The sequence below is a fragment of the Sus scrofa genome, chromosome 2, assembly GCF_054392235.1.
Source record: "Sus scrofa isolate SSC_HxYL_T2T_F1_AM1 chromosome 2, Sscrofa_HxYL_maternal_Yorkshire_Landrace_v2.0, whole genome shotgun sequence".
Classification (NCBI taxonomy): Eukaryota; Metazoa; Chordata; class Mammalia; order Artiodactyla; family Suidae; genus Sus; species Sus scrofa.
The window spans coordinates 22,472,763-23,545,320 of NC_139384.1; the positions used below are offsets into that span (position 1 = coordinate 22,472,763).

Here is a 1,072,558-nt window from a genome sequence, read left to right on the forward strand (position 1 = left end):
GTATTGGCCCTTGAAAGATGGTTAGGATGTGGGTGTACAGAGAATGGGCTGGAGGTAGGAATTCCACTGCATCTCACAGTTGGTACAACATTCAGTAACCATTTGTCTGGGGCTAGTGTTGACAAATTTTTTCTGCAAAGGTCTAGATAGTTAATATTTTACGTTTCCTAAAGCATATGGTCTGGGTGTCGGCTACTCAGCTCTGCCACTGCAGGGTGGAAACAACCATAGACAATATGCAAATGAATAGTCATAGCTGTGTCACAATAAAATTTTCATTATAAGAACAAGCAGTGGGACAGAGCATTCAGTGCATGTTGTAGTTTGCCAACCCCTTGTTGAGGGTGTTACATGATTGAAAATGTAATGAAAAGTATAGTACAGCCTCATCAATGTTCAAAATTAATGAAAAGTAGAAATAATTTACTGAAATGCTGACAATAGTTGTCTTTGATTATTGAGACTACAAATAATATGTTGCTCTTCTGTCCACATTTTGACTTTTTCAGGTATTTTGTGAGGATGATGAATTAATTTATAGTGAGGACAAACAAACAAACTTTATTTACAGAATTAAAGTATAGATATTAGGCAATACATAACTTAGACCTTGGCATGTGGATGTTCAGGGCATACTTGAGCTTGGCTGATCAGTACCATTTCTGCAAGTGTTACCCCTAGCGCAAAGGAAACTATTGTCCTTGGAATGCCAGTTTAGATACCACAGACAAGCTTGCATCAAAACCAGGCTGTTTCTTCTGTTGCCCCCTGTCATCAGCTCCACAGAGCCATTATGTTGTTCAAGAAACATTATAGCAAAAGGCTGCCTAGGCAGAAACTAAATTGATTTTCTGATTCCACCCTTAACCCTCTTTTTTTGTGGTCTCTAAAGGGAGCCCAGGGTTTTTAAAGCACTCTATGTGACATGCTGCCAAGTCAGATAGGAGATGGAATAATTGTGGACTTAGCCTTCACCTCAGATCACAGCAATGTCAATGAAATATGGTCAAGTGACAACAGTTGTCTGATTATAAGTGAGTTTAGGAGGCAGACATTAGGCTTTAAATTCTAAGGTGGGAGTGCTATAGTGATAAGAGCTGTAACTTCTTAAATACCTTCACTGTGCTTCGATTTGCATATTCCCTTGACTTTCAAAACCATGCTTCAAAATAGGCATGGCTAGTCTCATTTTATAGGTAGGGACATTGAAGTTCAGAGACTTACAGTGGTTTTCTAAGGTTAAAACTTCACATGGTAAAGTCAAGATTTGAACCCAGATCTGCCTGATTTCAAAGGCTGCTCTTTCCACTGTGCTGCTCTATTTCCTATTAGTCCTACTTCTCCCGTTGCAAGACATTGTGTGCTCACCAATGAATCTCAAAGTGGTCTTGACATGCTAGAGCAGTCTTCCCTATAGTCTCCCTGAATAGGAAAGAGGGAATATGACAAGCTAAATGACTATAGATAGCACATGACAAATCACATAGGTTTGAGGGGTTAAGATCCAAAGACATTTGATTGAGCTGAATTAAATTTAGGCTCTGGGCAAGAGAAACAAATTCTTAAGGAGAAAATGATAGGATACCTCTCATTTTTTTTCGACCAATAGTACTGCCAGTTTTCAGAGACACTAGTGTTGCGGCCCCATAAAGAATGAGAATGACTAATGAAAATTTTATGAGTTGAAAAAACCTTGGGGTGGGCTTTGTAATAGGACTGTCTTAGTTTAAGTTCAAGTTTTCCAGTTACTATGTGTATGAGTACATCAGGATTCTCCAGAGAAACAATACATACATTTGAGCAATAAGGAGAGAAAGATTTGAAGGAATTATGGGGCCTGGCAAGTCTGAATTCTGTAGGGCAGCCTAGCACGCTGGAGACCCAGGGAAGAGCTGACATTGCAGCTCAAGTCTGAAGGCAATGTGCAGGCAGAATTCCTTCTTCCTTCGAGGATCTCATTCTATTTTCTCTTAAGATCTTCAACTGATTTGATGGGCCCTCCCTCTATTATGATGAATAATCTGCTTTAGTCAAAATCGTTTAATTTAAATGTTAATTTCATCTAAAAAATTACCTTCACAGCAACATCTAGACTGATGTTTGAACAAACATCTGGGCACCATAGCCTAGCCAAATTGACACATAAAACCAATAATTGGGAGTTCCCTTCGTGGTGCAGTGGTTAACGAGTCCGACTAGGAACCATGAGGTTGTGGGTTTGGTCCCTGGCCTTGCTCAGTGGGTTAAGGATCCAGCATTGCCGTGAACTGTGGTGTAGGTCACAGACGCGGCTCGAATCCCACGTTGCTGTGGCTCTGGCATAGGCCAGAGGCTCTAGCTCCAATTGGACCCCTAGCCTGGGAACCTCCATATGCCACTAGAAAAGGCAAAAAGACAGAAGAAAAAACCCCACAGAAAAGCCAAAAACTAATGATCACACTATGTAAATGTCCACAAGAATTTAAGCATTCAAATCTTCTTTCCTCACTTGTTGAATGGGAATAGTAGTATCTTCAATATAAGGATTGCTGTGAGGCTTGAATGAGCTAATACATGCCCATTTCAGAGTGCTGGCATCTTGTAAGTGCTCAGTAGATTTTAGCTAATGCTATTATTATTGTTGTTATATAATTATTTTATTTTTTCTCTCCCTTTTAAAAAATTTGAAAGCAACAAAGTTTTTCACTAACATCACAGTGAATTAAATTTCAGTTTCTTTTTTACTTTTTTTTAAATTAAAGTGTAGTTGATTTACAGTGTTGTGTCAATTTCTGCTATACATCAAAATGACCTAGTCATACATGTATATACATTCCCTTTCTTATATTATCCTCCATCATGGTCTATCCCAAGAGACTGGATGTAGTTCCCTCTGCTGTATAGCAAGACCTCATTGCTTATCCATTCTAAATATAATAGTTTACATCTAGAAAAGTCATAAGAATTTTTGCTTGATCTATAAGTACTCTGCTCCTATAGTGTCTTCACAACTCTGGGTTCTCTTTCTACCTGAAGCCTTCTATTTCAATTTCTGAGATGGCCATAATTTATTCTATTACCTATTAATGTGTACCCAGGATCTCCTGCTCTGAGCAAAGATTTCTTTTCTTTTTTTATTGACGTATACTTGACTTACAATATTATATTAGTTTCAGGTGTACAGTGTATCGACTTGTTATTTTTATACATTATGAAATGATTACCACAATGTCTAGTTATCATCTGTCACCCTACAATGGTTTTACAAAAAAAAAAAAAAAAAACCATTGAGTGTATTCCTTATCTCATACATTACACTCCCATGGTGATTTTTTAATTTTATTTTATTTTTGTCGTTTTAGGGCCACATCCATGGCATGTGGAGGTTCAGGCTAGGGGTCAAATTGGAGCTGTAGCTACTGGCCTACACCACAGCCACAGCAACTCGGGATCTGAGCCAGGTCAGCAGCCTACACCACAGCTCATGGGCAACACTGGATCCTTAACCTCCTGAGTAAGGCCAGGGATTGAACCTGTATTCTCGTGGATGCTAGTCAGATTCCTTTCTGCTGAGCCACTCTGAGGAACTCTGATTTATTTATTTATTTTATAACTGAGCTTTGTACCTCTTAATCCCCTTTCCCTATTTCTCGAATTACCCCTCCCCTTGCCCTCTGGCAACCACCAGTTCTCTGTATCTGTGAATGTGTTTCTGTTTTCTGTTTGTTCATTTGTTTTGTTTTTCAAATTCCTCATATAAGTGCAATACAGTATTTGCTTTTCTCTGTCAACTTATTTCACTTATAATAATACTCTCTAGGTCAATCCATGTCGTTGGAAATGGCAAGATATGATTCTTTTTATGGCCTAAGTAATATTCTATTTTATCTATAAATATAACACATCTTCTTTATCCATTCATTTATTGGTGGACACTTAGGTTGCTTCCATATCTTGGTTATTGTAGATAATGCTACAGTGAAAATAGGGGTGCATATATCTTTTCAAATTAGTACATTTTTTTTTCTTTAGATAAATACCCCGAAGTGGAATTGCTAGATCGTATGATAGTTCTATTCTTAATTTTTTGAGGAACTTCATGCTGTTTTCCATAGTGGCTGCACCAATTTACATTCTCACCAACAATGCACTTTTCTCCACATGCTTGCCAGTACTTGCTATTTCTTATTTTTTGATTATAGCCATTATGACTGGTGTAAGGTGATACCTCATTGTGATTTTAATTTGCATTTCCCTGATGATTAGTGCTGTTGAGCATCTTTTCATGTGCCCATTAACCATCTGTTTGTTTTCTTCTGAAAAATGTCTATTCAGGTCTTCTGCCCATTTTTTACAGGATTATTTTTCTGCTATTGAATCCTATGTGTTCTTTAGATTTTAACTAATACTTTTGCAGTGATATTACAAACTTCTCTTAAATTTCTCTAGCTAATATCTGAAGAAACATGGTGAATTTTATGCATTGCTCATTTGCCTTAAAAATGTCCTCTTCCTGTTGTGAGGGGATATTGAAAATTACTATTTATTAAATCTGAAATAAACAGAGCCCAGAGAGGTCAAGGGTGGAGTGGCTGGCTCTAGGTCAAACCACAAGTCAAACAGAAATAGTTCAGTTTTCAGCCTTCACAGGGCTTCCCATTAGACTGTCATCATTTATCATGTTTCATTTTCTTACAGATGGAGCTGTTTCCTCAGGGTATTTTCCAAGAAATTCACACCTAAATCCTGGTAGTGGAATGAGGCTCCTTTCGCTGTGTTCTGAAATGTCAAATCAGTTGAAATGTTCAGAGGTCAAACATTCTCAAAAAGTCGATAGTTACTTTGGTCTCCGATGCTTTAATTAAGAGGGTATGTTGGGGAATTCCCTTCGTGGCTCAGCGGTTAATGAACCCGACTAGGATCCATGAGGATGTGGGTTCAGTCCCTGGCCTTGCTCAGTGGGTTAAGGATCCAGCATTGCCGTGAGCTGTGGTGTAGGTCACAGACGCAGATCAGATCCCCTGTTGCTATGGCTGTGGTGCAGGCTGGCAGCTGTGGCTCTGATTCGACCTCCACCTTGGGAATTTCCATATGCCTCGGGTAGGGCCCTAAAAAGGCAAAAAAAAAAAAAAAAAAAATGTATGTTGTTAACGTGACCCGCCCTCTCCCTCCTGGAGTTGGTCCCCCACAAGGATCCTCCTGCCTGCTGCCATTTGAACCAATCGAATGAGACCAAATTTGGTTTAGAAGCAAGGGAAAGTTTTAGTCTTGATCGAAGAATGGGGAAGATGCGAGCGCAAGCTCTGGAGCATATGCTTTCCCGGGAACTGTGGGCAGGGCTGTTTTATCGTGCTCGCGTCAGCGGGGAGGGGGTGGAGTTCTCGCGGGGCTGCGGGAGCAGCGTCTCTGCGCGCAGCCCGCTGCCGCCATCTTGAACTGCGGTGTAGTGCGCAGCGCTCTTCTACACACAGTCCTGGAGCAGAGCAGAGGTGTTGGAAACTGTTTCCAACGAGAAACTCTGGTATGAAGTGCCTGGGGCACATCTTCTGCAAGCGGCACCCTGTGAACAAGTGAAACTAGACTAAACACCAAGGGGAAAAAAGAGGTTAGACTTTATTTTATTACCCAGATTCTGTTTTTATTTCCTAGGAATTGTTAATGGGCTTTGTCAGTGACATTAACTGGCTGGTTGTGATGAGGAAGGATATTATGGTGGTTTAAAGTGTTGGCTCTGAGCCAGGGTGCTTAGGTTCAAATCCTGGCCGTGTGACTTTTCAGTTGTGGCATCTTGGGCAAATTACCTCACATCTCTGTGCCTTAGTGTCCTGAACTCTAACGGTGGAGGGAACATTATAGTACCTCTACCACAGGCTGTGGTGGTGCCAAAGCAGTGGGTGAGATGTCAGCTTTCATTAGTTTGCTTATTGTCATCATCGTTGCCGTTACAAGCACGACTATTCAAGTAGTAATTTCCATATATAATGTCTATCAAGCCGGTTTTTTACCCTCCAGGGTTTATAATTTAAAACAGAATACAAATTAGCAAGACCCTCTTGTTTGGAAGTAGCAAAATTCCAACTCAGTCCAATTCAAAACGAATTTAAGGCAAAAGGGGAATTTATAGGCTTGCTTGTATGAAGACCAAATCCCTTCAGGATTCTCTCTTTTCCTCCGTAGTCTTCATTTTTTTCCCTCTGTACATTAGCTTTATTTTCTTAGCCTGCTTACCCTCAGAGTGGAGGACATGCTCTCCAGAAGCTTTGCTCTTATGTACTTACAGTTTCATGACCAGAGAGGAAAAGGCACTTTCTTACTAGCTTCACCTTGAAAAATTGTAGGGAAGCACTGTGATTGGCCAGGTCCCATGCCTGCCCATTGGACCAGAGGAGTGACTGCCCCAATCCAGGTCATGTGCCATCTTGCAGAAGGTGACACAGACTCTTATTTCCACTAAAGAATTATAGAAGTTATCAAATGAAAAGGGGTCTTAGAAGTCATGTTCCCCAGTGTTGTCTTAAAGTCAAATTGAATTTTCCAGTCTGGCCTGATGTCAACATTATGTAGAGATGTAGTTCTTACCCTATTTTCTGCTCCTCTGCACTTGCATTTTCATGACATTTTTGAAGAATATGATGATTTTCTACTAGGAGATAGTTGAAAGGTCTGAAAGTTTTTGGAGGCAGTGCTGTATATGTAGAATTTCAAATGACCCCTTTGGACTTGTGGTTGCCAAGCGGGAGAGAGAGGGAGTGGGATGGACTGGGAGTTTGGAGTTAGTAGATGCAAACTATTGCATTTGGAATGGATAAGCAATGAGATCCTGCTGTATAGCACAGGAAACTATATCTAATCACTTATGATGGAACATGGTGGAGGATAATGTGAGAAAAAAGAATGTATATAAATATGTAACTGGCTCACTTTGCTGTATAGCAGAAATTGACAAAACATTGTAAATCAACTATAAAAATTAATAAAATAATAAATAAAAAAATAATAAATTATAAAAAATTAAAAATAATAAAACAAGCTCTTTGGTTCTTGATTTACACTTTGGATGGGAGTTGAGTGGACAGCTGAGGTGGAGTTAAGGTGTCTCCTTCCCCACCATTTCCAGATTGAGAACCACTAAGGTAGACCTAATATATGTCTTCAATGCAAACCAACTGAGAAAGGAGAAATGAGGTTCAGTGGAAAGTGTAAGCTATGGACTGGATTCTAAGAAATGCCATTTTACAACTTAAGCATGTAATAAAAAGAAATTAATACCAAGTATATATAGTTTTTCCAGGTAGACCTCCTGAAGAATCAGCACTAACAAAGCTATAAACATTTACAAAGATTATGAAAGTTGCTTGTAAAGAGGGCTATTATATAATTGAAACATATTCTTTAGCAGGTTAAACATTTTCTCTTGAGATATGGTTTAAACTTGAAATTTGCTGAGCAAAAGAATTTTGAAGGAACTAATGCTGAGTAAAGCTTTAAGACCCAGCTGGAAAGAACTTGAGACTTTAGCATTTTTGTAGGTGAGCAGAAGAAGCGGGCCAGGGACTTCGTGATTCAATATTTAAAATTTCACTTAATACTCATATTTTTAGTATGGTGCTTTAACTCACTTGTGCCAAGTGACCCCAAGTTCAGAGTGTTTTTGAATTAACTTTTTCAGAGAGTAAATTCCTAGTTTTCTACAGTAATGGTACTGGGGTTTGAGAGTGATCCTGGATTCAAATACTTTGCTGTAAGGATATTCAAACAATTTTGTTTCTGAAGTACATGTACATCCTCCTTCAGAGTTAAGTGCCTCTGGGGTGGGGGGGGAAGAAGTTCTCATTGTGGCTCAGTGGTAACGAACCTGACTAGTATCCCTGAGGATTCAGGTTTGATCCCTGGCCTTCATCATTGGGTTAAGGATCTGGCATTGCTGTGAGCTGTGCTGTAGGTCACAGATGCAACTCGGATCCTGAGTTGCTGTGGTTATGGTGTAGGCTGGTGGCTGCAGCTCTGATTCGATCCCTAGCCTGGGAACTTCCATATGCTGCAGATGTGGCACTGAAAAAGAAAAAAAAAATGCTCTTATTCTTAAGCATTTCTGGGCTTTTGTAGCAAGGACCATCTACTTCTAGGGCTTCCCAGAGCCAGGTTAAATTTTAGATTTATTTTGGTTACAAGAAACTACTACACATCCATTTATTTTCCGTGTTCCACAATTCTGTATCTTCTCCTATAACCTTTGCCTCTGTGGTTATTTAATTTAAAAATAATTTTATTGTCAATTTAGTGATGATGACTAGAAGTTGTAACCAGCTTCTTTCATTTAACAATACATATTGAAAATCTTTTCATATTATTAGATAATATAGTTTTTAATAATTACATGGAATTTCTAACTAGGATAAACTATAGTTCATTTAGTTACTATATTTTTATGTACATTTAGATTGTTCTAATTTTTCATAATTATGAAAATTATGTCATGAAAATCTTTGTGACTACATCTTTGTACACCTGATTATGTCCTTGGGATAAAATATGACACTTAAAAACATTTGGCATATGTGTGGGAGTGTATTTATCCATGTTCTTGAATCCCCCAGAGATACTCAGTCATTCTCTTCTGCCATTTGAAGAATTTGGATGAGAGTTTGAGAACCATGGCTCTGTCAGACAATCATGAAGTCATTTTAGTTTTGTTTGGACTTATATTTTAATAATAAATCCTTTTTATGGGTGAGCGAATTCATAAGTTTTCAGAAAATAAACTATGCTGTTGAAGCTTAGAGATGTAGTCCCAAAGTCTTTTTTTTTAAATTAGTCTTAACTGAGGTAAAATTGATATACCAAAAACTACACATGTTTAATGTATATAATTTGATGTGTTTGGACATGTGCATTCACTTATGAGTCTATCACCACAATAAAGTAATAAAATATCTATCATCTCTAAAAGTTTTCTTGTGCTCCTCCTTTTATAAGATAAGAGAGCCTTACATGAGATGCACCCTCTTTCTTTTTTTTTTTTTTGTCTTTTTTGCCTTTTCTAGGGTGGCTCCTGTGGCATATGGAGGTTCCCAGGCTAAGAGTCTAATTGGAGCTGTAGCCACCGGCCTACACCACAGCCACAGCAACGCGGGATCTGAGCCGCGTCTGCGACCTACACCACAGCTCATGGCAATGCCATATCCTTAACCCACTGAGCAAGGCCAGGGATCGAACCCTGCAACCTCATGGTTCCTAGTTGGAGTCATCAACCACTGAGCCACGAAGGGAACTCCGAGATGCACCCTCTTAATAAAAGGTTTTTTTTTTTTTTTTTTTTTTGTCTTTTTGCCTTTTCTAGGGCTGCTCCCACAGCATATGGAAGTTCCCAGGCTAGGGGTCGAATCAGAGCTGGAGCCACCGGCCTACACCAGAGCCACAGCAACGCGGGATTCAAGCCGCATCTGCGACCTGCACCACAGCTCACGGCAACACGGGATCCTTAACCCACTGAGCAAGGCCAGGGATCGAACCCGCAACCTCATGGTTCCTAGTCAGATTCGTTAACCACTGTGCCATGATGGGAACTCCTTAATAAAAGTTTTAAGTCTACAATACCATGTTGTTAAGTATAGGCTCTATGTTGTCCCAAATCTTTTGATACTGAACTCTGATGTACTTCAGAAAATTGGAAAGTCTTAACTTCACTGGCACAAGCTCAAAGATGCATGCATTCATTCATTTATCTGTCTTTTAATCAACAGTTTCTTGCTGAGCATTTGCCGTGTGACAGGCACTGTTGTAGGAGCAAGATCTATGAAATTGAACAAAACAGGCCTGATCCTTATGTGCAAAGAGTGTATTATTTAATCGGAGGAAACTTAGTAAGTGGAAGGAATTCTAGCAGACACAGAATTTGTAGCATATTGGTAAGATTCCTGTAATAACTATGTTACTGTGTTACAGCATTCATTTGTTGAATGCTACTCTCAACTGAAGACTGTGCTAAGAGGTCTAGAATCTAGGAAAGAAGGCTGTGAATCATACCCTATTATCATATGCTTTTTTCAAAGGAAAACAGACATTGAGAGTTGAAAAATTATCGAGCCACCTAATTAACAAGTGGCACAGTCAGCTCCTTACAAACCTCAGGGTGTAAGAAATTAGAAAGGGTATAAGTGCGTGAAATTCACTGGAATATTCATGCCTCATACAAACTTATGCAGATGCCTGAAGTTACCTCTTGACCATAGTGGGATTTTGTAATGTAGATATAACCTTCCAAATGAACCAACAACAACAACAGCAAAATAGAGCTTTTTATTGAACTTACACTGGCAAAGGCACATTGCTAGTCCTTGAAACAACATTAAAATCTAAGAATTATGCTCCTTTTACAGATGAGAAACAGGCTTGCAGAAAAAAAGTAAAACTTTTCCCTTTTTTTCTTTTATTTTTCTCTGAAAAACAAAGAAGAGTGGCAGAGGCAAGATTTAGCCCCAGGTGTATTTGGCTTCAAATTTATGCCGCTCTCAAGAAATTAGGATTAGTGACTCAGAAAACACTGAAAGATTCAAGTACCTTAGAAATAATAGAAAAAAAAATCTGAACGATTAGGTTCATTACATGATAGAGTTGCTATGCTTTATTTTGTCAGGTAAGGGCAAATGGACATGTTTCAACCCTTCATTATGCCTCCTAAAGCTTTTAAAACCCAATTCCAGATGTCATATTCATCAAGAAGCTGAGAAAATAGAGTTTAGCTCATTTTAGTATTAAGTACACAGTTGGCTCAAATTGAAAGTATTTGTCAACGGGTCATTGTGACTTCAGAGTAGGGAGAGAAGACACTTCGAGAGAAGTACTATTGTGGTACTTAGAAATTTCATTAATGTCTTGGATAGTAGAATGAGTGTGCTTATTAAATATCCCATTGACAGAAAGTTGGATGTGTTGGCTAACGCCTTGGAAACAAGATTGAAATTGAAAACGACCTTAACAGTTGGGAGAAGTAGAAAGATAGAAAAAAAGGTGAAATTCAACAGCTTGAAAAATTGATGGTGGAAAGAAACTTCAATATGCTCCACCGTTTCATTAAATTTATCAAATGGAAGGATATCAGGGCTGTTGGCCCATGGTGGTATTGCTGCTGCTGCTGCTGATTAAAAGTAACATCCCGAGTTTTCTAGGAGATAACAGTAGAAATCAGTAGAGGAATAATTGATTTTCATGCCTTTGTGAAAGACTAGGTGATTTAAACGTTGCTACAGATTTGTCTTGAAATGACAGCATGTGACTAAGTCATGTTTAGCCAGGTCCTTCTAGCTATGATACCGAAGTTGAATTCTCTATTTTTTTCTTCCTCCAAAGAAAGCCATGTCTCTAAAAACCAAGTAGTGGGAGAATTCGTTTTAAGATTGGACTTTAGGGAGTTTCCATCATGATCAGCAGAAACAAATCTGACTAGCATCCATAAGGTGAAGGTTTGATCCCTGGCCTTGCTCAGTTGGTTAAGGATCTGGCGTTGCCATGAGCTGTGGTGTAGGTCAGAGATGCGGTTCAGATCTGGTGTTACTGTGGCTATGGTGTAGGCCAGTGGCTACAGCTCTGATTCAGCCCCTAGCCTGGGAACCTCCATATACCACAGGTGCTGCCCTAAAAATAAATAAATACATAAACAAATCAATAAAAAGACAAAAATAAAAAAGATTGGAAAAAGTTAGGAAACATGAGGTTGGGTGTCCAGCATTATGAGCAAGCCTCTTTTAAAATGTAAGGTGGCATATAATCTTGCTGTGTGATAAACAAGCAAAAATGGCAGTTCATGTAGCACAAAGATAAGTAATGATGTATATCAGGGCATTTCTGACAAGCTAAGTAATAATCTTCATTGATGATTCTCTTTCCTCTGTATCCATTTCTGTCTATTGAGATGCAGAGCAGGTTCTGTTTTGTAACTTGTTAAGAAGGAAGAATTTCTGCTTTGGGAGGGGGTCAGATTGGTAACAAAAGAGGACAGAATGATGTTTCTGTCTGTTTTGGGTTAGGACAACTGGGTTGGCTTTGAAATTCTATGATTAGGAAAATTAAGACCAGAATGTGCAGATTTTTCTAAGCACAGGCAGAGCTATTGACTAAGTTAGGCATAGAATTGAGAAGGAAGCCCCATTTCTTCCATTCCACAAGATGCCCAGAAAGACTGGCACTCCAAAGATTGGAAGAATTATCGTTTGGATTTCCAGCTGTGGCTCAAAGAGATTGGCAGTGTCTCTGCAGTGCTGGCACAGTGGGTAAAAGAACTGGCATTGATGCAGCTGTGGCTTAGGTTTTGACTGCAGCTTAGATCTGATCCCTGGACTAGGAACTCCATATGCTGCGGGGTGGCCAAAAAAGAAAAAAAGAAAAAAAAAGCATAGGAGAATTATCATTCAGGATGCTATGCCAACCTAAACTGATCCTATTAGCTCTAGTAATAGGAATATTCTGGGATGGATCTTCTCGCTTGAAGATCAAAAGAGGTTCAAATGAAGTCATTACCATTTGGTATTTCTCTATCCTGCCAACCTGGCTCTTCTCTCTATTGGCTTCTGCTCCCTATTCAGATGTCTTAGTTTGACTCCTTTGTGATGACAAGGTAGTTGCTAGCAATTCTGGCTTTTCATTTTAATTCCTTAGTTTCATCTACAATTTTTATAGAAGTCTTGGATCTGACTCTTACTAGTCTGAAAGGAGTCACATGCTGGTACTGAATTCAGGCCACTCAAACTACCCAGATGGACAATGACAGAGGCATGGTTCACCAAGAGAAACATGAGGTACTATTACCAGGGGTAGAAAATGACAACATCCACAAACAAATGTCCACCAAAGAAGCAAGTTTTGGAGGCATATGGGGATACCATCCTTTGTATATTTATGAGACTTTACATGATGGGTATGGGCTCCAGGGAACTAGGCTAATGGCTCCTTAGGCAGGAACATGGACTAAAGGGGAGCAGAATAGGAAGGTGTGCTGTGGTGGGTGTGCCTCACAAACTAGGGTGTTGTCATATGTCTCTTTAAGGTCTCCAAAAGAGAAGGGGGCTCTTGGAGAGGAAATTAATTTTTGGCAGTTAGGCTAAAGGGGACTGACACTGCAAAAATTGATCATTGAAAGAAAATGTGGCTCCAGTTTGCCATTACAGACAGATTTGCTATATGGAATTTGGATTAAAACCTAGTTCTTTTTGTGAGATTTAGTGTGAGATAAATTGATCATATATGGATTAACTACTTGAAGGGGGAACTGTTGGTGTGACAATTTGATGACTGTGTGAAATGATACTAATTTTGACACTAGGACCTGGGATGGTTTGCAATTTCCTTATACTTGATCTGAAATTATTACAATAATAATAGTTAAAAGTTTATTGTTATGTATTGGGAACTATTCTAAGCACTTTCTATGAATTATACCAATCAGATTCTTATGGTAATTCTAGGAGTAGGTAATATCGTTATTACCATTTTGTGATGGGGACATTTGTGTAAAGATAGTTAAATTCAGTCTAGGAACAGGACCCCCATGGCTGGCAAGTAGCAGAGCCAAGATATAAACTCCAGGCTGTCTAATCCTAGCACCTAGGCTCTTAACCAAGCTATGTGTTCTCTCCAAAGAACAAAGGCAGGATTGCTGCTTTTGGACATAAATCTGCTTAGGCTAGATGGGGTGGTAGGAACTCCTTCCTTCCTCCTTCCCCCTTTCCTTCCCTCCCTCCTTCCCACTGTCCCTTCCTCCTTCCTTTCTTTGTTTTTTTTTTTTTTCTCCTACTATTTATTAGCCTAAAAACTCTGGAGAGTGTCCTACATTGGAGGTACAACTCCCACTCAATTATGAAATAGATTTACCTGCTTGGATACATACATATTTTCAGAATTCTGGATGAGAAGTATGAAGGCTTATTCCTATATAAAATTAGAGTGACATATTAATGTAGCATGAAATGGGATCATCTGTTCAACTCCCGCCTTTTGAACTCTTAATGTATTTTGCTATTTTTCATTTATGGTCATATGTGTTTTTCACTGTAACTCATTTTGGGGGGCATTTCACTTTTGAAGACTAATGCGCACTTATAGTAACCTGCCTGTGTGTGCTCCAGACACAGATGCCTTTGGGCAATTGCTTGTGGAAAGAGGGGTCGGTGTGCTTAAAGTCTTTAAACTAGCTCAGTATGACAAGTTTAATGGAAACTTTGACCTCTTCAAAGTGTCAAAGTTTTTTGTAAGGTATGAACAGAAGTCCCTTTACAACTGCTTGGTTGCCTGATGTCCAGAGATACATTTCCTTCAGTTTCAGAAGCACACAGAACCTGTGTTTAGGAGCAGAAGAGGCTCTACCTGAAGAGTGAGGCAAATAGACAGGGTTTTCTGTTATTAAAAAAAAAATGTATGTGATATAGTGAAGAGAGCAAAGCTGTGGGCACAGAAAATCTGTAAGAATAGTACATCCACATGCCCTTAACTTATGGTCACCAGTTGTTACCACTGTCCATTTACCTTTCCTTCCCTCTCTACTGCTTTCTGTCTGTTTCTGTCCACACACAACACACATGTACACCATACACAGTTATTTATGTGTGTGTATGCTGTACCTCTGAGAGTAAGTTATAGCTATCATTACACTGCCTATATACGCTTTTAGCAGCTATATCCTAAGGACAAATATGTTCTCCTACATAATCACAATGCAACTGTCGGAAGTTCGACAGTGATATAGTACTATTTCCAATACACAATTTATATTCAAACTTTTCCAGTGGTATCAATACTCTCTTTTCTATTATTCCTCTGATCCAGGATCCGATCAGGGGTCACACACAGCATTTACTCATCATGCTTCTTTAATTTCCTTCAACTGAGAACAGTTCCCTAGTTTTTTATTATCTTTCATGATTATGACCTTTTGAAGAGCCAAGGCTGGTTGTTGGCAGAGTGTCTTTTGATTTAAATGTGTCTGATTTTGTTTACTTAGAAGTTAATTGTGGTTAAGTAGTTTTGACTGGAGTATTCCATGGGTGACATTATCTTCTCCATGTCTAACATCTGAAGATTTATAAGGTTTATTTGCCTTGTTGTTGGTGATATTAAGTTTGACAACTTGGTTAAGATGGTGTCTGTTAGATATTTCCATTGTAAATGTATCTTTTCCGAGTAGCTCAAGCTTTGAAGTCTGAAATACCTGATATTTCATGTTGGCTCTGCCACTCACTAGCATATAGAATTTGTCAAATTAGGCCATTTCAGCTTTTTGATGGCTAAAGTGGGCATAATCATACCTTGTTATATGGCTATCATGAAGATTAGGCATTATGATGAGGATATATACCCAACAAATGGCAGTTAGTGTCATTTTGCTAAGTGTACAGTGTGAGTTTTGGAGGCATGCAGATCTGAGTTCAAATTCTGTCTCTAAGTTACTTAGGTTTTTAAAGCTTTGGTTTCCTAATTAATGTTAGGGAGATAAAAATAGTATATATTTCAGAGGTCAGCAGACTTTCTGTAAAGGGCTAGGTAGTAAATATTTTAGGTTTGTAGGTCGTGTGGTCCATATTATCACTCGTTAATTCTGCTACAGTGGTATGAAAGTAGAGATTGATAATATTTACTCAGATGGGTACACTGTGTTCCAAATAAACCTTATTTATAGACACTTACATTTGAATTTCATATAATATTCATGTGTCATAAAATGTTATTTTTCTTTTGAATTTTTCTCCTCAGCTATTTAAAAATGTAGAACATATTCTTAGCTTATAGGCTGTACAAAAACAGGTGCAGGCAGCAGGCTGGCTTTGGTCCATAGGCCATAATTTGCCAAGCCTTTATTTATTAATTGAGTAAGAATTAAATACTATGTAGTATGTAAAGTATTTAATGACTGACACATGAAAAAATTGTAACAATTATTTGGTGAAATTTTTACTATTTTCACTTGTGCTTAAGCTTGTGAAATTTTAAAAAATTAAAATGCATAACAAATAAAAAATGGAATCTAAAATATGACACAAATGAACCTATCTACAGAACAGAAACCAACTTACAGACATAGAGAACAGACTTGTGGTTGCCAAGGGAGAAGAGGGAGGGAATGGGATGGCCCAGGAGTTTGGGGTTAAGAGATGCAAACTATTGCATTTAGAATGGATAAGCAATCAGATTTTACTGTATAGCTCAGAGAACTATATCCCATATCTCGGGATATAACATGATGGAATATGAGAAAAACAATGTGTGTATACATATATGACTGGGTCACTCTGCTATACAGCAGAAATTGGCACAACATTATAAATCAACTATAATTTTTTAAAAAAGAGGGAGTTCCCTTCATGGCTCAGTGGTTAACCATCCTGACTAGGATCCATGAAGGTGTGGGTTCAATCCCTGGCCTCACTCAATGGGTTAAGGATCCAAAGTTGCTGTGAGCTGTGGTGTAGGCTGCAAACATGGCCGGGATCCCCCGTTGCTGTGGCTGTGGAGTAGGCTGGCAGCTGCAGCTCTGATTCGACCCCAGCCTGGGAACTTCCATATGCCATGGGTGCACCCCCAACCCCCCAAAAAAAGGCAAAACATTTTTTTTTTAAAGAAGAAAGGTCATTGGTTATTTGCATTTCCTCCCATCAAGAGATCAAGTCTGTTTTTTTTCTATCCTTGAATCTGGGCTGTCTGGTGGCTTCTTTTAAAAACCAGTAGAATGTGGCAGAAGAGGTGTTGGGCAGTTTCTAAGCCTAGGCTATGGAGGTTTTGTAGTACTCATCTCTGGTAGAGAATTTTACAGTCCTATGCAGAAGCCTGGGCTACCCTGGTGGATTAATAAACTATGTGGAGAGAGGTCCCAGATGCCCCAGCCATCTCAGCTTTACCTCCTGAGGTTCTTAGGTATCTGAGTGATGCCAGCTGACATTATGTGAGCAGAGATGAGTTATCCCAGGTGAACCTTACTCATGTTGCCAACCCCCCTAATCAGAAGCAATGAAATAGTTATTATTTTAAACTACTAGGTTTTAGAGTGGTTTGTTATGTAGCAAAAGCTAACTGATGTAAGATGCTACTTGCATCACAAAAGAAGGTATTGAAGCTTGCAATAAAGTTAGACTTGAGTCTTTTCCTACTTAGCCTAGTTTGTACAAAGTATCCTGAAAAGCAGAAAAGGAACAAGAGGAAGATATGCAGTAGGAGAAAAAGATATTCCAGGGCGTGAGAGGTGGGCAGAGGTACGTGGTGGCTGAAGTGAGCATCACTTTGTCACAAGTGTTTGCAACTATAGGACTAATTGTGTATGCAACTGGTAAGAAAAACATGGGTAAGATGAATTAGCATTGTTAATATATTTATCTAACAAAAGTTTTTCAACAACTTAGTACTAGGTTTTACTTCTCAGACTTAGAGTTTCAAAATAAGTTAGAGGCTTGTATTAAGGGCATAACATGTAAAGTTTCACCAGGGGTTTTTCTTTATTCATCAAGACAAGAAGGGATTTTTACAACCAAAGCCTAATCTACAATCAACCATATTGACAAAACTGCATAGATTTTCCTTAAAAATCTTTCCTTTTTATTATTTTTGGCCTCTCATCCTTTCCAAGTGCCTCTGAACAGTTCTCCTCCTGCCGTGTCTGAAATGTAAGAGAGATAGCCAGTCTAATTCTATCTAAGAACCCATTTCACTGCATTCCTCTCAGACTTTATGTAATAATATAAATCCCAGATAATGTGTCCAGGTTAGCAGAATTACTTAAGAGCAGACAGTCAGTGTGGCACATTTATTAACATCATATATAACAGGCCTGTAACTGTACAGTAACTTCTGTTTAGTCAAAAAGGTGGGGAAAAAGTGCTGCTGAGGTTTATGGGGCTGACTGTGGACCAGCGAGGTGACTTATGTACCCAAATAGCTCTTGTGTATCATAAGCTAGAAGCTAATAAACCGTCTTTAAACTATACACTGTCTCTCCATTAGAAGAAATGGATCTATTATTTCCTGCCTTTGGAATGGCATAATAATGACTACAGTGAAACACACACACACACACACACACACGCACGCACGCACGCACGCGCGCGCGCATTACTGAGCAGCTTCCTGGCTGCTCTCAACAGAAGCTTTTCTGCCCACACATGACATGAAGCTGGTCATTTGGGGAAGAGATAAGTCTTTTTAGGTTGGGCAGGAGCTGGTGGAATGTCAGCACCAAGGAAGTTGTAGATCATAAATTGCCATTTCCATTCTACAACAGTAAGCATCCTTGGCTGGGTAACCTAGTTAATTGAAGCTGTGGGCATCACTGAGGCAGTTAAGTGCTTATTACAATACAGTGCTGTACTGACCTGACCTGATGGCCTATCTGCTTCCCTCCCTGGACTATGAACCTTTTGGGGACATGCATTGTTTCTTATACATCTTTGTGTTTCCAATGACTCAAGACATTTATGTACTTAAAAAAAATTGTAACATATCCTAAGTCTACTTTTTGTTTTCTTTCTCTGTCCCAACCCTCCCATCCCCCACCCCAATGGTGACAGCTACTATGTCTAATGCACTGCAGACTCATAATTCCAGTATGGAATATTTTTCCTGTAAGAGGGGAAATATAAGTATGTATTAATTCAAATGAAATGTGTATTTATCAGTAAAACCTTTACAAAAAGAAGGGTCTCCTTTCAGGGTATCAGGAAAGAGGGAAGCTGACTTTTCTCTCTGTAACAAGTACTACTAGTAACAAAAGCATCTCTAACAAAGTGACTTTTAAATGCCCTTGATAGATGACATTAGTAGAGGAAACTCTTGGACCCTCCTAGTTCCAGGCTCTCAGATACCCAGACTTGTTCCCCAAGCCTTCTCTTTTCTCTCCCTGATTACAGGTTTCAGGCAACATTTTTTCCTTCATTGCACTCAGTTGTACCAATGAGCATCATGTCAGGAAATCTGGATATATGAAACAGCAAACATGCAATATGATAAAGTAGGGAGGATTATTCATATCAAAGAGGGATACTTTGTACTGTTAAAAGATTTTTCCAAAAAAGTCCTATAAATAATCCCCATAGCATGTTTATAATATTGCTTAACAGATTGACATGTAATCATCCCCAATTTATCAAATAACTTCTATTATTTTTGATAGTACAATCCTAAAATAACTTATGACCCTTTTCTCAAATGATGAAAAAGTAAAACCGTACTCAGAATCTGCTCTTCCAAGCCCATTGATCTAGGTATGGTGGCCTGTGGCCTTTAGCTGAAGAATCCATATCATGTTGGGGCTCAGTACCACTCAGCGAATGCTTCCTTCTTCACTTGGCTTGTGCTTATACATACTTGCAAGTTAACCTATATGTGTGATGTTCTATGTTCTCTAATGTGCTCCAAAAGTGATAAAAAATGCAACTGATGCTTCTGTTAAAATACACTAAAGCAAAGAGACATTTTTGGAAGTTATTCCTAAAGTACTAGAAGAAAGATAGAGAGCCAGCCAGTGTAAGAGAGGGCACCAGCCAGGGAGAGCATCTATTTTCATTGTCATCTTATGGAATTACTGAAAATGCACTTTAAGGTGAGGCTTTGCTAAGAAAAAAAAATGATCTAGTAGTTTTATTCAGAATGTTTTTGTGCTGAAATTGTCTTTCCGCTTGGTACTTCCTTGCCTTATGCCTTGTTTTTCTCCTTTTCCTTTTTTTAGATTGGTTAACAAGTACTAAGCAGCTGATAGGTAGGCGTGTTACTTTCTAGGAACATGGCAAAGACACACAGTGAGGTTCTCATGTTCAGGAATTTTAGCATAGTTTTCTATATTCCAAGTGTAGAAAGGAGACGCTTAGAAAACTGATTCATTAAGCTTTCTTTAAAAAGCTCCTTATAGGAGAGGCTGAGGATTTTTTTGGTTGGGCATGTTTTGGTATGCTGAAGTCTCACATCCTTTCAATCTTGAACCTAAGGCTTTACTCGGATATAGATGCTAGAGGACAGTTCAGTGCCCAAACATATATGCGGGTGGTTCCCCCTTATTATGTGGGCTGAATGCTGACTCTGTAGTGGCTTATGAGAACCTCTGTTTTCTCTAATCAGAGAAGTCAAGTTTCAGTAGTAACACCAGACATGAAAGGGAGGTACACAGACCAGAGTTGGTTTGGGGAGCTTCTTCTGAGACCAGGGAAAGGACACACAGCGGCTGGCTCTGTGAGAGGTGCAGTTGTGGGAAATGACAGCCTGCATTCTTGCTGAACCTCAGGGTGCTCCTGTGTGTACCTAAGGAGCTTCCTAGTGCTTAGGGAGGATGACATCATGGCTCTCAGCTTCCTTACTTTGATGACGACTTCTGTGTTGGAAATAAGAGCACAGGCATTATCCACTTTCAAGAAACTATGCAGGCACAAGCAGATAGGCAGCTCGAAGTGGCCACTGTGAGTTAAAGAACACAGGGTCTTTGCATAGAATCTGTGTAGTAAAGAACCTCAGATTCTTATATGGCTTTAGGGAGGTAAAGGGTTTTTCTGGCCCTCCTTTCCCCCACCCCAGGCAGAAATTGAATTTTCCTCCAGTGAAGCATATTTAATTATTTTAAGAGAAAACGATGGGCCATTTCTCACCCTAGTATTACAGAGTAAAATTCATGCACAGTACAAATACATTTGTAAAGTGTTCAACATAAGGCCTAAAAGATGAGTAATCAGTCAGTTATTTCTGTGATTCTTAATAAATCAGCTGCAGTGAGCTCAATCCTTTGTGAAGTTAAGATAAAAATACTACTTTATAAACTTATTCTAAGAACTCAGAGAAGATTAGGAATGCCTATAAAGGTGACCACTATAATGCTGACATAATTAAGATACTCAATAAGGGAGTTCTCACTGTAGGGCAGTGGTTAAGAATCCTACTGCAGAGGCTGCTCAGGTCACAGCTGAGGTGCAGCTTTGATCCCAGGCTGGGCACAGTGGGTTAAAGGATCTAGCGTTGCCTTAGCTCTGCATAGATCACAGCTACTGCTGGTTTGGATTCACTCCCTGGCCTGGGAACTTTCCTATGCCATGTGTGCAGCCATTTTAAAAAAAAAAAAAAAAGAGGTACTCAGCTAACTGGAGCTACTCTTAACATTTATGTATATTTCTTGTATTATATTTTAAATTTAGGAGCTGGCATATAAAGTTCTGGGAGAAAATCCCACAACGAACCGTCCTGTAGCTTAGTTTGCTTACTAAATTATCAGTATGAAATCCAGTGAACAAGGTGATATGAGTTTTCTTTTTTGGCTGGAAGGTTCAGATGTATTCTTTTCACAAACTCTCTTCACTTTCTTCTAGTTAATGTTTTTTGTTTCATTTGTGGAGAGAGAGGATCTTGGCTCTTTGCTTTTTCTTAATGTCCCTCGTGGATATGTCATGAATATTGTAATAGTGCCTCACAAAAAACTAAGTCCCTTTTCTTAGTCTGAAGCTGTGGGCTTCTGTAATGTAGGCTGAGTTGATCAAACTAAGATTTAGGTTGTGTGAAGATGAGAGGTTGGCCCTGAACCACCTGAAGATGATTGGATGTAGTATCAACTCCTTCCAGAAAGCATCCAAAGTCTGGGATGCCATACTCCTGGACTGTTGATGCTACTGATTCCTTACTCCTGTAATGAGGCCGTGTATGTTGGAGGCTGGAACTGTTGGGAGTGTAGGGGAGAAACTGTATAATCACATAGTAACTGTGCAGCAAAGCACTTTTATAGTATAAATTTGAGTCAAGAAATATATTGAGTGAGTAGAGGGAATCCTGCAGCCTGCTCAAGTAAGTCATCCAACTTGACAATAATCTTTAAACATTTTAAAGTAAACTGGTAATTTAAGAACACCTTCTGGTAAAGAGATTCAAATAATATAGATAAAATGCAAATTATTTTTGAACATCATTAGAAATTCAGTCTCCTCCCCTAACGCAACTACTATTTTGTTAAATACCTTTGGGATAGTCATGTGTGTTTGTGTGTGTGTGTATGGAATTTATGATTTTATTTTGTGAAATTTCTCCCTCCAAATATGTCATACTTCGTTACTTTATTTTATACATGTAAGTTCATCAAACATATTTAAAATTTGTGTACTCCACAGTATACATTCCATTGTTTAATTATACCTCTATTGCTATTATGGACATCAAGAGGCAGCTCTGTGTAGCTGTTAGGAGCAGAGACTATGCTCCCAGCTCCACCACTTACTGAGTTAAGTTTGGGTAAGTTACTTAGCACCATGCCTCAGTTTCTTGATATGAAAACAAGCCATTGTTTTATGTTAAATAAGGTAATATATGTTAAGGGGCTTGGAATCATACTAGCCACACAAGTTTTAGAATAGTGATTGCTACTTATAATAATGTTATAATAACTGTCCTAGTATGTGCTTCCTTTCTTTTTTTTTCTTTGCTAATTTTGGATGATTTTTATTTTTCCATTATAGTTGGTGTATAGTGTTCTGTAATTTCTGTACTGTACAACAAAGTGACCCAGTCACACATACATATATACATTCTTTTTCTCACATTATTTTCCATCATGCTTTATCACAAGTGACTAGATATAGTTACCAGTGCTATACAGCAGGATCTCATTGCTTATCCATTCCAAAGGCAATAGTTTGCATCTATTAACCCCAGATTCCCAGTCCATTCTACTCCTTCCCCTTCCCCCTTAGCAACCACAAGTCTGTTCTCCAAGTCTATGAGTTTCTTTTCTGTGGAAAGGTTCATTTGTGTCATATATTAGATTCCAGACATAAGTAATATCATATGGTATTTGTCTTTCTCATTCTGACTTACTTTACTTAGTATGAGAGTCTCTAGATCCATTCATGTGGCTGCAAATGGCATTATTTTGTTCTTTTTTATGGCTGAGTAGTATTCCATTGTGTATATATACCAATTCTTTCTTTTTTGTCTTTTTTTGGGCTGCATAAGCAGCATATGGAGGTCCCAGGCTAGGGGTCTAATCAGAGCTGTAGCTGCTGGCCTACATCACAGCCACAGCAATGTGAGATCTGAGCTATGTCTGCTATCTACACCATAGTTCTGAGAAACACCAGATCTTTGACCCACTGAGTGAGACCAGGGGTCAAACCACGTCCTCATGGACACTAGTCAGGTTTGTTAACTGCTGAGCCATGGCAGGAACTCCTATACCACATCTTCTTAATCCATTCATATATCAGTAGACATTTAGGTTGTTTCCATGTCTTGGATATTGTGAATAGTGCTGCAGTGAACATACGGGTGGTGGGATTGCTGGGTCATATGGTAGTTCTATATATAGTTTTCTAAGGTAAATCCATACTGTTTTCCATTGTAGTTGTATCAATTTGAATTCCCACCAACAGTGCAGGAGGGTTCCCTTTTTTCCACACCCCCTCCAACATTTGTTATTTGTGGACTTGATGTTATTTGTGGATTTGATGGCCATTCTGACCCATGTGAGGTGGTACCTTATAGTAGTTTTGATTTACATTTCTCTAATCAGTGATGTTGAATATTTTTTCATGTGCTTATTGGCCATCTGTATATCTTATTTGGAGAAATATCTATCAGGTCTTTTGCCCATTTTTCAATTGGGTTGTTGTTTTTTTGTTGTTGAGTTGTATACATTGTTTGTGTATTTTAGAGATTAAGCCCTTGTCAGTTGCATTGTTTCAAAGTATCTTCTCCCATTCCATAGGTTGTCTTTTTTTTTTTTTTTTCAGTGCAAAGCCCTGTCCGTTTGATTAGGTCCGGTTGGTTTATTTTGGCTTTTATTTCTGTTGCCTTGGGAGACTGACCTGAGAAAACATTTGTAAGGTTGATGTCAGAGAATGTTTTGCCTATGTTCTCTTCTAGGAGTTTGATGGTGTCTTGTCTTATAAGTTTAAGTCTTTAAGCCATTTTGTTTATTTTTTGTGTATGGTGTGAGAGTGTGTTCCAGTTTCATTGATTTACATGTGGCTGTCCAGTTTGACCAGGACCAATTTCTGAAGAGACTGTCTTTTTCCCATTTTATATTCTTGCCTCCTTTGTCAAAGATTAATTGACTGTAGATGTCTCGGTTTATTTCTGGATTCTCTGTTCCGTTCCATTGGTCTGTATGTCTGTTTTGGTACCAGTACCACACTGTCTTGATGACTGTGGCTTTGTAATATTGCCTGAAGTCTGGGAGAGTTATGCTTCCTGCTTGGTTTTTGTTCCTCAGGATGGTTTTGGCAATTCTGGGTCTTTTGTGGGTCCATATAAATTTTTGGATTATTTGTTCTAGTTCTGTGAAAAATGTCGTGGGTAATTTGATTGGGATTGCATTGAATCTGTAGATGGCTTTGTGTAGTATGGCCATTTTTACAGTATGAATTTTTCCCACCCAGGAGCATGGAATGTCTTTCCATTTCTTTGAATCCTCTTTAATTTCCTTGATGAATGTTCTCAGCATATAAGTCTTTCATATCCTTGGTCAGGTTTATTCCAGGTGTTTGATTTTTTTGGGTGCAATTTTAAAAGGCATTGTATTTTTGTATTTCTTTCCTAATATTTCATTGTTACTATACAGAAATGCAACTGATTTCTGAATTTTAATCCTATGTCCTGCTACTTTGCTGAATTTGTTGGTTAGTTCGAGTAGTTTTTGGGTTAAGTCCTTAGGGTTTTCTTAGATAGTATCATGTCATCTGCATACAGTGACAGTTTTACCTCTTCTCTTCCAATTTGGATACCATTTATTTCTTTTGTTTGTCTGATTGCTGTGGCTTGGGCTCCCAATACTATGTTGAATAACAGTGGTGAGAGTGGGCATCCTTGTCTTGTTCCAGATTTTAGTGGGAAGGCTTTCAGCTTTTCTCCATTGAGAATTATATTTTCTGTGAGTTTGTCGTAAATGGCTTTGATTATGTTAAGGTATGTTCCCTCTATACCCACTTTAGTAAGATTTTTTATTATGAATGGATGTTGGTCATTGTCAAATGCTTTTTCTGCATCTATTGAGATGATCATGTGGTTTTTGACTCATTCCTTCTCCAGCACTTGTTATTACTAACCTTTATAGTTTTTGCCAATTTGTTTTGGCTAAAAATGCTCTCTCACTATACATTTGACTCTTGAACAGCATGAGGGTAAGAGAACTGGCCATCTGCCCAGTGGAAAATCCGTAAAACTTAGAGTTGGCCTTCCTCCCTATCCGTGGTTCCTTCATATCCACAATTCCACGTCTGCACACTAAAAAAAAAAAAAAAAAAAATCCAGGTGTAAGTGGACTTGCTTAGTTCAAACCTCTGTCTTTCAAGGATCAGTTGTTGTTTTAATTTATATATCCCTAAGTATTGTGGAATTGTGTCTGTGTTTTCAATTAAATTTTAATTTTGAGGTTTATTGTGGATTCCTATGCATTTGTATGAAATAATAGAGATCCATGTATCCTTTATCCATTTTCCCCCAGTGGTCACATCTTATAAAATTACAGTATCATTTCACAATCAGGATACTGACATCAATTCAGTCAAGGTACAGAATGTTCTATCAAGTTAAGTTTTCTTCATGTTACATTTTTATAGCCACTCTCAATTCTATCCCACCAGCTTAAGCCTTGGTAACCACAAATCTGTTCTCCATTTCTATAATTTTTTCATTTTTAAGAATGGTATAAATGGAGTCATACAGTATGTTACTTTTCAGAATTGGTGTTTCTCATGGCCTAATTCTCTGGAGAATTGTACTATTCTCTAAGTACTATTTTCATTTCTTTTTACAAATTACTTGTTTATAACATTTGTATATTTGTTTCCTCCTGACGTGTTTGTATTTTACTTACTGATTTTTGAAGTTATTATATATTTTGCATGTTAATCCTTGGTACATACTATAAATTTTTCCTCATTTGTCACTTGTTATTTAGTTCTATTTATAGCCTTTTTTTATTAAAGTATCATTGATTTACAGCATTGTGTATTGACATATGAATGGTTTATGTAGTACATGTTTATAGTCTTTGTGTTTAAAAATTTTACATGTTGAGCAAGTCAAGTTTGTTAATGCAGCCTTTTTTGAAATTTCTATTTTTATCTCTTAAAACAAATCTCTACCCCAAGGTTTTGTGTGTGTGTGTGTGTGTGTGTGTGTGTGTGTGTGTACATGTATATAAATATACCTAAATAAACAAATACATAAATTGGTAACTTCTGTATTTTATTATGCTTTTATATTTCATTTCATGGATCACTAAACAGATTATCATGTGTTTGTTATGACCACAAAATAGTTTAAAAGGCAGTAGGTAACAAAGGATCTGGGCAATTATTATGCTCAAATGTTATATAAGCATTTTAGCACCTATTTTTTTATACCAAGCTAATATCACAGGTCTGTATTAAAGGCATATTCCTTGTAAGTATTTGAGTTTGAACCTCTGTGGTTTTCTTTTTTTTTTTTTAATGGTTAGTTTTTAAAGTATGTCTATTCTATTTGTGTTACAAAAAGATAACCCATTTTCCCAACACAATTTATACTATTTAATATACTTTTAAGAAATTGAAACTCAGGTATATCTCACTGTATTTGAACTGTTTCCTTCTGCCTTGATGTCCGTACATACTGAAATATTTGAGATAGTTTACATTTGTTCTTAAAACCCTTTCATAGTTATAGGAATATTGAGAGATAGCAGTTAGTCATAGTGTTAATATGTAGAGCAGAATACAATACAGATTTGGAAGTCAGGTTTTTCTATCTGATGGTAACGACTGTTCGATTATAAATACATTTTAGGCTTGTGGGGTAAGTTTGGGCTCAGTGGAATAGTGTGCTATACTTGGGTTTTGATGGCTGCCATGGTTATGGGAGGGAAATATCAGGGGCAACATGATTTTATTCTCCAAATCCTATCTTACATAATACAGTATACTGGTTATTAAAGTAACCACTAGAGTAGTGATAAAACTGAAAAGTCCTGACTTTCAGCAAGCGATTTGAGATTCCTCCTGTAGGTTTTACCTTCTGTTTTTACAATTTTGAAGAAACACATGAATTTCTCTTGGATGGAGGTGGTTTGAATTGAGTAGGCATGGGTGGGTGTGGGTCCATTTACCATCCTGGTAGATTTTTGGTTTATCCTTTGGTATACCACACTCTCCAGTTCTCATTCTTGGCATTTAATAATGATTCTGAAGTGAGACAGTCTGGGAGTTCTTATGTTAGAGTCTATAGATGACAAATGTCTGCAGTTACCTGTGGATCTGTTTTACTAAGGACTCTCTTCCTGAAAAGGGGGAACTGAAGATCCAGACAGCTCAATTAGCAATTGTTTTAAGCAAACATTTTTGGACTCAAAGATATTTGGCTATAGTTGGCTTTAGCTGGAGTTATTGTTGAATGTCTCCTGCATAAATTATGCTATATTCAAAATGTGAAAATTCTCATTTCGGCAGCAGCAACTCAAGCGGAAAACTGAAAATCCCCAAACAGAAAATTAGCAAACATTTATTCTGCCACAGCTCAAATATGTGGTATTCTTTTCTTCCCCTAAACAAAATTATCCTGACCTCCTAGCCAATGCACATAGCTATTTGACAATATCCCAGGGGAAAGGCACCTCATGGCAACCAGTGAGCTGATTATTTAATCATAAAAGACAGGAGTTTAAATAAGAGAGATAAAAATGTCTTCAGGAGAGTCACTGGGGACATCAGAACTTAGAGAGCTCTGCGCAAAACTCAGCCCCACTCACTCTTCTGGTCATCTTTGACTCTGGGATACTGGGAATGGAAAGACCCAGCATTAAATGCAGCTTGATGGAGAATCCTGTACTCAGTGTTCTGTAATAACCTATCTGGGAAAAAAAATCTGAAAAAGAATGGGTATATATATTATATATGGATTTCTAATGTATATGCACACATATATGTGTGTGTGGGTATATATACATATACACACGTGTGTGTGTGTGTATAATCACTTTGCTGTGCACCTAAAATGAACACAGGATTGTAAATCAAACATGCACCAATATAAAATAAAAATTAAATTAAAAAGAAAGAATCCCCATAGGAGATCTGCCTTCCCATCTGAGGATCACATTCTGCTCAGTGAGTTGATATTATGCAAGTTGAACCAAGTGTATGGACCAGAGGAAACCATCCATATCAGACTATTTCCCCACCTTTTTCCCCCCTGTTTGATTTTCATTGCATAATTGATAATATCTTGCTATAACAAACTCCCTCAACTTCCTTTTTTTAAACAAGAAAGTACCTTGTAACACTTTTTTCCTTCTCTTGCCATTTGGGTAAAGTTAATACTTAATGTAGAGAGAAAGAAATGAGCTAATACTTGGTTTGGATTTGAAAATTGACCTTTGGAGATATAGGACAGAGATAATATATTTAAGAGTAAAGTATGTGGGAGTTTCCATGTGGGTCAGTGGGTTAAGGATCCAGCATTGTCACTGCAGTGGCTCAGGTCACTCTTGTGGTACGGGTTTAATCACTGGTCCAGGAACTTCTGCATGCCATGGGTGTGGCAAAAAAAAAAAAAAAAAAAAGAATAAAGTTGTGTGTGTGTGTGTGAGCGTGTGCGCGGGCCCCTGTGTGCATGCATTGCCAGAATGTACCTTTCATTCTTATTGTTTGTTTTATTTTGTTTTTGTTTTTTTGAGCACCGAACACTTATGCCCTAAATAATAGATTTAGGAAACAAGCAAAAATAAGACCCATCAGCCCCGTGACCTTCATCCCTGGAAAGTTGCCAAGGGTTGGGGCTGGTGGGAGACTATGTGAAGGAATATGTTAGGCTCCAGGGAGTCCCTGTTCCCTTCCAGCTGTCAGAGTCTCCAACTATGGGGCAGGGATTGATGGGAACCCTACCAGGTTTGGGGAGGGAATTTGTGGGCAGAAAGGATGGGTACTCAGTCGCTGAGTGAGGCCCAGGAGGGTGAATGAAGTCCCCTGAGAGAGCAGTCATTTATGGAAATGACAGGGTGCGGTGTGTAGGAATAGGAAGGACAGTGGCAGCCCCCTGAGCCTTTCACATGCTCACACATTCTCATGGGGCAGGGGCAAGAAGATACCCCAGAGAGTGCTGGCAGCTCTGGAGAGTAAATATGGATGAGGCACCTGGCCTTTAGCAGGGACCTGATGATTGGAGGGTATGATGGGACTGTGGACATTAGCACCAGATGTGGCAGGAACTGCAGATTATGGGGATGAGGTACCTGTTAGTGGAAGGCTGCAAATGTCCTGGGATGGCTGTGTGACTGCTATCTCACCCTGTCACTGCCTGATGTTAATGAGCTCCTCCCCCTGCCCACACCTTTACAGGGCTGACAAATTTTTTTTCTTTTTTTTGTCCTTTTTTGTCTTTTTAGGGCTGCATCCACAGCATGTGGAGGTTCCCAGGCTAGGGGTCAAATCAGAGCTACAGCTGCCAGCCTACACCACAGCTCTCGGCAATGCTGGATCCTTAACCCACTGAGCGAGGCCAGGGATCGAACCTTCATCCTCACGGATACTAGTCGGGCTTGTTAATCACTGAGCCATGATGGGAACTCCTTTTTTTTTTTTTGTCAGGGCTGACAGTCTTGAACTGCCCCATCTTTACCCATGTTGACTGAATTCACCCAACATAGACTGAGTACACCTGGGAATACTAGATAAAATTTCTAGTACTAGGTGGAGAAGTAGATATTTCAGATAGAAACAAAGTTCAGTGGTAAGAAAAATATAAGGAAATTGAATGTTTTTATATTTGTATATGTGGCTTTTGAAACTCATAATCATTTTCACTGGGCTTAATGTCCAGACTGTGTTCTTTCCATGGAAAACTTCAGCCTTATTCAAATAGCTAAAATGGCTGTATTCTTCTAAAACCTTCCCTCGGGTTTTTGCCCCAAGGTGGCAATATAATTTCTTTTTCCTACTGAGGTCCTCTCAGATCCTGTTTATTCTTTTTATGATACTTGTCACTTCTCATCTTTTATTGTGGTTATTTATATATGCTGTAAATACGTCATTTATATATTATACGGCAGGATATTTATTCAGAGAGGTCAGGTTACTGATAAATAGTGGACTCCAATTTACATCTTCAAGATTTCTTGGTTTCTAATACTCTATTTTGTGGTTTCCTTTCAGTAGTTCTCAATCCACGGAACCACTGGTTTATTATAACCACTCTGGATTATTCGCCAAAATGCCGAATGTACTGGCCCCATCTGGAACCAAGTTAGTCGGTATCTCAGGATGTTTATTCTTCCCTCCTTCCCTTTCTCTCCTTTCCTTTGTTTCTTCCTCCTCCTCTGTTTCTTCTTTAATTCTCATGCCTCCCTCCCTATTTCTCTCTCTCCTGAACATTCAGGAGATAACACCAGACTACCTCCTTCGTCAGCTCCTTCCTATGTTCCTGTGACAGACATGCAGCCTGAAGCCCTCTCCGTCAGCTTTTTAGCTGAACCAAGGAAAAGGTAGCCAGCAAATAATCTAGTTGAAGGCCCTGGCAATACTGGGGTCCATTTGATAGAGGAACTTCTGGGTAATTGATTTTTGACACTTATTATGTTCCCTTATTATGTGAGGAAACCAAAGGCAGAGTAAGAACAATGTTTCTGCCTAATGAACAAAAATATTGGATGAGGGAGTAATCAAGCTGCAAACTTATAATGATGGTCAACCCTGGAGACCTCAGGGAAGGAGGCTACTGTTTGTAGTAGATGAACCAGAGGACTCTGCTCCTCCAACATCCTGTCCAGCAGTTGATAATTAACAAAAGTATCATAACAGCCATTATCATTCAGGGATTGTTTTATCTGCTAACTATATTTCTAATGAAAGGGTATAGAACTATATCACTGGGAAGGAACATCAACAAGGCCTACTGTTCATCTCTGAGTAGGCAGAAAATGGTGTTGGACTAGCTGGATCACTCTGCACATGGAGCATTTGTGTCTTTAGTATGTCTTGTTTTGAGCTTCCAGAGATGATATACAAGTTTGTGTGGGGGTGGGGAGCAGTGCCTGTGGGTTGATGTGGAGGGAGCTGCTGGGCAGCAAAGGGAAGAGGGAATTATAGCAGACCCATGGTCATCATCTGACAATGAAGGACAATATCCCTCTTGTCCTTTGAACTCCACGTCTTGGGAATATAGAGCTCATTTGTTAGCACTTTGATAACAGTCTCTCTCCTGCACGCTGGAGCCTGAGTTTGCTTTTCTAGGAGGTGTGGGTCAAGGTGTCTTTGCTGAAATCAGATCCAATCTTGTCTGCCTTACATATTAGCCAGGCACATTTGAGCAAATAATTTCCCACATGTAAATTTTGGTTTCCTCAGTTATCCAGTTGGGATGTTAATAATGGGTCTCTGCCTTTGTGATCTGGGAACTCTGTCTTCACCTTTGCATTGGAGCAAAGCCTCATTTTCCTGGTCTGAGTGAGAATCTGATTTGCAGACTGCGCTGAAGTACATGGTGTCAAAATCTTCCATGAACTTTTTTCTTAGGATGATTTTGATATAGATCAAAAATGCTTGCTGTGGGGTTCTCTGGTGGCCTAGCAGTAGGGATTCAGCATTGTCACCGTTGTGACTTGGGTTCAGTACCTGGCCTCGGAACTTCTAAATGCTGTGGTCTCATGTTTCCACATAAAGTTTTTATGTTAAAAAAATTCATATTTTGTGAAAGAAAAAAGGATTTCATCTCCACTGGTTTGTTATTACCCTTTGTACCAACTTGTTCAACTTCTAAATAATTGGCAAAATGGTGGCCGCTGATGCTGCTATATTGTACTATGGTAAAATTAGAGTTTTCAGGGCTTATAGAATATAATTATGATTATATATATATGTATGTATGTGTGTGTATATATATATATATATATATATATATATACACATATATATATGTATATATATACATGTTACCAGACTGATGCTGGATGTTATTTTTCAAACTGTGGATACACTACAGATATACCTTATTTTAATGAAACTAAATGGTCACATTCTATTCTTTTCTGCCTTCAAGAAAACTTATTGTAGTCAATTATATGGATGAATAGCGTGGCTTAAAAATTTGTGGAGTGGGATACAATGCATTGAAATCATCCAGTGCAGAATGAGATGCTCAATACATAGTAAGTAGGATAATGGTTATTAAGCACAAGCGTTTGCTCAGTGCCAGCTTTGTGTCTAGGACTCGTTAGTTACTGGGAATATGCCAGTGGATATCTTCCCTACCCTCACAGAGTTTAAAGCCTACTTTATTTATTAAATGGCCTTAGGCCTCCTTTTGTGGAGACAACCCTTTATTGCTTAGTGGGTGCCTAGCCTGAAGTTGAGTTAGGCCCTATCTTTTCTTATCCTCCAGACCATCTCCCTCCTGTCCCAGGGTACCCATGCCCCAAACAGTTTACTGGGCTTCTCAGGCACAGTGAAGCAACTTGTCTCTTAAAAACTAGGTTTAAAACCTGCCTCTTTTACTATACTATTTCCCAATTAAAATTCATATACTGAAATCAGTAGCTTTATCCAAGTAGTGGGAAAATAATCTTATTGAACAAATTCATCTTAAAAATTTACTAAAGGGGCAGGAAGAGGAGATTGTCTAGTTTTTTAATTCACTCTTTTCTTAGGTTATTCAACACTTGTTTACTGATGCTCACAGATAGTAGAAATATAAAATAAAGAAGACAGAGTAGTTTTTGGTTTCAAGAAATTTGCATTTGAAAACTTTGAAGACCTTTTTGGGCTGAGTCAGAGAACCATAAATTTATTACTTTCTCCCTGCTCGAGCCACTTCATCTCTGGATATTTCAAACGTGGTCATTTAATAAGCAAAATTATATATAATTTAATTATAATTATAATTATAATTAAATTAAATTTATAATATATAATTTATATTGTAGTTTTATGAAAAAGTTATATTTTTTGTCTTTTTTTTTTTTTTTAGGGCTGTACCTGTGGCATATGTAGGTTCCCAGGCTAGGGGTCGAATTGGAGCTGACCGTAGTTCCTGGCCTATGTCAAAGCCACAGCAAAGCCAGATCCGAGCCACAGGTGTGATCTACACTACAGCTCACAGCAATGCCGGATTCCCTTACCCACTGAGCAAGGCCAGGGATTGAACCTGCGTCATCATGGATACTAGTCAGGTTCATTTCCCCTGAGCCATGACGGGAACTCCAAAACAAGTTATATTTTCTGTCTCTCTCCTTAAATCCATCCATAAAGGATATAAAAATAAATACTACATACATTTAAATTTATCCCAAATATCTATATAAAAGACTTTCTTCTTTTTTACACCCTCAAAATGTTTGGAAATTCTTTATTTTAAAGCATAGTCTTTTCATCTATATAAGCAATTCAAAATTGTCCATGTTAATTAAAAAAACCCACAAAATTTCAGGTAAAATGAGGAGGATGTATTTGAGTCCTGAAATGGGAAAATGATTGAACCTGAATAAATTTTCAAGGAAGATTGTGGTTAATCCATCAAGCTTTGTAGTCACAGGCCAGGATTGTTATCACACATCATCACTAAGTCATTGTGATTTCTGACAATTGGCTTGACCTCTTTGAACTTAGAACTTGTTAAATAGGGGTTATAATACCTCAAAGGGTTGTTATAGTATTAAGGGTGAAGTGCTTGCAAAACATTTGGTACAATGTTGGCAGTGTGGAAAGGGCCCCAAAAATGTTTACTTTCCCATTTTATGGATGAGAATACTGAGACTAAGAAAGGCTGCTGACCTGCCTGAGATCACATAACAAGCCAGTGGCATAAAGTCCAAAGTCCTTCTATTCTATACTGATACATACAAAGGCAGTTTTATTCTATTTCTTAAGTCAAGTACTGTCCCTGGGCTCTTAAGCCTACACAAAGATCCCTAGGACTTTTGAGCCCACCTTGAACTAAGATAGTATTCCCTTTGTGCCTATGTGTTTGGGTGTTTTTGTGTATGTATGAGTGTGTCTGTGTCTGTGTTCACTGAATACCCATGATTCTGGTTCCAACCCTTCTATCCCTCCTAGGGGAAGTCAGGGTCCCTTTGTCCTGTGTGGACCTTTTGCTGGAATTAAAGTCTTCCTGGTTAAGGCAAAGAGCAAACAGAAATTTAGACTTGGCACTTTCTTGATCATTTGGATTCAGAGGCTTGATTAATGCTTTCTGGGTGGATCTTTCAGAAGGATGTCTGGGGTTTGAGAGGCTTGTGGAAGACTTATGGGAGTTCTTCCTATAGATCAGTGATTCTCAAACTTGACCTTGGCATAGAATCATACAAAGGGCTTTTAAAATCACAGATCACTGAGCCCCACCCCCAAAGTTTCTGATACTGCCGCAGAACCCTAGAATTTGTATTTCTTTTTTTTTTTTTTAATTTTCCCACTGTACAGCAAGGGGGTCAGGTTATTCTTACATGTATACATTACAATTACATTTTCCCCCCACCCTTTCTTCTGTTGCAATATGAGTATCTAGACAAAGTTCTCAATGCTAGAATGTGTATTTCTAATAAGTTCCCAGGTGGTACAGATACCGCTTGGCTGGTAACCAGGCTTTTAGAACCATTGCCTAGATCTTTACCAAAGATTATTTCCCAGCCTGAAGAATGATGACACTGGGCAAGGAGAGCGCAGCAGATTTAGTGTTTTCAGAATGAGTTCAACTGTCCAGAAAGTGCCAGCAAAAAGGAGAAATACTTCTTTATAAATGGGTTCATGTACTAGGATAAATCATATGATGATTTACTTTATGTGACTAGTGACACCTTTGTTGAAAACAGGAGATTTATTTATCAGAGTAGGAAATTCAAATCCCATTTTCAAAGGATAGACTTTTTATAGATAGATGGGAAGAACATGAACTTTAGCCTTCTGGTTCAAATTGCTTTCTACAATTTATTTGCTTTAAAGCCTTGAACAAAATTAGTTAATTTTTCTAAGCTCAACTATAAAATGGAGATATTAAAACCTAATCTTGAAAGGCTGTTGTGAGGGCTTAACATAGTGTTTAGGTGACAGTGGGAACTGAAAGAAAGTAGATATTTATGTTATTATTCAAAAAAAGTGATAGTTTTCCTATTACTTGACTTTAGAGTGCTGAATCAGAGAATATGAACCCCAAAATGCCTCTAAACTAAACCACTAAACCCTTTTTCCCCTCAGGCTATCATTGCAACTAAAATTCATGATTCTATTTAAAAATCTTTATTGATTTAATGTCAAGTTAAATAGGATTAGTGGTTCTATACTTCATTCAATTCAGTGTGCACTTGTTGTAGGCAGATAGGTCCAAAAGAGTTAATTCTATGGAAAAGTGTTGTTTGATCATTCAAAGATAAGAAAACCACTTTTTGACCAATTGTTGACATTTTTGAGGACTATAAAAATAAAGCAAAACAAACAAAAAATATTGACTGAGAAAAATTTGATGGAAATTATATATAGGATTATATATAAAACATTGTCTATAATTTGTTGAAGATTTGTGAAATTTTCAAGAGCACTTCTGCCTACTTTTGTTTGTTGTCTAATATGGTAACTTTAGTACCTGATGTCTATGTAATTGGCAACTCTGTCCAATGTTACTCCATAGTTTGCTATTTAAAACTGGCTTTCATGAATTGATGGCTAACATGTACAGATAACTATCTTTCTTTCTTCCTTCCTTTCCTTCCTTCTTTGCTTCCTTCCTTCCTTCCTTTCTTCCTTGCTTGCTTGCTTGCTTGCTTTTTATAGCTGCACTTGTGGCATATGGAAATTCTCAGACTAGGGGTTGAATCGGAGCTACAGCTGCCAGCCACAGCCACAGCAATGACTGATCCAAGGAGCATTTGCTACCTACACCACAGCTCATGGCAATGCTGGATCCTTAACCCACTGAGCAAGGCCAAGGGTTGAACCCACATCCTCATAGACACTAGTCAGATTCTTAACCTGCTGAGCTGTAACAGGAACTCCCCAGATAACTTCCTTGATTGGGTAAATGGTCACATGACTTAAACGGTCAGTACTGTCTCTGATTTCTAAGACTTTTTTATTCTTGGAATCATGTCAGGGTCAGTGTAAAGGAATGACATTGAACTTAATTAGTTATTTAATCCTAACTAGGTAGCCCCTTGTGGATGATTGTAACTTCATTGGTTAATTGATTCTGTTTGACAGCCAGACAGTATGACTTTATTCTTATTCATCTGGGGACTGAATGGGTTGTAAAAAGAGCATCAGGATTGGAAAAGATAACAAAAGTAAGTTGTCACCCTGGTTAACATCTAGAGGGAGCTCAAGACATCACTCCCCCCCTCCATTCAAAGATATGCAAGTAAGGGAATAAAAAGGAGTTCTTAGGGACACATGATTGAACATGAAGTTCAGGATAAAAATCTTAAAGTGGAGAAACAAAAAGGTTTTATCCAAAACATGAATATGACTGTTTTTACTCTTTCATAACTTTCCTGTAGTTGGATAGTTTAGCATTTTCTCTTGTAGAACTGGAGAGGGAATGGTCCTCTTAGGCCCATCTGTTTCTTGACTTTCTTATTTAGATTCATTTTGTGTATACCTTTCAATACCTAAGTGCTGAGATCCAGGAAGGCCACACCAGTGTGTGATTCTGGAGAAGAGAAAGCAAGGAGAAGGCTGCTTTGGCTGCCCTAGAATATACAGCATGTGACACAATACACACTAAGCTAAATAAATAGAATACTAGCTAGTGATTTGGGGCCAAGGGTTATCTAATAATAATGAGCATCCATTTGGGCATATACCACTCGAGAACCCTCTGTAGTTGCTGGTAGCATAATAAGGATTCTGGAGGCAATAACGTCTTCCAGTCCCTATGTCTTGTTAGAAGTAGGGCTCATCAATAAAAATATTACCTCACTGTTACGTGGTACATTTGCAAATGTTAAAATGTGGTTGAAAATACATTTAAATCATGGATAAAATATGTAAGCTTATGTATAATGCTTATACTTGCCTGGTAAAATTTTGGAAGGCTAAATAAGAAACTGTTTACATTTGTTGCCATTTAGTAACTTTGAGGTCTGGCTAACCCTGGGCTCTGAGGTCAAAAGAAAGGCTTATTACTCTTTATTGTATATGTGTGTGTGTGTGTGTGTGTGTGTGTGTGTGTGTGTGTGTGTGTGTGTGTGTGTGTACTAAGTGCTTCTATTCTGAAAGGAATAAATAGTCATTGTAGTTATTTCTAAGTTGTAGAGTTAGAAGCAATTTATTTCTCTCTTTTTTATATCTTTCTGTTTTCTGATGATTTTTTTGCAATGATCATCTATTTTTTTTAAACCAAGCAGAAGTAATTGAAAGAGATTAATCATTTAATCCCTAAAACAACTTGGTAATATGAATGATATTAATCTCTCTGGGTTTCAGTTTCTAATAGGATTAAATAATTTGTCTAATATTTTATCTGGCAAAACTGGATTCAGATCTTATTTTCTGACTCATTCTACCATGCCAAACAGACCAAATTGTGATAAAGAGAGCAAGAGCTTAGGTTTTCCTAACATCAGCTCCCCTAAGAGACCCCACTAGTCACAGCACCATTTCGTGGTGATTCTTCCAGTGGATCATCTAGATGAGTCCATTTGGACTTTGTGGATGAATGTGAGTCAGAGCTTGGGGAGAAAGTGCCTTAAAGAAGGGGGGGGGGGTCATGCATTGTAGGGACTACCAAAGGACTGATCTTCTTTTACCTATCTTATTCAAGGGGTTACATTCTTTATCTTTTAAAACTATATTTCTCTGGGTGCATTTGCAGGTACCAGAAAGATTGTTAGAATTCAGTTCCTTTTGTCTGCAAAAAGGCAATTTACATGTGGCACCAGCTCAGACATGCTTCTTCTAATTCATTTGAAGTGTACTGGAGAAGAGCAGGAGAGTTTAATATTCGCCTGCATCTTCACTGATGCTCATTAGGGTCTCATTTTGGCCTGGATACTTTCCAGAAGGATTTACCAGAGTTCTTATGGAGAGGCCACTGTGTGGCTGAGGTGAAGATGAGCCCAAGACTCAGAACTGAATTTCTGCTAGTCAAGGGATGTTGCTTCTCAGTCAAGAAAGGCCAACTCCTAGATAAGTACTGCCACCCCTGCCCCTGTGGCTGCAGCAGTCACTGCTAATTGATTTCTTGGCTGAGTTTGCTTATAAGTCTCAGCACCCTCATCACATCACTCTGGGAAGTTACAACCAATTGACCATACTTGTCTTGCAACAAGGTGAAACCTGTTTGCCACACCTAAAATAAAATGCTTAGCTGAGATATTCTGTGTGTACATGCTTAGAGCAATACCACCAGCAGGTTTATTTTATTTCCTGCTTCAAATTTGCAACAGTCCCAGTCACTTTTTTCTGATTTGCTCCAGTTTCTCTTGATCTCTTCAGCTTGTCTCTTGAGAAACTGAACACAGCACATCATTCCAAGAAAGAGCTGATTAGGGCAAAGGAGAAAGAGTAAGATGCATATTTTCTTCAGCCTCAGAAGGTTCTCTACCTATTGATGCAGTAACGTTTATCACTTCCTAGAATGTGTTACAGTTGATCTATGTCTAACTCACCCTGTGTTTAAAATAAAAAAAAAAAGTCTTAAAAAAATTTTTTTAAAGTGTTTAAAATTAAAAAAAAATATATATCTTTTAGAACCCACTTGTAGGGCTATACTTTTATTCCTACTAAATTTTATGTTAAGATTTGATCCAACCTCTGGTAGTTGTTTGGTGGAGAATTCTGTTGTAAAACATACTTTCTCTTCCTAAAAGCTTTTCTTGCCCATGGGTTTGATGAGCAATGCCCTCTATCTTCATTGATGAGCAATCCATGGTATTTGCTATCTCTATATTTCTGCGCAAGAAGGGAGTAGAGTAGGCCTTTCTCCTCTGTTTTAAGTTCTATTCTTCATTTCTCAGCTTCTATCTTTTCCCTTGGAAAACTTTCTTGACCTTCAACTCTTGCTTTTCCCAGTCTTGTGACCTTGATTGGTCAGGTGACTCATCTGTGAATTGAAGGATTAAGCATTAGATTTCTATTTAAAGTCTCAGGATGCTACCCTGGGTTTAATTGGCAAACATTTTGGTTACATTTATTGCCTTCTCTAGTTTAAGGTGTCATGTTGTCTTATCAAAAACTTTTCCTTTTAAATTACTGCAAAAAAACATAGAACTGCTCTGATCTTAAAAAACAAAACAAAACCAAAAACCAAAAAATCCTGCCGTAAGTACTAGGATTCTTTATTAAGTCCAAAGCAGATTAAATAATAACTGAGATGAGAGAATTGTTTATATATGGAAATTATTTGCCACTTAAGGCACATCGAACCCCAATTATCCTTTTCCATCCTCTTTCCATCTTACCTTTATTGACTTTGGTGACTGCTACACACACACACACACACACACACAAATACACACATTCACACGCACAAACATATATAAAATCAGCCCATCCACTAAATCAAGATAGAGGAAATCAGTATTTTCTTCCCAGGGGATGTATCAACCATCATTAAAGATGCAGACAGCAAAACAGCAATTTGAGCCTCAGAGAGCAGGTTGGGAAAAAAATAATTTAGAGTTGTGTTTTTGCTGCTGGCATTACATTAAATCACACCCAGTCGCTTCATTTGTTAGGTATGCTTTCAGTCTGGGATCAGAACAACTCTATAATGATAGATTCTACTCCTCCCCCATTTTGCAAATAACATTTTATTTTTCAGAAACCTAAGGCCAAGCAAAAGAGAGCATTGCCTGCTCAGATACAGATGCCTTGTCTGCACTTGGACTGCAGTCAGAAGAATGCAGGCAAGGTGGGATGTGAAAGCATGACTTATGGTAGTTGAGGGAGAGAACAAAAGTCTTTTTTCCACTTTTCGTTTTCAGAAAGCCTCAATCAATACCCCACTTGTAACTGCACCAAGGGGCACAGGAGCAGAGAATTCAATACAAATGCATTAAAACCTTTTAGATTTGACACAGTACAAAGGCAGACGTATTCTTGACATTGAATTTCTTGCATCAGGACAATTATTTCAAATCACCTGGGCAGGAGGGCTTTTGGAATAGAAAGAGTTTATGTCAATTTAGTATTACTCTTTGTCTTCTCAGAATTCTAAGGTGATTTTTTTAAAAGAAATTAATATTGTATGATTTGGTTGAAATTCTCAACAATAGTGAAACCAAACCCTCCTAAAACTGAGTTCCTTTCCTGAGTTTATGATTAATCTTTCTCTCCAAAAGTTTTATTTCCTGTGCCCTCTGACCTCAGTCCTATGCTAGCCGAATACTAATCAACCAGATGATTAAGACTGCCATCGTTGATAAGCATCATTAATGTACTAAAATTGCTATTGTAGATATTGTTTTTCCAGGGCAAGGTGAGCTCACAGACCCTTGAGCCATGGACCACTTGGCCTGAGAATTGTAAACCAGAGACCCTGACTCCTGAGACTATGATTAAGAAATGTCACAGAAATTCACCATATGATGATTAATCCTAGCCTCTCTGTTCTTCCCCTTTAAAAAATCCCCTAACTTAAAGACCAGGTTGGAGTGGATCTGAGACTAGTCTCCCACTCCCTTGCTTGGTGCTCTGTTAATAAACCCTTTGCTACAAATACCTACTGTCAGAGTTTGGCTTTCATTGTCACAGGCACATGAGCCTTTGCTCAGTAACAATAGTAATGTTGCTTTGGAAGTTCTATGGGCCTTTCACATAGGACTTAGAAATCGACTAATAACCTATTTTAAAAGTGAAGATTGAGAGGTTTAGGCAAGAGACTGTCTTGCCAGTTAATGGCAGAGTGGGGACTAGCAAAGTTCTGCTGGGTCTCAGTTCAGACTGAGCCTTGGGATAAATCCTTTTCAATTTGGTCACATTTGCATAAGGTCCTCAGCTCTATGTCATAGCTGCCATTGATATTTCGCAATTAAAGGAGCAGGAACCCTGGAAGGCTGGGTATCCTGTCTTAAGCAGGAAATGTTAGCTCTCACAGGTTCAGACCTTCTTGATCAATGGGTCTATTCTGAACTGAGCATAATTTTAGACAAAAAGCCTCATGGTTTAAAGCTAAAAAAATGAATAAGAAAAACAAAATAAAATAGGCTTGGTGGGAATAACAACACGGAGTAACAAGGGATGAACATTTTGCTTTGATGATGTCAAGGTCCCTTAAGTGTTTAGATAAAGTGTATTTATTGTGAATAATCTGATCCTTTTTCTTTTGACGTTTATGCTAGTCCTTTTGGTAGTGTTGATTGATTATTGATATGTGATCCATTGCAAGTATGAGTAAATGAGATCACTTGATACCCATAAGGTTAACAGATGTCTATTTTCAATGGAAGAAAGTGAGTTTTTCAGTGACCAATTTTCTTTAGTTCATTTTGCTCTCTCCCTAATACTTTTTACTCTGTGCCGGATTCTGTGATATGCAATGCTGGTTTCTACATATATTAAGATAGTGTTTTTCTTTGCCATCGTTTGAGAATCAAGTTTGTAATTTTAGTGTCAGTGGCACTACCCAAAAATCAGCTAAGCCATCCTACTTGTCTTAGTTTTTCTATTTTCAGTTCTGAGTGACCATACTTGGTTCCTGATCAGGAAGAACAGCTGAAGTGTCAGGACCCACAGAACAAACCAAAAAGAGATTCACCTACTCTGCGTCTGGCTTCTGAGATGAAAGGAGGCTGCTAAGAGCCGACTCGCTGCTTTGCTGACTGCTCCCTTCATGGACAGAGAGCTTTGCAGATCAGTGAGCCTCTTCCTCTGTCACCTCAGTTTTCACATCCCCTACTTTGCTCCCTTGTAGATTTTAGAGCTGTGAAACGAAGTTTTCCTAACACCAGGCAACTGCCTTCCTCCCTCTGAAGCTAGAATCCAAAGGAAGGAAAGGCTCAAACTGAGCCCCACAGAACCCCTCACAGTGCCATCTGCACCTCTGTGCTGTTCTTTTTTTGTTATTCAAAGAGTGCCACTTTGTTGAAGTAAGTACTGGGAATTGCTGAGAAGTTAGTGTCTGTCCAACTCCCTTTTCAAGGTTCCATGGAGTCCAGGGCAGAGTCTCAGTAGGGCTTTCTAAAGACAGCAACAACCTCCCCCTGGGTTTCAAAATCATGCTGCATTTTTTCTAACTCTTCCATCAACCACCTACCCTTCTGTAACCCAAATAGCTAATGATTATCTTATCAATGTGAAAGGCAAAAGGGAGTTCATACCTTCTGGAGTTGTTTTGGGAGCTCTAGGACTGAAAAGACAGTAAAAAAAATGCAGTTTCTTTCATGAAAATCAGATTTTTTTTTTGGTATGTAAAATTGCTTTGTGAATTGTCTCCTGGCATTTGTCACAACAAGAGTCATTTGTAGTAAAATGAGCAAAGTTCTTGCGCAGAGTTATCTTCTAAGTGGCAGTTTTTTTTAAAGATACCAGAGATAAGTAAGTAGTTTGGGGGAAGGAGAAGCTTAGGAAGTTTATAAAACATGGAGAATGTTGAAATGGTTTTATTCCAAGTTAGACTTTTGTTTGCCTGAGTCTTGTGGTTGGGAGTTTAATGTAAAGACTACTGTCATGGACAAACAGATTGGGACATATGATGTTTGCTGAAATTCATTTTATGTATACCCTAAAGATTACAAACAGCTGTTCTTCTAGATTATATTTGGAAATATATCAACTATTTTATCCTCACTTATTTTCCATCTCTGCAAGGGGATGGACACACACACACACACACACACACACACACACACACACCTTGCCCATTCCAGGCAAGCTTTTGAAGGAAAAAATGACCTTGAAAGTGAATTTAAAAATATACAAGTTGCAAATGTGATGTTGAATATAGAAAAAAACAAGACTAGGCAATAGACAGTATTCGTTAGAATATGTTATTGTCAGTTAATTTTCTTCTGTGATTATTAATTTCACAACTGAAAAAAGACAAGTACAGAAACAAAAAACAGTGTCATCTCAGCATCAAACAAATCTAATAAAATCTTTTCATAGAAAAGATCTATAGTCCATATAGCAGCTCTTGCCCATATTTAACAATTATAAGCACATTATTTAGTATTAAGTACCATCATAGCAGAGTGCTATAAAATGAATCTTTTTATCTAGTTCTTCCTTTTAGGCAAAAGAAGGAAAGAGTAGGCAGGGAGAAAAAAAAGGCAATACCTTTGGGAGAATGCTAAAACAGTTTTTCAAGGTTCAATAATGCATGATGTGGTGCAGTTAATTCTGGCCATGTTGGAAGTATCTTGAGGAAAAAGTATCTTGATAGGAAGGATACATTTTTAGGAAATAATGAGTCTTAAGTCTATATGATGAAGTAAAGACAGGCCTCAACCTCACCAGAGGTTGATACACCAGAGGTTCGAATATATTGACTCATAACTTCTGGGGCTCCATTGGTGCAGAGGAACCAGAATTCTTGATATTTCAGAAGTTTTGAGCAACTTTTATTCACCACTTAGTTTGACATGGACATTCAGGGGTGTTTCTCAGCTCCTGCCTCAATGCACAGGGTGATACAACCTCAGCTCTACCCATGAATACTTCATTCGTAGACCCAGCACAGTATAATAAATTGAACTGATTTTGTACCATCAGAAGCCCCTAAACACATCCCAGATTCCTCTCTTGTTTCCAACATGGAATCACTTTTCTAGTCTCAATGAGGCTGACTTTTGTCTCTTTTAAGACTCTGTGGTAAAGATATCTAATCCTGACTTGCCATTTTCTCTACTTTCTGTTCTTTCCAACTCCCAGCTTTTCTTCTTGCCTAATTATTTTCCAATAGAATTCTGGCTTCTCTATCCCCGTAATGTATAATCTCAATTAACTTCCCTAAAACTCTGCCGTCTCATTGGGCAAATGGTGGGGCAATGTCTGCTTTCTCACAGTTGTGAATATGAAATGAGCATTATATTTGACAGGGAGTAGATGTTCAATAAATGTTAGTCTTCTCTTTTTTTCCTCCACATATTCTGACTCTCAAATATGTCTTAAGGAGCTGATAGATAGGATTTGTAAGAGAAAAGGACCTAAGACACCTCCTGTTGGTCAGTCTCAGGACTATCACTTCTCAGAATATTGCCACAATTCAAGACCATAGATATTGTTTTAAAATAGATACTGGTTTATTTGTTTAAATTATCTGTAGCAATGTATACACACAACAGTAGGTTAGGGGCTGTAAAGAGAAGTAGCTTGTGCTCTCAAATAACTTATAATCTGAAAGAGATAAGCAGACACATAAACAGAACTATATTACAAAAAGAATAAAGTGCATTACACCGAAGATTCCACAAAAATTGTTAGAACTAATAAATTATTTAGCAGTTGCAGGATACAAAATCAACACACAAAAATCAGTTACATTTCCTATACAACTAACAGTGAATAATCTCCAAAAGGAAATTAAGAAAACAGTATCATTTACAATGATAATAAAATATATTTATGAATAAACTTAACCGACAAGGCTTGTGCAGTGAAAACCACACAATGTTGCTGAAAGAAATAAAAGAAGACGCAAATAATTTGAAAGACATTTCATGTTCATAGTTTGGAAGACTTGATATTGTTAAGCTATCAAATGCACTCAAAGAACTCTACAAATTTCATGCAATCCCTATAAAAATCCTATCTACATATTTTTTGCAGAAATAAAAATCCATTCTAAAATTCCTATGGAATCTCAAGGAACCTCAGATTGCCAAAATAATCTTGAAAAAGAACAGAATTGGAGAATTCACAACTTTTGATTTAAAAACTTACTTTAAAACTATAGTATTCAAAACAATATGACACTGACACAAAAGCAGGCATATATCAGTGGAAAAAAAATAGAGATCCCAGAAATAAGCCCCCATGAATATGGTCAAATGATTTTAGACAGGGATTCCAAGTCTGTCCAGTGGATATGGAGTCTTTGCAACAAAAGGTGCTGGAACACTGTACAGCCATATGCAAAAGGATGAAGTTGAACTCTTGCTTTATAGTATATACAAAAATAAACTCAAAATTGATCAAAGATCTAAATGTAAGAGCTTGAACTAGAAAACTCAGAAAAAAGCATAGGGGAAAAGCTTTATGACATTGGATTTAGTAATAATTTCTTGGATATAACATCAGAAACAAATCTGACAAAAGAGAGATAAATTGAACCTCATCAAAATTAAAAATTTTGTGCATCAAAGGACACCAACAGAGTGAAAAGGAAAACCACAAAATGGTATAAGTACTTGCAAATAATAATTTGATAAGGGATTAATAGCCAAAATATAAAACAAACTCCTAAACTTGACAACGAGAAAACAGCCTAATTGAGAAATGGTCAATGGTTAATAAAACTGACTAGTATCCTTGAGGACGTGGGTTTGATCCCTGGCCCTGCTCAGTGGGTTAAGGATCTGGCATTGCTGTGAGGTGTGGTGTAGGTCACAGACATGCCTCAGATCTGGTGCTGCTGTGGCTGTGGCATAGGATGGCAGCTACAGCTTAAATTTGACCCCTAGCCTGGGAACCTCCATATACCATGGGTGCAGCCCTAAAAAAATACAAAAAGACAAAAGACAAAAAATGAAAAAAAAGAAAGTGTTGTCAAAGGACTTTGATAGACATTTCTCCAAAGAAGATATACAGATAGCCAATAAGCACATGAAAATATAGTCAGTATCATTAACCTTCAGAGAAATACAACTGAAAACCATATGGGATGCCTATTAGGATGGCTAGTATCAAATACAATCCAAACAGACCAAAACAAAATAACATGTGTTGGTGGGGAGGTGGAGAAAGTGGAACACTTAATGCATTGCTGGTGGGAGTAAAACATGGTACAGCCGCTGTGGAAAATGTCATAGTGGTTACTTAAAAAATTAAACATAGAATTACCATATAATCTGGCAGTTCTAATTCTGAGCATTTCAGTACCTAAAACCATCAAAAGCGGAGGTTTAAACAGGTATTTATACACCTATGTTCATGGCAGCAGTATTCACCATAACCAAAAGGTGGAAATAACCAAATGTCCATTGATGGATGAATGGATAAACAAAATGGATAAATAGAATTATTCAGCCTTAAAAATGAAATTCTGACATATGCTGTAACATGGATGACCCTTGAAGACATTATGCCAAGTGAAATAAGCCAGACACAAAGGACAACTATTACATGATTTCACTGATATAAGGTAGTCAAAATACACAGAGACAGTAGAATAGTAGCTTCCAGGGACTAGAGGTTGGGGGAATTAGCATTTACTGTTTAAGGGTACAGAATGTCAGTTTGGGATGATGAAAAAGTTCTGGCGATAATGTTTGTGATGGTTACACAACAATGTATACATACTTAATGCCAATGAAATGACTAAAATAGTTGAAATGGAAAATTTATGTTTTGTGTATTTAAATATTGATACAATGCACTATTAAAGAGATAAGTTACTATGGGAACAAATGAAATACTAAGAGTGTCAGTAATGCTTCTTAGAGAAGGCATTGTTTGAAGAGAAATTTGAAGGCTTGCTGGGAATTTTTTGATCAATATGATTGGAGCCCAGAACTTCAAAGCTGAGTGTAATTGTGCAATCCCCTGTTCATTGTAAGGTGAGTGTAGGCTACGTTCATTCCTGTGTTCAACAAATATTTACTGAGCATCTACAAAGTACCAGACATTGTGTTAGGCAGTAGAAATTTTGTAGAGCACAAAGCAGCCCTAAATCTCCATTATAAAGTTTGTATTCTAAGTGTGTGTATGTGGAGGAGTAGTTAATGGGAAATAAGTTTAGTAGGAGGAGGACAAATGGGAGATGGCTTTGAATACAAGCCTAAAGAATTTCAACTTTAGGGAAACACTAGTACCTTTTTTTATTTTTATTTTTTATTTTTTTTGCCTTTCTAGGGCTGCTCCTGAGGCATGTGGAGGTTCCCAGGCTAGGGGTCTAATTGGAGCTGTAGCTGCTGGCCTACGCCACAGCCACAGCAACTTGGGATCCGAGCCATGTCTGCGACCTACACCACAGCTCACAGCAATGCCGGATCCTTAACCCACTGAGCAAGGCCAGGGATCGGAGCTGCAACTTCATGGTTCCTAGTCGGATTCACTTCTGCTGCGCACGACGAGAACTCCACTAGGACCTTCTTTATGAATTAGCCAGTGTGAGACAAAATCAGAAGAATACCTGTTGAAATGAATGAGTTACATGAAGTTGGAAGGAATGAGGTCTTGGACTAAGGAAATGGCTGTGGAAAATGGAGAGGAAGGGATTTGAAAGGTGAAATCGACCAGGAATGTCAAGTGGATAGAGAGGATGGGTTAAAGATGAAAATGACTGCTATTTTTAGCTTGGATGCCTGGGAAGAATCAGGAATCTAACCCCTTAAATATAGTCTCCTCTTGGAAGGCCAACAAGATCCTAAAAGAAAGCTCAGCCTTTTATAAAAATTGACAAAGAGAAAGCAACATGAAATTCTTTCTGTAAATTTCAGCAAAGGATCAGTGAAGCTCTCTGTGGAATTTTGTTTATGAGGTTCTATCATTTAACTACCCTTTATTGTGGTAAAGGTTATCCCCACATATCTTGTTACTTCTCTTATTGTTGAAAATGTCTTGCAAGTAGACAACATTTAAGTAAAAACATATTTGATGAAGATAATTTTATTTGATTTGAGGTGTTTGATGACTGACTCAAGTGTAGTGAGATCATAAATTTCACCAAGATGACAGATCAGTCAGGGAATTGAGTCTGACTCTTGTATGATAAAGGTAATTTATTTAATCCAACTCTGGGAAAATGATTTAGATAAGAAAATAGTGAATTCAGATCAGTTCTGTGTATGATATCACACAATGTGCTTGCTTAATGATTTAATAGTCATGCTAAACCATTGAGACTCTTAAAGAAGCCATGTAAGATGAATGTTAATATAGCATTATAATTGCCTTTCAAATGTTAGGGAAAATGCTGATTAACATTTACATTATAGTTCCTCTTAGAGATCGGTGGAAATTAAATGTATATTTATAAATATTTTAATATAGTAAACCACATCCAAGCAATCAATTTGAGCAGCAGAATAAATATGGTCTCCATTACTTTAAAGGTTCATTGTTTATTTTAAAATGTCCTTGGAATTCCATTCAGTAATAATTTATTGAATATCTTCTTTGTGCTCAATAGCCAGTGGTTAAGAGCCCAGGCTCTGGAATAAACAGTGCGTTCTCCTAAGGGCAAATGCTGGCTTGTCATTTGCTAGATGTACAACACTGGGCAAGTTAACTTATCTGTGCCCCAGTTTTCTTGTCTGTGAAATGGAAATAATAAAATAATCTCCTATTATGCAGTTGTTGGTATTAACTGGCATTATTTGTGTAAAACTTCTGACAGAGTATATGGCACAGAGTAATGATTTTTTTATTGTGATTGTGATGATGAAGATGAGGAGGTGAGGAGGAGGAGTTGAAGGAGGCAGAGAAGACATCCTGTGAGTGCAGTAAATGTTTATTGAATAAATGCAAGTCTTTAATTATATGTCGCCATTTGTAACCCAGATTTGCCCTAGTGTTATCTTGATTTTGTCACTTGAACCAACAAGTGTCACTTGAACCTCTTCTAGGTTCATGCTTTCTTGGTTTGGGTATATGGGTAGGAAAGTGCCCTTCCTGGTCTATTTTGTCTCCTCTGTTTTTCATTTATTTCCTTAAAAAAACAATAGAATTATATTTGTGCATGGTTTAAAGAGGTAAATTTACAGTTCACCTTAAAATTTTTATTATGAAAACAACAATCCCCTAAACTTTTTTCAACTCTTGTTATGAAAACAACAATAGGATCTCCTATTCTGCAGAGGCAACCGATTCCAACCCTTTAAGCTGACTCATTGAATCATATATTTAAATAACAAGCTTATATTGCAGTTTCTGGATAGTCCACTTTTAGGCATAGTCTCTTGATTTCCCACAATGGAAGATGAAGGTGTAGCTATCTTTGACCACTGCCACCTCATATACATGTGTACATCTCCTCACCCTCCCCAGTAGCTACCCTTAGAATTGTCCTTGGGTCACTATTATGAACAGCAAACACTATAACTCAGCTATGGAGTACGCATGATTTCTTTTTCTTTTATACACATTTTTTTCTTAGGCTTAGTAATTATCATTTTTGGTTTATGTTTCATAGTCGGCTTATTTTTCTGTGACTCAGTAGTTAAATTATTCCTACATACTTCCCCCATTGAGTAAATTTCCTCTGAATATAGTCAAATACGTTAAGAAGTAGTTTTAGTCTTATTTCTTGAAATGATTTTCCTAAAACCTTTTGACCAGTCTGCTCCCCAGCTGTTGCATTAGATAGATCTATTTTCATCATTAGCCTGTTATTCCTCTGCCCTCTGTTTTGTTAATCCCATAATTTTCTTTACTTTCTAATTTTGGTGAAATGTGGCTTCTAGTACTTTTTTGAGGAAGGGAGACTTGGAAGCAATTTTCGAGATTTGCATATCTAGAAATACCTTCATAATATTCTCACACTTAATTGATAGTTTGGCAAGTTCTACAATTCTAGGCTGGAAATTAGTTTTTCCTCAGAATCTGAAGCATAACTCTCTTCTTTCTTTTGGCTTCCATTGTTGCCATTGAGAAGTCCAGAGCCATTCAAATTCTAAAATCTTTTGAGGGAAGTGTTCTTTTCCTTTCTGTAAGTTTTTAAGATACGGTCTTCATTTGCAGTGTTTTCAAACTTGATGATGTTGTGTCTTAGAATCGGTCTATTTTCATTTACACTGTTGGTCGTATGATGGCCCGTTTTTTTTTCTGTAAACTTACTTCTTTCAATTCTGGAAAATTTAATTTAGTAATTCTTTTAATCATTCCCCAGATTTTCCCCCCACTTCTTCCGGGCTCTTCTCTTTTCTTTCTTTCTGGACTCTGATGTTAAACCTACTGGATAGGTCCTTTATTTAATTTTTTTTCTCCTATATTCTATTTCCTTCTCTTCCTGTTGCCTAAAAAAAACTTTCATTATTTTATTGAATTGTTTTCATTTCTGCCACAGCATTTTTACTTCCAAAAATTATTTTTTCATTATTTAACTGTTTTGGTGTTTTATACCACTCTTTTCTTGATTCATTAATGCAATCCCTATAAATTTATTTAAGCACTAGATTTTTGTTTGGTAATTTGTTTAATGTTTTCCTCCATTGCTTATTCTTTCTCCAAGTGTTTTTTTTTCCCTTTTTCTTTCTTCATATCTGTTTGGTTTCTGTCAGTTATTTTAGAGGCATGCCATTGATAGCTTGTGATTCATTGGCTGTCTGCTCATATTGAAGAGTGGGACACTCAGAAGCTGATTGTAAACTCTATGCATAAATGAGTACTTTCAACTCTGGGTTTCAACAGAGGGCTATATGGCTGGAGTCTTTCTCTGAAGAATCTCCTATGTCCATATCTTTAGTTCTTTTCCTTTGGACTAGTCAGAGTCCTCAGAAAAAAGGTCTTCCAGGAGTTCCTGTCGTGGCACAGCAGAAACATATCCAACTAGGAACCATAAGGTTGCAGGTTTGATCCCTGGCCTCGCTCATTGAGTTAAGGATCCAGCGTTGCTGTGCACTGAGGTGTAAGTTGCAGACATGGCTCGGATCTGGCATGGCTATGGCTGTGGTGTAGGCCAGCGGCTACAGTTCCGATTCAACCCCTAACCTGGGAACCTCCATGTGCCGTGGGTGCGGTCCTAAAAAAGAAAAAGGTCTTCTGGTCTCTTGCTTATGGGGGATATGGTTGCCTTCCAGCATTACAGAAAAGTCAGATTCAGGACAAAACCTGGGGCCTCAATCTTCACCATGGATGCTTTTACTCCTCAGGACCCTGTTTCTACGTGATAGGCCTAACTTAACCATATCTGAGTGGTCTGAGTCCAGACACGCCATGTTTTGGTATTTTCAGAGAATAAACCTCACTTTTGTGTTGCATTAAGAGACAATCTTGAGACCTAACTATTGTTTAAATACTTTCTACCAAATTTGCTTTAGAAAAAGAAAATCCTACCCCCCCCCCTTATTTTCAAAGATACTCAGTGCTTATTAAGTGTTGAGCCTTTTGGAGGATCATGAGATATAAAATGATTTGCTTCTTGTCTTTTCTTGTCCTGTTAAATCAGTTATCTCATATATCCACTTTACAGCTTCTAAAATTATGAAAATTTGTTGCCATTGTCTCTTTTTCCACATTATCTGACCTTGTGGGCTGTGTCTTATAAATATCTCTATTGTTGTTTAATAGTGTTTTAGGAGTGAGGAGAGATTATTTTGAAGTTCAGTCTATTACTTAAATTGGAAGACCAAGTATATATTCTTTCCTTGGTGTTGGATTCAACTCATGAATCACTTCACTGCGACCTCTACTTGCATAGTTCTCTCCTAAGATGTCAGACCTTTTGAAATTACTCTTTACATGTTCCTCTCAGTTTTATACTCATAACGTTATAATTTTCTTAACATCTTATGTGGGCTTCAGAGCAGATGCTGACATGGAATCTGTCATCATTTAACACACTTATCTGTTCCAGACTTTTCTCCAGCTGGTGAATGTCAGTGACAGGGTCTGTATTTAAAAACTAGCTGAAAGAAATGCCATGGTTGGATTGTGTGTGTGTGTGTGTGTGTGTGTGTGTGTGTGTGTGTGTGTGTGTGTTTAATCATTTTTACACAACTGGAGAGTGTGCTTATTTGAATTCAACTCTATCAATTTGGACTCTTTCTGGGCTTAAGAGAGAAAAAAAATGCAATTTAAACTGTATGAAGTTTAGGATAGTTCTAGTGTTACTTTTGGTTTGGTTGAGGGACTCATATGGTATCAGAATGTTTTTCTCTTTAATTAAGCTTACCTGAGTTGTTTTGGAATGATTGGTTCCTAAGATAGAAATTCATGAAAATAAATAATGATAATGTTAAACAAATAATAAAAACATCTACTATATATTAATATTATATGTTTAAAAAGTAGGTATAATACCTAACCCATAGCATGAACTTAATAAATTATTATCATTATTATTATTAGTGCTAGTCATTCTATTACCACATTAATCTTTGCAACAACCCTACTTGGTATTGCTATTATACCCATTTTATCATTCAGGTACAAGATGGTTAGTAAATTTGTCCAAAGTCACAGAGCAATAAGTAACAAAGCTGAAGTTTGAACTAAGGCAAACTATTTTCAGAGTTAAATACTTAGTGTCAAGGCATCAGTGACTTTAAGAACAGTAGTCTTGTTCTTGACATTCACTACACCTTAGAAATAGGCTCATTTCATCTCATTTGATTGTCCTAATATGTGCAGGCTGGTAGTATTGTTCCTCTGTAGATATAGGAAGACTGTGTTTTAAAGCATTAAGGTGATTTTTCCAAGCTATGCACCTCTACATGGCAGAACTAGGAGATGGACTCAAGCTGCATTTTTTTCTGCCCTACAATGTGCTACTTTTATGCTGGGTTGATGTTTTTAAATTGCAGATGAATGTCTAATTGGCATAGCATTTGGAGCATTTTTAATCCTCACTAATAGATGAATTCTGAGTGGCTGTATGTTTTACTGTTATCTGCTTGACAAAACTAAGCAAGTTGGAAACTAATGAGAGATGGCAGAACATGAATTGGCTTTCCAGCCTTTGTGAGATGCTGTTGTACCTGGCTCTGGGAGAAGACCAGAGGCAGGAAAAGGCAGGGCTGTGGGATGGGGTCGTCAGTAAGAAAGTTTACCTGTTTTCAAGGGGTTTGGTGTCAGGGACAGAGACACTGGCATTCTGCAGGGCATCTTTGTTCCTAAATTAGATTCCAGAGAGGCCCAGCATGGAGAGATTATGTGAGTTAACCCTTTAGATAGGATTGGGTTTGAATTCTGGTTTTGCTATTTATTAGCTGTGTGACCTTGAGCTTGTTTCTTAATCAGTCTGAGCTTCATTTTTATCATCATACAATGGAAATAAAAGAGTGTGCTGAGCTCAGAGGGTTGTTGGGCAGATTTAAATGTGACAGTGGAGTCAGGTACTCAAGACTGTGCCTGGCACTAAAAAGGGATCAATAGTGCTAGCTATAATTAATAATAATATTCAGTACAAACAATATGGATATTATTGAGCTTCAGAGTCTTATGCCACTGATACTTCCTAGAAAACATCCCAGTCCACCCACTAAAGAAGGGCTTATACTTTTTCCCTACTATAAATTTCTTTCGTGTTTCGTTTCTCTCCCTACTTCACTCTCACCCTCAGCCATACTACATGCATATCTTAGCTCCAGGTTCTCTGCTCTGACCTTTTCTTAATAAGGCAGTTTTATTCTTTGACATTAGCCTTGAGTGTATTTTGAAGCTTTGTCTGAAATGAAGGTTTGATAGCAACTGTTATCAATATCTTGGGCCCCAACTCACCTTTAAGCAATTACACAGCCAGGAACCTGACTGATTACTTTTCAGATATGCTGAGGTTTATGAAAAGGTTAAGGCTGGGAAGAAACTGGTCTTATTTTTTAGGCACATGATGTCTAATGGGAGGAAATAAGTGGAATCCTAGGTTGAAGAATATCTTTTTATTCCCATGCTCCAGATCAAAGTCTGTTCTTCCTGCATAAAGCAAGGTTATATTTGTCCAAGACTTCAGAGGATAAAATTCTGTCTTGTGTTGGATGTATAGAACTTGGAAAGTGAGAACTGGGAAGAGAAACCTTTAGGATCATTATCACTGGAATCCTAGTGCCCTGTGGAAGGGCTATGAGGGCAAGGGGTGGATGAAAGGGTGGGCTCTCAGGCTTCTTGTTTCCACCTTCCCCTTTTTTCTATTTTATGAATTAGAATTCAGCATAGCATAAGGGTTTTTAAGAATCATAGTGAGGTTAACTGCTAAACAAAATGTTACAAAACCCTTAGCTACTTGGTATTTTCAGTTAAAAAAAATTAAGGCTAGAAATATAAATTTAACTGTTTTTTAATTTATGCAACAAATTTTAATTGAGCACCTCCAGAAGTCAGATGTTGGTCTAGCTCCTGGGAATACAATGATACACTCAAAGTGGAACAGATTTTTACTAAGGCATTGGCTTTTGGAGATACTGGTAACCTTCTCTATCCACTCTGGAAAGTGGAATTTTGTAAAATCATGCATATCTTGTAAAATGTAAATCAGATTTTTCTGACCACCCTTATTGTCATCACCTTCCTTAAGAATTTTGATGGAAACCTGATATGATCAGATTTTCAAACCAGATTTTCTTAATTTTGCTTGCTTTTTTCCTCTTTCTATGCTCAAATTTCCCAGGGAAGGGATTGGTGAGGAGAGATGGAACTAATAGTTGTGAGAGTTTTAGTGGATGTGGGAAAATTTGAATTTCAAATTTGGAAGGAGGAAGTGATTTAGTAGAACTGGAGGCAGGCTTGTGGGGAAAGGACTAAGGTTATGGTTGGTTAAGCCCTAGGGAGGATTCTTACACCTGCCAGGTATTTTTATTTAAAAAATTTTTAAATTATTTTGTAATTTTATTTTTTTTAGGGCCTCACCTGAGGCATATGGAAGTTCCCAGGCTAGGGGTCGAATCGGAGCTGTAGCTGCCAGCCTAGCCACAGCCACAGCGACGTGGGATCCAGTCTGCCCCCGTGACCTACACCACAGCTCGCGGCAATGCCGCATCCTTAACCCACAGAGTGAAGCAGGGGATCAAACCCTCATTCTCATGGATACTAATCAGGTTTGTTACCACTGAGCTGCAATGGGAACTACCCTGCCAAAATTCTTCTTTTTTTTTTCTCTTTATTATTATTATTATTATTACAGTATAGTTGATTTATAGTGTTTCATCAAGATCGGTTGTACAACCAAGTGACCCAATCACATTCATTTCTCTGTGTTGAACAGTAGGATCACACTGCCCATCCATTCCAAATATAACAGTTTGCATCCAAAAAAAATCCCCCAAATGCCCTCCCCTTTCCCCCTTGGAAACCCCAATTCTGCTCTTCTTGGCCATGATCCTTTTCTGTTTGTTTGTTATTTTTAGGTAGGATCATCTGTTCCATATTTTAGATTCCATAAATAAGTGATATCATATGGTATTTGTGTTTTCTTTCTGGCTTACTTCACTTAGTATGAGAGTCTCTAGATCCATTCACATTGCTGCAAATGGCATTAGTTTGTCTTTTTTATGGTTGAGTGATATTCCATTGTATATATGTACCACATTTTCTCAATATGTTCATCTATTGATGGACATTTAGGTTGTTTCCATGTTTTGGTTATTGTGAATAATGCTGCTATGAACATAGGGGTGCATGTATCTTTTTTCAAGGAACGTTTTGTCTGGATATATGCCCAAGAGTGGGACTGCTGGATCATATGGTAGCTCTATATGTAGTTTCCTGAGGTACCTCCATACTGTTTTCCATAGTGGTTGTACCAATTTATATTCCCACCAACAGTATAGGAGAGTTCCCTTTTCTCGACACCCTCTCCAGCATTTGTTATTTGTAGACTTACTAATGATGGCCATTTTGACTGGTATGAGATGGGGTACCTCACTGTAGTTTTGATATTAATTTCTCCAATAATTAGTGATATTGAACGTTTTTTTTCATATGCCTATTGGCCATCTGTATGTCTTCTTTGGAGAAATGTCTATTTAGGTCTTCTGCCCATTTTTCAATTGGGTCATTTGGTTTTTTTTGTTGTTGAGTTGCATGAGTTGTTTGTATATTTTGGAGATTAGGCCCTTATCTGTTGCATTGTTGGCAAAGATTTTCTCCCATTCTTTGGATTGTCTTTTCATTTTTTTAATGGTTTCCTTTGCTGTGCAAAAGTTTTTGAGTTTGATTAGGTCCCATTGCCTTATTTGTATCTTTATTGCCATTATTCTAGGAGGTGGATCAAACAAGATATTGCTATGATTTATGTGAAAGAGCATTCTGCCTATGTTTTCCTCTAGTATTTTAAAACTATTCTTAATGATACTATAGAATTAACTATTTAAAGTTAATTTAAGCACAAATAGGAACATATCTATAATTACTCCATAACCACAAATGTGATTTTATGCTGGGTTCTGGTGAAATCCTCAGGCAGGTATAGATAAGGAGAAATTCTTTGTCCTACTTCTAGCCTAAATGCTTTTCTTCCATAATCCTGATCTTAGGAATTGTCTTCTTTGTCCTTGTTTTGCATCTTACCCAGATTAGTGAATTCCTCATTGGGCCTGGTCATTTTATTTTTGATAATTAATTCAGTTGCAGAGGGTGGGTTCTCTGTCCCTCTTTGTAATTACTCAAAGTTTGGATTTTAAAAATATTACATCTTTGTTAATGGACTCTTTTTGCTTTTGGTTTCTATCTTATGTGATGTCAGACCTCTGAGGATGCAGCCTTCTTCCAGTTAAGTGAGCATTTTTGCTAAAGCTGCTTTGGAAGTTTTGGGACTGGAAGGGCAAGAAGTGAGTAGTGAGAGAATGTGAAGAGGGAAATAAACAATGATCATTAAAGACCATCTTGGCTTTTGGCCAGCAAAAAATACCCTGAGGGTTGAGGACAGTCACAAAGTTTTGTCTTAACTAAATACACATGACACTCTGATCACTTCTTGCATCCCACTCTAAGATGCCATCTCTGTGAGAACAGCCTGGGAATTTATAGTTTGACGGTTGCGCACACACAAGTCTGTGGACTGTGGAAAAAATACATATATTTTTAATAGAGCTGAAGGTCTGAATAGTTGTCACTTCATTCATAGTCTGAACACTCTCCATTCTCTGCTGTTAGATTCAATGCATCTGGAAGTCTCATAACATAATGTACAGTTTGAGACCACACACTATTATAATGTCGTCTGTTTCACATGTGTTTGACCTTCATTTATACAGAAGAAAAAGTAACAATGACAGCTGAACATTAAAACAATTTCAAGACATTGCGATATGGAGAGAGATTTTGGAGGCAGATTTTTTGGGTGACTGATAATAGCACTGAGGTCCCAGAGACTGACTTTGTAAAGTAATTCTACAGATAGATTCTTCTGTATGTACAGCAATTATATCTGTATTTATCTGTATAGCAGTCTTCTATCTGTTAACAGCTGTAACTGCTTTGCTTGGGATCAGACAGGCAAAAGTGCATAATACACTAATAACCCAGGTTCAGAGGGACAGGAGATTGGTGCTCACATTCTACTTTTTTGTAAACTTTTTTGAATAGTGTTTCCCCCAATTCCTCTTTTCCAAACTATTGATAAATAACATGTCATTTCCGCTTTTATCCATTATATCAAAGATGAATAATTAAATTCTCTTCAAATAGGAAGAGTGCAAAGAGAGTTGAAATTTGGTATCCTTTAATATGTTGGATGGTTCTATATATGTATCTATATCTATATGGCCTATATGTCAACTATAACTAATTGTATATCTATACCTATGCCTGTGTTTATATCTATTTAGGAAAAAATGAGATAATCCATATTGATCATTTCATTTGTGGCTTTCAGTCTTGCAAGTTTAGTAGTTGAACAGAAATGAAATTCCCTTTTGCCACAAAAAGTCTTGGTCATTGAGTTTAATGTCTTCCACTGCTTAAAAAATATTAGCCTTTTCATCTTAATATGAGAGGCAGTGAGGTAGGCTAAAATTGGACCACATCTTTAGGATCATCTATATGTGGGTTCAAACTCTACATTATTCTCTTCACTGGCCAACCTTAGGAAAGCTACTCTTTTGAGGCTTAGATTTCCCATGTGTAAAATGAAGATATTGCTGACATTGTAAGGTCTTGTAAGCTTTATAAGGAGGTCAGAGAATATTTCAGAAGGGAACAAGAAATCTGATAGAGCAGAGTTAAACAGTTTCTAGAATGCTGATGCCTTGAGCCTGGTGTTCAGGTAAAAGGCTCAGGTCTTGCTTTCTCTTATTTTATCCAGATTGGTTTTCCCATTCTTTGTTATTTTTGGCCTTCCCGTTCACCTGTCCAGCACCACCAATGCATTGCTCTTCATCATGGCTTTGCATTTTAGAACATGCTCTCTTTTCTCAGATGGTTGGAGTTAATTTAAGGCAAAATAGCTTCAACAGCTCAGCAAATAACGGGCCGCTGAAGAAAACAATGTAGTTGGAAAAGCAAACATTAAAAGACAAGAAAACAGACCACTACAAATCTTCAGTCTGAATTAAAGTTTAGGTAAGACAGGGCAACTGTGAAAATAAACCAGATGATAGCAAAATGCGGAGATGCTGTAGTTGCTGGTCAGAATATTTTAAGTATCTGTTTAGAAGTTTAATTAAATGGGAGGCAAGACAGTCCTTTGTGTCAACATTTGAAAACTTAAAATTTACTCCCCTCTTCCCTTTTGGAACAATGCCTGCCAATTCTGTATTCAGTTAATTCAATCATTATTAAAATATGATCCCATCTGGGACAAATTCATTGCTGTGATAGACCTAGAGTGAGAAAGTAACCAGAAATATTGTCTTCATTGGAAAGAAAGTAGAGCTCTGCTCTTATTCTTAGAGAGAGGAGACTCGGTGGCTGTTAACCTGTGAAAGCAAATTAACATTCAGAACAACCCTGTCAAGAACTCCTTTCATTCTCTCCAGTGCAAGCATAGCAAAACTTTGCTCTTAGACATACATCCTTCACATGGAACTCTGTTAGTGATTTTATCTATTTCCCCAATATTTACTGTGGGAGGAAATAGAATTGTGTATCTTTACCTGTAGACCCACTTGTATTCCTGTCTTTGTCACAAAAACATTAATTTGGTACCAGTGTCTATTTCCATTGTAATCCTTGTCCTGTGAACAGATTCAATATGGACATTGTCAGTTCCTTCTCACTGTGTTTGTCAAAGACTAGAGACTGTAAAATAAGAATAAGAATAAAGCGTTTATTAAGAATCAGTGAAAACTTAGCTTCCATGAAAATGGTGATGATATTGTAAAAGGGATCAGGACTCAGACCTGGCACACAAGTTTGTGTGAGTGGGCCTGTTGCCGAGTACCGGATTTGGGGGAGGCATTGTGGGGATAGAGATGTAGAATGCAGAAGTCACCAGCAAGATTTCTTATGGATGGAGCTTATCAATTATGTTCCATTTGTTAGAACTAGCACATGCTTCTGCTCATGAAAATTAACATTAATTGGTGTTCTTCCAGAGGTGGTATTATATCAGGAAAAGGGTGCAGGCTAACCTTGTTTGGAATGTGAACTCTGACTTAACCACTATGTGGCTCAGTTTCCTTATCCATAGAAGGAAGATAATACTAGAACCTCCTTCGTAGCCTTATTGTGAGGAGAAATGAGTTGTGAAGGTAAAGCATTTGGAAAAGTGCTGGGCAAACCATGTGCATTTATATTGTGCAAGTTGCTTTGAATCCTTGGTCCTCAATTTTGCCATGTGTAAAGCAGAGATAGTAACTGCTTTTCAGTGTTGTAGAGATTAGCAGTAATGAATGTAGAGGACTCCTGTCTTATAATGGATTAATAAGTGTAGGCATCAGCTTCTGTGCAGGTACAAACTAGGTATAGGGATCATTAAAAAAAGATGTTTGTACATAGCCTCCACCATTAGTTTGTTGACCATCTTCAACCTTCTAGCAATGGTAGAGATAACCAAGACCCTCCACTGTTAAGCTCCCATGGCCATTTCTCTGTTCTTAGCTGACTTCTCCACTTTTCTCTTTCTCACCTTTGCCAGTGGGCCCTAGAAAATCATTTTGACCCCCCTTCTATTTTCACCAGCTCATTTTGTCTTCTCTTCTGCAAGCCTGGCTGCAGATAGACTTATTCTCACAGGGACCCCCCGTATAATTACACAAGCCCTTCCTTTTGAATGCTTTACCTCTTATTCTTGGAAGGAGGCAAGAAGAACATACATGGGAAAGTAACATGGATTTGGGAATATTTTTAGTATGTAGAATCCTGACTTCTGCTTGGTAATCTTTAAATCATTTTATTGCCCAAAGACACTTCTGCTTTCTTTTATTTCTGCTTCTGAAATTTAGCCAACTAGATCTTTTGATAGTAAGACCTAGAGATGTAACCTAGGCAGGTGTATAAATGAATTCATGTCCTCTCAGCAACTACTTTTTCCTAGTAGTCCCTATGTATTATCTCTGTAGATATTCAGTGGTGGTTGATCTTCAAGTTATTCACCCTCCGGATCATGCAAGATGCTCCATTAGGTTTTTGCTGTTTTCCCCATTTGGGGAACTTTTTTTTTCCTGTTCCTTTCTATTTATTTAGAGGCAAAGCATTCTTCAAGGTTCAGCCTAACACACCTGTATCAAAACGCTGCTCCCGAGTATTTCAACCTGTCAATAAATTGGTATACCTCAGGCATTTTGCCTACCCTGATCACCCCCTTTACAAGTCTAGTCCAAATTCAGATCTTTTAGAGGACTTAGCATTTGTCCTTAATGGTCACTTTTTAAAATAGTGAATAATTACATTGTGTAGTACTTTTATTTTTCTCAAAACTCTTTCATATCTATGAATTTATTTTATCCTCTTAGTAACCTTAACAAACAGAGAATTCGTTCTAATGCTTCTGTGACATATAAAGAAACATGTGTATTGTGTTTATATTTATAGGGAGCTAGTAAATGACTTGGGTAAGATCCCATAGCTAGTTTATGGGCAAGCTGGGACTGAAATGCAAGGCTTCTTTTCTTCAAACCTTCACTTTACCCATGAACTCATCCTACCTTCTCATATTCTATTGTGCCCTTTATGTTTTAATCTATGAATATGATTAGTTCCAGATTCCACCTTGCTCACTCATACCTGCAGGTGAAAGCTCTTATTTGTGATCTTTTAATTCTCATTATAATAAATATAAAAACTATTGTGTTTAATTAATAAAAAGTACATTCAATATTAAACTGGTAATATCAGTAATATGCATGCATAGTTAATACACAGTAAATACTTACAAAATATCAACTTTTCTGAAGTAGACAGAGCTTGCAGCACTTGTTGTCTTGCCAGTTGATTAGAAACTGTAAATCAGGACAAGTCATTCTGAGGGTTTGGAGCTGCATCTGCACAAAATTTTTGAGTTAAAGCATTGAAATTTTTGCTGAAACATAACATTTCAATGTGAGAACATGAAGAATTAAGAGTACTAGAACCGCAGACTGAGATAAATTAAAAATTTGTCCCTGTTGATTGCGGTGAATATTTTGCAATCTATTCATATATCAAATTGTGAGGTTTTACATCTTAATATATACACATCTTTAATTGTCAATTATAACTCAGTAAGGTTTGGAAAAAAAAGGGATAAAATTCTCCTTGTTGAAAATAAGGAAGAGATTTATCCCCCATTTCTTCTCTTTTCTTTAGGAAATCTGTAATTGAAAATTCTTTCTCTGTTTCTTTGAAATGTATCTAAATCTTTTAAAAAGTTAAGTAAGCCTCTTGTCAGTTTCATAGCCAAGGAATGCCTTTCTCAAGGACCTGAGCTATATCTCTTTGAAATGTAAGCATCAAGGAAGATAATGCCCTTATCTCCCAGTTTCTGTGGGAAGGCAGAAGCTTGAGCAGGTGCCTTGAGCCAAGTTGCAAAACTATACTTGTCATGAACATAAATGGAAGTTTATATTTCCTTTGAATAAAGCCAATTAGCCAACACAGATGGTCAGCTCAATTACAAATTGAATTTATGATAAACTGTGTGTGACAAATGGCCCTGTCAATTTCTCTTATTTGAGGAATAGTTATTGTTTATCTTGAGAGCATGTACATAATGGGTTATATCTGCTTGGCTATTTAAAATGGTGAGATTTCCTGTTTTTCCAGTCTCTTCGTGGATTGCCTGTGATCACATTCTGGTTTAAGATTACTCAATAATAATGATGTTTTCTTCTTAGAAAGAGATTTTAAAAATACTTGCCAATAATACATCTTACATGAGCAAAAACTTGTGAGGAAATCATTTCCATTGCATGTCTCAAAAGTATTATTTCCTACGAATTGTTTCTTCTGTCCATATTTTTGTATACCATGATGCACTGAAAATATCACCATCTGAGACCCTAATTGAAATTGTGTGTGGTTACTTCTGTGGTATGACCAACAGAAGGACCTGGATAAATATTTCATTTAATTTGTTATATAGTCAACTTACTGTATAACAAAATTATGCTGTAAGAGTTTTGCTTAATGGTAAATAGTACATAGCAGTATTGAGCTAGTTGCTGACATTTAAGTATTGCTGGCAGGATCATGAGGGCTGGAAAATTGAGACATTATGTTCAAACCTCACCATTTCCATTTGTGTTGATACAATTGTTAGAAGACTATCTGGGTTCAATAATCCTCAATTTTTTGAGACTTGTACAGTCTCTGACATATCATCAGTTATACATTGATTTCTCCTAAAGGAAGTGGGTAAAACAGTCAACCAACCAATTCTAATTTTATTTTTCCTGGTATTGCCATGTTATCTTCTCCCATACACAAACATTATTGCTTCTTCTGTGGAGATATATATATATATATATTCAGAGAGGTACCTCTGGTCTTCCTTAAGGCTTTCACTCCTTAGTGGACCAGCTTATCCATCCTCTATCACTTAATACATAAAGAGGTGGCAGAGAAAGCTTAGGCTGTGCACTTTTTTGAATTGTTGGCCACTTGCGTCTAATGGATATAGAAAAACATATCCAGGCAAGGCTACAACCAAATCCAGACCTGAGAGTCAAGGCTAAATCCTCCAAACTTTGTTATTAAGAATATAGGTCTTGCATAGACTGAATTGGGGAAATGAGTCCTCTGTAGGATGGGAAGGAGTGAAAAAGATTGTCAATGGCAATTTCTCTAACTGACCTAGCAGAATAGTAAACGAGGGCCTTTGAAAATGCCTTATACATCTACTCTTCACTTTGTTCAGGTCATAAAATAGGGGTTTAACTGAATTTCACTGTCAAGGAAAGAAAGGAAATCAAACATAATAGAGCACATGCAGGTCAACACATTGCCTTCAGGACAACTAGGCTAATAGGGGATCAATCCCATGTGGAGAATTTACAAATGAGATGATAATGGTGAAATTTGGGCACAATAACACCCTGATTAGTGAACACAGCTGCAGAGTATCCAGAATTATTCTGTGTCAGTCTCCATTTCAAGCTTATTGTTGCCTTCCTAAAGTGTGATATATCACTGTGCTCCTTGGCCCTTTCCAAAAGCAGCAAAAGGGCAAATCTAACATCTATCCATTCTCAAATGATCAGCTCAAATTTGAGGGTCTTTTTTTTTGAAAGACTTAAACATCTCATCAGTTTTCTGATTATGCTGATTTGATTTCTCTTCTGTGCTTTGCCTCTGCTGCTTTCTTGATGATATTGTGAATACTGAAATGAGTTTGTAACAGGAGTAGTTCTACCTGTGTTTATTCCTCAGAAACACAGAAAGAGTTGGACTACCAGAGAGTCCACTGGGCTTAAAATTGGATGGATATGGCTCTAAATCCCAGGTCCAACCTTTAACAGCTGCTTGAACTCAGCAAATTACTGAAGATTTCTATGCCAGTTTCCTTACTAGTGATACAAGGTTAATGAGTATAATGTTCTGGCCAATAAGAGTCAATGCACAAGTGTTACGTGCATTTGATTCTGGAAAATGAAGTGTGGAGGAAAAGCAAAAAGTTTTGTAGATGAGTTAACATTTGTACATTTCAAAGCAATGATCCCCAAGGGCAGAAATGCTCCCTGGGGATATATGACATTATAGAGAGAAGAGGTATGTATATTTCTTTCTTCTATATAATGATTTTTTTCCATTATAGCTGGTTTACAGTGTTCTGTCAATTTTCTACTGTATAGCAAGGTGACCCAGTTACGCATACATGTATACATTCTTTTTTCTCATATTATCATGCTCCATCATAAGTGACTAGATATAATTTCCAGTGCTATACAGCAGGATCTCATTGCTTATCTATTCCATAAGGCAATAGTTTGCATCTATTAACCCCAAATTCTCAATCCATCCCACTCCCTCCCTCTCCCCCTTGGCAAACACAAGTCTCTTCTCCATGTCTATGATTTTATTCCTTGTCTGTGATTTTCTGACTTCTTTGAATATCTTTGAATTTTCTGCCATTAAAAAATCAAAACATCAGGGAAAAAAGTTCCACAGCAGCTTCTTAACTATTGGAGGATACTTAGAAGATAAATAAAAAAGGCAAAGTTGGAAAGAAGAGAAAAATACCTGTTGAAAAAGAAAATCAAATAGAAAGTACAAAATGAGATGACAGAGGGAAGTCAAAATATAAAGACAATATTTGCAAATTGTCTGGATTTGCCAGTTACAGTTTGTTGTACTGAAATGAAACAAAAATACAGCATCTGACTGCTTATAAAACAGAGACCTAAAATATTAGTTTTAAAATGGGAAAAATATGAAGGGATGGGAAAATATACACAAAGTATTAATATAAAGAAAAAATATTACAAACACAAATTTGAAAACTTATTTTGTAAACAATTCATGGATCAAAGAATAGAGCATAATGGGCATCATAAAAATATTTAAAATTGAACCATAAATAAAAGTCCTGAACATTAAACAACTAAATCAATATAGTAAACCCTCAGTGATTATATTGGAAAAGAAGAATGACTGGAAATTAATGAACTAAGTTTGCAACTCAATGTTAGAAAAAGAAAAACAGGGTAAGCTTAAGGAATATAAAAGGGTGTAATTAATATATGTATAAATGTAAATGAATAAGAAAAAGGTACAATAACTCAAGGTCAAAATCAGATTATTTGAGCAGTACAATTTTATTATAATTTTTAAAAGATATATTTTGGCAAGATTGATTAAGAATAAAAAGAAGAAGGCTCACAATAAACATTAGAAATTTAAATAATAGAACATACATATGTATAGCAGAAATTTAAAAAAAAGAAGTCTATAACTATAAGTTTGAATATAAGCAAATGGAAAATTTTCTAGAAACCTATGCTTTACTAATACCCAAAAGTAAATGGAAAACTTGAATATATATATATATAAAATCATTAAAGAAAATAAATGAGTGGTTAAAATAAATCTAAAAAAATGAAAAAGTCAAAATCATATTACTCAGAAGACATTTCATAGACAAGTTCTAGCAAACATTCAAAAACAACTAAATCCAAATTTATGTAAACTATGCTAGAGGACTGAAAAAGATAATGCTTTGCCACTCATTTTAAGAGTCAGTTATAATCTTGTTATTGAAAACAATTGTGAGAAAGAAAAATTAGAGACCAATCTCACTAATAAATTGAGATTCAATAGCTCTGAACTTAAAAAACGCAAACTCAATCTAGGTATGTTTAAGAAAATAATACAAGCCATTTGAGTGTATTTTACCACATTAACAGATGAAAGGAGACAAAACATATTAGATGTAGAAAAACAAATCAAGCAACAGCAATGACTCCAAATCTTAGAAAACTAGTAATAGTAATAGGAACTTCCTTAACCATGTGAAGATATAAAACAGAAAGAATAAGTATAATGTCTGATGGAAAATATCATATGTATTTCTTCTAAAGACTAGACAAATCAATGATGCTTTTACAACAGTTTCCATTTTATATTGTATGAGAGGCTCTAATCTATGTAATAACACAAAAATGAAGTAAAAGCTATAAAATTTCAAAAGAAAGAAATAAAACTATTACTTTCAGAGTCTATTATTTCCTATGTAGAAAATCTAAGAGAACCTGTGGATGAACTAATAGAATGAGTGAGTTCAAAATAATGACTAGACACAAGACCAACATATAAACATCTTTAATTTTTTTTACATCAGCCAAAACAGCAAATGTAATATAAAAGAGATAATATTTAAAACATAAAAATTAAAAATGTATTTTTCTGGAGAAAATTTTAAATCTTTGTTGAAACATGTTAATGGCCTAAAGAAGTAGAGAGATATGATATGATTGTGGATGGGAAGCCTCAAATCATAAGGCTCCTCATTCTCCAAAAATGAATTCATAGACTTATATCATTTGCATTTAAAGTCCCAATAGGATTTTCCATGGACCTGGGCAAACTCACTCTAAAGTTTATATGGAAAAACAGGTGATCAAGAATGGTCAGAGCAATTTTGAAGAAGAGCAAAACAAACTTACCAGATGTCAAGAATCCTTATAACATTTTATTAATTAAAACAATGTGTTATTGAGCACAATAGGAAGCCTGTACAGAATTTACACATAAAGAAAGTTGATGTATGATAGAAGTAATATTGGATATCAGGGAGAAAGAGACTATTTAAGAAATGATTCTGGGACAACTAGTTACCCTTATGAAAAAAAAGAAATTGGATTCATTCCTTGCAATATATTCGAAGGTAAATTCTATGTTGATTAAAAATCTGCATGAAAAACAAAATTCAACAGTTTTTAGAACACAGTATTAGAAAATTGCAGGACTATGGTATAGAGAAGGATTTCTTTAGAAAATGAAGAGCAAAACTATAAAGGCAAAGATTGATAAAATGAACTGTGTTAAATAGTTAATTTTCTGCATTTAAAAGATATGAAAGAAAAAATGAGAAGTTGTATATCACATAATGAGAGAAGATTTTTAAAACAAAAATAATGTACAGGATCACTGTGCAGCATACTTAGAGAATCCTAGAAGACAAGATAAAGACAATTCAGTTTAACAATAGACAAAGAATATGATCAGATAGATCACCCAAAAAACCCTCAAAAGGCCAACAAAGGTGAACAATGTATAGTGTCAATAGTATTCAACAAAATGCAAATTAGAACTATAGTGAAGTATCATTTAGTGTCAGTGAGACTAACAAAATAATTAACGATTTCAGCTGTTGCAAGGAAGTGGCGTGGTGGTGGTGGGGTGTGGGGAGGTGTTCTTATACACTGCTGGGAGAAGTATAAATTGATCCAGTGACTTGGGAAAGTGACTAACAAAAGTTGGTAAAGGAGAGCCTACACTATGAACTATGAGTTAGAATGTTCTCTGAAGCCTTGCTTGTAATGGCCGAAAAATTGGAGACAACATAAATGTCCATTAAAAGGAGAAAGGATAAATCAATTCTGCTGTACTTATACAACAGAATCCTTTACATTGGTTAAAATTAATGAGGTAGCGATAAATATATCCATATTAATACATTACAAAAATATAATGCTAAGTGAAGAAAGCAAATTGCAAAAGAATACTGTTAGCTCAAGTGCTTGAAAATGCAGGCACCAAGACAAAATTAGACATGCAGATTATATTGGGGAAACCCTCTGTGCAGGAGAAAGAGGGAGCTGGAGAAGGTGGGGAGAGTTTTCCGACCAAGATGTAGACCCTAGTGCTATGGAGGAGCTGTGCAAACTTGGGCAACTTTCTTAAACTCTTCATGTCTTCTTTTCACAAATGTAAAATCAGTATATTATTTAACTATGAAGGTAGTGAATTAGGAGATGTAAAGTGTTTACAACCGTCCTTGGCACATACTAAGAGCTCTAAAGCATTTGTGCTATTACTTTCGCTGCAATACAAAATACCCCACATCCTTTGTGGTATCATGGGCTGGAATTCAGGTGCCTAAACAATAGAATTTAAGAACCAAAATTGCCCATTAAAGTAGACCTGCATTTTGCAGGAATGGATCTTCATTAGCAACCCTCTTGTCCTTGGTTGATTATTGGCTAGGAGGAGCTCAGGGCAGGGGAGGACCCAGAGGGCAGCAGCTGTGGCCATCGGGCAGCTGCTTTCTCCAAGAGCAAGGTGATCTGAGTGGTACATTATTATGGCTGCCACAAAGACATACAGTATGATTCTGATTATGTAAAGTTAAAATCTGTGGTACAGTTCTACATATTGTTTGTGCATGCATAAACAGGAAACATTTGAGAACATACCTTGGAATAAGGGCTGAATTCAGTGTAATGGTTGCCTTCAGGGACAAGGGAAAGAGGAATATGGGAACAAGCACGGTACGCGGGGTGCTTCATTTTATAAAACTTTATTGTTAAAAATATAGATAGTAATTACATTTGTATTTATCATTAAGTCTCTATTGTTTTCATTATCCTAATGTATTTTTTAAAATAATAATACACTAAAGCTAATAATTTAAGAAACAGTGTAGTGGATGTGAGTTACAAAAAGTGGTTGGGAAATCTTTTTTTAATGGAAAAGCAGGTTGAGAAATCTTGTTTTAATGGAAAAGCAGAAGTCAGGGAGATATGCACAAAACACAGGTTTCCATTTAAGACCACTAATGTGAATCAAGTTACATGAAAAAAAGTAATCTCCAAATGAAGAACAATTCTACTACAGACCAGCTTCCTGTCCCATTTTGGGGCACTGCAGAGGAAAAGATTTTTTTTAACAGATGATAGAGTCAAAGATTAGTCTCTATAACAATTGCAAATGCCCTAAAGCACAGAAGAGGTTTATTTTCTTGTCTTGAGAGGAGGGAAAGTTGGAGTAATGCCACTGCTCTTATTTTTTCTGGCACTGTTTCATTATTCATATTTGGTCACTGATTTGAGCATTTTACAGAGATAGGTAAGAGTTTAAATAGGTCCTGCTGAGAAAGGAAAAATAATATCTAATTTTAAAATTCTATTGTTTATGCATCTAAATTATAGCCCATGATATCAAATGGATTTCGTGTATTATATGTTATAGTGGAAATAATAGAGCAATACTTTATAGCTCTTACTATGTGCTGGGGACTTTTGTAAACATTTTATATCTCCTAACTCACTACCTTATGAGTTAAATAATACACTTATTTTGCATTTTTGAAAATAAAGACACAAGAGTTTAAGAAAGCTGCCCAGGTTTGTTCAGCAGCAAATTCCATGTAATGGCTTCAGGGTCCTATATGATCCTGGCCCCTGCCTACCTCATGTGGTGCCACCTAATTCCCATATAATGCTCCAAGGACAATAAGTCTTTTTTTCAGTTTCATAAACACATCAAATCCTTTCTTGCTTCAGGGTGTTCACATATAGTGATTCCGACCTGGAATGTTATTTCTCCCATTATCCACTGGTGGATATTTGTTCAGAAGTATTTGTTTAAAACTTTGTCTCAGTTTTAATTTTTTGTTCTCTTATTGTTCAGTTGTAAGAATTTTTATATATTTTAGATACTAGTGCTTTTCATTTTTGAAACAGTGTCTTTTGAAGAACAAAGCTTTTAATATCTCTAAACATATGTCTGATGAAGGACTTGCATTTAGAATTCACCAAAAAAGATATACAGGGTAAATAAGTACTAAAAAGATGCTCCACATCATTAGTCATTAGGGAAATGCAAGCTAAAACCACATGTAGATACTACTGTGCTGCCACTAGAATGGAGAAAATACAAAGGGCTGACACGAAATGTTGGTGAGAATGTGAAACACCTGGAACTCTCATAACCTGCTGATAAGTATATAAAATATACTTTTTTGAAATATACTTTCTTCAGACGGCCATGGCTGAGTCCAAGCATCCCCCCAAAAAATAAAAATACCAAATGTATGAAACCTCAGTTAAGTGTGAGCATGGGCTGATTAGTCATTAGTCCATTGAGATGTCTTCTTTAAGAGGAAAGAATGCACGGTTTTAGGTGAGATGGTCCTGAAGTAAGAACCAGATGTCTGATAAAATTCATTGCTAGAAACCACCACATTCGGTGGGCCTGAAGCGAGAAGAGGGATCCCTGTCAAGCAGGTTGCTGATTTCACGCAGCATGGTAATTAAGCTCGTGATCTAGTGGTGGTGATACGCATGTTGTCTAAAACTGATTTGACTCAAATGTGGTATGTACGATCAATAATAATATGTACTATGTAATATAAATAATATTATGTACATGCTTATATGCATGGGGACTAGCAATTAATGCATGACATACATAGGGTTATAGTTACATGAAGTTTGGTTGAAGGCGGTTGTGTGACTGTATACCATGCAGGTTGTCTTAGTAGTTGTATTTTTGGCGGGTCCGATTTTTAGGGTTGTATGTCCGTATGTTTGCATGGAAAATTTTTTGTAATTTTGTTCTGGGAATAGTAAGAAGGTACTTGGTGTTTTGGCCCATATACGATATAGGACTATTGTAATTGTTGGGGTGTTGTTTGGCCAGGGAATAGTTTAATTAGAATTTCAGCTTTGGGTGCTGATGGTGGAGTTAGTCTCCTTCCTTGAGTCTTAGGGAGGTTGTGCCCTCCTTTTCTGGTTTACAAGACCAGGATATTTAATATACTACAAAGACTCTTCATTTTAGGAGGTTATTTTCGGTGATGCTGGTTACTGACATTAGTACTAGGATGATTAGGAAGTATAGGATGAATGCTAGTTGTCCGATAATAATGAATGGTTGTTCTACGGGCTGTCCTCTGATTCATGTCAGTGTAATGAGGTCTGCCACTAGTACTCAAAATAGACACTGGCTTAGTGGTCGAAATATTATGCTTCGTTGTTTGGATGCTTCGTCTTTGGAAAACAATTAGGTAGTTTCTTAAAATGTTAAACATACATCTACTGTATGATTCAGCATTCTACTTTTGGCATTTATCCAATTGAAAAAAAAATGAAAAAAATCCTGTACAAATGGTCTTAGCAACTTTATTTGCATTGGTCTCATACTGGAAACAACCAAAATGCTCATATACAGGTGAATGGATTAAAAAATTGGGGTATATTATAAAGTGGAATGTATGCAACAGCATAGATTGATCTCTAGCTTTTAAATTTTTACTTTTCCTTTGCCTTCTCCAACTTTTGTCTCATTTATTCTAGTAGCTTTGATATGCATGTCAAATAATTTTCTTCATAGGTGATTATATCATCTGCAAATAATGACATTTTACTTATTTTTCAGTCTGAATATTTTTAATTTCCTTGGCTTGATTTATTGCACTGGCCAGAATCTTCAATATAATATTGCATGGAAGTGGTAAGATTAACATTCTTGCTTTTTTCCTGATCTTATTGGAAAGCACAGGAAGTCCATTTATATTCCAGTTTTCTAAGAATTTTTATTAGGAATTAATGTTGAATTAAAAAATTTTTTTGCATTTATTGAGATTATAATTTTAATTTTTTTTTAATTTTTAGGGCCTACCTGTGGTGTATGGAGGTTCCCAGGCTAGGGGTCAAATTGGAGCTGTAGCTGCCAGCCTACACCACATCCACAGCAACACCAGATCCGAGCCATGTCTGTGACCTACACCACAGCTCTCGGCAACACTGGATCCTTAACCCACTGAGCGAGGCCAGGGATTGAACCCGCAACCGCATGGTTCCTAGTCAGATTTATTTCTGCTGCACCACGATGGGAATTCCGAGATTATAATTTTTTTCATTTTTTTATTCATAATGTGATGAATTACATTGATTGACTTTCATATGTGAAAATAAACTTTCAGTCCTACATGCGCTATCGTTTTTATACATTGCTGTATTTAGATTTTTTTTTTCATTTTGTAGTTTTAATAAAGTGTAGTTGATTTACAATCTTGTGATAGTTTCTGTTGTACAACAAAATGATTCAGTTATACCTACACATACCTGCTGTATTGTACAGAGAACTCTACCCAATATTCTGTGGTAATCTATATGGGAAAAGAATCTGAAAAAGGATGCATGTGTGTATGTGTATTTGGATTTGATCAGGTGAAATTTATTTAGGAAATTTTATATCTATGTTCCTGAGAGCTGTGGTATGTAGTTTTCTTTTTATACTTTTGGTATAAAAGCATGATAATAGCCTCATTAGTTAGGCTGGGAAGCATTCCTCCATCTTCTATTTTTTGGAAGAAATTGTGAGGAGTTGCATTTTTTTTTTTCCTTATGTGTTTGATCAAGATCCATAGTGAAGTCATCTGTATCTGGAGGTTTGTTTCATGGAGAAATTCTTTACTAAAAATTCAGTTTCTTTAAGCGCTAGATAGTTGTTCAGATTATGTCTGTCTTAGTCTGTTCAGGTTGCTGTATCATAGACTGGGTGCCTTACAAATAGCAGAAATATATTTCATCTAGTGCTGAAGATTGGAAGTCCAAGATTAGGGTATAAGCATAGTCAAGTTCTGGTGAGAGTCCTCTGCGTGGCAACTGCCACCTCAATGGAGCCTCACATGCTGGAGAGCAGGCAGGGGAAGATAGCTTTCTTGTGATTCTGATGATAGCACTGATCCCATTCATGAGGGCTCCACTTTCAAGACCTTATCTGGTCCCAGTTACCTCCCAACCCACTTCCTAATACCATCACACTTAGGGGTAGTGTTTCCTTTTCCTAAATTTTTTTTTTCGTCTTTTTAGGGCTGCATCAGCAGCATATGGAATTTCTCAGGCTAGGGATCAAAATGAAGCTGTAGCTGCGGGCCTACACCCCAGGCACAGCAGTGTGGTATCCACGCTGCATCTATGACCTATACCACAGCTTATGGCAATGATGGATCCTAACCCACTGAGCAAGGCCAGGAATGAGACCTGTGTCTTCATGGATACTAGTTGGATTTGTCAATGATGAGCCATGATGGGAACTTCCAGGGGTAGCATTTCAACGTATCATTTTTTTTATTGCTCAAATGAATTTATCACATCTGTAGTTGTACAATGATCATTACAATCTGATTTCACAGGATTTCCATCCCACAGCCCAAGCATATCCCCCCACCCCCCAGACTGTCTCCTCTGGAGACCGTAAGTTTTTCAATGTCTGTGAGTCAGCATCTGTTCTACAAAGAAGTTCATTCTGTCCTTTTTTCAGATTCCACATGTCAGTGAAAGCATTTGATGTTGGTGTCTCATTGTATGGCTGACTTCACTTAGCATGATAATTTCTAGGTCCATCCATGTTGCTAAAAATGCTGGTATTTCGTTCTTTTTAATGGCTGAGTAATATTCCGTTGTGTGTACGTACCACATCTTCTGGATCCACTCCTCTGTTGATGGACATTTAGGTTGTTTCCATGTTTTGGCTATTGCAAATAGTGCTGCAATGAACATTGGAGTACATGTGTCTTTGTGAGTCGTGGTTTTCTCTGGATAGATGCCCAGGAGTGGGATTGCTGGATCAAATGGTAGTTCTATGTTTAGTTTTCTGAGGCATCTCCATACTGCTTTCCCCAGTGGTTGCACCAATTTACAATTCCACCAACAGTGTGATAGGATTCCTTTTTCTCCACACTCTCTCTAGCACTTATTGTTTGTAGACTTTGATGCTGGCCATTCTGGCTGGTGTAAGGTGGTACCTCAGAGTGGTTTGGATTTGCATTTCTCTAATAATGAGTGATGTGGGACATCTTTTCATGTGTTTCTTGGCCATCTGTGTGTCTTCTTTGGAGAACTGTCTGTTTAGCTCTTCTGCCCATTTTTTGATGGGGTTGTTTGTTTTTTTGGTATGGAGCTGCAGAAGGTGTTTACAAATTTAGGAGATGAATCCCTTGTCAGCTGATTCACTTGCAAAGATTTTCTCCCATTCTGTGGGTTGGCGTTTCGTTTTGTTTAGGATTTCCTTTGCTGTGCAGAACCTTTTCAGTTTGATTAGGTCCCATTTGTTTATTTTTCTTTTTATTGTCAATACTCTAAGAGGTGAATCTGAGAAGATGTTGGTGTCGTTATGTCAGAGAGTGTTTGGCCTATGTTTTCCTCTAAGAGTTTGATAGTGTCTGGTCTTATATCTAGGTCTTTAATCCATTTGGAGTTTATTTTTGTGCATGGTGTTAGGGAGTGTTCTAATTTCTTTCGTTTCCATGTGGCTGTCCAGTTTTCCTAGCACCACTTATTGAACAAGCTGTCTTTTCTCCATCATATATTCTTGCCTCCTTTGTCATAGATGAGTTGGCTGTAGGTGCGTGGGTTTAATTCTGGGCTTTCTATCCTGTTCCACTGATCTATATTTCTGTCTTTGTGCCAGTACCATGCGGTTTTGATGATTGTTGTTTTGTGGTATAATCTGAAGTCCAGGAGCCTGATTCCTCCAGCTCCGTTTTTCTTTTTCAGGATGTCTTTGGCTATTCTGGGTCTTTTGTGCTTCCAAACAAACTTTAAAATATTTTGTTTGAATTCTGTGAAAAATGTCCTTGGTAATTTGATAGGGATTGCATTGAATCTGTAGATTGCCTTAGGTAGTATAGTCATTTTAATAATATTAACTCTTCCTATCCACGAGCATGATATATCTTTCCATCTATTTGTGTCCTCTTTGATTTCTTTCATCAGTGTCTTATAGTTTTCAGAGTACAGGTCTTTTGTCTCTTTGGTTAGGTTTACTCCTAAGTATTTTATTCTTTTGGATGTGATGGTAAACGGGATTGCTTCCCTAATTTCTCTTTCTGCTCTTTCATTGTTAGTGTGTGGAAATGCCGTCAATTTCTGTGTATTAATTTTGTATCCTGCAACTTTGCCAAATTCATGGATGAGCTCTATAACAGTTTTCTGGTAGAGTCTTCAGGATTCTCTAGGAATAGTATCATGTCATCTGCAAATAGGGATAGTTTTACTTCTTTCTTTCCAATTTGGATTCCTTTTATTTCTTTTACTTCTCTGGTTGCCGTGGCCAGGACTTCCAGAACTATGTTGAAGAGTGGTGGTTAGAGCGGACATCCTTGTCTTGTTCCTGATCTCAGTGGGAATTCTTTCAGCTTTTCACTATTAAGAATGATGTTTGCTGTGGGTTTGTCATATATGGACTTTATCATGTTGAGGTAGGTTCCCTCTATGCCCACTTTCTGAAGGGTTTTTATCAGAAATGGGTGTTGGATTTTGTCAAAGGCTTTTTCCGCGACTCTTGAGAGGATCATATGGTTTTTATTCTTCGGCTTGTTAATGTGGTGTTTTACACTGATTGATTTGCGGATAATGAAGAACCCTTGCATCCCTGGGATAAATCCCACTTGATCATGATGTACAATCCTTTTAATGTATTGTTGGATGCGGTTTGCTAGTATTTTGTTGAGGATTTTCGCATCAGTGTTCACCAGTGAAATTGGCCTGTAGTTTTCTTTTTTTGTAGTATCTTTGTCTGGTTTTGGTATCAGGGTGATGGTGGCCTCACAGAATGAGTTTGGGAGTATCCCTTCCTCTGCAATTTTTTGAAATAGTTTCAGAAGGAGAAGTGTTAGCTCTTCTCTAAATGTTTGATAGAATTCGCCTGTGAAGCCATCTGGTCCTGGACTTTTGTTTGCTGGAAGTTTTTTAGTCACAGTTTCAATTTCAGTTCTTGTGATGGGTCCATTCATCTTTTCTATTTCATCTTGGTTTAGTCTTGGAAGATTGTACTTTTCTAAGAATTTATCCATTTCTTCTACGTTTTCCATTTTATTGGCATATAGTAGCCTCTTATGATCCTTTGTATTTCTGTGGTGTCTGTTGTTACTTCTCCTTTTTCATTTCTAATTTTATCGATTTGAGTCCTCTCTCTTTTTTCTTGATAAGTCTGGCCAGCGGTTTACCAATTTTGTTGATCTTTTCAAAGAACCAGCTTTTCGTTTCATTGATATTTTTATGGTTTTCTTTGTTTCTATTTCATTGATTTCTGCTCTGATCTTTATGATTTCTTTCCTTCTACTAACTTTAGGTCTTGCCTGTTCTTCTCTCTCAAGCTGCTCTAGATGTAAAATTAGCTTGCTTATTTGAGCTTTTTCTTGTTTCCTGAGATGGGCTTGTATTGCTATAAACTTTCCTCTTAGAATGGCTTTTGCTCTATCCCGTAGGTTTTGGAGTGTCGTATCTTCGTTGTCATTTGCTTCTAGGTATTGTTTAATTCCCTCTTTGATTTCTTCAGTGATCCATTGGTTGTTTAGTAGTATGTTGTTTAGTTTCCACGTGTTTGTGTTTTTTGCCGTTTTTTTCTTGTTGTTAATTTCCAGTCATATAGCGTTGTGGTCGGAAAAGATGCTTGATATGATTTCAGTTTTCTTAAAGTTGCCGAGGTTGGACTTGTAGCCCAGGATGTGCTCAATCTTAGAGAATGTTCCATGTGCACTTGAGCAGAAAGAGTATTCCGTTGCTTTTGGATGGAATGTCCTCTAAATATCTATGAAGTCCATCTGGTTTACTGCATCATTCAGGGCCTGTGTTTCCTTCTTGATTTTCTGTCTGGTTGATGTGTCCATTGCTGTAAGTGGGATGTTAAAGTCCCCCACTATGATTGTGTTATTGTCAATTTCTCCTTTTAAGGTTGTTAGCAGTTGCTTTGTATATTGTGGCGAACCTGTGTTGGGTGTGTAGATATTTAAAATTGTTATATCATCTTACTGGATTGATTCTTTGATCATTATTTAATGTCCTTCTTTGTCCCTTAAAATATTCTTCATTTTAAAGTCTCTTTTGTCTGATATGAGTATTGCTACTCCAGCTTTCTTTTGATCCCCGTTTGCATGAAGTATTTTCTTCCATCCTCTCACTTTCAATTTGTATGGGTCCCTAGAAGTGAAGTGGGTCTCTTGAAGACAGCATATATATGGGTCTTGTTTTTGTATCCATTCAGCCAGTCTGTGTCTTTGGGTTGGGGTGTTTAGTCCATTAACATTTAAGGTAATTATTGATATGTATGTTTTTACTGCCATTTTCTTAATTGCTTTGGATTTGTTTTTTCTGCTCTTTTTTCTTTCCTTCTTCTCTTGTTCTTTTCTGCCTATAGAAGTTCCTTTAGTATTTGTTGTAAGGCTGGTTTAGTGTTGCTGAATTCTCTCAGCTTTTGCTTATCTGTGAAGGTTTTGATTTCTCTGTCAAATCTGAATGAGAGCCTTGCTGGGTACAGTAATCTTGGTTGGAGCTTTTTTCCTTTCATCATGTTAAGTATATCATGCCACTCCCTTCTGGGCTGCAGAGTTTCTGTTGAAAAATCTGCCTATAACCTTATTGGTGTTCCCTTGTATGTTATTTGTTTCTTTTCCCTGGCTGCTTTCAAGATTTTCTCTTTGTCTTTAATTTTGGTCAGTTTTATTAATATGTGTCTTGGGGTATTCCTCCTTGCATTTATTTTATACAGTATTCGTTGTGCTTCCTGGATTTGAGTGAATGATTCCTTCCCCATGTTAGGGAAGTTTTCGGCTATTATCTCTTAGAATATATTTTCTGTCTCCTTCTCTCTCTCTTCTCCTTCTGGCACCCCTATAATACGGATGGATGTTGGTGCGTTTAACGTTGTCCCAGAGTTCTCTGAGACTCTCTTCATTTGTTTGCAATGTTTTTTCTCTTTTCTGTTCCACATCTGTAATTTCGACTAATCTGTCCTCCACCTCGCTTATTCATTCTTCTGTGTCCTGTATTCTGCTGTTGGCTGCTTCTAGTGAATTTTTTATTTCAGTTATTGTATTTTTCATCTCTTCTTGTTTAAGTTTTATATCTTGTATCTCTTTGGTCAGTGTTTCCTGTAAGTTATCCATCTTTGCCTCCAGTTTATTTCCAGTGTCTTGCATCATCTTCAGCATCAACAGTCTAAAGTCTTTTTCTTGGAGGCTGAGAATCTCCTCTTTGCTTAGCTGTTTTTCTGGGATTTTTCCTTTCTCCCTCCTCTGAGTTATAGTTCTCTGTCTTTTCATTTTTATAGGTTTTTGGTGTGGTGACCTTTTTACAAATAATGGAGTTGTAGCCTGTCTTACTTCTGATGTCTGCCCCCCTTGTGGTTGAAATTGGTATGGGGGGCTTGCTGTAGGCTTCCTGATGGGAGGAACTGATGCCTGCCCACTGGTAGGTGGAGCTGATTCTAATCCCTCTGGTGGGTGGGGCTTAGTTTCTGGATGGGATTCAAGGCAGCTGTGTGCCTGAGGGGTCTTTAGGTAGCCTGTTTACTGAGGGATGAGTCTGTGTTTGCCCTGGGGCTTCTCAGCAGCTGGCTGACGGGTGGGGCCAGATTTTCCCAAAATGGCCACCTCCAGAGGAAGGCAGCTGCTGAATATTCCCGATCTTTGCTTTCAATGTCCTTCCCTCACAACAAACCACGTTCACCCCTGTTTTCCCAGGATGTCCTCCAAGAATTACCGTCAGGTTTGACCCAGATTCCCATGGAGACTTTGCTTTGCCCTGGGGCCCAGTGCGTGTGAAAGTCCATGTGCACCTTTTAAGAATGGGGTCTCCGTTTCCCCCAGTCCCGTGGTGCTTCTGTGCACAAACCCCACTGGTCTTCAGTGCCCGCTGCTCTGGGGCTCTTTCTCCCAGTGCCAGTTCCCTGCACGAGAGAGTTTGATGTGGGGCTCAGAACTCTCACTCCTGTAGGTGAGTCTCTGTGAACCAGTTAGTTTCCTCCAGTCTGTGGAGCTTCCCACCCAGGAGGTATGGGGTTGTTTATATCACGAAATCGCCCCTCCTACCTGTGGATGTGTCCTCCTCTTTTTCTTCTGGAGTAGGATATCTTTTTTAAGGTTTTCGGTCCATTTGGGTGAAGATTGCTCAGTCTTTAGTTGTGAATTTTGTTGTTTTTAGGGGAGAAGTTGTGTTCCAGTCCTTCTCTTCCTTAATCCCGTCTCCTTAATGTATCAGTTTTTAAGGGGAAAAAAACCTTTCAGTCCTAACAGTATTCTTTCCTGAAAGAATTTTGATAGTTTGCCTCTTTCAAATAATTTATTTCATTCTTCTTATTCAATTTATTGGCTTAAAATTGTTAAAAATATTCTCTTATTATTCTTTAAATATCTCTAGGAGTCTTCTCTATCATTTCATATTTTGATAACTGGTATCTTTACTCCTTTTTTTCCGCTATCATTTTGGCTAGAGATATGTCAGTTTTATTAGTCTTCTTAAATGACTGACTTTTGTTTTCATTTACTTTATTTTTCTGTTTTGTGTTTCATTGTGTTCTGTTCATCTTTGGATCACTTTCATTTTTATGCTTAAACTAGGTATAACTTGCTATTTTTCTAGTTTCTTAAGGTGGAAGCTGAGATGATTGTTTTGAAGTCTTATTTTTCTTTTTTGTGAACAAATGCATATGAATTTATTTTTTATATTCAGCATGCTTCCAGAAAAGGAAGTATACATATTTTTCTAATATATATATAATAGTGCTCTGTATATTTTACTTTACATAGTGGTTTAAGATACATCTCACAAATTTTGATATATTATTTTCATTTTAATTCAGTTCAGAGTATTTTCCCGTTTCCTTTTTGACTTCATCTTTGCTTCACGGGTTATTCAGAAATCTGCTCTTTTATTTATAAAAATTGAGGGTTTTCCAAAAGTATTTTTGTTTTTGACTTTTACTGTAATTGCATTGTATTTCAAGGACATACTTTGTATGATTTAAATCATTTCAAATTTACTTATTTTAGGATTCAGAATATGATCTATCATGAAAATGTTCTGTGTGTATTTGAAAATTATGTGTATTCAGTTGTTGGATGGAGTATTCCATTAATTTCAATTAAGTTGTTTGATAGTGTTATTTGCCTTTTATATCCTTACGGATTTACTGCCCAATTGTTCTATCAGTTACCAAGTTCAGAAGGGTGTTAAAATCTCCAAAATTACAGATTTGTTTATTTCTTATTATTGTCCTATCAGTTTTTGCTGAAACCCTATTATTAGGGGCATGAACATTTGAAATTTTTATGTCCTCTCACTGCACTGATCCCTTTAACATTATGAAATGACTCTCTTTGTACCTGAACATATTTTTTGCTCCAAAATATGTTTTGTCTAAAAGAAATGTAGCCCTTCCAGCTTTCTTTATATTAATGTTAGCATGGTATATTTGTTTCCATTCTTTTACTTATAGTATGTTTGATTCTAGTAGGAAGCATACAATTTTTTTTTTTTTTCTGCTTTTTAGCGCTGCACCCGTGGCATGTGGAGGTTCCCAGACTAGGGGTCTAATGGGAGCTACAGCTGCTTTCTGACACCATAGCCACAGCAATGCAGGATCTGAACCTCATCTGTGACGTATACCACAGCTCACAGCAATGACAGATCCTTAACCCACTGAGCAGAGCCAGGGATTGAACCCACAACCTCATAGTTCCTAGTCAGATTCGTTTCCACTGTGCCATGATGGGAACGCCACAGTTTGCTTTCATTTTTAAGAATACAATCTGACAACCTCTGTCTTTTAATTGGGATGTATAGATCATTTATTTTCATATGGTTATTGATATGGTTGAATTTAAGTCTGCATTTTACCATTTGCTTCTACTTTTCTTTTCCACCTGCTCTTTGTTCTTTTTCCTTTTTTCTGCCTTCCTTTGGATTAATTGAATTATTTTGTTTATCCCATTTTATCCTCTGTTTCTTTTTTTTGGGTGTTGTTTTAAGGTATATATCTGTAACTTATTATTCTGTACTTTTGAGTAATGAACCATGTATAAGAACTTTATAATGGTAGAATTCCATATTTTTCCTCTATTTGTGCCATTTGCGTCATATATTTTACTTCTACTTTTTTTGTTATTTTCAGTGCTCATCATGCTTTTGTGTTGACAGATTTCTATCTGGTATCATTTTCATTCTGTGTCAAGGATTTGTTTTTTTTTTTTTTTTCTTTTTTTTTTTTTTCACTTTTTAGGGCCACACCTGTGGCATTTGGAGCTACAGCTGCCAGCCTACACCACAGCCACAGCAACTCAGGATCCCAGCTATGTCTGCAATGTACACCACAGTTCACAGCAACACTGGATCCCCAACCCAGTGAGCAAGGCCAGGGATCAAATTCGCATCCTCATGGATATAACTTGGATTCTTTTTTGCTGTGCTAGAGCAGCAACTCCCAAGGATTTTTTAAAAAATATTTTTGTAGCAGGTCTGCTGTTGATGAATTCTTCTTGCCTTTGTATGTATGTCATGTCTTTATTTTTTATCACTTAGGAAAGATTTTTTGCTGGGAATAGAATTAACAATTGACAGTTTTCTCTTTTAATAATTTAAAGATGTTTTACTGTCTCATTATGAGTTTTATTTTTTCTGTTTCGTTGTATGCCTTCTAATTTTCAACTGGATGATAGGTATTTTTAATTTCACCTTGTTAAGTGCTGGATATTTTTGTATTCCTATAAATATTCTTGCATTTTGTTCTGAGGTATATTTAATTGGCCTTCAAATAGTTTGATCCTTTCAAAGCTTTGTGTTAAACTTTTTAGGCAGGAACAAAATAGCCTTTACTCCAGAAAGTAAAGTAATTTAGTTTCCTTTTGAGCCAATATCCTTTTGAGTCCCCTTCCCCATCCTGGTTAATTATAAAGTTTTTTCTTTCTGGCTTGTAGTAACAAATATTTCTGTCTCTGTGTTTTCTCTAGGGTTGGTCCCCTGCGTTTCTTTTAGGTGAATCTTTATCTGGCTTTGAAGACGTGAGGGAGACCTTTTGCATATCTCCAAGGTGTTTCTCCCTCTGCAACTTTCCCCTCTTTGGTGCTTCCTTGGCCTCTCCAAATCCAGGCTATCTTTCCTCAGTTCAGTAGGATCACTGCACTCCAACTAGTTTCCAGCTTGCTCTTCTGAGAAATGAAAACTGTTTCAGGACTGTAAGCTGGGACAATCATAGGACACACTTCATTTATTTCTGTCTCTCATGATCTCTTTCCCATGGTGCCATATGTTCAATGTTTGAAAATAATTGTCTGGTTTCTTAATTATTTTAGGCCAAAGGTCAAACTGGCCCCTATTACTCCATCTTTACCAGAATAAGTAGTGATTTGGCTAATTCTAAATCATAATTTTAGCCACTGGTTAAATCTCTCTCCTAGGTATTCCTTTCCTGACCACTCTATGTGATCAGGCTCCCTTTGTTCTCATAATGTTTGATTATTTGTCTTTAGAATCCCTGCACAATTTAAAAGTTTAGAGTCATTTATGGGTTGGTTAGTTCAGAGTCTACATCCAGTACTAAATATAATAATCCTTGAGTAAAGACTATGCTGTCAGGTTCACTTTTGTATCCTTGATGCCTAATAGTGCTTAGCCTATGGTATAATTCTAAATATTTGTTAAACAAATAAATGGTTATAGGACAGGGACAACACATTTCTTTGTGTCACATCTGTGCCAATGTATTCTTCTTGCATTTTCCTTGAAGTTAGTTTGTTGGAATGAGAGTAATATTGAAAATACATGTTGGTTATCTCAGAGTATTTTCAACTACTTAGCTAACAAAGACCTTTTACTTAAGTAGACATATGAGGCTATTAACATTTTGTTCTTTCAGTATATGAAATCCTAGTTTGTGTGTGTTCCTACCTGTTACAGCAGCTGTGTATTTGTGTTTTTGCATGTATGTGTCTTTGTGCTGGGGAGAGTCTCCTTGGGACTGATTTAGTATCATCCAACCTAGTCCTCTGATCACTGTCACAGATGTTGCCACTGTTGTGAGTGGAGTTTTTAAATTCCTAGGTTTTTTCTATGATTTTATGTATAAAATTTGTATGTATTTCAAAACTGTGTTGCTATAATACATATATATGCTTCTTATAACTTGTATAATTATTCTTCATCAATACAAACCATCAATTTTTGTCCCTTTTAATACTGTTTTTGCTGTAACTTTATTTTAACTTTTTGTTGATTCATATTAGTATTGCTGCAGATATTTTGAGGGGCTTTTTGGGGTATTTCTCTTTGTGATCCATTTATTTTCAATCTTCTGCTTCTTCTTCTTTTTTTTTTTTTTTCTTGGTGTTTCTAGGGCCACACCATGGCATACGAAGGATCTCAGGCTAGAGGTCCAATTGGAGCTAATGCTTCTGGCCACAGCCACAGCAATGCTGGATCCAAGCTACATCGTGACCTACAGCACAGCTCATGGCAACACTATTTCCTTAACCACTGAACAAGGCCAGGGTTTGAACCCACATCCTCATGGATACTAGTCAGGTTTGTTACTGCTGAGCCATGATAGGAACACCAATCTTCTGATGACTTTTTCTTACCCATTTAATGGATGAGTTTAATTCTTTTTTATATTCACTGTGTTTGTTAATATGTTTCTACTTGTTCTTGCTATCTAATTCTGTATTTTTATTTTCTCTGTTCTATGAGTTATCTATTGCCCTACATCCATATATCTAATAGCACTACAAACTCCATGGCTTCCAACAACAATATTTTTTTAAAAATTATCTTTCATAGTTTTTGTGGGTAAGAAATTCAGATAGGGCAGAGCAGAGATGGCTTTTCTCTATTCTATGATGTTTTGATTTTCAACTGGCTTCATTTGAAAGGTCACTCATTCATATGTCTGGTAGTTAATGCTTGTGTTGGCTAAAAGTCTTGCTGGGGCTTTTCACTGACCAATGTCATGTGGCTTCTGCATGTGGCTTGGGCTCCTTACAGTGTGGTGTCTGAGTTTGAAAGGCACGTATGCTGAGACAGCCAGGAAGAAGCCATTTTGTCTTTTATGACATAGCTTCTGAAGTCAGGAAACATCACATCCACTGAATTCTATTAGTTAAGGTATTTATAAAGTTCTAGGCAGGTTCAAAGGAGGGGAATATAGACTTCATTCCTCGATGGAGATGTGTCAGTAACACATTTTAAGAACATGTGGGATGGTGTATATAGTGGTGTGACCACCAGTAGAATATACAACCTGTCACATCTGGTTTATATTTTTATCTTTTTTTCCTATATTTTACTGAATTGATAAAGTTTCTTCGTTCTGTTTTTCCTCACTACTTGCTTCAAAGTTACACATTTTACTTTTCGCTTACCAGTGATTGCTTTTAAATTTTTAATATGCATATATGAGCTTACACTTTTTAAAATAATCTTTGGAATTAATTCATATATAGTTCTGTCAAAAAGGCAAAAAGTAGCACACTTCTACTTCCCTCTGCCTGCCTGTGCCCTGCCAAAAAACATTTTGCACTTGGAATTTTAATTTACGTTTTTTATTAAAATAAATTAAAAAAAATCAGCATTTACTTTATGTTCTATTTTCCTTTTGATTGCTGAGAAGTGATAGAGTGAAATGATTAATTTCGCCAAAGAGTGAGACAGTCTGGGCTTGATAGAATCTTATTAGAAGTGTGACTGGACAATTACTTAATCTGTCTGGGCATCAGGTATTTTGTCTTTAAAATGGGAGAAAGGTCTAAAATACTACCTACCTAATAGGTAGAAAAAAATGAATGAGATGATATACGTAAATCACTTCGCACTTATGCTTGGGACTTAGTAAACTTTCAATATTGTTTAAAATATTATCAATAGTTTCTAAATATTTAAATATAAAAACTTCTGAAGTTCACATTGTGGCTCAGCGTGTTAAAAACCTGACTAGTGTCCATGAGGATGTGTGTTTGATCGCTGGCCTTGCTCAGTGGGTTAAGGATTTGGCATTGACACAGATGTGGCTCAGATCCCTTGATGTCGTGGTTGTGGTATAGGCCAGCAACAGCAGCTCCGATTCGACCACTAGCCTGGGAACTTCCATATGCCACAGGAAGAAAAAAACTTCTTATATTTTCCTTATTATTAATATCTTTTACAGCTAAAAATATACCAATTATTTTCTTCATTGCTCTTGTCTTTCTCCCCAGGTATTACATGTTAAGTACATTGGGGACATGCCTTGGGTTTGCTGTGCAAGCATTGATATCCCTAAATGTCAGTTCATACTTTGATTACTGCTATGTCAGTTAAACAAGGCCATTCTCCATGAACATTGAAAGAAATTTAAAATAAAAATCATGATATTGATTCTGACATTGACAGTTTGAATCCATATCCATCATATTTCCTTCCTACAAGGTTAGAGTATCTTGAATGGCATTTAGGCATATATCATAAATAGAGCAATATATGCCTGGATGAAGGAATAGACTATAAATTGGTGATCTTTGTATTCTCCCTGGAAATTTTTTTTAATCATCATTTATTATCCAAGAATGTTATTCCTTTTATTTGTATTTTATTCTCTTACTCTTTCCTTTTTGTGCTATTTCTCATGACCTCTCAAGCCCTCACCTAGTTAAGAACACTTGGATAAATTTGGGTAGCAATAGTGGTTTGGGTTTAAAAGAATCAGATAGTTCTCTTGTGGCCCAGCAGATTCAGGATTCAGCAATTGTTACTACAGTGGCTTAGGTTGCTGCTGTGGTGTGGGTTTGAGCCCTGGCCCAGGAACTTCCACAATCCATGTGTGCAACACCCCCCCCCCCACCCCGCCGTGTCCCCCCCAAAAGAATCAGAAATCCTGTAAATTACAGAGATGATTCAGGGTCATAGATAACAGCACATATACCTGGAAGGGATGAAAATGTGATAAAAGGATTTGGTGGTATAGCAGTAGATGGGCTTGGTGATGGCAATTGTAGTGTAGCTATGCTAATACAGAGGGGTATCATCATGCACCATTATATCTCTGGAAATAAATCTGGAGGTTCCACAGTCTTTTGATATTTTCCCATTTTTCAGAATAACTTATAGGACGCGTCAAATTGTCCCCACTAAACAGTGACTCATGTCTGATTCGTTCAGTGGGGATAAAAGTTTGCAATCAGGGGGATAACTATTTGGAATTCTGCTTGCCTGTGGATATGAAGGGTTTGTAGGTATACTGAGAAGACTGCATGGGTCATTGGATCCTTTGAGGCATGTGGGAAGCGAGGAACATACACAAAACACGTGTAAGAGCAAAACTCTTTACTGGCACAAAATCTTTGTCTTATGACATGACCTGAAGAAATTTCTGGGCAAAGAACCAGAATAGTGTAGTGGTTAAACAAGTGAGTCTTTGATTAAGAATGCCTAGGTGTGAAATCTGACTTTAAAACCTACTAGTCATGTCTGTATGGGCAAGGACCTTTTCTCTGCCTCAATTTTCCTATCCGTAAAATGGAGTTAATATTATCTACTGTATAAGGAGTTCCGATCCATAAATGGAGTTAATATTACCTACTGTTGTGGGATTTAATGAGATAATACAGGTAAAATACTTGTAACAGTGCTATTCATGTCTTAGGCACTCAATAAATTTTAACAGTGATTCTTAACACTTGAGAGACTGAGAATGGGGACATGGAGAGTAAGTGCAGAACATTTGGAGTATGTCCTCATCTGTGATGATTTTTTAAAACTTTTTTTTTTCTTTCTTTTTTCTTTTTTTCCTTTTTAGGGCCGCACCCATGGCATATGGAGTTCCCAGGCTAGGGGTCTAATTGGAGCTATAGCTGCCAGCCTGCACCACAGCCACAACAATGCCAGATCTGAGCTGCGTCTGAGACCTATACCACAGCTCATGGCAACGCCGGATCCTTAACCCACTGAGCGAGGCCAGGGATCGAACCTGCAACCTCATGGTTCCTGGTTGGATTCATTTCTGCTGCGCCATGATGGGAATTCCATTTTTTTAAGATTCATTCATATCTCAGGATGTCTTCAAGGATTACTGTTGGGTACACAGCTTATTAGAGCAGATAGGTTAATGCAATTGAAAGAACTCAACTTTTTGAGTTCTGGATATGGCTTGGAGAAATCACCTTAGTTTTTTAAATCTTAAAAAACTTTTAAGCTTTCTTTTCTTCCTGACAAGAGTATTAATCTTTGTTCTTACTACCTCACAGGATTGTCAGAAGATGGAATGCTTTATAAATTATAAAGTGCTATAGCTGTCTCACATCCTTTTTGGGAGCAGCTGTGTATAAATTATAAATAAAAAGTACTATGCAAATATAAGAAATTATTACTGTTGTATATTATGGATGCGCCATTCTAAGATATGAATCCACTTAACATTAGCGTGTGTGTGTTTGCCTGTGTAGGAGGTACGTAGTTCTAAACAACCATGTGTGTGTGTTTGTGTGTGTGTGTGTGTGTGTGTGTGAATGAAATGCATATGTATTGAAAAATGTAATGGCCTATGACAAGTTGATTGTCCTAGAAGAAAAAGAAAACTCTTAAATTCTCCTGGAAATTAAATCATCTGACAGTCACATTCCAGAAAAATGCCCAAGCACAGCTGGTTGAAAACACTGGCCAGTTATCACCCAGTCCTGGGAGATAGTGACCAATGTGAATTGCAGATTGCTTGGAAGAGCAGTTCTTTGAACACAGAATGATCTTGGAAATATATTGTCAGGTTTACATGTAATTATCGTTTAAACTGCAATGCTTTTCTTAAGGAAACAGAGGGTAACCTTGTCATGGTGCACCAATTTTGCCTCTTTGGGGGCTATATTCAAGTCACCTTCTGTTTTGGTTTGGGTTGAAGAGGTAAAGAGGCATTGACATATCATATTTGATTTGATTTGTTGAGAGATGGTCTTATGAAGTCTCCATATTTTCTTAAGCCCACATTCTCAGACTTGAAGGAAAAAAGCCTGTAATATTGGTTCTTGCTTATTTCTCTAGGCTCATCTCTTCCTGTTCAGTGTTATCAATTTGCACTCCACCTTTTTGAATAATTTGTGGTTCCCTGAACAATCACATTTTCTCCTGCTTTGAACAGACTGTTCCTTCTGCCTGTGACATTCTAACCTTAAAACCCATCTCTTCACTCTCCTTCAGCAAGTCTTCTTTAACTCCCAGAGATCAGATCACAAGTCCCTACCATGTGATCTCTCAAGGGACCACTATGGTTTCTGTGATTTGGACCACAGTTTCTTGTTTACCTGTCTGTCTCTCCTGCCAGGCTGTAAGCCACTCGGAGGGCAGGCAATTGAATAAATTGAATTTCAATTTTAACTGTGCTGTGGTCTGTATGATCTTGATCATGACTGCTTCTCTAAAGCTTATTTTCTTCATCTATAAAATTATCAGACTAATATCTGCTCTTTTAACCTTCCAGAATATCATGAGGATCAAAAACAGATACAAATGTGAAATCAAATTGAAAGCAAAACCAATATAAATGTAAAAGTTTTTTTTTTTTTAAAGGTAAAAGTGTTATGGGAATAGAGCATTTAAATTTTTTGGTCTTTTTGATATGAAAGTTAAACATTGGTTTTCTACCTCAGAAGAAGGTCTAACAAAGAGGTTGGGAGACTGGATTACTATTAAAATAGCAAATATTATAGATTACTTAGACATTATGAATGAAATCAACTTTATGCTTCTGGATCTTGGGTTTAGTCAGCCAGAAATGAGTGCTGCTTTCATGGTAAATTGCCTAATAAAGGTGCAGATGCTAAGCTAGTCTGTTAAAAAGTTGTGAAGTCTGTTTTTGGGGAATCATTGTAATTAGGAACTTGGAAATGGTTTTGATGTGGTAAGTGGGTGTGGTGATGAAGTCTTATTGATGAAAACATATTGCTGTATCAGTTGAGTTAAGACAAAAGAGTAAAAAGATGAGAAAGAAAAATATGACCTTTATTATTCATAAAGCTGATAATGGAAGTAATAGTTTATAACTATAGGTGAGTGAGTTTATTAACACTTACCTAGAATTATATAGATGTTTTCATCCACTCACAGGTAATACTGGACCCATATGATGCTATCAAAAATAGAGAGAGGCAGCTATACACACATTCTTTTTTGGAGGGCTGGCACCTAGTGGGATGAGAAGAGGGTGGTCTCTATATATCCAGAGAGTTTTTCTCAGTTCACTAATCAGATTACACAGCTTTGCCTCTATTAGAGATGACTGAATCAGTTGTGGGATGAGGGCAGGAGTTTTATTCTGGTCAAGCTTTTGCCTTGTGTGAGCATAGCAAAAAACCAACAAACCATACAGGAGTGGGAGGAAGCATTACCTACTTGACATGAATCTGTCAATTTGTTCCTCCTGGGAAGTGCCATTTCCTTCTTTTTCTTCCTTTAAAATGTGTTCTTATTTTTATTTTTTAATACTGCATATTTTTATTGAAAATGATTTAATATCCAAATTAAAGAAAGACTTAATAGAGAAATAAAATCACTGATATATCTGTCATCTTAAGCAATGGATATTTTAACTGTTCCATGTTACATGCACTCTTATTTTCAGATAGATATAATCATGGGATGTTTTTCATTTTTCTTTTCTTTTTTTTTAAACCATTTAAAAAATTAAAGTATAGTTGATTTACAAGATTGTGCCAATTTCTGCTGTACGGCATAGTGACCCAAGGACACACACACACACACCCACACTCCTTCTTTTCCTCATATCATCCCTAATCATGCTCAATCCCAAGAGATTAGATATAGTGCCCTGTACCATACAAGTAAATGTAACAGTTTGCATCTACTAAACTCCCAGTCCATCCTACTCCCTCTTCTCTCCCCTTTTGGCCACCACAAGTCTGTTCTCTATGTCTGTGAGTCTGTTTCTGTTCTGTAGATAGGTTCATTTGTTAGGGAGTGATGTTTTAAAAGGGTTATTTATTCCTTTAAGCTCGTTTAAGCTGAGTGAATGATTTACCAGGGAGCTACACCGTGATAGCATCACCTATCTCTGACCTCAAGACTCTTCACAAAGGAAGGAACATCTGATATAATAGGAATGAAGAAACCTCCTGCAGCTACCTACCACTATGACAGAAAACTAAGCTCAGAGTTGTTAACGCCATCCAATGATTCACAATACTGAACACTGACTTTGTGCCATAAATTTTGCATACCTCATAACAACCCATAAATATTGGTGGTATTCCCATTTTTTGGATATGGGAACCAGGGCTAGAGAGGTGAAGTAACTTGCTCAGAATCATAGACAACAAACGGATTCAAAGTCAAGATTATCTAAAGTACCATATGATACCACTTATATGTGGAATCTAAAATCTGACACAAATGAATCTATCAACAAAACAGAAACAGACTTAGAGACATAGAGAACAAACTTGTGGTTGCCAACTGGGAGGGGTTTGGGAGAAGGATGGAGTGGGAGTTTGGGGTTAGCTAATGTAAGCTATAATACATGGAAGGGATAATCAACAAGATCCTACTGTATGTCAGAGGGAACCATATTCAATATCCTATGATCCAGCATAATTGAAAAGAAAAAAAATTTTTAAAAGTTTGTATATATGTATGTAACTGAATCACTTTGCTGTACAGCAGAAGTTAGCATAACATTAAAAATCAATAATACTTCATTTAAAAAAATTAAACAAAGTCAAGATTGTCTAAATCTAGAGCTCATTCTGTTTCCTCTTTGTTGTGAAAAATGAAACAAAATATAACCAGAAAATGGAGAACTCAGGTTCTTCTTACAGCTGTTCTCTGACCTGGATGGGCACAGATTTCATATTAAAGCTGGGTCCGTGTTAAAGCTTTCTTCCTGGGCCCTGTTCTGTTTCTCTGGAAGTATGTTGATTTCTCCATCCATCTATGTGAGATGAATAACAGACTGGGTATTTAGATGAAGATGATGATGAGTTAGCATGGAAAGATGTCAAAAGCCATGAGAATTATTTTATAGCTATAATTATGCCTCTCTTGGCTGCTCAGGTAATAATAATGAAATGCATCTTATAAGAAGACTGAAAGAACTCCAACTCAATCACAGAGATCACTTAGAAAATTTGTTTCTGTATTCTGAACTTTTATAATGACAAATTTGAGCAACTGTGAAGATGTAGCCCATGTTCATTTATGTGTTAAAGTATAAAGTGTTCCGTTTTAGTTCTCTCTGAGGTTTCAATATATCCTGACCTAGTGGTGTCTTCTCTCCCATGATGCTGGATATACCAAGCTGTAAATGAAAATCTCATGGGTCTCCTCTTGTGTGTTTCTCCTTTACTCTTACACTACCACCACTGCTCTCACCCTACTCCAGATGCCAATCTCAAGTAGTACAGGTTACCCACAACTTCTATCTGATTTGGCTGCAAACTGAAATTCCCATAGCCCCCTCCTCAGGTTTGATTAATTTGCTACAACAGCTCAAAGAACTTGGGGAAATACTTTCTTATATTTATCAGTTTATTAAAGGGTATGATAAAGGATACAGATAAACAGTCAGGTGAAAAGATACTTAGGGTGAGGCCTGAGAGGCTCCCAAGTGCAGGAGTTTCTGTTCCTGTGAAGCTGGTGTGTGTCACTCTCCAAGTGTGAATATGTTTGCCAACCTGGAAGCTCTGTGACCCTCACACTGTTGTGTATTTTCATGGGGGCTTAATCATGCAGGCATGGTTTGAGCATCATTTAACACTGTTTTCAGCCCTTCTCAAGTCTCAAGAAAATGGGGAATAGCGTTGAAATTGCCAAGCTTGTAATTGTGGCTTGTTTTTTTTGGTAACTAGCCTTGATCCAGGAGCCCACCTAAAGTTACCTCATTAGAACAAAATACACTCCTATCACCCAAGAAATTATAAGGGTTCCAGGAGCCCTCTGTCAAGAACCAGGAACAAAGACTGAATATTAGAAGAAAAGATGCTCCCAGTGCTCTTATCACCCAGGAAATTGTAAGATTTTCAGGAGCTCTGTGCTAGGAACTAGAGGCAGAGACCAATACATATTGTTTAATCATCTCAAATCAACTTAAAGGAAAACCCTCCTGTGTCATTACTTAAATATTTTATGCATCAAAATGACTTTTAGCAAAAAGATGGCACCCTGGTAAATAGAATAATTTGGGGACTTGGCATCAAATCTGGGTTTGAATCATGGCTTTCTTCTTACTGTCTGAGTACTTTTGTAAGGCTCATTTTCCTTATTTGTGAAGTGAGAATTCTAACATGTGTTGGCTATCTCTGGAGTATTAATAAGTCAGAGCAAGTACAGGATACTAATACGTATTGAGCTGCCATCTCTGTGAGTACTTTGAAGGATATCACTTAATATACACAAGGCAGCTATAGATTGGCTGCATACACTGAAATTGAAACTATAGTGCATATTTAGCATTTCTCTTCCACATCTCTTTCTACTCCCCCAGACTTGAGAAAGAGATCCAATACGGGTCAAAGGTGAAATGGATTTCAGGAAGAGCCAGAATTCATAATTACTTCACATCTATCATGATTGTGGCCATCTCCCAGTGCTGTTGTCACCTCCTTAAAAGAGATAAGTGGGGAAGAAATTCCAGGGAAATAAATAATAATAATTCTTAGCTAGAAATTCAACTCCAAATTACTCCATAATCTCCCATGCTGTTGAGTATGATATAGGACACCAAGGCTCCATTTGCCTTTGCAGTGCAAGGTCCAGAATCAGAGTAGCCTTAGGTACTTGAATTCCCCCATGGAAAGAGAGCTGACCAAAGAAGGAAACCAACAGAGGAAAGCATAGCCTGAGAAAGGAGATGACTCAGAGAGGAGAGAAAGAAAAGCTTAATTCCTAATGAAATGATCCAGCTCCTGAATCCAAGCAACTGAAGATATATTTCTCTGGAGTTTTCAGTTAATGAACTAATAAGTTCCTTTTATTGCTTGAGCCAGTTTGAGCTAGTCTTTGCTCCTTGTAACCAAAAGATTCCCACCTAACATAGAGCATGAACGAAGGTGGTGGACATGGATATCAGGAAGTCTATCTGACAGAAATAGCAGAGAGAAGGTTAATGTGATCTCATAACTGAGTTGAAATGGAGCTTTGGAGAAGAGAGGAAGAATATATAGTTTTGGAGTTGATATTTTGAGTGATAGAAGAATCATAACAAAATTGTTTCCTACTGTGCTGGATTTCTGCCTTTGTCCCTCCAGATACACTCTTCTTGCCTTTCCACTTTGCTCTTTGCCCTGGGATCCTAACCTGTGTGATTTACATAAACAGAAGCTTCTGTATCTCCTGGCTGCAGGTAGGGTATATCCAATGGGGAGAAATCAGAATATATCCCTCTAGTTTATTTACTGTGAGATCATGCAGGGTCAGTTGTGTCTCTGAAAGAAGGTAGTTGCTCTTCTTAATGTAGCCTGATCGTCATGATTCTGCCATGCTGGATTCTTGACATAATCCCTTCCACCTTACATCTTTTCAGGCTTAGAGTAATCACAGTCTTGATGCTGCTAGCCTCAGGTTCCTGCACTATCTCTTGTGGTTCCTCTCCTCCCACCCACACCTTGTAATTAGTCCCTTGGTAAATGAACACCCCTGGAATTATTTTAATTTGGAAGTTCCATCTGTTTCTGCTTGGAATACCAAACAGATACACCTGTGGTTGATAATTAATTCATACGAGGACATGTTTACATTGAAACAGTTTCCCCATCTATATAGAGCAATTTTAACATTTTCAAATTTTCATTATTCTTGTAATAACCTCATCAGATAGGGAGGTCAGGTGATGTTCTGATTTTGTAAAGGAAACCACGCCTTGTATAAGAAATAGATGCCTTGGGTCACACAACCAACATTCTACTCTTCAACCTATGACTTCTGACTCCAGTAGCTGTGTATTCTATCACACCTTGATTTATAAGAAGTAAATTAATTTGATTAAAGTGATTGCATTTTACTCTTTCATCTCTAAACCAGTAGCTAGGTTTTATAGGAGTAAGTATAAACAGATACATTTCTCCATTAGATAGATGCAACAGACATGTGGTAACATCCAAATAGAGAAAGAATTGTGTAAGTGGGCAAAAAATGAATCTACATTCTGCATATGAAGAGCCACCTTAGACAGATTGCAAAAAATGGGGCAGGGGGCAGAATGATTATAGATATGTTTGTACATCTTAGAACAACAGACAGTCCAATATGATTTATGCAGTTGAGATAGGCTAAAAACTCACTAGTATAATAGCTGAGTCATTTGTCTTAGCAAGTATCTTGTTATTGGCAATCAATAATGCAGCCAAGATGACTGATGGCTTTGTTTTCTTGCACTGCCTCAGCTGGTCTAAATTATTTATTTGACATATTGCCTCTTGGCAGATGTAAGGAAACCACTGATAATATGCTTGCATTGCTTGGATGTACATCTGAGACGGGAAAAAAATGGGTATTTTCTTCCTGTCCCTGGTCTTTGGGCATATTGTAGGTAGTGATGTGTTTTGCAGTGATATGTTTTGTAGAAACATCATGTCGTCTACTACATGTATGGGAAGAATGAGACCATGAGGCTTTAAAAGTGCTATTCCTGGTTGTCCTAAAATGGAATAAAACTTCATTACTGTCAAGAGCACAATTCATTGGCAGACATCTGACTTCTTTCCAGCCACAGTGAATATATATGGGCCCAGGGCCCAAGCTCTATATACCATACTCTATTGTGATTTATATGTTAAGATGTCTTTCTCTCCCAACAGGCAGTGAGGTCCTTGAAGAGAAGAGCTCTGTCTTATTTATCATTGTAATCCCAGTGCCTGGCACAGAGTCCGACATACAATAGTTACTTAATAAATGTTTGTTGAAGAATGAAAGACAGGAATGAATGAATCAGGCAAAGAATTTACAGTCTTTGTCTTAGGTTTAGAAATTATTAACCTTATTCAGTAAAGCATTACTTTGGAAAGAGGCCTAAATTAGAAGTCAGATTCTTTTTTTTTTTGGGTCTCAGTGGCAAGAGACAAGTTATTTAATTATTTTACTTAAAAATTTGTTTTAAATTGTTTTACTCTTAATTTTTATAGAATTGTAATGGTTATATTCCATTTATAGTTATTATAAAATATTGGCTATATTTCACATTATACACTATATCATTGTAGCCTATCTTACACCCAATAGTTTGCACCTCCCACTTCCCCATCCTACTTAACCACTTTAAGCTTCAGCCTTCTTTACACAAAATGGGGGAAAAATAACTTTCCTCATAGTGTTATTATAGGAATTCAAATGTAATTATGAACTTGAAAAACTTTGTAAACTCTGAATGACCTTATAAATAAGAAATTTATGTAATTTTTGTAATATTACAAAATTACAAATATTTCAAAATAGAGGGTAATATTTTGCTGTTAAACTGACTTTACCCTATTTGGTAACCCCAGCTCTGCTTTCATCAATGAATTTGGCAAAGTCGCAGGATACAAAATTAACACGCAGAAATCAGCTGCATTTCTATATATACTAACAATGAAAGATCAGAAAGAGAAATTAGGGAAACAATCCCATTTACCGTCACATCAAAAATAATGAAATACTTAGGAGTAAACCTACCTAAAGAGACCAAAGACCTGTACTCTGAAAACTGTAGCATTTGCCAATTTTTATGGTATAAATACTCCCAACATGGTTGATTTCAAAATTACAAAGATTTGAAAACCAGCTAACAAAATTTCTGAATATTTAACAACTTGCTCTTGTGAGCTGGCTTCTAGATACCACTGAGTGAGAGAAAGGGATTTGGCTTAGATGAGTGAGAAATGCAGTGCCCTTTGTATTTGTTGGCATATGGAGGAGAGGTCTGTATTTTGAGACAGGAAAAGGAAACTTCTGGCAAGGATAGATTGAGACTTCAAATCTGTGCGAGGTTGATCAATATGACACTGTTGCAGTAATTAATTATCTTAGTGACAGAGATGTACCCAGAAATTCCCTCACTCGTTAACAGAATTTTGGGGCACCAAAATTGAATGATTTATTTAACAATATTTATTTATCTTGGTCACTGCTAGAAAAGTATTAAAAATGGAGAATCATTAGGTGATTTGGGATTCAAAGAAAAGATTCATATTGGCCTTTTTTAGGGAAAGGGGTTGAAGGAAGGATGCTTTGGACATGACCAGGAGACACCAGCAACCAGAATGGCTCTAAAGATAACTTTTCTCTCTTTTTTTGTCTTTTTAGGGCTGCATCTGGAGATTCCCAGGCTAGGGGTTGAATCAGAGCTGCAGCTGCCAGCCTACACCACAGCCACAGCAATGCCAGATTAGAGCCATATCTGTGACCTACACCACAGCTCACGGCAATGCTGGATCTTTAACGCACTGAGTGGGGCCAGGGATTGAACCCACATCATCACGATACTAGTTGGGTTCATTACCACTGAGCCACAAGGGAACTCCCCAAGATATCTCTTGGTCTTCATGATCTCTCATAGTTTCTCTCTACTACTGGTTTCTCTCTACTAAGTCAGCTTCATCTTTACCACATTTTTAGTAATGCAGCAGACACACAATTATCGTATAGGCCTGATAGACTTGGCTTACCCTAATTTATATTCATAGGGACAAATCAAAACTTTAGTGTGACTAAGTTAATGTGCAAGTCAGGAACTGGCAACATTTTGGCGTGCATTAGAATCACCTGGAGTACTAGTGAAAATCAGATTCTGGGACTGCAGCTAGAGTCATTATAATTCAATTTCCTGAGGTGGAGCCCAGGAAAATAAGCAACACTGATGATACGATGCAGGTGGCTCAAAAAAGACATTTGGAAAAGTCCTCCCAATTTTTACAAACCTTACCCTTCATGGTTGGGCTTTATCTTCTAGGTCAGTGGTTTTCCACTTTGGCTACACGTTGAAATCACTTAGGAGCTTTATAAAAAAAGTACTGGTGCTTGACATTCAAAAAATTTGAATTTAATTGATCTGGGATGTGGTTTAGCATCAGGATTTTTAAAAAGCTCCTCAAGTGACTCTAATGTGCAGCCAAGTTTGAAAACTATTGTGCTATGGGGAGCCTCTGAAACGTTTTAAGCCGGTAAGCTGTGTAAGAGGGAGATAGGCAGTTTTGCATTTGAATTACTCTAACACCGAGTAGAGAAAGGAACTGAGAGCTATAACACTGGTAGACTTATAGTGGAATGAATGGGCAGGATATTGGGGCCAGAAAGTGGGATACTCAAATTTAAGATTTCAAAGGTAGAGAAGTTCCAGTGACTACAAGAACTAGAGTGTGGCCATGGGATTGAGTTGTTAAATTGGAGAATAAGGGAAGGTCATTGAAGTTAAGAAAGTCAAGGTACAGAAGCTGAGCTACATGGTAGCAATAAGGAGGGATTAAAAGGGATATAGTAGTGTTTGGGAATCCTCAAAGAAAGATGTTTTTTACACAAAGATATAGGAATAATGGCCTGGTGGTAGGATATCATGAAACAAGAAGTATTCTGACCCCACATGGTGACTCTAGGAGGAAAAGTAGGTGACTGTATATATGAGAAAGGAGAAATGAAGAGGAAACGTTTGGAAGGGAGTCTTGGGGATCTAAGAGGGAAAGAGGTAGTAAGTCAGAGTTGGAGAGAATATTCTGAGCTCAGATACACTTTTTAATGATAGAAAGAATTTTAGAGGGTGCGTTAGGAATATCAGAATGAAGACTGAGTTTGGGATTGGGGTAGAATAGAGTTGGTAGTCTTCAGGATTGCCCACAGAGTTCTCTCTTCTTCAGGGCACATGGAATAATGGCACTTTCCATCCTTTTGGAATTAAGGGTGTTCCTTTGGCTTGCTTGGACCAACATGACAAGTGAACAGAAGTGATATGTGTTACTTTTAGATGGAATCTTTAAGAGCTTATTTAGGATTTCCATATCCACTTCCCTCTGTCTTGCATCCACTGATATTTTAAATATTGAAGCCCCATCTGCCTAGGGTCCTAGACCAGGGCCCTCTTGCTGATCTATAAGGGATATAAAGCAGGAACAGAGACTGAACCTTTGTGTTCTAAAAACCACTGAAATTTTGAATTTATTGGTTACCTCAACATAACCTAGCTTGTTCTGACTGATATAGAAATTAGTGCCTCAAATTGGTGCTAGAACTAAATATATATGTGTGTGTGTGTGTGTGTGTGTGTGTGTGTGTGTGTATAGCATTTGCTAGGGACTTAATGGTTTAAAAACAAGGATCTGCTTTGAAGATTGGAAAAGTGACAATCTGTGCTATCCTGTGCTAAAGCATTTGGCAAAACTGACACTTGAGAGGTTTTGGGAGGCAGACCATGTTCCAGTGAATGCAGGTCCAGGGCAAAAGTTCAGAGAACAAAGCTTTAATCTTATGTGTTGGTATCACTATCTTTGGGGGGAAAAAGGGTAGATTTGCAAGCAAGAATGAAAGGAAATAAAATATATACACAAAAGTACTGAAGGATTAGATGAGTAAACTACTTCCCAATTCCAAACAGAAAAAGATAAAATTGATAAAACTTTGGAATGGAAAAGAACAGCTAAAATTTAGGATTAGAGCAGGCATCAAATTAAAAGTATGGCTACCATACCCGTTGTAGATTGGTTTACCCCAAAGGAAAGGTCCAACCAAGAATATGTTGCCCAAAGACATGGTGTAATACGGTACAGGGCTCACTAGCAACTGTTTTCTAGAACTTTTAGTGCAAAAACTGAAAGTCCAAGGTAAACCAGAAAGAATCTGTGATGGACATTTTACCTGAATGAGAAATAAACCTTTGTGGTTTTAAACTACTGAACATTTTAGCATGACTTGCCACTACAACATAAACTAGCCTATTTTGACTGCTGAAGAAAGAGAGGAATCACATTACTGGAATAGATGTGGGGAGCTGACCAAAGTACTTTAACTTTAATGTAGTGTGGGTAGTGAGGCCAATGGGATTAGCTAACCTCAGAGTTCTAAATGGTACTCTGGTCATAGTGCTCCCAATTGATGCTAGAGGCATATGAAAGCAAAAGGCATATTACTTTGACAATTTTTCATGTGTGTTTCAAATGAACTCCTTAGGAAGCCTTAAAATAATTTAATCCACCCCTTAAATGAGCACTCAAGCTTTTGGATGCACATCTATTTCATGGTATGTGGTATTCTTACTTGGTGAATTTTTTTGAGTCTCAGCACTCTTGGTCAGATAGAGGTTTCTGGAGGAGTTTTAACTGATTGGGGAAAACATTAGTTGCATTTCTGGTCTCCCTTTGGAGGATAACCTTAGGCTCAGAATTATAGTGATTGAATGAGAATGAGGGCTGGGACTTTATATTTTTATTTACTTTTCTTGTTCAAATGAAATGAATATGCATTGTACTGGGAAGTCAGACAGGGCTATTACCAGTGCAGCTGAGAACAATTAGTTCTTATTTGCTTAACACCATTTCTTAATGTGCAATTGTAAAACTTTTCACAGGATGTTTTAAATGTAATCAATTTTTCATTGCTGTTTCTAATAATTCAAAGAGCCTGACATTTGCAATCAAGCCAACTGTGGTCGATACCCATTTTCTCTTAGTTAAATAGGAATTTAACTCAGTGACACAAGTGGTGGCTTCTGGAATGAATTCTGTGTATTTATTTTTGTGAGGGCTACACCAGATGCCTGAGTCTGCAGGACAGACTATCAGTATCACAGGGCCAGTGAGGGTTATTGTAACCAGCCCCCTCAGAACTCACAACCCAGCACTACTACTTCCTAGAAGTGTGCTCTTGGGTAAGTTTCTGCTCTGCACTTTACTTTCCTCAATTATAAAATGAGAAAAAATTTCTTTCACAGAATTGTATTAGAATTAAATTAAATAATGCATTGTTAATCAGGATATATTACTCACTATTAGCTACAAGTGACAAAAAACCCAAACCAACAAAAACTTACAGGGAATTTGGGGGCTTGATAGGATTCAGGACATGTTACTGCCAATTTACACATTATAGGTTACCTTAGCATATTGAATATTTTAAATTGAAAGTATTTGAGAAACAGCAGGTGCAGGAAGGATTTTCTGAAATTCCCCTCAAGCAAGCCATAAGACCCTCAGGGGGAAGGTGCCCTCCCTGTACTTGGGGGAAAGGGGCATCCTTATATCCCAAGATGGAGGGACACCACGAAAAATTTGAACAAATAGGTTTTGCTAAGTTTCCCTCAGTTTACTGCTCTTGTATCATACTTCTTTGTTCTATCCCATTTTCTCGTGACTTTCTACTCTTCATCAAAACTAGTATCAAAACACTCAGGTTGAATTGTTCCTTTGGGTCTTCACTTCCTTATGAAGTCTCCCATGTCAGGTAAAACTTTGATTAAATAGATTTATGTGCTTTTCCCTTGTTAATCCGTCTTCTGTTACAGGGATCCAGCTATGATGGGTAAAGCACAGTGACTTTCCTTTCTTTCAGACTCACTTAGGGAGCATATCTATAGTTTTGCTGATTTCAGAGATAGCTGGATCCAGGTTCTCAAATGATGCCGGGATCCTCTTTCTGCTATGTGTATCAATATGTGTTGGTCTCATTCTCTCCTTTTCAGATCCAGGTTCTAAATCAGGGGCACCAAGCAGGTCTGGAACCATGAGGAAGAAAAGAGTTTGAGGGAGAATATACAGGGAAAATGGCAGATTAATAGCTTTTTCAATAGTTCTCATGAGTTTACCTTCACACTACGTCCTTAAACATCTCTTTATTGTATTCTAAGCTCGGGATCTGCAAGCTAAAGTCAGCCAGCAGGGTCATATCTGGCCTGCTGCCTGTTTGTTTAGTGGAGTATCATTTGTTATGGCTACTTTTATGCTATAGTGGCATTGTCGATTAGCTGTGATAGTGACCAAATGGCCTGCAAAAGCTAAAATATTTACTAACTAGCCAATTCCAGAAAAAAAGTTTAAACAGAAAAAGGTTTAAACTAATGATCTTCAAAGTGGCTTGTTTACCAGGTAGTATGCAAGACAACCCATTGAGAAAACAGAAAAATATATTTCAGCTGGTACCTTTTCTCATTTTCTTTTTTTTTTAAGTTCTACTTTATTAAGGAATAATTGACATATAAAATTAGAAGATATTTAAATTGTATGTTGTAGTTATTTGTTATAGGTATAAATTGTGCAAGGATCTAGTTAAAATTCATTACCTCACATATTTATCTTTCTTTTTTTTTTTGGTGAGAACATTTAAGTTCTACACTTAGAAAATTTCAGTTATACAGCACAGTGTTATCAACTATAGGTAACGTGTTACACATAAGATTCTCAGACTTTATTCATTTTATAGCTGAAAATGTTTACCTTTTACCAACCTCTCCTTATCTCCCCTTCTCCATTAGCCCCTGGAAACCACTTTTCTACTTGGTTTCTAGGAGTTTGATTTTTTTCTTTAGATTTTATATATAAATGTTACCATGCAGTATTTTTATTTGTCTGTCTGGCTTATTTCATTTAGCATAGTGCCCTCCAGGTCCATCCATGTTACTACAAAGTGCAGGATTTTTTTCTTTTCCATGGTTGGGTAATATTCCATTGTATATGTACAGCATACCTTCTTTATGTCATTTTCTTTCTGAAATACTTGAAGAGTCAACTTTTCTAATATATCTAATATATCTTGGCAGTATTTAGTGAATTTATGTAACTAAAATGTATTTTTAATATGATATATAATATGACATTAATGTATTATGTTAAATATATAGATATCTTATATTCTATATTTGTATTAAATATGTAAATGTATTTATAACATAATATATTATATATAAATTATATTTGTTATAAATATATTAATATATAAATGTATATGAACATATTAACAGTATATATTTATGTACTTAATCTAATATGTCAATATATAAGTATATATATATATATCATATTAGACGGAGAGTGAAAGAGAGAAAAGGACTTGAAATTCTATCTCACTGGTAGATCACTTTAGGACCATACCTCTATATTTAACTCTACTCTTCATTCCATCCCAGCTGGTTATATGTATTTGTTCCTAGCATAGTCCTGTGTTCCTCACCCCTGCATGATGGGGTGATATGCCAAATTCGTTCATTTAGAGATAGATGTAAAATAATAAAAACACACCAGAAGGAAGAATAAAGGAGGCAGGCTGTGTCTCTGATTTTTAAAGCCAGGCACAATGAAGAAGCATCAAAAGAATAAGCAGTCAGATCTATCTTATTTCTGAATTTTAAAAGAGAATGGTATTTCTGTTCATCATTTATCTTGCCTGGGATTTGAACAAATACAGGATTTCTGGCAGCAATTATTGATTTTTCAATATTTATAGAAAGTGACACATGTTCTGCCAAATGTGATATTTAGGAAGTGAAGTAAGTTCTATAAATCCAGAGGATTGTTGATCGTGCTACTAGGACAATTTGTAAAATATTTTAAAGCTGATTAATAAGAAATAGACGTGTCAATGAGTTTGTTAAAGTGAAAGATTAAAGGGGTGTTGAAACCCAGTGGGAATACCTCAGGCTTGATTCTGCAAGGATGGGCTGAGCTCAGAGCATGGAAGCCTGGATGAACCTTTCATCCTCCTGGGAAGATTTGGTTATGGGGCAAAGTTACCTTTATCCGGGAGCAGAAGGTGTGTTCCTGGAGGGGGAACATGCTTCCTAATGTTCTTTTGATCACACTAGACCTCTTTTTCTGCAGGATTTGCTGCCCGGATCTGTTGGATTTCTCCTTTATTTAAAACACGCATAGGTACATGAGAGAAAAGCTATTGCTATTTGGTGGAGGTTGCTTAAGAAATATGGATCCATTTGCATAAGCAGTTGGAAAAAAAGATGGAGATCCTAAATCTTCATTCTAAGATGAGAGGTTCCTGAAACCTCTTGAAGTGGGTGGACCAGGTTAACTTTAAGCAGTGCCAGGGCAGACATTGGCCCTAAGGCTTCTGCTATAAACTTTACTCTGGAGAGGAGATGGGGCCAGCAAACCGGCTCCTGCACTGAATTCATTAGACGGGAAGGGAGGAAAGAGTAAGTTTGTGTGTTTGACAAAACAGTGGTCCAAGTTCTTTCTTCTTCCTTCCCCCCCCCCCCCCCCCATGGCAAATTTGTGCCCTGGGGAAATGGAGAGAGAAACCTGTTTCAGAGTTGTGATACTGGAAACCTGGGTCAATTTTGGCATGACTCAGACTTGACTGAGTATTACAAGTGAGGAAACATTTTTCTTTCCTAATTTGAGAACATGTACATTCTTGGCAAGGAGCTGTATAAATATAAGGGATAAATATAAGCTGTATAAATATAAGGGATCAGGAGACGGGACCTCAACCTCATTGCTTCAGATGAGATATGCAGCTCAGAGCAACTAACCAATGGCTCTTTCTTTCCCAAGCAACCTATTTTTTTTTTTTTTTTTTTTTTGAGATGGGGGCTTCTAGGAGGGAGGGGAAAGAAATGCTGCCTAAGAAAAGATTAGATTTCTTTTTTATGTGGGTGAGTGGCAGGGCATGATTTTAAGCCATTGTTCCTGCCCTGTTTGTAAAGTGGGATACTAACTACTTGTAGTGTGCCATGCAGTGCTCTGATAGCTTTTGAGCTCACAGAGGTGAGTTAGACAGGTGATATCTGTGGTGATAGGCTTTCTCCAGTGTGTAGTGATAATCCTATGATCTTGGGGAGTAATCAAGAAAGGCTTATTGGAATAGAATGTAGGAACTGATTCTTAACAGGAGGTGATTGGACTGGGGTTTAAGCCCACTGTGAGAAAGAGAAGACACATCATAAAGCAGAGTGACCCAGTGAAAGCAACTTGGTATGACTGGGGAGAGGGCACTGTGGGAGAGCAGCACCCAACTGGAGTTCTTAAAGGTAGGAAATGTTCAGGTCATCAGAAGAAGGACCTTGAACACCAAGCTAATACGTTTGGGTGTTAGACAAAATTCAGTGAGGAACCATTAAAAGATTTGTAAAAGGGTAATATCATTGCATTTTCATTTCACTAGGTTCATTCTGTTATGAGTTAAGGTATATTGAAGATCTAGAGGTGAGATGATCCTGTGAGTGAGAATTGTAGTAATCAGCATTTGTTATCAAACTTTATTCATACCCTTTACAGCACTCATCATGTATGTGGAATTTGGGCAAATAATAGGCTTGCCTTTGCAGATAAAATCTCACACTAGATAATTGACATAATTTAGATGTGAAATCCAGTGTCTTTAACTTGACCAATTCAGCCCTAATAAGAGATCCTTTCTTCTCAGCTCCTCAGGTCTACTTTTGTCCCTTCATATTATTAACTTCAGCATTGATCACTCACTGTATGTGCATTGGGTTCAGGGTTCAGGATAAGCCACAAATTATGGATGTGCAGTAAACAATATTGTTTTCGATTCAATGGTATAATATAATTTCTTCTTTTATAGTACATGAGACTGTAATTACAAGTCTTATTTCTAACCCACTGTGCTCATTTCTTTCTGGTCAGTTTGTGAAAAGCTATTTTCCAAGGTCAGTCTGGGAGAATCACAGCACACATTAATGCATGGTAAAAGCTCTTAGAAGTCTTGTGGGAAAGACCCTGGCTTCACTTTTAAATCAGGATTTCTCAAACACTGGATCAAGGAATCTCATATGTAAGTAATCTATTGGATTCTGCAGAACCAGTATTTGAGATAATTCATTTAAGACAGAAAGTCTCAAACACTGAGAGTTACATGACTATATTTACACTTTACATAAATGTCAGATACCCAAACGTCAATCAGGCCTTTCTTGCATTGAACCTTTTGTTATTCAGTAATCCTTCCAGGCTCTTGGGTAGCATTGAACTCTCTGGCATCTAGAAAACAGGTAAATGATATTCTGGATAATTGAATCCAGCTCAACTCAACAGAAATGCAAGTGACAATGCTAAGCATTCATGACAAAAGCCCAAGAGTTGATAACAAAAAAAAACAAAAAAAAAAACCGAATGCTTATTTGTTGATGGGGATGGTGAAGAGGCACAGACTATGAGGTTTAGGTTTTGTTTTCTGGCTTGAACAGTTTGGACCCGGTGTATTCTTTGGCTGTATGTATGTGGGTATGTGGATAGGGTACCTGTTTTGTGGAAGCAGGGCTGTGGAAGGATGCTGAGCTGAAAGAGTTGAAAATGTAACCCATAGACATTATTAATTTCAAAGGCAGATTAGCACAGAATTTAAAATTCTGGACCCAGACCATTCCGAGCTCCCACTTATTAGCTGTGTGACTCTCGTCAAGCTGATTAACTTTTGTATTCTCAATTTACTTCTCCATAAATGTGGCAAATTATAGTGCCTGTTTCATAGAGTTGCTGAGAGGATTGAATGAGTTAATCCATGTGAAGTTCTAGAAATAGAGCCTGGTACATGGTAAGTGTTTTCTACATGTTTGCTGTCATTTTGTACTTGGTACTGTGTGAGATGGGAAAGATACAAAAACAAATAAGACATCACCCCTGCCCAGAAGCTCACAGATTAATATGAATAAATTATAACGATTTAGGGTAAAAAAATATATGTATAAAAACATCCAAGAGAGAGGTAGTTCTACGTTTGTTAAGAGAGTAATCTCCAGGGTCAAAGAGATGCAGGCTATAATTCTGACTCTGCTACCAGCAGAATCTTAGACAAGTGACAGAATTTCTGGGCCTTAGTTAATTATGTGGAAGACAGCCTAATGTTACCATTAAGGTTACTGATGCTAGTTATTATTATTATTATTAGTAGTAGTAGTAGTATCTAACTCAGAGGAAGGGAGAGAGAGATCTTTGTGGAGGTGACACCTTCTGATTTGGCCGACCTGCCCACTGTGCAAAATTTTTTCCACCAGGGTCTCTCTACCCGCCTCTCTCCTCATGTAGAAGAGGATGAGGTTGATGGTGTAATGTGTGTGCCAGAAAGGCCTCCTCAGGTTGGTTCTAACACTCTCCTCTGATGCAGATGAGCGCAAGGGCCTGTCCTTTCTCCAGGTCCTGCATCCTTCAGTCACTCAAGATTGAATTCAGTCCAAGAATCTACCTATGAGACCTAATAGCTTCTTCTCCATCTCTGAGCCCCCTCCCCTTGCTGCAAGTATACTAAGGCTATCTTTAGCACCGATGTAAGCTCATGTTCATAATTTTGCATGAGATGTTGGGGATCCATCACTTGGCCTTCTCAAGTCTCCTTATGGCAGATCCTCAACATCTGGACTCCCTGACGGAGACTCGAGATCCTTCCAGGTGGGTGCCATCTAATCCAGCTAATACAAGGGCACATCTGGAAGAACTTCCCCAGCCTGCAGATTAGAAGGGGGCCAGGACATGGTAAGCTGTTTTTTAGCCTTCCTGGTGTGGAGCCGGTGTAAGTAGATCTTCTATTGAGTGGCCCTGACTATTCCCAATTTTCCCTTTGTGAGGGGAAAACATAGGGAAGTGTGAGGGGAAGACACAACTTTGCTTTCAGTGCGAAGGATTGGGCTCTGCATTGGTGGAAGATGCTTTTGAAATGAAACACTCTCCCAGGCTGCTGACAGGAACAGAAGGGGTGACATGAGGGGAAGAGAAGACCAGTGGCTAGAGCTGTCTCCTGGAATTTCTCACTTCTCATTCCTCCCTCCCACCCTGCCCCTGGGAGCCCAGGAATCTTCTCATAGATGAAGGAGAAAGGCAGAAACCTTAAATGCCTGAATGAAGGCAGGAAGGAGAATGAAAGCATTGGTTTGTTTAATGACTTTTTTCATGTTCTCTTTGTGGGTTTGTTTTGCTTTTGTTTTTGTCACTTGCTCCCTGTGGAGGAATAAAGCCTTCATCTGTGTTCAAGAGAGGTATAAGCTATTAGGATGTGGCTGTGTGAAGAGAAGAGGTGGTGAGCACCAAGTGCAAAGACCTGGGGTGAGAGAATTAGCAAAGTCAAAGCTGACCTACTTCCTGCTCTCTCTATACATCCACTTTGTCCCACTTCACTGCCTCTGCTTATCTTCTTTCTTTTGTTTGTAATGCCTCTCTCACCTCTCTCCCTATCCTTTAATATTCCCTCAGAAATTGTACATTCATATTCCAAAGTAGCATGATCATGCCATTGAATTTCTGTAGCTTTTTTTCCCGTACCCTTCTTATGCTCATTTTTACTTTGGTGAATAGGTTATAGGCTCTAGAACACTTGTTAAAAGTGTTCTTGTATATCTTTTCCCTTCTGAACTTGAGTCTGGAATCAGTAAAAGACTGTAAACCCCCCTCCCCACACCACTTTCCCTTTCCCAGTTGTTGAGTACAGAATCAAGAATATTATAGACTATCAGCAAGTATTGAATGATTAAACAAATGACATACCTGAATTCAATCATGTGTCAGTTTCTCTGGCTCCAACCACACTGGGCATACCTGAGAAACACATGGTTCCTCAGATTGAGGAGGTTTTTAATTTGACATTTAAGGATAGAATGAAGACACATTGAGCCAAATTATCCATTTATTTATTTAAAGCAACCATTATAATAAGTACATAGGCATAGCCAAAAACAATACCCTTTTAATGATAATGATTAATTGTACTAAAAATTGTATCAGTATTAACATGAGGTAGTGGTTATGGTATGAGTATATTCAGTGATTTGGTGGAGAAGTGAAGGGGATAGATAGTGAAGAATCAGGTGTAGAAAAGAGGACAAATTTAGTCATTATTTCCCATCGTGTAGCTGTTATTCTAATGTGAAATTTAAATATCAAGTAAGTCTCATGGAAAAGACTTGTGTGAAAAGAACTCAGAATCTCAGTTACATACACTATTACATAATTCCTACTTATGTGAGATCATATTTTCATCCTCTAGAGAACACATGCATGTCTATTTCAGTCCTCCAAAAACATCTTTCTTGAGCAAAATATACCAGTGTGAATAAAATCAAACTCACATTCATCCAAAAATAAAGTAAATGTAGTATTTAGGGAAATGTTAAAATAATTTTTAATTGAAGTATAGTTGATTTGTAATATTGCATTAGTTTCAGGTATACAGAACAGTGATTCTGGTTTCTTTTTTGAGATTATATTTCATTTATATATACCATATTTTCTTAATCCATTCATCTGTCGATGGACATTTAGGTTGTTCTCATGTCTTGGCTATTGCTATGAGCATAGGGGTAAATGTATCTTTTTGAATTGCAGTTTTGTCCAGATATATGCCCATGGGTGGGATTGCTAGATCATATGGTAGTTTTATATTTAATTTTGTGAGGAATGTCCCTACTGTTTTTCATAGTGGCTGTACCAGTTTACATTCCTACCAACAGTGAAGGAGGGTTCCATTTTCTCCACATCCTCTCCAGTATTTGTTATTTGTAGACTTGTTAATGATGGCCATTCTAACCAGTGAGAGGTGGAACCTCACTGTTATTTTGATTTGCAATTCTCTATTAATTAGTGATGTTGAGCATCTTTTCATGTGCTTATTGGCTATCTGTATATCTTTTTTGGAGAAATGTCTACATATATGCAATGAAGTACTACTCAGCCATAAAAAAACCCAAAATAATGCCTTTTGCAGCAGCACGGGTGCAACTACAGATTCTCATACTGAAGTAAGTCAGAAAGAAAAAATACCATATGATAATACTTATATGTGGCATCTAAAATATGTCACAAATGAGCCTATCTACAAAACAGAAATAGATTTATGGACATAGAGAACAGACTTGTGGTTGCCAAGAGGGAGGGGGCAGTGAGTGGGGTGGATGGGGAGTTTGGGGTTGGCAGATACAAACTATTACATTTAGAATAGATAAGCAGTGAGGTCCTATTGTACAGCATAGGAAACTACATAAAATCTCTTGTGATGGAAGATAGTACGAGAAAAAGAATGTGTATCTATCTATATCTGTCTATCTATCTGGGTCACAATGCTGTATAGCAGAAATTGACACAAAGTGTAAATTAATTATACTTTAATAAAAAAAATAGCAGTTCCCCTTGTGGCTCAGCGAAAAGGAATCTGACTAGTATCCAAGTGGATGCGGGTTCAATCCCTGACCTTGCTCAGCGGGTTAGCGATCTGATGTTGTCATGAGCTGAAGTATAGATTGCATATGTAGCTCAGATCTGGCATTGCTGTGGCTGTGGTTTAGGCTGGCAGCTGTAGCTCTGATTCGACCCCTAGCCCTGGAAATTCCATGTGTTGCAGATGTATCCCTAAAAAGCAAAAAATAAAATAAAAGATATTAAAAAGATTATATTGCATTATAGATTATTACAAGATATTAGATATGCCCTTATATAGTAAATCCTTATTGCTTATTTATTTCATATATAATAGTTTTTATTTGAATCATTTTTGGAGATAACTTTTTACTACATTTTTTCCCCCAAGTTTTGCTTTGTTTGCAGTGGGTGTGATAAACATGTTCTCAGCAGTTTCTTGTGTGTCTGATTCTTATAGCCTTTGAGACTAGACTCTCCATTGGGACCTTTTTATTACCTGCATCTCCTTTGAGAGAGTCCTCAGCTTGTCCTACCTCCACATTTAGGAACTGACTCCAATTTTCATCATCTTCTCTTCATCTCATCTACTTCCACACTAGCTACCCATCATCTGTGAGGCTTTCTATTTGTGAAAGAAGTGGTTGCTTCCTTTTCCCCATCTACTGAAATGGTTCCCTGAAGTCTCATCCTTTATTCAGTCCTTTCTGTAATCCACTCATTGGTCTTTAGTTAGAATGGTCTTTAAAATATGTAAGTATCCCTTTAAAAAACGTTCTCTGACTTCCTGCTGCTTTTAGGATTAAAAAATGCTGACGTGGCTTACACTGACATTTACGGTTTGTTCACATCCTGCCTTACACCATCAGCATCTTTACTCTGCTCACCACCACCACTACCCTGCTCTAGTCACATACTTTTTATTCTTTCTCTATTTAACATTCTCTTCCTCCTAGCCCTACACTAAATTATATTTTCTATAATCTTTGCAAGAAATACCCTTTCATCCCCTCTTGACTAGTTTAAATCCTTTCATATTTATCACTCAGGGAAATTTCTGATATCTCTGTGGATCAAACCTTCCTATATGGACTGGCAAAGTACAGTGAATTTCTTTGTAGTCCTTGTCACAGTTGGAATTTTACATTTCTCTGCTTAAATATTTAATTCCTGTAAATTTTCCCTACTAATTTGTAAGTTTCATGAGGATAGAGCCATGTCTCATCATTGTACAGAGTTTGGTACAGAGTCAGAACTAATATTTGTTGAATGAATGAATGAAAGTCTTTTACATACACTCAACTCTGAATGACCACTGTATGAAATAAAATAGGATACTCCTGAGAGTGCAAAGAACATTCCTGCATATTTTGAAATGCAGAGTGACACAGAACTATAGAAATGGGGAGGAAAAGAGAAAATAAAGAGACTTATTTCAAAGTGCTTTTGAGAAGGGAGCCTGCAGCAATTTGGTTTGATTGGAAAGACAGAGCCATTATAAAACATAGATATAAAGGCTTTAAATCAAGAATTAGCACATATGGGGATGTGGGTAACCTTATTCTAGCCCTTAAATAATCCTTTGAGATAGGCTGGCCAATAATTACTATCTTCATTTTACAGGTGTGGAAACTAAAATTCTTGGCTGCTTCATAAAAAAAGAAGGAATTCTATATATTGGGTTCTTACAGTGTACAAGTACTCTTTAGTTTCTACTGTAGTCATGTGATAGAGACTAATAATTTAAGTAAGTAAATCAAGATCTGTAACTGCTGAAGACATTCCAGTCTGATAGTTCAGACCCAGGACTGTCTGGCTTCAAAGCTGTTAATCTTTCCATTACATTTGGGATTTGAACTCTTATAACCAGTCAGTGACATAGCCTAAACTAGGACCTTGAATCTTAGATACTTTTTCAACCTGGTAACCTAATCAATAAGGTATTGTTGTACCCAGACTCTACTTATAGCAAGTTTTGTGGAATTAACCATTAGAAAAAAGAGCTGGAACTGTACTTTACTGGTATTTTACTCAACACAGTGCTGTAGAAAAGATGCCATTCAAATGATTGGGCATATTCCTTTTTTTTTTTTTGCCTTTTATTTTTGTTATTTATTGTATAATATGTGAATATTTTCGTAAGGACTCCAGATATATACTAAAGATCTTTTTTTTTTTCTTTGACTTTTGTCTTTTTAGGGCCGCTCTTGCAGCATATGGAGGTTCCAGGTTAGGGGTCGAATTGGAGCTGCAGCTGCCAGTCACAGCAACTCGAGATCTGAGCCTCATCCATGACTTACACCACAGCGCATGGCAACAACGGATCCTTAACCCACTGAGTGAGGCCAGGGATTGAACCTGTGTCCTCATGGATCCTAGTTGGGTTCGTTAACTGCTGAGCCACGAAGGGAACTCCCCCTAAAGATCATCTCTGATAGTTGTGTTAGGACAGTTTTTTAAAAATCCTATTTCAGTCCTCCAGGTTTTTTCCCTTTAAACCATCAAATTAATTGTAATTTAAAAACTATCATGGATTTTTAAAATTTCTTTTTAAAAATGTGTTTTAGGTTATAAACGTTAATGTCTTTTATGAAAGGATGATCAAATCAGTACTATGCCACCATCACTCTAGCTCTACCCATCTGAGATGATTTCCCATTTCTCCCCATGTTCATTCAGATATATGTAAAGACAGGACGTCATTCTTCATTCACTCAATATATCATGCGCAGTTTCTAAACCCAAACATGTGTGTGTGTGTGTGTGTGTGTGTGTGTGTGTGTATATATGTTTCAGATATATATATCCTCATATTGACTTTCAAGAGATACTTAGTATTAAGTGACATATCTGAATAATTTATTCAGTTGATAGATATTCACATTACTACCAGTTTATGCTTTTACAAACATTTTTGCAATAAACCTTTGTACTTATATTAACATGTACTCTTGCTTTTATATCCAGGATGTGAAATTTGCTGAGTGGATGGAAACTCTTGTTTTAAAACTTAGAAGATATTGCCGTACTACTTTCCCAAAATGTCACAGCCATTCACCTACTGTGTAGCAGAAAGCCTGTTTCCCCACATACTTGCCAGCACTGGGTGTTACTATCTTTTTCCATTTCCATTAATCTGATGGATGAATAATGGTACCACCTTGTTTTGATTTGCATTTACACAGCTACCAGGGAGGCCATCTAGATCTTAGGACTCTGTTTAATTTAAGAGGCTTCTATCTTCTAAACACATTTGCTGTTTTCGGTTAACACTTTCTACTAATTGTTTACAACATATTGGTAGTCAGGGCATGTCTGAATTAGGCTAGAGGAGGTGACGATGTTGCCTAATGACCTTACAGTGGAAAAGGGCAGAATTGGAACTTAAAATTAGGCCATTAGGCATATTCCTTTGTTGTCACTGAAAATATTAGATAATATAATTTTAGCTATTTCATGTTTGCTTTTATTTTTTATGAGTTTCATTTCTTAACAGTGTTCTGTTGTCTATATGTTTGTGTATGTGCACAAGCAAATATGTATATCACACATATGCACATCTAACTGGCTATATCTAAACAGAAATTTCTATTTTGTATGCTACGAGTTCTTGCTACAGTAGATTATGAGGGATTAAGATTGTGATTACATCTGCCTTCCATCTGGGAAATGAGACTGTTTAAAACATTCCTCTGGGGTGGACTTTGCAATTTCTCCTTATCTGAAAGATTACTCATTCCCACCTTTAAACCTGCTGAGCAATTTACCTCAATAATACACCTTGATTGAGAGCCCCGTAGTAATTTTACATCATATGAGGATCACTTTCCTTTGGTCTAAACACTGTCATAATCTTGTATTATGGGACAAGGTTAATCAGATTACACCATTTGTTTTTTTTTTCATATCATTCTCATTATTTCGTATATCTTTATCTCATCTCTTATTACCTCCTTTTTTCAGAGTCTCTTAAATCACATGCCACATGCAGAATGTATTTTAAAAGTTATTTGAAAAGTTGGAGTTACTGTTGTGGCTCAGGAGGTTACAAACCTGACTGGTATCCATGAGGATTTGGGTCCAATCCCTGGCCTCACTTAGTGGGTTAAGGATCTGGCATTGCCGTGAGCTGTGGTGTAGGTCACAGACGTGACTTGGATCCACATGGCTGTGGCTGTGGCATAGGTTGGCAGCTGCAGCTCTGAGTTGACCCCTAATCTGGGAACTTCCATATGCTGCACATGTGGCCCTATGGGGGGAAAAAAGTTATTTGAAAATTTAAATTGCCCTGAGTTTAGAAATTGGTATAAAGGAGTTCCTATCATGGCTCAACAGAAATGAATCTGACTAGGATCCATGAGCTTTGCTCGGTGGATTAAGGATTCGGTGTTGCCGTGAGCTATGGTGTAGGTCATAGATGCAACTCAGATCTGGCATTGCTGTGGCTTGGGGCATAGGGCAGCAGCCACAGCTCCAACTTGACCCCTAGTCTGGAACCTCCCATATGCCATGGGTATGGCCCTAAAAAGACAAACGAAAGAGAGAAAGAGAGAAAAGAGACGGAAAGAAAGTGGTATAAACACATGTTAATAACAGCTTTTCCTTACTATAAAGAAGTCTACCGTAAACATGGGTGCACATACAATGAAAAGAGCTTCAAGTCACAGCATTATAGTTATAAATGATCTTAAAATAAGGCTGTTTTCTGTGGGAGTGTGTTTAAAAAATGCTTTTGCATTTGGAAACTAGAGTGTTATTGGTGTCCAGGAGAGAATTATTTTTGTGGAGTGGTGAAGCTGAAGGTAGCTCCCATATACTGAAAAGGACCAGTGGAAGAAAAAGTAGAGGTGGAGTTCTGATTGTGGCTCAGCAGTAACAAATCCCGCTAGTATGCATGAGAAGGCAGGTTTGATCCTTGGCCTTGCTCAGTGGGTTAAGGATCCAGCGTTGCCATGAGCTGTGGTGTACGTTGTAGATGCAGCTTCGGTCTGGTGTTGCTGTGGCGTTGGTGTAGACCTGCAGCTGCTGCTCCAGTTTTATCCCTAGCTTGGGAACTTCCATATGCAATGGGTACATTCCTAAAAAGCGAAAAAAAAAAAAAAAAAAAAAGGAGAGTAGAGGTGGATGGCAGACCATACTCCATACTTTCAAAGTATTTAATAGAGAAGACATGGAACCTTTCAGGAAAATTAGGGTTGACAGAGGATCTTGAAGGAATTAGAACATGCAAATGCTAACTGTTGAACAGATTGGCATTATTTCATGAATGAAATACTTTCAAAATCGTTATTTGGTCATTTATTAATTTTCCTAACTAAACTACTGGATGCTTTTTTATTCTCTTTTTTTATTATAGTTGATTTACAATGTTGTGCCAATTTCTGCTGTACAGCAAAGTGACCCAGTAACTTATATATACCTTCTTTTTCTCATTCTATTGTCCATCATGTTCTATCCCAAGAGGTTGGATATAGTTCCCTGTGCTGTACAGTAGGACCTCATTGTTTATCCATTCTAAATGTAATAGTTTGCATGTGCCAACCCCAGACTTTCCATCCACCCCACCATCTGCCCCCTCTTTCCCCCTTGGCAACCACAAGTCTGTTCTCTATGTCTGTGAGTCTGTTTCTGTTTCATAGATAGACTCATTTGTGCCATATTTTAGATTCCACAAGTAAGTGATATCATATAGTATTTGTCTTTCTCTTTCTGACTTCACTTAGTATAAGAATACTTAGTTGCACCCATGTTGTTGCAAATGGCATTTTTTCTTTTTTATGGCTAAATGGTATTTCATCATATATATCTACCACATCTTTTTTTTTTTTTTTTTTAACCCGTGGCATATGGAGGTTCCCAGGCTAGGGGTCATCTTGGAGCTGTAGCCACTGGCCTATGCCACAGCCACAGAAACACCAGATCTGAGCCATGTCTGTGATCTGCACCACAGCTCACGACAATGCTAGATCCTTAACCCACTGATCGAGGCCAGGGATTGAACCTGTACCCTTAGGGATACTAGTCAGATTTGTTTCTGCTGAACAAGAACAGGAACTCCTACCACATCTTCTTAATCCATTCATCTGTTGATGGACTTTTGGGTTGCCTCCATGTCTTGGCTATTGTGAATAGTGCTGCTGTGAACGTACAAGTGCATGTATCTTTTTTTTTTTTTTTTTTTCCCATTTTTGGCTGCTCCATACTATGTGAAGTTCCTAAGCCAGGTATTGAATCCAAGCTGCGGTTGCAACATATGCCACTGCAGTTGCAACCTATGTCACAGCTGTGGCAACACCAGATCCTTTAACCCACTATGCTGGGCTGAGGATCGAACATGTACCCTGGGTGCTGCAGAGACATTGCTGATCCCATCATGCCACAGTGGGAACTCCCATGTGTCTTTTTGAATGGTAGTTTTGTCCAGATATAAGCCCAAGAATGGGATTGCTGGATCATATGGTAGTTCTGTATTTAGTTTGCTGAAGAAACTCCATACTATTTTCCATAGTGTTTGTACCAATTTACATTCCCACCAACAGTGTAGAAGAGTTTCCTTTTCTTCACACCCTCTTCACCTTTTGTTATTTCTAGACTTGTTAATGCTGGCCATTCTGACCAGTGTGAGGTGGTACCTCATTGTAGTTTTAAATACTTTTAAAAATGTCATGCCTGGGAGTTCCCGTCGTGCCTCAGTGGTTAACGAATCCGACTAGGAACCATGAGGTTGCGGGTTCGATCCCTGCCCTTGCTCAGTGGGCTACGGATCTGGCGTTGCCGTGAACTGTGGTGTAGGTCACAGATGCAGCTCTGATCCTGTGTTGCTGTGGCTCTGTCGTAGGCCGGTGGCTACAGCTCCTATTCGACCTCTAGCTTGGGAACTTCCATATGCAGAAGTGGCCCAAGAAATGGCAAAAAGACAAAATAAAATAAAATAAAATAAAATAAAATAAAATGTCATGCCTGCATATATCCCTTTTCCCTCCTTTCTTATTCCCCTCCTCTTCTATCATTAACAATAGTTATTGAGCATCCACTATATCCCTGCAGAGTATTAGTCTCTGATGGTATATGATGAGGACATATTTCATATCTTCAATGAGCAGAAACGTTGCAACAATACATCATCTATCAACCTAAATCCACATGTCTAAAGAAGAGAAGTGGAAAAGGAACCATGACTTGTTTTTAGTTAGTTCATTTGGCTCTAAATGATTACTAGTCATTTCAAAAGGCTTCAAGTCACATCCTTAATAGCCTGTTCCAAAACGTTGCCTGGGATAAGTATCAGGCTTACAGGTTTGCAGTTTCCAAATCCACAATGGGATGGGGAGAGGTTTTCCCCCTCTATAACCAATATTTCATTAATTCCCTGTGAATTTCCAGAGCTTTCAGACCAGGACTCTGCAACTGTATCTGGATTTCAGCACTCTGTTGTATAATTCACTCTGTTCCAGAGACTTTTACTATCTTTTCATCTACCTTAGCTTCTACTTTTCAATTCAGTTTAAAGACCATTCTCCTTGCGCAGTTAAAAACAAAACATGAAAGGAAATAAAATTACAATAGTACAATAATTCAGCCACTTTTTCTATTTATTTTAAAATGCTTTTAAACTTTCAGAAATTTTCTCATGATGTTTCAACACCCTTGACTATTTCAGAGTATAAGGACATTCTCTTAAAACCTCAATGCAACTATCAAAACAAACTATAAAAACGAAGAAATTAACATGGATAATTACTACCACCTAATTCACAGACTCATTCAAGTTTTGCCATTTATCTCAATAATAGGTTCTGTAGAATCCAATCCAAAATTATGTGTCTTATTTATTTGTCATAGTTATTTGTTATAGTTCTTTTAATAGACTCTTTTAATTTGGAAAAATTTCTTCAGTTTTTCCTTGGCTTTTGTTATTTTGATATTTTTGATGATTACAAGCCAGTTATTTTGTATATTTCTTGATTTGAGGTTTTCCGATGATTCCACATGGTTAGATTGAGGTTATGAGTTATTTTGGGCATGGATATCAATGCGGTCTTTTCATTCATTGCCTCCTATCAGGTTTCATGCAATTTCCATTTTGTCTAGCAATTAGCCATGTCAATTTTGATCATGTCCACCAGTCTAAAGTGCTTCTCCTACCTTTATTTTTGGAAAGTACTGTGAGTCTGTGTAAATATCCATCTTTATCCAAATTTCACCCATAAGTCATAGCCTGTATTGGTGGCTTTTGGTTAAATTATTATTATGATTATTGTCAAGTGATGATTTTCTACTCTCATTCCTCCAACATTTACTAGGTAACAGTGCATGTTACATAAACAATTTCTCTCCTCATTGTTTAACTTGCTTATTTTAATAGTTTGATTCATGGATTTCCACTTTATTTAATTGGTTATCATCTGTTATTATCCCTAGCAAAAACTTCGGCATCATTCTTCAGTTTTTTTCTTTTCCTAACACCCCATAATCTCATGCATCATTAAGACCTGGTAGAAGTACCTTCAAATCAAACCTAATATCTATCTGTTGAAAACTTCATTTTTGCTGCTACAGAGATAGTTTAAGCTATCTTTATCTTTTAATTTATTTTAGTGACTTCTTGACTGGGATCCTTGCCCCACCCTCCTTGTCTGTCTCTGAAAAGCAATCAGTTTTTCACATGGCAGCTGAATGATATCCCCAAAGTGCAAATCGTATCATGTCACTCACTTCTTTATTTAAAGTCTCCCTGTGACTTCTTGCTGTCCTTAGAGTAAAATCCAGATTCTTTAGACAATTCTAAAGAAACTAGCCCTACCTCTCTGACTTTATTTCATTCATTTCTATGCTTTTACTTGTTATACTCCAGGTATTTATCATATTAAACTCTTTTGTATAAATGTCCAATTTACCACTTTCCTAGGCTTTGGACTTGCTGATCACATTTCTTCATTTGATTTGCTTCTCTTCCTTTTCAGGCAGCAGTTTAAACCTTACTCATCAGAAAGGTCTACCTTGGGAGAGTTCCTTTATGGCTCAGCAGATCAGGGATCCAGCATTGTCACTGTTGTGGCTCTGGTTGCAGCTGTGGCATAGGTTTGATCCCTGGCATGGGAACTTCTACATGCCATGGGCATGGCCAAAAAACCCCCCAAAACAGCAACAAAAACAAAAAGAAAGGTCTACCTTGACCACCTAAATTAAAATAGCTCCTCTTGATAGGTCGTGACACATTGAAAATGTTTCTGTATCTCTTATTGCTGAATCCCCAGGGCTGAGCAAAGTGCCTGGCACCAAGCAAGTGTACAATGAGCATTTGTTGGATTTTTTTCTTTTTTTTTTGATGTTGTCTGTTACCATTACACCACTTTTCTCAAGTAGATGAGAGAGTTCTTTCTTATTTTATTTTTCTAAATATAAATAAATATAGATGTAAAACAAGTAATAAATATAAATTAAAAGTTCTGTCTCTTGTCTTCAGCATTTTTAATAGGCTCAGATTTTTGAAGGCTGTGTACCAAGATGACAGGATGGTCCTGTTTTCAATGATATCAAAAACATTGAGATAAACCTATAAGAAAATGTAGAGGATTGAAGTATTCTTCATGCTGTAGTAAAGAAAATAAAAGATTCAAGGAGAATTCTTGCTTTTTGACTTGATCAAGTGACGCTTAGTTTGATCATCACCAGAATCTCTATCTAGCTGTGAGATGGTCAGAGTTCCCTGTATACCCATAACTACCACATAGCTGGATATTCATTTTAAACATTTCCTCATCTCTTATGAGTAATTCCTCTCTTGAGAATGTCTGACCCTAGCATCATATAATTTCCCTTTGAAATTTCAGATATATTCTAGGTAAAGTAGCTGATTATATCATCTCTTTTATTTGCTTGTTGTTTGGATAATTTTACTAACAAAATTCCATGGTGACCCCACTCATTCCTCTAACTCCTATGATTTGCATATCACCAATGGTTTCCCAACAGTTCAGTCCAGATAGTCTTATTGCCTCCTCCAATTTCCAAAAATAGAATGGGCAAAAAGGAAGGGAAACATTTACCAAGTCTCTCCTTCTAGGAGAATGAGACTTTCAGTTATCAGGAGAATTGATTTTTTTTATTATATTTAATACATTTGCAAACTATGCCCATTGTTAAAGCCTCTGTAATCAGAAATACACACAGATATTCTATAAAAATATTTTTATTTCTTTCTTACTAAACAAACTTCAAAAATTTGATGAGAACCCCAGATATGTGCTCTGTCTTCGTAGGTTTGAGTTTTCTCAGCGAGCAACACATTAGTGACTCTGCCCAATTAATATTAATTTGCACATTCATTTTATAAATTATAAAACATTTTATTTTTTTAATTTTATAAATTAAAAACATTTACAATGTTTTTTTAAAATTTTTATTGAGATATAATCGACATATAACATTGCATTAGTTTTAGGTGTACAACATCATGATTTGATACATGTGTATGTTGCAAAATGATTACCACATTAAGTTTAAGTTGACATCCACTACCACACATAGTTATACAATTTTTTCTTTGTAAAAGAAACCTTCAAATACATAATACAGTACTGTTAATTGTCATCACCATTATATTATATTGTACATTATATCCTTAGGACTAATTTATAACTGAGAAAGTAAATAAGGATGAGGGACATTTGAGATACAGCTGGAAAGTCAGGGGTGGTCAGGGAAGAACATGTATGAACATGCAGAAATGAAACACACACACAAGCGACAGCGAGATGACAATATTATTACCTTTCATTTGTATAATACATACAGTGTTTTTTTAAATACACACATGTATACAAGCAAATTTATAAACTATTTTGCGTACTATCCTGTAAGATTCTTTATTAACTGTGTTATTTATTTATCATGCTAGACACATGAATAAATAGATGGATAACCTATTTTGAAATCATTATGCCTCTTCCCATTGTACATGCTGGGCAGAATATAATTTCATTTCTTAACTGATTCTGTAAGTGATTCTTGGCATAAGTGTGTACTGCCCTTTGAATTAGACCAACAAATTATTGCCAAGGGAAGGTTTTGGAAATAACTTCAGCCGTTGGATGAAGAATGGATTGTAGACAAGCAAGAGAGGAGGCAAGGAAGCCAGTTATGAGACTGTTGCAATCATTCTGGTGAGAGGTGATGGTGACTTGAACTAGGATGGTGATAGTAAAGGTGAAGAATTGTGAACAGTCTCAAAATATGCTTTTGAGGTGCTACTGGTTGGATGTGCTCATGGGTTGAATGTAGGTGCTGAGGAAAAAAGGGGATATGTTAAAATAAATTGTTAAAAAATGATTGGGAAAGCAAAACAGATACATTTTTTTCTAAGTTGAAATGTCAGTTATTTTTGTTTCGACATATGATAAAGAACACATACTTAATAAACGCATGTACTTTGGCAATTTAGGAGGTCAGTGAATCGTCTGAAACTTCGTGCAAAATTTTAAATTTGTGCATATGCTTTTATTAGGAAGAAAGTCCACAGCTTTCATCATATTCTCAAAGAAGTCTTTGAACAACAACGAAAAATTAAAGCTTCTATTAGTCCATTATCCCATAAAATGCTTTATAACAAATCACTCCAAAGCTCAGTGTCTTAAATCACTATCATTTTTTCTTACTCACATGCTCGTGTGACATCCAGTATCATTCTACTGATCTTGTTTGGGCCAGGCTGGACCCTGCTCCAGGTCATAGATTTGTGTCATTCATCCTTCCGGGTCTAGTGAGAATATGCTGTTTTGGGGGTGGAAGAAGTACAAGAGCAAAAGCCTAGTCCCACAAACACATTTCAAGCCTTTTCCTGTAAAGTGTTTGTTGATATTCCATTGGTCAAAGTAAATCACATGACAATTTCCAGAGCTAAGAGATGGGAAAGTTGACAGTATCTCTAAGTGGGAGGGCCTATAAACTCACATGGTAAAGAGATGTCCAACAGTTACAGGGCTAGTTAATATCTTATTTGTTTATTTCTATTTTTTTGTTTCCCTTTCCAAACTTGTACTACCAAAAAAAGTAATGTTGGCATTTTATGGAGAATGAATATACCAGTTTCTCTCGCTCTTACAGTACTTTCTGCCTGGGCTTTGTGTCTGAGATCTTCCTTAACTAAAGTCCTACACCTTAAAAAAAAAGTTGATTTAATTGGAATGTAATTGCTTTACAATATTGTGTTTCAGGTGTACAGAAAAATGATTCAGTTATACATATACATAGATTCATTCTTTTTCATATTCTTTTTCCATATAGGTTATTATAGAATTTCAAATAGAATTCCCTGTGCTATGCAATAGGTCCTTGTTAATTATCTATTTTATACATAGTAGCTTGTATATATTAATCCCAGTTTGTCCTAATTTATCCCTCCCCCTTATCTTTCCCCTCTGGTAACCGTAAGTTTGTTTTTGAAATCTGTGAGTCTGTTTCTGTTTTATAAATAAGTTCTTTTGTATCATTTTAAAATTAGATTTCACTTATAAGTGATATCATATGATATTTGTGTTTCTGCATCTGACTTAAATTAGTATGGTAATCTCTAGGTCCATCCAAGTTGCTATAAATGGCATTATTTCATTCTTTTTTGGGGCTGAGTACTATTCTATTGTATACATGTACTACATTTTTATCCATTTCTCTGTATATGGACATTTAGGTTGCTTCCATGTCTTGGCTATTGTAAATAATGCTGCAATAAACACTGGGTGCATAAATCTTTTTAATTATGGTTTTCTCCAGATAGATGCCTAGTGAGATTGCTGGGTCATATAATAATTCTATTTTTAGTTTTTTGAGACACTTCTATATGGTTTTCCATAGTGATTGTACCAATATTCATTTCTACCAACAGTGTAGGAGAGTTCAGTTTCTTCACACCATCTTGAGCATTTGTTATTTGTAGACTTTTTAATGATGGCCATTCTGACTGGGGTGAGGTGATACCTCATTATAGTTTTGATTTGCGTTTCTCTAACCATTAGTAATATCGAGCATCTTTTCATGTGCTTTTTGGCCATCTGTACATCTTCTTTGGAGAAATGTCTGTTTAAGATCATCTGATGACTTTTTGATTGAGTTGTTTGTTTGTTTGATACTGAGTTGTATGAGTTGTTTATATTTTTGGAGATTAATCCCTTGTCAGTTACTTATTTGCAAATATTTTCTCCCATTCTGTGAATTGTCTTTTTTTATGGTTTCCTTTGAGGTGAAAAAATTTTTAAGTTTTTAAATTTTTGTTTTTATTTTCATTCCTCTAAGAGATGGATCCAAAAAAAAATGCTACAATTTATGTCAGAGGGTGTTCTGCCTATGTTTTCCTCTAAGGTCTTTATAGTGCCTGGCTTTACATTTAGGTCTTTAATCCATTTTGAGTTTATTTCTGTGTATAGTGTTAGAGAATGTTCTAATTTCATTCTTTTATATGTAGCTGTCCAGTTTTTCTAGTACAGTTTATTGAAGAAACTGTCTTTTTTTCATTGTATATTCTTGCTTCCTTTGTCATAGATTAATTGACCATAGGCACATGGGATTATTTCTATCCTGTTCCATTGATCTGTATTTCTGTTTTTTTGTGCCAATACTATACTGTTTTGATGGCTGACTTTGCAGTATAGTCTGAAGTCAGGGAACCTAATTCCTCCAGCTCTGTTCTTCCTCAAGATTACTTTGGATATTTGGGGTCTTTTGCATTTCCATATAAATTAAAAAAATTTTATTTTAGTTCTGTGAAAAATGCTATTGGTTATTTAATAGGGATTGCACTGAATCTGTAGATTGCCTTGGGTAGTATAAGTATTTTGATAATATTGATCCTTCCAATAATCTAAGAAGGTAGTATTACTTTCCATCTGTATGTGTCATCTTTTGATTCCTTTCATCTGCACTCTAATATTTTTCAGAGCAAAGATCTTTTGCCTCCTTAGGTAGGTTTATTCATAGGTATTTTATTCTTTTTGATGTGATGGTAAATGGGATTGTTTCCTTAATTTCTCTTTCTGATCCTTCATTGTTTGTGTATAGACTTGTATAAGAGATTTCTGTGTATTAATTTTGTATACTGCAACATTACCAAATTCACTGATGCACTCTAGTAGTTTTCTGAGAGCATCTTTAGGATTCTCTATGTACAGTATCATGTCATCTGCAAACAGTAATAGTTTGGCTTCTTCTTTTCTGATTTGGATTCCTTTTCTTTTTCTTCCTGATTGCCATGGTTAGCACTTCCAAAACTATGTTGAATAAAAGTCGTGATAGTGGACATCCTTGTCTTATTCCTAATCTTATCATTAGGAATGTCGTATTGGGGAAATAACTATTAAAAAATATACACACACACACACACACACACACATATATATATATATAAAGACAAAAAAAAAGAATGTTATCTCTGGGTTTGTCATATACGGCCTTTATTATGTTGAGGTAAGTGTATTATACTAAAGTCCTGATCTTTGCATATGGCTTGATGGGCACTATTGTGAATCCCTGAGGGTTTATCTTTTTAAATAAGCTTAACTCAATAGCCGTCTCTAGGATCTGCTAAGATGAAAGGTTTTTACCCTGCTTAATGTTAGGTTTTGTTCTGACAGTTTGTAGTCAGAACTCAAAGAAACAAAAATCCAATAAAACCAACATATAGATGCACAGATACAGTCACAGAGATGCACACACACTTCACTGTCTATCAAAAGATATTTCTACTCCTAGCAATGCCATTTCATTTTTCCACCAGTTAGGTATCCCTGGAGCATTTAATAAAATGTCTCAAAGCTCATAATATCTTCTCTTTCTCTCCAACTTCAACTCATTCCAAGAAGGAACTATCTTATTTTGCATCTTTTAAATAAAAATGCAAGTGAGACGATCTACTCACAAAATCAGCTAGCAAATGTTTCTTCCTGTCTACCTTAGCTGACAGGATTAAAATTCATCTGTGGAATCAGGGACTCCCTGCAATCACATCCAAACAGACTTCAATCAAAACTCAAGCATATGAAAACCTCTTGGTTTCAGATGTATTTAAAAAACTTTTTTTTCAGCCTCTAGATCTTTCAGCTGGAGAACAAATTTTGCATTTTCTTAAAAGCATCTCCTCTGATAGTCACATGAAGTTTTTAATCTTTTTCTCTTACCAGGGCAAAGATTGAAGCAATCTGTAATTAATGACTTGAAAAATATTTAGCTGGATTTAAAGAAAGAGATCCAAACAGTAAAAGGCTTCATAGAACCATGTCTCGTTTAATTGAAGGAATGCTAGATAATTCTGCACAAATTGCTAAGATACTGAGGCAGTTCCACATTGATCTGTACAAAGGATATGGAGTGCTCCCTATCACTATCTTAGTGGCTCTCCTAACACTGGTTTCAGAGTCAAAATGGTCTAAAGATGATCAGTAATTAATCCCCAATGTTTAGGATGTGTTTTTTTTTTTTTTTTTTTCTGCCTTTTCTAGGGCCACTCCTGCAGCATATGGAGGTTCCCAGGCTAGGGGTCGAATTGGAGCTGTAGCCACTGGCCTACTCCAGAGCCACAGCAACGCCAGATCCAGCCGCATCTGCAACCTACACCACAGCTCAAGGCAACACCGGATCCTTAGCCCATTGAGCAAGGCCAGGGGCCGAACTCACAACCTCATGGTTCCTAGTCGGATTCGTTAACCCCTGCACCACAACGGGAACTCCTAAGATGTGTTTTTATTTGGTGGCAGAAGACTTACCTAGATGACCTCTTTACATCTCTGCCAGTTTAGACTAAACCAAGTTGACTTTATTAAATAGGATTCTCTTTCTCCCTCAAAGCTGTATGTGTTTAGGGAGAAAACAATGTCTATCTCTGCCTATTGATTTTTCTCTTTGTAGGAGAAAAAACATCTTGCAAGATCTTTCTCTAGCATTGAAATAAGAAGACAATCTAATCTTAAAGGCCTCAAAATATACAGAAATATATATGTGGGGCTCTGGAGTCAGAATGGTTTACATTTGGACCCTAGCTCCCTGGCTTACTTACTCTGTGATCTTGGGTTAGTAGTTTCAGTTCTCTTCGAAGGCTTTTGGAGGAGTCATGGGAAATGGCGCATGTATAGTCGGTTCTCAGTCCAATTCCTGACAAAAGCAAGCATTTAAAAACATTGTTTAATAATAAATTGTTCTATCTATTATCTTTACTTAAATCTTCAGAAATAAGTGGTGGAATGGATATGAAAATGAATGAAATATTAGTTTAATTTGTTGAACAAAACTAACATTTGAATGTACTATGCACAAAGGCTTATTTTACTTTCTGTGTGATGTGGAACATTCTTCTTAGTTAAATTTCTAATTTAAAGATCCCCTCTCAAAGCAATTTGTCGATAACTAGTTGTCACCAAGTTGTAATCAAAGTATGAGAATGGGGGCCACAGAGCCAAAGGCTGATCTGTCAGGTAGATTGGTCTTAAAAGAGTTCTTGGTGGGGGATAATTTAGAACTAGATTTTAAATAGGTAGAAAGGAACAAGGAAATATTCCCCCTCTTGATCATTTATCTTTTATTTACTGTTTATGTACTAGGCCTTAGCCTTTGTGAAACGAAGGAATCAAAGGTGGAAAGAAAAATTTCCTGAACAGGCAGAGCGTCTAGCCTAATGTGTGCTTTTGAAGAGAATCCCTAAAAATCTACCCTTTGCTAGTAGCAGGAAGTTTGACCGGGGGAAAAAGAAATGATAATGGTGATCTGGATGGAAGCATTGAAGAAAGATTTCAGAGGCTATCCTGAGAAGTTTGAGAAAAATTTAGTAGGGCTGCTAGAAAGAATCCTAGTAAATTCTTCATATTTTTTTGGGAAGAAGTGGAACAATCTAAATAGTATTGCAGAATGCTAACTTTGGCAGCTGTAAGTGAAATTGATTAGATAAGGGAGAGAATATATATTTTACTGTGGGAGCAACTTCATAGTATGCTAGTATTCTCTAAGGAACAGAATTATCCTCTTCGTTTGCAGAGTGTGAGAGAGTAATTATAATAGTGAATGAGACCTAGAAGAACCACCAGGTCACCCAGGAGATCGCCATAGAAACTGGTTATGAGACTTTTGTTCACATTTTGCCAATATCTGAAATTATCACCAGCTATCTCTCTGTCCTTCAATTCTTAGTTTATTAAAAGTTCACAAAAGGAAACAAGTAGGATCCTACCTCCAGTGGGAGGATGTCTAGTCAACTTACATATTTCTAGGATGGCTCACAGTCAGAGCCAGAGAAACTGATATTCAGGTATCTTAGAAACTAAGAATTATGTTTATTTCACAGAAACAGATATAGGGTGGGGACAAAAATGCTTTACAGTTGTTCAGAGACAAACTAGGTTTGACATTTTATATTTTCTTGTGAATTTCTTGGAAAGGTAATTAAAGATTTTTTAATCTTAAAGTGGTATTTATATATCAGATGGTATTTATAATACCTCTCTTATGGTCTGAGTTAAGAGAGGCCTCAGGAGAAACCTATCTTGCCAGCACCTTGGTCTTTAACTTTAAGCCTTAAGAACTACGAGAAAACATGTTTCTGTTGTTTACGACATCCAGTGTGTGGTATCTTGTTATGAGAGCTGTAGAAGACTAATAAACCTCTATAAACAAAATATAAATATTATATTTAAGCAAAATATTACAATGTGTATTTCATACATATATTTTTTAAGCCAACAATCTCTATTGAGCAGGTACTGGGCAGTGTCTCTCTATCCATTATTTTATTTGTTACAATTGTAATATGTGATACTCATTCTTCATTCCTGAGGCCAAGTAGCTGGAAAGAAGCAAATCCCAATCCAATTCAATTCCAAGGCTCAGTTTACAAAATATTTTTCCATAATTCTATGCTAGTTCCACCGAATGGAATCTAAAACTCAACTGCATTTTAACTCATCACCATTATTTTATAGTCTCTGGAAATAGAATTATCACACTATCCCTTTAATTTTCTTTATTGAATTCAGACATGTACTTTTACCTCATAGAAATATTGATAAACTGAGAACAGAGAGCATCTGGTTTTGTAGCAAGCACATCACTTTCTGTGAACACACATATTATGGACTCATGGTTAGGAAAACCTTGCATCATGTTTCAATTTAATGGCTATTACTTCTTGTTCAAAGGTCTTGCTATATGTTCAATTTTCCCTCCAAATGTCAGAGGGGAATGGGAAACTGAAGTGCCATAAAGCAACTGAAGCCTTCATTTATTGCAGATTAATTAGAGAATCAAAGGAGAGGAAAGAGCAGGTCTTCTGTTTCCAAACCATGGGGAACCAATGTGTAGCAGAATGAAATGAATAGACACTAGCGATTGAGTCTTTTTTCTTTTTTTTTTCTCATGTGCAGAAGAATAAGTTTTTTTTAGGAGCAAGACTGATGTGAAACTTACCATGTCATGAATAATGTAGATTCAGATATTGTAAAAACATGGATTTGTTCACAAAATCATGAGCCTCTAAAGTGAGGACTTTTATGAAACTCTCTAGATGATGTGCTGCAATTTGGGAGTTTCATCTAAAAGACATCTCTCATTTCCAGATAATTAACATTCTAGTTGATGCAGTCATTGACTACAAGGTTGGGACCTTCTCCTTTACACTGTTCCAGTTCTTGCCACTCCCTCTCTCTCTTTCTCTCTCCCTCCACCCTCCCCAACACAACGACAGTGTGTGTACCTAACAAGAAGTATACACAGATAGTAGGAAGGAAGATTATTTCCTTTCTCAGCCACTGGATCCTAATTAAAACCCAGGGGGCTCATTTCTAAGGGAAGAGACTCCATGTGGTATGCATGGAATTGCATCTGAACCGCTGATTTTTTCATGCCATTATCAATGCACTGATGAACTAATGAACTAGGGACTTCATAACTTCTTGTTTATTTGGAAAGATTATCTTATGGTGCATGAGGAATTGGAATTAGAGGCTCCCAGCTATTCTTTCTTTGGTTCCATTAAGGAAATATTTGGAGAGATGGCAGGAGGGGTGTCTGTGATGTTGGAGAATGTACCAGAAAGGGTGAGTCACAAAATCCTCTATTTCTTTCATTTTTTCCTTTGGGTCATTTCTGCTGTGAGTTTAGGTAGACATCCTAGTGATTCGATTTCAGTACATACAGTGTCTTTTTGATGTTGTTTTTCCTCTCATGCTGTTTTCTCCATGGATGTGATAATCAAGAACCTTACATGTGGTTGCTTTTGGACTCATGAAAGAAAATTCTATCCAAAGAAAGGTGAAAAACAGTCTATAAAGGATTCCCAATTACCATTTTGGGATGATTTATTGGAAAGGTAAATAGCTTTTTTATTTCTGATGAGATGGATCTGTCTCAGCCCCAGGCAGTGTGTGTGTGTGTGTGTGTGTGTGTGTGTTCGTATGAGAGAGAGTGAGAGAATCCATACTTGTAAAAGGCTTCTGACCAATATGTTGTTTGTATGGCAATAGAAGCCTGTGGTTTATACAGTGTTTTCCATGTAGGTTGTCATTTCATTCTTGTAACATCTCTATGCTATAACTATTACTATAGGTTGACAAATAAGGAGACTGAGAGATTAAGTGCTTTTGCCCCACTGACAGGTGGCATAAATATATCTTGAACCTGTTTTCAGGCAAACATCACGCTCCAGCAGTGGTGCTATCCTGAACATTTATATAGGGTCTGACCTAAGCCATTAGAATGCAATATCTCCCACTTATAATAGAAATTTAGTATAAACAATAAAAAACAGTTAATTTTTCACCCCTAAGAATAGCCAATATTGGGCCTAATGGTTTGGTTAAAACAGCAGTTGCAGTAAAAGTTTTTTTTTTTTTTAATTTTTCAACATGTTTTTCTGATTACAAAAGCAATATACAGGGTTTTGGTTTCAGTTCTGACATGGAAAGAGCTTGGACATCAACACTCCTGTATTTTCAATGTGAAAAAAACTTAACAAACAGAAAATAAATGACACTTATTGGACTCATCACAGATTTGAGCTAGTAGGACAAAACATCACCCTGGAATCTGGGGAGCCATACCTGGTAGGAATACTTCAATGATGATTTTGATAAATTGCTGGAGGCTGAGTATACTCTAGTGTGATGTGAGAAACTCCTAGAAGACAAGTTTTGGTGGAGGTCCCACCTTTTTGTGGGTTTTACCTCCAGGAACTCCACCAGGCACTCATGGTAAGATCTGAGAAATATCCCCTTAAGGCTCTGATAGGAGTATGTTCAGGATAACAAAGGGATGCTCCCCAAAAGGAAAGACTTTACAAGAGCCACATCATAGCTGGGGGAAGGTCATTCCTCTTACTTTAGCACCCTTTAAACTTCTTGTCTCACCTGAGATGGTGGTGGGGAAAGGCAAGCTATACCATTGGATCAACACTTGTGAAAGTCATAACCCAGGAAGACAGACCCCCTAAATACTAAAACTTATTTATAAGAATATAGTACCCTTCTTTTCTCCAACACCTAAACTTACACCAACAGGGCTCTAGTGTAATAACAGTATATTCCAGCTGAAAGAACTGTAAGATGCAAACACACTCTGAGAAGGAGTTCTTAGGGTGGCCAAAATCAAGAAGAGTGGCAAAAACAAGGACATTTGAGGAATTTAAAGCCTCTGGCACATACAGTTTCTAAAAACACTAAATTTTAGCCAGATTTATGTAAATAATCACACTAAAGTTCTGCTTAACTAAATTTTTTATTACCTAATATAATGTGTTCAGATTTAACAAAATAAGTCAAGGAAAAATAATCTTAAGAAAACAAAACAAGCATCAGATCTAAACTCAAATATGGCAGAGATGTTGGATGTATTAAATAGGGAATTTATAGTAATTGTTATGAACATGTTAAGGACTCTAGTAGAAAGAGTAGATAGTATACAAGGATACATGGGGAATGTAAACAGAGATGTAAAAATACTTCAAAGGAAATGCTAGAAATGAAAAACCATAACAGAAAGGAGGGCCTTTGATGGGCTTATCAGTAGGGTAGACATAGATGAGTAAATAGTCAGTGAACCTGAAGATAAGTCAACAGAAAAGAATGAAAAAAAGAAAGAAGAGAATAGAAAAAGACTGGAACATTCAAGAACTGTAGGGTGACTTCAGCAGATGTTTATGCAAAGAGAGTGGAGTAGAAGGACTTGAGCTAACCTCCTCTCAGGAAAATACCAAAATCACAGCCAACTGCTGAATATCTCATCAACAGAAAAGACTGAACCCTACCAAAAAAGATATCCTACATCCAAAAACAAAGAAGTGACAACAAGATGGTGGGAGGGGGATTTTTGTGATGTAATGAAATCTCATACCCGCTGGGTGGGCAACCCACAAACTAGAAAATAATTATGTCATAGAGGATCTCCCACAGGAGTGAGAGTTCTGAGCCCTGTGTTAGGCTCCCTACCCCAGAGGTCTGGCATTGAGAGGAAGAACCCCCAGAGCATTTGGCTTTGAAGGCCAGCAGGGCCTGAGTACAGGAGCTCTACAGGAAAAGGAGAAACAGAGACTTCACTCTTGGAGGGTACACACAAGTTTTCATGTGCACTGGGACCCAGGGTAAAGTAGTGACTCCACAGGACCCTGGCCCAGATCTACCTCTGGGTCTTGGAGGGTCTCCTGGGAAGGAAGGGGTGAGTCACTGTGGAGACAAGGACACTTGTGGCAGAGGCCCCATAGAATATTCTCAGTGGTGAAAGGCTGAAAGCACTTCAGGAAACAAGACAAGTATATCCACTCTTGGCACTTTATTCAACATAGTTTTGGAAATCCTATCCATGGCAATCAGAGAAGAAAAAGAAATAAAAGGAATTCCAAACTGGAAAAGAAAAAGTCAAACTGTCACTGTTTTTCAGATGACATGATACTATAGAAAATCCTGGGAGTTTGCATTGTGGCTGCATTGTGACTCAGTTCTAACAAACCCAACTAGTATCCATGAAGCTGCATGTTTGATCCCCAGTCTTGCTTAGTGGGTTAATGATCTGGCAATGCTCTGAGCTGTGGTGTAAGTCGCAGACATGTCTCAGATCCTGCATTGCAGTGGCTATAGCACAGGCCAGCAGCTGCAGCTCTGATTTGACCCCAGCCTGGGAACTTCCATATGTGGTAGGTGTCCCCCCCCCCAAAAAAAAAAAAACCCTAAAGATGCTATCAGGTAAGTACTAGAGCTCATTAATGAATTTGGTAAAGTTGCAGGATATAAAGTTAATACAGAGGAACCTCTTGCATTTCTACACACAATGAAAGATCAGAAAGAGAAATTAAGGAAACATTCCCACTTACCATCATATCAAAAAGAATAAAATACCCAGGAATAAACCTACCTAAGGAGGCAAGAAACCTATACTCTGAAAATTATGGCACTGATGAGAGAAATCAAAGATTACACAATAGATGGAAATATATACCATGTTCTTGGACTGAAAGAATCAGTATCATCAAAATGACTATACTATCCAAGGCAATCTATAGATTGGGTGCAATCTCTTTTAAATTACAAACGGCACTTTTCACAGAACTAGAACAAAATATTTTACAATGTGTGTGGAATCACAAAAGAAGCCAAATAGCCAAAGCAATCTTGAGAAAGAAGAACAGAACTGGAGAAATCAGGATCCTTGACTTCAGACTGTAGTACAAAGCTACAGTCATCAAAACAGTATGCTACTGGCACAAAAACAGACCTAGGGATCAATGGTACAGGATAGAAAGCCCAGAAATAGATCCATGAACCCATGGTCAATTAATCTATGATAAAGAAGGCAAGAATATACAATAGAAAAAATTCAGTGTTTTCAATAAGTGGTGCTGGAAAAACTGGACAGCTACATGTAAGAAAATGAAATTAGAACATTATCTAATATTTTACACAAAAATAAACTCAGATTAAAAACCTAAATGTAAGACCATATACTGTAAAACTCCTGACAAAAACTTAGGACACTCTGACATAAATTGCAGCAATATTTTTTAGATTCATCTCCTATAATAACAGAAACAATAACAAAATAAACAGGACCCAATTAAATTTAAAAAGCTTGTGCCCAGCAAAGGAAACCATAAACAAAATGAAAAGATAACTTACAGAATGGGAGAAAACATTTGCAAACTAAGAGACTGACAAGAATTTACTAATCTTCCAAATATGCAAATAGCTCATGCAGCTCAATATCAAAAAAACAAACAGCCTAACCAAAAAATAGCCAGAAGACCTAAATAGACATTTCTCCAAAGAAGACACAAAGAGCCACCAGGCACATAAATAGATGCTTAACATCCCTAATTATTAGAGAAGTGCAAATCAAAACTACGATGAGGTATCACCTCACACCAGAATGACCATCATCAAAAAGTCTACAAAGAATACTGGAGAGGATGTGGGGAAAAGGGAACTCTCCTATACTGTCGGTGGAAATGAAAATTGGTACAACCACTATGGAGAACCGTATGGAGGCTCCTTAAAAAACTAAAAATAGAGTCATCATATATCCAGCAATCCCATTCCTTGGCATCTATCCAGACAAAACCATAATTCAAAAAGATTCATGCACCCCAATGCTAATTGCAGCACTATTTACAATAGCCAAGACATGGAAGCAACCTAAATGTCAGTCAACAGAGGACTGGATAAAAAAGATGTGGTACATGTATACACAATGGAATATTAACCCCCAAAAGAACAAAATAATGCTATTTGTAGCAACATGGATGAACATAGAGATTATCATACTAAGTGATTCAGAAAGACAAATACCATATATTACTTATATGTGGAATCTTAAAAAAATGATACAAATGAACTTATTTACAAAACAGAAACAGACACAGATTTCAAAAACAAGCTCATGGCTATCAATGGGGAAAGGTAGGAAGGAGAGAGGAATTGAGAGTTTAGGATTAACATACCTACACCACTATGTACAAAGTAGATAATCAACAAGGACCTACTGTACAGCACAGGGAACTCTATTCAATATTCTGTAATTACCTATATGGGAAAAGAATCTCAAACAGTGGATATATATGTGTATAATATTATTTTATATATAATGGCTGAAAAGATTTCGAAACCTCCAAAGCACAAAATCAAGAAGCTCACGCTGTGTAGAATAAATATCAAAATAAAATCTACACCGAACATAGCTATTTGAACTTCAGGAGACCAAAAGAGAATACCTGGAAATAAGCTGAAGAGGGAAAAAAACCTTATCTATAGAGAAAACAAGGAATAGAATTATATTGGACTTCTCACAAGAAAACATGCAAGCATAAAGAGAATGGAGTGAGCTATTTAAGTGTTGAAAACATGACCCACAAATTTACAGTTCTATACCCAACGAAATTATTCTTTGAAAACAAAGGAGAAACAAAGACTTTCACAGACAGATGAGAGAATTCAGCAGCAGCAATTCTGCTCTTCAAGAAATATTCATTAATGATCTTCTGGGGGAAGGAAAATTGTTCAGGTCAGGACATGGATCTACATAAAAAAAGAAAATATCAGAGGACTAATAGATGAAAGTAAAATAAAATTTTAACTTAGTCTTAATTGATCTGCAAATAACTTTTTAATAGTAACAAAGAAATAACTGTATAGATGAGTGAAGTAAGTGATAGCAATGTCATAAAGAATGAGTGGGAGGAAATAAGATATTCTGTTTTATGATACCTTAACTACACATGAAGTAGTTTAGTGTTATTGCAGAGTAGAATTAGATTAGTTAAAAGGGTATGTTGCAAACTCTGTAGCAATCACTCAAAATTTAAAGGGAGAAGTATATCTCTTGCTAAGACAAGAGATAAAAATGGAATCATATAAAATGTTTTATTAAGATCAGACAAGGTAAAAGAAGGCATGAGGGAAAAATCAGATAGAATAAATAGAAAATAGTTATGAACATGGTGGATATCAAACCAACTATATCAATAATCACTTTAATATAAATGCTCTAAATATTCCAATTAAAAGACGGAGACTGTCAGAATGTATAAAGTGGTTGATTTTAGAACAATGGCTGTGTATATACGAGATGAGTCTGTAGCATGGCTTAGTACCAGAATGTAAACAACTGCTCTAAAAAACAAAACAAAATACCCTTAATAATGTAACATGTCAAAGGGACCCAGGAGCCAACTGAAGAACTCCCCATGGCTACAGCTGGAAGAATTTCAGCACCAAAATAAAGTAGTGTTGAATTACATCTTGAAATAAAAATCCATGAGTGCATACTGATGTAACTAAGAGAGTAAATAATAAATAAATAAATGGTGGAAAACAGACAAATTTCTCATGTAAAATTCTGAATAGTTTATGTAGATACTCTGCTCTCAAGAAGGTCGAATATAACTCCCCACGTTCTAAATGCAGTGACTTCCTTCCAAAGAGCACAGTATGGAAAGGGAGGAAAACAAGTAATTTTATAGTGGAAAGATCTGACAAATGCAATCTCAGAATCAGCAGTGAAAAGTCATAATGATAGTTTATACCCTTGATATGATGTGATAGAAATGCCACTTTTCTTCAGTGATCTTTCTCTGTAAAACACAGAACCTTGATCTAATCATGAAAGAACATCAGACAATTTTCTGTTGTAGAACATTCTGCAGAATAGTTGGGCAATACTCAAAATCATTAACCTCACCAAATACAAGTAAAGTCCAGGAGATTGTCACAGACAAGAGGAGTCTAGGGACACATGGTCACTGAATAGAATGTAAGTCCTGGATGGAATCATAGATCAGGAAAAAAAAAAAGACATATATAAGTTAAAACTGAGGAAATCTGGGAGTTCCCATAGTGGCGCAGTGGCTAACGAATCCGACTAGGAACCATGAGGTTGCGGGTTCGATCCCTGCCCTTGCACAGTGGGTTAACGATCCGGCGTTGCTGTGAGCTGTGGTGTAGGTCGCAGATGCAGCTCAGATCCCGAGTTGCTGTGGCTGTGGCGTAGGCTGGCAGCTACAGCTCTGATTAGATCCCTAGCCTGGGAACATCCCATATGCACGGAAGCAGCCCAATAATTAGCAAAAAGACAACAACAACAACAACAACAACAACAACAAAAAAAAAAACTGAAGAAATCTGATTAATATATGAATTTCAGGGAATGGCAAAGATAATGTATAATTATTTTAAAATTATAGAAAACACTGAAAGTATGAAGAACAAAATTATCCTGCAAAATACACTTTTTCATGCATTTCTTTCTACTCATCTGTATGAATATATACATCTCTAAATGCATACCATGAAAAGTTACTTTTCCCTGAAATGTCAGATAAATATCAGACAAATGTAATGAATATACACACAGAACCATACTTTTTAAAAGTTTCATATGCTGCTTTTCACTTAGTCATTATAATACTTTCCCCATGCTATTAGACATTCCTAAATAGGTGGTTTTTTAAGTTCTCCAGGGTACTTGGCTGATCACGCTTTTTTTTTTTTTTTTCCCAGCCACACTTGTGGCATGATCTTGTTTTTTTTTTTTTTATCAGACCACTCTCTTCTGCTTGCTAGTCCTGTGTGTATAGCACTGTGCCAGGCTGCATGCCCTATGCACATAGGCTTACCTCCTAGGGGCCATGTGGATCATGCTAGATGATGACTCTGCAGTCTGTGAGATCTGGGTTCTCAACTCCACTGCTTAGATTATGTACATCCTTAGGCAAGCCCCTTAACTTCTATAAGTGGCAATAATCTCCTTCACAGAGTTGTAGTAAGAAGGGATATGTTAAGCCTAGGAGTTCTTATTGCAGTATGTAGTATGTAGAAAGTGCACAGTGAATGAGGATTCTTTCACACACTTCCTACTCTTGACCGAAAAGGCTTCTTCTATCTCCCAGGTGGTCCAGCTTCAGAAGATTCCTGGTCCTTGGGCTTATGCATCCTTAACATAATACTTACTTAAATGTCATTGGGAAGGTACTGAGAGATAATTGGCTATATACCAGTCACCATACTAAGCCCTCAATATTCAAGAAATATTAAATATTCCCCCCACAACTGTCCAAGTTATCATTATACTTTGCCTGAGCTAACATTGCTCCTGTATCAGTCTGCTCTAGCTGCCATGACAAGACACCATAGACTGGGTGTCTTAAATAGCAGACATTTATTTTCTACAGTTCTGAAAGCTGGAAGTCCATGATGAATGTGCCAGCAGGGAAGGCTGGAGATGCCTCTCTTCCTGGCTTGCAGATGGCCATCATCTCTCTGTGTCCTCACTTGGCCTTTCCTCTTTGTGCATGTGAAGAGAGAGACCTCCAGCACATCTTCCTTTTTTTATAAAGACACCTGTCCTGTCTGATTAGGCCCTACTCTTATGGTTTAATTTAAACTTAATTATCTTCTAAGTGGTTCTTTATCTAAATACAGTCACATTAAGGGTTAGGCCATAAACATATGAATTCTGGGGGAACACAGCTTAGTCCATAACAACTCCTAAATGGTAGAGTCAGGATCTAAACACGTTTTCATGTACAATAAAGCCACATCTGTCAAACGGCATTGCTTGAAATGGGAAGGAAAACATGACATTGGTCAGCATCTTGGGTTGTCATCATCATCTTCATCATCATTATTCAAAACTTATGAATTTCTCTGTATCTGTTGCCATCATTCTTTTCAAAGTCTTTTTTTCTGGGCTGTGATTAGATTTAGATCCCTTTCCTGAAACGATGTCAAATGAATGTCAGAAGGAACTAATGAATTGTGACAACAGACTGAAAGGGGCTGCCTGGTGGTGGGAAGGTTTTGTCAGCTCCAGCTGTGCACATCTCTCCTAATAATACCAGACCTTTGATCCTGGGAAGTTCCATGCAGTCTGTTAGGGTCTGTGAATAGTTGGGGTCATTTGGGGTCTGTTCTGAAGACTAAGGTTTATTTCTTCTTATCCTTGTATGGCCTTTGTTCAGTTTGTGCTTACCTTAGTTTTACATCATACCCCCCCCCCCCCGCCCCCATCTTTTTTGGTATCAGGTACAATTTGTAGTCTTGTCTAAGCCACCAGCTCACTTCACAGATGGTGAATTGCAGTTGAGAGTAATGGGCCTATTCGGTTCAGCCCAGAGAGTATATTAGTGTCTGATAGCCTATAACTGCTGAACATTAGACATCATTCACACTGCTCCAAGGTCATCTGTAGGGCTGCCTTTCCCTCCCCTTTCTTACTCTCCTCCATTCTGCTCTCTGCCTCCATCAGATGTGAATTACACAAAAGTCATGAGACCATTAGGAGTTAGTTCGGGACTGTGGAACAATGAGTCTTTGTTACTGATCTGGCTCAGTTTTGTTCCAGCTAACTGCTAAGACTGGCTGAGCACTTGAATGGGAACTCTCAATGAAACAGTAAAGCCAGATGTAACTGCTGAGAATTCATGGGTCACCTCTTAGAGGAAGTACCAGCCCCATGCTCTAGGAGGCATGCTTTTAAATAGCAAATCAGAAATTAAGTAGTGGGTGGAGTGTGTTCATGGACCATTTGAGATATTATTTACTATATGTACTGGCAATTTTGATGCTACACTAGGCTTAATCTTAATTAAATGAAGCAAAGTATATGAATATTCCTAGCTCAATAATTGTGAATATGATAATGTAAATGTTGCCTCCCTCCCTCCCTTCCTTCCTCCACCCCTCTTTTTTTCCTTTCCTTTTTCTCTTTCTCTCTCACTTTTCTTGCTTCCTGAACCATCATATTCACTAAAGAACACAGAGTAGCTGAAAAGAGACTTCATCATAGTCTCAGCTGTATTTGAGATGTGAATTGGGCATTTTCAAATGTTTTTTCCTTGGTTTTAGAGCTTTGACATACTTTTCACAGGAAACATTGAGAATCTTTTTGGAAATACTTCAAAATTTTGCTTATTAAGACTTCTACAACATGGTAACTTTTAAACTACAGGAGTGCCCAGGCCCACTTCCGTTATGAAAGGATACATTCACTTTCATGTCTCTGACCTAGAGGTTTTTTGTCAGCATTGAAGAGAACGTATGAAGATTGAATAAAGAAACTTACCAATCTAAAGCTAGAGGTCTTTCTCGCTTTGGTTGGCAAAGGGTCCCTGGGTGGGACACTTTTCTACCTAGATTTTGAGAACTGTTAGAAAAAGGAGGAAAGGAGAATCTAGTAATTATAAAAATTAATGAGCAGGTCAAATGGCAGCTAACCTTGGGACCATGAAATATTGGAGTGCAATAAGACATGGACATCATCTAGTTCAGAGATTGAAATAAATTTTACCTCGTTTGTTCTCATTTACTCCTGGTAGGGGCAAAATGGACAAAGGTGACACTGGGAGAAGATCTTCCAACACAAGCATTTTCAAATTAGGGTGGAGCTCAGAGGGGCAAGGTGGGAAGGAAGCTTTAATTTCTAAAAACAAGATTTGCCCAGAATGTCCATTTAAGAGGGGAGTAGAATAGTTAGTTACTATTAGTACCACCTCCTAAGGCTTTGTTAATCGCATTGATATTTGTACTTATTAACTTTTATATTACTTTGCTTTTTTTTTTAGGGCTACATCCATGGCATATGGAAGTTCCCAGGCTAGGGGTCAAATCAGAGCTATAGCTCCCAGCCTACATCACAGCCACAACAACACGGGATCCAAGAGCTGTGTCTGGGATCTACACCACAGCTCTTGGCAATGCTGGATCCCTGACCCACTGAGTCAGCCAAGGATTGAACCCACATCTTCATGGATACTGGTTGGATTCTTTTCCGCTGAGCCACAGTGGGAACTCTGAGTTTTATTAAGTTAATTAAGTATTAAGCATTTATTATGTTATGTTAGAAGAGCCATAGAAAAGGAGTTACAGAAAAAGACTTCACACCAGTAATGAAATCATGATAATTTTGGATCAGATCAAAGAACAGTGGAATGACAAGGCATTTGGTAAGATCTTTCTTGAGCAGAGGAGGGAGTGTATGCAGAGAGGAACCACCTAACTACATCTTAGGGACATGTTTCTTCACAAATGTCAAGTCCTTTTGGAGCTTAAAACCCAATTGCTGCCATAAACTACATCCTGTTTCATGAACTTGTTAGCCACTTGTTCTTAACTTCACAAGTCCCTGCTGTGGAACTCTCACTTGCAGGCTCTGTCTAAACTCAGTGGAAACCCCCTAGCAGGGTGGATGGTAAATCCAGAGCTCAGAGGCTCAGGTTCTTTAACCATTTTATTTATATAATTTTGCCTTGCTTTCCATTTTCCACAATCAGCTTCTTGCGTGAGGCAAGTTGCCTTGTGATGTAGCAGCTTGTTCAGTTTTTTTTTCTTTTTTTCCTGTTTTTTGTTTTGTTTTGTTATTTAGGACCATGCCCAGGGCACCTGGAAGTTCCCACGCTAGGGGTCAAATCGGAGCTACAGCTGTTGGCCTGCGCCACAGCCACAGCAATGCAGGATCTGGGCTGCGCCAGCAACCCACACCACAGCTCATGGCAATGCCATCTCTGGCCCACTGAGTGAGGCCAGGGATTGAGTTGCATTCTCCTGGATTCATCTCTGCTGCACTATGACAGGAACTCCTTGTTCTCTTTCTTGCTCTTGTTTTGTTACAGCTGAGTTGTCGAACTTGCCTAGGAATCCAGATCACTCATGCCTGACGCAATCATGTGCCCCCTTCATTTCTCTCAGGGACCGAGATCTTATTGTGGAAAGATAGTCTTTCCATCTAATCTTCTTATATTTATTGAAATTGAGGCTTCTCATGAACCTGCATTTACTTGCCGTTTCTCCTTGAAATTGAGGCTTCTCATGAACCTGCATTTACTTGCCGTTTCTCCTCATTGTGATTCTCCAGCCACTTTCTCAAGAATTCATCTGTTGGCCATTGACTCACACATCTTGGCTTTATTTGGCTCTGGAGGCAGTACAGTCACAGATCTGGTTTTCATAGCAAACTCTTAATTTGGAGACTTGAGTGCAGAAGTTTACTAGAGAAGCCCTTGTTGAGTTGTGAAGGAAGCAGGATTGGACAGAATTAAACTGTGGGTCCATTCTCAACAAAGACCTCGCCTCATTCCATGGAAGCTTTGATGCTAGGAGTGCATTTCAGAGTTTTGCTGAAAGGAGGCAGTGGGGCCAGGGTTTTGCGTGTTTGCATTTTCCAGTCATTGGACTGAGGCTGTCCCCAGGAAGGATGTATGATCCTGGGCGAGGAGGCTTTCTTCAGATGACAGACTCCCCTGATATTTGTCAGCTGCCAACACTGAGCAGCTGGAGAAGGAGTCCTGAAGGGAGGTCTAGCTGTGCTCAGTGCAGCCTGAGGCCCAAGATAAGATGAGGGAGGCCCATAGCATACATTTTAAGCACTTTTCTTAGTTATCTCATTCAGTACTCACAAGGATCCTGAAATGTAGGTATTGTTATTACTATTTTATTTTATTGTGGTAAGAACACTGAACATGATGTATTTCCTCTTAAAAATTATTTTTTCTTTTTATAGCCACACCTGCAGCATATGGACATTTCCAGGCTAGTGGTCAAATTGTAGCTGCAGCTGCCATCCTATGCACAGCCATGGCAACACCAGATCCGAGCCGCATCTGCAACCTATGCTGCAGCTTGCTGCAACTCTGGATCCTTAACCCGCTGAGTGAGGCCAGGGATGGAACCCACAACCTTGCAGAGACTATGTCAGGTCCTTAACCCTCTGAGTCACAATGGGAAGTCCAAATTTTAAGGGTACATTTTTGTTGACTATAAGTACAATGTTGTACAACAGATCTCTAGAGCTTATTCATCTTGCTTAACTGAAAGTTTATGCTCATTGATTAATAACTCCCCATTTCCTGCTCCCCCAAGCCCCTGACAACTATCATCCATCATTTCACTCTTTAATTCTATGCATTCGACTATTTTAGATACTATATAAATGGAATAACACAGTGTTTGTCTTCATGGGACTTGGCTTATTTCACATGGCATAACATTTTCAAGCATCAGCCGTATTTATACCATTATATTCTCTATTTTGTAATGAGAAAACATAGAGAGGTTATACTATATGAGGGAATACTGCGTCTGTGGCCCTTTTCCTGTGAGCATCTTAGGGGAATTAGGGGTTTCTATAGACCCCATAAAACTCTTAGGGACTCTGCAAAATAGTGGCCACCAAAAGATTAACCTCACATTGGAGGACCTCAAAGATCTCATCTAGCTTGGAAATACAAAATCTGGTGGCCTGTTTTTTTTTTTTTTTTTTCCTCTTGAAGGACTGCAGTCTGTAATATGTTTTAGACCACGCTTTTAATAAAACCTCTGAGATATAAGTACAATTTAAAAGCATAGGGTCTCAGTGTTTGCCACATGTTCTGGCCTTTATCCAGAGAGAACAAACTGTGAATCATCATTAATTGATGTCACATGATATATGGGCCTTGGCTAAACTGGAAAGATAGAAGAATCTTCTAATGCTTTGAAACCCAGCTGATGAAAGTGAGGGATTTCCTCTCTGAAGCTAAGATGTGAATCTTTTAGGGACCCCAGCTTCTATTTTCATGAAGTCTACAACTGTCTGTTTCCTCCTCCCTCTTCTTCTTCTTCTTGCTGTTTCTTTCTTCTTTCTTCCTTCTTTTCCCCTCCTTTCTTGCTTCCCTACTCCCTCTTTCTTCTTTCCTTCCTTCCTCTCTCCAGCCCCCTTCCTTTCTTTCTTTCACAACAGAGACCTCAAGTTGCTCTAGCTGGAAGTGATAGAGACATTTAAGCAGCAGCAAGGTCTGCAAAGAAAATTGCCTCCTGACACTGCCTGTCAACTGAATGTAAAACGCCCTCTGTTTGCAGTAGAGGGTAGGGGAGGGTCATTGTCTTGCTCATTAAGGTTTTGCCTGATCAGCTTTAATTAAGTTGAAGTTGGAACAAGTCTATTTCGTTTGTTTGTGTAAGTTTTTCTAGTATAGCAGAGAGGGGAAATAGGAGCCTAGAGTCCAATACAGAGTTTAGACCGCTATAAAAGGCTGGCTTTATAGGGCTTGGTACTAAGGGTCTGATGCTTGGTTTAATGCTCTTCTGTTAGACAACACAGACAAAAGATTCTCTGACATAAACCATACAAATGTTTCCTTAGGTCAGTCTCCCAAGGCAATAGAAATAAAAACAAAAATAAACAAATGGGGTATAATCAAACTTAAAACATTTTGCACAGCACAGAAACCATAAAAAAATGAAAAGACAACCCCCAGAATGGGGGAGAATAGTTGCAAACGATGGAACCAACTACGGCTTAATATCCAAAATATACAAACAATTCATGCAACTCAAAAACAAAAACAAACAAACAAAAAAAACACACAAATAACTCAATCAAAAAATGGGCAGAAGACCTAAATAGACGTTTTTCCAAATAAGACATATGGATGGCCAGTAGGCACAAGAAAAAATGCTCAACATCACTAATTATTAGAGAAATGTAAATCAAAACTGTAGTGAGGTACCACCTTACACTGGTCAGAATGGTTATCATTAGTAAGTCAACAAATATCAAATGCTGGAGAGGGTGTGGAGAAAAGGGAACCCTCCTAGAATGTTGGTGGGAATATAAATTATTACAATCGCTATGGAAAACAACAGTATGGAGGTTCCTCAAAAAACTAAATATAGAACTACCATATGATCCAGCAATCCCACTCCTGAGCATGTATCCAGACAAAACTACAATTCAAAAAGATATATGCACTTGTATGTTCATAGCAGCACTATTTTACAATATCTGAGACATGGAAACAAACTAAATGTCTGTTGATGGATGAATGGATTAAGAAGATGTGGTACATATGTACAATGGAATGCTACTAATCCATGAAAAAATGCTATTTGCAGCAACATGGATGGAACTAGAGATTCTCATATTAAGTGAAATAAGTCAGAAAGAGAAAGACAAATACCATATGATATCGCTTATATGTGGAATGAAACAACCTAAGTGTCGTCAGTGGATGAATGGATACTGCAGATGTCGGGTAGATACAGAGGAAGATTACTCAGCCACGAGAAAGTAGGAAATCCTGCCATTTAGCACAACATGGATGGACCTTGAGGGCATTACACTTAATGGAAAAATTCAGACAAAGACAAATACTGTATGGTCTCACTTGTGTAGAATCTTAAAAAGCCAAAATTATAGAAACAGTAAAATAGTGGTTGCCAGGGTCTGGGAAGTGGGGGAAATGAGGAGATGTTGATTAGAGGGTACAAACATCCAGGTATAAGTGGAATGAGTAAGAGCTGGGGATGTAATGTACACCATGATGACTATACTTAACAGTGCTATATTGTATACTATAAAGTTGCTATGAGAGTAAATATTAAAATGTTCCCACCCTAACAGCAACAACAAAGGTATTTATGTGAGAAGAAGGATGCACAAATAATCTTGCTGTTGTAAATATTCCACAGTACTTATGTGTATAAAATCATCGCATTCTATACCTTAATTTAAACTTACCAGTTATGTGTTAATTGCATCTCAATAAAGATGAAAGAAAAACATTTGTATTTTCATCCGTTGATGGACACTTAGATTGTTTCAGTTTTTTGGCTGTTGTGAATAATGCTGTGACGAACATGAGAGTGCATGAAATCATTAAAGTAATGATTTCATTTTCTTTGGACATATACCCAGAAGTGGGATTGCTGGATCATATGGTATTCTATTTTTAATTTTTTGAGAAATTTCCAAACTCTTTTCCATAATGGCTATGCCAGTTTACACTTCTCCTAATAGCACACAAAGATTACCTTTTCTCCAGAGCCTTTCCAGTATTTTTTGTCTCTTACCTTTTCAATAACAGCCATTCTTGTGGTTTTGATTTGTACTTCTGTGATGATTAGCGGTGTTGAACATATTTTTATGCATTTGTTAGTTATTTGTATGACTTCTTTGGACAAGCTCAATTCAGCTTGTTTGCTTATTATGCAAATTAGATTATTGTAATTTGCTACTGAGTTGTATGAGTTCCTTAAATATTTTGGATATGAACTTATTAGGTATGTGGTTTGCAAATATTTTCTCCCATTCCATATGTCACCTTTCCATTTTGTTGGCTTTTTTTTTTTTTTTTTGCAGTGAACAATTTTGTTAATTTGGTATATTTGTTCCACTTGTTTGTTTTTGCTTTTGTTACTTGTGCTTTTGGTTTCATATCTCCCCCCAAAAAATCACTGCTAAGACTAATGTCAAGAAGCTCTTCCCCTATGTTTTCTTCCAGAAGTTTTAAAGTTTCAGGTCTCAAATTTATGGTTTAATTCATTTCTATTGAATATTTGTGTGTAGATGTCAGATGAGGGTCCAGTTTTACTCTTTTCCATGTGAGTATTTAATTTTCCCAACATCATTTACTAAAGAATCAATTCTTTCCCCACTGAGTGTCCATATCTCCTTTGTCAATCATTAGTTGTCCATATATGTGTAGGTTTATTTCTGTGCTCCCAATTCTATCCATTGGTCTGTATGTATGGTTTTATCCCAGTATCATACTGTTTTTATTGTATAGCTTTGTAATGTAGTTCAAAATCAGAAAGGGTGGTGCTTATAGATTTCTCCTTTGAAAAGACTGCATTGGAAAATCTGATTTGATCATGGTAAATGATCCTTTGAATGTGCTGTTGAACTTAGTTTGCTAATGTTTTGTTGAGAATTTTTGCATTTATATTCATCAGGGATATTGACCTGTAGTTTTAGTTCTTGTAGTATCCTAATCTGGATTTGGTATCAGGGTAATGCTGGCTTCATATAATTTTGGGAGTATTTCCTCCTCTTTAATTTTTTGTGAAGAGTTAGAGAAGGACTGTCACTAATTCTTTTTAAAAGTTTGCCATAATTCACCAGTGAACCATATGGACCTGGGCTTTTCTTATTTGGGAAGCTTTTGATTACTGATTCAGTCTCCATACTTGTGATTGTCATCTTCATATTTTCTATTTCCTTATGATTCAGTCTTTTTTTAATGATTTTAATTGTTTCCATTATAGTTGGTTTACAGTGGTCTGTTAATTTTCTACTGTACAGCAAAGTGACCCAGTCACACATACATACATACATTCTTATGACTCAGTCTTGATAGGTTGTAGATTTCTAGGAATTTATCCATTTCTTCAAGGTTGTTGTATTTGTTTGGGGTATAATTGCTCATGGTAGTCTCTTATAAACCTTTATATTTCTTTGGTATCAGTTATAATAAATCCTCTTTAATTTCTAATTTTGCTTATTTGAGTTCTTTCTCTCCTTTTCTTGGTAAGTCACTGGGAACTGTGATTGCTCCCATTGCTCCCAAAGTTGCCATTGCCCTTTTTCCTTATTTCTAGACATCTCTATGCATCTCAGCTTTATTGGTCTCTGGGTGGGATGAAACTAAATTGACTTCTTGTGCAGTGCCCCCAAAGGCTAAGGAAGCTAGTCTCTTACCCTTTTCTCTCTTTCCCATGAGGAGAGCTCTTTCTAGCCGAGGAGTTTCCTCTTGGCACTGAGCCATGTTGACCTGGAGGATGAGATGATGCAGGCAAAATGAAGCTGTTCTTGCTTTGGTATTTGTGTGGTTATTTTAAGGTTTTCTATTCCACTGTGTTGTAGAAATTTCTTAAATGGGCTCCAATGCCTTCTAAGCTCTGGCTGTGTTTGTTAGCTTTCATATGGTTGATTTTTGTGTGGGTATGGAAGTCTCCTACTGGCCATCTTGGTGCCATCACTCCAAAAAATAAGGTATTGATTTCTAATTCCTGTGTGGGAGATGTCAAGAATAAGATGTTAGGGTTTGTCTGGATTCTACATGACAAAAGTCTGAATTAACAACCTGAAGGAAAATTGTGGGTAAAGGAACACAGACTCTAGTATTTGTTGAGCCTCTACCAGGTACCTGCATTTTGTTTTTTTATTTTTTATTTTTAATTAATTAATTTATTTTTTGTAATTATTATTATTTTTTAATAGTTATTTCCCCAGTACAATTTTTTTCTACTGTATAGCATGGTGACCCAGTTACACATACATGTACACATTCTATTTTCTCACATTATCATGCACCACCATAAGTGACTAGATGTAGTTCCCAGTGCTACACAGCAGGATCTCATTGGTAATCCATTCCAAAGGCAATAGTTTGTATCTATTAACCCCAAGCTCCCCAACCACCCCACTCCCCTCCCCCCCCCTTGGCAACCACAAGTCTATTCTCCAAGTCCATGAGTTTCTTTTCTGTGGAAAGGTTCATTTGTGCCGTATATTAGACTCCAGATATAAGTGATATCATGTGGTATTTGTCTTTCTCTTTCTGACTTACTTCACATAGTATGAGAGTCTCTAATTCCATCTATGTTGCTGCAAATGGCATTATCTCATTCTTTTTTATGGCTGCATAGTATTCCATTGTGTATATGTACCTCACCTTCCTAATCTACTCGTCTGTCGATGGACATTTGGGTTGTTTCCATGTCTTGGCTATTGTGAATAGTGCTGCAGTGAACATGTGGGTGCATGTATCTTTTTAAAGGAAAGTTTTGTCTGGATATATGCCCAAGAGTGGGATTGCTGGGTCATATGGTAGTTCTCTGTATAGATTTCTAAGGTATCGCCATACTGATCTCCATAGTGGTTGTACAAGTTTACATTCCCCCCACCAGCAGTGCAGGATGGTTCCCTTTTCTCCACACCCCCTCCAGCATTTGTTATTTGTGGTCTTATTAATGATGGCCATTCTGACTGGTATGAGGTGGTATCTTGTGGTAGTTTTGATTTGCGTTTCTCTAATAATCAGTGATGTTGAATATTTTCTCATGTGCTTTTCGGCCATCTGTATATATTCCTTGGAGAAATGTCTATTCAGGTCTTTTGCCCATTTTTCAATTGGGTTGTTGGCTTTTTTGCTATTGAGTTGTGTAAGTTGCTTATACATTCCAGAGATTAAGCCCTTGTCCATTGCATTGTTTGAAACTATTTTCTCCCATTCTGTAAGTTGTCTTTTTGTTTTCTTTTTGGTTTCCTTTGCTGTGCAAAAGCTTGTCAGTTTGATTAGGTCCCATTAGTTTCTTTTTGCTGTTATTTCTGTTGCTTTGGGAGACTGGCCTGAGAAAATATTCATGGGAGTTCCCGTCGTGGTGCAGTGGTTAACGAATCCAACTAGGAACCTTGAGGTTGCGGGTTCGGTCCCTGCCCTTGCTCAGTGAGTTAAGGATCTGGCGTTGCCGTGAGCTGTGGTGTAGGTTGCAGACGCGGCTCGGATCCTGCGTCGCTGTGGCTCTGGCGAAGGCTGGTGGCTACAGCTCCGATTCGACCCCTAGCCTGGGAACCTTCATATGCCGCGGGAGCGGCCCAAAGAAATAGCAAAAAAGACAAAAAAAAAAAAAAAGAATTGAGAACATCAAATGGGTCAAGAAGATTGCATTCTTTTCCTGCACCTTCTGCTCAATTCACACAGTATGAGAGTCTCTAATTCCATCCATGTTGCTGCAAATGGCATTATTTCTTTCTTTTTTATGGCTGCTTGAGAAATATAAAGGGCAAAAGCCTGATCAGCTGCCTGGTTTGGGGTGGAGCAAAGAAATGTTCTTGTAACATAGAGAATATCTTACATTCCCAGGTTGTGGGGGAAAGAACAAGGTAATGTTTTCCATGGGCTGGGGATGCAGGAGAGAGAGCTAGAATTTGGTTCAAATTACAGCTGCCTAGGGCTGAACACTGTTCAGGCAACATGAACTGACATCATCACCAGATTCCTAGAGACTGACAAAGGAGTGAATGACTAACTGAAACACGATTTGTCAAAATCATGAAAATTGCAGATAAGAGTATTTTATTGGCAAATGATATGTTTTTGAAAAACCTATGCAAGTACCTCCCAGAGAAGGGTCAGTCTGTCTGTACACTCAGTCCAGCAAGTGCGAAGAAACTTGTAAGAGTGCCAGTCAAGTAAGAATGCTCCTCTTGACCTTCCTCCCTCCTACATCTCCTCCTTCCTTAGCACCAACCTGAGAAGAGAAACCAACCACTTTCATTCCCCCAAATTTAGGGAACCGAGCCGAGGAAGGAGAGTCTTTAACCATATAGCAAGTTTGTAATTTTGACGGTTGGGTTAGATATTTTAATTTCTACTCTACCTAAGAAGAATGAGTAAAATTATAGGGTTCACCTGAGTTTGCACTTAGAAGCCATTGAAAAGGTCTCTCCACTGAGCACATTTAAAAGGAGAGTATTATAAAATCAACTTGCTTCTCTTATTTCCCTTGACTCACATTTGTGTACCATACTGGCTGATGAGACACATTCTTTGATTGCAGCAGGTGGTAAAGTTGGTTGACACCAGGCACTACCCAACAACACAGACAGGGGTTATGTTTGGGAAGTGTGGTAAAGGTCATATGTGGTAGTCTAGGCAGGTAGCCAGCAGCATGGTTGGTTACTTGATTCAGGGATAAAATACAATAATAGGTAGTATCTTGAAACTCATTTTCTACAATAAACTCTTTTAGTGGCCTATCCAGATATCCCTTGCCAAACTGGTGCAGCCATCCCACACCTACATCCATCTCCCAAGAATTTTCTTAGCTGATTTGAGGTCTTTACAGATAAATGTTTGGGAGATTGTGCCTACCCTCCTGGGGTGGTCCTTAGCCAATGCCTGACAAACATTGGGGCTCAAAAGTCTGACCACCTTGCATTACAATGGGACAACTTTGTAGGTCCATATATGTTCTAGAGTTCTTTAAGATATCAATCTAATGCTAGACTTCAGGAAATCACATCTTTGCTTAGTTTTTTCTCTGCTCCATCCTGCTTTCCTATTTTTTTTTTTTTTTTTTTTTGCTATTTCTTGGGCCGCTCCCGAGGCACATGGAGGTTCCCAGGCTAGGCGTCCAATCGGAGCTGTAGCCACCAGCCTACGCCAGAGCCACAGCAACACAGGATCCGAGCCGCGTCTGCAACCTACACCACAGCTCACGGCAACGCCGGATCGCCAACCCACTGAGCAAGGGCAGGGATCGAACCCGCAACCTCATGGTTCCTAGTCTGATTCGTTAACCACTGCGCCACGACGGGAACTCTCTGTTTTTTTTTTCAATTTATTTTTGAGAACATTCATGGCAATAGAACCCCATTACTGGTGGTAGATGAAGTGTTAATGATTCCTGGTGCTACAGTAGTGAAATTGCTTGGGTTTTCACCTGTGAGAACTTGGACAGGAAACCAGTGGAAGGGGACATATTAGCTTTTACAATCCCACTGGAATTTTATTGGAATAATAATTAAAGGGCTTGTGGAATAGGGTGCAGGTGCAAAGCATCATTTGATGCATTGGAGAGAGAAATTTACAAATTTTCATCATTTAGCCACCAATTTGAAGCAAAGTATGAAATTAAGAGAACCTCCTTGGCAACTTTTAAAGAGATATAATCTCCTGAAGTGTGGAGGGCAGTCTGAGTTGTTGATGAAGATTCTCAGGGTTTTAGAAGGAGCATGTTCTGCAAACATGAACAGTGTTTTGATCCATTTAATAGGTGATGTCAAAGCTGCTTATTTTGAGTGAGGCTCAAAGTAAGAGAATCCTTTGCAGCAGGACCAGGCTGTTACTTTGCCACTTGAGCCATATGGCTCAGCTAATCCCATGTTACTAGAGATATTTGTACTGAGCAAAGATGCCATGTGGTGTCTTTGCCAAGCCCCAGTAGGAGAGTACAGTACAGACCACTAAGATTCTGGAGAAAGGCCATACCATCTGCAAAAAAGAACTATGCATTATTCAAAAACTAGCTACAGGAATGATACTGGGCCCTGGTAGAAACTGGTTATGTAACCATGGAGCATCAAGTGAGTGTGCAGCCAGGAGTGTTCCTCATGAACTATATGCTTTTAGATGCACCACATCTGAGATTTAGCTGACTCAGCAGTAATACATTGCAATATGATACAGTAGTTCTGGAATTAGGTTCACAGGTCACAGATTAGCGGCATGAATAGGTAGCCCTGACTCCCATGTCACTCGTTATTTTAGCACTGATGACACACCCTCACACCACACTTGTGACCTAATGGAAAGGTCCTTATGATCAACTGATAGAGGAGAAAACAAACACAAAAACTGTGCTTTGTTTATTTGGAAATCAGTTTATTTACTTTTTCGAATAATTTTATTCAACTTTGGGGTATAGAATACCAGCTTTTTTATTGGTTAGTGCCGATTTGGAGAATGTAATGTGTGAATACACACGAACAGATGTGCATGCACACACACACACACATATATATATACACACACATACACAGTCAGGCCTTCTTTGACTTTTCTTTGATTTAAACATAACTACAGTTAATAGGCAATGTTGAGCAACCATAAGACTTTCTGAGAAGTAAAAATTATGCATATTGAGAAGACTTCTAAATTCTTGTATTATTTTCTCAGTCTCTCCAACTATGCCATAAAATGATATGATTTTCTGCTTCTTTCCTGTGGGCTAGTCACGTCTTCTCATTTGGATGCTTGAAATCTAGAGACATATCTCTTATATTGACTGTATGTTTAGCCTAGTGCCTGACACTGAACATATAGCCAATAAAGGCTTGGAAAAAAGTAATAAATGTAATAATATTAAATCAATTCTTGCTGCTACTCATCAGAGAGTAACTTAACATAAGATTGTCTGTGTGAGATGTAACTCAATCACAAACCACTCTCTACAATCTGGAGCACTTATCCTTAACTTTTGAGCCAATATTTAAAACCAACCCTTATTTTCTCTAACCCTGGTAATCTCTCCCCTTTTTTTCTCTCTTCTCCAATCTTTCTCTCTAACCTTTTTTTTCTTCCTCCAGGCTTCAGTCACAATTACATTTTTCTGTGCTTTTATGTCAGTGGCCATGAAAAATAAATGACTATCCCATTTGAACTATCCCTCTGTAATTTTATTTGAATTCATTATATATCAGACTATTCTAAACAGACTCTACATTTTGTAAAATCCATTGAGCTACTTTTGTAAGATGCTGTGGACAGTCTTTTTCAAGATCTCACAGCTAGTAATAGGAAGAGTAGAGTCTAGTTCTGGTTTGGATAGCTTCAAAGCTGGCAATACAGTATTAAGCAGTTGTACTCTATTATTATTATTCTAGTAGCCAAATACATGGTGTGCTTTGGTCATCAACTTTCTCATCTCATTCCTAGTTTCTTTCTTTCTTTCTTTTTTTTTTTAGATTTCTAATAGATATTTATTTTTTCATTATAGTTGGTTTACAGTGTTCTGTTACTTTCTACTGTACAGCAAGGTGACCCAGTCACACATACATATATACATTCTTTTTCTCACATTATCTTCCATCATGTTCCATTATAAATGTCTAAATATAGTTCCCTGTGCTATATAGTAGGATCTCATTGCTTATCCTCTCCGAATGCAATAGTTTGCATCTATCAATCTCAGACTCCCAGTCCATCCCACTCCCCCCCCTCCCCTTGGCATCCATAAATCTGTTCTTCAAGTCCATGAGTTCCTTTTCTGTGGAAAGGTCCATTTGTGCCATATATTAGATTCCAGGTATAAGTGATATCATATGGTATTTGTCTTTCTCTTTCTGGCTTACTTCACACAGTATGAGAGTCTCTAGTTCCATCCATGTTGCTGCAAATGGCATTATTTTGTTCTTTTTATGGCTGAGTAGTATTCCATTGTGTATATATACCACATCTTCTTAATCCATTCATTTGTCGATGGACATTTGGGTTGTTTCCAGGTCTTGGCTATTGTGAATAGTGCTGCAACAAACATAGGGGTGCATGTATCTTTTTAAAGGAAAGTTTTGTCTGGATATATGCCCAAGAGTGGGATTGCTAGGTCATATGTTAGTTTTATATTTAGTATTCTGAGGTACCTCCATACTGTTTTCCATAGTGGTTGTACCAGTCTATATTCCCACCAACAGTGTAGGAGGATACTCTTTTCTCCACACCCTCTCCAGCATTTGTTATTTGTAGGCTTATTAATGATAGCCTTTCTGACCGGTGTGATGTGGTACCTCATAGTAGTTTTGATTTTCATTTCTCTAATAATTAGTGACATTGAGCATTTTTTCATGTGCCTACTGGCCATCCATATGTCTTCTTTGGAGAAATGTCTATTTAGGTCTTCTGCCCATTTTTAAATTGGGTTTTTGTTTTCTTTTGTTTTTGTTGAGTTGTAAGAGTTGTTTGTATATTTTGGAGATTAAGCCCTTGTCAGTTGCATCATTTGTAACTATTTTCCCCCATTCCATAGGTGGTCTTTTTTTTTTTATCATTTCCTTTGCTATGCAAAATGTTTTAAGTTTTATTATGTCCCATTTGTTTATTTTTGCTTTTATTTCTATTGTCTTGGGAGACTGACCTAAGGAAACATTTATACAGTTGATGTCAAAGGACCTTTTGCTTATGTTCTCTTCTAGGAGTTTTATGATGTATTATCTTATGTTTAAGTATTTACTCCATTTTGAGTTTATTTTTTTGTGCATGGTATGAGGGTGTTCTAGTTTCACTGATTTACATGCAGCTCTCCATTTCTCCCAGCACCGTTTGCTGAAGAGACTGTCTTTTTCCCATTTTATATTCTTGCCTCATTTGTGCAAGATTAATTGTCAGCAGAAGGAAGGAAATCATAAAGGTCAGAGAGCAAATCAGTAAAATAGAAGTTAAAAAAAAATAGAAAAAAAAATCAGTAAAACTGAGAGTTGGTTCTTTGAAAGGGTAAACAAAATTGACAAACCTCTGACCAGACTCTTCATGAAGAAGAAAGAACTCAAATAAACAAAATAAGAAATGAAAAAGAAAAAAATCCCAACAGATACTATAGAAATACAAAAAACACAAGAGAATGCTATAAACAATTACATGTCAACAAATTTGACAACCTAGAAGAAATGGACAACTTTGTAGAGATATGCAGCCTACCAAAACTGAATCAAGAAGAAATAGATCAATTGAACATACTGAGCACTGAAAATGAAGTTGAATATGTAATAAAAACACTCCTTACAAATCAAAGTCCAGGACCAGATGGCTCCATAGGCAAATTCTACCAGACATACAAAGAGGAACTTATGCCCATACTTCTTAAACTTTTCTAAAAAGTTGAAGAAGAAGACATAATCCTGAAGACATTCTATAAAGCCACCGTCACCCTAATACCAAAACCAGACTAAGATACTACCAAGAAAGAAGCTTATGGGCTAATATCTTTGATGAATATGAATGGAAAAATTCTCAACAAAATTTTAGCCAACTGAACCCAACAAAATATAAAAAAGATCATATACCACGATCAAGTGGGATTCATCCCAAGTTCACAAGGGTGGTTCAACATACTCAAATCAATCAAAGTCATACACTATATTAACAAAAGAAAAGTTAAAAACCACATGATCATCTCAATAGATGCAGAAAAAGCATTTGACAAAATACAATATCCATTATTGATATACACCCTAAGTGTGTACAAAGGGAATATATTTAACATAGTGGAAGTCATTTATGACAAACCCACAGCAAATATATAGTACTCAATGGAGAAAAGTTGAAAGCCTTCCTGCTAAAATCTGGAACAAGACAAGAATGCCCACTCTCACCACCTTTATTCAACCTTATTGGAAGTCCTAGCTGCAGCAGTCCGACAAACAAAAGAAATAAGAGATATCCAAATTGGAAGAGAAGAGGTAAAATTGTCACTCTGTCTATAGATGACATGATACTATACACGAAAACCCTGAGGACGCCACACAAAAACTACTCAAACTAATCAATGAATTCAACAAAGTAGCAGGATACAAGATTAACATTCAGAAATCAGTTGCATTTCTTTACACTCACAATGAAATAATAGAAAAGTAATATAAAAATACAATACCTTTTAAAATCACACCCCCCAAAATTAAATACTCAGGAATAAATCTGACCAAGGAGGTGAAAGACTTATATGCTAAGAACTTTAAAACATTAATCAAGGAAATAAAAGAGGATTCAAAAAATGAAAAGATATTCCATGCTCCTGGATAGGAAGAATTAATATCATAAAAATGGCCATACTACCCAAAGCAATCTGCAGGTTAAATGCAATTCCTACCACATTAACCATGACATTTTTCATGGAACTAGAACAAACAATCCAAAAATTTATATGGAACCATAGAAACCCAGAATTGCCAAAGCAATCCTGAGGGAAAACAAAACAAAACAAAAACAAGCAGGAGACATAATTCTCCCAGAATTCAGTCAATATTACAAAGCTACAGTCATCCAGACATTATGGTACTTGTGCTCTTACCTTAGAAATATGTTTTCAGGAGTTCCCATCATGGCTCAGCAGAAACAAAACTGACTAGCATCTATAAGAACAGAGGTTAAATCCCTAGCCTCACTCAGTGGGTTAAGGATCCAGCGTTGCCATGATGTGTAGTGTAGCTTGCAGATGCAGCTCGGATCTGGCGTTGCTATGGCTGTGGCACAGGCCTGAAGCTACAGCTCCAATTTGACACCTAGGTTGGGGGTGGGGGTGGAGTGGGTAGGGGGGTGGCGGGGGAGAATGTGAGAAGGGAAAGCAAGAAAGAAAAGTCTGCAGAGAGAAAGAGGAAGGAAGGAAGGAAGTATGTTTTCAATAGATGTGGAATTCTAGATTGACACTTGCCTTCAGTGTTTTAAAATGTTGTTCCTTTGTCTTTCCCATTTATCATTTTGGTTTAGAAGTCACTTGTAGTTCTTACTGTTGCTCATTTAGATAGTCTTTTATGTCTAATATTCTCTTTCTCTTTTAATTTTTGAAAATTATGATATATATGGTGTGGTTTTATTTATATTTATCCTGCTGGGGTTTCATAGTGGTTCTTTAACCTGTGCGTTTATGTCTTTTATTGATTTGTATAAGATTCTTGGCCATCATCTCTCCAAAAAGATTTTCTTGACCCCTCATATAATCCACTCTTTATCAAATGCCAATTACGTGTATATTAAAATTTTTCACTATATCGCATATATTTCTTTTTCTCTCCTTTCTACATTTGTTTCCATGTTTTAACTTGAACACTGTCTATGGACTCTTTTAGAATTTAATTAAGCCACACTTCAGCTGTGACAAGCTATTCTGAACTCCTAATTTTAATTATGATATTTTTCAGTTCTGTGAACTCCATCTGATTTAAAATAATTCTTGATTTTATGGCAGAATTCTCTTCCTTTTCTTAAATATATTAATTAGAAATTTTAAAGTCAAGTTCTGATTAGCTCTAATATTGTATCATCTGAGAGTTTGTTTTCAATGTATGTTTTTATCTTGATCTTATTTCTTGGTACGCATGCATTGATGACAGAAAACTGCATGGAAAAAAATCTCAATATAATTATGCTGAGTTTGGAGTTCCCATCGTGGCGCAGTGGTTAATGAATCTGACTAGGAACCATGAAGTTGCGGGTTCGATCCCTGGCCTTGCTCAGTGGTTAAGGATACGGCGTTGCCGGGAGCTGTGGTGTGGCTTGGATCCCGTGTTGCTGTGGCTCTGGCGTAGGCTGTTGGCTGCAGCTTCGATTGGACCCCTAGCCTGGGAACCTTCATATGCCGCCAGAGTGGCTCAAGAAAGGCAAAAAGACCAAAAAAGAAAAAAAAAAAAAATAAATAAAATAATTATGCTGAATTAAAATGGCCAGGATAAAAGGGTACTTACTCTTTGATTTCATCTATATAAAATTCTAGAGAATGCAAACTAGCCTATATCAATTGAGAGCAAACCATTGGTGGCCTGGAAACGGGAAAGAAATCATTATGTAGATATTTAAAACTTCATAACACAAAAATATAATGAATAATATAATATAAAAAGGATTATTTTGGGAAGTGAATTTTAGTTTGATTTGACCACATATTGAATGCGAGAAGTGAAGGCAAGAAAGAAAAGTCTGCAGAGAAAGAAGAACAGAGGGCTGAGGACAGAGCCCTTGGGAACACCAGTAGTTAAGCAGAGAAAGGGGCATTAACAATGTACCATGGAAACCAAAAATAAGGAGGTTATAAATAAGCTAGTGTCTCATCAAAGGTTAAAAACTCTATGTAGCTTCTTAATTAGCTATTCCATTCGTGTGATATTCTGTCTGCCTCCTATGCTCTTTCCCATTTCATCCCTTGTAAACTGTTCCTCCTTCAAGGAGGCCACCTCTTTTGGAAAGTTCTCTCTGAGTCCTGCAGGCAGACTTTGGAACACACTTCCTATGATTCCATTTGTTTTGGTTCTGCTCATCACACTACATTTTAATTATCAGTCTACCAGCCTTTCTCCTTTCCAGACTGTGACTTTTGACTTTCTATTTCCAGCATCACTACATTTCAGCCTTGGCCGAATCCCTAGTGCCTGGAGTAGTAATTTTATGGAAGACACTTGAAAATTATTTGTTAAATGAATAAAAAGCTACTTCAGAAAATGAGGGCATCTAAATTGTTAATTATGGAAAAAAAAAGTAGACAATGCTTCATGGCATAGGGATTTTGCTGTAAACTAGCTTAAGCTAGTTGCTCCAATTTTCTAGGGAATTAGCTTCCTCATTGGTAAATCAGGATGTTGGTTAATGATGATATTCTATATTTTGTGACCATTTATATTTCAGCAATTATTTTATTTCTGGATTTAAGTAAATATTTTGACTGAAAGATAATCTTCCACTTTCTGCCTGTCTTAGTTCTTCCTCTGGTTTGTAAATGGGGGTGTCTGAGTCCAGGAAGTATTAAATTTCTATCTCCTCTGTGCCTTTGTAACTTTTATTTTTCATGAGAGTTTCTGAGGACAGTTTGGTTCAGACTTACAGGCACAGCAATGTCCTAAATACATGTCAGCATGTGTTGAAAGGCTGTGGATGAGAAAGTGCCATCACTTCCTGGGTAATTGGAACAAGGAAGAGGACCCTGTGCACAGAGATTTGACAAAGGATTAACCTGTCTCCTCTACTGTAAAGTTGTAATAGGCTCATTTGTTACTCATGGCACTGCTTGTCACCACATGATAGGGGTAACATAGTTTCTAGCACACTTTCCCAGGATCCCTGACCAAGTAGCTGAAAATGGAGATGTGAACACAGGACCTGGAAATTGGTCTATTCACAGTACACACTTCAAAGTTCCTGGTGGGTATTTTGCTAGCCATGGCTATGAGTACCAGTCTGTGTGCCCAGTGGCTCATTATACTCTAGGAAGATGAAAGAGATTAGATGGCAGGCCTGAGAGTCATGCTTCTCATTTCATATCCCCCTTTTCTATGACTTTCATGGCAATTCATGATTAGGGAAACCCTGAAAATAATTGCTTGTGGGGTATTGGTGAAATAGGGCTAATCACATAACCAAATGACATATATGCTCTACTTCCTGGCATAGTATCTGACACTATGAAAATAGAATCAGAACCCTGTGGTAGCAAGTATTAATACATAAATTCTGACTGATTAGGAAAATGTACTTTTATGTGTTGGTGAGAAAAGGAACATTTTGTGGACTATATATTCACTTTTGCTTCATCATGTGAAGTGGTTAACTAGCCAAGCATATAATTAAAAATGTATTTAGGAGTTCACCTCATGGCACAGCAGAAACAAATCCAACTAGGGTCCATGAGGGTGAGGGTTTGATCCCTGGCCTCATTCAGTGGGTTAATGATCCAGTGTTGCCGTGAGCTGTAGTGTAAGCCTGAGGCTCCAGCCCCGATTGGACCCTTAGCCTGGGAACTTCCATATGCCATGGGTGCAGCTCTAAAAAGTAAAAAAAGAAAAAAAAAAAAGAAAAAAAAAGAAAATGTATTTAATATATAGTCATAAGAAAATCTTCATTAGAAAATTATTTATGATGATAAACTGTGTGAAATAAACAAAATACCTTCCATCTTGGGATTGACTGTAAACTTCTGGCATGCCAATCAAAGCAATATTATGAAATCATTTTTTAAAAGTGTAATATGACTACTGAGCAAAGTTTTTGCATGTAGGTGATGATTATAACCATGTAACTATATACATATGAAGAAAAGCCCTTGATGAAAGTCACTGTGTGAGGGTAGTCTTTGAATAAATACTATTCTTATGTCTAATTTCCAAACTTTTAGGAATTAAATATCTCACATATTTAAAAGAAAATGACTTTTAAATAAAATTTTTATTGGAGTATAGTTTACTTACAAAGTTGTGTTAGTTTCAGGTATATAGCAAAGTAAGTTAAATATACATATACATATATATACGTCCATTCTTTTTCAGATTTCTTTCCCGTATGTATAGGTTATTACACTGTATTGAGTAGATTCCCCTGTGCGATGGAATAGGTTCTTGTTACCTATCTATTTTATGTATAGTAGTGTGTATACGTCCATCCCAACCTCCTAATTTATCCCTCCTCCCCACATTTCCCCTTCGGTAACCATAAGTTTGGTTTCGAAATCTTATAATTCCATTTGCATCAACATGGATGGACCTGGAAATTATCATACTAAGTGAAGTTAAGTCAGACAGAGAAAGAATGAAATATCATAAAAGATCATGAATATGTGGAATCTGATAATAAATGATACAGAAGAATTGACAAAATAAAATGATTTAAAGAAGATTTGCAGTTACCTCAGACATTGACCTTTCACAGTGAAATATATATGACTAGTCTGCTGTGTGGGATCTAGGAAAATCAGAGGATCCTGAACAAGGATAATGTTTTGATATTTGAAAGATAAAAAATATTAAAGATTGATTTATATGGTTTCCTTTGCCTGTGAGTTCCAGGTATTTAGGGATTTGGGTAATTGTCTTTGGATTCAGAGAGGAGTAGACTTAAATTCCAGCTCTGGTCTCTGGAGAAGTGACATAACCTCTCTGAGCTTTGGTTCTCTTCTCTGTGACCTGAAGATAATACTACTTTTTTTAAATAAGGATTTGTAAAGAATGAATAAAGTGGGATAGTATATTAATATTAAATACTTAATATAATATTTCCTAATAAGGGTTTAGAAAATTGTGCTTAATTTGTTTGATGTAGTACACTCCTTGGTTCTTCAGCATTCTTGGGAGATGGAAAGGGTACACATTCATTGTATTTCCTTTGCAAGTGAGGAACTAGAATCCCTCAGCTGGGATGCACTAGTTCAAAGTCATTACCAAGCAAGGTAAAAAATATTGAAAACGTGTTTTAAGAGTTGACCCTTGAACAACAGAGGTTTGAATTGTGTGGGTCCACTTATGTAGAGATTTTTTTTTTCACGAAATGTTTACTGTAATACTACAGGGTTCATGGTTGGTTGAACCCTCAGATGTGGCACTGCAGATATTAAGTGCTGATTGTAAAGTTGTATTTGGGTTTTCCTTGGCATTGAGCGTCACAACTTCTCTGTGTCGTCCAAGGGTCAACTGTATATACCTCGAGCTTGTCTACATATATTAAGTAGGGAAGGGACTAGAATTCATGTGAGAGCCAACTGATTTATTTTTCTCATATCAGGGATAAATATATGGAACAGGATGTTCCATCTTAGAGTTTGCAACAGGAATACTATCTCAGAGTAGTGTCTCAACCACAAAACTTGAACCTCACACACTCAGTTAAAATGAAGTTTAGTTTCTTTCCATGGATTCTGTCTTTCTACTACTAAAGCAATCTTTCAGACTCACTTATGTGCAAAAAACCATGATTGTTCCTCAATCCCTGATATAATCATGCTGACTAGAGAACTTTACAGCTACACTGTGAAACCGGTACCTGGAGAATAATGTGCCACATCCTTATTTCTGTTGCCAAACCCGATGCCCCAGTGCCTAGCAGAGGCCTGCCCAAAGCAATGGAGATCACAGAAGACATGGTCTGCTTTATCTTGTCATCTGTCATGTCTGAACCAAAGTAATGAGGCTCCTTCTCCTTTCCTTTTTAACTTTGTGCATTGGGAATTTAAGACATGAGAGAGAGTCCTTATCTTGTTTCACTTGGCCAAGATAATTCCAAAATTATCTTGGATTTTCAATGTTAAACCTGATATTACGAACTAGAGAGATGATGCCGATAACTAGGAGGGCTACTTCAGAACAGGTTCTGGTATCTGAGTCTTCATGAAGCCAGATCTACCATTATCTTCTGTGTTCTAGGATCGACCTGCCCATCTTCTTCCTTCACACTGATATTCTATTAGGAGACTGGTGGCCCTTCTCTGTCCTTGGGTCTACATCATGGCCAACCCAAGATACTTGGATAAGTTTTAATGACTTAGAATCTTGGGGACAATGACTTAGAATCTTAATCTTTTCCTCTAGAAAGATACTTAGGTTCACTGACAAAGTTTCCCATTTTCTTCCTAAGAAATAAAACTGTGTATTTGTAGTTTTTCTCATGTGAGAAATATATGTATATCCAAACTACAACCTCATATGAGACCCTGCCATACATAAACTTTGAAAAAAGGCTTTACTTTGTTAAAAGTCTTAAAATCCATCACATTTATTATTTTCAACTTTCTATTATTTTTTCAGAATAACTTGGTTACATAATTTAAAAAAAAACCAGAGTAATTATAAAGGTTAATGTTTATTGTTTATTATACACCAAATATTGTTCTGGGTATTTTACATACATTATCTCATTCAATCCTTATGATTACCTTCGTAAAACAAGAATTTTCATTATTCTCATTATAAAGAGGAAGAAACTGAGGATGAGAGTGGTTAAATAACTCACTTAGGTCACACAGCTACTAGGGTTTAGAGTGATAAATTAAATCCAAGCCGTCTGATGCCAGACCTCATGTTCTTAATCTAAGCAATACTCAGCCTACAAGGCTTCTGTAAAAGAAAAATAGCAATCTCTTGCTCTCTTGCCTCTTCTCTCCTGAGAGGCAATCTTCAGTTACTTCATTTGTTTCTTCTGGTATTTACCTTCTTATTCTAAATAGTAGTTTTTGTTTTACAGCTTTAGATATTATCTATTTTTTTTTTTGTCTTTTTTGTCTTTTTGCTATTTCTTTGGCCGCTCCTGCGGCATATGGAGGTTCCCAGGCTAGGGGTCGAATCAGAGCTGTAGCTGCCGGCCTACACCAGAGCTGCAGCAATGTGGGATCCGAGCCGCGTCTGCAACCTACACCACAGCTCGCGGCAACGCCGGATCGTTAACCCACTGAGCAAGGGCAGGGACCGAACCCACAACCTCATGGTTCCTAGTCGGATTCGTTAACCACTGCGCCACGATGGGAACTCCGATATTATCTATTGTATTTCAGCTATGGGGGGTGATCTCCACTGCCATCCTCCCCAGTATTTTCCTCCTAATACAGTTGTATCTGTCACACAGATGATACAATCATTTGAACAATCATTAACACCAGCTAACATGAATAACCATGCCCAAAAATGGAAATGGCTTATTTATTGTGAAATATACTTATTTAGTAATAATAAGGCTGTTGTTTACAAATTGTTGTTTACTAAATACTAAATAAGTACATTTCACAAACACCATTTCTGTTTTTGGGCATGGTTATTCATGTTAGCTGGTGTTAATAAGTCCTTCATTTATTCACTCTTATTATTTGTCTCTATCACTAGTTCTTTTTTCCTAAGCCCAGTTTTTCCTCAAGTTGTATAATTCCTACGAATCACATGAAGAATATGTTGATTCCTCTTCATTTTTTTTCTTCAAGCACTGCCTTCTGAGATCCCCCAACTTCCCACTGTATTCTGCACATGGTCTTTAGATCTGCTGCATGGCTCTTTTCCTGGGCTTCCCATCATTTCCAGCTAGGGTTAGGGACACTGTTTTCAGGATCCTCTTTCATGATTTGTTTCCTCATCTTGGCAAAGCAAATGGCTGAGGATATTCCTGAGGAAAAATGCATGAGCCATACACTGTGTGATCCATGGGTGATATTTAAGGATTGTATCATCTGTATTGACAGACTGTGTACATTTCTTCTTAGGACTGCATTCAGTGACATTACATTAGTACTTTGAAATTGACCGTAGTATATTTGCTTCATGGAAATCAGCAAACATTATAAAACAGTGCTTTTGTTTATTTGATTTTTCAGGAGAGCCAGTTGCTAAACATTTACCATTATGCCAGTGCTGCTACCTGTTACTCAGGAGCCTTTTGGGTGTGTGGTGGTTGGTGTAGGTTTACAGTGAAAATTGTCAAATCAGTTGGGTTCTGGTCAGCATATTTCTCTGCCAACACTGGATAACTGGCTTTCTCTGACCTGCTTACGTTTTCAGTGTCTGTCTTATGGGATTTTGTGATTTATTAGTCATGCATCTTTACCTTTCAACTCAGTAAAGATAGGTTTGAAGAGAGGGGAGTAACAAACATATTTTTATATATTTTATTTTATTTTATTTTATTTTTTGCTTTTTAGGGCCACACCTGTGGCATATGGAGGTTCTCAGGCTAGGGGTTGAATCAGAGCTACAGCTGCTGGCCTATACCACAGCTTCAGCAATGCCGCATCTGCAACCTACACCACAGCTCACAGCAGTGCTGGATCCCTAACCCACTGAGCGAGGCCAGGGATCCAACCCACAACCTCATGGTTCCTAGTTGGATTCATTTCCACTGCACCACAACAGGAACTCCAGAAATCCCGCTTTTAAACAGAAGAAAACTCCCTGTGTTCATTGCTGAGGACAGTAGACCAGGCAAGAGATGGTAATGACTTAGATCAGAGAGGTGGCAGTAGAGACAGAAGTAGATTCACTTGTGAGATTTATAAGAATAGGAATGGAGTTTCAAGAATATCTCCCAAGTGTCTGAATGGATGGGTTCATGAAGTGCCATTTGTCATTTAATGAGAAGATGAAATATGGAGGAAGAGCTGAGTAGGCGGGAAAGATGAAAAATTTGTATTTGAATATGTTAAGTTTGACATGCCTCTGGGACATTCAAGTAAAGATGTCAAGTTGGCAATTGGTTATATGAAAACAGAGCATTTTTTTCTTCTAGACAAGCTGCTGGCTTAATGTAGTTACATACATATGTATTCTTATGACCAAATGTGAGTAAAGCTCAGAAGATCCCTGTGTAATTTCTTTGCTGTCTTGGGGGCCCTTGGTAAATTCCACAGAGATGGAATTTTAATCCATCTGATCATTGGTCATCGTGATGGCAACTGGTGTTGAGGCATGCTGTTACTGAAGCAAAAATTCTTTTATTATGGAATTGGCAGGGCCCATACCTTTTCTCTTGCTTCCATTTCTGGCTGGCATAGCACATAATCTAAGCCTTGGCAATACCTTTCATCCCTTGCATGGATAGAGCAATCGCCCTCCACTTACCCTCTAAGATACTTCAAAAATTCCTAAGGTAGTCCTAGGACAGGCCCCTAGACTATTGACTCAGCTACCTTTAGCTTCCTCCGTTGAGTAGAGAGGAATTCTAGATGCCATCCATGTCCAGAGATGATGAAGGAGACTCTAGTGGCATTGTCTTTGATTCTTTCTCTTAGCTTTATCCCTCAGCTATTTGTTAGCCTATCACTTAGATGGCATCTTATTGAAATCGGTACTTCAAAGAAAACTGAAATTTTCCCAATCTTTGGCCAGAAAAGTAAGAAACAAGCTCTAACTTGCTCTTAGCCCAACTTTTATGGTTTTTTGAAACAGCTTTATCTATCCATGGTTGACTCAGAATGAAGAGCTAGGACATGAATCTTTCACTGCTTCACCTTCCCTCATTGCCGTCTCTTTCTTATTTAGAATCTGTTAGACTGGCTTTTGTCTTCTACTTCCTATCAGGTGGGGGGACATAAACATGATCACATAATATCCTCCATCTCCCTAACCATGATTCCTGGGAAGAGTCCACTTTCAGACCATGATAAGCTTTGTTTTCTGAAGAGCCAGTTTCTAGAATTCAAAAATTCAATTTCTTTCTCGACTAATTCTGCCCTTCAAAACTAATGTATGTGACTATACTTTTAAAATGTCAGCCTTGAAATTTGATACAAGCAGTGTTTTCTTTCTTTCTCTTTTTTTTTCTTTTTTCCTTCCCAAAGCAAAGTGTTACTTTAAAAAATGGAATAAATGCCATAATGTAAGAGAGAAAGAGATAAGTGCGTCTATCTTCTTTATTATCTATCTATCTACCTATCTATCCACCTATCTATCTGTCTACCTATCTACCCACCTATCTATCTATATGTATCTATCTATCTATCTATCTATCTATCTATCTATTTATATCTTATCAATCAATCTATCTATCTATCTATCTATCTATCATCTGTCTATATTATCTAATGTTATGTGAATGGTAGTTGAAGTAGTGGTGCTGCGTGTGTGTGTGTGTCTGTGTGTGTGTATGTGCACAAACTCTTCTAAGAAGCTTACTAGAAATAAATTAGTACCTAGTAGGCCAGGGGCAGTGTGGACTGGACAAATGGATAGTTTTTTTTAATATATAATGATTTTTTTTCCATTATAGCTGGTTTACAGTGTTCTCTCACTTTTCTACTGTATACCAAGTTGACCCAGTCAAACATACATGTATGCATTCTTTTCTCTCACATTATCGTGCACCATCATAAGTGACTAGATATAGTTCCCAGTGCTATGGATAGGTTTTGTAAAGAAACAGGAAATGATAGAGCATATTTGGTTGCTAATGGGAATGAAGGATTCAATAAACAAGAGATAAGAAAGGGAGAGAATAATTTAAGAATTGAGACTATTGAGAAGTCAAGGGAGAAGGGGTCCCAAGGCTTCTGACAGGAGGTTGGGAGATTTCCCATGTTAAAAGCAAGCGGAAAGGTAAAGGTGCTGACATGGTTATAGATTCAGTAGTGAGACCTGTGGGAGTTCATGCTTACTAGCTCTTACTTCTGCCTGAGTATGAGGTAAGGTCATTAATGTGAATGAGAAGATAGAAGGAGGTGGAAAATGTTAAAATTATGTAGAGGGCATGCAATCGTAAGAGCAAGAGAAACACCAAATTCAAGATCTGGATTGGGTGATCCTTAGGGTCTTGTTGAACTTTAGACCTTTGCCATTCTTTTACTGGTCCATTGGACATGTGAATGTTTTTCCTATCAGTAAAAGTTGAAGCAAGGATCCTCAAAATTTCTTCCACCCCGTAGTCTCATGTGCCTTTGCAAGTTCTGAAGTCTTGTCATTAGAAGCCACAAGACACAAGTCTCTGGTCTTCCTGACTTAATGAATAGAGGAAATTGATTGGTCTCTAAGGTTCTGTAAGTTCATGATTCACTATTCTGTTCTATTCTGATTCCTCTGTCCTCTTCAAATTTGCCTGTTCCCCTGAAATGTGTGAACAGAAACTCTGGAAAAACAAATCTAGTGATTTTAAAATTTATTATTGAATCTTTGCCTATTATAAAAAATGGATGTGGAACCCCAAACCTGAAACAGATTGGAGAAAATCTGCTATGGTTCAATGATGGTATGAGGTCTTGGAGCCATCACAAGAGGGTCTCCTACCTCGTTCCTCCAGTTATCCCCATGATGCTTGAAGTTCTGCAGCGTGTGCTCTGTGGATCACTGCATCAACTTTTTCTGGCTTTGACACAGACATCATTTTGGTTTGTTACTTATATAATTTCATAAACTTAAATCATAGCTCTTTAGAGCTTTAAGAGTGCCTATGAATGAACCTCCTATTACACACAAGAAAATAGAGGCCCAAAGAAGTGATGTGATTTGCCTTCAGTTGTTTAAATGGTGTTAGAGCCAAAACTGGAACGCTTGTCTCCTAATATCCAAACTGATGCATTTTCCACTACATTGACCTATTCTGAAGCCCAAAGGGTACTTGCAGAAGATCTTTTCTTTGCAGTGATGCAGAGGAAGCTATGTTTAGACTCTAGACAGGGCATATTTGCACCAGCTTGTCTGTTCGCCAGCACTGACACATTGTTCATTTAATTTAGTCAGACTACTACTCCATTAGCTTTATCCTATGGTGGGACTGGCCCATTTATCCCTGCTTAAAATTTAATCAGACATTTCACTGCTCATCAACATTTTAACGGAACCATTTAGAGCACTGAAATGCCACACATCTCTGCTAATTACTGCTAGCCAACAGATGTCACTTTCACTGTCCTCTCTTCCCTGTCTCCTCCAGTTGCACAGACCTGAAGGAGAAACTTATTCTTTAAATACACCTTAAAGCAGAAACACAATCAGAGATTAATGGAGAGACACCAAGCCACATTTCTGCCTGACTGGAATCTAGTCATTTAGGGAAGTTAAAGGCTGTATCTGATACCTCATCTGAAGACCACTCTCATTTTTTTTTTTCTCCTGTTGTAGAGAGTGAAAGGGTCATGGGAAGTAGAATGGATGTAGATTAAATGACTAGACTCCCTGATCTGCCATGCTTGTCATGCTTTTCTTAGGCTGCTCTCTGCCCATGCTTGTTCCTTATTCAACTGTGAAATTGGAATTGCAAGAGGAATGTTGCATTTTCATTGCCAAGACTCTTCTCATGATGGACACAAGGAAAGGGGGACTGCTTTTGGAGCTGGAGAAGAACATGGCAGGTGACAAGGACTCTTGGCATGTAACAGTAAGCCAAATTTATTTAATCTTAATGAATCCTGGTTCTCTCCAGCCACATACTCCCTTCCCCTACTGCACACATATAAATGCTGTTTTCAAGGACACTGTAAATATTATTGCAGGAAGCATCTGAATATGAAAAATTTATTTAAACTGAGTTGTTAATAGCTCCTGCCCTTTTCTTTGAAACAGCTGCGGGAAGAATAGGGCCATATTTGATGCTTTTGAAAGTATGGAAGAATTTCAGATGACTAATTGTTATTCTTGGATTGAATAAAATGGCAATTACGAAGGCTGATTCTAATCTACCACATCAGTTTTCTAGTGCCACCGCAATGCTGCATAACAAACAATGATAAAATTGTGGTGTAGAGCAATAAATGTATTTGCAAATTACAGCTGCTCTAACCAGACTCAGGTAATCTCAGATGGGCTTGTTCATGAAACTGCAGTCAGCTGCAGCTCAACTGGGTGGTTTTTCTGAGGCTGGGGTTGCTTGTGTGGCTGGAGGTCTCTAGATGATGGGGTTGATCTTCACTTGACTTGGCTAGGATGATTGTGTCAGTTTGGCTCTGTACTACATGGCTTTCGTTTCTAAAAGCCTAGCTCAGATACATTTTTATTGAAATAAGAGAGGGCGAGAGAGCAAGTAGGAATGTATAAACACTTTTGCCCACCTTTTCTTGAATCATATCTATTTAACCCCCCATTGCCTTAGGTAAGTTTCATAGTCAGGTGCAGAGTCAAGGTAGTAGGATACTGTAAGATAATGTCGAAAAGATTTTAGATGGAGGGAAGTATGAAGAATCAGGCAAAGAATACAATAAATCTACTATGCCTAAAGGTAAAATAGTGAACGATTTCTACCTAATATTAGGAACAGGACAAGGATATTCACTCTCACCACTTTTATGAAGTCATAATATTGGAGATGAAGAAGCAAATCTGTTTATTCAGGATGACAGGGTCAAATTTGTAGAAAACCCTAAGGAATTTGCTAAAAATATTATAATTAATAAGTGGATTTAGCAAGGTTACAGGGTATGAGATTAATATACAAAAATCTTTGTGGATTTTAGCAACTAAAAATTTGAAAATGAAATTAATCAAAAATTGGAGTTGCTGTCATGGCTCAGTGGTTAATAAGCCCTACTAGTACACATGAGGACATGGGTTAGATCCCTGGCCTCACTCAGTGGGTTAAGAATTTGGTGTTGCTGTGAGCTATGGTGTAGGTCGCAGGCATGGCTTGGATACTGCATTACTGTGGCTGTGGTGTAGGCCGGCAGCTATAGCTCTGATTGGACCCCTAGTCTGGGAACCTCCATATGCTGTGGGTGCGGCCCTCAAAAAAAAAAAAAAAGAGAAGAAAAAAGAAAAAAAAAAGAAATTAAACAAAAATTCCTTAGAAATGAATTTTGAAGTGTAACAAACTACAAGATACTACTAATATAAATTAAGATCTAAATAGATGGAGAATTACATGATGTTCTTAGATTGAAAAATATTATTCAATATTCAATTTATTTCAATATTATTAAGATAGTAATTTCCTCAAACTTTGTCTCTAGATTTAATACAATCCATATCAAAATCCCAGCATTTTTCAATAATTTGATAAATTGGATCGTAAAAGTTCATAGGGAATTGCAAAACATCTAGCATACCTAAAACAAGTTTGAAAAAGAGAAGAAAATTGGGGAACTAACACTATCTGATTTTAAAAGTAATAAAGTTATGGTAACTAGATCATATTGTTTTGACAGAAGAACATAGGTGTGTTAAACAGAATTAAGACTTCAAAAATAGACCCATACATATGTAGTCAGTTGATTTCTGACAAAGATTGTGTCTCTCTATTGGTTTTTTTGGGCACAAAATCTACTTGATAGTTAAGTCTCTTTATCTGGGGTTTGGAGGTTCAGGCCATATTAGAATTTGTACTTGGAAGTTCATAATAGTGACTGCATCTTAACACGTACACTGTGAATGGGAATAAAGGAGAAATTTGTTGATTTTTGCAAAAGGTCTGGGTATTTTACGCAGCAGTTGGAGAATAACTCATTACTAATTTCTCATTTAACTATTTTTGAATGTTTATTTGTAAAGATACATGTTTGCCACGGTTAAAACTTTTATGTTCCCAAGAAAGTGTTGCTTAATTGATATATTTCGCTTTAGAGAATGCTCATTAAAGTGCATGCGCAGGCAATACCTAAAATATGTAACTCCCTAGTGGATCTGGTGTTGAGAAGGCAGACTGGTACCGTGAAGTTTATATTGGTTGGTAAATACAGATTCAAATAATATAGAACCTAAATTAGAGAATCTTGGTGGTCATTTAATCTAAAATTTCATTTAATGCATTAGGAAAATGAGCCATTGGAGAAGTTAAATAATTTGTCCAAGGTTACCTTTTGTTACAAAATATGCTAGTGATAAACCTGCATATGTTTTCTGACTCTTATTCTGTATCTTTTTTATTTCTTCTTTTTAACGCTGCACTTGCAGCATATGGAAGTTCCCAGGCTAGGGGTCAAATTGGAGCTGCAGTTGCAGGCCTACACCACAGCCACAGCAATACTGGATCTGAGCCACATCTGTAACCTACAGCACAGCTTGTGGCAACTCCAGATCCTTATCTCACTGAGCAAGGCCAGGGTTCGAACCTGCATCCTCAGGGACACTATGTTGGGTTCTCAGCCCACTGAGCCACAACACGAACTCCTTTTCTATATCCTTACCACTATACCATGTTATATACTGCAAGCCTAATAAAAATTAAAATATCGCATTTAGTGGAGGACACATTTCTCTAAACAAGAGTGGTGCTAGGGCCATATATTCTAATGCTATGTGTTGATTTTAGCCAAAATCTGTGGTATTCAAAGGGACTCTTATTTGTAGGCTCGCAGCATTATCTGAGTTGGTAAGAGGCAGAAAATAACTGGGTGGGAATTTTAATAGCTCCTGGTAGTAAAGACAGTGACAGCTTCATAGAATTTGATTCTGTTTTCAGTATTTTATAATCAGTTCACTTAACTCCAAATGAATGGTGGTTCATGTGGTTCCAGGATGAATTTCTTTTATAAAGGTTCTTACTCTTTAAGAAATATAGACATGGCCTTAAAAACAATTCAGTCTTTTACCTCATTGCCTCCTTTTTCAACTGGTAATAAATTGTTGGCTGAGGTTAGATAGGCTTATAATGGGCAGTGGGAAAACCCTCTACCAATGAAGAGATTTATATCTGAACCATCTGAGAAACATTCCTTTATGCAATAAATACTAGAGGGAGGAGATATGGGCCAACAAAGAATGAACAGACTATAAAGAGGCATTTATCAGGATGATGGTAAATATCAACCTTTAAAAAAGGAGAACTCTATAATCCATAGTCAGTATCTAAGTTTTTTGTGTGTGCTACTTTATTTATTTATTTATTTTTTTTTGTCTTTTTTGCTATTTCTTGGGCCGCTCCCGCAGCATATGAAGGTTCCCAGGCTAGGGGTCGAATCAGAGCTGTAGCCACTGGCCTACACCAAAGCCACAGCAACGCGGGATCCAAGCCATGTCTGCAACCTGCACCACAGCTCACGGCAACGCCGGATCGTTAACCCACTGAGCAAGGGCAGGGACAAAACCCGCAACTTCATGGTTCCTAGTTGGATTCGTTAACCACTGCGCCACGACGGGAACTCCCTTGTGTGCTACTTTTGACAGGATCTGCCTTCAGCAGATCTCCTTAAACAAATTTATTCTAGACTTCCATAGATTTTGCCCACCACTCTTCTCTGTGTCTGATGTTGAGGCTTTATTGCTATGTAGCATTAACTACTTTTTTTATTTTGGTGATTTTATTGATTGTATTAGTTCAGCAGAGTTCAGTTTATTCCATTACTTATACTTGATACTTGTTCAGGTCATTATCCACAGGAACAGAGAATTTCCAAGTTTATTCTTAGATAATCTTTTGGAAAATGCTTAATGCGTAGAAGGCACTCAATAATTAGCTACTGATTGTTGGAACTTGATGTTATCCTCCCTCAATAATTCTTGACTTATTTATTCAAACAATAATTTTTAAAATGTTACTATTTTTCTATGAAGTCTTCATTGCAGATTTATATGATTCTCTCTTCTCCTGGAGTTGCAATTATTTTTATAATTCCTTATATCACGGAGAAGACCTCTGGTAGGCAAGTACCCTGTGTATTTCATATTATGTCTCTAAAGGTCTGTTCATTTTACTGTAAGTGCCAAAGCTGGGCCTAATTAATGGAAGATGCAATCTGATTACCAAGAACTGTATTCTGAATCATCATCTAAGTTGTATTTTCTTTAAGCAGAAATTGAAATTGTGGAACATCAGTGGGTTTGCAGACTAGTTGTTGATCATTATCTTAACTTTATATGAATAGAAATACAGTTGACCCTTGAACAACATGGGGAAAGTTAGGGGTGCTAACCATTAGAACAGCTGAACATATGCATATACTTTATAGTTAGTCCTCCACACCTGAGGTTCTACACCCATGGATTCAACCAGCCATGGGTGATGTCTTGCTGTAGTACATATTTATTGAAAATAAATCTTTATATAAGTGGATCTATGCAATTCAAATCCATGTTGTTCAAGAGTCAGCTGTACTTTGAGGTTGGTATTAATTAATGTGAGAATTTGAACATCAATACACAAAGTATGCACTCCACTTCCCTCCCCCAACTCCTCCCCAATACTTTCTTAACTTCCAAGCTTAACTTGAGAATCTTTAATTTAATGGCTCATCTTACATCAACTGATTGCATTTGCAGTGGGATATTTGGACTGGCTTTAGTCAACGAATGTTTATTGGGAGTCTTCTATGTTTTTAATCTGGTAGGTTAACATAAATGAGGCAAGATCAGTATATATCTAGAGCTAAATTTTATCAAGCACTTACAGTTTACCTGACAATATGATTAGCATGTTACCTGCAGTATTTCATTTAATAATTGCAAAAATTTTGAGGCAGTTATTTCTGCTGCTGCTATTTTGTAGATAGGAGAATTGAGACGCAAATGGGTCAGGTAATTTGCCTGAGGTCACTCACCTTATGGCAAAACAGGGACTTGAATTCAGTTGTCTGTTTCTAGAGCACCTGGTCTGAACCTAAATGCTGTGAAGGCTTTGATAAGCCTGATTCCCCTCTGCAGTTTCACCCAGCATTAGGATGCCTGGATTTTGGTCTCTCTTTATTCCCAGTAATTGACATCCTACTTGGCCTTTAGTGTTCAATAAATGTTTGCTGAATGAATGTGTGCATAGGAAGGGATGATCCTTCTCAGAGCGTTTGCACTGACCTTGGATGACTTCTCATTTCATTTATCAAAACACACATGGTAATGCAGAGGCACCAAGTAGGACAAAGAGGATCAAATAACCAAGTTAAAATGTTTTGTTCCAAACACTAATAACACAACATTGTAATGAGAATACTGGACAGATCCCCCCCCCCGCCCCCCCGCTTCTCCAGAGAGTCTAATTATTCGTGAAGGACAAAGATGGTTTGTAGTGTTTTTAAGAAAGAGAAACATATATCAGAAGGCATAATGAGATTTTTGGTAATAGAATTTTGTCTTCACCGAGCCTATTTTGCAACATACATTCTTAATGAAAGAAAAGATCAACAAGCCACAAACAGATCTTTTCTGTGAGAGATAAAGCAATTAGAAAATACAAAAGAAAGGAAATAAAAAAGCTCTAACACACTGGAACAATTACAAACGTTATAAGAAAATCAATAAAATCAAACCTACTCTTAAGGCAGCAAGTCTATTTAAACATTGTTTCAGACTATCAGATCATTACAAAGAAATCTCGGCTAGGAAGATTACAGTGTAATTAAATAAAACCAGAAACATTAGGACCAAGAAAACCATAGGGAGTGGCAGCTTTTATGCTCTACTAGGATGTCACCTCATGAAATATGTCCTTATGGTGAAGGAGATCTGCTGGGGTCCTTAAATTAACTGAATCAGAGTAGAATGGACAAGAGTTGGGTTCATTTCCTTTCGACTAAGTTAGCAGTTAGTCATTTTATAGTATTATTCATCTGTCAATAATAATAATAATAATACTAAGTTATAATTGAAAGCATAGGACTGTGCTAGATAATGTGGGAAAAAACTCATTTTCAGGTTCTCTGTCATCCACACTGGTTTCAGAAACTCTTACTCATCCCTTAAGAGTTGTATCAGTTGTTCCCTTATCCGTGACATTGTCCCGGATTGCTTTAGGCAGAGTGAATCACTTCATTTTCTGGGCTGGGCAGCAGTTTATTTAGTCCTGAGCTCTCCCCTGCATATCTCTCACAGCCCTTAGTTACTGAATTGTTATGCTTTGATTATAGCTGTCCCTCAGACTAAGAATCATCTTACTGAGAGGAAGTGGTCATAGAATGTTTTCTCTGGAATGAATAAAAGAACAAATCTAGAAAACGGAACAGTTGTCTTAGCCTAGTTCCTGTTTACCAACCTCCACCTGTGAAATGAGTTTTATATCACTTATTCTTAGACAAATATTTACTAAGAACAGATTATATCCCAGGGACCTTGTTTAGTATGAAGGGTACAGAAATAAGACATATCTCAAATCAGGGAGATTTAGGAATTGGTAAACTTATTAAAATACTTTCCCATGTGGTAAATTTAATGCTAAGTGTTCCCCTCCCCCAAAAAATCCTGGCTTATTATCTTTCAAACTATCAAAGATAAGGAAAGCCTGAGGAACTATTTCAGACTGAAGGAGATGAAAGAATGATGATAACAAAATGATTCTGCAAATGCATCTTTTTGCTATGAAGAAATTTACTGGGACTATTGGCTTGAATGGGGTCTGAAGATTAGATCGTAATAATATATGAGTAGTCATACCCTGATTTTGATTATTGTTATTATCTAAGAGAATGATCTTAGAAGTCCTTTGGATGGGAGGAAAGTATTACCAGATGGAAATCTGCATCTACATAAAGAATTATACAGCACTGGAAATAATTTGTATTAAAATACACCCCCACACCCCCACATGTGAGTGCACGCACGCGCGCACGCACACACACACACACACACACACACACACGCCTTGCGTATAGACTATCTCATGGAAACATTTCTAATTTCAGTAACTTCAGTGACTTGTTATTGCTGGTAGAGGGAAGAGTTTTTTTTTTTTTTTTTTTTTTTGCTTGAGGAACTTTGTTCTCTTTCATATCCAACATAATCATTAAATGTGTTTAACAGACCATTGGTGAGAGTTTTTTCAAAAATGAAAACTCTTTGAGAGCCAGAGTGTTTCTCTGAACTTGACAGCTTCTACAGTTTCTCGGGGGCCCAAATCAGGCACAAAGTTTGGCTTGCTCCAAAGAAGGGTGGGGCCCATTGCTTCCAGGAAGAATCATCGGATCATCATCTGCCTAGTCAAGGGTAGGAAGGTGGGTTTTATGTACTCAAATATTTAAATATGAGTTTAAAAACCACTTTAATGTGTCAGTGTAGTCCTGTTATCATACACATGTGGTATGTATGAGTTTTGCCCAAGAAGCATGACACATTTTTATTTCTCCAAATTGAATTAAATGTTTTTGCATCCTGTTGCTGTCATTCCTTCCTAGGGTTTCCGAAGAAATTTGGGGTCTTACATGGAATCCCCAAAGTGAAAAGCCACTAGTCTTTAATTCATCGTCTCCCTGGAGATGTGTGTTAATACACCTATTTCTTTCTGATTCTTCTGCATGAGGGAAAATGCATCATATATTACCTAAGTATCCTGCCACACATTTCATAATTTTCTATTTTATAGTATTTAGCTCTTTCAGCTCAGTTGAATAAATATTTGTTCAGCATCAACTATGTAAGCAGTGATGATGAAGATGTTTTCTATAGTTGAAAACTCATAGTTTGGTGAGGAGCATATGTCCTCAATTGGCTATTTATTCCATGACTGTAAGTGATGGTCTAAGTGACTGCCTCTGAGAATTTGTCTTGTTTTCTCCCTTCATGTTCCTGTTTCTTTTTCTCCCCACCTCCTTTTTCACATGTAAGCACAGGTGCAAGTTACTAGCATCTGTGCTGCTACATATGGAGGCGATTCAGCCATTATTTAGGCTTCAGTAATGCCAAGAACCATAGGTGTTTCTGATACCTTCCTTTTCAGTTGATTTCAACTCTTTACCTGATTCTCTATAGTAGAAATGGGAGTCATTGGTGTCCACAGACACCTGCTGGGTGCAGAGATTAGCACCAGATGTTGCTATAATGTGTAGTCACCCAGGCAGAAATACCCCTCATTAAGACAAAATTCTGCCAGCAGAGATGCTTACCTGGCTTTTCCTACTGTGTGGTACCTGAGTATTGACTGTGATTCTTCCATTGGGTCCACCCAGTCCTAACACTGTAACACCCCAGGAGCAACTGCTTAATTGGGCCTTTATGAAAACAACACAATTATTTATTTAAAGTGCTACCATTTGGAATGAAAATTGTATCAATATAGGAATGTAAATACATACAAATAAATGACATGTTTGAACTCATTATATGTGTTTTTTGTTGAACTAACCCATTTAATTTTCATCACTCCATAAAGCAAATATTATTGTCTTTTATTTAAAGCAACTTTGAGTGTGCCCAAGGTCAATAGAATGGACAACTAATAGAGCTAAATATTCTGATCTCAGCAGCCATGATTTTAACCATGAGACTCTAGTGCCTCAGAATATGTGCAAAATCTGTAAATCATATTCAATACATTTCTGATTTTAAACTACTAGTTGCTTTTCACTTCCAGAGAAAGTGCCCGTGTTCTTGTCTTTACCTGATCTGCATCAACATTACTGGTATATTTTTAGGGTACGTTTTATAGTTTATAGAAAAGCTTAGCTGTTCTACATTCATTTGCTCCAAGTTACCTATCAGTATAAGTCCTTATCAACTGATTTCTATGAAGATTTGTTCTTGCCTCTGCTTAATGCCTGCAAATTATTCACCATGAAGTGTATTGGTCTCCTATTGCTGCTATAACAAATGATCACAAACTTAGTGACTTAAAACAAGTTTATTGTCTTATAGTTCTGGATGTCAGAAGTCTGAAATAAGCCAAAATTAAGGTGTCAGTAGGGCTGGGCATGTTCTGGAGGTTTTAGAAAATAATCCACTTTCTTGCCTTTTTCAGGTTCTAGAAGCCCCCACATTCTTGGCTCATGGCCCCTTCTATCTAGAGTCTGCAATGCCTGGCCAAATCTTCCTCATGCTGCATCACTCTGCCACTGACTTCTGCTTCCTTCTTCCACTTTAAAGGACTCTAGTGATTATAGGGGGGCCACCTGGCTAATCCAGGGTAATCTCTTTATCTTAAAGTCAGCTGACTAGCAATCTTAATTCCATCTATATCCTTAATTCTCACCATGAAAGTAACATTTTAACAGGTTCTGGGGATTAGGACTCAGATATTTTGGGGGGGGCTTATTATTTTGTCCACCACATGGAGGGGTAGTTTTACTTCCCTTTGGAGCTTCTACAGACTTATCTCTGTGTTCGGATTCAAAGCTCTTTACCTCCCTTCATTCTCTGTTCTTCTCTGATAATCTGCGAGAGGTCATATACCATTTATTGGGGGGGAAGGGATCTTTTTTTTGATTGAGAGTAAGCTAAAATTAAAGTCTATGTTGGAGAGGATGAAGGGCATCTGTAACACTTCCTCTGTAACCATAATATATTCTCCCCTTTGCAGTAGCAACTAGAAATCATTCTCGTTTAACTGCTATCCATTCAGTTTGACATGGGCTAAGTTATCCAGGGTTCTGGGAGGGTTGAACTAGATAGAAGTTAGGGCCCAGGATAATAGGATCAGTTGGTAATTGGAAACTCCAACTTGCCATGGACACAAGTCCTTTCCTTCAAAGGCATTATTTGTAATCATTGATATTCTTAGTTTATGAAGCGTTACATAATCTGGCCTAATCCACTCCTTTTACAGATAAGGAAATCAAATTCCAGAAAGACGAAATGACTTTTCCAAGGTTCTACTTCTAATAAATTACAAGGTTTGCACTGGAGTTCAAATCACTGCTTTTCCACTTCACCACATTTCCTTCCACTAAATGTTAACCCACTTTACCTTGGCTCCAGTACATTTAGTGGGTTGCTAAGGCCACCTGGCTCTAAGGTATAGAAGACTATAGCCGATGATTCCTGTTTCCTCTCCTCTAGTTCAAAAAGATGAATCCTGGGCTATGATATTCTTGGAGATGCGTTCCAGCTCTGGGAGAGGTGTTTCTTGTGAGTTAGGGGAATAATGAGATCTGAGTAACTCTGAAGGCAAAGGAGCAAGGTTGCAGACAGGGGTCTTGAGAAATAACAGTTGCCTTTTTTTTTTTTTTTGTCTTTTTGCCTTTTCTAGGGCCACACCAACAGCATATGAAGGTTCCCAGGCTCTAGGGGTCTAGTCGGAGCTGTAGCTGATGGCCTATGCCAGAGCCACAGCAATGCCAGATCCGAGCCATGTCTGCGACTTACACCACAGCTTATGGCAACGCTGAATCCTTAACCCACTGAACAAAGCCAGGGATCGAACTCTCAACCTCATGGTTCCTAGTCAGATTCATTAACCACTGAGCCACGATGGGAACTCCAGTAGCTGTTTTTTGAATACTTTCACTATGCCAGGCCAGGCATTTCGATGACCATGTTATCAGCATGTTGTCACTTATTTCTCACAACAGCCCCCTGTCTCCCTGCTGCTGAGGTTTGTCAGTATCTCATTATCTATATATTTTTTTTCCAGGCACAGAGAGCACTGTATTTTTTAGTCCCACGATGGCAAGAGGTTACCAGCCAGTTCATAGTTATGACACCTGAGTAGAAGGGACACATTTCATTTCCAGGCTGAGACTCGGTGAAGCCCCGATTATTATTGAAGCCCTGAGCAACCCTTCAGGCTGGCTTCTTTCCTCCCCTGTAACAATGACAGAGGCCTTTGTCTTCCTGGCTGCACAAATGGGGAGGGATTGTGGGTGGTATACCCTTCCCCCCACCGCTGATTGATGTTGGACATGCAGCTTTAAGGGTGAATACACTTTTGGTGGGTGCAGCCCACCTGACCCTGTGGGATTGCTAGCTGAACATGCTAACATAAGCTAACATGCTAACATAATCCGGCATTATTGTCTCCAACTTAAGCTGATGAAATTTAGGGGTAGACAAGTTAAATGCATTGCTAGTAATTGACAGAACAGGGGTGCACGAGTCCCCACCTGAAGCCAGAGCCCATACTGCAGATCCACATCACCGTGTTTACTGTCTCCTGAAGTAGAAGGCAGGCAAAGGGGAGGGTGTCAGCTTGAAGGTTAAGCTGCTTTTGAGGAAGGGTCTTCACAGTTGTACAGCTAAGTCTGGTGACTTTAGGGTCTTTTTCACTTTGAATCTTCAGAACTTCCTGTTTTATTTTACTCCCTTGTTTCCTTCACTCCTTTGTTTCCTTCTTTGTTCTGAGCCTATGCCCTCAAATAACTTCAAACTTTTTAAAAAATTAAGCACAGCTCTAGTTTTCTCTCCATACTTCAGGGCATTTTGCACGTGGCCCTGAATGATTTTCAACGTTAAATAAGCCCTCCTCTCTGCCTCTCTGCAGTCCCTGAGAAGTGTGTCTGCTTCCATCCCTTTCATGGAAGAAACCACTTTGTTCTAAACAAACACACAGAGAGACAAGTGATTGAGTATTGGAAAGGCAGGGAACAAAGAGAGCTGCTTAGCTGAGACGGGGAGCAGGGTCTGTTAAGCTGGAGTGGAGAAAAGAGGCAAGAACAACACGTACCTGGTGACTTGATCATTTCAGATTTGCTTTCCCAGGGGTGCCCACTTGAGCTGTGTTTTCACCCTTTAGAGTAGGGCAGGTATGGGGAGGAAGGAAGCCACTCTGACTTTGATTTTGCCTCAGAGAATGGCTGTGGTTGAGAAAAGTTAATTGTTGGAAAACAGGCTTGGCTCTGTTCCTGTGCAGCCAGGCCCTTCTGGTTTCAGGACCAGACCCAGCTGCTTTGCATAAGGTTTATGACTGTGAGCCATGAGACAGCAAGAAGCTGCTTCAATGATTTAATTTTTTTTTTTTTTTCAAGTGAGAGAAGGGTTTTGGCCGTAAGTGAAAGGAGTCACAAAGTGAGAGAGGTGACATATGAGCTAGAGGCATTTTTAATCTTCATTCTCCCCTGGAAAGAGGAGTCTTCAAAGGGTTATGAATGCTCAAAAAGCTAATGTACATCATTGGGAACAAACCTTTTATACGGCCGAGAAAGACAGAATTAAAATTCTGTGGGATAGAGTTTCAGAGACAGGTTTCTTGGAAAAAATATAAAAAAGTGTTCGTAACAGACTTACAATAAAGGAAAGGCATTACAATGGTATGAAGCTTCCCATAACTGCAGTGAGTTTAGACAAAACAGAGGGGACATCATAAGAGGGACTTAACCTATAGGAAAAGTGTCCTTAATTGTGTGCCCTGTAGTAGTTGACCTCCTTCAGAATAGACTAAATGGTCTTTTAAAAATTGCCTATTTCTGGGCTTCACCTCAGACTTAGCATTTGAAAATGTTTTTAGGTGGGGGCTGGAATCTGAATTCCCTCAGAATATCTTTTAGAGTTTAAGGACCACTCCTAGAATTTATGCTAGGTTGATACTCAAAGACACTTTTCATTTCTGAGAATTCATGGCTTAGATTCTGAACTGCTTTTGCTGTTGACAAGATATGCATCTTTCAACAAATCATTTAATCCTCAATTCCTTTATTCAGATGATCTCAGATACATTTGGGGACTTAAAAATTAATATTGTGTTCCTGGCTCCTATCCCTAAAAAATTCAGATTCAGTAAGTCTAAGGTAATTTGTATGGTCAGCCAGATTTAGGAGCCAATGAATTAAATTACCTCTCAGGATTTTCTAGCATCAAAATTTCATGAGTCTGCATTATTTAAAGTTATCAAAAATGTGTTATGCCCCATCTTATCTACATCTTCTTCAGGTAGGATGTTTTAGGAACTGGCTCCCTTTTCTAAAGTTTTATTTATTTTTCAAAATCACAGTGAGGTTGACCTTATCTAGGAATATGCTTCCTCTTTCTGCCCCACTTTAGCAAATGTAGAATCAAACTACTGTAATACCAAAGGATGTTCAAGTGTTACCTCCATTGTGCTCACCTTCTTCCAGAGATGGTTTTATCTAATTGTATGAGGACTGGGTCCAGAACTTGCATGGCTCCCTGGTAACAGGGTTATGTTAGAGGGTCAGCTGCTCTTGGTACCATACTCTGTGGATTACACAGAGGGGTTGTTATGGAATCAAGACGTCTTCTGACTCCTTTTAATTTCCTCTCCCAGAGCAGAAACAATGGGTCAGACTGCCTTCTAATCACCATACACACTACCTTACTCACAACACCATGGGGCAGAAATTTCCCTAGTCTCTTATAGAAACACATCGGTCAGGCATACATGGCTTCTTAACACAAGGAAAGTGTAAAGGAGAAATTTTTGAGATCACACATGTTTTTCTAAGTATTACAGATGTGTAGCTTACAGTTCAGAAGGAATTCAGAGAATGTAGTATATGTTGTATAGAAAAAATAACTATAGTTATTCAACACATATGTTCTTGGCAAGAGGAAAAATCATTACCTTATAATTCCAGGAGTCTCTTAAAGGAAAATCTCCCAAGTTTCTATCCACACAGAGTTTAAGGTCTTATGTCAGGATAGTCTCAACAAAATTCAAGTGAGTTATTAAATATTAATCTATATGCTGATGGCCCTATCCTAAACAAAGAGGGAGCAGATGTCCAAAACAACTCCTGTGTCCAGAGCCTAATAAAGAACTTAGATCCCTTTATTATCCTGAAAATATTTTTGGAAGGGATTCCCAGGCCTGAGGTTGGGACATTATAAATGGCTTCCAATTTCACCAGCTCTAGTGTAAAATGTTTCTTTGTAGTGCCTTTGATTATCCAAAATAGTCTTTATTATTTAAGAACTTGCCTCTTCTAGGAGAAACAAATACTTGTTAATGGTTAACTGCATATTTGCTACTATAGTGACTTCTTTGAAATTAGAGTGATACTTTGCTTCCCTCTATTCTTCAAGTCAGAGAAATTCACAGCACCTTATTCTTAGTGAGCAAAAAATCCACCTGGGGAAATTGAAAAAATAAATAAATAAAAAGAGAGAAAGAATTTCTGACACTGCCAGAGATCTGTCTCTGTGGATGTAGGTCTGGGCTACAGCGAATGACTCAGTATTTTAACAGTGATCCTGTGCAGGCTTCACTTGGGGGATGTAGTCCTTATTCTCTTGGCAGTGAATATGGCTTGTAGATTTGAATGGGGCAGCTTTTTGCCCTCTGAATTACCTCTAGACAGTGTGACTACACACTGATTGCCTTGTTTTGAAAAGTCATGGACATATATCCTATAAATAAAAAAAAAACATTATTAGAGTAAGAGAAAATAATTTGACTCTTAAATGATAAAAATGGGATTCAAGACAAGGGGGTTGGAGAAGGTTGCTTGAGATTTGAACAGAGTCAGACAAAAAAATATACCTATATAGGTAATATATAAATAGATAGATAAGTAGATAGATAAACATAAATAGATATCACTTTGGAGACTTAAAAGTATTAGAGACTTGGGAGTTCCCATCGTGGCTCAGTGGTTAATGAATCCGACTAGGAACCATGAGGTTGCGGGTTCTATCCCTGGCCTTGCTCACTGGGTTAAGGAGCCAGCGTTGCTGTGAGCTGTGGTGTAGGTTGCAGATGTGGTTCGGATCCCACGTTGCTGTGGCTCTGGCATAGGCCGGCGGCTATAACTCCGATTCGACCCCTGGGCTGGGAACCTCCATATGCCACAGCAGCGGCCCAAAAAATGGCAAAAAAGACCAAAAAAAAAAAAAAAAGTATTAGAGAGTTATTTTAAATAAGGACAAGGAAAGGAAAAATAGAATCAAGCAAAAAGATGAGTAAGTGTTTATACAATGACCTTACTTAAAGAGTAATGAGATGGTATTTGTTCTTTCATGTGGTGTTCCACTCCTCCATTTATTTATTAAGAATTTCTTGACAGTCAACAACATATATAGTTCTATGTTCGGCATTGTTAGTAATTTTATTTTTTTATTTTTATTTTTATTTTTATTTTTTTTGTCTTTTTGCTATTTATTGGGCCGCTCCCGCGGCATATGGAGGTTCCCAGGCTAGGGGTCAAATCGGAGCTGTAGACACTAGCCTACGCCAGAGCCACAGCAATGCGGTATCCGAGCCGCGTCTGCAACCTACACCACAGCTCACAGCAACGCCGGATCCTCAACCCACTGAGCAAGGGCAGGGACCGGACCCGCAACCTCATGGTTCCTAGTCGGATTCATTAACCACTGCGCCATGACAGGAACTCCCTGTTAGTAATTTTAAAAGAGCATCATGCATCATCAGTACTTCTTTAGGAGTTGAGAAGGAAATAGGAGATTCAGGCCAAGTTCACATGAAAGGCTACATAACAACACAAGACATGATACAAACAATATCATCAGACATATATGATTACAGGCCAAGGAAGTGGGACAGATGTGTGTCAGGATGTACCTGGCTCTCTTCTACTTGATGCCTCCTACCAACCAGTTCTGTTCTATTCTGTTCTGTCTGCCCTTTGGAATTCGGTCCAACCCCAACAAGAACCATCTCTCTCTCTCTCTCTCTCTCTCTTTTTTTTTTTTTTTTTTGTCTTTTTGCCTTTTCTGGGGCTTCAGCCACAGCATATGGAGGTTCCCAGCCTAGGGGTCGAATTGGAGCTGTAGCCGCTGGCGGCCTATGCCAGAGCCGCAGCAGCTTGGGATCCAAGCCACATCTGCGACCTTCACCACAGCTCATGGCAATGCCAGCTCCTTAACCCAGTGAGCAAGGCCAGGGATCGAACCAGCAACCTCATGTTTCCTAGTCGGATTCGTTAACCACTGAGCCATGACGGGAACTCCCAACAAGACCATCTTTAGAAAACATCTTGTTAGTAGAAGCTGGCTTGAGAGTCAAGGTTCCTTTTTCTGGCTCTTAAAACCTGTTAACCCTCCCATGTTGCTTGAAATTTCTGATGCTTGTGCATTAGTCCATGTTAGCAATATACTTACTGTTTTGTCCCATGGACCTATCTTGAATATTTGTCAGGGATGGTTCTGTGTCTAGAAACCTAATCTAATTTAGATGTGGATGAATCCAAAATCCAAATTATATCAGCATTCATTCTCACTATTTCTCAGCTCTGTTTTTTCCTTCATTGGCTTGAAATATTGGTAAGTGCTTGTCTTACGGTAGCAAAGAAGGCTTAGGGCAGCCTTTTTTGCACTGCCATCATTTTAAAAGGAGAGTGCTTGTTTTACTCACATTTCTGGCAAATATCTTTAGGAGGAAGGTATAACTCAAGTTCTACTAACAACTGTGATCTAGGTGATTGGTTTTGTTTTCACTCCTGGAGCTGGTAGATAATAGAAACCCAAAGACCTGGTAGGCAGGTAAAAATTATTGTATAGTTCCTACACTTTGCCCTTCAGGTTATGGTAAAAGGTAAATAATTTTATAATACTAATACCTTTTAAATGCTGTGTGCTTTCAGTCTACTTGAAAACACAAATATATTTTAATAAATACACTCCTGGTTGCACACAACACTCCCCAAATAAAACTGAACAGTGCTCCAAAATGTAGCAAAGAAGTTATAGGAATAATAACTGATTTTGTCAAATTAACAGAATGGAACTTTACTTGAATACACCAAATTCCTATGATTGTTATGACAAGTGTCTGCCTTCCTTGTTTCTTTTACATTAGTACAAACCACCTTAACTCTATTACATAATAGAAAACTGGCAGTTGTTATATTTTATTATTATTTGCAGCTGACAATGGTTATTACTTCATGGAAAAGTAAAATGCTGTCAAGGGAATCCTGTAATAATTAGTTTCAGAAGTGTATGTGCACATGAATGAGAAAGGAAGTAATTATAAGTAAATTTGCAGGTTGTCATCTAGTAAATTTTCTTTAAGTTAAATATATTTCTTTAAAAAATTCCTTTGGAAATACATCAAAGCTGTATTTTTTCTTATAATTGCATTTACCAACACACATCCCTGAGACAATTCAAGGGATTTGCTCACAATATAGAGACTTTCAGGATATTCTATTATTTGAAATTTAGTTCGAGAGCCAACATCGAGATGGTCATTTTAGAGAAAAGAAAACTATAACATCTTAAGGAGATTGAGAGAGAAGCAATGATCTGGTAGGTCAAGAATAATTGAAAATACCCTTCATCTCTTTCCTTGATCTTAACGCGATGTCCTTTAGGTATCTTCCATAATATGGTCACATGAAATATGAGAAAGAACTGTGGTTTTGGATTTAGGCAGACATGAATTCAAATCCTGATTCTACCACCTACTGGCCAAGTGATTGTGGCAAAGTCTAAGTTTTCTTATCCAGGTAATGAAATTCAAATAGTTACTTCACGGTATCAATAAGAGCATCAATTGAGATAATGTTTGTAACATGCTTACTGAAGTACCTGGCAAAACATAAACATTCAGTAAAAGTCAGTTTCCTCTGTTTAACTTTTGAAAGCACCAAAGAGACTCTGAGGCATGGACAGAGATTAAGATTTCTGTAGTACTTCATCTACCTTCTTTGAGTGCTTCATTTCTTAGAGGAAGTGCTTAATGGTCATCAGGGGCCTCTTCATGTAAGAGGCAGAATATCAAAATGATTTAGGCACTACTTTTGTTTGTTCTTGCAGGTGATGGACATAGAAACTCTTAACCACCTGTGTTCTGGATGGAAGCTGTACCTGTAGGACCCTAGTAAAAAACAAATTTATTTTTTACAAAGCCTAAAGATAATTCAATGGAGAAAGTAAAATATTTTCAACAAACCTGCTGAAACCTTTGGATAGCCCTATAGAAAATCAAAACAAAACTATAAACTCAGTTCTTTTCTTATACCATACATAAAAAAATAACTTGAGATGAATAATATACCTAAAGGAAAACATAGTTTACAACACCGAGGCAGACAAAATTTTCTTAGAACTCGAAAAATACTAAATAAAAAAGAAAAATATAATGTGTTTGATCTCACCAAATTTAAATAAAAAGCCCCTGCTTATCACAAGACACCATTAAAAAAATAGCAAATTGTTGTCTGGAGAAAATACTTGCAATGGTTTGGATCTAGATTATAAACAAAACAAAACAAAAACCCAATTCCTCAATAAAGGGAAACAACCTGATAAAAGTAGAATGGACACTTCCCAGAAGAACACATACAAATGTCCAAGGAGCAAATATGTTCAATATCATAGCAATTTTTTCCTAGTATAATGGCTAAAATTAAGAAAACTGACAATATGAAAGGTTTGTAAAGATGTAGAACAAGTGGAATTTAAAACATTTTATTTATATATTTTAAATTTATTTTTTATTATGATAACATTGGTTTATAATGTTATATTTCATGTGCACAACATTATAATTTTACTTAGCACCAAAATGTAGTTTCCAGCTGTTACCATACCATTGAAAGGAACTCGTCTACCAGAAACACAAAGGCAAAAATACGCAAAATCCAGAGTAAGTGATAGACAGAATCAGAAAATTACAATTGGATTTTTTTTTTTTTACCTTTCTAGTAGGACTATTAAATAGTATACCCTCTTTGCAAAACAATTTGGCAATTTCTTAAAAAGTTCAACATCAACATCCACCTACCCAATTGCACAGCAGTTTCATTTCTAAATATTTACTGAAATGAAGACATGTGTCCACAAAAGGACATGTACAAACTTTTCATAGTAGCAGTTTTTTTTTTTAATAATAGATCAAACAGGAAAATATCGAAATAGCCACCAACAGACAGACAAATTGTGATACATTCCAGCAATGTAATACTAATCAACACTAAAAGGAAGAAAAAATATTAGTAATAAGGCAGCAAGACAGATAAATCTCAAAAATATTATGCTGAGCAAAAGAATCTGGTCAAGGAAGAATACATCTCGTGCATTATGTTTATACAAAGGTCTTTAACAGACAGAGGTCAACTATGATGATAAATGTTAACTGCAGTGGTATCCTAGGTGAGTGCTGGATTGCCAGGATGGAAAACAAAGGAATTTTTCTGGGTAATGGAAGTGCTCTCTGTCTTGATTGGGGTGATGTGCATTTGTTAAAACCTATCAAAGTGTTAACTCACATGGGTGCATTTTATTGTTTATAAAGTGTACTTCAAAGGTAGAAAATGGAGTGCAGACAAGTATATGTAATTATACAGTTATCAGGGCAATCCCTTAGTGAAAAGGATATTCACCTTCTTTAGAATGGTCTGAGTCTTTAGCTTCAAAGGCACAAAGTTCCTATCATCCAAACTTCTGTATACTTGACACGAAGGTACAGAAGGTGGGGTTCATGGCTAGGACCAGTCAGCCTCCTGCTCATGCTCGTGATGTCATGTTGATATTGGGGCTCAGGGTGGGCCACCCTTCAATATACCACAATGGCATATTAATTATTTTGAAATAAAGTTTATTTAAGAAGGAGCCAGTGCAAATGGGATACTGACCTTTTCTGTTTCCCTGAAAGCAGGAACTAAATCTCTTGTGTGGAAGGCGCACTCACTACATCTGAAGGACGCCCTTATTGACAGAGACAGGGGATCTGGGTGAGAGGCTTTATAAACAAACTTTCTTACTGTAATTTACTATGCTAAGCCCAAACTCTGTTTAGATTATTCACTAATTTAGCACCCAAAACCTAAGTTTCTTTGTCCTGTCAACTCCTTACAAATGTATTATTTCTTTGTCTGAAAAATAAAAGCTGCTTGCTTTGGCTGCTTCTTAGGTCCTATTTCTATGAGACATCTCTGTGCACAAATTTAAATGTGTTTCTCTTTCTTCTGTTGCTGTATCTTGGGTCAATTGTATTACTAGTTCAGACGCAGGAACTCAAGAGGGGTCCAGGGGGGATTTGCCACCCTCGCCCTCTAGTGATGGGACCTCCATTCCCTCCTCCTCTGTTCTCCCATTCCACTTCTGCCCTACTCCTCTTTCCTCTTTGTCTTTTGCCCCCTCTTGTTCCTCTAACTGCCCTCTCTTATAGTTATTTTAACAATTTTAGAAAACATGAATACACACATGAAAAGCAGCAGGGAAAAAAAATTCACTTATACTTCACCATTTATAATCCAGAAATTTCCATTATTCAGTTAATTTCTCTCCTACTTGAGTTAATTTTTCTCTTAATTTGAGATGATGCTGATTATACAGTTCAGAGCCCACTGCTCTCTATTAGCTTATAAGCATATATCTACTAAAACTTGCTCTAGAGATTATTTCATTAGTAGTACATTCCATTATATAGCAAACAGTAATTTAGCTATATGTGTTGTGAATATGGATATTAGATAATCGTAATTTTCTTATTTTTATAAACAACTCTGTGATCGGCATTTTAGTGCATAAATCCTTTGCATTTATTTTAAAATTTTCATCAAAAGTACACATAAATACATTTTGAAGATTCAAGTACTTGTATATAACTTATTAAAACAAAAACAAAAACAAAACACTTTTTCTATGCCCCTCTCCCTCATCTCCATAAGCTTTCTCTCCTAGAGGCAACCACTTTTTTATTATTATAGTTATTCCTTTTGATATTTACTTCTTTATTTCCAATTAAGTTGTCATGTTGGCCCATCTTAATTTTTCAATTTCAGCCTGGTCTGTTGAATTTAAAGACTGAATTATCTTTTACACCATTTCTCATAATGCACCACTCATATACTCATCTATACACCATCTCAATAGAGTTGTGAAGGTATGCAATCCATAAAATACTATTTTGTCTTTCTTTGTAAACAAGGTTGTGGCTAAGAGTAGGATTTGAACATCCTTTTTTCCTTCTTTGATGAAATACCATCATCATATAATCTGAATGACACCTCAGGCTCATTATGGCTTTTGATACAGATGGACGTGTTTAAATCTATTATGTACTGGCAGACAAATCAGCTTTTTATAATCTTGTATGGCCTCAGGTTTTTAGGAAAAAGACATAGTAGAAACTCTGGGGGTCTCTCATTGCCTGGGCTTCAGTATTGATAATAATATGTAACAGTCAGGTTTCAATCAGAAAAGCTCTCAGAACAGTTGATAACTATATATATAGTTCTCCTGGGTCTCTAGCTTTCTGACTGCAAATCTTGGGTCTTCTCAACCCCCATAATCATGTGAGCCTATTCTTTATAATACATATCCTTATTTATTATAAAAAATAATTTCACATTTTTTTGGTCTTTTTGTCTGTTTAGAGCCACACCCATGGCATATGGAGGTTCCCAGGCTTGGGGTTCAATCAGAGCTGTAGCCACTGGCTTGTGCCACACAGGCACAGCAATGCCAGATCCTTAACCCACTGAGTGAGACCAGGATCGAACCTGAGTCCTCATGGATGCTTGTCATATTTGTTTCCGCTGAGCCACAACAGGAACTCCATAATTACACATTTGTGATAAAGAATATAGTCAGGTGTTTCTCTCTGAGCACCTTGTTCTTGTTTATGAGACACCCTGACTCCATTATTTGCTCCAAGACCATGTGCTGGGTTGACGGCCACACACGTGCTCGGTGTCAATACATGGAGAATCATTTTCAGCTTCTCATAAAATGTGTGTAGGTGCTTCAGCTTCTCTGTCCAGCACTTCACTATTGTACTTCTAAGCTCTACATTTACCAAACACAAAAGTTCCACAAGGACCTGAAATAGTAAATTGTGCTGCCTCAGAAATGACAAGGTTAATAAAACACCTTGCAACTTCTTTAACAGTTGATAACATGCCATTACACTTTGCCAATTAAGACACATTTTTAGAGACCCCAATTTCAAGATAATCTTTGTTGAGAACTTATATGTCATCTACTGTGCAAGGCACTTGTATATATATTTTTCAGTCTTCAAAACACTTGAGAGATAGGTGGCATTAATCTCATTTAAAAATGAATAAATGGAGGCTTGCCAAGGCTAAAAGCCACTCCTAAAGCCTTTATCTAATAAGTGTTTATAACTAGGATTTAAACAAATTCTACCAGATTTTGCTTCATGAGATGTGAGTACACCTTTTGTTCATATGAATAAACTGATAAACCTTTTAATGATTTAATAAAAGAGAAATTAATTCATTATGTAATTTTTCAAAATTTCTATTTAAGATCATTAATTTAGCCATTTCCAGCTAGTAAGAACTTTTAGTCTTACATGTTGTTATTTTTGTTTATGAATCCGAAGAGACTATACACTTGCATCAAGAGTTTCAGTGAATCCAGGAGTTCCCTTGTGTTGCAGTGGGTTAGGATCCAGTATTGTCACTGCAGCAGCTCGGGTCACTGCTGTCACATGGATTTGATCCCAGGAACTTTCACGTGCCATGGGTGCAACAACAACAACAAAAAAATTTACAGTGAAGCCAAGTTTTCTTTCTAATGCCTTGCCTAGTATTGGGACTTGAAATAGAGGCTGCTCTTGAAAGTTTCATAAAATTTAATTTCTCTGTGTTTAGACCCAGATGCATGACTTTCAGTGAATAATTGCAGTCATTTTTGTTCTTGTCATTTAAAGAGAGGAGCCTTGCCCTTACAACCCAAAGGACTTCAAAACATTCATCATCTGGATGTTTCAATAATGTTTCTCCTTCATGGTGGCCATCATCAGGACCACCAAGGATTCCATCCTGGGACGGGGCCAGGTGAAATGAAGCATAGACCTTGAGGGAGGCAGTGTAGGCTAGAGGCCAAGATCTTGGGTTCTGGAATCAGGCAGATCTTAACTGCTAACACAGTTCTGCTACTAATTAGCTATATGAACTCTCATATTGCTTAATCCTGCTAAGGGTTGTATTCATCTATAAAAAGAGAGAGAGAGATTAATAATACTAGTTACCAAATAGATTTGTTGTGGGAATTAAATGTGACAATGCAATGAGAAATTCTTAGTATAATGGCTGGTGAATAGTGAACACTTAATAAATGTGAGCTAGTGCTATCCCATCATCATCATTGTTGTCATCATCATTATTGGCAAAAAATAGTAGGAAAACTCTTGAAGGAAATGGGAAGTCCCTGTAGCTCTGGTGCAGCTGCAGATTATGAAGCATCCCTGTGGAGGGTCAGTCCATGTAGCCCATTCACAGGAAGCACCCAGAGGTGTAGAGGGGGACACATTGAATAGGGTGATTTTTGAAGTTATGATGGACTATAGTAGTTTTATCTTCAGTTATTAAGTAAATATTTCATGCTACTAAGTATGAAGTGGGTAAGTGTGGAATGATGTCACTTATTCATTCAAAATCTATTTATTGGGTGCCTTTCTGGATTGTTTTAGGAACTGGGGCACAGCTTTGAATTAAAAAGATAAAACCTGACTTCAGAGAATTTGCCTACATGGGAGGAGACGGACAGTATATCAAAAAAAGATAAAATATATGGTATGCCAAAGAGCAGTAAGTGTTAGAAAGAAAAATGAAAAACAAAGCATAGAAGAATGATAGGTAATTCTGGGTGGGTGTTGCAATTAAAAAAAAAAATGGTCAGAGAAGGTCTCACAGAGAAGGTGACATTTTACTCAAAGGACTGAAGGAGGTGAGGGATGCAGGAAAGAGCATTCTGGGCAGAGGGAAAAGCAAGTGCAAAAATTTTAAACTGGGCCTGACTGTTGTGTTCAGTGAAGGGGACATTGAGCTAGAGTGGAGTAAGGTAGTGGGAGACTCATAGGGGAACAGATGTGAGAGGTAGGTTAGGAGGGGCCAAAATTATTTCAAAATTATTTCAAGCCTGCTAAGACGTTTAAGGACTTTTGAGTGAGAGAGAAGACCATTAGTAGTTTTTAATAGAAGAATAACATAATTTGATTTACTTTTAAAAGGTATCACTTTAGTTGTACTGAGGATAGAAGATAGGGAAAGAAAGCCAAAAAAAAAAAAAGGTGTTAGGCTAATGCAGGTAAGCAGGTTAGTAACTTGGATTAGAGAGGTAGTTGTGGATGTGGAAAAGGTGATAGGCTTCTGGGTATACTTTAAAGGGCCAACAATCAAGATTTGTTCCTGGGGTGAATTTGGAATGTGAAAGAAAGTGATGAAACTAGGATGACTCCAAGGTTTTTGCTGTCAGCTACTGAGGGTGGGTTGCCATTTGCTGTGATGGGGATATGAAGATAAATTAAGAGTGGAAGATCATATGTTTATAGATATAGATAGTAGATATAGAGAAATTCTACAGTTTTTTAAAAAACACACATTAAATTTCAGAAGCCATTCAAATGAAGATGTTGAGTATGGCGGAGGCTCACTGAGTCTGGAGTTCAGCAAATAAATCAATATTGGAGAAATACATTTGTGAATTATTTAATTGGCATTTAAAACCACGAGATTAGGTAAGATTACCAATGGAGTCAATGCAGATAGAAAAGCCAAAAAGCTCAATAAATGAGACCACTCCAAAATTGAGAGTGAAGATTTACGAGGAGGAATCAGTGAAGAATTCTGAGAGCCAGAGAGATAGGGGGAAAATTAAGGGAGTTTGGGATCCTGGATGTCAAGTATAAATTGTATTTTAAGGACCAGGAACTGCCCATTGGATTTTAAAATATGAAGGTCATTGGTGATCTTGACAGTAAATAAATAGAAATGATGTGATTGGAAATTAAGCCGAGCTTGCCCCCTTCCTTAATAGAACTCCAGGTGGACACATTGAAATAAAGGCTTGGACACAGACTATTAGAAATAGGACATGGCATCAGAAGAAGTACCAGCTATAGTGGGTGAAGTAATGAGAACTTTGCCCAGGGGAGCTCACTGGTGAACGGAGCTAAGAGAACCTGCAGAGCTCATATTGCATCCATATCACATCCTGGTGAGGCTGTGACAGCTAAAAATAAGCTCACTTCCCACTTGGCTGATAGGAATAAATTTTTTTTAAATTAACTCTTCATATTCTTTTATTTAAAGTTAAAGCCTATATGTGTAATTCTATATAGGATGCTTTTGAGTCTCATTTAAGGTCTTTAGATCTCCCTTACGCCTTCTCAAAGCAATTCCTTTTAGTACTGCTAGTATCAAACCACTATCCTGGTAATTATGTTTATTAAATGAATTAGTGAGTGGAGAAAACTGTAGTCATTTATTTTCCCTCTAGGGCAATCTTAAAACTTCAGTTTATTCTGCTTATTCAACTTTATTCAGCCATACTACCTGGGATTTTTTGACAAAGCTGATTTTATCTTACAATGTTTCCTGTGATACTTTCTCAATTGCTGGGAGATGCCTATAGAAAAGAGGGGTCAGCCCTCTTACTGTCTGGATGATACCTAAAATACAATGTCTCCCATTTCCTATTATGGCAAATGATCTGTGCTTAGTAATTACCTAAGGCCATTACAATATCCCTTCTTAGCGTACCCCAGGGTCCTTGGCAATTTGCAGCTATGATGTATGGCTTTCATTATTAGTGAAATTAGAGATAGAAGTTCACCTTGGGTGCTCTCTAGAATTGGGTTATCTGTGGGGGTGTTGCTGGGATCAGATGCCAAGGCAGAATAGTGTAATCATATTATTGCAAAGGGATGGGAAGTTCAAGGTATTAGTGGAGCTGCAAAAAGCTTCTGGTTATAACATTCAGGCTTATCAGAAATTTTCTAAACAGCACTGTATCTTTTTCTCTTCCTTCAGTCAATACAGTTATATCTCAATAAAAAAATAAAATAATTAAAATAGATATTTTGCACCTTGCTATGTGCAATATTACCTTGCTATACCTACAAAAGTATCACCATACACTTTTTCCTACTGGTGCCTCTATGTTTCATTCACTCTTCAGAAACAATATATCAACCAAGTAAGAATAGTTTCACAAAGTGTTTTGCAAGCCCAGTCTTTGAAGATGGAGGTATGAGGTTTTTCTTTACCATTTCTAGCAGTGTGACTCTGAGTTAGACACTTGCTCTTTCAGAGAGTCAACTTATAAAATGAAAGTAACATTTACCTCTTATGATGTAGACTAACAGAGGTTTGGATTCAAACATTTTAGTAAAAGGTATGATTTCCTCCATAAATCATTTTATTTATTCTTCATCCTACCTCAATTTAATCATAATATTTCAACCAAATAGAATCCTCTTTGAAAGGATATGTCTTACAAGCAAACATGCTGAAAAGTATGTACCATGAGCACCTGATGTGTATGACATTCTCTTTGTGTATAACAGAGAATACACTTAGCAGACAAGGTTGTTGACTTCATTCTTTTCAAGTATGGGTGTTGAAGCTTTCTCCTTAGGTCCCACCTTGTCCTGTAGCCCCACTTTTAGAATATTCTTTAGTCTTCAAATTGTCCTTGGAACACTGCAGGAAGGCATCTTCAAGGGGCAACCAGGTGGTGGCAGAGTTATCTCCTGCCTTGCCCTTGCTCACAGTGAGGGATTAGTGTGGACAGAGGGAAGTTCCTATCTGTGTGATAGGTGGACACAAGTCCAGTCCTATCAGGTTGACCATCAAGCACACTAAGTAGTGTTGAAGAATCTGGATTAAGCCCTCTCTTGGCCACCTACCAACATATGCAGATCAGATTTTCCCCTCTTGGATGATTTTTCTAGCTCCAATGCCCTAGAAATTTTTTCTACTGCCTGCTTCTTTAAAATTCTCTCAGCTTTCAATCTGTATTTCCTTTATCCCTCCACACCAAAACTCTCCCCTACCTTCTCTCAATCTGTTACATAAATACACTCTCTCTTTCCCTTTCACAGTAGTCCTTAAAGGCCAACCAAGAAGGGACTGAGCTTGAATCATTTCCAAACTCAAACTATGAACCACAGAATAAAAGTTTTCCCTTTACTCCAGGGTCAGTTTTGAAATAAATACAATGATTACCTGACTACCTTCCTATTTTCTGAGAGAAGGAAGTATTTTCATCCTTTCCTGGAGAAGGTGGCCTTCTTCAACAGAATGTATCTAATGACTTCCTGTATGTATCAGAGACAAGCATAACTTGGGAGTTTTCATGTCAGAAAATAGGTAGAAGTTTCATATCCTGATGTATTTACTGTGATATAGTAGCCACAACAGGGGGGAAAAACTGTAGAATAAAATAGCTCTGGAGTATTATTTCTCCCTCCTTCATTTTCTATAGCGAAGTGTTTGATTCAATTCTTTAACTTTAGTCTTACCAGAAGAATAAGATGGTTAAGGATATTGTTTCTATATTAGGTGGATAATTTCTGGAAGGAATACATTTCTCCACTGGGAAATATCACCATGTCTTCAGATTTCTGAAACAAATGTAAAATCATGTAAGAGAGAAAATGGTCCATTGTCTTGTCTTAGAGGTTCATAAGTAAAGACTCATGCCTGAAATATCTTTTCCCACTGTTTTATTCAGATATTCACATACCATACAGTTTAATGGCTTTTAGTATATTCACAGAATTAGGCAGCTACTACTACAGTCAATTGTAGAATATTTTCATCACCCTCCAAAAAAACCTCTTACCCATTAGTGTCACTTCTCTCTTCTTCCCTTTCCCCAAACCTAGGCAACTACTAATCTACTTTCTGTCTTTATATATTTACCTATTTGGGACATATCATATAAATGGAATCATGCAATATTTGATGACTACTTTCTTTAACCTTCAGTTTTGTTTTCAAGTTTTATTCTCATTGTGGCATGTACTAATGCTTCTTTTTTTTACTGCTAAATAATATATTATTATATGGATACACCATATTTTATTTATTCATTCATAAGTTTATGAACATTAGCTTGTTTCTAATGTTTGGCTCTGGTGAATAATGCTGCTATGAACATTTCTGTACAAGTTTTAGTGTGGATTTATGTTTTCACTTGTTAGATATATACTTAGAAATTGAATTGGTGCATCATGTGGTAACTCTTAGTTTAATCATTTGAGGAACTGCTAGACAGTTTTCCAAAGTGGCTGCACTATTTCATAGCACTGCTACCAGTGTATGAGCAGTCAAATTTGTCTCCATCCTCATCAACACTTTGTCTATTTGAGTATAGTCATCTTAGTGTGTGTGAATAGGTCAATAGCTAGTGATGCTGAGCATCTGTTCATGTGTTTATTGACAATTGATGTATCTTTGAAGACATGCCCATTTAAATACTTTGCTCATTTTAAAATTAGGTAAAATTAGTTGTCTTATTTTTGAGTTAAAAGAGTTCCTTATGTATTCTAGATACAAGTTCCTTAACAGATATGTGATTTGCAATTATTTTCTCCCATTCTATGGGTTATCTTTTCATTTATACTTTTACTTTTATGCATTTGTTGGAGGTATACTTTGAAACACAAAAATTCTTATTTTGTGGAGTTCAATATTCTTAGTTTTTTCCTTTTATACTCATATTTTTTAGTGTCATCTCTATGAAGGTGTTGACCCACCAAGGTCATGAAGATTTACTCCTATATTTCCTCCTGGGAGTTCAGTGGTTTTAGCTCTTCCTGATGGGTTTATCCTCTGCTTTGAGTTAATTTGCGTGAAAGTAGGGGTCTAGCTTTTTTCTTTTTCATATGGATATATAGTTGTCCTAGCACAATTTCTTAAAAAGACTCTTTCTTCACCAGGGAATTGTCTTGATAACTTTGTCAAAAGTCAACTGACAGTGATTGTAATAGTTTATTTCTAGACGCTAAGATCTATTCCATTGATCTAAATGTCTGCCTTTATGCCAGTACCTCATTGTCTTGATTACTTTAGACTTTCTAGTAAGTTTTGAAATTGGAATAGAGAGAACAAATCCTTGTTTTTTTTTTTTTTTTCAAAATTATTTTGAACACTCTTGAGTCTTTTGCATTTCTATAGAATTCAAGATCAGCTTGTCTATTTCTGAAAAAATGTGTGTGCTGAGATTTGGTAGATTGCATTGAATCTGCAGATCAGCATGAGAAGTAATGCCATCTTAACATTAAGTCTTCGGATTCAAGAATACAGGCATATTCCTACTAAGTCTTTAATTTCTGAGTTTTCATACTATAAATTTTGTACTTCTTTTAAGTTCATTCCTAAGCATTTTATTATTTTTAATGGTATTATAAATTGAATTGTTTCTTTAATTTTATTTTGAGATTGTTCATGTATAGATATAAAATTGATTTTTGTATATTGATCTTGTACCCTATCACCTTGCTGCATGTTTTTATTAGTCCTAATAGATTTTTAGTAGATTTCTTAGGATTCTTAATATGCAAAGTCATGTTGTTTGCAAATAGAGATAGTTTTACTTATTTCTTTCCGATCTACATGCCTTTTATTTTATTGTCTTTCCTGATTGTCCTAACTAGAACCTCCAGTACCATATTGAATAGAAGTGGTAAGAACAGACATGCTTGTTTTGGTCCTGATCTTAGGGGGAAATTCTTCATTATTTCACCATTAAATGTGATGCTAATTGTGGCTTTTCCATAGATGCCCTTGATTCAGTTGTAGAAGTGTTCTCTATGTTTTAATCATGAACAGGTGTAGAATTTTGCAAATGCCTTTTCTGCATTCATTGAGATAATTATATACGTCTTGTCCTATATTCTATTGATACAGCTTATTACATTAGTTTATTTTTCAGATATTAAAACAGCCCTACATTCTTGGTATAAATCCCGTTTGGTCACTGTGCAATCATTTTTATATGTTCTTGAACTTAGTTTGCTTATATTTTGTTGAAGCCTGCTTAAAGTTACGAAGAAAAATTAGGGAGGAAATAGTTCTCTTCTCAATATTTTTCTCATCTTTCCCCCAGAAAGAAAGATGCACACACATACACACACACATTCACATACACAAATACACACAGTGTACTAGTAAAACACATGCTTGGTGGTTTTTTTTTTTTTTTTTTTTTTTTTTGTCTTTTTGCTATTTCTTTGGGCCGCTCCCGCGGCATATGGAGGTTCCTAAGCTAGGGGTCGATCGGAGCTGTAGCCACCGGCCTATGTCAGAGCCACAGCAATGCAGGATCCGAGCCATGTCTGCAACCTACACCACAGCTCACGGTAACGCCGGATCGTCAACTCACTGAGCAAGGGCAGGGACCGAACCCGCAACCTCATAGTTCCTAGTCGGATTCGTTAACCACTGCGCCACGACGGGAACTCCATGCTTGGTGTTTTTATTCAACTTGATGAAAATAATACCTTCTTTTCTATTTGATGGTTTCCTGTTTATCCCCATTATCAATAGACTATCTTTATGATAGCATTACTTTCTTCTCTTAGGGCATAATGATGTAAAGTAAGTGGACAAAACTGGGTTCTAGGAGCCAGAAATTGACAGAGAATGAAATGCTCAATGTCCAAGTAACCTTTCAAAAGAAGGAATAAAATAAAAGTATATGGGTGAATATCTTAAATGATCCCTACTTCCATAGGGCCTTACATTTATAAATTTCAGTATTTTTTTGCTTCAATGACATGGGATCATGGGAAGGAATGGAAGAAGGTTTGGAGCTTCACAAACTGTGAATAGTGCTGAGAATTAGTTTTGTTTTGAGTCTCATTTTTTTCTATCATTATGTCTTAGGCTCCTTGGTGTTACAGGAGTGGGCTCAACAACTCCCAGCATGCTATGTTATAGAATCAAACATTAGCCACATTAAAAATTGTGGTAAAAACTTGGTATAATAAATCATTCCCGTCTTATGTTCAGGCTACTTCCTATCTGTAGAACAACTTTCTAAATCAAGCCTGAAGTCCCAAGTACTTGTGACTCTCTCCTCTTCAATAACTATAGGTAAAGGTCTTGTGGCTTATGATTTATCTTATTTAATCTTCCACAACATGATGAGGTATCTTACCAGAAGAGATATCGTTAGCCCCATTTTATAGATGGTGAAACAGAAGCGTAGTAAGCACTTTGTCTGGAATCATCCGGCTATTCAAGCAGAACCTGAACCTGTCTGACTCCAGAAGGAGTGTTCTTAACATTCTACTGTCAAAGATTTGATTCCTTTGTGCCTGGGAAACAGTACATGAAAAATAGCTGGTACCTGGGTCAGTCAAATAAGTTCATTGCATTGTGGAGAGCTGAGAAGATTGTGATGATTTGTCTTCTCAAACCAAGTCACATTTCATCTTGAAACCATGAATCAGAGAGGAGAATATGATACCACACTCTCTTCTGTGTAATATCCAACATGGAAATAAGTTTCATCTCTTGAGTGGTATATTTTCATTTCCCCATTGGAATTTATTTAGACTCCCCTTTTGGTCTTTCCTATGTCATGGTCAGAGGAGAAAAAAAAAATAATTCCTATCTCAGTTCTCACAAAATCCAGCGCTGATGACTTCAAGTTTATGTGTGAACATTGAAGAGGAAGGGAGAAGAGCAGAAAATACAACTCACAATCTTAACATGATTTATTCTGGGGTGGCCACAGCCTGATAACTTAGGTTCAGATGTCTACATATTCAAGTTTAATTTTTGTCATACCATCACACAGTTACTTCACTGGAAGAAACTGTTTATTCACTGTTTATTGCCACAGATTCTAAAACCATATCACACATTAATATCTTTCTGGCGCATATTCTGAGTCTGATGGTGGCTACTGTGTTTGTATTTGCAGTGACTTGTTTGCCCTCCCCCACCTCATCCAACATAAAAAGTGACCCAAAATTAAGCAGCAAAATATGCTTTTAATATCAGTTGGAAGTAGGTATTGAAAACTCTAACATGGCAAAGCTTTGCTATTTAAAAATTAAGTGAGGTTAGGAGTGGTTATAAAGAAGGTCACAGACTGTAGTGGAAGTAACTCTGGACCTGAAACCAGGGGCTGCAGGATCCCGAGTTTGTCACAGCCAGACTTCGTTTTGAGAAATGACAAAATGTGGTCGTGAATCGAGGAGCAGGGGGCATTATCTCTTGGAAGGGAAAACCTATGTTGATTGTATAACTTGCCCTTGAGAGGGGTACCCAAAGGTTCAAATAATACTTTAAAATGAAGCATGGAAAACTCACACTTATTAAAAATTAATAGTATTTAGGAGTTCCCGTCGTGGCGCAGTGGTTAACGAATCCGACTAGGAACCATGAGGTTGCGGGTTCGGTCCCTGCCCTTGCTCAGTGGGTTAACGATCTGGCGTTGCCGTGAGCTGTGGTGTAGGTTGCAGACACGGCTTGGATCCCACGTTGCTGTGGCTCTGGCGTAGGCCGGTGGCTACAGCTCCGATTCAACCCCTAGCCTGGGAACCTCCATATGCCGCGGGAGCGGCCCAAGAAATAGCAACAACAACAACAACAACAACAACAAAAAGACAAAAGACAAAAAAAAAAAAAAAAAAAAAAAATTAATAGTATTTAGTCCTAGTGAGTATTCATGGAAATGGACACTCATATATTGCTGACATGAGTAAGAAGTAATAGTTTTCTAGAGTGTATTTTCATAATCTTGTTCAAGAGTTGCTTATTTTTCACAGTATTTTCATTGGCATATTCACATATCAGTTTGTTTGCTAAAATATTATTTCTAATGGCTGCTTATATTCTATCACATGGATACACCATAATTTCTTAAAATCACGTCTCATTATTGTACTGTTTTGTTGTTTCCAATATTTTACTGAAATAAATATGTTAATAAGAGATGGTAAATGATATTTTATAATCTTTGTGAAATATATGCATACATGTGTAAAGAATAAAATGAAGATGACCTAAGGGCCATTTAACTTTTTTTGTCTTAAATTTTTTTTTTTTAGTTTTTCTATTTTCAAAAACTGAGCATATAGCATTTGCAAATAATTTAAAAAAATTTTAAAATGCATTTTGTCTCTTAGCAACTTTCAAGTATATAATGTAGTATTGTTAACTATACTATAATAATAATGCTATGGCTTAGATCCCCAGAACTTACTCATCCTTTAACTGTAAGTTTATAACCTTTAAGCAACTTCTACCTACTTTCCCCATCTCTTAGCCCTTGGCAGCCACTTTTCTACTCCCTGTTTCTATGAGGAATTTTTTGTTGTTGTTGTTGTTGTTGTTGTTGTTTTGCCACTTCTTGGGCCGCTCCCGCAGCATATGGAGGTTCCCAGGCTAGGGGTCGAATCGGAGCTGAAGCCTCCAGCCTACGCCAGAGCCACAGCAACGCGGGATCCGAGCCGCATCTGCAACCTACATCACAGCTCACAGCAACGCCGGATCCTTAACCCAGTGAGCAAGGGCAGGGACCGAACCCGCAACCTCATGGTTCCTAGTCGGATTCGTTAACCACTGCACCGCGACGGGAACTCCCTTTTTTTTTTTACTTTTTTACTTTTTGTTTGTTTATTCTATGAATTTTTAGCTTTTTTCTTATATTCCACATTTTAAGTGATACCATCTTGTATTTGTCTTTCTCTGTGTAGCTTATTTCATTTAGTATAATACTCTTAAGATCCATCCATGTTGTCACAAATGGCAGGATTTCCTTTCTCATGGCTAAATGATACTCCATTGTATATAACTAGTCCATCTTTTTAATCTGTTCATCCACTGACAGGCACTTAGGTATTTCCATATCTTTGTGATTATTAATAATGCTGCAATAAGTATGGGATTGCAGATATCTTTTAGATATCCTGTTTTCAATTCTTTTGAAATTGGATATATACTCAGAAATTACTGGATCATATGGTATTTCTATTTTTTAAAAATTTTTTGAGGAACCTCCATACTGTTTTCTATAGTGGCTTAAACAATTTACATTCTCACCAACAGTGCACAGGTGCTTCCTTTCCCTCATATCCTCACCACTTGTTATCTTTTGTCTCTTATTTAGATCTTACTCTCACCACACATATAAAATGGTAATTATAGGACATGATGGAGGTGATAGATAATGCTATGGAGATAATCATATTGAAGTATATAAGTGAATCAACTCATCATGTTGTACACCTTAAATTACACAATGCGGTATGCCAATTATATCTAAATAAAGCTGTAAATATTACAATATCAAAAATGTATCCTGTTATATGAAAAGCTATTGAAGACCTCTAGGCCTATATCAAAAGGATTCAAAAACTAAACTGAAGAGACTCCCATTTGCTAAATTTAACAAAACTTGAACATCACCGAATCACAGAAATAGACTGTACACATCACAGAATCACAGAAATAGACTATTCACAACAAATATATTTAAATCCATGAGTTCATAATGATATTATAAATTAAAATCTCATTGATCATCTTTGGATAATTCCAGAAACCAAATCGTTATTTTGAACACTGATAGGTTAGAGAAATAATTAAGCATTTATCCTCATTTTATTTAGGAACTATGTAAGAGAATAACCAAATAGTTCCTGAATAGATATTTTTCTTTTGAATTCTAGTTACTAAGTGAAGAGATGGTAGACTTAGAATACTTGCATTGTGCAACCTCAGATGAATTAACAGATGTAGGGAATTATCATCAATGGCTGCTACCATTACAAAAAGGAACATGTATGAGGAACCTCCATACTGTGTGTTCTGATGGAAGTACACTTGGCCTATGAAATATTCTTGACAAAATATTGACTCTGATTTTGGTTGAGTCTCTAGATCTAGTGATCAATTTGGAAAGAAAATAGAGGGGAAAGAGGAATATGTTAAAGACACCACCTTAACTTTTGTTACCAAAACCCAGCTTCTTCAAAAGGAAAAAGAAGAGCTAGAGGGAATCTATAGGTTAAAAGTGACTTAGAGCTATATCATTATTCAGAGTTTATGCAAATCCTGATTTGAACAAATAATTGTAGATTTACTCTCTGGAATGATCAGGTAACTTTGAACATAGACTGGATATTTGATGATATTGAGAAATGATTTTTAAATGGCATGACAATGATATTATAATTAATTTTTAAGGAAAATTCCTTATCATTTATATATACATCCTGAAATATTGCTTTATGAAATTATATGATGTCTGGGATTTGTTTCACTATAATCCATTGCAGGGGTGGGAGAAATGATGGGGAATATTGATAAGATTGATCAGAAGTTCATAACTGTTAAACCCAGAAGTTAGGTACATTGATATTTGTTACACATCTTCCACTTTTGTGTATGTTTGAAATTTTTTACAATAATTTAAAAATAATCAGACTTGATTAGTGGTTAGGTTAGATAAATCTGAGAGGGGAGGAATGAACTCTGGTTGTGGGGCTACACCAGACTAAGGAACTATTTGAAGTTAATGTTGGTGCCTTGTGATGGGAACAACTGCACTTTTTGATTTTAATTGAGAACTACACCCTTAGGATCCCAGAACTTAGAAGAAAATTGGTCTCAGATACATCCCTTGGAAAGACTGTTGATCCTGATATAAAATGTGTCCTAGCATAGAATGTTGTATTCTTGAATAGGTCAGCCTGAGTCTCAGTGCCTGTTTTTATTCCTAAAACTTCTGGTTTTAGGACTGAGATCTTAGGACTGAGCCACTTAATTTCCTGACTTCCAGTTCTCCCACCTTCTCCTCCTTGGAGAGGAGAAATTTCTGGAAACCCTTTCCAGAAAGTGCTATTAGTCCCCTCAGGGGCTGGGCTCACATCCAAGAAATCAAACCATATTAGGGATTAAACTAATTGAAGACAAGACTGAAGTCTTGGCGAATTAACAACAGCTCCTTGACTGGCATAGGTGGTCTCTCTTGTACAACAGGTGGTCCCTTTAAAACTGTGTGCTAATAGAGCTTACAGAAATCTAATGGTGTATTAATAATTCTTTGGAGGAAATTTAAAGTTAACCATCTTTTAACACAATGAATCACCTAATGTTCATTTCATTCCTCTGTAAATCCAGACAGGGACATGGCATATTGGGAGTATGTAGATAGAGTTGGCTTTTTGAGAACAATATCTCATCAGTGTCGAGTCACCTCCACCTTAACTTTTCCAGGTAGTATTAATAAGGAGTGAACTACAAGCATCATCCTAGCTTTCGAGGAAAATCTGGGGAGATAAATGACGTAGATTTTAAGCAAGAAAGACTTGAGTCATTCCTATCTCTTATCAGTTAAGTAAATTTAGGGTCTAACTCCCTTCTAATCTAAAAACAGCTGGATCTCACAGTTCCCATCGTCCTCAGTGGTTAATGAATCCGACTGGGAACAATGGGGTTGCCGGTTCGATCCCTGGCCTTGCTCAGTGGGTTAGGGATCCGTCGTTGCTGTGAGCTGTGGCTCGGATCCCGAGTTGCTGTGGCTCTGGTGTAGGCCGGCAGCTGCAGCTCTGATTGGACCCCTAGCCTGGGAAACCTCCATATGCCACGGGAGCAGCCCAAGAAATGGCAGGGTGAGCTTTTATTCAAGATCATGATGCATGAGGGCACCAAACCTGGGACTCTACCCTCTGAGCTCATGTTCCTTGGGGGTTACAGCTCCTCTTACATACCTCTAAACCTCTCTTCTGAAATACTCCTCAAATTTTCCACCTGTGCCGGAGCACTGAAAATATAGTATGCAGAGTGAAGTGAAAAGGCTTACAGGTGCTGGACTTATGCTACTTGATTCAAATATCATTCAGTTCATCCATTCAGTAGCTGTTTGGCTCTCACTAAGTTAACTAACCCCTCTGTGTATAGGTTTGAGAATAATCATAATACCTTCTAGTCTGAAAATTGAATAAGTTAACACACAGAAGGCATCTTAAAATAGTACCAGGTTGTGGGAGATGCTTTATAAATGGGCCAGAGCTGTAAATATTGACATGAGGAATCTGAAGTTCAGAGAGGTGGATGGCAGAGCTTGTGAACTCAGGTCATCCAATTCTAAATCTGGCTTTCTAGCTATTATAGCAAACTGCTCTTCTAACAGTGTACCACAACTTTAAATACAGATTTGGTTTTTAAAAAAATTATTGGAGTATAGTTGACTTAAAAGTTATATTAGTTTCAGGTGTATAGCAAAGCAAACTTTATTTATATATATACATATACATAATATGCATAAACAGTATGTATCTATTCCTTTTCAGATTCTTTTTGCATATAGGTCACTACAGAATATTGAGTAGATTTCCCTGTTCTATACATTAGGTCCTTGCTACTTATATATTTTATATATGGTAGTATGTATATGTTAATTTCAACCCCCTAATTTATCCCTCTCCCCAGTATTTCCTTTTAGGTAACCATAAGTTTGGTTTTGAAATCTTTGAGTCTGATTCTGTTTTGTAATTTCTTTTGTATCATTTTTTATTAGATCTGCATATTATTGCATATCTGCTGTCTTAATTATGAGAGAGTGTTAAGTCATTTTTGCCCAAGAATGTCCTATTCCAGTTTGAAAACTCTTCTGCTGTTTATGCTTTGAATATCCTTTCTAGATGATCAGAGCTCTGAAATGAGAGCCCCTTTCCTCACCTAGTCTTATTCAGCAGAGAATATGCCCTCTTCTACTTACCTTTCTCTAAAAACTGAATCTGTAAAGATTCTTATCAACTTTATTGAGATATAATTTCCATACCATAAAGTCCATGTTTAACCAGGTATAACTATATATATATATATATAATAAAGTTACTTAAGATACACTTAACTTTTCTCATTGGCTCCTTAGGTCAACGAACACACTAAAATTCTATCTACAGAAATGTCATAAGCCCACCAGACATTTATTAATTTTGTGAAATAAAAAAAGTGTATTCTTTTAGACATTGGTGATAACTAAATCATATATAGAACCTTAACCAAATTTGAAGATGAGAAAACTGAATCTTAGAGAGAAGTAAGTTCTTTCAAAATAATAGAGCTAATTAAAGACAGAGCCTAGATTCGAAATGAGACCTATCTGTTCCAAAGCATAATATTTTTGTCTCATTATAGCAACTAAAATATCTTCATAATCTAAAATTTGTGCTATACTCCTATATTTTAGCAGATAAGAAAAATATAAAATTAGCAATAATTTTATATTATATTATATTATATAATTATTATATTATATTATATAATTATAATATAATTATAATATATAATATTATATAATTATTATATTATATTATATATTAATATATATTATATTATATTATTATATTATCTTATAACAGTTTAGTTGCCTGTTATAAGATAATATATCACATATCTTTTCATAGCTCTGCCATTGGTGCTTGGCATAGAGTTGGTGCCCAGTGAACATATGTTGACAAATATGTTCTCTAAATATTATTTATAACATATTCTTATAGAAAGCCTGCCATTTGTAATTGATTTATACTTGTTTAGGTTTAGCTTTATCTAAATTGTTGTTCAAAATAAATCAAAGCAAGGAATTATATAAAAAATTAAAATTGGTTATTTATGGCCGATAGGGTTATGGGTTTTAAAAAAAATATATTTTTTTTTTTGTCTTTTGTCTTTTTAGGGCTGCACATGTGGCACATGGAGGTTCACAGGCTAGGGGTCGAATCTGAGCTACAGCTGCTGGCCACAGCCTCAGAAACGCCAGGTCCGAGCCTCGTATGCAACCTACACTGCAGCTCATGGCAATGCCGGATCCTTAACCCACTGAGCAAGGTCAGAGATCGAACCACAACCTCATGGTTCCTAGTCAGGTTTGTTTCTGCTCTGTCATGACAGGAACTCCTAAAAAAACTCTTTTTTACTACTTCCCAAATTTATGCATTTTTTAAAAAGTAACTGTTGGTAATTTAGTTGTCTGTTATAAGATAATATATCATATCTTTTCATAGCTCTGCCATTGGTGCTTGGCATAGAGTTGGTGCCCAGTGAACATATGTTGACAAAATGAATAGATGAAAACAGTGAATGAACTGTGCTAACTTATATAATTTTTTTCTTTGTTGAATCATCTTTTAACCTGAAGACACTTTATTATTATCATTTGTTAACATGAAGCAACTACATCTCAGAATGGTTAAGTCACCTGTCTGAAATCAAAGAGCTAACATGTAAAACCGTTCTGTCCCATTGTTTTGATGATGGGGAGTTACATTTTTACATTTGGAAACTCAATATTTCTGACAGTTTCACATGAACTCTAGGAATGTGGGTAATGCTGATTGGAACCAAATTGTGAGAGTTTAGATAAACTCTGATGAGTGGTTTGGCTTTCACTGTGGTGGAGCTCAGAGCCAGGCTTCTTTCTCTGATTCCCTATTAACACATCAGATGGAAAGAGGGAACTTCCTCTCCCATGAAATTGGGGAGTGTGTACCTGAATGCGTTTTAAATTCTCTGTTTACCTCCCTAACTACCAGAATGTATCCGGGTTTTTAAATTAAAAAAGGAAGAAGACAATAACTAAGTTTTCCCCTTTTCCAAACCAGCAGTTTTTTTCCTAGCAGTGAAAGGCCGACAGAACCAGCAGGCCTCCGAACTAATTGACTGTGCTGTGTTCTGGGCTCTCGCTGGCTTTTTCACTAAGGCGTAAGAACAAGCCCCAGATGGTTCCTCTAAAACTAACCTTTATGCTCCAGGCCTTGGCAGGTCCATCTGGCCTTTCATGCCTATTAATAGATTTTTCACCCTGTGCCCAAGAAGTCAGGAATGGAAACATACCTGTTTCATTGGTTACAGGGTTGTGAAGAGATAAATCATTGAAGACCATTGGGAAGATTTAAACCAAGCAGTGTCTTTCCCCAAAGGTAGCAGCAGTTTCTGGTTGCTTAGGCTTGTGCTGACTTTTCATCTTGCAGGACTAAGCAGAACTCTGAAAGAGATTCGTTAAGCCATATTTTAAGTTCCTTCATCCTCATTCTGCATCCAAGCGTCTCTTATTTTCCTCTACTACTTCCTGTTCCCAAACTCATTTTCACTGTGATAATGTTAAATCTTTTGAATTCTTTGCTCTTCAGTAGACAGATGTTACAGGAAATAAATATTATAATATTCATGCTAATAGTTCCATTTATCTAGTACCGCCAGTCCTCTAAAGATACGTATAAAGTATCTCTTGTATTATGGAAGATTATACTGTGTCTAAGAGAGAGTAATTAACTTGCCCACTTAATCTGTTATGTTAATGGCAGATCTAAAATATGAACCTACTTCCTTTATCAAACCATGTTTTTAAAAAAATACCAAATCAAAACTGTAACTGCAATGTATACATCTAAGGATGACCTGACCCCCTTGTTGTACAGTGGGAAAATAATTAAAAAAAAAAAAAAAAAGCAAAAAAAAAAAAAATACTAAATCAAAATATATCACATTTGGTAAATATACCAAATACACCAAAATTATTGAAATTGAAATTTATAGTCATGACTGTTACTCTAGCCATGGACATGATGCTTAGTATTTTGTTACTCTTTTGAAGCTGACTATGGTTTGCAGCAAGGAAAATCACATAGTGTCTTGGAAAGAGCAGGGTAAGGGAACAGTGGAGGGGCGGTGTATGCATTTCGAACCTTCTAAATCTCCATTAAAATGCCAGCAGAATAAAAACTATAAGAAAAAATATAGTATCAACATGGGGGTCACAGAGGATTACATTCAAAGCAAGAACAAACAAACAGAAGAAGTCAGCCAGCCTAACAAAGAACACATGTTCCAGCCAAATAAAATGATTTGAAAATTTGCCATATTTTTCATGCTTTCAAATATATGATACTGGAGAAGTATTATCTTTTTCTTGAAGACTTGGGCCTTTTCTCATAGTGTTAGGTAAAGTGTTTTGTAGTATTTTTATTCATTTCTTTTTTTTGGGGGGGGGCATGCCCAGAGCATGTGGAGGTTCTGAGGCCAGGATTGAAATTATGCTGCAGCAGTGACCTGAGCCACCGCAATGACAATTACAGATCTTTAGCCCACTGAGTCACCAGGGAACTCCAAGAGTTTTGTACTATTAAATCAGCAAACTCTAAACTTTTTTTTAACATTGTAAAGAATTTTGGAACATTTATCCCAATACATGAATATATAATATATGAAGTTTGGATTGAGTCCTCACTTATGTTGATCTGCTAGTGATAAGATCACTCCTGTTGAGTGTATTAGTTATTACTAAGCATACTTTTTTCTCTTATTTTACGTATGAATAAATATAATGATAGTCCTAATATTTTCTTCTCACATCTTATTGATTTGCCTTGTGCACCCTTTTATTCTTTGTATAGTAATACTAGGTGATCCGATTTTTTTCCTCTTTAACTATCATATCCCTGCCTGACCATCACTTAGTTGCCTGCCAGATCAAAGACATTGAATAGCCATCCTTTGAGAGTCACATATATGGTTTATGTGGAGTGGCATTGACTTCTTGCTAATACCCAGGGCTTCTTCACTGCCTTCCAAGGGCCAGTTATTAAAAGCCTTTTTTTCTGAGTTTCTTTTTTTATTTTACATTTTATTTTTTTATTACTCAGTTACATTTGTAGTTGTACGACCACATCACAACCAAATTTTATAGCATTTCCATCCCAAACCCCCAGCGCATTCTCCCACGCCCCAACCTGTCTCATTTGGAAGCCTTAAGTTTTTCAAAGTCTGTAAGTCAGTGTCTGTTTTGCAAAGAAATTTATTGTGTCCTTTTTTTAGTTTTCTGAGTTTCTTAAGACTAAATAGAAACCACTGATTTGAAAACTAGTCATCTGGTCTACTAGTTTATCTCAGGAATTTGTTGCAAATGTTGCAGTGAATAAACACATTAAAGAAAAGCATGATTTTTTTTGTAGTTTAATACAGCAGACTATAAAAAATATATATACTTGGCTGGCAGTAAAATCTATCAAAGTTTTTCAACAGCCCCATATTTTTTACATTCCTTCGCTGCCACCAGCAGCTGCCTCCACATATGTTCCTTGATTTTATGGGTGCGTTACAACAGCATCAAAGCTGTTGTAACATTGCAGGCACGTTTTTATGGGGAGTGATTTCAGCACCATGCCATCCGGCTGGCCCACCCCAGCCTTCTGTTGCTGGAATGGAATGGCAGAGGCATTTAGTGAAGGGGATGAGGTATAAGCAAGTGGGTGGCCCAAGATGAATATTGACTTTCCTCCGTGCTAAGGGAGAGGTTACCTCCTTTAGCAGCTCATCAGGACAACCAACTTCCCTAAAGACGGCCAGGATAATAAAGCGCTGGAGCATCCTCATTTCTGTGAGGAAATGAAGAAGCAATTTATGACCTCTGTAATGACAGTATGATATGTGTCTGTGTCTGAATGAGGATACATGTGTTCCAGTAGGGTAGTCAGAATGATTATATCATTATTATCATCACATGTAATAATTATGTAATTATGTCATTAATATTGAATAGTTAGACTGTATCCACTAGAGGGATGTAACTCTAAGGATATTGCATCTAGAGGTTCTATTTTTCTTTTTCCTAAGATGGAGATAGCAAATGAGCAGATGATGTGTGGGGAGCCTTATATTTATGTCCTTAAAGTCCCCAGATACCATTCCCTTCCCCTAGACTCAGCTCTGCTTTCAGCATGAGATGTAAACTTGAGCATGTCCAGTCTGTGCCTCATGATAAAGAGAAAGGAAGGGGGGGATGTGTATGGAAGAGGAGATGGAGACTGAATAAAGTTTCATTTAAAAGAAGTGAGGAGACTCACTCTTGTGTTCTTGGGAAAGTTACACTTTAATGCAAGAGTTTCTGAATCTGAGTTTCAGTCTGTACTGATTCTGATGTAGTAAAAGCCATGTCCTCAAAGTAATCTTAGGTTTCAATTAACTGGATGTTAACTAACCACTTTGAGCATTAACTAGATATTCATTGATTGAATTTAATTTTGAAGCAGTATGCATCCAAGCATGTTTTCTCATTCAACTTCTGCTATTCCAGCTTCTGTGCTGGGAGCTACCTGGCAACTTGCTGGCTTTCTGATGCTAATCAATGTTGAATACCTTAGACAGAAAAGAAACATCGCACATGTTGGTGTTAAAGGGGAATCCAGAAATTAGCCAGTGTACCCTCACTCCATCTTACATGTTACACTGAGAAAGAGGAGGCATGATTAGTTTAGGGCACAAACAAGACTGGAAAACAGGTCAGAAGTGAAATCTTCTGATATTGTTTCTACTGTATGTTTTCAGAGTTGCTTTTAAATTTATACTTGGAAGTCATAGTGCCCTTATCTTGTAGGTTGTTATTTCTTATTTTTCCTTTCATGCACTCAGATGGTCCTTCAAAGTATGTGGGTTTGAGGCATATTTTTCCACAGGCTGTGATGAATTGGTATCAAGCCCATTGTAATCATCTTTCCTTTCTTTCTTTCTTTCTTTCTTTCTTTCTTTCTTTCTTTCTTTCTTTCTTTCTTTCTTTCTTTTCTTTTTCTTTCTTCTTTTTTCTTAGGGCCACACCTGTGGCATATGGAAGTTCTCAGGCTAGGGGTTGAATCAGAGCTATAGCTGCCGGCCACAGCCATAGCCACAGCAGTGCCAGATCTGAGCTGAGTCTATGACCTACACCACAGCTTATGGCAACGCCGGATCCTTTAACCCACTGAGTGAGGCCAAGGATCGAACCTGCATCTTCATGGATAGTAGTCGGGTTTGTTAACCCCTGAGCCACGAAGGGAACTCCTGTGATCAATGTTCCCTTATATCTGTTGAGCATCACCACACCTCTTGAAAAGATACATATCCTGTATAGAAGCTCCATGTGCTCTTTCTGCTTTTTCTTCACACCATATAGAATATTTGACATTCTTCCCAATGGGCCAAAACTATCTGGCTTCATCCCTATGAATTCCTCTGCTGATATTTTAAAGTAAAAAAAAATCACAGAATCACTGATACCCTGTTTTATCACAGTCGTGACTCTTTTGATCTCTTTTTGAACATAAATATGTAAAGAAAATCAGAATGTATGTTATCTTGGCATTATTGTTTTAATTATTTTGTAAATTTTTTACTTCTGGATTGTTCTTTATGTTTTATAAATTTATTCTTGCCTTCTTTTTGTCACAACACCCATTCCTCTTACCACCAGCTCAGTAAAAACTGAAAATTAGCAGATTACACTGGTTTGCATTTTCTAAGGGGATTCCATAGAATTGAAAAGGGAAAAAACATTTATTTTTTTAAAATAGGGATAACTCAAGAAACAGACTCTGCTCTAGACACATTATAAGTAATAATATTTCTCTTTAAAATCAATTTTCTTTCTTTCGTTCTTTCGTTCTTTCTTTCTTTCGTTCTTTCGTTCGTTTTTTTAGGGCCATGCCCATGCAGCATATGGAAGTTCCCAGGCTAGGGACTGAGTTGGAGCTGCTACGCCACAGACACAGCAACACCAGATCTGCATCTGTGACCTACACCACAGCTCACAGCCAACACCGGATCCTTAACTCACTGAGCAAAGCCAGGGATTGAACCCATGTCTTTGTGGATACTAGTCAGGTTCATTACAGCTGAGCCATGATGGGAACTCCTAAAATAAATTTTCTAATTCAGTGTTGTTAGGCATTTGAAGAATCAGGAAAATAAGCCTCAGAATACCTTGGTTACTCACACAAATTTTCATAAGAAGCAGTAGCACAGCCAAGATTCCAACTCTTCCTTCCAGGTTTCTATTGCACCACACAGCCAGGTTGCACACTGAGTGCCTTCACATCATTTCCCTTATTTAATCACAATAGCCCATTGGGGCACATGTTTCATATCCATTTTACAGATAAGGAAAACGAGGCCAAATGTGATTATATAATCTGTCCGAGGTCACTCAGCAAGTAAGTAGCAGAGCTGAGGTTCAGATTCAACTCAGTCTAACTCTAGGCTAACTCCAGTCTTTTTAAAGAGTCTCTGCTTGTTAAATGACCTGTATTTATGGGGGTTGATCTATCTGAGCATACTGCCAGCTCTCAATTATTTATTTAGGAATACAACCATAATATTATTATTAATTTATTTTAAGGGCAGTTAGCAATTTAGATACATCCATGTTATTTCTCTGATCTCCCTGAGTAGTGGGAAATAAATGAAGAACTGAGGAAAGATATGGAGTTGTCTAGCTGGAAGAAGTGGCATCCAAGAGAAGATGTGACTGAGGTTCCCAATTTTGTTTCCAGGATTGCCATATGGAGAAAAGATTCACTATTGTAAATGACTTAATAGATTAGAATTGTAACAAAAGAAGAACATAAGCTGTAGGGAAACTATTTTGGATGAGTATAAAGAGAAGCTTTTTAGAAGTCAGAGCTGTCAAAATATGGAATAGGCTGTCTTGGAATGTGTCAGTGTTCAGGATAATCAGGGCAACCACTTGGCAAGGTTGCTGTAGTAGGGACCTGGTGACATTTAAGGTCCTTGAGATTGGATGATTTTCGGACACAGCTTTTCATTCCTATGTGCGCAGCCCTCGTTGCTTGCCTGCTACTTCTGCGGAATCTGGGATGTGTTTCCTAACAGTTGGCACAGGTGGCTTAGGAAAATGGAGAGCCAGAAAGGGTGGATCTCTGTCTCAGTCTTCATCAGTGCTGGGGTTATCAGTCTACAACCCAAGGGAATGAAGCGCCAGGTGTCATCACTGGGCCTTGTCAATGTCCTAAACAAAGAGAAAAAGGGAGCACTGTTGGCAATGCTCCTCTTCATTTGCATTTTCCTGTGTCTTAGTGTTATGATCACCAGAGAAGAAGAAAAATACATTCCCTGAAAGTTGTTTGGAAAGGGCACAGAATAGTTAAAACTCAAGTTTTGAGTGAGGTTGTCATTTGCAGCACGATAGTTTTCTTTTTTGCTTGAATGACAATCACAAAATTATTATATCTAACAATGATAATAGTGATAAGATTATAATGATAATTTATTGAGAGGTTACTGTATTTTAGGTATAATTATTCCTGATTTCTTATAGATGAGCAAAGTAAACTGTAAAAAGCTTATGCATCAAGCCTTTGAAAGAGCAGAACTAAGATTCAAATCCAGGTCCATTTGCTATCAGAGCTTGTGTTCTTATTTTATTTTAATATTTTCCATCACCTATGATATTTTTACCCTTTATATAATAGAATTTAGTAATATTTATCTAGTGCTGGATTATATCTTTTTGGATGAGATGTTAAGAAGGAATCACAATGGGAGTTCCTGTCGTGGCTCAGTGGTTAATGAATCTGACTAGGAACCATGAGGTTGTGGGTTCGATCCCTGGCCTTGCTCAGTGGGTTAAGGATCCGGCATTGCTGAGAGCTGTCGTGTAGGTTGCAGATGCGGCTCGGATCCTGCGTTGCTATGGCTCTGGCGTAGGCCAGCGGCTACAGCTCCGATTCGACCCCTAGCCTGGGAGCCTCCATATGCTGCGGGAGTGGCCCTAGAAAAGGCAGAAAAGACAAAAAAAAAAAAAAAAAAAAAAGAGAGAGAGAGAGAGAGAGAGAAGGAACCACAATTGGTCTCTTCTGGGTATGTTTTGCAACCATATGGACTGCACAGCTATATACTGGGCAATGGGAAGAGCATTGCCTTTGGTCTAGTTACACTGTTTTCTTCTCACATTAATTTCTTTGTTTTTAAATTAAAAGGGTGTCTTAATTTGTATTCCTTGAAAACAGGATCTGAGACACACACACATGGGTGGAAGGAGTTTTCTAGGAGATGAATTTAGGAAGCAGATGTGAAAGACTAAGGGAGGAAGAAAAGGCAAAATAAGGGAACATTATTGAGGTCACTGCTGTAGGAAGCAGGGTTCAATTCTTCTGGGACTCATGAGCAGCCTACCAGATGCAGCCCAGAATCGTCCACCTGCAATATGGGAGACCAGAGCAGTTATCCACACACTATTATCCCCTGTTTGTTGAGAACTACACCCAACAGCTGTACTTGCATGCATGATACTTAGTGAGCTGACCATGAGGAAGAATGTGGAAGGAAAGATACATGTGTGGGTGAGAATTGGCAGTGCAAAGGAAACATCGCTTTCACAGAACTGTCCATCATTGTTGTGGCTGAAATCGGAGGTGGGCTTAGGGGGTAGATGTGACACAATTAGAACAGATGCTCTTTAAAATGTCTTTCAACATAGAATTTATAAATCCATGCAGTTTTTAAAAAACCCATGCAACGTTTAGTCTTGAGTTATGTGGAATCACTTAATCTAACTCTGTTTTTTCACTGGTGGAAATTGAGGTCCAGAAGAGAAATCATTTATACAAGACCCTCAGTGAATTAGTGAATAAACTGAGCCTTAGGTTTGTGTCCCCTGATCTCTGGCCCCTCTACCTCTTGGGCCACCTCCTAGCTGATGCTAATTAATGCCTAATTAATGACTATTTCCTTTTTGCAGCCCAGAAGTTCTGAAGATGGTTATCTTCCCCACTGGTTAGTTGAGCCTTTTCTTTACTTTTTTGGCTACATATGTAGCATGCAGAAGTTCCCAGGTCAGGGAATGAACCTACACCACAGCAGTGACACACCAAGCCACAGCTATGACAGCACCCACTCTTTAACCTGTTGAGCCACAAGGGAACTCCAGAGCCTTTTCAGAAGCTACCCCAACAGGATTGCCTTATCTGTGTGGCTAATTCCTCCTGAGACTCCAGGATAAGAGGGATCAGGATGATTAGAGAGAGGCAGGCAAGTCCTTCTCCAGAACTGTGCATCTCTCATGTTGCTCATCTTTACCCTTGTAATCCTCTCACACTGCTATTGCCAGTTGCATTTGCATATATCTATTGTGCACAGCAAAAGCTCTGAGAGTGATGAGGAGGGATTGCCAGAACATGAAATCCAATAAGGATACTGAGTTCCGTCTTCTGAACTAAGGAACATGGTAATTAAAGCAGTATTTACAATGCAATAAAGGCAGAGCTAATTACTGGCAAATGAGATTGAGACAATGCTCTTTCCCAGTGAAACTAGACTGGGATCAGCCTTCACTATAAATCCTCCAACTGTCTCCTTTGTTAATTATGATCTTCATAATTCCCTTCTTGGCAATACTTGCCTAATTTATTGTTACCTAATAGAAAAGAATTAATGGAAACTGAGGTATGAGTAACAGAGGGAGCTCAGAATGACTTGAGCCTTTGAGTCACAACACATAGAGACAAGGAGCAGGGGCCTGTTGGTAATGACCTTAAGGCAAATGAGGTCATTATTCCAAAGCATCAAGATTGGATCCCCATGCTAAGCTGCATGGGGCTTTATATTTGATAACTGCTTCCTGTCCACATATGGCATGGCCTATTAGGACCTGTCTGTTCTTCATTTTCATTATGCAAAATATATCCTGGTACATTTTTTCTTCCTACTGTACAGCATGGTGACCCAGTTGGGGGAAGAAAAGGTTAAAAAAAAAGACAAAAAAAGAAAAATATATCCTGGGTTAGGGGGATTTTGCATGGTGCTGTGACTCATCAGTGCTATCTAAAGAGAATCATCATCATCATCCCTATTCTCAAAATGCTTGCAGTACAAATTATTAACACAGAAGTCAGCAAATTTTTTGTAAAAATACAGATAATAAATATTTTAGGCTTTGTGAAGCTGCATAAGACCTTTGTCATATATCCTCACTTTTATCCATTTTCTTCTCCTCCTCCTTTCTCTTCTTAACCCTTAAGTATGTACAATATATAGTTTCTGGGTCATAAAAAAAGAGGGTATGGCTGAATGTACTCTGCAGGCCATGGTGTGTTGACCACCACAATACAATATATACTCAAATACTCAGCCAAAAAAGTGCATCTATTGGTGCAAAACCAGACAGTCAAGCAGGATTCAGATACTCCAATCAAGGATTACATTTGAGATTAAAGTAAAATGTAGAATTAGGGGAGGGTCCTAGAAAGTTAACTCTAGGACAATGATGAACAGTATTATTTTTGGATTGTGATTTTTCTATGTTGACTACTATTTTTTAAAAGTTATATTTAAAATTAAGAAACATGACACCTGCAAATCTGATTAATAATTTTTATATTTTCCTCCATTTACCTTTTTGCCCTCAATGCTCACCATTTATGGCTAAAATTTTAGAATGTATCTAATATTAATATCCATATCTTAGGCAATGCTGATTTTAGTAACACGTTTTGTGTGAGAGAAGTGTGGTGGTTTGAGGAATTGAGGGGAAAGGAAATATTTTGGCATAAAAGTTCAGCCACGGACTTGGGACCAAACAGCAGTTCCATGGCAGTATTTCCCGACAAAGGAATTGATATCTTGATATTTTGCAGGACAGTCTCATGCATCACCTTTAGATTTCTCATCCCCCCCACCCACTAAAGGACAATAGTTCAGACTGACTCTCCAGTCCCAGTGACAACAGCAGCACTTACCCTGACACGACACACATATTGAAATCCCATCACCAACTCTGCTACTTAAGGGGTAGGGAGTTGGGCCATATCCTCCATGGTTGGGAAACCCTGCATTATCTAGATCATAGGTTCTGGGGATGCAATATGAAGGGGCATCTCATAGGTCACTGAGAATATAGCTTCAGGGAGGAGGCTTGGAAATGGAAGATGCAGAGCTCTGTGCTAACAATGTATTTCCCTTCTTCCACCCCACTTTATGTTATAGTCAGAAAAGAATATTCTTGGTGCAGTTCCTCCTCAGGAAAGGAGTAGAGCCAATTTTTCTTTATCTCTGTGCACTCTCATCCATGCTGTCAGATACTAGGTGAGTAAGGTTGAGAAGTCACATCACTGGTGGCCTCCGTAGCTCAGTCCAGTGTGGCTCCAGTGGTGTACATGTGGGAGAACTGCCAGAATCAGTGAATAGCTTTCTCAGTATTTATAAAGAGTGAGTGGGTTACAGTGTGTTGATTTATGTACTTTTGGTTTTGTATTTCTGAAAGGAGGTTGTATTCTCGGAGGCGAAGAGTCAGAGTCGGCTATTCTAGGGGATTCCAAATTCCTTATGTGCTTTTGTGGCTCTTGTTCATTGGGAGAGTTCAAATGTGGTGGTGCCCTGAGTCTTCTATTCCTCTTCGATAAAGGCTTGAGGGTAAGTTTTGTGAATAACAGATGGCTCTTATGATTCAGCACCCACAGTAGCTCTGTATTTGGTAGTGTTTCAGTATGGTGTATGGAAAGATATATGTGTTTTAGAGTTAGATAATTGTGTATTTAAATCCCTTCTCTACCACTTGCTAGTAGGAGAACCCTAGGAAATTGACTCAACATCTCTGAATCTTAGAGATTGCAATGCTTTCCTTGTAAGGGAAGACAGTTCACTGTAAGTAGTGTCCAGCACAAAGCCCAGGCTATAGTAGTTGCTCAGTATTCCATTGCTATTAGTAATGATAAAAATCAATCATATGATGCTATGCACAAAAGCATGGCCTACTGAATCTTCATTATTGACTGCTGCTGTTAGTGGTAGATAAAATGGCGTTCTGCACATACCTAGGCATGCAAGGTGAAGGCCACTCTTTTTTTTTTTTCAGACCACCATTCTCTTGCACATACAGGGATGTGTGAAACAGTGTGGCATAGTGTGTGGGAGAATCCTCTCTCTGTCCTACCTAATTAAAGATTTGCCTCTTCCCAGTTCTGTGCCTTCAGGGGAAGTTTTTCAATCCTAATATATCTTTCTTTCTTCTCTGTAAAATAAAGGTATCTAAATAGATCTCTCTGGGTAATTGTGAGGATTAAATGTGACAACAAATCATCAACTGCAGCACCTAATAAATAGTAGTTACTCAGTACAAGGAGATTTTCTTTATCTTCCTTCTTAGGGTTTGTCCTTGGCAAGATTTTCAATACACAATATTTGCCTTTGACTTGATTTCCTTGCTTCTCTGCACTTTTCTTTTTCCATGTATTGAGTGTTCTGGTCTCTGATGTACTCTACAATAGTCCATTCACATTAAGGTGATCTCTTACTTTGCTGTCTCTTACCATTTAGCACACAGAGGGTGACTCTACTTCCATTACTATTGAGGAGTTATTATTCAGTGTATGATTACCAAAACAGTGAAAGTGTATAAAGGTCAAGTATGAGAAATACCTTTGTTCATTTGGAGCCAATATTGGGCCCCTGGATTGCCCCAAGGGAGTGGACTGGGGCTAATCACAGCCATGGGGTGACAGTCATCCAGGATCACTATGGGGTGACAACAATCCAAGACAACACACCAATTTACACTGAGTTTGACATAAGATAAACCCTGAGCCATAAGCCAGAAGGGGATAAAGAAGCAAAAGTTGACAGGATCCATAAATTTCATCAGGTTTATTGTCATGTTTCACAGGTCTACAATTGTTTTTTAACCTAAAACTCCTGGGGGCACATGTGTTTTGGAATTCACAAGTTTTAAAGTTTAGAAAGTGGTACAGTCCATATAATGCATATCTCCACCCCCCCCCAAGATCTGGGGCAGCACCCCATTATCAAACACACTATTACTTTCTCAGCAGAGTGGATAAATAGTCACACTAATTAGAGTAAATAAGGATTAAAAATAGCCTTATGTCAGACCAGGTCAGTTTTTTCTACCAAAGGAGATCAAGTAAGTTTATATTTTGACACCAAATGAGTCAGAAAAATACTTCTGGCTTTTAGAAGTTTTTTGTACTTTGTCATTCCTAATAATGGACTGTGAACCTGAGTTAGAAAGCAGACAGAAAACTATGGCCAAATATGAGTCAGTATAACAAAACTCCTCACATCCTGTTATCACTGTATCAGAATTCATCTATCTAAGAATTATTTACTGAGTGACAACCACCTGCCAGGCAGTGGGGTGGGTATGACAGTGAACAAGACAGAATCAATGATTATATCTATCTTCTACCACAGGTCCATGTACTACTTCCTCTTTCTATTTCCTTTCTCTCTGAGGTTAAGGGACTGTTATCCTCCATCTCCATTCACTGTTTCTGTACAATTGTCTCTGAGATTTCACCTTTTCTGGCTTTATCCTGTAAGAAAAAGTAGTTTCTTCCTCACTGAGAGTAGGGTCCTTGGTACATAGCTCTGTTGCAGCATGTAACACAGTGTGATCTTTTCTTTTCCCATCTGACTCCCCAGACAAAATGTGAGCATTTGAGAAAAGGGAGTTTGAGAGTCAGATTCCTAATCTAGGCCTCTGCACATAGTAGGTTCTGAGCAAGTGTTTATTCTCCAGAATAAACATCTGATCCTCTGGATTATTGAAACACCTTTTATATCTAAATTTTATTGAATTATACAAGCCTTTTTTTGGCTCTCTGGTGGACTGGCTACTTTTTCTTCTGAATTTCTAAGTTAGAACCAAGTAAGAACCAAGTAAAAAAGCATATTTTTAGCATCACCCACCAACAGTGAATCACCAGTGGTGATGATAATTTTACCTTTTCCTCCTGTCTTTGCTCTACAACATTATTACCCTTTTGCCCTATCCGATATTAAAATCATATTAATAATCAGGAACTGAATTAAACTGTCTAAAAGTTAAATAATATAGAAACACACTTGAAGGTTAGTGGCACTCTTTGGGTGTAATTCACCAAGAACAAAGTTAGCCCCCTGCGTCTCTGGAGATACAACAGATCATATTGTTTTCTAAAAGGTTAATGATTATTGTGATATATTGGAATATTCAATAAAATCAGTGTCATTTGGCTGAGTAGGCTTTTTAAGTTATAAATTAGAAGTTAAAACGGTGGAATTCCTCAACGAAGGCAGTGTATGAGGGCTCCTTACTTAAAAAAATTTTTTTTATATATAGTGATTTTTATTTTTATTTTTTTTCATTATAGCTGGTGTACAGTGTTCTGTCAGTTTTCTACTGCACACCATGGTGACCCAGTTACACATATATGTATACATTTTTTTTCTCACATTATCATGCTCCATCATAAGTGACTAGACATAGTTCCCAGTGGTATACAGCAGCATTTCATTGCTAATCCATTCCAAAGGCAGTAGTCTACAATCCGTTTTCCCCTTTTCCTTTGGCAACCACAGGTCTGTTCTCCAAGTCCAGGAGTTTGTTTTCTGTGGAAAGGTTCATTTGTGCCACATATTAGATTCCAGATATAAGTGATATCATATGGTATTTGTCTTTCTCTTTCTGACTTACTTCACACAGTATGAGTCTCTAGTTCCATCTATGATGCTGCAAATGGCCTTCTTTTTTTCTTTTTTATGGCTGAGTAGCATTCCATTGTGTATATATACCACATCTTCCTAATTCAATCATCTGTTGATGGACATTTGGGTTGTTTCCATGTCTTGGGTATTGTGAATAGTGCTGCAGTGAACATGTGGGTGCATGCGTCTTTTTCAAGGAAAGTTTTGTCCAGATGTATGCCCAAGAGTGGGATTGCTGGGTCATATGGTAGTTCTATGTATAGTTTTCTGAGGTACCTCTATACTGTTTTTCATAGTGGTTGTACCAATTTACATTCTCACCAACAGTGCAGGAGGGTTCCCTTTTCTCCATACCCCCTCCAGCATTTGTTATTTGTGGACTTATTCATGATGGCCATTCTGACTGGTGTGAGGTGGTATTTCATGGTAGTTTTGATTTGCATTTCTCTAATTATCAGAGATGTTGAGCATTTTTTCATGTGCTTGTTGGCCATCTGTATATCTTCTTGGGAGAAATGTCTATTCAGGTCTTTTGCACATTTTTCAATTGGGTTGTTGGCTTTTTTGCTGTTGAGTTGTATAAATTGTTAATGTATTTTCGAGATTAAGCCCATGTCAGTTCCCTCATTTGAAACCATTTTCTCCCATTCTGTAAATTGTCTTTTTGCTTTTTTATGATTTCCTTTGCTGTGAAAAGCTTGTCCGTTTGATTAGGTCCCACTGGTTTATTTTTGCTTTTTTTTCTGTTGCCTTGGGAGACTGACCTGAGAAAACATTCGTAAGGTTGATGTCAGAGAATGTTTTGCCTAAGTTCTCTTCTAGGAGTTTGATGGTGCCTTGTTTTGTAGTTAAGTCTTTCAGCCATTTTGAGTTTATTTTTGTGCATAGAGTGAGGGAGTGTTCCAGTTTCATGGATTTACGTGAGGATGCCTGGTTTTCCCAGCACTACTTGCTGGAAAGACTGTCTTTTTCCCATTTTATATTCTTGCCTCCTTGGTCGAAGATGAATTGGCCATAGGTGTCTGGGTTTATTTCTGGGTTCTCTACTCTGTTCCATTGCTGTGATTATCTGTTTTGGTACCAGTACCATACTGTCTTGATGACTGTGGTTTTGTAATACCACCTGAAGTCTGGGAGAGTTCTGCTTCCCGCTTGGTTTTTGCTCCTCAGGATTGCTTTGGCAATTCTGGGTCTTTTGTGGCTCCATATAAACTTTAGGATTGTTTGTTGTAGTTCTGTGAGAAATGTCCTGGGTCATTTGGTAGGGATTGCATTGAATCTGTAGATTTCTTTGGGTAATATGGCCATTTTTACAACATTAACTTTTCAAATCCAGGAACATGGAATATCTTTCCATTTCTTTGAATCCTCTTTAATTTCCTTGATGAATGTTTTCTAGTTCTCAGCATATAAGTCTTTCACTTCCTTGGTCAGGTGTATTCCCAGGTATTTGATTTTTTGGGGGTGCAATTTTAAAAGGTGTTATTGTATTTTTATATTCCTTTTTAAATATTTCATTGTTAGTATACAGAAATGCAACCAATTTCTGAATGTTAATCTTGTGTCCTGCAACTTTGCTGAATTTGTTGATCAATTTGAGTAGTTTTTGTGTGGAGTCTGTAGGGTTTTCTAAATATAGTATAATGTCATTGCTATACAGTGACAGTTTTACCTCGTCTCTTCCATTTGGATGCCTTTTATTTCTTTTGTTTGTTGGATTGCTGTGGCTAGTACTTCTAGTACTATGTTGAATAACAGTGGTGAGAGTGGGCATCCTTGTCTTGTTCCAGGTTATATCAGGAAGGCTTTCGGATTTTCTCCATTGAGTATTATATTTGCTGTGGGTTTGTTGTAAATGACTTTGATTATGTTAAGGTATGTTCCCTCCGTAGCCACTTTGGTAAGAGTTTTGACCATGAATGGATGTTGGATTTTGTCAAATGCTTTTCCTGCATCTATTGAGATGATCATGTGGTTTTTGACTTTTCTTTTGTTAGCATTGTGTATGACGATTGATTTGCATATGTTGACCCTTCCTTGTGCACCTGGGATGTATCCTACCTGGTCGTGGTGTATGATGTTTTTGAAAAGTTGTTGGATTCATTTGGCTAAAATTCTGTTGAGAATTTTTGCGACTATATTCATCAAAGATATTGACCTATAGTTTTCTTTTTTGGTGGTATCTTTGTCTGGTTTTGGAATTAGGGTGATGATGGTGTCATAGAATGTCTTTTGGAGTGGTCCTTCTTCTTACACCTTTTGGAGCTAGAGTGGTCCATCTGGTAATGGATTAAAATTAGAGTCATCAAAAAAAAAAAAAAAAAAAAAACCTTTTGGAAAAGTTTAAGGAGAATGGGTATAAGTTCCTCTTTGTATGTTTGGTAGAATTCACCTGTTAGAGGGCTCCTTACTTGGAAGGGAACATCTTCTTGGTTTCTACACTTCCTTATTGTTTTCTTTGGTGTGGTTAGGGATAAAGGTCTGAGAAGGAGCTCAGATTCTAAGATTATGGGGTCCTACATATGTACATCTGACTGGCTTGGCATCTTTGGGGTCTTAACCTCTGGAATGGGGGTTTCTATTTGTAGTGAGAGAGAAGTATCTCTCCTTTCTTTTCCCTCCCAATAATACTGTGAAGTTAATGGTTATTTCCTGAGAATTTCTTTTCCACTCTTTAAATGAGAGGTGTATCCATTCAGGTATAGAGTAGAGAGAATTTGGAGTCTGCTCTAATGCTCATTGACTGTGTTATCTTAGGTAAGAATCTTGAATTCTCTTTCCCCAATTTACTTAACATTAATAAAGGAAGAACAATTTTTACCCTCTCTACCCTGAAGGAGTGTAAAAAGTACTAAATATATATATATATACACACATTTTGTAAAAATTAGTTACTAAGCTAATGGTATCTATATTTTTAATTATAATGCTGAGGTGGGTTGTTCACATCCCTACCATTCATGATTTCACATTCATGGAACCTAGACCAGAGTCTAGGTAGAAGTTGACTCACACATGAAGCAGTGCTCTGAGTGACCTTGAACCCTGAAAATCCCTTGGCCCCTAGGAGAATTTGGCTGGGCTTCAAGGGCTTAAGGTATGCAATATGTCTTCAAGAACACCAGTTGTGTGTACTCGAATAAGGACCTGTGGCACACTCTCTGGGACTGCTTCCTGCAATGAAATGTAAAGGAAGACACTAAGAGTTATAATCTGAATTTGTGAATTCAGAAGAGATTCTTCCCATTTTTAGGCAAGGAAAGGCTTGGCCATTGAGTCTCAAAAAGGAGTAAATCTAAAATTCTGAGTTTGAAGTCAGACTAACATATTGACTCAATGAAAAAATTAATAATCAAGCACTTTTGGTATCAAGTAAAGCCAAAAGAAATAAACAAACTAGAAAAAAAAAAAGATGATTTGGGAGAGGGTTGAGAAAAATGGTCTTTCTAGAGATTTGATATTGAGAATGCTTAGAATAATCTTGAATTTCTCTCTTAAAACCTTGACTTATGGAATTTGATAAATTAGCATGCAGTATGTCAGAGGGGAGCCTCTTTGTCTGGTGAGGTCAAGGTGAATTAGCTTATAACTCCCATGCTCTACAGAAGCCCAGCTCTCTTAGAAATGCTGATGAATCTGGGGGAGGGAATTCTGTTTTCTGGATTTTCTCTGCCTACTGCCTCTCCTATACATGCTATTCTGTGCTGTCTTATTTCGCTCAGAGGAACTGTTTGTGAACCTGGACCTTATTAAAGATTTGAAGTTCTTTTTGCATGTTGTACAGGCTCCACTAGAATGTGTTGTGTCATTTTGTCTCAGATTGGGAATTCTAGTTATGACTGGCTTATTATAAAAACAAAAAAAAACCCACAAAAAACACTTTTTTTTTGGTAATTTGGTAAAGCAAAAAAAAAAAAAAGTAATAAGAATTTGTCAAAGGAATAATTTATACATGATTTAGAAGGTAGAAGGGAAACCACTGCTCTCAGAAGGTTACTGGAGTCAGACAGGAACAGGTAGATGAAGAGATGCCTGAGAATCTCTGCTTATCTACCTGACTGCTGGCCCCACTTGAACCTTTGTCTCCAGATACACCACCAGGCTACTGCCTCTGGGCCCACTGAGGAGGCTGCCATACAGAGGCAAGGGCTTCCCCCAAAAGTGGCAGTATCCACAGACCTTTACAGGAGCTCAATCTTTGAGGTCACATGTGCTTGCCTACTCACTTGTCCATTCATGTTAGGATTTCATACAGACTGGCTGGTTAAAGTTTCCTTGATCTTTCCACTCATCCCTTCTAGATATTCACTTTCTCAGCTTCTGCCAAACCATCTAAAGTCTAATTCCAGTGTTAAATCTTTGTTAAATATTACTTACAGTATTTTAACTGATATACAGCCTTTACTGTAACTTTTGGGTCCCTCTTCTAACTCCATTCACCAATTACTTATGTCTCATCTTTTCCTCCTTGTCTGTAGAAACAAATAAAGTGCTTCCTTTTTTTTGTGTTTGAAGAGATTTTTCTTGCATCAGACATTTTGGGGCTCTAATTATACTCTTACATCAAAGTATTTCCAAAACACAATTTCCTACTTTAAGGAATATGAACACTAAGTATTTAGATTTCGGCATTTTATCTGTTGTTCCATGTATTTGGAGGCATGCCAGGCCTTATGATTTTTCTCCATTTGGTTGTCTATAGATTTTCCTGTTAGATTAGCATACAGGGCATTTTATGAAACTTATGTGGTAGGTTGAAAATGGCTCTACAAAGATATGGCTAGATTCTATTACCTGGATCCTACAAATGCTGCTGTATTTGTGGAAAAAAATGTATATAGTTTTTTGCAGATGCAATTAAGTGGAAGATCTTAAGAAAAGCAGATCATCCTGCATTATTCAGATGGGCCTTAGATATCATTGCATATATTCTTTTTATTTTATTTAATTTTATTTAAGATTTTAATTTTTTCTATTATAGTTGATTTACAATGTTCTGTCTATTTCTGCTATGCAGCAAAGAGACCCAGCCATTCACACACACACACACACACACACACACACACGCACGCATTCTTTTTCTCACGTTATCCTCCATCATGTTCCATCACAAGTGACTAGATATAGTTCTCTGTCATCACTTATATTATAAAGAGGGAAGTGGAGTGAGATGATAACCACCACACAGAAAAAATAGAGTCTATGTGATAACTGCAGCAGATAATGGAGTAATGCAGACACAAGTCAAAGAATGCCACCACATGGTAATCACAAAGCAAAACCTATAGGAAACACACAAAAGATAAAGAGAAAGGAATGTAAACATACCATTATATAAAGTCATCAAACCACAAAGGAAGAGAACCAAAGAAAAAGCAAGGAAGAGAGAAGAATTACAAAGCCAGCCAAAAAACAATCAACAAAGGGGCGATAAGCACATACCTATCAGTAATTACTTCAAGTGTAAGCACATTAAAATTTCCACTCAAAAGACACCTGATTTAAGTTCAGTGAAATTGGTTTTCAACATCTGGCTGCCAAAATTGTGAGGAAGAATTTTTTATTGTTTTCAAATACCATATTTGTGGTACTTTGTTATAACAGCTATAAGAAATTAACACACCACTCCTGCTGGTTTTTTGTGAGTCATTGGTGCTTGCAAATGTTTGGAAGCCATTCTGCTTGCCCTTGCCTTTGTGCCCTCACGTGTGCAGTTCCTCTTCCTGGAGGGGTACCTCCTAATGTGTTCATTTGTATAGCCTCTATTTTCCCTTAATATTATCAGCTGAGTTATTACTATCTCGGCAAAATCTTCACTGAATCTTGATGCTCCTCCTTTGCCCTCTGAGTCCATCTGTATTTCTGGTAGAATCCTTGTCTTACTTGACTGTGATTACATTAAAGTTGACCCCCTCCCCTCCTTTTTTTTTTAATCACTCCTAATAGAAAGCCCTTGAAGGCAGGAACTATGTTCTCCATAGTTCTAGCATCTATCACTGGTCCTGTAATGTATTGTATGTTGCAGTGTATTCAAAATGTTTGTCAAATGGAGGAATATAAGAATAAATGAGACTGAGTGAAGAGAGTGAAGGAGATAACTGATATTGAATTTTTTGCCATTTGTAAATTGCTTCAATAAAAATGATTTGCTAGAAAAGCACATGCTGCAAAATTGAGGGATTTTTCTTGAAATTGCAATTACTTCTGCTAATCAAATCTTTCTTTCACATGGATTAGGAGATATGACTGAGGAATGAGCTTTCTCCAAGGATTGATTCACTCTTCAGTATATTATTCTACCCACCAAATATATAGTGCACATCTTACAGTCTTAGTGCAAGTTAGTTTAGTGGTGAAAGACATTACTGGCAAAAGACATATGAGTGAAAAAAGGATTTGATTGTCAAGGAGCTCATATAGTAAGGAAAATAGTCTGTTCTTTGATAACTGTAATAAAATGCTATATGTTAACAAATGATGAAAAAGTTCATTGAACACAAGAAGAATCCCTTATAGGAAGAGGTCAGGGAAGATGTTTGTAAGGGAGGTAATTTTATAGCTAGGGTTTGAAGAATGGACTAACAAAGGGATAAAGCCAACTAGTAGGAAGAACATATGTGGAAGGGCTGGCAAATGAACATTGTAGGACGTTTTCTGGAAATGGCAAGTGGTACAACCTTCTGAATTGTAAAGTTCAGAGTAGAAGACTGGTGGGAACAATGCGAGAAAGATGGGACTGGTCTAGATTATAGAAAACACAGGATATTAAATTAAGGAATTTTGGTCTTACCCTATAAGATATGGAAATTACCAAAAACTTTTAATGAAAGGAGTAACATTACCAAAATCATATTTTAAGGGCTGTTGATTTATAAGAAGGGGGAAATTTATAACAGGATGGCAGACAAAGGAAGCAAAGAGGTCTCTAAAGAGATCTTTACAGAAGTCTAGGTAAAAGGATAAATGAACATTGAGCATGAGGGTGATGCTGAGTGAGACAAAGATCACTCTGGCATTTTGATTGTAGGAGATGGTGACTGTTCAAGTTGTGAGGAGAGATCAAGAAAGAAAAGATAAATATGAGGATAAAGGATATGATTTATATATGATTGATGAAAGATCAGTCAAACCTAATAAAAATTCAGTGTAATAGATTGGAGGTGTCAGTTAGAGTCACAGTTTTGGAATCATATGTTGATTAGTCTTCTTATTTTGCCTTCAAAAGATCCTGAGTGAAATCCATGATGGCAGCACGATAGCAAAATATCATAGAACCCACTCCCCATAACCAGGAAGCCTAAAAACCAGTCTCAGTATTTTTCCAGTCTATAAAAGACCAAAGTAACCAACATTTATGAAGCATTGATTATGGCCATTCTACTAACTACTGTAGTGGCTCCTCAACTAGGCAGCACACAATTTTAAAATCCAGGGTGGATCTTTAACATACTGAGAATGTCCTTTCCATCCAAACACTCACCTTGGGAAATCTTCTTTAACTTGGCCTTGTCTACTTTGGTCCATGAAATTTCAGCTATTTCCTCTTGTCAATGACTGGAGCGACTTCTTATCTCTTACAGTGGCTCACACTTATTTTAACAGCCCTATCTGTTGCTTGGTTTAAGATACATCATCATTTGTCCTCCAGTCTTTTTGTACCAGTGTTAGGTTTTTACAGTTCCATTGTTTCTCTTGCATTCATCTCTGACTACAGTTTCTTCTTGAATGATTCTTATGTATTCCATATCCAGCTCCCAGCTATATTGTGATAATCAGCATAGAAACAGAAGCTAAAAGCAGAAAGTGACTAAATTGCTCAGGACTGGAGAGTCAATACCTTTTATTTTGCATGCTAGCTTGAGTAAAATGGAAGTGGCATTTTGGAGCACTGGGTTGAGAAGTATTTCTGTACTCAGTGGAAAAGTGTATTATAATTGATTAATGTGTTCCTTGTACACATGAAGACAGAGAGATTACATTCAGGCAGAAACATCTCATTCTTATCCTAGAGAGCTAAGGGTAAAATAGCAATACAGAACCGTGGGGGGTTCTTTTGGTAATAGGTATGATGGTTAAATTTTATGTCCACTTCTCTAAGTTATGGTGTCCAGTTATTAGGTCAAAGCTTTTCTAAATATTGCTGTGAAGGTATTTTGTAGATGTCATTAACACCTACAATCAGTTGACTTTAAGTAAAGGATATTATTCTCAATAACGTGGATAGGTCTCATCTAATCGGTTGAAGGCCTTAAGTGCAAAAATGGGTTTCTTAGAGAAGTAGTTTTGTGTCAAAACTTAGCATAGAAATCCTTCCTGAATTTCCAGCCTGCCATCCTCCCTGACTGATACAACAGGGGTCTTTACTTAAAGAGGAAATCAGGCTAGAGTATGACAAATCTAATTCCAGTTATGCCTTCAGTAAAGAAATAGTTATACCTGCTACTAGATCGGACAACACAGGAAGATTAGCATTTACTATCCAAGAAGCAGCTACATTCAGGGACCAAAGTTCTCCTTTGTATACCTTGAAGTGACAGTGATGCTATATTAGGGGAAACAGGATTTATTGAGCCAGAGTAGGCCCCAGTTCTGCAAGTACTTCTTGCAATTACCAGTGCATCCTATACAGTAACATTAGTGATAAAGTTCAGAGGTATTGATTAGATGAAATATGACAGATGGCAGACTTCCTTTCCCTCCACATAATGCATTCCTAAAGACTTAAATGTCACTTGGAATTCTCAGCAAAATTTGGCAGTTTCTGTTACTCAATCATATTCTTTATATGTGACCTGCAACAGCTGTTCTTTCACCAATTACACCATTTCTTCCTGATAAATTAAAAACAGTTCTAATTAAATGGTATAATGAAATCATCAATCTGTGTTACTGAGGCAGAACTGTAATGTAATTAGTTATTGATACAACAAAGCAGGGCTTAGAATGAGAGTAGGGTGGGTAGGTGGCTCTAGAATTTTCACAAGGTACATGGTCATTGCTGGAGATAAATAAGTGATTCATCTGGTTGTTTTCCCAAAGGACAATTGTTATATTAATATAGTTCATGGGAGCAGTATAATAATTTTGATTTTAAATGTAACATAACAGTTCTCATTGCCACCATTGAGGTATAAAGGGAGAGGATAGGCCATTTTTCTTGGGTAGTCTTAGTAATAAATAATTTCCAAAGAAAGAATAATTGATTTAAGGAATGAATGGAAATTATGGAAGTATAATGAGAACTTTTCTAGTTTGGTTATCATTCTTCTTCCAAGGAAACTGTGATAGTTAGAACTCCTTGATAACTGGGATTCTTATTTCCAGTCATTAATTTTGTGCATTTCATTTTTGCTACCCACTGTATACAGAAAGTAGTCAGTAATTGCTCAAGACTGAATGCCTTGGTGTTGAGAGTAATTATATTAGGCGGCTCAGTTTCGTCTTCCATAGAACTGTATTAAAATGAATCACTATAATAAAAACTATACCTGTAAGCACTCCTTTCAACAACTCAAAAATGTATGCATCAAAAGTATAAACATGGAAGAAAAGAAGTGGAGTTCATTAGTATACTAAGGTTGTGTTAGCATGTCCTCTTGACTATACAACAAATGGCTAGTGTTGAAATAACTGGGTTTTTGCCCTTTAGAATCTCAGTAACAGTGTTAACATATCAGCATTAATGAAATTATTTTTTTTAAATGTATAAATGTAATCCTGTCTGATTATTTTTTCAGTAACAATACAAGTATTTTTCATTGTAAACAACAGCCAGTTTCATCAGAAAAGGAATTTATGAAAGGTTACTTGTGATTTACAACTCTCCAGGAGGGCACGAGAACTGTATTCTTGAGCTATGAGTGCAGGGACAGTTCCTATTCCCGTGAAAGGACCTTTTGCAGGGAAAATGCTGCTCCATCACTGCTTGGCCTATGATTCTCTATGATACGTAGATCTGTGTGACAGAAGCTCTACTGCTGCTACCCACAAGGAACCCTACCTCTCCAACCACAATTAACGGAATGTTAATTCTCATATGCTCAGGAGTCTGTGTCTGGCACTTTCATCAGAACCCAAGAGTGCTAAAGTACATGTGAATAGCAAAGCCATGTCACATATCTGCACCCTAGGAACAGGGATGTCTGGTTATGCAAATCCTCTGGCTCTGCCTTGGAATGGCAAGATCTGTAAAAGTAGAAAATGACCAGAATATAAGAAAGATGTTCAGGCATGTTATGGAGCCAGAAATAATGCATATTCACTACACAGAGGCAGTCTATGTGTATAATTTGTACCCAGTATTACAGTCTTAGGGGCTTTTGAAATGTCTGAACTATTTTCAAGTAGAAGAGAACATTATCTAATCTACAAATTACAGTGCTGTCAAGCTATTTACAGTCTTCCCAGACTACTGAAAGTTTGGATTGTTATTTTAATGAATGTGTGGCAGATGACCTAAGCAATAAGGAATTTCTGGTATTGCATGATGCAAGAGACACACAAGACATTGTCTGACTTAGTGACACTTTCTTTGTGAAGGAATTTATAGACTCTAAAGGAAAATAGCTGAATAGATTACATGGGTTTGGAAAGGATTAATTTATTAAGGAGTTCAAAAAGAACTTTATCTCCATGACTGAGAAAGACATCCAAGGGCAAAAGCCCAGGATGATCAGTTATTGGTATTAGATATATTTTAAAGAGGGAAAAATTTTTTCTAAAGAAAACAAAGCTTTATCCCTAGAGATGTTTTAGGATGTACCACCAAGTCTAGAGAAGAATATGTAATAGAAAAGAATGCCTTTGTCACAAGTTTCTCTATTTGAAAGATTCAAAGTTCATTTCTATAGGATTGCTTGGAGGCAAAGAGATCAGCAAAATAAGAATACTTTATGCTAATTTCTTTCACCTAACCTCAACTTTATGCTAATTTTCTTCCATATACCTCATAGGCGTTTTTCCTATTTCCTTGGGAAGTTTTGAAATATTAAACAGTGTTTTGGGTTTTTTTTTCACCCCTCCTGATAATTCCATTCCTCTGAACTTTCTTCTTATTCAAACAGCTAGGGCATCCTGGGTCATTGCCCCAGAAGAGGGATGTGGCAAGCCAGAAAGAAAAAAAAAGATAACCTGCCAATTTTTTCCTGACTTTGGTTTCCAATCTAAAGCACTTAATAGAGTGGAGAGAGCGCCAAGTCCAAACTAAATGTTTGGGGAAACTTAATGAGACAGAGGAAAAGTGTTCCACCACCCCTGATGACTTTGCACACTCACAGTCCCATCCCTTCTATCACAGTATCCATCTTTCCTAGAATAGATTCGCTTAAGCTGTGCTCAAGGAAGCAGTGATATCTCCAGAAATGACTCTTTTTGAATCCTACCCAAAAGGGTCTTTCCAAAACCTCAGAGAGTGCCCCGGAGTAATCTAGAAGCTGAACGGTGCCTCTAAAATCAAGCATTGCACAAAAGTAGCAAAAACTATACCAGTAGGGCTCACGTGAATGGGAATGAGGCATATTGCCACAGCTACCTGTGTGGACCTGTGACCAAAGACAGAACAGGAATGTGGATACCTACATGGAGAGATGACACTGAGCAACCGAATCTTCATCTTGCCTCATGTAGCCTGTACAAACTCTATCTGGAGCTTAGAAGCTTCCCCAGGGAGAAGAGAAAGGAAACATCAGATTGGCTGAGATTTCAAAGCATTATCCAGATCTGGAAAGATGAAGTCTGTTCCTGTGGGAAAAAAATATAGTTTCTTTTCTATGTCTAAACTATGGACTAGAATACCATTTACATAGAGAAATGGAAGAAAAACTTGGAAGAAAAAGGGTTTTTTTTGGGTTTGTTTGTTTTTATTAGAAGGAATTCAGATACAGTTATTTTGTTTAAAAAAATACTTGGAATTTATATAATTAAGGATTCTAGTTACAGAGTTAAGAATGCTAAGTTTTTTTTTTTTATTATTCTTAGTACTTTACGTGAGTGGGGGGATAGGTTTATATAAATGGGAGAAAACTCAAGAGAAAGTGTGCTTTTTAACAAGGTGGTTATATTAGAAAAACTCCTAAAAGTTTTAATACAATTTCTTTCAGTTTTATTAAGGTATAATTGACAGAAAATTCTCTTTATCACTAACTGCACAGTAACTAACATTTTAGGATCTATTCATCTATCACTATTCATCTATCACTATTACTATCCTCTTGTTTTGTATTTTAACAATTCCATTACATCTGGATCTAATAATTTATTTTTGAATGTGAACAAGGTAAAATAATAAATATTACAAATTTTCCAGTAGAAAAGTGTAGATTTTGAAGATATCAGTGTATTAAACTAATTATGTATTTTAGAGCTAGGTTTGAATTATACCAATGAATAAGGTTCAGTTTGCTACTCACATTACACTAATTTTTGACTGTTCTTGATTCAGGTTTTCATGTGTTTGAGAAAAAATACTAGGCTTGAAAGGAAGGCTTCTTTTGTAAAAATTGTGTCTTTCCATCTCAGCTCATAAGTCTTTCTAGGACTCACTCATAATTCCGTCTTTTGTTCTTTGGAAATTGAGAGACGTCTACATTTGTACTCTCTCTCTCTCTAGCTCAGGTTTTTTTCTCTTCTCGATTTCAGCTTCAGTTCCACCACAAAAACAAGCGAACAAGAAACTCTAATTTTCTTTATAAAACTCTCTAGGGGACAAGCCACTTTTCATTTGAAAATTCTCCGCTCTTATCATCCTACCTTCTTTTATGTCCTAGTTAAACAAACAGAGAGATAAAGTAAATTCCATGATGTCACTGCATAAAATACTGAGATCTGGAAAAATGGAGCAACTTTCCATCTCTCCATGGAACTAACTTGTTCTAATTTTTCTTTTATGCTTAAAAATAGCTTTTAACGGTATTCGTTCAGTTATGAATGAGTTCATATGTATGGATAAATGATTGAGTTCAATGAAGAACCAATTTCTTCACCAAAGTTTGAGCTGCAACTCTATCAACTTTACAGCTTTCGTCTAACTAATCTCCTCTAACAAGTGAAAGAAGCTTTCTGTTTCCATCCCAGTTTACCCTGCTTTTAAAAAACACACTTAAACACTTTTTCATTTTTCCAGTATTTATGGAGGACCCAGTATCTACAAACTACAGTGTTAGGTCATGTCTGATATACAAGGATAAACAAGCTCCCTCTCCTCAAAGAGTCAGAATTCTTGTAGAAAAGATAAGATTTATACTATACATATAATGATAATAAAAGTAACAAATGATAAATTTCACAAGAGAGATGCAGACAAATTGCTATGGGTATGAGAGGCTAGGGAGATTATAGATCATAACAACGTTTTAAAATAGATATCAAGTGTTCCCTTCAAAATGTCAATACTGTAAAACAGTGTGTATATTTGTTCAGTATGCCTCTTGAATATACCTGACTACATTATTATTCTCTTTGCTCTAGTTTTCACACATAGTCTTCTGATACCTTTCTCTGATACAATGTTTGTCTTTTCATTTGGGAAAAATTCTGTCATATGGCAAAGATGGCTGGAGATATTGTTGCACTTTGCCTGCAGGGGAGGAGCAGATACCATTTTGGTGTGCTGAGGGAGTCTGATCCTTAACAGGATAGAATTTAGTAATGAAAGGGGTTATTTTATGTGTTAGGTATTTGTTAAGCTTGATGAGGACAGGTAGGGAAATAACGTTGTTACTCTGAACCACAAAAATCGCTTTTCCAAGTGCAACCATAGCATGAGGGAATTTTTATAATCTGATTGTAAGATTTTCTTCCTGATTGATGTTCATCAAAATTTTATAGTTTTATTTGCTGTTGAGCTTGAGGAATTAGAACACCTTTTGGCTTTTAGAGATCCATGACACAGAGGGGTATTTGAAACGTACAGAAAGGAAGGCCTTTCCAGCAGGAGACAGATGGGACGATCTGTTCTAATGGGCCATGTGTTCTTGCCTGGCCTAAGTTGGAGTGTGCCGACTCCCTCTGCCCATTAGTTGATACTGAAAGGAGTTTCTTTTCAAGAAGAAGGGACATAGGGGAGACATTAGAACTAAAACTCAGGTTTGGCTTCTATGATTTATGCTTATAATGGTTTAGATTATTTCTACTGCACATAAGCAAAACTTTGCTCAGATCAGCTGTATTAAGAACAAGAAATTATTTGCTTATGTAATTGAGGAGGTCAGAGTGTAAACTTAGATATTGATCTATGGGCTCAAAAATTACCATAAATTCTTAGGATTTTCACCATCTCTCATCAAAACTGGCTCTTGTGTTAGTTTCGTTAGCAGGCTCACATGGTAGCTTCAGATCTAATAGAAGAAAAGGGATTCCTACACTAGTCTTGAGCTGCATTCTGATTAGACCAATGGGAGTCCACTGTTTCTGAATCAATCATGGTAGCAATCCTTTTGCTTAGTGACTGGAACTGGGTGATGTGCTTTCCATAGGAGTGATGCCCTGCCTGAAGTTGATGGAAGGGTTAGTGGGTAGTCAGAAGGGTTAGTGGGTAGTCAGAAAAATCAATGGCCTCTACCATGTTCTAGATGCCTGGCTACTTTTTAGTCTAGGTAAGATGCTTGCTAATAGCAAGGAGGTCTAAGGACCTATTTATGAAAACAGAATTATTAAGAATCACAAAAGCCTACCACCCTAAAAAGGAGAGTTTGTAGATATGTTTTTCTGTGTATTTATATGTGCATAAAAGTGGAAGAAAGAAATATATACATTTTACAGGAAAATTCTGGAATATGTGATTCAAGTAATAATTTTGTAATACCAAATAGTAACTAAATACCAAATAATTTATTAATACCAAATACAAAATAGTAACACTAAACTATATATATATATGTGCATTATTATTCATGTGCAATTCATAAAAGTATTTAATATTAAAATCATTTAATTTTGTCTTTCATTTTGTTTATCTGAATTTTCTAAAGTTTCTGAAATATATTGCAATTAAAATAATAACTAGGTATTTTAGAACTATGTATTTGAAATAAACCAGATGGTAGTGTAAGTAAGCTATTATCTTAAGTATATTTTTTTCTCAATTTATTTTTATGTATAAAGCCAATCTAAATCTGATAATTAATCTAGATCACACCAAGGAGATGCTGAATTGAAGATAAGCCATACTGAGTTGCAGTCATATCCTCTGAACTTTCTGCTGGCCATCCTATTAGGAGGGAGGAAATAATCTTCCTCTTTTTGCCTCTATGAATTCTTTCCAGGTTTATATTTTACACATTATTACATATCTATATTTCCTCAATAATAAATAGCCATAAGTAAAGTTAAAAGTTAAAATGATGACAATAGCAATAAAAATAATAACGCAGTAGGTCCCATTTATTGGGCAGAAACTGTGTAACCAGGTACAGAACTAAGTTCTTTATAAACATTATCTAATTTGACCCATTCAACAACTCTAGTATTCACATATTTATTGAAGAGGTATTTATTGAGCAAATATGACTCTATAAGAAATAATCTAAAAGGTGGATATTTTAATACGAAACTGAATTGTTTCAGTGTGGAGAAAAGAAAACCCTTGTACACTGTTTAGTGGCAATGCAAATTGGTACAGCCACGATGGAAAAAAGTATGGAGATTTAAAAACTAAAAAACTAAAAATAGAATGACAATATGATCCAGCAGTCCCACTCCTGGGTTAATATATGCAAAGAAAATGAAAACACTAATTAAAAAAGATACAATGCTTTAATGTCTAGTCACTTATGACAGAGCATGATAATGTGAGAGAAAAGAGTGTATACATGTATGTGTAACTGGGTCACCATGCTGCACAGTAGGAAAAAAAAATAATGTATTGGGGAAATAAAAAAAAATTAAAAATTAAAAAAAAGAAAAAGATACATGTATCCCAATATTTATAGCAGCACTATTTATATTAGCCAAGATATGGAAGCAACCTAAGTGTCCAGAAGATGTAGTATATATGAAATGGAATATTACTCAGCCATAAAAGAATGACATTTTGCCATTTGCACCAACACAGAAGGACCTGGAGGGTATCATGCTTACTTGAATAGGTCACTGTTATTATTTACATGTGAGATCTAACAAAAAAAATAAACGAATGAAAATAACAGAACAGAAACAGACTCATAGATATAGAGAACAACGTAGTGGTTATCAGTGGGGAGAGGGAAGGGGAGAAAGGTGCAATAGGCTAAGGGATTAAGAGGTACAAACTACTATATATAAAATAAATATGCTCAAGGACACAGCACAGGGAATATAGTCATTATTTTATAATAGCTTTAAGTGGAGTGTAGTGTATAAAATTTTTGAATCACTAAGTAGTACACCTGAAATGAATATAATAATATAAATCAACTATACCTCACTACAAATAAAATTATAAACACCTGAATTGTTGAAAAGGGAAACCACTAAGACATGGAGAGTGGTCCATTCTAAGAATGAAATTGTTCCTTGTAAGTCTAACAGGGTGTCAGGTGCTGAGAAAGGTGGAGACCTATACGCAACTCCACAAAGTTCACAGGAGAATAAAAAGCAATTGGCATTTGCTTAGCTAAAGACTTGACTGAATTCTGTTTCTTTTTTTGCCGTTAATTTAGAGAGGTGTGATCAGGAGATCATACTTTCCTTTTGTAATTTTGGTTTTCCTCCCTATACCTTGCTGATTACATTACTTGCTTAATTTTTAAAAAATGAGAACACTGGTTTTGAGAGACTTGAGTTCAAAACACAGATCTGTCACTCACTATCCAAGTGATCCTGGTGAAATAACCTAAACCTTTCAAGGCTCAGTTTCCTCATTTGTAAAATTAACTTAGTGCTATTGTTAATGACACTTGGGAAATGCCTATAAGCTATACAGAAGCAATGTAGTTCAGTGTTAATTTCACAGAATGGGGTTGGGTTGCTGGGTGCAAACCCTGGATCCACCTCTTAGTAACCGTGACCTTGGACAATCTGCTTAAAGTTCAATGCCTCAGTTTCTTCATCTGTAAGATAAGGATGATAATATTAACAGCTTCTGTCTTATGAGTTAATTTATGTAGAGTGCTTAAAGCATGGCTGGACTTACATAAGCACTATATCCATGTTTATTCTTCATACACTAGTATTTTCTTGTAGGCTTGTTGAGAGGACTGAAAGAGTGGCTGTTGATTAAAAAGCACTTAATGCTTTTATACACTAAGTGCTCTGATAACTTATATTAAGGTTAAGGAAACAAAATATTAACAGATTGACACAAACATTGCAGGCTAACAAGTACACTCCAGATTCACCCTCATTTATGCTCTCAAATAACGGTTCTGATAGCTCTCTTAAGGCGGAATTGTTTTAAGGATGAGATATTTGCATAAACACTTCCTTTTTTACCTTGCTTAAGTTTGGCAGTTTATTTCATGGTGTTCCTGATATCCTATAAAGTATTTGTTTCAGTCGTCTTGCCAGTATTCATGGCTGGTTCTTTCTTGCTGTATTTTCTCTAGCTTTTAGGCTCTAATGCTAAATCTTGGGATATCCTGCTAATTTTATCCTGTGTCCCTTTAATTTGTCTCTCAACTCAGTCTCCATAGATGGATTAATCCAGACCCATGACTTAAACACATTTAATAACTAAGCTAATATTCCTAAGCTCTAGCTCTAATTCTGACTTCTCCTGGAACTTCAAATGCATACATGCTGTCTTCACCCAAATGTCCAATAGGCATCTCATATTTAATATAGGCAAACCAAAGTTCTTAGATCTGAGTCTCTTCCTTCCACTCTGTTCTCAGTCTTTTCAACTAGCTGTCCATCCTCTTGTACCAAACAAACCAAAAAGTCGGAGAAGAAATGATCTTTGATATTTCTCTATCTTCCTTATCACATTAAATCATCAGCAAATTCTGCCAAACATATCATTCATTCATTCATTCATTCACTCAAACGATTCATTTTCTCCATCCCCACTTATGCCATCTTCATCCAAACCACCATTATTACTATTATTTTTTTGGCCAACCATAACATATAAAGTTCCTGGGCCAAGGAACATATCCAAGCTACAGTTGCGACCTATGATGCAACTGCAGCAATGTGGGATCCTTTAACCCTCTGTGGAGGGCCAGGGATCAAACCTGCATCCTTATTTTTCTTTTATTGCTATTTTTTTAATTGAGGTATAGTTGGTCTATAAACCACCATTATTTTTCATTGAAGTAACTGCAGCAGTGTTCCACCTCTCTAGTTGTCCTACTTTTCCTCTTAGGTCTCTACAGTCTATCATGCACATGGTAGTCTATTCCGCTTGAAGACCTCCAGTGGAAGCCCATTACATGGTTTTCCTGAACTGTCTTCTGTTTTCTTCCATAACTTCACCCTCAACTACTGTCTCTATTCTCATTCTGTCCAGTCCAGTTTGGCCTTCTTGACCCTGCAACAAGTTAAGCTTATAGCTTTCTCAGGGGCTTTGCCCTAGATTCACTTTGTATACAGAATGCTATTTTCCATAATATTTGTTCTTGACATTCAGATTTCTGTTTGGATGCTACCTCCTCAAAGAGGTCATCTTGACCACCCAACCTAAAATAGTCACACACTTTTCCACCACGTGATACTTTTTATAATCTACTGGTTTATTTATTCATTTATTTTCAATTTGATTTACACTAGAACAATGGTTCTGGGGGTGGTTTTGTCCCCCTAGGGAACATTTAGCAATATCTGGAGGCGTATTTGTTTGTCATAATTAAAGGCATGCTAAATGTCCTACAATGAATTATTCAGCTACCCACAAAAATAATTATCTGCTTCAAAACGTTCGTAGTGGCTGAGTCTGAAAAACTCTGCACCAGAAGAAAGCATTCAAAGAGCAGAGGCTTTTCTAGGACTATTCAGGTTCTATGCTCAGTGCCTATAATAAGACCAGACATATATTGAGCATTCAGTAAACATACTGAATAAGTAAATGTATGAAAAATAGAATTTGTTAACACTTTAATGGTATCAAGACTCCCTTCTGATACACAATATTTTGGCAATTTTTGAACTCAAAAGCTTGGTAAGTATCATGATCTTAAAAAAAGACAAATTGATGGTATTTGTCATTGATGGTATAAAAGTTACATGGCTTAGGACATGATGGTCATCAGAATCCCTGCCTCTACTGCACTTTGGCTGCAAGGGGTCTCTATGAGCGATATAAATCTGTCAAAATGTTCTTCTTTAAAAGAACCTTCCTCTCCTACGAAGGCATTCTGCATGACAGTTATTAGTAAGCACTTAAAAAATCAGACTGCCGTGGCTCAAGTTCCCCTCTGCCACTTCCTAGCTGTGTGGCCTCGTATAGCTTCCTGGACTTCTTCATGCCTCAGTTTCTCACTTGTAAAATGGAGGCTTTAACTAAAATACGTTCCCCATGGATTTGTTCTGAGAATTACATGAGTTAATATACATAAAGCACTTAGAGCCTGGTATTTAATAAACATATATATGTTAAATTTCTTCACATGTTACAAGATACTGTGTCTATATATTCTTGACATCTAAGGGACCCTCTGAAAACCTTAGCTATTTAGCGGAGAGCTCCCTGATGATGGAAATAAATATTAGCTATGATAATCATTCATCATAAAAAATTTGTATATTTGTATGTGTGTTGATATGTGTAATAATAATAGCAGGATGATGATTGATGATAGTGATGGAATTCTCAATCTAGTAATTTGTCTTCAAATTCTTTTGAACCTAGATCTCAAGTGAGCCAATAGAATTCCTGCTCTAAGAATAAGCTTGGAGTCAAGAATTGAATACACAGAAAAGTTCCCTATGGATTGAAAGCTTGCAAGTCTGTCTGCTGTCACATCCACAGAGCTGTGTAGTGTTCCCCACTCCTTTTGCCCTCTCTGGTCTCACCTTCTTTGGTTGTAACTTCTCTTCTTGCTATGCATCTTGGCAGATGGTGAAAATCAATAGGAAATTATAGATGGGAAGTGATTGTGTTCCTTGGAGAAATTTCTGAGATAAGCAAGAGGCCATGTAGTTATTATATGACTAATGAATACTGTTTTCCTTCACCGCACTCAAATGTGGGCAGCAGTATTGAACCTGGCCTTGGTCAACTGTGGTATTGATTTCCTTTTGTGATTTCAGATTCTCTTCTCAAGTAACCTTAACTAAAGACTCAAAACAGGAAAACCAATTCAAATTAGACAAAGCGTGCACTGAACTTCAGACCTAGATTTTAATTAACAATTTTTGATAAAAATCTTATGTTGATTTCTAGAATAGATTTACTTATTTTATTTTTAATACTTTTTGACTATTCTTTTTACTATGAAGTATAATTTTGATGTTTCATTAATATGTAGTGAATCATTATTTCTTTTAACAACCTTGTCTAGATATAACATATATACCATAAAAATTACCCATTCCAAATATACAATTTGATGTTTTTGGTATATTTAAAGAATTGTGCAGCCATCACTGCAATATACATTTAGAATATTTGACACCTTAAAACAAAACCTTGTGCTGATTAGTAGATGTTCCTTATCCCCTGACCAACCCTAGGCAATCACTAATCTATTTTCTGTCTCCATAGATTTATTTATTCAGGACTTTTCCTATAAATGGAATCATACAAAGTACAGTCTTTTGTATCTGGGTTCTTTCACATAGTGTGAGTCAGCTTTATTAAGATCTCAGCTTTCAGATGGATTGTGGAAAAACCCAGATCATAACCAATCTTCCATGCATTCTGGCTCACCACCTCCTTGAATTGCTGTTTGGAAGTCATCTTTTTGAGATCTCATCCTGGTGAATGTTGGAAAGGGGTGTGACATATAAATATTATTTTCCCTGGGTCTCTCCTCAGGTGCTAGTGGAGGTTTGTATGTATTTGGGGATCATTCTAAGAAGTTATAATTGGGTCCCAAGGACTCTAGTAACCCAGTGATAAGGTCAGTAGGTATTACAGACATTGCCTTGAACTTTCCCTCTCCCATCTCTCTCCTTTTACAAAACTTTCATGGGTGCTGGTGAGTCTCTCAGTGGCTCTGTGCAGTGAAGACCATCTTCCTCGAGAATTCTCACTTTGTCTAGAGACCCAGGGATCTGTGTTCCTGAAGGCTTCCAAGTCTACTTCAGTCTAGGGGAAGGGGTACTAATCATTAAAATCTGGTTTACTGCTGGAAGACAGGAGCCATCGGGCTCTGACATTAATCTGCCTATGTGGTAGTTAACGTTGACAGGATCTGATGACTTCTGTTGATTGTAGTAATGTATGGACATTCCCATGTGACTTCTCTGAACTCTGTTTCCCCAACAAGGGGTCAGACCATGAGGCAGAGTGAAAGAGATATAGGCTCCTGGAAGAGTCAGGCCCAGGACTGAATCCTGGCATGGCCACTTATCAGCCCATTGATTCTTGGCAGTTTTCTTAGCCTTATTTTCCATGTGGGAAAAGCTGGCAATAATAAATGTCATGGGATTGTTGTAAACATTGAGTTAGGTGATATATGGAAAGAAATTTGTAGGGGCTTGATTGCCAATTCCTATTTTTAAAGGCAGTGTGGTTTAGGAGAAAGGGCAAAGGCTTAGGAAGCCAGATGATCAGCATTTGAACCATAGTTTTCAGCTTACTAGCTATGTGACCATGAGCAGGATTTTTCCCTCTTTTTTTATCCTCTGTTTACTCATCTATAAAAGAGGATTAATATCTGCTTTGAAGAGTTGATAGAAGAATTAAAGACAATTATTTACCAGTTACCCATTCTAGTACCTGCCATTATAGAAAGTGGTCAATAATTGATAACTAGGACTATTTTTATTGTTACCAAGGTGGCCATGGCCATGAAGGGAGGATCTCTCCAAGTCAGTGGTGTAAAGCACTTACAGTTATATGCTGGCATAGGTTAGAGTGAGATTAGTAATGGTACCTAAACACTCATTCCCAAGGGGAGGAGTACCACTCCCCTTCCCTCTTCTCTGGCATTCTGACTGATGGAACATGCATAAAAGGATATCACAGAGTTAGTGGAGAAGCAAAAAATATTTATCTAATTCCAATGTAAGACTTTTTGGTAAAAGATGGCTGAAACAAGATGATAAACCTAATGCCAAAGTGGAACTACTTATCTTTCATTTTGAATTTGCCCTTAGGGATCTGCAAATTCAGGCATGGCCAGGAAAGAGTGAGAGGAAGAGCAAGAATAAGTCAGAGATGGAAATGAGACCGAGATAGAGAGGTGTGACTCAATGTGAGCACAAAGTAACACGGGTTCACTTACCCAGCCCATTGTATTAACTCATCTACTCAGTCAGAGCCAAAACGAGGGGGAAAAAATGACAGGACAGGCTCAGCTCTGTATGCTTACTGCACAGCAGGAAGATATAAAGCAGGCTTGGGTGTTCCCGTCCTGGCTCAGCGGGAACAAATCTGACTAGTATCCATGAGGATGGAGGTTCTATATCTGGCCTCACTCAGTGGGTTAAGGATCCGGCTTTGCCATGAGCTATGGTGTAGGTCGTAGATGTGGCTTGGATCTGGCATTGCTATGGCTGTGGCGTAGGCCAGCAGCTACAGCTCCAATTCAACCCCTAGACTGGGAACCTCCATATGCCACAGAGAAGGGGACCTAGAAAAACTCCTTCACAGAGCTCTCCCTCACCCATTCCCAGGGGACATGGGTCTTCCTTTCTATGCAATCATCCAGCCTTTTTAGATACCCCCTTACAGTATTGGTACATTTTTGCCTTGAAATTTCTATTCATGTTTTATCTCCCTCTACCAGCAGCTTTCCAAGGATGAGATCTATGTCCAGTCCATCCCTCTATATTCTCCAGGTTCCAGCCTTTTGCCTTGCATATAATATAACAAATATTTGAGGAAATAATAAAGACCAGGTTATAATAAGAAGCGCCATCCCAGAGTTATCTCAATAACTAAATTTTAAGGTGTGATTATGAAGCACCTGGAGGAAAGCGACCTATTTAAGGATGGTAGTATGTTTGCACAGATTAAAAACAGGGTTTCAAGCTTGATTACTTCTAAAGGTGAGCAGCTAATGTAAATAGGGTAAGCGTAGCAAATGTAGGAAAATGGATGGACTGTGTATTTTTGACCCAGTAAAGAAGAGAGAGCTGTTCTCAGATGTAGCCAATTACTGTCATGAAGGATGTGAGCTCAGCGTTGCCAAATGCCTCAATTTTTTCAAGAAAACCTGAAAACCCAGACATTATGTGAAATGTCTAATCTTTCAGCCACTTTCAGGGCAACCAAACAGTATCTATGAATTGAATATAGTCCTAGGGGGCGGGCAGGGGCTACAATCCTGAGATTCCTGGGAAGGACCTCTTAGGTTTTACACACCTTTGGTTTTCTGAATTGTGTGTATCTGTCCACAGTAGTTGTATTTCATGAGAAAATGGACTGTATTTACTTGGAGGGTCTTTTTTTTTTTTTTTTTTTTTTTTTGTCTTTTTGCCTTTTCTAGGGCCGCTCCATGGCATATGGCGTTCCCATGCTAGGGTTCGAATCAGAGCTGTAGCTACCGGCCTACACCAGAGCTACAGCCATGTGGGATCCCAGCTGCATCTGCGACCTACACCACAGGTCATGGCAATGCCAGATCCTTAACCCATTGAGCAAGGGCAGGGATCGAACCCGCAACCTCATGGTTCCTAGTCGGATTCGTTATCCACTGCGCCACGACAGGAACTCCTGGTGGGTCATTTTTATCCACTGTTACGTTCTTGTATTTCTCACTGAGAGGACCAGAGGAGGATGGTTACATGCTGGGCACAGTATTTGGATCATAATTTCCAGAATGTTTTAAGAATTTCATAGGAAAGGTTCAGTACAGCTCTAAGATAATTGTTGTATTTTTTCATGCCTCATTTTTCACCTTTAGAATAATCTTGTGAAATAGCCTGGCTAACGGTCTTGCTGCTTATTGAAAAATGCAGCCAGGTCAGTTTGTGACAGCATTTTTGCATTTGTATTTTATGGATGCATACATAGAGATTTCAGACCCAAATCCTTTCTTCTACAATACAGGAAAAAAAAAAATCTCCTTTTTCTTCCATCTGATCGTTCCTGACATCTGTGTAGTAACTATGGATTAGGTAAGGGCATAAACACTGAATGTCTTTTGTTGCTTCTCACTCATAAAATAAGGTTCTTAGTGTGGGTAAGGAAAGAGGCTCGTCTGTGAACACAGTTACTTAAGGGGGAAATTGAAAATGAAGAGTGAGTGAGTGAGTGTGTGTGTGTGTGTGTGTGTGTGTGTGTGTGAATTATCCAAGCTCAGAAACATGGAGGTGCAAATGATAGGAAATTCAACAGCCTATTGTGCAAAATGATAGGAAATTCTAGTAACTTGCTGGTAAGTAATTTAGCTCAAAGGGTTATACCTTATTTGCTAAAAAGAATTAAGTTAAAATCTGATTTACTTAACTTGGGTCATTAGAATGGAGCTAAGAAAATAAACCAAGAGACAAGTAAATATCAAGACTTGTGATTTACTGTGCTAAAGTTATCCATGGAAAATGCACAGAAAAGTCCCAATTTAAGGTGTGCTCTCATTTGTAAAAAGGGAGAGAAGTCACACATAGTATGAGCTTTTTCCATTTATATGGAGAGTCTGACTAGTGAACATTAGTCTTAGGTGGAGAATAGAGATCAGAGGTAAAGGACAATTATGTCTTTTTACTCAGTCATAATCACATGCCCATTTGCACTAAGATGTCTTACTTTCAATAGAGCAAAATTCCATAAACAAAGAAAATTTAATATATTATTATCCAAAGGTGTTCCTAAACTTTCCATTTTTCTTTGGATTTGGCCTCAGTTGGTATCCTTTAGATACCATTCTTTAAAAATTTTTTTTGCACCTGAGGCATATTGAAGTTCCCAGGCTAGGGGTCGAACTGGAGCTGTAGCTGCTGGCCTATGCCACAGCCACAGCAACACCAGATCTGAGCTGCATCTGCAGCCTACACCACAGCTCACAGCAACGTCAAATCCTTAACCCATTGAGCAAGGCCAGAGACCAATCTTGCGTCCTCAAGGATGCTAGTCAGATTTGTTTCTGCTGAGCCATGGCAGAAACACCCCCATTCTTTATAAATACTTTAAAGGCATTAATTCAGCTAACAGAATTGTAACTTGTATGATAAAGCTATTGATTTAACTCTAACTAGTGACCATGCTAAATGTCCTTACTTGTTTCATACACACTTTCATCGATTTTGAAGAAGAGATAGATACATGTGTATGAAATAAATCTATAAATGTTAGTTTTAAATTGTCTTTTAAAATCACCGAGTGTTTTATCTCAATGGGGTTTTGTTGATCCATGTTCTCCATTTTAGTAATTTGGGGAATAGGCAAAAAGAAAGAATGAAAGCAAGCATTTCAGGGCTGATGAGAAATAGAACCCTTCATATTTCAGTGGCCTTCTGTTTACACTAGTCAACATCCCTTTTTCCTATATGGTGTTTCTAAGCAGCATTGCTTACTCAGTGGTATTCTCATGGAAAGAAAAGCCTTCTTTCTCCCATGAATATTTTTCAGTGAATAGGAGGAAGAGTGGGATGGGACTACATCAGATTATCTCTGATCAGAGTTCTTGTCCAATCCTCAGAGTTGTATAGTGATTTGGTTTCAGTTCTGCATGTCTCTTGCGTTATTCCAAACTAGCCTGAAGGGCTTGCCCATTGCTGCTTAGGTTTTCTGTATAAGATGTCAACAGAAACACAGTGATAGCAATTGCTGCCTTGGATATCTGTTAGAGGTTCCTGAATTCAAGGATCTTTGAAGCATCACTACTTACTTAGTCCCATCCACATGGCTCCCTTAAACCACCAGAACATTTGTTGAGATCTTCCAAGAGGAGCTACAGCTCTTAGCTCTAACCTGCTAAGTACTTGTCTGACTCATACTAAGTAATCATGCTCTATCCTGATCATAATGCTGAAACATTTTTCCCCAAGATCAGCACCTCTAGCATATTTCTCCAATTGTCTCACCAAAGTATTCATAAACAGAGTGGGGGGAGAAATTGGGAAATCAACATAAAAGGTGATACTAATGAAATCTGAAGGAATATCCTTCAGATTGTCAATTGTTGCAATTTATCTTATAAATTCCCACCACAATTTAACATTATATTCTATGAAATACAATAGCAAACTTGATAAAATTGTATGTAATTTTAATATTGATACAATTTTAATAACATAGATGTGTTAGCATTTAAAAAATATGATTTTTATTGGTTTTAAATAAAACATTTCCCCTAAATATTTGAGGAGAAATGATTGCCCAGGATACTATGTTAACTTCATCAGTGGTTTCTCCTACTTTTATTGAAGATACCTCCCCAGCCTCATATCCAGTACTGTCCAGAGGTATACAGAGCACGTGAGAAACATTGTTTTATCAGGTATTCTAGCCAGTTGGCCCAATATTGCCTTAAATATTTACCCAGAGGCCAGAGATTTTACGTTTTTAATGCAGTTTTTAATTTTAACACAGCACATCCATTTCATCCCTTCCCTCTTTAAAAGTACCTATAAAGAGCAACAAAATCTAGTCACGTTTTGGAGTATTGTCAAATGTAGTTTCCCCAGAATTGGCAGCCAGGAAAAGAATATATATATGAAGGACCCCAGAAAGGGTTTTTGGAAGTGAGCTACGTTATCTTTTTATAAACTGTGTGGAGGTTAGAATTTCATGCAAAATAAGAAAATAAATCTAAAAAATAATAGGATATAGTTAAATCCATATTGATTATTTAGAGTGAAAATGCTTTATGGGAGGCAGTAAAATCTTTTAGGATCCTGAGGGAAAAATATGAGTGTAAAAGCAGAATAAATTACTACGGTTTAATCACTTGGTAAATAACTAAAATACTGTTGCTGGATTTATGGTGTCAGAGAGCAATCTCCTATTAAATATAGAACATATTGGTGATTCAGTTGTGATGGATTTTAGGGAAATTGTGCAAAAGCCATTACTGTCTTTATAGCTTACCTTTAGTATTTCTCTTCATTATTCTCCCCTGCATGTGAGTCCATTTTAAAATGCCCTGTGTTTGTAAAACCATAAATTCTCATTTAAAGAGAGTCTGTCCAATTCTGAAACATCCATTTAGGAGCCTTACCTGTGCTACTCACATTGCTGATGATTTTCACTGAAACTGTTTGTGACTGGAGTTTACTTTTCTCCATTACTGCCAGGATCGGCCTTTTGGCTTCAGCCTCATGGCTCTACCTGATTCCAAAGTGTTTTGAGATGGTAGCTGTAGTTGTAATTTTGTGGAAAGTGTTAAAAAGAATGGAGCATCAGATATTTAGTATTTTTTGGCTTCCACTAACTTTCTCATGGTAGAGCATTGATCTGAAGAAGTAGAGAAATGGGGTTAGTAAGACGGCCTATGTCAAAACTATGCAATTGGTAAGCAAGACATCACCTCCAACAGCAGAGGAAGCCACCACATTTCTGTTACCTTCTCACCGCAACACTGCCAAGGTCACTCTTTCCTGACCACTTCTGACATTTTGAAAACCTTTCCTTAACCTTCTTATCAAATACATGTCTCCTTTGTTCCATTTTTTAATTAAGTGGCTAGAAAATGATGACAGATTAAACATCACTAAATAATAAGTAATTAATAAAAATGATGTTTTAAGTATGTTTTATATTTATTACATGTATTCAGGTGTGTGTAATAAAGGTTATATTATAATCACAAGTATAAGGGAGTAGAAAGCATTAACATAATACATACAGAGAAGGTAATATTCAATTACAATGTAGCAGTTTCCTCATATTCATTTTAAAGTCACTTTCTCATTTTCAGTAAACTATGTGGTTGGTTTTTTTTTGTTTGTTTGTTTTTTTTTGTCTTTTTGTCCTTTTAGGGCCACACCGTGCCATATGGAGGTTCCCGGGCTAGGGATCTAATCAGAGCTATAGCTGCTGGCCTACGCCAGAGCCACAGCAACGCCAGATCTGAGCCAGGCCTGCGACCTATACCGCAGCTCATGGCAATGCTGGATCCTTAACCCACTGAGTGAGGCCAGGGATCAAACCTGCAAACTCATGGTTCCTAGTCAGATTTGTTTCTGTTGCTCCGCAACGGAAACTCCAAACTACGTGTTTTTAATATGTGAAATTTCCATTTCCAAATAACCTTATATCAGATTGAATTACATGAGACTGCTGATCTCTGAGTGTGCCAGTTACAGTTAGGGTTCAAGCCTGAGAAAGAGAACCTGTAGGAGACATAAATTAAGGGGTTAACTGCAGGAATTCACATTGTGGCTCAGCGGGTTAAGAACCTGACATAGTGTCCTTGAGGATGAGGGTTTGATCCCTGGCCCCTCTCAGTGGGTGAAGGATCTGGCATTGCTGGAAGCTGCAGCATAGATCACAGATGCCGCTCATATCTGGCATTGCTGAGGCTGTGGCGTAGGCCTGCAGCTATGGCCTAGGCCTGCAGCTGTAGCTCTGATTTGACTCCTAGCCCAGGAACTTCCATATGTCACACATGTGCACTTAAAAAGAAACAAAAAAAAAAAAATAAGAGGTTTATTGCCAAAAATTGGCTTATATCATTTTGGGGGCTGGCTAGGAAAGTTCAAAACCATAGGGCAGGCAACCAGAAAAGGCAGTCTGGAACTCTCAACACATACTAAAGCGGCTACCCATAAGTGGAATTTCTTCATCAGTAAAGCCTCAGCCCTCTGTAAGACCTTTCAGCTGATGGAATGAGGCTCACACTAAATATCTCAGATAATGTCCTGTACTTAAAGTCAACTTATTATGGACTTATTCATATATATAAAATATCTTCAAGGAACACTTAAATTAGTGTTTGGATTAGGGGATGGGGGGTTATGGTGACTACAGCCTAGCCAAGTTGAAACATCAAAGAATCATAATGTGGATCTTTTCTGACTATAATAAACGACAGTGGAATGTGGTGTGACCTAATAGTTAAATACAACTCCCAGATTCTTTGTATATCTAGATGACTTACCTATTTTAGGACCTCATAAAATTGTTCTGAAATTCCTTTAGACTCATCAATGAGAAGACATTCAGTACCTTCATAGAGTTTTCCAAGCTCCCTTGAATCATATTAGAATATTGTTATTATTATTTTTCCACATAGAAAACTTTCTATTATTTGAAGGTCTGCTTTAATTTATTCTTTTCTTCCAAAAATAGCAGGCCTCACTAACTGGGCTATCATTTTTCTATTTCATCTACAGAAAATAATAAAACAGTATCTGTTCAGTATCTTACAGAAAGTCCAGAGAATTATTTCTATAGGGTTTCTTTGCCCCTTAGTCTAGGAGCACAACAATAAATGAAGCAATGGTTTCAATTATTTCCTAATCTTTAACCAACCAGATTCCATTCCACATACACAGAAGAACCCAGGATTTTTTAAAAAATTTTAAATAAGCAGTATGCTGACTTGACAGCACCCACAAAAAGAAATTGCAAAGCAAATCCTTGCCCTAAGTTCCAAGAGTCAGTCTTCCCACAGCTGAGCTACATGCTGCTTCTTGAAGGAGAGTGGAAAGTAGAGTGGTACACATTGCTCTTTGCAGGGTCCTCAGAAACTATGAAGACCTATCTGTTCTTTTTGTATCAAACAAGCCAAGGTACTTAGCTTGTGAATGTGTCAGAGTAGTCAATGAAAAATAATAGTTTTAAACTTCAAAATATTAAAACAGATGTTAGAAAAGTGTCAGCCTGTAAACAATTGATTGCCAGGATAGAGTTTTTCCTTATACACTTAAGTCAGTATGTTTTAAGCATCATTGAAGTTAAGAAATTTGCAGAGAGTAAATCCATATTATTTATGGCAAAGGACACACCTGTATTATTTTTTTTTCTGCCAGGCTCTGTGATAAATCAAGTCCCCTTGTACTCTGACTCAGTAGGAGCTGTATTGGCTTTCAATCATCAATTCTCACTGCAGCAATTGGGGAAAAAGAGTAGTCTCTGTGGCTAAAAAGACAAAGAGGAGCCACTTTTTCTTGGCTTTCTTTCCTTTGGAGTTTGGGGCACTTAAAACCACCCTGTCATGATAGAACCAGGTGGATCACTGAAGGTTCTGAGCTGTGAGACTGAAGTGAACATTCCAGCAGTGGGGTGAAGGGATAAAGTTTATTGGACCCTCAGCATTTGCAGATCCCAATAGCTGCTTCAGAACAAGGAGTTACCCATGGGGTAATAGCCAAATATTTAGCTTGACCATCATGGGACTCAAGATGATGTGACACTATTTGCCATCCTGCTGTTTCTGTGACAGTCTGTAATGAGTTTTACCTTCCCTAAGATGTGGACAGTTTCTCTTCAAAAATGCATGGAGATAGTAGGCCAAAGGGAAACTATTTTGCTTTAAGAGTTAACCCAAGAACAGTGTATCAAAATGGGTTTCAATAATAGTAATAATATTTAATAATACTATAAAACTTTAGATTTTTTGAATCTACTATGTACCAACATCCTATAAGAAGACTGCTTTCATTATCTGCTTTCTCTGCATAAGGAAACTAAGGCTTAAAGAGGTTAATTAAGTTATGAAAAGTTATGAGCTGTGAGGTGACTAGGAATTAGGTATTATTAGCTATTAGGTATTGAGGATTTGGACTCAAGTCTAACTCTGCCTATGTTATCAATACTATGTTGCATGAAGCAAAGAGAAAGTGATTTCACCAAACCATACCGCCAACTCAGAATCTCTATTCCAGGTATAAGAATTATTTTAGTTCTCTTAATGTACCTCATCCTATCTTGTACCATCTGTCATCTCTGTTTGCCTGTGGCTTTGTTGATGTGGTGGACTTCCACAGGCTTTTAGCTTCCGAGAGGCTCAGGACTTCATTGTTTATGTTAAATCTCCAGGGCTAGGCAGAATTCCCAGCACCTAGTAGATAATAAGCAGTGTTGGTCAAATGACATATATTAGCAAAACCATGTATATGTATATAATATCTTTATATGTCTTGATTTTATTATGAACACATACATCTATCTTCTCAGTGTTTTTTTACTCTGTTTGTTTTGATCTTTCAGTGGCTTTTGCTTGCTGCATAAAAGAATTAGATGAACATATAAATTAGTTGTTTAATGATGCTGAACCACAGAGCAAAGGATTTACAGAGGAATTCCATTTCCTCTTTCATTTTAATTCTTAGGAAAGGCTTTTGTGCTCTTATCTTGGCTGTGTGTTTTCTTCTTACCCCTGACCTTTCTCATTTCTTGAGGCTGCCATCGCTAATGGAGCATGAAGATACAACCCTGATGAATTGGTGTGTCAAATCAGTCATCATCACATTATATAAATTTGGTTACCGTTTATTAATCAATTCCCTGCTCCAATCAAAGGTGCCAATGCTGCCACCTTTGCTGCCACTCCTGGTGAGCCAGTGAAATCCTGGCCAGGGCTGTGTGGAACTTTGGAATATTTATGTGGTTTTTTTTATATTTGTTTTATTTTAAAATAATTTTTGTTTTTTTAATTATACTTGATTTACAATGTTTTGTCAATTTTCTCCTGTACAGCAGAGTGACCCAGTCTCACACACACACACACACACACACACACACACACACACACACACACACACACATACACACACACACATATATATATACATTCTTTTTCTCACACTGTCCTCCTTCATGCTCCATCACAAGTGACTAGATAGAGTTCCCAGTGCTATACAGCAGGATCTCATTGCTTATCCTCTCCAAATGCAATAGTTGGCATCCATTAACCCCAGAAGCCCAGTCCATACCACACCTTCTCCCTCCCCCTTTGGCAACTATAAGTCTGTTCTCCAAGTCCATGAGTTTATTTTCTGAGAAAAGTTTCATGCACGGCATATGTTAGATTCCAGATATAAGTGATACCATATGGTATATGTCTTTCTCTTTCTGACTTAATTCACTTAGTATGAGAGTCTCTAATTCCATCCATATTGCTGCAAATGGCATTACTTCTTTTTTTAATGGCTGAGTAGTATTCCATTTGAATATATATATTCACATATATATATGTATACATATATTGTACACACATATATATATATATGTATGCATATATATATATATATGTATGTATCTTCTTAATACATTCATCTGTCGTTGGACATTTAGGTTGTTTCCATTTCTTGGTTACTGTGAATAGTGCTGCAGTGAACATATGGGTACATGTGTCTTTTTCAAGGAAAGTTTTGTCCAGATGTATGCCCAAGAGTGGGATTGCTGGGTCATATGGTAGTTCTATGTATAGTTTTCTGAGGTACCTCTATACTGTTTTTCATAGTGATTGTACCAATTTACATTCTCACCAACAGTGCAGGAGGGTTCCCTTTTCTCCATACCCCTCCAGCATTTGTTATTTGTGGACTTATTCATGATGGCCATTCTGACTGGTGTGAGGTGGTATTTCATGGTAGTTTTGATTTGCATTTCTCTAATTATCAGAGATGTTGAGCATTTTTTCATGTGCTTGTTGGCCATCTGTATATCTTCTTGGGAGAAATGTCTATTCAGGTCTTTTGCACATTTTTCAATTGGGTTGTTGGCTTTTTTGCTGTTGAGTTGTATAAATTGTTTATGTATTTTCGAGATTAAGCCCATGTCAGTTCCCTCATTTGAAACCATTTTCTCCCATTCTGTAAATTGTCTTTTTGCTTTTTTATGATTTCCTTTGCTGTGCAAAAGCTTGTCCATTTGATTAGGTCCCACTGGTTTATTTTTGCTTTTTTTTCTGTTGCCTTGGGAGACTAACCTGAGGAAACATTTGTATGGTTGATGTCAGAGAATGTTTTGCCTATGGTCTCTTCTAGGAGTTTGATGGTGTCTTGTTTTATAGTTAAGTCTTTCAGCCATTTTGAGTTTATTTTTGTGCATGGTGTGAGGGAGTGTTCCAGTTTCATGGATTTACGTGAGGATGCCTGGTTTTCCCAGCACTACTTGCTGGAAAGACTGTCTTTTTCCCATTTTATACTCTTGCCTCCTTGGTCGAAGATGAATTGGCCATAGGTGTCTGGGTTTATTTCTGGGTTCTCTACTCTGTTCCATTGCTGTGATTATCTGTTTTGGTACCAGTACCATACTGTCTTGATGACTGTGGTTTTGTAATACCACCTGAAGTCTGGGAGAGTTCTGCTTCCCGCTTGGTTTTTGCTCCTCAGGATTGCTTTGGCAATTCTGGGTCTTTTGTGGCTCCATATAAACTTTAGGATTGTTTGTTGTAGTTCTGTGAGAAATGTCCTGGGTCATTTGGTAGGGATTGCATTGAATCTGTAGATTTCTTTGGGTAATATGGCCATTTTTACAACATTAACTTTTCAAATCCAGGAATATGGAATATCTTTCCATTTCTTTGAATCCTCTTTAATTTCCTTGATGAATGTTTTCTAGTTCTCAGCATATAAGTCTTTCACTTCCTTGGTCAGGTGTATTCCCAGGTATTTGATTTTTTGGGGTGCAATTTTAAAAGGTGTTATTGTATTTTTATATTCCTTTTTAAATATTTCATTGTTAGTATACAGAAATGCAATCAATTTCTGAATGTTAATCTTGTGTCCTGCAACTTTGCTGAATTTGTTGATCAATTTGAGTAGTTTTTGTGTGGAGTCCGTAGGGTTTTCTAAATATAGTATAATGTCATTGCTATACAGTGACAGTTTTACCTCGTCTCTTCCATTTGGATGCCTTTTATTTCTTTTGTTTGTTGGATTGCTGTGGCTAGTACTTCTAGTACTATGTTGAATAACAGTGGTGAGAGTGGGCATCCTTGTCTTGTTCCAGGTTTTATCAGAAAGGCTTTCGGCTTTTCTCCATTGAGTATTATATTTGCTGTGGGTTTGTTGTAAATGACTTTGATTATGTTAAGGTATGTTCCCTCCGTAGCCACTTTGGTAAGAGTTTTGACCATGAATGGATGTTGGATTTTGTCAAATGCTTTTTCTGCATCTATTGAGATGATCATGTGGTTTTTGACTTTTCTTTTGTTAATGTGGTGTATGACATTGACTGATTTGCATATGCTGAACCATCCTTGTGAATCTGCTATGTATCCCACTTGGTCATGGTGTATGATCTTTTTTATATGTTGTTGGATTCATTTGGTTAAAATTCTGTTGAGAATTTTTGTGTCTGTATTCATCAAAGAATATTGGCCTATAGTTTTCTTTTTTTTTAGTATAATGATTTTAATTTTTCCATTATAACTGGTTGACAGTGTTCTGTCAATTTTCCACTGTACAGCATGGTCTTTTTGGTAGTATCTTAATCTGGTTTTGGTATTAGGGTTATGGTGGTTTCATAGAATGTCTTTGGGAGTGTTTCTTATTCTTCAACATTTTGGAAAAGTTTAAGAAGGATGGGTATAGTTCCTCTTTGTATGTTTGGTAGAATTCACCTATGAAGCCATCTGATCCTAGACTTTTGTTTGTAGGGAGTGTTTTTATTAATTACACATTCAGTTTCACTTCTAGTGATCAGTCTGGTTGATTTATTTCTTCTTGATTCAGTTTTGGCAGGCTGTAAGTCTCTATAAAGTTGTCCATTTCTTCTATGTTGTTAAATTGTTGGCATATAATTGTTCATAGTGTTCTCTTATGGGGTTTTTTTGTACTTCTGTAGTTGTGACTTTTCCTTTTTCATTTCTTATTTGGGTTTTTTTCTCTCCTCTTCTTGGTGAGTCTGGCCAGAAGCAGTGGGTAGGGATAGTAGTCTGTGCCTGGTTGCTGGGCTCTTGATAGTAGCAAGGATCTGTAGGAAGGTGGCACAGGCTACTCCTAGTTGCAGGGCCCTGGGAAGTGATAATGAGCCTCAGGCAGATTTTGGCAGGGCCTGGAGCATTTGGCAGTGGCAGTGGCAGCATGTTTGAGTTCCCAGGGGAGTGAGAGCAGCAACAGGTGGTCTTCGGTCACAATGCCCTCTTCTGCAGTGTCCTCTGAGGTGATTGGGGCCATAAGTAGTGCCTGTTCACAGACCCCTAGTGGTGGCAGGCTACACCCGCCTCTGGAGTAAGAGATAACTGTGGCAGTTTGCCTTTGCCAGCTGTAGACCACACAAGAAGCACCTTGTTCCACTTAGGCTACACAGAAGGTACTGCACAGGCCATGCAGTGCCCTAGTTGCAGGGTCCTGGCAAGTGAAAGTGATCAAGCATGAGTGGGCACTGCCTAGAGTGTTTGGCAGTGGCAGCAACAGGGTGGGTGTGTTCCCAGGGGAGTGGGAGCAACAACAGGTGGTGCTTGGTTACAGTGCCTTCTTTTTTGCCAACCTCTGAGGTGGTTGGGGCTGCAGGTGGAGTCTGTTCACAGCCCCCCAGTTTTTGTAGGCTACGCTTCCCTCTGGTTTCTGAAATGACTGCTGTGGTTTGTCCCTGATGCCTGTAGATCATGCAAGAGGCACCATGTTGTGTTTAGCCCCCTGCTGCCCTTAGCCCACACAAGAGGTGCCTGGCCACCTGTGGCCTGCACAAGAAGAGTCCTGGCTTCTGAGAACCTGAGCGGATGCGGTTAGATTCCTATGGTGGCCTGCCCCTCCTCCTCTTGCCCTCCCCAGCAATGGCACCTTGCTTTTCCTGCAGGCCCAGACTTCCTCCCAGGTTCCCTTGGCTGTGGTGTTCTGCTCCCCAGCTCATGGCACACAGCTCCTTAGCCTCTCAGGCTGTCTCCACACAGCCCAAACTAGTCCTCTCCCTGGAACTGATCTCTGGAGCCCAAATCTCAGCACCCCAGCTCCTTCCCAAGCATCTCAGGCTGTGGTGTCACGGTGTCTGGGGTGGTGGCGCCGATGCACTTTTATCTTATCCCTCCTCTTAACAGACAGCCTTCTTTTACATTTTTATTGTGCTTGACCTGATTGAGAATTATTCGTAGAGTAGAAGATACTGTCATAAAATTTCATGTTAAATATGAGAAGTCCATACGCAAATAAATGAATAAACAAATACATAACATAGATGAAACAAGTTAAAACCTTCATTTATGTAATGAATTTATGAATTCCATTAAGACTTATTTTTTCCTATTGATTAGCAAAACACTTTCATGCAATCTGGCTTTTTTTTTTTTTTTTTTTTTTTTTTTTTTTTTTTGAGCATTCAAGGAGTGTTCAGGTTTTAGATGTGCAATTACCATACTGAAAAGCAAGAAGCAACATCTGGAGTGAGGAAAGGGGCAATGGTGAACAGAAATAGAAGCTCATTTATTTCCAAGCTAGAAGGTGGTAAGAGGAAAAGTACAACATTCACACCTGGGTGTGCAAATCAATATCTATTACACTCCATTCAAAATGCTGGCAGCCCCTATTATAAGGCTGCTATGAATATGTAAGATAACAACTCTGCTGAAGGCTTTTGGTGACAGCTGTATGATGGAGCATCTACTATCTAGAGCAAGTAAAACTTGGGTACAGTGAGGTGCTTTCAATAGGATTTTACTCTATATGTTTTGAGTCACCTAATAAAATACAATTTCATATCATCTAATCATCATTTCTGCTGCTGACAGAATAACTTTTGCTCTGGGAAGCACATTGCTAGAATCCACTGCCACAGCCTTGTGTTTGGGGACCAATGATTGAATTGAGCTTGTAACAAAGGTAACTATAATTTACGGATAAATAGATAAATGTGTAAGTAATGATATTCATTTGGGACATGCATTGCTAAAGGTTGGGGGCCTCTGCCAGGAAAAAGAACTGCCAGGCGTCTTGTCTGGTTTTATTAAAAAGTAGTTGTCCAACCCTGAAGGACATCTTTCCTTCCTTTTGTCAAAATATATCTAAATTCTTTCATGTGTCTCCACATTTGGCTGTTGTTTAATTATGTATTGCCTAAATACTATCTTGACAGCATAAATTAATATAAAGGTAATTGGTCTGAGGTGTTTGTAAAGTCTGGAAAGGTAATATTGATCAGTGCTTCCTAGACATGAGTGAGTCCACATGGTCAGAATTGAGGAAACATAGCACCAGTTTTATTATTTGATGAATTTCAGAATAGAAATTGCCTTCCTTCTTCCCGCTTTCTTGCCAAACTCCAGTGTGTGTATCTATCTATCTATCTATCTATCTATCTATCTATCTATCTATCTATCTATCTATCTACCTATCTATCTATCTATCTACCTATCTGGCCTGGTTGTAAATGAATATGTTTATTGACAAAACCTGGAAAATATAGAGTCACATGAAGAAATTAAAATCACTCACTACCCAAATATGAATATTTAATATGTATCACTCAACATTCATTCATCCATCAGACATTTACTAAGCTATCTAATGGATACAGGCAGTCTTCTAGGTGCCACGAATACGTTAATGTCCAAAACAGACAAAAATCCTTACTCTCTTCGAAATTACAATTAGATGAGTAAATAAACAAATAAATAAGTAAACTGGGCAGCTGTTGGATATTTCCATGCTGCTGTGGGAGATTGAGTTTTTAAAGACCACATCAACCAGCTCCTTTGTCGTCTATGTTCTGGTTGGCTTCAGAAAGTGAGAGGCATTGGCAGGAGATGACGTAAAGGCAAGGGAGGAGGGTATCTATCTGTAGGGCCATGGGTGCACAGTGGATTTACTCCTTTGCTCAGGCCACAGCACTTGTCTGGCAGCCCTCTTCTGCAGTTACCACTTTGTTTCCAGATTCTGATAACTGCTCTCCCCTTTTGCTTCCTCATAACATTGCCTCTCCTCACATTATTGCTTATCCTAGGATGCTTTGCCCTGTTTTGCTGATTTTCCTTAACTCTGCCCACATCCTTGTAAATAGTCCCTGCGATAAATTCTTTTCAATGACTGTACTCTGTATGCCATCTGTTTCTTCCCAGGACCTTGACAGATACGTTTAGTATGCTACAGAGTGAAAAATGCTAAGGAGGAGAACTAAAGAAGGGTTTGGAGATTGAAATATTTGAGGAGTTCCCGTCACGGCTCAGTGGTTAACAAATACAGTGAGGAACCATGAGGTTGCGGGTTCGATCCCTGGCCTTGCTCAGTGGGTTAAGGATCCGGCGTTGCTATGAACTGTGGTGTAGGTCGCAGACACAGCTGGGATCTGGCATTGCTGTGGCTGTGATGTAGGCAGGCGGCTACATCTCTGATTAGACCCCTAGCCTGGGAACCTCCATATGCATGGGAGTAGCCCTAGGGAAAAAAAAAGCAGAAAAAAAAAAAAAAGCAAAATTTGAGAATAGCATGGGATTTTAGGTGGAGTGTCCAGGGCAGTCTTGAGAGAAAGTGTTCTGAGTGAGATTTGTGAGAATGAGGACATTCTACACACACACACACACACACACACACACACACACACACACACACACACACACACACACCCAGAGAGAGTTGGGAGGAGAGGGAGAGAGAACCTTCTAGACATATGCACATTAACATATTGCAACAACTAAATCACATTGTTATACATTGTGTTCCGTAACTGAACCTTGCAGGAGCGGTTTCCCAAACCATAAAAATATGCCTTTATTACTTTATTGTAATGGCTGTACGGAACTTTGTTTTAAGGTTATAACATATTTTACTTAATTGATCCCCTGCTTGTAGACAATTAGGTTGATTTTACAACTCCATTATTATAAATGAACCCTGTTGACAGTCCTTATTTTCTGAAAGCATTTTAACCAATTTCCAGGGCCTGCTGGGTCATCTTTCAGGAATCACTGTTTTGCTCTTTTGTAAAATGGCAGAATGGTCTTAGTTCTGGGGGCTGTTAGTGTCAGTCTTTGGGATAGATTCATCATTGCTGTGCAGCAGTGTAGTTTTGCAAATGTGTGTGGGATATATGCTTACCATATTGAATAACAAGAAGCACCATCTGGAATGAAGGGGAAAAATAACAAAGGGAGTTATATTTCTTTTTTCCCCTAAACTGAACACTTGTGTAGTGAAATGAAAACATAGTATTCCTAACTGCAGCCCTCTTTAACCTGAAGAGTCTTTTCCTTACCCACAAGGTTCCCCTTCCCCAAGCTGGAAGTGTGAAACAGGTTGTTTTGTTGGATAAGCTTCTTTCTTTGGATAATTTCAAGACTCATAAAGATTTGATTGAGTTTGAGGACTGAAGGGTTTCACTGCTTAGTATGCTTAGGGTCTTTGGTGAAAGATGAGAATGGTGCTTTAATTTGCTCCATTGTACTAGCCTTGATGTGTTATCCTCCTGTTCTCAGTCAATCTTAGAGGACATATATGATCCTAAGAATCAAGTTCTCATAGAAACATAGTTTTGTCAAGATCCTGAATCTCCTGCCTCTAGTCTTGTCCTTGGACAAACTTTATTCTGCATGGATCTATTTATGAAAAATAAGAAATTAAATAATATTTTAAGGAAGAAAGTCAGAAAGAGAAAGTCACCTATTATATGATATTACTAATATGTGGAATTGAAAATATGACACAAATGAACCAATCTGCAGAATAGGAAGAGACTCACAGACATGGAGAACATACTTGAGGGTGGCAAGGGGGAAGGGGAGGGAGTGGGATGGGCTGGGAGTTTGGGGTTAATAGGTGCAAACTATTGCATTTAGAATGGATAGACAATGAGTCCTGCTGCATGCACAGGGAACTATATCCAATCACTTGTAATGGTACATGATGGAAGATAATATGAGAAGAAGAATGTATATATTTGTTTGACTGGGTTACTTGCTGTACAGCAGAAATCAGCAGAACCTCTAAGTCAACTGTAATTTAACAAATTAAAAAAAGAAAGCCCCTACACAGAGATGTTCAGTAAATATTAGTTGAACTTGTATTTGAATATACTTTATTTTTTTTCCCTTCTCTCTTTCTCAGCTAGGATTCTGCTCCTTAGTGAAATTATGCAGAAAGCCACCTCCGAAAGTTATTTAGAAGTCAGTCCAAAGTGAAGAGGCAAACTCCAGCACCTGCTCTGGCTTTTGAAAAGTTCTGTTTTCTCTTGTCTTTTTTCATATCTCAGTCACGCCTCCTGAGACTCCTAATGCCAAAATAACTACAAACACAAGTCACTAAGTTTCTCAGGCAGCACTGACACAAAATGAATCAACAGTGTCAGCCCTACACCACTCAGACTGAAAGAGCCTTCATTGTTAAGCCAAGTTTGGATCAGAAGTTCTTCTCTCTGAGGAGCTTTGCTCTCTCTTTCCGACTTTGGAGTGGGTTATGATGACAGCTCTGGGATATGGAACACAAGAAGAGTACATGTAATCAAAGAAATCACATAATCTCATAAGTGATATCTTTGCAAAGATTATTATTGCCTACTCATAAATGAAGAAACTGGAGCTCAAAGAAACCCAAAACTACACAGCTCTGGAGCTAAATTATAAATATGAATATATAGAGCATTCACTGCAACCACAAGGCATTTAGGCATTCCATGTTACACCGTAACTGATTCCAGAGAAAATAGGAGAATTAAGCCCATCTTAAAAGTTATACAGGAGAGTCAACAGGCATGTGTTAGAACTCCAAATAACAGTGAAAAGTTTCCAGAAAGTTTCTAAATTCAGTATCTCTAAATCTTCCTTTTGTACATCAGAAAACTGGGGAGGGGAGAAGCACCTCTCTGAATATAAATTTTACAGACTTCTTATAACATTGGATGTTCTCTGCTTTCCATGTTATTTTAGAGCAACTCTTCAGAGACTAAAATAACAGACACATTCTATCATTACACTAAATTATTGAAATGCTTTTAGTTCCCTGAATATTCATTCCAATTCTTTCTTTGCTCTTGGACATTTTCACATGCTTTCTATCTTTGGGGACCATTTCCCATACCTCCAGTCAGTCTCCCATAACACTCTCTTATTTATGCTTTCACATTTTCCTTGACTAATTCCTACTCATCTTTTACTTTTTTTAAAAAAAAATAGTGGTAATTATTGCTATTTTAAACTGTAATTCTTCTCTAGAGCACTTAGAGGGAGGGAGGGTGTTTCAGGTGAGAGGGAGGGCCACTGAGCTGCAGTTGAGTGGGCAGGGTTGGGCCGGTCACTTAGCTGCAGGGGCTGGACTCTCCGAGCGTGCACAGGCGGTGTGCTTGAGTCCAGTTGCTGACTAGGCGCTGCGCCTGCTCTTAAACCCACATACGCGGGCCGCTGGCAGAGGCACAGGAGCACCATGTTGTAGTCCACGTCATGCCAGATTTTCTTGCAGTTGAGTCTCCAGGTAGGGTCCTTGCATGTGGCGAGCAGCTCCTTGAGGTTCTTTTTCACATGAGAGATGTGGTGCTGCGGCTTGTCAGTGCCCTGGGCAAGCAGCCTGGCCTCTGAGAGTTGGGTGCCTAGGTGTCTCCGGTACATGTGAATTAGAGATCTGTCCAGTTTCTCACTAGTCTCCAGGTGAGTTTTTGATAGAAGATCCTTGCTGCGGGTGAAGTACATCTACTGACCAAATTTTGTGCATGGGTGCATAGTTCCCCTCCTTGGTCCCAAGGTCATGTTCATTTTATCCTGGGTGGGCGGGAGTGCAGGGGGATCATACCTGTTTCCTATCCCCTCTCCTCCTGCATCTTCCTTTTCTCTCTCCTGGGTATTGTCTCATTCTAGACTCCAGTCACCAACGAGGAGCTGCACTGGTGAGGCCCATCTTCAGCTCTAAGATTCTGTGCATTTTCTGTCCTAGGGAGGTGTACACGTTGTCGCCTGTCTGCTGTTGCTGCTTCTGGATATCCTCTTCATTCTTTGCCATATAGAGCAAAGTGTTCTTGAGCTCCATCAACAGTCCCTTGGCTTCGAACAGCAATGTGATGCAGTCTGGGGTATAGGTGTCCACAGGGTCTGGAGGCAGAGTTTTCAGGCCCTGTCCTATTCATCTTTCAGCTCACTTCTGGTCACATGAAAGTGATCTCATTCTTTATTTACTTCTTTATAGTTCCCATTAATAGGAAATATATGAAAGTAGGGATATTGTAGATCATGTACTACTGTATCCTCAGCATCGGACACAGGGCTGGCACATAGCTCATGCTCAGTAAATCCTTTCAGAATGAATGAATGAGTGAAATCATGAATAAGTGAACAACATAAGTAGATTAATCCTTCCAGCAGTTAAAGAGTTCATTTTACAACTTTTGCACTTAAAAACTACTATGTGCTTTTAAAAAACCTACTATGTGCTTTAAATATTTGCTTGATACAGTTGAAGAATTGTAATTTAGAAATCTTCAGATCCCCATTCATATTACCAATAATCATGCTTTGGCATTCTGATGCTCCCTCTTAGACTACATATAACTATGCAGTTATATCCACCACACAGAATGGAAGAGACCTCCACCCAAAATTTGGTTCAGATGTCAAAACAGACACGACAAGAGAGTATGAAAATGTTTATTTCTCACATAATGAGGCTTTCCAGGGAGGCCAAGATGGCTCTCAATAAGGTCTGAAATGGCTTGAGATTTTTGTGGTGTGTAACGGATGGGGCTGGAGTGAGAGTTCCTGTGCATGGTCAGAGGCTTGTGTGATTTGACCTTCCTGCCAATATCGAATAAGAGAGTACCCAGGCTTTCTTAGTATCTTGCCCATTTATGGGGAAGAAAGGAAGGAGGTAGGGGTCTTAAAAGCTGTCAGACATCCAAAATGGAGTCAGGCTCATTACATAGACATATCTTTGTATAATTGCATCCTTTTCAGTGCAGGGGGATTTGTGACTTCTTTTTTTCTTTCTTTCTTTGTATTTTTAGGACCGCACCCTCGGCATATGTAAGTTCCCAGGCTAGGAGTCAAATTGGAGCTGTGGCCGCCAGCCTATGCCACAGCCACAGCAAAGTCAGATCCGAGCCGAGTCTGGAACCTACACTACAGCTCACAGCAATGCCGGATCCTTAACCCACTGAGCAAGGCCAGGAATTGAACCTGTGACCTCATGGATGCTAGTCAGATTTGTTTCCGCTGAGCCATGATGGGAACTCCTTGTGACTTATTTCTACCAATAGAATATAACAAAGCTAATAAATGGTCTTCTTTGAAATCACTCCAGTGATTGCATTACATTGAATAAGACTCCATCATAGTGCATTGCATAGAGACTTGAAGCAGGTGACCAGATTGGAGAAGCCCTTATGACAAAGAATTGTTGGTGGCCTCTAAGAATTGCAGGTGGCCTGTACAATCTGATGCTAGCCTCCACCCCACATCCAACAAGAGGAAGGTCCTGAATTGTGTGGCCACAAAGAAATAAATTCTGTCAGCAGCCTAAATGAATGTAGAGATGGATTCTTCCTCAGTCAAGCCTTCAGATGAGAACATAGCCCAAACCAACCTTGATTATAGTCTTGGGACACTGAGCAGAGGACTCAGCTAAACCATGCCTAGACTCATGACCCACAAAAACTGTGAGAGAATAGATGTATGTGTTGTTCTAATAAGCTACTATGTATATGGTAATTTGTCATGTAGCAAGAGGAAACTAATATGCATTCCAGCCAAATAATATGTCACACAGTTTCTCCACAACTACTTTTTCAACTGATTATCATATCAATATTTCTAGCTAGTTTACTTTTCTGAATCACTCAGTTATTCTATCACTGTGGTGGTCTGTATATCAGATGAGTTTTTAGACAGTTCCGGGTCTTCAGGGCTTACCCCAAATCATACAGGGTAAACGACACCTTAATAATACCTCATAATTATGGACAGTTTTTCATGGCCATTACATCCCAGAACATTTTTAGTGAATTATCCCATTTAATTTTCCCAGTAAAATTATGAAATGCATAATATTAATGTATAGATAGGAAAATTGAGATTACATAGATAGGGAAATATCTATATAATCTGTGAATGGAGATTCATAGATGTTGAAGTATGTATGAGAAATAACCCACCTAGTCAACCTCAGATCTGGAATTCAAGCCTGGAGTTGTGGTTAGAGCAAATACCATTCCTCTCCTGTAGAAAGGTTTTGGCAACATATCTCCGCTGGTGACATTGTAACTTTAAAATAGACCTTACATTTTTTTTCCAGAACCAGTTACAATTATAATAAATCTAGGCTTCCCACACTCAAAAGAATCCACAGCCATGAATAAAGCACCAAAAATCAAGAGCATTGAATTTTTATTTGCTTAAACCAGGATCAGGTTTGTTTTCATCACGGTGCACTAGGATTTCTGAGTCATTACTTTGGAAAAATCTGCATGTGTCCATCTTTTTACCCAATGACCTGTTGTCATGATTAGGAGATAGCATGCCCTCCTCAAAGAAAAGTGTAAAAAAACAAGCAGAGAAAATTTTTATAAGAATTATTAAAGGAAACCAGCTGGAACCAGAAAAATTGGGAGCAGATTAATTTCCTAAGGGTGTGCCTAATGCTAATTTATGCCTGGGATGGAGGTCTATTTGTTAGGTAGCATTATTGCAGAAAGGTAATCTAGAGCTTTTGGGTCTCTGGGAAGCAATATCTCTCTTTGTTTACCTATTGCATAATTAATTCAGGACTTAATTGTATTCAATAGAGGTGGAGAATTTAAAAATAAAAAGGTTTCACTGGTTCTGGGAACATGCATTTATTACTATGATAAAAGAGCCGTTTCTTGCAGTCTCCATTTGCTGCATTTTTTCATTGCTTCTCATCTCCAGTATATTACAAAGGCTGGGATCTGGTCCCTTTGCTGAGAACAGTGCTTGAAATGGGTGCCATAGTTTGCCTAATAATGCTTTCAAGTTAGGGTTTCCATTTTTGACCATCAGCTGGAATGTATATATATCTTCCTATGAACTGATATCCTTTTTATGCCCTTGGCCTATCTTCTACCTTGGACTCAAGGAGCATATTTTTTTCCCCAGTATTCCTGGAAACACATCACATAAAAGAAAGATGCCAGTTCCATCCTAATACAAGGTAGCCGTCGTCATCATCATCATCGTCATCTTCAGTGTGGCAGACATTGCTTCATCCATCCCAGGCCCTGGGATCTTCCCCTGTTTGTTCATTCACTCTTTCCTTTCAACTCTGCTTCTGCCCCCCATCTCACCCTGTTGCTTGCCCTTGGGGGTACTCCAGGTACTTTGCCTGCATGTGTATTGATCCAGAAAGTGCTATGATTTTGTATCCCGTCTTCCCTCACTACTCTAGTCATGACTTTTATTCAGTGACTGAGTGGCGCAGGAGTATGAAAAGTGGAGAGCATGGCAAATCTGAGAATGATTTTATTCACTGGTCTTTTCCTGCAGGGCTAGGCTGTCACTGGGATTTTTTTCCTAAAAGTGCACCTTTGTATGGCTCCTTCCCCTTCCCTGCCTTGCGTCTCCCACTCCCAATTTTCTCCTGGAAGAGCACATCCTCCATCCTTGGTCTGCTTCTGTTTTAATTAAACAGTTAATGCTGTCGTCACATTAAATTATTTAATTCTCACAAAACCCTTTGCAATAGATAGCGTTAGCCTTGCACTACAGAACACATTGAATATTTTCTCCAAATAGCTATTCAGTATTGCTGCCCAGATTTGAACACAGATTCCTGCAACTCTTAAGACCTGTTCTCTGAACCTTGACATATGCCCCTCAATAGAAACATTCTGCTATTAAGAGTGAGTAGTTTCACTGTAAAATAGTAGCTGAGGAACTGATTTACTAATCGGAACATTTGGATTCACCTCACTCTTTTACTTGGTGTGTGAATTTAGGCAAGTTGCTTTATTTTTCTAAGAATTAGTTTATTTTATAAAAATAGAAAAAAAACCCTAATATCTGTCCTTCTTATTCTCACCTTTGAAGATTAGGATAGGGTAATATGATGAAGGTGAGAATTGCTTTGAAGTTGTCAGGTAAGATTAGAGGAAACAACATACTCTTGGATTTGGATTTGATAGTTGATTTGACAACGAATGAGCAGTGTGGTCTTGGGCAAAATATTCACCCCTGTGAGCAGTGTCAGCTTTTGTAAAATGGGGATAATCATGCCTTCTTCTTTTCAGTTCTGAGATTAGTTGGCTAGCTGTTCTGTAAATGTGGCTACGAAAGTCAACCATGTCCAGGGTCTAGCCCAGGCCAGGTCCTCGGTAAATGTTAGCCAGGCCCATTGTCTTTTCTTCCTCAAGTTGGTGCCTGGACTCAGAAATAACCTAAAATTTTAACTTTTTTTTTTTTTTTTTTTGCTTGTGTAACATGTTTCTGTGTGTGTATATATATACAAAAGCACATATTTTGATTAAGCTTGTCTTTGCTTAATCAAAAAAAGCATATCCGTTAGTATGCTTTCTTTTTTTGGCTGTCTTTTCATGTATATTTTATTCCTAATCAGTGTCAGAAACCTTATGCAAGGGTTTGTTTGTTTCTATCTACTTTGTCTACCCAGAGTTGCGCTTTTATAGAGTTTATTTTTTTAATCTAACTTAATTTTTATGTATTTTAAATCAAGCTCTATGGAAAGAAACTCTGTGTTCATTGTATGTGTTCAGTGTGTGTGTGTGTGTGTGTGTGTGTGTGGTTCCCAGTGGCTGGGCTCTGAGACAGGCTTATGGCAGGATACTTCCGATTTGGGCATCAGTTCCCAGTGACTGAAACTTGCTCCCTGGAAAGTATCGTAAACACTCAGAGTGACCTGAAAGACAATTTGCTGTTCCCATTTATAAATAGAACAGTTGAGAGAAGGCAAATGATTCATTCAAGACTAGAGCCCAGAACTTATTGCTTCTGATCCAAAACTTTTTCTCCATGCTGTTCTTTGAAATGTGTAAGAGATAGAAAGTTCCTCTAGAAAGAATTTAAAATACACTAATGCTTGTTGCTCAGAATATATTTGTAGAAATTGTTTCTTCTGTCCTCTTGCCAGCTGTCCAGCCTTTCTGACCATATATATTGTTTTGGTTCAGTTAAAATCCATTCCTTGTCCTTATGCAGTTCCTGACATTGCCAACTTTGTTGAAGATTAGGCAGACTCAGAAGAGAGTCAGAGTGGCTTTGAATTGTAACTATGCTTGCTACTGGTTGCACAAACTTGGAAGGTTATTTAATCTCTCAGTTTCTTCACAGTAAACTTAGAAGGAAAATATATGTCTTGAAAAGTTATTGAGAGGATGAGATTTATAATATATGGCCTAATCTAGAGGCCAATGCATTAACTACTAATAAATGGGTCTTAGAACACTAAGAATACTAAACCTTCTTCAGAATTATGAGATATACTTCATTCTTTGTGAAAGTAAGGATGCATACAATAAATTTCAGAGTAAGATGGGTTGTTTGGGGGAAGTTTTAATGCAAAATGACTATTTGCTTCTTTCTTAGGTATATAAAGTAAAAGAACATCAGAATGGCGTGATTTGCCTAGTGACAGTGATAGTAAGATGATGGAAGGCCCACTTCTTGATCTCTCTGCCTTCTGCAAGAGCACAGCTGATATTAGAAAGTGCTTATGTTTTGTTTCCTTTGTTCTTTTAGTCCTGGAGCGGCATGTGGGCCAAGGTGGAGGAGAGGGGTGGCAGTGTTCCTTGAAGAGTGTTACTTGTGTATATGTCACATTGACTCTGTGTGTCTCCAAGCCTCTGCACTCAGCCACCCAAATGTACCCAGTACAGAATCACTGGAGAAATCCTCCTACTTAATAAGGATCTACTTTGTGTTTGGAATTGGCCTAGGTGCTTTTTACACACTGTTTTATTTAGTTCTCACCAGTTTTGTGTTAGACAGAATTACCTGTACTTAGCAGATGGAGAAACCGAGATCCATAATATTTTTTTGCAAGAGAACAAGTGATAACCATTTGTGGTTTTGCAGGCCATGTATGTCCAACCCAAGACTGCCATTATTTGTGTGCAAGGAGCCATAGATGGTGTGTAAACAAATGGGTGTGGCCATGTTCCAATACAACTTTATTTTCAAAAGAAGATGATGATATGGATTTGGTTCATAGGTTGACATGTACCAACCTCTGCTTTACAGTGATTATGAGGTAAAACCACTATTTAAAATGAGTTTTGTCTGCCTCCAGAGCATGTATACCCTGCACTGATATCTACTCTCTCCCTGGCAAGTTTTTAGATTAGGAAGAAACCCAAACATATCCTACCAGATGGTGGTTTTCAGTTTCCAGGCTTTAAAGAAAGTCTACAGCTTATCAACTGGCACAACAACCAACTCGGGGGAAAATTCCTTGAATTGGAGGCTTTGTGTCTGGAAAGAAATGGCTGTGTATCTCAGTCAGGCCTTGCATGTTTGGTCCTATTGAGTGAGGACAAGCATGACACCAGTGGGCCAGGTGCACTCTGATGGGGCCTTGGCACTCTCTAGCTTGGACTTTGAACCATATTGATGCTTTGGGTTTACACTGAGGATCACTGTAAATTCACCTTAAAGAAGGCAAAGAGACTGACATTATCTAAAAGGTGAAGAAAGAACCTAAAGAGGACCCAGAGCAAGTAAAGAGGGATCTAAATGTGGCAGTGCCTCTCAGTAAGGCCACACTCCACTGGCTTTGAAAAATAGCCCAATTATCTTCAATTTCAGTGTGCAGAAAAATGATGAAGCCATGTGACCTCATACCGTAAATCCCCACACACATAAACCCTCCCTGTGCAATTAGTTGTTCCTCTAAATTGTTCTTGTCTAAGGGAAATGAATAGTCAGTTCTATCTGTCACCCAGGGGAGACATGAAACAGTCACAGAGTAAGACCATTCTCGGCGACCTCAGCCATCAAAGAGAGAGGTTGGGTTTCTAGTTTTGTGAATGTGTTAGCTATCAGAGCACCTGTAATGAGACACAGCATAGTGATGGAGAGAACCTGGCCATTTATCATTCATCAACATATTTGGCCAGCCAGAAAGGGCAAGAGAAAAGATCCTAGAATTCCAAATCATGCCAGCATGCCTGGTTGCTGTTTTCATGTTGGACCTTGGGCAATTGTAGAGGGAAGAGCTCTGGACCTGAAGCCAGATGATGTGCTTTAAAGTTCCAGCTCTCACAGTTATCTGCTGGGTCGGCCTGGGCAAAGTCACTCCCTGTGACCCAGATGGCTCTCACGTGAAGCGATTCTCTGCTCTTCCTAAACACAATTAGGCTGCATTTCTTAGGGTTCTTGTAGTCAGTTTGGCTATGTGGCTGAGTTCTGGTTAATGGGATGTGGCTGGATGGGATGAAGCCAACTTCCAGGTCTAGGCTGTGAAAACTCCCTTCATTCTCTGTCCTTTTCCTCATGTAGGCAAAGTCCAGGGAGTCTTTCTAGGGACTCCGGGAGGCCGATAGAGGACCCTGGCTTCCTGAGTGGAGCAAAGACCTTTTCTGTCTTCCTACTCTGCCCACCCTCCTCAACCTGCCAACTAGACTTTATGTAAATGGGTAAAACCACTTATATTCCAGAATTCATCTGTTATAGTAAGTGTTAATTCCAATGGTGACAGGAACAGCTGATTTCTTTTTTTCTTTTTTTTTTCTTTTTTTTGCTTTTTAGGGCCCACCTGTAGCATATGGAAGCTCCCAGGCTAGGGGTCGAATCAGAGCTGCAGCTGCCAGCCTACACCACAGCCACAGCAATGTGGGATCCAAGCCTCATCTGCAACCTTCACCACAGCTCATGGCCGACGCTGGATCCTTAACCCACTGAGCAAGGCCAGGGATTGAACCTGCTTTCCTCATGGATACTAGTCAGGTTCATTACCATTGAGCCACAACAAAAACTCCCTAATATTAAAAAAAAATCTTATAATCTTATTTGTCAATTATACTTCAATAAAGTGGGAAAATTTTACATATATTTAGTATTCTGTCTCTACTTATTACTTATCTGATGTGATACTTACTTAATAAGCCCATGTACTTTTCTGTCGTACTGTTCTGTACCATTTCTTTGGCTTCCATGACCCTCACCAAGGCCACCTCCAAGCAGGGACACAGGACCACCTTTGTATACTACAATTCCACATTTTTTTTTTCATGCAGAAACAGGATAAGTAATTTAAAATTGAGAAAAATAAGTGAAAGAAGATTTTAAAAGCCTCAAAATGTAGCATAGAAGGAAATGAACAAGGGAAATCATGTGAATGCAACATGTTTTTAAGAAATTATTATGGGGTAAATTGACATATTTTGAATATTTGGTGTTCTGCTAAAATCAAGAAGGGAAAGCAGTGATAATACTTTGATAACAATTCCTATTTAAGTAAGGATTAAGTTGAACAGCTGATATTTTTGAGCCCTTCCATTAAGATAGGTGTTGGGCTCCCATGAACTATCTCTTATGGTCTTCAAAACAGTAACTGTGTAAGTTCTGTTAATGTTTCCCTTTCAGAGGTGAAGCCAAACCCAACAGAGGTAAGATACCTTGTCTGATCTCCCACAGTTAATGTGTGGAGGAGCAGTGACTTGCTTGAAACCTCAGGTTCTTCTCCGTAATCCAGATGGCGGTCTCCTCCCCATCTACCCAAAATGTTATCACACTTGTCACATGAGTTAATAGAAAGGCACTTTGGAGGACTAAAAGAATTACATAAGTGTCAGATGTCATCATTTGTTCTACTTAATCACTGTTTTCAGCATTGTAACATGAAACATGTATGGATTCCCTGGAGGCAGATGATGGTGGCAACCTAACATTCCTTGCCATGTGATTGGCACGTAGCGTAAAAAGTGCAGGATAGTGCAGGAAACATGAGAGGTGAGTATGAGCAGAAAGATGAAGCAGGAAGAAGTATTTATAAGAATTCTGCTCCTATCACATCCTCTATTCCCTCCAGCTGTTTTCTCTGGTCCATAATTAGGCATGCTATTACTAACTGATAACTGACATCCTAAATCACCCTGTTGTTTCTCAAGTAGCTGATATGATACTTAGGGAAGTCCAGGTCTTAGGACATAAGGAAATGGGAAATTTTGGCATTTATGGGTTTTCCTTGAAAGAAAATACAGAAAATTGTTATAGCATATACTAGTTGATGTTCAATTCTGATGTACTTCTTTGTCTAGGCCAGATCTTAGGACATGAAGAAATGGGAAAATAAGGTTTTATGGTTTTTCCTTTAGAAAAAAAAAGTAAATCATTATACCATACCAATGAATTCTGAAATTTAATTCAAACTTAGAAGGTAGAAATTCATGACAGATTATTGAAGTACATTTTTAGCATGTCTGTTGTCTAAGTTTTGACTCAAACATCACAAGCTATAGGGCTCTGCTATGTTTCTGACTTATTATCATTACTTTTTAATTAATTTTTTTTTAGGGCTGTACCTGTGGCACATGGAAGTTCCCAGGCAAAGGGTTCAGTTGGAACCATAGCTGCTGGCCTACACCACAGCCTTAGCAGTGCAGGATCCTTAACCCACTGAGTGGGATCAGGGATCAAGCCCGCATCCTTATAGATATTAGTCAGGTTTGTTACCACTGAACTACAGAGGGAATTTCTGTTTCTGTCTTTTAAAAATTTTCTTTTTTTTTTTAACTTAAAGTGACATTCATTGAATGTTAAATTGGTGTCAGGAAATTTCTTACAGTCTGTATCTGTTTGGCAGTAAGAAGGACCTAGAAATTTTGAGGCTATGTTCCTGCATGACAACGCTTGTTTGGGACTTAAGAGTGCTTTGCATCTAGATAGGCCCTGAACTGTCTGCTTGGCCACAGTCTTCACCACTCCCTATTGCTTTTCGACATAGTAGCCAAGTGTTAGTTCCCACTTAACCCTGTCCATCTTGATTGTTTGACTCAATTACACTGATGTAATGCTTCCTCTACTGAATCTGCTACCTGTGCTTTACAATGTATCTTCTCTGGGAAGGTAATATTTAATGCTAATAAAACTATACCCTCCTCTGTGTTGTTTCTGGAGCAGAGATGATGTGCTGTTCATTCTAATTATTGGGTAAGGCAGGCTTTCCAGGATTTGTTCAGGCACTGTGGATTTTGCATAAAAATCCTCTCTTACCATCCCTTCTCTACTTGAATATCCACTATTTATCATTCATTCACAGTGTCACCTCCTTGAGGAAATATTACGCAACTTCAACCACCTGAACACTCTGGATTGGTTTTCCTTTATTTATTTATTTATTTATTTATTTTTAAATGGAATATCTCTTTGTTTATTTATTTTTGTTTTTTGTTGTTATTATTTTTCTTCCTATGTGGCTCCTTTATGTTTTTATATAGAACTGTAGGTTCACTTCTGTCCAAAGACTTATTGCAATTGTGGATTCACTTGTTTACCTTTCACACAAACTCAGAAGACTCATCACCCCTCCTGAATAGGTCATATTCTATCCAGTCACCATGCCTTTGCATATGCCCTTTCCTCTTCCTAGAGTACCCTCTCCCATCTGCAGCACTCTCCTGGGCACAAGGAAATGCTACTCATCTTTTAGGGCTTCTTAGGAATTATGTTTTCAGTGAAACTTTCCATTGAATCTCTACACTGGCTTGATTTCCCTAAACAGTGCTCTCATAAAGCAATTCGAGACCATACTACCTATCACAGAGCACTCTGCTTCTCACACAAGACCCCTCCCATTGACATGAAAAAGATCCTTGAGGGAAAGGGCCTCTTTATTCGCCATAACTTTAACATTAAGTAGTATGAAAAGGAAGGAAGGAAGGGAGGAAGGAAGAAAGGAAGAATAAAGGAAGGGATTTCTTTGTGACTTGGTAGGTAGGCTCTTACCCAAGTTAATGTCACCCTCTGTCCTTGTCTCTTCTATTCCAAATCCAGTTGGTCTGCTTATCATCTCTTATTGAATACCACTGATATGTCCTAGCCTGTTTTCCTTTCTCTAATGTTAGTGATTTTTGAATGAAACTATCATGCAGTGTCTTATTTTGTCAGACAACTTCTCAGTGGCTTTCCTTATTGTTGGATTCTCCCTGTCTTGGAAAAGTCCTATGTAAATGCCTATAGTTCTGTAGTGTAGTTTAGTGTTATTTATCCTTGTTTTCCAGACTCTATCATCACCTGTGTCTTTTACCAGAATAGTCTCTGTAACCAGTAAGGCTCTTTTGGAAGTAAATGACACAAGCCATCTTGAACAGTTGGAGGCAAAAAAAAAGGATAATATACTTGTTTGCCCTAATATCATACAGCACAAATATGTCATAGGAAAAATTTGCAACTTAACCTAAGGGACATTCCGACTCAACTTGATTCACTGTGTCTTAAGTCCAAAAATCCTGGGAAAGAGCCAGAATTAGCAGTTTGATGATGGCTTCTCTTTCTCAGACCCACCAATTTAAGCTGGGAGAATGTCACACATTTTGTAAAGTGACTACTTCTGTGGTTACCATGTGAGGAGTAGAGAAGGGCCAGAAGAGGAGGGGCAGGTCAAGCAAAACAATATGTCCATTTCATTCCCTCTCTAGCTATTTGGGAATTAGTATCTCTTCAATGCCAGTCACTTATTGAATAGCTACCACGACCAGATTAAAAAAATGCAGTAATAAATAAACTAGATCAAATCACTCCTATCATAAGATGGACATATTTTCCATGAATCAGCAGATATTTACTGGGCACCTGCTGTATTCAAAGGGTGTCTTAGGTACTATGGTGAGGTGAAAGTGGAAGATGCAAAGATATATGCATAATCTCAGCTCCCACAAAGCTTCTAGACTGAGTAGGAAATAGTATGTTTGAACAAGTAAATGTTACACACGACTGGCCAGTCCATTCATTTTAGCAGACACTCACTGAGTAGGCAGTGCATGCCATTGTGTTAGACACTTAGGATATCAAGATGGATGAGAAACTGTTGTCCTTATTAACATGTTTATAGGCCAGAACAGATGAGATATAAACAGTTAATTCCAACCTAGGATAACTCAGTCTTTCTGACAAAGCTATATGAAAAAGGAGATATCTTTATGAAGCAAAATATTTTAGAGGAATCTAGGAGAGACTATATATGTGACAGAAAAGCCTAAATAGAATAAACCTAATCCCAGTGGAAGTAACTGGAGCAAAAACACAGAGGCGTGAAGGCACAGGATGATTTAAAAAAGGATGACAACCAGTTAGGAATTTTAAAAGTGATTCAGGGGATAAATGTAGGTGAGACCAGATTAGAGGATCTATATGAGTTCAGAGTTTTTTTGCTTAATAATAAGAAGTCACTGAATGTTTTTGAAAAATCTTAGGGCTTAGGGTGGACTACCCCCAAAATATGCCACAATGGCATATTGATTATTTTGAATTTAAGTTACTTAAGGAAAAGCCGATGCAAAAGGGACACTCTGGCCATCCTTTCTGTCTCTCTGGAAGCAGGAAATGAATCTGTCATGTGGCAGTTGCCTTCTCTACATCTGGAGGTAGAAGGATATTTATTGACAGAGACAGGGAATTTGGGCAAGAGGGCTTTATAAACAAACCTTATTACTTTAATTTATTACGCTAAGCCCAAACTCTGTTTAGATTCTTTGCTGACTGAGCATCCAAAACCTAAGTTTTTTTGTCCTGTTAATTCCTCATAAGTTTATTGTTGCTCTGTGTAAAAAGTATAAAATTTTTGCTTTGGTCACTTAAGTTCTATGTCCATGAGACTCCTATGCACACAAATTGAAATTCATTACTTTTTTTCTGTTAATCTGTCTTCTGTCGATTTTATTATTAGACCAAATGAATTTAAGAGGGTTAGAGGGAAAAACTTCCTCCTCCCTGACAACAGGCAGTAGTACCTTGATCAAAATACATTTTAAGTGATTAACTAAAAAGTATGCTACTTCCTGGATTCCAACTGGTGGAGCAGGTGAGGTACTATTTGAGGGATGGAGAGAGACAAAAGGGTCTGCTTAAAAACTACTGTAAAGGAGATTATTTTTTCCTTTAAACTCTACTATATTTCATAGCTTTGGAAGTATTTAACTTATATTACAGCTCTGTGTTATCATCTTTCCAACTAAACAATAAGATCTTTGAAAATAAGTGGTGTTACTCATTTTTGGATTCCCTGGAGCCTCACAGAACCCCACTTAAATTAAGTTCTAAATAAATACTTATTGATGAATGAATGAATGAATGAAAAATGAATAGCCTCAAGAGAGGAATTTATTTATTTATTCATTTATTTTAATTTTTTTATTTTTTGTCTTTTTAGGGCTCCACTTGTGGCATATGGCGGTTCCCAGGCTAGGGGTCTAATCAGAGCTACAGCTGCCAGTCTACACCACAGCCACAGCAACGTGGAATCTGAGCCACACCTGCCACCTATACCATAGCTAATGGCAATGCCGGATCCTTAACCCACTGAGCAAGGCCAGGGATTGAACCTGCAACCTCATAGTTCCTGGTCAGATTCGTTTCCACTGCACCATGTCGGGAACTCCAAGAGAGGAATTTAGATATTCTATACCCTGCATATCTATAGCATTTGTATATATCTTGAGTATCATAGGGAGACAACACATCGTGATGTAAGTCTTGACTGCTACTTTCTAAACGTGTGAAGTTGTGTTAAGTTTCTCTGTTTCCCGAGTCTCTAATTATTTTCTTTCCTGCTGAAATGAATCTAATAATTTTTACTATCTTACAGTGGTAGTGTGATGAAAGGAACAGTGTATATAAAGCACTTAGCTTGTTACTAGCACGAAGTGAGAACTCATTAAACGGTATGGCTTAAAATGTTTTCAAGAGCCTACTAGTGATAGGGCTGGAAATGGCATCTTGCCTTTTCTCCTCCTTTTATTTATTCATCCATGCATTTAGTATTCAGTCAAAAATATTAACAAATGCCTGTTATTAAGCACTGAAAGCCCAAGAATGAGAATGACCTAGCATGTCATGCTCAAAGAACCCTCCACATGCAAATACCAGTAAGAAAATAGACATGTATAATAGAGTGGAATAAGTACTACTAAAAGGGAATGTATTTGGAGGACACAATTTCTGAGCAAACCTTTAGTGTGAGAGCGGCATAGCTAGTTCAAGGAACTGAATAATTCAATTGGCTGGAGCTTTGGTAGCAGAGAAGTGCAGTCACGGGACTGGAGCAGTGAGTTAAGTCAAGGAACGGTAGACTTCTCAGGTTTTGACAGCTTTGAGAAAAGAGTTCTAAATTCCCCACTATTCATCCACTTCAACCCCAAATATGTTTTTACTAAGGTCTAACTCTAGTACCCTCACTCTGCAGAGTGGCACATGTCTTAGGAAGTACAGGGGATCCCCAGAAAGCTATGGCTGCACTGGATGGCAGATTGCTCTCTGCTGGAATCAAGCCGGCCTCCTTGGGCTTGCCTTTTCAGCAGGAGAAAAAGATTCAGCTGGGGCTGACTTGCATTAACTTGCAAAACTCATTCCACACATGTGTTCTCTGGAGCCAACTAAGAAGTCCTTCACTGGTGGTGTTAAAAATCAATATTTGTCAGTCTGTCTGAATATGGGAGGTCTGGTGCTGGCTGTGTAAAAGGAGAATCTGAATAGAGGAAAAAAGAAAAAAAAAAAAAGAATCAGAGACATCAGTTGGTTTCATTGAGCACTGGAAGTCTTTAAAAATTAAAGTTGTGTTTTCAACTCCCAGGGTTTTGTTTCAGTTCCCTAAACAAAACCATCATTTTCTGTTTTTAAAGGCAAGAAAGACAAATGTTGCATTGCTGTGTTTACCATCACCCTTTTACTTTCCAAGATGTCCCAGTGTATCCAGTTTGGCACCATAGGGCTCTTTCATTCATACTTTCTTCATTTAGAATGCTAGCTGGGAAAATTGATTTTTTTTTTTTTCAGACTGAGTGAGGTAATCAAAACATGATTGGGCTGAGGAACTGGGAAGAAATGACTTCATCAGATTCACCTTCCAACCCTGATGGTGTTGGCTGAAAAAAATGCACAACGTGGGCGTTGTGAGTTAAGTTTTATGTGGGGCACAATGAGAACTGTCGCCCTGGGAGGCAGCCTCTCAGGTAGCTCTGAGGAACTGCTCTGAAAAGGTGAGAGGGGAGGTCAGTATATATGTGATTTTAGTGAAGGGGGATACATGCAATCAAAGCACATATTTTGATAGAAGATTGCTGCTGGTCACGAGGGAGCAGATGTCTCTGTTAATGATTTTAGCACTTTTCTAGATAGGAGGAGATGTAAGAAATTAGGCTCAAAAATCTTTTCCAGAAAACATCTAACTCTCGGAAAGCCCCTGAATACAGAGTACCTCATGCCTGGTCTCAGCCCTGAACTGCTTTCAGGGTGTGTTGAAAGTCAGTGACTGGTGACTTCACTCTCGAAGGACCTGGTGACAAGCAACGCTATTTAGTTGGCAATAGGAAGAGATAAAAAATGAAGTCCAAGTCAGGATATACCTGGTCTGATACTTTACCTGAGCAATGGACATCATCCTCTGGTTGATCACACTGAATCTGCTCTGGCCACCTTAGTTAGTGGTTTGTGCCAAATGACATTTATCTTCAGAATGGATGCTGCCTTTAGGTTATGGCCATCCAGCTTCAGTATTTTGTAATATGTCTGAAATAAGGTTGAATAAATAAATGCTCAGGTTTTTCATTCTGGATTATCTCAAGCCAAGAGGGCAACTTCTGTTGGCAGTCCATGATCGGGTTGAGGCATGCCAAAACTGTATTGTGTCTTCTAATGTGGTAACTAGCTAATCAAACAAGGGTTACTGATATGTTTGTTTGGTTCTTGACCTGTGCCAGGGGCTTTACCGACACAAGGTTATTTAATCATCCTTATTACCATCCAGGGAAATACTTGGTATTATTTGTCTTTTATCAAAGGATAAAATGGCTCAGAGGGGCCAGTGATCTGTCAATGATCACAAGCCAGTACAGTAAATAGGAAGATGGATGTAAATCTGGATTTACTTGATTCCTAAACTTGTTTTCATTCTACTGTACCCATATAGGGTAAAAGGTAGAAAATTCAGAAGTTTCATTCTCACCAGTCCCCTTTTGAGACCGATGACCCTCTTTTTGTGTGTCTGTAAGAGTGGAAGTTTCAGAGTTTTTTAGAGAAATGGCAAAGCACTGATCTGCTACGGAGGGGAACGTTGCTGTGGGTGGAACTCAAGGCTGCTCTGTATTTACATTTCCTCTAAACTCACAGTTTTGGAAAGAGGCCAAGTTCAAATAAATAAATAAACCAGTAGCTTCTCCTCAGTGCTCAAATACACAGGAGGATGATCCTGAAATCTGATGGGAAGTTGAGAGAATTGAAACTGGGATTTTGATTAGAAGAATGGGCTTTGGGGCCCAGATTTAGACTCCATTTCTGGATAAACATTTTACGAGCTGTGTTTTCCTGGGCAAGTTACTGCATGTGTCTGAGGTCTAGAGTCCTTGCCTTAAAATGGTGATTTAAGATTACTTTTCTCTCAGTTATTTTGATGATTTAATGTGATAATTAATGTAGGTGCCTGGCACATAACAGGCTGTTTGTAAATAGTAACTATTAGTATTAAGTTCAAGTCTGAACATTTGGGATCTTATTCTGATTCTTCTATTTGCTTGCTCTTAAACCTTTGCTTAATTGCTTAATATTTATGGGTATAATGTAATGCAAAACCATTGCACAAAATCCCCAAAAGACAAAACAAAGCAACTAATACAAACAACTCTGTAAAATAAGGGATTTAAATTTGTTCCCAACATTTTCACTACCAAGTATTCCTTCTCTTAATCTCCATCTATTACTTGAACTGCATTTATTAATATTTAATTTGTTTTCCTAGTCTTAATTAATCAAGTATATATATGTGTGTGTGTGTGTGTCTGAGTATGCAGCACAGATAATAAGAATTAAGCCAACAATAGGGAGACAAAACAGAAACAAAGCAATGGTAAATTTTATTAACGCGTCCATGTTTTCATTAGGAAATAAGGCCTTATGTAAATATTCAATTTCCAATAGTTATTCTTTGAGCATCTAAAATAAAATAATCCGAAATTCTCCTTGATGCTTTCTTGGACCCCTAGAGAATTGAGAACTCCAGGCTTGGCACTACTGGCCTCATCTAAGTTCCCTTCAACTAATTTGCCTCAGAATCCTGGGCCTGTCCTTAAATTTTAAGGTTTTTTTTCTTCTAATTTCTATTAAATCAATTCATCATTGCTAATATTCATGTGTTCTGATTTTTCCCCTCTCCCCTTTTCATAGTAACACACATCTAGGGCAAGGACATTACTCTGGATCCTTGCCACTCTAAGTCAGTTCCATGGACCAACAGTTCCTATATCACCAGGCAGCTTTGTTAGAAATGCTGACTTTCAGACCCCCTCCAGACCTGCTAAATCTGGATCTATAATTGAGCATGATCCCCCAGTGCATTTTCTGTACATTTTTTGAAAAGCACTGGATTAGGTAGAATCCAGATTTGAGCTGAGTATCAAGCAATTCCCTAGTAAAATTGAATTCCTCACCTATTGCCTGGCACAAGCCATTCAGCCTCTGTGAACTTCCATAAAATAAGGATAAAAGTGCCTGCTTGTCTTACCTGGGTAATTTGTTGTTAGTTTCAAGAAAATAAGCTATAATAAAATATTTAATAAGCTTATTAACTAATTAAAAACTCAAAGTGCATATTGTTTCATAATTATAATATTCTTTCCTTAAGAATCAGAATGAAAAATATTACCATCCAGCAAATTCTTTAGAATCACATCACTACTTCCCCACATTTCCCTTGGGATTATGAATGCCCCCTCTCAGCTCTGTCCAGATCAAATTAGAGTTACCAGTTTACCCAACTGTATCCTTTTGGGATTTACTACCTCCTTGAAAACATTAATATGGAGGCTATATTTGACTCACCTCTGCCTTCTCCCCTTCCTTCTCTGTACTCCTCCATCTTCTCCCAGAGCCCAGAACAAAGCTGGCCATACATGCTCAGGGAATGAACAAATAGATACAGTACTACTTGACAGCATCTCTCTGAAAAACAAAATGCAGCCAGTGCTGTGAGTCCCTGTGCCACCTGTTTAATAGGGTCGTTAAGAGAATAAAATGAGACTGGGCATGCGGTGGCCCTATGTGAGCTGTAAAACACTGGTTAAAAATGAGAGAGTATTATTAGGCATATGTAGTCTGGCAGGGTCTTACAGATGGCAGTCACCTGTCGTTATGAAAACTGTCTTTAGCCAAAGCTGAAACGGTAGTGACTTCATAGGCTCTTGAGGCAGTGAATTATAAGCTGTTCCTTCTGCTTCATCCTTAGCTGTAATTTTCATTTGTGATGTCCATTTGCTCCTGGGCTGTGTATCCACTGTTGTGCTGGGTAGCACATCCACCTTGTTAAGCTGGTGTGTACACCTTGCTTTCAGCAGCTGTGGGTGGCCTTCTGGGGTGCTGCATTTGGTTGGCGAGGTTTCTCTTCTTGTGCTATGTGCTTGCTGTGTTACATGCTGTGTTGCTTCATTAGGGAGGCTGGCTCAGATTGTTTTGCTAAAAACAATAAAGCCCACAGTGGAATAGAACAGAGTTTAATAGACGTTTATTCTTTTACAGGGCAAATCAATGAGTAATTTTCTGGTTTGAATGCTATATTTAACATTCTGTCTGGGGAAATGCTGTCAACCATGTCCTACCCCAAAGTGGCTTCATTAGAGAAATTGTAAAAAAAAATAAATCTTTATTCCTAGAATATACTTTTTTTCCTTGGTTTAAATATTCCAGGGAGTAGTTGCTCCCCATGTCCTGATCCTGTTGTGCAGTCCTCTTAGAAGTGGGCCATGTGCTGCCAACTTGTGCAGGTAAGCTTGCTTTGAATTCTGTGAAGCAGGAAGACAGACAAGCTCTTTACTCTGTCAGATTCGAAGCTATCCTTGCCTTCTACTGCATGTCAAAGGCAAGGATAGATGCTTCCACTTGTCAATAATTGGCTTCCTGCCCACAGCAAAAGAGAGAAGAGGATGAGGGGGCCATGGATGGATCAGTACCTTGTGTTATCATAAATACTGGAACAGCCCTGTTATATTCAGATTCTTTCAATCACTCACTTCCAATTTACAGGCTAAGAGGACTCAAGCTTTAACATCTTTTAAAAGATGTTCAACTTCTGGCATCCCAAAGCTGATCCCTTCACCCAATTTTAACTGCATACAGACAAAAAAAAAAGAGGCTCAAAGATCAAGTGACTGATTCACAATCACACAGCTAATACTAGCAGGTCTGAGATGACATCCTCTGCTGGTGAGGTAGCCCCAATGTCCTCATAGAAGAACAGCAGGGTTCATGGAGCCTGGGAGGACACCACTATTTCATTGATCGAACCAAAGTTTGAAGGAAATTTGTAGCTGTGGGACCTTGGGGGAGCTACCTACATATTTTTGAAAATATTTCCTCTGAATCATTTTCATCTATAAAATGAGAATACCTATATTATCTCCTATGGGTTTTGTGTGTATTAAATGAGATCATGTTTTTAAACTCTTAGGATACTTTTGGAACATTGTTGAGGTATAGTGACTCTAAAAATACCCTTCCATTCTTGACATACTAAAATTTCAGGCTGTACAAATACTGAGTTGTTATTCATCATGTATTAGAGAGTATCCAGATGTTAAACATAATGCAACTTGGAGAATATGACTATATAACATTAAAAGCGAGATTGCCTTACGTTGACTATAGTAACATAAAGAGATTTTAATGTTGACCTTAGAAACTTCTAAAGCCTATTTCTTTAAAGAAAGGTCCAATGCAGTGCAGCAGCCCTCTCTAACTGGGTAAATTGTAAATATGGGGACAGGCCGTTGTTTCTTCTCTAGGGACAACAGAGGTCACTGAAATGATTTCTTGGGAATCCACTCTTTATGGCATATTCCCATTGACACTAGCTTAACTTTGTGCAGGACGACACGCCATAGGTCCAAGCACCAAGGAAGGTGGCCCTGTGTCATGGAAACCAGTGTTGTCCTACCTCCCTGGCCAGCTGACAATTTGCTGAAGCCACTGGATTTGCAAGTGATCTGACCTCTGGGCCATTTCTGGAGCATAAGGGTTCACTGAGATCAGTTCGCACATTCAGCTGTAGATGGCGATGTTGCACCAAGAACCTCCGCAGAGTCGGCGGCGGGCGGGGAGCATCCAGCCGTGGCCTGCTGAGGCTCAACTCTGCGAATCCTGTTTTAAGTTCCTCTGGTTGGTCATAACCCAGCAGTTCCCCTCCTGCCCCCCCTCCCCCCCCCCCCACCTATCATCCTCCACTAGTACAAGCCAGAAAGAGAGTCTTGTCTCCATTCCCTCCTCCCTCCTCTCCTTTTCTTTACGGTAGTCTGTGATTAATGGCAGCGCCAGAGAACAATTGAGAGGGAGAAGGTACTTGCGTAATGGAACAGCAGATAGATTAAATGCAACCGGGTGCCGAACCTCTTTAGCGAGAGCATCCTTGCAAATTTGTTTTCCCTTCCCTCCCACAGTGGCCCCCTCCTCAGAGCTGAGGCAGGCACAGCGGACTACATTAATCAAGGCACTTTGCAGGGGCCGATGAATTTTAACAGCAAATTGTCACTTACAATCCTTCGCTGTCTCATGTATCCCTGAGCACTGGTTATTTCATCGTCACCAATTAATCAAGGCAGCCACAAAAGCCACCCTAGAGTTTATTAGCAGAAAACAGGTTGTCTCTTCCCCAGTGACAAGCTTTTTCTGTTACTTCAAATGTGAAGAGTACCTTTGCTTTAGTTTTTTGTTGTTGATTATTTTCCTGTCTTTCTAAGATGATCATTTATCAGACTCCCCAAATCTTATTATATTCCTTGCTGTGAGGACTAGAACACCTTGAGTGGAAGATTGACAGAAACGAACCTGAGACAGAATACTGTTTTACCTACAATGGTTCTCAAATCCTGCTGCATATTAGAATTATCTAGAGAGTTTTTCAATACCACCCATGCTTTTGGGCCACATGAAAGGCAAATTATGACAGTTTCTGGAGCTGTGGTCTGGCAATGGATATTTTGAAATTTCTTCATGTAATTTGCAGTCTGGCAACTCTTGAAAAAGTTCCTTGCTCCCCTGGAGTTGGTATGTTCATTTATAAAATGATAGACTTAGATCAGTGATTTTCATAGTACAACCATAATCCTCTTTAATTTTCAACATAGATATTTTGAGAAGCTGCACTGGCTGAAGCAGTGATGTGTGTATGGAGTTTCAGAGCTGCTTTAGTGAGGTTGCTTGTCCTTTCCTCATCACTTGTCCCCCAAACAGAACAACTTTTGTGACCAGGTATTTGCATGATGCATTTATTCTATTCTTCTGTTCATTCATTCATTCATTTCAGCAAACATTTGTTGAACATTTGCCTCTGAACAAAATCAAATATCTGCCATAATGGGTCTTAAAATTCAACAAATACACATATTACAGTTTGTTATAGTTATGCTAAGTGCCATGCTGGTGCTGTGAGGGCTTTTGATGGACAGATTGAATCTAGCTTGTGAGTCAGAGAAGGCATCTCAAGGAGTGGAATTTGGAGTTGCTGTCATGGCACAGTGGTGACAAACCCAGCTAGTCTCCATGAGGACTTGGGTTTAATCCCTGGCCACATTCTGTGGATTAAGGATCCGTTGTTGCTGTGAGCTGTGTGTAGGTCGCAGAAATGGCTCTGATCCTGCCCTGCTGTGGCTGTGGCATAGGCCAGTAGCTACGGCTCTGATTCAACCTCTAGCCTGGGAACTTCCATATGCTGTGGATGTGCCTCCCCAAGAAAAAGACCAATAAATAAATAAATCAATAAAATTTAAAAAAATTAAAAGTAGCATTTGCATGGAGACCTGAGAGATAGGAATTAGTTGGAAGGAATAGGGGGTGGAATGGGAGAGGAAGAGAGAGAGAGCTCTAGGCAAAGGAATAATCTGTGCAGAAGGCCAGTGGGAAGAAGGTTTTTTTGTAGGTTATTGAAAGGAGGTCTAGGGGGCCAAGGCGAGGTTTGAGGCTAAAAGGGAAGGAGGGGCCAGATAACATGGGGCTTCGTAGGTCATTTGGGGGACTTTATTTGAAAATTAAAGAGAAGCTATTGCATAACTTTAAGAAGAGGAGTTAAGTACTTAGACTGTGCTTTTAAAGATATTACTTTAGGAGAAGAATTTCCAGAATGGCAAGGCAAGAACATAAAAAACCCACTCCTTTATAAAGTAGTAGTGGCAGAATTGTAAAATTAACTTTTTCAGAACTAAAAATTAACCAAAGGTTTGCAAAATTTTGAGGACTGTTTTCTTAAGAAAAATAGTTGAAGCTCAGTAAAATCAATGAGTTTGTGATGTCTTAAATTGCCTTATACCTATCTCCCACTCTCCAACTCTCCAGTAGTTTTATCCCCCACCCCCTTTTTTTTTTCCTTAGGGCTGCACCTTTGGCATATAGAACCTCCCAGGCTAGGGATCAAATCAGAGCTGTAGCTGCCAGCCTACACCACAGCCACAGCAACACCAGATTCCTGCCACATCTGTAACCTACACCACATCCGATAGCAGCACCGGATCCTTAACCCACTGAGAGGAGCTACGGATTGTTCCTCAATCCCAGGTCCTCGTGGATACTAGTTGGGTTTGTTTGAGTCACAGTGGGAACTCTTCCAGTAGTTTTAAAAAGTAGCAGCCTCGAAACCGTGATAGTTTTGAAATCCAGAAGATTAACAGTCACTGGAGGGGCTCAGAGGTTATGGAACTTCTCAAAAAACCTTGTCCTCAGAGAATTGTCACCATTCGACCTGCCTGGCAGCTCCCTGGAAAAACCCCTTCACAGGGCTCGTTTTATTTGATCTGACTCAGAGATCACTCAGTGGGAAAAGCCCCCCCTTTCAGAGCATCTGCTGACAGTCATTGGCATTTGTTTAACACCACAACTGCCTAAGGCAATTTTGCCTGCTGAGGCAAACAGGAGACTGACCAAAAAGCTTAAAGAAAAACCTGGAAATAAGTGTCCATGGGGTTTTTGACATATTCCTGGGGATTTAGAAAGCCAGGCACATGTACAGGGCTGTGCACAAACCCGAAAAACATCTAAACATCTCTGCTGATTGTGAGGGTCTGTGCAAGCAGGAAGTAAAGGCTAAGGCAGAATTGTAAACTTTTGAAGGGTTGAAGATGTGCCCTACCCTCCAACACAGCCCCATAGCAAAGGGTGAGAGACTTCCTGGTTCAAGGCATTTATAAAAATCTCTGTTAGCTGACACTGAGGTAATTAAGCAGAGATTCCAGTCAGTGGTCAGACATAACACAGAATATAGTTTGAAGAATTAGATCAAGAAGTTTACTAAACAAACAATAGCTAAAGTAGAAACAATACAAAGACCCTGCAAGGGGTAGGGATTCTGACTTAGAGAGTTGCCACAGTACAGTTATTTATATGCCAATTATTTATAATGTTCAGTTTTAAACAACAACAACAAATAGAAGACATGCAAAGAAACAGAGAAGTGTGACCTATATACAATGAAAAAAGGCCGTCAATAGAAACTGTTCCTGAGGAGGTCCAGATACTAGGCTTACTACAGACTTTAAACTGGCTATTATGAATATGTTCAAAGAACCAAAGGAAACCATTTTAATTAATTAAAGTATAAGAACAATCATATAAAAATTTTCTGTAAGAGACACATTTTAAATTCAAAGACACAAATAGGTTTGAATGCAACATAATGGAAAAAGATACGTCATCACAGTAACCAAAAGAGAGCTAAGTGGCAGCAATAATATTGAACAAAATAGACAAGATGACAGAAATGGTTACTAAAAACAAAGAAGGACATTTTATGATGTCAAAGGGTCAATTCATCAGACCGACAAATATTATAAATATATGAGTCCCTCACAACAGAGCCCCAAAATACATGAAGCAAAAATTGACAGAATTGAAAAGAAAAACAAAATTTGTTGTTGTTGTTTTTTTCCCAACAGAGTGAACAGAACTTTAGCTAAACTGATTTAAAAAAAATGGAGAAATAATAAATGGAATGTTAAACGCCACACTTTTAATAATGACATGACGTTTATAGAAGACTCCTAACACCTAACAAACAGCAGAATGCACATCCTTCTCAAGTGCATAAGATAAATTCTCCAGCAAAGACAGTGTGTTAGACCATAGTACAAATATCAATAAACTTAAAAGCCTTGAAATCATAAAAAAGTAAACTCACAAAGGAATGAAATTAAATACAGAAAGAAATTTGGAAAATTCACAAGTATGTGAATATGTCACACATTCTTCCAAAAATAGAAGAGGAGGGAACACTTTGTAACATTCTATGAGGTCAGTGTCACCCTGATCTTAAAACATGACAAAGACATCATAAGAGAAGAAAACTACAGATCAATAACTTTTAAATATACATGCAAAAATCCTTTGAAAAATGCTGGAAAACCAAATCAAGCAATGTGCACAAAGGGCTGTTTATACTACAACCAATTGGGATTTATCCTGGGTATAAAGGGTTAGTTTAACATGTGAAGACAATTAATGTAATACACTATATAAATATAATAAAAGACAGACCATATGATCATTTCAGTATATGCAGAAAAAGCATTTGAAAAAAACTCATTTAAAGAAGCTCGATTAACTAGGATAACAGAGAATTACTTCAATGTGATAAAGGCCAACTAAAAAATACCTACACCTAACATCATACTTAATAATAAAAGATTGAATATTTCCTCCCTAAGATCAAGTGCAACACAGTTATGTACACTCTCAACACATGTAATCATCATTGCATGAACAGTCTAGTTGGAGCAATTAACAAGAAAATTAAATAAAACAAATTCCAAAGGAAAATAAAGTAGAAGTATCCTTAGTCAGAGATGACATGAAGTTGTACATAGGGAACCTTAGAAATCCACTAAAAACTGCTAGAGCTAATAAGTGAGTCCAGTAAGATTGGAAAATACAGGATCAATATATAGAAATTAATTGCATTTTTTTTACCCTAGCTACAAAATTATTAATGTGAAATTAAGAAAGACATTCCCCTTTACACTTGCATCAAAAATAATAAAATACTTAGGAGTAAATTTCATACACGCTCAAAAATGCAGAATGTATACCCTGAAACTTATAAAAAGTTGAAAGAAATTAAAGGTGACCTAAATTAAAGACATCCTATGTTCATGTATCAGAAGAATTGATACTATTAAAATGGCAGTAGTCCCCAAATTAATCTACAAATTCAATGCAATCCCTATCAGAATCCCAGCTGGCTTTTATATAGAAATTAACAAGCTGATCCTAAAATTCACATGGAAATGTAATGGACCCAGACTAGCCAGTTTAAAAAAAAAAAAAATCTGAAAAAGAACATTTGAGGACTTATACTCCCCAGTTTGAAAACTTACTAAAAAAGCGATAGAAAACAAAACAGTGTGGTACTAGTATAAATGCAGTCATAATAGAGATCAATGGAGTTGGCTTGAGAGTCCAGAAATAAATCCTTATGTGTTTTAGCCAATTCATTTTTTGACAAGGGGTTCAAGACCATGTTAAGGAAAAAGAAGTGTCTTTTGAACAAATATGCAGAAACAACTGGATATCACATACAAAAGGCTGAAGTTGGATCTCGGTGTTATACTCTACTCAAAAATTAATTAAAAGTGGATTATAGACCCAAACGTAAGGGCTTAAAAATGTAAAAGTCTTAGAAGAAAACAGGAGTGGATCTTCATAACCTTTGGAAGGCACCCGGTTCTTAATTCTGGTGTCAAAAGCACAAATGACAAGAGAGCAAATAGACAAATTTGGATTTTATGCAAGTTTAAAAAACATCTATTTCAAAGGATATCATTGAAGAAGTGAAAAGACCACCCACTGATTGGTAGAAAATATTTGAAAATCATATATCTGATACTGGACACTGATACAGAATGCATAGAGATTATTTATAACTCAATAAGAAAGATAATTAACCCAACTATGAAATGGACAACAATTCAAATAGACATTTTTCTAAAGAATGTATATGCATGGTCAGTAAGCTCAGAAAGAGATAGTTGACATTATCCATCAATAGGAAAGTATAAATTAAATACATAATGAGAAATCACTCACACTCACTGAGATGGCTAAAACCAAAAAATCAGACAGTAAGAGCTGTTGACAAGACTATGAGAAAACTGGAATAAGCATACATTTTTTGATGGCATTGGAAAATTTTTCCACCACGTTGGAAAACAGCTTGATGGTTCCTCAGAATGGTAAGAAATTTCTATCACTTTTAGGTACATACCTAGGATAAATAAAAACTTAGGCCCACCCAAAAACTTGTAGACGAATGTCATAGCACCATTATATATGATAATAAAAAAGTGGAAACATCCTAAATATCTCTCACCTGATCGATGGGTAAACAAACCGTGGTTTATCCATACAAGAGAATATTATTTTCATAATAAAAAGGAATAAAGTACTAATATGCACTAAAATATGGATGATCCTTGAAAATAATGTTTTAAAAAGCCAGTCACAAAAGACTACATGTTGTATGATTCCATTTAGTGCAGAATAAGCAAACCTGTAGAGATTGTAAGTATGCTATTAGTTTCCAGGACTGTGCCAAGGGGCAATGGGGAATGACTGCTAATGGTTATGGGGTTTCCTTTGGAGATGACGAAAATGTCCTAAAATTATATGGTTGTGATAGTTGCACATCTCCGTGATGTACATTTTGTACAGTTTGAAACCATTGATTTTATGGTAGTAAGATTGTATATCAAAGATGTTATTGAAAATATTGCTTTATATACTTCTTTTGTTGTTGTTGTTGTTGTTTGGTTTGTTTGTTTTTTTGAGGGCCGCACCCACGACACATGAAGGTGCCCAGGCTAGGGGTCGAAATGGGCTGTTGCTGCCGGCCTACGCCAGAGCCATAGCAACGCCAGATCCGAGCCATGTCTGCGACCTACACCACAGATCGCGGCAATGCTGGATCCTTAACCCACTGAGCGAGGCCAGGGATCGAACCCACAACCTCATGGCTCCTGGTCAGATTCGTTTCTGCTGCACCATGAGAGGAATTCCTTACTTTATATACTTTTTGGATGTGTTTGGAGAGGCAAGAGTGTACATACTGAGGGCCAGTTTAGAGACAAATTTCAGCAATTCAGTAACGATGGTGACCAGGACTAGAATGGAAGCAGTAGAATTAGATAGAATTGGAAAAGTGCCAGATTTGAAAACTATTTTTGGTGGATATATAATATCAAGAATGATAACTTTTATATATCCTTTTAAATTTTCTGGCTTTGTACTAAATTTTTTGTGAATACCAATTTATAATCCTCCCAAAGACCTTTTTGGTTGATTCTATTTTGAACTACATTTTATTAATGGAGAAACTGATATACATATAGATGAAGTCAGTCTATGCTTAGTACCTCTGTGTAAAGAGCTTAATAAAATGTTGGTATTTTCTATTAATGCAGCATAGTTTTAGGAAATAGCAGATGACCCTGATTTCAGTTTGTAGGCTATTTAAGCTATTCAATCATTTTGTGTTGTTTCACCTTGGTATTTTAGTGCCTTATAAATATATACTCCTAGGTTATGTCTCTAAGATTTATGTCTCTCATGATAATAGATCAGTAGTAAGTCCATAGTCTGGGACTAAGCCCGCTTCCTCAGTGGAAAAGATCAAAAACAAAACTCCAGACACACACAGTTCTTGAAGGGGACAGTGCTCTCAACCTTAACACTGTCTGCTTTCAACTGACCAGCCCTGATTTCATCATGCACTTTATCCCTTATGGCCGTCACAATAAGAAGCCCTAAACAGCCTGGTTACTTTTCTGTTCTTTTCACTCAAAGGCTCAGCATACCCTCTTTTCTCCTCTAACTCTCCACGCTTTCTTCCTGCTGAATTTTTCCCACTCTGGCATCTCAAATTTGTGATTTATTATTAGCAAAACCCCTATTTCTAAAATCTCTTAGCATTTCCTTTATCTTCTTGCTTTGAATAAAACCTTATTTCTCATCTCTTCTTTCTCTCTACTCTCTTTTTAGTGATTCCCAATTTTTTATATTCATTCAACGTCTTTTTTCCAAAGGTAGATGTGTATATCTCTATGTTTCTGTCTTTGTGTTTCCCTTTTTCTGTTTTTCTGTCTCCTCTTTTTTCCAGCCATTATTATCTCTGTCTTCCAAAGTAGTCTTGCTTGGTTATTTCTCTCTCCCCTCAGTCTATTCACGTGACTGCTGAAGCGATCTTTTAATCACCCAAGTCAAACATTGTCACTCCCCTGCTCAGAGACCTGCACTCACTCTCCATTTTAACCAAAGTATAAGTCAGAGTGCTTGTAATAGCCTTCTGCCCATATATTACCTTTCTGATTTGATTACCTCCCACTCTTCCTCTTGGTCACTTCCCTCTCTGTGAAAACTCAGAAGTACAACCCTGATCCCCTGGAACTGTTTTGCCTTAAATAACTATACAGTGGGTGTTCCCACAGTGGCACAATGGAATCTGTGACAGCTCTGGAATGCTGGGATGCAGGATCAATTCCAGGCCAGGCACAGTGGTTTAAGTATCCAGTGTTGCCAAAGCTGCAGCATAGGTCGCAACTATGGCTTGGATATGATCATTGGCCAGGGAACTCCATATGCCGTGGGGCAGCCAAACAAACAAACAAAAACAAACCTCAAACCAAAACCAACTATGCTCACTAATTCAGTTTTCTTCAGCTATTTCCTCAAGTATCACCTTCTCAGTTAGGCCTAGTTTAGCAACCTTTCTTAAATTGGATTTTTCTTGGTTGGTCTCCATGCACTGGGATCTCTTGATTCTCCTTATTTATTGAACTTTTCCCTTTTTTCAAAAATGGTTATAATCATTGCACATGTTAGCCACTTCAGTCATATATTATGTTTATTGCTTGTTTTTTACCTCAATCTGCTGGAAGGTAAACTCCTGGAGGAAAGAAAGTTTTGTTTATTTTGGTGTGTCCTCCAGTATCTTGCAAGTAATATCTAGCATAGTATCTGGCACAGAGTAGGAGCTTAATCAATATTTTTTGAGTGGATATGTAAATAATTCTGTGTTCAAGTATTAATATTTATTGGAGAATGCAATGGAATGTTCTTGATCTCTTTGGAAACATACAACTAAACTTTGATCCTAACTCATTGCAGATTAAAAAAAGTAGGAACATGTTGGACTTTTTATTCTAACAGACCAGAAATAGCATCTATAAAACTTGTGAGGTATACCCCAGGAAAGACCAAATCAAACCAACTATGCAGGCATATCTCGTTTTATTGCACTTTGTTCTATTGTGCTTCACAGATTTTGTGGTTTTTACAGATTGAGGATTTGTGGCAACCTTGAATTAAGCAAGTCCACTGATACGTATTTCCAAGAGCATTTGCTCATTTCGTATCTCTGTCACATAGTGGTAATTCTAAAAACATTTCAAATTTTTCCCTTGTAATTATATTAATTGTGGTGCTCTGAGTTCAGTGATCTTTCCTGTGGCTACTGTCCTTGTTTTGCTGCACCAAGAACCATGCCCATATAAGACAGGGAATTTAATCAGTAAATGTTGTCTGTATTCTGACTGCTCCATCTTCCAGCAGGATTCCCCATATCCTTCTCCTTGAGCCTCCCTAATCCATGAGATACAAGAATATTGAACTTGGGCCACTTAATAACCATATATTGGCCTCTAAGTGTTCACTAAGAGGAAGAGTCCATCAATGGGACAAACTTTATTGTTGTCTTATGCCAAGAAATTGCTACAGCCATCCTAGCTGTAGTTGCCTTCAGCAACCTTGATCAGTCAGCAGCCATCAAACACTGAGGCAAGATCCTCCACCAATCATCAAAAAAGATTATGACTCACTGAAGGTTCAGATGATGTTTAGAATGTTTTATCAATAAAATTAAGGTTTTTACATTGTATTTTTAGAATATAATGCTATTGTGCACTTAATTGATTACAGTATAGTATAAATACATTTTTATATGCACTAACTGGGAAACCAAAAAACTCATGTGACTTGCTTTGTTGTGGTGGCCTGAAACTGAACTATAGTATCTTTGAGGCGTAACTAATTAACTCTGAAGCATCTTTGTCTTCTTTATGAATGTTTATGCCTCATTAAAGTAGGCCACTTTACTGAAAAGCTTAGTCTTACACAGTTACCTTTGTAATATTTTTCTTTTCGTTTTTGTATGGAATATCAGGTTTCCCTGCTATACTTTTCTTCTTTGCATTGTAGATTCTCTCATTTTATGACTCTTTAAAATTCTCTTGTTCTTTTAGATTTCATATTGAATTTTATCTGCCAACTGCCTGGGTTCCTTCCTCTGATGTTATTGGGTCTTCTGAACTCTGACTTTTTCCCTGCTCATCTCAGCTTAATCCATATTAATGGATTAGATACCTATGGTTTAGATATGTCCTATGTTTCCAACTCTGTCTTAGATTCTGGGGGACTTTCCAAAGGTAATAAAACATGTGGTTCATATTTGTTAATACTTTCTTAATTGCGAGGGACAGCAAACCCAAAGGAAAGTTGAACAGTCGGTTGATTGTAGAGGTCACTGTTGGGCCTCAGAAACAACCAGGAGTTCAATTACCATCAGTCCTCTCTTCACCTTTTACTTTTACCTTTCTTGAGAATTTTGCTTCACTTTCTTGCCCTGCAGTTTTGCTTTATTCACATGGTAGGAAACCTAGATTTTGACAACTCACCGATTTTATATTTTATGGTTTTATCACTGAAAGGAAGTGATTCTGCTATTCTCTGTGGCCCAAATACTGCATATACCTGGTGGAAGGGTCTCATCATCCTAGCCAGGGTCTGCTGTTTACCTCTGTGAAAAATGTGGTAGGATGATACTGTACAAAAATTACTACTTTGGTGGAAGCCAAGTAGATGGGAGCTTGCATTTCTCCTAAAAGCTGGTGCTGTTTAGGTGAATCAATATGTCCTCTACCTAAAACCTATAATCTCAGAGTTTGCGTTTGCGGAGAAAGACCAAATGATAATTGAGAGAAGTATACATTTAGAGGGAAGTTTATATCCAGTCAAACTGCCTGGAAGGGTTGCTTGAAAAATGAAGCAACTATGCACTGATGGCAATAATCTGAAGAGTTTGGGGAGGTTAATATTAAACCAGTATCATGTAAAGTTGAATTTTAGAAAGATAAAGGAACCCAAGCTTCCTTTCTCCACTTATTCCCATGACTATAGTATCTGGGCCCTTTAGAATTCTGGAAATGGAGAGAGAGTTTTCTGTGAACTGTTTTTCAAACATATTTTTCCTACTAAATTTCTTTCTCATGGTACAACATACTGGTGACAATATCAACCACAAAGGTTTATTTACAGAAGTTGCTGATAGAATACAAAGCAGTAAATAAAATCTTACCCTACCCCATTTTCATTGCCTCCCCCATTACAGAAAGATATGTAATTACAAAGAGATGCCTGGGGGTTATTTCTTTTGACAAAACAGTATCACATTTTACATATTACTTTGAAAAATTATTTTCTTTCTTAATAATGTGTTGGGGACATTCCTTAAGGTCAGTGTTTACAACTGTAAAGATTATATCTCAAGGAGGTGTGTAAGCTTTCATAGCAATAAAGTACCACACTTTATTTAACTATACACTTATTGGTGTTTTTCAGGTTTTTCAAATAATTTCTAGTTTTTCTCCTTTTCAAACAATGATCCAATAAAACTTCCCCTAAATACTTTGGCTTGACAATTTGTACTTGTATTTCAATATGACAGAGTCCTAAAACTGTAATTTCTCTATGAAAGGTTACATTTATTTTAAATTTTAATGGATATCACTAGATGATTTACAAAGAAGTTATAGGAATTCATTTTAAACCATACACACACACACACACACACATGAGAATAGTCATTTCTCCGTGTCTTCAAAGAGGTGATACTGTGTTCCATTTTAAGTGCGAAATATAAATTCTTTATTTACTTGCTTTGTTCTGATAACTATTGCAGTTGAATATATAATTGTACGTTTATTGCCGATTGAATTTTTTCCTATGCAAGTTGAAAATGTATGTTCTTTTATCAGCCTTTCATTGATTCGTCATTTTTCTAATCAGTTTGGACAAGTTATTTGTATATTATGGAGTGATAATTATTTCTCTGTTATATACGTTGCGTGTTTTCTCTAGCGTAATATATGTTGATATGAGTTTTTCTTATTTTTCTGTATACACAAGCACACATATTTTGCCATTATGCATACATATATACATATATAATTTTCTTTTATAACATTTGAGTTTTTTTGTTTTTGAAAATCTAGCAAGAAGACCCCACATAGCTTATTACAAGCTTTCATTTTGAGAGTACAAATACAATTTTGATGAACAAAAATTTTGAAGTGAGATAGTTGCTTAATAAATGGTGTTTTCTTAGTAGACTTCATCTTCCAAAGTATGGAGATTGTTTTATAGATAGGTTCATTTGTGCTATATTTTAAATTCCACATATAAGTGATATCATATAGTATTTGTCTTTCTCTTTCTGACTTACTTCACATAGTCTGAGAATCTCTAGTTGCATCCATGTTGCTGCAAAGGCATTATTTTGTTCTTTTTTATGGCTGAGTAGTATTCTATTGTATATATACACCACACCTTCTTAATTCTTTCATCTCTCACAGACGTAGAGAACAGATATGTGGTTGTCAAGAGAGAAAGGAGAGGGTGTCGGATGGACAAGGAGTTGGGGGTGATGGATGCAAACTACTACAGTTGAATGGATAAGCAAAGAGGTCCTACTATATAGCACAGAGAACTATATCCACTCTCTTGTGATAAAGCATGATTGAAGATAGTATGAGAGAAAGAATTTATATATGGTATGACTGGGTCACTATGCTGTACAGTAGAAATTGACACAGTGTAAATCAACTGTACTTTAATTTCAAAAAAAGGAAAAAAATATGGAAATTGGGGTGACTCCAACCAAAGCCGTCTTTGGCTGTAAAGTGTTTGGAAGTTTTCTGGTCTATTACAAGTGACTCATTTTAAAGCAAAGCAAAAGAGACAGTATAGTGAAATGGCTGGTATCTGTCCCTGTTGTTGAAGATGAGCGATGAGCAAGTTTAATGAGTCTGTGAAGTAAAATACCTAAAAATACATTTAATGAGGCAAAGATACAACTGGCTCTATATGCCTTCCCACTGACTTTTGCCTTGTTACATACTTCTTTCCACTGACTCCCACAATACCTTACAGAAGAGAGCTAGTTCAACAGAGTAGTAGTGGGAAGGGTTCATCTTTTACAGGTCTTTAAAGGCACTTGGGAGTAAAGTTACCCTAACCAGATGTAACCACCCTTAAAAACAGATACGATTTCTCTTAATCTACAGTAATTCTTTTACTATATCATGTAGTCCCCATGATAAAGCTGTGACATTATAATCAAGAGAAAGATTGCATAAAGAGAATCAATAAATTAGCTTGACAGCACCTGCCAGATTTCTGGCACTAGGGACATGAGTGTTATAGAGATGGTCCAGAAGAAGGGAAGACAGTTTATTTGAAAAGTAGAAGTAAACATCTGAGTCTGTATGAAATATGGTGCTTAGCTATGAAGTCATACATTAGCAAAACAGTACTAATTAACAGAATAGTTTTGAAACTTCAGTGCTCTTATTATCTTTAACAAGGCATATCGCTATGAGCAAGTCAACAGGGCCTGCTTCCCTTGCCAGCATCGTGAATGTCTGACTCAACCTTCTAAGAGTTCCTTATCTACCAATTCCAAGTGTTGGGACAGCTCCTCATGTCCCAGTGGATTAGTTTAAGATTTGAGTTTAATAGAAAGCAGAGTTTGAAGAAGGATCTAAGCATCTCACATATCAGTCCAACACTAATGATTGATAGATCTCAAAAGTATCTGGAGCCTACTCAGAATTTCATCTGAATTATGCGTTACTTCCCTATGACACATCTCATCCTCAGTTTGATCTACTTGAAGCATTCATGTAATTGTCAAGACTCCATTTTCAAAAGTGGTCCATGGGGTTCAGTGTTTTGCATGTTGAGGGGCCATTTTTATTTTGTGCTATGTATTCAACTTGCTGTGGTTGTTTTTTCAGAGTCCAAATCAGTTATGATGAATAAAAGTAATCTGGTAATATAGTTTTTCCCACTAAGGATTACATATGTCTCTCAAATTTGTCCCTAAGTCTTCACATTATTTCATCAGAGCCTTCAAGAATCTCTATTTTGGAGCTTCCTTACCTTGGTCTCTCAAGTCATTTTTGGACCAGCTGGGAAGTTTCTCTGTTTACCCTCAGAAGCCTCATTATATAATTAACAAACATTTTCACACCCACCTGGCGGTGTGTGTGTATGTGGCTTCATCCGTGTTAACATCTGAACCACATTTTGGTTGGGGGTCCATCCTGTTTATCAGTGTGACTACAACTACAGGCTTTTATATCTAGTGCTGGCCTACTTTTCTACATTCTCATTCAACAAATACTTATAGTGAAAACTTGTATACCATGTAATCAATCTCTAGGCATTTGGGAGGTGGTAGATAAATAAGATCATGTGTTCTAGTTCAGTGAAACAAACAATAGGCAAATAAATGAGTAAGTGAGTTTATATGGTGGCAATTGCTATTTAAAAAAAAGGAAAAGAGAGTGATATGACATAATGTGGGCAGATAGGATAAGATTGAATTGTTAGGGAAGGGTCCATTGAGAAGGTGTTGTGACTTGAATAGTACAAGCAAGAAACCTTCACCCATGCAAATATTTCCTGGGCAAGGAAAAAATAAGTATAAAGTCCATACGGTGTGAAAGAAAGGATTGAGTGTTTTAGAAATAGAATAAAGGCCCTTTATGCTGAGCATAGTAAACAAGGGAAAGAAAAACAAGAGGAAAGTGTCTGGTAGGTCATATCAAGGAATATGAATTTTATTCTGAGTTCAGTGGAAAACAGTGAAGGGTTTAACATGTTCTTATTTGCTTTGTAACTGATAATCCTGGCTGCTAAGATGAGAGTTAATTGCACTGAGCAAGAGTGGAAACAGAGAGCAATTAGTGTGCTAAGGAAGATGACTCAGGTAAGAGATGATGCAGTTTGGACAACAGTGGTAGTGTTAGGAAAGAGAGGTGGATAGATGGTGAATGTATTTACAAGTAGAATAAAGAAATTTTACTATTTTATTCACAGAGGGTGGCAAGCATCTTTTCTCTGGACATATGGAACATGATGCCACTCTGAGCACTCTTCTTCCTATGATTGATACTTGATGTGCCCTGCAGAGGGTACACAGCTTTGCTGAGAACCCTGTCTTGCCTGGCCCTGTCATGTTGGGCTCATACAGAATCCTGAGGATACTTTTATCACAGCACTTATCAGAACATATTGTGATTGTTGTTTCTCTCTCTCTAAAGTAGGAAGTTAACCCAGTAGTGAACACAGTGCTTGACAGTGTCAGCATTTAATAAATTTCTGTTGGAGTTCCCATTGTGGTGCAGTGGTTAACGAATCTGACTAGGAACCAAGAGGTTGCAGGTTCAATCCCTGGCCTTGCTCAGTGGGTTAAGAATCCGGCGTTGCCATGAGCTGTGGTGTAGGCTGCAGATGCGGCTTGGATCTAGCATTGCTGTGGCTGTGGTGTAGGCCATTGGCTATAGCTCCGATTAGACCCCTAGCCTGGGAACCTCCATATGCCTCGGGAAGCAGCCCTAGAAAAGGCAAAAAGACAAATAAATAAATAAATAAATAAGAGACACATGCACCCGCATGTTCATTGCAGCACTATTCACAATAGCCAGGACATGGAAACAGTCCAAATGTCCATCGACAGATGATTGGATTTGGAAGATGTGGTATATATACACAATGGAATACTACTCAGCCATAAAAAAGGATGACATAATGCCATTTGCAGCAACATGGATGGAACTAGAGACTCTCATCCTGAGTGAAATGAGCCAGAAAGACAAAGACAAATACCATATGATATCACTTACAACTGGAATCTAATATCCAGCACAAATGAACATCTCCTCAGAAAAGAAAATCATAGACTTGGTAAACAGACTTGTGGCTGCCTGATGGGAGAGGGAGGGAGTGGGAGGGATCAGGAGCTTGGGGTTATCAGACACAACTTGGAATAGATTTACAAGGAGATCCTGCTGAATAGCATTGAGAACTATGTCTAGATACTCATGTTGCAACAGAACAAAGGGTTGGGGAAAAAATGTATACATGTTAAGGATAACTTGATCCCCTTGCTGTACAGTGGGGAAAAAAATAAATTATAAAAATAAATAAATAAATAAATTTCTGTCAAGTAAATAAGTGAGAGCATGCCTTATGAGCCACTGCAATGGAGGAGTATAAATAAAGGCTCTGAGCCTTGTGCCAAAACTATAGCTTTTGATGAGTACTGCCAAAGGCCTGGGACCCATCCAGAGGATTTCTTGTAATTACCTTAGGAATTCTCAAGAAGAATGATCAGAACATCTAAAATGGTAATGATCTGGAAAACGGAAAGGGGCTTACACATTGGAAAATGAAAATAGTAACCCCAGATACTACAAAATTAGCTTAAAATGCAAGCCAACTGAAGGAAGGAAAGCAAGTCATCCCAAGAGAAAAGATTAAATTCACTTGAGTACAGGTCAAGTCCTATTATCTAGTACATTAATCTTGCTGAGGCTTTTTCATTTCCAAAAATTACTTTTTAAACCCTGACTGATGTCCTATTATTTCAAGGTGCATTTCATACTACAAGAAATCCATAGGAAAAAAACAGAATTTTGAATAGTATGGTGGTGGAAAGTTACTTAAAACTGTGATTTCTGATTCAGGTCTTGTCATTACTTTGTTCTGTTAAGTAAGTGGGTCTCTGGGACTCAGTCTCCTCATACATTAAAGAAAAATAACCGCATAGAAGTAGTATTGTACATTCCTTTTTTTTTTTTCTTTTTTTTTCTTTTTTTTTTTTTTTGCTTTTTAGGGCCACACCTATGGCCTATGGAGGTTCCCAGGCTGGGGGTCTAATCGGAGCTACAGCTGCCTGCCTATGCCACAGCCCCAGCAACACATGATCCGAGCCATATCTGCGACCTACAACCACACCTCACAGCAACGCAGGATCCTTAACTCGCTGAGTGAGGCCAGGGATCTAACCCACAACCTCGCTGTTTCTACTTAGATTAGTTTCTGCCTGCGCCACAACAGGAACTCCTTTTTTTTTCTTTGAACATTCTTTCCAACTCTAATATTCCATAAGTTTTAGACATTCATTGCTTTAGGATTTGTCATTGATTTGGTGACAATGTGATAAGGAGTAGAGAATTATAATTCCACTGTATACATACATATATACATAATAAGTATGTATATATATAAAATGTTGATGTAAGTACAGTAAGTGTAGAGATGTAATAATTGGAATTCTAGTGAGAACATAGACACTGTGATGTGTGTCAGCTGAATAGTCACTGCTCTTTGTGAGAATGTTATTTGAATATATGACTAACACTTTTATTGCAGTTTACAAAGTGCTTCTATATCCATCATTTAAGTATATTATCAAAACCACTGTCTACTATATAAAGTTGGTGCTCTCAGTTCCATTTTAGAGATGAGTACACTGAGGCTAACTAAAAAAGATCATATTATAAATCTAAATCACTTGCCTGAAGCATAACCAAGGTTTGAACTCAGATCTTCTGGCCTCTTGTCTGCAACTCCTTCTCTAAGTCTAGAAGATCTCTTTGGCTAAGATTTTACATGTAATACATTATGATGTAGGACCTATGAGCAGTCCTCTGATGTAGTAATTAGAATTCCAGTTGTCAAATGAGAAAACCTAAAAGCTGAGAAGTTACTTGCCCAACATCTCAGAGACATGAAGTAACTGAGTTGAGATTCCGCCCAAGATCCAATTCTAAAGACCACCAAAAATGACTGTCTTTTCAAGTGCTGTGGTAAAGAAATGCCAAACTCTTTTAAGGAATTAGAAAAAACAAACAAACAAACAAACAGTAAGTAGAGTTGGCAAGGTAGGGACAGCAAAGAAATGATGAGTTAAATTGTAAACTCAGAAATTTTTCTGGGCTGATGTAGATGATGCCATTTTGGGCATGCGTTGACATGAAATCCCATCTATTTATCTCTGCATGTCTATTGAGAAGAGAGAGCTAAGCCTAATTTAGTGACTCATAAAAGTAGTGGCCATGACATAAGGACTCATAGTATATTTAGAGAATGCATCATTCCTCCTAGGAAAAATCTGTAGGTATGTATGATTATGAAATATGATGTTCCCCAGCCTAATATTTTTTATATCCTACTGCTTCACTGATAATTGTCTATCATATTCTTATGAATAGTCCAGGAACTATATCCCTTAACTATCTAAGTGTTGTTGTTATATCCAATTTCCCCCTTTTGTTATCAAGGCAATGTTTAATATTAATTGCTGGCTATTTACTAAGTTCATTAATTAAGTTCGGAAAGAGTCAGGATCATCTCCTCTAGATTGATGACTTGCAAATTCTCTACGATTTAATCTTGATATATGCAATTCCTTCTTAAGCCTCCTAATGATAATTTCTAATTCCTTGCACTCCTACACCTTTTGTCTTCCTTTTAGTATCTAATAGACCTAAGTTATGGAGTCATTTTCCTTGTATACTTACTAATCTCTCTCATCATATCTCAGAATGTCCTAGGACAAAAATGCATTGCATAGAGGGAAAATAATTCTCTGCTTTTGCTTTTGAGTTAGACTTATACATTTATTTTATAACTGAAGGGGCCATTTAAAAAATAGATAACATTAATTAAGCAAATAGTATATGTCCTGAATATTAGATGATCGGGAAGATACTTGGAGTTTTTTTTTTCCCGCTTCCAAGAAATAAAAATTCTAAAGGGAAATATGAATCACATATATGGAACTTAAGACATATCTTTCTCACCTTGTGGAATTTTGGGAAAATTATAGGCTTTGGAGTCAAAATTGTCTGGATTCAAATCATGAATTGATCAAATGATATTTCTGTAACCTTGAACACATTCCTTCTTTGCAACTCAGTTTCCTCTTCCTCATTTGATCACAAAGAGTAGCAGTGAGAATAAAATGAAATATGTATGTGAAAATGTCAACTTGCATGGTCCTTTTGAAAGACTTTTGATGTTTTTCCTTTTGCCTGTTCAGCATCTAACCCTTGGCCTACTAGCTGCCTGATTTCACTTCTGGGGGACTTTCTCTTAATATGCTACCTAAGTGGGAAGGTGCATCCTGGCCGCCTGATGACTCACTCTAAGGAAATAGTGGGAAGCTTGACATTTCTTCTACATATTTTATCGAGGGAATGAACAAAGGATGTAAGCTTGGCCAAACAGATTATTTCACATAGGAGGTTATACATTGAGTTAGTGAACTCAGCCGAGAATGTGCTTGGAGTTTAGATTGACTACAGAGGTGGTAATGCTCTATCAGTCTCTTTCTGTGGCATGATGGCAGTAGATTCTTATTCTAAAAAAGATATCAATATTATGGGTATTTCCCAGTAGATGGGAGTTATGTTTTTTAATAGCTTGAATTCAAAATTCTGGTTTATAATTTACACAACGGACTTGTATAGCAAGCAGTGGTTCTGATACCTTGGCAAGTTACTCAACCTTTTTTTTTTTTTTTCTCTTTAAAAGGGGAAATAATAATCATGTTGATGTTAAATTCAAATAAGAAAACAATGAATGTGTTCTGTATAGGCCTAATGGAACTTGACCTAATGGTTATGTCGATGGTGTGGGAATGAGAATCTACAAATTGAAAGGAGTGATAATATTTCCCCTGTGCAGTTGTAGAAGGCTTGTTGAGCATGGTAAAGCTGAAAAATAAGGGTCTTACATGAAATAATGGAAGGAAGTAGTTGCTTTTTATCTTGGTATATGGAAAAATATGTTGAAAGAGTAAAAGAATACTGATGCATTTCCCAAGACAAGAATGAAAAACATATACAACTAAAAGAAAAAGTAGCTTTTGGATTTTGATGACAGGAATTAATCATAGGTTAGCATGATTAATTTTAATATTTCTCCTTTCCCCCAGATGAAGGAATCACATATCCTCTTTTCAATGCCTTGACGCCTTCCCCAAGCCCACCACAGTGCTTTGCTGATAGTGGCAATTCCTCACTAGACGTATATTTGCATACCGTGTACTGCCATGTTCTTTCTCATCAGTAAATCTGTTTATCAGCACATTCACACCAAATTAGAAAGAAATAATAACAAAAGGATTCTTACCTGGTTTTCTTTCCAGGAATAAGAAGTGACACTAATTAGATATTTTTCAAGGGTAACAATTAACTGACAAAAAAAATCTGCTGTGTGTCTCTAGCACAGTGTAGTTATTGCTCCTGAGAAGAATGACACTCAGTTTTGTGTAGATGGTGGAATCTGAAATCACAACTGTTGAAAAGTATGGGGAAATAAGAGTACGAGCAGATTTCACTTAGTAACCGGCATTGTAAGCTAGGTGGGAGATGGTAAATGAAATCTTTCAAGGTAGTAAAGTTGTGCCATAGACTGAGATTCAGTTTTATACCTGTTTGGAAAGAGTCATTTTCACCTCAACCTTAAGATACATGTGTAAAAAATAAATTTATATTCCAGTGGTAGTGATAGATGGCATTCACAAATACAACCCATTCCAAGTGGGTATTCCTGGGAGGTTAGCTAAGTTACACACACACACACACACACACACACACACGCACATGCGCACACACACACACATACGCGAATTATGTATTGGAATATGTGTGCTTTTTTAATGAGAAATTTTATAGCTTATTAGATTATCAAAGGACTGTCACCCATATAGAGTTGAGCCATTATTCTTCCATGTTTTTCTCCTACTTAATAAAATAACATGAAAATTCAAGTAAATGATAGTTGACATAATGAATGGGATAACCTTGAATAAATTTTAAATATTTAACTCATGTGAAGCTTTATCTCTTCCTAATAACATACCTCAAATATGATTATTAGCCACCAATGTATAGCTATCCAGGTTGAGAACTGCTGCTGTAGGAAGCTACACAGAATCAGAGAAGCACAGACTTTTATTTAGAGTTGGCTCTCAGAGTTCATTTATTACACATACTTTTCAGATTTATTTTCTGTAAAAAACACAAGGCAAAGTTCTTCTCAAATAAAATATGCAAAAATCCCACTATATAAAGCACACAGGAAAGAAACTGCTTTGATTGAACTCTGTGACCTTGGATTGTTCCTGTTCAGCCTTCCCCCACGCCTCACGGCATGGATACAGACCCATTCAAAGTTTTATTTCCTTTATAATGAGTTATTTTTTATTTTATTTGTTTTGATTATTTCAGTGGTTTGGTAATGCATGCTTCTTGAAGTATGAATTATGTCATGTAGCTTCTTATGAGAGAGTTAGAAACTAAAGAAAGGTCTTGGTTAACCCCCTGTTAAGTTTTGCTCACGTTGGTATGAACGATCTCAGTATTGATATTGGAGTCAGATGGATTGGAGATGGAGTCATCGCTCTGTCATTCATTAGCTGTGTGAACTTAGGCAAGTCCCAGAACTGCTTTATGCTTTAGTTTCCTTCTCTGGGATTTGTGATAAAAATCAAAGTAATTATGGTGATGATGATAATGCCAATGATGATAGTAACAGTAATGGTAACAATGGTAATACATACCCACAGGGTTGCTGCGAGGTTTAAATGAAAGCGTGCTCATGACAGGTCATGTTCTTAATAACTTAAATTCATTGCTGATAACCCTGCCTCTAGCTGAAAACTATTAAATATAAATATAGGTCTATTAATTTTAATGGGAAAGTTATGATCCTTTTGGTCCCAGTCTAAGGCAGACAGTTTTTTAAAAATAGAAGAATATATCAATTGCATAATGAAAAATGTAATAAATTATTTGAAAGTAAATTAGCATGCTTTGCATATATATAATTTAATGTAACAAAAGTTTACTTACTGGAGAAGTGAGGGAAAGGTGATTGGGTAATGTGTAGTTATAAAAGAAGGGGCAAAGAGTTGTTCTTTAGAAGTGCATTTTGTTTGTTTATATTTCAGTTTTATTGTGGTATAATTAACATACAATATAGTAAGACATTTGAACTGCAAATTGTGATGATACGACATACATACACACATTTTGAAAAGATTCACCCATCTAGCTAGTTAGCACATCCTTCATCTTACATATTTATGTCTTGTTTTTGAGACCATTTAACATACTTTCAGCAAATTTCAATTATACAATAGTGTTATCAACTGTAGTCACATGTTTTACATTAGGTCCTTAATCCTTATTCATCCTGTAGCTGAAAGCCTGTACAGATCTGTCACTAGTTCCTCCATCCTTCAGCCCCTGGCAACCACTACAATGTGTGTTTTTTTGAGTTTGAGTTTTTTTTTTTTTTTTTTAAGATTCCATGTATAAGTGATACAATGTGGTATTTTTCTTTGTCTAGCTTATTTCATGTAGCATGATGCCCTCAAATTCTATTTGTTGCTGCAAGTGACATGATTTCCTTCTTTCTTGTGGCTGAGTTATAATTACATATAAATATATGTAGAGAGATATTCAGATACATGCACACATACATATGTGTGTGTGTGTCTATATTTATATCTTACAGCTTATTTATCCATTCCTCCATTGATGCACATATAGGTTCTTCCCATTACTTGCCTGTTGTGAATAATGCTGCAGTGAACATGAGAGTACAGACATCTCTTCAGTATCCTGTTTTCATTTATTTTGGCTACATTTGTCTGTCTATCTGTCTATCTATCTATTGACATATATAATTTTATTTTAATTTAATTTTATTTTTTGTCTTTTGTCATTTTAGGGCCACACCCATGGCATATGGAGGTTCCCAGGCTAGGGGTCTAATCGGAGCTATTGCTGCCAGCCTAAGCCACAGCCAGCAACGCTAGATCCGAGCCGCATCTGCAGCCTACACCACAGCTCATGGCAACGCCAGATCCTTAACCCACTGAGCGAGGCCAGGGATCGAACCTGCAACCTCATGGTTCCTAGTTGGATTCATTTCCACTGCACCACGATGGGAATTCCAACATGCATTATTTAAAAATTATTTTTTTCAATAAATTTTTGGTCTTTTGGGGGTCTTGGTGATTTTGCCTTCAAATTGTACACAATAAATTTATAACGCAGAAAAACCTGTTTTATACCAAAATAGAGTCTACACCAGTGGTACTTTTAAACACATGGAAACAATACATGTGGAAAGAAAACTGAAGAGTCCCAGTGCTGCCTTGTTATCACACTTGCTGGACATCTATATGCAAAGCAAACCCATTTAAGTTTGTTCAAAATGTAACTCATCACATTTATTCTTTATGATATTCTCTAACTGGAAACTGGTGTCAAGTAAATTTGTAAGTGTATCTTTGCCTGAAGCCACAATATTGAAGTATTACCGTCTCCATTGTATTTATTTAATGTGTTTTGGAAAGGAAAAAAGTCATCCTGAAAATAATAGAGATTCGATGTCTAAATAGCAGTGTCACTTATCAGGGATGGTACTTATTCTTTAACAGTCATTATGTGCGGTTAAGTCTATACATCACACAGTTCCAGGCACCAGAGTAGGAAATTAACAAATCTAATGGCCTCCCTCTTTCAGCAGTCTTCCCCTCCTCTTTTTCTTCCTGTATTCCCTATATCTCTAGTTACTGCATTTAAAATTTCAACTTCACAGAATAACTCAAAAAGGACCTACACTTTCTAAGAACTGCAAAATGATGTCTCAAAACCTTGCAAAACTATGTCTCTCATCTTTGGAAAAACTCAAACTGACTTTAAATCTACCTCTAGGCTTTTTTCTAAGAATATTGACATATTTAATAGGCATGTTGTGTTGTTTTCCATCATCCCTGTGAGGTATAGTGATAAATATATACTAATTTTCAGATGAAGGATCCCAGCAAGGCAAAGTGAGCTGTCCAGTTGTACAAAAGCTAGATTCCAGAAGTGTCACTGCCCAATCTGTATTACCTTGTTTCTTCATTTAGGCTTTTCTCAAATTGAGGTCATTGACTAGAAACAGCAGAAGTTCAAACAAACATCTCTCCCCATAGTATTCTCAGCCTCGGAGGTTAAATTAAAATTACAAGAAGCATCTGTTTGTTATTCAGCCATTAGAAACTCACAATTTATTGCTCATCCTACCTTCTAGCCATTACATATTCACAGACTAACACAAGCAGTATTCACACCTATAGACCCTTTATTTTTTGCCAGTGTACACATTTGAGGCCACAGCTATCTCTAGTAATAGCTCACTGCTCCTACTGAATTGGATGAGGTAGATGGAAGAGTACTCAGGAATAATAGTTTGAAACACGTGGTAGCAGCTGTGAGCATGTGCTTTGAGACTTCAGTTTGCATCATTGACTACTAAGGGCTGCAGCCATGCACTCTGAAATCCATGCTTCCCATGGCTGCTCCCAGCTGTGATTGAGCACAGCATGGCTCCTAAAGCAGGCTTGTGACTGGGAGACATGGCCTGCTCTGATGGCAAATTTTCCTTACACTTTAGAGAACTCTAGGTTGCTTCTACCCACCCTTCCTTCCATCTCTGCTTCACTTTGGGGAAGACTTCCATCTTGATGTGTTAGCTCTCCCAGTCTTACTTGTGTCAGAGAAGAAATCAATCCAGACTTGGATAAGGAGAGACTTACTCAGTAGTCTTATTGCAAAAAAGGGAGGGAACTGTAGAAATAAGGAGAGTTAGCTAACTATTAGACTTGCAGGGTTGGAGTTGCTGTTGTGGTTCAATGGGTTAAGGATCCAACATCGTCTCCATGAGGATGCGAGTTTGATCCCTGGCCTCCCTCAGTGGGTTAAGGATCTAGCATTTCCACAAGCTGCAGCATTGATTGCAGATGCAACATGTATCCTGTGTTGCTGTGGCTGTGGTGTAGCCTTCAGCTGCAGCTCTGATTTGACCTCTACCCTGGAAACTTCCATATGCTTCAGATGTGAACAAAAAGGGGTGGTTAATACGGAGGAATAAATGAGGCTGGAAAGAACCATGTGAGAGCATGTGGAAGGAGTGAGCACTATGATCAGACAATTAATTAGACAATATTTCCCCCTGAAGTCAGCCAATTCCTAGGAGGACTGTTCTGAGAAGAGGTTGTTCTGCATTCCAGTTCTCAAAGGGATCCAAAGTTCAGGGATTGGGGGACATAGTGAGGCCTAACTCAAGTTTGGTTAAGTCTAGTCAATGGGCATTTTATCCAGTTGGTCAGTGGTGACAAACAGTTCAGCAGTAACTTAGTTGACAAAAAATGGGAGTTCTTAGTCTGTGTCTGGTTTTGTCATAAATAACAAACAGTTCCTCTACCAGTCTTGTCTAAGTCAAGGGTGTTTTTTTTGTTGTTTTTCTTTTTCTTTTTTTGTAGGAAGCCATTTCTTATAACCCAAAAGAGGGGTGTGTTTCTTAACCATCACTATTTTCTAGGAGCACGAGCTCAGGTAAAGTTCGACATTGTCATTTGGCTTCCTCCTCATTTTGCCTTACAGGCTTTTTGCCAAACAAAAATTCTTGCACATTTAATCCTATCTTGGGGTTTGTTTCTTGGAGAACATAGACTAACGTACATGTTTCTCATATGCTTTTCCTTACCTTTCCCGTTAGTGTAATGCTCTTTATACCAATGGTTCTCAAATTTTATTCTGTGTAGAAATGATGTGTAGAGTTTGCTGCAGTGCAGATTCCTAAGGATCAGTACAAAAATATTTCATGGGTCTGTGATGGAGCTAAGAATTAAACATTCAGGTTAGTTAATTGTGAGAGATCATCAAATCACATATTGAATAATATGCTGAAATCAGTCGGTACAGTGTAGGAAAGGTTCATATAATTTTATATATATTGAATTTACATGTTGATAAAATTTTACAGTAATTTTCATGTCTCATAGGAATGTCTGTTTGATTTCCTTGACTGTGGCTATTTTGGTCTCGCTGCTCATTCATGGAAATTCTTTTGGATGCAAATCTATTTAGTACTATGGAAATAATGTAACATTATGTAACTGGCTTTGAATTTGGTGTTATCTAATTCGGGGGAATAATTTGATCAGTGAAAATGTTCAAAATCTATTTTTTCTTGTTTATTTGTTTGTTTTTTAGGGCTGCACCTCTGGCATATGGAAGTTCCCAGGCTAGGGGTCAGATCCCACAGCTGCTGGCCTATACCACAGCCAGAGCAACTCAGGATCCGAGCCACATCTGCAACCTACGCCACAGCTCATGGCAATGCCAGATCCTTAACCCACTGAGCAAGGCCAGGGATCAAACCCAAGTCCTCATGCATCTTAGTCGGCTTTGGTAACCACTGAGTCACGAAGGGAACTCCAACTATGTTTTATCGTAATACGATTTGCAAAGATTATTCCTTACACTTCTGAGAATATTTCAGTACAGTAAATGAAGGGCCATCCATTCTATGCTCTAGAAATTCATGTTATTAGCTTAGCTATGATAGTGAAGTATTTTACAATTCTATGACAACTTTAATGAGTTTGTGGAGTAAAAATATGCTCTTTGTGGGTTAGGTAAATCTGTTAGATACTAATTCAAGAAATCCATGTATTCAGATGATATAAGTCTCAGCATCAGCATGAAATGGATTACACACTTGCGGAGTTGGGAAGGCATTAGACTAAGAGCCAAAGACATTAAATCTAGAAGAATCAGCTACTTTACAAAAAAATCAAATAAGGAAAACAAAGATCACAGTTTATGAGTAAACATAGTTATGCTGTTTAGCACTTAGTGTCAATTCTAGGATGACATAAATAGTGACTCTTTCAGGGTTCTCAAAACTTGCCCTTTTCATGATGGGACCTAGGAATAAATGCAGTGCTAAAGTCAAACAGAATCACATGTAAACGAACAAAAAATGTATACATGTATACATTTATATATATGTAATTATTATCCTAGATCCTCTTTAAAATGACAGATAAATTAATGAAGATTTGTTTCTCGTTGATCCTATCAAAATTACCTCTGATATAAATATCGCATAATACCCAGAATCATATTGACATGCTCAAACCCATCCACTTGAAACTTATAAATAATAAGGCAACTCCTCTGTCTTTTCTTGATTTCCTCTGACAACCTGGAGCTTCCCAGAAGTGCAGGTAGCGCTAGACATCAGTGAAGCTCATATTTAAAACTTGATTGAAGGAGTAGGTCTATTGTTTTAGATTGGTTACCTCTGAGGTTCTGTCCTTTTGTTAGGTTTCCATCTAAATAAAAAGACTTCCTGCCTTAGGTCATTACTTCTCTAGGAATGCCCACAAGCCCCCTTCATACTTTTGTATGTCTTAATATAAAACTAAAGAAAATAGAGTAGATGATAGCCATTCCTGGATGGGACTGGGGGAATTTCCCACCTGTCTTAGTTTCCTTTCATATTCTCTGCTCTCGTGAGAATACTAAGAAAACTATTATGAGTCTTCAGGCTGGAGGACACAGTGGGTGCTATCTTATTACCCCTGAGAAAATTGTCTTGTTTTTGAATAGTCTCTTCTGAAATTTGTGAACATCTTCAGTGTTCCAGTTTTACTCTTATTTTACTTATATCCTCAGTATCATCTTGCTTTTCATCTGTATTTAAACTGCAAAAACAAACAAACAAACCCAGAAAATTGATGATAGTTGTGTCCCAGGTGGGAATCTTGCCTTTTGAAATCCTTGTCATTGAAGGAGCCAGTGGCTCTTTACCTAACTTCAATTTTGAGTTGCATCCCACTGAGAGCCTTTCCTGATATGACTATCACCAGTACCCCAGCATCCTTTCTCCTTAAAACTACTGGGTAGGAATAGTACTTCAAGTTTTTCTCCTTTGAAATCTTGGTCTCTCAGAGGAATATATACATATATTTGGGCCTCCACACAATGTTAGGCAGTTGTCATCTGAAAATGTGATGTGTACTGCAGTTTTAATTTTGTAGTAAGGATAGTGGGTAATTTCTACTCCTAGAAACTATTCCTTTATTAGAATCATCTTCTTTGAAATATAAATTCATCTTGGGGAATACCATGCAACACAGACTATTATCTTGTTTTAGCTTTGTTTTTGCCAATATTCTTAACCATTGTGGGAGTGCCCCTGTGACTACTGCACATCATCCCATTTAAATTTCCTTCGAGCAGTGGGTAATATTTTCCTCTGAGGCTAACTTCCTGATTAAGTTGGTCTCCTGTGGGAGCCTCACTCATTATGGGAGTGACCATCAGCACCATAGCTCCTAAAGATCATTCTATTTCAATTTATTTGAAAGAGTTGTGAGAAAATATAACTTTTTTTTCCTACTTGATTTACTCGTTTGTAAAAGTATCAAAAGGAGTTTGTAAAACGGGATGATCCCAATACTGAATTAGCATTCCGAAGGGTAAAGGATGAAATATCTGAAAGTCAAACTGAAGGGGAGGAGTGAACATACACTCAATGAAAAACTAGCCCACCACTCTCCTCTCTTTTTAATTGACCATGTCCACCCCCACCCCCTATTCCCTCCTATAGAATTAAAGAATTTGAATTCCAAAGGAGGTATTCTGATATCTTTTTTCCTTCATTTCCGCACTCACCCTGGGCTCTATGCACTAATTTGACTATTACGGCCTCTGTGTACTTCTGGTACAGCATCTTCAACGTTTCTTCAATCACCTTTACCAAGACAAGATTGCTGTTTTGTAGGACACAAATCTTCTTTTGGATTTATAGCATTATCTTTTTCAGAAGAAAATTAAGACTCCATGGGTCAGTACAGCTATCTTCTCCATGGCACCAGGGGAGGAACCTGAAGACAAAACCGACTGTATTTAGGAGTTTTCAACTTTTCCACTTTTATCAGTTCATGTTATATAAAAGAGAATAAATGGCACTTTAATTATGCTCTCAAATGATACTAAATTGGGAATGTTGCAAACTGCAGGAAATAGAGAGGAGTGACACTACAGGGACTGAAGAGGTTTAGCTATGCGTGTGGGTAGAACCAAGAGTGCACATCACAGCAGGAAAAGTTGCAAGTAATTTAAAACTACCCTGTGCTCATGCACACATGTGTATATGTGAGTTTATGTGTGCACTCATAATGTTACACTGTTTAAATTTAAACACATACAATTTGATGGAGGAAAGGCAAGCCAAGACTGACAGTAATAATCTAGGGTACCTACTGCTTCCTCTGCAGCGGTTTGGCTTTGGTGTTAGCCTGGATCAAATAAGAAGTTCTGTTTACTTAGTTATAAAGTGAGGGGCTTACATAAAATTTATGAGCCCTCCAACCTTTAAAAGCATCCGAATAAATATTTGAATCATGGTTTTTATGGCTACTAGATTACAGGATCTAGAGCCTTTTGAAAATAAATAAAATATTAACTGAATTGTCTCCTGGTACTCTTATTCTTCAAGGGAGTGCCCCTTATGACTTCTCTACATCATCTCACTTTTCATCAAAAATTTGCTTTGTTCAGTCTCAAGCCGCACTGACGACTTCCCTTAGAAGGCTCCCATATATTTTGACCTCATGATACCTATCGAATGAAAGCATCCTTAGACATTATTTGGGAAAAATAAAGGGGCTCCAAAGCCAATATCCACAAGTTGACCTGAGGATGGTCTGCCTACTTGTAGAAAATGTAGCTGAACCCTGGGGAAATTTCGTCATTACAAATGTAGGAAGTAGGAAATGCCAAGAGGCTAATTACTTGAAACTGATGAGATCCAAATGGTAAGAAATAAGCAGAATTTCTAGGACAGAAAGTTCATTGGTAGACTGATTCACCTGCCCCAGGAGGGTGCCACCTACAATTCATTCAATATTTACATCTCTCTCTGAGTCACAATCTGATGAGGTTAGGACAGATTGGGCAAGGAATCAATAGATTAAAAGGGAATGTGCTGACTGGACTGTTGACTTCAAAAGCAAGGGAGTGAGAGGTTCTCATATACCAGAAAATGAAATCTTCGCAGCTGAGCTGTGTTTGCAGATGAGGCCTTATCTGCCAATAGGTACTTGGGTCTTATGGAAAGAAAAAGTTTGGGTTTTGGACTTTCTCTTTCTAAGTGGTGTATAGGAAAGACTACTCAGAAGGAGCTACCAATTTCCTCTAGTCCAGGCTATGACCAGTAATTTACGCTGTCTCCTAGGGGCTGAAGGAAAGTCGACATCTGTCATTTAGGGCTGGCAGGGATTTTTGGGACTGAGGATTTTGCAGATCTCTGTGCTAACTGCCCCCAGTAGTTGGAATTTCCTATCTTTCAAAGGGTGAGAGCATGAGGAAAGGGACCAATATAAGCATGCTTCTCCTTTGTGGTTTTTTTTTTTTTTTTGCTTTTCTCCCGAAGTAGTCTCTCATTTTTATCTAAACCACTGTAGGTTGAGTCCGTCATCTCAGGAATTATTGGTTCTTTCAATCTGTTTATATCCTATCAATGTGTAGCCCATCTTGAGGCTGCCCTAGCTCCCCAAAGGTTTTGCTACACGAAATCTGCTTCGGTTGTCTTACCATACCTTTGAATGCTGCTGTCTTTGACCAATGGAGAGAGGAGTGAATAAATGTGTCCTTATTGGCTTCTTAATCTGCAGCGTTTGTTTAAAACAGGCGTAAAATCAGAATATGTGATGAGGGTGATGGTAATGATGATGACCAGATGGTGGAAGATACTGCTTAATGGCTACTTATTGTGTGTGAGGCAGATCTTTATTGAGTACCCTCCCAGCAATGTACTTAAAATACTAGGAGGTAATACTATTCCTGCTTCCATTTTACAGATTAGGAAACTAATTTCATTCACAAAATTAGCCAAATTTTCCAAGATCACACTTTTTTTTTTTCATTTGCAAGTTATGATACCTACCTTCTTTACTTCATGTATCTATCCCTTATTTTTATTCCAATATCTGGACTTGAATTCAGGTGGACAGTTGAAAACATCATTGACTTTGAGCCATCTTCTACCAAAAAGTAAAGCTGATCACATAATTCTACTTCTAAAAAAATTCATATTTTTCAAAAATTTTATTTTAGGGAGTTCCCATCATAGCTCAGCGGTAACTAATGTGAGTAGGATCCATAAGGATGTGGGTTCAATCCTTGGCCTTGCTCAGTGGGTTAAGGATCTGGTGTTGCCATGAGCTGTGGTGTCAGTTGCAAATGCGGCTCAGATCTGGTGATGCTGTGGCCGCGGTAAAGGGCGGCAGCCACAGCTCCGATTAGACCCCTAGCCTAGGAACCTCCATATGCTACCAGTGAGGCCCTAAAAAGACAAAAAACAAAACAAAACAAGAAAACACTAAAAAGTTTTGTCTGGGCAGCTAACTGGTGAAAGAATTAAAATTGAACTTAAAAAACAACTTCTTCTTACTCTAAGGCAAAAGATCCATATGTTCTGATGTGCAATGCCACACAAAAATAAACATACGGAGGTATACACAAAGATTAAATATGTTTTCTAAATGGCAGAAGTAGATTATTGAGGAAGTTTGGTGGGAGTTCCTATTATGGCTCAGTGGGTTAAGAACCAGACACAGTGTCCACAAGAATGGGGGTTTGATTCCTTGCCTCACTCAGTGGGTGAAGGATGGGCAGGTTAAGAATCTAGAATTGCCACAAGCTGCACCTGGGGTCTGGTACTGCCCCGGCTGTGGCATAGCCTTGCAGCTATAGCTCTGATTTAACCTATAGCCCTAGAACTTCCATATGTCACATATGCAGCTGTAAAAGAATAATAATTATTATTATTTAAAAAAGAGAAAGTCTGGAAAACAATTAAGGAGAGTTTCTGATATTAGAGTGTAGGAAAAAGCTCTTCAAACTCCTTCATAGACACTTGTAATTCCTCTGACCTGAACATGAACTCAGATTTATACAGAAAGCAGATTTAGGAGCATGATGTAAGCAACATCTACAGCTAGAAGAATGACATTAATGACTTATTTTGAAATAACTTTTTCTGATTCATTATTCATTGTAAGGAAAACACATGGTGATCCTTTTTCCTGGCTGATTCATAGTGGTCAATATCGGCATCATTGTTAAGATTTCATTCTTAAATAGGAATTTGTTAATGAATATTTTAACATCTAAAATTTGTTAATCTCCTGCAGTGTTCTAGGCAGTGTATTAGGGTCTTTCTTTCTTTTATAGCGGTGGAGTAGGGGGGCGCACTCATGGTATGTGGAGGTTCCCAGGCTAGGGGTCGGGTTGGAGCTGAGCTCCACCACAGCTCACAGCAACACCATGTCCTTTAACCCACTGAGTGAGGTCAGGGATTGAACCCGTGTCCTCATGGATACTAGTCGGTTTTGTTACTGCTGAGCCACAACAGGAAGGAAATCCCTGAGCCACGACAGGAACACCCTTTATTTCTATTTATTATAAGCATATTTCCCCCCCCCCTTTTTTTTTGCCTTTTCTAGGGCCGCTCCCATGGCATATGGAGGTTCCCAGGCAAGGGGTCTAATTGGAACTAGAGCCACCGGCCTACACCACAGCCACAGAAACTCAGGATCCAAGCCGCGTCTGCGACCTACACCACAGCTCACAGCAATGCCGGATCCTTAACCCACTGAGCAAGGCCAGAGATTGAACCCAAAACCTCATTGTTCCTAGTCAGATTCATTAACCACTGCGCCACAACGGGAACTCCAATTATCAGCATATTCCCTAAGATAGGTGACATTGTCTAACAAGATAAATGAGTTAAAAAATAAATAACTGGTACAAGGTTGTACCTATTAAAAAATGTCAAAGCAAGATTTGAATTGAGTTCATTTGACTAGACAAGCTGTACTCTAACTTTCCATTCTTTGTTAAAGTTCTTGGGAATGCATTGGCCTCGAGTCAAATGCTTTAGTTCCATTTTGGTACTGAAAAACTATGTGAGTTCAGGCAAGTCACTTTTCTTCACTGAGCCTGTTTTCTCCTTTGTTAAGGGGAGTAGATGATGAAAACAATGATTTCTGATGTATCTTGCAAATGAAGAATTAAATGATTGAAATGCCAGAAATGGAAGCTCATTAACTCACAGCAGAATATAGTAATTTCCCAAGATCAGCCTGGCATAAGAATCAGTATTTGCTGTACCACAATACTTTTTAAATTAAACTTTATTTTTACTTAATACTTAGACTATCATCTTATTATCATTTCCTATAGAATTCCATCAGAGTGCTGATCATATTTTATTAATTCCAAATTAGGATACAAAACATGGAGTGCGGAACTATATTTATGGAAACCAGAGGATAGAATATTTAAAATGAAAACTGCCCTTCTGACGCAGGTATTCTATTCCATGTTTTGCCAATAAAGGCACTACATTTTCAAAACCACTAAGAATGACAAATAAAATCTACAGATGGGTAGTCTGACTACTTACAACATTGATTTCCCAGGTGTGAACTTGCCATGTTCTAAGGGTAAATGTGTTTATTGTCCCAAAACTTCAGATTTAGCAGTACCTTCCTCTGTGAATTAGGAGAAAGATGATTAGTATCTTGTGATATTTTATAAATCCAAGAAGATGAAGTTTGATAGTGACCATAATGTTTTGTAATGTGCTGACATAAGATGATTTTCTTTAAACATCAAAGTCTGTAGATATAGGTCCAGTTTCTTTATAATTTTTCCTCCATACCTCATGGATATGTTTGTAATGCACTGTATTTGTTGCCTCTGTAATTGTTCTATGCTTTCATCTTTGACCAAAATTAAAAAGAAAAAGAGTTTCTGAGTGTATGGGTACAGATAATAGTTTTAGTAACAAATAGTTCATCTGATTATGCTTTTAGATGAAGTGAAATTCCTCAGCATCTTCACCCTCCTCCTTTCTCCTTCCTCCTTCATATCTTAAAAACAATGGAAGAAGGATTGCTTGCATAATTCGTTGAGACCCTCTGTAGATGTTGTTTTACTAATTCTTCACCATAGTAGTGGTCTTAATCACTCTCAGGTAAATAAGATTTTCACCATTACAAGTGAGGAAACTGATTCTGAGAATGATTAAGAGAGTCACCTAATAACATATAGTCAGTAGGGTGCAGATGAGTTTCCATTTGACTTATAAACTTATGATCTTTTTATGATAGTACATTATGTGGGAGCTGAAACTCTTCACGTCAGCATAATTACTCTCTTAGGAACATCTGTCTTCATAGGCACCCCAAAATTGTATATCTATAACATGTTTAATACGTTTTATTAAGTAATCTATCCATCTATTGTAAAATATACAAATATATTACATCTATATCTCAGTAAAATGTCATAAAGTTAACACATAATGCAACTACCATTCATATAAATATATGGAAACTGTCCTCTGCTAGTGGAGTCATATGCACAATGCTTACTTCTCTCAGTAATGATGTGTGATGATGTCTGCAAAGTAATTGTCAACCAAGAGAGTGCCCCTGAGCCTTAGCAATCTAGGGTTTTTATTGGGGCTGAGTCACTAGGCATGGAACACCCATGTGACTGGCCTTGGTTACACCAGCCATACCAGAGGTCAAAGCCCCATCATAAATCACATCATTAGCATAAATATCTGGTATGGCCAAGACCCTGGGTTTACAAAGATGCTCTAACCAGGTAGAGTATGTCTAAGGACTTAGAGATTATCTCCCAGGAGCCAGGTCTTTCTTTGGAATATGCAGGATTTTGAACATCCAAGCCCACCTAAATAACTGTTTACTGTACATTGAGCACCCCAAGCCTGCTGATTTAATTATTTACTGCGTACCAGATCTAACAATGTATTTGCTTAGTTTTTGTTTATCTTAAAAAAAATCTATTTTTCCTTTGTTTTTGAAAGTTGTTTTCACTGGGTATAGAATTCTGGTCTGACAGTATTTTCCTCTCATACTATAAGCTTGTTATTCCTTTCTCTTGCATATTTTCTAATGAGAAATCTGTAATTTTTATCATTTTCTTTTTTTATTTTTAAAAAATTTCTTTTTTTTTCTATTATAGTTGATTTTCAGTGTTCTGTCAATTTCTGCTTTATAGCAAAGCAACGCAGGCATACATATATATATATACATATATATACATTCTTTTTCTCACATTATCTTCCAATATGTTCAATAGCAAGTGATTGGATATGGATATACTTCCCTGTTCTATACAGCAGGATCTCATTGCTTATCCACTCCAAATGAAATAATTTGTATATATTAACCCCAAATTCCAAGTCACTCTCCCTCCCCCTTGGCAAACACAAGTCTTTTCTCCAAATCCATGAGTTTGTTTCTTTTCTATGGAAAGGTTCATTTGTGCCATATATTAGATTCCAGATATAAGTGATATCATATGGTATTTGTCTTTCTCTTTCTGAGTTACTTCACTTAGTATGAGAGTCTCTAGTTCCATCCATGTTGTTGCAAATGACATTATTTTGTTCTTTTTTATGGCTTAGTAGTATTCCGTTGTATATATGTACCACATCTTCTGAATCCTTTCTTGTGTCTATGAACATTTACATTGTTTCCGTGTTGTGGATATTGTGAATAGTGCTGCAATGAACTTTGGGTGCAAGTATCTTTTCCAAGAAAAGTTTTGTCTGGATATGTGCACAAGAGTGGGATTGCTGGATCATGTGGTAGTCCTATACTTAGTTTTCTGAGGTGCCTCCGTACTGTTTTCTATAGTGGTTGTACCAGCTTACATTCTCACCAACAGTACAGGAGGGTCCCCTTTTCTCCACGCCCCCTCCAGCATTTGTTATTTGTGGACTTATTAATGATGGCCATTCTGACTGGTGAGAGCTGCTGTCTTATGGTAATTTTGATTTGCATTTCTCTACTAATCAGAGATGTTGAGCATTTTTTTCATGTGCCTGTTGGCCATCTGTATATCTTCCTTGGAGAAATGTCTATTCAGGTCTTTTGCCTGTTTTTCCATAGGGTTGTTGGCTTTTTTGCTGTTGAGTTGTATAAATTGTATATTTTCAAGATTAAGTCCTTACCAGTTGCATCATTTGCTAACTTTTTTTCCCCATTCCATAGGTAGTCTTGTTTTTTGTATGGTTTCCTTTGCTGTGCAAAAGCTTGTCAGTTTGATTAGGTTCCATTGGTTTATTTTTGCTTTTATTTCTGTTGCCTTGGGAGACTGACCTGAGAAAACATTTGTATGGTTGATGTCAGAGAATGTTTTGCCTATTTTCTCTTCTAGGAGTTTGATGGCGTCTTGTTTTATAGTTAAGTCTTTCAGCCATTTTGAGTTTATTTTTGTGCATGGTGTGAGGGAAGTGTTCCAGTTTCATGGAATTACATGAGGATGTCCAATTTTCCTAGCACCACTTGCTGAAGAAAATGTCTTTTTCCCATTTTATATTCTTGCCTCCTTGGTCGAAGATGAATTGACCATAGGTGTCTGGGTTTATTTCTGGGTTTTCTGCTCTGTTCCATTGCTATGATTATCTGTTTTGGTACCAGTACCATACTGTCTTGATGACTGTGGTTTTGTAATATCGCCTGAAGTTTGGGAGAGTTCTGCTTCCCGCTTGGTTTTTGCTCCTCAGGATTGCTTTGGCAATTCTGGGTCTTTTGTGGCTCCATATAAACTTTAGGATTGTTTGTTGTAGTTCTGTGAGAAATGTCCTGGGTCATTTGGTAGGGATTGCATTGAATCTGTAGATTTCTTTGGGTAATATGGCCATTTTTACAATATTAACTTTTCAAATCCAGGAATATGGAATATCTTTCCATTTCTTTGAATCCTCTTTAATTTCCTTGATGAATGTTTTATAGTTCTCAGCATATAAGTTTTTCACTTCCTTGGTCAGGTTTATTCCTAGGTATTCAGTTTTTGGGGACAGCATTTTTTATCTGTTGACTTGTTAATGATGGCCATTTGGACTGTTGTGGTACCTTATTGGAGTTTTGATTTGCATTTCTCTAATAACTAGTCTTATCATTGTTTTTCTATAGTTAATGTTTCTTTTTTCTTTGGGTGCCTTCAGGATTTAAAAAAAACTTGCAGTGTAATAATGGTATGTGTGTGCATGTGCTCACGTGCCTCCATATGCACTAGTTATTCTGTTTGGAATTTTCTAAAATCCTGAAGTTATATTTACATCCCTAACTTCTCCATATCCTTCTTTGCTCTTAAGATTTTCTCTTTTTGTTTTTCAGTAATTTTCCTATGATATATCTAGATGTCTTTTGTTATGCATTCATACTACTTCTGGTTCACAGTATATCTTGAGTCTGAGGTTATCTACTGTTTTGTAGCAATCTCATCATACTGTGCCTTGTTATCTTAGTGTTTATCCAGACGGGGGTTTTCTGAGCTTCCTGAAATAGTAGTTCTATAATTTTTATAAAAGTTTGAAAATTTTGATACATTAGTACAAATATTATTTAAACTTTCCTTGCTTTTCTCCTTTCTACTTTTTGCATTCTCATATTTCAGACCACTTAACATTGTCCCACAGGTCACTGATGCTCTGTGCATTTTTTTCAGCCTTTTATTGCTTGTCCTTTTTTCAAATACAATGTCTATTGTCTTGTTTTTGAGGTTACCAATCTTTTCTTCTATAGAACCTAATGTACCACTGAGCCCTTCTGATGAATTTTTAATTTTATGTATTGTAACTTTTGGTTTTGTATGTTCCTTTAGGTTCTTTTCTCAGAGATTGTATTTTCCTGTTAGGTTCATATTTTTACCTTACATCTTTGAACATACTTACAATAGCTATTTTAAAGTACCTATCTGCTACTTCCATCATTTCTGTTATCTTGGGGCCTGTTTCTACTGACTTCTTTGTTTTTTTATAAATAATATTTTTGTGAATAATTTTATATCTATAGTAACTTTTATCTGGTTCTTTACATACTTGATGTTGTGCATATAATGTTGAGGGTTTGGGTTATTTTTGGCTTCCCTTATAGATTATAGGAGTTCATTTTGACAAGTAGCTTAATTTAATTGCTGTTCAGCTTCATATTTTTGAATGCTCCCTTTAGAGCTCTCTGAATTTGTGTATAAAGTAGGTCTGCCATGTCTTATAAGAACTTTGATGATCTGGTTTATAACTATACCTTTTCCTTCATATCCTGTATTCATTTGCCTTTGTTCCATCTGTTTCAGGAACATTTGTCTTTTTGCTATTCATAAAACATGCCAAGTTTGCTTCAGACTTGGGTCTTTATTCTCCTATCTCCCATGCCTATAATACTCTTCTTCAGTTTGTTTGTAATACTTGTACCCCCAATTGTTTTATTGTTACTTCTTCAGAGACTATTTCTCTGTCTGCCATTTTAAAAACACATACTTTTCATTCCCTCGCCTAATCACACTTTCCTTAACCTACTTATGTTTTCTTCATAGCACATGTTACTCTCTGATAAAATAAATTCATTTACCTAAAGCACCCTGACTATGATATGAACTCCTGAATTTTGTCTTTTTCGTAAGCATCCCAAGGGATTAATAGAATGTCTCGTACACGCAAAACAATATTTGTTCAGTGAGTTAATAAATGATTCCTAATTTATTATGCATCAGTTATGATAATACCTGCCTTGGAAATCTCATGTTTATTTTTCCTGAGTGCTAAATAAAATATTGTCTGTCTTGTAGATGTTTGTTATTTTTAAAAATTCTCTCACTATATTTGGGAAAATCTTTGATTTACATATCTCAGGAGTATACAAGGACCTACTTACTGTTCTTGAAAGCAAAAAAATCAGATATTCATTTTCCCAGCTACCTTAGAAAGGTATCTGTTGCTCTGGTTTGATTGGGACTAAACAGTCCCCTGATTTGTGGGATTTTTAGTGCAAAGTTCCCATACTTGGCCCATCACATGCTCCTACCTCAGAGTTTGACTGTGCAGAGAGTGACATAAAGAGTTAGGTGGAGAATTTATCCTAGCCCCAGCAGAGATGTTCAGAGTCCATGTGCTGTGGTCATGGCAACAGTGGTGTCTAGCGTTCAGTGATGGTGGTGCTCTCACCAACTCCCCCCACATCACACTCTTTTCTATGATTTAATCCATCTTCCTCTCTAGTATTTCTCCCCAAACCTTCACTTTTGCTTAATTTAGAAAAGAGAAGTTTCTGTTGCTTGTAGGCAAGAACCCGGCTGATACACTTTTTGGATCAATTTAGAAGAGGGTAGCTTGTTAAAAAATATAAAAGCAGTCATTATTATTTTTATTAGTGCCAAATAGAGCTCAGTAGAACATCTTGCTAGCCAGTGGGAAATGTCTGCAAATACAAAAAGTTTTGCTGAAATGGATCTTCTATGTTTTTTAGGGAGTTTGGTTATAGAAAAATCTCAGACTGTGTAGGAAAATCACTTTATTTTCTAATTATTATACCTGTTGTGTTATAGTCAACATGTTTCCATGGTATTAGAGGTAGAGATGCATTTAGTTCCCTTAAAATATGAAGGCTTTTTAGTTCCCTTGAAACATATAGTTGTAGCTGATCATTCATAAGCCATTTGAGAAGAAAATCAAATATATTTTAAATGGCAAGGGAACCAGGAACATGACTTTTAGAGTTGACTAATAAGGCAGCTGTTTCTATAGGGTGGAAAAAATTCATCATAGCATTTCCTGTGAACTGGAAGGTCTTCCTGTTACACAATTTTATTTCTCTTTGTCATAAAGAGAAACTTGAAGAATATTTTATAGGTAATTTAAAAGGGTATGTTTATCAGTTAGCTTTCAATATTTAATGAACAACTGCATAAGCTCAGTGATATGTAATAGAAAGTGATTATTACTAATGGATGTGTGTTCAGTCTGAATTGAATGGGTAGCTCTGCTGATTTTTGCAGGTCTCTGTTGGAATGACTGGGGTGACTCAGTTCTGTTCCATGTGTCTTGAAACCCAAGTTTGGACCAGGCACATGGTCAGTCCCACACATTCTCTGGGCTTAGGCAAATCAGAGGCAAGTTCCAAATCCAGAAGCAATGCATGCCACCCTGTACACAGGGAGAAGACATTGAACAGTTTTGTGGCAAAGGGCATAGATCTAGATATGAGTAAGGAAATTGGTTCGTCAGTGTAATGTACCATAATGCATTTTATATCATCTCGAGTGTGTAAAACTGGCTTATGCTGAGCAGTCATTTAATTAGGTGAAGGTAGGGGCTATCACATTGCCTAACATTTCCTTGGCTGTCTCACTTTATGTATCCTTTGTCCTACAGTTCTCTTCATGGGAAACCTGGACAAGCCAAACTATCAGCCCTCAGCCACACTTTGTCATTTCTTATTTAATTCTCCTTCCTTGAGTCTGTTTGTCCATGAAATAAAACCTACGTCATTAGTGTAAATTTTGTGCAAACTATGTTGTTAGTCCCTGGGGATTAAGGAGTACAAAAAGAGTAGCATGGTCCCTGTTCTCATGGGCCTTTAATTCTAGTGATGAAGACAGGTACTAATGTATAATACACCTCTTGAAATCTTGATTAGAATTCTTTCCTCTTTTTTTCTTATTCCTCTCTACTATTGCTTTAATAGAATCAGAATACTTTCTCTGCAGGGCCTTTGTGCTGTTTGGAATGCTCATCCTACAGATTTCCACTTGAGTTACTCCTAAATGCTACAGGTCTCTGCCCAAAAGTGGGAGGGGCTTTCCCTGTCCACCTGTCTTAAATGACACACCTGCAACCACTTGCTTCCCCTCATCCCTGCTTTAGGAGTCTCATTACAGATACTGTGTATGTTGATCATCTCTGTCCACCATCCTGCCCAGGTGATAAACTCCATGAGAGCAGGGACTTAGGCTGTTTCATATTCTGATCTTTTGAGTACTTTCAACTGTAAGTAACATGTATTAGCTTTAAATATTTTTTACATGCATCATGCCCATATATTATCATTATTATATTATCATTATTAAACTTATGAAACAGTGATTTGTTATTCTTATCCTTACTCACTAATAATGGCTACTAAATTTGTGAAGTGACTACCATAATATTTCTTCTTTGCTAATGTTTTATGAGTCTACAAGAACCAGTCAAGAAGAGTTTCTCCAGCCTTTGTTGTAGAGTCCTTGGGCTGTCTGGTTCCCACATCCAACTTTAATAATTACATGTTAGAACATGCGGATATATCAATATTAAATCATTGACTAGGGCTATACTAGAAATTTACTCTTCTGTTGCATTTTGAACCAAATCTCCTAGCTAACACTGAGTAGAAAGAGTTTTATGCAGATTCTTCAGGCTCCTAAATACTTATGGTGTGACAGATACTCTGCTTAGTACTTCACTGAAATAATTTAATCTCTGTGAGAAATGCATAAGAGATGTGTAAATTAGGTACTATCATGATTCATCTTAGAGTTGATGAAATGGAAGTTCAGATGGTTAACAAGTTTACTCAAGGTTAGAATAGCCACTATTCTAACCATGATCTTAACTCCCCTCTTTATGTCCAGGGAAAGAAAACCAAGACTTTCACATGGTTAAAGATCATTGTGTAAGTGGATTAAAAACCATTTCCTTAAAATTAGAATTAATCAACCTCTCTGAGGAAAGAAAAGGTGATATATTCATTAATTGACGCTTCACATAAATATGGCACAATTTGACACCAAATGCACAGGCAACAGAAAAATTAGACTTTGGACTTCATGAAAACTAAAAACTTCTGTGCACCAAAAGATGAGCAGCAGAGTGAAAATCCAGCTCATGGAAGGGGACAAAATATTTGTAAATCATATATCTGAAAAGGGATTGATATTCAGAATACATAGAGAACTTATAAAGCTCAATAATAACAATTCTGATTTTAAAATGGGCAAGACTTGAAAAGACATTTTTCCAAAGGAGAAATACAAATGGCCAATAAGCACATGCCAAGATGCTAATTAATGATTAGAGAAATGCAAATCAAATATCCAATGAGGTATCACCTCACACCCATTAAGATAGCCACCATCAAAAAAAAAAAAAATGTGTTGGCAAGGATGTGGAGAAAATACAGGCATTCCTTGTGTTATTGCACTTCACCTTATTGCACTTTGAAGGTATTGAGATTTTTTATATTTGAACGTTTTATATAGAATGGTAAAATTTTACTTACCAAAGTAGTAGTGTCAAGAGTGGCTTGGATGGGGTTAGTCCACACGTAATCTCAATAGCTCTATCCTTTCAGTGAAAAATTAGTGTTTTATCCATTGTACAAGGCTATGCAAACATGAAAGTTTCCTTACCAATCATATTACCCCTCCTTCACCCCTCTGCTTATATATTATGTTCACGGTTTTCAGTAGTTAGCAAGAGAGGAGTAGGGAAAAGTATCTTACTGGATGTGGAAGCTCCAGAATTATATTTTAAATATTATTTTTTTAAAAATAGATTTTGATGGCAACCCAACATTCATTATACGATTTACCATAGTTAAATAAACCATTTTTTGTTTGCTTTATCATTTCGATGTTTCTAGTTCTCTCCTATTCATGATGACCTTCTTTTACAGATATTGATGGGTATCATGTGTCTCTGATGGTCATGCTTAGACCCTTTCTAATAAAAAAAACCAGGTGATTTTCCTTGGCTTAATTAAGCAACTCCTGGGATAGGTAGTGCTGTTTATATGATTCTATAAAGTTTATTAAATGTTTTACTCACATGCTGTGAGTAAAAATTTCACTGAACTTTGTGGCATTGGTGCCTATTAAAAAATACATTTTCTGGCAGAGTAAATATCAGAACTTTATTAGCATTTTCATTTTTATGAAAAGTGGTTTTGATATGTCTGGATCAGCTCCATCCAATAGAACTTTCTCTTATAATAGGGAATGTTCAATTATTCTTTCTCCAATATATTGGCCATTAGTGACATGTGGGTATCCATCACTTGAAATGTGGTTAGTGGGAACTGAGAAGATAAATTTTAAATTTTATTTATTTTTAAATTAATTTAAATTCAAATAGCCAATGACTATCAGGTTGGAGAGCAGAGCCATAAAGTATAAGGATATCAAATATCTGAGAAACAGGAAGATTGGGAAGAAGGGAAGCCTGCTGTTCGTTATTACAGCTTTAATGTTGGTTCATCTAGAAAACCTACTCTTCTTTCTGTATATGGCCCTGTCATTAAGGATTGTTCAAGACAATGGAGACACTGAGAACTTATTCTTTGAGCCAGTGTTTTAAAGGAAGTTTCCATTTCTTTTGCACAGCAAAGGAAACCATTAAAAAATGAAAAGACACCCTATGGAATGGGAGAAAATATTTGCAAACGATGCAATGGAAAAGGGCTTAATTTCCAAAATATACAAACAGTTTATACAACTCAACAACAACAACAAAAAACTCAGTCAAAAAATGAGCAGAAGATGTAAAGAGACATTCTTCCAAAGAAGACATGCTAATGGCAAATAGGCACATGAAAAGATGCCCAACATTCCTAATTATTAGAGAAACACAAATCAAAACTACAATGAGGTGCCACCTCACACCTGTTAGAATGCCATCATTAAAAAGTCTACAAATAACATCCTGGAGAAAGTGTGGAGAAAGGGAACCCTCCTACACTGTTTGTGGGAATGTAAGTTGGATTAACCACTGTGGAAAACATTATGGAGCTTCCTTAGAAAAATAAAAATAGAACTACCGTATGATCCAGCAGTCCCACTCCTGGACATATATCCAGACAAAACTATAATTCAAAAAGATAATATGCAGTCCTATATCCATTGCAGGACTATTCACAGTAAGCAAGACATGGCATTAGCCTAAATGTCCATTGACAGATGAATGGATTAAGATGATGTGGTACGTATATATAATGGAATACCTCTCAGCCATAAAAACAAAAACCCAACAAATAATGCCATTTGCAGCACCTTGGATGCAACTAGAGATTATCATACTAAGTGAAGTAAGTCAGAAAGAGAAACACAAATACTGTATAATATCACCTACATGTGGAATCTAAAGTGTGGCACAAATGAATGTATCTACAAAATAGAAACAGACTCACAGATATAGAGAACAGAATTGTGGTTGCTAAGGACGAGGGGTGAGGGAGTAGGATGGACTGGGAGTTTGGAGCTAGTAGATGCAAATTATTATATTTAGAAAAACAATGAGGTCCTGCTATATAGCATGGGGAACTATATCCACTCTTCTGGGATAAACTGTAATGGAAAAGGATGTAAAAAAAATGTAAAAATTATAATACATGTTTTATTACTAAAAATAAAAAAGAGTTTGAAAGAAAAAAAGGTTTCAGTTTAAATTCTGAAATTACTCGTACGTCTCAAAAACCACTCTTGCTCTGCCCTGGAGGCATTCTTCCTTCTCAGAGCCCAGGTCCTGCAGGATCTTGAAGGATTTTCTTCATCATCATCATCATCATCATCATCATCATCATCATATTAATAATAACAGCAATAATAGCATGAGCAATTATAGCAGAATTTATTTAATGAGAGCCATGTCCCATAATCTATATGCATTATTTTGTTTAATACAAAAATACTGTGAGATTGATGCAATTATTACTTAAGAGAATATAAAACAAAGGTTAAAAAAAAAAACTGCTTAACAAAATTCACATAGTCAGAAAAAGTGAGACGACTGGGATCCACACTCCTTGTCTTAGTCCTACACACTCCTGCTTCTGTGAGCCTGCCCATGATCATCATCATTCAGACTGTGTCAAAAGGGAGAAAATCAAAGCAGAAAGCCAGGAAATGCTCTAACAAGCATGCGCTTTAGTCAGACAGACCTCAGACTCCCACTGTGATTCTATTGCTATCTAATTTTGTTGCATTAACCATTTAATTTCTCTGGACCTCAACTTCATAATTTCTAAAGTGGGCATAATAGTCCCTACCTCACAGTATATTTGGAAGAGTTGAACAAGACATTGAACAGAGTCACATAAGTTAAAGTGGTTTGTGCAGTGTAAAGGAAAATGCATGTTTTGTTTCTTCTGGTACTACTATTGTTAGATTTAATACATAATTAGATGCACAGATTATGGAGGTATCTACACTGCCATTACCCAATATGACATGGTGGTTTTGCTGGTTTGTTTTTTATTTTAATCTGCCCAGGGTACACATGAAATATAGGACTGTTAATCTAGCTTGGTTTCTCTGGTGCCTCAGCCTCTAGGTTTTACACAATTCTTTGTGGAATTTCCACCTCCTGGTTCATGTTATGCTTCATCATATTATCACCTGGAGGCAAGAGGTGGGCACGCAGGGATGTCTAGAGATTAGAAAATTAAGAATATGTTTATTTGGGGCAATTAGAGTCAGTAACATGGTAAGAGGGCTTAAGTTGAGGTTAAGAGGTATCCTTGAAGATGTGCTAGGTAGAAAGTATGGAAGGCAGGGGGCATGGGAGTGAAGGAAGAGGAGGATCCACAGCGGGATAGAAGTTGGTCCTAACAAGGCATCCAGGTTCCAGACAGTGAGAAGTGAAGGCAACAGCAGTGGGACCACAGTCCTCTTTCTGGTGGGTGATATCTGGTGTAAGGTTGGAAGGATTGGGAGTTCCCGTCGTGGCTCAGTGGTTAACAAATCCGACTAGGAACCATGAGTTTGCGGGTTTGATCCCTGGCCTTGCTCATTGGGTTAGGGATCCGGCGTTGCTGTGAGCTGTGGTGTAGGTTGCAGATGCAGCTCGGATCCCGAGTTTCTGTGGCTGTGGTGTAGGCCGGCAGCTACAGCTCGGATTAGACCCCTACCTGGGAACCTCCACATGCTGCAGGTGTGGCCCTAGAAAAGACAAAAAAAAAAAAAAAAAGAAAGGATGGAAGGATTGTGTTTAATGTGGCTTTTAACTTTGCTGGGTCTGACTGGTTCTCAATAGCAGCTTAATAAGAGGCTATTTGGATTTTAAGAGAAAACAAGCCTCCAGGTTAAGTGACAAATTTGAGGATTTCAGTTCACCGACAAAAAGCATATATCCCATATCACTGTCTTCCCAACAGTCCTAAAATTCCACCCCTTGGGGAAGGAGTCTGCTCCTCTACCTGTGTGGCCATCAGCTCTTAGAATGCAGGGGCTCTACAGTTCTGAGTAAACACTGAGTGTACCTGGACACTCAAGCAGAAACTTGAAATACCTCTGCGTCCAGTTAGAACGCTTCTTGCTTTTCAGCTGCTTTACTTTTGCTGAAACAAATTCAGCATCTTAGAGTTTGCCCATCTGCTCAGCTATGTTCAGGCTAAAGACCTTTGAATCTGATTCCTCCCAAACTGAACTCATTCTCCCAAGTCAGCTAGAATGTGAGAACCCAGAGCATTCCAAAATGCAAATGGCTTCCTCACTTTTATTATGTTCAGTAGGAGATTCTATAAGTTACTGGGGCACCCAAATTAGCTTTTAAGGATGAACTCCAATAACAAAACCTAAAAGAGTGGGTGGAAGGGGAATGGAGTGGAACCACGGGATTCCTGCCTGACATCTCCACATAGTCAATCATTTACTGGTGCTTGAAGAAGGAAGAGATCTGTGTGGGAACAAAACGGAGAGTGGGTGGATACATATTGGAAGTACATAGACTGAAGTTAGAAAGATCTGGTTTGCACCCACGAGCACAATCTCTATGACCCTGGGCAAGTACTTAACTTTATTTCACTCCATTTCTTTAGGTGTAAAATGGAATTATAACATGAAGCATTTCTGAAACTCTAAATTGTGCTAATGTATATAAAGAATTTAGCACATTTTCTTGGCACTTAATATGTATGAATACATACTAAGGATTATTGTTATTGTTATTCTTGACTTCTGCTTTTTTTTTCTTTTGAGTTTATACTAATTCATCAACTCCAATACCTCTGCCTTCTCCCCTCCCACTCCCCTCCACAACCATATCATATCTAATCATATCAAATGCAGACTTGATCCTTATGTATCCTGAGAAACATCTCAGTACTGGTCAAATCAGTATATTATTAGGATATGATGGAAATCTTAGCTTATTCCTAAATCTGATTAAAATTCGTATTGGGGGTGAAAGCTTAGGACTCGAAGTCTGAACTACATCTGTTAACTGTGGATCATTGGCTCTTGGTGGTGGAAGTAATTTGTGTAAACCATGCCAAGTAGCAGACTCTTTATCCAAATTGTGTGATGATTCACCTCCTCTTTCTCTGTGGACAGGCTCCTCTCTGGGAAATTAGGGCCCACCAAATTTTATTTTAAGCATATATATTTTTTTCCTTCTCAATAACAACTCTATTTTCTGGTTCTCATTATTTTAGTCGCCCCTGTTGGTTAACACGAGACAAAACTGTCAAAAAGGTGAAGGTCATTTTAAATTTTCCGAGAGCCTCCATGAATGGCCTGGAAGATAGCAGCCATTCAGAACTATCTGTTCCTCCTTCCTTCTCTTTGGTGAGTCGCTGTGGGACTCATGAGGAGGAGAACTGGTCTTTAAAGTCAGAGGGAACTAGGCTCTTGTTGTACCACTTGGAAATCATGTGGCCTTGAGCCAGTTGTGTAATCTTTTATGTTTGGTTCCCTCATTTGTAAATGCAAAATGAGAAACTTAGATATAAGTGTTGAGGTAAGGGGAGCCTGTCACGGGATAATCCAGTGATCCTCCCTTCTCATGTGCTCAAGTATTTGTATTTTCTCAAAGCTCTGCAGGTGGTTCTGCTGTCTACCTAGGATTGAGAACCTGCAATTTAGATGGAAATTACATAAATTCTTTGCCCTTTATTTCTATTTAGACTGAAAAGGATCTAGTATTCTAATTCACACTTATCTATTTGAATAGAATCATATCACGTCAGAATTAGAATATGGCTTAAAGGTCACTGGTTCAAAATCCTCCTTGACTGATGGTTTGTTTTTGCAACTTTACTGAAGAGTGATCATTCATCTTTTCTTTAAATACCTTCAGTGGTTAAAAATGTACTGTTCTGTTAGGGGTATGAGGTTAACAGATATATAAAATAGACAAGCAATAAGAATATACTGTATAGCACAGGGAATTGTATCCATCATCTTGTAATGACCGATAATGAAGTATAATCTATAAAAATACTATACACATGAAACTAACCCAATATTGTAAACCAACCATACTTCAATTTAAAAAAATCTATTGTTAGAATTATTTTTATTTTGTTTTGTAATTTGGCCAGAGCTCCCTTCTTTTTACAACTATTCAGAAAAAGTTGAATCTCACTTCTTCAGGTAATTTTTTATATATTTGAAAATGGCTACAAGGTCCCTTGGAGTCGTTTCTTGTCTGTGGTTAGTAACCAAAAAGTGATTTCCAAACTGGCTGCTGCTCAGCAGACCTGTGAGGAACTTTTACACATACAGTTTCCTATTCCTGTTAGACCAGAATCACCACAGTGGATCTTTGGAGTCAATAATTTTAAACAAGTTCTTCAGCTAGTTCTGTGAGCACAGGAATCTTTACTTTCCAGTGGTTCTCGACCAGGGACAATTTTGTACTCTGGGGGACATTTGGGGAGGGGAATGCTACTAGCATTTAGAGAGGAGAGGCCAGGGATGCTGCTAAGCATTAAAAAAAATGTACAGAACAACTCCCACAGTAGTTATCCAGTCCAAAATGTCAACAGTGCTGAGGTTAAGAAACCCTTATTCCATTCTAATATGACACAGCTTTTAGTCCTGCCATCATGGCTGACCTCTTACCCTCTGTGTAAATGTCTCCTAAATGTAGTGCGTAGAAAGGACTAAACACAATAAAAACATGACATTTTTTTAAGAGGTTAAGAAGCACTGCATCCCTTTACAGGATGATTCATTAATAGTAGAATTTCAGGTGTTCTTGAAGAGGCAAAGAACTGAGAATCCTCTCGGTGCCAGTAAATATCATGCGATTTCAGTTCAACCAATATGTTCATGACCCTACGATGCCTGTGAAAACTGGAAGCACTCATTGAATCATCTAGGCACAAAGCTTTCTCTCTTCTTCTTTGTCTTTTTTATTACCTTATCCTGGAGAAAATTGCAAAAGGACCTTTCACATGAGGCATGAGGATTTTCTTGATCTAAGTAATTTCAGATCATACCTTGATGTGAAGTTGATGTGGAATTTAGGCATCACTTTCCTCTTTTTACAAAAGCTGATATTTAGAAACTAATGTCTCTAAAGTAATTTAATTTAAAATACACTTTAATTTAAAAATAAAAGTTGAGCCATAGCTTCTTTGTTCCAGCCTATCTCTACCCTTTCCCTGAAACATTGTAACAGATAGTGAGATTTGGTGGGAGAGGTCCAGGTAGTCATTTACTAAGGAGAAGTGAAAACTATAGGATATGCAAACAGACAATATGTAAAAATAGAACTCTTAACACAAGTAGCCCAGAAATTAACTCATTATCTACAGTAACCAACCCTGGAAGCCAGCCTGCTATAAGTCAATCTCGTAGGAGTCAGACCGCTATCTCTGGGAAGCTAAACAATTACCCTGTAACAATTGGCCTAAAATAGCTGGAATTTGATTAATAACAGCTTTTCTAACTTTTTTCCCTGATTCCAACTTGGGAACACTTAGAAATAGCTAAATATGCACCCTAACTGAAAAAATAAGTTGCTCTGCTTCTGGTTCGGTCACCTCCAGCTTCCTTGTGCCAACAGCCCCCAAAGTATACCTGAAGTCTTTTTTCCATTATAAAGCTCTTCCACTCTGGCTGCCCATGAATCTCCACCAAAGGGAAATGATGATGGCTGACTCCTTTATAGAGCAAGCTCAGATTAAATAGCTTGTGCTTATTCTCTTTTGATTGGTCTTCCTTTATTTCCATGGGAGTTTAATATTTTAAACAATGTTCATCCCAGAACCACCCATTATTTCATTTAGTCCTCATCTTGACATTAGAGCAGGATAACACTGAACCTAGTTAAATGGTTAAAAAAAAAAGTGGAGGCTTATAGCAGTTTAAGAAAATTGTCCAAAGCCTTATAGTCAGTCGGTAGCCGTGCTGGAATTTGAATCCAGAATGTGTGACCTCTTTCTTCCCCACAAATGCATGTCTCATATACTTGGTTCTCTGGCTTCTAACTTCTGGTTTTGCATCATGTTTGCAACTCTAGTCTTACACCTAGGATTTGAGGCTGGGCTTTATTTCCTTTCTAATAACCTTGGATTCTTTGCCCCAACTCATTTCCTACCATGCCAAAGTTATGCTTCAGGCCAAATTTGCTTCTTGTGACCCTGAATAACAACAACTTGTCCTCTAGGACAGGTGGGGATGATGTTCTTTACAGGTTTGCCTTCACTCTGGGGAGAGATGGAACGTGTGTATGTGTGTGTGTGTGTGTGTGTTTTCTCTTGAGTTAGCGAGGCCATCTGGGGAGACTCAGTAAACTATTACCCTGTTTTGATTTCTGGTAGGAGCTATGCCGAGTGTGCATTTCACAATTGTACTTCAATCATTCTCCTCCCACAACAGTTTTATTGAGCTCTTTTTCCTGCCACATTAAAACTCCCAAATGAAATGTGCAAGTGGGAAGCTTGATATGGGACAGAGAAGAAATGAACAGAACTGAGTTTCAGAAAGGAAGCGTGAGAGATCTTGGCAGCCAGCATGAGAGTGAATAGAAGTGGAAGTCAAAGCTGAGAGGTGTCCTGGAATGTCAAAGAAACAGGCAGTGGGGCCGGGAAGATGGGAAAGACTTTAACAGAATGACTCTGAGCTGGGGCTCTGGAGAGGGAATTTCCTTTTCATGCTCTATAATGATATGGAAATGGATCTGTTTAGTGAGGCTCATGCTGGGGAAGAGAAATGAAATGGGGAACTTTCTGAAAGATCACGAGTCCTTCAGCTTATAGTCAGCCTGAAAATGCTCCCCAAACTCGTTACAATGCAGCAGTCTTGCCCTTTAAGATCTTTTTCAGTGCTGATGGCTAAACTTGACCTTTTATGTAAGCATTTTGGAAACTGCTAGGACTCTGTCACTATTCACTAAAGGAATGACAGAGATGGGATTAAAAAAAATAGATGTACCTTTAATCATTTTGCATTTTATAAACTTATGCAATAAAAACTGCGATCAATCCTCAGAGAAAGCATACTCTAGAAAGAAGGACTGCATTAAGGAGTAAATATCACTGGTCTTATTAGACTCCGACTCATGTTACAATCTGGTTCTGGAATCTGTCTCAAAGACAGGGCTTTGCAAAGTACTGACTAGTTGTGTCTACAAAAGAAACTTAGCTATTCTGGTAGCATTCAGATGCCATGGTGCTGTCTGGGGTATTTTCTTTCATATCAGATTAGCAGAATTGAGAGGGAAAGGTAACCTTATGGTATTTAAAAGAGAAGTTCAGGAGTTCCCATCGCGGCTCAGTGGTTAATGAATTCAACTAGGAACCATGAGGTTGCAGGTTCGATCCCTGGCCTCACTCAGTGGGTTAGGATCTGGCATTGCCCTGAGCTGTGGTAGGTTGCAGATGCGGCTCGGATCCTGCATAGCTGTGGCTCTGGTGTAGGCCAGTGGCTACAGCTCTGATTTGACCCCTAGCCTGGGAACCTCCATATGCCGCGGGAGCAGCCCAAGAAATGGCAAAAAGACAAAATAAATAAATAAATAAATAAATACATGAGAAGTTCAAAACACAGTAATTGCCTTGCTGTTAAAGGTTTGACTTCTCTGATTTGACCTGGATCCATGTTTCTTACCATTTAATGAATGGTTTGTTGAGTCTTCCTGCCATAGAGAAAGATTGTAATGAAGTTGAGATCTCATCCAGAAGAGCATTTTGAGACCAATAGGTGCTTTCACCACTACAAATTACTCTGTTGTAACTCAGATAAAGGAAAAATCAACTTAGAAATAATAGACAGTTTCACATGGAATTCAGCCAGTAGTAGTAATAACTCCCATTTCTTGAACACTCACTATAGGCAGGGACTAGAACTAATGTCTTCTAGTCATTATTTAGATTGATGTCTTCTAGTCATTATTTAGTAAATTGTCATTTAGGAGCACATATCTACTGCTTTGATCTCAGGTCAGGAGCAGGAATTAGTGAACTGGCTGGTAGAGCCAAGAAAATAAGTTATATAACTAGAAGTACAGTGAAAAGAATACAGTGTGAAACCTGGAGATCTGAGTTTCAAACTCTTTCAATTCTTGCATAAATCGCATTTTTCCTTACTCACCTGGTTTATTTTAGAGAGGTAAGGGGAAGATCATGTGAATGACCACATGTAAAAATGTTTTGAAAGCTTTAAAGGCTAAGGAAATATAAGGATGATATTAAGTTTTGAGATATTAATTTAACTAACCTGAATGCTGACTTATTCTTTTCTCTTTGTACATTGATTATAGCTGTTATGTATCTCCAACTATGACTGTGGATTCACTATTTTATTCTTGAATTTCTATCAGTGTTTGCTTAATGTATTTTTAAATTATAGCATTAAATGCCTAATGATTCCTGATTGCTGTATCCTTGTACAAAGAGAACTTACAATTCTAATGTAATATTTATGAGTAACCCCACTCATTGTATTAATTTCTATATCTGTTAGGGTTTTTTGGTTTTGTTTTGAAGAAATAGAAAATGGTGCTATGTTAAGCAGTAACCACAACAACAAAAAATCAAGACGAAAAGATAGCTCACAGAATCAAAGGAAACACTCTGAAAGACCATGTTTGACATTAATAAAGGAAATTGAAGATAATTTAAAGGCGTGGAACGATATTGCAGGCTCTTGAATTGGAAGAATTAATATTGTTAAAATGTCCAGACTGCCCAAAGCAATCTACACATTTTTTTAGGTTTTAATTATTTTATTTTATTTTTATTTTACTTTATAAAGATTTTTATTTTTTCCATTATAGTTGGTTCAAAGTGTTCTGTGAAGCTATTGCTTTTGTAATGGATAAGCAATGAGATCCTACTGTATAGCACTGGGAATTATACCTAGGCAATCTGCAGATTTAATGCTATCCCTATCATATTACTCATGACATTTTTCACAGAACCAGAACAAATAATCCTAAAATTTATATGAACCACAAAAGACCCAGAATTGCCAAAGCAGTCCTGAGTAAAAAGAACAAATCAGGATGCATAACCCTCCCTGACTTCAGACAAGGCTACAAAGCTGTAGTAATCGAGAAAGCATGGTATTGGCGTAAAAAGATACTTATGGGTCAATGGAAGAGAATAAAGATCCCAGAAAAACCACACACCAATGGTCAATTAATCTTCAACAAAGGAGCAAGAATACACAATGGGTAAAAGACAGTCTCTTCAGACTTGAGAAACCTTGACAGCTGCATGTAAATCAGTGAATTTAGAACACCCCCTCACACCATACACAAAAATAAACTCAAAATCGCTTAAAGACTTGAATATAAGACAAGATCTTTAAAACTTCTAGAAGAGAACACAGGCAAAACATTCTCTGACATAAATCATAGCAATATTTTCTCAGATCAGTCTCTTAAGGCAAAAGAAATAGAAACAAAAATAAACAAATGAGACCTAATCAAACTTACAGGCTTTAGTACTATGAAGGAAACCATAAACAAAATGAAAAGACAACCTACAGACTAGGAGAAAATATTTACAAATGATGCAACTGACAAGGGTTTAATTTCCAAAATATACAGAGCGCTCATCATAAACTCAACAACAACAACAAAAAACCCAGTCAAAAAATGGGCAGAAGGAGTTCCTGTCGTGGCTCAGTGGTTAACGAATCCGACTAGGAACCAAGAGTTTGCAGGTTTGATCCCTGGACTTGCTCAGTGGGTTAAGGATCTGGCGTTGCTGTGAGCTGTGGTGTAGGTTGCAGACGTGGCTTGGATCCCACGTGGCTGTGGCTCTGGCATAGGCTGGCAGCAACAGCTCTGATTAGACCCCTAGCCTGGGAACCTCCATATGCTGTAGGATTGGCCCAAGAAGTGGCAAAAAGAAGAAAAAATTTAAAAAAATAAAAAATGGGCAGAAGACTTAGACATTCTCCAAAGAAGCCATACAGATGGCCAATAGGCACATGAGATGATGCTCAACATTGCTAATTATTAGAGATATCCAAATCAAAACAAATTGTCTCTTCCAGGAGGTTGATGGTGTCTTGTCTTATATTTAAGTCTTTAAGCCATTTTGAGTTTATTTTTGTGCATGGTGTGAAGGTGTGTTCTAGTTTCATTGAATTGCATGCAGCTGTCCCGGTTTCACAGTAATACTTGCTGAAAAGACTGTGTTTTTCCCATTTTATGTTCTTGCCTCCTTTGTCAAAGATTAATTGACTATAGGTGTTTGGGTTTATTTCTGGGTTCTCTATTCTGTTCTATTGGTATGTATGTCTGTTCTCTAAAATATGCAAACAGGAGTTCCCATCGTGGCTCAGTGGTTAATGAACACGACTAGTAACCATGAGGTTGTGGGTTTGATCCCTGACTTCGCTCAGTGGGTTAGGGATCTGGCATTGCTGTGAGCTGTGGTGTAGGTCACAGATGCGGCTCAGATCCTGTGTTTCTGTGGCTGTGGCATAGGCCGGCAGCTGTAGCTCTGATTCGACCCCTAACCTGGAAACCTCCATATGTCACAGGTGTAGCCCTATAAAGCAAAATAAATGAATAATAAATAAATATATAAATAAACACAAACAACTTATACAATTCAACAGTAAAAAAGCCAACAACCCAATTGAAAAATGGGCAAAAGTCCTGAATAGACATTTCTCTAAGGAAGATATACAGATGGCCAACAATAACATGAAAAAATCCTCACCATCACTGATTATTAGAGAAATGCAAGTCAAAACTACCACAAGATACCACCTCACACCAGTCAGAATAGCCATCATTAATAAGACCACAAATAGCAAATGCTGGAGGGGTATGGAGAAAAGGGAACCCTCCTCCACTGTTGTACAGCCACTATGGAGAACAGTATGGAGGTACCTTAGAAAACTATGCATAGAACTACCGTATGACCCAGCAACCCCACTCTTGGGCATATAGCCAGACAAAACTTTCCTTGAAAAAGACACATGTACCCACATGTTCACTGCAGCACTATTCACAATAGCCAAGATATGGAAACAACCCAAATTTCCATTGACAGATGATTGGATTAGGAAGATGAGGTACATATACACAATAGAATGCTACTCAGCCATAAAAAGAACAAAAGAATGTCATTTGCAGCAACATGGATGGAACTAGAGACTCTCATACTAAGTGAAGTAAGTCAGAAAGAGAAATACAAATACCATATGATATTATTTATATCTGGAATCTAATAGATGGCACAAATGAACCTTTCCACAGAATAGAAAATCATGGACTTGGAGAATAGACCTGTGGTTGCCAAGGGGGAGAGGGAGGGAGTGGGAAGGATGGGGTGCTTGTGGTTAATACATGCAGACTCTTGCCTTTGGAATGGATTAACAATGAGATCCTGCTGTGTAGCACTGGGATCTATGTCTAGTCACTTGTGATGGAGCATGATAATGTGAGAAAAAAGAATGTATACATGTATATGTAACTGGATCACCATGCTGTACAGTAGAAAACTTACAGGACACTCCAAACCAGCTATAATGGAAAAAAATTAAAATCATTATTTATTAAAAAAAATCAAGGAATAGATCAAAATAATAAAATAATTTTACTAAAAAAATAAAAAAAAACAGAAAAGAAAGGGAAAAGGTTGAATTCTTTTTAAAATTCAGTTTGCCATTAACAGAAGGAGAAATGGATACTGGAGGGATCAAAATCAACAGAACTCCTCAACTACTAAACACTATATGTCTGCCCAAAATTATAGTTTTATCATGTAAATCATAAAAGATTCCAAATATGATGTGTTAGTCATCTGGGCTGCTGTTCCAAAATACAGCAGCCTGGGTAGCTTAAACAATCAACATTTATTTTCTCACAGTTCTAGAGGTTGGGAAGTCCAAATCAAGGTGCCAGCTGATCAGGTTCCTGGTAAAGACTTTCTTCCTGGCTTAGAGAGGGTTGCCTTTGCCTTACCTCACATGGCTTTTCCTCTGAGTGTGCATGATAGGGGGGCGGGTGGCTGAGAGAGAAGGAAAGGTCTTCTTTTGGGATTTCCCATTGTGGTGCAGTGGAAACAAATCTGACTAGCATTCATGAGGATGTGGGATCCATCCCTGCCCTCACTCACTGGTTTGGGGATCCAGCGTTGCCATAACTTGTGGTGTGGGTCACAGACGTGGCTCAGATCCTGAGTTGCTGTGGCTGTGGTGTAGGCTGGCAGCTGCAGCTCCGATTCAGCCCCTAGCCTGGGAACTTCCCTTATGCCGTGTGTGTGGCCCTAAAAAAGAGCAAAAAAAAAAAAAAAAGTTTCCTTCTTATAAAGCCACTGGTCCTATTGGATAGGGCCATATCCTTACAACCTTACTGAAACTTAATTACTCCTAAAGACCCTATTTCCAAATATTTCACCCCGGGGTGGGGGTGGGGGTTGCTAGGGCTTCATCATATGAATTTGGGTAGAGAGGGACATGATTCAGCACATGAATTTTAGCTTTTGGAGGGAAAAAGAGTAGGACACTATATTAAGCAAAGATGTTATCAAGATTTTCCATGAATATCTCTTTGCATTTTAATGATATCATTGTGTTGCTAGCTTACATATAAACTGTAGGTACTATGGTAGATTAAGAGTGGATTCAAATTCTTAGCCACGAATCCTTTTGAGAGAACATCATTTCCCTCTCTTTCAATCTGGACTGGCCTCAATACCTTTCTTGAATAAAAGAATGTTGAGGGGAATTTCCCGTTGTGGCTCAGTGGGTTAATAACTCAACATAGTGTCCACGAGGATGCAGGTTCAAGCCTGGCCTCGCTCAGTGGGTTCAGGATCTGGCATTGCCAGAAGCTGTGGCATTTATTGCAGATGTGGTTCACATCTGTTGTTGCTGTGGCTTTGGTGTAGGCCTGCAGCTGAAGGTGTGATTGACCCATGGCCTGGGAACTTCCACATGCTGCAGGTGCAGCTGTTAAAAAAAAATGTGGAGGAAGGGACATCCTGGAACCCCTACAATGCAGCTTCTACCAGTCTTTTGGAAAACCTGCTTTGGGCCTTTCTATAGAAGAAATTAATATACACTGAGGCCATCCTGTCCTGAGAAGCCCAAACTACAGGAACAGATTCTGAGGGATGAGTCCTATATGGAGTAAGATAAACTGAGTGGCACTCAGTTGTGCATGAAGAGGCCTTCTTGGGAGTGGACCCTGCCCTTCTGGCTGCTTCCTACAGTGGCACATGGTGCACAGACAAGCCCATCCCCAAATTCTTGCCCACAAAATCATGAGTGAAAAAAAATGTTTTTTTTTTTTAAGATACTAAGTTTGGGGATAATTTTTACGTGACATTAAGTAAATAAAGCACCAAATGTTAGAAAAATAATCTGTGTGAGAAGAAAAAAATGTTAATATTTAATTCCTAAACTTTTTTTTCAAGAAAAAAATGGGGTTAGGTCTAGAAAAACTCTTAAAATAATAATGTAATGTTAAATCTCATTTGAAAATTATTGTGTCTTTGTAATTTTTAAGGTTTCCTAAGTTTATGACTGAGCAAAAAATGGGGAAAATTTCCCAAGGATATCCAATGACAGAGGAATGAAAAACCAATAGTCTGTGTAGTCTGTGGTTGATGATATAATTGCCTCAAGTGAGTTTTACTTCCACATGAGTAGAATAACGACTGAAAAAAGCTGGAGGGAAAAAAAAAAAAAGAACAATTTATATTCTCCAGGTTAAAAGCTGTTTCCTCCCTTCTCTAATGATGAATTTCTTCAGAGAGGTGAAACATAAATGATGCCTCTTACATCTCATTAATGAAAACTCTACCTGGCATGCAGATGGAAAAAGACTCTTCTAGGGAACTATAACTACCCATGAATTTACACTTGGCATGACAACAAAGTTAAAAGTTTCATTTTATTAAAAAGTAAATAGGAATTACTACTACCCACCAAATAGGGTAACAGAAACAAATGAATTTGCCTCAAACTGCAGAAAATACAGGGCTATACATGTTCTCTTTATTAGGCCTTTCAAATGGAATATTTTGAAGAAAACAAACAGCAATTGTAAGATTATAACGAGAAATTAGCATTTTGCTTGAAAGAAATGGCAATTAACGATGATGACAATGTGATTTATACTAATTGAGATTAAGTCAGACAAAATGGCAACATTAGTAATCATTTGAAGTGCTGTATTACTCATTATCCTGTGCTTTGTAAACATCTCTCTTGAAATTAAAAAGTAATTAGTAGCATTTTAGTCATTTAATTCAGTCTAATTAGGATTTTCGAAAATCTACAGACCTGCTGTTGAAAGCCTTCCCCATTTTGAATTGAGAAAACACTTCCCTTAAAAAAAATCAGTTTCTACTGCTAACACTTTCTTTCTTGATTTCTAGTTTCCATTAAAAAAAAAGAGGAAAATGGTGTAATTAGAGCAATAGGTAGGAATTTACTTGAATTGAGCTAAATTAAAAATTTTCAATCCAGTATAATTCATGGAAAATACATTTTAATCTAAATTCTTTTCTTTTTCATGTGAGTGGAAACCATGTTTGTTTTCTCAGTTGCTAAAAGGAAGGAAATACTTATTATTTTTTTTAACTAGTCTAGTCTAGCCACAATTTGAGAACATATGTCTAGAGAAAAAGGGTAAAAAGCTTTAGCCAAAGTTGTTATTTGGATTGCATTTGGAATATAGAAAATTAAGTTTATCACCAAGACTTGATGACTGGTGATAAGATGTGACTATGAACTTGATGAAACGAAGGGCTGACTCAAACCTCACCCTTTGGGGCATATGTAGGTTGAATGACAGGACCAGTAAAGATTGCCTTTCTTCCTCTTGCCTTTCTGCTATAGCAGAACTTTGCACTTTTCAGGGTGGATTTTCTTTTGTACTTTGATGGCATTGCTAATTATGAGGGTATTGGTTAGACATTATGGTAGAGATACTAGTTTCTTATTGCCCTTATAACAAATTACCACCAAATTGGTGGCCTCAAATAACACACTTCATTATTTTACATATCTTGAAGTCAGAAGTCTGAAATGTATCTCACTGGGCTAAAATAAAGGTAGAAGTAAAGCTGTGTTCCTTATTGAGATTTTAGGAGAGAATCTGTTTCTGTGTATTTTCTGTTTTGTAGAGGTCACGTGAATTCCTTGGCTCATGGACTCTTTCTTTAAAATCAGTGTTGCCAAAACTCGACCTCTGTACACCAGCACTGAGTTGAATCACAGAGACAGAGTTTTGAGTGAAGTCAGGATCATCAGCCTTCTGGTTTCAACTGGTTTAGGGTCTATTTTCTTGTGGACAGCATACAAATAACTTCTTCAACTTGGTGAGGGTTTCAGTATCTGCAAAACACCTCAAAGGATATGGCTCAGAATATTATCTATAGTCCTTGAGGAAGAACTAAAGAGCCTTGACTTTGTTGAATGGCTTAACTATTACTATTTTGTTTGTCTTGCTTGACTGTTTTCCTTTCTTTCTGCATTTTCTTCTCTGATTAAATTTATTCTTTGACTAAAGGTTTTCTACAGACAAAAGGCAGGCTGAGGATATGAGTGGGGGTCTGTTCTGAGAAGGCCTCCTCATAGGATCCTGCTCCATTACATACGTGGGCAACAGCATCACTCTGACCTCAGGTGCTTCCACTGTTTATATCTCTTCCTCTGACTCTGAGACTCCTTTCCTCTTCTACTTATATGGACTCTTGTGATAACATTGCGTCCACCTGGGTAATATGCTCTCTTATATCTTGAGTTAACTAAGAGTCTTAATTCCATCTGCAGCCCGAATTTCCTCTTGCCACGTGCCATGATGTATTCACAGAGATTAGGGTGTGGACATCTTTGAACTTCCGTTCTGTCTACCCTAGAAGGATATGAGAACTACCGGATAGCCCTGAGGCTAGGGAAAGCAGGAATTCCTAGATCCTGCTTGGATCAAATCTATGTCTGTCCATATCAGAATTTTCTAAGGGTGCTGTATACATCTTTTTTTTTAAAAAAAATGGCAAATGAGAAACAGAGAAAATTCTCATGTACATGGACCCCCGACAACCAGTGCTACAATAAAGTGGGCTGAGCAATATGGAAACATTTCTTTTCCTTGGCGAAATAGTCCAACATAGCTTTAGATCAAACCAGTCCTCTGTCTCTTCAGTTATCTATCACGGGACCTATGTCTAAATCTGCATCTGGTATTATCACATTCATGTATTCATTCATTCCCTCTCCAAATACTCTTTGAGCATCTGTTATATGTGTCAGGCACTACTCTAGATTCTGGGGATATAGCCATGAATAAAAAAGACCAAAAAAATCTTGTTCTCAAAAGCTCACATTCTAGTGGTATAAAGGATAGCAGAAGTTATACAATAAAAAAATAGAGAATGCAAATACAAAATTTGTAAGAAGATAGTAAAAGAAGGAGAGAATAGTAATATCAACTGTGGAGAGAGTATATTTATATTTTTTAATAATGTGTTCAGGAACGATCTGACTGAGTTGACTTATGAGCAGAGATCATAAGGAAGTACGAATTTGTCATGTGAATCTGTAGGGCAAGAGCAGTCTGGCAGAGAAGAGCAAATATCAAGGTTCTCATGATGGCTCTTGCATGGTATATTTAATAGGGAAGTCAGGACTGATAGAGTGAACGAGGGGAAGACTGAAAGAAGATGAGGGCAAAGAGTTGTCTAGATCACCTCAGACATTGTAAGGACTTTGCTATTGAAATGGGAATTAGAAGGTAGAGGAGTGAATGCCATCTGACCTAACTTTCAAAAAGATTGCCCTAGATGGTGCTTTGAAAAAAGGCTGTGGGATGTAAGAACAAAAGAAGGAGGTGAGTTAGAGGCTATTGTCTAATGCACGAGAGAGGATATTGGACAGTTTGAAGAAGAGGCAATAAGAAGTGATCCCTAGGGAGAATCAGGTGGAGTGAGGACTTGGCACATGGGCTGAAGAAAAAGCACCAAACTGGAGCTAGACGTAATTACTTGTGCACTTGTAAAAGGAGCCCAATCCATGCTCTGGAATCTGATCACTTTAGATTAATATCTTTCCTCCCTGAGTGTTGATTAAAAGAGGAGGTAGTATGGAAGGCGCATGGAAAAGGAAGAAGATTAACACACGATACTTCACATTCCACATTTGTAGAATTTATTTAGATACCTTCCTGGTGCAACCTGCTTGCCCTCAATTGCATCCTTTCAGCGCCAAGCCTTTCAGTGTACTTGCCAGTGAATGTGAAAAATGAATTGCCATTATTTACAAATGATAGAAAGATCTGGAAGGCCAGTGAAAGAATAGAACTTTACAAATTGAAAACTGTTCATTCTTATCCTAGAGTATTCAGTAATTTAAAAAGATATTTGGCAAATCCTATCTTCCTCTGTACAGTATCTTGTATTTCCTAAAAATGATTGCAACAGTATCTGCCATCCCTCATGCTTTTCCAAAACAAATGGTACTCCTCCTTCAACAGATGAAGTTTAATTTCCCTCTCCTTGGATCTGGACAGTCTTGTAGCTTGCTGCAGCCAGCAGAATGTGGCTGAAACTATGCTGTGTGACTTTCAAAAAAACTAGATCATAAAAGGTAATGCAGCTTCTACTTTGATCCTTGAACTCTGAAGCTTCCCTGCTGTGGAGGAAGCCCTCAGCAGAGAGGCCACAGAGAGGTCGCAGCCCATAGCCCAGCTTAGGTCCCAGCCAACAGTCAGCTTTAACCCCAGATATGTGAATGAAGGTGCCTCAAGATTCCATCCTCCAGCCTTTGAGTCACTCCTAGCCTTTGAATCTTCCCAGCTGAGGCTCTAGACTGTATGAAGCAGAGATAGACTTCTCTTCTGGGCCCTATCCAAAATCCTGTTTCAAAAACTCTGTGAGCATAGCAAAAAATGACTATTTTATGGCACTCCTTTTTAGGGTACTTAATGCAGAAATAGTAACAGGCATCTCACTTCTCTTAACAGTATATAAAATAAGGATAATTTTACTCAGTTCCTTGTAAGCATGAACACTTACATGAGTTTGTTAAATTAGTTTATACTAGAAAAGCTTGAAAAAAAATTAAGGCTTATTGAATGTTTGTAAGGAGCAATACTTTAAAAGTGTTTTGTGTATTGACTCTTAATCCTCACCACAACCCCATGAAGTAAGTCCTGTTATTTAACCTACTTTACAAATGAGCAGACTGAAGATAAGGAACTGGGTGAGGTCTGATATCTAATCTAGCAAATGGGTGTATTGGGATTTTGAACCCAGGTAATGTTAAGAGTCTGCACCTTTAACATATAGAGTATATAGTTTCTCAAGTAGACATAGAAGGAAGGGGATGATTTTTAAGAGCAGTAGATGAAGTTGTAGTCCTAACCATGCCCTTAGCATGTGAGTTGGAATCACTATACTCTGAATCTTAGTTTCTGTATTCTTTGAATTGGGAATGTGATTGCTTGAACCTCTGATCTGATGGATGTTGGTGAGGATCAAATGAGACAATGCATGTGATAGCTTTCTGAAGTTTGTGGTGGTGTGATCCTTATCACTTCTGTTAAAGAACCTGACATTTAATGTACCTGGACACATAACTTGAATCTTTGAAATACAGTGTTTAATTTGAAGCACAATTGTCCTTCCAGCTTTTCTGATGGATAAACCATGTCTTGTTGACAATCCAGGATTTCGCAATTTCTCTTAGTTTCTTCGCATCAGTGATGGCTTTAGTAACGTATCCACCAGGATGTAGAGAGAAGTGGTAGGTCTCTTCTGACTCTGTCCTGCACTCAAGAGTCTCAGTTTCTCATTTCTAACTGTGCTTTCAACACAAACCAAGGAGACATCTCTTCTCACTTAGACTATGAGAAAAAGGCCCAAACAACATAGACCTGCTCGCAGCAACAGCAGTTCTGATTCTTCTCACCAGCCCTTGAAGCTTGCCTCATACATTCTGCTTGGTTTTTGCATCTCTCTCCCTCTCCTTGTCCAATGTCATTGCCTTCACAAGGGTTCCTCCCTTGTTTTTTGGTACTAACAAAGCCCAACTTCTTTGGTTTAATCCTAAGTACTCTCCAATCAGCACATTTTAAGGTTGCCACTCAGTTTTAAACATTTGGTGAAGTTCCAGGTTTCCTTCCTGTCCCTTGGAGCCTACCCGTACTAGTCAGTGTTGCTGGCACTCCCATCAGTTCAGATCAGGATCCTCATATGAGGGCCTTGAACAATAGTCTTGGAAACTAGTATTTCCTATAGGAGAGTGCATCAAATGGGTAATGCAATCTTTGCTGCTTTTTTTATTGTTTTAGTTTTAATAAGACTATGCTTGTTAGTTGTAATTAGATGTCAATTTTATTAACTTCGCTGTTGTAATGGGATAGCAAATAAATGAATACATGCTATAAATGCTAACTTCTATGCTATCTTATTTAGATTCCCCAAATAAATTAAGACCAATATATTGACTTCAGTTAGTAAGTAGTAGAAATGAGAGAAGGGGTTGAAACAGAGAGAGAATTAAAGGGACTTGCTGTTACAGAGGTGAGGAGGGGAATAAAGACAATTCAGCCCAATTAAATTGGATTTTAAAGACCAGAAGGAGGTAGACTGGGGCCTTGGGGAGGGAAGGAATATAGTCATTGCAACAGTGAAGAACGTGAACCATCTAGATACAGAAGGAAAAGGGCTTGGGGTCACCCTGGCAAAGGGGTGATGTAATTTGAATGGTAAACGCAGGGCACACAAATAGAGTCTTGTAGTGCTTGAGGAAAAGATGGGAAGATTTCTGAGGAAATCTTCTTAGATTGTGTATGTATATCTATCTGTGCTGTCAGGATGTACTTTTTAAGTTCTTCTGACTGTCTTAGCCCCTGAGGTACTGGATTTCAGAGATTAGGGAATAAAGTAGGGTTTTTCAACCTTGGCACTATTGACATTTTGGGCCAGATAATTCTTTCTTTGGGACCATCCTCTACATTCTGGATGTTTAGTAGCATCCCTGGCCTCTATCCACTATATACCAGCATTAAGTACCCTCCCAACTGTGACAACCACAAATGTCTCCAGACATTGAGGAGTGTCCCTTGGGGTGGTGGTGGTGTTGGGGGGGTTGCAAAATTGTCTCTGGTTAAGAATCACTAGGATAAAGGAATAAATATTAACGTAATTAATATTTTGGGTGCCTACTTTGTGTCAGTCACTGCTCCAGGCACTTCTCTTACTTAAGTTATTTAATTCTTAAATAGGTATTATTGTCCTAGCGTTGGAAATAAGGAAATACAATTGGAGAAGTTAAGCAACTCACAGAATATATGCTATTTTAATTGACAACATTTATTTAAGTAACTGTAGAAGATGGTTTGGGTCCTAACTTTATCTTGCCAAACTCGATTATACTGTTGATATTCTATAACCAAGATATCTTCTTCCTACTGTTTCTCTTCTTCTTTCCCAACACTATCAACCTAGAATACAATGGCCACTGAAAATAAGCTTAATACCTAAATATCAATATGCAAATCAATATGAATATAAATTATTGATATAAATATCAATAATCAACATGAATAATGAAGAGTGGCTCAATTTGAAGTATCAGTGATCCTTACTCTAAATGAATCTCTAGGTTATATGGATGCAACACTGCTTACCTGTTGTTCAGCCATTTTTCAGATCATTGGGACAACCTGAAACATAAAGGGAACAAAATTCTGATCACTTTAATTCAGTTAAACAGATAAAAGCTGAGAGTTTACTGTGTATCAGGCATGGCACATAGCTATAAAACAAGACAAAAAAAGTGCTTCTGTCTTCTAGATGCTTGTAGATTGATGCAAGGGATATTTGCCGTATGATAAGGTAAGCTAGTTGTTTCCTTTCTTCTGCACTTTTGTTGCATTGTGCAGCTTTCCTTTGAAAAATTTATCAGTGTTTACAAGTGTATGTTTTCTTATTTGATTAATGCCGCCCCCCCCCCCCCACTGGGTTGCAAACTTCTAGAAGGCAAAAGCCTCTCACAGTACTTACTGCTATTTCTCAAGAGCCTATATAACAGTGCTCAGTGAAAGGGTGTGGAAGGAGTGAAAGTTTGCCTGATTATGTAAATAGGAAAGCTCTGCACAGAGTTGGGAAAGTGCATATGGGTAGATTGGAGGAAAATCAGAGAAGCCCCTGAGAAGTAGATGTAACCCATCTAAGTCTCTAAGTCTTGGTGGCTGAATAGAAGTTAATGATTTTTTAAAATATGTCACAATTGTTTATATTCATCAACATTCCATCCTAAAGAATTGAGAACATCAGGAGTTCCCGTCGTGGTGCAGTGATTAACGAATCCGACTAGGAACCATGAGGTTGCGGGTTCGGTCCCTGCCCTTGCTTAGTGGGTTAAGGATCCGGCGTTGCTGTGAGCTGTGGTGTAGGTTGCAGACATGGCTCGGATCCCACATTGCTGTGGCTCTGGCGTAGGCCTGTGGCTACAGTTCCCATTTGACCCCTAGCCTGGGAACCTCCATATGTCGAGGGAGCAGCCCAAGAAATAGCAAAAAAACCAAAAAAAAAAAAAGAAAGAAAGAAAAAGAAAATTGAGAACATCAAATGGGTCAAGAAGATTGCATTCTTTTCCTGCACCTTCTGCTCAGTTCCAAGTCAATTTAATATTTTTATAGCACTTGCTTTTGAAACAAGTCAAAGCACTGTTTGATTCACCCTTAAAATGCACAAATGTAGTGAGAGGCTGGCATTATCACTGTGATCTTGAAAAAGAGACCTGAGTCTACAGAGTTGAGATGTCCCTGGGTCAACACAAGCTCTTCAGTCATGGTGGCTAACAGGGTAGTGAGATTGACCTTCAGGACAGTATTCATAGTCACATTTTAATGTATTTTCTGATGTTGAGTTGTATATAAAGTAAAAATAAAATAATATAATGTAAAAAATTGGTGAATTCTCACCATAATCTCACTTAGAGAGTGAACTACTACTAATAGATTTCCATAGAGATGTTCAGAGTATTTATTTTTAATATTTATTATTTCAAATATTTTCGTGTTACAAATACTATTCTCTAACCCGCTCTCATTGCTCTTCTTTGATTTTATTTCTTTATAATGATTTTTATTTTTTTTCCATTATAGCTGGTTTATAGTGTTCTATCAATTCTCCACTGTACAGCAAGGTGACCCAGTCTCTCATACATGTATACATTCTTTTTTTCTCACATTATCATGCTCCATTATAAGTGACTAGATAAAAGAACAAAATAATGCCATTTGCAGCAACATGGATGAAACTAGAGACTCTCATACTAAGTGAAGTAAGTCAGAAAGAGAAAGACAAATACCATATGACATCAGTTATATCTGGAATCTAATATATGGCACAAATGAATCTTTCCACAGAAAAGAAAATTAAGGACATGGAGAACAGACTTGTGGTTGCCAAGGGGAAGGGGGAAAGAGTAGGATGGATTGGGAATTTGGGGTTAATAGATGCAAACTATTGCCTTTGGAATGGATAAGCAATGAGATCCTGCTGTATAGCACTGGGAACTGTATCTATTCACTTCTTTGATTTTATTTTGGATCTCACATGGCTGTGGCTGGCGTGTTGATATTGATTTTAGAAAACATGTTTCTAATGTAAAATTTGAACAGAAATAACTAAAAAGCAGAAAGAAAAAGAGTGCTGGTATCCTATGCCCCAATGGTAATCTCTGGTAACATTTTGGTTTATATCTTTTCAATGTTTTTATATTATGTGTACACACCCACCATCACACACTTATGTATGTGTGTGTATTTCTTTTTTTGAAAATGGGATTGTGCTTTCCTTCAGCGTGCTTATTTCATGTTTTCAAGTATTTTGTAGACATTTATTTCTAGATAGTTAACAGACAATGATGAACATGAAAGGGATTTCCAGTTTTTGCATACTATATTCATTGCTTCAATAAGTAATTTTTTCTTAGTTCACATATATTTGTGTAGATATATCTTCTTTTATTTATTGTTTTATTGTTATTTCCCCAATACAACAGTTTTTTTTTTTTCCTACTGTACAGCATAGTGACCCGGTTACACATACATGTGTACATTCTTTTTTCTCCCATTATCATGCTCTGTCATAAATGATTAGACATAGTTCTCAGTACTACGCAGTAGGATCTCATTGCTAATACACTGAGCGAGGCTAGGGGTCAAACCACTGTCCTCATGGATGCTAGTCAGGTTCGTTATCCACTGAGCCATGACGGGAACTCCCTAGTGATTGATTCTAAAGATACATCTAGAAGTTCCCATCGTGGTTCAGTGGATAACGAACCCAACTAGTATCCATGAGGACACTGGTTCGACCCCTGGCCTCGCTCAGTGGGTTAAACATCCCTGCGTTGCTATGAGCTGTGGTGTAGGTTGCAGATGTGACTTGGATCCCGTGTGGCTATGGCTGGGGTTTAGGCTGGTGGCTACAGCTCCAATTGGACCCTCAGCCTGGGAAACTCCATGTGCTGTAGCTGTGGATCTAAAGAGACAAAAAGACAACAACAACAACAAAAAGAATTGATTACTTGAATTGAAGGTGCTATGTGAAAAAACAGATGCATGTAAAGTTTGTAATTGGAAAGTTACCTTGAAAAATATTGTACTACTTTGTGTCCCCATCAACTATCAACTTTATATGAATTCCTCTTTCCCTATACTCTCATCGATGGTCTTCAGAAATGGCACCTGATTATTGTTTTAACTTACATGGAGTTTTTGAATTGTGTTAAAGATTTCATATTTATGTACTACTTCATCTTCTACAAATCTATTCTACCTCTCTTTTGTTCATTTTCTTCTTAGATTTTTATGATTTTTCTTTCTTTCTTTTCCTTTCTTTTTCTTTTTTCTTTTTCTTTTTTTTTTTTTTTGTCTTTTTAGGGCCACACCCATGGCATAGGGAAATTCCCAGGCTAGGGGGTCAAATATGAGCTGTTGCTGCTGGCCTGTACCACAACCATAGCAACTACAGATCCGAACCTACACTATAGCGCACAGCAACGCCCGATACTTAGCCCACTGAACAAGGCCAGGTATCAAAAACCACGTCCTCATGGATACTAGCTGGGTTCATAATCTGATGAGCCACAATGAGAACTCCAGGAGGCATTTGCTTTTAATTTAAATCCTTCCAGATCATTTGAATTTTTAAGGAACATGTAATCACCACTAACTCCTTTTGTTATTTTTTTCATTTCATGGTGTTTTATTTCCAAAATTTTTAAGTTGCTCTTCCTTAATAGTTTACTTTTGAAACTGGTAGAGATGGTACTAATTCATATGCTTCTTTTTCAGCATTGTTGGTGTGTTTCAAAAACATCTTAGTGGTTTAGGTATGAGAAAGTAGTTTTAATGAGGCAGATAGACCCAAGAGCCTAAAGTTAAAAGTTTACTGTGTTTCTTCAGATGACTCTTGATTGTACATATAGGGTATGTTTGGCTGGAAACATTTTACTTACTCCCACTTGATTTTTCTGGGATTATTTGAGTCATATGACTTGGGGACATTCCTGTAACATGTTTCATGGTAGAATCCTTAACAATAGGTCACAGAGCAAAGAGGCCAGTATAAACTAGCAATTCTGCCCCTGGTCTGAATGTCCATTGACAGTGTTTGAACGTCAAGGATTAGTCCCAAAAAGTTGTGTGATACAGGGTCAAATTCCAGAGTCAAGCCAACAGGCTGGGATGAAGATGAGAGGTGTAGCTCTCATTTGGCTACTAAGATAGCTTTTGTGGGATTATTTGCATTAGATAAAACAGAATTAGTGGATACAGTCAGGAGTTCAAGCCAGAGCCATGTCACCCATTCAGATGGGAAACAGTAGTAGATTCAATAGTAGTGTACTTCAGATTGATTATTAAAATAATGCTCTGCTGGGATAGGATTCATTTTAAAGGACTACGGTCATGTTTGTATATCTGAAGGATTTTTTTTTTTTAATTTGGATTGTCTTAAAGACACAGTTTTTCTTAAGGAGGGTAGAGTCTCCATATAAGACTGCAAGAATATGGACCAGGAAACCATAAGGGAATTTCATATTTAACTATGCTTTATCTTTGTTGGTCTAGAAATTGACCTGCTGGTTTTCCTTATTGACTTGTGATTTTCCACATATTTTTGAATGTCTGACCCAGTGTCTATCTCCTGTTCCGCTCAATGGACTAACCTCTAAGTACTTTATATCTCAAAGCGCCCTTTGAATCAATTTCAGTGCTTTTATGCCCCTGATGGAACCAGTGGGTTTAGATCGCTGGAGGCTCTGAAGAATCAATGACTGAATGTGCAGTGACTGCTTCATCTCAGCTTTTGCTGAATGATTCTTGCTTGTGCTTCAAGTTTTGCAAACCACTTCGGGATCCCTCTGGGCTGAAAAGGACGAGAGTAATATAAGATATCACTGTCAATGGTAATAACCTTTTATTTATCAAGCACCTTGCTTCCAAGGAGCTCAGAGTGCCTTATGGATGTTATCTCATGAATCCTCCTGACATCACTATGAGGCCGGGAACAAATATTCTGTTATCCTGAGAGGCAGGAGAGAAAGTGGTAAAGAGGGAAGGTAGAATACATAGATGTCTTCAAAGAAGAATGAAGCTAACTCCTAATGGAGCAGTGATATGGTATATTTTGATCAGCAATGTGAAGGCTCTCATCCCAGCAACAGAGTTCCTATCAGTACTGTTGATGATAGCTGTTATTGATAGAGTGCTTACCATATGCCATGTACGACTTTAAGCACATTGCTTATATTAACAAATTGAATCCACCCATCACTGAAGTGAGGTTATTATCATTATTATACCCATTTGTACAGATAAGGAAAAGGTGTAAAGATGAGTTAAGTGACTTTCTCAGAGCTAGGAAGTTTGGGTCAAACAAGACAGGTTGTTTAGCTCTAAATCTCAAACTTAACTGTACATTATACTGTGGAATCATGTTATGTTAAGATCTGAAGTAAATGCAATTAATGATACATTCCTTTGTCTCATGTGTGCCCTCAATTACAAGCCTTTCAAAATACAGGTGGTCAGAGACAGTGGGATTTTTAGTATACAGTAAAATTACTTATTCCTCCTGGAATATGCAAGTAGAAAAGGCAGTAGTTATAATTTCGTACAACTTCTACATGAAGTTATGGGAAGTGCAGAAGATTTTCCAGGCAGGCATGGACAGAAGAGGTAACTAAAATGGGTTTTATGCTTGATATATTCTACCCATGGTGCTAGGCACTGCATGTGGATTTTATCATTTAATATTTCCAACAAATGTTTTTGGTAAGTAGTAGTATCCTGACCTTGCTCATGATGAAATGTGAATTAGGCCATTCAGGAGTAAGTAACAGAGGTCAGATCAAGACCAGGACTCCTGTACTCCTGGCTCTGAAATTTCTGCTCTTACTAACTTTACCTATCTTACAAGGGAGGCCTACCGGCAGAAAAGAGCCGAAGTTGGGACGTTAGGCAAACGAGGCACTCTGTGCACGAGAAGGAAATAGATCAAGCAATTCAAGATAAAACCTAAAATGAATTCATCAGTTCTATGGATTAGATGCTTTGCTTTTATGTACATTATCTCTGATTTTTGCAGTGATCCTTTCGGACTCTATTATTATCTCTATATTTCTGATGAGGAAACAGAGAGCCAAAAATTTAGAAATAATTAGTCTGAGATAGCAAAACCAAGATCCACATACAGGTGTCACAGATTCCTAAGCCCTCGTCTTTTTCACCTTCTCCCTCCAGGGGGAATAGACTGCTCCTTGGGAAAACCTGCCCATACTAAACTCTTTTATTGATCACTGATATTTACTATCACTCCTTTTAAGAGGATTAAACTTCCCTGCACTATTGATGGCAGGCATGCCTGTGTAATTTGTTTTGGCCAGTTGATTTGAGTGAGAGTAACATGTGTGACTTCTGAGCAGCACCCTTTAGCAGCCAAGTCATAGATCACTGTGTTCTTTTTCCCCCTGACACAAGACCAGCACTATTCAAGATGAAGGCTACTTAGTCAGTTTGGATTCCAGGTTAAAGATAATGGGAAGCGGCATAGCCATCCTGTGGTAGAGTGAGAAATAAACTATTGGTATAAACTACTGATATTCTGGTGTTATTTTTTACTTCATCTATCCTAACTGATTTACTCTCTATAACTGGGAAGAGGGTAACTAATAAAAGCCAGAGGTGAAGGCAGTTATAATTCAAAGAGTGTATATCTCAGACCTAATCATTATCAAATCAACTCGACAATATCATGGGATCAAACTCAACATCTCATGAAAAAAAAATCACCAGCTTTATAAATACCCAACAAGAGAAGAATATAGCTGAGACTACCCCCAGGATAATTCTAGACTTAAGCAAATGTTACTCTGATCAGTACGACAGATATCCTCATCCCATGTTAAATATGCTGTGGAAAGTAATGTATTCTGAAAAGGCAAAGTTCCTAAGCAATCTGAGAAACTCAACAGCAAATTCATATTTAATGTGATCATTTTTAAAACAGTTCCCGTGGCAGAGAAGGCACCTCCCTCCCAGACCTTAGAGGCTGAGGTAGGGAGAAAGCATTTGCTTCTGATTATTTTTAAGAAATTTAAAAAAATGAAAAAATAAAATCATAACCTAAATACATATATTCATGTGTGTGTGTGTGGATGAGAGGGAGCAAGAGAGGCAGAAAATACGGTTCATCTGTTACATTTATAATGGATAGACAATGAGGTCCTGCTGTACAGCACAGGGAACTATGCCAAATCACTTGTGATGGAACATAGTGAAAGATAATATGAGAAAGAGAGTATGTATAGATGTATGACTGGGTCACTTTGCCGTACAACAGAAACTGACAGAACAATGTAAATCAACTATAATAAAAAAATTAAATGTAAATAAATAAATAGAAAAGAAAATGAGGTTTTTGAGATAACTTGAGCATTATATTCCTTCTCTCACGATTTTTTTTTTTCTGAAAGCAAATACCTTTAACTAGAAAAGTCACTAATTACTTTGGTGAAATTCAATTCTCTAGAGACCTCAAAAAGTCAAAATTTTCTTCAAATAGACACCAAGCCACCTCTTCAAAAGACTGTGCCAATTCTAATACCTTGCTATCTATTTGCTATCCTCTTGGGATTATTGAAAAGATCACTGTGACCCTAATAGCTTCTATGTATTGAGCACTTCTCATATGTCAATTCCCACCTTGAAATGCTTTTACATACATTTGTCAACTGACTCTCTTGAGCAGGCAGCCCACAAAGTTCTGCATAATTGTGCTCCTATCTGTAGTTTTCTGCCACAATCTCTCATTCTCACTATACTGTAATCTTCTTTCATCTCCTTTAGTTTTTTCCACACTCAAAGCATTTGCCCATATTGTTTCCTCCACTTAGAATTTTTTTCTCTCACCAGCTTTCTGAACTTATAGGACCCAGTTTCAATTATCACTTACTAGAGATGTCTTTCCTCACCATTCTATCTGATGTAAGTACCCCCTGGGTTAGGCTCTATCTCAGCTCCTTGTGTGGATATTTCATAGTACTTTCCACAATTGTATTCGTCTCTTGTATCTTGAATGTCTCCTCAGCGAGAAGTTCAATGAGTATATTAATGATTTCTAACTTTTAACTACTGAGTTGCCAGCTCTAAACATAGTACTAGGGATGTAGAGATAGTCAATTATTATTTGTTGTGTAAATTGATTAATTATTGTTATTTACTCTTTATGGATGAGGAAACTGAAGTGCAGAAGAGAAAAGCGAGTTGTTCAAGGAGACTTAGCCAATTAGTGACAAAGAAAGACCCAAACTCAGATCTCTTCAGTTCCAAATCATATGCCTTTGATGCTGCACCATGCATTCATTCATTCACTCGTTTACCATTTTACCAAATATGTGTCCATTGCCAGACATTGCTATTAGGTGTTAAGAATATAAAGGTCAACCAAAACAAATAAGCAAACAAACAGAAATTACAAAGTTTCTACCTTCAGGGGCATTATTTTCTATTGGTGCAGATAGACATTAATCAATGAATCAAGAAAATAAATGTAAAAAATACAAATGTATTTCATACTATGAAGGGGAAGAATATGTAGGGAAGTTAAGATATTTAACCTAGTTTGGGGAAAGGGTCAGAAAAATGACAACTAAGTAAAGATTTGAAGGGGAAGTAGGTATTTAAGCAACAAGAGGAAGGAAGAGCATTCGAGGTAGAAGATTAGCTAAAGCCCCATGATGAGAAGCAGCTACGGACAAAAAATTAAAGTAAGGCAATATTGTCGGAACGAAGAAAGCAAGGTAAAGCTAGAGAGGTAAGTAATGGCCAGTTATGTCCAACCTTGTATGCCTTATAAAGAATTAAGGTCATCTACTGAAGAGTTTTTAAAAGAGAGGGTATCATAATCAGATTTTCTGAAAGTAAAGAATGTTCTGTTAGTTATGTAGGACAATTAATTGAGTGAGGCAAGAGTGTATAGATGTAGAACAGCTGGTTGCCCAGGGTAACAGATGTTGGTACTTTGGACAAAGAATGGGTTTCCCTCTATTTTTTCATCAAAGCTGGAAAGCTGCTGCCTTCTGTACTATAGTTGTATAAATTGCTGTGCCATTCTGCCACCATTCTCATGACTCAGTAACAGAAACATTAAGTAGCAGGAACTTCATGTAGGATGTGACTCTTGCGGCAAATGAAAATAGCCCTAACCTTTCTAGGCATAGAGCCTAAAGTAGTGATTCTCAAAGTGTGGTAAAGGAATCCTTGAAGTCTCCATGTCTTTTTTGTGTGTGAAGGGGAACCACAAGATCAAGAGGATTTTCGTAATAACATTGAAACATTGTTTTTTATGTCATTATCTCAGAAGTATAAAAAAGGAGTTTTCCAGAGGCAGTATGTATTACTGCAACAGATTGAATGAAGCAGTAGATAAGAAAATTAAATTGGTTTCTATTAATCTAGACTATGAAGAGATAATACAAAACTAAAAAAATGCTACCTTTCTTACTAATTATAATTACTTTCTGTTTTGGAAAATGTATTTTTCACAAATATCATATTTATATTGACATATAATGTTTGTTTTTATTTTATGTGAACTTATAAATATTTAAAATTTTCCCAGCTTTAATTTTTAATGTTATATATATAGATAGAAGTCATAAAAATGAAGGCTTTTTGGAGGGGTCCTCAATAATTTTTAAGAATATAAAAGTGTCCTGAGGCCAGAAATTTGATAACTGTAGACATAAAATATTACAACATTGACACAAGAGAACATGTACAATATCTAACTTGATGGAGGAAATTTACTAACAACTAAAAGAATGGTTAATATTTAATCCAAGGCATGTCTCTAGCCAGAGTGGATTCTTGCAGAAGCACATATATATGGTAGTGAGTGAATGAATATATTTATTTTTGCCCTGTTTATCACCCCAAAGATGAACTAGAAATACTGAATGCATTCGTGGTGCATGAAATTGTACCATGGCAGTGCCTAAATTCATAACTTATACATAAGATATTCCCAAGACATATTTCTTGAATGAATAATGAAACCTCATGAATACTATGAAAGATATGGTTTAGAAAGCTGTGATATCGGGTTAGTCTGGGAATGTATATGAAGCATGATGATAGGTGGTTTTTTAAATTTACCAAAGTGGCATCAGATCCTCCTACATCTACGTAGTGTCAATAAGAGCTAATTCAGACAAACCTCTGTCTCCAAAAATAAAATGTGTATCATGTTCTTTCTAATATTTACAAGCAAAGGAAGGTTTGTCTTAACTTTAGTTCCTTGGCAGTGTCTTAGGGAAAAATTCATATTTATGCATATATATATATAAATATATATATATATGCATATATAAATTCATATTTATACATATATACAGATACACACACACACACACATGAACACACACAAACATACTCTCTTTTCCTTCTGCAAGCTTCTGTATTTACTGAGATACTGTGATATTCTGTTTTAACTAGGAGTTAAATACAGTTTCTTGGAGTTTCCATATTCTTTAAACCAGAGAGAAATAAAGAAAAGTGACAATTAATGAAATTAGTATGGGAGGAATTGATGTTTAAAGACCAAAATAACGTTCTCTGGAGTTCAAGGGTAGCTTCACAGTATTAAGGAAAAATGCTAACATTTCTTGCGTTTAATTCATCATGTGTCCTTGTAGATCATCCATGAATGTCTGATATTTCCATATATGATCTCCATACCTCTCCTCACATTCTTCGCTCTTGCCATTAAGGTTCATGATTCATTTGCATACCCCACTAGGCCTAGCTCCTTTATATCTTCTATGCTGGGGAAAGCATCTTTGTTTTTAATTCCCCAACTTCTACATGGTAGAATTGATCATACGTCTCTTAGGATTTCTTCTGTTGCTGGCAGGGTACTTGTTTATGGGTGTATTGCTTCCATTTTTCCTTTATTCTGTTATATATGTGATGTATTACAGCATACTGTCTTAAGCAATTCTCAACATCTTGGGAGTGCTACCCTTTCTTCTTCCACTAAAGAAATTACATCAGAATATAAATTGGTATAAGCAATGCAATTTTATACATAAACTTGCATTTCTAGTACCTAAATGCTAAAAAGAACTTAATAGGTGGTCAGTTGTGGTTTATTAATTAAATAATGCATGAGTGCCTTCTGGAGATGTTTTCTAGAATCCTGGTTCTGTTACTTAGTTGTTGTATAACTTGAGTAAGTAAAGTCCACCTCTCTGTATTTCAGTTTCTACACCATTACATGGATACAATATCTTTCTTACTATCTGCCTCTCAGGCCTGTTTTCAAGTTTGATATCCCTGAAGGTCCTTTTTAAATACTAACATACACTGTGATTGTAAGACTTTTTTCTAAGGCTTTCTTTCGCCTTATTTTCATATAAACAGTGAATAACCAGGTGCTTCTCTTGGAAGAACTGATTACTGCTTGAACACTTACTTACCCTAAGGACTGTTGAGAGAACTGATTCTTTGAGCCACCTGCAGGAATATGGAAATAGCTATGTTTTCTAGAAATTTTTATAATAAGAGGATTTGTCTGTAACTTGATATAGCTCTTCTTTCCATGAAGAAGTCAGTGCCTCAGATTAAATGTCTTCAGCTGCTGAGTCAGTAACCGAGAGACTTTATTGATTCTCCACTGGCCTTGTACTGAAGGACCAGGACATGACTGAAAGGAGATTATTTCCATAAATTGCCTTAAGGTAGGTTTTAAGACACAGTCTGTTTAGAGATGTGCTTGGATTCTTTATTCTACCCTTATGTAATAGTTATTAAAACAAGCAAGAACCCTAGCACAGCTCCTGCAAACAGTAAACACTCAAGCTGATAATAACTTGAAATGTACAGTGCTATCCAATAATAATAATAATAAAAAAACACTCAGGGCAAATGGGGAAAGTTGATCTAGGGCTGTTTTGTGGGAAGCAAGTTCCTCTCTCTTTCTTCCCTTTCCTCTCATTTCCTTGGAATTGTCAGGCTCTGTAAAATGCTAATTAAGTAGCTCTCCACTAACTTTCATTGTTACCCATGAAACATATCCATGACACACATTGAGCTCACTTGCCCCTTCTTGCTGGAATTAATCATTTCTTATTCTATGTGGCACATCATCAAATAGTTTTTTTTTCCTTGTGTATTTCCCATGCATTTTGCGTTTGGTTCTACTTTTTCTGAGACATTTCTTGCATAGATAGGCATACATACTTCCCTGTGTAATCATTTCAGAGGCTTGGCTGGGAGTGCTTTCCTTTGAGATGTATCTTGAGTTTGTAATTTTGGGGAATGATACAGTCAGTTCTTGATCAAGCAGGTTAATGCGTGCAGGATAGATGAGGTGGCTACCAATATCCTAAAGCCATGACACATTTGTTAGAAATCAAGCTGTAAAAGATGGAAACACAATTGAAGCTGCATTAGGCATTAAAGGGGATTTACTGGCTCACATATCTAGAAAGTCCACTGGCGTATAAGCTTCAGACATAACTGGATCCAGGGACTTAAATGATATTGTCAGGGTACTCTCTTTCCCTCCATCTCTATACACTCTCTCACAAATAATAGGTAAGATAGCTCCATATGCTTCATATACTTCAGACTCACATCTTACTAGGTTAGTGACTCGGTGGAAAAGGATAGTCTTTCTTAATAAACACTGCAGAAAACTCCTATAATGGACTTATATCGCATAGGTTGGAAACACATAATGTGTGTGTGTGTGTGTGTGTGTGTGTGTGTGTGTGTGTGTGTAGGCATTCCTGAACCGATTAGGGATATAGGATATTATGATTGGCCAAGCCTGGATTTTGTGCACCCTCCTATGGAGTTCATCGCTACTCAAATATTAGAGAATGAACCCCCCACTGGACATAGAGGGGAAAAAAAAACAGGATGTATGCAAAATCAGTAAAAATAACAGGTGTTCTTAACATATGGTCAAAGCAAAATATGGTGTAAACATATGTGGTAATTAGACCCAATATGTAAAAACACATTTACAGGTCTTTAGTCAGTCACAGTGCAAAAATGTCACAGTGTCTGAAAAAAATAATTTAGGAATACAAAACATCAAATAAATTTATTGCAAAAAGTATGGCAAAAGAGTTTATCATAAAATAGTCTTTTCCTGAGCTAGGTGAGGTTTCAGCTCTGTATTTTGGGATGGGACATGAGTACGGCAGAAATTCAGTCAGTGTTGCACTAGCACTCTCCCTCTCACTGCACTTTCCCTAATGCTCTCACCTTTGCAGCTTTACTGCCTAGTATTATTAACTGTAGCTACGTGGTTTCTTTCACTCTCATCTCTGGGGAAAAACCATTAGCAGAGGAAGGGACTGATCTAGGGTGGTTTGCTATGTTAACTTTCCTGTACTGTATGTGTTTGTCATCTTCCAACATCTTTCTTGGGCAGAGGTATAGAAGAGAAGGCGAAATCGTGCAATGCCCTTTGAAGACTTCTCAGAACAACCACATCTTCACTTTGTCATGTCTCATTGTTCAAAGCAAGCCACAAGCACAACCCAGATTTAAGAGGCAGAGAAAGACAATCAAATTTATTATGGGAGGGGCTTCAAGGTCTTAATGAAATGATGATGATACAAAGAAGGGTAAAGAATAACCGCGAGTCCTCCCAAATAGATGCCTCATTATGCAATTTCTTCTTGGTGAATTTTATTTTTTATTAAAAGTACTTTATTGGAAGGCCTTCTGGTTTCTGGTTCTGCATGTAAGTTGCCCCTGTGTCCTAAGAAGAAGTAATAAGATGAAAAGACTTAAAAATCAGTACCTCCTCTTGGATCCATAAGAGAGAGGAGGACACAGGCAGAGCTGGCTGCTTCTGAGATTAGACAGATTAACAAATACAGGGAGTCACAGATTAACAGAGCACAGATTTGAAAGTATAATTTGCCACAGAAGTCACTACAGGATCTAGTCCTGGAGTAGAAAATCCAGAACTATTATTGATAAATTGCTGGAAGCACAGTGTGGACAACTCTGAGAGTTAAATCTCTAGGGGGACACAGTAATAGGATGGCCCGCACAATATTTTGTGGTTTACCTCTAGGAGCTCAACCAGCATCCCACATCAAATATCTGATAAAAATCCCCTTTGCTTCCAGCAAGAGGAGGGGAAAGGAACCATTTGGTAATAAGCCAGAATACTCTGTTCTTCTTAATAACACCTGTCCTCAGGGAAACTGGTTAACCAGAGCCTACACTGATGGTTAAGAAATACCCAACTCCAACCCACTCTCACCAACTTGTCCCACTTAAAGGGAGAGGAAAAAAAATCTGAGAAATGCATGCAAAGTTCACAGTCCAGGGACACAGGCTCACTAAAAGACAGACATAATCATAGGACATAAAACATGTCCCCTTCTCCCCATATTTTACTATCACATTACTAAAGACATGTTTATAGGAGTTCCTTTAACTCAATACATCATGTCTGACTATCAAGAAAAAAAGTAAAAAACATAACTTGAAGAGGCAGAGCAAACATCAGAACCAGACATGGCATGGATGTTAGAGTTTTCAGACAGGGGATTTAAAACATATCTGATTAATATGGTTAAAGCTGTAATGGATAAAATAGATACCATGCAAAGGCACATGGGCAATGCATGCAGAGAGATGGAAATCCTTAGAACTGAAAAAAAAATGTAAGCGGTAAAAAACTTAATGTAACATAAATGTAGTATGTCTTTAATAGGATTATTTATAGACTTGACGTAACTGAGGAAGTAAGCTCTAATTTAGAGGACATACCAATAAACAGAAAAGCAAAGAGATAAAGACTGAAAATAAGATCAAAACTGAATATGCAATGACTGTGCTACAACTGCAATAGGCATAACGTACACGTAATGGAAATATCAGAAAAAAAAAGAGAAAATGAAACAGAAGAAATACTTGAAACAGTAATAACTGAGAATTTCCAAAAATAAATATCCACCCCAAATCACATATCTTAAAAGAATACTCTAAACATCTCTATGCCCACAGATGTGATAACCTAGGAAAATGAACCAATTTATTGAAAGACATAAGCCTGCAAAACTCACAGAAGAAGAAAGAGAATATGAATAGGCCTATATCTATTAAAGAAATTTAATTGATAATTACTAACCTAAAACAGAAAGCACCAGGCCTAGATAGGTTCACTGGTGAATTCTAACAAACATTTAAGAAAGAAATTATATCAATTCTCTACAATTTCTTTCAGAGGCTGGAAGCAGAAGGAATACTCCCTAACTCATTCTGTGAGGCCAGCATTACCCTAAAATCAAAACCAGAGCAAAACATTACAAAAAAAAAAAAAAAAAAAAAAAAAAAAAAAAAACAACAACAAAAAACTTAAACTGCATACCACTTTCTCTCATGAACATAGATATGAAAATCTTCAACAAAATATTAGTAAATTGAATTAAACAGAGTACAAGAAGAATTATACATGGCAACCTAGTGGGATTTATCCCAGGAATGTAAGGCTGGTTCAACATTTAAAAAGAAATTAATGTATTCCATCACATCAATAGGATAAAAAGAAAAAAAAAAAACCTCACGATTTTATCAAAAGATTTAGAAAAATTATTTCACAAAATCACCCATTCATGATAAAACTCTCAGCAAACTATTAACAGAGAACTTCCTTAACTTGATAACGAATATTTAAAAGGGAGTCCCTGTTGTGGCTCAGTGGATTACAAACCTGACTAGTATCTATGAGGATGCATGTTTGATCCCTGGCCTTGTTCATTGGGTTAAGGATCAGGTGTTGCCATGAGCTGTGGTGTAGATTGCAGATGCAACTCAGATCCCCCGTTGCTGTGGCTGTGGTACAGTCTGGCAGCTGCAGCTCTGATTCGACCCCTAACCTGGGAACTTACACATGCTACAGGTGCAGCTCTAAAAAACCAAAAAAAAAAAAAAAAAAAAAAAAATCTACAGCTATCTTCATGCTTCATACTTAATGGTGAAAAACTTAAAAGTATTCCTAGTAATATCAGGTTCAAGGCAAGGTGTCCACTCCTTTCTAATATATGTACCGGAGCTAACTTACACAATAAAGCAAGAAAAGGAAACAAAAGATACAGACTGAGAAGGAAGAAATAAAACTGTTTGTTCACCGATGACATGTTGTCTATGTAGAAAACCCAAAATAATTGATTAAAAAAAAATTCTGGAACTTGGAAGTGAATGTAGTGACTCTTCAGGATGCAAGGTTAATATACAAAAGTCAGTTACTTTCCTGTATAGCAGTAATGGATGAGTTGAATTTGAATTAAATTGTCATTTACACTAGCACTCTAAATAAGGAAATACTTGATGTATAAATCTAACAAACTATATACAAGATCCATATGAAGAAAACTAAAAATTCTCACGAATGAAATTAAACAAAAAGTAAATAAATGGAGAGATAATCCATGTTTGTGAATAGGAAGACTCAATGTTGTAAAGATATTAATTCTTCCCAAATTTATCAAAGGTTCAATGAAATCTCAATCAAAATCCTAGAAAGGTTGTTGTTGTGTGTGTGTGTATTAACAAATTAATCCCAAGTTTATATGGAGAGGCAAAAGACTGAGAATAGCCAATACAATGTTGAAGGAACAGAGCAAATTTGGAGGATGGACATCCCCCAACTTTAAGACTTAGTTATAAACCTACGGTAATCAGACAATATATTATTGGCAAAAGAGTAAGTAAATAAATCAATGGAACAAAATGGAGAGGCCAGAAATAAACATGTGTAAATATAGTCAACTGACCTTTGACAAAGGAGCAAAGGCAATTTGGAACAAGTATAGTCTTTTCAACGAATGATACTGGATCAAATGGATATCTACAAGCAAAAAAAAGAAAAATGAATATGCACACAGATCTTACACCCTTCACAAAATTATCTTAGGTGAATTAAAGATCTAAGCATGAAACTAGGTTATAATGTAGGAGAAAACCTAGATGACCTTGGATATGGCAAGACTTTTTAGAGGTAAAACCAAAGGCATGATAAAAAATAATAAGCTGTACTTCATTATAAACTTCTGCTCTGCAGAAGAGAATATCAAGAGAATGAGAAGACAAGCCAGAGCCTGGGAGAAAATATTTGCAAAAGACACATCTGATGACTGTTATCAAAAATATGCAAAGAACTCTTAAAACTCAACAATAAGGAAACAAAAACCACTTGTTAAAAAATGGGCCAAAGACTAATACACACTCTATCAAAAAACATAGAAATGACAAAAATCATATGAAAAGATGTTCCACATCATATGTCACCTGGGAAATGCAAATAAGAACAACGGTAAAATACCACTACACAATGATGAGGATAGCCAAATTCTGTGTCATGATCCATGGCAACACTAAATGCTGAAAAAGATGTAAAGCAGCAGGCATTCTCACACATAGGTGGGGGAATCCAAAATGGCACAGCCACTTTTTAAGACATTTTGTAGGTCTCTTATAAAACTAAACCTACTCTTAACCATCTAGCAATCATGCTTCTTGTTACTTACCCACGGAAGCTGAAAATGTGTCCACATAAAAACCCACATGTGGATGTTTATAGCAGTTTTATTCATAATTGTCAATACCTGGAATCTACCCAAGATGTCCTTCAATAGGTGAATGGATGAATAATCTGTGGTGCATCCAGATGATGAGATATTATTCAATGCTAAAAACAAATGAACTGTTAAGTCTTGAGAAACATAGAGAAATCTTACATACATATTGCTAAATAATAAAAGCCAATCTGAAAAGGCTGCATAAATACATACTGTATCTTTGTACCTTCCTCTCAAGTTTGTCGTAAACCTGTAACTGCTCTAAAGAAATAGTCTTATTTATTTATTTATTTATTTAGGGCTGTACCTGCAGCATATGGAAGTTCCCAGGCTAGGGATCAAATCAAAGCTGCAGCAGCTGGCCTATGCCTCAACCACAGCAACTCTGGATCCGAGCCGCGTCTGTGACCTACACCGCAGCTCATGGCAACACCACGTCCTTAACACATTGGGTGAGGTCAGGGATCGAACCCACATACCTCATGGATACCTGCTGTGCTACAATGGAAACTCCCCAAAGTCTTTATTTTTTAAAAATACATTAGTGCACTTGTGATCTTACCACAGTTACAATAAAAATGAGTGATAGAAAAAGACTGGATATTCCAGATTAGACTCTATTTTAATTTTTCCATAACATAAAAGCTTTAAGAGAAAAAATCAATTATTCAATATCCAGTCACTCATTTGAGAAGGACTGATTTTCCATGTCTTGTTTTATTGAATCCCTTTAAGTATTCATAAAAGTATTATGGTTATTAAAGCTCAATCCTTTATTCAGTTTGATTTCTTTGGGAAAGCATATTGTAGTTTACTTCCTGTCAATGCATTTGCCCAATACTTTCCCACTAAGCTATTGTGGAGGAAACATTAACTAGTCCAATGAAGCTGTTTTATTATTTCAGTGCCCAACCACCTCTGGCTGACCAAGCACTGATGGAAAAAATAACAAAATCATGCGTTTGGGTACAACTGGGAAATCATGGCCTCCAGTCTCTTTGGCACCGTCAGTGTGCCAGGTGATCCTTCTAGTTTTCTTTTTTTTTTTCTTTTTTTTTTTTATTTTCCCACTGTACAGCAAGGGGGTCAGGTTATCCTTACATGTATACATTGCAATTACAGTTTTTCCCCCACCCTTTCTTCTGTTGCAACATGAGTATCTAGACATAGTTCTCAATGCTATTCAGTAGGATCTCCTTGTAAATCTATTCTAGGTTGTGTCTGATAAGCCCAAGCTCCTGATCCATCCCACTCCCTCCCCCTCCCATCAGGCAGCCACAAGTCTCTTCTCCAAGTCCATGATTTTCTTTTCTGAGGAGATGTTCATTTGTGCTGGATATTAGATTCCAGTTATAAGTGATATCATATGGTATTTGTCTTTGTCTTTCTGGCTCATTTCACTCAGTATGAGAGTCTCTAGTTCCATCCATGTTGCTACAAATGGCATGATGTCATTCTTTTTTATGGCTGAGTAGTATTCCATTGTGTATATATACCAAATCTTCCTAATCCAATCATCTGTTGATGGACATTTGGGTTGTTTCCATGTCCTGGCTATTGTGAATAGTGCTGCAATGAACATGCAGGTGCAAGTGTCTCTTTTAAGTAGAGCTTTGTCCGGATAGATGCACAAGAGTGGGATTGCAGGGTCATATGGAAGTTCTAGGTATAGATTTCTAAGGTATCTCCAAACTGTTCTCCATAGTGGCTGTACCAGTTTACATTCCCACCAGCAGTGCAGGAGGGTTCCCTTTTCTCCACAGCCCCTCCAGCACTTGTTATTTGTGGATTTATTAATGATGGCCATTCTGACTGGTGTGAGGTAATATCTCATGGTAGTTTTGATTTGCATTTCTCTTATAATCAGCGATGTTGAGCAATTTTTCATGTGTTTGTTGGCCATCTGTATATCTTCTTTGGAGAAATGTCTATTCAGGTCTTTTGCCCATTTTTCCATTGATTGATTGGTTTTTTTGCTGTTGAATTGTATAAGTTGCTTATATATTCATCCCAGGTTCACAAGGATGGTTCAACATACGCAAATCAATCAGCATCATACACCACATTAACAAAAAAAAAGTCAAAAATCATATGATCATCTCAATAGATGCAGAAAAAGCATTTGACAAAGTTCAACATCCATTCATGATCAAGACCCTCGCCAAAGTGGGTATAGAGGGAACATTCCTGAATATAATCAAAGCCATTTATGATAAACCCACAGCAAATATAAGACTCAGTGGGGAAAAACTGAAAGCCTTCTCACTCAAATCTGGAACAAGACAGGGATGCCCACTCTCACCACTGCTCTTCAACATCGTTTTAGAAGTCTTAGCCACAGCAACTAGACAAACAAAAGAAATAAGAGGCATCCATATAGGAAGAGAAGAGATCAAACTGTCACTGTATGCAGATGACATAATTCTATACCTAGAAAACCCTAAGGACTCAACCCCAAAACTCCTTGAACTGATTAATAAATTCAGCAAAGTGGCAGGATATAAGATTAACATTCAGAAGTCAGTTGCATTTCTGTATACCAGCAATGAAACATTAGAAAAGGAATACAAAAATACGATACCTTTTAAAATTGCACCTCACAAAATCAAATACCTCGGAATACACCTGACCAAAGAGGTAAAGGACCTATATGCCGAGAACTATAAAACTTTAATCAAAGAAATCAAAGAAGATGTAAAGAAATGGAAAGATATTCCATGTTCCTGGACTGGGAAAATCAATATTGTGAAAATGGCCATCCTACCCAAAGCAATCTACAGATTCAATGCAATCCCTATCAAATTACCCATGACATTTTTCACAGAACTAGAACAAACAATCCAAACATTTATATGGAACCACAAAAGACCCAGAATCGCCAAAGCAATCCTGAGAAACAAAAACCAAGCAGGAGGCATAACTCTCCCAGACTTCAAGAAATACTACAAAGCCACAGTCATCAAAACAGTGTGGTACTGGTATCAAAACAGACAGACAGACCAATGGAACAGAATAGAGAATCCGGAAATAAACCCTGACACCTAGGGTCAATTAATCTTTGACAAGGGAGGCAAGAACATAAAATGGGAAAAGGAAAGTCTATTCAGCAAGCACTGCTGGGAAACCTGGACAGCTGCATGCAAAGCAATGAAACTAGAACACACCCTCACACCATGCACAAAAATAAATTCCAAATGGTTGAAAGACTTCAATATACGACAGGACACCATCAAACTCCTAGAAGAAAACATAGGCAAAACACTCTCTGACATCAACATCATGAATATTTTCTCAGGTCAGTCTCCCAAAGCAATCGAAATTAGAGCAAAAATAAACCCATGGGACCTCATCAAACTGAAAAGCTTTTGCACAGCAAAGGAAACCAAAAAGAAAACAAAAAGACAACTTACAGGATGGGAGAAAACAGTTTTAAATGATGCAACTAACAAGGGCTTAAACTCTAGAATGTATAAGCAACTTCTAGTTTTCTTTAATCCCTCATTTAGTAATAGTTTCCTGACGGCTTACTCTCTGACAAGCACTAGGCAAGAATGCTATTGGGAACACAGAATTTAGTAAAAATAGAATAAACTTTCCTTTCATAGAGATTGTTGTCTATTCTATTGGATAGGTAAAATGTAAAATCATTAATAGAGCAGATATGTGTAAATTAACAACAGTGGCACATATTATGAAGGAACGATAGATGATGATAAGATAACTTGTGAAAGAGAATTTGTCATATGCATGGAAATCAGGGAAGATTACCCTGGAGAAACACTGCCATTGTTTCCATTTTCCATAGTGCTTATGTCCATCTTCTTCCTACAATTCCCTTGATCTCCCTTAGACTTCATAATTTACGTAGAACACATGAAACATAAGACAGAAACTATATTATTCACTCCAAAACCCACAAACATATGTTTGTTATATTCTCTTCCTGTGACACTGGAAAATATGTCCCTTTTAATCTAAATCTAACATTGTCCAATTTTCTCACTCATCTCAAATTTTTCTTATGCTCTTTAATCTCTTCTCTTTCAAAAAAATAAGTTTGACATATAAATTGAACATTTCAAGAGTACACTGATTTTTCACTGCAGTCAAGACAGAGAACGTATCCATCACCCTCCATCCTTTCCTTGAACCCCTTTTTAATCTCTCCCTCTCCTCCTCTCCCTGAATTACACCTCCTCTATGTTGATTATCACCAGATAACCACTGGTGGGCTTCCTATTACTTTAGAATTGTTCACATTTTCTTGAATTTTATGTAAATTGAGACACAAGGTAATAACTCTTCTTAGTTGACTTCTTTCACTGAGAATAATTAATTGGAGATTCATCAATCTTGCTAGGAACATTTCTGTGCAAATTTTTGTGTGACTGTATGCTTTTTTTCCTCTTGGATAAATACCCAGGAGTGGCGTGCTAGGCTATATAAATAGCTGTATGTTTAATTTTTAAAGAAATGACAAAACTATTTTCCAAATGGTTGTACCATTTTATATTCCCATCAGTAATATGCAGGTTCTCATAGCTCTACATCTTTGCTAACACTTGGTTTAATTATATTTTCAATATCAGTCTTCCTTACGGAATTATAATTATATCTCATGGTAGTTTTAATTTTTGTTTTCTTAGTGATTAATGATGCGGAATATCTTTTCTTGAATTATTTGTCACCCACACATCTTTGATGAAGTTCCTGTTCAAGTATTTTTGCCGTTTGCGCAGTATTTTTTATTGGGTTGTTTGAATACTTACTATTGAATTTTAAGACTGAATACTTTAACATTGCATACTTATTATTGAATTTTTATTCTTTATCATGTATGTTTTGCAAATATTTTCCCCCATCTATGTATTTCTTTGTATTCTTTTATCAGTAAGTTTTGTGCAGTAGGGGTCTTTAATTTTGATGAGGACTGATTGGTCATTTTTCTTCTTTCTGTACTGTGTGTTTAGTGCTGTTTCCTGGAAATGTTTCTTAACCTGAGGTAACAAATGTATTTTCATACGTTCTTTACTATATTTTTTGCTTTATTAGGTACTAAGTCAGTGATCCATTTGAGTTAATTTTTATACAAATAAAAGATAGGGATAGAATTAATTTTTCTCCTTTCATTCCCTTTTTCCTTCCTTCTTCTCCCTCCCTCTCTCCTTCGTGCTTTCTTTCATTCTTTCTGTCTCTGTGTCCTTCCTTCCTTCCTTCTTCCCTTCTTTCTTCCCTTCCTTCCTTCTTTCTTTTTCTTTCTCTCTCTTCCTTCCTTCCTTCCTCTCTTTCTTTTTCTTAGAGATATCTGATTGCTCAGTACACCTTGTTGAAAAGAGTAGCCCTTCTCCACCGAATTGCTTTGGCATTAAGTTCTGGACATGCTCAGTTTGTAATGCCTATATGATATCCAAGGAATATGACTAGTCAATAGTCAAGTTTCGACTTTCAAGGGAAGAACAAGTACATGTTTGGGAAATTTTGTTATAGAAATGGTAACTGAATCTCTGAGAACAGATGGTACAATCAAAGAGGAATATATGCAATGAGAAAAAGAAGAGGAGAGAGTGAGAATAGCAGGACAGAGAGGCAGGAGGGGAATTGAGTTTGTTTTTCCAACCTGTAATTTATTCGTTCTTGTACACTTGTAAACTATTGGGATCTTTCTATTTTTCAGTTAAACTTTCTATTTTGAGATAATTGTAGATGCACGTGCAGTCATAAGAAATAATATTGAGAGAGCCTATGCACCTTTTATCCAGTTTCCATCAATGATAATATCTTGCAATCTGTATAGTACAGTGTCATAGCCAGGATATTGATATTGACAAAGTCAGGATGCAGAATACTTCCATCACTGCAAAAATTCTTAATGTTTTCCTTTTATAGCCACATTTGCTTTCCCCCATCCCTATCTACTCCGTAATCCCTGGCAACCACTGATCTGTCTGGCATTTCTACACTGTTCACATTTCGATAATTTTATATAAATGGAATTACACAGTATATAACCTTTGGAATTGTATTTTGTTCACCCAGCACAACTCTGTGGAGATTTATCCAGGTTGTTGCAAGTATCAATAGCTTCTTCATTTTTATTGCTGAAAAATATTCCATGATATGGATTTATCACAGTTTGTTTAACCATTCTCCCATTGAAGGATTCCCAGCTTGTTTCCAGATTTGGGCTAATATAAATAAAAGTGTTATAAATATTCATGTACAGATATTTGAGTGAATGTAAGTTTTCATTTTTCTGAGATAAACGCCCAGGAGTGCAATTGCTGGTGCACATGGTAGTTGCATGTTTAGTTTTTTACCAGTAAATAAATCTTGACTTTTTTTTTAAAGAGAAAGGAAAAAGCTTTAAGGACTAGGTGGTGATTATTGTGATAATATTGTTGGATAAAACACTTGTTAAATTTTGTGTTAATTGTAATATATTGTTTATAGACAAAACACAATTTTTTTTTTGTCTTTTTAGGGCTGCACCCATAGCACATGGAGGTTCCCAGGTTAGGGGTTGAATCAAAACTGTGGCTGCCGGCCTACACCAGAGCCACAACAATGCAGAATCCAAGCCATGTTTGCGATCTATACCACAGCTCATGGCAATGCTGGATCCTTAGCCCACTGAGCATGGACAGGGATCGAACCTGTGTCCTCGTAATACTAGTTTGGCTCATTAACCACTGAGCCACGATGGGAACTCTGACACAATTTCATTTTTATTAATAACATTTGACGTCTCTTAAGTGTAGACAGTCAACAAAACAATAAATAAAGTTCTGATTGGTAGCATTTGCCAATTCCCACGGTGTAAACACACCTGCTGTAGTCTATTTTAGGCTATCAATTTGGTGTCACTTAAAGTAGAATTTTGGAAGAGATATTCAGGAGTACAGTGTTATCTAGTATTTTCCACCATACAAATATAATGGACATAACTCCAGTTTATATAATTTTATTTCTAATAATGACTGTGCTTGACAAACCAACTTGTAAGTTTCCCCAGAATTTAGCAATCACCTCTTCAGAAATCATTGGCTTCAGAAAACTAATTTTTCTCTCCTTATGAACCTCACTAATTGTCTCCATATTTTCTGTAGGATCTAATCCAATTATCTAAATACACTATACTTAATTTTTCCACCAGTTTAGCTCTTAAAATGGTCTAGTTCTCTTGCCTGGACAGTCATTTTACTGGTAACTGTTCCTTTTAAAATATTATAATGTTTATTTTTTTCTTGATAATAAGACTAATACATATTCACTCTACAGAATTTAGAAGAATGAAGAGGGTATAAAAATCACCAATGATTTTATCACTTATATAATAATAATTTCCAAAGTACATTGGAATTTTATTCTTTGCTAGTCTAAGCTACAGAGAACTAAACAACAATTTGATATTGGATCATTTCGTATATAGCCTAAAACTCTATTCCCCACATATTTCTTTCCAATAGTACTGAAATTAAATTTGTAGCAGCAACTTGCCTGTCTCCATTTTTGGAATATTTAGTTTAAACAAGTTATGACAACTCTATTCTCCATGTTACCAGTCTTCTCCGTGACTGGGGATGGCCAAGTGACCTGTATCAGGCCAATGAATCAAGCAAGGAGGGAGGAAGACATTATTCTGGGAAAGCTTTTATTTTCCTGGTAAAAGCTAGTTGATGTATAAATAAATGCAGTTTCTCAATTTTCCTCTTAAGCATGTATGTCTCGAGCTGCCCCAAGACACCTAGAGTGGATAGAGTGACAAACACAGAATTTCAGAAATGCCAAGCTTGACAGCTTTGAGCAACTAAAATTAAGCCTGAATCTTCCTACCTCCAGAATTCTTTTTGAGAGGAAAAAACCTTATATGTTTAATCTACTATTAATAAAATAGTCCTATCTAATAACATGCTTCTCCTGTTGTCTGATTTCCCTTTTACAGCCTAAATGCCTGTCATGCTAAGTTATGTCCATGTATGCTTCCAAGCTTTGCTTACATGGGCCTTCTGAAGAGAATGTGCATTTTCACCTTGACTACTTAGTTTTCAGAATAAAATGAAGTACCATTTTCTACATAACTATTTTGACTTTGCATTCCATCCTCTGTCCCTGTAGGTTTGAAAATGTGTTCTCTTTTGGTCTTTATTGCACCTTGTATATTTCTCTATTACAGTGCCTATTGCATCCCCATTTGTCTGTATCTGCATTTCTCCAAATTTCCTGTGGCACAGCTTTTCTCAACCTATTTTTAAAAATCATTACCCTCCCAAGAATTCCTTTTGGCCAGATCCCTCCTACTATCCCTTTCACCCCATGACATTTTAAATAACAATATACTCTGTATTTGTTTATGCATTGTATGCACTATGTTTTGCACATAAAGTAGAGCAAGAATTTTTCCACTCCTGGAAGAATTAATTTTTATCCCTTTTGGGGCAATAAACCCCTGTTGACAGTGCAAGCTGCAGCACATACCTGATTCTGTTATGCATTTTCTAAGCATTTGTTGAATTAATTAAGTAATCTTGACTTATGGAAACTTAACACAAATGCCCTATCTGCATGGTGTAAACAGATGAAAGCATAATGAAACCTTCCTAATTTATGCTTGCAGCCTGTTCCTGAGGACTACTCCTCTCTTTCATTTATATGAGACTTGTTTCAGTTAAGATTCCTTCTGTTGAGAATCACAAGTGGCCAGACTCCAAATGGCTAAAGCAAGGAACAATATTTTGATGGAAACAATGCAACTGACAAGGGCTTAATCTTCAAAATATACAAACAGCTCATACGACTCAACAACAAAAAACCAACAATCCAAATGAAAAAGGGCCAAAGACCTAAATAGACATTTCTCCAAATAGTACATATGGATGGCCAGTAGGGACATGAAAAAAAATATCCTCAACATTACTAGTTATTAGAGAAATGTAAATCAAAACAACAGTGAGGTACTAGCTCTCACCAGTCAGAATGGCCATCATTAATAAATCTACAAATAAATTCTGGAGAGGGCGTGGAGAAAATGGAACCCTCCTACACTGTTGGTGGGAATGTAAACTGGTACAACCAATATGGAAAACAGTATGGAGGTACTTCAGAAAACTAAATATAGAACTACCATATGACCCAGCAATCCCATTCCTGGGCATATATCCAGACAAAACTTTCCTTAAAAAAGACACATGCACCCCCTGTGTTCATTGCAACACTCTTCACAATAGCTAAGACAAGGAAACAACCTAAATGTCCAATGACAGATGAATATATTAAGAAGATGTGGTACATGTACACAATGGAATACTACTCAGCCATAAAAAAGAACAAAATAATGCCATTTTTAGCAACATGGATGCAACTAGAGATGATCATACTAAGTGAAATAAGTCAGAAAGAGAAAGCTGAATACCATATGATATCACTTATACATGGAATCTAAAAATGTGGCATAAATGAATCTATAGAACAGAGACAGACTCACAGACATAGAGAACAGACTTGTGGTTTCCAAGGGGGAGGGGGAATGGAGTGGGATGGACTGGGAGTTTGGGGTGAGTAGATGCAAACTATTATGTTTAGAATGGATAAGCAGTGAGGTCCTGCTGTACAGCATGGGGAACTATATCCACTCTCTTGGGAAGAACATGATGGAAGATAACATGAGGGAAAAAAAGAAGGCTGGGTCACTTTATAGGAGAAATTGGAACAACATTGTAAATCAACTTTAAAAAGAAGAAAAAATATAAAGGATAAAAAGAAGGATAATTATGGTAATATGAAGTTACATGGATACATCTAATCTTACATGACTTATATCCTTATAAGGAGATTAGGACCCATACACAGAGGCCCTGTGAAAACATAGGGAGAATTCAGTCATCTCCAAGTCAAGGAAAAAGGCCTTCAACAAAACCAACCATGCCAACACCTTGGTCTTGGACTTCTAACTTCAGAGATTGTGAAAAAAGTAAAATTGTGTGGTTGGAGCCACCCAGTCTGTGATAGTTTGTTATGGCAGCTCTGGCAAACTCATACAGGCTGAGTGTCTCCAGATAGGGTGACGGCGTGCTCTCTGACTACAGAATTAATTTTGCTCTCTGGTCTGTGAAATGAAGAGACATGAATTGTGGTTCAGAGAAACTCTTAGTTAAGGGAGATTATTGTACTGGGATAATGTTCTCAGCTTTTGCTGTAAGGTACCCTTGCTGCAAAGATAAATTGAAATTTAAGGTCTTTTCTAAGGTGCATTGTTATGATGAATTTTGACATCTCAATCCACTTAAATTTGGTCCTTTAAATGCTGCCAGAGTGGAGATTATTTGGGGTCAGCTTTCTTTTATACTCTCCCAAGGGTTGAACCAGGTGCTTTGGAGAGGAGGTACAACTACCAGGTTTAAGAGCAAGGCCAGTAGCCTGGTGGCTGAAAAGGGAAGAAAGAATTCTCTTTTCCTTAAAACTCAAAACAGAGACAGAACATAGAGCATTTCAAGTTCCTGTTCACAGTGGAAACAAATCCAACTAGTATCCATGAGGACTCAGGTTTGATCCCTGGCCTCGCTTGGTCAGTTAAGGATCCAGCATTGCTCTGAGCTGTGGTGTAGAAGGCAGACATGGCTCAGATCTGGCGTTGTTATGGCTATCGTGTAGGCCGGGAACTGTAGCTCTGATTGGACCCCTAGCCATATGCCACAGGTGTGGCCCTAAAAAGACAAACAAACAACAACAAAAAAGAACATAGAGCATCTTCTAAAATGCTGGAAATTGTCTTTTCTGGCAGTTTTCTTTCTTGGGTATGTTTAATTGAAATCTGTGTTTGTAAGCTTCTTTTTTGAATGCAAGTATTCTCTAGGTGGTGTGTTTTGTGGTTAAAGGAATAGTCTTTGGCATAAAGTAGGCCTTAGTTTATTTCCTCATTGGGTACTAGTTGGTTTGCAAATAGTTAAGAAAATTGTTTAAACTCTGTATTCCTCTTTATTCATTTCTAAAATTGTGATCCTGACAGGACTCACCTCCCAGAGATTCTGTAAGGACTAAGTACAGTAATGCTCACAAGGTGTCCGACCTGACAGTGGGTTTACCTGAAGGACTCCACGGTGTTTGTGTGCTGGGCTAGTAGTAAATGGTGATTAATAAATGTAGCATAGAATACCATAGACCATTTTGATCATAGTGGTGTAAGAAAGTGACGTTATTTTTTTAAATGATTTTTATTTTTTTCCGTTATAGTTGGTTTACAGTGTTTTGTCAGTTTCTACTGTACAGCAAAATGACCCTTTCACACATACATATACATTCTTTATTTAGGAAGCACCATTCAGGAAGGAGCACAGAGAAGCATGTGTTTACAGCCAGCATGTGTCAAACTCTCCGAAGTGTAAAACAATCATTTCATTATTTCAAGGATGGAGCTGAATGATGCTAAAATAGACTCATGCTTGGCAGGTCCGTGGTTGGTTTGGACTTGTTTGTTCTCTTTATTAGTAGCTGATTGTTTTTTCCTGAACACTAGTTTCTTAATTTGTTTCCTTTGGATTCGGGAAAGATTCCCTCAGGGCTCTCTGCCCTGCCCTGCCACCCACTTCCATCCCTTTTATTGTAGAATCTGGTGGTGAAGGCTTTTTGTCGTCTATCCTTGCAGTTTTCGGGTCTAGAGCAATTTCCTGCTGTGCTTTTCTGCCATTTTCTTCTTTTCAAAGCTCACAGGAAAGCCCAATTGAATTTTATTGCCTTTTGGTCTTGAATAATATATAAAAGCAAGATAAGAAATTAACTCTAGTAACTAGCTTAAGTAAGAAAAACTTGAGGATATATACAATATTGTCTGGTTGGAGTGATTTGTCTAATGTTTCTCATTGTTATAAGTATTTTATGTCAACTATTTCAAATTAAGGCTTTTTCCATATTAATTTTATGTGGCGATTTAAGGAAAGGGGTCATAGGACATGTTATGGGCATTCGAAGAAATATATTTGTTTTTCTTAAATGTTATATAGGTGTACATCTCCCTGTGTATGTGTATGTAAAATATATACATGCATACACATGCATGTCTACACACACCTATGCGTACATGTGTATATAAGATACACAGCAGGTACTCAATGCATGCTCACTAAATGTGGTATAAATCTTGAGTTACATATCACTGTTGTGTGGCTGATAGCTAATCAATATTGAATGGTGATAGATCTAGAGTCAATAAATCTAACCAAGGATACTGTGGTATAAAAGAGTAGAGAGACATCTGAGGCAAAGTGGAAACCAGCGAGTTTGAAATTATTAGAGCTGGGGTCTTATTGACCCTGAATTCAAAAAATAAGCATATTTTTCGTGAGCTGCTTTGAACAATGTGAAAATTTAAGGTGGGGATTATTCACAAATAATCTAATACATGTCATTGATGCACAGTTTATTATATATGTGATGGTGTATTATATAGGAGAGATACTGAAGTAGGAAATGGAAGAAATTAATTCCCAATTATCTACCACATATAAGTGAGTTTGCCACACATCTTTTGCCTCAGACTTCCTGTCAATGTAAAACAGGTCTGGGGGACAAAGTGTTTTCTAAGTTATATCGAAGGATATTTATCCTCTAATGTTCAAAGGCCCAGACTTTGGTTTGTAGTCACTGTGTTGATATGCAGTGACAGGTCCTGTGGCTGAGAAATGGTAAAGGATGGGGGAGATGAAGGAGGCATTGGATTCAGGTATATACATTGTGTGGTTATATAGGAAACACATAGGTCCTAGAATTTGGTGTATTTAGGTTCTGATCCAAGCTAGCATATTAGAAGGAATCCCTTGATTTCTCCAGCCTGATTTTTCTTAGCTGTAACTGGATTATTTGCAGTGATATAATTCCCATTTTATTCCAGACCCAGTAGTCTTGGTGGCCCTTAATAATTGAGGTGGGGGAGTTCCCGTAGTGGCTCGGGGGTTAGCGAATCTGACTAGGAGCCATGAGGTTGCACGTTTGATCCCTGGCCTCGTTCAGTGGGTTAAGGGTCTGATGTTGCCATGGGCTGTGGTGTAGGTCGCAGACAAGGCTCAGATCCCGTGTTGCTGTGGCTCTGGCATAGGCTGGTGTCTACAGCTCTAATTAGACCTCTAGCCTGGGAACCCCCAGATGTCATGGGTGTGGCCCTAGAAAATTAAAAAAAAAAAAAAGACAAAAAAAAATTGAGGTAACTGGGTAATGCGATAAAAAGAGACCAAACTGGTTCACTGACGCATTGGGGATATTTATTGTTTATCTTAGATCCTTTTTCCTACATCCCGCAGTTTCATTGCCCTGTGTAATGATGGTTGAGAGTGAGGCTCTGGAGCCAGTCTGCCTCGATTTGAATTTTGGCTTTATCACTTACAAGCATGTGATATGAATGGATATTTAAGCAATCTTTGCCTCATTTCTCTCACATTTAAAGTGTCCACAATTACAGTACCACCTCTCAGGATTGTAATGAGGAATAAATGAGTTAAAACATGAAGAGCTTGGAATGAAACCTGGTAATGGTTACATGCTTAATAAATGCTCCTAGTGTTGTGTACGTTTCTATATGCATGCTTTGTCTTGAGCTAGGACACAGTTGCTTCACAACCCTCTGGCGATCTCCTTAATCTCTCCCTAAGAATTGTGATCCAGGTGAGGAGAGAGAAGGAAATAGCATAGTGGGCTGGAGATAGAGAGGGAGACGTGGATAAAGGATTAAGATGAATAATCTCTAAGATTGTCTGGAGGAAAATAAAAAATAAGAGGAACCACACTCCCTACATAGCTAATTTTATATTATTTGACAATTCCATTATGCTTTTGGTAATCACTAATTTTCCTGACGGAGATAAGGGCGTATGGCCTTGCTCCTCCCATCATCCCTTCTCTTGTGCTATCGTTCTTTAATATATTACACTATCTTTTGTACTATGCACATGTAGATACATGTTCTATAACATTATTTATCCTATTCTCATCTTCTGAATGAGAAGGTCAAATGTGCATCTCATTCATCGCATATGCTTAAGAATCCCTGCATACTGATGTGAATATAAAGATGCTCAGTACATGTTTATTGAGTAATACATTGGATAAAAATTATGCAAAGGTCTCATGAAACCCTCTATAAGCATATATTTAAAAATCAGATTAAGTATAGATTATTTCCCATTTTTGTTATTTCCACAGTGTCAGAATTCAGAGGTCTATCTTTTAAGTGGACTTTTTTTTTTTTTTTTGCATTCATGTAACAGACATAATAGTTTCCCTGCTTCTGTTTTCCACTACATAGAAATTTTCAAAGCATTCTAATAATAAATCCTGTGAAAGGTTTTGACCGTAATGGCTTTTCAAAGCTTCCACACAAAGAAACTCAGTTAAGACCAGGCCATAAATAAGATCTCAGTGCTGAAGCAAGGGAAGGCCCTTATATCTAAACCCATTAAATGAATCATTTATTTTGCTACTCATCTGTCATATTTTGAAGGTCACATAACAATGCTTATTTCTTATGGCCCATTGGCAAGCTGTAGAATCAAGAGAGTGAACCAAGTCCTTGAGTCAAATACTTGTGATGGTTAATTGTATTTCCAAGACTAATACCTACAGTTATGTTCACTTGGTAAAATCGAATCTCATGCCCTGGGAGGGCACAGCATGCCTGCAAGGGTGGGAGAAGAATTTCTCCACATTGCATCTAGCTGCTGAATAGTTATGTCACATTGAAATATTTTTGGAACATGGTCAGCCTTTTTGTCTGCTCAGCTATGTGACTTGGAGATTTTTACAAGTTGTGGTGGCAGAATAACGTGGAAAGGATGTGCCTATGGAGCAGAGAGATCTGGGTTCAAAACTCCATTTGGCCACTCACCTACTGTCCATCATTAGACAAGTTGCTTGACTTCTCTGGACCTCCTTTTTCTAATGTATAAACTGAGACTAGTGCTATCTATCTTATAAGATTCTTGAGGAGGTTTAATGATTCAGAACAGGTAAAGTGATTTCCACGGTGCCTGACACATAGCAGTTACTCTCAGTGTATGTTAATATCCACCATCCCTTATTCTTTTTTGTAGTTGGAGTCACTTTCGTTGGAATCCCCTCCAGAGCTATGCAGGAGGGCTTCTTCATGTTGCTATATGTTCTATTTATTCTCTTATAGTTTTGTTAAACTCTATTACGTTATAACCTACAGTAACATGCACAAGTCTTATGTGTACAGCTTAATGAATTTTAACATATTCATATACCCAGGTAACTACCACCTCAATCAAGATAGAGAAAATTTTCAACACCTGGGACATTCTCATGTGCCTTTTTCTTGTGTATAATTTGCAGCTCACAGTCCAAAATGAAAACATGGGAGCCGGTGTTTAAAAAATATTAAGAATTTCAAGATAGAAAAACAGCGTTAAAGTAAGAAAAGTCCTTTCTTAGGGTGGAGTCATATGAGACATGCACTCATGAAGCCTGCCCTAGTCAGGTGCCCCACCAGCAGAGCTATTTATTATTCCAGTTTTGATTGCTATCCGTGTATGTTCATGCACTTTGCATAAATGGAATTACACAGACCATATTCATTTGTGTTTGTTTTGTTTATCCCTCAACATGATATCTACGAGAACGAATCATGACATTACATTTTAGTTTTTATTTTTCTTACTCTGTATGTTCCATTATATAAAAATAAACTCCAATTTACTTATCTATTCTCCCATTGATAGATATTTGGATTGTGTCCACTTTGGGGATGTTATAAATAAAGGTGCATGTGTATGTCTTTAGGTGGTCACATGCATCTGTTTCTCTTGAGCATGTACTTAGGAATGAAATTGATGAGTTATGAGTAAAACACTCTAATAGGCACTTCATGTGAAATAATCACACATCAGGGAAATGCAAATTTAAAACCACAATGAGAGCCCACTGAACACTCACCAGAATGGCTAAAAATAAAAAGACAAAAAGTCCATATCATGGTGAGGATATAGAAGAATTGGAATTCTTATACCTGCTGACGAGAGTAAAAATGGGTTCAATTCCATGGAAAACTTTTAGGCGGTACAGTATTTGCCTTAGCTAAACATATACCTGACTTATGATCTAGCAGTTCCACTCTGTGATATATTTATTTTCTACTTTCTGAAGCCATTTAGAGGAAATATCTAAGAAAAAATTTCAACCTGACTCTTACTTTATTAATATGCTGTGGAGGCCCTTTTCAGTGGAAGTCAGTCACACCAAAGTTGCCAGGCAAGATAAGTAGGTGATTTTTATGTACTTGCTTAAAAGCTCCAGCTGCATTACTTCTGTTCTCCCACTTGTAGGCAGGATAGTGATCAAAGCAAAGGAGGCTGGATAGGATATCATTAAAAATACATCTTTTATTTCCCATTACAAAAAAAAAGAGCTTATTAGTGGAGGAAAGCAGGAATAAGACACATGGGCACTTGGTGTTTTGTGAAGTTAATGTGAAGGGGCCTCAGATGTTTTCTTGTGAAATGTGTGTGCAAGCTGACGTGTAGAATGCATTCAGAAAAGCACCCACCACTAAAATGACATTTTAGTGCAGCAGGCTCATCAGGCTCACCCGCATCCTTAGCCCATTGGTTTCCAAACACTAGCCCACACAATGTGCCCTTTGTCCTGAGGAAATTTTGGAAAAGTTCTATTCCCTGGCATTATCCTTTGGAGATTGATTCTGCAGATCTGCATTTTTCAGTCACCATCAACATTGGTGATTCAGCAGCCAATCTTGGCCAAAGCAGAGCATGTAACCACCACTATTAGAACTGTAGACCTTTAACACACCTCTAGAGCACAGAAGCTCGAGCTTTCCCAACTCTCTCCCCAGATGGTTGTACCATTTTCTTAATCTCTGTGAAAGCCAAAAATTAGAGTCCAGAGAGTAGACCGATGTCATCACTCACCTAACAAGAATATAATCCATCATCTGTGGCAGTACCTGCTCTTTGGACTGATCCTTCTAGAATGATAAGTACCTAAATTCTTAAGCTCATCACCTTGCCCTTGGCCCTCCGAGGCATTTCTGATAAAGCCAACTTCTCCATCTGAACCAGGAAATAATTGCGATCATTTATTGTACATTTACTATGGCCTAGTCTCTCTGCACATTTATTTATTACTTTTGGCCATGTCCACAGCATGCAGAAGTTCCCCAGCCAGGTATCAAACACATGTCACTGCAGTGATCAGAGCCACAGCAGTGACAATGATGGACCCTTAGCCTGCTGAGCCACCAGGGAACTCCACTTTGCAATCTTATTGTCTGATTTAATCCTTATGACAACTTTTGTGAGCTTGATAATATGATAATGCTTATAACTGAGAAAAAAAAAAAACCCAGAACAGTTATGTAACTTGCCTCCTCAGTGTTCTAATAAACAATAGGAAAACCATAACTCTTGCAGCCCGGGGTGGGTGTATTTGGGTTTACTGAGGAGAAAACAGGATTTGAGCACAAGTCCTTATGATTTTTGAGATGATGTTTGTGCCAATCCTGGCCTCCTTTGCCCCCTACTCAAACACATTGTTTAGGTAACAACATGTATTACAGCAGAACACGACTTTTACTTGTCGTATCAGAATGTTTGACTTGGAGTTAGGGGGCACCAAGGAAGGGGGTCTTTGTTGCAGAGCTGATCTGTTTTCCACCAGCCATATAAAAGTGCAAGGATCAGAGGATGTTTCATAATGAAGCCCTGGTGCAAGCTATACATAAATCGAATTGCTCTTCTTAGTTATGTTTTCCTGATGCCCACAGTAGTTTGACCTAAATGAATAGATAATTACTCAGGCTGTTATAAACATTCCAATCCATTTGGTGATCCCTTTATTAAATGAAACAGGTCCTTTTATTTCTTTCCTGATACTGCCTGTTAATAGAATAATCTCAAAGCTATTAGCATATAAAGAGGAATTAGACAAAGATGTCCTGAATTGTCCCTTCTCTTGGCTTTTGGTGCTCATGGGACCCTTGCTATAGCTAATTAGCCTGAAATGAATATTAAGGGCATTGATCTCTATCAAGCACATCCTGGAAGGAAAACTTTTGTGGAATCATTTCAATTTCAGACTTAAGTTACCCATACCTAAGTATCTAGCCCAAGATAATAGGCACTGGGAACAATCCAGAATTCAACCAAAATAAAACCTATAAAAAAGATAACATTGGAAGGGCTGTTAGATTTCTTGAAATGCCCTGGCTTAAGCTCCAAACTCACATGGTTTAGCTTTATTTCCATAGGAACCAAGAGAAAAAAGTTTAAGATCTCTTTCCTTTCCCATCTCTCAGAAAGCTCATAAAAACTGCACCTCATGGCACAGTATATGGAGTAAGTGCTCTGTCCTGGAAACAGACCTGAGGTTAGATCCTGACCCAGAGCTCTATAAACTGTAGGACCTTAGGCAGATAATCTCTTTGAACCTAAGTTGCATACCTTTAGTATGAATAAAATTATTTAACCTATTCCTTACATTATAGTGTTGTGAGTAGACATAGTAAAATAATTCAATAAATACTGGTTATTATTAATAATAAAGATTGGGGAGTTCCCATTGTGGCTCAGCGGTAACAAACCCAACCAGTATTCATGAGGATGTGGGTTAGATCCCTCACCCTGCTCAGTGGGTTAAAGATCTGGCTTTGCCGTAAAGGACCTGTAGTGTAGGTCGCAGATGAAGGTCTGAATCAACCCCTAGCCTAGTCTGAGAACTTCCGTCTGCTGCAACTGCAGCCCTAAAAAAAAGACACACACACACACACACACACACGCGCGCACACACACACACACACACACACGCACACGCACACGCACACGAAGATTGTCATAAACATGCTAGGGCAAAGTATCAAAAAAAAAAAAAAGCAAGATTCTAACTCTTGCCAGTTAAATGTCAAAATTACTAGAGGTGAGAAGAGAACATTTTGTTTCTTCTGCTTGAGGGACAGTTGAAGTTTGATGACAACACAGACCTACATATGGATCCACATTCTGTCTCTGATTTAGAGCACAGCGCTTAAACTCTTTGAAGGCCAATGTCTTTACCTCTAAAATTGAGATGGTTGCACTTACCTCCAAGTGTTATATTGTCTGGATTTAATAAGGAAGAGGTCACCAAATGCCTAGCACACTAATTTGCTCAGTATGTTGTGCTTCCATTTTTACTTTTCCGGGCCAGGTATTAATGTTCCTCCCATTGACAGAGTTGAGAGGGAAATAAAAATGGAATGGTGACAGTCAGTGTGTCAGGGCTGCAACTGGTGGTCAGATACTTAAGTAAGTCAGCATTCAATTTTTTAACTCCGGTTTCTCTTCTTACTCCTCCAAACTACCCTGAATCTAGCTGAAATGATTACTCCTCAATACCTGAGAAATTGTAAACTGTTTTCTAAGAAAAACCACCCAACACACACACACACACACACACACACACACACACACACGAAAACATACTTGCTTTTGTGGAGTCATTTTCCTATTTCTTGCCACTTCACTTTGATGCATAGAGAGAAAGAAGACGTGAATTCTGTTCTGTTCTCTAGGACACTCCTGTGTTTTTCTCACAGGTACAACAGGTAGAAGAGTTGGTAAGAAAGGAAAGGAGAGATTAGAACAATATATGTGCTTCTCCTAAAGTTGGGGAAGCATCTTTTCTGACAGACAATGACAGATCTGGAGCCTTCTACATTTAGATATGTCTCTTTAAGCTTCCAGCCAGGCAAAGCCACGTGGGGTGGAGGTGGGGGGCTCTCTCAAGAGGACATGACTTGGATTCCTGCACTTCCTCAGGCTTCTCAGTCCTCAAACCACTGCTTAGAGCACCATGGGATCCAGAGCCCTCCTGCTGGAGCCACGGGCCTGCTGCTCTTTCATTCCTCTCTTCATTTGAGTCACCCGTGTCTCAGTCACAATAAGGCACCTGCACAGGCATTGCCCTTGTCACCATGACAACCAGCACAGGCCTGAATTAGGCAGGCGCACCTCAGAGGGAGATGGTATTCCTGCTCTCCTGCTGGTGGTGCTGCTGACATACACTCATTCTCACAGTAGCTAGGAGGCTGCCTGGGTGGCCTTTTGCTTCCACTTCTGGGGCAAGGTTGAGGGGTGAGGGTGGGGCTGAAAAGCTGAATTCCAGAAGCAACTTCCGTGTTGGAAGGCAAAGTTCCCAGGTGCTAGGGAGGTAGTGGGCCACCTTTCTTTTTTTTCTTATTCTTAGTGGTGTCTGAGTTTCAGTCTTTTAACAAATGAGATGCTTTCCTTATGAGCAGGAAGAGGAAAAAGAAGAAATTCAATAAGTTATTTATTGAGGCTTTCTGATGCTTAACAATCCACCCCTCTCAGAGGCCCCCACTTCCAACCATCACAGTCAAATTAACTGATTTCACCAGTAGAACAAAATGAAAAATATAGACTCTTTGGAATAATAGGTTTGAATCCCAGCTCTGCACCTTGCAAGCTATGTTCATTTTGTCAACCTCTGACCTCTCTGAGGCTCTCAAATCAGGCATTGATCACTGATTAACAGCTCTATCCCTGATTCCATTATGAGGGTAAAAAAGATAGCGATAAATGTAATGTTCCCAGCACATATATGGCCCAGATAGACAAATCTTTGCAGCCTGTGTTATATTACCATGAACACAGAGGTACCAGTAAGTTAAGATTTTGAGCTTCTTTTTTTTACAAATAGTGGGGATTGACAGAAAATATTCTCCTAGGAACCTGAAGCAGCCAGTACTTGAATATTGTAACACAGTCATTCTCTAAGTGTGCACCTGGGACCTGCAGCATCAGCATCACTGGGGGAGGGGCACTTGTTGAAGATTTGGATCTTTAACCTTACTGATCTACTGAGTCAGAACTCTGATGATGGGGTTCAGAAATCTGTGTTTTAACAAGCCCTTGTTTAAGACTGAGAGTCGACCCCTGGAAAGAAAGTAAAGAACACTTAGAGCTTCATGAGGACAGAGGGGACATCTAGCCTCTTTTTATGTTTCTGGGGCTTGGCAGAGTGACTGACACACTGTGTGCACTCTTCGTACTAAGTGAATGGATCTCCTGCTGTCCTGCTGACGTTAGTCCAGTGGTTATTCACCATCACTTTGCTTTTTTTTATATTTTATTTTATTTTCCCACTGTACAGCAAGGGGATCAAGTTATCCTTACATGTATACATTAAATTTTTTTCCCCACCCTTTGTTCTGTTGCAACATGAGTATCTAGACATAGTTCTCAATGCTACTCAGCAGGATCTCCTTGTAAATCTATTCTAAGTTGTGTCTAATAACCCCAAGCTCCTGATCCCTCCCACTCCCTCCCTCTCCCATCAGGCAGCCACAAGTCTGTTTTCCAAGTCCATGATTTTCTTTTCTGAGGAGATGTTCATTTGTGCTGGATATTAGATTCCAGTTATAAGTGATATCATATGGTATTTGTCTTTGTCTTTCTGGCTCATTTCACTCAGTATGAGAGTCTCTAGTTCCATCCATGTTGCTGCAAATGGCATGATGTCATTCTTTTTTATGGCTGAGTAGTATTCCATTGTGTATATGTACCACATCTTCCGAATCCAATCATCTGTTGATGGACATTTGGGTTGTTTCCATGTCCTGGCTATTGTGAATAGTACTTTGCTTTCTTTGTTCCCCATTCCACAAGCAACCCAGAACCTCTGGGGAAACTTTCCCTTCCCCACCTATAGTCTCTAAACTCTTTTGATACTTCAAATCTAGAGTCGAAGACATCTGTAGGAACTGCTATTACAGTTAAACAGGAATCTTTACCTCTGATTTGATCTCTTAGAGTGTTTAATTTTCAATATGCTTCTGCACTGTGGCTCTTCAAAAGGATGTAGGTATAGGTGCAGTCATCATGCTGCCTTCAGCACTCTCTAGCCATGTAACCTTGGGCAACTTTAATCCCTCTCAGCCTGTTTTTTTTTTTTATCATAATTTAAGTATTTTTCATATTCAAAACATTATATGCTTTGGTATGTAGATTACAACAAACTTAGTGAAAACATGCTCACTAATAATAAACATTCAACAAGTGGAGTCTCTGTTATTATTATTTAAAATAAATAATGAAATTCCCTGGTGCCTCAGTGGGTTAAGGATCTGGCATTATTTCTGCAGAGGTGCTGGTTGCTCCTTTGGTGCAGGTTTGACCCCCGGCCTGGGAACTTTCACATGCCACAGGTGTGGCCAAAAATAAATAAATAAAGGCAGGGACTTGAGGCTTTATATTTGAAAAGCATACTGAAATGTTTTTGAGTGGCATAATCACTGAGCCTGTAATGAGAAGGGAAGTTCTTCCTTGACCTCTTTATTTTTCAGTAGAGGAACAGTATTATGAAGCAGTGTCTGGGGAATTAGATAGACTTGCATATAGAGGAGGCTTTCAATAAGTATGATCTCATTATTTTTATTAGTATATAGATAATAACATTTTTGAAAATCTTAATTTTCCTGGTTGCCCTGCAGCTGCTTCTCTAGCCACTGTAATGAAGGCATTGATGATTTGGGGAGAGGAGAATGCAGCCTAGAACCCAGGCCTGAGCTTCCAAATTGAGTTTTTGAGTCCACAGGGAGATTTAGGAAGTGCTTTTGGTGTGGATAAAGCAGAAACAAAAACTAACTGTGGTGAGAGAGAAGGGGATTTTTCAAGGAACTCTCATAGCTAGGTTTACATGTTAATATTCAAACCTAAAAGAGAAGAGCATTATGAAAGAAACCTTATGTCATGTTAAGAGCTTTATGCTATAAAAAGGAGGATATAGCAGGGACAGAGAGGGTGAGGCCAGAGAGAGAGAGGGAGAGAGAGGATGAGGGAGAGGGGAAGGGAGGAGGAGGAAGAGCAGGGAGAGATAGAGAGAGGAGAAAAAAAAGAGGAAAAGAATGAGAGAATAACATTGGGAATTTTGAAAACATTAGGCAAACTCTGTTCTCTAAGTGTAGGCAGAATATTGGAAGGCTCAGAAATACTGCAATTGGCACCATACAAAAATGGAGTAGTAACATCTAAGAGAGGTCTTTATGAGGATGGACTTGAGATTAGCCTCACATTGTCTCACACATTTTAGCTAAATTTGAGGAAGTGGTGGATCAAAATTTCCTTGACGCCTATGGGGATAGACAAGTACTCAGAGCACTAAAAGATCAGGACAGGCGTACAGATTATGTTTGAACCTAAGGCTTGAGGCAGTGACAGAGACTGTTACCATCATCATCGCCATTGCCATCATCCTCATCCTCGTCATCATCATCACGGGTTAGCATCTTTTCTACAAGACCAAACAGAAATTGCCACATTTCAATAAATACCATTGTAAAATGTCTGTTGACCAAACAGACAGATTATATCCAAGGATGACAACCAGACAGATGACAACCAGCAAATATGAACCTACACCAGGGAAAACAAATTCCACAAGCCTAAATGAAGACCACTTAGACCCAGGGATAATTTCTCGAATCAAGACAATGTGAAAATTGTTTGGGAACATAGGACTCTTTTTCTCAGTCTACCCTTGAAATATTTTAATGAGAGATGAAGGGAGGAGAGGAAAATGAGAAATACTGAAAACTTGAGTATTTGTCCAAAGTATTTAAATAGTCAATGAGGTAATAATGCCTGAATTTGTTGAAAATAAAAATAAAACAAGCAAACAGCACTTACAGAGTAATTTGTTTCTGTCTAAGCAAATGGTTGAGTTTGGTGAAAGTTCCAATTAAAAGCAATTATTATTTCCTTTTTTCACTTATAAGTCATAGGATATAAAAGCCACAGTCTTCCCCATTTCCTAATCATGGTGTGTTTGACTATCTTTGCAAAAGGAAAGGTGAGATCCTATGTCACATCAGCAGGCTTGTATAATTTTTTTTTCAAAATAGAAAGGAATTATGGATGCTAAGGGATCAAATATGACAATATACTACTCATTTCAGTTCCTGTAAGAGTGCTGATATCTGGTAAATGTGGTTGCATGAACACATGAATGCATTAGACATACACTGCTGAGATAGCTCCTTTGAGATGATAGTATCAGGTAAGGCTTCCTAGAAGACACAGCACTTGATCCTATTTCATCCCTGAACCCAGGGTTCAGATAACATTGCTCCTCTATCCAAATTCTTCATCAGCTCCTCATTTTCTCGGAGAGAAAACCAAAATAAAATCCCAACAGTAACCTCATGGTATTCTTGACCTCTCTGACCTCAAATCCTGCTGATTGCCTCCTCCTTTATTCTTCTTCAGACATGCTACCTGTTTTGCTGTCCTCAGATCAGAAATGCATTTGTCTTAAGGATTTGGCGCTGACTGTCCCCTCTGCTTGACTGTTCTTCTACCAAATGCCTGCATTTCTAATGTGCTATATTATTTTATGTTTATTTACTTATATTTTTAAAATTTTTTTGTCTTCTTCTGGAGTGGATGCTTCACAAAGGCAGGGATTATTTTTACCATTTTTTTTTTAATGTTTTTGACTCACTGGTAGACATTCAACAAATATATGCTGAGTGAATGAATGAAAGAAAGGTAGATAAGATAACCACTCACTGAATCTCATTCAGGCATCTTTTGAAATGAAGATAGTAATTAGTTCATACAGGGTTGTGCATATTTTTTAAAAAATGAATTCTTCATTGAAGATAAGTAAGTCAGAGAGTAGATATTTTGACCTATTCTTCCCAAAGAAAAGATGAAACTTCCCTTCCCCCTAAAAAGTTTTCTGTTTCTGCCACAATACTTGATCAGAGGAAATTCTCACTGTGAGTTCACATTCACTTCTCAGAGATGTTGCAAGCTCTCATGGGATTCAGGGAAAGATTTACATATAAAAAAATCTAATAAAGAAATTTCCCAAGAAAATGGTCACTGGAGACCAAAATCTCCAACATCTCATTGAATTGTTATGTGTACGATATGCTTCTTAACTGCCTGGGTCACTTTGCTGCCGGGGTACATCACAAAGGGAAGCTGATGAATCTCACTGATTTTTCTCCTGTCTCACCCCATGTCTCAAGTTAGAAAGCTTGTCCTCTACCAGCACTGATCCAGATGGGCTAAGAAGCAATGACAGAATGTTCAAAAGAAACTACAACAGCTCTTCTCACATGGAGTCTTTCTGAGATGTGAACGCTGAGGACCTTGGGTCCTTGGGATACTTTTGTTGCTAAAGAAACTGAATTCCTTTCAAGTATGGCTGTATTGAAAAGAGGAACAATGTTGAGGAGCCATTGTCATGTCCTCCCAGAGCAAATGTGCCCAGCTTTCAAGTTAAAACTGGATATTTGAAAATCTAAAAGCAGTCTCTATGGACGTTTGTAATAGAAGCTCCCTATAGTATATAGATCAGTGGGATCCTTTGGAACCTACATCCATTGTGCCCACATGAAATAGGCCAGACCCCACTGGGAATCAAAAAATTAGTAAACGGCTCACTCATTTGAAGGAACTGGGCTGGATTGGGGAGGGGATGATTAACTCTTTCAGCAGACTAGAGATGCAGCTCTAGGTATATAAGGTGTGAAATGGAGAAGAGGAGTTGTTTATAATTAATATGCCAGCTATTTAGATAGTTTATTTCCACAGAAAAATCAGTGTACTTAATGTAATTTTCAGTGTCCCTCTTCAAAAGTAGATATGAACTTTGGTTTAATGTTATAAAAGTATTTCTGTTATAACAAATGTGTGTACTCCAGAATACAAAGTACCTGAAAGAAAATGGGAGAAAAAATTGCATTCACAAAAATATATTGCCTTGGTGATGTCCAAAAGGAAATAATTTTGTCAGATATATTGCTGAACAGGCTTTTGTTTATTTTTTTCCTCTTAGTTTAGACATCCTGGCATTCAGAGGACTTACTAGATGGTATTCTTGTGATCTAAAATTGATTGCTGCCAAAATATGAAAAACAAAATAAACCAAAACTATTATTTCTTGGGCATTTATGATTGGCCAGGAACTTTGCTAAGGGATAAAGTCTTTATTTCATTGAATCTCCATGGCTATAAGAAATGATTATCTCCATCTTACGTAAGAGTAAAATGACACTCAGAGAGTGTAAATTATTTTTCCAGGGTCTCACAGCTTCCAAAGGAAAGGGCAGCTACGAAAGCATCTGTTATGACTTCTGAACATATGCTCCTTAACTTCTACACACACACCCTCTACAACGAGAAAATGATTTTATTTCATGCCAATAAAATCTGACTCTGTTTTATCCATTTTAACTAAGAAGATAACAATACTAAAGTTTTTAAATCAAATTAAAGAGCATCCCTGATGCCAACAGTTTAATTAAAGCATATTATATTTATACAAAAATTTAGTCAAATATATTTTTGCGTGGCTGTAATAGGCATGAGCATAGAATTTTACACTTTGCCCTTTTAATTTTATGTCACATATACTTTACATAATGTTGCAAATTTTTGTGTAACATTTCAAGGTATGAGTACACCACAATTCTGGATGTTTTAATTATTTCTAACTCCTAGGTACTATAGATCATATTGGAGTCAACATCCTGACTGAAAGGAAAAAAAAAAAACTTAGATGAATGCTTTTTCCAGAATAATTTCTGAGAATGAAATTACTGAGATATCTTTACTTCTGTTGATATGCATTGGTATTTTATTTTGAAAATAATAGGCTCACATTGTAATTGCACCGAAATTATTTGAGCTGATAAACTTTACCATCTTCACTGTCATTGGCAATTGTTATTTATTTTAAAAGTTCATCTGTGCAATAGCAATGAAATGTAACCTCATTGTTTTAATTTGCATTACTTTGGTTATTTTTAAGACTGAGAATTTTCCCATATATTCATTTAAATGTTCATTTTCTCTTTGTTGTCATGCAAATCAGTGGCATTGCTTAAATACATTTTATCATTTCTAGTATTCACAAAGGCTGTAGACATATATTTCAATACAATTATATATATATATATATATATATATATATATATATATATATATATACATATACACACACACACACAAATGCCTGTACCTATGTAAATATGCATGTATATTTCACTTTCAGGTTAGATAAAATCATTGCAGGACAAATTCTTTTCTCTGAGAGAATGTCAAAACATCTAGTATTTGTATCATGTACCACTGAGAACTTAAATAATTTACTTTAATGAGATAATCCATATTACCTCCCTTGACTCTTAAGCTTCCAGTAACTCAATGAGATAGTTGCCCCAGGCTCATTAAGGAGTTGTCATTAGAATCCTGTCACTCGCAGACTGGTGACCCCTCTAGACATGAATGAAATGGCACAGGAATGCAGATAATAGATGCAAGGCATTGAGCACCAGTGGTACCTGCACACTGTGCCCCCTTGCCATGTGTTGGCCCCTGAGAGAGGGCTCAAGAATTAAGGCCAAGATCTTACTGCTGACTTTTAGTCCAATGCACCATTCAAAGAATACCTTCTGAGCATCATTTGCAGCATTTACCACCAAGAGACCCACTATTTAGTTGCAGACCCACTATTTTTTTGGTCTCATAAATTTCCATGAGACTTTGGCTTTGGATTTAAAACTATAAAACTTATCATTAAAGTTTTATCAAAAACAATAGTGTCTTCTTGTTTGAAGTGTTTCAGCCAAGAATCTAGTTTGGATTGCTCTAAAGAGGGTGAAGAGCTTGCACCAAGACAGACAGAGCATGTCTTTCCTGGGCTTGGTAAGCACAACTGCTTGTTGTGCTGTGTTTCAGAGGTTCTTTGACCCCCCAAAATGGGCAGTTCAAGGCTGTGATATTTGAAGAAAAGCAATGAGATCATGAAACTCTGGTTCTTCCTTTTTCTTTCATGGCTAAAACCTTTGATATTAATCGGGAACTAGGCATTCGCAAAAGGTGGGACCGATAGTGATTGACATCATTCATTTAAAACAATCAGTCATTTATTTTATCACTCATTTATTAATAAGGGAGAGGGGACACAACATGGTACAATCAAAATTTAAACTTCAACATTCAAACTCCTAAGTTCTCTGCTACTTTTTTTTTTTAACCAGCGTCCATCGGTTTTATAGCATATATGAGACTAAGTTTCTCACTATGAAATGAAAGACCAGATTACCAGATTTTCTTCTACTATCACAGTTGGTGATTCTTTAGTAACATATGCATCAAGCACCTGCTTCTGGCACAAGGCCCTTCTGGCTGAGGAAAGTGTGAAAGAAACGTCAGATATATTTCCTGCTATACAGGAACTTTCAATCTTGTGACCTCTCACAAACACAACAACAAGTAACAATGCATGCACCCAGATTAGAGGTGATAGAAGAGTAATGCTCTGAGGGTGTCTTGATGATGGATAACACAATGCTATGTGTGGAGGTTGGAGAGAGAATATGATGGGCTTGAAGCTATACACCTGTGCTCCAAATCCTACCTGCTCTCTGTGCTGCTTGATTTAAGTGATTAGACCTTTAGAATTTAATTTGCTTATCCATCAAATGGGAAAGTAATATTTCCTTTGAGTAGTTGTTTTTTTATCAGTGTTAGAGATAGACTAGCATGTGGTGTCACTTGTTCCCTGATATGTTGTAGAGACTAAAAAACTGGTAGACAAGATATGGAGAAGAAAGAAGATGTAGGAAGAGGAGAAATGGGGGCAGCATAAACAAGAGCTTTGGATTGGATATTAAATTTTTTCATTTTCAGTTGAGTAAAGGAATTTGAAAAATATGGCTTATGTGTGTATCATTTACATGGAGCTGATGTTCCAGTGGGGGGGGGGGGACAAAAAAGGAAATGAAAATGCGTCTTTACTGCTATGAATGCTTTATGTCCAGTGTACATTGAGAACTTACAGTAAGATGACCTAATTTAATCCTGTGTGTTAGAAGATGATTCTCTAAGGAAGTAACCTCTGTGCTGAAATCTGAAAGAGACTACATAGGCACTGATTAATTGAAGGGAAACACACATAGAGCCCTGAAATGGGAAGCAGGATGGCACATTTGAGCAACAGAAAGGTTAATAGGACTGGAACAAGATATGAAGCAAATGGGGTGCCAGTGGGCCCAGTGGATGGAAAGTTGCTATGAAGAAATATTAGGGGTTAGAGGAAATTCTTGTCAAACAAACATAACCCTATTCTTGCTGAACTATCAGCTGAGGGGATGGTAAAGGATAAAGAATTTGATCTGATATTGGGATAGGGGTGGGCTGGGGAGGATTCTCACTAAACTGACTTAACAAGATGATTGCTACAGTAGACATCAAGGACATCTAGGGTTGGAGGACTTAGAGGAGGCTGACCAGAGTTTAGAAAAGGAGAGCATCTGTGTCAGGGGTAATTATCCATTTTCAATTAATATATCTGATTAGATAAAGAATAACTGAATAAATACTTTCTAAAAGTATGTATTACTTCTGCATATCAAGCAGTAACATCTTCTAAAATATTTTTTTCTGTTATTCACATACTATGCTAAGTTCAAAATCATCAACATCTATAAAGAAGTTTCCTTAAGAGTAAGTACTTTTTATGTGTGCTAAACTGTTGAGAATAAAAATGTTACCACCTTTACAGGGATTAGTCTTGAAATAAGTACTTGTCAAATGTGTTCTTTTCTTTGATAGCTGTTTGGTTATGTGTCATCCTTTCAACAAATACATATAATAAGCTAGCATTATACATTATGGAGCTAGTGATAGAACAGTGAACAAAAGAAATGTCTTTTGCACTCTAATGGAACTCTTTCTTTTCTTCAAATCACTACGAAAGCCTTTAGTTGTGGTTATAAAGTCTTGGATCTATCTTGGCAGACTCTAAAATTTATATTTATATTCTTGCATTCACATGTGAGCTTCATGACAATTCTCTGTGAACGTAGAGGCCATAGAGGGTAAAGATGAAGAACTTGGGTTTTGTAGTCAGAGCATCTGGGGTTCATATCCTGGCTCTGCTATTTATTAGCTCTTTTTTTTTGCAAAATATTTTACATGTGTCATTTTAATCTGAAGAACACTTCTGTGTGAGAAGTGCTGCTATTTTCATTTGTAGAGAACAAATTGAAGCTCAGAGAGGTAAAGAGGTTTTCCTAAGGTCACACATCTAGCTCTAAGATGTTAGACAATGCTGATTACTTAAGGTTAGCAACTTTATCTTCTATGATAATTAAAAACATTCCCTATTTTCCTGACTCTAAAATTCCACAAACCTCTTGAGGTGAACTAATTTCTAGGCCTCTAAATACCTTGCCTTATTAAAAACCAACAGTCTCCTGTTGAAAGAGTTTCTTAGCCAGGGAAAACATTTTTTTTTCTTGTTTCTTAATAGAAAATCAAGCCTGCTGATTAAAATAGAGTAATAGATTTGAAAGCTTCCTCTTGACAGAGCATTTGCTTTCTTATTTCTTAATGAATTACTCCCTAAAGAAACTCATTGTATTTCAAGGCACAAGGCTCTCTGGACCTACCCAGCTCCACCATTCACTTACTAAAATGTTCATCATTTAGGAACCCTTAAGCCTTGCCAGATTCACTGATTCCTTTGAATCCTTTGCTTATCAGTAACTCTTTGTTCCATGTTATGATCAAAAGGAGCTTTGTGCTCAGATAAACAGAAAAGGAAGCCTTCTCTTTTTTACAGATAAGGAACATTTTGCTGATGAGATGAAAAGTTACAATGATATTATTATTGTTGTGTTATTATTATTATATTTACAGTTTAGTTAGGGAATCTTGGGTCATTGCAGTATAAACATAAAACAGTTTTATTGTTTCCAATAAGAACTGCCAACAATGCTCTTGGCTACTGTGAATAGTGCTGCTATGAACATAGGGGTGCATGTATCTTTTTCAATGAAAATTTTGCCCAGATATATGCCCAGCAGTGGAATTGCTGGATTATATGGTAGCTCTATATTTAGTTTCCTGAGGTACCTCCTTACTGATTTCCATAGTGGTTGTACCAATTTACATTCCTACCAACAGTGGAGGAGGATACCTTTTTCTCCACATGCTCTCCAGCATTTGTTATTTGTAGACTTATTAATGATGGCCCTTCTGAGTGGTATGAGGTAGTACATCATTATAGTTTTGATTTGCATTTCTCTAATAATTAGTGATATTGAGCACTTTTTATATGCCTGTTGGTCATCAATATGTCTTCTTTGGAGAAATGTCTATTATGAACATTTTTCAACTGGGTTGTTTGTTTTTTTGTTGTTGACTTGCATGAGTTGTTTGTATATTTTAGACATGAGGCCCTTGTCTGTTGCATCATCGGCAAAGATTTTCTCCCATTCTTTGGGTTGTCTTTTCATTTTTTTTTAATGGTTTCCTTTGCTGTGCAGAAGTTTTTGAGTGTGATTAGGTCCCATTGCTTTATTTGTGTCTTTATTGTCATTATTCAAGAAGGTGGATCAAATAAGATGTTGCTATGGTTTATGTCAAAGAGTGTTATACCTGTGTTTTCCTCTATGAGTTTTATGGTGTCTGGGCTTGTATTTAGGACTTTAATCCATTTTAAGTTTATTTTTGTATGTGGTGTTAGATCATTTTCTACTTTCATTCTTTCACATGTAGTTTTCTAGTTTTCCCAGCACCATTTACTAAAGAGGCTGTCTTTCTTCCACTGTATACTCTGTCCTCCCTTATATTTCTGTGGGGTCAATTGTAATTTCTCCTTTTTTATTTCTAATTTTATTTTTTTATTTCTAATTTTATTGATTTGAGCCCTCTCCCTTTTTTTCTTGATGAGTCTGGCTAAAGGTTTACCAATTTTTGTTGATCTTTTCAAAGAACCAACTTTTGTTTTTAATCAGTCTTTTCTGTTGATTTCTTTGTCTCTATTTCATTTATTTCTGCTCTGATCTTTATGATTTCTTTCCTTCTGCTGATTTTGGGCTTCATCTGTTCCTTCTCTAATTGTTGTAGGTGCAAGGTTAGGTTGTTTATTTAAGCTTTTTCCTCTTTCTTTTTTTTTTCTTTTTTAATTATTTATTTATTTTTTATTTCCCCAATATGTTATTATTTTTTTTCTACTGTGCAGCATGGTGACCCAGTTACACACACACACACACACACACACACACACACACACATACATTCTTTTTTCTCACATTATCATGCTCCATCATAAGTGACTAGACATATTTCCCAGTGCTACACAGTGACCACTATGGAGAACAGTATGGAGATACCTTAGAAAACTATACATCAAACTACCATATGACCCAGTAATCCCACCCACTCTTGGACATATATCTGGACAAAACTTTCCTTAAAAAAGACACATGCACCAGCATGTTCATAGCAGCTGTATTCACAATAGCTGAGACATGGAAACAATCCAGATATACATCAACAGATGATTTGATTAGAAAGATGTGGTATATATACACAATGGAATGCTACTCAGCCATAAAAAAAAAACAAAAGAATGCCATTTGCAGCAACATGGATGGAACTAGAGACTCACATACTGAGTGAAGTTTTTCCTCTTTCTTGAAGTAAGATTGTATTGCTATAACTTTCCTCTCAGAACTGCTTTTGCTGTGTTCTGTAGGTTTTGGGTTGTTGTATCTTCATTGTCATTTGTCTCTAAGTGTCTTCTGATTTCCTCTTTGGTTTCTTCAATGATCCATTGGTAGTTCAGTAGTATATTTTAGCTTCCAGGAGTTTGTGTTTTCTGCTGTTTTTTTTTTGTTTGTTTGTTTTTGTTTTTGTTTTTCTTGCAGTTGATTTCTAGTCTCATAGCATTGTGGTCAGAGAAGATGCTTGGGATAATTTTGACTTTTTAAAATTTACCAAGGCTTGATCTGTGGCCCAAAATATGATCTATCCTGGAGAATGTTCCATGGGTACTTGAGAAGAATGTATATTCTGTTGCTTTGGGATGGAAAATTATATAAATATCAGTTGAATCTATCTGGTCTGTGGTATAATTTAAGGCCTGTGTTTCCATGTTGATTCTCTGTCTGGAAGATCTGTCTCTTGATGTAGGTGGGGTGTTAATTAAAGTCCTCCACTATTATTGTGTTGCTGTCATTTTCTCCTTTTATGATTGTCAGCAGTAGCCTTATATATTTAGGTGCTCCTATGTTAGTGCATATATATTTACAATTGTTATTTCTTCTTCTTGGATTGATCCTTTATAGTTGGTATCCTTCTTTGTATCTTGTGATTTTCTTTATCGTAAAGTCTATTTTGTCTTATATGAGTATTGCTACTCTTGCTTTCCTTCGATTTCCATTTGCATGTAATATCTTCTTCAGTCCTCTCACTTTGAGTCTGTATATGTCCTTCGGTCTGAAATGGGTCTCTTGTAAACAGCATGTATATGGGTCTTGTTTTTGTATCCATGCAGCTAGTCTGTGCCTTTTCATTGGAGCATTTAATCCATTTACATTCAGTGTAATTATGGATAATATGTATTTATTGCCATTTTGTTAATTGCTTTGAAATGTTACTTTGGGCCTTTTTTTTTTCTTCCCTTATTTTGTTGTCTTCTCTTGCTATTTTTAGTGTTGTGTTTGGATTTCTTTTCCTTTCATGTGTGTGTCTATCATACTTATTATTTTGGTTTGTAGTTCTCTTATTTTCAAATGCCTTTTCAATGTTATGCATTTGTCTTTTCCTCATGTCTGCTAGTTTTGATACATTTTTGTAAATGGGTGATTATCTACCTTTATATTGTCTTGTCTTTGCCACTGATTTTTCTCTTTTTAAATTTTCTTGTTTCTAGTTGTGGCTTTTTCCTTTCTGCTTAGAGAAGTTCCTTTAGTAGTTGCTGTAGAGCTGTTTTGAAGTTGCTGAATACTTTTAGCTTTTGTTTGTCTGAAAATCTTTTGATCTGTCCTTCAAATCTGAATCAGAGCCTTGCTGGGTATAGAATTTTTGGTTCTAGCTTCCTCCCCTTCATTGCTCTTAAATATATCTTGCCACCCCCTTCTATCTTTCAGAGTCTCTCTGAAAGATCAGCTGTTATCCTTATAGGGATTCCTTTGTATGTTATTTGTTGCTTTTCTCTTGTTGCTTTTAATATTTTTTTTCTTCGTATTTATTTTTTTTTCAGTTTTGTTAGTATGTGTCTCGCTGTTTTTCTCTTTGGGCTCATCCTGTGAGGGATCCTTTGTGCTTCTTCAACTTGAGTGAGTGTCTCCTTTGCCCTATTGGTGACATTTTCAGCTATAATCTCTTCAGATGTTTTCTCTGGCCCCTTTTCTCTCTCTTCTCCTTATGGAACCCATATGATGTGAATGTTAGTATGATTAATGTTGTCCCAGAGATCTCTTAGTCTCTCCTCAGTTCTTTTCATTATTTTCTCTTTATATTTTTTCTGTTGCAGTATTCTCCACCACTCTGTCTTCTGTGTTATTTATTGGTCCTTCTGACTCTGTTATCCTAATGTTGATTCCTTCTAGTATATTCTTCATTTCAGATATTGTGCTATCCATCCTAGTGTGCTTGTTCTCTAGTTCTTCCAGCTCTTTGTTAAACATTTCTTGTAATTTCTCCATCTGTGTCTCCATCTTTTTCCAAGGTCTTGAATCATCTTTACTATCATCACTCTAAGTTCTTTTTCAGGTAGGTTACCTATCTCCTCTTCATTCAGTTGTTTTTGTGTGTTTTTGTATTGTTTCTTTGTCTGAAGTTTGTTTCTTTGTCATCTCATAATGTTTAACTTTACATATTTATTTTCCCCTTGATGACAGGCATGTAGATGCTGCAGTTGTTGCCTTGTCTTGAAGTTCGCAGAGGTGTTAGTGACTCATGTGTACCTAGAGCATGTGATGAGAGTGGTGGTATTATGTTGCCTCCCCTGAAGCTGTGTGGGTGTTATAGATGGGGTCCACTGAATGTTGGTGGTGGTTCACAGGTAACTGGGGTGGGAGTTGGTCAGGACTGGCTCCTGGGATTCCTCTTGCTTCTAGGGAGCTCTCAGGACAGTTTCCTGTGATTGGCAACATCAGCAGTTAATCCCACAGTCCTTCCTTTGACAGAGAGGTTCTAGGGATTGCTCTCTGTAGCTGGGATGGGAGCTACCTCTCTGTAGTCACTCCTTTTGTTTTCCAGTCTAGGGGGTGTTCTCTGTAGCCCCAGGGGCAGGGGATGCTCCTTAATTGTTTCTAAAAGGCTTACTCTGTAGCTGAAAATCCTGCACTATTCTGGAGGTCCCTCCTCCTACCAGGCTGGTGATAGAGTGCTCCCTGTAGCTGTTGAGCTATAAAAACATGCACCAATGGGCCCCTCTCAGCTCCTTTGGCTAGCAGTGCAACATGCTCTGTTTCCATGGTATACTGGTTGAATGTTGACCAGAATCATGGAACTTGTGCTTTTCCCAAGATCACTCCACCAATTCACCAGGCTTTTTGTGTCTCCCAAGCCATGTGTCTTGTTTCCAGGTTCACTTTGCCACTTCATTAAGCCTTTTGGGGTTTTCCACCTGCCCACCTGGCTTTTTCGATTCCCAGGGTCCTTTGTTCTGTTTCCAATTTCTCTTTCTCCATCTCCTGTGTTCACTGCAGCTCTTTGCCTGCCCACTAGGCCTTTTGTGATTCCCAGGAACTTTTGTGTTGTTTCTGAAACAGTTTTACCAGTTTCATGGGCTTTTCACAGCCCTCAACTGCCTAAGAAGACTCTTACAGATTTCCAGGATTCTTTATGCTTCTTCCAAGTTACTTTTTACTGCTACCTAGGTAAGTCACATCTCTGTTTCTGCCCATGAATCCTCTTGCAGAGCCTGGAAGTCCACACTGTTTCCCAAATCACCCTCTGTCTCTTATGCAAATTGTGGTTCTGTGCCTGCCCCAAAGTCCCCTTTCAGAGTCCCATCCCTCTGCACTCTTTCAGAAATAACTTTCTCTGCCCCCTAGGAAACCTGTGGGTTTCTGTCAGCTCAGGAGCCCCCCTGCAGACTCCCAGCTTTCTCTGTCCTTGAGGTAACTTTCTCCACCCCAGTAGGGAGATAGCAGCTCTATACCCTCCCCAGAGGGCACTTTCAGGATCCCACTCCTCTGCCCTGTTATAGAAATAGCTTTCTCTGTCCCCTAGGAGAACCCGAGATCTCCAGCAGCTCAGGAGACCTTATGCCAATTTCCAGGCCCTCTGTGCTGTTTCCAAAATCATGTTCTGTGTGCTAGGCCAATTGTGGGTCTATACCCACCTGGGAGGCCTCTTGTGAACTCCCAGGGGCTTTTTTTGTTTCCAAGGTAACTCTCCACCCCAGTAGGGAGGTTGAGGCTCTATACCCTCCCCAGAGTAGACTTGCTGAATCCTGCCCCTGCGCCCTGCTTCAGAAATAGCTTTCTCTGTCTCCTAGGAGAATCGAAGGTCTCTGGCAGCTCAGGAGACCTCCTGCCAAATTCTGGGCTCTCTGCACTGTTTCCAAAATCACAATTTGTGTGCTAGGTCAACCTGGAAGGCACTTGTTAACTCATTCAGCTGTTGAAGGATAACTTGGTGGCTTCCAATTTGGGTAATTATAAATAAAGTTACTCTAAACATTAACATGAAGGTTTTTGTGTAGACATAAATTTTAAAATAAGTTGATTAAATATCTAGGAGTGAGATTGCTAGATAAGATTCTATTTAGCTTTGTAATCAATAGCCAAATTGTTTTCCTAACTGCCTTGCCATTTTACATTCCCACCAACAATGAGAGTTTCTGCTGCTTTGCATCTTCTACTGAATTGGTATTGTCAACCTTCTGGATTTCAGCCATTTTAATAGATGTATAATATGGAATCTAATCATTGTTTTAATTTACAACTCTCCAATGACAAATGATGTTGAGCATCTGTTGATATGCTTACTTGCTATCTCTCTTCTTTGATGAGTCATTTGTTCAGATAATTTTCTGCCTTTTTAAAATAGACTTTAATTTTTACAGTAGTTTTAGATTTGTAGAAAATTTGGGCAGAAAGTGTAAAGGGTTCCTGTGAATGTCCTCTCCTCCCTATCAGTTCCTTCCTTTTAAACATGTTGCATTAGTGTGTATCTTTTTTACAATGTGAACCAATATTGATGAGTTATTAACTAAAGTCCATAGTTCATTTCAGCATTCATTCTTTACATAATCCCATTTTGATAAGTGCATAATGTCATGTATCCACCATTATAATATCAGACAGAATAGTTTCTGCCCTAAAAATGCTCTGTTATCTCCACAGTTTTGCCTTTTTCAGAATTTCACATAGTTGGAATCATACATCATGTAGTCTTTTCATACTGGCTTCTTTCACTTAGCATGGTACATTTAAGGCTCTCCTCTATGTATGTTTGGATTTGATAGCTTATTTGTTTTTATTGCTGAAGAATATTCCATTTTAGGAGGTACATTACTTTACTATCCCTTCACCCATTGAAGTGTATTTTGAGTACTTCCAAATCTTGGTAATTATGAATAAAACCAATATAAATATTCTTCTTAATATTTTTGTATGGGCTTAAGCTTTCAGTTTCTTTGGGTAAATACCTAGGAGCATAGTGGTTGAATTAGATGGTAAGTCTATGTTTAGTTTTGGAAGAAACTGCCAAATTGTTCTGAAGTGGCTTCCCACCAGTAATGAATGAGACTCCTGTGGGTACACATCCTTGCCACTATTTGTGTCAGTATATTTCTGATTCAGAGTTTTGTCCTCTTCCTTCCAAATGTTTGCTAGGATGTTTAATTCATTTTTGAGTGTAGTGTTATAGTTCTATCAGTTTCAAGTTTTTTTGAGGAGGAAGGGGGAAATTTCGCCAGCTGAAATGCTTTGATTCATCTTTTCTGGGTTTAGTTCTGTAGTTTTGTTTGAACATGGTCAGATTGCTTTTTGGAATTTCTATTCATTTCATAACTGTTGTTCCCAGTTCAAGAATTCTTTCCCCTCTCCTTTGTGTTTTCTTCTATGCAGTTTCTTTTAAGGTGGGGTTGATAGTGGTGGGGGAGGAAGGGTTGATGTGCCTTATTTCTCTTTTGGTTTTACAATATTTTTTATATGGAGGTTCCCAGGTAAGGGCACCAATCGGAGCTGTAGCTGCTGGCCTGTGCCACAGCCACAGCAGCACCAGATCCAAGCTGCATCTGTGACCTATACCACAGATCACAGCAACGCCAGATACTTAACCCACTGAGCAAGGCCAGGGATCAAACCTGCAACCTTGTGGTTCCTAGTTGGATTCGTTTCCACTGTGCCATGATGGAAACTTCTGTTTTTATAATCTTTAATCCTCCCCACTTTGTTCCTTATTTGCTTTTACTGCCTTGCAAAGGAGTACCATCCATCCTTTACAAATCCAGCTATCCACTAAAAGCAGTACTTCTGTGTGGTCACCACTTCCTGCTGAGCTCCTTCATTGTAGCCAATGCTGAGAACCACTAAGTTCTGACTCGTGTTCCCTATATTGGCATTTAATACTGGATCTTCACTTTCTCAGGTGATTTTTTTCTGTGCCCTCTTCATTCAAGCCCGTAAGCCTCATCTATCCCATTTTCCATATCTACATGCTTACAGTAATGGGTGGGAGCCTATTGGAACTTTTAAATTTACTTACAGTTAATTTAAAGGGGGGTGCTGATTTTTTATCTTCTAGTAGTGGTAAAGGCATATTATTTTTGGTTGATGTTATAAATTTTGTGGGGAAGGTGTTGGCAAGATTTGAAATCAGGCCATTACCACCACTGCGTTCGAACCACTGGCTTTGAATTAATAGCAAAAAATTCAAAACTTTAGAAATGATATGGTCTGGATGCAGTTTTGAAAGCAGGTCGTGCCCTGAGCTTTCAAAGCCTGAGGCTGTAAGCCTATTGGAACTGTATATTTCAATATAACACATGAAAAAATGAAACATTTGAAATGAAGAAGAGATAGATGCTTACATGAATAAATAGATAGGTAGAAACTTATGGATATATAGTTAGACAAACACATTGTTAGGATGTATTTTAGAGGCAGATGGATAATGGAGAATTTTCCTGCTTTGTGAAGAATTAGCTGGTCCTATCTGTTGACTAAACAGAATATTAAAAAGGAGGGAATTTCCTGCCAGAGAGAGACTGATTCCTGGTGTTTCTCTGTCTGCATGTTCAAATGAAGCTGCATTAGATTGGCAACTGTTGCAAAGAAAAAGGTGAAAACAGTTAGCCAAAGTTCAAAGGAAGAGTTATTTTCTTAGGGCAAGCAGAATTTTTGAAGCATTTATCCCTCTGTATGGGTGATATGTCATGAGTAAGGAGATAGAGGTGTTAGGTCTGACTTGTGTTCCAGATCACAGACCTTTTCCAAAAGTTTCAGAGCTAAATTGTTGTCTTTCCTGGTATTGCCAATGAGTGGCTGTGTGTGTGACCATGCATATGAGAGAGCGAGACTGATGGAGATAAGAAGAAAGGGACCTGGATCTGCCTGCATTCCCACTACTTGGTAAGAACACAGGAGTTTTCTCTGGGTAGAAAGGGTACTACTGTGAAAGGCAGCATCGCTTAAGGACCCATGACTCTCCTAAATGAGCAAGAGAATTTAGGCAGAAAAAGAAGTAGATCCTCTGTGACATGGAAAGAAAGTGGAATCATTTCTTTTCAGGGTCACCAATGTTGGGGATCTAATCAAAGAGCATCTTTCATGAACCCTCAAATAACAGTAAAGTATGTCTCACGAGAGGTTTTTTTTTTTTTTTTTTTTTTTGCCAGGAGCTTAGAGTCAGAAGCCAGGGAATGCTAGCTAAGAAATTGGAAATATAGAGGATATAGAAAAGCAGATATCCAGCTTGGCAACTAGTCTGTGTAGTTATTCTCAGGAGCAGACCTTGCCTCTCACAGCAAAGGGCAAATTATTCTGGACTTTCCCTTCCATTTGCCATCTCTGTAACACATACACATGCACGCACACATATGTGTGCTGGAAAGTCGTCCAAAACTTTCTGTAATGGACAATTGGGGTGTAAAAGATAATAGCAATACCTAGAGCTGACCAAATAACTACTCCAAATGAGACCACTGTAAGCAAGAATGAAAGCATTTGGGATTGATATTTATCAGAAAATACTGATATCTTTTTTGAGGAAGGTCTGTATTGCTATGAATTTCCCTCTAAGCACTGCTTTTGCAGCATCCCATAGATTTTGAGTTGTTATGTCTTCATTATCATTGTCTCGAGGTATTTTTTAATTTCCTCCTTGATTTCCTCATTGACCCATTGGTTTTTTAGTAGCGTGTTGTTAGATCTCCATGTAGTTAGTTTCTTCTCATTTCTTTTCCTGTGGTTGATTTCTACTTTCATGCCATTGTAGTCAGAGAAGATACTTGAAAATCTCAAGTCAGCAACTTAACCCACCACATAAATGAATTAGAAAAAGGAGAACAAATGAAACCTAAGGTCAGCAGAAGGAAGGAAATTATAAAGATCAGAGAGGAAATCAATAAAATATAGATTCAAAAAACAGAAAAAGATAGAAAAAAATAGAAAAAATCAATAAAACCAAGAGATGGTTCTTTGAAATGGTAATCAAAATCGACAAACCTCTGGCCAGACTCACCAAAAAGAGGAGAGAAAAAACCCAAATAAAGTAAGAAATGAAAAAGAAAAAAATCACAGCAGATACTGCAGAAATAAAAAAAAAGTAAGAGAATACTATGAACAATTGTATGCCAACAAATTTGACAACCTAGAAGAAATGGACAACTTTCTAGAGACTTACAACCTGCCAAAAATGAATCAAGAAGAAATAGATCAACTGAACAGACTGATCACTAGAAACAAATATGTCATAAAAACACTCCCTACAAATAAAAGTCCAGGACCAGATGGCTTCACAAGCGAATTCTACCAAACAAACAAAGAGGAACATATACCCATCCTCCTTAAACTTTTCCAAAAGATTGAAGAAGAAGGAACTCTCCCAAAGACATTCTATAACACCACCATCACCCTAATTCCAAAACCAGACAAAGATACCACCAAAAAAGGAAACTATCAGCCAGCTTCTCTGATGAATGTAGACACAAAAATTCTCAACACAATTTTAGCCAACTGAATCCAACAACATATAAAAAAGATCATACACCATGACCAAGTGGGATTCATCCCAGGTTCACAAGGATGGTTCAACATATGCAAATCAATGTCATACACCACATTAACAAAAGAAATGTCAAAAACCTCATGATCATCTCAATAGACACAGAAAAAGCATTTGACAAAGTCCAACATCCATTCATGATCAAAACTCTTACCAAAGTGGGTATAGAGGGAACATTCCTTAACATAATCAAAGCCATTTATGACTAACCCACAGCAAATATAATACTCAAAGGAGAAAAGCTGAAAGCCTTCCCACTAAAATCTGGAACAAGACAAGGTTGCCCACTCTCACCACTTTTATTCAATGTAGTATTGGAAGTCCTAGCCACAGCAATCCAACAAATAAAGGTAGCCAAATTGGAAGAGAAGAGGTAAAATTGTCACTGTATGCAGGTGACATGATCCTATATATAGAAAACCCTAAGGACTCAACCCAAGAACTACTTGAACTGATCAACAAATTCAGCAAAGTAGCAGGATATAAGATTAACATTCAGAAATCAGTCACATTTCTGTATACTAACAATGAAAGATTAGAAAAGGAATACAAAAATACAATACCTTTTAAAATTTCACCCCCAAAAATCAAATACCTGGGAATACACCTGACTAAAGAGACAAAAGACTTATATGCTGAGAGTTATAAAACATTAATCAAGAAAATTAAAGAGGATGCAAAGAAATGGAAAGATATTCTATGCTCCTGGATTGGAAAAGTTAATATTGTAAAAATTACAAAACAATCTGCAGATTCAATGCAGTCCCTATCAAATTACCCATGACATTTTTCACAGAACTAGAACAAACCAAAAATTTATATGGAACCACAAAAGACCTAGAATTGCCAAAGCAATTCTGAGGAACAAAAACCAAGCAGGAGGCATAACTCTTCCAGATTTCAGGCAATATTACAGAGCCATAGTAATCACGTGTGGTACTGGTACCAAAACAGATATACAGGACAATGGAGCAGAATAGAGAACCCAGAAGTAAACCCAGACACCTTACAGTCAATTAATTTTCAACAGAGGAGCCAAGAATATAAAATGGGAAAAAGACAGTGTTTTCACCAGTTAGTGCTGGGACAACTGGACATCGTCATGTAAATCCATGAAACTGGAACACGCCCTCACACTATGCACAAAAATAAACTCAAAATAGCTTAAAGACTTAAATGTAAGACAAGATACCCTTAAACTCCTAGAAGAGAACATAGACAAAACATTCTCTGATATCCACCTTACAAATGTTTTCTCAGGTCAATTTCCCAAAGCATCAGAAATAAAAGCAAAAATAAACCAATGGGACCTAATCAAACTGACAAGCTTTTGCACAGCAAAGGAAACCAAAAAAAAAAAAAAAGTACAGAATGAGGAAAATAGTTAGAAACGATACACCTGACAAGGGCTTAATCTCTAAAATATATAAACAACTTATACAACTCAATGGCAAAAAATCCAACGACCCAATAAAGAATGGGCAAAAGACATGAATAGACATTTCTCCCAAGAAGATATACAGATGGCCAACATGAAAAAATGCTCCAACATCTCTGATTATTAGAGAAATGCAAATCAAAACTACTATGAGGTACCACCTCATAGCAGTCAGAATGACCATCATTAATAAGTCCACAAATAACAAATGCTACAGAGGGTGTGAAGAAAAGGGAACCTTCCTGCACTTGGTGGGAATGTAAATTGGTACAACCACTATGGAGGACAGTATGGAGGTACCTTAGAAAACTATACATAGAACTACCGTGTAACCCAGCAATCCCACTCTTGGGCATATACCAGACAAACTTTCTTTGAAAAAGACACATGCACCAGCATGTTCATTGCAGCACTATTCACAATAGCCAAGACATGGAAATAACCTAAATGTCCATCAACAGATGAATGGATTAAGAAGATGTGGCATATATACACAATGGAATACTACTCAGCCAGAAAAAAGAACAAAAGAATGCCATTTGCAGCAACATGGATGGAACTAGATAGAGACTCTCATACTGTGCAAAGTAAGTCAGAAAGAGAAAGACAAATACCACATGATTTCACTTATGTCTGGAATCTAATATATGGCCCAAATGAACCTTTCCACAATAATGAATCCTGGACATGGATAACAGACTTGTGATTGCCAAGAGGCAGAGGGAGGGAGTGGAAGGGACTGGGAATTTGGGGTTAATCAATGCAAAGTATAGCCTTTGGAATGGATAAGCCTTTGGATCCTGTTGTATGGCACTGGGAACTATGTCTGATCACTTGTGATGGAGCATGATAATGTGAGATTAAAGAATGTATACATGTATGTGTGACTGAGTCACCTTGCTGTGCAGCAGAAAATTGACAAAACACTGTAAATCATCTATAATGATAAAAATCATTGAACAACTTAAGAAAAAGAAAGAAAATACTGATATCAAATTGATTGCTTTTCTTCCCCACTCTTTTTCCAGAGAGTGGGAATAAAAAACAAGTAGATAATTGTTACTAATAAATGAAGAAGTAAATAAAATCTTTCCCATATATCACATCCCAGGATTAACTCTCCCACACCTTGTCACAAAGCCTAAAATTCTGCCACCAAAGATGCATTCCCTTTAGATTGTAAAAATGGCTAAAACCTGTGCTGTTTACCCTCCCAGGTTTGTTGAGAAGATTAAAAACAATGTATGTGATTACCATTGTGAAGTTGTAAAATAATTTTACCACTATCAAATAATAATATAATAGTAATAAATTGTAATCTGTAACTATCAATTCAACCCTGACGTCTGAGTTAAAAGATAGGTGTCTTACACAGATTTCTATATACTTTCTTTTCTGTTTTACTTACTGTGTCTGACCCCTTTGGCTAATTTGAACTAATAGGGAAGACTCAAAGAGCCAGAGGAAGAGGAGAAAAAATAAAGTTGATCAAGAGTGGATTATAGGTAGAAGAACATTTCAAAGAATATCTGATGGATAACAAAAAATAACTCTACAGAAGTTTGAAGACAGAAGACAAAATGAACAAAAACAATAAACTGTTGATCTCTTTTCCTTTTAATCAGTCCAGCAAGAAACAACTCTTATTACCTCACTGTCAATGACTATGATCCTTGCAGAACCCAGTTTGCTTACCTGTATTAGATACCTTTGAAAGATCCTTAAACTTCTCCTTTGCATTATATGTTCATTTTTTGAGTGCTAGGCACTACTTTAAGAACTTTACGTATATTGTATTATTTTAATACCTACAATGAGTAGGTACCAATATTTTTCCAACTTTAGGGAGGAGAAACTGAGGCACAGAGGTATTAAATAACTGGCTTGTTACACAGATGTAAATTGTAGAGTTAAGAAAGATTCAAACCCTGGAGTTCCTTTGGGGCTCAGCTGGTTAAAGATCCAACATCATCACTGCTGTGGTTCTGCTTACAGCTGTAGTGCGAGTTCAGCCCCTGGCTTCCACATGCCGTGAGTGTGGCAAAAAAAAATAATAAATAAATAGAAAGATTCAAACTCAGGAAGTCTGGCTTTAAAGTCATGCTCTTAATTTGAGAACTTATACTGGTAACTTTTATGGCCACTCTGCTGTTTCTGGGCAGAGGCATTTGTAAACCATCTATTTAGGTGATAATCTGATTGCTTCTAAAATGAAATTTTTTTTTACTCTTGCTTAGTTATTTATACACACGCATATACACACATATGTACACACATACACTCTTTCAAGCATTGTAAATTTCTTTTAATTTTAGGAAAGATGAGTGTCTTTTGGCACTTAATTCTTCTGTGCTCATGATTTGTGTGAATTTCCCTCCTCGATTTATTTTATCGTAAAAAGTATAACTTAGTGATTTATATTGCCATCCATTGAGAGTACTGAAGTAAGAATTAGTCTAGCTAAGACTACCATTTCTTAGCTTTGTGTGTCCTTGTTATTGTGTAAACATTTTGAGCTTCAATTTCCTTTTCTTTAGAAAAGGTAATTCTGTGCACCTCACAGGTGGTTATGAAGATTGTATAAGATACTGTGTAATAAACTCTAAAGGCCTTTTGTAAATGGATGGTGCTACTGATAACTAATTTGTCTCCCATTTCTTTATCATTTTTTCTTCTCCCTTTGAAAAATGAGATTTCCCTTGGTCTTCCATCCTCTGCCAATACTCTAGAGTTTAAGTAGATAACCCAGGTTTCTCACATAGTAACTTCATCAGAGAAGTAAGAAATATGTATTTGAAAGTGGAGAAAAATGAGGCCAAAGAGTCACACAGGGGAATTGGAACCAGAAGCAGTTCTGACTCAGAGTCTAAATCATTTTCTTTAGATTATAGTGCTTGCTTTTTCTCTTTTCCTTTCATTTCATCACACAGTATTTTTATATCTATTCAGAGCTTAGGAAGGAAAAAATGAAAACAAAAATTAATTCAAATCTCAATCCAGCAGGGTCTTTTTTCATCATTTTTCAGGTTCCTAGTTCTTTGTTTACATATAGATGTAAATTGGTAAAAAATTAAATTTCTACAGGACTTCATTGTTATGTGTCTCTATGTACTTTTTTGTATGTTTTATTATACTCATGTTCATTATTAAATATGATTCCTCACAATAATTTGTTTGAAGATTTAAGTAGTGGAATCATTCCTATTTTATAGATAAGGACACAGAGGCTCAAGGCAATGGGACAGGAAAAACTGCTGGCTGAGTGTTCACAGTTAGTTAAAGGAAGAGAGTAAATGAAAGGAAAAATATCCTTAAAGATTAAATCAGAATGAAAACTTACGTCTCACCTGAAGTATTACTATTTACTGCTTGATCAGAGGTATTCAACTGAGAATTTCCAAACCTTGATTAGAGAATTTATAACACATGAAAAACCAACAGCTTGTTTATTGTACTGGAATCTGTAGCACTCAAATGGCCAGTCATTTGTGACCCTGGCTAGGACTTTAAAGTCCAATTTGACATGGCATTCTAGCTGGTAAGCAGTAGATGCAGGTTCCTGCATCTGTTGGAAATACTCTGAGGATAAGAGAATTCTGTAGAAAAGAAGTGATTTTCAGTATGTAATGGATAATCATCGCACTCACATACATTTGCATATTTGCATATGTTATTTGGTAATTACCATATCTAATTGCTTTCTGACATTAGAAATTAGCTTGCCTGTTCATTTCTGCTTAGTGCCATTATAAAATATGTCACTGGAATCCACTGGACCCTGCAGACAGACCTATGCATATAGTGTGTGTCTTCCTTAACTCCCAAAGGATGTATCATATTAAAGGGATGATTTCAGGATTTCAAAATTAACCCTAACCTGTGACTTTCTGGAAGAAAGAGCTCATTCTTTTTTGGCAATTTCTAGAGAGATTATCAATCATGATGACTATAGTGCATGGTAACAGCTAGAAAATAATTAGAGTTTACATCTAATGAGTATTCATACCATGTTGGTATTATGTAATCCTAAAAATTATCATTATTTTACACAACAACAAACTACCATCACACACTTTTGCTGACACATACAAATGGTGCTCTAGACCAAAATGCTTACAAGCCATAAACTAAGATGCTTGTGGTGTGGACCAGGGTAAGTCACCAAGAACATCATGTGGGTGATGAAGGTTTGTTTTTTGTTTTTTTTTTTTTTATAATTCTGATAGAATATGTAGAAGTTGAGGTGTTAGAATATTTTCAGGGCAAGTTGCCTAATTGGCCTTCAAGAAATCTTATAGGCAGACATTAAAGTAGAAATCTTATGAAGTAAAATCTGTACAAGTGTGATGGCGAATTTATGTGGCAACTTGACTGGGATGCAGGTTGCCCAGATAGGTAGTTAAACTGTCTTTTCCAGGTGTGTCTGTAAGGTCGTTTCTGGAAGAGATTAGTGTTTGAATATGTAAGCTAAGTAAAGGAGGTGTCTCTCCCCACTGTGGGTGGGTACTATCCAACCCACTGAGGGCCGGAATAGAACAAAAATGTGAAAGAAGATTGAATTTGCTCTCTACCTGACTGCTCGCTTGAGCTGAAACATCAATCTTCTGTCCTCAGGGCTCCTGGTTCTCAGGCCTTCAGACCTGGACTGGAATCTTCACCATCAGTTCTCATTCTCAGACCTTGGAATTATACCACTGGTTTTCCTGAGTCTCCAGCTGACTGATGGCCGATCCTGGGACTTTTCAGCTTCTGTATTCATGTAAGGCAATATATTATAATAAATCTCTTTCCACATGTATAGATATAAGTAAATAGATATATCTGCCTACATATTTATCAATCATTTATTTATGTCCTTTATTGGTTCCGTTTCTCTGGAAAGCCTGAGTAATGCACTGATACTCTGATGTTCCTCAGCTTTGCAGGTCCAAAATCTTGAACTAGTTAGTGCAGCTGAGTTGGTGCACTGAATAAGCTGAAAATGCTAAATAAGCTCACAAGAGACTAAAATATGCATATCAAAATGAAAATGATTGGTTAATTTTGGGGTAAATAAGACATAGTCTCATCTTGTTAAAAATAATGATCAGAAGCTAGCTTGAGTATATATTCATAATAAAAATTAGTTAGAAGACCGGACAATTTGATGTTATAACTATTTTCTGTGATATACTGTCTCTGAGGGTCAGGATATTAGTTAATGTAGAACCTTTCCATTTGATTACAGTATTTATAAAACATGGCTAAGAATTTATATATGCTCACTCCTTTAGTTTGATTGCATCAAGGCTTGATTTGGTCTGGGAATGTTTCTTTTCATTTAAGGTAATTGTATATTACTGCTGTGATGCATCATGAGTTGCTTTTATAGTTTGTCTCTAAAAAATTAGACTTATTTTTCTTAAAAACAAAACAAAACATTTTAGGGACATCTCATTACTGTCTCATTCCAATGCCCAGAAATCTTTAAGAACAGTTGGAATCAACAGGAGCTTTTGGAAATGTTAAGACTATTCCTGTTATAACGTAAGTCCAATACTAAGCCTAATTGCACAAGTGAGGACTTATAGGTAATAATGAACAAGGTGGTAAAGATTAAAAAAAGAAGCCGCCTAGTGTGGTCTGAACAGGTAAAAATACAGTCAAGAGTTATGAGATGAGTTGGATGGATAGTGGGGAAAGATGGACTAGAGGTAGGTAGTTGCAGATTCTGGAATGAAATACTAATGTAAAATTCAGTCTGAAAGCAGAGCCATTGTCAGTCCTCCATGAGGAGGAAGAGGGCACCCTCAGGCCAGTCACAGCACCCACTGATTGAGCGCACCGTCTTCACCCTTGTCTGGATCCTGAAGACACAGAACTGAATGACAAAAGGAACTGTATCCCCTACAATCAATCTAGAGGGAAAGACAGACATTAAACATAAAAAAAAAAAAAAAAATCCATTAAATAATCCTGTGACAAAGTGCTAGAAAATAGGAGTTTAGAATTCCCTGGAAGGGTATCACAGTGGAATTAAACAGAATCGGGGGAGGGGGTGCAAGGAGACTGGGCTCTGAAGCAACTTTCTGGAATAATACAAGTTCATTTGTTTATAATTATGAATCTATAACTACCAGCAGGGAATTAGAATACCTAGAAAGCAAAGTAAGATACTAGTTGCTTATGTGTGCTCAGAGGATATGAGAATCTTTCTTTCATTTTTATTTTTAAAACCATTAATGTAAACCCTTGTCCTTGGGCAAACGTATCTGAGACTCATTGAATGTTTGGGTAATAACTGCTCTCCCTGGGATTCCAGGCTACATCATTTACTCGATGATCCTGTGCATATCACCAATTCCAAATGCCTTTTATAAGTATGGTTATGTGTCCTGGCCAGGAATGTGGAAGACTGAACATTAAGGAATTGTACCTGCAAACTGAGTAAAACTGCTGGGGGGCAGTGTGTGCACAGTAGGTGGGACTTATGTCCTCAGACCTCATTCATTTTGCAAATTGCCATCTGTAGCAAAACATGCAGCCAAGGTTGCAGTGGGCTTCTAGGGAGAGTGGTGTTAACAGACCATTTTTTCTCTCTTTTCTTGGGGTTTGAAATGTCACCAGAGCCTTGAAACGTAATAGAGGATATTAACATACATTCAGTTATATGATTCTTTTTATTATCATTCTGATTATTATTATCATTATTCACATCCTATTAGCTTTTCACCTTGAGCTAATGTGACATTTCAGTGCTATGGAAAATCAATGAGGCAAAATTTTCTCATGCTACCACAAACAATTACTGTTGATTTAAGTACAAAGACTAAATACCACATAGACAATGGATAAAGAGATTAAAATGCACACACATACATACCATCCATTATTGAGACTCTTTTAAGTGGTTTTCAAAATTAGTGTTTTCTGCTGGGAAGAAAAGATTCCCTTATTGAATGACCATAGCCTGAACTGAAACATGCTTTCAGCATAATTAGCTATGTCTTTACTTCTGATAATGATACCAAACTTTGGATTTAATTAGACTCTAATTGCTGTTTTAAATTGTCTTCTGCCTTAGACTTTGCTTTCTTTGCCATCTCATTCTGTTTTTTTTTTTTTCCATTTTCTATATTTGTTCCTGCAATGAGACCACAATACATAATAAGTTGGTCAAAATTTTTTAACAGAGAAGGTAGTCCTTGCAAGAATACATAGTATTTTCCAAAATCTTCTCTAATAATGACTTTGCATAACAGAGCAGAGCCTATTTGTCAAGCACGTTTTCTGTTTCTCCTGGGAAAGAGCTAGCTCATGCTTCCTTGAAGTTAGGTATGGACAGATGACCAAATCCTGGCTAATGGATTGTGTGTAGATGTGATTCTGGCTCAGAAAACCTTTCATTGGATCTTCCATTTCATTTCTTTCCATGTCCGCTGGCTGGAAGTTGAAATCCAGGCAAACTTGGATGTCCAGACTTTCCATGCCTTTGCTATACTGGGTTTCTTCCCCTGCTCCCCAACCCCCACCACAAGATTTTCATTGTGTGAGTGAGAAACAATCTTCTATTGGGTGAAGCCATAGAAACTCATGGCCCAGCTGTTTTTAGCCACTAGCATTGTCTTATCTAAAACATTTGCTTGATAATGTCTCCCATGGACCATTGGCTAATGTTATGTTTTACTATCCCTCTGAATTGTCAGGGTTTTCTAGAGAAACAGACTCTTAAAATATATTTAATAGGATATAGATAATGTAATAAGATATATAGTATATGTATTTATGCAAATTTAACTCTGTATAAAATGACTTATGTCAAAGAATTGGCTTACACAATCATGGGGGCTGGCAAGATTTAAATCCATAGGACAGTCCTGCAGGTTGGAAACTCTGTCTTGAGACAGAATTTCTTCTTCCTGAGATAACCCGTTTTGCTCTTAAGGCCTTTCCACTGATTGGGTGAGGGCCTCCCACATAATGGAGGCAGTCTTTTTTAGTGAAAGTATACTGATTGCAGATGTTAACCACATTTACATGATACTTTCCCAGCAACACCTGTATTAGTGTTTATAACTCTGGCCAGGATCTCACATTAAACTGTCATACTCTGATGAAGAAAACCTTCTTTACTTAAATCCAGAAGTTTAAACTTGGAAATTGTACAGGAACTTCTCATAAATGTAATGGGAATGTCTAAATAGAAATCTTTATTGGAAGTGCATGCTTTTTTAATTAGAAAAAGCATGTACATGCTAGGAGTTGCTAAATAAAACGTTCAGTGTCTAATCAGACACAATAATAAGTAAATGTGTGGATAAAGTTGAGTCTAAGAAGAGAAACTGTGGAGCCTAGGAAAAACTGAATTTGATTATCAAATTCAAAAGGTTTACAACATTGTGTTGGGAAAAAAACAGAACTGTCTATGGATTGGTTATAGCTGCTTTGTAAAATCTAATTACTAATACATCTCTTTGCCACTAAAAATATTGAAACAAGTGGAATCAGATGGTTCTCCTGAGATTAGTGACTCAGGAGATCCACAGCTGTCTTCTTGGAAGCATGAAAAATATGAAGATATAGGAGAGAGGCAGAGGCTATTCTCCACATGAAAGTTGTGATGAGAGTGAGGAGCATGAGCTGGTGGAATGTGGGAACATGTATGTGATTTCCATGGTCTCAGTCTAATCATAACAGGCAACGGTTTCAAATCATGTGTAAAACCTGACAGACGCTGTGTGTCTGGATAGTCACAGAATGAGGAGGAAACAACACAGCCTTTACCTGGCAGCTTAGTTCCTTACTGGCTTTGTGACCATGAGGAAATCACAAAACATTCTTTTTTTTTTTTTTTAATTTTTTTTTTTATTTTCCCACTGTACAGCAAGGGGGTCAGGTTATCCTTAGATGTATACATTGCAGTTACAGTTTTTTCCAAACTGTAGCAAACACAAAACATTCTGAGCCTCAGTTTCCTTACCTGTTATTTGAGAAGATTGGATTCATTGATCCCCAAAATGTCTTCCAGCTCTAACGTTTATTGATTATATGATGTTTCTTCTCTGAGGAGAGGTGTGTGTTCCTACTTACTCCCTGGTTGTAGCAAAGTATATGAAAGTTATTTTTAATTTAGCTACCCTTTAAAAATACATATCAGGAATAGTAACAGCCTTTATAAATATTTACTGAGAGCACTTAAGTGCTCGGGACTTTATATGTAATATGTAATCATCACACTATCCCAATAAGGTGAAGAAGACAATTGCTGAAGTCACACAGATTAAAAAGTGGCAGTGCAATGAACCACATCCAGGCTCTTCCATGCCAGGACCACTAGCCATTATTCTGTTCTATCCCAGGAGCCCTCTCAGCCTTTGTCCTGACTCCGTGCCAGGATGTATATGCAGCATTAGTGCCTGCATTTCTCTCCACTCATCTCAGCTCCCTCTTCAAGAAGCAGTGTCCACCCACACTGGCTTCTTATTGTGACCATTTCACCCCCCAAGACACCTGCACATGCCCCATCTGCCTTTACCACCAGATAATAAAATGACAGCCGGATGCTTCCCGTTTGCAGATTGCTTTTTACTTTGGCCATCTCTCAGCTGGCTGATGTGAAGTTTTCAGTTTGTAAAAGCAGGAAAGGGGCAGCCATGGGTAGAAGCCAGAGTACAGGCTGGCAGCTATTCTCTTCTTTTCCTGGGACATGTTTGCAATTGGTTACACAATTTAGAGAAAAAGAGAAGTTGAAATGAAACACAGTAAAATAGAAAAGCAAAGAGATTGCTTCTGAAAGGTGGTTAAATTGCCTGGGTCAGTGTCCCCTATGAAAAAGCTAATGGCATCTTCCCTGAGAAAGGCTCTTTCTTCTTTTGCAAGAAGAAAAGCTTTTTCAGGACCGTATAAAGAGCCCTCTTCTGCTCAACCTGGGTCACCCTTCCTCTGCTCATTCTCCACTTATTGTCAGATGCCCCACCCTACTAGGGATCACATAGCAATGCTGCCACACTGATGGAGTCATGCTTCCATCCATTTCCTTTCTTCAATTTTTCTTGCAAATGAACTCCTCAGGCCAGTTGTTTGTTACTGTTAAGATTTCTACCTGGAACTCCAGTGTTTGCTGAACAGCAAACTCTTGTCTGAGAGACTTGGTATGAATTAGAGCTGTGAAACATTACTGGTTTTATACCCAGATATCTAGATTTCACAAATCTGTGTGGTGATTCATCTGTTTTTCTCCAACTCATAATAGCCTAAACATGTCTCTCAACTCATTGTGAGGCATCAGATATCTTTGCCAAATTTCCTTCCTCAAATCTTCCTTGGTATTCTGGATATGTGTAAATATTGCGAAGATCTGTGTTGATTGGCACTACCCGCCTCAGCCACACTAGGATGTGTGCATTTCTGTATCCACATTCTGACATGGGCCCCTCTTGTCTTTGTGTGTGGTATTTGTTTCCCATAGTTATTGTAACAAAATTTCATGGCATAAAACAGCACACATTTATGAACTTCAGTTCTGCAAGTCAGATGTAGAGTATGAATCTCACAGAACTAAAATTAGCTGGTCAGCAGGGGTGCATCCCTCCCTGCAGGCTCTAGGAGAGAATTCAGTTACTGCTCATTAGGGTGACTGGCAGAATTCAGGTCCTGGGACAGTAGGGCTGGGGTCCCTGTTTTCTTCCTGGCTCTCTGCTGAGTTCCATTCCCAGCTCCTAAAGCCAAACTATACTCCTCGACTCATGGTCTCTCCCCTCTGCCTTCAAAGCCAGCAACAGTGAGTCTAGTCCTCTCATACCACATCTGTGTGACCCACTGTTCTGCCTTCCTCTTCCACCTCTTCACTCAGTGATTAGATTGGGTCCACTTGAATCATCCAGGATAATCTCCCTACATCAAGATCCTTAACTCTGAAGGTCATATCTGCAAATTTCCTTTTGCCACATAAAATAACATATTCCTAAGTTCCAGAGATGTGGTCATGTTTGATGGGGCCATTACTCTGCCTCTGCATATTATTTAGACCTCAGCTCAAATATTACTCTCTTGAAAGGGTCTTCCTTGATCCTAGAAAATATTATTTTTACAGTTATGATTATTACCTGCATTTATTTTGCTTTCATATTGTTTTCACTTGTTTATTGTCCATATCTCCGCCTAGAGTGAAAAGCTCCTTAAGCAGAGATTTTGTACTGCTATATTTCAAACACCTGAATAGTGATAGGTTCATAATAGCTACTCAATAAATTTCATTGAGTATACAAAAGCAATAAATGGAAATGCTTTTGAACCAATCTGGTGTAGAGGAGTCCAATTCTGAGTCTTCACACTCTTGCTAAACATTCCTCATGTCCATGATGGTTGCCAGAATGTTCACTGTCTTCATCAAAACAACCCCCCTTGCCTCTAAAAACTTGCCTTTGGCCAGGATATTTGAATAGCATATTCCAAGTATAGAACATTTCCCAGAGTCTGAGTTATGTAGTCCAGGAAAATAATACATGAAAGATGTGAGTGGAAGATACAGATTGGGCTTCTGTCTTCCCTATAGAATTCCTGAACATTGTGCCATGAGACTGTGCTCCTGAGCACTTTCTGCCACCAGCACATCTCTGTGCCAGCCTCCAGGGGGTAATAAGAGCTAAGTCATCCATCTCTCTCAAGAAGTAACATGTTTTTTGGAGAGAGGACATATTAACCAATGTTTATGAAAGGGGCACATTCTTTCTTTCCTGAAAAAAAGAAATTTATTGTGTCATATATTTTAGCTCTCCCTTATCTCAAACTTCTTTCCTTTCCTTTTGCTTTGCTTTATTATTACATCAAGCAGCCAACAAATAAAGTATTTATTTTCATAAAGGAAAAAGGAAGTGTTTCTCCAAAGTTCAAATCAAGAGTCTGTCTGTAAAAAAGCAGGAGAAATACTTCTGGCTATAAAAATGGAAGTCCACCATTTCAGAAACACCACACACACACACACACACACACACACACACACACACACACACACACACACACACACATTCTAGGCAGAATTCAGAAAGCTTAAGTCTCTTCTCACCAGAGCATGTCTTTATAGTAATGTTTATGGAGTACCAGGCATGAAATATATTCTGTGCTATGTATTCTCAATATATTACGTCATTTAATAGTTTTTTGGCCTTCTAGGTGGATATTGTTACCTCTGTATCCTGAAGAGATAGTATCCAAGATATTTTTTTTTATTTCAAACCAGGCTGCTTTATTCCAAAATCAGTGCTTTTTTCAAGAGTTTTCACTGCTCTAGATGTCATACTTTCTGCTTCCATTTAGGTCACTCTTTCTGTCTTCTTTAGACCTATACAGATACTACCCTTATGCTGCCCATGGGAGGATCTTTTTCTTAGTCTGCCTTTCTAGGGGAATATTCTAATGTTCAAGAAATACTTTCCCTTGTCTCAAAATACTACTTCCTTCAAAAACTTGATCTTATCCAAGATTTTCCAGAATCAATACCAACTTCAAGCAGCATGGCGTAATGGGAAAGATAGAGAACTTTAATTCAAGTTATGAATCTGCAGATTTTTAGTGGTAAGGTTTTGGGCTAGGGATGTTATACTAAGGCCCTTGGAAAATGGGAATATCTTCCTAAGAAGAACATTCATCAAAGCTCTACTCTAAGCTCTGGACTGGGACCGATACACTCTTTCATTCATTGTCTCGTTGTTTTATTAACAGTCTCTGAGCCTCAGGTTCTTTAACTCAAAAATAGCATTGAGAACTATAGAACCTTTCTTACTGATGGTAGGCAGATGCAGTGGCATCAATGTTATATGTTATGAATATGAAAATGATTTTCTAAACTGAAATACCCATACAAGTGATTGCAAAATCAAAAGTTAAATGATGAAAAGAATCTTAAGCTATTATAAGTAATAAGAATATTTAAATCTTGTGTAAATGGCAGTCCAACAGGGCAGGCTCTAAATGTGGAATGGAATAGAGATTTTATAATGTCATCAAAGTGCCTGTTTCTTAATGTCTTTCCAGTCTTCGACCCTCAGCATTGACTTGTTTTAAGGCTGGTTGCCTTTATGATGTTTAAATACTTTGCAGAAAAAATTGTGACCAAAGGGGTTCGTTCTCATGTCCAGCAGGGGTGAGAGAGAAACCATTCAGGCAAGAATTATACATAATAGTCTTCTCTTTAGTTTGACTGAGCCAGTTCATGTCTCCAAACCATTGCCAAATGAGAAAGGTTTACATTGAGAATGTCATTCACTAATGAACTCGGAATAACTAGAGATGAAGTCACTTCTCTTAGTCTCATAAGGGGTCAGGGGGACTTTCGAACACCGCTGGAGCTGTGTTTAGAAGAACACAGTTGAACTTCTGGGTAGGCAGCAAACAGATCTACTCTCATGAAGAACCTCTATGTGTCCTCCTCCAAAAGACAGACTAATCACTAATACAATTGCCTGGAGCCCATGTCATTTATTGGTCCCTTTGGTAATGAGTTGCTTTACTGAAAACTTTTTAGACAGGGGTAGGAAGAAGGTTCTACCCATAGATCAGATAGTCACAATTTCTTCCTACAATGTGCATGTTCTGTACAATGTGCTTTTGTTGCTCTTCCCATCAAAAGGTAGAATTGATTCCTCCATCTTACGAATCTGGACTTTCCTTGGAAGTGGCTTAAACCAATACACTGTAATAGATGTGATACTTTTCAGCCTAAGTTTCAAAAGGCATTATAACTCCTACTCTTGTTTGCTACCCTAGCTTCAATTTCCTTTTCCTTAAGAAAAGTTAATTATATGCACCTCAAGATGGTTATGAAGATTGTATAAGATACTCTGTAATAAACTCTAAATACTTTTGTAAATAGATGGTACTAATGATAACTAATTTGTCTCCCGTTTCCTTATCATCCCTTTTGTGAAAATGCTTGAGCTGATCTCCTTGAGGATGAGATATCACCTGGAAAGAGAGGTCAAGCCAACAACCAAAATGACCAAAGGCATGATTGCAACTTCAATCCACCATGTTTGAGGTGGTCTATTACACAGAAATAGATAGCTGTTATATCATCTAGAGCTCTGATTATTTAAGAAAGAAGGTTATTAATAGGTATAATTTTATTAGAACATAACCTGAATTACACTTATTATGTACATTTATATTTAGAAAGGATAAACCACAATATATTTTAAATGTTTATTTATAGTAAAAGAAAGGGAACAGAATGAAGTTGGAGTGTATTGAATCTAGACTTCCTTCTTGATTTGAATTAGGAATCATGAAATCATTATACATAATTATACCACACAATTAAAATTTTAAAAACAATCCTAAAAATCAGATCAAAACAAAAAGCAAATTAACAAGTTTCTCTCTCATAATAGAACTATTCAAAGTAACTTAAAGACACAGTGATTTGACTATACATGGAGAAGAAAAATAATTACCAGAAAAAAAAAAAAACACACAAAGAAGACAAACAAACAATATTTCCTTGGAATTCTAGGAAAATATCCATCCCTATTTATTAGAGTCCACTGTACCTTTTCCAGTCTTCAGAACTTTATTTTACAAAGAGAAAAATTCAATAGACCCATCTAGTAATAGCAAGATACAATGAATTTTAGTGTATTTTTTAACATAAGTTTTATCTCTCTTTTTTTTTTTCTCCTAGTAGATTATTCTAAGAAAATTGTCCATTGGATGAATCCCTGGATGAACAATAAAAATATGAGTCCTCATTCCTCCATTTAATGACTATTTTTCTCCTTTGTTTGTAATTAACTATATTTTACCAAGGGGGGGTATTTGACAGAGAGAAACAGGATAAAGATGTTATGCAGTCCAAATGTTCAGCAAAGAATTTTTTTTAGACTGTGCATTTGCCTTCAAATTAAAATGACTTGATAGGGAACAATTCAGAACTCTAAATAGTAAATGTTTTATTTGAAATATTCCCATAGTTTGCCTTTCAAAAAATATAACATTCACCTTTATGAAGAAGGTGAATGAGGAACTCAGAACCTTTTTATTTATGTATAGCCATGGATTTAGCAGCGACAGATTCAGCAATGTAGGACTAATTAGGGAAAGCAATCATTTATTTTTCTATTTTTTCTTCATTGAAAACCATATATATATAATTAGTCTCCCTGAAGACTGGAGTGTTTCTAGGATTTTTTTTTTTAACGAGAAGAAACGGAGTTTAATTTCTTAGAGCAGCTCTTCCAGATTGGTTTTGTGTTTAATGGATTGAGCTGATTGAGTGCCAGTGGAGAAGTAAAAATCTCTAACCCAAGAGTCGTTATGGATGCATTGGAGGAGAGACCTTGTTAAATTAGATAGCAAGCTAAAAGCAAACTTAAGATAAATTCCAACCCTATTCAACATAGAAGGTGCACTCATGTTTAGCCAGGCGCCAATGCTGAGAAAATCATGAAACAAAAATCTCCTTCCTTAAGAGATGGAAGGAAGTGAGGAAAAGAAACATTTGTAAAAAGAAAATTGATATGATGTGACAAAGATTGATGCATACACTGAATTCTCCTGGTATTCCAAGTGTTGATGGGCCAGCTTGAACTAGGCCAATAGACATGGTTTCAGAGAGAAGTTGATATGTGTGCTAGGGTTTTAAGTACAAGAAGGAAGTGGCCAGTTACACCAAAACGTTTAGGCAAGGAATGGAATGATGAAAAACACCATGTCTTGATTTAGAGTGCAACATGCATTTAGATAACGGAAAGTGATCTAGAAATTTTTAAGCATGAGCTTGTGAGACCAATATGACTGTTTAGTAGGAACAAGGGTTATCTGGGTTAGCATTCTTGGAACTGTGCCTCATGCGTTCCCCACTATTGTTCTGAGCCAATGCATTTTGGAGAGTAGCCAGAGGGATAAATTTGCAGATATCATTGTGAGCTGGGAATTTTGGAAGAATAGAGATCATGAGTGGTAGAGGTCATTAATAGCATCCAGTTAGCCTTTATTCCAGTATTTGGAAGGGGACTCAGTTGCTTCCTGTTTGCTTGCTCTTTTATATAGAAAATACTGATTTGTTGTCATTCTAAATAGTCTCTAATTACTAATAAGATATCTGGGGGTAGGAGTGGCCAAAGACGGTGGACTAGAAAGATCCTGAACTCATCTCTTCCCATGGGCGCACCAAAATTACAGCTATTTAAAAGCAACTATTGATGAGAAAAACCAGACGACTAGCAGAAAAGATCTACGACTAAAGATCTAAAGAAAGACCCACAATGACATGGGTAGGAGGGGCAGAGATGAAATATAGTCAAGACCCATACTCCTGGGTGTGAGACCCACAAGTAGGAAGGTAATTACAATTACAGAGGTTCTTCCCAAGGAGCAAGGAGGCTGAGCCCCACATCAGGCTCCCCATCCTGGAAGTTCTATACCAAGAAGATGGGCCTGCATTACATTTGGCTTTGAAGGGCAGTTGGGCTTACTTTGGGAAGAGCCAGAGAGCTGTGGGAGACAGAAACTCTACTTTTAAAGGGTATACATAAAATCTCACATGCTCCAGGACCCAGAAGAGAAGCAGTAATTTGAAAGGAGCCTGGGTCAGACCAACATTCTGATCTTGGAGAGTCCCTCGGTGAGGCAGGAGGCAACTGGAGCCCACCCTAGGGTTATAGATGCTGGCAGCATCCATTTTTTGGATCTAATTCTACCATAGGGACACTGGTGTTGGTAAGCAGCATTTTGGAACCCTCCCTCAAGCTTATTAGCATTGGGACCTTGCCCGACCACCTGTCAGCACCTGTCCTGGAAGATGCCAACGAAGTAACTTGCCAGGAGGAGACACTGACTTAAAAACCAGCAGGCCTTCTGCCTTAAGACACCCTGAGCCCAAAGCTGCCCTGGTCCTGGCCTTGTCTACCAGTGAGTCCAGGACCTGGCCCCATATTACTAGGGTGCCAGCACTAGCCCCAGGACCCATAGAGCCTGCAGCCACCCACCAGTGGGACAGTATTAGTTTCAGGGGCCCCCAGGACCCTGCAGCCAGCAGCCTTGTGAAACAACCCCACCCAACAGTGGCGGGAAGCCTCCACACAATCCTGGCAACCACTTGAACCAGGGCCTAGCCATCTCTACCAGGATCCCTCAGTAGTCAGCCTGCCAGAACAGAAGGACCCATGCAGCCCAAACAGGGGGTACCCCTAGAGCACATAGCACTGGTAACTAGAGGGGAAGTGTGCTGCTGGAACACATAAGACTCTCCTATGAAAGGCCACTTATCCAAGGCAAAATGTAACAAACCTACCAGATACGTGGGAATAAAAACAGAAAATTAGGCAAGATGAGACAACTGAAGAATATAAAAACCCAGAAGACCAATTAAGTGAAGTGGAAATAGCCAATTTACCCAATAGAGAGTTCAAATTAAAGGATGGTAAAGATAATCCAAGATCTCAGGAGAAGATTGGATGACCAGTGAGAATTTAGAATTTTTTTAAAAAAGAGAATAGATGAAAAACCAAACAGAGATAGAGAATACAGCAATTGAAATAAAAAATACACTAGAAGGAATCAACAATAGATAGATGATATAGAGGAATAGATCCATGAGCTGGATGACAGAGTAGTGGAAATATTTAAAGATGAAAATGGAAAAGAAAAAGGAATAAAGAGAAATGAGGGAGTTCCCGTCGTGGCGCAGTGGTTAACGAATCCAACTAGGAACCATGAGGTTGCGGGTTCGATCCCTGCCCTTGCTCAGTGGGTTAACGATCCGGCATTGCCGTGAGCTGTGATGTAGGTTGCAGACGCGGCTCGGATCCCGCATTGCTGTGGCTCTGGTGTAGGCCGGTGGCTACAGCTCCGATTGGACCCCTAGCCTGGGAATCTCCATATGCCGCGGGAGCGGCCCAAGACCAAGAAATGGCAAAAAGACCAAAAAAAAAAAAAAGAAATGAGGGTAGTGTAAGACCTCTAAGACAACATGAAGTATACTAATATTCACACTATAGGGGTCCCAGAAAGAGAATAGAGAGAGGAAGAGGAAGAGGATATTTTTGAAGATATGATATCTGAAAATATCCGTAACCTGGAAAAGGAAACAGATAATGCAGGTCTAGGAAGAAGAATGTTTCAAACAGAATCAACCGAAAGAGGACCACACCAAGACACATGGTAATAAAAATGGCACCAATTAAAAAGAAAGAGAATATTAAAAGAAACGAGGGGAAAGCAACAAGTTCCGTATGAGGGAACTTTCGTAAGGTTATCAGCTGATTTTTCAGCAGAAACTGCAGGCCAAAAGGGAGTGACACAATATATTTAAAGCAATGAAAGAAAAAAACCTACAACTAAGAATAATCTGTCCAGTAAGGCTTTCATTTGGATTTTATGGAGAAATCAAAAGTTTTATGGACAAGCAAAAGCTGTAAAAGTCCAGCACCATCAAACCAGCCTTACACAAAATGTTAAAGGGTCCTTTCTAAGCAAAAAAGAAAATGCCACAACTAGAAAACATGAAAATTATGAAAAGAAAAATCTCTTTGGTAAAGACAAATGTACAGTAAAGGTAGTAAATTAGCTATGTATAAAGCTAGGGGAAGGATAAAAGACAAAAGTAGTAAAATCATCTATATTCACAATAAGTATAGTTAAGGAATATACAAAGCAAAAAAATGTGTAAAATAAGATATCAACACTGGGACAGGAGAAGTAAAATGCAAGGTTGTTAATATTTGAATCTAACAGGTCAGAAGCTGAAAATAACCACATATTTATATAGAGAGATTGCTATGTACAGTGTGAGGAATTTAGTTATAACTAGGTAATATCATTCTATGGTGAGATATTATCGCTAGACTTACCATGGTGATTGTTTTGCAATTTATAGAAATACCAAATCATCATGGTGTCTAATAGGAACTAACATAGTGGTATAGGTCAATTATACTTCAAATGTAAACTCATAGAAAAAGACATCAGGTTTGTGGTTACCAGAGTTGGGAGTTGGAGGGGGAGAGGGAATTGGATGAATGCAGTCAAAATGTATAAACTTCTAGTTGTAAGGTACATAAGTACTAGGGATATAATGTTCCTAATAACTATAATTAACACTGTTGTATGTTATATATAAAAGTTGTTAAGAGAGTAGACCCTAATAATTTAAAAAATTTTTTTGTTTCTGTATGAGATGATGGATATCCACTAAAATTATTATGATAATCATTTCATGATGTTTGCAAGTCAAATCATTATTTTGTGTGCCTTACCCTTACACAGTGCTGTATGCCAATTATTCCTCAATAAAACTGGAAGGAGGAAAAAAAGATACCTAAAGAAGTAATGGCACAATGACTCCTTGGTCAGGCTTTTCACTGCATGAGATCCTCATAAGATAAAGGGCATAGGGATGCAGGGCTCCCTCTTGCTGATGGTGACAGATTGCCCAGGTGAGCCTGTGGAATTGGAATGGGAGTAAGAGGGCACTAAAGGTTGGTCCTCATGCAAACTTGCCAGATACCCAAAGAATAGAGTTAAGACATTGGTTTTCAGTATAAGGCGAAGTGGTAGTAGTGTTAACGGCAGGGAAGGAGGGAGATATGACTAGTGTTATTATCCAATTTATATCTTGCCTGAGTTGATGTGTGGGCCTTTAGATTTGGTTATAAGGAATTTTCTTTCTGACATGATTTCTGACCACAACTGGAGATAAAGCAGTGGGTTGGCAATGTGTATTTATTTTCTGTGGTGATTGACTACTATGATTTGGTGATTCTTAAGCACCCAATACCTATGGTCAGTACATCTTTGCTGAATGAATAAATAAAATGTGCATCTTCTATTATACAAGAGGTTTTCACACCGTAACATATGTTAGAGAAAGTAAAAAACCTTGTGTAATAAATTGCCAAAAATGGCTGTAAATTCTTCCCAATCCAGAATGCAAATCACATTTGAAATAAGATTTTACTATGCCTTCCAAGAAAATGTGGAGTCTACTTTTTCAGCTCCTTGGCTTGCTTTTGATTAATGAAATGCAGTAGATGTAGCATCTTGAGTTCTGAGTCTAGGCCTCAGAGACCTTGTGGTTTCTGCTCTTGGAACTAAGGCTACTGTAAAGCCTCCAAGTTTGGCTTCCTTGAAGGTGAGTAACCATTCTGAGCAGAAGTCAGAACCAAAATCCAGTATGTGAATGAGACCATGTTAGACCATTCAACCTTGGTCCAGCTGCCAGCTAACTGTTGCCACAGCAAGTCATTCCAGGTGGAGTCAGCTGACAAATCACCCAGGTACATCAAGCCTAAATTACTGACCCACAGATGCATGCGTAATAAAATGTTTGTTTCAAACTATGGAATTTTGTTTGGAGATGGTTTATTACACTGCAGTATGTAACTGCTACACCATGTCTGTATTGTTCACTGCTGGATTTCTAGAGCCTAGCTAATTGCCTGACACATGATTGTAGCCTTTGTCACTTTTTTGTTTGCTGACTATACAGTTTGATTTTTACAAGAATCATACAAGATAAATATTATTAGTGCCATTTTGTTGATGAGGGAAAAGAAGTTCAGAGAGATAAAACTGTCCTATATTTGTCAGAATGCCAAAAGGAAACATAACACATACAAAGTAGGTTAAATCAAGAAGAATTTAGTATAAGCACTATTTGCAGAGGCATGGAAAGGGAGTTCAGTTATTTGGGGGTTGGAACATAGAATAAGGATGCTTGTAAAGAAGAGGAACCCGCCCTGTTCATATACACATTTGAAGATATTTGCACTCCTGGTGCTCTCAGTAAGTTTGTTTCTCATGGTTGGAGAATATTTTCCTCGATGATATGATCCTATTTTGAGTCTTAAGAGAGAAGGGTAGTTGCTGCAAAGTTGCAGAGAGAGTCGGGGGGAGAGATATAATCCTGACACTATTTACTTTCTTTTTGATTGTCATTTTTTTTTTCATAAAATGAAAGTGAGTACAGAGTAGGTTTCAGCCAAGGAAAAAACTTTCTCATGCAATCACACCAAGAATTTCCAACTTTCTGGTAGACAATGTGAGAAGTGTAATGCAGTAAAAAGAGCTCTGGGCTTGAGATTCTGGTTGTAGCCTCATGGCTGAGAGGTGTGATACCATGATGCGATTATTTAAACTCTCAATGTTTCTGTTTTCTCATTTATCGAAATATCATAGTTATGCCAGACCCATGTGCCTCGGAGACTAGGGTACCGTAACAACCAACTAATGACATTTTTACATGTAGCACACTGAAGAATGCAGAGCTCTCTGTTTATAAGAATTCTTCTTTTCAATAAATGCAGATATTCTGCAACCCCCTAGAAAAATCAAACAAACGTGTAGCTTTGTTTATTTGAGCAAATACAGTTACCCTGGATGGCCTCCCTCCTGAACTCTGCCTTTAAAAACTGTGGTTTGTAAGAAAAGGCGATGAGCTGGTCACAAAAAGCCTTGACCTTACGTGGCCGTCCTCTGTGCCTACTGTCCTGGAAAGCAAAGGGTTTAGCCCTCAGGGATCCGACCCAGAGCAAGTGATGTTTGATTCATCGAGTTCCCTGCTTGAATAAAGACAGGGGGCAATTGAATCCTGGCCAGGACTCCAAGATTTATGAAATACAAAACTCACCACTGGCCTCTATCTCCTCTTTCCTTTTCATTGGTAGGTTAAGAGCTCAGGTTAGAGAAAATAGAAAGAGAAGAGAGCAGTGAGCAAGTTAGGCAGTGATTCATCATGCTTCTGGCCTGAATCCAGATGGCTATTTGTACACAGCTCATTGTTTGTAAGGAGAAGAGAAGCCACATGGGAATAGGGGAAAGTGTTAAAATAGGGCTAGCCAATGTGGTGGAGACTTCGCAAGGCAGATGCCTCCAGAAGGCATCCTGTAGAGAAGAAAGTGACTTTGTTTTCCTCATCTACTTTATCTTACACTATTCAGATGAATGGGTAGAGTAGAACCGCCCCCAGTCTCACTGGGACAAAGGAGAGAGAGTCTTTGGTACAGGTTTAATGTCAGATATATTAAGGGGATATTTTATTTATTTATTTACTTATTTATTTATTTTCCTTTTTAGGGCTGCTCCTGCAGTGTATGGAAGTTCCCAGGCTAGGGATCCCAGCCAATGCCACAGCCACTGCAATGCAGGATCTGAGCCACATCAGCAAACTACACCACAGCTCAAGGCAACGTCAGATCCCCCACCCGCTGAGCAAGGCTGAGGATCAAACCCACATCCTCATGGAGACAAGTCAGATTTGTTGCCACTGAACCACAATGGGAACTCCAAGGGGATATTTTTTGTTTTGTTTTTATTTTAGATGAAGGAGCTATCTAAACTTAGTACACAGGGCCCAAACAACCCAGTAAAATAGGTTGTAACACTTATTTCTATTCCAAACATACACTCAGTACTTTTATTTGCCATTACCTATCTTTTCACTATATCTTGTCCCATCCCAACTCAAAGTACTTGGCACAATACAGATGGATATAGTTATAGATCGGAATATATACTTGTATGTGTTGGTGCATTTTCCTGTTGTTTGGAGGCTGACTTCCTCGCAGAAATACCAAATTACCCCATCCTTCCCTCTTTGGCTTCCTAAGCAGCCCCAGAGTAGATAGTGGATGTCAGTCTGGATCAGAGCTGATTTAATGACCTGACGCAATTCTGACTTCACTTATATAAGAGGAAGGAATAAAGCACACTCTGAAACTATGATGACATGTTTTTTAATGGGATGGTTTTGCATTTATTTATTTGGGAAAACAATTCAGAACACATATCATTATTATTTATTTATTTATTTATTTATTTATTTATTTATCATTTATTTATCTTATTTGGGAAAATATTTCAGAACACATGGCATCACCTTCATGAGAAAAAAAAAATGTAGCTGTGAAATACTTGCTTGGGATATTGCTATAATATGGTTCCAACTTTGACCTGTTGATCTTTTACTTAAAACTTCATAGAGCTCAGTCTTGGAAGATGCTTGTGATTTCCTCAATGAATGGATTGTACAGGGATAACAAAAGAAACAAATATATATGTAAATTTTATAAATATATAAATATCTATATATATTTATCTAAGAATAACTCAGAGACGCTTATTTAGAATCCAGCAAAAAGGTGATGGAAATAGAGGGAGATCAATTATGTGTAGATTGTTCCTGCAATCAAAGGCAAAGACTGGACTTACGAATACCTCAACCTTGAAGTATATTAGAGGTGTCTGTACCTATACAAGGTGACCAGTAGATAAGCCAGGCTTTACATCAATTCCTTCACTGTGAATTTTGTTCTCTTTGTGGTCAGTCTTAGCTACTAGAGGAGCCAAATTGGCAAGGAGACCTCAGTCTCTTTTTGATACAGGAGATTTCAGTCTCTTGTTGATATTACCTTGAGCTACTGGCTCAAGGTAATAACTGGCTAAAGAAGCCTCTGCGAGCTCTTTCTCTTCTAGAATGGAGTGGTTCTTTTGTATTAGTTTATTAAAAGTACTTGCTGATTGTCAACTAAATGTCAAGAATACACAGGTTCAATAGGAAGAGGCATACAGGATAAAACCTACCTTGAATTTGATTCTTTCTCTTTTCTTTAGCAAAATGTTAACGTTTAGGGGGAGTCATTGAACAGCATTAGGCTAAACAAGTCCTAAACATAAAAGATACTATGGAAATCCACTCAGGGCAAAGTTATGATGGCAGGGAAAAGCTCACACCGTGATGCCTCTCTTAGCACCAGCAACACTGAGCTCCATATTCCCTTAGTTGATGCTCAGAATGCTTTTCACCATGATGCTAACTTTCAGTCAGTTGTGTCTAGAATGGTAACTCATAGCTGTTACTGGCCATTGCAGTTTTCACTGCACATGGTAAATGTTGCATTCAGAACTAGGAAAGTATATATAATTTCTTCCTAAGTATATAGGCTGAAACAATGTTGTATATTGAAATAAGTGCATTCTATAATGTTAGGCATTAAAAACTAACAGATGTTCTAAAAAGGAAAGAAATTCAATGGGGAGGGTTTTGCCAACTATGCCCTTACAATGGGATGCAGTTTTCAGAGCTGTGGTAAAGGTGATTTTAATGACATGCTCTGTGGTGGGGATGGTGAAGGTTAATGGATGTTGTATTTAGTTTTCGTCTGCTCAGCTGAAGAAAGCAGAAGATGGGGGAAGGGGAGCAACTAATGCCAGAAGCAAGAAGAAAAGTCTTTTTAGAATCACCTCATATCACTCCAGTGTAGCTATCACTGGCCTATAGTTGTGTTGCAGATCAGTTTTATTATTGTACACATTTTTATGTAACTACTGTTTTTAAAGCAAGTGCTAAGGGGTTTTGCATTTCTAAGGGATTTACATTTATTGTTATAGTGATTTTTCCTTGTAAATATATATATATATTTTTTACATGCATATATATGTATATATTCGAATTGGGTAAAATAATCTAAGTGGCATGCAAATAAGACAATATTATGAAGTTATAATGTGAAGAACTAAAGTTTGGTAGCAATTAGAATTGTCTTCCACTGCTTCTGATCTTGGTCAGGTTATTTTAACATTTTTGAGTCTGATTTTCCTATTCATAAAAGGTGGATTATTTCACTGACCTTGTGACAATTTTTAAGATAAATATACAAATTGAGTTTTCTCCAAAAGCGGACAATGAAATAAGGATTGAATATGATCATTGGGCATACAAGTGAGTGTGAAACTGAGCTGGAAAACAAGAAAAGCAAAGGGCTTGTGCATCCACTAGTCCGACCTGCTTTCCTGGTGGGTGGTATAAACCTTCATGTTTAGGTTGCAACCCCTGCTCACAATGTTTTTATCAGATTATGATTGCTACTTTCTCATTTACGACTCTCACTGGATAATGGAACATTAGGAGTATTCCAGAGAATCCCCTGAATTCCAGTCATATTCTTCTATGCCCTCATTATACAGCAATTAGTTGAGTTGTCCTTAATGATAAAGTTTGGTTATCTTTTGCAACTGTCGTAATTTTCTTTTCTGCTCTACTGACATGAGGAGTCCAAAACAACCAAGAGGCAGTAGTAATTTTTGGTTCAGCAGACTCTTAATGTATCTCCTTATGGAAGTATCCATGACATGTATAAATGACCTCTGATGTACCAAAGACTACTGTTATGGGTGTATTAAATGTCGTAGGGCTGCAGTGCTACAAAATGCCACAAGCTGGTGACAGCAGAGGGAGTTCCCATTATGGCTCAGTGGTGACATACCTGACTGGTATCCATGCAGATGCAGTTCAATCCCTGGACTCCCCCCGTGGGTTGAGGATCTGGCATTGCAGTGAGCTGTGGGGTACGTCACAGACACAACTTGGATCTGGTGTTGCTGTGGCTGCAGTGTAGTCCAGCAGCTACAGCTCCAATTCGACCCCTAGCCTGGGAACTTCCATATGCAGAGGGTGTGGCCCTGAAAAAAATAAAAATTAAAAAAAAAAACAGCATTTATTCTCTCACAATTCTGGAGGCTGAAAGTCTGAAACCAAGGTGTTGGTAGGGCCATGCTCTCTGGAGATTCTAGGGAAGAATCTTTTCCATTCTCTTCTCTTAGCTTCTGGTGTTATTCACAATCCATATTTCTTGGTTTACAGCTGTATAACTCCAATCTCTGTTCCATTGTCGCATGATGTTGTCCTCTTATGTGAGTGCCTTCTCCTCCTCTTAAAGAATACTAGTCATATTGTACTAGTCCATCCCAATAACCTAATCTGCAAAGGGTCTATTTAAATAAAGTTATGTTTATGGATATAGGAGGTTAGGACCTCAACATATCTTCTTGGTGGACACAGTCCAACCAATAACAGTGAGGCAGGGAGGTAAAATTTCCCAGGTTGTTCACTGAGAATGAAAGAGGCCAATGTTACTTCTAACTCTTGTTGGATTTTGGTTCAAGGTATATACTACATCCTAGAGGACAGTGTTCCAACTGTTCAGGGTCTTGTTCTCAAGAAGGTTCTTTACCCCAGTCTTTGAAATTTCATTAAACAGTCCAGTCGGGATAGTGGTGTTTGAGTAATGCTGTGTATGGTAGGACTTATTAATTCCATGGTCATACGTAACCTTCTTAATCATAAAATGGTTCCCTTAGTCTGAAGCAATCTTTGGTGGTATTTTATGTCACTAAGAAGTTATTCTCTGAGTCTTTGGGTGATGACCCTGGCCCAGGAAATGTGGACAAAGAAGGAAAACTCATATCTCAAATAAGTAATGATCCCCGTAGAGATGAATGGCTGCATCTCCAGGATTGATGGGGCCCAAAGTAAACAACTTTGCCAAGTGGCTGGCTGGTCTTCTAAGTGATCCTACTTATAAAGATTCAGTGTATGTTTTTGGCACTGACATGCTTATAGTGACGGCTGCTAGATTAGCCTTACTAGGAGGGAGTTAATACTAATGGTCCAAAAATAACCTCTGTGCCTACCACCATGGCTGCTGTGTTTATGGGCCCATCGTGCAAACATTAGGTTATTCGTGGAAAGAGGCTGGATAACCGCCACTGGATGAGCCATTCTATCCACTTATTAAATGTTTCATTTGAGGTGAATGCTTTCTGTGAGCGTTGAAGTGAGGGATCATTACCTGTACAATCTACTCATTCTCATAAACCCATTTTCCTAACTGTTCCTTCAGACTTCTTGTATCCAGTCATTTGATCTTCCTCTTTCCAGACCCATTCCTACCATCTGAGCCATTCTCCACTGCCCAATAGTACATGTATACTCATGTCTTAGTCCACTGCTTCCTCTATGTCAGGGGTCAGGCTAGATAATAAATACTTAAATCTATCTGTGAAGGCTAGATGATCTTTATTGCAACTCTTTGTTGACTCTCATTTTAGTGTGAAATCAGCTATAGACAATATGGAAAAAAATGTGTAACTAGGTTCCAGTAAAGCTATTTACAAGATCAGTCCGTAAAGCCATTGTTTGATAATCTCTGCTCTCTATGAAGGTGGACAGCCAAATCCACCTCGATATTCTGCCTGCAAGGAGGGTTTTTCCTCATCAGAGACCCTGAGTAGAGGTATAAAGTAACTGTAGTCCATTTTGCTCACATCAGTATTTTGAGCTGAACCATTCATGACTCAAGCCTGATTTTCTTTCTCCTATGTCAGCTAGTCTTAGGGGGCCCCTCCAGCAAGTCCATATTGTGAGCTAAAGGTAAGGTCTTGGCATAGCACAGATAGGTGACATTGACACGTGGAATGTCTAGTAAGTAACTTCCTTTTGCCTTTTGGACCTGCTCAGTTCTAGTACCAAATTTTCTAATATCATATGATGGATTGTTCTGTATCCATTTTAACTTAATGAATTGGGGAGTCTGATAATACCCAGCACATGTTAGGCAACTATGTTTTCATAGCTATTTTATTTCCCCTGGTGCAGTATTTAGTCTCTACTAAGGCCCAGTAGCATTCCAGAAGCAGATTTTCAAATAATGAGTTATGCTCTGCAGAAGAAGGCATGGCTTTGCTCCAGAACAAAGGGAACTTCATTGTAATTTTCCTATTATACTTATTAAAGACTTCACAGACCATCTTTATCTGCCACAGACTCTCTAGCATCAATGTATTTGTTATGACCTGAGCTGAAGGGCAAGTTTTACTATAGCCTGTATCTAATGCAAAATCCTTTTTTTTTTTTTTTTTTTTTTTGCTTTAGAAATACTCTCTGCCTTCAAAATCCAAAGTGGTTCACCAAGCACTGTGCATTTTCCTTCATGGTAAAGATATAAAGTACAGTGACTTTTCTATTACTTTAGAAGCATTGTCCAGCATATATTAGACAATTTTGCTCCTAAAGCATCACAAAAGTGGAAGTCCCTTGAGTCTCTATAAGGTGGGTTTATATTCTTTTTTTTTTTAATTGGGAGCTATTTTTTTACTTATTTATTTTATTTTTAATTGTTATTTCCCCAATACAATTTTTTTTCCTACTGTACAGCATGGTGACCCAGTTATACATACATGTATACATTCTTCTGTAGTCTCACATGCATGTGTCTTGACAGGGCATTCAAAATACTTGGCTTTGTTTGTTTTTTGTTTTTTGTTTTTTGTCCTTTTAGGTCAGCACCCTCAGCATATGGAGGTTCCCAGGCTAGGGGTCTAATTGGAGCTGTTGCTGCCAGCCTACGCCAGAGCCACAGCAATGCCAGATCCGAGCTGCGTCTGTTACCTACACCACAGCTCACGGCAATGCTGGATCCTTAACCCACTGAGCAAGGCCAGGGATCGAACCTTCAACCTCATGGTTCCTAGTTGGATTTGTTTTTGCTGTGCCACAACAGGAACTCCTGGCCTTTCTTTAGTAGGTTCCAATACTATGATGTTTCAGACTGAGTTCTCAAGGAATGAGATTGCAAGACTGAAATTAGCATCAGGAGTTGTATTAAGGAATGTTCTTATGAGAACTGTAGAAGGTAAATGAAGAAGGACAAGTGGTCAGAAGGTAATGATCAGTGATGCAGTTCCAGTAGAAACTCTGGAGCTGGAATAAAACTTCTTCTTAAGAATTTTCCCCAGGTTGGAAGAGGCCTTCGTATCCCAACATTGATTAGTCACTGAAGACAGGCCATCCCAAGAAGAGGGCACAAACCAGGCTAAGGTGGCTCTTTTCAGCAGGGGCAGTGCACAGGGAAACTAAGAGCCGAGGTCAAAACTCCCAGGAGCTGGAAGTCTTTCATGCCTACATGAAGATTTGGGCCATATTTACACTGTCCTCCTTGGTAATATAGAGGATATAGGATGGTATTCTTCAGACTACCAAGGAAATCTTAATCCTTTTGGACATTACCACAAGCAAAAGCTAACATAAGTGAATGTGTGCCAAGTGGTTGAAAGCTGCTTTTTATTCTCTTTACTGTTGGAGACTGAAAAGAACGCATTTGTCAGATCCATGACCCCATATCTACCGCCAAGCCTATGTTGATCTGTTCTTTAAAGATACATCCAGCAGAGTAGATGTGATGGGGGTTATCATTATAATACTAGCCTTGATCTGCCATGATTCATTTATGTCCTGCAGAGGCCACTCCAATGAATCAAATGGGGATGTGTTGGACACCCCCATCTCCGTTCAAATATTTTAAGGTAGCACTGATCTCTGCATGTCCACCTGGGGTGCCTGCTGCTTATGATATATTCACTTGGCCAGTGGGGCAATTTTGGAGGCTTTCATTTGGCTCTGCCCACCAGTCTATGTGTCCAGGTACTAGATTAAAAAAAAAAATAGAACAATTCTATGAGCCTGTTGTGATATAGACTTGATCCAGGGTTTAGTTTGTCACCTGGAATCTATTTACCTTCATTCTAACAGGGATTTATTCTAGCATTTCAGAGTTCCTGGTTATCAGGTCAGTACATGTTTCTGAAAACCCTAAGATGATAAAAAATATTTCCTTTACCCAGGATACATTCACACTGAAGAATGGCCACAGGACCCTTTGGGGAAGGTTTTAGAGAACACTTAATACATATGCTTTTATCATCATAAGATCCTCCCTCAAGAAAGTCTAGTCTCTCCTTCGGTAGATGGGCTCTGCATTTCAAATGACACAAATCTGGAAACGAGGTGAGAGACAGTATGATTTTCCACTGCTCTAATGGAATTCACCAGCTCTTGCTATGATCAAACAATTCTTTTTTTTTTGGTTGTTACTCAGTTTCATCTCTAGGAATACCCTGGATTTTAATTATAATTCCCTGAGTGTCAAGGCCCTCCTATTTCCATCCCAGCCTTGTTGTCTGTAACAGTAATCTGCCTTGTCTCAGAAGGTTATGTGTCACCCTCATGCCTCTGCTCTTCCAGGGTCCTGCTATCCCCACTAACACTAGTGAACCTAGATCACTGGCAGCATCTTCTGTTATTAATCCTGATCTATAGAGGTCAGTTACCACTGCACTTCTCAGTGAAGTCATTGCCCCTCTCCTTACTAGTGTATTGTTATTGCTTTAATAAATAGAGTTATCTCTGGCCCCCTTAGGGAGTAATCAGTTGGTGGTTATCTGATTTCACATAAAAAATCTATTCTAATGCTCACCTCTTTGTTTCCTTCCTAAAGTTTATATCAAAGCAATTCTGGCACCTAAATCTCATTTCCTGTAGGTCACTATCCTATTCAAACTATGGGAGCCGTACCATTTTAATGTTTGAATCTAATGTCCTTGCCAGGATATTAAATTCTGGTCATAGGGGAGAATTCCCAAAAATTCCCAAGTCACGAAACTCATCCATCCTGCCTCAAATTCCATACTTCTGGTACAGCATATTTAAGATCCACTCCCATTATTGTTTCACTAGTCCCTGTTGGTACATGTTAACAAAATCCTATAGTTCTTGGGTAAATAAGAAATTTTCTAACAAAGTAGAGACTGCTTCTCTGTATTATTCATAGACTGACTCTAGTTGTTAGTCTAGAGGCAATGAGGGGACTAGGAGTAGATATTGAAGAAGTCAAGCATCACTTTGTGAGACATACACCTCACATGAGTCTATTACATGTCCCTAATAAGGCTTTCACTTCAGCATAGAAGAGCTGCCAGTGTATTAAGTCTTTATAGCTCTACTACTCTTATGATCAAATACTTGACCTGACACTCTAGCTGCAGGGAAGGGATTCTCTTTAAATTCTGACATGAATGCCTCCTGTTTTTCACAAAATACTTGAAGTGAATAGCAGATTAACTTATGCTTGCCGTTCTTCTTCAAGACTTCTAGGACAGTTAACAAACACCAGTTTTCCCATTATCATTCAAGAACTACAGCTGTTGTCTAAGCCAGGTCTTCCTTTCTACCTACATCTAATTCTTTTTTTTTTTTTTTTTTTTTGTCTTTTTTGTCTTTTGTTGTTGTTGTTGCTGCTGCTGCTATTTCTTGGGCCGCTCCCGCGGCATATGGAGGTTCCCAGGCTAGGGGTTCAATCGGAGCTGTAGCCACCGGCCTACACCAGAGCCACAGCAATGCGGGATCCGAGCCGCGTCTGCAACCTACACCACAGCTCACGGCAACGCCGGATCGTTAACCCACGAGCAAGGGCAGGGATCGAACCCGCAACCTCATGGTTCCTAGTTGGATTCGTTAACCACTGCGCCACGACGGGAACTTAATTCTTAACAAACAAAAAAAATAAGAGTTTTAGTAATTATGAAATTACGGTTTCCCAGATATCATCACCCTATTAGCACCATAAATGGGATCCTTTTGATAGTGAGTGCTTCAATCCCAGGATCCCATTCGATGTATTTGCTTTCAAGAGTCACAGTTGGAACTCCCCTAAAAGCAAACCTGGAAAATAGAAATTAATCATATGTAATTTTTATTAGGATGATCCTATGAAGCATACACGTAAGAGTGAGGAAAATGGAAGGGGGGAAAGGAGTAAGGCCAATAAAAATCTGTGTTAGTGTCTATTGCTATGTAACAAATTATCCCAATTCTATGTGACTTAAAAGAGCAATAAATATTTATCACGTCACATAGGTTCTGTTAGTCAGAAATTTGAGAGTGGTTCTGCCTTAGAGGCTGTCACAGTTTGAATCAAGATGCTGGCCAGGGATGCTGTCAATGAATGTTTGACTGGGACTGGTGGATCTGCTTCCAAGATTGCATATTCATATGGCTAGTAGGTTGATGCTGGGTGTTGGGAGTAGCTCTCAGTTCCTCATGGTACATACCTTTCCACAGGACTGCTTGAATATTTTCAACACATGGCAGTTTTCTTCTCACATAGCAAGTGATTCAAGAGAGGAAAAAGCTGACGTCCTATTGTTTTTCATGACATATTCTCAGAAGTCACACAATATCACTTTAATATCGTATTGATTACACTGATTAGTCTGGGTCAGTATGGGAAGGTATGTTTACCAGAAGCAAACTGTGCCCAAATCCCCCTGGGGAATTCTAAGATGTACTGTACCTCAGAATTGGATTGCTGGGATGCTGGCCTCTGTACCTACCATCTCTCATTTCTCACTGGTTAGCTGCCTCTTTGGCTTTGACTTGCTCACATTTCTGAACTGCACTCAGGGGTAGTAGAGAGACCTCATAGGCAAAGGCAGAGATGTATATGTCCTTGAGACAGAAAGCTGACAGCATACTGAAAACTGCCACAATTTCAGCCAAATGTAGCAATAAGCTGAGGGCATTTGACGTGGGCAGCAATTGCCTGTAAGAGAATAAATGTGAAATACCTGGAACTCAAAAAATAGTACAGTATTACTAATGGTTTTGTTGTGATTATTATTACTATTATTATTTTATTTTTATCATTAAAATTGATTCTCTTTTGTGGTATATTCTATAAAGTCACCATGAACACTGAGTTAGCAAATACTGAACTATTGCTCCTGGGGGAAATACAAGTTTAGAATCCCATGAGCCTTATCTTGCAATATTTTTGTCAACCAATCAATACATAACCTTGTTTTATGTGTGTGTCTATTGAAAGACAACTTATTTTATTATTGTTGAGTCATTATCATTGGATTCACAGCCAACAGCCCTGTAACTCATACCTGAATGAAGCTTTATCTAACACACATATATTCTGCATAAGGCATATCACAATCTTCATGTACTTAGGAACACCAAAAATCATTTCAGCACTACATTTGGGGGCCATTTTAACCAACAAAATAGCCCAGAAAAAGAACAAAATGTGAAAAATATGGGCTCAGTAGACCACAGAAATGACGCTTGTTTATAGTATGAGAGCTGAAACAAGAGGGCAGGTTATCATTACCTGTTGGAATTCAGTTGGGATGATGTGCATTAGGCTACACTGTGCTGTATCACCACTTGGTGCATGTCCTCAAATAACTACAAAAACACCATCAGTATCACTTTGGGAGCTACCAGTAACTTTTAGCAAGTAGGTGAATTTGCAAATATGAAACCTGGGTGACTAATGAAGAACACCCATATTATTAGATACTTTACCATGTTGGTTATATATTATATTTAGAAGGCTCTGACTATAAAGAGCAATAGTAACTGATATTTATTCATTACCTAATGTAAGCTAGACATTGTTCTAATTGCTTTAACTGTATGTTATTCTTAAAACACCTTTGTGGCTGTGGGTACTGGCTTTTCACATATGGTAACTGAGGCAGAGGTCACTTAAGCAATTTGAACTGTCCCACACAGACAGAGCATGGAAACATGTAAGCAGTCTATCCACACAGACACTATATCAAAATATGTAAAGGAGTTCCCATTGTGGTTCAGCAGTAATGAACCCAACTAGTAACCACGAGGATGCGGATTCCATCCCTGGCCTCGATCAGTGGGTTAAGGATCTGGTGTTGCCCTGAGCTGTAGGTCGCAGATGTATCTCAGATCCCATGTTGCTGTGGCTGTGGTGTAGTCCAGCAGCTGCAGCTCCAATTCTACCCCTGGCCTGGGAACTTCCATATGCCATGGGTACAACACCCCCACCCCAAAAAGAAAAGAAATATGTAAAAATTATGAAGTGTCACACTGGTGTACGTTGTTACCTTGTGCTGCCGACTGATAGCCCACAGGCTCAGCAGTAACCTTCCAAAAAGTGCTGAGCACCAGAGGGAGCTATCTTGCCTGAAGTTCCTGCCCTTTCCAGAGGCTGATCGCACACCATGGCTGGTCAAATTGGGGATACGAAAGCCCAGTCCCCTTACTTCCATAGAGGACCTTTCTAAAGCCTCCAAACCCTCCCATGGGATCCACTGAGGCTGATGTTACCAACACTTTTGATCCCAATTCTGCTTCCTTCCCTTCCTTGTAGGTATTATTCCTGAAAACACTCCCTAAAAAATAATTTGTACACACAGATCTCCATTTCAGTGTCTATTTCCTGGAAAACAAACCTATGAAAATTTAAATGGAAAAACACTGTTCTTTTCCATTTCCCACACTAGTGGGTAGATGATTTGCTAGCTTATGGAAATTAAGTTCACAACAGTTCTGAAGTTAACATGAAGTTAACATGTCCATTTGTGTGCAGATACATTCGAATTGTTGCAGACAATCGAACAGTGCTCTAGGATGCTTTGGAGGCTTCAACCAAGCATCCAAATCTTATGTGCCAAGTGTCCCAAGCCCAGTCAGACCTTTGAGGTTTGACTAATGGAAGGCAACATTGTTTAGCTGCTCAGCCTCTGAGTGATCAGTGCAAAGTTGTTTCTATATTTTATCTAGCCAGGAGGCAGTCAGTTTCTGTAGTTAGCCTGTTTCTGATTACTTGGTAAATTAGTGTCCTTTGTTCAAGGAACCGCTATACTTTTTCTTGAGAGAGAGAGTTTTTTGATGGATTTTTCCACCATGGTTTCAGCATTGATAAACCAAACCCAACATTCCAAGCAAGATTCCTTTGAATAAAGGAGCCTCCCCTGCTCTGCCACTGATAAGAACCAGCGCACCACAGAAACAGTTTGTTCAAGATCTGGAAAATGACCTATATGCTATACATGCAAAAGAAATGTTATCCCAGAAAATTCCACAACTACCATAGTCCTCACTCATATAATTTCCAGCAGGGTAATATCCCGGAAACTGTTTTACTCTCCACTTGGAGGACTTACTTGTGGACATTTTCTGATCATCTGTCTCCTCAGCTTCTGTCCCCAGAGGGTTATACTAATCTACCAGAATCTAACTAATGAAGACTTCCTTACTTCCCACCAGAGGGTTATTCTTGCCTTGAGGTGAGTTGAAACTTCAAAATGTGGGTTTCTGCCGCAAAAAGATTCCTCTTCTCTGCTCCTTTTTGGCCATTAAATAGCAGTTGCTCCTTTTAGCAAATCTTCCATTTTTCAGATGCCCTAATGTACCTTTATTAGTTTAAGCAAGTGCTGCTTTATTATTCCAAGTTTTATGAAATGACAAAAGTATTTCTTTTTAAGAACCTAGCCTATAAGCAGCTACCGCTTTAAGGAAGCTCTCTATTCACCATATAGGCAGCTATTTTTAGAGATAAACTCTTCCCAAGCTGTATGAGCAATTTCTAACTTCCATCCATATTTCATTTTTCTACTTCTCTTAACCTTTTGTGCTTCATTGTTCTGGGATAATATCCAGACCCACCAAAGGGAAAACAAATCAGGACAAGTTATATTTTCATGCCACCCACGTATATGCCAAACATTGTAGGAAATAATAATTGCAAACCCAATGGGAAAATTGTTAGTGTATTCATATTAATTTTTTACAAGAGCATAAAACTTGGATAAAGTATGACTCTTTAGAATATCAAGCAATAAGAGAACTAAGTGGGCCAAGAATGGGAAACCATTGAAGGGTTTGATGTTTTATTTATTTGTTTTCTATTTGTGTGTGTGTTTGTGTTTTCTCACTTTTGGGATTTTATATTTGACCCCATAGAACTTGATTAACCCTATGTCCAGATCAATTCTGAATTTCTCATTATGATTGAAACATAACATTACTAAAACATAACAAAGATGCCAAATTAAGAATCTTAGAATCTTAGATGTGAATGGGATTTTATAAATTCACCTTCACATTATAGAAGGGTACAAAACTGAAAGTTCCTGTTGTGGCTCAGCGGTGGCAAGCCCCACTAGTATCCATGAGGACGCAGGTTTGATCCCTGGCCCCGTTCAGTGGGTTAAGGACCCAGCATTGCCATGAGCTGTGTTGTAGCTAGCAGACATGGTTCGGATCCCATGTTGCTCTGGCTGTGGCGTAAGCTGGCAGCTCCAATTCGACCCCTAACCAGGGAATTTCCATATGCTGCAGTTGTGGCCCTAAAAAGCAAAAAAGAAGAAGAAAAGTACAAAACTAAATTTAAGAGACTTTATGTAGAGAATGTCACACATTGGCAAAGCCAGGACTAAAAACATGTTTTTAATTTCCAATCAAGAGCTTATGCTATTAGAGTTCCTGTTGTGGCTCAGCAGTTAATAAACCCGGCTAGTATCCAAGAGGACATGGGTTTGATCTCTGGCCTCGCTCAGTGGCTTAAGGATCCGGTGTTGCTGTGGTTGTGCTGTAGGCCAGCAGCTGTAGCTCCAATTTGATCCCTAGCCTGGGGACCTCCATAAGTCAGGGGTGTGGCCCCAGGAAAAAAACGAAAAACAGAGTTTATCTTGTTATGTCACTATTTGGTTGACAAAAGTTCCCATCCCTTCCATTATATGACCTCCCTGAAACTCATACTGGAAAGAAATCATTTTAGAGAAAGTATCCTGACATAACCAGGAGCCCTTTAAATCTAGAGTTTCTGAAATATGGTACTGGTTTCACTCAGGGTTTTCTCAGGAGGCTTGTCTGATAGTATAAATTATTTTTACGTGATTACTTCTATACTTTCTCCCTGGAGGGTACAGTAATTAATCCCAAGCCTGGTAGGATCCATATTACAATGGTAACACAGAACACTTTCTCTCTAGTTATTTTTCAGGCACAATAATCTTGATCTATTCATCATCCACTATTTAACAAAAATCAAATTAAGGGAAATATTATAGGGGGTTGACTGATGCATAACGTGTATACTGTCCATCTAATCTTCTGTAGTTCATCCCTGAATAATGTAGCTGCATGTCTGGGGACACACTATTTTCCTCTTTATCCTGCCATCCTGAAATTAACTAATATATTTTATTAAACAAATTTACCAAGTACTCTTAATATCCCTGTCTTGTGCTAAGGTGTTGGTAATAAACATCAGAGAGTTAAGCACAGTCCTTACACTTGTGGAATTTTTAGAAAGAGAGTGAGATGGACTCCAATGAAACAATAGCCTAAATAAATTTAAACTATATACATAAATATGAATTCATACATCTTATGAAGTAAATGAACAATGTACAATGTTAGTATGAGGAAAAGGGTGTTTGACCTAGTCCAGTATGTCAGGGAAGCCTCTCTTGGGAAAATAGCATTTGATTTGAGAACCAAAAGGATAGGGAAGAATTAGTGAAAAATGGTTATGAAAGCTGATATTCAAAAGTAGAACAGTGTATATAAAGCCCTATGGTGAGAGAGAGCATGTTTTTTTTGATGATTAAAAAGAAGGTCGGTGGAGCTAGAGCTTTGAATACTGAGAGGGTCGTGGTATGAGATGAGACTAAAATAGTATTTAGGGCCCAGACTATGCTGAGGTATATTAATTATTTTAATTATACCCCAAGAGAAAATAGCAAAAGTAATTTATTAAAGGAGTTTACACAGATGTGATATATCATCAGATTTGCATTTAGGAACTAACATTCTGGTTGCAGGGAAGAGAACTGATTACTGGGATTATGTGGGAATTTAAAAACTGAAAGAGGAAAGGGAGTGTTTTGATGGTCCAGAGAGATGTCAAGTTCTTTGGTTCAGGTTGGTGGTGGTAAGAGAAATAGAAATGGATGTATTCCAGGTGTATTCTGGAGATGTAGCATTCAGGATTTGTTAATGGAGGTTGGGAAAAAAAAAAAAAAAGAGGGTGTGGTCAAAGATGACTCCCAGGCACTTGACATTTGGAAAAAGATTAAGAGTGGGGTCATTCACTGAGAGAGAAGAAAGTGAAAAACCATTTTAGAACATAGAATAGCCCATGTTTATAGTTCTGGGTGGGTTCAGTTCCAAGAAGCTTGTTATGTGTCAGGTCTGTGGCCGAAGATATGCACACTAAAGCTCAGAAGAGGAATAGCAGTCATCAACACAAAGATGACAATGGAAGCTATGGGGATACATGACAGTTTTTACTGTATTTACTGTATTTTTAGATGAGGCAGACTTAAGTGGAATTAAATGTTACTGAGGAAAGTGCAGTATTGGGGTGAAACTCATAATAGGGGGAATACTATATTAATTTCCTATTTGATCAGATGAGAATGAAGACTGAAGGATAGTTGAGCTGTATACTGAAGAACGTAACCTCTTCAGCTATAATGAAAGAGGTGATGGGGCTCAGAGAAGGAGGAAAGTAGTCTTATGAGCCCAACAGTGAGATGATAAAGTATTCCTGTGTTATGGCTTATATTTCTCTTTCTTTTATGGCTTATATTTCACTTCCAATGAAATTGGGCTGAGCAGCTGGAAAGAATTCTCTGGGGATTTCAGAAGTTTGAAACGATTGTTGTGGAAAGTGGACAAGATTTGTGGACCAGTGAATTGTCTGATTTAAAGCAAGCATTAGGTTTCTTAATTTGAAGATCATAAAAATTCACAGCATCTATTTATTATTTTGTATGGTTTCCTCAAGCAGTATCTAGTTGCCTGGATAACAACAGAAGGAAAACGAGTATTTGGTTTCATTCAGGGTTGGCATTTTTCAAAATGGGTATAATGAATAATAGAGAGGACGTGTTTGGCAAGAATGTTTTTGAAGTGGTAAACCCAATAATCTAAACTGGATAATGAGAGAATTAGTGAAAGGGGAGAGTTACTGAATTGGAAACAAGGAAAGGAAATTAGTCGAGGTACAGAGGCAGCAATTCACCAAGCCAGCTGGAGTAATAGGGGGTCTGTGAGTATAGAGTCTGAATTGAAAGGGTTCAGAATGGATTTTAAATAATGGGTTATAGAGGAGTTTTTATGGGAAGAAAGATAAAGATGCTCTTTGGACCATAGTGTTGACTGGGGTCGGGGGCCAAAGAAAAGTGAGATTAGTGATTTTGAAAGTGGAGCTGTTTCAGGTGATGATAAGTTCTAGGATGTGAATCTGAGAATAGGCGGTTAAAGCATCAGTTGGAAGTGATCATCAGGGTTGAGGAAGTCAAGAAAGTTGAGGACTATAGTCTGGATAAGTTAACCACCATGTGAATGACAATATAGGTAGAAAAAAAGAGTTTTCAAAATATCAAAGTTTTTGATGCAGGACAGACAAGAATAGAACTCCTGAGAATAATGGTACTAGGAGAGGGGAAAAAGAGGAAAGTAGTTGAGTCAAATGACTATAGCTCTTAAGATCAGCTTTTATTTTTATTTTTTGGCCATGCCCCTGGCCTGTGGAATGGATTAGCAATGAGAGCCTGCTGTATACCACTTTGAACTATGTCTAGTCACTTACGATGGAGCATGATAATGTGCTAAAATAGGATGTGTACATGTATGTGTAACTGGGTCAGCATGCTGTATAGTAGAAAAAAAATTATGTTGGGGAAATAACTATTGAAAAAAAATCAGCCAAAAAAAAAAAAAAAACCTGTGACACAGTATTGACCCAAGCTGCTACAGTGACATACCAGATCCTTAGCTCACTGCACCACAAGAAAACTCCAAAAGCAGCTTTTCATAAGAGTGGGAAAGAGCATCAGAGACTAACTAACTAATCCCATTTCTTCTTCTTGGTCACATCAGAAGACAACAGTTCTCATCTTTCTTTGCAGTTACATTGGGCCAGGCAACTGAGTTCTGGGCATTGATATGGAAAAAGAAGTGATATTGTCAGCCTTAACAAGATGATGAAATAACATGTCTCTCCCCTTTGATGTCTTCCTTCCATAAGCTTCTGCTGATATTTTCAGAATTAAAATAAAACTGTAAGATATAAGGACCAAAAGATAAAAATAGACTTACTCTTGAGTGACTTCTTAGAAGAGAAATGTTTAAACTGCATGTATTAGGGCAATGATGTAACTAAGAATAAAAAGTTTCCCAAAAGAAGAGGTCCAAGGCCCATGGAGACATATGGACAAGAAATATCTCCCAGGGAGCTAGAATCATAAACCCCGTGGAGGACACTTTCACTTTGTCTTCCAGCCACCCTGCAGAATTGCTGGACCAATGAGAGTGGTGAGCTTTTTTTTAATCTCTAAAAGGAATACCTACTGCTGATAATGTCCCCGTTCCTCTACTGTGTGTGGTGTGTGCACTTGGGTGGGTAGAAGATAACAACATTTTAGTCCAAAGTTGCTGGAATCAGGATTAACCATACCCAAGGATGAGAGAGGAGGCTGGACTTATCCTTTAGCCAAAAGGATGAAGTCTTTGGGTTATTTTGTTATGAGGAAGTATTTTGTATGCATATAGGCAATTATTTGTTGACCAGAAGGCTGAACTCTGGTAGAAATGGGTTGAATCCCATCAATTTCATGTCCTTTTTCTAGGAATAGAGAAGACTAGATTTTCCAACCTCCTTTGCAATTAGGAAGGAGTCATATGATTGGTTATGTTCAAGTAAATGTGGGCAGAAGTACTGTAGGCCATCTCCAGGCCTGAATTCTCAAACCAGTTGAAGACTCTGGCCCATTGTCCCTCTTCCAAACTGTGTGGGTGGAAAAAGGATTCTGAGATGACAGGGACATGTGATAGAAGAATAGAGGGTCTGTGAGTGACACTTTGAGGGAAGCTCTCAGGAAATTTTAACTTTCACAGTGAGGCATGAGTGAGAGTTAAACGTCTATTATGTTACATCATTGAGTTTGAAGGTTTAGGTAGCTCTGTAGCTTTTATCTTGAGCAGAAGTTAATTGATATCACCAAAAACAAAACAAAACAAACAAAAAACAAATATATGGCACTGGCTTACAGAAGGAAAGCAGGGATGACATACCATTGGAAACTTGGGAAAAGGCAGCTTGTGCTTTATTGGGGCAAAACATCTGGAAAATTGTCACTTTTGGTAACACATAGGAGACATTTAATTGGCCTGAGTTAGCAAGTGTGTGGAAGAGATTTGAAAGAAAATCATATAATTAATTTGAGTTGGACATTATTGACTGCATTTGGCAAAGTGTTATAAGAGGTTACATGATGAAAAGTTGGTTTTTTAGCAGAAATGAAAGGGGATATATGGAATCCAAAAATATGGGCCTTTTTGGGTCAGAAAAACCTCATTTTAGACTCCAAATAGAAAGAAATAGGATTAAATTTTTTGTCTTTTTTTTTTTTTTTTTTTTTTTTTTTTTTTTTTTTTTGGTAAGGGCTGCACCCACGACATATGGAGGTTCCCAGGCTAGGGTTGAATCAGAGCTGTAGCCGCTGACCTGTGCCACAGCCACAGCAATGTCAGATCCAAGCCACATCTATGAGCTATACCACAGCTCACGGCAATACCGGATCTTTAACCCACTGAGTAAGGCCAGGGATCAAATCTGCGTCTTCATAGATATTAGTCAGATTCATTTTCTCTGAGCCACGATGGGAACTCCAGAATTAAACTTGTTTTGAGTGTCAAAATCTAGTTCAACTTTTCATTTTACCGAAATGGTTAAGGGTGAAGATGAAATAAATTTTATGGTCTATGTTTGTATTTATTTCAAGAGAGCATCAAGGTAGTAGTCTTTAAACATAGAGAGAGCCACAGATCAACAATTATATCCAGAAAGAACTTTGGGGAGTTCCTGTCATGGCTCAGTAATTAACGAATCTGACTAGGAACCATGAGGTTGTGGGTTTGATCCTTGGAAGAATCAAAATTCCCCATAATCAAGAAGTTTTGGGTTCGATCCCTGGCCTTGCTCCAGTGGGTTAAGGATCTGGCATTGCCGTGAGCTGTGGTGTAAGTTGCAGACGTGGGTCGGATCCCACGTTGCTGTGGCTGTGGTGTAGGTCGGTGGCTATAGCTCTGATTGGACCCCTAGCCTGGGAACCTCCATATGCCTCAGGTGTGGCCCTGGAAAAGACAAAAAGACAAAAAAATTAATAATAATAAAAATAAAATAGAAAAAACTTTGGATGTAACTATTGGGCCAACAGTTGACTAGAGAGAGACAAAATCCAAGCCTTCCATGTTTTGAAAACAACAACAACAACAAAACTGTATTGCCAGGAAAACCTCAAAAATATCTAGTGTGGTCCAAGGTATGACAGCTACTTGAAGTTTCCCACAACTTCCCTGGTTCCCCATAATCAAGAGGCAGCCTTCAATGCTGCGTTGCCTCAAGGAAGTCACACTAACTAACCCTTATTTAGATGTGGCCATGTAAGATAGGGGGAAGGAAAACACCAAAGAAGAACATCAGGTCATAGAGAGCTTTATCCAAAAGAGATCCTTCTACAGACTCAAACTGGTTCCTGGACTGTCAGCTGCCTCTCACACAAGGATCATTCCCATCACAGGACTTTCATGAACCTGTGACTGCTGTGTCTTCCATTATCTCCCTACCCCTTTCTCTTTGAGTGAAAGTGTCTAATGTGGCTATCTTTCCCATGCTCCAGCATTGTATATTGAAGTGAGATAGGTATTTTACCTAAATGAAAAAGCCACATGTGGACTTGATGTAGAGGACTGTGACTCACCTGGAGATCCTGATTTTGAGCTAGAAACAGGGACTAGATGGTAATTTGGCCTGTCTCTCTTAGGAATAAAGAATATATTCTATGTGCTGGAGAAAGGACAGAATAGCTATCTGTTGACCAGAATACTGTGGTGTAGCAGGTACACAGTCTTATTTCTTCTTCTTGGGAAATAAGAAGTCTGTATTTCAAAGCCACTGTTTTTGTTATTTCATTGCCACATGACTGATTGATGCCTGATGAGATGTAAGATGAAATACCATGTCACTTTCTGGCTAAGGTGAGTGCTTATATGTATTCTCCTCAATATTTTTCCCTTCTTGTTGGCTGAAAGATGCCAAGATGACCTTAATGTCAAAAGATGATTAGAACAATCCCGAAAAGCAGCCATTTAGAAGAAAGTCACTTGACCTCTTCAGACTGTTTTTTGAGCAAGAAAGAATTTTCTGTATCATACCCTGAAATTTCACATATCTTTGTTACTGAAGCTTATTCTAGCCTGTCTTGACTGATATAGGGGATTAACACTCTGTGAATACCAAGGCTTAATGCGAATAAAAGCAGAACAAACAAACAAACAAGACGCTCTTTCTCCTCAAGCTTGAACTTTCAGAGAAGACAGAATCAGCATGGGAAACTATACCTTTAGGAAAAAGTCATATTTTCATAAAGCAGGGAAGTAAAGAAGAAGCAAAGGGAAAAGATCAAAGATAAAAATGAGCTTGTTTTTTATAGAGTAGTGTTAGGAGGGGAGAATGAAAAGTTTGAAAAGGTAAACAGTACAAACTGCTAGTTAGAATCAAGGAAATATAGAGCATATTGATGACAGCAGCTCTAAAGACAAGACGGTCAGGGTGATGGGAAGACTTTCATGACAAGGATGAAAGGTTTGGTTGCCCAGTTTTATTGTTGGTTTAATTAAACAGTGTGGCTGTGAGGTCTAATTGCTGGAGGAATTGTGTCACCCCAACTGTGGTGTATGGCTGCCAGCTCTTTCATTCTTAGTACCCCTGAAGCTCAGAGTGGTGGCAGTCCCTGGAGCAGTTATGCTTGGACAGCAGTTAATGACAGCAAAAATAATTTTGATCCTTGTGTCTTATTTTCATCAGTTCTTGGGTTGACTGCCCCTAATCTTTCTCTAGAGGCTTTTCAAAGGTCAATGTGTCATTGAGATGGTCACTGGCTTCCTGAAGCATCTTCAGGCCAATTATCAACTTCTTTACCATGCCATTAGAATTTCTTGGTTGTGACAACTCTTTCCTGAAGGTACCGTTTTTGATATTCTGAAGCTAATGAGTAGTTTTCAAAGAAGCCATGATTTCTTTCAGTCTTGTTTTGTTCCGAAAATCTAAAGTTGGATTTCCCTCAAGCTTTATACATCTTCCCTTTCTCTAGAAAGTTTGAAAATGACATTGTTTACCACATTGAATGGTGCATGCTTCATGAGGGCCTGATATAGAAAGTCTCTATGATCTTGGTATGAGTAGAAGGTGCTTTTCCTGGGGTTTTATTCTGCCATAGATAGTACAAATCATATCATGTTTACCTATTGGCTAGAAAGCTTTCATGGGAACCTGTGGGTCATATTCCTTGCATGAAAATTATTTTGGTACTAATTTCACTTTGGGTTCATCTTTGCTTTCTTTCTTTTTGTTTTTTAAAACTTTCATTTGCCCTCTTTCTTTCTTTCTTTCTTTCTTTCTTTCTTTCTTTCTTTCTGTCTGTCTGTCTGTCTTTTTACCATTTCTTGTTTGGACTTATATTTTAATAATAAATCCTTTTTATGGGTGAGCGAATTCATAAGTTTTCAGAAAATAAAGTATGCTGTTGAAGCTTAGAGATGTAGTCCCAAAGTCTTTTTTTTTTTAAATTAGTCTTAACTGAGGTAAAATTGATATACCAAAAAGTGCACATGTTTAATGTATATAATTTGATGTGTTTAGACATGTGCATTCACTTATGAGTCTATCACCACAATAAAGTAATAAAATATCTATCATCTCTAAAAGTTTTCTCGTGTTCCTCCTTTTATAAGATAAGAGAGCCTTACATGAGATGCACCCCCCCTTTTTTTTTTTCTTTTTTGCCTTTTCTAGGGCGGCTCCTGTGGCATATGGAGGTTCCCAGGCTAGGGGTCCAATCGGAGCTGTAGCTGCTGGCCTACACCAGAGCCACAGCAATGTGGGATCCGAGCCACATCTGTGACCTACACCACAGGTCACAGCAATGCCATATCCTTAACCCACTGAGCAAGGCCAGGGATCGAACCCGGCAACCTCCTGGTTCCTAGTCGGATTTGTCAACCACTGAGCCACAGCAGGAACTCTAATTTGCCCACCCTTTAGATTCTTTAGCTTTAATGTATTGTTTAAATGTTCTATGGATCTATATCAAGATGGATTTAAAGCCTTACATGGTGGCTTTGGTGTTAGAAAGAATGAGGGAAAGAAAGAACTAGTTTAAGAAAGAAAGAATACCTACTGTCAGCCCTCTGTCCATATTCCGTCCGACTCTACTATTTTAATGAAGGCTGCCTGACTCCCAACTGCTAGTATCCATATCTGTGCTGAAGTCACTTCCTGGAAATGCAGAAGGCTGATGCTCATGAGCATGAAAGGCTGGAAGGAATTAATTACCCCTGTGAATATGTCTTTACCAGTGACTCTCAGGTTAGTATATACATACCTCACCTCCCTCACCCCTTGGTTGGGATAATTGTGAATTGTTTTGCGTCATCTCCTGTTTTGCATCACTTCCCAGTTTACCCACTGGATTGAGCTCTAGTCACTCACTGTCGTGCTAAGCTGTCTTTTCTTCTGTGTATCATTTTTCCACTCTCCTGTCACTGTTCCCTTCTCAGAAATGTCAAATTCTTGTGTTAGGTCTTCTAGGAAGACCCAAATAAAAGAGAGAAAGAGAGCAAGGGAGGGAGTGAGAGATGGAAGGAGACAGAAGTAGGGCAGAGGGAAGGAGAGAGAAAGAGAAAATGAGAGACAATGCATAGCATATGAATAATATGTATTCATTTTGTTACCTGCAAGATCTTCACTCTTCTTAGATGAAGTGTTTTTATAGCTTTAAGTATGCATTTTTCCCTGTTGATGAAGAAATAAACTAAAACAATTTGAATCACTTCATTAGGTGTTTGAAACATTAGATGTTTTTGGCATATAAACATATATACCAAAAGTTTCTCTAGTTTGCTAATATGTAACTTTAAAGGCTTATCTAATTCTGAATGCTATTCTTATTGTTTTTATTCATACATTTTTTCATAACCTCAATTAGAACTAACTTCATACCTGACCCATCTCTTGTGCACTCTGATAAAGTGATGGGCCAGATTTGGCCACCACTAAAAATATCATTCACCTTTAGCCTTGTCTTCGGTAAAGGCACAACTAGAACCATATTCCCTTAGCATTTGATGAATTCTAGGTAATAAAAAGTCTTAACCTGTGACATATACCTTCCAGGACCAGGAAAAATGTAACATTAATCCAGTTTTTTAAAAACACTTATTCTGAACAAAGCATTTATGCCTAAGGATACAAAAATGCATAGTGCATAAGCAACTTGAATTTAAGAAGAAAAGACATACCACTTATATTTATTTATTCATTTTTTAAAACAGCAGCACTGAATTGGATACTGTAAGCAATGAATGTTACTCTGAGCTAACTGGACTCTAGCTGTATGGGTGTGCTAGCTTCATGAATAGTTATTTATCCAGGTATGCATTTCTGTTTTATGTCCTTTTCTGTGCTGTACTATTAAGTTGTGCATCTGTATGTGTGTGTGTGTGAGAGAGAGAGAGAAATCAGGCATGTTTTAACTTTGAGTTCTTATCTACTAGGAGAGATGTGGTATATAAACCCATACTTTAAATTTCATGTTAAAAATATCAAGAACCATAAATATGATACAAGCTGAAGGTCCTAGAATTAAAAACAAGATAGAATTGCTTTTCCACTGGGTAGAATCTGAAATGCTTAATGGAAGTAATGAAAACATTTTTGAGATCAGCCTGGAAGGGAGAGTGCGAAGGGTCTGGGTAGAGGAACAATAAGCAGAAATGTGCTGGCATGTTCTACAGACAGATTTCCTATGTGGTCTGGGCATTAGGACATTTGGAAGATAAGCCAGATGAGAGGTTGGTGCTGGATGATGGAAGCCTTCATCAGTAGACTGAGGAATTTTAGTACGTTTTTTTGAGTGCCAGTGTTTTGGGGTATAACCAGTGCAATCAGAACCCTCCCTAAGAATTCAGTGAAATAACTAAGAAATACAAAAAGTTGGTGTGAGGGAATCCTCAATGAGGGTGGCCAGAAAGGACATATGAAAAAGATACAACTCACTAGACTCGACAGCTGGTTTAGGTGACAACAAAGGCCCCAAACTGAACCTGTTATTTTTATAGTTGATTAAGTATGGTTTAGAGAGAAGGAGGTATTTGACTCCATTTGGGGCAGATTGAGTTTGAGTGGACAGCAAGTTGTTTAGAGGTTGGGCAAGTACTTTGTAAATACAAGCCTGGAGCTCATGAAAAAAGCTGAAATTCGAATTTGGGAGTCATCTACATAAGTATGATTGAAGTGATCAAGGATCAAGTAAAGAAAAAAATAATAAACATTATGCTGCATCTTTGTAACTTCACATCCAGTGCTGCAAAGAAATTTAAGTCGAATTAGTAGAAATATAGCTAATTGGTCCACAGCAATAGCAACAACAATGATACTGTGTAAATTTCTTGAGTATGCGACATGTGTCTTGTTACCCATCGTATTTACCGTCCTTTCACAGGTCCTGGCCATTGTTGCCATTTGATGAATGTGTTTTAAGTTTTACATTTGTGTGTACATTTGCATAATGCTGTATTTACCATTTTTAAGTTCCATTATCAGTCTACTTAACACTTCAACAACTTTTGTCATTTATACCATAAAAACACTATGTAACAATTAAAAATTAAAATACTTTTAAACAATATACATATACATATATATTAGAAAGGAATCATATTTTCATCACACTTTTCTATAATTAATGAGCAACCTCCTCCCATTTATCCTGGCTCTAGTATAAGGCAATTACATTTCACAGTGGCCATCACAAGGGAAACTCTGTGAGAGAAACATAGCTGGTCCCACTTTAGAGAGTGTGTGTTTTGTCACACTGCAGACCAGTATCTGTTAAAAATTAGTGCAGTTTTTCTAAAAAAAAGTTCCAGCAAGATGTTACACTGCAGTTTCTCTAGAAAAATAGCTGTAATTATGTGAACTTTACAGGGATATACTGAGGGGTCAGTGTGCTGGAGCTTGTAAGCACGGAGAGGAAATTCTTAAGCACCTAGGAGAGGTGACGCAAATGTTAGTTTTCTTATTACCTTTAGCAAGTCCATCAGTTACCTGGGCAACAGCAATAAAACTCTTCCAAGAATATCCACAGTAAATCCCCTAGTGGAGAAACATAAAGTTACCTGAAGCCCAGGGACCTAAGTCCTAAATGGACCATAACTCTAGTGGTACAAGTTCTTGACCCTCCTTGCCTTTGGGATACACAGAATGTCCATCATTACACCTGCTTCTTGTTATTACCTAATGATAAACGTGATTTCTCAGCAGAAGTCTGTTCTTCTCTTAAAGGTCAAACCTACAACATGAGTGTTAATAGCATGCACCTCATGATCTGATGACAAAAACATTCACAATATTTTTATTTACACTGACCGAATTCTAATCCCTTAGTAGAAAAAGAATAGCAGTCTTGTTCTGGTCAATATTTTAAGTCATTAATTAGCCTTATAATCTCTTTGCAAATTATAACATGTCAACAAGAGTAAATATCGTAGAACTCTATTCCAATTTCCATATTAATCAAGACAAACTAGAATGACAGCCATGAAGATGCCATTTTGGTGTTATGAGTTATCCTCATATCTCCTGTCCATCCCTTTTATACAGTCTTTTAACCTTCACTGGAGGTCTCTCTGTTCTTCTTCTGGGCTTCCTTTTATTCTGCCTTTATCCTAACTAATAAATATAGATGGATAGATGATTGGGTAGATAGATAGACGCACAAGCATATAAATATATGCATGCATATATAGATATATGTGCAATATATAACATATTTTGTACATAAATATTTTATTTTCATAGTTTTTAATTTGCAGAACAAAAAATTATAGATCATACTATTCTTAGAGCTATTAATTTTGCGATGGAGATCATTTTTAAGACTAGACAATTTATAATCTCCTTCATTGTTCTGAAGATTCTGAGATTTATACCACATATATTTTTCACATTTGACAGGTGAAAAGATGAGCGTTATAGATTCTAAATGACTTGCTGAAGGTCATACAATCAATAATGAATAACTTGATCTTATGTCAATAAGGGTAGTTTTGTAGAGAGCTAAATAAACCTACCTAAGCTAAATAAAGGGAAATATAAACTTGTTAGACTTGAAGGTGCTCACCAAAAGCTGAAGAATCCAGCTCATAAAGCAACTTACAAAGCCTCTTTGTAATCACCTCAAGAACATTGCCAGAGCAAATGATTTCTGTTAAGTCCACTTTGTCTTCTCTCAGGATTCAGATTCTGTGGAGGAGGATCTTGCTGGTCTGGTTTAGGCGATGCGTCTACTTTTTCTGCAGAGGTGTGCTTGACACCTTGATGAAGTCCTACCACACTGTCACATAGGAGGAGGGTCCCCTCAAGGAGGTAGAGTAAATGCTGGTTAGGTGCGATGGTGCAAGTGTCCTTAAAGCCTATAGTCTAGTTTTCTGTTCCCAATTCTAATACCTTTTCTGTGATAGCAATAGATTTTTACCCTTTGGAATCAGCAGCACAAAAGACACATACATATTGGCAGTTAGTTTATACAATTTGAGACATGAGCTAGAGAGTTAGAACTCCTTTAGAATTATGTTAAGATGCATGTACCCTGCTCTCATCAATAACCTCACCCCCTGACCACTGTTTCATGTTTGTGAGGACCAGTCAAATTGCTTTGGGTGGTCTCATTCTAGAGAGAATGAAATACAGGATAATTGGCAAAAGTAATAATACCACTGTCCCAGAAAGGATAAGTCATGTGTAAATGGTAAGCTGTATTGTAACAAGGTAATATGTTCTCCAGATTTAATTAGCCTGGAATGTGAGTTATAACTTCTTTGTGAAGGAGGGGATTAATTAAATTCTTTGCAGGAGGGAAAAAGCAATCTGAAAATTTTCAACACAAATAGTTAGTTTTTTTTCATATTAATTAAAGCCAGTTCTCATTATTTAAACCTTAGGGCCATCATTGCTAATCTTTATTTTTGCAAGTAGAAGACAAGGCAAATGGAAGGAGGAAATAAATTAGAAGAAGAAACAAAAAGATAAGGAAATACAGAAGATTCAATAAACTTTAACTTTCTGGCAGTGATATCTATAGCCCACCACTTATTCCTTCATAAGTATCAATGTGGGGGAGGAAAAATAATTTTCCATCTACCCTTTTAGGTTCTTGTCTAAGACACTTCCTGTAATAAATGACAGATTAATAGGAGAAAAACAAGGAGAAATTTAATAACATGTATACCTCCTGTCTGCATGGAAGAGACCCAGAAAAACTGAATAACTCTCCAAAAAATAGGCCAAGCTACCACCTCAAATAACATCTAAAGACAAAAGAAGATGTTGGGACTGGTGGGAGAACCAGTTATATGGGGGCTGTCAGGAAAGCACAGTAAACAAGGGTATGGCTGTTATGCAGAATTAAGTCCCTGCCTTCTCCACAGATAAGAGTTTCCAGAAACTTGATCATCCTCCTTTTCTGGTACAGAGAGAAAGATACCCATACAAGTGAACATTTGCCTTATAAGTGTAAATACCTCTTACAAAGAGTAAATTTTACTGGTTTTCAGAGCTTCTATTTATGTGCAATTTCTAAAAATAACCAACACAAGTAATCAGTATGCCAAAGAGGACCATTTGGAGTGGCAGTTTCTGTTCTCCTTCACCAATCAACAAGTTTTCTAAGGGAACCAAAACAGAAAAAATAATAAATGCCTAACTCTGAAGCTATCTGCATTATTTTACTTATTGAATTTATTAAATAACAGGTTTATTTGTTTCCAGGATTGGTGGTCAGAATAAATACCTTTTTTTTTTTTTTTTTTTTTTTTTGGTTATGCCCATGGCACATGGAAGGTCTCAGGCCAGGGACTGAATCAGTCCCTTGTGGCAACAAAGAATCCTTAACCCACTGCACTGGGCAGGGGATCAAATGAGTGCCTCAGGAGTGACCTGAGCTGCCGCAGAGACAACTTCAGATCCTTAATCTGATGTGCCAAAGTGGGAACTCCTTAAATACACTAAATTTCCTTACCTACTCATTTGCCCAGACCCAGAAGTTATCATGGAATGGTAAATTTATATGACTTTGAAGTAAGATATCTGGTTCATTTATTTAGTCCTTGATATTTACATAGGCTTGGGAACATTTGTTAACCTCTGAGCCTCAGTGAAATCATTAGTAAAATAGTGATTATAATTCTGGTGATAATGATTTCTGTAGGTTTATTGAAAAATGAGTATGTGAAAACTTTCATACATATTGGGTAATTGCAAACATTTCTTCAAATTTGCTCATAGTGCCATAGGGAATACAGATATTTAAGACCACATCAGTAATTTAAGTTCTAACTCATAAATGAAATAACACAATGAATCAGTCAGAATAGACTCCCTTAAATCATAAGTTTTATCCAATGTAAAGCTTTATTAATAAAGTCATTGTATAGGAGTAACCAGAAAGTCCCTAGGACCACACTTCCCCAGGTTCCTATTTTTCATTTCAGAGGTACAGTAACCTTGTTTTTTGGTCTCTTTAGGCCCACACCCATGGCATATGGAGATTCCCAGGCTAGGGGCTGAATTGGCGCTGCGGACACTGGCCTACACCACAGCCATAGCAGTGCTGGATCTGAGCTGCGTCTGCGACCCACACCACAGCTCACAGCAGCGTCAGATCCTTAACCCACTGAGTGAGGCCAGGGATCAAACCCACATCCTTATGGGTACTAGTAGGGTTCGCTAACCACTGAGCCCTGACGGAAACTCCGATTAACATGAAATTCTTAAACAATATGAGTGGCTTACATCACTGACTCAGAAGATGGCTATCTCAGACATGAAAAATTTCCATGTTCTACTCAATGAAGTGGGTCGTATGATGTTTTCTAGGAAAATATGTTTTCTTTTACAATTGTGAAAAAAATGTCAATAAATTAAAATTAAAATCTTCTGCTCTGCAAAAGATAAGAGAGTGAAAAGACATGCCACGGACTGGCATGTTAAGAGAGTGAAAAGACATGCCACGGATATTTAAAGATATATATCTGATATAAGACTTGCATCCAAAATATGTGAAAGCATCATAAAACTCAATGATAAGAAAACAACCCAATTAATTATGGGTGAAAGATCTGAATAAATACCCCACAAAAGAAGATATACAGAGGGAAATATGCATATAAGAAGGTATTCCATACCATATTTTATTAGGCAATTGCAAATTAACAAGAGATATCACTATATATCTGTTAGTGTATCTAAAAGCCAAAACACTGAAACACCAAATGTTGGTGAGGATGTGGAGCAGCAGAAACTCTGAACTGTCATTGCTGGGAATGCCAAATGATACAGCCACACCGAAAAACATTTTGAGAATTTCTTACAAACCTAAACATATTCTTATCATATGGAATATCAATTGTGCTCCTAGATATTAACCCACTTAGTTGAATATATATTTCCAAAAAACCCGCAACTGCTTGTGTATATTTATTGCAACTTTTTATACAGTTGCCAAGAACTGGATATAACCAAGATGTTCTTCGATAGTTGAATGAATCAACCAACTCTGGTATATCCATTCAATGGATTATTAGTCAACAATAAAAAGAAACATGCTATCAAGCCTAAAAGACATGTGGGAACACTAAGTAGACATTTCTACAAGAAAGAATCCAGTCTTAAAAGGTTGCATATTGGATGATTCAGATTATATGATATTCGGGAAAAGACATTGAATGAAGTAAAAAGATAAATGATTTCCAAGTTTTCAAAGTTCAGGACATGTGAAAGATGAAGGACAGGGGACTTTTATGATGGTGAAACTATTCCTTAGCATACATGTATCATATATCACAGTATGTATTTTGAAAATGCATAGAACTTTACAGCACAAATAATACACTCTAATGTATATGCAAATTTAAAAAATTATTTAGGATCTCAAGGTATCATAGGAAAAATGTAGACTGTACCAAATATATCCATCTGTGTTACAAATGTGTGAAACAACCTCAGTGAAGAAGGTAAAGGGGCAAAAGTGCTGACCCAAGTAACTTTGGAAATGAATGGAACCTAGAATACTAAAGACAAAAAAATAAAATAAACTGCATAGGCTCACTATACCGTGGTTGACAAGATTGTTTCCCTTGGGACGAGGGGTTAACACTTCTGATTCTTGTGTACATGTATACTGGAATTGAAGAATTAAGCAAATGGATGGTGGATTGTGGGAGCCAGGTTTCACTCTGTGGTGGTGGGGATTTGTAGATGTGCAGGAGAAAGGAGGCTGAAATAATCCATGTGGTAATGCATTAGATACATTTTGTTTATATGTGTATATACATGAGTTAGTTACATATGTATTTCTTTTCTATGTCTGTTGAGAAGGTCTAGAAGAAATGGCACTGCAGTAGCAATGTGCGTACCTACTACCCAGATCTTTATTTCTGGTACCTTTTACTAGAAAAAGAGAACCAGTGGTCCCTGGAGAAATGACTGATTCTAGGCACTATGTGAGATGATCCTGGAACAGAGTATAGTGTCAGAAAATATGCAATTGTTCAAACAAAGAAACTGCACTAATGGGGGTGTATCAAAGAAGCACAGGCACCAACTGAAAGAACTCCTAAAGGTCAGGACTGGAATAACTTGAGCAACAAAAATAAATGACATAGTATCGGGTTAGAACCCAAAGTATAAAATAAATATCCTTGAATCCACATAGATATAAACACTTTACTAAATTTAAAAAAAAGGGAGAAAGAGACAAATCTATGCAGCAGAATTCTAAATAAATTATGTAGGTTCTCTGTCCTCAAAGAGAGGGAGCGCAAATCTCCAGTTTTTCAATGTGTATAGTGACTTGCTTCCAAAGAGGACACTATGGAAAAGGGAGAAACAAGTGTATTTTACAGTGCAGAAATCTGACAAACACTGCCTCAGTCAGATGATCAAAGTCAACCTCCACAGTCATAAAACATGCTGATGGTATGTACCTTTGATATGATAGGAATTAATGCATGAAAATGTATACAGTGTTTGAGTGCTTTTTTATAGTGCTGGGGCCAGCAAATTTGCCTTCATCTGTATACCATAGAATTCTTTTTAACTTAAGAAAAAACTATCACTTTGGACTAAGTGACTTTTCATTGTTTCCTCTCAATTGCATTTTAATAGCATACTAAAGAAATCCAGAATTTTTCTGTTCTTTGATAAGCATGCCTGTGAAAAATGTAAACTGCAGTTGGTCATTTCTCGTCTTCAGAAGCACAATTCTGAAAACTGTCTTTATCTGCCATAAAGAAAATCTTCCTTAGCCTCTTTTTTTCTTCTTCTTTTTAGTAGAAAAATCTTTTCAGGTTAAGAGGATCATTTCCTTCTCATTACTCGAAACAGAAACAAGGTTCCATGAGGCAATGAATTTCTGTTCTTTTGTTGCTGCTGCTGCAGTATTCCCATCATCTAAATAAGTACCTGTCAAAAAGAGAAGATGCTCAGTATTTAATAGATCAGTGCATCATTGTATTGTATGCATTTGCCTTTTAAATACTTCCCTCTACCTGGAGAGATGCTAATTGAAGTTATGGAAGTGGCTGGGATTGTTATGTTAAAAGAGATTCTTGGTGTATCTCTGTACTTTGGGTTGAATGAGGAAGAAATAGCGGAAAAATACCTTTAGATAGTATCAAAGAACTGGAAGAGCACTCAGATAATGTAGTGTCAGGGCATCCCAGGGAGGCCAGCATTTCAACAATGAGGTCCTCAATAGTGAATACGTCAGAGAAGAATGAAAAGCAAGCAGGCTGCTAGATTTGTTGATGTGGAAGACAATGATGGATTTTGAGAGAGCATTTCAATGATGGTAATAAACCACACAGATCCTAAAGTGTTAGTAAGAACCATTGGAAACTGAGGTAGTGAGTGAAGAATTTACTCATTACTTCATGGTTGTATGTACGTGTGTAAGGTCATATATACTATGCTTCAAATATTTCTTGGCACACAGTAAATGTTGTTGCTATTCCTTATACATTATAATAATCACTGTTTCAAGTGTCTTGAATAGTTTAAGCTCAAAAGTGAGAACATGTACATTATATATTGTTCATGTAGTCTCAGTGGTCCTTCACAGCCTCAAGCATAGTGCTGAGAGTGCAACACACTTTTATATAGACTGTTCATTTCACTTGTCATATTAATTATTCTATATTCTGATTCCCTTTTTCTTGACATCCACAGTAGTCTTACTTCTGCTGCAAAATAATGGATAAATTATACTTAAATGTATAGAAATAATAATTTATATTAGAGGTTAACATCTCTATTTATTAAACAGAAAAAAAATGTCACAGTAGTTTGGGAATAGTATACAATAGTCCAGAATTCATTTGTGAATCCTTGTATAGTTAAAGTGGATCACTTTAACTGTCATCATTTTAACAAATTTCACAGCAACTCCATGAGGAAGCCAGGTCTAATACTATCAATTTTTGGAGATGGTAATAAAGTTTATAATTAGGTTTGGATTTAGATAACTTTTTTTTCCGTTATTATTCACTGTTTGTATGAGATTAGTCAATTCACTTAACCATTTCTAGTTTTAGTCTCTTAACCTGTAAAACAGGTGAGGAATTTTATGTCTACCTCATGGACTCATTGAGACAATTGAGTGAATTAATCAAATGCTCAAAAAACGGACCTTTCTTTCTATTGCCATATCACGTGCAAGCAGATACAGACAATTCTGAACTGACTAAAAAGAAATATGGAAACAAATAGAATACGTACTTGTAAAATATAGTAGCTGAGATTAAATTTAATCCTTTGGATGCTGAAAAATTTTTCTTGTACCTTCAGTCACCTTGATATTTAGAAGTGATAACATTTGATATATCCTGTATTTATTACATATTGCACTTGATTTTCAGGTTCCTAAATTTATTCAAGGGTATTTTAATAATCATTCTGCTGAAAATCTAATGCAGTTTAAGTCTCTCTAAAGGTAGATTTCTACCCTCTTAATAATAGCATAGAGAAATTACTCAGAAGCTCCTTTTATTCCACAGTATCTCAAAAATTGAGAACAGGTAATGAGAATGTATTCTCAGTCTTAATGTAGTAATCCCCAGTGGAGATCTTCACATTTTTAATTATTTAACGATGTCATTTAAATATTATCTGTCCGCTATGAATATTTCATGTTCATCAAAAATTCCCTAAAAAAGTAAAAATAACCTGTACATTTGTTAAAGAAGACAGTATCGATAATAGCATCCAAATGGTATTTCGCTGCCTTTGGCAAGGGGAATAGATTTTAATCCAATGGTTCCAATCAATCATTTAAAGTTTTTGTAAGAGTACACAGACTGAGGGCATGTTAACCAAAAGAATCTTGGAAATAGGGCTTGAATAATGAAATAGGACTGGAAATAAGCTCTGTCTCAAGATTGGATATCCTTCAGGAACAGGTAGAAGAATCTCTAAACGTCGGAGCTGAACCATCTCCATTGACATGACCAGTGTGAACATGTGTCATGGACTGAATTATATTCACCACAAATTTATATGTTGTAGCTCTAATTTCCAATGTGCCTTTATTCAGAGATATGGATTTTGAAGAGATAATTAAGGTTACATGAGAGTGAGGTACTAATTCAGTAATGACTTGCATCCTTTATGAAAAAGAAGAGACATCAAGGATATGTACCTATAGAGAAAAGGCCATGTGGACACAGCCAGAAGGTGGGCATCGGCAAGCCAAGGAAAGAAGTCTCAGAAGAAACCACCTTGATCTTAGACTTTCAGCCTCCAGATTTGTGATAAAATAAATTTTTGTTAAGCCACTCAGTCTGAGGTATTTTGTTATGGCAGCCCTAGCAAACTAACATGACCTGTTTCCATGAGAAGGCATCATGATCTGTGGACTATCACGAGCGGCAGAGTGAAGTTAAACAATCATGGCAAATATAGTTAAATAATGTAAGTTAGTATACATGGAACATCTGGTATGTGTTGGGTGGTTGAGACAGATGCCTTTTATCTCCAGATCAAACCTTTTAATGTTGGTATTTTTAGTCTTAGGATGCATATGTGAAGACTAAATATTGGAAGAATCAAATAACTTCCCCAAATCAAATTGATGAAAAGTAATTGATAGAAAATTAGAACTAAAGTGATAACCTTGTCATTACATCATAATTTCACTGTGTGAATTTCATGTAATTCTGGCTTTGGCTCAGTTTTCTTACTCTCTCCTCAGTCTCTCTTTCTCTTTCCTGCTTTCGCTTTTTCTCCCCACCATGCCCTCCCCTGTCCCCCGCATTTCTCTCTCTCTCTCTCTCTCTCTCATTCTTTCTTGTCTCTCCTACTCTGCTGTAGTTCTTGCTCAGGCATTGTCTATGCCTAGGAAATTTAATGTTCTCAGCTGAATACCTCCTTCCAGTTTGCAGAGTGAGAGACCAAGCAGTAGGGAATAGAGTCAGGAAGGACTTTGTTGTGCCTCTTTGATTATTTCCTGAGAAAAACTTACATCAACTCACCCTATAACCTATTTTGCCTGCTTCTAACTTTCTTTTCAGTTGTTGTTTTACCTTGGCAACAAAGTCAGAAACTTTAAGTGCATTAGTCTCATTGTTAATTTAATTAAAATGCAGCTTTTCATTGCGTCAGAAAGCAATCAACTGACTCTCCTGTCTTTGAGGAAACAAGTGACAAGTTGGAAACTATTCTTTTCAATAGTTTTGAAAAGAAAACTATTGGTAGAGCTTTTGAGGGTTATCAGGAGAGGAAGGTGTTAGGAAGCTGTGTTTTTGGAAGAGAAAGCAGACAGTTAATAGTGGGCATGTTGGCCTTTGCTCTTTCTACTGTTTCTCTTTCAATTTTACCCCCTTTCCTCCTCCCTCCTCCCCGTCTCCTCTCCTTGGCCTCCTCTCCCATAAAGGTACCCCTTCTCTGGAAACCAGAGTCTTGGAATGCATGAAATTGAGCAATTACAGATGCGCCATCTTGGCAATTTTTTCAACATTTTATATTGTTTTGGACTAGAGAAATTTTGATGCAAGTGGCTCAAGATGCTTCTACTCATTGATACAATGTTTACATGTATTTTCCCTTTTACTATTTGTAACAGCCCAAAAGAATTGTCACATGGATTAGTCCCACTGGTCAGATGTAGAAATTGTGTCATGAAGAGGTTAATTTACATGTTAGAGACCACATAACCTTAAAGGTAAACTTTAGTAGCCTTAATCTATAAATAGATTTGCTTCTTTATAGTACATTTTGACTGATATGCAATTTATAATGCTCATTTTATAAAATGAGACAGTAACAACTTCCTTCTTAAATGTGCAGTAAGCAACAGATTTTCTAAATTTAAGCTATTCAAAATTGAGTTTATCTGTTCGCTTCTTAAATTTGGTAATACTAACTTCTTAGATACAGACAAATGAGTTCCTTACTAAATCTAGAAATATGGGACGCAATATGAGTATTAGACTATCATATCCAAAAAAGAGAATATGGTAAATTTACTCCTCTTATTCGTACTTGACCTATATTATATTGTCAGATGTGTACGTGGCTGTGTATATCTTCTTTTGAGGGTTGGGGGAGGAAGAGTTTATAATTAATGATTAAGAGCATACACTTTGGGGTATAAATATCTCAGTTAAGTTAGTAGTAAACATTTCATCTTGGACAAGCTGCTTACCCATTTAGGTCTCAACTTCCTAATTGAGAACAGAGAAATTAATGGTACTTGCAATATTGAGTTCTTGTGAAATTAAGTGATAGGATGCATGTAAAACATTTAACACTTACCAGATCTTAGTTATTCATGAATAGTTGGCTATTTTTCTTTCCATAGCACTTTATTGCTAGATTGTTTATTCTGTGCAAACGGTGGAAACAAATTAAGTTCTCATGGGAATAAAAGATTGTCATGCTTATGGGATATGTATCATTTAGATGCACTAAAAATAATGTTAGTAATGTTTTGATTGTCAGCAGTTGGTTGTCAAAAATTAGCATTTCTTAGCAAAAGGCATTTCAAACCTTGGTTGTCAAGAGTTGTAAGATAATCAGAGTTTGAGTTGCTTCTTCTTGAGTTAGAAAGGAAACTACAAAGTATTATATGGAGCACTTCAAAGTGGCTTCCACCAGGGAAGATAATATTCCTATTGAGGATCCATAGTACACAATCTATTCAAGACTGTCACTCCTGTCTAACTACACACACATACATCCAGAGTATATGGACATATCAGTGTAAATAAAGAGGATATTTTCTTTATCTGGCTAAATAACAATTACATTTTCTGATTATGGAAGTTTATTAATTCCCTAGAATACATGTAATACACAGAAAAAAAAGCATAAAGAAAAAATTATCCATTAACCTTATCATCAAAAATTGTCTTTTGTGAAAAAAAAGACCACCCAAATGAGAACAAAGACTAGCTAGAACTTTGTATAGCAAGGGAAATAGCCACTATCACTTTTGTTCAGTAGAGACTCAGAGACAGGCAAAGGGGTGGGAAAGCTTGCTAGTTAAAAATGGAAAAGGCATTAGGAATGCTTTGAAGAAGCACTTTTGGCATGGAGAAACTAACTGTAGGTGAGCTAATTAGAAGTGGGCATCTTACGGGACTGGTTAGAGGTAGATATTTGGCTTTCCCTGGTTGGTCTCCTAAGTTGGAAGTGGGACTAAAAATTAGGGAAGCTGTCACTTATTACTCACATCTTAGCTATGTTGTTTGTCAATTATGGTTGTTATTGTTTGGCTTCCTGGATTTTTGCCTGACCTTACAAACTGATTTGTAGATAAGTAGTCCGATTTCCTGGCGTGGTTGCTGCTGATTGTGGGCCAGATTTCTGGTTTTATATATGATATGGCCATTGTCCATCTATATATTCAGTCTCTCATCATAGTTAATACAGTGCGTTTTATTCCAGATCTCCTCATCCCACTGCCAGATATGTGTTTTATTGTGGAGTGACTAACAATTTTTATAGGTAGAAAAATGTGTATTAATCATTAAGTATTCACTTCCTCAAAGAATTATGTCAGTGGCTTTACTTATTGTATATGCAGAGCACCTATTATGTGGCAGGTTCTAATGGGTCCAATAAGTTAATGACGGCAGAGTTTCTTACTTCAGAGAACCTAAAATTTTGTGGGAGTGGACATGATATGGGTCTAGATGTCCTTTTTGCTTAACCATTTTCCACGAATGACGTCAAGCACTTATAGCTGAAGTAATTATGTATTAATTTATGGTCTTTGACCCACAAAATCATAGAGGGCTGTTAAACAGAGAAATATCCAAGTTGAGAATGTGTAATGCTCAAATTTAAATGTGTTTAAAAAAATGAACATAATTCCATATTTCAAACTGAAATAATTAGGTCTCTGAAAAAGTCTGTAATTAGGATATCATTTGAATTTGGAGTTAATATTGCAGATAGCAAATTATTGCTTATTTCAGATGAATTTTAGTAGTTTAATCAAATGCAGTTGAATTCAGTTGGATGTTCTCAATGTGCTATATTGTTTTTATTAATGAAGATTAATTTAAACTTGGATTACGTAATTTGCCTGTGTATACAAAGTTAAATTTATAACTGCTATTAAATACTGACTCAAGAGAATCATGAATGCAGAATTGCAAATGAATTTAATTTATATAGCCCCCAAGTTAAATCCTCACATATGTTAAATATGTACAAATATTTGTAGCATTTATGATTTTTATGTGGAAATCATTCATATTTATTTTGAATGATTGATGACATTAGTTCCCTGAGAATTGATTATTCTAGAAATCAGCAAATCCTGAATTAATCTCTTTGTTTTTGAGTTATGTAATGTTAAAAATTTTTTTTCAATTTAAATGATTTTTTATTTATTTATTTATTTATTTTTATTTTCCCACTGTATAGCAAGGGGGTCAGGTTATCCTTACATGTATACATTGCAATTACAGTTTTTCCCCCACCCTTTCTTCTGTTGCAACATGAGTATCTAGACATAGTTCTCAATGCTATTCAGCAGGATCTCCTTGTAAATCTATTCTAAGTTGTGTCTGATAACTCCAAGCTCCCGATCCCTCCCACTCCCTCCCCCTCCCATCAGGCAGCCACAAGTCTCTTCTCCAAGTCCATGATTTTCTTTTCTGAGGAGATGTTCATTTGTGCTGGATATTAGATTCCAGTTATAAGTGATATCATATGGTATTTGTCTTTGTCTTTCTGGCTCATTTCACTCAGGATGAGATTCTCTAGTTCCATCCATGTTGCTGCAAATGGCATTATGTCATCATTCTTTTTTATGGCTGAGTAGTATTCCATTGTGTATATATACCACATCTTCCAAATCCAATCATCTGTCGATGGACATTTGGGTTGTTTCCATGTCCTGGCTATTGTGAATAGTGCTGCAATGAACATGCGGGTGCAAGTGTCTCTTTTAAGTAGAGCTTTGTCTGGATAGATGCCCAAGAGTGGGATTGCAGGGTCATATGGAAGTTCTAGGTATAGATTTCTAAGGTATCTCCAAACTGTTCTCCATAGTGGCTGTACCCAGTTTACATTCCCACCAACAGTGCAGGAGGGTTCCCTTTTCTCCACAGCCCCTCCATAAAATGAGTTTTTATCCTATAAGGTACTGTGTTGAAAATAAAATATGAGTGTGTGTGTGTGTGTGTGTGCACTCACATGAATGGTTGTATAGTATATCTTTTAGGCTGGTATAATCTTTTATCACTGAGAAGATTAAGTTCAGGGATATATATTAGCAAAGGTTATTTATTAACTTTGGAAACCATTCTAGAAACCCAGACTTTGACTATAAATTTTGCTGTATTTTCTATTCTTCACAAATTAAAAGATTTTTTTTTAAATCTGGACTCTCCTAAAAGAATGTATATGTATACACACACACACACACACATAATTTCTTGAGAAGAAACTCAGTCTTTTCATTTGAGATGAAATATTTTTATTAAGTACTTAATTATAAATATAGTTATATTAATTTCATGTTATTCTTCCTCTTCCGCTATAATCTTTCAAAGTTGAGACATTTTGGTACAGGACTCATTAACTACATTATTATTAGTTAGTTTACTATCTTTGTCTTTATTTGCTACTGCAAAGATTCACATAACTGTTAACATTTCCTTCAGTTGTTAAAATTTTTGGAGGAAACAGACATTTCAATAAATAGCTACAGCAGAGTTTCCTCATCTGTAATGTGGGAATATTAGTTGTGTTTTTATTACTCTATTATTTATCTATTTCTGCATAACAGATTACTCTAAAACTCTCTCCAAGTGTCTGTGGGTAAAGAATTAAGGCAGAGCACTGCAGGTAGGCTTGTCTTTGCCCCATGGTTTCTAAGACCTCATATGGAAGACTCAAAGACAGAGAACCTAATATTATCTGAAAGCCTGTATGTACACATGCTGGTGGCTTGCTATAGGCTTAGCTGGGATTGTTGGCTAAAATATTCCCATGTAACATTTTATGTGACCTGGGCTTCCTCACATCATGGTGGCTGGGTTCCAAGAGCAAGTATCCCAAGTGAAAGAGAACTGCCTCATAAGCGCTGCTGCAAGGATTAAATCAGTTAATTACTGTAAAACACTAAGATCATTATCTAGCACCTAGTGCTTCATGAGAGTTAGCTACTATTATTAATAATAATATTATTAACGGTAACTATGCACATGAAGTATGTTAGTCATAATATTATACATAGACCCAGGGTAATTTAATTCTAATGCATCAGGGGAGGGGTACTTCTATCACCTTGTTGATCACCATCCAAACCTGTTGTTTATTTGGAGGCTGTGCCCCTATTCTTACTAGTACTCTATGAGCTTTAGCAAGAGATTTTAGCTGACATTGAAAGAGCTAAACAGTGCATTCCAAGAGGATTGTGACAAGTTTTGAGTTCTAGTGAAGGAAAGCTGCCAGGAAGGATGATAAAGAATACTACCATAATCAGAGAAATAAGATAATTTGGGAATTCGTGGAACTGTGTCACCAAGTCTCAATGTGGTGATTGAATCCAAGCCATACACTAATGCCTTCATTTGTCAGCAATTTTATTTTCCTGTGTGATGATCATTTCATTCAGCTTTGAAATGAAATTTGTTCCAGTATGTAAGAACATGTAAACAATGATTTTTTTCAGTTGGAAGTTATGTATATAGTAGTAAAGAAGAGTACAGAGGCACGGAATGGAAATTAGAAAAGACACTACTTGACCCATAACATAGATTGCTTTCATCTAATTAACATCCAGTGCATATTACAACTGAACTTGAGTGGCTGATCCCTTCCCAAAGAACTCTTACGGTGACTGCCTATATCTCCATTATTACTCGCGAAGAAAGACAGTGTAACTTGTAGTGATGGTAATTGAATAAATACTTTTCCTATTCTTCTACAAAAATCTGAAGCCATCAGGATTATCTTCTTGATCTTTGGTCAGTGAGTTAATGCTTACATTCATCTTAGTGACTGTCTTCTTTCACCCTGCAGATTAGTTCCAATTCCTTTTATAATGTCATTCACCTTAGGGTTGACAAGTACAGTATCAAAGAGTCCATTGGTCAGGTTTTGCAGAAACCAGTAGTTCTGAATTTGTGATCTCACATTAAGCCAGCATGGTCTAGGGTTTTTCGTTTTGTTTTGTTTTGTTTTGTTTGTTTTTTGGCTGTACCATGGCATGTGGAAATTCCCAGAAAAGGGATTGATTGAACCCACGCTAAAGCAGTGACCTAAGCCACTGCAGTAGCAATGCTGGAGTCATAACCTGCTGCACCACAAGGGAACTCCAGCATGGTCTAGGTTTTAATACTTGAATCCTAGGCTTTGTTGTGAAAGGCCTCTATTCCTGCTATATTGTCAGGAATGTGTGTTGGTCTGTGAGTTTGCTATTGGTCAAAATTGGGTACAGTGTCCAGGTTACTGGCAGCAAGATTGAAGGACCATGGGAGTAGTATTGTATGTTGAACACAGATGTCTCTTTTCCCTCCTGGGACAGTCATGCCCCATTTTGTCTTACTTGAAAGTCCAAAATTAATTTTCCTAAGGTACACAGGCCTTTCACACTGGGGATAGAAAGTGAAATGTCAGTATTTAGATAGTCAGTGGAAAAGCATGTACTAATTTGGGGGTGAGAGGCCTATAAAAGCATATACTATACATGGAAGCTTGAACTGTATAAAAATAAAGGAATGTGCCTCAAGTTGACATTCAAGGTCCTACCCAAATTAGCTCCCCTTCTCTTAGTCTTACTTTCTTGTCTCTAAGAATCAAACTTGCTACTTGTCAGTCTTTGGTGAGTAATGAGCATCAAAGGAGACTGTGCATGGAGGCAGGATGGTGTAAGACTAAGTGCTTTGCAGTCGAATAAGGCTGGGATCAAATGCTCCCTCTGCCATTAATCAATCATTAGTATATTTTTGTGTGTGTGTGTGCACATTACCTAACTGAAATGAGATTAAAATCTTCTTTGTTTAAATCATAAGGACTGCTCAAATGGGTTAGACAAAATTTTCTTACAGTTCATATAGCAGAATAAATGTCTGAGACTAAATAGGAAAAAAAGATTGAGGGAAAAATGAAAAATCAGTGAGACGTGCTTGTCCTCTATATATACTACCAAGGCTTTGTACCTTAATAGAAGGATAGCCTAACAGATTGCTGGAACCTGACAGATAATTCAGACCATTGCTCTTTGTATATATAGAAAGGGAGTATATGTAAAATTGAGAGTTCAATCAAATATGCAGGGAAGAATGTGATATTTAATGAATGTGATGATACAATTGGATAAAAAAGAAAAGCAAATTCTATCTTATTACATATAAAAATTTCAAATGGAAAAAAATTTAAAGCAAAAATTAACCTTACTTTGGGGCAAAGTTATCGTGTATGAAGTCAGCAGACAAAGATTTGGAAAGAATGTGTCCTTCATGATGAAAAATGTATATCTATTGTATACAGATAACTTTTAAAGACATAAAAAGATAACCAAACAGAAAAATAGCCAAAATATATGAATAGGGACGTTTAAAAGAAATCCTAATAACTTAAAAATGTTTGGAAAAGTTTTAAAAAATCATTGGTATTTTGGTAAATGTTAAGTAACAGAAATTTACCTCTTAAGATACAGCTCACTTCAGTAAAGGGCAATAATATATTTCTGGCGGATTGCAGGAAAAAGAGTATTCTTGTACATTGCTATATAAAGAAGTGTTCCACCCTATTAGTAAAATAAACTGGCAATATCTATTAACTTATATACTGGATACAGGTATTGACCTAAGAATTCCAATTCCAGAAATCTATTCCTAATAGATAAATCTATAGTATGTAAAAACACAATTATAAGGATACTTATTACAGCATAGTTTATAGTGGAAAAAAACAATAATAAAATGATTGCCTATCAGGAGAGAAATAAAGAAATGAATTCACTTCTTTTATTTAGCCAATAGAGTGAATAGATATTAAATGTGCCACTTGGATTAGGAGAAATTTCCACAAGATATCACTGAATGAGACAAAGTGAAAGTAAAAGTGTATAAAATATGATTCTATTTGCATAAAAAGATGAAAAACTTTAGGTTATGTATGTGTTTTAAGTGCTTTATTTTATTGAACCTAAACTACTATTGATTGTAAAACACACCAGCATTTCATATAATGTAAAGAAAAAATATTGAGGTTAAACTCTGACAGAAGGCTTTTTTATCACATAGAAAATTTAACTTTCATTTAAAGAGCTCTTTTAGATTTAATGAGATATCAGTGCTTCTCTCATGTAACTTTTGTTTTTAAGTAAAAAGGAACATGTAAGCAAAATAAATTGATAAAATGTTATTGAACTTCATATCCACAGTAACTTTCCTGAGTCTCTTCCAAAATGAGATCATAGATACTGGTTTCCACCAATGTCTTCCTCTGTGATTGAGATAATTAGCATCTTAAAAATGAGAACTCCAGCAGTGACTGCAGGCTTTTTTTTTTTCCAGGACCCAAATACTCATTATTTAGATACTGATGTACCATTAGAAGATAGTAGCCACTATGTCATCACTTGGGTGGTCTGCAGCAATTATAAGATGCATTTTAATTTCAAACATTAAAATATGACAAAGATGCATCTTAGAATTGATGAACTATCTATATGCCTGTGTAAGTAATTATATGATGATAGAGAAAGGTAGGGAAGAAAACATGTTAACATATGAGGTATGTGTAGTAGAGCTGGTACGTGATGTGGACAGAAAAGATTAGGAGTGAAAAGAAGTCTGTCAGAAAGGGGACAAAAAGCCATATTGCACTAAAAACACAGTAGCTCAACACAATATTGAAGGAGAACAAAGCAGACTGCCACTACTAAAATTCAGGACTCACTTTATAGCTACAGTAATCAAGACAGTGTATTGGGAGTTCTTATTGTGGCTCAGTGGGTTAAAGACCTGACATAGTATCCATGAGGATGAGGGTTTGTCCCTGGACTCATCCAGTGGGTTAAAGATTGGGCATTGGTGCAAACAGCGGCATGGGTCACAGACGTGGCTCTGATCCACTATTGCCCGGGCTGTAGCGTAAGCCTCAGGTGCAGCTCCAATTTGAGCCCCAAACCCTGGCACTTCCACATGCTGCAGGTGTGGCCGTGAAATAAAAGAAAAAAAAAAAAAGATAGCGTATTGGCTAAACAATAACCAAATAGATCAATAGAACAGAAGAGAAAGCCCCAAAATAGCTTCACATAAATGGAAGCAATTGATCTTCGAAAAAGGAGCACTGGCAATACGATGGAGCCCATACAGTCTTTTTAACACAAGATACTAGAATAACAGGACATCACATGTAAAAGAAAAAAAAGGAATAATCTATACACCAATTTTTTTTCACAAAAATTAACTCAAAATAGCTCATAAACTTAAATTGTAAAACACAAAGTTATAAAAATCCTGAAAGGTGACATAGAAGAAAACCTAGATCAACTTGAGTGTAATGATACCTTTTAAATAAAACACAATCCATGAAATAAATAATCGATAAGTAGGACTTTATTAAAATTAAAAACATAAGCTCTGTGAAAGACAATATTAAGAGAATGATAAGGCAATCCATAGACTGGGAGAAAATACTTGCAAAAGACACATCCGATAAAGCACTATTAATCAAAATACACAAAGAACAGTTAAAACTCAACAATAAGAAAACAAACAGTCACGTAAAAAATGGACCCAAATCCTTAACAGACACTTCACCAAGGAATGTATTCAAGTAGCATATAAACATAACGAAAAGATGCTCATAGATTTTTATTACAGTTTATAAAACAGTTTATAACAACTTTATTTATAATTGTCCAAACTTGGGAGCAACCAAAATTTCCCCCAATACGTGAACAGATAAATAAACTGTGGTACATCCAGACAATGGAATATTATTTGGTGTTAAAAATAATTGAACTATTATCAAGCTATGGAAAAACATGGAGAACCTCATATACATATTACTGAGTGAAAGAAGCCAATCTGAAAAGGCTACATACTGTATGATTCCAACCATATGGCATTCTGGAAAAGGCAAAACGATGGAGACAGTCAAAAGATCAGTGGTTGCCAGGGCTGGGACGGATGAGGCAAGGGGAGAGATGAATAGGCAGAGCACAGATGAATTAGAGGGCAGTGAAACTATTCTGTATACTATTAATGGTGGATGCATGTCATTAGGCATTTTATAGACACATAGAATGTACAACACCAAGAGTGAACCTTAACGTAAACTTGGACTCTGGGTGATTATGGTGTGTCAGTGTGGGTTTATCAGTTGCAACAAATGTACCACTATAGTGGGAAATGTGGATAATGCGGGAGGTTGTGCATACATGGGGGTCGGGAGTTTAAGGGACATCCCCGTACCTTCCTCTCAATTTTGTTGCAAAACTAAAACTTCTGGGAAAAAAAAAAACAGTCTGAAAAATATGTTCGTTAATTAATTGATTAATACAGTCACAATATATGTGATTACACTTTTGTATTACTGTAACATTATATTTGTTACAGATAAAAAAAATGTTTTAACTCTTTAAATCCAAGGAAAACAGGCTGTTGAAGGACTTTACAATATGCTCTGTACACTGTGTGGTTGCATGAGTTCAGAACACATTTGAAAGTATTAAATTGAGAAAGCATATGAGGTAGTTATAGCAGTTATTAAAGTTATTTTTGTCATTGTGTGTGACAAGTAAGAAAATGTGATTTGCTTTTTTTTCCCTTTAATTTCTAGACATTTCTCCATTCTTATCCTGTTTCCCTGAGGGATGCTGAGAACATAGCTATTTTTCAACACTATTTGTTGATAGAATGATCAATAACAGAAGTTGGCTGGAATCAACTTTTCCTATGGTGAATTTTGTAAAATGTCAGCCATTTAAGATATTCTGTCAAAAAAAAAAAAAAAAAAAAAAGGCAGTCCTATGATTTTAGTTTTAGGAAAACTCCGATAGTACATCTTCTTCTGCAGATTCACAGAGCTTTGCGGGACTTGTAGTAAAATGGTTTTATTGTGCTGGTAATTTTCCAGAACCCTCAATGAAAGAGACTACATTTATTATGTGTAAAGCTTATCATGGTCCAGAATTTTTGTGTTCTATGAAGTAGAAAGATACTGGTTTATAGAAACTGGTTTGGATTACTAAGATGAACTGGAAGGGTGTGGACATATCACGTATTTGTTAGTACAAGACCTGTAATTTCCTTTAGGATTTTAAGGGCAATGATTTAGGAAGGAATTGGTGTACATTCCTGCACCAAAAGCGAAAGCAGCTTTTTTCGACTATATTTTTTGACATAGGGAACATGGTAAATGACAGAAATCATGGTAATGATGTGGATAATAAGGGAATATGTGTATTTATAACAGGGTTATAAAGTTGTAGTATTAGTTTCCATTTTAGTTTTGCTGTTTTCAACAAGTGTCAGGGATTCATTTGGTGGTCCTAGTAAGAGTGAGTTGAGTTTGAGATCCCGAGTGACTCTCTGTGGATACGGTATCATTTGTGTTATTTGTGTTTTTGCAGTCTTGGCTTTCTTAAAAGAAAAAAAAAAAAAAAAAAAAAAAAGTCAGTCAGACTCTCCCGGCAAAGAGGGGTGGGGTGGTTATAATTGTCCTTTTGTGATGAGGATAAAGAAAGAAAAGTATCCAGAGAGGGTGGAGTAGGGGAAAGCTGGAAACTTTCACAAATGGATCTTTTTCACTCCAAAGTTTTCTGCCCCATTGGAAGTTGGTCAAGCTCTCCTCTCTGAGAAAAGGAGTAGATGGCACTTTTTTGCTTTGGAATTGAGGGGAAAATGTGAAAGCTATATCCGATATAGCTCCTGGGGAATTAACCTTAGGGGCAGGCTAAGGATTAAAATGAGAGTCCCAACACAGAGACATCCCTAAGCTCAGCCTCAACTGCTTGAAGCCACCTTTCCTCACTGGTCCAAGGGGCTTAAATTTAAAAAACCTACTTTCAATAGCAACAGTGTGTCAGGGAGAGCAAAGGAAGCAATAGTCTGGGACTCTCCCTGATTGGTTCTGTAGGAGCATCCATTGCTTTTATCAGCCTTTGTTCTCTTGTTTGTTTCAACAGTGTTGGGGGTCCACTCCCCTCTTAGAGAAAAGCACTGGGTTTGCTACTATTCTAGATGCGGTTTTAATAATTATGATTTTAGCAATAAAAAGATGAGACTCTACTTCTACTCCATCTGGAGTGAAGCAGTTCCCATACTTATTATATAGACTGAAATGACCTGGGCAAAATGGCTTAACATTACAGATTCCCCAGAGTCTGGCTGTTTGTTTGTTTTCCCTAGAGAGGCTGATTCAATAGAGTGTGGAATCTATTTATTAACGAGCTTCCAGGTAATGATGAGATAGTTGACCAGAGTACTGAAATTTGGAAACAATAGTTCTGGGCCATTTGTCGTTGGAAATGGGGATGTAAATGAAACATGTCCCATCCTCATAATTACTGTAGTTGGCCCAATGGTGATCTGGCTAAGTATTGTTCTGAAAATTTAGATGGGGTCCTGTGATTTGTGAAAACTCTAATCACTCTTAGTTTAAATGAGTGATCATGCTTACCCTATGTATATTATAATGTAATCAAAATTACAATCATCTTTCTTTAGCCATAGAGAATAAAACTATGTGTGAAACCAGTCTATGCTGAAAAAATTGAGAGGCATGTTAATTAATGAATTACTTCTTTATCATCAGTGTACTTGGGGTGGGAGGCAGCCAGGTATAGGGAAAAAGACTGGATTTTTAGAGTCAGAAAGACTTGCATTTAGATTCTGACTCCAATACTTCCTACCTATAGACAAGTCACTTCACCTATCTGAAACTTGGTTCGTGCAGTTGTAAAATAGAGGTGATAAGACCTACCTAAAGAGGAGGCAGTGAGGACTGAATGGAACTAACCACGCTGTAAATTCCAAGAGACTGAATGAATCTTTCTTATTTACCATTGACCACCCCAAACCTGCACCCTGAAGACCATGCCAGACACATAATTCAGGCCGAAAGCACTAACTTTTATTAACATGATCATTATATTCATGGAGAATATTGTACTCACCTGTCAAAACAGCACCAGTAATGAAGTGCTTTCCTCTTCTCCAGTTTTCATGTGCCATAGGATTATGTTTTTAATCCCATATGTACTCTGCTAACCACTCACTTGTTCATCCATGGAGATATAAACACGCCGAGTAAATGTTAAAAGCATGAAACCCAGTAACGCTAATGAGAATCATGTCATTCATTTTCTCAGTTCAATGTAGCCTTTACCTCTCAAAAGTCAAGGGGAATGAAATGAAAATCACCAAAACACAATCATTGCTCTTCTTCTTCTTCTTCTCTTTCCCAACTCCTTATAAACTACCCTCAATTAAAAATATACATATTTATATGAATGAGTAAATATTTCATGGTAACATCAAGCTTCAGTAATTGAGATCAGGAAACTAAAGGAAAAAAATGAAAAGTACTGCTTTCCTTGCCTTAGACATTGACACATTAGTATGATTAAAACACTGGGAAAATCCCAGGGTGTGAGGAAAAGACCAGGTAGCTTATAATTGGACACCTGGATCTGTGTGTATATTTATGACTGTATTTATGTTTATATCTATATCTATAACATCTCTATCTATATGTCAAGTTAGAGATTATAATAGTCTTTAATCATAATAATACCTAATACACATACCTAATATTGAATAATATTAAGGACAATTGTAAGCTCTGAAAATCTATGTAAATTAGTTTGTGTGTGCATTTAGGCAGAATAATAATATTCAAAAGTAAGGTTTTCTTAGATTCCCTAATCTTTATTTAAGTTAAAGCTTTATGGGTATGCAATTTTCACCTTTCCTTCAGCCACTGACATATAATTAATGCCCTGAAACCAAAATATTAAAAATATGAGGGAATGGAAAGTTAATTGCTATATTTTGCTTATAATGGCCCTCAAGAAAATTGTGCAACCTGGACCAGTAGAAGCACAGAAGGTATGAGGAAGGGTGTTAGTTTTAGTATAAGTTCCAGAATAGAGAAGATCCCTTTCTTTTGGTCCTGGTACATTGAAACTGTATCTCTCTCTGCTCTCTCTCTCTCCCTGCCTTTCTCTGTGTCTGTTTCTCTCTCTCACACACACTCACATACAAACGCACACAATTGTAAGAATCAGGTGTGTAGAGTATTTCTTATCCCCATTATTTATCTCCCATAGTTTAATGCTTGACACATATTTAAGAATCAATTAAAATCTGTTGATTTTTAAGTGAGCTGGGTTAACATGGCATTATATCATATAAATAGATAAGAGAACTGTGATCCACAGAAATTAGGGGATTGAATGATTTCCCCAAATGATACAGCAGGGTGGGGGTGGGGATCTAGATATCAGAGTGGAGTTACCTTTATCTGGAATGAACAATTAACCTTTCCTCTGGTTAATTGTGTAGGCACAGGAAGAAGGACATGTTCTGGCCCTCTCTGTGGCAGGCTGATGTGGGAATCTCCATGATCTAGCTTTCGTTATTTGTATTTGCTTTATAAATAATAATGTAATGGCCACTAAAAATCTCCAAAAGTCTAGAGGGGTGAAAAATATACACATTCAAAGCTTACTATGGTGTTATATGAGAGATCTTATTGTCCAAAGCATTGTCACCTCTCTGAAGGATTGGGTATTTTACTTAGTGTAAAATACACACAGCCTATATTTTAATATAACCCCTTTTTCTAAATTCTTAATATGAAGGGAATATATACCTGTTCAGGTACTATGTATATACTATATATGTAGCTATAAGAATAAGTCTCACCAATAGAATGTTTCTTATGTTCCAGAAACTGCAGAAAAAGGCTTTGTGTTAGTTTAGTCTCTATAGCTATGGGGGTAGTAACTGTTATTAAGTCTTTGGATGATGCGGCGATTGGGGTTAAGTTACAGACCCAAGGTTATAGGAGTACTGAATTGTGAATTAAGAATAAACTGAGCATTTCAAATTGAACCTGTAAACCTAGGTGGTAGCTCCTGAGGTGCTCACTCTCAGAAAGGCAGCCTGGCCTATAGATCAAAGAGCTTGGGTGTTAGAGCCAGTCCAAACTGGCTTCCACGTCTGACTGCAACACTTACTACCTGTGGAATACTGGGTCAGGATCTTGGTCAGTGTGATCCCCAGGTTCCCCAACTGGAAAAATAGATATAACATATCTTACAGGTTTCTTGGGCAGATTCAGTGAGCTAATGTATTCATTTTACTGACTATTTTCCTGGAACATAGTAGTAGATATACAAAAAAACAAAAACAAAAAACAAAAAAAAACCGAAAAACAAAAACAAAAAAGCTTTTCTATATAAAGTTGTTTAGGCTTAAATAAACTCTACTAACAAACTGTCCCTAGGCTTATTGAGAAATTTAAAGCTAGACTGCTAGAGTCCATCTACCCCAGGATAGAAATGGATTTCCATCCCCAAAGGATGGGCAATTCCTTATTCCCAAACATCTGTCTAACTGCCCATCCTCTGTCAATAAAGAGACTCTGGGGGTCTGTGTCCATCTGATCTTTTACTGCTGCCTATGTCTATGATTCCCAAAGTGTGTGCCAAGGCACATTACGGTGCCACATCAAACTCACAGGGAAACATTGAGACATCTTAAATTGTTAGGAAAACACAGTGATATTTGACTTTTGTCAGACACTGTAGGGATTCCTAGCTCAAGGTAGATACATTTCAAAAACAAAACAAAACAGAGAGTTCCTGTTGTGGTGCAGAGGAAGAGAATCCAACTAGTAGCCTTGAGGTTGCAGGTTTGATCCCTGGCCTCGCTCAGTGGCTCAGTGGGTTGGAGATTGGTGTTGCCGTGAGCTGTGGTGTAGGTCGCAGATATGGCTCATATCCTGTGTTGCTGTGGCTGTGGTGTAGGCCAGCAGCTGTAGCTCTGATTCGACCCCTAACTCTTAGCCTGGAACCTCCAAATGCTGCAAATATGGCTCTAAAAAGCCAAAAAAAAAAGTAGGTCACATTTTGCACAATCACTATGTTCCTTTCAATAGTGTCATGTCTTTGGGAAGCTGGGTTTTCAGCAGCTACTGAAAAAGAAAAAAAAAAAAGCAAGCCCCATGTGAAACCAGTGTAAACAGGAAATGAGCATGGCAGTGCCTGATCTGATTCCAAGCTTTGAAAAGTCCAGTGGTCACCACCACTTGTGGTAATTTAAGAAGGAAGAAAGATAGTTTTTCTTTCAGCTGATACACATTACTTTTTCAAAGAGCTAATAAGTTGTCAGGATGTAAATACTTAAGTTGTATGGATCTAACTGCCTACTAAGTGGAACCGTTAGGTATTTAACAGCAATTCTTCAAGTATGATTTGTGACCCACCTATACCAGCATGATCTGGAGAAACTTGTAATGAATACTCTTGAAACAGAATTTCTGGACTCTGCATTTCTCAGGTTCTCTGGTCAATTCTTATACATGCTGGAGTTTTAAAATCACATCACCTGGAATCCCCTAGTGGCTCAGTGGATTAAGGATCCAGCATTATCACTGCTATGGCTCAGATTGCTGCTGTGACTCAGATTCAGTCCCTGGCCCGGGAATCTCCCCATGCCAAAGGCACAATCAAAAAAAGTGAAGTAAAAATAAATAAAAATAAATAAATAAAAAAATTAAAATCACTTACCCAAATTCATATTTCTGTCCAACATCTCAGGTTATAATTTTTTTCCAAACCTCTTTTTTTGGAAAGATTTGTTTGCATCCTCCGGGCTCCCTACCACATAATAGTTTATATTTTCTTTAAAACAATCCCACCCTCTTTTACCTTTCTGTCTTTAAAGCAACAGGAGTGGAGCCACCAAACAACAACCAGGAGTAATACCCATTTGAAGGACCCAGCCTAGGTTCTCCCTATTATCATTGTTTATGGGAACAGTCAGGTAGTATTGATTTGTCACCTGGTGATGTTAATTACCAGCCAAGCGTTCAGATTGTTTCTTTTTCTCAGCTCTCAGCTTGATCCCTGAAGTTTCAGCGTGGAGTTGGGAAGCATTTAATGGAAAGTTAATCAGCCAAATCCTCCCAGTTCAGAAGTTATTCGCTGGTCCAGGCCCATGCCTGGAACACCAGGGTATCTATGGACTATGGGTAAGCAATTATTTACGGAATGCTTCCCAGAGGGCCTGAAAGAGGTAATGACCCTCAACAGGGACCTTCTGGAGTGCCTAGGAGCCATTTATATACTGCAGAGAGAATGGCCTGACTCATTATATTTTAAAGATTTGTTCATTCTGTCAAAGAAGGAAGCAAATAAGCAGAGGGTTGCTTGCTTCTGAAGTGCCAACAAAGAGGATTTCTTTTTTCTTCTCTCTCTCTTTTTTTCCCCAAGCAACAGCATCCTATCTATGGTCAGTGGAGGGTGATGTTTTGTGCGTTAGAGACACAGGTAATCTGGATTTGATTTGCATGTTAACTTTTCTGCTTTCAGTCAATAACTGTGCGACGTCTCTGGCTAAGCATTTTGGAAATTGATTTCCGGAGAGAATTTGCATTTGATAATTTAAGGTATTTTGCACAACTGCTGGCATTTGGGGGAAGAAACAGAAAGTGGTGTGAATGTCATACAAAGAGGATTCGAATCCCCATGGATAAGAATGGTGGTCACTGCTAGAGACCACAGCTTCAAATGCCTGGGACATCAAGCCTTTGGGGGTGATGTCATGCAGTGGAAAGGGTAAAGCTGGCGGTCTGTCTGGTTTTGAGTTCTTATACTGCTCTTGGACAACCCACTTTCCCTCTATTAACTTTAGAATCTCTGACCCATGAATCAGACATAATGATACCCACCACATGAGGTGTTGAATCTCTCCTAAATATCTCAAGATGTATCCACATCCACATCCTGACCATCTCTTACCCCCTTTAGTACAGGCCACTATCATCCCTTCCTGAAGGATACATTCCTCCTAGTCCTCTCACCCACTTCTTCTCCACTTGTGCATTGCCCCAATCCCTCTTCTGGACTCTAACTGAATTCTGTGAAAATAAAATAAAAATAAATCTCTATACCTTCAGTGACTTGAAAACTCCCTACAGTGGTTCCTCTGAGCCTTAGATTCAAGGGAATGTCGCTGGTCCGGCCGTGTGGTTCTTCAGTCTCTTTTTCCACAGCTCCTAGCCTAAGCCTGCCTTCCAGCCCCAGCAGTGTTCTGTGGCTTCCCCAAGGGCACTGAAAACACCTTTTACAACAAACCTTCACCTCAGCTGTTTCTTTTTGTTAGAAATCTCAACCTCTGCTCCTTGCCTGGGCATGTTTCTCATTCTTTCAGTCTTAGAGAAAGTTACGCATTTTCTAAAATTTCTCTTTGTCCTTGGAGATTTTAAGTGCCATTCCATGTGCTCCTATGTCATCTCACATATAGAATTTCTAGATAAAACCTGTGCATTAGAATTTACAGCTCTGTAATTGCCTTTCTTATACTTTAGACTCTAAAGTACAGGACTCAGCTTTACAAAGTACAGGACCAGCTTTGTGCTGTCTTTAATAAAAGGTAGATTTGATCAGTATTTTTCTCTATAAATAGAGGGTGCATCTCAATAAGATTTTTGTATGAATTAGATAAGGTATTAAATGGAAAATGTCTGCAGCAGATGCTCAACAAATCTGTTTCCCATGTATACGTACAGTGTGGTTTACTGGCTTATGTTTGAGTCATCCATTCATTCTTTCATTCATTCAAAAAATGGGTAAAATGCTACCATGTCCTGGTTACTTTTTCACACACTAAAAACACAGAAACAATACAACATAGCCCATCTATCAAGCGTTCATATGATCATGGGAAGTTTTGGGCAATGTGGGTATGACTTTGTAGTTGGTTTTGTCAAGTACTACAGAATGCCTTTTTTTTTTTTTTTGCATTGGACAAGCTAAGTTTTACTGTTAAATATGGCTTGACCTTCAAAGATCTGCTCTAGAACTTATCTATATTATCAAACATTTTAATCTTCCCTGGGGTCCTTTTGACCATGTTCTTAGCAACTCAATGAGCCCAATCGAAATTGAGCTGAGAAAGCTTGTGATGCGCTATCAGGGGAACTGGCTTATCCCTAAAGTGCCTGTTGAGGCTCTCTGCATCCCTGTGGGCTCTTCCATGTTTTGTGTATACTTCAGGAATTCAGGAAAAAGGAAAAGGACAGTGAAGAAACTGATGCCTTTTTCAGGGGGATTTTGAGCAATTGTGTGGACCCCAAAAATGTTTCCTCTTTGCTCTTAGACATTGTACTTTCAGTTAGGTAACGCTCACAGATTTTCTTTCCATGGACCATCGACCATACAGGGAATGAATCTAATGGTGTCTAATTTAATTGGCAAAGGTTTATTGAGTAACTGCTGGGTACATTTACTATGGCTGAGGCTGGAGGTTATTGGTGAACAAGACAATCTTATTCCTTTATAAAGCTTTCAGTTCATGGGAGACTTTCAGTTGAAAAGATAACTTGTAAAATATATATTTAGCCACAGCTTAAAACAGTACACAGTGGCAGATAACTGCAAGGTGCAAAGAAAAACAAGACAACACACACACACACACACACGCATGAAATCTCACCTCTTCTGTGGATAAAGAAAGACTAATGTGCTTATTTGATGAATCTCATTTTAACGGTGAAACCCAAAAGTTGGAAAACATCACTCAGGCAAAAGAAGAGTTGGAGACTGAGAGAGCCTTCCAGATTATGGAAGCATTACAACTAAATGCCTAGCCATTAGAAAAGGCCTGCAGGGTTTGAGAAACTAAAATAAGGCCAGTATTGGAAAGGTGGAGATGAAATTGACAGCACTAATAACCTAAACCTAGCCAGAACACAGATTGGGACTTGAACCCATGTGCCGGCACTCGAACCCAGCCTAAACCTAGTTTGGGACTCGAACCCAGCTAAACCCAGATTAGGACTTGAACCCACAGTTTTAAGTTAGAATCATTCACCCTGTGTCTGAACGCACTAAGGTTCAGGTTCTTCATGTCTCTGTGCAGAAGGAATTCAGCAAGAGACAAAGTGATAGGCAAGAAATAGATTTATTAGGATAGGATGCCTGCGAGAGATGCAAGCAGGCAGGCAAGGAAGCTCTGCTCCAGGATCCTGTAGGCTAAGGTTTTATCCCCCAAGGGCAGTGGGGATTGGAAAACCTGTCTGTTCCTTTTTGGGAGTAGCAGCTCCTCCTTGGTGTCCCTTAAGGTGTGTATTCAAATCGGCAGAAGGGCAGTCCTCAAACTCTTGCCCTAGGTCTGAATCTGAATACAGGCCTCATCCCATCCCCCACCCAACGACCTGAGGCAATTCTCACACTTCCACTAGTCGAGCAGGCCTGCTTTGTTCTAAGGGCTTTTCTGAGCAATTTATTTACTTACAGTGGCTCCCAATGTTCCCTAAGTTTCCTGTTGTCTGTGATCCATTACTGGGCCTTCTAGAACTACCTGTGCCTACTCCATCCCTAACAGAGACTAAGAAACTGGTCCAAATGAGGCTGGCAGGAAAGACAGCAGTCAGCCTGTGCCAGGCCAGATCATGTTCATTTTAAGATGCTATGCTAAGTGCTTAAGTACTTCCCACTTTAATTGTCGTAACACTTGTACATGTTAAGAGTGTTTTTTGAAGGAACCAAATTCAAGCAGCTTATGTGACTAGTCTGAGGTCTTTTAACTAAGAGGTGAAGGATTGGGATTCTAACCAGTCTATCTGATGACAAATTTCTTCTTTGCCTTCTTTCTTCCCCTCTCCCCCTCCTCCCCCTTTCTCTTCCTCCACCTTCTTCTTCACTGTACTGCACTGCCTCTATGCATATAAAACACAAATGGTTTTCACTTGTCCTCAACTTTAACTGTCCAGTAACTAAGGAAGGAAAATTCTTTCTGCTTTCCTACCTCACAGGACATCTGGTTTCTCTTCCTTTTTCTTTATGTGTTGTATCAGAATGGGGCTGCTTTGGAAACATACAGAGAAAGAGATATGAGTTCTCTGCTATACAGAAAAACACCTGGTACCCCTGGACCCAGGTGTCCAGGGACGGAATGGGCACTCTGCAAAGACAGCAGCCCCTCCCACCACCAGAGCCTTTGTCACCATCTTGGGTTGGGAATTCTTAAGTCATCTCTCCCTAAAATGGAATCTCTTTGTGGACATTTCACCTGCATTCCTTTTATATATTCAAAAATTGTTTTCTTTTTCACAGTCCAAGACTCCAGCACAAAACACACAAAAAAATCATCTCATTAAGAAAAATTGTGCCTCATCCCCATTACTGTGTGACACAACCATCTCCCTAGTCTCAGTCACTTTTTTCTTTTCTCCTGTAAGTACAGCATCCAACATTTACACAAATTATAAAAGCTGTGCCTAGAGTAATCATTTCCATAAGCTCAGCAAGGCTATTCTTCACTGCATTTGTGTTTGGAATTGCAGTCAAACTGAGTGAACGTCCTCCTTCTCTCTGACATAGCCGCTGCAGATTGTGAATTATGGCTAAATACCAAAGTGTTATTTAATGCAGCCAGGAAGGAATGGCGTGAATTATCGCCCATTACCACTTTACACCCAGAGATCATTCTCCAAGTGTGAGGCTATTCTCTTAGCCATGCCAGAAAAATTACACAGGCTGCTACTAGTTTTTATTCCCCCCTTAGGCAATGCCAGAGCGATAAACATGATGGGAATGAAGTCTGGCCATGTGTATCTAACAGCACCGAAGAGAGTGGCTAGCTCAGTGCTGACACAGCATCCAGCTTATGTTAAAGGTTTAACACATTGCCTAGCTCTCTTTTTGGGTATCACATTCTGGGCAGGAGCACGCTCTGTGTGTCTGGTCACCAGTCTCCGCATATATCCTGTTAAACAACTCAGCTCTGGCTCTGTCACTCTAATAGGAAAGGAGAGCTTTGTATTGCACTCAAACTGCAGTGATGTGGGGCTGATTTTCATGTTCTCAGAGCAAGTAGGGGCCCTGCATAGGCCAAGACTTATCTGCTATCCCACATCTGTGTTTTTGAGGTTCCCACCTCCAGCTCCTTACTCATGGTTGTCAACCATATCTGATGCCCAGCCAGTTCTATGTGATCCCACCATCCACAGCTGAGTGGATTTTTTCCCCAAAGGAAGCTAGTTTTAATGTCGTACAGAGGGAACTGCATAAAAACTCTGCTGACCGATGCAGTGGAGATATACTGGATCTAGCAGATCCTCTTCCTGGAGGAATTATAAAGGTAATTGGAAGATTAGTAGAAGGGCCAAAAGCAGATATGACAAGCTATTCAAAGGATAACTTACTTAGGATAAGGACAGCACCAGACGGGAATTAACAGTCTCTAGTTGTGTAGATACAGAGGAGTCAATGAGGTCAGCAGATATTTATTAAATATTGACCAACATTTTAGTTGCTAAAATAAGTTTTTATCTCTGTAAAGTGTGTGAATATATGGCCTTTCCTATATTTTTAGATTTCTGATTATGCATTTTTTTCTTATCATCTTGTAAGCTTGTTGCTGTATGGATGTCCTCAGTTTTTGTGAGGCTTGGTACATAGCTAAGATCTATAGTAATTATTTCTGCTGGATGCCTGCAACAATTCTGCTATAAAGTATTTGTTACTATTCAATAAATTGCTTGAGTGGCTTGAGTAACTCTCAGGTTTTTGCAACCAAAACTATCTGATTAACCTCATAAAAATTATGTGAGAAGATATAGGTATGCACACAACATACCTAGCACAGTGGTTCCTCCAGAGGGTCTTTAGTATGGAGTTTCATGGTAATATTTGTCACCCAGAACCCATTTTTCTCTTGTAATATCACTTCATTTTTTTTTGGGGGGGGAATAAGTGAGATAATCTATCTGTACCATGAGATGATAAATAACCCTATTGACAAATGGGATTTCTCTGCTTTCATTTAGTTCTGATGAATTGACACACTGAACAAAGCCTTGATACTGAGAAGGACAAATAGGCACATTAGGTTTCTCCAGAGAAATAGAACCAGTAGGATATAGATATACAGTTGTCCCTTGGTGTCTGTGGGGGATTGGTTCCAGGGCCCTCATGGGTCCCCAAGTCCCTTAATATAAAATGGAATAATATTTATAAATAACCTAGGCACATCCTCCTGTATACTTTAAATTGTCTCTAGGTTTTATCATGATACCTAGAACAATGTAAATGCTCTATAAAAATAGTCCCCTGCATATGGCAAATTCAAGGTTTGCTTTTTGGAACTTTTTGGAATTATTTTTTCCAAGTATTTGTCATTTGGCAGTTGGCTGAATTTGCAAATGCAGTACTATGGATACAAAGGGCTGACTATATATGAGGAGATTTATAATGGGAATTGGCTCAAAAGGTTACGGAGGCTGAGGAGCCCCACAATCGGCTCTTTGTAAATTGGTGAACCAGGAAAGTCAGTAGGAGTCAGAAGGCCTAAGAGCAGGACGGCTGCTAGTATAAGACCCTGAGTCTGAAGTCCAGGAGCTTCAGTGTCCAGGAATAGGAAAATATGGATGTCTCAAATCAAGAAGAGAGAGGGGAAACTTGCCTTCCATTTGCCTTTTTCATCTATTTGGGCTTCCAACAAATTGGCTGATGCCAGCCCACATTGGTGAGGGCAGGTCTCCTTAATTAGTTTTCTGACTCAGATGCTAGTCTTTTCTAGAAAATCCTTTCTGTAACAGAAATAATCCAGAAATAATGTTTTACAAGCAATCTGAGCATCCCTTATCCCAGTCCAGTTGACACGTAAAATTAACCGTCACAACACACCATCACAAAATAATTATGTGCAACTGAAGATCAGAGCAGAATGGCCATAACTTAGAAGTAGGACCTGACTGGTAGACAGATTAGTGATTCTAGAACAGCTTGAATGCCACCCTAACTCTATAATTCATCTCATAGAGTATGTGGACAGGACTCAGGTATAAAGGAAGAAGCTCTCTAATTAGGGGTCCAGTAGCGTTTCTGTGGCAACCCTTTGTAAAAAAAAAAAAAAAAAAAAAAAAAAAGATGGAAGTGAGAAAGAAGCAAAAGCATTTCTGTTCTGATGAGGAAGGAGAAGACCTCTAGAGGCCCAGTAGAGATATGGGGTGGCCTTGGGAGGTCAGAAACCTGGAGATTGTTGCACTATAGAGTCATGAACTTGTACCTCTGGGCAGCTGAGCAATGACTCAATGTGGGAGAAGAGTGGTAGCAGAAAATTGCCACCCAAAGATATCAAGCCCTAACTGTGGGGAATGGTAACTGCTACTTAATATATTCAAAGGGTCTTTGCAGATGTGATTAAATAAGGGTTTTGAGATGGGGATATTAGCCTGGATTAGCTGATTGACCCTAAAAGGAGTCACAGTGTATTTTTAAGTGAGAGACAGGGGATGGGGTTTGAACAGAAGAGGAGAAGGCGAGGCAGAGGCTGGAATGATGCAGCCACTGTGGAGCAATGACGGCAGCCACTAGGAGCTGAATGAGGCAAAGAACTAACTCTCTCCTACTAGAGACCAAGGGTTCGCTGTCCTGTTGACACCTTGATTTATCCCATTGAAACTGATTTTGGACTTCTGGCTTCCAGAACTCTGTGGGAATGAATTTCTGTTGTTTTAAGCTACAAAAATTTGTGGTAGTTTGTTACAACAGCCCTAGGAAATGAAAACAGAGGGGAACCACCAGAAAGATGGATCAAATGTAGAATGGACCCTGAAGCAGAGGGATGGCACTGTCTGTCACCCAGGGGGGGTCTAAGGAAAGAAGGGACCTCACCTCTGATGGACAGACTGGAACATACCTCCTAATTCTTAGGAATATTTGGGCAGGAAAATCTAATGAAAGCCCTGACTTTCTGCTAGTCAAGCAAATACGACTCTGAGTATTGATATTTGTGGAATTTCTGTATGAGCAGGTAAATTTGGGGCAATTGTGGAATATTGGGCTAATATTACTATTGTTAGCCTTTATAGATTTGCTGTTTTTTTAATTTATAGCTATAGATTGCTATTTTTTTATTTTCTGTATTTTTTTGAATAATGAGTTCATGGATACACACAAGCTTTGTAAATTAGGAAGTAGTTGAGAAAGTTAAGTGATTTTATTCAGGCTTCCTTACTGGTACCTGGCATTTCCCAAGTCAGGTAAATGGGGTTCTGAAGATGGAGCCACCTCAAATGTGACAAGTCCTTTCATGCCCTGACCTCTTCCTCCCATGTTGTTTTTTTGCTCTTCAGGGCTGCTGGCTTCTCCCTAACCTTAGGCTGAATCCTTGCCCTTCCGGACCTAGCTTAAAACTCACTTCTTCAGATTGGCCACCCAATTTAAACTCTGCCTTCTGTATTCAATCTTTAATTGCACCATGCTCTATCCCTTCCAGACATGTGGAATGGCTGGGGCTTATGCATCTGTAGATGGGGTGTTTGCCTGCTCTGTATGTTTTAGGACACCAGCCCTCTCCAGTACACGGAAGCGTCATTGATGGTGGGAACTCTCTGGTGCTTCGAAGTGTGTAAAGAAGGACAAGGTTTTCATATACTCAGAAGTAATCCTTCGCATTTTTATTTATTCACTTTCAAAATAACACATTTGTTAAATCCACAAATAACAAGTGCTGGAGGGGCTGTGGAGAAAAGGGAACCCTCCTGCACTGCTGGTGGGAATGTCAACTGGTACAGCCACTATGGAGAACAGTTTGGAGATACCTTAGAAATCTATACATAGAACTTCCATATGACCCTGCAATCCCACTCTTGGGCATCTATCCGGACAAAACTCTACTTAAAAGAGACACTTGCACCCGCATGTTCATTGCAGCACTATTCACAATAGCCAGGACATGGAAACAACCCAAATGTCCATCGACAGATGATTGGATTCGGAAGATGTGGTATATATACACAATGGAATACTACTCAGCCATAAAAAAGGATGACATAATGCCATTTGCAGCAACATGGATGGAACTAGAGAATCTCATCCTGAGTGAAATGAGCCAGAAAGACAAAGGCAAATACCATATGATATCACTTATAACTGGAATCTAATATCCAGCACAAATGAACATCTCCTCAGAAAAGAAAATCATGGACTTGGAGAAGAGACTTGTGGTTGCCTGATGGGAGGGGGAGGGAGTGGGAGGGATCGGGAGCTTGGGCTTATCAGACACAACTTAGAATAGATTTACAAGGAGATCCTGCTGAATAGCATTGAGAACTATGTCTAGATACTCATGTTGCAACAGAAGAAAGGGTGGGGGAAAAACTGTAATTGCAATGTATACATGTAAGGATAACCTGACCCCCTTGCTGTACAGTGGGAAAATTAAAAAAAAAAAATAACACATTTGTAATCTGGATTATTATGGAAATAAAATATGATATTTTGGAAGGGGGGGACTATATTTTGTTCACCTTAAAGGACCTCAGTCTTCACTTAGCCTTCTGTTGGTTTTAAGAACCAGTGTATGGTCCCTAAGACAAACTGTCCCCTACAGTTTGTCCTTTCAACCCTCATCCCATGTCAAAACACCCCAAAACCTCTGCTTTGGCCCTGGCATGTAGTGAGAAGTTCTTTTCAGCATATTATCCATAGAAATATTTCCTGCCTATTATACAGGCTACCACCTATATTGTTGATCAAAATACTTTTAGCATTCTTGGTGCCTAAAATAATGGCTGGAACCTACAAGGAAATCTGTAAATGTCTATTAAAGAAATCAGAGCTCACATTTATGTAGAACTTCCCAGTTTGCCAAGGACTTCTGAACCTCTTCTCACCGAAACCTTACAGGAGGCAGCACATGGGCTTTATTCCCTCCTTTGGTTCACAAAAAATTTGTTTCCTAACACTAACATGGGCCGTCAAGTTGCCCTATTTCTCTTTACCTGGATATAACCTGATATACTAGCTTGTGGAGGGGTATGTCTTAGATTCACAGTCTGTTAGAGTTGGAAGGAACCTTAGAAATTAGTGCAACTGGGAGTTCCCACTGTGGCTCAGAGGAAACAAATCTGACTAGTATCCATGAAGATGCAGGTTCGATCCCTGGCCTTACTCGGTGGGTTGGGGATCCTGTGTTGCTGTGAGTTGTGGTGTAGGGCACAGAAGTGGCTTGGATCCTATATTGCTGTGGCTGGGATATAGGTCAGCAGCTACAGCACCAATTCGACCCCTAGCCCGGGAACTTCTGTATCCCACGGGTGTGGCTCTAAAAAGGAAAAAAATTAGTGCAACTGCCTCTTTTGACACAAAGGAGGATAAGTGGCTTCAAGAGCAAGAAGTTAGTATTTAACCATAGAAACAAAATTGGGGCCACCTTCCCTTCCTCTGATGCTGCCTCTCTAAGATCATTCTTTTATCCCCATAATAATACCTATGGGTATTTGTCAGTAAATACTGTTGAAGACAATGATGCCTTTTGTTCACCTGGGTCCTATACCTATCAAGTGATTGTAAGATTCAGAACCTTTTTATCTGAATCCTTTCACCTCCCCAGTCTATTACCTTAGAGGTCGATATTTGCCTTCCTATATACTTCTCTTCTCTCCTCCATAACGTTTGAAGTCTTTGAGGTTTAAATCTTAATTAAACAATAGTTTTCCTCATTGTGTCCAGAGAATGAGTCCAAAGGGACATAGAAGAGCTGGTGAGGGAAGAACAGGACACAGCCTAGACACTATGACCACAGGAATAAATTGTGACAGTCACTGACATGACCAATGTCACAATCATATCACTTACATTGTGCTTGTGGTGAAGAGACTTAATTGAAATATATGGGTTTATGTTGAGAAATACCTTTCAATTTACAAAATACATGACTTTCCCTTGTCCTTTTAAAAGTGTGACCTATTATGATATATCTGCCTGAACCACAGTGTTCTGAGCTGGAAACCCTTGAGAACATTTAGCAGAGGTTGCATAAGCCTAGAGAGGAATAAATAGGATGGTTATTCAGTCTCAGGGAGTCACCCTGAGTATAGCTGAGGTAAACCATATTACTGCTTCTTGAGGCAAAAGACTGGGCTCAAAATAAAAAGTCAAATAAAATATTCACTTTTGATGTCTCTTTGAATTTATCAACTTATTTGATCTATATGTATCATATTCTTCGTCTGTAAAATGGACTTACTTGTCTTGGACAGCTGATTTGAGGATTAATTAGATGAATATAAAGATTGTAGCATAAGGTATGGAATATAATGAATGATTAAGAAAAGTTACTCACCTTCCTTGCCATATCATGTTTCCTTTGCTTCTCCTCACCCCTTTCTGTGAGTTTTTTCAGACACATTTGCCTGGAGTGGTGGTGGCTGATGCAGGCTTTTGGCTTCTGGTTAAAGTTGCAAATACCTCTATTTCTCAGAAGCCCTGGAGCCAGGAAATATAAGGATCTTCCTAGAAGTGTGTTTCCCCTATGCCCACTAATTTACTCACAGCTTCATAATACCTAGATTATGCATTTTCAGTAGCTCAATGAAGACTTTCCTTCCTTTCAACAACATAAATAGAAAGATGTCCAAAACTCACTTAAGTGTGAGGAAGATTATCAAAGAGGAAAAGAAATACAACAGCTATAAGAAGTAATACCCAATGAAACAATTAATAGAACAAATAGTGAAAAATCCCTAGATTTAATTAAATCATTTATCCTTAGAGAGATTCAAGGACGTATAAGGTAAGAGCAGCCTTCTATGAATAAGAAATAGTAGAAATTAAATAAGTTAAGAATAATATTGTCATATCTAATTAAGTACTGTTATACAAAATGTACAAAGAACTCTTAAAATTCAGTGATAAGAACACAAACAACCCATAGGCCAAAGACCTTAACAGACTCCTCACCAAAAAGAAATATAGATGTAAAATAAGCATATGAAAAAATGTTCCAAATCATGTCATCAGGAAAATGCAAATTAAAACAACAGTGAAGTACAGCTACACACTTACTGGAATGGCCAAAATCTGGTATGACAATAGCAAATGCTGGCAATGATGTGAAGCAAAGGTAACTCTCATTTATTGTTGGTGGGGATGGAAAATGGTACAGCCACTTTGGAAGACAGTTTGGCAGTTTCTTATAAACTTAACATACACTTAACCATACACTTCAGCCGGAGTGCTCCTTGGTATTTATCCAAAGGAGTTGAAAACCTATGTCCACAGAAAACGTGCACATAAATGTTTGTAGCTGCTTTACTTATAATTGCCCAAACTTGGAAGTAAGGTGTCCTTTGGAAGTGAAAAAAGTCAGTAAACTGTTGTACTTCCAGACAATGGAATATTATTCAGTACTAAAAAGCGATGTGCTATCAAGTCATGAAAAGACATAGAGAAATCATACATGCATATTACTAAGTGCAAGAAGCTGATGTGGAAAGTCATGATTTTAATTCTATGACGTTGTGGAAAAGGCAAAACTGTAGAGACAGTAATCTATAGTCCATTAAGTTTTGTTTTTGTTATTCACAAGGCCATTTCTATATCACTGGAGGAGTGGTTCTCAGCTGAGAGAGATTGTGCCTCCATGGTGACATTTGTCAATATCTGGAGAAATTCTTTGTTGTCATAACAGGTGCTACTGGAATCTAGTGAATAGAGACCAGAGATGTTGCTAAATATCTCACAATGCACAGGACAGATCCCTACAACAAAGAATTATCTGGCACCAAATGTCCATAGTGCTACACAATAGCACTTTAATCCTGCTCCAGAGTTAATTACATCTGTAATATTTGCTCTCTAGGTCTATATAAGACATAAACACCTCTAGTCCTGTTGGACACACAGGCTTAACCCCACAAAGAAGCTGCTTGTGTAATAGAGCTCTTGACAGAAAATTTAATTGGGATAGATAACTTTAATTGGGATAGATGAAATAAAACCCATCAGGCAATTTGAGAGTCCTTCAAATTAATGTGCCTTCAAGCCTCCAGACCTGCATTTGGCCTGCAATTTGCATGTCCATATCCAGATTACACTCTTCTTTGTAGTACTTGGCATACTTGTTGAAATAATGTACAACCAAGGGCTGTAGCTTCTGACGAGTTCCTCTCCCTTTCTTCTCAACCTTTCCTACTGGAAGATCTCAATTTTACCCAGGCAATACAACACAGAAAATCCTAATACTGTTCTGGAATATTAATTCCATCATATTTATTTGCTGTGGAAGTTTATATTATGACTAGACTCTATAAACTCTTTAAGAATATTAACTAATTAGTTACTGCAAAATGCCGATGCAGAGGTACTGATGATTTCGGAGATGGCAGTGAGATGGCTTGAAGTAAGATCTTAATTCTCTGCTCAGGAATTGAACCTGGGCAGCCTGGTTGAAAACCAGGAATCTAGCCACTAGACTAGCTAGAAGCTGAAAATGATTCCTGCCCCCTGTTGAAAGCAAGAATGTTTCAAGGAGGCAAAGACTATAAAAACAGGTATAAAGTTTATTGTTAGAAAGACAGTACAACATGTGGGGGAACACACAGAGGATAGTCTATCTAAGGCAGAAGTAAAGCAGTAGTATACTCCCAAAGGAGTGAGAGCTCAGGCATCCCCCTGAAGAGGAGCACACTGGAGAGGTGACTTAAGCCACTTATATGGGGCAGTTCTTCCAGGTCTTTGTCTTCCTTTGGCTAACTGTCTTGTTTTATCTTTCACACCTGACCAGACCCAGGGCCCTGCCCTGATCTGCATATGCTCCTTTTGGCGAAGATGGATTCTAAAGCACAGCATGGTGGGAAGCTTATCTAGACTTGTTATGGCCTGGCACCCCCTCCCTTTCTGACCCATAGGGGTCTCTCTGGTGCATGTGTAGTTGGGGTCTCTCTGACCTTGAAGATGGGGAGTACATGACCTCTTGGTCTTTTGTCCAAGCAGGGCTCAGGCCCTCTTTTGATCCTGTCATTACTGTTGTTTAACAAGTTCACAGAAGACAAGTGCCAGTTAGTTGCCTTGGGGCTATTGTTACTTCTATCTTGAAGTATAGATAGGTGGCAGGTTGTAAATGTTTGTCCTGGAACTCACCTATCTTCTGCCTCACCACCATATCATCTCTTATTTAACTATGAGGGACCTGAGATTAAGAGAGGTTAGGTGACTTGCTTGCTTGGGATCACAAAGCTAAAAGACCACCAAGACAGTCTGGCTGAAGATTTTATACTTCTCATCCCTCTACATTCTTGCTTTCTGGGAGTTCCCGTCGTGGCTCAGTGGTTATCGAATCCGACTAGGAACCATGAGCTTGCGGGTTGGATCCATGGCCTCACTCAGTGGGTTAGGGATCCTGCGCTGCTATGGTTGTGGCATAGGCTGGCAGCTGTAGTTCCAATTGATCCCTAGCCTGGGAACTTCTATATGCTGTAGGCACAACCCTAGAAAAGACAAAAAAAAAAAAAAAAAAAAAAAAGTTACATTCTTGCTTTCTTTCTTTAGCAAAAGTAATTAAATTAATAAGATTAAAAATTAAATCCATTAATGTGGGTGTCTAGGAGGAGAAATTGGGTTATTTCTTTTGGGGGTTATGATTCCTTTTTCATCTGTGTATTTTTATCATCTAATGCGCACTTGCAGAAAAAGTAGGAGGATCATAAACAAAATCTTCAGAGGTAAGAAAGCTTAATTTAAAAAAATATTATCCATTTACTAAATTTTTAAGTGTGAAACATGATAAATATTCTTTTTCCTTTAGCTGCAAAACAGTTTTATTGCATAACCAACATTAAAAATTATAACAATGACCATAATAGATACTACATTACCATTTTATTTTATTGTCTTTTTGTCTATTTAGGGCTGCACCCGCAGCATATGGAGGTTTCTAGGCTAGTGGTCCAATGGGAGCTGTAGCCGCTGGCCTATGCCAGAGCCCCAGCAATGCAGGATCTGAGCCGCATTTGCGACCTATACCACAGCTCACGGCAATGCCGGATCCTTAGCCCACTGAATAAGGCCAGAGATCCTACCCACATCCTCATGGATGCTAGTTGGATTCCTTAATGACTGAGCCACAAGGGTATTACCATTTTAAAGATGTTACTATGTGTTGGCTACTCTGCCAGCTACATTGTGTACATTCAAGTTGCGCATTTGATCCTAATATATGAAATATAAACCCTATTTTTTCCATTTTAGAAATGAGGAATTTAGGATTATAAGAGGAAAATTAGCCTAACATTGGCTGGTTTGTAAGTGGTAAGACAGGATTTAGTCTAAATGTCCCCACTCCCCCTACAAAGCCCCTCATGTTTTTCACAGCAGCAGCAGCCTTCAAAATTTTTGTATTCTGACCATACTTTGTGATAGCTAAAATTACTTTTCTAAGGCAAAATTCCCCATCTCCCCCCACTGGAATCCTTAATTAACCAGAAGAGATACTTAGAATGAAGCCTGTTCTAAGTGAAGGTATTCCCCAAAAGCAATTTAAAGGGATTTGAGGAGGTGATGGACTTTGTTAAAGGAAGACCATATTCTGAAAGCATCTTCTGTTGGAGTAATTCCAAGACCTTTATTTATTTCTCTATCCATTCCTGGGATTGAGTAGAACCTGTATAAAATCTTGATTTTATGTAATCATTGTCAGTATTTATTAAGCATCCTAGCAAGTGAAAGCCAGATTCATTGTTGAATACCCACACATCTGTTAAAAAAAGGCAAATGAGGGCCAGCATCTGCCCCCAAACTTTGATGTCACTCTCAGAAGCCTTGTTTCGATTTCAAATGCTCCAATTTCTGTGAATGATCATTGTTAAATAATTAAAAATATATAAGCATTCACAGATTGGAATGCTGAATTCTGGGACTTTGGGGTTTGTTGCAAGATTCTGTGGGATAAAACAACTTCTTCCATTGAAGTTTGTTTAATTTTGCTAGTTTATCTCTAGTCTCCATCTGTTGAAGCTTCAAGAAGGTCCTAGAAGAGATGCTGGAGATTCAGATTTATGCCTGAAGTGATGCCCTGGGTGTTAGTGATTGATTGGCTTGAAGGCCAAGTTAATCTGAGACAGAGTAGTGAAAAACATGGTGAGGAAGAAAGGTGACCTCAAAATATTAGGACCCAGGCTATTTGACAAGAACAGAGGATTTGCAGATACTCTTTGAAAGTTGGGAGCAGGTTAATGGCTTTGGCTGAATTGCTGAAAAGAACTGAGGCAAGCATTTTATTTTTTTATTTTTTTTTTAAGGGCCACACCCATGGCATATGGAAGCTCCCAGGCTAGGGGTCAAATCAAATTGGAGCTATAGCTGCTGGTCTCCAAGCCGAGTCTGCGACCTACACCACAGCTCACAGCAAGGCCAGACCACTGACCCACTGAGCAAGGCCAGGGATCGAACCCGCATCCTTATAGAGATACTAGTTGGATTTGTTTCCAGTGTGCAATGATGGCAACTCCTGAGGCAAGCATTCTTTAAAGAGGTCTAGTTAAAGCAAGAAAGAAAGAGAGAGAAAGAGAGAAAGAGAAAGAAAGCAAGAAAGGAAAATAACCTCTATAAGAAAGCATTAGCCTTGGAAGGGACTTAATCTTGCAAATGAAAGCAACAAAGTTGTTAAATGTAAACAGGCTCTAAGCTGCTTACAACAGCATTTGCTCCCTTTATAAAATGAATCTAATAGAAGATGCTACTTTCTTGTTGTTTTATGATATACTCCATACTCTTGTAAGAAGTTTAGCTTTGGGTCTTTTTCATTCTGGTTCCTTAAATGTGGGGGTGTAATTTTGCATTAAAGGAGGTTTTTCACTTAATTAAAGAATGCATTCTAGAGCTTGCCTAGTAATTAAAATCTAACATTTACTTAACGTGGATGGGTTAATAATTATAGGGAAATCTTATGTATTTTTTCACACTTCATGATTTAGTTGCTGTTAAGTTTTGTATTCCTAATATTGTAATTAATGTATGTTGCTGTATTTGTATTTCTCTTTCATTTTCCACTACCTATAAGGAAATTTACCTAGCATAACTCTGTTACTCTGCATGATTATCTAATGGCCACATCTGAGTTTTCTACCAAACTGATATTTGTACCTGAAATGTCGTCTGCTCTTTTTCTAATAAGCTAACTATTTCACACCGTTGGTATCAGTCAGTGTTAAAATTTATTTGGTAGGCCTAAATTAATAGAGGTTTTTTGACCCTTGGGCTAAATCTTATTTATAGAAATAAAAAATACAAGATTATTGTCCCAAGGAGCTCACTGTCTGGAACAGACAGACAAGTGAAATAAGGCTTTAGAAAACCATGTACTGTATTGCAATAAAAACACAAGCTATATACTTGAGGAACAGAGGAATGGTAGGTTTAGAAGTTATCTGAAAAGTTTTATCAAATTTGCTCAGTGTACATCCCATCGCTTCGTGTGACTTATTCGCCACTTTATAACAGTGATTTATGACACAATCTTTATTCCATTTCTTATAATTTTGTTTTCACAAACCAGTCAATTGTATTGTAATTGAAACATAGGTTAACAATTATGTACTTGTAATTTTATCTAATAAAAGAAATAAATACAAAGGCATATGGCTTATAACTAATTAAAAATATTTAAACTCAGCTATTTTATGCCGTTTTGGGGTTCGTATGCGAAGCCAATATTTGAATGAAGAGCAAATAGTCATGGCAACAGATGCTGCCTAGGAAGCCTCTTTGCTGCACAATCGGTTCATAAAGTAAGGCAGTCTCTCTAGGATAAAGAATGGTTTATTGTATAAGGCATAAGAACATGAGAGTAAATAAAAATAACTTTTAAAACATTTTTGGGGGAGGGTGAACTTTTTGAAATGTTAGTTGGTGGAGTGGTGTCCAAAATTTTTTCCTTACTTGGCAAATAAGCATACTGATGCACCGACTGGAATAATACCTGCCCTTTATCTTGTCGATACTTGATCAAGTAATTTTCTCTCTGGAAGTCGGTCAGACATATGGGAAAAGCTGTTTGTCTAAATTTCTACCTTATAGCAGAATCCAGAGCATGTTAATGGCCTCTAGACGTTTTTATGTCATAGAATGTTTATCATGTTGGTAATGCAAAAACGGTTAAACATTTTCTTCCAAACACACACACACACACAAACACAAAAGAAAATCCTCATAGGGCAAAAGCTAAGCCTTCATACTTTTTTGACCAAAAGAAAACTTCTTAGATTTAGGAAAAAGTGTTTGCAGGTGAGGTTGAGGAATGTACTTGAGGGGAGAAATGTTCACAGCATTGTTATGTCACATGAGTAACTATGATATTTGTGGTTATGAATAAAAATATTCTTGGAGTTCCATTGTGGCTCAGCAGGTTAAGGAACTGATGCTGTCCCTGTGAGGATGTGAGTTCAATCCCTTAACTTGTTCAGTGAGTTAAGGGTGCAGCATTACTGCAAGGTGTGGCATAGGTCGAAGATGCAGCTTGTATCTTGTGTTGCCATGGGTGTGGCATAGGCTTCAGCTGCGGCTCTGATTAGACCCCTGGCCTGGGACTTCTTTGTGCTGTAGGTGAGGCCATAATTAAAAAAAAAAAATGTTTTGGCAATGTCATTTATGGTAAGAAATAATGGAACACATCCTTGGGGCCTAAAGAGAAAATACTGGTAAGGTAAACTACTCACTCACTCACTTGATAATTATATAGCTATTTAAACTTACACTTTGTAAGAATACTAAACTGCATATTAGTTTTTTTTCTTAAAGGTAAGTGGAAAAGAACTGAAGAAATATGGTATAATTGCAACTTTGATAAAAAGGAAAAAATAAAAAGAACAATGTTATGCAGAAAATGTAGTACAGAATGAAATATTAACTCATCCATTTATAAATCATTCATCATTTTATTCACTTATCCATTTACAACTGATATTTATAAAGCTATAGCAAGTACATACTGAGAATATAATAAAGGGAATAAGACAAACTTTACAATTATGGAACATACTCTTTAGCTGATTCTGATTGTAGACTATGTGTAAAGTTTTATTTATCTATTTACTTAATTATTTATTTTTAATTGTTTGGCCTCATCCATGGCATATGGACGTTCCCAGGCCAGGGACTGAGTCCAAGCCACAGCTGTAACCTATGCTGCAACTATGGCAATGCCAGATCTTTTAATGTACTGCTCCAGGGATGGGAATTGAACCCTTGCTTCTGCAGTGAATTCAAGTGCTGCAGTTAAATTCTTTTTATTTTAACTCAGTGAATTTTATTACATTTATAGTTGTACAATGATCATCACAACCCAATTTTATAGCATTACCATCCCAAACCCCCAGCCCATCCCCACCACCTCTTAACCTGTTTCCTTTGAAAACCATAAGTTTTTCAAAGTCTGTGTGTCAGTATCTGTTCTGCAAAGAAGTTCATTGTATCCTTTTCTTAGATTTTGAATGTAAGTGATAGCATATAACGTTGGTGTCTGCAAATTCTTAAACCACTGGGCCACAGTGGGAACTCCCATGTGAAAAATTTTAGTATTCTTTCCTTTCTACAAAACATGCAAATTTATCTTACAATGGAAAAATCACTAAGGTGAAAACAAAAAACAGAAATATTAGCACAGTATCATAGATATTTCTAAATCTCGATTTTGAGCATGACTAAATGATACTCTGTGGATACAGCTGAGTCTCATTAACACTGAAAGGGAGAATAAATTTTGTTGTCAGTTAAAATCCCAGAGGAAACTCCCTGGCCGCATCTAATGACCTAACCTGAAAAGGGTCCAAGGTGACTGCACATCTATAGCTTAGCTCTTACAGAAAACATACTAGAAGCTTAAAAATCCAAAGTAATGGTGGTTATTTCACCACATAGATCACACTGAGCCACTAACATATCGTTCATCTGAATGATACCTCGCCTAAAACAAAACAAAACCTCAGTTTATCAGCATCAAAATACATCTTCACTCATTTGCTCTGCTGAGCCTACATATTTTTCCATCATTTGGTGGATAATAGTCACCAGCTCATTTATCATATCATAATCTCAGTCTCAGTCCTGTTCTATTTCTAGTCTAGTCAAAAAATAGTTCAAAGAATGCTCAGGCACTTGCTAACTAACTTTTATTCCTGCTCATCCAACTTTCCCATAAATATCTCAAGCCAGGAGTTCCTGTTGTAGCTCAGTGGAAACAAATCCAACTAGTATCTATGAGGGTGCAGGTTTGATCCCTGGCCTCGATCAATGGGTTAAGGATCTGGTGTTGCTGTGAGCTGTGGTGTAGGTCGCAGACACGGCTTGGATCTTGCATTGCTATGGCTGTGGCATAGGCTGGCAGCTATATCTCTGATTAGACCCCTAGCCTGGGAACTTCCATATGCTGTGGGTGTGGCCCTAAAAAAAAAAATCTCAAGCCTAAGAACACTGAATCTCCTTCTAGAGGATATCCACTGTCTTTACCCTATTTGCCAGAGAGGTTTAACAGTTGTCTACCTCATTTCCCCTAGGCTGTAGTGACAGCTAGTACAGAGCCTCAGCGAGCTTCCTGAATACCTCCCTGCCATCATCCTTTCTTTATGGCCAGGATTCTGCTATTTCCTCTCTGTTATCCTCATGTTTCCTGAGGCTTCAACTCAGTTCTCAGGACACTATTATTCTAAGACTACAATCTTAAGTTCTAAATTTTAACACCCATATGTCAAAAAACTATGGGCTAGAGTGGAGTTTCTGTCTCCTATCCATCTAGGACTTCTCCATGCATTGCTTCTTTCTTTTTCTAGAAACTCTTGCCTGCTTGAATTTCCATCTTGGTAAGCTCTTCTGAAGTTTACATCCTATGTATTAAGCCAGCTGCCAACTGCCCAGGAGAGTCAAATAAATAAAAACAAAGCCATAGGTTTCTATTCCTTCCCATTAGGATTTGCTTTTTGCTTTACATTCTGCAATATGGCTAGGGGGTAGAAATTTTTTCCACTGAGTGAGCTTTGAGTCAGGTCAAATAATGACAGTGCCTTGTAAATGGGACTCTACTAAGAGGTTGTGAGATGTGTGAAATAGTAACAGTGCTCTGGAGATGAAGTCTTTTGATGAGATCCCAACTCAGTCTGTCCCCTCTTGTGATTTCTAGACTCCTGGTGTTTGAGACTACCATGCAGCTGGGGATAGGGGGGTGAGTTTAGGTCAAATTAAAATATTCCAAACCAACACTGTTTTACTGAAGTCTAGCAGTATTTCTTGGATAAATTATCTTTAGATTGTTGCACTCATTTTGTTAATCTCCAGAGTTCTGAAGAAGTTGATTTGGACAATTCTGCCAGCATTTTGTTTGCTTCTATGGATAAATGGATTTATAGAGGTTCTTACTCTACCATTCACAAAATCCTTCCCTCCAGTTATAAAAGCTTTCTAGTTTCTGGAAAAAAAAAATCTTTCGAGTTGAGAATTTAAACCTGTTTGGCACACTTATGAGTAGCCGACCAACTTCATAGATTTTTATACTTTTTTATATATACTGAATTGTTTTAAGGTCTTTCAAAATTTTGTCTTTGATAGATATTTGATTCCAGATAACTATGGGTGAATGATTTAAATGACTATTTCGCTTTTAGTGAACTACCAACACTCCATTTACTGCCAGCACCCATGTCATTAGTGCCTTTAAATCTAATGCATCCGAGAACCAATTTTGGACTTCCATCCTTAAGATTCTATTATTCTGGCTCCACTTCTAGGATCAATATGGGTTATCTATCAGAGAAACAGAGGCACCATAAATGTTATTGGATAACGTATTTTTTAAAGGAATTAGAAACATAAATTTGAGGGGGGATGATGGTCTGGAAATATTGGAAACATTCAAGCATTGCCGGAGGAAGGGTGAGCCACGGCAGTCTGGGAAATGGTGTTCTAAAGAGGAAATAGTGATGCTGTGACCTGAATCTAGAAGGGAGGTGACACAGGACAAAAACTCCAACTTAATTTCCTCCTTTCTCCTAATTTACCAGATTTTACAGAATCTAGATAATTGAAAGATAGACCTTGCTGTTGTGCTTATGGAGCTAACAAACCAGGAGACATTTGACTTACGTAGTTATTGAGTCATTTGCTTCCATTCAGATATGGTTTCCTGGAGGTTATTAAGGGTTGATGTCATATTCAGCATTGTTATCCATATTGACCATGTAGTAGCTTTCCAATAGATACCCCAAGAGATATTTACTGAATAGTAACTGTCCGTTTGTGCTGTACCACTCATTTTTCCCTAAGGCAGGGATGGGCTACTCACCTGCAAGGCAGTGCCTTTTCACAGAACCTTGTGTTCTGGCTCTAAATATCAGAACTTCTTGGCCTCAACCACACATTGCAATGCTAGGCATGAAGGCTGTTTCCCTCTGGTGTTGTGTCAATTCCACTTTATGCACACCTCCAGCGCTAACCCAGCTTGCTTGGACTTTAATTAAATAACCTTCAAGGATGAAGAACCACAGGGGGCAAGGTCTCAGGGAAGCTACAATTATTTCCTGCAGCTATTGATTTTACACTAATGATCTTAAATGATGCATAGCTCTGGATCTAGCAGTCTCACTCGGAATGGCAGGTGGGGACTTATGCTTTGGTTCCCACAAGGGACCAAAGCAATTTGGACAGATTTAAACTTGTGGATGCCATTTTCTAAGGGTGAAGCAGGATGAAAATCTGAAATCTGGAGCTATGTGAATGTAATAGAGGGTATAATATTAAGATGAGAGACTTTGGAGACAGAAAGAACTGAGTTCAAATTATAGTTTTTCCATAGTTGCTAGTGGATCTTGAGCAAGTAGCAGGACTCTGTGGAGCTTTGGTTTTTGCATCTGTAAAACATTTCATATTTTTTTAAAGAGTAGGAAATCACAATTTTAAGTCATTAAGCACTATGCTGCAATAATTGCTGCTTTCTTTCCCATTTTTATTTAAGGCACTATATATATATATTTATCTTTTAATTCTTGGTGCACCAAAAACCCTTAAATACCAAATAAATATTTCTCTAATGATGGAATTAGAGACAACACCTTAAGTCTCTCATGTAGGAAGAACACTTATACTTCAAAGAACTAGGTTTAGAACTTGGTTCTACCCTACTATGTAAGCAACTTTTTGGCCTCAAGTACCTCATCTTGTACTTTCTTAAAAGTATGGACACTGATAGACTCCACACTGTGTTGTTCTAATGATAAATCGGATTAAAAATATGAAAGCATTTGACTGAAAGATAAATGCTATAAAATACCATTAGACATTATTCCACAAGTAAGCCTTAGTGGTCAGAATGCCTGAAGGACCAGGACCTCCCTCCTTCTCCCTCTTTCTCCCTCTCTCCCTTCCTCTTTCTCTCTCTGTCTCTCTAACTGTGAAGGTTACTGTACTCCTTCACTTTACGGCAGAGCATCTCATGGTGAAGAAAACTTCCTATGTGGAACTGGTATTTACTCATTCCAGTTTCTCATAATATTTTTTAATCTTATAATTTCCCAAGACTACTTCTCCAATCCTTTAGGTTGAAATACTCACATTCCGACTCTAATTTACCATCTCTGAAATTCACGTATTCACTTGTTATCTTTTTTTTTTTTCCAGCAAAGATCCATTTAGTACCTACTATTATGTAGATCCTATGGGCTAGAAGGTATTGAAAGTCCCATCAAACCATTTCAAGTCATTTACAGTTGGAAGGGGTGTTACATTCTTAAAGAAAGAATGACGAATGTCACAATAGTGTACAAGTAAGAAACTTAACCCAGACCCAGGATGTCATGGAAGGCATCCAGAAAGAAGTGATGTCTAAGTTGAGAACACAGGGGTAAGGAGGTCAGAGTAGTGGTGCCGGGGAGAGGAGTGTGCTTTCAGGGCCAGTTTGAGAATCTGTAATTAATGTTACTCAGAGAAGGGAGAATAGTAATATATAAATGAACTGGACAGGGAATATGATGAATGAGGAATACCTTGTGGTGGATGCCATGACGTCCTCCTGGGCTTCTCTCCAAGGATTTATTTTCCTATATGTTGAGAGTGCTGTTGGCCAATAGCCTTCACTGTCACGGAAGTGACATCTTGCTATTTGGGTTTTGGGTCACCTGCAGAAACCACTTTTCTGACAGCCACAACCTTTTTATATGGATAGCCCATACAAAATAGTTGGTCAGTGAAGGAATATAAAAATCTGGCATGCGCACCCAACTTGGGACCACTTTGGGCTGTTCTAGCTCCAAAGCTTACCATGAAGTTGGCTGGTATGTCCCCCATTCCTGTACCACAGCTCAGCACCCCACCCCCCACCCCCCCGGCTATCTCTTGCTCCCTTCACTTCACCTCTCAAGGTTTTGATCTTGAGGACACTGCTTAATAACTCTTTCTCAAAATCCACCTCCCAGGGATTTCACCCCACTACAGTCATGGCCAGATTTGTGGGAGTTAGCTCATCATGCAGTCCAGCAAGCCCTCATTTTACAAATGGGCAATTGAGACCGACACATAAAAAAGTAATTTTTTCAAGTAATTATCATTAGTCATTGGTTGAATAGGTTCCAGAGTCCAGGTATCTTGGCCCCCATTCAGGCCTCTTTCCCTGTAATCAAACATTGCCATTTGTTTGCAACTTCTATGAAATGGAGAGAGAAAAATTTTCAAGTCGATCAAATCTCTCTTCACCATTGTCATCTCTCATCACTTTTCTCCTCACCCTCTGTGCTTTAGTCACCTTAAAATAGTATTTTCCCTTCTCTAAATGTGGGTATATTCCATTCTTTTATCTGTGTACAATTCTTCACTAAAGAGTCTCAGTATCCCATCCACTAGCTGCCTGGCTATGCATCAGAAGCCAGAGTTTTTCCATGGAGGCTCTGGCTTCCTCTGGGAAAACCTAGACAAATTTGTCAGCTCCTTTATACCCCCATAATGCACATAACTCTTATAGAATATACTTTGCATTTTCTTGCATTTTCCCATTCTAAGCTTAAAGTTTCTTTAAGCCTTGAAACAATTTTCCTTCATCTCTGTATCTGCAGGACTTAGAACAATGAATTTGGGGAAAATAATGAAGAAAAATATTACAAAATTGCAAAGGCTTCTGGGCATATAAGTGTCTTCAGAATAAATAATAGTTGTGTTTATAGTAGCCATAGCAATTACAGTAATCATGAAATCTGAAAAACATAACAACATTAAAGAACTTTAACAAATTTCTACACTATTAGGAAATATTATCCAAGGTAAAGGATGACTCAGTGTATTTTCAAAATTATATTGGAGTATTACCTAACAGGTCTGCCTAAGAATCATTTAGTTCCTCTCAGTTAATGCATTTTTGATTGACATCGTATTTACTATTTATTAGAACCAGGACTCTGTAAAATAATATATTTCAAGATGAGTTTTTCTGATAGACATGCAAATTACTTCTGCCCAGTAGAGAAAATATCTACAATGCTTATGAATTTATTGCCCTGTGGTTATCTTACTCAAACATTCTTTCTTTCAGTACTTGTTTTTACTTGGTTTCTCTAATTCTGCCTTTGAACTAGTTTTAGGATTCTGTTGTTTCCTTCTTTAATGACTTAAATGAATCTTTGACATGTACTCACTATATGTTTATGTATTTTTTTATTTTTGGAAAATTATACTTTGACAGTCCCTAAGGTGAGATGGGCAAAATAGAGTTACCTATCGTAATTTTATAGATGAGAAACAGGCTTAAGAAGTTGAATTACCCCAGCACAAGGCTTTAGGAGTATGTGGTGATGGCAGGACTTCAGAACTGGTGCTCTGCATTTGGGAATCTTGGAAATGGTTGTGAATGCGTCAGATGATAGTTCCCAGCAGGGAGTTATGAGAGTGTTGAGATACATGTTGCAAGAGTGTGGTTTTGTCAATTGTTGGTCCTGATAAATAACCTAATAAACATTTCAGGATCACATTCTTTCCATTGCCTCTACCTTTTTAAGTCCTAGGCCACTGTGTTAGTGTTAAAATTTAAAAACATTTCTACACCATTCTAACAATAGTTTTGGCATGTATGACTGTAATAGGAAAGTAAAAGGAAAGAGAAGAAAAGAAGGAAAGAAGGAAATGTATGATCTGCCTTCTATAATAATACTGTATTTCTATTGCTCTATTTTTCCTGTAGGATTATTTCTGTGAATGACATAGAAAACAAAGGATTGTGCTGTAAGTGAGATTTGTGGGTGATAGACTGGACAGAGTGATTCTAAACTAATTAAACATCTTTTTTTTGGGGGGGGGGATAATGCCTTTGTGTGATTAGCTCTGTCACTTGAAAAGAAAAACAAATTGTGATTTTGTATTATATCTTTGATCTGACTGAAGAGATTTGTGTTTACAAAATCTATTCCATGGGGAATAGAGTAGGAAGGAGGTCTAAGATGTTCATGTAATTAATAATAGATACATGTCACATGCTTTTAGAAGTGTAGAAAGAGTTTTTCAGCCAAGTAACTCAACATCATTTCACATGCATTTAATTAATATCCACTATGTAAAAGATGCTACAGGGAATAACAATTCCATGCCTTGTGCCTTATGAAGTACTTGAAACATGGTATTCCATTTAATTTGTAGAACAATATCAAGAAGTAGTGGGAGTAATTCTATCTGAGCAGTGATTGAATTGAGGCTCGGAGTGTTGTGTTCTGTACCCCTTCAATAATTATAAAACCAGAAAGGGATGACACTGACATGTGTACATCTGATACCAAGCTCAGGAAAGTTCACATCTTCCTTTGCCGAGAACTCAAAATTGGAAGGGAAGCCCATGGAGAAATGAAGAAAGGAGAAGATATCCTAACAAGTCATACCATCTGAAGTGACCTAACGACTTCACATGGTAAATGATGTGTATTTTCACATCCTCATTTGTCTCAAATCCACACTGGATTCCTTCCTTTGTTTTAACAAACACTCACGCAATGATAGTTTATTTTCTTATCATGCATGGTTCACATGAGCAATAGGTGCCAGGCAATGCGAAATACTAGAAGTTGTGTAGAATAAATTCTATGAAATAATATGACAGTAATTTGTTAGAACACACTGAAAACAATAGAAGCCAAATATGCAGAAAATGAATATTTGGAGAAAAATATGCTAAGAAAATTATAATCAAAAATTATTTAACAACTTTAATAACGTAAAATAAAATTTAAGGGAAATTTATTGTGCACAAAGAATATTATTTTTCTACTGATTAAAAGAATGCATAATCCACAAATAATCATGCACATGTACCCACTTAAAAATATAGGATCAAATCAATACAAGGAAACAAATAGTGAATATATAGCAATAAATTTACAGATATAGTGAGAGATTAAACACACATTCCTTGGCAACCCGGTCAAGCAGAAAAAAGTATTATTAAACATACACATGATTTGAAACACATAATAGTAATTTCATATGTCATGTAGAACCTATTCCCAAAAAACAGCAAAAAGTGCTGACATGTGCAAATTAAGTCAATGTAGTGATAATAGAATAATAGACGGTCTTTTGTAGTCTTTTGGAAGAGAATAGGAAATCTGTGTATACATGGAAACCCGATATACAGTAAAAGTGCTACAGCAAATCAATGGGAACAGGTATATTTAAGTGCTGGTGTTGGGAGATTTGGCTATTTAAGAAAAATAAATAAATTTGTACTTATATAACATACAAGCCAAATGTATATCCCAGATAGATTAAAAACCAAAGTATAGAAAATGAAACAAACAAACAAAAAAAAAAATAGCCAGAGCCTTAAAACTTGCTGAAAGATTTAGGAGAAAACATACTTGACTTCAATGTGGAAGTATTAATGAAATTAACATATTGAGTAATTTAAAAAATGCAAAAAACATGACACATGAACTAAAGGACCGACAAATTTGAATGCCTGATTTTTAAAGATGCATTTGCAACCATTTACCAGACAAATCTTTAGCATTTAGAGTATGTAATGCACATTAATAATGACAAAGTGTCCAACAGAAATGTGCAGAGTATCTGAGTAAGACATTCATAGAAGGGCTAAGAAAATGTTCAATAAATGTATGCAACATGTTCAAACTTACTAGGAATCAGAGAAATCATTTGAGATATTATTTTTCATCCATCAGTTTAGGAAAAATATAAACGTCTGATTATATGAGTGTTGAGAAACCATAACTCACATTAAGTGCTGGGGAGAGTACAGACCATAGAAAGAGCAAATCGTGTACAGTGTTTCTTTTGCCTCTGTCCCTATGTATTTCTATTTTAGGGACACCATAGAGATAGAATTTATTCTATATCGCATACAAGTACAAATATTTCTTGTTCTCCTGACTACAAATGCCATTTTAATCATATTGAAAACACTCATTTCTGGAATTCCCATTGTGATTCAGCAGGTTAAGGACCTGATATTGTCTCTGTGAGGATGAGGGTTCGCCCTTGACCTTGCTTAGTGGGTTAAGGATCCAGCATTGCCATAAGCTGCAGCGTAGGTTGCAGATGAGGCTCAGATCCAGTGTTGCTGTGGCTGTGGCACAGGCTGCAGCTATAGCTCCAATTCTACCCTTAGCTTGGAAGTTCATGTGCTGCAGGTACAGCCAGAAAAAGAGAAAAAAAAAAAAGTTTATTTCAAACAATCAAGGTATGTGCTAAATATTAGAACATATTTCTTTAAATTTAATTGCCACTAAATATTAGAGCATCTTACTTAAGCCCAAATATTGTCCCATGCCTCTCCTTTCTTGTATGCGGAGTTATATGTGTATATATATTATTTCATATATACTATGAAAATGTTATATTCTCATAATTATATTATTCTATAATAATATATTACATTTTAAATATTATGTTTAAATATTATTTTGCATATAAGTTGCGTATATACTATGTATGCATTGTGTGTACATGCATGTGTATGTGTCTATTATCTATCTTACTATCCGTGGCTTGCAGTTTTTTTGGTTTGTGCTTCTTGCACTATTCTCACTGGTTCATTTATGCATCTTTCCACCCATTCCTCCATTTCTTGTGTAAACAAATTTTATCTTTTTCCCTCCACTCTGAGAGTCACAACATTTTGAACACTCTTCATACATTTTTTTCCCCTCCCACCGGTATCCAAGCACCAGTCTACAGACTTTCTCATTTAGAAAGATATGGCTTATGATCACTTTAGGGAGATAGTGACAAAAACAACAAATTTGAGGAAGTTACTGCTTTAAGATATCTGACTGAAAATTTCGACATCTCAGAATTTGATTCATGATGTCTGGTTCCCTTTCTGTGATGCTATCAGGGATTTTTGTTGTCATTTTGCTGTGTTGGGTTGTTTGCTTTTGACAAGGAGCATCTACTTAACATCTTCCTGTTCTGCTCTGATCAATAAGAGAGTAAAAATCACACTTCTGAGGACTGTAAGTCTGGTACTTTTTTCCATCAGATTCCTATCAGCTATTAATTTTTCCAGCAGTTTTACCGAATGCTTTCTATTTGCAGGATGATAGGCCCAGTGGTAATAATAGGAATGGAATAGCTCCAGCTGCCCTGTGCCCTCCATGGGCTAGGAGTTCAGTGGGTTAGAGATACAGAGTAATAGAAAATAATAATTTTTAAATGTGAAGCAGAGAAATAATACCTAAACCAGAATGGGCTAGAGATGGGCAAGGTCAGGAAAAGCTTCCTTGAGAATTTGCTGCCTTTTTTTTTTTTTTTCTTTTTTCCTGAAGGAAAGGTACCTGCTACTTGGTGGATAAGGCATATGAAAGGCATTCTATAGGTATGGTACTTGATAGCCTGCCATTATCAAAGGGTTAGAAAATCAGCTCAGGTTATATGTGTTTTTCCTCACTAAATCTCTTATCCTTAGACTAAATTTACCCTGATAAATCAGTCCCTGCATCATACACCTTCTCTGAAGGAGACCCCAAAGACACAGGTGTAGCCCCAAAGTCTCCCTCTTCTGTTGATTACCCAGCCAGCACCAGAATGGGGATGGGAGGTTAAATTCTTCTCTGGTTATTTGTCAGTCTTCCTGGGAAGCAAGGTGGAGGAGTGACAAAGTTTTGACTTCTACTCTCAAGTCTGTTCAGATCTTTGATCTCGAAGGGCAGCTTGTGATTGGAATATCCTGCTCAAGTCTTGGATCTCATGCCAGGTTATTTTAGGGTGGAAGATCCATATGCCCCTGACAGGACTAAACCTTAATGATATGAGCTTTAGAAAATAAAGATGATGGAAAAATTATTTTTTTCAAGCAGAGGAGGATCTCAAAATACCCACTCATTTTCTTCACAGATATTATTATTATTATTATTAGATATATTATTGTATATAAAATTGTATGTTGTATACAACAATTACTCATATTTTGTACTCTAATTTACAAGGCACCCAGAGCTTTCACCTAAGTGATCTCATGCTATATTTATAGAAAACCTGGGAGCAAGTCTTTGCTACCCCATTTCCAAACGAAGAGAATGGAGTTTATGTAAAATAATCAATTAACTCAGTGCCAGCCACATAGCAAGATGTGGTTAACATCTTGAATCTTCAACCCTAACTACTTTTAGTCTGTATCCCTGGGCAGTCGCATATTTCTTTGGAGTAATCCCTAAAAAGCTAAACAATAATGAGTTTTTATTAGACAATTTTAATTTATCCTTGAGAGAAAAATCCAATAAATTTCAGAAAATGTATGATTCTTTTTTTTCTCATGATTTCCATGTGTAAACATGGCCACTGATAGCACATCTTCTTCAGTATTTCCAAACAGCTCTCTGGAAGGTGTAATTTGTTTTCCTTTATTATTTTAGCATATCTTGTCCCAACATGAAAGCTATGTACAGTTTATATATAAACATATAGACAGCGATATTGTCCGTGCAGCAAAAGGATTCTCAATGAGAGAGGAAATTAAAAAGCAACAGGTGATGAAAACAGAATGATTACATCTCTCTGGGCATAAACACTGGCAACACCTGATAATCTTGAAAGACATTTATTTCTTTTTAGTATATATTTGTATCTGTCCGATGGAACCATTTCTTGTTATTTCTAAAGTAGTCGTGACCACATTTTGCATGTAAATAAAGTTAATGCTTATTAAGAAAAAATGAATTCCAAAGCTCCGGATTCACAAAACTCTGCTAATTGGCTTTCTTTAGGCTCTTGTTAAAGCTGTAGGACCATATTGATCAGCTTCTCTTTGAAAATGTGACCACTGCAACTCTTGACACTACCCCCTTGTACCCAAAAAGAAACATTAACAACCTGGCTCCATGTAAAGGAGCCTTTAGACTGAATTCTTTAAGTCTCACTTTCCTCATCTATAAGACAAGGGTAAAAAACATACTTTTCAGGTTGTATATAAGCATGGCTATGATAGATGTATAGGCTCTAGCGCTTTGTCTAAAGAACACTTACTAAATTCAGTATGATCCAGTAGTCACCAAAGGGAAGATGCAATGAAAATGAAAGATAATGCAATGGTGCAGAGGGGAGGAAATCATACCATGTTCAAAAAACATGCTGTGTTACTCATGTTTTATTTCTAAGTATAGAATGCTAAGAAAATATATTTAAGTTGCTTTTGCATATGCTTTAATTATCTAATTAAATAGTAAGTTCCTTAAGGGAGAGAGATGTTTTGTGCTTCTGCTTAGCAGACAGAAGTTTTATTTCATTTTCATAGTGAAAAAAGCAAATGCTTTGAAGTAAGAATGAACTATATGTGAACAAAGTATACATCGTTTCTTATCTGAGGAACCTTGAACAAGATGCTAAATATTCTGAATTTCAGATTTCTTACTTGTGGACTGGAGATAGGAGTACATACCTCAGAAGGCTGTTTTATGGAGTTTAGAAAGTTGTTAAATATACTTGGCACACAGTACATGCTCACTACATGACATAGTAGTAACACAGGAATATTAGTAATGATCATAGCAGCAGCAGTAGTAACAGTGGTAGCAGCAGCAGCAGCAGTAGTAAGAGCAACAGTAAGGGTAATAGTAACAGTAGCAGCTGCAGCAGTAGTAGTAAGAACAATAGTAATGGTAATAGTAACAGCAGCAGCAGTAGTAATAGTAGCAGCGACAGCAGCAGTAGTAACATTAGTATTAGCAATAGTGTAGAGCAGCAGTAGTAGGAATAATAGTTTTTGCATTACATTTAAATATTTAATATCATTATCTGTACAGCAGGAGATCTGTACAGATTCATCATGAAAAAGCCTTCTAGTGCTTACTCAAATCTTGCTCCTTTTCTTCCTGCACTCCTGGAGTAGTATTACATATCCCCAACACCTTGTGATTAGGCAGGACAAAATGCTACTTTGGGCCAATATACTATGCACAGAATCTATGTGTTTCAAATCTAGGCAAAAATACAAAAGAGCCAGCCCATGACCTTTCAGTTCTCTCTTCTCTTCACTGATCACTAAGGCCCTATTCCAGATGGAATAATGAAATCTCCACCAGCTTAGATTCCCAAGTGGAACAGAGTTCTGGAAGATGTATGTGGATAATATGTGAGAAATAAATATACTTGTAATATGATGAGCTAGTGAAAATTGGGGATATTTGTCACTACAGCACTACCTAATTTATACTGACTAATACATTTAAGTAATAGTTAATTCTGATTTTCAGAACAAAAACAGTTATAATAATTCCTTTTCTTAGAAAGTCTTTATAGACAATAAACATAAAATTAAGGCAATAAAATTCAACAGCAAAAAAGAGAGGTGTTTCTTTTTCTTTGAACCCTAGAAACATAAGACAGTATATGTGTAAGACTTGATAAAAAGTTCAGGTATTTTGAATAGATTATTATAGATAAAATTGAGTTCAGATGGCCTCTTATTTTAAAAGGCTGGGTACTTCAGATTTGAAGGAATTACTCTCTGTGTGTGTTTATGTGTGTGTGGTACTTGATTATTAATATAGATACTTAGTCGGCTTTATTGAATAGTTATCTCAAAAGCAAAAACAAACAACCCAACAACCTAATGGAAGTGGAAATTGAAGTTACTTTCTCTTTAACAGACACTTAAGTACATAGTGGGGTGGGTGTGATGTGGTGACTCCCTGGAACCTCTGCATCTGAGAGCCCCTAATTTGACACTATCCTCTTGATGAGTGTCTTTAAACAGGTAGTTACATCATAAGACACTATTGCCTAGGGCTTAAAGGCGTGAATCTCAAAGCCAGACTGCTTAATTCAAATGATATCTCTCTGACCTTAGGCTATTGACTTAAAACCTTTATTTCTTATATTTCTTAGTGGTAAAACATGAGTACTAGTAGTAAATATTCTGTAAACTAGCTGTGCAAATTAAATGTGATAAAACATCTAAAGCACTTATAAAAGTACCAAGCATGTTAGTTACTATTAGCTTTTCAAATTATCTATGTCTCTCTGGGACTCTGTTTTTATTATTATTACTACTATTTATTTATTTATTTATTTATTTATTTTTGTCTTTTTGCCTTTTCCAGGGCCGCTCCTGCAGCATATGGAGGTTTCCAGGCTAGGGGTCGAATTGGAGATGTAGCTGCTGGCCTATGCCAGAGCCACAGCAATGTGGAATCCGAGCCGTGTCTGCAGCCTACACCACAGCTCACTGCAAAGCTGGCTCCCTAACCCACTGAGCACGGCCAGGGACTGAATCTGCAACCTCATGGTTCCTAGTCGGATTCCTTAACCACTGCGCCATGATGGGAACTCCCTGTTTTTATTATTGATAAAGGAAAATAATTGGACTAACAGATCCACTCAAATCCTCTTTTTTTTTTTTCTTCAAAGAATTAACATTCCATGAGTATAGGACCTAAGACTGTATTTGTCCCATTTTATTCCCATAACTGAGTGAATTCCAATACAAAGGACATTCAGTATTTATTTATAAGTGTATCAATGACTTTGTAATAATAGCTAGTGTTGGTTAAGGATTTAAACATGCCACCCACTGTTCTAGATTCTATTACCTAAAATTCTCACAACGATCCAATAAAATACGTACAATTATTACCTCATATTTCAGATGAAGAAGTGATGTAAAAAGATGCTAGATGATTATTTCAAGGTCATACAATATAATGAATGAAGAGCAGTGGAAGAAGAGCAGTGGAAGAATAAGACTTGGATTTAGATGTCTGATTTCTAAGTTCTTAAATGAAACTTTCTTCCTTAGGTATTTCTAGGAAGACAATTTACAATAAAATTGTGGAGCTGGTAAAGAAAACTGAATTTAACTGTTGAAATAATGCTTCTGTTACCCATAGCTCCGCAACATGGGGGTCATCTCTGAACTTACATGTTCTACTCATTAAGGAATGCCTTTTTTTTTTTTTTTTTTTTTTTTTTTTTTTTGAGAACTAGGATTCCTTTTATCTTGTCTTAGCACAACACTTCACACATAATAGGCATTAAGAATATATTGATGGATGAAGAAATTAATAGTAATTAGAAACCTGATAGTTGCTGAGGGAGACTTTGATGGGTTATATTTCGCATTTTGCTTTATATGAAATTACCAATGTCATGATTTGATTCGACTCTGTCCACGTGTCTTATATATTTTATTTGCTCAATCATCAGAAAAACATATAAGATGGAAAAACTGTTGACTAATTTTATAGAGCTGCAATGAACATGCAGGTGCATGTGTCTTTTTTAAGGAAAGTTTTGTCTGGATATATGCCCAAGTGTGGGATTGCTGGATCATATGGTAGTTCTATGTATAGATTTCTAAGATACCTCCATACTGTTCTCCATAGTGGCTGTACCAGCTTACATTCCCACCAACAGTGTAGGAGGGTTCCCTTTTCTTCACACCCCCTCCAGCACTTGTTATTTGTGGACTTATTAATGATGGCCATTCTGACTGGTGTGAGGTGGTATCTCATGGTAGTTTTGATTTGCATTTCTCTGATAATCAGTGATGTTGAGCATTTTTTCATGTGCTTGTTGGCCCATCTGTATATCTTCTTGGGAGAAATGTCTATTCAGGTCTTTTGCCCATTTTTCCATAAGGTTGTTGGCTTTTTTGCTGTTGACTTGTATAAGTTGCTTGTATATTCTAGAGATTAAGCCCTTGTCAGTTGCATCATTTGAAATATTTTCTCCCATTCTGTAAGTTGTCTTTTAGTTTTCTTTTTGGTTTCTTTTGCTATGCAGAAGCTTGTCGGTTTGATTAGGTCCCATTGGTTTCTTTTTGCTCTTATTTCTGTTGCTTTGGAAGACTGACCTGAGAAAACATTCATGAGGTTGATGTCAGAGAATGTTTTGCCTCTGTTCTCTTCCAGGAGTTTGATGGTGTCTTGTCTTCTGTTTAAGTCTTTAAGCCATTTTGAGTTTATTTTCGTGCATGGTATGAGGGTGTGTTCTAGTTTCATTGATTTGCATGCAGCTGTCAGAGGATATTAGCTCAACCAAGCTGATAAGTTTTTTAAACCCTAACTTCTAGTTGTTTCTACCACGTCAAATTAGCGTGCAGAGGGTTTTTTGTTTTCGTTAAAGGAATTCAATAGTTTTCCCCGTTATAGTAACTCTCTTCAAGTTTGTACACTTCTCAGGAAGGTGAGGGCATAGAGAGTTGTGGTACTGAGAGTAGGCAATGACCAAATATGTAGCTTCATATTATTATTATTATTATTATTATTATTATTATTATTTATACGTATATATTTTTTTCTACTGTACAGCATGGTGACCCAGTAACACTTATATGTATATGTTCTTTTTTCACACATTACCTGTTCCATCATAAGTGACTAGACAGAATTCCCAGTGTTACACAGCAGGAGCCCATTGCTAATCTGTCCCGAAGGCAACATTCTTCATTTCCTCCATTCTATTGTTGAGCAAATCTTAAATTAATCATTTTGAATTAGTTGATTTGAAATAGACACTCGATTCATTGCCTCAACTTACCAGCCTCCTTGAGCCATTAACATTTTATGTTAGTGTGTTTCAAGGTTCTTTCATTGAGTAATTGTCCCAGAATATCTGTGGTGAGAGACTGTGTAAGCTGTGTGAAGGGGCTTGTGTGCTTTACAAAAGCTGTTCAAGGTTACCTTTTAGGTAGCTGAGGTGGTGCTCATAAACCAAGTCTGTGGTATCATCCACATTTTTGCTCCAGCAGTTCTGCCCAGCATAGTGACAACTGACAGGAAATCAGTTATCTTGCAGTTATCTACATTGAGTGGATCGATGCTTTGATTAAAAGCTTAAGATGCAAGCTAGTCAGGGTGGTCAAAATGTTTAGTCCTATTGACATTCTCCTGTAAAACACTGAAGCATTTGGTCAAAAGATTCTGGATTAGAAAATAATAATTATGGCTGGCCAATTGGTAATGGATTCTCTCAACCATCTCCCAGGGAACTTGTTGCACCATTTTAAAGCAGCACAATTGGAAAGCTCCACTCCAATGCTTCTGAAAATCATTCTTGGAGCATGACACAATTTGGCTTAACATTGAACAGAAATGGCACATTAATTTGGAATCATTTTCCTGGCAATAAATGTACTTTGCAGGAAAAAAAATGGCAAACTGATTTTGAGAAAAGATTTACAAACTATGGATAAGTGATGAGAGCTTACTTTTTTCCTTGTTCTTTTCAAACAACATATTTTGTAATTAAGGGAGAATACAAATACTGATTACATTTTATAATATGTTTGTTATACTGTCCCTTTGCTTACAATCTATTGAAAAGCACTAGCATTTCTTTTTCTTTCTTTCTTTCTTTCTTTTTTTTTTTTTTTTTGCCACATCTACGGTATTTGGAAGTTCCTGGGCCAAGGATCAAATCCAAGCCACAGCTCTGACGTATGCCACAGCTGTGGCAACTCCGGGTCCTTAACCCACTGTTCCAGGCCAGGGATTGAACACACACTGCCTCAGAGACAACACTGGATCCTTAACCCACTGTACCAGAGTGAGAACTCCTAGGAATAGCATTTCTAATCTTTTAGATATTATGTTTCTAAACAAATCATAGTCTGGACTTGGTTTATATATAAAGCTGACAAATTTCAGCACCAAGTCTCACTGACTAGAAATCAATATAATATATGTTTCTGCAGGAATTGTTTTTTCTTTAATCTTACCCTCCTCCTTGTATAGGCAGAAAACATTTTCTGAAAGCTGGATACCAGTTCCCTAATATGGTTTGAGACTATCTCAAAGCGTAAAAGACTCAAGTATGAAGGGCCTGTCTTCTCTCCCTCTGGCCATTCAGAAACAGAAAGATGTTACTCAGATTCTGGAAGTAGATGTTTCTTTATATCAATCTCCTTTCAAGAAGATCTTGAGGCAAAATGAAAAAACATGGGATAAATCGTAATCAAATAAGAAGAGTATTATTTAGGTACAGAAGTAGTAAAACGAGGTGCAAGAAGGATTGGGGATTTTACTACTGTGCTAGAAGCTTTTGAAAAATCATTAAAACTCAGCGGAAATTTTGCTGTGAGCTGCTAACAACCAAAGCAAAGTTAGAATATCCCCAATATGTGTAAGATTAAAACAACCTGATCTCAGCTGAAGAAAGAAATATTAAAATTACAAAATCACCTTTTTCCAACAGCCAGTGTTATAATTCATTTAAAAAATGTTATCAAAAACTATTAAACCCATTAACTAAAATATTTTTAGGGAGCAGACTGTTTATTCACATGGTATCAAAGTATCTCTCCACAGTTAACCTAATACTGCCAAAGAATGAATATCCCTTTATATGAAATGATTCACTAGGCATATTAACAAGTTTATCAATTTTGGCAGCATGCATAGTGGGAACACCTTGCCTTATATGGCTCCTTGTATGATGCAAAAAGAAGTAAGGAACTTCTTCTCTATGTAGTATTCTTACTATAACTGTTTAACTTGACTCTAGTGATAAGAGAACACACAAATTTAGAGTGTGAAAAGATCTGATTTCCTAGTTTTAAGTATCCATATGTCAAAAAGAACACTTTCTATTATGTTTGCATTCCACCCACAACACGTTTGTGAGTCAATAATCTTTAACCATGCTTCAAGGGTACCTATTACTTTGAACATTAGCTTTGTTCTTAGATGCTGTTTCCTTCCTTAGGCTATACAAGTCACTTATCTGTCTATGCAGCCAATGAAGCACACAGTTGGCCATAAGGTGGCAAATTAAATTGCTTTATTTTTTTCTTAAATAATTATTTTAACTGGTTCCAATATGACTTCGGGAATTGACATAGAATTCAACAATATATCAAGAAAGATTGAGTTCCCATTGTGGCTCAGTGGAAATGAATCTGACTAGCGTCCATGAGGATGCATGTTCAATCCCTGGCCTTGCTCAGTGGGTTAAGGATCTGGTGTTGCTGTGAGCTGTGGGTGGGTCACAGATGCATCTTGGATCTGGCATGGCTGTAGGCTGGCAGCTATAGTTCTGATTTGACCCCTAGCCTGGGAACTTCCATATGCCATGGGTGTGGCCCTAAAAAGGCAAAACAAACAAACAAACAAAAAGGTTGATATCTCTCAGGGCTTAATGGAAGTGTGCTCTTAGGATATATCCCAAGAACATGTCTGCTATAGAAAATAATTGTTGTGAGAATGGAGGATATCGATTCTAAATGTTCCTAGAGCTATATCGTGCCTCCTGGCAGTTATTTTTGTGACCTGACCTTATTTTTCCCAAATGGACAATTACTTGCAGTCAGAAATTTTCTGACTTTTTTTGTGCTTCCATTGCCATAAAAAGGGAGCTAAATAGTCTTTGTTGAATTAATGAATCAAGAGGGGATGAGACAATAAATGTGGCTGGGGCATGCTCCACAATTTTTCTGTCACTGTCTGTTGAAAAGTTTCCATGACTTTAATCAGATTTCTTCATTTGGTAGGGATTATTTATGAGAGACACCAAATTTAAAAAACATACCCATTACATTTCCCCTGGGGAGACAATTTTGGAAGTTGTAATTTTCCACTCTGAGTATGAACAGCTTCACCATGATAAGAAGGCTTCACATGGATAATGACAATAATGGAGTATAATTTTTAAGGCACTTGGCCTGAAGGCCTCCTAAATGGAAAACAGATGTGCTGTGCATCTTCACTTTTTCTTTAACAGTACAGTCAATTTTCAGAGAGCTAAGGCATTGGATGGAACTGAAAGAAGAGCCTGTCTATTGATCTGGTGTCTGTCTGATTTTTCCAGGAGAGGAAAAATCATGGCAGTAATGTTTATTGAACACTTAGGATGCTCCATGCGCTTTGGTAGGCCATTTACGTACATAACAACACCATGAATTTCACAGTTGTCATCTTCATTCTATAGCTGAGATCTAGAACTTAGAAAGATTAAGATAATTGTCCAGTGTCGCAAATGTGAAATAGGTATCAGGCAATCTCATCTAGTCAACATGCTCTTAAGTGAAGGAAACCGCCAAGCTATACTAGTGTTTGTTTAATTTTCCACAGATTTATCTTCATACATTAGTCTAAGTCTTTAGGAAGTCCCGATGCATGTATTAGTAATCAGTGTGCAGATGTGAAAACTGCGACTCAGAGATGTGAAATACCTTGTCCGCAGTCTTTCTTCTGGTAAATGGCTAATGCTTACACATTCAGTGTCATTTCCGGAACATCGTCCTCTAAAGTGAATCATGCTATCTCTATCTTTTGCTTATTGATTTTTTTGGGGGGGGGGGTCTGGCTTTCTCTTATGTCTTTAGTTTATATAAAATATCATTAAATTATATGAAATATTTGGGCTTAAATTTATATCACAGATAATTCTAGGATGATCAGAAAATATGACCAAAATAAATTGAATTTATGTCAAGCTTGGGAAAAAAAATAACCCCAGGATCCAGTGATAATCACAACAGATTGAGCTAATTTTACACTTATAGTAAGAGTGTTACACAAATTACAATGATCATATCTTGCAAGCCACTGTGGCAAAGATTAATATTCCCTCAATATACAATCTTCTTCCTTTTAGTAGAACTCCTTAACCACCACACATGGCTTTGTTTACCTGACAGTTCACATGGTCACTCAGATGGAGACCATATTTCCAAGCTCTTCTTAAAAATAATATGATTATGTGAATAAGTTAATTATGTGGAACATGAGAGTAGATAAAGGTCTTAATCCAATATCATTTCCTTAAACGAAAACTACCTGTTCTCCATTTCGTTGCTATCCTTTTCTTTGTGTGTAAAAAAGAAAGTTATGCTAGGAGGATAGATGCAGCCATGAAGACAAGAGACAACCACCATAGTGAATAGTGGAATGACAAGATGGAAGGTAGCCGGATTCCTGGACCACCTCATGGAGCAGAACTGTCTACTTACTGCAGACTTTTTGCCTACTTCTGGACTGAGAGAGAAACATTTATTCTGCTTAAGTTACTACGTTTCGATGTATCCTTCTTACATGAGCTTAGAGTATATTTTATTAGGCAAGTATTTACTGAAATAAAAATCAAGATCCATAGTCTTAATCAGGAAAGTTTTAAGAATTATGCGTGATTTTGCATAGTAACTTCTACATTTTCTAGCAGATCCATGTTGCTGTGTTATATTAGTTAAATTGTGTCACTTAAAAATTCATATATCTTACTTCCTCATCTCATAATATGGCTGTATATAGAGATAGGATCTTTAAAATGGTAATTAAGGTTAAATAGAGTAATTTGGGAATGCTCTAATGTGACTGGTGCCATTATAAGAAGAGTTTGTTAGGACACAGACATACAGAAGGACCATGTGAAGGTACAGGGAAAATACCATCTTCTACAAGCCAAAAACAAGAGGCCTCAGAAGAAACCAAGCCTACCAAGTTCTTGGTTGCAGACTTCTCTCCTGCAGAGTTATGGCAATATAAATTTTTGCTGTTTAAGCTGCCCAGTCAGTAGTACTTTCCTAGGACAGCCATAGCAAACCAATAAACACAGGAAAAAATGTTGGAGTATCCTAAGAACACAAAAATCTGGGCAATAAAGTATTCTAGTGAGAAGTTTTTTAGATAAATAAACCAATAAAAGATGAGAGATGAGAAATAAATCATGTAAGGAAGTTTAAAGAGCATCTACTATGTGCCAGGGATTATTATATAAGTTGAGGATAAAGAAATGCCCGAGAGAGAGATTGAATCCATTCATCCATTATTTCCTGGTGCTTGAAATTTTATTTCAGAGAAAAGACAATCAAGATAAACAATGATATACTGAAGCAGTGTAGTCTGCTTTATTTTGGGATTTATGGAAGATCTCTCTTAACAGCAATCTTTGTGCTGAAACCTAAATGACAAAAAAATCAACCAATTTATGTCTGTAGCTGTTATAGATATGAGTTGTTATATGTAATCTTCATGGTAACCACAAAGCAAAAACATATAGTAAGTACACAAAAGATAAAGAAAAAAGAATATAACCATACCACTAAAGGAAGTCATCAATCCAACAAGGAAGACAGCAAGGAAAGAAGAAATGAACGGAGAAGAACCACAGAAGTAGCCAGGAAACAATGAACAAAATGACAGTAAGTACATATCTATCAATAATTACTTTAAATAAAAACAGACTAAATTCTCCAGTCAAAAGACATAGAGTGACTGAATGGATTTAAAAAAACCATGCAAATAAGAGCCATCTATGTGCTGTCTACAAGAGACTAATTTTAGATGTAAGGACACAGACTGAAAGTGAAGAGATGGAAAAAGATATTTGATACAAGTGGAAACTAAAAGAGACCTAAAGTAACTATGCTTATATCAGACAAAGTAGGTTTTAAACAAAGACTGTCCTAGAAGACAAAGAAGGCCATTACCTAATGATGAAAGGGTCAATCCCACAAAAAGATATCACATTTATAAGTATTTATGTACACAATACAGGAGCACTTAAATATATGAAGCAAATGTTAACAGTCCTAAAGGAAGAAATAAAAATCTCCAGATTTAATGCAATCCCTATAAAAATTCCAATGGCGTTCTTCATAAGAATAGAACAAGACAATACTGAAGTGTGTATAGAACTATAGAAGACCCTTACTAGCCAAAGCAGTTTTGAGAAAGAAAAACAAAGCTGGAAGCACCAAGCTCCCTAATTTCAAAATAAATTGCAAAGATATAGCAAATGAAATAGTATGGTATTGGCTTAGAAACAGACAAGTAGGTCAATAGAGCAGAATGTATAGCCCTGATATAAGCCCATGCATATATGGTCAAATAATTTATGACAAAGTATCAAGACTATACAATGGTAAAAATGGTCTCTTCAGTAAACGGTGTTGGGAAAACTGGACAGCTACATGCAGAGGAATTAAATTGGATCATTATATTACACGATGCACAAAAATTAACTCAAAATGTATTAAATACTTTAACCTGAGACTTGAAACCATAAAATTCCTAGAAGAAAACATAGGCAGTAAGCTCCTTGACCTAGGTCTTAGTGACGATCTTTGAATCTGACACCAAAAGCAAAAGCAACTGTTATGTCCTCATAGAGAGGAGAGATCATTTCTCTTATGTCTTTTTATAGGACACAGATCCTATCATGGGGACTCCACCTTAGTGACTTTATATAAATCTACCTCCAAAAGGCCTCACCTCTTACTTGGTAGGGCCTCAACATAGGAAGTTTTGGTGGGGAAGACACAAGCATTCAGTCCGTAATACCACCTTTCTCATCTTTCAAATCTCAGCTAAATGTAACCACCTCTGGATGTTTCATTGCATTCAAAGGCAAAACTTAATTGCTTCCTCATCCAGGATGTCTCAGCCTGTGGTTATACCTTTATATGGCATCTGTTGCATTGATATATTTTTCTGCTCTGAAGTCTGCTCTCAAAGAACAAGAGAATATTAGTGAATTTGTGACTACGTCTTATTTATCCTTCTGAGCTCTATGCCTATTATAGGCTCTGAAATCCAGTAAGTTCTCAGTAAATGTTAGTTGAGTGAATAAATATGAGGACTATTTGTATTTGTTATGTAGGTTATACAATATATATGTTCAAAGGTATGTTCACAGTAAGAGAGAGATAGGATAAGATTAGAAGGAATTCACATAGGACCATAAATGAAGATGCCCTGGTTGAATTCTGAAGACAATCATGCACACTTTGGTATATGGAATGATTGGCCAATGGGAAACTGTTGTATAGCACCATGAATTCTACCTAATATTCTGTGATAATCTACACAGGAAAAGAATCTGAAAAGGAATGGACGTGTTTATGTGTATAACTAAATCACTTTGTTGTGCAGCAGAAATTATCACAACATTGTAAATCAATTATACTTCAATAAAACTTTTTTTTAAAAAAGAAAAAATATAAAAGAATATGAAAAATAATGGCTATATATATATTTGCTATAGAGCAGAAATTAATACAACATTGTAAATCAACTATACTTCAATAAAATACATTTTTAAAAAAAAGAACTTTAAAATTTCCATGTTTATTTCCAGTTGCAAAATGAAAGCTTGTGCTAAAACACTTTCTGAAACAGGGGCTTTATCCTTGCTTCTTTTACAATAAAAACCAAGCTACCCTTATCTGTAATGTTCCTCATGTGTCCTTCCAGCGATCATGCAACTAAATATTGTCGACAATGATCCCAGCACCTCTGGCATCTCATTAAGCAAAGCTTGGTTCAGTACTTGAGGGAATAACTCATCAAAGCCAACAAATTGTGCTGAAGGGCAGGTTCTGTTGCCTCTAATGTAAGAAAACAGTCCTTGGGGACGCTGCAGAGAAAAAGCTAAAATCACATCTTAGAATGAATTGTCTGACTCTGAAGCTCAAATTCTTATGATAACAAAGAATACAACTCATTAAATATTGTGATTCAGCAAATATTTTTTTGGTAGCAAGTATTCATCAGGTATTGTACCAGGCAATTTATTGATGATAAATAAGATACATTCTTTGCTTTCATGGGACCCAATAAGTTAACTTGAGACCAATAGTTAAACAAATATACTATTTTGGTAGAACCATTAGGGCAGGTAATGTGTTTGATTTGTTCACTCTTAAAAACTTGGGATAGATCCTGAGACAGTATGATTCTACAAGTTTTGTTAAGCAAATTAAAAATCATATTAGATGATATATATAGAAGCAGGAGTATGTGCAAGGCACCATACTCTGATACATTCTGTTGTGAAAAACAGAATAGGCCTGGGAGAAGACTTCATAAAAGCAGGAAAAATCTGTATTTTGAAGGGTGAATAAATACCGCATTGGAGGGTGTTGACTGGATTACAGGGACTGGGATTGGGAAAATACCACTTTCCAAGCACAGGAAACACTGTGAAAACACATGGCATTGAAAAACAGGTTGGTAGGCAATGAAAAGAAAATGGCTTACAGAAAAGGCAGGAAAGGATGTAAAAGTAACTGACACTAAAAAGGGTGAAAGCCTCATAGACAGAGTGAAGGAGTCTGACTCTTGCAAAGAACTAGTGAAAATGGCAGCTCCTCCAGGTTAACTCTTGCTAATACAAAACATGACCTTATGTCAAGGGCTTCCAGAACTGGTTGCCACTCTTTGATTTAGAAATCCCAAGACCTGGCATATCCATATAATAGAGAGGTTGTGTTTTACCTCTCTCAAGACCTGAACCACTCAATTCAGTAGTGGGAAGTGGACCAAGACCACTGCTTAGAAGATTTCTTTTGCTCTTGGCCTTTTCAGAATTTCTTTCTCTGATGAATAAATTTAGATTTATCAAGTTTGTAGCTCAGGGAACCTGTCTGAGTTACGTTAGTGTTGCTTGTAGAGGTGCATCTTTGCTTTTATCCTCTAGCGAAGCCTTAGGCAGCTAATAGATGCATCTTCTTTACTATACCAGAGACTTTAAATAAAACCTACAAATCAGAAGTGATGGAAAGAGTAAGGCTATCAACATTAGAAAACCTGAGGTCAAGATCTTATTTTCCAGCTTCTATCTCAGTGAGTCTTAATTTCTCCAATCCTCAGTTTCCTTATACATAAAGTAGGGCTAATAAATTTTTTCAGAACTACTAAAAACTTATCCATATAAAAAATAAAATTTAGTAGACGTTAATATATAATATTAGTATAAAATAATGACCATTTTCTGAGTATTTGCTGCATCTCTGCTCTTTCATGTTTATTATTCCATTTAAACATATTAATTAAATACGAAAATAAATTAATTTTTAAATGTAGTGTTTCTTATTTTTCTAATTTGAAAATAATGAAATGAAGTTTCAAATGGAAAAACTCAATAACCCACAGATATAAATGCTAGCAGTATTTGTACTTATTACTAAACCTCCATTTTTGGATCATATTTCTTTTGGGTAGGAATAATGCATTTAGGAATAAATCCTAAAGTTGGATAAATTTTACAACTCAACAGCAAAAAAAACCAACAACCCAACTGAAAAATGGGCAAAAGACCTGAACAGACATTTCTCCAAGCAGGGAGACATGAAAAAATTCTCAGCATCACTAAGTATTAGAGAAATGCAAATCAAAACTACTATGAGGAACCCCCCTCACATCTGTCAGAATGGCCATCATTAGCAAGTCAACAAATAACAAATCCTAGAGAGGGTGTGGAGAAAAGGGTACCCTCCTACACTGCTGGTGGGAATGTAAATTGGTACAACCACTATGGAAAACAGTATGGAGGTACCTCAGAAAACTAAATATAGAACTACCATATGATCTAGCAAAAAGAATAAAATAATGCCATTGGCAGCAACATGGATAGAACTAGAGACTCTCATACTAAGTGAAGTAAGTCAGAAAGAGAAAGACAAATACTATATGATATCACTTATATCTGGAATCTAATATATGGCATAAATGAACCTTTCCACAGAAAAGAAACTCATGGACTTGAAGAACACACCTGTGGTTGCCAAGGGGGAGGGGGAAGGAGTGGGATGGACTGGGAGCCTGAGGTTAATAGATGCAAACTGTTGCAGTTGGAATAGATAAGCAATGAGATCCTGCTGTATCACACAGGGAACTATATCTAGTCACTTATGATGAAACGTGATGGAGGATGATGTAATCAAGAGAATGTGTGTGTGTATATATATATATGTGTGTGTGTGTGACTGAGACATTTTGTTGTACAGTAGAAATTGACAGAACACTGTAAACCAACTATAATGGAAAAAGTAAAAATCATTAAAAAATGTTTTCACTTGGTTTACACAAGACTCTGAAAATAGATATTAATAATTTCTGTGAATTCCTAGAACAATGCACACAGTAATGATAATAGTATAAGTGGAAACCATCATTTACTGAGAGCTTACAATCTGTATCAGACAGTATGCCACCTTTACGTGGGTTATAACTTATTTCCTCATAATCATACTAAAATCTGAATATTATGCACATCATTCTACTATGTGAATAATGGTGAAAATAATAACCATTTTCACCATGAGAAAGCTGAGCCTCAGAAGGGCAAAGTTTCCCAATGTCAAACAGAAAATAGAAGAGCCAGTGTTCCACACATCTTTCCCTCAGCCTAAAAATTGTAGTGTCAAACTTACCAAAGATTTTTGATTGTGCATTGCCGCATATCGTTGATAGAGAGATGTGGAACTTACTAAAATACTGTATTCTGTCCAGCCCTCTGTTCTCATGTATACCACCATTCATGCCATAATAATTATCAACCTCTAGACTGTCTTGATTGTACTAGCTCTCAGTACTGCACATGGGGATGGGGTTCAGTGAAAGAGTAGTTTGCACTAGAAATAGTGGAGTATGGAGATAGGCAGTCTGCAATAATCATTTTGTAGCCCTTTCCTGAGCCATTTCCCAATTCACCAAATACTGTCTCTACTAAGAACAACAGTAATTTCAAATCTTGGCTTCAACAGTTTTGATACCCGGTTCATATGGTTTTTACTTCTGCTGTCCACTTTTTAGAAAAACAAACAAACAAAAAAACACCTTGAGCAACCTGTTTTATATCCTCCTGTTATATATTTATATCTGTTTCTACTTCTATGATTTTTATTTACTTACATATTTCACATTATATATGTGCACATGTACATTTGTAAGGCATCGAGACCTTTCCCTAATGTCTTTCCTTCCGGATCTGAAATTCTATCATTCCTCTTTTAGTAAAAAGGGGCAATTACTTTAACAACATACTTGTTTATTCAGTTGGCATTTACTGAGTTTCTACCATGTGCTAGATAGAAGGAGTAGACCTTCTGGTGGGAGAGATAAAAATAACAAATTAATGTGATAACTTTCAATTAGGATAAATTCTATGAGAGGACCATAAAATAATGGATTAAAAAAAGGATGAGGGGTCATAAGATGGTCATATGAGTGACATTTGAGCAGAGACTTGAATAGTAAGAAGGACTCAGCTTGTAAAAATGTGGGAAAGATTATTCCAAGTAGAAATAGAAGCAAATGCAAAACTTCCTGAGGAGGAAACAAGCTGAATATGTCCCAGAAATGTAAGTAAATCAGTGAAACTTTGGATGTAGGGAGATAAGAACATCGTGATATGAAGTGAGATCACAGAGGGAGGAGGGAACCAGATTTAGTAGGATTTTCTGGACCATGTGAAGATCTTCAGACTTTATCTTAAGGGTGTGTTAATTTTCATAAACATTAAATACAAAAACAAGGGAAAATTGACAGAATTCTCCAAACTTCATAAAAGAATGGGGTTATGAAAATACTTTATCAGAGGAAGTATTGATCCACTTCTGGCATTCTGGTTTTTAAAGACCCCAGAGACCAGAAGGAAAATAAAGATGGGTCTGGGATCTGGGTAGAGAGGAGTAGAGTGAGCTATAATATTGGATAATATAACATTTTTATAAGGCCCAGCCTTTGTGTCAATGAAGTGAATTCAGTTTTCTGTGAGCAATTCTGGTTTGTGGTCATCAGTACTCACCTTCCCCTTCTTTTGCAAACAGTGCACAGAAATCACCCTTGGGAATCTTCTCTCTTCCACTCTCAGTCCAAGGACTTCAAATAGTATTTTTTTTAAAAGTATTTTTTTAAACCTTTTTATTTATTGTTTGTTTGCTTTTTAGGGCTGCACTCACAGCATATGGGGGTTCCTATGCTAGGGGTCTAATCGGAGCTGTAGCCACTGGCCTACACTAGAGCCTTAGCAACGTGGGATCTGAGCTGCATCTGCAGCCTACACCACAGCTCACGGCAATGCCGGATCCTTAACCCACTGAGTAAGGCCAGGGATCAAACCCGCAACCTCATTTTTCCTACTCGGATTCGTTTCCACTGCACCACAACAGGAACTCCGGACTTCAAATAGTATTGATTCCTTGCTCTGTTACTGGGAATGTGGAGAGGATGGCATTTGTGATTTTTGCCTGACTACTTATGACATCACATTGCCCTGGCCACAAAGTTTGGTTCAGCATTGGTCATGTGCTCCAACTTCGGATAATAAGTGCTACTTCAAGATTTCTCTTCAAATTTCTAAGGAAAAAACATTCTTTTTCTGGATTCCAAGCATGGAAGGCTATAAGTCTAGAAATACTGGTAACCATCTTGCTACCATGTGGAGCCTAAAAATGAACCAAGATGGAAGATCATGAAGCTGAGAAATAGAGAAAGAGTAGCTTTTAAAAACATGACTTGAGTCCCAGATCCAGCAGCCCTTATGGGGAACATGAGTAGTGAATAAATTCAGCCCAGAAGGATAGAGTGAGTAGAAAAGAAATGTTCTGATATTTTCTCAGCCAGTCTTCTATTCTCTGGGTAGTATCTACCATGCCATCACCCAACTAGAAGAGAGCCAGCAAGAAAGTCAGTGAAGCAATTAACAGAAATCAGCCTCCAGTGTCATTGAGAAGGCTGAAGAAAAATTGGGTAACACATGGGAAGTAGGACTAAAAGAAAATAATTTGCACAAAGTCACATTAAATATTATGAAACTTTTCATATGTATGAGCTAAAATATCCATGCATACTCTCTTTTTTGAGACAATCAGAAATTGGTATGCCACCTCTTATAATTAAAAGTATTCTAACTAATAAATCCTTTAGATCTTGGAAAATTGCAGTAGCCTCTCCTACAGAGAAATCTTTTATCGTAGTGAATCTTGCTCTGCGGAGGGCCAGAGTGATCTTAAAACAACCAATTATGCAATTAGTAAGTGAAATGTATGTACACATTGTTCCAGCTCTTTCTTCAGAGACCAGCTGGGAAAGAGATCACGAATCAGTGATTCTTCCATATCCATTGAACTGAAATATTAATAGAATGAGTAGAGCAGTTGGAATATTTTCATGTCTAGTTTAATGTGGATGGGTAAATATTCATATGAAGGCAGTTTCTTTTCACACAGAGCTCAGTGGGAACACTCTTTCAAATTAAATGAGTCCAATGGGGCATTTAAAGTTGGGGGAAAAAAAAAGAGATAGGAATGTTTCTGCAAGACATAGATGAGTGATTGCATAAGCCCTAGGTCTCTAGACTCAGGAAAGTATCTCCTCTGATTATTCAAAATGGAATTCTGTACCATAATGTGGAGGTAATGAAAAGGTAGCAAATTAATCCTAAACTTCATCATCTGGAAGAGATATCAAAAAGTCCATCTCACTCATTCTGTGCATCAGAAAAATGTGATCTAGAGAGGTGAAGTGACTTGCTGAGTGTTACCCAGCTAGTTATTGACAGACTTAGAATTAGACCTTAAATTCTAAATCTTGGCTTCATGAATTTCACTCTACCAAATAAAATTATATAGATTAGAATGCAAAAATAAGAGATGAGTTTGAATTCTAGCTCCAAAGCTTTGTTGTTGAATCTATAAACAAGGTGCTTACCTTTTCCACAATGAAATATTCTAGCATAGTGTACGATACCCATTGGTTTTCAATCCCTGTCATTTCTCTGAAGGTTAGCCATGGCTATTAACACATACACACTATCCTTTTGAAAAATTTTGTATGATCTTGTTTAACCTGGTCGATCTTTTTATAATTACAGAGTGATGTTCATTAGGGTACTATTGATATGTGAAAGTATTAGAAGTCAAAATTTCCCCTACTATTCACATTATCATCACAGTTAATATGTCAGCTCTCTCTGCTATCTAAATCTGTCAGCATATAAAGAGTTAACAAGCATGCCAGTGATCATATTTGCTTGTCATTGATTCTTTGTGGTTAAGGTAACTAGATTGTTGAGTTTTATGACAAACTCTTAAGAATCCTTCGTCCAGAGCTAATAAGCAGGCATTGATTTTTCTCTTTGATAATTAACTATGGAGTATCTTGGCTAATCCAGTTGAAAAGCTGGCGATATCTAGGGCCTCTCACTTTTAAGAAGAGATTGCAGAATGGCTTGGTTTGGCCTTTTTTCTCTGTTTCATCCAAAAGAAGCAATAAGGGCTTGACTGCGTTTGCCATTTTTAGTGATTTGGTCTCTCCTGATGTGACAGCAACATTGGGCCAGTAGGTCAGGTTTGATTTACTCTGTAATGAGGCTTTAGGGACAGTTTTCTCTACTAATCTCTTACTCTACTTGAGTAGCAGCATCTATGGCTTATAAATGTTGCCATTCTGTAAGTCCCTAAAAGACTTGCTGATAATGTGAAATGTCAATGTCACTGTTATTTCTTTGAACTTGAGTTATTTTAGTCTTGTACCTCAAGCCCTAAATGAAGTTCACAAACCATAAATAAATGTAGTAATTGGCCCAAACCACAGTGACACTGGCAAGTCTTTGATATATTGCCTAACAGTCATATGCGCCTCTTTGAATCAAAGCATTTCAGAGTTGGAGGAGGCCCAAGAGGTCATTTTCTCCTACTTCTTATTCTGCCCTCTAGTTATGTAGCAACGAGGGTATCAAAGGTCACACAGGACTTTGTTATTTAAATAAAATTGGTTTGACGGGCCTTAACCTTCGTTCCATGAAAGTAGGCACTCTCCAAGAGTTTTGCAGATTTTCCCCATGCTTATATTTGCTTATCACCTCTCTTTTCAATGATCAACTGTGTTTTTTTGTTTTTGTTTTTGTTTCTGTCCATGCCTGCAGCCTGTAGAAGTTCTTGGGCCAGGGATCAAACCTGTGCCACAGCAGTGACTTTAGCCACAACACTGACAATGCTGGATCCTTAACTCATTGGGCAACTGGAGTACTCCAAAGAGCCCCCAGTCTTAATTCCAGTGCTTTTTATCTCTTCTCTTTGGCATACACTGAAATGAAGCTGCTCTTGTGCTCTTTTCTCTTGTTTTCCCCAACTATTGCAGCAGGACCCTGCAGAGCATTCCTGGGGAGAGAGGCTCTACAATCCTCACCTCATGTTGGTAGAAAGCTTTAGCCCACTAGGGCTTCCCTGAGTTCCAAAGAGCAAATGTAATCAAGTAAGTGAAAAAATACAGAAACAAAGGAGAACAACCAAGCAAGGTGAAATGGTAATAGTTTAGCCATAAAACAAAGTCAATGACCTTTCATTCCTCCTCAAAGGCTGTTGAAAATCTCCTGAGCCACATCCTTGAGTTCTTTCGTGGATGATAAAACCCCCACCAGATGGAAGAACCATATGCTGACCACCAGCACATAGACCCCAGACCACTTGGAATCAGAAGGCTGATGATGTTGACTTCCAAAAATACCACCTGGTTACATCATCACCAACCAATCAGAAGAATGTCCACGAGCTCATCAGGCTTGACATTTTCCCTCATGTTGTCTTTAAAAACCCTTCCCTGAGAGCCATACGCAAGTTTGGATCTTTTGAGCATGATTTTCTATTCTTCTTCTTGGCCCTGCAGTAAATGCTCTACTTTCCTTCACCACAACCTGGTGTCAGTAGGTAGGCTTTGGCTGCACATTGCATGAGCAAGTCCAGGTTTGGTTCAGTAACATTATTGCATGAACATGACATCTGTGAGTATATAAAATTTTACCAAAGACCCTATGCGGCTTGTGTAACAATGCAGCAAACAATGAAAAACTGAAAGTAGGGTTGCCCAATTTTAAAATTCCTTGTGGCAGAGATGCCATTAGGATTTTTTCCTTAGGGTTTTTCCTCAGCCCTCATCTTCTTCATAATGCGTTAGCTATGTTTTTATTTGCTTCTACTCCACAATAAAAGTATTTAACTTCTTTCAACATAACGAAATATTTTCTAGTCCTATTTTACAAAGGATATTCGCCAGGGGCTTCATCTGAATGATTAAATATACCCATTAAAATGGGTTTCTAAGTATGTACCACTTTTCTCCTGAGAAGAACTATGCTGCTAACCACTTTTATCCCTCCCAGCTCTCTCCCTTCTTCCTCTCTCTCCCTCTTTGTAACTCCCTCATACCCTTCCCTCTCCTTGTCTCTTTTCCTTCGTTTTCAAGACTATGTTGGAAAGGAAAAATAGTTTTTCCTTGTCTCTTCTAGGTTCTTGGCTTCAAGTCTCCTGTAATAAAATACCAATTAATAAGAGAAAAACAAACAAGTTTAATAACATGTAGACCAACAGTATATGTGGAAAACACCCAGGAAAACTGAGTAACTCTCTGAAATGGCCCAAGCCATCACCTTAAATATCATCTGCTAATGACAAAAGAAAGATGTTGGAGGGAGCCAGGGAGAGTGAGTAGGCCTGTTAATAGGAGGTTAGCAGAAAAAGCACAGTGACAAGAGTATGGTTGTAAAGCAGATCTAAGTCATTGCCTTCTCCATTGATAAAAGAGTTATTAGAGATTTAGTCCTCTTTTACTAATACTGGGAGGGAGACACCCTTACAAATGGAGATTGCCCTTATAAATGTAAATTTCTGTTACAAAGGTGTAACTTCTAATGGATTTTCAGAGTTTCTTTTGTGTCAGTTGTTTCTTAATAATACCCAGCTCAAGATAATCCTCATGCCAAAGAGATATGTTTTGGGACAGCACATTCTGCTCCCCCTCAGCTACAAAACTATTAAAACTAGGAGGTATAATAAAAAAGACCTTATTTGGTCTCTTCTTAAGTTTTAATCAGATGAGAATACCAAACTTTATAACCGTTTAAAGATATTGCTCAAGGACATACGCTTTATCTTGTTGTAAAAATCACAGAAATGTTAATGATGGAATTAAATGTCTTTTTTTAAGGGAAGTTTATGTTCATAGGAAAATTTAGAGAAAGATACAGATTTTCCTTATGACTCTGTCCCTGCACATCTAGACCCTCTTTCATTATCCTTATTGCCCACCAGGGTGGACCATTTGTTATAATTGACACGTCATAATCACCCCCCAGGTGCATAGTTTATAATAGATTTCACTCTTGGTGTTGTACATTCTTGTAATTGGAAAATGTATGATGACATATATCTACCATTATATTATCATACACAGTATTTCACTGTCCTAAAAATCTTGTGTGTTCTGCCTATTCATCTCTCCCCTCATCCCCTCCCAACCCAGTAATTGATGATCTTTTTAACTGTCACCATAGCTTTCCATTTTCCAGAATGTCATATAGTTGGAATCAAACAGTATGTAGCCTTTTCATATTGGCTTTTTTTTTTTCGCTTAGTAATATGCATATAAAGTGATCTGTATCTTTTCATGGCTTGATAGTTCATTTTTTTTTAATATTAATATTCTATGGTCTGGGTGTACCACAGTTTATTTATTCATTCTCCTCCTGAAGGGCATCATATTTGCTTCCAGATTTTGGCAATTATAAATAAACCTGCCATAAACATCCATGTGCAGGCTTTTGTGTGAAGGTAAGTTTCAAATGCTGGGTAAACACCAAGAATAATGATTGCTGGATTGTATGGTAAGAGTATGTTTAGTTTTGTGAGAAACTGCCCAGCTGTCTTTCAAAGTGGCTGCTAGCATTTTACATTCCCAGTAGCAATGTAAACATTCCCTGTTGCTCCATATTCTCACCTGCATTAGATCTTGTCAGTGTTACAGATTTTGGCCATTTCAATAGGTATGTCTACGGCCATGCTAGCCTGAATGCGCCCAATCTTGTTGCTAGGTGTATAGTGGCATCTCATTGTTGTGGGGTTTTTTTGGTTTTGTTTTTTGTCTTTTTTTGCCTTTTCTAGGGCCACTCCTGCGGCATATGGAGGTTACAAGGCTAGGGGTCTAATCAGAGCTACAGCTGAGGCCTACACCATAGCCACAGCATTTTGGGATCCAAGCCACATCTGCAACCTACACCACAGCTCACAGCAACACTGGATCCTTGACCCACTGAGCAAGGCCAGCGATCGAACCCACAACCTCATGGTTCCTAGTCAGATTCGTTAACCACTGAGCCATGACAGGAACTCCTAATCCTTCCATCCTCACATCTAATTGTTGTTTTCATTTGCATTGTCGGCTAAAAAAAAAATCCCCACACAGTGTAAGAGTTGTGAGTTTCAGTTTTGTTCAGGGACTTTGCTGGGGACTCTAGTCCTGGAAACAGCCTCTCAGTACCTCTAAGGAGACTTCTCTGTGGAGGTAGGGGAGAAGCCAGTACATGCATGATTTGTGGCTAGGGCATATGTTCAGTCAAGCACATATCTCAGTAATGCTGGTCACAAGAAACAGATTTCTCAGGTAATGATTTTAGTGCTTTTTCTACGTATGGGAAGATGCAAGAATCTTGTGTTCATTAAACTTCTTCCTGAGATATATATCTTGCTGTCCAAGGGGACTGTTTTGCCTAAGTGCAGAGTGCCTCATCCTGGTTTTCATCTTGAATTCCTCTCAGGCTGAACTGTTGGTCAAAGACTACAAGGGCTAATGATGTAAACCTTGTGGAGCCACCTGGTGAGCAGCATCCTTTGTTTTACAGCATTTTCCTGATGGCATATGATGTGGAGCATCTTTTCATATGCTTTCTTGCCTTATACATATCTCCTTTGAGGAGGTGTTTATCAAGTACTTTGGCCCATTTTTGAACCTGTTGTTTGCTTTCTTACTGTTGGGTTTAAGAGTTCTTTGTATATTTTAAATAACATCCTTTAGCAGATGTGTCTTTTGCAAATATTTTCTCCCAGTCTGTGGCTTGTCTTCTTACTCTCTTATCTTTCCCAGAAGTTTTTAATTTTAATGAAGTCTATCTTATCAATTTTTTTTTATGAGCTTTACCTTTGGTGTTGTATCTAAAAACGTATTGCCATACTCAAGATAATCTAGGTTTCATTAAAGTCTTTTCATTCCCATTTTCTGAATTTCAAATTGAGCCACTGGGTCAGAGTGTGATTTAATAAAGGTATGTATAATACACGTGTAATCTGAAATTAAGAGAAATCTAAATATAAATATTTGCATTGTCTTAATGGTTATGAATTTTGGAAAAATAAGAATTAACACTTTGAATTTTTTTTTTTTTTTTTTTTTTTTTTTTTTTTTTTTTTTTTTTTTTTTTTTTTTTTTGTCTTTTTGCCATTTCTTGGGCCGCTCCCAGGGCATATGGAGGTTCCCAGGCTAGGGGTCGAATCGGAGCTGTAGCCACAGGCCTACGCCAGAGCCACAGCAACGCAGGATCCGAGCCGCGTCTGCAACCTACACCACAGCTCACGGCAACGCCAGATCGTTAACCCACTGAGCAAGGGCACGGATCGAACCCGCAACCTCATGGTTCTTAGTCGGATTCGTCAACCACTGCGCCACGACGGGAACTCCGACACTTTGAATTTTTACCAAAAAATATTTTATGCTATATATACCTTTTTAAAAAGCTTCCAGCCATATTTAACCCCCTAATAGGCTATAATTCATATAGAATAAATTTCATGAAGTAAGTGTCAAAGTTTACTTTTTATTATGATGTCCAAAAAGCAAGCACTGCTTATTAAAGGAGTATTCTTTTTGTACTGAATTTCAGTGTCCTCTTGGTTGAAAAATCAAGTGTTTATTTATGTGGATCTATTACCAGGCTTTCATTGGACTCTTTTGTCTATTCTTTACATGGATATTGCACTGTGTAAATATTTAGGTGTATAGTAATTCCTCACATTCAGTAATATTATTCCTCTAGTTTTCCTCTTTTTTACCAAAATGATTATCTTGGCTGATATAGGTAATTTTTAGTGCTGTTTAATTTTCAAAATAAGGTGCAAATTTATACTCAAAATCCTTGTAGGATTTGATTGGTGTTGCATTATAATTATAAATAAAATTGGGAAAAGTTGATTCTTCACAATATTGAGTTTTCCAATACACAGACATGGTGTATTACTTCATTTATTTAGGTCTTTATTAATGTTTCTCAAAATTCTTTTAGTTTTCTATATATGTCTTAAACATCTTTCATTATATTACCTTGACATTTTTGATGCTTTTGACACTATATGCTAAAGTAAACAATGCCTATAAAATTTATTTGCAATGGTCTTTTACTAATCTCTAGAAACACAATTGATTTTTGCATATTTCAATATTCTATTCCATATCCTTAATAAAATCCCTTATTATTTCTAACAGATTGTTTTCACAATCATTTTCATTTTAAGTGTATGATTATATTATTTGTAATTATTAAAAGTTTTAAATCTTTTACTTTCTTATCCTACGCTAATTAATTTTCTTGCCTCATTCCAATTGTCCTATTGTACTGATCTTTACTGCATTACCACCAGTACTGTGTTTAGTGGAATTGGAGCTGCTGGACATTCTTGCCTTCTTTCTGGCACTAAAAGAAAATGTTCTCATCATGGCTCAGCAGTAACAAACCTGACTTATTCAAGAGAATGTGGGTTTGATCCCCGCCCTCACTCAGCGGGTTAAGGATCTGGTGATGCCGTGAGCCGTGGTGTAGGTCACAGACCCAGCTTGGATCCCGTGTGGCTGTGGCTGTGGTGTAGGCCAGCAACTACAGCTCTGATTCGACCCCTGGCCTGGGAACTTCCGTATGCCTCAGGTGTGGCCCTAAAAAAAAGAAAGAAAATATTCAATATTTTATTGACAGCCTTTGTTTTTCTTTGTCTATTTTTAGTAGGCTAAGGAATTTCTCTTTTATTCCTGGTTGATAGAGAATAATTTTTTAATTATTTAGTAGATATTGGAATGTGATTTGGAAAAATCAAGTGATTTTTCTGCATTTATTCAGATATTGTTATATTTTTATTTTATTAATGTGACGCATTGAAATAATGGATTTGTAGATACAACTACAATTTTGAGCACCTAGACTAAACTCTATTTGTCAAAATGAAATACCATTTTTATAAAACACTGGATTGTAATACCTTAAATTATGGTTAGTTTTTGTGTGTGTGTGTTCTTGTCCATAGGACATATTGATGTATATACATTTCCCTTGTGCACTATTTTGTTAAGTTTTAAATACTATGTTTTGCTAGCTCATAATATGAACAGAAAAGTGGCTTCACTTTTTCTATTCTCTGAAAAAGTATCTATTACAGTATGTGATTTCTCACCTAGATATTTGAAAAATTTTATTGGTAAAATCATCTGCTTCTGGAACCTTCTCAGTGGGAAGGTTTTAACATATAATATATATTAGATATATGTGCATGTACAATTTATTAGTAAGTATAGAAGTATTTACATTTTCTTCTCTCATATCAATTTTGATAAGTTGTTTTTCATATTGTCAAATTTATTGGCATAGATATATTAATAATTAATAATATACTCTTGCTACCTTTTTAGGTTATATAGAATATGAAATAATGTCAATATTTTCATTCCTGTTATTATTTATTTGTCTTTAATTTATTTCTAATTAGTTTAGCTAGGTATTTGTATCAATTTAATTAATGTTTAAGAGTATTAGTCTCTAAGACTTGGTTAATTTTCCACTATTTAATATCTGTTTTCTATTCTTGATTACATTCTTCTTTTACTCTCTTTGGATTTAATTGGATTTTGGGGGATTAGTTTCTTGGAATTAAAACTTAGATTATAGATTTTCAAGCTTTCTTGTTTTATAGTATGTACAATGTTTTCTGAACACTTAAAAGCTGAATCTGACACATTTTTTATGACATAACATTATGTAATGAAGTAGAAAATATTTCCAAATTTTCACTTTGTTTTTTTTTTTTACCCATGGGATATTTAGAAGTTAGTTCTTTGATGTCCAGATATTCAGCATTTGTCTAGTGATCGTGCCATTATTGAGTTCCATTGTATTGAACAGTTATAGTGCATACTCTGTATGGTTTCAAACTTAGATAATTATTGAAATATATTTTGGACCAACATATGGTCTTGGTAAATATCGCATATTCACTTAAGAAAGTTATCGAGAAGGTACACAGGTCTTCAGTTCTTTTAACTTATTCCTTCAACTTTCTTCCATAATTTTCTCTAAAAGCTGTTAAAATACCCAAATATAATTGTAGAATATTATATTTTCACTTTTAACTCTGTTAGCTTGACATCATATAATTTAGAATTATAAAACCAATGAATGTAAGGTCTCTGTATCTCTCTGTTTAATTGACCCTTTAGCTATTAAGCAGTGTTTTTGTTTATCTCTATTAATATTTCTCATCTTAAAATAGTCTTTGCCTTTGGAGTTCCCATCATGTCTCAGTGGTTAATGAATCCAACTAGAAACCATGAGGTTGAGGGTTTGATCCCTGGCCTCGCTCAGTGGGTAAGGATCTGGTGTTGCTGTGAGCTGTGGTGTAGGTCTCAGATGCAGCTCGGATCCCACGTTGCTGTGGCTGTGGTGTAGACCGGCGGCTAAGCTCCGACTGGACTTCCATATGCCATGGGTGCGGCCCTAGAAAAGACAAAAAAAAAAAAAAAAAAAAGACAAAAATAGTCTTTGCTTCACATTAATATAGCTATATTAGCATCTATTAATTAGTGTTTGCATTATAAATGCTTCTTATTCTCTTCCTTTCAAGATATTTTGATCCTAATTTTAAAAATAGATTATTTACTTCATATATATGACATTTGAACAATACAGGGGTTAGGGCTGCTAATTCTCATACAGTTATTTGCATATAACTTTTGACTTCCCCAAAACTTAACTACTAATAGCCTACTATTGACTGGAAGCCTTACTGATAATATAACTGTCAGTTAACCCATGTTTTGTATGTTATATGTAGTATATATTATATTCGTACAATAAAATAAGCTAGAGGAAATAAAATGTTATTAAGAAAATCATAAAGAAGAGAAATACATTTACATTATTGTACTGTATTTATTGATACCATAAATTTAAGTCATCCATTTAAAAGATGACTTGTAGGTCTGTCAGGACCTACATCAATATTGTCTTATAGGAAAAAAAAACACTATAGATGTTATGCATATTGCTAATACTAGACATCAAAAATGAAAAGATAATGTGAGAAGAAATTCATATTTATTTACAGTATAGCCATTCATGCATTGGTAACTAAGAAGCATTAATATGATTGCTTCATGGTAGCCTAGTCCATACACTAACAAATGAATTGTTAATAAAATTTTTATGGCATACAATGTTTTAGTAATATTCATAATAACTTTTGAAAACATTGTACGTTTAAAAAAGAACACTTTCCTATAAGGATAGGCTGATAAGCAGTTTCTCTGATTACAAGAGAGACAGACTGTACAGTAATGTACTTCTCCAAAAACAAAGTTACCAAACAGTAAGAAAACTAACATTATTATTATTAATTTTATATTAAATATCATTCACTTTATACCTACATAAGTGTAGGCTGTCCACTTCAATACAAGTCTTACAAGTGATGTTATACATACATGATGAAAACTTAGGTGACGAAGATGATGATGACTCAAAAACATCTCACAAATTACCAGATTTTCACAGTAGGACACACATATGCAACAGATAGGTTGATTAACTGTATAGCATGATAATAAGTTACTATTCATTAAGTTGAAGTTAATCATCAAAAACGTCTTTATCCTCCTCGTCTTTACATTGGGTAGGCTGAGGAAATAGAGGAGGAAGAGGGGTTGGCCTTGCTGTCTCAGGGGTGGCAGAGGTGGAAAGTGTTGAAGGTGGTGAAACTTTATGGAAAGACCTCAACATTTTTATTTCCCTGGAAATATTTCTATGTGGTATCAATTCTTCTTCCACTATTTGTTTTAGTCCCAATCTCCATATCACAGACAGGTCAATGTTGTAAAAAGAAATCAAAAGCAGTCTTGAATAATTGGAACCTTCTGCCACATTGTCTAATGTCAATTTGTTCTCTGGCGCTGCTTCTTCTAAGCCTTCTTTATTGTCTGGCATCGGCTCACAAGCATGCTTCTCCATCAATTCATCCCTCTGTTAATTCCTCTGGTGTGGTCTCTTTTAGCTTTTGAATTTCTAAAGATCCATATCTTAAAACTCTACACACACACACACACACACACACACACACACACCCCTACTTATCCATATCTACAATTTCTTGCATGATTTCTTTGACTGTTGTAAACTCTGTGGAGTCATGCAAAACTTCTGGACATGGATTTCTCCAGGAGGAATTTATTTTTATTTATTTATTTATTTTGCTTTTTAGTGCCATTCCCGCAGCATATGGAGGTTCCCAGGTTATGGGTTGAATCAGAGATGCAGCTTCTGGCCTTCGCCACAGCCACAGCAACGCAGAATCTGACCATGTCTGTGATCTACACCACAGCTCATGGCAAAACCAGAGCCTTAGCCCTCGGAACGAGGCCAGGGATTGAACCAACATCCTCTTGGATACAAGTCTGATTCATTACCACTCAGCCACAATGGGAACTCCATCCAGAAGGAATTTATTGTTTTGGGCTTGATGGCTTTATTGTTTTGGGCTTGGGCATTTTCTGTATCAATGGTGACTTCTCCAATGGTCTAATCCTTCCAGACTTTCATGATGTTCTGTCTGTCAGGGTTCTCTTTCATAGGGTTGACAATTCTTTCCATAGAGTACAGTGTGTAATGAGCCTTAAAGGTCCTATAGACACCCCACCTCCCACCTAGATCTACAGGCTAAATTAGAAACATGTTTGAGGGCAAGTAGGCAACTTTGATACCTTTAGTGCTGAACTCTTTGGGTTCTGGGTGACAGGGTCATTGTCTAATATCAAAAGCACTGTAGGAGTTCCTGTCATGGCTCAGTGGTTAACGAATCCGACTAGGAACCAAGAAGTTTCGGGTTCGATCCCTGGCCTTGCTCCAGTGGGTTAAGGATCTGACGTTGCCGTGAGCTGTGGTGTAGGTTGCAGATGCGGCTTGGATCCTGCGTTGCTGTGGCTCTGGTGTAGGCTGGTGGCTATAGCTCTGATTAGACCCCTAGCCTGGGAACCTCCATATGCCATGTGAGCGGCCCAAGAAATAGTAAAAAGGCAAAAAAAAAAAAAAAAAAAAAAAAAAAAGGCACTGTAAAAGGCAGTCTCCTACTGGAAAGGTGCTTCCTTAATTCAGGGACAAAGCATCAATAGAATCAATCCAGAAAAAAGGTTTTCATTGTCCAGACCTTCTTGTTGTATAACCAAAAGACTGGCAGTTGATGTTTGTCTTTTTCCTTCAAGGCTCAGGAATTAGCAGTTTTCTAGATAAGAACATTCTGATCATAAATTTGGCTGCATTTGCATAAAACCTACCCTTTCCTGCCTTGAATCTTGATGCTTGCTTCTCTTCCTTACTAATAAATGTCCTTTGTGGCATCCCTCCCCCCACAACCCCCCCCCCAGAATAGAACAATTTCGTCTGCACTAAACATGTTTTGATAGATATATTCTCTCCTCAATGATCTTCTGAATGGAGACTGGGAACTAATTTGATGCTTCTTGGATGGAAAAAGCTGCTTCTGCTATTATCTTCACTTTTGTTTGTTTGTAATGTCCAAACCTCTTTCTAGAATTATCAAACCATCCTTTGCTGGCATTAAATTCTTTAGCTTTAGGTTTTTTGCCTTCCTTTTACTTTAAGTTTTCACATAATGACTTTGCTTTTTCTCTAATCATATTAGAATCCAAAGCAACCCTGCACCCATATAAAAGCTGCATTTTCAATGAGATAAAAAGGCATTTTGTAAGAAATGCAAGTTTTTTCTGCCTGCTAGTATAGCTTCAGTTAAGCCTCCATGAATTTCTTTTACTTCTTTTCACAGTGATCCTTATGCTGGATTAATTTGTCTTGAAATGGTGGGCAACTGCAGGCAGCTGCAGCCCTCAATCTAATGGTACATTATAAAGCAGTTCACCTTTTTCATGTCATGTCATGGCTTTTCTCTGTTTCTTGGGAGCACTTCTAATGCCACTAGGGACACTTTGTATGGGTCCTATAGTGTCATTCAAGTCTTATGTTATTATACTAAACATAGTGAAAAATACACAAGAACTGTGAGAGATCACTTTTTACTGCAATACACAATTTATTGTGGATGGTAAGATGAACTGCTCATGCAGAGATGATTAGCATCACATGGCATTTTAAGCCAATATTCATAACACTAGAGCTCAACTGCAATAGCATTAGGAGGTGGCTACAAAATTATTACAATAGTACAATGTATTCTACAGTTATTGTTATGCAGTTATAATTCAGTACTACTATTTCACATTTGTTTAGATTTTTCTTGACTGTGAGTGGTGACATCTATGATCTTTAAGTGTTTTTGCACATAAGTTTTTGATAAATTTTAACTTTTTCTAAAAGATTTAGGTAATTTTATGGTAGTAATTTATAAAATAGATAAGTATCTGCATATGTTTTATGCATTTATGACTTGCCTACTTTTTTGTTAATTTTTTCAATATTTCTAGACTATGCAGTACATCTTTTTTTTCAAATTTTCATGTCTCAAAAAAAATACTGTTTTAATAGAAAAAAATCCCCATATAAGTGGACCCACACATTTCAAAACTGTGTTGTTCAAGGGTCAACTGGCTTTTCTTTTACATTTTTAATTTTTAAAATATTTTTAGGGAGTTCCCATTGTGGCTCAGTGGTAACAAACCCAACTAGTATCCAAGAGGACATGGGTTTGATCCCTGGCCTCGCCCAGTGTGTTAAGGATCCATCGTTGCTGTGAGCTGTGGTGTAGGTCGTGTATGCAGCTTGGATCCGGTGGTGTGGCTGTGGCTGTTGTGTAGGCTGGCAGCTGCAGCTCCAATTTGACCCCAGCCTGGGAACAGCCCTAAAAAAATAAAGTATTTTTATAACTTTATTGAGGGATATATAAATATATATATATTTTTAAAATATACAGTTTTTTGAGTTTGTCCTTTGTATATACCCATTAAACTAACAACCATAATCAAGTCAAAGGACACAGTAATTGTACTCCCAGATCTCCTTGTGGCTCTTCGAATTTCCTCTCCCCTCTTCATTTCTGGCTATATTATTGAACTATATCTGTCACCATATACTATTATGTTTTCTAGAAGTTTATTTGGATATTGAACTATATATGCTATACCTTTTTTTTTTTTTGGTCTTGCTTCTTCCCCCTAGCAGATTCATCCATGTTTGTGTATCACTAACTTATTTCTTTTCATTACTGATTAGTAATCCACTGTATGAGTATAACACAACTAATTTCTTCATTTACCTGTTGGTGGATATTGGGTTATTTCTGGTTTGGGGATATTTACTCCCCAGAATGTGCTATGAACATTTGTGTACAAACCTTTATGTGACAATATATTTGCAGTTTTCTTGGATAGAAGCCAAAAAGTTGATTAACTCTGTCATGTGGTGCTTTATGTTTAACTTTTCCAAAGTGTTTTTAATTGTTTTGTATATTGTGCAGTTTCAATAGAGCATTTTTTATACCAACAAATATAAATGATTCATTTGTTGCTTATCCTCACCACACTTGGTGAAGTCAGTCTTTTTAATTGTAGCTATTCTGGTTGGTAAGTAGTGATATATCATTGTGATTTTAATTTATATTTGCCTAATGAATATGATGTTAAGAAACTTTTCATGTCTTACTTGCCATCTGTATATTTTTAAAAATTTTTATCTTTATGGAAGTATAATTGACATATAACATTGTATTTATTTCAAGTATACACATAATTTGATATGTATGTATCACAAATGACCACCAAAATCATTTTAGTTAACATCCATCACTATATAGAATCTCTTATCTTGTGATGAGAATGTTTATTTACTCACTTAACAACTTTCAAATATACAGTATAGACTATCAACTATAGTAGCCATGCTGTATATTATATCCCCATGACATTTATTTTATGGCTGAAAGTTGGTGCCTTTTGATCTCCTTTGCACATTTTGCCCACCTCTCTTCTCAACCCCTCTGGCAACCACTAATCTGTTCTTTGTATCTATGAGTTCAGTTTTTTATTTCTGTTTTTAGATTTTGTATGTAAGTGAGATTACATGGTGTTTGCCTTTCTCTAGATAACTAATTTCACAGAGCATAATACCCTCAAGTTTTATCCATGTGATCTCATGTGGCAAGATTTCCTTCTTTTTTCATGGTTTAGTAATATTCGTATATTATAATGCTGCAGTGAGCATGGGGGTGTGTATATCTTTCCGAGTTAGTGGGGATTTTTTTTTTTTTTTCCCTTCAGATAAATATCCAGAGTGGAACTTCTGGATTACATGGTAGTTCCTTTTTTTTTTTTTGGTCTTTTGTCCTTTTACGGCCGCATCCACGGCATATGGAGGTTCCCAGGCTCGGGGTCCAATGGGAGCTGTTGCTGCCGGCTTATGCCACAGCCACAGTAACTCGGGATCTGAGCCGCGTCTGCGACCTACATCACAGCGCACAGTAACGCCGGATCCTCGAGTGAGGCCAGGGATCAAACCCACAGCCTCACGGTTCCTAGTCGGATTTGTTTCCGTTGTGCCACAACGGGAACACCTGGTATTTCCATTTTTAACATTTTGAGGAAACTCCAGACCGTTTGCCATAGTGGCTGCATCAGTTTCCATTACCGCCAGCAGTACACAAGAGCTCTCTTTTCTCCACATCCTTGCCAAGATTTGTTTCTTTTTGATAATAGCCATTCTGACAGGTGTAAGATAATATCTTATTGTGGTTTTGACCGGTATTATCTTGACTGTTAGTGACATTAAGCACCTTTTCATGTATGTGTTGACCATTTGTATGTCTTCTTTGGGAAAGTGTCTATTCAGATCATCTAGCTATTTTTTAATCAGATTGTTTCTTTTTTGCCATTACCATTTAGTTTTTAATTTAATTTTTTATGTCTTTCATTTGTGGATGTTTATTTGATTAAAAAAATCCGTGTAGTTGATAATTTTTAGTAGATGCCAGTTTTTTTAATTAATGATTTTTTTCTTCCATTAGATTTCCTTAAACATAATAAATATTTTTTATTTTCATTTTATGTACCCAATAATTCTTATATTTGAAATCTGTGTGCATATGATTCTGGTTTTTGCTTTTTTTTGTTGTTGTTGTTCCTAGTTACTTTCTTATAAATTCTATGAATTTTATTAAAACCCCTTACTATTTAAAGTTATTTGTGGAAACTTGTTAAGGTCTAAGATGCGTCCCTTCAGAGAAGACCCATGTTTGCTGTTGTCTGAGGATACTACCAAAGTGTGATAATTCAAATAAAACATTTTTGCCACACCTATGGCATATGGAACTTCCTGGGCCAGGGATCAATTCTCCACCACTACAGTAACCAAAATCACAGAGGTGATAATGCTGGATCCTTAACCCAATGAGCCACAAGAGAACTCCTCAAAATATTTTTATGGTCCTGTGCTTTAGGTATGTACTCCATCCATAATGCAATGTATTTTCATCTATTATTTAAGATTTTTTTTTATTCTGCTTTAAAGGACAAGAAAAACAAGTGGATATATAAAACTCATAAGTACTAAGTAGATAATAAGGCCATCATGAACTTTTAGGGTGTTTTAAACACAGAATAGTTACTTATGTGTTAAACATAGATTAAAAGGATAAAACAAATTAGATTGTTACTACTCAGAGATGGAAAGCAAAATAAATCTTAAATATTCATAAAGCCTGGATCAGCTTTATCTACTTTAAATTGGACACTCATTGCAAAAGAAAAAAAAAATTCAAACTTTTTGCTTGCCCTCTTTTTAATTTACAAAAGTAGCTTTAATTTAGGCCTGAATCCCAGATTTTCTTGTAGATAGTAAATCCCAAGAAAGACTTAATTTATATATTTCCTTTTTCATTCAGAGCCAAAACTAAGTTAGTTATTTTTTCCCATCTCTCTTTGGAGGGGAGATTTGTCTTTCTTATTTAAACCTTATATGAGATTGTAGACTTAACTGGTTCCCAGATTTATGCAAGTGTCATCCATCCAGTGCTCCATCTTTTGTAAATCTAGTAATTTGTCTCTTAACTGCTGTGTAACCTTTTAAACCTGGGCAACTGGTTACCCCAAAATGGCAGATAACATCAGAAAATCTTAATTTTAACACTTGCTTATCCCTGAGGGTGAGCCTTTGCTTTTGGTCCTCTATAATTTTTATTATTTTAGCAACAATTTTATTATTTATGTACTTTTTTTGAATATTTTATAAAAAGACAGCTTTATAAAATATAAAATAAAAGAAAGAGACAATATGTATTTTTTTATTCTGAGTTATCATCCACATCTTGAGGACTATTTCTAAATCCCTTTTGGAGATGTTTCCCCATCAGACCCTTTTATATGCCTATTTTATAGAATTTTTAGGTATTTAAATATAAGATCACTAAAAATAAATATATTTCTAAGATTTCACAGAGAAAATTTTGTCAGTATAATAACACCATTCTTTGGTGAAATACTTATTGAATACTGTACTGTACAAATAGATATCTGTTAGTAAGAGAGACAAATGCAATTTACATTTCAGGAGAATCAAATCATTTGTGCATGTGCGGAATTAGAATTAAATTTATTTAAAATGATGTCATTCAATACTTTTTTTATTGAGTCCTAGTAATATTTATATACTTCTGCTCTCAATTATGTGAATGAATTGAAGTAAAAAACTATAAAAAGTAACAAACCTGTTTTGTATTAAAATGAAAAATGGTGGTTCATTATGTTGAAAGAATATGCAAAAAATGGTCTGAGGAGATGCTACATACTCCCTTTTATTAGAGCTTAGAGTGTACTAAATATATCATTCAATATTTACTTATTTTGTATTATATATTTAATATGCTTTTAATTACTCTTATTTCTTTAAAAATCCAGGTAAAATTTCCTTTAATAATAATAATTGTTATTATTTTCACTTCACAAATAAGGAAACTAATGTTTTCAAAGGGTGCCTGATATGTATCAGAATGAAAGTATCAGAATGAAAACCAAAACCTGAATCCTTAATCTTAGCTCTTCATGATGTATTTTATTATTGGTTTAAAACTCCAGAGAAATAGTCAAATCTCCAAAAGTTTCTTAAACTACTCTTTTGTCTTTCAAAACATGGCACAGTTTGAGAATACTGGTCTCACCAGTTATCTCTCTTGAGTAGTTTTAAGGATTGATAGGGAGAGGTTGGGCAGATGCCAAATAAAACTTGCTTTGGTTAACAGTATCTGATGAGCATGGTATATCATAATTCAAAGAGAATTTCAAATACACATATGAGAATAGGGAGGATAGACCTTGACAGTTGTGTTGCTGATGCCGGTGTTTCTGTCTAGCATGTTAAGTGGGGGATCATGGCATTCATTTTGAGATTTTGTGTAATGTGCATTCCTAATTCAAGACACACACATCCAGACTATAGATTTTCCAACCCATCCATGTGGAAGTAACAAGTTCTTTAACATGGGATTGATCTCAGAATGCTTTTTATAGGACATCTGTCTTTAGGAAAGATTCTGCATAGATTTTTTTTTTCACTGGTTTGAATGCCAATGATGTGGATGTTTTCCAGTGGAGAAGCGAATCCAAGATTATGCCTTATTCAGAGATAAAAACTCAACACTTAGTCTCCGAATCAGCCAACCTGGTTCACGGCTACAAGAGGAACATTTGAAAAAGAATGATAGATCATTCTGTTCATTATGCCTACTGGATAATATTTCCATTGCTCCTTTATCTGGGTATCCATTCACTATCTTTTGGGCATGAAATATTGTAGAAAGGAAGATCTGATATAATTCATGGCACATAGCTGAGAGAACAGAGAGAAATCCAGTTGAAATTGGGTAGCACAACAGGAGTGTGAAGGAAGAGGTGAGTATTGGGGAAATAGAAAATTAGTCTGCTGTGAAGGTTGTCATGCTCAAGTGCATGTCTGTTCTGTAGAATCTGCGATTTGATGATCATTGATGATGTGCCTCTTCCTCTTGCAAATGTCTCATAAAAGCTAAGCTGAAGAGAGGATATGAAGTGCCTTTAAGACTTTTGACAGAATATCTGCTTAAAATTTTCCATTAGGAAAATGAACAATCGTATGATTTACTCTATTTTTGCTCCAGGTGAATAGGTATTATTTCTGAACACATTCTCATTAAGAATAGCATAGATATAGAAAAGGGCACGTCAAACCTCAGTAGATTTTACACAAACTTGAAGACACTTGTATAGTCAGCACCAGTTTTCAGCATCCCAGAAGCCCCGTTATGATTTCTATTTTCCCCAAGAATTAGTGATATCTTGGTTTCACACCATAGAGTTTGCCTGTTTGTGAACTGTGTACAAATGGAGACAATGTAGCAGCATTTTACTTTAGTCTGATTCTTTTGCTCAGTATCTTTTTTTTTTTTTTTTTTTTTTTTTTTTTGCTTTTTAGGGCTACTCTTGGGGCATATGGAGGTACCCAGGCTGGGGGTCTAATTGGAGCTACAGGTGCCAGCCTACACCACAGCCACAGCAATGCCAGATCCAAGTTGTGTCTGCAACCTACACCACAGCTCATGGCAACACTAGATCCTTAACCCACTGAGGGAGCCCAAGAATCGAACCCACAACCTCATGGTTCCTAGTCGGATTTGTTTCCACTGCATCATGATGGGAACTCTGTACTCAGTATCATTTTTATGTTTTAGCTCATTCATACTCATTTCTTTATGATAGCCACTGTAGAATTTCTACTAAGCAGGTATTTGTTGGAGAATGACTTTTGAGTCCTTTATTCACTTATTTAATATTTAGTTATTAGTAGCAAAGTGTGCTAGTCAGATGACAAAACATAGCAAAGAAAGATATTATGGTCATTCCTTCAAAGAGATTTCAAGCCATAAGCTGGATAATTAATAATAAGTTAAAAAAATCTGATAAATAATTTTGAAATATGCAAGTGCTATAAAAGAAGAGAATAGAGTTAACATGTCATTAAAAAAACAGATCCTTAAATATTGTGTTAAAGATTGAAAGCATTTATCTTGGGAAAAACTTAGATAAATATCTTTAAGCTTTAAAGTAATGGAAGTTGAATATTTTTTACATATTTACTTTTTCAGTGACTAACCAACTGAAAACTAATGATGCCCCATAAATCCTTACACCGAGCAGAAAAGTTCTTGGTGTCAGTCATTGGATCAAGCCAGAGACTTGAAAAGCTTTCTGACTGATTACAAAAACTTGACAGGATATTACAGGATAACATCTTTCCATTTGCATACATCTGTTTTGTTACCAATATATTTGGCTTTTTAAGAAATCAGAGAAACAACGTTTTTTGCCCCCCACAAATTTTTTCCTTTCTTTAATTCCCTCTAAACTTTTCCTTCATGTTCATATTTTTCTCTTTTTTTGCTATGAAAATGATCTTTTGACTAAAGCACTTGAGAGTAGTAATGATTCTGTCAACAGCAGCAGCGCCATATAGCATGCACATTGATATATTAATTCTTCCTGTTTTCATTTTTACTATCTAGCTTTTTTCTTTCCTCGAATCTGATTTTTATCTTTATTTTTTACATTCGAAAATAATTTTGTTTTTAAGGTTATCTGGCAAGACCATGAATATATACATGTATGTATATAAAACATACATAATATATGTATAATCACAGATATGGAACTCATGGGTACGATGGACAACTACTACACCATTTTATGCCATTTTATATAAGCGAGTTGAGCATACATAGATTTTTATGTCCCCAGGAGGTCCTGGAACCAGTCCCCCAAATAATGCCCATGCTGAGGGACAACTGTATGTATGTAATTCTATAACAATTATATACATTTAACAGTTGTTCTAATTTTGCATAGCATTTTAGTGTCCAAAATGTTACTGCTAACAAATGAGCGCTTATTAATTAATCCTTGAATTTCTATGGTAAGGTAGATGGAGACATTAGTGGGTTATATTTTTTATAGTGCAGAAATCTAAAGGCTAACTTGTCAAAGTTGCATGGCTAGTCAGTAATAGCACATCTGCTATTTGAATTCAGAAATTTTAAGTCATATTGAGTGTTCATTCCAATACCCAGGAAACAAATTATTGTAGATTTATTTTCTCCACCATTCCTCCATTGAGATTAGGGGATTGAGAGAGCATGGCACACCCAGAAAAATGTAGAAGTACAATCAATGTTGAGGGAAAAGAAAAGAAAAATGAGGTACGAGATTCCAAATTTTGTGCTCACCTAGATTCTACTTATACTGGAAGCCTCTATGAATCTAAAGGAACATTTCCCAAACTATGTTTCACCGTTTGAAATATTAATAGAAATAAAAAATAAATATAGCACTAACAAAAATAAAGAGAGATAGATGCTCTATATACAATTTTACCAATACTAAAATAAAGTTAAGCAGATGTCTTTGCTGTAAAACATTTCTATGCCTTTAATATGGTAATATAGAGGGAAGATAACTGACCATGGAATCCTTTTGATGTTTCCTATGAGACATTTCATATACTCTCACAAAACACACCTAAGAAAATGCATTAACAAATTATCCATCTGTACTGCCAAAATCAGCCCCCTCATGTATTTACACAGGAAGAAGTAAAACAATATATACATGTATAATTTTATCCCAACAGAATTATACATGTATAATTTTATCCCAACAGAATTATACACTATGACCAGAGTAGTTTATTACTTAGTACTCTAATTACAAAGGCTATATTCCCCAATTTCCAGACAGAAAATCCATTCTACAACCTTATCCTCCATCAAAACTAGGCCACAGACTTTAAAGCAGGAACTATATGATTGTCTCTTGAACTCTCAGTCTCTGTGTGTTTAATGCTCAACAAGAAATTGTTATAAGACTACATATAGACATGTTCTGGAAAGTAAAATAAGATCTATTATGAAAAAAATCAAATGTTTATTTTTGAATAGACTTTCAAGGTGGTCTCCTTCTTTAGGAGCAGGAGTTCTAAAAATTGGAAATAGGGGTCATAATTCACTGAGAAACTAAACAATTTAGTTTGACCCAAGTCAGCTCAAATGAGCCAATAATCAGATTCTTTTTGATTTCAGATGATTAAATAGGCAATGCTGCTCAATAAAATATGGGACCTATGCCCTGGTCCCTCTTTTGGTTCACCAACTACTGTTTGAAGACAGTACCCTGCTTGGATTTCTGTCTGTGATGGAATGATAATGTTTCTGTTCTTTTTTTTTTTCCCCCCATTATGTAAGCTTCCCCTGCAGGAAGGTAGAGATGGACAACTTTTGTCTTAGGTAATTGATTTTTAGTATGCCAGATCTTTCATGAGCTGCCTATTGTGAGAATTATTTCTGTTTCTGAGTCATTCCCAGGGGATTTATTTTAGAAGCAATGTTTAATTTAAAGAGAGTTAGAAAATCTGCAGAACACTATTTGTGCCCCACCTTGTTCCCTGGTATTCCCTTCAACTCTCTTGTGCTATCCATCCATCTCTAGCTGCTGGGAGTTCTTTGATTGACAGCTCCCACTTGCATTCTTTCCTTGAAGAATGTCCTTTAGAGACTAAAGCTGCCTTACCAAGAGAGGTTTAGGAGTTATGCATTTCTCTACTTCCCCTGTCTCAAAAAAGGATAGCCCCTGGTGCAGTTTGGACTCTAAATCCCTGAGGGATCCCATTGAATTTAAATGTCACAAGAACCTACATTCCAACTTAGCCCCTTCATCATTCCTATCATGTTCCTCTCACCCTACCTAGTTTCTGCTGAGGAATTTCTTACAATAAATCACATGCACACAAATGCCAACATCAGGCTCTGCTTTAAAATATCGTAAGTTTGATGTCAAATAGAAAACAGCAAGTAATGGAAGAGCAAAGACATGCAATCCCCAACTTTAAGGATCAAGAACCAAAGAAAATCCAGTGCTCTAGTTTTGTGTCGTATTGATTTTAACAAATGAACAAGCAGGGGTGAGATTAGTCAGATGCTTCTAAGTCATTATTAAGTGCAACAGACTAGAGACTAGATTGAACTGTTAACTAGCGGCGAATGGGGGCAGTCAAGAGAATAATGTTCGAGTAGGTAAAGAGAGTTTGATCCCAAGTTACAATGTAAAAGGATATTAGCATAATAAAACAGTTTAATAAAAAAAATCATATATATAAATGAGTCTGCCTAAGAATGATGGGTTCAAGAAAGTCCAGAAAAACTCATTTCAAAAAGAAGAATTCTTTCATCAATGAAGAGAGTCCTGGCTCTTTCCTGGGGTAAAATTCCATGTTTAGGTGTGGCAAGAGAATGTCTTCTAGAGAACTTGCAGAGTTAAGGAGAGATACCTAAAAAGGTCAAGCTATTGACAATTGTGGGGAAGGTAAAGAAGTTTGGTGTTTAAGTCAATCATTTAAAGCAATCATTTTGGCCTGGCAAGTCACAATTCTACCCAATTTATATGAGTAAATGGGAGTGAAGACAGGGCTAAAAACTGCAAAGAGTATCTGCAGTCTCCAGCATTCTCACTGTGCTTGGAACAAAGTGACCCCTACTGCTTTCTGAAGATAAAAGCTTGAACCAACAGCCATTGGACCAAATCTAATAAAATAAAGGAAATTAACCATAGTAACTAAGTCAGACAATGGCAACACACTCGTTGGTGGTTGGGCCATGCCTAAGTGCATTCAGTTTTATTAAAACTGAAGCTCAGTTGCAGATTAACTTGGCACTTCATCCTAGTTGCCAGACATAGGAAAAAACTCACCATTTCTGGGAAAAAATGAACAAAACAGTACTATATTTCAAACTCCACCATTATTCTACATGCACTATCTCATTACAACAAAACATGCAAAATATGCAACAAAGATTAGAATTAGTGGGAAATAATTTATAATGGTTTTAAAAGTTTTATCACTTGGAGGAAGAGATTAAATGAATAAGTGAATGGATGTGGATTCTCAGAAAAGAAAAGGAATCTATAAAAAATAATTTTGTCAAAATTCAAGAATAAAAAATGCAATACCTAAAATAAGAAATAGAAAGCATAAAAGAAAACAATAAACACTACATAAGTGTAGTATATGAATGGACACTGCACTTGAAAGGATCAGGGAACTTGAAAATAGATTAATAAGTATTAACTAAAAAAAATTTAGAGATGGAATAGCTTATAAATAACCAATGGAAAAATGTCAGTCTAATTTATGTATAATTGAAGTTCAGGAAGGACTAAAAAAGGTATGTAATAGTTTGGCTCACAGCTTCATATGAATGAATATTCAAGATTTTATCTAATTAGGATTTGTTTTAAGTGATCACCCATGAAATAGCCAACTCAAAAGAATTAAAACTTCAATTTCCATTTGAAGAAAGGTTTTGAGTTTATTTTCATTCTTCATTCCTATATCCAGGTACCAAAAGTCTTGAAAATATTTGTTACTTTAGTTAAGGAAAGGGATTTGAACATTCAGAATTGGCATAAAGGAGAAATAGAAAAATAAGGTTAAGGCAACTGATTTTTTGTTGTTGTTGTTAAGTATCAGGACAATTATAGATTCAGCGCGGTGTAGTGGCAACTCCCTGGACTCTGAGCTTGGAGATCTGGCTCTAGTCAGGATTATTCCCTAATTAGTTGTGTGAGCTTGAGTTAGGGTTTTTGTTTTTCCTTTTTCTGTCCTAGTTTCTTCTCCTACAGATAAAGTATTTGAAGATGAATCTCTGGTCTCATGTATCTCTGAGAGTCGATGAAATTAATGCTTAATTCAAGGGTCAGTAGGAGTTCCCGTCGTGGCACAGTGGAAACAAATCTGACTAGGAGCCATGAGGTTGCAAGTTCGATCCCTAGCCTCACTGAGTGGGTTAAGCATCTGTCATTCCCGTGAGCTGTGGTGTAGGTTGCAGAGGTGGCTCAGATTTAGCATTTCTGAGGCTCTGGTTTAGGCCAGAAGCAACAGCTCTGATTAGATCCCTAGCCTGGGAACCTCCATATGCCATGGATGCGGCCCTAAAAAGACCCCTCCCCCTCGCAAAAAAAAGGTGTGAGTAAACTATGGCTGAGAACCAAATCTGGGCAGTTGTCTACTGCTGTAAATAAAGTTTCATTAAAACATAGCCATGCTCACTTATTAACATACCGTCCATGGCTGCTTTCAAGCTGCAGTGGCAGAGCTGCATTGTTGCAACGAAGGCCATAGGGCCTTCAAAGCCTAAAATATTTGGTATCTGTGTTTATAGAAAAAGTTCTCCTCCTCTTTGGGCTTATCTGAATGGAAAGCGAACCTCTGAAAACTATCCCCAGTGTCCTAAATCTGCATTTACTTGCATGGCCCCTGAGAGTCTCAGCTCTGCTTCATTAATTTGTTTGCTGCTGAGAAGCTTTGACTGCCCTTTCCAAGCACTTGAACACCATATTCCCTTAAGAGAGGGTCATGACACTAAATTGTAGTTAGGAACAATAAATGGGATTTTCAAGAAGAAAGTATTGTTCAACCCAGAAAAAGTGAATTTCAAAATAGAGAAAGGATATGGATATTTTCATCTGGAGAAATACTTTTTTATAAGGGGATTTAATTATCATGAGTATTTTTGAAAAGTATTCTTGGTTTTCTATTTCTAGGCATATGATAGGACTGCATCTCCTCTGGCAAATCCCCTTTTTCCATTTAATTTAATCATCATGGGTGCAATATATCATCATATTTATAGTTCCAGAGAGTAAGGTTGGAAATCTTGGTGAAGGAGGCTTAAAATTCTACATAATACACTTCCACCCAACACAGTAAGATATGAACCAAAATGATGTGTTTTATTTCCCTGGAGTTAAACTTTAAGAGTTACTAAAGATTTTTGCTATATCTCTTTTTGCTTAACCTTAGAAATTAGCAATATTCCACATGGCTTCTGTTCTGTCAGATTGAATTCCAAAGTGAAATGACATGGAGTAGAGATTCCAGCCAACTTATGTTGGATGTCACTGAGAAATGGTCTTTAGTTTTTTTTTTTTTCAGTTGAGGTAAAATTTACTTGCAGTAAAATGCACTGACATTAAGAGTGAAAGCAAATGAGTCTTGACAAAAGTTTATACACATACATCTGTATTACAAAGTATACCAGTCAAGATGTAATTTCAGGACATATTTTTTTTTAACCCCCTTGCAGTCAATCCCCACTCCTAGAAGAATCAACTCTTATGATAACTATCATTATTGTTTAATTTTGCCTGTTCTTTAACTACATATAATGGTCTCATCAGGTCTGTATTCTTGTGCATGTGGCTTCTTTCACACAAAAGAATATATATATTTTTAATGTAGTTCATGTTGGTGTATTTCTCAGTGGTTCATTTTTTATATTGCTAAAAAATTATCTGGATATACTGTAATTTATTATCCATCGATTTTATCTGTGGGGTTTTTGTTGTTGTTTGTTTGTTTGTTTGTTTTGTCTTTTTGCCATTTCTTGGGCTGCTCCTGCAGCATATGGAGGTTCCCAGGCTAGGGGTCTAATCACAGCCGTAGCCACCGGCCTACACCAGAGCCACAGCAACACCAGATCCGAGCCGCGTCTGCAACCTACACCACAGCTCACGGCAACGCCAGATCCTTAACCCACTGAGCAAGGCCAAGGATCAAACCCGCAACCTCATGGTTCCTAGTTGGATTCGTTAACCACTGAGCCACGATGGGAACTCCTGTGGGTTTTTTTTTTTTTTTTTTTTTTAATGTCTTTGGCTATTATGACTAAAACTTCTGTAAAACTTTTGTGTACAATTTCTCATTTCCTTCTAGTAAATATTCAGGAGTAGAAATGCTGTATAAACTAGGGTATATGTGAGACAAAATTAATAAGTAGCTTTAAGTTTTTCAAAATACTTGCATATATTTACACTTCCACCAACAATGTTTGGGAATTCCAGTTGGTGCACATCTTCCACATTTGATATTAATCAGTTTAGAAGATTACAACTTCCTTGCATATTTATCTTATATTCTGTTCCATGGCTAAATTCACTTATTAGTTCTAGAAGATTTATAGATCCTTTTCCAGATTTTTCTAGATCTTTAAAAGTCTAGAAATTAGAAAATTTTGAGCCTTTCTTCTTTACTAATAGTGCAATATAAACCTACACAGTTCTCTGTAGGCACTGTTTCAGTTGCATCTAATATGTTTTGATATGCTTCGTTCTTTTGTCATTCAGTTGTAATTATGGTTTCTAATGTCTCTTTTAGTTTTTTTCTTGACATGGAATTTATGTACAATTGTGTTATTTATTTTTCATATATTTGTGGATTTTCTGGATATTGCTATTAATTTCTGATATATTTTTTCAGAAATACTCTATAATTTTGGTTATATGAAATTTATTGGGACTTTTCTTGCCATTCATATAGTATATCTTTTTTACTACTCCATATGCAGTTAAAAGATATGTACCCTTCAGCTACTGGATATAATGCTCTATAAATTTTAATTAGGTCAAGTTGATTGTATTTTTCAAATATTTCATAACTTTTTGATTTTTTTGTATAGTTCTTATATTGCTTACAGAGAGGTGTCAAAATTCCCAATTATGACTGAAATATGTCTATTTTTACCTTTAATTTTTTGTCATTTTTTCTTACGTATTTTGAAGTGTATTTTGCACCTTTAGTTATATTTCTAATAGGCTTTCATCATTATGCAATATATTCATTCTGTCTGGTGATATTTCTCATGTTATGATATACTTGAATATGAAGTTAATCACATCAGTTTTCTTTTGTTTACTATAGATGTAGTGTATATATATATATATTTTAAACAATATTGTTTTAAACAATCTCTCTTTTTATTTATAATATCTTTCTTTGAAAGCATAGAGTTTGTTTTTTGTTAAAATTGAATTTGAGGAGTTGCCATCGTGGCTCAGTGGTAATGAACCCAACTAGTTCACCTGGATTCGATCCCTGGCCTTGCTCAGTGGGTTAAGAATCTGGCATTGCCATGAGCTGTGGTGTAGGTTGCAGATGCAGCTTGGATCTGGTCTTGCCTTGGCTGTGGTGTAGGCCAGCAGCTACAGCCCCAGTACATCCCCTAACATGGGAACTTCCGCATGCCAATAGAGCAGCCTTAAAAGACAAAAAAAAAAAACAAAAACAGAAAACAAAAAAATAACTTGAATTTGACAATCTTTGCCTTTTATTCATTTTTTAAAAATTCATTTATTTTCAGTGCAATTTTTGATAGAATGGTTTTGAGTATGAAATCTTGCTATTTGTTTTTTAGTTGTGTCTTGTCCCCCACTCTCTTCCTCTTTTCTTAGATTCTTTTGGAGAAACTTAAACACTTTTTTAAGAACATATTTTATTTCCTCAATTGATTTTTTGGCCATAAATTTCTAAGTGATTGTTTTAAGTATTACAGTATTCATATTTATATTATCAGTCATTTTTTTACTTAACATTTTTCCTCTTCATTTAAATCCCTATTTTGTATTGTTATCAAATATTGTTAATATATAGTATAATATATTTTACAACTAAATTGATAAAAAATACGTCAGTAAAATATTTTTGCTTTAAATATTCATCTCTCTTCTTAAAAACTTAAGGAAATAAATTAAAAGATAACAATTTTTATTTACTCACATATTGATCATTTCCAATTCTCTTCACTCCCTATAGATCTGAGCTTTTATTTGAGTATTCTTTTCACTTATTTTTGTAGTGCTAAATTACTGGCACAGAGGGTTTTCTTAACATAGGTTTATCTGAAAATATCGTTAGTTCTACCACATTTCTCAAGGATATTTTTTACTGCTCATAACATTCTTTTTTTTTCCTGTGGCATGTGGAAGTTCCTGAGCCAGGGATCAAACCTGTGCCACTGCAGTAACCAGAGTAACAACTGCTGGATTCTTAACATGCTGAACTGCAAAGGAACTCTCTGCTCATAATATTCTTTTTTGTTGTTGCCTTTTTTTGTCTTTTTAGGGCTGCACCTGCAGCATGTGGAGGTTACCAGGCTAGGGGTCTAATTGGAGCTATAGCTGCTGGCTATGCAAGAGCCGCAGCAACGCCAGATCCAAGCCACATCTGCAACCTACACCACAGCTCACAACAACGCCAGATCCTTAACCCACTGAGCAAGGCCACAATAGGAACTCCTCATAATATTCTTGATTGATATACTTATTTCCTTTAGCACCTTAAAAATATTATTTTATTGTATTTTGGCCATAATTGTTTCTGATAAGAAGTGTGATTTTTAAATGTTTTCTTGCATAGAATGTATCCTATCTCTATGACTGCTTTTAGAATTTTCTACAGTATATTCTGTGTTCGTAAGTTTAACCATGGTTGACTTAGATATCATGGGTTTTTTCCTGCCACTGTTTATTGATCTTAGATCTATAATTAGATATTTTTTACCCATTTGGGAAATTCAGCCCTTTTTTTAATTTTTAAACATGTTGTCAGCACAATTCTTTCCCTTCTCTTCTTGTGCAACATCACTTATATGTATGTTGGATTTTTCTACATTGTTCTACCAGGCACCAAGGCTCTATTTAATGTTTTAAATCTTTTTATCCTCTCATTTTTTATTGGATGATTTTAATTGGTATCCCTTCAAGTTCACAGTACCTTTCTTCTGCAGCCTTCATCTGGCTATTAAGTTCACTGACTGATTTATTACTTTATATGATGCATATTTTACACAAATGCATTCTAGAATTTTCTTTTTTAAAGAAACCTATTTCTGTCTTGGTATTCCCCTGCTGCTCAATTATTATATATCTTTTAATCTGATTAGACCCAAATTTTTGGCCATATCAGTTTTCATTTGATTGATAGATCAGTTACAAGATTACCAGAAATATTTTCATCTTCTGTCCATGTTTGTCTCAGAATTTTTTGTTTGTTTGTTTTTAGTGCTGCACCTTTGGCATATGGAGTTTCCCAGGATAGGGGTCAAATCAGAGTTACAGCTGCCAGCCTACACCACAGCCACAGCAACCCCATATCTGAGCTGTGTCTGCAAACTACACCACAGCTCACGGCAACACCGGATCCTTAACCCACTGAGCGAGGCTAGGGATTGAACCAGCAACCTCATGGTTCCTGGTCGGAGTCGTTTCTGCTACACCATGACGGGAACTCCAGAATTTTTTTTTTTAACTTTATACTAGACATTTTGATTGTTATGGTTTGAAATCTAGGTTATATTTCTTTAAAAAAACCAAAGAGTGTTAGGTTTCTTTTTGCCAGGTAGTTAAATTACTTGGGGGTGAGTCTTTTGTTCATTTTAGGCATGCTTGTATTCTTTGATAGGATGGATACACACACACACACACACACACACACACACACACACACTTTCAACTTAGTTCTAGTGCATTCATTTTACTTTAGGGTATGTTTTTACTCATAAGGCAGTCTCTCCAAAGTCTTAACTGAATGCCTGAAGGCCTTAGAAAAGTCACTCTTCCCAGATCCAGGCAGGCACCACAGTTCACTTCTCTGGCCTTCAGAATACATGGAGTAGGCTTTCAAGTGTCTTGCTCTGAGTAAATCTAGGCCAGGCCTCTGCCAAGGACTTGTGGTGAATCCTCACACATAATTCTAGAATATCCCTTCAGGCATTTTCCTCTCCCTTGGCACCATTCCTTCAGATTCCAGATGCCCTGGCAGCCTCGCTCTCTGATCTCTCCCTCCTCCACTCAGAGGCCGCAGTTGTGCTTGGGCACCATTTCTCTAATGCTGACTAGAGAGGTGGGCTTGTGTGATTATGTGTTTCACTGTCTGTTTCCCTTCTCTCAAATATCCCAGTCCTGCTCCACCTGTTTAATGCCTAAATTCAGGGCCCCCTTTATTTTGTCTACCTTACAGTTGCTGTTGGCAGAGGCCAGATATTGTTCCAGCAACATGGCTTTGGCTGGAAATAGAAACCTCCCTCCTTAATAAGCCACTTAAATTTTGCGATTGCTCATTAGCACAACATTACCTATACCATCCTATTACAGAGGTGCTTTCTAATGGTCCCCAAAACAGCCTCATGGAACGGGCCTTGCAGACTACTCTTCTAACATAGAACACAGAGAGCAAACATGATGAGTGACCCTCTGAGACTGTATCTCTTCTCAATGGTCGGATTATTTAGGAAGGCACCCTGGTATAGCCAAGATACCTCCATTGTCCTGATCAAAGGTTTGGTATATTAGGGAAGCCTAATATATGTATATCCTGCATCCATGAAGAGCTGAAAAAAATCTTACATTTTAATTTAATTGTTCTGAATTCATTCACTCCTTCATCTTCATTGAACCTCTCTCTCCTAAATCACCATTTTCTCCTTAGGTTGTTACAACAATCTCCTAACTCTCAAATATTTCTAATCTTACTTACCAATGCCACATCCTTTCTCCCAAATGTATTCGAAGTATTTTTTTTTTTTAGTTAAATTTGATCATACCCCACCTGTATTTAAAACACTTAATGACATTTCCATATTACTTTAAATATTAAAGTTCCCACTCCTTACAACATGTATTGTGAAACCAGAAGTGGTCATTTTTCCCTTTATGCCACTTTGCATTTTCTTCTTTGTCTATAGCCAAGTACAAACCTCCTTTTAGTTCCTTAAATACACCAAGCTCTTGACCATTATCTCAAAGTTATAACCCTTGCTCTCCCCTCTTTCTGCTACACATTTTTCCCCCCATTCTTCTGGTTTCAATTTTTTCACCTTCACAGAAATTTTATGACCAGCTTAGTATAGTTAATTTACTTCCCTCCAATATTTTTCTCTATCATCACACCCCACTTCCTTTTTCATAGCACCTTTTCTAACTTATACTTATTGGTTTGTGTTTTATCTGAGAATATGCTTGCTCTTCATTCCTCAGTGCTCTACATAATTTCTAGCACATAAGATACACTCAGTGAATACCTGCCAAATACATAAGCAAATACATATTAGGTGATCAGTAAATATACCTGTGTGGATGAATATATGTGGTGCTGGATACATTGCTTTCTTAGTTATTAGGCTTAGAATCTTCCCTGGTAGAAATGCTCTACCTTTTTCTCAGTTTAAAAAGGGTAAACTTCTCTGGTTGAAGCTGTCTTGGGGACAAGGTGTTCTGAGGAGCCCTCCTTCTCTGTCCTGCCTCTGATTTCCTTTCAAAGCTCCGGTGGTACTTCTGATGACTTCCTGAGGCTCCACAGAGTCTTGCTCAAAAAGAACTGTTCTAGACAACACATATATATAGGAATATACCTGTCCTAGTAATGAAAAAGTAGTTGATGGGCAGTTATAAGACATTTTTTCTTTCGCAATGGATAGGAATCTGTAATTTAACCATTTTTGCAAAGCTGTGACCATGTAAATATGAAAGCCACGGCATTTATTGAGGTACTACTAGTTAAAACAACATGCTAACCACAAATAAAGGAAAATAAAGCAGGAGGATTATAGAGATGTATCCTATTAGAATTTTAAATTGGAATTCAGGTGACATAAGAAAATTTGAAAATATTCTAAATATTATTTGATATTTAACAATAAACATTTTAAAATTAAAAAATGGTGGATTGCTTTTTAGGGAGGGAGCCTCTTTATAGAAACTAGAATGAAATACTTGCTCAGGGTTATACATTTAATATAGTATAATAAAAGGGATACTTTAACTAAGAGCTTGCCTTGAATTCTGCCAAATCTTTTCACTTACTAATTATGTAATACTTCTCAAAAGTGGTTTCATGTAAACATTTGGAAATATTTCTATCTTGCAAAATTTTCTTTATGATTAAAGGAGATCTGTAAGTCCACGTCAAATGACAAGTCACATCCTCTGAGTTATTTCCCAACTCCTGACCAACGTAATTTATGAATATAATATGATTGTTGTTTTATGTTCCAGATTTGGTATTATAGCCACATAGCAAAAGTAATTAAGATAGTCTTAGAAATAGTTAGAATAATGTTCTTGTCCCAGCCTACCATTTTTCTTTTTCATTCTTAATTCCCCCGCCTTTTATTCATGCACCAATTATTTATTCATGGCTCTACTCTGGTGAAAACAATCTGAAAGTCTCCATGGCTTAATACAACAACAGTTTTTTTGTTCTTTACTCTATGCTACCTTAATCTTACAGAACCTCTCTCTATAAGAACATAAGCTCTTACAGTGGCTGTGACTGGAAGAGAGATTAGGAAGACCTGAGCAATGGTTTTAAAATGTCTAACACTATAGGAGTTCCCATCGTGGCACAGTGGAAATGAATCTGACTAGGAACCATGAGGTCCATGCGGTTTGATCCCTGGCCTCGCTCAATGGGTTAAGGATCCAGCGTTGCTGTGAGCTGTGGTCTAGGTCGCAGACTTGGCTCAGATCCCGTGTTGCTGTGGCTGTGGTGTAGGCCGGCGGCTACAGCTCCGATTAGACCCCTAGCCTGGGAACCTCCATGTGCTGCAGGTGCAGCCCTGAAAAGACAAAATAAATAAATAAATAAATAAATTAATTAAAAAAATATCCAACACTAGCTCGGCTCACCTTTCATTGTCATATTAAGTAACAGAGCACACTTTACCTCATGAGAGCAGATAAGCGAAGTCCTCCTGTGCACCCCGAGGAAGAGGAGAATATGAGATCATTACGATCACCAGTAATGTCGGCCATATCCAACTTCACTTTTCCTCCTCTCCTATCTCTTTCCCTGCCTCCCTCATCTCCCTTCCATACCGTACTCCTTTCTATTCTTCCATCCATCCCCCCCTTTTCCTTTTCTCTAGTCCTTTCTCCACATCTATTTCTTTGTCCAGATGCTGTAAATATGAATGCTGCCTGTGTGAGCATATGTATGTGTAGGAAGGTGCCTTGATAGTTCATATATATCAGGACTTGGATGATGGGTCAAATCACTTGCCATGTTTAGAATTTGTGGAAAAAGGTAATATACAGCTAGACAAAACAAATGTATAGTTGGAGGGATAATCCAAATCATAATTCTGAAAATAAGCAAAGAATTTTAGCTAGAAAAGTGATATGACGTACTGTGCCCAAGTAATAAAACGAAACTGAGTAGGAAGAAAAATCATGCCATGAGAACCCATGAGTATCAGACCCTTCTCAGATAAAGCTTAAAATATTTCAGGGATGTCAGGGATGTGGTTCAGACTTAAGGCCTGCATAATATGTAAATTTTGGAAGTCTGCTTTTATATGGTCTCAAAAGAAATCAAGCCTTCTGATCTAAAAACCGTTTTGGTCAGATACAAGGTAATTTGAAGACTAATCTCAGCTTATTACCAATAACTTGGCTTATTCTTTATCCAACCAAAGACTTCTTAGATGTTTCCATGAAATGATTGAAAAATCTCAATGTCACCATGACTCTTTTAGAGCTGATATGGTTATTTCAGTGCATTGATGGATTATAGGTCTTGAGGCCACTAGTTTGTATATCTGATTCTGTTTCAATAATTTAGTATTCAAAAAGAAAAAAGAAAAAAAAATTCCCTTGTATCTCTTTCTGATAGACAAGGATTCTAAGGCTGGAAGAAAGGAAGGAAGCTTCCTATTTCTCATTTGTCTTTTCTTTCTAATGTAAGAGCAAATGAAATTGAGACTCTGAGTGAATTTGTTCATCTCACTAGAATCAGATTTATAAGGCAAATATACTGACTTCTGTTCCTTCCCTTTTCACTTCAGCTATGTCACCTTCCAGCTCTCCTACCTTCAATGAATTTATTCTGGGCTTAGGAAAAATGCAGACATAAAGATATATATATAGATTTATATCCCAAGTGATGTTCCAGCTACAGTCTTCCTAAAGCTAGTTTCCTTTCTGCCTCTAACTGTACATAAAGGAGCCAGTGAACATGTGTCTTGCTTTCCCCCAGTCTTCAATCCTAAATCCTGAAATATATTGAATATATAAGCTAAAGTCTTTCATCATGGATTCCTTCAATAACCTAAACTTTAGATATGCAAAAAAGATACAGATCAACTTATTTACAAAACAAAAGACCCACATAGAAAACATATTTATGGTAAATTACCAAAGAGCAAAGGGTTAAAGTGTCAGGGAGGGATAAATTAGGAGGTTGGGATTAATGGATTAATGTATACACACTACTAAACATAAAATAGAGTATCAACAAAGACCTACTGTGTAACACAGGGAACTATACTTGATATTTTGTAATAACCTATAAGGGGAAAAAATCTGAAAAAGAATATATTATATGCTTATTATATGTATAACTGAATCACTGTGCTGTACACCTGAAACTAATACATTGTAAATCAGCTATACTTCCAATTTTAAAGAAAGAAAAAAAAATTGCAGTTGTTGACTGCAAAAAAACAATTAATGTTGATCATAAGAATAGTGCTCTTGGCTCCTTAAAAGATAGTTAACTATCCTGCCCACATAAGGCTTATAATCAGAGATAGCTCTGTTGCTAGCTATTCATACACTGTGACAGGTAACAATTTTCATAGACTTTAGACATCTTATGACTATAAAATTAGGGGTTGCATCAATTCCATGTTTCTCAGACTTAAGTAGCCCTTTTTCTTAATTTTTGCCGTAATTATGTGGACTATATTATTTATGCATAATATTTTTATTTAAATGAACTTTAAAGTTTTCTATTGTTCTGTAATAAATTAATATAAATTTATAGCTTTAACACACACACATTTATTATCTTAGAGTGTCTGTGGATCCAGATTCTGGGTCTGGCTCTGGGTCCTTTGCAAAGCTGAAATTAAGTCCTTGTCTTCAGGACTTGGTTCTAATCTGGAGGCTCATCTGGCAGTGGATCCACTTTCAAGTCTTTCAGACTTTTAGCAGAATTAATTTCCTTGGAACTGTAAGACTGAGACCCTTGGCTTCTTTCTGGGTATTGGCTGGAGGTCGCTCTCAGTTGAGGCCCCCTTTGGCCTCTAGTAGACACTGCTGTTCCACCTTCAGCCTCTAGAAGACACTGCAGTTCCTTGTCACATGGTCCTCTCTGTTGGTCCTTTCTCAGTATGGAAGCTTGCTTCTTCAGAGCCAGCAAGGTAGAGGGTGTCTGCCCCTGATTTACTGTCTAATCTAGGCAAGAGGAGAGAGAGAGTTACCCGCTCAGACTATGACTCTTATTATCCACTAAAATCTTTACCTACGATTAAGCAATAGTGTCCTAAATCCAGAACAACTTCAAAAGCTCCATTATTTGCCAGAATCAATTGATTTTCTTGTATTTAAAATAATTTTGGCCATTCTGATAACAATGGAGTTATGAAGTTTCTTCATTTAATCAAGCTGTCATTCATAATTCAGCTGTTTCTGATCATTAGAAACATAATTAAGAACCTTAGCCATCATATTTTTTAAAAATACGGGCTTAAGTATCTTAAAAAGTTTGAATGAAAACATTTAACGGGACAAGGAAGCCTGTAAGGGCATCTTCTCTACCCCTGAAGGTAAACAGTGATTGGGCTCAGATTGTAAACAGTAATGACCAGACATTCAGCACCTGCTTAGCAATTTCAACACAGACTCACTTTCTGTGTTATGTATTGGATAAATGGGAAAAACTCAAGTTTGTCTTCAAATGTCTTTCATTTTGACTTAACATCCACCTAACAGAAGGGCTACTCAGATTCCGAGTGGATTCAACAATCCTTTCCTCTTAAGACTCTCACACGGCAAAAGGGATTATTTTTCTAGTACTTATCAGTTTCAAATATTTAAAAAAAACAAAAACAAAAACAAAAACCTCAAACAGTCTGGAAGTCTGCTTAGCTTTCGGGTGCTTTCACTAAACTTTCACATTTTTTCCTTGTTCTATGGGGAAGAAAATGCAAGTGTTAATTTATCACTTATAAAGGGGAGGGAAGGAAAAATTTGTGGTAGTAACTACCAAGTTCTGATTAGCCATGTGGTTTCTAAAGTGCCTTAAGATCTAGGTTTTATAGGCTGAAAGGCATATGCTTTATTAATTTCTTCTACTCCATTTTGTTAATATAATAAGCATATTCTTCCAGCTGCTGTTTTTAAATAGGAAATATCAGATTTTGATATTATTTCAAATATTTATTTTGGACCATTTTGTTGATGGAAAATGAATATTAAAGCTTATATTACAGATAACCTTTATTGCTGGATATTTGCCAGTTATTTTGCTGCCTGCAGAAATATTTTTAGTGTTTCCCCTAAAATACAGTGACAAATTTTATAAGTACTTCCCTCTGCTATTTGAAGTCATTTGCGTTTATACATGTACAATTACTATTCTGTTATTAAAATGTGCTTTAGAACTCCATAATATTGCTACTATCCTTTCAATAGTAATAAGATGCAGATTCGTTAAGGCTAAAAATCAACCTAGGTATGCCATACCTTTTTTCTTTTTTTTAAAAAAATACAGTTTATTAGTGTTTCTAATTTCAAAAAAAATGTAAATTTTTAGGGAAAAGAATATTGCCTTGATCACCCCGTTAAATGTACCAGAAGTATATTCTTTCAAAGTTTATAAAGATGTTACACATAAAATAGTGGGACCCACAATAATGTCCCTTAACAGAGGATTGTTCAAGTCAATTATGTTATGCCCCTACAATAAAATATGACATTGAACCCTTTAAAGTTGCCATTTTCAAAATTAAAAAAACCCCTGAATATCAGCGATTTCATGATTCACCCAATATTATTCAGTAGTTTTAGAAAAAAAGAAGTCCATGTGTTTATAAAGACATCCTCAAAATATGTTTAATTCACTAGGAAAGCAATTACAAAAGAATATTAACTATATGATTTCATTCTTTTTTTTTCCTGTAGAAATAAATGTGCTTGTAAATATATGTGAAATTTTGGAATGATGCAGAAATTCTTAAAGGTGAAACTAAGGAATGGGAAAATTGGGGATCCTATTTTTTTTATTTGTGTATCCTTCTACTGTTTGATTCTTCAGGGTAAGCACAAATTATTTGCCTGCTTCTATTTTCTTAATTAAAAAAGAATCAGGCTCTCTTTCTTCAGCATTACTCAAAATGTGGTCCAGTTAGCAACATTTTCCAGTCTGTAAAAAGATAGGTACAGAAATTGAGAGAAACATTTAGCAACTTTATAGCAATTTGGTGGATAATTTTATGTTTGTTGAATCTAATAATGAAAAACTGGGGTTTGTATTTTGAATGTCTTTTTTCATTTTATTTGTCTATGAATTGATTTTCATTGTATTTTACAAAAGAATCTATCTATGACTGATAGGAAATTTAACAAAAGAAAGAAAAAATGGCCCCTTATTAGAGATAGTTTGAGAAGCACAGGTTTATTTTCATTTTTTTAGAATCTAGGACAGGTTCTGGCACAAAGAAGTGTTGAATAAATAAATGCAAGATGAATCAATAAATGAATACAGCTGACAAATTTGAAAGGCTCTAAGATAGTAGAATATACAGAATTCAGTGCTGCGTTGTGTTGATGTGGAGAAAGAGAGGAAGATAGTGTCACAGAAAACTGCCAGGTGTTTACATTGAGTTCCTGGAAGGTTGCTGATGCCATTCTCTAAAACAGGAAACACCAGAAGAGCCGCAGACTCGCAATGTGTTCACAGATGATGAATTTGTGTTTGAACAGTTTGATGTTGAGGTTATTTATGAGATATTCAAATGGTGATATCCAGGAAGCAGTTAGATATAGGGGCTAGAAGCCTAGAAAGCAAAATCTGGACTTGAGGTGTAGCTTTCAGAATTGTAGCCATTAGAATGAATGAGACCACCTGGGATGTAAAGTGAGAAAAGAAGAGGCAGAGGGCAAACCTCTGGGTGCTTACCACAATGTCTGGCACAAGGTAGCTGATTAGTAACCCTCTGTCAAAGGAAGTAGGGAGCTGTGAACCTTGGTCTATTTTATTCTAAGCCCAAGCTGTCCTTGCTAAAATCCCATTCTTCTTCTACACTGCCCAGCATTCTAGCAGATACTACTTGGGGCTGGAATTGGATAAAGAAAAAACATCAGAAGCATGACACAAAGACTCAGCAGGTCCAGCTGTGTTAAATGCTACTAAAAGATGGCAAGAGAAAAAAATGTCTACTTGATCAATATGAAGGTCACTGATTTGATAGCAAGTATTCTTTTGGGGGTGTGACTGAGTAAGAGCTATTTGAGGCTGGTTGAAAAGGAAATAAGGGTCTGTAAATGTAGACAGTATGTCCATCCTTTATCAAGAAGCTTAGCTGTAATGATAAATTGAGAAATCGTAGAATTATTGAGTTAGTGTGGGTGTGGGCAACAGGACCTGATTAATCTACTAGATCTCCAAATTAAAATATTATAATCTTAAACTATTTTTCTTTTTTTTTCCTTCAATTTTTATGGCTGCACCTGCAGCATATGGACGTTCCCAGGCTAGGGGTCAAATTGGAGCTGCAGCTGACAGCCACAGCAACACCAGATCAGAGCCATATCTGTGACCTACACTGCAGTTCACGGCAATGCTGGATCATTAACCCACTGAGCAAGACCAGGACTGAACCTGCATCTTCATAGATACTAGTCAGATTAACCCTTTGAACCACAATGGGAACTCCATTACTCAAACTATTTTTCATTGTTTCATGAATATAGTCATCAAAATAATGCTAGTAAGAAATACACAATGTATTAAATGATTATTACGTGCTAGGTACTGTACCTGGGTAAGTGTATTTCATGTTGACTTAATGACAAACTTATGAAATAGGTTTTATTTTTATTTTACAGAGGAGAAATTTTGTATTTAAGAGAAAAAAACGACTTGCCCAAGGTAATTAGGTGTTAAACAGTGGAACACAAGTGTAACTGAGAATTGGCTCATTCTAGAACATAATCCATCTACCTTAATTTCCTAAATATTACATAAAACTACACATATTATTACAAAAATATATCCACCTTTAGCAGTTCACATATATTCCATTTATTAGCTCCTGGAAGGCAAGAAACATAAATTCAAAAGAACTTTTAACTGGAAGTCAGCAGTGCTGGATACTTGGTCTAACACTTTCAAAAACTGGCTGAGTTTGCTAGGACAAGTCAATTTTCCACAGTAGACCTGAATTATATCACTATAAATATAGGGGTTTTCGCTAAATAGCCCTTGATATCCTTTTTGGCACTGGTATTCTATCATTTCTTATGACATTCTTTTATTTCCACTTTAATACATTAATCTATTAAGAGAAGCTATGGAGTCCTACCAGAAAGAAGCTTGTTTACACTTATTTACTGAGAATTTATTCAAATTAATTTGAGAATGAGACAATTTTCTGGTGTAGTTTATTAATATCACGGAAAGGAATTTTTCAAGGTCTGATGATAAAAGTCTAATTGTTGTCATTGTAATTTTAATTATCATCATTATTATTAATTAATTATACTTATTAAGGCCAGCTTCTTGAGAACCAAAACACTGAACAGGCACAGTTTGATAGAGAGCAAGCTCAGGAAGAAACCACTTTCCAATGACAGGATTTCATGGGAGTATTGCCTGCGATGGTGTAATAGATGCACCCCTTCCCCCCAACCTAACATCCTTTGCCTACTGAAATCTTAGATGTTTAAATCTTCTGTTGTACCAGCCTTGGTGAGAGATGTCTGTCTCATGGCCGCCCTAATTTGTTTTCTAGGAATGATAGCAGGTAGGGCTCCAACACTTCGGTTTGGCCAGTTTGATGCTTGGGACGAACTCTATTTTTGGGATAAAGACAGAAATGGGGATATTTCTATTGCACGCAGTGGGTTGGACACTGATGTTTTATACTCTGAACCCTGGGAGAATGTAGTCAGCTCTAACCCACAAGGGGAAAAATACAAGGAGAGGAGATGATGGAAATAATGTGTGATGATCAGTAACTGACTTAGCAGACCAGGTAACAATGAAACTTAAACCTGACTGGATGCATGGCTAAAAACCATAATGTTGATTGGAGACCTATAGGAAAATCCTGTGGACACTCATATCTTCTTCCCCATCCAAGTAGAACACTGGAGAAAGATTCTTTGGAGCAGGTGAGCTAGAGAAACTCTGATCTTGGTGACAGCTGACACAGCTGAGAGCTGGGCTGTCATGACTAAATCAAGATTAAGTGAAAAATGGGATTACTACTATTCCTTCTCCCTAGGCTTCCAGAATACTGGCAGCCAGGATTAAATCTTTCAGGCAGAAAAACAGATATTTCTTTTCTGTTAAACTAACTAATTCAGAGGAAAACACCTAGAGAAATAGACAATTGTATATCTTTCCTATGAAACAACTCAACAAGATCATCCTGAAGCAAAGACCATGGTTTGACAAGCCCAGGCTACACATAAAACATACTAATCCATTTTCTGTCTATTTTAGTGTTAAATAGGAGCAGAATGCTAAAGATCACCAAACATTTGACAGAATCCTATAAGATTAAAGACAAAAAAGACAAAAACCAAATAAAAACCACAAGAGAAAACGAACTCAGAGGAAACAGCCAATACAGAGATCAGGGCAAGGAAACACTGAAAACCAAACCATTGTAGCTTTGTTGTCCATTTCCAAGTTCTTGAATATATAGGTTGTACAGGTTCAGAATCTGTCAACATCCCTGGCAAGGTACCATAATCTATGGAGTGGCAACTATTATGTCAGGAGAGGTTGAGGAAGGAACACTAGTGCCAAAATGCACTACCAAAATAGTATTTTTGAACCAATATCTCACCTCTGAAAAACCTGACAGTTTGTGCCACCACCAAAAATGTAAAGGTGAAGAAAGGATGATTTCTGTTTTTTAAAAAAAAATCCTCCTTAAGTCTCCAGTGTGGTACAGAGGATAGTTTCTAGAAAAAAAATACATAGGAAATTAATGCAGACTTCATGTTGCGGAATAGATTCTTTAGGAAGCAGAGACTGAAATGGAGTCAATAATGTTAAATTTTAGGTTATCTGTAACAACTGTGAAAGGAAAGGAAGAGGAAGCAAAATTGTGCATGGGAATCCATAAAGCCATGATGCAGATCTGACAAAGTCTCTACCAACCCAACAGGAAACTCCAAGGCAAAATTGTCCATTGGAAAAAGTCCCACATTGAGCAAAAATGGCCAAGCTGTCTTGCCACCCATCACCTTATTAAGTATTGCCCAGGGACCACCCTGAATAGAGTATGATCTCAGCTCAGTGAAAATGAAACCTGAAGGTGCAGCTAGACAGAAAATCCTTCTTTGAATGGGGAACTAGATGAAGCATCTCTGTTGCTCCCACACTTCTCCAAGGAAGACTGATCGAAGCTACTCTTCCAGATAAAATCTCCTCATTTGACAAATTCAAAATAACTATTGGCATGTTGATACAGCTGTTGATCTGATATTTTTTTCATCATCCTAGTAAACTGAAAACAATAGAGTTATTTTGTAATTATTTGGCTATTTGGCTAAAAGGCAGTACACCTTTGCTATAATATATCAGGATTCTGTCATCTTTTCAAAATTGTATCACAGTTTAGTTTGCTGATACCTTGAGTTCTCATCAACCCATATAGCATTACAGAGATTGATATCATTGATGACTTCATGTTGATAGAATATTGGCAGGAAGTAACTGGTATCCTAGATATTTCAGGGTGATATGTATACCTAATAAGGTTAGAGTTAAACTTCTCTATAGATACATGTCACCTCAGTGAAGTTCCTCTGGGTACAGTAATCTGGGACGTATTAGGATATTGCCTGAAAAGTCTAGAACACCACCTTGTCCCCATACTAATAAATCGAGTGATTAGTATGCATTTTTGAGTTTTTAAAGCAAAATACACCACATTTTGGTAGGCTGCCTTGATGCATTTGCCAATGACCTGAAATTCTTCCAGTTTTAGGATGGTACATTAGGAGATGAAAAGTTACTCCAGTAGGTAAATGAGCAAAGAGCACTGCTGGTTGGCCCTTATGGAGGGAGAGACCCAGGAGTGCTTGAAATGTCTGGGGAAGATGGAGTTGTTATATTATACAGGACGTGTTCCAGTAGTGGCTTCCCAGTAGAGACCTTTATGACTTTGGAGCAACATTTTACATCATTTAACAAAATACCTTTTCTCTTCTACAAGAAACTAGGAATAAATAACCTAATTATGAAATATCAGTGACCTTGCAGCTCAAGCTGCCAGTCATAAAATGTTTATTACATGATCCATTGATTCTTCACATTGATTGTGCCTATTAACTGTAATAGTCATACAACAATAATAGATCTAAATCAGGAAGGCATTGAAAAATACAGGATTGCACAGATTTTCTATGGGCTACTCCTGATCCGGTGCCATTTCTTCTTTAATATGCAATTATAGCATTATGGGGAGTTACCTATGACCAGTTATCTAAGGAGGTAAAAAAGTCAAGAGTGGTTTAGACATAAATCTGCATGATAAATTGGCATCCAATGGAAGTTGACTGCTAATACATTCTAAGGCTAATCAGGTACTGAAAATAGTGGGAAAGGAAAATACTCCTAGTAATTTATGAATGATAAGATAATGGCATGGATAAATAGTCAAGGACTTGGAAAAGGTTAGAGTTCCTAGCAAAGATACCTTTAGAAGAATTATATGGATGGAACTTTTGAAATAGATCCAACATTAGATGATACTTATTTTCCAAATAACTTTTACTAAATATCCTTCCTGTGAAAAGGGTTATTAAGAAGAGGTCAACCAGGTAATAGCTTCCTTCCTCAGCTCTTCAGAGACTGCTCAATAGGCTTATGAAGCAAGTAAAATATGCATGGGCTCAGTAATATGGGCTTCCCTTCTCAAGTTTTCTTTCTCTTGTACTACTCTTTCGCTTGTAAGGAATGATAGCCAAACCTTGGCCCCCACGTAATAGGACTTACTAGAAGAAAGAAGCCACACAGCAGCAGTTTGATTATGGTGAACTCCTATTCATCAGATAGGAAATATTAATTTATCCTAACTTGAAACACACCTGATTTGGTATTTGTTTCTCTTTGTTCATTATTCTTTTTGCCTGAAATGCCATCTTAAAGTTACTGAATGCCTCATCATGTTATCCTACATAAAGTGAACTCACTTTTCCGAGAAATAATAAAGCAGTGATATCTATAGGAATCAGCAATCTTACCATCTCTTCATCACTCAAGGAGACAGACTTGCAGAATGATAGAATAGCAAGGGAGAATCGTGCAAAACTCTAGTTTGGAGGTAGTGTCTTTTAATGTTGGATTGCTGTGATATAGGATCCACAGGACACAGTCTAGTATGTGCACATGCATCTAAGAACAAAAGGACATTCCATTTGTCATTACTCCTAATTACCTACTAGTGACATTTTAGCTTCTAGAATCTATGCATCTATGTGTCCTATCAACGTAGACATCTTAATGCTCAGAGACATCTTAATGCTCAGAGTAAGAATGCTTCCTTCAGAGAACCCATTATGTCCTAGAATAGAACAGATTCTATTAAATTGGAAAGTTAGGTATTCTACTTGGTCACGTAAGACTTGCCTTGTCAGGGGTTAAACAGGAAACACAGGAAACTATGTGTTCTTATTAACAGAAAATGAGATTGCTAATAAGCAGGGCATGGGGTCATCTAGAAACAATCTAGATGATCCTTATTAGTGTTACCTTATGACATTCCATTCAACAAAAAGTTAAGAATGCAGCACGTATATACAGCAAACACCAAATTAGGCTTAGATTCTTCAAAAATTAAGTTGTGGCTCTCCAACTAGTTAAAATCTAAATGACTATATTGTCTAAAAATTAGCAACTACATAAGGTTACTTGACTATTTCTTCTTTACTTAGTGATGTGAATAAATGGCATATGTGGCTTTGCACATAACAGGCCTAGTAGACACTGTCTATCTGTGGAATACACTTGTTCAGGGCAAATTGCTCCATTGGAAAGTCTTGACCATTCTTCGTTCTTGGAAGCAATGATAGAGTCATTTCTCACCTGCCTGCCTGACATGGTATGCTCTAGAAAGAGAGAGAGGCAGCCTTTGACACCAGAGACATTCTCTCACCCTTTCTTTTATGTGACTTGTCAAAAGGCTAAAGCAAAGTGAAAAATAGACCAGCCAGCAAAGAGGTGAAAAATGAGCTTGGGGGTTATGAGTTTCAATTGACTCTGATGTTGTCAGGGAGACATTTTCATTATGTGATAGTTGAATGGGGAAAAGTGGGCACCTTTTCATTTTGAAAAAGTAAATGGCTTGGATTATTTCTTTTTCTATTCCCAAGCCAAGGATCCAAGGCTCTTTCGGTATTGGGTCCTACCTTTGAAACCCTTGGGGATTAGTACTCCAGGGAAATAGATCAGAGAGAAGTTCATTTCGTAGGCAGATGGTTTCTGTCCTACATGTCTCTAGCAGAGAAGAGCCTCAGAGTTCCTCTTATAACATTCTATGTTGTGTAAAGCAAGAACTCAGTTGTAAATCAATCTATGCCTTCTACTGGATGCCAAGAAGAAATAAAATCTTTCCAAATGACCAGTTCATACAAATATCCTTCAATTATAACATGTATTTATCCATTCATCCATCTGTCCAGATAGCCTTTTAATCAGCCATCTATCGAGTCAGCCAATTGCCACAATGAAATTCATGTATTAATCAATTACAATGCATCTAGCATTATATGAACTTCTGTGGAAAATATGAGAAAAAGAAGCATAAATAAAAATATGAGCTGAAAAAAAATCCATCTACTCCAACATTATCTTTGTGAATATGAGAAATGAAGGATCCAAGTAATAGGAACAAAATTTTAATATAATTATATGAATTTTTCATAGAGTTTTGTGGCAGCCCCGACCAAACCTTAAAGCAAGTTCGATATCCACACCAGGTTTAAGATCCAGACCACCTAAACCTTAGAGAAGGTGTCTGCATTTTCTGAAATTATAACCCAAATGGGAGGAAGAACCAACATAAGTGAGACCATTCAAAGCAAGTGATATAGTATAGATATAATCTGTGTTATACACTATATTTCTTGTTTTGAATTATCTCATGTATGTCGGTATACATGTAAATTATATGAGAGTAATCAATTTACATGTGATTTACACAACGTACACATATATGCGAAATACATGAGAAATGGGTGTGATGATTTTGGAATAGTCAAGAAAGCTCCTAAAGGAGATACAAGCATGGAAATATATAGCATAAGCAGGTGTGAGCAGGATTTAAATAACTGGGAGATGGAGGGAGGGATGTTCAGTGGAGGGTCATGGATAGAGTGTTTCTGGTGTTGTGTTGGTACAGTTACCATGGGTGGGAGATTTGACCTTTCTTGCTGCATCAAAAGATGAGGACTGGCAACAGTTATAAAGGTGTAGTCATTTTATGATGACACACTTCACAACTCGAATTCTTAGGTAACTTTTCGATGTGTGTTTGTTTGTCTCATTATTTTCTTGTGGTTTGAATCACCCTATTCTTTCCCTGAGCTTCAGGAAATCAAGGGGTCCCTGCACTAACTCCGCACTTTAGGATCTTGTGAGAAGAGAACATGGTGGTGCCTCAGGGCAGTGCAGGAAGAGTTCAAACTCCCTGCATGAAATGCAGACTCAGTCCTTCAGGTCTCAGGGCACAGTTTCTCCCACTTGATGTGCACTTCTCCACTCAGCTTCCTTCAGTATGTATGGGCAGGTCTTAACAGTTTTTACCCTTTGTTGATCTGTATAGCAGACCTCTGCTAATTCCTAAACTGCAAATTAAATGCTTGAGGCTGAACAGATATCAGATTGAAAACTTCACACTTCATGGAGACCAGCTCAGCAGGAGCAGTCAGGCTCCTTAAGCCATCTTAAAGGAGTGGAAACAGGCGGTTGTTTTCTGGCAGCCCATTAAAGCAGAAGCTAGAGGAGCCGTGATGTGATATTAAAGCTAATTTCTTATAGCCTGAGAGGTGCCTTGAACACAATAAATAATAATAATAATGTTATACTGCCTTGTCAAAACATGCTTTATACACACATTAATATGACTTATTATTTAACAAGAAGAGTATTGGCTATAATCTCAATGACATCTACCAGAGCTTTATGAAATGGAATTAATATTACAGTAGGATTATTTCCTAAGGGGCTTTAAGGCAGCGAGAGACTGTTTATGGCAGAGTGTAAATTGTCTTGCGATATAATTACTCATAATACACTTCTGAGGGTTCTCGTGATACACCTTGTTAGTAAAATCATTTCTCTTGGAAAATACAATATAAAATAGGTTAGAATTGGCAATTGGAAAGTCCAAATAGCTAACTTTTTTGAAATGTATTAATTCATTAATTAAGTAATGCACTTTTAAAAGAAAGGACTGAAATGTAGCTACCTTAGTTGACTATCTGTGAAGTTGGGAGCTCCTGTTCCCTGTGCCTCATGGACATACCTAGCAGGTATTGCAAAGATAAGATAAGATGTGATGGTGGTTAGAGTGAGGTAATGTCAAGGAGGATGAAGATAAAGAAATGGAATTGAGTAGTATTTTAGCCGAGAAAAGCAGCAGGACTTGGCACGTGGCCAAAAGTTGGCAATGAGAGAGAAGGAAGTTATGTAATTCATTAGATGACTCAAAGAGGTAAACTGGAAAAAAGAGAAAAATGGATTTTGTAAATAACCTTGAATGACTCCAGTTTAAGTTTACATAGAGAAGGAGAAAACTATATAGGTATTAATGAATATCTAGAGAGGCCACAATAAATTGTTAAGAATATTGTTGGCACAAAATTCAAGGAAGAGATTGTTTCAAGTTGATGCGAATTCTCTCAACACCCATTTATGTTGATAAGAGGTCAAAAAAAAAAAAAAAAAAAGAAAAAGAAAGGAATTTTTAAGACTGCCTAAAACTTTGGTAATGTAGAAGCTCTCGTTGCCCTCATTATGAACAGTTCCTTTAGGGCTCTGGTCTTAAGAATTACCAGAAACTTTGAGAGTCAAATCTCTTCTCTGCAAGTGTCCACCAATTTTCTGAGTAGTCACTCTAATGGAAGGGTCCATTGAAGATAGTGAAGCCAGCACAGATGTTGTGGTTTCCCAAGGAGCATGGGGGTTGCATATGAAGTAAACAAAAGCTGAAGTTTGTTGATAGTGAGTAGACCTAAGAATGAGATCAGATATGAGAAGGCATCCAGAGGCCATGGGCCAAAGAGAAATCATGGACTTGGAATATAATAGCAACTCAGAATAGTGTTTTTTCAGAATCTAAAACATCGATAGAGCTTAGAGAATCAGGCAAATGTCTGAAATAATATTGTTCATTTAATTCTACACCCCTTCCTTGGATCATATCATCATTATATATGACTTTAATTACTATTTATGGTTATAACTCCCAGACTTATGCTTCGTACTTATTATCTCCCTTTTGAGGATCCAACTTACATATCTAACTAGTCTAGAAGGCATTTCCTATTAAATGTTCCATAAACTCCAAAAATTCAACCTGCAAAACTGAAGTCATAGTCTATCTCCTTCAAACCTGCTTCTCATTCCCCTTTTATCAATTGATGTTATTTTAATTCATCTAGTTGGCCAGACAAGTAACCTACAGGTCATGTGTCTTTCTCTTGTATTACCAGCTTCTAATTATGTACCAAGTCTTGTTGATTTTGTTTAATCAATATCACTCAACTCCATTCACTTACTTTCATCTTCCTTGCCACTATCCTATTTTAGGCCACAGTTATCTCTTTTCTAATATTTGTAACATCTGCTTAATTGTCTGCCTGTCAATTTCTGCTCCTGAATCTCTGCTCCAGACCTGACTCTTGATGATTCAGCCTGCCTAATATAGGCAGAATGGTAATTTTAATGTGCATAATTAATTTTTTTTATTCTCCTTATTAAGACTCTTTGAAGTCTTTCTGGTGCTCTTAAAAGAAGGTTGAATTGTATTAATCAACTTTAAGATTTGTAATATGGACCTTGCTTACCTGGACAGTATTTTTCACATTTTTTTCCCCTTGCTTCTAACTCCAGCCTCAGCACCCTTTTTTCAGTTCCTCAAACTTACCATGCTCCTTCCCACCTTGGGATCTTTGACTATAGTTTGCCTTCTGCCTAAGTCATTCTTCTCTGTGTTTAAGCCATGCTTCTGTCTTTTTCTTGGTTAACTTCTATTTATTCTTTATCTTATTGCTTAGAAGGTACTTACTTTGGTACTCCTTATACTTTTTTTTCTTGATAGCTGGACATAGTATACTGGCTAAAAGGAACAACCGTATATAGTCCTTTAGTAATGTGGTGGTGAGACGTGCGGGGAGGGTAGGCTCCTATAGTTCTGTGATTAGAACTCAATCTTTTAGTGAGCCTGTGCCTCTGGACTGTGGACTTCACAAGAGTGTCAGTGTTTTTCTTCCCAGAAAGGTGGAACAGGATGGCCAGAGCAGCTGGAACTGGATGTTTTCTTCCCCTCAGATAAATTAGGGTTTGGTCATACCCAAGCCAGTTAGGCTCTGGTTTACTAGTTTTCCCTTGGGGTAGACCTTGTTAAAGAATGATGCTTTAGTATATTGCAAAATTCCTTTTCCCCTCCTCTTGCCAGAAGCTTGAGGGGATTTTTCTCAGATACTTACTATGAGAACATGGTTGAGCTCCTGGAGATAAAAATCTCACAGTATTTTGGAGAACCTTTATGGCTGTATCCCCCTGGAGTTTTTAATTCTCATAGTTGTCCACTACTGAGCATCCAGCAATTCATCAACTTCAGTTCCAGTTTCCCACCCAGGCACTGGTTCCCCTGGCAGTTTCTGCTCCTGAATCTCTGCTCCAGTAAGCCAGGACTTCCTGTATTCAGCTGTCTGTCTTGTCAATATTGGGGGCAGAGATTTGTCCTGTGTCCTTCCCTCTCTTATGGATCCAAAAAGAGTTGTGGATTTTTCAGTCTGTTCAGCTTTTCACTTGTTGTTAGGGTGGAATGGTAAGGTCCAAGCTTTTTATATATAGCCCCAGAAATAAGAAACTACTTGTTTGAACAAATATTCTTCATTTCCCCTAAGTTTGATTTAGGTGCCTCATTATATGTGTTACTATTGCACCCAAAACTTGCTCTAAGAAGTCCCTCTCAGAATGCATTACAATTAAACTTATTTGCATCTCTTCCACAGATGTGAAGACTCTAGACTCATTCATCAATGCAGTCTTAGTATAGAGCACAATAAACAGAAAAGTTCTCAATAAATAGTTTTGAAAAACCATGCAACTGAGAGATAAACATTGTCTTGGGTTTAACAAAAGTCTAACAATACCTTAATCCATATTCGGTATTTCATAGCAGGCCTGCCATCATCCATCAGTGCCATACCTGATGTAAGTGTCCCTAATTGATGATACTTTTCCATTCTGAATCCAAGTGGGATGTTACAATATCTCTAAACATGCAGCCACTACCAACCACCAGGATTTGCCATGTGGGATAAAAATTATTTTTCTCCCATGTCCTGGACCATACAGTCTAAATTTAAACTGATGGCTTCATGTTCTTTTTTTTTTTTTTAGGGCTGCACCAGAGGCGTATGGAAGTTCCCAGGCTAAGGGTCAAATCAGAGCTGAAGCTGCTGGCATACACCACAGCCACAGCAACTCCAGATCCAAGCCATGTCTGTGACCTACATACACCACAGCTCATGGCAACGCTGGATCCTTAACCCACTGAACAAGGCTAGGGCTCGAACCCAACTCCTCATGGATACTAGTCAGTTTCATACTGTTGAGCCATGACGGTAACTCCCATAATGTTCTTAAACCTCTCTGAGGTTCATGTTTTTGGTGCTATGTTGACACATTAATACTACTTTTTTGGAAGTATTAAAAACAAACACACAAAAAAAACTGCTGTTAATGAAAGTATATAATTTAGATTCTAAAAAAGGCTAAGATTTTTCTAGTGAGGGCTGGATGGATTTTAGTATTTATGCTTGGTCTTGGTTGCTGAGACCCTTGACAAAAAATGGAATAAAGACAGGTCATTAAAAACATTCATTTATTACATACATTCATGCAGTAGTGGGCATTTAAAACTATGCTGTGGCTACTCTTGTAAGTCAAGCATTATCCTGTCTTTGAAGAGCTCACAGTCTATCCAGGGAGAAAGTTTTGTAAGAAACTAATTACAGCCACACATGGTAAGTCTTGGAAATGAGCAATACACAAAGTCCTATGGGACAAAATAGGGAGAACCAGTTACTAGTGACTGGAGCAAGAAGGACAGCTCCACTGAAGAAGTGATATAAGGTCACAGCTCCAAGAGGAAGATCTTAGTGCTTTTCTGCAGGCTTGTGCCATGCCCCAGTCATCCATTCAGGCTGTCTCTTCTCAAGGACCAGTTTCTTCTGCCTCTTTTCCTTCCAATTTCAAATGGTGACTTTAATTCCTTTTTCACTGAGAAAATGAAAGTATCTAGAGAGAACTTCCAGAAGTTCCCATTGTCCTTCTCCAACATTTTGTGATTCCCTGTCTGATTTTATTCCCTTCTACTATCCCCTACCGCTCTCATTCCACCCTCACCACACAAGCCTTTTCAGTATTCCTCTAACCAACCAGGCCTATATTCCTGCCTCAGGGCTTTTGCACTTGCTATTTCCTCTGCTTTAAACTCTTTCCCCAGACATCTGAAGAATTCGTTCTCTCACATCCTTAAAGTTGCAGGTGCACTGCTATTTTATGTTGAAAATTGGCCCTGGCTATCCTATACAAACTGCATCTTCTTCTGCCTATAATTTTACCTTTCCTCAAACTTGCTTTACTTTTCTCCATACCTCTTAACCCCCAGTCACAGGCTACAGTCTCTATCCTTTTTATTTTTGTCCATCCCCCAACTGAAAAATGAACTCTTTGAGGATAGAAAAGTAACGGCCTTGTTCAATGATATCCTCCCATTGTTTAGAACAGAGACTTTCATGTATTAGATACTCAATAAATATTTTTAAATGAAAGAATGGATTGAAGGAGTGGGAGCTAGCATATAAGTTATGCTCAATAAATAGTACTTACTGAAAAAATTAATACAAGGCAAAGAAATAAACTAATACTAGGTAATTTCGTATAGCAGAGAGAATATCTAGCAGTCATAGTACAACCTTTAAGAGTAGGTCTTATGCCTTGTAGTCTTTGTAGCTCTGGTGTCTGCCATAGTGTCTGGTAAACAGTAGGTATGCCCTGAATAAATGAATGAAAACTAAATACTACCCATTAAATCCATGAGGTCCATTCAAGTCTGTCAAATCATGCTTGACTATGTGATGATAAGGATAAATATTTTCAAGAAAAATTTTGTGAAAGAGACATATTGTAGAACTTTCCTCAAAGTATGATCATCATATGTAAAAGAATATATTTAGGATAATTTTAGGTGCAGGAAACTAGAAGACTAATTTCTAAAAAAAAAAGTGACAGTGATTATCTCTAGCTTATGACACCAAGATGAGTCAGCTTGTATTTATGCATTTTATAATTTTCTATAATTCTTGTTCTTAAAGTAAAAATATAAAAATCACATTATGGTATAAAAATAGCAGTGGAAGAAGGAGGAAAGAGAAGGCAACAGTTAGTGATCTGGGGTTTAAGATTACCTTTTCACATTAGTGCAGGTTTATGAACCATTTGAATGGTTGGTATTTATGTGTGGTACACAAAGGCTGAGCTTCCATCAGCAGTTTTCAGAATGTCACTTGAACTCCTGTCAAGTAACAGGATATTCATTCATCTTCATCAGCTATAAATTTGGAATCCCAATTCAATTTAAAAATATTTATTGAGCTCTTAATATGTGCCAGGCACTCTGCCAGGCACTGGAGCCACAGAAGCAAACAACACACAGTCTGTGACCTAGAGGTTTTCCATTTAGACAGAAGAGAGAAATGCTTAAAAGCAAAAGCAAAACAAACAAGCAGGCAAGCAAAACCCACCAATGTGATTATTATAATGAAATCTATGTGAGGGCAGGGACCAAGTCTGTCTTATCCACTTTTCATCCTTTGCACCAAATGTAGTACCCAAAATGCAGAAGGCAATCAACAGTTATTTGTTCAATTTTCGTTCAATGAACGAAAATTGAAACTCTCAAAGTGTTCTCAGGGTGTACGGTGTTGCGAATCAGAATTCTTTCTTCAAGTAAAATATTGGTTTCTAGTCTTTCTTAGAGGCAATTCCATTAATGTTATTAATTAGGTCTTGTGTAAATGAGCTGTTCTTATATTTGAACATTTCACAAAATGCATGCTTTATTCAGCAGGAATGCGATTGTTAACTACAGGTGGAAAACTTCAAAGACTTGCATTATAGCCCACATACGGCCTTCCTTTCCATCTTATTAATGGAAATTAGGGCTAAACATATTGACAACATGTAAAGGGAAACGAACATGGATTTTTGAGTCAGAACAACCTGGATTTTAACAATAGCTCTCTAACATCTAGCTGGGTGACCTAGAGTAAACTGATTAATCTCTCTGAGTTTGCTTCTTCATCCTTAAAAATGAAGGGTTAGATACTTTTCAAGGTTATTGTGTGAATTAAAAAAAGTTTAATAATAAATACAGTGAATTAATTTATAGGGCCACTCTAACAACATACTATAGATTGGGTGTCTTGAATATTGCAAATTTATTTTCTTACCATTCTGGAGGCTAAAAGTCTGAGATCCAGGTGTTGGAAGGGTTTGTTTCTTCTGAGGCCTTACTCTGTGGCTGGAGATAGATATCTTCTCCCTGTGTCTTCACATGTCTTTCCTCTGTGTTTATGTTTGTGTCCTATTCTCCTTTTCTCCATATTGGATCAGAGCTGACTCTAATGATCCCTTTTTTATGTAATTATTTCCTTAAAGAGCCTACCTCTAAATAGGATGACATTTTGAAACAGTAGAAGATTAGTTAGGGCTTCAACATATGAAATTTGAGAAGGGCACAATTCAACCTACAACACATGAGTTTCCTTTCTTATTTCCTCTTCATTGTTTTTTGGCATAATGTTGATACTCTTATTCATTGAAAGCTGCTAGTAAATGAAAGAGATCACCACCACCATGCCCAAAGGTAAGCAAAGCTATGGGCATAGCTCAGCAGGATGAAGATTCTTCTTTGGGATCAGTGTTTATTCTCAGATGTAACCTGGGCTTAATGTGAATAGATTATGACATAGGTCTCATAGGAAATGTGGGGCTTTACCAGCTACTTAAAACTGTTTTGTATTGTATGCTTATATACAAACTTTTAAATGGAAAGAAATTGAAGTTCATGGGCTAATTTCAGATCACTTAACTACTCCTAAAACCTGCTTCTCACTAACATGCTGTATGAAACAGAAACAGATGTAATAAAACTAAGTGTATAGAAGCTCCATGTTACAGGACTTACTGATTGTCCTGGCTGAGCTCAGACAGGTGCGATATTACCAGCATCATTTTCTGTGCATAGTAAAATTGATATAAAGAACAGCTCAATAGAAGAGATACAGTCTGCAGTGAAGAGTTTATAACACTTGTCATAATGGAATTGTCAGATTAAAAAAAATGTTTACAATTCATTGCAGAATATAAAATGTTTGCTAAATCAGCAGTAAAAGTCGAAGCTCAGATAAATTTGCAGCAAGGATAGCAACACAACACAGCATAACATAAATACACCCAGCAGGAGAGTAGGATGGGAAAAAAAAGCAGCAACAACTTAGTTCTAAGCAGGATTTGATTTATGTCATACATAAATATGAGGGGTATTAGGAAGATTAGTGCATTAGAATGTTAACACAAATCAAGATGTCCTGTGCCAAGTGGGATTGCTTGTACAACAATAAATGGTGGCAGTACCAGGTAAGTTGCATATACTTTTTGAGCTCATTCCAAACTGAAAAGTCTCTGTATGTAGGGTAGCAGTGTAATTGTGAATAGTATATCAGGAAGTCCAACTGAAACTCAACTGTGTAGACCATTGCCTGACCATTGATGCAGCATCTTCCTACATAAATAGAGAATTACTGGTTCTGAATTTTGAAAAGAAAGGAAAAAAGGCTAACAAGAAGGGTGAATGCTTTTTTAAGGATGCAACTTTCCTTTGGTAGGAAGAAGCTAGGAAATATAATTAAGAGTTCTGTGTCTGTTTCAGAGGTTACAGGAGAAGGCATGGCAACCATGTTAGTTCTCTGGGACTGCCTCCTGGTGATAGCCATGTGGATTAGGAGTGATGACTGAACAAGACTCTTTCTACCAGAATTTGGAATTGCTTGTGAATGAGATAGTCTTTGCATCATTAAATCTATAGTATGCTTGCTCTCCTGTGATATCACATACCTGCAGCCCACCAATGGGCTGGAACAAGGTTATATGCTTTCTCTGCTTCCAATTGCTGCTTCCAGACAATTCTTCCTCCCACCTTTACTCAAATTCCTACCACCCAGGCTTGTTGTCCTCACCTGCCCATTCTTGGGTCATTCCTTATCCTTGAAGATTGTAGCCCTTGGTTCATTGTTTTGTTCTCTGACAATACCCTGTCATAACTATTGGTGCTTTTAATGTCCACCTAGATGAGAGTTCCATTATCTTGAACTTTCAATTCTTAGCATTCTCTGATTTAATAATCATGTCCCCACTGCATTAAGCACTTATTGCCAAAGTCATATCCTAGGTCAAGATATGACCTGTAAATGCAGTCTCTCCATAGTCTTAAATTTTAGGAACCCACATATAGACCATCCACTCTTACCATTCTAATTTGCACCTTGGAGCATCTGACTAACAAATGTCCCACTTTGTCAGGACATTAGTGTTTTGATTAATCTTTATCTCTCTCTCTCTCTCTTTTTTTTTTTTTTTTTTGGTTTTTGTTTGTTTGTCTGTTTGTTTGTTTTGTCTTTTTTAGGGCTGCATCCATGGCATATGCAAATTCCCAGGCTAGGGGTTGAGTTGGAGCTGTAGCTGCCAGCCTCCACCACAGCCACAGCAATGCCAGATCCTTAACCCACTGAGCAAGGCCAGGGATGGAACTTGTGTCTTTGTAGATGCTAGTTGTGTTCGTTATCTCTGAGCCATGACAGGAACTCCTGATTTTATCTCATTTTTAATGGCCTTCATTCCCCCTATCTTCTGTGCTGTAATGTTGATTTAAATAGTTTGGGTTTCATGGTCCATCATTGCAATAGCTCCCTTACACATGCTTTCAGTTATCCTGCTCATTTCTCACTTTGTATACTCACCTGACAAAATTATAACCCTGACTATTTCTCACTTCCCTTAGCTTGACTAGCCCTCACAGCTGAACATGGCCGGAGAAAAAATACAGCCATCCTGCTCTGTCTTAACTGTAAAACCTTGCCACTATTCTCAGGTGGACTCTTACTGCTGCCCAGCAACCCTAACTGCATTTCTCTATCCATTCACTCTCCCACAGACCTAGTTGACCTCTTCCTTTCTTTCCTTAAACATCCAGTACCTCCTCTTCTCTCCTCAATCTCAGACATCTGCCTGGTGTTCTGTTACACTGAGAAAGTAGAAACTGAGGAATGAACTTGAGCAAATTTCCACCACCACCCCCCACCCCCCCCGCATCTTTGATCATGTGTTTCTTCCTTTCCTCCTGTTAAAATGGGAGAAATGTTTGCACTCCATTCTGGGGTCAACAAGTCCACAGGTACATTGGTCCCATCCTCCCTAACACACTTAAGAGTGTCCTCCCTGTAACTCTCCTTCTCCCCTCTGTTATTAATTTTCCTTCTCCGCCAGACCATTCTCTCAGGCCTACGATATCTCTCATCTTCAACAACAGCAACAACAAACGCCTCATTTGATTACTGTCTCTCCACCTCATGTTGCAATTTTCTGATCCTACTCCTCTTACAGCAAGAGTTTATCTATACCTGCTGTCTCTGATTCTTTTTGTCTCCCGTTCTCTCTTGAACCATCTCTAACCAATCTTTCCACACCACTTCATAAAACTGCTTTTGTCAAAGTCAACACGGACCTTCTTGTTACTAAACCTAACAGTCTTCATTTTAGTGATCTGATTATCAGAATTTGATGCAGTTCATTGCTACATCCTTAATTTTTAAATCTTTCTTCCACTGTCTTATAGAGCATGAGAGGTTTTTGATTCTTATTTTACTGATCTCTTGATCTCAGTGTCCTTTACTAGTCTTTTTAAATTGCCTCAATACTAAAATTCTCAATTCCTTTATTTTTTATTTTTATCTTGCTTTTTAGGGCCATAGCATATGGAGGTTTGCAGGCTAGGGGTTGAATCAGAGTTGTAGCTGCTGGCCTACACCATAGCCACAACCATGCATGATCTGAGCCTTGTCTGTGACCTACATCACAGCTCACGGCAACACTGGGTGGATCCTCGATGCACTGAGCGAGACCAGGGATCAAACCCGAATCCTCATGGGTACTAGACATATTTGTTTCTGCTGCACCATAATGGGAACTTCCTAAAGTTCTCAGTTATTAGACCTCTCTATCTATGTTCATTCTCTCTCAGTTTCATTATTCGCATCTAGACTCATGGCTTTAAACACCATTTATCTGTTGTTAACCCTCAAATATATCTCTATCCCGACCTTCTCTTCTGAAATTCAGATTCATGTATCAAATTTCCTAGTCATCTTCTCCACTTGGATGTATAAAATATATATCAAATTTAATGTGTCCAAAACTGAATTTCTGATATTCTTCCCCATATCCTTCCAAAGCCGTCATTCCCTTAAGATGGCAACTCCATCCTTCTGGATGCTGAAGCCAACACATTCATGGAAGGAACGTGCCAGTTGTTGATTAGTGGCCTCTTTTATTCTGAGAGATAACTGATGATTCAATCATGATCAAATCTTCCCCAACTATAGCAGCTCATGAAATTTATGAGAGTATAACAGATCCAAGCAGAGTTATATTCTGGTGAAGGTTATTATATACAGGACCAAGCATTGGTACCTCACTGTTGAGGTTATTTATCAAGTAATGACTAATCAATACTTAAAGGATACAGCTGCATGAGAAAATGAGCACGAAAATGTAAAGGCTAAAGGGACTTTAGAGCTGATGGTTTCCCTGAGCTGACACCAAGCTGCCCCACTCAGCTTCCTCTCTTAGGAATCTGCATGCTGAATGCAAAGTAATTTGGGTATTTCAGAAATTATGAGGGTCAGGAGTTCCCATTGTGACCCAGCAGTAACAAACCCAACTAATATCCTTGAGGACATGGGTTCAATCCTTGGCCTTGCTCAGTGGGCTAAGGCTCTGGCATTGCCATGAGCTGTGATGTAGGTCTCAGACAAGCTCAGATCGATCTGATATTGCTGTGGCTGTGATGTAGGCCAGCAGCTGCAGCTCCAATTTGACCCCTAGCCTGGGAACTTCCATATGCCGTGGGTACAGCCCTAAAAAGACAAAAAAAGGAAAAAAAGAAAAAAGAAATGCTGTGAAGTTAGAAGATCTCTGCTAGGTTATTGTCGTGAATTCTGCGTTGTTTCTTATCCTGCATCCTTTCTTAAGCAAGGTAAACATGATGCTTAGTGAAATCTTGTATCCAATAAATTTGACCATCAGTCTGAAACCAAGAACAACCTGCCAGTCAATTGTTTTGAGTGTTGCAGTTTAGAAGCTGAACTCATTTTCTTCTCTCATTCCACATATTCAGTTTGTCAACAGATCATGTTGGCTGTATTTTCAAAATATATTCAATATCTGAAAAAAATCTCCCTCACTTGCTCTGTTCTTCTAACCCTGATCTTAGCCATAGACAGCTCTCTCCTAGATGATGTAATAACCTTCTAACCGATATCTCTGTTCCAGTCACACTAGCATCCTTGTTGTTTCTTGCAAATAACAAGCACTCCCACCTCAAGGATTTTGCACCTGCACTTCTTTCTACTAGAAGGTTCTTTCTCTGAATATTTGCATGACTTGTCCACTCACCTCCTCTAGGTCCTTGCACCAATATCATCTTCTCAATGAAATGCTCCTTGACTAAGGATAACCTAGGAACCTAAAATTGGCGCCCTTCCTCTTCTCTATTTTTCTTCATCCTCCATATCACCCCCTGGCATATTAAATAAACATTCTATTTGTTTATTACATGTCACCCTCTACTAGAATGTTAACTCCACTAGGACATGATTTAGATAGATTTAGATAGATCATGTTTATTAACTTCAGTATTTCTGGTGTCTAGAGTAAGCCCAGGACTTGGTAGATGCTCAATAAATGCTAATGGAATAAAGTAGGTCATGGGCAATTAAAAGACTTGATGTAACGGATATTCTGGTGCCCTTCACTTGTTTGTTTTTTGGGACTATTGCACTCATCCTCCAGCTGCAGGGAGTTTGCTATCAATAGCACACAGGCGGTTCCTTCTCTGCCTACAGTTGGTAACTGTTGGGTTATGCCCTGGGGAGGCCAGCCATTGCTAATGTCTGCTTGCGCAGTTCTAGAGAATTCTGCCCTCTTTAGGCTCAAAAGACTAACTGTGGTGCTTTCATTCTCCAGACACTGAGGTCAGACTGAAGCTAGTCTTCAGCTGAAAACATAACCTAGATTAATATTTTCCACTCAGGTTTCTTCACTCCCTATCTCTTCCTTTTTCTCTTTTCATAACACCTGAAAAAGTTCTCACTTCAAGCTTTACTTCTAGGCAACCCAACCTAAGGTTCCTGAAAAGAGGATGGGATTTATTAAAAAAAAAAAAATAGACACATTCTTTTCAATATGTTTTTTGAAGAAAAATAGAGAAGGCAATACAATGAAAAAGGTTATTCCAATGGAACATTTCAATGAGCACTAATTAAAAGTGAGATATTGTGCAAATCCATGGACTCTTGGTATGTGTGAAATATAAAATAAAATCTCTCAGACTCTCAGACTTTCAATTTAGTTCTTCTCCTTATCACATTACTTGTGAATCAAGGAGGATTTAACTATTACCTTCAGATGAGCTGTAAGATCATGACATTTTTGTTAGACTCTTTGAGTCATATATGTGAGTGTGTGTGTGTGTGTGTAATTGGGAATTAAAACAGAAATATCTAATTTTCAGGGGTAAAGTAAGAATTAGATGGGAGTTCCCGTCGTGGCGCAGTGGTTAACGAATCCGACTAGGAACCATAAGGTTGCGGGTTCGGTCCCTGCCCTTGCTCAGTGGGTTAACGATCCGGCGTTGCCGTGAGCTGTGGTGTAGGTTGCAGACGCGGCTTGGATCCCGCGTTGCTGTGGCTCTGGTGTAGGCCGGTGGGTACAGCTCCGATTCAACCCCTAGCCTGGGAACCTCCATATGCCGCGGGAGCGGCCCAAGAAATAGCAACAATAACAACAACAACAACAAAAAAAGACAAAAGACAAAAAAAAAAAAAAAGAATTAGATAAGATCGTGTAGGTGAAACTACATAATTCATCTCCTTACATGTAATCTATATATCAGCATAGAGTAAGGTTGGAGGTAAGACACTGAAGCTGATTCTCACAACTTTTATTTAATTGTGTTTTTTTAAACTTATTGCAGGTTGAGTTCCTTGAGAAATAGACTACAGGACAGTGGTTAGCTCTCAGGAGGTTTATTGAGGAGTCTTCTTGGGATCAACACTCATGGAAATGAAAACAAAAAGTAGGATTGGGCAGAGGGGAAAGTTATATGATACATAGGTCCAACAGCAGTCTTCACCAACCCTTAGGAACTTTGGAGCTCGAATGGAACCACAACATTTTTCCTTGTTTGGCTAAGGTGGCCACACTTTAATAGTCACATATTGATTTGTCATTGACATGACCTACCATGGAAATAGCTATGACCTTGAGCCATGCAGCTCTTCACAGCTAAGGCAGTCCCTGAAGCTGCTGATGGCAGAAGGCTGCTGACAGTAATTCCCCAGAGCTGAGGTAAAAAGTCAAAGGGGAATCCGGGTAGCACATGACATTGGTTTCCACAAATCCTAATATATTGGAAGAATATGGACACCTTTATTATTTCATTCATTCATTCACTCAAGAAATCTATTGAGCACTTATTATTCTATGACACTATACTATATACTTAAGATATAATGAGGAATAAGACTTGGTCCTTGACTTTGAAAGTTAATGGTCGGATGTGGCAGAAGACTTGTATGTAAACAAATAAATACAAGCTGGTGAGCTCTATTTCAGAAGGAGGAAAAACTGCTGTGGAAGCTGGAAGGATAGAACAAACAACTTGGCCTGGGAATTTGGGGAACATGTCACCTTGGTTTCACTACTCATTTATGTCTAAGTAGCTGAGCTATTTCTACACACAACTACAAAGAAATTGCTTACATAATACATCACTTTCAATAGGTGCTCACTGAAACATTTTAAACTGGTGTTTAGAGCAAGAGTTTGTCTCCGGACAAATACGTGCCCCAAACTATCCATTTAGCTTATGGCATATAGCAAATCACATTCTCGCTCAAAAATTACAAAGATTTAGGCATGTGTGTCAAGGGATATGTATTCTTCAACTCAGGAAAATTTAAAAATGGCTTAAGGTAAATATCCTTAGATAAAAGGACTGACTTAAGGGGAAAAATAAAGGAACTGGAACAATTTACTGTCAAAATAATTCAACGTGGTAGTCAGACATAAATACTCAACATATGCTAGTTGTTATTCGTTAATAAAAATTACTGAGTCACTCAATAACCAAATGCATAGTGAGGGTCTATAGTACTCATGAATTACTGAAATTATATATCTTTATGCTCATTAAAAGCATAAGTCAGACTCATCATTGTCTGAACAACATGCATTTTAGTCCTGCCAACAATGTTTAGTTATGGACTTTTGGAGATGCTCTAAAATAAAAAAACTTGGCATTCCACCTGAAAGTTTAATGAAACAGAGAAATACTAGATCCTGATTTAGAAACTAGCCATGAAAGCAGTGCAAAGTACCATAAACCAGGGGCTTTTGAATTACAGGGATCTGTGGCTGTTTACTTAATCTCTCCAAGCCTCAATTTCTTCATCTGTTAGAAAGTGAAAATAATATTCTCCCCAAAAGTTATGTCATGTTTAAATAACATGATAAATGTTAAGTGCTTGGCTCAGAGTAAGTACTCACAAATGTCAGTCACTTTGCCTTTTCGTCCCCTGAAAATACTTTCTAAGAAAATTACAATGAGAGGTTACAATGTTTAATAGGACCAGCTCCATCAGTGAATGAAAATAGCACTTTCATTTAAGTGTTGAGAAAGGTTAATGTCAATACGAGTTATAAATAACGATTGCATCACTAATGACCCATACTGACATTTACATAAATGGATGAGAGTCAAAGTGTCTTTTGTACATAGAAAACTTTGAGAGTCTTTATAAAACAGCAGAAAGACCATGGGCGTTGCTCTCTGTCGACTTGAATTTTAATTCCAGCATCCCTGCAAGCTAACCGTGTGACCTTGTAGCTGTGATTACTTAACCTCTCTAAGTATCCATCATTCACATAAAATGGGGATAAAGTATTTCGACTCCGCAGGGCTTTGGTAAGGATTAAATAATTGCATGAAGTGTTGGGTATAGTCATGCTGTTTTAGTCAGTCAGTAAATAAGCATAGAACCTTGTGGAACCTCCAAGAGCTTCACACCTGTCCTCCACCTTTTGTTTCCCTAATTCGAGCCTAACCGCTGCAATGGTCTAGCTCCTTCCCACTCTATGTTATGAAAGTTTTGAAAATAGTTTCTCAAAAGACACCTACCTTCATCATCACCTATAAGCCCATCCACTACATTTCGTTCCAATTTATCAAACAGCACCCGATATTGTGGTTAATAATATAGAAATGGAGTTTCAGGACATAAACATTCATAGGAATGCAGATTATTAGAGCAGGAAAGGGGCCTTAGAGATATATACTCTTTTCAACTCTTTTACAGATGAGGAAATTATGCTGATAAAGTTCCTCCTTTCCTGGGACTTAGAATATCATCCAGGAAAAAAAAAAAAAAAAAAAAAAAAGAATATCATCCAGGCCAGTCATTGACTGTAAATAAGATACAACTGACAGTAGCTGATGGTGTTTGGAAATCACCTGCAACCTACAAGGTAACATTTATATTTTCTTTTGTTTTCAATCACTTTAATGTTATTAGTGTTTTCTGTAATTGGTGACTTCAAATATACCTGCACGTAAATCTATAAATTTAACTGTGTGACCTTGACCACATTCCTCCACTTTTTTGACCCTTGTGGCAAATTGCGGACAATAAGGGCTATCTATGATCAACTGGCACATAGGGTTTACTCTACACTATTAATCAACTTCATAATCTCTCTCTCCTTTATTTCTAAAAGATGATTTCTGTGATGTCACAGGCTATGCTTATGTAGCATTGATGTCCCAGATGAATCTATAAATGTTGATAGATTTAAACCTTATTGACAAAATTTTAGTAACTGATTGACCAATAACTCCTGAATAATAACTATCATTTGTTGAGCACTCATATCTTGCCACACACCGTTCTTTGCATTTCACATTTATTACCTCTTCTGCTTTTCATCTTCATTTCTGACATAGATTCTAATAATGTGACCATTTTAGAGATAAGGAAAATAAGTCACGGAACTTATTGTTCAGAACTTGCCAAAATTCACATATGCAATAAGTGAGAATGTAAGGATTTGAACTCGAGCAAACTGAGTGCTTACTGAATCAAGTGAATATTTAACCATATAAACATTTCTAGAAGATCAGGAGTAAATCTGGATGCATTTTCTTCAATGTGGTTTGTTGTTGTTGTTTTTGTTTTTTATAATCTTTCCTCCTTCTTGGATTTCTGTTTTATATATGACATTATTGGAAACTATGGTAGTGTAAATAGATCACATCATATGATCCCTGTGTGATGTTCAAGGGAAAAGCAGGAGCTTTTCCGAACTAACTAGATCCCATAAGATTTTACTCAAAGTCCCTCTTGCCCTTGTCAGCAGCAGAATCAGCAACTGTAGTCAGGAGTGTCAGTAAAGAGGCTTGATTAAATATAGATATGTCTATGGAGTCACATTTAAGGCAAACATTTTAGGTCACTACAGCTGAGACTAGAAAATGATTTGGGATTTTGAGTGTGAGATTATTTTCTAAATAAATGAGGCTGAAAAATATAGTACATGGCACCTCCCTATAACTATAAACTCTGGACATAACAACAAATAGGCATAGGAAGGTAGAAAGGTAGAAAGCAGGTGGGTTGCCTGGGGAATTGGGGACTTCAAAAATCTAGTTCCCTGTTTCCTTATTGGCTCTCATATATTCCAGACAGGGTCCTGTAGAAGCCTTCAATCCAGAACAGCCAAGAAATCAAAAGAAGCTCTGAGAAAGTCTGTTATTCCCAGTCAAATGACTGGGGAAGGGATGGCTACCCACTTTCCCATGGTTTCAGGGGGATTTCTTGGGTTGTTTATGTTTTGCCCACCCCACTGACCCACAGAAACCGATGAGGTGGTAGGATTCCCCACCTTGTGAGAAGAGCGCCTAGCAGTACACTAATCTTTCATCCCAGCTTCATGTAAGCAGGAGGCACTTAGTTTTTCCAGCTAACCAAGGTAGTATACATAGGTCTGAGCTGGGAATTGGTCTTCCATCCCCGACTCAGCAGAAGCAGGCTGTGGGTGTAGTGTCAGCAGGATCTGTTACTGAACTCAGGTTAGACTGCTCGTCACTTGAAAGCAAAAGACAAGTGTTTATAGGAGAGGAAAGTTGCTTTATTTTAGAGGCCAGCAACCTGGAGAGGACTCATGTCCTAAAATACCACTTTCCACTGCCAATCAGGGGGCAAAAGCCTTTAAAGGGGAGTTTCAGTTGTGTATATGCAGAGGGAGGGGGCTACATGCGGAACAATGCCAACAATCATTTTGAAATTGGTCCTATGGTGGTCTTATCAGTGTCATCTTTATAGTTTTAAGCACAGTGAATCTTCAGTTCCAGGGTCAATTTATTCCCACTTCCATGAGGCCAGTTCTTGGAATTGTAGCAGCTTATGTCAGCTACAGTTTGATCATCATGCAGTTAATTTTTCCACCTGATAGGGATTTCAGTTATTGCAAACCAGCTCAAAGGATATGGCTCAGAATGTTGTCTAAATTTCTTGAGGAAGAACTAAAGGTCCTTGACTTTTTTTAATGGCTAAAGTCTTATTATTTTGTTGTGTTTTAATGCTTCCCTTTACCTTTGCATTTTCTCACTTCTGATTAAATTTATTCTTTGAACAAAGTTTCTCTATAGATAAGAGGCAGGTGAAGGATATGGAGGCTATCTCTTCCAGGAGGCCCACATAGGATCCTTCTGGGTTACAGATCCAGTGGCTAGCTAAGTACCTCAATCTTATAATAAGGGAAATTCAGAGGAAATTAGCACTCTGCTTTCCTCCACCCTTGGTGTCAGTGGGACCTGCTGGTGAGCCAGAACTCCACAAACCCTTCCAACCCCAATGGAAATGACTGAAGCAGTGGAAGACAGGACTGCTTACCACTCCACTTCTAGCCACACACAATTTCCCACCTCTGTGTCAGGAAGGGAGCTGAGTCTCCACCCCATCTAGCCTCAATGAAACAAAGTAAGTTGGTTCCCAAGAGGGCTAGTTGAAACTCTTGATATTTTTCTATTAACTAGATACCCTCTATCCTGAATTTTTTGCATTTTCTAATTTCCTACTCCTCTACAGATGTTTCCTTCAGCTCCCAGGTAAGATGCCTGCTTAAAGCCTTGCCTCGGGGTTGCCTTCAAGAAAAGATATCATTCAATGAATATTTACTTGCACATTTTTTATGTTCAGAATATTGTTATAAGGGTTACTTCATTTCTGACAAAAGAGTAAAAAGTGAATTGTCTCTATTGTCATGGCATCAACATTTTGGAGGAGGAGATGGAGATTCATCATGTTAAAAGTAAAATTATTTAACTTCTGTTAGGAGAAATGAGATAACATAAGGACAATCTAATGCTAATGAAATATATCAAGCCCTTGGATCCATCATTATCCCATATAATCCAGGTTTGAGTACAGTCTTATCCATAGTCCTTCATCACTCTAACTCTCTCTAGAAGGCTTGTAAATACTATGTCAAAGCAACACACATTTATTTATTCATTCATATGCCAAATAAAACTTTATTAAGTATCCAATATCGGTCAGGCACTGTATGACACAATTGACATTATACTGGTACCATGAAGTATTGACTTAAATAGAATACAACAACCAGCAGAAAAATGAAATGTTGACTTAGAAAGAACAACAGGTGGGAGAAAACTTCTTCATAGCTAGGAGGTTTCAGCATTGAGGTAGTTATAGCCCCTCTTCCTGCCCAAAATAAGAAGGAAAATATCAGAATGCAAAGAAAGGCTATTCTTCTCTCAATTTCAATGGAAAAACTGAAAGGTTCATAGAATAAAAAAGAATGAAAGCTATAAAAAATATACTCAGTAAGTACATTTCAATTTATTTCGGTTCATTATTCTTTAGCTATCTCATCTAAATAGTCCCTTTATGTTAACAGTAGGGCATTGTGAAGTATTCAGTGGGGACCACAGGATGTGATGTACCTTGTTCGATGATGAAATCAATCCTTTATCCCCATGTTGCCTTTGCATATGCTCTGTTATAACCTTCCAGCCTCAGCCTCCTTATATTTCTGCTGTGATGAGAAAATGCCAAATCAATTTAAGAACCATTGCACTGAACATCGAGGAGTTAAATCATCCCTTGGAAACTGAGTTAGAATAGAGTCTGATGATGGTTTTATTGAATCACTTAATTCTATTTAAACAGAGAGAGGAGCCTAATATAAGAAGTGTCTTAAAGACAGTAGTACCATATTCTACACAGGCCTCCCCTTCTTGGGTTTGTCATCTAGGAAAGGTGATCTCCCAGGTTACATCAGCATCAAATAAAGTCCGTTTTTAATCACTTTTATCTAATATTCTGTTTTTTTTTTCATGGAAATCATCACAGTGCTGAGTGAGATACATACCAGAGTCGTAATTGATTTCTCCATATATTTTCAAATACCTCAGAATTTTCCTGTGTCTATTTTTAACAGATTGACCACAACTCTGCTGAAATCATTAATTGAAAAAAAAGTTTAATATTTTCCTTCACTGCCAAACTCTGTTCAGTTTTGTAAGTTTTACTCTGTCTTGCTTCTCACTGAATGTCTTGTTTTCAGAAAAGTGTCTAGTACAAAGTAAATACTTGTTGAATGAAGTGTGGAGTGCTGAGAAAACTGTCTTCCTACCAATGTATTTCAAACTTTAGAATACTTAAAAATTCTTATCTCTCTCCCCTCCCCTCCCCTCCCCAGACATTTTGATTCACCACATTGGGGCAGAGTTCAGACTTTTCATGTTTAATAAGCCAAGAAGGGATGGTCAAGCTGCTGGTTTGGGTACCACACTTTAGACAGCAGTTGTCCACATGACTATGCTAAGCTAAAGAAACCAATGATACGATTCTAGATCTGCTCTTTTGAGATACTGGACTTAGTGATCAGGGATTCTGATTTCCCCATGGAAAGAAGGAAACTATGTAAAAGATTCACTATCCATTGTGGTTGCACTTGGGCCAAGAACAGACTTAAGTAGCCCAAGGGATTATTCAATTCTTTGGATATTGTTTCTCTGGACATTGCCTGTCTACAGCATGCATCTCACTAGGTATCCCTGATGGTGGGTTTACTGTCATCATGATTTTACATTTCTTCCTTTTGTACTGATTTTAGTCACGCTATTGACCAACATTGTCTTCCTCTTAGGACTTCCAAGCCACTGGTTAGTTTCTGAGTTTTGGAGGATAGTTACAAAGAATTTGAAGTTCATATTTATCTACCTGTTTCTCACCATTCACAGACTGATTGTAAAACACCATATATCAATTCAAATCTGAGTATGCACAATGCTGTAGCTCTTACTGACACCACAGCTGGCTCATTTGCCTACCCACACCTCTCTTGTTACAGTTCTCTACTCATAACGTTAAGGTTCAGAGAAATTTAAATTCAACTCATTGATTTACTGAAATAGTTATGCAGTGATTGGCATCTTAGTAACTGTTTAGAACTGAATGAATTGCAGGTAATCTCTCCCACTACTGTTTTAAGGAGAAATGATTGTCTCAAGTTCTGAGGGAGACAAAAACAGTCCAGGAAGTTGGAAAAAAAAAAAAAGAGTAATATTGCATATACAGAGAACACTTGCAGTTGCTATGGATCCTGTTCCCATCCTTAGAAGGCAAAGATGGGCTGCAATTTTTTCATTTTGATTATTAGAGAATCTCTTCTGTAGCCTTACCAAAAGTTTCCCCTTTCTGGAACTGTGCTATAAATTGGTATTGTTCCATAAATCAAGGAAGGCAATGGAATGACCATCTACTCTGACACTAATCTTCAGCTCTTTGACTTCAAACTAATTTGGAACTCTGTAATCTCTCACTTCTCCACATGGGAACTGGGTCCTTATGATCATTGCCATTCTTCCAAGTCATCAGCTGATTTTTTACACAGTAGAATATGCCTACACGGAGCATATGTTCTTCAAAACATCACCGAATTACTAACTTTTCTTTAAAATGAAAGAAGGGGAGGGGAACATACTCTTTAGCCAGCATCATATTTGGTAAATAGACAAATATGTGGAAGTAGATTTGGATTGTTCCCTCCAAGGTTCTAGATATCTAGTTGTTATTACACCTTGCTCTTAGAAATTACAAATTTCTTAGCCCTCTGATGAAAATGAAGTCTCCAGGTATCAAAGACTATTGTGAATCACAAATCTACCTCACTGAGAATTTACCATCACTCGCATTTATACACTCAGAGGGTATCCCCTCTCTCTCATTTACATGTTACACTGGAAGTGATTGTCTCTTCATCTTATTTCTTCTAGCTCATTTTGTTCCAAATTTTCAGACTTGCATCTATCAGCAAACCATGTTGCCTCTTTCTACAGGCTTCAATAAATGGGATTTTCTTATATCAATCTTTCTTCACCTCCTACATTAATCTTCTCCTCTCTCATTTGGACATGAATGTGTTGTTGTATCTCATTTCCTTAGTTCCTTTAAAAGCACAACTCCATCTTCTCCAGATAAAGAAGGTCAGGATATCACCAGCTCCAACTCACAAAACTTGAAACAGGTGACCCTGACTTCTTGGCAGCTGAGTTTAAATAAACACATTAGATTTCTGTTTCTCCACATAATTCACTGTCTCTGAGAAAGGTTGTGGAAAGTAGGTATAAGGAGAGCAGTAACGACCACACTTGGTAGCTGTAAAGAGTCCTTGCTAACTGGCGTCATTACCAATGTAAAGCTTTTGAATGTACTTTTCAGCAAATATTTCTTAGCAGAGGCATGTAAGTGTTCCCACTTAGCAAAAGACAGCCTGTGATGCAGAAGAATAAAAGGCTTTGGTTGAAAAAGCACTAGAATAGAGAATGTTACATCTCTGAAAAAATATTCATTGAATCAGATAACACAGCAAGTAAGTTAGAAAAGTATATGAAGATCCAGCTCAGTGTTTCTAAAAGTTCCTACTTGTCTATGCATGTAGCACAGAGTACACAGAGAGTGGGGGGATGAGCTGTCTTTATTTCTTCACCCTCACTTTGTATACGCAAGGACACTTGTCCTCTTTTGTCTAGTACAGCTTGTATGATAACTTGGGGAATAACACAAGCAAGTGTGTTCCGTTAAGCAGGGGATGTGTTATATTGAACTCTGTGGGCACAGTGCCTAGAAATATGCCTGGACAGTAGTAGGTGTGAGGAATGCTGGCTGGATGAGAGGTTTACTGGAGGGAAAATAAAAATGCAAAGCCATGAAAGAACTATTCAAATCACACCCTTGCCATTCAAATATTCATGAACTGATGAGGCGAAGAAATTGTTCTGCTCCGTTACAATATCTGTCCCCATTCCCTCTTCCACACATGTAAGCAGCAAGCACTTACTGTCAGATTGTGACCCTGGGGAAGTCATTCATTTCCACTTGAACCAGCTGTTTCAAATAACTTGTGCATGTTGCGTTTACCAAAGGAAAATTATACCTTTTCTTCCTTTGATTCGCTGAGGGATTTTTATTTGGAAAACATTTACTTGTATCTTTCAGCTGCTATGATGGATTTCACAGCAAGCTTCTCACTATGAAAGAAAAACCCCTGCAAACTCTTAACCTTCTTCAAGGTCTCTTGTGGTGCCAGGTGAAGGGGAGCAGGAAGAGAGGTGGTGGAAGGCAAGCAACATGTTCTCTTGGACTCACAACTCATGTGGGGCCACTTCTGAGCATGTCTATTGAAAAGCCCCCTGTGGGAGGGAATTATATTGAAGCAGTCTGGTTTGAGGGTTCAAATCTTAGATTCAGAATTTTAAATTATTAAGCCTTTCCATCTCACCTCCATAAGACTAAATTAGAATAAGATATGCCTCCATAGAGTGCATGTAATATAATGTTTCTAATATATGAGGCGCTCAAAAATCATAGCTACTATTTTAGCCATTTAGAAAAAAAAAAAAAAAAAACTTGCCCTTTTAAATAAGGAAGCAATACAATTTACACATCACTAGGGACATCATTACGGAGAACTTCAGATTGTTTTTCCAATAGAGGTGAAGGAATTATGCTGAGACAGCAGTGCACACTCCACTTTCTTTTGCTAGATCCAACCAGTAACAAATAGTTTACATTTCTAGGGGACAAGTGCTCAGCCTCTGGTACCTAGAAATAGTTCTAGCATATGGGAGATATCTGAAAAGCGTGTGTTTAATAATGAAATACATAGATTAGGAGCACAAAGTGTGATGATGATAAGCACTAGTGCAATATTCATTTAGTAAAAACTGGCTGACTGTAGAGCTTTATGTGCCATATAAACATATGAACATGAATGAGGGAAACTGCCTTTGCCCTCCAGTGTATTTGGTAGTCAAATCATACAGGATATGTCCCAGGAAGAGAGAGTCATCTTGTGACTAGAGCATCTTATTGGGGGAGATTTGAAGTTTAATGTTAAATGTATTTGGAAATGTGGACTGATATGCTATAATAAATGAGTCTGAATTCTTGGAAACCATCTAAAATGTTGGATCCAAAGTAAAGGCTGACCAGATGGGAGCAGTTAGGAGGATATTAAAATAGTCTGGTTTGCTAGTTTTCCAACTATAACCTATTGGACACCAAGAAATGAGTGACAGCACTCAGAGATCCATATCCTTACTTTGACTACAGTCAGTCTACTTGAAAATGGGTTATGCATTGAAAAATAAGTAGTCTTGGAAGGAAGGGAGAAGATAACAAGCCTCTGACCTACCATATCAGGAGGAAAATCAGGTCAAATTTGGCGGTTGTTAAAATAATTTACAGTTCAGAGTTAGGTGGTTAATTTCAGTGTTGAAAAAGAAGGAAAATTAAAAGATATTTGTAAAATGTCTGCTGGAATAAAGAGGAAATTAACCTAGAAAAATGTAAGAGGAAGAATAAGCTTTGGTGAAAAAGTGAATAATTCTAGATATGGGATAAAGTGAAATTAATGAGTCTGAAAAGAGGAGAACAAGTGACTTGGTAAGCGAAATACTCCACCTCAAGGATGCTCCAAAAGTCGTCCAAGGTGAATAGATCAGAATCCTCTTGGGCGCTTCAAAAATTAGAGATTATTGGGTCTTGCTTTTTGAGAATCTAGTTCAGTAGATTTGGGGTAGGGCAGGAAAGTCATATTTTTTTCTAAAGGTGCTGATGTTTTCTGATGCAGAGCCTTTGAACAGAGTCACCAGTCGACCCCCAATGTCTTAGGGTGTTCACCTGGAGTTAGGTCTAACTGGGGCCTGGGAATGAATAGTGAACAAATGACCAACACGAGAAAGAATAAAAATGACATCAGTTTTTTTCCATTAAAGCTTTTTTTTTTATTTTTTTTTTTATTTTTACCCCAATGATAAAAATGAGTGAGATTCCAGCCCTGAAGAGCTGAAGTTTTGTTCTGGCTCATCTGGTCCTTTCAGGGAGTGAAAAGATACCCCATTTCCTTCATGAAAACCTTCCCCTCCTTGATGCTGAAGCCTGTTGAAGCCAAAGGATTAAATTTCTTATAAGAAAGTGTAAATGTAAAAATTGATTATAATCACAACATTTTAGCATTTCAGGCAATTTTAAATATCACATGGTCCAAATATCTCATTTAAACAAGTGAAAGTGTCAAAGGAATTTTGTATTTCGCCTCTAATTTAAAGGCTGTTTATAGTCTAGGAAGATTTCTTGTTTACTTTTTTATTCCCTGTACCCATTCAGAGTAAATGTATGTCAGTTTTATGTGCTGTATTGAATTACCCAAGGTGTTTATTTCCTCTCTCTCACTCTCTCTCACACACACACACACACACGTACACATGTACATTATGCATACACTTATGTGGATTATGGTCTTATATAGATTATGGTCTATGGTTTATATACAGTCAGTGTAATGTCAAGATGCAGTATCTGCCAAAACATGGCTTAGCTGGGGAGAGCAATCATCTATTTTTTGAACTCACTACTTTAAAAAAGTTGCGACATAGTGAGAAATTCTTCACTAATTTTTCCATTTTCAGAGAATATTTTCATGTTTGCAGGTCTTTCTCAATATAGGATGAATGAAAATTCCAAGGATATATAATTTCACATAAGATTGTCTATGAAGTTTTGCTAATGGCTATGTTGAAATTAAAACTTCCATAGTACCAATACAATAGTTGAGCAATTTCATACACCAAGTGAAAATAAAAGGGGGAAAGAGTCTAAGGGATTTTTTAAAAAGAGTGGGACATATTTCAAACTTTCCTTCAGACTTTGAAAATATTTGGAGAGTTTGACTGGATAACAATGAACAATTTAATAATTGTGCTTCCAAAAGAGATTTCCAATTTGCAGAGCACTCTCACAAACATTATCTCATTTAATTCTGACAACAATATGATGTGATGATATCAACAGATACTGGTTTCTCCCATTTGTAGATAAGAAAAAAATTGAGGCACCAAAGATTAATCAGAAGCATTTTGGCTGTTACTTTTCCTGCACTTAAGAAGCCTTACCATTCTTTTATATGGCCAAGAAAGACCATCTTCGAGATGAGACCATGTGATGGTGTTATAAGCAACACACTGAGCCATTGAAAAGGAATCTGGATGGGCTAATAGCCAACTTCAAGCCACTCCATTTTCCTTTTGAACTACAACTTTATTTTGGCAAAGACAAAAAACAGCATTTTCATTCTGCTTTGGCAGTTCTCAGATCCATAATAGCCTCATTCAATTAAAGGTCTTTTAATTTTCACCACACCATTACACTAGGTTGCTGATAAAAGTAAGTTGAGCAAGAAAAAGCCTATCTGAAAATGAACAGTTCTGCCTGTTTTTTGACACCATCCTTGTCTGTTGTGGATTCACTCAGTATTCATTTCCCAGAGCTTTTGGGAGTGATTGTTTGCTAAGTGAATGGAAGAAAAATTGAAAGCATCAATGTTTACCTGACCTAAGCCTTTCATGGCAAAAGCTAAGACCAAAGAGCAAATTAATGAATACCTTGGTCACAAGCCATAGAGGCAAATGTTTGGAATGTCTTAAAAATTTAATGCACATTTTATACTATTGGGAACATTTAAAAGCTTTGACCTTAACCTATAACAATCTGGGGGAAAAAAAGGAAGAGGGTTGAAGTCTGAACTACACATCTAACAAACTGAATTTATATCCAATAATGTGAAATATTTATTTAAGCCAGCACAGCAGAATGTGATGATCCATGGACCAGAGATTGGAGACGGGAATTCTAGATATTACCGATAGTTATTCCTAAATCATTTAAGCTCTATGGTTTTGAGATGGAAAACCAGGATGAAAGAAAGGACTGTTCTGCAGTCAGGAAAAATGTAGGCTGGGATTTTAAAATCTATGAGGAACTCCTCACCCTGATGAATGTAGCTCAACCATGTATAACCCAAAACACGGATATTATGCCTCTGACCTAAAACTTAAACCACAAATCTTATTATTAGTCCTTTCTTCTGAGGTTTCCCAGACAAAGCCAATTCCTAATTGACAAGTAAGCTCGAACCTCATTTTTCGTAGAGATTTGGGCAAAATGTGAAACCTGGGCTATCAGGGAGGCCAGAGAAAGTGCAAATAACAGCATAGAAAATCCTTCATCCCGTCAAAGTTCTAGCCTCAGTACATTCTCTTGTTCTTAATCTTAACCCACCCTCTGAGACAAATGAAGGAGTAGGGTGAAGTAAGTAGTAAGGATTTTTGAAACTTTACAAAAAAATCTGACCAAGTGCCAGGCATATAAAAAACATTGAATAAACTTTAGTTATTTTTATTATCGTCATCACTGTTATCACTATCAGTGCTAGCATCCCCACCAAAATCACCTTAAAGGTAGTCTTATCCAATAGTGCCTGAATTGGCAGCTTTGATTTCAGTCTCTATTCTAAAATGACCCGGTATGAACTTTGAATCTGTAATGACATGAATTATAGGCACTGTGTCTCTAGCTGGCTATTCTAGTGCAAATAATCCCTTCACCCAAGATGTGTACCTCCTTGGTGCAAAATATCTACCAAAACATCCAAGTATCTGCCCACCCCCATTCTTGTAATTGACACCCAGTCTTTATATGGAACACAGATGAGAAGAATCTGACTGGCGAGTGCTTCAGGGACAAATTTTGATGGGATGGCCCCTCTTATCAAGATATACAAGAGAAACATACAGGTCAAATTCTACTCACTAGCCATGGTTGTTATGGAGGAGCAAATTGTCCTAGACTTTCTTCTTGCAATCCAGTTTAATGCAATCACTAAGACATCATTCTTTACCTGGATGAATGCCCTGGGCCAATGAAAAAGTCAATAGAGACTTCTAAGGAGAAAAACCACCCAATTTTCTAAGTTAAACCCTGATCATTTTGGGATTTGTTTAACTCATTGGATCCAGGTCTTTGTGGATATGCTCAACATTGTAGTTTGACCTCACCCTGCAACTTGGAGTCCTATTGATAGATGTCTTTATTCAATGTTCTATGAAGCAAATTGAACTGATTTATTTCTAGACTAGTTTGTCAGATCAATCAGAGTGGCTGATGAATAATCATACTCATGGGAACATTTTCTAGAAACCAAGACAATGTGGGAATGAAGGTGAATATTTTGGGGAGATAATTGTCTATGTGCCCTTCATATTTCCATGTATCTTACAAGCAGAAATACTTACTCCTTTTGTCCTGTGTTGTCTTTTCAAGGATGTTGGCAGAGACAACTTGGAAGACAGTGATAATGGCTCCCTCTAGAGAAAAATGCACATTTGTGTGTTGTACAATGTAATAAGTATGGCGTCTCCATCCTGGGCAAAGATCAAGTAGTCTCATTGCCAGTTGCAAAATATTAAGATTTTCTAAGCTAGATTCCTCTCCTCTAAACACACACAGTATGTGGAGATGTGACATAGACCTTTTTGTGCTATTCTATGTGATGTGGGGCTCTGAGAACCAGCACAAATCCTGATACTCTAGGCACTGCAGTGGCTGCAAGTAATAAACTTTTTCTCTCTGATCCAGGAATCTCATGTCTTCTGCCCCCCCCCCCATGGAATTTTGGCAGGTCATCTTTTTAGTTCGCAAGCAAGGTAGAATCTCAAATTCTCCAAATTTCTTGACAGAGGGTGAGCAGGATCTTGATATTATGGGAACGAATGTTCTCATTTTCTTATTTTATTTGCATTTTATTGAATTTTGTGATAATTTATTTATCTAATGGTAATCGTTGCTCTTAAAAGATTCACTCTCTAATGTGGAGGCTGACTCACCCTGAGATCACGTTCATCATTTCTTCCTCATTTGAAAAATTGTTGTATTAACAAATTGTGACCATTTCCTACTAGTCTTAAATACATTAGGTCAAGATCATGTGCCACTTACTAGGGACAGATTCATAAGAAGACATGTAATATCTGTAAATACTCTAGTAAAATTGTTTTGTTTATAAAACGTGTATTTGTGAGGTTGGTGTAGACTTATGCTGAGACAAAAAAATAATCACCCTCAGATTTTTGGTGGCATAGCACATAAAGTTTATTTCTCATTCACACAACTTCTGCTGGCAGTGCCCCAGGAAGAACCCTTTATACAGTGAACTTAGCCATCCTTAACTCCCCATTTCTGCCTCCACACCTGCCTCAAAGGGGAAGAGAAGTTGAACTATTACACAGGGGGCTTTCACTACCTCAACATGAAAGTGACATCTGCTAATTCCACTCACAATTCATTGGCCACAATAAGTCATATAACCCCAGCCAAATGACAAGGAAACTAAGAAGTGTCATCTTTCACATGTTTAAGAAACAGTGCTTTCTAATACTCTATAAAAAAATTTTAGGAAAAAAAATTTCCTTTGGATCCCATTAGGAAAAAAAAGTTATGATTGGGTCATTATTGGTTTGCAATGTCCACACAAGGAAAATAAACAAACATGGCCAATAAAACACCTTCCCTGTGGCAAGAATGGTCACCTGGGTATCCCTGAAGTGGATGAGCTGCAAGTATTGTGTTAAACTCCACTTACATCTCTCTGTGAGATGAGTTAACAAATAATGACAATTCTAAGCCTTGGAAATATTTGGATAAATACTTCAAAGACAGTGTTAAGTATATTTCATATATGTTATCTCATTTAATTCTCACAAAACTCAAGTAAAGTTTTATTATTATTTTTATTTTTAAAATGAGGAAGGGTAGTTAAGAAGAGGTCAAGAGCCTTGCCCATGGATTCAGAGCCAGGGGGTTGGGGAACCCTGGTAGTTTGACTCTTGAGTCCAGACTCTTTACCACCTCTACTGCCTCCTTGTAAGACCCACATACTGGAGAGAAGGTATTTGACAGGTATCATCAAGTGGTTAATGCTGTAAGGTCAATCTTATTGTTAAAAATGATGCCAAAGTTGGTCTGGTTCCTAGTGAATAGACATGGAAGTTTAGTAAAACCTAGAATATGAGGGTTATTTTGAGGGTGAAGGATATTGAAGTCTTTGTGGTCAATCAGGGCTAGCTTTTTTTTTTGCTCCATTTTGCTTCATAATTTGTACTGTGAAGATGAAACAGTTTAGGGTCTTGGTTATTTGGCTGATATTTGCCTTATTTCCAGAGTACACAGGAACCCTATATATGTTTTAAAACCATTCTTTCAGAAGATAATTGAGTCAATCATGATTATATTTGCAGTAGTAATCAGAAACTGGTGAATTATATTGGCAACAATATTTAAATTTATTAATATCAAAAACGTGTTAATATATTGGCCATATGTTAAACAATAATAGCACATAAAATATATATTCAAAGCAGTTTTATGTCTATTATCTGACCTAGGATTTCAAACATCTGGTTAGTGAGGTAAAGTATATGTTATTATCACCAGCATTGAAATGGAGAAATTTTGGCGGAAGTGTCACGACTTTATTTTTAGCACAAATTAACCACGTGCCCTAGAAGCCAGGTTGGGTGACAGAGGGAATAAAGATATTTCTTAGATGTCAAAGCATGTGCCGTCTCCACAAGGTGAAATGGTGAGTCAGTGATGGAACTAAACTGAATCAAATATAATTAAGGTCCCATTAGGATAATCGTTTGATACTCTGGTTCTGACCAATTAAATATGAACACAAAGAGAAGTTATAATTCAGACTGGTGTGGTTCATGGTTCAATTCATAGATAATATTTTGAAGCAATTAAGTATATCCATGATCTTTTTTTCAGTTTTAGATGGTTTGGTTGTAAGCACGTTGCTAGTTAAATCAGAGGACACTTAGGAAGGAAACAGGAGCAAAGAGTGCAGTTATTTTTTGAGAGTTTATGTGCATCCCTCTACATCACTTCATTTTTACTGACTGTGAAATATCTGTTATTGTCCCCACTTTGCAGATAAGAAAACGCAAAACATTTTGTTAATCAAGTATCTTTCCCATAGCCACCCAATTAGAAGGAGTAGAAATTAGAATTTTTCTGATTTGTTCATAGTGTTTATGTCTTTGAAGCTCTCATGACTTTCTTGGGCAGTGTGTGCCCTCTCTGTGTATGTTAATGAGGCCATTCTCTATGGGCAACCATTTCTGATTACCAACTTGTTTTTCACTTAATGAAAATATTCTCTGTGCACCACTTTGTCGTGTTTCATCTACCCAAATAAGACAGAGTGAAGGCTTTGTCAAAGAACTTCTTTAAAAATGTGCAGTTTAGTTTACAATTTTATTAGTACACTAAACTGTTTTCTATGACAATGCTTACATCTGTACACTCTGGTAAACTCTTTCCAATCACATCTGTTTACTGTCACACAAATATGGCCCAGATATTATGGAAGATGCCTAAAGTCCCTAGGGAAAAATCAATTCAAATTCATGGAAAAGTAATTTAGAGTAAGAAAGGAGGATAGAATTCATAATTCTACATCTGGTTTGGGGAGAATTACCATTTAGATTCAATACTGACCCTGACTCAGAGATTTGTTTTGATATTAAGAAAGCTTTTTTGTATCACCCTCATCCCTTCAAGCTAGGTTGTTATTGCATCTTTCAAAAAAAAATCGCAAACTAATAAAATCTAGAGGAATTCATCAGGTTTCTAGAGAGTTTGAATTCCACACGTGCTAACTGTCAGCTTTAAGTAAGTCATGCAAAACTCTATTTAAATGATTCAGCCTTTCCCTGAATATGGGAAATGTTTCAGTAGTTAGAATAAAATGGTTTGAATGGCGAGGAATAGATTAAACCTGCTCACAGTCACTGAGCAGAGATAATAAGAGATGATTTGAAAGTGGAAACAGTCATCTGTGATGTGTCTTGCTGTTAACACACTAGCATGTGTGAAGGCATTAGAGAGCTCGGGTGAAACCAGTGAGCATCCTTCTATCTCTGTAAATCAAGCATTCACTAAAGGTTTCTTACCTGCTAGAATTTTTCATACCTGGCCTGAATTCCATTCCACAACCAACCCACAAGCGGCATGGAGTGGAAAGTATAGAAATACATCAGTGAATGCAAATCAGGAAACGTACTGGAAAAGGTCCCCTGAAGAGATCTTAGCAGGTGGTTTCTAACTGACAACCAAGATTCATGCAAGAGAATGCTAAGGGCACATGATTTTGAATATGTGTGGCTGAGACGTTCCATGTGCAGCTTGGGATTTATACAGAGCTGGGTTCCAACCCTGCCTCTGTCCCTTTCAGTCCTTTGTGTTAGCCTGATTGCACAAGTTATTTAATTTCTTTGAGTCTCAGTTTCCTCAGTTGTAAATGAGTGATAATAAGGATAGTATGTATTAAATATGGATTGAATTAGGCCATGTATGCAAATGCATAGCATATTGCCCAGTCCATAATGAGCACTCGATGAATGTTATTTAAAATTTAAGACCAAAAAAGAAATCTATCAAATTTAAATACTTTTCGGACTGTTTGACTACAGAAGCAGAATGTTTCCAAGCATTCTAAATTGTTTGTTAGCCAATATTGTTCAATTCCTACTGTTAATCTAGTTCTGTCCTGTAACTGAAGCCCTAGAGTCCCCAGACACTGAAGATAAGATATATTTTCCTAGAAAGCATCTAATTCTCCCCATTCCATAAAACCCATCAGGTTTTCACACCTTAAGGCTTTTTATATTTTACCACTTGCAAAATGTGGGGCTTTTCTGTCAACTTTCTATGCCACAAGCCTCCTGCTCTGTTCTACTCTGGGGGAAAAGTCTTGTTGCAATTGCCTTTTTCTAGTTCTCCTCACCTCTTTTGGACTACCTTTTAGTGTAAAATGTTTCCTGTGACTGCTAAATATCTTTGGCTCTATGCACTGGTTAATTACTTTGCAAAGCATCTGTTGCTTGTCAGGCAAACATGTTCCACATGTTTGTGAAAATGACTTCTCTTTGTAGAAAATTCAGTGACAACATTCTGTTATTACAGGGAATCAGAAAATGAAGTCCCTTGTGTTTGTCAGGAACCTGTTATCTGTCAGGCACCCTCTCTGATAATTCCCCCTATCCTTTTAGTAACCCTATGAAATAGGTAATATGGCACCCCTTTTACACATCAGGAAGAGGAAGAATTGTAGAAATCAAATCATTTGCTATATAAATAGTACTTGAATACAAGTATTTCTATTACTCTGAAGTTCTAAAGTCCTTTTTTAAAACAGCAATAATAACCATGAGCATATTTACCATCACAACCACCACCTAAAATTCATAGTCATTTTAGATTACAGAGCATCACTCTCAGGGAAACTGTTATGTTTCTTTTGTTTTGGGGGTTTTTTTGGTTGCTCCTGTGGCACATGGAAGGGATCAAACCCATGCCACAGCAGTGACCCAAGCCACAGTGGCACAGTGCCACGCCCTTGACCCACTGAGCCACCAGGGAACTCCAAGGAAAATGTTCTGTATGTGGTAGGCAACCTTTGAGAGCAAAATAAGTGTGGCAGAAAAACAAAGAAACAAACAAAAAGAAAAAAAATGTGGCATGCAAACTTCATTGCTCACCAAAATTCCTTCCTACTCCCCTTGAATGTGGGTGAGACTTGTGAATAGAATGAGTCATGACATCTGTGGTAATGTTACATTATACATTACAAGGGATATTTCAGATGTAACTGAGGTCCTTAATCAATTGGCCTTCAGTTATTAAAAAGGAAGGTTGTCCTTTGTGGGCTTGACCTAATCAGACTGGTCCTCAAAATAAATCAGATGCATTCAAAGTGACAGAGGTTGCTCCTCTTTACATCAAAGATGAAAACAACCATGTTGTGAACTGAACATGGAGAGAGCCTCATGGCAGGTACACAAGGTCAGCGTCTAGGTGCTGAGGGCATTCCCTGGCCACTCAGTAGCCACAAGAAAATTGGGATTTTATTCCAATAATTGCAAGGAACTCAATTCTGCCAATAGCTACTCATCTTGGAAAAGGACTTTGAGCCTTAGGTGAGATCACAGCCTTGACTGACACCCTGATTTCAGCCTGGTGTGACCCTGAGCAGATCATGCCTGTGGATTATATATGTATATAATACATAAGATATGTATACATCTATATGCACATATATAAACACATATACGTATATAACGCAAACTATATATAATAAAATATACATATATAACATACATGTTTATGTATATATGATATATAAATATATATAATAAAACATATATGTATAATATACTCATGATAAAAATAGATGGAGAAGAAACAGTGAAAGGAGTAGAAGAAATACTCAAAAACAATGAATTTGAGACTTTCTCCAAATTAATGTCACAGATATAGGAGGCTTAGATAATATGTAAAACAAACACCAAAAAACTATACCTTGAAAGACAATATGGCAAAACTTACACAAAAAGTAGACCATCTGAGAGACAATGTCAAGAGAATGAGAAGATAAGCCACAGAGTGAGAGAAATTTCGCGAAAAGATTATCTTATTAAAGACTGTTATCCAAATATACAAAGAATTCTTAACACTTAACAATTAGGAAAAAAGCCAACTGAAGCCAATTAAAAAATGGTCCAAAGACCTTAACAATACATTACCAAAGAAGATTTACAGATAGCAAATAAGCACATGAAAAGATGTTCCAAATCATATGCCACCAGAGAAATGCTTACACTTCCTAACTACACACCTACTAGAATGGCCAAAATTTAGGACACTTAATAACACCAACTGCTGGTGACGTTGTGGACCAACAGAAACTCTCATTCACTGCTGGTAGAAATGCAAAATGGTACAGCTGCTTTAGAAGACTGTTATTTACCCAAAAGTGTTGAAAACTTACGTCCACACAAAAATCTGAACATGGATGTTTATAGTAATTTTATTCATAATCACCAAAACTTAGAAGGAACCAAGGTTTTCTTCAGTTGGTGAATGGATAAATAAACTTTTGCATGTCCAGAAATAGAATATTATTCAGCACTAAAAAGAAATGAGCTATCACTCTATGACAAGACATGGAGAAAACTCAAATGCATATAACTAAATGAAATATGCCAATCTATAAAAAGTATGTACTGTATTACTCCAACTACGTGGCATTCTGGAAAGGAGAGTTATGAAGACAATAAAAAAAAAATCCAGTGCTCACCAGGTGTTAGGGAGGAGGGATGGCTGGATAGGCTGAGTACAGAGAATTTTTAATGAGTGAAACTACTCTGTCTGATACCATGATGGAAGATATTCATCGTTATAAATTTATCCAGACCTATAGAATATGCAGGGGCAGGATGTGTACGGAAAATCTCTGCACCTTCCTCTTAATTATTTTATGAATCTGAAACTATAAAAATAAAGTCTATTAAAAAAAGAAAAACAGAAGGGGAACATGGTAATATACTGGAAATTTGTAAAAGGATTCAAGCTGGGTGATGTACCAGCAAGATCTATTACAATTATGTGCCTTTGAAAAGATTACAATTAACAGCTTAATAACCCCAGAGTACTGCTTCTAAAAATTAAAAAACAGTAAATTGATTAAGAAAATGTGCCTTTTAATACTACTATAACTACCATTCATTAAAGGAGTATTATGTCCCAGATAGCATTTCATTTAATAATTAGCACAACCTTATGGCATTAGCTCTACTATAATCCTCATTTTACACATGAAGAAATTTTGGTTACAAGAAATAATTTGGCCAAGTGGATGAGCCTTGTTAGGTGGGTGAGCTGAGATTTGAATTATCTAAGTCAAATCATGTGTCCATGCCACTCAATTAAGCCACTATCATTTTCAGTAGGTTTAAGGTAAGATGTTGGCAAACTATCTCAAATAATAACCATAAAAAGTGTTTATTATGTGCCTGTGGATCCTCTAAGTATTTTATATAGATTAACTCACTTAGCTCTTCAAAAGAGTACATGCTTTTATCATCTCTTTTTTTTTTTTTTTTTTTTGTCTTTTGTCTTTTTTGTTGTTGTTTTGTTGTTGTTGTTGTTGTTGTTGCTATTTCTTGGGCCGCTCCCGCGACATATGGAGGTTCTCAGGCTAGGGGTTGAATCGGAGCTGTAGCCACCGGCCTACGCCAGAGCCACAGCAACGCTGGATCCGAGCCACATCTGCAACCTACACCACAGCTCACGGCAACGCCGGATCATTAACCCACTGAGCAAGGGCAGGGACCGAACCCGCAACCTCATGGTTCCTAGTCGGATTCGTTAACCACTGCACCACGACGGGAACTCCGCTTTTATCATCTCTTTGACTCAATTGTCATTTGCTATGGTTGGCCAATACACAACAATGATAGATTATTTAATATCCTGGAAACATTGTGCACGTAGGTTCTTTATCTCCTTCCCGTTTGCCTTTTCTTCCTTCCTACCTTGATTCATTCATTAATGAACTTGCATTGGACCCCATCTTTCAGCAAAAATTGTGGTGATATGAATGAGTTACAAAGCATTTGTTAAATATGAACTGTAAGGTCCTTGAGGGCAGTCTATTACAAAAAAAAAAAAAACTAGATAAATGTCTAAGTACATACAGCATAAGCTGAAGGGGGGGCTCAGAGAGACCACTTTATAGATATTCAAAGAAGGAAGATGATTTTATGGTTGACTAATAAACAACATGGGTTTGAACTGCGCAGGTCCACTTATAAGTGGATTCCCCCCCGCCCCCATAAACACTGTAGTACTAAATGATCCATAGGCAGTTGAATCTACCAACTCGGAACTGTGGATACAAAGGGATGACTATGGGGCTTGAGTGTCTGGGGATTTGAGTAGACAAGGCAGGTTCTGGAACCAATCCCCCTGCATTACTCAAGGGTCAATTATATTTGAAAATGTAGACATTGAAATAGACTTTGACAGATACATGGGATTTAGACTTATTGCAGTGCAAGAACAAACCATTATAGGTGGAAGGAAGAGTATGAACAAATGTATGAAGTCAAGGAGCAGCTTTTCTGGTATCCAGGCAGGTACTTCAATTTGTCTGTAGCAAAGGTCAGGGGAGTAGTATGTAGGTCGGGGCCAGATTGTCTGCTGTAAATGATAAATTAAGAAGTTTAGGCTTTAATTTTCACTCAAAGTTCAAAGTTCCAATTTCTAAGTCCCACTTGGATGAGAAAACTATCAGGTTTTGGGCAATGCTTAAATGTGTATTTTTACTCAAGAAAATTGTCCATCTCTTGATGCAAAAACAAAGGGATGTTTTAAGAGTTTATTTTGATGTTTCATCAGATACCAGAGAACAGGATAATGTGAGTTAAAGTTCCTCACAATATTTTCTTATGACCAGTGAACACCTGCCATGAGATTGTGTTTCTTTTTGATGTCTTTTTAATCAGCTTACCAATTTGCAGTTAGAAAACAAAGCAACTAAAGCCGCATTAAGTCTGGAAGCACAATAATCCTCACCTCTCTCTCAGATCAGCTTTGCTTCTATTGAGCATGCTTATTTGTTTTTGTCTCTATTCAAGAAGGGGGATAAAAACCTTATTTTTGAAACTTTCATTAGTGATCCGAAATACCACTACAGAGACAATGGGTTTTTCCTGCGTTTATTTAGATTATCAATTATTCAATTACAATGTGGATATGAGGAATTGAGCACAGAAAATAATGGACAAGTACTTATTAACAATTTCATTGTAAGCCAATAGATATAAAACCTCAAACTGCATCTTATCATATAAGACTACACAGCAAAGGAAACCCTAAACAACACAAAAAGGCAACCCACAGAATGGAAGAAAATCTTTGCAAGTGAATCGACTGACAAGGGATTAATCTCCAAAATTTATAAACAACTTCTGCAGCTCCATACCAAAAAAACAAACAACCCCTTCCAAAAATGGGCAGAAGATCTAAACAGACAATTCACCAAGGAAGACATACAGATGGCCAAGAAACACATGAAAAGATGTTCAGCGTCACTCATTATTAGAGAAATGCAAATCAAAACCATGATGAGGTACCACCTTACACCAGCCAGAATGGCCATCATCCAAAAGTCTACAAACAATAAGTGCTGGAGAGGGTGTGGAGAAAAAGGAACCCTAGTACACTGTTGGTGGGATTGTAAATTGGTGCCACCATTGTGGAAAGCAGTATGGAGATTCCTCAGAAAACTAAACATAGAACTCCCATTTGATCCAGCAATCCCACTCTTGTGCACATATCCAGAGAAAACCATGACTTGAAAAGACACATGTACTCCAATGTTCATTGCAGCAGTATTTACAATAGCCAAGACATGGAAACAGCCTAAATGTCCATCAACAGAGGAGTGGATCCAGAAGATGTGGTACAGGCACACAATGGAATATTACTCAGCCATCAAAAAGAACGAAATACCAGCATTTTTAGCAACATGGATGGACCTAGAAACTATCATGCTAAGTGAACTCAGCCATACAATGAGACACCTACATCAAATGCTTTCACTGATATGTGGAATCTGAAAAAAAGGACAGAATGAACTTCTTTGCAGAACAGATGCTGACTCACAGACAATGAAAAACTTATGGTCTCTGGAGGAGACAGTCTGGGGGGTGGGGGGATGTGCTTGGGCTATGGGTTGGAAATCCTGTGAAATCAGATTGTTATCATCATTATACAACTACAAATGTGATAAATTCATTTGAGTAAAAAAAAAAAAAAAGACTACAAAGTATCCAAAAAGGATGGATTTTTTTGACTGCCTTCAGGACTTCAATTAAATAACTGAAGTAAACTTCCTTCGTTGAGAAGTTCTAACACTAGAGACTGTTACCCACTCTGCCTGAGTGCTTATATGAACATTTAATTTATTATCCAAAGAAGGATGGTTTGGGAGTCCCTGTCATGGCTCAGTGGGTAATGAACATAACTAGCATCCTTGAGGATGCGGGTTCGATACCTGGCCTCACTCAGTGAGTTAAGGATCTGGCCTTGCCTTGAGCTGTTGTGTAGGCTCAGACATGGCTCAGATCTGGTGTTGCTGTGGCTCTGGAGTAGGCCGGAGGCTACAACTCCGATTGGACTCCTAGCCTGGGAACCTCCATATACCATGGATGCAGCACTAAAAAAGACAAAAAAAAAAAAAAGGATGATTTGGAGAGGAAATAAAGGAGACAATAATTATAGCAGGATAGGAGTTTCCTTGTGGCTCAGCTGGACCTAGTGTTGTCACTGCTGTGACTTTGGTTACAGCTGTGGCATGGGTTCAATCCCTGGCCCAAGAACTTCTGCATGCCATGGGTGTGGCCAAAAAAAGAAAAAAATTATAGCAGGACAAGCAGTATCCATGTGACTGTTCCAGGCAAATTGGGACACAAGATTTACATAAAATTTCAAAAAAACTAGGGGATCCACTGCCAACTTTAGCAGTGGGTGCTGCTTTTTAATTTCTACCATTTTCCTTGACTCCGAAAAAAGATGCTAGGTAGGGCTTGTTGATGAAAGTGAGGTTTGTGAGCTCCCCAAATTCTTATTCTGGCCATCACTCACACTGGCCTTTGGAGATGTTTGAATTTCATGGATAGATAACTTTTCCTTGTAACTCAAACTCAAGGATCATGTAATATTATTGTCTCAGATAATGAGACTGTAAGGGGAAAAAAAAAGGAATTTTATAAATCACCTATCTTGAACTCTTCATTGAAGAAATATGTTGATTTTGATTCCAAATATACAATTGTCTCAACTCCTTTTTCATGGTAGCTGCATGATTTATGAGAAACATGTCTTTAATAATGCAGAGGAAAGATACTTTCCAGGACATGTGTCAGTGTTGCTATCTTTCTCTCTTTTAGCACTTAGAATCTCAGGAAAGGAGTATAGAATAATGGAAGAATCCTTGTGGGTAAGCAAATTATTGTTTCAATTGTAGCTCTGCACTTACCAGCTAAGTGATTCTGGATTAGATACTTAACCTCACTGGACCTTAATTTCTTCATCACCTCTTAATATTCACTATGAATCAAGCATTCCAGTGAGAATTTTACATCAATAATTCCATCCTGTCACAGTAATACTTTGATAAAGGTATTTTTAATAACCCATTTTCAGATGATAAAACTGTGTACTCTCCAACGTCTACCCATGCATTATTTTTGGTTTATAGCATTTTCATTCATATATTTATATTTCCAACTAGTGTATACTTTCCAAGGGACAGAAATTGTGCCATTTTTGATTGCTGCAGAAGCAAAATTGATGCTTAATAAATATATGTAAAGGAAAAAAGAAAGAGAGGAAGGAAGAGAAAGAAAGAAGAAAGAGGAAGGAAGGAAAGAAGGAAGCAGAGAAGGAAGGAAGGGAGGAAGGAAGGTGGGAAGAAGGAAAAGAAAAAGAAATAAAGAAAGAAAAGTTGCTAAAAGTGGTACATCTATTCAGGATTTGAATTAGGACTTGAACCCAAGTAATCTGAACCCACAGTCTTGTACTTCAGTGCTGCTTTATTATTGTCTCCCTAGCTCCTTGTGTCATTGTAAAAATTGAATGAGAAACTTCCTAAAATATGAACTCAATGGCTATGTATTCACTACCCTTTCTTCCTCCCAGATCTGTGGCTCCTGGATATCTGGGGAATCATGTGCTAGAAAATAAAGTAGTATTGCCTTGCCCAATTCTCAAGGGACTCATTCATACCAGAGAGCTCATTTAATGATTTACAATGGATGAATATCTCTTTCCTTGGCAGGAAATCTATTTGAAGAAAGCAAATTAAGATCAGTTACTTGATGCATTTACAGGACCCAATCCAGGAAAATCCATAAAGAAATTACTTTGTCAGATTCAGTCTTTTTCAACAATCTAAGCTATTTTTTCATTGTTTCTGATTAGACTTCGGATATATGTTGATATCATTATTATTGTTATTATTATCAATGAAAATAACATTAGCACCTTCAAAGATGCACAAATGAGTAACACTGTGTAAGTTATAACATTTCCAAAGTGTGAATTTGAATCTTGCATGACAGGAGACTGGTATTCATGGTAAGATTTGTAGCTATCAAAAAGGGAGCACCATGAGGATATGTCAAAACTGGAAACTTTGTACATTGTTGCTAGGAATATAAAATGAGGAAGCTGCTGTGGGCATAGTAAGCTAAATACAAAATTACCACATGACCCAACAATTCCACTCCTAGGTACATAACCGAAACAATAGAAAACGGAGACTCAACCAGAAATTATATGCCAGTGTTCACTGAAGTGTTATTTATACCAGCCAAAAGCTGGAAATAACCCAAGTAGCTATCAGCAGATGAAGGGACGTACTAAATGTATATACATACAATGGAATGTTAATTTATCCATAAAGAAGAATGAAGTTCTGACACATGCTATAACAGGGATGAACCTTAAAAAATTATGCTAGGCATAATTGTGGCACAGTGGAAACAAGTCTGACTAGGAACCATGAGGTTTAGGGTTCAATCCCTGGCCTCGCTTAGTGGGTTATGGATCGGCATTACCATGAGCTGTGCTGTAGGTTGAAGACATGGCTTGAATCTGGCATCGCTGTGTCTCTGGCGTAGGCCAGCAGCAACAGCTCCGATTAGACCCCCAGCCTAGGAACCTCCATATGCCGTGGCTGTGACCCTAAAAAGACAAAAGACAAAAAAAAATTATGCTTAAATGAAATAAACTGGGCACAAAAGAATAAATATTATGTAATTCCACTTATATGAAATATAAAGAATTAGCAGGAATCAGGGAGACAAAGTTGATCAGAGTTTACTAATGGCTGGGGAAAGGGGGAATGGGGAGTTTTTGGTTGATGGTTACTGAGTTTCTGTTTGGGCTAATAAAAAGATTTTGAGAATAGATGATATTGCGCAATAATGTGAATGTAGTTAATGTCACTGAATTTTCCTTTTAGAATGGCGATTTTTATTACATAAACATGTTTTTACTACAATTTTAAAAAGAAAAAAATGTAATAATGTGCATTCTCATGCCAGAGGTAGTGCTTTCATAACATACTGTAAAGTATTTTTTGTAAGAAAAGAAAAGGATATGTTCTGAAAAATGGAGCTCTGGATGAACTTGAAAAAGTGTTGGCCTATAGCAAAGAAAATATATGACTACCTACAGGAGTATAATAAAAGAGAAAGCTTGGTGAGAAATGTCTTAGAACCAAATTTAAAGATTTGCAGACTTCTCTGGAGATATTTCTGGTGAATGTTTTGGGTCCACTGTACCACAAAATTTCTCAGAGTTGCACTAATATCTCCATAATGGTATTTTCCAGCATGAGAAAAATCAATGATTTAGGTAATTTGGAGTTAGATTATATAGACATCTTTATTGCAGTACTACTAACGTTATTTAATATGTTAATGCACATAGCAAATTACCAAGAAAAAAAATTGTCTTCTGCAGTTTCCAAACTCTATTTCCCATAGAATTTATTTACACACATCCTCATTAAGACAAATATTTATTCCAATCTGCAGTCTTGTTGAAGCTGCCACACATAGTATCTGCTCTTTCACCAAATGGGAGGCCAGGGGTGATAAAATTATATTTTTGATAAAAAATGTCCATATTCCTCCCTGCAGAAGGATTTCTCGTCCCCATTCTGTTGACATCAGGCTTGTTCATGGGACTTTCTTTGACCCATGAAATGTAAATGGGATTTCCTGAGAGCCAGTATGTGGTACTCTTCCCTTTTCCATGCAATGGGAAATGCTCCTTGTAGAAGTGGCTCTCTCAGCCAAATCAGTGATAGATGTGTTCTGAACAAGGGAGAGGAAGAAGTCTGAATATTTGTGATCAAGTAAGTCAACTGTGCTAGACTGTATTATTGCCTAAAAGCATCTCCCACTTTTCCCTAACAGAAGGATAATACTTTTCTGTTCCATTATCAGGCTTGGCCACAGGGGTTATTGGGCCAGTGACATGTGAGCAGAAGTAATGTATATCCTGTCTAGTGAGCCAAAGTATGGTGTTCCCATAGAGATAGGCTGTTCAGTTGGTTTGGGCCCTGGATTAAAGATGACAAAGAGTAATGCTGCAGTTCATCTAATGATTGACGATTGTATGAAGGAGAAATAGATGATCATGATTTTAAGCCACTGAGATACTGTGAATGATTCAGGAAGGGGCTCATAGGTCAAACCAGGCTAATTAACATTCTCTCCCAAATTCTAATTTGAAGATTTGGTTTCAGTGCATTAAGTATTTAATCCCATTTTAGTCATGGAAGAACTTTGTCCTACAGTTGCCAGGAACGTGATCATTGGCTACTGTGAGAACCAGTCACTGGGTTATAGCTTTTAAAACTATTGATGCTGCAGCTTTGTATTCGAACAGAATTTTCAGTGCTTTCAAACTATTTCCTTGAATTTTAAGAAACAAATCTTAGCAGTTTTATGGTGAAGTCGCTTAGTTGTCTCCTGTCATTAAATTGAGTTAATGACAGGAGATAAAATTAAATTGTAACAGTGAGTTGATGCAACACACAGTTGTGGATTAGAGAATGTTAATTACGTTCCTTTGGTACAGGTCTTGTCAGAATATTTTTATATGCTAATATGCTCTGTGTTTCTTTGGAGGGGGCTGTATCACACATAGTGATTCCCTGACTTAGTTTCGTTATAGAAGCCATCTCCAGAGGTTAATGATTTGTAGAATTTATCTTGGAAAGCTCTGCTCTATAAGTAGCTTGTGGCTTCTGAATGTCTTCCATCATGGAGGGTGGAAGTCCAGCTCCCTAGAACCCAAGTAAATGTGTTAATAATTCAAAAACCACACAGAGATGTGTTTTCTGACCACTATAAGTGAGTTCATGAGGACGTAATTTACCTCACTGGGCCATGCTATTCATTATCATTAATTTCAGGAGAAATTGTGGAAGATATTTTAATTGGCGCATAAGTGACCCAAAGGCTGAGGGTATAGTTCTCTGAAGCTCTGGAAGAGTACCTCACCTACCTTGCACTTATATCTACATGAATGTTCTTGAAACATTCCTGGTGTTTTCAAGAATGTGTGCATTCTAATTGTACAACTTTATTACTAATTTATCAGATATCTTTTAGAATGAGTCTATAATCCACCCACCAATCTCTGAGATCTTTGGAGCAGTTTCTGTTTCTTTGGAAATTGTGATTGGAATTAAGAAGCTACTTCTGAATGTACTAGAAATGTAATATACATACTTAGGATACAGGCACAAGCATTTTTGACTGTATGAATGAAAAAACAAGAAAAGTAAAATCTGCAGAAACAGATGAGATGGGAGCAGATGTTCCAGAAGAGCTGTTTCGGATGGCCTTACACTTTCAGGTTCTATAAAGAAGTGCCGAGATTAGTACCTATATCACAAATTTATACTGAGGATTAAATGAGTTGATACATACAAAGTACTTAAATAAATATCAGGCATTAATACACATGTTCAGTATGTGTATTATTTATGTATTTTATGCAGCTATAGAAAGCTCTGGTCTAACTTCTGGAAACTACTACAATTTTATCTTTATCAATGCTTTTAGGCAATTTTATTATGGCTTGCTGTTTGTGTGTGTGTGTATGTGTGTGTGTGTTCACATGCACACGCATATGAGTGCATACTTAGAGATTATCTGTTTTAGAGCTTATTGAGATTTTTCATTCCATGAGTTTGAAATTTTCACCAAATTTGGGACATTTTTGGCTGTTATACTTCAAATATACTACTCACTACTAAACTATGTGATATTTTTACAGAGATACTGAAGTTATTTTTATATTTTTCAATGCTTTTTTTTTTCTCTTTAGGTTTAGTTTCTACAGTTTCTATTTCTGTATTTTCAGGTTCGTTAATAAATTTTCTTCTTCAGTCTCTAATTTGAGGTTAATCTCATTCAATAAATTTTTTATTGCAGATATTGTATTTTTCTTTCTAGAATTTCCTTTGATTCTTTCACCTTTATATCTATGGTGTCCTATAAGTTATTGAACATATTGTAATTATCTTTATATGCTAGGTTGCCAATTTCATCATTTTCTAAATATGTTTTTATTGACTAATTTTTCTTCTGGTTTGGGTCACATTTTCCTGCTTCTTGGAATGTTTAGTTAATTTTTTATTAAATGCTGGAATCATCATATAGTGTATTGTTAGGTGTCCGATTTCCTTGTATTGCTGTAGAGAATGTTGAGTGGTGTTCTATCAGGTAGTTAAGTCACGTGCTATTGAATCAGTCCTTTTCAGACTTGTTTTTAAAGTAACTTTAGTGAAGTCATTACTTTAGAGATAGTTCAGCCATAGCCCTAAGGCATGACACTTCTGGGCTCTCCCCTGAAGGCTCCTGGTATTCAACAAGGACTGGTAATTTTGACAGGTTGTGAGTCAAATATTTTCAAGCTCTGTGTGAGCTCTCAGGATTGTTTGTTTCCTATTCTTTGTTCTTTGCCCAGCCTCATGGAGCTTTATAGTCAAAGCTCAAAGGTTGTTTTCTGTGTAACTCCTCCTTTTTCAGAAATCCTTTTTATAAATTCCAGCTACCTCATTTTCTCTGAACTCTTATCTCTGTCTCCTCAACTCAGTGGGATGGCCATTTCCTACTTAGGGCCTCTCTCGCTATATCTCTTCAGAAATTGCTTCCAGCCAAAAATATGTGGCAAATTTAAGGATCATCTTATTCGCCTTCCTACTTTTAGGTGTCACATTCCTGTGCTGTCATCCACTGCCTAAAAATAGCTTTTAAAATTTATATAGTATTTTTTGTTTTTAAAATTTCTTTACAGAAAAAGGGTAAGTCAATCTGTTCTTAGGTGGCTCTGGAGTGAGACTGCTGAACCCTAACTACTAGACCTCAAGGGCCAGCAGGTTTGATGTAGGTCCCCAGTCCTTGTTCGTATAGAGAAAAAATTCACCAAAGAGACTGAGAGTATTGTTTATTAAGAGAAGATTCATGTGGAGAAAGTATGGGCAGGCTTTCAGTGGGGTCAGTGGAGACAGAGAGAGAGACAGACAGACAGACAGAGAAAGAGAAAGAGAGCATCGCATGCTTTGGGATGGTTCAAATCACTTGTGTGGGGCAGTCCTTCCAGGTTTCCTCTGGCCAATTATCTTGGTTCCTCTGGCCTTGAGTCTATATTTGGCCTGACTCATGGCTCTGCCTTGTGTGTGCACATCATTTAGCCAAGATGGGACCTGGTGCAAGGATTTCTAGGGAGTTGATAGGATGTACTGTGGTCTGATGCCCTCTCCCTTTTCTGATCCCTGTAGAACCCTTTTGCACATACGTAGTTTGGGAGGTCATTTTGACCTCAAGAATGAGAAATATGTGGTCTCTTTATCTTTTTCCCAAGCAAGACATAGTTCCTGTTTGCTCCTGCTGTAATCTTTATCATGAAGTGTCTGCCCACAGGGGCCAGATTCCAGCTGTTTGGTGTGGGACACATCTATCTACTGTCTCAGAACCAACCTATTCATCACTGCTGGGAATGGACGTTCCATCATTATTTATGAATGCTTTTAGAAATTACAGGAATGGGAATGCATTTTGTTCCCATAACTTTAATAGTTAACCCCGCCAATATTATTTCTGATACTCTCCTGCTTCTACTACTACTCTTAGAAGACTAAGTATTTCAGCAATGCTATTTTCTTTTCTGGACAAAAATTATGTCCATATTTATGTCTATATTTGTCTAAATTAAATCATAGATATTTGTGCTCAAAATCAACTTTCCTCTGTAGGTTTTACATATTAATTTTAGTTACTTTGAGTGCCTGCTGTGTATCATATTTTATATAAGATCTCTGGTTTACCTGATAGACTGTTATAATAAACTTAATGTTATTTTTCACTGTAGAGACGGAAAATTTATATTTTAAAAATTTAAGTAATTTGTATAGCTTACCTAGCTAATAAGGTAAAGGGCTATATTTTGGGCTCAAGCCTTTCTGCCTTTTTCTCAAGTGCAGAAAAAAGAAGAGACACAAAGTTAAAAACAAAAGCTTATAGACATGTGTCTTCCAGTGACGTTAGAAGTGTGAAGCACTGCAAGATGCTTCATATTTGAGAATAATTCTCTGCAAGGAGATAGAATCTTTTTTTCAAATGTAAATGAATTGAACCGCTAAGTGGAGTGTTAAAGTTCTACTGATGAGTTTCATAGCAAAACCTTCTCGATGAAGGAAGCAGTGAATTATGTTTTCTTTAACATTCTGTTTCAAGCTTCTTATATCATCATAAATTAGTTACAAAGATTTTGACACTGTCTTACACCCTCTGGCTTCATAGCACTGAATGACTTGTGTAACTTTTTTGGTTTGGGGGTTTGTTGTTGTTGTTGTTTAGTAATGTTTTTAGTCCTCAGGTTCCTCATCTAAAAATAAAGAGATTGGAACAAAAATAATTTGAACATCCTTTTCTGCTCTTGTTATCATTTAATGATGATAAATTATTTAGGGGTAAACATGCATAACAGTGATAGGATGAAGTGAGCATATTAATGAAAGGCTTTCATTATCCACATTTAGGCACTGAGAAGCACCTGAAAAAATATTACATTTTTCTAATGGGTCTATGGAACATTGGATGGCTAAATCTTTAGATAGTGTGATATTTAAACATAGAATGTGTTGGCAGATTAACCTGAATTCACATTCTCTTTGCCATTTGGTATCTGTGTGGTCTAAGGCAATTTCTTTAAACTCTGAATTTCAGTTTCAGTTATTTAAGAAATGGAGGTATTAATGCCCAGCTCACAGAACTTTTGTGACTATTAAATTTAGTCCATGAATTTTTATTAGCTCAATCCCTGTTACAGTATAATTGATTAACAAATGATATTGATTGTTAAGTAAATTATCTGCATGTATATTCTTCTTAAATCATATAGCCTTTTCACTTTACTTATTCAGACATCCTCCATATCTTACTTATTTGGTTAGTTTACCTCCATAATTAACGCTATAAACACCTTCAGAAAAAATAGCATGGCTTAGAAAAAAATATGCAAACAATTCATGTACAATCATTATGACTGAATAAACAGATAAATTAATTAACACCTTAAATTTATACCAAATACTAAGATTTTTCTGAGCTGCACAATAATGTCACTTTCTTCTTCTTTTTTTATTACTCGATGAATTTTATTACATTTATAGTTGTACAAAGATCACCACAACCCAATTTGATAGCATTTCCATCCCAAACCCCCAGCACATCCCCTTACCCCCTAACCTGTCTCATTTGGAAACCATAAGTTTTTCAAAGTCTCTGAGTCAGTATCTGTTCTGCAAAGAAGTTTATTGTGTCCTTTTGGTAGATTCCACATGTAAGTGATCTCACTGTCTGACTGACTTTACTTAGCATGATAATTTCTAGATCCATCCATGATGCTGCCGATGCCATTATTTCTTTCCCTTTAATGGCTGAGTAATATTCCATTGTGTATATGTCCCACATCTTCTTTATCTACCTCTCTGTCGATGGACGTTCAGATTGCTTTCATGTTTTGGCTACCGTATGTATTGCTGCGGTGAACATTGGAGTACCTGTATGTTTTCTCTGGATAGATGCCCAGGAGTGGGATTGCTGAATCAAACAGTAATTCTATTTTTAGTTTTCTGAGGAATCTCCAAACTGTTTTCCCTAGTGGATGCACCAATTTACATTCCCACCCTATAAGCAAAGGTATTCACTTATCACTTAGGCACAGCACAGTGCTTTAGAGAATAATTTGCTTGATACAAAAAACTCAGGTTTTTTCTTTAACTTTTTTCTGTATATATTAATTTTCTAGGGCTGCCATAATTAAATATCATAAACTAGGTGGCTTAAACAACAGAAAGGTATTTTCTCAGCATTCTTGAGATTAGACTTCTAAGATCAAAATGATGGCAAATTTGGTTTCTTCTGAAGCATCTCTCTTAGGTTTGCAAATGGCTGCCTTCTCCCCGTATCCTCAAATCATCTCCCCTCTATGCCTGAGTCCCTGGTGTCTCTCTGTGATGTTCAAATGTCCTCAAATTAGAATAGGGCCACTTTAAGAACCTCATTTTAACTTAACCACTTCTTTAAAGACTTTATCTACAAATACAGTTGCAGTGTAAAGTATGTATGTATGTAAAGTATGTAAAGTATGAATGGGGAGGAGCACATATCAACCCAGAACACTGCGTTTTCTCCCCTTCTTTGTCCTGAATAAACTTGTTAGTTAATTGTAGACACCTGAAAGAGTAATTTGCTGACCTTCTCTCTTTGTGTGTACTTGTGTGTGTGTGTCTATGTCTGTGTGGATGAGCATGTTTAAAACAGACACCCAGGCACCTAAGGACATGTGACATTCCAAATGGAAAAGCTAGGAAAATATACAAGACTATTGTGCTTGCATCATCATTTGTGTATTCCTTCAGACTTGAGATTTCTATGCATATGATAAGGAAGTGGGATTTGCACTGAAGTTACTATAAAAACGGTATTCTATGGGGGATATTTAAAAACCTCAGGATGTTACACATTTGATACTTGAGAATTTATGTCAAATTTTCCTTCTCTCCAAGGAAAAAATCTCAAGTGATAGTTGAAGTTTGGTACCTTTAATTCTTTTTTTTTTTTTTTTTTTTTTTTTTTTTTTGCCTTGAGGGTAAACTCTGTTTCCAGCTGACAGACCTTTATGTCTCTTCTTTGGAATTGCATTTTGCACAACCTCTTGAATCACCAAAGAATATTACTATGATTAATCAATGAAGACCAGAGAAATGAAAGAATAACCACTTATTGGTGATCAGTTTCCTTTGATGCTATATGCATATATACATATATGTATATATATGCTAGAGATTTATGGGTTTGAAAGCTAGATTTGATTAGAAGCTGAACTTTTTTATATAAGGAGTTGCTTTATGTTCAGAGTTCCTTGCTCACAGACATTTGTTAAAAGTATATAGCAAAGAACTAATTAGAATAATGACACTATAAAAATTTATTTTTATTTTTTAATTATTTATTTATTTACTTATTTATTTATTGTCTTTTTGCCTTTTCTAGGGTCGCTTCACGCAGCATATGGAGGTTCCCAGATTAGGGGTCAAATCGGAACTGTAGCTGCCGGCCTACACCAGAGCCATAGCAATGTGAGATCTGAGCCACATCTGCAACCTATGCCACAGCTCATGGCAACGCCGGATCCTTAACCCACTGAGCAAGGCCAGGGATTGAACCCACAACCTCGTGGTTCCTAGTCAGATTTGTTAACCACTGAGCCATGATGGGAACTCCCTAAAAAATTATTTTTAGAGAGATATACAATATTATATTGACACATTGTTTTATGGGGTTTTTAATGAGTGTGTTAGTGAACCAAACTTGGATCCACTGACCCTTATGCAGTAAAGCCAATCTCCTGATACTGAGGCAGTTAAAGGGAAGCTCAGTATTTATTGTAAAGTTCAGACAAGGAGTCTGGGGCAGCTAATTCTCAAAAAACCCTTGATGGGTTTCAGGGAAGCATTTTTTAAAGGCAAAGTGAGGGAAGGGAGCGTCAGGGTGTGTGATCAGCTCAGGCCCAATCCTCCATTAGTTGATGGTGAGGTAACAGGGTCATATCACAGAGGTTAAGGTTATCGATCCTTAGGCTCTAGTAGATCTGGGGGCTAGTGCTCATGGTTGTCAAGTAGTTAACTTCTTCCATTTGGTGAGAGTTTAGCATCTGTGAAACAACTCAGGAAATGTGCATCAAATACAGTTATCTAGGTACTTCAGAGAAAACTAAAGATTCAGTGAATGCCATATGGCTGACTTGCTGTCCACATTGTTACTAGTTCTCCTGGCCCACCTGGTACTTTTGTCCCTCATGTTCACATCTTTTCCATCATTAATTCTTGACCCAAGCTTTTGAGACTCAGGAGAGGCCCGGGAGACTACAGCTTTTCTATAAAGAAGAGACAGGCAGAAGACATGGGGGGGGGTCTCTCCAAGGAAGATGCCATCTCAATATATGCCTCTTGGGCATATAGATTATTTTGACCTAAAGGCCACTGCGAACCAGCAGATGCAGGAAAAGCTCTGAAAACAGGACACATGTCTGTTTTTCTTTTGTAAAGAACATTTACATTTTAAAAGGAAATTTACATTTGTAAAGATGTCTCCTTCTCTCCTATCTGGAAGAAAAAGGCTTTTAATAACTCTTATCAATGGAGAAGGCATCAGCTTAAATCTGTGTAACAAATCTCACTAAACAGTCTTTGTTTACCATACTTTTCTTGGTTACCTTCCACTGTTTGTCTCCCCTTCCCAAAGGCTGAAAACTTCTTTTCTTTGTTTAACCTAAGGCAGTAGATATAAATCCCAAATTCAAACCACCATTTTGGGTTACTCATTTCTGAGTATACATACTCAAATACATATGTTAATAAACTTATTTTAGTTTTTCTCTTCCTAATCTGTCTTTTGCCAGTCTAATTCATAGCCTCCCCGACACCCCCCCCCAATCTTGAGAACCTAAAATGAGTAGAGGAAAATTACATTTTTTTTTCCTCCTTTACAATGTTATAACCATCTCAGTGACAGAAGTTCAACCACTGGTGATTTGAGATTTTAGCAATTGAATATAAAAGACATGTTCACTTTTGAAATGTTCAAAGATATTTTTCATCCCAGGAAATAAGATTTTTGTGACACCACTGTCCTTAAAATTTCCCTTCTAAATTTTTCAGAATAACTTGGAGAACTATCAGCAATCATAGTGTTGCAGGAAAGGGAACCCCTTCCAGGCCCTGAAAGCAGGCTTTGACTTGAGAGTGGGCTCTTGTCTAACACTCAGAAATGAATTGTCTAAGGAGACATACCTGCTGATAAAGCACAAGACTATTGAGAAGGGATACCTGGGCAGAGAGCAGTCAGGTAGGGGAACCCAGGAGAACTGCTCTGCCACGTGGCTCACAGACTCAGATTTTATGGGAATGGGGTTAGTTTCTGGTTTGTCTCTGGCCAGTCATCTTACTTGGCCCTTACATTGTCTGGCTCAGGATCCTTTTCAGTGACAGGTGCATCTATCAGCCAAGATGGATTCCAGAGCAAAAGTTTCTGGGAGGTTGTTGGGTGTCTCCTCCATACATTTGGCCCCTCCTGAATTCCTCCAGCTTGTTAGTTCAGTGTTCCTTGTCAGGACCTCCTGTTGTGAGAAGCTCATTCAAGGGAGGTTATTATCATCCCTGGTCAGGGTGGTCCTTTTCAGTCAATGGTTCCCTAAAGAAAAGAGAAAGAGAGAGAGAGAAAGAGAGACCATTGCACATAGGTTTCCTCTTTAGTTACACTGAATGGTGTTTCCTTGTTTACCTATTTAGATAGCCTTTTGTGAGAGATGTTGATCAACTTTAAATGCCATCTGGATACCTCTAGGTATGTAATAATAGTAGCTTTATAGAGCGCTTGTTGAAGTTTTATTAATAGATTTTTCTGAAATCCAAGGAAGATTTTTTTTTTTTAATCTTTTTACTTCATCAGAAGTGTTCTAACATTACCAACTTTGCATTCAACTTGAACTAAAAACTATTTGGCCCCTCATTTGCATCCAGTATTCTTCTTTCAAAACTGTGTCCTCCATTAACTTCTTAAATTGCGATACAGTATAATTCTGTAAAAAACACTGAAATAGGAATTCCTCACTTTTAATTGAGTAAGAAACCATTCGGTGAATCCTTAAAAGCTATGAAACTCCTCTCTAGGAAAATACAAATGGGAACCTACATGCATACTTTTGCATACAAGTTCAGGGTTATGGTTGTTCGATGATCTTTTGCTATTCTCAAGTTGTTTTTTTTTTTTTTTAATTGCATCATAATAAGTGAATCTGGACTTAAAAGTTTTCTGGAGTGACTTTTTTTGGTTTTTTTTTTTGTTTTTTTTTTTGGTTTTTAGAGCTGCACCTGTGGCATATGGACATTCCCAGGCTAGGGGTCAAAATGGAGCTACAGCTACCAGCCTACACCACAGCCACAGCAACGCAGGATCCTAGCCTTGTCTGCACCACAGCTCACACCACACCAGAGCTACACCACAGTTCACGGCAACACTGGATTCCCAACACACTGAGCAAGGCCAGGAATCAAACCTGCATCCTCACGGATACTAGTTGGATTCATTTCCACTGTGCCACAGTGGGAACTCCTGAATGATTTCTAAGGCTTAGTTTGTTTAACTCCAAGAGAACATTTCTTCTTAGTTTTTGTTAAAAAGTAATCACACTTACTCATAAGAATAGACAAACTAATCTGTGTTTTAAGTCTAGAACAAAGTATTTTACTTGAAATCATTGATATAAAAGTCCTAGATGCAGGTCACCATGTCTAGTGTAATCAGGATATTTATTTTAAAAATAATTTTGTGAAAAACTGAATATGCTCCTCTGAATGAAAGTATATAACTTCCCACTTGGATTTTTATATTCTGGTGAATTGTGATCCATAGATTGATATGCCTTATGGCATGGCATTATTGGTAACTAGATGATTTTATATTGCCATATAGCAAATGCTATTTTATAGCAAAGACTGATTCAGTAACTTGGAAAAGTAAATACATATTTGACCTGATCGAAGGATTTATAAGTGTTGACCTAAAGGAAAAACTCGCATGAGAGTTGTGAGTGTGCATTTTATTCATGGTCTTACTGCGGACTATAGTCTAGGAGACAGCCTCCCAGTAGCTCTGAGGAAACTGCTCCAGAGACATAGGGGAGGAAACTATTTTATATTTGATTTGTGACTATGGAATCCATGCAGTCAAGCATACGTCTTTTTTTTTTTTTTTTGGTCTTTTTTGTCCTTTTTATGTCTGCACCTGTGGCATATAGAGATTCCCAGGCTAAGGATCCAACCGGAGCTGTAGCCGCTGGCCTATGCCACAGCCATAGCAAGCGGGATCCAAGCCATGTCTGCAGCTTAATGCCACAGCTCACAGCAACACCGGATCCTTAACCCACTGAGCGAGGCCAGGGATCGAACCTGCAACCTCTTGGTTCCTAGTCGGATTTGCTAACCACTGAGCCACAACAGGAACTCCAAGCATACGTCTTTATTAAAGATTACTGCTAGTCACAAAGAACAGATATCTCAAGTTAATGATTTTAATGCTTTTCTAAGTATGAAAAGATACAAGAATCTGGATTCATTAGAATTCTTCCTGAGATATACATCTAACTATCTATGGGCCCTGTTTTTCCAAAATGCAGTGTGTGCCCTCCTATTTTTCATCCTGAATTCTTCTCAGGGTGCATTGTAGGTCACAACTACAGTGAGTTATGACTTAGATCTTATAGAAATGAATGGTGATCTACATTCTGTTCTTTGTTTACATGGGTATTACAATCAAGACAAATTAACACACAAACCAATTAGGGAACAATTATGTATATCATGTTGTGTAGTAGTTGGAAAAATCTTTTTCAAAAGGAAAGTCATAGATAGAGTCTTTGTGCATAGATTAAACTCGGATGGCAGAGAGAAGAAGGAAACATTTTCTAGTCTGGGTTGTAGCACTACCTCACTGAAACAAATAAAGGTACTAATTAAATGTGTTAATCCTTCAAAATTACATGTCTCCAACCTTGTCTCCTGCTGCCACATTTGCACCCTATCGAATATGCCTTAAATTATAAGGTAGTCTTTTTGCTAACATATAATTTGCTCACCTAAATATTTTCAGTCATGAGAAAATCTTGATTAAAAGCAATCATCTACTTGTGTTAGTCTGCTAGCACTGCCATAATAAAGTACCACATACTGGATGGCTTAAAGAAGAGAAATGTATTTTTTCACAGGTAAGGAGTACCAGCAGGGTTGGTTTGGGTGTAGACCTTCTACTTGGGTTGTAGACTGCTGCCATCTTGCTGTGTGCTTACTTCTTCTTTGTGCACAGCTGGAGAGAGAGAGAGCTTTGGTGTCTCTTCTTATAAGGACACTAATCTAGCAGATCAGGTCTCCACCCTTATGACTTCATTAAACCTTAATTACTTAGCAGTTCCAAATATAGCCATCCTGTGTGAATTAGGACTTAAAGGTACAAATTTTGTTGGGGGGGCGGGGCAAACGTTCAGTCCATAACACTAATTTTAAGCAAATAAAACCAAAAGAACTAAGAGAATGACAAAGACATAGAAAATGTACAGGAATTCTCTTGTGGTGCAGTGGGTTAAGGATCCTGCGTTGTTGCTGCAGCAGCCCTGGTCACAGGTTTGACCCCTGGCCTGGGAGTGTTCACATACCACAGGTGCAGCCAAAAAAAAAAAAAAAAAAGGAAAAAAAAAGAAAAAGAAAATGTATAAAAACTTTGAAAGATGTTGGGAATAGTAAGTATTAAATTTTCTTTCTCTAAATATAGAAAAACAAAACATAAATTGGAAGGAGGTACTTTTTGAATGTCTGAGAATATCCCTGAATTTTTTTAAAAAAGTAAAACCTCGAATTTGAATACTCTCAAAGAATGCCTTTCAGAATAAGTTAAAAACACACCAACAAATAAGAACACAGATAGATAAAATGAAAATCAAAAACATCAAAAATAAGTGAAGATTTGGAAAAAAACTTAAAAAAGAAGCAGGAGTTCCCATCATGGTGCAGCAGAAATGAATCCAATTAAGAACCATGAGGTTGCAGGTTCCATCCCTGGCCTCTTTCAGTGGGTCAAGGATCCTGCATTGCTGGGAGCTATGGTATAGGTCGCAGACAAGGCTTGGATCTGGCATTGCTGTGGCTCTGGCGTAGGCCGGCAGCTACAGCTCTGATTATGCCTCTATATGCCGTGGGTGCGGCCCTGAAAAGACAAAAAAAAAAAAAAAAAAAAAAAAAGAAAGAAAGAAAGAAAGAAAAGAAAAAGAAAGAAGAAACAGATTATACTCCCAGAAATAACCATCAGGTTAACATTAGCATTTATCATCAACTATGCAGTTGCAAGAAGACAAGTAAAAACCAAACTGTTAAAGAACTAATATATTTGAACATAGAATTATGTATCAACCTAAATTATCATTTGAATGTGAAATTAAAATATATTGTTTGAAATATAAGGCCTTCCAAAAATTTTATCACACAGAAATATTCTTTAAAATTATTCTCAGATGAAGTAATCGAGGCACCTGAAAATGCTTTCGTAAATTCCAATATGTCTAATATTTTAGGCTTTTCGGGTCACATAAAATTTCTGTTGCATACTCTCCATTGTTTTTTACGACACTGTAAAAACATTAAAAACAAATATTCTAACCTTGAATGTATACCAAAACAGGCTGCAAATGACTTTGGGATTTTGGCCCTTTGAATAGATGGTATAATATGAAGATCCTTGAAGATATTGAATTAAAAAAAAAAAAAAAACTAGGAAATATGAAAAGGAAATAACATGAAAAATTTGCCTGAAAAATATAGAACCAGCATTGACGTGATTCAAACTTTTTCACATTATGGCACATGTTAAAAATTATAATAATGAAATGACACACAAATGGGTAAGTCTTAATGGGCTACTCCAAATCACCAGAATAAAACAAATGAATATATAACTTTTGAATCATTAAGTTATAAAATAAATTTTTTTTTTGTCTTTTGTCTTTGTTGTTGTTGTTGTTGTTATTGTTGCTATTTCTTGGGCCGCTCCCGCGGCATATGGAGGTTCCCAGGCTAGGGGTTGAATCGGAGCTGTAGCCACCGGCCTACGCCAGAGCCACAGCAACGCGGGATCCGAGCCGCGTCTGCAACCTACACCACAGCTCACGGCAACGCCGGATCGTTAACCCACTGAGCAAGGGCAGGGACTGAACCCGCAACCTCATGGTTCCTAGTCGGATTCGTTAACCACTGCGCCACGACGGGAACTCCAAAATAAATTTTTATAAGGAAAAATAGGAAAAGATAAAAAGGAAATGTGTGGAGTTCCCGCCCTGGCGCAGTGGTTAACGAATCCGACTAGGAACCATGAGGTTGCGGGTTCGATCCCTGCCCTTGCTCAGTGGGTTAAGGATCCGGCGTTGCCGTGAGCTGTGGTGTAGGTCACAGATGTGGCTCAGATCCCGCGTTGCTGTGGCTCTGGCATAGGCTGGCAGCTGCAGCTCCGATTAGACCCCTAGCCTGGGAACCTCCATATGCCATGGGAGTGGCCCAAGAAATGGCAAAAAGACAAAAAAAATATATATATGTATGGTAAAGAGAAAATATATAAGATGAAAAAATGTCCTGATATTGTATACTTGTGATAAAAAAGTTTACGATAAGTTAATTATTACCATATATACCAATAACAATACAGTCTTCTAATGTATATGACAATAACTAATAAAATTGGGATGGAAGTGAGAAATGGAAAAATCAACTTTTTAGCAAGCTATTTTGGCACATTTCTTTCAGAAACTGATAAAGCAGAGAGATATAAAGTGCAGACTCTTTGGATAATGTGAATTAATAAAATTTCCCTATCTTTTTACTAAATAGTCTGCAAATGCTCTCTTAAAACTTGGAACAGAATCAATACAATAACACTATAATGTCTGACTGCAAGGAAATAAAATTTGAAATTGAGAGAAAAAGAAATAGTTAAAGATCTATGTATCTAGAATGCTAAAAATCTAAGATTAAGTAATTTGTGGATAAGAAAGAAATCATAAAGAAAATATGAAATATTTAGAACAGAAAGGAATTTAAATAGTAATCAACAATATTCAAGTTAGGAGTTCCTGTCGTGGCTTAGCATTAATGAACCTGACTAGTATCCATAGCCCAAGGGTTTTATCCCTGGCCCAGTTCAGTGGGTTGGGGATGTGGCCTTGCAGTAAGCTGTGGGATAGATCGCAGGTAGGGCTCAGATCCCGTGTTGCTGTGGCTGTGGTGTAGGCTGGCAGCTGCAGCTCCAATTCGCCTCACCCCTAGCCTGGGAACTTCCATATTCCATAGGTGTGGCCCTAAAAAGCAAAAATAAATAAATAAATAAATGAATAAAAATAAATAAAAACAATATTCAAGTTAATTAGTAAATAGAGAAATATAAAATCACAATCATAACTTTTTGCTTATACAGCAGGTCAGACTTTGTATATTAGCAAGAATATATGTAAATGAAAGTATAAATTGGTACAAAAATTCTATAGATCAACTGGGTGGATCTCAATATACCCAGTGACATAGAAATTGCCTCCTTTGAATATATAGCCACTCCTGTTATATAGATTTCAAGTAAAATGTGGAAACTATTGCATCTTGGTGTGCTGTGTTATCTTTTGTTTTGTTTTAATGGTAGGATGTTGCAGGAACATTGTAGATCCTTCATAAAAGGAAGAAATAATTAAAATAGATGGATACGTGACATAAGGGCCTATATCATGGTCACCAGCAACAAATTAGATATGAACGAACCAAAATGGATATATCTTTAAAACAGAAGACACGTAACATAATATACTTTTATAGAAATCAAAAACATGTACATAAATGAAATAATAACCTATATTTTAAAGACATGTTAAGATATTACAATAAATGCTTCTGGGTAGAAGAAGGAATGACATATAAAAGAAAAAAGAATAGAGCAGAACAAAACAAAGAAGGGAACTTTACAAGGAACACTGATGATTGTTTGTCATAAATTGATCTTTATAATTAATTTAGCTTCCTAAGTCTTAGGTCTAAGAATTACAAAAAAAAAAATATATATATATATATATAGCCTAAAAATTAATTTTAGAAGAGTTAAATTTGCTTTCTGAGACTGATGAAAAATTTGAAGATTAGCTAAAGGACTAAGGGACTGAATTATGGAGGTGAAAAGCCAGTTATCAGAGAAAGTGCTCATTATTTTAAGTTGAAGTTTTGCCTTACATTTGCTTCTGAGAGTAAAATTTGGTAAGCAGGGAAGAACTGGGGATTTTAGACTAGAAAGATGCTAAGCGAATATGAAATGCATCAGCCCTATAGTTTACTTGAACACAAAGAGTGTGTAGTTATGTGGACGTATATGATTTTGTGCCTTTCTCCAGTACAAACAACTCTATAGTCCTAAAACAGGAACAGAAAAAGCAGGTAGATAAGGTAATTCAGAGACATAGATAAAATTTATAAAATACTCTGAGGGCAAAATTTTCTTGGTTCTAGAGATATAAGTCATGGGTAAGAAAGAATGCTAGTTTTGCAAAAAGTAGATTAAAAGTTGTAGAGTTATAGGAGGGCAAGAAATGATATAAGGATTTGGTAATACTTTCAATGAAATGGGTTTACAATATTTTTCAGAAAAGTTATTTCTAAAAATATTAAATATTTTAAGTGTGATTTGTGATTATATTAGGTTTTTCTAAAGTAGGCATCAGTAACAATTTTAAAATCTCATTGATTTACAGAAACAACAGTCTGTTTCTCATTCTTGTTACATGCTGGGGACTCCAGGTCAGCTGTTGCTCTTCTCAGTTTCATGCATTGTCTTTATTCCAACATCCAGGCTGAAAAAGCAGACCCTATTTGAGACACAAATTTTTGTGGCAGAGGGAAAGAGCAAGATGGGGGCCCTTTAAATCTTCAGTGCTCTTAAAGGTTGTGCTCAGTCATGCCGGGTTACATCCAGTCCCATCCTATTGCGGAAGTGAGTCACATAGATCAAGGCCAATGTCAGTAGGGTGGGGGAATGTATATTCCTCCCAGTGGAGATCCAATAAATCTCATGGCAACGGGAAAATTCTTCAAGTCCAGAGTTATCTCTTACAAAGAAGGGGTGGGGACAAAAAGTCAGACTCTTGATTCAACTTTTATTAAAAAGTAGGCTCTCTCCTCAGTGTTTGTAATGATGTCCACCTGACCATATGAACCCTTGCTCCTATATTCTCCAGGAAACTATTAGAGGCTAAGAATGACAGCAGACCAAGTAGCAGTATATTGGTACATTCATAAATTATTTATGAGGGAATAAAGCCAAACAGAGGAAACAGAAAGAAGAGAAGTAAGGGGGATGAATGCTTATTGCAAAGGTGATAAAAGGAGTCTGGCACACTCTTTCCTGGTGGCTGTATCGGCTTTGTCAAGCAGGACAGCAACCTCACTGAATCATGACGGATTTTTCACTCAACTCTGGCAGTTGATGACCTGACAGTTTTTTATTTACAGTTGGTATATATGGGTTACTAAGATTTTTCACTTTGTCTTAATGCTATGATGATAATACAACTATTAACAACAGTAAAGTAACTACTAACACTAGTGTGGCATCTTACTATTTATGAACACTCTGCTGCACTCCAGTTTCATTCTCAAGCCAAATCCCAGATGATAGGGTTGCTGGTTATTCTCTTTGTGCTCTCCTACGCCACCCTTTCCTCCCCTTTCTATGTCCCGTTTTGTGTCCTGGAAAGGGTGAGGGAGGCTGATCCATGAAGACTGTACCTGGACTCCATGTCTCTTATTTACAGTTGGATTTGGCTAAGGAGAGACAGTGGCTGGAAGGGCAGAAAGGGAAGGAGGCCACATGATCATGGAAAGACTTTTGATCTTTATCAAAGGAGTTTTTTTTTTTTTTTTTTAATTCTATGGGCATCAAAGCAAGTGGGAAGAGTACTTTTCTGTACATCAAAAGGACTGCCTCTAAAAAAGGAGTTATAATCCCAACTCTTCCTTCAGCCAAATAGGGAAATAATTATTGGAAGAAATAGAGAAGAAGGATTCTTCTCCCTCTGCTTTTCAGGGATACATTCTCAACTGGGAATGAAAAATATCTAAGCAAGTATTTTATGAGGGCTCAAATAATAAAATCTCTATTCTCAGTTGCTTTGGGTAAGATTTCCCCTACATCCTTGCTGTGCTATCACCATCACTATCATCATTAGTGCCACTGATAACCGTGCTGTAAAGGGAAGTTGTGAATTGTTTTGAGTTTATCTCAACATGAAAATTTATAAAGCCACAACATAGAGGTGAAATTCACAGTGATCATCCTTGACTCTGGTTATGTAAAACATTGGCATGGCAACTCAAACCTCAAACCAGGCTGCCATCTTTTCATCTTAGATGCCTGTGTCACAGTCAAAAGGGTGGACCTGTTCAGGTCAGCCAAGGTCTACCCAGATTATTGCTTGACTATCTTAAGTTAATATCCTAATGGAACCCTTGCTGCGGAATTTGCAACAACCCATTGGAGAAGTAGGGGAGGAGGGTTACTTATAATAGTCTTCTTCTCTTTTGTGCCAGGCAAAGCATTGCAGTATAAATTAGTTCCTCCGAATGCTTACTCTCCGTAATTAACTCTGCTCTAGGAATAGCTGTTTTATAACTGTTGCAAATCAAAGTACTATGCCACTAAAGTATTCACTTGCCAGGGGACCATGGCATCTCATCCGTTAAAGGAATGATGTTTAAAAACAGCCTCTTCTCCTTTTCTTTTTGAAAAATTGTTTCACTGAATGGACATTGCCTTGAGATGTATTGAGGGAAATGGGAGTTGAATCAGCAGCACTAGTATGATGCATAATTCCTATTACTCTGCTCCCAGGAGCATTGGAGTTTGAATGGCTTAGCAAACCGGGGGCTCTAATGATAGAGCTCTGAGTGGGTAGACAGCACTGGAATGTCTAAGGATGTACTATGCTCATAGTTTCCATTTTTCAGAATTCACCTCTTAAGAGGCAGATAGTGCTTTTGAGGATGAGGCTAATAGTCCCTAATTCCTTAGGTGTTCATAGTGAAATGCTATTACCCATGGTAAGGTAATTTGCTGTTAATATGGATATAACACACAATGCTATCAAAATTTCCACTATGATGCAACCTTCGTAAATGTCTATTACCTTTTCAACAGCTCCTATTCCCTAGTTTGAATTAACCTCTTTGAAGATGAGTGAACATTATTCTGTACAACATAGCGGTGTATAGCTGCACATGGATTGGGGCTGAGGGCACATTAGTTACTCACATAGACCATTCCTTTATCACATGGGCATATGGTACATGTCCAGACAGTATGAGTCACACAAAGTATGTATCTTATTTATCAGAAATGCAATGGCAGAGTAAAATGTATGCCCATAAAAACTTGCTCATTATTTACTTCAATTTACTGCTATCATTAATATGTTGAGTATATCTGGATAGCTAGCTCTTCCTGGTTTTTAAGCCTCTGATGAAAGCTGAATCATTTTGCACCTTCAATTATAATCAGGAGTTATAATCAGGATTTAAGAAATTTTCTGTGCTTGAGACACAAGCTCATGTTAATGACAAATTAATGTTAACAGATTTGAAGGATTTAATGTGGGGATTTGGAAGAGATTGAATCTTGTGGAATAACAATTTCAAAATACAGATAATTAAAATTTTATCTTTGATTTTGCAAATAGATGTGAAAAAACTGAGGCCCATCATAAAAACAATATATCTGGGCAAATGGCTTTTTTCCATTTTTTACTTGTTTGAATCACATTCTTCATGTTCACTTGCACAGTTAATATTTGTTCTCCTTGTGTAGAAGTTCACATGTCATCTCTGTTATTGGACTATGAATTTGAGGCAAGGAAGAAGTTAGTGTCATTCACCTCATTACCCGCTCCAGTACCTAACATGGTATTTTGCACAGAGTAAGTGTTTAAGAGTAACTGATTTGAGTAGTGGTGCTTTGTATTGGTTTAATACAATCCAATATAATCCAAGTGAACATACGCTGCATTTCTTAAACAGACCCCTTACTCTGTTTCTGTTAGGCCTCTTATAATTTCCTTAAGGTATATTTTCACCAGTGGTAGGATTATTGCCCATATTAGGTGGTTCTGGTTACTCGTGGCTTCATACTTATCATTCAAAGGATGTTGCATAAAATTTCTTGTGCTAAGCCTGCAAAAGTTGGTTAATAAACCAGGTGAAGCTTTGCACACATAAATTCAATATATCAGCATTATTCAATTTTAAATATGCAGAATATGTTCCTTGCATCCCATTTTCTGGAAAAAAAAATAATTCTTGGCCTAAAAAGCAATGCAAATAGATGCCCCAAATTTGCAAATATTTGCTTGGCACTAACACTAGATTTATTTAATGCCATAACTTAAACATATTTTAATAGATTACCTATGTAAAAAAGAGAGTGAAAGAGTTTGGTCAACTCAAATAAAACAATAAATAAATAAATATTTCAACTAATAATAGGAAGAAATGTGACATAAATAATGCTAAGCTGGAAAATAATTATAAAAGTTTGTGGCTATTGGACTGAATCTAATATGATATTAAATTTGTACTGGCATTTCAAGAGCTGTCCTAATTAATCAATTGGTAATTGCAGCTATGATTACCGTCTGTGATTATGATTAATTGCCAATTTTGATTGATCCTCCAATAATTCTGGCATGTTCTTCAACATAGAATCTCTGCTGCATTAAGTAGAACTTGGTAGGCAGAGTTATTAAAAGCAAATAATCAAACCCTTCACTCTCATTATGTATCTGTCCTCAGGGGACAAGATTTGTGATGGTGGAATCACGGATAGACTCACAGGAGGGAAAAGCCAGGAGAGGACAACAGTATGCCAGAGATTATTTTAATAAAATAGACTCATCGTCGAGATGGAGTGTACATTTTATAATGATTCATTTACTTCAGGCTTACATTCATTATACCCCCTACTAGTTGAGCTGCCTTTCATTATGACAGTGTGATCTCTTTAGCCCAGCCCAATCATTCCCTTTTTCAGTTCTATGGACAGTGAAAATAAATGTCTCTGTGCTTTGCCAACTGTCGACATAACAAAATGGGTCATTATTTAGTTCTTTAGGCAAGTACCATGAACCGAAGGTCACAAGCCAGAGGAGTATTTCCGGGACTACATCATAAATGAGAAAGTCTTGAAAGTCATTTCCTCTAATATGTCATTAGCCTGGTGCCAGGTGGAAGTGCACAACCACATTGACAGGAGGCAGGGGCACTTCTGCAGCCTAACAGGATGGCTTGTTACTGTGAGGGCTCCCCAAGCCACAAATAGAACTCCTCTTTGAAGAGCCTTATGCATCAGGCTAATGCAGTGATTTCAGGAAGGCAAGCATATTAGAAAACACTGAAAACCAGACTCATTTTCAGTTAATAAGGAAGGAATCAGCACATATGTACTGCAAGGGCAGAGTATGTCTTTCAGGCTCTGCTGCAGCCTGAGTGCTTTTAAAATACCTACACCAGGGTGGAGATCAAATAAATAACAAATGAATGAAAGAATGAATGAGCGAACACTTGTATGCATTCTCAGGGGTTGAGGCTTGGCATGTATTGAAAATTGACTCGATATACACAATTATATCTTATACTGCTCACATTATATTGCATTACATGCAGTTAACCATTCTAACAGCCCTATAAGGGAGGGACTATTATTAACCCTTATTTAGAAATGTGGAAATTTCACACTAGAAATGTAAATTAAATAGTTAAATCCACATAATTAATAATTGACAGTTGAGCAAAGGCTTATAAACTAAGGTCACTATAGCTCAAAGCTCATGCTGTAACTATTATAATATTGTGCTTAATTTTCAGGAAAAATCCAGAAGGCTAATAGCATTTTCTGTATTTTACAAAAGAATAGATGAGTTATCAGAGTTTACAGCAGAATTTGAACTTGAACCCACCAGCCTGTTGCCAAAGCCCTTTCCTCCACCCACATTTACCTTCTGTGTATTCACTTCCCCAAAGTGGAACACTGTGCTCACAGGGGCTGATTTCCCAGTTCTGCATGAAGCCACCCTCGTTCTGAACTCCATGGCCAGTATATGGGCTGGTATTAGTTTCCTATCGCTACTGTTGACAAAATACCACAAACTAAGTGACTTGAAATAACCCACTTTTATTATCCTATAGTTGTAGAGGTCTTAGGTTCAAGACAGTCTCATGGGGCTAAAGCAAAGATGTCAGCTGGGCTGTTTCCCTCTAAGGCTGCCAGGGAGACTTTATTTCATTGACTTGGCCAGCTTCTAGAGGTCGTGTGCATTCCTTGGCTGTGGCCCTTCACTCCATCTTCAAAGCTAGCAGCATAGTTGTCCCATCTTCTTCACTGACTGCTTCTGTCTTTACATCTCCTCCTCTGACTCCAACTCTCCTGCCTTTCTGTCATAAGAAGGCTTGTGATTACCTTGAGCTCACCCAGGTAATCCAGGGTCATCTTACCTCCCCAAGACCCTTTATTTAACCACATCTGCAAAGTTTCTTTTGCCATGTAAGATAACATTATAGGATCTGGGGGATTTGAGCATAGACATTTTGGGGGAGCCATTATCTGTATGGTCTCATCCGGAATATCTTTGCTTTCCCCTGGTTCTTCCCCTTCAATCCACCAAAAGTATATTCATCTACCCACTCCAGGGTTTGGATTAATAATATACTAATAATGTATAAAAGAAAAAGAACCACAGTTCAGATTTTTTCATGACAGTATTGTTAATGTTCGAAAAATTTTAGAGCTACATCAATATCATTTTAATTAGTGACTATGGAGTTCTTGAAATAATACGAAAGTAATGATGGAAGATCAAGACTTGCTTATATTTGAAGTGAAAGAGGCAGAACATATAATAGGAGCAGCCTTGTAATATTTATGCATTTGAAAGTCTCAAAGGAAATATAGGAATGTGAATTTAATTTACAAGAAATGATGAGCATCTTTATTTAACTTTCTGCATTATTCTTATCTTATTTTCAGGTTCCCATATCCTCCATGTGACTCCCACTAAAAATCAGCTTCCGCTGATATTCTGTCTTCTCTAAATTATGCTTTGTAAAGTATTTCTGAAAATTTCGCTCACTTACAGTGTTGCATGCCGGAGTCATCTCTCCCCAGCTCAATTGTATATTTAAGATCCCAAACCACTTAACATATAGCTGAACATTCAATTAAAAAGCCTATACATTATATCAAATTCAACAAATTTTTTGGAATGTGTACTATGCAGCGTCACGGATGTCATTCTTTGCTTAGACTGGAACAATTTATGCCTGCCTCTCTCACTTACAAACATATCCTGATTTGAATGATAAATTATGTAGTCCCCCTAAATATGCAGCCCGTGTCAAGGGTTATTCTTGGTGATAACAGTAAGCGTGGTTCCTGATCTCAATGAAAGAGCACTAGAAAGTCTGAGACAGTGTGGCAGGCAGAATAATGGGTCCCCTACCCCCAAATGCCCACATCTTAATCCTGGGACCCTGTGAATAGGTTGCACTATATGGCGTAGAGGAAGGTCACAGATGGGATTAGGTTGCAAATCAGTTGACTTGAAAATAAGGGGATTATCCTGGATGATGTGGGTGTGCTCAGTGTGATCACAAGGGTTCTAAAATGGCAAAAAGTAAAAAAGAGTAAGAAGGAGATATGACTATGGAAGAAAGACAGTGAGAGATGTAGTAACATCACTGGTTTTGAAGATGACGGAAGGGCACCGAGAGCCGAGGGGGCAGGTGGACCCTGGAAGCAGAGAGGACAAAGGGATAGATTCTCCCCCAGAGCCTCTGGAAGAAATGCAGCTCTACCAACATTCTGCTTTCAGCCCAAGGTACCTAAGATAGACTTCTGAGCTCTAGAACTGCAAGATAACACATTTATGCTGTTTTAAGCCACAAAATTTGTCATAATTTCTTACAACATCAACAGAAAATTGGTACAAGCTTACAATTCTGCCTGTACTGGAGTATAGGTCGCTCAAACTAATTAATGGCAACAGAAATCCTTATATCACACTCCTTCCTTTTGGTGTCAGTTGCTGTTTTTGTTCTTGTATGATTATTCAAGTCTAGCCTTTTCCTTGGACAATAACTGTATTAAATATTGACATGATACCATATTCAAGTAGTAAAGCTTTAATAGTTGAATAATTAAGCACCAATAAAAGGAAAGTAAGGACTGAATTTAATTTCCAAGTCAAGTCAACCTGCAGGATTCCTCAAAGATATATGATGGTTTCAGAAAGAACGGGTCTACTCCAAAAGGATGTTTGGACTGGATACAGCCGTTTCTCGGGATAGAAACAACACCAAATTTAGTTCACTTTCTGGGAAGGTAAGAGCTGTACTCTTCAGGATTCTAGGAGAGAGATCTCATTTGCGTTGTGTGTCTGATCAAAGCACTTACTTGGGTATGGCTGCGGCTGTTCTGCTGTTTCTTGAGGTAAAAGGAGCTGCCTGGAGAGAGCAACTTTCACTTGCTGAGTAGGCTTTTCATCTTGAACCTTTCCCAGGTATGCCAGCATCTTCTCCTTGAGTGAGGGGATCTGGGTTCTTTGATCTCCCACCTGCAAGATAGGTCACCTGCTCTCTCAGTGAACTTGATCAGCAGTCAAAAGAAATGAGCACTTCAAATAAGAAAAAGAAAGGGACTGAAATTCAGAAGGTATTGGGCTGGATACTTATACTGTATCTCAGTCAACACACATAACACCCTAAGGCACAGATTTTTGTATTAGGACTCTTTTTGTTGCAAGTGAAAGAGTCATAACACAAACCATGTTAAGCATGTATGGGAATTGAGGGTCTCAAGTAGCTGAGAATTCTAGGAGTCTTAGTTGGGCCTTAAGAAATGTGAAGCTTAAGTGTTTTCCTTTCTGCCTCCCTTTCTCTCTCCCCTCTCTTTCTCATGGTTGCATTATTCCATGCACTGTGGTACGGAATCAACATCTTGGTTCTCTGGGCTTAAATCAGTTGAGACGCCCAGAGGATGCTTGGATCATATGAGCATCCTCGAATCAATCTTTGTGGTGAAGGAGTTAGATACTAACATGGAGCAAACCTGTATCACATGAGCAGTTCTCTCGTGAAGGGCTAGAAGACTGGGATGGAGAGGCCTTCGGAGAGCACGTTAAGTGAAGGAGGAGCAATTTCCCATAGAAAAAGGAGCTCTGCCTAACAGAAGGGAGAGGAGGACTACTGATAGAGCCAATGTGAAGAAATGTTTATTACAGCAATTTTCCCTATGTAGACAAAAGTAAATGAAGTATCCAAGAGGATACTTTAATTGTGCTTTTAAAGTTTGCACAACTAATAATGACAAAGAATCAGAGCCCGGTTTTTTTCTGATTCTGAAGCCTGTACTCTTTCTGCGATAGGCCTGGGGCCACTGCAATATCCATCGACTCTTGAAAAGGATAGCTTTTCTTACACATTAGAATTAATATACTTCATTTCATAAGGCAACTGAAAGTTATACTATCAAGTTGTAGAAGTGCTTATTTGGGGAATATAAAATGTCTGTTTCATCTGGAAATTATTTAGCAAGGAGGATTCTTTCACTTTATTTTAAAATATTTCAAAAGGTACATTATAATCTTTTAAGGCCATTAGAGGAGTCTTTAGTGGCTTAAAATGGTTTTTCACATGGTTTGAAGATTTTTTTTTGTTGTTGTTGTTGTTGTCTTTTTGCCTTATCTAGGGCCGCTCCTGCGGCACATGGAGGTTCCCAGGCTAGGGGTCTAATCAGAGCTGTAGCTACCAGCCTACACCAGAGCCACAGCAATGCAGGATCTGAGCCGCATCTGCAAGCTACACCACAGGTCATGGCAACGCCGGATCGTTAACCCACTGAGTGAGACCAGGGATCAAACCCTCAACCTCATGGTTCCTAGTCGGATTTGTTAACCACTGCGCCACGACAGGAACTCCAAGATTTTTCTCACCTACGTAGCTTGTCATCAAAAAACAAGGACCTATTGTATAGCACAGGATACCTGCTCAATATATATCTGATTCACTTTGCTATATATCTGAAACTAATAACTATACTCCAATAAAACTCTTTTAAAAATTATTATCTTAACTGCTCAAATGGGTTAAGACAAATCTTTCCTTCCTATGCAATGTTAATAGTATTTCAAATTGGTCCACGATTTTGGCATGGGGGATATTGGCCAGAGGAATCAAAATTAAAAAAAAAAAAAATCAGACAGGTACATAAATTGGATTTCACAAAGCTTCTTTAAAATACTAAAAATAATAGCGGGCATAGGAAACATTCCAAACATTAAGTTTTAGAAGATTGGCTAAATTAGTTATGACAATGATGATATCTAACATTTGTTGAACCCAAGCAATATATTAAATATTGTACATACTATTCAAGGCACCTTTTCATTTCATTTCATTCTGACAATCAACAACCTATAAATTAGATATTTTTATTATCTCCATTATCTTCCTGTGCAGAAAAAAAAAAAAAAAGAACAAACAGTGATTTGGAGATGGTAAGCTAAATGTCAAGTATGCTTATCCCCTAATTAGTGAGCCTGGACTCATATCCAGGTTTATCTGACTCCAAACCTCATGCTCTTACCCACTATGCAATGTTCTTATGTATCTACTCGGTGGAAAAATGCTCTGTGATTTAAAGAAAAGAGAAAAAATACAGATCTACATAAATGCTAAAAGGTATTTATGAAAATTATTAGGTTAAAAATGCAAGTACTAACTGAGAATGCATGTTGGAACCTTCACTTTCTTTTTAAATTAATATTTACTTGTATGAATTTATATACACTAACTTGTTAAGCATTACTATCTTTATGCAATGAATATAGGCCATTTTCACTTTCCTAATTTTATTTTTCTGTAATGAACAAATTATTTACCATAAGCATGAAATACTTTTTTAATTATAGGCGTGAATCAATTATTTCCATTTTGAAAAAGAAAAAAAAATAGTATTTTGTCCATTATTTCTCAACTCACTCTATCTACCTTGATAATTCATCTCATCAGATTCTCTAGTCATTGGGATTTAGAGCATTTGCTGTTTGTACCCAAAACTACCCAATAAGGAAGATTTGATATGTAGAATCCTAGGTACCTAGTTAACAGGATAACAAAATGGAATTCCTAAAGTGTAAGATTTTAGCTTATAACTGAATCTTAATGTTTCTACTTGGAAAACATCAGAAGAACTAAAAATAATTTTTCAAAAATGAGTTAATCAAATATTTTTCAACCTCCAGAAAGATTCAGGATTCATTCGAGTCTTGCAAATTATTAGCCTTTCGGCTTAATCCCCTGCTGAATTCATATCTTGCTAATCCTGTGCTGTTCCGTGAATGATTACAAAGCCCTGACTCACTAATGCTTCAATGTAAAAAATAATAATTATTATTCCTTTGAAGAAGAACACTTAGGAAAAATTGCAAAACAGTCCTCTGCATTTTAAAAAATGTAGGAAAAAACTACAAAACAAATTATTTAAAAATTTTTAAATGGCTTTAATTGGATTGTTTACTAAATTATATGATAGTGTTGAAGAATTTTCTGTCTTTTCTGTTTCCAACATTATAAAGAGAAGTTCTGAGTTGTTTCTGGCCTCCTTCGTCTAACTACGGTAGTAGGAAGAAGACCAAACAAGGGTCAGAATCACATTCAAACTCATCACTTTCCATTGACAGAGAACTAATGGATAGGAAACATGTTTTTTTCATGATATGAGAAAGCTTTCAAACAAAATGTCTAAATGAGGCAGAGGTCTTGGATTTTACAGTGACATCTCACAACACCCATCCTCTAAGACTTCAGTCCACTTTTCTCCTTCCTGATACTGCAAGTCCACAGGGATTCTTGCCCCAAATCCTTGAATAACAAAGTAGCTTTTAAAATGCTCTTGAAGTTTTTGGCCTAGTTGTTAAATCTGCTGCCATCACTTGGTGACAAGTGAAGATGAGAACGAGGGCATTTGTAGCTCTTAAAGCTCAAATCCTAATTATGTTTATACAGGGACTGAAAATTCCCCTCCGCTTTTCTTTGCCACTGGTGCAATTCCCTAATACCAGTGTACCTAAGATATATCTTCTCTTTTACAGAAATATAAGTGCTTTATCAGAAAACCAACAAAATGAATCATATTTTACTTTAAGAGTCATGGTCAAATTTCAGATATATTGATGCAGGAAGAGGAAAGTACAACAGACTGAGTCGACAACTTCTGATAAGATGGAAGTAAGAGTCGAGGTTAAGGTCAAGAGATTACTCTCTCCATTTTGCGATTTCCTGTCCACCAAGTTCCTCTCAACCTTGGAATTTCCTACCACAGACATTTCTTCACAATCTAGAAATTTCCTGACCTCACATATGCAACACTGGGAAAATAGTTCCATTGCATCAAGATATTTGCAATAGATCTAGAGCATAATGAGATCCCTCAATATCAAATCTGAAAGAAACCTTGTGGGCTATATTATTTTTAGAGATGTCCAAACCTATAAATACAACTGTTTCTCCCCATCTTTGATAAATTCAGAACTAAAACTGACATCTCCTGATCTTCAGCCCCACCACCCTTTCTTCATCTCCTCCTTGTCCAGCTGATAAATAATGCACTAATAGTCAGTGTAATGATACATGTTATATATCAGCTTCTCAGTTTGGAAATCCTAACTGAAAACAATGGGGACCTAATAACGTCCAGTCTTTGTGTAGAGTCGATTTGAAGGAAGAACAGTAGAATCAAGTAGATAAAGCATAGCTGAAACCATTTTAATGTTTACCTGGTCTTTGGAGAAAGTAACAAAAGGTGGATGGCTGGGGGGATGTGGGTTGGTGATGGTACTGGGCGGAGAAAAGGGGAGAAGACATTTTTAAGCAGTAGTTCCCAACCAGGGAAGTGTGGCCCCTCAGAGAATATTTGGCAATGACAGTAGACACGTTTGTTATTAGGACTGGCGGGCTGCTGCTGGCATCCAGGAGGAAGAGGCTTCTGAGCATACTTAAAATGCACATGACAGTCCCTCAACAAAGAATGATCTAGTCCAAAATGTTAATAATGCCAAATTTGGGAAATCCTGTTCCTAAGTATATTTTTTAAAACCCTCTCTCCCCATTTCTCTCCATATCCACCAATGGCCTTCCACACCTTTTCTTCCCTTCACTTTCAGTTCCTGTCACGGATTCACTTAATGTTAAAAGGGACTCATACCTCTTGCCTTCTACTTCCTCTGTATTTTTATTTGAATCCTTATTTTCATGTTCCAATTCTCTTATTTCCACCTTTCACATTATAAAATCCCCTAAACTATGGTGCATAAAAAAAATCCAGAAAGACAAAGATATGATTATCTTCAGTAGGCAAAAGAGAGGGGAGAGAAAACTGTGGACACGTATACATCCATCACGCTTATCACTTTATTATATCTGCTAGATTACACACAGCATACATGTCTTAATGACCAGAGCAAAGTGGGAAATCACCATGTTTTCATATCTCGACTCCCGAATATGGCACAGAAATTGCATACTTATTCCAGAGTCTCCCAGCAGACAGAAGAAAGGCGTTCTCCTGGTGTATGTGGCCAAAACCAGAAAAGAAAGCAAGTGAGGTGAGGCAGGGGTATACATGGGCATTTAGACTAGATGAAAGGAGGAGTTGGCCAAGGCTGGACCGTGGGGACATGTCCTTTTTTGTCATGTAACCCCTCATTGAACTAGCACCACCCAGTCCCACATGGTTTAGGATCAAAAGTTATCATTATTAGGACTGATAAACTCCTTGATCCTCTATTATCTTATAGCATGAAAAAAGATAAAGGAGATTTTATAAATTCATACAAATGAATAATTGAAGAGAGACATAAAACTTTATTGCTAAAAGATTGTTATCTGTTCTTTGCTATTATCAGTTGCAGTACAAAAACCTATGAAACAGAGATCTTAAAATGTTTATAAATCTTATGGGCCTAAGCATTTCATCAGGTCATTTTAGTATTGTATGGAAAATGTACTACAGAAAGTTTGGTTTGTCTAGCAAAATTATAGTCCAGGGAGAAATATGTGAATGAGTTTACTGTCTTTAACCTGCTAATCTTTTGATATAAAAGATTCTGAAGTACACATTTATATCATTCTGATATAATTCTAGATGTCAGGGCTTCTCTTTTTCTCTCTTATTCTTAATAAAAATTTTAAAATAAAAAATTCTAGAATAAATTATGGATTACTGAAATGTGATGTATAAGGACAGAAATCTATTTTTGAAAAGTCCTTCATAAACAAATTAAATATTAGCTAGATTATAAGGGAATGTTTAATAAGTCATTAAACATTTAACTGATTATTTTGCAGATCCTAACAAATTATTTTTTGAAGTATTTTCAAGAACATGGGATAAAGCAGCATACAAAAATTACCTGATTAAAATTTTATTAAAAATAAACAAATAGTTGTATTTTAGAAAAAGAACTTTTAGGAAAAAACCTCCAAATAGTAATTTTATGGTTATTTGTATGATTATGAATAATTTTCACTTTTTCTTTATTTCTATATTTCCAAAGATTTTCTGCAGTGAAATGACTTTTGTGTTAAATAAGGGTTAAAAAAAATGAATGTTATTTTTAAAAGAATCCTATAGAGAAAATTTTCTTTGTTTTTATCTAATGCGTTGCTGAAAACATTTCCATATCAATTCCATCCACTCTATCTCAGAAAACATGGAGGAAAATGCATCTGTAATAAATGAAAGCAGCAAACAAAGAAAGGTGGCCAAATCCATAAATCTGTTTGCTTAGCAAAGCAGTTTTTTTGCGGCTGCAACTGGAATCAATTACTGTAGACTTTCATATTGTAATGTCACCAGACTATCAGCTTCAGGAATTGGAGTTTGGAAAGAAGTCACTTGCAGTGGGCAGAGGGGCTCAGAGAAAAAGGGCAATTTGATCAGAAATGACTTCATTTCATGAATCATTATGCTGGTACCCTGTGCTTGAAGATAAGCAGTTTAGGTGGGGTCATGATTTAGCAGTCTCCTGAAACCCTGCTGTCTGATTAGCATGACTCTCAAAAAACTCAGTTCAGCTCATTCCTCATTGGGCCCACAGGAGAGAAAAGAAGGTGTGCTTTTCTCTGCTATCAGCATTATGTGCGCTGCTCTTGTCCTGGGCTATGTACTCTGTTATAGATGGGAATTTATTTTTGGCTCAGAAAACTCAATTGGTAGGAATTTGTCCAAGGTAGTGATATCTCCAAAAAAGTCAAGATTAGCACAACTTTGTAATGCTCAGGAAGCACAGATAGACCGTCTTTGGTGTTTGACTTTTGCAAAACTTTATTTGCGTTGCTTTTGCAAAGCAGTGTATACAGCTTGTCATTGAAGTCTTATCAAAATCTTTTACTGCCGGAGTGATCTGGTTACTTGAACTTTGAGGGATGTTGCTTCTACTAGTAACTGTTTTTCTTTGTGTTAGGGTTATGTTTCCTCGGTTCCTGCAGCAAGGAATTGAAACTGTGGGCACCTAACAGCAAAAGTTCATTAAAGTGAGAGTACACTCTCAGAGAGAGTGGGCTGCCCTGTGAGTAGGGACTGGCCCCACTTTACGATTAGGTTTTCCTTATATCCCCATGCTGCGGACCTGAGTGGGAACCTGATTTTTCCCACCCGGCGCACTGATTCTTCACCCTAGCCCACTACACATGCATAAGGGCTGAGTATTGATTGGTCTCTGTATGGGGCATATTTGATCTTCTGATTGGTTTCCAGCAGGATATCTCATTTGCATGGGGGTCAGGTTATAGGAAAGTTTCCCAGAGAGTCCGCTGATGTTGAGCCTGAGTGTATTCTTATTGCCCCTATGGGGGGCTGGGGGCGGTGAGGAGTGGGCCACATACCTTTCCTAGTAGGGAGTATGAAGGAGTAGGCCTGGGTTGTTCAAGGTGGGGAAGGGGCATTACAGTGAGATCGGTGGGGGTGATGCTAAGGTTCTGGTAATTCTTGTCTTGGCCACAGGCTTTAATCTCCTCAAAGTTGACTTGAAGCCTAACATTTGGACCCAAGGAAACAGTAAAGCCTACAAAGAGCTGCTTATAATGAACCACCCCACCCAGGTGACTAAAACAGCAGTGTAGAGGCCTCTTCTAAAACCTATAAGCTCTTGTACTTTACGGCCTCCTAGAAATCTCCACTAGATTGCCTCATACACAGGTTCAAATTTACATACTAAACATTGAACTTTTTTTTCCTTTTTCCTCTTTTTGTTTTTCATTTTATTGTGCTAAGAATGCTTAACATGAGATCCACCCTCATAAAATTTGAAGTGCAAAATACAGTCTGTTAACTATAGACACAAGGTTGTACAGCAGATCTCTAGAACTTAGTTATCTGGCGTAACTGAAATTTTATGCTCATTGATGAGACCCTCCCCACTGAATTCTTGATCTCCCAGTCTGGTATTTGACACATCCCACTGAAAGTTCTTTATTGGCAATCAAGCAAGAGACTGAAATTCTTGACATCTTCCCTTTTTTAAGCACCTGCATCTCATTTATCAGCAAGACTCTCAATTCTACCTCCAAAACAGATCTAGTGACTGTACACTTTTCCCCATCTCCACTTTCATCCTCTTGGTTCATGCCACTGGCATAGCCTCTTTAGCTATCTTGCTGGACATGCATCCATTGTCCATTCTGATCATTCCTCATACAGCAAAGTCCTTCTTATAAATCACCATACAGATTCAACCATTCCCTTGGCCACAATCTATCAACATCTCCTTATTGCATATTGTAGGTAAAAAAAAACCCAGATTCTTTACTGTATGGCTCATCATGTCTTGATCTTTACCTCCTTTTAAAATTTTTCTTTGTTACTTTCCCCTCCACATGCCACACTCCAGTTACCTTCAAACATAGCAGTGTTTTTCCAGCATTAAGGCTCTTCTCCATATACGTCTGTGTCACTAAGTTCTTCCTGGCTAAACATTTTCCTGTTCTTGAAATCACAGCCAAAATGTTACATTCTAGACACAGCCTCCATTGAGTAAGTGAATCCTCCAGATTGCAGATAAGAGGACAAACCTGACCTGGAGCTGTGCAGGAGGGTCCTTACAAATTTTCATGAGCAAAATCATGAGCTGAAACACAGACATGCAGCCTCTCTCAAGTTCCTGCATAAGCTAACCCAGTTTCTGAGACTCTAGCACCACAGGTTTGGCTTTGATAAGTTCTTGGACTCATTACTCTGCTAGGATAGTTCAAATGTGACTCCTCTTGGTGTTAGTAATAATTTATGACTCTTATTATGCCATGAATCAAGTTCAGTGGCTCAAGAAATGCATAAACTTTGGATACAAAGCATGGGTTATTTTTTATAGAGTCTTTATTTTTTCAAAAGTGGGGCAGAGTGTTGTTTTAATGGCTCAGCTACTACATTTAAGTCTAGAAATAAATATAAATTGTGCTTTAGCACCTGCTGGAATTCAGGCCTTGATGTTATCTAATATTTGATTCACTGTCATAAGTCAGCCTCATCGAGGAAGCTCCTTTGAGTTATGCAACCTGCAGAGACTCAGGCAGGCAGTGCCTATGGACACAAACATATTTTTATAGTGTGTTTCTCTTCTGTATTATTTCAACTCCTACACTACTTATATATTTATAGAAGCCTCTGGTGATTCTTAATGATGTTGTTCAGTTTAGTTTCTTAATAATTTCCTTGGTTTTATGCTAACATTCCTGCTGTTGATTGTTCTCTTATTTTAATTATGCCTCATTCTAAGCGGTACTTCTGGGAGTGAGCTGAAGTTTTCACTGCAATGTATTATAGGTAAAAATATTTTTTTTAAATACCAGTCATGTAAAATTCCTACCATGTGCACTTTGGCAGGGATAAGTGGGTAGGACCTTATGGATACTAGAAAAGATACATTTCTTTGGCAGTAGGGGTTGATGGCAACTGTAGGAAATTAGCAAATAAAAATGATGGTAGCTAACGCATATTAGACACATATTACATGCAGAGACTTGGTTAGGTGCTTTATGTTCCTACTTTCATTTAATTTTCACCACAACTCTCTGAAGTAAGTGTTATTAATGTGTTCATTGGACATATTCAGAAACAGAAGCCTCAATAATCTTAGTATAGTGTCCAGAAACAAAGCAATGATAAGAAAGGAGGCCTCTTCTGACTCCACGGCCCATGCATTTAACCGCATGCTATGTTTTCTGTCAAGTTAAAGGAAATCTTAATCCATCACAAAGGTAGGAAGAGAAAAACACACCTATTACTCCATTTTTTTCCTTGCTTATAAGCACCAGTAATTTTTTAAAGAAATTATTTTGTTGTTTAGACATTAAACATTAAAGAAGAGATAGTTACAATGTTCAAGCCTAAAGAGAAAATAAATCATTCTTACTTGAACTTGAATGAAATATTATGTTTAAAATGACGTAACTTTTTTTTTTTTTTTTTTGCGTCTTCTGTCTTTTTAAGGCTGCACCCATGGCACATGGAGGGTCCAGACTAGGGGTTGAATCTGAGCTGAGGCTGCTGGCCTACACCACAGCCACAGCAACACGGGACCTGAGCCGCATTTGTGACCTCTACAACTAGCTCTTGGCAACGCCAGATTTTTAACCTGTTGAGCAACCTGCATCCTCATGGATGCTAGTCAGATTCATTTCCACTAGCCACGATGGGAACTCCAAAACCACATAACTTTGTAATCAGAGTACTGATTTTTGAATGTTGTATTCCTGTATACTTTTGATGACACTGGGCATCTATTAAACTCTCTGAATTTCAATTCCTACCTCTGTAGGTGGAAATTATAACAATAATTAGATAGATAAATATATGATAGATATAGATGGATTGTAGACACCAAATGCAGTAATACATAAACAATGCCTCATACAGTGTCTGTCATATATTTGTCTAATCAATATTATTTTCCTCTATTCTTTTTTTTTTGTTTTTTTTTTGTCTTTTTGCCTTTTCTAGGGCCGCTCCTGCGGCATATGGAGGTTCCCAGGCTAGGGGTCTAATCAGAGTATAGCTGCCGGCCTATGCCAGAGCCACAGCAACACGGGATACGAGCCGCGTCTGTGACCTACACTACAGCTCAAGGCAAAGCCAGATCCTTAACCCACTGAGCAAGGCCAGGGGTGGAATCTGCAACCTCATGGTTCCTAGTCGGATTCGTTAACCACTGAGCCATGACGGGAACTCCCTGTTTTCCTCTATTCTTTATTTTTGTTTGTATCCATTGAGCAATAGATAAATAATTCCATATTTTTCTCTTTTAGACATCACCTAGGACTGATATATGTTCTTAAAACAGACTGTCAATACCATCATTGACCCAGCAATTGACCTCAGATCTGCTGGTCCCCTTACTACTCCTTTATCATATCAGGCACACTTTGCATTGGCTGTTCCCTCTTCCTGGGGTGATCTTTCCTTGACATCCATTTAACTTGTTCCCTTATCTTCAGGTCTTTTCTCAAACATTACCTTCTCAGCACAGTCTTATCTGATCATCCTATTTAAAATTGCACATACATACACCTCACTTTACCTGAATGCTATGTGGACTTCATTCTCCTTAGTATCTTTATGTGTAATTTTTGTCTTTCTTTCATTATATGTCTTCCCCACTGGAACAAAGAAGGGATGAAGACAGGGATGTTTGTCTGTTTTGTTCATTGATTCATTCCCAGTATTTAGGAGAGTATTGGGTACTGTTACAATAAATGCTCAATAAACATTTGTTGAATGAATGAATGATTCCAAAATGAATACTTTCAATAGAAAAATAAAAGAAAGCAAGAGATCACTATAGAATGTGTTGAACTGAACACTTCAGGGATTGGATGGAAAGCCGGAATATTACCGTGAGCAGACGTATTCTATTAGGACAGTTTAGTTTTTCTGGATGGTAGAAGGAAGGCAAAGGAGCAGGATGATTTCTTTTTTAATTTTTGTACCATGATAGATATATGAAAATTAATTTCAAAGGAAGAGGAATTGTATATCTAGTGATGTATCTACTCTTTGAAATCCTATAGCATTTTCTGTGAATACAGTTTAAAAATATACTGTAATGACTTATGGACATTTTGTTTCCATTTCTGTTTGTATCATATACAAGTGAGTAATGTGGATTTTAGGACTTGAGCTCAGAACTCAAATGAAGTTAATCACACTGAATCCAAATCTTGGCACCTCCACTTTCTTAACTGTAAATTTGGACAAGTTAGCAAACTCTGTAGGTTCCCCTTCTGTAGGGATAATAGCAATACCTACTCATGGAGTCATTGTGAGGGATTAAAGGAGCTAACATATGTAAAGTGTTTAGAGCAAGCGTCCACCTTACAATATGTGCTCAACAGGTTAGCTATTACAAATTTTATCATTTTTTTCTTCCAGTAGATTGTAAATTCCAGGAAAACAAAGACTAACTATTTTTTGCTCCTTATTGTATCCCTAGATCATATATATATGTGTATATATATATATGTATATATGTGTGTATATATGTGTGTATATATATATGTATATATATGTGTATATATATGTATATACACACACAGACACACACACAAATATATAATGAGTGAATGAATATGTGGTGAGTGTGTGAGATACTGAGATGCTATGATAGGATGTAAGCAGAGATACAAAAAGACCAAGAAATGGCATCAGTACTCAAGGAATTTAAAATACATGTTAAAATAGAGAAGAAGACATGTGTGAGGAGGTAGGGCAAATTTTAGTTTTTAAGGCTCATTAAAAGTGATGTCTGTTTCTGTTTTGTAAATTATTTTGTATCATTTTTGTTAAATTCCATATGTTAGTGATCTCATATTTGTCCTTCTCTGTCTTACTTCACTTAATATAATTTATAGGTCCATCCATGTGCTGCAAATGGCATTATTTCATTCTTTTTAACAGTTGAGTAATATCCTATTGTAAATGTGTACCACATTTTGAAACCAAACTTATGGTTACCAAAGGGGAAACATGGGAGGGGGAGGGATAAATTCGGGGCTTGGGATTGACATATACACACTGCTATATATAAAATCAATAGTTAAGGCATAGCACAGGGCAATCTACTCAATACTGTGTAAGAACCTATATGGGAAAAGAGTCTGAAAAGGAATGGATTTATGTGTATGTATAACTGATTTACTTTGCTGTCCACTTGAAACCAACACAACTTTATAAGTCAGCTATAAGCCAATAGCATTTATTTTTTAAAAAGTGATATCAGGGAGTTCCCGTTGTGGCTCAGCAGGTTATAAACCTGACTAGTATCCAGGAGGATGAGGGTTCAATCCCTGGCCTTGCTCAGTGGGTTAAGGATACAGTGTTGCCTTGAGCTGTGGTGTAGGTCACAGACACAGTTCAGATCCCACATTGCTGTGGCTGTGGCATAGGTCAGCAGTTGCAACTCTGATTCACCTTTATCCTGGGAACTTCCATATGCTGCAGGCATGACCCTAAAAAAGCTAAAATAAAACTGAATTTTAAAAAAGTAATATCGTAACAAACCATGATAAGATAGACATAGATCTTAAAAATCATCTGACGATAACCTCTCAAATCTACTTACCTATAATTTAGTTTATATGGATGTGGTACCATGGTTTTAAATATGTACAAACATTCTTTGGTAGTTCCCACTTCAAGAAATGGAGACTAATTTCCCTCTCCTGGATCTGGTGACTTACTCTTGATGTATAGGATACAGCAGAAGTGGCAGTACACATTGATTGAGACTAGGTCATAAAACACATTGGGGAAAAAATTATTGTTCTACCTGAATCTTTAAAAAAATTACACTACTTTTCATGGATGTATGCTTTGTTTCTCCTCCTAAGCTATAAAATTCCTGGGAGGTATAAGCCTTGCCCAGTTCTTTTGTGTATGCCCTAGCATCTAGCACATGACCTGACAAATAATGGGCACTCAGTTATAGTATATTTGATTGGTCATCAACTCCATGTTTATGAAGTTCCTCTTGATTAGAAAAATAACTTCATAAATTGAGATGATGATTTTTTGTTATTGTGCAGAATTTTACTGAGTTAAAAATACGGACTTGGAAAAGAATGTCAAAGAGCTCAGAAGTAGGATTTAGAAGGGTCTATCTCTAGACCTGACCATGTTGTGTGATCAGTTTGACACTGAAGAAACCACCAAGCCGATCTGCAGAGCACAGTGGTCTAGAGCATAAGATCTAAATATCAGTTTCTTCTCTTGTTATGTATGGATGATGAAATAGTGTTATCTTGAGGAAACACTAAGATCATCTCTATAGAGTATTTGATAGATGTCAAATGCTATGTTTTTTTGTGTGTGTTTATCTTTCTCTTTCATCATCTGGTTCTTCCGTTAAAGGGACCATATTGACTTAACTGTTTCTTTAGACATCTTTTGATGTAGTATTTTCTAACCACTGAAGATCCCTTTAGCATTCAGAGAGGGCATTAAATGTATGCTATATAAGGAAGTCAAGAATAGAAATTGGCATATTCATATTAACCTGAGTCTCTGAAACTGAGAAGATGACACTTAATATGCTTCCAAAGCTATAGCCAGTGTCTGGAACATGCCAAGATGAGAAAAAGAGAAAAGAGATGGCTAGATGTGGAGAGAACTTTGAGGGGAAAAAAAATTATTGCCCAGAGGTTTGTATTCATGCAAAATTTTAATCATCTTGTCTCAATATCACAGAGGGATCCAAGTAAACATGCAGTATACTATAGGGGTATTTGCATTTTTACACGAACAATTTTTTAATGATGTCACAGAGAAATGTTAACTAATTTCATTTTTAATTAGTTTCAGGGTGTAGAAGAATTAAAAGTGATTATATTTAGAAGTTATTTAATTAAAATGGATAAACTATATTTCAAGTGCATAATATAGATAATCTCACTAAGTTCTATTCCTAGCTATACTACTGATTTAATTAATAGGAAGAGCTGCAGCATATTAATGAGAAGAAAATAGAAACCATTGCCTCTCTATTATAATTGCAAGCCATTCTAGGTTCTGGATAAGTGGATAGTTGATATTGAAGGCAGGAAATGTTTATTATTCAATGCAGTATGCTGCAGTGACATTTCTTATCACTTCAGCATAACTGTGCCAGAGGGTCTGTAAATAGTATTTGCCAAAGGCAATTTCACACATTCATAATATTCTTTGATGTCTGGACTGGACCCAACTGACAGAGCCCTGAGGCTATCTTTCTGCCTTACCTGCAGGCTGATAAACCAGTGTGGGAGTTTACAGAGAAACAAAACAAACTCAAGGAATTTCATTTAGTAATTTCTGAATTAAATTCACCTTAAGAAAACCAATGCCTAGCAGATAGTGTTCATTTAATAAGTAGTTACTGAGTGAGGAGGAGGGCAACTCATATCAAGGTTATGGAGAATAATATCAAGAGGGAAAATTTACCATTAGGAACCGTTCTAGGCAGATGCGACTTTATGCTGTGTTAGGAGAGAGGAGATGGGAAAATGAACCCTCATTCTCAGGAATGTGAATAAGGAAAATGAATTAGTATTTCTTGAGCTCTTACTGTGTTCACTAGTTAAAGGAAATTTTGTGCATTAATTCATCCAGTTATGACAACCATCTATAATGTAACTGAGAAAACGGAGTTACAGATTAACCAAGAGCACACAGCTAGTAAGTGTACTCTTACTAGGCATTAAAAACATAAAAGACCGCAAATATGTCTTATCTTTTACCAAGATACTCTGTTTTCTGGCCCCAAATTACCCTGTCTTACCTCTCTGATCCTAAATCTATCCATAAAATTACCCTGTACATTTTCTTCCTAAAATACACAGTTTTTGAAGTTGTATTTTCATATTCATGATTTTTTTGTTTTATATTTATGTTTTTTATTTGTCTCTCTTCAGTAGAATATGTTTCAAGATAATACAGATTTACCTTATTTTCTGTTTTCTCAAAAACACCACAAATACATCCTGAAGATTAGGCAGTCAGTAAGTTTTTATGAAATCTGTTAATTAATTACATAAAAGTTTCACAAAATATTCTTTGAGGAAAGATGCATGGTCTACGTTTTCCAAAAGATAAAAGAGTAACACAGACCCAAAATGTAATTCCTCAAATAGTGTCAAAATCTGAAAACTACATTGTATTCTAAATCAGTGCTATCATCTTAGTTTTCTTATTTTCTGAGCACTCTTGGGGGAAAGGATGCAGATGGATTTTCTAACACCCTGACAACATGGCCTGGTGGTGAAAAAGGCACTGTGGAAGCGGATGCAAGTTTGATTTCCAACTCCATTACTTCTTTGTTCTGTAGCTTTGGAAAAGTTATACTGCGTTACTTTCTTGAGTCCTAATTTCTTTTCATGTGGTATGAAATTTCAGAAATTCCACGTTTCATGTCTTGCCACCCTATCCAAGAAGACTGTTATTTACACTCTCATCTTCTACAATTTATTGTCTATCTTTCCCCCAGGTTAATTTTTTAAAAGCCCCACTTTCATTGTATGACATCCATACTGAGATACATATTTGATTTTGAATAAATTTATTTTGAATTGTGTTTTATTTGCATTTTATGTTGACTGCTATCCAGTTTCTTCAACCTTGCATTCAAGTCATTCTGTCATATGATATTCCTTTTATCATATTCAAATTTGTCTCCCTCTACTTCAAGACAAACATTGCTATCATTTCTTTTACAGATGATTGTCTACTTGCCTTGCCATATGGGGTGCATAACTGTCTCTTTTCTACACAAAGTCCTATTCCCACCTGTCTGTTTTATGCTAACTTTTTTTTTTTTTTCGAAGATGCAATGCATATCCTGGCCCTCATTCTTGCTGATTTCTCTAATACTTGTCACCATCTTCTCCAAGTTTCTTTCCCTCATCTCTGACTTTGTAGCGTCCTGCCCTGTACTTCGGTATTGCCACATAAGTAAATTTGTGTTCCAAACAAAACGTCCTGTACTGGTTGGATTTTTTTCCACTATATTTCTTGCAGTGCCAGACAAAGAGTATGGTATGAGTAAATAACAGACTGATAGCTACCTATATAGCTTTGTGCAATTCATTGCTTTTTAATCAAAAGTATTTATTTCCTATTATATGAAGGATGCTCTGCTGTGCTGTGCTATGTTGTGCTGCTTAGACCTTCCTTCAGGAATGATAAACTTATTCTTCTAGCTGCTGGAAGTGCAGGGGCAGAGAGCTGTGACTATTGGCCCATTTCAGAGATTGCCTCTACTGAAAAGAGCCACTTTAGCCAAGGCAACATGTCCCTTCCTGGGCTACCAGCATTCATGACTCGTTTACATGCAAGTTTAAAACTCAATACCATTGATCCATTCAAAACAGTTCTGAAGTGTCATCCATGCTTCAGAGCTCTTAAGAATGAAGAATGTTACCTTCCGTTTCAGTAAACAAAGGATATTGTAGCCATCAAGCCATCACATTATAGCCACCCCACTGGTAAGCCAGAAGGAACTCAGGGTAGAAACAGCACGCCTATCATCAAGCCCTCAGCCACTGCAGCCACCCCCAGTTGTGCACTCTGAGGACACTCAGGATGGGAAAACACAGAATACTGGCCCCAGATAGATGAGGTGCATATCAAAGGAATGACTTCAATAAGGTCTAACTTTGGCATCTTTCCATATAGAATAATGCTAAATTCATTAACTTGAGATGTCTGCTTTTCTTTAATTAGCAGTAATCTTTTGATGCCCCAACTACCTGGTCTTTATTACAAAACTCCTATATATCTTGGCTCCTTCCTTACCTTTTCAGAGCAGTCCTTTAGAGTGAGCTCCTGGCTTGAAATCCTCAGAAAGTCTGCCAAATGAAATATAACTCTCAGCTTTTATGTTGTGCAGGTGTTGTGTGTGTGTGTGTGTGTGTGTGTGTGTGTGTGTGTGTGTGTGTGTGTGTGTTTTTCAGTCGACACTTCCCACAGTGTTACCTGCAGCCTCCACTGAGACTATGTGGCAGCCCTAGTTATCCCTTTGTCCAGTCCTGCTTCCTTCCCTCCTTCTCTGCATATAATTCCAAGCCTTCTCTCTAAAGAACTTCTTTAAAGACTCTAAACTCCTGGGGATCTGCTTCCCATAGAATCCACTTGGTGACACTTACTAATCATACATTTCCTAATCACATACTTTTTTTCCCTAATGATGAGGGATATGGGGCACAGATGGCATGTGGTAAGAAGAGGGGCAGTCAAAAGTGGCAATCAGGGAAAATCAGCAAACATCTCTTTGCTGATCCCGGGAAGGTTTTGTTGGTTTTGCTTATTTGTCAGATCGTCTGCATAGACAATTTTGCTCTGCTTTCTTTTAAAAAATTATTATTATCCCTATAAGTGAAGATGGTGTTCATCATTGTCTATAAAAATGATAGTTAGTGATATGTGTGAGGAAGAAAATTAAAACACGAACTGTAGAAGAATTGCATAGTTGCCGTGAATGAAGTAGAAGTGTTGCCGGAATTCGGCCTCTGTCTGCTGGTGCCGAATTGAAATGCAGAGACAGAGTTTTGAGTAAAGGAGAAAAAATTAGCTTTCTTGTTTCGCCAGGCAAAGAAGGATCACAGCAGGCTAATGCCTTAAAGACTGTGTCCCCCTTTGGGGAGGACTGAGAAAAGTTTCATAATTAAAAGGATATAAACAGATTTCTGGATAAAAATCAGGCTTGGAGGTAAATACGCATTTCTTTCTTTGGGGGGTGGAATCTTTAGTCATTGAGGCTGATATCATGAGATCTCAGCATGACCCTGGTGATCTTCTGGGTTATCGTGTCTGGATCTTCTCTAGACATAAAAATACTTGTGAGAAGGGCGATTTAGGAAGGTCCTCAAAAGAAACATCATTTGCTTATTACAATTTGCGACTCATAGGCAGTTGTGGTCAGGGTGCCTAATCTGTAGCTTACGGGTGATTGTGTTTGGGATGCAGTTAAGACTCTAGGCTGTTCAGTTGCGAAATATACATTTCAAAAAGAAATAAGGAATATAACTTTTCTTTCAGGGGTATGAGGCGTCTGCATCAGAAGCATATCATGAAGTCTTTTTTTAATACAAAACCCATCTCCAGCCTCTAGGAGAGAAGATCCTGTTATTTATTTTATCCAGGATAAAGTAGGGAACATATCAGAATCAGTCACCTAAAGATGCTCTCTTATGTGGTTTTGTTTGTTTGTTTGTGTGTGGTTTTTTTTTTTTTGTCTTTTATTTTTTCAGGGCTGCACTCGCAGCATATGGAGGTTCCCAGGCTAGAGGTCTAATTGGAGCTGTAGCTGCTGGCCTGCACCAGAGCCACAGCAACGCCAGATTTGAGCTGCATCTGTGACCTACACCACAGCTCATGGCAACGCTGGATGGATCCTTAACCCACTGAGCGAGACCAGGGATCGAACCTGCAACCTCATGGTTCCTACTCGGATTCGTTTCCGCTGCACCATGACAGGAACTCCTCTTATGTGTTTTTATAACCACAAAACTTGAACTTTCAAAATGTCCTGAAATAGAAGAGTATGTCCTCATGTTTACCTGAGACCTGTATATCTGGAGTTTAAAAAACTCCAGTCACAAACATCATTGCATATTTGCCCCCTCAGTGAAATCAACTGTACACAGTCACTTTACTAGCACCAACTAATTGGCTCAGTTCTGCCAATAAGTGCATTTGCCACTGATGCCACTCTTTAGTTTAATAAACATTCAAAAATATTCAATCAAATTGACTAGCTCCCTAGCAACCATCTTTGTAAAAGCGAACACCTTAGGTGGTGAGAATAAGCATTTCGACCCCTTGAAAATAACAGCAGAGGTGTTTTTCTTCTACTCTCCTTCCCCAAAGAATATTAAGACTCTTTTTCTCGAAAAGAAGGAACAAATCAAGCACAGAATTTTCATTTCTCAACTTCATGTTAGTGGCAGTGACAAGTTGGAAAGTGTCTTTGGGGGCAGCCTTGATGCTTTTTTTCTTTCTGAGAAAAACTGTATTAGACCCCCCCCAAAAAATCCCCTGAGATTTAATTATCTTTCTATATTATTTTTCCCTACAAAGAGACTTACTCTTTTATAGCATTGCTTTGTTGAAAAAAAAATCTTTAGTGGATGTAATTTTTTTCTAATGGTAAATGCAGTATAACTTCAAAGATGGAAAGCTCGGCCTTTCTTGTCTTTGACAAAAGGGACTGAGTGCTTCGAATAATTTCAAGGTGACATAAATGTTTGTGGTCAAGCTGGGTATAGAAAGGGCTGGAATATGGAAATTGGGTTATGGCCCCTTCAGATGTCTCATACTTTTTGCTATCTTTAGATCCACTTTGATTTCTGGTAACACAAACTGTATGCATTTAGTTTATTCAAAAGAGAGCTCTTTTTTATAGAAGTTGTTTTCACAGACCTAGAGAGTAGAGATGAAAATGGACATCAGTAAAAGACGGATGATCAGGTCTGTAGAAGGATAGGGAACCAAGGAGATTCTCTTTTTGATCTTTCATTCCAGCTTCACTTTGCACACCTGTTGTTATTGTTTTCATTTTTCCCTCTCCTTCCTGGTTTCCCAGTGCACCTAGTGGGGTGAGCACCATCAAACTTGGCTCTGTTTATGACTTCACCGCTCAGCCAGATTGAGACTCTCGTAGTCTCTCAATTTTAAATTTCCAGGAAAGACTTTTGATTAATCCAGTCTGGAATGTCTATTGTGGGTCTGTGATCTATAAATTGTATCCAGGAGTCAAAGTCCAACCAGAAAAATCATAGCTGTTCTCTTTTTAATCATGTGGTAGGAGAAGGGGAAATGTGAAGAAAACTAGAGGGTGGGAAAGAAGGGAGGCAGAGACTAAACAATAAGTATTCATGTTACTGCTTGTGTCATAATTGGCAGCTATTCATCTGAAAATAGGAAAATATAGGAATGAATATTTTAAACATAAGATTAAATGTTTCTTTTTTTTTTTCTTTCACTCTGAGCAATATGTATTTGAGTCAGGCATTAGCCTATCCAGGGAAGTATCTGGATACTTGTTCAATTGTTAATCAATTCATCCACAATCCCCCTGTTCATTCATTCATTCATAATGTAAGTGCTTTTATTTGTTTATTGAAGGGATATAGAAGTAGAAACAGCTAGGAGCATTTAAGTAAGAAATGCGTCCAAAGTAAATGACAAGAATATGGTAGCTACTCACACACACACACGCACACACACACACACACACACACACACACACACGTTCTCGCACTCACACCTCTATCTGAGATGCAGAGGAGCTCTGCTTCATGCTGTGATTTAGGGACCCAGGCTTTTTCTAGCTAATGGCTCTGCCATTCCAGAGACCCCCAGAATGTTCTGCTGGATCCCCTGCATCTGGCCAGCTGATGAATGAAGAGAGAGAATAGGAAGAGCTCATGATAAGTGTTAAAGACCAGGCCTAGAATGGGCCTGCTTCACCTCCTCTCACATTCCATTGTTCAGGATGCCCTCCTTCAGCTGCACCCAGGTCCTAGGAGGCCAGGAAGGTGCGCTCAGGAAGATAAAAACTAGTATTACTCTTGGACCCTGAGCAAGAGAGGCATCTCCTTTGGGCTGAGCTTTTTAGACAGATACTCCCAGTATTTCTTCCAGCTGCACCACACCCTACAGGAAGTGAGATGACAAGGCCAAGGTCTAAGAGTGCTGGGATGCTAGAATACTCTGGGGAAAAAAAAATGTCCTTGTATTTCCAGGGGCAGCTTGGTGTTCTTCCCAGGGTTCATCTTCCCAAAAGCCATACAATGAGACACCAACATCAAATGCTTTCACTGACATGTGGAATCTGAAAAAAGGACAGACGGAATTTCTTTGCAGAACAGATGCTGACTCACAGACATTGAAAAACTTATGGTCTCCAGAGGAGACAGTTTGGGGGGTGGGGGGATGTGCTTGGGCTGTGGGATGGAAATCCTGTGAAATCAGATTGTTATGATCATTATACAACTATAAATGTGATAAATTCATTTGAGTAAAAAAAAAAAAGGGGGTACCTCCTATATGCTTATCCTGAGGTCTCAGGGGTAGCCAGGGGCTGGCCCTTTGTGAAGTATTTGGACAAAACTGGCCTGGTTGAACCAGGTGTGTGTGATGCCCCTCACCATGCAAGATGGAGGTCAAGTGGGCTAGAAAGGGGGAAGCTGTCGTAGAGGGATGCGGGTCTGTGCTCAGGTCTTCTCATGCTGCCGTGCTCTGGCGTGGAACTTGGAAGAGTGCAAGAATTCTAAATTCAAGCCTACTCATTCATATGCTTATGGATGTATTTGATAATGTAGGAAGCTAGAATATATTTTATTTAACAGGTTGTCAGCTTAGTTTATAATCCTTCAACATGGAGATGTATTGTATGTGAGCTTCCACCCGTTCTTCTACCTGGGGCTTTGAAAATATCAGTGATGCTCCTTGTGTGAGCTCTTGTAGTCTCTGACACAAAGCACCACCCGTGGAATGTTACGCTCCACCTTGTATGCTTCTAAAAGGAATGGAAAACTTAAAAGAGCTCATTGCTTTTAGACAAAAATCAAAATTTAATTGTTGTATTTCATCAGGCCTTATTCAATGGACTATTTCTGCTTCTACTACCCTAAGCACTAATAAACTCCAAAAAGCAACTACCACTCTGGCTCCATTTAATATTAGCTAACTTAAAAAATTAAATTCATATAATGCTGGATACTATGCTAACAAATAACATGCATTAACCCATTTAATTCTAACAACTGTGTTAATTAATTGTTATGTCTGTTTGACGGATCAGGAAACAGGCTGAGGCAGGAAGTAGCAGACTGAGAATTCTTTTTTTTTTTTTTTTGTCTTTTTGCTATTTCTTTGGGCCGCTCCCGCGGCATATGGAGGTTCCCAGGCTAGGGGTTGAATCGGAGCTGTAGCCACCGGCCTACGCCAGAGCCACAGCAACACGGGATCCGAGCCGCGTCTGCAACCTACACCACAGCTCACGGCAACGCCGGATCGTTAACCCACTGAGCAAGGGCAGGGACCGAACCCGCAACCTCATGGTTCCTAGTCGGATTCGTTAACCACTGCGCCACGACGGGAACTCCAGACTGAGAATTCTAATGCAAGTTTAACTTCAATCAAAAGTTTGCATTCTTTCCACCAATGGTTCAACACTGTCAGACTGGAATGGATCTTAGCTATCAGAAAGCACAGTGCCTTTTTCCCCTTTTTGATTCCTGAACAATCTTTTTCACAGTCCAGCCAGGTCGTTGGTGTGTCTGCATATGGACACGTTTCAGTGTTCCTTTATGTATTAATAAACTAAGAACATTGGTGTTATTAAAGCAGCAATGCATATTTGTATTTTTAAAGTAAGAAAAAATGGGGAACATTGCAGCCAAGCAACTAAGACTTGTATATAAAGCACTATCCACCTTATTTGTATTATATGCTAAAAACATGAGTATTTCAATGTTCGTGGGTCATGTACATAAATATTAATTTGAAAAAAAGAACTGTTTAAAATTTAAAGATCCACATTAGTTGAACTGTCTTTATGTTTGTTTGTTTGTTTGTTTTTATTACCCAAATATAGGGGTTAGGGAGACAGTTGAATAGAATATGGAGATTTTTTCTTGCCTGTGGCCTCAATCCAATCCTCCCTGGAAGAGTGTGTGAGTGTGTGTGGTTTTACTATAAGCAGCTTAATCTTCTAACTTGTTATCCAGACTGAAACACTTTTGAGAATGAAACAGGATGCCATTTAGAATTATGTATGTATGTATATATGGATGCATATGCATATATAATGTATATATATGTATATAATTATGTATAAACTGAAATTGAAACTTGAATCCAGGAAACTGGATTCATATTCACCAGAATCATAAACAAAAACAAAGAGACCAGGGCACACATTTGTCTGACCCATCCCAGAAGGCAAAATATAGGGACAGACACAGATTATTAGTTGCCAGAAGCTGAAGGTGAAATGAAGGGTTGACAACAAAGGAGCAAAAGGGAATTCTTGGAGATGATGGAATTGTTTTGTGCACCCTAATTGTGGTGGTGGATACACAATTGTATGCATTTGTCTGTACTCATAGAACTGTGCACCAGAAACATAAACTTTACTCTATGTAAATTATATCTTAATTTTTTTTCAAATGGCATGGTTAAGGGATCCTATAACAAGAATGTCATAAATCTGGAAAAAGGATAGTACACCCCTCAGGAAGAAACAAAACAGTTATTAGAGCCTCTTCATGACAGAGTTAAATAATCAATCCCACTCTGGAATCATTCTAAAGGAGTGAAATCTGAAAAGAGGGTTTTCCTTCCCTAGTGCCACCCACCATATGTCAGCTCAGAGACATTGTAGATTATAGTCACACTGCTTGGTGGAAGGCAGAAGGGAAGTGCTAACAAGATGGGACTGACGGAGGCAATGGACCCTGGCACATGGATGTGCTGAAACCTGGGAATAACTGTTTGGGAGGGATGCTCAGTGAGGTACTCTGATCATGAGGATATTTGAGACATCTCCTGAGTATTAGCATGACTTGGGATGTGGGGATTGTTTTCACAGATGACTAAGTAGGAAGAGGGTGTGAAATATGGGCTCTTCAGATTAACATAACTGCATCATCTACAGGGTGGTGAGGTCAGCTTGAGTTATCTAAACTTGATTGTAGGACATCTTCCTAATGACTTGTATCATTTTCATATTGGTGATATCATTACTATTCAAGTTAAATAACAGTGGGATCCCCAGATCTTAAAAAAAAAAAGGAAAATTAGCGTTAGTTTAATTTGTGGCCCACAATTGCTTTATTTTATATCTTGTCCTATTTTTTCACTTCAAAAGAAATATGTCATTCATTTTCCCAGGGTACCCAGAAAGCTCAGAGTCCCATTACAGCTCTAAAACTCAAGGATTCTACTGTTATTAGTATCTAAAAGGCTAAGCCAACTTGCTGTCATTATTGATGTTAATGAAAGGCCATACAAGAGTATTCAAATTTTAGCCCTACCCCTTAGGAACTTTTTTGTTTGTTTGTTTTTGTTTGTTTTTTTTTGTTGTTGTTGTTGTTGTTTTGTTGTTTTTGTCTTTTTGCCATTTTTTGAACCGCTCCTGCGGCATATGGAGGTTCCCGGGCTAGGGGTCTAATTGGAGCTGTAGCCGCCAGCCTACGCCAGAGACACAGCAACGCAGGATCTGAGCCGCGTCTGCGAGCTACACCACAGCTCACGGCAACGCCGGAACCTTGACCCACTGAGCAAGGGCAGGGATCGAACCCGCAACCTCATGGTTCCTAGTCGGATTCGTTAACCACTGCGCCACAACGGGAACTCCAGATAGGAACTTAAACCATTTCCACCAGTGCTAAAGAAAGAGGACATGTGTAGTACTTTCTTATAGGTATAGGGATATGACAGTGATGAAATGCAGAGATAAAAATGAGAAATCCATTTTAAGCAGTTAGATCAGCATTAAGTACACAGTAAGCATTCAATTAGTGTCAACCGTACAGTTTAAGGCCTGAAATAAAGATTCAGTATTACATGCTGCCGTTCCATCTGAAACTAGGAAAGCCTCAAATGACCTAACTACCCAACCCCGCCCCACATCCCCATTCTACCCCAAGAGAAAAGTTCCCTAACCTAACAACTCTGTATCATGGGGACTAGGCAGAGCACTTGCTTTTCCATGTGTAGCAAGCTTTAGCTTTCTGCCACCCTGTAGAATTATTCAAATAAACCAATCACATTCTCTTATGGGAACCTGGGGTCACCCCACCCCCTTGGTACTATGGAACTGGCCTCCATTGCCTCTGCTAGTTCACTCTGTTCCTAGGTGCAGCTCCCCATGGTATGTGGTCTTCCTGCCCTGGGCTGTGAGTATGTGTGAGTATTACACTGCTGTCTATCCCATCGCATCTTCCCAGTTTCAGGTGTTAATGTGGTCTTTCCCTAACAGAGGGTGAAGAGATGGTGAATAAACAAACTGTTGTTAAAAATGATTAATGGTAACACTAGCAGTACTAGGTAATATGACTCCCACGGTCCATGCGAAAACTCTAAGCCCTTAATGGGGTCAGATATGTAACTATACAGACTGCAGCATGAGACTGGTTAGTATAACTGTGGACTTAAACTTCAGAAGTTCAAGTTGCCAGGATTCTGATTTCTTCCCAAGGGATGAACATAACCTAGTGGTTTATAGCAAACTATCGATAGCATAGGAACAAATTCGTGAATTCATTGCAGGATCTGCTAATCATCCCCAGAGACTGTTTGGGGGAGACTGCCATAGTTCTTCAGCCCCTCCCAAAGTCTTGAGGACTCAGGGAATATGTATGAAGGTTTTGGTAAGTATATATAATCTACTTAGAGATTTTTGCACATCCACTACCTAAACTAAGCAAGTAGGGATGGAAATGATAATAGCTGAAGTTTGGAGAGGTAGGGGGAAACGAGCATGCCTCCAGTGACTGTAGACACAATCCACACCTTCCTAGCACACACCAGTTGTGAGTGTTGAGTGAAGTTACATAACAGCATAATGTGTCCCACTTTTGATTAACTCGTCTGCAATATTCTGCATGAAGTGACTTAAGGATTCTCAGAGGGTATTTTACATGATTTTTTTCTCCTCTGGTATCACCTCATGACTTTCTTTGGCCATTTAATATCTTATTGCTGCCACTGCTACTTCTCTCGTCTTTCACCTCATTCATGTACATTTCAAGGCTGTCAATTCTGGTATTTCCAACCCTGAATCATATGGTGCCGAAATAGCATTCACTGCATTCACTGCAGTCTTCTTCTGATGAAATTGTGTTAATGTCTGCAGAAAAATAAAGACATTTTTCCTCAACCTTACTTTTTGCTTGTGCCCATCATGCAAACAGTAGCATCAGCTCCTCCCTGAGGGTCCTCTGACTATAGGCCAGGTCTCATCACGCTCTGCCAGTCAGTTTCTCCTTTCTAGGAAAGAACCAATAGTCACTTTCTTCTCAACTGACAATAGCTTCCTAAGCAGAGCACATTCTCAATGTTTACATATTCTTTTTACTAGGTATACATATATGTGTCTGAAATTTCAATTAATCTCAGGCCAATATCCCTAGTATATAAGATCTGGGGGCAGGCAGGGATAGGCAGAGAGCTCTGCAGCCCATGTGTTCATTCAAATATTCATCACTCATTCATTTACCCATTCATTCATTCATTCATTCTATCAGTAAACATATTAAGCTCCTTCTTTGTAAGAAGCTCTTTGTTAGGCACTGGAACATAGTGGTGGACTAAACATGTGAAAGTTAACATGGCCAGGTAAGGCATTTCTCAAAAATACAGAATCCTAGATCCATACCTGACTTACTGAATCAGAATCTCTATGGTAGGGGCAGGACATGATCTGGGAAACTGGATTCTCTTATTGAAGAAAGAAGGCTAATTAAAAAGAACTGTAATTAAAACACTTGTAGAGCTCTCGATCAGAAAAGCCAAGAAGGTAAGAATTAACACAGAAAGGAGTTGTTTAGAGAGGAGATATGGATCAATCAAGGTTGTAAACCACAGAAGTTATTGAATGGTATGTGGAGGGGGAGCACTTCAAAAATGTCCCAATATCTGAGATCTACCCCAATCTCAAGGTGGAGCAGATCTTGCAGAGGTTTGGCAATTCTTTTCCAATTGTCTGGTGCCTGCCACCTCAGAGGATGGCAAAGATAACTTGAGGTCAAATTGGTCAGAGCACAGAGTACCACTCCATTGTCTACTGCAGTGACTCTATCAGATTCTCTAGGCTGGCTAGGCTATGGCCTTCCTGTCTAGGCTGAGGGGGGAATAGAAACCCTCAGGAATGTACTCTGAGAGCCATCAGGATGCTTCTCCCTTCGCTAGCTTGAAGCCTTGGCTGCCTCTCAGGCGAGACACCTGACTGCTTTTTCTATCATTCTTTAATAGTTAATCCCCGCCTTGTCAGTTAAAATAGTTCAGCAACTCCCTTAGGCCAGATAAATCCAAGTAAGTTTAAATTAGATGCCTCCACAATATCAGTCAAAACTTCCAGATAGAGCAAACCATACCATCTCCCTCATTATAGACAGAGGGTCTTGAAGCCCCTTAACGGGTCTTCTTCACAGCTCTAGGGCAGAATGGGATCCATTAGTATTACACCTCCATCAGAATTTTTTACAACCCTTAGGAAGGATGCATTTTACATTAACATGAAGCCTGGAAATTTCTCAACACAGCCGTAAAATTCTGCTTTTAGCAGAATACTGTTAGCAGTGCAGAAATCTGATCATGTCATTCCTTTGCTAAAACACTTTCAAGGACTCTCACCACCTCCTGAATTGTGTCCTCCCTCCTCTTGCTAGAATACGATCTACTCTAATTTATTCAGACACTCCATTGCCAGGCTCACCTCCACTTCACACCCCAAGTACTTCTACACCTCCAGGCAAACAGCTCCATGTGCTACTGCCAGTACTTGCTTTTCTCAGTCCTCCTCCAAGCCTGGACTCAAGTCTGCCTTTCTGTCAAGACTGCCTTCTGTGCCTCCAATTCTGCTTACTCATCCTTCAGACCCCTTTCAAATACCACCTCCTCCATTATGTCTTTCCATACTTGAAGATAAATAAGACTACCTACAATCTACAAATTCTCCTAATATCTTTTACTTCCAATATTGAACTGCAAGTATATAAACTGCAGTTCAGCAAAGCCTTCTTCTTGGTCCTGGCCACGTTGTTGTATCAGGCATCTGCGGCTGGGTTGGTGCATTATCCGTAGTAGCATCTCAGTAATACACATCCCATTTCATTGGATGCACTGTATTTCTTCTCTCTTTTTGTGGTTCTGAAACCCCCCCCTTTTTTCTTTTTTGTCTCTTCCATAAGCTGACTATAAATCCACTCTAGGTTGACTGAGAAAGATGATGTTCAAATGAATGCCAAAGCCTACTATATACTTCAGAGGAATGAAGTTTGTTTTTTGCTGTGAGGATTAAATTATTTTTGTTTTTTAGGTTTCAGTTGGCTTTTTTTTAAACTGATTTTTTAAATTAAAGTATAGTTGGTTTACAATGTTGTATCAATTTCTTCTGTATGGCAAGATGACCCAGCTATACATATATATGCATTATTTTTCTCATATTGTCTTCTATATGTTCTATCACAAGAGACGGGATATAATTCCCTGTGCTACACAGCAGGACAACATTGCTTATCCATTCGAAATGAATGAATTTGGGTTTGCATCTACTAAACCCAAACTCCCAGTGTATCCCACACCCTTCCCCTCCACCTTGGCAAAAACAAGTCTGTTCTCCATGTCTGTGAATCTGTTCCTATTCTGTAGATAGGTTCATTTGTGCCACATTTTAGATTCCACATATAAGTAATGTCATGTGGTATTTGTCTTTCTCTTTCTGACTTATTCACTAGTATGAGAATCTCCAGCTGCATCTATGTATTTAAAGCACTTTGGAAGGGAAAAAAAAATCTCCCTGCTATAATTATTAGTGATTTCCATTTATGTAGGAAGTCTCAGAGTATTAACTAACACTGACAAGATAGTCTGTATAGCACACTCAGAAACTTAGCTGGTGGGAACTGGTGATGAATTTTTTTTAATGAATTTTATTACATGTATAGTTGTACAAAGATCATCACAACCCAATTTTATAGCATTTCTATCCCCAACCCCCAGCCCACCCCCCTCACTCCACAACCAGTCTCATTTGGAAACCGTAAGTTTTTCAAAGTCTGTGAATCAATATCTGTTCTTAAAAGAAGTTCATTATATCCTTTTTGTAGATTCCACATATACATGATAGCATAAGACATTGGTTTCTCACTGTCTGACTGAGTTCACTTAGCATGATAATTTCTAAATCCATCCATGTTGCTGCAAATGCCATTATTTCTTTCCCTTTAATGGTTGAGTAATATTCCATTGTGTATATGTACCACATCTTCTTGATCCACTCCTCTGTCTGTGGACATTTAGATTGTTTCCATGTCTTAACTATTGTATATAATGCTACAATGAACATTGGAGTACCTGTAGTTTTCGAGTCATGGTTTTCTATGGATAGATGCCCAGGAGTGGGATTGCTGGATCAAATGGTAATTCTATTTTTAGTCTTTTGAGGAATCCCCATACTGTTTTCCCTAGTGGTTGCACCAATTTACATTCCCACCAACTGTAAGGGGGTTCTCTTTTCTCCACACCCTCTCCAGCATTTATTGTTTGTAGACTTTTTTGATGATGGCCATTCTGGCTGGTGTCAGATAGTACCTGATAGTTGTTTTGATTTACATTTCTCTAATAATTTAGTGATGTTGAACATCTTTTTTCATGTGTTTTTTGGCCATCTGTATGTCTTCTTCAGAGAATTGTCTGTTTATATCTTCTGCCCATTTTTTGATGGGGTTGTGTTTTTTTTTTTTTTTTTTTTGGTATTGAGCTGCAGGAAGTGTTTATAAATTTTGGAGATTAATCCCTTGTCTAATATTTGCAAAGATTTTCTCCCATTCTGTGGGTTGTCTTTTTGTTTTGTATAGGGTTTCCTTTGATGTGAAGAAACTTTTAAGTTTAATTAAGTCCCATTTGTTTATTTTTGGTTTTGTTGTCATTACTCTAGGAGGTGGATCTGAGTAGATATTGCTGTGGTTTATGTCATGGCGATGAAATTTTTGATGGCAAAGTCTCCTTGGGTTGCAAGACTAAATATAGGGAAATGAGTTTTCATTGTAGCAATCTGGCCAAAAGGACAGTCAGTGGTAGCCGCTTTGAGGAAGCAGAAAAATTGTATCATTAATTCATAACTAGACTGAATTTTTGCTTGCTTTCACAAAAATTAAAGCAATTAATTAAGATTTATGTGTGTGTTTTCTTTTTCTAAGTTTACCCTATTTTGGTGCTTGATGAAGATTTTTTCTTTCTAAAGCCAATTTTTAATAATGCATGGTGATAAAATGCTTGATGCTAAAATCTACCTCCATTTTGAGACCTTTTCGTAACTTGCCTCAGGAGGCCGCTTTTAGAAATTGTGCAGCAAGTGTCAGTTTGCAAACTGCATAGCTTCCCATGTGCTTTCTTGGGAGTCAGTACTGAAACAGGGTTGAAGGCTCTTATTCATCCTCCTCAAAGACAGTTAAACAACAGGCATCAAGATGAAGGAAATGCGACTGAAGTAAACCCTGAAAACGTGCTTTCAGTTCCTTCGATCTCTCTAACTCAAGAGATTTAGACAGTTGAAAACATAGCAATAATCTTTTTCAAAATATGATAATTCCTGTCAGCATCTATCTTACAGAAACTTAAGAACATAAATAAGTGAAAACATAATACTTTAGGGACAACCGGAATCCAAACAACAGAAGAATTTTAAAGAAATTCAGTTTTATTCCTTTTCTAAATACACACAGTTGTCTGAATTGCCTGTATACTAAATATGTTCGATTCCAGATTAAACAAAGCTTGACAACCAAATAGAGAGGTTTCATTTATAATTAGGACTTTTTGATATTAAATATCTCTAAATAACTAGGCAACTATTTATCCTTTGCATAATTCCCCCCAACTTTTAAAACAATATTAATTTTTATACATAAAAATTTTTATTAATTTTTATACAATACTTTGTACTTAAAAGTAGAAAAAATAAATTTCAAACCAAAGCCAATTAAATCAGACATTTTACACTTAAAGCTTAATCTAAGTTCATATATTAGCTTATATATCTAATTAATTCATTAATTTATTTACTCTAAGCAATGTGTTGGGTGTTCAGATTGCCAAAAGAAAAAATTACTATATCTTGCACTCAGGGGCTCAGGCCAACTATAACCTTAAACCTAATCCTAATCCTACATATATTTTATTATGTATAAACTATACATCAAAATCACCAGAATAAAGTTTAGGGTAGAATGACTCGTGGGAAAGGATTTCTATTTAATTAACTAAAACAATGGACTCCATAGTAGAGTTGAGCCAGCCTCATAGACGTTTAAGATAGTGCATTTTCTTACCTTGTATTGTGTGTGTGTGTGGTTTCTAAGGTACACGTTCTGTGTAATATAGTGATATATAACTTATGAATAAATAATAGGTATGCTCTGAGAGTGCTTGGTTTTTTTATTTTTGACTTATGTTGTACACAATATAAAAATTGTAGACTAATTACCTTAGAACTGTCAAGCTACTGGATGATTTTAGGATAGCAAGGATATAGTCTGGTTTATATTTTTGGAAGATTCCTTGGTGACAATGTGGAGAGTAAATGAAAGGGAGCAAAAATTGACAAAAAAGTAAGTGAAAGATGATGAGTTTCTGAACTAAAGTAAGTGAAGTGAAAATGAAGAGTTAGAAGACTAACTTGAAGTATGTTAGGGGGATGAATAAATAGGACTTAAAATAATGTGAGGCATGAGGGGAAAGGATGCCTGGAGAGACCTTACCTCCCAGATTGTAGGCTTGGCGATAGAATGAATGATACATCACTAACTGAGATGTTTGATACAAGAAAGGATTGGGGCTGACTCAAAACAAGGGGAAGCATGAGTTCAGTTTATTGTTTCCGTTGGAGATGTTGGTGGGACACCTACATCTAGGGAGAGATATTCAGGTAGCAGTTGAATATTTAAATCTTTTACTGAAGAGGAACCAGACAGTGATCAGATTTATGAGTGGGTTTTTTTTGTTGTTGTTTTTGGTTTTTTTTGTATTTTGTCTTTTTAGGGCCGCACCTGTGGCATATGGAGATTCTCAGGCTAGGGGTCCAATCAGAGTTACAGATGCCGGCCTACACCAGAGCCACAGCAATGTCAGATCCAAGCTGCGTCTGCGACCTACACCACAGCTCACAGCAACGCCAGATCCTTAACCCACTCAGTGAGGCCAAGGATTGAACCCACAACCTCGTGGTTCCTGGTCGGATTCGTTTCTGCTGCTGCGCCATAAGGGGAACTCCCAATTTATGAGTGTTTTTAAATGTAGATGGTAGCAGAGTTTTTTATTTTTTAAATGAGGAGGCCAATTTTAGATTTCTTGGAAGTACTTAAAACCTTGTGCATGGATGGAATAAATAGTTGCTTCCATAGTTTCATTTCTGAACACCAGAAAATTCTTCCTGAAACAAATTATTTGTTGCATACACCTACATTTACAGTCCCAAAATCTTGGAATCTTGAGGTAGACATATTTAACAGAATGAATAAGACTGGCCTAGCCATTACAATGGCTGCAAAGACTAAACAGTGTCAAAAATAATTGCAAGATTGCAGTGAAGGGCTAAGGATAGGACAGAATTAAGAAGGGTCTGAATTGAACTGGAGTCATGGTAAAGATTTAGAGCCAAGAGAAATGTAAGACGTGTTTCTAAACAATCAGAGAAACTTGATTATCATAAACTATAAATAAGAACTTTAGCAATGGCCTTCAGTGACAGCTAAACTCTGATGTCGAAGTAATGTTATCAGCCTTCGATTTTCTCTTAATTTTCTTCTCAGGGGGATTTTCCTTTTGTGATATGTAAGGGCTGGCCTATAATAGATGCTTTGCAAATATTTTTTGAAAGAATGATGGTAAGCTGCGTCACAGTAAGAAATAAGGACGATGATTCTTTGAGGCAACAGTTTTGCAAAAATCACATAATTGAGCCCCATAGACTAGTGTGGGTCACTTGTCTCTTACTGCATCAACTTTGTGGGCAAGGGTATAAAATATACAGGTAGGCCAGATATGACTCCCTGAGATATGATACATACAAGGATTGTAAAGCACATATTTTGTATCTGATAGTCTATTAGGTATTTGAAAGATCTGAAAATGTATATGATTCCTTCTCTCTCTTAAATGAATTCACCACCTGGTAAAAAAAATTAGCAATTCAAAATATGGGTTGGTAAATTTGATGTTATCTACTCCTTTTCTTCTGGGTTTTCAAGAACCTTCAAGTTAGTGCACATATACTTTGCAAATGAAATTCTATAACTCTCTTTCAAAATACTGTGTTAAATTACATTATGAAACATAAGATATTTAGTACTCAATAATGTACAAGTTCTTTTTATACAAATTTTATGTGTTTTGTTTTCCATATTAATCATTACTGCATTTTTCTGAACAAACTTCTCCAAAGGACATTATCCTAAAGATCTAATATTATTTACTGTGTCCAGAAGAAAATACAAATTTTTAAAAGTCTTTGGAGGATAAAAATTTCTGCAGTGAGAACTGAGTGAAAGCTGTGATCATGTGCAGAGCCATGTTATGGTTTATTCTTCATGGTTAAGCCATATGTTCTGACTTGACTAAGAGTTACAAGCTATAACTCACTCTTGAGGCCATATGCATGCAGTTATTTGGAAGGCCAAGTGGAACATGGTTGCTTATCCTACCAACTTTTCCATCAGTGAAGGTCTTGGCTTATGGTGTTTTAGTGATAATGCATGAAAAGTGTATTAAGAATGTAGCATGGTTTGTCACCAACTGGAAAGAATTGGCAGAAATGATGTTTATTCTATCATCAGAGCTTTTGTACTGGAATGATTAAAGCTTATAAGTTGACCCATATGAAATTGCCCTTTTTTATATCAACTGTCAAATATCAGCTTATAATTCTATCTAATATGTAGGCAAATAATACCTACAAAGTGCATGCATAGAGAGGACACAGTTAAAATAGTTTTAACTTTTTTCCCCTGTGTTGTTTATATTCCCATGTAGCTTAGCCAACTTTTCCTTCACGGGCAGTATGTAAACTTGAGCGCAAGTACAGCTGAACTATCACAGATATTTAATTTGTGTGCCCCAAATGAATGAGATTGAGTTTCTGCTGCCTTGTTAAATTCACACAGATTGACTTCACATGGGAGGGGAGCCTTGTGCAAGGATTTCTCCACCTCCACCCAGTTACTACAAATTCAAATAATACTGACTTTAGCATCTCATCATGGGAAATTGACATAATTAAGCACTCTTCAAAGAAAAATAGACTCTGATGTCTCTAATGCTATTAAAAATTTACCGTGCGCATCACTGCAGTAAATTCTCTGACAGAAAGTGATTCTACCAAAGTAGATCAAACGAGAACATCGCATTGCCTTGTAGCAAATGCATCCAGCTCTATACATTATTTAACAATATATATCTATATGCATAAAATATAAATGCAGTAGCTGCATAGTGTGGAGGCTGAAGAGTCTGTGAAAGTATGTCTGGAATATGTTTCCCAATGCTTCCAATTCTCAGCTCAGACATGAAGCTTGCTATTCTTATCTCTACAGTCCCAGAGTCCCTCTGGTAGGGGGAATATTCACCCCATACTGCAATTAAAACTAAGGAGAAAATAATAATAATTAAATTGTCATAGGGAGTGCAGTTCCTTATGCAAAAAATAAGTAAGTAAATAAATAAATAAATAAATAGAATTTTTAAAACAGATTACAGATTTAGCAAAGCAACCCAAGTTATCTCAGGTCCAAAATTGGCCTTGTGTGATACAAAACCTTAAGACAGCAAAGTGAAAAGAAATATCTGGCTGATATCTGTTAATATGTTGTCACTGTCCAGAAAGATTGTGTGAACCAAAATGGCAAAGCTATCTTTTGTTGAAATACCGTTACTTTTTAACTTTTGAGTGTCTCTGGGTTCCAGATGGGAGAACAGAGGTGCTAGACATAATTTTTTTAAAGTCACTTGATTTAAAAAATAATAATTTGAAAAACTAAGACATTTGGTGAAGACTAGGAAGGGAATGTGTAGTCAGCTAATTTGAACTCCTCCAAATTCTAAATTCCACTTACTCAGCTGGATAGCTATTACCCCAACCACTCTCAAAGGGAACCTACCTAGTTATGAAGTTAACTAGCCTTTGGCATAGTAATTCAAAAAGAGTTTCTTCAGAGCACCAGAAAATACAAGTATATGTAGAAAGGAGAATTGAAATATTATGGATATTGACCAAACATCTACCAGATGCTATCATAACATTTTGCATGAATATATCTATTTTAATCATTAGGAAGAATTTGAAGTAAGTAAGAGTGTCCTCACTTTTTAAATTTGTATCTTATTTAAAGTTTTATTGAAGTATAATTGAATTATAATATTGTGATAATTTCTGCTATACAACGAAGTGATTCAGTTTTACATACACACATCCATTCCTTTTCAGATTCTTTTTTTTGTTGTTGTTGTTATTATTATTAGTAGTAGTAGTATTTGTCTTTTCTAGGGCCGCTCCTGTGGCATATGGAGGTTCCCAGGCTAGGGGTCTAATCGGAGCTGTAGCCACCAGCCTACACCAGAGCACAGCAACACGGGATCCGAGCTGCATCTGTGACCTACACCACAGCTCACAGCAACGCCAGATCCTTAATCCACTGAGCAAGGCCAGGGATTGAACCCACAACTTCATGTTCCTAGTTGGATTCGTTAACCACTGAGCCATGACGGGAACTCTACCTTTTTCAGATTCTTTTCCCAAATAGATTATCACAGAATATTGGGTAGAGTTTTGTCATCACTTTTTAAATGAGGAAATTGAGGCTTATACAGGGAGAACATTTCAGGCCTCAAACTTATATCCAGATTTCAATCAAAGATTCATGCTCTATTTCTTACATAGTGTTGCTTTTCTAAAAATAAGTTAAGGATTTCCCGCTGTGGTACAGTGAGTTAAGAATCCAACTGCCGGAGTTCCCGTCGTGGCTCAGTGGTTAACGAATCTGACTAGGAACCATGAGGTTGCAGGTTTGATCCCTGGCCTTGCTCAGTGGGTCGAGGATCCAGCGTAGCTGTGAGCTGTGGTGTAGGTTGCAGATGCGGCTTGGATCCCACATTGCTGTGGCTCTGGTGTAGGTCAGCGGCTACAGCTCCAATTTGACCCCTAGCCTGGGAACATCCATATGCCGCGGGAGCGGCCCAAGAAATGGCAAAAAGACAAAAAAAAAAAAAAAAAAAAAAAAAAAGAATCCAACTGCAGGGTTGCTGCAGAAGTGTGGGTTTGACCCCCGGCCCAGAGCAGAGGGTTAAAGGATCTGGCACTGCCACAGCTGTAGCATAGATCGCAGCTGCAGCTCAGATTCAATCCCTGGCCCGGGAAAATAAGTAACATATTTTAGATTTAAGATAGGAAGATAGAAAAATAAAATAATAATAGGCTGGAGTTTGCAGGATCTTTTTCAAAGAGATAATTTACTAGGACATCATATCATGTCTTCCTATCTATACTATCAGCTCCATCATTGGAAGCAGGTAGGGTTAGAGGTAAAAATAAGAGTCAATAAAGTTGAGATTCAGTTTTCTTTTTTTAATTATTTTTTGTTGTTTTTGCTTTTTAATCTTAGAACTCTAATTTCAAAATAGAGTAGGCATCTTATCCTGGTTACACCAAGATTGACTCAACTGGATTTTCTCAGTGTAATCATGATCTGACTGGTTCTATAAATTTCATTCTTAATAAATAGAAAGCATTTACTAATAACAATTCTTAAACATTATAGGATATCTCCAAGGATCTGAAGAGCTTTATGAAATTCTTTGTGAGATGGTTAAATTTTTTTCTGGAGCTTACTCTTAAACTTTTATAAAAAGCACTTTTGAAAACAACTGTTTTAAAATCTCAAGATAAGATAAATTTCCTAAGACAAATAGATACCATTTACCTAGATACTGGTTGCTTCTTTCACAGGTTATCAAATAAATGCATGTACACATATGATATAGAAATTTTGATGAGTACACTAAAGTGTGCAAAGAAGCATAACAAAAACTCACCCAACAAGAAAATAATGTCAGTGTGTTGGTACACTTATTTCTCATTTTGTTTATGTTTATTTTTGTATAAACACATAGCTTTTACTTAACATTTTCCTTAAATGTTGTAGAAATTTTTTCCATGTCACTATAAATTATTTGTAAGCATAATAATTCAAGGTTCATATTTAATTCTTGATCACCCTAAAATCTGGGCTTTTTTCCCCAACACAAATAAGACTTTGGTTAATATCTTTTGCAAAAATATGTGTCCACACTTCTTAAGATTGCCATAGCATTGCACCCCAAAAGGAAACTAGTTAAAACTGAAGGATATGAGGTTTAAGGGCCGCACTTGCGGCTTATGGAGGTTCCCAGGCTAGGGGTCCAGTTGGAGCTACAGCTGCTGGCCTATACCACAGGCATAGCAACTGATTGGGGTCTGAGTAAGGAGAACAGCCTCATCAAGCCCCTAATTTATATGTCACTATTGTCAATATTTTGTCCCCTTAGATGATCTATTCCTTTCCCCACTCTTTTCTATTATATTTTTCTCAGGTTTACAGAGCATTTTAGCCAAAATATCATTATTTTTCATCACTAAATTTTTCAATATGCATTCCTTTTTTAGAAAAGAATATGAACACTTTACATAATGCCTAAATCATTATCACACCTAAAAGTTAAAACTTAAGTTCTGAAAATTAGCAATAGTTGCTTTATGTCATCAAGTCCTCAGCCTACATTCAAATTATAAAAAAATAAATAAAGTTGTGTGTTTCCTTTTATGATTGGCAAGTCATTCGTGGAGTAATATTTTATTTTCCGGAATAATTTCTCTATTTGCTTTTCTTCTAGAGGCTTTAACAATCATTGATGTACATTGCTTAAATCAATTATTCCATTAGGGATTGCAAAATGAAAGTAAAGGCTGTTTTATTCATGTTGCTTAATTGCTTTCCTGAAAGATTTCATCAAATTAAACACATATATCAATCTATAATTAATATCTTTATCAACATGCCTTTGTCTTTTTTTGTATACTTGGACAAAAATGTATGTTTTTGTTATAAGAAATTTCACACATGATTCCAGTAATATTTTTCATCCTCTGTCTTCTATTGTTACATCATATCACAATTTAATTTTAAACTTGGGTAATAGACAAAACTTATGAGAGAATTTTAATAAGTTCATATTAAACAATTTCATGTTTTTACAATTTATAACTTAAATCCTAACTTTTCTTCTATTGAAATTCTGTAGAAAATCATTTTTAATTAATGTGCTGCTTAAAAAACAAATATTAACATAAAATAATATATTTTATAATTCAATAAGGGTATAGAGCTTAATAGATTATTACTTGTTTGCTTTTATTCTATTCGGAGGTCAGCAAACTTTTTCTGTAAAGGGCCTGTATTCTATCTTTTAGAAGCAAATTACAGTCCTGCCTGTGACCAACAGGAGGTGATTATAAGACAGTGTGAATAACAGAGATTTGGAATCATGGGGATCACTCTGTGTTCTTATGTGTCTTGGTCTTTACATTTATTTTAAGTACCATGAATTTATTATCCTTTTGTGAGACTATGTCTTTAGTTTTTGTTTGTTTGTTTTATTTTGTTTGTTTTGTTTCCTGAGCCATTTTGTCCAAATGAGAGTATTTCCGGGGCCCACCCTGATCTTTTTAGAAAATTTAACCAAGTGGTTTATGGACATGCTATTGATTTGGTCTTTGCCCTAAGGCTGTGACTTATTGTTACTCCATTTTTCCAATTGTAACTTTTGCTTATTGGTAATGAGAAGTTGTTGCATCTGTCTATACCTAAAGTGCAAGAATTTCCCTGTTACCTCTTTTACTAATAATGCTTACTTGCAATACTTAACTTGAGTCAGCTCCATCTTAGCACCATGTTGAGTGCACCCAATAATAATTAAGGCAAACTGGTAAAATTCAATTTTGCTATTCTTTTGCCTAAAGCCATAAGATAGGGTATTTGCCTTCCAAATAATCTCAAGAAATAGTAACATCAAATATTTTGCCATTGAATAAACACTCTTAGTTGGAGAGAGCAAGGAAGACAGGCCAACAGAAGCCCAACTCCATTAACAATTTCGTCACTGCTCAAAACCTAACCCTGAAGCCTATATCACATATTTTGGATGCCATTTTTTTTAACAGTCCCCCATATCTCCATGCACACTTCTGTTTAGTCACTCGTGCATTATTGATAAATGACCTCCAAATCTCAGGGGCTTAGAAGAAGAAAAATGCATAATCTTCATAATATAATATATCAATGGAGGGTCACTGCTGAATCTCTTCCTACTCAACTCTTGCTCTTTTCCTCTGTCAAAACAATATCACCCTCCACGTTGTTGCTGCTTCTTCAGCAAGAACTTAATATAAAGAAAATCTTTGGAACACAGCTGAATTGAAAAGAGCTATAGCTGAGTGATCATCAGCTTGCAGCTGACATGTAACATGCATGTGAGAAATAAATCTTTGTTGTTATAAACCACTGCGATGCTATGGCCATTTGTTACTATAGCAAAGCTTGCAAAGACGTAGTCTTTCAGTAGAACACAAAGTAAAAAAGGGGCCTATGGGAAATGGAAACAGTTGTCTGGATGCATGGCGGAAAGGCATACATCTATTTCCAGAAGTTAGTTTCCATGCAGTAGAAAAATACGCTTATATGGGTTTATGTGTGTTTGCAGGTATATATGCACATACATATATGTGTGTATATAGATAGAAAGATGGATAGATGGGAAGAAAGGAAGGAAGGGAGGAAGAAAGAAAGGGAGAGAAAGACAGAGGAAGGGAGGAAAGGAAGGATCTTTTTTTAGGGACCAGCCTTCCCCCAGACTTAGGAGCAGAAGAGTGGGAGGGAGTTTGATGAATCAAACTTTTCCCTTTTTTTCCCCCCAGAGATTCTTATGGCCATCTGGGCTATTCTGGCTCAGGAAAATATGTATCTTACATATATATATTTTTTCATTTATACTCTGATTATTAACTTTTGCCCATTTTATATCTTTGTAGGTACTTTTAAAAAAGATTTACTGGAGGGCATGTTGAGAATTATTAGTAGTCTTCAATATTAAACTAGGTTTATTTTCCAATATTTTGGGGTTAGTGTTTTCCCCTCTTTTTAAAACAGTGTAAATAGGGCATTGCATGTTTTTCTTATTATCGTTTGCATACTTAGAATTAACCTCTTGAAAATAAAGAGGTATTAGTCCAGTGGGATTGTTGGTAGCTGTAAGCGTCTGTTGGCATGATTTGGAACCATAAAGGGAAAGACTCACTTGCGGGGGACAGATCTGAGCCCTGGAATTGTGACATTCCCTTTCTGTCTCCGACATGTAGTCCATCCATGGTAGGGACAGGCCCTATGTTCCCTGAGTCTTCCCTTCCACCAGGAGACAATATCATAGTGCATGTCAAGGAAGATTTATAGCCTGTTTAATTCACCTGTTTTTTTTTTTTTCTTCTTCCCCAAGAGCAAATGTGAGCAATAAAGAATACAGTCTCCTGAGAAGATGTAACTCTTCTTGTCAGCTGAGTCACTACGATTCAATATATCCATACAAGAAAACTGTAGTGTCTGGTACAGCAGTGCAGTTTTACCAATTCTAACCTGTCTCCTGCCCCTCCCCCTATCTTGCTAGAGAAATAAAAGGGTAAATTGTCACTTTTGTCATATTAAAATTTCACCACAACACATGACATTAGCTGAGAAGCTAAATCTCTCACAAACTCCAACACTGTCCTTACTGATTTATGATTTTATTTCAGGATCAAGCTCCTTTTCTGTAGGTTGGGAAGAAAAGTTCGACTAGCCTTTTTTTAATTCAATCTCTCTTTTTAATTTATATTTACTACACAGAACAAATATTGATTTCAATACATGACGAGGAAAAATATAAATTACTATTTTTTTCTTCAGCTGGTGCCTAGAAAAATCACTTATTTGTTGAAGGAGAGGTGTATTTATTGCCTTCTTCTGGTAAACAGACCTTTTTCTAATAAGAAATATGCTTTATAAGTATTTCTATAATAGTTGTTTGGGAAATTAGCACTGTGGCATATGGGTTAAGGATTCTACTTTACCACAGCTGTAGCGTTGGTCACAGCTGTAGCTTGGATTTGATCCATGGCCTGGGAACTTACATATGCCACAGATGCAGTGCCCACCCACCCCCAACAACAACAACAAAAAAAAAACAAAAAAAATGTTTGGGTAACTATTTCCTACCATATTGGTAGTGCAGGAAACATGCGAATAAGTATTTGGCATTTGTAAAGAACTGTACGGTTTCCCCAATGATGAAAACACTTCTTCTCTGCAGAAACTATTAGGTTTCTGTGCATAAGATTTTATTAGTGACACACAAATTAAATTTTAGAAATCTATCCTAAGATAAATATATTTTGGATTTTTTTCTTTAATGTCCCCTAGAGGTATGTTGGGGTGTCAACTATTATTTATAATAAAGGCTGAAGTTGCAGCATTCATAGAAATATTACATACTAATGCTAAAGAAGAAAAAGGAGAAGTTGAAGAAACTTTACAGAAAGGATACTGATCAGAAATTCCTAATATTTATATGTTAAGTACTTCTTCAGCTGAAAGTAGAGAATAGGGCACAGAGTAGATGATCTTCAAATGTGTGCTAAATAAATAGGTAAAAACCCTCCTCCTCTGTACCTCTTAGCTGAGCAGTTAACAAAATTAAATAAAGAATTGCAAAATCTCATTGATACTGGGAACATCATTCTCCCCTCCAATCTTGGACAGGGGCAACATAGGCACATTGGAAAGAGTGTCTAGTTTTTTGTTTTTTTTTTTTTCCCCCTTTTCACTTCATCATGACAGGTCCTACTGATGATGATGAATCATTTGTGCATCTGTTTCCCTTTTGGACCCTCATTGCACGCTGACACTGGCACATTTTTTGCTGCCTTCTATTTAGTGGCAATGAGCAATGCCCTTGGTGTTGGTATGATTGTTTCCATTTTGAAACACCAGATAAGATAATGAGACCTCAAGAGTCACTGCTAGAGAGGAGAGTAGATCAGATGGGGTGATGACTTTGTCTCCAGAGATTCTCAGTAGTTAAAATCTTGTTTAAACCTTCCTTCCATAATGAGTCTGAATTCCCTGGGTTTAAATTTTGAACCAAGAGCAAGTTTGGCACTTTGTAAGGTTTATTAAAAAGCAGGTGATATATTTACAGCTGGAGAAAATAACTTGATCTCTATATATGGAAATTGACCAACAATGGGGGTCTGGTCAGGTGACAAAAACCATAGAGAAAGGAACATGCAGTTGTGCTAAAGTAGAATAAACAGTTAAGATACTAATGTGTAATGAGGTTTCTGACTTACCACTAAAATTAGACACCTTTTCAAAAGTCTAGACCATTTCATAAATGGGTAAATACTCTGGATGGCTGTAAATCTGTCACATTAGATTCTCCATTCAGTGTCTCCTATAGTCAGTTAATTCTAAAGTATCCTTATTCCTACTTGTTCAAGGTGAAAAATGTGCATTGGTAATGTCTGAAAATTCATCCAGTCCCTTATTGCCCACAGTTGTTTTTGGATACCTGGATGATGTTTCTAATATGCATTTATCTTCAGCCATTACACACGGATGAGATATGGAAGATATTTTTTTAACTGGGATTAGTTCTGGGGTATAGACCAATGGAGTAAAGGATTAACTCAGAAGGTGAGTATCAAAAGGACATTTGCAGATGGCATATGATCTTGGCAAGAGAGAATGTTATTTAGTGTTTATATCCAAATTTTTTCGCTTTTAATTGTGTGGCTTTGGCTGCTGCTTAAACTTCCTGCACCTCAGTGATCTCACCACATCTTATGATACATCTCTGGGTGTCCCAAGATGTCACAGCCCTCTCTCAGGATTGCCATCAGGATCAAATAAGATGATAACATATGTGGAAGCAACTGAATTGCCAACTGGAAGTAGTGTATGTACTACTACTTTATGGGTCATTTATTTAGTTGGCATTTATTGAATTTGTTTAAAGTGTCAGGTTTTGTAATAAGAGCTGGAAATAAAAAAGTAAGACTCTGTGCCCACCCTCCAGGATAAACACACAATCATTAGTAAAATACTCCAAAATTCAAAGTTAGTCCTAAAAACTTCACTTCAAGGTGTCACAAATAGTGAAAAGAGTGACACACTTTTTAATCACCCCTTTAAAATATTTATGTTTTGGGTGGAGTAAGTGCTCAAAAGGAGTGAGTACTTCTTCCCAAGCTATTGATTTCCCTCATGTTTTTTGTTTTTTGGGATTAAAAAAAATTTTTTAAACTTGATTTATAGTGTTCTGTCAATTTCTGATGTATATGAAGTGACCCAATTACACACACACACACACACACACATACATATATATACATTCCTTTGCTCACATGATACTCCATCATGTTCCATCACAAGTGATTAGATATAGTTTCCTGTGATATACAGCAAGATCTCATTGCCCATCCAGTCCAAAGGCAAGAGTTTGCATCTACTAACCTCAGACTCCCAGTCCCTCCCACTCCCTCCCCCTTTCTCTCCCTCTTGGCAAGCACAAGTCTGTTCTCATGTCCATGAGTTTGTTTCTTTTCTGTAGATAGGTTCATTTGTGCCATATATTAGATGCCAGATATAAGTGATAACATATGGTATTTGTCTTTCTCTTTCTGACTTACTTCACTAAGTATGAGAGTCTCTAGTTCCATCCATGTTGCTGCAAATGGCATTATTTTGTTCTTTTTTATGGCTGAGTAGTATTCCATTATATATATGTACCACATCTTCTTAATCCATTCATCTGTCTATGGACATTTAGGTTGTTTCCATGTTTTGGCTATTGTGAATAATGCTGTAGTGAACATAGGGGTGCATGTATCTTTTTCAAGGAAAGTTTTCTCCACACCATCTCCTGCATTTTTTATTTATAGACTTAGTATGATGGCCATTCTGACTGGTGTGAAGTGGTACTTCATTGTAATTTTGATTTGCATTTCTCTAATAATTAGTGATTTGAGCATTTTTTCATGTGCCTGTTGGCCATCTGTATGTCTTCTTTGGTGAAATGCCTATTCTGCCTATTTTTCAATCAGGTTGTTGGGATTTTTGCTGTTGAGTTGTATGAGTTATTTGTATATTTTGGAAATTAAAATATAATTTTCAGTTGCATCACTTGAAACTATTTTCCCTCTCATCCTTTTTGTTTCCATATATAGAACTCATCAGTATAGACATCATTCTCATCCTTGCTGTGAAGTGAGATAAGTTCAAAAGACATTACTCACTGCCTTCTTCTGAAATCCCAACCACAACCAATATCTAGGGTTTTCAGATGCACCTCTTCTCTGCTCAAACCTCCCATGACTACCCCTCCTACTTAGCACAAAAGCCACTGTACTGACTGCAGCCTCATCTCAGGCCTTAGCTCCAACCTCTCCATCCTGTGCACCAAGCCCAGGCACCTCCAGCCGGATCCTCCCCATCCCCCACCATGTCTTACACAAGCCAGCTCCAGCTGTTCTGTTCCTCCCTCTGTCAGGAATGCCATCCCCTAAATGTCCCCAAGGCTTTTGTCTTCACTTTCCTCTGGTCTCTTCAAAAGGCCCATCCCCAGAGAGGTCTTCTTCATCCTCTATCTAAATAGCACAATACATTCTCTCCTTTTAAACTATCCCCCCCCCCCGCCCCCTGCTCACTGCTCTCTAGCTCGCGCTCTCTCTCTCTCTCTCTCTCTCTCTCTATATATATATATATATATATATATATATATATATATATATATATACACATTATTTTTTCCTTTTAGAGCCACACATGTCACATGTGGCATATGGAAGTTCCCAGGCTAGGGGTTGAGTCAAAGGTACAGCTGCTGGCCTGTACCACAGCCACAGCAATGTAGGATCTGAGCCATGTCTGTGACCTACACGACAGCTCACAGCAATGCCAGACACTTAATCCACTGAGCAAGGCCAGGGATCAAACCCACATCCTAATGGATACTGTTTGGGTACATTACTGCTGAGACCCAATGGGAACTCTCTCTCTCTCCTTTTTTTTTTTAAATCGGTAATTGTTATTCTATTACATTATCTTTTTTTATTTTCCCTCCCTCATGCAGTGCCCTCTACCTATACTTTGGTATTGCCACTCATGCTGCATTTGGGAACTGAGGCTCATAGAAGTCCATGACTTACATAGAAGTAAGTAAGAAGTGCTGGGAAGTGGAGTCCTGTCATGGTGCAGTGGGTTAAGAATCCAACTGCAGCAGCTCTTGTCTCTGCAGCAGTGTGGGTTTGATCCCTAGCCAGACACAGTGGGTTAAAAGGATCCAGTATTGCTGCACTTGCACAGAGGTTGCAGCTATGGCTTGGATTCAATCTCTGTCTCAGGAACGTTCATATGACCATAAAATTTTTTAAAAAATTACTGGGAAATGATCTCTGGAAAAATAATCTAGCCTCCTTACATTGGCTACACTTTTGTAATTGATAGAAAAAAGAAAGTGGATTTGAATGGGCTTTGTAATTTTCTATATAGTTTAAAGACTTCTGTGCTCATGGACCCAAACAATCTTTATTTCAATGTCATCTTCCCCTTTGTCATCTACAAAAAGTATTTCTTCACATAGCCAAGAGCTTCTAGTCTGTTTTTAAAACTAGGAAGTGAGAGAACAAATATTTATCACATTCCAACTAACAGTTAACTTACACGTAAATTTAAAGTTTGCAGGAGTCCAAGGTTATTGCTGAGATTATCTCAGATTTACATATGAGGAAACTGAGATTCAGAGATAGCCAGTAACTTGTACAGATGTTGGGTCAAGGTTTGGAACCCACCTCTTTGTGACTTCAAAACCCCTATATTTAAAATTATTCCATTGATTTCTCCTTTCCCCATGCTTCAGAATCATCACATAGTTCTGGTAAACCCAAAATAAATTATTAAGATTTTGAGGCCTGATGCTGGCTCTCTAGCATCCCTTAGTTAAACACTGGACTTGTGCAACAGTGGACACTGATAGGACCAAGGCCTTCAAGCTTCAAATAACCCAGCATCAGAGAAACCTCGCCAGAAGAGAGAGATCATGCTTTTTTTCCCAAGCTAGGATTAGGTTTAGATTTAATGTTGATGCACCAGTTAAGTGCTCACTTTGAAAATCAATACAACACTGTGTGCTTGGCTGGCTCAATACCCCTCCGTCAACATTAATAAAAAGCACCAACAAAACAATGCACTGTGTCTTTTTATTTCTTGCTGTCCCTGGATCTCCAGGCCTTTTATAACAATTAATCAATCAGACTTATCCCTTCTACACTGTAGCAAGTATTTAGTTCATTTAATAAGCTGGTAAACCGAGGTGACTTGGCAAGTGAACAGATTCACCCATGCTCCTCTGTCCCCCCCAAAGGAAAATCAATCCCTCTCAGTGAATGCCAGCCTTGCTCATACAGCGAGCAGAAGTCAGCTCCTCAGCAGGAGAGCGCTTTTCTCTTCTTCCCTCTAAGATCATGACTGCAGAGGCAATAAACATGAAGAAAGGCCCTAGGTCAGTAAGCGTGTGCTTTAATTAACAGCTCTCTGCTATCCCTACAGAAAACAAACTTCAGCTCCAGCAGTCACAACAACAGAAGGCTGAACACAGAGAACTCCCTTGCACACCACCCAGAATTGGGTTTCTGTTTAAGACAAGTGGAGGTCTGCACTAGTGATTAGTAAGATGACTTCGCCTGCCTTCTCCACGACGTCTGGGTTAGAGAATAAAGGCTGAGAAAACGGTGCAGTGGACTGTGTGCTGTGATGGGTGATTCAGAACCATCCTGTTAGTTGCCACGCTTCCTGGGTTAGGACCCTATTGACAGGAAACTGCATCACCAGTTAATAAGCACTTTGAGTGGAGAAAATTAAAAGGGGTGGGGAAAAACCAACACATTACATGAAAATACTGACCATCGGATTGCCACTTTAGGAAATGTTTTTTACAAACTCTGTGGGTCTTAGAGCTCCTTTGGCTCAGCAGTTAACTGAACCCAACTAGGATTCATGAGGATGTGGGTTCGATCCCTGGCCTGGTTCAGTGTGTTAAGGATCTGGCATTGCTGTGAGCTGTGACTCAGCTTGGATCCCGCTGTTGCTGTGGCTCTGGTGTAGGCCAGCAGCTATAGCTCCAATTTGACCCTAAGCCTGGGAACCTCCATATTCATAGGGCGCGGCCCTAAAAAGAAAAAAAAAAAATCTGTGTAGGTCTTAAAATCTAGGAAATGTTGTATCAATGCCTGATGAATACGTCTTACAAAAGTCCTTAGTGGAAACGCTTGGAGAAACAGCAGTTTTATCTTTTATTATTCCTGAATTACAATGCCTTTATGAAGAGTTATTTTACTTTTTATATTCATATTAGCCTGCAACCATTTACTGGGTATTTACTAAATGCCTGATATTATACAAACACCATTTCATTTAATTCTCATACCAACTCTATTTGGTAAAGTCTTTTATCTCTATTTTGCAGGTAGGGAACCTGGGGCTTAGGTAGAGTGAGGAATGTGCTGATTATCACATTTTCTGTAAGTGACAGATCGCACATGAACATCTAGATATGGAGATTCTGAAGTCCTCACCTGAACTCTGCATCAGTTAAAATTTAGTATAAGAGGAAAGTTAATTTCTAGTCAATATGGAGATTACTATAAAGGAGGGCTTGAGAACCAGAAAAGCCCTGGGCATCCAAGTTGCAGAAATTGTTGGACAGTGTCTGGTTTCTACCATTGCTATGAATCTGCTCCAAGCATTTTCAGCCTTTTAGTCGCTCCTGACATCTTTCAGAGAAAGAACTCACAATTTTCCAAGGTTGTGCCACCTTCTTACATTTTAGTTATTGATGAGCGGTTTGCCCTTCTTGAGGGTCCTTCCAAACTGAATCCAATGGTGAGATACAAGTGGTACCCAAAGCAAAGAGTACATTCTTACTAAGAAGAGAGAGTGGATGGTTTTACTGTCTAGTAAACATCAAATGACCACTAAATTTTTGTTATTGTTGTTGGAAAAAGAAGCAGACTCACAGATACGGAGAACAAATTAATGGCTACCCATGGGCAGAGGGAAGGGCGAAGGGACAATATAAGGGTAGAGGAGGAGGAAGGACAAACTATTCGTTATAAAATAAGATTCAAGGATCTACTGTATGGCGTGGGAAATAAGGCCAATATTTTCTAACTATAAATGGAGTATAACCTTTAAAAATTGTGCATGGTACACCTGTAATGTAAAATATCATACAGTAGCTATATTTCAATTTAAAAAATCATGTTGGAAGGGATTTCTTGTAAAGATAACAAAATTATATTTTGTCAGGATAAAAGGATACAGACTTAAAATAGAACAAGGAATTCCTGTTGCGGGTTAGTGGGTTAAGAACTTAATGTAGTCTCCATGAGGATGCAGGTTCAATTCCTGGCCTTGCTCAGTGGGTTAAGGATCTGACATTGCCACAAATTGGGGAGTAGGTCACAGATGTGGCTTGGATCTAGTGTTGCTGTGGCTGTGGTTCAGGTCTGCAGCTGCAGCTTCAATTCGACCCCTAACCCAGAACTTCCGTGTGACTCAATGTGGCTATAAAAAGAAAAAAAAAAAAAAGAACGAAAAGATGTGATATATTTTGTTCCTAAGTCTTTGTATCCACTCAACTTATGAATACGCACAAGGCTGGTTCTTGCCACCACATGGACTTTTCTTTCCCTTCATTTAATGCTCTTGTTCTGCCTTCTCGTTTGTACTTGGATCTCACCGCTGGAATGACTATGCTAATGAAATACCCAAGATATCCTTGAGTTACTCTTTTCATTTTTTACTAATGATTTATTGATGATCTACTAGGTGCTAGGCAGTGTGCTTGGTTGTGACTACATTTAATTCCTATGCTTCTAAAGTTTGTGTTCTAGAGACAGTGACTAAAAAAAAATTCCAAGTAAATATGTAATTTTAAATTTAATTACTGAATTAAATGTACCAGGTCACAGCTAAATTAACATTATCAGAGCTTATCATTCTATTGTCATATAGTTTGAATATTGGGATTTTTTTCTTCCCTTGAATCAAAATTTTCAATTTCTTTAATAGCCCCCGACCCTAAATTTCACCTCTGAAGTAGATTATGTAAATATATCACTCATCCAGAAAAAGACCTTTAGAGAGTAAACGCAATTCATGAGCTGAAGTTACCTCTAGAGTCATATTTTATAAATACAGGTATATTTAAGCAAGTGAAATGTAACATTAAATTGTTTCTTATACTAAACTATTGGCATTTAATTCAAGCCCAGTGCATAAAATGTATTACCATCTTTCACAAGTGTTTTGTCTAACCTTTGACTGGATGACTGGTTGAGGGCCCCTGAAATGCTAAAATCATTCTACAAACTGGAAAATCAGGATATTGAATCAGTTGACCTTTAATATCTCTTCAAGTTTCAGAATTCTAGTTTCATTATCATTATTTATGTAATAGAGGGACTTAGCAAACTAAATTACATGGAGACTGTTGTTTAAACCTGGCCTCTGTCCTCAGGAACTGAATAGAAATGTGGTGACAGAGTGTGGGGTGAAGGAAAAAAAGATAGCTTTATTGCTTTGCCAGGCGAAGGAGGCCACAGCAGGCTAATGCCTTAAAGGCTGTGCCTCCTCTGGGAAGGATTAGGAGGTGGTTTTATAGTTTCGGGGAGTGGAAAAATAGCACCCCAGATAAAGATCAGGGTGCAGGCAAACTTGCATTGTTTTTAGTGGTCCCAGTATTGGTTCTGGTGTTCCTCCTTCTTTCTGGAATGAAGAATGCTCCATCAAGTAGTCAACATCCTCCATTTGTTGCAAGTTTTAGTTCTGCCGAAGGGCTCAAAGATATTATTATGTATATTCCTTGAAGAGGAGCCACAGCCCTGCCCAAGGCTACACAGTTGTCTCTTGCCTGCTCCTCCCTGGTCTCTGCACAGCCTCCCTTCCTTGATTAGCAACTGTTTGAACCTGCCCTTTGGAACTCCAGGAAGGTCTTGGAGGCAGAAGCTTATTTCCTAAAAACAAGAACGTGGGGACACAGAAAGGCTTGTGTGCCTAGGAGCCCCACAGGGCCCTGCTTGGTTTCAAGACCACGTATATAGTACCAGAAAGCTCCTTAATCTTACAAGTCAAGCCGATGGAATGGAGGAGCCCTGTAAGTAAATTAATTAATCCATCTGTTCATTTAGCAATTATTTCCTAATTCCTGGCTGTTTGCATAGTTTCTTAGGACAGAAAGCATGAGGGGACTTATACATACCAAGAGAGAATAATTTTGCGGGAGTGAAAGCTATTCATTAGTCAATATCCAAATACGAGGTCTCAGGAGAGATTTGTATTTCACTTAGATGTGAATACCAAGTCTGGGGATGCTTGCTCTCTATTTGTTCAAGTGATCATGATGGATGTTACTAATTGTCTTATGGCTCTTATCTGTTGGAGGTTGCCCAATAAGTCTTCATAAATGCCTTAGGGATGACATTCTCCTTCTTTTCTTTAAAAGGACACTATAAAATGAAAAGATCAGACTATATATCTTTATGTTCTTGACTTGAGACTGATAACTAGTGAGGTAAGAACATAAATGAAATACTGTAATTTATTACATCAAAGAAAATTAGAATTTCTAGCAAAGATGGCAACTTGCCTTTTAAAGGGAATAGTGAGAGCAGACAAACTTTTCTTTCTTGTAAGAATAAGACTTTTAGCCATAGTATCCAATATTTTTGAACTTTCTCTAATACAATCTAAAGTAAGATAGAACTTCTTTCCCCTAGAGTTTAGAATAAAACCTTGTCCCCATGTATAGTATTATTTTGTCCTTGAAAAAATTATTACAAATCCCATTTCTAACTTCTTAGTCTTAATAATTAGGTGTTAGTTAAGGTGTTAATAAACAAACTGACCACAAAATAAGAAGCTTTATTTATCACAGTGTACCCAATGCTTATGTTCATAGTAGGACCAAGGAGGAACCCTGGGGTCCTGGATTCTAGCCATTCTCTTCTTGTTAAATAATCTTGGCTCTGATATGAGTGTAAGATGTTGGACAGATGTTATCAAATATGCTTCAATGAGAGGGGATCATAAAGCTCTTAAGTCATTTATCCTTCTAAATGTCAAGTAACTAAATTGATATTCCCATCTGCTGGAAACCTTACTGGGGAGAAAGGGAAATGAGGAATGGAAATTCTGATTTCTTTGAGAATGACTTCAGTGTGTTATCATGCCAGGAACATCTATTTTTGATGTTTCAAGTTTAGAAAAGAAGGATGGATAACTTTAGTGGCTCTTTTAAATTTTATTTCTTTGAAATGCCAAATAATTATGTACATTCTCTATACCCATGATTGAAAGCAACGGGGTTGTTCTTTACAGGAAAAAGTGATAAAATGTTAGGTTAAAAATGGCAGCCGATCTGCCATTGTTGTGAGCTCTTTACATACATGCCTTTCTTTTTCATTATCACAGCTGAAGACTCTTTTTCCTCGCCTCTGCCCTCTCTACCAGCATGACCTCAATTTCCATCCCTGCATATGAGTTCTACACTCTGTTAGCCATTCTCCAAGTTTATGCAACAAATAGGTTAGAAATGTAGACATGTCCAGCATTTTATGTTTATGCGTTTACATAATGTATCTTTTGCAAATAGCATATTATATTTAAATATGTAAATGTTTACATATTTATATTTGCATTTAATTACCAATAATATATCACGTGTTTACAGCATTAAAGCAATAGAAACCAAATCACAGACCATTATTGCCGGCCTCTAAGACAGTGCTTATAACTAATATACATCAAGTAACTGCCATGAGCCACACAGTACTCTGAATAATGGAGCTGTGTATTAACTCTTTTAGTCCCGTAACATGTTGAGGCAGTTAGTGTTGCCATTCCCATTTCGCAGAAGAGAAAGATGAGATGTAGAATGGTTAAGAAAGCTCTCAAGATAGTAGAACTTATCAGTGGCATAGCAGGAGTTGGAGTTCAAGCCTTCTGGCTCTTAGCTTTTGTATTGGTTTCCTGTTGCTACTATAACAAATTATAACAATTTAGTAGCTGAAACAATATAAATACATTATCTTGCAGTTCTGAAAGTCAGAAATCTGAAATGAGGAAATGAGTCTCACTGTGAATCGCACTGGGCTAAGATCAAGGTGTTATCAGGGTTTCTCAAGGCTCAAACCTCTTCCCGGGGCTCTAATTAGTAATCTATCCTCTTTCTAGCTTCCAGAGGCCATTTGCTTTCCCTGATTCCTGGTCTGCTCCCTCCTTCCCAGCCAGCAATGGTAATGTCAAGCTGAATTCTTATACTGGCATCTCTCTGGCTTTCTGTCTTATTCCCTCTTCCACTTTTAAGGATCCTTGTGATCATATTGGGTTCACACATATAATCTAGGATAATCTGCCTATTTTACAGCCAGCACATGAGAACCCTATTTCCATTTTCAACCTTAATTTCCCTTGGTCATGTAACATAACATATTCACAGTTCCCAGAGATTAGGATGTAGACATCTTTGGGGTGCCCTTATTCTGCCTACAGCAGTGCTATCAGCTGAAGATTTGTGTCCCCTCAAAGTCTACACATTGAAACCTACTCCACAGTGTGAGAGTATCTGGAGGTGGTACTTTCAGGAGGTGATAAGGTCATGAGAGCTCTGGATTGGTGCCCATATAGAAGAGACCCTAAGGTGCCCTTTCTCCTTCTGCTATGTAAGAACACAATGAAAAGAGGGCTGTCTATAAACAAGGAAGAGGGTCCTCATCAGACACTGAATCTGCTGGCACCTTGACCTTGAATTGAACTTCCAGAACTATGACAAATAAATGTTTGCTGTTTATAAACCACCCAGTTTATGGCATTCTGTTACAGTGGACATAATGGACAAAACACACAGCTTTTAGCATTATATCACACTACCTTAATAATATTAGCTTCCTTTTATAGACCAGGTGAGGTTTTATTACATGCATTTTACTTGGTCCTCTCTGAAAACAGGCAGCCTTCTCCCCCACTAACAGATGGAAAAAAGGTCCCAGAGAATTAAGTCCTTTATTCATAGTAAACATAAGATGTGAGGTAGGGTTTGACCCTGGATATATTCACTCCAAAGTTTTTGTTTTTGGCTGTATTGTGTAATTGTGACTAATGCATCTGTTCTTGTATTAGGATTTTTTTTTTTTTTGTCTGTGCCCACAGCATGGAAAAGTTCCAGGGCTAGGTACTGAACCCGAGCCACTGCAGTGACAGCACCAAGTCCTTAAGTACTAGGTTACCAGGGAACTCCCTGCATTAGGATTTTTAGATAATACTTTTATTGGAGGATTGATCAACTCCACCTCTTCCTTTTAAAAAACATAATTGTTCCCAGCCTTCTAAAATGCAAGGATCTTTTTGCTTTGGTAAGCATAGTTGACTGAAATTGCTATGAAATCTCCTAACAACATGCTATGCATATGAGACCTTAGATAAGATTGGATTTTTTCCCCTGATAACACAGGAAACTACACCACAGTGTCAGGACCACTGTCAAGGTCCATAAGAATCTTGGACAGCAGTGTGGAAATAGCTTATGGAAATAGCTCTGAACAGTGGGATATTTTATGCCATGCTTGTTCTCATGTATCTTTTGCATGTTCTGTGTTTCCCCATCTGAAAAGTGGATATGATGATGTATATACCTTGAAGGGTTGTGAGAATTATAAATGATACCTTTAAAACAAACTGCCTACTGAGGAGCTGACTCAATAAATGGTGACATTTAGTGTGATTTCAAAAAGTATATATATAGGAGTTCCTGTTATGGCTCAGTGGTTAATGAACCCGACTAGTATCCATGAAGATGCAGGTTCAATCCCTGGCTTCTCTCAGTGGGTTAAGGATCTGGTGTTGCCATGAGCTGCGTTGCAGGTTGCAGATGCGGCTCAGATCCCACGTTACTGTGGCTGTGGTGTAGGCTGGCAGCTACAGCTCCAACTCAACCCCTAACCTGAGAACCTCCATATGCTGCAGGTGCAGCCCTAAAGAGACAAGGCTAAAAAAAAAAAAAAAAAAAAAAAAAAAAAAAAGTATGTATCTAGTGTCTTAGTGTCTTGGGATTAGGTATGACTCTGAATAGTATCATGTTAAAAAATCCAAATGTTTGGAAAGACTGTATTAAGTTTTGATGAAATTCTTTATGAATAATTACCATTCAGAAGATTCTGAGGAGGGATTGAGGCAAACCATGGCAGAACCTTCTTCCTTAAAGCTTTGTGAGAACGGCTGAGACCAGTATTTCAGGAGACCTGTAGACAGGCCCATGCGGAATTTGTTTGAAGTTCAAACTTTCAGCAGTTCAAACACCCTATACGATGTCTATTTCCTACTAACAACTCCTTGGAGCTCTCTCTTCAAGCAGGGAAACTCTGTTGTATTTTACTGACAAAACCACTACCAACTCTTCTCCATCATCTCTTACTTCAGGAAGGAGCCCTTTAGGAATGAATACCTTTGGGTATTGAAACCTCCCTATAGGGTTAGTGTACTGGCTCATACCAAAACCTCAGTATCACCCTGGACCAACTCCCACCCTCGACTTAATCTTTTACTTCCTCCACTCTATAGGCAAATCCTGAAAATCCTACCTTCAAAACACATCAGAATTCAACCTCTTCTACAACCAGGCACCTCCTTTGATCTACATCCTTCAATAGAGTCATATCACTCAGAAGACACCCTGAAGTCCCTGCATTCCTGTATAAGTCTCTAGAGGACATGGTCCAAGGCCTTGGTTCTGGAACCTGTTTCTTTCCACTTGCTTACTCTGCTGCAGCCATATTCATCTCCTTGCTGCTCAAATACGCCAGCCACAGCTGCCTCGGGGCCTTTGCATCTGCATCTCAACCTACAGTGATCTTCTCTATATATCTCCTTGGCCAGGTCCTTCACCTCCTTCTAGTTGTTCAAGTATCACATTTCTAGGGAGCCCTCATCCTATTGATATTTACCTTTTCCAGAATGGTAACTCTTTCTTGCTTTTTAAAATATGTAGAATTGTATTTTGTGAATCCCACAATGCACACTGTTTTACTCACTTTTAATATCTCTATTATTTTGCTTGTGGTGTGTCTCCTTACACCATGAGGTAAGCTCCATGGAGGAGAGATGTCTTTATGGTTTCATACTGTTATTTCTCCCAGCATCTAAATCAGTGTTTGGAACAGTTAATGCTTATTAAATATTTGCTAAATAAATAAATGCCAGTAATTCCCAGGGTCATTAGTCATAACCTTGCCCTCTGCAATTTCCTTGTGTAGTGTTAAATGATAAACTAGAGTCTCTGCAATATTAAGATTTCCTTGCATCTAATACATCATTTTCTCAAAGTCAACATGTGTTGTCTCTTTCACTTATTACCCCTATGTATAACAGGGTGTAGAAAAGGAAAAGCCTTCACTAAGACATAGCTATGGTCAGATAAGGATTCAGAGTCAATCTTTTATTTCCTAGAGTGTTCAGTGTTGCAAATTCCCATGGACTAGAAGTAAAGCAAGCATATTCTCTTTGCAAATTGATAGCTGCAATGAATTATCCGGGCCAGTCTGCCAAAGTGGACTGATACTGGTGGATTCAGGGGCATGGTTGACTGTGGTCAGTTGTTATAAAAGTGTTGACCCTTGTGCTTGGCATGTCACATAAAACTGGCCAGAGAATGGATGAGATATGGTGGCCGTAAAAGTCATCACATGAGCAAAGGAAAAAAATAAAGCCAAGGCAGGAATATGTGAAATATATTGGAAGTATTTAGGAAGTTAAAAGACTTAAAAAATAAATAGATAGATAAATAGATAAAATACGTCCATATGTAAGTATATTTAAAATGAACACACATGAATATATGCTATGCTATATATGAAGTATATATATAAGAAAATAACTTTTATACTTAAACTTTTTTAAAAGGATTTTATAAAAAAATGAGTTGTATAAAAATTTTTAAAATAATTCTGGTCCCTGCAATCTTTTCCATCCCCTCATATCTCCAGCAGTTAACAGTAATCATTAATGATCAGTTGTTCTATTTTTATACACATACTCTAAACCCACTCATAAACACAGTGTTAGTTGTTTTTGTGCTTAATAAAAATGATATCCTAGTATAGATAATTTTTTATAAATTGTTTTTTCACTCAAATCAGTCTTCTTCCATGAGAATATATACAAATTACACTTATTTTTAATAGTTTTATCTTATTAAATAGTATGAATGATTATAATTAAACCAGCCTACTTTATTTCATGTGTGTGTTTTTCAGTGTGCAATATACAACTGTTGCGTAAATATTTGTTAAATATACACTCTGCTTCCCTCCTTTTATTATTTTCCCACAAGTCTCTTTCACTCACATTTCTTAGTTGTGCGTTATTATCTTCAGTTCCTGAGATGAAAAATTAAATAATCAAAAGGGGAAGTAGTTGCTGTGGTAAATGTATGTTTGACCTGAGAGCAAGTTTGCTTGCTTTTTTAAACTTCTGTTTATAAATTTGTTTGTTTGTTTTTATATTGATAAAGCCCATTTCAAGAAATCAAATGATAAAATATTAGACTTGGGAAACTCTGAAATGTTATTCAGGGTGACTTCCTACTTCATGCAGAACCCTTCCCTGTAGGCCTTTTTACCTTCCTGTAATTTTTACACAACTTCTTTCTCTGCCTGAAATGACCTTTATAGCTCCTTCATGTAACTCTCTCTATGCTTTAAAATTCAACTGGTGGAGTTCCTTTGTGGTGCAGCAGGTTTAGGATCTGACACTGTCACTGCAGCAGTTTGGGTTGCTCCTGTGGTGTGGGTTTGATCCCTGGTACAGTAACTTCCACATGCCTAGGGCACAGCAAAAAAACCCCCCAAAAAACAAAAAAACAACCATTTGATTGTAACACCACCTCCGAGAAGCCTTCTCTGATTGCCCCAAGAAAATAAGATTTCCTTCTGGCACTCAAAGAGCCCCCTCTGTTTGCAATGATCAGTATATTTTTCACTTATTGTTGTAATGGTGAGTGTGTTTTTCTATTTCCTCTGCTAGATTTTAACCTCCTTCATTGGAAAGAAATCTGTTTTTTTTTTTTTTTCATTCACTTCTGTGTTTCCAATCTAGAGAAGTACTAATACCATTTTTTTAGTAAAATGACTGACTAAATAAACATATAGGCTACCTTCTTTTTTGTCTTCTTCCTAGCTATGTGTGTGTCTGCTATTTTAATAGACAATCGATGCATGTGGTGCATCAGTTTGAGGAATAGAATGCTTGTTAGAAATTAAATAAAGGTCCTTAACATTAGATGATCTTACCAATAAGAAAGTGTCTGTGTTGCGAATGAGGAGGGAGGGAGGTGGTTATTTTTGCAGGGATGGCTTGTTTGCTTCCACTTATGGATGGAGAGAGATAACCTAGGCTTCATTCTGTTTGCCATCTTAATGTGAAACCATGCAGCTCATATCTGCATGTCTTTCTCTAATTAAAGAGTTATCTTCAGGCAACAAATCAGCAGCTGTCAAGGGAATGCCAGAATGAGTCATTGATTTGCAATCAGGATAGCCATGCTGATGGATTCACCAATTCTTCAGGGCCTCTGGGAGTTCACCTGCTTGTCACATAGTGTAGCACTTTGGTTGCTAGCTTTGAAATGAGAAATGTCCCTTCACTGTGACTCAAGTTGATTGCCCCCCTGTCACCAGGTTTTAGCTTCTAGGAAAAGTTTGTACCTTTCACTCAAAAAAGTACTGTTAGAGCTCAGGGTTAAAAGATTCACTTTGATGTTTTCCCCAGATAAGCTGTGATGGTAAAGACATTCTTATATAAGCAACTGAGGTTCCACCGATGTGGAAAAATATGAACCCATTCTCCCAAATACCAGGTGGTTCAACATAATCCAGAATGATAATTATTTCTTGATTATGAAATGGCCAAGAACCTGAGAAACCATCTAATCATACTTCAGTGGAAACTGAAGCCCAAAGGGGTAAGAGTTTCTGTAGGCTCTCAGCCAGAACCAGCTGACACAGGCTCAAATCCAAGCCTGATGCACTTATCACTTTATCAGAAATTCATACTTTCTTCTTCTTTCTCTTCTAGGCTGGTCCTGGAGGTTTATATGACTGACGTGGGCAGTCAGGATACTGAATGGTTAGGCAAGTTTGTGAAAAAGGCATCCTGGGTCTTTATTTCTTCTCTTTCTACTTTTAGAAGTTATTTAGTATAGCTTTTAAGTGTAGAAACCTTGAAGCCAGACCATAGGGTTAGAATCTAGGATTCATCTCTTACGAGGTAAAGGAATCGAGTGTGTTAATCTTTCTGTGCCTCTGTGTGCTTAGCACTAAAACGGGGTTCTCATATGGTGGTTGAGACGTTTGAAAGAGTTCATCAAAGCCAAGTGCTTAGAACAGTGACTGGCACAGATTAATTCTTCCGAAAATATTACCTGTGCTTGTTCATAGGCATGGGTGGGAACAGGATGAGAATTACCATCTTCCCATCTCTAGCTTCATAATTAGAATTAAAGTGAGCTCATTGTTTTGCTGTATGTTTCCATCTCCTTTGTTTGGGTGTAACCTTAGGTCCTCTGCTTATATCTGAATTTTAGGGGAATAAATATAGAATGGTATCTACCTAAGAGCATGGATTTGGGTGTTGGTCATACTGCATTTTTAGAATGACTGAAGTGAGCCCATTTGTTTGCCAGAACTGCTACCTAAGGTCTTATGGACCTTATAGAATATGTATGTATCGACATTGTAACACTGATTTGTCTCCATCAGACAACCGTTTAGTTAGAGAAAGATTTGCAGATATGAGCTGCATGGCTTCACATTAAGATATCAAATAGTAATGTCGTAGAGGGCTAAGAGATCCACTTTATAGCAAAGACAGGGTGCAAGTTTATGTATGTAGAATCCACTTGCTGTCTTATATACCACACCACTCAGAAGCTAATGACCTATTACAGCCATAGACTGTTGTTAAAGGCACAGCTAAGGCACTGCCTTGGAGACATGGGGTATCATCTTGTAGGATACCACATCACCTGATATCAATATTCACTATATTATGCTGTCTCCAAGGAATAGAATATATGGACCTGAGATACCATAGGTGTGGACAGGAAGGACTACACTTGTCATTATTTCCAATGTTCCACTGGGGGAATTCGTGGGCACCCAAATCCTCTCAAGTCTCTACTCTTCTGGATTAGAAGTTATGGTCCTCAGAGAGGGAAAGCCTTCCCCCAGACAATCAGCAAGAGTTCCATTGAATGTTGAGCTAAGACTGCTACCCAAGTATTGTAGGCTCCTCCCTTGGGACCAATAGGGAGGAATAAATTCACAATCTTGGTGGGAGTAATTGACCTGGGTCATGACAAGAAGGAAGGGCTACTGTCACAAAATGGAAACAGAAAGAAATATGTTAGATTATCCAGTTGTATATCTCTTAGTTTGCCCTTTTTGATGACACATGGATAAGTGGTCAGTGCTTTCAGATGACACTGGAATATTTATTTATGTATCCCTGAGACTACTCAGGGATGAGTCTTGCTCACTGCACAGGGTGCACCATCAAGACCTGCAGAGATGCTGGCTGAGAGTGAGGGGGGTCCAGAATGGGTAGTAATGGGTGAAGATAATGATAGTTAAGACCCAGTTGTAGGAGCTGGGGCTGCAGTTCATCCTCTTAGTCTCCTTCTTGTGATTTTCTACCAGCAGAAGAGGCCTACCCAGAGCCTTGAACTGATAAGATGCAAGTACATTCAAATGTCCTCAGGGGTTAACTCTGGTAGAGTCTGTATTGTGCTTCAGTGATCTCTCTTTTAGGATTGATATAGTCATCCAACTGCTGATCAGATTTCAGGCTGAAAACGTTCAGTTATCAGATGAGGAAGATTGACTCATCCCATTTTGCAGGGGATCCCATTTCCAGGAGATCTCATTTCCAGTTATGGATGATCTCAGTGGTATACAGCTGGACCCCTCACCCTAACTTGTGACAATCCTGAAGGACTGTCCCAGCTCCAGAGCTCCCTGCAGGGTTGGCTGAGGCCTTAATTGGTTCTGCAGTGTAGCCTGACTTCTGGCTCTGTTCAATCCTGCTTTCTTTTTCTCTTCCTTCCAGATATTAATACTAAAAGCTGTCTCTAATAAACTTCCTGCATGCTGATCTTTATCTCAGAGTTCCTGGGGACTTCTACCAAGGATGTTATCTGAATATAGACCCACATAAGTAGGAAACAAGTTAGGCACAAGATATTCATTTCAGCAGTGATTATAAGAATAAAATGCCATTAGCAAGACTGATCTGCTCACTGAATAAATGATGGTACATTCAAAACACAGTACCACACAACCATCAAAAATAATAAAGAAGATCTCCATGAATTATCCGGAGATACTCCATATTTTAAAGTGAAAAAGTAAACAAAGAAAGGCTCAGAACAATGTATACAATATGCAACCTTTTGTATAAAAAAGAGGAGATAAAAATATAAAAATAATTATTTGCCTAGTTTGATGTAAAAGATAAAATAATAAATGAAAATGGCTATGTATAGAGGATGAGTGTGAATGAAATGGGAAGAAAATATATAAGACTAGAATTCTCTGAATTTTATAATTTTAAGGACCTTTGATACATGTAAACTTTTCACATAATCAGAAAATAAAAATAAATTTGAAAACATGATAAGACTTAAAATTGAACTTAAATATCAACAAATAAACATAACTGCACTTTAAATTGACAACATAAACACATAAAGGCAGTAATTACTTCAAGAAACAGTGGAACACAATACTCCATTTAGCCCTAATAAGATATATTTTAAGGGAAAAAAAAAACATAGAAAACAATTAGATTTTACTTTGTGGGGTTGTTAATAACAATTTGGAGATTTCAATTTGCGATTGTACTGCATATATTGTAAAATAGAATAATTAATTGATATTATTAAAAACAATGGGAAAGAACATACAAAGATAAAAGATATTTTGAGAAGCCCTGCCTGTAATGTTTTTAAACTGGTAATAGCTACGAATTCAGAATTCAAATTCTGAAAAAAAACTATATATGTACACATACATATATATACACATATATAAATTTACATATATATAAATCTGTACATTTAAATAATATATACTACTTAAATATTATAAATACACAAATTAATATAGTTTTAAATGTATTGTTTAGATAATATCAAAATTCAAATTTTCCAATTAAAAATTAACATTGATAATTAATAATAATAAATATTAACATGTTGTGAGCTCTCTATGGACAAAACCACATGGCAGGTGGCTATGGGTTGCCTATAGCCAGCAGTTCTCAAAACACCGAGACCCTCAATCTGGCAGCTACAAGAAGCTAAATGCTGCCATTAACCACATGAACTTGGAAGTCCTTCCCCAGCTGAGTCTCAGCTGAGACCACATCCCTGACCTATGTCTTGACTGCCCCATGTGAGACTCTGACAGAGAAGTCCAAGCTAAGCCATGACCATTCCAGACCCAGAGAAAATGTGAGGTGATAAATGTGTTGTTTTAATCCTCTATGATTGTCATTAATTTTCTTAAGCAGCATTCCATAACTAATCAATTTGCTCCTTGACCAAGTGATGGAAATTCGCATCAGTAATATCGGCACACTGTAAGAATAGTTGTCTCCTGTTGTGATTCCATGTGAGGTTTCTTATATCACCTATGAAATGAGTGATTTTGCCAAATAATATTTAACTCAAAACTCATCAAATCCTTAGTTCTAAATTCCATTTTATAGAAAATACAGGTGCTAGAAAGATAAGGTAAGTTAAACCATAAGGAAAGTCAGCAGAATCCAGAATGTTGTACATCTTTCATGTCAACTGGCATAAACACTTGTGAAAAAGAGAGGTGAGGAGGTGACAGAAAAATAGTAGGAATTAAAGAGATGATGGAGGCAAAAGGGTCAAAATATAGTGTATAAGCTAGGTTTTGTTCCTGGGTCAATATGATAAAAATAAACAAACCATGGAGAAATCTAGACATCAACTGGAGATCAGATGATATTAGGAAATGCTTGAAAATCTTCTTGGTTTGATGACATTATTGTAATCATGTGATGAATTGTCCTTATGTAAAGGAAAAAAAAAATCTCCTGTGTGTCTCCTTTACTTCACACTTGACTCTGAAAACCAGATATGAGGGTTTTGCCCACACCAAGCAATTCTGCAACACCAGCTGGGCATCCTACAATGTAACTCAATTCTGACACTATCTATCTGAAAATAGAGTCGGCTCCCACAGGTTAAGAGCTCAGCCCCACAAAGCTGCTTCCTCCACTCCACCCCACCCTCCCCGCCCCAGTTCAGATGTCAACCAAGTTCTGGTTGTTTCTTATGCTTCTGACTGGCTGTTAATCATAGGATACCACAACTCCCTCTTCACATTTGATTAATTTTATAGAACAGCTCACAAGAACTCAGGGAAAGAGCTTACTTACGAGATTAAAGGTTTATTATAAAAGGATATAATTCAGGACAGACAGATATAAGAGATGAGTGGAGCAAAGTGTGTGGCAAGGGGGTGGGGCTCCCATACCCTCACTGGGTTCACCATTCTCAGCATCTCTTCAGATACCTTCATTTAAGGTTTTTATGGAAGCTCCACAACATAGACATTATTGATTAAATTATTGGCCATTTGTGATTAATTCAACCTCCAGTCCCTCTCCTCTTGGAGATTGGCGAGAGGGCTGAAAAGTTCCAACATTCTAATCACATTATCGACTCTTCTGGCAACCAGCCCCTATCGCAAGGGGCTTTTCCAAAAGTGACCTCAATAACAGACTCAAGTCTGTCTAAAAGGGGTTTGTTATGAATAACAAGACATTCCTTTTCACCTTTATCACTCTGAAAGTATTTCAGGAACTGAAACTGTTGGAGAATGAAAGACTAAATATTATGACAAGAGATCTCACCTTGCTTTTATCACATACAAAACCATAAGTGTTATAGGAGCTATGTGCCTGGAATGCAGACTAAAACCAAATACATATTTCTTATTATAAATCATAATTGTGCCTCTTATTAGAAATTTCAAGTTAGTAGGCAAGAAGTGTCATGATGATTGAACTTTTTTCACAAGGTCATCAAAATGTGTTCATGCGTACATGTAGAAAGAGAGAATGTTAGCTATCATTGAAGGTGGGTATATGAGTACATATTGTGCTACACTGTCAACTTCTCTGTGTCAGAAATGCTTAAAACAAAACGACTGGGGAAAAAACACATGAATTTTTGGTGTTTAAGTTTTGTAGAAGTCAAGTTTGGCAGACCACTCTATTGTTAACTGTAAGCATTCAATAAAACTATTAAAAAAAAGAACTATAAAAATTTTTTTAAAAATTAAAAATAAGTGCAGATTGGCTAGAGGTTTGAACTAGTTCTATTTTATATGTAATTTATTTCTGTGGGTCAGTTCATGCACTGGAAAATTATTTTATCTAACTTTTCCAGATCAGTTTTGGTGGTTGTTGTTTTTAATGCTTAGAAGTCACTTTGATGTACTGATTATAGTAATTATCAGCATCCATCTGGTCTTGAAGGGTGAAATGCTTGTATGCTTTTTTTTTTTTAAATTCCAAAATTGCATCCAAATCTAGCAATTTCATTTACTTTACTTGGGGCATTCGTGTACAAAGAAATGAAATCGATAGAGAAGCCAAGATCCCTTGTTAGGGCATTTGTTTTGTCTGAGTATCATGATCTTATAACACACCTGGAGAAGTTACCTGCAAATTCCTCCTAAGAAATGGATTTATGGAAATTCACAAAAGGCAAAATGACTCTAACATATTAATAAAAATGTAAGTAGTTCAGTTAGATCGAAAAATGGGGCCCAGTGATTTACAAAGCACTGCAGAGGTGTGAGCACTATAAAGATTTTAAAGGTGCTATGTGCCACTAAAAGGTGGGGTTTTTATCATTCCCACTCATGAAATAAAGTACATTCTCTGTCTCTACATCACTTTTTCTGTCTTTCTTCATCTCTCTCTGTCTCTGTCTCTTTCTTCTTTCCAAAAATTTGTCTCAAGTTAACAATCTTGCCTCAGTATTTAATCCTTTTCCAGGGTAAAATAAAGAAAAGGATTTTTTTTTCTACTTTGTCTACAAGAGGAAACCTGACCTTCTTAATTTATTAGTTTTACTTTGTAGGCAGAGAATTGATTATAATATAATAATATATTAATTATTATATATTATACTGATATATAATAAAATTTAAAATCAGGCCAACATTAATTTTTATAAATGAAAAGAATATTTGTTAATGATAATTCATAAAAATAAGGCTTTAAATGTAGTGACTTTTCCAAAAGTTGGCCTTTTAAAATGGATTTTCTTTGGCCCAGAATGAAAATATAAATAATTCTGGATTTTCCATCTTGGAATGGAAATTATTGAGATTGGGTTACGTGATAAACCTGGGATGATGGTAAATCTATATGGGAAATGGGAGTCAGAAGTAAAAATGGAATTCCTTTAATCACTGTAAAAGAGAATTAATGCAGTATTAATTCGGCTGGATTCCAGCCCCAGATTAGTAACCTTTTAGTATAGTCTTTGTTCACTTTCAGTGCCCGGCTGTGATACCCTCTGACTCATACAAACGTTAGATGTCTCTGCTTTAAAGAGGTGTGTACCTGTGCAGACTGGCTAGTCTGGGACACACTGATGAAAGTGCCTGGCAGCTATTAGCAGAATTGTGGATGGGGACAGAAGTATTTTAACTTAATTATGCCTCAATACCTAAGGAAGTGACTTGTAGTGATTCTCCCAACTGGCACTTTAGGCTCTAGAAAATGGGAAAAAAAAAAATCTACTTTTTTTCCTCCCCTGCTGGATTCTTTCATAAGTACTATTCCTTGTACTTTACATACATTCTAACAATAACAGACAATATTTTAATAGTAATATAGGTAATATATTGCTAATAATATAGATAGTATTCTCATTTTACAAATAGCAGAAATTGAAGAAATAATCAATGAATTAACTCTCTCAGTACTTCAGGACAGCAAATATGCAAGAGCAAGTTCCAGTACAAGATTGCCACAATGGAACCTCCCTCATTTTAGTTTATCGTTGAAAGAGGATATTGTTGATCTACCTTATTAGTAAATTACTATTGTTCACTATAGGTACCATGTTCTTCTGGATCTTATTAATCAAGCTTGACTGAAGTGTTACACCAAATGATTAATAACTCCATATTTCTCCCTCCCCCCAGCCCTTGGCTGCCACCATTCCACTCTTTAATTTTATGAATTTATTTTAGATTCATCATATAAGTAGAATCATGCAGTATTTGTCTTTCTGTGACTGGCTTCTTTCACTTAGTATGTTCTCAAGGTCCATTCACATTGTGGCATATTGCAGAATTTTCTTCTTTTAAGACTAAATAATATTCGACTATATGTATAAACAACTGTTTCTTTCTTTCTTTCTCTATCTGAAGACGGACAGTTAGGTTGTTTCCAGATCTTGGCTATTGTGAATAGTGCTTCCACGAACATAAGAGTGCTTATATCTCTTGAAGATACTGATTTCAGTTATTTTGGGTAAATACCCAGAAGTGGGACTAATTGATCATATGATAGTTCCAAGTCTGATTTTTTTTGTAGAACTTCCATACTGTTTTCCACAGCTGCTTAACTACTTTGCACCCCTGACAGTGGGCAAAGATTCTGTTTTCTCTATACTCTCATCAACATGTGTGGTGCATTTTTTATATATGTGTGTGTGTGTGTGTGTGTGTGTGTTTATATATATAGTCATCCTGACATGTGTGAGGTGATATCTCATTGTATAATTTTTGTTTGCATTTCTGTAATAACTGGTGATATTAAATATTTTTTTTGTATACTACTTGGCCACTTTTATGTCTCCTTTGGAGAAATGTCTATTCAAGTCCTTAGCCTATTTTTTAAGTTTTTTTTTAATATTGAGTTTTAGGTGTTCAGTATATATATCGAAGACAAATTCTTAACAGATACATGGTTTACAAATATTTCCTTGCATTCCATAGATTGCTTTTCACTCATTTGATTGTATTCTTATCTATGCAGAAGATTTTTAGTTTGATATCATCCCATCTCTGTATTTTTGTTTTTGTTGCCTGTGCTTTTGATATCATATTCATGAATTCATTGCCCAGGCTAGTGTCATGAAACTTTCCCTATGTTTTCTTCTAGTAATTTTATGTATTCAGCTTTTATGTTTAAATCATTTGGAGAGGTTTTTCGTGTATGGTGTAAAATAAGGATCCAACTTCATTCTTTTGAATGTGGATATGCAATTATTCTGAAATATTAGTTGACCATATATGTATTAATTTATTTTAGGACTATTTTTTTCCCATTAGTCTAAATATCTTTTTGCCAGTACCATACTGTTTTGATTACCACAGATTTGTAATATATTTTCAAATCAGCAGGTAATGCCTGTAGCTTTGTTCTTGTTTCTCAAGAATAATTTGGCTATTTATTCATGATTTTTTCTGGTTCTATATAAATTTCAGACTTGATTTTTCCATTTCTGTAAAAAATGCCACTAGGATTTTGAAAGAAAATACATTGAATATATAGAGATTTTAGCAATATTAAATCTTCCATTCCTTGAACAAATGATGTCTTTTCATTTGTGTCTTATTAAATTTCTTTTTTCAGTGTTTCATAGTTTTCAGTATACAAGTATTTACCTACTAAAATAAGTTTATTTCTAAGTATTTTATTCTTGATGGTACACAAGGATGTCCTTTCCTGATTTCCTTTTTGGATAGTTTGTTGTTAGTATATAGAAATGCAGCTGCTTTTTGTATGTTGATTTTATATTCTGCAACTTGACTGAAATTGTTTATTAGTTCTAAAAGTGTTTTTACAGAGTCTTTAGAGTTTCCAATCCATAAGATCATGTCATATGCAAACAGGAAAACTTTACTTCTTTTCCAATTCGGATGGCAATAAGTTCTTTTTCTAGCTTAATTGTTCTGTCTAGGATTTCAAGTACTATGTTGAATACAGGTGGCAAGAATGGGCATCCTGCTGTATAGCACAAGGAATTCTGCCCAAAATTCTGTGATAATCTATATGGGAAGAGAATCTGAAAGAATGGCTATGCATGAATTCACTTTTTTTGTATGTAGATTATCACATTTTAAATCAATTACACTTCGATAAAACTCAAAAAAAAAAAAAAAAGGGCATCTTTGTTCTTGATCTTAGAGGAAAAGGTTTCAGTTTCTCCCTATTGTAAATTATGTAGCAGTGGGCCTGTCGTATATGTTTTTTTGTTTTGTTTTTTGCTTTTTAGGGCTACACCTATGGCACATGGATGTTCCCACGCTAGGGTTGAATCAGAGCTACAGCTGCCTGCTCATGCCAAAGCCACAGCAACACGGCATCTGAGCTGTGTCTATGACCCACAGCACAGCTCATGGGAAGGCTGGATCCTTAACCCACTGAATGATGCCAGGGATCAAACTTGAATCATGGATACCTGTTGGTTTTGTAACCCACTGAGCCACAATGGGGACTCCCCGTATGTGGTTTTTATTATGCTGAGGTTCATTTGTTCTATACCTTGTTTATGTTTTGTTAAAAGTTTTATCATTTAAAGTATTGAATCTTATCAAGTGATATTTTTGCATCTATTAATTTTTTATTTTTTTCTTTCATTCTGTTAACGTGGTATAGCACGTGAATTGATTTTTGTATGTTGAACCATCCTTGTATCCCGGGGGTAATGCCAATTATCATGGTGTGCAATCCTTTTGATATGTTGGATTCAGTTGGCAAGTCTTGAGGATTTTGCAATTATATTCATCAGGAATATTGGCTTGTAGTTTTCTTGTGATTTCTTTATCTGGCTTTGGTATCAGCCAGATATTCTAAACTCATAAAATGAGTTTGGTAGTGTTCTCTTTGCTTCAATTTTCTGGAAGAGTTTGAGAAGGCTTAGTGTTATTTTTTCTTTAAAATTTTGGTGGAATACACCATTGAAGCCATCTGGTCTAGGGCTATTCCTTGTTAGGAGTGTTTTGATTCATTTTCCGTACTACTTATCAGTCTGCTGAGACTTTCTATTTTTCCCTAGTTTATTCTTGGTAAGTTGAATGTTTCTAGAAATGTATACACCCCTTCTGTGTTATCCAATTTGGCCTTCTCTTGTAAATTTTAAATTATGTACAACTTAGAATTCCACACTAATGTATTTAACTTACAGAAGCGTTTACACATAGGCATCCAGGGTTCAGTTCTAAAATATTTGTAGTAGCACCCTTTATAGTCACCAAAACCTGGAAGAAATCTGAATGTTCATTAGAAATAGAATGGACAAATATATTATTATGTATTCATTGAGACATGCTCACACAATTGAATCCTAGATGTTAACTAAAATGGACAAAACAGCTCACACGACAACATGGATGAGTTTCACAAATATAACACTGATCAAAAGTACAAACGTGCAATGATTTCTATTGGACAATTTATTTAGTATAAAGTTCAGTGAGGGAAAACTAATCTATACTCCTTAAGGATATTTACATGTGTAGTAAAACAATAAAGAGAGCAAAAGATTGATTACTTTAGTATGACTGGGTCAGTTTGCTGTACAGCAGAAATTGGCACAACATTATCAATCAACTATACTTTAATTAAAAAAAGGAAAGAAAGAGATTGATTACTTTATATGTCAAGAGAGTAGTTATGGTTAACTGGGTAGCAGGGAGTTGTGATTGGGAAGGGATGAGGGAGATGTTGCTTATGGAATGCTGGTGCTGCTTGGTTTCTCCACTTGAGTGTTGGCTGTATGTGCATTCCATTTGTGGTGATATGGTATGGTATGTATTCTCATCTTTTCCTGCATACATGTGATATTTTATAATTAACATTTTATTCATATTGAAAAACAAATTAAATATAGGAAAGCCAATTAGGAGGCTACCGCAATTCTTTAAGAGAAAGGAGATGGAAAATTGAAGTAGATTAAAAGTAAAAGAGTTCAAGAAATATCAAGAAATATTTAGAGGGGGTGAGGAATGATGGAAGTAATTTAATTGTCCTGGTTCACAGTCAAAGTAGTTAATATTTTTAGAATCCTTACTGTGTGGGTAAGAGTTAATATATAGGTCACGTATTATTTTTCCCTGCAGGGATACCAAATTAGCCTAGCATCATTTTTAAAAAGTATTAACCCTATGGGGGAGGATTTACTACAACCATGAGTTTACAGGTGATGAAACTGAAAGAAATAGGATTAAACAACTTGCAAAGGAACAAGACAACATAATTGCAACTTCTGCTGTCTACTACTGTTAAGAACTAACAGTGATGGGTCAGCACTTATTGGATCACAGGGTTTGGAGGAATGAAGTAAAGTGCTTTAATGCATAGTTTCATTGAATCATCCTACAAACCTGTGAAGCAGGTCCTAAAATTTTCTCTAGTTACATAGGAGGAAATTCAGTCTTAAAGAAATGAATAGCAAACCACTTGCAAGAGGAGCCAGGTCTCCCACACAAATCTGTTATTTCCTAACACGCAGCTCCACATGATTCCTCTTCTTCACTGCTTTGGAAACATTAAGTGGTTATAGATTTGAAATTTTAATTTCTACTATTCTATTAAAAAGCATTCACAGATTTTTCTTTCGAAGTTTCAATAGAAATAACTCCAGTTCCAAATTTCTTCTAAATTAGAAAGGGAAGATAGGTTGAGTCTTCACCTAAAAGTCCTCAATTTGTACTGTTTCTTTTCCTACATGAGCTTGCAGTATACTGTCTACAACTTTGGCAGTTATCACTATAATGTGGACATTTTAGTATTCAACTTATCTATTTTAATTCTGGTTTATCTCTTTGTGGAAGAATTCCTTATCATTGCTTGAGATGAAAATTCAGATTCACCAGTTACTGAGACCTGACTTAATGCTCCAGTTAAAACAGTGTTATTATGCACAGCTTGACTTTATTGTTTTCTGTCTCCTGTTCCACTGGTTTTGTTATGTAATTCTGCTTCCTCACTCTTTTTCTCATGGATGAATCCCTGGCATTCTGATAACTTGCCAATCTTAATTCTCTGTCATTAAATACGTTTTATTTCCCAAGTGCTGCCTCTCCTTCTGGAACTCTGACCTTTGAGACCTCGTTGAGCTCATTATTATTGTCAGTAGCAGAGACCCAACCCTCATCAGAATGCTCTGACAGACACTTCCTTTTTTGCTTGATATCAGACATTTCACTTTCTGACATGCACAATTTTGTGAGAATTTCAGTGGCTGCCTCAAGCCTGCATTTCATCCCCACTGATAGCATCAGTGTGAAGCAGGCAAGAATGTTTCTGGACCATTAAGGCATTAATCTGTTAAATACATTTTGGGAGTGATGTTTGGTAAGCCCAATTAATTTCGCATAATTGCTGGTGCTACTAAATGTGTAATACTAGATTATCTTTCCAAAATGTCTTTTTATGTATAATCTCTGTATTGAATGTGTCCCCTCAATTTATATCCAACTATTTATTTATTTATTCCTTTAGCAAATACTTATGGGATGCTTTTTCCTTGTGCTATATCTTGAAAATTATAAAACTGGAATACTCAACAAGACTGTTGCTTGACACATAGTAGGTTCTTCAAAAAAAAACATTTATTGAATTAATAAATGAGTGAATGAACACTACAATGATATCAATATCAAATAACTGCATTTCTTATCAAGAGTTTGCTTGACCTTATGGGAGAAATTCAGAAACCTATCAGCTCAGGGACATTGGTTACTGGCATAGATAAGAGAATGGGCAAGACTTACCTCTGGTTCTAGATTCAGAAGCAAAGGGAATTATATCTGGATCCTTGTTGAGAGTGAACGTCAATGTCTAAAAGTGAAGAAATGAAAACAGAATAAGGAAATTATCTACTTGAAGAATCACTAAAACAGAATAGAAAAAATAGAAAAACCTAAAATTATCTCACGATGCTAAGGCATGCGGAGGGTATGTTAGTGGCTGAGCTGGTAGAAGAATAGTAACTATTAGCAATGTGAAATGAGTTCAGACAAAAGCAGCCGAATTCCACAGACTTTGTTTCTCAGCATCCTTCTGTGACATATCACACTCTTTCTTTGCATTGTATTATTACAAAGAGAATGAGCCATCACCAAGATGGCTGAGGCTATAAAGTTTAAAACGCAACGAGAATCTAATAAAAGCTCACAAAGCATACTTGATTAGTGCACAATACAGTGGTAGCATAACTGACATTTAAAGCACTGAGGTCCATTCCCATCAATGATTCTTTCTATGAGAGAGGCTGAGCGTAGCAATGATCTACCTCTGGGCAATAGGGCCAATTGTCTGTGAGCTGATGACAATGAAATATGGTATCTGCCCACTCTAGAATTTAATCAGTAGTCAGGGAAAATATTTATGGTACTTCCTCTGGCCACATTCACTTCTAAACTCAAAACCTCTAGCTTTTGACCCCAACACTCTGCTGAAACCACTTTAATAAAAATTTTCAAAGGCTTTCTATTTGCGAAACTCAAAAGCATCATCTCAGTTCTCCTTTCCTCTGGTCTTTTTGTAGTGCTTGACACCATTGATCATTTCATTTTTCTTAAAACGGTTACTTTCTGGCTTTGGCTGCAGTGATATTCATCATTCCTTTTGGTTACTTAGCATCTGGTCCCCTTCCTCTATTTGGAGAAGCTTCACTTTTTTGAGGTAGTGCCCTTACTCCATTTGGGAAACTGAAAATGCCGGACACTCAATTTATCAGCTTCCTTAGCATCTAGGAAACAAGAACATGTCTAATTCCCATGTTTCAGCCCTAGTCTTTGAATAGAAATCAGTAATGAAAACCCGCCAAGAATTCAAAGACTCGGTCCAGGTGACAAAGGATCATAGAGCTGACCTCTTGGTGTAAGTTCCAGATGTGATAATTGCAAAATTCCTGGTGGTGAAATCCAGTGTCCTGTGCTAAGATTTTGTTGGCACAGATGATAGCTCAGTAGGATTTTCGTTGTGTCATCTCTGAATTTGGTATAATTGGAAGCATTCTTCATGCCGGTACTTGCCAAGTTACATGCATGTATCACACAAGTTGTCTTAAGTCAAGAATACCAGGTATTATAACATATTAAAATAATTGCATCCAAAATATATACAAAGGGAACAAAATTTCTCCTTCTTTCTCTCCTTTTCCCCCTCCCTGTCATTACACATCTCAACAATATTTTTACATTACATATCTCTTAACTATATTTTTGTTAATATTTAGATGATAAATATGAAATGATCAATTATACATTAGTATTTCACTAAAGGAGGGGTTAAGAATCTAGTTTGGGTTAAATCAGTTGAATCCTGGAGTTAGAAGAAAAACTCAAAGTAAATTTAGTTCCAGCTTACATTTGATGTTTGAGTCTCCTCTAATACCTCTAAGTCACAGTGGTTTGCCCTCTGCACAAAGACAGCAATTATTATAACTATACTTAAAATTAAAGTTTTAGATCAGAAAATAACACTAAAGAGCTCTTCTGACACCATACTTTTACAAAGAAAACTAAGGCTAAGAAAGGATGAATGATCAGCCCCTGGCTGCACATTCATTAGTGGTTGATCCCTGTCTCTGGGTTCAGTGGTTTCTTGTCTATGTCTCTCTGCTCACTCTTGAAGCATCCATAGCTGACCCTGACTATTAGAACATTTTTCCTAATAATGAGCCCAAATTTATCTCTCTGAAACCTTCTTGGTCCATTGATCCCTAAAAATGTGGGGCATAAAGAATGAGGTTGATCTTTCTTTAGGAAGATCTCTATTACCAACTTAGCTCAGAATTTCTGGTAAGTCTTCTCCAGGATGAGAATTTTCCTAATTCCTACAACTTGGAATTTTTGTTACCCTTATTATTATTTTCAGTCTTCTGGGCATACTCTATTTAACTTTATTGAGTAGTAGCTGGAAGAGTACATAACATTCCTGTTGCATGCTCACCAGCTTAGAATTTGTAGCCTTCATTTTCCTGAATAGTGAAACATCTGTGTCTGAGTTGACTCATAAAGTCTTGGAAGAAATCTTGGTAGGTTGAAGGTAGTTTGGTAAACACAGAGGGAGAACTGTCTCTGAAAGAAGATAGTGAACATACAGGTGTAAGATAACAATTGCCTTAGGAACATCAGAAATCCTTTCCCAGCAACTTGCAGACTCTAGGGAAGTCATTTAAAGCCTTTGGGCCTGGATTTGAACATGTGTAAAACAAGCCATATGACTTAAGGGATCACTAAGGAGTTAGCAAACTTACTGTAGTGGAAAGAACAAGAGGGCTTTGATTCTAAGGATCTGATTCATCCATGTCTTAACTCTATTTTTCAGTAGTTGAGTGAATTTGGGCCAGTGACTCGAATATCTGACCTCAGTTTCTTCCTCCCTAAAATGGATATGTGAATAGGTGGAGCTAACAAGAAGAAAGTTACTGGATGGAGTTCCAGTCATGGTGCAGTGGAAACGAATCTGACTAGGAACCATGACGTTGTGGGTTCAATCCCTGGCCTCAATCAGTGGGTTAAGGATCTGGCATTGCCGTGAGCTGTGGTGTAGGTCGCAGACATGGCTCGGATCTGGCGTTGCTGTGACATAGGCCATCCACTGTAGCTCTGATTAGACCCTTAGCCTGGGAACCTCCATATGCTGTGGGGGTGTGGCCCTAAAATGTCCAAGCACGCACGCGCGTGCATGCACACGCACACACACACACACACAGAAAGTTACTGGACTTTTATGGTGCTTAAGATTATATGAAACAGAAAACTTCTTCTCAGTAATATTATTCCACAATCTATATCCTCTACTCAACAATGGAATTTTAAAAGCCAGAGAGCCTATGCCCTGTATAGAATAACCAAGGTCCTAGTTTTATGAAAAGGCATTCTTTTCCTCACAGGTATTCTGTTCTCCCCTGGTTTAATTAATCCTTGGTCAGAACTGATGGAATTATATCTTATGTAGCATTTCAGCAAGCTTGGAAAGATCCTCCCGTGAGCTGCTGTCATGAAAAACCAGTGACCAAGACTTCTCAACATGATCTCTTCCAGTAATGAGCTGTTTCTAATTTTATCCCCATCACAGACACCCGTCCTGTTAGCTGGTTTTGAAGAGCAGGTTGGGATACCAAAGACCACTATGTGTGATTATTGATTTTTCTAAAAGCTGCTTCTGGGGATTATCAACTCAGCAAGCAGACAACTGGATGTCTTTCTTCAGTTGAACATCAAGATGACCTAGCTTGTGGCAGACTCAGTCAGCTAAAGAGGGTGCTTTTGTATTTTTTAACAACCCAAAGCAACCTCCTTCCAACCATCTCAAATTAGCTGCTGCACAAGAGAATGGTCCATGAATTATTTACCGAAAAGTGCATGCTTCCCACTCATCTTTTTCTTCAGCTGTGACTTGTCATGCTCCTTCTAGAAGTCAGAGGATGACCAGGTTTAACAACTTGGTGTAATAATATCCTCTAGGGATGGCTTTTTTTGTTTGTTTGTTTTTCCTGAGGAAATTGACCAAACAGCTAAAGCTTAGCGGAATATTGTTCACCGACTTATAGTTGCAAGAAGATCTTTAACAAGGCAGTTGTTTGATGGCTAGTGCAATGACCTATGCATAGGGGGAGAGGGGGTTGAGCCAAAAATAAAAACTAAAAAGAAATGCCAGATAGAGATTAAGGTATGGTGCGCATTCCAAAGCACCAATTCTTCAGTAATCACAATCAATTTAAAATGAGAACTGTTTTTAATTCATTGGCAATTATGTGCCTGGCGCCATGCTTAGTGCTAGGTATTGTACGTTACTTATCTGATGCTCATAACCAAGCACTTTTTACCTCTATTTAAAGATGATGCCATTATATCAGGCAGGTTATCTAGTATTTCCACAGGGCCTGGTGTTTGACAAAGTACTTTATGACAAATGATCAACTATGATTCTTTTGCATAGTCTGTAATAAAGGCTTAAATGGCCTCTTTTTTTTCATTTTTAAAAGTTTTATTGAAGTATAATTGATTTACAATATTGTTATAATTTCTGCTGCGCAACAATGATTCAGTTGTATATACACCTTTTTCAGATTCTTTCTCCTTATAGATTATCACAGAATATTGGGTAGAGTTCCCTGTGCTGTACAACAGGTCCCTGTTTGCCAGTCATTTCATGTATCACAGTGTGCATGTGCCAATCTCAAACCCCCAGTTTATCCTCCCCACAGCCTGTCCCCTTTGGTAAGCATAAGTTTGTTTTCAAAGTCTATGAATCTGTTTCTGTTATACAGATAATTTCATTTGTATCCTTTTTTTAGATTCCACATATAAGTGATATCATATGATGTTTGATTTCACTAACTTTACTTAGTGTGATAATCTTTAGGTCCATCCTATGCTGCTGCATATGTCGTTATTTCATTCTCTTTATGGCTGAGTAATATTCCATTGTATATATGTACTACATTTTCTTTATCCATTCCTCTGCCTGTGGGCATTTAGATTGTTTCCATGTCTCGGCTATTGTAAATAATGTCCTCATTTTATGAATGATCAAACAAACTGAAAGAAGTTTGACCTTGGATAACAAGACTGTATCTAGGCATTCCTGAAGCAATAGTTTTAAAGACCACTTGACGAGAAACTTTTATAACAAATTGTTCTAAGTCACTTACTTATCTTATTCTATTGACCTTCCAAGCAATCATGAAATGCAGATATTATTATCTCCATTTTACAGAAAAGAAAATTGAGTCTTGGGGAGGTTCAATATTTTGCTCAAGATTATCTCACTAATTTGTGGTGGAACCAAGTTTCCAATTCAGGTTAGCTGGACTTGGTGCCTATAATCTTCTAAAAATACTTTATTCCACAGTATAGAAAATGATGGTCTCTTGACTTCACCTGTGACTTAATCAACTTGAAGTTAATAGCGCTTTCATTTTCTTGGTGTGCCTTTTTCTCATTCTCCTGAAGTATAGAAGGGCAATAATTATGCATAGAGCAATTGTAAGGATTAAATGAGTTAATATGCTTAAAACACTTAACAAAGCCCAGCAGGTAATAAGAGTACAGAATGAATGCTAGCTATTGTTTTAGCCATTGCTGTTGTTGTTGACTTTACTTCTCTCTGAAGCAACACAGGCTATGATCAAAGTCTCATTATCTAAAACCCTTTCTTGACTCTGGCAAGAAGTGTATGAGTATCATCGGTGGTATCAAAACTCATGACATGCCCATGGACAAATGCTAGGAATGTGAGCCACATCCTTCATCTTTTCCTGATGATACTCCCCAGGTGCTCAAAGAATAGGACTTCTCAAGGTGGCCTTGTTATCTGCTGCTCTTCTTTCCCACAGCTCCTTCCGGAGTGTCCAGTTGTCACAGTGACACTGACAAGCATTGACAGGCTTGTGGGCTCCCCCCCAACCCCAGGAGTCTCTATAGCCAGAGGAGCCTCACAATTAACAATCACAGAATGAAGGCTGTGTGCTGGCTCTCGTCCGCTGCTTGCAAGTCAGACAGGTCCTTGCCTCACAGCCACCATTCCCTGGAGTCTGCAAGCTGACACAACAGAACAGAGCACCTCTCTCTTCCACAGCCTAATCAAGCCAAAGGCCCTAATGATCAAATCAGGATTCTTCAGGCCTTCAGCAGTAGAATTTATTTTTCCCTACTCACTCTCGGGCCTTCACCTGCCTGTCACATTCATCTGCATATGATATTTTCACTTAAGTGTCAAGAAGCTTCTTCAGGGAGAGCTGAGTCAAACTGAGGAGAAAGAGCATGAGTCTTTTAGGGTCATAATAGTTGAGGTGGATTCTCATTTTCCCAGGGAGGGTGCAGGTTTTGCTCCTAAAACCATGGAGAATTCTATCTAAATGGGTAATTGTTGATGCCATTTAGAACTTGAATCATGACGACCTAAGTAAACCTGAAGCGTCAAATTATGTAGGTCTAAATAGAAAAATCTAAAAACTTCACTCCAGAGAGTTGGAAAGACTTTTTGTGACATTTTAGTCCATGCTATGCACTGACTCTTTCTACCTGCACATCATGTGGGAAAAGTGTAAGGTTTAGCATAGACCAACCTGAATTTGAATCCCATTTCTACCACTCATAACACTGTAACATTGGGTTAGATATTTTATCCCTTGAAGTCTCTGTAAAATATGGATAACTCTTACAACCTTCAAAGTGTTGACTGAAAAAAATGCACAACCTAAGAGTTGCGAGTTGTTTTATTGGGGGCAAAATGAGAACTATCGCTTGGGAAACAAAGCTCTGAGAAGAGATGGGGGAAGGGTCAGTATACATGTGATTTTGGTGAAGGGGGAGGTACATACACAATCAAGCCCACATTTTAGAGAAGGTTGTTGCTCCTCTTGTGAAATTTACAGCTAGTCACAAGGAGCAGACATCACCATGAAAGATTTTCGTGCTTTTCTAGGATGAAAAGATGAAGAATTGGGCTCATAAAATCTTTTCCTGAAACTATTTAACTGTCTAAAGGTCTGATCTTCCAGTTCCTCCCAGAGCAGAGTGCTTCATTCTTGAACTCCTTTCAGGGGGTGTTGAAAATAAGCAGTCACAACAGCTTGTGATTTCACCCTTGATGAGGCAGATAACAAGTGCCAACTTTTAGTTGGCAAAAGGTTGTTTTGCGAATGAAAAGTGATGGTGATTTCAAAAACGTGAGAATATGCCTTCTCCTCCCATGATTGGCTCAAATATCCCCCCAACAGGAGAGCCTTCCCTGGTCCCACCTCTTGTCATCCCTTCTTTTCTACCATGTTCTTCCTGATTTTACTGTTTATGTAGTTCATAGAGTCTATCACTATCTGAAGTAATCTCACTATACTTATGTGATGGCATAAGCTTGCTTGCGTTTTTCTCCTCTTGGGCATCTCCTTTTGTTCTGGGTGTTCAGAGCACTACCACCACTTTATTGCTGGTAGTGATAAGCAATAAAAAAAATCTGGCTGGCCGAAGGACGGTAAAAGTTTCATGTAACTCTTGTACCAAATCACCAGAAACCTGGTAGCTTGCAACCACATAAATTTGTTGAGTTCTGCAGGCCAGATGACCAGCATTAGTATCACTGAACCCAAATCAAGGTATAGGTAGAGTCATGCTTAGTCTGGGTTTTTAGGGGAAATTTATTCTGTGTCTCTTTGAACTTCTTATGGCTCCTGGCTTTCCTTAGCTTATAGTTACATCCTTCCAATCTCGGCTTTCGGAATGGTCACATTGCTTTCTCTACTGTCTGTGCCAAAGCCACCTCTGCCTTCCTCCCATAAGGATACTTGGGGTTGCATTTTGGGCCCACCTGGTGACTCCAGTATCATCTTCTCATCTCAAGATCCTTAACGTAATCATTTTTGCAAAGTCCTTTTTAGCCAATTAAGGCAGAGGTTCTAGAGATTAGGATACAGATATCTTTTCAGAGAGAGGCATATTAAGTTTACCAGACCATGTGTTTTTCATTCATTTTTAGCAACCCTAAACCTTTTTATCCTTTCAACCCTTATATTCTGGCTCTTTATCAATATTGATCATCGCTCTTCTTCCCTATCTCCTATATTTTTCCCTTTCCTCTTTTTTGCTTTCTTCCTCTCTTTCTTTCCTTTTTGTTCCTACAGGAACCACTGAAATTTAAACAATAAATTTAAGATCCAGTTTGTTCTCAGTACTTTCCTATCTGCTGTATAAGATAAAAACAATATGCAAAGACCATTCTCACTGCCTTCTGTTCCCAAGTAAGTCCCTTATAATGAACTAGACAAACCCTCACCAAATTTTGGGGATGTTACGTGAGCCTTCTAAAATCATAGAGATTTTAGCTCTATGATTACTGTTTGTTTTTGGCCTTTAACAGGCCTCCTCTCAATAATGCTCAGTGAATCCATAAGTAATTATCAAGGACAATCTGTGTTTTGGTGAAGAGGGGCAAAATAATTATAACACTAATCTAAGATGCCAGTTGCTAGGTAATTATTCAGCTACCACCTGATAATTAACCTGTATTACCTGTATGAACAACCAGCTAACATTTCAATTAGAACCTGATGTAGGTTACCTCATGTCCTTGAAAGCTAAAGCAAAATACAAAAGCCCACCCACTCCAAAGCATCATTACTAATATTTAATTGATTAATCATATTGGATTTGACTCATAGAACTCCAGTTCATTTGGATGGCATGTGTCTCAGCTGGATCCAATTAATTTAGCACCATGTTAACCTTGGGTAAACACAACACAGAAGCAGAATGTAATCAAATCCGCACTCTGGGAAATATGGCAAACTCTGAACTATCTTTTACATTCAGAATGCTGAAGCATTTTCCTCTTATAAAATGGTGGCACGGAGCTCTAGCAGAGACATCTGATTGGTTCCGATGTGAATGTTTGACCACAGTTTGCATGTCCTCTGGCCAGAATTTCTGGGAAGGTGGCCTCATTTGCTTTCATACCATTAATCCTGGAAAAGTCTCTGAAAGGCAGCTTAATGTCACTCAGCAAGACTTAGCTGAATGGAAACTGTCTGCTGATACATGGGTCTTAAAATGAAAGTGCTAATCAAGCATCTTTTAGGTCAGCACCTCCTTCTCCTGTTTGTTTTTGTGTCTGTAGTGAGATAGAATTGTAAAAAGAAAAACCGAAGAACTCTTGTGCCTTGATGAAATGTCAGGAGCCCTGAAGCTGCTCTCTTATTAATCCAATGGACTTATTTCCATTATAAGGGACTTTCTTGGGAACAGTAGGCAGTGAGAATGGGCAGCATGAAAAATCAGCTTTAGCCCAAGGCAGTTTTATTGAACAGAGAAGAAATGGAGGCATTGGGTTTGCTGGTACAGAACTCTGAGAAGAATGGGGCAGCCACATTTAAGCTTGTTCCTGACTATTGTCTTTGATCAAAGGGACCAGAAGGAACGCATTATTAAGGTCACAGATGGACAGATGGTTCTAAGGAAACTGTGAACTTGAGGTCATTCTCCAGGCACTTCAGGCCAATTTTCCTCTTGAATAGTATAAATTGAAGCTATTCAACTTTATTTTTATCTCTGACCACACGTTTTAAATGATACCTAGCGAGGCAAGCAGAAAAGAATAGTATGTAGCATGGTAAGCAGAAAAACAAAACAAATGACGTTAATAACACAATTTATAAGACTGTTGTTAAATATACCTGGATCCCAGACACAGAATTCTAGAGCAAGAAAGGTGATTTTTGTGTATTTTGTACCCTCTCTGAGCCCCAGTTTCCGAAGCATGGATTCTAGAGCTGAACTAAGAGGTTCAAATTCCCAGCTCTCCCTCATACCAACTGTGTGACCTCAGATAAACTGTTCAACCTTGCAGTTTCCTCCTTTATAAAACATAGATAACAGGAGTTCCTATCTCAATAGTAAATCGGTTAACACGTAAAAATTTATGTATATAATCCAGTTAGGAAAGCGTTTCAATAAAAGTGTTTAATAGGCATTATCTGTTGTTGTCATTCTTGTTATTATTATTTCCTCATCTGATAAAAAGGAGAAAATTCCCACCTCCATGAATTGTGACACAGCTGAAGTATTGATCAGGATATCTGTCATAGAGTAAGGGCTTAGTTCATGGTCTATACCATAGTTACTGACAAATGGGTACATTGTCCCTCTCCTTGTAGGCATCTTTTCTCCTGACTCTGCCATCGAAGAAGTCAGCTTTTCAGAAAAGTCAATTGGGAGAGTAATTTGGAGTCACCTCAAAATGCCAAAAGCCCTAAGATTACATATTATGACATATATGTCTACATTTTGAGGTTGAGGAGAGAGAAGATTTGAACAAAGTCTTCCAGCCTCTCCTTCCAACAGCTATAACTCAAAGTCAACAATACAACTCCCATTTGCACCCCCACCCAAAAGAGTTGCTGATGAACTGGAAAAGCAGATGGGAGAGAAAAGCAAGAAAAGATCATCTATCCCTCTCTGTTTGCAGTGATACCCCAAACAAGGTGGCATCTCCAGCCCTCAGGACTAGTTCCAAAAGAGGCATCAAATAGCTATGGAGATCAGGAAAAGCTCCAAGTCCACCTGGAGGAGTCAGAAAAGATGTGATGTTTGAACTAGTCTTGAATAAATCCAAGTTCACAAAAGAGGGAGGGAGTGGATATTTAGTGAGAACAACCTGTTCAAAGCACGAAGAGTACAATAATGCCTTTCTTTATTCCCTCTTGTTCTTGGAGAATTTACTGATGTGGGAAGGATGGACACAGACAACTGTTCCATAAAGGAAGTTGTACCAGACTATGCAGATGTCAGGGGAGTATATGATATCATTGGATATCATTGGATATATGATATCATTGCAAATAACATATGAATGCCTTGGGAAAAAATTTTACACAGCCCCATTCCCAAGGCACTTCCAGTCTAACACAGAATATAGACAAGGAAGAACAATTATGAGTGATGGGTGCTAAGAGAGAGAATATACAGCATAACAAGAAAAGCAAACCTAGCCTATAAATCAGGCAACATCTTTCTGAAATAATCCATTTAAAATGGAGGCTTGCATAGAGAAAAAAGTTAAAGAAAATCTTTGTCTCCTATTGATCAGCTTGGATGACATTTCTACGTACTTAGTCATAATTTCTGCATTAGCTATGTGCATATGAATGTCAAGTAGGTGTGTATACACCTACTTTTTTAAATTTGAGAAGCGGATTCCACTTGATAAATCTAATTTTGGCGGGGAAAACTCTAAAAATGCAGCATCCATGGAGAACTAAAATCGAAAAGTGGCCTTACTGATGTGCTAACTAGAAATTTCTAGAATAAGAACTCTTTAAAGCTTCTTCCAACACTAAAAATAGTCATTTATGTGCATCTATGTATCATTTTATAGGAAATATCTCTATTATTTTGGCTCAATTGTTTCTTAAAAATCCTCTCTCCATTGGTACACATAAGAATCCCTACTAAATTTTAGGGAATGACCAATGATTATACACTTAAACAGCGACAATATAGCAGAATAATTCAGGGGATAAATCATTCCAGAGTCAGATTGCATGGGTTTGAATTCAGGCTCAGACAGACATATTGTCACAAAGTCTGTAAGTCTCAGTTTCCTCATCTGTATAAAGGACCAAACATAGCATGAACAGTAAAAAAAAAAATAATAAAAAATAAAAAATCCATGTAGAGCTCTTAAATTTATTGCCTAGCATAGAGTTAACCATTGTTATCTGACCCCTGGATCAACTCTGAGTTGTGTATACATATATATCTCTTTCCTCTACCAATGAGGAAATTGAAAGTCACAAGTTGTTCAAGTTCAGAAGGTTTTCCAAGGCCACAGAGACAGGAAGAGGGATACCAAATCAGGCCTTCTGGGTGCAAGTGTACTGCTCCTTCTTTAGAAGAACAACTCTGCCTGTTGCAGAGTTCTGATGGTGTCTGGCAAGATGGGGCATGCAGGAACATCCCTAGCCTGGTTCTTGCTGCATCCTTTGCACTCTGTAGTGCTTTATTGAATTGAATGGAAAGAAGAAGAATCTGTTTTTGAATCTTGAGACATTAAAAACCCAAAAGATTTGGAGTTCCCACTCTGGCGCAGTGGGTTGGGAATCCAGCTGTAGTAGCTCAGGTCAGTGGATTACAGGATCCAGTACTGCCGCAGCTGCAGCATAAGTCACAGCTGCAGCTCAGATTCGATCCCTGGCCTGGGACCTTCTGTATATCCAGGATGCAGCAATAAAAAAAAAAAATGTTTTAGCTACAATACTATGATACATACTATTCCTTGGCCTACTATAAGGTGTGTCCAAATAATTTGTTAGTGATAATAGAGTACTAAAGTTTGTGAATATCATTCATTTTTTTTTTTTTAAGGGAGAAGATGCAAGGTCATCCACATATCCTTTCTCTCTCTCATTTGCATTCAGATATACTTTCTTGCGTGGTTGCAAAAGGGGCGATGTTCGAGCTGATTTAGGAAATTGCAAATGAGTGCCACACATACAGATGTCAGCTGTCAGGTGAGTCTGATAAAGAAAAAAAATTAAACATACAGCTTCTCTCCAAGGTAGAAAGAGGGGTGCCAACCTCTCAGCAGCAGTTTTCAGTACTTTTGTTTGCTCTTTGGGATTAGCGCCCCCCTTTTCATCTTGGCTGGGTTAATGAGAACCTTCAAAACAGCCATGGCCCAGGGCTTCTTACTCTGATCCAGATGCTGCTACCTCCTCCTAGGACAATGTCCTTGTCAAAACTCAGCAAGATGGGCACTCGCAGAGGACTCGTAAGCCTGGCACCCCTCGGCTCCCTGCAAGCCTGACCTGCGATAGCAGAGCCTCTGGAAAGACAGCAAGGATAGAAACGGAGGAAAACAGAGTGTTACACAATATGCACCATCTCAACTCCTTGAAATCCCGCTCCCAGGTTTCTAGAAGGAGATTGAAATGACAAGAAGGAGGCTGCTCTGACATGTATCCAAGAGGTGCCTTGATGGTGACTGACAACTTGCGATGCAGAGGCTTAATTGAACCCGATGGCCTCATAAATGAAAGCCAAGTGCTCCAAGCCAAAGGGAAAGAAAGTGGCTTTTGGGTTTACTGTCTTCATTTCTCCAACAGTGGCCGACAAATTGCCATTTTACAGGGGCACCTCCTGCCAACCAGTTTCCTGGGTTTTGTGGTTCCTACAATTAATTCCTGATCCTAGAGCCTCTGGCATTTACTTTCCAAGGTTCTCTGCAAGAGGCAGATTATGTTAAATAAGGCAATAAGGCCAGAGGCATTGACTGTAGCTGCTTTAAGAGACTCTGCACACAGACTAACCCAGATTCTAGCTTCCTGAACTGGAGCCTTCCTACAGAGGGAGCTCTCAGAAATTAGAGGCCTGCAGGAAAATCAATGGTTAACCCTTTTCTCTCCAAAAGTAGCTACGCAGCACTTATTATATCATTGCTGGAATTGGGTCAGTGCTTTAAATAAATGATCTTTACTCTCCATCACAAAAAGGGACCCTGGTCATTCTCATGCCCATTGTAGAACTGAGAAAACGCAGACACAGTTTAGATACCCAAGCATATTTACCTAAGGCTATTGGAAGTGGAATGGGGACTTGAATCCATATCTGTTTGAGCTCCAAAGCTGTGCAGTTTGTTCTGCAACATGCTGACAACATTTATGAAGTATTTGCTCTAGGCTGAGGAGTCGAAGGAAAAGTGTTAACAGGGATTCAGAGATCCAGTGATTATGTCCATATTAACAACTTTAAGCACAATGGGGAGGATGAGGTGCGTATAATGGTAGTTACAGTGACAGTAGCAGAATATTTTGAGAGAGCAGCTCACTCACATTTGTTTTCCTCTTCCTGATTTTCTCTTTCCTTTACCTCTATTTCAACAGAGAACACTTCCCATGCTTTTTCCTCAGTCAAGGGAGGTTGCTGTGCCAAAAGCAGAAATCTTGCACTTTTGCTTTTAAACGGGGAAAACCAGAGAGGGGAAAGTATTTAGGATATAGATAAATTGTCTTAGAAATGGGGCGGAAGAAATTCCACCTGCTGACATAAGGAAGGGAGAGGAGAGAAAACAGTCACTGCCTCAGGATAGCGTGATGGTGAGGAGGGTGGGGTTAGGGCCGTGAGCCCCAGAGAGAAAATGACCATGTGGGAAGCTTAGGTGCTGTGAAAATAGGCAGCCTTGAAAAGAGTTCCATATACTCAAGAGTGACAGGGACATCGCAGACAGATGAGCGTCATATAAATGGAAGAGTGCAGATCTCAGTGACAAATGAGTCATTGTTGACCTGGGACCAGGTGGGAGACCTCCCTGATCTGCCCAACTGCTTGATAGCAATTAAGATTTGAAGCCATGGCACAATCCTGGGGCGAGGGTCGTGAACAGTCATCCAGAAAATAAACTTCTATTGTATTATACTTTGGGCTAAAAAAAGAAAAATGAAAATCTGTGTGCCTTGTACATCTGAGTATGTAGACCAAAACTCATACTTGCTTAAAAAAGAGTAATAATCATAAAAACAATATTGATGACTTATAAATGCACAACTGTCTCTGCACCTTATATTAAGTACTTTAAAAACATTCCCTTATTTAATTCCCACAAGTCTATCAAATAAATGCTTTTATTAAACTCATCTTATGCAGGAGGACTCTAGCTTGCCTAAGGCTATACAAATGCCATATACCCTTATGGTGATAGCATTTAGCCCTTGTCCTGGCCTAGTGGTTTTCTTTCTTGGCTAATTCTTTAAAGACAGGACAGTATCATCTTTACTGCATCATAGTTGTCCTGATTGTATCTGCTAAATGAATGGAAGCTGTTTATCACGTGAACCTGAGAAATATTCAGTGAGATAGAGATTAGAATGGCCTAAAAAACTCAAAGTGGCATGCTAGAGGGGGAACAGGTATGATGAAACTCAAGAGAAGCCCAACTATAGATTTAATGATGATAAAATAAAGGTTTGAATTCACCTCTTAATCATTGAACGAAAGTAATTAAGATTACATAAATACGATTATATGACTAGTGTAAATCTAATCACCTTTAGTCAGTAAGCAATTTCTCCCCTCCTCTCTCTGAACCCACCGCCCCCCCAATCCCCTGCTCTCTCCCATCTTTATGACGGGAGTACACTTCCCTATCCCACTTATCCATTGATTTGAGATTTCACTATAGGACTTTCTTTGGCCAATAAAATATAAGCAGGCATGCCAAGTTTGTGGAGTTGCATGTATTATTTCTTGTCCCCAGGGATCCTTTGAGAGAAGAAATCTACCTCCTCTCCCCCATGGGGTAGTCACTATTCCTTGAGACTGGCCCAAGAATGAGCAAAAGCAGAACAAACCAATCTCTAGCCCTATACCAAGCCGGAATTAAACCCTCACCCTAAAAACAGTGTCCCTCAACAAGACCCATAAACCTATGAGCAAGAAATGGGTGCTCATTCTTCTATATTATTGAGATTGTATGGTTCCTTGTTGCAGAGAAAAAACTATTTGATAACAGTAATCAATACAGGAGATGGTTCAGCTGACCATCTCACCGATTTCAGTTTAGCTTTGAGGAATCAAAGTTTGGTGAAATGAATCACGACAGTAAAGTCTTTCAATATCCTGTTACAGCTACTTATTTCTGGGGTGTGATGTACTTCATGAACTAGAAGATAGAAAAGTTTGACTTTGGAGCCTCAGACTGTATGAAAACTGTTAAGTAAAATCCCATAGAAAGAAAGCGAAGATACCTCCACTGAACAATAATTGCAAGCATTCCTTTCATTTAGTAAAAGGTGGACATTCAGAATAAAAAGAATTTGAAGAGATCTTTTGGCGCTAACATTTTGGGGAATAAGTTTACAGTTTTACTTTCGTCACCCCCAAAAATGCAAAAATCATGTCTACTTTATGGAAGGGTTCTTTATTCATTCATTTCACAAGCACTTATGAGGCATCAATATTTATTAACTCATTAGTCACTGAGATATGTGTTGAATGGACAGTGGTGGGAATCAAAGAGAGATAAAGAGAAACTGCTCCTTTCATGGATAACTCTGGAGCCAGACAATCTTCCTAAAATGAAATATTCACAATAATTAAATAAATGTATAATTAAAAGCTTCAAATGCTATAAAATATTAACGGTGCACATAATGTGTTTATTCCTAAATTATTAATATTTTTACATATTAATGCAGAACAAATGGTGGTCATAGTTGAGGCAGTGTGATCATCAGGGTAGAAGTATCACATAGTCTCAAGTTTTCTGGGGTTTGGGGTTTTCTTCATAACTTTCTCCCCTTCTTTCTCTCTCTCTCTCTCTCTCCTTTTCTCTCCTTCCCTCTCTCTGTCTTCCCTCTCCCTCCCTCCCTCTCCCTCCCTCTTTCTTCCTTTCCCTCCCTCCCTCCTTTCCTTTCTCTCTCTCTTTCAGTTTATTTCAGGTAAGTGTAACAACACTGTTTGGTAATCACGGTCTTAGCTCTGTGGGTTTGTCTTTCTTAAACTTCACCAAGAGCTCCTGTACCAAACAAGACAGTGGTCTCTGTGGAAGAAGGCCTGTATAAGAACATCAAACCTCCTTCTTCATCCTGAGCTGAGTAATCAGGGAGGGAGGAGATCACTGGAGGAGAGCAGTGTGATATCAACCATGTCTCTGAAATTTTCTTGCCATTTGTGTTTAATGAAACCTTCTGGGCTCCCAGCAGGTGCTCCCAGAAGCCTCATGGAAAACAGATTATACTCAGCTCTCTGGGATCTGATGAATCGATATAATAGGAGGGCTTTGAAAAGCAGAAGTGGAACATCTAGATTTCAAGGTACTGTTTCTAGCCCTACTTCTTTTTTTTTTTTTAATAAATTTTATTGGAATACAGTTGACTTAGAAAGTTGTGTTAGTTTCGGGTGTACAGCAAAATTATACATATATATGTTCCTTTTCAGATTCTTTCCCCACATAGATTATTACTCAGTATTGAGTAGATTACCCTGTGCTATACATTAGGTCCTTGTTACCTATCTATTTTATATATAGCAGTGTGTTTATGTCAATCCCAACCCCCTAATTTAATCCCTCCCCCTCCCACATTTCCCCTTTGGTAACCATACATTTAGTTTCAAGATCTTTTTTTTTTTTTTTTTTTTTTTTTTTGCTATTTCTTGGGACTCTCCTGCGGCATATGGAGGTTCCCAGGCTAGGGGTCCAATCGGAGCTGTAGCGACCAGCCTACACCAGAGCCACAACAACATGGGATCCGAGCCGTGTCTGCGACCTACACCACAACTCACGGCAACACCGGATCGTCAACCCACTGAGCAAGGGCAGGGACCAAACCGTCAACCTCATGGTTCCTAGTTGGATTCGTTAACCACTGCGCCACGAAGGGAACTCCTAGTTTCAAGATCTTTGAGTCTGTTTCTATTTTGTAAGTTCTTTTGCATCATTTTTCATTAGATTGCACACATTAGTGACCTCATATGATATACACAGGTCATTATCACTGGTTAAGTCCCTTCATATTCCTGGGGTTTATTTTACTCGTCTATCAAGTAACCAGGTTAAAGGCTAGATAAGCAGTTTGGTTTCCTCTTACTTGCTCTGTGACCTCAAGCAAGTTATTACACTCTTACAAATTCCAGTTGCCACATCTGGAAAATTAGCATAATAATACAACCTCCTACATACAGTTGTTCTCTGTATCCCATATGATAAGGCTTATATGCTTAGCATGATTCCTGACATAGAGTCACTGCTCAACAAAATACAGCTCTTATTTTTACTGTTAGCCTCAAAGTCATCCTTATAAAATAGCATGTGTGTGAATACATCAATCCATCAACTCTCTGCATCTCACCTACAAAAACTCTTTCACATTAAACACATACTCCTCACTCCTTGGGTTTGAGTGAACACTTTTTCATCAGACAGTAAGGATTCACCTTTAAAGATACTTCATCCCTGGACAGAGCGGCAGAGCAACCAAAAGCATCTGCTGCAGCACTTTTTGTGGATAAAGAACATGAACATGAATGTTGACTTTTAAGTTTTTCAACTCAGTGTCTTTCACCAGCTTTAAGTTCTCTCTGAGAAAACACAGATTTGTGCCTCCATGCTCACAGGTGCACGTGCTCACACACGCAGAGCACTGAGGTCAGGGGGAAGACCTCAAATCCGTCAGCTCACTCAGCTGCGCAGAGGGACGGCCCTCCCTTAGCTTGAAACATCGGTAGAGCAGTTCATGGACACTGTCAATTTTTGCAGCCACCCTGAAGGTTAGATGAATTTTCCATTTATTATACCTTATTCTCATCTTTGATGGTGTGTGTGTGTGTGTGTGTGTGTGTGTGTGTGTGTGTTAAATGAAGACTCTTCTGGAATGAAATAATGTGCTCCTGTATTTCACATAGAAAGCAATGGTCACATTTTTCTCTACCTTAATGATGGTTTCATCACTTCCCAAGTGCAAAATGTAATTAGTCGTACAGGATGAATTTTAAAAAGTAAATTTGCCAAATACCATGGGTAGGGACAAGCACCCAGCCTTTTTTCTTTCCTCCATCCCTCCCTCCCCCTTCCTTCCCTCTCTCTCTTCCTTCCTTCCTTCTTTCCAATTTCCTTTGGAAAAGATTTAGGCCGGCCCTCCTCAGAATTTCTAAGCCCTCCATAGCATTGTCTCTGCCTAGTTTCTAAAATCACTACCCACTTCTGCTCCTCATGAAGTCATCCCTCTTGCCACACTGACCCACTTCTTGTGCCTTTGTTTTGTTGCCAGTGTCTCCTCCTTATGTATTACTCCTCCCCTGAACCCATCACCCCCGATAGAACCTATGCATTTTTAAAGTGTGCGAGAACTGCTCAAATAATCACAAGAGGTTCCTAATCTGAATATGTAGGAATCGGCTAAAGGAGATATTTTATCTTTTCCATAATATATGCTTAATGAAAGAATACTGAATACTCCACACTCATTAATAAAAGGAATTAAGTGTTGGAGGATTAAAGATAACTGCCGAAACAATAGCTAAATCCAGACAATGGGGGCCTCCGATTTGTCCCTAAACTTTAGCGCTCCCCCTTGAGGCACTTTCCTTAAGGAGTAAGGGAGCAGTCAGTGGAACTAAGGAGGGCCACGTGCTAAAGTCCCACTCCAAACTCACCCGGACCCACCACCTCAATGGCCTCTTTCCTGAGTCTGTCCTCAGGGTGGCTTCATTGCCGGCATGTGTACTCTGGGCACAGGGGTGGCCACAAGCTGTCGTTTGCAGGGGCTGTGGATGGAGCTTTGATGGGCATGCAGTGGTGTCCACATCCAGGCGATGCTGCTAATGTTGCAAGAGAGAACCAGGGATGAAAAGAAGGGGATTACGGAGCTTTAAGAGTCAGTCAATCAATCTAAGTTAAATTCTCACTTCCCATGTTGTGGCAAAAGTATATCTGTCAAGGTGGATACAGTGTAGGTTATTTAAATGTGTGAGTTTGGTTCAGACATCCAGGCTCTCCTTTTGCATTCTTGCCCAGGCCCCCAGATGGTAGGTCTAGGCAGAACTCAAATGCCCTCTTATCCCAGGGGCCCTTCTGGATCCCCTCAGCTGCTCTGGACTCCCATTTAACCAGCAACAAGTCTCCCTGCTCCATGTATCTCTTTCAGTTATGAATTGGGGATACTTATACATTGTTATCTTCATTCCCAAATTCTTTTTTTTTAATTTTTTTTATTTTCCCACTGTACAGCAAGGGGGTCAGGTTATCCTTACATGTATACATTACAATTACATTTTTCCCCACCCTTTGTTCTGTTGCAACATGAGTATCTAGACATAGTTCTCAATGCTATTCAGCAGGATCTCCTTGTAAATCTATTCTAAGTTGTGTCTGATAAGCCCAAGCTCCCGATCCCTCCTACTCCCTCCCCCTCCCATCAGGCAGCCACAAGTCGCTTCTCCAAGTCCATGATTTTCTTTTCTAAGGAGATGTTCATTTGTGCTGGATATTAGATTCCAGTTATAAGTGATATCATATGGTATTTGTCTTTGTCTTTCTGGCTTATTTCACTCAGTATGAGATTCTCTAGCTCCATCCATGTTGCTGCAAATGGCATGATGTCATTCTTTTTTATGGCTGAGTAGTATTCCATTGTGTATATATACCACATCTTCCGAATCCAATCATCTGTCAATGGACATTTGGATTGTTTCCATGTCTTGGCTATTGTGAATAGTGCTGCAATGAACATGCAGGTGCACGTGTCTCTTTTAAGTAGAGTTTTGTCCGGATAGATGCCTAAGAGTGTCATTCCCAAATTCTAATGTGTTTGAAAGCATGTTCCATTTGTCAGATTCATCTTTATGTCTTCACTGTCCCTAGTTTAGTATATCTTAAAACTTGTAGATGATACATAAATTTTTATAGAAATAAAAGGAATATAAAGATTTCACAAAAGTATAGATTTTGCTGTCTTCTAGATGTTCAGGCACATGATCATTACTCTTGTCAAGGCCCTTTGGTTTCAGTAAATGCATCGAAGTCAACACAACAGCATATTCAAGGAGACAACAAGATCTCGTGGGAATGAAAAATAGGACCAGGACACAGGCACTAAACCTGAGGGTCTAAGAATATGACTGTCCTGTTTCTAGAGTGATATGGCTGCTCATTGCTACTTCTCTAAGGAGTCCATGTTCTTCTGTACATAGTTTATTCCACTTTCTAGAACTCAGTCCCCAGTCCTTTGGGTGACTGGAACACCACCTGTATCAGTCGGCATCCAACCAGAGAAACAGAACCAGCAGGGTATACATATTAAGAGGGAGATTGCAGTGAATTGGCTTATACGGTTGTGGGACAAGTCAGTGATCCTCGGGCCAGGCCAGGCCAGGCCATCAGAAAGGGCAGGCCGAAACTCTTGGGCACAGGCTAAGTCTCTAACTCACTGACAGAATTTCTTCCTCCTCAGAGAAGCCTCAGTTTTGCTCTTGAGGCTTTTCAAATGATAGAATCAGGTCACCCAGACTATGTAGGTTGATCTCCCCTTTTTAAAGTAACTGATTTTGGACTTTGATCACATCTGTTAAATACCTTTACAGCAACAAATGGATTAGTGTTGAATCGTGTCCCAGCCAAGCTGGTATAGAAAAAAGCCACCCCTTGTTCCTATCCCTTATCCAGCCAGACCCTTTGGTCTGGCTTCCTATATTTAGAGAACTCCATTCTCTTAGTTAAAATAATCAAAGAAAGGATTGTGTTAGTTTCCGGCAATCATTGGTGTCATATCTGGTGCGATAAAAGAAGCCAAGATAACCGAATACATACTTTTACTTCTAGAACCTGTCATGGAAATATTCTCTAGAAGAGGCTAGGGTACAGCTACTAGCCCATCTTGCAGAAGAATGTCTGCCTTTCCTTGGCTCTTTTCCATATACCATGGGAATCAGAATGCAGACTCTGAGAGGCAAGGCATACTCACAATTTCTTACTTTTAAGGCGCACATTCTTATCTGAAAGGAAGTTTTATATAGATGATGTAAGTTTTATATAGATGATGTATACCAAGAATACATCCCTCAGAATTTTGCTCATTTGCAAATGTCTTCAATATAGAAGCAAACCAGTAAAGTGTAGGATGGTCATAAAACTTCCAATTTGTTACAGATGTAGCAACAGCAATAATAGTAATAAAACACCTGAGTAGATCTTTTGACTATTTTCCCCATGTGTCACTGACATAGCTTGATTCGGTCTTTTTTTTTTTTTTTTAAATTCAGAATTGTGTTTGTAATTCTGCAAGTATGTAACTTTGATGGAGATTATAAAATTTTACTCACTTACTAATGGCAGTTCTTTCCTCCAGTATATCCAATTAAGTTTTCATCCTTAGAGCAAAGTCTAACACAATGGAAACAAACAGTTGTCACGGGCTATGGCTGAAATGAATGCTAATCTTGGCTGACTTCCTTCTGCCCCATGAAATGTGTGTTTTACAGCGACAACTGGGAGAGTACAAATGAGCTATAAATTGCATTTTCATTCTCTAGGCTCCATTTTACAAATTTTGTAAATGAATCATGCCTCTGTTTGGTTTGCTTTTGATGCCACAGATTGCTGTGTCCTGTGGTTTTATATACCCAAGCTCTCTTGCTGATACGTGTTTTTGTCCTACGTGGAAGAAAGAAAGGACAGAGGTGCAGTGCAATGCATTTCTAAAAGCACTCAAAGGCAGTCCTTAAGATAGAATGTTTGTGGTATGGGTTCAGTGTCATTCATTTATGGACTAACTTATAAGAAATGTCTCTTTTATAAATGGCACTGTGTAAGGCACTCTGAGGGATACTGTCCCATATGCAAGTGGGACTCAAGTTCCAGAAGCTCACTATCTAGTCTTTGGGTAAGACAAGCACAGAGAGCATTATGATATTATTTAAAGCAAGAACAGTCAGAGAAAAGGCATACAATGTTTTATGGATTTCCAATGGAGGACCAAATTGCATCCAGTGGAGAGGAAACATGACTTCCTGGAGGAGTTTTGAAAGATGCTGACAATGGATTTACTTAAGCACTACAGAACTGGGAAATAGCATAGGCAAAGGCAAGATGTGGAAAAGCAGAAGGTACGCATGTCTGGCACAGGAAGTCATCCTTGTGGATGGAGAAGAGGAGACTGCCAAAACAATATGACCCAACACAAATTATGGAAGACCTTGATAATAATGTGAATATTTATTGCCTGAGAATGCAGCAGATAATCCTGTGAACAGGTGTGGTAAAGATCTTAAAGCCAAAACATATCCAGGTAGGGAATTGCCTTTTTGCACACCACTTAGCATCCTCAGAGTATGATCTATGGACCTCTGCTGGTCCTAATGTGTTGCTACTGGTTTGCACTGAAAAGAATTCAGAAAATGGAATGAAACATTTATAAATTTTTAAAAACCAATTTTCTGTTGTCATTGGAGTACATGATTTTGTGTTTCCCAATCCATAATGGATTGAAAAGAATTGGTTCTTCACCACAGATAATCTGAGAGCACCTTGGTGCCTTTTCTACAGAGTGCTTAGCCTACAGACATTGATGATGCAATGAAATCAGAACTTCTGTGTCTGCATTTTTCTTGTTCCCAGTTCCCCCATCTCACTGGACATTTTCCTTAACTGTATTTTTATCTCAACATTGTGATGTTGCATATTAATCTTGACTTGTTCAAAGGGCATAATACCAGATCATAGACATTAACCGCATGTACTCTAGAGCACGGGTTGGCAAACTTAGCCCATGGACAAATCCGGCTCTCTGCCTATTTTGTAAATGAAATTTTATATCCTCACAGTCATGCTCATTTGTCTCCATTTCACTCATGGCTGAATTTGTGCTACCACAGCAGAGTTGAATAGATGCCACAAAGACCATATGGTTTTCAAATCCTAAAATATTTACTAACTGGCCCTTTACAGTAAAAGTTTATATGGAAAGTGATTGGGTCTTGAAATGGAAATTACTTACCAGGCACTCACAATTCTTATTTTCTTGAAAGGCTATCCAGGAAGAAATCTGGGTCTGTGTTGGGATTCAGGAAGTCGTTGAGAAGGAAGAAGGCTCCCAAATCACATATGTTCACACATACTTTGGGCAGGTGTGAAATGAAGTTTACCACACAGACTGCATTAAATAGTCTCTTACATAGTTTTTCAGCTTAGTACAGATAAGAATGCAGACTAATGAAATTTGATAGAATAGTTGTCATCCTTATTAATTATTTTATTTTATTTTTAATTTTTTTAACTTTTTTTTTTTTTTAACTTTTTTTTTTTGTCTTTTCTAGGGCCACTCCCGCGGCATATGGAGGTTCCCAGGCTAAGGGTCTAGTCGGAGCTGTAGCCGCCGGCCTACGTCACAGCCACAGTAACGCCAGATCTGAGCCGCATCTGTGACCTACATCACAGCTCATTGGCAAAGCCGGATCCTTAACCCACTGAGCAAGGCCAGGGATCGAACCCGCAACCTCACAGTTCCTAGTTGAATTCATTAACCACTGAGTCACAACGGGAACTCTTTGTTAGTGATTTTAAAAGATAACAGGTTTATATCTTAGAGATAATAAAACCCACATAAATTCACAGGAGATATTAACATGATTTCAGTTCATAATTTATTTTCTTATTTTTAAAAAATTTTGTATGGCAAAGAACTTACAATTTTTTTTCAAGTTCTTTTTTTGAAATTTTATTGAAGGATAGTTGATTTACAAGGTTGTGATAATTTCTGCTCTACAATAAAGTGTTTCAGTCATACATATACACATACCCATTCTCTTTCAAATTCTTTTCCCACATAAATTATCCTAGAATATTGGGTAGAGTTCTCTGTGCTCTGCAGCATTTCCCCATTGGCCAATCATTCCATATACCTTTTCTTTTAAAATGCGTTTTATTTTCTGCTTGGGCTGCTAAAAACATTAGGACAATCAAAAGAGGATTTTGACCCAAAAGGAGTAGATTCATGGCATATCTGGAGTTATAGAAAAAGGAAAAGATATTAAGTAAAACTGTGTTTCCTCTTCTCCTGATATTTCTTGCTACATTTTGGTGTGGTGGTTATCACCCCACAGCATTTCTCTGCTACATAATCTGCTATATTCTACACATTTCCATGCTCAGCTATATTCTCTGGGGGTGGGGAGGAAACACCTCAAAAAAAAAAAAAAAAGGGAGAACTAACTCAAGACTTAAAATCTTTGTGAATTAAGGAAGGGCATATTATTAATCTATAAAATAAATATATGTGGTAGGTGATATGACCCCCACTTTACAAATGAAGAAACTGAAATTTGGCGAAGTTATATATAACTTGCCAATGTCCCAGAGCTACTAAATGAAGGAAATTGTATTTCCATCTAAGTGTGTTCTTTCTACTCTCCTAGCTGGAATTTGGCGAGAATAAATACCACTCGGAATATAATTTTAAGTGGAAGAAAAGGAAAATTAGCAAGTTTAGGATCCATAGAGGTTAAAAAATCCTCAGCTCAATACAGACAAGATCAGGTGGGAAAAGCATGCAAGTAAGCTGATTATATAGATGTGAAAAAAGGCAACAGTGAAAAGAGTGATGTTGGGGAGAGACAAGGGTTAGAGGCATTTGAATATATTTTGAATAATAAAACAGGTTCCAAATTTTCAAGTCTCTGCCTACATATATATTTATGAATACAGATTATTAACAATGAAACAAAACATCCACAGCCCACACGTAGAAGAATGCAAGGGGTTGTAAATAGTCCGCTGGCTCACTAGGATCTGCTGGAATTCAGAAACAAATGCATGTATCAATGTTTTGTTGCTCATAAATCCAGCAGCAGGTGAATAATGTTTGCAAATTACTAATAACTTGGAAATGTATACTTATTGCACCAGAACCTGGACTATTCAAAGTCATCGCAAGGTTATGTTTTAGTCAACTATCTTTTAAGAAAAGGACTTCCCCCCCCCCCCGCCCCCGCACCTTATTGAGCTGTCTTTTAGGAAAAGATTCTCTCTCTCACTCTCTCCATCCATCCTCCCTCCCCCTCTCCTTTTTACAAAGGTCATAATCAAATCTAGATACCTATTTATGTATGAGTAAAAGTCCAGAAATTTCTCTAATGATCCTACAGCTCACTATTTTTAGAGAGGCTTTTGACTCATAAGAAAATTATCTTAAAAGATGAATGTTTTTGCTTAATTGTTTCCATACTATATATTAGCAACTATTTCTTATTTATGATCCAGAGGTTAATTTAAATATTAAAAGAAACAGATCGCCAAGCTTAAGGGTGCTGTCCTTGACCACCTTCCTAGACCCTTTAGAATTCAGACACTAGCAGAGGGTCCCACAGGAACCTGTAGCTTTAAGAAATGACAAAGCCATGGAAGCCTGCAAATCACTTTCCTTGCATTCCAGTCTGCTCTTTTATTCCTCAGACCCTACAACATGAGCATATTCAAAACCAATCTTTTTTTCCGAATGATATCTTTCACTGCTCATATTTCTCTGGTCTACAGAAAGACTCCCATCTACCCAGTTTTCCAAGCTAGACACCTGGGTCTCAACCTTATCTCCTGCTCACCATCACCATCAGCACATAGTTGTTTGTCTATATGTTTGAACCAAGTCTTCTTGATCCTGCCTTTCTTAACCCATCTATTTCTGTCCATTTCCAATGCCTTTGGGTGGGTGACCATTTTCCTAGGGATTACTGGCGACTGCCTCAAACTGGTCTTCCTGCTTCCACCATTGTCTCTCTCCAATCTGTCCTTCATGCAGCAACCAGAGCCCTTTCCCCCCAAAATTTATACGTGTCATTCCTTTATTTAAAAGTCCTTATGGACTATATTGCTTAAATCAAATCCAGTCTTAGTAACTTGATCTTTAACACTCAGTCATCTGACTTTTTTTTTTTTTTTTTGTCTTTTTGCCTTTTTTCTTGAGCTGCTCCCACCGCATATGGAGGTTCCCAGGCTAGGGGTCTAATCGGAGCTGTAGCCACTAGCCTACACTAGAGCCACAACAACGCAGGATCCGAGCCGCATCTGAAACCTCTACCACAGCTCACGGCAACGCTGGATCCTTAACCCACTGAGCAAGGCCAGGAATCGAACCAGCAACCTCATGGTTCCTAGTCGGATTCGTTAACCACTGCGCCACGACGGGAACTCCATCAGTCATCTGACTTTTACCTCTCCTGCTTTCTCTCTCATTATTTGCATTCCTCTTATTCTGTTAACTGAGCAATGTAATATAATTCACCAGAAGCACGATTTAGTTCACTTCCAAGCCTTTACTGCTATTCTTTCTGCCTGGGACACTATTTGATTCTTCTTCAAAAGATGAACCCATATGTATCCTCAGGTTCCAGTTTAGAATTTAATCTGGAAGTTTTTCTTGACCGATTCCCTAACACCCCAGACCCTGCCATGAGTGCCCATGCATGCGTGCACCCACGTACACACACACACACACACACACACACCCATCTCATACCTTTGCTTAGGTGCATCCCTGTGTTTCTTCTTCAAAGCACTTGGCATTTTGTATGTTTATTATTGCTGCTGTAACAAATTGCTAAACAAGTATAGGCTTACACCTACAGAAATTTATTATCCTGTAATTCTGGAAGTCAAAAAGCCCACATGGGTCTCACTGGGCAATCCAGTCTATTGTGAAGTTAGCTGATTAGCAATCTTAATTCCATACATCCTCTAAATTCCCTTTTGCCAGGAGTTCCTGTCATGGCTCAGAGGTTAACGAATCCAACTAGGAACCATGAGGTTGCGGGTTCGATCCCTGGCCTTGCTCAGTGGGTTAAGGATCTGGCATTGCTGTAAGCTGTGGTGTACGTCGCAGACATGGCTCACATCCCACGTTGCTGTGGCTCTGGCGTAGGCCGGTGGCTATAGCTCTGATTCGACCCCTAGCCTGGGAACCTCCATATGCCACAGGAGCGGCCCAAGAAATGGCAAAAAGCCAAAAAAAAAAAAAAAAATAGAAAGAAAGAAAGAAATTCCCTTTTGCCATGTAAGGTAGTGTATTAATAGGCTCTAGGGACAAGGAAGTAGACTTATGTTGGTGGAGCAGTGATTATTTTTCTTATCACAATAATTTTGTGTTTACTGTGAACACTCTGTCCCCTCGCCCCAGCAACACACAGACCATATAAGTGTAAATTTTGTGAGGAAAGGGATGGTATTTTTCCTCTTATCAGTGGTCTGGTGACTAGAAAAATGCCTAGTAGGTAGTAGGTCAATACATAGCTTGAGAGAATGAATTAATGACTGGCTCAGCGGGACTGTGGACTGCTTTAGTTCTGTACCAGTGGTCTTGATGAAAGACATCACTAACCTTGTTGTAGAAAAGAAGGAAGCATGCACGAATGCCTTACCTTTCTCTAGCAATGCTGTACCCTGGTCACTGATGTATTAAAACGTTCAACTCTAGGGGAAGCAGGGCAAAAATTTCAGTGGTAAGATAATTGTAATTTCTCCACCGTATCTTCTCCAATGTGATGAAAAGGGATCATTTTATGTTGCCTTGCTAAAATATGTTGATGATTATGATTTGATGATTATGATACGACATTATTCCATGGAGTTGAGAAGGACACCATCTGGCCAGACCCTGTTGTCAATGTTAGATTTTTTTCTTGAGCTATGACATCTTATTTAAGATGTCTAACACCTATTAATGAAAGCTTGAGATTCTTACATATTGTCATGAAATCAAATAAAACAATGACAGGGACCTATATTTCATATACAGCTGATTTCATCTTCTGTTATATCCTGCATCAGTTATCAACTTTGGCACAATTAATATTTGGACTAGCTAATTTTCTTTTAGAAGGGACCTGCAGATTGGAGGAATTTTTTCTTTTCTGGTTTTATTGAGAATTGGAGGATGTGGGAAACATCCTGTCCTTTACCTATGCTAGGTGCCAGTAATACCTTTCTCAGTTGTGACAACTAATAATATGCCTAGATATTGTCCAGTGATACCAGGGAGTGAGAGGCAAAATTCCTACCACTTGAGAAGTACTAATTTAATGGGTTAGATAAAATTGAAGACTATCACAATTGGTTTTTCCCTTGAGGATTCTTGGATATTATATTGAGAAGGGGAAGCTCTGATAATGTGTGTGTGTGTGTGTTTGTGCCACAGTGAGATATGGGAAGTACCAAAGTCCTGAGCCCCCTGCATAAGGGCACTTTGACCATAACGAGCATCCAAAGTGGAAGATTATGCCTCTTTTCTCTTTTTATTCTTTTCCAAGAATAAGAATTCTTTTATTTCAAAGTTCCCATTGTGTCATAGTGGGTTAAGAACCCAACATACTCTCTGAGAGGATACAGGTTTAATCCCTGGCTTCACTCAGTGGGTTAAAGATCCGATGTCGTCACAGGCTGCGGTGTATGTTGCAGATGTGGCTCAGATCCAGTGTTGCCATGGGCTGTGAAAAGGGAAACAAAAAGAATTACTGTATTTCGCTATCTTTATTCACCTCTAATAACCGTTATCTGCCTGTGCCAGTACTATAAGGTGGAAGTTTTTTGGAAGAATTTACAGATGGAGCTCTCTTCTTCTTTCCCCACTTTCTACCCTTCAGTGTGTCAGGGAGGGCATCTTGATAGCCTCTCAAATGAGCACATTTATATATGTCATGTAAAAAACAGCTTTCAAAAGCTGACCCAGAAGACCAGTCCTTTTCCACGTACCATGCTACCTATACTCCTAGGAGAAACAAGTGATTGATTCTAAACCACGTTATTTGTTTATGCAATCATCTAATGAGCAACACAACTGCCTAGTAATTGGTTTTATTGGCTTTTCCAGAATGCCGCATAGAGTGGAACCATCAAAAAGTATCTATTTCCAATGCAAATTGCTTTCAATTTTTTGGTTGCCTGATAAGCTAGTGAGAGGGAAATGTTTTAAGCACATAATCCTAGAGCCCATCATTAGGAGTGATTTCATTTTCTTATCTCCTGGTATCCATGTCCAAGCAGTTTGTGACTTTAATCAATAATGAATGATTCCATAGGAAAAAAAAAATCAGGACTATGTTTGTTTTTTGGATCCACTTCCCCTTTTTTTCCCTAGGTAAGCTTACTGGCTGAGTCTACAATGTACATGATTTCTGGAGACTGTAAAGGAACTTTGCCCTAATCACACCCCTATTTTTTTTTTCAATGTTCAACTTAGAGATATATTTTTTGGCAAAAATCTGGAAAAGTAATCAAGTTTGGGTAAGACATGCTATTTTTACTTAATAATATTTTTGTACAGCAATCAGTAACAGGTGAGAGTAAGCAAAGAATAGCAATCAGCTGTTACTAGGAGTAGAGGAGAGGCTCCGACCAGAGGAGAGAGTACTGAAGACCATCATTGTCCATGACGCAGATTGTCTGTGAGTTCCAAGTGTTAGGGTACATTTCACTTGGCTAAATTAAGTATGTGTGTTTAGGCTCCAGTAAAGCAGTCTCTCCTAGGGCAGGTCTTTTTAAGAGGATTATTTCAAATGATTACTTTTCCTCTTCTTTTTGTGAAAGACGAGGCAATTTTTCTCCAGCATTTGCTGTAAGAAGCTGGTCAAGCTCCTGGATGAAAAACTCATTAAGTGTAGGTGTCTTTCTCTGACCAGACTCCTCTGGACTTTTAATTCCCAGAGTTTTCCCACACTGACCCTCCAGAATTTTGTGAGTTACAGTTGAGGTTTTCCTACTCTGGCACTGGTCCCTATGGAGGTATCTGCATGGTGAGTTATAATTATCTGTATTTTTCTCTCTGACTCTTCAGAACAGGAAAGAAAGAAAGAAAGAAAGAAAGAAAGAAAGAAAGAAAGAAAGAGAGAGAGAGAGAGAGAGAGAGAGAGAGAGAGAGAAAGAAAGAAAGAAAGAAGGAAAGGAAGGAAGGAAGGAAGAAAGGAAGAAAGAAAGAAAGAAAGAAAGGAAGGAAGGAAGGAAGGAAGAAAGAAAGAAAGAAAGAAAGAAAGAAAGAAAGAAAGAAGGAAAGGAAGGAAGGAAGGAAGAAAGAAAGAAAGAAAGAAAGAAAGGAAGGAAGGAAGGAAGGAAGGAAGAAAGAAAGAAAGAAAGAAAGAAAGAGAGAGAAAGAGAGAGAGAGAGAGAGAAAGAAAGAAAGGGAGGAAGAGAAAGAAAGAAAGAAAGGGAGGAAGAGAAAGAAAGAAAGAAAGAAAGAAAGAAAGAAAGAAAGAAAGAAAGAAAGAAAGAAAGGGAGAAAGAGATAAAGAAAGAGAAAGAGAGAAAGAAAGAAAAGAAACGTAAGAAACTTGACACAGACAATAAATGCTTCACAGAAAATACCTTAAATTAGATTATATACCTATATGTTAAAATGCAAAACTATAAAATTCCCAGAAGATGATGTAGGAGAAAACCTAGAAGATCATGAATAAATGATAACTATTTGGCTATAACACCCAAGAAATGAATGATTCACAAAAGATATCATTGATAAACTGAACATCATTTAAATGAAAAACTTCTGGTCCATAAGAAACAGGAGACTCCAAAGACAAGCCACAGACTGAGAGAAAATATTTGCAAAATATGCATTTAATAATGAACTCTTATCCAAAATATATAAAGAACTTTTAAACTCAATATGAGGAAAACAGCAAGCTGATTAAAATTGGGCAAAAGACTTGAACAGACATCTTACCATACAGATGGAAAATAAGCATATTAAAAGCCACTCAACAATCAGATCTATGACTTTAGGAATTGCAAATCAAAACAACAGTAACATACCACTAACAGAATTGTCAAAATCCAAAACACTGACAACAGCAAGTGCTGACAAGGATATGGAGTAACAACAGGCACTCTCATGTATTGCTGGTGGGAATGCAGAACAGTAAAGCTATTTTGGAAGTATATGAATACCAAAATATTTAATAAAATTTTACCTAATAAAAACCATTAGTCTATTAAAACACATGTGATCAAGTCATAGTTAACCCAGGGATTTTTTTTTATTTGTCAGAAAATTAACCAATATAATTTTCCTAGTTTATTAACCAACAAAGAAAAAAGGAAATCATGTTTTCTTTTTTTTTTTTTCAGTAAAGAAAAAGCATTTGACAGAAAGAATGATTTTTTTTTATTTCCAATTTCAAAATATTCTTTGGACTTTAGGAACTTCCTCAACTTGATTAAATGTTACTTACCAAAATCCTGCAGCAAGTATTATTCCTAATGGAAAGATTCCGGTGCTATCTTTGCAGCTGGAGAAGAGTTAAAATTGCCAAGGGGTAATATCTAGAGAAGCACAGGTTATAGCCCTGCGCAATCCCAAGGACACTGTTCATATGGACTGTAATGTGTGCAGTGTTGCAGAGGACTTAGGACAGTAACTGTACAATTCTATGATGTGACACTAGCATCATTCCTCTTTTATGTACTACTGGTAGACCTTCCAAGGATCTGGACTGGAAGCCAAGAGGTAAGATTTTCATTATTCTCAGAAGCCAGAAATATCTTAGAAAAATCAAGGAATAAGGCAGTTTAAATAATTTGTTGGTATAAGATCAATGTACAAAAATAAACTGAAAATATAATAAAAAATATTTTTAGGCTGTCCTATGGCCAGATAATGTCTAGAGAATGGCTAACAGGCATCCATAAGGGTATATGTGTAAGAATGTTCAGTACACTGTTGTTTGGAAAAGGATGAAGTTCTAGACAGTCTGTGGTTATCACTGAGGTAGGATAATTTATAAGGAACAGAAATGTACTCTATGAATTATGCACCAATTTGAAATAAAAGGTAGAGGTACGCATAACACCATGGATCAATCTTAAAAACAGAGCAGTGAAGGAAAAAAAATCTGCACAGCATGTGGTCTATTGTAAAATACTACTTTTGTAAAATAAAAATACATACACAATGTGAGACCGTAAGTTACTTATAAAATTAACGGATATGTATAAAAGTATTACAGTAGTTACAAGGGAGAAAAGCAAAGATGGGAAATGTTTTAAAAGGAAGTAAAAAATAAGAGAACACTAACTATTCGCTATAACTAAGAGTTTAGCAGAAACACTTCACTCAAAGCATGACATTAGGATCAAAGAAGTAGCTGCGACCACTTGGTCAATTGTCGAGTGCATTTCTGACATTGGCATTTATGCACATTTGAAGATTCAGCATTGCTGGCTCCTCTTATCTGTTAGCAGATGACTGAACTATTTCTAGGAGCACTCCATAAAAGGTAGAGAATATGTCCTGGTCCCTGTGTCTGGACTATCACAGGCTGCAGTGCCAGGATCTTGCCTGAGGACTTTGACTTACATCCTCTGGGTTATCATTAGGTTTGCTGTGCCCCATGGCTCCTGCCTGCATCATCAATTCCATCCTTCTGATGTATGCCATGTAGCACCTGGAAAAGAACAGGGCATGGGTAATTCTGTGCAAACAATATCCACTCCTGGAAACAACTCTCAGTCAGGGCTGGAGCAGCAGGGTGGTATTGGGCTAGGGAGATTGGAGAGAGAGATTGCATTGTGGGTTATATGTCCCTTCAGGCACTGTAGCTACTAGCTACTATAGAGTTAATTAAAATGTCACTTATTAGGGGTGGCAATCAACAAAGATCTTTAACTTCAAGTCTAAAAGTTAACTGAAAGAAACTGAACTTACATGAATAGTTTAAAACATTAATTATGCTCTGTGACACCAAAAGCACATTGGTATATTATATATTGATACTGATTAATGTACATATAAAGTCTACATAAGAACTTTAATTTATGTGTTTGGCAGGAAGAGTATCAGGCAGACATTGGTTGAATTCTGACTTTGGATAAGCCAAATGATTAACCTAACTGCCTCAGTTTTCTCATAAGTAAAGTGAGTGCAATAACATCTTCTATCAATGATTTTATTTGCTCTGGTGAGGATTCAGAGCGTAATCTAAATACCCAGCCCATTATCTACCATTTGCCAAGGGCTCAGTAATGAGCATCTGCTATTATTACATTGAAGGGGTTTGATATGCTGAATCTTTTATCCAGAGAGTCTGTAAAATTATCCTTGCATGTTTTAATGCCTCTACTTCTAATAGTGAGATGCTCTGATTTATCTGATGTTGGATCATTTAACAGAAGGTATGTATCAGAGTTATGAATTTTCAAGTTGTAAATGTTTCAAGGAGAAAAAAAGGCTGTAGTTATTTCCACTTTGTACAGAAGAGGGGTCTTCAGAATTTCAAGTCAGTTAATTACAGAGGGAAGTCGCAAGCTCTGATACATTTACCCCCTAGTGTGTGTCCTTTCTGTAGTATTTATTGTTATCAGTTGGGGTTTTGTATTATTGTTGTTTGCGTATGTTCAAAGGAAGGCACTGCAGGTGCAGCAGAGTTAAGACAAAGTCTCTTCCCATTAGCAGTTAGCATGCTAACCATCTAGATGGATAAGAAAAAGTGAGCATAGAGCATACAAATAACTCTAAAATAATGAAGACTTTGGTAAATTCCATAGGAGAGGAGTACAGGTGAAGGGTTGCATACAGGTTTAAGTGTTTGTTGAAGACTTAGTGAAAGAGGAATTCTACCTAGTAGCTTTAGAATAGGGCTACTTGTGTTCATCGAAAACGAAAGAAGAGAGCATTCTGGGTAGAGAAGTTGTGGGCCAGGGCACAAAGTTTGAGAAGAATGAAATATTATTAGGCCATGATAAATAGTCCACTGGTGCTTAAGAAACATGTTCTAGATACAAATGAATGCTTGATTAAGGAAAGAAAAGGAGGAGGGAGCTGGGAAGGAAGGAGAAAATGATAGTGGAAATAAGAGGGAAAGCAGTGAACAAATGAAAGGTCAACACAATCCCATGTCTTGAATATCAGGCTGAGGGTTTTGCAATTAATTCAACAGACAAATGGATTTACCTAATGCCGTTCTCTTTCAAGAGTTTGTCCTGGCTTCTTTCTTGAAAATTCGGTTCAGATTGGTGGTCATTGGTATATAGAGCTTTGGACTTAGTCACAGGAACATATGATTCTTGCTGTTCCTCCCTGGGGATGATAATCTGAAAGAGCAAAGGCAAAAGCAGCATGTGCAGAAGGCCAGATAAATTATAAGTCCAGTCAGAACCCAAGCAAAATAAACAATGTTTCTGAAACACAAGTTGTGACCAAAAAGAATGGATGAATTATTACTCTGGCATTTCCTTTGTTATTTATGTCCAGAAATCAATCAACAACTGAAGGAACAGAGTAATTTATAAGTCAGGTGCTGTCAAATACTTGTAGGTCTCCACCAGTATAACCTGTCCATGAGTTCCTATGAAAATTGATGACAATAGAAAATAATCTTATTACAAGCCTGACATTTATAATCCAGTGCATATTATCCTAACATGAGATAAAAACATGCATTAAAAATACAATAGCTGCTGAAAATAGAAGTGTCCATTGACTGTATAAAACCTTTTCTCTTTCCTCAACACACCTTGTTTAATAAAAATAGATGTAGGTGATGGAACATTTATTATGGAAACAAGTTAACCAAAAAGACCTGTCAATTTGATGGAGGAGGTTATTTGTTCAACAAAATATCCAAGCACATGAGGCAATCTGGAAATCCAATAGGGAAAGAAGAGACACCCACTTTTCCACCTGCCTTCTTGACCAAAAATAAATACCTAAAGAACACTGATTAAAAGTATAGACATAGTTTTATGAACATATTTTGCTTCATAAGATTCGGAAGGACCATGGGGTGATTAGTCATCTCATGAGAGCAGAATTTTAACAAGGATCTTGTTAGAAATAGGCAGGCAATTTATTTCCCTTTCCCTTCCCTCCTTCCTCTCCATCTCCATCTCAGAAGCAGTTGTGTGGTTCCTCAAACACATTTCAGCCAATGGGCCCTCACTTCACAGGGTCAGAGCTTCATTAACTGAACTAATAGAACTCTGGAGAACAGTTCATGCCAAGGGATCAGTTTAATAATGAAGAAATATAATTGACAGGCAGGGCAGCTATTTCATATTAGTTACCATCTTCCCATAGGCTACATAGTAAGAAAAGTTCTCATTGGAAGGTATTTTAGTAAAGCATTATCAGATACACTTGAGTTAATTGGGCCATATCAATGGCTCATGGCACCAAGATGATTACGGATAAAATTATTTGCATTTCATTGATAAACCTGAAATAGTCTTACTCTGATGACACTTTGTCCTAAATAATGTCAAAATAACCTCATATTGGACTTTGTTTTCAGGATGAGCTTTTTAAAACTCATGTGGTTCAAGCCATGTCCAAATCCCAGTAGCTTAAAACAGCATAGGTTTATTTCTCACTGGTAGCACACATCCATATGGAGCTTGTCTTCATTGTTCTCATTATGGACCCAAGCTGACGTGAGCCTCCACTGTCAGGAACCTCACCATCATTGTATCAAGGAAAAGGAAATAAAAATCGTGTACCAGCTTTTAACCGCTTCGTCCTGATAAGTGAAACACAAAGCTGTCTCTCATACACCATTGGCTAAAGAAAGACAGATGGCCATGTCTGACTTTTAAGCACAGAATATTCCAAGCATAGTCCACACCTTAAAGAATAAGAATTGGAATATTGTAAATAGCCTTAATATGTCCCAAAGCAAATTCTTACTCTTTTGAGTTCAGCTTTTCTAGATACATTTTCCAACTGCATATTGTTTTACCAGTTGTCTGTAATATGGTTTTATTTATATTTGCTAGTGATACACATTCAAATTCTCTTATTTTGTGTCATTTTAACTAAAATGTCTTTGGTCTCTAAACCCACAAATATGTTCATCCCTTGGTGGATGTACTCCTTTAGAGAAATGAACTCAATCATTATTTGTTGACTTCTTCAAGTTCCCATTATTTAAGGGTCATCATGCTGCTATTGCTCCCATGTGCAGACACCAGGAATTATCCCCCAAGCTGTTCTGTGTTAGTAACCAGGTCGTCCGAAGGACATACCTTGTTCTGGAAATTGAAATTCACTATGACTGTGTGATAACTATTTATTTGTCAGTTGTGCCTAGTTCAGGCTAATTTCTCACAAGAAAAAAATGTTACCTATCCATAGATTATATCTCCAATTTAAGGAGAGACATTATGGCATGGTAGGTAAGGGCAGTGGCAGTTCTGGATGGGAGTATGCTTTCTCGTATCAGCTGGGCTGCATCCCATGGCAATCCCTCTCAGCTGTGTTTTCCTCCTCTACTAAATGGGAAGATGATTCCCAGTTTGAAGTTTTGTCATTAAGTATATTACTTTTGAAATGTTATCAGCACCTCGGCCTAATACTGTACTAGGCCCAGTGCTTGGCACCTAGGAAGCATGAAACAAATCTTTGTGGGGAGAGGTGTTATTCTAAATAGGAGGCCTGCATTTACCTACTTTGCCACTAGATGGTGAATTGAGGTAAAGCAAAATATTTGCTCAGATTTTATTTATCAATGTTCAAAACTGGGAAGAAATTATCCATAAAGCAAAGTACAGGTGTTCATGGTGGTTTGTTGGTTTTTACAATAGATGAGAAAATTAGGCAAATGAGCAGTATCAGTAAGATGGTCTCTGCAATAAGTTTTCACTTAACCATCAATGTGAGCCCTGATTGTTGGAGCCTAAGATCCATGTTATATAATGTAATTGATCACAAATCACAAGGTTTTTTTAATATAATGATTTTTATTTTTTTTCCATTATAGCTGATTTACAGTGTTCTGTCAGTTTTCTACTCTACAGCATGGTGACCCAGTTGCACATACATTCTTTTTTCTCACAAGTTTGATTCGTAGCTGGTGCTAATTGACAATTTCAGTTCTCTCTGTTTTCTTGTCCCCCTACATTTTGGTTTGTTTATTTTTTGTGTGTGTTTGTTTACTTGTCAGTATATTGTTAGTAAAAATGAAACAAAAACAACACTTAAAACTGCTTTTCCTCTTCATCACCACACAGTCCCCTCACCACAAACACGGGCTGCTTTCAATGGGGAAAAGTAGGTTTGCATATCTGAACTTTCTCAGGAATTAGGGTTTTACCTATATTTTTTTGGTATGCTAAATAAAGCTCTATATTTCATCCTCTTGGGTAATAAGTTAGACAATCTCTAAATTGCTTAGTTTTTTTATTTTTAAAGTCTTCCTTCCTTCCTTCCTTCCTTCCTCCTTCTTCCCTTCCTTCCTTACTTCCTTATTTATCCCTTCTAGTTTCCCCTCCCTCTCTTGCTCCCTCTTTCACTCCCTCCTTTTATAGTTGATCGGATATTTCCTGAGTGTCCTCTATGCCTCAGAAAGTCTTCTAAGCCCTAGAAATACAGCACTGCTACTCTGGCTTCAAAGGAGAGGGAAAATAGATCATAATCTAAACACAGAGATAAGAGCTTTGAAGAAAAAAATAAGCAAGTGGTAACCAAATGTTTCTATTTTACGTCTGTTGGTCCAAGAGATTGGTGTCTTAAAAAAGACATATGAACTAATCCATAGAGCAAGCCCTGGGAGTAACTGAGAAAGAGTAATCTAGACATAAGGCAAAATTAAGTATTATTACCCTGAGCAGGAACTTGTTAGATAGAGAAAAGCCCAGTATGACTGATTATACTGAGTGAAGGCACAGGAGCTAAGACATGATGTCAGAGGAATAACCAAGAACGAGGAGCCAGGTTGGGTAGGATTTTGTGGCCATGGCCAAGGTCTGGATTTTACTAGGAATGTGAAGTGAAGTTGCCAGTGGGCTTTGAGCAGGTGAGTAATAAGATCTGGTTTACTCCTTAAAAGAAGTACCTTAGCTGCTGTACAGAAAAGAAACCTTATGGAGAACAAGAAAAGCAGTGAGACTAACCAGGACATGACCAGCTTATTCAGGCAAGGAATATTAATGGCATGGACTGGAGCAATGCCCAAGGAGGGAGTGTGGAGGCACTGGATCATGGGATCTGTTTTTGCTAGTTAAATAAAGATAAGCTATAGGACCTGAGTCAGGGGAATGGCTTTGTCACATGACTTTCCTTGGCAGATTGAGCTGTACAGGAACTCCATTGAGCAAATGGTCAATTCAACTCTTTGATCTTTCTTCTGCATTTCTCTGTGCCTACTGAGAACATATGATAAGAGGGATTTGGATTTTTGAAGAAGGTCTGAAAATTCAGTTCAGATTTTCTCAGTCATCACAGGAGATGGCTTTCTCCAACGTAAAAGGTAGCCTTCATCTCCAACTGAGAAGGGATAGTAACCTCCAACATATTTAATTCCCAGTAAACAGCTAAGGATAAGCGTCAATTGTTAGAATATCCATGAATGCACATCAAGGGACTGGAGAAATATCACATTGCCTAGAGGCTTTAAAAGGATAAACTGGCAGTAGCTTCTGCTCTAGTTGAAGCGAATCCTCCCATTGCTGATTTTCCAGAGATACAACCCCACACTCTTGAGAGAAGTGGAAATTAAATCTTCTTTTAAAGGAAGTGCTCTCTGGGACTATTCTGCTGTGATCCCACCCGGGCTGCTGATAAATAAGCAGATTATAAAACATAGACTCTCTCAGCGACTCAGAGTTCTATTGCCTGTGTCTATTCTCTGTTCTCTCCTTTCTGTTTTATTTTTCTCTTGAGTTCTTTAAAAGAGAGCAATCCCTATGGAGTTATTTTTATCCCCATCCATTTCCTTTTAGAAGTTAACAATTCATGCAAAATAGGCTCTAATTTTTTTTTTCCTAAGTATTTAGTAGGACAACTTGTCTTGATTTTAAAATGCTGTCTAGAATGTTTTCCCCTTTCCTATTAGTGTGGACAGATTTCATTAGTAACCATAACATAAAAATGCCTTGTCCTTAGTCTAGTGTGCACCTGGAAAGCACTTCCCAGGTCTTGGAACTGTCTCTGAAGCACTAGGATTGCATGGGCAGTAGATCTGTACATGAGGGGATCAAATCTCAGGTATTTCTCCAGGGACCTTATCTAAGACCCCTTTATTCCTCTTTGCCATCTCTTGGTCTTCCTCTCGTACCTGGTCATTCTTACCTACTTCTAACAAGGATAGCTGCCTCAGCCTTCCTCACTACTCTGACTCTTGTGGTCAACCTGGGTGACTTTCCATCCATATTTTGAACACTTACAATAATATCCTAACCTCTTATATATTTAAAATTTCAATGCCTCATGTTAGGAGAAAAAAAAAAAAGCTACATGTGAAACGTCATTGAGTGCAAAAAGAATCCGTGTGTTAGAATTTTCTAAAATTGAGAAATTCATTAGGCAGGTGTTGTTTGCATTTTACAAAAAGAAAAATGGAAGATTCTGCTATGTTGGCTTGATCCTAAAACCTAATCTACATTCCTAGTGAGAATGAAAATGATTTTGGATTAGTTTAAGGTTGCTTTAACTTTAGTTTATTAAGGAAGTAAGAAACAGTAAAAAGGACATACATGAGTTAAGGATCAACGTGGATGTGGCTTTCCAGTGCCTCCCTGGCTCCTCACAAAGGGGCACATGAAGTTCACTTGTCCAGGAAGCCTGCTAGAAGGGGGTGACATGCTTCATCAAGAGGCCGGAATGTTAGATTTAGTTTTTCACCCTACTGGGCTGTCTTAGAGGCTACATCAATTCCTAAAGGTCTAAAATACACTCCCCCTGGTTCCTGATTACATATATCTGCATAGACCTGGTATGGCCTACATCAGTCCATAAAGTTCCAAACTCTTAAAGACATTAGGTAACAACCTATGATTAATTGTAAAAAAAAAAAAAGAAAAAAAAGAAAAAGAAACGTTCCTAAGCCATCAGTATTATAAAGCATTGTGAAAAGTTGCTCCATCAAAACCTGCTTTCAGGTATTCACCATTGAAGCTATCATGTTTAGCTGTGCCTTGTTAGTAGGAAGGGCTTACTAATGTGTATAACAAAACATGAGAAAATTATGACAAAAATTGAATTTTATTTTCATTCCTGAAAAAAAAAAAAAAACTTATATTGACCTTATATTCACACGGATTCATTATTTCACAAAGACATATAGAAAAAGCTTTCCAGATACAGATATCCTGGGTGAGGATAGATACACATAAACAGCTGGGTTTACAATCCAAGACTTTTCAAAGTGTGTTTATAAAACATACTCTAAAAACATACTCCCCTCAAAATAAACAAGTGGATACAAAGAAGTTTTTATTTCTTAGCAATTGTTTCAATTTTCGGGTTTTAAATGTTCTTTATTGTTTCTGTTCATTTTTTTTTTTTTACCTCCCCTGTCTAGAATAACAATTCTGTGAAGTCAAAAGTAGTGTTCATTTTGTTCACTGTTTATTCCCAGTTCCAAAAGTCTATATGGCTTCCAGAAGGTTATCAATAAAGTGTTGTGGTTTGTTTTGTTTTGTTTTTTAAGGGCTGCACCTGAGGCATATGGAAGTTCCCAGGCTAGTGGTCAAATTAGAACTGCAGCTGCCAGCCTATGATCCAAGCCACATCTGCAGCCTATGGTGCAGCAGCTTGAGGCAACATTGGATCCTTAACCCACTGAGAAAGGCCAGGGTTGAACCTGCATCCTCATGGATACTAGACGGATTCTTAACCCACTGAGTCACAACAGGAACTCCATAGTTGTTTACATCGGTGAGTAAATTTTGATTTAGACAAAGTATAAGAGAAGGAAATGGTCAAATAATATGCTAACATGCTTTGGGAATCTAGAAAAATGAATATAATAGGTAGTATTTGTCTTCGTGTCATTGTCTCACGTGATTGCTTATAAATAGAAACAGATGAGGTAAAGATTTGTATTTTTGAAATATTCAGAGGTGCCAGTGAATTAAATTTACTATCAAACCGTGAAGAATGAAAATTGAAGAGAGTTGAGGAAGTGGTACCAAAGGAAAACACCATATAAATAGATATTTTGGGGTGAGTGGCTGTGACAATGACCCCAGTCTTCATGAAAAGGCAGAAACAAAATAGAGTCATTCATTCAATAACAATTTATCAAATCCCTGTTATTTACCAGACATTCTTCTAGGACCTGGAACCATTTAGATAAAAATCCAGATTGTTTTCCTTCCTTTTTTTTTTTTTTTTTTTTTTTTTTGTCTTTTGTCTTTTTGGGGCTGCACCCGTGGTATATGGCATATGGAGGTTCCCAGGCTAGGGGCTGAATCACAGCTGTAGCCTCTGGCCTGTACCACAGCCACAGCAATGCAGGATCCTAGCTGTGTCTGCAACCTACGCCACAGCTCATGGATATGCCAGATCCCTGAGCTGGCCAGGGATTGAACCTGCATCCTCATGGATGCTAGTCAGATTTGTTTCTGCTGAGCCATGATAGGAACTCCCAGATTGTCTTTCAAGTAAGAATATAAAGAGATAAACTTTTTTATAAATGAGAAAATTGTTATAATAAAGGCTTGGATAAGAAAGCATGAAATTGAAATGCAAAAAAATATGACAAAACCCCCCAAACCTCATTGACATATGTGTCAGGAGGAAGATGATTATGAAGAAAAATCTATATGGAAATTCAGAGAATTGATAATGCTTTTAAGTGAAGTAGTGAAAGAATACATATAGGAAGAACAAGTTATATTCCTGGTCTAATTATGTCTTCTTGGACCAATTACTTCATTTTCTTCTGTAAAATTGAGCCTTAGACTAAATAATTTGCTCAGATTTCTTAAAATTCCTACAGCCATTATTATAAACAGTACTCTTACAAACTTGTATGTAAAATTCAAGTAATAAACTAAGGTCAAACATAAATTCTTTGTTTTTCAGAGGTTTTCCCCTAGTAAGTGAGAAACTTCTAATCTTTAAGTTGGTCAATTCATATGTTTGGCAATTCAGTCGTTACTGAATTTATTACGTATCAGTTTGCAAAGAGAAATACAAGCATGATCACCTGCCATATCTGGCACCTCCTGACCCTGACAATACCTGTGGATATAGGTGGAACTGGCCCTGACTTCCAAAATGAGAAAGAAATAAAGTCACAGAATTTCAACGCCTATTATCCATAGTATCATATGAAAATTCCATAAACTATGTCAACTTTACAGGAAACAAATGTAAGGCAGATTGAAAAGTTTCATTCGCCTCCCCATAAAAGAATGGTGGCCACCTTAATTGAATATGGATGGGACAGATGAGCACAGAACCCACTTCTTGATGAAATATTTAATGGGATGATTACTTAATAGGAAGAATTGATGTTCCGAATTTGCAGACTCCACTGAGGAAGAGCAGTATGTGCCCTGAGCTGAAGCTAAAGGAATTTAGAAGCTTTTCTCTCCTACAGATGAAGAGGGAACATATAATACTTAATTGAGGAGAACAAAATTTTTTTTAACTGTTCTCTCCTTTCTTCTACGATTATTTTCTCTCCTTTTTTTCCCCCTATTTTATTTTCAAGAGAAATGTTTAAGACAAACAGAAAGTGTCAATCCTTCATGTGGCCAGTTATTCAGAATAATCGTAAATATTCTTTCCACTCTTTATAAATGCAGAATCATATTTAATGTTGATTCTGGGAGAAACTAAGAAGTGTATTTCACTTATTCCTTTTCGTTTCTTTTTTTAAAAAAAAATTTACTATGATTGATTTACACTGTTCTGTCAATTTCTGTTGTATAGAAAAGTGACCCAGTCATGCATATATGTATATATATGTATATATACATATATATACACCCATTCTTTTTCTCACATTATCCTCCATCATGTTCTATTACAAGTGATTAGATATATTGTTCCTTGTGCTATACAGCAGGATCTCATTGCCCATCCACTCCAAATGCACGAGTTTTCATCTGCTAACCCCAGATTCCCAATCCATCCCACTCCTCCCACCTCCTCCCTAACAAACATAAGTCTGTCCTACATGTCCATGATCTTTTCTGTTTTGGTGACAGATCATTTGTGCTATGTTTTAGACTCCACATATAAGGGATATCATATGGTGTCTGTCTTTATCTTTCTGATTTATTCCACTCAGTATGAGAGTGTCTAGTTCTATCCACGTTGCTGCAAATGGCATTATTTTGTCCTTTTATGGCTGAATAGTATTCCATTGTATATATGTACCACATCTTCCTAATCCATTCATCTGTCAATGGGCATTTAGGTTGTTTCCATGTCTTGGCTATTGTGAATAGTGCTGCAAGGAACACATGGGTGCATGTTATCTTTTTCAATGAAATTTTTGTCTAGGTGTGTGCTCAGGAGTGGGATTGCTGGGTTATATGGCAGTTATATATTTAGTTTTCTGAAGTATTTCCATGCTGTTTTCCATAATGGTTGTACCAACAATGTAGGGGGGTCCACTTTTCTCCACATCATCTCCAGCATTTGTTATTTGTTGACTTATTAATGATGGCCACTCTAACTTGTGTGAGGTGGTACCTCATTGTAGTTTTTGATTTGCATTTATCTAATAATTAGTGATGTTGAGTATTTTTTCATGTGCCTGCTGGCCATCTGTATGTCTTCTTTTTTGGTGAAATGTCTACTTAGGTCTTCTGCCCATTTTTCAATTGGGTTGTTTGGTTTTTTGGTCGTAGAGTTATATGAGTTTTTTTGTATATTTTGCAGGTTAACCCTTTGTCAATTGAGTCACTTGCAAAATTTTCCTCCCATTCTGTGGAATGACTTTTCATTTTTTTAATGTTTTCCTTTTCTGGGCAGAAGCTTTTGATTTTAATTAGGTCCCATTAGTTTATTTGTGTCTTTATTGTCTTTATTCTAGGAGATGGATCAAACAAGATGTTGCTGTGATATATGTCAAAGAGCATTCTGCCTTTGTTTTCCTCTAGGAGTTTTACAGTGTCTCGCCTTACATTTAGGTCTTTAATCCATTTTGAGTTTATTTTTGTGTATGATGTTGGAGAATGTTCTATTTCATTCTCTTGAATGGGTGTTTTCCCAGCACCATTTACTGAAGAGACTATCTTTCCTCCACTGTATGTTCTTGCCTCCTTTGTCATAGATTGACAAAGTGCTAGGTGTTTGGGTTTATTTCTGGGCTTTCTATCCTGTCCCATTTATCTATATTTCTGTTTTTGTGCCACTACCATTCCATCTTGATGTCTGTAGCTTTGTAGTAGCATCTGGTCAGGGAGCCTGATTGCTTCAGTTCCGTTTTTTCTTTTCAACATTTCTTTGGCTATTTGAGGTCTTTTGTGTTTCCATACAAATTTTAAAATATTTTGTTCTAGTTCTGTGAAGAATGTCATTGATAATTTGATAGGGATTGCATTGAATCTGTAGCTTACCTTAGGTTGTATTGTCATTTTTACTATATTGATTCTTGCAATCCAAGAGCATGGTATATTTTTCCATCTATTGTGTCTTCTTTGGTTTCTTTCATCAGGGTCATAGTTTTCAGAATACAGGTCTTTTGTCTCTGAAGCTTTTTAGTTTATTCCTAGGTATTTTATTATTTTTGATTCAATGATAAATGGGATTGTTTCCCTAATTTCTTTCTCTGATTTTTAATTGTTAGCATAGAAATGTAATCAATTTCTGTGTATTCATTTTGTATCCTGTGACTTTACAAATTCATTGATGAGCTCTAATAGTTTTCTGGTAGTGTCTCTAGGATTTTATAGGTGTAGAATCATGTCATCTGCAAACAGTGATAGTTTTACTTCTTCTTTTCCAATTTGGATTCCTTTTATTTCTTTTTCTTCTCTGATTGCCATGGCTAGGACTTCTAAGACTATGTTGAATAACGTTGATGAAAGAGGACACCCTTGTCTTGTTCCTGATCTTAGTGGAAATTCTTTGAGTTTTTCACCATTGAGAATGATGTTAGCTGTGGGTTTGTTATAAGTAGCTTTTATTATATTGAGGTAGTTCCCCTCTGTGCCCACTCTCTGGAATGTTTTTATCAGGAATGTGTGTCAAATTTTATCACAAGCTTTTACTGCATCTATTGAGATGATCATTGGTTTTTATTTTTCAGTTTGTTGATATGGTGTATCACATTGATGGATTTGCAGATATTGAAGAATCATGCATCCCTGGGGTAAATCCTACTTGATCGTGGTGTATGATCTTTTTAATGTATATTTATACAAAGTTTGCTAATATTTTGTTGAGGATTTCTGCATCTATGTTCATAAGTGATATTGGCCTGTAATTTTATTTTTTGTGGTATCTTTGTCTAGTTTTGGTATCAAGGTAATTGTGGCTTCATAGAATGAGCTTGGGAGTATTCCTTCCTCTGAAATTTTCTGGAAAAGTTTCAGAGAGCTGTTAACTTTTCTCTGAATGTTGGGTAGAACTCAACTGTGAAGCCATCAATAAGGTCTTGGACTTTTGTTTTTTGTAAGTTTTTTACACATTTTCAATTTCAGTACTTATGATTGGTCTATTCATGGTTTTTTGTGTTTTTTTTTTTTTAACTTTAAGGTTTACCTTTTATTGTTTTCCTTTTTTCTGTTTGCAACTTCCTCTCCACCTGCCCCTGCCCCTCACTCTATTCATATTTTCTATTTCTTCCCGGTTCAGTTGTGATAGGTTGTACCTTTGTAGGAATCTATCCATTTCTTCTAGGTTATCCATTTTATTGGCATTCATTTGTTCATAACAGTCTCTCATGATCCTTTGTATTTCTTCAGTGTCAATTGTAATTTCTCCTTTTTCATTTCTAGTTTTATTGATTTGAATCCATTCCCCTTTTTTCTTGATGAGTCTGGCCAATAGTTTATCAATTTGGTTGATCTTTTCAAATAACCAACTTTTAGTTTCATTGATCTTCTCAATTGTTTTCTGTCTCTATGTTATTAATTTCTGCTGTAATCTTTATGTTTTCTTTCCTTCTACTAATTTTGGGCTTTGTCTGTTCTTCCTTCTCAAGGTGTTTAAGGTGTCAGATTAGGTTGTTTATTTGCATTTTTCTTCTTTCCTGAGATAATGTTGTATTGCTATACACTTCCTTTTCAGAATTGCATTTGTTGTGTCCCACAGGTTTTGGATTGTTGTTATCTTCATTGTCATTCGTCTCTATGTTTCTTTTAATTTCCACTTTGATTTCTTCAATGATTCATTGATTGTTTAATAGCTTATTGTTTAGATTCCAATAGTTTGTGTTTTTTGCTGCTTTTTTCTTGTAGTTAATTTCTAGTCTCATTGCATTGAATTTGGAGAAAATGATTGAAATAATTTCAGTTTTTAAAAATTTATCAAGGCTTAATCTGTGGCCCAAGATGTGATCTACCCTAGGGAATGTTCCGTGTGCACCTGAAAAGAAAGTATATTCTGCTGCTTTGGTGTGAAAGGTTCTATAGATATCAGTTAAGCCTATTTGATCTAATGTATCATTTAGGGCCTGTGTTTTCTTGCTGATTTTATGTCAGGATGATCCATCCATTGCTGTAAGTTGGGCGTTAAAGTCCCCCACTATTGTGTTACTGACAATTTCCCCTTTTATGGCTGTTAGTAGTTGCCTTATATATTGTGCCACATATATATTTAAAATTGTTATTTCTTCTTCCTATATTGATCCTTTGATCATTATGTAATGTCCTTCTTTGTCTCTTGTGACCTTCTTTATTTTAAAATCTATTTTTTTTTCTGATAGGAGTATTGCTACTCCTGCTTTAATCTTGAAGTCTTTTGTCAGTTTTTCACAAATTTTCTGTGTGAGTAGTTCCATATATAGTTGTATTTTCAATGTATTTGTGGGAGTAGATGAGCCTTATGTCCTGCTACTCCACCATCTTATCTGTGATCTTCATTCCCTTTCAATATCACTTCTTTCCTTCCCCCCCGCCCGGCTTTTTAGGGCTGCTCTCACAGCATATGGAGGCTCCCAGGCTAGGAGTCAAATCAGAGCTACAGCTGCCAGCCACAGCAACGAGGGATCCAAGCTGCGTCTGTGACCTACAGTACAGCTCATGGCAATGCTGGATCCTTAATCCACTGAGTGAGGCAAGGGATCAAACCTACAACCTCGTGGATCCTAGTCAGGTTCATTAACCACTGAGCCATGAAGGGAAACCTTCATTTTATTTCTTCAAAAAACAAACAAACAAACAAAACCTCTTTGGACTTCTTTCCAGTGTACAGAAAAATTTTGTTCCTTCACAGCCTGAATCGTCCTTACCTTTACCCTGTTATCAAAGTGTGTCCATTCTAGGACACACTCTAGGACCAGGAGTCTCACCATCCAAAGATGTGTCAGATCCTCATCCCTGCATTTATCCTTGAACCTGGAATTTTCAGTTATCATCCTCTGCAGACCTCTCAAATAAGCTGCTTTAAGATTGATGTCTTCAGAATAAGTAAGATGTTGCAGATAATTGGTTAGCAGGTTGCCATAGCGTTTGGAGTACATTCTTTGATATTTGTACCATGAATTTATTATGCTGCATACACATCTTCCATTTATTTGGCTCCCTTGACTGCAGTGTGTTATGATAGAAGGAGTAGGATCTTTATAGCAGCCCAGTGATGATATGGAAATCAGTGTGGCTGCAAGATTATAGGGTTAAAATAGAAAAGAAAAATAAGTGCATCTGTGTTAGGGTGAAATTCACTCAGAATTAGGCAAATGTTGTGTTTATGCACTCTTAAGAATCAGGAGGGCTGGAATTGTACGGTCTTCAAATTAAGTGATATTGGTGTTTTCTATTTTGCATTTTGTTTATAATTACTGTGTGTGTGTGTGTGTGTGTGTGTGCGTGTGTGTGTGTGTGTGTGTGTGTGTGTGTTGAGAACATTTAAAGTCTTCCCAGCAAATTTTTGTTGGTGGGAATGGAAATTAGTAGAGCCATTATGGTAAACAGTATGGTGGTTCCCCCCAAAATTAAAAATAGAACTACCATATGGTCCAGAAATCCAATTCTTGGATATATATCCAGAGGAAATGAAATCAGTATCTTGAAGAGATAGCTGTGCTCTCGTGGTTACTGAAGCATTATTTACAACAACCAAGTTATGGAAACAACTTAAGTGTCCACTGACAAATGAATGGACAAAGAATATCTGTTACACATGCACACACAAATATATAAATTTTACATTTTCTTTAATAATAATAGACTTGTCTAGTGATAGCTTTATATAAGACATGACTCTTCCATTTGTATGTGACAGAAACTTAATTCAAATTAGTATACAAAAAAAAGAAAAATGTTAAGAAATTTCTAAAGTAATAGCTGGGTCAAGAGCCTTGAACTTGATTCTAATTTTCTCTGAAATCATTAGGCACGTTCTTCCAAAATCTTAGGCAAAGCAGCTACCAAGAGCTCAGTTTATACATTAGCTTTTAGAAAATGTGTTACTAAAAAGTGGTGTTGTAGGTTTATAGAGTGCTCAGGAAGGCTTTGATGAACTCTTGGTATTTAATTATGGACTTGAAAGAGATTAGGAAACAAACCAATACTTGTGATATATCCAAGTTGTGTCAGTCACATTGTAGTCCATGTGAATTGAATTCTCTGGCATGGCTGAGCCAAAATACTGCCAATAGTAACACATTTTCTAAAAGCTAATGTACAAACCGAACTCTTAGTAGCTGTTTTGCCTAAGATTTTGGAAGAATGTGCCTAAGAAAAATTTTAAGAAATTTCTAAAGTAATAGCCGGATCAAGAGCCTTGAACTTTGATTCTTTTTTTTTTTTTTTCTTTTTGGCATTTCTTGGGCCGCTCCTGCGGCATATGGAGGTTCCCAGGCTAGGGGTCCAATTGGAGCTGTAGCCACCGGCCTAGGCCAGAGCCACAGCAACGCGGGATCCGAGCCGCGTTTGCGACCTACACCACAGCTCATGGCAACGCCGGATCGTTAACCCACTGAGCAAGGTCAGGGATCGAACCCGCAACTTCATGGTTCCTGGTCGGATTCTTTAACCACTGCGCCACGATGGGAATTCCTGAACTTTAATTCTAATTTTCCCTGAAATTATTAGGCACAATTGAAATTCTCCCATTCAACAAGTGAAGTTTTCATTTTGTTGATAGTTTCTCTCATTGTGCAAAAGCTTTTTGGTTTGATATAGTCCATTTGTTTATTTTTGCTTTTGTTTTCTTTGCCTAAGGAGACAGATCTAAAACAAATTTTGGCTAAGACTGAGGTCTTTGTGAAATAATGAATCCTTATGACTATAATGTTAATATAATGATTTTTTTTTTCAGAAATGAAAATAAAATTCTATTTGGCTTAATTTTCTCACATGTTGTTAAAAATATTTGTAAGCAGAGTTCCCACAGTGGCTCATTGGGATAAGAATGTGACATAGTGTCCATGAGAATTTGGGTTCAATCCCTGGCCTTGCTCAGTGGTTAAGGATCCAGCATTGCCACAAGCTGCAGCATAGGGTTGCAGATGTAGCTAGCATCCAGCATTGCTGTGGCTGTGATATAGACCAGCAGCTGCAGCTCCAATTCAAGTCCTAGCCTAGTAACTTCCATATGCCACAGGAGTGGCCTTAATAAAAAAGTAAAAAAAAAAAATATATTAGTAAGTAAGCACTTCCTATTAACAGGGTGCAAGTAAACATGATAGCTTCAATGGTGAACAACTGAAAGCAGGTTCTGAATGGAGGAGATATTTGCAAAATGACATATCTGATAAGGGATTGATATCTAAAGTATTCAGAGAACCCATGCAACTCAACATCAAAAACACAAAAAACTTGATTTAAAAATGGGCAAAGGACTCGAATAAGCATTTTTCCCATGATGGTAGGGGGAACAGTTATTGAAACTTCCTAGACATCCAGTATTTTTTAAATTCTTAAAGTAATTTAATTCCTTTAATCCTCATGAAGACCCTCTGAAGTTATACTATTATTAGCTGCATTTCAAGGACAAAATATATGGAAAAACAATAAAGGTTTTAAATGCCAAAGTTTACACAGAGAGGTAGAGCTTACTTACTTAATATTTCTTTAAACTCTGTCTGGGAGAGCCAAATCTAATCCTCAAAACCACATTCCCACTTTCCCACTTATAATCATTCATTTAATCTTCTAGCAATTATTTAGATGCTACAAGATACTATATACTCTATCGGGCATTTGGAATCCAAAATCAATAAAACATCCAAAAGTGACATTTACTTATGGACATTATCATCTAACCTGAAGTATTTTAGATATTCAAAATGTCCATTTAATTTCCTCTTATATTTAGTTTATTTCTGAAAAGCAATCACCATTTTATGATTTTTCTAAGTGCCTAGAGAAGATAGCCCTTCATGCACAACTAAAAAGTCTCCTTCCCCCCCAAACTCCTTTCTTTTATTTTCAAGTTGATAATATATGTATGTATTTAGAAAGCCATCAGGTATAAATATATATATATTTATAAGTGTAAGTATATATATATATAATGTAGTCTATAAATCAACTATAATGGAAAAAAATAATAAAATAAAAAATAATAAAATTTTAAAAATTACAAAAAAGAAAAAGAGAAAATGGGGCTTTGGGGAGGTAATTAGTCATGAAGATAGAGCTCTCATGAATTGATTAGAAAAGGGACTTCCCAGAGAGCTTGATGTCCCTTTTCTTCCATGTGAGAATACATTGAGGGATCTCTTGTATGTAGAGTCCAAAAAATAGCACAAATGTGTCTGTGTACAAAACAGAAGCAGACTCACAGAGGTAGAAAACAAACTGTAGTTACTGAAGAGGGCGAAAGACAAATTAGAGGTATGAAATCAAGATATATAAACTACTATACATAAAATAGATAAGCACCAAGGATTTACTGTATAGCACTGGCAGTGATACCTAATATCTTGTAATAAGCTATAATGGAATATAATCTGAAAAAAAATTAATCACTTTGTTGTATACCTGATGTTGACACAATATTATAAACCAATTATACTTCAGTGAAAACAAAGAAATTAGCACTCTGCAATCTAAAAGAAGGCCCTTGCCAGAACCCAACCATAGTGATATTTAATCTCAGATTTTTAGCCTTCAGAACTGTGAGAAATACATTTCTATTCTTCTGAGGCCACCTAACCTAGGGTACTCTCTTAGAGCCACCAAAGAACTTAAACATGGTCCTTGTGTCAGAAAATCCTACATGAATTAAGTTTGTAGTCTCTAACCTTTTAGTGGGTCACAGAGTAAGCAATGGCTGCAGATAATCCATTTACAGGGGGTATTTAAAAAATATAGGCCTCCACTAAGTCCTTGATTTAGGTAAAATATGTGTGAAGGAACAAGCTACAGAGAAGACTCTTTCTGAGTGGTGTGTGCCTAGGCGTACTCTCAGAGATAGAACTAAAATTGAAGAATATAGTGGAAGAACTAAAATGGCATCCAGATAAAAGAAGTAAATAAGAAGGAACTTCCAAAAAAAGAGCTGCCCAGAGCATATAGTTTCTATGTAATTGAAGGAAACAACAAATAAAATACACAAACGGACTAACTAAGCAGCTAACCTTAAAATAAGTATTTCCCTGAACAACTTCACCTAAGTCTTTGCAAGGGACAACACACTCCATTCTAACACACACACCCCCCCCACACACACCCACACAGTGGTCTACTTTGTATCAGACAGCCCATGGAAGAAACCAGCAATGGGGTTTTATTATCTGATGTCCCTTTAGCCAAGCTGTTGAATGTGGACAATAAAAAAATGTGTGCATATCCTGGTATGAAGTTCTTTTGAAAAATAGAGGCTTCCAGTGGATCAGATGAATTGGAGTCCCTTCTGTCCTCTATTAGCAGAGATACCATCCTGCTATTACTTTCTAATGTGACTCACAGAGCTAGTATGTTTTTTTCCAAGAGTGACAGTGAACTAAATCACATGTTAATTTTTTTGATTGGAAAATGAAAGGTTACTTTTCTCTGGGGAACATCATGGTCTTTTGCTCCATGCACAAAAGTTTAGTGACTCAAAGAAGACAATGGAAAGAAGTTAAAATGAGCAGTCTTCTCGAAAATAAAATGAAAAGTTGTAAAAAGAAATGACTTACAATGTCAGCAAAATTAATGTGCTAGCCAATGAAGCTATCTCATGATCCCGAGTTAACTTTGTCGTCTTCCTATGGAAGTTCGTACCCAGGATTCGGTTGGGTTGAGGGATGAGGACCAAGGGAGAGAGCAGAAGGACAGTAAGAAAGCACAATTCCAAAGAAGGGTTTATGAGAATCACTACTCAGTGAAGGAAAAAAACCAGCATTTATTTTTCTCAACTTGCCTTACTTAAGCCATGTAGACGTGTTTGTGTGTGCTTCTAGCATATAATGTATATGTTCATAATATATGATACATATACGTAATACATGATGTATATCATACACATATAAATTTATATATGATATGTGTGATTATTTGTACATTCACAAGCATGTGTATTCACATATGCACATATATACATATTCTTCTGGTTAGGTGGATGTTTTTGTGATGCCTGGGGTTTTTTGTTTCTTGTTTTTGTAGCTGCAGATGTAAATAGAATCTGACCATACTTCCCATAAAGCCTACTTTTTGGGTGAAGTTAGACTTCTGACTCTGAAGCCTTGACTGATCAGTTTACACTGATGGCATATGGTCCCTCGTATGGAAAAGTAGTGCTGATGACACAGTAACTAGGGTGTGGACTTAGGATTGCTATTCTAGAAGACTTTTCAGAATTTCACAAGTTGATACACGTAGCTTAAAAAATAAGGATAAGGCCAATTCCAAAATAAAATTAACTAGAATCACATGGTAACAATGATGAACATTTTTCAGACCTTATCATATGCCATATACTGTACTAAAAACTTTAATGTGATTATTTTACAGTTCCAAAAGCTCAATGAAGGATGTACAGTTATTATCTATGTTTCATAGATGAGGAAACGGAGACTTCAAAAGTTTAAACAGTTCCCCCAGAGGACATGCCTGGAGAGTGGCAGAGGTATAGGCAAATGTGGGATTTTATTCCAGAGCAACTATTAACCACTTCACTACACTCAAGGTGACCTTGGGCCAAGCAGTCACTGAGACTAACCTCCATTAACAACCACATGTACCTTTAACTATTCAGATGAGGATAAATAGTACATAAACCTACAATCAGACAAAAGGAAAAAGAAGGAGAAATATATATGTTCATGCAGCATTCACAGCAATGAAATGACACTGCCGGGGGGGGGATTAGAAAAGCCTCAGCAGCATTCACAAATGTCCTAAATATAATATAAAAATACATTCTTTGTCATACTTAATGACTATCTGATGCCACTTGGAGCAATTGGAACTTCATTTGTAGATTTTGTTGTTGTCTAAAACTGTGCTTTCTTTCTCTCTGCCCCTCCCCCACCACCACCCCATCTCTTTAATCAAACCTAATAGAATCCACAAGCTAGCACTAGTTGTAGTGCTAAAGCCCCAGTGTGGAGCCAAAACAAGTTGAACAACAGTAGCAAAGAGAATAAGAGGCAACAGTTCCACAACTGAATTAGCAGCTGCACACATACTGGAAAGCGGGCAAGTTCCCATAAGGCATAAATTTTGGAAAATCTGGCCACTCCTCTGGGAATTAGAGCACTTTTTGAAAGCATATATATGAATGTCAGTGTCCTCTAAGGCACTATTTATGAATACATTCTAAAATATTGGCAAATCTTGAATGCAGTGACTTTTTCTAACACTGCATTAGAAAGCCTGGTTTTATAACCTCTGCCATTTTAAGACCTGGACTTAGCTTTTTTCCTAACTCATTCCTAATAGGTGAGCATTACACAGGCCTCATCTGCAATGGGCGTCATTTGCTTCATAGCTATGCTCTTTTCCAAAAATCATAAAATAATAGCACAAGGAATAAATCACTGAACGCATGGTACCCATTTTTCTGCATGGTATATGTATATGCATGCACAGTGTATGTATACATGTGCGAGTATATGTATGTATGCATATGCAAATCTATCCTTATATTTATCTATCTATCCATCTATCTATGAATAACATTGCTTTAGAATAATGGGGATGAATTGACTTTATCATTGTCCCTTTACACATTTAATATTGCTTGCCTGACATCCCTATAGTCACATTTGAATTTGAAACTGTAACTTTTTATATTTCTCAAGTCATTTCAGTTGTACATAATTTTGTATCCTTAACTAGATGAGTTCAGAAAAGACATTCTCTCTTATTTTCTTTGGAACACAGGTACATCCTCTCTTGAATTTGAGAGCAAAATTTTGTGTGCTTGTGTATTTTTAGAGAATTTATCAGACTCTCAAAAGAGTCTATTACCCAAGGAAAATTTAAAGATCCCATAAAGATCTCTGACTTCACATTCATTATTTTATGGCCTCCATTATATATATATCAGAGAAAGAGAGTGTTTTGGTTAAGATATGTACAATAGTATATACTATATTAATTAATGCCAAACTAGGACTATCATGAGGTCATGTGACTAGCAGGCAAAGTGACGCTTTGGAGAATTCAATCTATGTTTAGATTTTTAATCAATATTTGCTTCAATTCTGTGTCCCCAGTGTAGGTTTCGGCAAAGGTAGATAAAAGAATAATTGAATAACACAGTCTCAATTTCAAAAAGATAAAAATCTGAATCATCTTCTGAACTCCATTAGAATACCAGCATTGCCTGATTCTGCTCTGGCTGTGTTGACCTGGGGATCATAGAATAATTTTCAATGATGATGATGACAAATAGCACCAAGGAAATGATTCCTGTTTTTAAGAAGAATGATGCTAGAGTATACTTATTCTAGGGTCTTGCTTAGGGATGCTTTTCTTCTTCCAAGTGACTGTTATCAGCCACATCCTTACTTTCCCATAAATAGAAATACATTTTGAGAAAATATGAGTGGTAGGAAAAAGAATGAGGTCCACTGTTCATATCTTAGACATCACTGGAGCAAACACAGATGCCATCAAAGCAAAGAATTTTTGCTTCAAGTATAGTTTTTTTCCCCCATAAGTCTTTTTCCAGGTTCCACTTCATTCACCTTAGATTGCATGTGCATTGGATTGTTCGTGTGCCATGGGAGTATATTCAGGAAGTGGTTCTTTTTCAGCACATTGAAACCCCAAGATGAAATAAATGCCACTTCAGTAAGCAGCAATCTTTAAGGCACTGAAGAGTTTCCTAAGTGCAGAACCTTCTTTTCTGAGCTCATCCTACAGCTTTGGAAAGTGGTTTCAGTTTCAGGAGTCCCACCCATCTTTTATGTCTCCTTGAAAAGCACAAAGGATAAAAAGAAGTAGATCATCTCTTGAGAAAACCGTGTTTGTAATCTTTTTCCTCAAAAGCAAATTTGAGTCTGTTTTGAAAGGCAAAGAAAAATCCCTCTGTTCCTTCTCAGTCAGTATTATTGTGACATACCACCTCTTCTTAGGCTTTTCTTACTTTTTTTTCTTTACCAACATGCTGCCCCTCTTGAGGATCAAAGTCCAATCAGTGAAAAGCTATTAGGGAGAGAAACTTGATAATTCCAAAGGGAAGAAAATGTAAAGAATAAGAATATTAAAGGATGGAGGTAGCCAGATGAGACACAGTCAGAAAGAAGATAGAGATGATGACATTTTGCACATTAGCAAAGAAAATAAAAGTCTCAAGTGGATTTTATTTAACACAGTAATTGGGGTAACTCTAAAGCAGTCAAGAGCTTTATTGAATAGTTACTATGAGCCCTGTTCTGGATAACTTCCCTTGCATTATCCAAAGGAAAATGCAAGGGAATAACTAGACAAAGTCTGACCCTTAAGCCAGGATATAGGTGAGGGAATAAAGCATGTAGACTTTTGAAAAGCAAATTAACAAAATAGTAAGTGATTGGGATAGACAGGAAGAATTAAAGGAGAATCCAGAAATATCCTTTATTAAAGAGTATATGGCTAAAACTTTGCTTTGAAAAAGACACACGCACCTTCATGTTCACTGCAGCACTATTCACAATAGCCAAGACATGGAAACAACCTAAATGTCCATCGACAGATGATTGGATTAGGAAGGTGTGGTATATATACACAATGGAATAATACTCAGCCGTAAAAAGAACAAAATATATAACGCCATTTGCAGCAACATGGATAAAACTAGAGACTCTCATACTAAGTGAAGTCAGAAAGAGAAAGACAAATACCATATGATATCATTTATATCTGGAATCTAGTATATGGCACATATGAACCTTTCCACAAAAAAAGAAAATCATGGACATGGAGAACAGACTTGTGGTTGCCAAGAGGAAGGGGGAGGGAGTGGGAGGGACTGGGAATTTGGGGTTAATAGATGCAAACTATTGCCTTTGGAATGGATAAGCAATGGGATCCTGCTGTGTAGCACTGGGAACTATGTCTAGCCCTTTGTGATGGAGCATGATAATGTGAAAAAAAAGAATATATACATGTATGTGTGACTGGGTCACCTTGCTGTGCAGTAGAAAATTAACAGAACACTGTAAATCAGCTGTAATGAAAAAAAGTAAAATCATTATTAAAGAAAAGAGTATATGGCATTTTTATTATTTGTGATCAATTTTTACACTTATGAAAACTGTAAAATTACAGAACTTTTTCATCTGCATTATCTCTTGTTATCCTTAGATTAACATCTTGAAGTAGATGTTTCACAGATGGATAAACTGGGGCTCAGATGTTTTCAGTAACTTTTCCAAGGGTATATGAGTAGAGGATGTTACATTCATGAGTTGAACTCCTATCCTGTGAATCATGGTCATAAATGGATACAGAATGATCAAAGTAAATGAAATGCTGGAACTTAAAAGAGGCCTTATACATTCATTCCTTTATCCACCAAGTGTTTACCAAATGATCAAAATATTTCAGCCACTTCATGAGGCATTTGACATATACATGTGAATAAAATGTAGCTCTTGCTTTCTCAGAGAAGGATCATGTCAAGACAATACCTACTACATATGAGAGATGAAATAATTGAGCGAATCATGATGATCAAATAGCAGGTGTTGAAATTCTTATATTGTTAGACTGGAGCTCCCTCGAAACAAGCCCACATGTCATCCAGACATAAAAAAATGATCCTGGACATTGAGATTATGAGAGCCCAGGAAGAAGCAAGTATCTTGCCCTTAAAAAGGTCACCATCTGAGGAGTGATAAGTTTCCTTTTTGAGAGAAAAAGAAGTAGTTCCACAGGCTAACAAGAAGCCCAGTCCTCAAGAGGGAAAAAAAAAATCTGTTCTTTAAGTCCCAGTGCTATAATGTTCTAGCTGTGGGAATTTGAATATATTTATGTACACTAACAATGAATTACTAAAAAGAGAAATTAAGAAAATAATCCCTTTACATTTGCATCAAGAAGAATTTTAGGAATACATTTAACCAAGGAGATAAAAAACGTGTACACTAAAATAAATAAATAAATTGAAGAAAATGCAAGTAAATGGAAAGATATTTCATGTTCATAGATTAGAAAAACAATATTGTTAAAATGTTCATATACCTAAAATGATCTACAGATTCAGTACAATCCCTGTTAAAATTCCAATGGCATTTATCACAGAAATAGAAAAAATAATCCTGAAGTCCATATGGAACCATGAAAGACCTTGAATAGCCAAAGCGATCTTGAGGAAGAACAAAGCTTAAGGCCTCACACACTTTCTGATTCCAGACTATGTTACAAGGCTCAGAAATAAATCTATGCATATGGTCAACTTATTTTTTACAAAGTCTCTAAGAATAAATGATGTGAAAAATATAGTTTCTTCAATAAAATGTGTTGAGAAAACTGGACATCCACAAGAAAAAGAATGAAATTCCTATCTTACACAGTACAAAAATGTCAATTCAAAATAGATTAAGAACTTGAATACAAGACCTGCAACTACAAAACCACTAGAAGAAAGCATTAGGAATATGCTACTTGACATTGGTCTTAGCAGTTATTTATTTATTTATTTATTTTGGTTTGACACCAAAAGCAACAGCAACAATAACACAAATAAGTGGGACTACATCAAATAAAAAAAGTGTCTGTTCAGCAAAGGAAGCCATCAAAAAAATGAAAAGGCAATGTTTGGAATGGGAGAAAGTATTTGCAACCCACATGTCTGATAAAGGGTTAATATCCAAAATATACAGGGAACTCATACCACTCAATACCCCAAAAAACAAACAAAACATTAAAAAAAATGGAAAAAGGACCTGAATACAAATTTTTCCAAAGAAGGCATGCAAATGACCAACAAACAGGTACATGAAAAAGTGCTCAGCATAAATCATTAGGAAAATGTAAACCAAAAACACATGAGATGCTACCTCACACCTGTTAGGATGTGTGCTACCAAAAAGACAAGCAATAGCAAAGGCTGGCAAGGATGTGAACATTTGTATACTGTTGGTGGGAATATAAACTGATTCAGGCATTATGCAAAACAGCATGGAAGTTTATTAATGAAATCAAAAAATAAATAGAACTACCCTATGATTTAGCACACCACTTTGGAGTTAATATTCAAAGGAAATGAAATTATCATCTGAAAAAGATACCCATATTTCTCAAGTTCATCATAGCATTAGTCGCAATAGACAAGATATGGAACCAACCTAAACGTCCGTTAAGGGATGGATAAGAAAAATTATACATATGTATATTATACATGGATTAATATATATAATAAATTATTAATGTACTACACACACCATGGAATATTATTCAGCCATGTAAAATATGGAAATCCTGCCATTGGCAATAGCATGTATTAATTTGGAGGGCATTATGCGAAGTGAAATAAGCCAAAGATAAATACTACATGTACTTCATGATATCACTCATATATGGAATCTAAAAAAAAAAAAAAAAAAAAAACAGAGTAAAAAAGTGATGGCTATGAGGGGTGAGGGAAACAGGGCAAGTTTGATTAAAGGATGCAAACTTTCTGTTATAAGAAGAATAAGTTCTAAAGATCTGATATAATTTGGTGACTGTCATTAATAATACTATATTATCTTATCAGACACAACTTAGAATAGATTTACAAGGAGATCCTGCTGAATAGCATTGAGAACTATGTCTAGATACTCATGTTGCAACAGAACAAAGGGTGGGGGAAAAAATGTAATTGTAATGTATACATGTAAGGATAACCTGACCCCCTTGCTGTACAGTGGGAAAATTAAAAAAAAGCTAAAAAAAATAAAAATAAAATAAAAATAAAAAGATACATGCACCCCAGTGTTTACTGCAGCACTATTTACAATAGCCAAGACATGGATGCAACCTAAATGTCCATCAACAGAGGAATAAGTAAAGAAGATATGGTATATACAGAAAATGTAATGTTACTCAGCCATTAAAAGAATGAAAGAATGCCATTTAAAGCAACATGGGTAGATTTTTAGAGATGATCATACTAAGTGAAATTAGTCAGATAGTGAAAGACAAACATCATATGATATCACTTATATGTGGAATCTTACAAATGAACTTATCTGCAGCACAGAAACAGACTCACAAACTTTGAAAACAAATTTATGGTTACCAAAAGGGACAGGTTGTGGGGGGTGGACTGGGGGTTTGGGATTGGCATATGCACTCTGAGGTATCTGGAATGATTGGCCAGCAGGGACCTACTGTATAGAACAGAGAACTCTACCCAATATTCTGTGCTAATGTAGGTGGGAAAAGAATCTGAAAGAGAGTGGATGTGTGTACATGTGTAACTGAATCACTTTGTTGTATAGTAGAAATTACCGCAACATTGTGATGTAGGTCATAGACACGGCTTGGCTCGGATTGGCTCGGATTCTGCATTGCTGTGCCTGTGTTATAGGCTGGTGGCTACAGATCCAATTCACCCCCTAGCCTGGGAACCTCCATATGCTGCAAGTGCGGCCCTAAAACACAAAAGCAAACAAAAATTTTGCCAGTCGCAATTTTAAATCTTGAAATATCAGAATATTGTTTGTATTGTGTCTCAAGCCAAGCCTTCTGAAAGAAAGTTTATAGCTGCTTAACTCCATTTATTCCCCTCTCCAACTTACTCTCTGCACTTTCACTATATTATTCTTCCTTAAACTCTACTTCTCTTCTTGCTCAAATACTTTCTGTGTCTCTGGGATGCATACGCGGTAAAATTTGTAAACCTTAGCCAGCCATCCAAAATGCTTATGTCTTTGCTCTATATATCCAAGGTCAAATCCATTTACCACAAGCTGTCACCAATAAACAAGGATGCTTTGGGGGTTTTTTGTGGCAGTGGGGGGGGGGGGCTGTTGTTGCTGTTTTATTCTATAAGCTTGTGCAAATTATACACACATTTCATGATGGAAGATAAAGTAATACTTCTTTTGTGGGGTCTTTCCTCAACATTAAATCATGATGTGACTTCTACCTTTTTAAAAAACACTGGGTAATTTACTTGGCAGTTTTAATGTTTACCTTAATTGGAGATGTGTGTGTGTGTGTGTGTGTGTGTGTGCATATATATTGCATTTATATTGCATACATCAATTATGTGTTAAGTTTCTTTTGAATTGTACTCCTTACATTTGACATTTTGTATTTGTTTGTATCTAGTACCTCCATAGTATTGTTTGTAGTGTTATATTTGATATTTAAATAATGCACGGACCTCATTCTTCCTTTTACATTTCTCCATTTCAAAAGCCCTAACAGCATGTTTGGTGACTTGATTTAAAACAGAATGCATGAATAATGTGTATCAGTGCAGATCAGCACACTGCCCTTCTCAAGGTGAGCACTGACTCTTGTTTGGTAAACTCAGACCTCACTGAGTATTACTTGAGGGAAACTGAGTCAGTCCCTTGGATTTCTTTCAGGAATGGAAAAGCATTTCCACAGAGAAGAAACAATCATTTCTTAAGCAATAAGGTATTGAACTACTGTCGGAGTAAATAACTTTCCGTGGCACATTCAGAGGAATATCTAATTCTTGTCATGGCTTGTGACTTATTTTCCCTTTGGTAAAACAACTGAAAAGATATATTTGGAATTTTAAGCCGTTTTCAATGTAGATGTTTCTTTCGAACATGCTGATTTTCCGAAGACTCCTCCTGGGTAAACTCATCTCCCTTCTTTAGGGTGATGAATTTTATAAAATAATTTATATTTTTTTCTTTTTTAAAGTTTTATTGAATTACAATTGATTTACAATGTTGGAGTAATTTTTGCTGTACAACAAAGTGATTCAATTATACATATGCAATTACCCTTTTTTTTCAGATTCTTTTCCCATATAAGTTATTACAGAATATTGGGTAGTTCCTTGTGCTGTATAGCAGGACCCCATTGACAATCCTTTCCATATACAGTAGTGTATATGCCAATCCCAAACCCCCAATCTAGCCCCCTCCAATGTGTCCCCTTTGTTAGCCATAAATTTGTTTTTGAAGTCTGTTAAGTTTGTTACTGTTCTGTAAATAAGTTCATTTGTATCTTTTTTTTTTGGATTCCACATATAAGTGACATCATATGATGTTTGTCTTTTGTGTGTGTGTGTGTGTGTGTGTGTGTGTGTGTGTGTGTGTGTGTTTGCTATTTCTTGGGCCGCTCCTGTGGCACGTGGAGATTCCCAGGCTAGGGGTCCAATCGGAGCTGTCCCCCTGATGGAAGGGGCTGTGACTGTAAACCCAGAACAAACAAAACACAGTCCTCTCTCCCTCAGGGTCATAGAAATGGTGAAGTGTTTGATGGAGTTCAGAAATATCCAGGAGGAGCTCCTGTCATGGCGCAGTGGTTAACGAATCCGATTGGACCCCAGCCTGGACTGCAACCTACACCACAGCTCACAGCAACGCCAGATCCTTAACCCACTGAGCAAGGGCAGGGACCGAACCCGCAACCTCATGGTTCCTAGTCGGATTAGTTAACCACTCCGCCACGACGGGAACTCCATGTTTGTCTTTTTTTATCTGGCTCACTTCACTAAGTACGATAATCTCTAGGTCCATCCATGTTGCTTCAAACGGCATCATTTCATTCTTTTTATGGCTGGGTAATATTCCATTGTACATATGTCAGCCATCTTCTTTATCCATTTTTCTGCCGATAGACATTTAGGTTTCTTCTGTCTTGGCTGTTGTAAGTAGTGCTGCAATATTGAATTTCTTTTCTAGGTTTTCATTCTACTCTGGCTTTAAGAGTATTGTAAACTTCAGAACTGTGCTGTTTCAAATTGAGCTTAACATACTGAAGTCTCTCTTGAGCCACAGTCTCCCAATTTATGACTGCTCAGGAGATACCTATAACAGAACACCTTGTCAATGCTTTGAAACAGAATGCTTTACTCTCCCACCCAATCAACATTTCTCCTTTCTCTTTCCTTCCAATTACCTTTCCATCCATCTGTTCCCTCCTCCATGCATTTCCTCCTGGACTTTTTACTGCCAATACTGTAGTATAACAAATTATTCTCTCTTACTTTTATCAGTAAGTGGAATAATCAGTGGAATAATCTTCTAAGTACCTCCCCTTCTGAAGCTTTCTTTTCACTTTATGAAATCCCTGAAGTCTTTTGCTAGACTATCATTTATTGTAGAATATCCCTCCTCACTTTATCACCAGGAGAATGTAAACTCCATAACCTTTGTCTATTTTCTAGGAGAGCGGCTACCATAGCGTCAGCACATAATAATAGATATCTATTCAAGGAATTAACCAGTCCCATGCTAAAATACCTTCAGTGGCTCCCTAGTATTTAAAAAAAAAAAAGTTAAAGCTGTTATTCAAATTTCGTATAATGTTTATAACTACATGCTGGCAATAAATGGAAACTATGACTCTAGTGACCATGAGGACTGGAAAACACTTTAAATAAGTTATTACCTAAAATAAAATAAAAGGACTGATCTGTAACTGAGAAACTCAGCAATATTTATATTTGTGTCTTCTCATTACATCCCATAGTTTAATTCCATACTATTATATAGAGTACTTTGACTTTTGTTAACAAAATTAAACAAACTGTGTAGTCGGTAACGTGTTAAAGCTCTTTACAAGTTTACAGTCTTATGCTTTCAGTTTTATCATATGTATTTTACAAATAAGAAAACAGACTTCGATGAAGTAACTTGCCTATGATCACCCAGCTAGTGAGAGAGAGAGCCAGCATTTTTAATTGATCATTATTTTCTACAAAGTTTCTCATTTTCTTTCTATAGAAGAGAATCAATATATTTAGTTTTAAAGAATTCACATTTTATAGAATTCTCTTGATAAGAAGAGTCTCTTTACAAATAGACAGTTTTCTCTCTTTGGGGATGAAGTTTTCCATCTACCTCAGAAGATCTGGGATAGCCTTGGGAGTCCCAGAATAATGTCTTATCTGCAGATAGGAATTGAAGCCTGATGGAAGGGGCTGTGACTGTAAACCCAGAACAAACAAAACACAGTCCTCTCTCCCTCGGGGTCATAGAAATGGTGAAGTGTTTGATGGAGTTCAGAAATATCCAGGAGGAGCTCCTGTCATGGCGCAGTGGTTAACAAATCCAACTAGGAACCATGAGGTTGTGGGTTCAATCCCTGGCCTTGCTCAGTGGGTTAAGGATCCAGTGTTTCCATGAGCCATGGTGTAGGTTACAGACGAGGCTTGGATCCCGCATTGCTGTGGCTCTGGTGTAGACCAGCAGCTACAGCTCCGATCAGACCCCTAGCCTGGGAACTTTTCCATATGCCGCAGGAGCGGCTCTAGAAAAGGCAAAAAGACAAAAAAATCCAGGAATACTTCCTTTTTCACATAATTGCTGCTCCTACCCAGGCACCCTTTCTTAAACCAATTTGGAGCTACCAAGTTAGCAAGGAACCCTCACACACCCTGGCATTTCATCTCCTTGATACCTTTCACCTTTTCCTGCTTCTTTAATAGATGGATCAAGAAAACCGTCGGAGCTTGAGAAGCCACTTTCTCCTTGACCCACACACTGCTTGATCTCTTGGAAACTGCCAACCCTGGAAAGAAGCATTTTTGACTTCCCGTCTGGCCTGGATGAAACACAAAGGGAACTTAAGGCAAGAGATATTTTAATGTCTTTTTCTACTTTCTTTCAGTCTCTGTGATAGCCACCTAAATCCACAGGCTGAGGGCTAATGCATGTGGAAAGGAAACGAAATCTTCTCAGCATGTGTGCTCCTCTGACATTTTGATTAGCGCAGAGAAATTGGAAGGCAGCACATCCCCTAAACCACCTTTCTAATAACATACCTTTGCAGCGCTTCTCAGAAAGTTCAGTGGCACTCCTTTGAGTCTGCTGGGGAAGTTGGCAAAGGATTTTAAGAGTAATCAGACCCACAGAAACACATTTGTCCAGTGCGTCTGCAAATGTCTCCACGATTTAATGTACTCTTACATTTTACTTTGAAATAATTCTGTCCACTTCCATTTAAAGAGAAGGCCATTTTTTACTTTAAATTCTTCTTACAGGATGTTTATTTTGGTTTATTTGCTTCTTGATAGAATTAGAATGTATTGCTAGAATAAGACTTGAGAAGGACTTCAAAGATTTTTAATATTACTTTGTAATTAATTAAATTGAATTCTTTGAATGCAAGCTTATTCCAATCTCAACATGGAGAAATCAATCCTCAGGATGCTTTAGATGAAGATGGTCAGAGGGACTGGCTCCTTCCCCATCTCCCCGGTTCTTGGAGGCCCAAAAAGGTGTTCTACAAATCTTGCTTTGAATATAGATTAATATCTCCAAACTGCTCTGTAGCAACACAGAATGGAGTGAAGTAATTCATCAGGCCATGTCACTAGTTAGTAGCAGAGCTGATGCTAAACTGCAGGATCTTGATCCTCCTTTCTGTCTTTGAGATTGGGGCAATCTTTTAGGTATTGAGGAAAGAAAAAAAAAATTAAATAGAAAATGTTGGAAAGAAAACATAGTGAATAATTTTGCCAATGGCTGGGCTATAAACAGAAGAAGATTTCTCACTCATAAATAAGAATGTATTAAAGCATAATAGAAATGTCATGCCAATGACAGGCATTTGTCTTTTTCAGTAAATTTGTTTCCTGACTTGTTAAGCTCTCTCTTATAAGTTCACCTAATGCACCATACACTTATCCTGAGCCTCTTGAAATGCCCTGAGATGGTCAAGGTGGCATCTGCTTAACCTGCAGCTCCTTCAACCAGTAGTCCTCATCCCTCATGCATCTTGGGGAGCAACCAAAGAATCCTAGGCATGTACACATATAAGGGAAACTTGGCATGTGTACTGGAAGACAGGCAAAGCAGTCCTTGGAGAGATAAACAAGACCTTCTTGCTATGGTCCAGGACATGCTCTTCTGTACTAAGCTGGGCATCACAACTAGATGTGAGGAAATTATATTCTTTTGCTTTGTAGAAGAGAAGCATGACAATATTTTATTTGCTTATGAAAATATTTTTACAATATCCTCTTTGTCTCCCTGCCATCGGCATCTCTAAATCCTTATTTCTTGTGCTCAAAATTACTACCTTTTTTTTCTTTTTATAAATATCTAAAGTCCTTTTGTCTTTCTTTCTTGCCCCCCCCCACCCAGTCTTTTCATCCTTATTTTCTTGTGGTCTTCTCATTCTTTCTTTTTTCACTTTCTCCTTCCATTCTTTCCACTTATTTTTCTTCTATCCTCCCCTCTAGCTTTCTTTTCCTCTCCTTTGTTTTTCTCTTTTTCTTTCTTTTCTCCTTTCCATTATTTTCCCCTTCTCTCCTTCCCTCCCTCCCTTCTTCCTTCTTTCCATTCCTCCCGTGGATCTTCTTCTACTTCATTCATAATCTTTCATTATTTTTCTTCTTTCTTCCATTGTACTTCTTCCCATTGCCTTTTCTTCTTCCTTCTACTCAGACTCATCCACTGAGGGGTTAAGAAATTGGGTTTCAGGTCCTCAATAAGAGTCCTTCTTGGGAATTTAACTCTGCAATCCTTCCAAACTGTCCAGTTTGGAGGACAAACACTATGTCAAAGGATGCTCTCAGAGAGGCTTGGGGGATCCATCAGCTTGGATGTGAACTGTCTGCACTGACTGTTGATTGGTATGGGTACTCAACACTGCAGATGCCTCCTCCCTTCCATCATTCTTTTTTCTTTCTTTTCCTCTTTTCTTTATTAAGCAACTGTAAATATCTACAACATGCCAGGGGCTATACTAAGCACTGGGACAGGCAAGTAGACATGACCTCAGTTTTCTTGCAGGTTCCATTCCAATTTATTCCAACTGAGGAAAACAATTATTAATCAAATAATCACAAAACATCTGCGTTTCTTAAACCCTGCCACTTTGATGACCTTTGAAAATAGTGGAGAGGGAGGTTGCCTGAGGCACTATACTTGGAAATCCTTGGTTACCTGAAGCACTATACTTAGAAATTCTCGTGATGTTTCTTTTTTATGTCTTATTTTTAAACCCATACAAACATAACACACTATATATTTAAATAGACCAAATTAATTTATATCAACCTTCCTAATGATTTGAATATTAGATGACATTTGGTTTTGAAATATTGATTCAGGTAAAATCCCAGGCAACATGACTGGTAGCTATTTTATTAGTATGCATAATGGTTAACAGCTCAAGCTTTGAAGAAAATAGGAAAGCCAGGATTAAGTACAAGCTTTTTTTTCTTGCCAGTTAGATGGCCTTGGGCAGCATTATTAAACTTTCTGTGACCTGGTATATCCTCACCAATGTTACCTAACTCACGGAGATGTTAGAATTTAATCAGGGAGTGTAACATTTGGCACAGATTCAGTGGTGTAAACACCCTTTACATGAAACTGACCATTATATTATTGTATTAACCATTGTTGCTATGATTTTTTTATTATTGTAATTAATTTGAGCTACAGTTATGCAAGGGAGCATCAGCTTACATGTATTGGAGTCTGAACAAGGACATACTAGCGGGTCAATGAGGGAATGAGGGCTCAACTCTCCTAGAGCTCACTTTGATACACAAGTAGATCCCCTAACATTGGTTCCAACCCAGTGTCTAATGGGCCTGGACATACATTGCCTTAGGGTCCGACAGTGCTGAAACCCAACAAAGCTAGTGCTGAGCAAACAGCAGGATGAATTGCCTCTGGCACAGCAGGCACTAATAAAGAGTGCTGGTAGGCAGAGAAGAGTGGGGAGCAGAGCGAGGATGTATTAATGATGAACCTCCTGCAAGAAGGGGAGAGATCAGGGAGAGATTAGCCAAACTGCTGACTGTGCATAGGGAGGCCAGCTGTGAGAGGTTAATGGAACATTAGGAGGACTGAGAGAAATCTAAAGACAGCCAGCTGCTACCTGGGATGATGGCTTTGAGTCATCAGATTCCAAACCACTACACCACAGACAGCCACAGCTGGAGGTGGAGTTATGACCTCAGCCCTGCAGGGTTTGCTGAGAGGGCGGTTAACACAGGCACGTGGGGATGAGAGTCCAAGAGACGGTGTGCTGATTCATCAGGTACTGTGATGCTTTGCCTCTTTCCCTTTCCTGAATAACAGGCATCCCAACAGGATAGAAAATGGTCCAGAGGACTTACAATAAAGAAAGGGTTTTCACTGTTGACGTACATTAATTTGCTTCCCTGTCTTGATTATTGTAAATAGTGTTGCAGTGAACTTTGGGGTCCATGTATCTTTTCGAATTATGATTTTTTTTTGCAGGTATATGCCCAGGAGTGGGATTACTGGATCATATGGTAGTTCTGTTTTTAGATTTTTAAGGAACTTCCATACTGGTTGTGCTAATTTGTATTCCCAGCAACACTGTAGGAGGGTTCCTTTTTCTCCATACCCTCTACAGCTTTTGTTATTTGCAGACTTGTTTAATGAAGGCCATACTGACAAGTGTGAGGTGATACTTCATTGCAGTTTTGATGTGCATTTCTCTAATAATTAGCTATGTTGAACATTTTTTCATGTGCTTTTTGGCCATCTGTATGTCTTTGGAAAAATGTCTATATAGGCCTTTGTCCATTTTTTTTATTGGGTTGTTTGTTTTTTTGATATTGAGCTGCATGAGCTGTCTATCAACAGAGGGATGAATATACAATGGAATATTACTGAACCATAAAAAAGAAAAAATAATGCCATTTGCAGCAGCATGGATGGACCTAGAGATTGTCTACTAAGTTAAGGAATACAGACAGAGAAAAAACAAATATTTATGTCACATATGTGGAATCTAAAAAACAATAACAATACAAATGAACTTATTTACAAAACAGAAACAGATTCCCAGACTTTGAAAACAAGCATGGTTACCAAAGGAGAAATGTTGGGGAGAGGAATGGATTGGGATTTGGGGACTAACATATACACAATACTACAGGTAAAATAGATAAGCATGAGTTTCCACTGTGGCACAGTAGTTTTAAGAATCCAACTGCAGTGGCTCAGGTTGCTGCAGAGGCATAGGTTTGATCCCCAGCCCAGCACAGTGGATTAAAGGATCCAGAGCTGCCACAGCTGCAGGGTAGTTCACAGCTATGGCTTTGGGTTCAGTCCTTGACCCAGGAACTTCCATATGCCACATATGTAGCCATTAAAAAAAAAAAAAAAAAAAAGAACAAGTTCCCATTGTGGCTCAGTGGTAACAAATCCAACTAGTATCCATGAAGACGGGGGTTTGATCCCTGGCCTCACTCAGTGGGTTAAGGATACCGTGTTGCCATGAGAAGCAGTGTAGGTGGCAGATGCTGCTCTAATCCAGCATTGCTGTGGCTGTGTTGTAGGCCACCATGGCTACACTTCAACCCCTAGCCTGGGAAATTCCATGTGCCATGGGTGCAGCCCCCCCACACCCCCCAAAAAAAGATAATCAATAAGGACCTATTGCATAGCATATAGAACTATACTCAATATTCTGTGATAACCCATATGGGAAAAGAATCTGAAAAAGATGTATAAAGGTATATGTATAACTGAATCTCTTTGCTGTACACCTGAAATTAACACAACATTGTAAATCAACTATACTCCAATATAAAATAAAAATTAAATTAAAAATAAAAGACATAGATTTAAAAAAAAAGAGGGGGTTTCCACTCATTCTACTACATCCAGTCACACCCTCCATGCCAAGACTTAAAGTTGTCAATGTTTATCCAGAAGGAAAATTAGGGAGTTTCTCATCTCCCTGAAATTGATTTATCATAGGCTTTTCAATAATTTAAAGCAGCAATTATCAAACTTTTACCTGCCCCTTTGCAACTGACTTGTCAGATACCTCTACCCCAAACATTCCAGCCTTCATCAGACAGAGTAAGTGGAACGTTTGCTGTTTATTGGCTTCCAATATCTAGTTCTTCCTCCCATGAGATCCTAAACAACTTTTGAAGAAATATCTAGTTCCTACTGGGTCTAGTTCATAAAGACCATGTCCAGTTGCCTGACCCTTACCCAGGTAAAAAACAGTATGTAATCAAAGGTAGGCTATTTCAGGTGATTGCTCTATGAAATTAAAACTGAAGTAGAGAAGCAAAAATACTCGGAATGTTTGAGGTTTATTATGTCCTAGTAGAGGCCATATTGCACCTACTAAGAGACCACTGTTTGTTTTTTTGCCTCTCTCTCTCTCTCTCTCTCTCTTTATACACATATAAAATTCTCCAGTCTCTCAAACTATGAGCTGCCAATATCCTTCCAAGAATATTTTATCCTTCAGCCCAAAAAATCCAAGGATAATGAATAATTCTCAAGACACAAGATGCAATTCCACATTCCTTTCTCACCTCTAAGAAATTATATCTAAATTCAAGTGAAAGAGAGATAATTTTGGAAAAACTTTGAATCCATTATTATTCATTTTAATAAACAAGACTTTCCTAAGCTTCATTACTTGATTATCAGTACAAAAGTAGATTTTTAAAAACAGCTCACAATTAATTATAATAATTCTGTGGCAGACTGTTTTCAAAGAAGGCTTCAATAATTCTCCTCATCCTTGTATGCACACACCTTTGCAATTTGGCTTTGACACACTTCCCATCAAAGAATAAATGTATTCCTCCAACCTTTGGATCTGTGCTGGAATTTGGCCCGTGCTATACTAGCAAATGCTGCTTCTGCAGGGGTTTGACAGGTTATCATCACACTGGGGCTTTACCTATTTTGTGGGCACTGGGCACACTAAGACCAAGATGGCAATATTCTGACTTAGCCACCTGGAGATGAAGAGAACAGAGAAACACTAACTGACTGCTTGACAAAGACCAGGCACATGCAAGTAGCCACTGTTTATCATATGGTTGCAACCGAATCAGCATGTAAGTACAAGCTCATAAAGCACCCCGTGAAACCAGCCCCAAAAAACCACCTGGCTGAACACAACCCAACCTGATAACCCAATAAATCATAAGCAAATATAATAGCTGTTGTTTTACCTTTTGCTTCTGGGGTGGTCTTTCATGTACCAATAAGTATCGATAGAGAAATTAGTAATAGAACTTGTATGATATGTAACAAAAACTGAAAATATGATTTTCATTGGCTTTGAGACTGGTTGGCAAGATGAGGCAGGTGAGGAAACTGTGAGCAAAGGCTGGAAATATTTAAAACTGCTATTGGAGGCTGCAGAACTGGTGATTCATGTTTTATGCCAATGAATCAAGCCTAAGGTTATCTTGGGTCTGGCTGTGGTAGATGGTTTGCCAAGATGGTTCCCTTCCATTTCACTCATTTCTTACACCTCGTGGTCCACTTTTTATCAAAAATGGAGTCCCTTTCCCTTGAATTTTTAGCTCTTTATGTCAGGCTTTAGGAAGAGAGAAACAAGCTAAAGAAAATACTGTTCAATTTACAAGGAAAATTTGGAGAAAATGTGAGGACCCAGGACTGGTTGAGTCTGAAACTTATACTGTTCATAAATCCATTCTCCCCAGCTAGATAAAGCTTCTGAGAATAAAACATCATTCGCAGACGAAAGATTAAATCCATGCTGTGGCTGTGAAAACTTTGCATGATGAACACACGTTTTCAGGTAAGTGTTTTCATTCCCGATTTGGAGATGATGAAGCTGAAATTCCAAAAGAAAAATGAGGGGTTTTCAAACTTTGTTCCACAGAGCTTTGCCTTTGTGGGCTCCGTGGGACACAAAGCAGTGCGTTAGGCATGCTATAGAGGGAAAACCAAGTGGGCTCATGTCTGGCGTTTCATCCTGCCCTCAGGAGAAAAATTCTGCCTTTATCAATCATATATATTTGGTTTTCATGTAAGGGTTTGATTGAACGGTTCTTTCCAAAGGCAAGAAGAATCATGGAGAAGCCCTTGGAAAAACCTTTGGTAAAGAATAGAACAAGGATTTGAACCTAGGACCCTTAGATTCCAGAAGTTGCACTTTTGGCTTTGTGTCGTGTTACTGAAAGCAGTGAGCAGCAGGTCTTGAAGTTACAGAGTTTTCTGTACCAGTTGTATGATGTTTATCCACTGTGTTGATATTTCTCAAGCCAGAACCTGAGGCATATTTTCTGACATTTGTGATAGCAGAATATAAAATATTCAAAATCTGGACTGTTCTGGAAGATTTTAGTTGCATATATGTCATATATGATCCTTAGGAAATACTAACAAAAGATCATACTATGAGTTGGACAGTTTAGAGAAGATTTCAGAACTTTTTGAAGTAGATTTTTAAAAATTTATATTTGGCTTAATTTTTTATATTCTTCATTCTTCATTTTATTTTATTAGAGTATAGTTGATTTACAGTGTTGTGTCAATTTCCACTGTATGGCATAGTGACTTAGTCACACACACACACACACACACACACATTCTTTTTCTTATACATTGATTGATTGATTTGTTAAAATTAAGGACCTGTGCTAATTACTAGAGAAAGGGAGTAAAACAAACAGCCAAACCTGGTCTTTGGCTTCCAGGATCTCAGAGTTTAAAAGGTGAAGCAGAGCAAGTTAATTCTCATGCAAAATGATGTCTAAAAGGAAAAGGTTTGAACAGAAAATGTAGTGTTCCAAAAAGGCAGAGCCCATACTTCTCTGCTTCAAGATACTCTCCACTAACTGGGACTATAAGATAAATAATGCTGTATAAATTCCATTTTATTTTATCATGAAAAAGCGATGTTTTCTCCTTTAGCTCCAGAGGAAGAAAAGAAAATGACCTCTTTGTGGGCCTATGAGATCCCAAATGATTTTCATTGCTATTATATTTCCAAGTATGGGATATTTCTGCTCCAGGTATCCTGACTCGTGATTCAGTCATGGTCTTTACTTGGTAAAGTACCTATATGTTAAACTAATTTAAAGCTGCTAGGAGTTCCCGTCGTGGCGCAGTGGTTAACGAATCCGACTAGGAACCATGAGGTTGCGGGTTCGGTCCCTGCCCTTGCTCAGTGGGTTAACTATCCGGCGTTGCCGTGAGCTGTGGTGTAGGTTGCAGACGCGGCTCGGATCCCGCGTTGCTGTGGCTCTGGCGTAGGCCGGTGGCTACAGCTCCGATTCAACCCCTAGCCTGGGAACCTCCATATGCCGCGGGAGCGGCCCAAGAAATAACAACAACAACAAAAAGACAAAAAAAAAAAAAAAAAAAAAAGCTGCTAAAGCCATGTCATATGAGCTGAATACATGAAGCACTGAAGGAGAGCCCAGAACATAGATGTTCAAAGCACATTTTAGCTTCCTTCTTTTATCCTTCCAGTCTTTCAAGTTACTTCCAGCCTTGAAAGTAAGAGCAAATATTGAGTTTTTCAAAATAAGTATCTTTATTGTTAGCACCGCTTGGTAGTTTTCCAGAAAGACGGCCAGAATAGGCCACTCTGTCTATTGCTATGTTTCAGAATGCATCCAGAACACATGGTTTGGTCTGGGAGTAATTAGACTTGGTTTTAGGATCAAGAGTGTAGAGTTTGGGATTAATATATACACATTGATACACATAAAATAGATAACCAAAAAGGACCTACTATATAGCACAGGGAACTAGACTCAATATCTTATAATAATCTATAATGGAAAATAATCTAAATAGTGTGTTAATTATACATTAATATATAATTACACACACACATATAACTGAAGTTCTTTGCTGTACACCTGAAACTAACATTATAAATCAACTCTATCCTAATAAAAATTATTACAAAAAGAGAATGGGACACCAGACATGTTCATGGAATGTTACAAAGTGCTCAACCGCATTCACAATTGAGCATTTTCTCAAAAAGAGGCAGTGGATGAATTTCATCGTTCATAAAATAATGTGGCTCTTGTGACCATAGTGTAGATTCCCTGGAGTGGGGAATGGAAGGAGCAGACATCTGTACACGTGTATATGTCTTCCTAGAAACGTAGATGATAACTATGCACTTGCTTTCCATTTTGTTTCTAAGAACTAGTTTCTTATTAGTTATGTTCAGAAAATTTATTATATTTATGAGATTCCTCCCAGGAAACAATTTAATAGGGCCCATTCCATCAGACATCAATTGCTGATGATGACAATAGATGGGCAAACTGTGATGGGAAGTTATTATATGCAAGCACTGTTCTACAAACTTTGTATATATCGTTTAAATGTTTCAAACATTTTATAAACTAGGACTGTTATGATCCCCATTTTATGACTGGGAAACCAAATTGTAGAAAGATTAAATAATTCAATTAAGATTACACAGTGAGAAGGCTGCCTAGAAATGTTGTTTATTGATGTGGTCTTCATGCAACTCATCTTTATTTTATTTTTACCATCTTCAAGGGAAAACATAAAACCAATTTTATTCTCTCTCATTTATGTTGATAACATCTGTGGCAAGAATTGCCATCTATCTTGAAATCTTTATTTCAAAAATAGGAGAGCACTTTTAGAGTATGACGTTATAGTATGGCTTAGGAAACTCACGTGAAAGAAAGCAAAAAGGTGAACTTGCTCTACAGTCTGCTTGTCAGTTTAAATAAATACATAAAATGGGGCTTAAAATACGAGCCTAAAGTCAAATACCTTATGTTGCTATGTTGCAAACAAACGTATCACGTCAATGCAAATACCCAGCTGTTCTCCCTTTTCACTCCAGATGCCCCAGTCTGTTCTTGATGGCCTGGGGTCTTTCATCTTGCTGTCTTTGGGAGTATTTTTTCAAGAACTGCGGTATCAAGAAACCAAAATCAGGTCAGTGATTAAAGAACGACTTATTCTGACCTTTTGAAAAATAGGTTAATGTTTTTTTCTCTCCATCCTTTTACCCTTCATCTACTACCTTCTACTCAATATTTAACTCTGTCCCCAGTTGGGTGGACAAACCACATGTAGTAATAGCTAAAACTATATTTAGGGTTTACTTCTGTTTTTAGCACTTTCTATGTATCAACTAATTTAATTCTCACAAAAATTAGGAGGTATGTAATATTATTATCACTATCCTTTTAGAGATGATAAAACTGTCATAAAAAGAAGTTTACATTTATAGGAACGAATAGATAATGGGCAGAATTTGAAAGCAGGTAGTCAAACTCTAGTTTCTATACTCTGACCCACTCTGCGATACTGCTTCAAGGACCAACAGCTGTTTAAGTAGGAAAAATTACCTCTCGAATCAATTTTATAGGTGGTAAAGATGAACATCATTCTAATGATATGGAAATGTATGGAAGCCATGGATTCTCAGACATTCTGTTTAAAGACAGAAAAAATGGTTTGGGAAGATCCCTTGTGCTTATTTTGGTGCAAGGATGAGGTTTTCTTAGAGTCTAAATTTTATTGTATCCATAGAACTTCCTCTCCCGTGTGATGCAATTCCCAGGGACTGGTTCTCATAAGTTAGTTACCAACCCTGTGCTAAGTTCAGTACCCCCAATGCTCAGGATACTATTCTGCCCAGTTACATCAAAAGGACACCTCTGCAGTTCAGAGCAGTATTTGTATGTAAGGCAGGTTCACAACCTACACTCTTCCCATATTTGTGATACACTATTACAATAGCCATCCATTTTTTCTTTTAGAAGTAGAAATTGTTATTTAAGCCAAAACTTACACTTGTGACATGAATTTTCGTTTGTAATAAATTACTTTATTTCAGGCAAAATTTAAAATTATGGTTACTACATCATCAGGAAGTGTATTCTATCCAGTTAGCCTTGGGCAGCAGGCCTGTGTCACATTTGGGCGTTATGTTAAATAATCAGTAATATTAGTTTGTTAATTGACTAATTATGTTAGGATGAGATACGATCTGATTGTGCTAAACTTACATCCATTGTCTATCTCATTAAATGTAAGACAAACACATTCCTGCCTTATCACTCAGAGACAGGGCTTGAGGAATCAAGGATGTTCAGGAATACTGATTATATACATGACAGTAATTATGACGTGGGCTCTAATTGTATAGGTAACAGGTAATATTGGATTCATGGGAGTCACTGAGTTGCCTCTCCATCAAAGTCCAGGTGCCTGGGGACGATGGGAAAAAAAAAAAAAAAAAAACCTATAAAAAGGAAGAATGAACAAAATAAGTGAGAAAGTAGAAGCATGTTAAGAAGACTAAGGAGTTCCCCTTGTGGCTCAGTGTGTTAAGAAGTTGACTAGTATCCATGAGGATGCTGGTTTGGTCCCTGGACTTAGGTGGGTTAAGGATACGGTATTACTGTGAGCTGTGGTGTAGGTCACAGATGCAGCTCGGATCTGGTGTTGCTGTGGCTCTGGTGTAGACCGGCAGCTGTAGCTCTGATTGGACCCCTAGCCTGGGAACCTCTATGTGCCCTAAAAAGCAAAAAAAAAAAAAAAAGGGGGGGGGAGAAAAAAGAAAAGAAAACACATTACCCATCATCTCCCCTGACTCTGGAATGTTTGTTTCTTGGGTATTCTTTTTTTTTTTCCCCTTCCCTCCTTCTGTTTGAAAAATTGAAAATGAACAGAAGTAGAGAGGAAAGAATAACTTAAAAAGCTCTTCTTTTGCTTTTTAAACTTTTAGCTGTTTTTGCTTGGTTTGTTCTGTTTGTTTAATTGGACTCATCATTTTAGGACCGTTCCTGTTGTCGCTCTCTTTCTTTAGACTTTACAAACATTATGATTATATTATATATAAAAAGGCCGGTATATAGATCCCCTTTTCATTACTAGGAATTAAGATGTCAGTTTAGCTTCTCTGTTCCTTTGCAAGATAGAGAACAGGGATTTGACAAGATGGATATAGAATAGGCTCATTAGAATGGAGTAGGGAAAAGAAAATGTATTTGAAGCATAAAAGAAAGATGAGGGACAACCCAGTCAATTCTTTCCAGAAAGACACTTGGCTTTTTTCTAAATATGAAAAAAATGAATATATCATATATTACCTTTAAAACAATTATTAAATATAGTTACATAAAATTTTCAAATTAAATAAACAAAGTGGAAATTATCATCTGTATTGGATATAGCTTTGTGTTTACTCTTTCATTCAGCTACAACAGCTAAACTGTAAATTTGCTTCATATTTTTTGGCTCTGCCTGTGGCATGTAGAAGTTCCCGGGCCAGGGATCAAACCTGTGTCACAGCAGCAACTGGAGCTGCTGCAATGACAATGCCAGATCCTTAACCCACTGTTTCACAAGGGAGCTCCTAAATTTGCTTCTTAATAGTTTAATGTTTTGTAGTTTCTAGATTTTTTTGTCCTAAACTTTTTGTATTCAGATGTTTGGATCATTTCACAGTGAACATTATAATAAGAACACTTCACTAAAATTGCAATAAACATTTTAAATCAATTTTATAATTTTCATATTTATAGATTACATCTACTCATAAACTAAGCTATCTATGTACTGCCTATAATTTTTGATAGTTTTTTTTTGCAGAAAAATTTTTGAGGGCACTATCTGAATTATGTGATTTGGCATTTCTAAGGTATAATGTATGACATGGGCCTGCTACTATTGCAGAAGGCACATGGGAAAAATGAGGAGGTAACAATTATATTTTGCTGTGTTGTACAATCAGTAGGAAACTGGGCTTAGGAGACAGACTGTTTGGGTTGAATCCAGGATGTTATATTTACTAGTGAAAAAAAATGCAAGCAAGTTGCATCAATTCTCTGTGCCTACCTTGTCTCACCTCTAAAATGAGGTTTATCATAATAATAATAATAATTCCTATCCAGTTAGGCTGGTTATAAGTTTAATTAGTTAATATATGTAAATTGATGAGAACAGCCTCTGGTACGAGAAAACACTCAAGAAAAGTTAGCTATTATTATATTATTTTGCATCTGGGTTATAATTAATAGTGATTAGCTTTTGTAAACAGTTGTATGGCTCATGGCAAAGACCAGAAGCAACACTTAATCAATGGCTTATTCAGATAGCAATTTGGCCTTTTTGAATAATGAAGCTAAACTGATTCTTCTAAAAAGTTCTTCTTGTTAAACAGCAGTACAATGAAGCTGGCATTTTACAGGGTGACCAGAGGCAGCAAGAGGAATTTATACTTTTTGGGACCTGGTGATTATTTTATTGTCCAAACGAGTAAGGGAAAGTGGTTAGTATGAATACAGGCTGCTCTGAAACCAGTATCTTCTAATTTCCTGATCCAGGATTTTTTTTTTTTACGTTGTTTTGCAATAATTATGAAACCCCTATGACTCTTTGAACAGTGAGCATTCTCTTAGCTTGGGGAAAAGATTAAGCCGAATAAATAAGATCAAGGTGATTAGGTATGGATTAGAAAGCAGTATTTTCTGATTAAACAAAGACAAGAAATTCATACTGTTTTGAAGCATATTTTCAAATTTTTAGGTCCAGTTAGCCTACCCTCTGATGGCTCACCCGCCATCTTGAAAACAAGCTGCTTTCACTAGTGTTTTTCTGTTGAATTAATTGCTTCCTTGTGCTATGATGGGCAGTGGAGTGACCTAGTGGCCTTAAGCATTGCACAGCTGGACTGTGGAATCACCCATTAAATAATCCTTATGGCTTTCAACAAACATACCTGGTGGCTTCATTCTCATACCAGATGTTAAATATATCCTCTTATAGATGGAGAAATGTATGCATTCTAAAATTAAATAATTTATCCAACACTAAGTGCCTAATATAAGATACATGTCAGGAAGCATTAAGTTCAATACTTCTGATTCCAAAACCAGACCTCTTTGAAACATACCACTTACAGCTCAATTTTCATTGGTTACTGACAATTGGAAATTGATGATATTCTGACTACAAAGAATAGCAATTTTCTTAACTCCAAAGTCTATTCATGAAAATAGCAATGTCCTTGGATGACAAAAGGAGAATGGAAGCATGTGATTGGAGATAATGATTTATCTGAGCATTTGATTATCACAGACCACCTATGCTCATCAATACACTTTCATTTCACAGGCCTTTCTACATTATTTTTAACCAATCAAGAATGCAGCAATGTTTTTCGGCAAATAAGAGTATGTTTATTTTATTATCTCCTTGAATTATTTTACTTTATTTTATTTTTATGAATTATATTTATTTTATTATCTCCTGGGATTCAGAGCTATCTTAGCTCTGTATATGAAAATATCTTGAAGTCCTGACTCCACCACTGTCCCTTGGTTACAAGGATTGGCTTGAGAAGTTCTGAACTGTCTCACATTACTTGGCATTTCAGTTTTAGGGTTCAGTCTTTTTATGGTGAGACTTCCTATTTTATTTTATTTTTATTGAGATATAATTGACATATAACCTTAGTCTTAGGTGAGAGCATAAGCATTTGATGTCTATATATATTGCAAAATGATCACAATAAGTCTGGTCGCCATCCATCACCACACATATTTGCAAATTTTTTCATAGGATGAGACCTTTTAAGATCTACTTTCTTAGCAACTTTCAAGTATACAATGTAGTATTAACTATAGTCAGCATGCTGTACATTACTTCCCAGGGACTTATTTACTTGTAACTGGAAGTTTGTACCTTTTGACCACTTCACCCCGTTTCGCTCAACCCCTACCCCACCACTCTGGCAACCAGCCATCTGTTCTCTGTAGCTATGACTTTTCTTGCTTGTTTGCTTGTTTGTCTTTTAAGATTCTACATGTAAGTGAGATCATAGAGATTTGTCTTTCTCTGATGTATTTCACTTAGCATAATGTCCTCAAGGTCCATCCTTGTTGCAAATATCAAGATTTCCTTCATTTTAATGATTGAACAATATTCCATTATATATATATCACTTTCTTTTAGCCATTCATCTATTGATGGGCACATAGGTTGCTTCCATGTCTTGGCTGTTGTAAACAACACTGCAATGAACATAGGGGTGCACAAATCTTTTTGAAATAGTGTTGTTCATATTTCGAAAAGATAAAGGTCTTGCACTGTTTATGAAAAATTTCAGGGAATCTGAGGTTAGTTTATGTTATTGCATCACTGAGGCACAGGACCAGAAACATGACACCATAAATTCACAATGGAATCATTTGGAGAAGCTACTGTTTTCAGCAGACCCTCTAATGCAGGGAAGGAAGACATAGTATTACTCTGTCCCATGTGTCCCATTGCTTTGCTTTTTTTTTTTTTTTTTTTTTTTTTTTTTTTTGCTGTTTAGGGCCACACCTGAGGCATGTGGAAGTTCCCAGACTAGGAATCAAATTGAAGCTACAGCCGCCGTCCTACACCACAGCCACAGCAACACAAGATCCGAGCCACATCTGTGACCTACACCTCAGCTCATGCCAATTCCAGATCCTTGATCCACTGAGCAAGGCCAGGGATCAAACCTGCATCCTCCTGGATCCTAGTCAGGTTCATTAACTGCTGAACCAAGCCATGTCTATGACCTACACACCAGCTCATGTCAACCCTGGATCCTTAACCCACAGAGCAAGGCCAGGAATCAAACCTGCATCCCCCTGGATCCTAGTCAGATTCATGAACTGCTGAACCATGAAGGGAATTCCCAGCTTTGGTGGCTTTGGTTGTTATACTATCATATGGTCCATTTGTCAAAGTTTAAATTGGTTGTAGGATAAATGGCCAATATGAAATAAGAGTAGCAAGAATAATAATTAAAATATATTGCACTTCTTCTATGGATCAAGCAGTGTACCAAACATTTTTCCTTCTGCATTACATTGTTTAATGTCACAATAACCCAGAAAGCTTTTTGTTTTTCTTGTCTATGTTATATACATGAGGCTACCAAGCCTTCTAGAGACAAACTAAGCCATCTAAGGTGTTTCTATTAAAATTGACACCTAAAAATCTTAAAGGTGGGATTTAAATGTATTTTTGTCTACTTCTAAGCCCAAATCTCTTAACTTATATATTAAATGATTCAAGCTTTATGTCATTTTAACAATATTTTTTGATTCAGTAGAAGTTTCCCAGGATCTTACAATAATTTTCTGTATGTGTAACTTTTTTCTTTATTTATGTTGATACTATATTACTAGACAAGTTGTGATTCTTGATTTTACATTCTAATTTATTTTTATGTAATGCTGTTCTTTCTGAAAATTCGCATTATATGGTATTAATATTGCTTTTATCATGTCTATTTGCTTTTCCTTTAAAAATCTGTCCACAATTTTTCTTGTTAAATTTTCCATCTTACTTTGTTTTAGATCTTATAAATAGCATCTGTATGATTTATATTTTACTAATTGAAAAAAGTATTTTATTTAAAAGTAGTTTTATTAATCTATGACTCCATTATAGCTGGTAAAGTTACACTCATATATTTTTGTTGTTGTTTTATTAGAGTATAGTTGATTTGCAATCAATGTCGTGTTAGTTTCTTTCTTTCTTTTTCCTTTTTTTGCTTTTTAGGGCGGCACTGAGGCATATGGAAGTTCCCAAGCTAGGGGTCGAATTGGAGCTACTGCTGCTTGCCTACACCACAGCCACAGCAACACAGGATCCAAGCCACATCTGTGATGACCTACACCACAATTCATAGCAACACTGAATCCTTAACCCATTGAGTGAGGTCGGATTTGTTACCACCGAGCCGTGACGGGAACTCCTGTGTTAGTTTCAAGTGTACAACAAAATGATTCAGTTATACATATACATATACCCATTCTATTTCAGATTTTTTCCCCATATAGGTTATTACAGAAACATATTTTATATATATGTAAATTATTTCTTTTATTTTCCAAGTTTGACTTCATGGGTTGATTATTTCCTTCTCTTATAGTTTTATATCCTGTTTAGAGTTTTTACTAATACTTGTATTTACTTTTTAAAAATCATACTTAATCATACCTTATCCTGTATTTTTATATGAGGAGTAACATAATAATTGTGGCACTTTTTTATTATACATCCTAGAGTCTATTCGTGTATTTTAGAATTAAAGCCTCAGGTGATGAGGTTTTGTTTTCTTTTCCTTTGGTATGCTTATGAAAAATTTGGGGGGTTTTCATTTGTCTAAAATGTATATGTTGATTTGGCATAGCAGACATCAGAGTCCTTTGATGTCTTACCACACAACTCACAAGTTCTTGTTTCATCTTCTCTGATTGTCTCAAGTAGCTCTTAAATCAATGTTTCCAGAAGTGCCTATAAGCAGAAGTTTCTGGACTCTTATACAACTGAGAATGTCTTTACAAATGACCTTCCATCCAATGCACAACCTGTTTTGAACTCTATGTCTCTTGAAACCATGTTCACATTCCCTTTATGCACTAGAATTGTCTGTTCTGTTCAGGGGAAATAGGCAATCAGCTTGGTTTGTTCCTGTGTTGATAAAATTATCTCTCTTCTTTAAATTTGAAGAATGTTTTAATCAACCATAGGTCTGGGTTATTGGCTCTCTGATGGAAGACTACTCACTGGGTAGGCTGATCCAGTTCACTAAGGTGAGTATAGATGCTTTTCTGACAGACTCAGGACTCATTAATTTCATAGCATTTACTTCTGAAATTTTACTAAATCTTACCATAAGGCAGATCATAAAGACGTATGTTAAAAACTAAATATCAGAGCCAGAAAGCAAAGGAAAGTAATAAAAATGAGGCACTCACTTCTAGCAAACAGCCCTAGCCAGATATAAAATAAAGATAAAAAAATATGAAATTTAATAAACAGTTTGGACTTTTAGGAAGTCAAGTGGGTGAACTTTCTGAAAGTGCAATACTGGAGGCATTTACCACTACTTACAAAAAAAGTGTAGCCAAAGCAAATACTGCTCAGTATATGGGACATTCAAGAGTGGAATGACAGTGTCTGAGGAGTATAAACAGAAATGTTGGTGCTAAGGGTGCCTCTAGCTTCCAAAGCATCAACAGCAGCTTGGGAAATCCCTAGGAAACATTACTTCGGCTTTAGCAGTTATAGCAAGAGGCAAAAATGGCTGGCACAGGCATAAAATGCCTATTCACTAGAGCATCTGCAAATGGTTTGACCAGGTAGAGATTCCCTCTGTTCATCAGGAAGATACCAGAGATATGGGGACCAAACAAAAAAAATGAGAACCAAGAGATTTTCAATACTCTGGGTGAAAATAAATGACACATGAGTAAGTGGCTGCTACTTTTGCAAATTTTAAGTGTTAATAAAGTGAAGATTTCTTGAAGGTCACTCTGCTTGAAGAGAAGCATACCGCAATTTTCCTCCAGGCAAATGGTAAAATACATGGAAATAATATACAGATGGAGGTTTCTACCAATTTAATCATAAACTCAGAGGTGATGGTCTCCAGGGAGACCTCATTTGATTGGCATTCTGGCAAAACTAATAGAAGGAATGGTTTCTCTGCATGCCACCTCTCGGGCACTGCGGAGTCCCTGCAGTAGAGTTTGGTGATATCAAATGCCTAATTTCAGCAATAAAGTTTCCTGGATAAACTACTTTAGGTACTGGGGATTGACGTTAAAATAAACGAAACAGGAGTTCCCGTCATGGTGCAGCAGAAACGAATCTGACTAGGAATCATGAGGCTGTGGTTCGATCCCTGGCCTTGCTCGGTGAGTTAAGGATCCAGCATTGCCGTGAGCTGTGGTGTAGGTTGCAGATATGGCTCGGATCTGGTGTTGCTGTGGCTGTGGCGTAGGCAGGTGACAACAGCTTCGATTAGACCCCTAGTCTGGGAACCTCCATATGCTGTGGGTGCAGCCCTGAAAAGGCAAAAAAAAAAAAAAAACTTCCTGGGAGTTGGAACAGTGTTCTCATGAACACATTTGTCCTGGGACCACATTGGACTCTTGAGAGAACTGATGTGGAATTAATTATACTTCTGAGATCCTGAAGGATTACATGGTTATGGGTTGAATGGTGTTCCCTCAAAAGTGACATGTTGAAGTCCTAAAGCCCTCTACTTCAGAGTGTATGCACTTGGAGATAAGGTGGTAGAGAGGTGATTAAGTTAAGGTGAGGTCATTAACGTGGGCTCTAATCCAGTACAGCTGGTGTCATAAGAAAAGGACATTTGGACACAGAGAGAGAGACCCACTTGTGCACAAAGGAATGGTGCTGTGAGGACACAGTGGCAAGGAAAACAGCCTCAGAAGAAACCAAACCTGCCAACACCCTCATCTTGAACTTCCAGCCTCTAAAATTGTGACAAAATAAATTTCTGTCATTTAAACCATTCATTTTATACTATTTTGTTATGACAGCCCTGGCAAACTGATATATATATATATATATATATATATATATATATATATATATATTTATTTATTCCAGTGGAACACATTGAAAAGAACAAGGATGGCCCAACACCAACTATAGCCAGGCATGAGGAAATTATCTAGCTAAGAGAAACAGGGGGAGAAAGGCAAGGATTTTAATTTCTTTAGACAATTTAAGAATGTTGAAGTATTTTTGTGCTTAGCACATAAGTGCAAGGTAATTTTCTCCAGACTTGAATTTACAACAGCAAAGGGATTTAATCTTGAATTTATTTATTCTCAGTAATTTAATTTGAGGAAGAAATTTAATTTCTACTTTGGGGCATCTCTATGTTATAGGCATTTTATGATGAGTATCTTCTTTTATCAACTAATCTTATTGTAGAACTTCTGAAGGCCTTTAAGAGGAATGGGGCTGAGCTTAATTTGAGATGGGAATTAGAAAGGGTATAAATTTATTTTTGCGTTTAGCATGGGATTGTGGATAATTTAATTAATATATGTGTAATAGAACATTCTAAAGCTTTCTGGAGGCAAAATATCATAGTAGTGCACCAGAAGAATACCCAAAGAGACAGTGGTTCAAATATACACACAGGGTCACACACACGCACAGGGTCACACACACACACACACACATGTGCACACACACAGGAAATATAACAAGATAGACCTCTCAAAGGGTTGGAGGTACTACTTCAGTAAGCTGATTTTTTGGAAAGGTTGTTGGTAATACCATTAGTTTTAGACTGAGAAAAAAGACTTACATTTTCAACTGAGGAGTCTAGATAGAGTTAGTTATAGTGTTTTTGATTAGAGGGTGAGTTTGCAACTTTGGAACCTGAGCTGAATTTCTAGGTATAAGAAGAGAGAGCCAGAAAGCTATAAGAACTCATCCTCTTTTGCCACCCTCTGTTTTTACTCCACAAAGCATTTATCCTTCCTTCTAAATAAGTGTTAAAAGTATTAATAGAATGGAAGTTTGAAGGAGCACTACACCGCTAGCTTACCTGGGGTATCAATAAGGACAAGGCCTTCCCTATGACTGCTTCAAATAAAGAGCCCTGGTGGAGGTCTTTAAATACTAAAAGGCAATTTTTTCTTTAAACACGCAATGTCATGGAGCCTAAACACAACTCATGCAAGCCATATAATTAGACAAAGTAGGGGCAGGGATAGGTGGCTATTAGTTATTGAGTTCGAATCCTGAGTATGACAAGTTTTCATTTTAAATTAACGTCCAGTCTGAGACTCCAATCCAACACAGTCTCAGGTTCTGAGGGAGAATACACGGAGATGGGAAAATAGGGCAGGTGGTTTGAAGTCAAGAAACCCAAACCTTCTCTGACATAGCAGAAACACTAAGAGTGTAAATGTTGATGGTTGATTGGTGACTTCCAGTCTTACCAAAGAGCTGATCCTGGGGCTGTATGGAAGCAGATTATCTAGTGGAAGATCTCCTCTTGCCCACTTGGAGTTATGATGTTCCGCTCCCATTACGTCAGAGCTGAAGATCCCTATTCAGGTTTAATACAACAAATTCAAATCTGCATTATAAATCAGGCTGCACTAGACAGCCAGGTGAGAGTTTAAATAACTGGTGTGTTGGAGCCCTGCTTTGTTAGTCTCCATGTCAACACTATGAGATGAGCTAATTTAATATCTCATATTATGGATGAGAAACTTTTGTCTGAGGAACTTAATAATATACCTAAATTCATATGATTAATAAGGAACATAGCTGACAACTGAAACTTGTCTCATCCTGAAGGGTGTCACTTTCCAAGACACTACTGAATCTTCCGGTAAAAGATTTTTTAAAAAGTTTGTTTGCATTGAGGATTAGATGATCTGAAAGGCTAGTCTCAGAAATGTTAAAAAAAATTAATGAATCAGAAATTTAATATTCTTCTAAAAAGGGAAGCTCAGAAAGGTAAAGGAAATATCTATAACACTCAAGTATGAATAAAGTCTTCTACTTCATTTAGGACAGAACTGCACTGATGCTTGATTTATCTTGAGAAAAATCTTAGTTAAAGTTTGAGGGCACAACCTCAAGCCACTCACTCCAGCAGTATTTATTTAGCATATCCATTAAATTTCTCCCTTGCTTTTCCTATGAAAACCTCAAGGTGCAGTTCAAAGGTCCTTCCTCTTTTTCTTAAACAAAAAAATATGCCTCAAACATTATGACAAAGAGAAAAAACCAGGAGAATAGCAAACTAAGGAATACATGAAAATGTCTAAGGGGGTTAGAAAGGGTTGTTTTGACTGAGAAGGATACATTGCAGTGAGATGATAGGTGGTGCAATGTATCTCCTTTACATAAAATCTAGCATCGTAGCCACACATTAAGTGAGGATTTGGGTTTCTATTTGTACTGTGTCCCTACGCTATATTTAATCACCTTTCCCATTTCTTTGTCTTTTTCTCTTTCCTCTTCTTTTTCTTCCTTAGTTCTCTCCCTTCAGGGCCAACCAATGTTATGTGTTCTAAGGATAGGAGATTGCCTTCTTGATATATTTGATTTGTATCACTCCAAGTTAACCTCTTAACTTGGTACCTGGACCAGCAAACTGATTGATCCACCTTTAAAGTCTATAATCCCTTTCCTAGCACTTTAACTATTCTTTCGTTATTTATTAGAGTGTGAATGAATCTCAGATCTTTCTAGAAGAACAAGTTTTAGCATAGAAAGACTAGTCATATGCCAATATCATCTCACATTCTTGGACTGCTATTCACTCAGACGTAAACAGCCAAATATGAATAGGAATATTGGTCATTCCCCAGATTGGAACTCAATTCTTTTCTTGAAAGACTGGCTTCGACATGTTCTAGACGGACTCTTTAATCTTGGCATCTCTGGGGATCTTGCTGTTTATGAAAAGTTGATAAAATACCAGTGCATTAAACAAAATTATGTAATACTCAGCTTTTGTATTAAGTACAGAATGATGCAATGAGGGCTTCAAATCTCCTGTGACGAGAGAGAATAGAAGAAGAGTAAGAGCAAGAACAAGAGAGTGAGAGAGGAGGGAAGGATGAATGAAAGGAAGGAAGAAGAAAAGGGAAGAATGAGAGAGAGAGAGTGAGAGACACAGACATAAAGCAGAGACAGAAAGAGCAGGGGTGGGGCACAGGCATGGGGTGGTGGTGGGGGTGGTGGTGGTGGGGGGGGGGTGCTGGTGGTGGTATATATTAGCAGGGCAGTGAATTCAAGAACCAAATGATCTGGCTTTCTTTTTTCTAAAATTTATGCCCTAAAAATTAAATCCTCTGCTTTGTAAAAATATTCTGAAACAGTCTGCTTATGTGTCATTAGTAACATTGAATGATCATATAGGCCAATCTCAGTTGCATAATATCCCTTAGCAAGTTTTTTCATGCCTTATTCTATGTCTGTTTTTCTGCTTTAAAGGAAGAATACAAAAAATTCAGTGTTTCTCCCTGCTTTTCTCTTCTGCATCTTATAGTGCAAGTTATATTAATTGACACAATAATAGGTTGCAAGCTATTAAATTCTGAAGATTGTCAAAATGCAGTCTTGAGTGATAGTCATAGATGATAGAAAATCTCTTTCTTTCCGTAACGTTTTTATTACTCCAGATAACAAAAACCGGGATATTTTGCATAGATATTTTGTTTTCCCGGTGTCATTTCTGTACTGTGTTCTACTCAAATATCAACCAAGAAATTATTTATGGAACAAAATGTGCAAGATAGCAAAGACAAAAAGGGAGGAGAGAGTTATGAGAGAGGGAGAGATACAGGAGGAAGGGAGAAAAAGAGAGGAAAGGAAAAGCACAAAAAAACAAGGACTCGATTTTTATCGATCTCACCTATTGAGAAACAAGGAACATCTGTTTTTATCAAGACTTAAGTCCATAAATAATTTCCCTGGGCCTCAGTTGTCTCTTATAAAAAAATTATGGGTTGGAATAGATGATCTCAAGCCCTGAAATCATTCACATGAGCTTTATGCCCTGCCACGTTCCTGCCATAATGGATTTTGTATAGCAGGTATCCTTACAGTGAAAGAATTGTAAGTACATCAAATGATATGGTTGAGCTTGACCACAAAACAAGTTAGGCTTCTGGTTTCATATTCCTATGACTTGTTTGAGAGTTGTTGAAATACATTAGATGTTCTAAAAGATTCTAATGAGTCTAAGTTAAATAAGGAACTCAACGTCAATAGGCAAAGTGATGTAGAGTTACTATTTATTTGTCATTTAGATTTGACAGTGTCTTTTCTATATAAACTTTATTTTAGAAAAACAAATGCGATGCTTTTCCTTATGCTTCTGTCAATATCAGCACTAAGTTGACTGACTATCTCTGTACATGACAATCAGTAACTCTCCCAGGACATTACTCCAACACTGCAAAATGTCATTGATGGGCTTGTCATGTATAAGTCATCTTGCAGATGTCCAGCTGGCTTCAGCAACAGTTCTTAATGATAGCTTAGAATTGTATGCCATTCTCCTCTTAAGAAATGGGATGTCTAGTAGGAAATATTTCCCATAACTCAGGAAGGCATGCATACAAATTTAGCTGCAATTCTGTCACCCACATATAAATAATGACAGTGGAGCCTAGCAAAGTGCCTGGTACATAATAGGCTCTTTATTGCAGAGCAAATTCATGACATTTGTTGTAAACATTTTTCAATATTTGTTGACAAAATGACCTTTTCACATCCTCTCCAAATTATATTGGCGTGTACCTACACTTTTAAAAAATAACAATAATTATTTAATCCATATTCCAAAGACTAAAAACTGCATCGGAACTCAACTCATATAGGCTCAATAAAGAATTGGTCTTGGGCCCTCTTCAGTATTATGTTGCCCTGTCTGGAAGTCACTGGTGGAGGAAACAGATGTCTTACTGTACCATTTGATAAAATTTCACTTTTTCCAAAGAAACTGCAGATTCATGAGAAAAGTTGAGCCCTTTTGTGGGGTTTTTCTCCAGCGATGCCATCCATCACTGAGGCTGGTATGGAACTGCTTTGCCAGAGTACATCATTAGCAGCCTTATCCAGCTCCCCACATCTTACGCCTCCACAGTGCTCAGCTGTTGTTCCCACCTGGCACCAGAAATGCAACTCAAGGAAAGAAACAGCAGAAGGGAAATAAAACAAGAGGCTGGGATTGAAGCCAGATGAGGTGAAATGAGCATAGGGTCTGGAAGAAATAGAATCTAAATTCTAATTTACCCATTGCTACTTCCCATCTCTGGAAGTATTAGCCTGTCTTGTTCGTCATTCTCCTGAAAGGCTTCTCTTGAAAGGTTTCTAGGATGGAGGAAAATAAAGAAAAGCAGAGATGATACAAATGCTATAGAAATATCAATTAGGACAAATGCTGAGTTAAGAGGAAACTCAATTAACATCAGGAAGAGATCGTGAAGAGATCCCTGGAATAGACCTTGACAACAATCCTATCAATTTCCCCCTTCCTGAGTGAGGGAGTCCTTGGGATATAAAATTTCAGAGTTGAAAGGGGATGAGGACATTTAGGAGCTTTCACATCTCAAGCTTCATTGTTTCAAAGCAGATGTCCAACATCCTCTAAGGTTTCTGTGACTCTGGAACTTAAACATTTAATTATTCAGAGCTAGATGGACAAGGCTGACCCAAGCAAAACATAAGTTAGAGTCAGCATAAGGTCTGTTCCGGATATATAAGGAGAAAAGAGAAAAGGTATTTATCATTGAGATACACCAGTGTAGGCCAAAAAAGAACAAAAAAGATGAGCATTTAGGACAGACTCATGATGTTACTACCATGGTGTATTGGAAATGATCATCATCCGTATTTGTGGTAACAGTTTTATGAGAATCTATTTATCTAGCCATCATCTATCCACATTTTCTCTATAGAATGTGTAAAGAATATATATTCATTAAAGCAATTGAATATATGTACTATACATATACATATTATATATATTCAAAACTGTTCAAAATTGTACATGTTAATCTAAGTGCATATTACTAATACATTTTTATAGGCAAAATGCAAAAAAAATCTGTACATCAGAGCAAAACATTTGGAAACTATTTTTAATCAACTTTATTGAGATTTAATCTACATACAATAAAGTTTACACAATTTAAGTACATAAGTCAATGACTTTTGAAATGCAAATACCTGTATAACACCACTCTAGTCAAGATAAAGAGAATTTCCATCTCCCAGAAACTTTTCTTTCAGCCCATTCCAGTCAATCGTCTCCATGCTACTTTATGACACAAAACCACTGATAACAGTTTTGGATTAGGATAAATTTGTTTTTCCTGGTTTTGAGCTTGATATAAATGGAATCTCCTGTCACTAGCTTTTTTTATTCCAGCAAAATATCTGATATTCACCTATGTTGTTTTGTTTATAGTACTTTATTTTTATTTATGCATGATTTCTCATTGTATGGGTATATCACAATTTTCTTGGTGAACAGTTAACAACCTGCAAAATCTCAAGAAAAAAGTATATGTATGTTTGTAAAACACAAAGATGCAGGGTGTGTTAATAGAGGAGACAATTAAAAATAATTTTTACTGTGATGCTGAAGTAAAAAATAACCTGGAGAAAATACAGCGCTTCAGGAAGGATTCTAAAACAAACAAAAAAGTACCTCTTTCTCCCTTCCATTGTTTTAGTATCTTTGTTGAAAATAAATTGAATTAACATGTGTAGGTCTATTTCTGGGTTCTCTTCTCTGAGACATTAATCTATAAATCTATCTTTGTGTTAATAACAAATGTCTTAATTACTACAGCTTCTTTAGAGTAAGGCTTGAAGCCAGGTGGAGTTCAGTCCTCCATCTTTGGTCTTTTTTATTATGAATTCTTTATATTCTGGATTCTTTACAAATCTTAAAATCAGTTTAGCAATTCCTATAAAAATTCTTGGTGGAATTGGGATTGGGATTTTGTTAGGTTTTCTAATTCACCTTCATGTTACACCTCTCCAATAAGAATACTATTGCTTTTTCAATATTTAACTTTTTCATCTTGCAACCTTGTTAATTCACTTATTAGTTCTTATAGTTTAGTAGGTTTCCTGGGATGTTCTATGGAAGCAGTTATGTCATATAATCTATAAGCTGGGACAGTTTTTACTTATTTTTTTCCCAATCTTATGATTTCTTAAGTGGTGAAAGCAGGTATCCTTACCTTATTCCCAATTTCAGGGGCAAACAATTTAGTCTTTCATCATTAAGTATTATCTTGGCTGTAGCTTTTTTTTTTTTAACATATTCATTATCAGTTTGAGGGATTTCCCTGATAGTACTGGTCTGCTGCATGCTTTTCTCATAATGTTTTTCGAATTTTGCTAATGATTTCTATAGATTTGTTGACATGGTAATACATTTTTTCTACTTTACTAATATTATTCATTTAAAGATTGATTTTTAAATATTGAAGTAGTCTTACATTCCTGGAATAAATCCTATTTGGTCATGATGTATTATCCTATATAGTCATAGGTTCAATATCAATATTTTAGAGAATTCGAGGATCTAAATTCATGAAGAACATGGGTTTATAATTTTTAAAATATCTTTGACATGTTTTGATATTACAGTTATGATGGGCATAGTAATAATCACCTCTCAATTTTTTGAAAAAAATTATTTAAGATCAGCATAATTTTTTTATGAATGTTGGATTTTGAATTCACAGGGGAACCATAAGGGGGAAGGATTTTTGTTAGCAACTTCAATTTCTTTGATAAATACAGCACTATTCAGATAATTCTATTCACTTAAGATGGATGAAGTTTTTATTTACTTAATGAGGCATAATTAAAATAACTGTTTAAAGTTTTCATCTTCTTGTTCCTATATCCACTTTATTTTGGAGTTAGCATTTGTTGGCCTTAGACAATAAGATCCTTGGTTCTTTGCTTGCTAATGAATTTCTGATTATACCCTGGACATTGTGAAGGTTGTATTATGTAGATTCTGGGTTCTATTACTAATTTTTGGAGTATGGATTTTTTTCCAACACGGTTAGATTTAGACTGCAAGTTATGTCTTGCTTTCTGTGGGTAATGGTTTGAATCTCACTTCTAAGGCCTTTTTATACTGGTTTAGATCTATCCTGTGCTGGTGTAGCTCAGGGGTTAGACAAAGTGTTGTATCTGCATGGGTTTTATTGCCTCAAAATAGTCAGAAATCAGACTATTAGAATGCCAGGCCACTGCACCACTCTGGATTGGGATTCATTTTTAGGGCAAAACCCGGAGACAGAAAAAAAGAGTTCAGATCATGTCAGTTGTGTGTCCATTGCTTCCTGAAGTCCCAGTCACCTTTGCAATATACTTGGCTGGTGTTTATTTTCAAAGTCCTACGTAGTTGCTGTCGTTATTTTTGGTTTTGTACTTTGTTCAGAATTTTTAGTTATATATAGTGGGAGAATTGGGCAGTAGTGGACTTACACTGTTGTAGCAGAATTGGAACTCCCCAGTCTATACACTATTGTTTTTGGAATATGTATTTTATATCAGAAAACCTAGGTGAAAAATTTACTATGTTTTATGCTTATTGATGCTCTTTTTATATAAGTACATTATTATATAGTCTGAATAGAATGACAGTTCTGTTTCTTCAGTTTTTATTTCTTATAGCTTCAATGTTTACAACCCTGGATAAGACTTTCAGCACCACAGTGACTAAAAACAGTGACAACAGCATCCTTGACTGATTCCAGCATTGAAAGGCAATGCTTCAAATTTTTCATCCAGAGACGTTGTATCTTGTGGTGATATTGGATTATTATAAAAGTTCTCTGGCATTATATATCTACTAAGATTTATCTTCTTTTACTCATAAATGGATGTTGGCTGTTTTTCCTTATTGATATGACCAAATGATTGGACGTTTTTCAACTATTTTGATAAAAGGTAAATATAATATCTAATTCAAAACCAGATTGTTTATATACATCTAAATATAAGTATAGAAGTTCCCATCATGGCTCAGTGGAAATGAACCTGACTAGCATCCATGAGGACGCAGGTTTGATCCCTCGCCTCGCTCAGTGGGTTAAGGATCCAGCGTTGCGGTGAGCTGTGGTGTAGGTCACAAATGTGGCTCGGATCCTGCATTGCTGTGACTGTGGTGTAGGCCAGTGGCTACGCCTCCGATTCAGCCCCTAGCCTGGGAACCTCCACATGCCATGGGTGCGGCCCTAAAAAGATAAAAAATATATATGATAAAAAAGATACATAAAATATATATATTTATATATAGATATCTGTATATATATATATGTATTTTTTTGCTGTGAAGGTTTATATGACTTTATTTTAAGGGATTAATATATGAGCATGTGGTGTAGAGGAAGTGGGCTCTCCTTTAGACCTGGTCAATTTTATGGTTTGATAATTCAGCATAATTCTTATCCATATAATTTTAATGCTTAATTGGAGTTGGTTGGGCAGTATTTGTTTATGATTTTTACACCTATATTATTAATTAATGTTGACCTATAATTTTTTATCATATTATTCTTTTCGTGTGTTAGAATGAAAGTTATTTAGTATCATGAAATAATTTTGAGAATATTGCTTCTTTTTCAATTTTGTGGAAAACTTCATATAATGTTGAAAATACTTTTTCTTCAAATATTTGCTAGAACACAACATAAAATATTTTATATTGAGATTGCTTATTTGTCCTCCCTACTGATTAAATATATTTTAGATTTGTAGATTTATATAAGCTTTAAAAACACACATTTTGGGAGTTCCCATCGTGGCGCAGTGGTTAACGAATCCGACTAGGAACCATGAGGTTGCCGGTTCGGTCCCCGCCCTTGCTCAGTGGGTTAATGATCGGGCGTTGCCATGAGCTGTGGTGTAGGTTGCAGACGCAGCTCGGATCCCGCGTTGCTGTGGCTCTGGCGTTGGCTGGCGGCTACAGCTCCGATTCGACACCTAGCCTGGGAACCTCCATATGCCACGGGAGCGGCCCAAAGAAATAGCAAAAAGACAAAAAAAAAAAAAACACATTTTGAAAAATTATGGTTTTTTTAGTTATTGTAGAATTCATCCAAGTCACAAAATATATTGGCATAAAGGGGTCATAGTCCTTTGTAATTTTTTTAAAAAAATCACGACTGTGTCTATAATTTTGCCACGTTTTCAATTTTATTATTATAAACTGCATCATATTTTTTTGATCATTGTTAAAAGAGATTTTTTTATTTTACCAGTCTTTCAAATAATCAACATTAACTTTGTTATTACTCTTTTTTTGCATCTTTGATTTTGTATCTCCAGTTTCTTTTTTAATTTTCTTTTTTTTTTTCTGGACTCTGATGTTAAATATTTATCTCAATAATTTTTAGCTTTTTAAAAATATACTTAAGCATTAATTGACATAAAATACCTCTGCATTTAGTGGTTTAATCACATATCACATATTCGAAATGAAGCAATTCATTTATTGTTTCTTATAATTTCTATTATAATCTCATTTTAAATATTATATTATTTAATAACATATGACTTTAACATCTTGGTTTACTTTTTTCTCATCTTAATTTTGATAATGGTATCTAAATTAGTTATATTATGATAGGAGGACATCGTATACAAAATAGTAATTGTTTATGGACTATAATATTAAATGTTTGCTTAAAAAGTAAACTATTGAATGTAGGGCCCAGTATATATCTATTAGTTCAGTTATTTCTTCTTAGAAAAGTGTTAAGTTTTTTGAAGCTGATGAAAAATTTATATTTGCCTTGTAATTTTTGCAGGCTTTTGCCCTATACATTGGGATGTTGAATCAGTGGCTGCTTATGAGATGTGAATTTTAAATTTCAAATTAACCCTTTTATATTCCAACAAGATTTTTTTCTTAAAGTTTATTTTATCTAATATTTATATAGTCATCTTATATTTATTTTACCTATTAATTACCTGCTTCCTATGTTGCCAATCTTATAAAAATTCACGTATTCCTTTATCTTTATGTTCTAAGTATGGATATAATAACTATATATCTAGATTTAAAAATCTAATCTGAGACTAGCCATCTTTTAATAGATTAGTTTAATTTTAATTAGTGTACAATATAATATACTGATTAATTTGTATTGTGATTGTTGATATATTTGAATTTATTCATATTGTATATCTAATTCTGTGTTAAGTTTGGGCTTTTCTTTTTCTTTATTTTATATTTTACAGTATAAAATTCATGTATTATTTTATATTTATTTTATTTTTTCCTGCTTTCTACCTTATAGTAAAATGAAAATTTTAACTACATTTTTCCTGTTTTATACATCTGAAAGTTACACATATTTATCTTTATTTATCATTTTATTTATTTCTTTAATCAGTAGAGTGAGAGAATGGATATTTGATTTAACAAAATTTAAATTTATTCAATTTGGTGAACTTGCAAATAATATGAGGAATTTGAAAATCTGAATTTCAATCTTCTTATTCCTTTCATACATACTATTTTTGTTCAAACTGTTGCTATAGTTTTGTACAGTCAATACCTAACTTCTCAGATCGTTTTCTTTTTCTTCTATCCCCAAACGTATATTAGCTGGAAGTTACAATACTAGGTTGAGAGTTATTTTCGCTCAGCAATTGGAAAATATTATTTTCCTTTCTGGTTTTAAATTTTTCATTTGCTGAATGTGTTTCAGCTTAATAGGTTTTGCTCTATATATAATTGGTCTTTTTCTTTCTTCTTATAGGAGTTTGTCTTTTGGTTTTGAAATCTTCTTAGAATAAATCTTTTGTAGATTGTTTTTATTTTTCTGACTTTTAGATTTCATTATAATTCTTGCATTAGAAGATATAGGACTTTATGAATTCTTTTTCTTTTTTCTTTTTTGGCTGCACCCAGAGCATGCAGAATTTCCTAGGCCAGGGGTAAAACCTGCGCCATGGCACTAATCAGAGCCACTGAAGTTAACAACGGCCCAATCCTTAACCCACTGAGCCATGAGAGAACTCTAGTACTTATATGAATTCTTGAAAACTTTTCGCCTAATTTTCCTCTCTCTTTTTAAAATATTGCCTCTCCCACATTTTATTCATTTTATTGTATGCATATCTACTTTTGATGCCTGCTAGATTGTTTCATTTCCTTCATCTCATAAGCATTCTTTGTATTTTCTATTGCTAGTCCTTGGAAATCCTCAATTTAATTTAAATATTTAGCTGCGCATTTCAGGAGCTTTTGTCCTTAATTGGGGAGAAATTGGGAAATGGGAAAATCTTGAAACAAATGTCAAAATTCATGTGCACAAACCAAGAAATTTACCTTTAGATTATCCAACAACACAGACAAGGGGACAAAGAGAGAAATTTACTTTAATGATCATACAATTGTAATTATTAGGTACATGCATTTTATTTGGGAGTGAGCGAACAAAGAAAGGAGCCTTTACAAGGCATGTGCCTTTGGGTACATTTACTTAATCTTTCTCCATTATAACTTCCATATCTGTGGAAAAAATGGTCATGATAATAACTGCACGGTGCTTTGTGAAGACTGAGTAACAGTTTTAAAGCAGTAAGTACTGTACCTGGCACATGGGAAACATCAATTAATAGGATTCTATTTTGGATTACAATAATAAAAATAATAGTGGAAAACCTGCCTGGAGATGAAGATGAAAAGATTCATATGAGAAAAATGAGTAGGAGTTTCCCAGAGAAATAAGGGAATTGGAGGGGAGACGAGATTACCGTTCTAAAGAGGGAGCTGGTAATTCATAAAGATTTTACATATATTGAGCACTTACTATGTACCAGACACCATACTAAGTCAGTAAACCATGGCACCTGGGTAATATCCGGCTTGCTGGCTATTTTTGTAAACCATGCTTTACTGGAACACAGCCATAATCATTTGTTTACATAATGCTGATGGTTGCTTTGACAGGGTGATGGCAGAGTTCAGTGGTTGCAACAGAGACCTGTGACTCTTATCATACACTAAAATGTTTACCATGAGGCCCTTAATAGCAAAGTTTGCTGACCCTTGTGCCTTTCAAAAGACAAGGGACTAATGAGTTAATTGCCTCATTTAATTATCACAATGTTTAACATCAAGGGAAAATAAAAGAATATGGTCATTTAAAGAAATGCAATTACTTGAAATTGGCTCAAGTACAGTATCAGCCTGGGAGGGGATTGTGTGGTGAAGGATAGGAGTTGTGGTATCACAGGGGAGCAAAATTTATCACCTCCAACTGAGTCTTTTTGGCATGAGGATTTATTAAGGCTGATTATTTTTAAGTCCTCAAAGACACAGGATTAGCCTTTGACCTTCCCTCAAACTGCCTAAAAAAAATGTAGTTAGTGACCCTGTCCTAAGAAGGGAGTTATTACCATCCATTAGAAACTATAGTTTCATGAGCTAGGTGTGTAGACAAGGAGGAATCTAGCAAAGTCTGTCAAAATTCCTCCCTGTAGCCCATTGTCTCTGCATAGCACAACAAACATTTGTTTACTAAACATCTGTTTTTCCATCTCCATGTCCATTGCCTTCTCCCCTTTGAAGTCCCAACCACTACCCCCAACATACTCTTTTGTCTTTAGCTGAAGATAGTATTTAAGATGAGGGCTTTGGGAGTTCCCATGATGGCTCAGCGGAAATGAATCTGACTAGCATCCATGAGGATGCAGGTTTGATCCCTGGCCTTGCTCAGTGGGTTAATAAGGATCTGGCATTGCCATGAGCTGTGGTGTAGGTCCCAGACACGCCTCAGATCCTGTGTTGCTGTGGCTGTGGTGTAGGCCAGCAGCTACAGCTCCAATTCAACCTCTAGCCTGGTTGCCGCAGGCAACCTCCATATGCCGCAGTTACAGCCCTGAAAAGACAAAAAAAAAAAAAATATGAGGGCTTAGGCCATGTTGGCAAATTAATCAATTTTCCTAGGTCTCTCCCACACATAGACATGATTAAACTTCTGTTTGATTTTCTCCTGTAAATCTGGCTCATACCATATTAATTCTTATAACTGCCTGAAGAACCTAGAATTGTAAAGGAAAATTTCTTTTTTTCTCAATGGCAAAAAGGTAAATTACAGCCAGTTATTATTTCACTCACAAACATTTGAAAAGAATGGCCAAAAACGGTGAGAAATTAGCTGGATCAAATTGAGGCCCTAGCCCTAGCCCTAGCCCTAGCCCTAACCCTAACCCTAACCAAAAACAGATACACTGCTGCCTGCTTAGATAGCAAAGAACAGCCCCTTTTCTACTACTTATTTCCCATCATAAATTAGTCTCTTTTCACCTGTTTGTTGTTGTGTAGTACACCTTTTACTCTGCTTAGTCAATATGTGTCTGTCATTCCTAAGGATTTTGCTACAAAAAGACTTTCTTCTTTACCAATGCTTTCCTCTACACCCATTCTTTACTTCGTACCCATCTTCAGGATTTCTGTTTATGGATTTTTTTTTCCCTTTCTATTACAATTTATATGAGCTTCTTAATTTCCAAATAGCTACAGTCTACCCAAACCCTGATGCTCCTTCCAGTCTGTCTTGCCAAGATTTTTTTTCTAGGCTTGAGAGTTGATGTTTAAAATAACCTGCAAGAATTGGGCTTAATAATCTTAGGGTATTTCTCTCTCAAGAATGGGTTGCTATTTCCTAAGGTGGAAGGCGTACCTAACTCATGAACATCATCTCTAATTGCTCAAGGCAAATCTGTTTGCGTTGCAGTTTATTTTTAAGAAGGTTGCAATGAGCTGACCTCAGGGAACTCCCAGAACACAATATTTTGCACAGTTGTTGAATTCTTATGAGCTATGTACAATCAGTATTTGAGATATATGGATTTTTCAGATTTATAGGAAGGAAAAAACAAGATGGTCTGACCTGGGTAGAAAAGGCTTCCCAAGTGAGAGACATTAACATTTAAACTGGAACTGTACAAAATGCATTAAAATCAAGAACAAGTGTAAGGTAACAATGTACATGAGAATAGATAGCCTCCAGGATTAATCCGGAATGGTGAAGGCGTTACATTCTTTCAGAGTAATTCAATTAATGTTTAGCCTCTTCACTCTATTCATTCACTCATTCATTCATTCATTCATTATTTTATTCATCTGACTTCCATTCTGCAATCAATCCAAGTACTGTGTAACAGGAATTTGGAGATAAAGAATTTGTGGAGTTCAAAGCCCAATGTGGCCAACAAACATAATCATGATATATATATATATATATATATATACATATATATATATATATATATAACTATATATACTGCATAGCTATTATAGATTGCATAGTTACTGCATAAACATTTACCAAACATCTTGTTGTGTTAGTTGCCATTCTTACAACCTAGCAAATTTGGTGTTTATTGTAACCACAGAGGTTCATAGAGATTAGTCAAATTGCTCAAGGACTCACAGTTTGTAAGTCTCAAAGCCAGTAATTTAACCCAAGGTTGTCTGTTTCTAGAACAAACTCTATATTCTTTTTCCCATTTCATGTTGCCTCTCTGGGAAACGTGAAAATTGCAACAGCAGAAACATATTCAAGGAAGTGAATTAACCTAGAGGAAGAAGTGACCTGCAATAGGTGTTATATAAGAGTCAGTGGTTTTTAGGAACGTATGTAGCATGATCCCTCAGGAGCTCAGAGTTCTGTTGGAGTGAAAAACGCCTTGTGCATGAATCAGTTAAAGAGTGAACTTTTCTTCCACTCCAGGACATTTTGTGGCTGATACCTAGAATTAGGAGCTCTTCAAGCAAAAGCTCATCCCACTGGTTTTAGTCCCTGTTTTTCTTTTTCTCTTCTTCTTTTTTTTTTTTAACCATCTAATACTAAGTCTGACCAGTTAGATCTCTGGCCCAATTCCTTCCTACCTTAGATTAGAGTTAATATAGAATAACTAAATTTGCCTATATTAAATTGAAAGTGCCCCAGGGTAATTTATATTTGAATCCTTTCCAATATGAATTCCAGGCAAGCACAAAGACTTCCTCTCACTCTCTTCAAGGACTTCTGCCACACAAGTAGCCAAAGGCTACTGAGAATAAATTTAGAATCAAAATGAATTGAAATTAAGTATTTAGGTGCACACTGGCCATTTTCTTTGTGAAGTGAAGCCCTAACAAAATACACTGTTATGTTGCAATAAACTTTTTAATGCTTTTTAACTTTTTTAAATGTTTTTCAATTTTTTCATTCTTAGAGACTCTGACATGTCCCACTTTTTGACAGTCCCCACCACAGTCTGAGACAGTGCATCTCAAAAAGTTTAGTGTGCATGCAAATCACCTAATGATCTTGAAAAATGCTGATTCAGATACAGTAGATCTGGAGTGGGACTTAAGATTCTGCATTTCTTACCTGTGCTCAGGTAGTTCCCGTACTAGTACTCTGTAGAGCTCATTTAACCAGCAAGAGGTGAAGATATGGGAATGACAAGGCGTGAATGTGAATTATACCTTGTTTTCTAACCATCTCACTTCCTTTTAGTCTTGGGGTATGTATTAGTTAGGGTTTTCCAAAGAAGCAGAATTAATAATATAGTATTAATTATTCATATGTTGATAATTAATAAAATTAACAGAATTGATTATATATATTTATTTACACAAGCAGATTTATTATAATGCATTGGTTTATGTAAAAGTCAAAGCCGAGAAGTCCCACAATCGGCTTTAGAGAGAGGCAATGTTATAAATCTCAATCCAAGGGCAAGAATAGCTTGATGTCTTAGATCAAGCATGAAGGCGGGGAGGGAGGGAATCCTCCCTTCTTCCACGTTTTGCTCTATTCAGGCCCTCTCTGGATTGGGTGATGCCCACCCATGTTGGGAGAGGGTGAGTTATTTCAGTGAGTGCACCAATTTCAATGATAATGTTCTCTGGAAAAAACACCTCTAAAGACACATGCAGAAATAATGCTTAATCTGGGCACGCTGTGGTCCAGTCAATTTGATATATAAAATTAACCATCACAGGATATATAGGAGATAAAGTAAAAATTAAACACCGTATGAAAAATATCAAGGGAGAGTGGCACATGGTTCTTAAAAATATATTTTATTATATGTATTTCAGGGTGCAGTGAGGGAATACAAAGTTGATTAAGAAACACTCAGTATTCTTGGTAGTGCTTTCCTACTGTCTGCGGTGAGGACCCACTTTTCTCCCACCTCCTCTGAGACCAGTAGCTTATCAAATACAATAAAATGAATTATGAGAAAAGACACTCAAAATAAATTTAAAATAATTATTTTAAAACTTTCAGATTCAAGTGATATAAAATTTCTCTGTTACATTTATATGAAAATTCCTAATGTTAACTCTCGGTTTCTATAGCTATGCTTTTACCAACTCTCTGTCCCAATATCTAGACCTTAGTTTGAGCAGCATGGCTCTAGTGATGAAAGGTTCAGTGGGATCACAAATAAATGCATTGACTACAGGACTATATATGATGGGGGCACAAAGCTCTGCACGCTATAAACACAAATAGCCTCTTAATTGCTCCATGAAGATTCTGGGTGTTTTTCATCTGAGTCATAGAGAAATATTATTTTTGTATTTTTATATATCCTTCCTGTGTAGATTCCCCCAGTTTTCACTCTCTGGCCTTTTGCTTAAAAATGCATCTGAATAGCCTCACAGTTACTGAATTTAGGAAGAAATGTAAGATGAGGGGTGTCTGAGGTAGCTATAGCAAAAAAAGGAACATTATTTTCATAGGGTTTGACAGCTTCAGAGAAGAGTTGTCTGATGGTGACTGAATTAGGAAGTTTTTCGGTGAGCTATTTTCTTTCCTAATCTTGATTGAGATAAGCAACATGGGAACATGAATGTAATGATTTCAATGATTCTGTGAGATCGCTGGAATTCTGCGTATTGCTTAAATGATTGGTCATAAGAGAATATGTGCCCTGCTTTCCAATATTGAAACAGTCGAATGCTAAAAGCTTACAGCTAGTGCATTATGAAAGATAAGAGCACATATTAATCCAGACTGGACAAGAGAGATTAAAATGCCATTGTTGATGATATTACTTTATCCATTGTAATACACATGTAAGGCAGGTAAAGAAATTGAATGGGTCTCATCACACAACTCAGATATTGTACTCAAACACATATCAAAATCAGGAGGAGGCAGTGAGTAAGAGCATTAGACTGAAGATAGTTCACGAGAGGTCATCTTTATAAAATGTGCTAAATAGAAAATGTGCAACACACCTGCTGGTTTGGACATTTGCCTCCAAAGTGCCTGACCCACACTCCATGTGCCAGCACATGTGACTTTCTTATTGCAGGTGCATTCTCCTCAGCTGAAATAAAGTCTGAAATCCTTGGCTTCTTAAAAATGTTAAGTATCATGCAATTGGCTCTTTTTAACTGTCCCACCTGCAGTATAAAGAAATTGTTCCCCCCCCTTCTGCAGCAGTTTTTGTCCAAAGAGGTAATTGGAACTTATTAAAGATTGTTTTTCTTTTTCACAATACTCAGTTTCATTTGATCTCAAACTTTGAGAACAGTGAATATATCAAAATTTAGACAATTTAATAACACTTTATGAAATGATAACCCTCCAGGTAGTTATGCTAAGAGGGTTCCTCAGTTAATATCCAAGCCTTAAAGGCCTAAGAAGTCATCAAAGCATGCAGACTAGCTTTGGCATCCTAGTTTTATTTTTAAAAATGTGATCTTGGGAATTCCTGTTGTGGCTCAGCGGGTTAAGGACCCAACGTAGTGTCTGAAGATGCGGTCTCTATCCCTGGCTTCGTTCAGTGGGCTCTGGGTCTGGCATGGCCTCAAGCTGTGGTGTAGGTCACAGATGCTGCTTGGATCCAGTATTGCTATGGCTGTGGCATGGGCTGTAGCTACAGCTCTAACTTGACCCCTAGGCAGGGAACTTCCATATGCTGCAAGTACAGCTATAAAAACAAAAGGAAAAAAGAAAAAAAAATGTGATCTTGGAGTTCCTGCTGTGGTGTAGCAGGTTAAAGATTTGGCACTGCTGCAGCTGTGGCATAGGTCACAGCTGCGGTTTGGATTTGATCCCTGGCACAGACCCCTCCATATGCTGTGGGTGTAACCGAAAAAATTTTTTTGTAAACGTGATCTTTTCATTTTGATTTCTTGGTCTTCTTGGGGTCTTATATTATGTCTACAAGTGTTCACTTTCAAACAACTATAAGTAAATCTCTTTGTTATTGTGTAGATGTTAAATGTTATCTATTTACTATAGTTATTTCCCTAGATAAAATTTTATTAGACAATTAATAGGGTTTTCTATATCTTTTTAGCATTCTTCTTTGTGGCTGGGTAAGGGATGCCTGGGCACCAAGACAGGAACTGCAGAGTTGGGAATATTTTTTCCCCAATACTTTTTCTTAACAACACCTATTTTGGGTTCATAAGCTCCACTAAATTATGAGATGAAAATTTGAGAATGAAATACAATTTTTAGAATGACCTATATATTTTTTTGCATAGAAATATAGAAAATATGTATATATATTCTGTGTCCTGAGTAAATGTCAAGGTTAAAAGTACTGGAGTCAGTCAAAGTTTGCCTCTACTGTTCCCCAACTGTGAGACCTTAGAAATGCTGCTTAACATCTCTGAGCCTTAGTTTTCTCATCTTCAAAGTGGTTATAATGAGTGAACTGACCTCACAGAGTTTTCTTCGACATCAAATGTGATAGTGCTTATTAAATTCTTAGCATGAATTCTAGAACACAATGAAGAATACGAATGAACTGCCAGATGAAGAGATCTGTAGGGCAAAGTCCAAAAATGTCCCGAGAACAGGTGCTCCTGCCCCTGTGGAGTTGGGGTGTGCCACTCTCTCAGAATGTAGATGTGTTCATCAACCCAGAAACTGTGCTTGGAGTAATGATACTGAAAAATGAGGCTTAACCGAGAGATTTAAGAGGACTGGATAGTGCACATCAGCAATCTTTCCACAGTCCTCACCTAAGACTAGGTTGTTGGCAGTAACTAGAAATACTTGATCATGTAGTAGTTGAAAGCCCAAATAGCACAAGAGAGTATGGCTAAGGCTTAAATGTCCAGACAGGCTTCAAATTTGGAAATCAAGGTTAGAATAGAGCCAAGAGGTACTGTGGCTTTTAATAACCAGAGATAAACCTTAATCTGAGTGGAAGGGCATTTGTTCCATCAGGACCAGAGTAAGGCAATCCAGGTATTTCAAGACCAAAGCGATAGGAACAGGAAATGCCTATTTAACTTCCTTCTAGATCAAGGTTTGTTTAGCACCTTCTTACCCTTTAATGATCCTATTGGGTTTGGATGGTAGGGGGTTGACTCAAAGTTATAAACATTTTACTGCTGTAAATCCAGACTAATATAAAGTTCTATACTGGTAGCCCTAGAAATGGGGATTTGTAACTGTATATTTGACAAACTGATGGATGCTGATATCTAATCAATTATCTTTCTCCACATCCATCTCAACACCCTCTCACCAAAGAGACCTGGATTGTTTTTCTAAACTCAGAAGTCCCTGTTGCCCTTCTTCATAGCAAACGGTACAAACCTTTCTCTAGCCTCTCTGAATGATGCTAATTTTTGTTTCCTACTGAAAGTCAACATTGTTGTCTCAGCAGTTCTTAGAAATTGAGGGTATAGGCTGTAGTCCATATTTCATGAGTTCAATCCAGGCTCCACAACCTACAAATGCTGAGCCTCAGCAAACTACATCACTATGTTAATCTTCTACACTTAAACCGGGAGGTGTTAGACTGCCTATGTTGAGGATTGTTGTCAGAAGATGAAATGAGATGAGACACAAAGTGTTCAAAAGGTGGATTGCCATCATTCATATTATGGGAGAAAATGAAGTATTCGAAAGAGATGAGGGCATCGGGAATGGACACAGAAGTCAGGAACTGGATGGTCTGAACTGTTTGTCTTCTAAAGAGTACACGTGAGAGTACAGAACTTTCTGATATGACTACAAGGCAATCTCACATCAATTGGGTGAATGGTTCAATGATTCCCTCTTTAAAATAAATTTATCCTGAGAAAGACACTAAGTTGTAAAAATAAATCACAAGCATTCATTTTTATTGTCCAAAGTGAAAAATTGGCCAGATGCTGAAACAGAGCATCTGAAGGAAGAGAGCTAATGGCCTTTGCCTGACAATAAGCAAAGAGCCAGTTTGAAACTTTTGCTAAAAACACTCTAATGAAACCACTTCATTGTCTCTGAATAATCATCTCTTTGGACCAGCCTTGGAAATCAAGTCCTTTGGAGTTTAAGAAATACCAATATTTTGTTGAAGTTTTATAACTATATATATATTCTTTTGTGAAAAAATATCCTGCACAAACAATATTTCCAAGAAGCTTTATTTGGGAAATCTAATCTATGAAAATAAGAACACATATATCAGGATTTATATATAAATAAAATTTCTTATTTTAGTGTTTTATGGTAGCAAAATAAACTAAGATTATGCATACATAAACTGAGTAATATATATAACTGATATTATAAAACATTATATAGCTATTGAAAATAATAGGTTAGATCAATACTAATTGATACGGGAAGGTAGAAGGGATGAATGAAAGAAGGGAAAGAGAGGGGAAGAAATGGTAGCCCTGAATTTCTACATTTGACAAATTGGAAAGCCTTCTTTAACAAAGCTGGGAAACCATGAAAATTTGCTTCCAGATTTTATGAAAAATACCCCAGGTTGTTTGTCTCTAAGAACTCAACATGATTTTATGCCATACTTATGGGGTTTCCCATCCATTTCATACTGAGTGGTTATTGAAGAAGAAGCACACTTACCCAGACACCTGTGGAACTTCTCATTTCTTCTGTATCAGCATAACATCTCTCCATTTGTGGACAGTTTCCATTTGAGACATGCAGTCCTTAGACCTTTGAAGTGTGAACACCTCATCTGAGAAAATGATGAACACGAAGAACTTGGCACAGGTGCCTACACATACATAACACAGCAAATCTGTCTGAGAACGAGGCCAACACAAAGTAGACATAAGAAATGAGCCCTGTTGTATCAGCCTGGGATGAAAGGCAGCCCAATCCACAGACATTCAGATAAATAATCCAGTGTATTTTACTTTGAGCAAATCTGAGTTGAGTTCCTGAAACTTCGGACAGTTTTTGTATTTCATAGGGAATAAGGAAGAAAAATGTGTGAAGATAGGGTTAGGTGTAGCTTAGGTGGCAGAAAGTTGAAATTGTACCAAACTTTGGACATCAATGTTCTTCACGGAAAGAAAGTTACTCCTGAAAGAAAAGGAAGATAGAGCTGGGGATATCAGACAAATACAGGAGATTTGAAAGGAGCATGAGTCAATTGAACTGTATACAGAAACCCAGTGTAATGTTCCAGTTCAGTCAGTTTCTCAGACTCTGATATAAAAGAGTGATTTCTTTATTTTATTCAAAAAGATACCACCTTACAATACCTTACAACAATTTAAAAAAAAAGAAAGTTTGAAATATACAAATATTTTATAACCTTAGGACTTTTTTTTTTTTTGAGATGTTATGGTTCAGTCTCTGCCCATGTGCAAAATTATTGTGTGTTGCAGAGACTGTGTCATTTTGTAATCCTCTGGCATTTCACTTAACTAGACCTTATGCTGCACATTTATTTATTGTCTTTATAAGTAGAAAACTTTTTAAATAAAATGAAAACATATGGTTTCTTGGTTTTAATTGCTACAAAAAGATGAGGAATATATTCTTGGGTTTATGATAATTTTTTAAATATTATGTATTTTAGTTTTTTTAGTAGATAATGCAAAAATGAGCATTTTAATATACAATAGGAAATAAAAAAGTAATTTCAGTTGTTTTCATAATCTCTTAGTTACTCCAAAAATATTTTCTGTATATTTAGACAATTTCCTCCCAGACCACTTCTTCAAAAGATGCCACCAACAGCTTGGATTCTATTTCTTAGTTATGTGAGTCATTGTCATTTGTGTCATCATATTATAATGACGAAAAGACATTTGACAAGAAGGAAACCAAGTACATTTTTTAACCAGGTTCCCAAAACTTGACTTATGAAACCGTAGTTATCTTAAAATATATATATATGATATTTTTATAAAGTTTTCCTAAATTCTTATTTAAAAATCTGTTAGAAATGTTTATCAATAGCCAGTACAACACAATGGGAGAAGTAACTCTGTCTTATACTTGGGCTTATTTATAGAATACTGCTGCAGATATTGCTATGTGCTGAGACATTTTATCTGTAATTTCTAAATATGATCTACTAATTGGTCTCTACTTTTATGGGGAAAATGATAGCAAGCATTTGCATAGGCCATTATAGTTTTTAAATATACTTTAAATGTCCATTTTCTGTGTTCTTCCCTACAATCATACTGGGAAGTACATATGACTATTAACCCATTTCTTCAGTGGTAAAAACTAAGGCTCAAGGAATTGAGTTGATATCTCCAAGGTCACACAGTTAGAAAGTAGGTGACTCCAGCCCTGCTCTTTCTACTGTCCTATATCTCTGATCTTTCATAAGACAGATAATTCATATTCTTGCTGTAACACTTATCAGTGTTAGCATCTGATTATGCTGCTAACAAATTAGCATCTTTTATGCTGCTGTCTGAAATTTTAGATAAGATTATCTACACTGCAGGTTTGTAAGGATTTTATATCATCACCCCACTGAAAACTTCTGATATAAAGTCAACCATCATGTTATTGACTATGTTAACAGATGCTTTTCAACCTTTCTGCTATACTTGCTATTTTTTTCTTCACTTTTCTGCCTAAAGTATTCTGTTCCTTTGATTTTTGTGATGCCACATTGTTATGATCACTTTGCATCAGTCTTTAGCTTTGCAATTTCCCCTCAAGCTTACATTCTTCACTCTGTCGCTGAATAATCTATACTCACTCCCTAAATAATGTCAATCCTGCACACCCTGCCATCTATATGTTGATATTCCACTAGAGTTGGCTGAACTGTATCCCTCCTAAAAAAAAGATTTATCTAAGTCCCAAACCTGAGTACCTGTGGATGTGGAAATAAGGGCTTTGCAGTGTAACTAAGTTATAGATCTGGAGATAATACCCTAAATTTAGGGAAGACCCTATATATAAGAACTCATGTCCTTGAAAGAGTAGAGAGGACACAGAAGCACAGGGAAGGCAATGTGAAGATGTAGGCAGAGACCGAAGTGATATATCCACAAACCAAGGAATGACAAGGGATGCCAGCAGTCACCAAAATCAAGGAAAGAGGTTTGAAGCAAATCATCCCTCAGAGCCTCCAAAAGGAGTATACCTGTTGACAACCTGATTTAAGACTGCTAGCCTGCAAAACTATGAGAGAATAAGTTTCTGTTTTGTTAAGCCACCTCATCTGTGATGATTTGCTATGACATCCCTAGGAAATTAATATATTGCCAAACCCACCTTTCTAGCCCACCTTATTGGCTAGATCAACATGGGTGTTCCCAGATACGTAAATCTCAGATTGGCCAAACTAAGTCTTTCAATTGACACCCCCTACTCTGTTCTGTATGATAGAAAAATGGCAAAACCATCTATAGACTGAGCAGTATTCTCTGTTGAGTAAGTAAGGTATTCTCTTCCTAAGGCTTCAACTACCAGAAGCATATGCTAATGACATTTATGTATATGCATATAATTCTGTTCTTAACTCCAAATCAGTAAACTCTACTGCCTATTCAACATCTCTGCTTGGTATTTGAAAGACAACTTACATTTCACATGTCAAAAAAAGAAATTATGAGTGCTTCCCTCACCCCAATCTTGATCTTCTTACACAGTTCTCTATATAAATCTTTTCAGTGAATGTTTCCAACTTATATGAATTTGACAAGTCAGAAGCCTAGGAGTCATCCTTGGCACTTAACTCTCCCTAAGCTTTTCCTAAAGTACAGCTGGTCCCACTCACATCAATAACTCTTGACTGTGTTATCTTCTCTCCATTACTTCTACCACCTCTTTAGGACAGATTTCTGTCTTCTCTTCCTTGAATTTTTGCAATACCCTCTGTATTAGATCCTCCAGATAAACTAAAAAAAATGGATATTGTTATGTTGCTAGGCAGATAAATTGACTGATGATAGATGATAGATAGATAGATGATAGATAGATAGATAGATAGATAGATAGATAGATAGATAGATAGATAGATAATAGAAGGAAAGAAAGAAAAAGTATAAGTATTGGCTCTCAAAATTATAAAGTATTGGCTCACATAATTATGGAGGTTAAGAAATCTCCTGGTTTGGTGATGGCCGCTGGGAACCTGGGAAAGCCAACCGTGTAGTTTAAGGCCTGAGAGCTAGAGAGCTGGGATATATTCCAGTCCAGGTCTGAAGGTCTGAGAACCAGAAGCTCTAAGGACAGGGAAAGACAATGTCTCAGCTCAAGCAAGTGGTCATGTAAAGAGCCAGTTCAGCCTTCCCCTACCTTTTTGCTGTATTTAGGCCTTCAATAGATTGGAAGATGCCTATACACGTTGCAGAGGGCCATCTGGTTTACTTAGTCCACCAGTTCAAATGATAATCTGTTCTAGAAACATCTCACAAATATAACAAGAAAAAATGTTTAACCAGCTATCTGAGAATCCTATGGTCCACTCAAGTTGACACATAGAACTAAACATCACAACCTCTTGCCTGATGAACCACAAATTTTTTTCTTCTTCAAACCCCAAATCAAAACAAAAACTAGATTTTTCTTTTTGTCCACAGTGTTTATCACATCTCATCCACACACATTCACCTCTACTGTTTAAAATATCTGAATGGGTTCCTATTACTCTGATCTAAAACCTGAACAGAGCCCCCAAACTTTTCTGAGTTTGGCCCCCTGCTGCATCTTTAGCCCCATATCCCACTCCTAGTCTCAACCCACATGGAACCGCTGCTAGCTACAAAATACATTATGTTCACTTCTGCATCATATCTGTATGAAATGTTCTTTTTCCCTTCTCAGATTGATACAATCTACCATCTTTTACATTTCAGCCTAAAAGTTATTTTCTTAGGAGAAACTTTCATCTCCCACCCCCAGACTAAATCAGGTTCACCTTTTGTATGTTCTCCTCAAATTATTTCTCTTTATGTCCTATGTCTTACAGAGCTCTAGATGTACTCGTGTGACTCTTGGATCAATATCTATCTAATTTTCTAGAATATGGGAATGTGCCTGTCTCTGTGTCTTGCACCAAGCCTGGCTAAAGGAGAAACTAAATAATTGTTTGATAAATGCTTATTAGTGAATATGCCAAATGCCTGTTTTGTGTGTGCATCCCACCATGAATAGGCCGATCACCATATCTGCGATTGAGCTTTGGTCTATAGGGATTCTTGGAAACACCAACTTGAATTTCAGAGCTAGAAAATAGGGAATTAATTCAAACAAAAAAAATCTCAGTGCAGGGTAGCAGAGAATAAAAACCAGAGCTCCAGTTAACTGTTATTCAGCCCCAATCTGCTTCACTGCAAAGGATGGTACTGGGAAATTGAATCTTCCCATGGCAACACCACTGATTTATGGAGGTATTCAGTATCCGGGACTCCTTGTGTATTTCTAACAGTCAGGTATTTATTACCACTGGTGCAGGGAAATGCATTAAAAACAATTATCCAAAAGCCATTTTCCCTGGCCATGTTTATGTTACATGCTGCTGCTACTGCCATGGATAACATGAAATAGTATGGCCAGGAATGTTGTTTTATTTTTCATGTTCAATGTAAGAAAGAGAGTTTGAAACTTGGTAAACCATTAGCATAAATTAATGTGTCTCACCCTTATATAGCTATACCTATAGAGCTATTTACCTGTTAGTATTAAATCAGTCCTCTTTCCTTATTCATATGAACTCATATGCTATTTCTTTAAATACAGTCATTTTCACTAAGGGATTCAAGGAATGACACCACTGTTTAACTGGTGACACTCTTAATTTGTAATCACATTTAGCAAATATTCAGGGAGCATTCTCTTGCAAGTTCCAGATCCTGCTTGCCACGCCCTCCTAGCCATGTAAGTGGATACATTGGTATTGCTTTTTCACTTCAACTGTCCCTTCTTAAAGTGTGGATAAACACACTTTCCCACAGTGCTGTTCTAAGGACTAATTAGTTGATGTTTGCAGAGTGCCTTCAAGGTGACAAGTACCTTGGAAATGCTAAGTGCCATTACCCATGAAGCATGGCTGTGGGTTCCTCTGGGATGAAAGTTGCTTGATAAATATATTCCAGGACAATGCACAGTGGAATGGAGCAGTGGTTTTCCCCAGAATGCAGCAGCTTACTCCAGGGAGACAAAGCTTTATGAAAATAGTCTAAAATAACTTTTTTTTTTGCAGCAAACTTTGAGAGTGGCTATGGCTAAATAGAAAGTTCAATGTCACTCTGAGCCAGGAACACAGTTGCCTTCAACTGTCCATTTCCCTAAGGAATTAGCAGAAAATAAGCACAGCCACTATAGACATGTGGACATTTTAAGACCAAGGGATTTCATTTCCCTCCCTGTATGAGACTCCATCTCACTGCCTGATATGAGAGCTCCCTGCTCTGACTTCACCCATCCTAACTCAGTGTAACTGGGACAGGTATTCCTGGAGCTGTGGTGAACCAGTGACATGAGGAGAAGGGATAAGTGCCTAATATGCAACCTTTGCTTCCTCCTTCCTGATTTTCTGTATTCTGCATTCTTTCCAAATATACTACTGAGTTCCCATGCTGTCCTAGGTAGAGTCTTTATAGGAAATAGAGAAAGCTCTTTATTTCCTGGTTATCCATGCACTCATCTCAATGTCCAGTTCTAAGTGTATGTGCTTCATCTTTAGATTGAATCATGGATTCCTGAAAGCCTAGTACATTTTGATCTGAAAGAGACTTTGGACAACCTTACTTAACAACTAGGGAAACTGAAGTGTGTATGTGGGTGTATTATTATCAGTACCAACTCTTTCACTACCACCCATGTTGATGATGATGCTACTGAACTCTTTTTACCACCAGACATAGATTTGGGGTAAATATCCTTGTTTCACAGTTCTATATTAAGAAAGTGTTTCTTTCTTCTTCTTGGGGTAAATATAGCTCTTCTCAATCATATACCGTCAGATTATACCATCTAGTAGTCCTATTATATGAAGTCATCTGTAGACCTCTTGACTATTCATTAATTACTGAAGGTTTCAACACTTGGTTACTCTCACTTGAACATCCATAGAGATGATCCATCCAGCAATTTTGTGTCTCAGGTTTTTGTGGGGCTTTTTTCTGCTTTTTAGAGCTGCTCCTGCAGCATATGGAGGTTCTCAGGCTAGGGGTCAAATTGAAGCTACAGCTGCTGGCCATAGCCACAGTCACAGCAACGCCAGATCCGAGCCATGTCTGCAACCTACACCACAGTTTATGGCAACACCAGATCCCTAACTCACTGAGCAAGGCCAGGGATCAAACCTGCAACCTCATGGTTACTAGTTGGATTTGTTTCCACTGTGCCACAACAGGAACGCCTTTGTCTTAGCTTTTGATTGTCCCAATTCAAGCTCTCTATAACCTTAGCTGCTTTTTTCAATAAATGTATTATCTATAGCTGTGCAACATATAAACTCTTGTTTTCAGACCTCAAAATCTACAATATAACATGCCCAAATAATTTATTCTGGTGCCTACACTCTAGTAATTATTCAATCCATCTTTTTCTCTTTTTTCTCATTTTAAAAAATTTTATTGAAGTATAGTTCATTTACAAGTTGTGATAACTTCTGCTATACAACGAAGTAATTCAATTGTACATATAAACACATCCATTCTTTTTCAGATTCTTTTCCCATATAGATTATCACAGAATATTGATTGGGTAGAGTTCCCTGTGTTGTACAGCAGGTGCCAATCTCAAATCCCCAGTTCACCCCTCCCCCCACTCCACCTGTCTCCTTTGGTAACCACAAGTTTGTTTACAAAGTCTACGAGTCTGTTTCTGTTCTGCAATAAGTTCATTTGTATCTTTTTTTTTTTAGATTCCACATATAAGTGATATCATATAATGTTTGTTTTTCACTGTCTAATTTCACTCAGTGTAATAATCTCTAGGTCACATCCATGTTGCTGTGAATGGCATGATTTTATTCCTTTTTATGGCTGAGTAATATTCTGTCTTCTTTATACAGCATACATATGGGTTTTCTTTTTGTATCCATTCAGCCAGTCGATGTTTTTGGTTGGAGCATTTAGTCCATTTATATTTGGGGTAATTATTGATATGTATGTTCTTATTGCCCTTTTGTTAATTGTTTTGGATTTGTTTTGGTTGATTTTCTCTGGCCCTTTTTCTGTTGGCCTCTTTTCTTCCCTTTTGTTCTCTTCTCTTGTGGTTTGATGACTATCTTTAGTGTTGTGTTTGAATTGCATCTATTGTAGATTTTTGGTTTGTGGTAACCATGAGGTTTTGATACAGGAGTCTATATACACACGGGATTGCTTTAGGTTGCTGGTCTCTTAATTGCAAATGCATTTGCAGGGTCCTGTATTTGTATCCTCCTCTTCTCACAATTGTGGTTTTGGTGGCATATTTGTGTATGGATTATTTCCTACCTTTACTAATGTTTGCCTTTACTGATGAGCCTCCTTATTTGTAATTTTCTTCTTTCTAGTTGTGTCCTTTTCTTTCTGCCTAGAGAAGTTCCTTTAGTATTTGTTGTAAAGCTGGATTGGTGGTGCTGAATTCTTTTAGCTTGTGCTTGTCTGTGAAGGTTTTGATTTCTTCTTCAAATCTGAAAGAAAGCCTTGCTGGATAGAGTATTCTTGGTTGCAGGTTCTTTCATCACATTAAGTATATTGTGCCACTCCCTTCTGGCCTTCAGAGTTCCTGCTGAAAAATCAGCTGATAACCTTATTGGGGTTCCCTTGTATGTTATTTGTTGCTTTCCCATAGCTGCTTTCAGTGTTCGCTCTTTGACTTTAATGTTGGTCAGTTTGATTAATATGTGTCTTGGTGTGTACCTCCTTGGGTTTATTCTATATGGTATTTGTTGTGCATCCTGGATTTGAGTGAGTGATTCCTTTCCCATATTAGAGAAGTTTTCAACTATTGTCTCTTCAAATATTTTCTCTGGCCCTTTATCTCTCTCTTCACCTCTGGCACCCCCATAATGCAAATGTTGGTGCATTTAAAGTTGTCCCAGAGTTCTTTTAGACTGTCCTCAATCCTTTTCATTCTTTTTTCTTTATTCCATTCCACATCAGTGATTTCCAACTAGTCTGTCTTCCACCTCACTTTTTTGTTCTTCTGCCTCCTGTATTATGCTATTGTTTCCTTCTAGTGAATTTTTTTTATTTCAGCTATTGTGTTGATCATCTCTGCATGTTGAATCTTTAAATCTTCTATTCTTTTATTAAACATTTCTTCTAATTCATTGATCTTTGCCTCTATTTTTTTTCCGAAATCTTGGAACATCTTTACTAGCATTATTCTAAAGTCTTTTTCAGACAGGTTTCCTGTCTCCACTTCACTTAGCTATTCTTCTGGGGTTTTGTCTTTTTCCTTCATCTGACTCATGTTTCTCTGACTTTTCATTTTGTAGAGCTTTTTGTGTGGTCTCCTTTCTGCAGGATAGAGTGTTGTAGCCTCACTTTCTTCTGGTGTCTACCTCTTTGTGGGTGAAGTTGATTGATACAGGGGCTTGTTATAGGCTTCCTGATGGGAGGGACTGGTGCCTGCCCACTGGTAGGTGGAGCTGATTCTTATCCCTCTGGTGGGTGGGGCTTTGTCTCTGGGTGTGATTAGGGGGCAGGCTGTTTGCTGATGTGTGGAGCTGTGTTCCCATCCTGTTTGTCATCTGGCCTGGGGCTTCTCAGCCCTGATGGGTGGGGCCAAATTTTTCCAAAATGGCAGCCCCAGGGGAGGTCAACTGATGATTATTCCCAGGACCACCACTTCCAATGTTCTGCCCTCACAGTGAACTGTGGCCACCCCCGCTATCCCAGGAGACTCTCCAAGACCTCCTGGTGGGCTTGATCCAGAGTCTTATAGAGTCCCTGTTTTGTCCTGTGATCCAGTGCACATGAAACCCTGTGTGCCCACCTAGATTGAAGTCTCTGTCTCCCCAAGTCCTGTGGAGCTCCTGCACTTAAGCTTTATTGGCCTTCAATGCCAAATGCTCCAGGGCCTCCTCTTGCCATTGCCAGACCCCAGGCATGGGAACCTGATGTGGAGCTCAAAACTCTCACTCCTGTGTGAAAACCTCTGCACTGTAGTTATTTTCCAGTCTTTGGGTCACCCACCAGGCAGTTATGGGTTTGCTTATATCATGAAAGCACCCCTCCTACCATCTTGATGTGACTTCTTCTTTGTCTTTGGATATAGGATATCTTTTTTTGATAGCTTATGGTCTATTTTGTCCATGGTTATTCAACAATTAGTTATGATTTTGGTGTTTATGTGAGAGGAGGTGATCTTGAGCCCTACTCTGAAATCTTGTCTCTGTTAATTATGTTCAATTTCCCATGTTTCCTTGTAGTCCTTTCCACACATTATAAAGTTGGGATGGTCTTTCACAGGATGCCATTGTGGCTCTGAATTAGTGACCTATAAATTGTTCTTCCTCTCCTGTTTGTTTCTTGTCTTCTGTGCTGAGTCTAGTCTCACTGGCTCGTGGGCACCCGATGGAGAATTCATGCCCAATCCTATCTTTTTCTCTCTTTCACTGACTTTACTACTTATTTTACTTTCCATGAACTCCATCAGGTCTTTAATTCTCTCATTCAACAGTTTATATTCTATGGTCCATTGTGAAAATTGTTCCTTTACACACACACTTCATGTCCCTTTCTTCCTTCCCTTCTCTTTCTTCATCTGGCAAAATCTTAACTTTCTACCTATTCTTTTGCTCTTACAAAACAATATTGGAGAACAACACACACCTATGCCCTCTAGACTTGGAATTTATGGCCATAAGCTTCAAGTGAGATATCAGTACTTCTCGGGAATCCTGCTAGTCCATTCACCTTCTCCTTTTCTTCTCATGGCTGCCTGATATCTTGTACTGCCCTGAGAAAATAGAACCAAGAATAAGTGAACTATTTTATTCGCCCACCACCAAATCTATCAGTGATTCTGCATTTGTGCTAAGACCATTGTCTTCCTTCCTGTTACAATTAATGAACTGTACATTCTTATCAAAGATATTTACACTTCTTTACTGAATCATACATTGTCACCTATGCAAACATTTTGCTTCTGAAATTAATATCCACTTTCTTATGTCATCATAGGATTTTCCACTGCATTGTGTCCTTCAGAATGCAAGCTTACCATAATAAGTTCCATCAAAAATAAAACAAAATGCCTAGTAGTGTTGTTCCAAGGAGTATTGGTAATTGTCTGATCATTTCTCTTCTTCCTTTTATAGCAAAATTTCTAGAAAGTGTAGTCTATACTAATTGCCTTCTTCTCTTTGCCTTATTTTTTCTTCTGAACCCCCTCATTTCAGGTTATCGTCCCCAAAATTTCACTGAAATTACCTTTATCAGAAGAGAACACCATTTTGCCAAAGTCAAATAATAACTCTTAGTCTTTGTTGACCTCTCAATAGAATTTTACACAATGAATGTCCTTCCTGAAACATTTTATTCAGCTGGCTTCTGGAACACAGAATTCTCCTGAGTTTCTTTCTACCTTATGCACAATTTCTTCTCATTATCCTTAGCTAGATTTACTTCCTTTTCATGAATGATAAATGTTAGCTATTCCAGGATTGAATCTTAGAATTCATCTATCCTTCATCATCAAAACTCCCTGAGGTGAGCTTAATTAATTTCATGTTTGTTTGTTTTTAATTTCTTTTTTTTTTCCTTTTTGGGTGTACCCATGGCGTGCATAAGTTCCTGGGCTAGGTATCCAACTTGAGCAATAGCAGTGATCATGCCAGATCTTTAACCCACTGAACCACAAGGGAACTCCCCTAATTTCATGGTTTTAAATATCATTCAAACACTGAACATTTAGCTCCTGCTGTGTACTCTCTCTCAAGCTTCAGTCTGCACACTCTCCAGCCCCTTGCAAATGTAGTATATTTACCAAATATATCATATCCAAAGCAGGTCTCTGGATTGCCAGCCCATTTTTTTCTACGCTCAATCTTTCTCATCTTAGTAAAGGGTACTACCATGTACTCAGCTCTGCAGGCCAAAACCTTGATAATATTTTTAATTTTCTCATTTCTTAATTATACTCATACAGTAATCAATCTGAAAATACTGCCAGCTTTAACCTAAATATAACCTGAATCTATTTTTCCCACTATACTAAAGTCTCCCATTATCACTAATATTTGGATGAAAGTTTCTGAACTGGCCTTCCTGTCTTTATGTTTCCCCACTATGGTCAATTATCCTCAAAGCAAGAGGAGTGAACATTTAAAATTTATGATAGTTCATGCCACTCTTCTCAAAACTCTGCAAAGTCTTCCCATCCTGTTCCAAAAATTATATATATGTTTGAAAATTCCTATATCTTCCGGGTCCTGTGTATGTCTTTAATTTCATCTCCTGCTACTTTAGACCTTTGGCCTTCTTGTTCTTTCAACATAGCAGGCTCAAACTTTCCTCCAAGATTTTGCATTGTCCTTCCAACTACTTTAAAATTCCTTACTAGGCCAATCTTCATATGCCTCTTTCCCTTGATTTAGTCATCCTTTCTCAAAAAATCACCTCCTTTGGAAACCCTACTATGACTATATTATCTAAAAACATACCCCTACATTTTATTGAGCAATCCCACTCCTGGGCATCTATCCAGAGAAAACCATGACTCAAAAAGACACATGTACTCCAGTGTTCATTGCAGCACCATGATACAATAGCCTTAAATATCAATGGACTGAATTGCATTTGGAATGGATAGGCTGTGGGATCCTCCAACAAAAAGAGAGTGGCAGATTGGATAATAAAGTAAAAACCTTCAATCTGCTGTCTGCAAGAAAGTCACCTTAGGGCAAGGGATGCATATAGATTGAAAGTGAGGGGATGGGAAAAGATATTTCATGCCAATGGACAAGACAGGAAAGCAGGAGTTGCAATCCTCCTATCAAAATAGACCTTAAAACAAAGACCATAAAGAAAGACACAGAAGGACACTATTTAATCGTTTAAGGATACATTAAAGAACAGGGTACTACAATCATCAATATAAATGCCCCTAATATAGGAGCAGCCAGATACCTCCAACAAATACTAACAGACATAAAAGGAGAAATTGATGGGAATACAATCATAGTAGGAGACTTTAATACCCCCCTCACATCAATGGACAGATCCTCAAGACAGAAAATCAGTAAGCCAATAGAGATACTAAATGACACACTAGAAAAGTTAGACTTCATCGACATTTTAAGGACATTACATCCCAAAAAATCATAATATACATTCTTCTCAAGTGCACATGGAACATTCTCAAGAATTGATCACATACTGGGGCACAAAGCTAGCCTAAACAAATTTAAGAGTATAGAAATTATTTCAAGTATCTTATCTGACCACAATGGCATGAAACTAGAAATCAACCATAGGAAAAGACATGAGAAAAAACTGACTGCATGGAGACTAAGCAACATGCTGCTAAAAAACCAGTGCGTCAAAAAAGAAATCACGAAGGAAATCAAAAAAACCTCAAGATAAATGATAATGAAGACATAAGCAATCAAAATCTGTGGGATGCCACAAAAGCAGTGCTCAGAGGTAAATTCATAGCAATACAGGCCTTCCTCAAAAAAGAAGAAAAATCTCAAATTGACAATGCACCACCTAAATGAATTAGTAAGAGAAGAACAAACAAAACCTAAAGTTGGCATAAGGAAGGAAATCATAAAGATCAAAGAGGAAATCAATAAAATAGAGATTAAAAAAAAACAATAAAAAAATCAATAAAACCAAGAGCTGGTTCTTTGAAAAGGTAAAATTGACAAACCTCTGGCTAGATTCACCAAGAGGAGAGAAAAAACCCAAATAAACAAAATAAGAAATGAAAAAGGAGAAGTCACAACAGATACTACAGAAATACAAAAACCATGAGAGAATACTATGAACAATTGCATGCTAACAAATTTGACAACCTAGAAGAAATGGACAACTTTCTAGAGACTTACAGCCTACCAAAACTGAATCAAGAAGAAATAGATCAACAGACTGATCACTAGAAATAAAATTGAATATGTCATAAAAAGAATCCCTACAAATAAAAGTCCAGGACCAGATAGCTTCACATGCAAATTCTACCAAACATACAAAGAAGAACTTATATCCATCCTCCTTAATCTTTTTCCAAAAGTTTGAATAAGAAGGAACACTCCCAAAGATATTTTATGACCCCACCACCATACTGATTCCAAATACAGACAAAGATACCAACAAAAAAGAAAACTATAGGCCAATTTCTTTGATAAATGTAGATGCAATAATTCTCAACAAAATTTTAGCCAACGGAATCCAACAACACATCAAAAAGATCATACACCATGACCATACACCATGATTCATCCCAGGTGCACAAGGATGGTTCCACATATGCAAATCAATTAACAGCATATATCACGTTAACAAAAGAAAAGTAAAAAACCACATGATCATCTCAATAGATTCAGAAAAAGCATTTGCCAAAATCCAACATCCATTCATGATCAAAACTCTTACCAAAGTGTTTAGAGGGAACATATCTTAACAAAATAAAAGTCAGTTATGACAAACCCACAGCAAATATAATACTCAATGGGGAAAAGTTGAAAGCCTTTGCACTAAAATCTGAAACATGACAAGGATGCCTGGTCTCACCACTATTAATGAACATAGTTATTGGAAGTCTTAGCCACAGCAATCAGACAAACCAAAGAAATAAAAGGCATCCAAATAGGAAGAGAATTCTAGCCCAGGAACTTCCATATGCTGCACCTGCGACCCTAAAAACAAAGGAAAAAAGAAAAAGGGAAAAAAAGAAATGAGGACTCCAAATAGGAAGAGAAGAGGTAAAACTCTCACTGTATGCTGATGACATGATATAGAAAACCCCAAGGACTCAACCCAAAAACTACTAGAACTGATCAGCAAAGTAGCAGGATATAAGATTAACATTCAGAAATCAGTCACATTTCTGTATGTGAACAATTAAATATTAAAAAAGGAATACAAAAATGCAATACCTTTTAAAACTGCACCCCAAAAAATCAAATACCTGGGAATACACCTGACGAGGAGGTAAAAGACTTATATGCTGAAAACTATAAAACATTAATCAAGGAAGTTAAAGAAGATGTAAAGAAATGGAAAGATACTCCATGGTCCTGGGTTGGAAAAATTAATACTAGAAAAATGGCCATACTACCCAAATCAATCTGCAGATTTAATGCAATCTCTATCAACTTACCCAAGACATTTTTCACAGAACTAGAACAAACAATCCAAAAATTCATATGGAGCCACAAAAGTCCCAGAATTGCCAAATCAATTCTGAGGAACAAAAACCAAGCAGGAGGCATCACTCTCCCAGACCACAGGCAATATTACAAAGACACAGTCACCAAGACAGTGTGGTACTTGTACCAAAACAGACAGACAGACCAATGGAACAGAATAGAGAACCCAGAAATAAGCCCAAACACCTATGGTCAATTTATCTTTGACAAAGGAGGCAAGAACGCAAAATGGGAAAAAGACAGTCTTTTCAGCAGGTGTTGCTGGGAAACCTGGACAGCTGCATGCAAATCAATGAAATCAGAACACACCCTCATACCATGCACAAAATAAACTCAAAATGGCTTAAAGACTTAAATGTAAGACAAGACACCATCAAACTCTTGGAAGAGAACATACGCAAAACATTTTCTGACATCAGCTTTACAAGTGTTTTCTCAAGTCAGCCTGCCAAAGCAACAGAAAGAAAAGCAAAAAGAAACCAGAGAGACCTAATCAAACTGATGAGCTTTTGCACAGCAAAGGAAACAAAAAACAAAAAGACAATTTACAGGATGGGAGAAAATAGTTTCAAATGATGCAACTGACAAGGGCTTAATCTCTAAAATATACAGACAACTTACATAACTCAACAGCAAAAAAGCCAATAACCCAATGGAAAAATAGGCAAAAGACCTGAGCAGACATTTTTCCAAAGAAGATATACAGATGGCCAACAAGCACATGAAAAAATGGTCCACATCCCCAATTATTAGAGAAACATAAATCAAAACTACCACGAGATACCACCTCATACTGGTCCGAATGGTCGTCGTTAATAAGTCCACAAATAACAAATGCTGGAGGGGGTGTGGAGAAAAGGGAACCCTCCTACACTGTTGGTGCAAATGTAAGGTGGTGCAACCGTTACGGAGAACATTATGGAGGTATCTCAGAAAACTATACATAGAGCTACCATATGACTGAACAATCCCACTCTTGGGCATATATCTGGACAAAATATTCCTTGAAAAGGACACATGTTCATTGCAGCAAGAGTCACAATAGCCAAGACATGGAAACAACCCAAATGTCCATTGACAGATGATTTGATTAGGAAGAAGTGGTATAATATACATAATGGAATACTACTCATCCATAAAAAGAACAAAAGAATGCCATTTGCAGCAACCTGGATGGAACTAGAAACTTTCATACTGAGTGAAATAAGTCTGAAAGAGAAAGACAAATACCATATGATTATCACTTATATATGGAATCTATTATATGGCACAAATGAACCTTTTCACAGAAAAGAAAATCATGGACTTGGAGAATAGACTTGTAGTTGCCAAGGGGGAGGGGGAGGGAGTTGGGTGGTTGGGGAGCTTGGGCTTAATAGATGCAGACTATTTATTGCATTTGGAATGGATTAGCAATGAGATCCTGCTGTGTAGCACTGGGAACTATGTCTAGTCACTTGTGATGGAGCATGATAATGTGAGGAAAAAAAGAATATATATGTATACCTGTATGTGTAACCGGGTCACCATGGTGCACATTAGAGCAAAAAATAATGTATTGGGGAAATAAAAAGAATTTCTCTACCTGTGAAAAATTTCACTTTCCTTTTGGCTTTTCTTTGTTTCTCAGAAGTCTGCAGAAATTGGCTCTCTTTCCACATTTCTCAAACTCAACTTTCTCAAGAGTGTATTCTACTATCAGCTTCAAGTTCAAAGGATCAAAAACGAAGATAACAAAGCAAGTGTAAGTGGTTTATATTCCCAAACCTCCAGGGGGAGCCCTCTGATATATGTGTGTGTATATATATATATATATTTACATATATTTATATGTATATATGTATGTATGTATGTATGTATTTACATATATTTACAATATGTATGTATGTATATATGTATTTACATATATTTACGATATGTATGTATATATTTACATATTTACGATATGTGTGTATTTACATGTATTTACGATATGTGTGTATGCATGTATTTACATGTATTTACGATATGTGTGTATGCATGTATTTACGGTATGTGTGTATGCGTGTATTTACATGTGTTTACGATATGTGTGTATGCGTGTATTTACATGTATTTACGATATGTGTGTATGCGTGTATTTACATGTATTTACGATATGTGTGTATGCGTGTATTTACGATATATATGTATGTATATATTTATGATATATATGTATGTATATATTTATAATATATATGTGTGTGTATTTATAATATATATATGTATGTGTGTATTTATAATACATATGTATATATTTATAATATATATGTATGTATATATTTATTATATATATGTATGTATGTATTTAAAACAATGCCACAAAGTTTTGCTGTTGACTGAGAGGAAAGGAATACTAACATTTGTTAAACAATGTGCTAGAACCTCCATACAGACAATGGAAATTCACCCTGTTTTATTATACCTGCAGAGTTTTGTCTTGTAGAGTCTCAAATTGATTTGATTTCATTGCCAAGATTGAAAAATCTGAAGATTTTACATACATTCCAGATCTCTGGCTTCTCTGAAACAATCTCAAGATGTAGTTAGCTTGTCTTCCATTAGTTCGCTAGACCAACCATAACAAGAATCCACAGACTGGACGGCTTAAAACACAGAAGTTGATTTTCTCACAGTCTAGACTAGAAGTCTAAGATCAAGGTGCGGAAAGGTTTGGTTTCCTCTCAGGCCTCTCTCCTTAGAGACAGATGGCCACCTTCTCACTGTGTCCTCCCGTGGTCATCTCTCTCTCTCTATGTGTTCTAGTCTCTCTTCTCATTAGGACACCCATTGTATTGGATCAGGCTCACATCATTTCATCTTAAGACCTCCTTAAAGACTCTGTATCCAAATGCAGTGACATTTGGAGGGACTAGGGGTTAGGACTTCAGTATATAAATTTGAGGGGGGAGCACAATTCAGTCTATAATAACCCTCCTGGTAACAGTTTATACTGTCTGATCCAGAGATTTGCTCAAAAGGTCACCATAATCTCCTCTGCTTCCTATCGTCTTCCTGGACCTGGGGCTGAGGATCAGTAGCCATTTATCATCAGAACGACTTCTTCCCAGTACATTAAATACATTTCCCTAAAAAGTGTTTGAACTTTCTAAATCAATTTTAGAATTCCATTGGCCTCCCTTAGAATTCCAGCTTCAGCCCTTCCTAGGTAGCTTAACACATCTGAGCCTTGATTTTCATACCTCCAAAACTGGACAAAAATACCTTTCTTTTCCCTTTAATTAATTATTTATTTATTTATTTTTGCTTTTTTAGGGCCACACCCATGGCGTACAGAAGTTCCCAGCCTAGGGGTCCAATTGGAGCTGCAGCTGCCAGCCTATGCCACTGCCACAGCAATGCTGGATCCAAGCCCTTTCTGGGACCCATACCATAGCTCATGGTAACACCACATACTTAACTCACTGAGTGAGACCAGGGATCAAACCCTCATCCTCATGGATCCTAGTCAGGATCATTAACCACTGAACCATGAAGGGAACTCCTAATTTTATTTTTTAAATTTAATTTAAATATGAAATTACTGGAGTATAGTTGACTTTAGCAATGTTGTATTAATTTCAGGTGTACAGCAAAATAAATCAGTCATATGTATAAATATTTCCATTCTTGTTTCTCATATGGGTTATTACAAATTATTGAGTTGATTTTCCTGTACTATATACTAAGTCCTTGGTAATTGGCTATTTTCCCATATAATACATTTTTTTTGTCTATTTTCTCATTGAATAGATTTTCCTGTGCTATACAGTAGGTTCTCATTAATCATTTGTTTTATACAGTCATTGTATATATTATTCCCATCCTCACAATTCTTCCCTCCCCACAGTGGTTTCACCTATGGTAACCTTAAGATTGCTTTTGAAATCTGTGAGTTTCTGTTTTATAAATGAATTATTTTGTATTATTTTTATGATTCCACATGTAATATCATATATTTGTCTTTGTCTGACTTAACTTCATTCTGTATGATAATCTCCAGTTCTATCCATGTTGCTGCAAATGGCATTATTTTATTCTTTTTTATAGCTGAATAATATTCCACTGTATATATGTATCACATTTTATCCATTCCTCTGTTGAGGGACAATTAGGTTGCTTCCATGTCTTAGCTATTGTAGATAGCACTGTAATGAACATTGGGGTCCATGTATCTTTTGGAATTATGGTTTTCTCTGGATAGATACCCAGGAGTGGGATTGCTGGATCATATGATGGTCCTATATTTAGTTTTTTTCAGGAACAAAAATTCCTACTATTGTGAAAACAAAGTCATTCAGAGCTAAATGTTGATATATTGCCGTCCTTCCTTTTCCTTGGTCATATTACTTTAATATTCTCATCAGAATGATTTAGAGCAGTTTTCAGTGTGAGATTGATTCCCCTGAATAACAAAAGCAGCATCACCTGGGAACTTTCCAGAAATGTAAATTCTATGATCCCATCCCAAACCTACTGAATCAGAAATTGACATGGGGCCCAGGAATCTATGAGGGTTTTTTTTTTTTTTTTAAGCCTTTTAGGTAATTCTGAGGCATGCCAAATTCTGAGAAATACTGAGTTAGAATACAAATTTCTATAGTGAAGTCCCTTTAACTTCTCATTCATTTCCACATTTATTTGGTAATCAAAAAATAATAAATGAAAACACCCACAAATTCTATTTCCACATCTGCAAAATGGTTGCCTTGTGAAAAACATCCTAAATATTTTTCTAAATGTTAATCATGTTTATTTTGTTGGTATTAATAAACATTAACTGAAATTACTGATGAAAGACAACACAAATGAACAGTTTAAGGAAAATAATTACACACATATTTGAAGATTGGAAAGAAAGGAATATGTATTCATTCTACTTGGTTTTCCCTGTTAAATGATTCATCAAGTCTCCAAACAGCTGCCATACCTTAAAGAGAGAGAGAGGGAGATTTTACATATAAATGACTTATCAAAATTGACAGCAAGTGGCATTTTCATTTATATTTGAAAACAGAACTCCAAAACCAAATTTAATCCCTGTCCAGTATTGCAGCAGAGGGGAGAAATTTTTTTTTTTTTTTTTTTGTCTTTTTGCTATTTCTTGAGCCGCTCCCACGGCATATGGAGGTTCCCAGGCTAGAGGTCGAATCGGAGCTGTAGCCACCAGCCTACGCCAGAGCCACAGCAACGCGGAATCCAAGCCGCGTCTGCAACCTACACCACAGCTCACGGCAACGCCAGATCCTTAACCCACTGAGCAAGGCCAGGGGCCGAACCCGCAACCTCATGGTTCCTAGTTGGATTCGTTAACCACTGCGCCACGACGGGAACTCCAGAAATTTTTAACAAGAAATAATGAAATGCCCTTAGTGATTTGGAAATTTCAGGGGATGAAGGCAAATTCTTGTTCTGAAGGGTTCACATGTGTGCCAAGTACTGGGAATGCTTGTTTGAGTGCACTTTTTGTTGGAAAAAAAAAAAAAAAAGAATGAATCTGACAAGGGGAAAGGACGTAGGCCAGGATCCTGTCACTTAATGTAACTCCCAGCTATGCAGCCTTACTAGGCAACTCAGTGCCAAGAACAAGGGCTTGAAGCAACTGCTCCCCAACTACTGTCTCTCTACAACTGCCAGCTATCTCTACGGAATGGAATGAATTAAGGACTCACTGGTTACAACTTTAGAGGATGTGTTCTGGAAGCTCCTGTCTCTCTTTTCTGAGAAATTTTAATTTAGGAGAAAGAGACAAAAAGAAGCACATGGATGACATGGAATTTAAAGACAACTCAAAAGGGAATTTACTTTAAAAATAATTATACTTCCTAAATGTATTAGATGTTTACCTCCAGAAAGGCTACACAATCATTTCTATGTATCACTTTCTTCATTCTTAAAAATATCCTTCCATGAGCTTTGATAGATAATGAAACAAATTGAAAGAGGTTATGTCAAGGTCACCCAACTAGTAGGTGAACTTCCAACTAGTATGTGATGAACATAGCATTCAAACAAGGCTCCTCTGATTCCAAGTCCAGTAATATTTCTGAAATGGTGCCACACAGAGTTAACAGAGGCTAATAACTAATAGAAATCCTTGAACTTGTCTCACAGCACAACAGGTTAGGAAACAGCTTGTTAAAACCCTTTTGCTTGTAATCTTGATTTAAACACTTTGTTTCCTTTTTCTTCCCTCCTTCCTTCTCTCTCTCTTTTTTTTTTTTTTTTTTTTTCTTTTTTTCTTTTTTAAGGCCATATGGAATTCCCAGGCCAGGAGTCGAATCTGAGCTACAGCTGCCGGCTTATGGCACAGTCACAGCAATACTGGATCCAAGCCACATCTGGCCTACGCAGAAGCTTGTGGCAAGGCTGGATTCTTAATCCGCTGAGCAAAGCCAGGGACTGAACCTGCATCCTCATGGGTACTCGCCAGGTTCGTTTCCACCGAGCCACAATAGGAACTCCTCTTTGTCTCTGTAATTGCATACCTTGCCAGCTTCAAGGGGCCCACTGTCTTTCAGGAATTTGACATCAGCTCCTACCCAGTGTGAACTTGCAGCAGGCTGGTTGAAACCACGCCCTCTAAAACTGGGCCTGCACAGGTGCTTGGTAAACAGCCCAATGACGTCTCAGGGCCAGAAAGCTCCACCCCCAGATGACGCTAAGTGCCTCTATTTTGAATATGCAAAAGCAGGGAACCGAGGTGCTCCGCCTGCGCGGAACGTAGATTCCCTTGCCATTTTTCCTCCAGTCGTCTTACCATCTCACCTAAGACTGCCCTGCGTATGCATATCCTAATCCCCTCAGCTGGAGGCAGACCTGAGAATTGTTTTCCTCTGTCCTGACTTGGCTGCTTTATGGGCAAACTCTCGGCTGTGAACCTGGGCATCTCGGCATTTGGTTCTCTGCTCGGCATTCGGATGAACCGGGTTCCTTAACATTTCTGTGATGTCTGCTGCCTCTCCAAATGCTCAGAGTTTCATAATTTACGAGGTAATTTCCCATATTATGTCACCTAAGCTTGTAAGATATGGACATATATAAGAAACAAATCCATACCTATTTTCTACAAGATACTATTTCTTTAGTAAAATAGGCTATTCATATACATTGTCCCCTATTCACAATCTATATAGTCTGTTTACTACAGAAACTCTGTTTTTGGAAGATAGGAAGGTTTCCCAGGGTTATCCAGCTGGTATATTGTGAAACTAGGATTTAACCTAAATTTGTCTAACTACAGAAAAGATACCTACAGCATCACCACTCCCAGTTCATGAAGGGAAAAAATTAAAGGTACATTGCATTTTTTAAAAATTCTTATTAGATTGGTTTTTAGTAATATGCTCACCCTCACCCCTTTTTAATTGATGGCCTGCATTTCACTTTTCATTTGGAGGTACCTCCTTCTCTCTCATATACAGCTTTCCACCCCTCGGTACATATCCAGGAGAAAGTAGCCCTTTGGGAACACTGAGTAACACCCCTGGCCTCCCCGACTGCAATCCCAAGGAGGGAGTAGAAAGCCATTCTGCATTTACTGCTTTGACGAAAGGGTTTGACAACCAACGGTAGAGGGAAAAGGAGGTTCTTTTTAGCTCTGAGTTGTAAAGCAAGGTCATCCTAAGTAAACTGCTTAGGAAAGTATGTGAAGAGCAGTCCATTTCTTACATACTCTCTGTTTGAAAAGCATTTTCCAGGCTTGAGGTAAGTGGTGGAGGTCATGGTGGAAAGGGATTGTCAGACAGGGAGCCAAGAGAAGATGTGATTGTCGGTCCCTGAGAAAGGAGCCTAAACTCCTCCACAGGTTCCAAAGAGGCAGTTAATATTCAAAAACATGCGTGGAGTGTGAGAACAAAAAGGCCTGTATGCCATAGCTAAGGCTGAGGAACAGAACCAGAGAAAATATGTTTTGGGGCTATTTGGTAGATCAGACCTTAGACATACTTATAGAATTCACCATCGCCTAAGTAGGGAAATTATTTGATGATTTTCTTGTACCTGAAATGACCAGAAACATGTGGGAGGGAGAGCAGCTGAGCCTAAAGTGGCCATGAGAACAGGAAATGGCGATGCCTTTGAGCTGCCAGTGAGACCAAATCACCAAGGACAGAAATGTCTCAGTGGTTTCCCACTTGGTCTGATGACACTGAGAACCAAACCAACCCCTCCCTCATCTTCATGCCCTGCTTCTTCACGCAACACAGACACCTAAGCCATAATCACAGAAAAGGGGTAAGGAGTCTCAAAATAGATATTACATTGAACTTCAGAAAATACAGGATGTTACACTCTATACAGCCACATCTCTGAATAAGATTTCAATTCACTACAAATGTCACATTAAATAATTTTGTGCAAAGGCCACGGAAGATGTTTTATCACAAACTTCAAAACAGGAGATCTTGTTTCTGTCAGTTGTTGCACCAGATTCTCTTTGGGGACGGTAAAACGATGTCTTGTCAAGATAACCCTTGCTCGTGGGTAGGAGCTCTTGCCTTTTCTGATAAGTTGTGCATTTAAAGAAGGAAGGACTTCACTAGAAAGAAAACACAGTAAATTAGAAAAAGTCCCAGTCAGGTATTTGAGGTTCAGCCCTCTTACTGTGTGATCTCAGGTAAGTTGCTTAAAGTGTCTGAGCCGTAGTTTCCTCCTTGTTCAAGCAGTTGAGAGAATGGATATCTGACCATTTTGAACACCATCTCCTGTTACGCCAGTCACAGCTATTTAGTTACTCTAATGATGATGATGATGATGATGTGACACACTTTGTCTTTAAGACCTTTGCTTCCAAAGCAAGCACTGTTTCAGCATTGGTTTCACCTGGGGCTTAGACACCTCCCATAATAATGATAAACTCTATGGACCCTCACCAGAACGGTACAGGTTATTTTCTCTGAACTGTTCAAAATATGAAGGCAGGCAGGAGACGATTTGTATTGAAATATGACAGGAATATGGACTCATAATTGGGACAGGAGAGTCATAGGTGTCTCGTGCTGGCAGAGTGATCACATGTGAATAGGGGCCTGGCTGATTGAATAGACTTCACCTGAGCAAATGGATTCCTCGACTATCACCATAGTCATGTGTTGACATTTATACAGGTGTCAGATATCAGCGTTGAGAACATGAGTACCTGAAACTGCCTGACAGAGAAATAGTTTTATATGTGTTTACAGACATAGGATTTTTTGCTGTGGACCCCATGGAAATTATAACTGCCTTGAGAGATGAATCTCACCTGGCTTTCAAGAGACCTAGGTTCAAGTTCGGCTACCTAACTGTAAGTTCCTTTTTCTGTGATTCATTTTGGGTGTCTATAACATCATGATTAAAATCATAGTTATTACTGTTGCTACATATGCAGTGCTTAAAATTGTGCAAACTACTGTGCCAAATCTTATACACAAATCGTTTCTTTTACTTTTCATAGCATTCTTGAACAAGATACTAGTGTACTCATTTTATAGAGGAGGAAACAAGGCTTAGAGAGCTCGGATGCTTTGTTAGAGTCGCCCAGATATCAAGCATTAGTTAGGAATTTGAACTAATCATAATTAAATCCAAAAATTGTCCTTTTAACCATGAAGTATGACCAGCCTTGGCAAGAAACTGAATGATATGCTATATATCAGGTCTTTGGAATCAGATGGCTCTTGGCAAAAACCCCTACTTTGCTATTTGTTAGTTAACCTATTGTGCCTCAGTTTCTTCCTCTGTAAAATGGGCGTACATAGAGAACCTCTGCATAGGATAATTGCTAGGATAAGACGATTTCTGTGTCTTAAGTTCCTCAGCACACTTCCTATGTTCCATAGATCGACACTGTTGTCATTGCTTTTTTGTTGTTATTAAAAGTCAATAAATTTTCATCCAGCCTTCAAAAATCTATGATAAGAAAGGGAAGGTTTCGGGGGTGACTCAGAAGAATGTGCTTTTAGCAATATCTTGATCAGATATCTAACAATAAGTTAGACCACAAAAGATAGAATTGAAAAGATGCTGTAGTAGCTTCCTAGTTACAAAGACAGTTATTAAATTGGTGAAGCCAGGGATTCTGTCTTAACCATCTCTGTAACCACAGAATCTTCCAGAGATTCTAATTTTCAGTGGAAATTTAAAAAATTGTTTGAATTGCATTTGATACTTCAGTTGCAAAAAAAATGACTGAGTTTTGCAGAAATCTTAAACATGCATTTTTGGATTAAAATTGCAATCACAAAATATAAGAGTATTTGGCCTTAAACAAACAAACAAATAAAGCAAAGACACTTCTAGACAAAATCAATGCTTTGAAACACTCAGGGTAGCATTTTTTTCTTTTCTAAAATACCATCTGCCTTCATTAATATTCAAATGTAGATAAAGAATATTTTTCATAAACTCCTTATAATCTCAAGTATCAAAAACTACTCCAGTGAAGGGATCAAAAGCAAATTCTCTGGCTTTCAAATGTTGGCTTTTTTAATGTTTCATGTAAATGTTTTCAGTGCACTCCATCTAAAAAGTGATTTAAATAATGTTAGGCATCTATGGTTTTTCAGTTGATGCCAAATTTGGCTTATCTTCAGTTATCCACCCTGTTTGTGTAAGAATTCTCTTCTAAGTATCTAAGCTATCTTCCACAGTAATTAAAAGACTGCAAATGACAGATCACATATGAGTCTTACCCAGTCATCACTCAAATCTTAAAGTAAACCTGGGGCTTTTAAAATGTCAGGAAAAATTCAGCAATGTTATTTCACAGGAAAAAGAGAATCACAGCCTTAAGATTTGGGACTCTTCTAAATGCCCTTCCTTATTCTAGATATTAAATTTCATTTCTTGTATTATCTAACTAAAATCATTTTATTTTATAGTTACAAAGTTATTTATCTCTTATAAAAAAGTGAAATCTACAAATATGTGGTTTAAAAAAGAAAAGTTCCATGTAGTGATACTCCTATAAATGCTGTTCAGAATACATTCTTCAAGATCTTGAACTGCCTGAACATTTGCCCTTTTCTAGTTATTGATTTTTACAGATATATTTGTATATACTAAACACATATATATAATATAGTAAAATCTTGTCATATTTTCTTTGAGTAATTTATTTTATTTGAAAATTATTCTTCCCAGATGTGAAAAACATTCTCTCTTTTATATTAATTTTTCCTATGGTTTTTTCAATTTAATAATTCCTTTATTTTAATTTTATTTGAATATGATATATGTTTACATTTTCCCTGATTGCTGCCCTGTCATAGTTCCATGAATTATTAAATAATTCTTTAAAATGGCTCTTTGAAAACTTGATTTATGACACATGTACAACTAATCAAAGGCCATCTAATTATGAACACACAAAAAAGAAAAAACATAGATGATCTTTTCTAACAATATTTTGGGAGTAAATGTCAAAAACAAAACTTCATAAGATAAAATATTATTTCTATTAATAGCATCACAAATCATTTACTGAATTATTTTTCTTCAAACAACACAGAAGCACATATTAATTAACCTAGAAGTCAGGCAAGTTGGTGCAGTTAGGAAATACAAGAAAGTTTTCTGGCAGGCTGCGTATGACTTAGGGAGACAGGTAATGAATACACCAGCTCCATAGGTAATCTTCTCTGTGCTAGCATCATCACCACAAAGCATTCATTTATTTATAGAAGAAAAAGAAAAAGAGACATGACCCACTTTAAATAAGTGATGAAAAGTAGGCAATAGTTCCAACAGAATTTTTCTGTGCAAAGTATGAGAAGCATAATGACTGAAAAAAATATCATGTATAGGGAAGTTATTTAAAGCAGCAGTTTTTTAAATGAATTCTGAAATCCTTTTACATGATGGACTTCGATGTCTTAGAATTCTGACAGTCTAGAGTTTGCAACCTAATGCTGTCCATACCTATTTATGGCCTCTGTGGTTTTAGAGGGATCTTAGTTCTCAGTCCACATTTGCTTGCCTTCTATGGTGCAAAAGTCTTGGGCAGATGATGGTTACCCATTTCCTTTTCCTCTAACCCTTGAGATTTGACACCAAGGAGAAAAGAAAAAAAACAAACAAACAAACAAAAAAAGCATACATAATCACTTATATCTGAAATCTAATACACAGCACAAATGAAACTTTCCACAGAAAAGAAAATCAAGGACATGGAGAACAGACTTGTAGTTGCCGAGGGGGAGGGGAAGGGAGTGGGATGAATTGGGAATTTGGGGTTAATACATGCAAACTATTGCCTTTGGAATGGATAAGCAATGAGATCCTGCTGTATAGCACTGGGAACTATGTCTAGCCACTTATGATGGAGCATTGTAATGTGAGAAAAAGGAATGTATTCATGTATGTGTGCCTTGGTCCCCTTGCTGTAAAGTAGAAAATTGACAGAATACTGTAAACCAGCTATTATGGAAAAAAGTAAAAATAATTTTTAAAAAAGCACAGTCTGATAAGAAAGAAACGAAAAAATACACCTAATAAGCCTCCTTTACTCTCTGAATAAACTTCCCAAAAGTGACAAAAGGACCACTTCTTCTTGACTTTACAAGTGCTTTTACAGATAATTACCCCATTAATCCTTGCCCAAGATGGCCCAGTTTCTACTGCATTGATGACTTGAACTAAGCAAGAGACCTTGATATAACATTAACCCTATTAGGGAATCAAACTTTTCAATTTCTTTGCCCATGTGTAAAGAGGTGACCATTCGTTTGAAACTCTAGGCACATAAAGATACTTGAGAATATAGGTGAGAAAAATGTAAGCCTCTTTTAACTGACCTTCTTATGAACATGTCTCCAGTTTCAATGCATTTTATGGTCTTTAAAAAAACACCACTTGGAGTTCCCGTCATGGCGCAGTGGTTAATGAATCTGACTAGGAACCATGAGGTTGTGGGTTCCGTCCCTGCCCTTGTTCAGTGAGTTAACGATCCGGCGTTGCTGTGAGCTGTGGTGTAGGTCGCAAATGCGGCTTGGATCCCGCGTTGCTGTGACTGTGGCTCTGGCGTAGGCTGGTGGCTACAGCTCCAATTAGACCCCTAGCCTGGGAATCTCCATATGCCACGGGAGCGGCCTAAGAAATAGCAAAAAGACGAAAAAACAAAAAAACAAAAAAAACCCACTTTATTGGGGTAGGATCAACATGAAAAGAAAAAAAAAAGCATATTTTTAAAAGTATATACAACTTAAAATGTTTGGAGATGAGTTATATACAATATGAAACAATTGTCTATCTGGGAAACACAGTATATAGAAGTGCAAACATTTTGAATCTTGTCTCTTTTCAACCTAAGCACTGAAGCAGTTTCCATTTTTATAGGGTTTTTTTTAAATGTTTCATATGTGAATCAGGACAGGAGTATGTTTTTGTTTATCTTGAAATCTGTTCTTGATTCCTATTTGCCAAGACCATAGAGATGTTTTAAAACAGTGAGTCCCTTTGCATATGTTGTTTTTAGATAAACAGCAATGATCAAACCTGGCTTGTGGTAAATTAACATTGATTATCGTAATCACAGATGTGCAGTGAACAGTTACCTTTGCCCAAGAATGCAAGGGATTTTCAATCACTAGGGAATTCACAATTTTGGGGGTATTTATTTGGGGAGTGGGCTGCTGATACGCACGTGCTGTTGAAATCAAATTCTGGCCTCTACATGAATACTAATGTCTTGACTTTATAATGATCACTTTTTAAATCCATGGCTAATAAATAATTTCAACATCTTACCCTCTTGGTGAGGAAACTTGTGTCAAGAAATACCAGGAGGTATTTTTTAGGCCTATCCTTATTTTTCTTCAATGCAGATGTGAGCCTCAGGATAAGATCCTATTGACAAATCCATGTTTACATTGTTTCATTTAATTTTTAACAATTCTGTGAGATTTGTGATTTTATTTATAAATAAGAAAATGGGGGTGCAGAATGAGTAAGTTTTCTGAAGCTGCTAGCAAACTGTAGGTAGTCAGAATTTTAACTTCAAAGCTCAAAATCATCTCATTCCATCTGGGAACTCTTTGCTAAAATGCAAATTTTAATGTTAAAAAGGCAACATAACCTTGAAACGTGTAATTTGATAAGAATCTTAACTGCTTTAAAAATGGATAAACTACTGTCCACAAATAATACTGAGTGAATTATTGTTAAATAATTTGATCTTATACTGTAACTTATGATCCTATTGAAAAATAACCCTTTTACGACATCTTTCTGTCTAGACTATCCTTGTTTTGTTTTCTTTCTCTTCTGAAATTCAGAATCAGGCTTTCTCATTCACTTAGAATATGAGTATTTGCAGAGGCACTGGCAAAGAGGAGTTGTATCTGTTTCATGAATCACTCGACATGGTAAACCTAGGAAGAAAAAACAAATTTCCAAAAATGCACCATTAGACCCTGTAGTGAATACACAATGCATTTCTCATTAGTTAATTAAATTTACAATTTGGCAAGTGCCACTGTGGTGGTCTTAGATGACTAGGTCCATCTTTGGCTTTGCATGGCTGGCTCATGCCTAAGCATGGAACAGTGGTTTGCTAGCTGAATTTTCTTGAAAAAGTGCAGAATCTTTTGATGCTCACATATTCTTTTAGTCCAGATCTGAAACTCACACTTTGTGACTGTGAAATTGTCAGGTATAATTACTGTGCAGTATTTTACATTTTTGTAAGAGGTAAGATTTTTTTCTTTTAAAGGAGCATGGCTTTGAATTTAGAAAGAATTGGGTTTGAAATTTAGTTTTGTCAGCTATTAACTTTTATACCTTAAGTCATGTAACTCTGTGCTCGTCATGCCTCTGCACTCCTCTCAATTGTTGATCCTGGTCCCCCTTCTCACTTATGTCCATAGTCATAGCTAGAATTTCTCATTATGTGGCCCCTTTATAACCTCAATTTTATCCATCCCATCCTCTAACCATATATTCTCTTCTCTTTGACACAGTTTTTTTTTAAGTTCATTGAAGTATCCTTAATTTACAAAGCTGTGATAATTCTGCTGTACAACAAAGTGACCCAGTCATACATATACACATATCCATTCTCTCTCAGGTTCTTTCCCCCCATAGATTATCACAGAACACTGTTTGACACAGTTTTTATGACCTCAACTCCAACAATCTTTAACCCCACTGATATCTCATTCCCTACATTTAAAGCTATTAAGATATTCTTCTACACTGTTTTCTGCAAATTTATGCTCTTATATTTTGGTAGAAAAGTTTTTATTCTTTCATTTTGAACTGTGTGGTATTTTGCATAGTTTCTATTGCTATGTCTTCAAATTCATTTATTTTTTCTTCTCCACTGGTTGATTTGCTATTAGTGTCCTTTATTGTATTTTTCATTTCAGATACATATTTTTCAATTTCATAAATTTCAAGTTCTTTTTGGTATCTTTCATTCTCTCTTCATCAATTTAATAATTTATTCTTCCTTCTTGAACATGTGCAACATATTTATAATAGCTATATGTTAACATGTTTGTCTAAAAATTCCATATCTTTATTACTTCTTGTTATGATTCTATTGTTTGATTTTTCTCATGGTTAAAGCTTGAATTTTACTGCTTATTTGGATATTTAGTCACTTTATCATGGATTATAGACATTGTTAATGTACACATGCATATCCACATTCAAACTGGAATTTTGTGCTTATTTTGACATGTTCTTGGGAGGGAATGCTTTATTCTTTTTCCCCATGTTGATATACAATTATCACTGAATTATTTGAAATGACATGCATTTACCTTATGGTTCTACAGCTCTTGATCATAATTCAAATATCCACATGTGCATATTTTTATCTGATCTCTCTCTTCTATTCTATTGATTTGCTTTCCTTTTCTTTTCCCAAAACCACATGATCTTAATTGCTGTAGCTTTACTTAAGCTTTACTGTGGCTTAATTTAATGTATAAGAATTTTTACACAAAGTATTATAACTTTATAATACCTCAGCAAAATCTTATCTTGTATTCAAGAATCCTGTACTCAAAACTATATCCACCTAATAATAATCAATTTCATAAATTTCGAGGTTTTTTTGGTATCTTCCATTTTCTCTTCATCAATTTAATAATTTATTCTTCCTTCCACATTCAAACTGGAATTTTGTGCTTATTTTGACATGTTCTTGGGAGGGAAGTAACTTTGGACCTAGTTTTAGCATAATCAAGGAACAGTGTATGTAAGTACAATCACAAATAAAAATTTATTTTCTGAAATACCTCAGACTATCTTCATGACATACTTTAAAATATTTGTGGTGGGCAGACATGTCCTCAAGGACCTTACTTTTAGAGAAACATAGAGTCCCTACATAAGCATGTTTTGCATTGTTGTACAAGTATATAATATTCCTATCAGAGGACACTTAAATGTAGTTTAATGCTTCCCAGAATTGTATAAAAATATTTTTAAAATTTTGAACTTTAATTTTCCATTTTTAAATGTGCTACTTTAGCAACATTATTTACTACTTTTTTACTTCATCACTCAACCCTAATAGAACTTGATTTGGTTTCAGCGATTGCGTCCCTTTACCGAAGCATGAACTTAGAAATATAACAGCACAAGCATTACCCTTATTAGCTGTCTACTTAATAGTTTTCTAAAGTTGCAAAAGCCACTTCATACCCTATGCCATTAACTCTCTCCTAAAAGAGTTTTGTTTCAAGCCTACAGCTGGCATCAGCATCATCCCTGAGTGTAAAGTTAGAGAGGAAGGTTGCTACTCTGCCAGTGCAGACAGTCTTGGATCATTTATATAAACCTCTTGCCATACTTTAAGTAGGCAAAGAGATTTTTACCTGTGTGAATATGCATGTGTTCCTTTTAACTTAACAACATTGGGAAAGTCTTTCAGCAGAATTTACAGACACTCTTCTGAGCTTCCTCTACAACTGAGACATTGTGCTCTGATAAGGCTTTCTTGCACCTTGACAGAGCATCAACAGATGCCCTCAACGTAGGTGGAAGGCCAAGCTGGAAAGGATGACCTTGTCCTAATGAGGATGCAATCCCATTAATCCTTTCCAGGAAGCAGCAGAGTTTTTTAAGATCTATAAGTTCCTGTCAGAAGTTAAAACTAGCATTGAAATGATTCTATGGAATGTTCCTGGTTCCTCCTCTTGGGGAACCCATCATTACTCTGGAGACAGAAAAGTGGAGGCCTAAACCAGACTGAGAAAAATAGATTCCCAAACTGTTTATGGCAGCCTGCCATTTCCTTCATAGGCTTAACAAAATTGAATCAGTAAGTTCATTGAACAGGTCTCCTCCATGAGATCCAGGGACACTTGAGGACCAACCAGCCTTTAGACCCAGCCTCTGGATTCAAGAAACAAAATTCCTCATGCTCCTGTCTGAAGCTTAGTGATGTTGCTATATTATAATCACTGTTCTGTGCTAAAATTATTCCTTCTGCTCTAAAAGTAATTTGCAAATCTAAAAGTAGGCTTATGTTCTACATTCTTTGTAATTTCTAAAATATGACTGTGATCTACCTACTAGTGCTAGGCTGGAGAACTGAAAAATCCTCACACCTTTCTTCTCAGCACTGACCACTGCTCATTCCACCTGCCCAGATTCTTTGCCTTTTTCTATGAGCCCACATAATTTGCTTTCTCCTGAGGTTCAGGAGAAAGCATGAGTTCTTATTTAGATACCATTCCTATGTGCTTTTCCTCAGAGAGGCAAACTTCAAAATTTTCACAATGAAAGCTGCTTTTCACAGCTGCAGCTTCCTGTTCAAAACTTATTTCAACTTGTAATGCCATGGGAAAATATGCCGTATTATCAGCACAGTTCTCACGTGAGCTGGGCATTCATGAGCACTGAAAGACTAGTCAAGCATAACAGTACTGTCTTCCTGGTTTTGGTCATGTCATCTCATTTACTGTAGTCCAAAATTTTCAGGGAATCTGGGGAAAAAGAACTTCCAAGAATGAATTCCCATGGCTTGCCCTCTGGTTGAATATGTGAAATGATAGATGCATGCATGACGAATTGGAGCTGTTGTTTGGCTCCTTTCTCCACAGACTAATTGTGCTTATGATGCCATCTAATGAAAAGAGTGCAGGCTGGCCCAAATCACTACACACTGATCAGTTCACGATACCTGGCTGCTATATGCTGTTCTGGATGGAGTTGAAGGCTGAGATAGTCATTTTTATTCCAGTTGCACCCTGAATGAGTTCCACTTCTGGGCACTTTGTTCCTGGACCTACTTGCTAGAAAACACAGGAAGGGGGTCTTCGTTATTATATAACATGTATATGCTGTAACAACATAATTAAAATACAGGTAAGAGGATGCTAGACTTAATCTTTCTGTCCCCAGCATGAGGGTAGAGTTTACACTGTATGATTTATATCATATGATACAATGTGGTGGCAAAGGATTCCACTCTCAACTCTTTTACCAGTTGGATCACATTCACAATTTCCCTCTGCCACTGAGAACAGGGCCCCATTGTGTTCTGAGTACTCTGTTGTGTTCTGTATAGAGCAGAATCTACATTGGTAGCACCACAGAACTGACCAGGAAGTCTAGTAGTTCAGTTACTTGATGATCTGTTCTAAGTGTTCAAGAGAATCACACTCTCCCCTTTCCTTATTGAAGAACCAGATGACCCCTCTGCCACCAAATAGAGCAGGAAGTGAAAATATCCATGAAGTTTTCTCTGCTTCCTCTGTTACCTCACTCTTATTCTCCATTCCCCAGCCTGTTTGTGGAGGGACTCTCACCTTTACTTCTGAGGATATTTTCAATAGATATAGTATTTTACTTATTTAATGGTATAAAGATGTCCTCTTCTTTTGTCTTTTGACACAAATAGTTTCTTATGAGATATCTGCTGTCCTTCTTAAATTTGCTCCTCTGTAACCCTCTCTAGTGGCTAATTTTATTTGTTTATTTGTTTCTTTTATCACTGTTTTTCAGCAACTGATTATTCTCTGCTCTGGGTTGCTTTTGCTCTATTTATTTAGCTTGTGTTTCACTAGTCTTTTTGTCTTTGTGGTTGTATAATTTTTATAAAATTTAGAAAGAATTTTGATCATTATTTTTTCAAATATTATTTTCTGTCCTTTTCTTTTTCTTCTGGGTCCTCAATTTCACATAAATTTAACCACTTGCTATTATACTACAGTTGGTTATAAATTTTTTTCAGTCTTTTATTTTTAACCCTATACTTAAATGTTTAAATATTTCTTTAGCTGTATCTTTTCTTCTGCAGCATTCAAATATGTCATTACATTTCCTTTAGTATATTTTTTCATTTCAGATTTTTTTTCTCAATTTCAGAAATTGAGAAAAAAAATGTTTTTTAAATCTTTTAATTTATTTCATAATCATTTTTATATTTTGCTTTACCTGCTTGAACATATGCAGACATTTATAATAGCTATTTTAACATGCTTATCTGCAAATTCTATCATATCTACCCTTTCTAGTTCTGTTTTTATTGATTTTCTCCTTTTTAAGTTTCAAATTTTTCTGCTCATTTGGGATTCCTGATTATTTTTAATTGGATACCCAATGTATATTTTATGCTGTTGAGTGCTAGATTTTTCTATATTTCTTTAAATGATGGTGGATTTTTTTTTTGGTACAGAATTATTTGGAATCAGTTTTATCTTTTTGAGTCTTGCTTTTAAACTTTGTTAAAACAGGTGCAGAGCAAGTTTTATCCTAGGATTAATTTAGCCTCATTATGTGAGTGATAGCCATCTGTGGTTTACTCCCTGCCTCATGAACTACAAATTGTTCTCACTCAGCTGAAAGAAACATGAACTATTTATAACTATGTTAGTTTTTCCGGTTGTCTGGTCTATTCCTCTGTGGTTATTCTTCCACTGTCTTGTGTATTTCCTCATGCTTATAGAATTGGTACTCAGCCAAAGACTTGAGGGGACCCCATGAAAATCACCAAGCTATGTCTCTTCCCCATCTACAATGCTCTATTCCCACAATTCTAGCAGTCTTGTCCTCTGAACACTCTACCATTTGAATTTTCAATGTAGCACAACATTTATGTCTATTAGAAGACTTCCTCTCTGCATTGTGGTCTGGAAAATGCTTCTATAAATTTAGTTTGGGAAAACATAGGGCTAACCTTGTTTAACTTTCTTTCAGTCATCACAGTTTTGTTCTAACTATTGTTCAATATCTGAAAACCCTTGTTTCACATATTTTGCCTGCTTTTCTGGTTTTTTGTTTGTTTTTGTTTGTTTGTTTGTTTTTAAAGGAGGAAGACAAATCCAGTCTCTGTTATTCCATCTTGGGCTGAAGTGGTAATCTCTAATTTACTTATTTATTTTCTATATTGTTTATCCTTCCTACAATGAAATGAAAGCTTTATAAGCAAACAGGTACCTATGATTGATTTATTCATTGAGGTGCACCAAGCACATAGAATAGTTTCTGCCACATGGTAAATTTTAAAATGTAAATTTGTTGAATGAATGAGTAAATAAAGCAATATCACTTCATAGTCTAAGATCTCATCCTTTAGTATGCATTATTTTTTTTTTCAAAGGAAACACTGATCCACCTGGAAGTTTGTGACCACTTGACCAGTTTCTCTATTACATCCCACACTTTGTCACTGTTTAGCAAAATTATATCTATTATACCCTGCAAATTCTAAAAATTGTTTGACCTGGATGATAGTATTTGTAATGAAGTGGAGGAAAGGAGATACTCCAGAAAATCCAAGTGTTTCATAATATCTACAGTTAAGTAATATAATGTCAAAGGTCAGCTTTCTAGTAGGAAGTGATAGACTTGAACATTTATACTCAGATAATTTTGAAAACTCCCCATTCAGTCCCTATTTCCCTGCATCTATTTATAGCAGGTATTCTGCAGTCAAGAATCTCTATTAATATGAAAACTCAGCTGGAAGAAACTTAATCAAACAGTCAGTCAATTTTCAAATTAAAAAAAAAATAGTAAAACACCTCTAGCCTTAAAAAATTACTGTCATTAATCAGTACTAGGAACAGCAGCAAATAATAAATGAACTCAGAACACCAGTTGCAAAGAAAGAAGTTTATGACCCTGTTCAGGAAGATTTGTCCTGGAAAAAGCCTCAACTAACAGAGGAAGAATGTGTCATTTGCCTTGGGACTTCAAAAGAAAAATAAAGTTGCAACAGGGAGCATTAAGGGGAAAAATTACCATCTTAAATACATTCCTACACATGTCAGAAATGAACTGACTTTCAAAAGCTATTACCTGTTAATTGGAAAATCACAGAGCAGATGGAACCAATTAATCTACAATTACAGAATCACTACAATCCAAACAAAAATAATTAACTCATTTGCAAGATATAATTTTTAAAGAAGCTCTTCCTGATACCTCTCAAATTTTTTATGAAGCACAGCATTTTACTGTCACTGGGGAATTTAAAACATTCTCAGAGGATAAGTTTCCCTTCAGGATAAAAGGAGAGTTGGTCTTAGTGTGAAATGTACAGTCCTAACTTCCAAAAGAAGAATACAGATGTAAACTGTGTTGAGACCATTAATTTAAGAATGTTGTTTATATATACTACACAAGAGGAACTATGTTAGTGGCTGAGTATAAAATAGTGACTGACAACAGATAAGGATTCTGTTGTCAAGGAGTATTAGAATCCAGTGCGTGGCAAATTCTAAATCACCACCCAAACAAATGGCAAATTGCAGTTGTAATTCATGCAGTAAAAAAGGGCTACATAGTATAGTCCATGCCATAGACTGAATGTATGTTGTCCCTCCAAATTCATATATTGAAACTTAGTCTTCAGTGTGATGATATTTGAAGGTGACAACTTTAAGAGATGATTAGCTCATGAGGGTGGGGACCCTCATGAATGGAATTAGTGTCCTTATAGAAAAGAGATCCCAGAGAACACTCTTATTCCTGCCATGTGAGAACAGAGTGAGGAAAAGGACATTTATGAACCAGGAAGAGGGCCCTCACCATACAAAAATCTTCTGGTGCCTTGATCTTGGACTTTCCTGCCTCCAGAACTGTGAGGAATAAATTTCTGTTGTTTATAATCCACCCAGTCTATGTTACTGTGTTACACTGTTCAGGCAAGACACCTACAGCTGTCCCAAGTTTATTATTGTACTGTCTTGAGAGCAGTCCAGGCTAGGTTGCAAGAAGAGAAATCCAGGAAGAAGCAGGTGGATTCCATGAGTTGAGTTTTTTGAAGTCAAGAGTTCAAGGAGACAAAAGGGTAAGAGCTATACTTCATGTGACACAGTCCCAAATAAGAGAGAACTCCAAAAAGAGAGAATTCCAGATATCACTCTTAATGCTCCTCAAATATTCAGCAGGATTCTGAATTGCACATGCATTTGATGAACTACCCAAGAGTGGAGAAATACCTGAGAGGATTAAAGGCAATACTAACCTACTAACTAGTGTACAGAAAGGGCTGGTGATAGTGCATGTTCCCACTTTAAAAAGAAAAGAAAACATTCGTGATTAGTGAAACATTAAGTAGAATACAAAGAAGATTCTTACCTCCTTAGTGGAGAATAGTTAGCCCTAGACCAACACTTCTCTAGTCCTATCCAACAAATCTTAAAAGGAAGTATAAAAAGATCAAATTGTATACACATAACTATGTTGCAGAACAAAATTCAAAAATATTATGGGCTATATAGATATTTAGCACCCAAAATGGTAAAATTCACAATGTCTTGCAGTTAATCAAAGAGTGCTAAATAATTGCAAATTATGGAAATTTTTCCAGTGATGGAAAAATATAAACCATAAGAAGAAGAAATAGAAGTAAAAAATGATTCAGAAATAACACAGATATTTGGGTTGGCAGACATGGGTAATCAAACAGTTAAGATAAATGTGTTCCAGATGTGCAAAACTTAAGTAGAGATATGAAAGACGTAAAACAAACAAACAAAAAACAAATAGAACTTCTAGAGATGAAAAGTGTGTCTGGGAGTTCCTGCTACAGTACAGTGGGTTGATGATCTGGCGTCTCTGTGACAATGTGATTTTGATCCTAGGAACTTCCATATGCTGCAAGTGTGGCTGAAGAAGAAAAAAGAAAAGTATAATGTCTGAAATGAAAAAAATACACCACATGAGATAATGAGCAAATGAGACATTGTAAAAGAAAAGATTAGTGAACTTGAAGGCATGACAAAAGTAACCATTCAAAATGAAACACAGAGCAAAAAAATTGAAAAATAAATGTTATTGCCAGTGAGCTGTGAACTTCAAGCAACCTAGTATATATGTAATTGTAGTTCCCAAGAAGAGGAGAGACAGGAGACAAAATATTTGAAAAATCGTGAGTTAAAATAATTGTATTTTAGTGAAAACTATAGCTCATAAATCTAAGAAAACCAATGTACTTCAAGTACCCGAAACATGAATAAAACTACTTGAAGTCATTATAATCAAATTGCTCATAACTAGCGAAAAAGAGAATATCTTAAAAGCAGCCAGAGTAATCAAATAAACAGAGAACAAAGATAATGACTTCCCAGCAGAAAACACACAAGTGAGCAGATAGCATCTTCAAAGTTCTGAAAGGAAATAAACACTAGAATTAACCTAGAATTCTCTACCCAGAGAAAATAGTTTATAAAAATGAAGGTGTAAATGACTTTTACAGAGATATAGAAGAGTCCATCAGCAGTAGACCTGATGAAACTTTAAAGGAAATAAAATTTTAAAGGAAGTCCTTAGGGCAAAAGGAAAATAATACTAGATGGAGATAAGGTCATCAGAAAGGAATAAAGAATACTAGAAATTGTAACTATGTAGGTAAAGGTAGAAGATTATTTATTACAACTAAAAGCTCTTAAATAACTAACATTTAAAACAAATATAAAAATAAAATATTAAGATTATAAAGTACATGTAAATAAAATATCTGATGAAAGCAAATAAGTTAGAACGGGAGAAATGCAAGTATAAATTTTAATATTTATTCCTTACATAAAGTGACATAATATCACTTGAAGGTGTACTGATATAAAGATGTATACTGTAAATCCTAAAGTAGCACTAATGTAAAAAATGCAAGGTTATAAATAGTAAGCCAACAAAAGAAAGAAAATAGAACCATAAAGCAGAAAAGGGTATTAAGAACAATAGGGGGAAATAGAAAGATGATAGACTTACATGGTCATCACCTTACATGTAAATAATCTCAGCACATCGATTAAAAGACAGGGATTCTCAGATGATATACAAAATTAAGACTCAAGCATGTGCTGCTTTATAAGGTACGTATTTTAAATATAAATAAAATTAATTTATTTGGATGGGAAAATATATACCATGCTGATACTCATTAAAGAAAGTTGAATCAGCTGTATTAATACGAGAAAAACTAGACTTCAGAGAAAAGAATATAAAGAAGTGTCTTCCCTTTTAATGAAAACCTGGAGTTCCTACCATGGTGCAGTAGGTTAGGAATCCGACTGCAGTGGCTCAGGTTGCAGCAGAGGTGTAAAAGTGATCCCCAGCTCAGCTCAGGGGGTTAAAGGATTAGTTGCAGCGTAGGTCACAGCTGTGCTTAGAGTTAATCCTTGACCCAGGAACTTCCATAGGCCTTGGCCGTGGCACTTAAAAAAAAAAAAAAAAAAAAAAAAAATCTGTAAATAAAATTTTTTTAAAAAGAGAAGCTTATTGAAAACCTAGAAACTAGATATCAATTTTATTATTTCAACAAATAATTAAGTCATTTCTCTCAGAGAATAAATTATCTTTTAAGCATTATATCCTATTTGCCTGGACTGAAAAAAATTAGACTACTTAAAGAACGTACACAGTAAAAGTAACGGTATAGTTACAGAGAGCAATACCAAATTAATTCCTTGCTAAACATTTGCTCATGGTGCATAGATACTAATAAGAAAAACAAAAAGCAGGTTTCAGGAGTTCCCGTCGTGGCGCAGTGGTTAACGAATCTGACTAGGAACCATGAGGTTGCGGGTTCAGTCCCTGCCCTTGCTCGGTGGGTTAACGATCCAGCGTTGCCGTGAGCTGTGGTGTAGGTTGCAGACGCGGCTTGGATCCCACGTTGCTGTGGTTCTGGCGTAGGCCAGTGGCTACAGCTCCGATTTGACCCCTAGCCTGGGAACCTCCATATGCCGAAGAAGCGGCCCAAAGAGATAGCAAAAAGACAAAAAAAAAAATTAAAAAAAACAGGTTTCAAGATAATTCATATATGCTAACCCTATATTTGCTTGCTTCAAATACATTCTAAAGAGAAAACTCTAGATTTTCTTATTTTTCTTCTCCCCATTTTATGATTTTGATTTTTTTTTTTTTTTTTTTTTTTGTCTTTTTAGGGCTGCATCCACAGCATATGAAGGTTCCCAGGCTAGGGGTCGAATCAGAGCTGTAGCTGTCTTACACCACAGCCACAGCAATGCCAGATCCAAGCCCCATCTGTGACCTACAGCACAGCTTATGGCAAAACTGGATCCTTAACCCACTGAGCAAGACCAGGGGTTGAACCCGTGTCCTTATGAATGCTAGTCACATTTGTTTCTGCTGAGCCACAATGGGAACTCCTGATGTCCTTTTTTACATCTTCATGTTTATCCTTTTGCTAGTCCTTGTGTTTATCATTGCTTTCACAAATACATTTTTTTAATTTGTATACTGGCTTATTTTAGTAATTACTTTCAAACTGTGATTTCCTCTATCTTAGAGCCTCTTCTTTCCTATTCCTATTTAGAGGCAACCTTTCAATATTTCTTTTAGAATGGGTTTGGTATTGCTGTATTCTTTTAGTTTTTTTGGTTTTTTTTTTTTTTTTTGACTGAGAAATTGTTTTATTTCTCCTATTTAAATGATAATCTTGCTGAGTAGAGTATTCTAGGCTGCAATTTTTCGCTTTTAGAACTTTGAATATATCTTGCTACTCTCTTCTGGCCTGTAGTGTTTCTGTAGAAAAATCAGCTGATAGCATTATGAGGGTTCCCTTATAATTAACTTTGTTTCCCTCTTGCTGCATTTAGAATCCTCTCCTTTTTAACTTTTGCTATTTTTTTTATAATATGTCTTGGTGTAGATCAGTTTGTGCTCAGTTTGTTTGGGGCCCTCTGTGCTTCCTGTATCTGTATACCTGTTTCCTTCTTTATATTTGGAAACTTTTCAGCCATAATTTCTTCAAATATATTTTAAATCCACTTTCTCTTTTCTTTCTGGAATCCCTATTATGCATAGATTGGCATGCTTTGTATTATCCCATAGATGGCTCATATTGCTTTCTTTCTTTTTTTTATTTTGTTTTCTCTCTGCAGTCCTGATTTGGTAATTTCTATTTTGCTATCTTCCAAGTCACTTATTTGTTCCTCTGCATTATTCTTTCTGCTGGTCAATGCCTTTAACTCAGCTTTTGTGTCTCTGCAAAGGATTCAAGATAATTCATATTTCTTTCTTTGGTGTATTAGAGTCCATGACATGAGCATAGAACCTTATAGAACTGTCAATAAATCAAAAAGTTATCTTTTCCCTTCTTGTTCTAAAAATGGACTTTAACTGAAGCTGGAAGATATTAGACATAGACAAAACACTTGCCAACATCTGCCTAGAAATATTGTTTTATTTTATTTTACTTTTTTTGTCTTTTGTCCTTTTAGGGCTGCACCCGTGGCATATGGAAGTTCCCAGGCTAAGGGTCTAATCAGAGCTGTAGCCGCTGGCCTACACCAGAGACACAGCAACGTGGGATCCAAACCACACCTGTGACCTACACCAAAGCTCACGGCAATGCCAGATCCTTAACCCACTGAGCGAGGCCAGGGATTGAACCTGCAACCTCATGGTTCCTAGTCGGATTCGTTAACCACTGAGCCATGATGGGAACTCCTAGAAATATTGTTTTAAAGTGTAACAGAATTATTTTTAAAGGATGATAAATCCAATAAGGTGTTATTTCCCTAGGCTTCCAGGATTCCACACATGTGAGATCTTCTGGCTGGTACACCATTTCTGTTCCATTCTTATAAGCCGATCCTCTCATTCATTGAAACCTCTATTCAAGAAGCACAGCCCTTGGAGTTGCCATTGTGGCTCAGTGGAAATGAATCTGACTAGCATCCATGAGGATGCAGGTTCAAACCCTGGCCTTGCTCAGTGGGTTAAGGATTCGGCGTTGCCATGAACTCTGGTGTAGGTCTCAGATATGGCTTGGATCCTGCATTTCTGTGCCTGTGGTGTAGGCCCGTGGCTACATCTCCGATTTGACCCCTGGCCTGGGAATCTCCATATGCCATGAACGTATCCCTAAAAAGACAAAAAAAAAAGGCAATCTAAATGAATGATAATGAACCATATTTTAGGCAGGTCCACTGGAATATAGTGATAAGGCATGTGGTGACAGGGTGAAATGGGGATGACCTTTCAGCACAGTATGTGCCCAAATTTGTGTTGGGAAACAGATGCCTGATAGTCTACCTCAAAGCAAATTAAGTATTAATTTTTCTTGATTGATTTTTTCTTTATTAATAACTTTTGAGTGATAATTCCTCCGTCTATACTGAAATGTCATAGACTCTAAAGGAATGCATAGGCAAACTAAAATGAGAAAAGGGTCTCAGCAAAGGGATGTTGATTGTATAGCAGAAGTACTGAGTCTGTGTTTCAGATGCATCTGTTTTGAGTGTAACCCACAGAGATCTAATGAAAACAAAGTCAGAAACAAAATTGTTCATTTCAGGCAGGTCCAGGTTCAGATACTCTTACAATGTCAATTACGTCTTGTTCGTCATGTCCTGGGTGAGCTTCCTCTTCTCTGGCCTTATCCTACATGTGGCTATTCTGTTTGATCAGAAATATAACCACTTGAAAATTGAGTACTACATAGCAATTATAATTCTTATTCTCAGTGGGAGAATATGCTAAAATTTAAATTTTACAAAGGATAACAAACTGAATATAATTATATATTTTTATATTAATATTAACATTTAGGGGAGTCCAAAATGTTATACATTTTATAAAATGAATTAATTCTTCTGGAGGTTTTTTTCTTATTATTCTGTCTCTTTTTCTCTTTTTTTCTCTTATTTTTATTGTTTGATTGTTCTATTTATTGATTTATTTGCTCCTTTAGCACTAGGGTATTTGAAACAATAATGCTTATTGGTTTTTCTTATGTGTAAGGAACTATGTTCAGTATTTACCTTCATTAATCATACTACATTGTCACAACAATCCTGTAAGAAGAGTCTTATTACTACAACTATGTAAAATGTACGGAAATTGAGACTTAAAAGATTGTGCAAGTATATGTTTCTAATGAACATCTTAGCCAAGATGGGAACCCAGAAAATGAGCTTCTCTTAGGCACAATTATACTTTTCTTCTCTGACAGTACAGTAGGGAATAAATTAAATAATGTTAAAATGGTTCCTCAAAATTGAATCCTTAAATCTTTATTTTTGCTAAAGACTGTATTTTTTAAAATGACATAGTGTAGTAAGAGATATTAAACCCTAATTGTAACATGTGAAGTCAAATCCCAATCCCACCACTGACTAGCTGTGAACATTTAGGCATTCAGCCCAAATTTTATATATAGGAGTTTTATCAAATGTAAAAATAGAGTAATACCTATGCCAGTATATTTTATGAAGATTAAATGAAATAGTGTATTGCTTGTTCAGTAGGCAGATGTATCATAGCCCATAATAACATGTGAGTCAAGTAAAATAAAAAATACTTGTTTAAAGGTGTTAGAGTGCAAAAACTCTTATATTCTACTGGATTCTAAAATTGCATAACCACTTCAGAAAGCTTTTTGGTGATTTCTTGAAAACACAAATATATACCTTTCACAACCTAGAGATTCTACTTCTAAATGTTTTCCTAAAAAATGAGCATATGTTCACACAGAATTCTACCAGAATGTTTGCACAAACTTGTCCAGAATAGACACAAATTAGAATCAACCAGAATTCCTTTTAACAGGTGAATGGACTTTTAGAAATTGTGTTAATTCCATACAGTGCAATAATGCACATCAACATAAAGAAGCTACCTGTTGATACACACCGTATGGATGAATTACAAAGTCATTACTCTGAGTGAAAGGAGCTGGGTAAAGAGGAGTACATACTGTATGGATGTATGTATTTCAGATTGTGGTTAATGCGCAGTAATTTCTAGTGGCAAGTAACCAATCAGTTGTTGCCTGAGAAAAAGAGCAGAGGGAGGAACAGGAATGGACTGCAAAGGATGTGAGGATCTTTAAAAGGAAGTAGATATTTTATGGTACCTTGATTGTGGCAGTGGCTTCATGGGTATCTACATCTGTCAAATTGAGTGAATTTTACATTTTATCTTATTATCTTTTTAGGGTCATACCTTCAGCATAAGGAAGTTTCCGGGCTAGGGGTTGAATCAGAGCTGCAGTTGCCAGCCTACACCATAGCCACAGCAACGCCAGGTCTGAGCTATGTCTGCGAACTTTACCACAGCTCATGGCAACACCAAATTGTTTAACCCACTGAGGGAGGCCAGAGATTGAACCTGCATCCTCATGGATACTAGTCAGGTTCATTACCACTGAGACACGATAGGAACTCCAAGTTGTATATTTTAAATGGATGTAGTTTATTGTGTGTAAGTTATACACCAGTAAAGTACATTTTAAAAATGGAGAGTGGAGGGGGTTAAGAATTCTGCATTGTCCCTGCAGTGGCTTGGGTTGCTGTTACGGTACAGGTTTGACCCCTACCCCAGAATCTTCTACATCCCATGGGTACAGCCAAAAAAATAATAAATAAATAAATAAAATAAATAAACAAATATATATCTGGTTCTAGGACATTTTTTAAAAATGGAGAGATAGTCCATGTACATGGATTGGTGGACTCAATATTTTAAATCTGTAAATTTTTCTATAGATTAAATGCATTTAAATAAAATTACCTGCAGCATCTTGTGTGTGTGCATGCTTTCCCGTCCATGCATGTGCAAGCATGTGTGTATGAAGATTAAGAAACCGGGTCTAAAATTTTCAGAGAAGTGCAAATGACACAGGATAATTAATGCACCATCAAAAAATAATAAGCTAGATTACTATCATATCGAGGCCTGTTATACATAACAGTATGGTAATTAAGACAATGTGTATTTAGCTTAGACACCTTGACTAGTAGAGCTATAGATAAAATCTAGTAATAGACTCACTTGCGTATCTATAGTTACATAATTTTTACAAAGGGAACACTGAACTTAAGTAGGCAAAGAATAGTCTTTTTGTTAAATGGTGTGGGATTGACTGGATATTCATATAGAAAAATAATAAATTGTATCCCATTCCTTAGATTATATCTGAGAATCAATTCTAGATCTAAATGTGTAAGAAAAAAATAATAGAACTTTCAGTAAAAATATTAAAATACCTTTATTACCTTAAGATAGACAAAGATTTCCTAAATAAGAACAGAAAGTATTCATAAGACAAAACTTGATAAAGAGGTTACATTAAAATTAAGTCAACTACATGGAGTTCCCATTGTGGCTCAGTAGAAATGAATCTGACTAGCATCCAACGAGACGCAGGTTCAATTCCTGGCCTCACTCAGTGGATTGAGAATACGGCTTTGCCATGAGTGATGGTGTAGCTCATGGGTGCGGCTCGGATCCTGTGTCATTGTTGCTGTGGTGTAGGCCATTAGCTATAGCTCCAATTCAGTCCCTAGCCTGGGGACCTCCATATGCCACGGATGTGACCCTAAAAAGACAAAAAAAATAATAATAAGCCAAATACATGATGAAGAGTATGAAAAGTAAATTCAAATGAGAGCAAATATGTTTATGTGTAATCTTTCAAAACATTATTTAGAATATATAAGTACCTTTATAAATAAGATAAATAGTAAATCCATAGAAAAAAATGAATGACATCTTGGACAGAACTTGTTTTTTGGTTTTTGAATTTTATTTTATTGTGGTAAGAACATTCATTATGAGATATACCCTCTTAAATTTTTTTTGTTTACAATACCATGCTATTGGTTGGTTATAGGAACAATGATTTATAGCAGATCCCTAGAACTTCACTCATCTTGCTTAACTGAAATTATGCCCATTAGTTAGTAACTTCCCACTTACCCTTCCCCCATCTCCTGGCAACCACCATGCCATTCCTTGATCCTGTGAATGTGACTATTTTAGATTTCTCATGTAAGTAGAATCATGCAGTATTTTGCTTTCTGTGACTGGCTTATTTCATTTATCATTATGTGCTCAAGGTTGTCACATATTACAGAATTTCACTCTTTTTAGACACGAAGCACTATATCACTGTATCTGTGGATGGAAATCGAGGGTGTTTCTACAGCTTGGTATAGTGAATGATTCTGTAACAGATATAGGAGTGCTAATATCTGATTTCAGTTATATTGGGTTAACACCCAGATATGGGATTTCTGAGTCATGTGGTGGTTTGGTTTTTAATTGTTTGAGGAACCTTCACATTGTTTCCATAGCAGCTGCACTATTTTGCATTCCCACCAAAAGTGCACAAAGATTTGGACATTTCATTTTATATCCAAATGGCCAATAAACTTAGGAAAATGTGCTAAACTTTATATGCCATCATGGAAATGCAAATTAAAAACACCAGAATGGCTAAAATGAATAAAATAGTTTGACAATTCCAAATGTTAAGTAATGATGTGAAGCAAATGGAATCTTCATATTTTTCTGTTGAGTGTATAAATTGAGATAGCCACTTTAGAAAATGCTTTGTCAGGATACACTAAAACTGAACTAGTACATAACTTAGAACTCAGCATTTCCATTCCCTAGTGTATATACTCAAAAGAACTGCATAGTTAAGTTCATCAAAATTATTATACAAGTATGTTTATGGCAGCATTATTTATAATAGATTGATAATGGAAACAACCATCAATAATGGAAAGGATAAATACAATGAGGTATTATACAGTAATGAGAGTAAATGAACTGCAACTACATGCAGCAAGATGGATGACACTTGTAAACAGTATGTGGAGGAAAGAAGCCAGACATAAAGATAGTACATATATATGATTCCATTCACATACAAGTGAAAAAAGGAGAACATTATTCATTCTCCCTTGAGGTCAAGATAGCAATTACTCTTCTGTCGTTACATGAGACAAGGGACATGAAGGTGACTTTGGGGATGCAGATGATGCTCCGTTTCTCCTGGCTCTGATTATAGGTATGTGTTTTACTTTGTGAAGATCCATTGTGTTGCACACTTAGGATATGTATCCTTTTTATTATGTCTGTGATACTTCAATAAAAAGAATAAAAGTTACATACATATACAGTAACTCCTACTTTATTAAAAAAATCACATACCATTTCATGCATGATTTAAACTCTATGTCAAATAGGAAAACCCACAGGGGAAACTTGAAACTATTTTTTTATTATTAATTTATTTATTTTTTGTCTTTTTGCTATTTCTTGGGCCGCTCCCGCGGCACATGGAGGTTCCCAGGCTAGGGGGTCGAATTGGAGCTATAGCTGCCAGCTTACACCAGAGCCACAGCAACTCGGGACCCGAGCCCCATCTGCAACTTACACCACAGCTCATGGCAACGCCGGATCCTTAACCCACTGAGCAAGGCCAGGGGCCGAACCCGCAACCTCATGGTTCCTAGTCGGATTCGTTAACCACTGCGCCACGACGGGAACACCCTGAAACTATTTTTTTATAATGATTTTTATGTTTTCCATTACAACTGGTTTACAGTGTTCTGTCAGTTTTCTACTGTACAGCAAAGTGACCCAGTTACACATACTTCAATACATTCTTTTTTCTCACATTATCATGCTCCATCATAAGTGACTAGACATTATGTGCCACACAGCATGATCTCTTTGCTAATCCATTCAAATGGCAAAATTTTGCATCTGTTAACCCCACATTCCCAGTCCATCCCACTCCCTCCCCCTCCTCCTAGGCAATAGTAAGTCTGTTCTCCATGTCCCTTATTTTCTTTTCTGTGGAAAGTTTCGTTTGTGCCATGTCTTAAATGCCAGATATAAGTGATATCATGTGATCTTTGTATTTCTCATTCTGACTTACTTCACTCAGTGTGAGAGACTCTCGTTCCGTCCATGTTGCTGCAAATGGCATTCTTTTGTTCTTTTTATGGCTGAGTAGTATTCCATTGTGTATATATACCACTTCTTCCTAATCCAGTCATCTGTCTATTGACATTTAGGTTGTTTGCATGTCTTGGCTGTTGTGACTAGTGCTGCAATGAACATGCAGGTACATGTGTCTTTTTCAAGGAAAGTTTTGTCCAGATATATGCCCAAGAGTGGGATTGCTCGGTCATATGGTAGTTCAACATATAGTTTTCTAAGGTACCTCCATACCGTTCTCTGTAGTGGTTGTACCAGCTTACATTCCCACCAATAGTGCAGGAGGGTTCTCTTTCCTCCACACCCCCTCCAGCATTTGTTATTTGTGGACTGTTAATGACAGCCATTCTGACTGGTGTGAGGTGGAATCTCGTGGTAGTTTTGATTTGCATTTCTCTGAATATCAGTGATGTGGAGCATTTTTTCATGTGTTTGTTGGCCATCTGTACATCTTCTTTGGAGAAATGTCTGTTCAGGTCTTTTGCCCATTTTTCTGTTGGGTTGTTGGGTTTTTTGCTGTTGAGTTATGTAAGTTGCTTGTATATTTTAGAGATTAAGCCCTTGTCCGTTGCATCGTTTGAAACTATTTTCTCCCACTCTGTGAGTTGTCTTTTTGTTTTCTTTTTGGTTTCCTTTGCTGTGCAAAAGTGCGTCAGTTTGATTAGGTCCCTTTGGTTTATTTTTGGGTTTCTTTTTTTTTTATTTTTGGCTTTGGGAGACTGACCTGAGAAAACATTCGTAAGGTTGATGTCAGAGAATGTTTTGCCTGTGTTCTCTTCCAGGAGTTTGATGGTGTCTTGCCTTACATTTAAGTCTTTCAGCCATTTTGAGTTTATTTTTGTGCATGGTGTGAGGGTGTGTTGAAACTATTTTGTATTTGAGTGTTGACATATGTAAGTCAGGACACTGAGAGGGGTTCCTATTGTGTCTCAGCAGTGACCACCCTGACTAGTATTCATGAGGATGTAGGTTCGATCCCTGGCCTCACTCAGTGGGTTAAGTATCCTGCATTACCATGAGCTGTGGTGTAGGTTGCCAATGCAGCTCAGATCCTGAGTTGCTGTCACTGTGGTGTAGGCTTGCAGCTGTAGCTCCAGTTTGACCCATAGCTTGTGAACTTCCGTATGCCATGGGTGCTGCCCTAAAAAGCAAGAAAAAATAAAAATGACATTAGAAAAGAAAAAGTCCAAGAATGGATAAATGTTCATATATAATGAAGAAATATTTCTACCTCCAAAGTCTTTAGAAATTGTTTTGAACTAAATTATTGTCATAAGAGTGATACCAACATAACTTTCTATCTTGGAGAAAGGTAAATTGGAATCAAAAAGATAAAATACAATTTTCTTTTTTGTGGCACTGTGTATGTATTTACATGTGTCCTTAACATGCTTAAACATTCTTTTTCTCCCCCCCCCCACCCATTTGTCTCTCTCTCTCTCTTTTTCTCTGTCCCACTCCTTTCTTTGTCTCTTTCTTGCCTCCTCCCCCCTTTTTTGGTAATTCTACAAATCAAGCAATGCAATAGCTAAGTGCCAATGTATATTTTATAGTCATATCATTATTTATTAGCTATCATCTTAGATTCCTGCAAGTCAAGGCAATTTTATTTTTACTTTGGTTGGTTGTCCATTAAGTGTTGTCAGCTGCAGTCTGTCATCCTGGGATCTTATCATCCCCATAATATTAGCAACATCAGTTACACGGCAGCATCTCTCACTGTAACCACAGCCTTCAAAAAATAGCCAACACCAAGCTTCTCAAATATGCTGGTGTCCACTGTACACTTCATTTCACAAAGCCTTAATAAAAGGTGTGTGTGTTAGGATGCTACAAGTGTGGTTCTTACACCAGCAGAACAATCTCATGCTCGCCTGAGGTATATTTAATGAGAATCTGCATTTTAACAAAATCCCTCGGTTCTCTGAATGCACATTAAAACCTGAGAGCTACCACTCTAAGAATTCTCTGGATAAAATGTTCGAGGGGTAGGTCATAATTCTTATATTATAGGATAAATTGTTTCTCACAGCCCCACTTTCTTGAACTTCTGGCTTTCTCTCATACTCTGTCGGGGATGTTTGGAATATCAACCTCGACCAAACCACTGTCCTATTTAAGTTTCAAAGAACTATTATAATAAATATTAGAAGAAGCTCTGGTTGTTCTTGACATAATGCTATCCTAAATCATAAATGATTTAAATAGTATTTTAAATGTATGACACAGCCCCACCAGCATAAGACCTTCTATAACTAGTTCATATTGGAACACATTTCTCAGGTCCTGTAACTGCTTTACTAGTAGGCTATTTCTTCCTGGGGCAGAATTTGCAATTCTCTGCTCAGGGTGTATTAGTACTGACTCTACTTTTCATTCTAGAGGCAATGGGAAATATTGGAGGAGGAACCTGGAGAAGACAAACCATTATTTTGATGTGCAGCTATTCCAGATGTAGGATTACCAGATGAAATACAGGCCATCTAGTTAATACTGAAAGGTAGATAAATGAAAAAGTTTCACAGTAGGCAAATTCATTCTAAAAAGCTTTTGTTGCTTATCTGAAATTCAGATTTAACTGTGTCTTTTTTAAAATAACCTTTTAGATTTAGATATTTTAATTCTGGATGTACAGAAAAATTGTAAAGGTAATATAGATAATTTCCATATACTCTGCATGCATTTTTCCTTATTGTTATCCTCTTGTATTAGTGTGAAATATTTGTTACAATTAATGAACCATATTTATGCATTATTATTAAGGCCCACATTTGATACAGAGTTCCTTAGTTTTTGCCTAGTATCTTTTTTCTGTTCCAGCATACCAGCCAGAATACCACATTACACTGGTCATGTTTATTTAGGTTCATCTTAGCTTTGACAGTTCCTAAGATTTTCCTTGTTTTTGACTACCTTCTATGTTTGGAGGAGTGCTGGTCAGGTATTTTTGAGACTGTCTCAGTGGGATTTGTCTGATGTCTAGGTCATGATTATATTGGGGTCATGTGTTTTAGAAAGGAAGACATAAAACTAAAGTGCCATTTTTAATCACATCATTTCAAGGAATATTTATTATCAACATGGATCAACTTTGAACCTCATATTTTCAGGTGGATATTTGGAGTCACTGCTTCCTGAAAATACAAAAGTAAAAATTTAAAAAAAAAAAGCACTTAGATCTCATCTTATTAGCCCCTAACATCTCTTACTCATCTCAATTTGTCCCAGAACCTTAAATTTAGTAGGTATATGTGGTCTGTTTGGGAAAGAGATTATCAGGGAACCATCCTCTGTACTATAGGAAGTATCACATTGGAGAATATACAGTTTAAACAGCTAATAGTTGCTTATATTTCATCCAGTGAAGTTTTTCCATGAACTTTCTATCCACGAATTTATCTAAGTGCCGATACAATTATTTTCCTTTCTTCTTTGATAGCTGAGGAATGAAGAAGGAACAGTTAGCCCTGGACATTGGCTGGCAGATTTTCCACATAATATCAAGTAATAAACACCCAAAAAACATGTTTACAGAGACAATCCATAGTGAGTTTCTCAGAGTGAATCCGCTTTATCCAGGCTGCCATCATCTGGGTCAGCAGTCTCTAAAGGGCTTGAGAAATTGTGTCTGGGAAGAAACTTGAATACCAATATTGTCATTCCCTCTTGCCAGTTCATTATTTAGCTGAGTAAAACTATATCCTTTATTAGTTAAGCAAAGATTTATTTTCCTAAATATCTTTGAATATTCCTATTCCAGGTCATAAAGCCCATAACACTCTTGGTATCTGTTCTAATATTTTATATGTCTGATTTGCCAATCATTTAGAAAATATTTTCACCCTTACAAATTTTTTCTTGTCTGCATTTGTCACAACTTTTCAAAGGCTTTCATAGCTTTTCCTTGTTCCTTTGTGGTCTCTAAGTTTCTGCTTCTTCTCATCATTAAATACTCTGTGCATACTGTTGAACTAGGGATTGCTAAGAAAAACTCAAAATAATTAAAATAATGTTTGTTAAAATTCTGCTCTGTTCTAGACATAATGGTAAGTTCTCAGATAATAATAAGAAAAAAATCAATGGTAAAGATTATAAAAATATAAAAGAAGAGCATGGTGTATCTCAGGAAATTAAGCAGTTTAATTCAATTAACCCAAGGTACAGGGAGTTCCCATCATGGCACAGCAGAAACAAATCAGACTAGGAACTATGAGGTTGAGGGTTTGATCCCTGGCCTTGCTCAGTGGGTTGAGAATCTGGCATAGCCATGAGCTATGGTGTAAGTCTCAGACGTCTTGGATCTGACGTGGCTGTGGCTGTGGTGTACAAGGGCCAGCGGCTACAGCTCTGATTAGACTCGTAACCTGGGAACCTCCATATGCCATGGGTGCAGCTCTATAAAGACAAAAAGAAGAAGAAAAAAAGAAAACACAAGGTACAGAGAGAGATTGGTAAAAGATAAAACTGTAAACGTAATATCTGGTGGATCATAAAAGTCCTCTGATGTCTCCTAAATGCCATGGGCTTCATTTTAAGCACCAGTGTGCTCAGATTGAATTTCAGGTTTTCAAAGTCTTCTCTGGTGGCTGAATAGGGAAGAAAGAAATAAAAAAATCAGTGATCTTCCCTAGGATAGATTAAAACCTACCTGAAAAGGCAAGACTTATGAACATGGGATAAGGAATAATTCAAAGTGGATTATGGTCAGTAGAAAATACTGGCCTAAGAAATATATTATCCATAACCGCTGGTGTTTCTTTAATCTATTTTCATCATTCCAGATGGAATTACCTTCTTGAAGCATAGATTCAATCATTTCAATCTCTGCATTGCCTGTGAAATCCTTCACTGATATTCTAATGCTTATAAAAAAAAAAAACTAAATTTTCCTAACAAACTTAAAAATCTCTACCCCATATTTATAACCAAGTTTCTTCTTGCTTTCTACCTTTCAACCACACCAACTTCTAACAGCCTACAAAGCAGTATCAACTTTGACTACCAGGCTTCACAGGCTTCTCCCTGCATGTGAAATGCCCATCCCCTCTTGGCCATCTTTCCTTCTAAGTTAAATTTGAGCGTTTCCCCTCCAGAGGGGTTCTCTGAAAAGCTTTCATTGTCCTCCCTTACTTTTGTAAATCTTTATTTTTTTTTCAGTTTCATACTCTATTTAGTTAGGGTTCTCCAAAGAAACAGAACCAGTTGGTAGGATATAGATAAATGGATGGATGGATGGATAGGTAGATAGTTAGAAAGAGATGTATTATGCAGGATTGGCTCACTTGATCATGGAAACTAATACCTACATTCTGCCATCTGCAAGTTAGACACCAAGGAAAGCCAGTGTATAATTTTACTTCAAATCTTGTGGCCTGAGAAGCTAGACCATGTATGTCTGAAGGCAGGAGAAGATCCATGTTTGGCCTTCCTCAGCTGTTCTGTCCAGGCGTCAATGGATTGGATGATGTCTGCAGTGTTGCTGAGGGCACTCTTTGTACTCAGTCTACTGATTCAAATTCTAACTGCTTCTGGAAACACACAGACTCACCCAGAAATAACATTTTACCAACCATCTGGATATCCTTTAGTTCAGTCAAACTGACACCTGCAATTAACCGTGACAATAGAGTTCACTTCATGTGTCTCCCATCTGTCAAGGATCAATATTCTTTAGCTATTCACTCTTCCCTTCCATACCATAAGCTCTTCTCTTTATAACCTTTCAGGTATACATTTTTAAAAGTGTGTTTTCTCAATTAAAAAGCAAAGAAGCCTCTCTTGACCTTATAGTGTCTTCTAATTACATGTCCATTTTTCTACTTTCCTTCACAGAAGAGTTCCTCAGAGGAGTTTTCTACTCATTGTCTCAAATTTCTCTGTTCCCATTTTTTCTTGAATTCAGTTCATCCAGGTTGTAGCCCTGAACACTCTTACAGAATTCAGGCAATGCCTGGTGGAAATATTGCTAAAGACATGGACAAAACTCAGTCCTCATCTAAGCTTGATATCTCACTAGCAGTTAGGACATAGCAGCTCTTCTTCCCTCCATGACAGTTTCTTCACTTGAATTTCTGGGCCCTACATTTGGGTAGTTTCTCCTTGCTTCATTGAAGGTGGTCTTCTTGGTCTTGTTTGCTGGCTCCTGATCATCTCTCTGTCTTACTGTAGGTCCACTGAAGGAATCAGTCTTTACATTTCTCTTGAATTCCATCCGCATTCCCTCCCGTGGTGATTTCATCCAATGTCGTGCCTGAAATACCACTTATATGCTCATCAGTCTAAGGTTTACAGGCTAAGCCCAGAATTGATCCCTGGATGTTTGGGCCCAATATCTCACTAAAAATTCAGTATATTTGCTTGTATTTCTAAGAGAAATCTCAAACTTAAAAAGTAGCTTCTGATCTCGCAGTTCAAACCCTGCTCCTCTCTCAGTCATCCCTATTTCAATTAGAATCTTCATTTTGTAGCTAACAAGAACCTACTGTCTAGCACAGAGAAATCTACTCAATATTCTGTAACAACCTATGTGAAAAAAGAATATGAGAAGGAATGGATATATGTTTATGTATAACAGATTCACTTTGCTATACACCTGAACCAAATACAACATTGTAAATCAGCTATAGTCTAATAAAATTTTTTAAAAAAAGAATCTTCATTTTATATACATAGTTCTCAAACTCTGGGTCATACTTAACTCCTGTCTTTTGTATTCCTATGATATACCTTCCATCAATTAGAAAAGTCTGTTGAATCTACCTCAAAAACATATCCAGAATTCTAATTATTTCCCCTGCTATCACTTTGGCAACTATTACCATCATCTCTTGGACAAATTATTGTACTTTCCTTCTAATTGGTCTCTATATTTCTATTATTTGCCCCATTTAATTTTTTAAACAGAGCAGCTGGAATGATCCTATTAAAAGTAAGATGAAGTTATATGTGTAGGGAGTTTTTCAGTGGTATTTCATTGCTCTCGTGGTAAAGACAAAGTTCTTAAACCTGTGAGGCCCTACACAAGCTGGCTCTCTGCTGACTCTTTGATCTAATTTTTTGATTTTCTTTTTCTTTGATTCAGTCACAATGGTCATCTTGCTGTGATTTTTTTTTTCCCTCTTTTTTAAACTAGGCAACTTTCTCAGTGTGGGAGTTCTTGGCACATACAAAATAAGTTGCTGGGACCCAGTTAATTAACTAACAGAAGGGCTTCTTTTCCGATTGGTACCTGACTTAATCGAGGGTCTAAGAAGGGGTGCCTGTAACCCTGTGCTTTGCTGCATAAAGTAGACCAATTCAAAAGAAGGTGGGTTAAGGGGTGCAAAAATCCCCATGATCCCTCTAATTCCTTGCTGCTTTCATCCTCAGAAGTAGGACAAGATCTTTTAAGCTGAAAGGTCAGACATTGATGATTTACTGATAGCTTTGTTTAAGACTGATTCAGGAATTAGGAATTGCTAAATTGGTACAGAGAAGTCACTATACAATGTGTGTTGGAAAATACTGATTCTCTCCCTTGCCCCAATCTTACTGAATAAAAATGTCCAAGTGGTGGAACTAGTGAATCAATGTTTTAAAGAAGTTGTTGTATAACGTCTATGCTTATTAAAGTGCAGTCCTACCTGCAAAAAAAAAAAAAAATCCCTGATGATCTTTTCCCAAAAAAATGCTAATAGGCAGGCTTAATACCTCAGAAATCGGATTTATTAAGCAGCAGGATTGAGAATCCATGATCAAACAGAGTTAGAGATCAGTATTTGTTGAATGAATGAGTCAGTGAAAACTGATTAAAATGTACATTATTATATACTTATACTCCTTGACAATTCAGCGATGTTCTCAGTCTCCCTTGTACTGTCTTTACTTCCTCACTGTGAAAGAAAAACTAAAAATTCAATTCCTCACTTCATGTTATGGTTGGCAAAATCTTTATTACCTCTTGTTTGTAATTTCTGCTCTTGTTTTGCTGTTTCTTCCTTACTAAAGCCATAAGTGTCTTTCTGCAACTCAACCAGTCATATTATGGGTATTCTTAAAATTTTGTTTATGTTTCTTTTTTTAAAATCTAAAACTTTTTGGTTGTGACAGAAACTCAAAATCAGTTTTGATTTGATGTTATAATTGGCTCACATAACAGATCTGAAGTGAATCTAGAATTCTGTAAGATTCTATTTATTTCCAGTTTTTAACCTAATTTCTTCCTTTTGCCTAAATCTTTCCTGCAGTCTCAGGTTCACTTTTTAGCAGTTTAGCATCCATGGTAACCCAGACAAAACTTCTAAGATTAACATAGATACTGGCTTAAATCATGGGTTCAGTCTCTCAGGTAAACTGGAGCCAGAAGGATGGAATATCTGACTGGTCAAACATGTGCCTCTTATGTGCATTTTTGCTTTTGTTTTTGAGAGTTTTTGTTAGAGTTTTCACCATCCAAGATTGAACATTGAGATTGGCAAAGGAATGGTTCCCCAAAAGACAAAAAGAGGGCTCTTACTAGGAATAGGAAGGAAAATCCAGAGCAGACAGAATGACAGAATATTATTCAGATGATTTAAAGGTTTATGCTAGTCCCCAAATCATTACTACATGTGCCCTATTTACCACTATAGCCATGAAGTATATCACTTCTCCTCCTATACCCAATATTTCAATCTCACTTGAGCTACTTGTTTCTAGAACATGTCATACATATTTATACCTTTCCACATGGCATCTCTTATATGGAGGAATACTTGCCACATTTCTATTCATTTTCCAAGGTATATCTTTCAATTATCAATTGCTGTGCAGTAAACCACTTTGAAATTTAATGATTTACAGAAAACATTTTATTAGCTACTTATGAATCTGCAATTTGGGCAGCACTCATCAGGAACAGCCCGTCTCTGTTTAACATAGTATCAGAACTGGGGCCTTGCCTCTCAGGAAAAGGTTGAGTTGGGTCATAGATCTGAAACCTCAAATCTCACGGTCACCTGAGTGTCAAGCCAGAGCCGCTCTCAGGGGCATCTTAGTCCCCCCTCCATGTGGCTTGAGCTTCTTGTAGCATGGCAACTTGGCTGCAAGGGGGAGAAGTGGAAGCTGCCTGTCTGCCTAAGACTCCAGATATCACTTCTACTGCATTCTCTGGGTTGAAGACCGTTGAAAGGCTGACCCAGATTCAAAGCAAGGGAAATAAGCTCTCTTCCTCATTTGATTGTTTCTCACAGTATGTTTTACAGATTAGTTAGGAAGCAAATAGGTCCACTATTAGGAAAAAAAAAATTAAGATTTTACTTTTAGTCAGTAAAGATTTTACTTTACTAAGTTGTGAAGGATCAACCTAGCAAACAGATTTCCCTATTGTAGGAAGTCTTAGCTATTGTAATATGCTAAGGTGCAGTGTAAACTTCCCAGTGATAGGAGTAAGGAAGTTAGGCAGAGAATGGGGAAGGGTCCACAATAGAGCATTTTCTAATACATTTTATTTGGAACTCTTTATATGGAGCAATTCCTGGGACAAATATTCCATAATACATGCTTTGGAAAGCCTTGCCTAAACATTTTTTTTTTCTTTACCAACCTCTAACAGTGCACTTGTCATGTAATATTATAGTTATTTGATTATCAATTCAGATACTACACTTCAGCTCTTCAGCCATGGGAATTTGTATTATGTCCAGCTGTCATAGAGCGTAACACACAGTAGTGTTTTAGTAAAGATTTAAGGAAAAAGAGATACAGAAAAAGAGAGAGGGAGGAGAGAGAGGAGAGTAGAGAGGAGACAGTTTTAAACCCTTCATAATATAAGCCCAGCCTCTACAATACAATATGACCATTTATGCAATATCCAATTCATTTGTTAGAATCCAGTCTTTTTTATGAATCTTATTAGATTTATAGTGTTGTAACAAACATCACAGCCCAATTCTATAGCATTTCCAGACCAAGAATCCAGTCTTTCTATGCAGACTCTTCAGGGGATTTATTATGATTTCAGATCAGTTAAAACCCTGTTGCTCCTGAGTATTTCCACTGTACTAGAAAGAATAATCGCCCCTGAAACAGTCCACATCCTCTTCTCTCAAACCTGTAATAGTTAGGTTACCCAGCAAGTAGAATGAAAGTTGCAGTTGAAATGAAGATTGTTCATCAGCCCAATTTAAAGTAGGGAGATTGTTTTGCATTATCTGGATGAGCCCAATGCAATCACAAGAGTTTTCAAAAGTGGAAGAGGGAGGAAGAAAAGAGAACCAGAGGAATGAAGTGTAAGAATTCAGCCAGATGTTACTGGCTTTGAAAATGGGGAAAAGAGGTGATGAGCTAAGGAATGTGGTGACCTATAGAAGATGGAAAGAGCAAGGACATGGATTCTTCTCTGGAGCCTCCAGAAGGGAACTGGAAGCTTGATGTCAGCCTGAGGCCCGTTTTGGTTTTCTGACCACCAGAACACTAAGATAATAAATTTGTATTGCTTTAAGCTATTAAGTTTCTGGTGATTTGTTACAGCAGCCATAGAAAACTAATATACCCGTGAATGATTGCCATATTTTCTGGTTGACTAGTGAATAAAAAGAAATTATATAGAAGCAAGAATGGTGCAGCCCTGGCTGCACTTAATTTATTTTAATAGATTCAGTTTTAATTACCTTTGATGCTACTCTGTAGTATGTTAGCAAATACACCCTAGTCCATTTGTAAAACTGACTAATCTGTATTAATAGATGCTCTTAGTATGGTGTTTGGTTCTGGGCTAATTCTGCTAAAGGAAAGCTTGCATGAATATTTGTGGAATGCAGGAATGGTTATTCTTTGGGTTATATAATTCTGAGAAACATTGTCCTTTGAGGATGATTTGCAGCTTACAGAAGCAGAGTAATGCTTTAAAAGAAGAACACTCCAAAATATGAAACTTTTAATATAAAATGTACATAATTCATCCAAAGGATGTTCAGTTACTTAAAATTTCTTTCCTCAAGTAGCTAATAAGCCCCTCCTCTGTGTCTGCCATGGTCTCGGGTAGTAGAGATACACTGGTGGGTTAACCATGGTCACTTAAGGTCCATATCTTTTATTAGAAGAAACTGACAGATAAAAATTTAATACTGTTTCAGTGTTAATGATTCTCTAATCAATTTACAAAGGATTATAGATGATCAAATGAGAAGTTAACTATCCATTGTTTAAGGAAAAAACTTTATTCTGCCAATAGTATTGCACTGTACCTTTAAATTATTCAGATGAGCAAGTTAGAAAAATAGATTCCAGGAATGGAAGAAGACACATATCAAAACATTCATATCTCAAGAAATGCTTTTGCTTGAGATTTGGAGAGTAATGTGTTGCACTGGGATAGAGACTATGGGTGAAGGATGAAACATAGTGGAAAGGGAGGAGCACAGTGGAAAGGTTTTCCCTGGAATACTATGCAGGGACTAAGAATTTGAGGCCTTCATAAATACCAAGAATGCTGGATTTCATCCTGAAGGATGTGGGAGATAAAGAGTTTTTCAGCAAACCCATAAGAGCAGAGTTTACTCAGAGAAGTCCAAAGATGTGTGGATGATGAACTGGAAGGATGTTATTAAAATGAATCAGCAGGATGGGTATAAGTTCCTATTTGTAGGTTTAGTACAATTCCCCATCCTCCATAAACTTTGTCCAAAGATTGAGGAAGAAGGAACACTCCGAAAGACATTCTATGATGCCACCATCACCCTAATTCCAAAATCAGACAAAGATACCACCAAAAAAGAAAACTATAGGCCAATTGCTTTGATAAATATAGACGCAAACATTCTCAACAAAATTTTAGCCCACCAAATCCAACAAAATATCAAAAAGATCATACACCATGACCATACACCACGATTCATCCCAGGTGCACAAGGATGGTTCCACATACGCAAATCAATTGTCATATAGCACATTAACAAAAAAAGGGTCAAAAACCACACTATCATCTCAATAGATGCAGAAAAAGCATTTGACAAAGTCCAACATCCCTTCATGATAAAAACTCTTACCAAAGCGGGTATAGAGGAAACATACTTTAACATAATAAAAGCCATTTATTACAAACCCCCAGTAAATATAATACTCAATGGAGAAAAGCTGAAAGCCTTCTCACTAAAATCTGGAACAAGACAAGGATGACCACTCTCACCCTTGTTATTCGACATAGTACAGGAAGTCCTAGCCACAGCAACCAGACAAACCAAAGAAATAAAAGGCATCCAAATAGGAAGAGAAGAGGTAAAACTGTCACCATATGCAGATGACATGATGCTATATAGAAAACCCCAAGGACTCAAGCCAAAAACTGCTAGAACCGATCAACAAATTCAGCGAAGTAGCAGGATATAAGATTAACATTCAGAAATCCGTCACGATTATGTATACTAACAGTGAAATATTAGAAAAGGAATACACAAATACAATACCTTTTAAAATTGCACCCAAAAAATCAAATACCTGGGAATACACCTGACCAAAGAGGTGAAAGACTTATATGCTGAAAACTATAAAACATTAACCAAGGAAGTTAAAGAGGATTCAAACATTAATCAAAGAAGTGGAAAGATACTCCAGGCTCCTGGGTTGGAAAAATTAATACTGGAAAAATGGCCATACTACCCAAAGCAATGTACAGATTTAATGCCATCTCTATCAACTTACCCAGGACATTTTTCACAGAACTAGAACAAACCAAAAATTTATATGGAACCACAAAAGACCCAGAATTGCCAAAGCAACTCTGAGGAACAAAAACCAAGCAGGAGGCATCACTCTCCCAGACCACAGGCAATATTACAAAGACACAGTCATCAAGACAGTGTGGTACTGGTACCAAAACAGACAGACAGACCAATGCAACAGAACAGAGAACCCAGAAATAAACCCAGACACCTATGGTCAATTAATCTTCGATGAAGGAGGCAAGAACACAAAACGGGGAAAAGACTGCTTTTCAGCAAGTGTTACTGGGAACCCTGGACAGCTGCATGCAAATCAATGAAACTGGAGCACACCTTCACACCACACACAAAAGTAAACTCAAAATGGCTGAAAGACTTAAATATAAGACAAGACACCATCAAACTCCTGGAAGAGAACACAGGCAAAACATTCTCTGACATCAACCTTACGAATGTTTTCTCAGGTCAGTCTCCCAAAGCAACAGAAAGAAACCCAAAAATAAACCAAAGGGACCTAATCAAACTGACGCACTTTCGCACAGCAAAGGAAACCGAAAAGAAAACAAAAAGACAACTCACAGAGTGGGAGAAAATAGTTTCAAACGATGCAACGGACAAGGGCTTAATCTCTAAAATATACAAGCAACTTACATAACTCAACAGCAAAAAACCCAACAACCCAACAGAAAAAAAATGGGCAAAAGACCTGAACAGACATTTCTCCAAAGAAGATATACAGATGGCCAACAAACACATGAAAAAATGCTCCACATCACTGATATTCAGAGAAATGCAAATCAAAGCTACCACGAGATTCCACCTCACACCAGTCAGAATGGCCATCATCAATAGTCCACAAATAACAAATGCTGGAGGGGGTGTGGAGGAAAGAGAACCCTCCTGCACTGTTGGTGGGAATGTAAGCTGGTACAACCACTACGGAGAACAGTATGGAGGTACCTTAGAAAACTATACGTCGAACTACCACATGACCGAGCAATCCCACTCTTGGGCATATATCCGGACAAAACTTTCCTTGAAAAGGACACATGCACCCGCATGTTCATTGCAGCACTAGTCACAACAGCCAAGACATGGAATCAACCCAAATGTCCATTGATAGATGATTGGTTTAGGAAGAGGTGGTATATATATACAATTACTACTCAGCCATAAAAAAGAACAAAAGAATGCCATTTGCAGCAACATGGATGGAACCAGAGACTCTCATCCTGAGTGAAGTAAGTCAGAAAGAGAAAGACAAATACCATATTATATCACCTACATGTGGCATCTAAGATATGGGCACAAACGAACCTTTCCACAGAAAAGAAAATCATGGACTTGGAGAATAGACTTGTGGTTGCCAAGGGGGAGTGGGAGGGAGTGGGAGTGACTGGGAATTTGGGGTTAATGGATGCAGACTATTGCCTTTGGAATGGATTAGCATTGAGATCCTGCTGTGTAGCACTGGGAACTATGTCTAGTCCCTTGTGATGGAGCATGATAATGGGAGAAAAAAGAATGTATACAAGTATGCATAACTGGGTCACCTTGCTGTACAGTAGAAAATTGAGAGAACACTGTAAACCAGCTACAATGGAAAAAATACAAATCATTAAAAAAAAAAGTCAGAACATGGTGAAAGCTGAAACTTGTATTGTGATGGTTGAGATTATCTGAAGATTAGAAATTTGGGTGATACTTGGTGGGCGGATTATATAGTTGTAGAGATTGAGGAAAAGTGGAATTAAAAAAAAAAATCCCAACTCTCATGGTTATAGTTTAGGCAACTAGTGAAATTACCCTTACTCGTTCAGATATCAAAATAAGAACATGTATATCCTTTATCATGGTTAGGATTCTTTCTGATGATAATAACCTCAAACTTGTTCTAAAAAATAAGGGTATATAAAACCTCACACACCTGAAATTAAATAAAACCTTAAGAGGTTTGATATGATGAGTCAAATAATGATTCCAGAACAGTTTATATCTCCATTCACCTCTGCACACTTTGTCTTTTTGCTTGTATACATTCAGAGCACTATCTTCAACAAATATTTTTACATGATGATACTTGTTAAAAATGTGTCTCAATGATTGTTTTGAATATTTTACCAGATTTAGATATGAAAATTATAGGTCTTCTCAATTCCATTCCTTTGCTGAGGAGAAAATAATGATGAAAATTAAAAGGAATATCTCCATGAATATTTCAAAGTTGAAGTATTATGCACCCAAACTATATAATTTTAATATTAAAATCTGTGTTCTATTTGAAGTCTCACAATAATTTGCTCAAATCTACTGTTACTTTTGTGGTGGTAAATTTCAATGTTTACCTCTTTGCAAGTTTTGTTTTTAGTAATTGCAATTCATTAAATCTTAAGAAGCTGAAAGATTCTGTTCTTCCATTCCTTGAATAAATTGATTAAAGATTTTCAATTGATTTTGGATAGAATACAACCAAAATATAAAGGTCTTGGTTATAAAACTACTTCAATACCATTGTAGAATGCTTAAATTGATTTCCAACTAATTCTTAAAATGATTAAAAATTACTAAAATCCAGTTGATGATAGCAGAAAAGAGAAAGCACAAATAAATTCATGTTGAAATGTTTTAATGCAACATCAATCCTATACACACAAAAATTACAGTGAAGTTTTTTAACTGCGCATATATTATTTACAAATTTTGACTATATCTTACTTCAGTCCAATTATTAATTTGTGTGCCACAAGAAATTCAAAGTATATTTCTTGATCAGTAGGGTTTTTTTTTACTTTAATAAGACTGTTGTTTTCATCATAATACTATAACAAATTAGTATTTGATATTTTTATCATTGCAAAAACAAAATTTTTAAGCTCCAATATTCAGTCTTTTAATAGCACTCACTGCTGGATTCATATTTTTCTTTTGAGAAAATTAATTTGTAAAATTTGACTTTGATCCTATGAATTGGATGTAAAAGTTGAACCATTATTGGAATTAACTGATTTTCTACTTAAGCACATGGTAGCACTGATATAACACATCATTCAGCTGCTTATGAAGTTCTTCTGCTAATAGAATTAACATTGTCATCTATCCCTTCACTTTTTCTATCTACCCAAGAAAATTTAGATATTTATTCACATAGGAAAAGTCAGTATGTCTAAATGAAAAGTCATATTTTGAAGTATGCTATGTTAATGCCCCTTGGGTTGCTGGACACATTTGTCATTTCAAGTATAGTTCACTTTTAAAGGACAATATTCTTAAAATAAATGCTGATGCTTCTTCTTCAGATCCATGCCCTCTAGCTTTCCTCTCCTAAGAGTAGATGGTAACATCAATTAATATTTTATTCAAGTTCAACTTTTATCAAATTTTTAATAAATGGAAACTGGAAATAATTTTTAAATTTATTTATGTCAAATGATTTATTTCAAAAAATAAAAGTACTACCAATAATAAATTAGATAAATGTCTACAGATATACAACATTCAGTACATTTAAAACCACTTAACAAAAATATTGAGATAACAATTTTTGATTAGATAATACAGCTATTATTTATTGTACATTTTTCAAGCATATGTCAACCTATAATTTCACGTTGACGTAACTGGACGTTCTATGGATTTGGAATCCCAAAAATCTTGATATAAATGGCTGTTATTTCAAGTGGCCAGCAGGGGCAGCTGAGTCAAAAGTTTCTACTATTGTTCTAGACCTGAAAATGTAGCTTTTCCCTACATATTCTATTATTATTTTATTAGAAAATATTCTGCATTCTGCCCTCAAAAGGGAGATATTATATCTGGAAAAGAAGAGTGAAAAAAGACTGATAATCTTCCAGATAGCCACATGTTAAAGTTAGAACTCTGTTCATTGCTCATGAGTTTCACCATTATTATACAAGGTCACAGCAGGAGTGGAAAGTAGAATTTTAATGCAAGTATTGTTAATAATGCATTGCTAAAAAAAATTAAAAACCTAGGATAAATGTTAAACTGAATAGGACTCAAGACAATAGGCATATATTTCAGACAAACTTGGAAATATATCTGCCCATCTATTGTGGCATTGCTGTGATGATCAATTCAGACTATGTATGGAAAACACATTTTATAGGTTAAACAATAAAAGATAAAAAACACTAAACCTCACATTTATGTTGAAAATGCCTACTTTTGCTATTTCTACTCTGCTAATATGGTTCAGATTTCAACTTCCTGATCAGTTGACAGAAGTGTGCTGGCAATCATATGTTAAGGGTGTCTTACGGAATGCAATGGAAATCTCTCTGTCGCCATCAACACATAAACTACTTTTCTGAAATTCAGTACATTATTGTATAAGATGAGGGTGATGTCACTTCCAGTAAAGTGTTCTTATAAAGAGTGTGAGTTCACAATAGCAAAATGCTAGTATTATTGTAGTAGCTCGGTAAATTAATTTTCCCTGTATGCCCTTTTCCCTTCAGTTCACTTTTTTGTCAAGAGTGTAATACTTCCCACCCACCCAACTTCATTAAAAAGACTAAATTAGAGATAGTAACTATTTATTTAAAGTCTCCATTCTCTTACTTTTTGCTGAAATGGGGACCCATTGGGGTGCTGGCAAAAGGATTTACAGTCAGTACTAAACATGACATTGGGTAGATTCGGGGAAGAATGAAACTGTTTAAAGGTCTAATAGTACATTTTAGATTCTGGGACTCCCAGTGTTGTCAAAAAGTGTGAGTGTTGACAACGTCAAGGAAGTTTTTTGTTTGTCTGTTTCTTCCACCCCCCCCCCCCCCGCAATCCCCAGTTGTAGGGATGAGGAATTAGGAAATCAGTTTAAAAAAAGTATTGTGTGTTCAAATATCATAAAGTGACCCTTTGAAGAAACTAACAAGAGGAAAGTAACAATTCCCATATGTCTCTCCAAAGACTGATTTTCATTAAATCAAAATAAGCTTTTAACATGCAGAAGGAATGAACTGCCATATATTTGTAAATAGGTCATAAAATCATTAAATAAAATAACTTGGATAATAAAAATAACTAGACTTATGAAGAAGTCATTAATAGAAGAAGAGACCTGAAATGTCATTAAACATGTAAAGGTTTCAACTCATTGATGTGGAAATGGAAAACATGAGACAAAAATGAAATACGCAAATATGACACAGTACTTCACATCCATCCCATTAGCAAAAATTAAGTTTGATAGTAGCAAGTTATTGACAAAGATGTCAAAAAATGGAATCACAACATCAAGTTAACACTTTGGAGAGCAATTTGACAAAACTATTTAACAATTGTCGGTTGGCAACCCTGTGACTAGCGGTCGTACTTCTGGGGTTCTAGTCTATAGAAATTCTCTAAAATGTGCAATGTTATTTATGGCACCATTGTTAATAATAGCAAAACGCTACAATCAAAATCTAATACTGGAAATATGGAAAAATGAAATATATTTGTTCAATACTTCACATCCATTAAACAGAATAAACCAGATTTCTCTATCCCATAAGTCATCTCAAAAACAGAAGTTTTGAGGGAAATTGGCAATTTGAAGAATGATAAAATGGAATAAATACATATGCAAACTTAAAACCATAGATAACACTATAAACAAATCTATATAAATGAGTGTTGTCTATTTACCTATCTATGTCTGTCAGGAGTTGTTATTCATTCATAAACTTAGTCATCATTCTATCAATCAATTAATATATCCATCTATATTTTTAAATGTGCCAGAATAATACATATTGCATTTATAAGCATGGTTGCCTAGGGATGGGAAGGAAGTTACCTGGACTGGAAATGTAGATAAAGCAAAGTACATTTTAACTTCATGTATAATGTGTATCTTTTCATAATTTAAAAAAAGAGATGGGAGTTCCCGTCGTGGCGCAGTGGTTAACGAATCCGACTAGGAACCATGAGGTTGCGGGTTCGGTCCCTGCCCTTGCTCAGTGGGTTAACGATCTGGCATTGCCGTGAGCTGTGGTGTAGGTTGCAGACGTGGCTCGGATCCCGTGTTGCTGTGGCTCTGGCATAGGCCGGTGGCTACAGCTCCGATTCAACCCCTAGCCTGGGAACCTCCATATGCCGCGGGAGCGGCCCAAGAAATAGCAACAACAACAACAACAAAAGACAAAAGACAAAAAAAAAAACAAGAGAGAGAGATGAAGAAAAATTTTTTTTTTTTTTTGGTCTTTTTAGGGCCACACCTGCAGCATATGAAGGTTCCTAGGCTAGGGGGTCAAATCGAAATAAACATAATGCTGTTTTAGGTGGTAGGTACAGTTGTAGGTTATATCATCCTTACTTTAAAAAATTTTTTTTTTGCTTTTCAGGGCCACACCTGCAGCATATAGAAATTCCCGGCTAGGGGTTGAATTGGAGCTGTAGCTGCTGGCCTACACCACAGCCACAGTAACTTAGGATCTGAGCTATGTCAGCGATCTACACCACAGCTCACAGCAATGCTGGATACTTAACCCACTGAGTGAGGCTAGGGATTGAACCTGCATCCTCACGGATACTAGTCAGATTCATTACTAAAGAGCCACACCGAAACTCTATTATTCTTACTTTTTATTTTAATCTTTCTTATTTATCCAAAAACAATGTTGTAAATGAAATAATTAAATATACATAATATTGGATTTTTAGCCCTTAACATCTGAATATGGTTTTATTGACTAGAAAAGGCCAATAAGCTCATTTGTGTGTAACGTCTGTAGTGGGTGGTGAAATAATTCATAAAGGTAGGAAATTTGGCATTTGCGCAGAGGAACTAGATCTGCACAAGCCTTGCCCTGTTCTTTAGGTCTGTAATAAGAGAAATGGCTCTGAGAAATGATGTAATCAAGGAAGATGAGAGGTGGAGGAGAACTCAAGAAACCATCCAGGAAGACCCTGTCATTTGATTGATGAAGAAACTGAGGTCCATGCAGGGGCAGCAACTTGGCAAAAATACTTATTCTCATTAATGGCAGTCCATTTTCTGGCCTTCTCGCTGAGCATACCACACAGAATTATAGGTGCTCCTTCTGGGAACCCAAATTACTTTTTCCTGTTCCAGTGACTTTTGCTTCTGGGCAAAAGCGATGAAGTCAGAGGCAATGCCAATTAGCCATTCCTGTATTCTGCCCTGAGCCAAATAGCTGAGGTGGGGGTTTTCTTCAGGCAGTCTACCTCAAGGTTGGGGTGTCCATCTCTCAGCTGCCAGGTCAGCTCACGGGACACACCCAACTGCTCCTCCACCCTCTGTCACTACACCAGCTGTGCTTCCTGTGGCTTTGGCTTCACTCTCATTGATTTCAGGAGAATCCAGAGGGCAAAGTTCTTTCTTGAAAGTTTCAGTTTTTGCAGGGTTTGGAAACTTGAGAAGGCCTGGAATTAATTAAAAGAGAAAGTCAAAGGAGCTTAACCACCTATTGCTCTGGAAGGACAACAAAGCACCAAATGAGTGACTGTTATTGATTATGCATTTTGATTGCCTGCTTGGATAGTCAATCAATACTAAAAAGTCAGATTCTTCAAAATATTAAACAAAATGAAGACAATGATTTTAGCTTGGGGCCTGAATTCCTGATGTTTTGCTAAAAGTTAGGTAGAAATCTCTTTGCATCCAGGTAAATTGCAGGAGAATAAGTGAAGGCAGAGTAGTGGATTATTGAGCTGCTTGAAAAGCAATAGCTGCTGTCTTGTAATTCACTCTGGAAATATGTGTCCTGAGGCTTGTGCTAAGAGTACATGGGGTATAATGGGCATTTTTTCAACATTAGAACATGAGGTATATTTTTCCTCCAATTAAGAACGGAAAAGCAGCTCTTTATTGAAGAATGCATTTCAAATGTTGAAGAAATATAGGTGAGCCATAGGGAGCTTTTTGTATATTTTGAAGATTAATTCTTTGTCAGTCCCATTGTTTGCAAATATTTTCTCTCATTCTGTGGAAGTTACCAGGCCAGAGACTAAATCTGTGCCTTGGCAGTGACTCAAGTTGCTCCAATGACAAGATCCTTAAATACCTGCATCACAAAAGAACTCCTGTAGGTTGTCTTTCTATCTTGTTTATGGTTTCCTTTGCTGTGCAAAAGCTTTTAAGTATAATTAACTCCTATTTGTTTATTTTTGTTTTTATTTCCATTATTCTAGGAGTCAGATCCAAAAAGATATTGCTATGATGTATGTATTTATGTCAGAGTGTTCTGCCTACATTTTCCTCTAAGAGTTTTATAATGTCTGATCTTACATTTAGATCTTTAATCCATTTTGAGTTTATTTTTGTATACACTGTTAAATGTATACATGTAAAGAATTTCATTCTTTTACACATAGCTGTCTAGTTTTCCCAGCACTATTTATTGCAGAGACTGTTTTTTCTCCATTGTATATTCTTGTCTCCTTTGTCTTAGATTAATTAACTATACATGAATAGGTTTATTTTCAGGCTTTCTATCCTGTTTCATTCATCTGTGTTTATGTTTTTTTGATGCCAGTACCATACTGTTTTGATGACATTAGCTTTGTGGTGTAGTCTGAAGTCAGGGAGCCTGATTTTTCCAGCTCTGTGCTTCTTTTTCAAAATTGCATTGGCTATTTGGTGTCTTTTGTTTTTTTTCATTCAAATTAAAAAAAAATCTTTGTTCTAGTTCTGTGAAAAATGTCTCTCGTAATTTGATAGAGATTGTGCTGAATCTGTAGATTACCTTGGGTAGCATAGTCATTTTGACAGTATCGATTTGTCCAATCCAAGAACAAGGTATATCTTTCTATCTGTTTGTGTCATCTTTAGTTTCTCTTATCAGCATCTTATACTCTTTGGAGTACAGAACTTTTTCCTCCTTAGGTCAGTTTATTTTTAGGTATTTTATTTTTTTTGATGCAGTGGTAAATAGGATTGTTTCCTTAATTTCTCTTTCTTTTTGCTGTGAATGTATAGAAATGTGAGATACTTCTGTATATTAATTTTTTATCCTGCAATTTTACCTAATTCATTGATGAACTTTTATAGTTGTCTGGTAATGTCTTTAGGATTTTCTATGTATAGTATCAGTTATCTGCAAATAGTGACAGTTTTACATCTTCTTTTCCACTTTGGATTCCATTTTTATTAAAGTTTACATAAAGCTGTTCAGTACCTATACTTCCTCCCACCCCTCACCTCTGGCAACCACTAATCTGTTCTCTGTATCTAAAAGCTATTCATTTTCTTTTTTTAGATCCCACTTGGAATAGAGTTCATCCAGGTATTGCCTTTCTCTGTCTGACTTATTTCACTTAGTATAATGCCCACAAAGTCTATGCATGGTGTTGCAAGTGGTATGATTTCATTCTTTTTTATGGCTAACTAATATGTAATTATATAGATATATATATATTTTGCAGGGGCAGAAAAATTTTTCCTTCTTCTGTTCTCTTTGGCTGGTCTAATAATTAAATTAAGATGGATTAGCCAGAGAAAAAAAAATTTAATTTTATGCAAACAGAAGACCCAAAGACATGAAACTCAAGGGCAAATTGGGCAATTGAGACTTACATGCCATCCTGAGCTAATGAATGGGATAGGACTCTGGGACTTCAAAGGGGAGGAGAGTAATTGACTGAATGATAAGAAGAGCAGATATTTGGTAATTAGAAATTTGTCCTGATATGCAGATAGAGCTTTTTGATAAAAACCTTATCTCTGGTAATAGCTCTTCTTCTGGTACAGTCCCTATATCTAAATTCTTTCTGGTAGTTAAGGTGGAGGTAAAAGTTTTTCCCCAGTTTGCTACATCTTGATTGCCTTTCAGCTCAAAATAATCCAAATGCCAAAATGGCATAGTTTGGGGTGGCATACTCTGTTCCCCTTCAATAGAAAACAATTTCTTTATCTGTTCATGTATTTATGGGCACTTAGGTTGCTTCTGTATCTTGGCTCTTGTAAATAATGCTGCAGTGAACTTGGGAATACACATCTTTTTTTCTTTTTAATGATTTGTATTTTTTCCATTGTAGCTGGTTTACAGTGTTCTCTCAATTTTCTACTGTACAGCAAGGTGACCCAGTTATGCATACTTGTATACATTCTTTTTTCTCCCATTATCATGCTCCATCACAAGGGACTAGACATAGTTCCCAGTGCTACACAGCAGGATCTCAATGCTAATCCATTCCAAAGGCAATAGTCTGCATCCATTAACCCCAAATTCCCAGTCACTCCCACTCCCTCCCACTCCCCCTTGGCAACCACAAGTCTATTCTCCAAGTCCATGATTTTCTTTTCTGTGGAAAGGTTCGTTTGTGCCCATATCTTAGATGCCACATGTAGGTGATATAATATGGTATTTGTCTTTCTCTTTCTGACTTACTTCACTCAGGATGAGAGTCTCTGGTTCCATCCATGTTGCTGCAAATGGCATTCTTTTGTTCTTTTTTATGGCTGAGTAGTAATTGTATATATATACCACCTCTTCCTAAACCAATCATCTATCAATGGACATTTGGGTTGATTCCATGTCTTGGCTGTTGTGACTAGTGCTGCAATGAACATGCGAGTGCATGTGTCCTTTTCAAGGAAAGTTTTGTCCGGATATATGCCCAAGAGTGGGATTGCTCGGTCATGTGGTAGTTCGACGTATAGTTTTCTAAGGTACCTCCATACTGTTCTCCGTAGTGGTTGTACCAGCTTACATTCCCACCAACAGTGCAGGAGGGTTCTCTTTCCTCCACACCCCCTCCAGCATTTGTTATTTGTGGACTATTGATGATGGCCATTCTGACTGGTGTGAGGTGGAATCTCGTGGTAGCTTTGATTTGCATTTCTCTGAATATCAGTGATGTGGAGCATTTTTTCATGTGTTTGTTGGCCATCTGTATATCTTCTTTGGAGAAATGTCTGTTCAGGTCTTTTGCCCATTTTTTTTCTGTTGGGTTGTTGGGTTTTTTGCTGTTGAGTTATGTAAGTTGCTTGTATATTTTAGAGATTAAGCCCTTGTCCGTTGCATCGTTTGAAACTATTTTCTCCCACTCTGTGAGTTGTCTTTTTGTTTTCTTTTCGGTTTCCTTTGCTGTGCGAAAGTGCGTCAGTTTGATTAGGTCCCTTTGGTTTATTTTTGGGTTTCTTTCTGTTGCTTTGGGAGACTGACCTGAGAAAACATTCGTAAGGTTGATGTCAGAGAATGTTTTGCCTGTGTTCTCTTCCAGGAGTTTGATGGTGTCTTGTCTTATATTTAAGTCTTTCAGCCATTTTGAGTTTACTTTTGTGTGTGGTGTGAAGGTGTGCTCCAGTTTCATTGATTTGCATGCAGCTGTCCAGGGTTCCCAGTAACACTTGCTGAAAAGCAGTCTTTTCCCCGTTTTGTGTTCTTGCCTCCTTCATCGAAGATTAATTGACCATAGGTGTCTGGGTTTATTTCTGGGTTCTCTGTTCTGTTGCATTGGTCTGTCTGTCTGTTTTGGTACCAGTACCACACTGTCTTGATGACTGTGTCTTTGTAATATTGCCTGTGGTCTGGGAGAGTGATGCCTCCTGCTTGGTTTTTGTTCCTCAGAGTTGCTTTGGCAATTCTGGGTCTTTTGTGGTTCCATATAAATTTTTGGTTTGTTCTAGTTCTGTGAAAAATGTCCTGGGTAAGTTGATAGAGATGGCATTAAATCTGTACATTGCTTTGGGTAGTATGGCCATTTTTCCAGTATTAATTTTTCCAACCCAGGAGCCTGGAGTATCTTTCCACTTCTTTGATTAATGTTTGAATCCTCTTTAACTTCCTTGGTTAATGTTTTATAGTTTTCAGCATATAAGTCTTTCACCTCTTTGGTCAGGTGTATTCCCAGGTATTTGATTTTTTGGGGTGTGCTTTTAAAAGAGGTATGCACATATCTTTTTGATTTAGTGTTTTTATTTTTTCTTCAAATATATACCCATAAGTGGAACTGATGGATCATATGGTTGTTCTATTTTTAATCTTTTGAGGAATCTCCATACTATTTTCCATTGTGGCTGTACCTACCAACAGTTTACAAGGGTTCCATTTTATGTGTTTCAGATTTTATGGTTTTAGTCTTCTGGTTTCAGATTTTTAAATCTTTAATCCATTTAGAGTTAAATTTTATGTATGGTGTAAGATAGTGTCCAAGTGGACACAAAACTTTTTGATAAGTAGAGTAAGTCAAAAAGAAATACCAAAGCACTTATCAAAGGATTAGTGTATCATGTTTGAGATATGACATATCTAATGGCTAAAGCATACCATTTGTGGATTGAATTTTGAATATAGCTGTGTCATTTTCCATAATTTAGGGGTAGTTGCCCTATACCCAATTATTTGTTGATACATTGTTAATTATTAATTTGTAGGATAACCATTCTCTAGACTAGTTCATGGCAGAACCTAAGCTTTTTCATTCCTCTTGGCTCCTATATCGAGATGTCCTTATCTCTGCCTTTGCCCTTTTCCTGTATTTACTCACTTCTTTGTGGCCTTCTATGTTGAGTGCCTCAAGTCACATTCTTAAAGAATGCAAATTATGTATGACTGATGTCTTGACTTTGTTTAATTTGTCCCTTGAGGTTATGAGATTCCAGGAAATAGAGGGGCTACATCAGCTCATCAAACAACTCTGAATTCCCTGAACTTCTCCAGAAAGTTCAACTCATAAAGGGAGGTCTCAATTACTTTTGAAGTTCAAAAACCTTCAAATTTCTAGCAAGATCAAAGCCATTGTAATGCATAGAACCCCCAGTACAGCTTGCTTTGTTCCTGAATTCTCCATGGAGCCATTTGTATGGCTTTACAGAAATACCATCTAGCTTTAGAAGTTGATATTGAATGAGCATGAAGACAATTCCTAAATCTTGTGCAAAAGGAATGAAGTTTGGCATTACTGCTGCTTGACTCTGATTCAGATGTGGGCATAGGAGTATGTATATCTTGGCATCTACCATACTCCTTCCTTCTAAAGTACTTATGGCTGATTTGGAGCTGATGGAAAAATCAGAAAGGAATTAGCCATTTTCTGGGTAAAAGCCAGGCAGGTTAATTCTTCAGGTAATTAGTGAATTCATAATGGCTACCCTGGAATCCAGAGGGCAGGAGGCTCCATAGAGGAGAAAATTTTCATAAGAAGCATCAACCATGGCAGATGCCAAATGTAGGCTTTACAGATAAGAAACTGAAGTGTTAAGCACCTGAGAAGGCAGAGAAGTATCAGACTTGGTATCAGGATTCCAAGTTAGGAGCTTTCGATCCCAGACTGTATGCATGCAATCTCCACTTGAAAACAAACCAGCAAACTTACAGTTCCAACTACCGGAGATTAACTTGGAGCACTGCCTCAGCTTCAGAGCCTACTTTGAGGTGGTTCTTGTGCTTAGATAATTTTATGAAAAAAACATTATGATCTCCATGGGCTTCTTTCTCAAACACCTGCTAATTCATTTAAAAAACGAATTTAAGAGTTCCCCTTTCAGAACCCTTCTACACCATTGGTGGGAGTGTAAATTGGTGCAGTCCCTATGGAAAACAGTTTGGAGGTTCCTTAAAAAGCTAAAAATAGAGTTAACATATGATCCTGCAGTACCACTCCTGGGCATATATCTGGAAAAGACAAAAGCCCTCATTCAAAAAAAGCACCTCCGTGTTTATAGTGGCACTATTTATAATAGCCAAGACATGGAAGCAACCTAAGTGTCTATCAACAGATGAATGGATAAAGAAGAGTATATAAAATAATATTAGACAAAAAAAAAAAAAATGGAGTTCCCGTCGTGGCGCAGTGGTTAACGAATCCGACTAGGAACCATGAGGTTGCGGGTTCGGTCCCTGGGTTAACGATCCTGCGTTGCCGTGAGCTGTGGTGTAGGTTGCAGACGCGGCTCGGATCCTGCGTTGCTGTGGCTCTGGCGTAGGCCGGTGGCTACAGCTCCGATTCAACCCCTAGCCTGGGAACCTCCATATGCCGTGGGAGCGGCCCAAGAAATAGCAACAACAACAACAACAAAAGACAAAAAGACAAAAAAAATAAAATAAAATAAAATAAATAAATAAATAAAAATAAATAAAATAATATTACTCAGCCTTAAAGAAAGAATGAAACAATGCCACCTGCAGTAACATGTGTTGACTTAAAAAATACAATGAGAAAATTGAGAATTAAGGTTTATTTGGGGTGAAATTAGGACTTAAACCCTGGAGACAGCATCTGAGGTAACCCTGAGAAACCACTCTTTTGATATGCTTTCCTGAGGTCCCTCAGGGCTCACTGACCCACCCTTGGGAGTGGCTGTTCTCACCGATGACACCTTTTGTTTTGGGCACTAACTGTAGTCCAGGAGGCAATATTTCAGATAGCTCTGAAATACTGCTCCAAAGAGGAAAGTGGAAGTACATATCATAAAGATATATCATAACGGTGAAGGGGGAGGTACATACAGCCATGCACACCTTTTATAGTAGTTTGCTGCTGGTTTTGTGAAGGTTCCTACTAGTCACAGACATCAGTCATCATTGATGGATTTTAGTGCTTTTTCTAGATATGAGGAGATGCAAAAATTGGGCACATAAAATCTTCTCCTAAAGGTACGTGAATATCAGAAAACCTGTTCTTCCAGTTTTGCCAGAGCACAGAGTGCCTCACTCCTTGTCTCCACCCTGACTCCACTCAGGGGATGCTGTGGGTCAGCCGCTTGCAGTGGCTCCTGTTTTACTCCATGTAGAGGCTGATGGCCAGTGCCAAACTTCAGTTCACAATGGATGGACCTAGAGATTATCCTACTAAGTGAAGTAAATCAGAGAAAGACAAATATCATATGATATCACTTATATGCGGAATCTAGAAAATAGTACAAATAAACTTATTTACAAAATTGAAACAGACTCAGACAAAAAAAAAAAAAAAACCCACATATTTATGATTCTAAAAAGTGAAGTGGGGGAGGAGGGATAAGTTAGGAGCATGGGACTAACAGATGCACACCACCAAATATATAATAGGTAAATGACATGGATTTGCTTTGTAGAATCAGGAACTACATTCGATGTCTTGTAATAAACTATAATGGAAAATAATCCAAAAAGTATATGTATATTCCTTTTTATATATGTAAAAGAATTCCCCTTATGCTCTGACGGTGTAGACCCTTTATTGTGTGACCTCCACATGCACCATGGCAGGTTTAGAAAGAGGTATAACAGTAAAAATAAGAGGGACTATGGGGCCACACAGCCCAGTGTTTCAGTTCTCCATCTGCCCCTTTGGGTAGACTTGTGCAAATTACTTCTTTCTGCGAATTAGTATCTCCCATGGATATTGTGAGGTTGAAATGATATGTATATGAAAGTGTTTCATAAATTGTGTTTTTAAAGTTGTGTAGTTGATTTATAAGGTTGTGATGATTTCTGCTAAACAACAAAGTGATTCAATTATACATGTACACACATCCATTCTCTTTCAGATTCCTTTTCCATATAGATTAGCACAGAATATTAGGTAATCTGTGCTTCAGGTCCCCGTTGGCCAATCATTCCATATGCCTCAGTCTACATAAATTCTCTTAAAAAAAAAAAAAAAGCTGGGGACTCCACTTTATAGGGGCAACTACAATCACTGTCCTTAATAAAAAGGGAGAAATCTCTTTTACATAAGCATTTTGTCTGAGGACTTAAATAGAGTATTACCAGAGGATGAAGTGAGTAACTTCTTTAGGCCAGCTCCCTAGAGGCAGCAATTACCAAGAACAATTAAGCAGAGCTTTTGCCCCAAGGGCCAAAGAGCTCTGACTCACAGCTACTCACTATCTCTGACAAGGATTCTGCTGACAGGCTTTGGAGAGAGGAGGATTACCTGTCCGAGTCACCACCAGGGACCTGTGATATCAGAAGCTGCAGCTTTTGCCATAATGCTATTAAAACCTTCAGCTCCAACTCTCTCTAGCCTGTGTTGAGCTCAGATAGGTGACTGTGTTTGCATCTCATGAGCCATAAGACTGCTTATTTTGGGTCTCATTAGCATCAGTAGTGAACTTAGATAGTTTTTTTTAACACCCCAACTATGGGACAGACAGCCAGCATAGCCCAGTTCCTAAACACAGCTCCCAGGAACCTTGTACCTACTATGTCCCAGTCATGACATACCACACTTGACTTCTGGAATGATTTATCCTTTTAAGGTTATAGTGCAAAAATGGCTTACTAGGAGAAGTTTCCCAATATGAGAGATTTGGTGACCAGAAAGATGTTACCAGAATCCAGGTTCTAGTTCACGGAGCCGAAGAATGAACTTCTCAAACACACAGGCAGCAAGCAAGCAAAACATCATTATTACAGGAAAGCAAATAGCACAGACACTTGGAGGGGGAGGAAGAGTCCCCCTTTCTATTATTCTATAGGGGTTTTATTTCTTAAAGATGAGAGTACCAACGTGGGGCCCAGATATCAGTTCTTTTTCCCATTGGCCTTGCCCAGTTATCTATATCAGTCCTTGTCCAGTAGGGGTCTTAGAGGTGGAGAGATCCCATAAGTCTTTTTTTTTTTTTTTTTTTTTTTTTTTGTCTTTTTGTCATTTCTTGGGCACATGGAGGTTCCGAGGCAGGGGTCAAATCGGAGCTGTAGCCGCCGGCCTACACCACAGCCACAGCAATGTGGGATCCGAGTCACAGCAACGCCGGATCCTTAACCCACTGAGCAAGGCCAGGGATCGAACCCACAACCTCTTGGTTCCTAGTCGGATTCGTTAGCCACTGAGCCACAAACTCCAGATCCCTTATGTCTTATGGTTCCTTTGTTCTTCTCTTCCCCAGACTGGGAGTCTCTATTCCTCTCATTCGTTTTCTATCAGTTGAGGAGTGGGTTAGAGATTACTGTCCACCTGGATGTAAAACAAATATACTCCCTATAGCAAACAAGGCCTGTGGGGCTGTTATTCCCTGGAACTCTTAAGTCACGAATGTTAATCAATGACCATATCAAAGAATATATCGAAGCCCAGGTTCCTACACTAACTACCTGAATTATTATCCTGCCTCTGTAGCCCCCTACTAAAGAAACAAAGAGGTCCAAAACTCCTTTTCCCCATCCTCTGTAGGCACGGTGCAGGCAGATGAGGATGTTTGGCCAATTGGATCTTTCTCTTGTCATTTTGAAGTGGAGTCAGTAATGAAAGGAAACATGCTTGGTGCTAGAAGGGAAGGTGGATGCAGCATCCCTGGTGCCTCCAGCATCTGTACTGATACTGGCTCCAGTATTAACTAGGCTGTTGCCATGCTAATGTGACCAAACCTGTAGCACTAATCCCTTTAGCTTCCTTAACATCTGCCCATTCTTGACTTCCCAACAACCGAGTTCTCCTTGGTACCTGACAATGCTTCATTTTGTGAACTGCCCATTATACTTTCAAAATTTTACCTGTCTGCTACTTTAAACAGATTTGTCCTTTGTCACTTGTAACCAAGATTGATAAAAACATAGCAATACTGAAACTAGTAATCCCAATTTACAAAAAAATAAAAGTAGTAATGTGAAGAAACATTTTAAAGTATTTCCATGGATAGAAGCCTGACAAATCAAATATACAGGTGCTTTCTCTTCTTCTCTCTATTAGATTTTATATTTTCAACAATAGCAAAAATTTTCCTCACAGGTTTATAGAATTTATAGGGCAGGAGGGACCTTGAGAGGCATTTGTTCAAACAGCCCATTTTAAGGGAAGGATGTTTTACCCTAAACAGGGTGACTATAGCAAAAAAATTGGTGATAAAGGCAACTCTAAAATATACACATCTTTTCCCCTAAGTGCTCTTTCAAATACGCAACTGGTTTCCTGAATCTAAGAGCAAGGAAACAAACTTCAGTAGAACGGAAGGTTGATGTAGAATGGTACGTTTCTCTGATGGTATAAAACTCAAGTCTGTTCTGGAGTTTCTGTCATGGCGCAGCAGCAATGAATCCAACCAGGAACCATGAGATTGTGGGTTCGATCCCTGGCCTTGCTCAGTGGTTAAGGATCTGGCGTTGCTGTGAGCTGGGGTGTAGGTCGCAGACGCAGCTCAGATCCTGCATTGCTGTGGCTGTGGTGCAGGCCGGCAGCTGTAGCTCTGATTTGATCCCTAGCCTCAGAACCTCCAAATGCCGCAGGTGCGGCCCTAAAGAGCAAAAAACAAAAAACCCAAAAAACTCCAGCTTGTTTCAGGAGTAATAAGAGGTAAACACTGAGATTATAAGTATTGACAATCTGGAAAGTTGAGGGTGGGGGAAAACTCCTGAAGGAGCAGGAGAATGATCTCTTAATTCCTTATCCCACTTTACATTTGCATGGTGCCTTGCGGCTTATTAATAGTGGCACAAGGAGAAACAAATAATCTGCTTTAGCCATTTCCATTTTCCTTTTCTGATGCTCCAGTGCTGGCTAGAGGGCCTCTCTTCTGTTCCGACAGCATGCCACCCACCTAAGAGAACCTGTTACAAGGCTTTGTACTCTTCCAATTACCGTTCAGCCCAGCAGGGTTAACTGTGAGCTCCTAGAGGGTCTCCCTAGCTCTGCCCTCTTTGTTCCAGACCCCAAGAGCATCTCCACACTCGGGTGTTAACATAGGTGTGTATTAACTGTTAAATGTGGAGATTTAAGGAACGCATGCAACAAAGATATTTTCCCTCAGCATAAACTAGATGCGCAATAAAAGGAAAATCCCTTCAGTTCTCTTGCTGGTTTCTTCTGCCTCCTCTCATAATGTGAAGAACTTAAAATTGCCAGTTTAAGGAGAAGTTCATATCTTCTGGTTTTAAATAAAAGAGGTGCTTTGTTAATATGTTCTGGTGTTTAGGTTTTCTTTCCCTCTCCCCCCTCCTTTTCTTTCGTCCAGGTGGCAGTCCATACAAGCAGGGACTCTCAACTGGCCACCTTCATCTGGCCTCTGCATGTGTCTTGGGGTTTCTCCCTCCACCGCAGATGGGTTCTGAGGATAGACTGTCCAGAAAAGAAGCATTTCAGGAAGCTGCAGGTTTCTTCTGACCTACCCTCCTGGAAATTATATGGTATCACTTTCACCACCTCTTTCTGGAGGCACCTATTTTATAAGGCTTAAAATTAAGGGCCAGTGCTGTTATGCTGTTGACTTCTGGTACAGCCTGGGCCTGGCCTTGAATGGCCTAACTGCAAATTTGCTTTCCTCTCTGCTCTCACAGATAAGGTGTCCTGACCAAACAACCCTCTTCATTAAAGGGAGCAAGCACAGTTCCTACATATTTCTGAGTAGTTTGTTTCAGTTTCCTGACAGCTTGCAGAACTACTTCAACAAGCCAGTCACCCTCTCTACCCAGAACCAGCGGTCACATCACCCTCTTAATGCAAAAAAAAAAAAAAAGCCTGTCCCCCAATTTTCACTCTGTTCCCAACTGCAGCCCCCAGGTGGCAGTGTATGGCATGTGGTGTCCTCCTTCAGGGCTATGAGCTTATGTGACTGATAACCTGTCATTGATCTCATCTGACCAATGTTGAGTGTTGTGTGTATTCACTCATCTCCAGTAATCTTGGGGTGGGAATCCCTCTGTAACCAATGGGATGAATAGAAGGTGATTAAAACAGCCTGGCAAAAACACACTGCAGATGATCTTATTAGATGTAGAATGTAATATACTGCTGTGATCATCTTTGGAAAATATGCAATTTTCCACTGCATATTATCATTCCTACCTGCTTCCTCGATGAGAAAGAAGAGCTAGCTCTCAAATATGCTTTAACAAATTTATTTACTTATTTGACCTGCCTGTGGCATGCAGATGTTCTGGGGCCAGGGATCCACCCATGCTGCAGCAGTGGCCCCAGGAACAGCAGTAACAACACCAGATCCTTAATCTACCAAGCCACCAGGGAGCTCAAGCCCCAACAAATTTAGAAGCCACTGAGAAAATTGTGTGATTCAGGATTAATTCTTATCACTGTCTTTATTAGTAAACCCTTTGAGATGGATACTCTTTATCCCAAAGCACTCTCCTGACACGATAGAACCCATCTTGAAATATACTGAAGCATGTAGGAGATTTCTTTTTAGTCTAGGTATGCTGCTCTACCCATGAGGCATTCTGAAATGGGTAGGCTCTGAAACGACACAGATGATTCAGAGGTTAATATATTACATGTGCTGTTCCTAGATAAATCAAAGGTTGGTTTTTAGTGGTAAATTGTTACTTAGACCCATTCCGTTTAAATTATAGATCTTGAAGTCTTTTTATCTGAAGGATCTTAACTGCTTCAGGTGTGTTTAGAGTGTTAATAGGTGTTCTGAGCTATTGAAAAAGCATGTTTCTGTAGATCAGTTTGGAAGGAAATCATCAGAGGCCTAGGATGCACTTGGATGTCAGTTCTGCTGAAAAAGCCATGGCTGTCTTGTAGACGGCTGAAAAATGAAGATCGTGGCATCCAAGGGCTAACATGGCAACATGTGTCCATTCAAATTACAGGCACTATATTAGCCAGGGTTCTCTAGAGAAACACAAGCAATGGGAGATTATATGTAGTATCATGCAATTATGGAGACTGAGAAGTCCCATGATCTACCGTCAGCCAGCTGGAGACCACGAAAAAACCAGTGCTATAATTTTTTCTGAGTCCGAAAGCTGGAGAACCAGGAGTACCAAAGGCAGAAGAAGGTGGGTGTCTCAGTTCAAGTAATCAGGCAGGAAAGAACAAATTCCTTCTTCCTCCACCTTTGTTATATCCAGGCCCTCAATGGATTGTGTGATGCCCACCCACACTGGAAGGGCACCAGTTCAAAGGCAAACCTCATACCGAAACACCCTCACAGGCACATTCAGAAATAATGTTGAATCTGAGGACCCCATGGTCAGCTGAAATGTAAAGTTAACTATCACGGCCATTGATCTGCAAATATGCAGCCTTCTGGTCACTGTGATTGCACCTGGCTGTCTCTCATTCCTGATTCTTTACCTTTTAAGTGGTGTCCTCCAACTTCCAGGTCCATACTCATTGTTCCTTGTACTAGATCATGCCTCTTCATACTCCAGTCTTCTGCCCCTTCCCAGGCTGCTTGATCCTTATTTAGTTCCCATTGGATATAATTCTTTCTTTCTTTTTTTTTCTTTGTCAGTTTATTGTTAAGGTATCTACTCTATATCTTGCTTCCTGTAGGGATTTCCTCTCTGTCTTTTCAATAGACACTTCTCAGAAATGCCTGCTTCATGCAAATGAAATACTTTGACTTTCAAAGCTATTGTTTCTGACAGAGCTTTGGAGAGATTATATTAAAAATAAAAAAATGGAGTATATTTCCCTTTGAATTACCCTCATAGTAATCTAATTCTCCTTGAGTTTTGTCACAGTGCCTAGTACATAAATAAATAGTCAATAAGTGTTAGCTATTATAAACTACTACTACTGTTATTAGTATTACTATGACTGATAGACAAGACCAAACAAGTATTTAAGAAGAGAGGTAGAGCATAAACGCAGATGTATGGGTTCTAAATCTAGCAATCATTTAAATAGAAAATGCTTGTTTTGAAACAATGGTCAGATGTTTGCTACATGGAGTAGAAGAAAGAGAATGGAGGAACCATCATCAGATGGTATTGTGACTTACTTACAGGAGATGCTCTGTAAATGTGGAATAAGTAAACAAATTTGCGTTAATGGACGGGGAATACTAAAATTAATGCCCAGTGCAGTGAATAGATGGAGAAACAAGATTAGTGTAAATAATTTAGACTGATAGGAAAGAAAAAATGTTTCACTAGTAGAGTATCACAGCTGTATACACTAATACATATGCATACTTAAACACGAGAAAAGTGGCTTTATTACAGGCACTTCACCTCATTCTCATAAATGTAAATGAAAAGTGAAGAAAGGGAGAAGAGAAACACAAAAGAGGAGGGGGAAGGTAAGAGGCAGAGAAGAAGACAGGGGAGAAAAATAAAGACAGAGAGAAAGCAATGAGATTGATTGCTTAGAAAGGTCTCACAAAAACAAAAATCTCAGTTCTGTGTATTAGAACTTTTCTAAATTTTATTATCTGTTTCCTTCCTTCCTTCCTTTCGTGTTTTCCCTGCTCTACTAGACTACAAGCTCTTTAAAAGCAAACAGTAGCTTTCCTAGGTTGATCTTTGTAACTTCCTTCATGTGTTGCATAGACTAAGGTACTTAATAAACTGAGCAACGAGTAAAAGAATAAAGGAATTACTGACAAATGAATGAGTGCCAAAAAGAAGCAACAGACTAAGAAACATAAGGAATTTGTAGTCCAAAAAGAGAAGATTACCAAGCATGGGTAGTCACAGGAGCTGAGCCAGAGGCCTTTTAGGTGATCTGAGTGCCTGCTGCAAAGTTCTCCAGCTCAAAAAATAACTACACAACTGCCTATCAAAAAGCCTGAAGTTTTCTATTAGAATTCATTGCTTTGGCCTCGAGGGCTTTTCTGTCTTTAAGGGTTGTCTGTTAAATTACAGATATCTCTGGGATATATAAAATATGAACCTATTATCAGCTCGAAACTCAGGAGGGATTAGTTGATGGCTGGTTGTTGGGAAGCTGTATGCCGAGGAAGAAAAAGAAGAGAGGAAAGGAAGGGGCCTAGATTGACTGAAAGTTTGATATATCAGATGTTTCATGTACATTATATACCTTAATCCTAAAACCAAAACCAAACAAAAAACAAAACATTGCATAGTAGCTGTGATTATACCCATTTTTATAGAGAGGAATCAAGTTTCTGGAGGTTAGCTCACCAGCCTGAGTTAAGTCTGCTAGTAAGCAGCAGAGTTGGAATTGGAATGATTTGTCAGGCAGAGCCCCCTGCCAAAGTGCAGGAAGAAGCCTTGGGTTTTAAAAAGCAATAATTTTGTTCAGTGCTGGATATGACATTTCCCAGCTTCTTTTTCTAAAAGGTGACCTAATCATTTGTATGAGCTTCTTAAGGATGCTGTGCAACAAAACACCACAAACGGAAGTTCACTTCATGGCTCAGTAGTTAAGGTTAACAAACCCAACTAGGATCCATGAAGATGAAAGTTCGATCCCTGGCCTCGCTCAGTGAGTTAAGGATCCAGCGTTGCCATGAGCATTTGCTGTGAGCTGTGGTGTAGGTCGCAGACACAGCTCACATCCCACCTTGCTGTGGCTGTGGCTCTGATTCAACCGATTCAACCTCTAGCCTGGGAACTTCTGTATGCTGCAAGTGAGGCCCTTAAAAACAAAGCAAAACAAAACAAAACCCAAAAACTCACAAACTAAAAAGCATAAATTTATTGGTTTATGATTCTGGAGGACAGAAGTCTAAACTCAAGGTGTTGGCCAGACCATGTTCCCTCTGGGGAAGTATCCTTCCTTGTATCTTTTAGCTTTTAATAGCCCCGTGGGTTCCTTGATTTGTGGCAGCATAATTCCAATCACAGCCTCCCTCTCCATGCGGCCATCGTTCTCTATATTTTTCTGTTTTCACATGGTATCTTCTTTCCTGTGTCTCTATCCTCTCTTCTTAACAAGGTAAACAGTCATATTAGGTTAAAACTCACCCTATCAAACTGACCTCACTTAACCAGATCACATCTGCCAAAAGTCTATTTCCAAATAAGAGCGCATGCATAGATAGATGAAGTTTATAACTTCAGCATATCTTTTGGGGGTACTCAATTCAACCCATGCATCATTTATTTCACTTCATTTATCCTACAATTAAATACACACAAACACACACGCCTTTTTACCAAGTGAGTCTGGCTGTTTCGATGCATGGCAGAGAGAGGTTAAAAACAAAGAGGGGTTAGTGTTTGTTTCTTTAAAAAAGGCGATTCTTTGTCCTGCTGGAGGCAAGGGTCTCCTGCATTTGCATTCATATGAGGCCCAGAGCTCCATAGGGATTAGTGTCTTAGAAAAGCTTGACTGTGTTACTGTAAGAGTAAAATGTTGAACAAAGCAACTCAATATATCGCCATTTTGGAGATGAGAATGCTTCACATGAGATTACCCCTGCATTGAAGCTGGGTTGTGATTGGAGGTGATTTAGCCTTTCAAATGACCAACATATCTGCAAGATCCTCTAGAGTGACTGACTTTCTGTTGCACACTTGCTGTTTTCTCATTTATGGTAGGCAAAGACGAATGATCAGAGCTGGAGAAAAAGCACTTTCAGCTTTGCATACAAAAGATAGTCTTAAGGAGGCCTGAGACGCCTTGAATTTTCTTGTTTGTCTTTGCATTTGTGGTGCAAAGACTTCAGAGGCTTTGACTATTGAGCCTGGCTTTCTCATTTTAGGGACAAATCAAGTTCACTCAGTATCTACGGGGTGGAGACTTGAGAGGATGGCAGTGTAGGAGTTATTTGCTAAGTGATCCTTTAGATAGTTCATTAGTCACAGCAATACAATGGATCCAGGTCTCAGGAGTGGTCCTGTGGGCTCAGCATGTGTCTCCGCCCTGTCTCACCTTTTCTTGCAGGCGCTAGTCTCTAACACTGACATTTGAGAAGACGATGGAGTGTCTGTATCCCTATCAAAATGCGCTCTTGGTATTTCCATCCAAACTTCTTTGCTTTACCTCCTCTTTTTGACAGAGCCTTTTCCTGAGAAAATGGCATCTGCTTCAGAGAAATGTCAGCAAAATAGGCAATTAATATGAGTTGTCAGCACATCTAGGGGTCAGAAGATTACAGTGAGTTCTTCAAGCATTATTAGAATTCCATCTCTACCTCTGTGCATGACAGAGGGCAAAGGAGCCCCTTAAAAGAGAAGTAATAGGCTGAATTCAGAAACAACCCTTGTGTCAACACCACACACACATGCACTCACACATGCAATGATCATTGCCTGGAATTTAGGCTGATTCAATACATACTTTACAGTTACCTTTTAATTACAGTGCCCCAGGTAAGAGGTGTGAAGAGCAGCCAGGCAGGCTTCAGGCCCTCAGAAAACTCACAATATGATACATGGAATGTGACAAACACATCAAAGACTCTAAAAAGGATAGAGCACTGACCAAGCTGGCCTTAATGTTTTCATCAGCGTGACTAAACTTGAGATAGGCTAATTCCAGATTTTAGGTCTCTGACCCCCTCTTTACCTCGGCCCTTATAGAACCAGATGGCCTAAACGCAGAGATCTCTCCCCTCTCTTCTTAAAGCATTTACTTTATTTTGTAAATTCTTTTGCTACCCTTTGAAGAGATAAAACTTTCTAAAAGCCTCTAGCCAAAGAAAAGTCTCTGCTTTGTTGTAAAATAGACACAGAAATTTTGAATCATATTCAAAATATCGACCTTATGTATATATGTGTATACATACATATATGCTAATATATATGCTGTAGATACATTATATGTAACATATATATTAAAACACTGATACGTAAAAAAACAAAGTCCAGAGCTCAGGGGTGGCAGATGAATGTCCCTCTGCCTGGCCTGTCCTAGTGCCATGGGGCAGATTCAGTTTTCTCATTGGCTGTGCTGCCTCAGATCTAAGTGTGGCAACAGCACTCACAGGCTCTGAGGGCTGCAATTCTGGTGTCAGCACCCATGCAGCCTCTGGCTCTTGGGGGCAGGAGGTGAATGCAGGCAGGTGAGAAATGATAACGCTCCACCTCCTTGTCTGGAGGAGCAAAGAATCAACTTGAATTCCTCAGCCAAGGCCTGAGCCAAGATCTCTAAGCTTGGGCTGTGGGAAGGGAGTCGGGGGCTCCTCAGTGATGATTCTTTCTTCTCTCCATCCGTTAAAAAACAACAACAACAACAACAACAACGACAGCAACAAAACACTCTAGGCAGTTATATAGCCCATGGCTGTCTTTTACAAGGAATTGGGAGCCATCCTTTGAAATGTAATCATCAAAGAAGAAAACACGCTTACCTCCCAATCTCTGTATGAGGATAAGCCTAACTTTCTCCTCCAAGTTTGTACCCCCCTTTATGAAGACCAAAGTTGACTTTTCCTTTAGACAGTGCCAGTTAACAAACACAAATGACCTGTGATCTGCCCTCTCCACTCCAGCTCCTAAAAAGCTCTTGTGCTTTTTCTTTTTCTTTCTCAGAAGAATTGAGTTCAGATGGTATTCTGGTTCCTTTCTCCTATTGCAATAGCCTTCAATTACGTTTTCCTACCTGTTTAACTTTGCCCACTTCAATTTTTGCTTTGACAGCACTAAGGTAATGCTCCGGAAAGTCAGAAGAATGTCTGTCTTGGGGAAAATCGTGGCAAGTTTCAAAATACTGGAGGACCTTATGCCAGATCTTTGGATTTTAGTGAGTAGTTGTTTTCAGAAGAAAAGGTAGAGAAAGAATAAGATGAAGCAAAACATATAAACATTGAAAAAAAGCCATTCCTTGGTCAAACATCAATTCAATAAATGATTTTTACCAAATGAAAAAAAATATATATTAAAGTTAAGTTTTGAGTTTCTTTTTTCTTTAATTTTATGTATGTATGTATGTCTTTTAGGGCTACACTTGTGGCATATGGAGGTTCCCAAGCTAGGGGTGGAATCAGAGCTGTAGCTGCCACCCTACTCCACAGCCACAGCAATGCAGGATCCAAGTCGTGTCTGCGACCTACACCACAGCTCACAGCACACTGGATCCTTAACCCACTGAGTGAGGCCAGGGATCGAACCAGCAACCTCATGGATACTAGCTGTCCTTTCCCCTACACCACAAGAGGAACTCCAAGTTTTGAGTTTCTAAGAAATCACAATGGATGTATGCATGTCAGAGGCTGTGGCTATCAGAATTCCATTGCTATCAGGTTTTCAGGTGCTCCTGCTCTCCTTGTGACTCCTTCCTGCCTCTCAGACTGACCATTACTTTTATTCCTTGGCTTCTCAGGATTTATTCTACCCCCCTCCCATCTCTCTCTATGTCTCGTTTCTTTCTCTACATCCCTCAGTCCATCCCCACCCTCCCCACCACTATGTAAGTAAGTGGAACTGGAGCAGAGAGAGGGAGATGAGTTTATAGTCAAGTCTCAGCCACTGCTCTCCCTAAAAGGCAGAAAATTCTGAGCAGAGAAGGATCAGGAGACTATAGGACAGTGAGTAAGGGCCACTAAAGGAGAGAGCATTAAAAAAAAAAAAAATGACGTGTGTAAATTATTCATTCAAACAGGCTTATAAAAAGAGGCTATTTTAAAGATGTCCATAGAGTGTAGGAAAACCACACACAATACTGCAGTATCCGAGGACTAGTACCCCAAGAGTAGTATGCCACCCCTTGTCTTGAAAGTTTACCAGGAGGGAGAACTTTCTAAAATCTGTAGAAGAGAGGCTGTGTGGAGAGAGATATCTGACAGGAGCTATGACTTTTAGTCTGTGGACATTGCCAGATATTGCTACCATGATGGAATAAAAATTCCAACCTCCTTTGCTTTCACTTTCTTGCTTGTGTTTCTTATTGACCTAACCCTTCTCGAAGCCAGAGGGCAAGAGAGCCAGCTGATACCATCCATACAGGTCAGTCTTGGGGCAGAGAGAACAGAGAAGAGGAAACCTGATCTGAAGGGGCAAATGGAAGATGTTTGGTATAGATAAAAGGTAGGAAAACAGAGGCAGAGAGAAAGACAACCAAGGGACTGAAAACCTGTAAAGGTCAGGGAACACTGAGGAGTTATGAAAAAAGGGAATAAAGCACAGAGAAAAGAGAAACTGAAGCATGGAACTAAGAGAAACAAAGGGGCAAGGGATCTGGACGTGGAGTTCTAACTCAGCAGCCATCCTTGAATCTGTCAAACCATTGAAGAAAAATTCTCATAAACATTATTCATAGAGAAAAAGGAGAAAGAAGTCTTCAGGAAGTCAGTATCTTTTGGTGATTTGGGCATATTGTCATTGACAAATAGATGTTTTGGCAAATAGAACAGGCTTTTAGTAAATTGATTCTCTTCATATTGAACTGATTCCAAGCAGAGTTGTATAGTCAGAGGAGTTTGGGGAACAGTAGGGTTGGTTTGTTGCATATTTAGCATCTAGTAGAAAATGTTGGTTTGTTATAAGGAGATATTAGGGCCATGTCAGTCAAGAAGTTATCAGCTTCTGACTCATGCACAGCCTCACTCTCTTGATCATAGTTGATTAGATGTGAGACAACACAATTTTATTAATAATAATGGGTAATATGTATTGAGAGTGTACTATGTGCCATCATTATGCTAAATATTTTACATAGATTTCTTTTTCATGTAAGCCACACAGTAACCTGTACTTATCACTTTCATTTGGCTACCCCCACCTAGATTCATCTTTCACTCTTCTCTGTTACCCACTCTCCTCTGTGCCTTCCACAGATTTCATCCTTTGTTCTAGCTTCTTGTTGGTTTTGCTCAATGAGAACCTTTGGCAGGAGATGGAAGGGTGAGAGGAGAAAAATTCAGGAATGTAGAATCAGATCTATGGACCCTGCTCCCTGCTGGCATCACCACCTTTCTGGCTGTTTATGGTCCTTCAGTTCTTATAATGTGGCTATTCTTTCAAATCTATAAACTCTCAACCCAGCCCTTGTTACTTGTTCTCTTAAGGTCAGAGTAGGAAATGAAATGGCAAAATGAAGTTTTGCCAATATTTCTAGTCTCTGAGTGCTTTACCATTCTCTGTTGATTCCCTTAACCTCACCCACTTCTTCTGTTAGTAGTCACTTTATTACACCTTCCTGTGAGTGTGCAAGGTCCTGCCAAGACTTTGAAAGATACATAACCCAATAAGGAAGGTATTATGCAGATCCTTTTTTACATATATAAGGAATCTAACAGAAGCTTAAAGTGTTGGCTTTTTTTTTTTCTTTTTTTCTAAGACTACTGATAGTAGGTGATAGGGCTAAAATGTAATGGTAAGTAAGCTTTCAGAATCTTCTGTGATAATAACTGTCCTACATTTTTTTCTCAAAAAACAGGTTTAGAACTATGGGCTATACCACAATTTCATCTGGCTTTCAACTATCATCTAAATTTGCATTGTCTAATATGGTAGCCACCAGGCACATGTGACTAGTCAGTAGCTAGTGTCACATGTTGAAATGATAATACTTTGTATGTAATTTAGATATATTTATTTCTTTTATTTAAAAAAAAAAAAAAGTTCCTGTCATGGCTCAGAGGAAATGAATCTGACTGGTAACCATGAGGATGCAGGTTCTATCTCTGGCCTTGCTCAATGTTAAGGATCTGGCACTGCTGTGAGCTGTTGGTAAAGGTTGCATGTGGCTCAGATCCTGCATTGCTGTGTGGTGTAGGGTGGCAGCTATAGCTCTGATTCTTCACCTATCCTGGGAACCTCCATATGCCATGGGTGTGGCCCTAAGAGAGAAAATAAATAAATAAGTGAATAAATGGAGCTTTTTTTAAAAAAAATTACATGTGTAGCTTGTCTTTTATTCCTGTTGGACAGCATTGAAAAGGCTGCCTACTGTCTGTCCTTTGAGTTCGTTTGGCATAGTGACCATTTTCTCCATTGTGAAAATTTCAAATTAGGCAAAAATTTTGTCAACAAGACCCTGTCTGTGAGAGTTTTGTGTGTATGACATACACATCATTACAGAATAAAGCAGCAGAGGTAAAATTCAAAGGACGTATAAGGAAAAGACAGTAACTAAACATGCGAGTAGCTGTGATTTACTAGATACATGAACAGACATCATTCATGCAGAAGAGACAGTAAAGAGAACTTAGTTGCTAGAGTATGACCAGTTGAAATAGATATGGAGATGAGCTATTCACAATACTGATGAAACAATATTGGGATGGAATGATGGTGAATTTCTTGTTGCCAAACAAGAGAAAGTATAATGTCTTATTAATGGATCAGTTCCATTTTTTTCTCAACCATATTCTAATTCTCTATAAAGTCTGGCTGTTCAGGAAGTCAACACTGTTGTCTATCATCTCTTCTTCCCATATATTCTCATGATCAAGCCCCAGTGGTTAAGAGGCCCTCATTATCTGTCCTTCTATTCTGGGAGAGCCTATACCAACCTAGAACCATGTGATGGAGAGACTTGAGTGCAATAACCCATGATGAGGGGGGAGACATAAGTTCAAGGGTCCCTAAGACCACCTGCATTTCAGACACCAATTGCTAGTTTAGGGCTCCCCAAGACCATCCTCAGGACTGATAGTTTGCTAGAAAGACTCAGAGAACTCACTGAAAGCTCTTATACTCGTGGTTACAGTTTACTACAGTGAAAAGATACAGATTCAAATCAGGCAAAGGAAGAAGGTACAACAAGGTCCTAGAGAGTTCAAAGCATGGTATTTCCAAATATTCTCTCCCAGTGGAGTTACACAAATAGTGATTACCTCTCCTGGAAATATGTGAAACAGTTTGCATGGAGTTTTGCCAGCAGGGAAGTTCACCCAAGTCTTTGTGTTTAGAGGTTTTTTTTGATATTTATTTATTTATTTATTTATTTATTTATTGTCTTTTTGCCATGTCTTGGGCCACTCCTGCGGCATATGGAGTTTCCCAGGCTAGGGGTCTAATTGGAACTGTAGCCACCGGCCTACGCCAGAGCCACAGCAACGTGGGATCCGAGCCATGTCTGCAGCCTACACCATAGCTCACTGCAATGCTGGATCCTTTAACCCACTGAGCAAGGCCAGGGATCGAACCCACAACCTCATGGTTCCTAGTTGGATTCATTAACCACTGCGACACGATGGGAACTCCTGTGTTTGGAGTTTTAATTGGGCTGGGTCACAGGGACACTCTTGATTGCACCCATGACTGACCTTAGCCTGCAGCACTTGCAGATGTTGACCTGGCAAGCATAGTCCAACTTCCACCCCCACTTGCTGCCATAAATCACATTGGTAGCATAGACTGGTGTGGCCCAAGGCCCTGAGGTAAACAAAGACCCTTCTATTAGACAGGGCATACTTAGGACATAGAGGTTACTTCTTAGGAGCCAGGACAATGAACCAAACATTTCTCAAGAAGAAGTTAATTTTTTATTGCACGGAAGGCCTTGAGTACGATGGCCTATGATGGAGAGCCTTGAATTCAATAACATCTCTTTGCACTTACTGGGGGAGGGAGTGGGGGAGCCACTGAATAATTATTTCTTCCTCAATGCCAATATAATATGAAAAGAAAATAATGCATTTTACTTCCTGTGTCATCTTCTACTATTTTCATTTCCCTTTCATTTGATCTCTATTTTAATTGTCCCTCCTCTGCTTTTGCCCTTTTGTCAATATTGCATCGCCTTAGTAACCTTGAACTCTTTGTGGTGACACAGTAATTTATTCAGATGGAGGCTAAGCTTGATGTTCTTTGAACAATCTCAGAAAATATTTTTATTGTGTGCTTTTGGCCAATATTACAGGGGGAAAGAATATAGCCTTTCAAATGTAACTCAAATCCATAAATCTTCCCATTATGCTGGTCAATTCCTTTTCTAATAACAGCAGTTTCTCTTCCCTAAAGATTCATGATACACGGAGGGATGGACAAATCCTTTTCTTCATTTCCATAATATTTCATCAAGAAAATCATCCAATGATTATATGGAGCTTTGATATGAAACAGTCAATCAACATAAGATTATCTTTTAATCAGAGTCTTTTGAGTTTTAGACCCCAGGTATTTTGCTTCAAGTCAGAGGTATCCCTCCACCCCAACTTTAACAGGCAGTAGGGAAGATGACTTAGAGGTTTTATATATCCTATCTTGCAAATAAAAGGAAGCAAAAATAATCAGCTCTGTCTGTTACCCATGAAGCCTATAAGATATGCTAAGATAAAAATTAATATAGAATATCACTGGGAATTAGATGGTGAAAAAGGGAAATAAGCAAGAACAAGGGGTCCTGAATAATGCGAGCATTACAATAAAGCAGACTGAGATAAACTCTGCCCTGCTAAGCCTTATTTCATTGACTTTGCACCTCTTTATGCTTCCTTTCTTCCTCTTGAAGTTATAGAGCTCACACAATGAGTTTATTAATGCTGCTTATTAACCATCTCTCCCTTGTCACTTTACATCCACTGGATTGGATTCTTGAACTCCCTTGTTTGGGTGGAACAGTGAAAATCCTAACTAATGAGTAATAAACAAAAGTAGTATGTCTTGCTTCCAGTAGGAGAATGTAATTGCTTGGGCCGAGACTCCCTCTGTTCTCTTTCCTTCTTTCAACTTTGGATTTCCTGACAGCAATTCCTACCTTAGCATGGAATGCACTGACCGTGCATAGAGAGTGCCTAACCAATCAGAGGTTGAGGGTAGTATTAAGTGAAATATATTCCATTGTTACTTTAAGACAATGATATTTGGTGTTTTTAGCAGCAATATAACCTAGCCCATCCTCAATGATACACACAGCTATGAGAAATAATAAGCTGAGTGAACCTAGAGCTCATTATAAATAAAATTTACTCTTTTTCCTAAGCCTTAACCCCAAGAGTGGCAGCATGAAGCTAGACCCTGTCTGCATTACAGATTTAGAATTCTGGACATGACTATTCACCTTGTGTTGATTGCATTGCGTCATGAAGGAGTGTAGATCTCACCTCATTCCAGTAGAGCCCCAAAGTTACCACAGCTCTAGAATTACCTCAGTCTGTACATTGCTAAGGACTACTGAAAGGTATGGAGATATGATCAGTATACCTTTCCGAAGTATTTTGAGCATCCAGGAGAAAAAGCTATTTAGGGTGAATGAAAGTGTGATTGAGTATTTGTTACTACAGAATGGATGTGGATTGGTTGCTAGCATTCTTCCTCTTCTGTCAGCTCTGCTTCTGAATGCCAGCTAAGAATCTTATTTTACATTTATTGTTTTCACTAATTTCCCTGAAGTATAGTTTTCCAATGTATTTTAAACTAGTCTGGTATTTAACATACTTTTACCTTGAACTTGTTACAGATAATGAGTTAAATTAGCAAAAAAGTCAGTTTGGCTAAGAGCCATTCTTTTCCTTATTCAATGGTTGATGTTTGAAAAGAGGATACTTCTTTGAAGAGACAATCTTAAAAGCAAAGGTATAAACCTGGGGAGGTAGACTAGGAGAAGAATGGCAGTATAACCAGTAAAGATACACATCTCAATTCCAGAAATGTTAAGAGTATCACAACTTTGTGCAGGAGGAAGTATGTGTGTGCAAGGGGAGATGTGGATAGATCCAATGGCCTTTAATATGAGTCGATCAACAAGACAGGATTTATGAATCTCCTATGCTATTTAACCTCAGATAATGGGAGTTTCCTTTTAACCTCTGTGGTGATCTAATAAAATATTGAAATAGCTATATATTTTTGCTGTCAAATTTAGAAGGCATCTGTTACCACAGTTATTCTATTTGCAGATGCCAAGGGGAAAATCTGCATACACATTATTGCTGAACCAGGTATCTTTGAAGGCTCCCCCGGTTTCAATATTATGACCCAAATCAGGCAAATAAATTAATAATAATGACAAACTATGGATACAGCAGGTGAGCTTTGGGACCTGCTACCTGATTAATGACAGGATAACTGGGATTGGTGGAAATTGTCATCATTAAGGGACTGTCAGACAGCCCAGAGATCAGACCGTATGCATAGTGTTATGCCTGTTTACACACCATTTAGAAACCCATCTTGCAGAAATGGAGCAATTGTTAGGAGTAAATGAGCAAAAAAGCCATAGACTAATTACTGTGATGAGCTTTCCTATCAGAGACAGAGGTCTCTATCAGTGCTGTATTTTCTACTAAGGCATGAAGCCAGTTCATTCAAATACTTATTAAGCACCAACAGTATATCAGACTTTTTTTTACTGGGCACTGGAGGACTTTGTGGAACCAAACAGACAAATAAGCAAGCTGCATGGTCCCTGTCCTCACTAAAGCTTAGAGACTAATGTAGGGGAGTCAACATGAATTTTAAATGTCAGCAAGTAAATGGATAGTCTCAACCGTGGTAATCATTATGAAGGACAGTATATTAAGGGAAGCAATGACCTAGATAGACTCTTCTCTGTAAAATTGGGCTGATACTGATACCTATCTCAGGGATTACAATGATGATTAAAAGAGTTCATATATATTAACAGCTGACATGAAATAGGGGTAGCATATGTTTTCTCCTTCCTGGTGTTTCCCCCCCCCCCCCCATGGCTGCACCTACAACATATGTAAGTTCCTGGGACTAGGAGTTGGAGCTGCAGCTGCAGGCCTATGCCACAGCTACAGCAACACAGGATCTAAGCCACATCTGCAACCTACACCACAGCTTGCAGCAATGCCAGATCCCTAACCCACTGAGCAAGGCCAGGGATCAAACCCATATCCTCACAAACACTAGTCGTTTCTTAACCTGCTGAGCCACAACTAAACTCCCCTTCCTATTTTCTTTATTCCTCTAAATACAAGATGTTAATTTCCAGATTTTTTTTTTCCTTCTTACTGATGGATTCTGAAGTATTATGAATGGTTTTTACTAGAAAGAAAATACTAATGGTCATCTTTGATCAGCATAGTACACACCTCACTGGAAACAACCTTGCAAGTTGCAGCCTCCCTTCTCTCTCTATCCCCATAACTATTCGGCAAACTCAGTTTCCCATTCTTTCATACAGCAGAATACAGATCTGGCCTGAAAACATATGTAAGATAAAAGAATCTTCCGGTGAAAGTTGTCACAACTACATTTTGCAAGATGATTCAGGAACTCTAAGTAAATCTCAGTGTAGAGAGAGGGAAATTGCAACTGTGTGGAAAATCTAAGGATGGAATTATGGAAGACAAACTGAAACTCAGTAGTAGAGACAGAATCCTCAGTTATGCCTCCTCTAGTTCTCTCTGAGGTTAATGAATAATGAAACACAAGCAAATGAAGATGTTTAATAACTCACTTTTTAAGAATAATTCACAGATTTTGAGAGGAAAGTCTACCAGAATTAAAAAAAAAAAAAAGAGGAGTTCCCATCGTGGCGCAGTGGTTAACGAATCCGACTAGGAACCATGAGGTTGCGGGTTCGGTCCCTGCCCCTGCTCAGTGGGTTAACGATCCGGCGTTGCCGTGAGCTGTGGTGTAGGTTGCAGACGCGGCTCGGATCCCGTGTTGCTGTGCCTCTGGCGTAGGCTGGTGGCTACAGCTCTGATTCAACCCCTAGCCTGGGAACCTCCATATGCCGTGGGAGCGGCCCAAGAAATAGCAACAACAACAACAACAACAAGAAAGACAAAAAAAGACAAAAAAAAAAAAAAAAAGAGAGAGAGAGAGAGAGAGATAAAACTTTCCTTTTTAAAGAGATTGTCTTTACACTTTTAATTTTGAAATAAGGTAGGGTATGTATCCTGTCGATCTAACAGTTACAATATGAAAAGGCAGCTAAAATGCTGATGGGTGGGAGAAATGTTTGGAAAGAAAATGCAATTGTGTATTCATTGGTCTGTAAGAACTGAGGATTAAATCATTCTCCTGGTTGCTGACCCTTATGTTTAGGAGTTCTGCTGTGCCTTCTAGCTTATATTTTTAATGGAGGTCGGTCATGGGAGGGAGCATGCGTGTAGAAGATAGTTCCATGGGCTGGGGGGAGGCAACACTGAGTTTCTTTCTTTTTTTTTTTTTTTTTTTTTTTTTGTCTTTTTGCTATTTCTTTGGGCCGCTCCCGCGGCATATGGAGGTTTCACAGCCACAGCAACACGGGATCCGAGCCGCGTCTGCAACCTACACCACAGCTCATGGCAACACCGGATCTTTAACCCACTGAGGGAGGCCAGGGATTGAACCTGCAACCTCGTGGTTCCTAGTCGGATTCGTTAACCACTGCACCATGACGGGAACTTCCAACACTGAGTTTCTACATATGGTAAACTACTGCCTCTTACAGGGAATTAGGATTCAGGAATAAACCTGCAAACTAGACGATGTACACATTCATGGTAACCTCATACATCATACACACACAAACATATATGTATACATATATACATGTATGTATACACACAGATATATACATATGCACACACACATATATACGTATATATATATACCTGTATACACACACACACACACACATATAGATTATCATGGATATAGGAATTGAATCTGCAGTCAAGGCCTCATCCATATCTTCATCTTGCTCAGACTCATTGAACTAAGCAGATTCTAAAGCCTGAGGCCTAAGGAAAAACATTTCCAACTTCTGGTCAAGTGAAGCACTTGGGAAATAAGTGAGCCTTAAGGGGATGTCTCTGCTTCTGCCAGTGGAGGAATATAGTAACTAACCCAAAAGAGCTGTAGATAAAGATTTTCATTTTCTATAGCAGAGCTCCCAAAGAGTAGGATGCCTCAGGGAAGGGATGGGAAACATGAAGCAGGAGAGAAAGAGACTTTTTTATGACTGTATGGTTTGAAATACTTAGGCTCCTAAGGGAATCTAACTGTTGGCATATAGGAAAAATTTGGCGAGAAAGCAGGATGAGAAGTTTAAATTCTACTTGCTCCAATCCACTCATTACTGTCTGTCCTTCACAGCAAGAAAGGATTTTCTGGGGTGAGAGAAAAATGAGATTCAAGGAGAAAATGAGACAGACTTAGGGTAAATCTCAGAGGAAGGGTCCCTGTGCCCAGGCCCTGGGGCACGTTCCAGGAGATGGTGAACCATCAAATGTGTCTATAGGACTGGAAAATGGAGTGGCTTGTGCCCTACAGAGGGGGAACAACAGTATTTTGGGAAAGAAGGGGCCAGGTCTGCCCGAAGCAGAGGCAGTAAAGGAGTTCATTGTCTGATGAAAATTCAGTGATAGCAATAAAACCAGCCAGAATTCTGCTTTTTATTACCACTGTGTGCAGATTATTCTAAACAATGTCAGTAATAAAATACTTCTCCCAGAGAAAAAAAATCTAAATAATTGCCATAGTTCACATTGATTTTTAATACTATAAACCTGCGTTTACCATTAGTTCATATTTTAAAAAAAAGTTATTCCTCAGTAAATATTGTATTCTACATAAAAGTTATTCAGAAAACTCCCAGTTATTCAGTTGGCCTCTGTAGTAGTCTATTGGTGACCCTCCAAAAAGTTATGCATAGATCCTAATTCCCAGAACCTATGTGAATTTTGAAAAATGGTCTCTGCAAATGTAACTAAGGTTCTCGAGATGAGACCATCCTGCATTATTGCGGAAAGGGGACCCTAAATCCAATGACAAGTACACTTATAGGAGACACAAAGGAAAGAAATACACAGAGAAGAGGACAGGCCTTATAAAGACAATGGCAGAGATGCGGCCACAAAGCCAGAAGTGCTGACCATTACCAGAAGCCAGAAGACACGAGGGACAAGATCTTCCCTAGAATCTGTGGAAGAGTGTGACCCTGCCAACACTGCCCTTCAGAACTACGAGAGAATGAACTTCAGTGACTTTAAACCACCACGTGATTTCATCAGCAGCCCTAGGAAACAGATAGAACCACCAGCCCACATGCTCAGCTGTAAGCAAGTTCATTCTTAGAGCAACTTTATGAATGTTTAGACTCATTCCAGCTCCCTCCTGCAGCAGTTAGCTCCATGTGATGTATTCCAATAGAATATTTGAAATAAACAGTGAGAGCATGGTTATTAGAAAGATGAGGAAACAGAACGGGAACCATTTCATTTCTGCCATGATGTGTGATGAATGAAATTTTCATCTCTGCCTAAAATTTAGAAGAATTCAGTAGAGCGTGAAGTGCGAGGTATGATATTTTTGTTGGTCGAGTGTACAGTTTAGTTCATGCATGAAATATTTTACTGAATTTAAATATCTTTAACATAGATATTTTTCATCTCTTTATTATAATTGTTATTAAATTAGGATAGTGTTATCCTAGCAGTAGAGTCCTCTTTATTTTAAATTTCCTCCAAAGAAACATTAGTATAATTAGAAAGTAAAAACATTCTTTTTTTCCTTTTTTGTGTAATGTTATATTTATTATTTCTTTCTTTACTGGTGTGATCATATATTCAAAGTTTAATAAGAGAAGTTTTTTGCCGAATGCATTTTTTTCTGACCATTATTATTGCTCACATTGTTTCATTATTACTTAACATTAGTTTTGATGTTTAAAAGGACACCAAGAGGCTAGGCATACCCATTGATGGCTTGTCTGGTTAGAGCCCACCTGACAAGAGATATGGCAAGTGCTCTGCTGGGTAGATGAGTTTGTACTGTCACAGAAGATCTCTCATTCCCGCATATTTGGGAATCTGGAGGATTTCCATGTGCCCCACAGTGGTTATAACAGTTAAAGTCACTGAACCTGTAGATGGCTGTCTGGTGACTTTTCATGAACTAAAATCTAGACACAACAGATGATGCTAGTACCTTTAATGGATGCTGATCCAGACAAATATTTAGAATCCCTCCTCTTTACTCTTCATAATTAACACCTTTGTAAGCCTCTTCACATTCCAAAATGAAGAAAGTAGAGGAGGGCATCCAACTGACTGAGATATATTTCTCCCTCCTGTGCAGAATGAAAGCTTATAGAAATTTAGCTAAGTTGCAGTAAACTGAAGTTACTCTTCTTGCCTTCGCAGTGGACTAGAATTCATGTCTATAACATACATTTCCCAGAAGGGTAAGCTGAGATTTAGATTTTGTGACTTGTCTAAGGTCTCACAAGTAGTTAGAGAACTAAGGTTCTAATGCAGGTTCATTTCATTCCAAGAACCCCATATTTTCTACCATGTTAGGCTGTGACTCCAGGAACTGCTGAGACTTTGGATCCATGGGAAAAGAATTAACTGAAAGCATTGAAGGGGGTGGAACAGAGTGTTGTCCCCAGGTCTTCGAATTATTTACTCCTAAAGTTTTGGTTATTTTTATCCTTGGCTTACCTTGGAGGAGCAGGATGGCTCAGTGGCAAGCTGGATTCAAACACAGGTGGTTTCAAATCACAGCTTTATTTCTCGTCAGTTGTGTGAGCTTGGGGAACTTTTTCAACCTTTCAGTATCTTTTATTCTCATCTCTGATATGAGGAGAGAACTAACTCAGAGAAATGCTGAGTTTGGGAGTGGCAAATATAGAGTTCCCTATAGCAGTGGGATCTGGCATTGTCACTGCTATGACTTGGGTCACTGCTGTGGCATGGTTTGATCCCTGGCCCGAGAACTTCCACATGCTGTGGACATGGCCAAAAAAAAAAAAAAAAAAAAGGCAAATATAAAATATCTGGAACCTAGCATGACATCATAAACTGGAGCTATTTTATATTACTTTTATGAAGATAAAATATTCTAGAGTAATTGTAAATGTCACTATCATTCTATAGACAGCCTCTGATAACTAGTATTTGAAAAGGTATCATAACCGAAGATTACTATTTTATTTACCTATTGATTTATTGTTTATTTTTGCTGACAGTGTTGGGTATCTAGGCCTGCCTGGTCGATACAGAGAAAGGTTCAAACTAGATAGGGTATTAATTCTCTTAAAATTCTCTTTCTCTTATAACTTGCTGATCCTCTCAGCATGAAATTGATTAAGAAATTCACATCACTTAATTCTTTTCATAATCACCTAGTGGGAAGTGAGCAAGGAAGAACTTTTTTTTTTTTTTTTTTTTTTTTTTTAAATGGGTAATGAGCTGAGTGAGGCATGCAGCGGGAAGGGATAGAGTTGGCTATTCAAGAGCAAGTTTCTTCCCTCTTATGAAATGCCCCAGATAAGCAGTATTCCCTGCTGAGCTTCACAGATCAGAATTCGGGAAGTCTGGTGTGTTGGTAGAGCCAGAAAGCAAAAGGGATAAGAGGTGAGGACAGAGAACACTGGTTGTGAAAAACGGAAAAAAATGAATGAAACAAAAATCACCCTGGCTGTTTCTGAAATGGAGCAGAGGAAAGGGAGTAAGAGTGCATATGAAGGAAGACCGTCTCTTAAAAAGATGCCCCTTAAACTATTTCTCCTGGAAAAGAAAGGAGAAAAGAAGATGAAAGCACTTAAGATAGTTCCCAAGGAGTAGGAAAAAAACATGGGGTCTTGGAGAGGAACAGATGTGGAACCGAATCTCTTCCAGATTATTAGTGTGACATTTTGTCTAGTTACTTCTATGAATCATTGTCTCCTCATCTGTGGTTAGGCATGTGATTTCTCCACTTATTGGCAACTTAGGGGTTAACTTCTCTGAACTCCCTATTTTATGACTTTGGTCTTGCATTAAATTTGTTTGGAATGTTGGGTACATTTGTCTACCTGTTCTGGTTGATTGAGGTCATTGAGGGTCATGGTGACATCCTTGATCTCTGCTAAGTCAATGTCATTACCACTGCATTTTTGCTACAGATTAGAGTTAGTCACATGGGGACTTTCAAGGTGGGCAGCTAATGAATTTTTTCAGCTGTTCGCCTAGAGTATGTGTCTAGGAGAGACAGTACTTATACTTTGACAAGAGGGAACCAAGCCTTGCGTCCTTCTCTTTATAATGGGTCTTCTCTGACTTTCTTTTGGTCATACCTTTTCCCATGAAGCAATAATTTCCTAGGGCCCCAAGAGTGTGCCCACACTTAGATCATGCCCTTTTCTGCATCACACTCTGTATCTTAGAACCCAAGAATTCTCTGCCATCCTTAAACCTGACACAGCTTCCAAGGCTGGCTCTGTCCTCAGGGTGAAATTTTCAGGAGATACCCTGACATCTAGGCAATAAGGAAGGTTACTTGGGAAGGGGCATATGGTTAGGACTTGGGGCTAGAGGCTGAGGTCTCCCTCAAACATAGCTGGGTCCCCCATATGGCATGGAGCAAGGAATGAAATGGGAAAGTTGCTAGGCCCAGGTCAGGCTTTCCCATGCAGCCAGGTTCTAGCACAGAACTCCAAGGTGTCTGAGAATTCTAAATTCAAACCTGATCTTCCAGGTCATTATAAAGGTCATAGATAGAACATTTTTTTAACAGTGAGTTTGATCTACATCCTTAAATATTTAGACACATGGCAAACAACCATCCCTTTGTACTCTTGCCAACACCATGGGTGTGCCTAGAGAAATCCATCCCTGCAGTCCTCCTTTTAGTGGCAAAAGTAGAAAGCTTCATCATAGCGCATAAATGTTGATTTATAAATCACTTCAGTACCCCTTTTGGAAGACATCATCTCATTCCAAAGAAGTTCTTCTCCTGTGTTTGGATCCCATGTATTTACTCTGGGATTTTCTCTTTAGATTGGTTTTTATGTTTGTCCAGGAACACTTGGCAACTCTTTGGAAGGTAGTCAGTGAATCACCATGGTCTCTTGCTGTCAAAATTTTGTAACCAGCAGGGTGATACTGTAAGAAGGAAGTGTCAAAGAGTGGAACCCACCTTAAATCCAGAGATCTCCATGTTTCCACACCATCTTGCTATGAATGCCCAAGAGGAAGAGGTTAATTAAGATTCAGGATTCTGAGGCTCCTAATTAAAGTCCACAGGTTAGAGAAACAGTTAGCCTACAGAAAAGAAGCATTCATTAAGGGGGCTGGAACCTTAGACTAAGAATACTATTGATCCAATTGGGAGGCTAATGTTAAGGTGGAAGGCTTGAGTAGAGAAAAATAATTTGTCTTCATGTCCTTTAAATTATACCTGGCATGGTGCATTAGAAAGAGAGAAGATACTCCTCTGGGGATTGAAACTTGTGTCGGGTCAAGGTCTAATGCCAAGGACTTGCATTGAGAATAACATTTGATGTAACTTGTTCAAGGAAGAGGTCTTCCCTCGAAAGACTAGGAAAATGAGAAAATGTGCATTCTATGTCTTAACCCTTTCTAATACCCTTGTTATTTGGAGTCAGTGTTCCTGTGACTATAAGGACACGGGCAAATCTTTGTAGCTCTCTTAACCTTAGCTTTTTTACCTCATGGAGTTGCTGCGAGAACTGCTCTGAGATGGTGCATGGAAATGGCCATGAAAACCTCAATGGGTTTATTAGTTAGTGATCATATGAGTAAAAGAATTGGTTATTAGTTAAAAGTTAGTTACTAGGAATGGTTAATTTAAGAGTTTCAGCTTCTCGACTAGAAGTTGTCTATGCACTAGTTAGTATCACTCTAGAATTTAAATTGTCATAGGAGTAGGTTTGAAATGTTGCTATACTTTTCTTGTCAAAAATCATGCTAAGTTACACATACATGTATATATTCTTTTTTCTCACATTATAGTGCTCCTTCATAAGTGACTAGACATAGTTCCCAGTGCTGCACAGTAGGAAAAAAATGTATTGGGGAAATAACAATTGATTACAATTAAAAAAAAAAGATTTGCAACTACAAAATCATTCAGTCAATCAATCAATCTTCCTCTAGTCTGTAGAAAAAAAAAATCATGCTGAGAAAATTCAGTATCCTTGATGTGCTTTAACAAAATTCGTTTTTAATTCTTTTTTTTTTTTTTTTTTTTTTTTGGCTTTCAGGGCCACACCCGTAGCATATGGAGGTTCCCAGGCTAGGGGTCCAATCGGAGCTACAGCTGCCAGCCTATGCCAAAGCCACAGCATAGCCAGATCCAAGCCTACGGCTCATGGCAATGCCGGATCCTTAACCCACTGAGCGAGGCCAGGGATCGAACCCATCACCTCATGGTTCCTAGTCAGATTCGTTTCTGCTGTGCCACAACAGGAACTCACATTTTTAATTCTATACTTGGGTTTCTAAAACATTTTTAAACAAAAGTGAAGAAAATGAGTATAAACCTTACATATCTTAACTCCTCCCAAATTATTCACATCTCACATATTTCTGGGTGGAGGGAAGAGTTTTTATTTTAGCTGACTAAACATAACAGGAAGTCCTGGTGTAACAGCTGAAGCAGCAGCCGGGCTATGGTGTAAAAAGCCTTATCCTCAAGTCAGAAGGCCAGTCCTTTCATCATGTTTCTGACATTTGTTAATCGTGTATCTCCTGAGAAAGCACGGTATTCTGACCAGACATTTTCTTACTTTAAAAACAGGGGTAAGGAGTTCCCGTCGTGGCGCAGTGGTTAACGAATCCGACTAGGAACCATGAGGTTGCGGGTTCGGTCCCTGCCCTTGCTCAGTGGGTTAACGATCCAGCGTTGCCGTGAGCTGTGGTGTAGGTTGCAGACGCGGCTCGGATCCTGCGTTGCTGTGCCTCTGGCGTAGGCCGGTGGCTATGGCTCCAATTCAGCCCCTAGCCTGGGAACCTCCATATGCCGCGGGAGCGGCCCAAGAAATAGCAACAGCAACAACAACAACAACAACAGACAAAAAAAGACAAAAAAAAATAAATAAATAAAAACAGGGGTAATACTTCTAGCCTGTTAATCTACCAGGTGGCTTTGAGAAGTCTCTGAAATAACCATCCCTGTGCTCGTAAGTCAGGCCATAAGGAGAACAAATTAAATCAAAAGAAAAGAGAATAGTTGAAAGCATGTTATGACTGAGTAAATATGTGCTGGTTTGCTTGAAGTGTTAAAAATGAAGGAATTTCTGTGGAATATAATCCATAGAGCAATGTAAAGATGTTTCCATAGATATTTGGGGTTAGTAGAGAGTAGAGACTAGGAGAGAATAAAAACTGGTTCCTCTGATTCAGGTTCCTTTCCATCCCACACATTGCTATCAGCATTATTTCCCATAAACAGAATGGTGATTGTGTCACCCTTTTACTAAAAACGGAAATTTTTGCACCAAAAATCCAGTAAATCAAGATCTTCATGGAATAGGTCAAATGCCCTTTTCTGGTTTGAGTGAAATAAAGAATAACTGGTAATGAGTCCAGGCTTTCTTTCCAAAATGATGGAATGTTCAAAACTGATTGTGGTGATGGCTGAAATCTCTGTAAATATGATAAAAAAAAATAAAGAGTACATTTTAGATGAGTAAATTGTATAGTACCAAATTATATCTCAGTACATTTTTTTTTAAATCTCCCTTTTCAGATATTTTGCCTTGAAAATTATGTATTTCCCAATCCTCCTCCCAGCACACAAACTTCACTCTAAATGCAGGGGACTTGTATTTTTCCTGAAGATCCACTTCCACATGCCCTTATTTGGAGTGTTTACTCTCTTTCAATTGTACCACCTCTGCCTCTAAAATCCTATACATCTCTCAAGACCAGCATTAAATGCTGCCTTTTTTAACCATCTCCTCTACTCCCACTACCATAAAATTAGTATCTTCTTCCTTCAGGTAATCATGGTACATTTCCCCCCAAAATTTCTATTTTAAAACAAAATTAAGTCTGATTTCAATATTTGTTTTATTTTAAAAGAAAAGTGACCTCAACTTAGAAGAATTTCTCCGTGTGTCTGTGATCTAAAAGTTCTTGATCTTGTAAGATCAAGAAGGCATGGTATCTTATTTGCTTATATTTCCCCCAATATCCATCCAGACTCCTGCTTTTCATGTAACCTTCTTAAATAGATGTTTATTAAATTAAATATGGAGAAGTTTTCTAAGGAAAAATTGTGTTATCCCCACTACTACGTTGACCTAGAAAACATGGATCAGATGCTAAACATGTTGAATGCTCTTCTTATAAAGCTTCATTTAGAAACCTTAATGCCAAAGGATGAGAATCTCACTAAAGAATGAAGAATGGAGTTTTTAAAACACATGCTAACATTTGGATTCATCAAGCTTTACTGTTAAATCCCACATTCCTTTTTCTTTCCTGCTGTCTCCAATTAAAGCATTTCTGTCATCCTCTAGGATTTCTGACACATTATCTGGGACAGATTTTGAAGACCATTCTGTATTCATTTAAAAGCAAATTCACTCTAGGAAGAGAATAAAAGAGCACATCTTATACTGATTCTTTTAGTAGGTTTATTATCCTAAAGCATTTATATAAATGGGCTTCAATATATTATTGATTTTGTATCACATTGCAATTCCAAAAATGGAGAATTATTATTTTTCAATTTTGCTGTTTTTTCATCTTATTTAAAATTATTTCTTTCTCAAAAATTAAAAGTCCACTTCATTTTGAATTTCTGTGTAGTGTTCTCTTCCTATGTCGATAGATTGTTCTTAATGCAAAGATGAAATTCTCAATATTTTGGCTACTGAGGAGCTTTGTAGAGAGTTCCTCTTGGGCTGCTAACGAAATGTCAGAAAAAAGGGGAAAAGGGGAATACACTTTCTCTAGGAAATGTATATTGTGACTTGATACTCCATCACTCATTTTTATGTGGTATAAATTGACTTAATAATGACAGTACTCCTATTTCATGTGAAACAGATATTAGTATTATAAATTTAAAGAAAAGAAAAGAAGATTGGCTTATAGAAGGAAGATGACTATCTCAGAGTAACACAGTTAGTGACAGAACTGGGGTTAGAAACCCCAGATATATCTGTTTTCAAAATGTATGCCTTCCTAATGTGCATAGACCTTCAGGTCTCTGCTTATATATCTACTTCAGTCTCCAAATCTAAGTTAGGTTTATACTCTTTCCAGGTATTTATCACTTGTAACTCTACCCCCCCCCCAAAAAAATCTAGCTTCTTTTTTTTCAGTTGTCTGTTACACAATTAGTATTACGTTTTGATAGTTGTCACCAGATCATTTTGTCAACTTTCTGCTTGACTTAATGAACATCAACTTGGTATTTGTACCTCACATTTGCACAGGAGTTAATGCAAATGCCAAGGAATGTTCGTGAAAAGTTAAGAACTTCATTTTGTGGAAAATTCCAGGATAATTGAAGTACATTGACTTATTTGTATGCAATAGCTTCAAAAAAAAGTGGTAGTCACTGAAATGAAGCCATGTTTCTGGGAGGTCACTTGGTAGAGAATGTTTGCATACTTGATATGTAGTATCAGTTAAAGTACTGCCAAATGTTAAAATTAGAGTGTAGATATTTATTTTAAAGCAAAACAAAAAATATAGATTTTGAAATATGGTCATGAATTCTGACATGTGAGTATCAGTTAATTAACTTTTCTTATTATATACATAAAAGACATGAAAAATGTATATAATGAGTAAATGAAGTAATACTTTATTCACCTGTATAAGTACATCCTTCCCAGACATGTTGGCCTATGCTAAGAATTACAGATGAATTGAAGTTCCAGGTACTGTAACAGCCTCATAATTCATCTTCATGATGCCAGATGTTAACTTTATGAATTCTTTCTCCACATGATTTCCAGTGTTTTTTGAAATTCCATGTCTGGCACTGTTTCTCTCATGTTAAAAACTTTTGCCAGTGCCCTATTAATGTATAATAAAAATATTTTAATTTGGCTCACAAGGATATTCATAGTCTAATTTCCTCAATCTCTTCAACTTTGCATCATTGCTCTCCTCATCTTGCTCTATCCTCCATTATTTGGGAAACTAACGACTTGTAGTAACCACGTTCTCTCTTGGTTCCAGGCTATCTTCCCTTTGTGTACAAGAGAGTGCTAGTTTTCCAACAATATCTCTTCCATTATTTTTGTTGGACACACAGCTGCCCAGCTAGATTTATGTCCCACCATCTTTCCAACTAGGTAGTCACATGGCTTCGTTTTTGCCAACAAAAAGTAAGAAGCATGGTGTGTTGCTTCTAGGACTCAGTGTGCATATATTGGGGGTGCATCTTTCACGTTCTCTTCATATTCTCCACTGCTTCCTGGATATGATGTGATCAGCCTTGGCAATGACATAGACAACAATCACACTTTAGAAAGCTGAGAAGCAAAGACTTGAAAAGAACTCAAGTCCATAACTGACAATGAGAAAAAAAGCTCTGTTGCCGACTTCAGCGTTCCCATTTGGACTGTCTACAAGAGAGAAATAAACTTCTTTTTTGTTGTTGTTGTTGTTGTTTTTTGTTTTTGGTTTTTGGTTTTTTTTTTTTTTTTTTTTTTTTTTTTGTCTTATTGCTATTTCCTGGGCCGCTCCCGCGGCATATGGAGGTTCCCAGACTAGGGGTCCAGTTGGAGCTGTAGCCACCGGCCTACACCAGAGCCACAGCAACGCAGGATCCGAGCCGCGTCTGCAACCTACACCACAGCTCACGGCAACGCTGGATCGTTAACCCACTGAGCAAGGGCAGGGACCGAACCCGCAACCTCATGGTTCCTAGTCGGATTTGTTAACCACTGCGCCACGATGGGAACTCCAGAAATAAACTTCTTTGTGTTTCACGTTACTGCATTGTGTTGGCCCTTTTGGTTGTGGTACCACCTCAGACTTTGCTTAATGAACAATCTTCCTTTTCCCTGTTCTTTGCTTTACTTGGACTCTTCTTACCTGTTTTTCTATCTAAGTTAACTGACTTCCCAGCAAGTCCAGGGACTTTATATATGTTCTTCCAATGGTATCTGTTTCTTAAAAATATTACCTAATGTTTATTCAACATATGTTGTATATCAGGCACAATTTCAGTATATATGTGTCATCCTATTTAATATAATAATCTTACTAAATATGTATTAATACTATCTCCATTTTGTAGATGAAGAAAACATATTTACAGAGAGGTTCAGTATGGCTGTATTGTCCAAAAATTAGCTGCAACAATGTTTATTATCTTATGTACTCTTTTATAATGTGACTTGAACACTTAGCCCATTGAAAGACAGAGTCTGTGTTTCCTATATTTGAATCTTGGTTTCTTATGACTTCTAAAGCTAGATTGGGAGCTGTGTCAATCAGTCTCAGAGGGTTCTCACTTTTGAACTTCTCAGAAGCCAGATAAAAGATCTGAGGCTATCATGCCATAAGCCTAGGTAAGAGGGACTGGCTAAAGTCTCAGCCAGCATTTATTGCTAGACATATGAATGACAACACCTCCTGATGTTTTCAGCCTTGAGCCATCCTTACCTTGAGCCTCTGAGACTTCTTAGATGATGCTCCAACCATATGGACTAGAGATAAGTTATCGTTATGCTCTTCTGAAATACATGTTCACAGAATCTCTGAGTGTAATAAAATGATTGTTTTAAGCTGTTAAGTGTTGGTGTTACTGGAATAATGCCCAAAGTAAAAAGCCTAGTAAGTAGAAGATCTAAGAGACAAACCTAAATAGTCTGATTCCAGAGCCCTTATCCTAAGCCCTACATCCCTTGTGCTTAGTTTCTGATACAGAGACTTCTTATTTGTTTGCACCCCCAGCCAGTTTAAAAATGATATTACTTCAGGGATTTTTTTCCTCATTCATCCAAGAGAACAAGTATTTTTACCTGTTTGTCCATATCTGTACACACCACATAGTCTAGCACAGTGGCTGACACATGGTAGGCACTCAGTGTTTGTGAGGTTTATGATTGCACCTAGTGAGAACGCTGACTTCATCCCGTAGAATTTCACAAGCATCTAGTGTAAGATAATTCTTGTTAAGCCCATACCATTTACTCAATACTATGCTAAGTGCTTTAAAGTGTTCTTATTTAATCCTTACATCCCCATAATGTAAGTATTATTGAGACTCATTTTACAGATGAAGAAATGAAGATACTGAATTAACAAACAACTTATTCAAGGCCCCACAGTTGTTAAAGGAAAAAGTTTGGATCTGAAATTTTTTTGATCCCTGCCTATGCTGGATAGGCTTCATTAACCTTTTTTTTCCTCTTTCTTCTTCTCCATTCTGCATTGTAAGCTGAGAAACTATACCTTCTGGATTATCTGCTAGGTTCTTTTTCTGTCTGCCTTTTGATTGGATTTAGCCAGTAGAAGTTACCAGCAGAAGATGAGAGGGCGGAATAGAGTTTGTAATATTCATTTCCTCATCTCTCTTTGCCAGGCTGTGGGCTATCAGTGACTGTGTTCCTGTTATTAAAGGCTTCAACTTCTGGGGAAAGGCTGTTCTCAAACTGATGTGTTCCAAGTTCTTTTAACAAGTCCCACTCTTGCCCTCAGGCTTAGGTAGATTCCTGGTGTGGTTGGCAACTGACTTTTCTTAATGCTTCTAATATCTTTGTCAATAGCCCTTCATTAAACTCCCTATACTCATCTCTTTGGCATGTGCCTTCTGCACATCTGCCCAACATACATGGGGCAGGACAGGGAAACGTTGCGATATACATACCATATGTAGAAATAGGAAATTTAAAGCATTCTACCAAACTGTTTAGAGAATGTTCCATTCTCCTGCCTTGACCAGTGTAACATTACAAATGACCTGAGAGACCTGGTTTGAATAGAGGATTGTTGGACACCTTAAGTTCCAAGCTGGACTTTGGTGACAGCTTCGCTTGCTTCTCTCTGCTTTTTTTTTTTTTTTTTTTTTTTTAATACAAACACCATTCTGCCCTGGAGGGACCTCATGCATGTCTGTGTGGACACCCCAGCTCCTATATTCAAGCTCCATCTGCAGACACACAGCCATCTCTGTTCCTTCCAGCTCCTCGATATTGAGCCTCTAGCTTCCAGAATGATGAAAAAATACATTTATGTGGTTTTAAGCTACCTGGTGTTTGGTACTTTGTTACAGCAGCCCTAGAAAACCAATACAGATGCCATTGCAAAAGACCAGGTCAAAGATGAAGGTAGCTTACAATGGGATGGGAATGGCAAAGAGAAATGGTTCCCAATTCTCAGGGTACAGTTGTCCCTCAGTTTCCATGGGGAATTTGTTCCATGACCCTTGCAGACACCAAAATCTACAAATGCTGAAGTACCTTTTATAAAATAGTCTAGTGCAGATGGCCCTCAGTGTCCATGGGTTCCCAGGGGTGGGGGTGGTGTGACTGTACTGATAGTTACTTAAAAAATAAAATTGATGGGGTAGATGACTGGATGTGGATGAGAGAAGAAGGAATCAGCGATGACACCTAGGGCCACCTAGCTTGCGCAGCTAGATAAATGGTAGTGCCATTCCCTGACGTTGGAAACACTGGAAGGATACCAGATTTGTGGTGGAAGATCACCCACCCATGTTGAGTTGCTGGCATCTACGAGACCCAAGAGGTGGTGGGATAGGATGTCTGAAGCTCAAAGTGAATATCTTGGCAAGAAATATGAATTAAAGTCATCTTCATAGAGGCAGAGTAATGGAGGAAGGAAATCGGGGAAAAGTGGAGAGAGTTTAAAACCGAGCCCTTGAGGAATACAAACCATTAACAGTTACGTGCAAAAGTGTGTGTTTGTCATCCAAACTCAACCATTTAGTGCAAAGCTTGCAAATGTAATACACACATATTGCAAACTTCAACTACATGAATTTAGGGATAGTCTATTATCGTGGAAGCGAAAGATTGAAAGATTTTTCTTTTTACTACTGCAAGAAGGTGGATAGAAAGAAACGAATATGAGAAAGAGAAGGGCTATTCATTTATTTATTTATTTACTTATTGCCATTTCTTGGGCTGCTCCCGTGGCATATGGAGGTTCCCAGGCTAGGGGTCTAACCAGAGCCACAGCAATGCTGGATCCGAGCCACGTCCGTCTGTGACCTACACCACAGCTCACGGCAATGCCGGATCGTTAACCCACTGAGCAAGGCCAGGGACCGAACCCGCAATCTCATGGTTCCTAGTCGGATTCGTTAACCACCGCGCCACGACGGGAACTCCAAGGCTTTTTATTAAGAGCATACTACAGCAAGAGTTTGCTGCTGTCTTGGGCTGATTGTTACAGAAGTCATTGTTTAGCTTCCTGAATTGTTTCTAGATACCAACCTGGTCTCTTGAAAGTGTGACTTAGAGCAGGCTCACTCTGAGGCTGTTTATTGTAGGGCAGGTCGCTGCAAGTTCCGGGACAGGGTTGTTTTTATGTATCATCTGGCTGTTGTCCTTTTGTATAATGTCTCTTAGGTGACATGAAGTTCCTTGAGCACTCCTGAAGCACTGTCTGGAGTCACAGTCTGAACAGAAAGCCCCCTAGTGGAGACCCCTGGAACACACAGGTATAGCCAAGGTTAGGGTCATGAATAATTGACAGACTATTATTATAATCCAGGGGAGGAGCTAGTGGAATCTGCTGCCACCTGGAGATGTGCATTTAGAAGTTCACAGAGGATTTCCTAGAAAGTGGAGAGGGATTTATTGGGATAGGTGTATTGTACTTGATCTGATCCTTGGCCATGTCACAGACTTCATCTCCTATCTTGGTCTCCCTTAGCCCAGTCTAGTCACCAAGCACTTCTCACCACCTTCTACACTATGCCAAGCATGCTCCTCAATTCAAACATTGCTGCTTCTGCCTGGAAACTTCTTTCCCTAGATAGTCACCAGGCTGAGGCCGAACTGCTCAAATGCTCCATGATTGGAAAATTTTTCCTACCCACACTATGTAAAACTATTTTCTCCCTCCTTATCAGTTTCTCTCCTGTTACCCTGCTCAAGCATTTCCATTGCACTTATTACGTCCTGTCACTGGAATATGAATTTATTTACTTTTATTGTCTGTCTTCCTCACTAGAGTGCAAGCTCCCCCCAAGAGAAGGCTTTGTTCAAGCAGTATCTCCAGGGCCTGAAATAATGTCCTATCCTTAAGCAGTTGCAAGTGAACAATTAAGGAATGAATGAAAAATATGAAAGGTCCAGGCATTCGCTCAGCTCTGTAGGTGAGTTTGAAGTTTTGTCTTCAGAGAAATAATGTTTTGTTACTATTACTTTGCCATATTTGCTCTCCAGTCTGATACAGCCTAGGGAAATTTGTGCAAAGTTTGTAAAGACAATGCTGACTAGGGAAGGAAGTAATAACCAAAAAGTTAATACTATTGTTCCCATGGGAGTTCCCTAGTTCTGATCTCTGCTACTATGGTTGTGCAAAATGCAGTTGGAGAGGCTTGCTGAGGAAGTATATGAAAACTCTCTGAACTATTTTTGCAACTTTCCTGTAAGTCTAAAATTAGTTCAAAATAGGGAGTTCCCGTCGTGGCGCAGTGGTTAACGAATCCGACTAGGAACCATGAGGTTGCGGGTTCGGTCCCTGCCCTTGCTCAGTGGGTTAACGATCCGGCGTTGCCGTGAGCTGTGGTGTAGGTTGCAGACGCGGCTCGGATCCCGTGTTGCTGTGGCTCTGGCGTAGGCTGGTGGCTACAGCTCTGATTCAACCCCTAGCCTGGGAACCTCCATATGCCGCGGGAGCGACCCAAGAAATAGCAAAAAGACAAAAAAAAAAAAAAAAAAAAAAAAATAGTTCAAAATAAAAAAAATTTAAAAGGTCATAGTGGGCATGGAGAGATAGGGGATCTCATTTATTTATGTCTGTATTTTCCAAATTGTCTTCAATGACCATTTAATTCCTTCAGAATAGAAAGAAGTTTTAGGTTAAAATTAAAAAAAAAAATGCTACCCAGACATGTGCATTTTGTAGACTCAATCTCTGCTTTTCTAAATAATAGAATAGGCAGAAAACTAATCAAATTTGATTTGAGACTCAGGTAGCAGGAAATACAGGTTTTAAACCTTGATTAAATTTAAATGTAATAATTCTTGAACAAATTAGCATGGTATTCCTTGAATAATAATCATAACATCCCCCAAAATGATAAAATAAGATATTTTTATAGAATGACTGCATTGTGGAGCTCCCATCGTGGCGCAGTGGTTAACGAATCCGACTAGGAACCATGAGGTTGCGGGTTCGGTCCCTGCCCTTGCTCAGTGGGTTAACGATCCGGCGTTGCTGTGAGCTGTGGTGTAGGTTGCAGACTCGGCTCGGATCCCGCGTTGCTGTGGCTCTGGCGAAGGCCGGTGGCTACAGCTCCGATTCGAGCCCTAGCCTGGGAACCTCCATATGCCGCGGGAGTGGCCCAAAGAAATAGCAAAAAAAAAAAAAAAAAAAAAAGAATGACTGCATTGTGATAAACTAAAACTCAGATATCACACTAGACCATAAACTGAATAACTTATGAATATTAAGAAGTCATAATAATTTAACAGTTAAAGAGGGCACAAAAGCAAAACCCTTGATGACTGGAATTCAGAAATAGACATAAGCACTAAGTAGTAATTCCAAAGTAGCATTGATCAGGACACTAGCAGAGCACTGTATACTTTTATGGAAACTGAATTTTGAAAGGAAGTAGTTGAAATTCAACAGGGAATTTTACCAAAAATAAGGTGAATATGGGATTCTGATTTAATATGACTTAGAATCTTTCCAGAATGTGCTAATTACCTGCCATGGGAGACTTAGAGGGAGCATAAGGCATAATCCCTGACTTACAAGAATTTAACAGATGTGTTAATAAGGCAATATGCACATGAGCCCAGCAGAGACCCTCTGATGAAGAGATAAAGCAAACGTGTTAATACATTCTGTACAGTTAACACCATGTGCAGTCAACGAACTGAGCAATCAGAGTTGAGTAGAGTTACCAGGAAATGTTTCATAAAGAAGTAGACACCAAACCATCCACACAAATGCCCATTTGTTTTAGCTGAAAAAAGAGGTAGTGGAAGATGGATGTCCAAAGGAAGATCTTAGGCTCTTGGTCTATACCATTTCAGATCAAAATGGTATATAGGAAACTTGAATATTATGGTGAAAATATTCTGCCCTAAATTTCAGAGCATTAGAATCTCTGTGATTATGTACCATATTTAAGATTGTTCCTCTTTTTATAATAATAATAGCAATAACTAACATTATGGAGTATAATTTTGTAATAAAAATTATGCAAATAATGTTACGCACATTGTACCCATCCTGACAATAGCCATTACTTTTATCTGAATTTCAAAGAAATTGAATACTTGCTCAATTCAATCAACTAATAAGTAAGTGGAGTCCATATTTGTCTATAAGTCACATTTTTTTTTTTTTTTTTTTGTCTTTTTGCCTTTTCTAGGGCCACTTCCGCGGCATATGGAAGTTCCCAGGATGGGGTCTAATCAGAGCTGTAGCCACCAGCCTACACCACAGCCACAGCAATGCCAGATTGGAGCCATACCTGCAACCTACACCACAGCTCACAACAACGCCGGATCCTTAACCCACTGAGCAAGGCCAGGGATCAAACCCGCAACCTCATGGTTCCTAGTCGGATTCGTTAACCACTGTGCCACAATGGGGACTCCTGTCTATAAGTAACATTTGAATGCATCTCAAATATTCTGTAGTGCCTTTTTACTCTTTTGGGATTGTTAAAAATATGGAGGCATGAATCCAGCCCTATATTAGATCAAGTAGAAATTAGGTGCAGAGTTACCTGATACAGGTATTTTACATTTCTCTACCCTGAATCTGACTCTTTAAATCAGTCTGGCTTAATCACAGACAAGATCACTTGTAAGAATCAGATTTCTGTGCCAGATACTCTTTGAGGTTTTAAATTAAGATCACTTTCTTGCTATCCCCACATCTTTGAATCTCTAAGAGGTAGTACTCCTATAAGCTCTCTGTGGTATGGAGAGCTTGTCTTTATCATGTAGATTTGTCAGACTGGCTGGCTTCTGAAATTCTGAGAGGAACTGAGTGGTATCATTTAGGTCAGTGGGTGTGTTGGAGGGGACAGGGATTAGGGACCCTATCTTGAATTCAAATTTGCATGCATGCATGCCATTTCAAAATTAAAGTAATCTTAGATGTTTAAAATGTACCCTTTGCATAAGAGTCCCATAAATATTCATTGTCCACATCCAAGGTAATTATTATTATCATTTCCTGTTAGGTCACAATGGAGAAGGCTGATGAATTTATAATTTTAAATTGTCCTTGACACAGACTCCTTCTTTGAACTCCCAACATTCCCGTATCCACAGATGACTACCCAGATCCTGCCTACAGTTCCTCAGAATTTAGCATAATTTTGGGCCAGGTCTCTTAGCAAAAATAAGACATTTTATTAATCAACATAAAGTACTTTAAGCCTCACCAACCAAAAAAGCACTATGTAGGAGGCCCTATACACCAAAAAAAATATATAGATAGATAGATAGATAGATAGATAGATAGATAAATAAAATAAAACTATATTGGTTAGGAAAAATTATTAATGGATTTGTGACTTCTATACTTCTATTTAAATATCTATTTTTAAGAACATTATTTATAGAAAGTATTTTCTTTTGCCTATTAATAAAACAATATGCTGAACCAGTATCCTTGGTATGGAATTTCAAACCTGCAGAGATAGAAACACACTTTCATTTACTAGTGGCCCTTTGGTGATATGAGTGTCAACATGATACCAATCCTTAGACTCATATGCTCAGCTGTGAATAGAATACTTTCCTTGGCCACATTAGAACCATGTTCTATAACTATTTTTTTCTGTTATTAGTGAAATGTCAAAAGTGCTTTGAAATTATTATATCAAGTATATATTAGAAAAATATACTATTTTAAATAAAGATGTGAATCAAAATGTTTAAGCTGTATCAATGTTTGTCTTCATATTAAGGACAGATAAAGTAAATGGCTAGATAGATAGTTGGGAGATATAAGGAGAAAGCAATGGTAGATGATAGACAGACAGACAGACACATCTAAGCTTAAAAAAAAAACTTTTCCATAATTTTTTACATTTGATGGCTATAAAAACTTCTAAAGGTAGTAATTTTCCATTTCAAAAGGAAGAAAACTGTAGTTCAAAGAAATTAATCCCTCATTATAGAGCTGAAATGGTACCACCAGAAATCAAGTCCATTTCTTCTCTCATACCCTTGGCTCTTCTATCCCATCCTAATACCAGATTTTGTCTCAGAATAAGAGGAGACAAGCATGACAGTGTGGCAAGTGAGACAGAGTCAAGGTGTGAGGTTACTTAAGAAAAGATGGAAGATATAAGGACTGTGCTTTCATAGGGCACTTTTGGAAAGGAAGGTTTGCTTATTGGAAAAGTGCATCTAAGCAACCTCAAAATTATCTAGCAAAATCTAGGATGAATGCTTATCTGTAATATAACCGAAAGAGATGAAATGCATATTATATGACATCGAAATACAACATATCCTGGTTCAGTCTATTACATTACATTATCTGTTGCATTGCAGTCTGGGTTTGCAGATCCATTGCTTATGAAATGTTTGCCTACTCCCACCTTTCACTCCACTCCCACCCCTAAAACTGCTTCTGTAAGAACCAGTTTCCCTTTAGTGAAGATTTATCATCATAGGTCCAAAGTGGTCCAGAGGGGAGCCCTGGAAGCTCATTTTCCCCAACACATGGAATATGTACACACCACAAAATCAGCTACCTAGTGAGCTAAAACCCTGTAATTGCCATGGTGAAAGGAAAATTACTCAAGCAGATTTGGCTAGCCATAGTAACAAGACTTATAACCTTTAAGAAGGCCTTTGGGCTCTAATTATTCAGCAGCTGCTGCCAGTGCTAAAACTAACCCTTGTCTCCAGTAGTTGATTTGCATTTCCCTTCCCCTGAAGCAGGCTGTCTCATTCATTGTTGTACCTGACCTATTTTTGAAGCCCTCAGCCCCCATCAATAACAAAATTCCCTGTCTTGTTTCTCAATTTGTAGAAGAAAGATTGTGATTAATAACATTGAACAAAACCAAATGCCTTTAAAATATAAGACTGAAAAACTTAGGAGTTTTCGCTGTGGTGCAGTGAGTTAAGTATTTGACTGCAGCCTCTTTGGTCACTGCTGAGGTGTGGGTTGATCCCTGGCCCACGGCAGTGGTTTAAAGGATCCAGCATTGCTGCAGCAGCTGTAGTGTAGGTTGCAACTGTGGCTTGGAGTTTGGCCTGGGAACTCCCATATGTAATGGGTGCAGTGATCAGAAAAAAAAAAAAAAAAAAAAAAAAAAATCATATAGAAAGATAAGCTCTGGCTACTTTCTAGCTGAGTATATATACATGATGTCATCACGTAATTCCTTAATGGGTCAGGTTTTCAGAGGACTCTAAAAAAGTCACTGCTGTAAGAGGAGCTGCCATAATGAATGATTCATCAAAGATGATTATCCAAACATTTTGGTTATAATCATGACCATTGTAAGTTGCTTCTTATTATGGGAATGTCAGAACTGGGAGTATGCAGTCACCTTGATTAGGCAGCAAAGAACAAAGTTTTGAGTTAAGCACTTCTGTAACCATTTCTTTTTTATTTTCTTGCAGCGGGGGTTCAGTCTGTAGGCTAGATCATATCTCAAACCATTGCACAGATGTTTTCTTGAATGATTTAAACCTCCGCCCAAGGTTTAAAACATTGTTAACTCCCATTGTCACTGAGACAATGATCAGTATATTTTGGACCATAGAGAAGTATCCATAGTCAGGAGACAAGTATAGCACATCTCTTCCTTCTCAGATGTTTCCTCAAAAACAGATGCGATGCTCTGTTTCCACTCAGTAACACGCTGTCTTGCTTTTTTTTTTTTTTTTTTTAATTGAGCAGCAAAAGGGAAAATGAAAGCTTGTTTTTGTGTCTTATTGGGGTGATGCAGCCAAAAGTAGGAGTGTGGATGTACTCACTGATATATATCTGAATGTACACACACTCATGCATACACATACATGTCTGTATATGTGTGTGTATACACACATACATACATATATATATACACACCTATATATACGTATACATATATACATAGAGAGATCATAGTATTACTTTTATTTATTTATTTATTTTGTCTTTTTGCTATTTCTTGGGCTGCTCCCGCAGCATATGGAGGTTCCCAGTCTAGGGGTCTAATCAGAGCTGTAGCCACCAGCTTACGCCAGAGCCACAGCAACGCGGGATCCGAGCCGCGTCTGCGACCTACACCACAGCTCACGGCAACGCCAGATCGTTAACCCACTGAGCAAGGGCAGGGACCGAACCCGCAACCTCATGGTTCCTAGTCGGATTCGTTAACCACTGCGCCACGATGAGAACTCCCATAGTATTAACTTTTAACGTTTATTGTCACGTCTGGGTCCATAATTTGTGAGGCTCAATGCAAAAATAAAATGTAGGGCCCATTGTTTAAAAAATATTAAGAATTCAAGAGGATGACAGCAGAACATTAAACTAAGCCCCAGTGTGACTAAGGGCCAGTATGACTGCATTGGGTTCTCAGCAGATGCTAGTCTAAGACTGGATTGGGTCAACCCCACTACCTTCTTTAGCTTGCTGAGATAAACAGTAAAAGTGAGAACTGTTAGCAGTCGAGCTCACCACTAATGTTAAATTTGGGCATTCTGATATAGAGAAAAAAATAAAGGCCCCTTTTTAATATGCAGTGGGAATCTTTTTGTGAGGTGATTGCAAGCTGAATGCAGAAAGAGGGAAAATAAGGCTGGTGCTATCTTGTCAGTGATTTAATTATTTTCCCATCTACACTTGTTTTTGAAGCTTATCAGAGCAAAGTACTGTGGGCAGCCCAGCTGTCACTGTTATCATTGTGGCTCGGAGTGTTGTTGTCCTGATTCCCATTGTAATGCAATTAATCTTTAACTTTGCACTAATGGATGAACAAGCATATTTACTGCAGCATAAAATCCTAATTATTTTTTGAACAAATGCATAAAGGGAATGTAAATTAATGGCAAGTGACAATTATGATAAATGTGTACTATCTCTTTAAATGTCAGGGTTCCTGTGGTGTAGGCTGAGCCGATGCTTGGCTGTAAAAGCTGCCCCACCCTCATCTACCTGTGTGAGAGAGGCACTGCCATCATGTTCAGAATCTATTCTGAGAGCATGGCTTGTGCTTTTTGACCATGATGATTAGAAATTATAGTATGTTGGCAGATCTGTCGTCAATAGAGTGGCATTCTGCATAAATACTCTTGAGCTGTTGCTGCTACTGTTGTTTTTTACTTATTTGTTTGTTTATTTTTTTTTTTAATGGCCTCACCTGGGGCATAAAGGAGTTCCTGGGCCAGGGATTGAATCCTAGTGACAGCTGCAACTGATACTACACCTGATCCTTTAACCCACTGCAGTGCTGGATCAGGGATTAAACCCATGCCTCTGCGTTGACCTGAGTTGCTACAGCCGGATTCCCAACCCACTGCACCACAGCGGGAACTCCAACCACTTTTGTTTTGTAAAAATCATTTTACTTATTATTACTTGGTATAACCCAGCTCTCATAACAGCAGAAAAATAGTCATTGAGCTTTTTTCTATATCCATCCTTGCTCTAGTTTCACAAAAATTCTCTTATTAAAGCCTTTTATAATTGCTTCAATATGGAGAAATTTGACAAACATAATTCGAGCCAAAAGAGGCCAAATAAAAAATAGCACACTTTTATGATGCCACTTCCATAAAATTCAATGACAGTAAGAAGTAGTTCATTGTGTGAGACTTTAGTAAAATGATTTCCTTTGGATTGTGGAGTGATTGGAAAGGACACTTGGTGATGGTCTGTTTCTTGAATTGGGCACTGGCGACACAGATGTTTTTAATTTATTGAATCATAATTGAATATGTGCACCTTTATGAATATTACACTTCATTAACACTTAAAAAACTTTTACTGTTTTCATGTTTTATCAACAGTTTTAATTTTAAAACTGAGATGTGGGGTTGTTAAATAACAGACCAATGTGGTAAAGATAAAAAGGGGCAGAACAATTCTTTGAGTCAGTGTGTGATCTCAGTTTTTGTCTCTCCGGACACAGTGACGATCAGTGCTAAAAGAGTTGAACACAGTGTTGTGTATTTTTCCATGCAAGAAAGTGGTGGTGTGGTTATGGGAAGTTGAGTCTACAGCCCCGACCCCCAACCACCATGTTAAATTCCATGTGCAATATTATTTCCAACACAGGAAACACATGGATTTGCGAGGGGGAAAACCCGCTGCTGTTGGCAAGATCACTTTGCTGGTTCATCATTACCAGGGTGAAATGCTTTCCATCCTGTTATTGCTCTGTCTTCTAGAGATGGTAGTTTGTGTGCTAAATAGTGATGTTACTACTTTTGAGATGCACCAGTAGAGTTGTAAAAGATTTTGTTGGGAGCAACCCGATTAAATTGTTATTCCCTCGTGTGCATTTTCACTACATCAGATTTCTATAACATGCCTCAAATTCTGCTTCTCACTGATGTGTTCAGATTTCTGTCACATTTAGTCAACTCATCTCTTTCTTGCTTCTTTGTCCTTCTAAAGGCCCCCATTGCCTTTCAATGACCTTTGTATTCATGGAGAGATTATAGAGATAAGCTCTGGATCCTTGGAGGTCTGTCCTTGTTAACGTCTTTAATGGCTCCCTCTGTTTCACACCAAAGCCCTGAGGACCTGTAGGCAAACTTGCCTTCATTAACTTACCCTCAGATTCCAGAAATTCTTCCTGGCTTCCCTTCCTTCCACCTACCTATATCCTCTTCCTGCACTTTCTACCTACAGTCCTTGGCACCTTAGCATCCTATGTTTCCCCTCTTATGCTTTATTTGGTTTCATTTGAATTTTTAGTCATCAGTTTTCACATTGTTATCTTCATAGGAACATTGCTGCCTCTGTAAACCTCATTGCAAATAAGGGGAAAAAACAAAAAAGCCTCCCTCAGCAGACATAGGAGCAAATGAAATAACACAAATGAGAACATCTGGCTTGACAAGGAGGACAAACTCTCAGTAAATGGTCCTTCATTTTGGGTGATATCCTTCAATTTCAGAAAACCCGAACATGGCAAAGGTGAAACAGTAGGCTTCATCTATGAAAAAGTGCAGAACTCCAAGAGAAGCTGGATTCTTCTCATTCCTCTATATTAAGTAGAAATTGTTGGAAAAGGACTTCTTCTGTATGGATAGGCCATTCCATTCAGAGAGATGAGCCAGACAGAGTTGGGTGGTTGCAAAAATGCCTAATAATGCCCTGATAAAATGTGCAAAATGAAGTCCTACACCGGGATAGAAGTCACTTCACAAATAAAATGGCTCTATTCCTTTTGAGGGAGTTCTCGATTTTTCAACCTTTCTCCTGAGAACTCATCAGAGAGAAAATAAATTCTTTTATCTACTACCTTTTAACAACATTTCAAATGAGTTTAAGACTGCCAAAGAAAAATGAAAAACCTCTTAGATGGAAAAATCCCGAATTGTAGCTCTTTTTACCTTTGATCTATCATATCAATAAAAAAAAAAACCCAACATATCTGCCATATATTTTGTATTCTGATATGTTTGTATCTTGATAGTGTGATTTAAAATGTAAAACACTGATAGTTTAGTTAATAATATAATTCATCTATAACAATATTATTCAAAATGTTAGAATACTAATATAGTTTTGGGATTTTTTTTTTTTTCCATGCCTTCAGCATGTGGAAATTCCCAGGCCAGAGATTGAATCTGTACCACAGCAGTGACCAAAGCCACTGCAGTGACAATGCCAGACCCTTAACTTCCTGCATTACAAGAATTATAGTGTTTAGAACTTAATATAGTTCTAACTTAGAAAAAAGGCACAAATGCAAATAGCATTTTGAATAAAAGGAAATGCTAAATATAATGATAAGTTAAAAAAGGACAAGATATACATACAATTTGAGCATATATAAAACATATGTACAGTGAAATAGACTAAAAGAAGACATGCCAAATGTTGTTACCTTGTGTGGTGTGATTATGGAATGAGATTGTTGTGTTTTTCAACATTCCTTAATGTCTCTGTATTTTCTAAACTTCGACATTAAGCATACATTACATTGATAATAAAAAGGAGAAAAATAACAGGGAAAAATCATTGCTTTTAATATCTAGGAATAAAAAATAATTATTGCCAATTCTTAGTAATTCTATCACCAAAAAAAAAAAGAAGAGCAGACTTTAAGATTTTACAAATAATTTATGGGTACACGTGTCAGAGCCAATCCCCTTGTATTCATTGTCTTCTTTTAAGATAGCAGCCAAAGTAGGAAATTAACTCTTCACCAGCCATACCTAGACAGAAGACTTCCTACACTCAGAGAACCAGAACCCAGTGGGAAATACAGAACTTCTTTCATATAAAATCACATACATAACACTCTCTACATTTCAGAAACATAAATTACTCTTTCTTAGTCTTAAGTGCTTGTCTGGCATGTTTAACTGAAGTCTAAATTGGATCTCAGTTTAGAAAGAAAGAGGTGAAAAATGAATGCCATACACTGAATAGAAATCTCCATTAAATTTCTTGTATTTCTTAAAAACTTATGGAAAAAAAAGGTGGTCATTGATGGAGTTGTTTGAGTATTTTGGTGCTCACCTTTCGATGGAGTCTTCTTGAGAAACTCCCCTGATGGGATCCTGAGCTCCTCTATTTCAGCATCTCCCTGAAACAGCTTCCTTACATAAATTAGACACAAGTGGAACATCAGGGTAGAATTTAGTCTGCATTTGAGGGCTTAACTACTTGCCCCTCTATACAAGGGTCTTCCACCAGTGGTTATACTCAGATAGTCAAAACAAACTGGCCCTTCCATGTGAAGGAAAGGCCTCCTCTTCTTTTTATTTCTGTCTGATTGGAAAGCTCAGTGTCTGAAAGAAGAGGGTAGATATTAGAAAGTTCAATAAGAAAGACTGTCATTGAACAGACATTATTAGATCATTCTGTGCTTGAGTAGCTGAGGGGTGAGAACACTGAACCCTAACCACTTGATGCAGGTCCCCTTTTGTCCCTTTGGAAAAAAAATTAGGCAAAGAGACTGAGAATAGTGAGGCAAATAAATGTTTATTGAGAGAGAAGCCAGGTGTGGAACAAGCACAGGCAGTTCCAGTGGGGATGGGGGAAGGGAGCGAGAGACAGAGACAGAGAGAAAGAGAGCAACACGTGATTTGGAGGTGGTTTAAATCACTTCTATGGGGGCAGTCCTTCCAGGCTTCCTCTGGCCAATCATCTTGCTTCTGGCTTTGAGCCCACGTTTGGCCCGACTCAGGGCCCTCCCCTGTGTGTACATCTTTTAGTCAAGATGGATTCTACTGCCAGGGTCTCTGGTCTGGTGCCCCTCCTTTCTCTGACTCCCGAGGAACCTTTCTATGAATGCATAGTTCTGGAGGTCTTCTTAACTTCAAGAATGAGAACTAGGTAGGCTCTATCTTTTCTCCAAGCAGGTCACAGCTCCACCTTGCTCCTGCCATAATCTTTATCTTGAAGTATCTGTCTGCAGAGAACAAATTACAGTTGCTCAGCCTGGGACCCACCTCTCTCCTGCCTCAATTTTGTTCCCAGTTTTCTTTTGCAGAGTGGAGTTCTTTGCTGTGGTTACAATTAATTATTACATGGATGTTTATGTTCCTGGCTCATGGATTTGGTTATTGCCAGGCTTAATTTGGAGGCCTCAATGCTTTCTTTTTGATAATTGATAAACTATGCCTTACTCAATAAGAGATGTCTTTTATTTACAAGAACTGCAGCTAAAATAATGACTGAGAAGCTGCACAGTGAATGGTGGCCTTCCTATAACATTTCCTTGCAGGTCTAGGTATGTCAAAATGATTTGACTGCTCTAGAGAGTATGTGCTTACCCATGATGGTCTAATCACTTGGAAATCAAGAGAAAGCTAGCCCAGAAGGTATGGCTCTTAGGTAATTTTAAGAACAGATAATAAGGTTTATTGTGTAATCTGAAGAAATTTCTGATTTAGAGAGGTGAATAATAGGGGGGGAATAAAAGTATTTTCAGTGTTTCAGGACCAACAGGGAAGTCCTAAGAACTGTTTTGGTTAATGCCATTACTTGAAACCATTAGAGTGTGCTTTGTGTGGTGACTAAATAGACCAGATGCTAAACAGATCACTTGTGATGGTTACTCATTTTATACACACAGGCTAAGTGATGGATTTTCAAACACATCCACCTTTATTACACAAATGTTTATTTTTCAGTCTCCAATAATATCCTCAGAAGTATGAGGAGGCAAGAGATTTTTGACCACTGTGATGATTTACCACACAAGGCAGAGATTTTCTTCAGAAACATGGAACAAGAAGTAGAGACAGCTGTGAACTGAATAAAAAGGTATTTTGTTGTATCACACATAATTCCTTAATTTTACAAATGACCACTTAGGTCCATGCCAAAGTCAGAAGCTATCCATGACAATCCAGTTCAACTAAGCAGATCACTTTAATTGGGCATCAGCTTTTTGCCTGGTCTCAAGTCACATGCTGGGAATTTCATTGTTAAGCAGGGATCTGGATCTTCAGGAGCTTATAGCCTATGGTGGAGGCAGAACTTTTAGTAGACTGTATATCTGATTGTTTCCCACTTGATCTAAGCTATATTCTCAAAACGGTAAATACTCAGTGAATACATTTTAAGCCACTTAAGAGTATTCAGCATACGTATTTGCAGAAAGGCATAACTACCTTCAAAAGGTCAGCTATCAAAAGATAAGGCCATGCTATAATATGAACCATATAAAGAATATATGTTACATTTTTAGGGCCTCGTAGTCACAGGTCAGTACTTTTGAGTAGATTCAGTTATGATCCACTTTTTATAAAAAATAAGCAGCATGAAAATTTTTGCCTGAGAATAGTTTATTATTTGATTGCATTTTCTTGATTACATAATACATGCCATGCCCACAGTTTCTGATTGTTAAATGGAAGATAACAGCCTTCATAAATTCTTTTGCAAATCAGCCCTCATAAAATACAAAATTCAGACTAATTCCCCTTTCTTTCTCTTTTCCCTACAACTTTTAAAATTTAGTATAGAGTGTTACATCTGTATAAATGAATCTTTGTAGGGAATATCTTCTTTATTTTAACATATAGAATTCATATGTTCCAACTTTATGGAACCACTTAGGATATCTACTTTATACAGATTATGGCAATATCAAAACATCTGTCTTTCACCCACCCTATGAGTTTAAGATTGAGCTTCTAAAGTATAACCTTCAGAGCAGATGTCAAACACCAAGGCCTCACCTCAATTTCATATAATGGAATAACTGTCAATGGATTATGTTAGGAAAACAGAATCTGTCTCTATTTTTGTGACATTGTGATATTAGAGAAATCTTTTTCCTCTTCCTCTGCAACATTTTGTTGTTTAGTATCTTTCCTTGGAACTATATGTGAAGAAGAAATACTCTTTCCTTAGAGCCCTTTTTGTTGTCTCACTTTTAGTAATGCTTAACAAACTGGCATGCAAAGAAGAGGTTCAGTAATTTAACTATGTAAGATGAGGGCTCCAATGGTAATCTTACAACACTTAAAATAACTCTTCTGGAAGATTTTTTTTTTTTACTGATATGGGTTTTTGGAGCTTTAAATACAAATTTGAGACATAGAAATAAAGCACTAAGAAATCATTTATGAAGTGTTCTTGAGTTACTAAGGGAATAACACCAGGTTTGGTCATTTATGAAACTAGCAAGTGAAGCCATATTCCAGATTGGCCTCTAAAAGAGCCCTCAGGTAGTTTACTAACACTTAATACATGAAAAAGCTATCTCCCTTTACATTCTTGCCATCGTATAAACTATTATAAGTACACAATAAAGTTCTTTAAGGCATTTGGAGAAAAAAGCTATGTATGTAATTCACAAACAAGTTCATCATTCAGTTTCTGAGATGGCTCAGGAAAAAAAGAGTTTATGAAGCAAAAGTTATTTTAATAGTATAGGAAAATGTGTAATTCATAAATGCCGAGATCCAAAGAGACAAATTGGACATTTCTAGGAAGGCAAATTGGATAGATTTTTCATGTAACAGATGCCGCAGATACATGGAGTCATTCATAATCTGTTGAGTTCCTATTATTTTTTCATTCTTTTTTATTTCATGCATTTGTTCAACAAATAGCTGCTTGTTGACTATGCTAGGTTCTAGAATACCTGTGAGCCATGGCCTAATACCAGCATGGCTCCTGGCTACGCATATCTTATAACTAACATATCTTATAACTATGACCAAAAGTCTCCACCAAAAACTTAAGAGGGAAAGTCAAATATATGGTCCATGCTGCATAGTAAGGTAAGTAAATAAAGTAATGATGATGTGATGGTGTTAGAAGAAAATAAAAGATAGTGTGAGAGTATATTGTAGGGCACTTTCTAAGTTTGAAAATTTCATAGAAACCTCTTTGGAAGAGGTGGTCTGTACCTTAAAAGAAAATCTCGAGAGATTATACCATACTCTCATCTTTTCATTAATTTAGTGAAAATTGGCTGCCATGTTTGAATTGTTGTGCCAGCCACAGGAGAACCCAGGAAAGAATAAGGCAAAAAAATGTACACTGAGTTATTTCATAGTCTGATGTGCCTAGGTTATGGAGATAGTCAAGTAAGGAAAATAAATTATGATAAAAGTACTTGGGAACCTACAGAGAAAGGTGAATCACCATCAAGGAAAATGGAGTGGTTAGGAAGATTGACAAAGAAAGAGCCCTTATACAGGTAACAGATACTTCTTATCCTGGAAAGATAGGGTGAATTTGTTTTTCCATATTTATACCAGCATATACTACTGAAAACCTTGGCTGTTATATATAAAATGAATATAATAATACATTGAAAGGTGGAGAGTAGAAGACAGACAGGTTAGGGGCCACAGGCTCCAAGAAATGACATTGTGGACTGAGTTTTCCCTCTTCCTTATATATCCCAGACTTGAAGTTGAAGAGGCTGGAAATCCAGAAATTCCAATGAATGGCTATGGAAGAAAAAAAAGAGAAAAGCCCAACAAATCTTACTAATACCAAAACCTTTCAGACAATAAATACTCTATTCTAGCCAAACACCACAGAAAAAAACTGTAATCTTTCCTCTATTCACACCAGCAAAATTTGAAAGTCAAGAGTTCTGCCCTCACCAGGTTGCAACAAGGTATGCCAACCCCCACCCCCTCACCACCCTCACTAAGGAGTTGTCAGAGAAGGCATTTATCCCATTCTCCCTGCTGGATGGTATCAAAGGAGGGCTGATGTAGATTTAGGACTTTACCACTGTCCAGAAGTAGTAATGTAATTTCCATTGTGTCTGTGAAAGCTACCAGGGTAGCAGTAATGACACACATATGCACTTCTCAAACTCTCTTCTCAGAGGTCTCTTGGGGAGCCAGAATTCTGAACTCTACCAAGCAGTAAGGAGAAGCTACCTTTCAAATATCAACTTAAGGTGAATGGGGACCTCAGATTCTACCTGCACTATAAGATAGAATCTGTGACCTTTTCTTCCTCTACCAGAGCAGTGTTAGAGAAGCCCTGCTACAGTTTCATGAAGTATGCAAAGCAGGCGGGTTTTAAATAGCTAAAACTCCGGATATGTAAAAACTTAAATTTGGTGCTGGTGGGCTTTTAATCAAATAGAACCAAGCGTGCTGTGAAGAAAAAAACAACATAGAGCCAACTTATAGGGGTAATTTTAAAGCCAATTATGTACTAAAATGCATCAATGAGCCATAGCAAATGTAATTGAAGCAAATGAACTACTAGAAAGTCTCATCAGAGAATATAAAATATAAAGAATGAAATGGAAAATTTAGAACAGAAAAATAATTAATAACCACAATAATAACTCTGTGGATGGAGATGAGAAAAGAATGGATGGGATAGAGGAGAAAAATCAGTGAACTTGGAGAATAAACAATAGAAATCAACCACCTGGAAATCAGACAGAAAATAAGCAGGAGGAAAAAAAAAGAGTAGGAGTTTCCATTGTGGCTCAGCATGTTAAGAATCTGACTAGTATCCATGAGGAAACAGGTTCAATCCCTGCCCTTGCTCAGTTGGTTAAAGGATCCAGTGTTGCCGTGAGCTGTAGTCACAGTTGTGACTAGGTCACAGATGTGGCTTGGATCTAGTGTTGCTGTGGCTCTGGTGTAGGCTGGCAGCTGCAGCTCAGATTCAACCCCTATCCTGGGAACTTTCATATGATATGGGTGCAGGCCTAAAGAAGACTAAAAATTGTTTTCAAAAATTTTAAAAAGGGATAGACCCTCGGAGACCTTTAGGACTAACATTTAGGTCACTAGAATTCTCGAAGGAAATGAGAGAGAAGGTTGGACTGAAAAAGTACTTGAGGAAATAATGGATAGAAACTTCCTCAAATTATACAAAAGACATAAATCTAAAGACTCAAGAGCTCCAAAAAGGGAAAAATCAAAAAAACCCAAAACAACAACAGAAAACTAAGACACAATATAGACAAACTTCCAACTACTAAACCGAAGGAAAAAAAATTTGAGAACAGTAAGAGAGAAATGACATCGTACTTACAGGTGAAAAATAATTTGAATGACAACAGAGTTCTAAAATATGGAGTCAAAAGATAGCAGCAAAATATTTCTCAAGTGCCTTCAGAACTACCAATCCAGAATTCTATATCTAGCCAAAATATTCTTTGGAAATGTAGAGAATATTAAGACATTTTCAGATGAAGAAAAACAAAGGAATTTTATCAGCAGCAGGCCTACATTAAAGATGTAGAAATGGCTGAAGGAAATTTTGGAAAATTTTTAGAAATTCCAAACAGAAAAAATAAAGTGATAAAAGAAGGACACTTTAGGACATCAAAAAGGAATACAGAACAACTGAAAGAGTTAAAAGGAATAAGAACTGGGAGTTCCCTCTGTGACTTAGTGGTAATGAATCTGATTAGTATCCATGAGGATGTGGGTTTGAACGCTGACTTCACTCATTGGGTTAAGGATCCAGCATTGCTGTAAGCTGTGGTGTAGGTCATAGACGAGACACAGATGTGGCTTTGCTGTGGTTATGGCATAGGCCAGCAGCAGCTCACATTGGACCCCTAGCCTGGGAACTTCCATATGCCACAGGTTCAGCCCTAAAAAGATAGGGGGGGAGTTCCCATCGTGGCGCAGTGGTTAACGAATCCGACTAGGAACCATGAGGTTGCGGGTTCGGTCCCTGCCCTTGCTCAGTGGGTTAACGATCCGGCGTTGCCGTGAGCTGTGGTGTAGGTTGCAGATGCGGCTCGGATCCCGCGTTGCTGTGGCTCTGGTGTAGGCTGGTGGCTGCAGCTCCGATTCGAGCCCTAGCCTGGGAACCTCCATATGCCGTGGGAGCGGCCCAAGAAATAGCAAAAAAAAAAAAAAAAAAAGATGGGGGGGAAAAGAAAAAGGAATAGATACATAGGTGTTCTCTCTCTCTCTCTCTCTCTCTCTCTCCTTTTGTTTGTTTGTTTGTTTTGTCTTTTGAGGGACACACCCACGGCACATGGAAGCTGGGAGGCTAGAGGTTGAATTGGAGCTGCAGCCTCTGGCCTATGCCACAGCCACAGCAACACTAGATCCAAACTACATCTGTGACCTATACCACAGCTTATTGCAATACCAGATCCTTAACTCACTGAGTGAGACCAGTGATGAAACCCGCATCCTCATGGATACTGGTCAGATTCATTTTTACTGAGCCATGGCAGGAACTCATAGGTGTCCCTTCACTTGAGTTTTCTAAATTATGCTTGATATATGAAGCAGAAATTATAATCATTTTTTGTGGTTCTCAGTGTATGTAGAAGAAGTATTTAAGAAAATTATAAATGGAAGAGGTAAGATAAACTTTACTTGAATGGTAAAATATTGATTAACCAGAAGATTGTGGTAAATTTTGTATTTATGATAAAATACTGAGGAAAATTACTAATATAAAAATTAAAGATAGCTCTATTTATCTGCTAAATATAAAGTGATACTCAAAAACACTATTGAAAAACAATATGGAGACCTAAAAATGTTTATTTAATTCACAAGAAAGTAAGAGAAAACAGCGAAGAGTAAAAACAGAGAGTACAAATAGAAAAAAATATCAAGTGGTAGACTTAAGCCCCAATATGTCAATAGTTAAGTTTGGATGATCTAAATGCAGTAAATGAGAACAAAAGTGGTTAGAGTGGATTAAAAAATTTAACCCAACTGTACAATGCCTAAAAATATTCATTTCAAATAGAACAATATAAACTGAGAGAAAAATGGAAAAACAATATGTCATGCAAACATTAAAAGAAAGGAAAAATGTCTATGTTGATATCAGATAAAGTAGATGTTAGAGACCAAAAAAAAAAGAAAAAAATACCAGAGTCAGATAAAAACATTACGTAATTATAAAGGGCCAACCCACTGTAAAAGATATATTCTAAATATTAAGTGCACCAAACAAGAGAGCTTCAAAATATATGAAGTAAAAATAAATAGAGCTGAAAGGAAAAATAGACAAATTCAAGTTATGTCTTGAGGCTATGATGTTACCCTCCCAGCAATTGAAAGAAAAATTAGATGGAAAATTAATAAAGATATACAAAAATCTATCATTTCGCTAGATCTAATCTACATTTATAGAAACTTGGCCAACAAGAAAATCCACATTCTTCTCAAGCACCTGTGTAATATATACCAAGATAGAGTGTTTCCTAGGCCATAAAATAAAGCTTGCAAGTTAAAAAAGTAATATAAAATCAATCAGAATGTGTTCTCCGACCACAGTGGAATTAAACTTGAACTCAGAGTTCCCATAATGGTGCAGCAGGTTAAGGATCTGGTGTTATTTCTACTGTGACTTGTGATCCATCCCTGGCCCAGTGGGTTAAGGATCCAGTGTTGCCACAGCTGTGGCCTAGGCCACAACTGTGGCTTGTATTTAATCCCTGGTGCAGGAACTTTCATATGCTGTAGGTGTGGCCAAAAAGAAAAAAAAAAGAAAACCTGAACTCAGTAATAGAAAATAACAGAAAAATCTTCAATACTTGGAAGTGAAACAGTGTATTTCTAAATAAGGCATGGGTCAATACAGGAAGTGCCAAGAAATATTTTTTAAAAACATGTAATTGAAACTTTACTGGAAATCCAACATATCAAAATTTGTGGAGCACAGTGAATCAGTGCAGAGAGGGAAATATACAGTGCTAAATGCTTACACTAAAAAAGATAAAAAGATTCAAATCAACAATCTACTACTAAACCAAAGGATAAAAGAACACTGTTAAAAAGCCTATAGTTAGCAAAATACTTCATGGCCAAAAATAGAATTCCTTTCTTTTAGATCAGAATAAAGCAAGAATGTCTGATCTTATCAGTCTTATTTACGTGGAGTAGAAGTCTGGGTCAGTGCAATAAGGTAAGAAAAGGAAATGAAAGTAAAAAAACTGCATTCAGTAAGGTCATAGGATACAAGTTGAACATATACAAAGAAAGGTGTATTTCTATATACTAGCAATGAATACACGAGCACCCAAATTAAAAAATCCATGCCATTTACAGTCAATGACAAAAATGAAAAACTTAGAAAACATGTATAGAATTTGTATGATGAAATGCTCATGAAAGGAACTGAGAATATCAAAATAAAAGAAAAGACATAGATATAATCATGGGTTGAAAGACTCAGGATAGTAAACATGTTCTCCCCAAACTGATATACAGGTTTAACACAATTCTTATCAAAATCCCAGCAAATTGCAGGTATGGACTAGGTTTCTTTAAAAGTTTACATGGAAAGGCAAAAAAAAACTATAACAATGAGGACAATTTTGACAAAGAAGACTCGAATAAGAGGAAGCAGTCTACTGATGTCAGTGTTGCACAGCTGCAGTAATCCCAACCTGTGATGTCGGTGGGAAGTAGACACAAAGACCAATGAAACTGAATAGAAAACCCCCAAATCTACCTACTCAAGTATGCTCAACAGATATTTGACAAAGGTACTAAACCAATTCAATGAAGGAATAATAGCCCTTTCAATGATTCAGGAGCAATTAGACATTCATTGCCAAACAAATTCCCTCAAAAGGACAACAAAAGACCTCAACCTAAATAGCACATTGATGAAAATTTTGTCAAAATAGAATGTGTATTTACTGTAAAGTGTAAAATTCTAAAAGTTTTAGAAAAGAAAAATTTGGATCTGAGGATAAGTTAAAAAAAAATTTGTACTTGACACCAAATTCATAATCCATAAAGGAAAAAATTCATAAAGTGGATTTGGTCAAAGTTTAAAATTTTGGGAATTACTCCTGTGTAAGATAAGAAATACTGTAGTCACAAAGAATTGAAAACTGCATATTTAACAAAACGCCAGATTATAGAACATATAAAGAATTCTCAATACTTAAAAGTAAAAATGTCCAATCAGAGAATGTGTAAAAGGCACAGACATACATTTCATCAATGCACTAGAGAATGCAGAGATGGCACAGATCTCCTGGGAAAAATGCTCAACATCATTAGCCATTTAGAGAAATGCAAATTAAAATCACGGCAGGTATTATTAAATACCTATCAGAATGGCTAAAATTTTAAAACATAAATAAATGCTGACAACACCAAATGCTAGTGAGAATGCAAAGCAACTGAATGCTCATACATTGCTGATGGGAATGCACAATTGTACACCCACATCAGCAACAGTATTAGTCAGCTGTGCAGCTTAAAGAACAGAAATTTATTTCTCATCACTCTGGAGGCTGGGAGGTCCAGATCAAAGTACTGGTCAGTTCAGTTTCTGGTGGGAGCTCTTTTTGTTGGCTTGCAGATAGCCACCATTTCTTTGAGTCTTACGTGGTAAAGAGAGAAAGCTCTGGTATTTCTTTCTCTTCTGAGAAGACTGCTCTATAGGATTAGGGCCCCACCCTTATGACCTCATTTAACCTTTATCGGCTCTTCCCAGGCTCTTTGTCCCGAAATAGTCACTTTGGGGAGTAAGGCTTCAAGGTATGAATTTTGAGGGACACTTTCAGTCTGTAGCAGAGACTTTGCAAAACCATCTGGCAGTCTCTGAAAAAAACTAAACATGCACCTTTCATAGGATCCAGTAGTAAAGCAAATAAGGCATATATTTCAGGGGGATGAAAACTTATATTCCCCAAAAATCTATACATCAACATTCATAGCATCTTTATGCACAGTGGCCCCACACTAGAAACAACTGAGATGTCTCTAAATGGGTGAAAGCCTCAATGACCTGTGGGTAGTTTCCACCGCAGCAGTGCACACTCCGTGATATATAGGGATAAATTATCAAGACACATAACTTCAATGAGTCTCAAAATTATTTCCAGGTGAAAAAATGAATCCCAAAATGTTACCTACTGTATGATCCCATTTATATAGAATTCTTTTTTTTTAATCCTTTACTTATTTATTTATGGTCACATGCACCAGGGATGAAACCTGTGCCACCGTTGTGACCTGAGCCGCAAGAGTGACAACGTCAGATCCTTAACCCACTGAGCCATGAGGGAATTCCTTCTATAACATTCTTGAAATAACGTTATTATAGAAGTGGAGAACAGATGAGTGGTTGCCTTATAGGAAAGAAGGGAGTGAAATGTCTACAGGTATAAAAGGCAACATATAAAATCTTTATGGTGAAGGAAGTGCTCTGTATCTTGCCTGTGTCAATGTTGATGTCCCAGTGTGAAATCATGCTATAGTTTTACACTATACCATTGGGAGAAGTTGGTAAAGGGCACATGGTCTCTCTCTCTCTCTCTCTATTATTTTACACAACCACATGTGAATCCACAATTATATCAAAATAAAAACGTTCATTTTAAAATGCCAAAAGGAAAAACATGTCTAGCAGAGAAGGACATTCCAACTAGAGGTAAAACAAATGAATAACATCTTAGAAAGGATTTGAAAGGCATGGTAGAATAAGGAGATGATTGCTTAATATAAGATATAGAGAGTGATTCCAGTTTAAAATTGGGAAAGTATGGCATGACCTCTGTTCTGAAATAATATACTGTCCAGCAGTGGGCAGAGGATGGAGGAATTAGAAGAAGTAATTTTGATTACTAAATTAGTTTGATTTAGAAAACAGAAATCTGAAAATTAGAATAAAAGTAAAACGTTCTGGCATTATCTTGATAGCCTTCAAATTGTTTAATTTTAGAATGATTGAATATTAGTAAAACTTGTGCTAAAATCAATGTCTAGTCCTCTTTGTTTATTATATAAAGCCATGCAAAGTATGTAACATTTCATACCATTTTTGTATCATTCTGAATCATGAGATAGAGTTTGAGCCAATTATCTAATATTCTTAGAGTGTTAAAGTTAAATTAACAATGTCTACAAAGGACATACTAATTTATTTATACTAAACTGTGAGAAACAAAGATTGTGACTGATGGCTGTTTAAAATGTGCTTTTATGTGCCTTTTGTGTCTTTAAGTTCAAGTAAAAACGATGGCATGGACTCTGTCTAAATCCAAGTGAAAGCCCTTAATGGGCTGAGTTTGCAGTCCAAAAATTAGTCTTCCTAAGCTGCATGGCTCCTTCCTTCACAGTGACACTGGCCAACAAGGTAGCTTTGATCAAGTTGCAGAGATTCAGTCATCAAAACTGTGCTGACAAATCTAATGCAGGATGGAACTTGGTGTAACCAGCCCATTGCTCCTTAGAATTTGCAGTGCTAGCAGGAGCACAGTGTATTTTGTAGGTAAAGTCAGCAATTGTAACACTAAACTGCACTTTGAGAAGAATGGGAGAGTGGCACTTTTGAGACCATAACTGCTGATATAACTTTCTGCTCTCTAAGCATAGGTCTCTCTGTGAGAAATATTAGGAGAAGCATCTAGGAGTCTCAAGCTTACCTGACAATGAACTTTAAATCTTATTTTATCTGTGAAAAAGGAATCTACAAATTACATATATTGTATGTATAATTACATGTGTCATATATAATCTATAATCTATAAACACACTGATGTAAAATATCATGTTTTTAATATGTAAGGGACATTCTCTGCTCATACTTTCATATCCAGTTATACTAATAATAAATATAGAGTTTAAGAAAGTAATAGTTGGGTTCCCGTGTGGCTCAGCAAGTTACAAACCTGACTAGTAGCCGCAAGGATGTAGGTTCAATCCCTGGCCTTGCTCAGTGGGTTGAGGATCTGGTGTTGCCGTGAGCTATGGTGTAGGTCCCAGACGAGGCGTGGATCTGGCATTGCTGTGCCTGTGGTGTAGGCTGGCAGCTGCAGCTCTGATTTGACTCTTAGCCTGGGAACTTCCATATGCTGTGGGTGTGGCCCTAAAAAGAAAAAGAAAGAATAGGAAGGAAAGAAGGATGGAGGGAAGGAAGGAAGAGTAGAAAGTAATGAAAATGTGTAGTATCTAATATTAAGGAAACTGAATGGTAATTTGCTGTGGGGAATACCTAATACCTCAGAGTGATTTGTAGATCCTCCTCTTAATACATACTACATCCAAACTGTAGTCCCTGGGCCAGCAACCTCAGTATATTTGACAGTGTGTTAGAAATGCATATTCTCAGACCCAACCTCAGAGCTACTGATTGAAAATCTGAATATTAACAAGCTCTCCAGGTAGTCGGTTTGACATTAAGTTTAGAAGCACAGCTCTTCTGAGTTGCATCATCTGAACCCTTACACTGGGGTTATCTTTACTGGAGGATGCCTTTGAGTGTCAATAGAGTAAAATATGTGAAAGTGCTTTTTTTTACGGAGGGGGAAAATTTAGGATTGAAATAAGCAATGGAAAGCAAAGCTATGGTAAGTTTGTCTTTCTCTCTCTCTTTTTTAATGATAGAGCAGGTATAAGGTTGGACCAGTTGTTCAACTGTCACGCTTCAGCTCCAAATCTCTGTGATGGTAGGGTTCTTCCTTTGCCAGCTGTCTTACTCTTAAGTTTCTGCCAATGGGGAGCACTAGTAGGAAATTGGAAATCAGGAGGAGGGCAGAAAGGACCAGTTCTTTGCTTCGTTTTTGTTCCTGTCAACATCATCTAGGCATTCCAGAAACACCCTTTACCTCGGTAGCAGCTGTTTCCAGCTTCTAGCTTCCTTTTAAAAAAATCATTTCTCCAAGTTTTAGTAACTCCCAACCGCTGCCCTTTATTTCCCCCTGCCTTAGGGGTATCAGCTGCTTCCTTCCCTATCTCTGGTTCATTTAGTGCTTTCTTTTGCTTTTCAGCCCTTGGACACAGGCATAAGAAATTGCCTATGTTAAATGGTATCTATTGAAACGCATGCTGTGTGGTTTTGGTGTTCTTGAACACATCTTAACTGGTATGAAGGTCAATAAGCTGGAGTAGCTAATTCTAATACCTGGGATTTAAACAGATTTTTTTTTTTTCAGAATGCCTAAAAATGTATCATGACTCTTATGTAAGATTTCTAATCTTTTAGGATTATAACATTTCTTAATCATATCACAAATATTTTAGAACATTATGATGTCCCTTAACAGATTCTTTGCTGTATACTCACTAATACGGTAATGATAACACCAAGAATAAAAAGGACAGTGATTGACATTTATCAAGTGCTAACCTATGCCAGGCACTTTAAATAGATTTCACATTGAATCCTCACCTAGAGTCCTCTACAACATACTTTATTATAATCCTAATTTAACAGATGAGGACACTGAGGCTCCAACAGATTAAGTATATTGTCTAAAATTACACAGTTGTGATGTTGAAATTCAATCCATTTGTCTGACACAAAGCTCTAAGACCCTATGCCCTTCTTTTCCAACCTTGGCTTGTTTTTGCTTCTTTCATCCATTCATTCTTCAACTAACCACCCAGTCAATATTAAAGCAATGCCTATTATGCTTTAGGCATTCAGGATACAGAGATAAATTAATCATGGATTCTGCCCTTGAGAACTTACTGCTTATTTGGAAGATTTTAGTTTAAATAAAGAGAGAAGTGTAAAGGAGCTGTGGAATTGCTGATACACATTTCCACTGGACATACAGTGGGGACAGACAGGACTAGGTGAACCATGCTTTTGAGAGGATCAAACAATCTTGCAGAGAATGGATTTCCATGAGGATATGAAGCAGTGGCAGAAATATTCTTCAAGAATTCCTGGGGGTAGAGTCCCTCTTGATAAGGATATGGACCAACACGGTGTCTTTGGTTTATGAACCAGGTGAGTCCACTGTTAGTAAATCTTCCTTAGGTGAAAAGTCATTTTTTGGTGTAATTATAAATATCAATATACATAATATTAATAATAGGTAATAGTTATTAAATCCCAGGCACTATTGTAAGTATTTCTGTATATTCATTTATACTTTAAAGTTTATTAGATGAAAATAGTGTTTTCCTTTTTCTATGGGTGAAGAAATTGAGACACATCCAGATTGAGAAAATCAGCAGAGTCACATAGCTGGTAAGGGCTAGCGTAGCCCCTGCTCTTATCACTGTTTATTTTCCAGAACAATGATAGCTTCCCTATATAAAAGGACAGGGCCACACTAAGCCTTGAATAATCCAGGAATAGAAAGATCTTACATTTTCCAAACAGTGTCACTGGTAGCTGCTTGTCTCCTTTTGAAACTTTGGAGAACAAGGGAAGACATCTGGAGACTTTATCTGCTTCTGCCCTGCCTTGGAGTCTCTTGGCTTCCAACAATTAAACTCAGAACTAAATCCAACTTTAAAAGGTACCTCAGTGGGAGTTCCCACTGTGGCTCAGTGGTTAACGAACACAACTAGTATCCATGAGGATGCGGCTTTGATCCCTGGCCTTGTTGAGTTGATTAAGGATCCGGCGTTGCCATGAGCTGTGGTGCAGGTTACAGACGCAGCTTGGATCCTGTGTTGCTGTGGCTGTGGTGAAGGCCTGCATCTATAGCTAAGATTTGACCCCTAGTCTGGGAACCTCCATATGCCATGGGTGCAGACCTAAAAAGACAAAAAAAAAAAAAAAAAGGTACCTCTGTGAATGTGTATGTATGTGTGTGCATGCATGTGTGGGCATGTGTGTGTGCATTTATTTGTGTTTTAGAGTAAACCCACACCTCCCAGAGTGACCGCATTCCTACCCACTGCTCAGGCTGAGCTGCATGCTTTATCCTTTCCCTCTTAGCCCTGTTCTCCTTTTCTTCGAGTTGTTTTTTCCCTTAAAAACAAAACAAAACAAAACAAAAAAAAATAGCACCCCATTTTAGCCATAATCTAAAAAGGAGGTTAATTGGTTGGATTCAGTTGGGCTCTTGGTAAAATGGAAAAAGCCACTATGAATCAAGCTGCTTTCTCCATCTTTGCTTCTCTTTTGTTTTCTGGAGCCACTACAGTGTCCTCTCATTTTCATTTGGAATATTTCTGGCTGATTTGCTGACCTCACTCTCAGAGGGAGCCAGAGAGATATGCCTGCCTCCTATCTATCATCCCAGTTTGGCAGAACCTTGGTAGGCAGCCCACATCATGGGTCACCTAAGTGCCTACTGATGAGCCAAGGGGGCAGAGGTTCATCGTTCAGTGATGAGGTGGCTCTGCAAGCTCTGGGAAGCCTCTGACAGCACCCATGGAGGCACAGCTCCCAGTTTCCTGGTGCTGTTCTAGGGGGTTACTCAAGGAACTACAACCAGAAGTTCAGATGATTCCTAACCTAATAGCAATCTTTTTTTCCTAGTTTCTAATACTGGCCAGACCTTGTCATTTAGGTCTAAGCCGTGTAGGCTCTAATATCCTTCAGGCTCTAAGCATCTTCTTCTTGTGAAAGGTAAACTCCATGGTTTTCATAAGTATTGCCATCTGGGCTGTCCTCCCAGCTCCACATGTGGGAATCTCACTTCTTGCTTATGGCTCCATTCAAATGCAACTTCTTCTATGAAAATGATTTGGTGAAAATGATAGTGTGTAATTTTTCTATTCTGTGGAAGAAGCCTGTACACAATGAGAGGTAGCATGATTCGTGTTCTTGGAGTCATGGGGCAGGAGCCAGTTTAGCTTAGGTACTCAAAAAGTGTTTGTTGATTGAAAAAAGCGAGTCCAACTCCTTGATTTGGTTTGGTTAATTTATCTTAATGTATTTTCTTAGGATTTAGAGGGCATTGTCTCAGAGTTCTCTTCTGATGCAAGGGGGTTAAGGTTCTGGCATGGTCACTGCAGCAGCCAGGGTCGCTGCTATGGTGCAGTTTAGATCTGGCCTGAGAATTTCCTCATGCCACAGGTGTAGGGGAAAAAAAATAGAGGGCATTGTCTAATCTTTGCTTCTATTACATTATCAGAGCGTCTACCTTTGGTATTCATCTTATTTAAATGTTAAAATGAAAGTAAAACAGCATTTGTTTGGAAGTTTGTGTCCTAGTGAGTGCATATTGACCTCCTCTGTTTTCCAGTTGTATGAAAACTATGGAATTAATCATTCATCCAGAAGTTATCAGGGACCAATATCAGGCTCTCATTTATGGCAGGGTTATCCAACATTTTTCCCATCACAGAGCTTCATAAGCAATGATGTGCCTAAGGAACACTGAGCTAAATGGAAGAGTCTGCTGAAAGTCACAGCCCCTTGAACCCAGGGGATGAGGAAAACAATCCATCAGTGTACTCATCACCCACTGTACCAGCAATCTGGGCATCTAATTGGGGAGATTTGATTATGCTCTAGACAATTTAGAAATCTGCCTTCTCTTTCCTTTTAAATCAGGAACTATTATTTAGCCCTTTTAAGTTATATTAAGCCTCAAAATTCAGATACATCCTTTCCTATATACAGTGAGTAAGAATCTGGAAACCAAAAGAAACAAAAGAGCCAAAATACTAGAAGAAGACATATTTATAAATGGTCCCCGATTGCTAGCAAAAATCTTTACAGGTAATAGATGCTCAATAAATAAGAGTTTACTTGAAGTACACCATCTGTCCTCGTGCTTTCCTGTCTGTTGTTTCCCCCCCTTTTTGTATGGATAGCAGTGAAAATTCTTCATGTTGGTCCTGGCACATTGCAGATGCCTACCTCTGTGGACCACCTATCTATTATTGTAGGGTGCCCCCCTTGTCTTTTATACCTACCCTTTTCACATTATCAGATGTACAACTTCATTTGTTTCTGTGTGCAGCTCCTCTTCTATTTACTAAAGATCGGTACTGATTGTGTCATGTCCCACAAAAATCTCTCTTCTGTCTCTTTCTTAAAACAGTCACCTGAATTTTTTCTTTTTTCTCATAAGAGATGGGCCATGTTATTGACCTAAAGATAGACGATATGTCATTCTAACCAATGAGACATAATAGCTGTCTAATGGGGGTGTCTCTTAGGAAAGATTTTTGCTCAAAGAAGGTGAGAAGGAGGTAGCTGTCTATTTTGAGATATCTCTTGCTTCCTGTCTTTGAATGTAGTATGAAGATGCAATGTTCAGATAATTCTGCTGCGATCATGAGAGGAAACTTGTTGAGTTAATAAACCTTCACAGGCAATTGTCAACCTCCCAGTGTTTAGTTAGATGAGAAGAAACCCCTTCTTAGGTTGTATGTTACTTGGAGCCAAACCACATGGTGCTTCATGATGAAGTGTGTAAGCCAATTTTATGGTTACCACAGGCGAAACCATTGTGGGGAGGGAAGAATTGGGAGGATGGGGATACCATCTACACACTACTGTGTTAAATATATGATTAATGAGAACCTACTGTATAGCACAGGAAAATCTACTTAATAATTTGTAATAATCTATATGGGAGAAAGCGTAGATATACTTTGCTGTACACCTGAAACTAATACAACATTGTAAGTCAACTATACTCCAGTAAAATTAAAAAGTGATTAAGTATGAATATACGGTCATTATACTATTTCCATATAATCTTCCATAACTTTTGTGATGTTTTACACTTGAGAATTCTTAAATCAAGATTTCCTGATGAGCCTCAAATGACCATACATTTTTAAAAATTTAATTAAACAAGTGTTTACTGTCTAGCTGTTAGACTGAGTTGATCAAGGGTGATGTTTTATTTATCTTTGCATGTCTAATATTATGATGAAACATATAAAAATTCCTCAGATTTACTTAAATCTTCTTGAATGAACTTATATTTTTCTCTGTGCCAAGCATTGCATTAAATGTCAGAGACACAAACATGAATATAGCATGCCGATTTCAATTAATTATGTATTTTATGATTTAGATGATGTTTGCATTTTTTCCTTTCTAAAATGCTATAAAAATTTTGGAGGGAAGAGACTATGTTTATTTCATTGTTATAGATTATAAAATTCTTAGCATAGGGTCTTACATCTCTAAGGTCCTAAAAATCTAATGGAACTTAATAAGTATGTGTCAAGTAAATGTCACCATAATTACTCACTCCATTTTTATATATGAAATCTGTGGCTATTGCCTTAGGAAACTATTGTTCTTATGAGTTACTTTTATCATACTTCTCCAGGGTTTTGTTTTCAAATAGTTTCTCTTCTTATATTAATTTCAAAGCTTTCCACTCTATTCCATACATAGATTCAATTTCTTGCTCTCTCTTAGTCACTATATATAGTTTTCTATATATATATATATTATATTACTATATAGTCAATGTTATATTACTATATAGTCAATATAATATATATATATATGTATATATATATATATATAGTCAGAGGATATATATCCTCTCTGTTGATAAGGGTAAACTCTTCTATGTGTAATATGTCTATTCTTTAAAGTCTCAGCAATTTTATGTATTTGTACCATAATATTTAACAAGTACCTTTTTTACCTCTGTCCCTTTAAACCAGCATAGGGAAGTTTGAGAACATAATTTTGTTTCCAATCTTCTTTCATGGGTTTTTACCTGCACTGAACACTTTCTTTCATATGTTTCATTCTTTTGCAAACCTATTGTCCTTTATATCTGCTAGAAAGCGAGGCTAGAAGTTGTCAGTCCTGTGCTGGAGAATGACCAGAAGTTGTTTGAAATGACATTTGATTCCACTTGTGTCTGACAATAAAAAAGGAAAGTAAGTTGTTCTTACCAAAAGATGATTGTACCTGACAAGGAAAGCTTGTGGTTTATTAATAATTAAAAATATTTCTGTGTTCTGCTACTGATGGAATAGTTAATCGCTTGTTCAGTCAATACCAGTGTACCATTTATTATTCATTAAAGATAAATGTAGTGTAATGGCCTTGAATTGCAATATGTTACAATGAGATTACAAAGGACATAAAAATTTGATTCATTATTTAGGAATTGATTAATTTCTCTACCGATCTCAGTGACTAGGGTAACCCACCAGATCTCCACTGTGATATGGAGTTTTAATTAAAAAGGATATTTAACTAGCTGAGGGCTAGCTTTAACTAGTATTTAAACTAGGGGGGTGATGCTCAAGACGCTAACTAAAGCAAAGGCTCTGCTTCCAGGGTTAATTTGAGTTTCTTAGAGCCAATATGACACCCCAGGACCATGCCTACATTTTCCAGGAGTACTTTCTTCATTTCTAATGTGACACCATCTTGGGCTCTGGCTTTTAGCCCCTGCTGTGCTGTGTCATTACAGCTCAGCCAAGTTTCATTCAAGAGCTTTATGTTCAAATAACATTTTCCCCCTCTCAGTAGAGTTGGTTGTGTTTTTTTAAGGGCCTTATGAATGATTCATTCCCCTTTCTCTCTGATTCTTTTGAATTTTATACTTAGATTAGAGCAAGCATCAGGAAAAAGTGGACTTTTCTATATTTCTTGTTCTGAGTTTCTTCCTGCCCTCAGTGCTACCAGAAGTGAAAACTCAGCTGAGAAGTCACCTCTCTCCTCTTTTTGGGACTTAAACAGTCTTTTCATTACAGACTCTACTACCTGCATACTTTAATGGTCTTTTTTATTCCTTTCTGTTCAAGTGATGTCAGAAACAGGAGAGAGAAGGGGGAAGAGAAATATCTATTCTGGGTAAGGACAGTCTCCAGGATTTCTGCAATGGATTCATGTCCTGTATATGGCTCATCTAAGAAGAATGGGTTTTGATTTAGGTCAGGCTGCTATTATCTTTGAGAACAGATGGACTTGAGCCTTAGTATGCAATAAAGAGGGCTTCTCAGTATCTCAGGGCATTTAAAATTCATAGTAACAGCTGCAATCAAGAAGCTTATGTCCTGGTGCATAAATAGTCATATGCTTGTTCCTTGCTATAGGGAATCATTTGTGTGTCTTTAGAAAGGAGTTCAAATAGTATCCTGCTACATGAAGATGATATTATGGGAGGGAATTAGCATCCTAATCCCTGAAATGTCCATTGGTAGCAGTGATATATCAAATCCAAGTCTGGATAAGAAATTCCTGACTCTAGAAACATTTATCGAAGGACTACTGTGTACCAGACAATATTAGACTTGAAGCCAATTATGTGATAAAGATAATATGATGTGATAGAAATAAGAAAGCAAGAAAAATAAAGGAAAAAATCTCCTTGAACATTGGACAGATACCCTGTGACATTTCTTCAGTGTTAGAATATAAACTATTCTCAAATGAGACAATATATTAAGATTTTGACAATTGATTTTTAGATTTAAGGAGTTGTGAGTAAGCTGTGCAATACCTCACGGTGCACGATCGAAGCCTTGGATAAAGTGTCGGACCTCCTGCAGATTTTGTGGGGAATTTCTTTTTTTTTTTTTTTTTTTTGTCTTTTGTCTTTTTGTCTTTTTTTTGTTGTTGTTGTTGCTATTTCTTGGGCCGCTCCCGCGGCATATGGAGGGCGGCATATGGAGGTTCCCAGGCTAGGGGTTGAATCGGAGCTGTAGCCACCGGCCTACGCCAGAGGCACAGCAACGCAGGATCCGAGCCGCGTCTGCAACCTACACCACAGCTCACGGCAACGCCGGATCGTTAACCCACTGAGCAAGGGCAGGGACCGAACCCGCAACCTCATGGTTCCTAGTCGGATTCGTTAACCACTGCGCCACGATGGGAACTCCGGGAATTTCTTTATGCCATCCTCGGTTGAAACAAATTATCCTTTTTTTTCTAAGAGGTAATTTCTCAAAGCCCTAGCAGGCAATGCTCACAGCTCAGCTGTTATTAGTGTGAGAAGGACATGTACATTGTGATGCTCAAAGTTCTTACAGTTGATTCCCTGAGAGTGATCATATACTGGGATTTGTTTCACAACCATTTTCCCTAATATTCCCAGGTGTGACTCAGGATGCACTGATCATTCAGAAAATTTTAATATGACATTTTAAGCTGCTTCTCCTGTTTCCTGAATATATATATTCACTCTAGTTCAAAAGAGTTAACACAGTTGGTTAGGCTTCTCTTGTGAAAATTACTAACTAGATAATGCAATTGGTGACTCAGATTCCTAAAGTCATTATTAAACTTTTTTGTTTGTTTAGGGTTCCAGATGTTCTGGGAATTTTGAGGGAACTTGATGTAGGTCTAGCTATACCTGTCTCAGAGACAATGGATCTGTTTTCCAAAGGAAAAACTTCCTTTTCTACCTATTTTAGATTCTTTTTTGATTATGATCCTCATAATTTCTACTGAAGTAGGTTTTCATATTCTTTTTAAAAAAATTTATTTTACTGAAGTATAGTTGATTTACAACTTGTGTTAATTTCTGCTGTACAGCAAAGTGATTTATATATATGTATATTTATATATATATATATTCTTTTTCATATCCTTGTCCATTATGGTTTATCACAGGATATTGGATATCCTTGTACTATACTGTAGGATCTTGTTGTCTATCTACTCTATATATAATAGTTTGCATCTGCTAATCCCAGTCCATCTCCCCCTGAACCCCTCTTCTCCTTGATAACCCTAAAGCTGTTCTCTATGTCTATGAGTCAGTTTCTGTTTTGCAGATAAGTTCATATCTGTGTGTCATATTTTAGATTCCTCAAATAAATGATATCATGTGGTATTTGTCTTACTCTTTTCTGACTTACTGCACTGAGCAAGATACTCTTTAAGTCCATCCGTGCTGCTGTAAATGCCATTCTTTTCTAGAGCTGAGTTATATTCTGAAGTATCTCAAACTCCTTCTCCCTAGTTTGGATTTATAATTATTCATTAAACCATATGTACTGTGTTCCTTTTAGGTACCAGATTCTTTTACAGATTCATGCATCTGTAAGCATGGAGGGAAAGGGTTCCATTCTTATGGAGCTTACAGTCTACTGGGGGTTGACTAGATGCAGTGGGAAAAGAGAAATCATAAAGCAATCAAATGTGGCAATTAGAATTAGTCATAGAGTTATAAATTTTATGAACATAAAGTAGAACACATAGGACAGAGTGGTAGGGTATTATTTTGATTTAGTAGTCAGGGAAGAGGTGATACTTAGCTCAAGTCTGAGTGACGTGAAATAACCATTCAAGCAAAGATCCGGGAGGGGAAGGAACAGCAAGGGAAAACACCCTAGGATAGAAACAAACTGGAAAGTGCCAACTACAGACAACAGGATGGTGGTGGCTAGGAAACCATGAGTGACATGGAGTGCCTCAGTTTTTCTTTCTAAATACCGGGCCCTGAGCCAAAGGCTGTGTGCATGCATCTATTAGAAGGTGAAAATCCAGGGAGCAGAAGTAAGGTACCAGGGGGAGTGGAGCATAGGCAGAATAGCCAATTGAATATGTGTCATGAAGCTGATTGCTAAGATGGACTGTTTGCTTGATCTTAAAGAACCATCCTCTGATAAATCATGTGAAAAACTGGAACTCAAGGAGAAAAAGAGAGAAGAATTATCCACTGTCTGGGATGTACCATTTTTCTGGCAGAGGGGAAGACTTGTGACTTCTGGAGACCCCCCCCCCAAGTCTTCTTAAAGTTTTTGCTTTAATGATGCATATATTGCTTCTGCTCATGTTCCATTGGCCAATGCACATCAGACATCTAAATCTAACATCTCTGGAGTAGGATGTGCACTATTCAGTCAATGGTGAGGTGAACCTGCAAATCGCCTTGTAACAGTCAAGGATGTTCTACCTCTTTAATAGAAAGATTGGGGTGGACTACTGGTATGCCTGTTATCAATGTATTGACTCAGTTCCAAATCTACATTTTATTGACTTTGTGATACCTGAGCTGAACATCTCTTTGGCCATTGAGCTCAGTGTTAAGCTTGGTCAATAGAGGGTGCTGGAGAGATACAGCAAAACCGAAGCAGGAGTGAAAGGTTTTCCTTTCTGGTTAAGAGGTCCAGATTTAGCAAACAAAATAAAGGATGCTTAGCAAATTTGAATTTCAGATAAATAATGAAGAGTTTTTTTGGTGGTATAAAAATGAACCAAATATTGCAGAAGATATACTAAAATGTTTCTTATTGTTGTTTACCTGAAATTGAAATTTCATCGGATATCCTATATTTTCTCTGGCGAACCTACCCAGGTTTCACTGAGCTGGTTTTTTTTGGTGTAGCAGATGGAGGATCAGGGTGTGGCAGTCACATCAGAAGCCCACAGGTCAGCTGTGCCTTCCCCCTCCTGCAAGTGTCTCCACACACCAGGTCCTGATCAGATCACGGATAGGCTTCTTCACCACCTGCATGTCTGTTCCTTGGTCCAATAGGACAGCCACAACCTCTCCAAAGCATGTGAAACTCAGCCATGAGGGTAGGGACTCTTCTGAGTAATGTGTTCCTTTCTTGTTTATTCTCCCCGTACCTTAAAGTAAATGCCTCCTGCATTTGCCATATGTGTGCCCCTTAGAGTCCTTTTTTTAACCTTTTTCTTTCTTTCTTTTTTTTTTTTTTAAGTTGATAACCTTTTACTAGTTTAGAGTTATAAAATTTCCCTGTTCAAATTACTGGCATGGTTTCTTTGCCCTGGTAAGACCCTGACTAATGACTAGAGACAGTTCTCCAATCTACCACATAAAATAATGTAGTAGTCTCATGAGAAAATATTTGATCTCATTTTATAGGTAAAGAATCTGAGCCTTAAGGAGTTTAAGTAATGAGTGTAAAGTCTCAGATCTAGTGAGGCATAGAGGCTTGATGTTTATACATTCATACACTTAATTTTCTCTGTCTTTTCAGCCATTAAATGGAAGGCTCTTCTAACATTTACTCCAAATAATAGACATCTTTGAAATGATTAGCTGACGGCTGCTGCTTTTGTTCATGCCTACTAAATATCATTGTTTCAATAGTATAATTTTTTCCATTTTAAGGTGGAAGATTTGTACAGAAAGAAATGAGGGAAAATTGCTGTTATGAATTGCATAGTATCCACCTCAGATTCCACATATCAAAGTCCTATCCCACAGTACTTTAAAATGTAACATGTAACTTTGTTTGGTGATAGGGACTTTACAGAGGTAATCCATTTCCTAATCAAATATTACTGGCATCCTTAATCAAAGGGGAGATTTGATACACATTGATACACAAAGATACCCATAGAAGAAAATGACGTGAGGGGACAGAAAGAAGACAGCCGTCTATAAGCCATGGCGAGAAGCCCGGAAAACCCTTCCCTCATAACCCTCAGAAAGAATCAAGCCTGCCAACACCTCAATTTTGGATTTCTAGCCTCTAGAAGTGTAAGGTAATACATTTCCAGTATTTAGCCCGCCCTGTCTGTGATGCTGTTATGGAAGCCCCAGCCAACTGATATAATTACTATCCGGTATCATCCTTTTTTTTTGTTTGTTTTGTTTTGTTTTGTTTTTGTCTTTTTGCCTCTTCTAGGGCCATTCCCGCGGCATACGGAGGTTCCCAGGCTAGGGGCCTCATCAGAGCTGTAGTTGCCAGCCTACGCCACAGCCACAGCAATGCAGGATCCGAGCCACATCTGCAACCTTCACTACAGCTCACGGCAACGCCAGATCCTTAACCCACTGAGCAAGGCCAGGGGCCGAACCCATAACCTCATGGTTCCTAATTGGAATCGTTAACCACTGCGCCACAACGGGAACTCCCCGGTATCATCCTTTTTAAAGGAAAATACTTTTGAATATTCTCCTCTGATACTTTTCTAATAATGGGGAAAGACATCAAAGTTGTTTTGCTTTTCTGTTCTTTTTCTTTTTCCTTTAGGGCCACACCCGTGGCATATGAAAGATCCCAGGCTAGGGGTCAAACTGGAGCTGCAGCTCCTGGTCTAGGCCACAGCAACACCAGATCTGAGCTGATCTGTGGCCTACACCCACAGCTTGCAGCACTACCAGATGGCATCCTTAACCCACTGAGTGAGGCCGGGGATCGAACCTGCATGCTCATGGATACTAGTCAGGTTCTTAACCTGCTGAGCCACAAGAGAAACTCTTACTTTTTTATTATGTTTATAAAAACGGAAGAGATTGTAGCTGACCTGGCTGGGAATATGTATGTAGCCAGAAGTTATAACCCCATAGTGAACTCAGAGTCTGATATAAGAATTGAATCTGCTTCATGTTCCTCTTCTCTCACCTTTGCTGTTGTAAATGTGAACCGTAAACCAGAGACATCAGCATCACTGGGGGTTCTTGAAAAAGGCAGACGTTCAGGCCTCACTCTAGATGTACTGAATCAGAACCCCCACTTTAATAAAATGCTTAGGTGATTAATACGTACATTCACATTTGGAATTCTGAGCTCCAGGTAATAGTATTGTCTACCAGACAAAAAAAAAAAAAAAAAAAAAAAGAAAATCCAAACACCTCTTAGAGTTTACCTTTTTCTTTATTTTTGGAAATTCCCGAAGCCAGATTTTGAATTGCTGGAGCTTGTTTATTAGAAGTACTAGAAATGTTTAGAGGGTCACAAGTACATCTATTTGATTCACAGCTGGTTTGAAATCAATTCCCTAAAGCTGAAATGCCTCTCAAAACTCAGTAATGTGATAATTGTTCTTAATTGTTTCACTGTGACTTTTTCCTGCCTGCTTGTTACTTGGATGTTAATAAATGGGCCCTCAAAACCAGGAAGAGCCTTTTGTTTTATCACTGCAAGATGCAGGAAGACATATGTGACATAAATTCAGCTAGTTGCTATAATATATATAGATATTTTGAACCTATCAATGAAAATGAAATCAATGAAAAATGATTCAAAAAACCCCAAGCCTAAAGAACTCTGGCTACATTAATCTACTTTTATCACCCACTTTTGGAACCATCTTCAATAATGTTAGACATCAGCACAGTTCTCATGAAAGACTTATCATATTTTGTTTTTGCTGGAAGTTGAATTTTTTTTAATTTTTTTTTTAGGGCCATACTTGCGGCATATGGAGGTTCCCAGGCTAGGGGTTTAATAGAGGCTACAGCTGCCAGCTTACGCCACACAGCCACAGCAACACCAGAGCCAAGCCACATCTGTGACCTACACCATAGCTCACAGCAATGCCAGATCCTTAGCCCACTGAGCGAGGCCAGGGATCAAACCCACAACCTCATGGTTCCTAGTTGGATTCGTTTCCACTATGGCATGACGGGAACTCCCATGGAAATGGAATTTTGAATCCATTTCATTTGTTTTTATGTTAGATTCTCTTTTTTTGTTCTAATGTAAGAGGAAGCTTCTTTATTTTTGTCACTGAAGTTGTATGTTTTTGTTTTAATTGGGAAATGGAAGAGTTGTCCTTTATCTTCTGGTTGAGAAACATTCAGAAGAAGAATGAAAAGCTCACCATTTTGCCTGTTGGATTTGGAGACACAAAGTGTTTGAAAGACGATACTCTCACTACTAATTGGAGTGGAAATTTGTTAGAAAAAAAAAGTCAGTGTGGCTATAGTTACTATCTTTATAACTACACTACAATTAAGCTTCTTTTTTAATTAAACTTTTTATTTTGAAATAATTATAAATTCTTATGTAGGTGTAAGAAAGCTTACAGAAAGATCCCTTGTATCCTTTTACCCATTTTTTTTCTTCCCAGTAGTTAACATTTTGCAATATTACAACCAGGATTGATACTGATACAGCCAAGATGCAAAACATTTCTATCACCCATGAGGATCCCTCATCTCACCCCTTTTATAACCATATCCACATCCCTCCCACCTCTCTCCTTTAGCCCTTGTCAACCACTATTCTCCATTTCTCTAATTGTGGCTTTTCTAGAATGCTGTATACATCAAATCATACAGTATTTAGGGATTAGATTTTGTTTTCATCCAGCTTGATTATTTGAAGATTTACCCTGATCATTGCATGTATCAATAGTGTGTTCCTTTTTTAGTGCTGAGTAGTATTCAACATAGCGTAGTTTAGCAGTTCATCCATTGAAGACCATTCGGATTATTTTGAGCTTGGGACCTTAATGAATAAAGTTGCTTTAAGCATTTTTGTTCAGTTTTTCATGCAAACATAAATCTTCGTTTCTTCGTGATACAGGCCCAAGAATCCAAGTGCTGGGTTATATGGTAGTGCCATGTTTAGTTTTTGAAGGAAATGCCAAACTTTTCTAGAGTGCCTTTAGCATTTTACATTCCCACCAGTATGGTATGAGTGACTTGGTTTCTCCACATCCTCACTAACATTTGGTGTTGTCACTGTTTTTCATTTTAGTCATTCTGATAGGTTTATACTGATATGTCTTTATGGTTTTAAATTGCATTTCCTTAATACCTAATGATGTTGAACATCTTTCCATGTGCTTATTTGTCATCTGTATATACTCTTTGATGAAAAATCTCCTCACGTCTTGTGCCCATTTTCTAAACACTTCTAAACATTTTCTTAAATTTATCCTAGAAAGGTACTTGCATAGGTTCAAAATTACAGGTGAACAAAATTATTCATTGTGACATTATCTGCAAAGACAAAAATTTAGAAACATCCCAAATGACTATAAATAAGAACTGGTTAGGGAGTTACCGTTGTGGCTCATCAGGTTAAGAACCTGACTAGTATCCATGAGAATGCGGGTTTGATCCCTGACCTCACTCAGTGGGTTAAGGATACCCCATTGCCACAAGTTGCAGTGTAGGTTGCAGATGTGGCTCAGATCATGCATTGCTATGGCTGTGGTATAGTCACAACTGCGGTGCCGTCACAGCTCTGATTTGACCCCTAGTCTGATTTGACCCCTAGTCTGATAACTTCCATATGCCATGGGTATGGCCCTAAAACAAACAAACAAACAATAAAAACTGTTTACATAAATTTTAGTACACTCAAATAATGGAAAACTATAGACCTATATAAATAACAAAGTTCATGAGGTACAGTTACTGCCTACATTTTTGAGTGAAAAATAAGATTTCAAGAAGTATATCTTGCATACCACTCATTTTATGAAAATAGAAAAAAAAATCATACCATTTAGCTGCTTATTTATAGATAAATCATATCTGGAAGGATACATGAGAAACAAAAGCATGTGGGGAAAAGATAGGAAGATGAGACTCTTTACCTTATATTCCCATTTGTTTTGAAAACATTCAAAGAGGAATTTAATCTAAAAATAATAAAAACAATATAAAAATGTTATGTTCCACAGTGATAGTAACAAAACCAATGTTCTATGACACTGGGTCAATAATGGAAGGTTCTAATATAATGATCTGGTTGCTAGTATATACTCTGCTAAAGTCAATGCCAAAATTCCTCTAACTTATGTTTAATATTGAAACTAAGCAAGGTATTTGTTTTAATCTTGTGCATGGAGTAGGTACACATTGCAAAGTGTTCCAGGATCACTTTGCACTTGTTCTGAATTGTAATGAACATAGCCGTCTTCATCTATTTTGCTTGTTTGGTTCCTCCAGTTTTCAATGTTTGCATTACCAAGCTGTGCTGGGCAAATTCTGGTGAAATAGCTGCATAAATGATGAGAGATCCCCACTGTTCCAAAGAACCTAAACATGGTTCTGTCTATTTTATGCCTCAGGGCCTCTTAGCCACTCCTTGCTCTCCAGTAATTAACTTCCCTACATGGTTCCTTTTCAGTATGGCAAGCTGCAGGTGTTTGGCACCCTTGGTACACCCTCCTGCTGGAGATTAGCCATCACCAGTTTCCTGTAAGGATATTTTCCATTGATAATACAGGTTATTAATCCAGACAAAAATATTAAATTCTCCCTGGGAAAAAAAATTGCTTTCTAATTATTTCTGAGTATTTGGAGACACAAATAAAAACACAGAGCAGAGATAATATAATTAGGCTTTTGTGAAGGTGCTATAAACAATTTGGGTTCCTTTAATATCAAACTATGTAAATTCCTCTTCTCCCCCGTTACAGTTATCAAGACCTAAGATCATACAGACCAACTCTTTTCTCTCATTCAGACATACCATGCTGTTTTAAGTTTCTAAGCCTTTGAGCATTTTGTTTCCTGACAGGAAAGCATTTCTACCCCCTCTGTCTTCTGAACTTCTACTAATCCTTCAACATAGACCTTTCTCAGTGACACCTTCTGTGATTGGCTTCTCTCCGTTGCCCATAGAATGAATCCCTTCTTCATCGGTCGCTATTTGAATACACTCTTGTTCCTGCAGTAATGGCGCAGTGTTGAATTATTCATTCATATACCTGGAGAACGCATTTTCTTAATAACTGTATGTATGTTCTAATAAGGGATGTAATTTTCAGATCTGCACGTTTGATTCTTTGAAAAAAGTACAGCTTATAAATACATCACATTGTTATACTTGTCGTGATTCAGTCTTATTAAAAGACATCACTGTATGATAAGGGGACTGTCCCATAAACTATGGACCATGTCTTCTTGTAACTTAGAGTTTGTGAGTGGGGTTCATACCTAAGAAAGGGCGTGCTTTCAGATGTCCTGTGTATGCTCCCATCTTCACTTGTCTCAAGGTCAAGGAAACTGTTTTGTTCGAGGAGACGTCAGAACATTGATTGGGCTGTGTTTATGAAAGGATGGAATCCCTAGGCTGCAAAGGACCAGCACACAGCTCTGGATTTCTGTTTCTGTCTCTTTTCTCTGTTGAAGCTGACATGCAGTCTGTGCCTAAATTCTAATTTGGGTTCAATCTCCTAAACTCATAGGTTTAGTCTCATCTGGCTCATCTGAGATTTTCATTGATTTGTGGGGCTCAAAACCAACTTGGGAATTGACATAAATTTGCTCTGACTTCTTGTGTCTTATGTACTTTGAGAACTTTGTGAGGCTTGAAAGCACTTCAGCCTGAGGTAGAGTCTGGAATTCTGGCATCCTTAACATGATAGCCTTCAATAGAATCCCAGTTCTAACCTTCCTTGTGAAATATGAACAATCCTTTTAGTGCCTTAAACTGGTGTTACAGAAGAGTACTATTATATTTGCTTCTTCTTTAAGGTACTTTTATGCCATCTACTTGGATGTATATTTGGAAACTTCTGAAAAGTTTTAGTTGACACGGGCACCTTCAGGCTAGGCTTATCAATGGAGCCTATCACTGTTCGTTAGTCTATGGATAGAGATCCCAGGATTTCCAAGTATAAGAATAGTGGGTGAGAGTATTCATGTGGTCATCATGATAATTTTTATAATAGGACTTAGGGTGAATTTGGAGGCCCATGAGGAAGTATGCATTATCCGTGAAGGACATTCTCATAACTTTTCTCAAGGGCTCAAAGCTTGAGAATTGGAAGCACAAATGATGTCTTAGACTCCAGAACCAAGCTGAGCACAGATGAATTGTTCAATAAAAACCATATTTTTTGAAGTATTGCAGCATTGAATGCTTTGTCTTTTTAATGCCTGTCACAAGTACAAGAAGGTACCCCAATTTGTAAAGTTGGAAGAGTTGTTTTCTCTTATTTTCCTCAAGGAACTTAAAAGACTTTTCCAAAGAACTTAGGGAATTTTATTCCAGGACCTTAGAGACAAGTTGTACCACCAAAATTCTGGCAAATTAAACTTCAAAGAAAAATATGTGTATTATCATCAGTGAGACCCCGAACAGAATATGGAACTCACTAGGATAAGAAAGGAAGACTTGTTTAAGACTTTCGTCTTGTGCTTAGTCCTGGAGGCTTTGACAATAGCATTGTTTTATCAAACAAATATATAAAGTGTAAAAAATAAAATACCTTCAAAGTGACTTCAACAACACCCAGGCTGACCTATGTAACTCATTTTAATATCAAACCAGAGATGTAACGAAAAATCCTAAGCAAACATCTAACAACAAGATACAGTTATAAACGAGTCGACATGCAAGACTGGATAATAAAAATATTCCTTTGGCAAGAAATGGCCTTGTTAGGCAGACCTCAGAAAGACGCACTTGCTGCAGGTTTCCTTAAAGACAGGGATGTCATTGTCTCCTTGACATGCGTGTGCCTGGATTTATAATTTAGAATTGTGATGTTTATTCAAGAACATATATCTGTGTGCATTCCCCTGTAAGTGAGTATGCAGACATTGTAAATTGAATTTATTCCACATAATTTTTGCTTGGTCTGCACAGCATTAATATGGTCATTGATTATTAAAATAGAAAGTATTTCTAACCAGCTGTCAATATTTTAGGATTGAGAATTAGCACATTGTTTAAAAGAGGCAGAATTTCTGGCTACTTTAGGAAAATACTGAGAGAGCCTGGTCCCCCAGAACCTTCATTCCTTTTGGATAGTAATCAAGAGGAACTGAGTCCTCGTATCCCTCTTAGGATGGGCCCAGGTTTCTCCCGTTTATTTCAGTCCCCCCATCCTCCATCGATGCCATGGCACTAACATTTAGGATCAGTTGCCATTTTCCATGGAACTTGGACATTGCTTTTCTTGCAATTCAACTAAGACAAAATGAAAATCACTCTTGAACTCATGCTTTGATCATAAATAAAAAAAGCAAACAAAATTAAGTGAAGAGAGTAATGGATTTTTAAACACAAGGCTTACTTCATCAGTCCCTCTGAACAAATGTGTTTGCACACTCCTGGCATGAAATCCCTCCAAAATGTGCAAGTGATATCGGGGGCGGGGGGCGGGGGGAAGCATACCATGCCAGAGCCACTGCTGTTGCGAAAGAAAAAAAAAAAAAAAAGGACATAAAGTACTGTTTACACTTTCTCTTGTCTTAGAACAAGCTTAGAATCTAATCTCAGAATGGATAACTGAGACTTTGTGTCTGTGTGGGATCAGATAAATATTCTCTTTCCTTGAAAGAGTGCATGACCAGTGGTGCCACCAGACAGTGCTGATCAGTGGACTCTGGGCATGTTTTCTCTTTGGCTCTACCCTGACCCTATTCCAATTTGAACTATCAAGACCTTGACACTTTATGCATATGACCTTCTAACCCTTTCACTCTTGTCCTTTGGTTGTGCACTGGATTTAAGAGTGGTCTCAAAAGATTGTGGTCAGTCCAAATACTGACTTTTGGTACCTGTGAATGGGACCTTTTGGGGAAGTAAGGTCTGTGCAGATGTAATTAAGTTAAGGGTCCTTAGATGACATCATCCTGTCATTAAGAGTGAGCTGTAAATCCAAGGATGCATGTCCTCATAAGAGACAGAAAAGGAGAAGACACACGGAGACACAGAGGGGAAGTCCAGGTGAGGACAGAGGCAGAGGTGGAAATGATGTGTCTACCAGCCACAGAATGCCAAGGATTGCCAGCTGCCACCAGAAACAGAAGATGGATCTGGAACACATTCTCCTTTAGAGCCTCCAGTCAACCCTAGTGACACCTTGACATTGGGCTTTCAAACTCTAGAAATGCAACAGAATAAATGTTCATTGTTTTAATATACCTAGTTTGTGGTACTTTAGTACAGCAGCCCTAGGAAACTGAAGCAGGAACCTGAGGGATTTTATTATGATGGATGTATTTTAAATTAAAAGGATTTCACTTTTTAAAGATACATAATCAGGTCATTGATTTAAAAAATTGGCTTTGCATTTTTAAGGGCACCTGCAAATTTGGAGTAATGTTCACGCCACTGACTTTAGAGAGGCATTGACCAGCGATTAGCATTGCAACTGATTCCTTTAACTTTGGTGAAAGCTGCTCATTGCCTATCCAATAGATATTTTCCATCACTTTGCTTATGGAATCTCACATGTTCACCATGCAACACAATTTTCATTAATGAAAGTCCTTTTGTCTGGACTTCTGGAAAATCTTTACAGTGGGGCAAGCTCAACTGTTCCACCCTTTAGATTTTGGCTCCTTCCCTTCTTCCTGTCTGGCATCTGACTTGATGGTTGGAATCCTGGCAGCCATTTTGTGACCATAAGCTGACAAGCACAGCCTTGGAGAGGCATAGCAGGATCCCAGTTGTCTCACTACATATCAGCTCCAAACTGCCTGTCTCTGGTCCCCTCTTTATATGAGAAGGGAAAAAAAAAAGCAACATCTTTCAAAAATTCATTTTTATTATAAGTATCTCTTTCCAGCAGATAAACTCAAGCTTGGATTGATACTCTCATCTACCTTCTGGTTTCTTTTATAATCTTTAAGAATTTGTATTAAGAGTTAACACTATTCCAAGTCCATGATTTTCTTTTCTGAGATGTTCAAGAGACTTGTGGCTGCCTGATGGGAGGGGGAGGGAGTGGGAGGGATCGGGAGCTTGGGCTTATCAGACACAACTTAGAATAGATTTACAAGGAGATCCTGCTGAATAGCATTGAGAACTTTGTCTAGATACTCATGTTGCAACAGAAGAAAGGTTGGGGGAAAAAATGTAATTGTAATGTATACATGTAAGGATAATCTGACCCCCTTGCTGTACAGTGGGAAAAAATAAATAAATAAATAAAAAAGAGTTAACACTATTAACTTCTTACCATATGCCACACAATTTAAATACATTTCACACTTAATATTCACCTATTATTGGTATTATTATTATTATTATGCCCTGTTCACAGAGGCAGAAACTTTAACGACTGGTTATAGGCAGGATCTTGGGAGAATTATTTCCTCTCTTCACAATTCACTTTCTTTTTGTCTTTGAAAGGAGGATACCAATATTAAGTGACCTTACAGGATTGCTATGAGGATTAAATGGGCTTATATATGTAGTGCTTAGAACACTGTGAGCTAATGAGGGCTGTATAAGTGTTATACATTATTAAGTGTTCAAATACCTCTAACTAGAAGATGTTTTAACCACCATACTACACAATCTGTTATCTTTTTAGAAAATAAGCTTGATTCATAATGGATCTTTGCTCTCATTTTCCAAGGGAATGATTTGGAAACTACCATTGCAATGAACCAGAGGCAACTTTAGGTACTTTTATATCTTTCATCTCATTGTACTTCTCAGAACAATAAAGTAGGCATTATAGTCTCCATTTGATGTAAAACAAGGCCTATATAATTATGTGCTTTTTTAAGTGCTAATCGCTAAGAGTACAACTGGCTCTCATACCAACGTCTGCTAATTTTGAGTTCAGTGATTTTTCCTAGGACACCATAGCTCAGCTTCTGTACATTAAACTTGGGCTTTCATGAATGTGATTATATGTTGACACACAAAAATTCACACTACAGACTGATGAAAAAATCTGGTATTTCAGAAGTAACTCTACTGTACCAATTTTTAAGGCACTCAGTATCTAAATTCCCCCAATTAAAACTTCTGCAACCATAAACATTGTTTCAGGTTTTGAATTCATGTTGGCAACATCCTTATGGCTCTTTATGGTTATAATTCCAAGTTCTTTTACAATGCTTGAATGTCTTATATCACGCTATCATTTTAAATTTCTATTCATCTTATTTTCCATTAAGTGTGTTTGCCAGAAATCTCTCCTCTCACCTACTGAACACATCACACAATGATATGCAAACATGTCACACAGTAACATACACACACCTTTTAGTCTACATTTATTTTCTAGCCAAACTATATAGCTTATAAAGGAAATACCAATTTTTTTTAGCTTAGAAAACAAAGATGTTATATTTACCAGGAATGGGCCCAGGGATTTGCCCTGGTCTGATCACAATGTATTGGTGCTGGTGACACAGATAAGAAACCATGCAGAAAAGAATGTCGCCTTACTCATAACCTGGGTTTTCCCCAAAGGACTGTGTGGGGTTTCTTTCTATGGGGGGTGGGGTGCCAAGGACCAACCTAAATTTTAATGTCAGCATAACCTTGCAAGTCCTCTGAAATTTTACTGGCAACCAGCTTCCCATTTGTAATTGGAGTGAGGTCTAGCTGTCATTGCTCTGTAGGTAACATCCATGGAGAATTGCTGTTCAAATTGGAAAGAAGTTTCCTCTCATTAAAAGCAAAAGAAACCAACTGGAAATAGCACGGCTGTTAGAAACAACCACATGACATTGGCTCTGCTTATCCCAAGGGCTATTCTCCAATTCCAAGGGGGCAGAGGATGGAGCAGAAAGAACATCTCTTTCCTTTGGCTATTAATAGCCAACTCATAGGGGGATCCAAAGATGCAGTGCTCAAAATAGAGGTCTTTCGATGACAAGGAAAAAAATATACCTTGGTAGGAAAAATATTTGAGTAAGATAACATTGAAAACAAATCAGTAGTTACCATTTCTTTAGTATAACTCTTCAATCGTTCTGTATTTTCCTGTTCAAATATTATGATTCTCATTCAAAAGTAAAACTACTAACTGAGAACCTTTTATGTTCCTTTTACTTTAAAGCATTACCAAATTTAATCATAACCATAGAAGATGAGGATTATGTTAAAATATCTAAGGTCCTTGGCTTTAGAAGCAAACTTCTGAGGTCCAGATAACCATGAGACTTTGGCAACTACTTATTTATCCACTGTAATATTTATTTTCCTCTTTAGCAAAGTTGGTGTAATGATGGTAGTATTTACCTTATAGGGTATGATGAGTTTTAAATGAAATGATCCATGTACCATATATAGAATAGTGCCTGGAACAGAGTAATTGTCTAGGTGTTAGTTATTGTCCTTATCTTCATTTAACAGATGAGGAAATTGTGCAGATGATTATCAGAGAGGCTCAACACTTTCCCAAGATCAGACATCAAGTTGTACTCTATGGGGTTTTAAACATGGTCAAACCTACACAGCTATTTTAAATTCCATTTTAAGTTTTCATAGGATTGTTGTGAGGTTTAAGTGATGCAGTGTATACTCTGAGTGCTCAATGGGGTGTCATTTTTTTATATGCCTGGAAGAATCCAGGTAGACTCTCTCCTAGCATTAAATAGATTTTCATTTCAAAACTTTACATATGTGGTACAACCACTATGGAAAACAGTATGTATATACCTCAGAAAACTATATGTAGAACTACCATATGACCCAGCAATCCCCCTCTTGGGCATATATCTGCGCAAAACATTCCTTGAAAAAGACATATGCACCCACATGTTCATTGCAGCACTAGTCACAACAGCCAAGTCATGGAAACAACCTAAATGTCTATTGACAGATGAGTGGATTAGGAAGAGGTGGTATATATACACAATAGAATACTACTCAGCCATAAAAAGAACAAAATAATGCCATTTGCAGCAACATGGATGGAACTAGAGACTCTCATACTATGTGAAGTAAGTCAGAAAGAGAAAGACAAGTACTATATGATAGCACTTATATGTGGAATCTAATATATGGCACAAATGAACCTTTCCACAGAAAAGAAACTCGTGGACTTGGAGAACAGACTTCGGTTGCCAAGGGGTGGGGGGATGGACTGGGAATCTGGGGTTAATAGATGCAAACTGTTGCCTTTGGAATGAATAAGCAATGGGATCCTGCTGTATAGCCCTCGGAACTATATCTGGTCATTTATGATGGAACATGATGGAGGATAATGTGAGAAAAAGGATGTATATATGTATGTGTGACTGGGGTCACTTTGCTAGACAGTAGAAATTGACAGAACACTGTAAATCGGCTATAATGGAAAAATAATCATTTGACAAAAAAAAACTTTACATCTATTTATCTTTGTCTTCATTGCATTGGTAACAGGATGGTAAATACAACTTGTCCTGTGGTTTTAGCAGATGCACCAAAGGTTGGTAAAACAAAAGTTATCATTTTTTGCCACATTCCATGTTGACATGCTGGAACTTCCATTGAGAACTTGCAAAGAAGGTGGGGCAAAACTAAATCCACCCATTAAGTATTTGTACATATCCACTGTATGTGCCCAAATAAAAGACTGTTTATTAGCCGGTCACCAAAAGGGCTTTGGGACCATGCAAGTATTTCATTCACTAGAAAAATAACCATTAGTCCACAGAATGAATTTGTAGAACAGTGAGAGAGAGAATGAAGCTGTTTTCTCTCTAAATTCTTCTGAGGTCAGCCTATATCATAAACCACTAACTTGCTTATAGTGTTTGACATGGACTCATATTTAATGTCTCCACTAAAGTATAAGCTTTCCAGAGGGCAAGAATGTGCCTTTTTTCCTTACTGAACCTCAATGTTTATGCTACAGTCGGTGCTTCATCAATATTACTGACAAACTGGAGATGTAATTAATTATTCAAAGTTGTCTAGACAGTGATCAGCTCATTAAATTAAACAGTCTTGGTCATCACTGAAACAAAGGGAGACTTTGATATGGATTGTAAACTACTATGTTCATATCATGATTTCTTTTGGGCCAACATTCACAAACAACTCTCACTGACAGTACAAGTATATGTACAAAACTAATTGAAGGCATACTGAGTGAGGCAAGTCAAGTAGAGAAAGACAGAAATCATGATATTATTTATATGTGGACTCTAATAAAAATGACACGAAAGAACTTATTTATAAAACAGAAACAAACTCAAAGATTTCAAAACCAATCTTATGGTGACCACAGGTAAAACCATTGGGGAGAGGGATTGGGAGGATGGGAATAACATGTACCCACTACAATATAAAAAAGATGATTAATGAGAGCCTACTGTATAGCACAGAAAATTTACTCAACAGTTTGTATACCTGAAACTAGTACGACAATATAAGTCAACTATATTCCAATAAAATAAAAATAAAATAAAATAGGGAGTTCTCCCCTGGTGCAGTGGGTTAAGGATCTGGCATTGTCACTGCAGTGGCTTGGGTCGCTGCTGTGGTGTGGGTTTGATCTCAGGCCTGGGAACTTTCACATGCTGTAGGTGCAGCCAAAAATAAAGTTAAATTAAAAAATAAAATAAAATGGGTGATAGAACTGAAAAAAAACAAAAACAAAACAAAAACCTGAGAGCAGTGTCTTGTCTTCAGTATCTGTCACTAACTCAATATTATGCATTCTATGTCTTTCATCCTTACATATTCATTCTCACACTTAATTATATGAGCTTGAAGCAAAATTAAGTTGATGGATGATTATATCAAAATTGCCTTTCATACGGGTGGAAGTGAAATGGCGGTAACTTTAATACTGCCTAATGGTTCAAACTGTGAAATCTATAGAGAAAGCACATCAGTATCAGCTTGTGATTCAACAAGTGTGCAACTAATGTGGTGAGGATATTAATGGTTATGCATAAAATTAATCAGTGTTTAAAAAGTGGGAAATTTCAGAAAAAAATTCAGAAATTCAGCTTCTGTTGAAACATTGTTAGACATGGAAACACTGGGCATCTTCCATAACCACCGTTTTCTTTAGCCTAGAAACAGCTGAGTCCTTTAGACTGGGGCAGTTTGCTGTAGTCACAACCCTTCACACAATTTATGCATAAGCACCTACACATAGCCTGTTTCATCCAGGTCGCTTTCCTGACCACCAACTTTACATCCTTTTGCCTATAGTACTGATCTTGTGGACGGGGGTTGATGTGTGGAAACATTTCACTTGTTCTTTCTGATCTCACAGTTTGTAAATTAGAGTAGGATAGATTTTAAGTGTTAAGTGTACTGCTTCTCATAAATATGTTCACTAAAAGCATACTTAACACTTTATGGCACTTATTCTTGGTGAGTGCCAATGTGTTTTCAGAATCCTTCTCAATCTTAATGATCCAGGAACTGTAACTCAATACTCAGAGTTGGCATATGCCATGTATAAGTTGTCTATTGCTGTGTAATCTTACTACCACAAACCTAGTGACCTAAAATAACACATATTTGTTGATCTCACAGTTTTCTGTAAGTGAGAAGCCTGGCTACAGCTGGCTGGGTCTTCTACTTTAGGATCTCACAAAGCTTCAGTCAAGATGTAGGTTGAAGCTGGATTCTTGTCGGAGGCTTGACTGAAGGATTTCTTTCCAAGCTTGTGTGGTTATTGGCCAAAGTTTATTCCTTTTATACTTTTGGACTAAGGTTTTGAGGTCTTCAGTTTCTTACTAATTTTTTTTTTCTTTTCAGGACTGCATCCATGGCATATGGAATTCCCAGGCTAGGGGTCGAATCAGAGCTGCAGCTGCTGGCCTACACTACAGCCACAGCAATGCCGTTTCTGAGCCTCGTCTATGGCCTATACCATAGCTCATAGCAATGCCGGACGCTTAATCCACAGAGTGAGCCAGGGATTGAACTCACATCCTTATGAATATTCATTGAGTTCATTACTGCTGAGCCACATTGGGAACTCTCTTGCTAACATTTTTTTTTCCCTGTGGCCGCCATCAGCTCTTTGCCATAAGGACTTATTCCCTCAAGCCAGCAAGGGAGAGGGACTATCTTCTGTTGGGTTACAGTCTTAGGTAATGTAATTATGTACGTATACATAATTATGTATATTCTTTCACTTTTGCCATATCCTATGGGTTAGAAGCAAATCACAGTCCCTACCATGCTTAGGGGAAGAGAAATATATACAGGAGTGCATACCAGAGAGAGAAATCATAGGACCCACATTGGAATCTGTCCATCACATGAGGTGAAACTACTTACTATACCTGATGAGGTCTCATTAGTGATGGTTATAAAGAAGCAGCTTTTGACTTGGGTTAAGGCAAAGATTTTTCATAATTAAAGCCACTTGTAAACTAAGTATGCAACATAGGGATGGCTTAAATAGAAACTGGAAGCCAGCAAGCATTCAGTGGAGCATAGTTGGGCTAAAATTTGACTACTTAAGTTCTCTTCATGGCCTAAAATTCTTATGCTACTTATGAGCATTAGAAAAATCACACAAACTGTGTTTAGCATGGAAAAAGAAGAGAATATTTCTTAGGCATTTTCATGTTTCATTTTCATAGCTCAAGGTTCACCCTTTCGTGATGTTGAATATGTCCACAAAATAAATAAATGCATTTGATAACATACCCGTAATTACAGAATTCTAAGAATTTCAGAATGGAAAACAGTACTTTCCGAAAGCATTTTTTGGATATTTTCTGTCAGACTGAAATGGGTCTAGTCTGTCATTAGTCTGTCAGACTAATGAGGAGAGGGATAGCGAAAGACACATTTTCTTGCCTTCACAGAGTTTACTATCAGAGCTAGAGAAAAGGGGTTCATAAACAACATTAAAAAGAGTAAAATTAAAAAGCAAATTCAGTCAGATGTCATATTACAATATACACACACTGGTCTGTCCCAGTTATTCCTTTCTGACTGGAAAGGCCAAAGAACATAAATCTGTGAACATTTTCTAATGTTGCTAATGCCTTAGGTAGGGAGTCACTTAACTAGTTGGGAGAGATGCTTTTAATGTTGCATTTCAGAAAGTGAGTATTCCATTGAAGCTTATTGGAAGATTCCAGGAAGAAGACAGAGACTTTAGCTCACTTATTTTGGTTATAACACATATAACTGTTGAGATTCTTAAGGAAAAAAAAAAAGAAAAGAAGGAGTTCCAGTTGTGGCTAAGAGGATCATGAACCCAGCAAGTATTTCAGTGGATGGGAGTTCGATACCTGGCCTCACTCAGTGGGTTAAGGATTTGATGTTGCCATGACCTGTAGTGTAGGTCACAAATGTAGCTCGGATACTGAGTTGCTGTGGCTGTGGCGTAGGACGGCAGCTACAGCTCTGATTCGACCCCTAGTCTGGGAACTTCTATATCCTCTGCAGGTGCAGCCCTAAAAGGCAAGAAAAAAAGAAAAGGAGAAAAGAAGAAGAAAAGGTATTCAATTTTTCCAACATAAAACATTTGATCTATATACATTTCCACTTCAGTTAAAAATTCAACTACCCACAAATAGGTGCCATACAAAATTAATAGCAGAGAGAGATGCATCAAATGATAATAAGCATGAAGATATGAGTAGGATGTAAGCATCAAAGGCAGGGGCATTCATCTGGTCTTTTTTTTTTTTTTTTCCACTGATGCATCTCAAGAACCCAGAATGAGGCCTGGCACATAGTTGTTGCTCAATAAATATGTATTAAATCAAGAAAAAGCTGAAATTCTCTGACTTTCCTTTATCAGCTGCAGGGAGTTCTAAACTCTGTGCAGGAAATAGAGAGAGATTATTAAATGGCGAATGTGGAATAATTTTACTTGAAAAGTACTATCTTGACTGATTTAATTTTTTTAATTTCCCCAATACGTTTTTTTTCTACTGTACGGCATGGTGACCCAGTTACACATACATGTAAACATTCTATTTTCTCACATTATCATGCTCCATCATAAGTGACTAGACATAGTTCCCAGTGCTACAGAGCAGGATCTCATAGCAAATCCATTCCAAAGGCAATAGTCTGCATCTATTAACCCCATGCTCCCCATCCATCCCACTCCCTCCTGCTCCCCCTTGGCAACCACAAGTCTATTCTCCAAGTCCATGATTTTCTTTTCTGTGGAAAGGTTCATTGTGTCATATATTAGTGTCTAGATATAAGTGATATCATATGGTATTTGTCCTTCTCTTTCTGACTTACTTCACTCAATATGAGAGTCTCTAGTTCCATCCAGGTTGCTGCAAATGGCATTATTTTGTTCTTTTTATGGCTGAATAGTATTCCATTGTGTATATATACCAACTCTTCCTAATCCAGTCATCTGTCAATGGAAATTTCGGTTGATTCCACGACTTGGTTATTATGAAGAGTGCTACAGTGAACATGTGGGTGCATGTATCTTTTTCAAGGAAAGTTTTGTTTGGATATACGCCTAAGAGTGGGATTGCTGGGTCACATGGTAGTTCTACATATAGTTTTCTAAGGTATCTCCATACTGTTCTCCATAGTGGCTGTACCACTTAACATCCCCACCATCAGTGCAGGAGGGTTCCCTTTTCTCCACACCCCCTCCAGCATTTGTTATTTGTGGACTTATTAATGACGGCCATTCTGACTGGTATGAGGTGGAATCTCATGGTAGTTTTGATTTGCATTTCTCTAATAATCAGGGATGTGGACCATTTTTTTTTCATGTGCTTGTTGGCCATCTGTGTATCTTCCTTGGAGTAATGTCTGTTGAGGTCTTTTGCCTATTTTTCCTTTGGGTTGTTGTCTTTTTTGCTGTTGAGTTATGTAAGTTGCTTGTATATTTTAGAGATTAAGCCCTTGTCCGTTGCATCGTTTGAAACTATTTTCTCCCACTCTGTGAGTTGTCTTTTTGTTTTCTTTTTGGTTTCCTCTGCTGTGCAAAAGCTTGTCAGTTTGATTACGTCCCATTGATTTCGTTTTGCTTTTATTTCTGTTGCTTTGGGAGACAGACCTGAGAAAACATTTGTAAGGTTGATGTCAGAGAATGTTTTGCCTCTATTCTCTTCCAGGAGTAATCTTACATTTAAGATTAATCTTAAATGTAATCTTAAATGTAATCTTACATTTAAGTCTATAAGCCATTTTGAGTTTATTTTTGTGTATGGTGTGAGGGTGTGTTCTAGTTTCATTGATTTGCATGCAGCTGTCCAGGTTTCGCAGCAACACTTGCTGAAAAGATTGTCTTTTTCCCATTTTGCATTCTTGCCTCCTTTGTCAAAGATAAATTGACCATAGGTGTCTGGGTTTATTTCTGGGTTCTCTATTCTGTGGCATTGGTCTGTCTCTCAGTTTTGGTACCAGTACCACACTGTCTTGATGACTGTGTCTTTGTAATATTGCCTGTGGTCTGGGAGAGTGATGCCTCCTGCTTGGTTTTTGTTCCTCAGAATTGCTTTGGCAATTCTGGGTCTTTTGTGGCTCCATATGAATTTTTGGATTGTTTGTTCTAGTTTTGTAAAAATGTCATGGGTAATTTGATAGGGATTGCATTGAATCTGTATATTGCTTTGGGTATTATGGCCATTTTTACAATATTAATTTTTCCCACCCAGGAGCATGGAATATCTTTCCATTTTTTACTTCTTCTTTAATTTCCTTGATTAATGTTTTATAGTTCTTGGCATATAAGTCCTTTACCTCTTTGGTCAGGTGTATTCCCTGATATTTGATTTTTTTGGGGTGCAATTTTAAAAGGTATTGTATTTTTGTATTCCTTTCCTAATATTTCATTGTTTGTATACAGAAATGTGACTGATTTCTGAATGTCAATCTTATATCCTGCTACTTTGCTGAATATGTTGATCAGTTCTAGCAGTTTTTGGCTTGAGTCCTTGGGGTTTTCTATATAGTATCATGTCATCTGCATACAGTGACAGGTTTACCTCTTCTCTTCCTATTTGAATGCCTTTTATTTCTTTGGTTTGTCTGGTTGCTGTGGCTAGGACTTCCTGTACTATGTCGAATAACAAGGGTGATGGCTCGGACTTCCAATACTATGTTGAATAACAGTGGTGAAATTGGGCATTCTTGTCTTGTTCCAGATTTTAGTGGGAAGGCTTTCAGCTCTTCTCCATTGAGTATCATATTTACTGTGGGTTTGTCATTAATGGCTTTTATTATGTTAAAGTATGTTCCCTCTCTACCCACTTTGGTAAGAGTTTTTATCATGAAGAGATGTTGGACTTTGTCAAATGCTTTTTCTGCATCTGTTCAGATGATTATATGGTTTCTGACCTTTCTTTTGTTAGTGTGGTATATGACATTGATTGATTTGCATATGTTGAACCATCCTTGTGAACCTGGGATGAATCCCCACCTGGTCGTGGTGTATGATCTTTTTGATGTGTTGTTGGATTCGGTTGGCTGAAATTTTGTTGAGAATTTTTGCATCTATATTCATCAGAGATATTGGCCTATAGTTTTCTTTTTTGGTGGTAACTGTCTGGATTTGGAATTAGGGTAATGGTGGCATCATAGAATGACTTTGGTACTGTTCCTTCTTTTTCAACCTTTTGGGAAAGATTAAGGAGGATGGATATAAGTTCCTCTGTATGTTTGGTAGAGTTTGCATGTGAAGCCATCTGGTCCTGGACTTTTATTTGTAAGGATTCTTTTTATGACATATTCAATTTCATTTCTAGTGATCAGTCTGTTCAGTTGATGTATTTCTTCTTGATTCAGTTTTGGCAGGCTGTAAGTCTCTAGAAAGTTGTCCATTTCTTCTAGGTTGTCAAATTTGTTAGCATGCAATTGTTCATAGTATTCTCTCATGGTTTTTGTATTTCTGTAGTATCTGTTGACTTCTCCTTTTTCACTTCTCATTTTGTTTATTTGGGTTTTTTCTCTCCTCTTCTTGGTGAATCTAGCCAGAGGTTTGTCAATTTTGTTTATCTTTTCAAAGAACCAGCTCTTGGTTTTATTGATTTTTTTATTTTATTGATTTCCTCTTTGATCTTTATGATTTCCTTCCTTATGCCAACTTTAGGTTTTGTTTGTTCTTCTTTTACTAATTCATTTAGGTGGTGGGTTAAGTTGTCGATTTGAGATTTTTCTTCTTTTTTGAGGAAGGCCTGTATTGCTATGAATTTCCCTCTGAGCACTTCTTTTGCAGCATCCCATAAATTGTGAGTGGTTGTGTCTTCATCATCATTTGTCTTGAGGTATTTTTTAATTTCCTTCTTGATTTCCTCATTGACCCATTGGTCTTTTAGTAGCATGTTTTTTAGTCTCCATGTAGTCAGTTTTTTCTCATGTCTTTTCCTGTGGTTGATTTCTAGTTTCATGCCATTGTGGTCAGATAAGATACTTGAAATAATTTCTATACTCTTAAATTTGTTTAGGTTAACTTTGTTCCCCAGTATGTGATCAATTCTTGAGACTGTTCCATGTGCACTTGAGAAGAATGTATATTCTGATTTTTTGGGATGTAATGTCCTGAAAATGATGATGAAGTCTAACTTTTCTAGTGTGTCCTTTAGGATTTCTGTTGCCTTGTTGATTTTCTGTCTTGAGGATCTGTCCATGGATGTGAATGGGGTGTTAAAGTCTCCTACTATGATTGTATTCCCATCAATTTCTCCTTTTATGTCTGTTAGTATTTATTGGAGGTATCTGGGTGCTCTTATATTAGGGGCATTTATATTGATGATTGTATTATCCTCTTCTTGACTGGCTCCTTTAACCATTAAATAGTGTCTTTTGTCTTTTTATGGCCTTCGTTTTAAGGTCTATTTTGTATGATATGAGGATTGCAATTCCTGCTTTCCTGTCTTGTCCATTGGCATGAAATATCTTTTCCCATCCCCTCACTTTCAATCTATATGCATCCCTTGCCCTAAGGTAAGTTTCTTGCAGACAGTAGATTGAAGGTTTTTGCTTTTTTATCCAATCCACCACTCTGTGTCTTTTGATTGGAACATTCAATCCATTGACACTTAAGGTGATTATTGATAGATATGTATTTATTGCCATTTTAAACCTTATTTTCCAGTTGATTCTGTTTCTCTTTTTTTCTTTTTTTTTGGTTGGATGGTTTCCATTTAGTTTATGCTGGACTACTTTTCTTTTCAGTTTTTGTGAATGTAATGTTCAGTTTTGATTTGTGGTTGCCCTGTTTTTTGAGTATGTTAAACCTTTCCTATATCTGCTTGCTTTAGCCTGATAGCATACAGGCTCAAACACATCATTAAAATAAAAAAAAGAAACTGTATTTTCTATGACTTTGATGTCTTTTTTTTTTTTTTTTTTTAGCGTCTTCATGTTTACATCTATATGCTGGCTTATTTAAGTGACTGCTATCCAATTGTGGTTTCCTCCATCCTAATTCTTCTTCTTCTTCTTCTTTCTTTTTTTAATTTAGACAAACCCATTCAGTATTTCTTTTAGAATGGTTTCGTATTGCTGTACTCTTTTAGCTTTTGTTTGTTGTAGAGATTCTTTATTTCCCCTTCTATTTTAAAAGATAATCTTGCTGGATAGAGTGTTCTCGGTTGCAGATTTTTTCCTTTCAGCACTTTAAATATATCTTGCCACTCCCTTCTGGCCTGTAGTGTTTCTGTAGAGAAATCAGCTAATAGCCTTATGGGGATCAGCTAATAGGCTTATGGGTATAGAGATTTTCACTATCTCCCTTTTGAACTCAAAGTCTGTCAGACTGCAGAGGTCTGTTTCATTGTTGACTGCTTTAGGTGAATTCTCCTGTTGCTTTAATTGGGAATGGTTTCTGAGCTTCTTCATCTTTCTTGTGTTTTTCTTTTTTGAGTTTGGGGAAGCCAACTGTAGTCTTGTAAGGCTACCTTTTTGCAAGAATACCCCTTTGTATTTTTTTGGGGGGGTTACTATTTATTTTTGGTGTGGGAGTTTGAATATTTGCTGTATCTTTCTTGTGTGTGAGCATGCTGTTATCCCCAGGATGCTCAGTGTGTTTTCAGGGAGAAGGAGTCAGTGGGTAGGGCCAGCAGTCAATGCCTGGTCATTGGGCTCTCAAGAGCAGCAAGGACCTGCAGGAAGGTGGCACAAGCTACTCCTTGTTGCACGGCCCTGGGAAGTGGTCATGAGCTCTAGGCAGATCTACAAGGTGCCCAGAGCATTTGGCAGTAGCAGCAGCAGGGTTCAGGAGTTCCCAGGGGAGTGAGGGCAACAGCAGCTTGTGTTCGATTGCAGTGCCCTCCTCTGAGGTGATTGGAACCACAGGTGGTGCCTGTTCAGGGACCCCTAGTGGGAGTAGGCCATGAACCTCTCTAAAATCAGTGATAACTGCTGTGGTTTGTCCCCGCCACCTGTAGACCATGCCTGAAGCAACCCATCTCACTTAGCCCACATATGAGATGTTGTAAAGGGTGCGCCTAGTTGTAAGATCCTGGGAAGTGACAGAGATCAGGTGTGTGGGTACTGTCCAGAGCATTTGGCTGTGGCAGCAGCAGAGCGGGTGTGTTCCCAGGGGTGCAAGAGTACCAATAGGTGGTGTTCGGTCACAGTGCTCTCCTCTGTGGTGCCTTTGAGGTGAATGAGACTGCAAGTGGTGTCTGTTCATGGACCCCTCGTGGTGGCAAGCCACTCCCACCTCTGGAGCCAGAGATAACTCTGGTGGTTTTCCCCCACCTCCTGTAGACCATGACAGAGACATCTCATCCTGCTTAGCTCCCACGGGAGGTGCTGCACAAGGTGCTCCCAGTTGCAGGTTCCTGGGAAGGTACAGTGATCAAGCATCTGGGCACTGCCCCAAGTGTTTGGCAGTGGCAGCAGCAGGGTGGATGTGCTCCCAGGAGAGAAGGGCAACATCAGGTGGTATTCCGTTGCAATATCCTTCTTTGTGGTGCCCTCTGAGGTGGTTGGGGCTTCAAGTGATTTTTGTTCTAGTATCCCCAGTGGCGGTGGGCCATGCCCACCTCTGGAATCTGGGATAACTGTGTCACTTTGACCCCAGTGCCTGCAGAGCATGCAAGAAGCACCCTGTCCCACTTAGTCCATGAAGGATGTGCTGCACCAGCTGCTCCTAGTTATAGGGTCTTGGGAAGGGACAGCGACCAAGTGCCTGGGTGCTGGCCAGAGCGTTTGGCAGTGGAAGCTGTAGGCTGGGTGTGTTCCCAGGGGAGTGAGAGCAACAGTGTATGGTGCTTGGTTGCAGTGCCTTCTTTTTTTCCAATCCCTGAGGTGACTGAGGTCACAGGTGGAGCCCACTCACAGCCCCTCAGTGGTGGCAAGCTACACCTCCCCCTGACCACTGAGATGACTGCTGTAGTCTGTCCCTGCCTCCTGTAGATTGTGCAAGAAGAACCATGTCTCACTTAGCCCTCAATACCCTTAGCCTACTCAAGAGGTCCTAGCCACCCATAGCCTATACAAGAAGCACCCAGTCTCCCCTAAACAAGCAAGAGGCTTTTTGCCACCCATAGCCTGCCAAGAGGTGCCCCACCCTCTGAGAGTCCACTGGCATGTGCATGCTCTGGTGCAGGGAGTTTCCTGTGGTAGTCCACTCCTCTTCCTCTCCCCTCCGCAACAATGGCGCCTTGCCTCTCCTGCAAGTCTGGACCTTCTCCCGGGTTCCCTATGCCTTGGCATTCCCCTCCTCGGCCCATGGTACACTGCTCCTTAGCCTCTCAGGCTGTCCCCACACAGCCAGCCCCAGTCCTCTGCCCGGGACTGACCTCTGGAGCCTGAGTCTCAGCGCCCATCCCCTGTCCTAGTGTCTCAGGCTGTGGTGTCCAGGCCAGTGGTTCAGATGATCTGTGCAGCTCTCACTCTGCTTCGCTGTTCTCAGTCCAGCTGCTGCACTTTTCTTGGCAACTTTGAGGTCCCTCTGACTCGGCTGATTTTTTTGTCAGTTAAGTGGCTTCCCAGAATGTGGGTTCCTCTTCTCCTTCACAGCTCCCTGTCCAGAATGTTCGTCCCATCCTGTTTCCTTATCTCTCTCTCTCTTTTTTTTCTTTTGTTCTGCCCCGTTATGTCAAGAGTTTTTGCCCTTTTTGGAGGTTCAAGTTCTTCTGCCAGCATTCACTTGATGTTCTGTGTGAGTCATTTCACATGTAGATGTGTTTTTTTGATGTGTTTGTGGGAGAAGATGAGCACAACCTCTCACTCCTCCACCTTCTTGCTCCCTTCACCTCCATCTTGACTGATTTAGGATCTACCTGAGTATTGAAAGGTGCAGGAACTGTGATTTACTCCCTCACAGAATGTTTGGAAACCTTGATTTCTGAGTCTACAAGTCTATGTGTCACTTATCTTTTAATGGGCACATGCCATTCTTCTCTGTGCCAAGCCATTTCACACAACAGAAATAGCCCAGCGATTGCAAAGAGCACACTGCAGAATCCTGTCTCATCCGTGAATACAGTTAGTTTCTGTAGACTTTTCTTTGATGTGTGTTTATCTTTCTGATGCAGAGAGTTGGTGGCAGGTGGTTCTGTTTCACAGAAAATGGTTCTAATCCAGGATGTCACTTGGAGAGGAATCAGTGGTCACACTGCATGAAACTAAAGAAGGCCAGGTAACCTTAGGGCGTTTCCTCGGGCTTCTCTTCAGAACAACGCCAAATGCAGGAACCTACTTTTTCCCCAGAATTCACTTGGTACCTGATAGGGGATAAATTGTGTCCCCCTCCCCGAATATACTCAAGTTCTAATCCTTGATTACCTGTGAATGTGATCTGAAGTGGAAATAGGGTCTTTGCAGGTATAAATTGAGTTAAAAAGAGTTCATGCAGGATCAGAGTGGGCCCTAAATCCAATGGCTGGTGTTTTTATAAGGACAGAGATATTTGAGGACACAGAGAGAAGGAGGCCAAATTATGAACGAGGTAGAGGATGGAATTATGCAGGAATGAGCCAAGGAACACCCAGTGTTGTTGGCTAGCATCAGAGGCTAGGAAGCGGCGAGGAAAGATTTTTGCCTAGGATCTTCAGAGGGAGCCTGGCCCTGCCAACACCTTGATTTTTGACTTAAGACAGACAATACTCAGCCCTGTGAGACAATTCTTCTCTTGTTCTTAACCACCTATTTGGTGAACATCTGTTGCAGTCCTAGGAAAGGAATGCTGTGCCTCATTGGGAAAGTGGGCTCTGTGCTTACAGGCTCTTTACTCTGCCGAAATTCTCTCCACTCAATTCTTCAAACTTACTTACTTTTAAGTGAGAATAGACTCAGACTTTGTGGCAGGGTATTCCAGACCTGCTTACAGGCCCAATAGTTTTCTTCAACTTAAAAATAATTTAGAACAGGAGTTCCCATCATGGCTCAGTGGTTAATGAATCTGACTAGGAACCATGAGGTTGCGGGTTCGATCCCTGGCCTTGCTCAGTGGGTTAAGAATCCGGCGTTGCCATGAACTGTGGTGTAGGTTGCAGACGCAGCTCAGATCCCGAGTTGCTGTGGCTCTGGCGTAGGCTGGCGGCTACAGCTCTGATTCGACCCCTAGCCTGGGAACTTCCATATGCCACGGGAGCGGCCCAATAAAATGGCAAAAAGACAATAATAATAATAATAATAATAATTTAGAACAAAATGACTCCGTCTTGAAACATGATGTCCTGTGATGACTGCCAGCCAAACCTACAAGTACATGGTATGAAGCCCGGAAGAGAATTAATTGAACAATGACTTATTTTTGTGAGTGGATGCAGTGTGGCCTCATGTGCTAACATTCTTAAGTACTTAAAATCCTTTCAAATTTTAAGAAATAGCACTAAAAATTATCAATAATGTACACAACATTTATCTACACTTTTGCTTAATACTGTGTTGCTTGTAATAGTAAAAAATAAATAAATAAATAAAATAAAAAACCAGTATAAATGGTTGAAATGTCTAGGAATCTCAGATTATTAAAATTATGGTTTTCCCCTCAATGATTTAGCGTATGGATATTTAAGAACAGGGCTGTCCCATAGCAATTTTGTCATTGTGCCTTGAGGAGGATCCACATGTCTTGGGGGCATTTCCGTGGCTGTTTGAGCTGGTGAGGTAGCGTCAGGGACACCTATGCTTTGCCCCATCCTCACTTAACCAAATCTACTCAACTGTGTCTGTTTTGTATGTTGAGTTTCTGAATAAGATGAAAAAAAAAATTTTGACAAAAAGCAGTTTCTGTTGCGAGTTGCCCTGTGTCCCAAACTTAAATCTGGAAAGGAAACCATGGTTTTTAGTGATGCACTCATGGCCTGGAAGATGTACTGGAAGAAATATATTAATATGTAATATAAAGCTGCATAAAGACCTGTGGAAATGAAGAAATATGCAAGAGAGCTGCAGAATAGATCTAGGAGAACCCACAGAGTGAACATGTAGTTCAAGGACACCCAGAAGGAGGGGCTCCCAGAAAAAGAAAAGATGAGAAGAGGTGATCTTGAAGTATATAAAAATTACCCTAAGCAGAACTCATCGTCAAATTATTAAAAATTACCCTAAGTTAAAGAAAATTAAATATGATTGGCCAGAGCTCACACAGCAGGTTGGGTTGGTGAAAATAAAAATAAAAGACACAGCTAATCATAACTTTCTACATGTCCTGATCTATAAACTCTTAAAAGTGCCAAGAACACTAGTAAAGGCCAGATCTCATAAGATATATACGCAGATGTTGAAATTAAAAAATCATGTAGCTTATGGGGGAGAAAAGGAAGAGATTTCTGAGAATAAATCTTTCAGGATTGGAAGCACATTCTAATTTTTCCTCGTAACCTACAGGCTCCTTTCCACACCTCCTCAAAACGCACACACACGCACACACACCCCCCTCCACACAGATGCACACATGGTCACAGTCACACAAATACTCTCTTCTGGGGGCTGAAGTGATTCTAAAATGCTATGTGTAAAAATATTCTGCTTGGTGATAAGCTTGGGATGTGACATGGCTGTACTGCCATGCGGCACATCAATTTCACAAGGCTCATAAATTCACTCAAGTTCCACCTGCCCATGGTCACCGTTATCACAGCACCTGTTGCCTGCAGGGCCATAGTCTCCAAAAGAGGGTCCTGGCATAAATAAGAAATATCTCAGCCAATAGGCTCTTCTTCATTCTGAAATTTTCACCTATTTTTAAATATACCAGTCTATGATGTTTCCATATATTCTTGGTGAATTTGCTGTCTTATGTAGGTTGTTTTTTTAATTTAAATTTTTATTTTGTCTTCTGCATCATATTTTAATATCACTCCAAGCATTGTTCATTATTCTGCGTGTAATTTTTAATTCATTCCAGAGACGTTTAAACAGAATGAGCCAAGGACAAAGCTGTAGGGTAAGTCACCTGAGACCTTCGTTTGATTGACATTTACCATCCTCTTGAGATAGCAATTATCAAAACGTATTGTTCAAAACTTTCATGCAAAATCCTGCTAACACCATGGATTCCCAGTTCAACCTTGGGCTCTCTAATTTTGAGCAAGCCTTGAAAACATGCGTTTTTAATCAACTAAGTGATTTGTGTGGGTGGTCCTTATACCTAACTTTGTGACTTATTCCTCAAAGGGAAGTGTTTTAGACTCAATGTAGAAATCTATGAGGCAGACATCCTTTTTCTCTTCCACATCATCATACTCCACCGCCACACGATTCACACCCAAATTGTTGACAGATTTTCTATCTCCTTTGCACCCTTGAGCATCTTTTTGTTAAAATTCTTCTTTTTAGCTTCCTTCTTCCTTTCTTTCAAGTCTTTAGAGCTCATATATCTGGTGGAATACATTGAGTGATTGGAGAAGCATTTCTTGATGTCTGTGCTAGTCAGCTCGGGCTCCCGTAATGCAGTATCAGAGCCTGAGTGGCTTAACCAACATCTCTCACTGTTTTAGAGGCAAGAAGGCCTAGATCCAATCCCAGAGCAGGGCCAGCTTCTGATGAGGGCTCTCTTCCTGGCTTGTAGATGTCTGCCTTGCTGCTGTGTCCTCACGTGGTCCTTCTTTAGTATGTGTGAGTGGAGAGAGTAAGTGCCTCTGTATTTCTGCTTACATGGACACAATCCTATCCCATCTGGGCCCCATCTTTATGACCTCATTTAATCCTAACTGCTTCCTTAGAGTCCCCATCTTCAAATACAGCCACACAGAGGATTCGAGTTTCAACACCTATATTTTAGGCAGACACAACATGCAGCCCATAACCATGCCGTTCATCTTTTCCTCTCTTGTTCCCTAGCAGAGTTCCCTTTGCGTTCATGAAATCCACAATGAAGGCAGGAAGCAAGCATGTCACAGGCCATACAGTCTCTGGGCAATTCCCTATAGAGCATAACTTTCCTGGCCTCACAATCCTTTTGGGCTTTCAGTGGATATTCGTTAGGCATGGAATCTCTCAGAACATTTCGACATCTGCCACTGTCCTAACAATTACTTTTATTTGTTTCTGGACACTTTCAAAATGTTTTAATTTTGGGAAACATAGTTGATCTCTAATATTTCTGTCACTTTTCAATGGCCTGCCAATCCTTTGCAGATCCCTAGCAGTTATATTTATTCCACCAAGTGTGAGTTTTAATAAGAGGGTTTCTAATTAACTAAATAGTAGATTGACTAAGTACATACCTCAGCTGCTTCAGTTAACTGTGATATTTGTGTACATATACATGGGTATTTATAAACACCAGTGTTTTATTTTCATTTTACACAAGTTTTGTCATGCCTAATCCCCTCAAAAGTACATGTCATCAAAATCAGTGTCACCCACAGATGAGGTAATCATATATCTCTATGTATCATTCATCTATCTATGTCTATATAGATAGATAGATAGATACGCTGGTAGGCAAAAAATGTCAGAACTTATATCTTTGTGATACGAGAATCTGAGAACATTCTTTGTCTAGTTAAATTATTTTCAAAATCTATTCCTGTCACCAAAAAGATTCCAGGGACCTACACTCCCCTCTCTAGGATGTTAGTCACTTGGAGAGTGATTGGGGACAAATAAAAAAATCCATTCTTGACTTTCCTCATCTGTAAAATAAGAGGGTTAGATTAAATGGTCTTTAAACTCTTTTAAGCTTTCAATTCTATGCTTCTGTGATTTTTATTTTATGAACTATGTGTTTATTCTGACTGACCAGAGAGAAATCCATAGTTCTTCCAAAAAGAACATACCAACCTGTCTTATACCATAAGGAAAGTAGAGACAGTATTAATCCCTCCAGAAAGTTTCATGCACCAAGAGGGGTATAAGTAAAATAGTAGAGTAACTTTAAGCTGCATTTTTGGGGAGATAAGATATAATCTGTTTGCCTTTTGGGGGAAAAAAAAAGTGTTTCAAAGGGACACTCCAGAAATGTGATAAAACTGGGACTTTATCACTATGGGTCATATCCACAGGCCTTTCCGGTCCACAATCCCAATGGGAGGACGTGCATTCCATGAGAGAGTGAACTCTACTCAGAGGAGTATAGTGGCAAGAACTGGAGAAGCTGGGACAATGTTAAGAGAGAAAGCATTTGAGGCTCCATATGGAGGCTCTGAGTCTGTCTAGTCATTATGTAACACCCTGGTGATTTTGCTGTGTAAAGAAGGACTTGATTTCTTGTATATGTTTTCTTTTCTTTTTTTTTTTTGTCTTTTTTATTTTTTTAATTTTTTTAATTTTCCCACTGTACAGCAAGGGGGTCAGGTTATCCTTACATGTATACATTACAATTACATTTTTTTCCCCCTTGTATCTGTTTTCTAATGAATTATTAGTAAATTTGTTCCTTTGAAGAAGTGGAGGTGGCCAGATGCTTGCATAGTGCGGTTTTAGGAGCATTACCCAAAGAACTACAATTGAAATTACCTTCTGTGGACCAACGGTAGGGGCTGACTATTTCTTGCCTTGAAAATTTATCAGTTTTTCTAATGTGTGAGTCTGGTTTCTTCTCTGGCAAAGGTAGCTTTCTGAAGCAAAGTCGTGATCAGTTTAAGAGCTGCAGAGGGGAGTTCCCATTGTGGCACAGTGGTTAATGAATCTGACTAGGAACGATGAGGTTGTGGGTTCGATCCCTAGTCTTGCTCAGTGGGTTAAGGATTTGGCATTGCCGTGAGCTGTGGTGTGGGTCACAGACACGGCTTGGATCTGGCATTGCTATGGCTCTGGCGTAGGCTGGCAGCTATAGTTCCAATTAGACTGGTGGGAAGTGGCCCTAGAGAAGGCAAAGAAACAAAAATAAATAAATAGAATAAATTTTTAAAAAAATTGTGTTTTTTTTAAATAAAATAAATTTTTTAAAAAATTGTTTTTTTTTTTTTTTTTTTTTTTAAAGAGCTGCAGAGAGACCTCATTGTCTGATGGAGAAAGTAGGAAGTCCACACAGGCCAAACAATATTTTTGATACTCATTTCCCACATACTATGGATTAAGGTAGTCATGAAATGAGTAAGTGCCTGATATATTCAGGCTGGGCCTAACCCACGCTATTAGTTGCAAAAGAACACCTTGAGTGTATTCAACATAATTTACATTTTGTAGTTTTTCTGTTTTTCCTAACACTTCCCTCTTTCTGAAAAGTTTTTTTTTTCATGTCTTTCAATCCCTCCATACCAGATGCATCTCTACCTGTCTATAAAACTCAATATAAATGTAATCTGCGTTATCTGAATCAATCTCTTTGCTTCATCCAAGAATAAATGAATCAGACTTTATTTTATTTTTAAGTTATAAAATAATGATACGTTTTGGCAATAAAAGGAGAGGTAGCCTGTGAAAGAAAAATAGAATGTCCTCCATTCATTTCCCACAGCATAGTTAACACGTGTTTTGTTTGTGAATAGCATACCTACAGAAAAGGCATGAATCATGAGTCTGCAATTTGATGAATTTTCATAAAATGAACACCAAAAAGTCAAGCCCCATTTCAAAACACAGTTCATTTTTAGCAAACAGACAGACCCTTATTTTTTCTAAGGTTACTTTTCCCCAGGGGTGTTTACTACTCTGATTTCTGTTCGAGTAGTTTGGCCTCTTTTGAGCTTTTTGGAATCATGCGTTAATGTCTTGGGTCTGGCTTCCTTTTTTTCAACATTATTTTTGTGAGATTCATCCATGGTCTTGCATATGCATGTATACGTATGTATTTCTTTGGCATCTAGATCAAGAAATGAAATGCTAGGTATAAAAATTGTAAATTTTAGTGAATATTACCACTCAATAGTGGTTGATTAACTTACGTTCGCAACTTTAGTTTTGAGTTTCCAGTTGCTAAAAGTTAGTTATATGTTTTTCTCATCCTTATTGGATCAGTGGGCTACCTAGGACATTTTGTTCATATGGTAATGGAAGAAAGAAACCTATATTGTGTTTTCAGCCTTGGTTGAGAAGTAGCATGATGTCACTTCTGTCCATATTTAGTTGGCCAAGTCAAGTCATGAAGTCAAGCCCAGCATCAATCTGTGTGCCATCTTTAGTGGAAAGTGCTTTAAAATCACTTAACAAATATGGGAATGCAGGAAATAGTGAAACGTTGGAATGACAATGCTGTCTATCACAGTTTGCTGTCTTGATAGTTATGTCCTTCCAATACACAAAATTTACTCTGCAAGACACTTGCAAAGTCATTTTTCATTCTCGTACTAGTCTCAAAAACCAGAATTTTATGCTTTACATCAGGTCAGTAATTTACTCCTCCAGCTTGAAAACTTTAGAGGGAAAAAAGACAAGTCAGCCCTATACATGCCTAATCCAGGGATGTGATAAACCAATAAACACTCTCATTTAGAAGAGTGATGAGTAGAAAACATAAAACAATCAGTTTCTTGGAAATGCTGGAATCTCAGTAGACAAATGCTGTTACATTTGCTATCCTTGGGATATGGAATGTTCCTTGATTGAGTTCTGGATCTGCTCATTGGGATGGTTCCCGAGTCTGTTGGTCTCCATGATTCTTGGATCTTTTTCTTTCTACCATTTTTGTTGGTCGTTTCTGAAAGAGGCATGGAATGTGTAATGCTTAGAGACCAAGATGGTTTCTTAGGCTGTATCCTGCGGCTAGAGAAATTTTTAGGCCAGAAAATGTTCTTTGAATTTGAATGTTTTTAGTTTTTAATTCAAACTAGGGATGCTTTTGTTAATATAACTTCTCAAAATCTTTGTGGGTTTTGTATGCATTGGAATTCAGTCTACTCTGCATGATAAAACCGTATCTACAAATATTATCAAAGTACACTTTTAAGATTCATTTGTTGTTTTTTTCTTTTTATTTTCTTAGGGTTTCTATCATCTCTATTGAGAAATTAACTATCAATCTCATTCTTGCTCCTTTGATGTTAATGCATTTTCTTTTTTTTTGGTCTTTTTGGGGCTGCACCCATAGCACATGGAAGTTCCCAGGCTAGGGGTCAAATCAGAGCTGCAGCTGCCAGCCCTTACCACAGCCACAGCAATGCCAGATCTGAGCCATGTCTATGACCTACACCACAGCTCATGGCAATGCCAGATCCTTAACCCACTGAGCAGGGCCAGGGATCAAACTCACATCCTCATGGATACTAGTCAGGTTCATTACCACCGGGCCATGACAGGGACTCCCAATTTTTTTTTTTTTTTTTTAAGCTTTAAAGATTTATTCTTTTTCTTGGATTTTTAGCAGAGCTGTCATGATGAGCCTATGGTTCACTTTTTGTTCCATTTTTAATTTTTGGTTTCTGTATCTACTTACTTTGAGGTATTCAAAGCTTCTTGAATTTATACATTGATATATAGCATATTTTTGAAAAATTCTTATCCAGCGTCCCTTCAAACACTGTATCTGACCCACTCTTTCTGTACTATCTTCCAGGAACTCCAATTACATGTATATTAGATATACTTTCTAATTTCCATGGGTCTCTAAATTTCTTTTCATCATTTTTACTTTAAATTCTAAGTCTGGATTAGAAATTTCAAACCATCTTTCAATTCGATTATTCTGGAACTAATTAATCACATGTCATATTAAAACATCTAGTGATTCAAAATTTTAGCTCTTATTCATCAATTCTAGACTTTCCATTTCATTCTTTTTTAAGGACTAGAATTCTCTGGTGGGATTATTCACATCTTCATCTGTTTTTCCACCTTTTCCATGATTTTTTTTTTTTTTTTTTTTTTTTTTTTGGTCTTTTTGCTATTTCTTGGGCCGCTCTCGCGGCGTATGGAGATTCCCAGGCTAGGGGTCCAATCGGAGCTGTAGGCACCGGCCTACGCCAGAGCCACAGCAACGCAGGGATCCGAGCCACGTCTGCAACCTACACCACAGCTCATGGCAACGCTGGATCATTAACCCACTGAGCAAGGGCAGGGACCGAACCCGCAACCTCATGGTTCCTAGTCGGATTCGTTAACCACTGCGCCACGACGGGAACTCCCCTTGATTTTTTTTAAATGTATGATGTTAAAGTCCTTGTCAGTTAATCCAATATCTTGGGTCTACTTTTGGGTCTACATTTATCACTTATTTTTTTCTCCTGGTTTCAGTCCTGAGTTTGTGTCTGTTGCTGTGCCCAGTGATTTTTTTTTTTTTTTAATTGAATGCAGGATTAAAAATCATAAAGTTTTCAGGTGATCTTATTTCTCTTAAGAGTAGGTCCACCATCCCCACACGGGCAGATAGAGTGGCGGTCAGTTATATTAATCAAACTTGAGTGGTGCTGAGTCAAGGCTAGGTTGAAGCCCTTTTAAGATCGAGTCAACTTTAGCTTTTCTCCTGTCTTTCTAGGATTTGGGGCTAAGAACCCGATATATTTTGTGGAACCCAGTCCTTTGATAAATCATAAACTCTAACATTTCTCTGTTCTCTGTTCCTGCTTAGATTGTGGCTCCCTGCCACCTCCAACCCCCCCCGACAACAAAGCCAGAGTTTAGCAAATATACCAAGGGGTTAATTAGCCATGTGCTTCTGGTCCTTTAAACATTTGCCAAACCTCTGTTAATTTCTCTCTGTTATTCAGCAAAGGCCCTCTGGGTTCTAACTCTTAGATTCTTGGCCTCCTGCTCACAGCCAGAATCATTAAATTCCCCAGGGTAGAAGCAGTTCCAGAAGGTCAGTTTATTTTTCTGAAGCTCTTCCTCCACTGAATCATGGTCAGACTTTTTCATGTTGCTGCCTCTTCATCACACCCAAACAGATGATCTCTGCATTTTGCTCAACTTTCCTTTTGTCTGTAGGTATGTGCACTGGTCTGATACCAGTTACTACATTCCATACACAAGTAGAAATCTTTCCTTCTATTGCATTTATCAAAAAACAAAACAAAACACTGTTTTATCACAGTATGTGGCAATCTTTCTATATGTATCTATTTCCTTGAGGAGACTATGAAGCTGTGAACTTCTTGAGGGCAGAAAGTGTCATTAATTGAATATTTTTAGGTTTACATGACTCACATGTTTAACACTGTTGGAGACGAATTATAGCTCAGATTCTTTTGGGAATATGATAAATTATATGAAATCTGACCAGAAAAAAATTCGTATGCAAATATATCCTCAAATATCAGGATACAATTATTACGGTTTCAACAACCCCTCAGTCCCATTAATAATAGGATATCCAGGCTTCAGAGATTCACCCCTTGTGAATGAAGTTACTGACAAATCAGTCAGTGGCTTTCCTAATCCTGTTGTCTTACTAATAGAGCCCTATATCACTATGCCAAAGCATGATGTTTCTACAGCTGTTATTTTTAAATGAAATACAAGTGACTGGTAATATAGTCAATAGGCATTTGTGGATTTTGGTTGTCCTTTTCACATTAAAGTCTGCTAAATATGCTTTGGGGAAATTTTATCCTTATTTACTTCACAGTAAATCACGATGTCCCATATCACCACTACCAAAGTCAACAGCTCTCCTGGGTGTCTCCTCTGTTATATCAGCCCTTTTTCCAACAAGTATTTTGAAGAGTTTGGACTTTAACTTCCGTTTCATTGGTTGGATCCTCTTCGTAACAGGAAGAGCAATTTCTGTTAATAAAACTTTGTAGAGTTTTCCACTGGAATTTATTTCATGCCTTCTGCTCTATATTGGAAAGTCCTCCACTCTATCTTTTTTCAATAAATTCTCTTTTGTTTTTTCTTATTAAAGAGTCAACAAACAAGTGCAGACACACACAAACACATTGTTCGTCATTAAGCTCCATCCAACCATAATCATCATTCTTTGCTGTGTGCTTCCTTTCCAGAGCAAGCAGAAAGAATCATGAAACACAGGTAATAGGACAAGAATATATTAACCAGCAGAGGGGGAAATAAGCACTGAAAAGAGGATAGTCATACTGTGTACCACATGAGGGCAGCAGATAGGACTACAGAGTGAATCAATTTGCCACATTCTATAAATATCATTTTCCCCTATAGGGTTAATTCTGAGGTGAACAATTCAACAGCATCAACAATTCAACAGCATCATTATTTTTTTAAAATCGTATTTATCTTTATTATCTCCATCCTTCATATCTGAATCGGGCATAATAGTTTTTAAACAGTTTACTGTATGTTAGTATGTTGTTTCTAATTTGTGAGGGTGGAAATCAGGATTTATAATATAGAGATGTTAAGTCATAGATTTTATGGTCCAGCAGCCATGTAAAGATTGAAAGGCTTTGTGATCTTCAGCATTCCTTTTCTTCAATACTTTAGATTCTTTGTCTTTGAAGAGAGAATACCTACATAGCATATTATGCATAACTAAATGAGATGGTATAACAGCAAACTTGCCTTCGAGCCCACTGTGTGGAAGAACTCAAAAATGGTTGGTATTACTATTTTTTAATTCTCTGCATTTGAAAGTTAAATAAACCAGGTCTTCCAAATTTACAAATGAGGTATGTAAAAGAATAAGACTATTTATTTTGACCCTGAGATCAGAATCCCACCCTGTTCTTCTTTAATGCACATACCAGTGAATCGGCTATCTTTAGCGCCTGGGGAGGGGCAGCAAAATTATGTTAAAGGATGGGATATTTTTCCATCAGAAGGATGCTGTTATTCCCATGTGGGAAAGAACCTGAGAGGAATGAATCTTCATCAGAGATGTTGGTCTTTACATCTTTACTCTCAATGTTCTCTAAGAAAAAGACATTATTGAGCTTTCCTGACTAGATCTGGAAATCCCTGCAAATTAAATCAAAGCTTTCTAGAATATCAGTACATTCTTGGAACTGTGAGACAAGCCCAAACAGTCCCACTTTGAGTGAATGGTTTTTAAAATGCTTGAGAGACCACAAGTCATAAAGGGATTTCTAAATATGAGGAGGTAAATGTGTCTAGTGCATAAGAACCATACATTCAATTTACTGTAGGGAAGAACATTTTAAAGATGATAACCTCGTGATTTGAATTGACTTTATTCATTTCAAAGAAGCCATTCGAAAAACAATTCGTCCTTGTACTGAAAATAGAAAAACAGCAGGAATAGGGGAGGTAGTGACAGTGGGTAGACAAGAGGAAAAATAGGCTCTGAATTTGTGGAAAACAAATGCCATTCTCATAAAATTTTATTTAGAATTTTAGGGGTGTTAATCCACTGTTTTCCTTTAAGAGATAAGCCACACTGGAGAGAAGAGGATGGAGAGGCAAGCAGGGGCCAGACACAAAAACCTCAGGTACCTTGCTAAAGAAGGGGTTTTATTCCGTGAGAATAAATATTCTGAAAGGTTTAAAAAAAGAGAGAGAGATGAGGCTGTGGATAATCAGAGAGATTCAACGACGTTTTCAAGTCTGACCAACCCAGTGAGGGCCAAAACCAACTGCAGACCTTCTTCTTCCCGAACTATTGTTTTCCATTTGTCAACAGCAGTTCCTCTTTCGAGCTGCTTATCTGTTTGCTTTGAACACCAGCTATAAAAACCCAATTGCTTTTTAATAGCTTCTTTATGGATTTTAATAAGCTTAGTGAATATTTGTTCAGATCTGATCCCAAATGTGATACGACATGCATCATAGGTCCAGATGTTGTGTGTTTTCAACAAATGAAAACCATTGTAATAGGAGATTCAAGTCTATCAGAAAATATACACACAATATCTAGAAGACCACGGGTGTTGCCTAGTAAAGGATAAAAGCATTTCTCCCTGGAGAATACTTACGAATGTAAAGACAAATGTTTCTTAGAAAGAATCATTTCTCTCAGATTATTTTCCACATGGGAATAATAGCATCATTCTCATGGGCAAACATTCCGTCCTTTAATATAATCTTGCTGCTTCTCCTCCTGTACTAAAGATAGCCAGTTAATTGATATGCATCTCACTGCATCCTTTGATGAACTTGTCTAGTTTTTTTCTCTTTTTTCATGTCTCAATTCAGATGTCTCTTCCACCATCTGATTACCCCCACCACCTGCACCAGACATTTCTCTCCTATAACCTGCTATTTTCTACATCACTTACCACTTTCTCAGATGATCTTAATTCACTTCCAAGTTACACATGTTTTACCTTTTCACCCCTCAAGGAAATAAAAGGCTTCATGAAGGAAGAACATGTCTATGATTTTTTTCATCATCCTATTCTCTGGACCAAAAATATATCTTTTACATAGTAAAAGGTTCAACAATATTCCTTGAAGAGTAAGTTAATCAGTACATGTTTGATGTACCTGAAACTGTTCCATCCTTCTCGTTTCTTCTTAGTTAATTGATAACTCTATACCCTTTTAGAGCATTGATTAACTTACTTAAAGAATTGGTGGGAGTCTGATTAATAGCTGCATAAGAAAAACTACCTCCCCATAACACTGTATATTTTGAGAGTAAATTAAGAATGCAATGCAGTTTAGCTATTTCCTGTAATATCCCTGGTTGCGTAATTACCAACTCTGGGTTTTCCATTCTGCTAAATGTATTCCCTTGTAACATCTACTGGCAATTGGACTAAAGGAATTTTTTTTTTTTTTTTTGTCTTTTTGCCATTTCTTGGGCCACTCCCGTGGCATATGGAGGTTCCCAGGCTAGGGGTCGAATCGGAGCTGTAGCCACCGGCCTACACCAGAGCCACAGCAAAGCTGGATCCGAGCCGCGTCTGCGACCTACACCACAGTTCATGGCAACGCCGGACCTTAACCCACTGAGCAAGACCAGGGATCGAACCCACAACTTCATGGTTCCTAGTCAGATTTGTTAACCACTGCGTCACGACGGGAACTCCTAAAGGACATTTTTAATTAAGATAATATTTATGAGGAAATACAGAAACTAGGAATGGGTAAATGGGATTTGACTGCCATTGTTCCATCTTTAGTTAGATAATCCACACTTAAATTTGTCTCTAAAAATTCTGGAATCGGAGTGTATTTGCTTCCTGTAGCTGCTGTATCAAATACCACAAACTGGGTAGATTGAAATAACAGAAATTAATTTTCTCATAGGTCCTGAGGTCAGAAATCCAAATCAGGAGGCAGGCAGGGCTCTTCAGCTCCTGGAACTTCTAGGGGAGAATCTGTTCTTGGCCTCTTCCAGCTTCTGGGGGGATGTTCGCATTCTCTGACTTGTGGCTGCAGTTGTCTGGTCTGTTTGCATGTCTTCCTTTGAAAGTGTGTGAATCATGTTCCTGTGTCTTCTTCTTATGAGGATACATGTGATAACATTTGGCATCTACTCACATAGTCCAGAATAATCTCCTCATGTCTAAATCCATATGCAATTACATCTGCACCACCTACCGTAGCAGTTAGGGATTTCAGGGAAGAAGACTGCGTGTCTTTGAAGGGATCTTTTGGTACCCACTACCCAGACCTAGAAAGCATATTGTCAAAAGTCTACTAGACCCCCTTTCTGAGGTATGAATGTTCACAATAACCACGGATGGTTGAGAATTTAGCTAAGCAACTCCGTGCTGCCTTGGCATCCATTTGGTTTGACTAGCTGGGCTGCTGGGATCATCAGCCAACACTAGCCCCTCGCACAGGCACATACTCTAATTAAAAGCCAGCAGAGTCACGAGGGGATGTAAGTTCCCAATAGGACTTCACCAACGGCCCTTGTGATGAACAGTCTCCTCCAGCTTCCCAAGGCCTTCCCCTGGTGTGTTCCTTAGATAACCCCATGAAGTTTACCAAAACCTTGCTTTTGCTGGTTTAAATTGCCCAATCCAGCTTTAGACCGGGAACCCCAAAGCTCTCTACCCCTGCGCCCTAAGAAAGGCATGTGTTCTATGCCCTGCTTCTCTCTCTGCCTGGACCCTGCCTTGATCTCTAATGAGGCTTCTGGAGGCCTGCTGTGTGCCTCCTCCAGGACCCATGAGTGGTCCTCTATTCCCCTTTCCCTCCTGGTCTGTCATTCGACCGTGGCTCATCCCACACTCTGTGTTCCACTTGACAAATGTTCATTTAACAAAGTCATAACCTGGCCTTTCAAGCTTCTCCTTGAATTTTCCAGGGACAGGGTGGTGACTCTCTACCTGACAGTTTGCTCTCTTCATTCTTACTGTTAAAAAATACACATGGAGAACAGACTTGTTGTTGCTAAGGGGGAGAGGGGAAGAAGTGGGATGGACACAGGGGTTGGGGTTGGTAGATGGAAACTATTACATTTAGAAGAGATAAGCAAGGAGGTCCTGCTGTATAGCACAGGGAGCTATATCCAAACTCTTGTGATAGAGCTTAGTGGAAGACCATCTGAAAAAAACAATGTATATATGAGTATGACTGGGTCACTGTGCTATACAGCAGAAATCGATGCAACACTGTAAATCAACTATACTCTAATAAAAATAAAAATTTTTTTAAAGATACAAAGATTCCTTAAAATAATAATAATAATAATAATAATAATAATAATAAATATCCAGCAATGAGGCAGGTCTGACCTGGGACCCCTAGTAAGTTCAGCCATAGTCACGGATAACCTTCAATGCATACCTTCTGCTACCCAACGCCAGCAGTTAATTTAGTCAGTGCTAGGGGAACACCAGAAACCTCAGTGTCACATGAGGATGAAGGCTGAGGAGTGTTTGAAAAATCCCAGTCTGCTCACTCTGTGCTGGACTGAGCCATGGGACTGGGTTTCTGTCATGGTTTCTCCAGCTGAGCTAGAAGCCAACTTCTACCCTAGCTTATCTAGCTGAAATCTTTATACCTTTCTGAGTTTGTGTCTTTAATCTTTCTCAAAGGAACTGGGTCTTGTTCCCTGATGTGCTTTCCTACATGTTTCTTAGCTGCTAACTTTGGTACTATTAGAATGACCACTTTCAGTGCCAGACCTATCCTAAACAAGTATGAATTAGAATTCTACTTTTTTTTTTTTTCATTCAAGGAGCCAGTCCCATACCAGGGTTTATTTCCCAAGCCTTGTTCTATTCATTTGTTATCAAAGTTATCATATTTTATCCTCACAATTCTTTGAAGCAGTGCTGTTATTATTCCCAATTTATAGAAAACACACCTAAAGCACAATGAGGCATATAGTATCTTGCTCTAGTTAACTTGCTTCTTCTGAGAGAAGGGGCCAGATGCTTTGAGTCTGGGGTTAGACACATTACAAGTTCTGCCCTCTGAAAATACACAGCAATTTTCTTTCTTTCTTTCTTTCTTTCTTTCTTTCTTTCTTTCTTTCTTTCTTTCTTTCTTTCTTTCTTTCTTTTTCTTTCTTTCTTTCTTTCTTTTTCTTTCTTTCTTTCTTTCTTTCTTTCTCTCTTTCTTTCCTTCCTTCCTTCCTTCCTTCCTTCCTTTCTTTCTTTCTTTCTTTCTTTCTTTCTTTCTTTCTTTCTTTCTTTCTTTCTTTCTTTCTTTCTCTTTCTTTAATCTTCTTTTCTTTCATCTTTCTTTCTTTCTTTCTTAGGGCCACACCCACAGCACGTGGAAGTTCCCAGGCTAGGGGTTGCAGCAGAGCTGCAGCTGCCAGCCTACACCACAGCCACAGCAATGTAGGATCTGAGCTGTGTCTGCGACCTACACCACAGCTCAAGGCAACACTGTATCCTTAACCCACTGAGCAAGGCCAGGGATAGAACTGGTATCCTCATGGATACTAGTTGGATTCGTTTCCACTGAGCCACGACAGGAACTCCCTTGTCTTTCTTCTACTTGGAAGTCATCTCTGAAATATATGTCTTATGTCTTTTTTTTAGATTAAACAATAATTTCTCATACTTTTCATCTTGTGGTATATTTTCTATCTCTTTCCTTTGTCCCTTGCATCTATCCTCCCTTCCTTTCTTCTTTTTCTTCCTGTTTTTTTTTTTTTAACTCATAACACAAATTATCATTCTGTCTCTGTCTCTGTCTTTCTGCTTCTTCCTTCTCTCGTCTCTCCCTCTCTCTGTGTCTCTCTCTCTTGCTCCGCAAAGGGGGCTTGTCTCTAAATTTGATGACTTCAGTCTGTCTGAACGCAAAACCAAATCTTATCCTAGACTTTCTTGTATCTCTAGCATTTATTCCGGGCCTGGCAGGGCCAATTTTCTTACCTTTCGAATGGTGTAACATTTAATTACCATTCTTTTTTCCCCTGCTATTTAAAGTCACTAATGGAACGTTCTAGTTGCTTTCTATATGTGTAATATTGTCTTAGCACTGAAGAGCATGTCAAACTGAGCCCCTTGAAAAGTAGGCGAATTTTGAGGGAAAATTCAGTGTGTTGTTATCCATCTTCTGTAGCAATTTGTTGACTTAAAAGAATATACAAAACCTAAAAGTTGAGAGTTAAGTTTTGTTTGGGGCAAAATGAAGATTATAGCCTGGGAGGCAGCATTTTAGATAGCTCTGAAAAACCACTTCCGAGAGGTGGGGGGGGCTGGCAGTGTATATGTGATTTTGGTGTTGGGGGGGGTACATGCAACCAAGCACACATTTTCTAGGAGTTTGCCACTAGTCGTGTGAACGTTACTGCTAGTCTCGAGGAGCAGATGTCACCATGATGGATTTTAGTGCCTTTCTAGATGGGAGGAAATGCAAGAATTGGGCTCATAAAATCTCCTCCTGAAAATATCTAACTATCTGAAGCAGTAACAAGGTTTCCCAGAGCCCAGAGTGCCTCTCCCCTGATCTCCACTCTGAGCTCCGCTCAGGGGGTGCTGAGGGTCAGCAGTTGCAGTGGTTTGTAAATCATCCCATGTAGAGGCAGATGGCAGGTGCCGATCTCCAGTTCACAAATTTTTCTCATTTCTGATCAAAATCCACTCTTTTTTCTTCATATCTCTTCCTCTATCTCTTCTAACATGACTTCATTATACTCTCTCCAACTATACTAGTAGGTTTGATATTTCCATATCTTTTTGTACAATTTGGAAAGACTTCACTTTGTTTCATTTTTGAGAAGGGAGTTTTCTTTTTCTTTCTTTTTTTTTTTTTTTTTTTTTTTTTTTTTTTTTGTCTTTTTGCCATTTCTTGAGCTGCTTCCACGGCATATGGAGGTTCCCAGAGCTAGGGGTCGAATCGGAGCTGTAGCTGCTGGCCTACACCACAGCCACAGCAACGTGAGATCTGAGCCGCATCTGCAACCTACACCACAGCTCACGGCAACGCCAGATCCTTAACCCACTGAGCAAGGCCAGGGATTGAACCCGCAACCTCATTGTTCCTAGTCGGATTCGTTAACCACTGAGCCATGATGGGAACTTCGAGAGAGGAGTTTTCTTAAAAAACGGTGGCCACACATCTTTCACGGGTCCCTCAAAGAACCCAGTATATTAGGTAACTGAAAGTCGGGAGTCCTGATATAAGAAGGACTGAGAAGAAAGGGAAGGCTAGGGAAAGATGGACAGTGAGTTAACTGAATTTTTCTGCATTCATGAATTTTTTTATCTCCCACCTGAACTCTTGAGCTAATTTATGCCCAGCCTGATTTAGAAGTTTAATAGGCATCCCAAACATAATGAAACTCTTGGTCTGCCCACGTAACTGCTACTTCTTCAGTTTCCCCATCTCAGGAATGGAGGGTCCATTCCTCAAGTCTCCTAAATAACCATTTTGCACACAACTTGACTCCTTTCTCTCATATTACACATACAATTTGTCCGTAAATTCTTACACTCTATCTTTGTTTGTTTGTTTGTTTGTTTGCTATTTCTTTGTGCCGCTCCTTCGGCATATGGAGGTTCCCAGGCTAGGGGTCGAATCGGAGCTGTAGCCACCGGCCTACACCAGAGCCACAGCAACGCGGGATCTGAGCTACGTCTGCAACCTACACCACAGCTTACGGCAACGCCAGATCCTTAACCCACTGAGCAAGGGCAGGGATCGAACCCACAACCCCATGGTTCCTAGTCGGATTCGTTAACCACTGCGCCACAACGGGAACTCCACACTCTATCTTTAAATGCATCCTGGTTTTAAGCAATCCTCATCACCCCAGCCGCAACAACCTGGGAGCATTCTGCCACAATTTCTTACCTAGATTATTTCAGATGTCTCCCAACTGGAGTTTCTGCTTTCATCCTTGACCCCCTCACCCAGTTTGTTTTCTCTACAGTACGAGTAAACATAAGTTGTGCTCTGCAACTTTTCTGTATTTAAAACCTCCCCGTTGCACAAAAAGTAATTTCCAATTCATGGCTCATAAAGTGCTACTTTATTTGACCTCAAATATTTCTTCATCCTAGATTTTACTGCTTCTCCCTCTCTCACTGAGCTCTGGGTTTAACAGCCCTTTTTTTCTTCCTATAAAAGAGCAAACTCAAACATTTGAAATATACTTCCTCTTAGGGTCTTTGCTTCTTGTACATAAAATGTTTTTCTCTGCACCCATCAGTATGGCTCATATATACATATATACATTCTTTTTTTTTTTTTTGTCTTTTGTCTTTTTTGTTGTTGTTTTGTTGTTGTTGTTGCTATTTCTTGGGCCGCTCCCGCGGCATATGGAAGTTCCCAGGCTAGGAGTTGAATCGGAGCTGTAGCCACCGGCCTACGCCAGAGCCACAGCAACGCGGGATCCGAGCCGCGTCTGCAACCTACACCACAGCTCACGGCAAGGCCGGATCGTGAACCCACTGAGCAAGGGCAGGGACCGAACCCGCAACCTCATGGTTCCTAGTCGGATTCGTTAACCACTGCGCCACGACGGGAACTCCCTATATACATTCTTCCACTCTGCTCAGCACCATCCTGTAAGGAGCTTTTCATGATAACCCCAAAAGCAGAATGCCCAGCATTCTCTATGTACCACACTATGCTTAATTTTTCTTCATGGCACTTACCACTATCTGACTAGTTTACACATGGGTTTTTGGTTTTTGTTTTCCATTCTCCCCTTGAGGATAAGCACCATGTCTGTCTTATATTCTCTCTCTCCAGATCATAGAACAATGCTGGCACTTACTAGGTACACAGTTGTTTTTGCCTAATGAATGAATGACAATATAATGAGACTTTATGAAGGGCCATCATTTGACATTGAAGGGAGGCGGAAAGAGAACAAGCTGCAGTGTCAAGGAGAACTGGGTCTAAATCCTTCTCTGGTTCTGCCCACTTTACTTTTGGCAAGTTTTTAAACTTTTCTGAGTCTCATTTATTTCAGCAGAAATACTGATATATATGTGTGTGTTTGTGTGTATGTGTGTGTATCACATACATATATCGTATGTATATGTATAGTTGTTCAAAAGACAAAACTGCATTGGGGCTTGTGGCTGGAGTGCCTCAGGACCTAATGGTCACTCACAGTGTTCATCAAGGGTCTTCACTGTAAATTTACTTATTGGATTTCTTTGGACTAATGGGAAAACTATAATGTTTTGTTACAAGAACGCTTTCCTTGATTATTCCATTTATACACTCTACACACAAATGTACACACATGTATATGAGAAAGAGTTAAAAATAATAGCACCTGTAAACCACTTGGACCTCAATAAAGGTTACGCTCAGGATGGCTCCTGTTGGCCCTCCCTTCTCTGTGCAGCCCTCTCACCTTGGCAGGATGATATCTTGCAGAAGAACTTCCTTGCCATCAGAAGGAAACCAACGGAGACCCATACAGCTCCCACCACCAAGGTAATTGGGGTGTCTGTGCCTGTGATTGTTTGTAAAGCTTGGCTTGTTACAATCCGTAGATGTGTTTTTCAGCAGGTGTTTGACATCATTTGTCTCCCAGCACAGACAGCATCCACCTTGATTTGTGGTGAGGTGTAGATTTGGGCTGGGAAGTGCCATCCAAATTAGTGCTGCATGAGGCAGTTTACCTGCAGCCTCACTCTGCCATTCCTGAAGGATGACTCAAATCCCTGGGCCGCGTGTGGGAGGGAACATGACAGTTTAATTTAAATACCTTGGCTGATGTGCTAGGTTCTGAAATACACATTCTCTGCTCTGCACTCATGTTCCTGCGCTGTCACTCCACCTAGGACTCTCAGTTGCAATCTGACAGAGAGGGGAAGAAATGGCCTGAGTTCTAAATCAATGGGCCATATCACCAGGATACTGGTTACAAGCTTGGCCTCTGGAAGCAGTCTGCCTGAGCTTGAATGCTGACTCCATACCTCTTTAGCCACGTGACCATGGACAATTGACGTAACCTCTAAGAACCTCAATGCCCTCATCTGTAGAACTAGGATGACTTAGAATAGTCTCCATCTCCTTGAGTCACTGTGAGGATTAAATGATATCCTTCAAGGAAAACACTTAGAACCCTTAGACTATAGTCAGTTTGAAAATAAGTGCAGATGATTGCCATCAGGCATAGAATTAGGTCTAAGAGGAGCAGGAGTTCAGAGAGTAATCACAAGAGGCCACTTAAGGAGGCTGGAATGCCCTAATGAGAACAGACATGCACTAACACTAATGCAGAGCAAGATGAAATGAGAAACCAAATGTCCATAAGCAAACACCATGGGCTACAGAAGAAGAAATAGTTCATTAGAGGTTGAGGATAAAAGTGAGGAATGCTTTATAGAGGTAGAACTGACTTAATTTGATCTAGAAGCTGAGCTATATTTATTTTTTTTCTCACATTATCATGCTCCATCATAAGTGACTAGATATAGTTCCCAGTGCTACACAGCAGGATCTCGTTGCTTATCCATTCCAAAGGCAATAGTTTGCATTTATTAACCCCAGATTCCCAGTCCATCCCACTCCCTCCCCCTCCCCCTTGGCAACTACAAATCTGTTCTCCAAGTCCATGAGTTTCTTTTCTGTGGAAAGATTTCATTTGTGCCATATATTAGATTCCACATATAACTGCTATCATATGGTGTTTGTCTTTCTCTTTCTGACTTACTTCACTTAGTATGAGAGTCTCTAGTTCCATCCATATTGCTGCAAATGGCATTATTTTGTTCTTTTTATGGTTGAGTAGTATTTCATTGTGTATATATACCCCAAATCTTTGTAATCCAGTCATCTGTCAATAGACATTTAGGTTGTTTGCATGTCTTGGCTATTGTGAATAGTGCTGCAATGAACTGAGCTGTATTTAAATAGGAGGGAGCAACAGTTGACATTCTAAGGAAAGACAGACACACTGTTAAAACTCTTTTGTTAATATGGGGAACTCTGAGTTTAGAGCCCTTTTATCTCATTTGAAGGGTCTTTGGAGCTTATAGATGAGGAAATGATATTCATATGCAACCATGGTCATGGTGAGCAAAGGGCAGGAATAAAAATAGCATTCACTGAGCATGTATTATGAACATGCCAAGTACTGGGCCAAGCAATTTTTTTTTTTAACCTCTTCAGAAGTTTTTAGAAAGGATGGTTGCTGTCTCCATTTTATAGCTGAGAAAAGAGAAACTTAGGAGGGTTAAATAAAACAAACTTCCTTTAGCTCATAGAATCTGGATATAGACTGAAATTGTTGCAGATTTTATATTCTTTTCACAGGGTCATACTCTCCTCTATTAGATACTGAGATTCATCCCTTCTGAATAGATGTACATTCCAGATCCCCTCTTACTAATTAGTTCTGTGTAACTTGTCTTCTTCTCATCTCATAGCACAAAAAATATGGAGATATTGGTCAGGCAGGCTGAGGACCCAGGTGAGGCTGTCCCCGGTCTCTGGTTTCCTTAAGCCATGCCTGGGCTGAGGAAATGTGTATCTAAGAACACCTCGGATCTAGGTACATTTGTGATGATTCTGAGATAGAGGAGAAAAATATATTAAATTGAACTCTGTAGCTGCTTCTGCCCCCATCACTTCCTTTTGGTTTCACTCAACCTCAGAGAACTGATGGTTCAAGATCAGTGACATAAAGGGACATACCGGGAGTCCTGCTTGGGAAGCCACCCAGAATTCTCCTTTGCCACATGAGTGACAGCTCTCTGCAGAGTGCATTTCAGAAAATGAGCATTCTCTACAACATCCTTTCACATTTGGACTGTGCCATGAAACACCATATGTATTTATATCACACCAGTGGTAATGTTTAAAAGAAAAATCATTTAATTCAGTTTTCACATTATTCCAAATGATGGGAAAAGATCATTTTGTTTCTCTCCTAGGGCTCGGAAGGCAGTCTTGTTATTCCTCACCCATCATCAAAAGGATCTGGTATTTCTACACTTGTGACAAGTATCCTTTCAGAGGTACAAAGTGTCTGGGACACATCTGATTAGATCATCAGTCCTTGTATAACTGGACTCTGAATGGTGTGCCTTCCTCCTTGGATGAATGTAGCATCTCTCTCACTTTGAGTATGTTTATAATCCTGTTTTTGCTTCTGAGCATTATTTCTGGATCTGCTCCCTGAACCTGTTTATTTCATCAGGTCTATTCTATAGAGCCAGTTCTTTTCTTTGAATCCAGTTATTAGTCTTTGATGCTTATCTGTATCCCAGCTCTACCTTATGTTCTGGGCTTTCTTTCATCCCAAACTTGGAATCTTGTTCTGGTTCATTACCTTCAGGCATTCACAGATACATGCTAACCTGTACATGTCCAAGCCCAGCAAGGTTCCTTAAAGTCTAGCCTGGACAGAGCTCCTGGTTCCCTGCTTACCTGGGTGAGTGGCTCTGGATGTAGCAAGTACATTTAACTTTCTCTCTCTCTGTCTTTCTGTCTGTCTCTCTCTCTTTGTCTGTCTGTCTGTTTCTCTCTCTCTCTCTTTCTCTCTCTCTCTCTCTCTTTCTCCCTCTCTCTCTCTCTTTCTCCCCCCCCCTCACACACACACACATATCACGTTAATATATATAAAATAGGTTTTACTGTTGAGAAAAAATGGGACTTGTAAGAATTAGCAAACTTGCCAAAGGTAAGGACAGAAAGGATAAGAACAGTTTTAGTATTGGCAGCTGGGTAGAAATTGTGGGAGGTAAGTGGGTTGATTCTCTATATATTACAGCTTCTGACTCAAAAAGAAAAGATAATTTAACTTTTATACAACAAGTTAAAATTTGTACAGTACTTCTTACATCCTACTACCTCTCTCCTTTTGAACCCAAAGAAGTGGATTTCATATTCATATCTTGGGAATTCAAGACAAGTACTTCCTCTACTGTACTGATTCCATAAATTGTAAGTACCCACCACTGGCTACTGTCTTTTACGAGGCCAGAATTCTGGAAGTATTTGTGTTGCCTCGTGCATTATCATGAACTTCTGGGGGAGGGTTATTGTCTTCAGTGAAGAGAATTCAGACAATTACTGATGTTGCTGTATGGCAAAAGTTACAGAAGATGTTTAGAATATTCTAGTGATAGCCGAGGGATGGAAAGGGACTGAGTGTCCACAGGGATTATGAAAGTGAGTGAAAGTGCAGGTCAGTTGAACACAAATCAGGAAGTGAAGGAAATCCTTTGGTGTTCTTGTCAAAAGAAGTGACATTGGGTTAAATGTAATCTATGTGTTAATAAAGGTGATATAAAGGGAATAAATCTCTGTGATTATAGTCTCCAACGTATTAGGGTATGAAATTAAAAATAATATTTCACTATTCGGCATGGACTCATGATTTGGTAAGTGACAGAATTCTTGCAGAAGAAATGAATCCTGACCACGCTTTGAAGGCTATTCTCCTGCACCTCTTCTGAGTGAGAAGAGAATAAGAAAGAGGTTTACAGGAACACAAGTCATTGCTATCTACATCCTGTGCACTCCAGGAGGCTCTGTGGAGTGTTGCAGGCAGGCGTAGGGGTAGGAAGAAGATTCATTATTATCAGCTATTATGGTCTAGAAGGCTGAAAGTGTTAGCTTTTCATCTTGTTAGGAGAAAGTCTCTCCTCTCACCCCTTCCCCCACCACATGGGGAACTAAAAGTTATAGTCTTTTGAGAATATAATATATTTTCTGGTTTTCTATTCTCAGTGAATGCACACACAGTGAAACACAGACACACACACACACACACACACACACACACACACACACACACACTTCATGCTCTTAGAGACATCTGTAGATTCCCTTCTATTTTCAGAGAGAGAATTCCCAATTCTTAGACCCTCCAACCTCTCAGTAGCCTAGATTTGAGGTGTAAGAGAAAAAAACTTCCATACCCCCTAAACCTTAGATTTGTTAGAACAAGGAAGAACGCAGAGAAGGTAGGTGTGCTTTAGAATTACAAGCCCACCCCATTTCAAACATTATAAATGTGCGATCCCCTTCAGCCTAGCTTATATAGCAGAAGACAAGAGGGGTTTTGAGCTCTCAGAATAACTAGAAAGAAGCACTGGACTCTCTTTTTCCTCTCACACATTATTTTTTAATTTAATTTTATTTTCATTGAAGTATAGTTGATTTGCAGTGTTGTGTCAATTTCTGCTGTACAGCATAGTGGTCCAGTCATTCATATATATATATATATATATATATATATATATACATTCTTTTTCTCATAATATCTTCCATTATGTTCTATCTCAAGATATGGATATAATTACCCGTGCTGTATAGTAGGACCTCATTATTTATCCATTCTAAATATAATAGTTTGCATCTACCAACCCCAATATCCCCATCCATCTCCCTTCCTTTCTCCTCCCCCTTGTCAACTACAGGTCCGTCCTCTATGTCTGTGAGTCTGTTTCTGTTTTGTAGATAGGCTCATTTGTGCCATATTTTAGGTTTCACGTATAAGTGATATCATATGGTATCTGTTTTTCTCTTTCTGACTTACTTCACTTAGTATGAGAATCTCTACTTGCATCCATATTGTTGCAAATGGCATTATTTTGATCTTTTTCATGGCTGAGTAGTATTCCATTGTATATATGTACCACATCTTAACCCATTCATCTGCTGATGGACATTTAGGTTTTTCCATGTCTCTCACACATAAACTTCGCCTATTCTCTGTTATCCTTGAGTTGCAGTTTCTGAAACCTTTCCAATGCTACTTCTAGAATGACTAGTCTATCATCAGCAAAGATCCCCTATATCCTCAGGTTGTTCTATGAGTGTTTTTTCATATTCTTGCTCTGAAGGATACTTGGATGTGCTCTGAGAACACCACATCTCTTATCCTCTCAAGTGGGGCTATTTTTTTCTCCCATAATTCTCAAACCACCAGTCCTGGCATTTACCTTCCTGCCCATTGTGGGCTTCCAGATCTTTCCCTAAAAGTCACAAATTGAAATCTCATGGCATCATATTATATTGTCTACTCACCATCCTTCGCTAGTGTTCTTGCTTACCAATCTTTGAGCTACTTTTCTTGACATGTAAATGACTTTAGCTCTTGTTTAAGTATTACTTTTCCAAACATGACTCTTGCCTTAATTCTTGGCACTTTATATAAGTAGATGTAAATGTATATTACATACATAGATAACCTCAGACTTAGAGGAACACTTGCCCATGGTGGTCACTTCCTCCTCTTGGATGCACTCTCACTATTTGGCTTTTAGAACATTTTTTTCTTCACTTTCATCTTATCTCACTTGACCATACTTCTCAACCTTCTCTTGTTGGTTCCTCACCTTTTCCTGCAGCTCTTCCAGTTGTTCTGTCCCAGATATCAGTCCTTAGTCCTATTGTTTTGTCCATCTACACTCACTCCCTTGATGATCTCATCTGGTCTCCATGCTAGTGCCACTATCTACAGATTTACACCTCAAGACCAAACCAAGATCAACATCACCAATTGAATGTAAAATGGACGTCTCAAATTTAATGTGTCCAAAACTGAACTTCTAATCTTCCTCCCAAATTCTATTCCATCTATAGCTTTTATCAATGAGCTAAATGAATTATGAAAGTTCTAGCCTTCTATTTTTTGAGATCAAAAGTCTTGGATGATTCTGGATTTCACTTTTTATTTTTCTTTGCTCTCAAATACCTGACCTCAGTGAAAATTCTGTTTGTTCCACTTTCACAACATATCCAGAATGGTACGCCTTGTTATAACTCTGTGTGAGCTTTCTCACAGGTCTCCCTATATTCTCTTTGCTCCCAATAGATTCTTTTTTTTTTTTTTTTTTACTATTTCTTTGGGCCGCTCCCGCGGCATATGGAGGTTCCCAGGCTAGGGGTCTAATCGGAGCTGTAGCCACCGGCCTACGCTAGAGCCACAGCAACGCGGGATCCGAGCCGCGTCTGCGACCTACACCACAGCTCACGGCAACTCCGGATCGTTAACCCACTGAGCAAGGGCAGGGACCGAACCCGTGACCTCATGGTTCCTAGTCGGATTCGTTAACCACTGCGCCACGACGGGAACTCCCCAATAGATTCTGTTCTCAATATGGCAGCCAGAGTGATTCTTTCTAAAAGTTAGATAATGTCATTTCTTTCTAAAAGTTAGATAATGTCATTTCTTTCTAAAAGTTAGATAATGTCATTTCTTTGCCCCCAGATTTTCAATGGTTCCCATCTTATACAGAGGAAAAGTCAAATGCCTTCTATTAGCCTATATTATATCTCCAAACTCAACTCCAGCTGTTCATCCCATCAGTCGTTCTCCTTCAGGCATACCTACCTCCTTGCTATTCTTATTCTTCAAACATATAAGACATCCTCCTGCTTTATTGTCTTTGCCTGAGTTGTTCCTCTTTTTGCAAGCACTCTTCCTCCAGTTTCTACCTGTCAAAGTCTTGACTTCTTCAAGTATTTGTTTAAATGTTACCTTTACAATTTGGCTTACTTTGATCACTCAGTTTAAAATTGTGTCCAAACTCCACATACTATACACACACCCCACACACCCTCTCCCCCTTCCTCTGCTCTTTTGTCCCTTATAGTAGTTATCACTTTATAATATGCTATATATTTTATTTTTTAAATTATGTGAATGTGGATTATTCACTCCTTTATCTTCCTCCCCTATAAAGTAGGCATGGTAATAGAAGAATTTTTTTGTCTTCAGTGGTATATTTCAATTCCCAGAATAATGCTTAACATATATTAAATCCTCACTAAATAGCTATAAAGTGAGTATATGAATGGGCCATTTTTACCTTTGTTTTCAGCTGTTTTATGTATTGAGAGAGGATATACTCCTTGTTGTCTAAAAGGACTAGATTCAAGCTCTCTACTGGCATTTCCAATACTGTGAGCTTGTATCGGTTATTTAACTTTATCAAGAAAATGGGCATAATGTATATGCATCTTAGGTTTGTTCTGGAAGGAAAACAAAGAAGTCAGTCCAGCACCTGTCACAGTGCCTAGCACATAATAAGTGTTCAATGCATGTTGGCAGTTACTGCATGCTTTGTAAAGAGTCACTGCTTTTTCATTTCCCCCTTGCTTCGGAGAGAAGTAGATGAGAACGGTGTTCCTGGGTGACACAAGTCAGTGTTTCTGAGGCATCTGGGGCTAAGAACAACTTCTGATCAGATCGTGTTGAGAGTGTGACTGAACTTAATGAGTGAGTATTTGTGCCAGAAAAAAGCAATTGTCTCTGTGTGATATTTGTGTCTGATTAGCAACAATTGCTTCTCCATTTTCAAGCTCTGGTTCATATCAGAGTAATGTTTCTGCAGAGTATATTCGGTAAAAATGAGATTGGTTTTCCTTTCTCTGACAGGCTGAGTCCAAGCCTTTTAAAGGCTAAAACAAAATACTCCTACGCAGGACATGAGTTTCATTTCTTTTAAATAGGTTGTCACAAAACAAAGAACATAAAGCAGCTCCAGTAAACAACGAGTATTCATCTTTTGAGGTGGCCTGGTATGGACAGAAGTGAAGAAAAGTCTTCCACCTTGATTGGACAGGATTTTCAAAATGAGCCCAATCAAGGGACCCCTGGTGGGATTTCACACAATAGAAACAGCATTGCTCCTCAGGTCTTGATATTTTTTAAAAAATTTTCTAAGTCAGGGAGATCAGTTTTAAAATAAGTATTAGAGATGGTAAAAAAATTTTTGAGAAAATTATATGAACAAAAAAAAGTCACTCAAGTCCTACATTTTGCTCATACTAAACATGTAAAAACAAAAATGAAATGAGATTTGGTAGAGATTTATATATGTTTACTTCTCTGAGTTTGGCAAAGACACTTTGGTGAAAAATGATTGGCTACACAGGACAGAAATTAATTAAGATGTATGTCCCTAGAGCAAAAATATTTTTTAAATGTAAAAAGTAAAATTTAAAAAAAGGTAGAAATATGTTCTTTCATAGAACCGTAACATGTGAGAATGGAAAGGGATTTTTTTTCCCCTCCACCATTTGAGGAAACGAACATCAGTCATTTTAGCTGCTGTCCTATGGTATAACACAGGGAACTATATCCAGTCTCCTGGGATAGACCATGATGGGGAAAATAATATTAAAAAAATAGTGTATATAAGGAGTTTCCGTCATGGCACAGCAGAAACGAATCCGACTAGGAACCATGAGGTTGCAGGTTCAATCCCTGGCCTTGCTCAGTGGGTTGGGGATCTGGCATTGCCCTGAGCTGTGGTGTAGGTTGCAGATGCAGCTTGGATTCTGGTGTCGCCGTGACTCCAGCATAGGCTGGCAGCAACAGCTCCGATTAGACCCCTAGCCTGGAAACCTCCATATGCCGCAGGTGTGGCCCTAAAAGGACAAAAGACAAAAAAAAAATGTATATTAATGTATGACTGAGTCACTTTTTCTGTACATCAGAAATTGGCACAACATTGTAAATCAACTATATTTTAATAAAATGTATTAACAAAGTTTGGGGCAGGATTAAAGAGAACCAACAAAAAATGGTTTAGAATGTCCAAGATTAACAGCAACACGAGATTGTTATCAGCTGCAGGTCTGGATGGGCAAAGGGAAGGAACAGTTATTATAATCCAAAGAAGGAGAAGCTATAGAAATACAGGAGAGGAGATGTACCTTTTTATTTTTTTTTAATTATTTTGAGGTAATCTCAGAGTCACATGCCGTCACGAGAAATAATACATAGAAATTTCATGTGCCCTTTACTCAGTTTCCACAACATCACATCCAGGATATTGACATGGATACCATCAAAATACAGGACATTTCCATCTCCAGAAGGAGCTCTCATGTTGCATTTTAATACCTATGCTGATTGCCATCTCTCTCTCCTCACCATATGTAATCATGGGCAACCACTAGTCTGTTCTCCATTTCTACAGTGTCATCGTTTCAAGAATGTTATCCAAAAGGAATTCTCGTCGTGGCTTAGCAGAAACAAATCTGACTGGCATCCATGAGGACGCAGGTTCAATCCCTAGCCTCGCTCAGTGAGTTAAGGTTCCGGTGTTGCCATGAGCTGTGGTGTAGGTCACAGACGGGGCTCGGATCTGGCATGGCTGTGGCTATGGCCAGCAGCTGTAGCTCTGATTTCATCCCTAACCTGGAAACTTCCATATGCCTTGGGTGCAGCCCTAAAAAGACCAAAAAAAAAAAAAAAAAAAAAAAAAAGAATGTTATCTCAGTGGAATTTTGCAACATATAAACTTTTAGGATTGACATATTTCAATCAATAGCTCCTTGAGACTCATCTAAATAGTTGGGTATATCAAGAATTTCTTCCATTTTATTGCTGAAAAATATTCCATGGTATGGCTATACCAATGTTTGTTTAACCATTTGTTGGAGGACATCTCTTTCTCATTTTGGGGTATTTTGGATAAAGCTGCTGTGAACATTCATGCATAACTTTTTGTGCGAATGTAATTTATTGCATCTCTGGGATAAATACCCAGGAGCTCAATTCCTGGGTCATAAGGTAGTTACATATTTAGTATTTAAGGAAACTGTCAAGTTGATTTCCAGAGTGGTGGTACCATATCACATTCCCATCAATAATATACAGTGTTTATCCATAATCTTGGGAGCATTTGGTGGTGTCAAATTTTTTTAAAAAGTAGTCATCCTTATAGGTGTGCATCAATATCTCATCATGGTTTTAACACAATTTCCATCAATGGCTTGTGATGTTGAAATCTTTTCACGTGCTTATTTGGCATCTTTACCTCCTCTTCATGAACAGTCTCTTCATATATATTTTTATATTTTATAGTTAGACTATTTTTTTAATGGCATCAACAAATATTCGCACATCAAATCCTCAAGTCAACTGATACCAGAGACATTTGATTTCATAGCTTTGTAGGACAACAGCCCAAAATGTGAGTTTGCCTACCTGGCACTTTTCCTTATATTCTTACTTTGTACTTGGTATTTCTGATGGCTGTAACATTGGTGTTTCTGATAGCTATACCATGCATCAAGCTCTAGTCAGTGCCAGGAGAGTACTAGAACAACTTGCAGAAAGGGAAGTGCTCCCCAAAATGAAGCACCTGGGAAATTATGGCTCCTTTTTAATTTAGTACTTCAGTGAGAGTCTTACACATGGACTATGAGTTTCAAAATGTCCCTGTTGAAAAAAGCGAATGTTCTTTGCTATTGTTTAAGTCTATTTTGAATCTTGCTTACTCTTTCTTACTTGAGAAAGATGGAAAGAGCCTGTCAAATCTTCCACCTAGTTTTTCATTTTATTTTACATCACATTAAGGAAAGACAAGAAGTGACACATTTAGTGGAAGGTATGCTTAATCACATGGGGCCATTGCCTCATTCCTGTGATTCTTTAGGGAAGAAGCTGTGTACGTGTGTAATTATAAGAAAGTTTGTTTTTGTAGGTACCCTAGGGAATTTAGGGCATTTAAAAAGAGACATGTTTCTATATATCAGATAGATACATACATACATATATAGACAGATAGATGATAGGTAATATGATATATAAATATATATATTTTTTGCCCCAAGAGAAAGCTAGGGTGATTTCCCTTATCTTACAGTAAGGAAAACTAACACCAAAAGAGATTTTTATGACTTACCTGTCTAATCCATCCTTAGTACAGGTGATTCAGTTATTCTAAGTCATAAAAATAGGGGGGAAAAGGACAATTTCCTTGCTAAAAGACTTCAGTGATTATAACCTGCCCACAGGGTGAAATCAAAATGTTCCCTATTAGGGCACTCAAAGACTGCAGTTTGAGCTCATCTGCCTTTTCGTGTCTGTTCAAAGTGCATCTCTCCGTGCTTCCTCTGTCTGAGTGCACTGTAAAACTTCTATCTGCATCTCTGTGTCTTTTGGTCTCCATCTCCTGGATATTCAACCATATCATTTCCAACACCCCGGGATCCATGGCCATAAGGACAGATCCTGCAAGTTTAAATATTCATTTAAAAAATCTATTTTTAAGTAAGATGGACTTTGAGTACAGGTTATATTTTATTTCTAGTCATATCTTGCAAATGCCTAAACTAAATCTTAAAGCAGAATTAGAATCAGGGCCAAAAGGTAACTACTTTGTTCCCTTCTTCTTTGCCACTAAAATTCCACTAAATTGTAAAGGATCAAGGGGGATAGTCCTTCTACTCTAGATCTTTATTCATAGGATAGCTCAGATTGTAAATTGAGAATCTAAAATATATTTTCCTTGTCAGCTAACACTCTCCCTGCAAAAGTTGATATGGCTGAATTCTCATCTGAGTGTTTGTTTAAACACTGTAATGGAAAGACAAAAAAAGTGTCTGGCAGGGGTGCTTTGTGATTGAGGTTGATTTATAGGCAAAATCCTTTCCTCCTAGTTAATTATATTTTGGGTTTTGTTTAAAAATGTGTTATGCATTATAATATGCTTTATAATAATTAAAGGCATGTTAAAAATATTGCATATATGGGAGTTCCCATTGTGGCTCAGCAGTAACAAACCTGACTAATATCCATGAGGACTCTGGTTCAATCCCTGGCCTCGCTCAGTGGGGTAAGGATCCGGCGTTGCCGTGAGCTGTGGTGTAGGTTGCAGATACAGCTTGGATCCTGCGTTGCTGTGGTGTAGGCTGGTAGCTACAGCTCTGATATGACCCCTAGCCTGGGAACTTCCATATGCCACAGGTGTGGCCCTAAAAAGACCAAAAAAAAAAAAAATCTTGCATATATACATATGAAAGCTTGATATACATATTTGTATACATTTAAATAAGACCTACTTGGGAAGGAAATTTGGGGAAGATTACTCTTGATTTATAAAATAGAACCCTCTGCCACTTGCTTGAGGCTTTAGCATGGACGAATAAGAGGATGATCAGCTTTGGGGTAAGATAAATTTGAGTTCAAATTCACTTACCAAGGGCAAGTATTTTAACCATCTTCATTGTGTCCTTGGAATGCTAGCTCTGGAGGAAACCATACTCTCTTAAAATCAGTTGGTTTCCCCTAGACTGCCAAGTTGTAAGGAAGCCCAAGCAAGCCATAGTTAGAGGCCAGGTGGATTGAGATGCCTGACCAGAATCCGGCTGTTCTTGTCATCCGGCCCAGATGCCAGATGCAAAGGAAGGAGCCATCAGATAATCATTTCCATTCTCATCAACTGAAACCACATGAAGATCCTCAAACGAAAACTGCCCAGCTGAGTTCAGCCAGCCTCTGGTTTTTATTTTTTTTAAGGGCTTAAGTTCATATATGAGAAACCCAGGTATATACTAGCTCAGTAAATAACTACTGCTCAAATGATGCACAAAATAAACATAAGATAGAAATTTCTGTTTAGACGGTACAGAGAAACAAAGCAAAAGCAAAAAATTTTTCTCAAACAATGCTCTAAAAATTAATATTTGATCTTTAGCAAAGTGACAAAATCATTTTTCAGTCCCAAATTCAGTTCCTGGATTCAAAATTAACTACTCTATGCTTTTTAATTTTTATTTTTCATTCTTAATGTGGGGACAATAATAGTACCTACCTCATAGAATTGATGTTACTATGGAGTTCCCATTGTGGCGCAGGGGTTAACAAATCCGACTAGGAACCATGAGGTTGCAGGTTTGACCCCTGGCCTTGCTCAGTGGGTTATGGATCCGGCGTTGCCGTGAGCTGTGGTGTAGGTCGAAGACTCAGCTCAGATCTCACGTTGCTGTGGCTCTAGCGTAGGCTGGTGGCTACAGCTCTGATTTGACCCTGAGCCTGGGAACCTCCATATGCCACAGGAGTGGCCCTAGAAAAGGCAAAGAGACCCAAAAAATAAATAAATAAATAAATAAATATATATATATATATATATATAGATGTGACTATGTGAACATTAAATGAGTTAATGCAGAACAATGCCTGGTTTACAGATAAACACTATTTTTTAAAGTATAAGTATCCCAAATGTTGCATGGAATATACATATCTGAAATTTAAAGTCCTAGATTATTATTTGACTCAGCTTCCCCATCTATAAACGGGGAAATCACACTGATTTCACAGGGTTGTTTTGTATGTAAAGGGCACAGTAAAAAATAGCTTTTCATTGTCTTTAGGTCTTTGCTTAATGTCACCTAATCGAGGTTGCCCTTGGCTAATTTCTAAAATTTTAGCAATCCTCCCATGACCTCATATCTTCCTTTTCTACCTTGTCATTATTCCTGCTTAATCCTTTCACTCTGTAACATGCTATATGTTTTACACTTTTATCTGTACATTATCTGTCTACCTCACTAGACCCAGCTACATGAGGACTGACACTGTTGTCAGCTTTGTTCACTATTGCATCCCCGTGGCCCAGAAAGGCCCTGGTGTGTTGTAGACATTCAATAAATAACTGTCGCTCGAGTGAATGGATGAACCAGTCAATGAACCAATGTTCATTTTGTTGCTGTAACCTCTTCATACCACACAGCGGCAAACATAAATATTTGCTTAATGAATGTATTGGTTCTGTGGGCCACTGAAGGTTGGTGGACAGGAATGCAACAAGCAAGTAGACATATTAGAGGTAGATCCCTCTGACAGCCCAAGCACAGTAGCTTGGGGAAAGGAACCTCCAGAAACCAGAGTGACAGGTAAGGGAGGTGAAAGTATGTAGGTATAACATAGGAAATTGAGAAGGACTGAAATGACCATGGGCAAAACTAGCTACAATGCTAGACATGATCCATCAATTATATGCTCCCCTTTTCTCAACAGTGAAGTGTTCTCTGAAGGCATGATCAAATACTCAAAGACTGTTAAAAAGACTGACGGTTTTAAGACCAAAGTCAAATATTTGACCAAGCTCACAACCTAAACAGGCTCCAAGTTCACCCTACTTTCTCCTTTAGCCCAGCTGCTTAAGCCCCACCTGGAGCACCAAAACAAATTGTCCTCTAGCCTTGGGAAATTTGACAAGCCTACATTTTGTAGAGTCCTTATCCATAAAATGGGATAATGCCACAATCTGCCTCTGAGGGGCTATTAGCAAGATTTATTGGCCAGGTTGACTAAGTCCTATGCTGCTTAGTCCCATGCCATTGTTTTGCATCGCCTGACACCTGAAATCCTTAGGTTCTACTCATTTATTTTATGCTTGTTTGACCAGTGAGCAGTGAGCTCTGTCCTTTCTCCCTGTCTCCTGGCAAAAGCATGTCAGAGAAACAGCATTATTTATACCTGAAATGTAGCTTTTCTGCATCCCTCAATGCCATGAATCATTGTTGCGTGTGTGTGTGATTATATATATTTATATATCCAACATACAATAATTTCTTTGGGCTCTCAATTTGATTTATAATCTTCATGCAGTTTTATAAATGTCTTTGTCACTTTTCCGGAATAAATAGCCTCCTTGGGACCATTTCTTGTGGCTGAGATTTCCCACTGACGCAGGCCTCCCTTATTTGCACGTAGGCCTGACCATCTTAATGTTTGAAATTTAATCAGAAAAAAATGTTTTCCTTTTATATGTAAGGCTGCTACAAAATGTGCTCTCCATAATTGAATAAAGAGGTGGAAAGAGAATGAGGGGCTGTGACTGGGTGGTTGGGCAATGGCGAACAAGACTGCATCTTTGTATCAGCGAATAACAGTTAAATAAGAGAGAATTTTCATTTCAGGTCCATTTGCCAGGATTTTTGTTGTTGTTGTTGTTTTTGTTATTATTATTTTAGGGCTGCACCTGTGGCATATGGAAGTTCCCAGGCTAGGAGTTGAATCGGAGCTGTAGCTGCTGGCCTACACCACAGCCACACCAGATCCAAACTGCATCTGCGATCTGTGCCACAGCTGGCAGCAACATCAGGTCCTTAACCCACTGAGCAAGGCTAAGTATTGAACCCACATCTTCATGGATACTGGTTGGGTTCTTAACCCACTGACCTACAATGGGAACTTCCAGGATTGTTTTCCCTTTCTCCCGCTCTCTTTCTTTCAATACACAGAAATTCAGCCCCCTCTTTGGGGTGGAAAACATGTTATATCTGCCTTTCTGAATGGATATTCCTATTCATAGGAAGTAAATGTCAGAGAACTTAACTCTTTGCATGACCTAATTCACCGAGTAAATCCATCACTGGGGAGTGGTACAGCATAGACTTTATTGTGAGGAAGGGAATATATTTACCCTGAATGAATTTTATGTACATCAGAGGAGCAAATTTGGCAGACATAATATTAGTAGCTGACATTTATACAGTGTTAACTGTATGTCAGACGATGTTTAAGTACTTTCATTCATGAAATCATTTAATCCTCTGAACAACCCCGTTAGGTAGAAACTTACTGCTTCCATGTTACAGATGAAAAAACAGTGGCTTGGAGTGGTGAAGAAACTTGTCCAAAGTTGCACCTGTAGTAGGAGGTAAATCTGGGGTTTGAACTCAGGCAATCTGTGTCCCATTCACTGTGGTTACCATTTATGATATAAACATATCATAATACTATCAGATAAACTCCTTATTGTTCCACCAAAGGCCAGTCCAAAAGACATCAGGGTGTCTTTTATGAGATCTCAACTCCCAGTGGCTATCAACTAGGTGAAATTCAGAGGTTTAGGGCAGCAGTTCACTGGCTTGATCCTGCCTACGTTTCTAAGGGAAATAAACTACAAAGGAACTTTCAGTCAGTCTACTTGATTTGAGTTTATTTATTTTTTATAATACAGCAGTGGAAATAACTTTGCTAAATCACTACTCTAGGTCAAACACTCCACTAAGTGTCTTCATAAGATTGTTGAATAGAGTTGTCATAAAAGACCTTAAAGTAACATACATAAAATTTAATTAACTTTTTCCCAAAGTCACACACCAAATAAATGACAGAATTGGGACTCAAATCCATGTCTTTCTGGCTCCGAGCCCATGTTACTTATAAGATGTGATGCTATTAGCGGCAAACTACAAAGACCTGCATATATGTGTGTGTTTATATTTATATAATGACATTAAAACACAGGGCAACATGTGAAAGAATGTAATTCTGGAGTTTATGTAACTCAAATGTGTCCAGTCTCTGGGTCTGTTTCTTTAAACTACACCATAACTGCACATCTAATATTTTCCCTCTTTCAACATTTTTTTTCATAAATGCTTTAGTTTTAAAGCTTACAGAATTACAGTGTGAAGGCTGGCTATTTTGTGTGTCTCCCTGTCCCAGGTATTCCATGTATGAAAATATCTAAGCATATGTTTTCTAATTCACTAGGACTTCTGCCTTCTTGTGGCTCACATTTATAGGAAGTTGACAGGAATGAGGGAAACGAGCTCTCTTGTAACTATTGCTTGACGTTCTTCTGTCGTGAGGCCTGTTTAGATTAAAATCACTTTGGAAGAGAATGAACATGGAGAGTCACAAAATATAACCATGCCAATATCCCTGTTGGAACATTCTCTATCTGTCCCAACTGGGGTATCTCTCCAACTGAGGTTGCTGGACTTTGCATTTTCTGTTTTCTTAAATCCTTGCTGATTTCTCAGTCATGATCATCAATGGCTGGTATAGCTCTGCTTGAAATGACCTCTTGTCTTATTTCTTGATTTGCCTTTTCATCTAAAACCTCTTTTAAAAGTGCTTGCGCCGGAGTTCCCGTCATGGCTCAGTGGTAATGAACCTGACTGGTATTTGTGAAGATGCAAGTTCGATCCCTGGCCTTGCTCAGTGGGTTAAGGATCCAGCATTGCCAGGAGCTGTGTGTAGGTTGCAGACACAGCTAGGATCCCGCGTTGCTGTGGCTGTGGTGTCAGCTGGCAGCTACAGCTCCCATTCGACCCCTAGCCTGGGAACCTCCTCCATATGAGGTGGGTGTGGGCCTAAGAAGACAAAAAAAAAAAAAAAAAAAAAAAAAAGTGGTCACTCCTCTTTCTACAAAATATTTAAAAGAGTAGAAAATCAGAATATTTTAATGCATTATATAGTGGGGTTTTTTTTCCATCTCCTGTGGTTATCTTTCTTTAAATATACATGCTGTGTTTTTTTTTTCCCCCTCCTCTGTGGCATAATATGTGGAAGGACTAAGCTGGAGATCTGTGGGCACACCATCTTCAGAAACTTTATTATTGCTAGTCCAGTTTCCTTAAAATTTATTATACTAAGGGGACAATGGAGTTTCACAAATGTACACTACTATATCAAAGGAAAGCACATTTGAAAATAAAATACTGAATGCAAAGACTCAGAGACCTCTTTGCAAGCCTTAAATAGTGAGGCAACATTTTTATCTCATGTGGCTACTTTGATCTATTGGTAATACTCTGTTGAAACACAATACTGAGAGTAAATAAATGCCATGTCCAGGCTCAGGACAGGAGTTCCAGGATCAATTAGTGATGTCATGATGGGGGATCTGGGAAGTGGTGGCACCTGGGCCAGATAGTTACCCTATTTAGGCCTAAAGCTTTCTACACAGTGATTTTCTGCCCATTTATTCCTAAGGATGACCTAGATAATTTCACATTGTCAAAACTTTATCCAGGTTCAACAAGAGCTTTATTATTTGAGAGTTCTTACTAATGTCCTGCCTGCATAGATTTGGTGTAATGCGGAGCTATTTCCTCTTGTTCAGCCCTATTCAGAAGTAGATTCACCATACAACAACTCTTCTTAGATGTGAAGGCTGTTATTAAAGAGTGGCCCTGAGGATCTTCCAGAGAGGGATGGAGGTTGCAAATTGGGACTGCTGCAATTGGGATGCGCATTGTGTTAAATCCCCAGGCTGAGAAACCAGTCTGTTTTCAGGGAAAACAGACATTCCTGTTTCATCACAGCAGGAGTGAGAGGAACTTTCTGAACAAAACAGAGAAATACAATAGCACTGACTTACACAATGCGGACTCATAATGGAAAACAAATTTGACCCATTTTATAACAAAGAACCCACTCCCCTCTGTGCTTCTGTGGTCCCATTAGCTGCCTTTGGGCTCACAGAAATTAACCACACCATATTGCCTGATTATTCCTAACCCTCTCTTCCATCAAGGCCTGTTTAGAGTGGTGAGAGTTGACAAAAACCTGATCATCAGTTGGGGCCTGATTATGCAGATGACCAAAGAGATATGGAAAAGAACACTCAAGGAGTTTGCCTGAAGATAATTGATGTGTTATTTTAGCCTGATGAAATAAAATATAGTAGAAAGAGTAGAGATGAGCTGGATTTTTATCCAGTTGAGTAGCCTTTAAACCATATGCAAGAGGGAAGCGTGTAGGGGGAAATGGGCTTTGAAACTGTATGATAGATGTTGTAGGTTAAAATGAAAGCGACTTTAGATTTATTCATTGCTTGCCCCGTGCCAGGCAATGTTACACGTGTTCTCTATAAGGCTCTTGGGGGTGAAGAGGCCTGATAAACAATAGCCCTTCTTCTCTCCACTTAGAAGCAATTGACAGGAAGACACAAGGGATTGGCAGATGGAGTCATCAGCTTTATCGCTGATGAAGCTGTTGGAGAAGGTGATTCAGAGGCAGCCAGACATACCTGCAGACATACCACCCCCCACCACCCCACTTATTCCAAACTGCAGGGCCCATTGTGCAGAGGAATGAAACCAGACTGCAGAATATTCAGAGAGAGGAGAGAGGAAGGAACCACCCTCTTTAAGCGCAGCTGAATCTTACAGACACTCAACCCTTCCAGGTGGGGAAAATGAGTGGCGTTACTCTCTGGGAAGTCCCTCCCCAACGAAAATGTGAAGAGTAGAGAAATAGGCCTTCCCTTTATTTTACTGTTACAATATTATGAGATGTCTGTTAGAGGCAAAAATTTATATTTCTCAGGAGCCACATTTCCATACATGGAGATTTTTCTACCTCATGGCCTGGGAGAGAAAATTATTAGACTATTTACGGCTTTTCCTACTCCTTCCTACTCCCGAATTCTTTCCCAAAGGAGAACAGGTGAGCTATCTGATTGGTGAATTTAAGAGCAAGAACAGAACAAGCTTGGTTTAACCACCGCGGGCTTTTTCATCAGGATCTGCCGGCCTTCAGAGGTGTTTGTCTTGACTGCAAAGCTACTTGAGTATGTGGGTTCTGCCTTTTGGGGGAGGCCTGAGGCTTTCCCTTCTATGCTATGGACTTGGTCGGATGAGCTCAATAATTCAGGGGTGAATATTAGAAAGCCCATTGTGACTCCATTCAGCTTTATCCATAAGAAAGTTGGCAGTGCTAACTTTTAAGGATCACTCTAACTAGAGTGCCTCACTCTCAATCAGTGCAAACTCAGGAGGAGAAAAAAAGAGCATTATTTTTTGGTTCCCTGAACCTACCAACATTGTGGGCCTTAGTCTGCAGCTTTTAAAAAACCGGCATTTGGGGAACAAGATGGCGCAGATTTGAAGGCTGCTGTTACAACCTAGGACGGGGACCTCTCACTCTGACAGGTAAGAGGTGTTAATTGTGTCTAGTTTGTTTGCTTGTTGGGTTTTTGTGTGTCTGGTTTCTGTAGACACAGAGAAAATGTTTAATAGGAAACCAGGCTTCTTGAGCTTAGTGAGAAATAACAGGCGTCGGAGACCAAGCTGCTGCAGGTGATACTGCTTGATCTGAGCAGAAATAGATTTTAGTTGAGCAAATGAAACTCAATGTTGGAATGAAGAGTAAGACTTTTATTATGCGTCTAAATTATTACAGACTGGCAGAATTGTAGTATCTAGGCCTCTTGGTTTGGACTCGTGGTATGGGAAGATTGAGCCATATTTTGCTGCTTTTATTTGGTGATTCAGCTGTATCTGCAATATGGGATGTGACACTGCAGAGGCAGCTGGCTTCCACAAAGCACCAGTATGGTTCCTGCCAGGCATAGTAGGCAAAACTAGATCCAGCATCCAAGTGCTGTTCCTTTCTATGTTATTTTGAACACAGCTTAGAGCCAATGGAAAGAACTGGACTAGGGCACAGCTCTTTGACTCATGGGCTCTGTCATGGCTAAAGGTTTAAACCCTCACAAATGGTCTGAAATTGGCTCCAGAGAGGTTAATTACATAGACTTTGAATAGGATTGAAAAATATCAGCGTCCTTGACTGTGCTTCTGTTTACTAGAGGGTGGAAATATTTATTAAAAAGGAATGGGAGCCTTTATTATAAACAGGCTATTGGCTTTTTTTGAACTTAGAAAAGCAGCTACCTGTATTTTTGTTGCAAATCCAATGCTAATACGTCAATAAAGAAGGTAAGAAAGGCCTATAGGTGGAACAGTCTCTCAAAGAGTCAGTTCTGTTCGGGAAGTCAAGGAGGAACTAGGGGGAAAAAGATCTAAATTTTACCCTAAGTACCAGAATCAGAGCAATGAAGTAATAAAAGAAAAATAAAAAGACAGAGCATGATGAGGCTGAAAGAGGAGAGAGATCTCACTGAGAAAGCTTGACACGTAGATAAGATGGATATCTACAGGAAATTAGTTATTGGAAGCCCGTCTAAATATATTTGAAAGGGAAAACGGATGCATCGGGTTGAACTACTTTTAATACGGAAACTTGGAAAAGGCCAGGCATTTTTCTTGTCATTAGATAAGTATATCTAAGGTCAAAATAAATCTACCAGCAAAGAGACAATATCTCAGTGAGAGACTGAGATGGTGCCTCTCAAGGGTCCTAGAGAAACCATTCAGAAATACCTCTTCAAGTTGTAGATAGAGGCTGAATAAACAATGGAGCCATTTCTTGAAAAACAGTTAAAAGGAGAAGGGAGGAGTTCCCGTCGTGGCTCAGTGGTTAACGAATCCGACTAGGAACCATGAGGTTGCAGGTTCCATCCCTGCCCTTGCTCAGTGGGTCAAGGATCCGGCATTGCCATGAGCTGTAGTGTTGGTTGCAGATGCAGATCCCGTGTTGCTGTGGCTCTGGCGTAGGCAGGTGGCTACAGCTCTGATTCAACCCCTAGCCTGGGAACCTCCATATGCCGCGGGAGTGGCTCTAGAAAAGGCAAAAAGACAAAAAAAAAAAAAAAAAAAAAAAAGTGGGAATAATAATACTATTTCATTAAATTTTTTTTTTTTTTTTGGTTTTTTGGTTTTTGTTTTTTAAAAAAAGAGGAGGAGGGAACGGGGAGATGTGAAAGACCAGGATCAGTGTCCATGATCGTAAGCTCTACCACGTGGATGAGCTTCCACAGAAAAAGATAGTGATATTCTCTGTGTCCAGAGGGAATGAGCTTAAGAAATTTATGGAGTTAGCATTCCATGGAAATAAAGAAGCTTGAAACATACTACAGAGGAGCCAGGCTAGGCAAGAATAAACCAGGCTGAGGTCTAGTTATTCAACAGGGTGAGTAAGTCCCTGTCTGAGTGTTTCCACCTCAGAAAGTTGAGTTTGGATGATTTGCTTACACAGTGAATTCTTTGGGCAGACCCCAAATGATCACTGTCCCATCTCTTTAGAATAGAGGATGAAACAGGACACAATCTCAAGAAATAAGCTCTTAAGAAATAAAAGTAACCTTAAAGTGGGGGCCAGAAAGCACTGGGAAAGCTAGCGAGAACACAAGTCCTCATATTCAGCAATTCCTCCCAGCTCTACCTGCAGAACAGAGGAAGAGACAGGATTTTATGTGGGAATCTCAACAGAGTTCCCCCAAGGTGATAGTGGATTGACAGAACTAAAGAGGGCATTAGAAATGTATCCATATTCTGCGGCTATCAACAAAAATGTTAAATATTTTAGGAGCCATTGAAGTAAACCTAAGTTATTATTCAAATCCAGAAACCTTAAAAGTCGAGGAAGGGCCAAGTATCAGAAAAGAAAGCACGGCGAAAGTGTTCTTCTGATACCACCAGGAGTTTAAACATCAGAAACATTAACAGAACTTGTTGGGGGTGATCCTTTAGCAAAATCTCAGTCAAGAATGAAGTGGAAACTTTTCCTATGAGGAGGGGTTTTATAAGCTCAGGTGATGCTGTGTCAGGAAATAGCAGCGGTAGTCATTTTAGCACCAGACTAAAAGCACCTGCTTAAAAGTGATACGATGCCATGATCCTGTTCAGTACTGGAGTGGCAGAAACTTAAGGCTTACGGGTAAAAGGGGTTTTAAAGAATTTTGGATATCCTGGAAAGAAAGAAAGAAAGGCAACTCCAAGAAGATCAGGCAGCTGTGAATGCCACCATTACAAGACCTTAAGACATGTAAGGAGAAAGTGGACCGAGTTTAAAAGGAGAATGCAGTTTTCTGTGTGCTTTTTCCCTTATAGAGCACATGTAGAACCACCATTAATCTCCTGAATAGAAGTCTCTGCACATTAAATTTAAACTCACAAATCAGGTGGATGACACAGCTTGATTAGCACCCTATAGAGAAAGAAACCAAAATTTATGTCATCTTCCCCACTTGCCTCAGGCAGAAACAAATCTTTCCATGATCTTTGGCAGAAGATGGGTCTGGATTATACAAATATCTGAGTTTGTTTGGCGATCCAAATAAATACCTGAGTTTGTTTGAGTGATGCCACTATTTTGTTTGGAGAGTTGTTCCAGGGAATGGGTATCATGTTCCTAAATATGATAGGTATCGGTGGGTGCTGTGATAAACGGGTGTCTCCTATTATCACTTTGAACTCTTTAAGGCACCCTGATATGATGCACTGAGGAAAATATGACACCACTTTGGTAGGATTCCTGCCCAAAATGTATAATCTAAATCTAATCAGATTCCTGATGAAGAAACATTAGGCAAACCCAAATAGAGAAAGAGTCTACAAAATCACTGGCTTGTGGATTTCCCGTTGTGGTGCAGTGGAAATAAATCCAACTAGGAACCATGAAGTTGCAGGTTCTATCCCTGGCCTCGCTCAGTGGGTTAAGGATCTGGCATTGCCGTGAGTTGTGGTGTAGGTCACAGACGCAGCTCCCGGCTCTGGCGTTGTTGTGGCTCTGGTGTAGGCAAGCAGCTGTAGCTCCAATTAGACTCCTAGCCTGGGAACCTCCATATGTCACAGGTGGGGCCTAAAAAGACAAAAAAAAAAAAAAAAAAAAAATCACTGGCTTGTAATCTTCAAAACCACCAAGGTGGTGTTCTCTGGTGGTCTAGCAGTTAAGGATCTGGTTTTGCCACTGCTGTGGCTCAGGTCACTGCTATAGTGCAGATTTGATCTCTGGTCTGGGAACTTGCTCATGCCCTGAGTACAGCCTGAAAAAACCAAGTTCACGAAAGACAAAGAAAAATTTTGAAAGACAAAAAACAAAACTCAAAACAATGTGAGACACAAACTCTACCAGGCTGAGACTAAAGCCACAGGACAACTAAACCTAGGGCATGATTCCTGGATACAATCCAGGAAATAGGTTATTCCATTGGTAAAGTCTGAATAAGGTCCTAGATTAGGTAACACTTTGTATCAGTGTTAATATCCTGATTGGAAAAAGTATACTGCCATTATGGAAGAGAATTTTCTTTTTATAAAGGTAAAGAGATACCATGTTTTCTAAAGGTAAAGAGATACTTACTTTTTTTTTTTTCCCTTGAGAAACAGAATCATAAAACAAATGTGATAAAATGTTAACATTTGGAGAATCTGAGTGAAGGGTATGCAGGTAGTGTTGCCAGATTTTGCAACCAAAAATATAGAACACCTAGTTAAATTTGAATTCAGATAAGTAATGAATATTTTTACTATAAACTTGTCCTAAATATTGCATGGGATCTATTTATTTACGTATGTATTAATTGCATTTTTAACATTATAGTTGATATATGGGATATATTTATATTTAAAATATGTTTATTTACTGTTGAAACATATCTGAATGACTTTTATTTTCAATATTTATATTAAAACAATTATTCACTGTTTACACAAAATTCAAATTTAACCGGATGTCCAATGTTTTACTGGCAACCTTACATATAGCATTTCTTTGTGCCGTCTTTACAACCTTCTTATAGGTCCTCAATTCTTTCAAAATAAAAAGTTTTAAAAAGTAAGTTATGCAAGAGCCTGGGGGTTAAATTCACTCCTTTTTAACAATTTTAAGGGACCTGTATCCATCACAGTTTAAAAAAGGGGGGGGGGAGGGGAGTTCTCATCGTGGCTCAGTGGAAATGAATCTGACTGGTATTTATGAGGATGCAGGTTTGATCCCTGGCCTTCCTCAGTGCGTTAAGGATCTGGCATTGCCGTGAGCTGTGGCATAGTTCACAGATGGGGCTCGTATCTGGCATTGCTGTGGCTGTGGTATAGGCCTGCAGCTGTAGCTCTGATTGGACCCCTAGCCTGGGAACCTGCATAGGAGGCAGGTGCGTTCCCCCCCGCCCCACCCCCCAAAGGAGCATCCCTTCCACCAAGAAATTTGCATCAGCATTCTACCTAGGACTGGGCAAAATGGAAATAGGGAAGGACTAAGATGTGAGCTTTTAATTTACTTGCATCTTACCATATGGTTGTGTTCTTGGTCTTATTTTCCACTAGAAATTTGGTAAAAGGGGAGAGAGGGTATATTAAACTGGGGAAGGAGGTTGTTTTGCTGGCATTGCATTACTGGAGTTTATTTATATTATCATTTAAAGTCATTATCTAACACCTGGTATAATGTTTTCGATGACTTGCCTGCACATGTTTTCAGATGAGAAATGGAATCCCAAGTGTGAGAGCTGTTCTGAAATATTTTGGGGCCTTCTGGTGGCAGGTAGGGGCAAATTCTTATCCACTAGTGGTCCCAGGAGACTCACTAGAGGAACAGTGGTTGGTATTAGGGAGGCCGAAAATGGTTTTATGGGACAGGGAAGCAAATATATATCATTGGAGGTGAAATGGCAACACATGAATTACAGCTTCTTCTTTTAGCTTCACCCTCCACTTAGCTTTATCAGCAACAAAGCAAAATTTCATCTTTGTATGTTATTTCATTTTTTAAAACAACCTTATTGATGTATAATTTATATACAAAACCATATGTATTTAATGTATACAATTTAATGAGTTTGGACATATGCATATACCCATGTATGATATTCTAAGCACGATCAAAGTAATAAATATACCCATCACATCCAAAATATATACACCAGGATTTAAATCTGGTTTGAGAACTGTATTTTTTTTCATCTCTATGATCACCATTAAGAATGTAATGATATCGGTGTTCCTGCTGTGGCACAGTGGGATCAGTGGCATCTTCAGAGCACTGGGACACAGGTTTGATCCCCGACCTGGCACAGTAGGTTAAGGATCTGGTGCTGCCACAGCTGCAGCCTGGGTGGCAACTGCAGCTTTGGTCTGATCCCCGGCCTGGGAACTCCATATGCCACAGGGTGGCCAAAGAGGAAAAAAAAGAATGTATTGATATTATGTAATATTTATATAATCATAATATTTACACCCAGCATCAATACCTACTCTCTTTCCCTACTCTGCATGGCCTCTAGTTATTATGCCTTGGTCTAAATACATGTAAGATATTTAATGGGAAATCAATAATTGAATGAGATACTCAGTGCTTAATATTTCATGAAACTGTTAGTCTTATTTTACAGGTAGAGTAGAAGCTAGTAATCAGTTTAAATAATAATGAGTTATCTCTACAAATGAGCAACATAAAAACCTCAGTTTACTCACTCAATTCCCAGTTCATTTAATTCTTCTTCGTCAAGTTATTCTGAGATTTTTCCCTCCAGTTATATACCAGAGAACAGACTTTCTTTTACTCACCGAAGCCACTGTACTTTCTGTGATAGATAGTAGCGGAGCATTCGGCACAAACTCACCTGCAGCCTGAAGCAAAGCCATCTCAACCAACGTACAGTCTCTTTGAGAGAGAAAATTAAATGCTCATCGTGAGCCACTGAGATTTTATGGTGATTTGTTATGCAGTATTATTGCATAGCTGACTCTTACAAATTACTCCCAATCTTGTTTGAGAAGCCACTAGGGAAAATACCTTCTGTAGGGAGCCTGCATTAATCCACTCTCCCCATTGCTCTAATGTTTCTAACTGCTGTGTGTTACAGAAAAAGTGAGTGAGCAGTGGTAGGTTATGGGGTAGAGTGAGGGGGTAGTTACCCGCTACAGCAGTTTTCAGCTGTCTTCCATAGAGAAATGCATGATGGATGGTGTTTACAAGAATGGTGCCTTCCCATGAGGGTCCCTGGGGATTCTTGGCAAGCTAGCTATTACTTTCTCAGCCCTTTCTCTCTAACTCAAGGTAGCATATTGTCATAGATGTAAAAGTGAGAGTGATTTTTTTTTTTTTTTTACTGAGGTACTATTGAATCCTCTTTAAACAATATATAAAAATAATTTTCATGAACATCATTTTCATATTGATCTGCCTAACAGCTAATCATGGCTTGAACTATGTGTCATTATAGTAGAGAACTCTAGGATTGGAATAAGTGAAACCTTGCTCCTCTAGAATATTATGCAAGTCTGTTATCTTCTAGCTCAAGACTTGACACCATGTATTACATCTCAAATTGCATACTCTGTCTGGCATACAGTACACACTCAGTAATTTCCAATCACTTCCTCTTCCCTCTCCTCTAGTCCTTCCCGTCAGTGGTCTTCTAAAGATAAAGGCATTGTGGAGTTCCCCGCTGTGGCTCAGCAGGTTGAGAACTCGACATGGTGTCTGTGAGGATGCGGATTTTATCCCTGGCCTTGCTCAGTGGGTTAAGGATCTGGCATTGCTACAAGATGTGGTATAGGTTGCAGATGCAGCTCGAATCTGGTGTTGCTATAGCTGTGGCGTAGGCTGGCAGCTACAGATTTGATTTGACCCCCAGCCTGGGAAGTCACACATGCCACTGGTTTGGCCATTAAAAAAAAAAAAAAAAAAAGAGAGAGAGAAATAAAGACATTGTAACTTCCATTCTTCTACATTTGAGTGAAAAATACTGATTTTTTTAACCCCTGAAACTACTATTTTTAAGGATGATCTCATGTATTTTTGTAAAGGAAAAAAATGTGAACCTCTCCCTAGCTGCTGTCAGATCATCTTTCCTATCGCAGTGTCCGCCTTATGACATGTCATTCCAATATCATAGCACTGCAAGCTATGGTTATTAAAGCAGACTCATTTCAACTATCACAACTGATTTAGTCAGAGAATTTTTTCTCTTCGTATGTTACTTAAAGCTCTCCTATTCCTCCAGATATAGATTTGTAGTTCTAGTCCAGAACTTGGAATGGAGAAGGGCTAGAACCCGAGATTAGAACCTGAATTAGAACCTAGACCTAATATATATTATTAGACATATGGACCTGTATATTATATTAGAACATGTATGTATTAGGGTCATATATATGAACCTCTCTATTATGTTAGAATCTGGAATACACTTTTCTCTCTCTACCATCCACGATATCACCCTCTTTTCTGTGTTTACTCCTCTGATGTCAAAATAAGGAAGAGAGAAGGGGAAAGATGGCCTTATTTAATGGCAGGATATCTCTCTCTTTTCTCGGTAATATTCACTTATCACTTCTCTAGCTATTGTTTGCTCTTCAAGGTCTGTTGAAGCTGCCTTAACACCAAATGGCTACCTTCCTTTCCTTTTGTGCAGAAAGGCCTCACATTTTGGTTCCTTCTTGGGGACATATTTTTTGGTTCTTTTGAGTAGATCTTGTGGTCCTCTCCTCCTCCTATTTATTTAGTCTCTTTGGCATGAAATATCCAACTGGGATGTAGCTTCTTCATCCCTAATTCTCAGCCTTGACTCTAGTTGGTATTTCCTCAAATGTTTTGCTTTCTATTCTCCTAATCCAGAAGACGGCCTTGAGGGGAGGCAGTGCAGTGCACGCCCTAACGAGCTGCAGCTAGCACTAGGTTGTCCTAAATGGGGGAAATGCGGGTTGTTTCTTCAGCATTCTTCTTCTCAACTTCACCGTGTTCCTCTCATGTGCTTCTGTCTGCTTCACTTGTGTGTAGAAGGACCACAACCCTGTGGCTTAATGGATGTTGTATCAGTGAGTGAATATAGGTTTTCCTTTTAAGATGTCTACACTTGACTTGTTTGTCTCTTAATCCCCTCCTCTTCTCAGCTTCAGAGAGGGGAAATAGGTCGATTGTCCTAGGATCATACTTTCCTTCTCAAGCATCATTTCTTCACTCCTCGTCTCCACCCTTTAACCATCAATAGAATGTGCAGACAAAGTTGGTCTTTTGCACTTGGGGCAAACCTGGAATCTCAAGCAGAGAACCACACCTTCTGCAAACACTGCCTAAGTTATTAATAACTCGACTCTCAAGGGATCACCGTCTCCATCAGGGGAGACGATATGAGGTTCAGCAAATACTCTGCCTTCCCACCTCCATGGAAGGGACATTCTCATCCTCACCCTACCAGCCTGGAGCTTGGCTCTGTGATTTTATTTGACCAATGGAATGTGGAGAGATATGACTTGGCAGAGGCTTTAAATGCACTCTTGTGATTTGGCCTGTACTCTTGCCATGGCCATGAGGAGACTCTGCCCCTGGTAGCTGCTGCTATTTCAGGCTTGGTTTCAGAATAGAAGAAACAGAAAGTAGACTTGAACCCAAGCCCAGGCAAGCCACTGCTGACTCTTTGGCCAAGGAGAGAGAAATGACTGTTGTTTTTAGCCACTGAGATGTGGAGGTTATTTGCTGGTATAGCACAATCTGATTAATAAGTCAAATCATTATACCCTTTTCCAATTTCTACCAGTTCCTCACATTCAATCTCTTCTATATTCAGGGCCAGCTTATTGTATGGGTGATCTCTGCAGTCACAAATGGCTTGACACTTGGTTTATTGCTCTATGGTTACCATTTTGAAATTAATAATTTTTGGACACCTGGCCCCCATTTCCATTTTTCACTGGACTCCATCAAGTTGTGCAGTTGTTCTCATATCTGATTTAGGTATTTTAATGGGAATTTGGCAGAGGGCAACAACCTTATCTGGAAGCATAACTTGGCTTCTGCTTTGTGATACGATACAAGCATATTCTCTCTCTCACACACACACACATACACACACAGAGAATTGGCTCTGTTGGCATAATGATTCTCAACCATGTGACTTGGCTGTAGAATCTGGAAAAAATTTGCTTAAATTCTCTTAGCTAAAGTTGATTTACTTTAAAATGGTTTGTATAGCATACTTATACTGTAGGGTCTTCAACAGAAACAAAGCTCTTAAAGATTATTGACAGATGGACAAGGCTAAGTCAACAGAAAGAAGGCAGAGTTTGGGAAGATGGCGTAAAAACACCAAGTGTAGGAGAACAGAAGTGTATTAGTTTCTGCTGCTCCAAAGATGTGAAATACCTCCATAGCTTTTACATGTAAAATGATTGTCTAAGTTATCTTTGAGGGATTAACCCACTAAAATTGTCAGGTCATTAAGTATTGTTATTATTATTGTGGTTTCTGTATTTTGCATGTCTATTTTTGCCAGACATGAGGTTTGAATTACCGTATTCCACAGATAAGGGAATATTTGTGTTAGGGTAACCCAGGAGAAATTTCCTAAGATTTAGACCACAGCGATGGCTTTGACCAATATGGCCAAATTGACCAATATCTTTATCAGCTCTCAGCTAGTGGAAAACAAAACAAAAAAAACCCTACTAAACTCCTACTACAGCGATAAACTGTGATGTAAGCATTTACATTTTACAGTGTCCATGACTATGTTTTGGGCCATGACCTTTTGTGATCCTCTTTCAAACCACCTTGAGAGATGAGAAGATTGATGCTGGGTGTGCAATAACTAAAGCACTGCTATCTGGTAGGAAGATTTAAATTTATCCTTTTGGGCACAAGAATCAAGATGAAAGGTAGAAGCTCCCCAGAAACAGAGAGGAGTGTCGCAGAGTGCTGTGAGCTCTCCCACCATGGCAGGGTGGGTGTTTGTACAGCAGGGGAGCAGACACACTTAGAGATTCCTTCTATGCTGGGACTCTAATCCTACATGTGTTCTTCCCAGGATCCTGATGGTTTTCAAACGTATGTGTGCTTCATGAGGACTTAAGAAGCTTGATAAAAATAGAAAGGCCTGGACCCTGCCTAACCCACATGAAGTAGAACCGACAGCAATGGGGGCTGGGACTCTGTATTTTTTATCACATACAGAGGTCTTCCCGTGTGAACCAACATTTGGAACAAATTTACTACACCAGATGTTTTTACCTGTGCTTTAAGAAGCACTTTAAAGTAGTGGATTTCAAACTTAAAAAAAAAAAAAAAACTTTCTTTTGCTTATTGTGGCAAGAACACTTAACCTGAGTAGCTACCCTCTTTACAAAATGTTAAGTGTACAATAGAGTATTGTTAACTACAGGCACAGTGTCCTACAGCAGATCTCAGAATTTATTCTTTGACTGAGAAACACAATAAGAAGTTAAGATCTATGCATAAGTAAATAATAATAGATTAGTCATTTTCCATAACAGTACTTACCTTTACTACATATGATGAAACTGAATCTTTTCTTTTGCCTTTTTGTAAATGCAAATTGTGTCTCAGTAAATTAATGTCACTCACACCAATGGACCATGACCCACATTTTGAAAAATACACCTTTAGAGATACAGCCTCAGAACTTGAAGATGGGAATCCAAATCCACAGACCCCATTTAAACCAGAGAAGCTTGCTAGCTCCTTCTCTTTCTCTTTTTCTCTGTGGATTTTTTTTTTCAATTTTATATTCTGTTCTACCTAAGATTTTATATAAAGTAGTCCTTAGATTTCTTTTAAAAATAGTTTTTAAAGAATTCTTTTAGCCACAGCAAGCTGTTTGTTAACAGGCTCGGCTCTAAAGGAGATAAAAATGATGAGTAAAACACTCTCTTTGCCCTCAAGTTGCTTATCACATAATTGATGAGCTGTGACTAATCCATGTGAAGCAAATAGTAGATAATTAAGTGCTAGGGAGATATGGTGAAATACCAAAAAAAAAATATAGATAATTAAGTGCTAGGGAGATATGGTGAAATACCAAAAAAAAAATATCTCAGGCCTGGGAATGAAGGCATTTGATTAAAAACAACTATTGAATTTTCACTGTGCACCAGCCTTTGTTCCAGGCCTAGGGAATAGGATGATGAACAAGACATGGTGTCTACCCTCAAGGAGCTGACAATCTAGGGGGAAAAAAGAAAGAACCAAAGAGGCTTTTGTACCCAGATACGATCATTGCCATAAAAGACATACAGGGGAGTACAAAGGAAGAAACCATAGCCTGTCAATTGGGTGGGGAAGAAGGGACTTCTGACCTTGGAGATGTAAACTTGAGCTCATGGAGAGAAGGTACCCTGGGAAGAAGGAGCAGAGTGCCAGGTGAAAGGCCTCAGGAGCATGTGGTCTGGCCCCGGGGGAATTGCAGGTAGTTTGGAAAGGCTGGTGGGTGGGCAATGGGAGAGTGCTGGCTGGGAAGAAGTTGGCAGGATATGTGATGCACAGGGCCTTGAGAGTCACGTGAAATAATTCCGACTACCCATTGAGTACTGTGGGAGAGTCATTCAAGTGTTGCCACCAGCCAGAGGGACAAGATTGGATACACACTGGAGCTTGAGTGCTAGAACTCAGGGGTGGACACTGGCGAAGGGTTCACTGGGTTGCAGGCGGTTAAGATAGGACCGTGCTACAGGATTTAGGCAAGAGGAAATAAAGCAGAAACTGAGCCATGGGCAGTGGGAACAGAGCTGAAGAGTGAAAAAATGGAGCTAGAATTACCATGGAACCTGATGAGTGACTGAAATTCCAATTCTAATTCTGCTGCTAACTGCTAACTGGAAGGAATATTTTGGGTAAGTCATTTAACTTCACGGTTTCCCATGGTTAAAAGCAGAATATTAGAAAATATGTTTTCTAAGTATTATTTCCCTGCTTAAAATTTCTAAAGTTATGCAAATTTTCTAATAAATACTTTACTCTGGTTTAAGAGAAAGAAGGGTGGTAGTGACCAAGACAACAATGGTCAATTGTGTGGTTCTGAAAAAATAGCAGTTCATACTTAAGATTTTTATTAAAATGGGCTGTGAGATGTGACAAAATATCAGACGCAAAATATATTACCTTTAACTTCCTAAATAAACTTTAATGTGTACTTTACACATGATGACAGGTAAGAACATTTTTCCCCACTCCCCAGTTCCTTTCCCAGGGCTGAGTTCAGTCTTTCCCTGTTGTCCACAGTGGACGCTGCTTGCATCTTGAGCCTTGTACTAAAGTCTGATTTTTCTGTACTCTGATATTTCCCTTTTAAAAATATGTGTTGTGGTTGTTGGCTAATTTGTAGCTCACTGTAGATATTAACACTGCTTGTCTCTGGGAGCTGACTAATGTGCTTATTTTAGGTAGCTCATCCCTTTGATGGTAAAGATTATGTGCTGAGAGATATTGAGTGCCAATTTTGTGGAGAGAGATTGCTTATGCTAATTCATATGCCAGGGCATTTGATCTGGTACATTTACAGTTCAGCAAAATAACTTGGTTTGTCTATTGTGGTGCAAAGGGAAATAGATACCCATAGAGTTCTGACTATTACTAAGTGTTACAGGAGCTAGAAGCTAATAATAATCATTACTACCATTCATTAAGTGCTTTTTTTTTTTTTGTCTTTTCTAGGGCCGCTCCTGGGGCATATGGTGGTTCCCAGGCTAGGGGTCTAATCGGAGCTGTAGCTGCCGGCCTTCACCACGGCCACAGCAACGTGGGATCCAAGCCATGTCCGCAACCTATACCACAGCTCACGGCAATGCCAGATCCTTAACCCACTGGGTGAGGCCAGGGGTCGAACCCACAACCTCATGGTTCCCAGTCAGATTCATTTCCACTGCACCACCACGGGAACTCCTTAATATATTTTTTTGCATATGGTTTCTCATATAATTTTTTCAGCCACTCTGGAGGGTAACTGCATTCCAGTCTCCCTTCTAGAGAGGAGGAAACTCAAACCCATGAGCTCGCCTTCCAATCTAGGCTGTTCTGCTTCAGGATCTTAAAGGTCTGTCTCTCCTTTATGATCCTCCTCCTCCTCTTCCTCCTCCCCTGCCCCCCTGTCTCCCTTCCTCTCCTCCTCTTAGTGTTCTCTCTCTCCTGCTGCCTCATTCTTCTCATCTCTCCCTCGCTTTTACAAGCCTTTCTTCCTCCTCTCCCTCCTTAATTAAGATGAACAATAACGACACACAATGGCAGAGAGTAGTTATAGTGAACTAGATCTGGTGAAATAATTAAATGAATAGTTATGGTGAAATACTTACAAGGCACAATTAAAAATGAAAGGAATTCAATAGCCCATTTAAGTGCCTTTGGCTTTCAGTATATATAGTGTAGATGAGACCCCCAAGGAGGTTTTTCTCTTGTTTTCTCCCTCTCTCTCACTCTTTTTCTCCCTTCCCCCTGTCCTTCCTCCTCCTCCTCCTCTCTCCCTCCCCATCATTGCTAGTTTAGTCTTTTTAGCATTGGCCAAATTGCCTTATGCATCACCCAATGGGGCCGTCTATAATGCCTATCTCACATTACATTAGATAAACTGACTGTGATGCTGGAAATTTCCAGGTATTGACTGAAGATGAGTGGTGCTGTTTTGGATACAGAACACAATTACAGAGTCTAATTTGACAGAGTTTCACAAACAGACTTGACTTCTCATTTTCAACTCATGTTGTATCCAGTCAAAATGTATCTTTCCACAGGCACCTGCTAGGAAATAGCTAGTTTCTCACCTCTAGAGCCCATTCCTAGATCCTCCAGCAAAGATCGTCATCTCTTTCCTAAGGTAGTAAGAATACCTTGATCTGGATATGTTATTTCATCAGGACTGGATTTAAAATTGTCAGAATGTTTGCCCCTTGCCACTCCCAACTAAAGTTCTACCATCAGAGAGGTTTGTCTGCCCTTAACTCTAAAGAGATTGGTCTTTCCTCAAATGCAAATATGCCAGAGATGAACTGACATCAAAAGCTGAGAATTAATACATCAAGTCCAGGCAAGTGGCTCAGCATTACTGAGAGCCATGCTAATACAAGGAAATATGGAAGGAGCAGGAGAGCATCGTCTGCTGCCCCTGAGAACCAAAGAATGGTGCTCAGTATGCCTCCAAGATGGAAGTGCAGCATTGGGGATGAGACGGAGGGGAGGGGAGCTCTCCAGAGAGACAGCAGACGCCCCAGGTGATAGGCTTTGTGTCCAGGGTGAACTTGAATCAGCTTTTTGTGTGCTTTTTCACATGGCTTTTTAAAGAATCACCTCATACTTAGCAAAGAGAGAATGAATTCATTTGTAGGACTAAAATCGAGGCTCTGAAAAGTGGACCATTTGACCTGGTAGCGTTGGACTGATCATGCATGCAGTCATTATTATGCAGAGAGACGTCTAGCTGTGTTTGGGCTTCTCTAACAAAATCCCACAGACCGGGTAACTTAGAAAACCTAGAAATGTATGTCTCAGTGTTCCCGGAGGCCTGAGATGAGGGTGCCAGTTTGGTTGGATGAGAACTTTCTTCCTGCTTCCAAGCCAGGCCCTTCTCACACGGTGGAAGGAGCAAGGGAGCTCTTTGAGGTCTCTTTTATAGACCACTAGACCCATTCATGAGAGTGCCACTCTCAAAAACTAATGACTACCAAAGCCCCCACCTACCAACAGTAAAACATTTTGGGGGTTAGGATTTCAACGTATGAATTGGGAGGTCAGAATAACAAGCATTCACATCATAGCAAGTCCAAGGGTTTAAGTTTAAAATCAAAAACTATTACATTTAGAATGGATGAACAATGAGGTCCTCCTGTACAGCACAGGGAACTGTATCCAATATCTTGGGATAGAATATGATGGACGATAATACGAGAAAAAGAATGTGTGTGTGTATATATACACGTTTGTTTTGTATATACAATCTCTGTACAGCAGAGATTGGCACAACATTGTATATCAGCAATACTTTAACTTAAAAACAATCAAGCACTGTGATTTACAGCTATCTAACATTGTGCCTGTCACCTTAACCTCTCCAAGCCTCAGTTTCTCCATCTATAAAATAAGATCAATAATAGATGCACATCTGTGTAGATTTAAACAAATTACCATGTGAAATAGAAGCTATAAGGACTGAATGAATATTGTTTCATGTTATGTCATTAAGCTGTTATGTTCAGTAGGAGAGAATTTGGGAGGATTGGCTGAAGTGGAAATAAAACACAATCGCCCTAATGTGTAACGTACCTTGTTCTGGCTAAGCTGTGCTCACCTCCAGCTAGTTACCCCAGAGTGTCTTCACATTCTTCTGAAATAGGTTTTTGGATCTTAGTTTCAAGGAACTTTTAAAATGCAAATGTAGTCCTACCTACAGCATCTTCTGCCCTCTTCTGGCTTCTCCAAGAAATTCAAGTATGAATATAAACTCTAATAGAAAATGCATTTCTTAAATTTCATTTTTAGTGGACACCCACAGTTTGCCATTTAGCTCAGTTCCAGTGGAGAAAGACCCACCTGTAATATTTTGTATGAAGATGGGAGTTATCAGAATCTTTGACATTTTTTTCAACAATTTGCTTTTGAGACAGAGAACTCATTCTGCTATTTTATTCCATCCTATTCTTCTAGCGCCAGTGCTACATATCATATAACTATTAAATAATTAAATGGTGCCACAAGTGATTGCTGAGACTAAAATCTGAGGTCATTATAATTGGTGAGATAATTAATCAGATGTTTAAAATAGAACCACCATGTGAGAACCTTTGATTATAGAAAAAGCCTGAGGCTGAAAGTCCCACTTCTGTTAGAGATTCTATTGGACTTTAACTCATTTTCCCCCAGTCTTAAAAAAAAAAAAAAAAAAAGGCATAATTTTTAAAGGCAGAACAGTTCAGGCAGACTGACCCTTGAGCGCATTCCATTTTGATTTCAGATGCACATGTGGATTGAGGACCAGTTTGCTCTGCCTTTGAAAGGCAGTATTTGAAGTCATCTGCACAATCTCACACCCAGCCAGAGGTGTCATGACTTGGCGAATGATTTCCTATTAAAACACAGGTTCGCGTTGGTCAATACAAGGGAGCCAGAGGACAGCTTGCTCTGATGGGGAGGGTCACAGTCCACAGAGAGCAACTTGTTGAAAGATCCAGGGCTGAGGGAGGTCTAGCACATCTCAGGGCTTCCTGCCGTGGGCAAAGATGAGCTGAATGGAATGAAAGGAACATGGGAGGGGAAGCCCAGCTGGCAGGAAGAGAAGAAAGGAATAAATAACCGAAGATGAGAGCAGCAAAGCATATGTGATGTCAGCTGCAGTTTTTTCCATTTCCATCTTAGGTTGTGTAATTCAGGGGCTCCCAAAGTGGAAGAGCCATAATCCAGAACAACCAATCCTGAATTATTAATGGTTAGAATTTATATGTTTCCTAGATTACCCCAGCCACAAACAACTAAAAGCTTTCACGGCAAGAAACCTTGCTTAGTCATTAAGAATAAGCAGGTGGAAATAGTCTCTCCAGTTTGGACAAAGGAGAAGGATGGGAGCATTTCTCTTATAAGTTTTAAAACATATTAAAAGGACGCAATGGCTTAGAAGTATTTTAACTGACTCCAAAGCTACAGACAAAATAATGGAATAAGACATCAGACCTAGAGACAAAGGCTAGCCTCTGACAAATATGATACAAAATCAGAAGGAAGTAGCATTTTTCAATATGATTGAGATAATTGTGTAAATATTCGGGAGAAATAGTAAAGCTTTAAATAACCTCACATACCAAAATTTATTTCAGGAAGATTAAATAGTTATTTAAAAAATGGAATAATGAAAGAACAGTTAAATTCATGTTGCCATATGTATATGAGGCCATGTTTTATTGCCCTGAAAATGGCATTTTAATGATAATTATTGGTAGAGGAATATGTTGTGTGACTCAGTTTTTAGTTGGAAAAAAAAACAAAACAGAAAACACTCTAGCTAAAGTACGAAGGGAATTTCCTAAAGGCTATCAGCTCGTGGAATCTCTAGGAGAGTCGGATTATCATCACTTGAGGCCCTGCAGCCAAGTGCCTGATTCCTTGTGTCATTAGTACAGACACAATCTCCCCAAACGTGAGACCAGAAGATTTTCACTTAGATTCTGACAGTGGGTTCTAACACTGAGCCACTATCATGGCACCTCCTGAAAGCTCCAGACCTCTTGGTCAGGCTATGCCAAGGAATAGATTCCACCTGGAGTCTTTCTTTGTGCTCCCCCTTTCCCAGTGGAAGTACACCATCAGATGTATGTCATTGACAGAGCCTGGGTCACCGCAGCCATGACCTAGGCTGGAAAACTGAGTTGGCTTCTACCTCAGAGTAGTAGGATTCATGACGTAGTGATTGATTACTTCTCAATAGTTACGATATTGAGAAGATCCCAATGGCAGTAAATATGACATGCCTTCCTCACATGCTCATGATATAAATAATACTTGCAGAAGCTTCATATATGCTATGAAATCCATTTTGGCCAAGCCAATTATATATGCATGCAGAGAAATAAGACTAAAGAATAAAGCCCCAAATAATAATGTTGGATGTAGGAGAGGCATTGGTATATTGGTGTATTATTTTTGGCTGTACCTCTGGCGTATGGAATTTCCTGGGCCAGGGATCAAATCGGAGCTGTAGCTGCAACCTGCACCACAGCTGTGGCAATGCCTGATCCGTAACCCACTGTGCTACAGCAGGAAAACCAGTATATTTTTTTATATTGTGTTCGTATGGCTGTGTTTTCTAAATTCTTCATAAATTAATATATAGGTATTATACAAAAACTAGAAGTTAGGTATGTCAGGATGGCTGAGTGGTCTAAGATACCAGACTCAAACAGAAGTTGATACCTACAAAATGATTCTGTAGCAGTGTAACACAAAGCCTGATTTGGAGTTAAAAGGAATAGTGGAAGGTTTAAAACTAAAGTCCCTCTGTTTTCATATGAGAAAATGGGATAAGCTAGGATGAAGAGGCCCTTACCAGGTCAAACTCTTGGAAGATAGGCCAGGCCAGAAATCCATATTTATCACACTTGAAGAGGGATTTTTCCACCTCATCTTGGGTATTTATATTTTATCTATGATAATTGGGCAAATGATAAAGGATATTTGTTTTATACTTTGTAGTGAATGGATATATAATGCTCACTACATGAGAATTTCCAGTTTTGGGGGGATTTATCACAGGGGTCCCTATTAGGTCATGAAGGGAATGCAGGATCAGCTCTCCCAGTCTCTCTGTCTTGTCAGTATGAGCCACTTTTGATTCCCTCTTGTATTCAGTTTTCCCATTTTCGGGTGTAAACTCAAAACACTAATGCCTCTTCGAAAAGCCTTCCGAGACAAGTTCATGAAAAGAATCATGAGTATGGCACTGCTCCAAATCAGGATGCTTACTTGCTTGGAAAGATAGGATTAATTTACAGAGTGAATTGCATAGAAAGAACATCTCAAATTTTGAGTTGCCAAATATATCAAAATTGCCACATCTAGGAGAGAGAAATCTTTTTCTAAAAGCAATGTTTGGGGGAGTTAAAGAGAGATGAACAAGACAGTCTCCCTCTTCTGTGTGATAATTAGTTTCCTAATGGCTGGGGCCAGAGTCACTTTGCTATTCCCAGTAGGAGCCCAGTGTCTAAACTGTAATGTGGGGCTCAGTGCAAGCTGATTCCGTGAAGACACAGATGTAAGTTGTCTTTATATTTCATCTTTATAATAATTATGACCTCTGATCTCACGCTTGGTATTTGCCAGGTATTGTGTGAGGTCTTTTACACATCTTCTTTCTGTCTTGAATACTTTTTGGAACAAAACTTGGAGATTGACTTGAAGCTTACAGCACATCTGCTCAGTCCACAATGACTCTCCATCTGGAAAGTCCACCCCCAACCTGATCTACAGTCCCTTCAGTGGTGTACTTTTGTAAAACAGGAGCTTGTCTTCTGGTCACTGCACATTGAACCAGGATGGATAACTTACTGAAACTGGGGCGTTTTGATTTTCTCTCCCATGAATTTGCAAATGAAGTTAAGACTTGAAGACAGTTAATAAATCTCTGGAGGTGGCTAGAAGAGGAGCAAGCAAACTCCTGAATTGTGAATCTCAAGAAAAAGCGAGTGGTGTGTGAGGCAGGTACAGAGAAAGGGAACAGATCAAAAGTAAAGTCTCCACGTTTATTCCCAGTATCTATTGTTACTTAAGACTCAGCTTCAAATCCCTGAATTCTAAAGCTCTCCTCTCTTTGCTTAAACTAATCAGAATTGGTTTTTGAAAGTTAGAATCTAGGCTCTTGGCTTTTATGAGGTATAAATAAACTACATCCATCCATCCATCAAAACATGTTATCTCCTCATCTCACAACACATCCAAGAGTGGGTATCATCATCTCCATCTTAGAGGTGACTACACAGGCTCAAAGAGTGAAAGCAATGTTCTCAAGGCCATCTTCTTAGATTTGTTAGAGCTGGTTATTTGATCCGAGGCTGGGATAGCATAAAATCCTATGATCGGCCTAGTCTCTGTATGACGCCTCATCTAGATGTATTCCTTCTTTTCACATGCATTTATGGAGATCCAGTGAAGTCCCAGGCACTATGTTTCTACGGTTTCATCAGGGTTGCCGAGTAGTTGTAGATATTTACATGGTGTTGCATCCATGTAGGTGGCCAAAGGCTGGATGCTCAGCTCGAAGTTAAGGAATAATCTCTGAAACTTGTTATTCATATAATATGCTTGTAGTACGGATAAAATTCAGGACAGAGCACCTTGCAAAAGACGTAAGAGGTGTCGGAGGCTTTGGTATTACTCACATCTTTGAGTATTAAGCACTTACTGAGCTACTGTATATATTTTAACTGGATGAGATGCCACCTGGTATAACTTTTGTTCAAACAGAATATGGCTGGGATTGTCAGTGGACTGGTAATGAGCACCTGTTTTTAGAGGGTTTTTTTAAAAAATGGTCTCCTGAAGGAGATTTGATAAGTTGATGGTGCAATAACTTCTCAAACTTCCTATTAAACCCAGTGAAGGCATATGATTTTCTCAAGGTCACAGCTAGTTGCAGAGACGAGGCTTGCCAGCTAAGAATACACTGCCAACAGAACTCATTGTAAGTAATATATATTATATTTCTTCTTATTCCTTCAAATAACAACACATGTCAATTAGATTCATGTCAGAGCCATTACGTATTCTACCCCCTCAATCTGTCTTTCTCCGAATTAATGAAATGTAAAATGGGAAAATTACAGGTTTTTATAGTTAGAATCTATAGTGCTTAGCGTGCAGTATAAAAGTCCCTATATTAATTATGTTCATTCTGGTTTATTATATAACTCTAACTCTTGTATTAGGACTTAAAATTTCCCTAAATGCCATGAATTTTTAAAAACTACAATCATTAATGTCATTCTCAAATGTGATTATATTCTTTAAAAATGACAATGCACCCAGGCTTTTAGAAAACATGCCTTCTATCTTGTGTAACATACACATAAAATCTATAAACAATACGGTTGATAACTGTGGAAATGGAAATTATTCATGTTTTCTAATCCCAAGAGAACATCTGTGTATTATAATAATTTAATAATAATGACCGCATCAACATCAATGATTATTTATAGAATACCTATTGTGAGCAAGTAATGGTTACTGAATGCTCTATGTGCATTTGCTGTATCTTCATCATCAACTGTTCACCTGTCGGGTAGCCCTATTAGTGCCCCATTTAGCAGATGGGGAAAATGAGGCACAGAGATTACCCCATGATTTGCTCCAGTATTTCTCAGCTGCTTTCTGGATAAGGTCTGTCCTATCCTTGGTCTTTAAATGCAGTCTCTCTCTCTCCTGACTTAGCTCCAGTGCTACTTGGCTTAGATTGTTTTCTCCTTTTTTCCAGATGAACCCCTATTGAAACGTTGCATAAAAAAATACATGCCCTTTTATAATATTTCTTCTAACAAACTTTATTTCTTCATTCACATTTCCCTGCCCCCCTTTTTTCCCCCATAAATCTGAGGCTCTAATTTGGAACATCATGGATCCCCTGACCAACCCAAAGCACAATTTTTATTTACTAAGTCATGAATCCCTGTGATGTTGGACCCTCGTAGTGATCCTCCCTTCTTAAAACGTTTCCTCCCTGAACTTTCAAAGCACCATCCTGACAGCATCTTCTCTTGATTTTCCAGTCATTCCAGATCAGTCTGCATTATATTTCCCTCTCTGTGTGTGCCTATTAAATGAAGGAAGTCCATGACCTAGGTCGCAGCCAGAATGGCACTTGCCAGGAGTTCCCTGGTGACTCAGTGTATTAGGGATATGACATTGTCAAAATTTTTGTGGTGCAGGTTTGATCCCTGGCATGGGAACTTCCCTATGCCCAGGCATGGCCAAAAAAAAAAATAAAAAATAAAAAAAGGAAAGAAAAAAAAAAAGGTACTTGTCATATCAATATGTCACTCGATAAGTATTAGGTGAATAATTTAGCCTCATGAAATCTATCCCATGCCTATGGCTTCAACTATGACTCATAAACTAGCAAATGTGAAATCCAGAACTCTTAAATTTAGCAGTTTCTAATCCAGAATAATGCCATGCTTTCTATTATTATACTGTCTTTTCTCTCTCATTCTTACTCTTCTCTCTCACACACATACACCCACCCCGGAGGGCAGTGGGATATTGGGCACTGGATTAAGTCCTAGTCAATGGTGGTACTTACACACTTTGTAATTATCTAGGTGATGGTATCAGCTTGTTACACTGTTTTCTTTGTCTTTTCCTCTTCACTCTCTGATTTTTACATTCATGCTGTGGTGTTCTTTGGACGATATCTAATGGCTCCCATTCAAAATTTGCTATAGTTATTTGTAAATAATACAATTTTAAAATATTACACTCAATTTCCAGTTATTATAAGCATTAGCCATATTCCCTGTATTGAAGCCTATCTTCCAGCCAATAGTTTGTACCTCCCACTCTCTTACCCCTCATAGTACCCCTCCCCTCCCACTGGTAACCACTCATTTGTTCTCCCTGTAAGTCTGCTTCTTTTCTCTTACATTCATTAGTTTGTTGTATGTTTTAGATTCCACATATAAGTGATATCATACGGTATTTGTCTTTATTTGTCTGATTTAATCTCACGTAGCATAATGCTCTCCAAGTCCATCCATGCTGCTGCAAATGGCATGGTTTTGTTCTTAAATGGCTCCACATGGCATATATAGAGAGAGTTCCAACACCTTGGACATCTCAAAAGGCCCTTTATAATTTCATCCCTGCCTGTATATCTCGCCTTAATTTCTCTATTCTCCCACTTATACCCTGTATTCCTAACACAGCAAATTTTTCGGTATCCCTTAATCATTCAGTGGCTTTGCTTATCTAAGTGTCTTTACACATATTGTCTTGTTAGACTTTGGTGAGGAGTGAGGGGAGCAATAAATAATTCTTCTTACCCGCGAGGGGTTCAGATTCAATTTAGAGATGAACACAAAGGAAGAGAGCAAACGTCACCTTCATCCTGACAGTGTTTATATTAGAGTATGTGGTTTCTTCTGTTAGGCAAGCATGCCTCCCTAAATCCTAGAGTAGGCAGCCTTATACTCTCTTCCAATCAGACAGTATGGGAAAATCGAAGCCTCCCCTTGGGGAGAGAAAGTCTTTCATGCTCAGCTTACTGTATGGCCCAGATAGGTAATTCTAACTCTCTGAGGGCAGGCTCATGCCCCATCAGGAGGGGAACGTACAAGCCCTGCTCCCCTCCCAAACTGCCAACACAGAGCAGCTCTTTGTCTCCTGTAATGGGGTTTGTGAGGCAGCACAAAGAGACCAGCAGTGGCATAGAAGTGGAGCTCCTTCAAACTGGATTTATTTTTAAGTGAATAATGAAGACATATCAAGTATAAGCCAAATTCATCAGGACATTTTCAATTTTAAGTGGGGGGGATAAAAAAAAAGGCAACTCACTTTGCCTTAAGCCACAGAATGGAATTGATTAGTTCCCACAACTGAAAAGCATGGCAATGAATTATTTGAATGCACTTGAGTCCGGGTGCTCAGTGTCATAGAACTTGGTCTCTCTTCATCTTTGCTTTCCTCTCTTTCAATTCCAATCTCAGGTAGGTTCTTTCCTTGCTGTGTTGTGATATAACAATGGCCATTGTCATTTGGCACCTGTCTTACAAGCTCAGCTATCCCAATGAAAAGAGAGCTTCACTATCCCAAAAACTCTAGTGAAAGGCCTGGTGTGAATGTCACTGGATAATGTATACTTGTGAGTTAAAATAAATACATTCTGGAATTTTGGCTCATCAGGTTAAAAACCTGACTAGTATCCATGAGGATGTAGATTCCATCCCCAGCCTCACTCAGTGGGTTATGGATCCCATGTTGCTGCAAGCTGTGGTGTAGATTGCAGATGTGGCTTGGATCCAGCATTGCTGTGGCTGTGGTGCAAGCCTGCAGCTGCAGGTCTGTTTTGATGCCTAGCCTGGGAACTTCCATATGCTGCAGGTGCAGCCCTATTAAGAAAACCAATAATAATACATCCTTTTTTGGCTCTGCATGATCATGCACCCAACCCCTCCACAGAACTGGGGTTAAATTCAGGTTTATCTGAAAGACTGAGATGAGCAAGGGATATTTCAGAAGGAAGAACATCTATTCAGAGCAGACAGAACCAAAAAATGTTCACACATGCATTGTTCCATTGGTGGGTGAGGTGATAAACCAAGGTAGGCATTTGTTCAGCAGCAGTGACACTGAGTTGAGGTAAAGTAGTCTTTAATTGATTATGCTTATTGTTAAATTAGACTCTTCCATGATTCTGTCGCAGTCAGCCAGGAGATTGTACTCATTTTTTGTTAGCCTAGAAATCAGACTTTTCTTGAAATAGGTGAATTGGGAAATCTCTTTTCTCACACAGAAAATATTGTTGCTGTGACAATTGTTGCGGTGGAGGCCTGTTGGAATTGAGTCAGGAAGTAGAAGGAAGAAAGAGTAACCCTGGTCTCTGCTCTCCAATGAAAGGAGGGTACATGCAACTATGAATTTTTCTACTCTCCTTTCTCCTAGAGTCACAAATTGCATCTCTCTTCCTCGTCTCTCTCTCCCTCCCCCTATCTCTCTCACACATACACAGAGATGCTCACACTCAAATAGGCCAAATCATCATCTCACCCCAAAATGATGAAACAAAAATAAATATGCCTACTTCCATCCAGCAGAAATAAAAATACCTCCCAAATTTCAGCTTAATGGTATGTGTCAGATTGTATTGATTCACTTGTGAAAGAAAAATTGCAGTATTAGTCATTCTGATTTAAAATATCATATTTAGAGGTCTGCATGATATGAGATGATCCGCAAAAGCAGGCCCTTTGTGCTCTGCTGCACGTTGGCACGGATGTCTGTGTTACAGCTTTGCCAGGGGCCTGGTTGTGTTCATTCCAATATGGCCTAATTTTATTTTCCTCGCTGTTTCTCTCTCTCTCTCTCTTTTAATGTTTGAAAAATACAATAGAATTGTCTTCTCAGCATGGGGATATCTGCATGTGTTAAAATTACATTTTCTATTTTAAACTCACTCTCTTTTTAATTTAAAAGGACTTGTCAGAACAAGCAGTCTTTTCCCCCACTTCTTAGAAAATGAGGACTATACAAACCTGAGATCTTGAACAAGTCAAAAGCCAACTTGTTTGTTGAATTATTTGTTTGTTTCCCTACAAGCCAAAACAAAACAAAACACCAACCAAAATCAAAACATAAAAGAAGTCTGGCTAATTTTATTTGGGTTGAAATCTCTGTTGGGATTTGATATGAAGAACTGTAGCACAAAGGAAATACAGCCAGGATAAGAAATAGAATCCTCTTGTCTAGAAATTATTAGTCAAAGCATCAACTCCTTTTTACATCGGTTTCCTGAAAGATATTAAAATGAAGTTTCTCAGAGTTCCTGTTGTGGCTCAGTGGGTTAGGAACCCAACTAGTATCCATGAGGATGTTTGTTCAATCTCTGGTCTCACTCAGTGGGTTAAGGATCTGGCATTGCTACAAATTGCAGTTTAGGTCACAGATTCAGCTCAGATCTGACATTGCTGTGGCTGTGGCTTAGGCTGGCAGCTGTAGCTCAGATTGGACCCCCTAGCCTGGGAACTTCCATATGTTGCAGGTGTGGCCCTAAAAAGACAAAAAAATTAAAAAATGAAGTTTCTCAATTACTGATACCTAAATGCAGGTATACTGCATGAAAAGTGATGATAACCAACACTTATGAGATAGTATGTTTAGAATGGGAACACACACACACATCTCTCATCTCAGCCTCACAGCGTGGTTTACTGAGTGGGTACTCCCTGCTCAGAAATAATAACTCACTCTACCTGCTCTGAGGTCAGGGTGGGTTATTAGCTCCATTTTACAGATGAGAAGACTGACTTTGCTTTCAGGTACCGGGATAAATGCTGTGTTCGCACCACTCAGAGCCTCCTCCAGGACCACGGGCCCATCTCTCTACGTGTCTGACATGCAGCTGCCAAAGCTCACAGCTGAGTTCCACTTGAAGAATTTCCTCTACCAAAGAAAGTTCCCTTGGACTTCCCGTCGTGGCTCAGCAGCAATGAATCTGACTAGCATCCATGAGGATGCAGGTTCCATCCCTGGCCTTGCTCAGTGGGTTAAAGATCCAGTGTTGCCTTGTGAGCTGTGGTGTAGGTTGCAGATGCAGCTAGGATCTGGCATTGCTGTGTAGGCCAGCGGCCACAGCTCTGATTCGACCCCTAGCCTGGGAACCTCTATATGCCGTGGGTGCAACCCTAAAAAAAGAGAAAGTTCCCTTGTCACAGTTAACACTAAAGCCCTACAGAGCAGTCATCTTTCTGACCAGTTGGTGGGAGAATGGAAAGATCTATTCTTGAAGTCAATTTGGGGCATCTCTGAAAGGCTGCCTTGGCTCCAAAATTCCCTAAGGGGTTGGAGGGGCCTTTGTTGTAATCACTTTACTCTTGGGCCTCTCCTTCCACCCAGTCTTGTTTCCATCGCTCATCATGGGCCTTGATCAAAAATACTCCTCAGTAAACCTTCTTCCTCTAAGTCTTTGTCTCACGGTACATTTCTGGAAACCCCAGCCTATAGCAGGAACCTAGAATAGGTGTCAGTTCAACACCTGCTATTACAGTTATTTACCAGAGACACTTGTGTGAACAACAGGGATTGTTCTGTTGTCAATTAAGTAAAGGTTTTGCCTTTTTATGCCAATGCTTAAGGCATTGCTTGGTATAATAGCTATCTATACATAAAGCCTTATCAATTCATCTAGAGCCACCTTACCCATGATATATATGCATGTAGCAGAGAGCCAGCCTTGTCCCAATTGTTGTTGGTTCGCTCTAAGTAGGACCCGTGGTTGTATTGGTTTTTTCTTGTGTTATGCAATGTGTAATAAGGGAATGTGTGGTCGTCAGTGCCTGAATGCCACTTTCAGTAATAGAAACGCCTTCTGGGGAAATAAGATTGGTGCCAGGACTAGAATATGGAAGCATACTTGAAATTATTTCACTTCTATTTCAGAATGGTTTAAAAAAAAAAAAAAAAAAAAGGAAAGGCAGCAAGACCATTTTTGAGGGCTGCCAACACAGTGATGCATTTGAATGAAAATTCCTCTCTAGCTTTCTGTAACCTACTAAATAGAAATCCAGAATTTTAGGTGGGCATGTCAGTCTCTGTTCAATCTAGTGCCGAATTATCTTTGCACATTATTACTCACAGTGGCTGTCATGAGTACTTCCTATTTTCCAAAGTGGGTTTAGCTTTGCTCTAAACAAAAATAAAAATAAATGTGTAAAATAAAATGTTCTGACCAAGATAGAGGAAGCCCACTGTAGCCATTTTTTCCTTGTGGATTATAACCCCTGATTCCAGAAAAACAAAAATAAAATGAATTTAAAAAATAAAACTGGAGATCCTGCCATGTCACAGTGGACCAAGAATCTGACTGTAGTGGCTCAGGTCACTAGGGAGGCCTGGGTTCAAGCCCAGCCCAGCACAGTGTGTTAAAGGATCCAGCATTTCTGCAGCTGCAGCGTTGATTCAGTCCCTGGCCTGGGGACTTCCATGTGCCATGGATGCAGCCATAAAATTAAAAAAAAAAAAAAAAAAAAAAGAATTCGCTACACACTCTGAAGATTAAACAAAAGCAAGCAGATTGGGAAAGGGAATCAAAAATTGAAGAAACACCCTGAAAAAGGGAAAACTTCCTTCACCTTTTTTCCTATTTTTCTCCTCAGTTGGAACTATAGTAGTAGTGGTGTAAGCAGCAAAACCTGGAAAACAATCCTTATTTTTGGCCAGAGGCACAAGACAAGGCTTTGCTAAAACCTAAAGAAAGTGGGTGGATATCAGTGAGAAGGCATATGGAGAATGATAGCCCTTAATATGTGTTCCCCACATTAGTCTTGGGTTCCAGATGCAAATTAACAAGAGTTCTTAGGCCACCAAAATCACTGCCTAGCAAAGAAAAATGTTGAAATTTCCACTGTATTAAAATTAAAATTTATGCTCTGTGAAAGACACCATTAAGACAGTGAAAAGACAAGCTGCAGGCTGGGAGAAAATGTTTTTAAATTGCATGTCTGAAAAAGAAATTGAGTCTAAAACATATACAGAATTCTCAAAAATCCAATAACAAGAAAATAACCCCATTTTTAAAAACAGGCACAGAAACTATACAGGTGCTTCACCAAAGAAGGTATTCTTTGGTAAATGAGCATATTCAGAGATGCCAAACATCATTAGTAGATATTTTAGTTTCCTAGGAGTGCCATAGCTGATTCCCACAAACTGAGTGGCTTGAAACAACAGAGATTTATCATGTTACAGTTCTGGAAGCTCTAAGTCTGGAAGCAAGGTATCAGCAGGACCATGTTCTCATTGAAGATGCTAGGGAAGAATCTTTCCTTGACTCTTCCTAGCTTCTTATGATTGCTAAAAATCCTTTGCAGTGATGACAACATCAGCAGCAGCAGCATCTTTTTAAAAAACTGATAGTACCAAAGTTTGGGTGAGGATACAGAGAAACTCAAACTTCTATATGTTGCTGGATTGATGATGATACAAATGATACAGCCTCTTGGAATATAACTTGACAGTTTTTCATAAAGATAAACATATCCTCACCCATCTATCTCACTCCTACATATTTACCCAATAAAAATGAAAATTTATGTTCATATAAGAATGTCAAGTCAAATGCCTACAGTGATATTACTCATAATTGTCCCCAAACAGAAACAATCCAAATATCCTTTTAGTCGGTGGATAAACCAGCTATGATGTATCCACACAGTGGACTATTATTCAGTAAAAAGGAATGAACTATTGATATACACAGCCTTATGGCTAAGATTCATATGCATTACACTCAGTGAAAGATACAAGATTCAAAAGACAGCATACTATGTAACTCCATTGTCATGACATTCTGGAGAGAGAAGATTATAAGAGATAGCAACAGAAATGAAATCAGAGGTTGCCAGGGGTGTGGGTGGTGGGGAGGCTAGATGACAAAGAACTCGGGAAAATATTGTGTAATCAAGTGGTGTATATCTTGATCACGATGGTGGTTACCTTATGCCTTCATCTCAGTTGGTGGAGCTGTCCATCAAAAATAGTGAACTTGGAGTTCCCGTCGTGGCGCAGTGGTTAACGAATCCGACTAGGAACCATGAGGTTGTGGGTTCGGTCCCTGCCCTTGCTCAGTGGGTTAACGATCTGGCGTTGCCGTGAGCTGTGGTGTAGGTTGCAGACGCGGCTTGGACCCCGCGTTGCTGTGGCTCTGGCGTAGGCCGGTGGCTACAGCTCCGATTGGACCCCTAGCCTGGGAACCTCCATATGCCGCGGGAGCGGCCCAAGAACCAAGTGATAGCAACAATAACAACAAAAAAAGACAGAAAGACAAAAAAAAAAAAATAGTGAACTTTACCGTGTGTAGATAAATACAATTCAACCAAAAATTAAAAACTGATGCCTGATACCATGCACAGCGCATGTTTGGGACATAATCCATTTTAGTTTCTGTCTTCTTCCCTCATGTCTAAAGGACATCTACTCTTATTGCCATTTTATTTATTTGCTAATTTTTAATATTTACAGTTCTTTTTTTCTTTAGAATGCTTCTCCCCTTCCTCTACCTTCATTCCTGGCGACTTGGTAAACTCATGAGGACATTCTTATTGTACCAGAGAGACATTCTTCTGTGTTAGGTTTCTTGCTACTGTGTCCTATTTGTGGTCTCATTTGACCTTCCACACTTGCTGCCATAATAACTGAACATCTCTTGTAACCTAGAAATCAACTGGTGACTTTCTGTCCTTGAGATTTATTCAAGAGACTCTTTTCCATCCTACTTTCAAGTCTTGTGAAAGTCCCAAACCTTGACATTTCCCAGGAGCTTGTATCTTGTGTTCACAAGCTCCCACTGCTGCTGGACTCTTCTGTCTTGAGATTACAAAGTTGAACCCTTTCCTCAAGTGACCTCTTCTTTGTTTTCCAACCAAAAGCATGCATATGAAGCACTCTAAGTCAAATACACTTTACTATGAATTTGTGGGAAGGAAGAAACACATTTCAGAGTGGACATTGTTCATCCACATCCTGGGATGCTTTAATGGCCCACATCAGAGGTAACCTGCAGCCACCCACCGGTCCCCTGGCTCCTGCCTCTCCTGTACTTTCAAAGCCCATCCTCTCTTCTGTCTGCCCACGCCTCTCTCAAGAACATAACTCATTTCTTTTCTGGTCTCGTAAAAAAGCAGTATCTCCATTACCTTGTGTTTTCTTAGTTGCTGCTGGCACACAAGTCTTCTGCATCTTCCCTTCTACCCTAAGCAGCTTCTCAAGACAACTTCCCAAAGTCAGGTTCTCCCTAGGAGAGAATTCTCTAAGCTGTTATAGCAGGAAAATGCACACTTTGTTACTGACTACAATAGCACTTATCACTAAATTGTGAACACTTATCTTCTTGTCTGTTTCTCTCACTATTCCATGAAATCATCAAGGGTAGGTCTCTTGCTCTCGCCACCCTTCACCCCCTCCCCCAAAGCTTAGCACAGTGGTGGGTATACAGTAAATATTTAATGAGCAAATGAAAGTATCTTAGTCCATTGGGGCGCGCCTATAAAAATAACATAGATGGAGTGGCTTATTGTGAAATAATTGAAAAAAATATATATATATGTCTCTACAAAGAATTTCTAGCACAGAGCTCCTAAGCTCTTATAATTTTTTAAGTATTGAAAGCTCCAGGAATACCCACTGTTCAAATATTTGGTCTTTCACCCTGGTTTCTACGCAGGGCTCCTAAATTCTTTGGCATTTCCTGGGTGATAGGAATGGTTTTTGTTCTAATGATTCAACTTTTTTTGGGGGTGGGTGCATATCCATGGCATGCAGAAGTTCCTAGGCCAGGGATCAAACCTGAGCCACAGCAGTGACAATGCTGAATCCTTAAGTGCTAGGCCACCAGAGAAGCCCTTATGAGGCAGCTCTTGATGGGTTCCTGGAGGGAGGGCTGGTCACCAAAAAGTCCAAGTCAAGATTAAAATCTTGAAACCTTCGGCCACATCTACCCCCTGATCTCCAGAGAGGGGAGAGGGACTGGAAATCAAGTCATAATCAATCATGTGTATGTGATGAAACCTCCATAAAAGCGCAACAGTATGGGGTTGGAGAGCTTCCAGGTTGGTAAACATAGGGAGGTTCTGGGAGAGTGGCACACCCAAAGAAGAGGCTCTGTGCCCTTCCTCACATACCTCGCCCTGTACATCTTTTCCATCTTATATTTCTGAATCATAGCCTTTTATTTAACAAACTGCTTATCTAGTAAGTAAGCTATTTTCCTGAGTTTTGTGAGTCACTCTAGCAGATTAACTACATTTGAGGAGGGGCCACAGGACCTTCCAATTTATAGCCAGTCTGTTGGACGTGCAGATAGTAACGTCCAACAGGATCCTGGACTTAGGATTGGTGTCTGGTGTGTGTGTGGGTGTGTGTGTAGGGGGGGCAGTCTTGTGGAATTGAATCCTTAACTTGTGGAACCTGATGCTGTCTTCGGATAATGTCAGAATTGAGTTAAATTGTTGCGCATCCAGCTGGTATCGCCGAATTGTTTGCTGTTTGGAAAATCCCATGTGGAGGACCAAAGTGTCAGAAGTGGAGTGTTCTGTGTGAAAAGTAAAGGAGAAACACAGAGGAGTGTTTTTTCCTTTATACCTGTAAACAGCAACATGTATTTGTCCTGGTTCCTTAGACTGGAATGCCCAAGTCTATGGAACCTGGCATGTTCAGTGTCTGGCGAGGGTTCACTTCTTGGTTCATAGATGCCCATCTGTCTTCACAGAATGGAAGGGGTCAGGGAGCTCTGGGGGACCTGTGGGACCTCTTGTATAAGGGCACTAATTCCATTTGTGACAGTTCCACCCTCAGGACCTAATCACCTCCCAAAGGCTTTACCTTCAAATGCTATTACATCAGCGATTAGAATTTTAGTATATGAATTTGGCGATGGGTCAGAGGGAGGAGCCAGGTACACAGACATTTGGTCTTTATGAGAAAGAATGGCCAGGCTTTCTTCTGCATTATTTTCACACTATTCCCTGAGTCTGCAGCATTATCTCTATCATTTCTCATTTCTTCACATCCTTGAAGCCTCTGTATCCACACACTGATACATCTATAAAAAATTTACTATGTCTCCAGATCTTGGTCCTCTGAATTCTGAATTTTGTTTTCTGTCTTCCACTTCTTCACTGAAGGCAAGAGTTGCATTTAGTATATTTTTATAAGGTTCTCCAGTGTATTATCTTCTGGGCAGTTAATAAATTCATTACTATGCTCAACCAATATGTATAGAGTGATTAAAATTTTTCAGTCTCTATTCTGGGAACGGGGCATATAGCAGGGACTCAGGGACTCTTTCCCTAAAGAGTTTACATTCTAGGTGTGAGGTCCCAGAATAAACGTAAAACAAATACATATATTAACATGTAATGTGGTAATAAGCAGTGTGAAGATAGAGTCCGGTGATAGGCAGTATATGCATATGTGGTGGAGGGAGATGAGGTAGGAGGAGGAATTGTCATTTTTATGCATAGTGAATGGGCAAGATCAAATAAAATAAAGATTAAATAGAAACTGGAGGAAGACACGGATTGAGCTATGCAGATACTTGGGGGAAAAGTAGTCCAGCATCCCACACATTTTGGGATTAGCTCCATAGAGTTTATAAAGGTGGAAAAAAAAGGGGGAGAGGGGTTATGCAGAAGGAGAGAATGATTTCAAGTATAGCAGATATTTATTTTCCTAAAAAACCTATTGATAATTTAGGGGGATCTGATATTTTAGGTTGAGGAGCAGACATTTTTTGAAAGAAGAAGGTAGTAGTTTCTTTAATCTGTTATTAAAACCACATAGGCTGAGGATGGACCAAGAGATATCATACTGAGTGAAATAAGTCAAAGAAAGACAAATATCATGATATCACGTCTATGTGGAATCTAATACAAATTGTACAAAATAACTCATTTAGAAAACAGAAATTCACAGTTTGCAAAACCAATCTTATGGTTACCACAGGTGAAACCATTGGCGGCGGGGAGGGAAAATCTGGGACGATGGGAGTTACACATACACATTACCGTATAAAACAGATGATTAACAAGAACCTACTGTATAGCACAGGAAAATCTACTCAATAATTTGTAATAACTTGTATAGGAAAAAAAATGGATACATTTATACATATGACCAATTCACTTTGCTGTACACCTGAAACTAATACAACATTGTAAATCAACTCCACTCGGAGTTCCCATCGTGGCTCAGTGGTTAGCGAATCCAACTAGGGACCATGAGGTTGTGGGTTCGATCCCTGGTCTTGCTCAGTGGGTTAAGGATCCGGCGCTGCTGTGAGCTGTGGTGTAGGTTGCAGACGTGGCTCAGATCCCGCGTTGCTATGGCTCTGGCGTAGGCTGGTGGCTACAACTCCACCTCGACCCCTAGCCTAGGAACCTCCATATGCTTCAGGAGCAGCCCAAGAAATGGCAAAAGGACAAAACAAACAAACAAAAAACTCTACTCCAATAAAATTAAGTTTAAAAAAATAGCACATAGGCGGACCTCTGTTAGAGTGTATCTGGGAAGGTAGCGAGACAGAATGGCTCTCCTGATTTTTCATTTTAAAAGAAATATCCTCCCCATTACTGTCACATCACCCTCTAGCTTCTTTCAAATTTTTAGGTGCAAAAGATACCATTTCCAAATTTGTTCTTTGGAAAGCAGAAATGTGAAAAGTTGTCAAAAGATTTGATGAAGGCCCAGTCTTGGGTTACTGAGAAATAATACTTCCTATTTAATCCAAGTGACAATAAAAGACTCTAAAAGTAAACATAGGCAGTAACCCAATTGTAGAGAATCTTGGTACTTTCAAAACTGAGAAGGTTTGGTATCTTCTAAACCCAAAGAAATGATAAAGGCAACATAAAGCACAGGAACTTTTCCTTGTATGTATTTTTTGCCTCCAAGGCAGAATACTCAGACGGTAAAGGAAAACTTACTTTTACAAATTCTTAGACAAATATTCTAAGGAAATGTAAACACAAACTTTTCTAAATAACCCATTAGATAAACCTTACTAGAATTAATAAAAATAAATTTCCTTTTCATGAACCTTCTGCAGCTTTCTATAACCATTCAGCTTTTTTCTTAAACTTTTTTCTTCCTCAATCTAGAAGAATCAGTCATTTAATTTTAAGATAAACCTCTTCTCTTTTTCCCTTAACAAAGCCATATTCCTTACAATACCATTTCTCAAAAAGGCAAAAAATGAACATGTTCATTAACAGACACAAATATATAAGCCTCTCTGTACCATATAAATATAAAAGACCAAAAGTATATAAACTTAAAATTATGCTCTGTAACTAATGTTACAGTATTCTATTTCAAAATTATCTAGTTATCTAATGAATATCCATTAAGTAGCTAAATTAAATAGCAGTCCAAGATTTAAATTACTTAAAAGATCTTGGAAATTATCCTCAAAATTACATACTGTAAAATATAATTACTGTTGAAATAAAGTTCGTCAGTATAGTGGTTCAATTTGGTTAAACCTAGATTTACATTTTTTATAATCTCAGTAAGTAGAAATAATGCTAGCTCATTTGATTAGTAAATCTATGTTTAGAAAGAACATAAGTAGGATAAAAATGTGTACTTGCATTATACTGATAACACTGATGACTCAGATAAACAAAGCATAGTTCTTTGAGTTAAACTAAAATTATTAATCTAGTTTTGTTTGACAAAGTAGGTGAATACAAATTCTTAAAATGAATTAGTCTCTATAAGAAAACCTCTTTTTTCACATTGAAATCGATACTCACTTTTCCTAATTTCTGAACATTGAGAATAGCCATTTATATGAATACTTATTTATCTCTAAGACACTCACATTAGAGCTCCTTCAATGTAAAGGATTTAAAAATCTGACTGATTAGAATTATCCAGAGGTAGGAAACTGTTACATGTTTACATAATTAAAGGGAAAGATGTATTTAAATTATGGGCATATAAACATACAGACAGCTTTTAGGTGTTTTTTTGTTTGTTTGTTTGTTTTCTTGTTTTCTTTTTTTTTTTTTTTTTTGGCTTTTCTCTTTCTGGGGCCACAGCCATGGCATATAGAGGTTCCCAGGCTAGGGGTTGAATCTGAGCTGTAGCTGCCGGCCTACACCAGAGCCACAGCAGTGCGGGATCCGGGCTGCATCTGCAACCTGCACCACAGCCGATGGCAATGCCAGATCCTTAGCCCACCAGGGATCAAACCCGCATCCTCATGGATGCTAGTTGGGTTCATTAACTGAGCCATGACAGGAACTCTGAGAGCTTTTACTGATAATTCTAAAATTTCAGTCATAAGCATGAACCAACAAATACAAAGTTACAGGTCCATTTGAAAGACCTGGTCACTTCTCAGTGGGTAAACATTCTCAATTTATTTGAGCTCAAAATAGACAAAAAGGAAAGAACAATAAACCAGATTTCCTGGCCTTTTTGACCCAACACAAACGAGGTCTCTATACATCATAAATCCCTTTATAATGATCAGCAGATGGTCAGACCAAATAGAAAGGAGAATCATCCAGGAAACCAGCGGGAGGCATGAGGAAGGGTGGAGCTGAGTCTTATCTCAGAACATGGATGTCGGTGTGGTCCTTAGAAATTAGCCGTTTCCCTGAACATGAAAGGATGGGGTGGGAATGAGGGGATTCTTAACTATCACTGCTTTCCAGAAGCACAAGGCTCATGGCACCTTCAACATTGTTACCGCTCTTTTAAGTAGATCCTATGAAAACCTGCATATTCTCGATGAGGAAACTGAGGCATGAAGAGGTTAAGTAACTTGCCCAGATTCACATAAATGTTAAGTGGTGGAGATGAGAATCGAACTCCGGAAGTCTCACCCTCGAGTTCATGCTCTTAGCCAACACTTGCTCCTATACTGTGCTCTAAGGTTAAAGAGCTTTTCTACCTGGTCCATCACTGTGTCCCCACAGAACAGTAAAAAATTGGTGGATGGATAAATAAAGGGAGAGAGACAGTGAACCACCATAGTGAAAGAAGGAAGAGCGAGGCAGAAAAATGAACATAGAAATGGAGGGGGAGGGGAAAGAAGCAAATTCTTCCCTTTTTCTACTAAGGAGGTAGGTGGTAGGTATGTGTTGTCTCTGCCTCCCCCAGATACAAAGGGGAAAAGTCCTCACTTAGACTGTTGTTTCCAACTGTCATATCACCCTCAGGAAAAATTTTTAATCATTTTAAGAGACATGCATTAGTTACCCCTGAGGATGGAAAATATAAATAATCTAGCACTGTTACTAATAAAACAATAGAACGCATTGACCAGCTTGGAAGTTTAATCACCTCTCTCCCTGTCAATAATTATTCGATATGACTACTCTTTGATTTGGATCTTATTCAAGACAGACATTCTATCATATTCTTCTTTGCCTCTTTATCACTTTATGTAGCACGTAAGACATAGTAGACGTACAATAAAATGTTTAATTGAGTAGGAATAATAAAACCATGTGAAACTATCTCTCCCTTTGAAATAAAAGGAAATGGGAATTAATTCCAGCTAATGTGATCTAAGTGCAACCAAAATAGACTTGACAAAAAGATACATGTACTATAACCTCCCAATAAAGTTTGCAATGATTTGCAATTTGGAATCAGGATTTATATTTTACATGATAAACCACACAACATAAAAACACACTAAATTGAGCTGATGAAATATTTTGCTACCATTAGCTTTTCTCTTATAGGCAGATCTTTGTACACTGACTCAGAACAGAGTCCAGAGAAACAATTCAGTTAACTTCAGAAAAAGCAATACAGGTATTAAAATGTTGGGTTTATTTTTATGATTACTATACATCAGTTGAAAAAAGTTCAACTTATTGTTCAAATAACTAGTCTTAGTATTCTTGATAGAGTGGGGTGACCTGGTTATATCTCACCCCAATCCTTGTCAGGGCTATACACTGTGGTGCTTATTGAATATTTCTTTCAGGTTCCCAATTGAGTTGGTCTTACTTTAACTTTATTCTTACAGCTTAATTCAGTGTAAAAGTGACTCAGAATAATTTTAATGTTATCCCTGGTCATAACATTAATGGTAATATTTATAATGGTATTTGGTAGTGTTTATAATAGAATTTATAAAGTTTTTATGTGCATCATAATATTTGATTCCCATCATAAGCCTGTGATACAAATAGTTCATTATAGCCATTTGACTTTTGCTAAGAAATTGAGAGAGTGAAAGTGAGTCTAATGTTTCACAGCTACTAAGCCTTAGAGACTTGACCACTAGTTCAATGATCTTATTAACATAATGACCCAGTTGGCTTGTCCTCATACTTTTAAAAAGCTACACAAAATTAACAAACCAGCCAGGGATTGTTCTGGTGTAAAGATACACCAGAACTTGGGAATATGATGTTATCTACAACAAACGGAGTTTTAGCTGCTATCTATACCTGTTGGGAGTAGGGGCTGGGGTAGATTTTCCCCTCATGTTTTCTAAACATTGAAACCCAAACTATCTGAGAATCTAACCTGTGACATTTTTCCTTATTCCTCTTCAGTCTGAAATGTTCCCCAGAAAGAATAATGTCCTTAGACTTTCTTGGTCTGCTGTATCACAGACAATTCAAAGTACCTTCCCCTTTCAAGGAGTAAATATGAAACAAAATTTTGATGAGAAAAATCTACCTCTGGCTCTTAAGAATAATGGGAAAGTGGCAAGCCATGCACCAAAGACAGACATTGGAAGAAAGTATTTTGGCAATAATCAGCTTTGGGGATTTAGTATATTTAGTTGGATTTTTCAGAATAAGCTGAGGACAAACAGTTGCCTAGCTAATTATATGGACAAAAGAGACGCGGATAAGCGGTGTTCCAAATTCTTCTCCATAGCCACACCACACAATGAGCAAGGAAACCTACAGGGGGAGGCATTTTCTCCCCATCAGGATCAAAATGTACTTCATTTGTGGTAACTAAGTATCGACCTGAGTCATTTAAACCATCAGTGTCTTTTTTTATAAGCACTAGTTTTGCAGCTGAAAAGAATAGACAAAACAATATAATACATTTAGTCTTCTGGAAACTGCTTTTGAAGGACAGTGTGTGAATAAGAATGAGCAAAATAATGGAGATCCTGGATGATCACCCAAAGTGGGTGATCATGGCTTTACACAAGGTGAAAGAGTCTATACTTAGATAGGTGGTTGCAAGAATTGGTATAAGTGGGTGCACAGACATAATTCAACCTTCTTATGTTAGAGGAAAATATTTCCTTCCTAACAGTTTCTCCTAAACCCTAAAGGTAAGTATGAGCATCTATATTTTTATCAGCCAACATGACAAGTCTATTTGGATTATTAGGGAAAGAGCCAGAAGTATACTTAAATTGTAAATATTATCTTTTATGGAAATATATTGAAACTATTATATTACTGTTTAAAGACCCCAAAACTTGCAGTTCCCTGGTGGCGCAGTGGGTTAAGAGTCCGGTATTGTCACTGCTGTGGCTTGGATCACTGCGGTGGCATGGGTTCAATCCCTGGCCTGGGAAATTGCACATGCCAAAAGCTCGGCCAAATAAAAAAAAAAAAAAAAAAAAAGACCCCAAAACTTGACACCCATCTCAGCTGCCACAGCTTCGACCTATGCTGAGTGAGAAGTAAGTGTTGGAGAATCCCCCCCACCCCCTGGCAAAAAATGCCTCTAATTATTAGCCTTTAATGCCAAAACCCTGTGGAAAATAAAACTCCCAAGCTTTGGTGAATGTGACTGGAAGAGTTAGACCATGCATAAGTCTCGTTATCTGCTTATGTTCCTTTGGCCAAAGGTGAAAATTAAGTAAAGTTAAATGATTTACTTTCCCCCTTCCTTATAGTGAGCAGAAGGTACAAAAAGAAATGCATGGAATGAAGTGTCAAGAAAAAGCATGTATTACTCCCTAAGGCCTTAAAAGTGCTGACGTAATGCAAAGACCCAAGGCTTGAGGAAAAATATATCCATCATCATGTGAGAAATAAACTTTACCCCAAGAAGAGTGTAAAGAGAAAAAAGGCATAAAAGACTAGAAAAATGTTTGAAATATTCTGTATTACATAAATGCTCCAACCCTAGTATAAGAGCTGGTTTCCTAGTTTCAAGTACCTATATCTTTTTCCCCTGAGGAGAAATAAAACCCAAGACACCCTGGACACTAGTAGTTAGAGGCATTATATTTAAGCAGTTTTGTCTACTTCAGTGTTTAATTATTCCCTAGAGCCAATGTGTCTCTTTGTTCTTAGGTGTGTATTCTCATTGAAAAAGTTTAATTTCCAATAGAATCCTGAAATATTTTAATACTACCTTCTTGAAACTGTTGCCTCCCCAATAATTTTTTTTTTAATTCTTAGGAGTTAAAAACACCTTTATAAATGTAGAAATTTGTTCTCAAAAGTGTTGCTGGACCTTTTCTTTGAGTATGTCATTGGCTCTATTACCCCCTTTCTTTCCTCTAGGAAGAAAACTAGTAAAGCACTTTAGCAATTGCAATTTGAAGGAAGTCGAGGAAATTCCAAATATACATGAGTCTGTGCTTCATACTTGATCTTTTACTCAGTGAGTGGTGCATTTGAGCTGAATCTGATGACATAAGGGGAAATGTCTAGTTTCATTAGAGGCATCAGTATCCAGATTCCTTGGTAGAGGGTGTGGTTATCATTTACGTGTAACCAAATGTTTCTGGCTCTCTGCTTTATGTGAACATGGTAGAAGAGTGCTTTTTGATCCCTTTACAGTTAGGTGAGGAAATAGAATTTGTTTTTATAAATAGAAAATAGAAGTAATATATGTTATTTCTTGGTGGAAACTTTTGAATACAGTGTTGTTACTTTCAATATTTTCTTGCCCATTCAACGCTGGTTATGTCAAGGGGAAGTTTTTGTGAGCTGAGACCCTGAGTTACTACAATGAGTTGTGCCCTTTTGCCAGCCTGCCAAGTATGCACTGCTTGAGCAGGAAATTTTTGATTGTTTGGTAGAATTTTGTTGTTGTTATTGTTGTTACCACATTATAACTAGTTTACTCTGATTACAACAGGGAAGAGTGTAAAAACTCTTCTCTATGTAACACCAAGAGTGAATAGCAGTGTACACTGTGGACTTTGGGTGATGATGATGTGTTAATGTCCAGATTTTAATGAATGTACCACTCTGGTGGGGTTAATAGAGGAGATTACGGCCATGTTGGGATGGGAAGCATATGAGGAAAATCCCAGGACCCTCCCCTCAGTTTTTCTATGATTTTTAAACTAGTCTAAAACATTAAATCTTAAAAAGATATTTTTCAGTATCTAACATCATGGTAAGTTGATGAACTTACTGAAAGCAATACCTATAGGGCAGCGTACTAGCTCTGGGCAT

At 37.6% G+C, this 1,072,558-nt stretch overlaps 1 protein-coding gene and 1 long non-coding RNA gene across 7 annotated transcripts; one reads left to right on the forward strand and one right to left on the reverse strand.

Moving 5' to 3' along the window:
- Positions 1–5,401: 5,401 nt before the first annotated feature.
- On the forward strand, positions 5,402–957,917 carry LOC146405286 (uncharacterized). Of its 6 annotated transcripts, XR_014837049.1 has the most exons (16): positions 5,402–5,584; positions 165,666–165,835; positions 410,161–410,305; positions 591,735–591,903; positions 726,450–726,595; positions 730,784–730,894; positions 778,379–778,521; positions 785,372–785,469; positions 788,521–788,615; positions 796,208–796,270; positions 836,176–836,286; positions 843,743–843,846; positions 931,016–931,107; positions 931,623–931,767; positions 943,916–944,048; positions 956,791–957,917. XR_014837049.1 is itself a non-coding variant. In XM_085011431.1 (9 exons), the coding sequence occupies exons 3-6, from the start codon at positions 785,449–785,451 to the stop codon at positions 841,356–841,358; spliced, it is 507 nt and encodes a 168-aa protein (XP_084867557.1). In that variant the 5' UTR covers positions 745,058–746,056; positions 778,379–778,521; positions 785,372–785,448; the 3' UTR covers positions 841,359–841,553; positions 843,743–843,846; positions 866,671–866,772; positions 870,093–870,211. The 6 variants fall into 6 exon arrangements, 1 of the variants encoding a protein (XP_084867557.1); XR_014837051.1 differs by lacking the exons at positions 591,735–591,903; positions 796,208–796,270; positions 931,016–931,107; ... (1 more) ...; positions 943,916–944,048; positions 956,791–957,917 and adding an exon at positions 732,195–732,347 and having other exon boundaries at positions 836,173–836,286; positions 843,743–845,650; XR_014837050.1 differs by lacking the exons at positions 796,208–796,270; positions 836,176–836,286; positions 843,743–843,846; ... (2 more) ...; positions 943,916–944,048; positions 956,791–957,917 and adding an exon at positions 732,195–732,347 and having other exon boundaries at positions 785,376–785,469; positions 788,521–789,939.
- Positions 118,656–177,877, reverse strand: LOC146405287 (uncharacterized). Its single transcript, XR_014837054.1, has 3 exons — positions 177,680–177,877; positions 124,310–124,404; positions 118,656–119,553 (listed from the first exon to the last, which is right to left on the reverse strand). It is a non-coding gene; the product is annotated as an uncharacterized LOC146405287 (long non-coding RNA).
- Positions 957,918–1,072,558: the final 114,641 nt, after the last annotated feature.

What these genes read in the sequence shown, in the direction of transcription:
- LOC146405286 (XM_085011431.1), top strand. Translation starts at nt 785,449, where the DNA reads ATGATGAACACACGTTTTCAG. An exon ending in TATCAAGAAACCAAAATCAG is followed by an intron (nt 788,616 to 836,172) that starts GTCAGTGATTAA and finishes TTTGTTTCTCAG; the next exon opens with AAGTCTGCAGAAATTGGCTC. An exon ending in ACGAAGATAACAAAGCAAGT is followed by an intron (nt 836,287 to 841,081) that starts GTAAGTGGTTTA and finishes ACTGTCTTTCAG; the next exon opens with GAATTTGACATCAGCTCCTA.